The sequence below is a fragment of the Schistocerca serialis genome, chromosome 7 (genome assembly GCF_023864345.2).
Source record: "Schistocerca serialis cubense isolate TAMUIC-IGC-003099 chromosome 7, iqSchSeri2.2, whole genome shotgun sequence".
Classification (NCBI taxonomy): domain Eukaryota; kingdom Metazoa; phylum Arthropoda; class Insecta; order Orthoptera; family Acrididae; genus Schistocerca; species Schistocerca serialis.
Window position 1 is genome coordinate 344,666,647 of NC_064644.1, and position 1,153,433 is coordinate 345,820,079.

Below are 1,153,433 nucleotides of genomic sequence, written 5' to 3' on the forward strand. Positions count from 1 at the left end.
TCTCACTGCTACTGTCTCCTTGTCTCCCAGCATAAAAAAGCGCGAATATGTCGGCAAGCCAAAATTTTTGGGAAGATTGTGGTACACAAAACAGGTCCGAACTCTGTTGCAGAGGCCACGGAAAAAAGCATGCGAAGTTCAGAAGAACGCGAAATCCCGAAGATTGGCTATAATTTACAGACGCGCGAAATGTGGCACGGACTTCAATGCGAGATACCTTTAATAGGTTCCACAACGAAACATTGTCTCGACATTTGGTAGAAAATCCGAAGAAATTCTGGTCGTATGTAAAGTACACAAGCGGCAAGACGCAGTCAATACCTTCGCTGCGCAGTGCCGATGGTACTGTTACCGACGACTGTGCCGCTAAAGCGGAGTTATTGAACGCAGTTTTCCGGAATTCCTTCACCAGGGAAGACGAATGGAATATTCCAGAATTTGAAACACGAACAGCTGCTAGCATGAGTTTTTTAGAAGTAGATACCTCAGAGGTTGCGAAGCAACTCAAATCGCTTGATACGGGCAAGTCTTCAGGTCCAGATTGTATACCGATTAGGTTCCTTTCAGATTACGCTGATACAATAGCTCCCTACTTAGCTCTCATATACAGCCGCTCGCTCACCGATAGATCTGTACCTACAGATTGGAAAATTGCGCAGGTCGCACCAGTGTTTAAGAAGGGTAATAGGAGTAATCCATCTAACTACAGACCTATATCATTGACGTCGGTTTGCATTAGGGTTTTGGAGCATATACTGTATTCAAACATTATGAATCACCTCGAAGGGAACGATCTATTGATACGTAATCAGCATGGTTTCAGAAAACATCGTTCTTGTGCAACGCAGCTAGCTCTTTATTCACACGAAGTAATGGCCGCTATCGACAGGGGATCGGAAGTTGATTCCGTATTTCTGGATTTCCGGAAAGCTTTTGACACCGTTCCTCACATTTCAGCCATTTGAGGTGCATAACCGTCTTGGAATCCGCGGCTAGGTTTTGGTGCCGAAGAACAATGTTTTTCGGGTTTTCTCAAGGACAGTCCTTGAACCAAATAACTCCTCCATAAACACATTAAGGCGCACCACAGACCACACACATCGCAAAAATAACAAATGATTTTCTCCATTTGCCTAAACTGGAGGAGGTTTGGCCCAGTATTGTAGGATAGTTACAGGAAGACGATCAAAAAATGGCTCTGAGCACTATGGGACTTAACATCTGAGGTCATCAGTCCCCTATAACTTAGATGTACTTAAACCTAAATAACCTAAGGACATCACACATCCATGCCCGAGGCAGGATTCGAACCTGCAACCGTAGCGGGCGCGCGGTTCCAAACTGGAGCGCCTAGAACCGGTCGGCCACACCGGTCGGCAGGAAGACGATCCTTCTGTTGGATATGCTAATGGTCCCTAGCCGGAGGGCTACGCAAAACACTCCACCCTACCTCTCTATCACCAATAGAACCTGAGGTATGATTCCTGGAAAAATTCCGATTTTATGCGCTGCGCTTTGAAACACAATAGTAGCGCATACTGCTGCATGCGTACCGACGTGGGAGGCGGCGGCGGAAGTGTTGGTCAAAATAAGTCAAACGTCCAACGGTAGATCTCTTCCAATCCACGAGTTTTCCACTGACGTACCCTTATTGTGTCAGGGTGTCGGGGGACTGCCTAGAACGGTCTCCTTTATGGCGGGGGACTTCAGCAGCCTGACACGGGAAAGAGTAGAGGTCAGCAGCCCTATCCGTAGACAACAAAGGATGGCAGGCGCGTCAGGAGGGCAGCGAAGCAGATTTGCGTGCGAGAGCGGCGGTGCGTGCAGACAGCTCGGACAAGACGGAGGGCCGTCTGCTGAGCGGTGGGCGGTGGGCGGGCGCGCTCTTAGAGGAGACCCTGACCTCCGGCCCGGGGGACGCTAGCCAGATGGTGCCACGCTGCCTGCTGCGCCTAAAAAAGACGACGAACTCGGCCGCGCTGGCCTAGTGGGGAGCCGAGCCTCGCTGCAAGAAAGAGAAGCAGAGACAGCGAGGCCGGCGCGGCGGCGCTCCCCACAAAGGCAGCAGCCGCGGGCGCGCGCTGCCTAATGCGGGCCAGCGGCGCAACAAGAAGCCCCGTGGACAGGTATCGCCGCCGTCTAAACGAGGACACACCGGCTCTTAGCGGCTCACGGTTCCTGCACAGCTTTTTTACGGCGCCACCTGCCGCATCCCTGCCCGACGAGGGGCCTTGGACATTTTTTCCAGCATCTTCTGGCAAGGAAAGTCACTTTACACAACTCCATCAACTACTTATAAACAAGCCTCGGTATGTATAGCTGGAGGATACCTCTCGTCTGCTTTGAATCGTGACGTAGTTGTTTGTATTGCTCCACGATGTGTTGCGTGACGTCATCGAATCGTAGGGTTTACATTACATCTATCCTATTCAAAGCACCATGTGGTCCATGGCAGAGGATACGTCCGATTGTACCACTTATTAAGCTTTCCTCCCGTTCCATTCATATAGTGTTTACATGTACATCTATATTCTACAAAACACTGTGAGGTGCATGGCAGAGGATACGTCCGATTGTACCACTTATTAAGCTTTCTTCCCGTTCCATTCATGTATGGAGTGCGGGAGGAATGATTATTTCAACGCCTCCATACCAGGTAGGGCTGATACTAAATGACTTTCTCATACATCTCAGTTATACGAAGGATGCCGAAGTAAATGTAGTGCTCCCCTCTCTCGACGTTCTAGTAAAAAGAAAGACGGACGGTACGTCTGGTCACACCGTCTACCAGAAAAAGTCGCAGACTGACCTACACCTACACTCGGACAGCTGCCACCACCCTGTGCAAGTGAATTCTGTGTGCTCTTAACAATGGTGGACGTACATCATACTTCTTAAGCAACTTAACGGTGTGTGATGGAGGGTGCTTATGGTACCACTAACTGTCACTGTTCCACTCACGAATGACGAGTGGGAAGAATGGTTGTCGGTAATCCTCTTTACCAGCTCTAATTCCTCGAATTTTCCCGTCGTGGTCACTTCGTGAAATTTATGTGAGTGAAAGTAATATAACAAGTTGCTTGTGCTGACCAATTTCGCAGCAACTCTACATAAATGACTGTACCTCGAAAGAAGAATACATTCTGCATGCTGCGCATAATTATTGTTACTATTATCATTTTGTTTAAGTTGTGCACCCAGATGCGTTTCGACATAGTTACAAGCCGTCTTCAGTGTGTGTCCTGAAATACTGTATTACACGACTTTTTTCGTTTATGCGTATAGGTTACCGTAGGAAGTAATATGTTGTCTGATTCTGCCCGGCCGGCCGATGTGGCCGAGCGGTTCTAGGCGCTTAAGTCTGGAACCGCGCGACCGCTACGGTCGCAGGTTCGAATCCTGCCTTGGGCATGAATGTGTGTAAAGTCCTTAGGTTAGTTAGGTTTAAGTAGTTCTAAGTTCTAGGGGACTGATGACCTCAGATGTTAAGTCCCATGGTGCTCAGAGCCATTTGAAGTATTTGATTTGACTCTCCCCGAAAATTGGTCACTCGATATGTCAATAATAAACCTCTCCATGACGCACAACGCCTCTCTTGTAACTTCTGGCACTGTAGTTTATCGAGAATCTATGCAACGCTCTCGCGCAGAGTAAACGAACTCCTGACGAAACGCGCCGCTCTTCTTTGGATCTTCTGTATCTCATCTATCAGCCCTACCTGGTAAGGGTCCCAGATGTCTTAATCGACGGAAGAAGCGCCTCCTCAACGACTGTTCAGCAAACGTTGCTGCATATGGGCCCCCGCAGCAGGCGGCTGGTTCAGCACCCGTGCTGACTTTCGCTCATTAGTGACGAAGGCTGGAGTTTGTACGCCAGTACCGCAACTGACGTCCACTGAGTGGCGACAGGTGGCCTTCTAAGACGAACCACGTTCTGTCCGCCATTAGACAGATGAGAGGCCGCCGGCCGGTGTGGCCGAGCGGTTCTAGGCGCTTCAGTTTGGAACCGCGCGACCGCTACGGTCGCAGGTTCGAATCCTGCCTCGCGCATGAATGTGTGTGATGTCCTTAGGTTAGTTAGGTTTAAGTAGTTCTAAGTTCTAGGGGACTGACGACCTCAGATGTTCAGTCCCATAGTGCTCAGAGCCATTTGAACCATTTTAGATGAGAAGGTGGCGTGTACGGCGTAAAGCAAACACCCTGCAACAATTGGCGGAAGGGACAAGGCACGATGAGGAACGTTATGTCCGGTAAATGTTTTTGTTGTATTCCTCGGGTTACCTCGTTATTCTGAAAGGCACAATTGATCAACACCAGAATGCATCTATCATTGGGTCCATGTCCATGCAGTTACTTTCTCCTTGGGAGATGGCGTCTACCAGCATGACAATGCAACGTGCAACGCACATCGCAGTGTACATGTGTAGGTCGAAGACCACCAGGATGGGTTTACTGTACTCCAATGGACACGAAATTCCCTGGATTTAAACCCAATCGAGAACCTGTTGGACCGACACGTTCGGGCTGTTCACGCCATGGATCCTCAAGCGAGAAACCTAGCGCAGCTGGCCGCGGCGCTAGAGTTGGCATGACTCCACATCCGTAACGGTACCTTTCAGAACATCACTCTTTCTGCATGTCTCGCAGCGCTCCGCTAAGCAAAAGGTGGTTACTCCGCCTTTTGGCAGGTGGTCCCATTAAAGTGATCTGACCGTGTAGCATCGCTAGGATGCGTCTGGTTAGGCTACTACAATGGATTTCAGTACCGTGCCTACCGAGGGGAGCGGTGTTGAGAGAGCGGTGGCTCGCCTCGTGTGCTCTGTGCACCGGCAGCTGGCGCCGCACCCGTCCACACCCTGCAGGGCGGGCAATCACTGAGGCGGCTCTGCTGCACGGGAGGCGGCACCGCGGTCATCCTTCTCGCTTTGCACGCAGCCCGGCCCGGCGCTGCTCGCCGCCCGCGTATTTCTTCGTTTGCCGACGCCCGGGGCGCTCGACGCTCGTTAGTCTTGTGCCGCGGCTACGCATGTTCCCCTGCACCGGCCGCACTCGTCCAGCTCCCAGCAGATTACGGCCGCCGTGACAAACAGAGCGACATTAATTGTAGCCCTACCAGTATTTAACAAGACACAAAATTATCACAGAGAAGTAATACTTTGCAGGAATGGGTAAATTTCATGTAGACTCTAAGCACTTGGAGAAAAGGAAGACATGACCACCAGGGAAGCTTTGCTTTGACTTTAGTTTCTCTCTCTCTCTCTCTCTCTCTCTCTCTCTCTCTCTCTCCATCACACACACACACACACACACACACACACACACACACACACACACACTGTGTTGTAAACTGGCTAGAATGTACCCTATCTAAATTAATTTCGGGTGGATACCAAGATGGAATGCAATGTAAGTATGTTAAAACATAACGACAAATGTTGATGGTGTTAGGACAGCAACCAGCCACAAATTTACTTTCAGATCCTTTATTCAAAGGGCATCGTTACCGGTTTCGAATCGTTGTGATTCACCCAAAGATGGTTTACACGCTTTCTTTATGACATGTTATGTGTTTTTACAGATTAATTTTCCTAAAATATAAATAATACATAATTATAAACACGCCACACACAGATGGTTGCGTTACAGATTTTCGTTGCACGTGACTTACGTGAAACGTCGGTTTGGAGTGTTTGTTTCCGTAAAATTCGTCCAACAGATGTAAATGCATTCCCACTGCATTCTTATTGTTGCACACACAAATTTCTCTCACCAAACACTTTAGATTTGTCACTGACAAGATTTCTACCACGCACCACATGTTTTGATTCATACTAAGAGTTTACAAACATATGAGTATCACAGATGCTATGACATATCGTAACATTTGACGATGATGTCCAACGTTTGGACACTTTATAATTAATTTAAAAATATCAACACAAAAATTCAATGTCTGTGTACTAGTGTAAAAGGCATTACAGTTGCGTAAATGAATATATGATCCTTTCCAACATGCTGACGGCTACGAACTACCTGCACCCCTTCATGCTTGATATTTTCCCCGACGGCGATGTTATGTTTCAGCAGTATAATTGGCCATGTCTCGGAGTCAGAACCGTGCTACAGTGGTTTGAGGAGCATTCTAGTGAACGCACCTTGATGTCTTGGCGACCAAATTCGCCTGATGTAAATCCTATGGAACCCATCTGGGTCGCTGTAGGACACCATCACCCCGTTCGCAAATCAGGCGCCCATTTTTTACCCGAATTACGTAACGTGTGCGTAGACATCTGATGCCACATGCCTCCGCTAACCTATCAACAAATTGTCGAATCCCAGATACACAAAATCAGTGATTAATTTCGTTCCAAAAAAACGAACAAACGAGCTATTAAGCAGGTGGTCATAATGTTTTAGGTCGTCAGTGTCTATACGCTGTACGTGGAAAATCGGAAAAAAATATCCTACGATCGACAATGAAGACTTGGATAGAGATGTTGAGTTCACAAACCGGTAATTCCGAAGTTAGGTCAGCGGAGCGGGCGGAATTGAGGAGTGACCTGGTGGCGGCGTCGCTGTGATGAAGTCTGCAGCGGGCCGGCTGTGAGTGATTCTGACCGGGAAATGAGCTCTCAGCGGCAGGGTCCCGCCAGGGCGCCGGCCCAGCCGACGCCGACGGCCGGAGATGGTCCGCTGGTAATTGTGGCGGATTCAATTATAGTGGGCGCCGCGGCGCGTGAACGCCGACGAATAGGAGCGGCTTATCGTGCTCCGACGCCCTCTCCACTCCTCTCCTGTCTCAGGAGAACCGGCCGCCACTGCCACACAGCCGGCTTCTGGCCACACGGACAACCCGCTGGCGCTCATTGCCCTTCTCATTGACGCTTGCGCAGAAATCCTCCAGCTCTCTCTCTCTCTTTCTTTCTTTCTTTCTCTCGCGCCATACCTTTTTCTCAGCACACTGTAGAAGGATGAGAATCCCGCAAGAAATTCTAATGTTTTCATAGCTTCTTGGTGGAGAGTGTCGCTGCAAGATCCAATGAGCAGAAATTCGGGGCTGGGGGAGTAGTGTTTTAAATTATCGATAGAACAGGTACTAAAAAGTCGGGACATGAAAACATATATTCAACCATTAGATAGCCCGCATCTCGTGGTCGTGCGGTAGCGTTCTCGCTTCCCACGCCCGGGTTCCCGGGTTCGATTCCCGGTGGGGTCAGGGATTTTCTCGGCCTCGTGATGGCTGGGTGTTGTGTGATGTCCTTAGGTTAGTCAGGTTTCAGTAGTTCTAAGTTCTAGGGGACTGATGACCATAGATGTTAAGTCCCATAGTGCTCAGAGCCATTTGAACCATTTTTTGAACCATTAGATAAGTATTTGCTTATGCGAGGGGCATTAAATAAATAATGCAACACGTTTTTTTCTGAGAGCACGTTGGTTTTATACAAGATTCCAGTTCACCATACTATTCCCATCCCTTTGGCTACAAAATCATATTTTTTGATGTAATATCCTTTCAGTTCGACGGTCGTACATCAGCTCACTGAGTGGGCCTCTATGCCCTCATAGTAGCACTCTACTGAATAACGATATCAATGCTCAACACTCAATAACCATTCAAGTTATCATAAAAATTATAACTATACAGAACGATGAAGTGTTTCCAAAAGCCACATACCTGTATGAAGGTGCCTCCACGGGTTCTTACATCACATATTCCTGTTAGCAAGACGGCGGGAGTAGGCACATCACACGGGATTTTTAGTTTTATTTATATCGGATTTATACAGCAGGATCTTATATCTTTAGGACTGTTGTCCAGCCTGGCTCATTCAACAGTCAAGCTTTGTACACATCGAGAAACATCTTTTGGGTGTACTCAATTTTATTTTGAAAACCCGCCATTGTGGTATGACTCTTAAACTGGACAACTTCCCGAAAGCTGGGACTCCGTAAGTGTCCATCTACAATATGGAAATGTAACTAGTATAAACCTGCAGCCAGTATAAACCTGTCATGAAACCGATAGTTGCGAATAAAGCACCTTCACACAGCTGTGTGGATTTTGGAATCATCATTCTTGACTTTCTAATTGTTAAAACTGTTATGATAATTTGAATGGTTATTGAGCATCGAATATTGTTATTGTTATAGTGGCTCTGAGCTGTGGTTGCCCTCACCAGAAAGTTGTTTGTACCACTCTACTGGTGGACGTCGAAGCCCACGCCTTGCGGCACCAATAACCTCCCCATTATCCTCGTACTGTCACGACCAGCCTCGTAAAGCGAAAGCAATTCCGCATAGGCGCTCCTTCGCTGCTATTTATGGTCTTCTGCTAGGCGATTAAGAACCTAACGGGCAAACAGCTTTGAGTACCCCTCTGGCAGGTGAGTGTGTCAGTCACCACTACCAACAAAGATATCCAGCTGAGCAGCGAGGTGTTCTATTGGGCTCCTCGAGTGAGAGTGTCTGCCCGTTGCAACAATGCAGGAGTCAAGCTGTGTGCGGCCGGCCGGCAGGCGGGGATCAGACAATTTTGCGTGATATTGTTGCGATGATGAGAGACACTTTGCCCAAAGACTTACAGTGTTTTCGTTCACTGCCAGGTTTCCGTATACATTCTGCAAGCGCCTATGAATATGTGCGATGCTCTGGTTTTCTGCCAAAAAAACTCAATGACAGCTCTGTGCTTCGAACACACCGCCGTTGTAGACGTCATTTTGTAGGCTACGTGTAGTGCTGCCGTCTATCGTAACTTCCTGAAACTACAGGTGCTGAAGCGGGAATATTCCACGAAATCCCGAAACAAATCCCACATTTTTTCAACAGACATTGGGTGTGAAAAAATGAGTAGCATTACTTATTGTATACCCCTCGTATGTTAGGAACAAAATTGGTACACCGTTACAGTTACTCTTGTGGGCAGCATCCGCTCTACGCGCAAAGTAATGGCGACTATGTTTTCGAACTGAAATACTTGTTGCATCTTGTGTGAAATGCTTCGGAAATGAGACCTGCAGCTTCGAACTGATGGTGTGGTAATCTATATGGGGAGCGAGATAGATGGAAAAAAGTAAGTAAACTTTTCATTATTTCAAAGGTAACAGTCATAACTTTTAATAACATTTATCCTGCTGTGAGACAAGATAGTCAATGCTTTCAAGCACAAAACGTCTGCTCTTCGTCAGAAGCAAATCGACGTCCAGCAGTGTCTTTCTTCTGGGCTCCAAAAATACAAAAATGGCATGGAGCGAAATCGGGACTGTACGGAGGATGTGCAAGATCATCCAAGGGAAACTTCGCCAGGGTAGTCGGGACAACCTGTCAACAAAACGCCCGACCACATGTTGCCAATATTGCTTCCAGTATGCTCCAGAAGTTTCGTTGGGAAGGCCTTCCACGTCCTCCATACAGTACTGATCTCTCTGTGTGATTTCTGAACTTTTGGAGACCTGAAGAAGGCCATTAGTGCTCGTCGATTTGCTTCGGACGAAGATGTACGTGGCTGTGTACAATTGCGATTCTATAGACAACCGAAAGCATGTTTTCCATGAAGGCATTGTCCGTCTCGTCCAAAAACTAAACTAAACTCCGCCAGAATAGGCCATGAAGGACCAACGGTGTCGATCGGCCGTCGTGTCATCCTCAGCCCACAAGCATCACTGGATGCAGATATGGAGGGGCATGTGGTCAGCACACCGCTCTCCCGGCCGTATGTCAGTTTACGAAACCGAAGCCGCTGTTTCTCGATCAAGTAGCTCCTCAGTTTTCCTCTCAAGGGCTGAGTGCACCCCGCTTGCCAACGGCGCTCAGCAGATCGGATGTTCGCCCATCCAAGTGCTAGCCAGCACGACAGCGCTTAACTTCGGTGATCTGACGGGAACAGGTGTTACTACTGCGCAAGGCCGTTGGCTCCGTCTTGTCTAGCAATGGGATATATGTATTAACAGTTTAGGCGATTTTTTAAAAATAATGTACTGTTTACTTACTTGTTTTCCATCTGCCTATTCATTTTGGAAACTGTAGAACACTATGACTGTATATTAATGGTATATAAATACAGAAAGTCTGTGACCAATCACTTATGAAGTGTTGCTTTATTCCTGTTAATTGTTTTTCCAGTCTGAACCAAACTCTTTCATTATTACAACGAATTATATTTCTTCGGAAACCAACAACAACAAAAATAATAATAATAATGACAACGGTTATCATTCTGGTATATTCGCAGCGAGGTATAATTGAGACGCAATGAGAAATCGTCATGAAATGTGCATTCATTTTTCGATGTTATCAGTCATCAGCCGCATACACAGCATACATTTTTCACAGCCGTTATGAACTCACTGCGATACGCATATGGAGATATCTATCAATTTATGACCGTTTCATCTCTGTTTCTCATTCATTATATCTCACCACGACTGTATGACGATGATCATCACTATTCTTCTTCTCCTTCTCCTCCTCCTCCTTCTTCTTCTTCTCCTTCTTCTTCTTGTTTCGTATGCGCCAGCTAAGACCACGACACTCAGCTATAATATTTGGGGTGAGTTTTGATGTTCGCCCAGTAGTGGTGCATCGTCTGTCTACGTTATTTCTTTGTCTCCTTTGTTCACAGTGCAAGTGCCTTTCCTTGTTCGTAGTTTGTCTTGGAACCTCATTTACTTAAGCATTCTCCTGAGAGATGTTCGGTCTATACCTCACAGTTCTTGATAATTGTTTATCACTCCCATCAACCATGGTGACTTGGTCTTCCTCTTTTGCCAGTAAGCGAGAAGCTAACTGGGCAGTCTGCTCGTGTGAATCCTGTAGACATATCCATACAAGGATAGAACTCGCTTCGTAGCCACGTCCGCTATTTTTTCCCTTTATTAGTAGAGCTCCTATTATTATTATTATTATTATTATTATTATTATTATTATGCTTTTCCTAAGAAACACGGTAAGTTGTAGCAACCGAAGTGTTTGGTGACTGATCAGTAGAAAAATGGCTCTAACGTAGAACAGGGAGACCTCTAGTTTGTCGCCTTAGCCGACTGCGCTAACATCTCTCATCGATGGCAGGCGCTCGGTTATGGTATTCAATAGGCTGGTAAATTTCGATCTTCGATTCCCCGAAAACCCTTGAAAAGACCATCCTACTAAAGGAGCACTTGTTACATCCAAGTATTTACCACAGGCGATATTGATGACCCGTTGTTTGTATACTTCCTTCATGAGTTGTAGAAGATGACAACACGCCTCATTACTGTAAGAGTAATAACGGTTCCTGAGTCTTTGTTTCCATCGTACATTGCCTTAGTCTCCCTCCCCCACCCTCTCTCTCTCTCTCTCTCTCTCTCTCTCTCTCTCTCTCTCGTAACCTTAGTCTATTCGTACAAACGATGGGAAACCGGGAAGGGGTAAGGTTTTGCCACCGCAGAGGGAATACAAGCAAAATCGGTGAACGAGCCAAAGGCTATCGGAGACCTTTGGCATTACTCATGCCCGGTGGCTCTCAGTAGGCAAAGGGAACAAGCGGCCAGGCCGCGGCAAGCGCTCGTTTAGCTACCTCACTCGCGAGGAAAACACCGATATCCGGTGCTCGCCTCGATATCGGAAGCCAATAAAAACAAACAGCCCGCCGAAAAACCTACTCGCTCCGACGATCCGCGCTGCAGTACGCCGTAGCAGTCGCTGGCCGGCGCTTAGCCTGGGGTCAGCTGCGGGTAACCCGCGGCTCTCACCGAAATTAAATGCTCGCCTCCCTAGGTTTCTCCTGGCCAGGCGTTACCGCCATTCCCGACATAGCGGCTGCAGCTGTGTTGGCAGGTCATTCATGTTCTCATTCTTGTATGTCTCCATGTGGGAGGCAGCGAGACTGAGACACCACTGTAGCCTCTTCCTGACTTTACTGAATCTGTACACTGAGTGGTTAAGATAACCGCTTGGAAATTTGGATAGGGAAGTAAAGCTGAGGAAGCCGAAATTAAATCTTTGAAATGACTCAATGACAATGTACGAGCGCGATTAAAATGAAAATCTTAGAAGTGCATTAAAATTCATAGAAGTTATCCCATAGATTTAGAAGTTGGCAGGAGCTATCCTTGTGTTTTCATAAATGTCCAGTAGTCGGCCCCCTGTTGTTGAATCACAGAAAAGTGTTATACGAGATAAAATAACACACATGGGTACAGTGGTGGGTTTTCAGTTTTACTCATTGTGGGGCCGAGATGATACAATAACATGTAACATATTAGATCACTTTATTACAACATGAACATTATTAAATACTTAACTTTGTAACAATCCATGTCCACAGGAACGTCATGGTTATTGATTACTGTCACTGAACATCAACGTATCGCTTCATGCAGAACAAGATACTGGTCTCTTCAAAATGGTTCAAATGGCTCTGCGCACTATGGGACTTAACATCTGTGGTCATCAGTCCCCTAGAACTTAGAACTACTTAAACCTAACTAACCTAAGGACATCACACACATCCATGCCCGAGGCAGGATTCGAACCTGCGACCGTAGCAGTCCCGCGGTTCCGGACTGAGCGCCTAGAACCGCTAGACCACCGCGGCCGGCTGGTCTCTTCTCACATAGTACTGTTGACTATTAACTTTAAAGCAGAGTTCTATCTAACACAATTATCGCACTGCTGCCTCTGTGGAGAAGCGACGCTGTCGTCTTAGGCGATGATTTGTGACCGGGCTGAGTAGCGCGTGCGCTCAGGCGTAAATAAGCAAGCTGATGCGGTGGCGTTTGGTTCAAATGGCTCTGAGTACTATGGGACTTAACATCTGAGGTCATCAGTCCCCTAAACTTAGAACTACTTAAACCTAGCTAACCTAAGGACATCACACACATCCGTGCCCGAGGCAGGATTCGAACCTGCGACCGTAGCAGTCGCGCGGTTCTGGACTGAGGCGCCTAGAACCGTTCGGCCACAGCGGCCGACTGGAGGCGTTTGTCAATTTCCCTGGGCGGGTTACACCACAGTCTCTCATTCGTTATTGGTTCTGGCAGCGACTGTATGTACATATAATTTCATCGCGGGTGCCATAATTGCTTATGCACCTCACTCTTCGTACGACGAAGTTGTATCAGTGTAAAGATGGCTACGCCCACTGTCGACTTGCATCGCGTAGGGGCAGCGACCGGTGATAAATATTTTGAGTAGTGAAGTTGAGAAATCACTGGCGGTTCATTGCAAGAAAAACGCAAAGTACACTGTTTCGTGTTTGTTCCAGCAGAAAGTGTACGAGTGGTGCAGTTAGTTTAAAATGGGCGCAACTTCCGTGGTAGACGCTCCTTGCAAGGGGCAGGGACACCACGTAATGAGGAATAAAAATATTCGAGCAGTGTAAGAACTTGTGGAAGAAAACAGGCGTATTGCTCTGACCTAAATAGTCACTGTTTTGAATATTAGTGGTGGTTCAGCACACAATGTTGTCCATTATGTGCTAATAGATTCAAGAAAATCTTTGCAAGGTGATTGTCACATAAGTTTACAGCAGCATTAAGAAACAGTGGCGTTAACACCCGAGAGGAACATTTGTGTCCAGAATGAGATTTTCACTCTGCAGCGGAGTGTGCGCTGATATGAAACTTCCTGACAGATTAAAATTGTGTGCCGGACCGAGACTCGAACTCGGGACCTTTGCCTTTCGCGGGCAAGTGCTCTACCAACTGAGCTACCCAAGCACGACTCACGCCCCCTCCTCACTGCTTTACTGCTGCCAGTACCTCGTCTTCTACCTTCCAAACTTTACAAAAGCTGTCCTGCGAGTTCGAGTCTCGGTCCGGCACACAGTTTTAATCTGCCAGGAAGTTCGAACATTTGTGTCGTTTCCAGGTTACAGGTAACGAATTTCTGGACAGAACGGCTACAGCAGGTGATACCTAGGTGCACAGTCACCAATATGAATCGAAAAGATCGTCCAAGCTTTTGGGGAAAAAACGATTTCATTAACTCATTAATCAGCAAGAGAAGTCATGTGCACTTCTTTGGGGCACGAATAGTATTTGGAGCATTACGTGGAGAGGCAATTAACAGCCTCCAGTAATTCATACTCAAGTCTCCTACGAAATCAGATCCACTCTAAAATCAGGAGGTAACGACGAGGGCTTCTGATAGTGCCCGTTCCATATTGCCCTTTCAAATGTAGCAGTAATGCAAATTAAGAAATCTGAATGTCTTGAACATACACCTTACTCACCAGACTTCGCCCCGAGTGAAATTCAGGTGTCCGAACGGCTCAAAGAAGCGCTGGGAGGCAAGAATTTCAGAAGGGCGAAAACAGTGAAAATAGCGGTGCACGAGTGGCTGGATTCACAAAAAAAAAAATCGTGTCACGAGGTAACCATGCACTTCCGAAGCGATGGATTCAGTGCATTACACGTCATGGGGGACTCCGTAGACAAATGATGTACCTTCAGTTTTTCTGGTATTTTCTCATTTGTATAATAGGACATAATTAAGATTTTCATATGATTAACAGTCGTAATTCTATCAGAGACGCCAAAGGATTGGAATAGCAGTTAAACGGGATGGATAATGTTTTGGAAACATGCATTAACCTGAACATCAGCTAGAGTGAAACAGGGTGATAGAGTGTAATTGAATTGAATCTGGCGGTGCTGAGGGAACTAGATTAGAAAATAAAACACGAAGAGTAGTAGAAGAGTTTCATGACCTGGGCTGTAATATGCTTGTGACGATGCTCGAAGTAGAGAGGAGCTAACATTCAGAATGGCAGTAGAAAGTAAAGAAACACCAAGAGCAGCTCATGTAATTAATGTTGAGATACAAAATAGAATTGGAAAGAAAATAAATTTACGGCAATACTTGGTTAAAGTGAAGGGATGGCCAATAACAGCATCTGGTATCTGTCTTTCCTGCGATTAGTTTTATGTGCTCATTCCGCATTAAGTCTCTCGGTACACGTATTCTCAGATGCTTATTGGTTGTGACTGCCTGCAGTGATTGTCTTGCAAACGTTTGATCATACAATAGCGGACCCTTCTATCTACAAATTCACAGTAAATTACATTTGTTTGTATTGAGGATCAATTGCCAATCCCAGCAGCCTGAGAAGATGCCGTGCAGGTCTCCCTGTACTTCGGCACAATTTTCTAGCGTGTTTATTCCTTTGTGTGTAAGAACATCATCCACTAGAAGCCTAATGGAACTTCCGATGCTATCCACTAAGTCATACAGACATATTGAAAAGTAGTGGTCCTACAGCGCTAATTTGGAATGCGCGCGAAGTTACGTATACATCTGAAGATTCCTCTCCTTTAAAAGCGACGTGAGGGGTTCGGGTTCCCAAGAACTCTTCGGTCGAGTCACTAAGCTAATCTATTTCGTACGCTTGTACTTTGCTCGTTGGTGAAGAACTGTGTCGAATGCCTCCCGGAAGTCAAAGAACACTCCATCAACCTGGACGTCGGTAGCTACGGTTTTCTACGTCTCGTGATACGGTTTTCTACGTCTCGTGGACGAGCAGAGCGGACTGGGTTTCACATGATCGTTGTCTGAGCTGTCTTCATTGATTTCTACAGAGGAAATATTCGGTCTCCAGAAATATCATGATAACGCGAGCATAAATCATGTCCAAATTAATAAATTGGCGCCAGCGGTTTGGACATATAGTTTTCATGTTGGGTGAAGGAATAGTTTGGTGGCTTATCTTGAAGTGTAAAAATAAGTGTTTGCTTGAGTCAGGTCGTCTTTCCTGCAGCGTCTTCCACGGAGTTCGTTGGACATTAACGCGACGCGCTCAGCCGGCCGTGGTGACCGAGCGGTTCTAGGCGCTTCATTCAGGAACCGCGCGACCGCTACGGTCGCAGGTTCGAATCCTGCCTCGGGCATGGATGTGTGTGATGTCCTTAGGTTAGCTATGTTTAAGTAGCTCTAAGTTCTAGGGGACTGATGACCCCAGATGTTAAATCCCATAGTGCTCAGAGAAATTTGACCCATTTTTTCGACGCGCTCATGTTAAATAACAACAGTGAAGAACCGCGAGGTCCAGGTGTAAAGGGCATCTGCAGGTTGGTGGTATTACGCCGTGACCTAGTGTCAGCTCCAGCAGGTGTGTTAGCAGTGTTGACCATCTACTCCCCCCTCTACCTGTGCCACTGACTTCGCCCTTAGCCCCCTGGCTGGTGGCACAAAAAGCGCGCACCAGATAAAGGGCAACGCAGGTCGCCTCAGGTCGGGACGCGCAATTGGCCGGCATTCTGTCGGACGCCGTGACTAGAAATTACCTGCCCTAATGAGACCTAATTACACGGAAGGGTTACGGAGGGAAACGCTCCACATCTCGTGCAGGCCGACAAATTTTCTCGTTCCGCTCCTCTTTCCTTTTCTTTTCCTTCTGGCGTGTGCACGGTGTTTTTTCTGGTTGCAGCTAGCAGCGCCCTCACGATTATTGCTCGCTCCGGCTGTTTCAGTGGTAACTGCGGGGCACCATACGTGAGAAGGGCTGTTTCACCCCTGACGACCCCAAAGAACGTAACACCTGTGCTAGGCAATGTGTTTGACAACGTCTTGATTCCGAACACATGTCCAAAAGTGTTAACCAATAATCATTCGTCCAACCTATTGGAACTGCTTTAGGGACAATGACAGCCGCTTGTGTCCTGCCTCTATTGATAACTTCGTATGATTGTACGTGACGTGGCTGAGACCACACTTTCCAGGAATCTGTAAGTGCGCTTTTGCACCTTACGGACTTGTGAGCGTGTCCGTTTGCTTGTAATTCATACACATCAACAGTTTTATTCCCATCTTGATGAAATTTAGCACATTCTGTCTTTAAGACAGGAGGAAGATCACTGTCTACACAAGATTTCGCAATCTGACCTGAGGCATACATGTACATAATGTATGAAGGGTAAAGGTTGTCACCAAAACTTCCAAAAAGGTCTTGGCCGAGTTACTTCAGATTTCTATAACGTCCTCTAATGAAAATTTGTGCAGAGATAGGCTATAATTTTTTAAATATATACAGTATTTAAATACACATGCATATGATATATTTAAAGGAGAAACGTTGTCACCAAACATCTCGAAAAGTTCTTGACCGATTTACGTGAAATTTGTACATTCGGACGAAACAATGAAGAAAATAAACGAAAACTTAAATGCCTAACAAACGAAATGTATCGTGGTTGACTGACTGTAATTACTGTCATGAAAATAAATTACAGCGGCAATATCCGTCTTGGAGATAGTAATATCAGACTTCACTAGACTGCGGGACGAGCGAATGCTCGAAAATTTTACAGGAAATGATTGCAAACTTTTATTTATTGATCAGTTGCCGTTGTTACATATGACATATAGCCTAGAAGATATTTTAGTCCTTGTTTCACAGTTATCATTAAAATCCATAGTGCCATACAAACAATGAGGCATGTTGTGGTTATAGTACCAATCAAAGTTATTAGATTGCAGGCCGATCAAAAGTTCGAACAGAACACGAAATTTCGCGAACCACCCCGTAAAATTTTCGAACAATTTGAATCGTGCTCAAAGACAGCTTTACCTGAAACAGAGAAAACTAAGTTGAGACAATAGTAGACGAATTTAGAAACCTCCAGCATGCTGGAATAGTTGTAGGTCAGCAATTTCTGTTAATCATTACCACAAGAAATCAGCCAAAATTGCAAATTTCACTTACTTTTTTTCTTTTTCTTTGCTACTTACTAATTTCTGGCCGGGGCCCATTTTCAAATCATCATAACAGATAGTGAAATTGGTATGTCCGAAAATGCAAAAACCATGCCGATAATGTGCAACAGAACAGTTACAGTGCGTACAGAGTTATCTGTATGCCCATTTTCAAATCATAGTATATCTGTTACGATGATCTGAAAATGTGCCCCTGCCTGAGACTAGTCATCCAGTGAATACGAAAAAGTAAAATTTGCACCTTCAGCTGGATTTTCCTTGTACTGAGGAGACGAATTTTCCAAAAAAACACAATGAAATATTTAACGCAAAATGCAACAACAAACGGCGCAAAAAAAGGTTCAAATGGTTCTAAGCACTATGGGACATATCACCTGCGGTCATCAGTCCCCTAGACTTAGAACAACTTAAACCTAACTAACCTAAGGACATCACACACATCCATGCCCGAGGTAGGATTCGAACCTGCGACCGTAGCAGCAGCGCTGTTCTGGACTGAAGCGCCTAGAACCGCTCCACCACAACGGCCGGCCACATGGCGCAACTAACCATCTGTCCATACAGGGAATATGTATAATTTGCGAAAATTTGTTTGAAGTAACGAATTACAAATGGTAGTAGGCACTGGGCTGATCAGTTTCTGTGGTAGATATTAAACATCCCGGGCAACGCCGGGCACTGTAGCTAGTAAAGAATAAAAGGAATGCAACGATTTACTCGATCGTTGCTGACCCTCGTAATCCTTCACAGTTGAAATCAGGTGCCAGATGACACTACGGTCTACACTCTGGACAGTTTTTTTATCCGGTGTCAGAACGTGTACGGTAACGTGTCTGTCGCCGTTTTTATGCAGCAGCAGGCGGGCAACAAGGCAGTTTCAGGGCTGAGCGAGTAGTTTCTGGGACTACGGCACTGAGGCCGCAAGTGGTGCGTGCCGGATTATTCGGGATACTGCACGCTGTCTGATGGGAAAAGTTGAGGCGTCGGCCTGAATCTCCCTCGTACTTTGCATCCCACCACCAGAGGAGTCGATAGGGCCTGCTGGCTTAGCGAGCGCTTGTCCAGCGAGTTCTCGATGGTCAACTAGCAGGACCCCTGCAATCTGGAGGGGACGGTAACCCAGACAGTGACGATTCGGTCTTCCGCACTGTCTGTACTGGAGACAACACGATTATCAGTCTACTCTGTTAATTGTAGAATTTTAGTACTCCCGTGGGCTACCATAAGTAAGCGTAGACTAGAGTAGTTTTCCTAGTACCTTTGGCCAGTTAAACTCCTAACCGTGTTACCGGTGCGTGAGTTGCGTTGCATATCTATCGAGCGTCACCTCTTTAATAACAGGAAACTCTTGCCTTTGATCATGATGAAGAACGCTCTGCTCAGTACTAAACAACAAAAAGAATTATATTATTTTTTATGTCTGTGCATGTGAACGTGCTTGCATCAGAAGAAATTGCTATAGATACATAAAAGTGCAGAAATTTCGCGATCAACCAATTTTTATTACTTATAAAAAGCTGTCTGTATTCTTTAAGGATACAAAATACACATTGAAATGACGTGCGGTTCTAATTAGATGCAAAATAAACAAAGCAAACAATCTGTCGGGTCTCAGTTTCTCTCTTTAACATTCATTTATGTTTCTTTTCCTACCAGTGCTATCAATACTACCGGTATTCCTATCATTTAGTGTGTCATCGATGTAGTGTACCAAAGCTGTGGAATCGCAGTTTCGGTAGACCGCAGCATGACGGCAAACTGACTATAGAAACCACAGATTTTCTACTTGCACTACGAAGTCCTCGCTTATCTACCCATCAATATAAACTGAGGCTTCTGAACTGAGTAATTTGCTCTAACTTTTCAAATTTGCCCACATTGATTTTCATCGCTAGATTTTTTACGTAAAGTATGTCCGCAGCTCGTCATGTAGTGGTCGGCATCGCTGTCTCTAGATCGTGAGGTCCGAGTTTGATTCGCGGCAGGGTCGGAGATACTCTTCGCCCGGCAATTGGGTGTTTATGTCATCCTAACCATCTCATCTCGTCTTCATCGACAAACAAGACACGGAAGTTGTGTCAGATAGAAAGAGTTGAACCAGGCGACCTAACGATCCAAAAGTGATCTCCCGGCCAATAATACCATATGATCATTTCATTTTAAATAGAAGTGTTATGTTTTTCCCTCATACCTCCGTGCCCCGTTTGTTATGTGTCAGGACGCATTTCTCTCTCTCTCTCTCTCTCTCTCTCTTTTCACGTAATTACAACCACATATGATTCAGTAATAGGTCATTGTGTATTTGATGTACTTGCAGAATATAAATGACATTTTATAAGAAATAAAAATCAGTTGATCGGGTAACTTCTGCGCTTTCATGTAATCAAAGAAATTACTGTTGATGCAAGTACAGTTTCCATGCACAAACATTATATATTTATAATTGTTATTATTTTGTGCTCAACAGATCGTTCTGCATTATGATCAAAGGCAAGCGTTTCCTGTTATTACTGATTAATGCGAAAGTTGTTTGTGAGTGATACGAACATGTTTTACGTAAGTTCAACGAAGTAGTGAACCGGTGTTTGATATATTTTCCTTTTGTATTTTTTTTAATTGTACCTTTTTACTGAGAAAATTGAGTTTTCTAGAGCTATACGATAAATCTGGATATTTTTATTTATTTTTACTAATACATCCGCGTGTTTCACGTTACAAATCAACAGGAGGAGGGCATTAGTGTGTGACGCCCGGTCGACAGCAACGTCATTGGAGACGGAACGCAAACTCGGAACATGGAAGGATGCAGACGGAAAGTGGCCGTGCTCCCTTCGAAGGAATCATCCCAAAATTTGCCTTAAGTCATTTACGAAATCACGGAAAACCATGGCTGGATACAAATTTGAGTCCAGTGTGCTAGCCACTGCGCTACCCCGCTCATTAACATTGCAAATCAACAATTTTCGAATAAAACCTGAATTAAACACTGGAAGTTTCAATTTCGTTACTTTTAAATAACAGACAAGAACATAACTATGTAGAAGAAAAGTATTTCGTAGATTACCCAGCCTTTCGCATATCCCCAATCAGTTTCCAGACAGTTTAACTCCTCCAGTTTTTAGGGGGAACCCAGTAAGACATTGCTAGTTTACGCCCGATGGGTATGCAATACACGTAACGTACAGATGAAGTGGATTCCACCTTAACTGGCCAAAGCTACGAAGAAAACTGCTGTAGTCTAGCTTTTTAAGAAGACAGTCTATGGTAGCCTACGATAGTTTTACAACTCTAATCATTACCAAGACCATAGGCATCTGTGTCTCGTTAAGAGTGGAAGTAACGGCAAGCTATTTTTGAGAAGGGGAGGGATGTGGTAACAAACGGTCCCCCAACGCGCCCTCACTTTTTCGAGAACCGAATGGATCCGAACCTGGCGAAGAATATGTTCGAGTTCCGAAAGAGCTCGCGTAGTCCAGCAGAAACAACGGTTTCTGTATGGCCGTGTCGTTGACACGCGCCGTAATCCAGACATGAGAGGAGAGCAGAGTGCAAGTACTGCGCGGCCGCGACTCTTGAAGTTGGCGGCTTATTTTGGCGTCCGGCCTTCTTCTGCGCTCTCCGGCCGAGTCGCAAAAGCCGTTGTTTGTAGGCGGTCGCCAGTGAGGTGTCAAGGGCGGCCGGCGGGCACTTTGGGCGGCCCGCCAAGGGCTGAGAAGGGCAGGCCAACCGGGCCGAGTGGAAAACACGAGACGCCCCCTTCCGGCCGCCGCCTCGAGTGCGGCCGCCGCCTGCACGCCCTCCCCCGTCTCCAGTGACGTCACACACACGGGGCTGTGTCGCCTCCGCTCTCCATTCCGTCCGCAGGGAAATTTGACGAGGCCTGGGATGGATACGTAGCTCTCCACAGTGCCAATAGTGTCTCAGTACAGGTACCGGCTTGGACCATAGGTATCCATAGACGGCACACGTCCATATCTCTAACGTTTTGAGGCTCTAACAACCCTACCACAACAAAGGTCAGCATTTTAATAACGATTGTGGTGTTGCTCACGCTGCTAAATATTGCATTTTCGGGCAACAACAGTCATATTATGTGGCAGGTGCCATTAGAGCACAGTTAATAGTCATTTCATGTAATAATAAAAAAAAACTAGGTACTCATCTTTTTGTGTTTCCCACGCCGGTCTCGTATTATCATGGCTCAATCGTTGAAAATCTAGGTGGTTATGATTCCAAGCCCGGATGCAAAGAGACCTAGGTTTTATTCTGCTATATTCAAAAGTTTTGTAGATGCGCTTCACAAAACATTCTTCAAGATTGTACCTTTCAAAGTTAGCACAATAGTGATGCAAAAAAAAAACAGCACTCTGAATTTAAGTTACACTTCTTTTTAATTGAAATATCACGTAAACACACAAAACATCACTTCACAATACAAAACATACTTGAAAACGTCTTCCTCACAGTCACTGTTAAAGTTCACATTTTATAAGCGGACTACAATACGCGTCTTTCCAACATGACGTCGAAGACTTGACTTTCTCAATGTCCGACTCTCTAACAAGTTATCAACTAACTAACTATCGCTTACGCGCCCAAAAATCAGAGTTACAAGTCCGTCAAACATCATAGTGACAAAAGAAAGAATACACATAAGAATAATATCATTACAATGTAAACATATCGATGTATCAAAAGTGAAATCAAATCTGAATGTTGTCTCAGAAATATGTTAAGTAGTTAACAGAAATACTGTAGAATATTACTGGTATCGAGAGGTTCAGGTGAGGTACCATAATGGTTACGTAATTCAAGTACCATTACAAGGCTTAAAACCAACATATACGTCACGATACGCATTGCTAAAAGCTGAGCTTCTGTCACTACACAGCTCTCGAATTGGATCTGAAACTGACAATTTTTCTAATTTATAGCTGAATACAAGCACTGGTTCTAATAACTGAACGACTTATTGCAATACTAAAGTTGATCTAATTTCTCCAAAATTTCCGGTATTGATGCAGTGGTTACCGTCTTCAAATTTGGTCTGGTGAAACTATCCCAAACATTTTGAAACGATGTATTAACAGCTTTTTCTCTTCAAGAAGCGACAGAATTATAGTTTTTCGCTGAATTCCTGTACTTGTTGCATTGCGAGTTATATACGTTGACGGAAGATCACAACACCAAGAAGGGGTTGTGCAATATAAACTAAGACTGGTAGACGTGTTTCTACATCTAAAAGATGATGCCTGTTCAAAGTTCTCACCATTCGCATAAGAGTGATTCATGGAATCCCCAGGGTATGTATTTACTCCAGTCTTCTACTGGTCCATCTCCACCCCCCCCCCCCCCCAACCCCATCTTCTCTCACGTGTAATCACGGCCAACCGAAGAGCAGGCTGTTGGTTTTGCCTTCACAGTATTTCTTTCCACATTGTAACTAATACGATTACCAAATTTTGCTGAAATCGTTCCAATGTTTAGTATGAGCATTTTGCCCATGACTTCGTGGCGTACGTATATGTTAAATATATTTCACATGTATTTAACATATATTACGTATTCGTATACAAATTTCACCTGTCTCTCTAGCGAATTTCGTCCTGCAGTTCCATTATCACGCAGCTCAATGTTTATGAGGACGTATCTCCTGAACTATGGGCTGTACAACGATATAATTTTTCAGGTACATTCGGCGGCATATGCGGATGCTGTCTGCGAAATTTATTGCGAATACAGTAAGTAACAAAGAAGTGATAATCAAAATGTCATGCTTCATGCGGCAGTTCCAGTGCATGAAGAGCGAAAATGTAGTAAGCATTAAACTTTCATTTTGTAGGCGTTGTCAGCGAGAAAAAGTTTCGTATAGGTTTGAAATTATGTTTAATGTTTGTTGCAAGTCTCTAAGTGCTCTAAATCTCAAATTCTGAATGACTACAACGTCGATATTCTCGTGTCGTGGGCTACACTGCGTTTTCATCCCTATCCCCACCCCTTTGATAGCTCGGTGGCTCTTATACCCACGGCAATGATGTCCAGACAGTGAATGATATGTGTACTAAGCAAAGTTGAAATCGGTACAGTGGTCTAGGAGGAAATGTGGAACATACATACATTCATACATATATATACTACATTCATTTTTATAACATGTATGGATAAAGATACACTCATAATGTAATATACACGATCACAACGAAGCAACAAGTGATACTGTTTTTCTTTTTTATATAAAATGCTTGGTGTTTCCGTATTTCTGAGCTATTGCACACATTTCAGTTCTTTTTGTCCTGTTCACTTTACTACGAAGGTTGGCTGCACTACTATGAAAATCAGCAATTATGCTGCTTTACGACTACATCCACATGTACCCGACGTAGTTCGTGACTTAGGAGCCCCGGTAGCTCATTCTGTCCCCACTGTGAACATACTTTCAGAACAGCATTGTCGTAGAGATTTCACCCTTTCATAAAAGTGAATTTACTTACCTCGGTAGATGCATATACGTTACAGACGTAAAGGTTATTGGAACGTCTCCTACAGACCGCACATTGCGCACTGCGAGGAAGAGGAGAAATTTTCGCAACAAATCTGCAGCTGTCACGGGCAAAGAAGGAGCTCCTCGAAAGCACTGGCACTGTACGGCAAGGGCGTGATCAGGAGGGGGGGGGGGGGAGGGATGGTGGGAGGGGAGAGGGATAGGGTGGAGCAGAGCAGAGCAGAGCAAAGGGAGGGAATAAAAATGAAAGGCCGCTGCTCGGGAAATAAATCCACATTCGCTCCGGCGGTGCCTGGCTGGTTCTCCTCGCGCCAGCGGAAGGGTGCGGCCGCCTCGCTGGCTTGCGACTCCTCGTTCCCTCAGCAGCTGAGGGGTGGCGTCGGATGGAGATGACGTAGGGCACGTCGGGCCGCGGCTCACTACTGACTTAGCGTTCCCGGTGTGGAGTGACAGTGATTCGGCACAGCCGTAGGTGTGACTCCCTGCTCCATAACTCGTTAGCTGTCTTACGATATTTTTCTTGCGTTTCAGGATGCTGTTTTTTCACGAGAAACGATGTATAGCTTAAATGTCCACAGGTTATATAAATATTTCAAAAAAATATGTACATTTTACTCGCCGTAAAAAATACCTGAAGAATTAACAAAATATTTCACGTACTTTTTATGTTTCATAAAGCGCTTCAATATGTAGAACGTGATATATTTAGAAATGCTGCGCGAAAGACAGACCGCATATCTGACCAGAAAAAGAACTGTATAAAATGGCGGAATCTTCTCATTGCGGTTTCTAGTATGCATTCCTTAGTGGGATTGTAAAATCACTCATAGTTCAATCTACATGTGTCGGAAAATAATTTGAGAAGCAGAATAGCAGCAGACGCCCACGACTTCGACTACATCGTAATTTGCGATGTGCACCCAACATTATCATTATATCGCTTAGCACTACGCCCACAGACATACATTACGCCTGTGTAAGTGTGTGTGTGTGTGTGTGTGTGTGTGTGTGTGTGTGTGTGTGTGTGTGTGATGGGGGGCGGGTGGCGACACTGTTCCTTTCAGCCATTTGCGTCTACGCTCAGTACGTTCGAGGAGTTGCCTTACTCAACTTCCTTCGGTTTGCCGGTTGTATACCTCTAGACTCGCGAACGATGTGGGATTTGTCGTTGGCAGGTGCTGCCAGTTTATGAACTGGCGCATTTTCCTCGCAGGAATGCTCTCTGCTGCCAGTCGTGTCGCAAGCTGGGACTGCAAACTTAAAACCATCCTGTGTTAAACAGAACTTCTAAGACCCAAAGTTTCCTGCCTAAAATATCGTGTAGGGCGCCCGCGAGCACGCAGAAGTGCCGCAACAAGACGTGGATGGACTCGACTAACGTCTCAAGTAGTCCTGCAAGGAGGTGACACCATGAATCCTGAAGAGCTGTCTATAAATCTGTAAGAGTACGAGGGGGTGGACATCTTTTCTGAACAGCACGTTGCAAGACATCCGAGATATGCTCAATAATGTTCATGTCTGGGGATTTTGGTGGACAGCGGAAGTGTTTAAACTTAGAAGAGTGTTCCTAGAGCCACTCTGTAGCAATTCTGGATGTATGGGATGTCGCATTGTCCATGGAATTGACCAAGTCCGTCGGAATGCACAGTGGATATGAACGGATGCAGGTGGTTAGACAGCATGCTTACGTACGTCTCACCTGTCACGCTCGTATCTAAAAGTATCAGGGGTGCCATATCACTCCAACTGCACACGCCCCACACTTTTTACAGAGCCTCCACCAGGTGGAGTAGTCCCCTGCTGACATGCAGGTTCCATGGATTCATGCGGTTGTCTCCGTCCATCCACTCGATACAATTTGAAACGAAACTCCTCCGAGCAGGCAACGTGTTTCCAGTCACACTGTCCAGTGTCGGTGTAGAGATGTAAGGCTTTGTGTCGTGTAGTCATCAAGAGTACATGAGTGCGCCTTCGGCTCCGAAAGCCCATATCGTTGAATGGTTCGCATTGAAATCTACAGTAATTTGCGGAAGCGTTCACTTCTGTCACGTTGATCGATTCTCTTCAGTAGTCGTTGGTTGCGTTCTTGTACTATCTTTTTGCGGTCGCAGTGATGTTGGAGATCACATGTTTTACTGGTTTCCTTATATTCATGATACACTCGTGAAATGGTCGTACGGGAGGATCTCTACTTCATCGCTACCTCGGAGCAGCTGTATCCCATCGCTCGTGCGCCGAAAATAACACCACGTTCAAACTCACTTAAATCTTTATAACCTGCCATTGTACCTGCAGTGCCCGATCTAACAACTCCGCCAGGCATTTGTTGTCTTACACAGGCTTTGCCGACCGCAGCGCCGTATTCTGCCTGTTTACATATCTCTGTATTTGAATACGCATGCCTATACCAGTTTCTTTGCGCTTCAGTGTGGAATACCTTGCATTCTCTGCCCCTTATTTTCGTGCTACTTTCTTCTCTAAAAGCTGTTTGAGAAAACTGTGATTTGATGAACATAAAAATATGAATGCTTCTACTGAGAAGTTTTTTTAGGTGAGAGATTGGGAGGGGAGGGGTTGGGCTATACGACCGCTTCTCTCCTTGGGTCCGTGCCTGAGTGGTTCTTCTCACTCAACTTGCAGAATGAGACACGGTATGAGGAAACGGTACTGGTACCGTATACACTGTCGGCACGCACCGTGAAGCCGTCCTCACGCGGGATGTGTTTATAGTTGCGCAGCACGCGTCGTGGTTGCCGCACGCTCTGAAACGACGTGCTGCATCTCCTCATCGTGATTTGCAACCTCAGCGCTCTCCAGCGGAACGTCCGTAAAACAGGTCCGTTAATTCTGTTACCTCTTGTCGAAGAAGAGCGGAGAAAATTGCGATAAGGTTATACAACGATCTGAGATACGTACTAGTAGAATTTATCACTAGCTCAGTTGAATCTTCGATCCATCTTCGTTTTTAAATTGAATATAGTGTCTAATGATACTTTGCGCAGACATAATATCCATATTCGCATTGTTGCATTGACTATCATCACTCTGGACTAACATACTTCATGGCACATATTTCAAAAAGATAGAGATTCGTTTCGGAGTTTAAAGTGAATGGAAGAGTAGACTTTTCGTGCCGGCCGCTGTGGCCGAGCGGTTCTAGGCGCTTCAGTCCGGAAGTGCGCTGCTGCTACGGTCGCAGGTTCGAATCCTGCCTCAGGCATGGAGGTGTGTGATGTCCTTAGGTTAGTTAGGTTTAAGTAGATCTACGTCTAGGGGAGTGGTGACCTCAGATGTTAAGTCCCATAGCGCTTATAGCCATTTAAACCATTTTATTTGACTTTTTCGTAGCTGCTCACCACCACTGAGAAAGATATTTATCGCCAAGATACTAACATGAGACAGTCCATGAAACCAAGAGACAGTTATATGTATTTTACAGAAAGTTTTCCGGTGTATAGCGTGTGTTTACCTTCTGACATAGTCTGACAGTCACGTTAAGATTTATGGCCACTGGGGAGAAATTCCAGTCGTTGGCCTTTGCAACAGGAATTGCCCAAAATACTTTATTTAGAATAAATAAAATCGATTTTTTCGAATAATACTTTTATTAGTTTAACCAGAAAGGTTCAGGATCTTGGGACGCAAACGCACCTATCTCTCGACAGTTCATTCGGCTATCAACTACCCTAGGCCTTCGTCATGGTAGCCAGGTGCATACACAATCAAAAAACTCCAGCTATAAACGTTATTATTTGATGTTTAATATACAGATTGTACCAGAGAGACGCAGTTTCGATAGATCATCATTTTTTCGCAGGATACTTTCATAGCACGCAAATTATAACACTAACAACACAACTGAAACACTAAAAACATCAATTTTACCGACCGAAATGCACCTTCCTATCATTTTATTATAACAAATAGCTAAAACGACGTGATTTCGAGAGATTTTCAACTGCTTATATTCATACCACGTAATTTATGACAAAGGAAACCCACCAGATAGGTTTAACGCCATAGAATATAGCGGTTCAGAAGTTCTGCTTGTGACGTAAAAACGCTGTCGCATCTGATTGGCGACATTCCTCTCCACGAGGCAAAAACCTGACAAATCAGATTCACTCTCCGCAGTGTAGTGGAACGTGGAATTCTACGCTGTGACGTCACCAGCTCCTCGTCCACGTAAGACTGCTCGCGGAGTATATACATAGACGTAGAGGTAGATGGCTGTGCGCTTCTGAACCTCTGAAACTCCATTCTGCTGCTTGTCGCGAGGAAACGAGGTCATTGATAGCGGCGCGTCTGCAGGTGGCGACCTGCAGTTGAACCGTGGAGAGCGAGCTTCCTGCTCCTCTTCAGGGCGGGTCGGTCCGCTCGCCCGGCTGACAGCTCTTTCAACAAAAGAATGTCACCCGGGCATTCCTGGCTGCAGCGCGCCGCTGTATCTACCGAGGGCCGTCCGCTCGCTTCCTGTCTCCGAACCCTCCCCCCCCCCTCTTCCCCCGTCTGCTCTCTAACTCCTCTCCCACGCCCCCTTACACCATTCTCCTCTTACCTTCCCCAACCGATTCCCACTGTCCCTGGCTCAGGAGGGGGGTCCACGTCGCAGAATACACGGTTCATTCTCAATTTCTCAGCGCTGCACGGCTGGCTTTGTCAGGTGCCCCATGAACTGCTTTGTCTGTTGTACATTTGCCGTACAGCCCATTAAAAAATTTACGCACAGTTTCCACACCTGATGTAAATAGTATGGAAAAATTCCCATACACATTTTTCTCACTTTTCAAAAATGGTTCAAATGGCTCTGAGCACTATGGGACTTAACATCTATGGTCATCAGTCCCATAGAACTTAGAACTACTTAAACCTAACTAACCTAAGGACAGCACACAACACCCAGCCATCACGAGGCAGAGAAAATCCCTGACCCCGCCGGGAATCGAACCCGGGAACCCGGGCGCGGGAAGCGAGAACGCTACCGCACGACCACGAGACGCGGGCTTCACTGTTCAGAGATAGCGTACATGTGTATAAACATCGTCACTTGCTGTCTGAAAACCTAATTGAATAACTTCCTGTGTTATTTAAATTTGTTCCTTTTTACGAAAAGTAGAATGCTATAGAAAATCACAGCTAATAATAACAAGTGAACAGCAAACTGCTTAAAAAATTAGTTATTAAAATATTATGCGCACCGTAATCAATCATCTTTCTCGTGACTGTTGAATATTAACACGCTGGCAGCATACAATTATATCTCTCTCATAATTTGCTGGGTGGTAGGCATACAAGCGCTGATATTTTTATTGGTGACTGAGGATAGTGAACTGAACAATATTACATCAGTATTTATTTTATTTGCAGACTAACAGCTATACCTGTTAGGAGTAGTACGTATTTAGTTTGGTTGGTACCTCCAAGTATATTAGGCAACAACAGGCCGTTAATGCTTGTTATCCCCTGGGCAGCAGGTCCGGTGTTGATGTGTAGACGCGTGAACGCAAAACGGGTAGTCTATATTGACAAGTGTAGTACACTTAGTACTGGAGTTACAACCACGCAGAGAACATCACGTCGCAAATTACGTGCCATATTTGCGGAAAGATTGTTAGACGCAGAGAAAAACGACTAACACACTGAAGTGGGTATGAATACATATATACTTCACTGCAATTGGTGCTAATCTGTAGTACCCAAAGCGATATCGATCAGAAATTAGTTCAATCAACTCATAAATATATTCTACTATAAAACAATCGTTTTAGCCGTGTATTTATGTCCTTGTGCTCCAAGAACAGATGCAACAGAGCACAAAAGTGGTAAACAGTTCTTCCAACATTGTATTTGTAAATGTCACTGTCTTCCACTAACACAAGGTGTTGATGACAAACTTCATTACAAAATAAACAAAAAATGAAGAAAACTGATAAATTGGGAATGGAATATTGTGATAATGATACTGGGAACTGGCGCAGCTGTAGAAACATTTAAATTAAGAAACAGTAGAGAATTATACAATGTTGGAGAAAATGGCACAGACGAAATTAGGAAAAGGCGACTAATATACAGTAGACCTATCCAAAGAATGAATCCTAGCAGTGCGACAAGTATGATTGTACAGCAGTTTCAAAAATTTCTATCATATCTGTGTGAAACTAAACACTGGAACACTGGTGTCTATATCCTGATTTTAGTTCTGTGTACACATGATGGGTTGCTTACGCAACTACACAAATCAAATATTGACATAAATCGGTCATACCACAAAAATGAACGTGTAGCTGAGACTTTACTTCATTTTTATTCTGCTTTCCCTCACTAATCTCCTCCCTATTCGTTCAGGCAGCAGTTCAAAAATTCTATTTGTTTTCCTCTGAACAGGACGAAACTTTCACAACGTAAATATACAAGCCAAGTGCATTTTTATTGTAAACACGTGTGGAAGTGTAAGATTGGTTCCTAGATACGGTGTTGTTAGACATCTGGGACTCAGGCAACCAGTGTGCGAAGTGAGCGGAGCGGGTTGCCCGCTGACCAGGCGCTAGCAGCGAGCGCCACAGGCGCGGATGTGGGGCGGCAGGAAGTTTGCGCAGGCATGGCGCTGCTGCGGCGGCGGCAGCAGAAATCTTCCGGTCGGAGGTCGCCGTGAAATATTCAGCAGCGCGCCTGCGGCCGCAGGGACGAGACCGGATGGCTACAGCGCCGACCATGATTCGACGCAACTGCGATCGATGTCGGGCCGATGCCCAGCCTGCCGATCCAGTGTCTACTTTCCTGTCGACACATCACCTTTTCTGGTTACCGACTGAATGTGGGCGGTATAGAATGCCTGTCTTTGTGAAAGATAACCATTGATTGTAGAATGAGTAAATAAAGGAAAGGTAAAAGGAGAAGAGAGGCATTTCTGACCTTGCGGTTTGTAATGATACGAAATTTCGATTTATCACCACAAAGCTGGAACTATGATTACGAGGCAATGTTACGTATTCATGTCACGAACAAGGTAGTGGCGAGGCCCTTTTAAGGGCACAGGCGCATAGAATGCGGGAAAACATACCAAAAAGAAATAAAGAAGGAAAGACAGTTCAGGATTTATTCGGAGAGGTAGGTGAATCCTCCTACCGTTCTTGTTCCTGTTCTCTGGCTTATAGAAGCCTTTTCCACGGCCCCAACGGTAAACGCGCGATGTTGTTATTTCCGCAGTGCCCTATCCTCCAAGTAGCATCTTTAAGAAATGACTATTACCGAACAAATGCCATCACTAACACAGTTTATTTGGCAACAGTGCACTAGTTTCTCACAGCTTGCGGCCTTCACACCTCGCTAGTATTCTCGATGCTACTTCACTGGGTCTGTTGTAGGATCGCAAAGGCAGCGAGCAGATGTCCAGATCTTGTCAAGTTCTGCCGACGGGGACTCGAGCAAGACGTGATGGTGGGCTTAGCAAACAGAACAAGTACATTTATTTAAGTTGATCTCTTTGGCCCATAGGAAGGTATAAAGCATCCAGGAAAGCTCGCCATCCATCTCTTCCTTCAGTTACGACCAGATCTTACAAACTCTCTTTCAGCGTCTTCCGCCATTCGCCTCTAGGACTCTCTTTCCTCCTTGTTACTGGGGATTCCATCCTTGTGCTTTCCTCGATTGTTCTTTCTGGTTTTCAATATGTGTGCTCCAACCATCTCCACATCTGATCTTATACACCTATCGTATTTATTATCCTCCAGAGATCATCGTTATTTATTTCTTCTGGCCACCAGATGTCTATGATGTGTCGGAGACACTTATTTATAAAGCTCCATCACTAATTGTTTTTTTATCATGTGAATGATTGTGCCCCACGACCGTTATTTAATCCGGGACAAAAAGAAGACCATCATTAGTCGTAATATCTTTTTCCCTTTTTTAGTTGCAGATCTAGTTGTAGCAGCTATCATTAGTGCGTTATAGGTAGCCATGTAGAGTCAACGTAATAGTGACACATATTCCAATTTGGCACATAAGGAGACAGAGGGCATCCAGGAGAACTCGCCATCCATCTCTGCCTACTATTTGTGACTAATGCTTGTAAATGCCTAAGTTAAATTGGAATATGTGTCGTTATGCGAGGACTATTCGAAAAGTAAGGTCCCATCGATTACGAAATGGAAACCACTGTGAAAATCGAAAATGTTTGGTTTCCAACAGTTAGCTACTACTTCCAGCTGTTTCTCTACATAGTCATCACTCCGACTTAGACATCTGACGTAGGGTTGTACCAACTTTCCAATAGCCTCGTCAGAGAAGGCAGCTGCCTGTGCTTTCTGCCAATTCTCTAGGCTGGTCTACAGCTCGTTGCCTGTGCCAAAATGTTATTTTCATAGCCAGCGATTCAAGTGGGTAGAGATGAATCTCAGGGAGAGCCATTTAGGGGCTGTATTGTGGGTGATCAAACACTTTCCATCGACAACTCTGCAGGAGTATCTTCTCTCGTAAACTGCTTCATCAAAACTGATGAAGGAAGAGTAATACTGATGTTATATGGAGCGTGCAAACTCTTCCACAAAATTTTTTCTGAATTTTTCTTTTCTTTCGAAAACGAAATCGATTAATTCGTCAACCAGCAGCACAACAGCTTTCCTTTTTCTTATTGGAAATCCGCGAGTGTTGCTGACAATTAGGAATATGTGAGAAACTTTATGCCGCTCATACATCCGATATCGGTTTCATAAGCTTCAGGATCCCATGTTTGAATATTTTTAATAAAAATACGCTATCTGATACAGTTACTTAGGGTTCCATGGTGAGGGACAGCTAGCATAAACATTTCCTGTGTATTTCGCCGCGTTGTATTGTAAAATAAGTATCAGTGAATACAACCAATGTTTCGCCTACAGTTACTTTTTCGGTTATTGTGCACTTTCTCTACGTAGACCTACTGCATCCGTACCAGTACTACGTAACACCACACTCAGTACATTTTTATCCTGAATGTGTCAGTTGGCAGCTTCGTATTATGAGATACATGTTAACAAATACTGTTTCTGCGTAACTACGTGTGTTTGACCCAGACTTGTACCAGGATAGGCAATAACGAGGGAACTTTCATACACAGACTTTACTAAAAAAATTTTAAATCCGAAATTTGTGGAACACATTTTGATTCTGAAGACGGAGTCGAGTTGAAATCGAAGAGTGATCCTTGAATAGCATCAAATGCACTTTTAGTTCGGCGTGGAAAATGTATTGCTTATTTTTGCGGCGCTCCATCGTTAGAGAGGTCATGCCTTCCAGCCGAGTATTTAATTTAAAAATTGTTATATCCCTGCTTTGTCAGCTGTTGCCACATAGATAATAAAACGTTTGTGTCAATTAGTTAAAAGTTTAAAAAGCTGTAAGTGAATCTAATGAATTATCTCTGCGTTTTCACACGACTTCCTTCAACGATATGGAGTGGAAAGAATTATACTCGTTCCTCCCCTCACACACACACACACACACACACACACACACACACACACACACACATCACCTTTCACATTTCGTCTCATTCGCATCTATTTTCTCTCTCACCGCAAAGCAGAGGAGATATCGTTCTTTTAGGTGAAACTGGTTGTATCACTGAAGTGAGACAGGAGACTCAAGGAGTCATTAGTTGACTGCAGTCAGTATTTAAAAATACGCATGGGATATAGATGTATGTAAAATATGGTTCATTGTTTGAGCCTCAAACTGATATTATATACAGTACATTAAGCCATGTATGTAAGGTTATACACTCTAGCACAAGGACGCCCAAGAATTCGGCTCGCAAGCCGTACCATGGCACGAATGTCATAGCGCCCAGCCTAGCTGCATGCTTCCCAAACGCGACTGGGCGCTGTCTGAGCGTGAGGAGGGAGAAACTGCTATAGTGCCGCATTTCAGTGGCGGTGCAGTCGCACTGCATACGACTTGGTTGTATATTTCACATTTCGCAGCAACATAGATCACAAACAAAACAAATTTTCAGTATTATTATTTTTGGTGCATTGAAGACATAATATTACTTTTATCTGGTACAGACTACCGCCATACTGACGGACGCAGACAATTTTACAGATCCAGAATGAGATTTTCACTCTGCAGCGGAGTGTGCGCTGATATGAAACTTCCTGTCAGATTAAAACTGTGTGCCGGACCGAGACTCGAACTCGGGATCTTTGCCTTTCGCGGGCAAGTGCTCTACCAACTGAGCTACCCAAGCACGACTCACGCCCCGTCCTCACAGTTGTACTTCTGCCAGTACCTCGTCTCCTACCTTCCAAGAGCAGTTGCCCGCGAAAGGCAAAGGTCCCGAGTTCGAGTCTCGGTCCGGCACACAGTTTTAATCTGCCAGGAAGTTTCAATTTTACAGATTTTCGCATTCAGGTTGCCACGTAATGGTGACCTAGTTTCATGATAGAAAAAAGGCATTCCACACACAGTTGTTGATAGAAATATTGTATCAGTTTTGCAACCTCATTATGGAGACGTGAAAACTCTGCCTGACGAAAACAATGTGGACATTCTGGACAATTTCAACGTAACAGGATTTGTTTTTAAAACGGGAATTACACTGAAGATCAATCAGTTATATCTGCACATACACCCTCTACAGACTATAGCTCGTATTTGTGTACGTATACAGACATGATAAAAGTCATGAGACACCTCCTAATACAGTTTCGAACCTTCTTTTGCCGGGAATAGTGCAGCTACATGACGTGACATGAACGCAACAAGTCGTTGGAAGTGTTGCCCCTATAGCCGTTGCGAAAATGTTGCCAGTGACAGATTTTTTTGCATGAACTGACCTCTCGATTATGTCCCATAAATGTTCTATCAGTGCCCAATCACTTGCTCGAACTGTCCAGAATGTTCTTCAAACCAGTCACGAACAATTGTGGCCCTGTGACATGGCGCATTGTTATCCATAAATATTCCATCTTTGTTTGAAAACATGAAGTCCATGAATGGCTGCAGATGGTCTCAGAGTAGCCGAAAGCAACCATTTCCAGTCAATGATCGGTTCTGTTGTGCCAGAGGACCCACTCCGTACCATGTAAACACAGCCCACACCATTACGGAGCCACCATCAGCTTACACAGTGCCTTCTTGACAACTTGGATCCATTGCTTCGTGGGGTCTGTGCCACGCTCAAACCATACCATCGTCTCTAACAGCTGAAATCTGGTCTCATCTGACCAGGCCACGGTTTTCCAGTCGTCTAGTGTTCAACCAGTATGATCACGAACCCAGGAGAGGCGCTGCAGGCTATGTCGTGCTGTTATGAAAGGCACTCGCGCCAGTTGTCTACAGCCATAGCCCGTTAACGCCACATTTCACCGCACTGTCCGAACGGATACATTCGTCGTACGTCTCACACATTGATTATTGTGGTTATTTTGACGCATTGTTGCTTGTTTATTAGCACTGACTACTCTACGCAAACGCTGCTGGTAACGGTCGTTCAGCGAAGGCTGTCGGCCACTGCGTTATCTATTGTGAGAGGTAATGCGTGAAATTTTGTATAATGTTATTCGTCTGGCTCCGACTACCATTCCGCATTCAAAGTCTGTTCATTCCGTGGTGCACCCATAATCATGTAGGAAACCTTTTCACACGAATCATCTGAGTACAAATGACAGCTTCGTCAACGAACTGCCTTTTATAACTTGTACATGAAATACTGTAGCCATCTGTATTTTTACAGATCGCTATCCCATGCCTTGGGGTCACCTCACTACAAAAGACGCTGTCAGATTACTTCTAGCCCATGATCATGTATCTGCATGTACAAAGCATTTGACGTTTACTACAAACACAATAAACGTATAGATGTGCTACGGCCATAACAACGTTATGCTTATTGTGAACTGTTAGTTTTTTTTCTGTAGACATGGCATCTAGCTTATGGAATCTATCATTAACATGAAAGCTTTCAGGGTATTGTACCGGATTATATTGTAAAGGCCACCGTTACAGTGGTGTTTTCTGGGTCTAGAGCTTAGTGTTGTACAAGAGCGTTTTTTGTTAAAAACATCTGATGATGTCAGTAAGCAGAAACTGCTCATAATGCGAATTTTATAATTGTGAATAAAGGATTGTATCACACGTTTATAAAGTAATTTCGGTGAAAATGTGACTGGTAACGTCTAAATATTACATAAATAGCTGAGTACCCGGGGATACCTGTGTACGTTTACCAATCCTGTTAGTCTATTTCCTCCCTGCCCCTCTGTTCATCTCCTCCTACGCCTCTCTCCGTCCATCTCTCTCCCCCCTCCCCCCCTTCTACCTGCGTTCGTCTCTTCCACCACCTCTCTTTCAATCTCCTTCTCATCTTATCTCTCCCAGTAATCACCTTCGGCCTGATAGCAGGCCGGTAGTTCTTAATCCCACAGTATTTATTTCCAGATAATAAGTAATATTTGTACCGAGTTTGACTGAAATCGATCCATTGGTTAAAGAGGCGGTTTTTCTCCGCGGCTTTGTGGTATGATGCACATGTGATATGTAATATACATATATATATATATATAATCACACACATGTAACGTATTTCAGGCATATTTGTACACGTATGTCTCCTATATCTCTAGCGAATTTCACCCAGCAGTTTTGGTTTCAGGCAAATCAATTTTTATTACTTAGTGTCTTCTCAACAATGAGTCATACTAAGATATAATTCTTCAGGTCACTCAGTGGTATATTTGGATACTTTCTGAGTGATGTTACGAAGAGCTTCAATGGTAAAGACGTAATAAACTAAAACGTCATGCATGATGTGACAGTTTCTTCACTCTTCTTAGTGTTTATAATGTCATATCTCCTGAACTACATGTCATACAGTGTTATAATTATGTAGGCAAAATCAAATGGCTCTGAGCACTACGGAACTTAACTTCTAAGGTCATCAGTCCCCTAGAACTTAGAACTACGTAAACCTAACTAACCTAAGATCATCATACACATCCATGCCCGAGGCAGGATTCGAACCTGCGACCGTAGCGGTCACGCGGTTCCAGACAGTAGCGCCTACAACCGCTCGGCCACCCCGGCCGGCTTATGTAGGCACATTCAGCGGTATATGTGGATATCGTCTGCGAAATTTGTTGCGAATAGATGTGGTAGCAAAGAAGTAGTGAATTTAAACGTCATGCCTGATGCGGCAGTTTTACCGCCTGAATGGAGAAAATTTAATGAATGATAAATGTTTTTTCCCTTTTTTAATTTTTTGGGGGTCGTCGGCGAGAAAATATTTCTTAAATGTTTGAGAATCTGTGTAAAGTTTATTGAAAGTCACTAAAGTCACTCATTCTCGAATATTGAATGAATAAAATCTGGGTATACGCAAGTGGTGGGCTACACACCTTTTCTACCCCTACCCCTTTGATAGCTAGGCAACGGCGTTGCCGCAGTGGATACACCGGTTCCCGTGAAATCACCGAAGTTACGCGCTGTCAGGCGTGGTCGGCACTTGGATGGGCGACCATCCTGGCCGCCGTGCGCTGTTGCCATTTTTCGGGGTGCAGTCAGCCTCGTGATGCCAATTGGGGAGCTACTCGACCGAATAGTAGCGGCTTCGGTCAAGAATACCATCATAACGACCGGCAGAGCGGTGTGCTGACCACACGCCCCTCCTATCCGCATCCTCCACTGAGGATGACACGGCGGTCGGATGGTCCCGGTAGGCCGCTCGTGGCCTGAAGACGGAGGAGTGCTTTTTTTTACTCCTTTGATAGGTAGATGATTCTTGCACTGTTAAGGCGTTGGTGTTCTTACCCCGCAGCGATTCTTTCCAGATGGTGATTCGTGTACCAAGTTTGGTTGAAATCGGTACAGTGCTTTGGGAGGAGATCTGGAATACACATACATATGTGCAAATATAAGTAAACGTATTTTTTTATAATATGTAGGCTATGGATATGACTAGGCGGCGGTACGTGGCCTTCACTAGACTTCTCGCAATGTTAACTGTTGCAAAGTCGCCGGTATGCGCTCCGGATAAAATTTCTTTTCAGCGCGGTGACATGTGTCGGCGCACACAGCTACATTCGTCCCCGGGACGACAGCGATCCAATTTGGAGATCGGCCTTTATTTGCCCCCGGGCGCTGGGAGCCGGCAACAGCGGCGACGTCACCTTTTTTCGGGGCCGGCTTTGTTTTCGTGTCACAGAGTGACAGCGGTGGCCAGTGTCGCAGCGCGATTTTCGGTCCGGGCCACCTGCCCTGCCCTGCACCAGCTCGCATCGCATCGCCGGAGTCAGGCTGCCTTTGTGACGTGCGCGCTCTGTATTTGTACAAGTAAGTGGGTTTATGTTTCTGGCCGGCAGCTTTTGTTGATGTGTAAATTAGTACGTCGCGCTGGGACTAATGGCCGCGTCCCAGTTCTGCGCGCCGCGCGGTGTGAAATTTTAAACCCGAGCGGCGCGGCCTGGTCGGTAGCGCCCTGGGCCGCGGTGTTGTTTCACCTTTTCGCTGCTCTCTCTCTCTCTCTCTCTCTCTCTCTCTCTCACACACACACACACACATACACTCACACACTCGTCGGTGTATCCGCGTATGTTTATACGTGCGTGCGCGAGTGCGTGTGTCCGAGGCCTCAGAGTAATGTCGCGCTCGAGAAGTCGTACAGCGGCCGGAACGAGAGGGAGAAACGCGAGCAGAGGGCGGGCGAAAGGCCGGAGAGTGGTGGAGGAGGAACGAAAACGGCAGTGCGTGCCCGGGTCAAACGAAGGGCCAGCTGAGCCAGATGCTGCGTGCTTCCTCAACTCGTCCTGAAGCACAGAGATACCAGCACGTGTATCGAAAGTTCACAATCACAAACTGAATGACATTACTAATACGTAGAGCTGTAAAACTATCCTAGCCTAACATAGACTACTAATTTTTAAAATGGGACACATGTGTTTGGACACCAGGCGGCGAAGACTCATAACTACACTACTGGCCATTAAAATTGCTACACCAACAAGATGACGTGCTAGAGACGCGAAATTTAACGGACAGGAAGAAGATGCTGTGAAATGCAAATGATTAGCTTCTCAGAGCATTCACACAAGGTTGGCGACGGTGGCGACACCTACAACGCGAGGAAAGTTTCCAACCGATTTCTCATACACAAACAGCAGGTGACCGGCGTTGCCTGGTGAAATGTTGTTGCGATGCCTCGTGTAAGGAGGAGAAATGGGTACCATCACGTTCCCGAGTTTGATAGAGGTCGGATTGTAGCCTATCGCGATTGCGGCTTATTGTATCGCGACATTGCTACTCGCGTTGGTCGAGATCCAATAACTGTTAGCAGAATATGGAATCGGTGGGATCACGAGGGTAATACGAACGCCGTGCTGGATCCCAACGGCCTCGTATCACTAGCAATCGAGATGACAGGCATCTTATCCGCATGGCTGTAACGAATCGTGCAACCAAGTCCCGATCCCTGAGTCAACAGATGGGGACGTTTGCAAGACAACAACCATCTGCACGAACAGTTCGACGACGTTTGCAGCAGCATAGACTATCAGTTCGGAGACTATGGCTGCGGTTACCCTTGACGCTGCATCACGGGCAGGAGCGCCTGCGATGGTGTAGTCAATGACGAAGCTAGGTGCACGAACGGCAAAACGTCATTTTTTTCGGATGAACCAAGGTTCTGTTTACAGCTTCATGATGGTCGCATCCGTGTTTAGCGACATCGCGGTGAACGCACATTGGAAGCGTGTATTCGTCATCGCCATACTAGCGTTTCACCCGGCGTGATGGTATGGGGTGCCATTGGTTACACGTCTCGGTCACCTCTTGTTCGCATTGGCGGCACTTTGAACAGTGGACGTTACATTTCAGATGTGTTACGTCCCGTGACTCTACCCTTCATTCGATCCCTGCGAAACCCTACATTTCAGCAGGATAATGCACGACCACATGTTGTAGGTCCTTTACGGGCCTTTCTGGATACAGAAAATGTTCGACTGCTGCCCTGGCCAGCACATTCTCCAGATCTCTCACCAATTGAAAACGTCTGGTCAATGGTGGCCGAGCAACTGGCTTCTCACAATACGCCAGTCACTACTCTCGATGAACTGTGGTATCGTGTTGAAGCTGCATGGGCAGCTGTACCTGTACACGCCATCTAAGCTCTGTTTGACTCAATGCCCAGGCGTATCAAGGTCGTTGTTACGGCCAGAAGTGGTTGTTCTGGGTACTGATTTCTCAGGATCTAAGCACCCAAATTGCGTGAAAATGTAATCACATGTCAGTTCTAGTATAATATATCTGTCCAATGAATACCCGTTTATCATCTGCATTTCTTGTTGGTGTAGCAATTTTAATGGCCAGTAGCGTATAATACCTCCGAGAGCGAGGACGGAAAATAATTGGTTCCCATAAACTGTCGTGAGGGAAACGCTTGTCTCGATTGATCAGGTTGTCCGCTAAATATATTGTGCAGTTTCCTTGAAGTCTGAATCACACTACGATGAGGCCGTGGCCAGTATCTTGACTTCCACGCAATCCATGGAATGGCGAATATAAAATATTCGGCCACTGCAGATTTATTGGGCTGTAGAAGGCGTGTGTGTCGTTGGTATTCGAAGCACCGTACGTGTGTACGTGTACAGTGCGTATTGTTTGTCCGATGTAATTTTTACCGCACTGAGAAGGAATTTCATACGTATCCACCTTTCGTAAAAGCAGATCACCGTTCACAGATTCCAGAAGAGTTGCCGTCTTGGCCGTTAAGACGAAAATCACGTCCATCTTACGATTCTTCATCATTCTGGGAGTTTTCTAAAATGGTTCAAATGGCTCTGAGCACTATGGGCCTTAACATCGGAGATCATCAGTCCCCTAGAGCTTAGAACTACTTAAACCTAACTAACCTAAGGACATCACGCACATCCATTCCCTGGGCAGGATTCGAATTTGCGACCGTAGCGGTCGCTGGGTTCCAGACTGAAGCGCCTAGAACCGCTCGGCCACACCGGCCGGTTGGTAGTTTTCGGAGAGGTATTTCCTATAAGCGGTAGAGATGCCGCAGACTTTACATATCTTTTCTCTTGCTTTTCCTTTAGTTGCTCTTGTGTTTTCGTTAAAGAACTCTGAGTGTAATGTTTGATACACTCATTTTTACTGAATCATCTCTTCCAAGTTGACCAGTTCGCCCGGTAGGCTATCAGCGTCGTTCACTAGATCTGCCAAGTGTACAAAAGATTTATGTACCCTCATAGTTGGCAAAGGGTGGTGTCATCTGTACGAATATTGGGAGAAAGTTTACGTTCCGAATGCACATTCGGATGTTGATGGAAAATTCTCTTCCACAGTATTGCTGATTGCTGCATTCACTACGCGTCGGACGAAGCGATCGAATGGACCAGGGAACCAGATTTGGAGGTTTAAAAATCTACGTTCTTGAAACTTCCTGGCAGATTAAAACTGTGTGCCTAACCGAGACTCGAACTCGGGACCTTTGTCTTTTGCGGTCAAGTGCTCTACCAGCTGAGCTACCCAAGCACGACTCACGACCCGTCCTCACAGCTTTAATTCCGCCAGTATCACGTCTCCGAACTTCCAAACTTCACAGACACTCTCCTGCGAAACTTGCAGAAATAGCACTGGCGGCATTAAAGCTTTGAGGACGAGTCGTGAGTCGTGCTTGGGTAGCTCAGCTGGTAGAGCACTTTCACGCGAAAGGCAAAGAGGTCCCGAGTTCGAGTCTCGGTCTGGCACACAGTTTTAATCTGCCAGGAAGTTTAATATAAGCGCACACTCCGCTGCACAGTGAAAATCTCATTCTACGTTCTTGTGAGTGTGCGCATTTGTCCACATATGTCGAATATATGTGTTTTCATATACGTTTCAACCATTGTCCCAAATTATCCCAGGCATTTTCTGTGGGATTAAGGTCGGGTAATTTAGTGTACCCATCGGGATGCGGTAGCCTTCCAGAGCGTTAGTCAACCCAGGAAAGTAATCTTGAAGCCCTGTGAGCGTTTCGGTAAACGGGAGCGTCAGCGTAATGCTCCTCAGAAATCTGTAGTAGGAACGGTAACAACTGTCACCGAAAATATTTAAATAAACATTCCGCTCCATGTACACTTTGACCTGAATACGTTAGTCCAAGTGATGGTACGAGGGAGAGGCCCAAAACATCACAGAACCTCTAAACTACACCCTTCACACTGCCCCTCATGGTTCAAAATGGTTCAAATGGCTCTGAGCACTATGGGACTTAACTTCTGAGGTCATCAGTCCCCTAGAACTTAGTACTACTTAAACCTAACTAACCTAAGGACATCACACACATCCATGCCCGAGGCAGGATTCGAACCTGCGACCGTAGCGGTCACGCGGCCCCTCATGGTTCGACTCGCCAGCAGTCAGCTAATGTCAAATTTGTGTGTTGTTTGACCCAAAGAGATCGTCCAGTTTCAAGTGCTGCTGTGAGACACGGCCTTTCGCGATGTACCGCACCAAGAATGTCCACTGTATGCAGTTCCCTTTACAGTATTCTCTCGGAAACTGATTGGCATCGAACTGCATTCACTGACAGCGGTACATCCTGTCGGATTTGAACCCAGTTGTCACTGATAAGGCGCGCCACTCGTCTACAGTTCCTGTAGGTTAGGATCTTTTTATAATCACTTTTCTTATGCAGTGTCACATTGCTGAGAGCGGTATCACCATTCCTTGTAGACAGTCTGCGTTGATATACCAACCAATATGCCAGCTTCATCAAACACGATAACTCCTTTGTGTCATTCACTCTCGTCTCCACGTGGACCCATTTTAACTGCACTGATTCCATACAGCGGACTGGCACATGGATGGGCGGGATCTAGGGAGCGAGGGGGAGAGAGTGACGGAGTAGCTGATGGCGTGCGTCACTGCTGTACTTGCGTGCACGCCGACGCAATTCCGCACAGACACGCGTATTTTAATAAGCATCCGCCTATGTCAGAGTAACGAGGACCCAGCACCGCCGCGTTAACGTGCAAGCGAGCAAATGAAAATGTGTGTTTTCGCACGAGGATCAATGGCGCCATTTGGTGTTATTAACTGCACCCTAAATGATTCCATTGAACACGCCGGCATTTTTACATAGTGCGTCGTACGCGCGGGGACATTACACGCGATGCGTTTGATCTATTATCTCATTACTGGACGCAATTAATGTCAGTAACGGGGCAAAAGTGTCGACGATAGTCCGTTTACATACACACCAATTTAATGGCTTAACTCTTGCGTTGTTTGCTTCGGCGTTTTAACTGGCGTCCCTGTTGTGAGAATATGAATAATACTTCTGGTCCACAGGAAAAAGGGGAAAAAACAATTTTAAAAAAAGCAAATTCAGTGCTTTTAATGGCGGTGCTGTGGTGCTGCGAACCTTCATTTGCCTGCTGATAATAACCGTGATTAATAGCTTGCCGTTCTTTCGGTGCCAAGTATCGTTGCCTCTTTTTTTTTTTTTTTTTTTACTTAGGCACTCGTGGTGTACATGGCAGCTGGAGACCAAAGTATGTAGATGGGATGCTCGTTCTGCATGAGCAAATTTGACCAGGGAAAAGTAACGGTAATGCACTGTTGCAGTAGACAAAAACTTATTATAGAAATACTACATCTTTCTGGAGCAATCATAATTCGTATAATGAATAATCTATTACAAGCAAACTGTTTCGGGAAAGAACAGTTTGTCTAGTGACAGCATGGCCTTTGGGTGGTACTCATGAAAGTTTCGGCAACTGCTGCAGATGATCTCTATCAGAGTGATGTACCGGTCTTCAATTTAATTACGGCCTGCATATTGTTAACATTCAAAGTTGTGTAAAACTCACTGGTGTTTAGTTTTTCAGCTTAAATTAACGAAATTGATGTTACTGCGGCAAAATAATCATTGCGAAAGTTTTATCTATCTTCATTCAGGGATGTTTGCGATGATTCAGTAGTATTTTCACCTCATCTAAATATCGAAACAAAATTGAAGATTTGCAAATGATATCACAGCAACATTTCCCAGTTGGAAGTGCTCGTAATGGCTCGGGCTGCCACAGCCTCAAATTTCGGAGACTGTGTAGAGGATTCCTACGTGTCAAGCTGTGGCTGTACTGTTTTGTTTGTCTTGTATGGCGGAACGACACGTGGGAGAACTGTCAGGCATAAGACTGTAAAAAGGATTTCAATTGTTTTATTCGTCTGTAGGTCACATTTTTCTGGGGTAAATTCTGATAGTGAGAAACAGGCACGTTTTACCAAATTGTTGATATATTCCGACTGAGAAACAACAATAGATGGGAAAACTCGAAACGTTTGTTTGGTAGATACTAGATTCAAATTTGCGTTCGTGTTATCTCCGTAAGGAGATCTTTGTTTTCAGGGGGAGGGAAATGAAATATAATGTTCCCTGTGGAATTCAGCACCTGTATCGACTTAACTCAATCAGCATTGTCTAAAGGCTGCAAGATACTGCAAGTTTTGCCCAATAATGTCAATGTTTTGCCAGCGAAAAAGTAGAATCAGTGGTTGTTGCAATTGATGCAATAAATCAGTCTCGAAACTTTTAACCAGTGTCATAGGACGTCCGCCCTAAACAAATACAACGATCGGTTACCAACAAAACTAGATTAACCAAAAAAATGTCGGTAGAGCTCTTGCCCGCGAAAGGCAAAGGTCGCGAATTCGAGTCTCGGTCCGACACGCAGTTTTAATCTGCCAGGAAGTAACTTACATGTATCTTCCTTGTAGGTGAAGCGTCTTTAATTCTGTGAATGGGTCATAAAATCTCACTTTTAATAAATGTTTCTCTTCTTCGATTTCTGAGGTCATCAGTCCCCTAGACTACTTATGCCTAACTAACCTAAGGACATCGAACACATGCCCGAGGCAGGATTCGAACCTGCGACCGTAGCAGCAGCGCGGTTCCGGACTGAAGCTCCTTGAACCGCTCGGCCACAGCGGCCGGCTGCAGCTGGTCGTTTACTAAACCCCTACATCTGGGCTCCAGATGTTTATAGATCTCTAATTCTACCCAAATGTCCATCCCACGCCCTTTGACTTCTCTGTGAAGAATAGCTGTGTCTTCAACATTTATTCTCTGTGACGTATAGCTGCGTCTTACAAATTTTTCGGAGTGTGGTTGGTAATCAGTAGATGTTAAATAAACGTAAAGTAAAATGTTTGCTCCTTTCTTTCCTAACAGATGCTCTTTATACCACATCCTCAAAGCTCTGCCTGTTTGACCAGTTTAAGAGCATGGGCTAATGTAGCAGGTCAATTTATTGACACCTGATTGGAAAACAACTCGCCAGTATTTTCCACTGTATGCAAAAGTCTTCTCCGCAGACTATTGTCTGTAGAGAAAGACACATTACAGTTACATTATTTCACTAGAAAACGTTTAATCCTGTAAGAATTGTAATATATGTTGTCGCACTGTATGCAGATTTCTTGTTCTTCTGAAGAAGGCGGGTTTAAATTCGTTGAAACCATGGTTAAGGTTAACTGAAAACCACCACTTATTCCAACCTGTTGACTATCTTATTCACCTGCTGTTCTGTAACCGTTGCCGAAGTACATCCGTGTTCAAAGTATTGTCTTTCATATCCCCGAAGTTGGTAGTTATTGTTATGGCAAAAGTAGCCGAGGGTTACAGAAAATATGCTATATTGTATTTCTAGTTCCAGTTTTCATTAGCATACACACCTGAAAATGATCTCCAAGTAGCCGAACACAACTGTTTCCAATCAATCATCGGTTTCATTTGACCGGAAGACCCAGTCCATTCCATGTAAACATAGCCCACACCATTGTGGACCACCAGCTACTTGGACAGTGCCTTGTTGACAACTTGTCTCCATGACTTCGTGGGGATGCACCACACTTGAGCGCTACTAACAGAAATCGGGTCTCATCTGACCAGGTCACGGTTTTCCAGTCGGATGGAATCTAACCGATATGACCATAAGGCCAGGAGAGGCGCTGGAGGCGATGGCCTGCTCTTAGAAAAGGCACTTGCGCCGGTCGCCTGCTGCCATATTTCGTCTCACTGTCCTAAGGGATACGTTCATCGTACGTCCCACATTGATTTCCATGGCTATTAGATGCAGCGTTACGTGTCTGTTAGCACTGACCGCTCTACGCAAACTCGGCTGTTTTCGGTCGTTAAGTCAGTGCTGTAGACCACCGTGTTGTCAGTGGTGAGAGGTAACGGCTGGAATTTGGTGTCACACTTGACACTGTGAATCTTGGAATATTGAATACTCTAACGATTTCCGAAATGGAATCCCGATGCATTCCGCGTTCTCGTCGGAAACCTTTTCAAGTGGATGAGCTGTGTACCAGACAGCTCGGCCAATGCGCTACCATTTTATACTTTGTGTACGCGATATGTATCTGTGCCTATAGCCTATGTCACGACTTTTGTCACCTCAGTGTATTAGCATAAGGACAATTTTAACAGTGTAGGAGAAGCCGTAAAGTTTAGTGATACATTGTCAGTAGCCCTAGATGATAGTTAAATAAGTTTTGTCTTGGAGCAGTATTATGTCTGCCGATAACTCCTCTTTTTTCACTCTTTTTATTTCGCTCTCTGACTTCCGACTAGTCACTCAGAAAAACACAGTGGATCGAGGAGTCCCTCCGAAGATGTTTAACGCAGCTCTGGACAAAACGGTCGAAACAAAAAATAGGTTCATGGAGCACGCCCATACAACCCGGGAGACTCAGCAGCCAACTAACTTTTTCTTCTGCTTAGACGCACTTAACCTGAGTATTAAGCAAAGCGGGCCGTGTAATGTATGGCCCGAAATGGTGCACGGCGTAGCGTCAGCGTAGCAGCGACACCGGGCAGGTGGACACAGAGGCGGTGACAGACAGTGGGGGACAGAGGGCAACGTCACCGCCTCGTGCAGAGACGCCCAGCTCAAAGCTGAGTCACGCGCACGGCGCACGCGTAATTTCTGGAGACCGGCGCAGCTAAGCCCATTACCTTAATACTCGTCAGCCGGCGGGTGCACCTAATTGCATTCGGGATCCGCGTCCGCTCTGGCCTATCCGCCGCTGCCGCTGGCCCGCCACTTGCCGACTGACGCTGGCGCCAGGCAGCTAGAGCTGGCGCCAGTTGGGCCCGCGCCGTGCACCTCTCTGCCTTTGATGTAGCACGACCTCCGGCTAAACCTGTTTGCGCTAGGCGGCTCGCGTGGCGTATCGCGGTGCTGTCTGGATGTCAGCGAGAAACGCGGACGCACACACACCTCTCTCATGTTTTTCTCATACGTGTCATATCGACAGAACCCTACAATCAACACTAAAATAAAAGAGGGCAGAGGAATAATGCTCCGTGCCACACTAATTGGTTCACTGTTACGCCTTATGTCGCTGTAGACTTTAGTAAAGAGAAAATAAAAACTTTGCTTCCTCTTCAATCATTACAGGCTTATGCTCTGTTATACGGTTATAATCACACAAAGTACACTGCCGAGTCGCATTCTAAGCAGCACAACATAGCTTATGGCGTATGCGATGTTCTCGGGCAAAGTACGAATACAACCAGACCGGCAGCCATTTTGCACGTATTTCACTCACTGCAGTCAGGAAGAAAGGAAAGGATTTGTTTAAAAAGCTTTCTCCAGACGCGATATATTCCATGTTTGGACAACCTCCGGGGAAACTTTGTGCTGTGTACGACTTCGTACACAACGGTAACGAGGCGTAGTCTGCAAGATAGAGCGGCAACTTTCATCACAGGAAAGCTGGACACGAGCAGAAGCGATTGCGTAACATGTTGATACAACGAACAGAAGATTTACTTATTGTGTGTATTAAACCGGGGACCTAGAAACGACGGAGAGGCTTCGTCCCTCTGTGGCCCTCAGTGGTTCACAACCCCACGACAAACCACAGCAGTCCACCAACCCCACCGCCGCCCCACACTGAATCTAGGGTTATTGAGCGGTTCGGCCGCCAGTGGACCTCCCACCCCCACCCCCCTCCCCAACACACACACACACACCGGAAAAGTCTCATACCAGACGAATCAAACACCAAATGTTTGCGAGTTAGCATAATTAGTAGAGTAATTATCGTGTACGTGTGCATGGAGACAGTGTTTTCGCGGCAATCTCCAGTTGAGGTGAAATAAGGGAAACCAGCCCGCATTCTCCGAGCCAGATGGCAAGCCGGCCGAGTGGCCGAGCGGTTCTAGGCGCTACAGTCTGGAGCCGCGCGAACGCTACGGTCGCCGGTTCGAATCCTGCCTCGGGCATGGATGTGCGTGATGTCCTTAGGTTAGTTAGTGAAATGTGCATTCTTATAGGACAACTATCCAAGGGGTTCCACCCAATAATATCCAAACAGCAGACTCTGTACACAATTTATTAAATTACCAATACTAAACTCCTTTAAATAACAACAAATTCATATAACTTACAAAACTTAACAAATGGTTAAAGAGTGAGCTTTAAAAAACAATAACGGCAGCTTACCACCATAAAATCAGGAACCATTTACAATCGTGCTTTTAGAGTTTATCCAAAAGACAAAATCCAATAATAAGTTAACTTGGCATTACAATTTAAAATGATTTATATAAAAAAACTTTAAGATAATGGCGCTTGGCTCCATAAAATGAAAGAAGCGCAACACACAACCAATAAATATAATAACTAAATAATTTGGTACACCCAAAGGGCGCGGGCAACTCCCAACGCAATCACAGAAAAGCGAGCTCACAACACTTCGAAGACTTCCCACTAGAAATGGTCCCCGAAATAAACCGCTGAGAGCTCCCCGAGATGCCTCCCACAACTGCCCATCACTTACGCACCTTGGTTATGTTCTGTAACACGCGACGGATAATATCAACACAAGATAAAATTCAAAATACAGTATAGCATCCCGACAGCACATGATAACCACAGCGCCGTTAACTCGGGCGCTCTCAAGTGCCGGAAGCCAACACACACAAATCTCAAACAATTCTCGCTTCCTAAAACGAAACAATAAAAGCCAAGCGCACATGAATAGTCAAACCACAGTCTTATAAGTGCCTTAACGACACCAAACGCGACTATTCCATCAAGTTAATAATAACACAATAAAAAAATGCAGAACATACCATTAAATGCTGCTACACAACCAAATTGACTAGATCGTGTTGTTCAGGTCCCAGAAGACCACATATGCCTAGCAGCAGTAATTCACTATGTATATACTGTACAAAACCGCCCTTCTTAGGCAGACTTTACCAAACACATCGACTGCCAAATGTACTATACATGAACGCAACTCCGGGCAGGACTCCAGTTGAGCAAATAAATTAGTACCAACAAATACCGTAACGAGCCACACACACACAGCAGAAAGTTCCAACAACGCCGTCCCACATCAGAATGAAGTTCAGAAACCGCTGCTGGAGCTTCCAGGGGAAAATCTGACGAACCAACCGAGCCCACACCCCAACCTGGCAGACGACTCCAAAATTCAGCAACTAGTTGTCTCCGGGCCAGAGTATCACAAGACCCCACCGGACCTCCACATCACACAGGCAGAAAGAACAAGTACGCCGACTCCAATTAATCACCACCGCATGGCCAGCACAGCTGCGAGTCGCCTCCGCCCCAGACCACTCTGCTCATATTGCGAGGCACAACCACCTCAGCGCTAGTCACTAGCAGGTCAGGCACAGCGAACTTCAAGTTCCGTCCAGTCCCCGGAAAACCAACAACCCTCTCGCTTTCCCCGGCCACCGCAAACACACGCCAGCGACGTCATAGCAAATCGCCACCGAAGCGCCACCCGCACCAGAACAGCGAACTATAATCGATTACAGTGCGCGCTCTGAACAAGATCACAGGTTAGCGGCGCGCGCCATATCAGGTTTAAGTAGTTTTAAGTTCTAGAGGACTGATGACCTCAGATGTTAAGTCCCATAGTGCTCAGAACCATTTTAAGGAATTCGTGAAGCGTTTATCCATTATCTTGAACATGTCTGGCAAAGGCGTTCTTGTGCGTTAGATCGGAGGTAGTTGCACAACTGCTGTGTGTAAGGAAGACGACAGATGGAGGAGATGACGGTCGGAGAAAGGGCGTTACGCCGGGCTCATCCGGGTGGGCGCTCTCGACTCGTCGGCAGGCGAGTAATCAGGCAGGCAGAGGGGACCGCGTCGTTAGGCGGAGAGAGGGCCGGCGAGAGAGGAGCCGCGGCGAGGCAGTCTGATGGGTCGGCGACCCGCTGACCGCGGCTCGCTGACGCGCTCCGCCCCCGACTCCCAATCAGTCCCGGAGGCCGTCCGCCGTAGCTGCTGTGTAGCCGCCCCCCGGCAGGCGGGGTGCGACGCGCCGGCCGCCACCCCACGCCTCCACTTCCGCGGCTAGTCTCTCAAGCAGACCTCACGCAATAAAGCACTACTACGCAATTCTCAAAATACATTCGGGATTAATTCTAGTGTCCAATTCCACTGGTAACCTTTGAGGAATAATGTCAGACTAGCGGCAAGGACGCTGCACAGAGGCTATCATTGAAAGAAGAAACAAAGAAATGCAGCTTAAGATAAAATTACAATTCCCAATTCACGCGGGTATTTAGTGGGTGGTCAAAAAGTCAGTATAAATTTGAAAACTGAATAAATCACGGAATAATGTAGATAGAGAGGTACAAATTGACACACATGCTTGGAATGACATGGAGTTTTATTAGAACCAAAAAAATACAAAAGTTCAAAAATGTCCGACAGATGGCGCTTCAACTGATCAGAATAGCAATAATTAGCATAACAAAGTAAGACAAAGCAAAGATGATGTTCTTTACAGGAAATGCTCAATATGTCCACCATCATTCCTCAACAATAGCTGTAGTCGAGGAATAATGTTGTGAACAGCACTGTAAAGCATGTCCGGAGTTATGGTGAGGCATTGGCGTCGGATGTTGTCTTTCAGCATCCCTAGAGATGTCGGTCGATCACGACACACTTGCGACTTCAGGTAACCCCAAAGCCAATAATCGCCGGCCGCGGTGGTCTAGCGGTTCTAGGCGCGCAGTCCGGAACCGCGCGACTGCTACGGTCACAGGTTCGAATCCTGCCTCGGGCATGGATGTGTGTGATGTCCTTAGAATAGTTAGGTTTAAAGTAGTTCTAAGTTCTAGGTGACTGATGTTAAGTCCCATAGTGCTCAGAGCCAAAGCCAATAATCGCATGGACTGAGGTCTGGGGACCTGGGAGGCCAAGCATGACGAAAGTGGCTGCTGAGCACACGATCATCACCAAACAACGCGCGCAAGAGATCTTTCACGCGTCTAGCAATACTTTCTTTTTTTTGTTCTAATAAATCCCCATGTCATTACAAGCATGTGTGTCAATTTTTACCCCTCTATCTACATTATTCCGTGGTTTATTAAGTTTTCATTTTATACTGACTTTTTGATCACCCGGTGCTTAGCCACGAATTATATCGAAGCGATAATTGAAGATAACGGAAAGAAACAAGCGCAAAACAAAAGAGAAATATCTCGTAAACATTAACAAAAGTCACCTACTGCAGGGACTGATTCCTGACTGGAAATGGAGCAAAAAATGTCCTACGTAGGTGCGTCGGAAAATGTTTCATTGCCACGTTGATGAATGGCAGCTGGCTCTTAAAACAAAAAAAGTTAATGCGGTTGAGAAAGAAAAGCAAACGCGTAATGTTTGGTACATTAGTAGTGTCCTGCTTCACTGTTACGTCGTTTAAATATCAGGAAGTAACCTTATGAAGCGTATGAAATGGATCGGGCATGTGAAGATTAATTGGTAGAATGGCGAATGGTTCACTTCGGTGTGCTGGGAGAATTTTAGGAAATAGTGGTTCACCTGTAAAGGAGACCGCTGACACGAACCCAGTGCGACCTATTTTTGAGTACTGCTCGCGTGCTTGGGATCTGCACCGGGTCACATTGAAAGAAGTCATCGAAGCAATGCAGAGGCGAACTGCTAGATTTATTACCTGTAGGTTCGATCTGCTCCATGCAAGTGTTGCGAATGTGCTTGAGGAGTTCAAGTGGGAATCCCCAGAGGGAAGGAGCCATACATTTCGAAGAACACTATTGAAGTTTAGAAAACCGGCATGTGAAGCTGACAGCAGAACAATCCTAATGCCACCAGTAGGACTATACATTTCGCGCAGGGTCCAAAAAGATAACATACGACAAATTATGGCTCATACGGAGGCATATAGACAGACTCATCTACAGATGAACTCATGTTAACAAAACGATGTTAAGACATAAAATTTCATGTTTCTTTCATACTAATATATTCTTGACTACAATGGTCATTACTAATCGAAGCAAGTCTCTTGAGCTCAAATACTGTTGTAAATACTATATTTTAAATCACGATATTCTGTATGGGATTTTAAGACAGACCAACTGTTTCAAAATTTAAAACAATATTATAATTACTTTCAAATAGATGATGAGAAATCGTCAGTCGCGATAGATCGAAGTAGCTTCTCACTGATTCTAAGGTTTATTTATTACAACATAATACTCAGCTACGTACGCGTTCCCCTTGAAGCAAAATGGTAAAAATCAGATGAATCTTTACGCTGAGCATAAGGCTCCCGTAGCGACTGAGTGGAGTTACTCACTTCCACTTGCAGAGAGGGCGCTACTCCCAGGAAGAACTGCATTATGCAGTCACTACCGTAACAATTTGAACTATCGCTTAACTACAATAGATACCTAACCAGGCTCCATTTGAATGAATAACACACACAAAAATAACTTTTTATCTTTCGATTTGGCTAACTATGGGCCGCTTAGAACTTCAGGTTTCTAGACGTTTCTTTTCCTCTCTTCCTAATACCTCTTTATTCTTTCACCTCCTTTCTTTCTCTTCTCCTCGGAATTGTAATGTATATACCTCCTTTTTAGAGATTTCTCTTCAGAGGATTTTATGCTGTTGACTTTCGTTCTGAATTTTTATCTGTTTTAGACTATCATAAAAGTTTTTGTACATTTGTTTTTACCTCTGCTACCCACTTAGAGGTGGAGTCTAATGATATGATGCAACTGAAGATATTTTTGCTCCGTGGGTTTCCATCTGTACTTGCTACCTGTCCACCACACCGTCGTTTACGCATTAGTCCGTTATCTTTTCGGTGTACTTGAAGACCACCTCGTTTTTCACGTTGTTCCGAGTCCAGCCAGTAAACTTCCAGGACGCAGAATTTTCTTTCCTTTTGTTCAGGTTCTTCCAACTGTCCTTTTTTTTTTTTTTTTGAATCATGCTCTCAGAAGCATGGAGTCCTACTAGTTACTGAATTACCGTGCCTGATTTTGGCCATGTAGGATACCGCTGACTTGTTGTACCGGTTCTGAGTTGGTTTGTAAGCAGGGTCTAATTTTCTGCCTCTTACTTTGACAGACAGTTTATCCAGGGATTTGGGTTGGGTTCATTTTCCTAAGTATTTTGACTGATTCTATTTTTAGTCTTCCCACAATTTACCTCGAAATATTTCCGCCCTTGGTGTTCTTTATATTGCGTCTTTTCATATCAGCCTTTGAGATCCATTTTTCTAGCGATTTCATGCAAGATCTCCAATATTTCTTGCTCATCCCTCTGGTTGCTTGCTATTAGGGCAATTTCTACGACAAAAGCTAAACCACTGATTTCCACGTTGTTTCCTTTCGTCTCAAGGTGTATTGCAACTTATTTCTTCGAACTTCAGATCTCTTTCCCAGGTTTGCATTATTTTCTCTGGCACGAAATTGAAGCGAATTAGTGATAATCAGACTTCGTGCCTGACGCCTGCCCTTATTTCAAAGTACTCAGTGATTTATCCACGAAACTTAACGTTCAAGGCTGTGTTTGCCAGGGTTTGCTTTAAAATTTCCTCCTTTTACTATCAATTCCGAATTCCTCGAAAACCATAAATAAAGTTTGTCTGCCAATTTTATTTTTATTTTTGTTTCTTTTTTATTTTTTTATCGACAAAAGTGACACCTCTATTCTGGCCAATATACGTTCCATGCATCGCCTGCCTTTTAGGAAATCAACTTGTTATTCTCCAGAGAAGTGATCGGACTGTTCAACTCTTTTCAGTAGGACTTTGAAGAGAACCTTATAAGCAACTGAAAGAAACGAGTTTTCTCTGCATATTGCTTGTAGATGCTCAGGGCATTTATAGTTCCAGTTCGTGCCAGTAAAAAATCGTTACTTTCATTTCGTGTTCATTCGATGAGAAGTCAAGTATATTGCACATTTCTGTCAATTGGTTCTGGACAGCCTATGCACGATACGGATGCTTCCAGCAAGCAGAAAGCCAAACTGCTTCGCCCGGTAGAGGCAAATGGCGCCGTGAGCTGCACCATCAGCACACTCGTCACACCCGGCCGCCCGGCCAGGCCGGCAGGTAGCGCCCCCCGAAAATTACGCCAGTAAATCCACGTTTAGTGGCGCCAGCGCCGGCGCGGGCCCTAACGCCTTGTTCCGCCTGCAGCGGCAGTTTGTCATTAGCGCGGCGCTCCATTACGCCCAGACGCTGGCGCCGCCGCCGGCAGACGCCTCTCCCTCCCCCTACCCCCACCCACCCCTCCACCCACACCTCGCGCCTTCCGACGCCAGCCGAGGCGCCGCTACCGACGCGGCGCGCTTTATGAAGTCGCTCGTAAAAGGCCAGGAATCCAATTAGAAGAGGCTTGCCGGCGACTTGCGTTGACAGGTAATCGCCGCGTACCCACTTCTGACCCTCTCCACCCCTCTGCCTTCCTCTCGGCACTCCTTTTCCCTCCCGTTTTCCGCGCGGCCGCGATTCCGTCACTGTCGCTTCCGCCGTCCGGGACGTCGCCACCGATGTACTCGTCGCGATGTCTCTCAATCCACCGCTTTCCCATGCGCAGGTTTATCACCACGTCGCAAAATAGTCAAGGCTGCTCGAATTTATTAGGTCGTGGCGTATTGTGTTCGACTGATTTTCAACCGTGAACTTACACTGCGAAAAGATTCAGCTGTTCCTGGGCTCCTCCGGCAGAGCATTACGGCAGAAACTCTTTGTAACCTCACGGTAAACGACGCGCAGGAAAGCTTCTTTTGAAACATAATTGGAGCTAATGCAGAAGTCGGTGGACTCAAGTAGGAGCTACTGCGGAGGCGAGGATCTCTTAAAGAACACATTAGTGCCGGGTGATTACAATTAAATTGCAAAAAAAAAAAAAAAAAAAAAAAAAAAAATAGCTCTGAGCACTATGCGACTTAACTTCTGAGGTCATCAGTCGCCTAGAACTTAGAACTAATTAAACCTAACTAACCTAAGGACATCACACACATCCATGCCCGAGGCAGGATTCGAACCTGCGACCGGAGCAGTCGCTCGGCTCCAGACTGTAGCGCCTAGAACCGAATTAAATTGCAATTACTCACACAGGTCCCGTGTGGGCTGTAATCATCGTATGGCAGCGAAACTCGGTAGGTGTTCTAATGCGTTAATGAGGAACAGATCTGCGTTGGAAAAAGATTAGTTGGCCGCAAGTTGCAAATCGGGCGCTTTGAATCCTAGAAAGTCGTACAGAAATGTTACCATATGTAATGAATTTGGAACGGGACGTGGTCAGAAGAGGTCGCTGAAATGAGTAAGATAAAATGTTGATTTTATTATTGACATTCGATTACAGAATTTGTGCAATATAAGCAGCGAAGACGCCGACGAGATACTGTACAAGGCCAGATTTGCACTTGGTGACCAAAATTGGAACTAATGTTTTCCCAGTGCGAATCGGTTCCGTCTTAAAGTACTAATACAACCTCCGAATTTCGCTGCCTTATGACAATTACAGTTCACGCTGAATCTCCGTGAGTAGTTGCACTTGAATTGTGAACACCTGGTACATAGTAGGACCGTTGATGTTTTTAAAAATATCGGGAATTCGATGTATAGATATTTTTAAAAAGTCATTATCAGCTCTCGATATAACGAAGGAAAGAATTGATATAGTGACAAAAAAAATATCGACGTTCCTGCCTATAAAAATATGGCCTCCATATTGTAAATACACTGCCAGTTTTAGAGCTGTATATTTAAGAATTGATTTATTATTAGATATTCTGTACATCAACAAGGTAGCAGCTTTTTCATCTCCTTTAGAGCAAGAATTCATTCAATTCAAGCTTCACGATAAGCACATTGCTAACAATGTTGACTGCAAGTAAGTGGCACAATAAATGGTGTCCGTTGAGTCAGTCATTTGGTTTCGTTCCACATCAGATTTGTTCGCAACACTTCATATCGACTTCCAGTTTCTTCATTTCCGCCAAGGCTAACGACCTGGGAGTTGTCGTGTCAAAACTGCGTGGTGAAGCTACCCGTTGCACTTTCTGTCGGTAGCACCGAGCGCCGATTGTGTCAGCATTTCCCATCACACGTCTCCGCCCGCCATAAAGACCAAACTTGTCGTTTAGGTTTTTGTTCATCATCTTCAGCAACTGTTAGTGATGAATGCCGATGTGAAGAAATAGCACACTGGTTGCGTTAAAAAAAATTTTTTAACGCAACTGGTCTGCTATTGCTTCACGTCGAAAATATTGATATTCCATTCACTCCACCACACCCCAATGCAATCGGACTTCTTCTTTTGTGCCACATATACTTGCTTCACACAGTCAAAGAAAAAGATAGGATGTGATGACAGCTCAAAAAGTAGTAAGACTTCTTCACACGATGAAAGTAAAATTATGTTCTACTACAGTTTCAAAAGGTGAATTTCAAATATAAACCGAAAATTGTGAAAAATATAAAATAAAAATATCGGCACTCTATATTTCTCTTTTGGCATCGACATATCGTGTCCAGGCGTGTCGCATATGCCTTCAACTAGACAATCGTCGGAGTTGCATTTGGAGGCAACCCGGTCAGACTGAACGCCTTAGACACACTGTCCAACAAGTACAGCAAGGTGGAGGTTCCCTGAAGTTTTGGGGTGGCATTATGTGGGCCCGACGTACGCCGCTGGTGATCATGGAAGGCGCCGTAACGGCTGTACGATACGTGAATGCCATCTTCCGACCGATAGAGCAACCATATTGGCAGTATATTTTCGAGGCATTCGTCTTGATGGACGACATTTCGCGCCTCCATCGTGCACATCTTGTGAATGACTTCCTTCAGGATAACGACATCGCTCGACTAGATAGACGTAACTTCAACTAAATACCTAGGAATTACAATTACGAAAAACTTAAATTGGAAGAAACACATAGAAAATTCTGTGGGGAAGGCTAACCAAAGACTGCGTTTTATTGGCAGGACACTTAGAAAATGTAACAGATCTACTAAGGAGACTGGCTACACTAAGCTTGTCTGTCCTCTTTTAGAATACCGCTGCGCGATGTGGGATCCTTACCAGATAAGACTGACGTAGTACATCGAAAAAGTTCAAAGAAGGGCAGAACGTGTTGTATTATCGCGAGATATGGGAGAGAGTGTCACTGAAATGATACAGGATTTGGCTTGACATCATTAAAAGAAAGGGGGCTTTCGTTGCGACGGAATCTTCTCACGAAATTCGTATCTCCAACTTCCTCCTCCGAATACGAAAATGTTTTGTTGACACAGACCTACATGGGGAGAAACGATCACCACTATAAAATAAGAGAAATCAGAGCTCGTACGGAAAGATATATGTGTTCGTTATTTGCACGCGCTATACGAGATTGGAATAATGGAGAATTGTGAAGGTGGTTCGATGAACCCTCTGCCAGGCACTTAAATGTGATTTTCAGAGTATCCATGTAGAGGTAGATATAGATGTAGACCAACCACTCTGAGGGATTTATGCCGAATCGCCGTTGAGGAGTGGGACAATTTGGACCAACAGTGCTTTGATGAACTTGTACATTGTATGCCACGTCGAATACAGGCATGCATCAATGCAAGGGGACGTGCTACCGGGTATTGGAGGTACCGGTGTGTACAGCAATCTGGACCACCACCTCTGAAGGTCTCGCAGTGTGGCAGTGTGTGGTTTTCATGAGCAATAAAAAGGGAAATGATGTTTATGTTGATCTCTGTTCCAATTTTCTGAACAGGTTCCGGAACTCTCGGAACCGAGGTGATGCAAAACTTTTTTTGATATGTGTATATTCTGTGTGAAGCTGGTCATCTACGGATAACAAGTGCAACATACATACATTTGAATTTGAACCTACTTTCTGTAGTCAACAATTGGTTTCCTTCTACAATTTGACCCCCCCCCCCTCCACGGTCTCACTCTAACACGCGCGCCCGCACCCACCCACCCACACACACACACACACACACACACACACACACACACACACACACGTACACACACACTTCCCTCCATCATCAGATTGATGATTCGTTGATGCTCAGGACATGTCCTATCAACCGATGTCTTATTTTAATGAAGCTGTGCCACGAATTTCTTTTTTCCCCAGTTCGATTCAATACCTCTCCTTCCAGTACTTGATCAATCCTAACTAAAAATGTCCTACGCACACAGCTCCCGTCGCTCCGTCGCTATGTTCACTTAGACACCGGTTCACATGAACTTACTTTCCCTGACAACAGTAGTTCATGATGGATTTGTAAACCAGTTTGTCACTGACAAGGCGTAACACTCGTCCGCAAACCCTGTCGGTTTGGATCTTTTTACGACCACAGTTGTTATGGACATGTTACGTGTCTACAATTCCTTCTAGACATGTTGGGCAGCCTGTGTTGGCACACCAGTAACTCTGACAACTTCATTTGTGGTGTAGTCATCGACTCGTCGAAAAAGGTAGCTCCTTTCAGCATCTATGCTCTGCAAGTCACCTTGCGGTGTGTGGTGGAGAGTACTTTGTGTACCACTTTTACTCCCCCCCATTTTAGTGTTCCAGTCACCAATAGTTAGCTTTTTGACTGTGCCTGTATTAGTACTGTATTCTTGATGTTATCTAGTTATTACGCTCTTTTTCGCCAGACTATTATTTAAGGCTTTTCTGATCACCTTGCCGGGGTTTTCTTCGCAATTCTTGAGTGTGAATGCAACTTGGTTTTCCGATTTATTATGACTTTTAATAGATTCTCGCCACGTTCGTCTGTATATCATCCACGCAACGGCGCTGATGACCTTGCTGTTAAGCACCTTCACGCATAAATCATCATCATCATCATCATCTTCATCGGTTCACCATCGCGCTGTGTAATGCGTGGTCTGCCTGCGTGGAGTTGCTTGAAACCTTTTGCGATAAAGCGGGTGTTCCTCTCTCCTGAACCCAGGTCGATCTGACTGCGTTAGACTTGCGGTAAAGCCAAGGAACATGTTACAACTCTAGAATGGATAAACCTGCCTTGAAATGAAAGGCGCGTTGGTTTCTCTGTCTGATAAGTCACTTGACCCTCCTTCGATTTGAAAATTACGAATAGCAAACAAGATGGCGTCTTCCAAAATGGCTGTTATATTGACAACATAGGCTCTCAAGTTCCCTGCCCCCCTCCTCTTTCCCTCCCATGTGCTATTTCACGATTTTAAAATTTCTGTTTATCGACCTCCTTTAGTTTTGGAAGGGTTCTTCATATAAGAACCAACCTGTAAATTGAAATAGATACCATAAATTGTTAGCTACACCGTGCATACTTGCAACTGATGAGCAACTGATGCAGTGGTCTTGAGAAAATGAGTGAAGTGAGAAACTGGTGATATTGCCGCCACGAGGGTTGTGATGACCCCTGCTTCCGCATGACGTCAGTGACGTCGTCTGACGCCGAAACAGGCGATTACCAGCACAGTGTAGGGCGCCAGATAAATCACGAGTCGCATCCAATCAGATTTTCAATCTCCATCTTCTCCCTCGTGCCCCTGCTCACTCTCTCTCTCTCTCTCACACACACACACACACACACACACACACACACACACACGCACACACAAACGAGACAGCTCCCACAGGCAATGACAGAGATAACGAATCCGCCACCGACGCCCGCACCATAATATGAGCAGTTTGCCCTTCACAGCTCTGCCCACGCATTTGCTGTTAATATCGTATTTCACGCCTACGCTCACCCTCTCGCATCCTCCACACCTACACGTGGCAATTTACATTAGGGTAGTAGCTTCGTAGCTGTTTCCAGCTGTTGCATGTTTCTCCAAAAGACTGTATTCGACAAAGTTATCTCATATATTTTTAGTTTGGACACATCGCTAACAATAAAACCCCACGGAAGACCAATACTGTGTGCGGACCGGGAGTCGAACCGAGACAATCGTTTGTCGCGAGCAATGCTCTCTCCTCTTGAGTTATCCAGACGAAACGCACGAACATCTAGCTCAATTTCTGCCTCTATCCTTTTTCCATAACAGCGCTTACTCCTTGATAGAGCGGAAGTTTGGTTCTGAAATCTACCATAGCCCTTATCTCAATAATTCCACTGAAAGACACGGAGGGATTGGGGGGGGGGGGGGGGTTTGAATGTATCATTAAGCATTCAATTTCTACGAAGTACGACGAATCACAGAAACTGCAAAATGTGATACCCGCAACAGCTGCATGTAAACCAAGAGATCTGCCAATCATTTAGTCATTTTTAAGTGAAATTTGACGACATGAAAGCATTTGATGCGGTGACTTTTTACCTTGGACCATCTAACAGCCGCCCAGGGTAGCCGCGCGGTCTACTGGCGTCATGTCACTGTTCGGGCTGCTCCCCCGTCGGAGGATCGAATCCTCCCTCAGGCATGGGTGTAAGTTAGTTTAAGTTACATTAAGTAGTGCGTAAGCTTAGGGACTGATGACCTTAGCACTTTGGCCCCATAAGACCTTACCACAAATTTCCAAATTTTCCTTCTAACATGTATATGCCGATCGATTGAATCATATAAATGGAAGTTCATTGTGTCCACGGAGGAATTACTATTTAACCTCCAAAGTAAAATCAGGCGTTCTTGATTTTTTGTGAAGCCGGTTTCCGCTGTCATTGATTCGACGTCTTGAGAGGACGCAGTAGTGACGTGTCGCGCGCGCGCGCGTGTGTATGTGTGTGTGTGTGTGTGTGTGTGTGTGTGTGTGAGAGAGAGAGAGAGAGAGAGAGAGAGAGTTTGTGCTTGCGTTTGTGTGTGACAGAACTTGTCTCATCTCCTGTTCCAACACATTAACAACAAACTGTTGATGTTCATCTAGAGAACTACACTCCGTCCGAACAGGTGATGAAGGCCTATTGGTACGACTGACCGTCGTGTCATCCTCAGCCTACAGGTGTCGCTGGTTTCGGATATGGAGAGGCATGTGGTCAGCAGACTGATCTCCTGCCCGTTGACAGATGTCGTGACCGGAGCCGCCGCTTCCCAATCACGTAGCTCCCCAGTTGGCTTCAGAATAGTGCTCCCCGCTTGCCAATACCTCTCGGCAGACCAGACGGTCACCCATCCAAGTGTTAACCCACCGCGACAGCGCTTAACATCGGTGATCTCCCCGGCTGAATTTCATAGAGCACACATGAGACGTGATACGTCTCACATTACTTCCCCATACTTCCCCTCAAAATCTTGGTACACTGAGATCAGATTACTTGTATTTTATCTACACCAAAGTAGCATTTCAGTCTGGTACATGAAATAGGTTGCAAATAGATCATAACTTAGCCGTTTAGAGCTCTACTTCCATATAGTATTTCATATATTGTGTGTCATAAATTCCACAGATTGTACAATGACTCATTTCGACATGACGTTTAATAACAATTTTCCTTTCCTTGCGACGTTTGCACAAGTTTCATCTAATTCTGAAAATCATTTTTTTTAATTATCATAATTTTCGTGTTTTTCCTCGAAGTTTGTTAGCGAACAGGCTGGTGCAGATTTGTGGATTGTGGAATGCAACTGAGTCTCTTGGGGAGGGAAATTAGCATTCTCCGTCGAGGTTTTCCCCTGAATTTGAAATTATTGAGGGAGACACTGCTAAAAACTCGTATGATTGTGCCCATAACTCCCAAATAACTGCAGAGGCGCAAACCATTGCAACTTTTTTCACACATCCCACCTCACTTACGTCCGCAACCGCTGAAAGAACGTATTTCCGTTCTGTGTCTGTCGCATGTATTCTTTATTTGACATACCAGCTTAATCTTCTTCTACTAAACGGGCGTGGAACACTATTTTCAGGATACTGGATATACTTTGAACGCGGTTCACTGCTTGTTTCCATAATTTAAACTAATTCTTCTAACATCTATCCTAAAATAATAATAGTGTGAAACGAAAATTGTGGTGCCAAGGCTCTGAGAACGATTTTAGGGTAACTTTATTACAGTGAACACAGATATGGCATAATGTTTTTAAATGTTGCCTCTAATTTTTGAGTTACTGTGTTCTTCCAACCAAAACATGAAAATGTACATGAAAATTATAAATCTGGTCAAAAACAGCATGAAAACAATGCTAATTCATTATAAAGCAAACACATGAAGTGCACAGTGACATTGTAGTTCGTTCCTAACAGCAAACAGCATCGTATTTCTCAATTCTTCATGAGGAAACTCAGTTTGTTTGATTGTCTCCTATGTGACTGATGAGGACAGTCACATTGTAGATTCTAGCAATAGTGTGCCATCGTGCGATGGTTCCGTCTTCCTTGTTGCCTTTCCGCAATGTCATCTGACAAAGGCCAGCCGTGGTGGCCGAGCGGTTCTAGGCCCTTCAGTTTGGAACCGCGCAACCGCTACGGTCGCAGCTTCGAATCCTGCCTCGGGCATGGATGTGTGTGATGTCCTTAGATTAGTTAGGTTTAAGTAGTTCTAAGTTCTAGGGGACTGATGACCTCAGAAGTTAAGTCCCATAGTGCTCAGATCCATTTGAACCATTTTTTTCCTCTGACAATGCAAGTTCAGGTCATGTGGTAAATACTGGCCATGGAATATCTTTGCTATGTGGCACTAGTCGACTTCAAATCAGGATACTCCCACATCTGTTTCCTGTATTTATTAAACCCTTTTATACTCACAACACAAAAATAACGGTCGCCTTGATGGCTTCGTGATTCACTCGACACGATTGGCTCTCCAAAGTTGAAATTTCTCTTTGTCCCTTTTGTCCAGTTTTGAAGACCCTCACGCAGCATTTACAAACATTATAGGGAGTCGAATACCGAATTATGTCAGATACGTTTGCTTCACAGTGTTAGTAGCGTTCTGCCTATTTTTTAGTGAAGTGTACTCACCACATACATAGCAGAATTGAGCAGTGGACATGAAGTAACTTGGCCGCGAAAAGCTAGTGTTTCATATTTCACTGCAACAAAACACAGAAAATGTGAACTTCATATATAATTTGACTCAATACAATGTTAGATGATGGAAAACAATCAAACATAAATTTAAACTAATGAAAGATTCCCCTACGTAAGTAAGCGGAGACAAGTCAGACTACAAAGTTTATTTGATAAACACACTGTGTCTTAAAAAATGGAACCAGTTCGGAAAAACCGATGACGGATTCAGCGACACCGACGGTTCGAAGTAACTTCTGTGGCACTCCGATTGTTTTTTAAATCTGTGTAGTTTTTGATTAAGTGTACACTATTCCGTCTTTTTCTACAGTAATAGCAACACGAGGGTTGAAATACAATTCAGTGCACTCGCCCCCGCGGTCCGTTGCTTGATGAAACAAAAAAAAAAAACAAAAAAAATGCGTTTAAGAGTGACGAGTAATAAACGGATTAAATTATTAACTCCTAAAGTTATAGATATGAGTGGTGTCCGTTTTGTCGGACATGTCCGACGAAGCAGAAATCACTCATTTCTATAATTCCATGGACGCGATGGCTCTTTAAGAAAAAGTTTTAGATCGAATGCACAAACGAAGACCGAACTCCTACGGGAATCAGAAAACTGCGAGTAAGGTGTTAATGGGCGGCGGTTGCGATGCTGCGTGCAGGAAGTTCGGAACGTGAGTCTGAAGGAAAACGTGTCCGGACAGCTGATGCCGTTAAGGCAACGGTTCCACAGTAGAGGGGCGTCCCGGTTCGAGCCCCGGTCCGGCACAAATTTTTAACTCTCGTTGTTGCATTGACGCAATGCCCTGTGCGGCTGGAAGTCATTATTTCCTTCCTATATCTTTCTCATTCCGTTTTCTTTTCATTCCTTTCACCCCAATTATTCGCCTCCTTAAGTATTTGCGCTTGTCGATGTGCCCTAACGAAATAGCCTATGAGTGAGTCAGAGACATTTCTCCACTACACTCCCGTCACCTCACGGATAGAGTTTTTTAACCCTCTGGAAGTAATTAGGCAGTGGATTATGTAAAGGTAGGCCAGGTGCGGAGCGCGCGTTGGTTCGACGCCAGCAGCAAAATGAGTCATCTCCGGCACAAAGCGACGCAGCCCAAGCTGGGAGATCCGCCCATGGCGCCTAATAACTTATTCCGGCGTTTGTAAATTGTCTCTGCATCCCCTTCCCCCACCCCCCCTCCCCACTCGTACACTGAGCTGGCGCTACCCCGGGCATTATTCGCTCCATCGCGCCTCTTCGGCCGCCCCTTCCTTTATTTATTTATTTTCCTTTTTTTCCCACCGGCAGGTAACAATGGGGAACACGGACGATAGAGCCCAGTCTCTTCCGGCGCGCGCTATGTAATTAGTTTTCTCAGGAGACGTGGACGGAAAGGGCAGGTCGGGATGACCTTTGGCTGCCCTCACCGACTCGAATGCTCTGCGCCTTCAACAGAGACAATGCACAGAACAGGCGGACGAAACAAAAACAATAGTACTGCTTAATCTCCTTTATAGATCACACAAAGAGAAACCGTTTCGAAATGGTAGACAGTGTATCTCAAAAGGCAGGGGAGACTGGCTAGAATATATTACTAATAACACAAGGCGTAAGCGTAAGATCTTCCCCTGTGTACACAAACTTGTTTCTAAGTATCTATACTAGACACAGTTATGCAGTTTGTTGCAAATAGTGCTCAACTCATTTTTCCCCTGGATATACTTCCACAGTTGCACCGTTAGCTGCTTGTAGAAAGTTCCGGCGATACTAAGTAACTCCTCAGCTCTTTGCCAACATCTTTTACGTCACCGCCTGTACAGCATCTCGTATTAGTGCCGTAAGAGTTTGCACTTGAAACGGCCATCTGAATATTTTGTCCTTGACATAACCCGTCACTGTCAAGAGGAATAATGTATGGTGGACATGTTGGACACGATTTTGAACCGACTCTACCGGTCCACATGTCCGCAGGAGTTTCATGCAAGAAATGGTGAACAAATATCTCTCAGGATGGAGGTTCACCATTTTGTTGAAAGACTGCCCATGGCTGAAAACCCTGTAACTTCCCTTAATGGTAAGCTCAGTAAAAAATAACGGTCCAATAATTACATTTTGCATCAAGTCACATCAAACATAACACTGTCCTCTACCTGATGTACCATGATATGTGGTTTCTCAGCTATCTGGACCCAAAAGCTATGCCTGTTTATTTTCCCAGAGATATGTAAATTCGCTTCAGTGGAAAAAAAAAGACTCGTCCCAGCAAGTTCGCAGGAAAAACTCAGCTCTTCGGAATGCGTAGCTTGCAGGAGTTGTGTAATATAGCATTATATTTCGGAAAAAACTACGTCAGATATTCTGCTGTTTGTAGGAACCAAAGAGGTTACCCCTTGCACCAGAAAACTGAACATTATCATTGCATTATCTTTGATTTTTATTATATCTGTTATTGAATGTACCGTTAATTACTCCGATACTTTTCTTGCACTGATAAAGACGAAGAGTACTTATAATTGCGAATATTACCGTATTACAACTCGATAGTAAGAGTGAAAGTTGACTTCAAGGAAGAAAAACTGAGTCTCAAGCATAAAAATTACTCGTTCTAGTCATTCAAATTCCACAGAAAGTTTCAGCTACATTACGGCGACGTGGAGTTGGAGAGACGCTGGGGAGATAAGCGAGCGAACATGCAAATAAACACGGCGACTTTCAACTGACTCAAGACCACGCACCAAGAAATCTGCCACATCTCTTTACCAACATATTACCACACGGCAAAAAACACACATGGCAAGTTTAGTTTCAATGGACATTTCAATACACCATTTGAAAACCAAGAACACGTGCTAATCTTGTCTCTAAAACAATAAAATAGAGTAAAACTAACAATTTAGTTGCACTTTGTATACACTGAAATTTAGTCAATGGTTCAAATGGCTCTGAGCACTATGGGACTTAACATCTGTGGTCATCAGTCCCCTAGAACTTAGAACTACTTAAACCTAACTAACCTAAGGACATCACACACATCCATGCCCGAGGCAGGATTCGAACCTGCGACCGTAGCAGTCGCGGAAATTTAGTCATTTGTGTAAAATATGGCCAGTAGCTTTAATCTTCTCATACCGTCCTTTGATGCTCTTCACACCTGTCGTACCTCGACCCAAGGTCCTTCCGAACTGTTGCTGGACTATAACAGGAACCGTGTTTCATAAAACCGCAAAACACATCGTGCTAGTCCTGCATATACGCCATTGCGACAGCAGGACTCCTAAGTCACGCTACCTGTAACGAGAGAGACAGAAAATAAACCAAATGTTCTCAGAGCACATGTAGAAGTGTAAACCCAGAGCTTCGTGAGCGAAGCTACCATTTGCAAAGAGCCGCATGGACACGCGGAAGTGCATCTACAAAAAACTTTGGGTTACACCATCATTTGCAATGAACATCATTGCTGTATCTAGAATAGTTCCTCAGGAATAAATTATAGTTATGAGGAAAATAAGAGGGCTATTCATTTATTAATATCTGGTCGGTCGTTGGCGCAAGATTTTTGAGTCAGCTAAAGCCGACGAACCTATTTCACGTAATTCCAATGCATACAACTTTCTTCTTTAATTCTAAACACGCTGCTGAAACACTGTTGTCAATGATGGCGTATAGGATATCCAAATGCAGTATGGTCAAAGTATCTCGTACCCACTTAAAATTCTTATTGAGACACAGAGGTATAGGAAAATGTCATTGCATTCGAGAAAGGAAACACCAGGGCTGATGTATCCTGTGCCGTACTTCTCCAACACCAGTCATGTTTAGCAGTTGCAAAACAGAGATGTTGAGGATGTTCTCACTTCTTCTACAACAGGACAGAGTTGTGTAAGAAAAATAAGCCAATAACCAGAGATTTTTCCTCGAATTTAATTTTTTATTATCTTGTACAAAAATGGTTCAAATGGCTCTGAGCACTATGGGACTTAACATCTGAGGCCATCTGTCCCCTAGAACTTAGAAGTATTTAAACCTAACTAACCTAAGGACATCACACATATCCATGCCCGAGGCAGGATTCTAACCTGCGACCGTAGCGGTCGCGCGGTTCCAGGCTGAAGCGCCTAGAACCGCTAGGCCATATCTTGTACAAAATTTTAAGATGGAAATTTGTGGTAAGTTCCTGTGGGACCGACTGCTTAGGTCATCGGTCCGTAGGCTTACACACTACTTAATCTAACTTAGACTAAGGACAACACACACACCCATGTCCGAGGGAAATACGTAAATAAATTTTGCACTGTATCGCCATTATAACACATAGGGCTTTATGTATTACTAATGAATCAAGCACGTTCTTGTTTGCAGGTACTGAAATTGCGATCGGTCGAGAAAGCCGACTGGTCGTCCGTACTTCCAGACAAGCGTCAGCCAACTCTGTTTGTAAAAATAACTTCAGTTTTAAAAAAAGGAGCTACTCAGGGTACTTAATCTACATGAATGAAACTCAAGACTTGCTTTACTACGGTGTTATTTAAATAAAACGGATTGCTGCTACGTCATGGTGCGACATCAAGAAAAGAGAGAATCAGAATTTGCTACAAAATTCTAAATCATCGTCTTATGTCCATTATATGAAAAAAATTATGCACAACTATGAACATTACATAACGATTCCTTTGAGATATTGTTACTCTTTGATAAGTTACAATTTATCTTCAGTACTTTGCCGATACCTTAAAAACTTTACATCTTCTATTTCATATAAGTAGCTTCGAAAAAAAATAAAAACTATTTAAAATACCAAAGTAGTTAACGATGGTAAAAGGGAGCGCCACAGACCTTCATCCAGTTCGGCACTTTGACGCTCCAACGCGTCAAATGGACAGAATTAGGCCCGTTATCCCACAGCAAGACATCCAAAAACTCTGTCAATCAATGCTAAGCCGATTGACTGCTTACATAAGGGCCAGAGATGGGCCAATGCCTCTACAGTCTGGAACCGCGCGACCGCTACGGTCGCAGGTTCGAATCCTGCCTCGGGCATGGATGTGTGTGATTTCCTTAGGTTAGTTAGGTTTAGGTAGTTCTAAGTTCTAGGGGACTGATGACCACAGAATTTAAGTCCCATAGTGCCCAGAGCCATTTGAACCATTTTTTGGGCCAATGCTTTATTGGCTTGCTCAGTTTGTGAAGCTCTTTCTCTTGAATAAATCACCCGATTTTTCTTAAATTGTAAATATTTATTTGTCTTTACAAGTACACCGTCACTGGTATGGCACATACAACTTTATTAATAAATTATTTCTTTTCTAATTCGTCTCATAACTTTTTACAATGGTGAGGTGAGGAACATAAGTCTGTGGTACCCCAATGTCTTTCCAAATTTTTTCATGCAAATGAGTTACATACAAAAAGAGATACATTGTATTTTGATTCTCCTGGCGAGTGTGAGATATCCCGCTTAGAACTTTCGACATTTTAACTCTTTCATATGTAGATTTATATTTATCTATAGGTTGGTGTGTGCCTTTTGAAAAGGCGAACTGCAGTTCAATCTCAGGTTAGTCCATGGGTTTTTTTTTTTTTTCTGCCACTGACATATTGATGTAAAAGATGCTCACTGTGGATCAGCGAAAGAGAAATGCCTCGTCCTGCTCTAGAAAACCAGTGATGACAACAGTAACGATGCTATATGTAAAGAGACTGTGTGGTCCAATACGCGCAGGGAAGGTAGTTCTGAACGAAATTTAAAATCTGCTGTCCATTCGCGAGGCGTGCATATGCAGAACCGAAACAGCGCTGGGCTCCATTTGCAGCCTTGTCTCACTGATCCCGACGTCGCTGTTCCGAGTGAGAGTAGAAAAATTTCCGCGATTTTGCCACGCCCACTCGACACCGACAAATCATGCGTCCGTCACCGGCTTAAAATCGCGACAGTTCTGCCACTATTGAAGCGCCCATTTCGTTCCCCTCGCACACAGTCTGGATTTTTTTGCGACTTTTTTTTGCGAAAAAAGGGCGAAAGTCCCCACTTCGCTCTACACCGCTGAAATGGAATGAAGCTAAAGTGGTACAATGCTCTGTACCTACGGCTTATTGTTTTCCTTTCATTTATTCGTGATAGTAAATCAATTGTGTCAATACGCCGGCACAGGGAAAGCTGGCAGAGCGGGCGAATTGAGCCGCAATCGGCCGGTTTGAGTGTAGTGGGGAGGATAATAGGCGCCGCTGGGCTCCACGAACAATACTGCCCTCATCCTTCCCCTCCACTCCACCCCCACCACAATACCGCCACCCCCTCCCGCCCCCACATACACCTACTCCGGAGGGGAGGGATGTAGAGGAAGAGAGGAATCAACAGAAGAGGGGGACTGCTACATTGTCCTCGCTTTTTATTTAATTTTTTTCCGGTTCTTTGATTTCGTGGCGGCAGTGCAATAAAGTAATCACATTATCCGACTTTTGTACCCAGACGCGGAGGGGATTGTGATTTTCGAGGCGAGCCGAGAGCCACAATTGCTTTAATCTAATTACTTAATATTGTTCGGGTGCGGGCAGATTCCGTGGCGACTTCATGCCCGGAAGCCGACGTCGAACGTCGTGCCTGTCGAACGTTCTCCCAATACAGCTCAAGTTCTGCGTCTCGCACACCATTTTCTTCTATTCTGTACCATCTTTTCCTACCTGTACTCCGTCTGGGTAGTTGTCAAATTTGTCCAGTAAGTACCAATTTCACTCACCCTAACGGAACTATTACCTGTGTTGTTCATGTTAATTATGAATTTCGGTTGATGTGGTTCAGATAATTATGTAAAGGAAAGGAGGGGGAAGAAAGGAAAGGTAAAGGACTAATGATGATAGCTGTGTCTGGATCTGATGCCGTATCAGCGGCGACGAGCGAAAATTTTTGCCAGACTGGGACTCAAACCCGGATCTCCTGCTTACTGGGCAGTTACTACAGTTGCTACCCGGACACAGTGTTTAACGCAAATGCGAGGACCATCTCGGGGATGCCCGAAAGAACAGAAACGACGTGTTCATATAAGTGTTTCAGAGAAATTTATCCAGAAATATCCGCCTAAAGCAAATTTAATAATCCGTCGTGGTCTCAAAACTGGTCTCGTACCGATTAAAGGTAGAAGCAGGTGCAAAGTTTGGGCTTTTACCTTGTTCACCTATATATCTGCCAAATTCATATTTTAAAGACTTCAGTTTTACATAAGCATACATACACGCTAACACTGTGTGATCAAAACATCTGGAGAGATTTATTTTCCCATCTATACTGGCGCGCTTACTCATATTTTAGAAACAGCTGAGGATCTAACTGCCATTCCTACCGCAGGTGGGATGTTTTCGAAGTTTCTTTCAACAAATACCTTCGTTGGATGTTTTATAGAATTGTGGCTATGGTAGCTCGAGTTTCTTCCTGTCATTGTTTACTTCAGAAATTTGTTTGAATAGCGTTAATATTGTCATGAACGATTCAGCATGAGACATAGCTCAGAACTGTAGTGGTCCTCAAATACCAACACTCAACTATCCGTGTTTACATAAAAGTTGGGTTTGTAGACATGCATTATGTATCGACGTTTGCCCATAGTTGTCAGTGCCTTTCATCAGAGTATGTGACTGTTCCTCATACGTACAACGGAAGCTGCTTAAATCACTGATGTACAGTCTCCCAACATTTCATTGTTATGAATTTCGCAGAAACAAGGCTTTTTCGGTATTTCTTTAAATTCACTGTTGCCTCTATAATTATATCTTAACAACAAGCAAATTATGACACAAAACCGACAAAATAACGCCACTAAAAGTTTAGAAGGTTGCATCCTAATGTGGCGTATGTTCGTGTCAGCCACTGAAATTGCGAAGATCCGATGTGGGTTATTCTGTATTCCACTTTCGATAATGACTCGAAACGTTAAATTACACGTCACGAAATGGAAGCCACAGTAAAAATCAGTAATATTTTATTTGCAACCTTTGGCTACACCTTACAATTACTTCTCTCCGTTGTTGCCGCTCCGGTTTAGGGTTTAGACATATTTTGTAGCTTCGTATCTACTTTCTAATATTCTCGTCATAGAGTTCTCTATGCTGGTCTGCAGCTCCTTGTCCGTCACAAAACGCTGTCCTCATAGACAGTGGTTTATGTAAATGAAGACGTGAAAATTGAAGGGAGCCGAGCTGTATAGTGTGTTATCAAAAGCTTACCGTCGGAAACGCTGTAGGAGCATCTTCGTTGCTATTGCAGCGTGCTGCCGAGAATTGTAGTGAAGAAGGAAAAGAAAGGTTCAAATGGCTCTAAGCACTATGGGACTTAACATCTGACGTCATCAGTCCCCTAGAACTTAGAACTACTTAAACCTAACTAACCTAAGGACGTCACACACATCCATGCCCGAGGTAGGATTTGAACCTGCGACGTAGCAGCCGCGCGGTTCCGGACTGAAGTGCCCAGAACCGCTCGCCCACCGCGGCCGGCTAGTGAAGAAGGAAACGAATGACAGTCATGTTATGTGGTCTGCGTGGAATCAGGCAAAACACTCAACAGGCACTCATACTTGGCCTGAGACTCTATTTTCTTTGCATCTTTACCAGCCCGCTGTGTGCTTTGAACTGAAAAGTGCGACTTCACGCAATAGACGGGTATACTAGAGACACTGCGCAATACATCTGCGCAAAGGTTAACTGCATTTTCACTGTTCTTTTCGCGACTACTTGATGGTTGAAAAAAAAATAGCATTCATACACGTCTGCATCTAAGCCCATGTTAGCGTTCACATCCCTTGTTTTGATGGCCTAACGCACAGTGTGATAGTAGGGGTTAAGGATTGAGGGGTTTTTCAGACACTTCATTGACTGTCATTGATGTGATTTGTGAGCCAGCTCGCTCGACTATTACTTTTTAGGCGTTCTCCTACACCCATGACACATATGTGGAGGTGATTCCGAATACCCTTTCAGTCAAAATATCATCTACATGGGGAAACTGCACCCTATTCACAGCCAAATGGAGCACACAGCTTTCAATCCTTAGGTTACATACGAGTGTGGTGGCAGGTAAGAAATCTACAATACATATTTGACATATCATGAAATACAAGTAAACCCCATAGCCACGTCACAACGCTAGGAAGTAAAATTTCACTTAAGTAGTCTGCATCAGAGTAGACCAGATTCTTGAAGAGATTCAACATCGACGTCCTGTTGAGGGTGAGCAACGCCGTTGTCATTCTGTTATATATTTTACTTTTACCATTTGCTTAACATTCTTTCATATGCCTGCAATGAAGCAGTGTGTTTAGAGGTCCTAACTAACATTTCGTAGCAGCTCCTCTTCCTTACGAAACCACTCTCTCTCTCTCTCTCTCTCTCTCTCTCTCTCTCTCTCTCTTTCTCTCTCTCTCTCTGTGTGTGTGTGTGTGTGTGTATGTGTGTGTATCTCTCTGACCTCCACCAAACATACGCTCAGCACTATATTACAGTTAAATCAGCTTCATCAATAATAGCAGTAGTATGAGTTACAGCCATTATACAGAGAACCAAGCTTGTGTTCATGCTCTCGTGACTAGGTTCATTTAAGGACTATACACACCTCTACACAAAAGTAATGCTTTGTATGTGTTTTTAAGTAAAAGAACTCGAAATAATTTTCAGCCAAGGAATTATATGTGTATATTTTGCAGGTTCCAACACTATCGTTACGACTGCTGTCTGTTCATTAGACAGTGTCTCCTTTACCGTGTTAAGAACACTTGTCCACCGCCGATAAGATGGCGAGAGAATACAGCTTTTCTGCATATCGGAACTTCCCCGCTTTTTATAAAACTTTTCCAAATTTCTGGCGTGATAGAAAATGAAGCCTACTCATCTTAATTTTAAAATTTCCAATTAAAAGTTTGTCGCTTGTTTATAAGTTGTTTATTACGCTATGTTGTAAAAGAACAGGTGAAGAACTTTGAAGCAATTCAGCACCAGTATTAGATAGCCCAAGAAGACGCCGTATTTTTTATACTTAGCTGTAAACCATTTTTACATGTAGTTATATTTTCATTAGCGTACATTTCTTTCCATACTCCCGTTTCATGGTTTCTTTTAAGAATCCATTTTTCGACGGGCCTCATGGGTTGCTATGTATTTCCCTAGATTCTAAAATGTGCTGGAAAGAAAACTTCTTCCAGATGTCTCCACTGTCTTGCAGTTGTTAGTCACGTGTGTTACGGCATTAAAATCGACAGATGTTCACAGTTAGTTCACAACGCAAAGCCACGTTACGGCGTCAAGAGGTTTAGCGAAACTATTCGTGGTCTATGTCTTTGATAAAAGATGAGGGGCGTTTTTACTTTCGTAATGAAGTCGATTGATTGTATAGTGAGCTTATCTCCCGGCATACTTCTTAATTGTTGATACATCAGTACAGCATTTTCTGCAGAGAGAAAAAAAACCGTTGTCATCTTATACATAATATGTGTATGTAACCGCTTAAAATGGTACGCAGGCTGAAGGATATGTAAAAATATCATTTGATAAGGCGCATAATATGCGATCCATTGTTGGTTCATCTTTTGGTCCCTGAAGAAAGCAGAATACGCATTTTGTCTAATCTTTTGTTTTTTTTTAAAAAAAGCTAATGTCAGTGAATGAGTGAGCAGATATGTGATTATAAATAATATGTTGATTCCAGTTCTTGAGCCTTCTCGGTAACTATAAATGGGTTATCGCATTATGTTTGGAGCCAGAAAAGTACTTTCCAATGCAAGAAATACTAACGATTGATACACTGGTTTTCCGACGATGATTACAGTCATTCACATTACTGTTACGCATTAAATTCTCTTATAGATATTCCCATCCCTCACTCCCTTATTCTCGTCAGATTTTTAGATTTTTGGCTTCGTGTCTGCTGTGCACGCAGAGTAATTAGCGCACGTAATTAACGTGTAGTCACCAGGGTCGTAACAAAGCGATGTATGATAGCCAGTTTACACGCATAGAGATTGCGAGCCATTAATCTTGGCTTTAAGCGTCCGTAAATAATGACTAATAGCTCACTTTTTAGCAGAAAATCCACCGACGTCAACGATTGGCACAGGTTTCCACCCAGGTCGCGCAATGACGTTTCTATCAATATATTTAGCCACAATACCTTCACTGCTAAGTAACTGCTTCACATGTCAAATAAAATTTTAATCCATCACCGACATATAGTTATAAAATGTATCCTTTAAATTATTTCCCGGAAACTATCTCTCATTCTCACTTTTTTCGTTTGTCCGAAGTTATACAATCGGCATATTTGGGTTGCCTCTTACTAGAAGAGTCATCGGCGTTGGCGTCTAGACGGTAGTTATGACACACTGTGAATGAATGTCTCATCTCATTCGTCGTGGAATAAAATTTAAGATTGTGAATGTTACATTTGTGATGATAGCGTCAAATATTACTTGACAACACACTTACGTATTCATTGTTTCTGGGAAATTAACTGTGACGGAAAGCGCTGCACATAGCATTTCCGTGCACGACTGGGCTTTGGTGCTGCTTATCTTACGATTTTCTTCATCCGAAATGATTTTGAGAAAATAATTTCACGGGCAAAGGACGATGTACAGAAATACGTTCCCTGAGTAACTTTTTTGTGAGTATGTCTTGCATCGACGCAAGTGGACATGGTTATTAACGGATGTGGCATGGTTGGCCGGATGCCCTTCCTATCACCAACCAGTTACTGTTTTGTAGCGCATCATACTGTGGCATACATTCTATAACAAATATCTACTTCCACAATTTTTTGGTCATCAGTCTTCTCACTGGTTTGATGCGGCCGGCCACGAATTCCTTTCCGGTGCCAACCTCTTCATCTCAGAGTAGCACTTGCAACCAAAGTCCTCAATTATTTGCTGAATGTATTCCTATCTCTAACTTCCTCAACAATTTTTGCCCTCTACAGCTGCCTCTAGTACCATGGAAGTCATTTCCTCATGTCTTAACGGATGTCCTATCAGCCTGTCCCTCCATCTTATCAGTGTTTTTCACATACTCCTTTCCTATCCGATTCTGTTCAGAACCTCCTCATTTCTTACCTTATCAGTCCACCTAATTTTCAACATTGCTTCGATTCTCTTCTGTTGCGGTTTTCCCACCGTCCATGTTTCACTACCATACAATGCTGTACTCCATGAGTACATTCTCCCGAATTTATTTCTCAAATTAAATCCTATGTTTGGTACTAGTAGACTTCTCTTGGCCATTGCTAGTTTGCTTTTGGTGTCGTCATTTCTCCGTATGTCATTGGTTATTTTGCTGCCTAGGTTGTAGAATTCCGCAACTTCATCTACTTCGTGACCATCAACCCTGATGTTAAGTTTCTCACTGTTCTCAGTTCTGCTACTTCTCATTACTTTTGTCTTCCTTCGATTTACTCTCAATCCATATTCTGCATTCATTAGATTGTTCATTCCATTCAGCAGATCATGCGATCCTTCTTCACTTTCACTCAAGATAGCAATGTCATCAGCGAATCGTATCATTGATATCCTTTCACCTTGAATTTTAATTCCACTCCTGAACCTTTCTTTTATTTCCATCATTGCTTCTTCGATGTACAGATTGAACAGTAGGGCGAAAGACTAAATCCCTCGCTTACACACTTTTTAATCCAAGTACTTCGTTCTTGATCGTCCACTCTTACTCTTTCCTTTTGGCTCTTGTACATATTGTAAATTACCCATCTCTCCCTCTACCTTACTCCTATTTTCTCAGAATTTCGAACATCTTGGACCAATTTACATCGTCGAACGCTTTTTCCAGATCGACAAATCTTACGAATGTGTCTTGATTTACACCTACATAAGCAATACAATTTCATTGTGTAATAATGGAAAAAATCGTACCGTCATTGCAGAATCCGATGAAATGGCAAAAATTGCCGAAATGAGCTCGTTGTGAAGCAAATGTAACAGAATTACTAGAGTGTCAGTTGCAGCCAAAACTTGAAAGTAGTCTTAAGTCCAGAGACTGGTTTGATGCAGCTCTCCAGGCTACTCTATACTGTGCAAGCTTCTTCATCTCCCAGTACCTACTGCAACCTACATCCTTCTGAATTTGTTTAGTGTATTCATCTCTTGGTTTCCCTCTACGATTTTTACCCTCCACGCTGACCTCCAATACTAAATTGGTCACCCCTTGATGCCTCAGAATATGTCCTACCAAGCGATCCCTTCTTCTAGTCATGTTGTGCTACAAATTTCTATGCTCCGGAATTCTATTCAAAATTTTATCATTAGTTACGTGATCTACCCATCTAATCTTCAGCATTCTTCTGTAGCACCACATTTCGAAAGCTACTATTCTCTTCTTGTCCACACTATGTATCGTCCATGTTTGACTTCCATACATGGCTACACTCCATACGAATACTTACAGAAACGACTTCCTGACACTTAAATCTATACTCGATGTTAACAAATTTCTTTTCTTCAGAATCGCTTTCCTTGCCATTGCCAGTCTACATTTTATATCGTCTCTACTTCGACCATCATCTGTTATTTTGCTCCCCAAATAGCAAAACTCATTTACTACTTTAAGCGTTTTATTTACTAATTTAATTCCCTCAGCATCACCCGATTTAATATATAAAACATGTCGTACCCCGACCTGACATGTGCTGCCGTCCCATCAGAGAGCACAAAACGAAAAAGAAGAAAGCAATATGTTAGATAAATCGTGGTTTACTCGGAGGCGTACCAGCAATCATTTTTCCCGTGGATGGTCTACAGCTGGTCTGTCCAGTAGGTGGGTAGGCGAACCGGCGCGCGCGCCCCCGGTAGCTCGCTGGCTGAAAAGCAAGCGTTCGCAATAAAAATGGGCGCTCAGAAGTCACTACGTAGCGCGGAAGAAAGGGGCCTGTGACGAGCTTCACAGCGCGTGACCCTAAAGGTCTTACGAATCCTTGCGATCTTCCGCAGCGAGGTGCAAATTGGTTGTCTGCCGCCCATTGTTCCGCAATGGTCCATTGTTTTTATAGACGCCATATTGCAACGTCGATTCGTCGGCTGTTCGTTAAGAACGCGATTTTGTCCGCGAACAATTGTGTCAGTACCACTTGCGGGAGGGCTGGAATGTCATTGAAGCACTGCATTGAAAGTCTCGGGGCAGGACTGAACCCTGTGGGCTTCGTACCTGAAGATACATGAGTAGTGTCCCTCAGCCTTGACGTAGAATAATCTATTATGTAGAAAGCTGTCGATAAATTCGATGCAATAGCCCGGGATAGTTTGAGTAAGTGAAGTTTCGTGATCAGTTTGTCCTTCTAGACCAGATCGTACGCTTTACAAATCATGCATTATTTTCCAAAAGCTAAGCACTGTTTGGTACAATACTACATCTACATACATACTCCGCAATCCAACATACGGTGCGTGGCGGTGGGTACCTCGTACCACAACTAGCATCTTCTCTCCCTGTTGCATTCCCAAACAGAACGAGGAGAAAATTACTGCCTATATGCCTCTGTACGAGCCCTAATCTCTCTTATCTTTGTGGTCTTTCCGCGAAATGTAAGTTGGTGGCAGTAGAATTGTACTGCAGTCAGCCTCAAATGCTGGTTCTCTAAATTTCCTCAGTAGTGATTCACGAAAAGAACGCGTCCTTTCCTCCAGAGACTCCCACCCGAGCTCCTGAAGCATTTACGTAACACTCGCGTGATGATAAAACCTACCAGTAACAAATCTAGCAGCCCGCCTCTGAATTGCTTCTATGTCCTCCCCCAATCCGACCTGATAGGGATCCCATACGCTCGAGCAGTACTCAAGAATAGGTCGTATTAGTGTTTTATAAGCGGTCTCCTTTACAGATGAACCACATCTTCCCAAAATTCTACCAATGAACCGAAGACGACTATCTGCCTTCCCCACAACTGATATTACATGCTTGTCCCACTTCATACCGCTCTGCAATGTTACGCCCAAATATTTAATCTACGTGACTGTGTCAAGCGCTATACTACTAATGGAGTATTCAAACATTACAGGATTCTTTTTCCTATTCATCTGCATTAATTTACATTTATCTATATTTAGAGTTAGCTGTCATTATTTACACCAATCACAAATCCTCTCCAAGTCATCTTGTATCCTCATACAGTCACTCAACGGCGACACCTTCCCGTACACCACAGCATCATCAGCAAACAGCCGCACATAGCTATCCACCCTATCCAAAAGATCATTTATGTAGATAGAAAACAACAGCGGACCTACCACACTTCCCTGGGGCACTCCAGATGATACCCTCACCTCCGATGAACACTCACCATCGAGGACAACGTACTGGGTTCTATTACTTAAGAAGTCCATCCACTGTACATCCACGAAGCCAGCGTCTGTCTGTCTGGAGCAGTTCACAGTGAATTGGCTTGATGTACAGAACGGAACAGGTAAGGGATAAAATGATGGTAACGGACGCTCTGCCACACTCAGTAGCCACTCTTATGGAACGCAGATGCTGATCTGAGACCTTCTGGTGCCTCTTAGTGATGATCTGTTTCGGTGAATGTACGCAGCGCAAGTGTGAGCGACTGACGCCAGTAGGCAGTGACCGTGGAGCGCCACGGTGACCTCGTGGCTGCTCGCGCTGGCGCGTGGCGCTTAGCAGCTCGCAACAAGTCGTGTGCGGACAGCGGACGCCGGCGAGTGGCTGGGCCGCAGCTGGGCTGAGAGCGCTGGAGGCTCATGAAATATTCCGCGTGCGCGCCGCCGCCGCAGCTGTTCAAACAGGAGGCGACTGCGCAGGCGCGCGGCCGGCCGGTATCATCGCGGCCTCAATAATTCAGTGCGCGCGGCCGCCCATCCACCCACGCAGGCTCCGCCACGGCCATCTCTACCGGCACTTGTCCGCCGCAAAAACGACCGCCTGTCAGCTGTCACAGTCTGCTTTGCTGCCGTTAACAAACTGAGGAGTCACTTTGACGGTGCGAAGTTTATATCATGCCGAAGTATGAATTCAAGGTGTACAATTTCGGTGCCTACAACAGAAGGTTTCAGATAGATTACATAGTGGTGAGGCAGAGCTATCGAAATCATACTTCAGACTGCAGAATATTTCCAGTGGTAGATGCCGATTCCCACTCCCACATCTCTCCATCGATCTCCTCCTGCCTACTCTATCTGTCGATCACCTCCTCCGCCTCTCTCTGTCCATTTCCTCTCCCCGAACGAGGTGGCGCAGTGGTTAGACACTGGACTCGCATTCGGGAGGACGACGGTTCAATCCCGCGTCTGGCCATGCTGATTTAGGTTTTCCATGATTTCCCTAAATCGCTCCAGGCAAATGCCAGTATGGTTCCCTTGAAAGGGCACGGCCGACTTCCTTCCCCATCCTTCCCTAATCCGATGAGACCGATGACCTCGCTGTCTGGTCTCCTTCCCAAATAACCCAACCCAACCCCATTTCCTCTCTGTCTGCCCAGCTACTTCTCCGTCTTTCCTATCTGTCCATCTCCTCCTCTCCTCTTTCTCTGTCCATCTCATCCACTTACCTCTCACTACTCACTTTCTCCTCTCTCTCTCTCTCCCCCTCCGACCCCTCCTCTTCTCAGCAGTGACCATCTGCAAGTGCATCCCCTGAAAGACATGCCAGTACTACACGCACAACATGCCTGTTGTGCTGGGCAGTCTTGATGGTTCAAATGGCTCTGAGCACTATGGGACTTAACTTCTGAGGTCATCAGTCCCCTAGAACTTAGAACTACTTAAACCTAACTAACCTAAGGACATCACACACATCCATGCCCGAGGCAGGATTCGAACCTGCGACCGCAGCGGTCTCGCGGATCCAGACTGTAGCGCCTAGAACCGCACGGCCACTCTGGCCGGCGGCAGTCGTGATGTCAGGGGCTCAAAATCCTTTTCACCAGTATCTCTGCTCCTGTGGTAGCTAGTAGGTTATAATCCACACAGTGCTGATTCTCATGTAGCAAGTGGTACATGTGCCAAACTTGGTTGAAATCGACACAGTGATTTAGGTGGAGATGCTGAACACAAACACACATCACAATAAAACCGAAATAATTGGAGAAAGGTAGGAAATTAAGGGGATGGAACTTGGAAAAGGACCAGTCACTGACGAGAGTTTCGAAGGAAGCACCAGACAACAACTGGCTGAAGCAAGAGAAACGAATAATATAGTTGAGTAAGCGATCGAATAGTGAGGGCAAAAGAGGATCAAATAGGCAAAAAGACAATTCCCAGCAGAAATTATGGACTAACATACGACATACTGAATTTGACGAAAAAATGTGAAAAATCTCTAAAAATGAGAGTGACAGAAAACATACGATGGCAAAGCAGGAGTGGCTAGAAGAGAAATGCAAGGCTGTAGAAGCATTTGAGACTACAGAATAGACATATGCTTCATGTAAGAGCTTTGAAGATGCTTCTGGAGGTAAGAGAAGCGCTTGTACGAATATTAGGAGCTAAGATCACAAGCCTCGGAAGGATACATAATACAGGATTTTTACAAGGGAAACGAGCTTAAAGACAATATTATTGAGAGAGAAGATAACATGCAAGATATGATAGTGTGAGAAGAATTTGACAGAGCACTGAAAGATCTAAGTCGAAATAAGACCAATGGATTAGACGAAGTTCCCTCCAGAATTATTGAGATCCCAGGGATATTCGCCCATGACAAACCTAATCCACATGGTATGCAAGATACGTGAGACACGCACAGCACAATACCCCTAGGCTTCATGGAGAATGTAATAATTCGAGTTCCAAATAAGGCACGTACTGACAGGTACGAATATTACTGAACCATCAGTTTAATAATCAATAGTTGTCAGATACTGATACTGATTACATATAGAATCACGGGAAGACTGCTACAAGGCCACGGGGATGGTCAGTTTGGGGGCCAGAGGAATGTAGGAACATGTGAGACAACACTGTCCACACGTCTTATATTAGAATTTAGACGGGAGAAGCACAAACCTACGTTTAAACCATTTGCAATTTAAAGAAAAATTTTACCGGCTTTTCACTGAAGAACTAAGAGTTATCTACGGGTTGTACAGATACTCGACTGCACTAATAAAAGTCGAAATGCGTGGAAGGGAAACAGCAGTTGGGAAATTTACACTGAGCCACTGAGCAGCAATAAAGGAAACCACAGAGAAATCTGAGAAGGCAATTGAAGTTCAGAGTTAAGAAATAAAAACATTGCGGTATGTCGGTGACACGGTGTCTAGGGCGACAAAGGGCTTCAATGAGCTACTGAACGTAAAGGTGTTATAACATGAATAGCAACGGAAGTAAAACAAGGGTGATGGAATTTAGCCAAATAAAATCAGATGAGGCTGACAGAATTAGATTAGGAAATGAGACATCACAAGTTGTTTCGCGGCGAACAATCTGACGATGTCCACGAAGAGAGGGTAAAAATGCAAACGCTGTAGAAAGAAAAAATTTCCGAGAAGATAAAGTTGTTAGCATCTAATATAAATTCAAGTGTTGGGAAATCTTTTCTGAAGGCATTTGTTTGGAGCGTAGCGCCGGCCAGTGTGGCCATGCGGTTCTAGGCGCTTCAGTTTGGAACCGTGTGACGGCTGCGGTCGCAGGTTCGAATCCTTCCTCGGGCATGGATGTGTGTGATGTCCTTAGGTTAGTTAGGTTTAAGTAGCTCTAAGTTCTAGGGGACTGATGACCTCAGATGTTGAGTCCCATAGTGCCCAGAGCCATTTGAATCATTTTTTTGGAGCGTAGCATTGAACGGAAGTGAAACGTGGCCAATAAACGGTTAATTTTGGGGGGAATTTTAAGAGGCTGGAAGTAGAAGAAAATGCTTCACTTTCTTGTTAAAAGGAACAGGGTATTTAACTGTATGCAGGGTGCATGCCAGCTTGTTCCAGAGGTGGACAATACCAACAGACATCGAGTTCGTGAATGTTTTTCTGCTAAGTCGTGTACTAGTTGAGACGTACTGAGAACACTGTTCAGTTAAACAGTATAGGACAGTTTTATTGAAAATACTGCTACAGTGGAGAAAAATTAATCAATTCAGTAGTTTGTGAAAGTTCATGATTAGCACAGAATTTACACAAGTCCAAACTTAAGCTGAAGATCGTAATGATTAAACGGTCAAAGTTAATATTCACTCGGAAGTAGAGCAGAATAGCGTAGTGAAGGTCGACGCTCACTATTAAGTTCCTGGTCATCTCTGACGCTGAGGCCTCGTCCTGGTGATTCTGAAGGCAGAGTTGGGTGGTGCGGCATGGCGTCGTGTGTAGCGAATACTTCGATCGAGTCTGATGCAGAACTGTAGGTGCGGTCGGCGCCTGGCCCGGGGCCCGTACATAGCATTTTCTTTTGTTGAGGGATACAGCTAAGGTACTAGGTATTCGAGAATTTGTGCTTCAGTTATGATGAGATGACAAGTGCTTAATCTATGATGCAAGGTACTGAGGTGCATATACACCCAGGAGCCAATAAACTAGATATAGCCTATTTTGTCACGGAAATTGTATGGTCGCAGCCAGCTGGACGTTTCAAATGCTGTGGAAATATGTTAGGAGACTTTTTGAGCACGCAGAACCAAGCGGAATTCATTCTTCATGTGGCTACAGTATTTCCTGCCCAGTTGAAATGCTGATCCAAAAATTACACCAAAGTTATTTACTGTCTTGTGATACGGTATTGGAATGCAATCGATAGGAAGAAGAGGCAAGTTATTCCTTCGTGATCGCATAAATGTTGCCACTCAGAGGTTTGTCTCGTAAGGAATTATAAAAGAAACGTTTCGATTATCCCTGAAAATGAAAATTTCTTGCCACAGCACAGTTGCGTAAAGTTATACGCACAGTTTGTCGATAATCGAAGCTCCAGCAGCGCTGTGTCATTATGAGCGATTATGAGAGGAAGTAAATACCCGTTCTGTGTTATGTATGCAAACGGGAGTGTGTTTTTATTTTCGCAGAGATAGCAGGCGTGTATAAACTTCATTTACAGAATATCGAATGGAGGGCGAGAGAAAATAAACCTGATCAATAGTTAATACTGTGCAAACAAATTAACCGGCCGCCCGTGGGCCGGTTGCGAAATATCGGCGTACCAAAGCGGCGTTCTCCCTCCAATTCCGTAGGATCCAATTTGGCCACCTGAGGTGTAGCGACGGACAGTATTTCGTTACAGCGTGACACCGAGTGATACTGATGCTGTCGTTCATTAGTGTAGTCCGTAACAGGTTTTTGTGCTGGACAAGAGTTGACATTATGCAGGAGGAAGCAGCGGTTTTTAATAAGTGCGTTAATATGCGGATACTGAAAAGGTCACTTAAAAAGGGCTGGGGGAGGTCGGGAGGGGTGCAAGGGGAAGCAGAAAGATTGCTAAAGAAAATAACTGTGTGCCCCATCTCGGCTTTCGTCGTATCTACATCTTTTTAACCCATGCGCCACAAAGGACCTTACTGTGTATGACGGTGGTTACTTCTGATACCATTATCTAATCCACCCCTCGCCACCCTCTTTCATTCGAAAATACCGCGAATCAGTCGAACAAGTTATTCCAAGTCACATCTTTTGTGCATGAATCGAATTTCCTTAAGATTCATCCTATGAATATCAGTCTGTCATTTGCCTTTCCTACAATTTGTTTTATGTCGTCACGCCACTTTATGTTGCTGCGGATGGCTTCTCCAAGATATTTTACGGTATCATGAAAAAAAAAGATCGCTTCAATTGTATGGTAAACATTTATTTATAATGCAACTCGTTTCATGGCATTAGAGCCACAACTTCAGGGACAGATCTGTATATAAACAAGAGTAATGCGTATAAACATCCTGCTTCAGTTTAAATGTAGTTGAACTGCACAGAAAACTGTATATAAAACTGTATAGGAAAATTATGTGCTCGAATTTAGTTCATAGCTTAGTTCAATCTCACTTTACCGCAGTTCACTTTTTCTAGTGGTTTGTCACCAGTAATTCATTCATTCAGTTGCGGGTTTCTTCTCCTGTTTATGCACAAAATGTTACATTTATTTACGTTGAGAGTCAACTGCCTGTCCCTGCAGCAGTTGCCAATACTCTGCAAGTCTTCCTTCGGTTCGCTAAGGTATTCTGACGTTCTACCTTCTTACAGACAACCATATCACCTACGAACAGCCACACGGATATTCCAAAGTTATCCATTAGATGATTCATACGTATTGTAAACACTGATGTTGCTATAACTCTCACTTAGAACGCATTTGAAACAACATGTACATCTGCCGATTTTGCTCCGTTAAGACCAATATGTTGAGTTCTATTGGCAAAAATGTCTTGAATCCAGTCACAACCTTGGTCCGGTACTCGATAAGCTCGAATTTTTTTCACTAATCAGCATTGCGGGACGGAGTCAAATGCCTCCCTGAAGTCAGGAAATACTGCAGCAACCTGTGTGCCGCTGCCTACAGCGCTATGGATGGATCTCGTCAACAAACACAAAGAGCTGTGTTTCGCGATCTCGTCAACGAACACAAAGAGCTGTGTTTCGCTAGATTTCTGTTGGCGGATTATAATGAACTTTGTCTCCTCAGAACTTTTGTACTTCAATTGAAATATTTGATTCTGTATAAATTTCGTCCTTACTTGAGTTAATTTTTACACTTGAACTATATGTACTTCATCTAAAGCTACAATAATTTTGCATACGTTTAATCACCAAAACACTATTTTTTTCATGGTATAATTATATTTTTATAGCTATTTATTTAGCAACTTCGATATTGAAACATGTAAGTTAATAATTACAGTTGTCAACTGAGTTGAGTCAAAAACCACTTTATAATGACACTAATCGTATTACGGCCGGCTGGTGTGGCCGTGCGGTTAAAGGCGCTTCAGTCTGGAACCGCGTGACCGCTACGGTCGCAGGTTCGAATCCTGCCTCGGCCATGGATGTGTGTGATGTCTTTAGGTTAGTTAGGTTTAATTAGTTCTCAGTTCTAGGCGACTGATGACCTCAGAAGTTAAGTCGCATAGTGCTCAGAGCCATTTGAACCATTTTTTTTGCTATCGGTCGATCACTGTATTCTTTGTAATTTCCTGTAGCTCAACTTTCATGAAAACATTCGTGCTGCTTAAAACGGATGTTCTACACAATGGCATCTTTTGAGTCAATTCAGTTATCTTTTCTGCTGAAAAATCAGCTTTGCACCCAGATTTAATTACTAATAATGAGTTTCTCCTTTTCGTCCTTCTTCCACTGTAACGGAAACAAACAAAATCGAGATGACTGACTAGGGCTGTTTTAAAATCCTAGAGAAGAGTCACAGATCAAGCAGAAAATGTTAAAATGTGTGTAAAACCTTATGGGACTTAACTGCTAAGGTCATCAGTCCCTAAGCTTACACACTACTTAACCTAAATTATCCTAAGGACTAACACACACTCGAACCTCCGCCCGGACCAGCCGCACAGTCCATGACTGCAGCGCCCTAGACCGCCAGGCTAATCCCGCGCGGCGATCAAACAGATCTAGCTCCGATTCGATGCAATACAGTTGCAATACAAATGTATGTTTATTATTATTATCGGTATTATTATTGTCAGTAGTAGTAGGAATAGTAGTAGTAGTAGTAGTAGTAATAGTAGCAGTGTACTGAAGCGTATCTGACACACACGCACACAAACAAACACGCGCACACTATCGTACTGCTGCCCGCAAAGGTCAACAGTTAGGAAGCTGATGACTTTTAGGATGACTGTTCGAAACTACGTGCTAACTACGTAGTTAAGTACTGTAATCGTCCGATATACAAAAATTAAGATATTTTTTTGAAAATCCTCAAGTATCGTAATGTGTTTTAACGGAAACTGTTAAGAAAAAAATCTGCTATCATGCGCTCATTATGGTTCCCTTAAGTATGTGATCGTTGAATATTTCTCGGAAGTACACTTAGAGCACATTGACAACACAGAACGTACACTCACGAGTCAAACGTTTTTTGTCGATTAACATTTCAGTACATTAGTTTCGACGCAAAAAATCGTTGCAGGTTCGGTTTCGACTTGAGGCCTGTAATGACTGAACTCGTTCGGTAAGATGAAGGACTGGTCGCTGTACTGCTGCTGCCTTCTTCGACGTTAAAGTTCGCCGAGAGCCGCGAAAGTGGCACAGTGCCTTGTTTCCGATGGTGTTTCATCGTCGAGCTGTTGCTTATAAACGCTTCATTTCCTTCACTTGGCTTCATTTCCTTTTCCATTTGCGCAGAGGTCACCGCTCCTGTGAGGCCGGGAGTAACGCGACGTTGTGCCTCTGAGCATCGTTAGCGGTCCTTCTCGTGATCGAAGCAAACGGTGCAGACGGACACTGTGCTCAACATGCGGAAATGTGGGGAGTATATATTGATAAATAGGCTCATCTTGTAAGTTATTTATAGATTGATTTCTTCAAGCCAGTCACTTCCTGAGCGTAATATCTTCCTGAAGGACGCACAGTTCAGATTAATAGGTTTGAAGAAGTTCTGTAGGTATTTATTATTAATTCTGGAAGTCTGTAACACACAGCCGTTACGTACGTACACGGCGCTGTCGTGTAGACCTTCACAACCGAGCAACTTGATGGGAAACACACAATGGAAACAATTAGCCAGAAAATGGAAAGATAGAATGAGTCCATATGTGCAAGTTACGTAAAAGGTTTCATGAATAGGAGAGTATGACGAACTGTAAAAGTCTCGAACTTTTATGAAACCTTATTAACCGGCGGCCGCGGTGGCCGAGCGGTTCTAGGGGCTTCAGTCCGGAACCGCGCGACTACTACGGTCGCAGGTTGGAATCCTGCCTCGGGCATGGATGTATGTGATGTCCTTAGGTTAGTTAGGTTTAAGTAGTTCTAAGTTCCAGGGGACTGATGGCCTCAGATGTTAAGTCTCAAAGCGCTCAGAGCCATTTGAACCAATTTGAACCTTCCGTAGCATATTCGGACGATAAAGCTCCACAAGCACATGAATAACTAACACAGAAAATGATACCAATGGACTACTCAGAAACAGCTCGATCACCGTATCTCTCTCCAATAGAGCACATATGGGGCACCATCGAGCAACAACTCCAGCGATAACCGTCCCTGCATTGCAAAAGGCATGGAACTCCATCACACAGACTGAAATCCGGCACCTGTACACCACAACGCACGTATGGTCGTATGCTTGCGCTCAACATCCTGGCGGTTACACCAGCATTTCACTTTTGCAATGGCTTACCTCGCGCTTATATTAACGTGTGATCTTGCAATGTTAATCACTTAAATGTCTTCCTTAGCCAAATATATCCCAGAATTTTTCATACCCTATATTAATTATTTTTGGTGAAATACTCGTAATTTTTGTCACAACGTTTCGTACGTTAAAATGATGTGCCTCTAACTTCCTCCTGGCAGCGTTGACTATAGGGAGAACGACGCAACTTGATCGAGATTCTGATTTCGTTTCATAATTTATCCCAGCTAGGGCAGTGAGCGTCTCGAAAGCGGGTGCATTTCAAAGAACTGCAACAAGTAATGCGAATTTATGGTATGACTCGACTTGCGATGTACTACTGAGCTGTGCGCCTACATCCCCTTTCGTAACGACACACCTTCTACTCTGCCCGACCAAAAATTTCTATCCATCCTACCTCCCTCGGTCCACGGAGGCAGCCACCTCTCCGACATCGTTCCATCAGCGGCGCGGCCGAAATGCAATTTTTGCAGAAATGTGTTAGGGAGGCGAACGCGTTGCTGGCGTTGGGGAGATAGGACGTATACAAAGTGGGTTGGGGGCAGGGGTTGGACGCCAACGAGAAGAGGGGCAGGGGTGGAGGTGAAGGAGATGTTTGGGACGGAGGTCCGGGGGAAGTTGCCAGTATGATGGGAGAAGGTCGAAGCCCTGGTGGCGTGGCAGGCGAGGGCCTGAAGATTGAATTGCTGATTAAATATTGGCCACCCTGCTGGTAGACTTGCTACGCAGGACGTAGTAGCTAGCTAGCTCCGCACCGTAATTACCACGTGCTGCACCGGCGGGCGGTGCGTAGCCCAATGAGAAGCTGAGAGTGGCGACTCCTGCCGACTGGTGTAAGGCGCACGCGCGCGCGCGACGCCAGAGCGCGGTTACATGGACGGGGCGTGCCCCAATCAGTGCTAATTCCGAGTTTAGCCAACGAGACAGAAACTGCAGCCGCGCGCCGGCGGGACGAGGGGGAACCCCCGCCCGAACGGCAAACGGCATCCAGATGAATCGCGCAGATTGGAGCCGGCGGTGGCCAAGCCGATTAAAAACGGCTGCCTCGCTTCCCGCCTGCGCTCGCCGTATTCTCGTTTCCACGTTCCCTCGCTTTATTTCCCCGCCCTTTCCCAGGCTTTTTTTCCCCCCTCTTCCCCCGCTGTTTTCCTCGTCAGTTGCTTGCTGAACTGGATTGAAATGTAAAAATAGAGTGAAGTCAGCAGCGTTTAGCAGTTCGAGAAGCGGGCACTCGACCTTTTTTCTCGTCGCAATCGCTTTCACTACGGGGAACTAAACGTAAATTGCTTGCGGCCGCGAGATGAACACGGAAACGAAGCTTAATTTTTAAACCTGCGGCAAAGCCCAGCATGAACGCAGTATTTTCCACGCTGAGTTAGTGAATAATACAGGCTCTTATAGTTCTTTGTAACACACGTGGTTCGGAAACACCTAGTGACTCCGAAAACTGACCGAATTTTAAGAACGATTTAAGACAGTTGTTTAGGACATGCTTTCATACACTCATCAAAAGCATTAGGGCATCTCTATGTAATGCAGAAGTAACCAGTTGATGGAAGGACGCACCCACCAGTATAAAGGGCGGCGGGGATTGCTGGGTCTACACTGGAGAAACAGTAACAGCCGACTAGGTCGGTTACGAGAGTCACTGACTTCGAACGTGGAGTAGCCATTTGACGTCACGTGAATAACAGATCCATGAGGGACATTGCAGTACTTCTAAAGCTGCCCAAGTGTTCTGTGAGTGATGTGATTCTGAAATGGAAACGCGAAGGAACAACCACACCTAAATCAAGACCAGGTGGATATCATACATTGACGGAAAGGGACCGTCGAGCGTTGCGTAGAGTGCTTCTAAAATATTTCATGAAATCATTGGAAAGAATCACTCGTTAGTTCCAGAGTCCTACTAGCTGTCTACCTGGAGCAGTGACTGTGAGTTGGAAGTTAAAAATAATCGAGTACAATGGTAACAGTTCCTCATAAGCAGACACATTTCTGTAGCCAGTGGTAAGCGTCATGTGTAGTGGCAAAAGTGAAGTACGGAGAACGGGTAGGTCCGAACAACACGCAAATATTTCGGACATGTTTTGGGAACCCGGAGAGATAGAGATGTTATTTTTGTGGAACACTACTGACAAAATGTAGAAAATCGGCATTTGAACCCGCCTGTAGAACGATTCTACTGCCGCCAACATAATTTTCATGTAAGGATAACAAAGGTAAGGTACTAGAAATTAGGACTCGTACAGAGGCATATAGATAGTCATTTTTTCCCCACTGTATTTGCTAGTGGAACAGGAAATGCCGGCCTGGGTGGCTGAGCGGTTCTAGGCGCCACAGTCTGGAACCACGCAACCGCTACGGTCGCAGGATCGAATCCTTCCTCGGGCATGGATGTGTGTGATGTCCTTAGTTTATTTAGATTTAAGTAGTTCTAAGTTCTAGGGGACTGATGACAGAAGTTAAGTCGCATAGTGCTCAGAGCCATTTGAACCATTTGAACAGGAAAGGAATTGTTATGATGCGGGTCGGAAAATGTTACGTTCCGAGTAGCGAAATGTCAAGTCCTCGTTTACAGTGACAAATGGATGGAAGGTGGCAAATGGTATCTCTTGCAGTAGTAATTTGGGCAGGCAATCAAAAGATCAGTTGACACAAGTGAACTTTTAATAAACAAAATTTACTAAATCTTGTTGCTGAAGACCACTTGTGGCAGCCATGGCTAGCTTCACTACTGGACATTAAAATTGCTACAACACGAAGATGGCGTGCTACAGAAGCGATATTTAACCGACAGGAAATTAGATGCTGTGATATGCAAATGATTAGCTTTCCAGAGCATTCACTCAAGGATGGCGCCGGTGGCGACACCTACAACGTGCTGACATGAGGAAACTTTCCTATCGTATCGAGACATTGCTGCTCACGTTGGTCGAGATCCAATGACTGTTAGCAGAATATGGAATCGGTGGGTTCAGGAGGGTAATACGGAACGCCGTGCTGGATCCCAACGGCCTCGTATCACTAGCAGTCGAGGTGACAGGCATCGTATCCGCATGGCTGTAACGGATCGTGCAGCCACGTCTCGATCCCTGAGTCAACAGATGGGGACCTTTGATAGACAACAACCATCTGCACGAACAGTTTGACGACGTTTGCAGCAGCATGGACTATCAGTTCGGAGACCGTGGCTGTAGTTACCCATGACGCTGCATCACAGACAGGAGCGCCTGCGATGGTGTACTCTACGACGAACCTGGGTACACGAATGGCAAAACATTTTTTCGGATGAATCCAGGTTCTGTTTACAGCTTCATGATGGTCGCATCCGTGTTTGGCGACATCTCGGTGAACGAACAGTGGAAGCGTGTATTCGTCATCGCCATACTGGCGTATCGCCCGCCGTGGTGGTATAGGGTGCCATTGGTTACACGTCTCGGTCACCTCTTGTTCGCACTGACGACACTTTGAATAGTGGACGTTACATTTCAGATGTGTGACGACCCGTGGCTCTACCCTTCATTAGATCCTTGCGAAACCATACGTTTAAGCAGTATAATGCACGACCGCATGTTGCAGGTCCTGTACGGGCCTTTCTGGATACAGAAAATGTTCGACTGCTGCCCTGGCCAGCACATTCTCCAGGTATCTCACCAACTGAAAACGTCTGGTGAATGGTGGCAGAGCAACTGGCTCGTCACAATACGCCAGTCACTACTCTTGATGAACTATGGTATCGTGTTGAAGGTGCATGGGCAGCTGTACCTGTACACGCCATCCAAGCTCTGTTTGACTGAAAGCGCAGAAGTATCAAGGCCGTTATTACGGCCAGAGGTGGTTGTTCTGGGTACTGATTTCTCAGTATCTATGCACCCAAATGTCGTGAAAATGTAATCACATGTCAGTTCTAGTACAATATATTTGTCCAATGAATACCCGGTAGAAATTTTAATGGCTAGTAGTATATAAGTACAGACCCAGTACGGAAGTGCGCCTATGAACGCTGAATGTTTGCTAGCAGAGATAGCTATCAATAGCTCGCTGACGTTCGGCACGAACTAGCACACGAAACTAGTCTCGAACTGGAAGAAGGTGCCCAGGTGACGGCCGCTTGTAACACCGTCGTGGCGGTTTTGTTGTTCGTCGGCCTGGAGGTTCTTCATTGTTCAGGTCATTCTACTCAAAGCGCCGCTTGCGGCGCCCGCGGGAATCTTTGTCGAGGCACTAGCTCCCACAGTATCGATAAGCTGCGATATTACAGAAACAACTATTAGAGGAAAAGTTACCCTCGGCCACGCACCATGGGTATCGACATAGATGTAGGTGTTTTTCGTGATTAGTGTGTGGTCCCCTTATTGCGCTTAATATAACGCTAAATGTAGAGGAATATGAACACACTTTACAGCATAGTGGGGCAGCAATTTAGAGACGATTATTGTCTAAGTATGGCAATGCACCCTGTTATAAAGCAGCAGCTGTGGCTCAAGTGTTTGTGGATAATAACGTTCCTGAAATGGACTGGCCTGCCCAGAATCCCGCCCTGAAGCCAATGAAATACCTTTGGGATGTATTAGAACGTCGAGTAAATGTAGTGTGAACAGCGTCAGATGTTGTCGTCAGTGTGAAGGACGCGGGGATGCCACGGACTGGAGTGAGACAGGGAACTGTGGGTCGGTTCAGCTTTCCTCAGGAATGGATACAACGGCTTTATGACACCCTTCCCAACCGACTAACCCCATACGTCCAGGTCAGAGGGGGTGCAAAGTCATACTGATAAGTGGTCTCATGCAGCCAACATCTTTGAAAATTTGATTCGATTGTCAGGTATTTTATTTTCCAGACGACAACGACATTGAGAAAGGAATCTTTGAAGTTGTCCACTCGCGTTAAGAAATGTTACAATTAAAAATTGAGTTCATTCCATGATAAACGTCAGTTGTTTTACTGACTTTTATTCAAAAGAACAAGTTAACGGGTAGATTAGTAGCAACGGAGAGTTTATTCATCGTGCAACTCATAATTTTCTGGAATACGGAAAAGAACACCAATAAATTCCAAGAAGAAAAACAGTTGAATGAAGTTGCATTGGACTCAGGTTCGTTAAATATCACCTCCCTTGTTTATCAACAAATACATTCGTTTCTATTTTTTCCTTAATCTTGTGGTACACCATTGTTTATGTGATCTTGTACTTTTGGTCTGATTCCCAATCACGACTACTTACCGCTGAAATCGATAACTGGTCTTAAAGCAAGTTTTCACTTCGTAGCTGTCAGGTGAATCCTTACGCTATCCTGCGTTAATTTTCTGGAAAACCAGCCAGCGAGGTATCACTGCTAACAGAACAGCAACTTGATGAAATACGTTAGGGGCTTCCGAGTAATCAGATATTAACAAGCACCCCGCCTGGGTAAGCCACAAATTTAAAATTAGCGAGGATGATCTTCCAGATAATAATACAAAGGGAGGAGAAGAGGAGGCTGTGAAGAAAAAAGGCAGAAAAGTGGCACGCGCGCACAGACGGCTGGAAGTCCGTTAGAAATCGTTTAAGGAACAGAACAGCATTGTATCTACGTCATTATGCGGAACAAACACACGGGAAATTTAATTTTCAAATTACGGCGTGATACAAACGAAAAGGAAAATGGAAAAAAAGGTATTCGAGAATATTGTCAGTAGTAGCAAGTGTCTTTCAGAAGCCAATCAAAGATACTTTTCCATGGAATCTATTTATTTCGTTTGTCCATCTTTTCTATTTCAGACCAGTTCATTCGTCTTCAGTTTGTGGAAGTCTCTGGTAAACCCATTACGAAAATAAATCACAAGTCTCTCTGTGAATTTAAACGTCAGTCTTACATTATATTATCCAGAATAGGCTTACCGAAACACCTCTTCATTGAAATGGAAATGAGCGTTTGGCGTCATTGGCCGGGAGGCCCCTTGCGGGGCAGGTCCAGCTGCCTTGGTGCAGGTCTTATTACATTCGACGCCACATTGGGCGACCTTCACGCCGGATGGGGATGAAATGATGATGAAGACAGTCCCTGAGAGGAGAAACTCCCCGACCCAGCCAGGAATCAAAAAATGGTTCAAATGGTTCTGAGCACTATGGGACTTAACATCTGTGGTCATCAGTCCCCTAGAACTTAGAACTACTTAAACCTAACTAACCTCAGAACATCACACACATCCATGCCCGAGGCAGGATTCGAACCTGCGACCGTAGCAGTCGCGCGGTTCCGGACTGCGCGCCTAGAACCGCTAGACCACCGCGGCCGGCCCAGCCAGGAATCGAACCCGGGCCCGTAGGACGGCAATCCGTCTCGCTGACCACTCAGCTATCGGGGCGGACACCTCTTCGTTTTTTGCCGGACTAACAAACGTGAAAGTTAATCAGCAAGTTTTCGGCGGAAGGTGTCAAAACACACCTCGGCTGTGTAAGAAACAAATTTGAACAGCCGGCCGGAGTGGCCGTGCGGTTCTAGGCGCTACAGTCTGGAGCCGAGCGACCGCTACGGTCGGAGGTTCGAATCCTGCCTCGGGCATGGATGTGTGTGATGTCCTTAGGTTAGTTAGGTTTAATTAGTTCTAAATTCTAGGCGAGTGATGACCTCAGAAGTTAAGTCGCATAGTGCTCAGAGCCATTTTGAACCAAATTTGAACATAGGCAGGGCGATCTTCCAGAAAATAACACAAACGGAGAAGAGCAAGTGGCTGTGAAGAAAAAGGACATATAGTTGAGTTAATTCACTTAATCATAAATTTAAAAAAATGTTAGTCATCTCTTCGTGAATAAGAACAACTATATACGTTGCTTTCATCGATACACTGCGTTCGTTAATGTTTCTGAAAAGATTTCACGCCAGTCGTCGTAATGACTCTGAAAAGGAAAATCTGTTCATTGTCTGGATGCTTACAGTGATGTCCCCAGTACTGAAATTTGTGATCTTCCAACCAAAGAATCTGCTACTGATGGAGATACGATTTGAACTGAAATCGTCAAGTAAGGGTTAGAAATGGATGCTACTGAGAGCTATGATAGAAGACTGATCACCGAAATGGAAGCAGATGACATGATAAAAACGAAGAACTACTCAGCAGTTCGACCAGTAGTTCTTCAGCCAAAAAAATCCCTAAAGATTCAGTTTCTAAACACCTCATTCTTTAATAGACGCACTGAAGCTGAACCAAAAGCGTTTTCAGAAGCGTCTACACGGGCTGAACAGAGCAAAGTCGCGTTTCTGCTCTTCTCAAAGAGAAGGATTCAGACGATCATTTCTTTGTTCACCACCACCACCACCACCACCACCCCGCTTCCATTTCTCTCTCTCGCGTTCTATAAAACGTGCAAGCTTCGGAACTAGGTCACAAGCTGTCAAGCTAGGCGCCTGCTCAGTTAGCAACGCGGGAACATGCAACTTGTGACACGTTCTTCAGATGTACTGTCGCTGCTGACGTCTCTGTCGAACACGACATATAGGAGTTGCTCAAGAAAATGGTGTTGCGACGTCTGAACTTGATTCTAGGGGGTTTCTCACTGTGCTGTTTCGCCTGTCCATACGAGTGTAATATTCTGTGTGTGTGTGTGTGTGTGTGTGTGTGTGTGTGTGTGTGTGTGTGCGTGTGCGCGTAACAAATCGGTCAAATTTGTACATTATATGGATTAGTAACCTGGCCGGGCGAAAAAAGTACTAAAAGATATCTTTCCATTTCCTAAACAGCTGGAACGAAGAGCAGTGGTGGGTGCATAACAGATTTGCGGAGGAACAGAATTAGCCGATGGAGGCATTGACGTGCAAGTACTTTCGAATAGATAAGAAAATAAATATCAACATTATAAATAAAAAACATGTAGATACAATCAAATGTTTCAAGCATTTAATTGTATGAACAACAGCTGTGCTTGATCGATTGGTTATTGTTCAGAAACCGATTACCGTTTAGATTAGACCATCATCAGACTGTTAAAAGCGTAATCAGCCGACCTTCATGGACAGGTTTGGTCTGGCACTCAGCTGATAATGTTTCATATAACCTGCAGATGGTTCAGTCCAGACCAAATTCGATTCCTGAATAATAAAAAAAAAAGCAATTGCAGCTGCTGTACACATAACGAAATTCCTCAAAGATCTTAAATTTGTCAACCATCACTTCCACGAAATATTAGAACGAAATGCTGTATCTAACACCATTCGATACAGTGTAAAGGACGTATTAGTTGACTGTAAGTTTCTAATCTAGTTTTTACTTCTATCCCATTATCAACTACGTACTTCGCACTACATAATCTTTAAGAAATTAATAGAATACACTGTAAATTCTATTTCAAAATCTACGTATACATATGGCAAGCCACCACCATATGGTGTATGGTGAAGTTTATCTTGTACTACTGCTGGTCATTCTCTTTCCTATTCCACACGCAAACGAAGCGAGCCAAAACCAAAGGTGTATATGCCTCCTGTGAGCCCTAACTTATCTTGCCTCTGCAGTCCGTATGCCAGATTAACGGTGGTGATAATGGAATCATTCTGCGGTCAGTGGCAAATGTCGGTTCTCTAAACTTTCTCAATAGTGTTTCGTGCAAAGAACGTAGCCTTGATCGAACCTAGCAGTAACACATGTAATAGCATGCCTCGAAATTTCTTCGATGTCTTCCTTTAATCCGACTGGTGTGGATCTCCATCACTCGAGTTGTATTCAAGAAAGGGTCGCATAAGTATTCTATGCGCTCTCTCCTTTATACATTAGCTACACTTTCCTACTTTTCCACCAATTAAACACAAGTCGGCCACTCGCCTTACATGTTCGATTTCGTTTCGCTTTGCAACGCTGCACCTAGATATTTAATCGACGTGATTGTATCAGGTAGCACATCACCGATACTGCACCATGACTGTATTAGCTAGCAAACCACTGATATTGCATTCTAATAAGACAAGATTGTTTTTCCTACTTATAATCATGGGCGTAAATTTTTCTAATTTTAGAGGAAGTTTCCATGCATCACACCAAATAGTAATTCCGTCTGATTAAACTTTTACTCTCTTACAGACACTCAACAACGATACATTTCCACACACGACAGTCGCATATTGTTCCACACACTGTCGATCAGATTGTTTACGTATGTAGGGAACGGAACGGTCATATCACACTTCCCTGAGGTACTCCTGATGGTACCCCTGTCTCTAATAAATACTCGCCTTCAAGGAGAACGTAATGGGTGTTATTACTGTAAAAGTCTTCGAGGCACCCACCAGAGAACCTATTCCATATGCTCGGGCTTTCGTTAGCAGTCTGCATGGGGCCACTGTGATAAACGCTTTCCGTAAATCTAGGAATACGGAACCTGCTAATTGCCCTTCGTTCATGGTTCGCAGGAAGGGCTATGAGAAAATGGTTAGCTGAGTTTCGTCCGAGTGATGCTTTCTAAAGCCGTGGTGATTTGTGGACAGGAGCTTTTGTTTACTAAGGAAATTTATTATATTCTGCAGCAAACCGACGTTAAAGATATTGGTTGGTAATTCTGCTGATTTTTCTTTTATCCTTCTTACATTCGGGAGTCATCTGCACGAAATATTTCTTTTTTGGTAATCATATTAGAACAAAATGAAATCCATTCATTGTAGAAGTAGAACGCTAACTACTGCTCACCTATCTTTGGGGTTGGGTTGGGTTGTTTGGGGTAAGGGACCAAACTGCGAGGTCATCAGTCTCATCTGATTTGGGAAGGACGGGGAAGAAAGTCGGCCGTGCCCTTCCAAAGGAACCATCCCGGCATTTGCCTAGAGCGATTTAGGAAAATCACGGAAAACTTAAATCACGATGGCTGGACGCGGGATTGAACCGTCGTCCACACGAATGCGAGTCCAGAGGGCTAACCACTGCGCCACCTCTCTCGGTTCACCTATCTTTTCCAGCATAGAAGCACTGGTTGATGTCTTGATGGATTTATTACCTATAGTGACCATCGTCGCTATGATGACACCATGATCGTCAATCCCTGTCTTAATTAGAACACCGTCCATAAGGTCATATCTCTAGAATATTTCCATTGCGATATTGCAGTGCTGCACAGGCACTGAAATATCGTATTTATCCTCCAATACTGGCATTGCACGGAAATATACATCGTGGATCTACCAGTGCGGGTTGTAGACACAGGATTCTGGCCGTGAAGCGTGATCGGATAGCCTAAAGTTAAGGCAACTGCTCCCGATCAGCTGGAAATCCGCCTTCGAGTCGCACAAATTTTCATTGACATCATTCCATTGTACAGCAGATGGTTGTCCATTTTATGCATTTTCACTCCGTGTGTGTTGTTAGCGGCTCAAGAAAGTTTTCGGAGACTGTGTTCAGAGCTACTTCACAAGACTGTCCGTCCTTACCACCTAGAATGAATTGATCCATGTCCGTGTCTATGCGCTGTACGTTGAAGTCACCTCCGACCAATGTTGTACGACCGAGGTACTTCAGCGCTGCTGAGCGTAGACGTTCTTTGAATGATTTTCGAGCCTCTGGCTAAGGTAACCTCCAGTGGAAGGTTGTGCGCTTGCGCGCATGTCAGAAAGCGCCCCCAGCTGGCTGCGCTAAGCACGGCCACTTACAGAATGAGAACTGGTGACGCTTATTCCTCCTGAAACAAGCGACTGATTACTTGACGACCGTTGATCTCAGATACGCACGTAATGGCTGTCAACTGCACTAAGTGTAAGCTGCGCGTCGGCCTGCACTACGCACTCACGCGTAGACGCACGCACGCACGCAAGCGCTCACACACGCAAAGCGCGTTGGATTATCTTAAAATTAACCGTTGCTCTCTTTAAATGCGACGTCGCCCTCGTTTTGTGCCTCTTCTTGAAAGCGTGAACTACTTACGTAATTGGGGACCCACTTACCAACTCCTGCGTCAGTCGTACGTAAAATTACTGCACCACTTGCACAGTTCTGTTGCAGAGTTATATATATTCGGACGTCATGATCGAATGCTAAAGCACTTGCCTGAAAACTGCGGGATCGAATACCGGCCGGACCACAAAAATTTTCACCCTGCTTTTAACCCAGGCTTCAAAAATGGCTCTGAGCACTATGGGACTTAATTTCTGAGGTCATCAGTCCCCTAGAACTTAGAACTACTTAAACCTAACTAGCATAAGGACATCACACACACCAATGCCCGAAGCAGGATTCGAACCTGCGACCGTAGCGGTCGCGCGGTTCCATACAGTAGCGCCTAGAACCGCTCAGCCACCCCGGCCGGCAACCCAGGCTTCACTTCTCACTGATGTGACGAGTCACCACGAACGACACGTGGTTTGGATTCCACGTTAAGCTTAGGATCTCCTCTCCCTTGTCCGATAACTGAAGTAGATTTAGAGACAAGTAAGATGTCGAAACGGCGTCCAATTGAAAGACATGCATCAGGCCGTTGAGGCACACGAAATTAATATATACAGTGTGCAACACGTGTAAGGGCAGATATTTTTATACGTAGTACCTTTATATACATCAATGTGGTAGTTGTATCTTCACTGCGTCCAACATTCTTCCCACGAACGCGTCATAAACTTTGGAAAAATTGGAAATTTGTGGTAAGGTCTTATGGGACCAAACTGCTGTGGTCATCGGTCCCTATGCTTACACGCTTCTTAATCTAACTTACGCGCTAAGGACATCACACACACCAATGCCCAAGGGAGGACTCGAACCTCGGGGGCGGGCAGGGGGAGGGGGGAGCCGCGCGGACCGTGAAAAGGCGTCTAAGACAGCTCGGCTATCCCGCGCGGCTAATCTTTACTACCCGATGTTTTCTGCATGGCCGTAACTTGACCACGAAGTGGTCTACGGCTGTCAGTGTCGATTAATCGTTTTACGTCCACGTATCACGCAGATAAAACTTGAGATATAACGTGAATTGTTTATACAGAAGAACACTTTTGATCCACACTAAAGTACAGTTCCATCAGTGGAATACGGAGGTTCTAACAAAAGCAAAACGAGGATAATGGAATGTAGTCGAATTACGTAGGGCAATTCCGAGGGAATTAGATTAGGAAATAAAACGCTTAAAGTAGTAAAGGGGTTTCGCTATTTGGGGAGCGAAATAACTGATGATGGTCGAAGTAGAGAGGCTATAAAATGTAGACTGGCAATGGCAGGGAAAGCGTTTCTGAAGAAGAGAAATTTGTTAACATCGAGTATAGGTTTAAGTGTCAGGAAGTCGTTTCTGAAAGTATTTGTAAGGAGTGTAGCCATGTACGGAAGTGAAACATGGACGATAAATAGTTTGAACAAGAAGAGAATAGAAGCTTTCGAAATGTGGTGCTACAGAAGAATGCTGAAGATTAATTGGGTAGATCACATAACTAATGAGGAGGTATTGAATAGAATGGGGGAGAAGAAGAGTTTGTGGCACAACTTGACAAGACGAAGGGACCGGTTGGTAGGACATATTCTGAGGCATCAAGGGATCACAAATTTAACATTGGAGAGCAGCGTGGAGGGTAAAAATCGTAGAGGGAGATCAAGAGATGAATACACTAAGTAGATTCAGAAAGATGTAGGTTGCAGTAAGTACTGGGAGATGAAGAAGCTTGCACAGGATAGAGTAGCATGGAGAGCTGCATCAAACCGGTCTCAGGACTGAAGACCACAACAACAACGACAGATGGTCACAGCTTGGGCTCACACGAACTCCAACGGGAGTAACATAAGTTACGCACAAATTCCCAATTTAAACGTTGATATTAAGTCTACACAAGTTCGCCTTAGAGGCATGTAAGCATTCTGTCCATTATCACACCAATATTTTTAAAGCGTGTGTTTTGTTATAGACATTTTGTTTCTCCCTTTTCTTGCTAACGAGAAAGAATCACAGAGGAGAATATGGAATTTACGATCTCTCGATTTCTGAGGAACTAACGTGGATAATATGACGAAGAGTGAAAAAGAGGAGGGGGAAACATAGAGGGATGGAACAGGAGGGAAGATAGGAGGAAGGACTGGGAGAGAGAAATGAGCCAATTTCGGTTTCCCATCTTTTCTGGCAGATAGTCAAAATCGAATTGGTAGATATGACGCGGGGAATTCGCAGCAAGTGGACGGGCGCCGGGGCTTATCGGCTGGTCTTAATATCGTTTTTATATCCGCCCTCCAGCGAACCCTCTTCGCTTGCAGAACACACCATCGGCCCTTCTTCCAGCACTGGAAAAAGTGCCGGCAGTCACCCGCTAACTCGGAGCTGCCCCCTCCCTCTTGCCCCCTCCCTCTTACCCCCTCCCTCTAAAGCACACACAGGCACACACAAACACACACACACACACACACACACACACACACCTCGTACCACACGTACTGCCAGGCACGCAGTCAACCCCATAAAGTTACTGATGCGATAGATAAATCAGATGGTAAATATCCAGTACTCTCCTCCCACTTCCGCCTCACCCCCCACCCCCACACACCCAGCTGTACCACCCACTCTCCGCTGCCCACGTGGCGGGGGGCAGACCATAAAAAAGCGATTCGAGTGTGGTAAGCAGTAAAATATGGAAGGCGCGTAGCTGGTCGCGTTTTATCTGCCAGCGCGTGTCAATAAAGGGTGCTGTAGGGTTGCACGGGGTGGGAATGGCCGCGTGCCACGTGTAACCCTGCATTTGCGGCACGAGTAAGGGTTTTGTGGCGTAGATATTGATTTTACACTGCTCCACTGTTTCTCGCAAAGAAAGTAATCTGAAAGGTGCCGAGTGGGAAGTTGATCATCTGCTGGAAAATGTTTCTCTGAAGAAGCGTGCTATCTCCTTCCTTTTTTCTCCTCCTCCTCCTCCGCCTCCTCCTCCTCCTCCTTCCCTCTTGCATCCCTGATGATTCCTTTCCTTGTCCTCTTATTTACCTCTTGTTAACTTCTCTTATAAGCTACAAGGCAAAGACGGAACTTCAAAAATGGCTCTGAGCACTTTGGGACTTAACTTCTGAGGTCATTAGTCGCCTAGAATTTAGGACTACTTAAACCTAACTAACCTAAGGACATCACACACATCCATGCCCGAGGCAGGATTCGAACCTGCGACCGTAGCGGTCGCGCGGTTCCACACTGTAGCGCCTAGAACCGCTCGGCCACTCCGGCCGGCAAAGACGGAACTAATGTGATTTCACTGTAATATCTCCGCATGTCGACTATCCCAGGTGGAAGTACACTTTCCATATTCTACAACACCCCAATAAGAGACACGAATGCTTACTCCAATTTTTTACCTCAGTCACCTGGGAAGGACGCGCACAACGCAATAACCAGAAAACTTGGGTTAGTCAGATTTGTTTAAAATACTGTATTAATAACTTTGAATGCAAATAGTACAGAGCTCGTTTAATGAATTGCAAAACATTCAAAATATTAAACATTCGACATTAACAAAAAAGTGTATCGTGCTGTCAGACATACTGTCTATCGTTCTGTCATCAGGCTAATCTCTTACGAAATTTCGTATACCTATTTCTTTTGCTTTAGTCAACGATTTCTAGTCATTCTTAACAATGTCAAAAAATTCTTGACAACTCGAACCGTAAGTAATATCTCTCACATTTCGCTTTGAACGAATTGTTATTGGCACGTGGCTTCCATGGATATTCCTTTTCCGATATTTCTAAATATATGTATAGCCGTTTAACTCAATTAAAAGATGAGTTAGACATAATTAGTTAAACGTATTCATGCAATAAACAGCTGGTGTCGAATGGAGACAGTTAAAGATTGAAGTTTATTGTCCTAGTGTAATTTGTAGACTGTATTATTATGTTGCTTTGACAACTGACTTCGGCTACAGGTGAAATAAGGACGATTGATCTCAACGTATTTATCAGTGAGATATAGAACAAACATTGATGTAATTTCGACGTATGTGTTAATCAGATAATATATATTAGCGGAAAATATTACAAGCCGCGTCGCAATGAAGCATTTGAGCTTTCTATAGCTGTATACGGCATCGTTATCATGAGTTAAAATCACTAACTGAGATTTTGTCTACTGATGACGATGGCGTAGACAGCAATAGAAAGTTCAAGTGTTTTATTGTGACACGGGTTGTTAACCCAGAAGATTTTACTGAATTTTTTTAACCTTTAAATATAGGAAATCCTTTACAATACAGGACGGTTTGCATCGCTGGATGTTGAGGGGAGGCATTACAAATGGACGATCCAAGCATAACCGTTTATCTAGAAATATTTTCAATTATTCCATAGGTGAACGCTCATGAATGTTCTTTACTGTTATAACATCGCCTTACTTATTCTTTTAAATTTTTTTATCTATTATTATTGTTTGTTGCTCAGGTTTTGATACTTAACAATACATTTTCAAGACATAGCAATAATTTTAAATAAATTAGCAATATATTTTCGGCTATCTATTAGAAGTTTATTCCAGCTCATTATTAATTTTAAACGATGTCACTACAATTTCAAGCCGTCCGCTACACAGTTCTAGTTGTACTTTGAAGGCAATGTGTTTCACTGACTGGCACAGTGCCTCATTATGATCCTTCATGGCGATATATCTGTCCTTGGGGTAATACAGCAGCTCGTCTCATATCTACAAATTTCCTATGTTCATCAGACGAGTTGGCACAGTGTGGAAGATAACAGACCCACGTTAGGGAATAGCGGGATAAAAAATCTTCTCTTGTCAACCAGATTAAGGTTCCTCTTGGCTTCCCGAAAGCAAATAAGGTGAATGCTGCGGTGATTTCCTTGAAAAGGACACAATTACCGGTTATCACTGAGCTAGTGTAACACTAGCATGACTGATCTCAGCGACGACAGAACGTCAGCTACCTTCCTTCCATTTAGGACAGTTCAGTTTTGTTTCCATCCAACCACACAAACAAAAATCTAACAGTATTAGGATTGTGGTTTCGCTTTGTTCCATTAACTCGTTCTACTTTACATGCAGTTATCAGTGATAGTGCTTAACTACAACACAAAATTGAGTACGAGGGCTCGGAAAAGTACATTCTTCTGCTTCTAAATGACATAGGTTTTCAGTCCAGATATTTGACGATGGACACAAATTTCTTATGGAAGAAAGGGGTATTCCCACCTCGTGAACTACAGTTCGCGTGCTATTCATTTATTGAGTAGTGATTACAATAATGATGTGATTTATCTGGACAAAACTTGGGATTCGAAAACTGTACGAACACACATATTTGGCAGTTCTATAAGGGAAATGGTAACCCGGAAATAGCTAGAGGCACTTTTGTGTAGTGAATATCGGTGTTTTTGGTTACGGGCATAATGGCGGAGAGTCTGAAAGAATGGCAAATACAGTTCCTCCAGGCTGAAGGGAATGTTCTCGGTCGTTTCAGTGTGAGTCGTCGGAACAAGAACCCTGGGGACGGCAAGAAAGTTCCCGCGCGCTGTTGCATACGGAGTATCTCGCAAGGAAATCTAGTTTACAGGTGACAGAACACAGTAATGATGTCTCAGATGTAACCAAAATTAGTTTTATAATCTTCTTAACAGCTTTCTCTCTGGAAGTTTTTAAGAGATCCATTACAACGCAGCCGGCCGGGGTGGCCGAGCGGTTCCAGGCGCTTCAGTCTGGAACCGCGCGACCGCTGCGGTCGCAGGTTCGAAACCTGCCTCGGGCATGGATGTGTTTGATGTCCTTAGGTTAGTTCGGTTTAAGTAGTTCTAAGTTCTAGGGGACTGATGACATCAGCTGTTAAGTTCCATAGTGCTCAGAGCCGAGGCATTACAACGCAAATTAAACAGCGACGATATTTTTCGTTGCATTCGTGAAACAATTTTTACACGTCTTACAATATTCTATTTTTTATCTCGGAATATGCTGACAAAATGTGCATCGCATGCATCTTCAATTGTTGATTATGTGCTTACATTTTTTTGCACCTGATTTTAGACAAAACATAGAAAATGTATGAGTTTTTTTCGAAAATTTTGTTAATATTTTAATTTATCACTAACTGGCGATGCTTTAAGACGGTGAGATGACCTCGCTTAGGCTATTTTTGTGACCCCTGTAGTTCACCGGTCGAGTTCGAATGAGATGTAGCCTAACACATTTAGCAGGATGCAGTGGGACTGAACCGTGGCACAAATATGTTCAGTCTATGTGGCCGACATAATATCCTCAGCTATCATATATTGTATAACAGCTATGTAACTGTGTCCTATAAGTCATTCTTCAAAAGTGTCAGCGTCCCATTAGCATAAAACAAACATTAAAAATAATGTTAGGTAAAAGTGTTCTGTCTCTGAAACAATTCGGAAGGAAGGAAGGAGGATTAGGATTTAGCGCCCCGTTGTCACTGAGGCCTTCACAGAAGGAGTTCAATTCGAAATAGTCGAGGATGGAGAACGAAATCATTCGTATCCTTTTCAAAGGAACCATCCTTACATTTGTCTTAAGCGATTTAAAAAAAAACTGCAGAAAACCTAAATCAGGATTTCCGGTCAGTAATTTGAACCGCGAATGCCAATTCCCTCGGAATAAGGCAAATGTGTGTGCTAAAGTTTTCTTGAAATAAGCTCACGAAACATTTGCTTTACTCTCTGGCGCACATATTTTATTGTTGAACATGTTCCATTGACGACTCTTATGACCCCTTCGTCGATGATAGAACGTAAAGGACAAAGCCTTCTTTATCTTTCTTTCGATATTATTGTTGCATCAAAGACCAGTAAAAAAACTGAGCGGGAAGCCAGTACTGCTAGGTACCAGTCAAGTATGCCGAGCTCTGTGCATTTCGAGGGAGTGCAGGCAGTAATAACAGCTCTCCGTCGCAGATATCTCTGATAACATATATATACCCAGTCTGACTTCATAATTGCTAAGTATTGCAAATACAGTATGGTTATAAAACGAAATCGTAATGTGGGTCACGACAATCAGTTGTTCCTGGTGAGTATGGGGCTCGCCGACAGCTCAAATGTTTACTTCAAAATGACGAGCCAGATATGTTAGAACGCTGTAAACTGTAGTTATTTCTTTGCTTGCAATTCATATCTTCCAATAATGCTGCAAACGGTCCTGCGGCGACAAGGCTCTGCAGCTCTTCAGTTGTTCCATTTAGCTTTCTATCTGATCTCCATTTTGCAAATTTCTTCTTCCTAGTCATGTTTTTGAGTCCAGGTGGAGACTATGGAAATTCTCGTAAGTCCAAGAGCTCTTAGTTTATTACTTGTGATGCGCAAATCTTATTCGTTATATCTGTTCGTAAATCGCTTAACGAGAAGAAACGACCTAGAACATTCCCTTCAACCTGGAGGAATTGAATTTGCCATTCTTTCAGACTCTCCATCATTATGCCCGTAACCCGCGGAAAATATATCGTAGATAAAGTATTATTTACAAGAAGTAAGTCATCTTTTTTCGTAGAATTTCATTCCTAAACCGTCTAGTCCCGAATTTAAAAAAATATATTTACATTCCCTATATTTTTGTCGGCACTGTTACCGCCATCTTTTCTATAGCTAAAAGATTCCTTTGCGTTACCGGTACACGTTTCGGTCAATTTAACACTCAGCTGCTTCCCTCGACTTATTTTTTTCAGTCTTCCTCTTCTTCAACTCTTCTCCGTTCCACCTAACAGATTGGTTTGCATACTGTCGAAGGATGACAGAGTGGGTCTAATGGACTCAAGTTCTGGTAAGCAGAGTAGCTCCTGATTACTCTTTTACCGGCTCCGTTAATGGACTTCGGAAGTAAGAACAAAAATTAGTGCTCCGCCAGTATCGGTGGCCGGCAGAACTACGGGTTCCTAAAGATACAGGTAGCACACCATAGCACACTGGAACTAACTTCCGTACCTTCAATCTTTTTGTTTTGAGGTAAAGTTCGCAGAGAAGATCCAAAGAGAAATGGTGCTTGTCGTCATGGGGTAGCTTAGGCAGCATGAGATCGTCACGTAAATACTCACCAGACTCTTGATATTGATAAGAAATGACGAGGAAGCTTCTATAAAGTCTTCGTCAGGAACTCAGCCTTGTATCTACGTAGGTTTAAGTGAAACGTTGATCATCAGAGGCTACATGTAATTGGAAGCATTTGACACGTAATGCCATCGGTGTGTATTAAGAGTTAAGCGGATGAATAAAGCATCAATGACGAAGCGCATATAGAATTGGTGAGGAAATAATGTGTACAAGAGTTTCACGAGAACAAGGTCCTGTTGGTAGGACATTTTTTACGACAACTTGAAATAGTTGCCTTGGCACTGGACTGACAGGAGAGTGTAGTAGGGGCAGAGGGAGGCACAGGTTACAGAGAATGTCGAGTGTCGCTGTTGAGTAGAGAGTAAATGGTAGGCATAATATAGGAGCAGATGGAGGATCGTAAGATTCGAAATTCTGATACTTTGAAAAAAAAATAGAAGAAGTTCCTAGAAGCATCAAACAACGTGTTATCTCCTTCCACATATCTTGTGAAAAGACCTTATCTAGAAAATCAGAGAATTTATATCTCTTCCAGCGGCTTATCGAACTCACCGCCTTGCCTCTCACCTATAATCACTGCAGTCTTTTTCTGATGCTGTCTTATGAAATGCTATAAAGTTCGGTTTTTCTCCATCCTTGTGAGGGTGTTCTTGTTTGATCAAACATTTGTTAAACGTAAGCCGAAAATAAAATTAAAATAGGAGAATAATGGCAGTGCTGTTGCCGCAGGCCTGTGTAGGTAATGTTTACACTATAAAAGAGACAGATAAAAGAAGAGCAGCCAAAAGAAGAGACATATATATAGATTTACAAAAACCATATCACACTGACTCAATAAAGGATGTTTATCCATATCTTTACGGGAGCACAACAAATGAGATACAAGTTGCTGCGATTAAAAAGGTTTGAAATGGTCCAATAAGATCAAAAGCTTTACACAAGCTTGCTGTATAGACTCTGTTTAAATTTTATCTGAACAAAGTTCTTAAAGAATGGATGAAAAAGTGAGGAAGTATGGGCCTAGACATTGATGGGGATGAACTGACGACTTTACAATTCGCTGATGGTCCAATAATATTGGTTGTGAATGACTACGATAGAGAGTTCATAATGAAGATAAACTTGTCAACACTCAACAAGATCAGACTAACATAAATTTGTTCCAAAAAAAGTATCTCTCTATTGGAAGTAAGCAACGGACGTTATCATAGATGAAAATAGTACTCCAATATGTACAAGTATAAGTGTTTGAGAGTTATAATCGAAGGTCAGTGTTCCAGTAAAAACTGACTAAGACAGAAGACAGCATAAAATAAACAAGCACTCAGTAATATGAATTCCTTCCTTTGGTCAGATAAAATTAAAAAAAAGACAAACTTTTATGAATTAATCATACAAATCATTTGTGATCCTTGAGTTTCTCCCGGCGTATTTGATAGTCAAAATATCCACGGGTGTGCTGCCGGTCTACAGTGTCCAACGGGCACAATATTTCGGCGATCATACATGTCGCCATCATCAGGTGAACTGACGGACTGAGCTCCTGTGAACGTGCCGGCACGGAGATCCGTACGCTATGGCTGCTCAGAGGGAACTGGGTTCGGTCGCGGCGGCGGCCGATTTAAATACCCTCCGCCCGCGGCGCGCTCCCTCCGCCGTCCGCGCCACGGTCGCGCGGTGGAACAGATTGCGACGGCGTCTGAGATGACGTCGGAGTGATGGCTCTGTCCGCCGTGGTCGTCACAACTATACGTTTGCTCGATTTACTCTTGATTAACCCGATCGCTGGTTCCCAAGCCTTGCTAAGATTATAGCCACAGTCACGGTTTATGAGGTCGTCATTGGTGCGAATTTCGATGGCCTCTCTAACAACGCTGTCCCAATATCTCGACGTCTGTACCAGAATCCTCGTGCGGTCATATTCCATGGCGTGATTTTCCGACAAACAATGTTCAGCGACCGCCGACTTGCTCGGATACATCAGACGAGTGTGCCTCTGGTGTTCACGGCATCGATCCTCGACGGTACGCATCGTCTGACCAATATACGACTTGCCACATTGACACGGAATCTGGTACACGCCGGCCTTCCTCAAACCGAGGTCATCTTTGGCGCTTCCCACCAGTGCACGAGTTTTATTTGGAGGACAAAACACAGTCCCGACCCGGTGTTTCTTCAGAATGCGAGCGATTTTCCCCGAGAGTGCGCCTGTGTATGGAATAAATGCAGTGCCTACCTCCTCCCTCGTGACTTCATTCATCTCAAGAGGTTGTGCTGCAGTGGTTGGGCGGAGAGCACGTTGAATCTGCCACTCTGAGTACCCATTTTTTCGAAATACAGTTCTCAGATGTTCCAATTCCTGGGGTAGACTCTCTGCGTCAGAGATAGTGCGCGCCCTATGTACTAGAGTTTTAAGTACCCCATTCCTCTGTGAAGGGTGGTGGCAGCTGTCTGCGTGCAAATACAGATCAGTGTGCGTAGTCTTCCGATACACCCCATGACCTAGGGTGCCGTCAGCCCTTCTCTTGACCAAGACGTCAAGGAAAGGTAATTTACCCTCCGTTTCAGTCTCCATAGTGAATTTGATGTTGGGGTGTATGGAGTTTAGATGTGTAAGGAAGTCAAGGAGTTTATCCATACCATGTGGCCAGATGACGAACGTGTCGTCCACGTAACGGAAAAAGCAAGTAGGTTTCCATACGGATGACGACAGGGCTTCCTCCTCGAAGTTCTCCGTGTACAAATTCGCTACCACCGGTGAGAGTGGGCTACCCATGGCGACTCCCTCCGTTTGTTCGTAATATTCTCCATTAAAAAGAAAATACGTGGCGGTCAAGACATGCCTAAAAAGTTCAGTGGTCTTCTCGTCAAACTTCTGACTAATCAATTCTAGTGACTCTCGCAGGGGTACCCTCGTAAACAAGGAAACGACGTCAAAACTCACCATATCTGACTCATCCAACCTGAAGCTGTCAAGGCGTTTAACAAATTATGTGGGTAAATGCCCTCATCACATCCGTAATTCCGTCGATTTTGTTAAACGCCTTGACAGCTTCAGGTTGGATGAGTCAGATATCATGGTGAGTTTTGACGTCGTTTCCTTGTTTACGAGGGTACCCCTGCGAGAGTCACTAGAATTGATTAGTCAGAAGTTTGACGAGAAGACCACTGAACTTTTTAGGCATGTCTTGACCGCCACGTATTTTCTTTTTAATGGAGAATATTACGAACAAACGGAGGGAGTCGCCATGGGTAGCCCACTCTCACCGGTGGTAGCGAATTTGTACACGGAGAACTTCGAGGAGGAAGCCCTGTCGTCATCCGTATGGAAACCTACTTGCTTTTTCCGTTACGTGGACGACACGTTCGTCATCTGGCCACATGGTATGGATAAACTCCTTGACTTCCTTACACATCTAAACTCCATACACCCCAACATCAAATTCACTATGGAGACTGAAACGGAGGGTAAATTACCTTTCCTTGACGTCTTGGTCAAGAGAAGGGCTGACGGCACCCTAGGTCATGGGGTGTATCGGAAGACTACGCACACTGATCTGTATTTGCACGCAGACAGCTGCCACCACCCTTCACAGAGGAATGGGGTACTTAAAACTCTAGTACATAGGGCGCGCACTATCTCTGACGCAGAGAGTCTACCCCAGGAATTGGAACATCTGAGAACTGTATTTCGAAAAAATGGGTACTCAGAGTGGCAGATTCAACGTGCTCTCCGCCCAACCACTGCAGCACAACCTCTTGAGATGAATGAAGTCACGAGGGAGGAGGTAGGCACTGCATTTATTCCATACACAGGCGCACTCTCGGGGAAAATCGCTCGCATTCTGAAGAAACACCGGGTCGGGACTGTGTTTTGTCCTCCAAATAAAACTCGTGCACTGGTGGGAAGCGCCAAAGATGACCTCGGTTTGAGGAAGGCCGGCGTGTACCAGATTCCGTGTCAATGTGGCAAGTCGTATATTGGTCAGACGATGCGTACCGTCGAGGATCGATGCCGTGAACACCAGAGGCACACTCGTCTGATGTATCCGAGCAAGTCGGCGGTCGCTGAACATTGTTTGTCGGAAAATCACGCCATGGAATATGACCGCACGAGGATTCTGGTACAGACGTCGAGATATTGGGACAGCGTTGTTAGAGAGGCCATCGAAATTCGCACCAATGACGACCTCATAAACCGTGACTGTGGCTATAATCTTAGCAAGGCTTGGGAACCAGCGATCGGGTTAATCAAGAGTAAATCGAGCAAACGTATAGTTGTGACGACCACGGCGGACAGAGCCATCACTCCGACGTCATCTCAGACGCCGTCGCAATCTGTTCCACCGCGCGACCGTGGCGCGGACGGCGGAGGGAGCGCGCCGCGGGCGGAGGGTATTTAAATCGGCCGCCGCCGCGACCGAACCCAGTTCCCTCTGAGCAGCCATAGCGTACGGATCTCCGTGCCGGCACGTTCACAGGAGCTCAGTCCGTCAGTTCACCTGATGATGGCGACATGTATGATCGCCGAAATATTGTGCCCGTTGGACACTGTAGACCGGCAGCACACCCGTGGATATTTTGAATACAAATCATTTGTTTATATGTAACGGAATCCTGGAAGATGAGAAAACAACTCAGAAGAAGAGTAGAAACTGTGTAGAGAAATAGTTGTAGAGTTTAAAGGCGAGAGAAAATCGCAAACAGAGGAATCGGGAAGCGAATGAAAACTCCCACGTACATCGCCGATATGATGGAAAAAAGGCATTAAGTGGTATGGGTTTGTGTATGATTAGGGGATGACCTATGGCCGGAAAATGTACTTTGTTGGCAACCTCCTTACAAAGTAGGAGAGGAAAACCGTGAGCACGTGGAAGACGATACACAACGAAGAAATTGGAAAGAAGACGTATACAATAATTGAGAGTCGTGGATACGAGGTTGCGAGACAGGGCCTAAAGAGCTGCAAACAACTCGCAAAATAGACTGCACGACACAAGTGTGGTGTGCGTACTGTAAGACCTTCGGTACACACACATCAGATTATTTGACTTGTCGCTCTAGCGAAGTAGGCGAGTGTTCGCAATATGTCTCGTGGTCTTATCGTGGCGTGTTTATGTTCTGCCGTTAGGTCAGACGATAGAGATGCCACTTGCACGCTTAGAGTAGCAGATTGACGGTGACCAACTTTAAACTGAACTTGATTAATTTTCACACACATTTATTAAAATAATCACAATCATAAACCTTACTTAACTTGATTCTGGGTGCTATTTACAATTGACAGTCTGAAGTTCCTTTGGTCTTGGTACGTTAATCTTATTCTCACATATCTCTACACTTGACAAAGTGTCTATACATTTCTCTTCATGGCTATGTGCAGGAATATGATAATCTTATTACGCACAGACTGAAACTTGACTATAGACTGGTACAGACAAATGTAGACTGGTACAGACTAATGCAGACTGACTAATCAGAGGTCTGTACACACGTTATAATACCCTTTGAACGTGATACAGTGCGACCCCAATTTTTGCTCTGATGTCTAGGATGGAACCACTATGCACCGTTCAGAGCCTGTATCTACATAATCAATCAGCATTTCACAGTTAAGTGCCTTTCAGAGGGTAAACAATTCGACGAAAATGCAACAGCACTAGCACTAGCGGCTCTAGGCGCTTCAGTCCGGAACCGCGCTGCTGCTACGGTCGCAGGTTCGAATCCTTCCTCAGGCATGGATGTGTGTGATGTCCTTAGGTTAGTAAGGTTTACGTAGCTCTAAGTCTAGGGGACTGATGACCTCAGATGTTAAGTCCCATAGAGCTTAGACCCATTTGAACCATTTGAGCAACAGCATTGGCCTGGCACACGCTGACTGCTAACGTCATGTAGCAGCGCAGCTCAGTCGCTACTGGCGTACTGGTTACTTGTCTTGCTTCACTTGTCCACTTAATACATACCTATGAATCGAATATCGCGTTAGACTAATCTGGTAGCACTCCATCGAATGGACACGTATCGTTCTGCTTTAAAAATAATTTTGTTTGTAACGTGAAACAAACCCGACGCATTCCGCCGACTGGACTTCGTATGAAAGACATTATTAGCAGTATTTGTTTGGGCTGACGACAGCAACTCTTTGCAAAAAAGAAACTGCAGGTATCTTCTATTACTGACAAAGGAACCTCCCCATCGCATCCCCCTCAGATTTAGTTATAAGTTTGCACAGTGGATAGGCCTTGAAAAACTGAACACAGATCAATCGAGAAAACAGGAAGAAGTTGTGTGGAACTATGAAAAAAATAAGCAAAATATACAAACTGAGTAGTCCATGCACAAGATAGGCAACATCAAGAAGAGGGTGAGCTCAGGAGCGCCGTGGTCCCGTGGTTAGCGTGAGCAGCTGCAGAACGAGAGGTCTTTGGTTCAAGTCTTCCTTCGTGTGAAAAGTTTACTTTCTTTATTTTCGCAAAGTTATGATCTGTCCGTTCGTTCATTGACGTCTCTGTTCACTGTAATAAGTTTAGTGTCTGTGTTTTGCGACCGCACCGCAAACTTACAGTTCGGAAAATACGACCTTGTTATTGAAGTCGCGAGCTATATTTGCTGGATTCATATTGCCCACGGAATACATCTCACGTATTTAATGCACTCTCGTCCAAGTACCGAACAGTCAACTGCCAGCCAGGGAGCCTCGTTAGCAGGAATACTCTCTCTTCCGTGCGCTGTAGTCGACTGACGTTGTGTGTTTAGATGTTTGTTTAGGTGTAGCGCCCTATACTACGGCGCATCGGACGGACGGACGGACGGACAGATAATAATTGTCTGAAAGTAAAAAATTAAACTTTTCACGCGAGGGAGGACTTGAACCAAGGACCTCTCGTTCCGCAGCTGCTCATGCTAACCACGGTACCACAGCGCTCCTGAGCTCACACTGCCATTGATGTTGCCTATGTTGCGCACGGACTACTCAGTTTGTATATTTTGGTTATTTTTTTCATAGTTCCACATAACTTCTTCCTGTTTTCTCGATTGATCTGTTTTCAGTTTTTCAAGGCCTATCCACTGTGCCAACTTATGACTAAATCTGAGGGGGTTGCGATGGGAAGGTTCCCTTGTGAGAACATATACTGATTTTCAAAATATAGGTTTGCAACAGAAACATTGTGTACGTTTTCAGCGGTATCCTATTCAACAACCCGATAAAATTCTTTGCTCGATACCGCAGATTTAAACATGTTTCAGTTTCTGTGATATATGCTATGGCGTGCAAAAATATAGCCGAAGGCAGTTTTCATTAAAAAGGTCTCCATGCCTATGGGGATGGGCCACTTGCACGCAACAAATCGTCTGCCGGCACTGTGCCCCGCTGAAGTGAGTCAGTAGGTCAGCAGAAGTGCTTCTGTAGTGTTGTTATGCGGGCGTCGCATATGTGTCAGTGCCGGCGTGTGTTGACCGGAGGCTTCGCCCATGCACCGTCACGCAGTCGCCGCGTTGTGGACCCTGCCATAGAGAAACCACATTGCTATCTGCCGACACAACGACTAACCCTTAATCAGCTGAAACCTGGCTTCACTGGAAATGTTGAGCGTTGGTTCGCTCTCTGCAGTATTCTACTTCGAAATTTTGCTGATGTACTTGCCTCATTCACTTTATGAGATTTGGTGATTCCCTTTAAGTGCTGTTGGTAAATATTGGGATCAATAATTCAACATGGCTATGTATTACACCTTTTATTTTTAAGCACTTTTCGTTTGACCCACTAATGGAGGGAGGTAGGCTGTTTTGAGGTTTGATTATTGCCCTCTTCACCCAAGTTGGGTTACAAGTTTCATTTTTAATTTATTACGATTTCGTTGTTGATCTTAATGCGCTTATAAATTATTTTTGGCGTAATACTTTACAAAACTTCCTTAGGTTGTTTTTAAAATTCTTTAGAGTTGTAATATTATAAACAACACACTGAAAGGAAGAAAGAAAAACAAATGAGTCATATTATATTGCATTAATTACATAGTATAATAAGCTAAATTTAATTTCTAATGTATAAATGTTTTGAGTAATTGTTGTCATGTTGTACACAGCACCGAAGAACAGGGAAGTTAATTTCTACTTGTGTGTGGTTTTGTGGTGTACTATACTTAATGCAATCAAAATTCTTTATTGAAGGAGTTATGTGGTATTGCAGTGTTGTTAGCTTGGCATACGCCTTTGTCATGAAGCTTTAGATAGTACAATAGTTCATTATCTAATGGAGTTTTTTTAGTATCATAATACTACCAGTTTGGCTTACTTCTTCGACATGTACAGTCGCAAGGGCGAGAGAGAGGTGAAGGGGATGGGATTGGAGGCTCTTCTGTATGTTGCTTATATGTCTAAGGTGCTGCATATATAATGATTATCTAATATACTTCTTATATCTATCTGCATTTTAAGTTGAATTTTGCTCCAGGGTTTGTGTGTGTGTGTGTGTGTGTGTGTGTGTGTGTGTTGTGTGCATGTTTGCAATGGTATTAGTTAGGAATGTCCAGGTGCGTAGGTGCAGCTTCCCCTAATGTTAGGGTTTGTACTACTAGGGATACATCTGGCTAGACGTCAGCTGCATTTTGGGCTACGATTTTTGCAGGGTATAGATATTTTTACTTTGGTTTTCCCTATATTAGAGGGCGTTATTTTAGCATACGTTCTACGTCGGCTGTGTTGTGTAGTCGTGTATGTGTAGCCCACATCGAGATCTTAGCTTTACTAGTCTTGTCTGTAGGGAGACCCATCTTGCGATTTCACTGTGTGTCCTTGGCTGTATGGATCGTACTAAATTCGTGATTATTTGTTGTGGCAACAGCCAACAAGGCGTGATATTATCGGGGCACTATTGTTTGGCTCCTTAATAACTGATAATACTCCACTTCTCCAGATTATCCTCCCCTTCGATACGAAAAAAAAAGAAAAAATCCACTATAACAATCTGTAAAGATGAGATACTTGCTGGTCGTGAAGTGTTCAAACTAAGCATGACTCAAAAATTTAAGACTGATGTCTCTTTCCAATTGAAATTCAAACTCTGGACAGCTGAAAGCAGCTGACGTTTCACTGTAGGTGTACTGTAGGCCTTAATATTTGTTGTTCTCGATAACTGTACTAATAAATCTGTTTTCTTTTTTTTCAGGTCAGTACTTCATATTTACCTGCCTGCTTCATTACATTTACAGGTATGTATTTGCATTGTTAGAAAAGTGTTAAATGTGTGTGAACATTTATAAGTCACAATTGCTTATCTTTTCTGCGTTTATTGTTCGAAGTTTCGTGGTAAAGTGTAATATATTGCGTATGTAGCCGTCAGTGAATATTTGTCTCGCTTAAAGTAGTTTTACACGTAAGGCATACTGCATTATGCGGATTCAGTTTCATATTAAAGCGAGTATTTACTCCTCACAATATCAAGTGCTCAAGTTAATTAAGCTGTGAGTCAAAAACTTTGTCGTAGGAAGAACGTAGATATAATATGGTTATAGCTAAAACAGTAACATTGTTTATTCAGCATTCAGCTCCTTAGAGAATCATGAAAGTTTTTAGTTACACTGTTAACGAATTACCGTTTCAGAACAAAATAGTTCTTCCAAGCAGAAAGCTTCTTCGCTCTTCCCCGTTGTAAACAATTATCGAATCTTATTTTTAAATCGGCAGTTCAGGAGTCTAGGACAAACAGATGTGTCAGACACAAATCTCTCCTACTTTGCGGCGTACATATATCACCAGAGAACAAGAAATAATCCTGACTAGAGGTTACTTGTCAGTTTCGTCACAATGTGTATTCTAAAGTTCTGGAGCAAAATCTGAGAACTAATGTGACGTGAATATGAAATTCAACTGCATCCCATCTGCTACCAGCATAATCTACTGGGTGTACATAACTTCTGTCGAACGTCGACTTCAAAATCAGACCGAATCACTTTTCAGGCACCTTACAGTCGAAATGAACCTACAATTTTTTGACGTGAATGTACACCGTCGCGTCCTACTAGATCAGTTTAAAATATAAGAATAACATTTATTCCACTTGTATGCACCTGATGATGATTCTGAATTTTTAGTGGAATAAAAACGTCGTTTGTGTATTTGAGACCAAGAGGTAAAGATTTTCACAAAGAATTTTCAGTAATGTGGTCATGATTAGAAACACAAAAGTGATATGACCATACCCAAATGGAATAAGGATCTCAAGAATCACATAAGGTACCATTCTGCTGATCCCTTGTAGGAGGTATTTAAGTCTCGGAGATTTGCTAACAGCAGAGAAATGCTTGTTCAGGTACTGTATCACAGTGAGTTCCAATAAGTATAGTTAGCGACAGCTGTCCCTTACAGAACATTTTGTTTCGTTTCCTCTCCCTGCGGCCATCCCCCCCCCCTCCCCCCACCCGGGAACAAAATATAGTTCTTAAATATCTTGACGACGCCTGTCATTTTTTCTTTATAGCAAGGTCACACCAACATAAATCAATTAAGCTTTTTACTAAACCAACGGCAACATTTTTCAACGAAAAGTTGGAAGACGCAACTTTCGGAATGATGTATAAGTGTGTCAACTATTTCCGATAAAGGAAGTAGTAAATCACGCCAGCTCGTAATACACAGAAAGCTACATTTCAGTTAAATTATTTTTGGTCTATAATTACTTAATTGATTTAAAATTTTATTTTATGTTGTTGGCTCTTGCGTTATGATACTGGCATACGGTTTTGTCCACATCAATTGACGTTATCGTTTGTGGTATTTCATGGTTAGGGAAAACGGGTCCACTATAGTCAGTTGTTATGCTGATTATATTTGAAGATAAGTGTTCTTGCATTTATCAACAACCTATTGTAATTTTTTCTATCCTTTTTTGTTCAGTTACATACAATTTAGCCGTAACTGGCACAGTTTTAAACCTTTTAAGTCGTTTCATTCTTCAGACAGAGAATTTACCTATGAAATATATTTCGGGAATTTTGTTTTACTTACGTAATGAAGTGGGAGCAACAGTTAGAGTCGAGAAATAACCTTTCAAGAGGAAACTAGTGTTAAAGATTCGACGCAGTACTTCAATATTTCTCTCCCGAGAATGAATAATAAGGCGATTATGGATAAGGAACGTGGTGCGGTGTTCTTTTCCAATTAAAAGTTTCATAAATTGTCAGTACGGCGCTAAGCCTATTAATTGCGGTTGGTTGGTTTTTAATTACGAACGAGTTCTAATTAAAATTTTGCTAGAAGACTGGAGAGAGTGAAAAATGTTTGGTGGTCGCACTGTTTTCCCGCACCGCTGTTGAAAATCTCTGATCACCTGTGTGCAGTGTCGGCGTTCTGAGCGGTGAAACAAGTTTCTACGGAAATGTTAAGGCGCCAAAGTTTTAAGAACTGTATTCAACACAGAACTTTCTATAATATAATTTGTGTGTTAAATTTGACATAATATGTTTATGTGCGCACACTTTTAAACCCATATGCTGCCGAACAAAGACGTTACGAGTACTGGCCTTCGCGCTACGGCCATGTTAGGTGGTAAGGAAAGTACGATTATATAAGCGGGACAGAGACCAATTGGGAATCTATTAGGTGCCACGTTACGACTACAAAACAGGAACATCTAACGGAGCCCTGCTGTCCGGTACCGGGGGGTAAAACTCGAATCACATGTGTTCTTTCACAGACTCGTGAAAGAACTATGATCAAAAACCGATGAGAGCGAATAGGACTCGCACTCTAAGGCTTCCACCCATACTTAATTATATATACAGATAATAATATCAATAATAATTTCCCGTGGCTCGATGACCTGGTTCAAGCATTTGTAGTGGACGCCACTTCTGTGAACCGAGTGTCGCTAACCTAGCCAAGATAAACAAGCGGAGATAAAGGCAATTCAGTGGAATCCAAACGACGAGTGGCAGCTCCCCGCATAGTTGAAAGTTAGGCTAGGTTTGAACTACGACTGAAAATTTTGTGTTCAGAACGAGATTCGATGCCGCGATCTCTGGGTTTCTTGGCACTCGCTTTATCGCCAGACCACCAGAACCTCACCGTTATAGGTAGTTCACCTGAATTTTTTGATAAGTGGATTTCTGAGTATAGAAATTCTATATGTGAAATATCGCACACCGACAAGAACAGTGACAAAAGTCGAAAAACGACAGCTTTGCTTTTTGTCAGAGAAAACTACTTATGAAGCGCCCCATCGTACACGAGAAATATAACAGGATTTACTGCCAACAATATTTACTTGAAACGTAAAAAAAAGCTTATACCATTTCAATCCAAGGTTTATGGAAGTAATTCTGTAAGTCGAGTTTTCTCAAATACTGAATTTTTTAGTTGTGTCACTGTTGTTGTCGGAGCGCAATATATGATCGCCATCGGATCATAGACTTTAGTATTCAGCATAAATTTCAGCTTGATACCTCTACCAGTTCTTGAGAAAAAGTTATCTAATTGTTGGACAGATAGAAGGACAAGAAATAGCAAAAATGTATATGGTATAACTACAAGTTAACAATTTTGAGCTTTTTAAATTTTATTTTGCTTGACTTATACTCTTAAATCTTGCTTCTTGTCTCCATTCATGATTTTTGGTTAACAGGGAGTACCTTGCAGGTTTTGGTGGGCGAGTTTGCAAGTATCGAAACAAGTGACATAAATGACCTCTTAGATTGCATTGACTTAGAAGCTTGAGTTTTTCACACCGCCAAGGAACCGCAGACATTAGTATGTGACATAAATTTCAACTTGAAACCTATATCCGTTCCTGAGAAAAAAAGCATCTCACCAATCGGACGCATAGACCGGAAGACCGACAGACTGACTGACTGACGGAACACAAAGATATCCCATAAGGATTCAGTTTTTACAGATTGAGGTACGGAACCCTTAAAAATGCTCACGCTGGGAAAGAAAATCATCCCACTTAACCTGAGTAGTGTGCTAAAAGTCTCTATTAATCTTATGCTATACGGGAGTACGGTACCGTAAAAGTCATTCCATGGGAGTGTAGTCTGGGGCTTGACGAGTAAAACCTGTCTCAACGAAACGCAAACGGTCCACAATAAATTTTTTAAATGTATTTTGAGAGGAAACAAATACTCGAAAATCACTGACCTGTACGAACATAGAGAAATTCGGAAGCGATCAGCGAATCTACATAGCAAGACCATATTCGTGGCATCGTTTGATATTTGGAACACACAGGCGCAAAGAGTCCACGTGCATGGAGCCGGGTTAAAGTTCCTAAGACTGTCCGCATGGCTTGAAAACAATCTAGATAAAGTTGTCAGATGCAGGCTTCTCCAAAGTGAAATAAAGTGAACATAACCCTCACCTCTCACACGAAGCAATGAGCTCTCATCGGGAAAAAGAGAAGCAAAAAATCGAATTCTCTTGTATTAAACAGATTCAAGCGTCTGATTACTTTACAGATGAGTTAATGTGTTAAATATTTGATGTTAATCATGTAAGCTAAAATAGTTTAGAAAAGATGTTATTTTATTTGTAATGTTTGTTGGAAGTCGCTGAGTGTTACCATTATAAAACCCTGGATGAGTACTGTATAGCCTGGATAACTTGAGCCCGTTCTGAAGCAAAAACTAGTTTTTCGCACATCTCAATGTTTATGACATCTTATCTCTCGTACTGTCCGCGGCGCAATAATATATAATATACACTCTCAGCTACATTAAGTTGTATTTTTGGATACTGTCTGTGAAATATATCAGATGTAAAGAAGTGACGTATTAAAACATGATGCCTGGTATTGGAGTTAAACTGCATCAACAGCGAAAATGTAGTCAGCGATTTAATATTTTCCCATTCTCATTTTGTGTACGTGCGGTGGGGGAGGGGGGGATGACAGTGTGAAAAAAATTCGAAAGGATTTGAAATCATATGTAAAATTTGTGGAAGTCGCTTTGTGCTCTCATTTTCAAACATTAGATGAATATAGTTTGGGTAATTTGCGCACCATGAGTTGTGTTACCTCAAGAGAGGCATAGTTTCTAGCTCTCGTACTTTGGCTGGCTGAATGAAACCTTTTAATAAAATTATACGTGTTAATTAGTTCACTATGACAGAATTTTAAATCATTAAATTCAGTCAAATTTACATCAAGTACTGAAAATCAAATATTTGTTGCCCGTGGAAACTGTTAGGTACCAACTCTGCAACTGGGACCGTGCAACATGAACCAGGTTAGTCGTTCATTAACATAGAAGTGTCCACCATTTTTTTAGAATTTGAATACCGATTCGTTAAAGTTGTCACGGTTTACATCCTGAAGGATATTTTCAGCATCGTTACCTTTGTTTTGTTCTTCTCCTTTTTTTCTACAATACGACAGTAAGCTTCTACGCATACAGAACACATGTGCGACTGATTCTAAAGCACTGTTAGAGTGCTTAAGGTCAACAATCGGTCGTTTTAACGGAACACGTCGAAGCAGTTTAGAGGCACGCTGCAAGATTTGTGAGTGTTATATAGGAATCTTTGGAGGTTAGAGGGGCATTATGAAGAAGACAAACTTCCTCTGTTGAGGAGGTTTAGAGGGACAGCATTTGCCAACATATTCCTACTTCCAGTTTTTGTCTCAAGTATGGACAAAACACAAGTGATCGGGGCTTGCACAGAAGCAATTACTTTTTGCTCGTTCCGTTCGTGAGTGGAACAGGAAAGGGAATGACTAGCAGTGGTTCAAGATACCCTCCACCGTACACTGTACAGTGGCTTGTTGGGTATGTATGAAAACGGACAATAAATTAGTCAGCCATATTACTGCAGTTATTCCATACAGCCAAATGCCACATGTACAACACTCCATCGCCATGGGTATTTGTCAACGGTTGAAGCGTACCTGACTATCTGGTACCAAATTTTGCACTATCTACGGCGTACCAAAGCGACTGTAGTGCCACTGCTACTACTACTACTACTACTACTACGTGATCAGGCCCAGTGGACCGCACGCATCTACAAGTTTCATTCTCCACTGTATTCTGTCTATTGCTGCTATCCACCATTCGTCCACATCTATTGACACTTCGTTTAAATCTTCATGGAGTCCATCCCTCCAACGTTTCTTGGGTCTCCTTGGCGGTCTCTTTCCTGTAGGTGTGAAATCCAGGAGCTTCCGAGGCCATCTGTGATCCTCCTTCCGGGCCACATGGCCGGCCCACTGCATTCGTTTGGCTTTGACAGTTCCTGCTATGTTGGGCTGCTGGTATAGTTCCTCAAGCTCTTGGTTGTATCTGATCCTCCATTCCCCTAAAACCCTGATCTAGCCTGTAGTTCTATATGGCTGTGAGACATGGAGTATCCGAAAACAGGGCTTCCATAAGCTCCTTGTTTTTGAGAGAAAGCGACTGTAACACAAAGATTTTCCAGAGACGTTTAGAGCAGGTGTGAAGTATCTGTAATGGGTCAACTCAGACACAATACAAAGAGAGAGAGAGACTAAAAGAAAATGAAAACTGCTTTTCCAATCACATATTCGGGTTGCTTATACAGTTAGGAGTTCATTAGTACTAGGCACATGGCTGCAAACCCTTTTATCAAAGTGACGAGGAATTTTATTCTCTTGGTTATGCATTAAAAGCCATCTTCTCAAGCCATTTGGAAACACAGACACTTTACCTGAGCACATGTCTGTCAAATGGTGGGGAGGGAGAAATTTCTGGGTTCGCCTATCAGTTAACTCATAGATGACTCAAAATGGCGCAAAATTGCGGAAGTTACAGTGGCAGTTGATTTCGAAAATTCAGACCAAGACGATGGATGCGCGGAAGGACACCGACTTCTCCGACGGCCGAACGCCTGATGCTACCCCAGTGACGCCAGCCTGTGGGTGGGCAAGCCGAACTCTTCCTTGGCTGGAAGTATAAGCGGTCATCGTAATTTCCGTTTCCGCTAATGTTCAGTGCAGGGACCTTTCGCTCTCGGAGACAGCCGTCACACGGTAATAATCATCATTTTCCGATTCAAGTGTTCGTTTCGACCACCTTGGAAGCAACCACGCACAGAACGCTCATAGCAAAGACGACCTTGTTTATGACGCAAAATTCGGTTTGAAACGCAAGAGATCAGCCTCACGATTTTACCGATGTTAAATCGCTAATCTGCATCGTTCTGCCCCTGTCCGTGTATTCGTACATATTTCTGCTCATGGCTCTTGACCTTAATTTGTATTTCGAATCCTAAAGTTAGTCTTAATTAAGCTGCATCAAAACTTTCTCGGGACAAGAGTAGTTATCGTTTTTATGTTCAAAATCTCTGTCTTTTCATGCACTTGTCTCTTGGCCCACGGCAAGCTTGCGTATCGCCTATGTAGTCCGAAAGTATCGACTGGCTAGTAACTACTTATTTGTATCGAAACTACCTCTCAGTTCAACGTAGTTACGAGAATATACCTGATTTTCTTTTAGCTGTCTGTTACTGGTCTGTACTCTCCCTCTGTCGTCCTAACTAACCAGTTAATTTCAACCAGCAGTCGAAAACTCTGCAGTAAGAGACGAATAATCAGACGCCATCACGGTCTAGAGACCAGCAGATCATCAGGTGACATCCTCCTAATATGATGGTAGTTGGTAAGGGAGACAGTGACAGGCAGAGCTCAGTTAAGAAAAGGAAGGTACACGACCACTGCACTCTTTTGAAGGGGTGTCTTATTTTTTTGTCGCGAAAGCTATAGTAGATTTAGATTTAGGCGTGTCCTTAACACTAATTCCGTGACTTCACCTGTCTTCCCTCATTTAACTTTTTGACAGAAAATAAGTATACGGCTGAGTAGATTTGAACTGATAAATCCAGCTCGTCGGCAGAGTAGCGTCCGGTGACAAATTTTCGGGGAAATTGTGCGCGGCCGTGGGAGTGCAGAAGCCGCAGCGTGTGGGCGGGAGACGGCGCGCACCCAGCCGTTCCGGCCCATCCATCTCGCCGGCCAGCGCCGCCCCGGCCTCCCGAGACACCGAATTAACGGCAGTAATTACGGCCGGCGCTCTGCCCTCGCCGTGGCGCTGCCGCCAGCCCTGACACCGCCGTCCGCCGTTGTTTGCGACGAAACACCGGCTGGACACCCGCGTCGGGCGACGCCGTGCGCCGCAGGGCAGCCTACACTGGCCACTGCAGGCGCTACACGCTACCTGGTCAGCAGGCGACAGCGCGCTTAACGGAGGATCCAGGTTATGGCGGCTCTTGGGGCTTTTCAGTCTCCCTGTTTAGGACCGGGAGAGTTCAGTTGACGAAAGGTCTACAGATTTTGTGAGACAAAACATTACTCTCTCGGAAAAACGACTTGACTTCGTATTTTCTCGACCGTGAAAATACGAATATTTCAATTGCGCTAATTTGATTCTAACCGAGCAGTCTGACTTTTTAATTAAATGACATGCTCATTCTAAGCGATTAGTACAATTCGTAGTTACCTCGGTGAGACGTCTGCAATCGAATCCAAAATTTTATTTATATTTCAAATTATTGTTATTTTGAAAAGTATCATTCTTTGTAAATGTTGTAGATAAACAAAAGAAAAGAAAACTGTAAAAAGATGAAAAACGAAAATTGTAATATGTACGACCTCTTTTAAACATCAGGTAACAGGTCTATAATTTGGCAATAAATAAATAAATAAATAAAATCGAAGCCAAACAGATATCGCTCGAGTCACTTAATCGCGTTCATACAACACAGCTCACCCACATTTCCACGTAGGAAACACAAAATTGACAGACGTCATTCTAAATTTTTATTTTTTATTTTTATTTTGAGTCATCTGTCTTCAGAGAAGTTCAATGGTTCGATGCGGCCCTTCACGTATTGTTCTTCATTTTACAGTAGTACTTGCACCCTAGGTACTCAGTGATTTGTTGGATGTATTCGAATTTCTGTCTTTCCTCTACCGTTCCCACTAGTAGCAATGAAAATACTACCTGAGATCTTAACCATGCACTCTCATCCTGTCACTTCTTCTTGGCAGTTTCTTCGGATACGTCCCTTTCTTCGCCGATTCTGTGAAGAACCTTCTCATTCCGTACGTCCATTCAATTTTCACTATCCTTCTGTAGTACTACATATCAAACTCTTCGATCATCTTCTTCTCCAGGTTTCTCACTTTCCACGATTCACTACCATATAGTGCTGACCTCCAAATGTACATTCGCAGAAATTTCACGTTATGTGTTATCTTGCTTCCTAGGTAACAGAATTTTTCTCTGTGTGTAGTTCGTGGTCCCAATTTTTATGTTAAGTTCATCATTGACTTTTTTCAGGTTTATTTAATACTGTCACGCTAATCGTTCCCTCGCTGTATGGTGGCTACAACTGGCATCCTCTTAATCTCGCTTTATTTACCGTATTAATTTTTATTTCACGGAGAGACTTTGTATTTTCATATTTTGGCGATTTCCGAAAAATGCTCATTGGATATTTATTTCTTACCTTTTTACACCAACTACCAAGTAATTATCTGGTGCACAGAGGGGGTGAATTATTAGTTTCGAGATTTACGTGCAGTTCAAATGTTGCTTCCACAAAAAGCAGAATATGTAATGAACGCACTCTTTCATAGGCGCTGCTGGTCAATAAAATAAAGTCAGCATGAACTATAACGAAATTTTATTTCTTCTGCGGTATTCAGTGCACAGAGCTGCCCCCTAGGACAGCGAAAACGACTATAGGCTGGATGCCATCAAATCAGACAACTTGGTTGGCAGGTACGGGCACGTCATTCCACGTTGATTAAAACGATCCTAGAGTTACTCAGATGTAGTGACTGGCGAGTGGTGCAGTTTCATTGTCTCTGCAACACACTACGAGATGATTTCCGTGAGTAGGAGATCAGGAGTACATGTGGGCCAGACAACAGTTAAATGCTCTCTGTGTCGCGGTAGGTCAGGACAGCACGGGCAGCGTGCGGTCTTGCGTTATCATTTTGAAAGATGACATCATCGTGGGCTTATTAGTGGCAGATCTGGAACTTGGTGCCTCTTTAACGCTCGGCGGTGTCACCATCGGTAGCCTAAATCGGCGGAGTGTGATAAATGGAGGCAGCTGGCCGGTCTCAGTGAGGCAATACGGTTGTGTAGGGCGGTACAGGAGGTTTCGAAGTTCGTCTGGTGAACGGCACCAAGTTGATCTGGGATACGTCAGTGCTTACCAGGATTTGATGGCCTAATCCGCATGTGGAGATATCTCAAATCAATGGCCGGCCGGAGTGGCCGAGCGGTTAAAGGCGCTACAGTCTGGAACCGAACGACCACTACGGTCGCAGGTTCGAATCCTGCCCCGGGCATGGATGTGTGTGATGTCCTTAGGTTAGTTAGGTTTAAGTAGTTCTAAGTTCTAGGGGACTTATGACCACAGCAGTTGAGTCCCATAGTGCTCAGAGCCATTTGAACCATTTTTGAACCAATGGTTTCCCTGCACGAGCATTATGGAGAGAGATGCGTTACGTCAACTTGTATGTTCCTAAGCCCTATACTTCTGCTGTGTTCAATGGCGGTCTGCATTTCCGTTGGTCAAGTTGTGGAGTATACTAGCGGTGACAAATTATTCTAATTTTAAGATTCTTACCTTCGAACGCTTGCGACTGTACCGCTGAATTGACTGTGCTAGTACCGTGTGTTATTCGTGTGTTAGCCCAGATCGTTTCTCATTCCGCCGTAGCCGTTCTGATTGTTATGAAAGCCACAGGGCACGCCTTGGTGAGACTGATACGACATCTCATATTTTTTATGTGACACAAGCATCGTAAGTCTGAGACTTCGGATCGCATTGGCAAGCTGGCCATTGTGGCCGAGCGATTCTAGGCACTTCAATCCGGAACCGCGCTGCTGCTACGGTCCCAGGTTCGAATCCTGCCTCGGGTATGATTGTGTGTGATGTCCTTAGGTTAGTTAGGTTTAAGTAGTTCTAAGACTGATGACCTCAGATGTTAAGTACCATGGTGCTCAGAGCCATTTGAACTATTTTGAACGCATTGGCAAGCTTACCATGCAGATCTATATACAATATTTTTCTTACTATAATAAAGGCATCTCTTCACTATTAAATTAAATGAAAATTAACTGAGCTGATTGCTGATACCATCCGACGTCTTTTTGATTAAACTCTGCATGCTGATGTTCATAGCACCTTATGTAAAATTCGTGATGTGACATCATTGCTTAGCTTACGACGTGAGGCAGCTGTGTTTTTACCATGGGAAACTATCTTCGAAAGAGGTCATCCTCGTCAACGCTTTCATCGTAACTGTTTTGCGACTTTGGTAATTTCCTGTGACTGTCAGGTTTTAGGGGTGTTGGTTTCCAAGAACTAGTTGTGGTTGTTTTCGGATTACCTAAAGAAATGTGTCTGATATATGATGTTCTTGGATCGGTAATGTATGTCCAGTAAATGTTGTCAGCAGAATGAATCCGACGCCATTTCCCACCACATGGGGGGAGTGATGGCTGTTAACCCTACTGCAGCTGACAGGGGGAGAGGGGGGGGGGGTGTAGCCGTCTCGATTGCGATGGCCGAGCTTCGGTTATAAGAAACTTCATTACTAATTTTTAAGCCTGTGGCATTTTATCGAAAACTTTTAATTATTGTCGCTGTTACTACGGTGTAGGATAACACAAAATACTTGACGTCCCTTGTGTGCAGGGTTTGATAATAGTGTTACTGAACTTTTAATTTTCATTAATATTCATTGGTTACACAACTAGATTGTCTGATATAATGATTGGGTTTGTTTAAATTACTATTATTGGTTTTAGATTCTACTTATGGAGGAATTTTAAGAAACTTGAAACCTTAAAGGGATCAGCTGTAGTTTGGAATTCAAGATCTTTTTGAATTGTTTTGGTTTAATGTTCCCTTAATTTGTACGCTTGGACATCAAATTGAGAAGAGTGATCCAATATTTATGGTTAATAATTTAATAGTCTGTGATTACCTTGTGATTATTCAATTTTAAGAAATGTTTGAAAGCCTCAGTCCGCCATTTTAACACCCAGTCCTCGCCCAATCTAGCCATTTGGTACAACGGGGACTTCGAAGGTAGGACCACAGGCACCGGCCGTAACACGATAGAAATATCAAGGCTCGTTTACAGATTGCCGGCTATGCAAACCAGAAGCGATCGTATTGACCACCGGTTGACACCACTTATTATCAGGTCAATTTCTGAGCCACAATCCTGCCACTGTCGAATCACGGCACTTGATAATAGACTTCTTCCTTCTTACACTAGGCACGACACGATCTTCACGCAAGGATACAGCATTCAAATGTGATTTCTCAATCGGAAAGCCGCTGCTTAACCTTTCCATATATACATAGCACACGTAGAGTACACCTGTATTCTTGATAGAGTCGCGCTGAATTGCTAATCATTTGCGTATTGAAACATATTATACACTTTATGTCGATTTGGACTGTCTTGCACGCTGTCTTCATGGAGATGAAAATTTAATGACCGGCAGTGTAATGTACATAGTCGGAACGAATCTGTAAAGTCTTTACAGCTAACAACATATTTTCTTTATGTCTTTTGCTCAGAATGCAAACAACAAATAACTTAATTAAAGTCCCGTCGACGTTTCAGGGAAGCCAGTAAAAAAAGATATAAGACTGAAGGGGAAAGAGAAAGAGGGAGACGAAAGACTGCATGTTGACTTCTCGAGAGGGGCGTTTTCACGCTGTGTTAGCTTTTGGGACTTGGTCGTATTTGCATAAAAGTCGAAATGTTAGTGGACTGCTTAATTTTTCTGCGATGCTGCGAATGCGTAAACAGACACGTAGCTCCAACAAAACTTTTCCTCCGCTGCTAAAGTTTGTGGGCACTTTTGAAATTTTTAATTTTTTTTAATTTATTTATTTACCTTTTAATTAGGAACGTCGTCTCGACGTGGCAGCCGTGCCACGGTGGACTGGTAAGTGGTGCGGGGGTGGAGGTGCGCGCCGACGTGCGGTCGCAACTTGTTGTGCTTGCGGGGCTGGAAGCACGCCCAGCTGGCGACGCTAATAGCCTATTAATGAAGACGTAGGCGGCGGTGCCGCTCGCGCCGACCAATCACGCCAGGCTGCTGCGGTATTGTGGGAGGGAGTCGCGGGAGAGAAACAGGCAGACGCTGGAACGGGTGGAAGGTTGGTGGCAGCAACAAGACAAGGAGTTCCCACGCACAATGTAGTGCTGCGGCCTGTCCGCGAAGTGCGAAAAACTGACGGTAGTAGGCCCGTGCGAGAAAGAGACACCGAGCTGTCCTCAGCATAATGGTATCTTTTTTCGCTCGCTGATATAAATAAACCAGCAGCCGTGGCGCCTAATATTTCCAGAAATACACAGCGTTCCAAACGCAACACTATATTTCAATACAAAGATTTATTTAATCTGAAAACATTTCTTGCTTTAGGAAAACATAGTCGAGTTCTATAGACGAGGGCCTGCCGGAGTGGCCGTGTGGTTCTAGGCTCTACAGTCTGGAGCCGAGTGACCACTACGGTCGCAAGTTCGAATCCTGCCTCTGGCATGGATGTGTGTGATGTCCTTAGGTTATTTAGGTTTAATTAGTTCTAAGTTCTGTCTTGAAGGTCATTCGTCGGGGGCACAAAATTTCCTCGTTAACAGCATTTGTAATGTTCGAGATTTGAAAATCGTCTTATTAGCATCTTACCTATTTCGTTAATACAGTAACTCATACATATTGATTTCATGCAAGCTCGTTGCAATTTACTATCTCTGATCTGCTGCTATCCAGCTTTGAAGAAGTATGCAATTAATTCACGAAGCATGAAATCAATGAAGCTGTACAATCAGTTTCAAGAATTGCTTTGACTTCATGATGTTATTTAGCATAATTCTCTCATGAGTCCTATGATATGCCACATTAACAATGCATTTTTCGTAATTTATGGTGTCCAGCGATACTAGCGTTGTTGCTTGCTTAAGTTTTGCTTCAGTCCCATAGATTATCGCTGCCTGGTTATATAAGAACTGTCACTTGAATCATTAATTCACTGGTAACCTTACAATTATCCTCACCAGAACGAATACAAAGTTATTTTGGCGTTGAAATATTCTAAATTTCATTTCCACTCAACTACTGTGTAATAAAGTCACCTTAAATGCAGTAATACAACTGCTATAGTGCAGAGATCTTAGTACCCCTTGTGACTTCTTGCGATAAGTAGGTTAGGTGACACTTCAGTTCAAAATAAAAAGACTTCATTCAGTCTCAAAGAACTTTTCCTTCCCGGCCGAGCGGTTCTAGGCGCTACAGTCTGGAACTGCGCGACCGCTACGATCGCAGGTTCGAATCCTGCCTCGGGCATGGATGTGTGTGATGTCCTAAGGTTAGTTAGGTTTAAGTAGTTCTAAGTTCTAGGGGACTGATGACCTCAGAAGTTAACTCCCAAAGTGCTCAGAGCCAACTTTTCCCTCGAATGATCATGCGTAGCATTTGTTCTTCATGTAGAATTTTAGATCTTGAAAAGAGCAGTACCACACACCACGTTAATATCTCAAACATTAACGACGTATATTAACAGATTCCAACAGATCATGGCCAAATCTGAACAAGAACTGAATACATATTTGAATGTATTACAATTCAAAGTTACGGACTTCATGTATTCTCATTAACGTAGGGTTGGGCGAGTCGCTTGAGGATGTCTTCTTTGGAAAACGACCGTCGATTCGACACTAATGTAGCCCAACAATGATGATTGCGTCATGACAGGAAGACTGTTACTTCCCCCTCAGCCTCCCCCCTCCTTCTTCCTCATCCCATGAAACAAAATAAATAACAATTATTTTTTCACAGGATAATATCATGATACAAAACCTTCTCCTTTTTTATAGCGTTATGAAACTTACGACTATTTACTGTCCATGTATCGTCTGGCGGAGGATGATTGATGGTGCAATCTACCAATCACTGTATGGTCGCAGTGTCCTGTTCCTCACTCACAAAAAAATGAACTTTATTCCATTATAAAAGAGTGAGAACAGTTTTTTAAAATCAGGGTAAAAAGTAAGTTACGAGCATGCATTTATTTTAGCATACGGTATCATGCAGACTGGTGTAATGGATCCCTCTATCAATCATCACCTGTTCATCTCCATTATCTACATCAATATAACTTAAGTAGCATGGGGCACATTTCGCGTCGGACGCGGATGACTGGAAAATCCTTGTGCGTTTAGAGAGCGACCGGTATGGAGCGTGACCGGAGGGTAGCCACCACGGAAACCGCCAGCTGATGGGACTCCATTCTTCTTCTAAATCCGTAATTGACATGTCTATATGCAAACAGGGGAGCGGGGAAGAGGTGACGCAACAAAGGGGAGGCAGTTGATCTTTTCGCCGAATGAACCACAAAGAAATGACACGGCGTATAGGGTGAGGATTTAGTTCGGTACGTGGGGAGGGCGCGGGGTCTGGATATGCTTCGCGACTGCTTGAATACCCTCCCCCCTCCCCCCCTCCCCCCTCCTTCCTCCTCATCCCCCACCAATCCTGTTTCTCCCAGTGTTACGTAGGGTGCTACCGACAAGAATGGCCCGCTGCTGGGCTGGGAATTGGCAGCCACTGTGGTGTAAAAATTAAAGTTAAGGGCCAGCGCGCTATTGTTGTGGCGTTCGCGTGTGTGTGATCGCCTCGGCGTATCGCGGTCCGCCAGCTGCGTCCCGTCCCTTGTTTTGGGAATCGATGTGGATTAGCCCCGGCCGGACGCAGTGTACGCCGACGTATTGTGCAACGGACTCGCCGACCATTCTGTTTGCCGCAGCGCTCTGGCCGCACAGCACGCGGCCCTGTGCTCGCTGGTTCATACGTTTGCCCTACGTGTCGGGTAGTGTTCCCACTCTGAGCAATCTGATCGGCATGTAAAAGATGCCTCCTTCCACAACGTTGAGGTTTAAAGACTACCTCCCTGCAAGATCGTATCCAGGATCTATAGCATTAAACGATGCACGATGCAAGTTCCACGTTATATATCTAATGGCGTAGAGGGACAATCAGTATTTCGTATAACTCATGTCCAAATTAACAATTAATCTACTCATTAACAAGTATAATATCATATTAAAGGTTTAACAATGTTAGACAAGTGTTAAAGATGTAAACGCTAGGCATCCTCATTAGAGTTATAAAATTACCGTAAGCTACTGTAGACTATCATAAGTAACCGTAGACCACGGTAGTTTGCCTAGTAGATTTGGTCATTTAAGGTCGTGCCCACATTACTTCTGTGTTAGGTGTGTTGCATACCTATCGGGCGTTACCTCATAACGATAGCTTTCTTTACACATGCGATCAGTGTCTTACTAGATTACCCTAAAAACCGGAAGCAGTGAACTGTCTAGAAACTAAGTGAGGATACGGAAAGGCCCTGGTAACCTATGGAACATTTTTGTTCTACATACCTATCCTCCAGGCTGATACTTAAAAGTGAACACTATTTAGAGCATAATTGAAATGTTTAATGTTTAATGTAGATTTTATTCGAAAATTGTTGATTTGTAACGTAAAACTGAGGGATATTGTAGTAAAAAGAAGAAAGACAATATAGATTTATAATATAGAGCTAGAAAACACAATTTACTCAACAAATAGGTAATATAAAATAAAAACGCAAAACAAAAAAATATAGTAAACATCGCTTCAATATCTCGTCGTACTTACATAAAACATGTTTCTATTATTCATAAACAACTTTCGCATTTATCAATAACAACAAGAAACAAATCTGTAAGGACATAAAATACACAACTGACTAACTCTGAATGACATGCGGCTCCAATTATGTGCAAAACAAACAAACAAACAAAAATCAAGGAGAAGTCATCAGCTCCCAGTTTCTCTCTCACACATACATTTATGTTTCTTTCCCTACCAACGCTACGAATCCTGCAGGTGATCCCACCATTTACCACGTCGTTTATGTAGTGTTCCAAAATTACCGTAGTTCGGTAGACAGCAGCTCTAATAGTGACACATTCCACGCAAACTACCCAAACGGAATTCATCCTGTATTCGAGACAGAGCGCTTAGCGACTTCCTTCAAGCTCTACACATAATTTCAAACGTTTTCCAGACTTTTTCTCGCTGACATCAAACAGAAGATAATGATGGGAACAAAGTTTATCATGTACTATATTTTCATTGCTCACATAATGAAACTTCAGGATCAGGCATGACGTTTTAACCACTGAGGTGCCTGAATAACTGTATCATTTTACGACACATAGTTCACATTATATGACGTCACAAGCACTGATATTGTGACAAATTAATTTTTCTTAAAACGGAGTGCAAACATACCCAGACTATACATAGTACTTCGATTCTTTCAGTAGTCAGGGGTGTGGGTTACTTGCTTGTAATCAGAGATGAGAGTGGGGGGGGGGGGGGGGTGTAATTATAAACGATTTTACGAAAATTTTCAAATCGAAAATTACAATCGTGTTGTATCGCACATAGTCCACTCTGTGCCGCATACAACCACACAACGCATCTTCCCTCTAAAAAGACATATTATTCACGTATCCCGTTATTGTTGTAGACCTATTTGATTTTGTTTAATGACCCAGCGATGGGACAACGAACTGTAATCAACACTCATTCACTGTCAACTTCAGTAGTGTACTCTCCAGAATAACGAAGTAGGAAGTAGGTCACTTATAATAAAGTACATTTCTCGAAACTAATTCCATTACTAAACTTTAAACTTACGGGTCGAGTACACGACGAGTGCGAGGACTTCATCGCTTGCAAACCAGTAATCAGACAACGACAAAGAATATAAAGTAAGACACGAAACAAAACAACTAATTACTATATTCTCCGTCGATTCACTATTTTCACACATTAATACTTGTAACTGTTAATAAGAAGTAATCACAAAAATGAGACCCATAACTGAGAAGGGAGTGCGTTTAGTGGATACTAGGAACGGATTTTGAATGTCTTACTGAGGTATATCACAGCACATATATTGCTTTTGAGACAGTATTGTTTACCAATGAAGATGGAGCTTCAGCAACAAAAATTGACTCTTAGAGACCATCCTTAATACTTGATTACCAATTATTGTAAAATTTACGGTTGCAGTAAGGTACAAAAGGGGCCATTTTGTACTGAAATTGGTATGTAACATATCACTGGAGATCAAATAACAGTAATCTGTAAATGATGACTACCTTTGAATAAATTGTGGGTCGTACAATTCACGATGGTTTAGTAGTAGAGTTGCGCTCAATAAAAACTCCATTGTGTTAGTTTTGGTACTTACATGTATGATGTAGTAAATGCCAGGATCACCGGTAGTATTGGTAGCATCAGGGGGAAAGAAACATAAATGAATGTGTAAGAGAGAAACTGGGAGCTGACGACACCTCTCTGTATGTTGTTTGTTCGTTCTGCGCTTAATTAGAACCGTACGATGCTCAGCTTAAGGGCAGCCGGAGGTGGTTAAATCCAAAAAATTACGATTTTTTTTTGCTACCGAAAATTAATTGGAACATTCCTCTTTAATGTAAACTTTGAATTATTGTTCTACTCGCCCTAGAAGTGGAGTTATTACCATTTTCCCCCACGCCTGCAGAGGAAATGGGCGGCCGCTGAATGCATCTAACACCCTCTCGTGACTTCCTGGCGAACTGCTTGGGATTTTCTCGGCCTGTTACGCATACAGCGCCTTATGTTACGCATACAGCGAGTGTGCAAGGGTTGGCTACATTGTTTTCTGTGACAAATGAAGCGCTAAGAGCGCGGAACATCATCTCTTTGCTGTTTACCGTTTCGAATTGGTTCAGTGTTGCGCCTGTTGTTGGTAGTATTATACTTCTTGTGTAAAGCGTTGTTCTAGTTACGATGCCACGTTTTAGTAACCGTGTATATAAGAAGAGGAAGAACGTAGGGAAAAGAAAATTAACACTAATACCAAGTTGCGATACTACAATTACTGAAACAGCGTTCTTCTGCTAAGCAACACATGGCCGGCCATAGCACTGTGATATCTTCTAGCAAGAAGCAGACTGGTGGAAGTGACAGATTTCGTGAATATGTTAGTGACAGTGATGATATTAACGAAGTACTGAATATTGGATTATTATCTTCTGTGCTGAAAGAAAGTGTTCTGTGCAAAATGTGTTCAAGTGTAGGAGTGGGACTAGAGATAACAAAGCACTTTGGTTTCGCTTGTGAGATGAAGACAATCTGTGCATGTTGCAAGTATCAAGTGACTTTCTACAATTCACATGCCAGTCTCTTTGGTGGAAATGGACGATCTAGAGTGTTTGATGTGAATGTTCGACTGGTGTATGGTCTTCGATCCATTGGAAAAGGGTCTGCTGCTGGTAAACTGTTTTGTGGTATTATGAACTTGCCATCGCCTCCAAGCAAATTTGGGTACTACTGTGAACTGGTAGGATCCTCTGTCGAAGATGTGGCTTTGAAAACCATGAAGGAAGCAGTGGAAGAATCTGTAGAAATGAACAGAAATGAACAGTGGTTCTAGGGATTTGGTAGTGGCATTAGATGGTTCCTGGCGAAAGAGGGGTCATAAATCCCTGAATGGGGTTGTAACTGCTACTTGTGGTGATAGTGCAAAACTGATAGATGTTGCAATATTATCAAAACATTGTAGGTGCAAAAATAAAATCAAAGGAGAGCACAGTGGAACCTGTGAGGCAAATTTTAGTGGATCAAGTGGAGCAATGGAAGTGGATGGAGTGAAACAAATTTTTGAACGTTCAGTTCCCAGATACAACGTTAGGTACAAATACTACCTTGGGGATGGTGACTCCAAAGGTTTCAAGACTATAGAGGAACTGAAACCATATGGAAATGAATTTGTAGTTGAAAAGTTGGAATGCATTGGGCATGTGCAAAAGCGTATGGGTGCACGGCTTCGAAGGCTCAAACAAACTTTGGGTTCAAGTAAGCTCAGTGATGGAAAGACAATAGGAGGGAGAGGCAGGCTTACTGATGAGGTGATTGAACGTCTACAGAGATACTATGGGTATGCTATAAGGCAAAATACTAGTAATGTTAGTGACATGCGAAAAGCAGTGTGGGCATTGTTCCTTCATACTGCCTCTTCCAATGAATACCCTCAACACAGCCTGTGCCTAAAAGATTCCTGGTGCAAATATAATGCAAAAAAGGACTATGATCACAAACATGGTTTGCCAGCAGCTGTGATAAATGCAATAAAACCAATTTTTCATGACTTAGCACAGCCAGAATTGTTACACAAATGTCTACACGGAAAGACGCAGAATCCTAATGAGAGCGTAAACAATTTGATTTGGAAAGTGATTCCTAAAAGGGTGTTTGTAAGCATAAAAACACTGCACTTTGGCATTAATGACGCAATAGCAACCTACAACCAAGGGAACAGTTTGAAGTCTGAAGTTCTGAAGGCATTAGGATTTACAGCTGTGGTGAATACTGTACGAGCACTAAGAAATATTGACAGAGAAAGGATAAGAGGAGCAGAAAGAAGCGAAAGGCATATGAAGTATGATGGAACAACAGGCCAGAAAAGAAGACAGAAGAGGAAGCTTTTGGAGGATGAAGAAGAAGACCCTGATAATCCATCCTATAGTGCAGGAATGTATTGAGAAACTTTGATAGCCATTCCCTGTAAATTAGAATTTTTCGAATATAAGGAACACTTTCTCAAAATCCACTCAAGCTAGAGAGAGGAAATTTTTATACAGCACTCCTTGTGGTCAAACTTACATTGTAACACAGCCATTTGGCAATATGTTCAGTAGTTTCATTTCAGTTTAATTATAAAGCAATTATTTGTAAAAAAAATTTGGGTCATCAACAAAAAAAAATAATTTGAAGGAAACTAGAAAAGATACTCCAAAGTCCCTCTGTCATAACTGCAATACTAAACCACTCTATATGTAAAAAAAATACAAATTTTTGTATTTGGTAGTTTATACATAAATGTTCCTCAAACTTAGTGATTTTAACATGGGAAGCACAGGCACCTCCGGCTCCCCATAAATCTATTTCGTATTTTAGATCCTTACAAAATATAAATTGCATTTTAAAAGCAGTAAATAAGAGCTGACCGCATACCGTCTATGTCCTTATGTTCGCAAATCAATGAAGTTTGATGTAAGTACAGTTTACATCCACTATCACAAAAAATAGATATAATTGTTATTATTTTGTACTCAATAGAATGTTCTTCATCATGATCAAAAGAAACAGTTTCCTGTTATTATTGATAGGGTGCGAAAGCAGTTTATGAATAACAGAAACATGTTTTATATCAGCTCAACGAAATATTGAATCGATGTTTGATGTATTTTTGTTTTGGATCCTTTTCTTAATTTTATTTATTTATTTATTTATTTATTTTTTTTTTTGAGAAAATTGCGTTTTCTAGCTCTATGTGATAATTTTTTTTCTGTTTTTATATTGTTACTACAATATCCCTCTGTTTCATTTTACATATCAGCGATTTTCGAATAAAACTTGAAATAAACATTGACAGTTTTTAATTTTGCTACAAATACCGTTTTTTTTAAGTAAGAGACTGGAGAATAATTGTTGTTGTTGTGGTCTTCCGTCCAGAGACTGGTTTGATACAGCTCCCCATGCTATTCTATCCTGTGCGAGCTTCTTCATGTCCAGGTAACTACTGCACCCTACATCCTTCTGCATCTCCTTAGTGTATTCATTTCTTAGTCTCCCTCTACGATTTTTACTCTCCACTCTTCTCTCCAGTACTAAATTAGTGATACCTTGATGCCTCAGAACGTATCCTACCAACCGATCCCTTCGTCTAGTCAAGTTGTGCCACAAATTTCTCTTCTCCCCAGTTCTATTCAGTACCTCCTCATTGGGAAGCAATCAACGTAAATATTTTTCCAGCTTTATTTTTTGGTTCGTGGATAATATTTTCTGATTTTTTAAAATGGAATTCAGTCATCATTAAGTTCAAGATCCTAGAAGTTAAAGTTGTTCTGTCCAGTATCATATTTGTCTATGAGGGAAGTCGTGCACTCTCCAAATCGTTTCTGAAATCAGAAAAATCTTAATCTATAGCATATTGCTCCTGAAGTAATAGCACAGTTTCTTGGACTTTGGCAGATTAATAAAATGGCGGACGTTTGAAACAAACACGTAGTTTTGCTCTATACTTTTGGCACAGTTTTTTGCTATATCTAATGAATAAATTAAAATAAAAAAATAGGCTACTACTTCTTGCGGGCGCGCCCGGGAAGTAATTTAGTTAAATTTATGTAAAAAGATTTACTGTGTAAAAATATGTATAAAAACTTACTTTGATGTCTTTCTTATTTTTTTATTCGTAACAATCGCCTATTTTGTAGGATGAGTGAGGAGAGAGTACACTTAAACAGGCAATTGTAGGCAGGTTCCAAACCACAGTAAAACTCGGCATTTTTCACAATGACGAATATTGTCATAGTGATACGTGACAGATAAAAATGTAATGACTAACCAGCGATAGAACTCGGGACCTTTGGATCTGAAGTCAACAGTTAACCACTGTGTCATCGATCTCCTCGATCTGTCGATACGATGCCACAGAATTCTCAATGTGGTTATAAAAATGTTAGTATCGGACTGGGATATTTAATGGACCTTATGCGTGATTTGTTTTCTCTGTTAACAATAGCTATTTTCCTTTTGGGAAGCTGTACAATGGAATCAGCAGAGGATAGCATTTTGAATGACTCAACGACCGTTGGAAAGGCCTACTATGTATTCACAGAATCCTCTAATTTGAAGGAATGTACTACTGACACACCATCGCCAATCAGCACAGATTCGTATTAGTCGGAACTGCGTTCACTTTCAGTTACGTCACATGTCCGGAAGAAGACGTACTTCAAGTGCTTTTCATGCTACCTTGTAGTATATTACCATCGCAGTCTAAAATGACCGCAGTCTCTACAGGGCATTTATTTCGCACACGAGAGAACTCTTTGTGTCCGTTTGCGCTCGCCATTCGTAATCCTGATATATTTCGCGTTTTGCACGAATGGCAGCTGTGTGGGTTTGCTTTGGCATGTGCGAACTGAATTATCTTCCACGCGCAACAGCCATTTATATTACTGTCCTATCTAATCTTATGAGCTCATCAGTACCTTTGTCACAAACGTCACATTCACACATGCATTGCATTTTACCTCAGATATTCGACGTGGCCATTTTTTTGGAAATATAATTTATTCCATTTTTTAGTGTGACAGTGGGGCTTGCCATTTTCATTCAATTCTGCTAATTCCGCAGCATATCTGCGTGGCCGATCACGTCTCGTATTCAGCAACAAATTAAATGCGATTAACAGGTAGCACTTTGCGCCGCAGAGCTTTTAGTGGCCTAAATAATTATAAATTAGATAAACTGTTGTTAGCTGCGTCGGTTCGTCTTGAACACAAAAAATTATCATTGCGGTGAATGTTCTTTGGATGAGGCTTATAGAGGTGTGGTAACAAACGATGTATTGACTGTTCCGTACCTTGTCAATACACCGTCATGGCGATTGTTTCTAAGCTTTAAACCCTAAAATACTCCATTAACAGAACGAAAAAAATGATTTGTTAGCGTTTTACATTTCTTTTAATCGAATTTTTTTTTTTTTTTTTTTTTTTTTTTTTTTTTTTTTTTTTTTTTTTTTTTTTTTTTTTTTTTTGCTTGCTTGATTGTTCAAAAACTAAGAACTAATACGGGTGAGAAGTAATCACCAGAGTTCCAAATTGGTGTTGTGTTTTTTCCTTTGTTAGCTGCATCTCACATACGCCGCTAAAAATGTTAAAACGTCCCCACAATTGCGCAATAGTCATGATTCTAAGAGGGCATTAACCCTAACAATTGCTTCATTTTGTTAACAACCAAGTCATCCGCTTTTTAACTTACCAATGGTGACAATATCTTTCCGTTTTATTTATGTATTTATTTAACTGGATCTGACTAGAGCCATCAGGTCCTCTGTTAAACCGTAACACATATATAAAACGTATTTTATCTCATATTTTCCTTAGAAATAATAATTTTAATATGACAAATAGTATTAAAATGATATGAGTGTCTGAAGTGAGAATGTGAGTAAATAATACTGACTATGAACCATAATTCAGGAACCATGGGTGATAGGGTATGTGCTGTTCAGTATTCCAGTACCACTTTTATTGAAGACGCTTTGTACAACTGACTATTCTGCCTTTTTCCTTGACAGAAAGCAGTCGATAATATCCATAACATAGAAGAGGTCGCACGGTTTTGGTAACCTGGCAAACGATTCGTTGCCTCTTTATGCCGAGGTAGCTCGATATCACCTGGTTTTTCCACTGATAACATGTCACATTGTTGTGGTACTCTCTGAGAGATAAAACTCCACCGGACAGACTGCCCTTGGTCTATCAGCTTATTTTGTATTCATTACTGAACTGCTTCGGCTGTTTAACCATTTTAAAATGTTTAAACTGGGTGCTTCATATTTCGTCTTGCTGAAATGTAAGCCCAGGGTGGCTACCAATGAAGGGCAACAAAACGGGGCGTAGACTGTCGTCGACGTACTGCTGTCCTGTAGGAGAGCCGCGGATGATAACCAAAGGGGTCCTGTTGTGAGAAGAAACGGCATCTCAGACCATCACTCACGGTTGTCGGGCCGTATGCCAGGCGAAGTCAGGTTGATTTCCCACCGCTGTCCGATGCGTCTCGCTTGTCATCGAGGCTCAGTTCGAAGCTTTGTAGCCTTCTAGGGGTTGTAGAGGGGACTTAGTGAAGTTTCGATGAGGAACCCATTTCCTGAAATGCCCTGTTTGATTATAAAATAATTTTGAAGACTTGGTCACTTTCAAATCTCTCGATTCGCGGCACACAAACAGACTGAGAAGAGGGCACCGTCTTCAGTCCTTGTTGTAATCATGACATCACATTGTAATCATGACATCACGTAACACCTTCGTTCGATTATAACACCGGTAGCAAGAAACTGGTACGCTTTCAGTTAGGAAGGCTGGCTGTGATGCTCCACGGACGCGCCGTACTCTCGACTTCGAAGAGGGCGTCCTTCGTCGCGTGGAAGAGAACCCAGCGACGAGTACTCAAATCATTGTCTGTACCCCTGGCTTCTGCAGAGCACCCAAGTCACAGCTTATTGTCCCTGCTTTGCACTTACGGTGAAGTGGGAGATTTGAAAATGAACCGATTTTCAAACTTACTTTACATCAAAAGGTGTATTTCCGGTCGCGTGTTCCTTATCAACACTTTGTCTACTAACGCCAATCTACAACCCCTGCAAGCCTGTACCGGGAATTGTGGAAAGCCCTGTATACTAAAAACTATCAAACTTACATCCTTATCTAGAGCACAAGCATTCATCAACGCACACAACAGTAAAAAGGAGTCGGACGGACTTAATTAATTTACAATTCCTACATTAGAGGCTGTTCTGCTAATTACTTTTAGGATGCCTTTCAAATTTTGTGTTTTACGCATTGGAATTTAGTAATTCTGCTCTCATATATAGCAAACCTTAAGGAAATTTGGTTCTCTGCCTCGTGATGACTGGGTGTTGTGTGATGTCTTTGGGTTAGTTAGGTTTAAGTAGTTCTACGTTCTAGGGGACTGATGACCATAGATGTTAAGTCCCATAGTGCTCAGAGCCATTTGAACCATTTTTTAAGGAAATTTGGCAAATGTTCATACACGGTCCAGTCACATTAATGTGACAACTTGTCACAAGCCTGAATAACCACCTTTTGCAGAGCGGACCTTTGCGAGACGCGAAGGAAGAGCGTGAGTGAAGTCTGTAAGATATCAACAGGGATGTGGAGCCATGTCCACTCCAGTGCGCTAGCTTTCTCAGTTGAGTAACCATGGCGCGAGCAGTCCAAGCCAGGAGGTCCCGTAGATGCTTGACTGGGCTTCAAATGGTTCAAATCGCTCTGAGCACTATGGGACTTAATATCTGAGGTCATCAGTCTCCTAGAACTTAGAACTACTTAAACCTAACATCACACACATCCATGCCCGAGGCAGGATTCGAACCTGCGACCGGAGCGGTCGCGTGGTTCCAGACTGAAGCCCCTAGAACCGCTCGGTCACACAGGCCTGCTGATTAGGCTTACACCAGGGGAGTTTAGTGGCCAGGACAGTACGGCCCTCGTGCTCTTTGATCCACGCACGTGTACTGCGAGCCGTGTGACACGTTACGTCATACCCCTGGTAGATGCCATCGTGCCGAGTAAAAACAAATTACATGTAGGGGCGTACATGGTACCCAACGATAGATGCATGGTCGAGTACACCCGGTAGTGCCCTCCTGACTGCATCATTCTGCCGATTGTTGCAGAGTGTTCGCTTTCAGACGTTTCAGGTCATACACACCAACGGCCATCTGTCTGGTGGAGCATAAAACGTGATTCATCCGAAAGGCCACCCGTCGCCATTCGTTGAACGTCCAGTTGCGGTACTGGCGTGCAAATTCCAGCCTGCGTCGCCGATGCATTACATTCAGCATGGGTGCATGGAGCAGGCGCCTGCTGCGGAGGCCCATATGCTGAACAATCGTCGAGAAGACACTATTGGTTCACATGGGCAGTCAGTTGCTCAACAGTTTCACCTGTTTTCGACTGCACGCATCTCCTTTTGGACGTCAGATACGTAACTGCTTCTCCACTTTACAACGAGTGCACCGTTTTCAGCGTCCTCCCCTCCTCCCCCCTCCCCCCCCCCCCCCCACTCACCCTCTCCGCCATTCCCCGACACACTTTATGTACCCTACACATGCCAGTGATACCATCAGCCTTGTGTGAATAGTTATTGCACACTGACGACGAACATAGGCGGTGGTCACATTTAATGGACCGTTTATACCTCTGACTATGTGCAATTTTAAAATATACGTTTGGCACCCAGAATGACATACAATTTATACCCTCTTTGAAAGAAAATAAAGAAAATGTGGTTCACTTGGAGTAGGTAATTAGTATCTGAAGCAGAAAGACCCTTCATTGTATGACTACACGATCGCATATCAATCGCTGGAAACTGTCACGTACCTTAAATAGCTGGGAGTATACGTAAGGAGCGACTTAAAGTGGAAGTACCACAAAAACTAATCGCAGGGAAGGCAGATGACAGATTGAAATGCATTGGAAGAATCCTCAGGAATTATACTCCATCCAGAAAATAGGTAGTTTACTAAACCCCGTTCGACCAATACTGCTCGTGTGTCTGAAATCCGCACCAGATAAGATTGTTAGAGGATATCGAGAAGATCGGAAGAAGAACGGGTTTACCAGCAAGCTCGAGAGCCTCAAGGAGATACCCAGCCAACTCCATCATGGGATGGTTTACAGTTAAATTTCCGAGAGCGTATATACCTAGAACAGTCAAAGAGTATAATGCTTGGAAATTTGTTGTGAGTTCTGTGGGACCTAACTGCTGAGGTCGTCGGTCCCTAAGCCTACACACTACTTAATATAACTGGACAACGCATACTCCCATGCCCAAGGGAGGACTCGAACCTCCGACGGGGGCAGCCGCGCGATCCGTGACAAGGCTTCCTCATAAGCTTAATACTTCACGAATAGACTGCAATCAACAATTAGAAAGATATTAAAAGGTGTCGCGAAATTGAGCCTAAAACTTAATTTAGAAACTTCGGTAAAAAAGGAGTTGGTGAGTTTGCGTATCGATGTTGTGTGTGATGAGATGGACCTCGAGAGATAATAAAGAGATTATGACGATACACAGGTACAGAAGTATTTTTTCCTGATTTTTGCGATTCATTAACTGGTTGCATTGGGAGGTTATCAGTGATCGACAAAACGGCGTGTCCCGTTAAAACTAATTGTTTCTAGGAACTTGAACGCTTTTCCCTGCAGGAATACACCTGTAAGACGAAACTGGTCGTCAGGAGGTGCCAGTGAGCGGCTACTTTACCGTTTAAGTGACAAAAGGTTTCTTTCAGGATGAAAATGGTGTACAGGTCTTTATGTACTCATAGTGAATAGCAGTGAATAAACACGTTACCTTTGCTACGTATTTTCAAGTCTACCGGGAGGTATGGGATGGTAAATACCGCACAAAAAAAAATTATACAAAGAAAACGAAATACGCTCATGGACAAGGTGCATACAGAAAGGTTGTGGGTATCAGTCAGTGATTAATTTGTCACGGTCATCGGCGATCACATGACACTCAGAAAGACAGTGTGTGCACGCTCTGTTTTAACTCTGCAGGAAGTAACTGTGCTCAGTTTAGAGGTGAATAATGTTTGTAAAGTTCTTTCTAGGATACTATCATGCCTCGACGAGTTGTACGAACTCCTGCTGAACAGCTTGATCCGTTTGAACAAGGTCACATTGAGGGCTTGCGCGAAACTGGATGGACGTTCCTCGACAGATTGCTCCACATGCTGGGTACGATCTGTGGTGATGTGTCGCTGTTTTCAGTAGTGGACTGCGTAACATTCACACACCCTGGATGTCCGCGTAGTACAGACTTAATGTCAAGAATAGCGCATTTTGCAAGCAGCTGTGGCCGACCGAACGTCATACAGGGAAGAAATCCGGGCAAGTGTTGCACATGGTGTGCAATCAAGGAACATTAGCAAGCCTCTCCTTGCAGAAGAGCTAAGATCATGTATGTCTCTGGCAGGCTACCCACGACACCACCAAGCACGGCTACTGCGTTGTCGTAAAAGAGACGACTATAGACCGTGTTGGCGCTCTGTTGCATTCAGCGTTGAGAGTAGCTTGGTTGGTTGGTTGATTGATGTGGAGCAGGGGACCAAACAGCGAAATCATCTGTCCCGTTGTATTAGGGAAGGATGGGGAAGGAAGTCCGCTGTGCCCTTTCAAAGCAATGATCCAGGCATTTGAAAGAATCGATTCAGGGAAATCACGGAAAACCTAAATCAGGACGGGCGGACGCGGAATTGAAGGGTCGTCCTCCAGAATGCGAGTCCAGTGTGCGACGAGTGTTGGTTCCGTCTGTATGCGAGTGATGGTGCAATCCCGTCTCCAGCCATCCTGATTTAGGTTTTCCGTGATTTTCCTAAATCGCTTCAGGCAAATGCCGGGATGGTTCCTTTGAAAGGGCACGGCCGATTTCCTTCCCCATCCTTCCCTCACCCGAGCTTGTGCTCCGTCTCTGTTGACCTCGTTGTCGACGGGACGTTAAATACTAATCTCCTCCTCCTCCTTATTTTCCCCGTTCTACTGCGATTTCTTCGACAGGAAGCTACAGTAGGTGCTTTTCCAGCAGGACAATGCACATCCACATACGGCTAACGCGCAAAAGATACTCTTCGCGGTGTGCAACTGCCCTGGCCAACAAGATCATCTAATCTGTCGCTAAATGAACACATATGGCACATGGTCAGGTGAGATCTTACTCGTTCATCAGAATCTGCAGAAGCCATCGCAGATTTGCAAAAAAAAAAAAAAAAAAAGCTTTAAGATGCTTGGGACAATCTATCTCAGGATGTTTTTGGCACCGCCGTGATCGTTTGCATGCGGCAGTACACGCCTGCATTGCTGAGAGGTGGAGCAACCTTGTGTATCGATGCGGCTGTTTGGGCACAGTTGACTTGTGTGTCTCATTTGGCCTGATACGCATACGCTGATGACATTGCTATAGTAGGAAGAAATACCAATACACTCCTAGAATCATACCGGGCAATGGAAACAGAAGCCTTAAAAATTGGCCTCATAGTAAATGAAAACAAAACAAAATATATGGTAACCTCACAATCTGAGGCCAGAGAAACCCCTAAAAACCTAAACATCAATGGGAAATGCTTCAATGGAGTGTCCTCTTTTAACTACTTGGGAGCCATAATATCAAATGATAACAGTATTGGAAAGGCTACAAGGGGAAGAATACAAGCAGGAAACGGAGCTTACTTTGCAAATACGCAGCTTTTCAAAAATAGCCTTGTTACAAGAAAAACTAAACTGCTAATATATAATTCCCTAGTCCGCCCATTTATCACATACGGCTCAGAGGTATGGACGTTGACAGAACACGATAAAAATGTGCTAAGAAGCATTGAGCGGAAAATACTACGCAAAATCTATGGGCGAAGAAGGCTGGAGAATATGCTACAATGCCGAATTACAAGAGTTAATAAAAGGCAGGGACATAGTAAAATATGTGGAATCACAGCGAATACGATGGCTAGGACACTTTGAAGAGAATGGCAGAGGATACAATTCCAAAGAAAATGATGAAAGGTATGATCCATTCAGTTAGGCGGAAAGGGAGACCTAGAAGAAGATGGATCGACGAGGTAAAAATGGATATCACCAATATGGGAGTCCGGTGGTGGAAAGGAGCAGCAAATAACCGAGAAGTGTGGAGGAAGATTGTTGAAGAAGCCAAGGCTCACCAAGGGCTGTAGCGCTACTGAAGAAGAAGAAGAAGAAGAAGAAGAAGAAGAAGAAGTGATCGTTTGCATGCGACAGTACACGCCTGCATTGCTGAGAGATGGGGCAACACTGTGTATCGATGCGATTATTTGGGCACAGTTGACCTGTGTGTTTCATTTGGTCTGAACTTGTTGTCATACAGGCCTACAGTGATAAACGACCTGTCACATCACTTTTCAATAAAATGACCTTGTCCCTGAGGGTGTTGCACTTTCCTCCTAAAAGAGCGCTTAAGCGGGAGGACAAAGTTAATTACGCTTGCGAGTATGGGAAGAAGCTGATGCCTAGTTCAAAGCCTGGACAGGAAACGAAGCGCTCGTTTTAGCAACAGCAGACGGCACGAGAGGGAGGTCTATCACGTTGTCGCACATTAGGGCGCGATTATCTCCTCAACAAAAGACATCGATTTCTAAAACATCCGTAGTGCTTTTGAGACTGTAACGCTTGGAGGGTTGAGCAAAGCCTCGGTTGAAAGGACAAGCGTGCTTCTTCAGCGTCAGCCACCTTGGAGTAAGGACGACCCTGCCACCGCGGAGCGGAGATAAATTGAAATACAACGGTACCAAAGATACAGACGAAACAAATGTGTAAATGAAATAGGAGGCGGGAGGAGAAGGGTAGTTTGGGGAGCGCGGCGGAAGGGGTGGAGGTGGGGACGGAATATGCACCGCTACAGGACCGCGCACATGCGCCAACGTTCGGACGACTATGGCGTGGGGGCGGACGGTGGAGGGTGGCGTGGGAGGGGGAAGCAATGTTGAAATATTCATTAAATGTTCCACTCAGCCCCTAAGGGGGCTGCTGGCGGCCGAGGCCCCCTGTGTGCAGAGCAGAGCAGGCGTATCGGGAAGCCGTGGTGGCGGCAGCGGCAGCGGCAGCGGCAGTGCGTGGCCAAGTCGCTTTTCCGCCACAGTGGCGGGGTGGGCCAGCTTCTTTTTTGAATTCTGCCCCCTTTCCCACCGCCATCTCGTGAGCTGCCTCCCAACGCCAACTACTGTGCTCTCTCTCTCTCTCTCTCTCTCTCTCTCTCTCTTACACACACACACACACACTGTCTCTCCCTCTCTCTCCCCCTCCCTGCCTCTCCCAGTCTCGCAACGTCTGGTAGATAACCATCTCAATCTGCAGGCTACTTTTCTGAATGTATATGGCTTGTTTGACCCGGCGGCCAGACCATGCCGGCAGGGGCGAGATAACTTCATTCCCAAACAGAGCGCGAGTGCGCTCGCATTGTTCGGGAAAATATCGCCGGCAACCGATAGGCTCGCCATATGCCAAGCCGCGGCGGCTGCTGCATCCATCCCTCCCTCTCTCTCTCTCTCTCTCTCTCTCTCTCTCTCTCTGTGTGTGTGTGTGTGTGTGTGTGTGTGTGTGTGTGTGTGTGCATGCCGCTCGCGTCCCGCGCCTCGCTGGCGCGTTAGTGAAAACTGCCCTTCCGGGAAATACTCGCGAACTGGGATTGTTCTTCGGGGAACTAACTAAACGACACTTCCCGGCGTCATTCATATAAGGTGCAAACGACGACGAGGTTCTCTTTGCTGAACGGTGAAGCCTGTCCCCGTGGATCTCTGTCAAATTATTTCACTTTCTGCCCTCGAAGTTTCTTCGTTTTACTTGTGACATTGTAATTCTGAAGAGAACCGATATAAGTTGTAGGGAAAGACGGGTAATATTCAATATTTAAAAGAACGAAGGGGAAAATTTGAATGGAAAACCAAGGACATTGCATTAGAAAGAGTTTAAGAAGACAGGAAGGCTGTCTTTCGCCACTGCTGTTCAATCTGCACGTCGAAGAAGCAACGGCGGAAATAAAAGAAAGATTCTGAAATGGAATTAAAACCTAGGGTGAAATAATACGATGAGAGGCGCTAAAGACATTGCACCCTGTAGTGAAAGAGAGAAAGAATTTCAGGAAATATTGAATGAAGTGAACTGTGTAATGAGCCCACACGGTAGACTGAGTGTGAGTTAAAGAGAGACGAAAGTAATTGTAAATAGCAAAAATGAAATTAGCAATAAACTTAACATGACAATTAGTGACCACGAAGTATGCGGAGAGAACAAATTTTGTGGAACAAAAATAACGCATGACGGGCGAGACAAGAGGTCATTCCCGGCCGAAAAATCTTGCCACTTTCAATTGAGGAAGGAATATCTGAGAATATACGTCTGGAGCACAGCATTGTACGGCAAAACTGGAACAGAATGGAAACGTTTCAGATGCGCTGTAGAGGGGTGTTGAAAGTTAGGTGGACTGGTAAAATAAGAAAAGACATGTTCGCCAAGAAGAAGGAACGAGATGATGGGACGCGTAACACATCAAGGAGCGACTTCCATGCTACGTGAGGAAGCTATAGAGGGTATAAACTGTAGGGGAAGACAGCTTGAAATATATCCAACAGATAATTGTATATGTTCGTTGCAAGTGTTATTATGAGATGAAGATGTTGGTGCAGGAGAGGAATCAGTGGCTTGTGCATCAAACCATTCAGAAGAGTAATGACCCAAAATGAAATGAAATGAAATTAAAATAAACGTAATCCCCTGAGTGACGGCAGTTGTCTTGCAAGAGCGACTGGAAAGGACGGATAGTCTCTTGAAAAAGGGTTTCAATATGAACGTAAACCAAGGGTAATGTAATGCACTTGAATTACATTGGGCGATGATGATGGAATTATATTGGGAAATAAGACACTAAAAGTAGTAGATGAGTTCTGCTATTTCAGCATCAAAATAACAGACGGCGTCGAATATAAATTTAAGTTTACATAGCCTTTCTTAAAATAAAGTGAAACATGGACGATTAGCACTTCAGACAAGGAGGAAATAGAAGCTTCTGAAATGTGCTGCTACGAAAGAATGCTGGAGTTTGATGCATAGATCGAATAACTACTCAGAAAGTATTTCACAACTAGTTAGAAAGTACTTAATCGATTGAGGGAAAAAATAAATTTATTGCCCAATTTGACTAAAAGAGCGGATGATAGGACACATCCTGAGATTTGAAGGAATGGTCGGTTTGATAATACACGGACGTATGGGGCTAAACACCAAGGGTTTAATACAGTAAACTGGAGCAAATAGATGCTGGCTGGAATAACTGAGGCGGCTTGCACAGGATAAAATAGCGTGGAAAGCTGCAACAGGCATTCGAAATGAGGTCCACAATGACAAAAACTGTGACTTAGATGCTTTACTGATGCGATATTTCAAGGTGCTTCCACGTCCTCAGAATTACTAGGAAATAAATTCCTAACATTTTAAGCTATAACATCTACACAGAATCAAGAGAGAGTAATTTAAGTACGAAATTGGAAAATTCTACACTCTATTAAGGTCGTTGTAAGGCAGTTTATAACTTAGCGCTACAATTATCTTGTATCGAAACGGACTATTACGCAATTTTCCCGACAAAAGATTCTGTGTCCTGCTCTGTACACTATTTTCCACATTTAAGTGACACTTAGATAGTACGTTGGTTGGCGGAGTGGAGAAAAATTATCTGTAACGAAACGACCTCACTGGCATTAAATAATAATATGAAATTGAGGGAGAAATTTCTCAAACCGTTCATCTGCGGCACAGAACTGCAAGTAAAATGTGGATCAGCAGAAACCTATAAAATGGTGATAAAATTAGGTGTACACATAAGGTATTAAGTGAAGCGAAACGAAAATTCCTCGTCTTTACAAATTTCTTGAAGAGGTACTAAACAATGCAGCATAAAACTAGTTCACAACAAGAAGCAACATAGGGCAGACAACGATTACAATACATCACGCTATCTGTTGTATGCGTGTAGAGACCAAAACATTTAGAAAAGGCAGGAAGAGTTTAAAGACAAATCGTATCGAAAAAAAGATCACGAAAATCTCCTTACGTTAGTTATAAAAGCTGTATTATAATTAATAGCGAAAACTGGCCTTGGTAAAAGTAGACGAGTATGTAAGGGGAAGTGACATGAAAATGAGACAGATGGGAAAAAAGTAACTAAACTGTTTACTATTTCAAAAGTAGTCGACATAATAGTCAATACATTTATCTTACTGTGAGACAAGTTGGTCAGTGCTCTTATGGAAAAATGTTTGTGTTGCCCAGGGAACCATGATTGTACCCAAGCATGTATCTCGACGTCCAGGAATGTCTTTCTTCAGGACTCAAAAAATATGAAAATCTCATGGGGAGATTTCGGAACTGTGTGGAAGATGTGTAAGGGCTTCCTAACAAAATTTCTGCAACGAAGTCGAAACAGTCTTGACAGCAAGAGGGTGGGCGTTATCACGCAACAGAAAGATTCCGTCCTCCAAAATTCCTGGACGTTGGGACTTAGCTCACTCCAATTTTTGCGAAGTGCGGAACCTTGCAGTCAAAGAGGAAAAGTCGTCATGACTTTCTCGGAGATGTCGTGCCTGTTGTTTTGACTACGCTGCAGAAGCCACACTGAAAAGCCTTTAGACATCCTGCATACAGTCCCAGTTGCTCCTCATGCGATTTCCATATTTTTGGAGCCCTGAAGAGAGACATTTGCGGCCGCCAATTTGCTTCGGATGAAGAGATGCACTCTTGGGTACAATCTTGGTTACGTAGGCAGTCGCAAATATTTTCCCATGAACGAATTAGCCCTCTTGTCTCACAGTGGGATACATGTATAAACACCTATGACTATTAGTTTTGAAATAATAAACAAGTAACTATTTTTTCCATCCTTTGACTGCCTCTCAAAAGTGAACAATATTAAATAAAAATGAGGTGAAATCCTACCAATAACAGCCATTGCGGCAAATTGATATAATTCAAGAAGCTAATTTCAGTTCATTTTCAATCCTAAATAAGATTGCCTTGTCGCTATCACAGTTCTAAGAGTAAGTTGAAATTAAGGTTGGCTTCAATTGCAGCTATTGTTCTGGTGGTAGATGTGGTGGTGGTGGTGGTGGTGGTAGTGGTGGTAAATGGTAAGTGGTAGTTGTCAGTGCTAGTTGCGCTGTTGCTTCGCTTGGAGGCAGAAACCCATACCGGAGTCGATAATTCGAAAGAGGATCATCCCAAACCCAGATTAACGTCTCTGCTTTTCAGCAAATATGGAAGGAAACCTGCTTACTTCCAGTTGGTGTTGCGCGAAATGTAAGATACTCATTATACTCAGCCTGCATAGCGGCAAGTAGTTTCGACGGTGTGATCACTTCTACAAAGACGAATGTTCTTTGTATACTACTTTAGCTGGTTTCTAAACGGTTCCACAAGCACTTTGATCCGTCGCCGTCCTGGTGAGCAGAGGTGGCGTGCGGACTGCTTCAAAGCAAGTGGTCGCTGGCTCAACGCAAATACCCCTGTTGGACTGTGTGCCGACGACGTCTACGTAAAGACCGCCGCGTGTGTCCAGAATTACTGAGCAATGTCCGAGGGTAGGACGGCTGCGCTCTCTTGCTGCAGTGGTGGAAATATCCCCTTACTAGGCTAGCTCGGTAACCCCCGTCGCCAAAGCACGTCTTTCTTCACAATAGTTTCATTACTCATCTCTTTCTGTGTATTCAGATCGTGTCAGACAAATGCAAGACAAAGAATACTACATACTAGGGACATAATAGGATGTACATAAAAGTTCGTCCTAGTGACGTCAGTTAAAACAGAATAAAGGGAATGGAATATGGTTGCATTTACCTTCGTGGATAATACAGCAGTGAGTCTATACAGAATTAAAAATTCTGTACAACTTCAGGATAGATATGAGACACGTGAATTGAAATAAAAGACATACATCAGTAGCGTTTTGGTGGTGTGTTCAGCTACTGTCATGTCGAAACGAGCAGACTTCTAGAAAGAGCACTTGTCTTTGCTCGTCTGGTTCTTTTATTCAAAGTGACGAATTCAGATCTTGTCACGCCAATTTCAGCTACTGAATTCAGTGTCTTTCTAACATACACAGCTGATGGAAAGACATCGCTTAGATTTTTAGAAGGTAATGGAGCCTCTCCACGCCTACAGTTGCACGGTGAACGTCACAAAAGGTAACTTTGTCACCTCTGCGAAACGTTTGCTATTTGCCACAGAAAACCACAGGATGCGGGTCTGCGATGTTGTCGATGCGTTTGGACACGATCGTCGTTTATGACAGAGGAAGAAAGTGACATGGCAACTGCGAAAATATTCGCAACTGTCTGGACGGGTGACAGGGGTATTGGCGGATTTATACAGCGACAGTTCATGGTGAGGTGCAAGCACTGTTAGTACTAGGAAGTTATCTTCATTACTGCGCACCGACAGTGTCTCCTGAGTCAATAGCAGCCGTCTCTGTTCTGTAACCTGATTATAATATCAATAGCTCAGTGAAAATTATCGTATGGGCTTTCCTTCTGATTCCTGTGTTATCAGCTTCTCCGCTGTAGTTGATTGTTTAGCTATTTTTCAGATTGAACTCTCCATAGGCGAGTGAGGTGTCTGAACGTCTGTGGAGGAATGGCAGAGTGGAAACCAGAGATGGTAGTAATGATGGACGTTGGAATCTGCAGCGAAGACGGCGTTCTAATTCCTCCCAAAACTGATGCATTGGATTCAGGTCGACACTCTGTGTAGGTCAGTCCATTTCAGGAATATTAGTGTCCTCACAGACGCTACCTTATGACGGGTGCATTATCATACTGTTACACTCGATCAGTATCTGCGAACTTTTTGTCTACTTTGCGCAGCACAGAGTGCTGTAAAATATGTTCACATCCTTGCGCATTTAGCATTTTCTTAAGAGCAATAAGGGGCTCACACCCTAATAATGAAATATGCCCTCGTATAGTAACACCATCTCCTTACTGCCAGCGCCACAAATGAAGGCAGGTAACGTTCTCCAAGCTTTCGCCAAACCAAACCCTTCCATCGGATTGCCACACGGTATAGTATGATTCACCAGTACAAATTACTATTGAAAGAAAATGAAACGCCTACAGCCGTCTTTATGGTGTTATTTATTGTGTAGCTACCAGTTTCGGCACTTAAGTGCGCCATCTTCAGGCCTTAGTTGACGCCGAAACTGGTATCTACACAATAGATAAGATCACAAGGACGGCCGTAGGCGTTTCATTTTCTTACAATAGTTAACGGCCGTGGTCCATAGGACCTCTAGTCGAAAGGACGGACATACAAAAACTTAAGTACAAATTCTTCGTCTCCAGCCGTCCACTGTCGGGTGGAATAACTCTTTACACCGCCTCATGCGTCGCTTAGCGTTAAGTACAAAAATATGTAGTTAGTCAGGAGCTGCTCGACAACTGTACCCCATTCTTTGTAACACTCTATGCGCAGCCACGTGCTAGCTGGACTGGTGATATCACTTACACTACTGGCCATTAAAATTGCTACACCAAGAAGAAATGGAGATGATAAACGGGTATTCATTGGACAAATACATTATACTAGAACTGACATGTGATTACAATTTCACGCAATTTGGGTGCATAGATCTTGAGAAATCAGTACCCAGAACAACCACCTCTGGCCGTAATAACGGCCTTGATGCGTCTGGGCATTGAGTCAAATAGATCTTGGATGGCGTGTACAGGTACAGCTGCCCATGCAGCTTCAACACGATACCACAGTTCATCAAGAATAGAGACTGGCGTATTGTGACGAGCCAGTTGCTCGGCCACCATTGATAAGACGATTTCAATTGGTAACAGTTCTGGAGAATGTGATGGCCGGGGCAGCAGTCGAACATTTTCTGTATCCAGAAAAGCCCGTACAGGACCTGCAACGTGCAGTCGTGCATTATCCTACTGAAATGTAGGGTTTCGCAGGGATCGAATGAAGGATAGAGCCACGGGTCATAACACATCTGAAATGTAACGTCCACTATTCAAAGTGCCGTCAATGCGAACAAGAGGTAACCGAGACGTGTAACCAATGGCACCCCATACCATCACGCCGGGTAATACGCCAGTATGGCGATGACGAATACACGCTTCCAATGTGCGTTCACCGCGATGTCGCCAAACACGGATGCGACCATCATGATGCTGTAAACAGAACATGGATTCATCCGAAAAAATGACGTTTTGCCATTCGTGCACCAAGGTTCGTTGTTGAGTACGCCATGGCAGGCGCTCCTGTCTGTGATGCATCGTCAAGGGTAACCGCAGCTATGGTCTCCGAGCTGATAGTCCATGCTGCTGCAAACGTGGCCTAACTGTTCGTGCAGATTGTTGTTGTCTTGCAAACGTCCCCATCTGTTGACTCAGGGATCGAGACGTGGCTGCACGAGCCGTTACAGCCATGCGGATAAGATGCCTGTCATCTCGACTGCTAGTGGTACGAGGCCGTTCGCATCCAGCACGGCCTTCCGCATACCCTCCTGAACCCACCGATTCCATATTCTGCTAACAGTCATTGGATCTCGACCAACGCGAGCAGTAATGTCGCGATACGATAAATCGCAATCGCGATGGGCTACAATCCGACCTTTATCAAAGTCGGAAACGTGATGGTACCCATTTCTCCTCCTTACACGAGGCATCGCAACAACATTTCGCCAGGCAACGCCGGTCACCTGCTATTTGTGTATGAGAAATCGGTTGGAAACTTTCCTCATGTCAGCATGTTGTTGGTGTCGCCACCGGCGCCAACCTTGTGTGAATGCTCTGGACAGCTAATCATCTGCACATCACAGCATCTTCTTCCTGTCGATTAAATTTCGGGTCTGTAGCACGTCATCTTCGTGGTGTTTCAGTTTTAATGACCAGTAGTGTAGAATGTCACGAGTAATTTCTTCCGCTGATATCATGCTTTTTTTTTTTTTTTTTTTTTTTTTTTTTTTTTTTTTTTTTTTTTTTTTTTCTTCCAAAACGACCCTCCGCAATGACAGGCCGTCCCTGTCCGTCAGTACATTACATCTGAGTGGTCTTGCTGTAGCTGTGACTCTTCCTTCGCGTTTCTACTTCGCAGTCATATCCCCACGGGCGATTTTGAAACGTCCCGATGAGTTTGTTACTCAGGTGACATTCGGTGACTAGTCCATTTTCCTGCAGAAGTGTGCGCCTCTAGCAAAATATAGTGCTCAGTTAAGCTTTGCATAGGCGTGTACGTATAGTTTGTGTCACATGGTTTTCAGATAAAGAACAGCAAATGGTATATAATACCTCCACCCGCGCTATTAATAATGACACACCTTACGTTTTCTGAACACGTGCTTCAGCTCTGTGTTGCCATGGTACATTTTACCATGGGTGTGCGTAGTGCTTTTGTCCGACCGGTTCGATTTGGGCGTGTGACTGTCTCCACTGAGACAAATCCTGCAGCGCTAGCAGCGCCGCGTGGTTGGCGGCGGAGACAGCTGCCAGTGGCAGGGTAGCAGGCAGCACGTGACCAACAGTACGCCTGCTCGTAATTTCCGCCGCATGCTGTGGCGTCGAGGGGGCGATGGTGGGCAGTTGGCGGTCGTCGGGGACCTGCAGAAGTCCCCAGAACTGCCTTTCCGTTATCCTGGCACCATGTTACTCCTGCGATGAAGCGTGGAAATGTACAGACCGTAAGAAGATGATACCGATAAATTGCAGGAAGTTTTAGAGGGTTTCTTCAGGAATAAATAGAGGTTCGAATCACATGAACTCCTCAGCTTCTACCTGCTCAAAACATGAACTTCCGCTACTTATCCAAAACTGCCCTTAACGCCAGTACTTCGTCAACTAGCAGTAGACGTTTAGTTTCCTGTTGACTTTTCTGCACAAGAAATATGTGCTGTTTAAGGGAAACCAGCATTTCAGGCTGACTGCAGTACAATTTTACTGCCACCAACTTACATTTCGCGGAAAGACCACAAAGATAAGATAAGAGAGTTTAGGGCTCGTACAGAGGCATATAGGCAGTCATTTTTCCCTCGTTCTGTTTGGGAGTGGAACAGGGAGGGAAGATGCTAGTTGTGGTACGAGGTACCCTCCGCCACGCACGGTATGGTGGATTACGGAGTATGTATGTAGATGTAGATCAAATAAAATATATTATAACGGGCTACAATTGAAGGCACTTTTATTCAGAAGATATTATCATGACAATGATAACATTTAAGCCTTGTACGAAATACGCTTCAGAAAGCCCATTTTCCATTTCACAGTTTTGCTCTGGTTTTGTTTAGTTTAATTGTCGGTTTCTGGTATTGGCAATGCCGTAGTGGGTACACCGGTTGCCGTCAGATCACCGAAGTTAAGCGCTGTCGGGCGTGGCGGGCACTTGGATGTGTGACCATCCGGGCCGCCATGCGCTGTTGCCATTTTTCGGGGTGCACTCAACCTCGTGATGCCAATTGTAGAGCTACTCGACCTAACAGTAGCGGCTCCGGTCAAAGAAAATCATCATGACGACCGGGAGAGCGGTGTGCTGACCGCACGCCCCTCCTATCCGCATCCTCAGCTGAGGATGACACGGCGGTTGAGTGGTCTCGGTGGGCCACGTGTGGCCTGATGGCGGAGTGCTTTTTTCTGGTGTTGAAATTGAGTGAACATTGTTCAGCCAACAAGTCGGCCATATCCAAGGCACCGTTTTACAGTTTGGTTTACCCAGACATGTTTCACGATTTTCTGTCTACTGTGGTATTTATTTATTTTCTTTCTCAACTGGCGGTCTTACTTATGTACGGTGGTAGCTTTAAATGTACCGTGCTTTATGTAGCCTGCCATGGAGTTGAAGTTGTAGCTACAACAACACGTGACATGGTGGCAGAAACTTTCTGCTTCACTGACAAATCATACAAATTGCGCGTGTAACAACAATAAACGGCATCACCGAAAGAAATAAGTACTTTAACACGACGTAACGAGGAAGTAGAACAACATCTTAACATCAAAATGCCGTGACAGGCTGTATAAAGCATTGTATATGTAAAGCTACCATCATACACAAATAGTAGTCTCATGTGAAAAACATATAAACAAATAATCTCACCGAAGACAGCACATAAAGTGCTGTTACAAGGTCTGGTTAAACAAAATTTCAGGGTGGTGTCTTCCATAAGACGGAATTCCTCTCCAGTCTTTTCTTAGCAGACACGAGAAGTAAGATGAGCTACAACATGAAAAAGATGATTACTTTCTCAAATTATTCACAAAAATTTTAATTGTAGGGCGAGCCGATGCGGAGCAAGAGTTAAAACGAGAGTAAAATTCTCGCATGTACTTGTGGTTCTCTAAAGCGTAGAAGACTCGTATGCCCAAAAACATTTCTCTCGTCAGAAATTTTTTTTATGTGGTAGTCAGCAAACCGTGCGAGAAATGGATTTTCTGAAATGACGCACATTAGATTTCAGAGCGCGCCCTCATACGTCTTGATGTAAGCTGTACCGAAGCCATTTCCCTTTTGCGCACACTGTTTTTATTGTATTTATATACGGACGTTGTGGGAGCAAGTGTAAATTCAGGCTGCACTTCTAGAGTGACTTTTCGTCTCATTGACACGATCGAGAGCATTAGCTGAATTTCCGAATTACATCTGAGTATAATCTGATGAATGTGGTTTCGGCTGGGATCCCAAGACGACAACACTGCTTTTGCAGCAGTTGATGAGTCTGACTTGGTTGTCCGTAATTTTACAATGACGTCAGTGGAAATTTCGTTCACATTCAGCTGATTAACAACAGTTTGTCAGCTTCACATAAGGCCACAACGTACAGATGATTGCTTTTAGCGAAACTGTGGGCAGAATTAGTTACTTAAAAGATGATGTTAGACAGATCATTATCCCGCTTTTACGGAATATGTATGTACGATTTTTGCGCACGTATCTCTGAGTGCTAGCCATTTACGGAATACTAAAGAGTATGTCGGTTTAAATTTAATAAATATAATATTGTTAGTCTCCGACACTTCTCGTGTTACAAACACAGATCGAATAGCAAAGTAAACGGCTATTTGCATTGTGCTACGCATGCTACCAGTATTTAACGGAAGATTAGTGTAATCAATAGAAGAAATCTTTCAAAAGAAATGATTTCAGATTAAATTTAGAATTTGGTTTGCTATACGTCACATATTTTTGTTACTGACAAATAATCAAACACTGTTATGGCTCAAAATTAACTTTTTTTTAAAAAAAACTTGGACAACTGTTATACTGGCTACAGCATATCATAATTTTTTATAGTGCTTTGGTTGTAGACATTAGTAAGTGCCCAACGATGGATTTGCTACATCACACACTTGTTTATAAAGATCATGCTCGAGTTCGGAACTGAACTCGTTAGAAACTGGCAGTAGAATACAGAACTGCAGTTTAGACAATATTGTTATTGGCCGCGTATTGTACCCCGAGTGGCAAGAGAAAACGAAGACGAAATCAGATGGTCGGACGATAGAATGTCCCCATATTGTATCATGAGTGTAAAACAACTGAATACGTAGGAATGTTTTCCTGTACCTTGCGGAAGGACAGCGGAAGCTTAAAACGAATTTCAGATCTGGCTGCAATAAGCGATCTCAAAATTTGTTGAGCGTAAAAATCTCTACAACGCAAGTTAGTAAGCTCAGGTGATGAGGAGAAGATGCTAGCGATGGAGAAAGAATTTTGGGCATTGAGAATAGTGGCTTTGGAGTTCGATTTCACCTCTAGGGGTATTTTTTACATTCCTTCTTTAGACTATATGATGCGGTATAAAAATTTAAAAAATCGTGCAGATAGCTAGCTTTCGAGATAGGTAGGTCAGTCAGTATCAGGTATAATCTGCACGGGGAAGTAATTACCAGTGCTGTGGTACAGCAGCCAGCCTAATTTGGTATTTGGGCGTTAAACGAAATAAAGGAAAGAAAGAGAGAGAGAGAGAGAGAGAGAGAGCGGTAAAGTGCCATCCTTACCTCAGACCCAGAAGTATCGGGTTCGATGCCCAGTCGGTTCTTGAATTGTTTTGGTGCACTTTTCACTTCTTTGACCTCTGTAAACGTTAGTTAATTTGCAAGATGACGTGTTGCCACGTTGTTTGGTATCCTCTTTAAACTTTAGTTCTCCTTATACCAAACTGGATAAGTCGATTTAGAAGGAGGAAGAAGACAAGGGGCTTACCACCTCTAACAGGACCATACCGTAGATAAGAACTGCGGTGTTCAAACCAACCCTCGGGTTGATGGCTAATTACGTTTAAGACACATTACGGACTGCGCGCTCATTTCCGACTTGGACCGGACAGAACCCACGGAGAACGTGTACGGGTATTTCAATGGCGCAGACAGCGCTCAGCGTCCGTGTCCCCCTGCAGAGGACGGTAATGCGCCTTCATAGTTTATGAGAGCTACTCTGAGTGTGCGCTTCACGCCATGCTACCCGACCAACCAACTCATAAAAATGGAAAAAAATTAAAATTTAAATGAAAGGCGCTGTGATGGACAACTGGAGTAGCAAAATCTGGGAGTACCGCCGGTCTCTACGTCGCATTTACCGTTGTAGACTTAGCTTAGTAGCATCTTTATTAAAAACTTTTTTTGTAGCTGATTGTGAGAACCAGTTTATTCAGATGTCTCGTACTAAATATATGAGACTATGATTCGAAGAAATCATAGAAAGTATTATCCATTTTCGTAGGATAGTGCCCACAAAACTAAAACGTTGTATGACTGATTCGTGGGCACCTTTCGTTATTCTGGGACCTTAATCAGATTCACAGGAGGCATAAGTGCCCAAACAGAATCTGCCCTGTTCTCTACAGGTTCGTACAGCCAATATGAGAACATCACACAAGTAGCTAAAAATGTCCAAGGGAGAGGTTGCGAGGAAAACGTTACGCATCGCGGAAATGCTTACCATCGTATGTGATATATTAATCTCCACCCCGTTCCAACGCCAGTAAACCTCGTATGATAACATATAACAAGGTAAGGTACTGGATTCACATCCTGATGGACGGCCGTCGACATTCAGCTTTCTCGTTGTTTCCCTGAACCGCTTAAGGCAATGGTAGTATCGTGCCTTTGAAGAGTACACAGGAGTTTCCCTTTTCCGTTCTATCCCAATTCAAGCTTGTGCTCCGTTCCCAATGACTTTGTCGTCGACGTAATGTTAACCCCTAATCTTCTTCCATCAAATGATAACCACGAGGCTTCAAAAACGTTTTCCTTCTTTTGCCCTTCGAGGTTTAGGCACTTGTGCCTGTTCCGTCTTCACTTCTCACTGCCACTTCGTTCTGGGTCTTTCTATGTCCCTTCTTCCTTTTGGCTGGTAAGGAAGGGCCTGACGCGGGACTCTCTCTACACTCTTTCTTTGTAGGTGATTTTTTCAATACATTCATTAATATTATCAATATCTACTTGATTTGTTGGGTTGTTTGGGGGAAGAGACCAAACAGCAAGGTCATCGGTCTCATCGGATTAGGGAAGGACGGGTAAGAAAGCCGGCCGTGCCCTTTCAAAGGAACTATCCCGGTATTTGCCTGGAGCGATTTAGGGAAATCACGGAAAACCTAAATCAGGAAGGCCAGACGCGGGATTGAACCGTCGTCCTCCCGAATGCGTGTCCAGTGTGCTAACCACAGCGCCACATCGCTCGGTGCAACTTGATTCGTAATATCCTCATTTCTTATATGGTCTTTCCTGGTAACACCCCTCACTTCCCTGAGAAATCTCTTTTCTGCTGCTTTTAGTTTGTTTATTTTTATCACTTCCTGTAGGGATCCATGGCTCACATATAGCTGTACAGCTGTAACCACGATTTTATAAAATTTTAATTCTGTATCTTTCTGCGCTTTGTTTCGGAATGTTTTATTTATAATTCTGCATACTGATTAATATTGGTTAATCTTATTTTCTATATTCTTTTCCATATCATAGCTTACAGCGCATCCTAAAAAATTAAAGCTGGAGACATGCTATTATGGGTACTACCTAATGTTATTTCGGTCGAGAAGTAGATTGGGGTATACAGATTAATGGAAATAAATACATCAGTATCCTTAGGTATGCAGATAGTGTAACAGTTTTGGCAGAAAGCTACACAAACAGTGTACAAACTACATCAGTTAGGGAAAAGAGAATATAACCTTCATATACGAGGGGTATTTGGAAAGTAAGGTCCGATTTGGCGCGAAATGCAAACCACAGTGAAAATTCAATAGAATCGCACTGATGTGTTGCACAGTGTCTTTAGTGTGCCCTGTCGATATCTTCACGTCGCTCTTTTCAGTTCAGAGCGCAAAGTGATCACGTAGAAATGCCTAAAACAACAATGTCTCCCGCCAAGTGTGTGAATCGGGTGAGATATTTCGCCTGAAGCTATGCAGCCCACATAACATAAATGTCATGCATTTCTTTCTTCAAGACAATATTCAGCCGCATTCTGCAGCAGCAATGATGATGCTCCTGCAGCGTTTTCGATGGAAAGTATTTGATCACCCATAATATAGCCCTTAACTGGCTCCCTCCGGTGTTCATCTCTGCTCACAAGAACCGGTCGCTACGAAGACAAAATTTTGGCACAAACAACGAAAGGCTGACCAGCATAGAGAATTGGCGGAAAGCACAGGCGGCTACTTTCTGTGACGAAGGTACTGGAAAGATTGTACAACGCCACGACAAATGTGTAAGTCGGAGCGGCGACTATTTAGAGAGGTAAGTGGAAGGTGTGACTAACTGTTGCGAAGAAAAAATGTTTTATTTTTACTGTGTTTTCCATTTCCCGACTGATCGGTCTATACTCACCGAACAGCCTTCGTATCAATAAAGAAAACTAAAATCATGGCTCATCATAGGAAACATTCTACTCGCTCAAAAATAATAATAGACAATACTAGAATTCGCAGTTATATATGAGTGTACAAACAGTCGTCCTTATTCCTTAACATTCACGGAGGGAATAAGTAGTTGTGCTCCTGCTGTTGTCAATGTGATGTGTCCCTTCTCTAACAACCCACCATCCACACCGCAATTAATTCTCAAAATTTCACTTTCTTCATTTTATTTCCTTTCAGGGATACATTACATTTCCGAGAAGACTGAAAGCTGATTTGAATTCTAACGGTTTTCCTACGCGATGTTGGGCGTGGTAATGAGTTGTGAATTTTATATTTTACATATATTTGTGCTCCTATTGTGGATACAGATGTAAAGGCAGCTGAGTGGATTTGGTTCTGGTTTCACTCTGTCTTAACTCGGATCACGGCGTACAAGATACCGGAAGATTAAGCAGTTCCGCCTGACGTCGGGAGACGGTTGTCAGCGCAGACGTTTCAGAGGTCCCAGCTGAGCGTCGTCAGTCGCTGGAGAGGGAGGCGGCACGCGCCGCTGCGGCGGTTCGGCGATCTACGTGGACGCGGCCGTGGCGCCCGGCCGGTCGGTATTGATCGTGCGCCCTCGGCAGTCGTCGGGCGGGCTCGGCGCGCGCTTTGGCGGCGGCGGCGGCGGCGGCGGCCGGCTGCTGGCCCAGTTCTTTGCGCGGCCCCCGGGGAGCGCAGCTGCGCGGATTCGCAGCCTCTCTGCCGGGATAAGCCGCTAACTGTCTCCCCGCGTCCGCGAATACCATTAGAAGCGGCCCGGCTTACGGCCCAAAGCCAGCCGCCGGAACACCCTCATTTTCCGCCCAAACTCTCTCTCTCCTCTCCTCCGCTCCTGTGGCTAGCGTTTAATAGCACATTGCTGCTCTCCTTCCTTGCGATACGACAAATGTGCGTTGTGCTCTTATCCCCACTTCTCGGCCCGATCCGCCTTCTCCTCGCTTTCTCCTTCCCACGCTCTTCATCTCCAGATGTTGTGCACACTCCCGCTCGTACACCTTCTGTTCCTGCTTCACCTTCTCTTCCGCTTCATCTTATGCGCTTCTTTTCCAGATGTTGCTCATATTCCTGCTCCACCCCCTGTTGCTCGCCCTTCACATTCTCTTCAAAGTCTTTTTGCGCAATTCTTCTCCACATGTTGTACTTCTTCGTGCTTTTCTTCCTCCTCGTTCTGCTTCAGCTTCTCTTCAACTTCTTTCTGTGCACTTCTGCTCTTTTGTCCTTAGGGTCCATCTTATTACGTAAGAGTAGCTCGAGCTCTGGGAATGTCAGCGGTTTAGAACTTCAGTGAGTGACTTGGAATACTAACTCAGTGAGAATGTCGGATTCTGTATCCGAGTGCTTAGCGTGTCCGAGTTCGCACGGAAAGCCTTCATACTGGCAAAGGATGTTTTTTCTCACCATCAAGGAAATAAGTGAACCACTTGCCTCAGCGCAAGCCAAAATTGTTTACATGCAAACATTGTGCTCACCAAATGGTTCAAATGGCTCTGAGCACTATGCGACTTAACTTCTGAGGTCATCAGTCGCCTAGAACTTAGAACTACTTAAACCTAACTAACCTAAGGACATCGCACACATCCATGCCCGAGGCAGGATTCGAACCTGCGACCGTAGCGGTCGCTCGGTTCCAGACTAACGCCTAGAACCGCACGGCCACGCCGGCCGGCTAGTGCTCATCATTTCACGCACTAGTGTTGCTTGTTTTCCGCCATAAAAATCCATTAGTTATGTATCGAGAACAGAGTTGTAGGATTACCGTAGGCAAACGTAAGTAAGCGTAGACTACGGTAGTTCTCCTAGCATCTTCAGTCAGTTAAGATCGTACCCATGTTACCTATACGTTAGGTGTGCTGCATACCTATCGGGCGTTACCACTGAACTACAGCTATCTCTACGTATGCGATCGGGGTATTAATAGATTCCACTGGAAACCAAAAGCTGTAAACCATCTACAAACTGAGCAAGGATATATAAAGGGTAGCAAACTAAGGGACTTTTTTTTCTACATAGCTATCCTCCTGTCTGTTACTTAAAAATAGCCGGCTGGAGTGGCCGAGCGGTTCTAGGCGCTTCAGTCTGGAACCGCGCGACCGCTACGGTCGCAGGTTCGATTCCTGCCTCGGGCATGGATGTGTGTGATGTCCTTAGGTTAGTTAAGTTTAAGTAGTTCTAAGTTCTAGGGGACTGATGATCTCAGATGTTAAGTCCCATAGTGCTCAGAGCCATTTGAACCATTGGAACTTAAAAATAAACAGTATTTACAGCCAAATTGAACATGTTAATGTTTAATTCAGGTTTTATTCGAAAATTGGCGGTTTGTAACGTTAAATTAGAGGGATATTGTACTAAAAATAAAGAAAACAATATAGAGTCATCACATAGTGCTAGAAAACGCAAATTTCTCAACAAAAAGACAAAATAAAAATCCACAGAACAACAACATATCAGTCAGCGATTCGATACTTCGTCGAACTCACATAAAACACAATTCTGTTATCGGTACAAAACTTTCATAATTATCAATAATAACAGGAAACTCTTACCTTTGATCATGATGAAGATCGTTCTATTGAGTACAAAATAACAACAATTTATGAGCCTGTGAACTGTACTTGCATCAAAAGTAATTGCGTTGATTACATAAAAGCGCGTAAGTTATACGTTTAACTAGTTTTTACTACTCATGAAATTCATTTTATATCTTTATGAAATAATATACACAGTGGACTAACTCTGAATGATGTACAATTCTAATTGTGGGTAAAACAAACAAACGAAAGACCAAAGAGAAATCGTCGGCTCCTAGTTTCCCTCTTAAACATTCATTTATGTTTCTTCCCCTAATAATGCTACCAATCCTACCAGTAATCCTACCATTTTCTACGTCATTTATGCAGTGTACCAAAACAACCGAACTGTAGTTTTGGTAAACCGCTACTTCAATCGGGAAACATCCTTAACCCGTAACTACTAGAGACAGTGCCTGGCATCTCCGCCTGATCCGCCCGATCGCACACAAATAACTCTTCTATTAACGTACACTAGGCATACCAAGACGGATCGCCTCCAAGGTGCACTGTGTCGGCCATTAAACAACTACGAGTCCATCAGCTAGAGTGACGCACAGCCAACACAGCTTGTTCAAAGACTCCTGTCTCAGCCGGGCAGCGTGCGAACCTTCATCCCGACTCAGGCAAGAAGCCGGGGTACCACAGTATCGAGCGTGGCCGCAGATCTTTGACTGTCGACAGCTATCGGCTCAAGGTTACTTTCGTGAATTTATTGTAAAACATTAGCTTAGAGTCCCCAGAGGCTATTCCAAAATAACTCCATATCCGCTGCCGTGTTAGGAAACGATACGGTTACAGCAAATATAGGTAATTTTTCGATTCAGTACAGGCCTTAAATCTGAACTGTCTAATAATTTCTACAATCCTGTTCCATTTATGTCCCGACGATATATAGCTTACTGGCTGATAACTAAAATGGGCTATTTTCCACTGTTAAAAATACGGCTCGGATTGTCGTTATTCTTATTGACAACACTCAAATAGTATTTTTGGTCAATATTCTCACAAAATATCTGTTATTTTTAAGTAATTAAAGCTTAAAAATCGTTAATTCAAGTTTTTGGTCACGTGATCGAAGAGGATCTGTTTTGATGGAGCTAGGGGTAAGACGAAGCTATGTTACAAGAGTCTTGGCCGACATTACTGGTGTTGTCTTTCTCTGCATACTGTTCTCATACCTTCGTCTCCAGTACGACGGTACGCCGTAATTGTCTTCTTAAGGAACACAGAGTTTTATGTTATGAAAATAGGAAACAGGAAAATTGCATTACAAAAAAAAATGGCTCTGAGCACTATGGGACTTAACTTCTAAGGTCATCAGTCCCCTAGAACTTAGAACTACTTAAACCTAACTAACCTAAGGACATCACACACATCCATACCCGAGGCAGGATTCGAACCTGCGACCGTAGCGGTCACGCGGTTCCAGACTGTAGCGCCTAGAACCGCTCGGCCACCCAGGCCGGCAATTGCATTACATTGTGACTGGAACGGAAGTACTGTGACACAGTAATAAGTCGCACAATTGTCTTAAAACTGAACCTGATTATTTACTCGGACCACTCTGAGACCTTTTTTCAGGGCAACTTGTGAAAGCCTGCAAAATAAAACATAGTGGATTTTTTTTTCATACAGAAAATAATACTAATTATTAATTCCTGTAGCTGTTGCCAGAACTACTGCTGTTTTCCAGGTACTTCTCTCCTCGATTTTCAAATTTTCAAACTGCCTAATAACACTATAAAGCGCGCAGTTGACGTAGCACAGTCTTAAAATACTGCTCTTCTACTGCATTCTTAACTGCCGATGAAGCACTACGATTTAAATGTGATTAAGCAGGACCAGCTTTTATCATACTATCCTGGTCGTACTTCCTTTCCCCGAAGGTTCCAAGCAGTGTTCAACTTTTCTCTTTCTCACAATTATACAACTTCACAACAGGCTCAATGGAGACTGTTAAAAGTGGAAAATTACTGTCTTCACCGACTTGTTTGTGAAGACTAATGCGGCTGGAAACTGTTAAATGAATTATCAAATTCTTCAGAATAAGGGCTACATCAGGCATGAAGCAGTTTCGTAAAACTATCCGTGAGATTCGTCTCAAATTGTTGAGGTATAAAATGAAGCTAATAACTCAATATGTATATAGAAATATAGTATGGTACAGAATTTAAAGCTCTTACTTAACTTAAATACAGATAAAGTAAACTTAAGAACACACATGTATTAATTGAAAAGACGAGGAAGGGAAAAGACAAAACAAATACCGGGAGTACTTTGTTGGAATGTCGATCGAGCTTCTACAGCAACGGTCGCAGGTTCGAATCCTGCCTCGGGCATGGATGTGTGTGATGTCTGTAGGTTATTTAGGTTTAAGTAGTTTTAAGCTCTAGAGGACTGATGACCTTAGAAGTTAAGTCCCATAGTGCTAAGAGCCATTAAAAGGGTACTCGCAGAAATAAACACAAGTAGTGACCACTGTCTCGTCTGGAGCTGTACGAGCGAGTTGCAACCAAATTTTACGCATCTTCGCATTCTTTGGAACATTGGAAACCATTTTTAAGAGTTTTATAGATGTGTTTGTACAATGTGTTAGTAAACACCATTTTAACTTTTTTCCGAAACATAAATTCCTAAACAAGGTATCACTGTGAATGAGCTTTACGACAGTAGGAGCAGAGTGCTAGCCAGTGACGTCACACGCATCCCATGACACAAATGGAACGTTTTCGCGGGCTTTCAAATAGTGTGAATTTCATTTCTTATTCTTTTTTTAAAAGAATATTGAAACTCGTGAAGAAAAATAAATGTTACGCGAGTAAAACGATATAAGTAACTATTGAAGACTATTTCCAGAAATAGTCAACTGCCCTGTTACTTAACAGCCAACTGCAGTAATGAAATCTCCTACCAACTTCGCAAATACGGCAACGCATTACCTGAGCAATCTTTTTGTTGCCGACTAAGCTGTGCCGTCTGGAAGAATCCTGGGCCGCTGACAGATATTTAGCACCCACTCCTGCACAGGTCAGATTGAATGCCACTGTTTGCAGTTGTAAGAGAGTACTGCAAACTCGGGCTACGTGCAATTTGCCGACCAACAAGGAAAAGTGTGTAGAGATTTAGCTTCCTCCCGAGAAACCCATTCAGCGAGTACACTGCGCAGGGCCGGCCGCGGTGGTCTTGCGGTTCTAGGCGCTGCAGTACGGAACAGCTGGACTGCTACGGTCGCAGGTTCGAATTCTGCCTCGGGCATGGATGTGTGTGATGTCCTTAGGTTAGTTAGTTTTAAGTAGTTCTAAGTTCTAGGGGACTGATGACTACACATGTTAAGTCCCATAGTGCTCAGAGCCATTTGAACCATTTCCTACACTGCGCAGAATACAGTGAATGCTTCCTAGCCCGCTACAGAAGATAATCTACATCTACATTTATACTCCGAAAGCCACCCGACGGTGTGTGGCGGAGGGCACTTTACGTGCCACTGTCATTACCTCCCTTTCCTGTTCTAGTCGCGTATGGTTCGCGGGAAGAACGACTGTCTGAAAGCCTCCGTGCGCGCTCTAATCTCTCTAATTTTACATTCGTGATCTCCTCGGGAGGTATAAGTAAGGGGAAGCAATATATTCGATACCTCATCCAGAAACGCACCCTCTCGAAACCTGGCGAGCAAGCTACACCGCGATGCAGAGCGCCTCTCTTGCAGAGTCTGCCACTTCAGTTTATTAAACATCTCCGTAACACTATCACGGTTACCAAATAACCCTGTGGCGAAACGCGCCGCTCTTCTTTGGATCTTCTCTATCTCCTCCGTCAGACCGGTCTGGTACGGATCCCACACTGATGAGCAATACTCAAGTATAGGTCGAACGAGTGTTTTGTAAGCGACCTTCTTTGTTGATGGACTACATTTTCTAAGCACTCTCCCAATGAATCTCAACCTGGTACCCGCCTTACCAACAATTAATTTTATATGATCATTCCACTTCAACTCGTTCCGCACGCATACTCCCAGATATTTTACAGAAGTAACTGCTACCAGTGTTTGTTCCGCTATCATATAATCATACAATAAAGGGTCCTTCTTTCTATGTATTCGCAATACATTACATTTGTCTATGTTAAGGGTCAGTTGCCACTCCCTGCACCAAGTGCCTATCCGCTGCAGATCTTCCTGCATTTCGCTACAATTTTCTAATGCTGCAACTTCTCTGTATACTACAGCATCATCCGCGAAAAGCCACATGGAACTTCCGACACTGCAATAATAGCAGAGCGACTGGCTGAGAGCAAGAACCGGGATAGTGGTAGAAGAGGAAGAGAGAGATAAAAAGGAGGGAGAGACTGAGAGAGAGGGGGGCGCGGGAGAGAGAGAGAAGTGCAGAGAGAGAGAGAGAGAGAGAGAGAGACGTAAGTTAGCGCGGCGGCTGGGTGGCCGGCGGTGATAAAGCCGCGCGAGTCATGCGTCAGGCTCAGGCGCGTGATTAGCACGGCGGGCCTTTTTAATGAGCCGTTATTGTAGGCGGCGCGATTTATTGCCGTAAGCCGCGGCGCGGCCAGTGCGATACACGCCTCAACGTGCGACCCAGTTGCGATACCAGCGCCAGCAGAGCGATGGCCCAGCCCGGCCAACAAAAATAAAAGCACAGCCCGCAACGATCAGGCGGCCGCGCTCCTATACCCCAAACTGCGGCCTCAGCTGCACCACCAGCATCCATTCATAGCAGTAACCCTTCTTTCCGTCTTCCTTCTTTACTCTTTCACGTCTGTTACTACACGGTCCAGTCACATTAATGTTACCACTACCTTCGTCCGACGTCGCCGTGCAATAAACACTCACAGACGGAACGTGGCAGTACTAGTAGTGGAGGGTATAAAAAGAGTCTAGGGAGGGACGTGGGAAAGAGTGCGGTCGTTGTCGTAATGAGGAAACGGAGCTCCATACCTGAAGTCCAAAAGGGCATGATTATTGGCTTTTGGGCAACGGTTGGAATCATTTTCGAAATGCTCTAAACACTATGGGACTTAACATCTGAGATCATCAGTCCCCACCGGACGGAGTGGCCGAACGGTTCTAGGCGCCACAGCCTGGAACCGCGTGACGGCTGCGGTCGCAGGTTCGAATCCTGCCTCGGGCATGGATGTGTGTGATGTCCTTAGGTTAGTTAGGTTTAAGTATTCTAAGTTCTAGGGGACTGATGATCTCAGCAGTTAAGTCACATAGTGATCAGAGCCATTTGAACCATTTTTCATCAGTCCCCTAGACTTAGAACTACGTAAACCTAACTAACCTAAGGCTATCACAAACATGCATGCCCGAGGCAGGATTCGAACCTGCGACCGTAGCAGGCGCGCGATTCCGGACTGAAGCGCCTAGAACCGCTCGCCCACAGCGGCCGGTTTCATTTCCGAAATGGCTCAGTTTGTAAACTGTTGGCGTGCCGCCGTGGTTGAAGAATACCATGTGTGGCAAAATGGTGCTATCCAAAACCGGCACCGAGTCTCCTGGGTTGCACCAGGGGCCATAGATATCAATATTGAACGACTGCTGCAGAGATGTGTAGGGGCGAATACACGTGCAACTGTTCAGCAGCTAATTCCCCACATGAGCCAATGGGCTACCAACAGTGTCTCCTCAACACTGTTCAGTGAACGTTGCTACGTAGCCGGCCGGAGTGGCCGAGCGGTTCTAGGCGCTCAAGTTTGGAACCGCGCGACCACTACGGTCGCAGGTTCGAATCCTGCCTTGGGCATGGATGTGTGTGATGTCCTTAGGTTAGTTAGGTTTAAGAAGTTCTAGGGGACTGATGACCTCAGCAGTTAACTGAAATGGCTCTGAGTACTATAGGACTTAACACCTGAGGTCATCATTCCCCTAGAACTTAGAACTACTTAAACCTAACTAACCTAAGGACATCACACACATCCATGCCCGAGGCAGGACTCAAACCTGCGACCGTAGCGGTAGCAGTTAACTCCCATAGTGCTCAGAGCCATTTTATTTATTTATTTATTTATTTATTTATTTATTTATTTATTTTTGCTACGTGTGGGCCTTCGCGAGTGGAGCACGCACCCATGACGACAGCTGTTCATCGACGATAAATGCTGTGATTTGCACGTCAGAACCGTAACTGGACGTCCATTAAGTGGCGACAGGTGGCTTTTTCTGATGAATCACGTTTTATACTCCATCGCACTGAAAGAGACACCGTACAGTAACCATCGAAAGTGTCCAGGTCGGCGGAAGGAACGTTGTGGCCTAGGGAATATTTTCGTGGCATTCCTTGGGTCTTTATTTCGGAAGGCATAAAGGATCAGCCTAAGTATACACCTGCCCTTGTGGGCCGTGCAGCTTGTTTTTCCTTTGGCGCAATGGCATCTACCATCAGGACACTGCAATGTTTCACACAGTTCGCAGTGTACGTGCGTGGTTCGAAGAGCCCCAGCATAAGATTACCGTACTCCCTTGATCGCCAATCTCCCCTGTTTCAAATCCAGTCGAGAATCTTAGGGACCACCTGGAAATTGGTGGTAAGATCTTATGGGACCAAACTGCTGAGGTCATCGGTCCCTAAGGTTACACACTACTGAAACTAACTTACGATAAGGACAACACACGCCTATGCCCGAGGGAGGACTCGAACCTCCGACGGGGGGAGCCACGCGGACCGTGACAAGGCGCCCTAGACCGCGCGATTACCCCGCCCTAGGGACCACCTCGATCGGGCTGTTCGCACCATGGGTTCTCAACCAAGTAACCTTGCACTGCCAGCCACGGCACTACTGTCGTCATAAATACACATCTCTGTCAGTACTTTCTAGAACCTTATTCAGTCTCTTCCTACAAATTCCGGCTTTTGATATGTGGACACATTAATGTGACTGGACAGTGTAGAACGTTGTTCAAAAGTACCTCAGGATGTCCACAAGACGACTGTACCAAATTACATGATATACTGCAAATAGGAGCACATCAGTGGATAGGGCATAAGTCCAAGATTTAATGGCCATAATTTGTGTCGCGTCGAACGTCAATGCTTGTCTACAGTCAGCAGCAGCAGCAGTTGCCCGGCAAATTGCCCGGCTTCGCAGCTTGGTGCATTGGTTTCCCTATGTGCAGGCATGAGCTTATTCGACACGACAGTATGGAGTGGATGACGTGTCTACATATTCCGACACACCTGCACCCTTGTGGCGTGCTAAGCAACTTCGTCTCGGTGCGTATTGCGAATCGAAGCTTGGAGAGATGCTGTATCCACTGATATGTGTCATTTTTCTCTCTGTCTTGTATTTTCTACACAGCACGCTTATGAATTCGAAGATAGCTACGATAAACCTTCAATTTACCAGTTTACACAAAGATTCTGGCCACAAACTGCATTATGCACTGCAGTTGGCCAACGTGACAATGAGCCTCATGCTACATACCTCTACAGCTACGGACGAGCGCATCTTTTTCGGCGAGATACAACCGGATTTATAATTCCGAGGAACATTAGGAAGAAGATGACGTATTTGTTTCTTAAAAGGAGAGACACATCCGTTGTAACGCACTTCTCTTCATAAAGCGCTTCTGGCGATAAAGCGTAAAAACTTCCAGGACAAGCTGACGCTGTAATTCATCGCGAGCAACGGCCCTAGTTCCCACTCTTGAAAAGAAAGATGAACTAACTTTTCTTCTCGCCGCCTCTCGAGCTGCTGTTGCCACCATCTATCGTCAGAAATGGGAATGAGTTGGGTGCTCGTAAGAGGAACGGGCGTAAACCAGTTGCCGAAATGCCGCGCGTGAACGCGAAGAAATGGAATGGGCCACCCGGCACGACTAACGCTAGCGCACTTTGAACGGTGCAAGGAGGGACGGAACTGTGCAGTGCGTGTCAGATATTACGCATCAAAACTACTAAGTAGCCTACATGCACGTCCAGGATCGAACGCTGTCTGAGGGATACAATTCTGCTGTCGTTAAATGGTGGGTAAGAGTTGTGGGGAAACGGAAAGAGAGGAAAAACTATAAAGTTTCGATTAATGCGCCTAATACTGCGAAATGCGTTCTGCGTTCCTTAAGATGACAAAATTACGGCGTACCGTCGTACTAGAGACGAAGGTATGAGAACAGTATGCAGAGAAAGACAACACGTACTGTCAACATTGAATTCCGCTGGCTCCTAAAACCGAGCGCGATAAGCTGCCATCACGGTGTTCTCAGCGACCTTCGGGTTTGTGACATCTGTACGTTTTGGTATCGCAACAGCAGCAGTAGCAACATGTTTTAACTTGTGTGACATGGAGACTGTAAACAGTGTCCAGTTGTGCCTCGGTCTACCCAGATGCAGCTGACTTCTCAGATGTACATAGGTCGTAGAACCGTCTAAAGTTTATCTACAGGGTGTTTAAAAAATGACCGGTATATTTGAAACGGCAATAAAAACTAAACGAGCAGCGATAGAAATACACCGTTTGTTGCAATATGCTTGGGACAACAGTACATTTTCAGGCAGACAAACTTTCGAAATTACAGTAGTTACAGTTTTCAACAACAGATGGCGCTGCAAGTGATGTGAAAGATATAGAAGACAACGCAGTCTGTGGGTGCACCATTCTGTACGTCATCTTTCTGCTGTAAGCGTGTGCTGTTCACAACGTGCAAGTGTGCTGTAGACACCATGGTTTATTCCTTAGAACAGAGGATTTTTATGGTGTTGGAATTCCACCGCCTAGAACACAGTATTGTTGCAACAAGACGAAGTTTTCAACGGAGGTTTAATGTAACCAAAGGACCGAAAAGCGATACAATAAAGGATCTGTTTGAAAAATTTCAACAGACTGGGAACGTGACGGATGAACGTGCTGGAAAGGTAGGGCTACCGCGTACGGCAACCACAGAGGGCAACGCGCAGCTAGTGCAGCAGGTGATCCAACAGCGGCCTCGGGTTTCCGTTCGCCGTGTTGCAGCTGCGGTCCAAATGACGCCAACGTCCACGTATCGTCTCATGCGCCAGAGTTTACACCTCTATCCATACAAAATTCAAACGCGGCAACCCCTCAGCGCCGCTACCATTGCTGCACGAGAGACATTCGCTAACGACATAGTGCACAGGATTGATGACGGCGATATGCATGTGGGCAGCATTTGGTTTACTGACGAAGCTTATTTTTACCTGGACGGCTTCGTCAATAAACAGAACTGGCGCATATGGGGAACCGAAAAGCCCCATGTTGCAGTCCCATCGTCCCTGCATCCTCAAAAAGTACTGGTCTGGGCCGCCATTTCTTCCAAAGGATTTCATTGGCCCAGTTTTTAAGATCCGAAACGATTACTGCATCACGCTATCTGGACATTCTTCGTGAATTTGTGGCGGTACAAACTGCCTTAGATGACACTGCGAACACCTCGTGGTTTATGCAAGATGGTGCCCGGCCACATCGCACGGCCGACGTCTTTAATTTCCTGAATGAATATTTCGATGATCGTGTGATTGCTTTGGGCTATCCGAAACATACAGGAGACGGCGTGGATTGGCCTCCCTATTCGCCAGACATGAACCCCTGTGACTTCTTTCTGGGGGGACACTTGAAAGACCAGGTGTACCGCCAGAATCCAGAAACAATTGAACAGCTGAAGCAGTACATCTCATCTGCATCTGAAGCCATTCCGCCAGACACGTTGTCAAAGGTTTCGGGTAATTTCATTCAGAGACTACGCCATATTATTGCTGCGCATGGTGGATATGTGGAAAATATCGTACTACAGAGTTTCCCAGACCGCAGCGCCATCTGTTGTTGAAAATTGTAACTACTGTAATTTCGAAAGTTTGTCTGCCTGAAAATGTACTGTTGTCCCAACCATATTGCAACAAACGGTGTATTTCTATCGCTGCTCGTTTAGTTTTTATTGCCGTTTCAAATATACCGGTCATTTTTGAAACACCCTGTAGCTATGACACCTTATGGACCGTCTTCGATTCTCTTCCTAGATATAGGATCTGTAGGTCAGTACCTGGAGATCAGTTTCCCAAAACAGTGAGACGTAATTCAGAAAAATCTTCTTTGAAGAATAGAACGTTTCCGAGCGCTGTTAAGTACTAAACTATCATAAAGGGTGCGTCAGGAACATCTGATAGCTTTGAAAATCATCAACAATTCAGAGTAAAATATATCTTTTGGGGGGGTTCCATGTCTCAAACGGTAAAAACGGTGCCCTAATAGCATCACGTTGTTGTTCGTTTGTTACTCCTTTTTTTACTTAGGAACAGGTAGAATTATACAGTGAAACCTATGTCAAATACTAATGTCTGAGATATCCTGGCGGTGTAAAAAATTTAAGTTTGTAAGTCAGTGCAATTAAAAGACACAGCCATTTATGTCACATATTTTGATATGCGCAAACGCACTCATCTGAACCTACAGGTTACTTCCCGTTGACTTAGAATCATGGAATTTAAATTTGGCAAAAAGTAGTGTTTCACAGTAAATGTAAAGGGAAAAAAATCAAAGAATTGTACATATTGAGTTATATTACTTTTTTTCCATTTGCTACCCGCTTATCTCACTCTTCCTCTGCTAAGATCCCTTTTTCTCAGGAACGGGTAGCGGTACGAAGTTGAAGTTCATGTCAAATACTAAAGTCTATAGACCCCTAGCAATGTAAAAAAATTAAAGCTTCTAAGCCAATTCGGTCAAAAGATACGGTCATTTATGGCAAACATTTTTATACTCGCTCATCGAAACCTGTAGATGAACTACCTATATAAATCATTTAGTTTGTAGGGAACCCTCAGAACACGTATCCTTCTCACACTTTTACTGTTTTCTTATATACCTTACATTGTTGTGGAGAATTAGTAGGTAACGCTGTTTCTTGAAAATAACATTTGGTAAACGTCTACCTTGCTAAAAAAGTTAAAGTTGTAAATCTACAGTGTGCTGCTGTACGCCATCACAAATAACGGTAAACTGCGGTACGCTTGCTAGAAGCTGTGGTACCTGCGTTTCTGTACATTAGGTGTGTACAAAATTGAGGTCTCATCGTCTTGGTCTTTTCATTAAGCTTATGAACGCTTTGTACGCATGGTAGTGAAGATCGTCGTGCAGGATACAGCTGATGACCATTATGTTGAGCGCCCCCCCACAGACCAACATCATCATCATCATCTGCCATTAGGCAACGCAAGTTCGACAGATTGCCACGAACCGCACCGTTCAGGTCTACGCAGGATGGCGTCCGTACACGTTTCACGGTGTATGGCACTGAACGAGGACAGCCAGCATGTTTACTCTCTTCCTCAGTTCCATCTCGACACACATAGCAACAGAGTGCTGCGACTAGAAGCATAAAGTCGACCAAATCTGCGTCGAAAATTGCGTCGTGCTGCTGTGGCGGACTCTGTCTTCTAAAACCACTCTTTCTCCGCGGTGTTCCACAAACCTGCGTTCCATCTCAGAGCCACACTCCAGAGAACAGTGCCTAATATGATGCTTCATATCACAGTGTCGCATGGTGGATGTCCTGCGACTGCAAGTTTAATAACCTGCAGTTGTTTCCGGAGCTCCCTGTACCTTTCAAAAAATCTTCTCCGATAGGTGAGTGTTTGGCGAAATAGCGCAGTAATCGTAAAGTCCCTGGTTCGAATGTCGCTGTTACCATCCATTTTTTACTTGTATTTAAAACTGTATTTTTATCGACAAATATAAATGTTAATTAACAAATATTGGTGCATAATTTTTAATAAAAATGACATTCATCTAGTTGTAATAACAGAGAGTATAAAAAAGGAAGTATGTCGAATAAATTAAAAATTGGAACACAAACGCGGAATATCAACTAAATAATAGCTTTCTTTTATTTCTACCGATTGAATAGCATCATTCGTGTAATTGTTTCATTTAAAGACACAGCTTTTCGCTAGTATATATCAAATTTTAATTTCCTTTCATACGACCTGTAGCAAAAAATAAAGGTATTGTTTTTAGTAAAAAGTTATACGCCAATACTTCTAAATTTACGTTTCCGTTTTTTGTAGATATGGAATTAAAATAAAAGTAAAAAAGCAGGTACCACTAGCCAGATTCGAATCAGGGACTTTTTTTTTCTTTTTTCAGACTTAGCTAGATTTTTCTCCTGTGTACAAGCGTCTTAACTGTACGGTGCGAGCGAGTCCTTCTGTCGCCGTGAGTCACACGATAACAGCTGCGAGAACCGCTGTCGAAATACTCCCAATAACCAACGACAGTACTTGGCTGGCTGCCAGAGATTCACTGTAAAATCTTTAATGACAACCACTTGACGTGCCTTGTAAATAATTTAACGACCGGCTTCATAGCTTAAATCATGACGTTAAAATTGCAACGTAGACAGGACCTAACATTGTTCGGCTACGAATAAAAAAATGGTTCAAATGACTCTGAGCACTAAGGGACTTAACATCTGAGGTCATCAGTCCCCTAGAACTTAGAACTACTTAAACCTAACTAACCTAAGGACATCACACACATCCCAGCCTGAGGTAGGATTCGAATCTGCGACCGTAGCGGTCGTGCTGTTCCAGACTGAAGCGCCTAGAACCGCTCGGCCACACTGGCCGGAGGCTACGAATAAACAGGACATTAAACCTATAATGGGCTGGCTAGATTGTGAGCTTCCATGTAATGGTTAACCAGCTATGTTCGGCCTACAGACGTCTTTTTCGAATAATTTTTGACTGGGTGTTCCAGCCAATTGGTTTGGGCGGATATTTCTTGACGTTTCTCGTAGTTTCTAAAAAAAATTCTTAGACACGTTTGATGAATCGTGGATGCATGCTTTCTGCTTACCTGCCGAATCGCTAACTGCTCATTTCCTCGTAGACAAGGAATATATGATCTGGTCCATGTCGCAAGTTTAATACCATGATTTAACTAGTAACTAATTTGCTCTACAGTGAAATGGAAAAAGTCGTGGGATAGAGGTATACATATATACAAATGGCGGTAGAATCGTGTATGCAAGGTATAAAGGGACAGTGCATTAGCGGAGCTGCCATGTACTCGCGTGAGCCATGCGAAGAAGTTCCGGCGTGATTATGACCGCACGACGGGAACTAACAGACTTTGAACGCGGAATAGTAGATGGAGCTAGGTGCCGCGGACACTCCATCTCAGAAATCGTTAGGGGATTCAGTGTTCCGACATCAACACTGCCAAGAGTGTGCAGAGAATACCAAATTTCAGGTATTACCTCTCACCACGGACAACGCAGCGGCCGACGGCCTTCACTTAAATACCGAGAGCAGCGGCATTTCGGCTGAGTTGTCAGTGCTAACAGATAAGCAACACTGCGTGAAATAACCGTAAAAATCAATGTGGGACAAACTTCGAATGCCTCCATTACGACAGTGCGGGTAATTTGGCTTTAATGGGCTATGGCAGCAAATGATAGACGCGAATGCCTTTGCTAACAGCACGACACAGCCTGCAGAGCCTTTCCTGGGCTTGTGGCTGTATCTGCTGGACCCTACACGACTGGAAAACCGTGGCCTGATCAGAAAATTTCCGAGTTTAGTTGGTAAGAGGCTGTGGCCGAGCGGTTCTAGACGCTTCAGTCCGGAACCGCGTTACTGCTACTGTCGCAGGTTCGAATCCTGCTCAGGCCTGGGTGTATGTGATGTCCTTAGATTAGTTAGGTTGAAGTAGTTCTAAGTTTAGGGTACTGATGACCTCAGATGTTAAGTCCCATAGTGCTTAGAGCCATTTGAACCATTGTTTGTTGGTAAGGGACGATGGTAGGGTTTGAGTGTGGCGCGGGCCACACGTAGCCATGGACCTCAATTTTGAACACGGCACTTTGCAAGCTGGTGGTGGCTCCGTAATCGTTTGGGCTCTATTTACGTGGGATGGACTGTGTCGTCTGGTTTTATTCCGCTACTTTGAGACTGTTTGCAGCAATTCATGGACTTCATGCCCCCAAACAACGATGGACTTCTTATGGATGTCATTGTGCCGTGTCACCCTGCCACAGATGTTTGCGACTGGTTTGAAGAACAATCTGGGCAATTGGAGCGAATGATTTGGCCACCCAGATCCCCCGACATGAATACCATCGGGACATTTGTGGGACATAATAGACAGATCAGTTTATGCACAAAATACTGCACCGGCAACAGTATCGCAATTATGGACAGGTATAGAAGCAGAATGGCTCAATATTTCTGCAGAGGATTTCGGACGACTTGTCCAGTCAAGGCCACGTCCAGTTGCTGCACCACACCTGGTAAAAGGATGACAGATACGACACATGGAGGTATCCCACGACTTTTGAACATCAGGATATTTTTCACTATTCATTGCATCTATTTGTAGCGAACGCTGCTTTCTAATTTAAGGAATCTAAACTAATGATTTGGCTTCTAAGCTACGAAATAGTTCGTTAAATGGACTATTTACAAGAACAGAAAAATTGTTCAAATGGCTCTAAGCACTATGGGACTTAACATCGCCGGCCGGAGCGGTTCTAGGCGCTTCAGTCTGGAACTGCGCGACCGCCACGTTCGCAGGTTCGAAGCCTGCCTCGGGCATGGATGTGTATGGTCTCCTTAGGTTAGTTAGGTTTAAGTAGTTCTAAGTTCTAGGGGACTGATGACCTCCGATGTTAAGTCCCATAGGGCTCAGAGCCATTTGAACTATTTGAACTTGACATCTGAGGTCATCAGTCCCCTAGAATTAGAACTAATTAAACCTAACTAACCTAAGGACATCACACACATCCATGCCCGAGGCAGAATTTGAACCTGCGACGGCAGCAGAAGCACGGTTCCGGACTGTGGCGCCTAGAACCGCTCGGCCACTACGGCCTGCTACAAGAGCAGTCAAGCGGTTATCATTCCAGATGTGTGCTGCTGGCTGCGGTTGTCCCTCATACAAGATAGTGTGTCGCCGGAGAATGTCTGATCTTATGCTGTTGGCTGTGGCTGCAGCGCGTCGATATCAGTGTGGCGAGTGCTGCAGCTCTCCCCGCCAGCCGCCGCCCCCGCTGCCACCCCAGCGGCTCCGGCAGCTGGGCCGTGCGCTGCCCTGCCAGTGGCGGTAATCTTAATTAGTGGCAGCGCGGCATCGCTCAGATGCCGTAATTGCGAGGGAGGGATTTCCGGCACGTGGTCGACCCCCCGCCCACCTGGCACTTCCAGCTAGGCCGCCGACCGCCGCGTTCTGAACCTCATATCGCCAGCGGCAGATTACCGTCGCTCCACAGTGTCACATCGTATTCAAAGAGACATATTTCAAAATACAGCCCTTCAGGTAAATATCCTTCCGCACTTCTGCTTTATTATTTGTCTTGTCACTGGTTTGATATTGCCCGCCACATCTTTTACACTGGCCTTTTCCTCTACTAGTAAGATTTACACTTACTGTCTATAATTATTTGTTGCATATTTAAGCAGATGGCAGTTATAAGAGTCGAGGGACATGGAAGGGAAGCAGTGGTTGAGAAGGGAGTGAGACAGGGTTGTAGTCTCTCCCCGATGTTACTCAATCTGTATATTGAGCAAGCAGTAAAGGAAACAAAAGAAAAGTTCGGAGTAGGTATTAAAATTCACGGAGAAGAAGTAAAAACTTTGAGGTTCGCCGATGACATTGTAATTCTGTCAGAGACAGCAAAGGACTTGGAAGAACAGTTGAACGGAATGGACAGTGTCTTTAAAAGGAGGATATAAGATAACCATCAACAAAATCAAAACGAGGATAATGGAATGTAGTCGAATTAAGTCGGGTGATGTTCAGGGAATTAGATTAGGAAATGAGACACTTAAAGTAGTAAAGGAGTTTTGCTATTTGGGGAGCAAAATAACTGATGATGGTCGAAGTAGAGAGGATATAAAATGTAGACTGGCAATGGCAAGGAAAGCGTTTCTGAAGAAGAAAAATTTATTAACATCGAGTATAGATTTTAATGTCAGGAAGTCGTTTCTGAAAGTATTTGTATGGAGTGTAGCCATGTATGGAAGTGAAACGTGGACGATAAATAGCTTAGACAAGAAGAGAATAGAAGCTTTCGAAATGTGGTGCTACAGAAGAATGCTGAAGATTAGATGGGTTGATCACATAACTAATGAGGAAGTACTGAATAGGATTGGGGAGAAGAGAAGTTTGTGGCACAACTTGACCAGAAGACGGGATCGGTTGGTAGGACATGTTCTCAGGCATCAAGGGATCACCAATTTAGTATTGGAGGGCAGCGTGGAGGGTAAAAATCGTAGAGGGAGACCAAGAGATGAATACACTAAGCAGATTCAGAAGGATGTAGGCTGCAGTAGGTACTGGGAGATGAAGAAGCTTGCACAGGATAGAGTAGCATGGAGAGCTGCATCAAACCAGTCTCAGGACTGAAGACCACAACAACAACAACAACAACAACAACAACATTTCCCCTGACTGTCAATCTCCAAGTTTTTGGCCTCTGCGACTGACTATAGCTTCACGGAAACGCTTGCTTGTATATGTTGCCACACCCTCTAGAGGTGGCGGATTTTAATCAATAATTAGAGTAATTAAAGTGTAGGAAGCTTCTGAGGCCACATATTTGAATTTATAAATATACGTTGAACGTTATTATTCATTTCATATTTGATGGGAGGACTAGCGGCAGATATGAAATAACTAGTGATGGTACGTGGATGCAGCTACGGTGTTTCTCCACATTTTTTGCGCATCGTTGTATCACTTTATTCAGAAGTTAGTAATTCACACGAACGTGAAGTTTTCCATTAAAAATAAGCCCTTGTGGACACTTGAAAGGCGAGCCGGTCATGGATACACTAGAGAGACGGTTTGAGCCGTTATACCCAACGTATCAGAGCAACCTCCCCAACATTAAGATGAATACATGTTCCTGCTGAAGCTTTAACTTCATGTAATATTTTTGATTGTTCCTTGCCTTCTTTTACCTGGCCTTACCCTGTTTCGTCACGAGGTCGGTATCATTTTCTGGATTTCACAGTCTTTGTGGTAGAGTGTGGTCAGTTGCCTTCTCTTTTGCCACTCCTTATGCGCCGGGCTGGAATTTGTGAACCCCATCTGTCTTCGTCGAGTGTTATCCCATGAGAAATTGGGAGAACTTCTTCGGTATGTTTGCGAATCGTGGATAACTACCCCACTAATCATTTACTCGGATTTGTAAAACTGCCTAGAAACCACACCCAAGTTGGCTGTCACACCGACCCTTGGCGTTAATCCGCCGGGCTGATTCCAACCGAGGCAGGCGCGTCTCCCTGAATCCAGGAAGCGGGGTGCTAGCGCACGCGTTTTCCCGGTGGTAAGTACACGTTTTAGCTACATTAATGTGACAATGCGACCACCGCGTATTTGTGACGTCAACGGGCAATTGCCACTCACAGGCAGCAGTGGAGGCTAGATAAAGCATGTGTTGGGGGGGGGGGGGGGGGGGGCGGGGGGCGTAATTGTCATCGTATTGGAGAAACGGAGCGATTGATCTGACATTCAAAATGGCATGATCATTATCATTCCAACCAAGGGTAGAGGAATTTCCGAAACGTCTAAGTTAGTTAACATTTGGGGTGCTGCTATCGTTAGCCTACACCGTTCATGGCAAAACGACGTTATCCAAATCTGCGCTGAGGCAACTGTGGTACACCAAGGGCCAAAGATGACAGGGCTGAGTGACACATATGCGTACAGGCGAACAGACGTGCAACTGTTGAGGAACTGACTGCCCAGATGAAGCAATGGGCTACCAACAGGGTCTTCTCAATGACCGTTCAGCGAACGTTACTGCGTGTGGGTCCATGCAGCAGGCACCTGGTTCATCACTGCTGACTACTGTTCACGGCGAATAAGGCGGCAGTTTGCGCGCCAGTACCGCAACGCGACGTCCCCTGAGTGCCGTCAGGTAGCCTTTTGAGACGAATCACGTTTTATGCTCCATCGAACTGCAAGAAAACACTATGCAACAATCGTCTGGAAGGTCCAGGCCGGAGTATGGACCGTTATCGTCCTGGGAATATTTTTGTGGCATTCCCTGGGTGATCTCGTCATTCTGGAAGGCACACTGAATCAACACATGTATGTATGTATCCTTGGGGATCATGTCTACGCATACATGCTGTTTGATTTTGCTCGGCACGATGGCATCTACCAGCAGGACAATGCAACGAGTAACACAGCTCGCAGCGTACTTGCATGGTTCGAAGACCACCATGATATGTTCACTGCACTCCCGTGGTCACCACATTCCCCGGATTTAAACCCAGTCGGGAATTTTAGGGACCACCTCGATCGGGCTGTTCGCGACAAGGATCCTCAGTCGAGAAACCCAGCGCGTCTAGCCATGGAATTGGTGTCGGCATGGCTTCATATTCCTGCCGGTACCTTCCAGAACCGCACTAATTCTCTTCCTTCACGTGTCACAGCGGCCCTTGATGCAGGCGGTGGCTATTCAGGCTTTTGACAGATGTTCACCTTAATGTGGCTGGACGGAGTGTTTTTATTTGTTATTAGCCAGTTTCAACCTCACGGTCAATCATCATAAGCATACTGTCCGTAGATGACGCTTTACATGTAAATGCTTACTAATAAGTGTGAGATTGAAACTGGCCAGTAGTAAATAAAAATATAAAAAGTTACAGCGTCAGCGGAAACGCCTTCATTTAACCAATGTTTGTTGGCTGTGAAAGCAGTAATGTAAAAACGACAGAATTCGGTTAGGTTGGCTGTAAGAAGCAGCACTGTCTATACTTTTTTTTTTTTTTTTTTTTTTTTTTAGTGTCGAAGTTTTGCACAGGAACCAACACTAGCTGTCGATCTCATTTTGATAGTTGATCTTCTACTGGCAATACGCGTTTCCGCTGTTAGTACAGTCAACCTCCGGGATATGTGGACGTGCAGTTTAGACACCATTTGGTAGTAGTTTGCCTGATTGCCTGAGTTCGAGGAAGGCTGCCGGATATATTGAACAAAAATATTTACAATCTTATTGCTCCCTAGTTACTACGTAGTGACCGAACGATGTCTGCTGCTCCCTTAACTAATAATTATTTGTAATAACACTACTTTTCCCGCTCATTTTAGCTCTTTCTAATTTATTAACAGCTTTCCCGTAAGCATTTGTGGGTTTCTGTGGAACAATGTCTGTTAATTTGATTATTTAAATAGATCTGTGCTGTCCTCTCATGTCTTCAGTTTTAAACAACGGCCAACACAGGGAGCTGGAATAGTGAATGTGCTCGTTTCACGCCACGCCAATGAACATATGCTCTCTTCTTATTTGTGTCTTAGCACTCGACCTGTCATTTGGCCCCTTCTTCTAACCAATGTTCCTCTCCTTGCCTTTTCTGCGGAGAACCTCATTCATTACCGATCCATTTAATTTTCAGCATTCTTCTGAAACTGCAAATCTTATACACTTTGATTTCCTCTTTTTTGAATTTTCCGCAGTCTATTATTCACATTTTTAAAAATTCTGTATTCCAGACTCACATCCACAGTACTTTCTTCCTCGTATTAATGCCTTTGTTTGATACTAGTAGTCTTCTTTAATGAGGAATGCCCTCTTTCTTTGCGCTGGTCTGCTTCCTATATCCTCCGTGCATCGACCGTCATGTAAAGTAGTACATGACGGACGATGCAAGGAGCATATAAGAAGTGTGGTGTCACCGCCAGACACCACACTTGCTAGGTGGTAGCTTAAACCGGCCGCGGTCCATTTAGTACATGTCGGACCCGCGTGTCGCCACTGTGTGATCGCAGACCGAGTGCCACCACAAGGCAGGTCTCGAGATACGGGATAGCACTCGCCCCAGTTGTACGGCGACTTTGCTAGCGACTACACTGACGAAGCCTTCTCTCATTTGCCGAGAGACAGTTAGAATAGCCTTCAGCTAAGTCCATGGCTACGACCTAGCAAGACGTCATTAGCCTTACAGAGTTTGATAGTGATCGTATCAAATGTCTCATCAAGAACGTTGTATTCACAACAAGGATAAATAAAAGTTAAGTATTCGAGGAGCTGCATACTTTTCTTATTAGAATTCACTACTTATCCTGTTCCAGAATTCACGCCCGTCTGCGTTAGATAGCGTGCATTTCGGCCTCCTCTATCTACAAGGTGTTGGCACATTTGCCAACACATCAAGAAGCATTACTTTACTTCCTTCGTCTACTATGTGCCCCCCCCCCCAATTTTTATGTTAAGTATATCACAGATCTCATTTCTGCTACTCCTTATCGCTTTTGTTTTTGTCTTTCTGTGCTTCACTGTCTGTCCATACTCTGCACGCATTCGGTTGTTCATACCATTTACTAGTTTCTATAATTCTTCCTTACTTTCACTGAGGACAACAATGCACTGACGTTATTACCAGTCTTTAATATCGCTCGGTACCGAAAATAATACGCAAACTTAAGACCAGAAAGTTTCAAATCAAATGGAGTGAGTGACTTCGCGAAAAGCCAAGAGCGTTGTGACGTGCTAGGTAGGCACCATGGAGACGAGGGTTATTTTTCTGCTTTTTAAAGGGCCGAAAATTGAGTGTGAGTATGAGAAATGGTACGTGCACAGATACTGCGTGCATATATTGATTATTATTCATTTGTGTACGTCATGGCGACTGGCACATTTGACGCAACAGTGTTACAACCTATCCTACCTCGTTGAAGAACACAATGTTTCTTTCGAATGAGAACAATTATAAGGCATCAGAAACGCTAGTAAACAGCACAGGAAGTATCAAATCTGGAGAGGAATGTGATTGGTGAGGGAACGAGCGAGACATAACAGGGGATACTTTGCCGAAGTGTTGGAAGGTACAACGGAAATAGATAGCGATGTGGAAAACTGAGATAGTTCACATATATACTGATACGCTTTTCGAAGGAAAGAATACAACTGGGATGAACCGAAAGGAAGCTACGCCGCTGTTGACTGGGGTACATACAGCACTACGTCGATGAGAACACCGTAAATACAGCATTGTACAGGGTGTTCCCAAAACTATTCGTTCAGATTAACACAGGAGGCAGAGACCATAAAACAATTTTTTTCGATAAGGGACTTATGGCCCCTGAAGTCAATTTCCAATGTTAGGGAACATTTTGTAATGGTGGTGCCAAGCTGTTTTGCCGGTGTCACTGACTGTAAATGGTTATTGACTTTCAAAACAGCTCTGGGCGCTGTAACCAGAAGTGCTGGATGATGTTCCTCTGAATGTTAGACAAAGGATGTACTTTAATCATGATGGGGCGCCAGCACGTTTCAGAATTTCTGCGAGGAATCGTCTGAGAGCCAGCTTCGGGTATCGGTGGTTTGGCCGATGTGACCCTGTGTTCCTGGTCCCCGAGGTCCCCGGACCTCATATATCTGGATTTCTTCCTCCGGGAGCATATGAAGCAGTTGGTGTATGAAACAATTGTGGAAATAGAAGAAGACCTCGTCGCTAGAATCGCTTTCGCTCTGGTACCATTGCGGACATGCCAGAAATCTTTGAACGGACACGACAATCAATGTACTGTGTGCATACAGTCCAATGGTCGCACATTCGAGCAGTTCCTGTGAATACCACAGCTGTTATTAGCATGCTAAATTACCTTCCGTGCTAATCGTCCCTAGAATCAGATACTGCAGTCGGGGACCAACTGTACCATTACTAAATACAGTTATTTTTATGCTCTCTACCTCCTGTATTAATGTGAAGAAACAGTTTCGCAACGCCATGTATAGCCAGGGCTAGTGAATTATTATAAAACAAGCATCTAAAATTTATATTACATCTGTTAGAATTACACATTGGCCTCTAACCTTGCTAGTTCTTCCATGAGATGTGTTCGTGACAGAATAGGTTGATGCTCACCTACCCAGACTCCGCTTCGTTTTCCAGAGAATGCCTTTCACAACTAATAATTACAAGAAATTCCAGGAAAGTGGCAGTACCTAGGTAGCATGCTTCTTATCAGAAATTCACAACAGAAACTTCTGGTGGGGCTTAATACCACAGTAAACAAGAATTAACCACTGCGTAATGTATAACTCTTCGTTTGCCACTGCACTACATTTTAGCGACCTGCATTAGACGGTGTAATGAAATAAGAACTTTGGACCCATCTGGGCACCTTTACAAAATTTTAAATTTGCCGCTACTTTATGTATGTAAAGGAAGTTAACTGTTGTTCAAAACTTGTACGCATACCTAATACAAAGAAGGAATAGGGAGGTGTTTGCACCGAAAATAGTTTCATACACATTCACACGAGGTGCCGCCTCTGGAAATAGGAGGAATGACCTACGCTTTACTCCTTTTACAGAAATAAAAGCAATTCCAGCGGGCATAAATCTGACGTCACAGCGAGCAGTGTAGCTGCCGCTCTGGTGGAGGACGCCGCTGGTGTTGGCACAACTGGAACCGCCCAGCACTGCCAACTTGGACGCGTCATTAATCTTCACGCTATCGGCTCCGATCTCGGGGCTTCATAAATTTTTGTCTTGGACCAGCGCCCGCTGTATCTCCAAGTCTTCTGTTCCTTTTCTCAGCTAAGTGGAACATTTGCCGTCGCGAGGAGATCCTTGAAATGCTGCCACACAAATATTTGGCAGGCCGTGCTCCTGTAGCCAACCGTTAGAACTACAGTTTGTAGCATTTTATGTTACAACTAAAGTCTTTTTACGTGACACCATGAGCTGCGAATAAACAAACGTTTGTTTACTATGAGTTTCAGTTTGTCTAATTATCATTGGACAACACAAAAGTTGTTATTGCAGTTTCTCAGGCACACTGTTGTTTTTATTGCGTTTATTTATGTGGCATGTATTTGGCACTAGTTCCCAGATCGCGCCCCTTCGGTCCTATGAAATCATGCCAGTTCAGATCAGTCAAACTGGAACCTGGCATCATCATGTGTCACAAGCCATTAAGGGCCACTGTCGTTAAAGGTAAAATGCATTTTTACACTCTACCAACATTAGTACCCCTTCCATTTCCATATCCGCTGCTGTTACGTGGAATGTACTCTGGATACTGATGAGTAGCAACTAATACGAAATGAACATTTTATAAAGATTAGTTGAGTGTATGAATTATTTCGCCCTTTCAGCGATCGTTACGCAACACGGCGTGTTATAATTTGATTATTAATAATGAAGTCAGAGCAGTAATGATGTCATATAGACTTCAATAACCGTTTCTATGTTGTCTGATGATAATGACGAGACAGACGGAAACTGGTAGCAAATAAAAGTGTGTTTAATAGCCCAAGTAACTACACTCCTGGAAATGGAAAAAAGAACACATTGACACCGGTGTGTCAGACCCACCATACTTGCTCCGGACACTGCGAGAGGGCTGTACAAGCAATGATCACACGCACGGCACAGCGGACACACCAGGAACCGCGGTGTTGGCCGTCGAATCGCGTTAGCTGCGCAGCATTTGTGCACCGCCGCCGTCAGTGTCAGCCAGTTTGCCGTGGCATACGGAGCTCCATCGCAGTCTTTGACACTGGTAGCATGCCGCGACAGCGTGGACGTGAACCGTATGTGCAGTTGACGGACTTTGAGCGAGGGCGTATAGTGGGCATGCGGGAGGCCGGGTGGACGTACCGCCGAATTGCTCAACACGTGGGGCGTGAGGTCTCCACAGTACATCGATGTTGTCGCCAGTGGTCGGCGGAAGGTGCACGTGCCCGTGGACCTGGGACCGGACCGCAGCGACGCACGGATGCACGCCAAGACCGTAGGATCCTACGCAGTGCCGTAGGGGACCGCACCGCCACTTCCCAGCAAATTAGGGACACTGTTGCTCCTGGGGTATCGGCGAGGACCATTCGCAACCGTCTCCATGAAGCTGGGCTACGGTCCCGCACACCGTTAGGCCGTCTTCCGCTCACGCCCCAACATCGTGCAGCCCGCCTCCAGTGGCGTCGCGACAGGCGTGAATGGAGGGACGAATGGAGACCTGTCGTCTTCAGCGATGAGAGTCGCTTCTGCCTTGGTGCCAATTATGGTCGTATGCGTGTTTGGCGCCGTGCAGGTGAGCGCCACAATCAGGACTGCATACGACCGAGGCACACAGGGCCAACACCCGGCATCATGGTGTGGGGAGCGATCTCCTACACTGGCCGTACACCACTGGTGATCGTCGAGGGGACACTGAATAGTGCACGGTACATCCAAACCGTCATCGAACCCATCGTTCTACCATTCCTAGACCGGCAAGGGAACTTACTGTTCCAACAGGACAATGCACGTCCGCATGTATCCCGTGCCACCCAACGTGCTCTAGAAGGTGTAAGTCAACTACCCTGGCCAGCAAGATCTCCGGATCTGTCCCCCATTGAGCATGTTTGGGACTGGATGAAGCGTCGTCTCACGCGGTCTGCACGTCCAGCACGAACGCTGGTCCAACTGAGGCGCCAGGTGGAATTGGCATGGCAAGCCGTTCCACAGGACTACATCCAGCATCTCTACGATCGTCTCCATGGGAGAACAGCAGCCTGCATTGCTGCGAAAGGTGGATATACACTGTACTAGTGCCGACATTGTGCATGCTCTGTTGCCTGTGTCTATGTGCCTGTGGTTCTGTCAGTGTGATCATGTGATGTATCTGACCCGCTTCTGTTACGTGCTTGGATAATGAGACGTTTATCATCCGTTTATTTAATGCCACATGTTCTGTTATGGAAACGACAACGACTGATACTAATTCAGTTATCAAAGGGAGTTCGCCTCCATGCCATTTAATCGTTAAATTACTATTTTCGTTTTACCAGCGGTCAAATGAAAACTGAATCGTCAAGACCTTCAGACAGAAAGGGAAAAATAAAATGCTGGCCACCGCTTGTGCGATACTTGTGATATCAATATTCGCAAGTCTCATGCTTCTTAAATAATGAACCATTTACATTTTGAGGGTTGCGTGGTAAATCTTCTTGACACGTTCAAATCATTTACGCACAAAAGTTTTATGTGGCAAAAAAAAATATATCGGCGGCCATCTTTCAATTCTACCGATATGAACTACCGGCCAATTTCAAACTGAGACGAATAGTGAGACATGACAATACGGAACTTGAAAATAAAATAAAAACGTCTTTAAAATACAAATTTCCCCTCCAAATAGTTTTATGTGTCTCTTTAAATTCAGTTTTGTTGAAGTGAACGTAATTAGGTAATGTGTGTACATTAAAAAATTATAAATGGTTGTCGTCGTTTTGTTGACCGCTTTCATTGCGGTATCTTTCCATCTTTTTCATCTAGTCAAAAGGCTAAATTTCCTCTGCACTCATATCAGTAGCGTTTGCATCTGTATGGGGGCGCAGGTGATGGTCTCAAGGATGATATGATTTCAAATGATAGAGTATGGAGGTAGCATGCGGTAGTTACCGAGAGCAAAAATGTTAGTACGGGATAAGAAAAGATGCAGGACAGCATGAAACCAGCAGAGAGACTAAAAACTGCGAAGAAGTGCCTCTAAACCAAGAACATTGGTGATGAAAGCTCAGAAGAAAATTTTGAGGATATTGTCGTGTGGAGACCCATAGAAATAGATGACTTATTGGGAAAACTTACTGGAAAAAAGCAGAGTAAGATAGAGGTGACGTGGTCGTTTGGAACAGAAGAACAAAACTGAAGAGAGGTTAAAATACAGGCAAGTACTTAGGCAAGCATTTCTTTTAATTAAAGAGTTCGAGAAGACGGGCGCGACCATAAAAGGGAAAATGAAATGCGCAGATGTACGGAGTACTTGGTTAAAAAGAAGCTTTGGGCAGCATTACTGAAAACATCAATGTGAATGTCTCAAGGAAACAGAAGAATGTACTATAGTATTACAATATAAACAGAGTTCTTTGCCTAAATGTAGTGTACGTTGCATAATGTAAAACAAATTAGGCTGGTATTGCAGTTTTGTGTACTTAGCAAACATCTTCAGTGAGAGGCTCTTACATTCAAAGTACGACGAATTTAAGGTGACACAAGTCGGCTTTAGATCCTTTAAACCCTAAAAACCGTTCATTATCAGTATGAACAATCTGTTTTTTACTCCTCATTGTTCCAAAGCTTTTATCAATTTAAAGATGCTCTATGGACCGAGAAGGATGGTTCATTCAAATGGAAAAATTTTCTGTCGTTCCAAACGCCATGTTATAGTATTCCACCGAGATCTCGTCACCATCGCCCAAGTCGCAGGCAATGACTTCAATACTTGAACGAAATCTTCCGCGAATAAACTGGGAACCGTTTGGCGCATAGCAGCTGTTGATGTTACCACGCCTGACTGGAGTCATTAGCATTTCATTGACGCCAGTAAACATAGATATGTATTGCAACAATTCTGATTAGCATTTACAGCACGGAGAGTCGGTGTTTTGCTGCTAAGAGCCGTTCTTGCGCCCCCATCAGAATACCGGTTTCGCCCCACTACATGAGGCGGGCCTGTGATTGTTATCCAACGTAGCCAAAGAATACATTTAGTCACAACTCGAAGGCTGTCCACAGAGATTGTTCCAGTCCGTACGGTGAATACTGTTTTTCAATAATTAAGCACATTCTACCTGCATATGGTTGCTAATCTCCGATTTAAAAAGCTCTTCATCCTACAACATAGCTGGTTACTCCAGTATGTCTCGCCGGCCGGGGTGGCCAAGCGGTTCTAGGCGCTACAGTCTGGAGCCGCGCGACCGCTACGGTCGCAGGTTCGAATCCTGCCTCGGGCATGGATCTATATGATGTCCTTAGGTTAGTTAGGTTTAAGTAGTTCTAAGTTCTAGGGGACTGATGACCTCAGAAGTTAAGTCCCATAGTGCTCAGAGCCATTTGAACCAATCCAATCTGTCTCTCTACTCCTTTCCGATGCAAATCAGTGCCTATCGAACTGCTGCAAGACACGCTGAGACACTCACTCAGTGTACGTTATTAGCGTTACATGGCAGAGTATATGTATTCCATTCGGAGTTATACTGTTTTACCAGACGATCTACAGCTTCATCAACTGCTTCGGTAGACCCAGGAAGAAACCGGTCATCGCAGCTTCAAATTAAGTTCGATTGGTACTAAGCCCTATTGCAGTTATGAACTCTGCAGGAAAATCGCTGGTAAGTTACGTAATTCTTATGCACAAATCCAACGTATAAACAAGAAATTTTGTTATCAACTATTCCGAAATCATTTAAAGATCTAGTTCTTTCTAAGCATGTATGAAAACACATACGAGTGCAAAGTGATTCAGCTGCACCTATCTATGGGTTTCATGCAAACTGCAACTCCTTCAAAAGCTGCGTGTGACATCTCCATATTCTCTCGCTCGCTATACCCAAATTTTAGTCCTATAGAAACAATGAACAGGACCTTTTTGTAGGAAATTTAATATAGTTAAATTTGGTACTAGGATACGTTTTAGCTGGAGACTACGTTTTCAGAGTTATTCATGAAACGCGTACGTAGAGACAGTTGAATCACCATTTTTACTGAGAAATACACCTGTAAATGATTATATACTAGCTGTTAAAAATTGTCTTCACCTGGGTATGTAAAGGGTGTGAACGATGCTGTTTACAACGCACCACAGTGATGTAGAGGAATTAGAGACGAAGAACTTGATGCAGCACCCTTTGGGCCGTCAAGCCGTGAAAATGATTTTTAACATCTCTTGCATATCTTATGTTCCGGCTTTGTTAACATTAGTAAGTTAATCTTGCCTGTGAGAGTGATGAAAAGAAGAGACTTTTGAACGAGTTACGTAAAAACTAATTACGTTTGTATTTAGATCTAAATTTAAACCTTACAAACACAGCTGCCTCGTGGTACGAGGAGATGACGAGGAAAATTACTTAATTGTTAATTTTGTGCTGTTAAAATTCACAAATTTTTGAGGTAAAGTTTACAAACCGACAATTTTACATTGTGTAAATACAAGGACAAGGGTTTTCGAAATTCAAGGACGATTTCAGCCAAAATCTCGCGGGTTTCGCATACTGTGTATCTTAATGCCTGAGGCTCTTTGGTGGCTTGGTAGACCACAAGTGTCCCATGTCAAATTGTTCGTCTCACCTTTCTCGACAATACTGTGGTACATTGTAATTAGCCATTGTTTACGCCGTGCATATAAAATTTAAAAAATGTATGTCCAAAGAATGTATCTGTCGGCAATGTTGTAATACGGGTAGCCAGTTGGCTTTGGCCTTGGGATCTCCGCCCGACGTTTGTGTGATGATTTTCTTGAGGTTTCACCAGCATGGGTGGCTGGCGTAGTCGAAGACTCGCCCTCAATTGCTGATGGCGGACTGGAGTCGAGCCCGCGACCGGAAAATCAGTCTCGCTAACGTCTGAGGACCTTTCCTGGTTAACAACGTTGTTCTCCACAGATGAACAAACGCACAATGGTCACAGTTTCTCCACAAATGATCTTAAAAACCAAGTTATATTCTTTTCATTTTTTTTAAGTGAGTCACTCGTAACTAGCAGCGAACTCTTCAGTACGCAGACTAGCAGAGAGTGGATACTTTTTGTTTTTTTAAACATATAACCTCCGAAAGGTGGGTATTGTCTTCTACCTTGGCAGAGCAGTTCAAATGGTTCAAATGGCTCTGAGCACTATGCGGCTTAACTTCTGAGGTCATCAGTCGCCTAGAACTTAGAACTACTTAAACCTAACTAACCTAAGGACATCACACACATCCATGCCCGAGGCAGGATTCGAACCTGCGACCGTAGCGGTCGCTCGGCTCCAGACTGTAGCGCCTAGAACCGCACGGCCACTACGGCCGGCTGCAGAGCAGTTTCAATAAGCATTCTTCAAGACGCAGGAACTCACCTTGCCTGGTCTGCTTCCTCCCTCCATATGATACGTTTTCAGCGACCTTATCATTCTGCTTCACGATTGTAGACAGCGTGGCAGCTGGAATCCGCAAACATTTTGCTGCATTTTACTTTTTTTTTTTTTTTTTCAAAATACACCGGACGGCCTTAGTAACTTTAATGCAGTGAAAGTAAAACACTTGTGCTTCTGTGAATTCACTTTTACGACTGATGTACTGTGGGAAGCTATGCATTGTTAATAAAGCAAATGTTTCGCGAAGAGGTAAATGACAAAGCAGCTGTCTGAAAAATCATGAAAAGTGTTAAAGACACAGTGTTAAATAGCTGCTAATTTCGAATTATAGTGTGTCTGTGGGACGACATGTAATGACAACCGGTTCCATTTATCGATCGTACAAAACGCATCAGCTTTCTTCGATGTGTCGACTTTTTTTCGACAGAGTTTACAACAAGTTCTCGAGAAATTCGATTCATCAAGCTTTGGTATTACCATCTTTCATAGAAGAGCCTGAATACCGCCAAAACGGTAAAGGGTTCAAATGGCTCTGAGCACTATGGGACTTAATATCTTAGGTCATCAGTCCCCTAGAACTTAGAACTACTTAAACCTAACTAACCTAAGGACATCACACACAACCATGCCCGAGGCAGGCTTCGAACCTGCGACCGTAGCAGCCCCGCAGTTCCGGACTGCAGCTCTAAACGGTAAAGGGCAATAAAATAACTTTCATGTACCAAATGGTAACTGGTTGCTACAAATACTTCCTTGGTAATTTCCTGTCTAAGTTCCCTGAGCTCTCCTGTATAAATGTGTGCTTTCCTAACTTGTTACGACTTTGATAATGCGTCTCAAAATTCGTCCGATGTCCGTTGTAAAGCATACTTCATAAGGACTCCAAACGCTGACGTCTAGAATGTCTTCTTCGCAGACGCGGCACATCCTACCAGAACCCTTCCAGCAAATTCAAGTACAGCCCTCGACTTGCTGTCCACAACTGGAAACAGAGGCGTGCAGAATTCACAGTAGTTGCTGGATGCGGGGTGCTGTTTTGTCGCAGTGCGCCTTTCACTGTGCAAGAAATCTAATATCGATTCGGCAGCATGGTTTTCTGCGTTGGAGAGCGTAAGCGATTGCGTGTCTGGATAAATGGCCGCAGCCATCCTATCCTCCCGTAGCTCACACATAGCGGTAGAGTCTTCTTATCTTTTCTCAAGCTAATGACTTCCATTGAAAATTGATGTAGATACTTAGGAAGGCATTCATGTCGTCTTGTACTCCTTCACTTTACGTATCAGAGCATGTAATGAAGTTGAGAATTGGGCGAGGGTATTAGAAAAGTTCGGTAAGACTAACTGCGCATGTCCTGAATATTAAACACCTAAATAAATGAAAGAGGCAACGAATGGAGAAGAAGAATGGTTAGTATGTTATCTCCTATGACCCCGTCGTCGACGGGACGTTAAGCCGGAATCTTCCTTCCATATTCGACCAACAACGCCACCACTTTGGCGCGGGTTGGCCGCACAGTAGAACCTTACGGTCGCTCAAAGCTGCCTACAGATCAGGGGCATAGTAGCAAGAGTTCGTATGAAGTAGAGTTCAAATTGTTCAAATGGCTCTGAGCACTATGCGACTTAACAGCTGTGGTCATCAGTCCCCTAGAACTTAGAACTACTTAAACCTAACTAACCTAAGGACATCACACACAACCATGCCCGAGGCAGGCTTCGAACCTGCGACCGTAGCAGCCCCGCAGTTCCGGACTGCAGCTCTAAACGGTAAAGGGCAATAAAATAACTTTGATGTACCAAATGGTAACTGGTTGCTACAAATACTTCCTTGGTAATTTCCTGTCTAAGTTCCCTGAGCTCTCCTGTATAAATGTGTGCTTTCCTAACTTGTTACGACTTTGATAATGCGTCTCAAAATTCGTCCGATGTCCGCTGTAAAGCATACTTCATAAGGACTCCAAACGCTGACGTCTAGAATGTCTTCTTCGCAGACGCGGCACATCCTACCAGAACCCTTCCAGCAAATTCAAGTACAGCCCTCGACTTGCTGTCCACAACTGGAAACAGAGGCGTGCAGAATTCACAGTAGTTGCTGGATGCGGGGTGCTGTTTTGTCGCAGTGCGCCTTTCACTGTGCAAGAAATCTAATATCGATTCGGCAGCATGGTTTTCTGCGTTGGAGAGCGTAAGCGATTGCGTGTCTGGATAAATGGCCGCAGCCATCCTATCCTCCCGTAGCTCACACATAGCGGTAGAGTCTTCTTATCTTTTCTCAAGCTAATGACTTCCATTGAAAATTGATGTAGATACTTAGGAAGGCATTCATGTCGTCTTGTACTCCTTCACTTTACGTATCAGAGCATGTAATGAAGTTGAGAATTGGGCGAGGGTATTAGAAAAGTTCGGTAAGACTAACTGCGCATGTCCTGAATATTAAACACCTAAATAAATGAAAGAGGCAACGAATGGAGAAGAAGAATGGTTAGTATGTTATCTCCTATGACCCCGTCGTCGACGGGACGTTAAGCCGGAATCTTCCTTCCATATTCGACCAACAACGCCACCACTTTGGCGCGGGTTGGCCGCACAGTAGAACCTTACGGTCGCTCAAAGCTGCCTACAGATCAGGGGCGTAGTAGCAAGAGTTCGTATGAAGTAGAGTTCAAATTGTTCAAATGGCTCTGAGCACTATGCGACTTAACAGCTGTGGTCATCAGTCCCCTAGAACTTAGAACTACTTAAACCTAACTAACCTAAGGACATCACACACAACCATGCCCGAGGCAGGCTTCGAACCTGCGACCGTAGCAGCCCCGCAGTTCCGGACTGCAGCTCTAAACGGTAAAGGGCAATAAAATAACTTTGATGTACCAAATGGTAACTGGTTGCTACAAATACTTCCTTGGTAATTTCCTGTCTAAGTTCCCTGAGCTCTCCTGTATAAATGTGTGCTTTCCTAACTTGTTACGACTTTGATAATGCGTCTCAAAATTCGTCCGATGTCCGCTGTAAAGCATACTTCATAAGGACTCCAAACGCTGACGTCTAGAATGTCTTCTTCGCAGACGCGGCACATCCTACTAGAACCCTTCCAGCAAATTCAAGTACAGCCCTCGACTTGCTGTCCACAACTGGAAACAGAGGCGTGCAGAATTCACAGTAGTTGCTGGATGCGGGGTGCTGTTTTGTCGCAGTGCGCCTTTCACTGTGCAAGAAATCTAATATCGATTCGGCAGCATGGTTTTCTGCGTTGGAGAGCGTAAGCGATTGCGTGTCTGGATAAATGGCCGCAGCCATCCTATCCTCCCGTAGCTCACACATAGCGGTAGAGTCTTCTTATCTTTTCTCAAGCTAATGACTTCCATTGAAAATTGATGTAGATACTTAGGAAGGCATTCATGTCGTCTTGTACTCCTTCACTTTACGTATCAGAGCATGTAATGAAGTTGAGAATTGGGCGAGGGTATTAGAAAAGTTCGGTAAGACTAACTGCGCATGTCCTGAATATTAAACACCTAAATAAATGAAAGAGGCAACGAATGGAGAAGAAGAATGGTTAGTATGTTATCTCCTATGACCCCGTCGTCGACGGGACGTTAAGCCGGCATCTTCCTTCCATATTCGACCAACAACGCCACCACTTTGGCGCGGGTTGGCCGCACAGTAGAACCTTACGGTCGCTCAAAGCTGCCTACAGATCAGGGGCATAGTAGCAAGAGTTCGTATGAAGTAGAGTTCAAATTGTTCAAATGGCTCTGAGCACTATGCGACTTAACAGCTGTGGTCATCAGTCACCTAGAACTTAGAACTACTTAAACCTAACTAACCTAAGGACATCACACACATCCATGCCCGAGGCAGGATTCGAACCTGCGACCGTAGCAGTCGCACGGTTCCGGACTGCGCGCCTAGAACCGCGAGACCACCGCGGCCGGCTATGAAGTAGAGTATCTGGCGCTGTTCCCGTAGTCTTTTCATTAGCAAGTCGTGGAAGGAACACTCTTGCATTTACGCACGGGCACCGTCATCTAGGCATCATACGTAATCCATCTCTTACAACTGGGATCTAAGGAGCTGCTACTTTTTTGGTAAACCGGAAGTATGAATTTTTTAATAAACGTTTGAGATACGATGCACGCTTCGTCAAATTCATTCGCAGAGTTCTCGTAATAAAATACAACTTCATATTCTAACTAATTTTCTATTTGTTGAAGTAAATACGATGCTGAAAAACTTATAGCATTTCCTTATAGAGTGCTGCAAATAATCGTCAGTACCCGACAGTGATAATGAATACCTTAAACTTAGGGTACGTTTTCCGGAAACTGTAGTTTATTTATGACACGTTAAAGGCTCTTGGTAATGCATATCCCACTCGTAGATGAAAAGAAATCTCTCTGAAATTATAGTAAATATTAACAGAGAAAATTCCACTACCATTTTAGTGTCTTAGAACTCTGAAGCACAGGAACATTTAGCCAAACTAACGAATTTTGAGAAACACTCGACTGGAAAGACGTGCGCGCCAAAGCGCTGCTGCCGCGACGGGGAGGTGCGCCGGCCCCGGATCGAATCCGCCTGGCACGTGAACGACGTCGGTAGGTGTGCCGGCCAGCCTAGATGTGGTTTTATGGGCAGTTTTCCACATACCACTATGTGAATGGCGGGCTGGCACCCGTCCTGCCTCAGTTACACAATTCGCAAACATTCAGAAAAAAACTTCTGCTCGCTTTCATACTCGGCCCCAGAGGAGGGAAGATGGGGACGTGATGGGGTGGCGACAGGAAAGAAATCCAACCTTTCCTTGAGATTAACCATGTCAAATCCGTTAATGACCATGCCGAACCTCCGTCGGTGCGTGACAAAGGCATAAGAAAAACAAGAAGGAACTTCGAAAAACGAGACTACCTTCCAAGTGAAACGGTTGTTTAGTAGTGAGCTTCAGGGTGTTCAGCCGAGTTATTTCCATTTTTGCACAATATTTTAACGACCGACCCAGCCGTGTTTCGACGTGCTGCGAATTTTGCTGTTAAGTGTACTTGCTGCCTGGACTCGAACCACACTTCGAAATAATGTTGGTATCACGCCGCAGTTTACATCAAAGTTCGTTTCCCGACTTCCACTACGCCGTTTGGTGCTCTTTTGCTTTATAGAGCACAGACTGGTACTCCGCGAAACGCAACTTCACTCAGCATTTTCTAACTCTGATGGATGCGATGCTCGACGAGATTTTAATAGAATGCCGGATCCAAAGCGTTATCTAAACTGAAGCCTCCACGCCTGTTTATTAGGTCTGTATTTCGATAGACTCATTAATTATGCTACCCCATAAACTTGGTGTTTGCACCACGACACTGGTCTCATCGTATTTCGTTTCATGATTATGTTCGAGGCAGTGCTCGGCGAAAGCTGATTATCTTGGTTGTTTTACTCGGGTGTGTCGCTGACGATCCTTGCAATATATCCTCGACTGTTCTGAAAGCCTCCCCAAAGTGAGACATGCCACATTCGCATGGAATGCGATGAACACCCGGCTTTCGGAGACCTATATCGTCTTTAACGTTACAAAGACCGGTTTTTATCCTGGATGAAGGGAGCGAAGTTTACTGAATGCCATGTTTCCCTAAGAGTTTACCGATCTTTACGGATATTGGGGCAGCATAAGGCGGATAAGTCATTTTTGACTTCTCATTCTCAGTCAACGTGTCAACCACTTTCTCAGGCATTCTTGATTCAGTTCAGTTTAATACTCCAAGTCCCAATCCATTTGAAATACCAGTCGTAGGTGTCGTGGTGCGGCTCTCCTTGTCTGAACGTGTTCGAGCACTCTAATTTTAGCACCAAATGTCTTTGGGAGACAGGGAGGATTTTTGGGTCACAGTGTATAACGAAAACACACTGCCTTTATTTCCACGCCTCGATAAATCGCCAACTGCCACAAATAAATTCGGCGCCAAAGACTCTGGTCCATAGAGCGTGAATACATTCAGACAAGGAGCACGCAGTCGTTCGTTACATTGACGACGACGCTCGAAGTGATTCGTTAATTTGTCAGTTGTATGTATAGTATTAACTGTAGGACGATGCTCTAAACAGTACTGAGCAGGTCGGCCATGCTCTTATGGGATATCCGTATTACTAAATCGCTATCCCGGAACCAAATACCAGCTGCATGTTGCTTATCTAATGGATTCCATGGGCAACAAAATATTTTCATTATTTTCAGTTTCGTAATTTAAAATGCTGTCATGAGGAGATGAACTTGCTAACACTAATTCTGTCAGTCCTCCAAATGCATGTAAGAAAAGGAATTCTAGAGCTCATATCGCTCAGGAGGGCATCAAACAACTGTACCAAACATGTCAAGCCGAATAACTGCATGCACTAGGGCCAGAGATGGACCAACGCGTTACTGAACTGTTTATTCTGTGAAGTTCTTTCTCTTGAATACATTATCCAATTATTTCTGAAAATGTAATCATTTGTTTGTCTGTACATCTATATCTCATCTAACGACTTCGGCCCCGTTCGGATAATTCCTTCGTGATCGTCGTGTTTTTATTTTTATTTTTTCTCTTCTTCTTCTTAGAGGATATTTAGAAATGCTTTGAAAATTATTTAAAGACTGAATTTATTGACGGTATTCATATAAAAGTTAACTATTGGCTTCCTTCATTTTTGATTCGTGCAAAATAAACTAAAAGAAATAAAAACGTAAATAGCAATGTTTAAATATGTTGAAGATAGGTAACGATCTTAAAAGAAAGCGCAGCACTCTCATCTAGAATGTGATGGATTTCCAGTGGAGAGAAAGGATATTTAAGGGATGGGAGAGGGGGAGAACAAATATGTTCAGTAGGATTGTAAGGTGTGGGGGTAGCACAGGATTCGTCTGGTTGTATCTACGGAGAAAGGAAAGGTGTTTTGCCAAGTAGACCAATAAAATTATTTTCTGTGCATACCAGAGATATTTTCTCATTTACACTTTATTCACTTTAGCAGGTAATACAATATACAACAATGAGACTTTTTTTTAAGAAACAAATGTTGCAATAGTCAGAGAATTTTGCTCGGATAAATTTTAAAACAATCTTTGCATAAAACGCATACCTTCCAAACTAAGGCTTTCCGTCATTACCAGAAAACTTTAAAATGGAAGGAAAAAGCATAATAAATCGAAAATCCGTGCCTTATTGAGTACTTCTAGCAACTTGGTTTCTGCCATGAACCGGTGAGATATTTCCACCCAGTCAAGCAATGGACTGAAGAAAACGAGAATCGTTCAGCAGGCACCGAGTAGCTTCCCTTGCACACGGTATAGCCTCCACTTAGAATGTCCAAATATAACTCCAGTACGGAGCCACATCGATAGTCAATAACATTACGAAACATACCTCGGAATAGAAAATAACAGCCTTGTAGTCCGAAAGCGAGCGTGCGCCAACTTCGCACGCAACGACCAGATTGTGTGCACTTGTTGGACGCTGCGCCAAAGGCGCCAGCTTGTTGACGGAACTTCCGAGTCCCGTCCTTCAAACTCCGAAATTAAATTTTTTTAACATCCCTTTGCCTCGACGAACTTTGTCGCGGAAGGAAAGGTCATCACTATCTCATTAGTTAAATTCTGGCGGAGCGGACGGCACTTCTTCTGTGGGCCGAGCGCCAGCTGCCGCGTTTTGAAATTCAGATGAAAGGCTTAGACCTGCCCGCAGCTATCACTGCGAGGCGCGGCGCTCGCGTGTTCTTCACAGAGCTCTGAAGGTGGTCGCCAAAGGGTGAACCGCGCGAGACAGAAATCACAGCGTGATGCTAGCCTGCAGCAGTAGCTAATAGAGTAGCCATTGTGACGCACATACCTGTACATCAAGTTATCTACGCCTACATGCCTACTGTCAAGTGCGTGCCAATGAGTACTCCCCACTGTACCTCGTGTTGAGTTCCCTTTCCGTTCCAACCGCGTCTGAAGAGCAGGAGAGAGATTGCTTAACGCGAGGGGGGCAGGGGGGGGGGGGGTGCAAAAATTCGATTTTTGGGAAAAAATATCGTTTTGTTATCTCTTAGGTTTGGCTATTTTCTTTATTCCGTGGGTAGGAAAAAATCCAAATAATGCAGAGAAAGATACTCATGCTATCCGTTCTTTCGGATATGTTCGAAAGAACAGACACCATTTTGATTCAGCAGCCATGACATACTGGGTGATCAAAAGGTCAGTATAAATTTGAAAACTGAATAAATCACGGAATAATGTAGATAGAGAGGTACAAATTGACACATATGCTTGGAATGACATGGAGTTTTATTAGAACCAAAAAAATACAAACGTTCAAAAAATGTCCGACAGATGGCGCTTCATCTGATCAGAATAGCAATAATTAGCATAACAAAGTAAGACAAAGCAAAGATGATGTTTTTTACAGGAAATGCTCAATATGTCCACCATCATTCCTCAACAATAGCTGTAGTCGAGGAATCATGTTGTGAACAGCACTGTAAAGCATGTCCGGAGTTATGGTGAGGCATTGGCGTCGGATGTTATCTTTCAGCATCCCTAGAGATGTCGCTCGATCACGTTACACTTGCGACTTCAGGTAACCCCAAAGCCAATAATCGCACGGACTGAGGTCTGGGGACCTGGGAGGCCAAGCATGACAAAAGTGGCGGCTGAGCACACGATCATCACCAAACGACGCGCGCAAGAAATCTTTCACGCGTCTAGAAACACTTTTTTTTTGTTCTAATAAAACCTCGTGTCATTGCGAGCATGTGTGTCAATTTTTACCTCTCTATCTACATTATTCCGTGGTTTATTAAGTTTTCAAATTTATACTGACTTTTTGATTACCCAGTATATAAGGCAAGATGGACATTGGTCTCTTCAGTGCAGCTCCACACCAGGTTCGAACTTTTGCGGGAATCGGTGAAATGCCGCGTGTAATGAGGATGATGAGCGAGGGGCAATACATTAGTAGTGTGTGGATAAGTTGAGAATTTGGGTGTGTCTGGAGCGTCCTACGGTAGTCCGTGCAGTTGCAATGGCCATTCTGTCCGGATGGCTTAGTGGCCAGAGCATCTGCCTACTAAGCAAGGGACCAGGTTCGAAAGGCACAAATTTTCGACTTTCCCCGTTGATTTTCCAATCAATTGCCGCCCGCAGCCAATGTCTGTATTTCGATTGTGTCATAATATTTTTCTCTGACGTTGGCCGCGCGGAGCAGCCACCTTCGAGCAGCACGACAATAAAGATACAATTGCGATAAGAAATCTGCAGAAGAACAAAGGTGTGAAATGATAAAGAAAGGATATTAACTTTCAAATAAACGGAAATAGCTGCTATGTGTCCTTTTTTTTTTTTTTTTTTTTTTTTTTTTTTTTTTTTTTTTTTTTTTTTTTTTTTTTTTTTTTTCGCTGGCCAGGGTGGCCGAGTGGTTCTAGGCGCTGCAGTCTGGAACCGCGCGACCGCTACGGTTTCAGGTTCAAATCCTGCCTCGGGCATGGATGTGTGTGATGTCCTTAGGTTAGTTAGGTTTAATTAGTTCTACGTTCTAGGCGACTGATGACCTCAGAAGTTAAGTCGCATAGTGCTCAGAGCCATTTGAACCATTTTTTTTTAACAATAACGGTCCTATCACAGTTCCTTGCGGTACTCCCGAAATTACTTTCATATCTTATCGATGGTGTTCCGTTATGAGCAACGTGTTTTCCACCTGCAAGGAAGTCACCTATCCATACACAAATCTGGTACAATACTCGGCAAGCTCGTCTTTTGTTCGCTTGAGTGCAGCACGTAAGTGCATCACGTACCTTCCTATTTTTCAGATCGCATTAACATTCAAGTATGATTACCGGTTTTCGGATTAAGACCATCGTCAGTCCGAGGCTCTGAAATATGTAATGCTTATAAAGATTCATGTATGACGAGTTCTGGGCAAGTTTTAAAATCTAACATAAAACAACTGTAGTTACAATATAAAATGATGTGTTACCCAGATTACATGCACGAAACGCTGTGTAGTCCCGTCTCTTATTTAGCTAGCAAAGGCTATGGGTTCTAACAGGCAGCCCCACACACCATTCCCCATGTGGTCCATAATAAAAACTTCTATACCCCATTTGTGGATTACTAGCTAGTCCTTGCAATGGCTCCACACGTCATCTGGTTAACACATCATTTTATATCATAACTAGTGCTACTTTTACGTCAGATTTTAAGCTTTATAACAGTCTGTCATAGATGAGCCTTTGCAAATATTATATACTGAGTGTGTCAGAAAGAATCATCTGATTTAAAAAATTAATCATAACTATTATATTATTTGAGATACTTGCGTGAACAACATTCTGTTGGAATGAGCAAACTCTCGGGTTTGACATGGTTCCCGTTAGGTAGCAGCAGTGTGTGCCTACTTCAGTCCTAGTAAAAATGGTGTCGGGACAACAGAAAGCGTTTTCTGTTCTACATTTTGCGCAGTGCGGGCGGGTCAGTAGTAACTGTTCAGCGTGACTATCGTACTAGGTTTGGTGTGGGTCCTCCTACGGCACAGAGCATTAGACGATGGCATGAACAATTTCGAGAAACAGGTTGTTTGTGTAAAGGCAAATCGTAGGGCCATCCCCGAAAGTCTGACACAGACGTCGAACGCATCCGCCATGGTTTCTCAAGGAGTCCGCAGAGATCTGTTCGCCACGTCACCGACGTCAGTCTGGTGTGTGTTGCGTCGACGTTTACACATGAAAACGTACAAAATTCAGCTACTGCAAGCTCTTCTTGAAGTTGACAAACAACAACGTATGGAGTTCCGTAATTTCGTTCTTGGCAAGATGCAGGATCACAGTTTTATTCCACGCTTAGTGTTTAGCGACGAGGCAGCGTTCTATTTAAATGGAAAGGTGAACCGTCATAATTTGAGAATATGGGGTACGCTACAACTACATTAAGTTGTACAACATCAGAGAGACTCTCCAAAATTTAATGTGTTTTGTGCAGTTTCACAGGAAAAGGTGTATGGTCCATTTTTCTTTGCCGGGAACGCTGTTACACACAGCACATATCTCGATATGCTTGAGAACTTTCTTTTCCCACAGTTGGAGACAGTTGGAGACAGTTGGAGACTGATTCGAACGACTTCATTTACCAACAGGAAGGGGCACCGCAACACTGGCATCTGGAAGTGCGGTAATTTCTAAATAAAGGATTACTGAACGATGGATCGTTCGTACTGGGCCAAATCTGGACCAAATCATTACTGGCCTCCAGGGGCGCCAAACCTGACTATATGTGATTATTTCTTCGGAGTGTTTATAAAAGACTCTTTTTCTGTGCCTCTATTACTAGCAACAGTGAATGAACTGAGACATCGCATAACAGCAGCTGTGGAAGTTGTAACTCAAGACATGCTCGCTGCAGTGTGGGAACAATTTGAATATGTCATTGACATATGTCTTGCATCTAAAGGGGGGTGGGGCACATTGAACACCTATGAAAAGGTATGGGAAAAACTTTTTAAGCTTGTATCAAAAAGTAGACATACCAAATCGGATGATTCTTTTTGATACAGTCTGTTTATCAGAGTCTCAGCCAGACGATGGTCTAAAACCAAAAACCGGTAATAATAATTAAAAGCAATAAAAATGTGATGCAATGAGGACTACTTTTTATGAAAAGGCCGTAACCAGAAACCTAAATTTTTTAAAAAAATCCTATCTCGATTTTTTAAATGTAATATTGAAATATTAATCTCCGTAACGACGTCCAAAATTGTCAAATACTCCCTGAAGAAATACATTATCAACTTCTGCACCTTTGTCTCTGAGTCTCTGGATCCATACACTACCGATATTACTTAGGCAGAACGAGGATACGTCTATCAGTCTGCACCGAAACCTGCGTGAAGGAATGATTACGTTAAAAGCCGCGAAACATTAATTTAGCGAGGATAAGCGGCGGTGCGCGTCATTAAGATGGTTTCCAAGTATCAATCACAGGTCGTTGGCGGCCGCTATCGCCTCGGGCTACGGCCCAGACAAACTGCGGCGGCCTTATAACGACGATTAATGCGGGAAATTTCAGCGGACGACCTCCGCCCTGCCGTTCCCTCCATTAATTTTCGCCAGCGGACTCCGATCGTATCTGCCCGCCAGCACGTTCCATTAAGCGAAGAGCAGAAGAAGGCCGCTGGCGACTTCTTCTCTGTTGACTAGAAGTGCAGGATTACCGGTAATCCGCAAGCGTTGACAAGTCTAAGATACGGACTAGTACTCGACTCCTATATTTTCTAGGAAGACAACAATCTTAGAGTGGGCTCATTGAACACGGCAACTTCACTGTAGAGCGACAAGCCGGAATATAAAAAGCTAAAATAACGAATTTTGAACGAGTCTTGAGATTCCAGATCTGCGTAGCGGGTTACCAAGATACTATCGCGGTCAGTATGTGGTAGCATTTGTGGCTCTTGGATCCATTACGTTATTCGTACAGATAGACCTGAGATGGGTGAGGCTTTAAAAGCAGACGTATGTCGTCACCATGTAGTATGAAGCAAGCACTTGAAATGTTGCCAAGATGATGCAGAACTCGCGGTAAATCGCTCCTGTAGAGACTACTTGGGTTCAGACTGGCCGCTGTGGTGGAAGCTAGAGGGGATAATCGTCTTGTCTGGGTGTCAAGTCGCTAATGTTCATTTATCAACAGTAACTAAAGAAATCTTCAGATGACAATAAATTCCCGATTCTTTAAAGAATCGAAATACCACGTATAAAAGAGTTCCGAAGATACGATTGCTTTACAAATGAGTTCACTTTAAGCACGTTTAAGAAAGTGCCGCGCGGAGTGGCCGCGCGATTAGCGGCGCCTTGTCACTGAGTGAGCGGCCCCTCCCGTCGGAGGATCGAGTCCTCCCTCGGACATGGGTGTGTGTGTTGTTCTTAGCATAAGTTAGTTTAAGTAGTGTGTAAGTCTAGGGACCGATGACCTCAGCAGTTTGGTCCCTTAGAAATTCACACACATTTGAACAATGAGGAAAGTTTTGAAATTACGCTTAAAGTTAGTCGGGAGTCGCTAAGTGCTCTCATTCTGAAACACTAGATGAATATAATATGGATAATTTGCACTCCAATCAATAAAGAAAAAGAAAAAGAAAAAAGAACACAAGGGCTAGTTTGTCACGCTTCTCAGTGATCCTGAACTATACGTCGTACAGAAATTTAATTTTGAAGACACTTTCAATGAAATATACAGATACTATCTGCAAACGGCTTTGCTGATAGAGTTAGTAGTAAAGAAGTATTAAATTAAAACGTCGTGATTGATACTGAAGTTTGGCCGCTTGAACAGCGAAAATAAAGTAAGCGATAAACATTTACTCTTCATAATTTTGTGGGAGGTGTTAGAGAGAAAATGTTTAGTAGAGTTTTGAAACCGTGTATGAAGTCTGTTTGAAGTTGCTAAGTGCTCTAATTCTCAAATACTGGGTGGATATAATCTCTCCTTGATAGATGAGGGTGCGAAATAACAATGAATGATAAGAAAAAAATGTCATAAGTTTTATGTTTTCTCTCCATGCGTTATTGGTTGGATAGCTTGGTGATGTGTGCTCCTGCACGTCAGCTTCTTTCTCTTCTTCCTCTTCTTCATTGCTTCTCCCCAATGTACCGAGGTCCGTCCTATTGGCTGGCTCTCTCCATTTCGTGTGATCGAGTGCTTGGTCGAGAAGAAGACCGCTATCTTGATTTCTATCGCCTTTGTAAAGTTCGGCATCTCAGTAGGTCGTTTACCATAGTCTTTCAACGAAAACTCATTTACCATCGTCTTCGGAGGAAAATCTGCCCTTTTTTTTTTTGTTACTAGATCTGCTCAAAGTGCGTGTCCAAGTAGCCACAGACGGTTTCCCTCACTTTCTCAACGACATGTGCCACTCTATACCGCAATCGAATTTCGTCATTTGTCATTGTCATGTCAGATGTCTACCGACGCATTTTGGTTTCCATCGCAGCAGGTTGTTGCCCTCCTTCTTCTGTGGCAGACCAACATTCTGCGCCGTGCAAGACAAATGAGCGGATTTTAGAGTGCTATATTTTCAACCTGAGTCGGTAAGGTATCTTTCCATCATAAAGCATTGCCCGCCATTTAAGACATGCAATGAGAGCGCGGTTAGTGATTTCGGGAGCGAGTAGCCCTCGGCTTCGATTGTCTTTGGTAGATCTGTACAACTGATCTTGATTATGCCCGTGTTATTGACATGAGCTGACGGGCTATCAATTTTCTTGACATCGAGGCGTAGTCCGGAATGTTCGTACATAGCGTTTCTCCCGTGCTTGAACTTGTCACTTAAGGTCGTTCTCGTCTTCAGTGCCCAGCAAAACATCATCAGCATTCGACAATGTCCAAGATGCTAATTACTGAAATACTTGTGGCGCGTGTCAATATGATGAAGAAAGTGGACAAAGCGCTGATCCCTGAGGTAGACTCACTGGAACGGGAAGTCACCTGATACCACAGCAGGAGATAGTACTCTCTGAACTGTGCTGGACCAACCGCACCCATTCACTTAGATCTTCAGGTGCGTCGTGTTCTCGGAGGACAAACCATATGGGATCACATAGTAGTCGATGAAAAGCCTTTTCCAGGTCCGTGAAAGAGATGTAAAATTGGTTTGACTTATCACATAATATTCGAAATTAGGCAGTAGCGCAAAATATACACTACTGGCCATTAAAATTGCTACACCAAGAAGAAATGCAGATGAAAACGGGTACTCATTGGACAAATATATTATACTAGAACTGACATGCGATTACATTTTCACGCAATTTGGTTGCATAGATCCTGAGAAATCAGCACCCAGAACAACCACCTCTGGCCGTAATAACGGCCTTGATACGCCTGGGCATTGAGTCAAACAGAGCTTGGATGGCGTCTACAGGTACAGCTGCCATTGCAGCTTCAACACGATACCACAGTTCATCAAGAGTAATGACTGGCATATTGTGACGAGCCAGTTGCTCGGCCACCATTGACCAGACGTTTTCACCAACCAATGGCGCCCCATACCATCACGCCGGGTGATACGCCAGTATGGCGATGACGAATACACGCTTCCAATGTGCGTTCACCGCGATGTTGCCAAACACGGATGCAACCATCATGATGCTGTAAAACAGAACCTGGACTCATCCGAAAAAATGACGTTTTGCCATTCGTGCACCCAGGTTGGTCGTTGAGTACACCATCGCAGGCGCTCCTATCTGTGATGCAGCGTCAAGGGTAACCGCAGCCATGGTCTCCAAGCTGATAGTCCATGCTGCTGCAAACGTCGTCGAACTGTTGGTGCAGATGGTTGTTGTCATGCAAATGTCCCCATCTGTTGACTTAGGGATCGAGACGTGGCTGCACGATCCGTTACAGCCGTGCGGATAAGATGCCTGTCATCTAGACCGCTAGTGATACGAGGCCGTTGGGATTCAGCACGGCGTTCCGTATTACCCTCCTGAACCCACCGAGTCCATATTCTGCTAACAGTCATTGGATCTCGACCAACGCGAGTAGCAATGTCGCGATACGATAAACCACAATCGCGATAGGCTACAATCCGACCTTTATCAAAGTCGGAAACGTGATGGTACGCATTTCTCCTCCTTACACGAGGCAACACAACAACGTTTCACCAGGCAACGTCGGTCAACTGCTGTTTGTGTATGAGAAATCGGTTGGAAACTTTCCTCATGTCAGCACGTTGTAGGAGTCGCCACCGGCGCCAACCTTGTGTGAATGCTCTGAGAAGCTAATCATTTGAATATCACAGCATCTTCTCCCTGTCGGTTAAATTTCGCGTCTGCAGCACGTCATCTTCGTGGTGTAGCAGTTTTAATGGCCAGTAGTGTAGATTTGGATGTGAATACGTTACGGAGGTATATATTCCTGTGGTGTTTGGGAACGGATGTAGTTCGTGATGCCACCGCTGGGAGAGCGGCACGGCGCAGTGTGGCGCTGCGCGGCGAGGCCGTCCTAATGGAGCCATAGTCGCTCGGTTGGCGGCCCGGAGGCTGCTCGCAAATTGGCGAACACGGCCTGGCCCACCGTAAACGTTTACGACGGGCGTCGCCGGCGCAGGAAGCCTTTGAGGCACTCCAGAACACCGTAACTATAACGATCGTCTTGCGGCCGGCCCGCGCAAGTTAGGCGCGCTCGGCCGCCCCTCCGGCCGGCTACGTCACGGCCGACGGGCCCTGGCGCGACTTGGGCCGCCGTCGCGTCGCCAACTCACCCAGCGGCGCCAGGCGTCTCTGCATAAAAGTGCTCGAATATCTTCCTAGCCCCACTCAACTTGACCAGCCGAAACAAAACTCAGCCAGAGAGAGCGTTCGACAATGTAAAATGGTGCAAGATATTCGAAATTTTCTGGAAGACAGGGTAAGCTATAGGGAAAGACCTGTGATATACAACCACCGGAAAAAATGCTCCTACCGGAGCACAAGAAAGGTAATATGCCCCTGTTTTAAAAGACTGACTGAAAATTGGACTACCAGACACGTCATTCACCTTCTTCAGCACCTTTTTAACATGCAACCTCTCACTCCCACACGCTCCCTAACTGTAGCTCGCTCACATCCAGTAGTACATCGCTGCAAGTCACTCAAACCCTTCCCGTCCCACTCGTCCATTCTAACTCACTCATTCAGTTCATTTCATTCTCATTATCTCTTTGTGTCTGACTGTGACTGTCTTTTTTATCACAGACATAGTCTCCTTCGTTCTGTACTTACTGCTACTGTCTCACCAGTTCCTTCCCATTGCTTCTGTCTCTTCTTGCTATCACTATCACTCTCTTCCTCGTTGTCATTGTCATAGACTCTGTCTCTCATTACCACTGGCTCTCACCCACTTCCACTTTCACCTTCTCTTTATTCCTCTCCCACTGGCACTGTCTCACTTTATCTTTTCCTAGTGCTAATTCTTCCAATCCATATGTAACATACAGCAAACCAGTGCTTAACAGTATTGGTTAAAAACAGTCCTGGTTGCAATTTTAGTTTTTTATTTTTCAACGACGCGTTTCGCCTTATTTAGGCATCTTCAGGTTATCTTTACTAGATGGACGCGAGAGGTACCAAGATCTGCATAACGCGTTCCCGTTCACAGGAGCGAGTAACAGAGTAAGATGGGGGCTCAGGTATGCTATTCTGTCACTCTAATATATGTTCCACTGTCACTGTCTCTCTCTCTCTCTCATGCAATTGTCTCCTTCGCTATTTCTACACCACACCTTTGTCTACTGTCTTCCAGCAGTCATTGCTTTCTCGTTTCTTTCTCACTGCTAGAGTGTCCTTCTCTCTCATCATTAATATTGTTATCATGCCAAAATTTTTAGAGGTGTCGAGGAAGCTAGAATAAAGCAGCTAAAACACTGACTGAAAAATGGGGTTGTAAAACAGCAGGATATTAGCTTTTCTGTGCTGCGACAGGACGATTTTCCGCTGATTCTCTTCATCTCCCTGCTGCAGCTGGCCGAGTCACTCACATGAAAAGAACTTGGCAGTAAAACTTTGATAGTTTATTTTTGTGAAACTGAAATAACGTGAAACTAATTTTACGCCTCAGACCAGACTTTAAGTTCACGGACTTTTTGCATGTGCTTTAGTACAACAACATGGGATCACAGTACTCTTCTAATGATAATAGAGTCACTTTGCAGCATATTTCTCCGCGTTACGTCACTCTGTAATATGTTTTCGCCTCACAAAGGATATTACGTGTGTATTTTACGTGTACAAGTAGCTTACGGTAACTTTGAACCCCTGTATTTCTGAAACGGATACAGATATCAAGAAAATTTTCAAGGTTGTTTGAGATCGAGGTCTTGGGGATGTATCGTACAAATTTCATCTATTTACTGTCTTGCGGTCTTGGGATCCGCGGCTCGGTTTTGGTTCCCAAAAGCCATGGTTCTCGTGTTTTCTCGGGAACTGCCCGAGAAGTAAATGGTGCCCCCACAAACTCCACCACGTATAAAGTAAAAACAATCAATCGATTCGCTCCATTTGCCTACGCTGGGGGAAGTGTATAGTATTCAAAATTTGACCCTTTATTTTATCACAGTCACTTTGAGACGATCCTTCTGCTGGGTATCAAATGGTCCCTAGCAAAATAGCTATCCAAAAGACTTGCCCCTACCTTTCTATCAATATCGGTACCCGAGGTATGAGCCGTGGAAAAATCCAGTTTTTTATGCGCGGCGTTGTGGAGCTTATAAGGCAGCACATGCTGTCGCATGCGTACCGATATGTACAAGCATCAGAAGGGGACAATATGAATCGAAGACTAAGGACGAACTGCTCAGATTAGGAGGGTATAAGACAGGGCTGTAGTTTTTGGACTCTGCTATTCACTCTATGCCTCGAAGTATCGTTAACGGAGATATAAGTAAGGTTGTTACAAGAATGGCACTGAAACTCAGAGCGAAAAGATACCAATGATAGGACTCGCTGATGACATTGCTAACTTCAGTGACAGTGCGGCAAAAAGAAAAGGTCCACGTTATGGCCCTGATGGGTCAATCGAGGCCGGTCGACCGCCATGTCATCCCGTACTGCTCTTCCGGAGGTTGTCGGTTCTCTCGACCCTGGAGCCGCTACTTCTCAGTCAAGTAGATCCTCAACAGGCATCACGAAGGTCAGTGCCCTCCCACCAAGGGAAAAACCCTGGAAGTACCAGGAATCAAACTCGGGTCCTCCATCATAGCAGCCAAACACTCTGACCACTGAGCTATTGAGGGGGATAGTGAAAGTAAGGAAGTCGTCTTAAATAGATTAAATACTCCAATGAGCACGCTCAATGGATTGAGATTGAACAGAAGAAAGACCAGAGTAATGAGTAGCAGAAAAACAGGGCGAACCAAAAGTATTTGCACAATTATCAATAGTTTATTTTACAAAAAAGCTGTAGAACTTACACATTTGTGACTTGTGATAAATTAAGGAATAGACCACTAAATTTCTGTAACGATTTCTCTAAACTTCCATATGTGCTCTGTTTTTTGTTCGTAGAATGTCTAATCGATGTTCTATTTCACGCCATATGTTTGACAAAATTTCTTGAGTAAAACCCTCGAGAGCATCGGTTTTTCTCCGGAAAGCATTCGAATCCGGTACCAGTGTAGCGTAAGTCTTGTCATTTACGTAATCCCACCAAGAGAAATGTAAAGTCGTTATGTTCACTGATCTTCCAGGCCAGGCAGTGGGACAACCAAGCCCAGTTCACTTGTCAGGGAACGTTTCATTAAGAAAATTTCTAATACATAGTATCCTACGCGGTGGCGCAGTATCTTGTTGGGAAACCACATCAGGCTGCAACTCTCTTAGTTCCGTAAATTGTTCCAGCATATCCAGATACATGTTACCTGTTACTGATTTTTCAACAAAAAGAAAGGGCCAATGACTCATTTGCGCATTAAACCGCACCACATATCCATTTTAGGGGAATCCCTAACGTGATCTAAGCCAATGTGTGGACTTTCCGAAACGCACATCCTCACATTGTGCTTTTTAACTTTGCCTGAAGCATAGAAAGCAGCGTCATCTGAAAAACAAAATCGTTGAAGATACTCGTTAGTGGAATCGGTTCGTGCCGATATCTCAGTCGCGAAAGCTGCTCCACAAGTTCCATCATTTTGTTACAACGCGTGTCTCGTATGGATCTTCCGTGTATACAGGTGCAGTCTGTTGTCTAGAATTCTTAGCACTGTGGTCCTAGGAATTCCTAATTCACGAGATGAGCTTCGAGTAGATTTGGAAGAGCTTCGTATGAATACCTTTGGCAGAGCTCAGTTACTCCGTTCACTGACCTAAGGCTGCCCTATACGCGGAAGATCCAACACTGTGCCTGTTAAAACTTCATGTAACACTCAACGATATCCCTTCCATCGGGTGCTTCTCTTCCTTACTGCCTTCCAAAATTTCGCTGCACGGCTGTGCAAGGTAACTGAAGATTTTGTCTCGTGATGCCACAGAACACACTGCGACTTCTCCTCTCGTGACGTCATATTACATATACATAAAGCTCCAATAACTACGTTTGTCTCTTTCTCTACCAAACTTTATTAGTTATACGTTGGTCTGAAACTTTGCATAGATTCAGATTCCCCAAAAACTTAAATAATTGACTCTCTAGCAGACACATTTCCTTTCACATTTAGTTGAAGTAGAAACTCCCGGTCCTTGTCCAACAAACACAGTTAGTCTTTCCCCTTTCTGACAAGAAATAACAAAAATTCGGGTAGTAGGATGACTAGTGACACCAGACTAAACCAGATCGCACTTAGCATAGTCGAAAAGGCAACGGATCGTCGCCCATATCCAAAGAACAAATAACAGGATATATATCTAATGGCATGAATATTGTGAAACGGCCATAAGCCACCCACTATTTTTAACAGGCAACTTGCCAATGAATATTTGTCAACAGTTTGGCGTATGGTGTCAAGCCACACAATTACAAGCACTTCCTAGCTCACAATCAACGCTCTGTGGGCTCCAAATTTAATATACACTCCTGGAAATGGAAAAAAGAACACATTGACACCGGTGTGTCAGACCCACCATACTTACTCCGGACACTGCGAGAGGGCTGTACAAGCAATGATCACACGCACGGCACAGCGGACACACCAGGAACCGCGGTGTTGGCCGTCGAATGGCGCTAGCTGCGCAGCATTTGTGCACCGCCGCCGTCAGTGTCAGTCAGTTTGCCGTGGCATACGGAGCTCCATCGCAGTCTTTAACACTGGTAGCATGCCGCGACAGCGTGGACGTGAACCGTATGTGCAGTTGACGGACTTTGAGCGAGGGCGTATAGTGGGCATGCGGGAGGCCGGGTGGACGTACCGCCGAATTGCTCAACACGTGGGGCGTGAGGTCTCCACAGTACATCGATGTTGTCGCCAGTGGTCGGCGGAAGGTGCACGTGCCCGTCGACCTGGGACCGGACCGCAGCGACGCACGGACGCACGCCAAGACCGTAGGATCCTACGCAGTGCCGTAGGGGACCGCACCGCCACTTCCCAGCAAATTAGGGACACTGTTGCTCCTGGGGTATCGGCGAGGACCATTCGCAACCGTCTCCATGAAGCTGGGCTACGGTCCGGCACACCGTTAGGCCGTCTTCCGCTCACGCCCCAACATCGTGCAGCCCGCCTCCAGTGGTGTCGCGACAGGCGTGAATGGAGGGACGAATGGAAACGTGTCGTCTTCACCGATGAGAGTCGCTTCTGCCTTGGTGCCAATGATGGTCGTATGCGTGTTTGGCGCCGTGCGGGTGAGCGCCACAATCAGGACTGCATACGACCGAGGCACACAGGGCCAACACCCGGCATCATGGTGTGGGGAGCGATCTCCTACACTGGCCGTACACCACTGGTGATCGTCGAGGGGACACTGAATAGTGCACGGTACATCCAAACCGTCATCGAACCCATCGTTCTACCATTCCTAGACCGGCAAGGGAACTTGCTGTTCCAAGAGGACAATGCACGTTCGCATGCGTCCCGTGCCACCCAACGTGCTCTAGAAGGTGTAAGTCAACTACCCTGGCCAGCAAGATCTCCGGATCTGTCCCCCACTGAGCATGTTTGGGACTGGATGAAGCGTCGTCTCACGCGGTCTGCACGTCCAGCACGAACGCTGGTCCAACTGAGGCGCCAGGTGGAAATGGCATGGCAAGCCGTTCCACAGGACTACATCCAGCATCTCTACGATCGTCTCCATGGGAGAATAGCAGCCTGCATTGCTGCGAAAGGTGGATATACACTGTACTAGTGCCGACATTGTGCATGCTCTGTTGCCTGTGTCTATGTGCCTGTGGTTCTGTCAGTGTGATCATGTGATGTATCTGACCCCAGGAATGTGTCAATAAAGTTTCCCCTTCCTGGGACAATGAATTCACGGTGTTCTTATTTCAATTTCCAGGAGTGTACATAAATACAACTCCTTAAACTAAACTAAACCAGTTATAAGAAAATGACCCCCGCGCAAGATAAGCAATCCATCAAATACAGTTAGCCTTGCGTTCATTCACTTTCCTATGCCGCACGTAAATGCAGAAATCCCACAAACTCCGCAATTCCTATTCCCACCTCATTACAGCACACAGTCTCTCCTTCACTCCGGCCAGTTTTCCGTTATACTGACGAAAAGCACGGTGAAGATTGAACCACAGCAGCACTGCTGTGTACCCCGATAAACACATCCTCTCCAATCGGAGGTCAAAACTCCAGACTAAAAGACATAGCAGCCGTCACTTTTCCGTTACCGAATGAAATTTTCACTGAGCCCGTTGGCAGCATGCTGCCATCTTGACCTGCATACTTGGGTATGTAGAAAGCTGTAATACGGATTTGACTTACAACAATAACGATACAAACATCGAATTATATGTCCCACATTTACGTGCATATTAGTACGGAATCATTACCAACAAACAAAAAATCACTAAGCGCCCGAGGAGTGTTCATTAACATTTTTAAGTTTTGTTTTCTGCACCCATTACCACTTCTTTATTTTCCCAGTATTCCGGTTCTTTTTCTTTTGGACTATGAAATGTTATTACTGTTTTCTGTCCCTCACAGAATCATTGAAAAAATCGCTTATGCACCGTTAGATGTGAGCAGAAGTAATATATTTACATATAGCAATAATTGTGTGTAATAGCTCTCCTGCAAAAAAATCAGTGGCAATGTCTGTTTACAGTTTTTCATTACCCGTAGAAGCTTTCGTTTTATAGCACAATTAGGTTAACATGACGAGGAAAATGCATGTACGTGTAATGTTATGATAACTCGCCACTCAAATGGAATTCCTGCTTTGTTTTTGCGTCATCTCTATTATCATATTGGCAGAAATGTACGTAGATGAAGTGATGGTTTTTTTCTGTAAATGTACGTGATCCTTATTACTGAAACGTTAGTGTTTACATTTTATCGCATAACCGCTCTGTACAAATGCTATGACGAATAATACCTGATTCGATATTTTCCTCCATCTGCACTGCAGTTCTGTGGACGCTCGCGTGATGTAAAAGCTAACCCTGCAAGCCGCGCAATATTCCACATTCCGGTTTCAGAAAACGAGCACGATATTTGCCATCGCCGCTTCGATGGCGATAAGCAGCGGATCGTCTACAGATAGCTGCTTTATTAAAACCGCAGATATTTAATTCCGAGCGTTGTTGACCAGATCATGCAGAACTCACTCGCTCGTCGCCGCTATCGGCACAAAAATGAAGAAAAAGTTTTCTGTATTGAATCTCGATAGTATCGAATCGCCCGGAACGTTGCACTGTAAATATAGTACTACAGCTTAGGGGCGTTGTGGCGTATGAGCTGCTTCAACTTTACCATCGTATTTTGTTTCTAGATTTTTTTTATTGTTTCGTTTTGCCTGACAGCTCAAACAAAATTGTTGATACTGGGTGCCACTGGCCTTACTTTCGAACTACGCATTACCTTTATTTCGTACTAGTCTTTTACCCACGGCTTCGCATATGTGTAGGGCACATACATTGTTCACATTCCCATGTCCACCTCTCTCCATCCATCTCCTCCTCCCCTAACCCTCTATCCATCTCATCCTCCTCCCTGTCTTTCCATCTCATTCATCCCCTCTTTCTTCATCCGTCACCTTCTCTACCTGTCTTTTTCTTCTCTTCCCCCCTTTCTCTCTCCAACTCCTCTTTCCCCCATCTCTCTGGACATAACCCCCTACCCCTCTCACTAAGCATCTCCTACCCTCTCCCTCGGCTCAAACATTCTCATCTACGTGTATAGGCTCGGAAGGCATTTCAATATAACCTGCACAACAGGCATGTTGTACAAGGGAGCCTAGATGTCAAGCATTACCACCCCTTCTCACCCTAATCCATATTGGAGCTAGGTGATTCTTATCCCAACATTACTAACTTCCTGGAAAAAAGTAGTTAGTGTACCAAAACTGGTTGAAATCGATTCAGTGGTTTAGAAGAAAATAGGAAAACACACACATCCACATGCGTGCTGTCAGCACTGAACAAGATGGCGAAAATCATACCTCCCCAACCCCCCCAAAAAAGTCGTTCTTCAGCCCTGCAGCAGTCGTTGCGCAATCTTCCGTACAACCCACCTCCCCAAGTCAGGGTTAGTTTAAAAAAGCAAGATATAGCTATATGCCCAAATTTCTTAAAATGTGAAGTGATACACAATGACTTAAAGTCTGGAAGCCTCTGCTCTACGGTGTTAACTCTTGCCCAATTATTTCTTTACAGTGATAAAATGTTGTAAAACTTACTCGAGTATAACATGACTGTCAACTATTAACAGCCTCAGAATAAGAAAGCTTATATTTTGTGTGATTTTGAATGACGCTGTGTCATTAAGAAATGATGAAACATGTTTAAACTTAATATGAACATACCAAGCGAATATGCAAACATAAATATATTGAAAAACAATGTAATTTGCTAAGCAATAAATAAAAAAGTTCTCTCAGGACCTATCAGCCGATTTTCCGGGAGAATTTTCACCCCTATTCTGCGAAAGACAGTCTTGAACATCAACCGCGGTTCCTTAATTTCAGTGCCCTATAACCAGTATAGAATCAAAAGTGTTTGAATTCTCTTCATGCTACATTTCTTACCGCTTTCTCGTCTCATCTGGCACAACTTCCCTTCCGTTCCGTTGATGGGAGATGAAACAGAAAAGAGAAAAGACCGAAAATTAAATTCGTTCCTCAACTTGAGATTCCTAAGAGTGGGTTATCGGCAATTATTAGGTTTTATTTTCTGTCGTTTGTGTTTTAATGGGCAGCGCGCCACACGACGTTGCTTCATTAATTACTATAGTCGAAGTCGTCTTCGCAGTGGAACTTCCTACGTAAATCCAATCTTGATAATAAAAGAACGCTTAGCACCAGCCCAGCGCGTTACACTAGGATTTCACTTACAGAAGTTCTCCGCGGAGTAGGAACTAAGAAATTGCACAGCGAGGTAAATGCCGATCTGCATCTGCCCCAGAGTTCAGTCCGAAAAGTTTCGCTAGCGAGAGACAAAGTGAATTAAGTGCGGCAAAGACCTACAATTCCTCAGCAGGAACTTGACACTGCTTCGAATTCTTAAATTGTGCACGACCTATTGAATCGATGTTATTCAGTTCTGTGATTCAAACTGCTCTTGAAGAACCGCTGTATGAGAATGCAGTCTGTTAATACGCAAACTATTCTCGTAATTACCGTGACAACTACGGATAAAACCTGTATACTGTCATCGTCACCACAACGAGAGGAAATATTAGAAAACTATTACGAATCTCTGTCTTTTTTCGTTTCAGTTAAAGCGCACGAATAACACGCTGTTGACGGTTACTGTTTCAGCCTCTCTCAAGTGTAGTATTGGCGCCACATATGTGCAAAACAGCGTTGAGTTCATTCTGTATAGAAGACTGCGATAGATTCATTTCCTCCCATTGCCAGACATACACATCCTCTAAACGTATTCATACGTTAGTCTTCACTTAGAGGCATCCATGTTGATCCTGCATGTGTTCTGATGTCATCTAACTAATCATCCTCACGAATGCTCGATGCTTTCTTAATCCAGCACAGAACTTCCTTGATTCATCGAGCATCAATCCCATAGGCTATACGCCCCTCAAATGAAAAAACTTAAAGATTATTTTCTGTAAAGTAAAGAGAAAAGACATGCAAATGAGATGGGAAGATACGATGCTACGAGAAGAATTTGTCAGAGAACTGAAAGACCCAAGTCGAAACATGGTACCTGGAGTCGACGACGTTCGCTGGGAAATATTTACATTCTTAGGAGAACATACCGCGACAGAAATATTTCTCATGACATGCAAGAATCCAAAAATAAAAGTAACATACTGAATATTGTGTCACATTGCTGAAACCTAGGCCCACTTCTCATCCATTATATCACGGAAATTTATATATGAGCTAGTACCCATCTCATTGGTACCTGGAAGCTGCTAAAGGAATACCACCGAACAGTTCCTATAAATATAACAAATATACAGCCTAAAGTTATCTTCATCAACTGGATTTTCTGCTCTTGCATTCACTGTGTTTGCAGTTAAATTATTGACGTAAGTTCCGCCTGTTATGCTAAACACTGTTTTTTCGGGTCTCCCAATCATGTTTCAGCACCTCTGTCACATCATCAGTGGGTTTTGCTTTATTCAAGTCTGTGAAATGTGAAAATATTTTCAGTGATAACTAAACTACAAAAATTACACCTAAAGACAGTTTTTGTCTCTTTTTTTCGTTACATTAATTTTACATTTTACGATTATGTAACAGTACATTATCATGCACTGGTAGCTTGTCATCTGCAACCAAATGATATTAATGTGAATGTGTTAACTCGCAAACCAAATTTACATAATCCCATCGCAGATGACTACCTACCAGTATATAATAATGTATAAATGGTCCTGCATTACCCTACAATGTAAAATTACGCGGTAATTACAAAAATTGGCTTGAGGTCCGATTATTGTGGCTTAACTATCACTTAACAAATGTTGACATTTCATAGATTTGGGGAAGGGGTAACCCTACCAATGATGGCACAGAGATGCTTAAACTTGTTTGGATCATACGAAAAAGCAGTGTTTTGCACACTTGTGTTATCTGCTTATAACATTTCAAGAAATTTCAGTCCGAAGCCAGTTTTTCAGGGAGTAACTGCTAAATGTGAGCATTTATATTTCTTTGCAGGTTTAGTAGTGCACACCCATAACTCTGTTCCTCAAAGAAAAGAAGGAGAATTGAAAATTAAAAGCTGTGTCGTTCGCCTTCGTTAAGGTCATTATGGAAATGGACGGAGAGCTCGTTTTCACAAGTAGTAAAAGCTTTCTTACGAAGCAAGGCCAATAAAAAAAGGAGTGCAATGGAGTTCTGGCTCAGATGCACAATAAAACGGCGATACGGGTTTTTAAGGTACCCTCTTCGCCTGATTATACTTAGATAGTGGTGAAAGGGCCGGTGTTTCATCGGCAAATCAAAATTCGTTACTGGAATGACTAGACTGTGCTTTTGCAGTGGTGAGCGAAAACATTGTGACTCCTTGATTAATAGCATGTTGCTCCACCTTTGGAATACAGTACAGCAACGGCTCTATGTGGCGTGGATTCGTCACATGCTTGTTAAGTTTCCGGAGGTGTCTTGCACAGGTCGCGTAATTCCGTAAATGTGACGGGTCGATGGTTAGTGGGCATGGAGATGGCGCCCTATAGAGTCCCACACGTATTCCATCTGGTTCAGATCACGCGAATTTCGTCGTCAAGGTACCACTGTCAGGCTCCTCAAACTACTGTAAAACGATTCTGGACGAGGCCCACGGGAAAGACACGCCACCCGTCACAGCGCTTGATACTACACATCTTAAGACTGCCAGCAGCTGTTTCCGGCAGGGAGCGACTAACTATTTCAGGCGACTTTAGTCGTTTTTAATAGCGCATTTAAATACTTGCAAGGTCTCGATAGCACATGACAGTGCTAAGACATACTAATTTCCCGTGGCCCCTGCACAGAGCCGAGCATACGCCAAGTGTGTCGTACAAGCCCACTAGTGTGACGTCATACGTTCGTTGCGGGGCCCGTATTTCTTCTGGGCCCCGATTTTGACCTTCTGACAAGAACACTTGTCCTGCTGAAGACGACAACGGGCATGAAGATATGTAGGTGGTCCGCAATAACGTTCGGATTGTATTGTATTGTATTGTATTGTACGTTAACTGGGGGCCTACAAACGACGGAGAGGCTCCGTCCCCGCCGCAGCCGCAGTGGTCCACAACCCCACGACGACTACCGCAGTCCACTTCATCCCACCGCCCCCCACACCGAACCCAGGGTTACTGTGCGGTTCGGCCCTCGGTGGACCCCCAGGGAACGTCTCACACCAGATAAGTGTAACCGCTATGTCTGTGTGGTAGAGTAATGGTGGTGTGCGCGTGCGTGGAGAACTTGTTTGCGCAGCAATTGCCGACATAGTGTAGCTGAGGCGGAATAAGGGGAACCAGCCCGAATTCGCCAAGGCAGATGGAAAACCGCCTAAAAACCATCCACAGACTGGCCGGTTCAGCGAACCTCGACACAAATCCGCCGGGCGGATTCGTGCCGGGAACCAGGCGCTCCTTCCCGCCCGGAAAGCCGTGCCTTAGACCGCACGGCCAACCGGGCGGGCTGAACGTTCGGATAGTGCATAGCTCACATGATGTCTTTGACTGCTGCCATAGCTCAACTGTATGTCCCCCGTAGCATTATACTGCCCCACACCAGCATGTTTCTCTGGCGTGGTGCACTTTTCCACCTGTACTTTCTCGATCGCCCTTATTTCCCTTTCCAGCTCATATGTTCTGCCTCCGATTGCAGCCTCATTTCAACTACTTGTAGCGCTCCTCGTCACATTTTCGTACATGTTCCTGCACCACACGTGGCAGCAAACATGAAATCCTTCGTCAATGATTTTACTTAGCTGCTGTTCCGAGAACAGCATCGTTATCGTTGTTTTCCACTTGAATATTTAAAACTCTCATCCTGATTAAAAACTTCTCTTGCAATATTCACAGTTCCTTCATTTATCCACAGTCTGTCACTGTCGTCTTGACGTTTTAACATTCATATCACGTTGTTCCCGCCGCTCTTCAATTATTCCAAACTGCTGCTGATTATCTTCTCACCTTCAGCTAATAATCCTTCCATCTACTGCGAGTCCTCCTATATCCTGGACACAGTTCTTTACTATTTCTTCTAGATAAGTTCAGATGATTCTGAGCACTATGGGACTTAATTTCTGAGGTCATCAGTCCCCTATAACTTAGAACTACTTAAACCTAACTAACCTAAAGACATCACACACATCCATGCCCGAGGCAGGATTCGAACCTGCTACCGTAGCAGTCGCACGGTTTCAGACTGTAGCGCCTAGAACCGCTCGGCCACACAGGTCGGCTAGATAAGTGCTGTACTAGTTTTCAACAGGACTTATTGACTGGAAACTGTATTACGAAGCAACTACCCTCAATACCGGAACCTGGCATTGCAAGTTGCCTACCTAACTGCATTCCTAACGGCTTTCTGGGGCCAAGAAAAAAACGATTTTCAATATTTCACGTACTATTCTCAAAATTTAAAAATAAACGCTGTAATAATTTACTAATTAAGAGTTATAATATTATGTTAAAAGTTCGGCACAATAAGACAAATATTACAATTAGAACCTGTGTTTCTCTTTTGTTATCGTAACTAAATGGTTCAAATGGCTCTGAGCACTATGAGACTTAACATCTATGGTCATCAGTCCCCTAGAACTTAGAACTACTTAAACCTAACTAACCTAAGCACATCACACACATCCATCCCCGAGGCAGGATTTGAACCTGCGACCGTAGCGGTCTCGCGGTTCCAGACTGAAGCGCCTAGAACCGCATGGCCACACCGGCCGGCTTATCGTAACTGATGACGCGCAAATACCCGGACTTTATTCATCAAGTATTTAAGAAAGAGAGCACTTAGCGACTTCCAGCAAACTTTACACATAATTTCAAACCATTACGAAAGTTTTTCTTGATGACATTCCATACAAAATGACGAAAGGAATGACGTGTATTGCTTACTACATTTTTGTTGTTTATGCAGTAAAACTTGAGCATCAGACATGACGTTTTAATTTATTAATTTTTTACTACCTATTCTATTCGCAACAGAGATTGCAAATGGTATTCGGTATACCACTGAATGTACGGGAGAAATTATACCATTTTACGACTCGTAGTTCAGGAAATGGAAATGCAGTAGGTCCCGTCCAGTAGACCGTTCACCTGGTGTAAGTATTTCGAGGTGACGCCACTTCGTCGATTTGCGTGTCGATGGGGATGAAATGATGATAAGGACAACATAACACCCAGTCCCTGAGCGGAGAAAATCTCCGACCCAGCCGGGAATCAAGCCCGGGCCGTTAGGTATGACATTCCGTAGCGCTGACCACTCAGCTACCAGGGGCGAACTGTAGTTCAGTAGATTTGACGATACAGACATTTAAATGTGTGAAAAACTAGCTTCTAGTTAAAACTGCACGCAATGAAACTTCAGCAACAAGCATGACAGTCTAATTTATTGCTTCTGTACTACCAACACTATTCGCAACACGCTTTTCAGACAGCATCCCACATACATTACGGAATGTACCTACAAAATTACATGATTGCACAACACACATTTCAGGAGATATGACGTCATAGACAATGAGAAGCGTGAAAAATTAGCTTTTGCTTAAAAAGGGAGCGCAAATTATCCGCACTTTATTCATCGAGTATTTCATAATTAGAGCACTTGGTGACTTCCAACGAACTTTAATCATAGTTTCAAGCTTTTTCTAAACTTTTTATCGCTTACACGCTTAATTTGTTAAGTAGCCAGGCGTTTGAAGCGGTTTTATGCATGGGTGGTAACTTCTTTAGGGAATTGTGGTTTACTGGTGAAACCTAATGAGCAAACACTTCGAACTGAGAGCAAAACGAAGAAAGAAATGTTACAGGCTAAAGGCGACAAAGAAGCCGCTAAAAAACAGAAATTATCTGCCACTTCGTTCTTCGTCGTTCATGTATGTTTGACCACAGTGAAAGTGTCTGCTGTCCCCAACCCCTTCGTTCCAAGGTGATTAATCACTGCCTTATACTTCCAACAGCTCAATGCGGATTGTTGTAGCATTGTTCCTCTTCACATCTTCAGATGCAGATAATTCATTACCGCACGATATTCCGATTTATTCAGAGTGACACAATTTTATCTTGGCTGCTCTATCGTTATGCTCAGGTACTGTGGCGCAGGGGTTTCTGTGTGTACAAAGACTATACACATTTACTACAAACAACAGAAGAAACTAACTGCGTAACTCCATTTTTGTGGTAATTAAAATTTCATGACTAAACTTCGTATTCTTATTTTGAAAGTGTTAATATTTGTTTAGCAGGAGCTGACATATATTCACCCTTCGGCAATTTGTTCTGCCAAACGAAATGAAGCAATGTAATATTCTGTTGCAAGTTTACCACGCGCCTCTGCCGCCACGAAGCGAGCAGGGTTGCCGATTTGCGACATCTGCTGCAGTGGCTGCTGCCGCCTCAGATTCAGCCAATGGGAGCCGGGGACCCATAAACCGCCCCCGCGGGCGCCACACCGCGCCTCTGCGTTAATGCCCCCGCCTCGCCACCCCACACGCCCACCCCCACCCCCGCCCCCGCCTACCACGTTCCATACAGCGCGCGTCCCTCAGGAAGCTGTTGCATCAATTATGATAATCTGGAATGGAAGATGGAGGATGATTACGGTTAACTAACGCAACGCCAATTGCGGCGCCCGCAATAATGAATCACTCTATCTATCTGCGTGCTGAATCAACTCGGCGCGCTGCCTGCGGCGGCAACAGCAGCGGCGGCGACGGTGCTGCCACCCGCTCCACTTTCCGCAGGCAATAATTCACTTTCTTGCCGCGGCGCGGAGCCACTGGCGCGCGCGACGTTGCCGGCAACAGCAGCAGTGGCAGGTCGCGTGGTCTGGCGAACTGCAGCTGGCGGCTGTGGTTATTACGGTTTACGGTTCGTCGATATTGGGGTCGTTGGAGCGGCGTCGCAATTCGTGAAGTTCGAGCGCTCCTCCATAACCTGCAACATGCTTTCAGAGGCGACCTATAGTTAGGTCGTAACCGTCGCCAAATAACAACATGAAACACCGACCCTTCACTCAAATCTAGCGCCGCTCCACTCCCCCCTCTTCCTTCTGCCATCTCTCTGCATCCCTACGCCTTGTTTCTATCCACACACACACACTCTGCAAGCCGCTGTATAGTGCTTGGCGGAGGGAACATTGCACCAATATTGTCGAGTGTCTTTCCAATGCCATCCACGCATTGGGAGAGGGAAAAACGATTGTCTATAAGACTCCGTGCTTGCCACATTCTCTCATATCTTATTCTCGTGACAGGGGAAGGTGGCGCAGTGGTAAGCGCACTGAACTAACTTTCGGGAGGACGATTGTTAAATACCCCATTTAGTCATCCAGAATTAGGTTTTCTGTGATTTCCTAAGTCGTTTAAGCCAAAAAGTGGGATGGTTACTTTGAAAGGACAAGACACACTTCTTTTTCCACAAGAAACGCATCCAGCCACCCTGTATCGCTAACGCTGGAAAACCCCAATTAGCATGTTGGAAGAAAATACTTTTTTTAAAGTTTTATTTCATTTCCATTGCCGGTTTCGGTCCCCCCTCATGTACTTAGCGTTACGTACGTGCTGCGTAGATTGCTTACTTCTGTAAATCATATGCGTATGGTGGTTTTGTGGTCGAAAATGATACAGTTGCACTGCGTAGCGGGATCATATGTATCTTTTAAGACTTCGACCGCGCTGACCGAGACGCGGTCTTACTTCTGAATACGAGGAAAAGCAAACTGTTTCACTGTGTACATTTACACAATTACCCTGCTATTAGCACTTAAGTGTTTGTTAAAGGGTCAACTGTCGCTTTTCGCACCAAGAAGATGTCTTTTCTAAATTATTTTGCAAAAAAATAGTTCAAATGGCTCTGAGCACTATGCGACTCAACTTCTGAGGTCATCAGTCGCCTAGAACTTAGAACTAATTAAACCTAACTAACCTAAGGACATCACACACATCCATGCCCGAGGCAGGATTCGAACCTGCGACCGTAGCGGTCGCTCGGCTCCAGACTGTAGCGCCTAGAACCGCACGGCCACTCCGGCCGGCAATTATTTTGCAATTTGTTCTGATATTCTGATTGTTTTATTAGACAGTAAACGACAGCTCCATCTGAAAACGTTCTAAGAGGGCTGCACAGATTGTCTCCTAAATCATTTTTTCTATATTATAAGGAGCAGAGGGTCTGTAACACTTCTTTGGGGAATTCCAAATATCATTCCGGTTTCACTAGGTGACTTTCGTAACACACTATATGTTCCAAATATTTATTACAAATCGAGCTCAATGATATGAATTTCTAAAGCAGCAAATTACTTTCTTCCTTGTGTATTGGTGTGTGCTCTTTGCAGTCTTTGGTGGGGATCCCCGTTGAACGAACTGTTGTGTAAGCAGTTTGCTTCATTACAGTACGGGCATCTACTTCCAAACTATATTGGGAGCTGTTCCTCTTTCGAATTGTGGAACATTTAATGCATCTCTTTTGTTGAAAGATTTTCGGGAAACAATATTTCGTAATTGCACTTTAGTGGGCTGTCGTCAATAGCGTTACCATTCCTCTCACGCAGTGAAAGTATAGATTGTGTCTTGCCACTGGTATCATACTATCTTTGGATTTTTGTAAGATTTCGAGACAGTATCTGTACAGATCCGCGTGATCAAATATGAAATAATTTGATAAATTAGGAAAACAGGTTATTTCTTTAAAAAAAAACATAAATTTTGTGCATACATACTACTGTAATATTAATTTAATGACTACGAAACAATGTTGTTTAGATTTTGTGCAGTACTTACATAAACCGTCACTTCTTGAAAATAATCTGTCGGAACAGTTGTTTTGCTGACTTCAATCGTAAAAACTATTGAACAAAAACAACAATTTTAGTCATACAGTACAAATTTCTTTTTCCTCAAAGCCATCCGGATGAATGGTGTTCCGGATAGTTGGAGTATGGATAACTGGAATTCTAGTGTACTTCTAATATACACCACTAATGTTGTCAGTCAGTTTGAGAGAGGAAGCTTGTTTCATTAGTTTTTAGTAATTACTTTTCTGATTTTCAGTCGTCTGATGTGTCATTAATATAATGTTATCTCGTCTACACGTAGAGCAATACTTTCTTTACAATGTTAGTCTTTAAATAACATATTTCCATTAAAAAATTTTAACAGACCAGAATTATGTGGACCTTTGATCAGTGGTAAATTACTATACTATGCCTGTTTGACGAAATTTGCAATGCCAACTTTTTATGTGCACAAAAGCGGATCGATAATTTAAATTTTGCTCTTTTCCAATTTTCCCCTATAATACTTTGAAACACTATTTTGATCTTTGGTTTTAGAGAAATTAGTTATTCTACAAATTTCATTTGTTTCATATGACCGTAATTGGCATATATTACGCATTTTGCAATATTTCGGTCACGAAATTTTCTTATTTTATTATCTATTAAACCGTCACAATTTTGCAAATATGAAATGAATTTTTCATGAAAAACTGTCATGTGAAAGAAAATACAAAATGTATATTATTTTGGCACGATGTAACAGATTCGTAAATAGGACACACTGATCTCGCCCAAAGTCGAGGAGAGATTTTTTTCTTTTGTAGCCCTGCCCCCACTCAGTATCCTGTCTCCTGGGGCACTGTAAATGTTACGTAAAATTTCAAAATTGTGTGTCATGAGACATTTTCTATCGCAACCGTTCACTCATGTACGCATGAAAATATGTACAGAAGTTAATTTTTCCAATTACCAACTCTGGAACAATATAGAAATGCACTTTGCAATATATCGTTCGTGGTACGCGCCAAAAGTTAGTCTTTGTTTCAAGTTCGAGTAGGACAGTCTTGTCTAGTGCGGCGTAGTAAGTCTGTCTTTATACTGTGGGCACAGCGTGAACCACGTACGTATTTTATATTGGAAACTGTAGCCTGTATTGAAAATGGATTCGAAATTTATAAAAATTTATTAATGGAAGGTAGTGATTAATATCACAGCTGTGTATGCTAGTAAGAAGATTCTCTTTAGTAATGTGCAGAAATCTGATGGAAGTGTTCCATTATTGGCATTATTGACGAAACAAGGTGGGTATTAAAAGTTTTTGCCCTTTGCGATAACCATTTTAGAATAATTTCTCTCTACAGCTTTTCCCGTTGTATACTACTGTGCCTTTACATAGCTATTTATCTAGCTGAAGAAATGCAGTTCTTTGTAATCAGACTACCTAATAAGGACTTTTAATGGTAGTCTTAGAAAATGTCAGCCGGCCGGAGTGGCCGAGCGGTTAAAGGCGCTACAGTCTGGAACCGCACGACCGCTACGGTCGCAGGTTCGAATCCTGCCTCGGGCATGGATGTGTGTGATGTCCTTAGGTTAGTTAGGATTAAGTAGTTCTAAGTTCTAGGGGACTTATGACCACAGCAGTTGAGTCCCATAGTGCTCAGAGCCATTTGAACCATTTTCTTAGAATATGTCAGTCCTTGTTGTTTCTTTCGTTTTGATAGTTTTATATGTGAACCACTGATGCCGACATGACGTCCTATCGGGAAATGTGGCCTCGTGACTTGTTGGAGAAAGTGTCCTCAGTGCGCAGTTTATTTACAATCAAAAAATGGCTCTGAGCACTATGGGACTTAACATCTGTGGTCACCAGTCCCCTAGAACTTAGAACTACTTAAACCTAACTAACCTAAGGACATCACACACACCCATGCCCGAGGCAGGATTCGAACCTGCGACCGTAGCGGTCACGCAGTTCCAGACTGAAGCGCCTAGAACCGCACGGCCACACCGGCCGGCTATTTACAATCTCTTTACCCCAAACATATACAGTTACTTTTATATATCACGCATAATACTACGGACTCACTTGTAAATACCTTATGTATGCAAGGCTTTTAATGCTCATTCCATCCCTTTGTGAAGATCTTGGATTAATTAATTAATTAGTAGTTGTAGTGTTCGGCGTCGTTGGAAAATCTGATTGAAAATGGTCTGCTGCAGCCGCTTGGTACTTTCTCAGGTACTAGGGCATCAATATGTCTTGAAATTATGTCCAGAAATCAGAGCAAGAAATATTTAATTCTGTTACGATGGAAAATATGACTGATACGGTGAAGAACGTTAACTGCAGCTGCAAAACAATTTAAAGTTTCATTAATAAGCTCAAAAGCAGAATTCTAGGCAAAAACAGAACTGCAGTATTGCCAAAAAGATTATGGGGAGCTTAAGGAGTGCGTTCAATGAAAAATATGAACAAGAAATCCTTAGATTTTTGAAATTGAAAAGGTGTTTTATGGATTTACAGTGAATGTCCTATGGGGATTAGAATTTTAGTTGCTAGAGAAGAATATAACACCACAACATTACATACTAATAATCTACGCCAAAAACTAGCAAGCACTGACAACATTACCTCCTCAGGTACGAAAGAGTGGCCACGAAGTAAATCTTCAGAGATGTCATTAAACCCGCCCAAAGATGTAAACAACCATGAATGAGCAGCGGCTATTAGACGGAGGGGGTACGACAGCCGATCATTCTCAGTCATTCCACCAAGAAGAATGTACACGGTTCGTGTTGTCTGTAGTTCACCCATGCCTAGACTGCCAATACTGCAGTTGGATCACGTCCTCATTGTTACTTTGAGCCAGGAAGGGCTCTCAACAAGGGAAGTGTCCAGGCATCTCGGAGTGAACCAAAGAGATGTTATATGGAAATGGATGAGATACAGAGAGACAGGAACTGTGAATGACATGCCTCGCTCAGGCCGCCCAAGGGCAACTACTGCAATGGACGACCGCTTCATACGGATTATGGCTCGGAGGAACCCTGACAGCAATGTTACCATGTTGAATAATGCTTTTCGTGCAGCCACAGGTCGTCGTATTAGGATTCAAACTGTGAGCCTTAGGCTGCATGATGCGCAACTCCCGACGTCCATGGCGAGGTCAATCTTTGCAACCACGACACAATGCAGCAAGGTACAGATGTGCCCAACAACATGCCGAATTGACCGCTCAGGCCTGGCATCACGTTCTCTTGACCGATGAGTGTCGCTTATGCCTTCAACCAGACAATCGTCGGAGACGTGTTTGGAGGCAACCCCGTCAAACTGAACCCCTTAGACGCACTGTCCAATGAGTGCAACAAGGTGGAGGTTCCCTGATGTTTTGGGCTGACATTATATGGGCCGACGTACGCCGCTGGTGGTCATGGAAGGCGCCGTAATGGCTGTACGATACGTGAATGCCATCCTCCGACCGATAGTACAACCATATCGGCAGCATATTCGCGAGGCATTCGCTTCCATGGACGACAATTCGCCCCCCCCCCCCCCCCCCGTGCACATCTTGTGAATGACTTCCTTCAGGATAAGAACATCGCTCGACTAGAGTGGCCAGCATGTTCATCAACATCAACCCTATCGAACATGCCAGAGATAGATTGAAAAGGGCTGTTTATGGACGACGTGACCCACCAACCACTATGAGGGATCTACGCCGAATCGCCGTTGAGGAGTGAGATTAACTGGGCGAACAGTGTCTTGATGAACTTGTGGGTAGTATGCCATCAAGAATACAGGCATGCACTAATGCAAGAGGACGTGCTACTGGGTATCAGAGGTACCGGTATGTACAGCAGTCTGGGCCACCACCTCTGAAATTCTCGCTGTATGATGGTACAACATGCAATGTGTGGTTTTCATGAGTAATAAAAAAGGCGGAAAATGATGTTTATGTTGATCCCTATTCCAATGCAAAAGTATTTTGATATATATGCAATGGCCACTGATCTCTCCTTAGGCACTTTACCCACTTTTCCTTACATTGGGGGATCTATTTCGCCTCTCATTAATTTATTTCCTGTGACTCTCAGTTATTAATGTCCACACTATGAAGCCGAATATAGGTTTGTGTTTTCAGCTTCGTTTTCATTGAAACTTTTTTATTTCACGATTTCATCCGCTATATCTTACGATTCACTTGGTGCGACTTCCAGTTTTACTCACTTTCACTCTTAAGCCTCCCAGTCGTTTCCCTGTTGCAGCACTTCATAAACCCTACGGCGGGAACAGGCCGAAGCACGGAGAGTGTGAGGCCGCACGCTGCGTTACCCCAGCGTTCGGCGCGGCCGCGGCAATCTATCAAATTAGCCAGTAATTTGCTGCAAACATAATTATCGGGACGCGCCGTGGCACGCCCCGTTTTGCCAGGTGCATTCATAACTGGGGGAGGGGTGGGAGGGGCGTGCATGCGTGGATCCGGCTCACCGCCCCATTGATGTCGATCCATATCTCTGTATCGCCAGACCTCCCAGTCATCCCACCTGCCCTGTGTCCGACGTGGCTCGCCTAGCTGCCTCTGCACGCGCACCGAACTACTGCCGGATTTACATTGCAACACCTACTACGATTGCCTCAGAGCTCTATGTAATGAGAATACTAAAATGCTGCGACACAACTTGGATGTTCTCTTGTGAGCAAGTTTCCTACGTTGCTGAATTCGTCTTTCTTTGGTCAAAAAGTTCTTTTGTTGCGTCTTATAATCTTCTATTTTTGAGCTCGTGGCCTTTAAATGGAATTCTATGTGTTGTACAAAAAATTTTTAATGTTCCATTCGATCATATTTAGAAGTTCGGATCTGAAGATTACCTGTGCATCAGTTCAAAATCTATTGACTGTGTAATGCAGGCCCAGTCGGGAATTCAATTTGTGAGCCGTGAACTGGCACGATTGCTATAGCTGTCTCACCTGGCAGCACACTTCCCCCACCACCGCGCCGCAATGTCAGAGCATAAGAGTGGGGGAGTGGGAGAAGAAACTGCTAATGGACCACATTTAAACGGCAATGCAGTCGCACACCATACTGTTTGGTATTTCACAAATTCTCAGCAACACAGGTCACAAACGAAACAAGTTTTCACTATTACGGCATGCTGAAGACATACTTTTATCTAGTACAAGCTGTTGGCATACAAACAGATGCACACTTTCATACATCTTTGTACTCAGGTTGGTACATAATCATGACTTATTTAGTTTCGTGATCGAAAAAGGTTTTTCACACATAGGTTGTTCGACGAAGTACTGTAGCACTTTTGCAACCTCATTGTGGAGACGAGGAAACTCTGCCTGAGGAAAATGATGTAGACATCTGGACAGTTTCAACATAAAAGGATTTGTCTTTAACATGAAAATCACGCTGCAGATCAATCATGCACAGGTATGCAAACAGTTCTGAAAAAGCCGGCCGGGGTGGCCGAGTGGTTCAAGGCGCTACAGTCTGGAACCGCGAGACCGCTACGGTCGTAGGTTCGAATCCTACCTCGGGCATGGATGTGTGTGATGTCCTTAGGTTAGTTAGGTTTAAGTAATTCTAAGTTCAAGGGACTGATGACCTCAGAAGTTAAGTCCCATAGTGCTCAGAGCCATTTGAACCAAGTTCTGAAAAAAGCTCGAAAACAGGTGTAAAATTATCAGTGTTTTCGGAAGTTGTAGGATATTATCCTTGAAATTACTTCAAAGCCGTCATGAACTATTCAAAATTCGTGTTTTCTTTAAAGTCGCTGAAATTAGGGAAATTGATGGTATTTTTTGTCAGAATTATCCCTTCCACAATATAATTTTCTTTTTGACTTCATCCCCATGAAATCAGAAATAAGTTGTATCTCATCTTGCAATGTCGTGCTGTGGGCAGTGTGCAGTGAAATCCACTTAAAACGAAAATCTGAAATCCATTCTGCATGTTCTTATTTTAGTTCCCGCACTCGTTTTCCCTTCATGGCTTCAATAATAGAGGATTTTAAATCGAAATATCGTTCGAGGGATGCCTCTTGACTTAACCAACGTGTTTCGCAGTAGTACGACCATGTTAAGCCTCCATACTATTCTTTTAATTCCATCAAAACCTTTTGCAGTTGATAGTGGAATAATGTATGAGACTTCATAAAATTTATTTTTCATACCATCAACTTAATCACGTTCTAAATACCTTCTAATTTAGCACAGAGTGCTTATGATGTACAGGACAATTAATCCCACCTGTCGAGCTCGGTAATTTTTTCCTCTCTCATCGTCAACTAAAATTTTTAACTCTTTCTGCATGGTACTGTAATGTCGTTTCGTTTCACATTTGCAGTACCCGTCGATTATGCGACTGCGTAACAGATACTGAGAATTCTCATTCCTTTCTTCTGTCATTCCCATTCAGTTTTAAAGGCCTGGCCGATAGTTCGCTAGACTTCCCCTTTTTTGTGCAAACAGCCACTGGACTTGTGAACGTACTTAATGTCATAAACAAATTGCGAAGTGTGAACAGCGCTGACAACACAGTTATGCCGAATCGCAGAGTATTGTGCCACCGAAAAATGCCATACCGCAGTACTAAATGAAATGTCGCGTTGTATCTAATACTTCCGATATGAACTGAACAAAGCAGAGACAGGCTATGTCTTTGCTCACACACGGCTGGCGCGTACAGTTCGCGTGCGTTTTGGCACACCGCGGACTGTCCTGTTATAAAATCACTGGACAATACAGCGTAGACCATTAGTCACTTATAACTAGCAATCCTTAGACCATGTTTTGCCAAGCAAAGTGGTAGACAGTTGTGAACATGACTAATGTGTAGTACTCGAAGTCAGTTGATAATAGCATTTTGAGGTCATGATGTGTGTTGTTATCTGAGAAACAAAAAACAGAAAGTTAACTACAGAACTACGTGTATTTGTTTTGCAAACATGGTGGAAACATGACCATAGTTACTATGATGTTTTTTATTTGCTTCTAGAACACTTTCCAAACATCTGACCTCCATGCCGTCAAGGTATTGACAAATTAAATGTAAGATTTGATGAGCCTGGTTCGGTAGCAGTGCGTCCTCGTTCAGGTAGGACAGAGAAGAGAATGTGCTTGCACAATGTTTTGTGCAATCTCCGACTAAATCTCAAATAAAAGTGTCTCAGGAGTATGGAATAGTGAGAACAAGCCCACTAAGGATTCAGAAAAAAGCCTGAAATTCAGATCATAAAATTTTACCTTACTTCCAGGCCTAAATGGAGATGATCCTGACAAAACAGGCATAATTGTGTCTACTGGAATTGTGAGAATCCACATGTTGCGATAGAGACAGACTTACACTCTCCTGGCATGAGTGTATGAAGAGGAATTTTCAGTTTGGCTAATCGTGCCTAACTTTTTTAACAGTTTTGTCGGTTCTGTAAGTTATCTGGATATGTTTCGAGACATTTCGTTAGAACTGGAAAATAGTCCACCTCTTGAACATCAGGAGCCGGTTACGGAAAAGTTAATAAGCAACAAGATGCTCTCCCCTCGAATTATGGACTTGTTCTAAGAAGCTTTCTAAATGAATACTTTGATGAAAGTATTCGCAGATGGGCTCCACGATGCTGGAGTACCACGCCCATGGATTTTTCAGTCTGGGATATACTAAAAAATGAGGTTTATTCCATTGTTACCCGCATATCGGCTGCACTGTTTGAGAATGTAATGCCAAAACTGGTAGCACACAGAAGTACATAAAATAAAATAAATTTCTACAATACATACGGCTGTTGGTAAATTATTGCATCAAGAAATTAATGCCAGCCGTCGTCCCACGATCCATAATGGATCAACGAAGATTAGTAATAATCGTGATCCGCCTTACCTGGGGATCCGTATAAATCGCGGCGACTTCAATGTAATTGTTGAATTTGAATAAAAGAGTAATTTCTGTTCGTTTCACTGCGTATTTCTTTCAGTTACTTTCTGTTCTATGCTGTAGTAGTTCTTTCTGTGTGTGGTCTAAGTTTCATCGAGCTATGTATCTCGGCAGTGACACATCGTGCGGAAGTTACTTTCGGCCGCAAGTTTTACACAGCAGCGTAGTTTGACAAATAGAAGGGCACCACCCTATTGTACCTCGGCTGGCCGATTAAATCACTAGACCTTACTCCCACAGAAAATATCTCGAGTCGACACAGCTAAGGAAACTTAGTCATCAGTATTCCCACAATTTGGTAGCGCTACGTGATATAATCGTAAATGAAGGGCTTCACTGCCATACGTGAAGAAACTTGTGGCTTCTCTTCTTCATCGAGTTGTGGCGATTCTCAAGGCCAGAGACGGTGATACGCGGAATTAGTGTGGTATGTCCAGGAGTTGAGTAATTTGCTATCAGAATATTGACGCAAACGTTGTTTCTTCCATTATGATAACATTGATCAGGGTTTACCGAAAAACAGTTATGAGCAACATACCTCCCCCCTTGTTTTCCCAGCGCGTCTAGGAGTTTTGGTGATCAGAGGACAAGGGGAAAATTTAAACATCTGGTGCTCTTCTGTCAGACAACACCATACGGTGCTGCAGTTCTGGAACCTCCCTCGCAAGACGTACCTGGTTGAGACTGCACACGCTCCACAAGCGGAGCAACCTCGTTACCGCCTAACCGTGTTTCATTTCCATTTGCGAGGAATTCCGTCCCTATTTGGTGCGACGTCGAGACTGTGCGCGACACGGCCGTAAAGCACGCTGGTCCGGGACGGCAGCGTACAAAGAGAGATGAAACACTACCTGCGACATTACGGCGCGGCCCGAGATAAATTCTGGACGTGAAGGAACGGAAACAAATACTGGCGGGCATATTAAATTCCTGCGAGGCGCTGCAGACGCTGCTAATGTGTTCTTGATGAGGCGGGCACCACCTGGTCGGCGACGAACCCACCTCGCCGCGGCTTGCTGCTGCGTGGCGCCGCGGCGATGGCGGATGCGCTCGCAGCTGTATAAGAGCCGCTGCTTCTTTCTCGTGCTGCCGTCACGAGCTGTACGTCGTCTTACGTCATTCTTACATGTGCCACGTGGACGTGTCTCAGACTAAAGTACGAGTACAAAGTGCCCATTAAAGTAAGTGGCAACTGCAAAAACGATACCAAATAAAGAAATTTTACTTACTTTACTCTGGCAGCAGCAACGGCTCTAACCTTTGGTGTGCTGCCAGGCCACTACCACTGAATTGGTCACTTGTAAGTAAACTTGCAGAGATTGAAGGGAAATCTGGGGGCTGTTATAAAGGATGGGAAGGTCGTTCTATAGGGAATTGAAGAGCCGTGCTGCAGGGGACATAAGTGCCTCGATATAAAGGACTGGAGGGCTGTACTGTTGATGAGTGGAGGACCAAATGTAGAGCACTGGAGGGATGTACTATAGAGGAGGACTGGAGGGCCGTACTATTGACGAGTGAAGGGCGAAAACAACGAGGACTGGAGGGTCATCCTATAGATGACTGGAGAGACGTATTCCAGAGGACTGGAGGGCTGTCTTATAGAGAAGTGGAGAGATATCCTGTAGAGGACTCGAGAGCTATCCTATGGAGGACTGGAGAACCATGCTATAGAGGTCTGGATGGCTGTACTAGACTGTGTGGCTGTACTATAGAGGAGTGGAGTGGTGTGCTGTAAGGGTTTGGATGGCTATGTTGTAGACACCTGGAAGGGCATACTATAAAGGACCGGAGAGCCCTGCTATAGAGGAATATAGGGATAGTGGAGTGCAGTGGCATGCTATAGAGGTCTGGATGGTCATACTAGAAACGACTGGGTGTACGAACTATATAGGGCTGGAGGAACCTACGGCAGAGGAATGGAGGAATGTCCTATGGAGGACTGGAGGGAGATACTATAGAAGACTGGAGGGCCATCTTGTAGAGGATTAGGAGGCTGTCTTGTAGAGGATTGGAGGGCTGTCCCTTACAGGACTGGAGGGCAACACTGAAAAGGACTCTAGGGATGTATTATATACTGGAGCGACCTACGACAGAGGATTGGAGGGCTGTCCTATAGTGGACTGGAGGGACTGGGGGCTCGTATAATAGAGGCCAGGTGGGTCGTATTATATTGGACTGTAGGGCCATACTACAGAGAAGTGGAGTAGCGTCCTATCATGGTTTGGATGGCCGTGCTGTAGTTTGGATGACCATTCTGTAGACACCTGGAAGGATATACTATAGAGGACTGGAGAGCAATACGATGCACAATTGTACTGGCGTGCTATAGAGGACTGGAGAGCATTACTGTAGTGGTCTAGTGTGCCGTACTACAAACGGCAGGATTGCTGTTACAGGAGCTTGAGGACTGTACTGTAGAGACCTGTTGGGCACACACAGTTGTATAACAAGATAGTAGCTACCTTGGCAGTGAGATTAACTTCGTTCCATTTTTTTTGTCAATCCTCGTGAAGGATCTGAGATACATAATGACACAAGGAGTGGGTTTTATTGGAATTACGAGGAGAAGAACAGTTTTCACTGATACACAGCCTACATTGTTCTGCTTCGAAAAATAGAGTGGTTGAAACATGAGATTTTCATACTTGTCTCACGTTAACCGTTTACAAGCATCTGTCCGAAACACATTCCACACATTTTAATGCAAGCTGCCTAATCGCGCAGCTCTGACTGATCCACTCTCGCTAGGACCCCACGGCATCACACATCCTGTCAAACCATCAGTATGGCGATCAGGCAGATCATCCGCGCACCGGAGTGGCGTAAATCAAACGCAGAGTACGAGTGTGTTTCCACGAGGAGAAGCCCAGCGAGTTGATGTCCATTGTTATGAGCAGATTAGACGCAGCACGCCTGTCGATCACACCAGCTACGCCTCCATTGAATAATCGCATTGCCTCCGGCTGACTCGGTAATACTGGTTTAAATTACGTACTGAGTGTTGGATGACTTTCCACTGCGCTAGCCCCTCTAATAATTTCTGTTGATTTCGCTGTGGGTATTTGTCAGACACACTTCTGCACAGAAGGGCTAATAACCTGAAACCTAAGACCCAGTAATAAATAATCAGTTAAACAAGTGGCAAAAAAGTGAGCCTTTTCCATACACTGTTTAGCGTTGGTTAATGATACTCTCTGTATTTCAGGTCATGTTTGATGGGATACCATTTCTTAGGTATGATCACAATAGCGTCTATTAAGAAAGGTCCTTCGTAAAGATGTCAGTATCCAAGTCACCAATGTTCAGTGGACTATTGTCACGAAACAGTAGGGTTCAGACCTTTTGCTGGTATGCACGGTTCTTCTTCTTTAGATGTCAGTACTGTCCTACTCCCAATCCTATCCCTTCTCAGCAAGTTTCTCCTCTTCCTTCACGTAACATTCTATACATCTCAGAACTGAAAAGAGCGATGTAACGCAATCGATGGTCATACTAGAGACATTGCCCAACACATCTGTCCAGAGCTTCATCGGATTCCCACAGAGGTTTCCACTCCGCACCAAATCGGACCTTACTTTCCGAATACGCCTCATAAATGTGCGTTCCATAACCACAACAACTGATCAAAGTCTTGAGATGTTCTATTGTACATGATTAATTATATCACAACTTGTATCAAAGTGCCAGAATGGAGCATTTCAAGATTTTGATTTAATTATTGCAGCTGTCAAATGCAGAGTTAATTATGCGTTTACTGTCTGAGGCTTGTCAGATTGTGATCGACTGACAAAATAACAATGTGCAAGCTGTGAATTGCGTGATCCAGTTCTCAACATTCATTAAAGATATTTAACAAACTCCCCTCAAAATATTTTTAGAATTTAGTTTCCTGGTATTTTATTATCTCCTTTTATAAATTATAAATCAAAGTAAATTTGTAATCAAAATTCTTGGTATTGTACTATCTCTCTTTTTCAAATATAAATCAAAGTAACTCTCTAATTTAGTTACTTAGTGTTTTGCTATCATCGTTTCTCTCTCTTTTTTTAAGAGATCATCTTGATGAAGACTTGCATGGACGTGCTCAAGAGTTCATCAAATAGAGGACAAGTTTCCAAAAATGCCATTTTTGATATAACTGATTTGTGGACTCTAAGAACATGTAGTGCCAAAAAAATATATTTGTTGGGAAGTACATATAGCTGAGTGTATCTTAAAGTTTGATAATAATCCAGTCAGTAGTTTTTTGGAGGTAGATTACTGTTAAACCTTAAAGGTAAGCATATTTTATTAGTACATCCAATTTACATCTTAATATATCATTAATAAGAATTTGATCTAGGAAACCTTCGAAAATAACAATCCAACTGCTATGTACAACCAACTCTGAATCAAAGTGGTTCTCGTTAGGTTAGGTTAGGTTAGTGTTGTTTAACGTCCCGTCGAGAACGAGGTCATTAGAGACGGAGCGCAAGCTCGAGTTAGGGAAGGATGGGGAAGGAAATCGGCCGTCCCGTTTCAAAGGAACCATGCCGTCATTTGCCTGAAACGATTTAGGGGAATCACGGAAAACCTAAATCAGGATGGCTCGAGACGGGATTGAACCGTCGTCCCCTCGAATGCGAGTCCAGTGTGCTAACCACTGCGCCACCTCGCTCGGTAAAATGGTTCTCGTCTCCCTCGTTAGACACAATACTGTGTAGCCATAGCAACTGGTTGGTTCGCTGGGCTGTGCCGCATATATTTTAAGAAGATTCAACCACCTCTCGACGTTGATATTTCACCATTTTTCCCTGTCTTCCAGCGCAGAAATTAGTGTTTCTTTTGTGTTCGGGCCCACAGAATGCAATCTACGGCCATGTTATTCGTACTCTGCTGGAATCGCTCTATCGTGAAAAACTGAATGGAGTCTTGGCAAGCCCTCAGTGACCTAATGAAAATCTAGTGTTGACATCAACAGTTCCAGCAGACAAAGGGGCTGCTCTTGTAGGGACTGGAGAGGGGTGCCGTGCTGGTATACTGTAGCCGTATTTGTACTGTGCTGGGTATCGCAAGTGTTTCTTTCTGTAGCTCGTTAAAGACTCTACAAGAAAGCGACAGATAAAAATCGGGTACTCTATTTCAGCAATTTTCTGTAAAAGTTCACATCCCTTACGAATGTAAAACAACATCGAAACCGTCGCTATGACAAGAAACCAGTATAATTTCCCATGAACAACCTGGCAACCAATCAACGTACTGCTTACTAAAGACGCAGAGTTTCTCCTAGAATTCGGCAATGGTAAATCTGTGGTCGAGCAGAAGCAAAGGCAATCATTTCTACAAATATCTGAGATTTTTGAACTGATAAAGAGTCTACTACAGAATCAGGTGGGGACAAGTGCCCTCCCTCCCCCCCCCCCCCCCCCCAACTCTCCCTACCTCTTCTTATGGACGAACCTGATGGCTTGGTAGTACGTCGTAAAACAGTTACTACCAAATTGTGACTTAAGGGGATGGAGCAGGGTAGAAATTTTTTTAGCCTAACTTTTTTAACAGCTTAAAATGTTTCATAGAAAGTCTATTTTTAAGATAAAGAGTGCCATAAAGATTAAAAACATGACTTGCTGTATGGGGGTCTTGCTCTTCCGAGCGCTCAAATGCAACTGATGTAATACTGTAATAGTTACCGAAGGAATACGACTCCCATCAGTTTCGAGTAGTATCACAGAGGACATCATCGACTAAAATGCTATTGTCGACAAGATTTCTCTACGTATGACGAGTCGTTTACGACAAACAATCTGAAAGCACGTGCTCGTCCTGCGTCTGCTTAACTTGTCATTTAGCTTCTTTTTTATACGAAGTGAGTGCTTGAAATGACGAACAAACGTGTTTATACGGATAGAAAATGTTCCAAAAGTAATCCAAATTGTGCCGGTTGGTAAATTGATGCCAGTTAATCGACATAATTTCGTCAGAATGAGAGTCTTTCGACAACGGCGAAAAACAAAGACCGACTGTACGGTGCTGACATTGCCGATTAAAGGTTTGTTCAATTTCAATGTTACTAAACACAAATTCAAACTTTAAACGTTTGTTTTTTCGAAACAACATTTCAAGTTGACGTGAAGTATAACTCATGAAATATAAGTGTAATTATTTTATACTTTCTTGCAACTTGTGAGTCGGCGTTTTTTCTACTGTAGTACGTAGAATATATTTTAATTTCGATCTACGGTGCACGTTTTAATAACGTCTTTTTGTTTGAATATTATGTTTCAAAGCAGTTTTTTTTTAAAATTATTCTATGCCGAAAATTGTGGCGTTCAGCGCTCCCACTCCGCGAAGGTCTTTTATCGATGTCTTATAGTGCCCTCTGTGAGCAAGCTTCCTACTTACAAAAATACATAATACAATTTTAAGGGTGGTGTGCAATAAAGATTTAAAGTAAATTTTGTATCTTCTTTGTTTTTTGATGAAAAAGAAAATCATGAATATCGCTTCCAAAATCGAGCGCACCCTGGCGTGTCCCCTTAACTGTTCCGTTGCGACGAGTTTCACCTGCCAGCAACCAGAAACAATACGACTGAAGTCAGCTTGGCAGGACATCCTGCCGATAGGAACGGATGGCGGACGGCAGGAAAACGACGATTCATACCGGACAGCGTCCGTGACTGCAACTCCATAAATATCGACTGTGTCCTCAGAGACGAACAAACGAACAGAAGTTCTGGAATAAGCAATTCCGCTGGAAACCCTCCCCCGTCACCCCCTCCCTCGGTGCCCGCTACCCCCTACAACCCCCACCCTCTCCTCGTCCTGTATTTCCATCCACGCCCGGCACACCTCGCATGATTTATGCGGCTGCAGCGCGGCGAGAACAAAAGCAGTTTGCACGACCGACATTCCACCCCCGCTGACGCTCAGCATCGCTTCCGCCCCCAGTAGCGCGATTGGTGACGGAGATTCGTTCCGCGGATGTCAGCCGAGGTGCAGCATTTTTTTTATTTCCGTCTCTTTCCCCCCCCCCCCCCCCCCATTTGGGAAGAGGGAGGGCCCTAACTGCTTTATTGAGCACCCTCCAGGGGAGGTGCTCTCCCCCTGCCCAGAACTCTCGGGTTTACGGCCGGCTGCCGGTGCTGAACCACATTCCGCATCCATACCGCTGTTCGCCCTGGGTCTCTGCGTAGCTGAGACTTCTTCGGTTTAGCGGACTACAGTTACCTAGCTGCAAGAATCTAGAAGCAAACACTGTGTTCAAGTTAAGAATGCTCATTCAGCAATTTGTTAAATATTACATTACGAAATCATTTCGTTAATCAAATGAGAGTAACTATAATAGCAATAATAATAATAATAATAATAATAGTACAGATCTTCGGAATGGACGACACTTCGGTGACTTGCGTGACCCTCATGGATGTGCAGTGTCGAATGCTGTTATCGTATGGCGTCGAAACTTGGTAGATATGCTAATGCATTAATGCGAGACAAATTACGCTGGAAAAAAAATTATTTCCAATTTTGGCCACCAGGTGCAAATTCGGTGCTGTACAACATCTCGTAGACGTCTCCGGTGCTCGTATTGGACAAATTGTGTAAACAGCGGTTAATAATAATATTAAAATTATGCCCTTCTCACTACTTTGATCTTTCCTGCTCTCGTCCCGTTCCATATTCATGACATATGGAAACATTTATATATGTTTTCTTCCAGTCACAGAGCCAGATTTGTGTCTGGTGCCCTTAGCTTGAACTAATTTTTTTCAGCATAAATAGGTTCCGCATTAGCGTATGTACCAAGTTTCGCTGCCATACGATGATTACAGCCCATGGAGGACACCTGCCAGTAGCTGCACTTTAACTGAAACCACATGGTACCTCCGAGGTCCAGCAGACGACTGAACAAAAGCTACAAGACCTGCAGAAAACAGACAGACATCATTGGGTCCAACATCTCTCCATATGCTCTGTCTGGGCACCGTCTATAACACAGCAAACACCAATATGTGTAGAAGAGCACTCTCGAGCAGTTCATTTAAGTTGCTGCTGCTGCTGCTACCACTGCAGGCCACTTCGCAAATCTGTTCATGGGATTGCCTCTATGAATGCACGAACTAAATCAGTGCGACAATACAGGCCAGATAATACGCATATCTAAATGTTCTGACACCTATCCTTGTTATTGGAGCGCTCTGCAATATTCTGAATCGAAACTTATAGAGGTGCTACGACCACTGATTTGTCTCATTTTTTAGATTTCACGCAGAAATTTTTTGAAACCCCGGAGGTACTTATGAGGAAACCGCAGGCTTTGTGAAAACCAATGGATATACAGCACTCCCTCGGAGTATGTGCAAGGTTACTTGTATGTCTGAAGATTCCTTTCCATGCTATGGTGTGTTCTGTTTGCTACAGACAGTGAAATCCAGTAACACAGCTGGTCTGATATTCAGCACGCTCGTATGCTTCATTAGGCTGCACTGCGGAACTGTATCGAACGCCTTCTGGAAGTCAAGCAGCGCGGTCTCAACCAGGGCCCAGGATTCCACCGCTTTCTCGGTCTCGTGGTGGGTGGAAACACGACAGTGTTTCGGTACGAGCGCGCGGCCGCAGTGGTCCTGGCGAGCTAATGGATCGCAGGAGCGCCCCGACCAGCTGGGTGCGCAGCGCCGGGATAGCCAGACAAGCGCGCGATCGGCCGGCAGCGCACTTAAATCAGAGCGAGGGCCCAGTTTATAGAGGCGCGCCGGCTGCACGGCCTCTTCCAATTACGCTAATGGACTCGCTGCCGGGCTGGGGGCTCGCGGCGAACACCTCTAGGCGCTACGCGGCTGGACGTGCAGCAGAGACCGCTCCGGAGGGTACTTCGGGTATCATTAGTCACCACTAGAGCTGTAAAACTACCGTAGGCTACCGTAGACTCTCGTAAGTCTACGGTAGCTTCCCTAGTAGCTCTGGTCACTTAAGGTCGTACCTATACATTGTGTTGCATACCTATCGGGGGCGATACCTCGTAACGATCGCTTTCTTTACGCATGCGATCAATGAATTATTATACTAGATTCCCCTAAAAACCGGAAACGGTGAACAGTCAAGAAACTGAGTGAGGATATACACTGAAGCGCCAAAGAAACTGGTATACAGAGATATGTGAACAGGTAGAATACAGCTCTGCGCTCGGAAACAAAGAAAACAAGTGTCTGACGCAGCTGTTAGATCGGTTACTGCTGCTACAACGGCAGGTTATCAAGATTTAAGTGACTTTGAACGTGGTGTTATAGTCTGCGCACGAACGATAGGACACAGCCCATCCGAGATAGTGATGAAGTGGGGATTTTCCCGTACGACCATTTAACGAGTGCACCGTATCAGGAATACAGTAAAACATCAAATCTCCGACATCGCTGCGGCCGGAAAAAGATCTTGCAAGAACATGACCAATGAGGACTAAAGAGAATCGTTCAGCGTGACAGAAGTGGAACCCTTCCGCAAATTGCAGCAAATTTCAGTGCTGGGCCATCAAAAAGTGTCCGCGTGCGACCATTCAAATAAACATATCGATAAGGGCTTTCGGATCCGAAGGTCCATTCGTGTAGCCTTGATGACTGCACGACACAAAGCCTTACGCCTCGCCTGAACCCGTCAACACCGACATTGGACTGTTGATAAGTGGAATCATGTTGCCTGGTCGGGCGAGTCTCGTTTCACATTGTATCGAGTGGATGACCATGTACGGGTGTGGAGATAACCTCATAAATCCATGGACCCTGTATGTCAGCAGGAGGCTGTTCAGGCCAGTGGAGGCTCTGTAATGCTTGGAGCGTGTACAGTTCGAGTGATATGGGACCCCTGATACGTCTAGATACGACTCTGACAGATGACAAGTACGTAAGAATCCTGTCCGATCTCCTAAATCCATACATGTCCACTTGCATTCCAAAGAACTTGGGCAGTTCCAGCAGGACAATTCGGCACTGCATACTTCCAGAATTGGTACAGACTGGCTCCAGGAACACTCTTCTGAGTTTAAACAATTCCGCTTGCCACCAAATTCCCCAGACATAAACATTGTTGAACATATCTCGCTTTACAACGTGCTGTTCAGGAGAGATCTCCATCCCCTCGTACTCTTACGGATTTATGGACAGCCCTGCAGGATTCACGGTGTCAGTTCCCCCCCGCACTACTTCAGAAATTAGTCATTTGCATGCCACGTCGTGTTCCGGCACGTCTGTGTACTCGCGGGGGCTCTACACGATATTAGGCAAGTGTACCAGTTTCTTTTGCTCTTCAGTGTACAAAGGGCCAGGTAACCTACAGAACATTTTTGTTCTGCATAGCTCGTAAAACTAAATAGACATTTATTTTTCTAGTTATTTCGTCAGTAGATGACATTATGACGGTTCCGTGGTTCTCTTACGAAGTCCAGGCACGTTAATGTGAGCGCAGCCTATACTCGACGTAAACATGCATTAACCATTTACAGAGAGCGGGTGGCAACACCAGCAGGGTGCTTCACTTACTGAACATCCCTCGTAGCACCAGGTTCTTTGTAAAACTCTCGAATTTGTAATCAATGCTTTAATATCACAGCACTCTTCTGGGCGCCTCCCTGTTCTTTACCATGTAGTGTAACATCTGCACTATTTTCCATGTCTGATTCCGTGTCGTAGTAGCGCCGAGATGTTATACAGTAGACATTTGCTATCACTTTACCGATTCACCTGACGGCTTTTCATTTATTGCGATTGGTTTAGCGCCAGTCCTTCCGCTCACACACCAGTGAGTGGCCTGAGCTGGTGCTACGTATCATTTGCATATAACTACTTATTGTTAGTATGCATACTTCATGTTTCGGTTCATTCAGGTCATTACTCGAGTACTGTAACTTGAGTAAAAATTGATGTCTGGTATAATCCGTGTCGCCATTGAAGTCTTGGGACTGTCGCTGTGAGCTGCTAGGTGGCAGCACAGTGGTTGCGAGGCTGCGCTAATGGGCAGAAACAGACTGACACCTGACATCATCTAGGCGGCGCCTATTAGCGGCCCGCTGACGTAGCGCCAGCTCCTGCGGTTCGCGGCCACTGCCGACGCGCGCACGCGTCCGCCCGACTGCAGCACGTATCGTGTATCCTGTTAAAGCCATACATACAGACTCCGGGAGATCGTATTCCCCGGTCGGTCTCTCGGGAGCCATCCCGCGCCCCTAATGGCCGTTCGGGGACCGCGGGCGATATATATCGCGAAAGAAGCGCCGGCAACGGAAGGCAGGGAGAGAGATCTCGCACAGGTTCAGCACACTCGCCGAGGCTTACGGGGAGCCAACGCCGCCGCCGGGTTCGAAGGGGCGGGTGCAGTCGGCAGGGGGGGGGGGGGGGGTGGAGGGGGAGAGACGAGTCGCGGGGGATTCCCCGAGGCGAAAGTCAGGGGCCGCCAGCCACCAGTCAAAGAGCGGGAGGGGATATGGATAAAGTCAGGCTGCAGGAGCTGCCAAGCGCTGCTCGCTTCTACCCTGGAATGCATAAAACAGAAATCCTCCTCGCGCCATCACTTCTGGTCCAAAGTGGACCCTCCGTCTGAGGGGAGTACGGCGATCTTGCTGTAGTGTGGGTTGTAGCGGGCATGTGCTGACGATGAGATGTTACGTGATTATTAATCGACAACACTACTTCTACAATTTATTGCTCTTTCTTGCTCCCTAACAGTCAGGGATGGACGTGACAGGAAGATATCCAAGCCACCGTGTCAATTACACATGAAACACGCCAGTTATTCATTCAGACTGTAAGAAAGTAGTGACTGCTGAATGAAATTAGTCTGCTATGATATCTTCATGTGGAGGAACGCTATACCAGCCGGCCGGTGTGGCCGAGGGGTTCTAGGCGCTTCAGTCTGGAACTGCGCGACCGCTACGGTCGCAGGTTCGAATCCTGCCTCAGACATGGATGTGTGTGATGTCCTTAGGTTAGTTAGCTTTAAGTAGTTCTTAGTTCTAGGGGACTGATGACCTCAGCAGTTAAGTCCCATAGTGCTCAGAACCATTTGAACGCTACAGCGCTGAGTATGTTCGGAAAACTACTACAGTGCAAGCTACCTCTCTTTTCGTGTGTGCAAGTGCTATCTGACTGTGAATATTGTTATGAAATACACTTACCTCGATTGTTGCAACGGTACCAATACCGGCCCATTCCTGCCAATACTAACATAGCCTTCATTTCTCTCTCTCTCTCTCTCTCTCTCTCTCTCTCTCCACACACACACACACACACACACACACACACACACACACACTCAAAACAATCACATACATCCAGATCCACACGATAAACCGTTTGACCAGCGAGAGGCGTGGTCGAGTGGAAATCTAAAGAAAGGATCCCACACACGCAAGCATTTATATACAGCGTGGGCAAATTAAAAAGTCGCCTGGAAAATATTTCACACACGCACATACGCACCTACGTCTTCCACTCTCGGTGCGGATGAAGTACGTTGGGTTTTCTGTCTTAAGATGCGTGAAATATTTTTCAGATCTTGTAGTTTATCCACCTTGTACAAGATAAATTTATTCATGTTTCTCCCTAACACATGAGTTTAACGACTGTTTGATGTGAGACACACCCTTATTAGTATAACGCACTTATTAACTAAAAAAAAAATTTAATAAATTACTTCTCGCCATAAATAGGTTTTGCCTTTCCATATCAGTAGCTCATTTACTATAACGCTTTTAAATATAAAATATGAATCTTGAAGAGACGAAGAAACCTGTCTACTTATGGCTAATTTTACCTTTTACACGACTGCAGAAAAATAACTGGAAACTGTTACTTCAAAAAATATCTGGGAGTATGCTTATGGAGCGATTTGAAACGGAGCCACCACATATAATTAAAAGCATGTGAGTGAGGTGCCAGACCGAGATTCATTAGAAGAATCCTAAGGAAATGCAGTCCATCAACGAAGGACTAGTATTAGTATGGTACTCTCCCTTACGGCAGGACTTGTCATGGGTTAAGCCTGTTCCACTTTTGTCTGTCCATAGCCAGTCTTTTCATTTCTGAATATTTGTCCCCTTTGATATTGTACAGCACTTGATATCTTCTTTTACCTCTTCCTCTTTTTCCCTCCACCATTCATTCTATTCCTTCCTTCAATAAACAGTCCCTCCTCACACAAGATCCAATCCAGTTCAGTTTTCTCTTTCTGATGAATTTCAGAATGTTTCTTTCTTCTCCAACTCTTCTTAATACTTCTTCATTCCTTACTGGGTCTTACCGTTTCACTTTTTCCATTCTTCTCCAGATCCACATCTCTAGTGCCTCCAATCATCCTTCATCTTCCTTCCTCAATGTCCAGTGCAACGCTCCAGATGCAACATTTGGCAAGTCTTTTTCTCAAACCTTTGTTTAGTGGTCCGCAAAGTGATTTCTATTTCCTCTTGAATCTTTCTTTTGCCATTGCAATTCTTTTCCTAATTCCTGTAGAGCAATACCTATCATTCATTATTACACTCTCCAAGTAATTGAAGTTATTCACTTGCTCTATTTCCTCTCCTACTATTTTCATACAGCATTTTCTCCCCTTTCCTCCAGTTATCATGCTTTTGTGTTCTTCTTGATACTCCTCGTTCCATATTCTTCTAATTTTGTGTTTCGATCATCTGACATTTGTTCCATCTCTCTTGCACTCTCTGCTAACCATGTCGTCTGCTAATCTTATACACTCCATTCTCCGACCCCTAAACAAACTCCTCTCCTTCCATCAAAAACACTGGACTCGCATTCGGGAGGACGACGGTTCAATCCCGTCTCCAGCCATCCTGATTTAGGTTTTCCGTGATTTCCCTAAATCGTTTCAGGCAAATGCCGGGATGGTTCCTTTGAAGGGGCACGGCCGATTTCCTTCCCCATCCTTCCCTATCCCGAGCTTGCGTTCCGTCTCTAATGACCTCGTTGTCGACGGGACGTTAAACACTAACATCCTCCTCCTCCTTCCATCAAAGCTTTCATTAATAATTTCTTCCAGACAGATATTGAACAGTGTTGGTGATAAACAACAACCTTAATTTTACAAAAACCTTGTTTCTACAGAACATTCGTTCGAGCAATACTTCAATATTGCTCTTGAATGTTATAGAATTCATAGAGGGAATAGAGAACATCCAAAGAAAAGCAGCACGTTTCGTTACAGCTTCGTTTAGTACTCGCGACAGCGTCAAGAAGATGCTTAGCCAACTCCGACGGTACACATTGAAAGATAGGTGTTCTGCATCACTGAGAGGCTTACTGTTCAAACTCGTAGTACGTACATTCAGCCAATATATTGCTTCCTCCTACTTACATCTCTCGAAAGGACCATTAAGATAAAATAGAGATATTTAAGCCCACATGGAGGCTTACTGGCGCTCGATCTTCGTGCTAACCATACTCGTCTGGAACAGGAAAAGGGAGAAATGGTAGCTGTACGCGAAGTATTCTCCGCCGCACTCTGTAAGGTTGCTTGAGGAGTACCGATGTAGGTGGATCTCTCGCGTAGCTGTTACCAGGACGTCTGGGCTCGCCAAAGAGTCACATTACTGGGACTGTGCACGGCCCAGAGTTCTTTTAAATCGCAGAGCCAACATACACGCTCCAAGCAACAGACCCATGATTCTGTGCCCAGGCGACGAAAGGTGACCCAAACATTTCACAAAAGAGAAATAGCGCAAGTACGCCAACGTGGGCACTCAAACGCTTCTGTCACTGCACCAGAGAAATTGTCTTCCAGTAAACTAGCTAAACAACACCATCAGCTACGATTTTTAAAAATTCCACCACATTTTCCTCGAAAATTAAAACATTTCGTCAGTAATCAGGTGTACATTTCAGGCAGAAAGATTATTGTTTAGTGTATCGTCGACGACGAGATAATTAGAGACCCAGCAATAGTTCAGGCCGGCAAAGAATGAGGTAGGGAATGGCACAAGTCCATTTCAAGGGGACCATCCCGGAAGTACCCTCAAGCGATTTCGAGAAACCACATAAAACCTAAGCCTTTCTGGTCGGACAGAGATTTATAGTACCTTCCTCCTGAATGCGAGTCCAATGTCATACAGTTGCGCCCCTTCGATCGTTCCCAGTAGAAATGTCGGAGCAAGTGAATTTTACGTATTTTATGCGGTTTGGGTGGGAACTGTATACACAAACTTCCTGAGCGTAGTGAAGCCTAAAGCGGTAGAAGCTGAAAGAAAAAGCGCATCCTATGATTGTATAAATTTTTTATTTATTGACTCACTAACGACTTCGAGGTTTTTTCTCGTTTTCAGCTGGTTGCCGTCTTTACAGTGTCGTAATACACCTTAAAACATCACTTTGTGTTACGGGTACTACCCTGTCGCAACAAGGGAATACGTCTTGTATGTAGTCGACTAATACAGAAAACCTTGGTGAAAAATACAATAAAAACACAACTTATCTTTCGGCATTTAGTCACAACTGCTTTTATAATTATATTTAGTCTGTAGCAGCATATTGTAGCTAAAACAGCGTCTAGTAAACACAAATAAGAAACCTTCGGCTCTTGATTAACGCAGGTTTTGTACTTTTTTTTATCTCTACCATCTATTTTGCGTGTCGAATCCAACATCTCCCGTCTATAAACATCAGTCAGTGTGGTCATTGTGTCAGATCAACGACCGATAAGCCAATTCGTGGACTGTTTTAGGTGTTATTCACCTTCCTGTCTCGAGAAACAGCACACTGAGCAGGTTTTTAATTCCACCACACGTCGAAATTATGACATAGAAAGAAACGCCGTCGTCGGAGGAAAAACAGCGTTTGCATAGGCTTCTTCATTACATCTACATCTACATCTACATTGATACTCCGCAAGCCACCCAACGGTGTGTGGCGGAGGGCACTTTACGTGCCACTGTCATTACCTCCCTTTCCTGTTCCAGTCGCGTATGGTTCGCGGGAAGAACGACTGTCTGAAAGCCTCCGTGCGCGCTCTAATCTCTCTAATTTTATATTCGTGATCTCCTCGGGAAGTATAAGTAGGGGGAAGCAATATATTCGATACCTCATCCAGAAACGCACCCTCTCGAAACCTGGCGAGCAAGCTACACCGCGATGCAGAGCGCCTCTCTTGCAGAGTCTGCCATTTGAGCTTATTAAACATCTCCGTAACGCTATCACGGTTACCAAATAACCCAGTGACGAAACGCGCCGCTCTTCTTTGGATCTTCTCTATCTCCTCCGTCAACCCGACCTGGTACGGATCCCACACTGATGAGCAATACTCAAGTATAGGTCGAACGAGTGTTTTGTAAGCCACCTCCTTTGTTGATGGACTACATTTTCTAAGCACTCTCCCAATGAATCTCAACCTGGTACCCGCCTTACCAACAATTAGTTTTATATGATCATTCCACTTCAAATCGTTCCGTACGCATACTCCCAGATATTTTACAGAAGTAACTGCTACCAGTGTTTGTTCCGCTATCATATAATCATACAATAAAGGATCCTTCTTTCTATGTATTCGCGATACATTACATTTGTCTATGTTAAGGGTCAGTTGCCACTCCCTGCACCAAGTGCCTATCCGCTGCAGATCTTCCTGTATTTCGCTACAATTTTCTAATGCAGCAACTTCTCTGTATACTACAGCATCATCCGCGAAAAGCCGCATGGAACTTCCGACACTATCTACTAAGTCATTTATATATATTGTGAAAAGCAATGGTCCCATAACACTCCCCTGTGGCACGCCAGAGGTTACTTTAACGTCTGTAGACGTCTCTCCATTGATAACAACATGCTGTGTTCTGTTTGCTAAAAACTCTTCAATCCAGCCACACAGCTGGTCTGATATTCCGTAGGCTCTTACTTTGTTTATCAGGCGACAGTGCGGAACTGTATCGAACGCCTTCCGGAAGTCAAGGAAAATGGCATCTACCTGGGAGCCTGTATCTAATATTTTCTGGGTCTCATGAACAAATAAGGCGAGTTGGGTCTCACACGATCGCTGTTTCCGGAATCCATGTTGATTCCTACATAGTAGATTCTGGGTTTCCAGAAATGACATGATACGCGAGCAAAAAACATGTTCTAAAATTCTACAAGAGATCGACGTAAGAGATATAGGTCTATAGTTTTGCGCATCTGCTCGACGACCCTTCTTGAAGACTGGGACTATCTGTGCTCTTTTCCAATCATTTGGAACCCTCCGTTCCTCTAGAGACTTGCGGTACACGGCTGTTAGAAGGGGGGCAAGTTCTTTCGCGTACTCTGTGTAGAATCGAATTGGTATCCCGTCAGGTCCAGTGGACTTTCCTCTATTGAGTGATTCCAGTGCAGTGTGCACGTCGAGCTGCCCGCAGAGTCTTTGTAATTTAGTCCAGTACCTTGTCACTGTTGTAATATTTCGCTCTATGTGTGGGAGGTAACGCAGCTGCCGTTCTCTTTGGACTTGAGCCGCTCGTAGCGTGCAGCCGTCTTATTTGTCTGTGATACGGAATTATTTTCGTGGAACGACCAAGCTGAAAAGTTATGCGTTCTATACTGCTAGGCTCTTATCACGCCAACGCCTCATTACGCTACCCTTTTCCGCACAAAATTTGTATTACGTTACTCATATATGGTAGATCGCGTATGAGAAGTACATTTTGGGAAAGTATTCCAGTCTAATTTACACAATGTCGTACGGTAATATGGCAGAGTCGCGAGATCTATGCGAATTACATAGACACGGCTTTAGCACACACCTCTATAATTCTGGTAGCTGTCTCTTCAGTAAAGAATCAAATATTGCACTCAGTTTATTTGTTGCTGCCACTAATATACATCTATCGTAAGATGCCACAACGTCCCAAAAGCAACGGAAGTCACTGCCGTTCGCAAGCGTCATAGTTACATGTCGAACAAGCCATCGTCTTTAATCCATAAAGATATCTGATCGAAAGAAACCGGACATCCCTGTGAAATCCGTAACTGACCACTAGATATCATGACATGCTGACTGGGCAGTATAACAGGAGGCAGGGAGTGTTGTTTTGTCAATAGAGAAGCAGTAAAGTAGAATGAGTAGTTCAGGGGAGCTCAGTGAGTAACAGATCCGTCAAGGACATTTCAAACATTCTCAACCTGACCACATCGACAATTAGCCATGTGATTATTTAGTGGAAACGTGAAGGAACAACCATAGTTAAACGAAGGCCAGGCATACCTCATGGACTAACGGACAAGGACCGTCAAGCGTTACGAAAGATGGTTGTAACAACTCACACTAAATCTGCGGAACAAATAGCTCGTGAGTTCGAAAGTGCTACTAGTAGTCCAACTAGCAAGATATCTGTGCACAGGGAGTTAAAGAGGATGGGGAACAATGGTCGAGCAGCTTCTCATACGCCACGCATTTCTGCAATCAGCGCTATGCGACTCTTGAGGCGATGTAAAGAACGAGGCCATTGGATAGTTGACGACCGCAAACGCGTGATTTGGAGTCATGCGTCACGCTATACCCTGTGGCAAACCTATGAACTGTTCGGTTTACGACTGCTTGGAGAACGTTACTTGCCATCTTGTGTAGTGCCTCTAGTGGATACAGAGAAAGTGGTCTTACAGTATCGGTGTCTTTTTCGTAGCTCCTTATTGTGCCGTGAAAAAGGTTAAATGCTGAAGGAGATGAACACATTTCACACCATTGTGTGCTGCGTAGAGTAGAGGAACTTTTGGGTGACGGTGATTGTTTGTGTCAGCATTACAATGTACCCTGTCATAAATGAGCATCTAAAAGGCAATGATCTGCAGACAGCTGTATTCCTGAAATGGAGCACCCTGCCGAGAGACCCAATCTGAGTCCAATGGAACACCTTTGGAATGAATTATAACATTAACTTCCCTCCAGACCGCAGCATCCGAGATCAGTACCTACTCGGGTATCGGCTCTTGAGTGAGAATGGCCTGTCGTTCTTCTACAGATATTCAGACACCCCATTGATAGTATCCCCAGCAGAGCTCAAGCAGTCATAAAGGCGAAATGTGGACGCACCGCAGATTTATGACCACTAATAGTGGAAGTATGAAAGAACGAACAGTCCTCTTTGCAGAAGTGGGTTTTTATTTTTTATTTATCCTCAAATGAGATGTTTAGCCTTGTACAAGACTCTTTAGAGTGACTGGAAAAATATGTTGTTAAGTATAAAGGCTGCCGCGTACACAAAAGTCCCAGCAGGAAACCGCAGTGGTCAGAATTGGCAAAAAAAGAAAAGAAAATTGGTCGGTGTCCCTGATGATGAGCATCAGAACAAGTATGAGTAAGTATTTTATCATGCGAACCATTATATATTGAAAAACGTTCTACTAGTAATAGGTGTCGGGACGCTTTGGTATAAATAAAGACACTTACATAAACAACTACAGTTTTGTCTGGGACACCCTGTCCCTGAATTAATTGAAAATAGTACTATCCTCCCTCCTCTACGACCCCCCCCCCCCCCCCTCCTTCGTATCCTCTGTTTTCTGTCCAAGGTTTTCGGGAGGATTCCCCTGGTGGAAGGTTAAGTGCTGCTAGAGCTGCAAACCGCCTCCCAAATATTCCCGATTGGGACTGCCTCTGTACCACTACCAGCTCCTTTGCTATTCCTCTGGAAAAAGTGTCTCTATACAGGATCTGAACTTGAACGTACCGCTCCGTCCTTAGCGGCAATGAATGAAAAATAGAATAAAAACCTGGCAGAGCAGTCCGAAGCGGAACTATTGCGATATTTGTTGTTATGTACTAGGAGAACGAGGACCGCGGATCCATGCCAACGTCACAGCCGACGGAACGGTGACAACATGAAGTATTGTACGGAGAAGACTACATGAATTTTGTACATAAAGGATGTCCAAAATTTCTGTGGTCAAAATTATGTAGATGATAAGAGGATCATATTCACTCTTGTACACAGTATTTACTCTATATGCAGACAACAGCAACCCTCTGTTGTTCAAGCTTCACAAAAGTTCTCCTACGTACCGTACACACCTGGAAGAAAAATAGTGGCAGAAGTATAGCTGTGAGTGCGTGCCTGTACAAAAATGGTTCAAATGGCTCTAAGCACTATGGGACTTAACATCTGAGGTCATCAATCCCCAGAACTTAGAACTACTTAAACCTAACCAACCTAAGGACATCACACACATCCATGGCCGAGACAGGATTCGAACCTGCGACCGTAGCGGTCACGCTGTTCCAGACTGAAGTGCCTAGAACCGCTCGGCCACTGCGACCGGCGTGCCTGTATAGCTCAGTCGCTAGACTATTTTCACCTGAAAGGCAAAGGTCCCAGATTCGATTCCCGATTCGACACACAGTTTCAATACGCCTTTTAATATGCCGGAGAGTTTCATGTCAGCGCACATTCCGCTACAGAGTGGCAATTCATTCTGGAAATACCGATACAGTTCACAGCTTATTTACTTTTCCGTCCTCTAAAATCCTCATCATTGAAGTGACGTTAAATTCTAGTTCATCGTTAGCATCCTCACGAGTCAGTGAATGTTCGCATCGCTGCTCGTGGCTATCATCACCCGTATTGATTTTACTTCTGCTGCATTGAACCCAAACATCAATCGTGTGCATTTCAGAGACGTTCTTAGCGCGAACAAAATGGTTCAAATGGCTCTGAGCACTATGGGACTTAACATCTATTGTCATCAGTCCCCTAGAACTTAGAACCACTTAAACCTAACTAACCTAAGGACATCAAAAACATCCATGCCCGAGGCAGGATTCGAACCTGCCACCGTAGCGGTCACGCGTTCCCAGAATGAAGCGCCTAGAACCGCACGGCCACACCGACCGGCTAGCGCGAATATAAAACATGAAACAAAGTCGCGCAAAACCAAGTTCTCTGCTCCGTGGTAAGTATCCTGCAGCGCGCCTTTCATTAAATTCTATAATTATCCGAGTTTTCCGCCAATCCCTGGTTTTCTTCAGCTTTGCGAAAACCAACGTACTTAGCACTGGGGCCTTTAAAACAGAGATTCCCACTATCGCGAAAGCAGGTGCAGCTAAGTACCTCACTGGTCCGTAAAGACTGCTGCCGGCGTCTCTACGTCAGAGCTCGCCTGCCCCGCATGCGAGCGGCGATTAACTTTGCAGCAGGCGGGCCCGCCTCCGATACGTTACGGGATTAAGTATTGATACTCAAACACGGGGCACGATTAAACTTGGATCTCAGCGCCGCTCTGGGCAGACTCGGGCAGGTGGACTCTTGTCACCGGGAGGGGGTGGGAGGACTGCCTCAAATGTTTCCCCAGTCGCCGTGTCTGCTCTGGTTGTACCGGACACGTCACCACTCCGCGGACTTCTACCGCGTACTCTACTGTGGCGGTGCAATGACCAAAAATTAATAATGAAATCTGTCTCCTGAGTACCGAAAGCTACCGCTCCTAGATGAAGCTCGCATTTGTATATTCTGACCCCTCACCAGCACCCTTACCCTCATAAGAACGACTTAAAGAAAACTTTCGAAAATTAGTACTAACGTTCAAAGTCATTCCACACCACTCAACAGCCGTGTTTATTGATCTGATGTAATTACAGAATAAGAAAAGGTGATTTATTCAGTAATTAAAATCATATTTAGGAGGGCTATTTGGAAAGTAACGTCCGCTCGGTCGCAATATCGAAACCACAGTGAAAATGTGATGAAACTTTGCACAGATGCGTTGGGCAGTATCTTCAAGCATGGGCTCGATCGCGTTTTCGCTCTTGTTAGTTCTGAGCGCACAGTGAACCTGTAGAGATGCCTAGAAAATAGTGTCTCCCACCAACTATGAGTGCCTGCTAAGAGATTTCGCCCGATTTCGCGCAGTCCACATAACGTAACTGTCATACATTTCCCTTCTTCATGTTATTCTCGACCGCACACTATAGAGGCAAAGAAGACGCTCCAGCAGCGTTTACGATAGGATGCCCGGACTTGGCTCCCCTCTGAGTCTCATCTCTACTCTCTGGCTATGAAGACAACATTTTGGCACAGACAACGAGCTGTTGATTAGCTTACAGAACTGGCGAAAAGCACAGGCGGCTGCCTTCTACGAAGAAGGTATTGGAAATTTGGCTAAACGCCACGATAAATGTCTAAGACGTAACGGCGATTCTGAAGAGAAGTAGCTGCAATATTTAGCTAAATGTTGGAAATAAAACATTTTTTTTTTATTTTCACAGAGGTTGCCATTTCGTGACCGTTTGGACTTAAATGAACGAATAGGCTTCGTAATAACACTGGTACCATAATAAAATTTAAAGAAAAGTACCGTCAAAATGTTGAAACAAACGGCATGTCATTAATAGTTTTTCGCAGAGCACTTATTCACTTCACGCGGAACACCAGTGTTCTGCGAAACGCAGTTTGGGAAACGTTGATGTAGACAAATCATCTGTTCTATATTGTCGCATCGAATTAGCTTGCGCCTGCAAATGGACAACCCAATGAACAGATTTACAAAGCGAGCTGCTGTCACGCCTTCCCACGCAATTTGTGTCAGCGAATTCAGTGAATGGCAAGCGTGCATTGACGTTTGCAGTATCACAAACGTTGCTCATATTGATCGTCTGTAATATGAGTTAAAAACTTGGAGCGATGATATAACCAGGGACATTGTCTGCTCTCTGTATTTTCAGTAGTTTACACACACTTGGCTTCTGAAATCTCGGAGGTGCTTATCGATAATCCTGCATTTATTTGGCTGGTTGATAAGTTCGTAGTTTTTCCCATAAGTTTAATAAATACAACAGCTACAGATAACAGAGACTTTAGCCGTCAGTAATATATTCTTCTTCACTATTTAGGCAGTCTGCCAACGTGGGATAACTTTTCCATTCCGCGATTGTAGAAATCGCATGGTTTTTAGGCGTATAACTCGTCGAGCCATGTTCGGAGCCCATTTTCATCCAGAAAGGAAGTTCCTTGAAGGTTGTTTGATAGAGAGCGGAGGAGGTGAAAAACCTGATGGCACAAGATCAGGTGAACAAGGTGGGTCCAGAACGACTTCCCAACCCAACCCCTGTATAGTGTTTCTTGTCAGCCTTGCAGAATACGGGCGGGCATTATTGTGGAATAGCATCACTTCACGCAGTGTTGTCTGCAAAATGTCTCAGTGGTTACACCTCGGGGATGCAATCCGTAGTACACCCCATCGTCGCTGTCCCATCAGATGCATAACACTATGTTTTGTCAGTGAACGCAGGTCTTTGTATGGGGAGCTGTTGCTTTATTTGATCTCAGCCATTCCTTTCTTTTCCTTATTTTAGCACAAAGTCGCCGTTTCTCGTCACCACTAACGACACAGTTTAGGAACCGTTGGTATTGTTCATGAGCCAGTTGATGATGAGCAAGCAGAGATGCACACATACCCGCCGATTTTTGTGGCTTTGGCTTAGAGCATACGTACCCAAACTCCCGATGTTTTAACCTTCTCCATGCAAAATTCGTACGATGGTGGAATGATCACAGTTCATAACTTTTGCCAATCCTCGAATACGCTGACGTGGATTATTCTGGATTAATGCGTTTAAGCGATCTTCATCAAACCCCGAAGTTACTGAACGTGGAAAGTCACTAATGTCGAAACGATCCTCCTTAAAAGAAGAAAACAATTTTCTTTCCTTTCTCCGTCTATCCGCATTATTCCCACACACGGCGTAAATGTTCCAGGCTGCCTCAGCTGCTCTCACCCCTCTACTGAACTCAAACAGAAGAATATGTCGGAAAGGTTTCGATTTTTGCACTTGGCTTACCATTTTCTAGCGTCCACATTTCCAATTAGTATCTCAAAATGACAAAATGACCTTAAGAAAACTTTGACAGCAACAGCGAACCACAAATAAGAAGTGAAAATCGATAAATGAACCCATAGCTACCGAAATACCAATATGCAAAACAAAAACGCTACGAACGTATGAACCATGTAGTGGCTACGTAAGTAATAATGTTTAGTAACGAAAGTAACGTGTGAAAGATATTTTGTACTGGATATGTAATTTGTAGACTTCTGACAACATTGACTGGAATACTCTGTTTCAAATTCTGAAGGTGACAGGGGTAAAATACAGGGAGCGAAAGGCTATTTACAATTTGTACAGAAACCAGATGGCAGTTATAAGAGTCGAGGGACACGAAAGGGAAGCAGTGGTTGGGAAGAGAGTGAGATAGGGTTGTAGCCTCTCCCCGATGTTATTCAATCTGTATATTGAGCAAGTAGTAAAGGAAACAAAAGGAAAAATTCGGAGTAGGAATTAAAATCCATGGAGAAGAAATAAAAACTTTGAATTTCGCCGATGACATTGTGATTCTGTCAGAGACAGCACAGGACCTGGAAGAGCAGCTGAACGGAATGGATAGTGTCTTGAAAGGAAGATATAAGATGAATATCAACAAAAGCCAAACGCGGATAATGGAATGTAGTCGAGTTAACTCGGGTGATGCTGAGGGAATTAGATTAGGGAATGAGACGCTTAAAGTAGTGAAAGAGTTTTGCTATTTGGGGAGCAAAATAACTGATGATGGTCGAAGTAGAGAGGATATAAAATGCAGAGTAGCAGTGGCAAGGAAAGCGTTTCTGAAGAAGAGAAATTTGTTAACATCGAGCATAGATTTAAGTGTCAGGAAGTCGTTTCTGAAAGTATACGTCTGGAGCGTAGCCATGTATGGAAGTGAAACGGGGACGATAAATAGTTTAGACAAGAAGAGAACAGAAGCTCTCGAAATGTGGTGCTACAGATGAATGCTGAAGACTAGATGGGTAGATCACATAACTAATGAGGGGGTGTGGTGTGCTTACTGTAAGACCTTCAGGACACACACCATCAGATTATTTGACTTGTCGCTCCAACGAAGTAGGCGAGTGTCAGCAATATGTCTCGTGGTCTTATCGTTGCGTGTTTATCTTCTGCCGTTAGGTCAGACAGTATAAATGCCACTGGCACGCTTGAGTAGCAGATTGACGGTGACAAACTTTAAACAGAACTTGATTAATTTTCACACACATTTATTAAAATAATAACAAGCATAAAATTACTTAACTTGGTTCTGGATGCTATTTACAATTGACAATCTGTAATTCCTTTGGTATTGGTACGTTAATCTTATTCTCACACATATCTCTGATACTTGACAAAAGTGTCTATACATTTATGTACAGGAATATGGTAATCTTATTAGGCGCAGACTGAAACTTGACTATAGACTGGTACAGGGAAATGTAGACTCGTGCAGACTGGTACAGACTAATGCAGACTGGCACAGACTGATGCAGACTGACTAATCGGAGGTCTGTCCACTCGTTATAATACCTCGTGTGTTCATGTATCACTGCGCGAGTGTGATCCGCGAGTAGAAAAGGTTCTACGTTAGCAGCAATCTCATTGGCTGCGTTACATATTAATACGCGGATCGATGGAAGCAGAATTTGGTCCATCTCTATGGCAGCGCCATCTCGTAGTGCGGAGACGGACGAGCGCTGCGCCTGCGCTGTTGTGCTTAGCGGGGCGCTCTCTAGTGGGAAAGTTGTGTACGCCCTGACTACGCGGAACTATGTACACATCAGGAGGTACTGAATAGAATGGGAGAGAAGAGAAATTTGTGGCAAAACTTGAATAGAAGAAGGGATCGGTTGGTAGGGCATATTCTGAGGCATCAAGGGATCACCAATTTAGTATTGGAGGGAAACGTGGAGGGTAAAAATCGTGGAGGGAGACCAAGAGATGAATACACTAAACAGATTCAGAAGGGTGTAGGTTGCAGTAGGTACTGGGAGATGACGAAGCTTGCACAGGATAGAGTAGCATGGAGAGCTGCATCAAACCAGTCTCAGGACTGAAGACCACACACACACACACACACACACACACACACACACACACATGTATCTCTTCAGTAACGAATACATACGATACGGAATTTAGTCGTTAATTTTACCGCTGTAATACTATGGCGGTCCGAGCTTGGTAACGACTCGCATTTCCCCTCGCAGTGCCCGTAAGCAGAATGCTCCCGAGCGGCGTCGTGGATCGAGAAGCTGCCCGTGAGGACCCTCCGCGCCGCGGACGCCCGTGCGGGTGGCACTGGCGCAGCACGTGCGCCACACGTGTGCCACGGCTGGTGCGCGCTGCAGATTAATTAAACGTGCGCCGGCAGCCGCGGCCGCAGCCGCGTTACGGTAATTGCCGCAAAGTACTGCGCAAGCGGCCTCCCGCCTGCAGATTACGCTGCGGTGCGGCCGGCTCCGGTACTGCGCCGCCCCTGTGTCCACGTGAACCGCGATGCGCGTGGTCGCCGCTGTTTGCGCACGCCGGGCTGCGAGTTCGCTGCTCGTCGTCAGCTCGTTAAGGGCCGTTTCACAGCGCCCTCTTAGCTGCCCCGCTCAAACTGCTACTCTTGTTACTGCCACTGCACTTGCTGTATGTTTTCATATTCTCGTAACCGTTAAATAAACTAGCCGGACAAAATGCCAAGTGGAGAAATCGGAACATTTCCGACATACTCTCCTGTTTGAGTTCAGTAGATGTGTGACAGCAGCGGAGGCAGCCAGAAACATTTACGCCGTGTGTGGGAATAATGCGGATAGACGGAGAAGGAAAGAAAATTGTTTTCTTCTTTTAAGGAGGATCGTTTCGACATTAGTGACTTTCCGCGTTCAGCAACTTCGGGGTTTGATGAAGGTCGCTTAAGCGCATTAATCCAGAATAATCCACGTCAGCGTATTCGAGGATTGGCAAAAGTTATGAACTGAGATCATTCCACCATCGTGCGAATTTTGCATGAAGAAGGTTAAAACATCGGGAGTTTGGGTACGTATGCTCTAAGCCAAAGCCACAAAAAACGGCGGGTAAGTGTACATCTCTGCTTGCTCATCGTCAACTAGTTCATGAACAATACCAACGATTCCTATACTGTGTCGCTAGTGGTGACGAGAAATGGTGTCTTTATGCTAAAATGAAGAAAAGAAAGGAACGGCTGAGACCAAATAAAGCAACAGCTCCCCATACAAAGACCTGCGTTCACTGACAAAACATAGTGTTATGCATCTGATGGGACAGCGACGATGGCGTGTACTGGGGATGCATCCCCGAGGTGTAACCATCACTGCTGGCAGTTATTGTCAACCACTGAGACATTTTGCAGACAAGACTGCGTGAAGTGATGCTATTCCACGATAACGCCCACCCGCATTCTGCAAGACTGACAAGAAACACTATACAGGGGTTGGGTTGGGAAGTCGTTCTGGACCCACCTTGGTCACCTTGCTTGTGCCCTCAGATTTTTCACCTCCTCCACTCTCTATCGAACAACCTTCAAGGAACTTCCTTTCTGGATGAAATCATCACAAGCATCATTTAATACCGTGTAATTCCGCCCCTAGGCTTGGTAAGCACTAGGATTCGATTACGAATTGACTCCACATGCTTGTGCGGGAACGTCGCTGTCTGGTTGACGCATTCGCTGACGATCTGATCGCACTGTATCAACAACTTGCGGAGATGCTCGTGTTGGTGTTTCACCCGCTGTTCCACGTTTTCTATGGCGTTCAAATCAGGTGAATTTGCAGGCCGGTCCAATTGTACTAAGCTGGAGGAGCGTTCAGAAGATGGCTCTGAGCACTATGGGACTTAACTTCTAAGGTCATCAGTCCCCTAGAACTTAGAACTACGTAAACCTAACTAACCTAAGGACATCACACACATCCATGCCCGAGGCAGGATTCGAACCTGCGACCGTAGCAGCAGCGCGGTTCCGGATTGTAGCGCCTAGAACCGCTCGGCCACTCCGGCCGGCTGAGCGTTCAGAAAACGAGTCACATATTCACATACTCTTCCTGTCCGATGACCCCTGCTGTTGCAGTTTTGAAAAATAGGGGTATCAATAGCATACTCATCAACCAGATATTGACTGAAAGGCAACGCCTGATCAATCAGAATGCGTAAATAATTGTCCTCGTTCATGTTAGTGTTCACGTATCAACGTTTTTCCATTATTAACTTTATAAAAAAACTGTATATTAAAACATACACTACTGGCCATTAAAATTGCTACACCACGAAGATGTGCTACAGACGCGAAATTTAACCGACAGGAAGAAGATTCTGTGTTATCCAAATGATTAGCTTTTCAGAGCTTTCACACAAGGTTGGCGCCGGTTGCGACACCTACAACATGCTGACATGAGGAAAGTTTCCAACCGATTTCTCATACACAAACAGCAGTTGACCGGCGTTGCCTGGTGAAACGTTGTTGTGAAGCCTCGCGTAAGGAGGAGAAATGCGTACCATCACGTTTCCGACATTGCTGCTCGCGTTGGTCGAAATCCAATGACTGTTAGCAGAATATGGACTCGGTGGGTTCAGGAGGGTAATACGGAACGCCGTGCTGGATCCCAACGACCAAGCATTTTATCCGCATGGCTGTAACGGATCGTGCAGCCACGTCTCGATTCCTGAGTCAACAGATGGGGACGTTTGCAAGACAACAACCATTGCACGAACAGTTCGACGACGTTTGCAGCAGCATGGACTATCAGCTCGGAGACCATGGCTGCGGTTACCCTTGACGCTGCATCGCAGACAGGAGCGCCTGCGATGGTGTACTCAACGACGAACCTGGGTTCACGAATGGCAAAACGTCATTTTTTCGGATGAATCCAGGTTCTGTTTACAGCATCGTGATGGTCGCATCCATGTTTGGCGACAATGAGGTGAACGCACATTGGAAGCGTGTATTCGTCATCGCCCTACTGCGAATCATCCGGCGTGATGGCATGGGGTGCCATGGGTTACACGTCTCGGTCACCTCTCGTTCGCATTGACGGTACTTTGAACAGTGGACGTTACATTTCAGATGTGTTACAACCCGTGGCTCTACCCTTCATTCGATCCCTGCGAAACCCTACATTTCAGCAGGATAATGCACGACCGCGTGTTGCAGGTCCTGTACGGGCCTTTCTGGATACAGAAAATGTTCGACTGCTGCCCTGTCCAGTACATTCTCCAGATCTCTCACCAATTGAGAACGTCTGGTAAATGGTGGCCGAGCAACTGGCTCATCACAAAACGCCAATCACTACTCTTGATGAATTGTGGTATCGTGTTGAAGCTGCATGGGCAGCTGTACCTGTAGACGCCATCCAAGCTCTGTTTGACTCAATGCCCAGGCATATCAAGGCCGTTATTACGGCCAGAGGTGGTTGTTCTGAGTACTTATTTCTCAGGATCTATGCACCCAAATTGCGTGAAAATGTAATCACATGTCAGTTCTAGTATAATATATTTGTCCAATGCGAATGAATATCCGTTTATCATCTGCATTTCTTCTTTGTGAAGCAAGTTTAGTGGCCAGTAGTGTATATTTAAAAATAGGTATGCAGCAACCCACACGTATTCCAACTCAACGTTGTGAAAGCACACATTTCAAAGCATTCGGTGAAAAACTTTCGGAAATTTGCCATTAGGGGACACTTACAGTATCTAAACAGGATGAACATTAATAAAACTGTAAAACTGCACGGATGAATTCCTGACTGGAAATGGAGGTGAAAGGTCCATGAACACGTGTCCGAAAACGCATCGTTGCCATTGTAGATGGCTCTGATGAATGAAAGTTCCTCTGCGACATGCCGTGTGTTTCTTGTATATTGTAGGCTGTGTGACTGTCGCAGCGCACTGTAAGCAGTAGGATGGTCCGGTATTCATGTCAGGAACAAGCCCAGAAGTTGTTTCTTGTACAGCTACTACATATAGTGAAACCTTATTAGCAAACAGCGGACGTTGTATCCATGGCATAATGGATTTACGATTAGAGTAGCACTACAGAAGCTGAATTTCCCTGTAACAATAAACAAGGCTCACTGTCAGAGAGGGGGGGGGGGGGGGAAGAGGAGATGGACAGAGGGGCGGGAAAAGTGGAGACTGAAAACGGGAAGTAAATGAACAGAGAAGAGGGGGCAGGAGGATATGGAGAGAGGGAGAGAGGAGACGATGAAGAAAGGGGGGGAGATGACGGACAGAGAGGGGAGAAGGAAGAGGAGATGGGCAAAGAAAGGGGAGGAGATGGAAAGAGACAGGGGGGAGAAGGGATTAGGACGAATTCCCATGCACATTAGAAACGTGTGCTTTCACTTTTCTTTAAATAACTAAGTCACATCAGAGGGTGGCCGGGCACATCTAGTGCCTGTTAAAGAACACCGATGAAACATCACAGACCCACTTCCGGTTTGAATCTGACCTTGCACATATTCAGCACGCAAAGCTACGTTTGGCCTCCGGTGTAATCGACGACGTGCGTCGTTTGAATATAGGCAAGAACGTGATTCGCCAGACTGTACTACGTTTCGCCAGTCAGCTACTGTTCACGTTCTATGATTTTTGGACAGCTGAAGACGCGCAGCGTTATGTGCCTTGGTGAGCTTAGGCCTCTTGGGAGTTGACAGATTCCAAATATTCACTGCTCGCAGCTTCGCTGCAATGTTCAGTCGGTAACAGGTGGAGACAGACCTTCATTCACTTGCTGCAGCAATTCTTGTCGGGTGTGGAAGCGATTTTGATTCTCAAGCTGTCAAACGCGTCTCAGGTCTCTCTCAGTCAGGATCTTTTGTTCCGACAACAATTCTGACGTCGTGTTTCGTGGCCACGTGTGATACAGCACTGCTTGTAGACGCGTTGAACAGTCCGCCGCGAAAAAAAATCAGCAACTCCACACACCATATTGTCACAGATAAGTTAAACACGGTTGCCCCTTTTTGCCACTCTCTCACGTACTCACATTTTCCCATGTTTACATACAATGCCCACATGAAACAGTGTTCGCTGGTGCCTTGTGCTCACGTACAAGCAGTGCCCATCCGGTTTAGTACGTGACTCGATTGCTGTGCCATCTGTTAAGACTTAACGATTTATCTGTGCTTGCGCATTTGGGTGGCTAATTTTTTTCCGGGTAAGCTTACTTCTCATTCCTGTTTGCTACCAGCACACTTTAACCTTCTTCTCAGAATCGTGTCTTTACTGTCTCTACAGGGTTTGAGATGACACGGTGGACTGACGTCAAGGTACTGACTGATGTGGCTCAAGAAAGCAGCATTAACGGTTACAAATTTTGTTAGAAAATAAGCTACGTCGCTCATATTGTCGTTCCGTAGTAGTCACGCCCCCTTGGCGTGTGTCAACAGCAGCGAGGCTGGTGGCTGCTGATGGAATGGCTAGCTTGATGTCAGCAGCCTGTGCAACGTCTCGGCGCGACTCTACAATGCAGGGCAGGGCGCGCTTGCAAACACGGGAACACACTGTGGTTCTTGTAGTGGAAGTCAGCCCCAGCAGTGGTGTCCGCCCTTGTGAATGGAGGTGCTCAGCGTCAGCCTGCGTGCATAAATACAGGCGGCTTGGCGGCTGCACCGTCCCGGTCATGATCGTCTGTCCTCAAAGGCAGAACTCCAGCTAGGAATGTGGTGATCCCGAGGTGCTTCTCCAGAAGTAAGGCGCAATCTCCACAGGAGTGGACTTACACCTTTAAAGTAGTAGACGGCTCTCTGATAAAGCCCAAGACTCATGGTGGCAGCTTCCAAAACCATGTTTCCGCGTCACCTGGTGTGACCTTCCCGTCCTAGTTAGTACTGTCACACTGCGAATGATAATAGAAGTTGGGTGCACACTAGTGTCGAGGCGCTGCTTCTAGCCACGTACGATGGGCACTGAATAAGTCATGCAACATGTTTTTTTTCTGAAAGCACGTTGGTTTTGTTCAGGATTTCAGTACACCATATTATTGCCCACTCTTGTGGGTACAAAAGCCAATTTTCAAAATAATCTCCGGTCAATGCGACGGCCTTACGCCACTTAGTAGAAATGCCTAGATCCTCACGTGGTACCACTATAATGATAGACGTTGGAGCCAACATCTTGTTGTATCAACAACCTCCCCATCTTCTGCTTACTGTTCCCCGCGAAGTGAATCCTTCATTGGGCGAATCAGATGGCTCAAATGGCTCTGGGCTCTATGGGACTTAACTGCTGAGGTCATCAGTCCCCTAGAACTTAGAATTACTTAAACCTAACTAACCTAAGGACATCACACACATCCATGCCCGAGGCAGGATTCGAACCTGCAGCCGTAGCGGTCGCGAGGTTCCGGACTGTAGCGCCTAGAACCGCTTGGCCATTCCGGCCTGTGCGAATCAGATGGAAGTCTTATGTTAGGCAACGAGGAACCCTGCGGATACACACCTTTGAGCAGCCAAACTGGTGGACGAGTGTATTATCGCTTCAAACAGGGACGTCCAGTTGGGGAGCGAGGTGTTCGATTGTGGTTCGTCGATCACCTCGAAGAAGAGTGTCCGCACCTTTCAACTTTGTGGGAGTCACAAGTCACATCTGCGTGCGGCCGGCCGCCACACTGGATATCGGACAGGTTTGCACGAGCTTAATGCGACGGTGACACACGCCTCGCCCAACGACTCACTGCGCTTTTGTTCACTGACAGTCCCCCGTAGACATTCTGTAAGCTCCTATGAATATATGCGATGCCCTAGTTTTCCGCCAATAGGAACTCAATGACGGCTCTCTTCTTGGAACGCCCCTCAATTACAGACGCCATTTTTAAGGCTACGTGTACCTGTCGGAACTTCGTGAAAATATAGGGGCTGGAAAGAGAATATTCCACGATGTCTCACAGCAAATTCCGCGTTTTTCAGCCTAATCGACCGAGAAAAAACTTGTTACATTACTTCTTGAAGGCCCCTCGTACATCATAACAAGGCGGTGGTCAGAAGGTGTAACAACGGACCTGCAGCTGCCGTGGCCAGCCCACCATTCTGCTGCGTCGTCGGCATTGTGAGCGATGGCCCCTGGTCTGCAATGTGGAAACCGGCTCGTGATATTGCTGCAAGGGCGTTTCGGTCCGCTCCGCGCTCACTGGCATCCGTGGCCCGCTTGCGACAGCTGCGGCAGCGCTATTTCACTTGGTAGCGCCGAAAAATAGCAGCGACGCTACTTACGCAACTTTATAACTGAGTATTTCCACAGAAAAGCATTCACACACACACACACACATACACACACACACACACACACACACACACACACACACACACACACACACTGTCAGTCCAACAAATTTCGAAACTGAAGTAATGAAATACAGAGAAAAGGTGGCGGTTTTAATGCTTCAGACGTTCTGCATAGTCTCCCCTCAGCTGAGTACTGTGCAGAGAACGTTCATACATTCATGTGAAACCGGCTGAAAAGTCCTTCTTTGGGATGTTTTTTACTCATACTTCAAATTCGCACCTTCTCCGGTCTTGGGGAACTATCAGAGATCCATTCTGCGCCTCATCGTAGCATTAAGTCTCGTCAACCGCAATGATTTCTTCCAGAAAAGAATAATCTGCGTTTTGTATTTCGGTCAAATAGCTTCAGGCGTACAGGCGTCTTTGTTTTTGTTCGGAAGCTAAGGTGGGTGAGACTAATTTTACACACTCTTTTTCCTTCTTCAACAATTTATGGAGAACGTCTTGGTCACTTAATTTAGGGGTATTGCTTCATTGTGATTCGTGGCACAATGCTGGTACACTACGGCTGAATGAATACTACTTAACACTGCTCACTTACGATACTTCGGTGACGTCGCTTGTACAACAGGTATAAAACCAGTCTCGGAAGTTTTTTGACGGGCAGTGTATGCACACTATGTTATCCAAAAAGGAAGACTATTGCCCAACGAAAACTTCTATCGGCAGGGAGAGCTGTGTGCTGACCACACGCCCCACCATATCCGCATTCCGTGTTGTCTATAGACAGATGAAGACACGGCAATCGGTCAGTACCATTAGGGTCTTCCGAGAGCTGTTAGAACGGAGTTTAGTTTAGTATGGACCAAATGCAGTGTCCTATCCAGCCGTAGCAAAATGATGCCAACAATTGCTTCAAAACCGCCATCGACGTTGACCTCAGACGACAGTCGAGGAACTAAAACGCCGGACTCTCTCAAGTTATCCGACAATGTGGACGTTCGCACAGTGGTTCTTGATTGACTCCATTTCCTAGGATCGGATTTCCATCGTCGAGAAATTGAGAGACAAATGGAAAGTCTCGACCGTTGTTTAGAGACACCTGGCGACTGTGTTGAAAAACAGTTTCGTGTATCTCTGTCGCTTTGAAGTCTAGTGCAGCAATCAATAGACATTACTTCGCCTGACATAATAATGTGTAACGAAACAATCAACACCACAGGTATACTCGAGCGAGTCAAAGAACAATGCGCCAGATTCTTACTTAACAAGCTAATTCACGACGGAATCACGGAAAATCCTCTATGTACAACATGATCGTACAACGTTCATGTTTCCAAAGTCCAACAACTATTTTCCTCACTGCATCATTCTAGAAGCCATATCAGACTCTGGAACCGCAAGACCGCTACGGTCGCAGGTTCGAATCCTGCCTCGGGCATGGATGTTTCTGATGTCCTTAGGTTATTTAGGTTTAATTAGTTCTAAGTTCTAGGGGACTAATGACCTCAGCAGTTGAGTCCCATAGTGCTCAGAGCCATTTGAACCATTTTTGAACCATATCAGACTTACTTCACCACATGCCTCTAGATTATGACGAAATCAGCGAGACCATCCGTAGATCAAAGCTACCCACACGGACCCGGGATGATTCAATAGCTGGATATACCAGATAACTGATCAAGCTATCGTCTTCAGGTAATGTCCATAGAATGAGACTAAAATATCACATGGGCGAAATTTCTAGTACATCAATGATAACAAAGAGAAACAAACGCCATAACATCAGGCAACTAATCTCACCTGATACATGAAATGCATTCGCAGTTACGAACGTGGACAATTGTCACCTGTATAATGGAATGACGACAATGAATATTTGTGCCGGACCGGCAATCGAACCCTGATTTCCCGCTTATCACGAGCGGTCGCCGTACCATTAGGCTACCCGAGTTACAGACATATTTTTTTGACGACATATGAAAATTGGGCGTGGCCCACGAGAAAGACAGGCCGTGGCGTGTAAGTCGTAGCACGTGGCACAGTAGGGCTTACGAGTCTCAGGAGGGAACGAGTAACTATTTCATATTCTTTTAATAATTCTTCACTGTGTTTTTAAATACTTCAAACACACAAACAAGCTCTCGATAACACACGATAATATTAAGACCTTTATTGATTTTCCATGGGCCCTGCACGGAGCCCAGCGTTCGCGAGGTGTGGCGGTTAAGCCTACTAGTGTGACGTCACAACTTCGTTGCAGGGCCCGTATATCTCATTGGGCCCTGAAGTTTGGGTCTGACCGTGAAATGTGCTCGGGTACCATAATGGTGAGGCGACCGCTCGCGACAAGCGGAAAATCTGGGATCGAGTCCCAGTTCGGTACAAATTTTCACTGTCGTCATTCCTTTATACAATTGATGGTTGTCCATATTCGCAGGCACAAATGCATTCCATTTATTTCCTAATGGCTGCAGTGGCCGCAGTGCCCAAATGAAAATTGCGTCATACTTATTAACGACACAGGCACTGTAAGATCGTACATAATCGCACCCGAGATTTTTCGATTGGGAGGTTTTACCCTCACCCGTTTACAACAAAACCCATTGAAATTAAATAAGCACCGAAACTCCCCTAAATAAATTGTGACATCACAGAACAAACTACAACTACTGTCTGAAAATGACTTTGTTTTCCTCAGAGGGGGAATCAAACATAAAGATTTAAGAAAAAGAACTTAATTATGGAAGTCCCCTTGTATAATTTCTCTCGCAATACTATCTGAGAGTAAGAACGATTAATTGCAACTTCACAAAGAGAATGTTTGTTGATAAAACGCAAACACCTCTACTATAATACTAATCCAAAGTTAACGCTTCATTCTTCCGTTTATGTTGTTTTTAAATAAGTCTCATCGTCTCGGATAAACACACATTTCGGCCAAAAATTGAAACATTTAAACCGATGTTTAGCACACCATGTCACGTTTCATTTCGAAGGAGCCTTGTTTGGAAACTAAATTATTGGAACTCAAAACCACCTGTTACGAAGCCTGTTCTTATTTTATGTCAAAATACGTTATAGCACCTATGAGCTATAATGATTCAGTACTTTTATTAAGTACGTATCTTCCGGAATGTTAGGTTCGGTAAGATCTTCTTTACATTATTGTATACCAAGCCAAAGCTAGTTGGCTGGCTCTGAGCACTATGGGACTTAACATCTTAGGTCATCAGTCCCCTAGAACTTAGAACTACTTAAACCTAACTAACCTAAGGACATCACACAACACCCAGCCATCACGAGGCAGAGAAAATCCCTGACCCCGCCGGGAATCGAACCCGGGAACCCGAGAGTGGGAAGCGAGAACGCTACCGCACGACCACGAAATGCGGGCCAAAAGCTAGTTTCGTCTCGTCTATGCTCATCTCTTATAGAGGCACACACAGAAACACTGTACATGTTTATTATTAACCTCACTTGCATGTTACAGTTTCGAGCCTTTTTCAGAATTCAATGTTCATCTTTCTGTTGATGACAGCACAAAGTTTCTGGACTGTCGCTGATCATTAAAACGAATACTGACTTGTACAATCTAAATTCTAAATCTAAATTACTTGTATAATCTAAATTCCCATATTTCAGAATTCATATCATGCAGTTTTTCAATTCACGACATTGTGATTATTTGAAATTCACTCACTGCCTGAATGTCATACTCTCTGTTCACTTTCTTTTATTTCGTGTTTAATTTAAGCTGGGATTCATTTCTGCATCTAACAGACTTGTTTGCATGTTTTGTTGTTAAAAACTATTTGCGATACCTGATCTATAAAAATGCCAGCTTTTGACAGTGCATCAACGGTTAGCCCAGACTGCAGGATGAAACGCACTTTGTAACGAGGGAAGGCGAAAAACGTTGAGCATACTCTTCCACACAACCAAGAGATGAGTGCAGCGCTTACGATATTGTCAGTTTTCAGGTTTCAATTAGTAGCTGATGGGGCAGGCAGTAGCCGACCGTCGCCCCGCTGCTATCGTAGCCAACCATTCAATTCGCGAAATGAGTTTCCCTGTGTCAGACTGCATTCTGCAAATTGAGGTGGACCGCCACCGCAATTCTGACTATTCTGCATATAGTACGGTCTAGTTAGCATACACAGAGTGAAGCGATATGCAACACTATACCTACTGGCCTCAATTGATTTCCGTTCCGCGACCGATGAGCACAGCTACATCTGACCGTGTTTTCCACGAGCGCACTCTGTCGTGCACCGCGTCCTAGAATATACGCTCTGTGCCAATACGAAAGTGACAACAGGAGAACGACTAACAGGATCAGTTACCAAAACATAGTAGTGCTCTGTTTTGTTCCCTTGTTGTGATTAGAATTCCGTGTTCTCGGAGCTACGGTCTACGTTACAATGTGTTTTTATGCAAACCGACTGTAGTATTTGCCTGCATCCCTGGAGAAGAAAAACACTGACTTCAGAGAAGAGCCTCAGCTTGGAGGTAGCCCATCCTCGTCACCAGGTTGCCGGTCGTATACTTCAGAGATTGCCCTTGTCGGGAACAGATTAAACAAGCTCGCCTCTAGCGGTAGCATAGAACAGAAGATGACTTGCGGACCGAGGGCAGACTTCATGGTTTGGTAGTTTCGTAACGACATAAATATATAGTAGTACACGAACATGTGCATTCATACATTCACGGAAAAAGTATTGGTAGGATAAGACCTTCGTGTGCTGAAAAAAGAAAGACAAATGCTTCAAGGTTTTCTTCACTTCATCTCATAGAATATTACAGTCAAATTAAATTCCAGATTTGATCATCTAATTGTTCTGGCGCCACATAAGAGGAAAAATATTTCTTGAATTATACGCTAGTATAACGATTAGTAGTGAAACGCAAAAATACTTAAGAGGAATTTGTCCGAAGCAAAGATAGTACAAGCCATGAACAAAGCTTACAGTTTACCTCAAAATGTTTTACGCTGTTTTATTGCACAATAAGTAACCATTTAGGGTATCAGTTTTTTATACGTGTGCAACGAATATCTCTTGCGCATATCTATTCTACTGTAATTCAGGTATTGGTTACCTACATTTATATTCATGTTTGGGTCAAAGATGATGGTCAGACGACTGAAACTGCTTGTATAAACAAAGTATTTTACCAGCAGCTCATGGCGGTAATATGACATTTTTCAAATAATCTCTGTCCCTTCCCCTTAAAGACCCTATGATTTCCGGAAAGGGACCATCAATTCCCACAAGAACAATCCCTTCTGATATTGCACCGTTTAGTCGCAATAATAGTTCACGATTTCCTTGTGGTAAAAGAAGAACCGTCACGATTCGCTGAGGCCACAGTACTTTAATCTCAGAGCGGGAAAAAGTGTAAAAAAATCAAAGTAGAAATGATAGCCTCCTCAAGAAATGGGATTTTCTCAAATGTCATTGGTGCAGTTCAACACAACAGGCAGTCACGGAATTACGTATTCACCATTCGAGTTGCCATGATTGCACAATAATGTATCAAGCAGGGAGGAGGGGAGATAAGACTCACCTTGGCTCAATCCTAGGCCCTTAAATATCAGTTGTGTCTGGCAGTTTGTTTGGGGAAGTTTCCCACATTCATCTTATTGAATGCTCGCCTGCAAATTTACCCAAATAACTTTAAAAATGTTGCTTTCCAAATTTTTGTATGAATTTTCAACAATGCCAGTCAGCTTTAAAAAACAGAAGGCTTGAAAATAATGCAATAAAATCCATTTACATAATCAGATATATGAAATTCTGTAGTCAAACAGGATTCTAACTGGTGTCAGTTGAATAAGTGTTTTTAAAGTTCATTTCTTGTGCCTTCACTTTGAGAAGTATTAATCAGTGGCATTTTTTCTGGACATTTTTGTTAATAATCAACAGTTTTTTCTGAAGTACTCTGATATTAGAAAAGGAATTTTAAAATTTGACCCCTTCAAACATAAGTTTCTGCGGTCACCCATGATAACGTCGTCAACGTGCTAAAGAAAAGATGATTGATCGGGGTTGGCTACTTAGCAAGAGTGTCAGGGAATAGGCTACGTAAAACAGCATTCTCTAACGTGAAAGATGGAACAAGAGGAACAGGAAGACCCAGAATTAGACGGAGAAGCAAAACCGGGATAACAGCTGGGATGAACGTGTATTTAGAATGGTCAGGCAATGCACTCGACAGAAAGAAGAGGAAGTCTTACAGAACTGGACTGTGGTCGATAATTCTCTTGCCACATTAAAGGAGAAATAAGTAATCCATAAACAATATTAGGGTTAATTGAAAATAATCTAATTTAAATAAAACGTGGAAGTCATTTTATAGATTTGCCGTCGTGTCTAACTGCTACGTAAAAATTGAGGTATGTAACTTCGTAATACAGCCTCTGTTGATACATATTGCATCGTAATATATCACTGATATACTTCAATATGTGCATTATAAATTGCTTATATAACATTAGAACTACTTAAAGTTTCTAATTACGCTTGTAATGCTTCCTGATACCAGCAGATACAGATGCCTACTTCCAGAGCAGACGCAGCTGAATTGCTCCAGTTAACCAAGTCGTCCATCACTGCTTTCCTGGAGCATCTACTTTATCTAATGATATCTAATACATGATTTCTAATAACATAATAATAATCATAAAATATCTATCTGATTTTCCATTTTCTTAATCCCAATTAGAAATGTAGCACTGCAGTGGTACATTGTTTTCGTATCCTGATTGTTAACTCAGAATATTTTGATCAAGTGTCACACGTCTGAGTGCCACATCATGGAATCAGCACAAGAAACTTGTAACCTGCGAACTACCCTGTACTGGCTCTTCGCTCTCCAAATATCCTATGCCTTGCTGTGATACTACATAAAATTATTTTTCAGGCGACTAACGACTTTCAGAACAAAAGATTGATATAACAGTTTGTTTGCTGGGGCATACGTGGAGTGTCAGGCCAGAGAGGGACACACTGCTTACCCACATCCCTTTAGGGCCTCAAGAGATTTCTGTCAACCGTCCAAACTGATTAGTAAATTATCGTACTTTACGTCTTCTTTACGGTTTACAGCTGGTTTATCGATAACTACTTTACTAGGACACGACTATACTCTTTTATCTGTTATTTTCGTCCTATACATACCCACCGAATCGTTCAATGTTGTCGTATGAGTGGTCTGTCGTCTCGTGTTGTCTCTCCACGTTTCCTTGATCTTAGACTCTAGTTCTACTCCTTCTTGTCTGTCTCTGTCTTATTTCCTCTCGCCTTTAGTCCTGCGACGTTCTTTGGTTTTCATCTCAAGAATTTCCAAGTCTCCCTGACACAATGTTAACTTGTGCAATGGCACCATAAGACTTACTTCTTTCAGCACATCACACAGTGTCCATTTCCTGACTCAGTCACGTATGATTTAGCCTCTTAACAAGCACTTTAGAACGAAAAAAAAATTTCGCTATTTCGCTACCTGAAAGAAAAACATTGAAGCACCTAGAAGAGAAGGACGAAACGAAATGAATATTCCCGGGCTGAGAGGGTATGTATGTTATTTCAGTGAGTATAAAATCAGGTCGAACTTACCAAGACCTTGGCAGTACGAGTCCCCTTATCATTGTGACGTTAGATCCCCTCTAGCCTGGACCCACGCATTGATTCGGTTGGGAGGGTTTCATGAAGCCGCTCTATCCTCTACTGAGGCAAGCTGGCCCTCAACAGTTGTAACTCGTAGTTTTTTTTTTCACTTCCTGCCTACTTGTACCGACCCACAGCCTGCTTGCTTACTGTGGATCATTTATTGCCTCTTGGCAGCTATGAGCGGTGTATGGGACTCGAGTGGATCAGAGTAGCAGCTCAACCCGGCGCCCACATCTGGTCACACACCGTTGCCCGTGTCCCGCCACGTGGAGGTGCGCATAATGTTCATTTTTGTATTTTGTTGTTTGCTCGATATCCTGAATATCGCACACTGGGACAACAGGCTGGCCATGGTAATATCTCCAAATCACGCAGACAGTTAGTAAAGAGGCATACCATGTGTGGGTCAGCATTGTCCTGTTGAAAAATGACATCACGATACTGTCACATGAGGGTTAACACATAAGCAAGCTAATGTCCATGACGTACGGTACTCCGTCACATTCCCTCAATCACTACCAGCCGTGAATTGAATTCACATTCAATGACTACCCACACCATTACGCAACTTCTCTGCGCCTCTCCAAAATATAGGAACAATGGGAGCTCATCCTGGTCGTCCGTCGTAGTCCAGAAACACGATTCATCACTAAGCACAATGAGACGCCATTTATCAACGGTCCATACTTGCCAGTCATGGCGGCATTCTAAAAAGTAGCCGTTTCTGTATCTGTTTTGACGTTAACAGCAGTATGCGCATGGAACGTTAATTCCCTGGTCTGGGTGCTTCTAACCGACCAACGGTGTGATATGACACAATGTTGCAGGGAGTCCATTACTTGTTCTCAGATGGCAGACGCATATATGAAGGATCTACAGTGTGCTTGGTACACACACGGCCATCTTCTCTTGTGCTGGTCTGACAGAAGCTTCGCAAGAGGTATACCTGCCCTCACATTCTCACGCATGCCAACATCGGGCCACAGTGGCATCCAGACTCCCTACAAATCGAATATCATACGATTCAACCAATCGGCACTAATGGGGACCCACAATGATGCCCATTTCAATCACTGTCAGACGCTAATAACGATGTTTCACACGAGTACGTGGCATCACTGTGTCCTTCACTGTGATCATTCTACATCTAGCGGTGTTCACGCGCTTCATGTACCCTAACAGGCTTGGTAACGACACTAATCATGAACAACGCTGACGTACTCAGGGGTAATTTCTATCTATCATAGAGAAATGCAACTGTTATCATTTACATACACACCAATGGTGTGCACGTATACGACTCGGGTGGGCAACCGGTGGTCCACGGGTCGACTCCTGCGCGCGATTGGTTTCAACCCCTCCCGCGAGAGAAATCCTTGGGACAGAGAATGAGGCGCTCGTTATGTACTCTGGATGGAAGCATTTAAGACAGTTCCGCTGACGCACGGCACGTCTCTGGTTTGTTTACTGTCCACATACGCATGACAATTTCACCACCGCTGGATTTGAACACAAAGAGAAACACGTTTCCAGTATGAGCGCGAGGTTACGGTCCATATGCGTATGGAGACTGCTGGAAATACTTCACTACCTCGCAGGGCTGCGGGGAGAAGAATTTTAGCCTGTGGATCGCTGGATCAGTGCTGACGACATACACATTATTTTCTGTACTGCTTACTGCCTACGTTAGTGCTACACATTCATAGATCGCAAACATGGCAGCATAGATTTCTGTTGTTGGTTGACTTGTAAAGTTCTGCGCTGGTTGCTTCTTAATTTCGTGCGAGTGTTCCCGTGCATCTCTACTGGGTTTATTTGCAAAATGTCTGACACTACGAAGAGAAAAGTACATTCTAAATGTCGCCAATTCGAGGAGAAATGTACGGAGAATTATTTCTTTGCCATGTGGAAAGACAAGTACGTTTGCTGGTGGTGTACGGGATCACCATCTGTTGTGATGGAATATATTATGAAAAGCCACTTTCCTACACAACACGTTTTTCAAAAAACTTACAGGACAACTGAGGAAAGATCAAATTAAAATATTACTCTCCAATTCGGATAATAAACTGTAGCGTATGCCACGCAATCGTTACGAATTTGGGACGATTTTTGTTTGCAATTAAAAAGTACGAGTGCCATAAAGCAGTGTTTATACTACCGATCAGCAGCGGCGTTGCTAGGAAGGCACTCCTATCGACTCTTCACAAGGTTCATAGCTGTATCCATTTAAGATGCAGTCGAATTTCACTTTGTTCTCAGTAGTTCTTGATTTCTGGATTAATATAAAATGACTGTACTCTCAAAAACGCGTGTTTTCAGGCATAATTTGTTGGTGTGATGTCTCGGGAAAGGAGTGCCATTCATACAGTTACGTTAACACACAAATATTAACATCAGACGTTATAATTTCGATTTTAAACACCAGGAGCGCTGCTGTCATGCCACATGACGAGGTAGCCAGGCCTGCTGGCCACCGAAAGTCGCCAATGCCTGGTGTACGAAGTTACATTTATATCACATCAGATCTTCTGGGTGCTTCCATTTTTTGGTAATGTAATGGCGTGTGACGAGGGCCTTCCGTCGGGTAGACCGCTCGCCTGGTGCAAGTCTTTCGATTTGACGCCACTTCGGCGACTTGCGCGTCGATGGGGATGAAATGATGATGATTAGGACAACACAACACCCAGCCCGGAGAACATCTCCGACCCAGCCGGGAATCGAACCCGGGGCCTTAGGATTGACAGACTGTCCGCTGACCACTCAGCTACCGGGGGCGGACCATTTTTTGGTGAGGCGGCGAATATATAAAAAATGTCCCTGTGTAACGTATGTTTCCAAAACCAATAAAAGAAAGTGCTTCACTTGCATACATGCGGAGCAAGTTTCGAATAGCTGTCCACATTCCGAGGTTCCCTCGATCCATTCCCCACAGCTGCGCTCCGTGTCGACTCGAGACTGAAACGGCGGCCTCTCTGTCCACAGGGAAGGGCCGGCTGTACCCGGCGTACAGCCTGAGCGGCTCGGAAGGCGAGCCGGGCGCGGCGTCGGTGGCGGCGCCGGACTACCGCTCGCTGCGGCACCCCGCCCACCACCACCGCGAGCGCGACCGCGACCGCGACCTCCACCACCACCAGCTGTACGGGCACGCCGTCCAGCCGCAGTACCAGCACCAGCTGCAGCACCTGCACCACCAGCAGCAGCAACAGCAGCAGTACGCGCAGATACAGGCCGGCGGCGGCGCGGCGGCCGGTGGCGGCGGGGGCGGTGGGGGCGGCGGACTCTCGGACACGCCCACCTCCGAGAATGCGTCCGACGCTACGCTGACCGACTCCGAGCTCGCCCTCGCGCGCGACTCCACGCTTCTCGTCCACAACGGTCAGTCCCGCTGCGCCGCTAGCCCCTGGCTGCTTATACTTAACTGCAGTACACGGCAGCAAGGTACCGATCACTGTACCAGGTTATCAAAAAGTCAGTACAAATTTGAAAACTGAGTAAATCACGGAATAATGTAGATAGAGAGGGACAAATTGACACACATGCTTGGAATGACATGGGGCTTTATTAGAACAAAAAAAAATAGAAAAGTTCAAAAATGTCCGACAGATGGCGCTTCATCTGATCAGAATAGCAACAATTAGCATAACAAAGTAAGACAAAAGAAAAATGATGTTCTTTACAGAAAATCCTCAATATGTCCACCATCATTCCTCAACAATAGCTGTAGTCGAGGAATAATGTTCTGAACAGCTCTGTAAAGCATGTCGGGAGTTATGGTGAGGCATTGGCGTCGGATGTTGTCTTTCAGCATCCCTAGAGATGTCGGTCGGTCACGATACACTTGCGACTTCAGGTAACATCAAAGCCAATAACGGCACGGACTGAGGTCTGGGGACCTGGGAGGCCAAGCATGACGAAAGTGGTGGCTGAGCACACGATTATCACCAAATGACGCGCACAAGAGATCTTTCACGTGTCTAGCAATATGGGGTGGAGCGCCATCCTGCATAAACATCGTACGTTCCAGCAGGTGTTTATCAGCCAGGCTGGGGACGATGCGATTCTGTAACATATCGGCGTACCTCTCACCCGTCATGGTAGCAGTTACTGACGTTTTGCTGTCCAGCGCCATCTGTCGGACATTTTGTAAACTTTTTTTTGTTCTAATAAAACCCCTTGTCATTCCAAGGATGTGTGTCAATTTTTACCTCTCTATCTACCTTATTCCGTGGTTTATTAAGTTCTCAAATTTATACTGACTTTTTGATCACCCTGTATATTTCTGAATTGCCTAACTTTGTTACGATAAATCGAGAGATTCCTTCCTGTTGAGCATTGCAGCCTACATAAATTGAAGAAAAGTCACGTGATTTCATCGAAAACAAGCATGTGTACGTGCATTCTGGCTTCTTATTGTAAAGTAACCAATATCTGCAGATAAGAGCGCATCTTACTTCGTTTTCAGTTTTGCTATTTCACATACGTGAACTGAATGAACCTGCTCTGCAGTAAGGAGCGAGCGGCAGGTTCCCACGCCGGCTAGCAGAGGCAGATGACCATCTGGCGCTTTTGGAGCAAGTGGGATGAGGTGCTGATAATGAAATCGCTTGTGACGTCAGCAAAGAGATGCGTAGGGAAAGCACATTTACTCTGGCACGAATCAAGTAATTGTTATTAATAATTATTAGCTAACGAAAGTTGCCTTTTGCTACTAAGACTTTAGGAGGAGTCTACAGGTCATAAATACCATCTTTCAGTAATTTTACTACGCCAGGAAACGATGATATTAATAAATAAATAACTTCGGCAGAACCGACAATGTGATGTACAGGGGCTGCTCCTATCGACAGTGAAAATAAAAAACTCCTCGTTGGTCCAGTAGTTGTACTCTTGGCACTATCGCAAACGGCGCTATCGAAGTGCGAGAGTGAACAGTACTGGTCGTTAGGAAAAGAGAGCACTCCTATGCAGTCTCCATGCCATTGTGGAGAGTGACAAGAAAGCTCCCTAATAAAAACGTGGAAAATTTTTAACAATCGAGGCTGAAAAGGACGTCGCTGAGAAGTTTTATATCGCTTTGAACCCCAACTAAGAAAAAGTAATCTTTTTCGTTCATTATTTACTGTTATACAGTTCATGAAGAGCAGTCGGTAATTTTTCATGGGGAAATTTGGATGGATGAATATTCTGATCCCATTTTTGTGTAGGTAGTTTAAAGCTTGTCTGTTTGTGCAAAGCTACAATCATTATATCGTCTTCGAGAAAGGACTAATTATAATAAAATGGTACAGAAAGAACAAGAATGGACCCGTAATCGAGGCATATGAAAGCACAGAGTAAATTCGGGTAGCAGATGAGCACTGAGTCATAAGCTCTTTTACATTTTATTTTCCGCGGTTCCCTGAACCGATTAAGGCTTCGACGGGACTTGAAGCCCCTCCCTTTGCTTCCTATCGTCACATCTTTCTATGCAGATATAGCATTCTGTTTTCTGCTTTTCACCTAAGAAACAAGGAAATTATGAAGTAAGTATTCTATAAAGAACTTCTCTAAAAATATTTAAAAAGTCGAAAATCTTTGATAAGTAGTAGTTGTACCCAGCTGATAACGTTTCTATACTTAGAAGTTAGTAGCGCGCTTCGGAATATGTAAATAACTACATAGGAAGCAAATGGGACTCTGTACTTCTCTTAATGGCAATTGATAACTCGTGAAATATCACCTCTATATCCAGACAATGATAGAATAACCCTGCGGAAAATGCACGTAACCCATGGTGGTGTCTTCATAAACATTTCAACATTTTTTATCTCTTTTAAGGAAACATTTCACTGAAAACTTTAAAAAGTGCTTAGTGCGGTAATATAACTTTCAACAGATCTCAGATGCCGTTAAAATGTTGTACCATTCGTTGAAGGCAGAGAAACACACAAGAGCTGCTTTCAAGTATTATGAAAATATTACAGTAACCAGGAGCGTCTACAGAAGTCTGCAAATTAGCGCAGTAAGAAACAACTCTGTAGAGTTACTACTTTTTAGTCTGTATGATAAAGACACTCTTTACAGCTGTCGCTGGGTGTAAACTTTGAAAGCAAAACTTCTCAAGTTTATGACACTCTGTGAGTTTTGAGGACACACGATAGTTCCAGACTTTAGTTCCGCCGTTGGTGGAAGAAATATAAAGCACAGGGTAGGGTGGGAGACGGTAAGATAGAGACAGTAGAACGAGCCATAATCTCGTTGTTAACCGACTTTGGATAACGTGCAAGGGATTTAAGTAGCTCATTACCGTTTTATTGGACAGTAAAAGTATTCCACCGTGCCCTACCGTCATTTCATGTCTCTGTACTGGTAACAGGGCAAGTTAATAAGAGCTCACCTGTGCCAGCAGACACAAATGGCTTGAATTCACCTCCTACATCAGAGATTTTATTATCAAGTAAGACGTTACGTAGTTGTATGAATGGCATAGTGGGCCTCGGTTATTTTTCAATTTAATAATTCCGATTTCATGTCACTATTCACAAAGAGGAGAAGTCCGCGAATATCTAAGAATGTCAGTCACTATATGTGGCAAACCAGATCAATGCAAGGAAACTTACAGATAAGTCGAGTAAGAATTAGTTCAGATGATAGGTAGTAGTCACGGGAGGTGGGTAGGCTAATAGTTACAGGAAAAAGTAATAGCATAGTACCAGTTTACACATTTCGGGAGACTGAGTATTTGTTTTGGCAGGCAAAAACAAGATTAGGCAAAGTATGTAAGACTTCAACAAAGAATATCAGGTGTTGATGGTTGACGGAGAAGGAAACAGCGTGGCTAAAAACGAAAAGTACAGTATTATGGATGACACTGCAGTACCACTAAAATTTTTGTCGTTTATGGCAAACGAGGTAACAGGAATCTCACTAAAACTGAGGTTGAGAGGTTTGTAGGAACCACCAGCTATTGCAGTCGCTCAGTAAAGAGAATAAAGAACGATAGGGGCAAACATAGCTGTACGTGCTTCCCATTAGAAAGATGGAGAATAGGGAGAATCGATTGTTATTTTTAGACAATAGTGCCGAACAGGTTGGCAAGGGACTGATACATAATTCTTTATTTAACATTGTCCGTATCGTAGTGTGATAAAATTTTATAATCTTTTATCGTTTATCGAATCAAAGTCGAGTGTGAATTCTGGTAACAGACTCTTTAAACCTGTACTAAATTAATATTATGTAAATTCTATTTCTTTATACATAAGACACGTTTATAGCAGCAGAATAACATCGCTGATTTCTTGCTGATTCCACAGGTAGCATACAATCCTTTGGAAATTATATTTTGAGATTCATGTAAAACATGCATATTTAGAATGTTGAAACCAGTTTTCATCACTCCACATGTTTCAACATTGTATTGTGTATTTATAACAGCTAATGACTGTAATACGATGATAGGTTTTATGGGAGACCTCATTTGACAACTTTGAAAACTGCAAGTATTATCAGAAGAAGTTGTGATGCAATACTGAAATTGAATGAAACGTCTGTTTTCAAAAGTAATATTCATTCAACTAACACTAAAAAGCAGAAAAATCATGTTTTACACACACAACTGTTCCTCAAACGTACCAGGTGTACTAATATTAATAAAATATTAATCCTGACAGCAAATTCTCTGCATCTTCCGAAATATTACATACTCGCAAAATGTAGGACCAGTTTCGGAATCAGCAAGAAAAAATTGCTTTGAGATGAGAACTTTTGCACTTCATTTCACAGTCGTTTCAAATGTCGTAAAACTTACATTTATTTTATTTTGCTACGATGGGAAAACGAGCTGTGGAGGAAATAGTGCACTCAAACATGGTTTCTGCCACATTAATGCACATTATGACTAATTTAATATGCTAAAGAAAAGCTGCCTTACATTAAAACTAGTACAAATTAAAATAGTGCGAAGCATCAGCCTAGTCATTCTAATACGAAGTGCATATTTATGTTTCGCTTTTGTGACCTCACACCTCTTAAACCGCTGGGGAAAGGCATGTTTATGTGTTGTCTTTTGAGAGGTGCCAGTAGGAAGTTCAGAGAGAGTTGATGTTGAGGTAGGTTGGTGAGACAAACAGTACTTGTATTTTTGGGAATGCCTTCTAAAAGTAGGTTGGGAACAGCGCAAAAACGTGACCAATGTCTGTTGATATTGTAAACTCTGGTTGTGAACTATGTTGACATAATAAACGTCGTAGAATGGATACATGGCTCGGACCTGTTAATATTTACCCAGCACTGGTGAACTCTGAGACCAAACTCGCGGAATGAACTACACACAGTTTAATTCATTATGTAGTTGATGAAATCCAAAAGATGAATTTGCGGCGTCAGTTGAATGGTGGCTCAGACTTTAATTTGTTGTTGCCCTCACTGCAGTAGTAAGCAACACTGTATGCTACACTGCATTTTTAACACTTTTTTGTTTTATGAGATTGCTCTCTGGTAGCATGTGATCAACGTTGTTTCCCTTTGATTGATCCTTTCTTTATGCGATAATTCCCTTTTTGATGCTCTAATTCAAATCGTTCCCACTTTGCAGCGAGCATGTCTGAGTTACAGCTTCCATAGGTGCTGTTATGCGATGTCTCAGTTCATACACTGTCATTGGAAGCAGAGGCACAGAAATGAAATGAAATGATCGTATGGCATTGTTGGCCGGAAGGCCTCATGCGGGGAAGTTCGGCCGCCGTATTGCAAGTTCTTTTTAGTTGACGCCACTTCGGCGACTTTGCGCGCCAGTGATGATGAAATGATGATGAAGAACACACAACACCCAGTCATCACGAGGCAGAGAAAATCCCTGATCCCGCCGGGAATCGAACCCGGGACCCAGGGCGCGGGAAGCGAGAACACTACCGCAAGACCACGAGCTGCGGACAGAGGCACAGAAAAAGTCTTTTATAAGCCCCCACAAGAAATAATCACATGGAGTCAGGTACGGTGGCCTCGGAGACCAGTAATGTAAGGCTGAATCATTTGGTCCAGTGCGACCTATACATTGTTTAGAATCCTCTGATTTAAAAATTTTCGGGCATTTCCAGATGCCAGTGTGGCGGTACACCATCGTGTTTGTAAATGAAGTCATTAGAATCAGTCTCCAAAGTGGGTAAACAAAGTTCTCAAGCATATCGAGATATGTGCTTCCTGTAACAGCGTTCTCGGCAAAGAAAAATGGACCATACACCTTTTCCCGCGAAATTGCACAAAACACATTAAATTTTTGAGAGTCCCTCTCATGTTGTACAACTTTACGCGGTTGCTCTGTACCCCATATTCTCAAATTATGACGGTTCACCTTTCCATTTAAATGGAACGCTGCCTCGTCGCTAAACACTAAGCGTGGAATAAAACTGTGATCCTCCATCTTGCCAAGAACTAAATTACAGAACTCCATACGTTGTTGTTTGTCAACTTCAAGAAAAGCTTGCAGTAGCTGAATTTTGTATGTTTTCACGTGTAAACGTCGACACAACACATACCAGACGGACATCGGTGACATGGCGAATAGATATCTGCGGACACTTTGTGAGACTATGGTGGATGCGTTCGACGTCTGTGTCAGACATTCGGGGACGACCCTACGATTTGCCTTTACACAAACTGCCTGTTTCTCGGAATTGTTCATGTCATCGTCTAATGCTCGGTGCTGTAGGAGGATCCACACCATATGTAGTACGAAAGTCACGCTGAACAGTTATTAACGACCCGCACTACGCAAAAAGTAGAACATAAAACCCTTTCTATTGTCTCGACACCATTTTTACAAGCACTGAAGTGGGCACACACTGCTGCTACCTAGCAGTAGCCATGTAAAACTCAAGAGTTTGCTCTTTCCAACAGGACGTTGTTTACACAAATATCTCAATAACATAAAAGTTATGATTTTCTAAAATCGGATGATTATTTTTGATACAACTTGTATATTGCGAATAGAGTTAGCAAAATAGAAGTAATAAAATATATTGATTGTGGGATACAGGGGATACAGATGCAGGTGTAGATTAACGACAGAGACGTGTAATTACACGATGGTTCCTGACAACTGTAGCTCGTGAACGACGCCTGCGGCAGAACTCCTAGGCTGCCAGCCACAAGTAGCGGCGGAGCGGCCCCGGAGGTCGGGCGCAGCTGAGCCTCGGACGCGGGGGGGCCGTCGTCTTCCCTGGGGACCGCGATCTGCCGGCGATTCCATTTAGCCGCCAGCCGACCGGCCAATCGAGAACTCGTCCTAAGAACATAAGCTCATTATGGAGCCGGCGCGACCTAAGCCGCGCGGCCGGCCGGCGTTTCGTTTTCATTTCGCGTCTCGCCGCTGCCCCTGCCGCCACCGCCTCCGCTACCCGCGACACGTTTTACTTCGTTCGCCGCGGAGCTGCGCTGACAGGCGCTTAGCCGGACCGCCGTCTTGGCTGTCGCCGCCGGCCAACCAGCACTTTCAATAAACTGTCCGGCTTGTCCGGACGCTGGCTCTGGGGAATTTCTGCGCTGTAGCTCGCCTCACCCCCCAAACCTCCGTCACCCGCATCCCAATAATCAGCCTCTCACTTTTCTTTTCGGATATGTGCTCACTCCATACTGTCCCTAACAACCTACATAACAACATATTAAACATTGTAAATGAATTTAATTTACACCGAAATCCAATTGCGCGCCTTTCACTAACAGCGATCAAAAATACAGCTCGTAAATGGTACGCAGCTACACTACTGGCCATTAAAATTGCTACACCAAGAAGAAATGCAGATGATAAACGGGTATTCATTGCGCAAATATATTATACTAGAACTAACATGTGATTACATTTTCACGCATTTTGGGTGCATAGATCCTGAGAAATCAGTACCCAGAAAAACCACCTCTGGCCGTAATAACGGCCTTGATACCCCTGGGCATTGAGTCAAACATAGCTTGGATGGCTAACAGTCATTGGATCTCGACCGACGCTAGGAGCAATGTCGCGATACGATAAACCGCAATGACGATAGGCTACAATACGACCTTTATCAAAGTCGGAAACCTGGTGGTACGCATTTCTCCTCCTTACACGAGGTATCACAACAACGTTTCACCAGGCAACGCCGGTCAACTGCTGTTAGTGTATGAGAAATCGGTTGAAAGCTTTCCTCATGTCAGCACGTTGTAGGTGTCGCCACCGGCGCCAACCTTGTGCGTGAATGCTCTGGAAAGCTAATCATTAGCATACCACAGCATCTGCTTCCTGTCGGTTAAATTTCGCGTCTGTAGCACGTCATCTTCGTGGTGCAGCAATTTTAATGGCCAGTAGTGTATAAAATCACTGTGATGTTCCCTTGTCTGTCTTACCACGGATAACACGTCGCTCTCTCAATTTGTACTGGAATATCGGGACACATAAAGCAACTAGTTCTGTTTTTTAGCGTTAGAACAAGACACTGCAGTTCTAACAGTTCTACCAACCTGGCGTCTTCATGCGATTTCGTTGTTCCAGCACGGAACAGGCACTTACATTTACAGGTACATGGCTGCTCTGCAAATCACACTTGCTTGGCAAAGGGTAGGCCTTTATCTCATTTTTTGTGGAGCTGTATGGGATATCAGGGACACAGGTCGTAGTTTATGCAGGGTGTACCGTGTGTAAGTGCGGATATTTTCATGTGTGGTACCTTAGTATGTACAGACATTGGTGTGTTGCTTTCTTTTTTTCTCTGCGGCAAACAGTTTTCTCACAAACGCGTCAAAGGCTTTAAAAATGGTTCAAATGCCTCTAATCACTATGGGACTTAACATCTGAGGTCGTCAGTTCCCTAGACGTAGAACTACTTAGACCTAACTAACCTAAGGACATCACACACATCCATGCCCGAGGCAGGATTCGAACCTGCGACGGTAGCACCTGCGCGTTCCGGACTGAAGCACACTAGAACCGCTCGGTCACAGCGGCCGACTATCATGAAGGCAGGTTACACTCGTATTATTTCTTATTTATAGGAAGCATACAGGACAAAAACATAAATTTTTTTACTGAAGGACGTTCAGTAATGGTTATAATGTAAAGACTTAGACGTCGAAATCTACCACGTCGCTTCTAATCAAAAATTTATCTCCTATAGTGAAAACGTTAATCTTTGTACAGAAGCTGCCATCATGGCCGCATGTACGTAACATTAGTAGCTTTATTCATCCGTGGTTCTCTTTTTACAAGGATATAGGACATTTCAAAGTATTTACAAGTTTAGACCAATGTAAAATAAGCTAATTCGTATACAAGTACATTTAAAACTTTTAGTTAGAGACAATCATTAGATTACTCCAGGTCTACATTACCTTTTTTTTACAAATAACTTATTAAATAGTGCGCACACACACACACACACACACACACACACACACACACGTCTGATCTCTGGGCTATTTTCTGTACCACAACTTCCCATTTGCTATCCTGAAAAACTGAGTCAGTATCCCTCTATAATGAATGAGATGTTGAGCTCAGAAATGGGTGTTAGTGTTGTGCTATGCATAGCTTGGGGGTAAGTATTTATAGAAGAGGAAAAAAGAAGGGAAAAAAACGTAGTGTGAAGGTGTTATGTGGAACGTTGGATGTTTTATAATCATTATTATTATTATTATTACTATTATTTGTGTAACATTTTTTTACCAAACCCCTACTCTGTTTTTAAATAAGTGTATTTTTGCAATTTCTTTAAACTCTTTTGGTAATTTATTGCACAGTTTTATTCCTTGGTACTAAATGCCGTTTTGAGTTTTATGTTTATTTTTTTTATTTTTTTTGGGCAATCTGAGTCTAGCTGTTGTTCCATGGTCATGGAGCTGTTTGTGCAGTAATTACCAATGTTATTTTTGATGTGTACAACTGACTGGTAAATGTATTCACATAGTCCACTTAAAATCCCCAGTGTTTTGAACAGATCAAAACCAATTGCAGAACGATTTAGATAATGTAGCTGTATAGTTTGAAAATTGGTAATTGACCCTAAATAATGAAAAGTGTGAGGTCATCCACATGAGTGCTAAAAGGAATCCATTAAAGTTCAGTTACACGATAAATCAATCTAAAGGCGATAAATTCGACTAAATACCTACATATTACAGTGACGAACAACTTAAATTGGAAAGAACACACAGAGAATGTTGTGGGCAAGGCGAAATAAAGTCTGCATTTTATTGGCGGAACACTTAGAAGATGCAACAGATTTTTCTTTCCTGTTTGGGAGTAAGCTGCGCGGTGTGGGATCGTTACCAGATAGCGTTAACGGAGTAAATCTAAAAGTACAAAGAAGGGCAGCACGTTTTGTATTGTTGTGAAATAGGGGAAAAGTGTCACGGACATGACACAGGCTTTGGGATGGACATAATTAAAACAAACGCGTTTCTCGTTGCGGGGGGATCACCTTCTTCCCCCTGCGAATGCCAAAATATTTTGTTGAAGCCGACCTACATAGTGACAAACAATCATAATAATAAAGTAAGTGAAATTAGAGCTCGTCCGAAAGATATAGGTGTTCGTTTTTTCCATGCGCTGTTCTAGAGTGGAATGACAAACAATTGTTGCGACGAACCCTCCGCCAGGCACATACGTGTGATCTACATACTATCCACATAGATGTAGATGCAGATGATGACTGTATCGCATATTTATGTTCGTATATTGCAAGTTTTAAAGGCGCTGTACGTATCGTGAACCTCGGCAATTTTGGTCTGTGGCCAGTGACCCGGCGGTAGCGGTGGGGCGGCAGTAGTCCGCGTGCGAACAGCACGGCGACCGGCCTCAAGTTTCGTTTAGGCCCGGAATTGGCTGGCGCCTCCCCTGAGCGATGATGGGTCGCAAATTGAGCGCGGGATGGCGCGCCGGCCGCGTATTGATTCCTCTCCTCCGCCCTGCTCCGCTACGGCCCAGCCGCAGGGACGCACTCCGGGATCTGCTCGGCGCGCATCTCTTTCCGGTGCAGCGCGGCGCAGCGATGAGCAAGTAGACAACTCAGCGCGCTTGTGCCGCTACCACTTACAGTGATAAGCCAAATCATTATGACCCTGCTTGTTGTTGTTGTTGTTGTTGTTGTTGTTGTGGTCTTCACTCCTGAGACTGGGTTGCTGCAGCTCTCCATGATACTCTATCCTGTGCAACCTTCTTCATCTCCCAGTACCTACTGCAACCTACACCCTTCTGAATCTGCTCAGTATATTCACCTCTTGGTCTCCCTCTACGATTTTTACCCTCCACGCTGCCCTCCAATGCTAAATTTGTGACCCCTTGACGCCTCAGAACATGTCCTACCAACCGGTCCCTACTTCTTGTCAAGTTGTGCCACAAACTCCTCTTCTCCCCAATTCTCTTCAGTACCTCCTCATTAGTTATGTGATCTACCCACCTAATCTTCAGCATTCTTCTGTAGCCCCACATCTCGAAAGTTTCTATTCTCTTCTTGTCCAAACTATTTATCCTCCATGTTTCATTTCCATACATGGCTACACTCCATGTAAATACTTTCAGAAACGCGTTCTTGACACTTAAATCTATATTCGATGTTAACAAATTTCTCTTCTTCAGAAACGCTTTCCTTGCCATTGCCAGTCTACATTTTAAATCCTCTCTACTTCGCCCATAATCAGTTATTTTGCTCCCCAAATAGCAAAACTCCTTTACTACTTTAAGTGTCTCATTTCCTAATCTAATTCCCTCAGCATCATCCGACTTAATTCGACTACATTCCATTATCCTTGTTTTGCTTTTGTTGATGTTCATCTTACACCCTCCTTTCAAGACACTGTCCATTCCTTTCAACTGCTCTTCCAAGTCCTTTGCTGTCTCTGACAGAATTACAATGTCATCGACGAACTTCAAAGTTTTTATTTCTTCTCCATGGATTTTAATACCTACTCCGAATTTTTCTTTTGTTTCCGTTACTGCTTGCTCAATATACAGATTGAATAACATAGGGGAGAGGCTAAAACCCTGTCTCACTCCCTTCCCAACCACTGCTTCCCCTTCATGCCCCTCGACTCTTATAACTGCCATCTGGTTTCTGTACAAATTGTAAATAGCCTTTCGCTCCCTGTGTTTTATCCCTGCCACCTTCAGAATTTGAAAGAGAGTATTCCAGTCAACATTGTCAAAAGCTTTCTCTACGTCAACAAATGCTAGAAACGTAGGCTTGCCTTTCCTTAATCTTTCTTCTAAGATAAGTCGTAAGGTCAGTATTGCCACCTCCTTAATAACTTGTTTGTCCGCCTTTGGAGCGGAATACACCACTGATTCTTCGTAACAGGGATCCGACAGTTAGTTGGTAGGTTTGTGACGGTATGTGACACTAGATGTCTACGTACAGGTCATGTAATTCTCGCGAATAATGGGCCGCTGATTTGCGCACGCGATGATGGCACCCCATAGCGACCCAGATGGGTTGTATAGAATGTACATCAGGCGAATGTGGTTGCCGAGACATCAAAGGGAGTTCACAGTAACGCCTCTCTAACCACTGTAGCACAGTTCTGCCTCCTAGAGACGGATACTTATACTGCCGAAAAATGTCTTCGCCATCGGGGAAGACATCAACCACGAAGGGATGCAAGTGGTTCTCAACTGTCAGCGTGTCTTCGATTTCTACCACATGTCCCATTCAAGCGCAGGGGAATCTCTCCCGCAGCATAATACTGCACCCGCCAGCCTGCACCCGTGGCGAAGCCGCCATTCACCTCGATGACGACGTTTATGGAGACGCCCGTCGACCTAATGTAGCAGAAATGTGATTCACCCGAAGAGTCGACACTTTTCCATTGATCAACTGTGGAATTCCGGTGGTTCATATGGTCATCAGTCCCCTAGCACTTAGAACTACTTGAACCTAACTAACCTAAGGACATCACACAACACCCAGCCATCACGAAGCAGAGAAAATCCCTGACCCCGTCGGGAATCGAACCCGGGAATCCGGGCGTGGGAAGCGAGAACGCTACCGCACGACCACGAGATGCGGGCGATCCCGGTGGTCATGTACCCAGTGTAATCTTAATTGACGACGTCGTTGGGTCATCATGTGAACAGGTAAGGGTGTTCTGCTGCGTAGCTCAATGTTCAACACTGTCCGATGAACAGTGTGCTTAGAAACAATTGTCCCTGCACCAGCATTGTGCTATTTCGGCAGAGATGCCACAGCTCACTATCTATCTTACTTTACAGAGCAGACAAGCCTCCGAACCCCACGTTCTGTGAACAGTCGTGAACGTCCAACAATGTAGCCCTTAATGGTAGTTTTACTGTCCTCCTACCATTTTCCATAGAAGCTCACGACAGCAGCACGTGAACATTCGACCAGCCTCGCGGTTTTCGAGATACTCGTTGAAAGGCTCTGCGTAAAACAATCTGCCCTTCGCCAAAGTCGCTTATCTCAATGTATTTCCTCATCTGCAGCCAATATCTTCGCTAGGGTGATTGCCCATCCGTGTCTGCTCCGCTACTTCGTTACCGCTTCACATGCCCGCAACGCCACCAGGAGGCATCCAATGCGGTACAGTAAGTGGCGTCTGCTAGACATTAAACAACATTACATCAGTGATAATACGTGCACTTCTAAATCAGCCAGTTATTTTGCTCCACATTTGTCTCATTTCACCATTATTATTTTTATTAGACTCCTGATTTCAGTATTATCGTTTACTGCCTTACCGGCTGTCAGACTCGCGGAGCAGCTGTAGCTACACCATTTGAAAGCTGAGAAATCGATCTATTTAGTTGTGTATAAAGTACTCGAGTTATTTAGATATTTCACGAGTTATAACCAATTGTTTTCAGGTTTAGTTAGGTACATCCTCCACATTCCATCAGGAAAACATCCTCGGGAAATTGTTCAGTGTGTAAAGCAAGGAAGAAGAAAAGTGATACGCGGTATGAGTGTAAGAAACGTCTGGTCGCGTTGCAAATGCCTGTATTTTTTCAGGTATACGATACCAACAAAAAATTCTAAAACAGTATTACCTTCATTCCCCATCCCTTCAGTAAATCGGAAGAGTGTTTAGAAAACTAACCTTGTAGTTCTTTCAAGACCACAATGAATTCTTCAAACCTTATGTCTTTTTTTCTTTTTCTTTTTTTTTTAACACCAGTGATCTTAGCAAATTGGCCTATGTTTGTCCGAATTATGTCCTTCTACGATACGGTTTTGTTTTTAAATGCATCCCCATCACATCAGTAGTACGCTGTTTCTCATTTTGCCACGTCTTATTGTGGGCAGTGTGCATTCACGTCCAGCTAAATGCGAGGTCTTCAAATCACTCCGGATGTTATAATTTTTGTTTCTTTTCTCCGTTGTCTATCATAAATTCAACAGTAGTTGGTTTTAAACCGAAAAATCGTTCCAGGCGTGTCCCATGACGTAAACAACGTACTTTGCAGCAGTACGAGTGTGTTAATATCTCCTTACTCTTGGTTCAATTCCATCAAAAACTGTTGGAACTAACATTAAAAGAATGCGTGCGACTTCGGAAATTTTACTATTCTTAAAAGCACTTTTTTCACGTGCTCTATGCCTGCAAATTTACCACGAAGTGCTTCTTGCTGGGTGATTCCCGTCTGTCGAAAGTTATAAATTTTTGTTCTTTCTTTGTCATCTAAGTCTTTAATTTCTTTCTTAGTGGTGTTGTAATGTCGTTTCACAACAAATTTTCAGTGCCCGTCGATTATGTGACGCATAAGAAGTATTGAGAATTCTCATTCCTCTCTCCTGTCATTCCCATTCATTTTTAAAGGTTTTTAACGATAGATGGCTGGACTGCCTCTTTTTGTGCAAATAGCCACTGTATCTGCCGGCCGGTGTGGCCGTGCGGTTCTAAGCGCGTCAGTTTGGAACCGCGTGACCGCTACGGTCGCAGGTTCGAATCCTGCCTCGGGCATGGATGTGTGTGATGTCCTTAGGTTAGTTAGGTTTAAGTAGCTCTAAGTTCTAGGGGACTTATGACCACAGCAGTTGAGTCCCATAGTGCTCAGAGCCACTGTATCTGTGAACGTTCTTCATACCACGAACTAACAGCGAAGGGTAAACCGCGTTGACACCACGATTCTGCCGAAATGAAGAGAATTGTGCCGACAAAATATGCCACACCACAGTACTAAATGAAATGTCGCGGTAAACCGGGCACCTCCGAGGAGGACTGAGCAAAGCCGATACAGGCCTCACGCAGCCCGCACATCGGGCTCGCGTGCTGTTGGTACGCCGTGGCCAGCCCTGAATTACACACAAAGAATCAGTTACATAGGAACTTTAGTAAATACAAACAGACAGTGATAACATTAATACAGAGATTAATACGCACAAGGAAATAATAAACGTATAGGAAAAGACAAATAAACACCAAGATAATTTCTTCATATTCTGTGCAGAGCCCAGTGTTCGGTGGTTTTGACTGCTGTTTTGTTAGCTGCAGCAGGATTACTGGTAGTACATGAAACCGGCAGGTTTCTGCAAACTAGCAACTGTTGTTCACGCAGGTGACCACTCCGGCGGATTTCAATATTACTACCGAAGCCCCATTTTCTGAAGTTGACTTCGCATCGTGACACCCAAGTTCTCAATCTGCTCGGCGTCTTCTGTGTTACATAATACAGGTGTGGACCTGTGCCTGGTTCCTCTTTAATATTCATCCGGTGTGATTGAGACAATGAACCTCTCCAAAGTTCCACTCGGCGTGATCCAGAACATACAGCAATTGCTGTAGTTACCTTTCTTGATTTCAGTCTTGGCCTTTGAGGCTCATGTTTCTGTTAAGTGTGTGGAGCAGTAGGGGAGAGTTGTCTATACTGTACCGGTTCCTAATCTGTACTACTGCAGAAAAATTTGTTCCTCTTTTCCTGGCCAACATTTAGTGAAGTCAGTGTGAACTACGTGTTACTAGCAGTCATATTATCAGCTACGAGCTCTGGGTGTCGAGGAACGAATAGTCTGAAGACAGAGTTGATTTTATTCTACTTTTCATCTAACTTTTTGCGTAAGTGGCGAAGAGAATTTGTATTGTTGGTAACATAATGTATTATTTATGGATGAATGTACATGAAACGAACGTAGTTTCAGATGGTAATGAATGTGCATTCTTTGTGGTTCATTTGTAGTAAATTAACAAAGATAAAATGGCGACATTGCCTGTGATGTACCGCTGTTAGTTTCCGCTATTGTTCCAGCACAATCTGAGAAACTTGATGGTGCAGGGACGTGAAAAAAATACGTGCAACATTATTAGTGCAACTAACGTTTAAAAATGATGTGGTGAATTTACTAATGTGCTCTTTGTCCTATTTTATTAATTAAATAATCGTGTTGTATTACAGTAAGGCTACAGAAAGTCGTTTTGGGATAGCGAACACAGATGAATTTCATTTGGCTGTAGCAGTATATCTAAATGCATGTTATAGATTCAATGAATGTATACACATATAAAATATGCCTAAGAAAACAACTAAGAGCCATCTGAAAAAAAGAAAACGAAAATGCAGACTGGGATGCAAAGTTTTTTGATCGCAGTAAACAGTTTTACAACGAAATAGAAATCAAACTGGAAGAGTAGATCGTAAAACAGAGAAATGGCATAGCGAGTTCTGCGAAAAAGATCGTGTGGAAGAAATGATCATGTGGTAGCCTTCAAACTTCATGATTCGTGCGAAGTGTGCAGGGGTGGAAAAGGGGGGAAGAAGTGCATTGCAGTGCCTGCAAATAGCGATGTAAGATCTGAAACTTGGAACTTTTCCATAAATTTAGACTACTAGAGATTTTTAAATTCAGGGACACAATATTGTCTTGCCGGACAGGCCTCAGAGGCCCAAAGGTATCGACCAACCGCCGCATCATCCTTTGCCGATGCGTCAGTGGATGTGGTTATGGCGGGTCATGTTGTCAACACGCCAGTCTAACGGCACTTGTCAGGTTTCGTGACCGGAGCTGCTGTTTCTGACTCAAGCACCTCCTCAATATTGGCGTCCCAATGGCCGAGTGCACCCCGCTTACTAACAGAGCTCTACAGCCCGGACTGTGATCCATCCAAATGCTAATCCTACAGTGTTCAAATTCCGTGATCTGACGGGAACGGTGTTACTACTGCGGCAAGATCGTTGGTCGTAGTTTATAAGAGGATACAGATAATGTACCCACTGCTAAAAACGAGGAAACCAGGTTCCTAATTGAATATCAGAAATCCGGTAAAACATCAAATCTCCGACATCACTGCAGCCTCAAAAAGATCGTACAAGAACGCGACCAAAGACTACTAAAGAGAATCGTTCAGCGTGACAGAAGTGAACCCCTCCGCAAATTGCTGCAGATTTCAATGCGAACCATTCGACGAAACATCAGCGATATGGGCTTTCGGAGCCGAAGGCGCACTCGCGTACTCTTGATGACTACACGACAGATAGCTTTACATCTCGCCTTGGCCCGTGAACACCGACATTGGACTGTTGATGACTGGAAACATGTTGCCTGGTCGGACGAGATTCGTTTCAAATTGTATTGAGCGGATGGACGTGTATGGGTATGCAGACAACCGCATGAATCTATGGACCCTGCATGTCAGCAGGGGAGTATTCAACCTGGTGGAGGCTCTAATGGTGTGGGGCGTGTGCAATTGGAGTGATACGGGACCCCTAATACTTTTAGATACGACCGTGACAGGTGAGACGTACGTAAGTATCCTGTATGATCACCTGCATCCATTCACGTCCATTGAGCATTCCGACGGACTTAAGCATTTCCAGCAGAACAATGCAACACTCCACACGTCGAGAATTGCTGCAGAGTGGCCCTAGGAATCCTCTTCTGAGTTTAAACACTTCCGCTGGCCAGTAAACTCCGCAGACATGAACATTATCGAACATATCTGAGATGCCTTGCAATGTGCTGCTCACATGAGATCTCCATCCTCTCGTATTCTTACGGATTTATGGACAACCCTGCAGGATGGTGGCAATTCCTTCCAGCATTACTTCAGACATTAGTGGAGTCCATACTACGTCATGCTGCGATCCTTCTGCGTGCTCGCGGAGGACCTACACGATATTAGGCTGGTGTAACAGTTTCTTTGGCTCTTCAGTGTACAATCGATGGCCACAGGAGTGTGTCCAATTTTTACAATCGTCTTTGAACAGTAAAGCGTCACTTGATGCACATTATTACAAACTCTCCTCTTGAAGTAAAAGTGCAACATTTATAAAAGTACAGTTCAATCTGTAACATCCCCTTAGAAAAATTTATAAATGACAGTGCTGGAAAATCTCTAAGTTATTTGATTTTCAAACAGCTGAGCGAAACTGAACGTACTCAGACATTTCTCTCTTTACTTATTCTGATCAACAGTAAACTGAGACACAGTATTTTTTCAGCGCAACGCAGTCTGACTTTCAATAATCCCCCTAAAAAAGAATGGCCTGACTGACGATAACATATACCTTTCATGAATCACTTACCTCACAAAAATCTTCGTTACTCAAACTACTCCAATACAGCGTGCGCCAATACTGCCAGCTAAATAAAAGATTCTAACTACTGAAGGCGCTAACTACTGATGGGCATAGTTAGCAAATGAAAGATTTTGATGGAGAACAATCAATGTACTTACCTTAATAGTGTTCAAAGTCAGTTCATGACATCCAGTCTTACAAATTTCCTTTTTCTGACGGACACACGTCCAGATCGCCCGCTCTCAAAACTCTGCCATCTCTCTTCCCACATCCACCACTGCTGGCGGCTCACCTCCAACTGCCCAACGCTATCGGTGTCTGCCCAACACTACAATTGCGAATATTCCAACAGTGCCAACCAGCCACAGATTGCACACAGCACAGTCAGTGATTTTCATACAGAGCGCTACGTGGCGTTACCAACATAAAAACCTAAACGGCCTACTTACACATTTGAGACTTGAGTAGCACTGCTGTCCTAAGTAGACGGTGTTGACTGCTTCTTCAGACATCACGAACTGGGACAGCGCAATTCCATGCTCGGCTCTATATCGACCTCCGTGCGATGGTGCTGCGGTGCTGAGAGAAACGGCGTAACTGCAGGACCGCCTCCAATCCGTCGTTGTGAATTGTAGCCAGACATCGCTAACGTCAGTGGCATCGACACCCATTGCCGACTTCGGTGCGGCTCTGCAGTCTTCGGACGATACCACAAAGGGAACCAGTTGTCTGTCTATCACCGCAATGTCTGCAAAGGTTTCAGAAGCAGCAGTGAAAAATGTAGCCGAACAGTAGTGTCTCAGAGCGCTGGACAGGAAGTGAAGGGAAGAGGAGCGATATTCCAGTGTTAATTACCGAGCAGCCGGCAGAGGCGCGGCCTTGTAGCGCGGCGCCGCGGACACGGCTACGGCTACCGGTATGGTACGGGGGTTAATTTAAACCTGCGCACAAAACGCGCTCTGATAAGCCCGCGGCAAAGGGAGCGCCGCTTTGCTGTTTGCTGTGTTTCGCCTGGGAGATAAGCCCGCAGCCAGGAGAGCACCTCGCGCTAATCAGAGGGCCCGCACGGCCGGCTGCCGCATAAAAACCAGATAAGGCGGTTAGTTAAAACGGGCCGGAATAAACGGGCAGATGTCGCCACAGGAGGCGAGCGGGCCGTTCTGTTTCCACGAGCCAGCTGCGCCCCCCTGTCCGCCTCGCAACCCCAGTCCTCGACACTCTCAACTGGCAGCAAAAAGAAAAAAAGAAAAAAGCATACTGTATTATTGACAACAACCCAGCGAGAAACTTTCCTGGGCCTTGTTAAGACGACAACTGCGAAGTATGCCGACCTGTGGCGGAAGTACAGATTACACTAGAAAACTTGCGCAATGGTAGTGCCTAGTAAAACATTCCTTTTAGCAGAAAAGAGTGCTCGGCGTTGCGCAGACCTCTTAAACTCGCTACCCTCACCTTGCTGCTGTACGTTGCTTGGAACTGAAGGCAAGTCTACACTCAGTCGCAAAAGTATTCGGACAGCAAGTAACGGCGCATAATTTTGCAATTTCCCGCATGAACATATACAGAAATTGCACTTTATAATGTATTTGGGAGTCTGGGTACGATGTCGCAACGTGAAACACGCGTCAAATACGAAGAATTGTTGTTGGACATGAGTCTATTACGTAATATTTCCTGAAAACGGCATGGGAAGGTGCAACAAAAGTATTCGGACAAAGGCGGACAACGTGAGAGAATAGTGCATTCCGAGACGCACAGAGGGTGAAGCGACTGCAGTGTGTCCGACATTTCCGCGAGACGATAGCGATGATTAGTAAACACGTACCGCGAGCCTGTGCAGCTCTACGATGGGACGCAGAGGGAAGTTTCTACGTTCGAGCAAAGGCAACTTGTCGTTTATCATCACGCGAAGGGGAAAACCTGCAGGGCTATTGCGGCAATAGTGGTTCAAATGGTTCTGAGCACTATGGGACTTAACATCTACGGCCATCAGTCTCCTAGAACTTAGAACTACTTAAACCTAACTAACCTAAGGACATCACACAACACCCAGTCATCACGAGGCAGAGAAAATCCCTCTCCCCGCCGGGAATCGAACCCGGGAACCGTGGCGCCGGCAATAGTGAACATGCAGAAAAGTACAGTTCACGACATTATTAAACGGTTCGAGAAAGAAGACCGATTGGAATTCCGGTGCGGTACAGGACGGCCACGGACATTTTCACAGAGAGATGAACGTGTGATTGTGTTAAAGGTACAACAGAATCCGAAAATATTTGCCACACGAATTGCAAGTGAGGTGGAGTGAGACCTTGGTATAAAAGTTCATCCCGAAACCGTGCGGAGAGTACTACGACGATCGCAGTACCATGGTCGAGTGGCACGGCGAAAGCCATTCATAAATGCAGTGAACCAGAAGAAACGTATGCAGTTTGCGAGGGAATACGCCGAATACGATCAGGCTTGGTGGAATCGGGTGATATTTTGCGATGAATGTAAATTTACATTATGGCAAAGCGACGGAAGGGCAAACGTGTGGCGAAAGACCAATGAAGAGCTGAATCCCACGAACCTCAAACCAACAATAAACTTTAGAGGTGGGAGAATCATGGTGTGGGGATGCATGTCCGGCATTGGTGTGGGTGATATAGTGTTCATTGATGATACGTTGAACAAGGAAGCGTATTTGAATATACTGCGAGAACATTTGAAGCAGAGTGCACGACTTCTAGGTATTGCGAACAACTTTCATTTTTATCAGGATAATGATCCCAAGCATACCGCGCATATTTACAAATGTGGTTGCTATTCAATTGCCCGAAAGTATTGCAGCCCCCCCCTCCCCGATCACCAGCCGGCCGCGGTGGTCTAGCGGTTCTAGGCGCTCAGTCCGGAGCCGCGCGACTGCTACGGTCGCAGGTTCGAATCCTGCCTCGGGCATGGATGTGTGTGATGTCCTTAGGTTAGTTAGGTTTAAGTAGTTCTAAGTTCTAGGGGACTGATGACCATAGATGTTAAGTCCCATAGTGCTCAGAGCCATTTGAACCCAATCACCAGACCTTAACCCAGTCGAACATTTTGTGGGATAAATTTAAACGGACCCTCCGCGCGGACAACATCTATACGAAGGAGACCTTGAAAGAGAAACTGCGCCAAGAATGGGCAAATATAGGCCCAGATTTCACGAAAAAACTCGTGGAATATATGCATAGTAGATTGGAGGAGGTACTGAAAATGAAAGGTGGACCCACAAGCTATTGACATTTTCGTCGTACAACTTATGAACATTTATTGGACAGTGTCCGAATACTTTTGTAGCAGCAGGGTGTGCGGGATGTTTCATTTTTGTTGTTAATTTTTCTGTTATTTATGTTTTGGAAACGGAATAATTCAATAATTCCTTTGTAATTAATGTTGTTACGCATATACATTGCTAATAAATATGTTTGGGTTTCATAGTTAGTGTTTCTCGAGTACTCATTGTGAAACTTCCCGCTGTCCGAATACTTTTGCGACTGAGTGTATATCCGAGCGTGAAAGCGCATACGATGTTACACGAACGCTTCTGATAGAAGCCGAAGTGTTCGCTCTCCAGTGTGATTTCAAAAGGGAAAAACGTCCACAGCCACGGCAGGGCACAGATTGCATATTTCTAGATTCCCGGAAGGCTTTTGGCACCGTTTATCCCAAGCGACTTCTAATCAAACTGCGTGCCTATGGAGTATCGTCTCAATATTAGACTGGGTTCGTATTTCCTTTCATAAAGGTCACAGTTTGTAGTTATTCACGGAATGTTATCGAGTAAAGCAGAAATGCTATCTGGCAGGGAACTAATGTAAGCCACCTGGTGTTCTTAATCTATGTAACCGATTTAGGAGACAATATGAGCAGCTCTCATAGATTGTTTGCAGAGTAGCTACCTTTTACCGTCTAGTGAAGTCAAAACCAATTGTAAACTGATTTAGACGTCTGTATAGTGAGAAAAGTGGCAATTGACTCCAAATAATGAAAAGTGTGAGGTCATCAGCGTGAGTACTTACACGAATCCGTTAAACTTCGGTTAGATGATAATTCACACAAATGCAAAAACCGCAGTCAACTAAATACAGCTGCGAACAACCTAGGTTGGAACGATCAAAATGTTCAAATGTGTGTGAAATCTTTTGGGACTTAACTGCTATGGTCATCAGTCCCTAAACTTACACACTACTTATCCTAAATTATCCTAAGGACAAACACACACTCCCATGCCCGAGGGAGAACTCGAACCTCCGCTGGGACCAGCCGCACAGACCATTACTGCAGCTCGGTTAATCCAGCGCGGCTGGAACGATCAGACAGAAAAAAATGTGGGATAGGCGAACCAAAAACTGAGTTTTATTGGCAGACCACTTCGAAGGTGCAACAGGTCTATTAAAGAAAGTGCCTACACTGCGCTTTGTCCTTCTAGTGGAGTATTGTTGCGCCGTATGAGATCCTTATTTGCAACTGTGAGGCAATAGTTTGTGGACAGTGCATTCCTGAAAGGGACTGACCTGTCCAGAGTGTCCATCTAAATCCAATGGAACACGCTTGGGATGAGCCAGAACGTCGACTTTTCTCCATACTCCATCATCAAACATCCCTGCCATCTCTCTTTTCGAACCTTAAAGAAGAATGAGCTGCCATTCCTCCACAGACACTCACACATTTCACTGAAAGTGTCCTCAGCGGAGTTCGAGCCACAGAGTTTAGAACTAGGTAACGCGGCCTTTCCCGTGGCGAAGGACCGGAGGGTGTGTGACCAGAACCCCTGTCCCCCCCCCCCCCCCTCTCGCCGCCCAGGATATCTACGCCGCGCAGCGCAGCACCAATCCATCTGCTGTTTACTCTGCGTCTGATTGTTTAACGGTTTCACCTTTAGATTTGTTAGTTTTCAAATTAATTACTTGAATTACCGAGTAAATTCAATTATATTGGTAACGTTGAGAAGAAAACAATATAGGTGAGGTTGTTCCTGGAACTGGGTAGCATGACCTGAAAGAAATTCAGGTAATTGCGCGTAGTACTTGCACATGGAGGGTTCTGTGAAAACTTAACTACGCATATGGACAGTTCATCCATCCCAAGAATCGATAATTTCGACGATTTTTGCCTGTTATCGATAACGATATTAAAATATGGTAGGATTTCAAAATACGTGACAAGCTCGTTCGTCGTTCTTTTCGATGAGGTCGTACATTGTCATCCATAAAAATGAAGTCGTCTCCGAATGCACCCCTGGAAAGACGTACATAGGGACGGAGTAAAGGGTCACAGTAACACTGACCGGTGAGTATACTCTGTTCAAAGACTTGGAAGTCAGTACGCCCAGACACATCACAACACCTGGACTGCCAAAACGATAACGTTCGATTGCCACATTTCACACCATGCAAGTATCTCTTCTAAAACATTTTGCAATTCGTTTTAATCTTTTGATGACTTTAATAGATGGTAAAAGCATCCTCTGCAAACCGGCTACGAGGGCTGTCCCGATTGTTTCCTTAATCATTATGCTGGCCGCTGTGGCCGAGCGGTTCTAGGCGCTTCAGTCCGGAACCGCGCTGCTGCTACGGTCGCAGGTTCGAATCCTGCCTCGGGCATGTATGTGTGTGATGTCCTTAGGTTAGTTAGCTTTAAGTAGTTTTAAGTCTAGGGGACTCATGACCTCAGATGTTAAGTCCCATAGTGCTTAGAGCCATTTTTTTAACCTTAATCGTTCAAACAATATTTGATACACACTTATTAGTGAACGTTACTATGTTACAGAACTTTTGTTTATGTAAGTATATTTATATTTGCTTGTTTGCTATCTGACATAAAGTATCCTGACATCTAGTAGCTACAATTACGGCGTGCGTCCACCCTTCGCGTTTATGACGGCTAGAACTAAGAAGCATAAAAGTTAATAGAGTGGCCTCCAGGACGTGCGATCTATGTCAAGCTTACCCTTCCCTCTGGGTGCCCACAATCACAGACGCGCTGGCTGAGCCACACAACTCGAATCGTACAATACATGGGCGGGGGGGAATATTAAATCGTCCGATTTGCCTGAATAAATCTTTTATGTTGATGACGCGAAACTAGATCTGTGTCTGACGTCAGTTTCCCAATAAAACTTTGGCTTTTCACGTAAAAAATAAAAAGCACCGTGTTTTGATTCGCGCTTGGTCTACGCTATGCAGTCTTTCTCATTCGATTCCGACCGAACTGTTGGGTAATATATATATATATATATATATATATATATATATATATCCGCATTTTCAAGCAACACGTCGCAGTTCGGTAACGAACTTGTTTTCTTGTCGTTATTGTCCACAGTTATTGTGATACCTGAAAGTAAAGTAAAACATCGCACATGTTTTGAGAATTTCGCAATGTAAAATATAGTCCTTGCCCAGTTTACGTTTGGTGCGTTTTATGCCAAACGTTACTGCATATGAAATATAGCTAACATATCGAAATTCTTTTTAACAGTCGAAGGAGAACCATACCGATTTTCAGTCTCAAGAAGATACATAAGATCTCTTGGAGATTGTCCGCTATGAGGTGCGTACATAAGCACCACGCGCGAGGCTACTGCAGCCTGCCATGTAGAGCGCGGAGATGCCTCGTGTTTCTCTTCTCTGTTTACTGCCAGTAAGAACCGAAGCTGCAAACGAAAGGATACTGGGAATCATCAGCTCATGACGCTGATTATATCCTTTTTTTTTTTTTTTAGTTCCGTACCTCTGTCGGTAAAAATTGAGCCCTCATAGGGTCATTTTGTTGTCCATCCGCCTTTCTGTCCGAGTGTTGAGCCTCTTCTTTCTGAGGATCGGACAGACTCATCAGGTTGAAAGCTATGTCACATACTACGGACTATGGTCCCTTGGTGAAGTAAAAAAATTCAAGCTTGTACGTCAACATCATAAAATCCCATCCCCATGGAGCACGTGTTGTTTGCGTTAAGGAGACGTAATGTAGCACTTCCACATGACCGAGCTAGATGGCGCAGTGGTTAGCACACTGGACTCACATTCGTGAGGACGATGGTTCAAATCCGCGTCCGGTCATTCTGATTTAGGTTTCCCGTGATTTCCGTAAATCGTTTCAGGCAAATGCCAGGATGGTCCCTTTGAAAGAGCACGGCCGGCTTCTTTCCCCGTCTTTCCCTAATCCGAAGGAACCGATGACCTGGCTGTTTGGTTCCCTCCCAGAAACCAACCAACCAACCAACCAACGTTCACATGCACCAGAGACCATACAGCGACTGTCAACCGCGCTGGTGGAGGGATAAAACTTCTACCACAAGAGCCCCTTACCGTCCTATGGCCAGCATTGAGAGCATGTTGCAGAGCATGCATTGCTGTCCTTGATGATCACACACCATTTAAGAACCATGCCCCACCTTTTGTAATGTCCAGGAGACGATCATAAATCACAGTGAATTCAGTATCTTTGAATAAAAGTATCATTTCTGTTCCTCTCATTGCGTATTTCTTTACTACCTTCCGACCTATAGTGTAGCAGTTCTTTCTATGTATGATCCAAGTTTCATGCAGCTACGTTACTTGGCAGTAACGCATTATGCGAAAGTTACACTACTGGCCATTAAAATTGTTACACCACGAAGATGACGTGCTACAGACGCGAAATTTAACCGACAGGAAGAAGATGCTGTGATATGCAAATGATTAGCTTTCAAGAGCATTCTCACAAGGTTGGCGCCGGTGGCGACACCAACAACGTGCTGATATGAGAAAAGTTTCCAACCGATTTCTCATACACAAACAGCAGTTGACCAGCATTGCCTGGTAAAACGTTGTTGTGATGCCTCGTGTAAGGAGGAGAAATGCGTACCACCACGTTTCCGACTTTGATAAAGGTCGGATTGTAGCCTATCGTGATTGTGGGTTATGCTATCGCGATATTGCTGCTCACGTTGGTCGAGATCCAATGCCTGTTAGCAGAATATGTAATCGGTGGGTTCAGGAGGGTAATAGGGAACGCAGTGCTCGATCCCAACGGCCTCGTTTCACTAGCAGTCGAGATGACACGCATGCTGCAGCCACGTCTCGATCTCTGAGTCAACAAATGGGGACGTTTACAAGACAACAACCATCTTGACGCTGCATCACAGACAGGAGCGCCTGCGATAGTGTACTCAACGACGAACCTGGGTGCACGAAGGGCAAAACTTCATTTTTTAGGATGAATCCAGGTTTACAGCATCATGATGGTTGCATCCGTGTTTGGCGACATCACGGTGAACGCACATTGGAAGCGTGTGTTCGTCATCGCCATACTGGCGTACCACTCGGCGTGATGGTACGGGGTGCTACAGGTTACACGTCTCGGTCACCTCTTGTTCTCATTGACGGCACTTTGAATAGTGGACGTTACATTTGAGATGTGTTACGACCCGTGGCTCTACCCTTCATCGATCCCTGCGAAACCCTACATTTCAGCAGGATAATGCGCGACCGCTTGTTGCAGGTCCTGTACGGGCCTTTCTGGATACTGAAAATGTTCGACTACTACCCTGGACAGCACATTCTCCAGATCTTTCACTAACTGAAAACGTCTGGTCAATGGTGGCCGAGCAACTGGCTCGTCACAATACGCCAGTCACTACTCGTGTTGAAGCTGCATGGGCAGTTGTACCTGTACACGCCATCCAAGCTTTGTTTGACTCAATGCCCAGGCGTATCAAGGCCGTTATTACGGCCAGAGGTGGTTGTTCTGGGTACTGATTTCTCAGGATCTATGCACCCAAACTGCGTGAAAATGTAATCACATGTTAGTTCTAGTATAATATATTTGTCCAATGAATACCCGTTTATCATCTGCATTTCTTCTCGGTGTAGCAATTTTAATGCCCAGTGGTGTACTTTCGTTCTTAGGTTTCGCAAATCAGTGTATTTTTCTTCTTCGTAGAAGGTAAGACACGTTACGAGCAGTGAGTGCTGTGTCGCGGCTCGTCAGAGGACAGCCGGTGGTCCGGATCGAGGTGCGGCAATGCAGGCCCCGTGCGACGGACGGGGATGCGCGATGCAGTATTCATCCGCCATTTGCATACAGCTGCGGCGGCCTCGCCGGCCTCCCATTAACCGGCGGCCTGATCGATTTCACAAATCTTGCGGTATCTCGCACATCGCTAATGAACACAATTTGTATCTGGCGCGTCAGCGGAAGGGGCCCGCCGACGTCGTCGTGTTTACGTTGCCGGCGTTATCGGGAACCGTCGCGATGCAATTAGGCGCTTTGCGCCGTCTCTCTTAATAATTCACCACCGGTGAAATATTAAGCGGCGAGCCGAGGAGCAGCTGCTCACGATTTCTCTGTGGGAACGGCCTGATAGCTGACAGCCGCGTTGCAGTCCCGCCTTGATACCTGTTCCGGTACTCTCCTCCGTCTACAGAAAAAGAAGGCATCCGTTTGTTTCCAGGTGAAACGTTTATACAACTCACACGGCTGTGACGGGTGAATTTAAAGTGAAGGACAATTCAGACTTATGAATTCCGAATTTCCTAATTACTTCTATGACATACAGTTGTAGTCCACGAAGGGTCTGTCTTGAGTTCACTGCTATTCAATCTGGTAATGAACTACGGCAAACATGTACATAAACAAACTTCACAGACACTTTTATATGATCATGACGTGGTTCTAATATCGCAATCTGTAAACTGAAGCGCCAGAGAAACTGGTACGCCTGAGTAATATCGTGTAGGGCCCCCGCGAGCACGCAGAAGTGCCGCAACGGCACGTGGCATGGACTCGACTAATGTCTGAAGTAATGCTGGAGGGAACTGGTACCATGAATCCTGCAGGGCTGTCCATAAAAACGTAAGAGTACGAGGGGGTGGAGGTATCTTCTGGGTAGCAGGTTGCAAAGCGTTCCAGATATGCTCAATAATGTTCCTATCTAGAGAGTTTGGTTGCCAACAGAAGTGCCTAAACTCGGAAGAGTGTTCCTGGAGCCACTCTGCAGCAATTCTGGACGTGTGAGGTGTCACGTAATCCTGATGGAATTGCCCATGTCTGTCGTAATGCGCAATGGACATGAATGGATGCAGCTCATCTGACAGGATGCTTACTTACGTGTCACCTGTCAGAGTCGTATCTAGACGTACCAGAGGTCACATATCACACCAACTGCACACGCCCCACACCATTACAGAGCCTCCACCAGCTTGAACAATCCCCTGCTGACAGGCAGGGTCCATGCATCCATGAGATCTTCTCCATACCCGTACACATCCATCCGCTCGATACAATTTGAAACGAGACTCATCCGACCAGGCAACATGTTTCCAGTCATCAACAGTGCAATGTTGGTGTTGTCGGGCCCAGGCGAGGCGTAAAGCGTTGTGTCTTGACGTCATCAAGGGTACACGAGTGGGCCTTCTGCTCGGAAAGCCCATATTGATGACGTTTCGTTGAATGGTTCGCACGCTGACAAGTGTTGATGGCCCAGCATTGAAATCTACAGCAATTTGAGGAAGGGTTGCACTTCTGTCACGGTTAACGATTCTCCTCAATCGTCGTTGGTCCCGCTCTTGCAGGATCTTTTCCTGGTCTCAGCGATACTTCTGTATTTAAATACGCTTGCCTACACCAGTTTCTTTGGCGCTTTAGTGTATATTTAAAAAAAGAGCACCTAGTATACGTATTTCAACTTCTCAAGAACGGCCACCAGTTAGGAGCTGCATCTATCTACATCTACATGACAACTCTATAAATTATGCTTAAGTGCCTGGCTGTGGCTTCACCGAATTAGTTCCACACTATTTCCATACTGTTCCACTCTCGAACAGCGCGCGGGGAAAGCGATCACTTAAATATTTCCGTGCGTGCTCTGATTTCTCTTATTTTATTACAATTATCATTTCTCTCTATGTAAGTGGGCGTCCACAAAATATTTCTCGCATTCGGAGGCGAAAGTTGGAGACTGAAATGTCGTGAAAAGGTCTGGCCGCAAAGAGATAACTGACTGCCGCTCCAACTTGCGTATCACATTTGTTTCATTGTTTCCCCCTTTGATCTTTTTCGATGCCTTCCATTAATCCTATCTGGCACTATTCCCACAGCGCACAATAACACTCTAGCAGAGGACGGCAAGCGTAGTGAGGCGGTATCTTTAGTGGGTTTGTTACAACTTCTAAGTGTTCTCCAACAGAACGCAGTTTTTGGTTTGCCTTTCCCGTAACATTACCTCCCTGAGGAATTTAGTTTAACTGAGAGCCTTTAGATATGTGTAGTTTATAGTGTAACCCAGATTAACGGTGTTCTTTCGTACTCGTGTGGAGGGCTTGAAAATTTTTCATTATTTAGGGTCCATTGCCTCTTTCTGCGCTACGCAATTATCTTGTATAAATTATTTTTGAACTGGTTTTGATCTTCAGATGGCGCTGCTAAACGGTAAGTTACAGTATTATTTGAAAACAGTCTAAGAGGGCTGCTCAGATTGCCTCATAAATCATTTACATAAATTAGGAAACCATGGGGCCTATAGCACTTCCTTGGGGAACTCCAGGTATCTCTCCTGTTTTACTCGATGACTTTCCCTCAGTTACTACGAGCTGTGAACTTACCTGAGAGGAAATCACGAATCCACCTGAGACGATTCTCCATAGGCACGCAATTTGAGTAGAATCCGCTTGTGAGGATCAGTACCAAAAGCCTTCTGGAAATATAGAAACATAGAATCAGTTTGAGATAATCTGTCGATCGAACTCATTACCTCATGAGAATGAAGAGCTAATTGTGTTACATAAAAACAATATTTTACGAATCAGTGTCGATTATGTGTTAATAGATCTTTTCTTTCGACATTTAGACAGTGACCTCATAACACCAACCGGTCGGTTCAAATACATCGGATCGGTAATAAAATCCTCAGCTTCAACGGAAGCAGGCATTGAAAACCGTAAAGAAATAAATAAACACCTGGGAGGCTGTGAAACGGAGGCCAATAAGAGGAGTCATTTACGATGCGAAAGCGCCTGTCGAAGTCCGAAGAACTACATAAAAACGAGCGATATGAGCAGCCGTAACGCACGGTTCAGAATCTGGGGTGATGGGCAAATCAGACTAAGAAACCTTGGGTTACAGGAGCAAGGAGGCTAAGCTGGTCTAGAGGAGTGAACCTAAAAGAGAGGGCAAGAAAAGGACAATATCCGCGGCTCGTTTAAGATAGCAAACGTAACGGAAAATTTCCAACTGTCGCCTACGATGGTACAGTTATGTTATTCTTTGGAGCCTAACCAAGTGACAAGAACAGTACTTGACATAAAAGAACAGCAAAACGAGCTTTGACACCAACTGACTACGTGTTTGAGAACCCTAAAGAACAACCCACCCTGAAGTTCAGAGAGGCGTAGCAAGACTAGGAGAACCGGCCCAACGTGCATGGGAATTAAGGAATGGTAGGGGAAGAAGAAGAAGAAAGAAGAAGAAGAAGAAGAAAATTTCTGATACCTTGTTAGTGTTATGCTCTGTACAAAAACTTGACCACGGTACGCAGTAGGACGGTAGGCCGACATGCTCCAGGGTACCGCCGAACCGTCTTTTCTTTGGATGCGCAGGATTGATTAGCGCTTGTTCCCAATAGCATAAGTCAGAAATTACTTTGGCGGGCGCAGCCGAAGCCAGTGCCCAAATAAAGCCTGTGGGCAGTGAAGTGGGCATTCTAGGAAAATCAGAAGTGGAGTCGAGTCGAACTGAACTTTAATGGCAGATACGCGTACGTCATCCCACGCTGATTCAGTTCAGTGCTATAGTTCATCACTGTAGCTGCTCTCGTCAACCCACGGCCATACGCTTTCAGTGTGTGAGAAATCTGGAGAACTTACTGGCTGCAGCAATACTCGTACACGTTTAAAACAAGGAAGATATTGGCAGGGTATGGTCTTGCGTTGTCGGCTGAAAGATAAAATGAAGATGGGCTTTGCCACCGGTCCTAACATGTCTGTAACGTAAATCCTGCTGTCCAAATTACCGGCTATACGAACCAGAAGTGATTCTGTTGTTACCCCATGGCACTCCACATCATACAGTACATGAATACAGTTTACCGACATTCGTACTCCTGGGAGCCTCCATAAACTGATGCATTCATGGTGAAGCTGTGCGTTGAACAGGGATTCTTTTGAAAAGACGACACAGAGTTGCCTCTGTGTACAACGTCGTCTTTGGGGGCATCATTGTGAGTGCACCTAAATCTGATGTCACCTCAAGGGAGCCACATAACAGTGGTCCCTACGCTGATAGTCCTTGATGCTCCATACATTATGGCAGTTCGCTTGTGGTTACTTATTCTGCTGCAGATAAGCGTATTTCGTGATCATGATACGTGGTGTGGGTGTGTGATCCTACAGGGTCGAGCGAACTACATATCTGTCCTCTCGGGCGCTAGTCGCTTAGGGCCGTTGAGTTCCTGTAAGGCGTTGATTATGGCCCTCCTGAACCAATCGATTTTTTACTCGCATAGTAACCATGGTAAACTGATCAGCTCCAACAACAATTTCACGAAACATAATACCGCAGTCTCAACTTTAACGACCAGCAATGGAGCTGAAGATACTGAGGTCTGTGAAGGTCACAAGAGAGTATCACAGACGCCACAACGCGAAAGCTTCGCCGTGCTGCGCGTCGACCTCGTTTCGGCAGCGACGCAGCTGCACAGTACATCCGCCCGAGCGCCGATCGCAGCGTCGGACATTCGCCAGCGATTTCGGGGCACGTAGTGTGGATGCCGTCCATAAATCGCACAGCTCAGTGGGCAGTATCCCGCTACACGCTGCCGGAGATTTATAATATCGTTTATGTTTTACTGCGGCCGAGACCGCGCTTGCGTTAAATTTAGTGCTGCGGCCGAAATACAGATGGCGTTCAGAGGCGTGACGGATACCAGCTGACGCTCTAACTAGTTCTGCTGAAAATGTCAACCCTGGTCACTGCTGGCAGACACTGACACACACACACACACACACACACACACACACACACACACACATGCACCCATCCATCTTGCCTTCGTTTTCTACAACGGGTCTGAGGAAGTGCTACGTATATCTGCTCTTTACGAGGGAGACATGGGCAAAGGTAGAGAGCTTTCTCTCTCTCTCTTTTCAGCGGAGCGTGTGCTGAAATAATAGAGCAAAACCGTGTGCCGTTCCTTATATCAACCAATTTCCTTCACTCCTCTACATCTGACGGTTCTAATTTCGGACCACTGCGCCACTCTAATCTGTCTCGGAGGGTCATACGAGAGCATATCGCGCTGCGGTGGAAGATGTAGCGAACTGTAATGGAACGTCTGTGGTGGGGCGGCTTTTGTCCGCCACATATTTTCGCCCGCTTTTATCAGAACAGCATAGATCAACTCGGTAAGTTATGTTGATTGAGAAATGGTAGAAGTACATTGTGGCAACTTGAAACGCTGAATCTGTTGCTGGGTCGTTCTCGAGTGGTTCAAATAGTAGAGCACCGCCGTGCACGGGAGGAAAACTAGAGACAACATTCGTGTCGTTATGTCGCAAAGATTTATGTCCAGTAAGCGTTCGACGAAACTCAGTTTAAAGCTAACATAGCGTAGCATTTGTGTAAAAGTATCAGCGAACATTTTGCTTGTAACAAAAACTATCCCCCAGGACGTCATATATCAACCCCAGATCTTTGATGGGGAAGATTTTCAAACACAGTGTGTGTATTAGGATATCATAAAAGCAGCCAATATTCATTCACAGATAACTAGCTTCGCTGAAGTAGCCATTTTCAATTTACAAATTAATACTTAGGTTTCTTGCTGTCACATACATAATTGATTACCTGCAGCATCTGCCGCATACATGTGCGTTATTATATAATACATTTTTTATTAGTCACTAAAGATGCAGTTTAAGATAATACACGCATGTGTATGTGACAGATGCTGCAAATGAGAACACGAAAGAAGTTTCCTAAGTCTTAATGTAGCGTTAATCCGTTACTTGAAGACACACACACACACACACACACACACACACACACACACACACACACACACGTAGGTTCTTTGTCGTCAAATACATAATCGATTACTTGCAGCGTCTAGCATCTGTCGTATGAACGTGCGTTATAATATTATCCAATTTTCATCAGTCACCAAAAATGCAGTATATATGTGACGGAAGCTGCAACTGAGCCAGCCGGGGTGGCCGAGCGGTTCTAGGCGCTTCAGTCTGGAAATGCGCGACCGCTACAGTCGCAGGTTCAAATCCTGCCTTTGGCATGGATGTGTGTGATGTCCTTAGGTTAGTTAGGTTTAAGTAGTTCTAAGTTCTAGGGGACTGATGACCTCAGAAGTTAAGTCCCATAGTGCTCAGAGCCATTTGAACCATTTTTTGAAGCTGCAACTGAAATTCGCAAAGGAAGCTTCCTTAGATTCTATATAGTGTTAATACGTTACTTCAGGGTAATCACTTTACTGCAAAAAAATCTGTGTGTAAATATTAGCACTAGCTACAAGGAGATATTTTGAGGCAAATATTGTTAGCGACTACTCTCGGACACCATTTGTTTTCTCAAATTATGAGTTCTGGTTACCCCACGTTACCTATTTTTATCCGCAGCCTCCGTCACTGGGTGCCTAACAAGAACAAAAATATTGTTTGAGAAGCGTGAACAAGTAGAAACCAGATATAATTCAGCTGTCTCTCTCAATAAGGGGTCTCAATAAAATGCTTTAACCGATAGTTGCTGCGGCGATACTTCTCTCGCGGACCTGAAGTGCCACATGTTCAGCTACACAACGAGAGCTAGGGCAGGCGCTCCCCGCTGTTTGATGAACGTAATTTACAGTCGGCATTTCTCAGAAGGGCGTTGCTACGTCTGAGAGACTCCGTAAAAAAAGTACGCTTATCATACAGGGTGAGCTTCCTTTTGCTTCATTTTGTCGCGCAGCCTGTGAAATGCAGAGCAGGCACAAAGCAGATGAACGGCCCAGTTCGTTTGGCGCGGCTGGGTGCGCCGCTGCCGGAGCCGGTGGGGTTTTATGGCGTGGCCCGGCCTCCGGGCTGGTTTACGATTGCGGGGCCAGGAATATTATGACAATTTCCCGGGCAGCGGGAGCCGCCGTTTCGTTTCGTTTCGTTTCGTTATCTGGCGGCGGGCAGCTCGCCGCGGGGGACGTGCTGCCGGGGGCCGTCCGACCACCACCTACACAACCCCTACCACCTCCACCCTCCACCCCTCGCCACCCACACCCTCGCTATTTATGGCAGCCCGTGCCGTGTTTACAGCGGGCGGCACCCGGCTATGCTCTGCTGTCCGGAAGATTCCAGCCGCTGCTGAGTACCTAGCAGAAGCGGTGGTAAACATTTGGCCACAGATGAATCGAGCATGACGTCGATATACTGAAACCAACGTCTTATTCAGCTGACTGGGGACATCATTCCTTCGCAAGCATGTTTCGGAATACCGCAATTTTTTTATTTATCTTACGTGTAGAGTTTCCAGTAAAGATTTATTGGAATTCTTCGGCATAGTTTGGTTTCAACGAAAGCTACACTGATAAAAGTCATGGGATTCCTCCCAATACCGTATCTCACTTCCTCTTGCTCGGCGTAGTGCAGCAACCTGACGTGGCATGGACTCAACAAGCCTTTGGACGTCCCCTGTAGAAATATTGAGCCGCGCTGCCTCTATAACCGTCCATAATTGTGGAATTCTTGGCGATGCAGGATTTTGTGCACGAACTGATCTCTCGACTATGTTGCATAATCTATATCTACATCTACATGATTACTCTGCAATTCACATTTAAGTGCTTGGCAGAGGATTCATCGAACCACAATCATACTATCTCTCTACCATTCCACTCCCGAACAGCGCGCGGGAAAAACGAACACCTAAACCTTTCTGTTGGAGCTCTGATTTCTCTTATTTTATTTTTATGATCATTCCTACCTATGTAGGTTGGGCTCAACAAAATATTTTCGCATTCGGAAGTGAAAGTTGGTGACTGAAATTTCGTAACTAGATCTCGCCGCGACGAAAAACGTCTTTGCTTTAATGACTTCCATCCCAACTCGCGTATCATATCTGCCACACTCTCTCCCCTATTACGTGATAATACAAAACGAGCTGCCCTTATTTGCAACCTTTCGACGTCCTCCGTCAATCCCACCTGGTAAGGATCCCACACCGCGCAGCAACATTCTAACAGAGGACGAACGAGTGTAGTGTAAGCTGTCTCTTTAGTGGACTTGTTGCACCTTCTAAGTGTCCTGCCAATGAAACGCAACCTTTGGCTCGCCTTCCCCACAATATTATCTATGTGGTCTTTCCAACTAAAGTTGTTCGTAATTTTAACACCCAGGTACTTAGTTGAATTGACAGCCTTGAGAATTGTACTATTTATCGAGTTCTTTTGGAACTCATGTGGATCACCTCACACTTTTCGTTAATTAGCGTCAACTGCCATCTGCCACACCATACAGCAATTTTTTCTAAATCGGTTTGCAACTGATACTGGTCGCAACTGATACTGGTCTTCGGATGACCTTACTAGACGGTAAATTACAGCATCATCTGCGAACAATCTAAGACGACTGCTCAGATTGTCACCGAGGTCATTTATATAGATCAGGAACAGCAGAGGTCCCAGGACGCTTCCCTGGGGAACACCTGATATCACTTCAATTTTACTCGATGATTACTACGAACTGCGACCTTCCTGACAGGAAATCACGAATCCAGTCGCACAACTGAGACGATACCCCATAGGCCCGCAGCTTGATTGGAAGTCGCTTGTGAGGAACGGTGTCAAAAGCTTTCCGGAAATCTAGAAATACGGAATCAATTTGAGATCCCCTGTCGATAGCGCCATTACTTCGTGCGAATAAAGAGCTAGCTGCATTACACAAGAACGATGTTTTCTGAAACCATGCTGATTACGTATCAATAGATCGTTCCCTTCGAGGTGATTCATAATGTTTGAATACAATATATGCTCCAAAACCCTACTGCAAACCCGACGTCAATGATAATTGTTGGATGGGGTTCATGTCGAGCGATCTGGATGGCGAAACCATTCGCTCGAATTGTCCAGACTGTTCTTGAGACCAATTGCAAACAACTGTGGCCAGGTGACAAGGCACACTGGCATCCATAAAAATTCCATCGTTTTTTGGGAACATTAGGTTCAAGAATGGCTGCGTATGGTCTCAGAGTAGTCGAACATAACCATTTCCAGGGAATGGTCGGTTCAAGTGGACCAGAGGACCCAGTCCATTCCATTTTAACACAGTACACACCATTATGGAGCCACCGTCAGTTTGCACAATGCCTTGTTGACAACTTGGCTCCATGGCTTAGTGGGATCTGCGCCACACTCGAACCCTACCGTCAACTCTTACCCACACAAATCGGGACTCATCTGACTAGGCCACGGTTTTGCAGTTGTCTAGAATCCAAACGATATAGCCAGGAGCCCAGGAGAGGTGCTGCATGCTGTTAGCAAAGGTACTCTCGTCGGTCATCCGCGACCGATTAACGTCACATTTCCCCACACTGTCCCAACGGATACGTTCATCGTTCGTCCCACATTGATTTCTGCGATTATTTCACGCAGTGTTGCTGGTCTGTTAGCACTGACAACTCTACACGTATGCCTCTGCTCTCGGTCGTTAAGCGAAGACGGTCGGCTACTGCGTTCTCCGTGGTGAGATGTAATTAACCTTTGTCAAAGCCCGTCGTGCGGTAATAATCACGTCGGAAACCTTTTCACGTGAATCACTTGAGTACAAGTAACATCTCCGACATTGTAGTGCTCTTTTATACTTTGTGTACGAAATACTACCGCCATCTGGATATGTGCATTCACCGCTCCTCGCAACAACTCCACTGATCTAGTGTTTATACAGTAGAGAACTTATTTGCAGTTGTTTTCAGCAAACAGTTGCAGATTCCTGCCTACCCTATCCGTCAGATGGGTCATCTAAAGAGAGCAAAAAATGGTTCAAATGGCTCTGAGCACTATGCGACTTAACTTCTGAGGTCATCAGTCGCCTAGAACTGAGAAATAATTAAGCCTAACTAACCTAAGGACATCACACATATCCATGCCCGAGGCAGGATTCGAACCTGCGACCGTAGCGGTCGCTCGGCTCCAGACTGTAGCGCCTAGATCCGTACGGCCACTCCGGCCTGCACAGAGAGCAGGAGCGGCCCCATCACATTACCATGAGACAGTCTTGTCAGTACCTTCGTCTCTGATAAACACTCGCAATACTGGGTTCTGCTACTTCAGAAGACTTCGAGCCACTCACGTACAACGTGTAATGGGTGTAAGTGCAGATGTATATTTCTGTTGGTGGCTGAGGTCGCGGCGCTGAACAATATTCATTTGTATTTACGTCATTTGCAGACTAATAATTATAGCTATCCCTTTTCATATGTTCTTATGTTGATTAGTACCTCCAAGCACATGTGGCACGAGCAAATCTTACTTTCTCCAGGGCAGAAGGGTAGGTGCTGAAATGTGGACGCTTGCGTGAAGAACGGGTAGTCTATACTGAGAGGCGTAGTCCACTTAGTGATGAAGTTATAACCTTGCAGCAAACACCAAGTCCTATTTTGTGACGTGTTTGTGGGAAGACTGCTTCTCTGCAGAAAAAAAAGAGTACCCAATAGCTGATATACCCTGTACGTGAGAGTCTATTCCATATGATCGGACCTTCTTTAACAGTTTGCAGTTTGTGTCATTCGCTTTTCGGAAATCTAGGAATATGGACCCTGCCTCTTGTTCATACATGGTTCGCAAAATATCGAGCGATAAAAAGACAGGCTTTGTTTCATGCAAGTGATGCTTTCTAAATCTGTCCTAATTTTTGGATGCAAGATTTTTTCCCTCTCATGGAAACGTATTACATTCGAACCCAGAATGCTGCAGCCGGCAAATCATGACATGCTACTTTGTGAACCGTGGACCAGCCGGAAACAGGTCACAACATCCGAGCTGGAACCAATAAACAGGCGTGGCAGGCAGCGCTCCGATGAAGAGGATCTCGGAGAATTTGAGTCTCGCCAGGGACAGTAGGTTTTTAGAGGAAGCCGAGCAGACGACTCCAGCGTAGAGGTGTGTTCTCCAGGCCGGGGATGAGCCAGCTGGATGTGCCTCACACCGTTTGCACCGCCCCTGGGGTCGGCGTCGGTCCGGAATCTAATAACAAAATGCAGCGCGCTGGGCGGTAACGTGGTTTGTATCGAGCGCCGAGTCTTGCCGACGATGCTAAAGCGATTAGCGATCCGGGCCAGTTCGCCCCCGCCACCTCACCAATTCCCGGCGACTCTCCCCGGTCGCCGCTGCCCGGCCGCCTTTCCAAAGGACGCTTTCGCAGTACCTGCTGACGCAGCTTTAAATAAATTCCAAATTTTCGCGGAAAATGCGCGCCTGCGCTAATCAGCCTGTGTACCAGACTGCACAGGCAACACAGTGATTGCCAGTCGTCAAAGCTGGAGACAGCCGACTGTTAATGAACACAGCGGTACACTTTTCTCTTGTCGCTACGTACGCTCTTTAACCCCGTAAACATAAGCTCCTGCTGTTGCAGCACGGATGAAAGTAACCCAGTTACGTTTCTTATGTTGGTTGGTGAGTCGACGGACGTCGAAGGAAATGAACAAACAGAGGCAACGGGTCGTGCTGTGTCTGACCCCTGACGCGGAATTAACTGTAATGAACTCAAGAGAAGGGTCGCGGCTGCATTCCAGCCCTTCAAGAAGGAGTTGACGTGTTGAACAAAAATACGTACAGGGGGTTAGGTCAATAAATCGAAAGGTATACTTTTGTATCCCACCTGGAAGGCGGCGCGTGGGTCTGCTCCTGAAAACTGAAAGGTTGGCCGAATGAAGGAAGTGAGTAGGAGCAGAAAAAGGTAATACACGTCGGTACTGCAAGAAAGTATAAGTGGTTTACTGGTGCATCAATATATACAGGGCATACGTAACTTTGTAATGATGAGCAAGTCTTAAACCCGTCGTAAGTGGAGCAAAGTATATGAAGCGAAGCTGAAGCGAAGTATCCCGGCCGTCTGCTTTTGATCAAATGGGGTGAATCTGGAGCGGAGCTCGTAGAGCTCCACAGCACCGGCTAGAGGGCGATGTCGTCGGTGTCTCGTAGTAGTGCCAAGGTAGCAGAGCGCACCTACGTTGTGGCATTGTAGCTATCGATACCACTGTGCTGTCCGCCTGTCTGGACTGCCATTTTCGTGCAAATAAAAATATGGAAGGAGAAGCATACAGCAGCAGTCGCAATCCCATTCGTTTTCATTACACTTCCAAATCTAGATTTCGGCTATAAATAGCCATTCTCAGTGTATTTTCGTTACAATTCAACAGTCTCGTGGCAGTTTGTCACCATATGTTGTTACAGGTGCATAGGCACCTGATGCACGAAAGATTTCCTCTGACAACCTCCAAGAAGTTTCGAAAGAAAAAAGTTAATCGATTACTTCATTTTCGCTGTAAAACTGCCGCATGAAGCATGATGTTGTTACTTTGTTGTTGTTATTGTTGTTTTTGTTGTTGTGGTCTTTAGTCCTGAGACTGGTTTGATGCAGCTCTTCATCTGCTCTATCCTTCTTCATTTCCCAGTACCTACTGCAGCCTACATCCTTCTGAATCTGCTTGGTGTATTCATCTCTTGGTCTCCCTCACAATTTTTACCCTCCACGCTGCCCTCCAATACTGAATTGATGATCCCTTGATGCGTTACTTTGTTACTACTAATTCTGTTCTCAACGTATTTCGCACGCATTAGCCACTCATACTACTGGATGTACGTCCAAAATTGTGTCATTGTACAGCCCACAGTACAGGAGATGTTGTTGTTGTTGTGGTCTTCAGTCCTGAGACTGGTTTGATGCAGCTCTCCATGCTACTCTATCCTGTGCAAGCTTCTTCATCTCCCAGTACCTACTGCAACCTACATCCTTCTGAATCTGCTTAGTGTATTCATCTCTTGGTCTCCCCCTATGATTTTTACCCTCCACGCTGCCCTCCAATACTAAATTGGTGATCCCTTGATGCCTCAGAACATGTCCTACCAACCGATCCCTTCTTCTGGTCAAGTTGTGCCACAAACTTCTCTTCTCCCCAATCCTATTCAATACTTCCTCGTTAGTTATGTGATCTACCCATCTAATCTTCAGCATTCTTCTGTAGCACCACATTTCAAAAGCTTCTATTCTCTTCTTGTCCAAACTATTTACCGTCCATGTTTCACTTCCATACATGGCTACACTCCATACAAATACTTTCAGAAATAACTTCCTGACACTTAAATCAATACTGGATGTTAACAAATTTCTCTTCTTCAGAAACGCTTTCCTTGCCATTGCCAGTCTACATTTTATATCCTCTCTACTTCGTCCATCATCAGTTATTTTGCTCCCCAAATAGCAAACCTCCTTTACTACTTTAAGTGTCTCATTTGCTAATCTAATACCCTCAGCATCACCCGACTTAACTCGACTACATTCCATTAACCTCGTTTTGCTTTTGTTGATGTTCATCTTATATCCTCCCTTCAAGACACCATCCATTCCGTTCAACTGCTCTTCCAAGTCCTTTGCTGTCTCTGACAGAATTACAATGTCATCGGCGAACTTCAAAGTTTTTATTTCTTCTCCATGGATTTTAATACCTACTCCGAATTTTTCTTTTGTTTCCGTTACTGCTTGCTCAATATAGAGATTGAATAACATCGGGTAGAGGCTACAACCCTGTCTTACTCCCTTCCCAACCACTGCTTCCCTTTCATGTCCCTCGACTCTTATAACTGCCATCTGGTTTCTGTACAAGTTGTAAATAGCCTTTCGCTCCCTGTATTTTACCCCTGCCACCTTCAGAATTTGAAAGAGAGTATTCCAGTCAACATTGTCAAAAGCTTTCTCTAAGTCTACAAATGCTAGAAACGTAGGTTTGCCTTTCCTTAATCTTTCTTCTAAGAGAAGCCGTAAGGTCAGTATTGCCTCACGTGTTCCAGTATTTCTACGGAATCCAAACTGATCTTCCCCGAGGTCGGCTTCTACTAGTTTTTCCATTCGTCTGTAAAGAATTCGTGTTAGTACTTTGCAGCTGTGGCTTATTAAACTGATTGTCCGGTAATTTTCACATCTGTCAACACCTGCTTTCTTTGGGATTGGAATTATTATATTCTTCTTGAAGTCTGAGGGTATTTCGCCTGTTTCATACATCTTGCTCACCAGATGGTAGAGTTTTGTCAGGACTGGCTCTCCCAAGGCCGTCAGTAGTTCCAATGGAATGTTGTCTACTCCGGGGGCCTTGTTTCGACTCAGGTCCTTCAGTGCTCTGTCAAACTCTTCACGCAGTATCGTATCTCCCATTTCGTCTTCATCTACATCCTCTTCCATTTCCATAATATTGTCCGCAAGCGCATCGCCCTTGTATAGACCCTCTATATACTCCTTCCACCTTTCGGCTTTCCCTTCTTTGCTTAGAACTGGGTTTCCATCTGAGCTCTTGATGTTCATACATGTGGTTCTCTTATCTCCAAAGGTCTCTTTAATTTTCCTGTAGGGAGTATCTATCTTACCCCTAGTGAGATAAGCCTCTACATCCTTACATTTGTCGTCTAGCCATCCCTGTTTAGCCATTTTGCACTTCCTGTCGATCTCATTTTTGAGACGTTTGTATTCCTTTTTGCCTGCTTCATTTACTGCATTTTTATATTTTCTCCTTTCATCAATTAAATTCAATATTTCTTCTGTTACCCAAGGATTTCTACTAACCCTCTTCTTTTTACCTACTTGATCGTCTGCTGCCTTTACTACTTCATCCCTCAGAGCTACCCATTCTTCTTCTACTGTGTTTCTTTCCCCCATTCCTTTCAATTGTTCCCTTATGCTCTCCCTGAAACTCTGTACAACCTCTGGTTCTTTCAGTTTATCCAGGTCCCATCTCCTTAAATTCCCACCTTTTTGCAGTTTCTTCAGTTTTAATCTACAGGTCATAACCAATAGATTGTGGTCAGAGTCCACATCTGCCCCTGGAAATGTCTTACAATTTAAAACCTGGTTCCTAAATCTCTGTCTTACCATTATATAATCTATCTGATACCTTGTAGTATCTCCAGGGTTTTTCCATGTATACAACCTTCTATCATGATTCTTAAACCAAGTGTTAGCTATGATTAAGTTGTGCTCTGTGCAAAATTCTATCAGGCGGCTTCCTCTTTCATTTCTTAGCCCCAATCCATATTCACCTACTACGTTTCCTTCTCTCCCTTTTCCTACACTCGAATTCCAGTCACCCATGACTATTAAATTTTCGTCTCCCTTCACTATCTGAATAATTTCTTTTATTTCATCATACATTTCTTCAATTTCTTCGTCATCTGCAGAGCTAGTTGGCATATAAACTTGTACTACTGTAGTAGGTGTGGGCTTCGTATCTATCTTGGCCACAATAATGCGTTCACTATGCTGTTTGTAGTAGCTTACCCGCATTCCTATTTTCCTATTCATTATTAAACCTACTCCTGCATTACCCCTATTTGACTTTGTGTTTATAACCCTGTAGTCACCTGACCAGAAGTCTTGTTCCTCCTGCCACCGAACTTCACTAATTCCCACAATATCTAACTTTAACCTATCCATTTCCCTTTTTAAATTTTCTAACCTACCTGCCCGATTAAGGGATCTGACATTCCACGCTCCGGTCCGTAGAACGCCAGTTTTCTTTCTCCTGATAACGACATCCTCTTGAGTAGTCCCCGCCCGGAGATCCGAATGGGGGACTATTTTACCTCCGGAATATTTTACCCAAGAGGACGCCATCATCATTTAATCATACAGTAAAGCTGCATGCCCTCGGGAAAAATTACGGCCGTAGTTTCCCCTTGCTTTCAGCCGTTCGCAGTACCAGCACAGTAAGGCCGTTTTGGTTATTGTTACAAGGCCAGATCAGTCAATCATCCAGACTGTTGCCCTTGCAACTACTGAAAAGGCTGCTGCCCCTCTTCAGGAACCACACGTTTGTCTGGCCTCTCAACAGATACCCCTCCGTTGTGGTTGTACCTACGGTACGGCTATCTGTATCGCTGAGGCACGCAAGCCTCCCCACCGACGGCAAGGTCCATGGGTCATGGGGGGGATATATTTTACTCGTGCGTATTCAGGCAAAGCTATGGGTAAAAGGCTCATCTCAAACCCCTGGAACGATTTCAACCAAATTTGGCACATATATTAGTTACGATCCTATTGGGATGAGTGTGATAATGTTCAGAAAGAAGGGAATAGGAGGAGGAGATGGTCGGATACTGAGGGGGGGGGGGGGGGGAGGGAAAGGATTTGGATGCAGACATGGTGGAGGAGGAGATAGGCTAATAGAAGATTGGAAAACTTTACGTATATGTATACTCGGGCAACGTCGGGTATTCAGCTAGTAAACAAATATAGAAATCGACAGCACTAGAGGTACTTTAATAGATTCCTGTCTTGCATCACCATCTGGCTGAGTAACATCCTAGGCCCACTCGGAGCCGGCGTTTCGGCGCGGGGTCGGCGCGCCATCTTCGGCAGTTTTTGGGCCGCGGCCCGCCGCAGCTTTTCCAGCCAGTGAGCCGGCCCGTCCGGCAGCTCAGGCCCCTCCTTTCCTCCTGGCCGCCGCCCCTTCTGTTATGTTTGCTCGCCAGCCATCCCGACAGCGGCAGAATTCTGCAATATCTGCTGCCGCTTGTGTTTTTGCTGGCCGTCACCGCTTTGGAGGGCTTCCAGGGAGAGCAGAAGCCTGCCAGTGCTGCAGGCATCCGTAAGGGGCTCTTTTTATTCCGATTATTACTTTTCCCCTTCCTCTGCCCCCTTCACCCCTCCCCCTCCCCCTGCCCCTCCTTCTCGCGAGCCACAAGACCCGGACGAGCTGCCAAGGGAACACAATCGGCAACCTCGTTGTCTTCCACACTTCGCCTCCCCACATTGCTGCTCTCAGCAGTGCCAGACCGTGGATAGTGGCAACGAGGGCGACAGTTATAAATCTGACGAATCCGGGGAGCCCCCGGAAAGCTCCATACTCGGGCCGGTCCCTTTCTGTCCCACAGAGCAACACCATTCGAGAGCCACTTCCCAGCGGAGAACGCGAGCGTCTTCGACAGAATGTGAGGAGAGCTCAAGAAACAATGCGCTGCACATAACAAAGACCTATTGTCAGCTCTGTGTTTCGCAGACATCTAGTGGGAAATAACAGTGGGCGAAACAGGCGTAAATCTTTCCGTTACACCTTCAGTAGTATCTTTGTTCTCATTACACTTCACCTTCCTACTGTGGACTACTGAATAAAATTTACACGCAATAAAATCAGCCTGCAGCTCGTGGTCGTGCGGTAGCGTTCTCGCTTCCCACGCCCGGGTTCCCGGGTTCGATTCCCGGCAGGGTCAGGGATTTTCTCTGCCTCGTGATGGATGGGTGTTGTGTGATGTCTTTAGGTTAGTTAGGTTTAAGTAGTTCTAAGTTCTAGGGGACTGATGACCATAGATGTTAAGTCCCATAGTGCTCAGAGCCATTTGAACCATTTTTTTAATAAAATCAAATGAAACTCTACGCAATACCTTAGTAACACTTCGCTTACAGAAACTTTTAAGTAAATAATTTGGCAAGTGCTAGTAGGATTTGCGTACTGAGGGTTCAGTACAAACTTAATTGCATGTGAAGACAGTTCATCCACTCCTGGAATAGATAATCTCAACGATTTTTGCTTGTTATCGATACTGATACTGGCGGGATGTCGGTCCCGGTAATTACAAGACCTTATCAGAAGTTCTGAGACTAGCCCGGAAGTAGAAAAAGAAGCGAATAGGTGACCTCATGAAGAGAGATAAGATTTAATAACATATTTTTTATGTATTTACTAAAACAATACTACAACTTACATCCTGTATTTCCATGCGGCAATATTTTTCTGTTATGTTTTATGACGGATGGTGAAGGAAATGTAAGTGCTAATGGCAAAAAGAGTTTTCTTACGTGATAAAATTAAAGCTTAGTAATTTTCGGGCTTTTTTCCTTTGCTTGTACGCTGAAGACTTGCTTGTTGCCAAATTTCATGATTCTAGGATAACCGGAAATATTTAAAGGTTTTGATGAGTCACCTTGCGGGTATCAAAATATGTGACAAATAGCAGCATCTTTTGATTGCATTGATTTAGAAGCTTAATGTTGTACTTTGCTAAGGGGCCGTACATCTTAGTATATGACATAACTTTTAACACGATATGCCCACCCGTTGCTGAGAACAGACAGACAGAGGGATAAAAACATTTTTGATATGATATAATTACAAATTAACGATTTCCGTATTTTTTTATTTTAGTTGCTTCTTGTCAAATCTCATAAATCTAGGTCAGCGGGCAACGCTACAGATTTTAATGAGAGAGTTGCGAGTATCAAAATACGTTACATAAACGGCCGTATATTTTGATTGCATTTCCTTGGCAGCTTAAACTTTTTGCACCGCTAAGAGACCGTAAACCTCAGTATGTGACATAAATTTCAACTTGATACACCTACCAGCTCCAGAGAAAAAGTTTTTTACTGGCTGAGGTACGGAACCCAAAAACGGTATGAACACTTGGTTGACAGCATGATGGTCCTCATTTGAAATGCTGCGCAGCAGAGGATTCTGCTTGGCATGGATACAACAAGTCCTTAATCGTTTTCCAGGGGTATGTGGCAGCTGATGTCTACGCAAAGGTCACACAAGTTCCCGCAAATTGCAGGTCGTTAGTTTTCGGACGCGGAACTGGCACCCGATAGCGCCCCAAATGTGGTCCGTCTTGATCAGATCAAGCGAATTTTGTTACTAAGACTGCAACATGAGATGATTATCGTACTCCGAAAATATTCTGTAACACGATGCTAGACATTTGACACACATAGGTGTTCCGATGGAAGGTGTTCCGTCGGTTAAGACATAGCACATGAAAGGATGAAGGTGGTCCGCAACAATTTTCGTGTGTCTACAGCTGTAGTGCACCAACTCCAGGTCCCACGAAAGCGTAGGTGAGTGTTCCTCCACGTCCGAGGCGCGGTGCACGTTTCTAACAGCCATTCGCCTGGATGATGTCATATCCGGGCATCATCATCAAAAAATGGTTCAAATGGCTCTGAGCACTATAGGACTTAACTTCTGAGGTCATCAGTCCCCTAGAACTTAGAACTACTTATACCCAACAAACCTAAGGACATCACACACCGTAGTGGTCGCGCGGTTACGGACTGAAGCACCTAGAACCGCTCGGCCACTCCGGTCGGCTTCCCATCTGCCTCGGAGAATGCGGGCTCCATGCAAACGTACACGATAATTACTCTACTAATTACGCTAACACGCAAACATTTGGTGTTTGATTCGTCTGGTATGAGACTTTTCCGGTGTGTGTGTTTGGCGGAGGGGGGGGGGGGGGGGGTTTATCCGTATCCGTGACCGGTATCCGTAGTTTTCTGACACAACGATCCCTTCGATTATCAGCAAGTGTTGATCGAAGGGATCGCTGTGTCAAAAATCTACAGAATATTGGCCCCTTTTTCTAACTGGACCAGAGGTAGAAATCTTCCTATCACGTCGGTCAGAGGGCCTGTAGATGCCATAGTATATCGCCGAAACTTGTTGGTCAATTAAATAGCAACTGGAAATTTAGGCGGCTGAAAGGTATTTTCATTCGACATCCTGTGCTGAACAGCCGAGATCCCGCAACTACCTGTATAAAGATGGACGTACAGAGACGTGGTTGTTTTGATCATATACGTTGTGCCATCGAAAAATTTGCGTTATAAACTAAAATATTAGTAATACTAATTATAGAGTACTTAACGCTGCATGGATACCACGCAAGCCAGAAACAATGAGCGCGAATAGGCGCCTAAATTTTCTTGTAATTTGGAAGGTTAATTTATTCCTGAATAGGTGCTTCAAATAAATGCTCGGATTCGAATGGTTGCTTGATTCGGGGGAGTGGACCACACAGCAAGGTCATCGGCCCCGTTGGGTTACGGAAGGATGGGGAAGGAAGTCGGCCGTGCCCGTTTCAAAGGAACCATCCAGGCATTTGCTTGAAGCGATTTAGGGAAATCGCGGAAAACCAAAATCAGGATGGCCGGATGCGGGTTTGAGCAGTCGTCTTCCGAATGCGAGTCCGGTGTGCCAACCACTCCACCATCTCTCTCCGGTGATTGGGTTCGAGTTTTAATATATTTACTATTCGTGGAAATGAAGTATTTTGGAGCTTCGGTGTAACATCACATCTTGAGAGATGAAGTAGACATACAATGAAATTGATATAATTTGATATTGCTGTCTTTTGCAGCGAGTTGAAGCTATACAAACTTCTCGGATTTCCACCGCTGTATGTTCGTCGAAATGGCATAAAGATTCGACGAACTCACCCGGCTGTAATCCCCATTAAGTTCTTATATTACATAATAATATTAATAATAATAATAATAATAATAATAATAATAATAATTTAATCATTCGTTGAAACCACACACAAAGTGGTTTAATCTGTTCATAACCACGTACAGGTGTCACGTAACAGCAGGCAGCCGAGAGAAAGTTCCTTTTGTGGCGATGCCTGACAATCTACGTGGCCCACTGCCGACTGATGGTATTTTTTTATTATTTTTAATTTTCCTCCGATGAGTCCGTCAGAACGTTAATAACATTGCGAGAGACGGCGAGCGCAGATCATCACTTTTTCGATTGGAGGGTCGGTTTAATGAGAGATAATTTCCAAACTGGCAGTCGTCCACAGTGTAAAATTTTCACAGCAGCAGCAGCAGCAGCAGCAGCTACGGCCGCGGCGGCACCAGTACGTTAACACAGGTTTAATTCCATTAGCAAACATTTATTGTTGTACGGCGCGCGTGCGCGCAGCTCCGCAAACACAGCTGATGGCATTATCTTCATTAGGTAGTAATTGCACCTTTTTTTCTCGAAACTGAAATATTATATTCGCATTCTGCAGAGTACAGTAAACATCGACGGCGGAACGCTCTCCGATAAAACATAAATCCTGTAATTGCGTGCGAGTACAAATTTCGTTTCACTTTTTTCCCCAGTTGCATATAAATGAAAAGAAAAAAAATGTGCCAACTGACAGGGATCAGTAGAGACCGCTGGTGCGAGCATGTATCACGGGTAACGTCCATGGTAAAATGCGCAGCAGTTGGGTTGGAAGTTTCGTTTTCGAAACCACGCGTTCTAACCTACGATGTTAGATAGAAAGCCAGTGAAATGTAGAAGTGACAGCTGTCTGAGTAATAATAGCAGGAGTGTGACACCTTCTTTTTCTTCTTTGGTGTAGAGATCAATGTCAAGTGCTATGCTTAGCTTTAACTCCTTCTATTTTTCCTACATTCAATTTTTTTGTATTTTATTAGTTTCCAACATTTCGAGGATTTTGCCGCTTCGTTATCTGAGAATCATGAACAGCGTCAGATGTTGAGTGAACAATGTGGTTAACGCTGACATACCGCGTACTCGTGTGCTCGTGTGGGACAGCGTTATCAGTACCTGACAGATTTTCAAAGAGGTCTCACTGTGGATCTCCATTTGGCCAGACATGGTAGCGGACAGATTTCTGCATGGGACCGTGAGAATAGATTTTGGTCTATCACATCCGACCACAACTATGGAGGATGGCAGTACTGTGCATCAACCACATCGTAAGCACTTCACATCTGTGCCTGCCACCCACCCGAACAAGTAATGGACTCCCTCCAATATTCTGTATCATTCCGGACGATTGGTCGAGACGAGGTAATTACCGTTCCATGTGAAGGCACCCTTTAACATCGCAACACAAACTTCTGCGTTTGAAGTGCGACGTGATCAGGAAGCAGGAACTGCTAATGAATGGTGTCGCATTGTGCTGAGTGGATGAATCGCGATTCTGCACAATGCCAACGTGGTGTCGACCTGAGGGGGATATCCTATTTTCCCTATGTTTGGAGAAGCCTAACAGTGTTGCTCCTGGGGATTTGGTGTGGAGAGCCGTCAGGTACGATTTCAGTCACAGCTGGTAGCTATTCAGTTAACTCTAACGGCACAATGGTACACCACAGACATCCTGCGTCCTCACGTATTACTTGTCATGCGACAGTATCGCGGTGCTATTTATCAGCAGGACAATGCCCGTCCACACAAGGCACCTGTCTCTATGGAATGTGAGCGTGATGTTGAGGTATTCCCACTGCCAACCAGATCTCCAGGTCTGTCCCCAATAGAACTTGTGCGGGAGCAGCTGAATGTCATCTCAACTCAACTGCCAGCATCTAGGAATTTTTGGAGGAATTACTTTAATACTGCATATTGGTAGACCATCTCCACGTTCAGGAGTTAACATGGAATGAAGAACAAAGCAGTACCAACAGCGAGAGTCGATCCATCTACCTCACGTTTACAAAAGTAAGTGCTTACTCACTCGGCTGTGGGCTCTTTCAGTACTATGGTTCAAATGGCTCTGAGCACTATGGGACTCAACTGCTGTGGTCATCAGTCCCCTAGAACTTAGAACTACTTAAACCTAACTAACTTAAGGACATCACACACACCCATGCCCGAGGCAGGATTCGAACCTGCGACCGTAGCAGCAGCGCGGCTCCGGACTGGAGCGCCTAGAACCGCACGGCCACCGTGGCCGGCTCTTTCAATACTAGCGACTACACAAACTAGACAGACTGTTAGTGTTATCGGTACAGATATTCTGATCATTCATACCTTAACATGTACTCTCATCACTGTATTAGGTTTTTTTTTCTGTGTCTGACAGTCTTCCTGTAAAAACACCACATAATTTACTACCCGATGTTTTCTGCACGGTCGTAACAGCTCCACAAAGTGAACTACGCCTGCCTGTATAGGCTACCAACTCCACGTTCACGAGTCCTTACTTCAATACCTGTCCCACCGCCCAGTGGAAAATAAACATTAACCGCTTGCTTGAGCCACAAGTACTTGAGGAGGTACTAACCAATCTAAAAACATGCAACTCGTAATAGCTATAATTATTAGTCTGCAGATGAAGTTAACACTGAAGTAATGTCGTTCATTCCACTGTCCTAAGTCGTCAACAGAAGTATCTGCACTTATTGCCCTAAAACTCTATATAAGCACGCCAAAAATTTTCGAATTCGCTTTTCTCGGAAACAGTTGAGAGTTGCGTCTTGCTGTTTACATGATATGTTGAAGTTATACTCGTGCCCTGCATATCCTGTCAATATGAAACAAACCGGCGAGGGGAAGTTCGTACGGTACCGTTGTAAACGCTAGATAGCGGGGCGGAACGTTGTCAGCTCCGCACCCTGCTCGGCGCGCCTGTTTTGCGAGCTCGTAACTTTTACAGTCGCGTCGTCCTCGCCGCCGCCTCATGAAGTTGTTGCGTTGTTCTGCAAACAATTACTCGTATCTCTCGCGGCAGCCGGCTGGTTAACAAGAGCTCGCCGGAAGCCAGCCGCGCGCTGCGCTGCGCTGCTACGCGCGGAAGCGCCGCCAATTTACCTTCCTTTTCCTCCTCCACGGCGCAGCGCTGGCCCGCTTCTGCTGTGCTGTGTGTTGAGCCAGTCTTGCCAAACAGATCCCCTCCAGACACCGGCGCCGTTTCCACTGTGCTCGCGGTGGTCTAGCGGTTCAGGCGCTCAGTCCGGAACCGCGCGACTACTACGGTCGCAGGTTCGAATCCTGCCTCGGGCATGGATGTGTGTGATGTCCTTAGGTTAGTTAGGTTTCAGTAGTTCTAAGTTCTAGGGGACTGATGACCACAGATGTTAAGTCCCATAGTGCTCAGAGCCAGCCTTCCCTGAGAAACCTGACTGCTCAATAAAAGCAGTGTCATCAATAGTCGTTCTCGCCGTCGCTACTGGGGCTGTTATCAGAGTGAAGTAAACGCAGTGCTAGAAGCATACACACACACACACTCACAGAGAGAGAGAGAGAGAGAGAGAGAGAGAGCGAGAGAGAGAGAGAGAGAGAAGGGAGGGAGGGAGAGAAGGGGGACGAGAGATTTTTGGCAACATACCTTTCAGGTTTAATGGTCGCGAAAATTTTCTCACTATTGTAATTCGTGCTATGATAGATTAGAGAATTTCGAGACGGCGCGATGGTGATAAAAATTTCTTCGAGTCCAGCCCTCTCCCCCCCCCCCACCCCCCACCCCCCTAAAAAATCCTGGATTCGACTCTGTTACTTACGCGCTGTCTTACAAGTTTTGAAACTGGAATCAGTGCATCATTGTTCGGTATGCAACACATCCTTCAGTGCACCAGAAATTCAGGCAGGCAACTCATTGTTACTTTCTCTGTCTCTGTCTCTCTCTCTTTCTCTCTCTCTCTCTCACTCTCTCTCTCTCTCTCTCTCTCTCTCTCTCTCTCTCTCTCTCTCACTCACTCCTCTCCCTCTCTGCTGCCCTCTTCCTCTACCATACTGCAAGTATAAACCAGAATCTTCTCATCCTCCTGCCGGCCGAAGTGGCCGTGCGGTTCTAGGCGCTGCAGTCTGGAACCGCGAGACCGCTACGGTCGCAGGTTCGAATCCTGACTCGGGCATGGATGTGTGTGATGCCCTTAGGTTAGTTAGGTTTAACTAGTTCTAAGTTCTAGGGGACTAATGACCTTAGAAGTTGAGTCCCATCGTGCTCAGAGCCATTTTGCTCATCCTCCTGTCTTCTTACACAGCGTGGACCAAATGGAAGTGGCCCAAAGATGAGAGCTCCAGGGTACACAGAAACAGAGCAGATGAAAGGGAACACAGTACTAACGTGATGAAAGCAAATGTTGAAAGTGGTCGCCATTCGTCTCTTTTGACTTCTTGGCCCTGGTCATTATGTTCTTGAAGACAGATCGAAGCTGGACTGCTGGAATTGCTGCAGTCTGATCTGAAATGTTCTACTGTAGTTCTTGAAGACTATGGGGGTTGTTTCAATACGCCTTAGACCTGAGGGCTCCACACACAAAGAAATCGCGCACTGGCAGATCAGATGACCTGGGTGGCCAGCCAGGGCTGTGACCAGACTGACCTCTGACAAGAACTCTGACATTGTGTAAATGTGCTCCAAGGTTCGGCCGGCAGTATGGGCAGTTACTCAATCCTCTTGGAAGTAACGGGTGTGGTTATATGCATACATTCACGTCCAATCGTGTCCTGGCCACTTTTATTCTCTCCCCCCCCCCCCTCCCCCCCCTCCTGTACGAAAAGGGAAACAGATCTTATGCTCATAATTTTTTAGATTATTTCCTTCTGTGTGCAGTTGAATAAAACAAATTTTACAGGGTTTATAAAACACATGTAGTGCAGGTTCTAAAACCTTATAAGAACAAACCTGGAGTGTTAATATGTTACTCGAAGTCAGAAACTGCCAGAACTGTTTCTAACCGGAAAGTACAGTGTCGGATTACGGGCTGTAAATTTAATAGTTTGACTCCGATTCACTTCGTTAATCACATTTTCAGTCAGGGTATCGGATCAAGAATCACACAATCACTAACAAATCATCATTCACTGTATCGTTGATGGTGAACCTACGTAACTCCAGCCATGCCGAGGTTGTTCGGAGATATTTTCTGCGTATTTTGGTATAAGGAATCCAGTCTCCGTTGGCTTGTTACGTAGTAATAATTTAATTTAATTATTCGGTCTCTTAAACCAGTTAAGTTTATTTATGTGAAAATATAGTCACTACAATGAAAAAGCTTATAATGTGCAATCGCCAAAATGTGAAAATACAGTCTCTCGTAGGCGCCTATGTACAGTTGCAAAAGCACTATGCTGTGGTGCCGTTGCTACGGCAACAGGCCACAAGGGGAAGGTATGACATGTGGGTCACCGATTTGAATCAAGCTTTGCAAGGATGATCTATACTGAAAATAGACAGTGCTATTTACTAGATTCTAGTTAGTTTTTCAAAAATCAAGGTCAAACTTGACGACGGAAAATCGTATTTTCAATGCTGTACATTGAAAGATTGTGTAAAAATAAACATTTTTTGTTAATATATTATGGGGTCGGAAGTTAAGTTATTAATGTTGACGAGTTTTCATGGTGTAGCTGGGGTACCCGTTGGTTCTATGCGTCTAGCAGAGCGACGTCGGCGGTCGAGCGGTCAAAGTATTCGCCTACCAAAGTGCTAGTTTGTTTTCGACTCTTGGTCATGGATTTTTTCATTCGATTTTCTTTAATATCTGATAATATTCTGATAACGGAAAATACCTCTCTTTGCGTGAGCGATGTGATTAATGATAAAATGTGTAATATATTAATAGTTATTTTCATGGTGATACATAATACAAAAATACCCCTAAAGTACATTATTGCGTATTCCTAAGTGATCGCCTATTCGTGAGCATTCTCGCAATCAGTGGAGTGAAACTTGTCATAGAAACAGGTAAAACTTAACTATTTCTCACAGCATGCGCAACATACGAACAAAATCTCGCTGTATTGACATGTGTCCGGTACAATGTTCGTGGAAAACATATTTGATTCACGTTGCTAAAAATAGACGTATCAGATATCAGTTTGGATGCTTACCGAGCGTATCTTGAAAGGAGAGCGCGGAGAACAGGTTAAGGACCAACACATGAGTTTTCGTAGCACCCAACCTATCTTGTAATTCCCTGCTCTGCTGTTACGTCACATGATTTTGAAGTTGTGCGATGATATTCTCAACCTATCGGAAAAAGTAAATTTCCCACGGTTAACAAAGAGAGGTCCCTTGCGGTGGCATCACTTCCAAGGTGTAGCTCGGTTGAGCGTCATCATCTACAAGAATCCTAACACGTAATGTACCACGATGAAAATAGCTGTCAATACATTACATACACTTATTTGATTATTAATCACACATCTCTGTGATTTACTTCAATAAAAGGCAAAGAAAGGTATTCTAGCTATCAGAATATTATTAGATGCACCGAAATGAAAAAATTAAATGAGAATGTGGCATTGGTGGTCGGAAGGCCCCATCCGGTGAAGTTGGGCCGCCGAGTGCGAGTCTTAATTCAGTCAACGCCACATTGGGCGACTTGCTTGCCGATGATGAGGACGAAATCTCCAACCCGGCCGGGAATCGGACCCGAACACGCTGCGTGGAAGGCAAACATGTAAACAATCAGCTATCCAGACGGACAGATTCAACGAAAAACATACCAAACGGAAAAAAACCAAGACTAAGAACCGAACACGGCCAGCAGTTTGTTAGTGTAAACCCTCTACTGCTCGACCACCGAACTGGTTCTGCTAGACGCCTAGAATGACACAGATACCCTAGCTGCAGCATGAAAACACGAAAAGGTTAATAACTCAAACACCAAAAACTTTGGACCCCATATTATATTACTAAAAATATTTGTTTGTGACCATCCTTCGATGTGTAGCACCGAAAATACGATTTCCTGTCATTAACTTTCACCCAGATTTTTTTCAAAAATTAGGAAGCGTCTAGCAAAACGCCGAAAGACTTGTCTCTTTATTTTCAATATAGAGCGTCCTTGCAATACTTGATCAAAATCGGTGACTCATATGTCAGATCCTTCTCTCGTCAGCATGCGGTGAGTATATCATTCCTCTAATATTCTTAGCGAAATCTTATACAGGAGCCATTGAAACGTCCCCTTAGAAAAATTAATCAATGATTGTGCTGATAAGCCTGTTACATTATTTGCTTTTCAAGCAGCTGAGCAAAACTGAACGTACTCAGACATTACTCTCTTTACTTATTCTGATCAACACTAAACTGACACACAATATTTTTAGCGCAACGCAATCTGACTTTTAATAATCCCTACAAAAGAATGGCCCTGACTAACAATAACCTATACCTTTCATGAATCACTTACCTCACAAAAATCTTCGTTACTTAAACTACTGCTATACAGCGAGCGCCAATACTGCCAGCTACATAAAAGATTCTAACTACTGAAGTCACTAACTACTGATAGGCATAGTTAGCAAACGAAAGATTTTAATAAAGAACAAACAATGTATTTACCTTAATAGTGTTCAAAACTCATAATTATATATATATCAGTTTATGACATCCAGTCTTGCAAATTTACTGTCTCTGATGGACACACGTCCAGATCAACCGCTCTCAAAACTCCGCCATTTCTCTCCCCCACATCCACCACTACTGGCGGCTCACCTCCAACTGCGCAACGCTGCGCGCTGTTAACAGCCAACAGCCCAACACTACAGTAGCGAATATTAGAACAATGCTAACCAGCCACAGACTGCACACAGCACAGCCAGTGATTTTCATACAGAGCGCTACGTGGCGTTACCAATATAGAAACCTAAACAGCCTGCTTACACCACATCGGGCCAATATCAGTGATGGTGTTCACACTGCTGTGCAGCACCTCTAACGCAGAACTGACACTATCAATAAAACAAACCCGAGATAGAACCGGGCAGTACTGAAAGCAGACCTGAGGGCGAAGAGGGAAATGGATCTTCCTGTTGCGAACAACAAGTATTGTTAGTGAATGGAACAGAGTATGTTTGCAATAGACACACAGTGGATACCGTCGACACTTGCGTTGTTGTGCAGATACTTTCAGTGCAATACAAGTACAAAGATAAAAGGGGTTAGCCTAGCGTCGTACGTCCGGCTGTACGTATCGGACGGATACAGGTAGCTATAGCGTCGTGCTGAGCGCGTCTGCGCCTCGCTGCAAGATGGCCAAAGTTGCCCGCCAACTGTTTCCGGTCTTCCCCCGCACCTGGAGACCTCTCCAACCCTCGCCCTGGTTCGTGTCTCTCCAGAGGCCGCACTCCCACTACTCTTCATCCGGCCAAACGAAAAACAGAAACAAGACAAAGCGCAGAACAATGGGCAGTGTAATCACTCCGACAAAGGGGCCCCTTCTTTCCGAGTCCCCGCCGCCCTCCAAGAATTTAACAATGGTTTCCGGAGCCGGGAAGGAAGTTAGCCGAGCGGGCTGCAGAAACAAGGAGCAGTTTTCGCTCCGTCTTGGAGAAAGGGTAGTTGGAGAGGGCGGCGCTGGGGGTGGCCTGTGCGTAGCCATCTTTGCAGGTGCGCCGTCACCCTGCTGCGCCTTGCAGCGACAGGAACCCACTGAGTGTCGAATGCTGCCAGATGGGTTGTTGTTGACAAGTTCGAACGTTGTATTGTTTTAAGTAAAACGTGTCTAACGCAAACTGAGCATGAGTAATGTAATAATCCGCCCTTGTCGTCCGCCAATGAAAACGTTCACCCCGGTCTGAAGATTCTACGGGAGCCTTGTGGCTCTTTGTCGAACTTATGGGATTAATAATTACCAGGCGCAAGAAGCTGCAGTACTCTACTGAAGTACCCCTGGCACAGCTTATCATACACGGGACCCAGAGCATTAACAAGCATCCTACTGGTTATTATAAGAATGGGCCCAAGACATATGTTATTTTTAAATCCAACGAACTCTTTCTTCTACAGAAGCTAAGCAAAAGCGACGCATCCCTATAGCCGTCGAAGGATGAATCATAGAATCTTTCGTGACTTCTCCACAGCAGAATTGTTACAATTTCGGCGACAGTGTGAATAACATTCACAGGGATAAAACCTACGTCAAGGTAATTTCATTTTTATTGGGTTGGAAGATGGCTCGTAATAACGTAATTAAAGTGTGAAATACATCTGTGCAGTATTTTGTTTACATAATATTTGAAAGTAATCGCGTTTTATGGATTTAATTCAAACTGACAAGTTGGAACACTGTGTGACGTAAAATGCTTTGATTGTCGCCAAGGTGAACGGAACATCCAATGCAGTAGGCATTACTGTTACATATCACACAGTAATTACCTATGAAATAACTTCTGCATTTGTTGAATGCTGACGAGAACTAAACGTGAAAATTAAATTTTCAGATACTCGTTGACAATTTTAAAAAGAATAAAAATCAATGTTACACCTCTTTGATAATGAGAATGAAATCTAGAATATAATTCATTGTAAAAGTCTGTCCTTTCAGGATCAGACTGTGCAAACCAAGTGCTTGAGAGATCACCAGAAGTTTAATTTTATCATGTAAGTTTTCTACCACAGATATTTTTATTTGGACCTGTGTAAATGTTTCTCTCGTTTTCATTCCGATACTGTGGTTTGATGTTTCTTGGCTAAGACGACTGTTCAAATTAGCCTTTAGTCCAAATCATCTTCACTGTGTGAAATAAAAGTTTGCTGCGCACCAAAAGTTGTCTAACGTCGGTGTTATTCAAACAATTTCTATTGGCTGCAAGTATGGATTTCATAAAACAGAATATAACCTACAAATTTAACAGAATATTTTGGCGCATCCACATACAAAAATCTGATCATGTCAACAGTGACGCATTTCGGAGGAGCAAATTTCTATCTCCAGACACACACTATTGCTACAATCAAAATACATCACAGAGTGTTGTCCAGTTTACCGTGACCAACGTGTAAACCGCACACATCTATCGACAGTTTTACTTACCCCCCGCATGTTAACATTGAACTGTGTGGGAGCTACACAAGAAAGACGCACTGACTAAACAAGTTAAAAATTATTTATGAGTAGTCATACCGATGTCTGTAATTTTCTTAAACTATCGACCAAGAATATGAAAGAATATCTTACTTAATGGCCTTGCACAGTGCGTTGGTGACCCTCTTGTTTCACACTGTAGTCAGTGTTACTGTTCAAAGCATCTCCAAAAAACTCCTGAATAACAGACTGAGATGATGGTCGACAAGAAGATGCTGAGGAGAGTAAACGAAGACAAGTTAAGAACATCAGTCCTTTTTCTTTCTTTTTTTATTTTTATTTTTTTTTTATTTAAATCGTTTTGTAGATTTTATTCGATGTGATATTCTGAGGAAAACTTGAAAATGTCGAAATGATCGGTCTGATTTGAGCCATTCCATTGTGAAAATGGCAGGCAAAAGCCGTGTATCGAAATCCAGTATGCATAAAATACGCACCTCGATAACGCCTAAGGTTATTGTCTCGGAATCTTTCGCCGACTGACAATGAAGCTGTTACCCTTCAAGAATTGCATGTTTGTCATCAGCTGTACAAATTTATTTTCTACATCTACCACAAGTCAGAGCAAATGGTACTTCTAGCGCCACTAACTGATCCCCCCTACCCAGTTCCATTCGGGAATGGCGCGTGGGACGAATGATTGTCGGCAAGCCTCTCTGTTAGCTCTAACTTCTCGAATTTTTTCATCGTGATAAATTCGTGAGATGTTTATGGGAGGAAGTAATATGTTGACCGACTCTTCCGGGAAAATACTCTCTCGAAATTTCAATATTAAAAGTCTCCGTGAAGCACAACGCCTCTATTCTTGCGTCTGCGACTAGCGTTTGTTGAGCTCACCTCTATAATGCACTCGTGCTGTCTAAAACGATCCCGTGAATAAACGTGCCGTTTTTCCCGCTATCTTTTCCATAGCCGTACCTGGCGTGAGTCTGATTCATGAACAGTACTCAAACGTGGCCGCACAAGCGCCTTGTAAGCCATTTATTTCGTGTATGAGTCACATTTGGTTACTATTCTTCGTGTGACTCTCAGACTGGCATCTATTTGTTTCATGCGGTCACTCCACTTAAGGTCGCTCTGGATAGTTAATCGTAGATATTGTTCGGTATATACTGTTCCCAGCAGTTTGTCTTCAGTAGTGTAATTATACACTAGTGGATTTCTTTTTCTTTGTATGCATGATACGTAACATTTATTTACGTTCGGGGTCAACTGTCAGAGATTGCATTATTTATCAATCTTCTGTAGGTCATTTTGCAAATCGATTTTTTACTGGTATAGGTTGTAGCTACTATCTTTAAAGGTGTCCTTAAGGCGGATATGCAATTCAACTTTCCAGTGGATACATTGAGAAACGTCAGAAATAAAATGTTTACAGATCCTTGTTTAGAAGTGCATGATTTGGATACCAGCACAAAGCTGATTTCACTATGAGTAAACATAACGATCCATATGATGGTAAACGTATGCATGCTGTAAGTGTACATAAAAAGGTCAAGTTTTCGGTACAATCCCGTGACCGAGTTGTCGGCCTGACGGTTGCTGGAGCATGGCGTTTCTTCGAAGCGGCACTAGGAGCGTAGCGGGCTCATCACTCCAGCTACCTTTCACCCCCGGGAAAGTTCTCCGATGCTCATTTGATAGCAGGCTGACTGGATCTGAAGCCGTCCTGGAGGGACTGGAACGAAGAGAAATCACTGACCCCCAACAGTATTGAACCGGGGTCCTCCAGGGCAGCGTCTAATGCTCTATCCACTAGATCTCCTCGGCCACTGATCAGTATGAAGGCAAGAAAAATGAGATCAGGAAAGAGAACCCACTCAAATGGTACATTTAAGAATACGATTATATCCGCAACTTGCAAGGTAAGCAAAAAAAGTAAGTAAAGGTCATTCCACTCTGTGCTAGGCTGATTGGTACAGCAATCGTTTCCCGTGATTGTATAAAGAAGCAGTCACAGTGCAAAGTTATTTTTATTTAAAAAAAAAACGCCTTTCATCTGGTTAAGGCTTTATCAGATTTTTTCTAAAAGGAAAAAAAGCAAGGGATAGTTATACAAAAGTATTATCCTTGGAGATGGCTGTAAGCTGCACTATAAATCATTTAAAAAGTTTTGCAAAAACGAAGGAACAAATAAACACTCACAAAATGCTATCAAGAGCATTTCAAATCACCGACTGGAAAGGCAGTTGGACAGAACTGATGGCGCATAAACCATCTAAAAGATTTCTGTAGGAGCAGAACCATTAAAACAATGCCACACGTGAGACGATAATAGGAATAAACCGAGGGACATATCTAGAACAGTAAATAAAAGTCTTTAAAGACTGACTGAGGTAACTGAGAACTACTGTGGAAGCCGCACGGAGTGGCCGCAATGCTAGAGCCTCCATGTCACTAATCGTGCTGCCCCTCCCGCAGAATGTTCAAGTCCTCCCTCGGGCATGGGTGTGGGTGTTGTCCTTAGCGTTAAATAGGATTAAGTAGTGTGTAAGTGTAGGGACCGATGACCTCAGCAGTTTGGTCTCATAGGAATTCACACACATTTGAACATCTGATTTTTGAACTACGGTGGAAATGGTGAACAGCTCCGGCAGAAGCGGAGCGTAAAGACAAACGTACAGCACATAAACCTGAAAAATCAGGTAAATAAACCGTTTACAAGGAGGCCACATTGGAACATGAGTGCGAAATAAACACTTGTGGCCACGATAGTGGAGCAGAACGGTCACAGAGGCTCAAGTGTCTGAAAATTTTCAACTAAGCTAGGCAGCAACTAGATAAGTCACTAAACGTAAGAAGTAAAATTAATTAATTTATCATAAAATGAGAAATCAACAAAAAGCGCAAAAGACAATTGAAATGTATAACAGGTAGTACCGTTTCAAAAGCTAAATAATAACGCCTAAGATAAAAATAGAGAAATAGTGAGTATTAAAGAACCGCTGAAAAACAATACGATCAAAGCAAATGTCGGTTTAAAAAAAAAAACAGTAAATGCCATAAAGGTTAAAAACTGCGTAAACATGGATAAATATAATCCAAAAGGGTTATGGAATAAAGCGGCGAAACAGTAAATTATTAGAATAAGATTGCGGTGCCAGCTAGTAACTTGTAGAGATCATAAAAAGGGCAGTTGTTACTGATCCATTGTTCATTTAGAAGCCTACAGTTATCACCAGCAAAAATATAATAATTTCCATCTCTTCTACTAAGTTCAATTTTCTCCTTTTTTTCAAATGAATTATTTTGAAATTATTTAAGAATGGTGGCGGCTAACTTCCAAATGCTCATAAAATACTGAGTGGTGTATGACCTGACCTCTTTTGTTCAATAAATGTTTTCGGGGTCTCGTCTTAAACACCCTACCTGCTTATCTAACGTATGCTGCGTATCATTCCCTTTTATAGATTTATTCCAGGTTTATTCGTATCATCGTCTTATATATCGTCTTGTTTTAGTTGATCTAGTCTGACAGAGATGTCCTTTAGATGATCATTTCTTTCCAGCCGGTGATATGAAATGCTCTTGATAGCTTTTCGTGAGTGTTCACTTGCTCCCTAGTTTTCGGAAAACTGTTTAAATAAATTTTAACGCAGCATAGAACCATATCTAATTATGGTACTTTCGTACGACTATGCACTTGCTTTTCTTCCCTTTGTAGATAAAATGTGATGAAGCCTCAAGCAGGCGAAACGCGTTATTTGTAATAGAAATAGTTTTTCAATGTTTCTGTGCTGTTTCTTTGTATAAGTACTTAAGCGTAACAGCTACATCAGTAATTATGTTCAGTAACGAACATAGCGAGTAACGAATAGTTTGTAAAATATACGTGCCTCGAAAATACTGAGTATGTACGGTACATAATTTAGGCTCTACCTTTACAGTGCGACCCGCTAGATGTACAGGTTTTGACAGTATAACTGGCGTTCATTCTACAAGACAAGCTTGCAGAATGCGATGTGGCAGTAGAGTTGCGCTCTACCAAAATTAATGTTCGGTAGTTTTGGTACAGCACATAAAAGACGTATAAATGGTTGGATTACCGTAATATTGCTAGAATTGGCAGGGAAAGAAACATAAATGTGTGTGTGAGACAGTAACTGGAAGCCGACAACTTTTCTCTTTGTTTGTTTGTTTGTTTCAGTTACACATAATTAGAACTGCTGGTCGTTAAGTGGTAGCCAGCTGTCTATCTTATATCCTTACCAAGTACGAATTCCATTTTATAAGTATTAAAAATTAGTTGATAACGCTTTTATGTAATCAGAGTAATTACTTTTATGCAAGTACAGTTTACATGCACAAACACTCGTTATTTTGTAATTAAAAGTATGTACTTCATGAGGAAAAAAGGCAAGAGTTTCCTATTATTACAGATAGGTGTGGAAGTTGTTTATGAATGATAATTTTTAGACGCTCGACTAAATATTGAAGCAATGTTTTATACGCTTTGTTTCGCGTTTTGCTTAATATTACCCTTTTTTTTAAGTTGTTATGTTTTCTAGCGCTATGTGATGAATCTGTATTATTTTTATTGCAATACTACTCTGTTTCACGTTACATATCAACAATTTCCGAATGAAACCTGAACTAAACATAGACAATTTCAGTTTTGTTATAAGTACTATATATTATTAAGTAACAAACAGGAGAATACATAGAACAAAAATGGCTGTAGGTTACAAGGCACTATATACGTCCTCTCTCAGTTTCTAGACGGATCACCACTTCCGGTTTTGCATACGCAAACAAAGCGATCGAAATGTTGTAACGCCTGATAGGTATGCAACACACCTAAAGCACATGTAACACGTTTACCATCGTAAGTCTACGGTTACTTGTGATATTCTACGGTAGCCTACGGTAGCTTCACAACTCTATGTGGCAGCTTGCCTCGTCTTTGCTCCCCCCGCCATGTCCCCGTGGCAGCACTGGGCGCCGTGCAGCCGCGACCTGTCAGCCGGAGGATACCGCAGCAGCAGCAGCAGCTGGCGGCGCGTCGGCTGAGACGCGAGAGCTCGGGTTGCTGGGCGGGGGCAAGTAGGCACTCCGCAGCGATCCCCTTAACGCGATTAGCCGCGCAGCCTTTCACGGCCGGCTGATCCGTCGGCGTCGGCGGGCTTGGCGGCTCGACAGCGCACTACGCGCCGCGCCCGCCCTCTGCCGGAAACCGGGTGGAATGCAAACCGCTGCGGAGCTTCCGCCGTGACTCGTCCCAAGCTATACAGCAGTGTCGGTGCCCAAAATACGTAACTTGCGTAACGCAAGGTCGCCCAAGCCTCAAAAAGCCACTGTAGAATTGTCATGGGAACGTCTACGTAAGTCGTCGTCAAACTTTTTTGCTCAGGAAACAATCCTGATATTGTGTGCAGCACCTCTGGCGACATATGTACCGATCTTATTATTAATCGGCATGTATGGTGAAGTGAGACACGACGCGAATGCTTACAAGCTGCTTCGAATGTCATTTTTCTTCCACTCATTTCGCTGCAGTACAACAGTCTTACTTTAGTCTCATATTCCGTGTAACAAATATATATCTCATTTACAGAATATCTTCCCTATAATGCGCAATCATGAATCCATGTTACTCCCGTTTGAAATTGATACCGTAGCAGAGGCACACACATCCGTTAGTTGTCTGTACTGGAAGACAAACAGTAAAAACATTTCCCCTCTTACATTTTTTACCCCCCCCCCCCCCTCCCCCGCCGGTACTTACGCTATTTACACCTCTGCCCCTAACGTGAATGGCCAGCTTTACTTAGCCCACGGCCGAATTCACCAACGTCAATTAAAAATTAAGCAAGTCTTGAAATATTATTGTCTCTGAAACTCTTTTTATTTCTTTCTGAGTAGGAAAACTACACCCTCCAGAAGCTCTCAACGTTAGGTGAGGTTTTTGGACTCGGCTGTTAGTTTCCAGCCGCATATTATTATAAAATACGGCTGAGAACCGCGGGCCGCAGTTTGACGACCACTGGTCTACACTGTCTAGTCACATCCATGCGAACACCAGTCAAAAAGCTGAATAGCCACCGTTTGCAGCTCGGACGTGCAGGAAGAGACTCAGTGAAGTTCTAGAAGGTACCGACGGGAATGTAGAGTCACACCGACTCCAGTGCAATGGCCAGCTGCGCTAGGTTTCTCGGTTGAGAATCCATAGCACAAACAGGTGGTCCCACAGATGCTCGATTGGATTTCAATCCGGGGAGTTTTCTGGCCAGGGGAGTATGGAAAACTCATCCCCGGTGCTCTTCGAGCGTGCACTGCAAGCTGTGTGACACATTGTATTGTCCTTCTGGGAGATCCAATCGTGTTGAGGGAAAACTGCGTGTAGCGGTGGGCATGGTTCCCAGGGATAGATGTACACTTGTGCTGACCTAGTGCGCCTTCCAGAATGACGCGGTCACACACGGAATATCACGAAAACATTTCCCAAACCATAACGCATGCAGGGTGTTTTTGCTTTCATACGTTTCACACCGTACACGCCAACAGCCATATGTTCGATGGAGCATAAAAAGTGATTCATCTGGAAAGGTGACCTGTCGCCGCTCAGTGGATGTCTAGTTGCGGTACTGGGGTACTGGCGTGCAAATTCCAGCTTTCGTCTCCGATGAACAGTAACCTGCATGGGTGAATGAAGAATCCACCTGCTGCAGAAGCCCATACACAGCAATGTACGCTGAACGGTCGTTTAGGGGACACTGACTGTTGTTATTCCCTTGGTTCAGTTGCTCTACAGTTGCATTTTTATTCGCCCTTACATATCCCTGCAGCTGTCTTTCACCCCTGAAGGGGTATATATACCCTTCACTGCTAGTGCTGACATCTGCTGCCTGTGTGTTGGTACTACACGTTGACATCGAACATATGCGGTGGTCACATTATGGTGAGTGGCCCGTGTAATTTACCGTGGAGCCGGTGAAGGACCGGTACCTCCTTCCGTGGATGTCTTGATTCACAGTAAAACCGACGGCAGCGTGGGACATGGTACCCTTCATGAGCTGATACTTGCGGATCTGTACCTGCGAGCAGATAACTGTCTTCATCCTGCAAAGCCTAATGGTGTGCTGAATACACTTGTACACGGGTCACATACGCTGTAAGTCAAACAATTTCCAAGCTAAAAAAATTAACTCTGCCGAACAGGCCATGAAGGCCCAACGGTACCGACCGGCCACCGTGTCATCCTAAGCGCGAAGGCGTCACTGGATGCGAATATGGAGAGTAATGATATTCAGCACTCCGCTCTCCCGGCTGACGGTGGTTTTAATGCTTTAGGTATTATACGTAATCCCGCTCCAGTTGAATAGAACACACAGAACGTTCATACATCTACGTAAACCTGCCAGAAAAGTCATTGTTTGCGATGTTTTTCAACTCGAGTATCACATACGCTGCTTCTTCGGTCTTGGCGAACTATCAGACTCATTCTGTTCCTTGTCGTTTTCTGGCAGTTTCGTATCGATAACACCAAGTCTTGTCAGTCGTGATGACTTTTTCCAACTCTGATATTGCCCGCGCTTTTCATTTCAATCAAGTTGCGGCAGGCGTCCACGCGTCGGTGTTTTTGTTCGGGAGTCAAGGTGTGCGCGACAAAGTTTGCACACAGCTATCTCTTCTTCGAAACATTCTGGAGAATGTCTTTAACAATTGATTTAGAGATGTTCAGTGCCTCACTACATTGTGATTTGTGTCAGCAATAATGTTGACACACGACGGCCGCAGGTCTACCTCTGACAGCTGACTGGTCGAATACACGTCAGTTTTTTGTACTTGCTAGTTCAAGATGCCACCGCAGTCACAGAGATGACGTGCTGTAGGCCTATAGGCCAGCAGTAAACCAGTCTCGCAACTTTTTGGGCGGTCAGTGTACTATTGCTGACAAATGGTTCAAATAGCTCTAAGCACTATGGGACTTAACATCTAAGGTCATCAGTCCCCTAGACTGAGAACTACTTAAACCTAACTAACCTAAGGACATCACACACATCCATGCCCGAGGCAGGATTCGAACCTGCGACCGTAGCAGCAGCGCGGTTCTGGACTGAAGCGCCTAGAACCGCTCGGTCACAGCGGCCGGCTACTATTGCTGACAAGAACAATACAGAGCAAGAACTGGAACACCTCAAGAAGTTTTTGAAGACAATGGCTATGCACTAAAGGTGTAACACCACACGTTTACACATTTTTTATTCCAGTTACGGCCTGCAATAGTATCTGTTAACCAGGTTCGGTCGGTAATCAGCATGCTCTGATCTCCGTATAGTGTCGGCATGTGTAAAAATGGTATAACCACAGTTATTAGCCAAACAAGCTTCGTCGCAGTCTTATAAAATTTATGAACCACGTGCATAGTTTTTACATGCAACCTCACTCTGTCTTTCTTCAGAGAATTATCATGTGTCTTAAAACAACACATCTGTTACTTAAACTTTATAAAAATGCAACAAAGCCTGTTCGCCTAATAATTGTGACTACCATTTTTGCATATGCCGACTCTATGCGGGTAGCATTTCTGTCTTCTCAAGTCTGAAGACCATCATTATCGACTGAAATTAATAACTTGATTTATAAACATTATTGTGGCCTGTAACTAGAAGAGAAATATATAAATATATTCATGGATTACTGAAAAATTTCGATAGACGTGAATTCCGTATGCTGAGTTCTGAATCACGGCAGAAAACAGTGGTGTCCGCAAGGTAGCTAAACACACGCTTCACTTGGCCATGCCGTGCCGTCGTCAGCTGTCGCGCCATCTCCATGTGAACCGACACCACGGCGCCCGCCCGCTGCCACTGGGGATCCGTCAGAGCAGTCAGCTATGTAAGAGTTTACCTTTGGTTAGCGCGACGTGACACGTGTGCAAACTCTGACATTCTGTTTGTGCGACAGCGGGCTATGTGGAACTGCCGCTACGTTCGGGCAGCACGTGTGCAGCCTTTTGATCAGACGACGGAATGCGCCTGTCTCGATACCAAACACGTCGAGAGGACATAGTCTTGTGTGGGACAAAGCGAGCGTCACCGGACTGTGACCGCGCACACGTCACGCTAGGGAGCACGACTGATTTGTCGCGAGACAATTTCGCCTTTGTGCGTTAGCAGCAGCACCTGTCCTAGATGGTAATAGGCGAATGAAGTCAAGCAGATTTCGCGCGCTGGAGGCGATGAATAAAAACGTTAGTTAGCTGGTTGTTTATTCATCCACAGATCATTCACAAATTGACGTCCGACATGTCATTTTAATTAAAGAAGGTATTTTTTAATACACTAATACATGCATTCAGTAATATTATCTTTTACATTATTCACACATACACACACACAGACTTAGAAATTAAGTCCCATCGTACTCAGAGCCATTTGAACCATTTTGAAAACGTCGAGTTTTGTCGAATTGTATGTTACAAAACGTGAAAACTGTGTCTATAGAGACCAGCTCCTTCGCTTGTGTCTCTGAAAAAAACTGCGGCTCGAACCCTGTCTAGCAGTGTCGGTACTGCGACATTTCTCAGACAGATTTTTTTCAATCCTTTGAATATTGAAGGAAAAATTTTTTTTAAATTTTTTCTTGTCATAAAAAGCGCAAAGAATTTGTTATGGCCTCTGCTAAGTCGTCCTCATCGCAAAGGATAAGGAATATCTTAACCCTTGAGTGAAAGTGTCAAAACTTTGCCGAGACGACTCAGTTTCTGCGCCAACAAAAACAGCCACCCTCGCTAATACAAAATACAGAGGGTTCTTCCTCCAGCCGCATTTTGTGTACTTTTAGCCTCTGTAGAAAGGGGAGCACCGCTAGTTAATTTGCGTATCATGTATATGTATGGAGGCTGATTTTTTTTAAAAATAAAACTATTGCGAGCAGAAGTAGACAGCGTCTCGCTGGAGACAGAGCGCGGGCTCCGATTTGCCGCTTTTCTCTCCTGTTCCCCTCTAGCAGCGTCCTCCGACAGCCCTTCCTATAGCCTGGGCCACAAGTTTCCTTGGGTCCGTCCGACGGCGCCCCTCGCAAACTTCACAACAAAGTCCTTGGAGGAGCAGCGCTGTCCGCTTCTGCTGGCCGCGCCCATCCGTTTCGCTGACCCCATGCCACCGCCTACGCTCCTCGAGACCCTCCCGCCTACATGGTGCCGTCTGAGAACCACCTTTCCAAATCTCATTGCCTTCATCTTTCTTCTATCTTGTACCTTCTGAATGTTATGCCTAAACAATCAACCAACAAGATTGATCGTCAATTTCTTCCGTCATAAGCGTTATAGTCCGCCTCAAATTAGGTGGTGTCTGACATTTGAGGTCCAAAGTAGGGATGATATCGTCTCAAGCACTGTCTTCAAGAAGCCACCACAGTGCTCAGCTCTCTAAGGCGATAGAAAAAAGCCTTCAAGACTCTATCTCCTACAAATTTTGCTCAGAATATAAGAAATTCACGTGTGTTGTAGCTCTATATTGTGTCTGGAAACACATCAAAAATTTTTTTTGAATTTATGTAGGACCCAAGATTCTTTTACCGCAAAAATTTTCCCGTCACAGAGACACGTCCAAACGAGGCCCACGAGAAAGGCAGGCTGTGGCGCGTTCGTCACAGCACGTGACACTGAAGGTCTTACTCGCTCCCGGGGGAGCTAGCAACTGGTTCAAATGGCTCTGAGCACTATGCGACTTGACTTCTGAGGTCATCAGTTGCCTAGAACTTACAACTACTTAAACCTAACTAATCTAAGGACATCACACACATCCATGCCCGAGGCAGGATTCGAACCTGCGACCGTAGCGATCGTTCGGCTCCATACTGTAGCGCCTAGAACCGCACGGGCACTCCGGCCGGCAGCTAGTAACTATTAGGTTTCTACATAAGTTTGTAGGCGTTTTCTATAAATTTAATAAATACGACAGATACACATAATAGAGACTTTAGTCATCATTAATAAATTCACTTTCACTACTTAAAATACACTCATGCTCGTAAATTAAGGATAATTGCAGAATGTGGTGCCACACAACGTGCCACTACACAAAACTGGCGCTAATAGCATAGGCACACAGGGAACACACACGACACAGATCTATAAGTCCACGGTATTGCTGATAAGTTGAGTAAACCGTCCCGAATCACATGTGCTACAAAACGCTACTGTTACCTGTGCATGTACCCCGACGTCCATATGGGATATGATCAACATGCACACATACACAGGCCGCACAACGGATTGGCACACTCTGGATCGAGTGGTCGAGCAGCCCTTGACACAGTCACGTCGATTAAATACACTCCTGGAAATGGAAAAAAGAACACATTGACACCGGTGTGTCAGACCCACCATACTTGCTCCGGACACTGCGAGAGGGCTGTACAAGCAATGATCACACGCACGGCACAGCGGACACACCAGGAACCGCGGTGTTGGCCGTCGAATGGCGCTAGCTGCGCAGCATTTGTGCACCGCCGCCGTCAGTGTCAGCCAGTTTGCCGTGGCATACGGAGCTCCATCGCAGTCTTTAACACTGGTAGCATGCCGCGACAGCGTGGACGTGAACCGTATATGCAGTTGACGGACTTTGAGCGAGGGCGTATAGTGGGCATGCGGGAGGCCGGGTGGACGTACCGCCGAATTGCTCAACACGTGGGGCGTGAGGTCTCCACAGTACATCGATGTTGTCGCCAGTGGTCGGCGGAAGGTGCACGTGCCCGTCGACCTCGGACCGGACCGCAGCGACGCACGGATGCACGCCAAGACCGTAGGATCCTACGCAGTGCCGTAGGGGACCGCACCGCCACTTCCCAGCAAATTAGGGGCACTGTTGCTCCTGGGGTATCGGCGAGGACCATTCGCAACCGTCTCCATGAAGCTGGGCTACGGTCCCGCACACCGTTAGGCCGTCTTCCGCTCACGCCCCAACATCGTGCAGCCCGCCTCCAGTGGTGTCGCGACAGGCGTGAATGGAGGGACGAATGGAGACGTGTCGTCTTCAGCTATGAGAGTCGCTTCTGCCTTGGTGCCAATGATGGTCGTATGCGCGTTTGGCGCCGTGCAGGTGAGCGCCACAATCAGGACTGCATACGACCGAGGCACACAGGGCCAACACCCGGCATCATGGTGTGAGGAGCGATCTCCTTCACTGGCCGTACACCACTGGTGATCGTCGAGGGGACACTGAACAGTGCACGGTACATCCAAAACGTCATCGAACCCATCATTCTACCATTCCTAGACCGGCAAGGGAACTTGCTGTTCCAACAGGACAATGCACGTCCGCATGTATCCCGTGCCACCCAACGTGCTCTAGAAGGTGTACGTCAACTACCCTGGCCAGCAAGATCTCCGGATCTGTCCCCCATTGAGCATGTTTGGGACTGGATGAAGCGTCGTCTCACGCGGTCTGCACGTCCAGCACGAACGCTGGTCCAACTGAGGCGCCAGGTGGAAATGGCATGGCAAGCCGTTCCACAGGACTACATCCAGCATCTCTACGATCGTCTCCATGGGAGAATATCAGCCTGCGTTGCTGCGAAAGGTGGATATACACTGTACTAGTGCCGACATTGTGCATGCTCTGTTGCCTGTGTCTATGTGCCTGTGGTTCTGTCAGTGTGATCATGTGATGTATCTGACCCCAGGAATGTGTCAATAAAGTTTCCCCTTCCTGGGACAATGAATTCACGGTGTTCTTATTTCAATTTCCAGGAGTGTATTTGGGCGTAACATTGCAGAGCGATATGAAGTGGGACAAGCTTGTAATTGCCGTTGTGGGGAAGGCGGATAGTCGTCTTCGGTTCATTCGTAGAATTTTGGGAAGATGTGGTTCATCTGTAAAGGAGACCGCTTATAAAACACTAATACGACCTATTCTTGGGTACTGCTCGAGCGTTTGGGATCCCTATCAGGTCGGATTGAGGGAGGACATAGAAGCAATTCAGAGGTGGGCAGCTATATTTGTTACTGGTAGGTTTGATCATCACGCCAGTGTTACGGAAATGCTTCAGGAACTCGGGTGGGAGTCTCTAGAGGAAAGGAGACGTTCTTTTCGTGAATCGCTACTGAGTAAATTTCGAGAAACAGCATTTGAGGCTAACTGCAGTACAATTTTACTGCCGCCAACTTACATTTCGCGGATCGACCACAAAGATAAGAGAGATTAGGGCTCGTACAGAGGCATATAGGCAGTCATTTTTCCCTCGTTCTGTTTGGTGGTTTGCGGAGTATGTATGTAGATGTAGATGTATAGCCTCCCGTTCTTGCACCAGTGCCTGTCGGAGCTCCTGAAGTGTCGAAGGGGTTTGAAGACGTGCAGCGATACATCGACCGAGACCATCCCAGACGTGCTCGGTGGGGTGTAGGTCTTGAGAACAGGCAGGACACTCCATTCGCCTGATATCTTCTGCTTAAAGGTACTCCTCCACGATGGCAGCTCGGTGGGGCCGTGCGTTATCATCCATCAGGAGGAAGGTAGGACCCACTGCAGCCCTGAAAAAGCGGACATACTGGTGCAAAATGACGTCCCGATACACCTGACCTGTTACATTTTCTCTGTCAAAGACATGCAGGGGTGTATGTGCACCAATCATAACCCCACCCCACACCGTCAAACCACGACTTCCATACAGGTCCCTTTCAAGGGGTTGGTATCTGGTTTCTGGTTCACGCCAGATGAAAACCCGGCGAGAATCACTGTTCAGACTATACCTGGACTCGTCCGTGAACATAACCTGGGACCACTGTCGCAATGACCATGTACTGCGTTCTTGACACCGGGCCTTACGGGCTCTCCTGTGACCAGGGGTCAGTGGAATGCACCTTGAAGGTCTCCGGGCGAATAAACTGTGTCTGTTCAGTCGTCTGTAAAAAGTGTGTCTGGAAACAACTGTTCCAGTGGCTGCGGTAAGGTCCCGGGCAAGGCTACCTGCAGTACTCCGTGGCCGTCTGCGGGTACTGATGGTGAGATATCGGTCTTCTTGTGGTGTTGTATACTGTGGACGTCCCACAGTGTAGCGCCTGGACACGTTTCGTATCTGCTGGTATCGTTGCCATAATCTTGAAGTCACATTTTGTGGCACACAGAGGGCCCGTGCTATTTCGTGCTGTGTTTGACCAACCTCCGGTCGCCCTAGTATTCTACCCCTCATAACGTCATCAGTATGAGTTCTTTGAGCCATTTTCAACACACAGTCACCATTAGCACGTCTGAAAACCTCTGCACACTTACTCGCTGCACCGTACTCTGACCTGCACTAACACACCTCTGCGTATGTGGACTGCAGCCAGCTCCACCGTGTGACGACCGCAGGTCAAATGCACCACATGGCCATACCCCGAGGCAATTTAAACCGGTAAACCGCCCACCAGAGCGTTGATTCACCATGTATCAGCATTGTCCTTAATTTATGAGCATGAGTGTAGTCTTCCAAAGCTAGGATAACTTTTCGATTCGGCGACTGTAGAAATCGTTTTAAAGTGAAGTACTCGTCGATCCTTGTTCGGAGCGCATTTCCATCCGGAAACGAAGTTCCTTGGCGGTTGTTCGACAGAAAGCGAAAAAAGTAAAAACTTGAATGCGCAAGATCAGGTGTATAATATGGTTGCTGAAGGACCTCGCAGCCTAACTCCTGTATAGTGTTTTTTGTCAGTCCAGCTGAATGGGGGCAGACGTCATCGTGTAATAGCATCACTTCACGCTCTCCTCCTGGTCGTTATTCTTGGACTGCGTCTGCAAGACGTCTCAGTTGCTGACAATAAATGTCAGTAGTGATGGTTACACCTCGTGGAAGCAATTCGTAGTGCACCACGGCGTCGCTCTTCCATCACATGCACGACACTATCTTTTGTGGATGAGCGCCTGTCTTCGTATGGTGATCTGCTGCTTTTTTTGGTCTCAGCCATTCCTTTCTTTTCCTTACGATAGCATAAAGACACCATTTCTCGTCACCAGTAACGATACAGCACGGGAATGGTCGGTGTTGTTCACGGGCCAGTTGATGACGTGCCTGCAGTGATACACATATGACCACCTGCTGATTTTTGTGATTAAGACTTACAGCATGCGGTATCCGCCCACCCGATTTTTGAACCCTTACCCTTAACAAACAAATGTTGGACGTGCAAGTGGGATTGTCACAGTTCTTCACATTTGCCAGTTCTCGAGTAAGCTGATGTGAATCATTGTGTATCAACGCGTTTAAACGATCATCATCAAACCCCGAAAGTCTTCCTGAACATGGAGTGTCACTGATATCAAAACGCTTTCCCTTAAAGCGAGAAAACGATTTTCTTGTCATCCTCTGTCCAATGGCATTATCCCCATACAGGGTGCAAATTTTTCTGTCTGTCTCCACTGCTGTCACACAACGGAGGAATTCGTGGCGGGAAGCATCAAACTAATCAGAATTACGACTCAAAAAAATCTCTAAGCATGTCACTGAAAAATTAGGCAAAATTTTAGCGTCCAGAAAGATTTTCTACTTGACAAGTCGCAGACAGAATGTTTTGCACAGAAGAAGGGGGAACATACGGGGAATCGACAATGCCAGTGCAGCTCCCATTGGCGAATTGGTATCGGAAGTAGAACAGTCTGGTACCTGTAAATTGCCAACTATTTTAAATCGGGCTGTAGTTGAACTTCACATTCCTAACCTGCCTACCAGTTCCTCTAAGAGGTGGAATTCAAAGAAAGAAATTACGTTCCGTATAGTCTCGGAAGCATCCTACTCGATCTTACATACTGGCGTGAACCAAGCAGTCGTCTATTGCTCTTCTTAATCAAAATTACACCAGGAGGATCTATGTGAACAGGAAGAGACGTTCCACAATCATAGGACCAGGAAGGCACAACAGTGCCTCGATAAATGACACGTATTGTGCACCGTAGGAATATTTTGCATGGAAAAATGAAGGAATAGAGTACACCGGTATTAGTCGTCATGTTTCTCTAATTTTAAAAAGAAAAGGCGGTTGCATATTGAACATCTCCCGATAGAAAAGCATTATTGCGACTAGCGAGGGAGAGAATGAAGCGAGAAGTGACAGTGGAAGATGATGGCTTGGACCCAGGAAGTAACGCAGTGGTTAGCATACTGTACTCGCATTCGAGAGGTCAATGGTTCAAATCCGTTCATCGAGATTTAGGTTTTCCGTGATTTCCCTAAAACGCTCAAGGCAAATACCGGGACGGTTCCTTTGAAAGGGCACGGCCTTCTTCGTCCTTCTTAATCCGATTTGTTCTCCTTCTCTAATGACCTCCTTGTCGACGGGACGTTAAACACCAATCTCCTCCTTCTCCTCCTCCTCCTCCTCCACGGTGGCTTAGTAATTTGCGTGTGGACAGCAGCACATTTAACGTGTAGCTCCAGACTGCCAGCTGGCGGTTCATCGTTCGACCGTGTAAATCTCGAAGGTAATTTACGCCTCGTGAACGGTGAACGTTACGATCCGTGTTAGAGGCTCTTACTACAGCTCCAAGCATGCAGGCACTCTGTGCAAGATATTCGACGATGCGGCGGCTAGAATCAGATCCATTGTGGTGAAAACTGACTGCGCGACACGATCATTTCGTTCTGGCTACAATAGAATTCAGAAAGTTGGTCCCAATGAGGAAACAGATTACTCTTATTGTGTACACTATTTTTTATTGCCACCTTACATGTGTGCTATTAAAAATAAACAAGGAAAAATAAAAAAACTAAGACATTTTTACAAGTGAATTCAGAGAGAATTCTACAGATACGTTAGGCTGCCATTATCTAGCTGGTCCAAGGCGGCAACTATCGTCCAATAGACCTCTTGGCGTTCTCCTTCGTTTTCAAACAGTCACTGCCATCTTGGTGAAAATTAATAATGATAAACTGAGAGGAGATCAATCAAAATTAGTGATCTAGCAACACTTCCGTACCTAAGGAATAATATTATCTAATTTCTGTCTTTCCCTCTCTCTCTCTCTCTCTCTCTCTCTCTCTCTCTCTCTCGTCATGTGAACACATGAAAATTATTATTCAGATATTTACACTGATTAATAACGTATTCCCCTCAACATATTACACTTCACTTGAATCACGTGATCACACCGCTTTAGATCGCAGCTCGACAGCAATTTTTGCTCTCGCGTACTGCTTGGAGCCACTAGTGACCGTTCAAAAATATTATACGAAATTTGAACATGATCCGAAGCAGAAAAGGATACTTCTACGGAATATCCAATTTTTCAGAAGCTTTTATAACCTGCTACTGTGCTAAGGATTTGAACTTGGATCATTTCCTCTCGCAGCCGGAGAGTTATAATACTCCTATTATCCGGCGGCCACTGTGGCCGAGCGTTTCTGGCGCTTCAAGCTGGAACCGCGCGACCGCTACGGTCGCAGATTCGAATCCCGCCTCGGGTATGGATGTGTGTGATGTCCTTAGCTTAGTTAGGTTTACGTAGTTCTAAGTTCTAGGGGACTGATGACCTCAGGTGTTAAGTCCCATAGTGCCCAGAGCCATCTTTTGAACTCCTATTTTTCGCCCTTTTGTGGCGTGATACGCGGGAGTGCACCATTAAGACGTATGTGAATAAAACGGCAAAGGGTCCCTATAAGACACGCTAGTTCGATAAAACCCTTATTGTCGCCTACTGAACTTTACTGAGCACTTTACAAATGTACCTGTTAGAAATTTCGACACCAATTCTGCCTGGCAGTTGCTCTAGCGCCTGAAGGTAGGCAAACGTCACCCAAGTGTGTCGACGGGGCTGCGTCGCAATGGGAGACGATTAAGGGGTTTCGAAAAAGTGATTCTTTGTATCTGACTGTGATTGAAAGTGGTGTAACATCAATTACTGATACCGGTGAGGTTGAAAACTGTGTTCCGTTTTATCTGCCTACTATTTTTTAAAGATTTATCTCGAACAGCAGTCGATGACTGATTTACGGACCTGAAACTGGAGTACTTTACTCGTCTACGAAGTATCGGAATTGTCAATACCTTATATAACCTACTGCTGTGCTACGGATTTCAACTTGGATAAATCCATCTCAGGGCCAGAGAGCTAACAGTCATAATATTCCAGGTTCAAGTTCGCACGGGATCCTCCCCATAACCTTCCAAATTCACCAAAGCCGTTCACATGGTGCTGAGTTGCTAACCCTTCCCGAAAAGTAGATATAGCTGGGAGAGACGGACTTCTCAAAGGATCGGGGTTAAGGTCTTTCATTGTTAGTGATGCTACGTACTATGTTATAATAATAGACAGCAAAAAATACAAAATTCGGTTTCAAAAGAGGAATGTCCGTCATAAAATGAAAATGTTGAAAGAGCAGCTGAATGTAAAATAAAAACGCGCGCTCCAAGTGGAGGACAAAATGACTGAAACATTTCTACAGGCATTGAAGCGTGTGTCGACTGCCAGGAGCAAATTTTGTGCTGCTGCTCAGAGTTGGTCTGTGTCCAGTGTGAACGTGTAACCACCTCGCGCTGCTTGCTATAGTGGAGCCGTCTAATTCACTTTTGTGCTTAGGAGCTAAGTAAACAGCGGCAGACGCCACACTGACGAAGCCCTGCACGCAGACACTGCTGTTTGTTTTCGGCGGCGCGGGAAGACTAGCTTTACCGAGCGGTGCATCGGCGCGAGCGAACGAACGCTCTGGCGTGTCCCTAAAATCAATCCGGTCTGGCGTGAAACTGGAATCCTCGGCTGCTCAGCAGCGCGTTTCGTCTGCAATGCAACGCCTGGTTTCCATTCCCCGGAAGTAGCGCCTTTCCCCTCCCCTGCCCTGTCATCCCTGGGGTCAAGAGTTTCGCTGCTGCGCCCCCAGCAGACAGAGGGCAGCTGCCTGGCGAAAAGTTTGTTTGCTCGCTTCCAAATTTTGTTTCCGTCGCAAATTGCGTGGCCGCCATCGCCGCTGTTTGCTGTTCTTCCATCCGAAGAGACGAACAACTGCGCCATCAGTCTGACCACTGATTTCGGAATTCTAGATTTGAGCAGACTTCTCTTCCCTTCTCTTCCTCTGAAGTGTAAACCTTGGAACTGTTTTCCTGATTTCCCATGATTGCAACGTTACGACCGAACCAGTTCTTCCCTGTTTGCTTTACTGATCTCTAGCCCCAACAACAGCACCCCTGTCCATAATGCAGCTACTCCCCTATTGTGCCCAGGAATAACGTGCTCAGATTCTCTTAACGACGTTTTAAGCTTGAAGTACTTTTCTGAAGACTCTTCTAACAAAGAGTACGGGGCCTTCCACCTGTTTAACTCGAGAGGATGTGTTCATAAGGCAACACAGATAATCGTACATCATATTTTCTTCAACATGTGCTTGCTTCTTTTCTTCATAAAAGAAATTATAATAACATCAAAGTGAATTTCGCCTTTAAATGACTGCCTCTCCGAAAGTTTGTGTTTCCAAAACTCTTAGGGCAGCATAAATGCGGAAAGAGCTATGTCTGAGATTAACATCGATTCAAGATAGGGTCCGCTTGAGAGTTTGAAATACCAAACACGGAGGGAACTATCGACGCTACGACCAGAAATATATTTTATAAATTAAATATGGCCGGCTGTCTTATTTAGGATTTATTTGCTATGCGTATTTCGCAGCGAAAGCTCCACGAGCAGTGTTTCCAAGTATCACTCAAGGCTTTTAATCATGGCCTGATGCAACAATTGTTTTCTCCTGGTGAAATTTTTCTGTTGCAGGAAACGATACGGACCTATAGGTCCAATGTTGGAAACTATTGGATTCTCTCAATTCTTTTCCTTTTAGCTGATTACCAAAATACTTCGATCAGCTATGGATATTTGCGAAGTTGTGTATCGCATTCCGTGTTCTATGTATAAGCTCTGAAAACGCCTTTTCCCACATTTAAATAAACTAGTAAGCAAGTACGTGGTTTTTAGTGAAATGACATTTTTGAAATTCACTTGTGATTTAGAACTCTATGATATATCTAAGCATGTCGAAAATGTGTTTTGTATTCATATCTCACACCAATCGCGTAAGAGTGTCAATAGTAGCACCGCTAAGAGAATGCAAATCAGGTTTGCCTTAAATACACGCTGTAACGATCATAAGCGTTAGTTACCTTTGAAATTTAGCTTGGTGAACTGATGTTAGTCAAGAATGCCTTTAAGGCGATACAAACGCCGTTATCAACATCTCCCTGAGTTTGAAGGAGGTCGTGCAATAGGGCTACGAGAAGCTGGATGTCCTGTGATACTGCAAAAACAGACTCGATGGGAATGTAGTCACAGTACGTGATTGTTTGCAGCGGTTGTCACGAGAATGTACGGTCGCAAGAAGACCAAGCTCCAACGACCATGTGGTACTACCAAGAAGGAAGACCATCGTGTTCGGCGTATGGCTCTGGGGCATCGAACTGGATCTGCAGCAGCAATATGAGCAGCAGTTGGCACCACAGTGACATAATGAACTGTTACAAATCGGTTACTTCAAGGACAGCTCCGAATCAGATGCCCTGTAGCGTGCATCCCATTGATCCCAAACTACCACCATTTCCGACTTCAATAGTGTCAAGTGAAAGCTCATCGGCGGTGCGAATTCGTATGACAGTAGGAGCACTCTAGAGGTTATCCAACGCACCATGACTGCAAGTCTGTGCGTCAGTCTGGTGATCCGACCTGTTGTGCTGCCATTAATGAACAGTACTCCAGGGGCGATTTCCAACAGGATAATTCTCGCCCACATACCGCTGTTGTAACCCAGCATGCTGTACAGCGTGTTGCCATGTTGCCTTGCCCTGCTCGACTGCCAGATCTGTTCACACTGAAGCACGTATGGGATATCGCACCCAACTCCAGCGTCATTAACAAACAGCGTTAGCCGCCCCTGTATTGGCAGATGAAGTGCAACAGGCAGGGACCTACATCCCAAGAACTTACACCCAACACATATACCACACAATGTATGAACGCGTGCATGCTTACGTTCAACATTCTGGCGGTTACATCGGTTACTTAAGTGCCAGCAGTTCACATTCGCAAAAGCTTATATCGCGCTTACATCAACTGTGATCTATGATCCCTAAATTTCATTTTTGTTGTTGTTGTTGTTGTTGTTGTTGTTGTGATCTTCAGTCGAGAGACTGGTTTGATGTAGCTCTCCATGCTACTCTATCCTGTGCAAGCTTTAGCATCTCCCAATACCTACTGCAACCTATATCCTTCTGAAACTCTTTAGCGTATTCATCTCTGGGTTCCCTCTACGATTTTTACCCTCCACGCTACCCTCCAATGCGCCGGCCGCGGTGGTCTCGCGGTTCTAGGCGCGCAGTCCGGAACCGTGCGGCTGCTACGGTCGCAGGTTCGAATCCTGCCTCGGGCATGGATGTGTGTGATGTCCTTAGGTTAGTTAGGTTTTAGTAGTTCTAAGTTCTAGGGGACTGATGACCACAGCAGTTGAGTCCCATAGTGCTCAGAGCCATTTGAACCATTTTGGACCCTCCAATGCTAAATTGGTGATCCCTTGATGCCCCAGGATATGTCCTACCAACCGATCCCTTCTTCTGGTCAAGTTGTGCCACAAATTTCTCTTCTCTCCCATTCTATTCAATACCTCCTCATTAGCTATGTGAAGTACCCATCGAATCATCAGCATTTTTCTGTAGCACCACATTTCGAAAGCTTCTATTCACTTCTTGTCTATACTATTTATCGTCCACGTTTCACTTCCATACATGGCTACACTCCATACAAATACTTTCAGAAACGACTCCCTGACACTTAAATCTATACTCGAAGTTAACAAATTTCTCTTCTTCAGAAACGCTTTCCTTGTCATTGCCAGTCTACATTTTATATCCTCTCTACTTCGACCATCATCAGTTATTTTTCTCCCCAAATAGCAAATCTCATTTACTACTCTAAGCGTCTCATTTCTTAATCTAATTCCCTCAACATCGCCCGACTTAATTCGACTACATTTCATTATCCTCGTTTTGCTTTTGTTGATGTTCATCTTATATGCTCCTTTCAAGACACTGTCCATTTCGTTCTTCTGCTCTTCCAAGTCCTTTGCTTACTATATACTTCTACTACACTTTTCTTTACCATACATTAATTATTTTTTGGTGTTGTGATTTTTTTCATAAGCGTAGATGACGTTTTCTCGTCCAGAAAAGTTTCCTACTTTGAACTGGAACGGTGGAAGTACCAAAACAATGAGGGCCGACAGTGCCACGCTCCCATTGGTGGATTGGTGGCGGGTGCAGCCAAGCATGATAGCTGTCGAACTACAAACATTATGAACAGGATTACAAGAATAGTAGATACCGACTAAAGCTATGGACGTTCCGAATAAGCTAGAAGACTACGTCTGTTGTTGCTTTCAATAACTGGTGGCTAAATTACATATCAACCACTCTTGGGTAACAGTATATAAGACGTTATTTGCCCACATTCACACCCCCTTTTCTTTCCCTTAACATCGCAGTTGACGTGTTCGTAATTTTTAGGACTGCCCTAGAGTCGTAGCCAGTGTACAGTGGTGGTCCACAGAATTGAATTGAGGGGTGGACCCAATAGCCATGCCCTGCGCTACGGACGACCTGTTGTGTTTCGCAGCAGAACACGTGCACCGCCTCCTCCTCTCGGCTATTCATTTTTCATACCTGGATGTGAACTCAATCAGTCGCGGACGGAGGGCCCGCCCCGGAATATAAATGGTGCCATTAATGTCCAGGCGGTGCAGCTAGGGGATGCTGTACACCACTGTACCACGGCGGGCGCCCTGCCGGCATTAGCCGTCTACCGCAGGCTGGCTTCTGGTCACGCCAATACCATGTGCTCCTACAACATCTGCATGCTGTCAGCCCATAATAAACTGATCCAGGACTAGAAGTGTCATACGGGGCTGTTCAGTTCCACTTGACAATAAAGTAAATAATTTGTTCTGAGTCTGTCTCTCACATTTATAAAATTCGCACAATGTACAGGAAGTATGAATAATGTCGTCAGAAACTGTAGATATCAAAGAACAGAGTGTATTTAGGACAGACAGTTCGTGTCTTGATAATATTTTCTCCCTACGCCAGTTAATAGAGATATGAGAAATTTGGAAAGACATTTAGTGCTCATCAACCTCAGAAAAGCTTATGACAACGTCACACGAACAAGCTGTTTGAAGCGCTATAACTGTATATATGGCACTGACCCATCATGTATTAGAAGTATATATAAAATACAAAAAGAAGTGCACAGAAAAAAATGAATAATTCCATAATCTCTAAACCGTTTAAAATAAATAAAGGATTGATATAACGCTGTTGTTTATCTCTAACAATGTTCAAAATATATTAACAGATCGCCTTGCATAGCTGGAAAAATAAATGCAGTGGAATGGAAATTCAATTAGAAGACCACTGCGTGTACACCCTGTTATTCACAGATGACCAGGCGATGGTTGCGATCGATGAAGAGAATATCTCCTACATGGCGAGATAATAAATAGAAATAGAAGAATACGGCAAATGAGGATCGAAGTTAAACATGAACAAGACGGAATACTTAATTACAGGAACGTAATCGAAGATTTTAAAATGTCAGACATTGTAACTGCAGCTAACTGTAAAAGTTCTAAATACCTACGGAGTATCATTAAGATGGAACCCGTGGAGATGACTTGATAAACAGAACTCCGTTCTGTGGACCAGAAACATCGGTGTTTTTGGGGGGGGGGGGGGGGGGGGGACACCCAGTATTTACAAGGTATAGCGTGTATAAGTGCCGATATTTTTATATTTGGCAATTTAATATCTACACACACACACACACACACACACACACACACAAGCCATCCGAGAAAAAAACACCGACAAAAAGCTCTAAAACTGTATATCTTAAATGCAGTGAGCACTTGTTCAGTAGGGGAGATGTATTTCACATTATCAAAGATGAGCAAATGCTCATACACTATGTGATCAAAAGTATCCGGACACCTGGCTGAAAATAACTTAAAAGTTCGTGGCACCCTCCATCGGTAATGCTGCAATTTAATGTGGTGTTGGCCCATCCTTAGCCTTGACGAGCTATCCCAGTGTTCACCCAACTAGCAGTTTTAGTCGGTTCTGTTGACGCGAGATTCTATCTCCGACCGAACGGGCCTGGGAAGGCCCAACGGTGCCGACCGGCCGCCGTGTCAACCTAATACCACAGGCGTCACTGGATGCGGATATGGAGGGGCATGTGGTCAGAACACCGCTCTCCCGGCGTATGTCAGTTCACGAAACCGGAGCCGCTACTTCTCAATCAAGTATCTCCTCAGTTTGCCTCACAAGGGCTGAGTGCACCCCGCTAGCCAACAGCGCTCGACAGAGCGGGTGGTGACCCATCTAAGTGATAGCCCAATCCGACAGCCCTTAACTTCGATGGTCTGACGGGATTAGATGTTACCACTGTGTCAAGGCCGTTATCGATGCAAGATTACAACCGTTTAATTTAGTAATATTCCTACAGTTTCAAACTCCTGTATTTGAATCCTCAGTGTGTTTCTGTTTGCATTGTATTTTATTTCGAGTAATATTGCAGGTTCCGTGTGGACTGTGCGTTTTTTATATCCACTGTCTCAGTGTTTCTAACTATCTGGAACGGGTCGTATTCCTTGTGCAAACCCCCAACAGTCTCTTCTAGACTTACAGTTGCATGTTAGTTGTACAGGAGCAGGGGTATGATAACTCACTAATCAGTGTGAGGCATTTTACTCTGTTTGTTATACGATAGCTACAGATGCTAAAGTAGAAGCCAGGACGGCGGTAGGGAACACTGTTGATATTCTCAACTATCGTCGCTGATTTAGATAGGTTTTAAATTGAGGAGCCCTTTGGTACATCAAGAGATGACACATGGGGCCGTGACTGATGTAACAAATAGAAAATGAAAGCTGTAAATGCCTCGTGCCGGTTACAGTAAAGCATCACTAAGCCACGAGCCCTGGGGCAGTCGCTTGTGACATGTCGAAGGCAGCATTTGGCGAGCCCGCCTCGCGGCTCTGTGCTGGAGCCACTCAATTAGTCGTCAGCTAAAACATTTGTCACGGTTAGCGGCGCACGTTGCTGGCCAAATCCGCCCCCTCTCCCCACCCTGCCGCACTCCCCCCCATCCGAAACCAGTTCGCACGTCGGCCCCCAGAGGCCGCTAATGTGCGACCCAATTCCCACGAGAGACCGGCGCACCCCGCATTTTTTTTTTCCTTTTTATCCGCCTCTTTCTTTTATTTTTTCCTCTCTGTCCATTCCTGCTGCGCTGTCACTGTTTCTGTTGTTGTTCCGTCCGACTGGGGTGATTTGCACTGGAAACTGAATACCCGTGGGAACTAATGACGCATCAAAATGTAAAGCGCTTTCGTCTGGGGTGCGGCGAGCCGACACACGTGCGCTTCCACCGGCTCGTACCTTTAGAGGCCCGCATCGCACGGTTATTTTTTCCGTAGCCGATTCGCTGAAACCATTTCAGCAAAAATTTCGCCAGCTCTGTCACGTCGTCTCCCACTAATCTCCCTCCCCGGCAAAGGCGGTTCCGTCTATATATGCAGGCTGGGGAAAATAAAAATGACCAGGGAAATATCCTTGCACCTTAAGACAGGAAGCCCAGCTTACATCATCCACACTCGCGGCATATGATGTAAGTTGGGTTGCCTACCTTAAAGTGTATGATGTATTCTCTTGACCAGTTTTATAAAGGGCAATTAAAAAGTTTCCATTCGAAGGACGTACTATCCAGAATCGCTATGCCAATCAGGCAAAATCGCTGTGAGCAATGAGGCAGTTATCCAACCGACGCGTTAGACTGAAGACACTCGTTTTATGAAACACCTTGTCCTGCTGCATGAAGAAGTCCGTGACTGTCTCATGCACATCCTCGCCCGACAGGAATCCTCGACCTTTCAAGACCTTTTTTAAGGGTCAAAGGCGTAATAATCACATGAGGAGAGATTAGGACTGTAGGGTGAAAGCTCAAATGTCTCCCACCAATCCGTAAAGGAATAGGCTGGCCTCCCAGATCGACCGGCGTATTGCGTCATACCGCAACTAGCACGGAACTTGGCGCACCGTTCCACAATGTGCTTTTCGACAGACTTGCTACCCCACATACTTCACTCTTCTATGGATGTCTACTAATGTTTGTCCTTCGTCAGCCAATAAAAGAATAACACCACTTTGGTCTTTTTTGGACTAATTTCACAATAACGTTGCCATCCATCACGTTTCCCCATTTACTACATGCACGTCGGAAAGACGTGAATACCACGCTGATACCTTCCCTACATGTCGGTGCTGATATACCAGCACTGGTGTTGCGCTACGTTCCATATACCCTGCAGCAACGGAAACTTTTTAATCGCCTTTTATAGTTTGACCATCCTTTATAGAGAATGAGGCGCCTACCATTGTCACCACTGACTCGTTAACGGCAGGAGAGCTTCTGTAAAGTTTGGAAGGTATGAGACGAGATACTGGCAGAAGTAAAGCTGTGAGGACGGAGCGTGAGTCGTGCTTGGGTAGCTCAGATGATAGAGCACTTGCCCGTGAAACGCAAAGGTCCCGAGTTCGAATCTCGGTCCGGCACACAGTTTTAATTTGCCAGGAAGTTTCAAATAGCAAAGCGTTTTCGCAACTCCACTAATTACCAAGATAAAAGTGCTATTGTTTTTTAAGTGGAACTGTGCTATTGGTTTCTGCGAGAGGTGCAGGTCACGATGAGACAAATTTAGCGAAATAACTCTTTTGTAGATCAAACAAGAAATCGCGGAATAAAAATATATTGAATTTAGACATTTTTGTGCTGGTATTGCCGTCAATCTCAAAGGGCACTTACGCTGACGTGTGAAGATGCTTGTCGCTTGTGCGTTGGGCTTTACAAAGGCTTAAATGTGTTTCGTACCAAGATAAATGTTAAATCACTGGCAAGTCTTTCAGTTGGCATTAAGACGAGGTACTTATCTTTTATTACCCCACACAAGAATCTTTAAATAGCCAGATACCCATAAGAACATCTTAAGATCGTAAAATAATTTTTTTTTCTAGTGACAAAATTATTAAAATCTGCGAGATAATATTTATTGTTTTAAACGAAAATTACTATTTCTTTTGTTTCGTTTGTACAACCGTAAAAACCACACGTTAAAATAATACTTGAATTAAATAAAACCAACGATTGCTAACAGAAAACAACGACGAAATTATCGTGCGCCGTCACAATTCTGTTCGTGAATTTTTTTATAGAGCGTGGGAGAACTATCCGCATCACAACACTTGTGATACATGCTCCATCACTTCTAAACTTATTGTTGTCAACATATCTGGATCAATCGCTTTACACGCGGAAGTAATTCGTTCTCTCAATTCCCCCAAATGTCGCTGGAACCTCCTTGTGGACCACATGCTTTATGACCCTGAGGAAGAAGTTTAAGAGCACCAGGACGCACGATCGTGCTGGATATTTTCTAAACTGGACATCCATCATACTGGAGGCACATCATATGACGATTCCTCACGGACTTTTTCTAATAGCATGGGTAAAGCATTAATCAAAAAATCATTTATCTTCATATATATTTACGTAGGGAGAAACTTAGTCTTACAACTTGTTTCTATGGTATTAACGACGGTGGGACTACGTCCGCACCGTATACCTGAAGTCCGTTCTGCATACCATTCTGCTGCCCTTTTTACATTTTGGTGACATTCAATGTAAATTAGGAGTGCGACGGCCAATTCTTCATTAGTTGATGAGACTATACTCCTGAGAATGGTTTATGCATTTCCAGCGATTCGCCTACGTGGATATTTTACGAGCTTCACACTGTAAATTAATTTCAGCACTCCTCATAACAAACCTGATGTACCTACTCATCGACCACGATGTCATTGGACTTGGTTGTTATGTGGAACATGCGATGCCGTTACGGTTAGTATCGCAGCGATCAAGGAAAACACATCGCACTGTTAATGCTTTCAGGCCACTTGTGCATATCCTACCAAGTGGTTCGGCGTATCAAATGGTTCAAATGGCTCTGAGCACTATGGGACTTAACATCTATGGTCATCAGTCCCATAGAACTTAGAACTACTTAAACCTAACTAACCGAAGGACATCACATAACACCCAGTCATCACGAGGCAGAGAAAATCCCTGACCCCGCCGGGAATCGAACCCGCGAACCCGGGCGCGGGAAGCGAGAACATTCGGTGCGTCCTCTTGAAATATCGTCAGTAGTGCGGTGATGTGATTTCCATAATTTGAATATCCCTGAGAGTGGGAAATGGGGGAAACTATCGCGAAAGTGGACACATTCAGGTGAAAAAGAGCTTATATTAAAAGTTGTACAATTTTATCACTAAGAAAAAAAGGAGATCAAGTAACGATGTCTGTACAGAAAGCAATCTTTCCGGCGGCAGATGTGGTAGATAAGTCAGAAAGAACAGTAAAATGTATTTTGAAAGACAGAGCGGAAGAAACCCGAGGAAAAGTTAGAACTCTTAGAAAAAAAGCCGTCCTAGAATAGTAATTCCTTTATATAACTGCTGTAAAACACTTATTTGAAGAAAAGTTTTGGAGTAATATTGCAACATGCCTTCAGTAGTATTAGTAGTGGATTTATTGCTATCTGACTCTTGCTCTGTTTTTCGCGACAACACTGAAGTATTCTTGACATGAAAAATTAATTTAATTGATCCGTCCCTATAGATCTATTCCTTAGGTAATGTATTCTAGATGAGTACAGGGACTAATCCTAGTTAAATAAGAAAAGGAGTATTCAATTAATAAATGTCTGATTATAAAATAAAAAGAAAAGTACAAAAAACGAAACAAGGACTCCAAACAAATATACCAAATATACAATTATAAAGTCCACTATTTACCCTATCCAAGACTGGCACAACACCTACCTGTCTAAACGCGTCCCCTCTTATGTTCGTTAAGAGCACTGCAAAGGTTGATATTGTTAACATTTTTGTTAGAGACGAGATACTGGCAGAAGTAAAGCTGTGAGTACTGGGCATGAGGCGTGCTTCGGTAGCTCAGATGGTAGAGCACTTGCCCGCGAAAGGCAAAGGTCCCGAGTTCGAGTCTCGGTCGGGCACACAGTTTTAATCTGCCAGGAAATTTCATTTTTGTTAGTTCTAACCACCAGCTACGCTGGCGTGGACAACGAAGAAATCAAGAGAGACGAATTAATGGGGCTTTACATATTTAACTTTACTCTTCCCTATATTAGTTCGATGCGCAAATATCACCCAAGTCGTCAGCAAATTGTGGGTCTTCCGCGTCGTAGAACACTGCCGGCGCTTGGAGATGCAGCGTCGTGTCCAGAAAATAAATACGGCTACACAATGGACGTATTACTGCGTCCGAAAACTGCTATCGTTGAAGACACTGAGTTATCGCAATCGCTTACGGGACCCTGCAGTCTGCTTGCCTACAATGGCCAGGGGCAGAAGTGTGTCTCCAGGGCACGAGCGTAAATGAGCACTTCTCAATACCAACAGCGCCACAATAAAGTACCAAACTGTTCATCTCTCTACTCAGAAACAAATTCTTCGTACTTCAAATAGGGCAATCAGCATTGTACTAAATAAGAGAGAGACTAGACACCGGACACGTTGCCAGCTATGCCTCAGAACAGCCTTGCTCTGTGCATGTCCTGCTCGCTGACTACCCAGCCTTCGTTATTCCATCGTCCGTTTTGGACACAGTCAATCACGACTCTCCGTTCGAAACGATTTCCTATCCTTGTAGGACGTGAAACCGCTCGCCAGCCTACACAGCAATTCCAGAATCTTCGAGATGTTTCTCGAAAGATTCAAGCAAACGCATGTTAATAATAATAATAGTATTAATAATAATAATAATAATAATACCAGCATTGCGAAATGTATATAGATGTATAAAAGTGTTATTTACGGACTTAGTGAGTTCTGAGGTACACTGCACCAGCTAAGGCCTTTGGGAAATGGGGAAAAAGCTGGTTCGGTAGTGTGTACTTGGTTGGAAGGGGTAAGGGTTGTGTTCAAAACAGAGACAGACATTACTGTTGCTACAGTAGACAAGTCACTAACTGTCTTTTGAGCTGCAGGTACTGTTGTGCTTTACCCCTTTCAGTTGCGGTGAAAACTTTACTATTTTAAATCCGGTCTTAAGCCCTACTTTCCTTGTAAATTTTTATCAAAATTGCAATAAGTGGTCGGTCACCTTCTCATCAGGTACAATGCGGTCGTCGCATAGTGCCTACCATCATCTATTATCCTCATTTTTTACTCTGACCTTGCTGTATGTATGTGTGTGTGTGTGTGTTTGTTTGTTTGTTTTCGTGAACCGCTTGTTCCTTCTGTCGTTATAGTGTATATGTGCTGTTGTGTCACCTGTATTTTATTTCTTGGTCGTATCGATTGCTTTACAACCTCAAATTTGGACAAAAGTAACATTCGGCAAAACATCGAAACATGGACAACCGCAATGGGGTGAACAAGTACTCCATTTTATGGACTTCCCACAGAATTATGCAAATTACAATAAAAGGAAGTATAGGCTTCCAGAATTTTTGTCTACATTTTATATTTACAAACCATGACCTAGAGCAGTTTGTTGTATGGCAGAAACCTACTGTGTGAAGAGTATTGTGCTACTGAAGTAATTCTTTAATGTTTAATCTAGGTTATAGCGTTTTAGGTGAAACGTCCCCTTATTGAACAGTTAGACAAGACTGTCCTTAAACTGACATACAATATTTTTTAGCGCAACGCAATCTGACTTTCAATAATCCCTACAAAAGAATGGGCCTGACTAACATTAACCTATACCTTTCAGAAATCACTTACCTCACAAAAACCTTCATTACTCGAACTACTGCAGTACAGCGAGCGCCACTACTGCCAGCTAAATAAAAGATTCAAACTACGGAAGGCACTAACTACTGATAGGGATAGTTAGCAAATGAAAGATATTAATAGAGAACAAACAATGTATTTACCTTAATAGTCATAATATATATAGCAGTTAATGACAAATTACAAAACTCCGCCATCTCTCTCCCCACATCCACCACTGCTGGCGGCTCACTTCCAACTGCGCAACGCTACGCGCTGTTCACAGCCAGCTGCCTAACACTACAATGGCGAGTATTACAACAATGCAAAGCAGCTACAGACTGCACACAGCACAGCCAGTGATTTTCATACAGAGGTGGCGTTACCAATAAAAAAACCTAAACAGCCTACTTACATAGGTAATAGCAATGTTTTATTCCAGGTAGATATTACCGACGTTTCTGTTCGATTGTAACTTGCCTTTCGAAGAACCATATGTCTTTATCAGTAATGATGACTGCAGGGTCATCTCGACAATGTTTTCTCATTCTCATAGTTTCAGCTCAAGTTCTTCAAAATTTAGTTACGTAATTTCTTTCCCATAGAAGTAACGAGACGCATGTGCTGAAACCTGTTGTATTCTTAGGTGAGGACGACAAATATTTGAATAAATTCTCAACAACAGAAAGCGAACTGGTTTAAACGCACTGCGCAAGACGAGAGTACCTGCAAATGCAAATTTAAAAGCGGAAACTAATATTGTAAAAGAGCAGAGGGATAGGTGTAATTTATTTGGTGAAAGAATGCAATGTTTCCCCACATCTCTCGGTTGCGTATAGGCCACTGCAGGCCGATCGCTCTTTTAAATTACACCCCGACAAAACAACAAAGCTACGTTAAATGAGTAGTCTGATGTTTACAGACAAAATAATAATAAAATACAGAACACGCGCAAGCTTAATCAAAAAATTTGAGTGTTTGATAAGGGTCATCCATTAATGCATGGCATTTCTGTTTTTTTGTTTTTATTTTGTTACGTTCCCGGCCTAAATGTGATTATTTCGAGTGTATTTTCGACTGAGTTCCAATTACACGATTGTTCGCATTGGGTGTCGGTTATATGCGGACACGGCTCTCCTCATCAACGAGTTAATAAACCCAGGCGCGATTAGAATTTTTGTTCCAGTACCCGGGTTCGTACCTTGTGAGGAATTTGCATTTATGGAGTGTTGTCACTCAAGATGAAAGCTAAAATGAACTGCAGATAAGTGTCATTTCTTTCCACGGAGACTGCCTCGTATTTCATTTAGAAGCAGAATGAAAGTAGCACAAACAATAACCATTCTTCATGTCACCTTTACAAGTAAGAAAGAGACAGTTACAAAAAGTACGAATGCATGGTTTCATGGCGATGTAAACCAATAAAATTTCCTCCAAGTTCCATCCACATGAATGGTTAACTATTCGAGTACTCCTCGACCGTTATCAAATGGTGATTGTCACATGGTTGAAAAATTTACGAAAAAATGGTACAAATGGCTCTAAGCACTATGGGACTTAACATCTGAGGTCATCAGTCTCCTAGACTTAGAACTACTTCAACCTAACTAACCTAAGGACAGCACACACATCCATACCCGAGGCAGGATTCGATCCTGCGACTGTAGCAGCAGAGCGGTTCTAGACTGAGGCGCCTAGAGCCGCTCGGTCACAGCGGCCGGTTAAAATTTGCGACTTCAGTTGGTACCAATTCGCGGTTCCCGCCAGTCACGTAAACCAGGACATTTTGTACGTGCCACTGGAGGCCTTATAACTGTAATTAACTAGTGCATGAACTATAAATTATGACTTCCTTTGAATGAAATATACAGTAGTAAAATTTACGATGTAACATTTTTCCGCCCTTTAGTGTTAGGGGTATAGTCGTCACTAGTGTCCAGTCCTCCGCGCTATAAGGCAATGTTTCTGTTGCACGCTCACGAAAGACAGAAGCAGCAACAACGTGAGTTAAAACGGTTGTGTCACTGCTTTCCTAGAACTTCTCTTACGACTAAAATCCTGTGGTTTCACTATGAAGGTATGACTAATCGACTAACCGTCACTGTTCCTAACTGCGGTATCGCAAATCGTCGATTGTAATTCTTTAACCAAGACTCCAGTAACCATCTCCACACTCCCTACTGTTTGTAGAAATAAATCAGAACTGCAGAGTTGTCTACACCGGGCTTATAGGCGGTCAGGTTTCACTTCTAAACTTTCACATGAAAGTAAACTTCAGTTGTCACACTCTCATTCACCCACCTACATAAAAGCGGATACATGTGTGCCCTACAAAAGTATTTGCAAATACATTTGACAAAGTACATAGTGAAGGGGCACAATTAACTGCTCATTAATGTCGTTAACGCAAGTTTTCATACATTCGCTTCCTAAAGGCTATAAGGTAATTGACTGCGAGTGATCTCGTAACTTTCTATGCAGATAAAAATGTATTTAGTTTCATCATTATTTTGCTAAATTACTGTCACTACTTTAATACCTACCTAAATACTGCCCATGACGTATTGCTCAGTTCTTGTAGAAGCACTCGTCAGTTTGTTATGACGATGACTGCCTCCAAAGACATACAAGGTGAGTTTCTCATAAACGTCTCTGTCTGCAGCTGTGGCACTTTTTGAGGAAGAAGATCTCTGACCCAAGCTCAGCAGAAGTTTGTTGCAGTGCGAATCTGCTAAGATTCTGATAAGACGTTCCGGAAAATATATAAAATATTTTATGGCTTAGATTGTTGATTGGGCGCACCATTTTGTTACTAAAACGTCTTTAAATGCTTGGTAGGGGATACTAAGTACGGTCCATTCAGTTTATGCGAGAACACACAGTTACAGAATTAACAGCGTATACCTAAGCAATTATACATTTAACAGGTATAGCTTCAGTTTTTTTAGATTTTTACTTTCAATGTTAATCTATGTTAGGCGCTCAGAATAAATACCTTTGACAATCTTTACACCATTTCAAGTCTGTTTACAGTAGCACAAAATTCGTTTAACAACCACTCGTCACTGTATTTCACTGACTCTCTCTCTCTCTCTCTCTCTCTCTCTCCACTGGGAAAGAGCACTTTCTACTTACAGATGATACTATATTCACTTTTACATTTGATCGTACATACAAAATAATAGACCCTTATTTTCCTATAGCATAAGTATATAAAAAAGTTAAAACACACATTGCATTTGGGCTTGTACTGTAATCCTGAATGACGAATACAAGTTACTTCCATAATCGCAGTGGATAAAATGTCGATCACCTGACGATCACCAAGGAGCACTCATGTGAAAGGTTGTGAATATTAGCCTCGGAAATTTCGAGGAAATTTTATAACTTATTGAAAGCACAGAAATTTTGGAGCGGACTGTAATGTCGTCAGCATTTGTGGCATTGATGAAAATTTGTCTGTCGCTGATTATTTTGAACAAAATCTCCTTTCCGCACTAGCCCGAAGCCTAAAAAGATATGGCGCAGTGGTTAGCACACTGGACTCGCATTCGGGAGGACGACGGTTCAATCCCGCGTCCGGCCATCCTGATTTAGGTTTTCCGTGATTTCCCTAGATCACTTCAGGCAAATGCCGGGATGGTTCCTTCGAAAGGGCACGGCCGATTTCCTTCCCCATCCTTCCCTAATCCGAGCTTGTGCTCTGTCTCTAATGACCTCGTTGTCGACGGGACGTTAAACACTAATCTCCTCCTCCTCCTCCTCCTCCTAAAAAGATATCACGTCAGTCTCCTGTCTACAGCCATATTATAAAACTATCAAGAGTGGAAGCTGATCCTATTAGTACGGAAGCACAATTTTTTAGTGGGTTGTGCCTCTGCGTTCACTGGAAGGTGCGAGACCCATGGTTTTCAGTAGGTCTACTTATATGTTTTCGTCAACATTCTTCTCTTCCTGTTAGTCTGTCATCGGGGAAGCACTTTTATGGCGTAATCCACACAGTCAGAATTTATGAGACTCGCAGTCGTCTTCATCCACGTAATTGTACCAATGTCGGAGAACGAACTGCTGATCTGCATCATAGATCAACTACATTACTGAAATAATGTATTATAAGGATCGCTAGCCAAGCGTTACCCCGAAAGACAAGATTTAAAAAAGTTACATGTCTCACAGGATTATCCTCTGGCCTGTAGCATAATCAATTGGACTGTAATCATTCAATGCCAATACTCTCCATTTTACTCCCAACTGACCCTTTGCAATGTAAGTGGCAATATAAGCAATGAAAAAGCCTCGAGATTACACTTGTCCGCGTTTCTTATGAAGGTACAATTGCAATTTGCTGAAACATGATTCCCGTTAGACACCGAGATTCCATTGTTAATCGACGAAAATTAATGCCACAACATCTACGTTGGTGGAAGAGTCGTAGTATATCGTGATGAACTGTGAAAATTACTTTTTGTCAGCAATTCATGTCTAATCGAGTCGTTAAGTTTTTGGGAGATAGAAATGGGAAGCCAGGACAAATGATTCGTGCATTTTATTTATTCTCTTTCTTGGAGGAACCAACAGAGTAATTACATGTCTATATTCAGGAACTGTATGTAAGGCATGCTTCCGGATAAATTAATTTTAGTATGAATCCGGCCTCACCCGAAGACAACGATTTCATACAAAAAGTGTTTTTGGTGCCAAACGAGTTTAAGAGGCCAAGTTTCCCGAGAATTTGGATGCAAAATTACGTCCCACTATCCAGATATAGATTTTTCATGGTTTCCCTAAATTTCGTGTGGAGAATGCTTGAAACAGTGTCTTGATAAGACAGTCGATTTCCTCCGCCAGTCTTGCTTTGCCCTGCCTGCAATGAAATGTCGTCACTAATGACTCGTCTTCGACGTGATTTTAAAAACCACAATTTTCTTTCTTTCTTTTTCGACCTTTAGTGCCTCGATGTCGGTGGTAACCTAGCCATAATGATCCTTTCTTCCTTTTCTCGTCCCCTTCAATCCTTCGTATTCCATACAAGGTCTAGGGCGCCTTGCCACGGTTCGCGCGGCTTCCCCCGTCGGAGGTTCGAGTCCTCCCTCGATAATGGGTATGTGTGTTGTCCTTAGCGTAAGTTAGTTTAAGTTAGATCAAGTAGTGTTTAAGCCTAGGGACCGATGACCTCAGCAGTTTGATCCGATAGAAGCTAACCACAAGTCCATCCTACAGAAAAATTTGTAAAGTGCGTGTTCTAATAATCTACTTCCGTACGGGCACGAGAAGTAGTGTTCCAAAATCAGTGTGCTACCAACACGCGTACCGAAATACCTCTGACATCCGCTATAAACCTGAGCCAATGGTTTAGGTAAAATGAATGAATGCAAAATATTTAAACAAAATGAACAGAAGTGTGTCATTTGAACGTCCCCTGTGGCGACGGGACTTTACTTTTGGCTCGGATTTCAATGGGGTTCCCGGCGATGCGCGTGTGTCAGTCAGCTCGAACGCTGACGTGTAGAAGCCACACAATTGACTGAAATTAATTGGATATAAATTCTAAGCTCTTGTCTGTAGGTCACGAATGAGAGCGTGTGGGGGTGTCTATAGCGACAGCCATGCGCGTGCACACCATACAGCAGAGAGAGAGACAGAGAGAGAGAGAAATATCGTGAAGAAAGAAATAATGACAATTAAAGAAAGAGATTAGCACTTTATCTTTCTTTGTATACATTAACGTTAGATAGTCCCCGTTTGCATTGCCTCTATTTGTCACGTCCTAACCTCTTATTTCGTGAAAGGACAATAAATTTAAATATTTCTCAGTGACAGTTACGTGCGAACATTTATAGAATCAAAAAGTTCGTTTGTTTGCATTGGATAGCTCATCCGTGTCCCAGTAATGGCGGTAATTATCGGAACATGATAATATTTTTTGACAGCTTCATGGTGTCTGATTTGTCTATTGAATAAAAACAGTACTTAACCGTAGCCTTCCAGAATTCTATGGTTTACTGTTAGCATATGTTTACCGTTAATATTATGTTTCACCGAGCGAGGTGGCGCAGTGGTTAGACACTGGACTCGCATTCGGGAGGACGACGGTTCAATCCCGCGTCCGGCCATCCAGGTTTCGGTTTTCCGTGATTTCCCTAAATCGCTCCAGGCAAATGCCGGGATGGTTCCTTTCAAAGGGCACGGCCGACTTCCTTCCCCGTCCTTCCCTAATCCGATGAGACCGATGACCTCGCTGTCTGGTCTCCTTCTCCAAAACCAACCAACCAATATTATGTTTCACACGTCATTTCACGTCGCTTCTAGTTGTGTTGTTGTCCAAAAGTCAGATTAGGATCTCAGAAATTGTACTTACAACGGTGAAACGGTTTAGTTTATATTCGATAGAACAGTATCCTCCTCCCTCCCCTCCTCCCCCCTCCCTCCCTCTCAACTTCGAACTATAGGAGTTTATCTAGGCGCAGATGACAGCTCCTGTGTCATTAAGATACAGAAAAAACTAAAGATGGTCTTAGCACAGTCTCCTAACGCCCACTCTGATTAATCTCTGTTTTACTGACGACAATACAGTATTTTGTGTTGTCCCACAAAAAAATCGTTCCATACGATCGGTCTGGACTTTTGCAAGTGCAGTTACACGTGTCATAGTTTTAGCCTGCTGCTTTCAGCTTTTGGCCTCCCACACAGCTTCGTATTTGGCTTTATTTGGTTCATTTGGACTCCACCCAGTCTCGCCGGCACCTTCAGGGTAAGGCTGACTTACGTCAGTTACAGCTGGAAGGTGCTTTTTGCGCGGGAACATTTGAATGTTCTGTCTGACGATCAACGTAAAGCAGATGTGTTGCCTTGAAAGTTGGCTTGGGTTTGGACGCTGCGTCCTACTATTTATAGTTAATGTTTGGAGTTTATTTACGTGTTCCCAATTATCTCTTTTCTCTAATACTGCTACCTGGTTTTGGTCTTGCGGTTTAGAGATACTGTTTTAATAAAACTTACAGATACACCTGAAGATGGGACTTTGTCCCTGAAACCTGTTAGTGCAAGGACTTCTGTGCATTAATAACTCTACAACCGTAACGGATGTTTTACTCACGAACACAAATATCTAAATCACTGTCCTGTGGCACGGAGTTTAGTTGCCTGCCATGTGTAAGCCGTAAACGCCTGACGAGCAAGGCGAGAGAGAGCTGCTCGTGGCGCACAACTATCGACTGGCCTGGTCACATTGTCACAGCGGGCGGTGCGTTCGTCGCCTAGCAACAGACCTAGTCTCAACGTTCAGCAGATACGCCAGCTAACAATTTTCCCGTATAGAATCAAGATACACACAAGGGGCTATGGACTGCACATCAGCTGAAACGCACGACCTCATTAGAGAACTTGACTGTTGCTTCCTTTATTAGGTAAGTCTAAACTAGTTTCGACCTGGACAAATAAAGAGGAAACTGCTACACTAGCAGTCTGCTTTGACAGTAACAAAAGATAATAGACCACATGCCAACTATAACGTAATATCATTTACGATAGTTTGAATAATAATACTTATTTCGTGCGGCTCAATCACTGGTGCAAGTCTCTCATTTTGACGGCACTTCAGCGTCTTGTGCGTCCCTAATCTGCTCCAGTTATCCAACTGGATAAATGGGACCTACAGTTTCACTTGGAGTACGAACCACGGCTTCAGCTGAAGAATGGGATACAGCCCGTCGGCTTTGACCAACGACGTCACAGATTACTCATGGATATTAATGTCTTTATTTTCGAGCCATAGATCGGTTATCTTCTGTGGCGAGACGCCATCATTGGAAATTGATATAAATGAATCTGTTTCTAAAAGAAAGGGTTAGACATCATGTACGATTTTTGTCGCTTGTATTAATTTAAATCATTGTACGTTCAAATTCATTGCGTACTTCTTTTCATTCTTAGTGAGTTTGATATATTTCGGAAGAGTTGTTTCCCATTCTGGACAATTTTTGCTTCTTGATTTTCGTTTGTAGGCACGGATTTATTTATATCTGTGAATATGGTAGATTTGAAGCAGGGTTCGCCATTTGCAGTACAGAATACAAATTTTACAGTTGTCACTTTTTTTCGCCTTTGCTAGCACTAGTACTACTACGATATTTCTCAGTCGATACTAGTACTATCGAAGGCGAAAAGACCGACATACGAAAAATTTTATCCCTCACTGCAGTTGACCTATATAGATCAACTGAAGAACGGGATACAAATTTTACGTACGTCTTTTTTTTTCGCCTTCGTGGCCTATATAGGAATCGGTACTGCAGTTAATTTACACAGGTCAACTGAGGTATTCCATGCTAACGTCACTTCTGCCCCTATTTTTTCCTTTCTTTCATTTTTGCAGTAGTATCCCATTCCTCAGTTGAGGTATATAGATCAACTAAAGAATAGGATACTAGGACTGAAAGAACCGATACACTCACCATTATGTTCGTAATATAAATGTCTATCATCTGTTTTCTCTTTCCTCCATTCCTTTGTTTCTCAGCATTCGTCTTTGCTGTTAAATCTGGTAATGCATCATCAGTTGTAACTTCTGGAGTCATTGGTAAAACTTGGAAATTTGTGGTAATGTCTTATGGGACCAAAACTTAAACTAACTTACGCTAAAGACGACACTCACACACACCAGAGGGAGGACTCTCGAACCTCCGACGGGGGAAGGGGGGGGGGGGGGGGGGAGCCGCGCGGACAGTATCAAGAAGACGCCTCAAACCACACGGCGTCATTGGTCAAAGCCGACGGGTTGTATTCCATTCTTTAGTGATCCCGAACCGCATGTATCTCTTCTCGACTCCTTATATCATTGAGAGATGAAGACTTAGATTAAAGGCAGACTGAAAGTTTCCATTGATCGAGCGTTATTCGATCACGCAACCTCTCGGTTTCCAGGCACGTGCTTCAGTGCCAGACCGCCATGCCCGAGAGTCTGTCACGTGAATAACAAAGATAATTTGGGTGTGCTTGTCCGGGACTTGACGTCAGACTATGCCTCAAAACGGTAACAACTTTGAACAGACTGCATTAACATCACCAAACAAAATGGAACGAATTATACCGGAATTGGTGAAAGTGTCATATATTACACCATGACGCACTTCCGTCCATTTGGAAACTAACAATTCTTCGTTGACTCGTATGAGCCCACAATCCTACCTCTTATTTTAGTCAAATTGTGCTCTTTTCACCCCAGTCCAGAAGCAGTGCCTTCTCTTCAGTTATATTATCCATCCATCTTTATATTCAGCATTCTTCTGTAGCACCACGTTTCAGAACCTTAAATTCTCTTCTTCTCTATTCTGCTATTCTATTCTATCCATACCTCACTTTCATGTAACGCTACGTTCCAAACAAACTCTTTCAGAAAGTACTTTGTAATACTTCAATTTATATTTGTTAGCAAAAATATATTTTTTTAAGAAACGCTTTTCTTGCAGTTGCTGTTGCCAGCTGTAGCTTCGTCTAACAATTATGACCACGAGTGGTGGTAGCCTGTATTACATGGGATACACTGTTCTTTCTGAAGACTCACAGTGAGGGGATCCTCGAGAATATGCAAGATGTCAGGAAAATGTAAATAAATTAAGGAAATGTATCCCATAATTTAATTAATCTGATCTCAACTAACCTAATCACAACGTAACTCAGCTTAATGTAATATAGCAGAGATGAAATACTGTTACTGTTGTCATAGTATAATTATAAGCTGACCATTCTCGACAAATTAAAGACGTGTGCTGGACCATTCATAGCACTCTACTTACTGAAGAAATAGACTCTGGTGAAAAGGTGCGTTGTGGTGGCTCAGGTGGAAAAGCAACCTGTTCGTCTTTATTTTTCTCGTCCTGTATCCTTTGCTATCGGTTAGGCTCTTGGTTGAACAATTTTGGCTCGTCTGGTGCCTCATTTTCAGCTGTGTTGATGCAAATGAAAACGGGGAAAGGCATACCTAACTTTTCTTCTCGTGGCGGATGTTGCAGTGGCAGATGCCAGAGACGTGCGCTCACTTTCTTGTAACAATAGTGAGTGTGAAGTTACCCAGATGTGGAGCACATTAACAACGAATCTTTTAAGAATATCATATTACCATCCTGAGCTGCTGGTAAAACATGTTCTTTACACAACCAGTTCCAGTCGTCCGACCACCATCAGGTCGATAAAATTATTCACAGAATCATGTTAGGTGAAGTATAAAATCACTACCGTTAACGCCGATTACCGTTTTAACATAAATGAGTACACTACCTAGCACAGTTTTTATAGATTGATGAAGTAATTTATATTGCGATATGATAACAGTGTAAAATGTGTGGTTTTTGTCGCTAGATTTAACGATTTTACATTTCACCTAACTTGATGCTGTGAATACTTTTATGAGCCTGATGATGGTCAGACGACTGAAGCTGGTTGTGTAAGTGAATGTTTTGCAGCAGCTCAGAGTGGTACTGTGACATTTTTCTAGTATTTAAGAGCTGTGAGTCACCACCTCCTAAAAATATAATTATGAACATGTTCAGTTACCCAACTACTGAGAACTACAGAAAAGCCCGTACAGGATCTGAAACTTCCGGTCGTGCATTATCCTGTTGAAATGTAGGGTTTCGCAGGGATCGAATGAAGGATAGAGCCACGGATCGTAACACATCTGAAATGTAACGTCGACTGTTCAAAGAGCCGTCAATGCGAACAAGAGGCGACCGAGACGTGTAACCAATGGCACCCCATACCATCACGCTTGGTGATACGCCAGTATGGCGATGACGAATACGTGCTTCCAATGTGCGTTCACCGCGATGTCGCCAAACACGGATGCGACCATCATGATTCTGTAAACAGAACCTGGATTCATCCGAAAAAACGATGTTTTGCCATTCGTGCACTCAGGTTCGTCGTTGAGTACACCATCGCACGCGCTTCTGTCTGTGATGCAGCGTCAAGGGTAACCGCAGCCATGGTCTCAGAGCTGATAGTCCACGCTGCTGCAAAGGTTGTCGAAGTGTTCGTGCAGATGGTTGTTGTCTTGCAAACGTCCCCATCTGTTGACTCAGGGATCGAGACGTGGCTGCACGATCCGTTACAGCCATGCGGATAAGATGCCTGACATCTCGACTGCTACTGATACGAGGTCGTTGGAATCCAGCACGGGGTTCCGTATAACTGCCCTGAACCTATCGATTCCATATTCTGCTAACAGTCATTGGATCTCGACCAACGCGAGAAACAATCTCGCGATACGATAAACCGCAATCGCGATAGGCTACAATCTGACCTTTATCAAAGTCGGAAACGTGATGGTACGCATTTCTCCTCCTTGCACGAGATATCACAACAACGTTTCACCAGGCAACGCCGGTCAACCGCTGTTTGTGTATGAGAAATCGGTTGGAAACTTTCCTGATGTCACCTTGTGTGAATGCTCCGGAAAGCTAATCATTTGCATATCACAGCATCTTCTTCCTTTCGGTTTAATTTCGCGTCTGTAGCACGTCATCTTCGTGGTGTAGCAATTTTAATGGCCAGTGGTGTATGTACAGGTTGATTCGATGCTGATGTTAGAAACTTTCTAGGATAATGGAGAAGGATCAATGTATCAATCTGAGGTAAGGTTCCATACACAGTACATTTACCGGTACTGTTTTTTAAGACTGTAGGGTAGGCAACTTTCAGATGTTGTAGTAAGGACCAAAACAAGAAAACGTGTCTAGTAAACATGGACTCTAAGATGCATACCTTCAACTTTTTTCGCAGTCTGGTATGACAAATCCGCGCGCAAACTACGTGATAGTATGACTACATGTTTGGTGGAGTAGCAGAGCTGGAGCACTCGGAAGCATTTAGTAACGGCGGCCGAGGCTTGTGGCGCGTCCTTGAATGTCGGCGCGCTCCACAGCAGCAGGGGCCGTGCCGCGCTGCGCCGTGGTGGGGGGCGAGTAGGGGCGGCGCGTCGCCGGCACGTGTTTGCGCGTCCCCCTAGCCGGGCGGCGGGCAGGCACCCCCGCACACTTCGTTTCCTGGGCTTGCGGGCTCTGCTATTGATTTCCCCGGCTCCCGGCCGCCCACCACAAGCCGCCGACGCCGACACCGAGGATACCGTCGCTACGCGAGGCCAGGCCGCACCACAGCTGCCGCCAGCGAGGTCGGATCAGCCGCCGTGGCGGTGGCTCAGCTATTCAGACCCCGGCGCTGGCAGCCACGCTCTCCGCCCCCGCACCGCGGCGTGCCCCCGGCGGTCGGGCGCCCACAGCCGAACCCCCCACCCGCCTCTCCCCTTCCCCACCACACGACGTCCGTCACCCTCTCCGTCGCCGAGCCAGGGGGCACGCTCGAGTATGCCGAGCTGTTGGCCGTCAGCCACGCACTTCACGACCGCCCTCTGTCGTCGGTAGTAGTGGCCGTTCTCTCAGCTACGCGGTCACTGCCACAGTTCCAACACAGTGCTCCAAGCAACACGACCTTACACGGTTATTCATAACCAATTCTGGGGTTCAGAAGACGATTGCGCGAAAACTACACTACTGGCCATTCAAATTGCTACACCACGAAGATGACGTGCTACAGACGCGAAATTTAACCGACAGGAAGAAGATGCTGTGATATGCAACGTGCTGACATGAGGACAGTCTCCAACCGATTTCTCATACACAAACACCAGCTGACCGGCGTTGCCTGTCGCAACGTTGTTGTGATGCCTCATGTAAGGAGGAGAAATGCGTACCGTCACGTTTCCGACTTTGATAAAGGTCGGATTGTAGCCTATCGCGATTGCAGTTTATCGTATCGCGACATTGCTGCTCGCGTTGATCGAGATCGAGTAACTGTTAGCAGAATATGCAATCGGTGGGTTCAGGAGGGTAATACGGAACGCCGTGCTGGATCCCAACGGCCTCGTATCACACTAGCAGTCGAGATGACAGGCATCTTATCCGCATGGCTGTAACGGATCGTGCAGCCACGTCTCGATCCCTGAGTCAACAGATGGGGACGTTTGCAAGACAACAACCATCTGCACGAACAGTTCGACGACGTTTGCAGCAGCATGGACTATCAGCTTGGAGACCATGGCTGCGGTTACCCTTGACGCTGCATCACAGACAGGAACGCCTGCGATGGTGTACTCAACGACGAACCTGGGTGTACGAATGGCAAAACGTCATTTTTTCGCATGAATCCAGGTTCTGTTTACAGCATCATGATGGTCGCATCCGTGTTTGGCGACACCGCGGTGAACACACATTGGAAGCACGTATTTGTCATCGCCATACTGGCGTATCCCCCGGCGTGATGGTATGGGGTGCCATTAGTTACACGTCTCGGTCACCTCTTGTTCGCATTGACGGCACTTTGAACAGTGGACGTTACATTTGAGATGTGTTACGACACGTGGCTCTACCTTCATTCGAACCCTGCGAAACCCTACATTTCAGCAGGATAATGCAGGACCACATGTTTCACGTCCTGTACGGGACTTTGTGGATACTGTAAATGTTCGACTCCTGCCCTAGCCAGCACGTTCTCTAGATCTCTCACCAATTGAAAATGTCTGGTCAATGGTGGCCGAGCAACTGACTCGTCACAATACGCCAGTCACTACTCTTGATGAACTGCGTTATCGTGTTGAAGCTGCATGGGCAGCTGTACCTGTATACGCCATCTAGGCTCTGTTAAACTCAATGCCCAGGCGTAGCAAGGCCGTTATTACGGCCGGACGTGGTTGTTCTGGGTACTGATTTCTCAGGATCTATGCACCCAAATTGCGTGAAAATGTAATCACATGTCAGTTCTAGTATAATATATTTGTCCAATGAATACCCGTTTATCATCTGCATTTATTCTTGGTGTAGCAGTTTTAATGGCCTTTAGTGTATAAGTAAGAAAGCAGCCTCAGCGTGCCATCAGATGGATAACGCATTAGTAGGGAAGGAAGAAATAAGTAAGAAAACTAAAATGTAAATTTAAAATGCAATTTTGGCACCAGTTACAGCATATTGCATGGAGACTTTGTCTCTACAAGAGAAACGCCGAATTAGGATTTCTGCCACAGAAATGGGGTAAATGACAAGAACAATCGGAAAAACCAGAAGAGATACAGTTAGAAATGAAAGAACACGACAAAAGACTAAGCAGAAGAAAGCAATGAGTGTGGTTGCTGAGGTGCGTCAGCTCGGCATGTTAAGAGAATGGGAGGGGAAAGAAAATCCAAAGGAGTGTTTGAAATGCATGTGCAGAGAATAGCTGGACGAGGAAGACCTCACATCATGTAGGAGGACAGGGTCGACAAACTGGAGCAAGGTCGTGGGAAAACAACTGTGGAAATGAGAGACTGAGCAAGAATAGAGTGGAATGGAAGAAGTGGATAGAGTGAGACCACTCCGACGCTTGAAAGCGTAAGGAAATTGAAGAAGAAGAAGAAGAAGAAGAAGAAGAAGCGTATGGCATTGGTGGCCGGGAGATCCCTCGCGGGGCGGTTCGGCCGCCGCTCCACAAGTTCTTTAACGCCACTACGGCGACTTGCGAGTGAATGAAGATGAAATGATGATGAAAGACACACGACACCCATTCATCTCGAGGCAGAGAAAGTTCCTGACCCCGTGCGCGGGAAGCGAGAACGCTAGCGCAAGACCACGAGCCGCGGACAAGAAGAATAAGAAGAAGAAATACCTGACCGATACAGGATACCGTATGAAGTACGTACATTACGATTTCTCAACGAAAGAACGAAACAGCAAGGATGGACTAGAGATATCTGGACCTATCTCCAAATTGAAAGAGGAAATCGTCAAGGAGATTCCATTATCTTCAGCCTGTTTACCTGTATACCATAAGATATATTCCTAGAGCTAGATAGGAATTTTATTTTGACACTTTTCAAATATAAGCTTTTCTTTACTTATTGACTTTAATGTTGTCAAAAACGTGTCGTGTCGTCATTGTGACGAAAAGTAGTCCTTTCATCAGGAATGACAGCTCTTCATGATTCAAGTGCTAAACTGCCACCAGTTTGCACAACCCACATCTGCTCTCAGCTACCGGACCAGACCGATTCTCCAGACGTGTTAAATGTTGGTACTGCTGTCCTGCTTTCCCTACCTGGAACTGCGCTTAAAATTTGTCGGCGACACATCCTGCAAAATTCTCTCTTTAGATCCATTAAAGATCTGCGCAAAACAGACAATCGCAATTTTTTCTTGCAACAGTCTGAAATTGTATCATCTTCAAAGCGTGGTAAATGCGCAACGCGATTGTGAAACAAATTGATTCTTTGTCTGACATGTTCAGCATAGAGCTAGAGCCCTCAAGCAATAGACTGCTTGAGAGAAAAGCCCTTTACCGATTGGTTTGATTCCATGCATTTTTGTCTCTTCGAAATACTCGTCTTTCTTGTCTGAAACTGTTTCTTGCTTGGATAATTCTCCGGAAACTTCAATCTGGCGATATATTCGATTCACTGTAAAGAACATGGTTAATTTTTTTCGGTACTAAGCGCCACCCACCAAATATTGCCCTTCTTAAAAGTCTGTGTACTGAACCGTTGCCTAAACTTGTCTCTTGTTTTTCCGTGGAACCCAGGATAGAACCGCCCCACTTTCGGCGCACCTTTAGCTCCTTACATGAGCTGTGACAGATATCGTCACGCACTATATTGCTTTTAGGAATAGCAGCAGACGGACCTGCTGTGACGCATAGTTGCCAGTGAACAGAGGGCTGTTGTGCGCTTGTGCTTTGCCCAATGGAGCGTAGCGCGTCGGGCGCTACGGCCGCCAGTTAAATAAACGTTTCATGCGCTAATTACGTGCTACAAATTTCCATTTCGACCCGTTTGCTATCCTTTACGAAAGTAGGTATTGACAAATACTGTGAACCGCATTTAATCATGCCGATGTTACTCGCGAAACGAGTGTAAATTTTGCCTGTGAAACAATGAAAGCGCTCGTTAAAAATAAATCTCGCTGTGCCTGTTTGCCGACGCTCTTGTTTCCGCCAACAAAATATTTTATAAGCGTTTCACTCGCATGGCCGCATGCTCGATCGGCTTTCGTAGCACAATAATCAAATGAACAAGAATAGATGGAATAAGATATTCGATATTCTGAGGGTAACGGAGAACAGCGCAGTGGCATTTAGTGGAAACAAGTACGTCTGTAAAATGATCGCTGCACGAAGCATACTACTACCACGGTCATATCTTAGCAAATGATCTTGCCGAGAACCCAAGAAAATTTTGGTCTTACGTAAAATCGCTAAGCGGGTCGAAGGCTGCCATACAGACCAGTGGCTTCCGGAGCATGTACCTATATGTCGGTAGATGTAGACAGATGTATAGAAGCACTACTCGCAAAAGTCAAGTGGAAATGATGAAAATGAGGAATCAACGCGGATAACTCCCGATTAAGAAAGGTGTATCTGAGTAGTAAAATAGATTGGCACTTGAGTTTAAAGAGCATGTATAAGACACAATGAAAGATATGAAGAATATTCAGGGAACGATGAAAGTACGAGAGAATATCACATCTCCTCGACTAAATTAAACAGGTTTTAAAAGAAATTCCGATGGAATATCGTGAGATTTCTGTTACAGACAAACAAATAATGCGGCTTTTAGGTTGAAACTTGAGAATATTTACTATTTTGTGTTTTTACAAGAATTCAGTGTCTCAGTGTATTATTAGCAAAGTGAAAGGAAGTGCTTTTAAATTCCGATTACAGTGTCGCCCATGTATTCTGACCTAGAATAGCTTTTGCTATTTTATTTTTGAACACGAATGTTAACTATATAAATTACTTCTGATTTGTGTGATGCCAATTACACTAAACTGAATCTGACCGTCTGTAAATAAAAATGAATGCTACTAACAGTACACAGAATACCTTCCCCATCAAACAATCTCAATGCAATGGCTGATTGTTCCCTATTGAAACTGTCGCCCTGTTAGAAACTATCACTGACTGAATTACGTACAAACTTTACAAATGAATACTATTTCCTAACTTTATTTCACAAAGGTTGTGTTGGCCCTAAAACTATTTCCTATCTGTGTAACAGACAACACAGCTCCTCTCTGTAACATGAAATGTTGAACTGTATATACTTGAAATAAATCACTGCGCAGCTAATTGCCTTAGTATTTACTTTAGGCTCCTATGCGAAATTAGACTTCCGTTATCCTTCCAAAAATGCAGCTTAGTGTCCACGCAATACAGCATGTCGTGATGGTGCAGTAATGTTACGATTGCATTCAAAGTGTGAAGATAAACCTACTGGAATGTTTGCAAATGAATGAAAATGTCTGCATTAACACGAAACCTCGATATTTCCTTGGCATTGTCATAAACAATGAAAACTAACCCAGACGAACAATAATTAAGTTACTTTAAATTTACTCTTTGTTTTCCTATTGAAATACTTTCAACTGAAAGTGGAGGGTGAAGAATAATTAGAATTCTGAACATAAAACTAATTAGAATTCTGCACGCATGACCGATGATTTTCCCTGGGTACCAAAACTGCAAGTATTGTTCAACAAAATGGAAGTTCGACACTACAGTAATTACTCGGCTAACGCTTGCAGCAAATAAGAACTCTTTTCATGTTACCTTTTTCCGAATGTGCCGTCACTTTATGAAATCATCTCAAAATTCATTCTCTATTCTCAATCACACCATGGAACACCCCAATTAAAATTCATTTTCTATTCAGCATATCCACATCAAGGCCCCTTACTAACGACTCAGCACACTGCCTCCCAACAGATTCTCTCCCTCCCCTCCCTCCCTCCCTCCCTCCCTCCCTCCCTCTCTCTCTCTCTCTCTCTCTCTCTCTCTCTCTCTCTCTCTCTATCTATCTATCTATCTATCTATCTATCTATCTATCTTCTACTCCTAATACAACCTCTGGTAGCCAAGGAGTAACACATTACTCAAGCGTTCGTGCCGTGCATTCAAAAACACTCGTAATGGCAAAAATTCCAGACAATAATACCATCTCTCATGGTGTACGAACCTTTCAAGAAAAAGCGAAAGTGATGGAGAATGGTTGAAAGCAGAGTTGTAAAACTACCGTAGGATACTGTACACTATCATAAGTAACAGCAGACTACGGTAATGTTTCTAGTAGCCTGTGTGAGTTAAGATCATAACCACATTATCTGAACGTCAGGAGTGTTGCATACCTACTGGGCGTTACCACGTTTCGATCACTTTGTCTGCAGACACTGTCAGTGTCTAACTACATTCCCCTAGACCCGGAAGTGGTCCACCACGTAGAAACTTAGTGAGAATATATACAGGGCCACGTACAGCATGGAACATTTTCGTTCTACATAGTAATCTTCTAGTTTGTTCCTTAAAAATAAACAGTATTTACAGCAAAATTTAAATTGTCAATATTTAATTCATGTTTTATTCGAAAAATGTTTATTTGTAACGTAAAACAGAGAGCTGGTTTAGTAAAAGTAAATAAAATAACACAATATAGCGCTATAAAAGGTAATTTTCTCAATAATAATGTAAAACTTTAAAAAAACTCAAAGAAAATCATATCAAACATTGCTTAATTAGAGTGTGTATCTTATTCATAAACAACTTTCACACATACCAATAACTGTAGGAATCTGTCGCCTTTGCTCAAGATAAAAAAGTTCTGTTGAGTAAAATGTAACATCAATAATTATCTAGATTTTTTAATTTGTGCATGTACACTGCACTTGTATCAAAAGTAATTGCTTTGTTTGCATAAGAGCGCAAAATTTTACGGTATCAACTAATTTTGATTACTAAAAATATGAAATACACAAGAGATTATCACTGAACGACGTGCGGTTCTAATTATATTCAAAACAAAGAAACAAACAAAAAAAGAAAGAAAGAAATCCCAGTTTCCCTCTCACACATCAATTTCTGTTTCCTTTCCTAATAATGCTACTGATAGTACCGGTAATCCTACAGTTTGTTACGTCATTTTTGTACCGTACTAAAACTATCGAACAGTAGTTTTGGTAGAGCACAACTAGGGAAGACACTCCAGTGCTTTTTTATTGTTTTTTCTTAGTCTTGGAAGAAATGTGACACTAAGTGTCGGAAAGGAGTGTATTTATTTCACCTGGCAAGATTAGGAGCTTAAGGCTTTCTTTTAGACCTAACAGAATATCTTCAGCGAGCCAATGTTACAACTTGTATAGGTCATGAGCAATATGTAATGATGATAATAACAATATTTAAATATTGACAATTTAAATTTTGCTATAAAAAATGTGAAGCTGAATATCAGAACTAGCAGATGACTAAATTGAGAAGGTACCACGAGGCGTTATCAGACTTGACACTCCACCTCAGTGGCCAGTCAGTCTTTTGTATCGCACAAGGCATCGGTTGCTGTGGGCGCCAGGGACCGCCTGGGGCAATTAACAGGGCTGGTCCGTCTGGCGTTTTAATCAGTGTAAACAGAGCGGCCGCCAAGGAATAAACACGCAGTCGGTAATTACTGTGTGATCGATGGGGGTGGCCCTGCCTTGGTGGCCTTCCTCCACTAGATGGCGTTCTTCGCTGCAGCTGTATTGCATGCCCCACGTCACAAGGTGGCACCGCGTTGCAAGCCGTCACGTCGTTGCTGAATCGGCTCACTAGTCAAGTGAAGAAACAGCCCTGCCACTGTGCTGCATTGTTCGCAGAACATTCTCAAGGCCGGAGTTCAACATGTCGTCCACACCGATGTTATTAAGGATGGAGGAAAAGTCGATTAGGGTCTAGCCTTCAAAAATGGCTCTGAGCACTATGGGACTTAACATCTGAGGTCACCAGTCCCCTAGAACTTAGAACTACTTAAACCTAACTAACCTAAGGACATTACACACATCCCTGCCCGAGTCCCCTAGAACTTAGAACTACTTAAACCTAACTAACCTAAGGACATTACACACATCCCTGCCCGAGGCAGGATTCGAACCTGCGACCGTAGTGGTCGCGCGGTTCCAGACTGAAGCGCATAGGTCTATCCTTCCAACGACCATAAATTCATTAGGCAGGGGTCACATATTCATGTTCCGACTAAGTGAGTATCCGGAAGAAAATAAGCCATGTCCTTTTCAGTGAATCATTCCAGCAACCGCCATTAGCGTTTCAGGTAAACCACGGAATATCTAAACCAGGATGGGTCGACCAATATTTCAACCCTCCTTCCTCTCCCCTCCTCCTATATGACAGTCCATTATTTTAAGCATTCCCCCCCCCCCTCCCCCCCCCCCCAACTTCGCTCGACTCCTTTTTTGGAGATTGTATGTCCTTGTCTGCTACACGACCTTTGAACCGACTCATATTTCCACTTATAGTAGATAAGCTGTTCAACGTGGAATACAAACGATGGCGAAGCTTGCTGTGCACATGACAGTGAGGAATCGAGGCTTCAGTATTAGAAAAGAAAACCCTGTGATTATAGCAAACAGAACCGAAATCTTTTGATGTCGCTACGTGACACACACACACACACACACACCGAACCACACAGAGATAATTATGTAGCCTGACATGTAGTTAAGCATAACGTCTTAGTGAGGACTGCTATACCCGTAAGATTATGAATGTGGCATTCGTTCAACACTGAAGACAACGTAGCATTACAGGCATGCCACTCCTAGTGTTAAATAAACGGATCATTCATGATTCTCTAGTTTGACTCATGTTCTAAAGACTTCATTTTCTAAAAATATACTACACCTACTTAGGATCAGACTTCCTTTACGTTCGCTTTTGCCACTGATTTTTCATGAACTGGCTTATCTGCTGTCCGTGTACTTTGGAGAATATCTTCTTTTCTGTAACTTGTGTGTTCGCTCTATCAGCCATTTCTCAGTGTTATTTCCGTACAGTATCCTGTTTATTGCAAGACTGGGTTAGGTCTTATCTGGTTTTGTCAACGTATCTCGTATGTGAACGGTTCGGACGGACTCCAGAGGTGTCTCTTTTCACGCGCTGGATAACGAATAGACGGTAGTATCTGTTCCCGAAAGAACTGTTACCGTTGATGACCATGCAGTTTTTCTAGAAATGAAATGATAATTAAATGGACACCATAGCTACAAACCGGCGTTGATATACTTCACTGGGGACATGTTGAAAATGTGTGCCCCGACCGAGACTCGAACTCGGGATCTCCTGCTTACATGGCAGACGCTCTATCCATCTGAGCCACCGAGGGCACAGAGGATAGTGCACCTGCAGGGACTTAACCCTTGCACGCTCCCCGGGAGACCAACATTCGCAAAATGTCCAACCCACTACATTCGTAGTGCCCGAACTCTTACGGGACTCGGACAGATTGTCTGTCGCGAGTAATGAGTGTAGTGGGCAGGGGCACTACGAATATAGTGTGTGTCCATTGAATAGATCATGATTCTGATGAAATGCTAATAGCTGCGTGTGTAGGGTAGTATGAAGTCACCACACGCCGAGGAATCTACCCCACCCCTACACCCCCAAACACCATCCCTCCCCACTACAAAAAGAGTCATTACACTTTTAAACAGAATGCTCTGTTCCTCGCCTCGCACGTGTGACCAAACCGGCAAACGCCCTCACCCCGGCGCCGCCGAAGACACTTGGAAAGGAGAAGTTTTTTCTGGAATAATGTTAGGATTAGCATAATCGAATACCGCGCCCGCTAGGTAAATAGTAATTGCAGCTCGTGTTGACTGAACCGGATCCACCACGCGAGCGTCTCAGCTGCACCCCGTGCTCCACCCCCGTTGCCGGCTTCCTCGGCGCGAGTACCTCCATTGTTTTCGTAGGCTCACTTTAATGTCATCCCGCTGTTGTCTCAAGAAATGTGTTCTCCGCTGGAGACGCGCCGCTCCAAACTTTCTGGAGTAGCGACGGTAGGGGCGTGGCTTTGCGCCGTGGAGGCGCAGCCGCCGACTTGACTCGACGCAGGTGGTCCAAATATCGCTCCCCATTTGGGGCTGGATTTGCGTCACACAGTCGCTGTAACGTAGCGTGGCGTGACAACTCAGATAAACCTGTATTCTGGGCACGGTAGACTTGGTAACCAATAAGTAGTCTTACTCCCCGATTGTTAAATCTATACATCAAAGAAGCAATAACCGAAATAGAAGAAACGTTCAAGATTAGTATTAAAATTCAAGTTGAAAGGATGTCACGATAAGAGTCGCTGATGAAATTTCTATCCTCAGCGCAAGTGAGGTAGGATTGCAGAATTTGTTGAATAGAACTAACAGTCTAATGAGTACAGAATATGCACTGAGAGTAAATAATAGAAACACGAAAGTTATGAGTAGCAGAATCAGAATAGCAAGAAGCTTACCGACTGAATTTGTGATCACGAAGTACACGAAGTTGAGGAATACTGTTACCTGAATATTGTTATTATCATCATTACATATTGCTCATGAACTATACAAGTTGTAGCATTGGCTCGCTAAATATGTTCTGTTAGGTCTAAAAGAAAGCCTTAAGCGCCTAATCTTGCCAGATGAAACAAATACACTCCTTTCCGACACTGGTTACTTCAAATATTGGAAATATACAAAGTAGATCCTAAATTTATACAGTTCCTAAACGTAGTAATGATAAATTGGAAAACCACACTTAATATCCAAACAAATTCAAATAATATCACATCACAGCCAATACAGATTAAGCGTGGAATATACGAAGGAGACTCATTAAGTCCTTTCTGGTTCTGCCTTGCTCTGAATCCACTATAGAACATGCTAAATAATACAAATTATGGATACAATATTACTGGAACATACCAACACAAAGTCACACATTTGCTATACGTGGATGATCTAAAACTACTGGCAGCAACAAATCAACTCAACCAATTACTAAAGATTACAGAAGTATTCAGCAATGATATAAATATGGCTTTTGGAACAGACAAATGTAAGAAAAATAGCATAGTCAAGGGAAAACACGCTAAACAAGAAGATTACATATTGGATAACCACAGCGACTGCATAGAAGCGATGGAAAAACAGTTGCCTATAAATATCTAGGATACAGACAAAAAATAGGAATAGATAATACAAATATTAAAGAAGAACTAAAAGAAAAATATAGACAAAGACTAAGAAAAATACTGAAAAAAGAATTGACAGCAAGAAACAAGACAAAAGCTATAAATACTTATGCTATACCAATATTGACCCACTAATTTGGAGTAGTGAAATGGAGCAACACAGACCTAGAAGCACTCAGTGCACTTACACGATCACAATGCCACAAATATAGAATACGTCACATAAGCAACAGAAAGATTCACATTAAGCAGAAAGGAAGGAGGAAGGGGATTTATCGACAAAAAAAAACCTACATTATGGACAGGTACACAATTTAAGAAAATTCTTTATAGAACGAGCAGAAACTACCAAAATACACAAAGCAATCACTCATATAAATACATCGGCTGCACCACTACAATTTCATAACCACTTCTACAACCCTTTAGATCACATAACATCAACAGATACGAAGAAAGTAAATTGGGGAAAAAAACACTACATGGCAAGCACCCGTATCATCTAACACAGCCACACATCGATCAAGACGCATCCAACACATGGCTAAGAAAAGGCAATGTATACAGTGAGACGGAATGATTCATGATTGCAATACAGGATCAAACAATAAACACCAGATATTACAGCAAGCATATTATTAAAGATCCCAATACCACAAAAGATAAATGCAGACTTTGCAAACAACAAATAGAAACAGTAGATCACATCACAAGCGGGTGTACAATACTAGCAAATACAGAATACCCCAGAAGACATGACAATGTAGCAAAAATAATACATCAAAAACTTGTCATACAATATGAACTAATAAAACAACACGTTCCCACATACAAGTATGCACCACAAAATGTACTGGAGAATGATGAATACAAACTATACTGGAACAGAACTATTATAACAGATAAAACAACACCACATAACAAACCTGACATCATACTCACCAATAAAAAGAAGAAATTAACACAACTAATCGAAATATCCATACCAATACAACAAATATACAGAAGAAAACAGGAGAAAAAATTGAAAAATACATCCAACTGGCTGAGGAAGTCAAGGACATGTGGCATCAGGATAAAGTTGACATTATACCGATTATACTATCAACTACAGGAGTCATACCACACAATATCCACCAGTACATCAACGCAATACAGCTACATCCAAACTTATATATACAACTACAGAAATCTGTAATTATTGATTCTTGTTCAATTACCCGAAAGTTCCTAAATGCAATGTAACATATACCGTACAGTTAAAAGGAAGTCACGCTTGATCTAGATCTGCGTCACTTTCCATTTTTAACCAGACATAACGTCTGAGAAAGAAAAGAAATAATAATAGTGGAACTGTATACAGCACTATAGCCACCACTGCGTAATTACTGTTGTGTTACACTGTTATCTAGTTCGTTTATTTGACTCAAAGTGAGTAATGAAGCACTCTCCGGTCCACTGCAGGAACTACACACAATTCGAAGAAGAAATTGTCGTGAACTATTAAGAATTACTATATACGAGGTGTGGCTAGAAAAAAACCGGACTAGGACTGGTGAAACAATAAAACGAATGCAATAAAGCTGAAAGTCGCGTGGCCTGTTACGTGACTCTCGCTCCGCCTACTGCTCGAGTTTCATCTGCCTCCTGCACTCAGTCTGCCCGTGGCGTCTGTTTTAAGTAGTTGACGTTTTGTCTGTGCGTCGGAAAATGTTGAGTGTACAGAAAGAACAGCGTGTTAACACCAAATTTTGTTTCAAACTAGGAAAATCTGCAAGTGAAACGTTTGTAATGTTACAACAAGTGTACGGCGATGATTGTTTATCGCGAACACAAGTGTTTGAGTGGTTTAAACGATTTAAAGATGGCCGCGAAGACACCAGTGATGACATTCGCACTGGCAGACCATTGTCAGCAAAAACTGATGCAAACATTGAAAAAATCGGTAAACTTGTTCGACAAGACAACAAGTCAACTCATGTTAACTCAGACATTGCTCTGATTGTTAAACAGCGATCTTGTCGAACAAGTTTACCGATTTTTTCAATATTTGCATCAGTTTTTGCTGACAATGGTCTGCCAGTGCGAGTGTCATCACTGGTGTCTTCGCGGCCATCTTTAAATCGTTTAAACCACTCAAACACTTGTGTTCGCGATAAACAATCATCGCCGTACACTTGTTGTAACATTACAAACGTTTCACTTGCAGATTTTCCTAGTTTGAAACAAAATTTGATGTTACCACGCCGTTCTTTCTGTACACTCAACATTTTCCGACGCACAGACAAAACGTCAACTACTTAAAACAGACGCCACGGGCAGACTGAGTGCAGGAGGCAGATGAAACTCGAGCAGTAGGCGGAGCGAGAGTCACGTAACAGGCCACGCGACTTTCAGCTTTATTGCATTCGTTTTATTGTTTCACCAGTCCTAGTCCGGTTTTTTTCTAGCCACACCTCGTATGTGTCTCGATTTTACTGTCATACATGCAGAGTACAAATCAAAGTATGTGTGTAGCAGATGTTTCACAACTATAACTTTCGCCACATTGTGCTTTGATAACAGTGTTTGAGGAAAGTAATTATAGGTAAATTATGGAATAAAATTTATCATTATAATTATAATACTAATTATGACGATGTTTTAAATATAATTTTAGTTTCTTGATAGACACATTAAAACAGCTTTGATTTTTATCCCTCAGAAAATTTCATTTTACCTCTCACTGCGTAACTACCCCAGGCTAGGAACCACTGGTCGACACGTTCTAACACGCCTGCCCCTAGTGGCACTCTCTGAAACTACGTCTAGCCGCATATTACAAATCGAAACTTAAGAGAGTCTCTGTCTACAGATGTGTGTTATTTTTCTGTACGTTTTGTGGTTTTGACGCAGTCCCATTACAAAACTTCAGAGCTACTTATGGATAACCCTGTATGATGAAGTTGGTATGAGTTTAGAAGTTTATCATTTTAGCTGATGAAGGCGAAACTGCTAATAATATCATTTGTGTGACTAGAAGCTGGCTGGAAAAATATAGTAAAAGAATTTGCAGTGTGTCTACTCTTTCTACAGTAAAGTAGTTTCGAAACATTCTGTGTTGTTTTGCATTCCTTACTGTTGCCTTTCACTGATTGACCTTGACTCAGTTACTACTTCCCTGATGCTGCACGCTTCTCCACTGATCTGTTTATCTTTACCATACGCATTTTTTATACTTTGTTGTTCTTGTGGTCTTCAGTCCAGAGAATGGTTTGATGCAGCTCTCCATGCTACTCTATCCTGTGCAAGCTTTTTCATCTCCCAGTACCTACTGCAACCTACATCTTTCTGAATCCGTTTAGTGTATTCATCTCTTGGTCTCCCTCTGCGATTTTTACCCTCCACGCTTCCCTCCAATACTAAATTGGTGATCACTTGATGCCTCAGAATATGCCCTACCAACCGATCCCTTCTTCTAGTCAAGTTGTGCCACAAACTTCTCTTCTCTCCAATTCTGTTCAATAGCTCTTCATTAGTTATGTGATCTACCAATCTAATCTTCAGCATTCTTCTGTAGCACCACATTTCGAAAGCTTCTATTCTCTTCTTGTCTAAACTATTTATCGTCCACGTTTCACTTCCATACAAGGCTACATTCCATACAAATACTTTCAGAAACGACTTCCTGACACTTAAATCTATACTCGATGTTAACAGATTTCTCTTCTTCAGAAACGCTTTCCTTGCCGTTGCCAGTCTAAATTTTATATCGTCTCTACTTCGACCATCATCAGTTATTTTATTTACTCCCCAAATAGCAAAACTCATGTACTACTTTAAGCGTCTCATTTCCTAATCTAATTCCCGCAGCATCATCCGGTTTAATTGGACTACATTCCATTATCCTCGTTTATCTTTTGTTGATGTTCATCTTATATCCTCCTTTCAAGACACTGTCCATTCCGCGTGCTATCCTTTATTATATTGTAATTGTAACTACCTTCCAAAGGAATTTATTGCGTTAATTTGGGCGCCGAGGCTGATTAAAACTGTGAAACTGATCAGAGTTTCTGGCTTCTCTAAAGCTCTAGAGCTTCCCAGGCCATCCCACCTGCCCTGGAGGAAGGCGCAGCGAGGAGCAAGGGATGGAGCATGGCGACGCTCCGGAGCGGGTTGTGGGTAGCGGAGGGAGGGGGAGGAGTAGAAACGGATGGGGAGGGGAAGAAGGGGAGGGGAAGCGGGACGGACCGTCGAATCCTGTATGAGGCTTCCACGATGAAAGTTGAGCAAACAACATGCATAAGGAAGGTGGAAGCAAAAACGAAAAGACACAAAGGGAAACTCATCGCCATTAAAGGCGTAGGGGATGATAGCATTGACGTCACAGGAGTCTCTTCGCCGTCGGAGATGGCGGGGTACGTGGCAGCAACCCGCTTCTTTGTCAACTTGTCCGAAAATAAATGGCGGGATAAATGGAGCGTAGTCGGCCTTCCTCCCGTGCTCTAGAAAGCGGAGCGCTCCGGCGGGGAGCATCTCATCAATAGAAATCAGCCGTTAATAGCAGACTCGTAACCGAGTGCTTTCGAATAAAGCTGCTTCAACTTCGCATCAATGAACTTTTGAACAACGAAAAAACCGTCTATTTAAAAAGAAGACTTTTTGCCCTTCTCGGATTATGAAGATGATAATGAAATGTAAGTCTGGTACTAGAATTCATACCAGCTGAGGTGTGGACTTCCGTATTTCACCTTCCTGCTACAAGCAGCATACCGTTTCCACTTCTCGAATGTTTCCGGATCGAGGCTTAAAAAATCTTATGTATCGATTTTTTAGCCATTTCTGTGAGTTCACAACCTATGAAGAGTTGGGAATCATCTTAATTTCTTAAAATGGGGGATAAACATTCTCAAATATTTATCTTTCTTCAGTAGTAACAACAATATAAGATGATAAACAGTAATTTATACTGTATAGGTTATTAATATTGCGTGACCTGTTTAGAGGCATGTGACCTATACAGTACATCGGCTGGTTTCCGTTTGACTAATGCAGCTGCGGTTGTTTGACAGGGAGCACTGTTTTCCATTGCTGGACGAGAACAGACACGCAATAACATGAGTTTAGGCATTTACTCTCACAACGCTTCTGTTAACGCGGATGTTAAAGAAGATGGCGTATTAAGCCTCGAAACTCGTCATGTAATACTAACAAAACGAATCGTGACAGGATTCGATGTACAACCTGCCAATTCTTGCTAACATCTCAAATTTTCACGGTGTTTCTAATCTCAAACGCCTTGTTTTAATTCCCTTTGTTTTTAATATTTGCCGGCCGGGTGGCCAAGCGGTTCTAGGCGCTACAGTCTGGAACAGCGCGGCCGCTACGGTCGCAGGTTCGAATCCTCCCTCGGGCACTGATGTGTGTGATGTCCTTAAGTTAGTTAGGTTTAAGTTGTTCTAAGTTCTAAGGGACTGATGACCTCAGCAGTTAAGTCCCATAGTGCCCAGAGCCATTTGAACCATTTTTTTTTTTAATATTTCAGATCAAAGCTAGCTCTTACACTTTTGTTAATAGTTTTCCGTGAAATTTTTCTTATTTCAACTTGTTAATGTGATTCCCGATTGTTCATGATTTTCAAAATGCTTTTCAAGCATCCCATCGAGCCAATATGGCGATAGTTCAGGATGAGACGGATTCAGATCACTGTGTGTTTGAAAAATACACACTGATAAGAAGGCTATATAGTGGGACTAAGATGGGAATCAGAATAAAAACCGTGGATCTTCAGAGGAAGTTACTTGCAAAAGAGACCTGCGACAGGAATGCAACATCTCTCAAAGCTTGTAAAACAGGTATACAGGTTGTTCCAAACCTCGAGTCAGAATTTTTCAGGTAGTACAGGATAGTAACTGATTTCTGCAATGCAAGGAATTGAAGGTTAGGAATTAAAATTCTTCAAAAAATGCATTCCATTGTGCTGTCTATAACAATATTTAATTGCGAACTGTTTCGGTTTTAAAACATCTTCACGGCAGCTATGCTGGGTATCTCTCCCATGGGTAGTCAGGCGCATTTTCTCTGGTGTTTCGGCAGATATTCGCAGTTTCGTTCTTCGGGAAGCTGATGTCATCCAACTATCCTTCACTATCTGTAGTGAATCACTGGGCGGTTTGCATGCTATCGGCCAGTGCTTCCCTCGCCACCCGTTGGTCATCGCTATCCAGGACTCCCTTTCTCTCCTTGCTCAAGATGGATGCTCGGTGGTTTTCATTTGGACCCCAGGCCATGTTGGTATTCCTGGCAATGAACTTGCCGATCGACTTTCTAAATTAGCTACTACCAGTCCATCTCTTGCTATTGGCATTCCGGAAATAGACCTTCGCTCGTCATTACGTCTTCAAGTTTTGGGCCTTTCGGATGCAGATTGGCACACTCTTCCTTCACCGAACAAGCTCATGGCGATTGAGGATTCTACAACTCCGTGGCGGTCCTCCTTACGGGCCTCTCGTAAGGCCTCTGTCGTCCTCTGCCGGCTCCGCATCGGCCATACTTGACTCACGGTTATCTCCTCCGTCGTGAGGACCCCCCTGTCTGTCGTTGTGGATCGATGTTGACTGTGGCTCACATCATACTGGACTGCCCCAACTTAGTAACCCTGCGACGGACTTCTAGCTTTCCACACTCGCTATCCCTAGTGTTGGCTGACAATGCCTCAGCGGCATTGCAACGTGTTGCAATGCTAGCCACAAGGTTGGTAAGGAGCACTTGTGATAGGGTGTTTCGTTTCGTCATAAAGATGGTTAACAATTGCTGGATGATCGTTCGTGCACGTGGACGTACTGCAACACGTTTTCCCAGTGCATCCGACACGTGCTCGATGGGGTTTAAGTCGGGGGGACTGTCAGGCCAGTCAATTCGCCAAATATCCTCTCATTCCTAGGGCTCCGCTCATTGTCATCCATAAAAATGAAGTCATGGCCAGATATACCCCGAAAAGACGCCACTGGGAAAGGACTATAGTGTCACAATAGTGCTGACCGGTGAGTTTACCTTGTTCAGAAATTTGGGGGTCAGTACGCCCATGCAAAATTATACTTCGGCACACCACAGCACCCCGACCACCAAAACGTTGATGTTCGAGGATATTCCCGGGTGCATTACGTATTACCATCTCTCACCTTATCAGCAAGCAGCTCATTTCCTCGTTGGTGCAATCCCACTGCTCTTGGCAGCATTGTAACCAGCGCAACCGAAAGCAGGTGTCAACTGAACACAACGCAATGGCCGTCCGGCAAAGAGACCACCTCCATTCAGTCAGCGTCCCACATTAGAGCGTGAGATTGCGTGCCTGGTACGCCCGTCAAATAGTGTTTGACGTGGATCCCTTGTTGCTTGTTGCACAATGTGGCGGTCATCTGCTGCCGTAGGTGACCGTGGTCGACGACCTACTTTCCTTCGGGCACAGTGCCTGTAGTTCGGGAACGCTCCCTATGCACGTTGAGCAATACAAAGCATCTGGGCTGAACTTGTCACACTTCGTATTTTTTCGAGTTTCCCGATAATTCTACCTCGGCTGACCTCATCAGAATGTTGTCTCCAGATCATGTCGTAACGAAAAACATCATCATTTGCATCGTAACTGAACGCTGACTGAAACTCACCGCCTTTTCCCGTTCCTTCAATTGCCTCGTGTTGCGGTACCAGGCCCATTTGACGCTATAGTGACGCTGACGTCACGCCATCGCACAACGTGCTCCCGTCCTTTCATTAATTTCCAACGAGTAGTTGACATATTATGGTACTCTACCTTACTCGTTCATAAATTTTACATAATAGTGTATTTACCTTTTAGTGGCGTTTTTCCCGTCTACCAATTAAAGCTTGTTCCTATTTCGTTTGTTACCATTTGATGTGTAGAAACTAGGCGACAGTAATGCGGTGACAGACTCGTACGCCATATACGAAACTGCTGCTACAGCTCCAGGAAACCAGGTAGCGACCTGAAATACAGTGTGTGATGGGCAGAGCGCTGTGGAGCGTATAGGAAGGCAGACAGGTGAGGCATGTAAGGGGTGCGGCCAAAAGTGGGTGTGAAATATTCAGCAAAGACTCTATAGTCGTAATACACACCGCCGGCGTCCGTGCCGCGACTGAGCTGGATTCAGTGTGCCGCGTTATTTATTCATAGAGCGGGTGGCGTCGGTTGGCCACGGGGTGGGGGGACCATATGTCAGGCGTGTTATCGATTGACTGACGGGCGGGCACGCTGGATCGGCAGCAGCCAGCTCACTGGCTCCGTTACCGCGTGCTGCTGCCTGGTTGTGGCTCTGCTCCGCATTTTCTTCTTGTTTTCTAGTAGTACTACTAGTGTTCTAATGACCTAGTTTCATCTGACCAGCATAAGCTTGAACAACTCTGAATGACCACTTTACGAAGTCGAGACAAAATCATCGTGAAAAATTCAGATGAATCGATCTAGCTATCAGCGTTTTCGTAAGATACGTGCTTACATCACATCATATCAGTACTGATTTTCGCATGCTCTGTTTACTTCATCTGTTTCTTAGTCACTGATACTCTCAGTACCTCTCCTCACTTATCAAGTTACTACTGTCATTCCATAACGGCAGTACCAGATCGGACGCCTCTAGCATCTGGGCCGTATCTTTGCACCATACTAAATGTGACCAGTCTCCTCTATTTCAGCCATATGACTGTGGGACAATCTACCCTGTAACCTTCAACTCATCCAAAACCACTCCGCTTTTAAAATGAGATTAAAGCTTTAGTTACTACAGCTGGTGTTCCTTACGCTTTTCTCATCCCTCTCTGCTTTCGTTTTCTTCCCTTCCTTTTCATTTGTTATACTTGCCCTATTGTTTCTCGCTCTTCCTTTGAGTGGATAGCCGCAAATCATTTATATTTGAGGTATGATTTTTTTTTCCTTTTGGTACACAGTAATATCATGTGTGCCATACACTAAATACATATTATTACTCGTTGCTTTTCGGTTAACCTTAAATAATCTCAGGAGCGAAGTAAAAATTAGAATCAGTGGTTTTGTGCAACAAGGAACATCAGATAATATACAGACCTCCACAACGAATGCTTTAATTTAGACACGTGTTTTTGTTTTCCATTATCTTCATTTAATTCATTAGCAACTAAGTCTTGTAACAGACCAAACGCAGACGCTTAGGACAGATTACTGAGATTTACATTACACTAACTTTTCGTCCAGTTTTATTTCGATTAAGTGTAACAGATGCCCATTAATTAAATTTGCATTTTTTGTGGCCGATGGCTTCCGGGGTGTTAAGCTGTGGCCCTCCGTTTAATTTCTTGAAAATACAGGCTAGAACCCAATATGCCGATGGCTTCCGGGATGTTAAGCTGTGGTCCTCCATTTAATTTCTTGAAGATACAGGCTAGAACCCAATATGTCGATGGCTTCCGGGGTGTTAAGCTGTGGTCCTCCGTTTAATTTCTTGAAAATACAGGCTACAACCCAATATCTGATTGTCAGCAGCTTGGTGATCTAGCGGTAGGCCTATATATTAGGTGCGTGGAAACCAAAACCATCCGGCATCGAATCGTGGTTGAATTACGAATTTTTCAGGCTGCCTATCAAACATTCACCTCTCAGTGATTTATAGCTTCGCCAGAACAGACACGTGGTTTGGATTCAACGTTAAGTTGTATGGTTCCTTCCTCTGTAAATCGTAACATCTTACCGGTACGTTAGGTGTGTTGCATACATAGCGGGCGTTAAGCATTTCGGATGCTTTGTTTGTGCATGCGATAAGTGTCTTAGTTGAGTCACATAGAAACCGGAATGGTGAACCATCTAAGTTTCTATTCAAAAATTATTGATCAGTAACGTGAAACAATGGGATGGTGTAGTAGAAGTACGAATTTATCTTGTAGGGCCACAAAACTCAATTTCCTCATAAAAACAGTAAAATTTTAAAACTGCAAAATAAAAACATATGAAACATGACATCAACAATCCGTCGAGCTTCTGTAAAACATGTTTCTGTTATTCGTAAACAACCTTCACCCTTGTCTGTAGTAAAAGAAAACTTTTGCCTTTGATTATAATGTAGAACAAAATAAAAACACTAATTGTGTAGATATTTTATGATTGTGCGTGTAAACTGTACTTATATTGAAGTAATTGCTTTGTTTAGATAAAAGCGCAGAAGTTAAGAGATCAGTTAATTTTTATTACTAATAAAAGGCAATTTATATTTTGTAAGCATATAAAACAAACAAGGGACTAGCACTGAACGGCTTGCACTTTTTAATTATATACAAAACAAACAAAAAACAAAGATAAGTCGGGTGCTTCCAGTTTCTCTCTCACATAATAATTATGAAAAATCCGCCTCAACTGCACAAAATACCTGGTGTTTACCTAGGTTTCAGCGTGGGTAACCACGCCTTCTTCAGAACAAATACAAAACAGCTTGCTAAAATAGGCATAGTCAAAGGCTAAAATCAACACCTACAGCGGCAAAACCCCATAAATTTTTTTTACAATTACGCGGTACATGCGTACTTATCTCAACCCTGTGTGTGCTGCCTTGCTCCAGCCAACGTTCTTGAAAATACAGCCTAGAACCCAATATCTGCTTGTCAGCAGCTTGGTGATCTAGGGTATCTAATAGGTGCGTGGAAACCAAAACCTTCTGGCACTTTGACTTGACTTAGCACACATTTACCGTGTATTTGTAAAAAAAAAAAAATTATGGGCTTTTGCAGCTGTAGGTGTTGATTGTAGCCTTTGACTGTGCCTATTTAGGCAAGCTGTTTTGTATTTGTTCTGAAGAAGGCGTGGTTACCCAAGCTGAAACCTAGGTAAATACCAGGTATTTTGTGCAGTCGAGGCGGATTTTTCATAAATATTTCGATACGTACGATTGCTGACGCGCTGCAATGCTGAAAGTTTTCTCTCACATATGCATTTATGGTTCTTTCTCTAGCAATGCTACCAATACTACCTGTGGTCCTACCATTTACTATGTCGTTTATGTACTGTTCTTAAACTATTGGACCATAGTTTCGGTACAGAGAAACTCTAGCCATAATGTTTTGGCTTATCAATCTGTGCTGTTAAGGACTAGCCACAGAGCGATATGAAGACTGTTATAGGACTCTCCATCCACTGAAGTCTCTGCTCCATGATCTGACTGCTCGTTGTTGTCACGTTCGGCATAAATAGTGGCTACTTCGATCGCCATGTCGGCGGGAGCGTTCTGTCCCCAGAACAGCGGCTACATCTAATAAAGTAGCGAACGGGTGTGTTCCTCCTGAAGCAGAGAGCCGGTGATGAGACTAGATAACAGTGATACGGATATGCACAGCGGTGGCGTAATTTCCTGCCTGGTGAACTTTCGCGTCGATATGCATCTCCAGAAGATCGTAGCAGAAATAGCCGGACAACTCTGTTTTAAAGTGACCCGAAGCGTACAGATGAGTTCCGAAGAACGGGCGTAACCTTTCGTTAGCCAGTTACAGCGGCTGCAGCAGCGTCCGGAAGCTTGTACCACGGTGGCGTCCGTGACCCTTCACACTCTGCGCCGGCAGTGTTCCCCCTAGCGTGATGACCTAGAGCTGGGCAAACGCCCCTCTCGCGGAGTTGGCGTGCCGGCCTCCGTTAAAAATACACACACGCGCACGAACACGCAAATACGGGTGCCGGCGGACGCGTGTTAAATACCGCGACGTGAGCGGATGCCCGTAAAAATAACGCCCTGGGCGCCGCTCTCTCTCTCTCTCTCTCTCTCTCTCTCACACACACACACACACACACACACACACACGCACATATACATACATACACACACAACGCCTCGCACGCGCGGTCAGTCCGCAGCGCCGCGTAACATTTAACGGTCGCGCTGTGTGTTATCTCACGCGATGGCCAGGCCATGATTCATTCGCGCGCCTTCACGCACAATCCTCCAATTGCAGCGCACGCAGCGCCTCTCTGCTTTCGGTCGCCCTCACACAGTTGATTTCTGATTCATCATCGCGTCGCGGGCACGAACCGCTGTAGCGACACAAAGTCAGTGGTGGGCGACCAGTGGATAAATACGCCACTCGGCGCAGTGGAGAACGGCCCCATAGCGCCTAGGTACCGTGCGCGCTGTGTGTGCTCTCGGACGTCGGGTTCCGGGTATTAATACCCGTCTCATCCGTGGCACTGTCAGTGTCAACATCCCGGCGAAAAAGCAGCAGAAGCAGGTTCCAGCTACTTCTCCCCGTATTTGTCTGCGGCAAACAGAAGCTTGTCCCTGCGCTACGTGGCCACATTGTCACAGCGTCCGTCCGTCGGCGAAATTACATCCTTTTTGTCTCCATTTTGGTTCTATCAGGTATCGCACACGATACGAACTTTCTAGAGCGGTAATCTTATTTTAGTCATTTGAATCATTTTTGAAAGCTGTATTTCCCATGTTAATTACACCGGCTCTCGTATATGAATGGAAAAACAGTAACAATTCCGATGGCGCTTAACTTTTACTCTCATACACAAGTGACTTTAGATATCCCCATAGAGAATAATCAAGAAGATTCAGTCAGGTGACCTCGCAGGCGATGAAATAGGACCTCACCTTCCAATCTAGCGAAGCACAGCATTGAGATGGGTGCGGACACCCACACTGAAGCGAGGCGGTGCACCGTCATGTTGTATCCATATCCTCTCACGAACAGCCAAGGGTACTTTCTCGAACAATTCAGGTAGAACTCCTTGCATGGACCTCAAGCACAGGTGGCCATTCAGACGGCCGGATGGAAAATATGGCTCAATGAGACTGTCTCCTACAACCCCGATCCAGATATCCGCAGCAGAACGTATTTGATGGTGCGACTCTACTAGAGTGATGGTTTTCCTCATCCTACAAACGGCTATTCCCGCCATTCGAAATACCATCATGATCAAATGGGACCTCGACAGTAAACAGCACGATTTGGAAGAAATCTGGACGATCAATCCATTGTTGGAGCAACCACTCACACAGAGACCCTAGTAGATAGTGTCAGAAGTTCCATACGGCTTTTCGCGGATGATGCTGAAGTATACAGAGAAGTTGCAGCATTAGAAAATTGCAGCGAAATACAGGAAGATCTGCAGCGGATAGGCACTTGGTGCAGGGAATGGCAACTGACCCTTAACATAGACAAATGTAATGTATTGCGAGTACATAGAAAGAAGGATCCTTTATTGTATGATTATATGATAGCGGAACAAACACTGGCAGCAGTTACTTCTGTAAAATATCTGGGAGTATGCGTACGGAACGATTTGAAGTGGAATGATCATATAAAATTAATTGTTGGTAAGGCGGGTGCCAGGTTGAGATTCATTGGGAGAGTCCTTAGAAAATGTTTAGCAAACTCAAGTGGCAGACTGTGCAAGAGAGGCTCTCTGCGTCGCGGTGTAGCTTGCTGTCCAGGTTTCGAGAGGGTGCGTTTCTGGATGAGGTATCGAATATATTGCTTCCCCCTACTTATACCTCCCGAGGAGATCACGAATGTACGAGGGCAGTTCAATAAGTAATGCAACACATTTTTTTTTCTCAACCAATTTTGGTTGAAAAAACCGGAAATTCCTTGTGGAATATTTTCAAACATTCCCGCTTCGTCTCGTATAGTTTCATTGACTTCCGACAGGTGGCAGCGCTGTACGGTGCTGTTAAAATGGCGTCTGTAACGGATGTGCGTTGCAAACAACGGGCAGTGATCGAGTTTCTTTTGGTGGAAAACCAGGGCATCTCAGATATTCATAGGCCCTTGCAGAATGTCTACGGTGATCTGGCAGTGGACAAAAGCACGATGAGTCGTTGGGCAAAGCGTGTGTCATCATCGCCGCAAGGTCAAGCAAGACTGTCTGATCTCCCGCGTGCGGGCCGGCCGTGCACAGCTGTGACTCCTGCAATGGCGGAGCGTGCGAACACACTCGTTCGAAATGATCGACGGATCACCATCAAACAACTCAGTGCTCAACTTGACATCTCTGTTGGTAGTGCTGTCACAATTGTTCACCAGTTGGGATATTCAAAGGTTTGTTCCCGCTGGGTCCCTCGTTGTCTAACCGAACACCATAAAGAGCAAAGGAGAACCATCTGTGCGGAATTGCTTGCTCGTCATGTGGCTGAGGGTGACAATTTCTTGTCAAAGATTGTTACAGGCGATGAAACATGGGTTCATCACTTCGAACCTGAAACAAAACGGCAATCGATGGAGTGGAGCCACACCCACTCCCCTACCAAGAAAAAGTTTAAAGCCATACCCTCAGCCGGTAAAGTCATGGTTACAGTCTTCTGGGACGCTGAAGGGGTTATTCTGTTCGATGTCCTTCTCCATGGTCAAACGATCAACTCTGAAGTGTATTGAGCTACTCTTCAGAAATTGAAGAAACGACTTCAGCGTGTTCGTAGGCACAAAAATCTGAACGAACTTCTCCTTCTTCATGACAACGCAAGACCTCACACAAGTCTTCGCACCCGAGAGGAGCTCACAAAACTTCAGTGGACTGTTCTTCCTCATGCACCCTACAGCCCCGATCTCGCACCGTCGGATTTCCATATGTTTGGCCCAATGAAGGACGCAATCCGTGGGAGGCACTACGCGGATGATGAAGAAGTTATTGATGCAGTACGACGTTGGCTCCGACATCGACCAGTGGAATGGTACCGTGCAGGCATACAGGCCCTCATTTCAAGGTGGCGTAAGGCCGTAGCATTGAATGGAGATTACGTGAAAAATAGTGTTGTGTAGCTAAAAGATTGGGGAATAACCTGGTGTATTTCAATGCTGAATAAAACAACCCCTGTTTCAGAAAAAAATGTGTTGCATTACTTATTGAACTGCCGTCGTAAAATTAGAGAGGTTTGAGCGCGCACGGAGGCTTCCCGGTAGCCATTCTTCCCGCAAATCATACGCGACTGGAACAGGAAAGGGAGGTAATGACAGTGGCACGTAAACTGCCCTCCGCCACACACCGTTGGGTGGCTTTCGGAGTATAAATGTAGATGTAGAGGTAGCAGTCAGTCCCAAGCATTGCGTAGACTCGTTGCGGGTGATATGGTTGTAATTGCTGTTCGTGGAGTACTCGCTACATGCTATTATGTGCAGCGGCCGTTTCACGGGCAATACGACGAGTACTTGTAGTGGGATACGATGCAACACATTCCAGCACTTCCTCTTCAAAATAGGGTGTACGAGTGGCCGTGATATTGCCAGGTCCCTCGTTTCTTCTTTCCAGTGAACGAGTCTCCGCCATTCGTCGATCGAGAGAAATAAACACTCGTCATGACGGATGACGCCTGTTAGAAAATAGTTCCCTGTACAGCCGTTCAGCAGCGAGAGCATTGCAGCGTACTTCCCCATACACAAGGTGCATGTCAGTGACTTATGCGAAAGACTACCGGTACTGCTCCATCGTATTGTACTGTACGACTCTAAATAGCATTTAGTAATTAATGGGTCTGTCGTTGATTCATAGCACGTTCTGTCATGGGTCAATGTAAATACAACAGAGCCCCCTTATGGACAATTGAAGTAATCACGACCTGCATCATTATTTCCTAGTAATCAGGCTAGTCCTCATTGTTTCCTTGCAGGAAATAAAGAATGTACGTGTAAATAAACAGCACAGCACGTGTAAACTTGTACCCATGTTAGTTGTAAATAAGCTAGAAACAGTAATGCTACACAAAGCGGTAGCCAAGTTTACTTCCATATACCCTCAAGCTGACTTCTCCGACCGCAGGTTCCCTACCTCAAATTGTTCAGTGGAGCATTCTCTATGTCCTGTCATGTTTTTGCACGCTCTTACGGAAAGATCCTGTATACAGACATACACTGTCTGACAACAAGTAGGACGTCAATATAACTTCGTATTCGCTCACACAATCAGAGATATGGAAATAAACAGAACAGCTATTCTCTATGACAGTCAGCACGGTCACCAGAGAGCGTTAGTTTTGTTGGTGTTTAGTATGGCAGTCAGGCATGATAGGGAATATAAGGGACACGAACAGTGCCTTAAGTTGAGTGGCGCCGTGTATTCCTGTGAGACTGAATTGTCGGCACCAAGAAGGTCTGAAAATGGCCTCATTGTAGGTCTACATCTGACCAGCTGATCGAATAGTGCAGTATCCGGATTTTTGAAGCATTGGGATGTAACAGTGGCCCGATTTTGTGACACTCAGGACAGGCATAGTCGTCGGCAAGGTTCTGCTTGACAACATTTGATGACCACAAGGGAAGATCACCGTATTGTACACCAAGTACATCGTAACCCCTTCAAATACGCGCCTGCCGTCCAAGAACATGCAATGGACTCGCTGCAACATTTTGTGTCATTCCGCACTATTGGCCGGTGACAAGCAACAGCCGAACTAGGGAATTACCGTTCTACGTGCAGACTGCTGTAACACAAACGGCGTTTCGAGTAGTGCCGGTACTGGAAAACACGAACTGCTGATGAATGGCGCCGATTTTGCTCAGCAGAAAAACATAGTTCTGCCCCGCCCCACATTAACCATCGTCATTAAGAATGGTGGCTGGTGGCAGCCTGGGGAGAGGTACCACCCTTCCAATTTTTTGTTTTTTGGAGAGGCGGCGCGGTGTTACTGGTGGCACTGTGGTGTGCGGCGCCGTTGGTTGGGTATGACTTCACGTCCGTCCTTGTAGTGTCTGAAGCACCTCAGAGCACAACCGTACATTACGGACATCCTGTTTTCTCACCTGTTACCTCTCATGCGGCAGTATCCTGGTGACATTTTTCAACATGACAACGCTTGCACACGCATGGCACGTGTGTCTACGAACTATTTGCGTGATATTGAGGTGCCGCCGTGGCCATCAAGATCCTTAGGTGTGTCTCCGACAGAATATGTGTGAGTCCATTTAGGAAACAACTCCGTCACAGTGCCAATATTGCCAATATCCTGGTTGGTTGGTTGGATGATTCGTGGGGGGGGGGGGGGGGCATTGGATTAAGAAAGGATGGGGAAGCAAGTTGCCAATACCCTTTCAAAGGAACCACCCTGGAATTTGCCTGAGGCGATTTAGGGAAATAACGAAAAACCTAAATCAGGATGGCTAGACGTGGGTTTCTACATCTACATATGTCCTCCCCTAGCCACCAAGAGGTGTGTGGCGGAGGGCACAATTAGCGACAAAGTCATATTCCCTCCCTCCCCCCCCCCCACCCCCCTCTGTTCCACTCGCGGATCCCGCGAGGGAAAAACGATTGTCTGAACGCCTCAGTTCGAGCTCTTATTTCCCTTACCTTTGAATGGTGATCAGTGCGCGATTTGGTTCAAATGGCTCTGAGCACTATGCGACTTAACTTCTGAGGTCATCAGTCGCCTAGAACTTAGAACTAATTAAACCTAACTAACCTAAGGACATCACACACATCCATGCCCGCGGCAGGATTCGAACCTGCGACCGTAGCGTTGCGTGATTTGAAAGTTAGTGGTAATAATATATGCTCTACACCCTTGGTGAAGATCGGATTTCTGTTTTGCGCGCCGTCTGTCTGCAAGTGTGTCCCACTTCAAACTTTCTATGAGATTTGTAACGCTCTCGCGATGGCTAAATGTCACGAATCTTGCCGCTCTTCTTTGGACCTTCTCAATATCTTGAATCAGACCCAACTGGTAAGGGTCCCATACAGACGAACAATACTCCAAAACTGGACAAACCAACGTATTGTAAGCTATTTCCTATGTTGAAGGACCGCATCGCTTCAGGATTCTACCAACAAACCGCAATCTAGAGTTCGCCTTACCCGTTACTTGTATAATCTGATCATTCCATTTGAGATCATTTCGAATAGTCTCACCCAGATTCTTGACGGACGTTACCGCTTCCAAAGACTGGACATTTATTTTGTTCTCGTACATTTAATGGGGATTTTCGCCTTGTTATACGCAGTAGGTTACACTTACTAATATTGAGAGATAACTGCCAGCCATTACACCACGCATTTATTTTCTGCCAATCCTCATTGATTTTTTAACAACTTTCGTGTGATACTACTTTCATGTAGACTACAGCATCATCGGCAAACAGTCTAAGGCCGCTGCCAATACCATCAACCAGATCGTTTATGTAAATCGTAAAAAGCAGAGGACCTATTGCGCTGCCCTGGGGCACACCTGAAGTTACGCTTGTTTCTGTTGAAGTCACCCCGTTCAGGACGGCATCCTGCTTCCTGTCTGTTAGAAAACTTTCTACCCAACCGCATATGTCATCGGATAGACCGTAAGCGCGCACTTTTTGTAGCAAGCGACAGTGCGGAACTGAGTCGAACACCATTTGAAAGTCGAGAAACATGGCATCAGCGTGGGAGCCGGTATCTAGAACCTGTTGTATATCATGCACAAAGAGGGCCAGCTGTGTCTCGCATGACCGTTGTTGAACCGTTGCCCTCCCGAATACGAGTCCAGTGTGCTAACCACTGCCCCACCTCGCTCGGCCCTCTATCCAGGATATCAAAGTCCAGTTAACAGCAGTTGCGAATCAGCTCGGCTCATGAGAGGATACGATGGCTTCGTAACACCCTTCGCAACCGAATCATTGCACGCAACCAGGGTATAGGGGGTGCAACGTCGTTACTGATATCTGGGCCCACGCTACCAAGTTTTTTGTGAATTTCATTCGATTCTGTAACCACTGCAATAACGTCACATAACTTCCCAACCTCTGAGGTTTCGTTTCGATTCCTCCTCCCCTTCTGGGTGCTACGATTGTTTGCCAAACAGTTATTTAATGATAAAATGTGTTAATTTAGCTTTATTAACACAGAAATACTATATCTACAATTTTGTGCACTGTTCTGCTGTTGGGTTGTCTGTTGAAGGAAACGAAAATAAAGGACTTTGTACCTTCTGTTCTTATCTTTCAGCTATAGCTATTCGGAGGGTACTCTTTTTGATTGCTTCCGTGTGGTGTGTGTGGTGCTAGATGAAACATTTGCCTCCCTAAACGTGTGGGAGTTGATTAACGACAGGATTGTAGCCTTCCCGTGTTTGTAATACTCGTAATACAGACTAGAACGTCTGTAGCGGATTTAATTTTGTTTAGTTTGCGGCGTGGGAGGACAGCATGCGTAGCATAGTAATTGGCGGCGACCTCATTAGCGTCTGCAACACAGTTACACGTACTCCTAGGCTGCTGCATTCACCGACGACGCTGTAATGGAATATTTGCGTTTCCATTAACAGATGAATTATTAGGTTCTGCCCGGTGCTAGCGTGTGTATCTATACGTTAATTACTTATCCGGTAAGCTCTACGCTGTGTGCAGAATCTCTCTGTCTGTGAAATGCATATTATGGCTGTACATTCTGCGCTTTGCTTATCGTTTTCAACAGTTGGAAGAAGACTAAATTGAACCGGAGTGGTATTTTTTGGGCGTGAAAGGAAGTAGATTTGTGTACTGGTACTTTCACAATAATCTGTACAGGTTAAACACCCACAACATTTAGTAATCACATCAACTGTCATAGAATAATGCACAAATAACGCTAAAAATTATCGACTCTATGATACTGAACTTCATCTGCTCGAGGTTTTAAGTCCAACTGGAATTTGATAGTCAACGCTACAGTCTGTTCTGACCCATTGTTACTCGTTACCGATATGTTGTCACATGTATATCGTGTTGAAAATATACCTTGCATAATGATGGTTGGTAGGCTAAGGACAGCAGTGCACAGTGTTAACTCTATTAAAATGAACTGCTTTCCCTTTAAAAAGGTGTAGCGACGCACCACATTCAGCTCGGTGTGTTGTTAGACGTCTCATATTTCACTACGACAGTGCTTACCTGCAGTATTTCTGCTACGTAAAGTGACAAGCGTAGTGACTGGAAAGTTTACTTGGTCAAAAAGTGATCCGAAACAGCTTCACACTCAAATTTAGAGGTACGTTGAACAACTATCTAATTTAGCTATCGGAGAAGCCGTTTTAGTGTAATTACTTTTAGATTTTCTTAGCAGCAGATATTTATTTGTGAAATGGACTTGAAAAAACATTGTTTTGGTGATATGCCCAATAACATAAAATGTCTGACAGACACGGAAGCACGTGAAAAATATGTTCAGTGACGTTAAATTCAGCGAAGGTGCCATATTGGGAGTTCTAAGTGGCCAGCAAGTATTCATTCACTGAAACCAATCATGTATACAAATCCTGTAAACTCACTCGTCCCACATCATTTCGACTAAAATGAATCGTTCAAACTATTTATGAAACATGTAACTAAGTTACTAACTAACGTGAGCACAATACGATCAGAATTACAATACTTCTGTTGTGAACGGGCTTTTTATTATTTATTTATTTTACGGCCTTGTACGAGACTATTGCCAAACGCACAGAGCAACATGAAGTTTTGCAACAGACCTTTGACAACAAAGGGAGTGCCAACGTGACGCCCCATCTCCGCCGAAGAATCACAACATGTCAAGTGTTACAATTAACACACAATAATTTACCTGATTTGCAAATGGATAACGTAGGCTAATTTCTCATTTTAAGTGTCAGTGTGAAATCAGGGAATATATAAGGTCAGATAAATGAAATAACGCAAAATCTATTATAAGCTTTGCACCGCCGTGAAAACATCGTAAATTTAGATAAACAAGAAGAAGAACAAGGAGAGTGTTAGTCATGAAGTTTCAACTATCATCCAGAATAAATAAAATTACGTGTTCAGCTTTGTTTGTTTGTAAGTGCATGACTGCTGTCCTGGCACATTGTGAAGTCTTCGCACGTTAGTGCCGCGTTAGTACAGAGTCTAAAACAAAATGTCTAGGACACTTCGGTGCGGGGATTTCAATCTGTACTAGGATTCAGTCATGTAGCTACAAACAAACAATAACATATATGTTCGTAGGTTTCCACGGTCGGTGTCATTTTCCATAAAATAATTTTGGGTATTCGCCCGCGTCATTGTACGAGGTGCATTCAAGTTCTAGGGCCTCCGATTTTTTTTCTAATTAACTACTCACCCGAAATCGATGAAACTGGCGTTACTTCCCGACGTAATCGCCCTGCAGACGTACACGTTTTTCACAACGCTGACGCCATGATTCCATGGCAGCGGCGAAGGGTTCTTTAGGAGCCTGTTTTGACCACTGGAAAATCGCTGAGGCAATAGCAGCACGGCTGGTGAATGTGCGGCCACGGAGAGTGTCTTTCATTGTTGGAAAAAGCCAAAAGTCACTAGGAGCCAGGTCAGGTGAGTAGGGAGCATGAGGAATTACTTCAAAGTTGTTATCACGAAGAAACTGTTGCGTAACGTTAGCTCGATGTGCGGGTGCGTTGTCTTGGTGAAACAGCACACGCGCAGCCCTTCCCGGACGTTTTTGTTGCAGTGCAGGAAGGAATTTGTTCTTCAAAACATTTTCGTAGGATGCACCTGTTACCGTAGTGCCTTTTGGAACGCAATGGGTAAGGATTACGCCCTCGCTGTCCCAGAACATGGACACCATCATTTTTTCAGCACTGGCGGTTACCCGAAATTTTTTTGGTGGCGGTGAATCTGTGTGCTTCCATTGAGCTGACTGGCGCCTTGTTTCTGAATTGAAAAATGGCATCCACGTCTCATCCATTGTCACAACCGACGAAAAGAAAGTCCCATTCATGCTGTCGTTGCGCGTCAACATTGCTTGGCAACATGCCACACAGGCAGCCATGTGGTCGTCCGTCAGCATTCGTGGCACCCACCTGGATGACACTTTTCGCATTTTCAGCAGGATTGTGTGCACAGAACCCACAGAAATGCCAACTCTGGAGGCGATCTGTTCAACAGTCATTCGGCGATCCCCCAAAACAATTCTCTCCACTTTCTCGATCATGTCCTCAGACCGGCTTGTGCGAGCCCGAGGTTGTTTCGGTTTGTTGTCACACGATGTTCTGCCTTCATTAAACTGTCGCACCCACGAACGCACTTTTGACACATCCATAACTCCATCACCACATGTCTCCTTCAACTGTCGATGAATTTCAATCGGTTTCACACCACGCAAATTCAGAAAACGAATGATTGCACGCTGTTCAAGTAAGGAAAACGTCGCCATTTTAAGTATTTAAAACAGTTCTCATTCTCGCCGCTGGCGGTAAAATTCCATATGCCGTACGGTGCTCCCATGAACGCGACCTCATTTTAAAACAATGCGCTTGTTTCTATCTCTTTCCAGTCCGGAGAAAATAAATCGGGGGCCTTAGAACTTGAATGCACCTCGTAAACTACTGAAACAACTAAACTGTCGGCGTTTCGACCTACTTAGTGCGATTCTCTTCAGGGCGATTCACTGCACGCCCGTAACACAGTTTCCAATAGACGAGAAAGAGAGGTGGCAGCCGGCGCTCCAACTGGCACTTTTGACCACGTCGGCCGCTAGTCGCCGAGGCCTGCAGCCTACCTGAACTCCAGAACCTTCTACCGTCAGGTATCTAACGTCGCCAGGACGATGCCGGTAGCACCCTCCGTTCTGATCGACCGCCACTGACGCCCCTGCTTTCGCATCAGCCTCCACATTCGCCGTCGGTGTTTCACAACATATGCGGATGTGAAGTTGTCTAAATACTAGATGGTGCATAGTAGTACACAAAGTGGTTCAGATGCCCCTACTGATCCGTTTTATGCAACTACGTCTGTAACAGGATCGGTGTCCAAACAGCCAACAGCCACATAACTGATACAAATCCCTTCTTAGAGTTTTGGGCGTCTTAGCAAACGGAATCATACTGTAAACAATACAAGTGAGGACTAGCCATGAGTTACACGGTATTTTTCGACCAAGATATACCATAACTTCTGCCATAGTTATCCGGGTGTCTCTAATCTTCCGTTTTGTAATTAGCGGTGTAATCAAACAGGTTTAGCATGACTCTGTGAGTTTATTCAGTTTTTAATATTTAATCCCTAGTAAACGGTTCAAAAGCGTTGCTTTATAAAGTGTTTTTCACCATCGTAAACAACGAAACTAACAGAAGATATCAAAATGGGAAATGTGGTGGTAACAACATTCCGGTATATAAACCGTCGAAAATATTAACACATGACTCGCCCCTTTTTAAGTTGCTAAAGCAGTTTCATCAACAAAATTTGTACAATAAGTATAAGATGACTTGGTATAAAGCACATACTAGTTATTCTGCGGCACTTTGACAATGTGCTTTACATTTGCGGAGCAAATCGGCCAACAACGTTGTTCTCTCATGTGGAGTTACATAAAACGACATCGGTAGGGGCAGCTGAATCACTCTGTGTATTAATTTTTTCATTATGTTATATACCGGAATTTGTTGCTTCCATGCTTCCCATTTTGATATATCCTGTTAATTTTGTTGTTTTCGATGACGAAACACACTTCATAAGGCAAAATTTCTGAACGATTTATGAAAGATTAAGTACTATAAACGGAATAAACTTACAGAGACATCCAAAATCTGTATGACTACACCACTAACTACACGAAGAAAGATTAGAGACACTTGGATAAGTGTGGCATAAGTAAGGTATATCTTGGTCGAAACATACTGTATAACTCATGCCCAATCCTCAGTTGTATTTTTTACAGTTTGGTTCCGTTTGTTAACAGTCGCGAAAGCTCGATTAGATGGCTGTCGCCTGTCTCGATACCTTTCCTGATACAAACGAAGTGCCATAACGGGTCGGTACAGACAGCTTAATCAGCAAGTATAGTTGGCACAGCGATATTTTTCTAGAAGCAGTGGTTTCGCACCTCCGACCAGGAAAGGATCCTATGGAGAGGACGGGAGGAGGGGAGGTCGCGATCATGTCGGTCATGACCTCCCACCCCCCAGAAAGTATTATACTAAAGGGGTTTATATCTTTACGTAAATTAACTTCTGACGTCAGGTATAGAAGACTGTACAAACGTTCCAGCAGGGCATCTATTACTTGTTTAAAGTAAGAGAATTCGGGATCAATCGGACAAAGATTCCCTTCCGCACGGCAATTTGCAGGTACTGTAGCGCAGCTGAAGTTCAAACACTACCACTTTCTCAGCACCTACAGCGCGTAAGCAAAGCAAGAAACCGTTATTTCCACTTCGTGAATGTGGCGAATGCTGTGGGTTCATAACGAGTTACCACCTACATTATTAGCAGTCTTTCACACGTATAAAAAAATTAAACCTTTCTAGAGGAAGCAAAACGGGAGATACGAACTAACTGTCGTAAACAGAATAATTTAACCCCCCCAAATTTTACGGGAGCTCCTGTTCGCCCCCCCCCCCCCCCCTTACCCGATAAAATGTGTCTCAAGGCTCGTGAGGATCCTTCAGCGCCATGAAACGGAAAAACAGACAGAACTATTTGGGTGCCGTATGAGACATATAAGAAAAACTCTTCGCTTTAATCTGAACCTTCCTGCTTCGCCACTGGGTAGTTCTGTAGCACCAAGCGAACGGAGTGCGACTAAGACGAAGAACTAAAAACGCATGTCCGCAATCTGATCCCAAAATATAACAGTGCACAGAAACCTCAATGAAACAGCTAATAATTTCCCTACACCTATTCAGAGGGTGGAAAGCTGATGGCAGAAAACGTGCTTTTCAAAGAAAACGTACCGTTAATTATCCAGTCCGCCACGTTGGGGCACAGATCTCCACATATTACGTTGAGAGTTTTTTCTGCTCAAAATGTTTTGACAAATATAGGACTCTAGTTCAGACACGAAATGGGGTCCTTATCATTCTTCCCACAACCAGCGGCGGACCATTGTTGGCTCAGTTTTAAGTGCTTCGTGCGGAGATTAAAATGCCAAAGTAAACGAATAATTTACTGTTACCAAGAGAGCGCGGCGTGTTTGACTGCCTCATTTTGTCAGTTTATTCTCCGTTTGCTTTTCGCGTCTTTCACTTTTCCATTTGAACAGACTTGTTTGCTTGTGTTCTCGCTGCGTAGCGCTAATTAGGCATTTCCTTTGTTTTCTTCCAGGTGAGTCAAAGACACGGCCGCTGTCATCGGGGCCCCGGAAAAACCTCTCCGGCAAGGTACAAGAGCGCGCGCCTGCTTCTAAACCAGACGCTGCTTGCTTTGAGCCTCCCCGTCGGCGAGTTTATTTGCGGATTTGTCGGGAGGCTGAAAGGACCGCAGCATTCCGGTGGCTTTGTGTTAACGTTGCGCCTTTGTGTGTGTGTTTGTACTCGAATGTGTGTGCCTGCATCCACACTCATCAGTAAGTTTTCAGACGTAATATTTCTGCCTGACATCATCAGAAAACTTAAAAAATGAAATTTCGGGCTAGCGCTCATGATCAAAACTACACCTCATTCCCCAATGCCAATATAATATCGTCTAAGTACAGTGGTAGACACATGTAACCATCTTATATTCGGAAATTTCACCAGGTGATATTGCGCCCTTGGCAAAACAGCCAAAGTTGCACCATCCACCCCGCTCCACTTTCCCCACTCCTCGTCTCCAGATAAATCATAAAAAGGCCGCAGGAGGTGAGACAAAGAGCGTCAATCAAACCTACCCTTCCCTAGCGGCGTTCATTTTCAACATTTTGGGCTCGAAAATGACAGTTTGCAATGCGATGCGCAACAGGACGTCCATTTTGGCAAAATTTGTCACTGCTGACACCCACCGGACGAGATGACACTTTTCTAAGGACGTCGTCGGGCTGTAACTCCATTGAAAATGATTTGGCGGTGTAGCGTGACCACAATTTTTGTTTTGGTACGTAGGGTGGAACCGCCAGAAACTGCTCTGATCCATTCGACGATATTTGAAAGACATCTGAAGCAGAGAAGGGTGTTTATGCTTTTTCATGCCTACACTTTCGCCCTCTACAATGGCGTCTGTTTGTGATGGATGTGTCATTGAAAAGCGCATAGATAAAACGGCAAAGCGTCCCTCTAACAGCACTCAGTTTGACAACACAATCGGTGTCACTTGCACTCCCTTGTTGGCCACTTTAAAAATATCTCTGTACAGAGACATCCATCTACCGATCTCTACCCGCCATCCAGGTGGGTAACCCAATCGACGCCCCTCCGATTTCGCACGCTGCTAGCACGCGCCAGTCCGGAGCGGGCCTATGGGTCTGGATCGGTGAATGAGTGTCTCTGTACGGGACAGTTATAAAGTTCCCAGCAGAGGTGCTTGTGTGGCATCAAGGGTTTACCAAATCGGGGGAGGGATCTTAGAGGCAGCCTTTGTCATTTCATTCACATGTGTTTCAATGTCGCACCCTTCCATACACACACATACAAGGTACAGATGTAAAAGCATAAACACACTTTTCTGCTTCGGATCACCTTCAAATTTCGTCGAATACTTTTGAACAGTCCCTACTAGTTTCAAACTGCATACCAGATCAAAACTTGCTGTCTGTCCTCCATCACAGAGGCGTCAAACGAAGGGTTGAAATATGGGTAAAAGGTGGTGTCATCGTGTAACATGTCCACAGTGGTACTAGGCAGACTTGTGGTGAAATTTGATGCCAGTGTGACGTCATTAACCCACCTTAGAGCTCGCATGAACTTCTGAGCTCTGTCCTTTTATCCGCAAAGTTCCACACCTTGCTGTTTGAAATGGTGGCGTCGCAAGCCGTCACGCTTTCCATAATTACAGAGGAAGATTGTAGCCACCTTTGAGCCACATCTCAACCATCTGCGCTGCAGTGGGAGCAAATTACAGTGTTTAAAAAAAAAAGTGCAGTGGTTATTGACATAATATACTGAACGCAACAAGTTGATTGTACGACTTACTAAATAAATTAAAAGTTTTTAAACTTTCAAAAACTGAAGGTTAAACAAACTCTGTATGTTGATGTTCGTGGCATTATGGTAACTGCTGCACATTGGTATTAGTATGTTGTATAATAATGAACAGATTTTGCCAGTCTGTTTCCACTTGTATTCAACCTTTATCTTCTTTCATTTTTTGAAACTGCGTTCAAAAACCGCTACGTCAGTGTCTTTGACACAAAAATCCTCAAAGCTATTTCTGTGTTGGTATAAATGTAAATGTCGTGTGACTAGGGACTCCTGTCGGGTAGACCGTTCGTCGGGTGCAAGTCTTCCGATTTAACGCCACTTAGGCGACTAGCGTGTCGATGGGGATGAAATGATGATGATTTGGCCAACACAACACCCAGTCCCTGAGCGGAGAAAATCTCCGGGAATCGAACCATGGCCCTTAGGATTGACATTCTGTCCCGCTGATCACTCAGATACCGGGGGCGGACTCTGTGTTGATAAAAGCATCTCTCAACCCATACTTTGTAAAAAAAAAAAAACATCGAAAACGGGAAGCTGGGTTAATTCTCTTCATCAGCTCTTCCACCTGGAACCTGAAAGCCGCTGTTGCGCTAACGTGCGCCGCTGTACCAATATCTCTGCTGTATTTGACACCATAGAAAGCTGCACATTTTTCAAGATACGAAGGCGGTACAGACAGGTAAAGTCAGATGACTGGCGTGACGTATGTGAGATCTGCATTTCGTCTCACTCATTATTCCGTTAAATACTTTGAAGTATTCCGGTTCAAACAATACCGCTCCAATTATCAGTCGGCAGAAGTCGGCTGTATTCGGAAGCTTTGGGTCAGGTAGCATGTTTGCTTCAGCAGCCGCTTGTCTATCTTTGAGAACCTACAGTGTGTAGCGAAGTATCAGGAAGAAATCCACTGTATGAACCAAGCGCAATGTTGCTACATAAGCTGTGACAGCGATAGACGTCTGTTTCTATATGAAACTACTTGGATGAAATGTTACTGTGACAACAGCGCGAGTTTGCAGTGACTGGCTCAAGAAATGCAGCTTTTTGTAGAGAGAAGATAAGAAGACGAGGAGCAGAAGAACTCACATGCTTTTCCCGGTTAATTTTTCAATCATGTTTCGGTCTTCGGACTTTTCCGGTCATTGTTTACGCTCTCTCTGTGCATGCAACCCTGGTGGGAGCCTATCTTGTCACCCTGTCGGCACAGACCTGAAATAATTAGGAAACTACGAGACAACTGCATATACTGTAGGAAGTGGATGAAAAGAGCAATTTTACTGCTTGATGATTGGGAGCCGCCTTGAGTCGTATTTCAAGACAAAAGAAACACTGAGATCGAACAGAATGTCTCAACCGGAAATATCACCTACACTTACATCTACATGGGTACTCTGCAGATCACACTGAAGTGCCTGGCAGAGGGTTAATCGAACCACCTTCACAATAATTTGTTATTGTTGCATTCTCGAACAGGTCGCGGAACAAGCGAAAAGCTATATCTTTCCGTCCGAGCTCTGATTTCCCCTATTTTATTATGATGACCGTTTCTTCCTATGTACGTAAGTGTCAACAAAATATTTTCGTATTCAGAGGAGAAAGATGGTGATAGAAATTTCGTGAGAAGGTTCCGCCGCAGCGGGAAATGCCTTTCTTGAAACGACGTCCACTCCAAATCCTGCATCATGGCAGTGACACTCTCTCCCCTATTTCGCGATGGCAAAAAACGTGCTGCTCTTCTTTGAATTTTCTCGGTGTACTCCGTAAACCCTAGCTGGTAAGGATCCCAGACCGCACAGCAGTACCCCGAAAGAGGACGGACAAGCGTAGTGTAGGCAGTCTTTTTAGATGATCTGTTACATTTTCTAAGTGTTCTGCCAATAAAACGCAGTCTTTCGTTTGCCTTCCCCGAAACATTTTTTATGTGTTCTTTTCAATTTCAGTTGTTCGTAGTTGTAATCCCTAAGTATTTAGTTGAATTTAGGGCTTCTAGATTGGATTGAATTATCATGTAACCGAATTTTAACGGATTCCTTTTAGCACTCATGTGGATGAACCCACAGTTCTCATTATTTAGGGTCAATTGCCAATTGATCTGTTCAATTGCACTAGAGGATCCATTCCATGTAAACACAGCTCAAACCATAAAGGAGCCAACACCAGCTTACACAGTGCCTCGTTGACAACGCAGGTCCATGGCTTCGTGCCGTCTACGCCACACTCCAACCCTACCATCAGCTTTTGTGAAATGAAATCTGGAATTGTCTGACCAGGTGACGGCTTTCCAATCGTCTAGGGTCCAGCCAAAATGGTCACGAGCCCAGGAGAGGCGCTACATGTGATGTCGTGCAGTTAGCAAAGGCACTCGTGTCGGTCGTCTACTGCCACAGCCCATAAACGCCAAATTTCGTCGTACGTCCCACATTGATGTCTGTGGTTATTTTACGCTGGGTCTGTTAGCACTGACAACTCTATGCAAACGCCGCCACTCTCGGTTGTAAAGTGAAGGCCGTCGGCCACTGCGTAGTCCGCGGTGAGAGGTAGTGCCTGAAATTTGGTGTTCTCGGCACATTCTTGACACTGTGGATCTCGGAATATTGAATTCCCTAACGATTCCCGAAATGGACTGAACCATGCGTCTAGCTCCAAGTACCTTCCAAAGTTAAAAGTCGGGTTAATTACCTTCGTGCGGCCGTAATAACGTCGGAAACTTTTTCACATGAATCACCTGGGTACAAATGACAGCTCCGCCAATGGTTCAAATGACTCTAAGCACTATGGGACTTAACATCTGAGGTCATCAGTCTCCTAGGCTTAGAACTACTTACATGGCTCAAATGGCTCTGAGCACTATGGGACTTAACATCTGAGGTCATCAGTCCCCTAGAACTTAGAATTACTTAAACCTAACCAACCTAAGGACATCGCACACATCCATGCCCGAGGCAGGATTCGAAACTGCGACCGTAGCGGTCTCGCGGTTCCAGACTGAAGCGCCTAGAACCGCTCGGCCACACTGGCCGGCTAACTACTTAAACCTAACTAACCTAAGGATATCACACACATCCATGCCCGAGGCAGGTTTAGAACCTGCGACCGTAGCAGCAGCGCCGTTCTGGACTGAAGCGCCTAGAAACGCTCGGCCACAGCGGCCGGCAGCTCCGCCAATGCACTAGCCTTTTATACCTTGTGTACGCGATACAACCACCATCTGTATTATTATTATTATTATTATTTATTTTATGGTCTTCATTGGAACACTGTAGTCACAAATACAAAGTTGTAAACAAGGTGTTACACAGGGATACAATTTGTCTCAACAATAACTTAATATGGTATTTAGGTAATATAATTATTAGAGTCTATTCTTATATGAAAGGTGTTGTGCTCTTCTGTCTGCCCAATATTTCTTCATTCTTTCAAATATTTTCTTTCTTTCTTCATCTGAGACCACTCTTCCTGTACTCCTTTTATTGATTTTCATTTGTAGTCTGGTTTGCGGGTCTTGCAGTATTCTGGTTTGCTCTGTCTTGTTTTTTAGGTCATCTACTGTAATTTGGGGTTCTTTTATATCTTCCTTAATTTCTGTGATCCATTTAATGTCGCTCTTGCTATTCCCCAATTTTTGTATTATTTTATTTTACTGATTCTGCTTTCTGGAGTTCTCATCAGATGTCCAAAGAATGAGATGCGTTTCTTCCTGATCGTGCTCATGACTGGTTCTATTTTCTTATATACTGTTACATTTGATGCTATTCTCCAATGTCCATTTATTTTATTCTGTTTATTTATACATGCCCTAATTATTCTTCTTTCTATTTTTAGTATTCTGTCAATTTCCGCTGTATTAGTTGTTTTGAAGATAGTTTCAGATGCATACGTTATTTCTGGTTGTGTAACTGTTTTATAGTGTTTTAATTTTGCATCTATAGATAGGCTTTTTTTGTTGTATGTAGTTTTGGTAATGTAATATGCGTAGTTCAGTTTTTTTATTCTATTCTGCCATGATTGCTTCTCATTTACATTGTATGTTATTATTTCGCCTAAATATTTGAATTTATCAACAATTTTGATTTCCTGTTCTCCTATTATAATTTTGTTTGCAAGTGGTGGATCAGTTAGCATAATCTCCGTTTTTTCGAATGATATTCTAAGGCCTACTTTCTCTGCCATTTCTTGTAGTGATTTCACTTGTTGCCTGGCTTCTTGTACGGTGTTGGCTAGGAGAGCAAGATCATCAGCGAATCCCAAGCAGTTTAAGCTAATATCATCTTTTGCACTTCCAATTCTTATCATCTTTGGATTGCCCTTGTACCATTCTCTCATTATGCATTCCAGTGCACAGTTGAACAGTAATGGTGATAGACAGTCACCTTGTCTTAAGCCTGTTTTTATGAGGAATGGTTCCGAAATTTCTCCTCTAAACTTCACTTTTGATTTGGTGTTGGTTAGAGTGAGTTGTATTATTTTAGTTAGTTTTGGATGGAGTCCTAGATTTCTTAAAATTTTTAATACTGGAGGTCTGTGGAGACAGTCATATGCCTTCTTAAAATCTACAAATGTTATTGCCAGAGATTTGTTCCGTTTCTTGTAGTATGCCATAATTAATTTTAAACTAATTATCTGCTCTGCACAGCTTCTCCATGGTCTGAAACCTCCCTGATATTCCCCTAACTCCTGTTCTAATTGCTCCTTGATTCTTTCATATAGGATCTTGGATAGAATTTTGTATGTGCAATCTAGGAGAGAGATTCCTCTGTAGTTGTCTGGGTTGCTCTTATCTCCATTTTTGTGTAGTGGGTGGATTATAGCTGTGGTCCAATGTTCGGGGAATCGTTCTGTTACCCATATTTTTGTTAGAGCCATGTGTAAGGAGGTCTTGACTGTGTCACTTGCATATTTCCACATTTCAACAGAAACCTGATCGTCTCCTCATGCCTTATAATTGTTTTGTTCCTTAAGAATTTTTTCTACTTCTTGGAAAGTTGGAGGGTCTAGTTTGTTAGGTTTGGTTTTTATTGGGGTATTTATGTTGATTTATAAGGGTTTTTTGGGTTCCTTGCAGTTCAGAAGTTTGTTAAATGCTTTCGCCATGATGTCTGCATTTTCCTTGTTAGTGTGTGTCATTCTTCCATCTTCATCTTTCATTATTACTGTATAGATATGCATATCGCTGCCACATTAATTTCGTCGCCTCACTGTAGTATTCGCGAAATGCCTTCCGTAACCCTGAAGGTGCTTGTGAATAACCCTGCACTGTCCTATTCGATACTCTGCAGGCGGGTGACATAACGGGAGAAACGTTAAGAGCTTTCAGTGTGTAAGACTGCATGTTGGGGTATGTTCATCAGTGAGACCTGTCGTCGTACACAAGTTCTCTCTCCCACTCTCTCGCTCTCTCTCTCTCTCTCTCTCTCTCTCTCTCTCTCTCTCTCTCTCTCTCTCTCTCTGTGTGTGTGTGTGTGTGTGTGTGTGTGTGTGTGTGTGTGTGTGTGTGTGTGTATTAACTGCCCATGGAGCGTGTGGTGAGGGGTGATGCGGCTTTTGTGCTAGGCAGAGCGGCCAGTGTCCACCCGTGGGGAGTGTGAATGGTACCGCCTCCACTCGGCCCGCGGTGTTTCTAATGAGAGGACTGCAAATATCGGAGCGCGCCGGCAATATCCTGGCGCCTCCTTCCCTCGGCGAAGCGTTAGGGCGGCATCAAGAACTCGTGCGTCGCGCCGCGCCACGCCGCGCAGCCCTCCGCTAACCAGAACGACCGCCGATAAAACGTTAGTGGCCCTGACGGCGAGCAGCGGGCTCTAGGCCTTCCCCCGGCCTCTTTACGAGCCCAGTAGTCTCGGCGAGGCACCCTAGCCCACTCTGCCCCGGCCATCTCCTTGCAGCTCGTCGCAACAACGACTGCGCAGAGGTGAGCTGCCGGCCGCGTCATTCGCGTTATCGTCCCGCCGTGTCGTTTCCGCGACGCCAGAGGCTGACTCCAAGAATTACGGAGACCAATTACTCGACCCGCACTCTCCCGAGCACTTCATTTCTCAGAGGTCAGTGGTCACAACTGTTACTGTCACAGAAAACTGTATCTCTCGTATGATGTAGCCCACAACGAGTCTCTGGCCATTAAAATTGCTACACCACGAAGATGACGTGCTGCAGATGCGAAATTTAACCGACAGGAAGAGGATGCTGTGATATGCTAATGATTAGTTTTTCAGAGCATTCACACAAGGTTGGCGCCGGTGGCGACACCTACAACGTGCTGACATGAGGAAAGTTTCCAACCGATTTCTCATACACAAACAGCAGTTGACCGGCGTTGCCTGGTGAAACGTTGTTGTGATGCCTTGTGTAAGGAGGATAAATGCGTACCATCGCGTTTCCGAGTTTGACAAAGGTCGGTTTCTAGCCTATCGCGATTGGGGTTTATCGCATCGCGACATTGCTGCTCGCGTTCGTCGAGATCCAATGACTTTTAGCAGAATATGGAATCGATGGGTTCAGGAGGGTAATACGGAACGCCGTGCTGGATCCCAAAGGCCTCGTATCACTAGCAGTCGAGATGACAGGCATCTTATCCGCATGGCTGTAACGGATCGTGCAGCCACGTCTCGATCCCTGAGTCAACAGGTGGGGACATTTGCAAGACAACAACCATCTGCACGAACAGTTCCACGACGTTTACAGCAGCATGGACTATCAGCTTGGAGACCATGGCTGCGGTTACCCTTGACGCTGCATCACAGACAGGAGCGCCTCCGATGGTGTACTCAACGACGACCCTGGATGCACGAATGGCAAAACGTCATTTTTTTGGATGAATCCAGGTTCTGTTTACATCATCATGTTGGTCGCATCCGTGTTTGGCGACATCGCGGTGAACGCACATTGGAAGCGTGTATTCGTCATCGCCATACTGGCGTATCACCCGGCATGATGGTATGGGGTGCCATTGGTTACACGTCTCGATCACCTCTTGTTCGCATTGACTGCACTTTGAACAGTGGACGTTACATTTCAAATGTGTTACAACCCATAGCTCTACCCTTCATTCGATCCCTGCTAAACCCTACATTTCAGCAGGATAATGCACGACCGCATGTTGCAGGTCCTGTACGGGCCGTTCTGGGTACAGAAAATGTTCGACTGCTGCCTTGGCCAACACATTCTCCAGATATCTTACCAATTGAAAATGGTGGCCAAGCAACTGGCTCGTCACAATACGCCAGTCACTACGCTTTATGAACTGTGATATCATGTTGAAGCTGCATGGGCAGCTGTACCTGTACACGCCATCCAAGCTCTGTTTGAGTCAATGCCGAGGTGTATCAAGGCCGTTATTACGGCTAGAAGTGGTTGTTCTGGGTACTGATTTCTCAATATCTATGCACCCAAATTGCGTGAAAATGTAATCACATGTCAGTTCAAGTATAATATATTTTCCAGTGAATACCCGTTTATCATCTGCATTTCTTATTGGTGTAGCAATTTTAATGGCCAGTAGTGTAGATTGCGTTCGCTCTATTTCCTGGACATTTAACATTCCGAAACTAGGTATCCTATAAATTATAGTAGGGAGAGGTGCACGTAATTTTGTTGCCTCGATACTCCTAACTCTTGTATCAACCGAGGTATTGAAGGGAGGATGATTTTTTAAAATTCAACAATTTACTTTTTCGTACAGATTAACCAGTAAGTTCCTCCGGTGGCTCGCTCTAGAGGAACGATTCCCAACCCTTCTGAGAGCATTACCCCTGAGTGGCTCAGCGCAGTCATACAGGCTGTTCGGAAATTCCCGTTACAGACTTTTAGGACTTGTAGAAGAAAGCGAGTACATAATACGTAACGTTCGCGTTCGATGACGGGTTCAGTTCATATGTGTAAAGCGTCCACGTCCACTCAAGCTGATTCGTCCTGCGTACTTGATGTTCCTACAAAACATATTGCACTAGCTCTTCAAAACTGTGCCACTGAATGTACGTCATGAAATATGTTTTCAGCATGACGGTCCACCACCTCAGTTCTCACGTGTGTTTCGGAGACATCTCAACAGACCATATGGAAAACCAGAGCTAGGCCGGGGAGGTCCAGCAGCTTGGCCACCGCGATGACTGCACGACACAAATATTTACGCCTCGCCTGGGTCAATCAACACCGACACTGGACTGTTGATGACTGGAAACACGTTGCGTGGTCGGACGAGTCTCGTTTCAAATTGTATCGAGCGCATGTCAGCAGTGGACTGTTCAAGCTGGTGGATACTCTGTAACGGTGTGGGACGTGTGCAGTTGGAGTGATATGGGACCCCTGATACGTCCACATACGTAAGTATCCTGTCTGATCACCTGCATCCATTCACGTCCATTGTGCATTCCGACGGACTAGGGCAAGTCCAGCAGCACAATGCGACATCCCAAACGTCCAGAGTTGCTATAGAGTGGCTCCAGGCACACTCTTCTAAGTTTAAACACTTCTGATGGCCACCAACCCCCCCCCCCCTAAATATGGTCATTATTGAGCATATCTGGGATGCTCGTTCAGAAGAGATTTCCACGGATTTATGAACAGCCCTGCAGGACTTGTGGTGTCAATTCCCTCCAGCACTGCTTCACACATTAGATGAGTCCACGCCACGTCGCGTTGCGGCACTTCTGCGTGCTCTCGATGGCCCTACACGATATTGGGCAGCTGTACCACTTTCTTTGGCTCTTCAACGTACATACATACGCGTCAATGCTTGTATTTTAAAACGTCACGTGTCTTTTGCTAGGTAAAAATATTCCGAGGCCCATAATCTTAATAAGTTTAACAACTGAATAGACAAGTAGCGTGGGTGTAATATTAGTGGTCGCTTCATTTTTTCTGTTTGCTTAATTTTTCATAAACAGCTAATAATATTGTGAATAACAAGTGGCTCACTGCACACTGTTATGACACGGAAACCGAAAATCGAACGTTTGACCCCAGAATCCCATCGCAAAGAGCAGAATCGGACTGAGGGTTCGGAGATAGTTTTGCGAGCGGCAGACAGCCACGACGCCCGGTACTGCCCTCTCGTTCTTTGCGGTGTGCGCGCGCCGTGCGACCGGCTCGGCGCTTTCCTCCCCGTCGGCCGCAGCAGGAGAGACCCCCTGCCCGACAAACCTAATCACGCGTGACGTGGATATATCGGACCTCCTACGGCCGCCAAATTGAAAAAAAGCGGGATATATATCACGCGCGGACGCATTATTCATTTGCACAATAGCTGTTAATTGCCAGCATCCTTCACGACGCGCCGGCCCCCGTCCTCGGGGCAAACTGTTGGGACTTTCCATTTCTGTAATTGATTACTGCAGCGCGGCCCACCACAAGCACTCGTGTCCGTCCGTATGCACCTCCTTGCCGCTTTCCCACGCACCACCGAGTCCGTTACCTCTTCGTGCATTAACCACTACGGGGGCCGCTCTTCAGATAACCACCTGAACGGAGTTACATGTAATTTTCATTTGTAGTGGGTTATGACACGATCGCCTTGGGAACTGCACTGCGCTTAGAGGCGAGTGTTGTTTGCCGAACTCATGTTGTAGGAGTGAGATCCAATTTGCAAAAAAAAAAAAAAAAAAAAAAAAAACGGGACTTATGGACTCGTGGCTTAAAAATCGGCGGGACAAAGACGTACAAAAATCGACGGGACAAGCACATAAAAAGGAGTATGTCAATTTCCGGTCATCAGATAAATATTTCGTAATAACATGTTACGAACAAAATTGGTATGCTGTTACAAGTATACTCAAAAGCACTGTTCTACTCGTCTAAAGTACCAAGCTTAGACTAGTACTAAAAAATTTCTGACACGTTTCAGCATGTGCAGGGTGGTTAAGATTAAACTTGTTGGGTGGCCAGTATGAAAAACGAGTAATCGGAGGACAATGAAACTTTGTGAAAACTTGTATATGGAAATGCGGAAGAGAAATGACGAATAAGCCATTAAAATAAACATATTTTAATTACCACATGAGAGAGCAAAATTCGATAACTGCGTAGGAGCAAAGTTTACTCGAAAATCTGCGTCACGTGGCAAAAGTTGTTGAGTAATGTGGAGTTTGTACAGATACCATTTCACAGTTTTTCAAAAATGTTCAAATGTGCGTGAAATCTTATGGTACTTAACCGCTAAGATCTTCAGTCCCTAAGCTTACACACTACTTAACCTAAATCATCCTAAGGACAAACACACACACCCATGCCCGAGGCAGGACTCGAACCTCCGCCAGGACCAGCCGCACAGTCCATGACTGCAGCGCCGCAGACCGCTAGGCTAATCCCGTGCGGCTCACAGTTTTTCGCAGCACTTTTAGAACGGTGGGCCATGGAATGTTCAGCTGTTGTGACACAGCTCGTGCCGTGCTCGAAGACCGCACGTTGCCTCCAGCGTTGTCAGCCATGACAACAGTAACTTCTTCAACGATTTTTGGCGCAATTTCCCAGGAGCAATTTCCAAATATCCAGTCAATTTGAACTTCCGAGTCATGTTCTTCATCCCCAGTGCGGAAATATGGCCTCCCTGTATTTCTTTAATGCGTGGATACTAACGATAAACAGCAGCGCTAGTGCTATTGTTTTGATGAAACAGCTTTACGAGTAAAGTCCTGCTCACATTGTGCAGACCCATGCTATCTGCCGCTGCATGCACATTAACGCTTCTGTTTCAACCCTTCGTCGCCGTATCAGTACCGGCAAGTCATGACGCTAATTCTAACAAACAGCTTAAATCCTGCAACGTAAGTCTGAAGAGCATTTCTATAAAGTTGAGTACCCATACGGTTAATGGTTTTCCGTCTTCACAGGCTCAAGTAGCCAAATTTTAATTACAACCATCCTGTTATATTTCTAGTACGTGTACCAGAACAAAGAATTTCATTGTTATGTGCATCTTTGCATATATGCTGTATAATATACAGTTTACACTATACAAAAAAAAGACTGCAATATTTTGCAAACAATTAAGATAGCATTTTTCATTAGTACTCCTGAAAAATATGACATATAGGAACGCCTGCAAAAAATCTGTAGTGGAATAATAAGTGATTTAAGGATTTAGATATGAAGAAACACAAGCACAATAAATAATTGTATCCTTTGCATTTATTATGAATACTAAAGCATAACACAAACCAATGCTTAGGTTGCTTGATATAGTTACTTAATATCGCTGACTGTTATGTGGCTTCGTTCATATTGCTTGTATTTACTGCGTTTCTAAATAGATACATATTCTGTAAATTACCACTCTTGTTTCCATTGACTGAATAACTTAAGAACATTGGCGGGAGTTGTGCGCGCACCTAAAAACCACCTGACATCCACATTTTGTTCCTCACTACAAACGAAACTGCAAAACGTGTCGCAAGCGCGAGGGGGTGGAATTACTAATAATCGCAGCCAATCAGTGGGCGATAGGAAAGGTGAAACAGTGTTTAGAAAACCGTGTCTTGGCGGAAGACGCATCATACTCTAACATTCCTCTGTATCGGCAATGATGCACCCACAAAGTCATCTCGGACCATTTCCGAAGTCATATTATAATTCATATTGCTAGTAATGTCCAAAAGTTGTCCCTAATAAGCCTTACGCGGTACGGGTCATGACAACATAATAATCAGGATATCCTACAAATGTGAGACATCTGACAACAATGGTGCCAACTAAGCGCTAACACAGCCGACCGTGAGAAATATCTCCTTCTGTTATGTTGAAATCAGACGCACCTGAAATGAGAGCAAGTGGTCCCTCTCAAATCTTAGCACGTCCAGGTGGACTTCAGTAAACGATGTTTAGGACGTTTTGTGCTTGCCGTGAAATTATATATACAGGGCTGTGGCGTCAAAGCATCGCAATTATTTAAGCTACCCATTAACAATGAGTGTGAAGTGGACGCACGGACTGCCTCTAACACGCAGCACTCCTGCTTATTTCTGGACATTTTTAAATTTTTGCTGGTATTTACAAATGACCTGTCACCTAGTGACAAAGACAGGTCGTGTTTTCACAGTATTAAATTGGACATAAGCATAATATGAAGCTTACTTAATTTCTTAGTATGTTAACAGAGTTGCGGCTTTAATTACTTGGAAACTTTAAACTCTATAGGAAACGGAAGTGCTTAAAATTAAAAATTTATATGTTAAGAAAAAAGAAAATAGGAACACAAAGAAGAGCTTATGAAGGTCCAGGAAGGAATACAGCATGGGTGGTGGCATTTGACAGATGTCTTGAAAAGGATCGTTTTACCGTCTTGCTCAAAGTACCAAGTGTTCCCCAGGTGCAGTGCGAACGTTCACTTTATGCGGCTAGCTAATAAAATTCATAACTAATTGCAATACCAAATACAATCGGGAGAATTTCTGGCGCGAAGTTTCTAAAACTACGACGTCCTACAATGGTGGAAGTACCCATTTCCTGACAATGGATTCCCCTTGAAACATAACCAGTTCCCCGTCCTGCTCAACATAAAGAGACTCAGTCTTCCATCGCTCAATACGCGAATCGAGTAAGAAATAAAATCGATAATGTTGGTACAATGTAGCCTCCAACACGAGTTGTAAAGTGGCTTGCGGAGTATTTATGTAGAATACCTTTAGTGATTTAGGGCTGTTACATATGGATGACCGAAATCTCGAATGCCGATGCAGAATTTTACCACGGCGCCATCTAGCTCGGCACGCGGTCTCGATTAGTGGCTAGGTGACAAGGTCGTTGTAATGTAACCCGACAAAAAATTTAAATATTAAAAACTATGGAAGTGTAACTGAATACAAAAGTTATAGCGCTAGCGGTACAAAATTAAATAGTGCCAACATATTTACTGTAACCAACTAAAAATTTATTTTAAAAATATTGTATTTTAGCTTTTCTTTCAGTACAAGACACACAGTTAAATAACATTTACACATCCAGCAATAAAATTTAATTTCATGTAAAATCGTAACAATTTTGAAGTACAATTTAGTAGACGCCAAGGTTCTCCGGTGTGCCGTCCGGTTCTGCCATCATCAGATGGTGCTGATGAAATGAAGTGTCTGCAGCGTGCTGGTGGTATTTATATCTGCTGGTCCAGAGTTCGGGACTCGCCTAATCCGCGACGTGCTCTGAGGTGACGGAAGGAGGGGCAGGGGGGGTATGCGGCTGCGATGGTGGGGGGGCCAGTGGGGGGGGGGGGGGGAGCGTCTCAGTTGCCTTTCGTCCTTCGTCTCTATCGCATTTCGCCGCCAGATGTCACGTTCTGCTTTGGTGGAGGGATGAATTTGCTCTTATGCTTCTCCCAGTTGTCGTCCCGTGTCCTTGTTGATTAAATTATCAGTCACACGGATTTTAATTGCTTCTTTGAAAGTGCAGTTCTAAAATATATCGGTGGTAGCCAGGAATTTCGTTTCCTGGTAATCATTGTAATCATTTTATGTCCATTTTCAGTGCAGTGTTCCGAGTTGGACTGCAGTGCCCAGGGGTGGGGCTCTTTCTTTGTACATCAGACTTCAGTTGTGTGGATGGTTTGTCCAATATAAGTTTCTTCCGGGTGGAAGGCAACTGAAACTCTCCCCACCCACCGCCACCACTGACATAGTAGCCCACACCTACCCCCCCCCCCTCCCCCCACCCAATGCGCCAACACCGAGGACAGCGCGGGGCCGGCGAGGCCCACCCGAACTCTCGACCGGCAGTAATGAATACCACCAACAGGCAGCAAACGGTTTATCGCATCAGCACCACCTGATGATGACGGAATAGTTGTTCGCCAAAATATCGTGGACGACTGGATCCAGCAGTATAGCCGAGAACCTTGGAAGCAGCATATACGCCGGAAAAATCTTCAGACAGTTTAGTCCAGTTTGGAAGCATGCAGAAATTTATAGTTCTCTACTTCTTGGCTCTCTTCTCCTGTAAATTATCTCTTTATTTTGACCAAACAAGTCTGTAGATGGAGAAGATTCTCTCAATCGATGCAGTGCTAGCAAGGTAAGAAATGAGGCTTTCCACAAAAGTAATAAATCCTTTAACCAAATTTCTCTTCCTTTTCAGCTTAGTTGTCTTCACCATTTGCTTAGATGGAACTGTGTTACAATTGCATCAGCAAACATCGTAGCTGGAAAATAAGAAGAATCAGCAATCCTAAAAGACATACTTGAAATGCACTCCGGACGCATCTCTATGACCCAATTTCCTGCATTTTCATCCTGATCAGCAGTTAATTTTCTCCCTCTGAATCTTTGATGAAACATATTAACAAAAGAGTCAAAGAATACTGATGCTTGATCTCTTCGCTTTTCTGTTACTTTATAGAGGGTTTCATATCAGAATTTTGTTAAGATCGATCCAAAGTTCGACAGATACTGCAATACTTGTGCTGTCTGCTAGAAGAAAGTCCAAGACTTTACAAACCTCCGACTGCTATTGGAGAATATGAGTGACATCCTTATAAATTATAAGATTATTCACCAATTAGCTAACCTCCATGTTTCAATACTCGGCGGCCTATATGCTATATAATATACGAGCAGATCATTCCACGAACTGTGCACTGTTCGGAAAATCCATATTGCACTCTTACGATTTTGTTTTACGACTAACACACTTCCACGCCAATCTCACTCTAGACCCTGGTGGCGATAAAGTTCTGAAGACCTGTCGACCACTCGGTGTGAGGTGTGGCATATGCGATGAGGGCGAAGCGCGGAGAAAGCAGACACCTCGAATGGGTAACAGCGGTGCTACCTGCAGGGGGCGTGGCGCCTGAATAATGAAGAAACACAGAGGAGCAGCAGAAGCAGCAGCCCGCGCGCAGAGTGGCGGAGGTTCGGGAACCCCCTGGGCGCTCGCGGGGAACCCCCTTGCCGCCCGCGGGGGAACCCCCCAGTCATAATTCAGCAACTTTGCGCCGCGCGGGGCCCCGCGCGCCGCGATAATGCCAACTTTATAGCCGCCGATTCCCCGCGACCGCGAGTCGCGGCGGCGGTGGCGTCCTCGGGGCGGCGCCATTTTCACTTCCCAATAATAAGGATTAGGCCACTAAATAACAGTCTACTGGAGAGCGCTAGAGCAGGAGGAGGCGATGGGAGGAAGGGCCGCCTCTCTTCCTCGGAGGTGCCGTTAGGACAATATCTCCTCCGGCGACGCCCACTAGCGCTCGCCGAGCAGATAATAAATTCCGTCGCCAGATAACCGGGCCATGCATCTCCGTATTATGCCGTCGCATTCTTAATTCAGAGTAATAAAATGCGGGGTAGCGCCGAGGAAACGGTGGCGGTGGCGGCGGTGGAGGTGGACGAGAAAGCGCAAGAGAGACCACTGCGAAGAAGGATGTTCTAGTATGGACTGCAGAAGGCAGAAGTGTACGAGAGAGCATACACAGGCCATTCGCGATGTGCCTCAGCTTCTGAGTTATCTGGTTCTCAGGCCGGAAACCTTCGCGAATGATTATCTTTCGACATTTTAACGTACGGTAATGCGTAAAGAACATGACACAAAGAATACAGCAAATGCAAGTGAGAGTTCACTTTGTTGACACCAATATAGGTAGCGGCCACTTTAACGTGGCAGTTTTAAGGGGGGGCTTGCAGGGTTTCCAACTACGATTGCATGACATACCGATGGAGATCGGGCCTGAATAACCACATCTACGACTCTGCCGACTCAAGCAAGCGTTCTCGCTTCCCGAGCGCGGGGTCTCGGGTTCGATTCCCAACGGGGTCAGGGATTTTCCCTGTCTCGAGATGACTGAGTGTTGTGTCGCCTTCATCATCAGCATTCATCCCCATTACGGCCGGAGGAAGGCAATGGCAAACCACCTCCACTAGGACCTCACCTAGTACAGTGGTGCGGGTCTCCCGCGTCGTTCCCCTACGCTCTGTCACGGAGTATGGGACTTTATCATCATTATGTGTGTTGTGCGTTTTCCACTCTTTTCTTTTCTAATTTTGAAATGAGTTAAGAGATTAATCCTTTTTCATCTTCGCTACTGTGAAACACATCTCTTCTACTGAGCAAGTACTCATAGCTCTTAAGGTATGCGCTCTAGAGCCCATGCTTGTTCCACACTTTTTCTTCTTCTGGTCCTTCCGCAATATGGAAAGCAGAGTGCTTGCAGTTTGTTTTACAGTATGGAAGATGAAAATGTATTCATACCTCTTGAGGTATGCGTTTTAGAACCAATGTTTACTGTATGCATTTACACCATTAATTATGACAGACCCTGAATTATTAAACGCCCAAAGCGGTGACCCGATCGCAGTTACACGATGCCTATCTAACGGGTTTCAGGGGCAACAAAAATTTTAGTTTCAGTGTAATTACTGTCAGAATTCAAAAATTTAAAATGCTATAATAATCTACACATTACGAAGTACACTCCTACTTTAAATGTTAAAAAAATTTGTCAAGTGTTAAAGCTAGAAACAGTAAACATGTCTTGATGCATTGTAACACATGGGCGCAAATTACCCAGACTATATTGATCCGGTATTTGAGAATGAGAACACTCAGTTACTTGCAACAAATTTTACACGTAACTTCAAACTGTTTTGAAACATTTTTCGTTGACAATCTGCACAAAGCAATTAACGGAAAATGGCCATCGTTTACAACATTTTCGCTGTTCATGCATGTGTAACGTCAAACGCCTAACGAATTAACTCATTTGTAAGGTAATCAGACGTTTGAAGCTGTTTTACACAAGGGAGTTAGATTCTGTACACAGTCGTGATGGGGGAGAGTGGGGGGGGGGGGGGGGGGCACAGGCAGACTGCCCTAAGGACTATAATAGGAGCAAACTCTCACAACTCTGATACCGTCATTATTTACTCAATGTAAAATCGAAGTATGCACTTACAGTTATCAGCATTTCACGAAACTCTATGGCTCTGTACAGTAGACTACAAACTTTAGTGTAGGGTCTTTGCATTCCTGTCCTCACTTAATTAGCTTCGTGTGCTAAGGCGGCTCTAACTTCGGATTCACGAACTGGTCAGATATGTTGACAGTGGGTGCTGTCAGTCTGTGAGTCACTTGCACTTTTTCTTCAGCGTTCGACTGATATAATGCGGCCCGCCACGAATTTCTCTCCTGCGCTAACCTATTCATCTCAGAGTAGCGGTTACACCCTACGTCCTCGATTATCTGATGGATGTATTCAAATCTCTTTCTTTTCCTATAATTTTTATCCTCTAAAGCTCCATCTAGTATCATGGAGTTCATTCCCTAAAGCCATAACACACAGTCTTACTATCCTGTCTTCTTCTTGTCAGCTTGTCAGTGTTTTTCATATGTTCCTTGCCTCGTTGGAGAACCTCCTCATTCTTATCTTACCACCCTCCACTCAAGCAGTTGAAAAGTATACTTACTGTGTTTGTTCATAGCTTAAAAGTTCTAGAATCCTTTGCCTGTTCAGAGACACAGCTTCCATACAGGTTGCACATGTTGCTTGGGGCGATCTGATATTTGGTGGTAGATAAAAATTTTTGCAGAAAAGATCGCGACCGGTTTCGACAGAGTCTAGCTGTCATCTTTGAATCTTTTGGAAATGATATTATTGTATATGAATCCCACAACCATAACGAGAGGACCATTTATAAAGCAAAGTCGCCATGCTATGGACTTTTTATTTACTCTGTTTTGTGTATTTGATAAGCCAATATGGCACCCTTCTTTTGTAAAACGAGTGTACTCTCGTTATGGTTGTGCGATTCATGCACGGTAATATTATTTACAGAAGATCAGAAGACGACGGCTAGACTCTGCCTAAACCGCTCAATAGGGAAATAATAATTATTTCTACACGCGACCTTGGCTGCAATTTTTTTAAATTTTTTTTTTATCTGAGCTTTGACGCTGTTTTATTCTCGGAAAGCTACCTGTAAAATTCGGAACTTAGGGTGTGATAAAATACGAGGATCGTTTAGCTTTACAAAGTTACAGTACCTTACTCTATTTTTCAGTGTAGTTGCCAAAGCTGTAAAGCCCACTTGTAACGTAGGACCAGGTTTTCAATTCCCATGTTGTACTCCTCTACTGCCAGAGTCATTGCTTGTTTGAGGTCTCCATTGTTTACAAACTGCTTTCCACCCACAAATTCCTTTAGTTGCGGGAATAAGTGGAAATAATTTGGTGCCACAAAGGTCGCTGAAATTCTTGCTGTGTTCGCACTGATGCCACAGCGACTGATAGGCTCCCACTCCGATCTTCTTCGTCCAGAGTGGTTCTTCCTTGATTAAACATAATGCACCATTTACTCACTTAAGACCTGTTCACTGAAGTATCACCATGAACATTGTTTATTTGCCTATACATTTTGATAAGTCGAACATTTTGCGCTTTCAGGAAACGGGTGACATCACGCTCTCCGCATATCGCGGAATATTCGACAAATTGCAGAACAGAGAAGCTTGATGGCTCGGCAAGAAATCGTGACTCACACTGAGGTGTACGCATGGACAAACGATACTCGCGTTCGAACAGACTCCAGATTTCGCGATACGCCGCACCGTTCGATATAGCATCGCATAATCCCGTGGTACCTGACTCGCACGTTGCGTGTGCAAGGGATTCGCAAGAAACTAAGGACAAGCCACAGTAATAAGCCAAGTCTAGACTTAAAATTTGAGAATTGGTGACACATTGGAGAAAAAAGCATTTAATCCTACCACTGCACATACTCTTGTTGTGTTTGGCCAAATTTACGATACGAGACCTCATACAGTATTGGTATGTACAAATATATAAACATTTCTGCTGAATTTTTAGAAACGACAACAGACAAAGACGAAAATAATGTCCTCCAAAAACTGTTCTTGGCTGAATCGAGTATAATATTTTATTTGTTTATTACGGTAATGATTTACCAAATAGTTTGCAGATGAGCAAATGGCTCTTACCACATGGGACTTATCTTCTGAGGTCATCAATCCCCTAGGAGTTAGAACTACTCAAACCTAACTAACCTAAGGATATCACACACATCCATGCCCGAGGCAGGATTCGAACCTGCGACCGTAGCTGTCGCGCGGTTCCAGACTAGCACCTAGAACCACTCGGCCACCTCGGTCGGCGTAGATGAGCATTTCAGTGCCTGCCCACGTGGCAGAATAAGAGATATAAATTTTACTGTATTGTAATCAGTTTGAAAATTAGACGGCAACAATCAGATGAAAGAATCAAGAGAAATACTTACGAATTAAACTCCGAATTAACGAAGTACATCGTAATGAAGTGACTAATTTTTATCGCGAGTATGAATTACAGGGCAACATCCATCTGGAAGATAGTACCATCAAACGTCAGTAGATTGCGGGACGAACGAAAGCTCCAGAATTCAACAGAATCGTGACTGCAATCTTTCTTTTCTTTATTAGTTCGCATTGTTGAGCTTCACTCTAGGAGATATCTGAGTCCGTGTTTCATAATCATTTTTATCATTAAAATTCGTAGTGCATTCAAAAAAGGCTACGACAGTTCGTCGTGATAGTACCAACAATAGTCACTAGCTCGCAGGCTTGCCGAACTGTGGTGTAAACTGTTCGAACAGTTGGAGTCGTATTCAAACCTTCGCCCATAGATACTAGTAGACTGGTCTTGCTGTGCAGAAGCTATAGGGCTGGTGTGGCTCCAACATAAACCACGTGACTGTTGGCAAAACGAGGCGGGATTTCAAATCAGCGGTCTGCCATCCTATGTTCGTATCGTATTTTCCCCACATTCCTCAATTGACTGCCAAACGTTTCCAACAAAAATTACTTTTTTATTTGTGAAAAATTGACATGGATTTGTTCACAGTACCATTTATAAAATCTAACAGATACATCGAACGCCACTCTGGTGGGCAGCGGGACGAAATTACTGTAAACTATCAATTAAAGTAATATGTCGTTAAAATTCTTTTAAACGGTAAGATTCGCCGCGTTTTGAGCTCTAGTCACTTATAAAAGAAAATGGGATAAGGGAATTATGTCAACTACAGCTGCTAAAATTGACTTTAGGAGCAGGTCCATTTTAGAGTATCAATTTTAGGTGCACTTCAAAGGTTCAGTTCCCACTATTTTTACAAAAGTTTAAACTATCAGTTTAAAAAAGAAATGATATTTTAGATGAAAGATGAGACTCTGAAGTTTCAGAAAATAATTTTGGAGCCTAGGTTACAAAATGACTGACACTGTAAATATAAATTATAAATATACATTGTAAATAATAACTAACCTATTAAAACACTTCTCCGCGAAGTGCTTCGAGCAAAGGCGCGTATGTGCAGATGGCTTATAGTTTTTCCGTTTCAGGGCCTGTATCCAAAGCTGCCTTCGGTTTTCATCCTTAGGGAATCTATGAGTAGGAACGAGAAACAATTATACTTACTTCTGTAACCGAAGTATCACAGATACTTTCCAAAATGTAATATGAGTCTGACTTTACAGGCATCACTTTGAACACTTTAATTTACATGATACTCTATTTCAAGTGTAAAAAACATAAAAAAGTCACTTCAGCAGATTTCACTATCATAGAAACACACGTGAAGTGTAATGCCATTTCCCTCGACAAAACGCTGAGTACAGCCATAAGCGGAACACGAAACAACCGTGTTTTGCCAACATTCACGTGACTTCAGCCCAGAGATGTTGGAGCCACGAAAATGACGTCAGGGCCAGTCTATTATATTTATGGTCGAAGTGTTGTGTACATAGTTCAGCGTAGTCAGCGCGTACACAAGTTTCCCACTAGAGCGCGCCCCGCTAAGCACAACAGCGCAGGCGCAGCGCTCGTTCGCCTCCGCACTACGAGATGGCGCTGCCTTAGAGATGGACCAAATTCTGCTTCCGCCGATCCGCGTATTAATATGTAACGCAGCCAATGAGATTGCTGCTTACGTACAACCTTTTCTCCTCGCGGATCACACTCGCGCAGTGATACATGAACGCGCGAGGTATTATAACGAGTGTACAGACCTCCGATTAGTCAGTCTGCATTGTCTGCACCAGTCTGTACCAGTCTATAGTCAAGTTTCAGTCTGCGCCTAATAAGATTACCATATTCCTGTACATAGCCATGAAGAGAAATGTATGGACACTTTATTCAAGTATCAGAGATATATGTGAGAATAAGATTAACGTACCCATACCAAAGGAACTTCAGATTGTCAATTGTAAATAGCATCCAGAACCAAGTTAAGTAATTTTTATGCTTGTTGTTATTTTAATAAATGTGAGTGAAAATTAATCAAGTTCTGTTTAAAGTTGGTCACCGTTAATCTGCTACTCTAAGCATGCAAGTGGCATTTCTATCGTCTGACCTAACGGCAGAAGATAAACACGCGACGATAATACCACGAGACATATTGCTAACACTCGCCTACTCCGTTGGAGCGACAAGTCAAATAATATGATGGCGTGTGTACCGAAGGTGTTACAGTACGCCAATCACACGAAGATTCAAACAGAGGCTTACGGTGACGGCGGAAGGAGCAAACGGGCACGCTTGCGATGGCGGTGGTGCGAGATGAGCGCCGGGGTGGGACGCAATCGTTCTTTACTTTCTGGACGGCCCCCTTGTAAATGCTGCTGCCAGTTTTTTGTCTGCATGTATGGAGGGGGCGCGAATGTCGCGACTACCATGACCTCCCCTCGCTCTCACCCTCGCACCCCGTTGGATCCGTTCCTGTCGACAGCAGACAGTCGCCGTAGAGGTAGGCCGTACGCAGCACCTTGCAGCAGTGGAGTTTGCTTAGCGCTGTGTGCCCGCCAGTCCTGCACTGCAGCGCCGGTGTAGATACAGGGCGAATGGAGGTCTAACCCAGAGCTGGCAGCGCTCGAGAGCTGCTGCTGGCGCTGGCAGCTTGTCCCGTTCCCTTGCCTCGCCTCGCCTTTCCCTTTCCCGCCGCCCCTCTGCTTTCTTAAGGCGGAACAAGGAGCGCCGAGCGGCCGGGAGGCGGCCGATAAGTCTGCCTCACCCATCCACCTCTCCCCCCCGCCGACCCCATACCAAAGTCTCGCTGCGCGGCCAATTTTAAAAAACACACCGAGAGGCGCCGGCGAGGCGTCAGGAAGGTGAAGCGCCGAAAAAAAGTTGGGTGGGGAAGGGGGAGGGGGTTGCAGGGGGGACGGGAGGAGGGGTGGAAAGTAGGGGGGGAGGGGAAAGGGGCGGCGCGGCGCCGGCTATGGAAATGCGCGCGAATTTGTCGAGTGGTCGCTGTCAATGGCGTTTTTCATTTGTATTACAAATTAGAATAATTTATAGCAGCAATAAATATTCAGCAGCGTGAAGCTGGCTGCAGCCCTAGCCGGAGCCCTTGCAGACGGGTTTTGCTCGCGTCCCGTGCGCGAAATAATTACCGTGGTGGCACTGCCGTGTAGGCCGCACCTGTTAAAAGCGCTGCTGGAGGAATTCGGTCGTGGCGTTCGTAGTGGTCGTGATATAATTCCCATTACCACACACGTATAACGAAAACTATCTTGATTAGCCCACAGATTACGTCCTCAGGGAAGTGTTGGAGTAGTGGGAGACCACGACTTCACAACAGTAAACAGGCTCAAGCGAATGTAGGCTGCAATAATTATACAGAGATGAAAATGGACAAATTTAAATACCTGGGAGAATTTATAACAGGAAGGAACAGGAGCGAGGAGGGAATAACAGAGAGGATAAAGAAGGTCAGCTTTCTGCATGACGAAAGAGATATACAATAAAAAGAATATATCAACAGAGGCAAAGATAAGCCACTACAAGGCAACGGTCAGGAATGCAGTATTATATGCTGCTGAGACGATGACACTAGGAAGAAATTGGGCAGAACAACTAGAGAAAGAAGAGAGAAAAATACTGAGAAAACTACTAGGTCCCAAAAAAAGTGGAGAGAGGTGGATGTGAAGACCTAGGGAAGAACTGTACCGGAACATGAGAACAATATCCGGGGAAATCAGACTCAAAAGAGCAAGGTTTAGTTAGGACGGAATGACGAAGACAGTGTGGGAAACAACAGAGAGGACAAGGGGAAACATAGGAACCAAGTGGGTTGTTGAACTTCGGAAGGACTGGTTGGAATTGGGGATCAAGGTCGAAGGAAAGGAAAATTGCAGAAACAAATATACACCGACCAATATGCCGGAGATCAATGACAGAGAAGAATACAGAAAAAGATTAGTGTGTCACCAGTGGAGCCAACAGGAGAAAACGACACTGAAGATCTCGGAAGAAGAGCGGGAGAGAAGAAGAGAAAGAATGAAGAGGTTCTGGGAGAAGAAGAGGAGAATGCAGTCCACGAAGGGGCTACTCGTGGTCCTACAGAGGCCGTAACGCAAGAAGAAGAAGAAGAAGAAGAAGGTGATGAAAAGGCTTAAAGGCTTGCGATGAGCAGACTCCGGTATTCGGACTGAAAGCCATCTCACCAACAAACAGCAGCAACAATAATAGCCGTAATTCTCTACAATGACTCGCCTAACAAACTACTATTCCTTCAGTCTAATATGGAATTTAGTACAGATTTCCGGACCTTGCCGTTGACTAACTTAAGATTTTTTGAGTTCCAGTGCCATAAAAAACTTTATTTATGAAATTTTTCATAAAATTGACCTTCAGCTTCATATTAAGCAGCGAACACAAGAAAAAACTTGCAAGAAGTAAACAATCAGTTGTTTTAAGAAGGTGGTTACACTTTGGGATGTTATATTAAAATTTTTCCCGAAAGTAACTAATACAGAAAAAAGTTGCCAAAAGTAAACAACCAATTTTTTTTATGACTAAAAGGATATTAAATGGTAATCCAGGGCATCAAACAGGACACGGTCAACCGAGAACCAGATGGATAGATGGGGGACCACTTCTCCGTTGACTGCAGAAATGATTTATTTCACAATTACAATTTCCGCCTTTGAGCCATTTTCAAGTGGTACTGCAAAAGGTAAAAGAATAAGAAATAGAAGCACAGAGTGTATACAGAAGTGCACAATCATGTCATGTATACAGCAGTACATTACAAAAAAGGTGATAATAATTCAGCACTTCCCTGCAAGGGGCCTCCTGGCCAACGATGCCATACGCTCATTTCCCTTTTTATAGCAATGAGGGAATGCTAAAAAGCAGTGCCTCCGAATTTTTAATTCTGTTCTCAGTATCGGTTGAGATATTACATCTCATGCGTATTACTTCGTTGACCTTCGCTAACGCAAGTTGCAGTCCTCTGCCACCAGAAGTCCTCGAATTGTACATATTACACATACGGCGGTGTGTAACGTTAACTATGTCGGTTTGTGGTAAATACCGTGCTACAATCGCAAAAACGTGATTCAAATTGAAACCCACAGAAGAAGTGAAGCTTTACACCCTGATGATCGTATCAACACCAGGAGTGTGCGACGTTGGGTTGTTCGTGCTTGTAGTAAGGAAACGGCGGTGCTAACCTCAATGTTTGTGACACAGATCGGACTGGACAACCGCGTACGGCAACCGACGAGACTCGTCAGAATAGGGTTGATGAGAGGCACCCACCTTGCACACAGTTTTCTATGCCGCAGTTCTGCCGCACTTACTTGAGAGATGTGTCTGCGTTTTTCGACGATTTTCTCTGATGAGTTCGTCAACCCGATTCCAATGATCTCGTCCGTTGCCGTTCACTCGTAGCTCCGGTCCGCCGCTCGTGGTCTCGCGGTAGCGTTCTCGCTTCCCGAGCACGGGGTCCCGGGTTCGATTCCCGGCGGGGTCAGGGATTTTCACCTGCCTCGAGATGACTGGGTGTTTGTGTTGTCCTCATCATTTCATCATCATCCAGGAAAGTGGCGAAATTGGACTGAGCAAAGATTGGATAATTGTACGGGCGCTGATGACCACGCAGTTGAGCGCCCCACAAACCAAACATCATCATCATCATCGTAGCTCCGCCACACACATTGAGGTTAGCAACACCGTTTCCTTCATTACAAGCACGAACATGCTGCCGAAGCAATCATCACCGTACACAACTTTCATTCTCTCATGGATTTCAATTGGAGGCGCGTTTTCTGCCGTTAGAAACTCGATTGCAGCACAATGTTTCTCGTTCACCGATAGAGTTACGTTGCACAACGCCACGTTACACGCTATAATTCGGAGCCCTCTAGTGGAAGAGAGTTACAACTTGCATAAGCGATTTTGTTTTGTTCTTTTTTTTTTTTTTTTGGTTGTGGCACAGCGGCATCACAGGTGTAGAGCAGTCTGTATTGGTGGTGGGGTAGGTTTTTACTATCTTACAATTACGGCATCACGATGACACCATTGTACTGCACGTTGAAGGTGTGGCGGTGGGACTTGAAGTCCCATACCACCCTCCGATGGTGTGAGTTCAAGGTTGCTGATAAGTCGTGACACAACTATAGAGGTAGTTACAGTGGTGATCGCACCAAGGATTGCGCAGAATAAATGGCCGTATTAAAACGCAAGTTATTAGTGACCGTAACAGGGCTGTCGATAGCCATGGTCCGAGTCCCAGTCCTCGAGGATGGCAAGAGCAACGAGACGGCGGTGCCAGTGCCGGGGAGTCGTGGTGCCAATGTGTTGCAGTCCATTGGCCGTGTCTCGAATGGACGCCTTTAGAGGGACCACCCTCCTCATGGACGGTAACAACCCTCGCCAGTGGGGGGCACTCCCACTCCACCGAAGCACCTTATTCTGCGTGCGCTGGAGAGTCTGCATCCGGAAGCCACTAATCGCAGCCCACGCAGAGGGTGGAGGGTCTTCCGCTACAGTCGAAGCTTGGTGTCTAAAGTCAGTTCCCTGCTGCTGAAGAGCGAAAACAATGCTTTCATCAGTTTCTGCCCCTTTTGGGTGACTTATTCCGCATGTCGCATGTTTTATCCATCCAGACACATAGACATTTGGTACCTGGAGACCACGGGACCTGGACGTCTTTTATAGTGATATTGTGGCGGAGGATAGGGCGCCGTTTGCTGAAGCAGACAGCCATAGTTTTGGTGGCATTGACGGCAATCATGTTTGAACGACACCAGGTCACTGCTGCGCCCACCTGCTTCTGGAGACGAGCAGTGAGCTGGTCCGTGTTGAGGTCGGTCGTATAGAGCGCCGTAAAGTCGGCCTACTACGCCAGGTGGCGGTGAAGGACGACCGGCATATCAAAATGGTTCAAACGGCTCTGAGCACTATGGGACTTAACATCTCAGGTCATCAGTCCTCAAGAACTGCTTAAACCTAACTAACCTAAGGACATCACACACATCCATGCCCGAAGTAGGATTAGAACCTGCGACGTAGCAGCAGCGCGGATCCGGACTGAAGTGCCTAGAACCGCTCGGCCACAGAGGCCGGCGCAATGGCATATCATTAACATAAATGTTAAGTACCCAGTAGGTACTGGGAGATGAAGAACCTTGCACTGGATAGAGTAGCATGGAGAGCTGCATCAAACCAGTCTCTGGACTGAAGACCACAACAACAACAACAACAACAAATGTTACAGAGTATGGGAGACAGCACAGAACCTTGAGGGGTACCCATAGACACATGACGTATGCTGGAGCGTTTTCTTTGCTGAGTAACGAAGAAAGTTCTATCGCGGAGGAAATCATCCACGATCTATATAGATGTCTGGGATGGTCGTCTGTGTCAGCATTTTGTACACGAGATCGTCCTGCAAAATCCTGTCGTAAGCGTCTTGCAGGTCCAGGAAAACCGCTGGCGTCGACAAGAACGCGTAGTTCGGCCAACAGGGCATCAGTGAAGCGGGAAAGTCGAATGAATAATATGCACTACCTCAACCGATTATGATAGCAAAATAAAAAGTTCGGAGGCATTACTTTTCAGCACGCCCTCGTATTTTTACGTCTTCGGAAACAGGTGCACATCACTGCGTGAAAACTCTGGTCTCTACAAAGAATGATTAAATAATTGCGAATTGTAACTGTTAAATAACGTTTGTGTGCTTGCGGCAATATGTTACTCAGCGTTATCGTGCACAAAAACGATGCCAGAGCTCAAAATCTCACACCTTTTGTTTTATATAGCTTATTGTTTCACACTAAATTCTAGAATTTATAATAGTGAATCTTTTCACAAAATCGAGGATGACTACTCACTTTCTGTTCCAAAGAAAAATAAAACTGTTGCATCCATTTACGTGAATAAAATGTTTACCGTCACATTAAAGCTTTACGTAGCGAGCTACCGTTGCCCTACTCCATTCATTGGCTTCTTTGCATCCACGTTGACGTTTTCAACCCATCTTTCATCCCGTGTCACAATGTGATTGAAGACATCGTCCCCCTCCTGTGTCGTGCCACATCAGAAACGTTGATGTGGCTCGCTAACTCTTCATTTTGTGTACATCAGTCACAAGCTTCGGGATCCACTGGGCACAACAAAGCTTAAGAGAACCATGTTTGTTTAACAGTATCGGAGAAATCCGAGGGAAACTGACTCACAGTTCTGCGATCACGAACCGACGTTTTGCCCCGATTCTGTAAATGACATTTGCAACAAGTTATCACATCAGATGGTCTTCCACTTCTTTCTTTATCACGGGAATTCGTCCGACCTTAACGAAACAAGACACTACTTTCGTATAGCATTATCACTCGTAAAGTTCTCTCCGTGTACTGCACAAATTTCACTTTGAATATCTACCGCTTTCACGCCTTTCTTTCACGGAAAACGGATTATAACACACGGCAACACTGTTCAGTAACTTCTTCGCGGCAATGCAAGGCTTGCACCGGGCCCGGCGACGCAGGTGTTCTGAAATCACTCGACTACACCCTCATTTCTCCACACATCAGACAACAGCCCTCATATGAAAGCAGTGACGTTTGAAGGTACGGCGTCGGAAGTCCTTCTTCGCTCGCCCCCACCCTACCGTACGCAAATGCGACGGGAACGCGATAAAACTATACGGCCATGCCTCAGACACTGCGTCGCATCTCGCAGCAGCTCTCCCACAGTAGCTTCAGAAATGCCGCAGAGCACAGTGCTACGGTGGGTTGCACTCTCCTGCAGCCTGGCTAGGTGATACCGCGAAGCGAAAGCTGAGTCCGGGGATGCGCACCGGCGGCCGCTCCGTGTAAACAAGCGGTGGAAGGGCGATGCCCTGGCGCTCACGGCGAAACGCGGTCCACCCTAGAACTGCGAGGACACTTTGATGTCGCGTCAACTGGGTCGCACGTGACCTCTGTTGCATATTCAGCGACACGGCCCGCCCAGTCGTTTCCGCAGCTGCCGCTGACCGCAACCAGTCCGCTCTGTGTGAAGCGCGCACCACTCTACTCCATAAACTCTAGGCGCTGATTACACTGTTCTCGATAGTTTGTTCTTTCTCCGATGTGAGAAAACTATGCACAGCGTTTCACGAAAATCCATACATATTATAAAAATGTATTTGTGTTCCACACCTCTTCCTAGACTACAGGACCGATTTCAACCAAACTTGGTACATCTGTCATTTATTGTCTGGAATGAATCGCTGCGGGTTAACGACGTATGAATACCAAAACTTTATTCATCCTGTATTTGAGAATGAGAGCACTTACTGACTTGCAACAAACTTAATACAAGACTTCAAACTCCTAAAAATCTTTTTCCCTCCAGCAACACCCTTAAAATGAAAAAAAAAAAAAATAATGGCCAATTACGAGTAGAACTACGGCCCAGAGTGTTCAGAACAAACTTAATTATGAACTATGTATAGTTCATCCGTTCTGGGAATCGAGAATCTCAATGATTTTGGCCTGTTATCGATATCGGTACTAGCAAGATATTGGTCCCGGGAGTTCAAAGACTGTATCAAAATCTCTACAGTAGTTCGTCAGACAAGCCCGAACGTACAAAAAGAAGAGAGCAGGGGGCGGTGGTATATATGAAGAGACGGAAGATTTAACAAAACATTTTTATTTACTTACTAAAACATGGTACAACTTACATTTTATATTTTCGTGTAGTGATGTTCGTCTGTTACGCTTTTGATGGATGACGAATGCAGTGAATGTTCACATCGCAAAGGATATTTTTTTAACCAATGGAAAATCCAGGATGAAATGTAAAATATTATGAAAAGGATAGTTGCTCTCACCAGGTAGCGGAGACATTGAGTCGCAGATAGGCACAAAACAAAATGACTGTCGGGAAGAGTGTTTTCGCCCAACACACACACACACACACACACACACACACACACACACACACACACACACACACACCCGCGCGCGCGCGCAATTTCAACTCATTTGCACAACACCACAGTTTCTGGCAGCTGAAGCCAGTCTGGCTTGAGTCTGCTCGAGTGTTTTTGATCTACACCAGGCCAGATTACAGGAAGTCATCGAAGCACATGCGCGCTGCTAGATTTGTTACTGGTAGGTCAGAACAACATGAAAGTATTACAGAGATGCTTACGGAACTCAAATGGGAATCCCTGGAGGAAAGGCGATGTTTTGACGAAGCAACTTCCTGGCAGATTAAAACTGTACTCCGTACCGAGACTCTAACGCGGGACCTTTCACTTTCACGGGTCCGTGGAGCACCTGCCTGCGAAAGGCAAAGGTCCCCAGTTCGTTCTCGGTGCGGCACAGAGTTTTAAAGTGCCAGGAAGTTTTATATCAGCGCACACTCCGGTGCAAAGTGAAAATTTTATTCTGGAAACAACCCCCAGGCTGTGGCTAAGCCATCTCTCCGCTATATCCTTTCTTCCAGGAGTTCTAGTTCTGCCCTGCGAAGGGGAGCTTCTGTGAAGTTTGGAAGGTAGGAGAAGTTACTGGCGGAATTATAGCTGTGAGGACGGGTCGTGAGTCGTGCTCGGGTAGCTCAGTCGGTAGATCACTTGCCCGCGAAAGGCAAACGTCCCAGGTTCGAGTCTCGGTCTAGCACACAGTTTTAATGTGCCTGGTCGTTTCATATCAGGGCACACTCCGCTGCAGGGCGAAAATGTCATACTATTGACAAAGTTTAGCAGGCCGGCATTTGAAGCTGACTTCAGAGCTATTGTACTGCTACCAACATACATTTCGCGTAAGGACCGCGAAGATAAGCGAAATTAGGGCTTGTGCAGAGGGATATAGACATTAGTTTTCCCCTCGCTCTATTTGCGAGTGGAACAGAAAGGGAAATGACTAGTAGTACAGGGTACCCTCCGCCAATCCGCGGTGACTTGCAGAGTATATATGTAGATATGGAGGGGCATTGGGGTCACCAGATCACTCTCTCGCTGTTGTCGAATTTATAGACTTTGAGGACGCTATTTTCCATTCAGTTAGCTTTTCAAGTGATATCACGCTGCTCAGTAGTCTTCGTTTCAATCCTCTCAGCAAGGGAAAGCCCCTGGCGGTACCGGGAATTGAACCAGGGTCCTCCACATGGCAGTCACACGCACTGACCAGTTACCTATGGATGTCGACGTATCACATGGAAAAATCCTTTTACTATAGCAAAAATTGTCATTCTCTGAGATATTAACGTTAACAGAAGCTGACTTATGCTTGCTGCTGTTCGTCACAGTACTCTCTAAATGGTCATTTGGCTTGCTCGATTGAAAACAGGTCCTACTGCTGTGCACATTTTTTTTTTTTTTTTTTTTTCTGTGGATCCGAGCGCGAGGCTGACGATGGCGTTCGTGCACTTAACAATGCTTTACAGCGCTACGTTTACAGCCCTGTAAATATTCATGGCTGTGATTAGGCCTACGTCGCGTGTGCCTCTTGCGTTCGGCTCCTCCAGGCTGCGGACACGCGGCTCTCGCCAGCGGAAGCACCTGGGCGCTAAGAGAGCTTTCCACAACGGCCGAGGCGAGATGGGCGGCCGGCAACCGGTATATGATTTTATCTGATTGCACAGTGCTCCGGTAATCTTAGGTCTGTGTTTCGCGTTCTTCTTCTGATATGTTGTGGGCAGCTCATTCGTGGCTTCGAATTTCACCTCGCATCATCTCTCAGTTCTTTCCAACATTCATTCTCGCCGTTATTCTGAGAAAATCAGTATCTCTCTTCCCTCGTCGTCAAAATTCTACGCGCGCCTGTTCAAGCTGACTCAGCTATTCTGCTTCGTATTAAGCAAAATACAGCGTTCCCGGGAAGTCTCAAACCATTTCTGGGACAACACCAATTTTTTTTGTTTCTTTATTGCATGTAATCTGAAATACGAGTATGTTGACTACAGAACAGCGTTGTTGGTTGAGGACTCAATGGACTGCTCTTTGCTGAGGCTCAAGAACGGTTTCGTCAACATTACCGCACAGAAACCCCAAAGCGAACAACCATTACAGGATTTAAAACGAAAGTTCCGCCATTTCACTGTATAGACCGTTTTTCTATTGGACAATCATAATTTCGGCCTTAAACCGTTTTAAAGTACCACAGTGAAAAGATATACACTTATGCAGAATTCATAAAAACGGAATGCACCAGAAAATGTGTACCATTATGTCAGTAAAGTGCAGGATCGAAACAATTGTTTCAATGTTTTAATTCTTTTGTTAGTAAAAAATTTTTAAAAATTCTTGACATTGTTTTACTTATATGCTACTCACGTTCACACTTCTATAAACGAATGTATTTCGACAATTACTTCATTTATAGAAGTATGACCGTGCCCAGAAAGTAACAAATTTTTTGATCTTTCGTCGTATTGGTATACTCGTAACAATACACATTTCTAGTTCACTGTATTTTCATGTATTCTGTATATATGTGCAAATCTTTTCGGTGTGTTACTTTAAAATGGCCAAATGCCGAGGTCATGATCGTACTGTAGAACAAACAATCCACAAGGTCAAATGGCGGAAGTTTCATTTAAAAAGTATTACTTGACTGTTGCCCAAAACCGTGATAAAATTATCATTAGAGGTTTGATCAAAAAGTTCCAGCGAACTGAGAATGTCTGTGACGAGAAACATTCTTGGTGGCTATCGGCGTCATAGAAAACAGTGAATACAATACGAGAGGCTATCGAGCAGACTCCAAAAGTGTCGACACGCTGTCTCAGCCAGGAACACGACATCCGTCAGCCCGCTTTGTGGCAAACGTTGCGTTTCGTACCAAAGAAAAGGGCTTATCACATACAGGACGTCCGTCGTCTTGAATCTATGCGGCACGCATGGCCATGCGCCACTGAGGCGGTAAACTATGAACTTCTGTTGGCACACGTCCTGTTCAGTGACTAAGTTATGTGTCATACCTGTGGCCCCGTCAGTCGCCACAGCAGCAGGATATGGAGTAATGAACAACCACACGTGAGAACGTTTGTTTTACACGCAGCTGGAAGTTCCACATCTACGTGCAGCAATCGCTCCTAGATATCTGATGATGAATAAATTCCGAAACACGCCATATGAACAATAAAGTCATTCGTCGCCGGATGTTTGACTTTTACCATTGCGACCCAGTCAGCCTGAATGCAAAACTATTGATTATTATAATAGTGGTCACCTGCCTCGAGTATGTCACATCACGGCAAACTCACTAAGCTGTCTTCACTGACCCATTCTGCGCCTGCCTCTTATATCCTAACAACACAATACTTCTCGCTTCCTTTTACGCGGTCAAGTCCGAATCTACACCTACATCAATATCTGAAACTGAAAATCATAAGCCTGGTTCATCGAACCACGGCCGGCCGTGGTGGCCGAGCGGTTCTAGGCGCTACAGTTTGGAACCGCGCGACCGCTTATTATGATGATCATTGCTCCCTATGTAGGTGGACACAAACAAAATATTATCGCTCTCTTGAGGACAAAGTTGGTGATTGAAATTTCATAAGTATATCCTGCCGCAACGAAAATCAAATCGCCTTTGCGTTAATGATTGCTGCCGGCCACTGTGGACGAGCGGTTCTAGGCGCTTCAGTCCGGAACCTCGCTGCTGCTACGGTCGCAGGTTCGAATCTTGCCTCGGGCATCGATGTGATGTCCTTATGTTAGTTAGGTTTAACTAGTTCTAAGTCTAGTGGACTGATGACCTCAGATGTTAGGTCCCATAGTGCTTAGAGCCATTTGAACCATTTTTAACTATTGCCACCCCATTTCGCGTATCACATCCGTCGCACTCTCACCCTGTTTCGTGACAATACAAGTCAAGCTGGCCTCCTTTGAACTTTTTCTATGTCCTCCGTCAATCCTTATCTTATGTGGGTCCCACACCGCACAGCAACACCCTAGAAGAGGGCCGACAAGCGTAGAGTAAGCAGTCTCTTTAGTAGATCTGTTGCATTTTCTTAGTGGTTTTTACAATAAATCATAGTCTTTGGTTTACTTTCTTCACAACATTATCTATTGGTCGTTCCAATTTAAGTTACTCGTAATTTTAAGCCACTAGTATTTAGTTGAATTTGCAACCGTTAGATTTGTGTGTTTTAACTTGTAACCGAAAGTTAACGTTTTCCATTTACGCCTCATGTGGATGACTTCACACTTTTCATGATTAGAGTCATTTGCCAATTTTAGCACCATTGAGACTTCTTGTCTAAATCACTTTGCAATTTGTTTTGATCGTCTGATGGCTATAACACGGGGAATGAAAGTACCATCTGCAGGAAATCTAAGAGAGTTCCTCTTAACATCTAGCTGTCAATTCCGCATTGCATAATGACCTCCGCATACTTTTCATCTGATAGAGTACTTTCCTGGTTTGACGGCTTATCGTACATCTACTAACCCACTAAATCAGTAGATCTGTCCCATAGGAAATTCCTGGGACTGTTTGCAACCGTTGAAGTGCAGCGATTCCCCACGACAGCGAAGTTTTGTGAGCTTCTCTCGTGTGCGCAGACTTGTGTGAGGCCTTGCGTTGTTGTGAAGAAGGAGAAGTTCGTTTGCGTTTTAGTGGCAACGAACACGCTGAAGTCCAACACTGCAGGAATCACAGGTTGTTTGTCAGAAGTTCCATGCGGCTTTTCGCGGATGATGCTGTAGTATACAGAGAAGTTGCAGCATTAGAAAATTGTAGCGAAATGCAGGGAGATCTGCAGCGGATAGGCACTTGGTGAAGGGAGTGACAACTGACCCTTAACATAGAGAAATGTGATGTATTGCGAATACATAGAAAAAAGCATCCTTTATTGTATGATTATATGATAGCGGAACAAACACTGGTAGCAGTTACTTCTGTAAAATATCTGGGAGTATGCGTGCGGAACGATTTGAAGTGGAATGATCATATAAAATTAATTGTTGGTAAGGCGGGTACCAGGTTGAGTTTCATTGGGAGAGTTCTTAGAAAATGTAGTCCACCAACAAAGGAGGTGGCTTACAAAAAACTCGTTCGACCTATACTTGAGTATTGCTCATCAGTGTGGGATCCGTACCAGATCGGGTTGACGGAGGAGATAGAGAAGATCCAAAGAAGAGCGGCGCGTTTCGTCAGAGGTTTATTTGGTAAGCGTGATAGCGTTACGGAGATGTTTAGCAAACTCAAGTGGCAGACTCTGCAAGAGAGGCGCTCTGCATCGCGGTGTAGCTTGCTGTCCAGGTTTCGAGAGGGTGCGTTTCTGGATGAGGTATTGAATATATTGCTTCCCCCTACTTATATCTCCCGAGAAGATCACGAATGTAAAAGTAAAGAGATTCGAGCGCGCACGGAGGCTTTCCGGCAGTCGTTCTTCCCGCGAACCATACGCGACTGGAACAGGAAAGGGAGGTAATGACAGTGGCACGTGTGGTGCACTCCGCCACACACCGTTGGGTGGCTTGGGGAGTATAAATGTAGATGTAGATGTAGAACGCAGGAAATCGGACGGGTTTGTGCAACCTTGTTATGATGATGACAGACGCCCTCCTCCCCCCCCCCCCCCCCCCCCTCCCAATGACTCACCGTGCGTTTGTTCACTGCCAGGTCTCCGCATACATTCTGCAAGCGCCTCTGTACATCTTGGACGACCTGGTTTTCGGCAGAAAGTAACTCAATGATAGCTGTCTGCTTGAAACGAACCTTCGATACATACGTTTTGAAAGCTACGTACAGAGCCGCCATCTACTGGAACCTCATGAAACTATAGAGGCTGAAGCGAGATTATTCCACGCTGTCCCGCAAAAAATTCTGCATTTTTCAACCAAAATTTGCCTAGAAGAAACATGTCGCTTTACGCTTCTCGTTCGAGCGAAATCGATCTTATCAATAAAATACATGATGGAGATGTTATTTTGTTTAGAATGCCACTGAGAACCCTCGTAGACCAAAGTTGCTATTTTTTTCCGTTTGTGGGCTTCTTTAAGACGAAATCGGCTCCGGTTTCAGCTCTCGTCACAGCGAGACAACGGTTACCTCAGTCTCTGTCACCCAGAATCCCGGCCGCCCTCCTCCGTTGCACAGTGGGAGACTGGGTCCGCGACAGCCCCGTGGTGAGGGGGCGGTGGGGGCGGCGCTGGCAGCGTGCCGCGGGCGGCAGCTGAGCGAACTTTTGCATTAGGGGCGCCTCTTATCCCCCCGGCCGGCGGAGGAGCGCCGCGTTTGCTCCCAGGAATATTTCCAATATCCTCCGGTACAACTTCCGCTCCCTATTCATTCCGGAGCAGTGCCACCGGTTCCACGACGAAATAAAATCATTCTAGTTGGAGAGCGCGCGCGTCCGCGAGCACCAGTGCGCGGCAAGGGAATGCATTTCTCCCACCGTCAGCGGCAGCTGTGTTAATGAGGCAGCGGGCCCCTACATCACACTTCTGTGTCGTTTTCTCAATCTCTGCTTCTTTGGACAGAAAAGTCTCGGTGCACATTCTGTAGGACTCTGGCGCAGTACTTTCTAACCAGCGGAGTATGAACCATTAAAGTCGAGAGACTGCCTATAACGGCAGAAATGCCTGTAATAACTCAAATCGCAGAGCTGATAAATTAAATAAGAAAGCAAACGCTCCCTCTCCAGAATGGAAACTCCATACAGATGGGCAGAAATAAAAATGAAAATACGCTCAAAGGCAAAAAAAGAAATTACAGAAGGCCAATATTCCCAGTGATTCATAGCGCACCATAAAAGGATTAAAAATACTAATTTAGTAAAATATATTTGTATTAAGAATATAAATCCATGAAAAGATATTAATAAATAAAAAGAATCTTAAAACACATGCATACAAAGTGCCCCTAGCATCTAATCTCTTTCCGCCCCCCCCCCCCTCCTTCCATCCCCACGCTAACACCCCATTATATTCTCATCCTCTACAACTGCCTCGATCCTCCTGTCAGCCCTACAAGTGAGAAAGGCACAGTGAAGTTTGCAACATGAATGATAATGTTTACTGAAGTGTCTGGCCTTGTGCCAGATGGAAACTTGAGTGCATCTAGTCCCTTCACAAGAACCTATGGACACATGGAAACAATTGGAAAAATGAAACTAAATAATAAAGCAAAGCCATATGTTTGTAAATATTTAGATAATTTTTATGCGCTTACAGGATAAACTGACGATATTCTAACAAAACATTTGTTCAAAAAATGTTCAAATGTGTGTGAAATCCTATGGGACTCAACTGCTAAGGTCATCAGTCTCTAAGCTTACACACTACGTAACCTAAATTATCCTATGGACAAACACACACACCCATGCCCGAGGGAGGACTCGAACCTCCGCCGGGACCAGCTGCACAGTCCATGACTGCAGCGCCTAGACCGCTCGGCTAATACCGCGCGGCAAAATATTTGTCATTAAATAATTTATTTCATATTGTAGGCCAGTGGTGATGCCTAGTATGAGTAGCAGAAAAACTGTTTCGGAACAAAATTAAAAATTTATCGTATGGCATGAGCAACAACACAGGGATTGGGCAGAAATACGGAAGTATCAAAAACACAACACGTTACCACGGTTAATACAATGTAGGAAACCTGTTGACATTCAAACCAGCTTCCAGTCGTATCGGAATGGATAAAAACAGGCTCTGTACGGTTCCGCGTAGTTTCCAAGGGAACCTTATACCATTCTTCCTGTAAAATATTGGCAAGTTCAGCTAATGATGATGAAGGTGGATGGCAATCACGCACTCTACACTTCAAAGTAAATCACAAATGTACAATAATATTGACATCTGGTGATGGTGGTTGCCAGGGCAGATGGGACGATTCATCCTCGAGCTCACAAAACCAGTGGACGATGTGATTTGTATGAACAGTGACCTGTCCTCTTGGAACATAGCATCATTATTGAGGAACAAACATTGTGCCATGGGATAGACCTGATCACGCAAAATGGTCACATAGCTCTTGGAAGTAATGCGACCTTGCACAGTAACCACGGGGTCGTGGAGTATCACGATATGGCTGCCCAAATAATCACCGAAGCCCCGCCATGTTTTACCCTTTGGACGTAAACTAGGCTAGAAATTAGAAACATAGTAAAACAAGACATATCCGACCAAGCGATTTTCTTCCATTGCTCCGTAGCCCAGGTTTTGTGGCTTCGGCATCACGTCTTCCTGTTATAGGCATCTGCATCAGTGATGTGCGGTTTTGTAATTCCAGGTTGCCATGCAATTCCCAGTTTATGGAGCTCACTTCATTTTATGGTGCTGCCAAGGTTCCCGAATAAGACATTCAGTTCTGCAGTGACTTTTGCAGCTGACGTCTTCTTATTTTCCGTCACAATCCTCTTCAGTGACCGTCTGACACAACCACTCAACACAAACCTTCGTCTGCGTTGCGATTAGCGTATGATGTTTTTCGGCTTTCCCTGTTCGCGGTATAAATTTTCGATACGGTGCCTCTTGAGACACCAAACACTTCGGATCCCTCGGTTACGGAAGCACATATCATACGAGCGCCAACAATTTTACCACGTTCGAATTCACTTCACTCTGACATAATGGACTCACAATTATACAGAATACTTTTCTGATTACGACTGACACTACGAACGCCCTGAGGACATTGCACAGGAACCGTTCGTGGTCAAATGCAAGAGCACAGCCTGCAGGCTTGACTAGCATCTGCGTTTATGTTCATGCATGCGTTTCTGGGTGGTGTTACCATATTTCTGTTCAGACCACGTACTTTCCCGTGTGCTGCAGCACGAAAATGACGTCAGGAACAGAACACCAGACAAATCATCTTATAAGTACGGGGAGCGTCCACACGATACAAGCAGCTCACAACACCATCCGTAGCATCGAGTGCAGAACAAAAAATAACATGGTCCCGGAAGTCAACTTGGGCACGCTTCCGGCAAACTCTCGCGCGTAGAAACTCGACTGGCCAGTAAAGTATCCCTGAAAACTAAGCGTGTAGATATAACATCCCTAGGCAGCGAAAGTCTGTAACATGCGTTAGCAGACGAGAACCCGAGCATAGAGAGTCTTTGCACTGCGTCAGCGACATAAACCGCGCAAGAATAAATAATTTAAAATGCGTTATTTAATGAATGGCTTTCGCGTGGATATTGCCACAGTTACTACGCAGCCGAAACAAGTGTAGCACAGACAACAGATGACACTATAAACTGGTTACAGTGTTTCGGCAGGATGATAATATAGTGTCAGACATTAAAGGAATACCTTTCTTTGAAAAACCTGCTGTCTAACAGTGCTGCACGTCTTTAGATGCTACATTTATTTATCTCTGTCGTCGTCTGATGTCCTGTGTTATGAGGGATATCTTTGCGATGAGCGATATTTTCATCGTTATGAATAAATTAATTAAAAAGCGAATGAATTGATTGTAACTTAATTATCGAAATACATAAGAAATGAATAGAGTAGGCTGACTTGCACAGGACCAATCCCAAATTCCTCTTCCCTTTCGTTTATCGAATTTTTGGGACATCATGTCTTAGATATAAAAGCTGCAAAAATATTATACTTTTACATCTGTGCAATTAAGTAATTATATGGGAAACGTATGGTTGGCGTAGCTGTTAGAAACCTGCTATGGAACAAATAAGCGATTTGTAAAACGTAACTTCCTCGGCGAATTTCACGGATGAAATTTTTCTCGTATTGTTGTACTAGTATTAGCAGGGACTCGAAGCAACATTTCGAACTATTTCTTATTCATCTTGAGGTGAAGATGTTCTTCTAAGGATGACGAGTGATTTTGACCTGAAGGTGAAGAGTTGGAAACTAGCCGAAACGATACTTGACTACGACGCAGTTACTCCACAAATCGTCTGGGACGACTTCGTCACACAAATAAAACAGCAGTCGGACATAATCACAGCACATGCTTTTACTCGTCATTACATGGAATTAATACATTCATGGAGTTCAGGAGACTGAATGAGGCACTAAAAATATTCTCAACTTTCGCAGATGGCAGTGCAGAAACATTGTGAATCAAAGAATTTTCACACATTCGTCCCCTTGCTGTTGCTGTTTCCAGCCATCTGCAGCTTTGTGGCTAAATTTCGCTGTTTGAGGCTCAAATAAGTCGCCCGGCTGTGTCCGAGTACTGTTCATTGCGAGTGAAACCACACAGCTCTAGGTTTCTGTGGCTGACATCGGTTACAGATCTGCAATGTGCCTACAACCGCATACTCTGCGCTTTTATCGAGTTCCTGTACGTGCAAATTTATATTTTTATCTCTGCATATTCATGCCTGTCCTGGCGACCTACCCTGTTCACTTTAAACAGGCTCACATGCAAAGTATTTGCAGAAGAATTAATTAAACGTTACAGTACTGTGAAATGCAATACAATAGAACGGTTGCATAATACGGTATGCAGTGGCCAAATAAAAAAAAGAATATTGCCGCTGTTTCGCTTTCATCGCATTGATTTAATTGCGTTCGCAGGACTGCAAACCTGGTCATCTGTTACATTAATATTTATACATTTGAAAGAAAAATATTAATGGCATTTTCAAAGAGATTGTTGGTAGTGCAACATCAGAGAATAAATCAGAAAAGTACGAAGTATAATTTCAAACCAATTCAAGTTTTCTAATTGCGCGCTAGTTATGAAAACTTCTGTCCTATCCAATTTAAGTCTTAAGTAATGAAACTTTTACTTAAAGCAGTATTAATGCTCGGTCTTTCAGAAGTTCATTCCCTTGAAACAGGAACTAGATATTCTGTCCCGTGTAGTGACTTCTCAACCCTTCATTCCTGGTGTTCCTCTTCTGATTGGTATTGTGTTTCAGCTGCACTCGAATCTCTGCTTGTGTAAAAGTGGATCGTCTCGGTTTATATAGATGTTGTTACAATGTATCCTACCTTATCGGTAAAGAAACTATATGCACGTTTTGCTAAGGAACTATTTGCCGTAGTGTCTGTTTTTGGACCACGTACAGCATTTTTACCCTGTAGTAGGTATCGAATTGGCATATCGACTTAGAAACAACGCTTTCGAAGAATTTTCCATCGACAGATACTTCTCTCTGTTAATTTCTTTTCCTTTACTGTCTCTACTTAATATCGTACACTGAATTGCGCATGAGAGAAACAACATTCTGACTTTCTGCCCAACATACAGGTTCTTAAGTAGATTTCTTTCCTTTCGAAGAAGCCCACCAATGGCTCATCTGCGGATTCCTGTCTGATGCTGATACATCAGTTGAAGTATTGCGATGTAGCCCTCACACAATTTGTATTTTTTTTCGAATGATATAGCAAAAGACACTGACGGAATAAAATCGCAACACCAAAAATTAGTTGACGCAGAGTAATGAAATTTCGGGAATACATTTGCCTAGACAACTTATTTAAGTAATTAACACTGAAAAGTCACAATTTAACGTAAGGGCGAGGTAAACCATAGCAAATGCGAAATGATGGCACATTAACAACAGATGTAACCGCCAGATTGTTGAGAGCATCACTTTTTGGTATGGAGTTTCTAACAACCCTACCACAACAAAGGTCAAAATTTAATAATGATTGTGGTGTTGCTCACGCTGCTAAATACTGCATTTTCGGGCAACAACAAAGTTATTATGTGGCAGGTGTCATTAGAGCACAGTTAATAAAGTCATTTCACGTAATAATAAATAATCTAGGCTCTTATCTTTTCGTGTTTCCCGCGCTGGTCTCGTAAAATCATGGCTCAATCGTCGAAAATCTAGGTGGTGATGATTCCAAGCTCGGATGCGAAGAGGCCTAGGTTTTATTCTGCTATATTCAAAAGTTTTATAGATGTATTTCATAAACCATTCTCGAAGATTACACTTTTGCAGGACAATGGTGATGTAAAAAAGTAATCAGCACTCGGAATTTATGTTACACTTCCTTTTTATTGCTTTTATTTCAATATCACGTAACACACAAAACACTTCACAATACAAAACATACTTGAAAACATCTTCCTCACTGTTAAAGTTCACATTTTATAAGCTGACGACAATATACGTGTTTCCAACATGACGTCCAAGACTTGACCTTTTTAGTCTCTAACTCTCTAACTACTAATAATCGCTTACGCGCCCAAAAATCAGAGTTACAAGTACGTCAAAGATCATAATGACAAAAGAAAGAATACACATAAGAATAATATCATTGCAATATAAACACATCGCTGTATCAAAGTACCTCTTCATTAATGAAATCAAATCAGAATGTTGTCTCAGAAATATGTTAACTACTTTACAGAAACACAGTAGAATATTGGTGGTATCGAGAGGTTGAGTTGAGGTGCCGTAATGGTTACGTAATTCAAGTACCATTACAAGTTCCATGCCTGTTGCACTTGGTCGGTCGGTCAATACAGGGACGGTTAATGCTAGCTGCGTAGTTGTCGTCCCATGATTTCCCATATGTGCTCGACGGATCTGGTGATGCAGCGGGCCAAGCCAACGTGTCGACATTCCGCAGAGCACGTTGGGTTACAACAGCGGTATGTGAGCGACCGTTTTTCTTTTGGAAAACACCCACTGGGATGCTATTCGTGAATGGTAGCGCAACAGACCTGAATAACCAGTTTAACGTATAAATTGACATTCGAGTTGCGTGGGGTACTCACGAGAGTCCTTCCACTGTCGTATCTAATCGTACTCCAGATCACAGACCCAGGCGTGCGTTCAATTCGTCTAGCACGGAGACAGGCTGGTTCCTGGCCCTCAACCTTGCTCCTTCTAACCAACACACGGCCTTCACTGACACCGAGACAGAACCAGCTCTCAGCAAAAAACACAACAGACATCCACCATGACCCTAACTGATCTCTCGCTTAAAACCACTGAAATCGCAAATGGAGGTGGTTTGGGGTCACTGGAATGCGCGCTGAGTGGCGTCTGGCATGGAACTGTCGTTGAAATAACCGATTTTTAACAGGTCGTCGTGTCACTCTGGTGCCAACTGCTCCTCAAATTACTGCTGCAGATACAGCAGGGTGCGTCAGAACCATACGACGAACACGATGGTCTTCCCTCTCGGTAGTGCTACGTGGCCGTCCAGAGCCCGGTCGTTTTGACTCTGTACATTCCCATTACCACCGCTGCCAGCAGTCACGTACAGTAGTCACAATCTTTTCAAGCCTTTCTTTAATATCGCAGAAGAAACATCCAGCTTCTCGTAGCACTATTACACAACCTCGTTCAAACTCAGTGATGTGTTGATAATTGCGTATTTGTCGCCTTAGAGGCATTCTTGACTAACAGCAGTTCATCTCCAGAATGAGATTTTCACTCTGCAGCGGAGTGTGCGCTGATATGAAACTTCCTGGCAGATTAAAACTGTGTGCCGGACCGAGACTCGAACTCGGGACCTTTGCCTTTCGCGGGCAAGTACTCAACCAACTGAGCTACCCAAGCACGACTCACGCCCCGTTCTCACAGCTTTACTTCTGCCAGTACCTCGTCTCCTACCTTCCAAACTTGCAGAACTGTAAGGTTCGCAGAAGAGCTTCTGTTAAGTTTGGAAGGTAGGAGACGAGGTACGGGCAGAAGTAAAGCTGTGAGGACGGGGCGTGAATCGTGCTTGGGTAGCTCAGTTGGTAGAGCACTTGCCCGCGAAAGGCAAAAGTCCCGAGTTCGAGTCTCGGTCCGGCACACAGTTTTAATGTGCCAGGAAGTTACACAGCAGTTCATCTCATTCAATCTCAAACGTAACTAACTCTCAAGTCCATTACAGCATGTAATTAAAGTAAAGCTACTATCGCCACTCTTATGTTACCGGCGCGAAATCTAAATAGACGACATCACTTTCGTTTACGTGGCACAACTCGTTCTCGGTGCTGCAACTTTTTTCCATCATTATATTTCCAGTTGTCCAACTAAGGTGAGAATTCCATCTTTTTGGAAAACATTCGAACTGTGACGTTGCTGCCCGACTGTACTCGACAGAAATAGGCCTCCCACGCAGCTGAGATCGACTGTCTGCGTTGTTGAAGGCGTGCACCAATGAGCTGAGGGCAGTGAGCACCCAATGGCCTTTTGCGAGGAACCTGACTCCAGATGTCTATACCGGCAGCTTCGGTCGCCATGTTCATAAAGAAATTCGTTGAGATGGAACTGGGTTCACTGACGGCAGCAATTCCTGATGGGATTGAAACAGATTGTCACTGGAAAGCCGTGACATCCATCTCTGGTCCCAGTCGCTTAAGATCTTTTCATGATCTCTGTTCCTATACTGATCAGCCAGAATTATGACCACCTACCTACTGCCGATATAAACCCGTACAGGCGACAGTAGCGTCACCTTACTGCGAATGACTGTTAGGCAGACAGACGCGCGGTGAATGTAGTATCGGTGAGCGTGCTGTCCGTGTGAAGAATGCGGAAGACGCGCCGTCAGTCTGAGTTTGACCAAGGGCAGATTGCAGTGGCCCCAAGGCGCGGCACGAGCATTTCGGATACTGTACATCTTCTCGGGTGTTCGAGGAGTGCTGTGGTGAGTGTTTTCAACTAGTCAAACAGGGCAGGCGGCCAACTGTGGCGGAACTAAGATCAGACTTTAATGCTGGACAGAGTAGAAGAGGGTCTGAACTAGCGGAACTTGGGGAATTGCGAGATAAAATCCTCAGTGAGATGCTTAACTTGGTTTCGACATACCTGCACAACCTTGTAGCTCACTTCGTAACCGAATCCACGTTCTTAGGTGGAATTATACGGTATTAAATAATGCCGGTAATAATTTGTACTGTCCGTGTGAAGAATGCGGAAGACGCGCCGTCAGGCGCTACAGTCTGGAGCCGAGCGACCCCTACGGTCGCAGGTTCCAATCCTGCCTCGGTCATGGATGTGTGTGATGTCCTTAGGTTGGTTAGGTTTAATTAGTTCTAAGTTCTAGGCGACTGATGACCTCAGAAGTTAAGTCGCATAGTGCTCAGAGCCATTTGAACCATTTCATTTGTACTGGGGTGACTAACTTTTTGATCGGTGAGCATAGTTCATCTACAGTGCTCGAAAGCGACAAGAATGACTAACACACTGACGGAAAGAAATCACAACACCAAGAGGGAGTTGTGCGACATAAACGAAAGTTGATAGGCGTATTTCAACAGCTGAAAGACGATATCTATTCCAATGTCGCGCCAGTCGCATAAGAGTGGCGCTAGTAAAGCCTCTACGAGGATGCAAATCAGATTTGCTTCAAATACACGCTGTAACGGTTTTAAGCGTTAGAGATTTGATGTGGTGAGTTGATGTTAGTCAAGAATACCCTTCAGGCGACAAGGACGCCATTATCAACACCTCACTGAGTTCGGACGAAAAGGTACATGATGCTGCACTACCGAGAGGGAAGACTACCTGTTCGGCGTATGGCTCTGGTGCATCGTACTGCATCTGCAGCAGCAATTTGAGCAGTAGATGACACCACAGTGACACAACGAACTGTTACAAATCGGTTAGTTCAAGGACAGTTCAGAATCAGACGCCCTGTGCAAACCACCGCCATTTGCGACTTCAGTGGGGTCAAGCGAGAGCTCGTTGGAGATCAGGGCGGAGGTCTGTCGGTTTTCTGATGAAAGCTGTTTCTGCCTCGGCACCAGTGACGGCATTTTGTTGGTTAGGAGGAGGCCAGTTGGCAACTTGCAGCCAACGTGTCTGTGTGCTAGATACACTGGACCTACAGCTGGGGTTATGATCTGGGGTGCCGTATCGTTGAGCAGGAGCACTGTTGTGATTATCTCATGCATCCTTACGGCAAATTTGTACCTCATGCTGGTGATTCGACTTGTTGTGCTGCTATTCATGAACAGCCTTCGACGAGGTGTTTTCCAACAAGATAACGTTCGCCCACATGCCGCTGTTGTAGCCCAACAAGCTCTACAGAGTGTCGACATCCTGCTCGATCACTAGATCTGTCGCCATTCGAGCATATATGAGATATCATAGGACAACAACTTCCGCGTCATTCATACTCAGTATTAAGGGGGGTAGGACGTCAAACGGGCCGACTTGGAGTAGGAGAGTCACCACAGGACATTTTAATTTCTACTGTCTATACTTTTACAAATAAATTCATAAACTTTTGTCACCATGACCAGGAAGGATAGAGTAAGAGAGATTCTTCGATGAATTTTTCATAGCATACAAACAGTAGTTACAGGTGTATGAAACTCTAGACTTTTCCAAATCTATTAAAAAAATGTGGAAAAAATTGAGTTAATTAACTATAAAACTTGAATTTTTTCCAAACATGACGTTTAAAATGTAACGGTTCATTCATTTTTTCATAAATTAAATAACTTCTAGAGTTTCATACACCTGTTACTATGGTTTGTATGCTGTACAAAAGTCATCAAAGAATCTCTCTTACTTAGGAAGAAAAGTGTACCTATAGCAACAAATGCAGCCAGTAGTAAGTGAAAAAATGATGAAATTTCACATGTGAAAAAATATGTTTTGTTGCGTTTTTGAGCTTCCACTGCCATAAGTATGAATCCTGACTCCTTCCTGGTCATGCTGTTAAAGTTTTATGAATTTATTTGTAAAAGTATAGACAGTGGAAATTAAAATGTCCTGTGGTGCCTCTCCTGCTACAAGTCGGCCCGTTTGACGTCCTACCCCTCTTAACATTACCTGTATTGACCGACCAAGTGCTGCAGGCATGGAACTCCATCCCCCAAACCAACAGCCAGCACCTATACAACACAATTCACGCACATTTGCATGCTTGCATTCAGCATTATGGTGGTAACACGGTAATTAATGCTGCAGCATTTCGCATTCGCAATGTCTCGTCTCGTGCTTATATTAACCTATGATGTTGCAATGTTAATCACTTAAAAATGTTACCTAGACAAATGTATTAGTGAAATTTCATTACTCTACTTCAATTATCTTTTAGTGTTGCGATTTTTCTCCGTCAGTGTATTTTGCCGGTGACCTTGTCGGTAAAACTTGAAGATTTGCTAAGTGAGAAACCGAACGATTTTTTTAAAAAAAAAAATCTTTATTACAAGCCATAATAATTATACAATATTAACCCACTTCCTTATCTCATTAGTGGGTCATAATATTGTACAACTGGTACTTATATTGCAGCTAGTTACAATTTTCAGGTGAGATCAGTTAGTGTTACCTACAATGGGCATTTAATGTCTAGTACCTAGGGCTTATATCTATTTCTTATAACTAATTCCTGTCGCCTGCAGCGTCACATGTGTGCCAGTAAGATGTAAGCCTACTTTAATAGCCTTGCTCATCGAGCTAAACCCGAAGAGCGTGCCCCTGCCACTGGGCAGGCCACGATGTTGATTCGCTGCAGTCCGCTAGCATAATTTTCCTAAAAACTAAGTCCTACAAACTAACTTATCCTACGTCATATCCGGTGCATGTCCTTATCGGTAGCATTGACCCCGACTCCCCCCTAGTCCTGCATGTGGCGGATTCCAACTATGATAAAAAGTCGGCCAGTTCACGCTCAGGCGGTATTGGAATAGGGCTCTGGACGCAATCAGTGTTGGTTGTCTCAGTTATTCAGTTCATGTCCCTCAAGTATTCTGTTAAAAGCTTACGTGATAGCTCGTTGGCCAATGTATTTAGCATTTGGAAAGTGTCCTCACGTCGAAGCAGTTGATATGTGTCGTGGTTTGGAAGTCTGTCTCGAAATGTAGTCGCAACATCATTGAAGAGGGGGCAGTCGTAAACTACATGGTCGGGAGTACCCTCTGACACGCCACAGTCACACGCGGGTGTAGCCCTCTTCCCAAATCGACATAAGTATGTCGGGTAGGGTCCATGGCCAGTGAGAAAATGGATCAGTTCTCGTGTTGGCTCAAAATATTTCATGTCCAAGCGCTCCCTCACATCTGGTATGAAATGTCCAGTTTCTTCTACCTCCCAAGACTCTTGCCAAAGTTCCTCCCCTCTTTTCCGTATTTCCCTTTTGTCCTCCACCCTTACACCCATGATGTCTACAATTTTCTCATAATTTCCCTTTTTTGCCCAGTACCCAGCCGCTTGTTCCCTTATTTTGATGTCCAGAGGGCAGAGCCCCGAACAACTTGTCAGCGTTCTGCTCTGAGGTCTCTGCCACGTGATGCGTGGGCGTGATTCGTGTGTACCGTCGACTGCGGTACCCGGCGTCCCTGGCGGTTCGGCTCAAGCCGATGTTTGACCTGGTGTCCGGCTGACGCCTCTGCGGGCCCGAATTCCCAGGGGCGGCGGTGGTCGAACACGGGACGCCGCACGGCGACGCGTGTCGGGGCGCTGCCGGACGGTCCCCCAGGCGCAGTTAGACAGCCCCTGGCCAAACAACACGCCGCAACCCCTCACGCGCGGCAGCACCCCCTCCCTCATAAAACACGGACGGATTTCGCAGTGGCAGGCGGGGACGGCGGTAAAGCCGAAGCGTCGTGAGCCCGAATTTGTCGCCATTCCGGGTAACGACGTGCTGTAATAGTAAACCACAGAGCCGCCGGCCCTTTTATGGCTGCGGCTGTATTCGCGCACTTCGGCGCGGATTACTTCCAGAGTGAAACATATAGAATGGAGAGGGCGCATCCGACCCGATGGCTCTGGATTTCCGTGAGAGATGACGGCGCAACCCAATTAAATACCCACCTCCCGGGCTTCGCAGGATTTTCACTAATTTAATGTGGAGTCCTGGAGCTATCGGCCGTAAAGTGTTGCTGTATCTACCTGCTGCAGTGCTGCGGTGGAAAACAGTTCCCTCTCGAAACTTCACAGAGCAGTTTGAATCCCTCCATTTGAAGTAACTATTTGCTAGCGACCTGTGACGATCTCATGGTAATAGTGGATTATGGCGGGGGATCAGCAGGCCCTACATATACCTGTAAAGGCCGTACTGATGACCTGTAAGCACGCACCAGCAGCCGTTGATATAAAATATAACAGTCGGTGTTTCTAAGCTTAGAGAGTTACAGTATACAAACGAGCCAAGGATTTATTCCACCATGTTCCTGGGATAGTATTTTTTCTTCTTCTAATATTTCGCCTAGTAACCATCTTAATGATAAGGCGGTGACAGAATTAAAACCAATTGACACAATACTGTGGAGTAAATGTGCGTACGCAAGAGATAACACTGTCGACAACAAGAGTGGCAGTCATAAATAAAACTTAAAGCGTCTAAGAATAGTACGTAGCTGGCGCAGAATGACAAAATTCACAGTGCTTACAAAATTATATGATTAATTATTAAAATGGTTGGCAAATGGTGGATTGCAGGCAACTAAGACAATAATTCCACTGAGAGCGCAAATGTGAAATGCATGGTTCCTCTAAATTGTCGAGCTGGAAACCACTGTGTCGGTTCAGAAGATTGACTCCCAGTTCTAGAAGGGGTAGTCAGATGAAAACGAGACAGATGGAAAAAAGAAAGTAAACTGTTTACTATTTTAAAAGTAATCGCTATAACTTTTAATGCACGTGCACCACTGTGAGGCAATACCTTCATCGAAAAATGTTTGCGGTTGACTACATAACCGTGACTGTACCCGGCGCATTTTTTCGTCCGAAGCAAATCAAAGGCCACGAATGTGTTTTCCAGGGCTCCAAAAATAGGGAAATCGCGTGGAGAGGGATCGGGACTGTGTAGGGGATTCGTAAAACTTCTGCAGAGCCCTCGAAACAACCTGGGCTACGTGTGGGTGGACTCGTTAACCTGCAACAGACGATGCTGTCCGTCAACCCAATTCTCACTGACTTTCAGGAAGACCGTGCCACAGTTTGCAAAAATAGCCCGCAAGGACATGTTTAAGTGATCGTTTTTCCCGCGCGCTATTTAAGAGTGGAACGGCAGAGAAAGAATGTGAATGTGGTTTGATGAACCCTCTGCAGGCACGTAAGTGTGAACTGCAGAGTACTGACGTAGTTGTAGGAGAACGACTGCGAGAGCGGGGCGCTGACCACAAGGCCTCCCATACCGCATCAGGTGACGGCATTGGTACAAGATGACATGCCGGTCGGTTGGGCCCTATTGGCCTGTTTAAGGCCAGACCGTGGATTACCCTCACTGGATCTAAACGGCGATGAGTGGCTTCAGCAAGATACTGCATACATACAGAAACTTGTTGTATCCCGTTCTCGCCCAGTTCATGCTATTATTGAACTTGGATAACACGGTATTAGCTTGATTCTACATATACATTTGCCTGCACACCCAGCATGCCATCATGTGGTGTGTGGCGGAGAGTACCCTGTACCACTGCTAGTCATTTCCTTTTCTGTTTCACTTGCATATGCCGGCCGCGGTGGTCTCGCGGTTCTAGGCGCGCAGTCCGGAACCGTGCGACTGCTACGGTCGCAGGTTCGAATCCTGCCTCGGGCATGGATGTGTGTGATGTCCTTAGGTTAGTTAGGTTTAAGTAGTTCTAAGTTCTAGGGGACTGATGACCACAGCAGTTGAGTCCCATAGTGCTCAGAGCCATTTGAACCATTTTCACTTGCATATAGAACGAGGGAAAATGACTATCTACATAGGTCCGTACGAGCTCTTAACAGTGTTCATGGTCCTTTCACGGGAATGTACGTTGGCGAAAGTATAATCATTCTGCAGTCACCTCAAATGCCTGTTCTGTAGATTTTCTCCACAGTTCTCCTGGAAAAGAACGTCGCCTATCCTCCAGTGATTGGGCCATGTGACCGATTCTGCAATTACATTTGTTGGGGCAGACGTATCTTCCGACAAATAAACGTAGTCTGGGACTGCGGCAATTTTCAGTGGGGTTATTCCTCATGCTATGAAACCAAATTTTTATTGTGCTGCATATCCCTCAGATTAAAACAAGTTGTCCATCTCTCCCAGACTGTCTGAGAGAGTAGGCCCACTCCGACTTCTGTCTGAAGGTAGCGAACTAGGCGGCCATTTTAGTTTAGCTTAATGCCTACACCTTTGTGAAGCTCACCGTAAAAAAAAAAAAAAAAATACTGCATCAGTATCGTGTAACCTAAGCTTTAATGCTAAAGTTATTAGCTACACGATAAAAATTTTTGACTTAGAAGAACAGAGAATGCTATTTTTCTCCAGAGCTAACATGAAAGTGACAGCAATATTTTTGCACCACTTTTGTCTACAAAAGGGATTACTTGCAGTTAGAACGAACCATTCTGTAGCGGCACATTTGTAAACACGTCACCGGTCCAACGTTCCTAGACTTAGCCTATTCGAACCGATTTAATGTTCGAGGATTCTGCAGCAGACCGATGTAAAAGTCTGTAATTATGGTCAGTCCGTTTCTTTACGCTTACTTTACACAGGGGCCACCAGCGCTTGTTTCTCCTATGCGTGAGTAATGTTTGGGTCCGGTGTACACTGAAGAATAGCGATATGAACATATACAGATAGTAGTAGTATCGTGTATAAAAAGACAGTGCACTGGCGGAGTTGTCATTTGTAGTCCGGTGAGTCATATGAAAATGTCTGTGGAGTGACTAGGACAAGACAGGAATTAACAGACTCTGAACGCGGAATGGTAGTTGGAGATAGACGCATGGAACATTCCGTTTTGGAAATCGTTAGGCTGTTCAGTATTCCACAGTGTCAAGAGTGTGCCGAGAATACCAAATGTCACTATAGACAACACAGTAGTCGGCCTTCACTTAATGACTGAGAGCAGCACCGTTAGCGCAGAATTGTCGTGCCAAGAGGCAAGCAACACTGCTTGAAATAGCCTCAGAAATCAGTGTGGGAAGTATGACAAACGTAACCCTCAGGACAGTGCGTCGACATTCGGCATTAATGGGCTATAGCAGCAGACGACTGACGCGAGTGTGTTTTCTAACAGCACGGCATAGCCTGCAGCGCCTCTCCTGAGCTCGTGATCATGCCTGTTAGACCTTAGACGACTGGAAAACCTAACCTGGTCAGAAAAGTCCCGATTTCCGTTGGTAAAAACTAATGGTAGGGTTCCCATGGAGTCATGGACACAAGTTGTAAACAAGGCACTGCGTAAGCCGGTGATGGCTCCGTAATGGTGTAGGCTGTGTTTCCGTGGAATGGTAAGGGGTCCTCTGATGCAACTGAGTCGGTCATTGACTGCAAATGGTTATGTTCCGTTACTTGGAGACCATTTGCAACCATCCACGGACTTTATATTGCAAACAAAGATGGAATTTTTGTGGATGACAGTCGGCCATGTAACCTCACCACAATTGTTCGCGATTGGCTTGGAGAGCATTCTGAACATTTCGAGCGACTGATTTGGCCAGCCAGATCATTATAAATGGGACATAATCGAGAGGTCAGTTCGTGGAGAAAATCCTGCACCGGCGTCACTTTCGCAATTATGGACGGCTATATAGGCTGGTAGAAGCCGATCTCGGGGAAGATTAATTTGGATTCCGTAGAAATGTTGGAACACGTGAGGCAATACTGATCCTACGACTTCTCTTAGAATATAGATTAAGGAAAGGCAAACCTACGTTTCTAGCATTTGTAGACTTAGAGAAGGCTTTTGACAATTTTGACTGAAATACTCTCTTTCAAATTCTGAAGGTGGCAGGGGTAAAATACAGGGAGCGAAAGACTGTTTACAATTTGTACAGAAACCAGATGGCAGTTATAACAGTCGAGGGGCATGAAAGGGAAGCAGTGATTGGAAAGGGAGTGAGACAGGGTTGTACCTTATCCCCGATGCTATTCAATCTGTATATTGAGCAAGCAGTAAAGGAAACAAAAGAAAAACTCGGAGTAGGAATTAAAATCCATGGAGAAGAAATAAAAACTTTGGGGTTTACCGATGACATTGTAATTCTGTCAGAGACTGCAAAGGACCTGGAAGAGCAGCTGAACGGAATGGACAGTGTCTTGAAAGGAGGATACAAGATGAACATCAATAAAAGCAAAACGAGGATAATGGAATGTAGTCGAATTAAATAGAGTGATGCTGAGGGAATTAGATTAGGAAATGAGACGCTTAAATTAGTAAATGGGTTTTGCTATTTGGGGAGCAAAATAACTGATGATGGTCGAAGTAGAGAGGATATACATGTAGACTGGAAATAGCAAGGAAAGCGTTTCTGAAGAAGAGAAATTTGTTAACATCGAGTATAGATTCAAGTGTCAGGAAGTCGTTTCTCAAAGTATTTGTATGGAGTGTAGCTATGTGTGGAAGTGAAACGTGGACGATAAATAGTTTAGACAAGAAGAGAATTGAAGCTTTCGAAATGTGGTGCTACAGAAGAATGCTGAAGATTAGATTGGTAGATCACATAACTAATGAGGAGGTATTGAATAGAATTGGGGAGAAGAGATCGGTTGGACATGTTCTGCGGCATCAAGGGATCACCAGTTTAGTATTGGAGGGCAGTGTGGAGGGTAAAAACCGTAGAGGGAGACCAAGAGATGAATACACTAAACAGATTCAGAAGGATGTAGGTTGCAATAGGTACTGGGAGATGATGAAGCTTGCACAGGATAGAGTAGCATGGAGAACTGCATCAAACCAGTCTCAGGACTGAAGACCACAACAACAATATAGGCAGCAGTTGTTCTGCACGGGACTTGCGACGACTCGTTGAGTCCATGCCACGTAGAGATGCAGAACTGTTGTTGTCGTGGTCTTCAGTCCTGAGACTGGTTTGATGCATCTCTCCATGCTACTCTATCCTGTGCAAGCTTCTTCATCTCCCAGTACCTACTGCAGCCTACATCCTTCTGAATCTGTTTAGTGTATTCACCTCTTGGTCTCCCTCTACGATTTTTACCCTCCACGCTGCCCTGCAATACTGAATTCGTGTTCCTTGGATTCCTCAGAATATGTCCTACCAACCGATCCCTTCTTCTAGTCAAGTTGTGCCACAAACACTCCTTCTCCCCAATTCCTTTAAATACCTCCTCATTAGTTATGTGATCTACCCATCTAAACTTCAGCATTCTTCTGTAGCACCACATTTCGAAAGCTTCTATTCTCATCTTGTCTAAACTATTTATCATCCATGTTTCACTTCCATACATGGCTACACACCATACAAATACTTTCAAAAACGACTTCCTGACACTTACACCTAACTCGATGTTACCAAATTTCTCTTCTTCAGAAACGCTTTCCTTGCTATTGCCAGTCTACATTTCCTATACTCTCTATTTCGACCATTATCAGTTATTTTGCTCCCCAAATACCAAAACTCATTTACTACTTTAAGTGTCTCATTTCCTAATCTAATTCCCTCAGCATCACCCGAGTTAACTCGACTACATTCCATTATCCTCGATTTGCTTTTGTTTATGTTCATCTTATACCCTCCTTTCAAGACACTGTCCATTCCGTTCAACTGCTCTTCCAAGTCCTTTGCTGTCTCTGACAGAATTACAATGTCTCAACTACGATTGGCAAAAGGAGGTCCGACACCATATTATGAGGAGTTCCACGACTCAGTGTAATGTGAACTGTTACGGTCGATCGCCCCGTGGGGCACCGAGCTGCACGACTGCAAGGAAAGCAGTATGTCGACCGTAGCTCGCTCCCCAGCGCGTGCATTTTGCGGCAGGAACGCGAGCAGGATGCGAGCAATGCAACAGCCCGCCAGCGCTGGCTGCAAAAACAGAGCTGGCCCGCGCGTCCCCGGCACGGCCGCTGTGTCGCTCGCTGCGGCCTTTTAAATATTAACCCGTAAATACCGGCTCTGTGAGCGCCCGCCGCCAGAATTCATAATTAACGGGTTTTTGCAGCTGGCGCGCATTTTCCTTTACAGATATACCGACGCCACCGGCGCCGCCGCCGCTGTTGCAGCTACGTTTGCCAGATAGTAATCGCGTTATACTCGCTGCCACATTACATTAATGTCCCACTCCCGCGCCGGCGACGGCGTCGAATAAATACCGTTTTCAATTATAAATCGCGTGTCTTCACCGGCGAGAGATTTGAAAAATAAATGCGAGCGCGACGCAAGCGACCCGTTACGTGACACCTGTCGTTGGCAAAATAGCGACCCATCAAGTTTAGATTTGTGTCCGTACGAATTCACGTCAAGCCGTTTAGCACCTGGGTCGGGCCGTTACTGCCGGCGAAGTGCCTACCGTCCACGAATACTGTCACCGCAACCGGTGCGTAGGTTTTCAAAGGGTACTGCACACGAAATTCAAACCGTGTACCGGATGAATCCAGTCTCTTGCAAGCAGCGTCAAAGTCTGTTTAGTGTTACTTGCTTTCTGTTGCGATGCAAGGAATGATTGGCGCAGATACATTTATTCGTTCAACTACCTGAGTACCCGTCGCTGCGGCAGGTAAGTATTTATTCCAATCTTCTATTAACTCGTCTCCTCCTTCCACCTCTCTCTACTCATCTCCTCCTTCACCTCACCCGGCCGCTGTGGCCGAGCGGTTCTAGGAGCTTCAGTCTGGAACCGCGCGACCGCTACGGTCGCAGGTTCGAATCCGACCTCGGGCATGGATGTGTGTGATGTCCTTAGGTTAGTTAGGTTTAAGTATTTCTAAGTTCTAGGGGACTGATGACCTCAGATGTTAAGTCCCATTGTGCTCAGAGCCATTTGAACCTTCACCTCTCCTTCTCTGTCCATCTTCTCCTCTTCTCACTCTCTGTTCATTTCCTCCACCCCCTCTATTCGTCCATCTCCTCCCACCAACACTCTCTCTCCGCGATATCACACTCACTCCAATAGGGGGCTGGTGGTTCTTATCCCCATAGTATTTCTTTCCAGACTGTTACTTACAGCTCGTATGTGTACCAAATTTGGTTGATATCGTTCCAAGGATTTACGATGTTCTTTTACCCGTTACTTTGCTCGCGTGATATATACACTACTGGCCATTAAAATTGCTACACCACGCAGATGACGTGCTATGGACGCGAAAATTAACCGACAGGAAGAAGATGCTGTGATATGCAAATGATTAGCTTTTGAGAGCATTCACACAAGGTTGGAGCCGGTGGCGACACCTACAACGTGCTGACATCAGGAAAGTTTCCAACCGATTTCTCATACACAAACAGCAGTTGACCAGCGTTGCCTGGTGAAACGTTGTTGTGTTGCCTCGTGTAAGGAGGAGAAATGCGTACCGTCACGTTTCCGACTTTGATAAAGGTCGGATTGTAGCCTATCGCGATTGCGGTTTATCGTATCGCGACATTGCTGCTCGCGTTGGTCGAGATCCAATCACTTTTAGCAGAATATGGAATCGGTGGGTTCAGGAGGGTAAGACGGAACGCCGTGGAGGATTCCAACGGCCTCGTATCACTAGCAGTCGAGATGACAGGCGTCTTAACCGCATGGCGGTAACGGATCGTGCAGCCACGTCTCGATCCCTGAGTCAACAGATGGGGACGTTTGCAAGACAACAACCATCTGCACGAACAGTTCGACGACGTTTGCAGCAGCATCGACTATCAGCTCGGATACCATGGCTGCCGTTACCCCTGACGCTGCACCACAGACAGGAGCGCCTGCGATGGTGTACTCAACGACGAACCTGGGTGCACGAATGGAAAAACGTCATTTTTTTCGGATGAATCCATGTTCTGTTTACAGCATCATGATGGTCGCATCCGCGTTTGGCGACATCGCGGTGGACGCACATTGGAAACGTGTATTCGTCATCGCCATACTGGAGTATCACCCGGCGTGATTGTATGGGGTGTCACTGGTTACACGTCTCGGTCACCTCTTGTTCGTATTGACGGCACTTCGAACAGTGGACGTTACATATCAGATGTGTTACGACCCGTGGCTCCACCTTTCATTCGATACCTGCGAAATCCTATATTTCAGCAGGATAATGCACGATCGCATGTTGCAGGTCCTGTACGGGCCTTTCTGGATACAGAAAATGTTCGACTGCTGCCCTGGCCAGCACATTCTCCAGATCTCTCACCAATTTAAAACATCTGGTGAATGGTGGCCGAGCAACTAGCTCGTCACAATACGCTACTCACTAATCTTGATGAACTGTGATACCGTGTTGAAGCTGCATGGGCAGCTGTATCTGTACACTTTATCCAAGCTCTGTTTGACTCAATGCCCAGGCGTATCAAGGCCGTTATTACGGCCAGAGGTGTTTGCTCTGGGTACTGCTTTATCAGGATCTATGCACCCAATTTGCGTGAAAATGTAATCACTTCTTGGTGTAGCAATTTTAATGCCCAGTAGTATATTTCACATATATTTAATATATTTCACACGTTTTGTGCACTACTTCACCTGTACCCCTAGTAGGTTTCGCCATGCAGTTTCATGTTCACGCAGCTCAATGTTTATGACGTCGTATCTCCTGAACTAAGTACTGTACAATAATATAATTTTGCAGGTTGATCCGATGGTATACGCGGCTACTGTCTGCGAAATGTGTTGTGAATAAAGTAGTAAAGCAGTAATAAATTATAACGTCATTCATGATGCGTCAGTTATTCACGGATCTATCCATTTGATCTCTTAGGCCTTGAATTATTGTATTGTGTATATACTATTCTGTAAGTACATTCAGCGGCAGGTATGGGTACCGTCTGCAAAAAGTGTTGCAAATAGAGTTAGTAGCAATGGAGAAATAAATTTATAAGTGCTGCATGATGCCGCAGATTGTCACTCATCTCACTGTTTGGTTGGTTGAGTGGGGGGAGGTGGGGGAGGGGGTGGGGCTAAACAGCGAACTCATCGGTCCCATCGGATTAGGGAAGGATGGGGAAGGAAGTCGGCTGCGTCCCTTCAAAGGAAACATCCCAGTGTTTGCGTGAAGCGTTTTAGGGAAATCACCGAAAATCTAAATCAGGGTGACCGGACAGAGGTTTGAACGGTCGTTCTCAAGAAAGCGAGTCCAGTGTGATAACCACAGCGTTTATGACATCATTTCTGGTACATTCGGTGGTACATGTGAACATAGTCTGCAAAATTTGTCACGAGTTCAGTTAATAGTAAAGAAATGATACATTAAAACATCATGCTTCATAAGGCATTTCAGTAAAACAGTCCAACACTACTCTGACAACATATCTGCCAAGTAGGGCATACTACTTGTTGGGGCCTGGAAAAACCATGTCTTGCCCCTGACATGTAAGCTGCCCTGCAAAGCAGGTTGATTTGGCAGGCTGTTACTGTTCCCACACAACATACCTATGGTGCAGGTCACCCTATGCACCAGGAGCTGGAAGAAAAAACGTTTTTCCCTGTATCTCCACTCCCATTGGAGGTAAGAAGTAATAAACCTCACAGTGCTGATACTCGTGAGGTCTGCAGTTTCCGTGCCAAATTTGGTTGCAGTCAATCCAGGGGTTTTCCAGAAGATCTGAGACACAACTCATATACATTCTGCTTTATATAGGTAATGTATTTGTGGCATCACTGACAATAAGACAAGGCGACCTTTCTCATGTTATATCAAATGGGCTCAGATACTATACTGAAACACATGTCCTGAAACAAAACGGAAGTAGTATTTATTAGATTGTCTTTTATTGAATCTGTTTCTATATTTCCAAGTAGCTAACAGATCTGCCTTATGGACATTTAGCATATGAAAGAAGACACAATGGGCTGTATTTCAGAACACAGGTTTTTTTTTTTTTTTTTTTTTTGCGAAAAATTCCTTAGTCTGATTTCGAAAGTTTCATAACTGAAATTGGAAGGAACCTTTTTCACGTATTTATCCCTGAAGTAAAATAAAAACAAGCAGTAGTGCAACCCGTACAAGACTCAGAAAACTATTTAGTTGAATGTGCTGACCTCTAATTCTGTCAGTAGCGAAAAGCACAGTGAGCATAGCAAACATAATGCCGTTTTGTCGATCAACATGAGCTGAATAATACAGTGACTAGTTGCATAATTACATTCAAGCAGCTTATTGATCCTTATGTGACTTGTCAATGTTTTTATTCAGCCCCTGCATGTATAACAGAGTCACTGCGTATCAGCACTCCTATTAAACATGTATAAAGCACATATCATTAATTGGAAAAGTTATCACTACCTGAAATGATCGTTAGTAGCTGTACGCAAAATTATGCACTATAATTTCTTTATATGCAGCAACATCTGTTATACAGGACCAGTTATGAATATTGCATAATCGCAGCTTGGAGTATGCCCTCCATATTCGTGAACCAACTGGGTACTACAGTCGAAACAGCACACAATAAGTGAAAGCCAAAATTTTGTTAGGTTATTATTATTGTTGTTGTTGTTGTTGTTGTTTTTGTTATACGGCACGGTATGCTTTAAAATGTCTGTCATGTTATCCTACAATGAAGAACTTGTCTCGTCTGTTGTGAAATGCTACCAGCACAGGTACGACTACCTTTCTTCCCTTTGCTTCCTCACCATGTTATCCTATGACGTCAGACAAGAATTCGCAGAAGCGCCTCTTCTGTAGTCTACCGGAACTAAGCAGGCGGCCCACGTGACGTCTGCTGTCCTCTAAAGGAACTACGAGCAGAGCGCGGGACAGTGTTGTAGGGGGTGGGGGGAGGAGGGTTCGTCTCTGTATACCTTACTCTATATGTTCCTGTGTGCCCGAGGCCAAATCTGGACGTTCCCTATCCTCAGGTAATAAAGGCGGCGCAGCCAGCGGAGAAGACTAGTCGCATCAGACGCGTAATAAATCACGAGAGAGATTAAAAGCGACAGCAGGGCGGCAGGAGGTAGAGGTAGAGGCGGGGGTGGAGGTACGGGCAGCGAGGAAGCGGCCAGGGGCGGGTTGCTGGTGGCTGCTGCTAAGGAGGCGGCGACGGCAAGATAAATAGTCGCCGGCGATCGGTCGCTCCGGAGGTCTGGCCGTGATTCACGGCCCACCGAATTAATAAGCCCGGTGCTTATCTCGTCGCCCTAACCATTCCGAGGGAACTAATTTTAATCGCCGGGGCCGGCCGATCGGCCTGTTTTCGGCGAGATCTCAGGGTCGCCTGTCAGCTCCCGCCCCAGTCGCCTGGCCCTGATACCGAACGGAATCCTTTACCGGAAAATTAGCGTATCTCATGAATTGAGTAAGTTTTTCTTCTTTTACTTTTCCTAAGAGCGTCTTTGGAGATATCCATCGACTATCAGCGTCCGTAAATCAATGAGGACAGAAAGCTCGTCCTGGTGTATGGTCCATTTTTAAAGAATATTTTCGGGTTAACAAACTTCTGATCCTAGGTGGTGTCTTTTACAGACCCCGAGAAATTTTAGTGATCTCAGCTACGAAAGACTACGATCATACATTACTGCTGAATTGTTAATTGCCGGCCGGTGTGGGCGAGCGGTTCTAGGCGCTTCACTCTGGAACCGCGCGACCGCTACGGTCGCAGGTTCGAATCCTGCCTCTGGCATGGATGTGTGTGGCGTCCTTACGTTAGTTAGGTTTAAGTAGTTCTAAGTTCTAGGGGACTGATGACCTCAGATGTTAAGTCCCATAGTGCTCAGAGCCATTTGAACCAAGCCATATTGATCTCATTTGGCAAAGTCTTCATTTCAGAGTTGCGCTTACAAATAGCGTCCTCAGTTACGTGTTGAACATATTCCAGTCTCTGTCGGGCTCTGTAGTTTTTTCCCTACACGGCTTCCTTAGTTACCATGGAAATAAAATGCGGATCCAGGGTTTGGCTCTTGTGGGGTGTCTCAAGTTGTTACAGTCCCTCCAACCCTCCTCTCTCCCCTCCTCTTCTAAAAATTTGTACCGCCACCTGCACTTTTAACGTGACACAGATAATAATATTTTAATATACTACGGTCTAAGGCGCTTCAGTCATGGACTGTGCGTCTGGTCCCGGCGAAGGTTCGAGTCCTCCCTCGGGCATGGGTGTGTGTGTTTGTCCTTAGGATAATTTAGGTTAAGTAGTGTGTAAGCTTAGGGACTGGTGACCTTAGCAGTTAAGTCCCAGCCGGCCGCGGTGGTCTCGCGGTTCTAGGTGCGCAGTCCGGAACTGCGCGACTGCTACGGTGGCAGGTTCGAATCCTGCCTCGGGCATGGATGTGTGTGATGTCCTTAGGTTAGTTAGGTTTAAGTAGTTCTAAGTTCTAGGGGACTGATGACCATAGATGTTAAGTCCCATAGTGCTCAGAGCCAGTTAAGTCCCATAAGATTTCACACACATTTGAACATTTTTTTTAATGTAGTAATTTATTCACAACAATGCTTAGTATGTCAGTTCAGCGTAACTTCAAAGCAAGTGAAGCAGCCTACAGCACTTGAAAATGCATTCATCCAAAAATTTAGCAGGTATTAATTTAACAAGTGTAAGGGCAACAAACTTTGACAACTCTAAGAACTTCAAAATTTACACATTGTAAAATGGAAGTGTGCATTCACCATTATCGGTATTTTACTTATCATCCAACTTTGCACACGGGTAGGTAGACTATGATCATGCGAGCCAATAAATGAGAGCAACTGTGTTTTTTCCAAACGTTGCCACCTAAGTTCGCGAAATAAAGCTTTCTGTTAATTTTCTTCTTACTGGGTAGGAGCGGAAGGGAGAGGGGGAGGGGCGCCTTTCCCTTTCTCTTGTGAGTCTCTCAACTTCCTATGGGTTACCTACCGGTCCTATCTGTAGCTTTTTGGACCGTGCCTGGTTTGTTGTCGGCAGCAGCCGGTGTAAGGGCGCCCCTTTACCTCAGTGCATCGTTTTCCGCAACAGGTGAGTGTGCAAGGAGGGAAGGAAGGAAGATTGGGTTTAGCGTCCCGTCTACATCGAGATCATTGGAGACGGATTGTGCCAAGGATAGGGAAGGAATCGTCCGTGCGCTTTGAAAGGAGCCATGCCGGCATTTGCCTGGAGCGATTTAAGAAAATCACGTCCATAGAATGCTGTGTTCCTAACGTACATTCTCAGATATTTATCCCTCAAATTAAGGCGTACGTTTCATGATTTAAAAAAATTACGAGTAAAATAAAGTCGCATTATCAACTGTAGAAAAAACAATAAACATTTTGCTCTGTCGGGAGAAGTTAAAATACAGATGAGACTGTTAAGTTTTTAATAAACATGCAGATCTAACTTTCTGTATCAACCTTGCCAGCCTTTAGCTTCACTTACCCGGTCAGATTTACCTCCTATGAATCGTCTTGTTATCCAGTAACGCACTGGAATGATACAAGTTAGTGGTGAGTGAGCTATCATTAGAGCGTGAAGGAGAATGAAACAACTGAGGTCCCGTGCAATTTTCATGGCGGGAAAAATTATATTTATTCGTTTCTACATCTAAACAACTGTGTTATTCCTTTCCACACAGTGGAATAAATAAAACGGAATCAATACTATTTATCTTGAGCCATGAAAATATTAGCGTGCTGACGTCCTCACTTCTTGCATCACCACGGATACTAGCAGTTCTTTGAAGTATATCGAGGTATCAATAAGGGGAAAAAATGCAGAAGATCCGCATAGCTATGCACGATAGTACGAAAGGATGAGAGTGGAAACAAAGATGGTAGACAACTGCTACCGTCCAAGTTGATCCAACCTAGAGAGATGTTAACCGTACGACGCAACAAGAATGAGCTCGAAAACGTACAGGATATGAACATCTAGCCCTCCGCCAGATGTGCGGGCTACCCACAATGGTTCAGATGGCTCTAAGCACTAAGGGACTTAACATCTGAGGTCATCAGCCCCCTAGACTTAAACGTAACTAACCTAAGGACATCACACACATCCATACCCGAGGAAGGATAAAAGGCGCGTTATCGTAGAACACTGGACTCGCATTCGGGAGGACGACGGTTCAATCCCGCGTCCGGCCATCCTGATTTAGGTTTTCCGTGATTTCTCTAAATCGCACCAGAAAAATGCCAGGATGGTTCCTTTGAAAGGGAACGGCCGGCTTCCTCCCTCGAACCTGAGAGCGTAGCAGCAGCGCGGTTCCGGTATAAAGCGCCTACAACCGCTCGGCCACAGCGGCCGGCGGGCTATCCCTAACAACCAATGTGTCGTTGGCACCTCATGCGAGATCATGAACTCAAATCATTTATTTTCACAAGCTTACCAAATGATCTATTAATTGTTGTGACGAGTCTCAGTTTTCTGCTTTCTACATACGGTATGACAGTGGATGTGCATGGTGCCATATACTTGGCATGAATTATCCGCCGTGCATATCCTCCATACTGCTCCAGATTGGTAGTGGCTATACCGCCTGACGCACGTTTTAAATAAGAAAGAGGATTTCCAGTTCTTGTGCACCAGTATCTCATTTAGAACGGAATGTGTTTTATGGAGCCGCACAGCTAAGACATTTTCCAACACGACAACGCGCCTTTTGGGTTGTGTTGGTTTGAGGGAGGAGACCAGACAGCAAGGTCATCGGTCTCAGCTGATTGGGGAAGGACGGGGAAGGAAGTCTGCCGTGCACTTTCAAAGGAACCATCCCGGCATTCTTCTGGCGCGATTTAGAGAAATCACGGAAAACCTAAATCAAGATGGCCGGACGCGGGATTGAACCATTGTTCTCCCGGATGCGAGTCCAGTGTGCTACGATAACGCACCTTTTATTCGCCCGTATTCTGAGCATCTATGACTCCAGGGACACAGCTACACTCGGTAGACCGTGTCCCCGTTCAACACCCACTAGACTAGTTCATCTGCTCTTTCCCTACATTTATTAACTACAAATCTTCTTTGTATGCATTGTGCTTGCCGGCATTATCTTATTGTTGGTATAACAATCCCCACGGATAATCTACTGACTCTGGGTATCCAGTGCAAAGTTTCTTTTTCAGTTACATTGTATTGTATAGGAATAGATGAAAGGAAGAGGTTTGGGGGAGTGAGGTGGGAAGCGTGCTAGAGTGGGCGCGATGTTGAAAGAATGTGGTATAACTGGGTTTCCATTTAATTTCGTCATTAGCGTGCTTTCTTGCGTGCAATATTCAATCTTGTAAAGTAAACTCAGGTCTTAGATGTTGTTGTTGACAAAGTTTGACACAATCACAGTGAAATATATAGTGACTCAGTGTTTAACTGTTAGTGGGATTCGGAATAATCTTTTATCACAAACTTTTTCGTTCATTTTATGACCGGTTTCTATCTATAAACTCACCATGAAATGCGTCTACCTTCATAACCTAGTGCCGTTTTGTTTCGTAGTTTAGAAACACAGGCGCATCGTATGAAGATTTCATGAAGCGAAACGGGAAAAATAAAGCCTGTATGTTGCCCCAAGATAAACTCAAGTTACCTGTGAAAGATCCATGAAAAATCACCTAGTAATTTTGGAGATTAGTGTGTTCTATCAGACAGACAGACAAGGCGATTTTACAGATACAGATACTCGTGATGATCGTGGACTCTTAACGGAAATTTGTTTCCTTTATTAATAAGTCGTCGACTCGTAGACATGTTGATTGTCGTGGGTCCCCCCTCCCCCTAGAAGCTAGTAGCCGGCAAACCACAATGCCTCTGTCTAGAAATGGGTGGTATTCATATTGGCTTGGCGCATCCCTCTTTTGCCAACGCCCTGTTCCTATCACGTAAGCCTCAACAAGGCTACAAGCTCGGGTGTGAAGCACGCAGGTAGAAAAAAAAAGGCTGTGAGCACTATGGGACTTAACATCTGAGGTCATCAGTCTCCTAGAACTTAGAACTACTTAAACCTAACTAACCCAAGGACATCACACACATCTATGCCCGAGGCAGGATTCGAACCTCGCGACCGTGGCGCTCACGCTGTTCCCGATTGAAGCGCCTAGAACCTCTCGGCCACGGTGGACGGCGCACTCAGGTCATCCACCCCGCAGCGGCACTGATCTCCTACTGGTCAATGCTGTTGTGCGTCTTGTTCCTCCGCTTGGTCGTAGCATGTGGTAACCGCACTGAAGGCTCGGTGATGGTACTTGCCGTACCAGCAGGCAGCCCTTGATGTAACTTCGCCTAGATAGCCCGAACGATCCTGCTCCCACGGTCTCTTGTATCAGATTCGAGTGGCGTCTCAGTTTTTCCCAGCTATGCCAAGTAAATTAACTGCGGCCCAACGGTAAAGTAAGGACCCAGATTTCATTGGCTGAGTAACTTAGGACCTGCACAAGCCCTGAAAGGTTATGGAAAAGGCTAGAAACTGGTATATACATTCCTGAATATATTCTCCACTTGTAGGCAACTGCAATAAAATTGTTATAACATACTAATACCAGTATTTGACATAAACGTTAACGCTGCAAAAACAGATGTACAAAACAAGTGTTCGCAGTTTCGTCCGCCATAAAAATTCTTAAAAATGCAGTTAATTTAAAGTATTTTTCCACAATAACACTCCAAAACAACTTCACTATTATAAATCACTTGAAGGCCATGAACGAACAATGTTTTCAAGTTATTTACAGCCGTCTAAACATGTGTCACACGTGAATTTGTATGACTGGGTAGATGAAGAACATATTTCGCGATAATAAACCAAGCATTGTGTGCAACGAACTCATTTGTTTTCGCTTGCCTTTTTCAACAGGTAAAAGTAAAATAATCTGTATAAATAGCAAATAAAATTAATTTTTTATAACAGTTCCAAATTTCGTTCCCTTGACGGAAATAGGAACTGCAAGGGGAGCAAAATTACCACCATCTCCAAATTTCTTGTAATGGCCGCTAGAGGAAAGCAGGCCAAACCGTTGCCAATAGCGGTTACATGCCAGAAACTATAACACAGGACTGAAATGAAGCGCAGTACTTGAACACAAACCAGGGCTCTCACTAGGAATAGCAAGCTGTTAACTTGACTGATGAACGAATTCATCCGAGTTTAAAAAGATGAATTCCCTCGTACACGGAAGCTAATCGTGCTGCACACAGCAGGATCAACAGAACTACGAACAGGCGTCACGGATGATCGCAAAGATAAAGATTTGTTACCATCTATGAAAATCTGAAATCACTAGGGAGAGAAATTAGGTGCAGGGACGATATTGAAGAAAACTGAAGAGGGCCAGTTCGCAATATCCCTGTCTGTGTGTGTGTGTGTGTGTGTGTGTGTGTGCGTGTGTGTGTGTGTGTGTGTGGAAGAAAACTGAAGAGGGACAGTCCGCAAGGTCCATGTCTGTGTCTGTGTGTGTGTGTGTGTGTGTGTGTGTGTGTAAGAAAACTGAAGAGGGCCAGCCCCAAGGTCCATGTCCGTGTCTGTGTGTGTGTGTGTGTGTGTGTGTGTGTGTGTGTGTAAGAAAACTGAAGAGGGACAGTCCGCAAGGTCCATGTCTGTGTGTGTGTGTGTGTGTGTGTGTGTGTGTGTGTGTGTGTGTGTGTGTGTGGGCGGGCGTGTGCGTGTGTGTGTGTGTGTGTGTGTGTGTGTAAGAAAACTGAAGAGGGCCAGTCCGCAAGGTCTGTGTGTGATGCGTGTGTGTGTGTGTGTGTGTGTGTGTGTGTGTGTGTGTGTGTGTGTGGAAGAAAACTGAAGAGGGCCAGTCCGCAAGGTCTGTGTGTGTGTGTGTGTGTGGGGGGGGGGGGGGGGGGAGGGGGGGGTGTACGAGAGAGAGAGAGAGAGAGAGAGAGAGAGAATATAGTAGTTAGTAAGATATCTATATTCCCTATCACTGTGTATCCTGTTGCGAAGTATCTCATGCAGATTGTGCTAAGTTCTTTATCCTTTCTCTTGCGAAATGAAATGGCGATGACAAACTGACTAGAAATTATTATTATTTTTTTCTCCCTCCAGTTGCTTGCATTCTCTGTTGCGGTTTAGCCTCTCATCTGTCCGTCGAAGTACAGATAATTTTTGCTGGTTGTGTATGCAAGCATGACGGCGAGCTGGAGTGGGAAGAAGATAGGAGAAACGTTCGCAAAGCTTCGCAGCGGGCGGTTGCCGTACATTTGGAGTGCGCCTGACGTTATCAGGAGCGCTAACACCGTGTCGGGTAGCGTTCCTAGCGCGAGAGGGAACCGAAAAAATATAACAAATTCAACGTGGGGCTCGCGGCCGTCGTGCTTCTCCCATCACGGTGGGTGGCGTCACCACCAGTTATCAAACCCCGCCGGCGCCGCCGCGTTAAATTACACGACGGGAGAGGGGGGAGGGGTAGGGAGAGGGGCAGAGAGAGAGAGAGACTGAGAGGGGGGAGAGAGAGAGAGAGAGAGAGAGAGAGAGAGAGAGAGAGTCAGCAAGCCAGAGAAGCAGCTGCCTGCGGCAGGAATACTCTTTAATAGCACAAATATGTGTAAGCGGCGTAAAACTATGAGCCCACTCATTTCATGGCTCATATACCATCACGACCTCCTATAACGCGCAGCGGACGGCTTAATTAAAAAGGTTGTACGCATCGAAAAAGGCCATATTCGCGCACGCCATGTATCTCGCTCGTACCGTCAACGGTAAAAGCGTCCAAGACCTCTGCACTTTTTTTTTTGCCTCTTTTTGTCTTTTTATTTGTAGGGGTCTGGCGTCGTAGGTTTTATTCACGCAGAGTTATCAAACGCCCCGTCACCTTGCCGGCTATTTCACACTTAATTAACAGGGGGTTTCGCTGGACGCACCTTATAATTCGTCCGCTGTTTAAATGCGAGGTTTTTAGCTTGCGCAGGTGTACCTGGCGACGAAAAGTGCTTTGGCCCATTCGTGTTGTCATTGTGCACTATGTTGGGAGACAGAAAATTTATTTCGGTAGGAAATACTATCCAGACGAGAACAGTCTTTCCTACAGCTATGACACTGCTGTTTCTGTGGTGCTTCTACAGGAACTGTAAAGCACCATTTTCCCAATTCAGTGTTCAAATTTTGATGCAGCTATATTCCTACGACCAGTTGTCACTGCTATTGAAGCAATGACTATTTGAACCCTCTCTAACAGATCAAAGTGATGGTGGTGCCGCTTATTATGACTGTTTTACGAGATTTGACCAAGGTCCGCCAGCTGGCATCGGATTTAGACAGGTCCAGGAAGAATTTAGAATCTATCTAGAGTGTTTTAACGAACAATAACCTCATAAATACAGCCATAAGGAAGGTAAATGACAGGCTATCATTTATCGAAAGAATCAAAAGGAAGCGTAATATAGCAAAGAGCTAATTTACAAACCGCCTGTTCGAATGATTATGGAGTACTTTTATTCAGCTTCAGACTTTTATGAAGATGGATTAACGGTAAAGACAGATGAGATCCAAAGAAGAGTTGCTAACTTCTCCACGGATTCGCTTAGCGCCAGACCGTCACTGGTTACTGTGGTTCCTGGCTACTGTCGTAGCACATTTTTTACCAAGGATTCCACGAACGGATATTAAGCATATTATGGCTTTATCTACGGAAGTTGAACCTTCTGTATTCCCCGCCTTGTTTTTTTACTAAGTTTTGGCATAACTTTAATGTGTGGGGGTTCAATCATTATCATTGTCCATCTCTTGTTGTTCAAATAAGCACTTGAGATGTGGTTATAAGCCACGAAACGGGTAGTGCCTTAATAAAATTGGTTCAAAATACAGATATCTGCGAAGTAAAGGAAAAAAGAAAGTTACTTGAATGCTTCACATACGTCAGTTAGAAATCACAGGACAGGCACCCACTTTCCACACGAGTCATGAAACCTACTGTTTTCTTCAAATTACATCTCTCTCAATGAACTCCACAGTGAAAGCAGGGAAATTTAGTGCTTTACACAAGCGTTCTGGCAGTCGCTCTGCCCCCTAAACAGGTTAGTTATTCGGGAGAGTTATTCTCGTATTTTGCAGATCCTACGCCACTCTCAGTAGTATGGAGTACAGACTAAAACTGTATGCTGGACTGGGACACCATAACGGAAATTTTGTTGACTGAGCTAACGAGACGCGACTCAAGACCCGACCTCACAGCTTTATCTCCACTAGTACCTCATCTTCTACCTTCCAAACTCCTCAGTAGTTCTCCTGCATTCTGGAAACAATCCCCTAATCTATGGCTATGCGAATTCTTTATAACATGCTTTCTTGCCGGATGGCTAACCTGCGAGGTAGGGTATGCATAAAAAAAGTTGGCATTTCAGGTGCCGGCCGGTGTGGCCGAGCGGTGCTAGGCGCGTCAGTCAGGAACCGCACGACCGCTACGGTCGCAGGTTCGAATCCTGCCTCGGGCATGGTTGTGTGTGATGTCCTTAGATTAGTTAGGTTTAAGTAGTTCTAAGTTCTAGGGGACTGATGATCTCAGATGTTAAGTCCCATAGTGCTCAGAGCCATTTCAGGGGAGGCGACAACGGTAATTGTGGGGGCCCCGCTGTGACAGGTCACTACGCAGTAGTGACGGTGCAGTTAGGCGGTTGAACCATTGCGCAAACACATATCTCGCATGACTTTTAAGCTATCGATAGCGAGGATGTAAATGATCGTGTTAATAGGTTAGGTCAGTAAGACAAAAAAGTCCGCAAAAATACACTTTGAAAGTCCATAGTTTCTCATTAGAGTACCGAAGGACAAATACTCGCTTAAAGAAAGTATCAACCAAAACAAAGAAATATATATGTAGTGTCTGTACTCTCGGACATGTCCGAAATAACAGACACCATTTTGGCCCTGCAGCCATTATAAATCAAGACACAATGGAATTCAAGACTTCAGCTACCAGTGGGAATTGATTTATGTCAATGGATCAAGTTGAAAATTTGTGCCAGACTGGGATTCGAACCCGGGTTTGCTGCTTACTAGGCAGATGCATTGAGCACTACGCCATCCGGGCACAGCGTTCATCACAATCGCACTGACTACTCTAGCATGCCTCCTGTCAACCTCAAAATCTCAACTTATCCTACACACTACTGATGTAGTGCCCCTGCCCATTAGCCTCATTGCTTGCGACGTCTCCCCAGTTTGCATAACTGTTCGAGCTCGGCGTGCATCTGCACTGAAGCGCCTTAATTATATATATCTGGTATCTGTTCTCTTGGACATGTCCAAAGGAATAGACACCATTTTGAAACACAAGAAGCAAAGAAAGTCTGATCTCGCACTGTCAGAAATGACGCTGATGAAGAAAAAAAGGGGTAAAAAGTTTAGCTTAGTGGGCAAGCTCATTATGACACTGGCAATACAAAACAAAGAACATGTGTCAGTGGAAATTATTTGACAGTCCGCTAACATGCAATACTACTGCCCGTGAAATGAAGGCGTGTTTAGATCAGCAACCGAAAGACCCCGAAAGATGTGGCTGTCGGTCCTGATCCTAAACTCGGGCCTTGAACCGTAGTGGGCGTCCACAGTTAACAAGTAGGACCTCGCAAACAAGTAGGGCCCCGCAGCCATCGTGACATTGGGGAAAGTGGGGGGCGGGGGGGGGACGAACCGTAGGTGCAGCTTCACCCGGGGCGTGGCCGGGTCTCTTGGACTCTCTTCGAAGTAGAGGTGACTGGCAATGCAGCTAACATTCAAATGTAACGACCAAGTACTGTAATGGAAATTCGTCTTACTGAGCATTTTCTACGTTAAGCAAATGAGGATCGTAAAAATTACTCTGCCCCCTCCATTTGATAGTTCTCCATGTAGGCAATCTCTCGATGACACTAATTGGATGGGGGAAATTAATCTTACAGCATAAAATGATTGGATTAGTCTGATGAATTGTTTATTAATAGTCCGATAGGCCTCGGATTGTTAACAGTTGAGTTTGTAAATCTGTAGTTCGCTCCAATCTGTGGTTGAATTATAAAATTACACTACTGGCCATTAAGATTGCAACACCACGAAGATGACGTGCTACAGACGCGAAATTAAACCGACAGGAAGAAGATGCTGTGATATGCAAATGATTAGCTTTTAAGAGCATTCACACAAGGTTCGCACCGGTGGCGACACCTACAACATGCTGACATGAGGAAAGTTTCTAACCGATTTCTCATACATAAACTCCAATTGACTGGCGTTGCCTGGTCAAACGTTATTGTGATGCCTCGTGTAAGGAGGAGAAATGCGTACCATCACGTTTCCGACTTTGATAAAGGTCGGATTGTAGCCTATCGCGATTGCGATTTATCGTATCGCGACATTGCTGCTCGCGTTGGTCGAGATCCAATGCCTGTTAGCAGAATATGCAATCGGTGGGTTCATGGGGGTAATACGGAACGCTGTGCTGGATCCGAACGGCCTCGTATCACTAGCAGTCGGGATGACAGGCATCTTTATCCGCATGGCTGTAACGGATCGTGCAGCCACGTCTCGATCTCGGAGTCAACAGATGGGGACGTTTGCAAGACAACAACCATCTGCACGAACAGCTCGACGACGTTTGCAGCAGCATGGACTATCAGCTCGGAGACTATGGCTGCGGTTACTCTTGACGCTGCATCACCGACAGGAGCGCCTGCGATGGTGTACTCAACGACGAACCTGGGTGCACGAATGGAAAAACGTCATTTTTTCGGATGAATCCAGGTTCTGTTTACAGCATCGTGATGGTCGCGTCCGTGTTTGGCGACATCGCGGTGAACGCACATTGAAAGCGTGTATTCGTCATCGCCATACTGGCGTATCACCCGGCGTGATGGTATGGAGTGTCATTGGTTACACGTCTCAGTCACCTCTTGTTCGCATTGACGGCACTTTGAACAGTGGACGTTACATTTCAGATGTGTTACGACCCGTGGCTCTACCCTTCATTCAATCCCTGCGAAACTCTACATTTCAGCAGGATAATACACGACCGCATGTTGCAGGTCCTGTGCGGGCCTTTCTAGATACAGAAAATGTTCGACTGCTGCCCTGGCCAGCACATTCTCCAGATCTCTCACCAACTGAAAACGTCTGGACAATGGTGGCCGAGCAAATAGCTCGTCACAGTACTCCAGTCACTACTCTTGATGAAGTGTAGTATCATGTTGAAGCTGCATGAGCAGCTGTACCCGTACACGCCATCCAAGCTCTGTTTGACTCTGCCCAGGCGTATCAAGGCCGTTATTAGGGCCAGAGGTGGTTGTTCTGGGTACTGATTTCTCAGGCTCTATGCACCCAAATTGCGTGAAAATGTAATCACATGTCAGTTCTAGTTTAATATATTTGTCCAATGCGAATTAATATCCGTTTATCATCTGCATTTCTTCTTGGTGTGGCAATTTTAATGGCCAGTAGTGTAGTTTTAATTTGATATCTTTCTATGCGATGTGGCTGCCTGCTACAGCCATTGTGGCCGCTCTATGCACGTCGTATGTTCTCAAAAAGTGGCTGCATTACAAATTGACTAGACGAAGAGAAGTGTCAAAAGCGTGTCCGCCATCGTGGAGTAGCGGCTTTCACCCAAGTTGGCGGATCTGGCGTTCCTTACGAGAGGCGACCGCGGGCGAGGCCTCGTAGTTGCCTTCCCCAGAGGCTGGCTGGATTTCCAGCAAAAACCAGCAGCTCCAGCTGCTGCTCCCCGTCTAATTAATTATTGTCGACGCGCTTCTCGCGGGAAAAGCGCGGAAGTGCTCCAGAGAGGCCGCGGGGTCGTGCTGTTCTGCCCGCACTCGCCTCTGCTCTCGGCGTGCTAACAGGAGAACAAAGACTGTGCCGCCCGGCGGATAGCGCACTTCTTGCCGGAGCCTGCCTCCGTTCTCTGCGTCAGTATTTGCAGATACTCAGGTCGTGTGATGTGGAATTACGCGTAGAGAGAGTCTACACCGTCCCGTAACAGTAACAAAACCTCACGCAGTAAACATAGTCACAGAGCTGATTGAAAAAGAGGAACGGGATACTTGAACTTTTGGCAGTTACAGCTAGAGCGACTGGCGTGTCTCAAATTTTAATTTTCTACTTCGTATGTAGCGTCTGAGTTTCAGAATTCCGTGCAATGCCTGCTTTCCGGTTATGTACACAATGGTGACAAAAATCATGGGACAGCGAAAGCTACATTTACAGATGGCGGTAATATCGCGTATACAAGGCAAAAAGAGTAGTCAATTCGCGGAGGTGTCATTTGTAGTCAGACGATTCATGTGGAAAGGTCTCCGATCTGATTATGGCCGCACGACGCGAATTAACAGACTTTAAACGCGGAATGGTACACTAATGGCCATTAAAACTGCTACACCACGAAGATGACGTGCTACAGACGCGAAAATTAACCGACAGGAAGAAGATGCTGTTATATCCAAATGATAAGCTTTTCAGAGCATTCACACAAGGTTGGGGCTGGTGGCGACACCTACAACGCGCTGACATGAGGAAAGTTTCCATCCGATTTCTCATACACAAACAGCAGTTGACCCTTGTTGTCTGGTGAAACGTTGTTGTGATGCCTCTTGTAAGGAGGAGAAATGCGTACCATCACGTTTCCGACTTTGATAAAGGTCCGATTGTAGCCTATCGTGATTGCGGTTTACCGTATCGCGACATTGCTGCTCGCGTTGGTCGAGATACGATGACTGTTAGTAGAATATGGAATCGGTGGGTTCAGGAGGGTAACACGGAACGCCGTGCTGGATCCCAACGGCCTCGTATCACTAGCAGTTGAGATGACAGGCATCTTATCTGCGTGGCTGTAACGGATCGTGCAGCCACGTCTCGATCCCTGAGTCAACAGATGGGGACGTTTGCAAGACAACAACCATCTGCACGAACAGTTCGACGACGTTTGCAGCAGCACGGACTGTCAGCTCGGAGACCGTGGCTGCGGTTACCCTTGACGCTGCATCACAGACAGGAGCGCCTGCAATGGTGTACTCGACGACGAACCAGGGTGCACGGATGGCAAAACGTGTTCGGTAATCGTGATTCATGTTTTCCCTTAACAGCCTAAACCAGAGATGAACGAATGAAAAAAATTTGTGTTTGACATCCTGCCGTCCGAGTGATCATTAGAGTCGGAACATCGTCGGTTTAGGTTTCAATAGTTTCCCAACACCTCTTCAGCTCACTGTCCCCATTCTTGCCCTCTCGAGTACTTGTTTCGACGTTAATGACTCCCATGTCAACGACATGGGAAATGCAAGCGTTTCTTCACCTTGCAACGCCCCTTTGGAACCAGTTCTTTTTATCTTTTTCAATGCAGCACAAGCACTTTCATTGCATAGTATTGCTACATTCGTACATACTGACACCACGTGACGTAACGTGCAGTGTGACTGCATCCAATTATAACCTGCTGTTAACTGAATTAACTTTATTTCAATATTTCTGCATACACCTGCTCCACTGACCGTTGAGAAGGGACTAAAAAATGATGATGCAAATAATAAAAGGCAACTGACAAGCGGAATCGTGTCTGGTTAGTGGAATGTCATAACAGCAATGGCAGAAAAATTAATTAGCAAACAGCGCTTTGTAACAGACAAATGTTTCCACAAATTATGTGTTTGTAGCATTCCAAATGCTATCAAAAATGCAAATACAAGTTGCGTTTGAGCGAGAAATTAAATAATATGATATAAAAGCACCAGACTAATCAAGCGAAATGTGTTGCAAAATTGTGTGAGCTGACTAGAAAGTAAACTTGTTTTAGCGTGGAAGCCTCACATGCAGTGAGGCGCAAGTATAAACAGCGAGAATGACAATCAACTGCTGATATCGATGTACCGAAGAGCTCTTATTTATGATGCACGCAGTAAGGCAGTTAATTGAATTCTGTTTTCGGAATCTATTAATAGACCTCCTTGACAGCAAGAAGGAGACTGTCTCGAAGTATGATAAAATGTTATTTAAATTACACGTTACACACGAAGGAGATTTTTAGTGGTATGTGTACAGGTTTTTCAAAAATATATTTACAAACTTTGGAGACAGGTTCCCTACACCAAAAAAGGAAAAAAGTTTATATAAACATATGTATGAATATTCTTCGTTTTTAAGTTATTAATGAAAGTTTACAATCTAGGTGACTGGAGCTCATCAACACACGAACTCATAATAAATGCTCGAAAAGCGCCCTTTCAAATATTCCCTGACGAAAAAAATGGCTCTGAGCACTATGGGACTTAACATCTGTGGTCATCAGTCCCCTAGAACTTAGAACTACTTAAACCTAACTAACCTAAGGACATCACACACATCCATGCCCGAGGCAGGATTCGAACCTGCGACCGTAGCAGTCGCGCGGTTACGGACTGAGCGCCTAGAACCGCTAGACCACCGCGGCCGGCTATTCCCTGACGGTTTCGAATGTTTTCGTAGGTTTCCATGACACGTCGATGAAATGTTTGTGCATTCGTGTGTTCTGCTGCACAGACCAATTGCTTAAGGTGCCCACAGAGGTAATAATGCAAAAGATTGAAATGAGGAGGATGTGCAGGTCGTGGAACTAGCCCTCCTCTACCCGTCCATCTATGATGGTAGGCACCAGCCAGTGCATCTCGAAAACACTAAGTCGGAAATGTGCTGGAGCTCTATCATGCATTGTAAGTAGGCTGTTTAGGTTTTCGTATTGGTAACGCCACGTAGCGCTCTGTATGAAAATCACTGGCTGTGCTGTGTGCAGTCTGTGGCTAGTTTGCATTGTTGTCTGCCATTGCAGTATTGGGCAGCTGGATGTTAACACCGCGTAGCGTTGCGCAGTTGGAGGTGAGCCGCCAGCAGTGGTGGATGTGGGGAGAGAAATGGCGGAGTTTTGAAATTTGTAAGACTGGATGTCATGAACTGCTATGTATATTATGACTTTTGAACACTATTAAGGTAAATACATTGTTTGTTCTGTATCAAAATCTTTCATTTGCAAACTATGCCTATCAGTAGTTAGTGCCTTCAGTAGTTTGAATATTTTATTTAGCTGGCAGTTGTGGCGCTCACTGTATTGCAGTAGTTCGATTGACGAAGATTTTTGTGAGGTAAGTGATTTGTGAAAGGTACAGGTTATTGTTAGTCAGCGCCTTTCTTTTGTAGGGATTTTCCAAAGTCAGATTGCGTTGCGCTAAAAAAATATTGTGTGTCAGTTTAAGCACAGTCATTTATAATTTTTCTAAGAGGACGTTTCAGCATAAACCACATGGTTTTCCTTATTTGCAAGGACATATCTTCTAGTAGGTCTTGGAGATGTGCTGGAGAACATCAGGACCTAACAGTCACCTACAATTCCAGACCACGCCTCAATCTTAAACCGATGCTCAGGACTGCAATCGGCCCGTGTGTGTTAGTTGTGGAAATGTGTTATTCCATTTCTTCCGTATGTTGTCTCGTCTGTAAATAAAACTGAAGAGGCGAACACCGTATTACCACTTTGAGTGACAACTCATGGGCAAAAGTTCCCCTGAGGTGAGTGATCGGTAGGCGTAAGACCTTCCAGACGTTTAAGATGATACAGATACATGAGCTGCTCGTAAATTGTCCTCCTTGCTGAACATCGAAATGTATCACATGCCTGTATCACTTTTGTTGTTCTGATACCTACCAATTCTTTGATAGGCAGTAGATCGTGCTCTTCCTAGTCAGGCATACGTGCGACGCGTGGTCCGCATCATTGAACAGTCCGTGGTGCTACGGATCCAGTCCCGGCTAAGTGACGAAACGTAGCACCAAATGTTGAATGATTTGGTTGTCTTCGGTATGAGATAGTCATGCAGCCTCGTGTCTATTACCACTCGCTCGGCCCTGCATAAAAGTCATGTCTGCTCTGCTCACAAAGTGAATATCTTGCCATCTTTCAACGGAGCATTTTCAGTTAACTCGCTGCCTCTAGCACACGTACATTATAGAAGCGTTGAAGATAGACGGATGACGAATGTAAACAAATCTCTCCGGAAAACCAACGCCGTCTAGAATACAATGATTCAAATGGATGCAGGAATATCTGAAGACGGTGGTATGTACCTGAAATCCGTTGAAAGTAAAGTTTCATTAATAACACTTAAACGAACGATTTTCGGACATATGTTTTTATCCAGGTTCCTTATTGTTATGGTGTAAGAAACCTGTCCCAGAAGGTTGTAAAAGTATTTTTGAAACACCATGTACATGGTCGTTGAAACCAAAAACTCAACAGTCAATGAACCAGTTCTAAAATTTACATGCAGGAAAATTGTTTGTAAATCAGTTTTGAAAACTTCTTGTAGAACTGAAAATTATTGATCACCTGGGCTGTCCTTGCTAACATCAAAAGTCGTTGTCTTTTTTTTTTTTTTTTTTTTTTTTTTTTTTTTTTTTTTTTTTTTTTTTTTTCAAACTGTGTGGATCTGTCCGAAATAGGCGGCTCAGATGCGCAGTGGATCTCTGAAATGTGACGCTGCTATGAATGATGCAGTCGAAACTTCCTAACAGATTAAAATTGCATGCCGAGCCTGGTTTTGAAACCGTAACCTTACCTATCGCTTCAATGCTCTTACCTACTGAGATAGCCAGGCACGACCCTCACAGTTTGAAACGATCCTTTTTGTCTGTCGTTTCGGAGCTTCCGCAGAGGCGGCCGGAGACAAATTCACGATCACGGCCCACGCATTCTTAAGTCGTCCTCGCATGGGACGAATTACCTTAAGTTTACGTGGAGCTGTACGCGCTTTGTGACGTCACATCCTGTTATTTCACGTTGAGGAGGTACTGCTGCGTTTGAAACACAGCATGAGTTCTGCCATATTCTGCGAAACGTTGAACCAATAAGAGGCAAGAACGATCTGTGGGCCACAAGTAGAAATTGGGAGACACCATGTCGGATTTCGTCGATTTCATTTGAAGCCCAAATTTGGTGGGTTTTGTGTTATAAGTTACACCCTATGAATACATGCTGTTTCAAATCACGAGCACATTGAGACACACTCGAAAACGCGTCGTTATTGGTACGATTTGTTGTACCAAAATTGCGAAAAATTCATATTTATTTATATTCCTATCACAAATTGCATGTCACAAAAGTGAGCTGTTTGAAGGCAACGACACGGATTATTTTTGATACGTCTGCTGAAGGAGGTGCAGGAAAAATACCCAGGTAGAAAATGAAGTTTACTGCAAACACATAAACAGTCTTCTCCAATGGGAGTTAGTTTGGAACACAGTAACTGAAAACAAGTCACTACCTGAATATTGAAAGAACAATAATAATAAAATGGTTAAAATCGCTCTGAGCACTACGGGACTTAACTTCTGAGGTCATCAGTACTTAAACCTAACTAACCTAAGACCATCACACACATCCATGCCCGAGGCAGGATTCGAAGCTGCGACCGTAGCGGTCGCGCGGTTCCAGACTGAAGCGCCTAGAACCGCTCGGTCACAAAGGCCGGCCAATAATAATATCTCAAGGCTGAAGGCTTCAAAGTATCACAGTAAACTGGAAGTTCCAAAATCCAACGTCCATACACTAAGTGTGGTACCATCAAAGTCCGAAAGGGATGTGCAAAAGGTAAAGTCCAAAGAGGACAAACGAAAGTTAAAATACCGAAGGGACACACAAAAGTTAAAGCTTGGCATATTGTCGATGAAAAAGATAGAAAAATATTACACAATCCATTGGCCAGTTACAGTGTCAGTAGGCCACATCTCTTCGGTGTAGAGGCCACAAATAGTGTACGTCGGTAGCTGGCAGCTGCTGGAGACGAAGGTTGACTTGTATGGCGGCGTCGTTGTAGTGGTGGTCCCAGAGTGAGATTCTGATTGCGGGAATGCATTTTCGGTTGGCGCCTAGCCTAGGGAACTCACTTGACCGAACTGTTCAATTATCGACTGGGTGCCGGCTTAAATACAGCTCAGGTGCTAGAATATTGCGGGTACTACTTTCAGACATATAGTTCACAGGGCCGTTGATCACTTCCGGCACTTATGTTGCCATCTGATGATCGGGCGGATTGTGGCTCAGCAGTCTGTCGTCAGAAGAGCTCTCCCCTGTAAGGCCTGTGCCCGCATAACCTGTCTCTATTGCTGGTTGCCGACTGAGTAGGGGTAAGGCCCCGACACAACAGTTTCACCTTGCCCTTTTCATAATTTCATTCCTTGACTAATAACTTTGTCCGATTAATCTAATGAAAAAGACTAGTTGAGAGTCCCTTCGTTTAAATATTCACGTCGGCGTCTTGGAGCACTTCGTATTGAGAAAGTACGCTCTCGTTATGAGCTCCACGTTTACTCCTGTAAGCGGAGCTGAAATACAGTACCGTGCCCCAGATTTGCTAAGTCAGAAATCCTACCCTTGAGCTGAAGCACGCTGACGGCATTTCTAGGCTCTGCAAGGGCAGAATCCGAAAGCAACGCTCCTGCAGACAGCCACCCTCGAGTCTGCCGGTGGAAACGCTGCCCCTTCTAACCGCTACCCGAGAGCAGCTCCTTCAAGAAAACGCACCGCGCGCAGCGATCGCTCTGAGAAGCCGCGCCGCTTCTCCACAGGTGAAACCAGCCGCGGCCGGCAACTCACGCACTCATAAACGCTGGCTTTACACTGCGGAGAAATTAGTTCGCAGTCGGCAGGAGCAAGAGGAGGAGAGGCAGAATTTTTTGAAAAATATTTTTATAGCGTTACCATTCTGCGGCGGCTGCGGCGGCGGCAGGAGTCGACATTTATCCCGAGTGGCAGAGCGACCGCATTTAATATTTCAGCGGGGGAAGGTGCCCCTTTCTCGCGCGCGCCGCGGTCTTGGCTCCACGCTCTCTACCTACCCCTCTCCCTCCCCCCTCTCCCTCCCGCCGACAACGCTTTGCTAAATGTTGCGCAGCGGAATTAAAAAGAGCGGCGCTGCAGCGAGCCTCCGCGGAAGCGGTTTTAATTACACCGAAGTGGTGGCAGCACACGCGCCCAGCCGGCGGCTCCACCTCCTCGTACGCCCACTCGCGCTACCTTGGCCGTTACGTCCCCCCCCCCCCCCCACCCTCTTCCCCCCCACTGCTACCGCCCAGACCACTTTCCCACAGGAGGTGATGAATTTTCGCTGCCCAAAGACTAGGTAGGCCACAGCCCGAGAATTTCCTTGAAGAACCGAGGAGAGCGGCGTTACCTTTCAAAACGACGCCGAGACGGTACTTCCGCTTTCACTCGCCGCAGGAGTCGTTCTGCACTCGTTGGAGCAGGTAAATCGGCGATTAGTCTTCGCCATAACTTGCCTGACAGGTGACTTGCTTTCTACACGCCGCTCGATATAGATTAGCAAAGAACTTACATTAGCGTACTCCCTGTTGGCTTTCGCCTCAGGAACTTCTGACGACGACTGTTCCTTAATATACATGACGTTTCGCCAGCACGAGTGGCTATCATATACGAGGGCGTGCTGAAAAGTAATGCCTCTGAAATTTTTACGTGAAAACTCTTAAACCTTTTTAAATAAAACATACGTTACTAAAATTCTACATCTCTATTCTTCAGTTCTATATACTTGCGGCCATCTGCCGCTAGGAGACACTTAATTGTAGCGTGTAACATGGCGGTGTGTAACATTACTATGTCGCTGCGCGAGAATCAGCGAGTAGTAATCGAGTTTCGAATTCGAAGCTTTCGCCCACGCTTCAACTTTAAATTGCCAGATCACGCACAAGCGCTGCGACAGCTGAACAAATCCGACGCCTTGGGTCAACTCCGTATTTCCATCTTTTCAGAGATGGTTGGGGGCTCAACTGTTCGAAACAGGATGTCAAATTAAACACGTTTCACCCGTCTAGTTTCCAAACTTATTTTATTTGGTTACCAGTTTCGGCGATTTACTACGCTATCTTCAGACCCCTGACCGACGTATAGGAAGATTCCACCTCGGTTCTGATCAAAACAGGGGCCAGCAATACTGGTACTAGCAGATTTATGTTTGATATAGCGATACCTACCAACGACGACTGAAGACAATCGTTCAACGCGATAGAAGCGCAACCCTTCCGCACATTGTTGCAGATTTCAATGCTGGGCCATCAACAAGTGTTAGCGTGCGAACCATTCAACGAAACATCATCCATATGGGCTTTCAGAAACATGTTGCCATGTCGGACGAGTCTCGTTTCAAATTGTTTCGAGTTGATGGAAGTGTACGGGTATGGAGACAACTTGATCAATCCATGGACGTTGCATGTCAGCAGGGGAATGTTCAAGCTGGTGGAGGCTCTGTAAAGATGTGGGGTGTGTGCAGTTGGAGTTATATGGGACCCCTGATACGTCTAGATACGGCTCAGCGAGGTGACACGTACGTAAGCGTCCTGTCTGATCACCTGCATCCATTCATGTCCGTTGTGCATTCTGACAGACTTGTTAAATTCCAGCAGGACAATGCGACACCTCATACGTCCAGAATTGATAAAGAGTGGCTCCAGGAACACTCTGCTGAGTTTAAACACTTCCTCTGGCAGCCAAACTCCACAGACGTGAACATTATTGAGAATATCTGGGATGCCTTGCAACCTGCTGTTCAGAAGAGGTCTCCAGCCCCTCATACTCTTACGAATTAATGGACAGCCTTGCGGGATTCATGGTGTCAATTCCTTCCAGCACTACTTCAGACATAGCCGAGTCCATCCCACGTCGTGGTGGGGCATTTCTGGGTGCTTGCGGGGGCCCTACACGATATTAGGCAGCTGTACTAGTTTCAAAAAAATATTCAGATGTGTGTGAAATCTTATGGGACTTAACTGCTAAGGTCATCAGTCCCTAAGCTTACACACTACTTAACCTAAATTATCCTAAGGACAAACACACACACCCATGCCCGAGGGAGGACTCGAACCTCCGCCGGGACCAGCCGCACTGTACTAGTTTCTCTGGCTCTTCAGTGTGTACGTTGCACGCCAGATGATTAACGTAATGACCCCAGGACCATCAATAACCGTACAGTCAGTACGAGCAGGTCACATGTAGTCCTCCTCTGGTGTTGCTTTTCTCAGTTCCCCGCCACGGAAGCTAACGTTCTGTGCATTACGCTATACGACAAGGCCATTTAGCCTAAGTACGTTAAGCTAAGACCGTTCCTAGCAGAGGAGCAGGTCCAGAGCCATTCCAGCGGAACAATACCCCGTGGCCCCCTCGTAGAGTCGGACAAGGATTGGAACCCGGTCCCGCGCGTATCCAAATCCGACGTCTCGTGGAGGCAGCGCTGCGGAGGTGGCGCCGAGGCAGCCAACACAATGCGCGCAGTGAATGCCGCCGCAGGAGCGGGGATTGCCGGCAGGAATTAATTTAAACTGCGGACTCGCAAGTTTCCCTGCGCGCGCGCCCGCTCGCCTGGCGCACCAAACTCAGTTACTGTTCCAAGATACCCCGGCGGCCTTCTATGCTCCCGCCGCGCTAAGTTGCCGGCACCCAGGTGCGGCCTGCTTGCCTGCACAGTCGGGGCCTTTTGTCCCTTTAAAGCTGCGGCTCGGTTGTGCGAGATTCGGGCCGGGGATCAGGCGCCGGGCGAACCCTCGCGCCGCACCTTCTAATCTGAACCTTTTATTCTGCTGCGCAGCCTAAGACCGGTGAATTTACTGTACACCACCACAGGTTGCTGGGCACTTAAAGGCCTACTTCTATAGCTCTACCTTGACAGTAGGATATATGAAAACAGCGAAATTAATGATTTGTAGAGGTTAGATTTCTATAAACGGTTATTCATAAGTACCTCTGGGGTTTCAAAAGAAATTTGCGCGCAATTGTGTGTAGTGATATATCCCATTCCTTGAATGAGAGGTATCACGTCCTTAAATGTCAGAGATAAGATGTTAGTGACTGAGAGTAGTCGATAAGTGGTGAGCACCCCACTGTTGGGAGGTGTTTTAAATCATAGGTGCTGATACCAGAGCTAACGAGAGTGACTATACGCAAGCGGGGGGCAGTCAGACTACCATACCTGCTGAGGTGGAGATACGAGTTCCATGGAGCGAGCGGTGCGGAAGAAAGAGCCCCATAAAATCTAAGAACGCAAAATGTCAAAGATAATAAATGTATTGTAATCGTTAATTATCAAGTTGAATATCAGATCTGTTATGTACGTAGTACAGAGAGGTAGTATACGAGTTGGTAGCCGTTCTCATTTATCATGTATTGAGTTGTAATTTTGAAGATAATATAAAGCACTACGTCTTCATGCCACGAGTGGCCTATTGGGACCATCCGACCGCCGTGTCATCCTCGGTGGAGGATGCGGATAGGAGGGGCGTGGGGTCAGCACACCGCTCTCCCGGTCGTAAGATGGTATTCTTGACCGAAGCCGCTACTATTCGGTCGAGTAGCTCCTCAATTGGCATCACGAGGCTGAGTGCACCCCGAGAAATGGCAACAGCGCATGGCGGCCTGGATGGTCACCCATCCAAGTGCCGACCACGCCCGACGGCGCTTAACTGCGGTGATCTCACGAGAACCGGTGTAGCCACTGCGGCAAGGCCGTTGCCTTTGAAGATAATATAAGAAGGTAAACTGAATCTCACTTCTTATTTATGTGGTGGAGTGAATGAGAACGAGCAGTTAATTTTCAGGAGCTTTATCTGCAGCCCTGTAAGGAGGCGAAGTCTGAGCCAGGTTGGAGGAAGGAGACACAAGGATTCATGACACAGACTAACTGGACCCTGATTAATAATACTTAACGGCGACCGAAAATTCAGTAAGCAACATTCATTGGACATAAAAGGAGTGTTCAGATGGCAACTTATTTAAGTGTTCGGTGCATAAGGTGAAGTATAACAAACTGCCATGCAGCCCAAACCAACATGAAACACTTCAGTTGATAGACCATTGCTCCAATTTTTCGACTGATAACACCAAATGCGAAATAGATACAATGCATACCACCATTGCCAATGGTGGCCAAGAATTCGGCTCGCGAGTCACGCCATTGCATGTGTGTCATAGCTCTTTTGCCTGGCGACTGGTGTAAGAGGGGGAAACTGAGAATCAGCAGAATTTAATTGACGATGGAGACGCACTGCATAGAACTTTGTTTTATATTTCACATTTATCGAAAACATAGATCAAAATGAAAAGAAATTTTTGGATTTATTTATTTTTGACACGATGAAGACGTAATGTTTATCTGATACCAACAGACAGAAAGACGCAGACAATTTCACTGAGTGTCCCATACTGACTGCGACGTAATCGTAACTTATTTAGTTTCATAATCGAAACAAGTTCTCACACATACATGTTGATTGAAATATTGTAGCACTTTCGTAATCGCAATACGGAGGCGGCAGAAATCTACCTGAGGAAAACACTGTAGGCGTCCTGGAAAGTTTTAAGTTTAAATAATTTTTTAAAACTGGAATTACATCGGAGATCGATCAGTTACATCTGCACTTGCACGGGTGCACTTTCAACTCTGCAAACGATGTCAAAAATAGCGTGAAAACACACGTAAAATTGACAGTGTCCCCAAAACGTTCAGAAAATTATCCTTGTAATTCTAGCAAGGCCACAATTAATTCTTCAAACCTCACGTCCCCTTTTAATATCAGTGAACTGAGGAAACTGGACTGTTTTTCTCGGAATTTCGACCTTCTACAGTGCGATTTCCGTTATAAATGCGTGCCCATCAAATCAGAAAGAAGTTGTTGCTCACCTTGCTTTGTCTTAACAGTGAGCAGTGCACAGTCAAGTCCACATAAAATGTGAGACCTACAATCCATTCCGGATGTTCGTTCTTGCACTCCTTTCAACAATAGCGTCTTTTTAAATCGAAAAATCGCTATAGCCATGCCCCTTTACTTAATCAACGTAGTTCGCAGATATATGTTAAGTCTCCACACTCACCGATCAGTTCCATCGAAAACCGTTGGAACAGATAATTAAATAATGAATGCGACTTCGGAAATTTTGCTATTTTGTCATCAATTTATTCACGTGGTCCATCACTGCAAATTAAAACAAAGTGCTTCTTTATGTACAGAGCAATGAATACTGTCTGTCGATCGTTGTAATTATTTGCTGTTTCATTATCAAATAAATCATTAACGAATGAGTCCAAATTATAGGTAAATTTTTTTAAAATGTTATGTTTGTCTGCTGATGATTATGAAAACTGCATGGTACTGGTTGCTTTCCCGTCTAATTTTATGAGTTTCTTTAACGCAGTAGAACTTACTTGGAATACAAAGTGCAATATGGAAATTATGATGATACTTGCAGCAACTTCAGCCATAAAGGACAAATACTGCACCCACAGACAAAAATATTATGCAACATTTAAGGAAATGGTAAATTAGATTTCTTCAAGACAAAATCTCTCGTTTAGAATACAATGCATTATGCGAGAATTATCCCATGTTTCCATGAAACAACGTGAGTATAAAATCAAATACAGATGCGAGCAGCAAAGGAAAGTTGTCATGAGACCTCCAGCAGAGGAGGTATTTAGGAGGGGCATTCTCTGATTGTGATTCCTTTACTAACCCATCAGCACGAAAATATCCTTGGAAATACAGCTCCACAAAGTTACTGACGCCTTCCTTTATCTATATTTAGTTCACGTACATTCGAATAATCGAATCACCTTTCCCAAATATTTGCTACATGCTGCTATATGATACTTACGAGGGCATGTTGAAAACTAATGCCTTTGAATTTCTTTTGTGAAAACTCTTAAAGTTTTTTAAGTGAAACAAGCTTGATTAACATTCTGCATCTTTAGTCTTCATGTCTACATATTTGCAGCCCTCTGCTTTTAGAGGGCTCCGAAGTGTAGCGTGTACCGTGAAGGTGCGTAACGTAGCCTTGTCTCTGCGTGAGAAACAGCGTGCTGTAATCGAGTTTCGAAATCGTGGGGTTCATCCTCACATGGAGCACTTTCTCCTTCTGAATGACAGTGTCAGATCACACCCGAGAGCTGAAACATCTGCAGCACTCCAGCGCATTGGGTTCACTGTCATCGATCATCCTCCACATAGTGCCGGGTTGCCCCCTTCCGATTTTCCTCCTTTTCCCAAACTTAAAGGACATCTTCCAGGACTTCAGTTTTACAGTACTGAAGCGGTGCAAGCAAAGGTGAAATCGTCAAACATTCTAAAACGATGGTATCGACACACTGGTCTCTGGTTGGGAGAAATGCGTTCATCGCCATGGTGACTATGCTGAAATGAAATGTCTTGTGACTAGGGCTTCCCGTCGGGAAGAATAGTCACCTGGTGTAAGTCTTTTGAGTCGACGCCACTTCGGCGACTTGCGCGTTGATGGAGATGATATGATAATGATGAAGACAACATAACACCCAGTTCCTGAGCGGAAAAAATCTCTGACCCAGCCGGGAATCGAACCCGGACCCCTTTGCACAGCATTCTGCCACGCTGACCACACAGACATCGAAGTTGACGGTGACTATGTTGAGAAATAAACGTGTTGTAGAATTTTGGAACATGTTTTTTGCTCGAGTATCATGTCGTTTTTGGAAACCCAGAATCTACTATGTAGGAATCAACATGGATTCCGGAAACTGCAATCGTGTGAGACCCAACTCGCTTTATTTGTTCATGAGACCCAGAAAATATTAGATACAGGCTCCCAGGTAGATGCTATTTGTCTTGACTTCTGGAAGGCGTTCGATACAGTTCCGCACTGTCGCCTGATAAACAAAGTAAGAGCCTACGGAATATCAGACCAGCTGTGTGGCTGGATTGAAGAGTTTTTAGCAAACAGAACACAGCATGATGTTATCAGTGGAGAGACGTCTACAGACGTTAAAGTAACCTCTGGCGTGCCACAGGGGAGTGTTATGGGACCATTGCTTTTCAAATGGTTCAAATGGCTCTGAGCACTATGGGACTTAACATCTATGGTCATCAGTCCCCTAGAACTTAGAACTACTTAAACCTAACTAACCTAAGGACATCACACAACACCCAGTCATCACGAGGCAGAGAAAATCCCCGACCCCGCCGGGAATCGAACCCGGGAACCCGGGCGCGGGAAGCGAGAACGCTACCGCACGACCACGAGCTGCGGACATTGCTTTTCACAATATATATAAATGACCTAGTAGATAGTGTCGGAAGTTCCATGCGACTTTTCGCGGATGATGCTGTAGTATACAGAGAAGTTGCAGCATTAGAAAATTGTAGCGAAATGCAGGAAGATCTGCAGCGGATAGGCACTTGGTGCAGGGAGTGGCAACTGTCCCTTAACATAGACAAATGTAATGTATTGCGAATACATAGAAAGAAGGATCCTTTATTGTATGATTATATGATAGCAGAACAAACACTGGTAGCAGTTACTTCTGTAAAATATCTGGGAGTATGCGTGCGGAACGATTTGAAGTGGAATGATCATATAAAATTAATTGTTGGTAAGGCGGGTACCAGGTTGAGATTCATTGGGAGAGTGCTTAGAAAATGTAGTCCATCAACAAAGGAGGTGGCTTACAAAACACTCGTTCGACCTATACTTGAGTATTGCTCATCAGTGTGGGATCCGTACCAGATCGGTTTGACGGAGGAGATAGAGAAGATCCAAAGAAGAGCGGTGCGTTTCGTCACAGGGTTATTTGGTAACCGTGATAGCGTTACGGAGATGTTTAATAAACTCAAGTGGCAAACTCAGCAAGAGAGGCGCTCTGCATCGCGGTGTAGATTGCTCGCCAGGTTTCTAGAGGGTGCGTTTCTGGATGAGGTATCGAATATATTGCTTCCCCCTACTTATACCTCCCGAGGAGATCACGAACGTAAAATTAGAGAGATTAGAGCGCGCACGGAGGCTCAGACAGTCGTTCTTCCCGCGAACCATACGCGACTGGAACAGGAAAGGGAGGTAGTGACAGTGGTACGTAAAGTGCCCTCCGCCACACACCGTTGGGTGGCTTGCGGAGTATAAATGTAGATGCAGATGTAGATGTAGACGTGAAGAATGAAGATACACAATATTATTAAATTTTGTTTTAGTTAAAAAGCCTTAAGAGTTTTCATACAAAAAGTTCGGAGGTACTATTTTTCAGCAGGCCCTTGTAAGTCCGATATATTCACTGTTGAGTGTACACGGTGGGTAACTTATAGTACGCAGTACATTTGCGGTTCCTGTGTACTGGACAGATACTGAGATACTGCATAAATCTTAATTCTCCCTTCCCCCCCCCCCCTCCCGCCCACACACACACACACACACACACACACACACACACAACCGTTCGATACTATCCGATATGAAACTGATACTCTGACACTTCCACCCGTAGTACGAAATTATGTAGTACTTCGTATCTATTATCATAGTATTGTTATCGAAACAAAAGTATCGATAGTTACTCACGCCGGAAGGTTTAGAACTTACTTAACTACTGAGTACCGCGTCGTAGGATTACCCATTTACCGCCTCTGTTGTTCTACTGTATATTCTGCTTTTTGGCTTAATTGATTCTGCCGTATGATATTTTTTTTTTCTTCTCATGGTATCTAATGTGGTTCCCCCTCGCAACGTGGATTTATGATTGATTTGGCGGTTTGTGTCAGTAGTGTTCGTTCGGAACCCCATCATTATGAACAATATTACGAACGGAGCTTATTACTATCGAGTCAAATACTACAGAAATTTGGGGTAACGGAGACGATGAAAAAGAAGATTGGAATTAATAATGATACTAGTAATGAAATTTGAGAACTTTCTCTCTTCTCGTCAAAATGCAAAAGAAAAAAGTAAAGCCCAAGAGGTGCACTATTTTCATTATTTCATGTGATTCGGCGGAAGCTGGGATATTAACGCTCGGTGTGAAAGACTAGAAAGGAAAGGGCGGAGTCTTCTGAAGTGGCAAATATCGCGAGGAATGCAGACGGTTGCTTGCTGTCGGGAAGTTGCGAACTTTGATGAAGGCGGGAACTCAGAATTCACGCTCGAATTAGATCAGTGGAGGACGACACATACAGGGAGTGAGAGAGAGAGAGAGAGAGAGAGAGAGAGAGAGAGAGAGCTTTGAAGGAGAGGCGAAAGCAGTGGCTTGATTCCGGGAGCTGGTGTGGGTGAGAACGGGAGGGTAGACGCGAGGAGGAGAAGGAAGAGGACGCGGCTGAGGAGGGACAAAGAGGGTCGTTTTCTTCACAAACGGGGCGGCAGCGGCGGCGGCGGCGATGAGAACGTAGCTGTTTGCAAAGTTTGCGGCCCGCCGGGCTGAGGTGGCGTCGAAGAAGTTGCCGCGCGTCGCCAAACAGCGGCGCATCTTGCGGTGACGAGTCAATACGCTCGCCGACACTGGCTGCGACGCGTGTTGCCGCCTCAACACAAACTGGGCGCTCCCAGGACACCACATTGCGAGAGGGCGGCCGTGGTTCTGCACTGTGGCAGCAGTCTGGGCCGTGAAAAGACTGTTACGTACCCGACCGCTAAACCGACAGCACATTTCTCCCGTTATGTTTTCGCAATAAGTTCACATACACACAAGATGGTTGTTGGAGAAGGTATTTTGAGAGCGAGATATACTGGGCGGTTACAATTAGAGTGCAGCTACTCATAGAGGTGCAGAGCAGGTTGTAATTATCGCATGGCAGCAAAACTTGATAGATATTTTATTTCCTTGCTGGGAAATCAAATTTACACTGGAAAAAACTAGTTTCAATTTTTCCCACTGGGTGCAAATCTGGCGCTGTGAATGCAAGATTTAAACGGGCGTCGCCAGAAAATGTCAACCAAGTGAGAAAAGCATAATGTTGATTTTATTATTTGCCACCGCTGAGACGTCGACGAGATGCTGTTAGCGCCAGATTTACACTTGGTGGACAAAAATGGAACTAATTTTTTTCCAGCATTCTGTATTAACGCTGTACCACACCCAGCACGTTTCGGTCATACAGTAATTGCAGCTCACCCTCGGCCTCTGTGAGAAGCTGCCGCCGAGCGGTTCTAGGTGTTTCAGTCTGCAACCACGCGACCGCTACGGTCACAGGTTCGAATCCTGCCTCGGGCATGGATGTGTGTGATGTCCTTAGTTAGGTTTAAGTAGTTCTAAGTTCTAGGGGACTGATGACCTCAGATGTTAAGTCCCATAGTGCTCAGAGCCATTTGATCCATTTGAACCATTTGAGTAGCTGCCCTTTAATTATAACCACCCTGTAGTTTTGACTTGGTACCGGTGTGGATGGAAGACATAATTGTCAATAAGAGCTCAACAAGATTTCATTCTTTATTTAATTCATATCAATTTGTGCATCGACTTACTTAATTTGGCTAGATTAGGGCCGTCAGCCGTTTTCTTAGGTCTAATCAAGCATTCTACAGACGCTGCCTTACAGAAATGAATAGCACACAAAAGGAAGGAAACAAAATGAAACTTAGTGGGTTGTGAGAATATTTGCTGCTATTTCAGTGGCTGAAAAATCTGGTCAAATTTCGAGTCCACATGCTAAGCAGTTCGTAACTTATTTTCTGTTGCATACAATTTGTGCTACTTACTTGTGTCTTTTTCTCTCGTTAACTCTAAATTCACTAGCTGGTTAGATAAGCAAATCTTGCTGTTTCGTGTCCATACAGTTTTCCATATTCACTGACAGCAAAAAATCCTAACACCAAAAAATAATAAATGTAGAGTAATGAAATTTCAACAATACATTTGTCAGATCACACACTCTGATAAGCCAAAATATTACGACCACTGCCCATCGCGACATCAGTTGCCTCCTGATGGCTTTGTGGGTACGTGACGCGGTAGCAAAAGTATGTAATCGGAGCAGGCACGAACGGCGGATCACTATAGCGAAGACACGGGCTGAAAATGGAGATATCCATTGAGATAAGCAACTGTGAAAATGGACAGATTATTATTACGTAGAGCCTGTGAACAAATATCTCGAAAAAGGCGAAGCTGGTCGAATGTTCAAGTGATACTCTCGTCAGAATCTACGGAAAAGGACAGAAGGACAGTGAAACTACCACTAGTCGCTAAATGGTTGGACGTCCACGATTATTCACAGAACGTGGGGTTCGGATACTTATCTGCTCCTTAACATAGGATACATGGTGATCTGTGGCGTCTCTGCCGAAAGAGCACAATGCTGGTGCACGCACAAGTGTTTCGGAACGCACCGTTCATCGTACATTGTTAAACATGGAGCTCTGATGCAGACTATTCCTACGCGTTCGCATGTTGACCCAACGACAGAGTCACTTGCAATTGCAGTGAGCACGGGACCATTGTGATTCTACCGTCGATCAGTGGAAGCATGTTGGCTCTTCGGGTGAATCGCAGTTTTGCTACCCTATGTCACTGATCATCTCCACAAACGACGCCATCTAGTTCAACCGCGGCTCGTAACGTGCAGCGCGCCAAGGGCGCAGGCTGGTGGGAGCAGTATTATGCTATGGAAGACATTCTCCTTCACTTTCATACGACATGTGGTAGTATTTTCGGACGCCTGCCGCCCTTCGTGGGTGATATCTTCCCCGACGACGACGTCACCCTTCAGTAGTATAACTGTCCGTGTCTCGGAGCCAAAACCGTGCTACTTTGGTTTGAAGAGCATTATAGTGAGCTGACGTTTATGACCCGGCGACCAAATTCGCTTGATGTAAATGTTATGGGCCCTACATGGGTCGCTATAGCCCCGTCACCGCGTACGCAGGTCAGCTGCCCCTTATTTACGCGAGTTACACGACCTGTGCGTGAACATCTAATGCCACGTACCTCCACAAACTTATCACAGAACTGGTGGATCCCTAATACACAGAATCAATTATGTATTTCGTTCTAAAGATGGACAAACAAGCTATTAAGAAAGCGGTCATAATGTTTTTGCTCATCACCCTATTTAAGTGATTAATACTGCAAGATTGCGGATTAATATAAGCGCGAAATAAGCCATTGTAAATGTGAAACTCTGGTACATTATTAACCGGCGAAACCGCCAGAATGTTGAATGCAAGCGTGCAAACGTGTAAGCATTGTATCGTCAGATTGAGGGATAGTTCAAATGGCTCTGAGCACTACGGGACTTAACATCTGAGGTTATCAGTCCCCTAGAACTTAGAACTACTTAAATCTAACTAACCTAAGGACAGCACACACATCCATGCCCGAGGGAGGATTCGAACCTGCGACCGTAGCGGTCGCGCGGTTCCAGACTGAAGCGCCTAGAACCGTTCGGCCATTCCGGCCGGCTTTGAGGGATGGAGTTATGTGCCTGTTGCGCTTGGTTTGTCAATACAGGGAAAGTGAATGCTGCTTGTGGATTACGCTCCAGTTGTGGTCCGATGACGTCCCATATGCGCTCGATTGGATACAGATCTAGAGATCGAACAGGCCAAAGGATATTTCGACATTGTGAAGACCATGTCGGGGTTACAACAACAGTATGTGGGGGAGCATTATACTGTTGGAAAACACCCCATATAGTGCTGTTCATGGAATGGAAGCACAACGGGTCGAATCACCAGATTGACGTGCACATTTGAAGTCAGGATGCGTGCGATTATCACTAGAGTGCTCCTGCTGTCATACGAAATAGCACCTAAGACGATAACTCAAGGTGTAGGTCGAGTGTGTCTAGCACGCAGACACGCTTGTAACAGGCCCTCAACTGTCCTCATCCTAACCAATACATGGCCATCACTGGCACCTAGGTAGAATCAGCCTTACGAACTTGCATCGTGCTGCAGGAGAGAAATACGTCTGTAACTTGTCTTATAATTGAAATTATGCCGGCCGCAGGGGGCGAGAGGTTCTAGGCGCTTCAGTTTGGAACCGCGCGACCGCTACTGTCGCAGGTTCGAATCCTGCCTCGGGCATGGATGTGTGTGATGTCCTTAGGTTAGTTAGGTTTAAGTAGTTCTAAGTTCTAGGGGACTGATGACCTCAGATGTTAAGTCCCATAGTGCTCAGAGCCATTTTTGAATTGAAATCATTGTTTTTCTTTGTTTCTTCATAGTGACTATTTTCGGACACTTGTGTCCATTCTCGAACCATCCGTATCGTGTGACAAACACAGGCGATGATCTATGTACGAATCTTCCCCTGCAGTGATGATCAAAGTGGCACTATAGCTGACCCGACAACAGTAACTAATACACCACATAGGACGGACATTAATGTTCGTCATACGTGGTTTATGTACTGTTGTTGAGTCAGCCATAGTGCAGCTCCGACCATCACTGCAGGGGCAGTTTCGTACATAGATTATCGCCTGTGTTTGTCATGCGATACGGGTGATTTGAAAATGGAAACAAGCGTCCGAAACTAGCCACCATCAAGAAATAAAGAAAACATACTTCTCAAAGCAACTTATGAAGGAGCTACAACCAATTATTTCAAGAACCAGCTTCCATCAGAAAACACAACAGATCTCCGCCCTGCCGTACAATGAGCTCGTTCGTTCAGCACCATTGAACTCGCAAAAAGTGGTGGCGTAGGGTCAGTCGAATGAACGATACACGGTGTGTGTCTCGTGGTTGTTCTCGAAGTAACCGATTTGTAACAGTTATTTGTGTCAGTGTGATGCTAAGTGCTCCTCAAACTGCTGCTGCAGATGCAGTACGATGCGCCGAAGTCATACACCGAACACACTCGGCAGTGCTACGTGGCCGTCCGGAACCCGGTCTTCTTGCGACCGTACGTTCTAGTGACCGCCGCTGCCAGCAAGCACGTAGAGTGGCTACGATACTGCCAAGTCTTTCTGCAGTATCGCAGAAGGAATATCCAGCTTCTCGTACCGCTATTCCATGACCTCATTCAGACTCAGTGAGGTTTTAATAATGTCTTTGTTGCTTTAAAGCGTTCTTGACTAACATCACAGGGTCCAACCTCAAAGGTAACTAACGATCACGACTGTTACAGCGTGTTTTAAAGCAAACCTGATTTGTATCCTCATAACGGCGCAACTAGCACAAAATTTGAGTAGATATCAACTTTGAAATGTAGAAGCACATCCACCTACTTTCGTTTCTGTCACAGAACTCCTCCTTGCTGCTGCGATTTTTTTTCTGTCAGCGTAGTTTTACCTTTCGTTTTACAACAAAAAACGAGTGATTATTAGACGCGACAGGAGACACGTACCCCCTGTTTCGCCGAAGACTGAGGAATGAGCAAAAAATGGTTCAAATGGCTCTGAGCACTATGCGACTTAACTTCTAAGGTCATCAGTCGCCTAGAACTTAGAACTAATTAAACCTAACTAACCTAAGGACATCACACACATCCATGCCCAAGGCAGGATTCGAACCTGCGACCGTAGCGGTCCCGCGGTTCCAGACTGAAGCGCCTTTAACCGCACGGCCACAACGGCCGGCAGGAATGAGCAATGAAGCGTAGTACCTGACCTACTTTGGTTATCGAAATATAAGGGTACACCTTCCCGCCCCCAAAACACAAAGTAAAATTTGCAATGCCAATACCTTTGTTCCAAAGCTGTCAGCCTTCAGTTTAATTGCAACTGTTTTATCCACATTGTGAGACTGAACTTCCTTTCTTTCAACTTTAATTACCAGTTATTGTAAGTAATTGATTGCGTTAGGCTGTCTCTGGAATTGCTGACAAGCGGACCTCCCCATCGCGACCCCCTCAGATTTAGTTATAAGTTGCCACAGTGGATAGGCCTTGAAAATCTGAACACATATCAATCGAGAAAATAGGAAGAAGTTGTGTGGAACAATGAAAAAAATTAGTAAAATATACAAACTGAGTAGTCCATGCAGAAGATAGCAACATCAAGCAAAATGTGAGCTCAGGAGCGCCGTGGTCCCGTGGTTAGCGTGAGTAGCTGCAGAACGAGAGGTCCTTCGTTCAAGTCTTCCCTCGACTGAAAATTTTACTTTCTTTATTTTCCCAAGTTATGATCTGTCCGTTCGTTCACTGACGTCTCTGTTCACTGCAATAGGTTTAGTGTCTGTGTTTGCGACCGCACCGCAAAACCGTGCGATTAGTAGACCGGTCGCAGGTTCGAATCCTGCCTCGGGCATGGATGTGTGTGATGTCCTTAGGTTAGTTAGGTTTAAGTAGTTCTAAGTTCTAGGGGACTGATGACCACAGCAGTTGAGTCCCATAGTGCTCAGAGCCATTTGAACCATTTGATTAGTAGACAAAAGGACGTGCCTCTCCAATGGGAACCGAAAACGTTTGATCGCAAGGTCATAGGTCAACCGATTCTTCCACGGGAAAACACGTCTGATGTATTCTATACGACACTGGTGACGGCATGCGCGTCAGATGACAGGAATATGTTGTCGACCCACCTAACTTGTACACTTGGCGAATGGGTAAAAAGATTCTTCTACCTTACCCGATTTAGGTTTTCTTGTGGATGTGATAAACACTCCCAAAAAAGTGATGAAAACATAAGAGTTTGTCACATAAACTGAAAATAAAAAATCAAAATTTTCACTCGAGGGAAGACTTGAACCTAGGACTTCTCGGTCCGTAGCTACTCTCGCTAACCACGGGACCACGGTGCTCCTTGATTCCCAGTGTCCTTGATGTTGCCTATCATCGCATGGACTACTCAGTTTGTATATTTTACTAATTTTCTTCATAGTTCCACACAACTTCTTCCTGTTTTCTCGATTGATCTGTGTTCAGTTTTTCAAGGCCTATCCACTGTGCCAACTTATAACTAAATCTGAGGGGGGTGCGATGGGGAGGTTCTCTTGTGAGGGTGGTTTTTGCGGCTTCCGTTCGCAGTAGATATTCGCAAAGAGATCTAACAACTACCCAATTGGCTTCTACCGCTTCCAGGAAGTGCTTCAATTATATGAAATCGTTACAAGGGCACAATTCGCGTAGTTCTAGTAACTGTAAGTCTTCAGAGTCGTTAGGGTACGCATAGCTCGAAAACAATTTTTAGTTTCATGTTATTAATCATAAGCTTTGTCTGATGATGTATGATGACCCATATAATTATGACAAAATCATATAGCCACTTAGCAACCAAGGACTATTATCCAACAACGAATCTGTTATGAAAGAGTTAATCTAAATATCTGAAAATAATAATCGGCACGAATGTGATATTTCTGCGAGGTATTCGCTCTAAAACAATCCCCCGGAAAAGTGTATGGAGTCAAGTTTCCTGTTTACCATGAAAATTTTACTGGAATACATTTTCATGAAATACTGAAGCTTAATGCTCTATTTAGATTTAATGGAGCAACATTTTCGCGAAGTCTTCGTGTAGTTTTTTATGCCAGGTTGTGTTCCTGCCTTCAAAAATGTTCCAGTTATCTGTCTAGTGATTTCGATGCGTGGCCGGCCGTTACACGCTCACATTTGTCCGATCCAACAACTTCTGTCACCTGTCCCTCCAGTTATTTCTATATGTGGCAGTTCCTTCATTATGGCTTATCTACCTTACACATCGCCGTAAGTAATCTGTCCCTGGTATGCCTTGTTAGTTATTCCGATAGGCTTACCCTCTATTCCTTCCAGTAAACCTTTTTGGCCTTTCCTGTTCAGTCTGCTACTTTCTGTTTCCTATTTTGCTATGCATCACTTTATCTCATTACTTTTTATTAACCTCTTTGTCTGGTATATTGCCAGCGTCTTCGTCATCGGTTTTTCCGTTGCCAAAGAATCACTCCCAAGTCTCTATGTCCACACAAAATTGCACTATCAGAGCCTCCTTCTTGTTTCTACACCAGTGTCCGCAACTACAAATTTTTGTTCAAGATGACACTCTATCCTTGAATCACTCTACGGACGTCAGTGCATTAAGGAACGCATAATGTCTTCAAATGAGAGCGTTAAGAATTTTTAATTTCCCTCTGAAAAAGAACGTCTGTCACAACTGACACGATCAAGCAATCAAACGTTAGAAGATTTGTGAAAAGTTAAGTTTTTAGCCAAACCGTGACATAGACGCTAACACCTGCCTCTCATGGGTAATGCGCTAACAGCTGCGCGGTATCTTCAATAACTTTAACTGAAACCAACTTTTAATTCGCATATAATTAATGGAACCTCAATTTTGCACTCAAACTCCAGCATATGATTACCCCAAAATTTTATCATCACAAATGGTATCGGAAAAGACGCTATTTTGACGATACTTACTCGAAAATTTGGTGGTGGCTCTAAGCAATGTAAACATCAGATACAGCACTTTAACTTTAGAATGATATAATCCAATAGGGTGTCTAGGTTCTGCTTATGACGAAGGCAGTGCTTCTGCATTGCATTGGCCCGTGTTCCATTACATGATCGGATAATCTGACATATTCTGCTGTTCATCCCACGCAACGTTTTGCTGTGTGAAGTCCTACTTGATGACGTCTGAAGAATCATCGTATTATAAGGACCGAACAAAATGTTTCCGCTTTAGTGCGTTGCTGCAGCGTACATGCAACCTAGTGCGACTCCGATGCGAGTGTATAAACACCAAGATGAAGGCAAGGGGTTAGTGTGACCTTCGAACGGAAACTTTTTGATCGCCACTCATCTAATTTTATGTCCGTTTTGAGCTGCGATAGGCACAATAAAAAAGATTCACACGATCATAGTTTCAGCCATTAAGACCTTTGTCAGCAGTAGACACACATACACACATGCACACACACTCTCACGCAAGCGAACCTTGCACACACATCTGCAGTCTCAGAGAGCTGAAACTACACTGCGAGCAGCAGCACCAGTGCACGATGGGAGTGGCGACTGGGTGGGGGTAAGGAGGTGGCTGGGACGGGGAGGGGGAGGGATAGTATGGTGGGAGTGGCGGACAGTGAAGTGTTGCAGTTTAGGCGGAGGGTAGGAGAGAAGGTGCGGAGGGGGTAGGGGGTAAGTAGCGGAAAGGAGAGAAATAAAAATAAAAGAAATTAAAAAGACTGGGTGTGACGGTGAAATGACGGCTGTGTAATTCTGGAATGGGAACAGGCAGGGGGGCTGGGTGGGTGAGGACAGTGACTAACGAAGATTGAGGCCAGGAGGGTTACGGGAACGTAGGATGTATTGCAGGGAAAGTTCCCACCTGCGCAATTTAGAAAAGCTGGTGTTGGTGGGAAGGATCAGAAAAGCTGGTGTTGGTGGGAAGGATCAGAAAAGCTGGTGTTGGTGGGAAGGATCAGAAAAGCTGGTGTTGGTGGGAAGGATCCAGAAACGCTGGTGTTGTGTTGGTGTGAATCTTTTTATTGTGCCTGTCGCGGCTCAGCATCTCCACTATATGGTGAGTAGCAACTTTCCTTCTCTCGTATTGTACATTCCATCCTGGATTTTCCATTGTTTGATTTATGTCCGTATTAATATTCTTGGTCTCGTGGAACAGGTCTCTATGCAGAGGTAAAGCCGTTACCAACCGTACAGTTTCCCCCCAGGGTTTCTACTCCCCTCGTGAAGTCTGAGAACTTGGAAATTATCCTGCCGGAGTGGCCGAGTGGTTATAGGCGCTTCAGTCTGGAACCGCGCGACCGCTACGGTCGCAGATTCGAATCATTCCTCGGGCATGGTTGTGTGTGACGTCCTTAGGTTAGTTAGGTTTAAGTAGTTCTAAGTTCTAGGGGACTGATGACCTCAGATGTTAAGTCCCATAGTGCTCAGAGCCATTTGAACCATATTTTGGAAATTAGTACGAGATCTTCCAAATTTGTAATTCTCGTTATCTGCAGAGCCTCCACGCCATTCTAGGTTCACATAAGCTTCCAGTTATTTGGCTGCTCTCACCTACTAGCCACACCTCACTGAAATACAGTAACCACCCCCACGAGACTGCCACAAACGGTTCATGGAGATAAAACGTCTATGGAACTATTTTCCTGTCCTGCGGCCGTTAGAGCTCAAGAACGGTACATATTCTTATTGATTAGAAAGGGGAGAGGGTGTGAGGGACGGTTGTTATAAATTAAGGCGGTGGGCACCCTCTTTTTGGGTCGTGAGCTGCGCGCCACTTGCGAGCAAATGGTTTAGTCGAAGGTGGGGGTGGGGAGATTGGGAGGAGGGGTAGCGGTAAGGGTACGATCGGTAAGAGAAAGGGGAGGGGTAGATGCAGGCTTCTAAGTTACGCCGGTCGTTCCTGCGGGTATTAACAGTTCCTTGCCGCGTGAGATTTACGAATACCATTAAGGCGTTTAGAAGAGAGCGCCTGGCATAAACGGTAGGGCCGCTGGCGCCACGCTACAGCGCCACTAATCACTCCGCTTCCAAGGGAAGATTAGGCTGCTTATTAACAGCTCGTAAAGTAATTTCCGTTTGGCCCGCGCCAGCGTTCGCGCCGAACAAGCATCGGATGCCGGGAACAAACATACTGGAGGGTGCTCGCTTTTAAGTACAGTGTCTTAATATTTCCTACTGCAGGCTTCGAGAGGGCTCCCGACACTGGAGGCGATTAAATAAATTATTGCAACCCCCCCACCCGCGCTGACGTTAAGTTTTAATCGCGGCTGAATAATTTTTTAGTGCTTCGCAATGCAGCCAGCACAAAAGAAACGCCGAGTCCCGCCAGTCATAATTCACAGCTGCTTGTCGAAGGCGCTTCATTTATTATTTTTCCGTTATTATCGGATTTATGAAACATGTCTCTGACAGCTGACGCGACCAGTGAGCGACGATTCTGTTCTAGAAACGGATTATTCTGATGCAAATTTATGTAAATGTGTTTTGTTTCCTAGCGATGTTAAAAACTCATAAAAGTATACTGGGCTGAAATTACACAGGGTGGTCAGAAACAGTCTGAAAAATTTGAGAGGGTGTTGCAGGGTAGGTTGTGCTGAGAGATAATTTGTAAGAAAAGAGTTCGATACCTTGCAACGTTTCCGAATTAATTAGCATCGAAGTTAGCCAATCAGGCCAATGCGCCAGCAAACTAGAGCGGGCCCCTAGCACGGTTTCCTAAAACCGCACGATAGAGGATACAAAAATTGGACATGGGACGGAGTAAGGATCGAACCTGAGCCTCAAGCAGAGCAGTCTCGTGCGTTATCATATGCACTATGAGAACAACTGAAACTAATTCTGTCTAGCAGACCGCTTGAATTTGCGCGCAATGGCCCGATTCGCTAACTTCAATGCCACTTAAGTCAGAAAAGGCGTTACGTATCGAATTCTTTCCTTAATAATTATTTCTCAACGCAAGATACCCTGCAATACACGCTTTTCAGATTATTTCTGACCATCCACCATATTCTTAACTGTCTGGTCACTTACAAGTTTATTATGTGATCACTGATGTCATGTAGCTTATATTTGCAGGATTCAAGATACGCTGTTCGCCATTAAATTTCAACATCACGAAAGTGGCTCGCAACAAACCCCTAATTGGCATGAAGTGGACTTGCTTGAACATACAAATGTTTAGCATTTCAACGCAACCACACAATATAGGTAGAAGTAATGACATTCACTTACTGTATATAAAATTAAACTCGGCCCGAACAGGCCATCAAAGCTCAATGGTACCGACTGACCGCCGTGTAATCATCAGCCCACAACGTCACTGGATGCGGATATGGAAGAGGCATGTGGTCACCACACCGCTCTCCCGGCCGTATGTCAGTTTACGAGACCGGAGTCGCTACTTCTCGATCAAGTTGCTCCTCAGTTTGCCTCATAAGGGCTGAGTGCATCCCGCTAGCCAAAGCACTCGGCAGACCAAATGGTCACCCATCCAGATGCAGGCCCAGTCCGACAGCTCCTAATTTCGGTATCTGACGGGAACCGGCGTTATCACTGTGGCAAGGCCGTTGGCGCTTTCTGTATGTAAGAAAAGATAAGGCAGCAGGTTTCAGAAATCGCATTTTAATGTTTTTTTCTGAAGTCTGCCAGCACGTTCGGAATTCGATGGCGGCGGGATTGTGGCCGGTCGGGGCTCCAGTTTATCGTTTCGGACTATTACTGGCCGCGTTTGTGAGAATCCCACGAATCGAACGAGCTGATGTCATTTATCATCCATCAGCTGATGTCATTTGACGTCTATCCCACCTACCTGACCTGGTTCGAGCCATATTCACTTGTCTGTAAGAGTTAGAGCAACATGAATGAGTGCACTTTGAGAATTCACCAACGTGGTCTTTCTAAATGGCGAAGCTCACGGTAATGGAAGAGTTCCTCGACGCCTTTATCAAGATTGTTCTCCACAACGTCCGACTCCATCGCATACCCTTTTCAGTACAATTACGCAAAGCTTCGAGGAAGGGTACCTTCACCATCAGCAGGAGTCGCACACCCGAAATGGAAGATGCCATATTGCATCACGTTGAAGAGAACTAGAACTCGTCAACGAGTACACGAAGAATTTCTTTGGCTATTAACTTGTAGGATTGTAAAACAAATGATGTACTGCATCACGCCTAATCAGTTGCCTGGTCGGACGAGTCTCGTTTCAAACCGTATCGAGCGTATCGACATGTACGGGTATGGAGACAACCGCGTGAATCCGTGGACCCTGCATGTCAGTATCAGTAGGAGACTGTTCAAGCTGGTGGAGGCTCCGTAATGGAGTGGGGCGTGTGCATTTGCTGTGATATGGGACCATTGATATATCTAGATGCGGCGCGTGTGTAAGCATCCTGTTTGATCACCTGCATCCATTCATGTCCATTGTGCATCCCGACGTACTTGGACAATTTGACACCCCACACGTCCAGAATTGCTGCAGAGTGTCTCTACGAACACTCTTCTGAGTTTAAACACTTCCGCTGGCCTCCGAACTTCCGAGACATGACCATTACTGAGCATGTCTGGGATGCCTTGGAAGGTGCTGTTCAGAAGAGGTCTCCAGCCCCTCGTACTCTTATGGATTTATGGAGAGCCTTGCAGGGTTCATGGTGTCAGTTCCCTCCGGCACTACTTCAGGCATTACTCGAGTGTATGCCACGTCTTGTTGCGGCACTTCTGTGTATTCGCGAGTTTCGTACGCGATCTTAGACAGGTGTATTGTTTCTTTGGCTCTCCAGTGTATTTCCCGTATCTGTAACAATTTTGGTGTCTGTGTATAGACTCTTAATAGCATTTATGAGTTGAGATGGGTAACCTCGTTCAACCGTAATATTCTACAGCATTTCTCTATTCACATTACCTAAAGCTTTTCCAACCATGTCTCGTAAAACTGACAGCTCGGTAATACGGAAAAGTAAAAAACAAACGTGAAGTGTAATGGCAGAATGTGAAAATACGTGGAAGCACCAGGGCAGTACAGATGTTGTTGCCGGATTAGCAGCGAGCGGTGAGGTCTTTGCCGGCAAACGACGATCGTTAGAGGTGGCGGTGTGCCGCAGGCAGATGAGGTACAGCAGAGCCGGGGCGCGCTGCGGCCGGCCGGATTAGGGCCCCGCGCAGGTACTTGATTCAGGGGGAGGGGTGCGGGGAGGAGGAGTAGGGGGCGGTGAATACCTGCACGCAAAGCGGCGCCGCCGCCACAGTTGGCGCCGGCTCTGGGCCGAATACTAATCAGCGCGTTGAGCAGCGCGGTGCAGCGCAGCGAACGCTAACGATTCGCAAGCGGACCACGAGCCACGGAAAGCCAGCCCGGTGCTAGCTGCTCTCAAATGCTAGCGCTCTAGGCAGCTCGTCGTCACATTCTGTATCACTCGCTTACGAGGGCTCACTGGGCCCAAACTCTGCCTACGGTTAGCACTGGAATTTTGGAACGATATTAATCAAGCATTAGAGGTTAATCAGTGAGTAGTTTTTTGCCTGTGGCTTCGACCTCGTACGTGTATAGAACATATAATTAACATGCACTGCCTGGCAAAAAAAGTGAATCGCCCAAAAGGTGAGGAGGAAACAAAATGAAACTTCACGGGTTGAGAAAGTATGTAATGTTATTTCACTGTTTAGAAAATTGAGTGAAATTTACAGAGGACTTGAAGGTGTGACCACAGTTACCAGTACGACAATGCACTTTCCTGGCGTGGATGCACGCACTCTTCTGAGATACCATGGACCACAACTGTTCCAACTAGTCCATTATACAGGGTGTTACAAAAAGATATGGCCAAACTTTCAGGAAACATTCCTCACACACAAGTAAAGAAAAGATGTTACGTGGACATGTGTCCGGAAACGCTTAATTTCCATGTTAGAGCTCATTTTAGTTTCGTCAGTATGTACTGTACTTCCTCGATTCACCGCCATGATTTCATACGGGATACCTACCTGTGATGCTAGAACATGTGCCTTTACAAGTACGACACAACATGTGGTTCATGCACGATGGAGCTCCTGCACATTCCAGTCGAAGTCTTCGTACACCTCTCAATAACAGATTCGGTGACCGATGGATTGGTAGAGGCGGACCAATTCCACAGCCTCCGCGCTCTCCTGACCTCAACCCTCTTGACTTTCATTTATGGGAGCATTTGAAAGCTGTTGTCTACGCAACCACGGTACCAAATGTAGAGGCTCTTCGTGCTCGTATTGTGGACGGCTGTGATACAATACGCCATTCTCCAGAGCCGCATCAGCGCATCAGGGATTCCATGCGACGGAGGGTGGATGCATGTATCCTCGCTAACGGAGGACATTTTGAACATTTCCTGTAACAAAGTGTTTGAAGTCACGCTGGTACGTTATGTTGCTGTGTGTTTCCATTCCATGATTAATGTGATTTGAAGAGAAGTAATAAAATGAGCTCTAACGTGGAAAGCAAGCGTTTCCGGACACATGTCCACATAACATATTTTCTTTCTTTGTGTGTGCGGAATGTTTCCTGAAAGTTAGGCTGTACCTCTTTGTAACACCCTGTATGCTGGATACTGGCTCTGGGACGGATTTGACGTCCGAGTTGTCCCACCCATGTTGGATTGGGGGTAGATCGGGGATTTAGCCGGCCATAAGAGCACCTCAGCATCACGCGGACAATTCATAGAGGTATGTACCAGGTGTGGACGAGCATTGTCCTGCTGAAAAATGACTCTACGCTACTGTGCATGAGAGGTAGCCTATGATGGCGCAACATGTCCGTGATGTACCGTTGCGCCGTCAATTCTCTCAGTGCCTACATGCCGTGACAGGAAGTCATAACCAATGGCTCCTCACATTATGACTGCAGGAGTAACACCATTGTGATTATTCATAACATTAGAAGAATGGAACATACACACAGGTCGCCAGTTTACTGCAGAACTGCACTTCGTCTCTGAATGCAATGTGACGCCATTCGCCAGCAATCCCTGCTTAATGGTCACGACACCATTCGAAAAGCAGCGGTTTCTGTAGTGGTTTTAACGGCAGCTTACGCAGGGTATGCTTATTCCCTAGTCAAGTTGCTGTCACTCCCTGAACAGTGGTGCAGATTCAAACAGAATATTACGGATCGTGCGGGACCGCACTTTGTTTCTGGGCACATTTTGACACCATCTATCAGCAGTCCACGCTTCCCTGTCACACTACCACTCAAAATGTAGCATTTTGTCTTGTTTTGTTAATAGCAACCTACACATGGGATTGTTATTCCCTATTCTGGTAGCTGCTAGTCTCCGAAATATGGTACAAATTGGCACACAATATTGCAGATAGTGGAGAACCGCAATTCGTCGCTGGAAACAATGTGACGCCGTAAATCAGTAGTCCATGCTTCATGATCACAGCACCACTCGAAATGCAGCAGTTTGTTTTGTGGTGTTAATCGAAACCTACACATGGGACAATCATTCCCTAGTTAGGGAGCTGCTGGTCTCCAAACAGTGTTGCAGAATTTTGCTCGTAGACCAATAAGCCTACATGCTCTCGGATGGCCACTGGGGGAGGTTGCGCAGTGATCAGCACATTGGAATCGCGTTTGGAGGACGACGGTTCAAATCCCCATCCGGCCATCCAGAGTTAGGTTTGCCATTATTTCCCCAAATCGCTCCAGAGAAATACCCAGGATGGTACAGACGATTTCCTTCCCCATCCCTACGTAATCCAAGCTTGTGCTCATCTCTAATTACTGCGCTGTCGACGGGGTGATAAAATCTAACCTTCCTTCCTTTCTTCTTTTTATCGGCTGGCAGGCGCAGATGTGAACGGATTACGATATGCTAGGTGCATAACACAACGACTCTCCAATGTGGTTGTCAGACGAGGTCAACTGGTGCCTTACCGACGAATGTGCCTGCCCTTACTTTCACATGCAATCTAACATGGAGGTACTGTCGTAATCAGACGCCCCACAAATCTGGATACTGCACGATTCGAAAACGTAGACCCATAATGAGGCCCCTCTGAAACTCTGTGAGGGGTTGATATCGCTGTTACGCACGAGTATACAGCACCACCGTCAGGTTCACATTGATCACTCAACATTTCACACTGTTCACACCCCTTGTACATCCTCACCTGATCTGGTGACCGAGCGAGGTGGCGCAGTGGTTACACACTGGGCTCGCATTCGGAAGGACGACGGTTCAATCCCGCGTCCGGCCATCCTGATTTAGGTTTTCCGTGATTTCCCTAAATCACTCCAGGCAAATGCCGGGATGGTTCCTCTGAAAGGGCACGGCCGATTTCCTTCCCCATCCTTCCCTAATCCGATGAGACCGATGACCACGCTGTCTGGTCTCCTTCCCCAAAACCAACCAACCAACCTGATCTGGTAAAGACCCTAAACATGGGCGAGGCCAGTCTAGTCTGGAGGGCGGTTCTACCTGTCGCAGATAACTGCAGCTCTACTGTTCACGTAACCACCGATGGTTGTAAGTAAACAGAGTTGTGTTTGAATACGACCATATCCTCTGGGTGCTTATTTTTTCTACCAGAGACCATATTTCGAACATACAGGGTGTTTAAAAAGCATGCCTACAAACTGAGAGAACGGACGGAGGAGTGTAACTACAACAAATTTGGTCAACGAAGCTTCTAGTCCTGGAAGTAATTCCGAGCCAATGACAACTTTGGAATGACAGAAACTGGGAAATACTTTTCAGACATCTTTACCAACACAACGAAGAAATATCGGCACTCGTGCTAACACAACGTGTAAAATTATGAAATTCACGTTACTTTTTGAGCACATTTTGTGCCTGTGTAAAAACGTGCGCCTCGCCACTCACCTTCCGAAGATTGAGTGATAAATTATATTTAACGATCATATTCGCCATAAGGCCGCTCACTTCTCCGCTACGCTGCGCAGTGTAACATATACGTCAGGCGTTCCCCTCATCTGCTGGTCAGCACGCAGCCTTGGACGGTTATTGGGAGGGTTTGGTACTGCAAACGTCCAACCTCATCTCTAATCTAACGAATATTAACACCACAGTTGATTGCGGTTTATTCTCACGATGGTTTACCACAGAATACTGTTATGAATTTGAAGAGAAAAAGGGATTTCTGACGGTTTTCGACTGGTTTACTGAAAATTATCTCCCGCTGCTGTATTTCCCACTTCATACGGTTCGTAACTGTTGTAACACTCGCAAATGAAAGTGAAAATCGTCAGCTACATCTGTAATAACCTTTTAGTGCATGTTTAATGCTGGCCGCTTTCGCAGCAATCTCGGCGATGTTACTGGTTGCTTTGGCGACGAAGCTTTCAAGTAGTCACTTTTCTCCCTTGCTGGTGTTTAGGTGTCATGCATAGTGGCCGACAATCTACAGCAGTACTTAGGTTATTGTACGAGTGGCGTTCACCACCACCAACGCCTTCCCCCCCTCGCCCTCCATCCATACAGCTGTCCTTATTTGGCTTTCTCAAACCTTCTGCAAATCACTTCAGTCTTAGCTATTCATTAAACCCACAGCCTTTATCTTTCCCATCGTTACCTATCCATAAACGTTCCCCATTTCTAATGCCGGACGAGTTGCAAAGACAGTGCACTTGCACTTGGGAGAATAGCGGTCCTAATCGCCGTCCACATATTCGGATTTACTTACTGAGGTTATTAATCAGTGCTCAAAAACTTATTGCCTACACCGCTGTCGACATCGAACCTTCAGTCATTTTCAGTACCCTATTTAACTTCTTAACCGATGGCTGGGTCAGACTGCACCAGGAACTTGCCTCTCCTGAAGGACTCTGTGGTCAAATTTAGGGTGCTCACTGACAGTCTGTGACAACAACATGACAAATATGAGAAAAACATCCAGACATAGGTCTTCCAGGATGGGTCATCTGGAAAAGACACGGCTAATTTCCTTTCTCACCTTTCCCCCATGTAATCTTGTTCTACGTATTTAATGACACTAACGTCTACGGACCGTTAGGCCCTAACCTGCTTTAATAGTACGAGGGTGAGTCAGATGAGAACCTTCCCGTCTCTAATAACTGGCGTTGACACTCGGAAGATCAGCGTTTCTAACCCCTTCTTTGAGTTCTACATACTTTATGATAGAACACCTGGCATGTCATTGTAATGCCTCGACTTTTGTAGGCATATTGCATATTCCTCACGTGGCTGAGTGGTATAAGCGTTGTATAATGTAACTACCACCGCTAGGTATTATGGATCTGAGAATGGCAATACATATTGCCGAAACTATAATCCAGTAATTGTGTTAAGACGGAAATCTTGGCAAATAAATTAGTTTTCAAAGGAACACTACGATACAAAAATGCTGCACTCAGTTATCAAGTCAGGTAGCAATATCTTTTTTTATTGTTTTAGTCCATACTACCACCTCTCATAATATGGACACTAAAGAGCTTACAATAGATTTGTCTCACAGTATCGAAGATCAACTGCTCATAGCTCTTAAGGTATGCATTTCAGAGACCATGTGTACTAGATTTTTTTGCTTCGAATGATCGTTTCTGCCACATACATGAAAATTGACCTTTCCTCGTGGGCCACCCTGTGTACCGCAGTTTTAAAGAAAATTGTAGGTTGTCATTAGTTAACGTAACGTAGAACATAGGAAACAAGGAGAAATGTATTTCTGAAACTATAGACTGCATCTTTGGTCGTAGCACCCAGTACTACCGTGGAATTTTAATTGTCAAATACGATACCTGGTGGACGCATGGTGTAAATTACGTACGCGGATGACATGGATTAGTCAGTAATTATTATAAGAACTGGTAAAGAGTACATAAATCAGTCGCGTATAACGTTTATTTGCAGCAAACATTATTTGTGACTGATCGCTGTACTCGTTACCACTTGAAATTAATGCAGTCGCTGTGCAAGTCTGTTTCCACATGAAATCAAACCTGATCAGCAATTATTAGAGCAAGTTACGTGTGTACAAAAAGTTGAGAGAACACATTCTTCGACACCCCTGTCTCATACAATGTTCTCGATCTAGCGAACTGCTATGTTCCTTTGTATAAAGCATGGTTGACATGAGGACAGTGTGATCTTAAAACTATCGAAGCACTGACGCACTTCGTGGTGAGGAGGTAGGAAAAGCTATAGTTATTTGAAACACATTTGTTTCATAAATTTATTTACAACAAAATTTTTTCCTAGTCGACCTGGTTTTTAATCAATTCATGTTGTTGCAGTTATCGATTGAAAATGGCACAACAAGCCCGAATCGCGATCGTGGTGAATAAATGAATTTAATAGTACGAGGGTGAGTCAAATGAGAACCTTAAATATTTTTTTACATATTATTTATTGTGCAGAAGTGGTTCAAAGCTGTATCAATCTTCAACATAATCTCCCCCATGCTCAGTGCAAGTCCTCCAGCGCTTACAAAGTGGACAAAATTCCTTTAGAAAAAAATTCTTTTGATAGTACGCGCAACCACTCATGCACCGCGTGGCGTACCTCTTCATCAGAACGGAACTTCTTTCCTCCCATTACGTCTTTGAGTGGTCCAGACATATGGAAATCACTTGGGGGAAGGTCTGGGTTGCTCGCTCTCTTCGTTTCCGGTTAGTGGAGGTGAACCCAGGTTCCGTTCCCAGTAACAATTCTTGCAAGTAAGCCATTACCATCCCGTTCAAAACGCCGAAGAAGTTCTTCACAAGCATCAACACGTCGTTCTCTCATTTCAGGAGTCAACTGCCGTGGCATCCATCTTGCAGACACTTAGTGAAACTGGAGCACGTCATGCACAATGTGGTGTGCTGACCCATGACTAATCTGTAAACATGCTGCAATATCATTCAGTGTGACTCGGCGGTTTTCTTTCACTATGGCTTCGACTGCTGCAATGTTCTTTGGTTACAACTCGTTGTGCCTGACCTGGACGAGGAGCTCTTCCACTGAAGTCACACGATTTGCGAACTTCCTACTCCATTCGTAGACTTGCTGCTGTGACAAACATGCATCGCCGTAGTGAACCTTCATTCGTCGATGAATTTCAATAGGTTTCACATCTTCACTACGCAAAAACCGAATAACAGAACGCTGTTCTTCCCTGGTGCAAGTCACAAGTGGGGCGGCCATCTTTATACTGATATTGCTACGGTATGCGTGCATCTGTAATATGCTGCCGCCTACAGGCCATTCTGCACGCTGTTTGTAGCACGCTTACCAACTTACAGGATAACGGCGCGAAATTTCGATTTGTTATTGCAAATTTAAGGTTTTCATTTGACTCACCACTATAATTTATTCCGTTGCAACATTTTCTACTGTTCTATCCGTCTACTAACTTTAGTATTTCGTTTCCTAATCGAAATTCATTAGCATCGCCACATTTAATTTCATTACTTTTTTTTTTTTTTTACTTTTGGTCATGCCTGTCTTACAACCTTTTTGTAAAACACATGTCTCCATCTGATATGAAAGAAGCTTACGAGTCTTCCCTGCCGTGTCACGCAAGACGTTCGCCCGCATGTTCCTCAAAGCTTCCCCCTGCCGTGACAGACACATCCATTCCCAGCGCGAGTGCGGCAAGCCAACTTGTACCGCATCTTCAGCACGAGTACACCCTAAATCGCTCTTCTGTCGGCTTTGAAACGGTACGCGAGGACATATCTGTGTTTAGTAGCCGACATACATCATTTTTTTCTCCAGCTTGCGGGGGCCTTCATTTGCGTCTCGGGTAGGTGTTCTCAGTTCCGTTCCAGGTGGCAGAAACCAAAGAGCGCTCGCGCACGCGTACAAGAACAGGCGCGCACACACACACACACACACACACACACACACACACACACACACACAACTCGAATAAGTCTTATTACCGGAATGCGAATTTTGTGTTTGCTTATCGGGCGTAACTGTTTAATAAACGGCGCGCGAGGAAGAGCAACCACTCTGTTTGCTTCTTTCTTTTATGCCCCGCTACCTCTCGTCGTCCGCTCGCATTTCCGGTAATAACGCGAGGAAAGAATTCAGAGAGGGGGCGAAGAGACGATAACCCAGTGGGAAAAGGAGAAAGCGAATGGGCGTTCCCGTTGCTAGGACGATTACATAGGAACGATACAGCGCGCGCGCGCTTGTGTGTGTGTGTGTGTGTGTGTGTGTGTGTGTGTGTGTGCGCGCATGTGCACGCGCTTGTGTGTGGTTGTGTGGTATAGAGAGAGATTGAAAAAGAGAGGGAGGGAAGGAAAGAGAGAGAGAGAGAGAGAGAGAGAGAGAGAGAGAGAGACCGACCGACAGCTGATCCGCTTCCAGGAGTAAATAATTTTCCCGGCCCGCTTACGCCCAGCGACCTTCTCAGAATACTCGCCTCTGGAGTTGTGTGGGGGCCGAGCTGAATACTTTTTTCTTTGATTCGAGGTCGTGGGCTCTTCTGCTGTTGCTGCTGCTGCCACGGCGTCGTAATTGAGCATGGCGGAAAATTTTAACGGGGCTTAGGTTTTGCCTTTGTTTGATCTCTTTCTTTCGCCGCTTCCCCTTCCACTCCCTCCTCCTATTCCGCTCTCTCCCCCTCCGTCCAGCTTTCTCCTCCCTTTCCCCGTTACCAGAATACTCTCCCTCTCTCTCTTTTCTCCTCGCCGGCCCGCGTCGCAGTTGCGTTGAAGAGCCGTGTAACAGCGGCGGTTTAAAAAAAAAAAAAGTGAGGATACGTTCGTCGCTGGCTGGCTCTTCATTTGTTTTAGTGCTGACTGCAGCAACGTCTCGTTAAGGGCGTCGCGCGAACACGGCCGCAAGCGCGCGCGGAGCTTTCCTTTTTGTTTTTGAACTCTTAGTGTGTGTGTGTGTGTGTGTGTACATCACGTTTTAATGAGGTGCAGACTCCTTTTACTATTATTTTTTTGCCAGAATTACGAGTCGGATATAAAGAGTGAAGGGAAGTAGCAGAAACTCTGCGACGAAAGGGTATCGCACCGGGGTGCCGGCGTTTGCTGCCCTGTCGCTTGAGTGGCCGCCGGTATTTGGATTACAGAGACGGGGACGGGAAAGGTGGGGGGAGGGGATAAGGGGGTGGGGCGCGTTGAGCCGGCGACAGCGGCAGAGATTTCGTCCGCACAGAATGCCAAACTCGCCTGGGGTGCGGGGGCGTAGGACGCGCACTGAATGACGGAGCAGGTATCGCGTCCCGGTATAAAAACATCGCACTGATTCCGAATATGCGCGGTCGTCGTCACGCTTATCATTTGTCACTTTAGCATGTAGGTGATTCAAACAGAAACAGCAAATTTAAATTTTTTATAACAGACGAACTATAAAAGGCAGAAACGCATTGAACATGTCACTGGATAGAGGAACGTTCAAAGTTTTATACTAAAGCAGACAGTATACCATACACTCAACGTGAGCACCATGTGTTGCTCGAGAAACATGGAAGCAGTAGTCAGTTTCTGCATATTGCACACACGAATCAGCAGGTCCCTGTTTATTGAATCGACAGTTTCATGTGGGACAAAGACGTTGTCTTTTATGTAGCCTCACAGCAAAGGTGTGAGGTGTGGTGACCTGGAAAGCCAAAAGCAATGAACAAGGTCTTGTTGTTGTGGGATGGTGTTATCAAGATATTGCCGCACCTGGAGGTGAAAATGGGGCGGGGCGCCGTCATGCATAAAAGTGAAATCATTGGAATATTCGAGAAGCCTAGGAAACAACCAGTTTTGCAGTACTTCCAGAAATGACATTCTTGTCACAGTTTCTTCTGCATGAAAGAAACGCCCCTAAACATTGTGAACAGAAACGGTACAAAACACATTCGGATTCGGTGAGTCTCTTTCATGTTCGACGACGGCACCAGGATTTTGTGATACCCAAATTCTTACATTAGGCGGTTTACTTTACACGAAAGATGAAACGTCTATTCATCCGGAAAGATGAGACTTTCAGAAAAAGTTTCGTCTGCCATATCCAGGAGAAGTGAAATGCAAAATTCGAACCTTCTATTACGGTCGCCGGGGTGTAAGTGCAACTTGTAGGACGTCATCCGCAGGCGTCGTTCCCGAACACAACTCACTGTTGTGTGAGGAAGCTGAAGTTCCTTTCCTGCCCATCTTGTGGGCTTCCGAAGGCAACGTGTGAACGCATCTCGGAAACGCCCGACATTTTCATTAGCCGTGCGTCACCGACCAGTGCTCTTCTCTCTGCATATGCAACCCTCTTCCAACAATTTTTTGTGTCAGTGCAGAGACAGCTTCTTGCCGAATCGACGGCTGAATGCACTTTGCACCTGCACGTTAACTGACTTCGCTCAAATTCCAACTCACAAAATAATTTCTCTTGTTGTGTAGTCGCCATTTTGCTACAAATGAACAACAGTGCAATACTCTGCCAATACTTTGAACCTTCCTCTATCCGTTGACATACGCAATGGGCTTCTATCTTTTATACACAGACGCCATAACAAAACTGGTATTCAAATACAGAGATACGTAAACAGGCAGAATACGGCGTCGCGTTGAGCAACACCTATATAAGACAACAAGTGTCTGGCGCAGTTGTTACATTGGTTGCTGCCGCTACAACGGCAGTTTATCAAGATTTAAGTGAATTTGAAAATGGTGTTATCGTCGGCGCACGAGCGATGGGACGCAGCATCTCCGAGGTAGCGATGAAGTGGGGATTTTCCGGTACAATCATTTCACGAGTGTACCGTGAATATCAAAAATCCGATAAAACATCAAATCTTAGACATCGCCGCGGCCGAGAAAAGATGCTGCAAGAACGGGACCAACGACGACCGAAGAGAATCGTTCAACGTGACAGACGTGCAGCCCTTCCGCAAATTGCTGCATATTTCAATTCTGGGCCAGCAACAAGTGTCAGCGTACGAACCATTCAACGAAACGCCATCGACATGGTCTTTCGGAGCCGCAGACCAACTCGTGTACCCTTGATGACTGGGCGACACCAAACTTCACGCCTCGTCCGGGCCCGTCAACACCGACACTGGAATGTTGACGACTGGAAACATGTTGCTAAGTCGAACTAGTCTCGTTTCAAATTGTATCGAGCAGATGGACGTGTAAGGGTATGGGTAAAACCTCATGAATCAATGGACCCTGTGTGTCAGCGGGGGACTGTTCAAGCTGCTGGAGGCTCTGTAATGGTGTGGGGCGCGTGCAGTTTGAGTGATACGGAACCGCTGATACGTCTAGATACGACTCTGACAGGTGACATGTACGTAATTATCCCTATCTGATCACCTGCATCCATTCATGTCCGTTGGGCATTCCGATGGACTTGGACAATTCAAGCACGATAGTGCGACACCCCATACTTCCAGAATTGCTACAGAGAGTGGCTCCAGGAACACTCTTCTGAGTTTAAACGCTTCCACTGGCTCCAGAACTCCTCAGACACGAACATATTGAGCATATCCGCTATGCCTTACAACGTGCTGTTCAGAGATCTCCACCCGCTCGTACTCTTACGGATTTATGGACAGCTCTGCAGGATTAATGGTGTCAATTCCCTCCAGCACTTATTCACACATTAGTCGAGTCTATGCCACTTCGTGTTGCGGCACTTCTGCGTGCTCGCGGGGGCCCTACACGGTGTTAAGCAGGTGTACCAGTTTCTTTGACTCTTCATTGTAACTTCTCTCCAGTAAACAACTGAAATCCGTTCTTTCTTTTTCAGTCACTCGGGGCTTCACGCAAGTAGTACTAAGTACCTACGAGCGAACGTCTCGTGTCACTTACGATAGTAGACTGTATATACAAGCTTCCATCGTGAATCAGTTTGTCTGTTAATGAAAATCGTATCAAGTAGTTACTGAGATTAGATTTCTCATATTGACAGAGAAAGGTGCCTGGGATTTGTACTTTACTATATTTGTAGAATATGAAGATAAATATACAGATTCTGGTAATAATAATTTCCTATAGCTCGGTGGGCTGGTGCAATTGGATGCCACTTCGGCGACTTGCGTGTCGCTGGACTATTCTAGTTTTCCAGTGGGTGAGTGGAAACGTACGATTTAGTGTGGAATCTGTGCTGCATGTCATTTCTGGTAGATCTCCACATGAACGGCGCATGCCAATTTAAATGGCAGACTAAAAAAATCTGTGGTACGTCCGGGATTCGATCCCGGCACCTTCCACTTGATGAGCACGCGGTTTTTTTGTTGTTACCAATAAATGAATATTTAAAGTCAGTCCAAACACGTGTGAGGAAATGCTTGTAGTGAATTGCAGAGAGCAGATCGATGCTGACATTGGTTCTGGTCAAGATTGGCAATTCCCTCTAGTTGTTGTGGAAGTTATTTAGTTCACTGTATTTCCACCAGGTGCCTAGGTGCCTCCTGGAGAACTTTACTTGCTTTCATTTGTAGTGAAGTACGGAGGGTTGGTGTTACGGTATGGGGGGAGGGGGGTAGTGTTTTCCTTGATTAGGATGTGGTCCCCTTATCTCGTTTAAGAAAACAGTAAATGTGAAAGGATATAAACACATTTTACGTCATTGTATACTGCGTACCATGGGGAAGCAGTTCGGAGAAGATGACTGTATCAGCACGACTATCACTAAGCAGTATCGCTGAGGGAATGGTTTGTGGGCAATAACGTTTCCGAAATGGACTGGTGTTTCAATACTCCCGATCTGGACTCAATAGAACACCTTTGCGATGAGTCAGAACGTCGACAGCACATCAGACGCCAGCGTCCAACATCACTACCTTAACCGATTTCAGCTCTTGAGTAAGAATGGGCAAATATTCCTCCACAGATATTCAGACACCTGAGTGAAAGTGTCTCCAGAAAGCGTAATAAAGGCGATGGGTTGGTACACCCCATGTTATTGTCCACTAACATGTGCCCGGAATCTTCTGATCAGATAGCGTGCGCTCTGAATACGTCACTGGTATGCAATTAAGAATGGGAGAAGGAGGCTTACGCAGAACTCTTCCCTCTTCTTCCTCCTACAGACCCTCAGCACCAATCAGGTGCGACACCCTTCTTCTCTAGCTTCAGCCGGCCGATGTGGCCGTTCGGTTAAAGGCGCTGCAGTCTGGAACCGCAAGACCGCTACGGTCGCAGGTTCGAATCCTGCCTCGGGCATGGATGTTTGTGATGTCCTTAGGTTAGTTAGGTTTAACTAGTTCTAAGTTCTAGGGGACTAATGACCTCAGCAGTTGAGTCTCATAGTGCTCAGAGCCATTTTCTCTAGCTTCGCCTCACTGCACCTCCTCTAAAATTCGGCGCTCCATCCTCACTCCTCGCTTTTCTCTCCTCCTACCGGAGTGTGCCACGCCCCCCTCCCCTTTCACCGGCTCACGCTCCGGTATTGTTAATGACCTGCGCGAAATTGAAATTACTGGGTCATAAACCGTCGGTCGCTCTGCCGCTACAGTTAACTAGCTCGCTATACTCATGAAAGATTAATCACTAAACGGATATACGCAGCGCCGGCGAGTGATAAAAAAAAAAAAAAAAAAAAAAAAAAAAGGGAGCGCCAAGAATGGTGAAACCGTGTTAGCGGGAGGATGTCGTCCCCACCCGCCTACCCTCTCGCGAGACATAAATTATGTTAACGTCACTCCGGCGGTGAGACAGCGCCTCGTTCGCCGATTCGCTTACTCGCAGAATACGTGTTTGCACGCAGCAAACTGCTGAGTATCTTCCGGTCGTCAGCAGTACCCGATCACGCTCACATCGGACTCCCATCGGTTTTTTTCCGCTAAAACAACAGCATTACCGTAATCGATCTCACGTTCCGATTCGCGTCCGATAATTAGCTGTTTTAATTTGCTTGCGCTCCGCACGTTCTGAACACTCGAAGCGGAAGATTTTTATGCTCTAACAGGAAGCCTGTGTCGCTTTGTACGTACTGCATGCGTAACAGACAGGCAGATTTCTGTAAATGTACTTGTCGTATTTTCCTTTGCAAGTGTGTGTGTGTGTGTGTGTGTGTGTGTGTGTGTGTGTGTGTGTGTGCGCGCGCGCTTGCGCTCAAGCAGGGTAATCGGGAAGGAGGGGTGGTGGTGGTGGTGGACTTTGAGAGAGGATGGTATATGATGGGGGTTGTAGGATGATGAGATTTCAGAGACACTGCGCATGCTTGATAATTTGTGAGCTACTCAGCCACTGTCTTACATTCTACTGCATGAAAATAAAGACCACTAAAGTTGTATTAAGATACGCTTATTACCACACAACCGGTTTAGTTTTAATTGAACGTCTTTATCTGACGGAAATTTCAACTACACTCTTCGTACTAAGTCCCAGAATGTGGCAGAAATATGTTGATGTCATGACTTGAATCATGGCACTGGCACATTTATGCTACTTCCCTCTGAGAATTTGTTTCGTGAATTTTCTATCACCTGAAGATGTTCAGTTACAACGAAAACAGCTGTGGCCTAATAAGCTTACCTTAGATACAGCTGTGCATTATTCAGTAACGTCTTCTCGATTTACGAGACGCGAGGCAATCTCTGCCACCGTTATCAACTATTAAAATCACTGACTGCCATAGCCGGCACAGTGATCCGCTTATGTAAGACCGATAGCAGCGTCTGGAACCTTCCAGAGAGGGACATAGGGAAAACTATTAGAATTGTTGCTGAGCTTTCTACTGCGCTGTCACGACGTATTAAATATAGGGAAGTTGAGAAATCGGCCATCGCTGAATGCATAGGAAACGTACATAAGGAACAATCTGGAAAGACGAGACTGGATCGTCCATCACCATATTCGGATCCTGTTATAAAGGAGACGGCTGAAATTAGAATAAGCAGCAATAATTTTACCAGAGACCAGAGGAACAAAGTAGGGCATGGGGGCGGGGTTTGGATATCGAGAAAAAGCAAAGACGGAGGCTTGATGCTAGTAAGAGGCAGGACCAGCAGTTTTAATGCTAGGCCATCAGCAAGTGTCAGCTTGAGAATCATTCAATAAAACATCATCGTCATGGGCTTTCGGAGTCCACTCGTGTACCCTTGATGACTGCATGACACAAAGCTTTACGCCTCGACTGGGCCCATGAACGCAGACATTGAACTGTTGATTACTGGAAACATGTTGCCTGGTCGGACGAATCTCGTTTCAAATTGTATCGAGTGGATGAACGTGTACGGGTATGGAGCCAGCCTCATGAATCTGTGGACCCTGCATCTTAGCAAGGAACTGTTCAAGCTGCTGGAGGCTCTGTAATTGTGTGGGGCGTGTGCAGTGATATGGAACCCCTGATACGTCTAGATACGACTCTGACAGGTGACACGTACGTAAGCATCCTGTCTGATCACCTGCATCCATTCATGTCCATTGTGCATTTCGACGGAATTGGGAAATTCCAGCAGGACAATGCGACACTTCCCACACTTTCAGAATTGCTACAGAGTAGCTCCAGGAACACTCTTCTCAGTTTAAACACTTCCTCTGGCCACAAAACTCCCCAGACATTAACATTATTGAGCACATCTGGGACGTCTTGCAACGCGCTGTTCAGAAGAGCTCTCCACCCCCTCGTACTCTTACGGACTTATGGACAACCCTGCAGGATTCATGATGTCGGTCCCCTTCAGCATTACTTCAGACATCAGCCGAATCCATGTGACGTCGTGTTGCGACACTTCTACACGATATTAGGCAGATGTACCAGTTTCTTTGGCGCTTCAGTGTAGTTTTTAAGGTATGCACTTTGGAGCCCATGCTTAGAAGACATTTTTTTCTTGTTTTGTGGCATAAGGAACATGCCTTTAAAGCTTGTCGGTGTTTTTCTGTAACATCCTGTATACTGCTGCGGTGGCAAGCGGCGGGCGTAAATCCTCTGCAGTGTTCAAATATTAGCGAGCCTTACCTTTATTAGTACCGTATCTTCTGACAAGGGAACCTCCCCATCGCACCCCCATCAGATTTAGTTATAAGTTGGCACAGTGTATAGGCCTTGAAAAACTGAACACAGATCAATCGAGAAAACAGGAAGACGTTGTGTGGAACTATGAAAAAAATATATATATATACAAACCGAGTAGTCCATGCGTAAGATGGGCAACATCAAGGATAGTGTGAGCTCACGAGCGCCGTGGTCCCGTGGTTAGCGTGAGCAGCTTCCGAATGAGAGGTTCTAGGTTCAAATCTTCCCTCGAGTCAAAAGTTTAATTTTTTATTTTCAGACAATTATCAAAGTTCAGGCACTTACACATAATCATCTTCGCTCTCCAAAATTCCAGGACATGTTCAGAATTGCTTGGACATATGCAGGATTTGACGGTCTACACACGGAAAAATTTGAAAACGTAAAAAACATATGTTTTGACAGAGCACAGGGAAAACTGTGCGACTGTGAATCTGTTGCATTCATTTGTTGCAGTTTATGTGACAAACTCTTATTTTTCATCACTTTTTTGGGAGTGATTATCACATCCTCAAGGAAACCCATATCGGGCAAGGTAGGAGAATCTTTTTACCCACTCGCCAAGTGGGTCGACAACGTATTCCTGACATGTGATGCACATGCCATCACAAGTGTCGTATAGAATATATCAGACGTGTTTTCCTGTGGAGGAATCGGTTGACATATGACCTTGCGATCAAATGGTTTCGGTTCCTATTGGAGAGACACGTCCTTTCGTCTACTAATCGCACGGTTTTGCGGTGCGGTCGCAAAACACAGACACTAAACTTATTACAGTGAACAGAGACGTCAATGAACGAACGGACAGATCATAATTTTGCGAAAATAAACTTTTCACTCGAGGGAAGACTTGAACCGAGGACCTCTCGTTCCGCAGCTGCTCACGCTAACCACGGGACCACGGCGCTCCTGAGCTCACACTATCCTTGATGTTGTCTATCTTGCGCATGGACTACTCAGTTTGTATATTTTGCTTATTTTTTTTCATAGTTCCACACAACTTCTTCCTGTTTTCTCGATTTATCTGTGTTCAGTTTTTCAAGGCCTATACACTGTGCCAACTTATAACTAAATCTGATGGGGGTGCGATGGGGAGGTTCCCTTGTGAGTACTCAGCTGATGCTATTTGTGTGGTAATGTGCTCCAAAAGCGCAGCCTCGACTGTCCGCTAGTTCCTCGCGACACCAGTTCGCTTCGGCCACGCTCGGGATTTCCTGATTGGCCGTGGTTCTCTCGCAGCGCAGCGCCGGCCGCACGTCCCCGTGAGCGACACAGCGCCGCAATCCGCCAGAGTGGTCCCCACGCCACGCCACATCGCCCTCTCGCCGGCTGCTCGCTGACCGCCGTCGGACCAATTAGCTGGCCTACGGCCACGCGACGCCGCGGCCAGATGCCTGTACAACAGCCACTACGAGCACACGTTTGCCACCACCTGCCTCCGTCAGCAGTGAATCTTAATAAAAACCACCACCGCTGTTATTGTATGTGCCTTTATTACGACATAACCGGTTTCGTTCTAAACGCGCATCTTCAGGTCATATAATGTGCCGATGTCAAGACTCACAAAATGAATGAAATATACCGTCTGGATACAGCTTATCCATAACGGATGCAGTTGAACTGTCACTGTTCGTTCATAGGATGTAGAATAATAACTGCTTCCAGTCACAATAGGAGGCGACTTTATTCAATGCACAACCGGTTTCGTGCTCCTGCCTATTTTCAGGTGGTTGATATTCATCTACCAGGTGGTTGTAATTAAACTTTCCCTATTTAACACGTTATAGCACGGAAATTAATTACCATACGAGAACTAAACTTGATAGCATTGATTTCCGAATATGGGGTGCGTGATTTCCATGCGTCACAGCTCCACCGTCCACTTCCAACTATGGCCACCCGGTGCCGTGATCAGTCATCGTGATTCATAGTCTCACACCCCTAGCCAGTCGCAGCGCACTAGTTCACGTGTCAACATGAGCTTGGGCAAAAGGAGCAGGGCATGACTGGTGAAGTTCTATTATCAAAACAATAGTAATGCTGCAGCTGCACTTCGAGAATATCGCCGGTTGAAAAGATTACGGAAGGGTCTTCTTTCTCCACCAGCTGAGCATGGCATGATGAAGAAGTTCGAATCAAGCGGAGAACTGGGCGTCGCTCCGGGAAGAGGCTGACCACCGGTTGCACCACTAGTGATTGATGAAATCGCTGTTGCTATGGCAGACAACGCTGCGCGCAGTTCCCGATCGTCAGGCAGTGTGCGTGCTGTGTCACGACAGTTGAACATCCCGTGGTCCGGTGTACGGAAGGTGCTTCGAGCAATTCTCAAATCCATACAAGATCCATATCGTACAGCAGCTTGCAGCGCAGGACGCTCAACGACGTGTTGACTTCGCTCTCCACTTTCTCGCAAGGTTTGAAGTTGACGAAGGCTGCCCGTGGACCATCCTACGAACAGACGAAGCTCGATTTTCTCTGACGGTGAGGTGCACACACAGAATTGCCGAGTGTGGCGACCTTCATCTCTCATCACTGTGCATGAAGTTCCTCTGTATGGTGAACGTGTCACCGCATGATGTGCCTTCACGGCTACGCTCATCACTGACCCATTCGTTTTCGAACAGGTTGGCGCTCAAGGACCAAAGACGTGCAGTGTGACTGGCCAGCGTTATTGCGATATGCTTCGCCAGCATAAGCACCCTACAGATGAGAAACGCATTAAACGCAACAGTTTTCACGCAAGATGGGGCCCCACCACACATCACTCGTTAAGTTCACCTTCTTCTCCGAAACACATTTGAAAATCATCGAATTACCAGCCGATAGTTTCCAAATGCTTGGATGGCACGATCACCTGATCTCCCTGTGATTTCTGGTTGTGGAGCTACCTGAAGGACAGGGTTTACGAGGTGAACATACACACATGTGCTGATCTGAAGCGCAACATATCAAGAGCCAGCATACCTACGGACATGCTTCGTTCTTCTGTGCAGAAAGCATGCAATCCTGCGCTTTCAGACTCTTCTGGACACTGATGAGCGCCATGCTCAGCCCCTTTTGTAGCAGTGACGATACCGGTATGTAATCTTATGATGTACCGCAGCAGCACATTAAAAGTGTTCAAACTGAATCGATTTTACGTTATTTCTCTTCCCCATGTCCTGCTCCAAGTTTGTTACTCGTACGGTATTTAGTTTCCGTGTTATAACGTGTTAAATAAGGAAAATTTAATTATAACCAACCGGTACATGTTTCCATACTCAGTGCAGGAGATCACTGTTTCAATCAGAAACAAATACCTAATGAAGACTAAATAGAAACAAATGAAAAATTTGTAAATTTGTAAATGGCTAAGCAAAATGTGGTATGGTCCGCCCGGTTAGCCGAGCGGTCTAACGCACGGCTTTGCGGAGTGGGAAGGAGCGTCTGGTCCCCGTCACGAATCCGCCCGACGGATTTGTGTCGAGGTCCGATGAGACGGCCAGTTTGTGGATGATTTTTAGGCGGTTTTCCATCTGCCTCAGCGAATGCGGGCTCGTTTCCCTTATTCCGCCTCAGTTTACTATGTCGGCGATTGCTGCGCAAACAAGTTCTCCACGTACGCGTACACTACCATTACTCTACCACGCAAACATAGCGGTTACACTCGTCTAGTGTGCGACGTTCTCGGGGAGGGGAGGGGGGGGGGGGGGGGAGGTGTCCACTGGGGGCCGAACCGCACAATAACCCTTGGTGGGTTCGGTGTGGAGCGGCGGAAGGATGGGAGGGGTGGACTGCGGTAGTCGTCGTGGGGTTGTGGACCACTGCGGCTGCGGCGGGGACGGAGCCTCTCCGTCGTTTCTAGGTACCCAGTTAACATACAACATGTGAAATTAAAATGTTCCGTAGATTACGTGGCCCTTTACATAAATTCTCAGTCATTCTCTAACCAGTTCACCACTTCCTGTTCCTATGAGAATCTATTAAAACACTGATCGCATACGTAAACAAAGCGCCCGATATGAGGTAACGCCCGATAGGTAAACGACACACCTAACGTACATGTAACGCGGATGCGACTTTAACTGAACAAGACTACTACGAAAATTACCGTTGTCTACACTTACTTATGACAGTCTATCACATACTAGGAAGATTTACATCTCCACTGTGTACGCACACTCGCAGAAATTTAATAGAGATGGTTTTTTCCAGTGATAAGTCGGCAATCGCATAATCAAACAGCAACGGTTCTTTCCACGTACTAATTCTGTATCATCTTCTATGTTTCTCTTTACATATCTACCGGGATCTAACAGCACGCTCAGCAAGCGATAATGAAATGGGTGCGGGGAATTTCCCTCTTTCCGGAGCACGCCTTCGAAGCATGGAATCGTTCCTAGCCGCACGAAAAGGAAGGAAACTGCGTGCCGGGCTCTTTATGTCGGCGAACGACTGTTAAACGCAGTCACGTACTCGTATTCCTCCCCCGTGGAGCCTATAAATAACATGATGTGCCCCGGTGCGGTTATCTCTGGACGTAAGGTGGGGTGCGTCGTCTCAACCGACTGCGGTAGCGGCAGCGGTCACGCACGCTCGCCGCGCTGTGACGGAGTGCGTGCGATCACGCCGGAACTTCTGACTCCGCCGCCTCCGCATCACTTCCGACACAAGAACGGAGATTCACCGTCGACTCCTTCGAAGTTTGTGACCCGCCGCTAAATGATGCAAAGTGTATTCTACGCCTCTGATCACAAGTTACGGCTTAAATCAATTACGGTGTGCGTCAGTAGCCCCATAACTTTATGAGCATTTTCATCAACCAGAAGTATTGTGTTTCTTAGAATGGTAGAACTGTTACGCATTACAAAATTTCCACATAAGCACCTCCATTATCCATCAATTTCCGTGAAAGGGTGAGGATGTTTGCGACAGACTTCTGCTTAAAATCCAGCTGTACGTTTCCAAGAATTCGGTAAATTCGTAGCTCCAGCTTATCAAGAGTTTTTGGTTTTGCGATATGAACTTTGTCTTTCACCCACCCCTACAAGAAGAAGTCGTAATGCGTTAGGGCTGAACCCCTTGTTGGCCATTCAAAGGGGCCACGACGTCCCAACCAGCGTCCTTGAAAACGGGTGTTGATCTACACGTGGACAGGTCTTGCAAAGAGAAGTGAGGCGAGGCCCCATCTTATATACTGTTTAAAAGAATAATTAGAGAAACACGCGTATCAATGTCCGGATGTTAAATCATTTTGATACAGGCGGTACCTGTAGTTTATGGCTTGAGGTCTTCGCTTTGAAAGTAGGCAACAATTAAAATAATTTGCCATCTATTGGCCGTGCTATGCATTACAGTGTCAAGTCGCCTTTCAGAAAAAAGTGGGTACCGGTGTCCCCGTGTTTTCTTGTGAGGTACACAGACGGCAGATGTGATTTGTGGACTTTGTATTCCGCCAGGAACATGAGATGCGGCATCCTAATGCCATGCAAGTTGCAAAGGTGGTCTGTTTGATTAAAAAAGAATGGGTTTCAGTCGTGTTGGTCCAGATGGCAGTGCTTCTCCATGTATGATTCACAGGTTGTGGACACAAGCAGAGTTGACAAGCTTGCCCATACATAACAGACCCACGTGAAGACCGATATCTCGTTATCTCTGGTTGTGGCATTGTAAGGATACCGCAGAGCACTGCAAGACGATCTCAGAAGGGCAACTAGAGACTCTGTGTACCATCTGACTGTAATTGACTGACTAAGTACCCCGCTTGACTCTAGAGCATCTCCTAGGTTGTCTTCAGTTCTGCTTTCCCATATCAAAGGCAACTTCGTCACTGATGAATCAGTCGCAAGATGACGGTCCTGTTCGTTCTGTACACCCTTGGTGAGCGGTTCCTGCGAAATGTTGTCCAGCAAATCGACAGATTTCCAAGGCTCTGTGATGTTGTGGGGAGGCTTCAAAGTTGACAGCCTTACGGATCTTGCCGTTGTCCAAGGTCGCCTTACCGTCAAGCAGTTGGCCCATGTGGTGGCTGCTGCGTACGGTGTTAGCCCTGGATTCCTCCTAATGCCAAGGCGGCGGGCGTCAGCAGGTACGGCTTGCGAAGCCTGGACATTAAAGTAATGGAATGGCCGGCGGTGAGTTCCGACCTAAAACCTATCGTACATATGTAGGACATACTTGACAGACGGGTTCGTGGTCGTACTACCAGAGATTCTCCAAGAACTCTCACTGACTCTCATTGAAGAATGGGAACGAATACTACAGGGCAATCTCCGTAGACTTACACGAAGCATACCACGTAGGTGTCAGGCAGTGACAAATGCTAACGGAAGGCATACACGTTTTTGAAGCTCTCAAAATACAATGAAAAGCACCCAGGGTGACAGGATGAATGAATCTTTCCAGTTTGTTTCCGACACTTGTGGCAAATTTCAGTTCTTTATACTGTAAATGATCGAGTTTTGTTGTGTACATAATTTTCGAGAACTAAAGGCATAATTTACTAACAAACCCTGTCCTCAGTTATTGCTCAGTGAATTATGGCACATGCCCAAAGTCATGTTCCTCTAATTCTTTTGAGCAATGTGTCTCTGTCCGGTACGATCGCACAAACTTTCAAAACAATAGTTGTGAATGACATAAAATAATTTTAAAAAGAATTTTAACTAGCACAGACGTCTCCAACACAATTGAAATGTCGTTGCTTCAAAAATGGCCTACACAGTCCACCACAATTTTAAACGAACAGTAAATCAACACTAGAACGAGAGATGACTTTGATACTAAACGTCAAAGTTGCCAGTGACTCAGAGAGGCGTTTCAGCGTGCAGTCTAGTCCAACAACATAACGTATCTGACACGTAAAAAGTATCTAAACTCAAATTGTAAGACTAAGAAGTTTATTTTTGTTGTTAAATTTGAAAAGGTTTCACTAACAAGTATATTAATGTCGAAGGCTATTATTTCGAGCAAGTGGTCGTTGACAGCTGTTATATAGTTGAGAAATATCATTTTATGTGGAAGAGCTGCACTTCTTTTTTGTTTACTGTTCAGCAACAGATTACGGTTTATATTTTATGATCATCAGTTTATCTGTTTTACGAATAAAATAACGTTACAGAACGTAAAAATGTACTGATGCACAATATCAATGCACTTTCTGCAATGTTATTTCCATTGTAATACAGACAGTATGAAGGCGGTCCAATGTAGACTGCATTTGGTTTCTGATTAACAAATAAAAACGTGCAGCTGTTATAGATACAGTGAAGTTTCTCCAGTATTATATTCGTTCTTCTCACGTCTAAGTTACTGTGCTATTTAATAATTTATAAAACGCCAGAATGTATCCATGGAAACAAACAAATCATGTATAGGTGTACTATCTCGTTTAACATCACTTCCCTTGTGCAAAATACGCATGGAACAAAGTTTAATTCTACCTTATGTAATTTGTTTAATGAAGGTAATTTTATTTACTTGATTTACCCTATCCACCGAGGAAGACAGAAAGTGTTTCTGTTTGGTGCTGTGTCAACTAAAAGTGCTGTGAGCATAACTGCGGAGTGAAGGCGGTCTTCCAATGAGGACGCCAGAGACTGCGTCTGCCAACAGTTCAGTAGTGGTGCGTTCCGCTCCCTTCGCGTTCTAGGTTGCTTCCGCCGCCTCTTGCCTAGTAAAACCGAGCTGCTACTCAGCAGCAGGCGGATCCCGGGTCATGAGACGTAACTCCTCCGTCGTGTTGCACTGTTAGATATGCAGACGCTGTCTTGGTCTGCGGCAGTGCATTTCCGCCCGGTGGCAGAATGCAAGTTGCAGCCACAGACGTATTTCATTACCGCCGGCGTCGGCGCCTAGCACGCTGGCAACCCACTAGACAGAGTGAGAAGGGTACTTGAGCTGTCTGGTGGAGTGGCGGTTTATGACCACTGAAGCAGCTGTACGGAACGATGCTATAGAGCTCTCACTAACCGTTTAGGTACATAATACTGTCTGCTACTCACGTCTTCGCCCCTTTCAGATATGGTAAACGGAGATACTTCTTTAACTGGAATAGGTTGTATGTTGTACACTGGATAGTCAGCGATGCAGGACAAGCATGAGGTACAGATGCGGCAGAAACGTGAGCTGTCTGCTGCGGAAACGCGAGCTGTCTGGTGCACGCTAGTCAGTAGGGTTCTGAATTGCTTATGGTCGGTGCTCGAACGAAGAATCCATGAGGAAAGCTTCGATTTTTTAAATTTAATCCAGTTGCAGACCACAATACTTTACGCCAAGTATTAATTTCTGTCTATGACGATCATCTCCGAGACCTCAGTACAAACAATTTTTGAACCAAATTGTATGGCACTCATACACTGAAGCGCCAAAAAAACTGGTATAGGCAAGCGTATTCAAATACAGAGATATGTAAAGAAGCAGAATACGGCGCTGCAATCGGCAACGCCTATATAAGACAACAAGTGTCTGGCGCAGTTGTTACGTCGATTACTTCTGGTACAATGGCAGATTATTAAGATTTAAGTGAGTCTGAAAGTGGTGTTATAGTCGGCGCATGAGCAATGTGATACAACATCTCCGAGGTAAAGTTGAAGTAGGAACTTTCTCGTACGATCATTGCACGAGTGTACCGTGAATATAAGGAATCCGGTAAAGCAGCAAATCTTCCACATCGCTGCGGCCGGAAAAAGATTCTGCAAGAATAGAACCAACGGCGACTGAAGAGAATCGTTCAAAGTCACAGAAGTTTAGCCCTTACGCAAATTGCTGCAGTTTTCAATGCTGGGCCATCAACAGGTGTCAGCGTGCGAACCACTCAACGAAACATCATCGATATCGGCCTTCGGAACCGTAGGCCCACTCCTTTACCTTTTACGAGTACGCGACACAAAGCTTTACTCCTCGCCTGGGCCCGTCAACACCGTCGATGGACTGTTGATGGCGGGAAACGTGTTGCCAGGTCGGACGAGTCTCGTTTCAAATTGTATCGAGGAGATGGACGTGTACGGGTATGGAGACAACTTCATGAATCAATGGACCCTGCGTGTCAGCCGGGGACTGTTCAAGCTGCTGGAGGCTCTGTAATGGTATGGGCCTGTGCAGCTGGAGTGATCTGGGAACCCTGATACGTCTAGATACGACTCTGACAGGTGACTCGTACTTAAGCATTCTGTCTGATCATTTGCATCCATTCAAGTCCTTTGTGCTTTCTGACGAGATTGGGCAATTCCAGCAGGATAATACACCCTACACGTCCGAACTGCTACAGAGTGGCCCCAGGACACTCTTCTGCGTTTAAACACTTCCGGTGGCCACCAAACTGCCAAGACCTGAACATTTTTGAGCTTATCTGTAATGCCTTGCAACGTTCTGTTCAGAAGAGATCTGCAACCCCCTGGTACTTTTACGGATTTACTGACAGGCCTGTAGAATTCATGATGGCAGTTCCTGTTACCTGAGACTAGAATCCATCAGGGTCAGTAAAACCTTCTAAAGCCTCCCAAGTCGACTGTTGGTAATTTGCAAAATAGAAACGCGAAGGAACATCCACAGCTAAACCAACTCCAAGTAGACCTCATGTATCGAATGACAGGGGCCGTCGAGCATTACGGAGGGCAGTTGTAAAAAATCTACGGAAGGAATCAAACGTGAGTTCTAAAGTGCTACCAGCAATCCAGCTTAGACACTGATTGTACGTTGGTAGTTAAACAGAATAGTGTAAAATAGTCGAGGAACTCCTCATGAGCCAAACGTTTCTGTAGTCAGTGCTAAATGACGCTAGTTGCGTTAATAGCGACGCTACTGGACAGTGGATGACCGGGAACGAGAGACCCGGATTGATACCCTGTGGCAATCAGAGGGATGGATTTGTGTTTGGGGAATACCTAGAGAATGTTACCTACTTATAAATTTTCATTCATCCCTTCAGTCTCCATATATACGTTGCAAACGTTTGAGGCTTGAAAAGGTCTCTTGAACCATATAGTTTCATTTGACTAATTAATGAGGTTACAATTTTTCTCAGAGTGATATCGTTTCCGTTCTTTTGTACTGCGGCCATTGAACTAACTATCGGATTAATAATTCACTGCGTGTCAGGCAATTCTAGAGACATGACGAAATGTTTTTCGAGTTGGGGTGTTCCGTAAACAGCCAAAATTCAGATCTCTACAACCAAGGTGGCGCGAAGTCATCCGTCGTTAGGAAAAAATGTGTCACATTGAAAGATAAATATCCAGAGAAGGACCTACATCATAATCATGGTTTATGATCCCAGCTTTATTTTTATCGAGATGGCTACCCCCTGGCAAAACCCCGAACACCCTCACAGGTTCCACTCTGTGTTACAAAAAACGTTGCTGCTAATGCAGTCACATCCGTGTGTTCTAGTGTATTAAGAAGCTTGAAAGTCACGTGCACATACGACAAACTGGGTATTCCCTCATTAAGTGGTTTCTCTGCAGCGGCGCGCGGATGCGGCAGTTTATTTCGTAAGCTAATTTATTTTATGTGCCGAGGTATATTAGGAAATGCCACTGCTGGACGCATTTTCTAAATGAGGTACGCAACAAATTTTAAGCGATTTACATTAATAAACTGTTCGGTTTTTGTAATTACTTTTTGCAGCGATTAATTTCGGAGTGCTAGTGGACTAGCAGCAGTGCATTTTTAATGAGCGCTGCCTGTTCTGAATATTATTTTTTTCAGATATTTGAGGCGATGATACACGGTTGCGCTTTCTGGGTAAATTGATAGATTTCGCTTTATTAAATAGCATGATGAAAAAAAGTACTTAGCAAATAATTTTTGAATAGACCACTGTAGCCCAGAGCATTTTTAGATTAATACGGTGTACAATGATGTTAGTATTTGTCCTTATAACATAATTAATTATTCTTTATGTTGTGATTTCACTGCATTATATTTAGTAGTCTACTACCTGTCATCATTCTAACTGGTTTGATGTGACCAGCCACGACTGCTTCTCCTGTGCGAACTTCCTTATCTCACAGTAGCATTTGCACCCAACTACCTCAAGTACTTGCGGAGAAATTGTATTACAATATCTGTCTTCCCCTACAGCTTTCAGTCTCTGCTCCTACATCTAGACCTATGTAAGCCAGTATCTGATGTCCTAAAACGTATCTTCTCATCCAGTTCCTTCTTCTTTTTCAGTGTTGCCCATACATTCCTTTTCTCGCCGATTCTGCGCAGAAGTTCCTCATTACTTACCTTATCAGTCCATCAAGCTTTTAACATACGTCCCAAACGCTTGGATTGTCTCCTTTTCCAGTTTTTCAAGGGACCATATCTCCTGACGTATATTCTTAGAAACTTCCTCAAATAAAGGTCTATGTTATTTTCTTAACATACTTAGTAAATACTGACTACGCCCCTTTTAACCTTGATAAAACGAAAATTTGCAGTGTGCGTTTCGTCATAGGTTCTTTTACCAAGCGCAAAAGCGTCACGGAAATGCTCAGCCAAGTCCGGTGACAGACGCTGCAAGAGAGACGTTTTGCATCACGGTATCGTCTACTTTTAAAGTTCCGACAGCATAAGTTCCTGGAAAAGTCAACCAATATATTGCTTCCTCCTACATATATCTCGCGAAAAGACTACCAAGGTAAAATTAGAAAGATCTGAGCCCACAAAGAGGTTTCCTATCAATAATTCTTCCCGTAAACTGTAAGTGACAGGAACACGAAAAGCGGGAAGTGACGCTGGTACAGAAAGTACGCTCCCCCACACGCAGGATATAAATGCAAATGTAGATACATTGGAACAGCAGTACGTAAAAAGTGGACTCTCACAACAGATGAAATACACTCGAATACCGAAGTCACCAACGTTCGCTTATGGATTTGAGCTCAACTCAGAATTCCCACAAAGGGAAGGAATGTGGTCACGTGCCGTTTATAGTCAGCTTAAAGTGTGTGGTGGATTAAATTCCAGTCTGCTGCCATTACCTCAGCCAACGGCCTTGCCGCACTGGTAACACCGGTTCCCGTCAGATCACCGAAGTTAAGCGCTGTCGGGCTGGGATAGCAGTTGGATGGGTGACCATCCGGTCTGCCGAGCGGTGTTGGCAAGCAGGGTGCACTCAGCCCTTGTGAGGCAAACTGAGGAGCTACTTGATTGAGAAGGAGCGGCTCCGGTCTCGTAAATGGACATACGGCAGGGAGCGCGATGTGCTGACCACATGCCACTCCATATCCGCATCCAGAGACGCCTGTGGGCTGGGGATGACACGGCGGCCGATCGGTACCGTTGAGCCTTTCAAGGCCTGTTCTAACGGAGCTAGTCCCATTACCTCACGGAGTGAAGCGTATTTTGCTGTTGATCATAACCCCAACATCCTGTTGGGACGAAAGTTCGCCTGCTATCTTGGCGCAAATAGAGAGAGTGTCCCGACACTCGGCTTTACAGTTTTCGTTCTCTAGCATCGTGATCAACAACACAAACGTCACTTTACATATATGGCTTCATCACTGTCACCAGTACTTTTATTTTGTCCAGGTACCCCTATCGCGTAAAAAGCAGAGCATCTTCATGTAGTCAGCTTGCTATCCTAGTAAAATACCGGTAAAAATCATCGCAAAGAAAATTTGCTTAACAACAAACATCTATTTTCAGTCATGTGATGTCATTCAGAGTGGTGTCATAGACCTGAAGCTGACTTTCGCGATCTGAGATCGGTAGCCGGATGAACGTACTTTGGAAAAGTATTTATAATCTGTTTTGATGTAGAATCGAAGGAAGTGTAGGTACAGGCGCGACATTGTACCAGGATTAGATATTAAGAAGGAAAGAATGTAATGTGTAACTTAAAAAAGGGGGAGAATAATGGAATTGTGGATATAAAAATAACTGTAGACTTTAGCGAAGAAGTATTACAAATTAACGAAAGTATTACATCACGGTAAATGATGACATCCAAAACAGTTGCAGGATAAAGATTTATTAAAAATTTTGACCAAGGTTTCGGTATATATAATTATACCTTCATCGGAAGTAAAAAATGCTGAGCAGGAAGACACTTACTTTAGCAAAAACTTAACATCGGAAATGAGAAAGAAAAAGCACTAAAGCTTAAGTAACCGTAAAATTACCAGAGTATTACAGGCACAAAATCTTTTAGTTACTTACCAAAATTACATCCTGTAATGGAGATTAATAAAACAATTGTGCCAAAAGGCGTCGTCAGTAGTTAAGACATCATCTCCATTTGTACAACATGATTATGGACACAGGGTCAATGCGAACACAGTTCAGCATCAGTACTTCGCCTATGAACTATGGTGACGAGAATGTGAAAGCACTAGGGCAGATGGTTTCGCCGAGAGAGGGCACTTGTGGCATGTGCCAGACACTCGTGCATATTAAAATCCATAGATGCATACACAAGCGCATCAATATATTAAATGTTGTGCTAATTCAAACCTTCTGTCTTAAAAAATAAAACATATCAGACCATTTTAAAAACATCTATGTAAAATAGAAAATATGGAACCAATTTACCTGTGTCCTAGTGTCAAACAGATGAAGCTTGCGCTATAGAACACATCTAACGAGAGAAGGCACTAGTGTAAAGCGCGAGAATCTCGCGTAACGTAAGCGGTGAAATACATACTAGCGAAAACAACCAAAATGTTACAGTAAAACGAAACTATCTGTCGTTGTGAATAAAAGCATGCATGCCAGTGAATTAACCACACATACACATAGAAAATCACAAATAGCAAACATCAAAAATGCGTAAAATCCCAACAAGACAGGAAAAGCGCATTTCACCGGCATCAACAGGCAAGAAAACTAACTTCTAGTCAGCCAGATTATATTACATTAAAGCAAGGAGGGGTTTGAAACTGTTTAAAAAATTGTTGTTTCTAAGCTGCACTTGTTCATTAAGAACAAAACCATCTTTTAGAGACAGATGCTTGAAAATCTCTAATTCTTCGAGCAGGTCCAATTTGTAACCTTTACTCGCTTCATGAAGCAATTCTACGTCATCCAGTTTACGTGGCGTATGCTGTAACAGCCATAGATGTTCGGCAAACGTGGAACTATGTACGTTTTCCCCATTTTTACCTAGCATGTGCTCTTTATACTTTACTTTAATGGGTCTACCTGTCTGTCCAATGTAATAGTTTGGGCAGTCGTTACAAGTAATTTTGTAAACTCCGGATTTAGTGCCAAGTCTTCCCGTGCTCCGATAGTATGAATCACTCTTTGTTTCAGGCTATTATTTACGGGAAAGGCAACTCTGTAACCCTATTGGCTGTCATCATTTACCGTGAAGAATTTCAACAGTTGCTTTTTCAGCCATGTTTAAAATCTTGAAGGTATTAAACTGCAACAGCTCGAGAAAATAGAGTAGCCGCAAAAGTGCGCCACTTATCATTTAGAAAAGTGGGTGTTAAGCGGTTCCAGGGTAACGATTCATTATTATAAGTTTAATAATATTGGTCCCAGCGCGATTCCCTGTGGTACATCTTCGTTCCTGACGGCATATTGCAGGCAAAAGAGATACCGTGTTATTGCTTCGCTCATTCTGTGTAATATCCGCTCGAGAAAAAGGGCCAACATTTAGTATTTGACGCCGTTCAGAGAGAAACGGGGTAATTATGGAACGAACGCCAGCTGGCGTCGGCGCGCAGGAAGGCTGCGGTTCCGCCGTTGTTTATGTGCAGCGCCGCTGTGCCCTGCCGTGTGTTGATGGCGTGCGTTCGCAGGAAGCGCGCCGCCGGATGCGTGTAGCGTACGCCGTACAGGCCAGAGCCGCACCGCGGTAATGAATATTAACTGGCCCGCTGCCGAAACACGTGCAAATTACTCGTTAATTGAGGTCGCTTCGCTCCGGACCGCCGGTTAGCGCAACGCCGACTTCCTCGTTACAGCGCGAGTCCGCTCTATCAGACCGCAATGCCTCACGTTAAATGAAAATAAAAGAGGGACGGGGGAGACGGGGCGTGGCATCGACAAACAGCGTCTCTTTCTATCAGATTGGCTGACTAACTAAGCCGTGACCTGGTCTACGCGGCTGTTGGACATCGCTGCGTCGAGCGGTGAAGCTGCGAATCGCCATACGGAAATTTTGGAGAGCAGTGTAGTCGGCTTGGAGGTGTGGTGTTGCCAGAGAATGCTGCCCGACCGCACTCCAAAGTATTGCTGTCAAGAAAGACAGCATTATTGTCAATTTATTAAATACCCAGGCCAGAATGCCACCCGGACGGAATGTTGTTGTTGTTGTGGTCTTCAGTCCTGAGACTGGTTTGATGCAGCTCTCCATGCTACTCTATCCTGTGCAAGCTACTTCATCTCCCAGTACCTACTGCAACCTACATCCTTCTGAATCTGCTTAGTGTATTCATCTCTTGGTCTCCCTCTACGATTTTTACCCTCGACGCTGCCCTCCAATACAAAATTGGTGATCCCTTGATGCCTCAGAACATGTTCTACCAACCGATCCCTTCTTCTGGTCAAGTTGTGCCACAAACTTCTCTTCTCCCCAATCCTATTCAATACTTCCTCGTTAGTTATATGATCTACCCATCTAATCTTCAGCATTCTTCTGTAGCACCACATTTCAAAAGCTTCTATTCTCTTCTTGTCCAAACTATTTATCGTCCATGTTTCACTTCCATACATGGCTACACTCCATACAAATACTTTCAGAAATGACTTCCTGACACTTAAATCTATACTCGATGTAAACAAATTTCTCTTCTTCAGAAACGCTATCCTTGCCATTGCCAGTCTACATTTTATATCCTCTCTACTTCGACCATCATCAGTTATTTTGCTCCCCAAATAGCAAAACTCCTTTACTACTTTAAGTGTCTCATTTCCTAATGTAATTCCCTCAGCATCACCCGACTTAATTACACTACATTCCATTATCCTCGTTTTGCTTTTGTTGGTGTTCATCTTATATCCTCCTTTCAAGACACTGTCCATTCCATTCAACTGCTCTTCCAAGTCCTTTGCTGTCTCTGACAGAATTACAATGTCATCGGCGAACCTCAAAGTTTTTATTTCTTCTCCATGGATTTTAATACCTACTCCGAATTGTTTCCTTTACTGCTTGCTCAATATAGAGATTGAATAACATCGGGGAGAGGCTACAACCCTGTTTTACTCCCTTCCCAACCACTGCTTCCCTTTCATGTCCCTCGACTCTTATAACTGCCATCTGGTTTTTGTACAAATTGTAAATAGCCTTTCGCTCCCTGTATTTTACCCCTGCCACCTTTAGAATTTGAAAGAGAGTAATCCAGTCAACATTGTCAAAAGCTTTCTCTATGTCTACAAATGCTAGAAACTTAGGTTTGCCTTTCCTTAATCTTTCTTCTAAGATAAGTCGTAAGGTCAGTATTGCATCACGTGTTCCAGTATTTCTACGGAATCCAAACTGATCTTCCCCGAGGTCGGCTTCTACCAGTTTTTCCATTCGTCTGTAAGGAATTCGCGTTAGTATTTTGCAGCTGTGGCTTATTAAACTGATTGTTCGGTAATTCTCACGTCTGTCAACACCTGCTTTCTTTGGGATTGGAATTATTATATTCTTCTTGAAGTCTGAGGGTATCTCGCCTGTTTCATACATCTTGCTCACCAGATGGTAGAGTTTTGTCAGGACTGGCTCTCCCAAGGCCGTCAGTAGTTCCAATGGAATGTTGTCTACTCCGGGGGCCTTGTTTCGACTCAGGTTTTTCAGTGCTCTGTCAAACTCTTCACGCAGTAACTTATCTCCCATTTCATCTTCATCTACATCCTCTTCCATTTCCATAATATTGTCCTCAAGTACATCGCCCTTGTATAGACCCTCTATATACTCCTTCCACCTTTCTGCTTTCCCTTCTTTGCTTAGAACTGGGTTTCCATCTGAGCTCTTGATGTTCATGCAAGTGGTTCTCTTATCTCCAAAGGTCTCTTTAATTTTCATGTAGGCAGTATCTATCTTACCCCTAGTGAGATAAGCCTCTACATCCTTACATTTGTCCTCTAGCCATCCCTGCTTAGCCATTTTGCACTTCCTGTCGATTTCATTTTTGAGACGTTTGTATTCCTTTTTGCCTGCTTCATTTACTGCATTTTTATATTTTCTCCTTTCATCAATTAAATTCAATATTTCTTCTGTTACCCAAGGATTTCTACTAGCCCTCGTCTTTTTACCTACTTGATCCTCTGCTGCCTTCACTACTTCATCCCTCAAAGCTACCCATTCTTCTTCTACTGTATTTCTTTCCCCCATTCCTGCCAATTGTTCCCTTATGCTCTTCCTGAAACTCTGTACAACCTCTGGTTCTTTCAGTTTATCCAGGTCCCATCTCCTTAAATTCCCACCTTTTTGCAGTTTTTTCAGTTTTAATCTGCAGGTCATTACCAATAGATTGTGGTCAGAGTCCACATCTGCCCCTGGAAATGTCTTACAATTTAAAACCTGGTTCCTAAATCTCTGTCTTACCATTATATAATCTATCTGATACCTTTTAGTATCTCCAGGGTTCTTCCATGTATACAACCTTCTTTCCTGATTCTTAAACCAAGAATGAAGGACGACGAAAAACTGGTGGAAGTGGCCGATAAATGGTTCAAATGGCTCTGAGCACTATGGGAGTTAACATCTGTGGTCATCAGTCCCCTAGAACTTAGAACTACTTAAACCTAACCTAAGGACATCACACAACACCCAGTCATCACGAGGCAGAGTAAATCCCTGACCCCGCCGGCAATCAAAGTGGCCGATAAAAATGACGTATCATTGTGCAGGAACACATTATTGTATGGTTTCACGATTACAGAACAAGCAGTTACGTCCATTAAATATCTACGATCTTGCAGTGCCTGTATTTTTAAGAAGTACGATGCAATGTTCCTTCAGATATGCATGCATGTCCGTATTTAACCGCCGATATCAGGCAGCGATTTTAAGCTCCAGTCAGTTGGTAGTTTGTGGTGTACTGCGTCCCCGAAACTGGTTCAAATATAGTAAAATAACATCAAAACGACGGCTGCAGGTGTTCCAATTTACGCTACTGGCCATTAAAATTGCTGTACCACGAAGATGACCTGCTACAGACGCGAAATGTAACCGACAGAAAGAAGATTCTGTGGTATGCGAATGATTAGCTTTTCAGAGCATGCACACAAGGCTGGCACTGGTGGCGACACCTACAACGTGCTGACATGAGGAACGTTTCCAACCGATTTCTCGTACACAAACAGCAGTTGAACGGCGATGCCTGGTGAAACGTTGTTGTGATGCCTCGTGTAAGGAGGAGAAATGCGTGCCATCACGTTTCCGACTTTGAAAAAGGTCGGATTGTAGCCTATCGCGATTGCAGTTTATCGTATCGTGACATTGCTGCTCACGGTGGTCGAGATCCAATGACTGTTAGCAGAATATTGAATCAGTGGGTTCAGGAAGGTAATACGGAACGTACTGGATCCCAACGGCCTCGTACCACTAGCAGTCGAGATGACAGGCATCTTATCTGCATGGCTGTAACGGGTCGTGCAGCCACGTCTCGATTCCCGAGTCAACAGATGGGGATGTTTGCAAGACGACAACCATCTGCACGAACAGTTCAACGACGTTTGCAGCAGCATGGATTATCAGCTCGCAGACCATGGCTGCGGTTACGCTTGACACTGCATCACAGACAGGAGCGCCTGCAATGGAGTACTCAACGTCGAACCTGGGTGCACGAATGGCAAAACGTCATTTTTTCGGATGAATCCAGGTTCTATTTACAGCATCATGATGGAGGCATTCGGTGAACGCACATTGGAAGCGTGTATTCGTCGTCGCCATACTGGCGTATCACCCGGCGTGATGGTATGGGGTGCCATTGGTTACACGTCTCAGTCACCTCTTGTTCGCATTGACGGCACTTTGAACAGTTGATGTTACATTTCAGATGTGTTACGACCCGTGGATCTACCCTTCATTCGATCCATGCGAAACCCTACATTTCAGCAGGATAATGCACGACCGCATGTTGCAGGTCCTGTACGGGCCTTTCTGGATACAGAAAATGTTCGACTGCTGCCCTGGCCAGCACATTCTCCAGATCTCTCACCAATTGAAAGCGCCTGGTCAATGGTGGCCGAGCAATTGGCTCGTCACAATACGCGAGTCACTACTCTTGATGAACTGTGGTATCGTGTTGAGGCTGCATGGGCCGCTATACCTGTGCACGCCATCCGAGCTTTGTTTGTCTTAATGCCCAGGCGTATCAAGGCCGTTATTACGGCCAGAGGTGGTTGTGCTGGGTACTGATTTCTCAGGATCTATGCACCCAAATTGCGTGAAAATGTAATCACATGTCAGTTCTAGTATAATATATTTGTCCAATGAATACCCGTTTATCACCTGCATTTCTTCTTGGTGTAGCAATTTTAATGCCCGATAGTGTACTACGTAAATGAACGACCGAAGCCCCACAGACCATCGATCACAAGGATGGACATACAAAAAGAAATTACGTAATGTGTACGAGCACAAATTGTGAAGCAGGAACGACGACATATGAACATCTGGATATGGCAGTGAGTCGTGGACGGATAGCCAAAGCGGTGAAGACCACCACTCGCCTAAAGCGAGAAATTCGGCTTCGAGTCTCCGTCTGTCCCTAATGTTCGTTGTCGTCATTCCACTATATGGCTGAGAGTTCTCCACACTCGCAACTGCGAGCTCATTTCATGCATTACATACCTTGGAGTATGCATACGGAACGATTTAAGATGAAACACCCACATGGGAAGGTAGAAATGCTACGCCGAGATTCATCGGAAGAATCCCCAGGAAGTGTGTAAACCCATTGAGATCGATTAAAATTAAATGGATTTGGAATGGCCATGCCGAAAGAGAAGTGTACTTAATTGAATTGTCTGCCTCCAAATTCCAAATTCCCCGTTAGGTGGAATAATTAGTGGGGATGAAATGATGATGAAGACAACACAACACCCAGTCCCTGAGCGAAGAAAATCTCCGACCCAGCCGGGAATCGAATCTGGGCCGTTAGGACGGCAATACGTCACGCTCACGACTCAGCTATCGGGGCGGACTCCTTATTACGGCCAGCACTATCGACAAGTTGCACTAAAAATACTTCTCCTGCCACTCACACAAGCCGGAAACATCAGCTCTGGCTCGATACATCCCTGTCCCTTTCTTCATTTCCTGCTTCCAACACGCATAAACCAGGGGAATATATATATATAGGATGTCCAATTTAACCGAAGACATGGAAATATCTTGAAAATAGTACACTGTGCCCAAAAAATTTATAGTTATAGTTATAGTTTATTCTTCTCGAAGGGGAACATCCAATGATACCAAAGTTGACAGCTCACCCCACCCGATACTTGGGAACGAGGGAGCGACTTCGATATCTTAAATGGGAACCCCCATTTTAATTGCAGATTCGGATTCTACAGACAAGAATGCGTAAGTTTTGTCTGAAATTTTTAATGCGACTTCACTGCCTATTACGGTAAGAGGCAGTTCGCTACACGGCCACAGTCCCGTTTCCGTTTCGTCGGAGGAATACGGCATTGAGAATGGCGTTCCGCCATAAAAATTATGAAATAATTGCTTGTACTACCGTCGGAGCGTGGAGGTGAGAGGTTAATTCAAGAGTCATTGGATAGCATTTTGAAACATATGCTTTTCTACCCACTTTAAATTTTCCGATTGCAGCGTCATCAGTCGCTAAACGAAAAAAAAAAAAAAAAGTTTCATGCAAAACCTATGAACATCGCTGACGTTTGCAGCAACCGTATACACAAATTTGAAAAATCAGCCATAGGTTTTCAATATACCTTGACCAGCGGTCAGAAATCAGTCACATATCGTAATTACCTTACTTTCTGATGAAGTCACCCTTAGAGGTGACGAAACCTGGTCAAGGTATATAGAAAACCTATGCAACCGGTTGGTTGATTTTTACATATTTTTCAAATCTATGTATTTATGTCCTTGAAATCCGCATCTACAATAAAAATTGGAGTTTCCACTTAAGATTTTAGTGTTGCCCTTCCCCCTCCCCCCACCTTCCCCCACACAAGGGCCCGCATCTCGTGGTCGTGCGGTAGCGTTCTCGCTTCCCACGCCCGGGTTCCCGGGTTCGATTCCCGGCGGGGTCGGGGATTTTCTCTGCCTCGTGATGGCTGGGTGTTGTGTGATGTCCTTAGGTTAGTTAGGTTTAAGTAGTTCGAAGTTCTAGGGGACTGATGACCATAGCTGTTAAGTCCCATAGTGCTCAGAGCCATTTGAACCCCACACAAGGGGTGGGGTGGGCAGTCGCGTTTGGTATCATTGAAATTTAACTATAAATTTTTTTGGAGCCAATGTGTTGTTTTCGAAGTATTTCAGTGTCTTCAATTAAACTGAACTTCCTATATACATATATCCCGTCAGTTCCTGAACCGCCTCTGTGACTACACCCTCTTCGCTCCCAACCCCCATGGCTTATGCGTGCTGGAGGCGGGAAGGGAAGAAAAGGAAAGGGATGTTTCGAGCCAGTACGGCAGAACGGGTGTTTCCGACTCGTGTGAGTGACAGAAAAAGTATTTTTAGTGCGACTTGTCGATTGCGCTGACGGTAATAAGGAAGCCAGCAGCGCAGCAGGAAGCGAACCGCCAGCTAGGCGGCCGCCGTGGAGCCCCGCCTATCGGAGCAGCGAGCAGCACTGTGGCGTCTGACAAGCGCGCTCTATCTGCTTCCGCCTAGGCGCGCTGCAGCCGGAAGCGCGTATCGTGACTTCCGAAATACGACGACGCCACCGCCGCCGCTTCTGTCGCTACACGCCTCTGTTGCTACACTGTGCTGCTGCTGCTGCGGAGCTTCCTGGAGGCTAACTGCTTCCAGCGAGCAGATAGCGGGCATTTGTTGTACACAGGGGCTTCCCCTGCCCCACCCCGCGCCCCTGGACTGCCCCGTGTACACGGTCGGGCACTTAGACCAGGCCCGGCTCAAGCGGTTGCAGCCGGCCCGCCCTCTGTGGCCGCTGCGTTGTTGCGATTCTCCGAGCGGCACTCACGGAAGCTTTCCCGACCTTCTTCTCTCTCCCTTCTGCCTCCTTCTCTTCTTCCCCTTCAAATTCTACAGTTCCCCAAATATACAAACCTTTTTATATTACGTGTCCAGTTCACCTCAACCACCCGAAATAACTTTTTGTCCAGAAGCAAAACAAAAAAATGCATCAATCAAACGATGATTAAGTCTAAAGTCGGCCAGTTTTAGAATTTTGGAACACGTATTATGTTCGAGTACAATCACTTTCCTGGAGACTAGAAATCTACTCTGTAGGAATCGGGATGGGTTTCGAAAAAGACGATCGTGTGAAACCCAGCTCGCGCTATTCGTCCACGAGACTCGGAGGGCCATAGACACGGGTTCCCAGGTAGATGCCGTGTTTCTTGACTTCCGCAAGGCGTCTGATACAGTTCCCCACAGTCGTTTAATGAACAAAGTAAGAGCACATGGACTATCAGACCAATTGTGTGACTGAATTGAAGAGTTCCTAGATAACAGAACGCAGCATGTCATTCTCAATGGAGAGAAGTCTTCCGAAGTAAGAGTGATTTCAGGTGTGCCGCAGGGGAGTGTCGTAGGACCGTTGCTATTCACAACATACATAAATGACCTTGTGGATGACATCGGCAGTTCACTGATGCTTTTTGCGGACGATGCTGTAGTATATCGTGAGGTTGTAACAATAGAAAATTGTACTGAAATGCAGGAGGATCTGAAACGAATTGACGCATGGTGAAGGGAATGGCAATTGAATCTCAATGTAGACAAGTGTAATGTGCTGCGAATACATAGAAAAAAAGAGCCATTATCATTTAGCTACAATATAGCAGGTCAGCAAATGGAATCAGTTAATACCATAAATTATCTGGGAGTAGGCATTAGGGGTGATTTAAAATGGAGTGATCATATAAAGTTGATCGTCGGTAAAGCAGATGCCAGACTGAGATTCATTGGAAGAATCCCAAGGAAATGCAAACCGAAAACAAAGGAAGTGGGTTACAGTACACTTGTGTGTACTCGCGAAAGCGTTACGGAGATGATAGATAAACTCCATTGGAAGGCTCTGCAAGAGAGACGCTCAGTAGCTCGGTACGGGCTTTTCTTGAAGTTTCGAGAACATGCCTTCACCGAGGAGTCAAGCAATATATTACTCCCTCCTACGTATATCTCGCGAAGAGACCATGAGGATAAAATCAGAAAGATTAGAGCCCACACAGAGGCATACCGACAATCTTTCTTTCCACGAACAATACGAGACTGGAATAGAAGGGAGAACCGATAGAGGTACTCAAGGTACTCCCTGCCACACACCGTCAGGTGGCTTGCGTAGTGTGCGGCTGGTCCCGGCGGAGGTGCGAGTCCTCCCTCGGGCACGGGTGTGTGTGTTTGTCCTTAGGATAATTTAGGTTAAGTAGTGTGTAAGCTTAGGGACTGATGACCTTAGCAGTTAAGTCCCATAAGATTTCACACACATTCGAACATTTTTTGCTTGCGGAGTATGGATGTAGATGTAGATTAGCTACCAGGAGGACAGTAACCAGCATAATTACATCTACATCTATACCCTTCCAGCCACCTTGCGGTATATGGCGAAGGGTGCTTTGTGTACTAGTGTCACTTCGCCCCTTTCCCGTTCCAGACGTGAGTATTTCGCAGGAAGAACGTTTGCCGGTAATCTCCGTGTTGGCTCTAATCTCTCTCATTTTATCTTCATGCTCTTTTCGCGATATATATGCAGGAAGAAGTAATATAATTGTCGAGTGTTCTAAGAACGTGCGCCCCCGCCAAACTTTAACAATGAACCACTCCGCGATGTAGAACGCCTCTCTTGTAGCGTCTGCATCATTTGTGTAAAGCTTTCGTGTTTACTTTAGTAATTTATTAACCTATAACGAAACGCGCCCTTCTTCTTTGGATCTTTTATATTTTCTGTCAGTTCTGTCTGACGACCAGTATTCAGGTACCGGTTGAATAAGTGTTTTTAAGCTATCACTTAACACTTCCAGGCTGAGATGCCGTGGCCCACACATAAGACTCCCCCCTGACGTTTCGCCTTCGACTGTGGAAGGCATCCTCTGAGAACAATCGGTGATCTGCAGTTCGCCAATTGTCCTCGGAGGATGCCTTCCGCAGTCGAAGGCGAAACGTCAGGGGAGAGTCTTATATATGGGCCACGGCAGCTAGCCGGCCGGAGTGGCCGAGCTATTCTAGGCGCTACAGTCTGGAACCGCGCGACCGCTACGATCGCAGGTTCGCATACTGTCTCGGGCATGGATGTGTGTGAGGTCCTTAGGTTAGTTAGGCTTAAGTAGTTCTACGTTCTATGGGACTGATGACCTCAGATGTTAAGTCCCATATTGCTCAGAGCCATTTGAACCATTTTGAACAACGGCAGCTCAGCCCGGAAGTGTTAAGTGATGACAACACCTGCCGTGAAAGCCTTCATTCTATGTTTTGTAAGCTACTTCCTTTGTTGATAGACCACTTTTTATGGGATTCTTCTCAGTCTGGCACCTGCCTTACTCCCGTTTAATTCTGTGTGCTCGTTCCATTTCAAATCGCTCCGTACGCACATTCGTAGATATTTTAATGAAATTAACTGCTTCAAGTGATTTTCCTGCAGTTGTGTAGTCGTAAAATAAAGGGTCTTTCGGCCTATGTATATGCAATACGTTACATTTGTTATATTTAGGATCAGTTCCACTCCCTGCAGCAAGTGTCGAACCTTTGCAGGTCTTCCTGCATTTCGCTACAATTTTCTACCGTCATGACTTCTCTGTATAAAACAGCTTCATGAAATTTCCGATGTTATCTACTTGGTCATTTATAGGTGCTGTGAAATGGTCCTGTAACACTCCCATGAGGCATGCCCGAAGTTGCTCTTACGTCTGAAGACTTCTCTCCGTTCACAATGACATGCTGTGTTCTGTTCGCTAGAAACTCTTCTATCCAATCTGTTGGTCTGATACTCTGTACTCTCGTAGTTCGTTCATTAGGTGACGGCGCGGCCCTGTATCGAACGCCTTCCGGAAGTCGTGGAAGACGGTATCTACCTGGGCGCCTGTATCTGCTGCTTTCTGGGTCTCGTGGGCGAACACAGCGAGCTGGGTTTCACCACATCGTTGTTTACGGAACGCATGTTGGTTGCTGCAGAAGAGTCTTTCGGCCTCCGGAAATGTCACAAGCATAAAACGTGTTCCAAAATTCTACAGCTGACCGATGTCAGTGATACAGATCTATAGTTTTGTGCATCTATTCGACGACCCTTCGTTTCTTATATCTTTGTACGTTACGAAGATGTGAACAATAGGGTGTCTTTTTTTTTAAAACAGCACTCCATATTTTTTATTGGGTAATCCAGTTCCTCCCTTCACAAAGTGGTCAACATGGTATCACACAGTGTGTCATTCACGTAGACATGACGTTACTGAAAACGGTATACAATATTGACGTTGGCTCTGCTGTATTAGCACACCTTGAAGTAGCCGTGCTAACGTAACGTCCGCTTGCTGGGGTTGAGAGTCAACAAATGGAAACACAACTAAAAAGTACACCGGTGATTCAGACGACGTTCTTCAGTTGAAGGTTTCTGCGAGTACAATGCACATCATCGAAGAGGAGGCAGAAATGCTACTCACCTGTGGAGAATTTAAGTTTCAGTTGAAACATCCCGTTTCCTGTAGCGTCAGAACAAGACCTCTGGAAGGTGAGTTCTTGTCTGGATAACGCTCTCTGTGGATTAATCTGCCTGAGTAGCATTACGTTACCTTCAATGACAATAAAAGCAATGACGATGCAGTTTTCAATCAAGGATTGCCTTTACCATACACAACATATCGTCTAAAAGTACTACAGCACTATGCTACATGTAGTGAATAGAAAAACATTATTGCAACTACTGTTCAGCTACTTAAATCATGCTTGTTCCCGCAACGCTCGTAAATATTAGTTCATCATACAACAGAAAGCGTCTAAACACTGGTTCCGGTTTCTGTTAATGAATGACGGTAAGTGTACAGACCTAACGTGATTGTAGTTTATCCTTTTTTTATAATAACAAAGTATTATCGTGATGGCACGCTTTTCTCTTAATTGCTTTCTTGGCACAGAGTGTGTTATAACAGTGACTGGTATCAAAATATGTCCTCTGTATCACCGTTCTTTACCGGAGAAAAGTAGCTTTATCGGTGCATATTGCGGAAGGCGTGACCTTTTGTCACACTTTGCCATTTTGTTTACGCCGTCCTTCCGTGTTCAGAAGCAGTTTCACCCTAAAAGTGACCATGTAACAGGTCAAAGAAACACGGAGAAGTGAGAGTTTCACCTTGCCTCAGGGAGATCCCGAGAATGTTTTGCTTCTGACTACGGTCAGCTCACGAAGCACAAGAAGTCTTATGGCGTACGAGATACGGAGCGGGAGAACAAAGTGCGCGCTCACGTGCTCTGCAACCATTCGGCGGCCAAATTAAAAGCGGCTGCAGAAATAGGCCGCGATCAGCTACTTCACGCCCAGCCTGCAACATGTTTTACTGTCGCGACCCTGGTAACAGAATTCTGGGATGGAAGTTTAAAGGAACATTGCACATGAAATACGTTGAAATTTGACATTTTCTGTTTTCTACTCCATAATGTACTTTGGACTTTTCTGAAGATTTTGGTATATAATACATTAAAATCAGACAATTGTGAGACCTCCAAATAATCTTTTGAATGTTGACGTGTGACTGTCAAATCTTGCAGCTACGCATATACTGCCACACAGTTGAGCAGTCATACCTTGGGAACTACACAGCCTAGAAGGCTGTGAGTTGTTTTCTTTTGTGCCTACTGCTACGTCTCAGAAATTGGCATTACGAATAAACAAATCAGTCCTTTGTTTATGATACTAGTTTTCGTTGAAAGTAGTGCGATTATCGGCTATTTTTGTAGTTAGCTAACTTCTATTGCTTTTTATACGTAAATAAAACGACTAAGCGTAAAAGTAACTTCAATAAACGCAAATGTGCGCATAACAGATAAGTGAGACCTGCATTTTCTTCTGAAGTACTTGAAAACACGTGTGCTAGCAGTGAAGGAAACCACGATAATGTTTCTGAAGTGACCACGCCCCCTAGTGCATCGAAAAGGAAAGTAACTTAAGAAACGAGTGACAGTGGTAAAAGTAATGATATTATGGACAACATCATTATTGATATGCAAGTCCTGTGCTACTAAAGAAGTGTTTGCAAGGGAAGACCCAGAATGTGAATGAGTCCTTCAATAATGTTGTGTGGTGCCATGTGCCTAAAAAAGTATTTGTTGGCCTTATGACTCTAAAGTAATAACTTTTCATGGTGGGAACTATGAAAGACTTAAGGTTCTGGAGAAGTTAGGGGTAAGGTTTGAAAAGAACGGAACTAAAGGACTGCGGGAACCGGATGACCTTCGTGTACGTAAGCAGAGTTAGCTGCTAACTGCTCAGCAAATGTCAAAAGAAGCAAGAAAGAAAAGGAAGAGGCAAGCACTGGGCTGTTGTGACACTGAAGAAGAGACAGACTGTGGGCCAAGGCAATTCTAATGCATAAAAGACACAGAAATGGTAGTCTGTGTAAGAATTTGTAATTAAAAAATGTTTTAAACCTCAATATCTCTTAACTATGTTTTTCAATAAATGACCCGTTTTCTAAAAAAGTACTGATAGTAGGGACTTGAAATTTTCACAGCATGCCAAGTGTGAGATTCAACACATATGGAACTAGAATAATCAAAATATCATGAGTTGTTTTGCTTTTATGTTCATTTATTTACAAAATTCTGTCAAAAAATTGAGTGTTTGAAAAAAAACATGGCCCACAATTCTATTATTGTAATAATTCTAGTTCAGTGTGACTAGGAAGGTGCATTCAATAATTATGGAAAATTGTAAGTTGGTTTCTTAAAAAGTTTCCAAGATAATGGGTCACAAAATTCCATAATTTAATGTTGGCGGCAGAGGACACACAATATCCCCTTAACTCATTCAGCATGGGACCCACAGAAATCTAAAGGACAAGGCACTAGAATTAAGTCTGAGTCAAAGGCAGCAGTAACCTAACGAGAATATAACAAAAGTTTAAACAGAAGGCAGTAGCTTCAGTAGAAGCACGTGGAGAAATATTCTTGACTTGACAGATTATCAATACTATTCATCTGTAAGGCAGGCCACTCCGTCTACTATTCAATATTGACATGGAACACTGAGTCTGTCAGATCGGACAAAAACGGTCCCTTCTCTGCCTGAAAACATAGTGAAGGGAATGACATTCTGCTGGTTACCATGTCACAAGGGTAATTAGGGGAATCAATCAACATTTAAGGTAGCCAAGGAAGCGTGTCTTTTGCTGGCCGAGGTGGCCGAGCGGTTCTAGGCGCTACAGTCTGGAACCGTGTGACCTCTACGGTCGCAGGTTCGAATCCTGCCTCGCCCATGGGTTTGTGTGATGTCCTTAGGTTAGTTAGGTTTAAGTAGTTCTAAGTTCTAGGGGACTGATGACCTCAGAAGTTAAGTCCCATAGTGCTCAGAGCCACTTCGATTTGAAGCGTGTCTTTTAAATCATGTGATTCACTGCACTGGCATCCTCCATGCTATATCCTCGCTGTTGACGTACACGGTCATCCGTCGGTGGGAAGAATAGTAGCTGGAAGTGACAGACAATGCGTTTCGTCAGTAGCCTGTGACATACTCCTTCCGACCCCTTACGAGACGGCCCATTCCTATGACGCATGACAGAAGAACTCTCCAATGTGTAGTGCTTGTGTGTGCCTGATATTGACCAACAGGGCAGAGAGCGTGTGGAGTGTGGCACGGTATCATCTATATCCGAGACGGTGTAAGAGAATCCCTGACAACTCGCATCGTTGTTGCCAGCTTTCAACTTCGATGAGGTAACGGTTGCCGGCGAAAATAGCAACCGTCTAAAGAGCTGTGGCAACACTAATGCGTTGCCGTAGAGATATTTACAGAATCGCGTTACGTTGTTCGTTGTGGTAGCCATGCGAAGCTGCCGCGTCCATCCCACTCCAACTGTTAGGGATCAACTTACACCGACTCACAACAGAATAAGGGTTCCATACTCCGTCTATATACAGACCAATCCTGGCATATCTAGATGTTAGCTGATCTTTTCTCTATTTTAACTGACGATGAGATGAAGATGGTACATCTTTTGGACTTTGTAAGGGATCGGAAACTCACAGTCTTTAGAGCTATTTTTTTCTTTTTTTTTCCTTTATCCCAGTTAGGATTTTAATAGCACATTTCAACACTGACAAGGTTGCAAACCTCGCCGTTCAATGCCATAAAGCCATACATTCATACACAAAGAAATAACATCAAAATTCTGGAACTGAGCGTTCACTTCACATGTTCCACATAAATTTTTTGTGCTGTCCAATTCGACAAACTGTGAAAGCAGGCGTTTATTCAATACAAATAAATCGACGTAAGGTATCCTAAGCACATCTTTCAATGCAGAACGTACAACGGTTTCATTTTTGGGACGTAGCCTTTGAGCAGCTCAGAGAAATTAGCAGCGACGCTTTCTGCAAGACTCGTCCACAATTTTGCAGGACAATGTTCGGGGAGCATTTGGCGCCAAGTTGTGACTGATCTGTTTGATCGATGGGTCTGGGAAGTGCTGTACCACCCACCACTCTTCCCGGAGATAAGCCCTTGAAACTTTAACTTGATTCCTGAATTGAAGGAAGCACGTCATGGCATTCGCTTCAGAAGTGTAACAGAAGTTCGTCGAGCAATAGACCGCTCTGATCGAACTATCCACACAAACTGCGCTGCCAAAGGTATCCTACTACTTCCACATCGCTGGCAAAGGGTTGAACTCAATGCTGGTGACTACTTTGACAAACAGTAAAACTTTGAAACGTGTATCTATTTTATATAATGTATAAATAAATAGTTTCCGCTATTGAAGTTCCAATCCTCGTACACACAGGGTATCCAGCGTAGGAATCCCTGATTACAAAATTAAGTATCTCTAAAACTAAGTCTGGTAGACAAAGGCAGCAAAAGATAGATTTATTGTGAAAGCTATAAGAATTTTATAGAGAAGTTATACACAAGTTTCGACATAGTTCGAAAAGCTGCTAACAGATTGCGCTGCACTCTGTACAACTCGTACAGTATCACCGTGCATAATTAAACTGGTCCTCTAGGCTGGCCGCTGTGGCGGAGCAGTTCTAGGCGCTTCAGTCCGGAACCGCGCTGCTGCCACAGTCGCAGGTTGGAATCCTGCCTCGGGAATGGATGTGTGTGATGTCCTTATGTTGGTTAGGTTTAAGTAGTTCTAAGTCTAGGGGACTGATGACCTCAGATGTTAAGTCCCATAGTGCTTAGAGCCATTGAACCATTTTTTCGTCCTCTAGAAGTAATCGTTGCAATGACATCGCAGTCTTTTCGTAATGTCCGCTACTCATAGTACTAAAGTGGGCAAACGAACAGTTAAATTTACCTTCACATCAATGGAGATGGATTAAGGTGGCACACAAATGCTCGTCCAGCGTGTTGGAATGGTTCCAATAGACAGTGTCTTTCGATGTTCCCCATAAAACGTAGTCACAAGGAGTCAAATCGGGCAAATATGTAGGCCAATCCGTTCCCGCGCTAGTAAATTTGCAGTAATCCATCGCAATGACTCTGTTCCTGAAGTATTCATCAAGAAAGCGAAACACCTGTTCGGTGCGATGTGTCCGGTCTCATTTTGCATGAACCACTCGGTGTCCGGTTGATCCTTCAATGCTACTTATGCGGCTACTAATTGTTCCAAAATTCCAGAGTAACTTTCGCTAGTGTCCGTTTCTCGCATGAAAGAAGGCCGAATAATGTCTCTGCTCCATACGGCAGCGCAAACAAATATTTTCGAGAATACAGTGGTTTCGCTTCAGACAAATGGGGATTTTCGGAACCCCAAAACCGCCAGCTTTGTTTATTCACAACTCGATTCTGATGGATGTGTGCTCATCTGTGCACCAGCCAGCATGAAATCCTTCGTTATAAATCACTGTGAGATTCTGGTTTGGAAAGTCGTCCGTCCGTCACACAGCTGGTGGCTTTTGATTTTGAATGGAAACATACGTAGGCTCAATGTCAGTATTTTCTGCGTGCTGAAACGCTTCTGCTACAGTTCTTCGGACGGACTTCCTTGGATTTTGCGGAATAATTCCAGAAACTGTGGCGACATTTTCAGGAGTAACAACAGTTTGCCGGTGGCCAACATTCCCATCTAGATCATCAACCATGCTGCCTGGCCGTTGGAATTTGGTGAAGAGCTTTGGGATGGTTTTCGCATCGGGTCCTTTCGGAACTTTAAACCGTGTTTGAAAACTGCGCCTTGTTGCCGTAGAACTGTGTTCTCACCTGTGTGAGTTCTAGTACCAGAAAAAACAATGGAATATACGATTTCAATCTCTGCCTTCGGTACGCTCACCGTACTTAAAGTTTCAACGGTGGAACTGATCGCTCTGAACTGCAGCGCACTATTTATAGGAACTGCGTGTTGCGATTACAACGCCGTCGGTTAGCAGCTTCACGAACTGTTTCGAAATTTCCATACAACATTCTTACAGCTTTTACAACAAACATACCGTTTATTGCAGTCGCTATCGGTCTTAGTTTCCGACATGCTTAATTTTAAAACCAGGGACTCCTAAGACTGGACGCACTATATAAAATCTGTGAGGTACATTGTATTGACATTCGCTGACACATTAGAAATGAGTGTTATTGCATTCAAGGGGAGTGTTCCTTCATACAGACAAGGGGACCATATGAACTTCCCCTCACCAATTTGATTCATATTGATAGGCTGTGTGAAGCCTGACTAGGACTTCAGCGTGTGTAAATAAAAAGGCGCAACACTACCGCTTTCGGGTAAATCGAGTCACAACATTTTACGTGTGCTTACTTGCTGTTGTCCCTAGTAATCAAGGACTGCACAGCCAAGCGCGTAATTACTTTCAGAAGCGAACCTCGCCCCCCGGTACTCTTTCTTCATTTCATTCCCACTTAATTCTAACAATAGGTATGCGTGGTATGTCTCGAAATTCTGTGATGACGGAGCAGCGCTTACCAATGTAACCTAAGTTTGTACTGTAATAGAAACATTTAAAAAACCATGCGCATGCAAAGATTCGACGTTCATTGCAAGTTCTGTGTGTCGCAATAATTATTGTTTCCCCCGTTTGTATGATCAGTATCATCCTGATTCGTACAGTGCTCCGTAGGTTACTCTCTATGCTTACCACATATGTAGATAAAACAATATAAATGACTGTATTGATTTGATTGAAAGTTCCTGAGTATCCTTTTTTCCAACCTTATTACGAAATTTTTTCTGCTTTTTTGAGAATAAGGATTACGAAAATAATAAATGAATCATTCAATAGTGAGATTTTGCACAGTCGTAATAATTACGTGGGCAGAAAAAAAGAACAAGAGCAGGTGGGGATATACTGTCCATGGACCTCGCGCTCCTGAAACTGGCGGCTGAACACGCTCGGCTGCGGACCTCTTCAGCAGCAGCGACCATACAAAATGTATGAATACGCGTAAAATTTTGAAACTCGATTTTCTCTGAAACGGTTGACAGATCCGTCTTCCTCTTTACATATGCCGAAGTCGTAGTCGTGCCCCACACATCCTGGCAATATGAATCAAATCGGTTCGGACAAGTTCGTATGGTCCCCTTGTGAGCCATACGGGAACCTTGAAGACTACGAGCAGCTCTGTCCCACTTTCGAAACTCTATAGGTGACGGCAGGGACGCGGGAAGAGGTTATGTCAGATTGAAGCCTTAAATCAGACCGTGAATAGTGCGTCTGTGGCGAGGTCGGTGAAAGTATTCGATGCTCAGAGAAGGGTTTTGGTGTCGAGTTCCGATTCAGTTCACACTTTACAGTTGTCAAGAAGACTCGACGCTGACACTGTTCGTAAAAATGGTGCCCTCCTGAGGCTAGACGGAAACCATAGCGTTAACACGAAAACTGTGTGTGTGCGTATGTGTGTGCGCAAGTACGGCGGTCGATTCGTGTTTTCGCGTGGAGATAATTGCGGGAGTGATTTGTGGGAGGCCGGCTCGCGTCCGATATTCGCGCGTGCGCCCACACTCGCGGTCCAAACAACGCCAGACGGTCCTTCCGCTTCCTTCCTCCACCGCACGGCGCCGCGTTGCGTTGCTCTGCGCTGTGCTCGCCCGCTCGCCGAAATCAGGTTTGCGGCGACCAAATAGGCTTCCTGGTGGTCGTCGGCGCCGCCGGCCGCGGGCCATGAATTATTCACGCCAGGCGCCATCGGCACGTGCATATCCGTCCATTGTGTTCTTCCGGAGCCGCGCCGTGCTATGCCGACGCCTCCCTGCCCCTCCCACCGCCTACCTTTCCCTTCCCCTGCGCCTTTTTCCCTTTCCAGATCTCTCTTTTTTTTTTATTTTCTCAGCCGTTTCCATCGCTCTCTCTACTGTAGCCTTGCTCTCCCCCCCCCCTCTCTCTCTCTCTCTCTCACTATCCTCTCTCTCTCACTATCCTCCTATCCTCTCTCTCTCTCTCTCTCTCTCTCTCTCTCTCTCTCCACCTCTCCACCTGCTTCTCTCCTCACCACCCTGCAAAGACCACACTTGCCTGCCCGTCCCACTTCTCCCCCGCAACCGTGAGACCACTCTGTCCGTATGGCGGTCATACTTTTCCTTTGCCGGCGTGGGCTCTTTCCCTCTAGTTGGTCCTATTCCCTTTCTTGTTCCTTGAGAGCCAGAACTAACGTGACGAGCTCGTTTCTTCGGCTGCGCCGCGCACCTCAGTTCTTTGGCTGCTTTTGCCAAAATTGAGTACGATTCGTGAGGCGCTGCAGGGAAAAATACTTCAACAGAAGAAACTCTAGCGTGGATTCGTCGTTGAAGGAAGGGAGATTAAGATTTAAAGTCACATCCGTGACGTCACACGCATAAGCAATACCGATATTATGTTCACATTTAAGAATCACATATTCATCCATCTTTAAGAAGCGGAATCGAACATTTGCGCAAATTACCGAGGAATCCTTACGAATTCATTAATGAACATTTTGAGGAAAGTAACAAAAAACAAACTGGAAGCTAATTTTAGAACTCAAGAATAAGACTGTGGTTTCATAGCAGGTAGCTTATGTAGGCCTATAAACCACAGATTCACACTACGACAAATTTTGGAAAAATACACAGAAAAGTCAAGAAATTGCATTACCTTTAACCCTATAATACCAGACCAAGGAGTCTATTTTGGAAAGAACTTTATTAGCCAAATATAGAGGACCCCTTGCTTAAAATAATACAGGAAATATTTAAAGATAACAGATGCCAAGTTAAAATCGGTAGCAGAAAAATACAAGGAAACGCTTATTACAAGATTGTTCCATGTCATTGCCTTAGTTAAAATTTATATGCGATGAGGGTCCTTTAAGTAAAGCAACTCATTTTTTCCGAAATTAGGGTGCTTTTATTCAGGGTACCAATACACTATATTATTCTCCACTATTTTTCCTACAAAACCTCAATTTTTCAAGATAATCTCCGGGAATTATATCAAACTCTACCGAGAAGAATGACAGCGCATAAATCCACCCTGCCAGTAGGAAAGGAAATCTAATGATTTGGTATATCATGGTGCTCTGTAATTTTTTCTTTTTTTTTTTTGCGGTTACGATTTTTATTATGGCTTGCCTCAGGCCAGAGAATCCTTTAGATTTAATCCTATCTGCGCCTTTTTACACGTCTGTAGTCGTTATGGGGTGGAACATGAAGACATTTTGAGCAAAAATAGTGTAGGAAAAATATTGTTGATACTGTTCAGATTATAATGTCTGATGTTTTAAAAATAATTACAATTGGTAGAATTAGTGAAATTTCTACACCAAAGATTAGAAAGATTACTGCGATTAGGAATCGAAGGGAGAATGGTATTCGTGCTGATCTTTTTGGATCAAACCCATACTTGAATGGTGATCTTTTTTCCCGGTCATTGATTAATTTTTTTGATAGCTTCAAAGAAACCGTCCCGGAATTTGCTTTAAAAGTTTTTGGGAAACAACTGATGTACTCTATCTTGGGGGCTGAACCGGAAAGATGAACCTTGATCCTCCTTGTCGCAAGAACAGTATCTCAATATCTGCAGCACGTCGCACCGTTTATTTACAGAGCTTCAACAAACAGAGAAAACTACGTGCAACTTGAAACCGGCACTCATAAGTAGATCACGCGAAAAAAGCGAAAAAAGGAAGTATTGAATTTAAGGTTTTGCCTGATTTACGGTGAAGACAGAGTGAAAACTACCCCATTTGGAGAAGAGAGAGGAAGGAAATAGGCAGCTGCTTTGTTGAAAGAATCGTCTTGATGGTGAAGGGAATAAAGTGTCTAGAACTATAATCGATATATCCATATATTAGTCTGATATAATAATAATAATAATTATTATTATTATTATTGTTATTATTACAACACTAAAGTATAACATATGTCCATCAGTAGCCTTTGCATATTCACGAAACGTAAAAACGCCGTGTGTTAGACGGCAGTTTTCCTTAAAGAAAATGCATCTTTTCTAACATCGATCTTCCTTTTTTCTTTACAGGTAAGTGTGTGAGATGCCGAACGACCATACGCGCCACACAACGGGTACAGTAAGTAGGCCTATGCATAAAACATAATTCTTCTGCATTCATTAAGAACAGATCGGAAGAGTGTGGGAAGCTCTGGCTACAACGATCCGCGATTTTTGTTCAGCGTCTTGTTTCACTTTTGTAAGTGAAAAACTTCTGACAACTCACTTGAAAAGTAGCATATGACAGTAGCGTGTCGGACGAAAGCCACAGAACAGTTGTCAAATGACCATGAGCACAAAGCAACTTTCCGTCACTTCTATTGGTTGATCGCCGTCTAGAACGGGTTTCACCACCCTGCTCTTGCTGACCATCCTTTATTGACTTCAGGCACCTAAAAACTTGAGATAACGACGTATCGGACTCCCCACAGAGTTGCTGAGTCTTTCAGCAGTTTACGAATCGATCGCCCCCCGTTGTTCGGGTGTTGAATCTATTGTGCCTCGAGACGAAAGCAGTGGCAGGTGGTTCTGGGGAACCCGCTCCCGGAGCTCGGATCAGACAGACAGACAGCGCTAAAAAGCTAAGTGTCTCCCCCATCAAATACGACAGGTCCAAATGTGCCGGCACCAACAGGAGCGCGATAAAAGAAATCGTTACTTTCCGCAAATTTCTTTTGTGTTCCAAATGAAACCGCTGAGACCCAGATGGAAAGCTGGCTGCCTAATTCTTCGTTGTTGAACAGTCACTGTTATGAAGTCCAGCGGATATGAAGAGGAAAGATGGGGAGAGAATTATTGCCTCATCCCCCTCCCCTTCCACTGCCTAAATACACTGACAGAACAAAAATCGCAACACCAATGAGAAGTTGTGCGACATACAGCTAAGTTGGTAGACATGTTTCTGCATCTGAAAGATAATGCTTGCTCCAATTTCGCGCCAGTCGCATAAGAGTGGCGCTAGTAGCGACACTATGACGATACAAATCAGGTTTGCTTCTAAAGCTTCCCCTTAGAAAAATTTGTGAATGACTGTGCTGATAAACCTCTTACATTATTTGATTTTCAAACAACTGAGCATAACTGAACGTGCTCAGACATTTCTCTCTTTACTTATTATGATCATCAATAAACTGACACACAATATTTTTAGCGCAATGCAATCTGACTTTCAATAATCCCTACAAAAGAATGGCCCTGACTAACAATAACCTATACCTTTCATGAATCACTTACCTGACAAAAATCTTCGTTACTCGAACAACTGCAATACAGCGAGCCCCAATACTGCCAGCTAAATAAATGATTCTAACTACTGAAGGCACTAACTACTGATAGGCATAGTCAGCAAATGAGAGATTTTGATAGAGAACAAACAAAGTATTTACCTTAATAATGTTCCAAAGTCATCATATATATATATATATATATATATATATATATATATATATATATATATATGTTAGTTCATGATATCCAATATTACAAATTTACTCTTTCTGATGGACACACGTCCAGATCGTCCGCTCTCAAAATTCTGCCATTTCTCTCCCCACATCCACCACTGCTGGCGTCTCACCTCCAACTGAGCAACGCTACGCGCTGTTCACATCCAACTGCTCAACACTACAATAGCGAATATTTCAACAATGCAAATCAGCCACAGACTGCACACAGCACAGTCAGCGATTTTCATACAGAGCGCCAGGTGACGTTACCAACATAAAAACCTAAACAGCCTACGTACGCTTCTAATACCAACTCAGTCGTGAACGTTAGTTACGTGAGAATGGACGTGGTGAGTTGATGTTAGTCGAGAATGCCTTTCAGGCGACCAAGACACCATTATCAACCCCTGACCAAGTACGAATGCAAGAAGACCCAGCTCCCAACAGCGTCGTGGCACTACCGAGAGGGACGACCATAGTGCTCGGCTTAGACCTCTGGCGTGTCGTACTTCATCTTCAGCAGCAATATCCGCCCCGATATCTGAGTAGTCAGCGTGACGGTTTGCCGTCCTACGGGCCAGGGTTCGATTCCATGCTGTATCGGGGATTTTCTCCGCTCAGGGACTGGGTGTCGTGTTGCCTTCATCACCATTTCATTCCCATCCAGCGCGCGGGTCGCTCAATGTGGCGTCGATTGTAATAAGACCTGCACCAAGGCGGGCGGACCTGCCCCGTAAGGGGCCTCCCGGCCAATAACGCCAAACGCTCATCTCCATTTTTCAGCAGCAATTTGAGCAGCGGTTGCCCTGACAGTGATTCAACGAACTGTTACCAATCGGTTACTTCAAGGAGAGCTCCGAGTCAGATGCCTTGTAAGGTGCATTCCACTGATCCAAAACCACCGCCATTTGCGACTTCAGTGGTGTCAAGCAAGGGCTGGTTCTGCCTCGGTACCAGTAATTGCCGTCTGTTGGTTAAAAGGCTAGTTGAGGACCTGTAGCCGCGCGGTAATTAGCCGAGTGGTCTAAGGCGCTGCAGTCATGGACTGTGCGGCTGATCCTGGCGGAGGTTCGAGTCCTCCCTCGGGCATGGGTGTGTGTGTTCGTCCTTAGGATAATTTAGGTTGCATGGTAGACACACTGGACCTACACTTGCAGTTATGGCTGGGATGCGATTTCGTGTCACAGCAAGAGCACTCTCGTGATTATACCATCCACCCTGATTGCAAATTTGTACGTTAATCTAGTGATTCGCCTTTGTGCTGCCTCTCATGAACAGCATTCTAGGTGGTGTTTTCCAACAGGATAACGCTCGTCTACATCCCACTGTTGTAACCCAACATGCTCTACAGAGTGTCGACATGTTGAGACGGCCTGCTCGATCACCAGATCTGTCTCCAATCGAACACATATGCCGCATCATCAGTCGACAGTTCCAGCATCATCCACAAACAACATTAACCGTACCTGTATTCACCTACCGAGTGCAGTAGGCATGGAACTCCATCCCACAAACTGACGTCCGGCAGCTGTACAACACAATGCATGCACGTCTGCAAGCTTGCGTGCAACATTCTAGCGGTTACATCGGTTATTAATGTACTAGCATTTCACATTTGCAATGGCTTATCTCGCACTTACACTAACCTGTAATCTTGCAATGTTTACCTATATAAACGTATTCCCGAAACTTCATTACTCTACTTTTTTTGTCAGCTTATGACTTTCCACCACGGGACTTTCACTGTGAAACTGATGCCTTAAATTTTCATAACATAAACAGTATACGAATGATGTGCAGGGTGCCCAGGAGGAATGGTCAGTATTCAGGGATATGATAGGAACAATCATTGGAAGCTAGAAAGTCCATTAAACACGGCTCCAAAATCTTCGCTCTTGTGAAAGAAATCTTCTACTGCAAGCTCTTTGCTTTCCATGTTTTGCTAGCAGGTATTACGGACCAAAAGAAGAAAAAATTGTCTAGTAAACACTGATTTGGATTTTAATAGAAAAAGATGGTGTTAAAATGTAATATCGAGTAGCGGTTGTATCTGGATTTTCCGTGCGTCAGCGATTCATCAAATAACAGCGGGCGTTCCCTCGACAAATTGACGGGGGCATCTGCTGAATAGCGCGGCAGCCGCAGCGATAGCTTTGTGTTTGGTTGCTGCTATCACCGGCAGGTGTCTCTGACTGAGGCCACCGACGCCGCGCCCCCGCACTTGCCCACCATGGCGTGCTCCGCATCGCTGCACTGTGTTCAAGTTTTTTGTTCCACAAATGTAAAACAGCACAAGTTTTTTTTTCGTGCGAAAATAATGTTCTCGGATAAAAAGCCTTTCTGTCCGAGCGCTCCGTGCACCGCCTCTTCCGTCAGTTTTGCGATCACAGCTGAGCAGCGCTATGGAAGCGATCGGTGATAAGATATCAAAAGGGACGAAACACACCCAGTCCTTTCAACATTTTTATTTTTATTTTTCGGGAAAAAAAGTATGAGCGCATCGTCAACGAAGGGGTTCCTTTGAGCCATGTTTACCCGTCGGGTCGATAGCTTACTGGTGCGTTTGCCTCTCAAAGAAAGGAACGGCGGTAAAATGCGATCTGCAGCCTCGTGTTTGCGGCCAGAGTTGGGTATTTTCTACTTCCAACATCGTGTTTAATTGTATAATTAAATGAGCATCAGTGTTGATGTTTGTCTTCACTTTACCTACTGTTTAGATGGGGTCGGGCTTCCAGACACACACTCTGCAGCAGACTTGATTTAAGCGACGATTGTTGCACCAGAAATTGAATAAAAAATAGTTTCTTTCACAAAGGTAGAATGTAAGAGTAATAATTGGAAAGGTAAGGTAAGGACAGTGAAATAAATTATTTTCGATCTTTTAAACATTCCAGTGCCGAACAGATAGCAATAGAGAATTGCGAGTTTTACGCCAAGTACGATGAACAGCAAGCAATAAAGAAATAAAAGAATAAGAAGGTTTGTGTTGAAGACCAAATTTCACAGCGTTATTAAAGAACGGAGGACCACAACTACAATAAGAACCACAGTCTTTCATAGAAAAAATTCGGAAGACAGAAGCCGTATCTGCGGACAGGAATCTTGCAATTTCATGCCCAATATTTAAGATGAAGGACCCCCTTGTGTGCGCCAAATACGGAGCAATTGCTCTACTGGATGTCATTTATAAAATTCTGTCGATATACCTATTAAACAGGCTGTGCCCAATAACTAATGAACTAACTGGCGATACCAATGTGTTTCCGCAGAAATAAATCCACATTAGATCATTTATTCACTCTAAGACAAATAACTGAGAAGGCGTGGGAATTCAGTGTAGATGTCCACGAATTATTTGTAGATTGCAAAAAGGCCTGCTATAGCAGTCTCATAAATATAACGAGGGAGATTGAAATAACCTCAAAGTCAATCACATTAGTTAAAATGTGTATAGATTAAATTTTACTTTGTGTAAAGAGACCTACAGGGAGAACTGAATTTTTAAGGTGATAAAGAGACGAGATTTCCCCTGTTACATTTAAGCTCGTCTTACGGAAGGTAGGTAGAGAATTTAGTAAAACCAAACCACAGGGAATTCAACTGTAGGAACTGAACATTACTAGACTTGCCTACGCTTATGAATTAGCATTAAAAAGTAATTCCAAAACATAATTAATGAGAATAATGCAAAATTATTAAAAAATCGCTGAGAAAACAGGATTACGTGTAACTGAAGAAAAGACAGAATATCTGGTTATAAGTAAGCAAATCGAAAGTGATGCACCTTTGATTATAGATGGATTCACTTTCAAAACAATTGAGCGGTTCAATTACTTACGAAGACTTGTTAGTAACACTAACAAGTCTTCGTCTGCTAATAAAACAGCTATAGATATAGATGCCTGTGTAACCTTTTTAGTTTTATCAAAATTTCAAAGAAGAGGTCACTCAGCACTAACTTCAAAATCCGTTTGCATCGATCGACTGTTACACCGATAACATCATACGGATGTGACGCATTAATGTTTAGGAAGAAAGAAGAAGAAAAACTGTAAATATCCGGGAAAAAAAAGTAAGAAAAATTTTGGACCGATGTGTTAGGAAAATAACATTGAATGGTGGATAAGAAAAAATGACTCTGAGCACTATGGGACTCAACTGCTGTGGTCAAAAGTCCCCTAGAACTTAGAACTACTTAAACCTAACTAACCTAAGGACATCACACACATCCATGCCCGAGGCAGGATTCGAACCCGCGACCGTAGCGGTCGTGCGGTTCCAGACTGTAGCGCCTTTAACCGCTCGGCCACTCCGGCCGGCAAGAAAAAACAAAGACGGCCCAGATTAGGTGTCGAGATAACATACGGGAGGACACAGGTAGGATGAACATTAGCACCGTATGGGCAAACAGTACACTTCACAGAAGGAAATGAAAGAATCTCGTACAGCAGGCCGCGGTGGCCGTGCGGTTCTAGGCGCTCCAGTCCGGAGCCGCGCTGCTGATACGGTCGCAGGTTCGAATCCTGCCTCGGGCACGGGTGTGTGTGATGTCCTTAGGTTAGTTAGATTTAAGTAGTTCTAAGTTCTAGGAGACTAATGACCACAGCAGTTGAGTCCCATAGTGCTCAGAGCCATTTTCGTACAGCAGGCATATGGTCGATATGATCCTTGGCACATGTAAAGCACAGTAAAAGTACCACTAACAGCAACTGAAACATAATAAAAATTGATTTCCTGCTCGGATTATGTATTTCGCGAAAGAAGTTGATTTATAGCAGAAGAGGACACAGCTTGGCAAGATTATTGTTATTCATAGATCAATAGGAAACATTTGAGTGTGTGATCAGCAGTAAATTGTTAGAAAGAGTGAAAATTAAAGGCTCCCCCAAACATTTTGTTAAAATAAACTGAGAGACAGAAAGCCATGGGACGGATTGTCCCATTTAAACATGCGCCGTGCGTGTATGGCAAGTTGCGGCTACATGCAATGTTTTGCGCTACTTGTACACAATATCTGAGCGGCGTACTATAGGCAGGTGTGTGGTGGACATGCAGCACATCAGGAGTTGACCGATTTTGAACGTGGGTTGATACTAAGTGCAAAGCAAGTGGGTCATAACGTATTGGAAGTTACACAAGAATTCGGAATTCTGAGGTCAGTCGTGTCTAGTACAGATCTTCAGTACCTCAGACACAACTTTTCCCACACGCGTAATCCACCGCTTAGGACAACCACAAATGTTTGACAAACGAACCTAAGATCCTGCCCGCAATCCCACAAGTTGCGATCGATCAACGGTCTACCGTTAGTCAAACCACCACTGATTAGAATGTGAGTCGTCAGGAATCCATTTTTAGCATGAGTGTGCGGATATAAATGCACCACGCAGAAGTTTATGTAGGGGCAGGAGGTATTTCAGTTATGGTCTCAGCTGTGTCTACATGGTCACATTTGGACCTCATTATGGCTGAATGGACCAATCAAGGCTGCACGTTGTGTCAACTTTTTCATAGATAATCTACATCCCTTCTAGGAATTGTAGTACACTGATGGAAATTCCACGTTTCAGCAGGACAATGCATCATGTTGCTGATCTTCCGTGGCACTTCGGTTGCTTGACGAGTACTCTAGCGAATTCACGATCACGATTTGGACTCCCGATCACCCGAACTTAGCACAATCGAGCATTTACGGGATATTGTCGCTACCCACATATGCTCGGTGACGCCACCGTCATTTACGCGAGAAAAGTGTGGGTATTACAGCAGATGTGCAAATTATTAACTCGTCGGAACGATTTGAACACTATGTAGAGTCCAAGTGTCCACGTGTTACTGTAGTTCTGAGTGCTTGCCTCGCAATTAATATACAACGCTCGGTCAACATACGAGGGTCATTTCAAGAATCCTGCGCACTGCGCAGGCTCACTATGTTGGTTTAAAAAAGTTTTAACCGTCGTCCTCCCGAATGCGAGGCCACTGTGCTAACCACTGCAGCGCCTCGCTCAGTGTGAGAGTAGTGTAGTGGGTCGTAGCGAGGTATCTCGTTGGTCTGCTCGTTTCCCTGAAGGTAGGGTAAGCACTGAGGTCAATCCAAGAAGTGGAAGGCCATCAACTCCAACAGACTACACTTCTCAGATTGCTGTTAATGACATTTTGAAAGGATCGACGAAGAATTTGTAACGAAATTTCATGTGAGGGCAGAGTGTCTCTCACTTGAGTTTACACAATCGTAACTGAAAAGTTGAGGATGATAAAAGTTGCTGCCAAATGGGTTCCACATGAGCTGAGTGAAGAGCACAAAGCAGGTCGCAAAAGTGTCTCAGAAGAACTGCTTCAGCATTATCTAACAGAACGAGAATAGTTTTTGAAAAGGGTTGTTGCACTTGACGAAAACTTTCGACGAGGTTTTGAGCCAGAACTAAGGCCTCAGTCGCCACAATGAAAAATTTCCGAATTTCCACCCCCCAAAAACTCCTGCCGCCAACAGTCGAAGGTGAAACTGGCGATGATCTTTGCATATTATAGAATGGAGCCACAGCTACAGAGTTTTCCGGTGGACGTCTGTAACCGGCGCTTACTACAAGCTGATTCTACAAAATATTTTGCGCCCGAAAATTCATCAAAGAAGGCGTGATATGCTTGCATCTTGTTTCCTCATTTTGCATCATAATGCGAGATAGGATATTACTCTACCAATGAGAGAAACGTTCAACAAATGTGGATGGATAGTACTTCTCCATTCACCGTACACTGCTGATATGAGCACAATAGATTTTGACTTGTTTCCCAATTGAAGGAACAACTCCGAGGAAAACGTTTTTGTACAATAATTGTTGAAGCTTCCAATGAAGTAATTCGAGTAATTAGAAAGCTCAACAATGAAGGTGCCTATCCGTAGTACAGAAGCTGACAAGCGTGGGAAGCTGTTAGAAGCAAGAATGGAGATTACATTTAAGGCCTGTAAAGGTATTTTGTAAAATAAATTATTTTCTTCAGTTCTATCTTACAGTGTGCAGATCTGTTGAAATGACCCTCCTGTTTCCGCAATGGGGTCGCTTTAAGGTTTGGAGTCCATTTACCCAGGTCTGCCTTTACAGAACTTCGGACCGATACCGGTTCCTTCAACAATTTCATTACCAATTCTGTCTCCCATTGTTATTCAACTGACTGCTCCATCTTGAATGCCCTCGACGTCAGTGTGACATTACCAAAGTAGGTGGAGCAGAGTCTCTGGTGAACGTGTGGGTGCTATTCTGTCATTCTGCGCAACGGATTAATCTGTGATGTGCCCTTTACCCTGTGCCTCCTGCAAGATGCAATTTCCACCCCCACACTACTACAGAAGTCAGACAGGCGCTCCTAACGTTCTAAAGACAAATGCCTAAAAAACGTTCAGCAATAAATATCTTCTGGAGTCGTCTGCTATAAGCAAATGACACAAAAATTCACAAAATTTCTTATGTAACTAATGCAAAACTTGGGTACTGGAGTAGTGCTAGTTAGAGTAAGAAAAATATGAAACTTAACGAAAATTATTATTTTTTTGCAAAAATTCTGAGAAATCACAGTGGCACTTTTAGTTATGAACTTAAAAAGTTATTTCCGGGTTCTTTTCGGAATGTGAAGTTATCTCTTAAGGATAGGATTCGCTAATGAAATTTCTGTACAAAGTTTAAGATTGTTATTGACTTGGCTGAATGGCTGAGAGCCACGCCTACTCAACTTGAATAACTATCCGTTAGAATGTTGCTAGGTACGGTCGAGGCTGTCGCGTGTGAATTGCAGTGAAATGTACTGTTGTGGAGGAAATATGGGGCTCGCAAGAGCTGTAGCGCACAATACTGTAAGCTGCGATGACTGCTGTCTGCGCCGCTCGCTGCTGACAAATAAGATAACTCTCGTTCTATTTGGATTGACCTTCGCCAATCAATCTCTCCCTACGCCTTGATGAAATCGAGGATTCCTATTCGCCCCTAGACTACCTATTGGCGTGGTACACCGGTCAGATAACCAGTCCACCGCGATGCCACTCAAAAATTCGCTCGCTGGCGTCTAGCTATAACTCTGTCCGTTCACACCGCGCAATAAGTGTGGCTGCCAACACAGTGAAGAATGCTTAATCGCAAGGACTCAATATAGAGTCGCACTCCGATTCGCTCTCGACAGAGATGCTCTCCCAGTGAAGTACTGAGGAGAGATTTGTTCCTCGCTCTTTGAGTACACGTACGAGCGCACACGTTCTCGTTACGTGTTCTCGCTCCAAGAGCGACAACGGAACGGGCCCTCTCCACGTCAGACGTGAAGGGGTATATCTTTCGGTCTCTTCCATTACTCATTCAGCTCAAGGCGTCAGGGCTATCGTCTGCCAATCAACATTGCTCTTCTAAAACAGGAGAATGACGTTTCGTTTAAGGCGACCAATCCGGAAATCGGTAGCGTCGGCGTTTGACGTTTGCTGTCTCCCTGTGAAAACCTCTGAAACTGCGTGCTATGTTAGTAAAGAATGCGTGGGCTGGGCGCTCCCACACAATGTAGCGGAATTTGCTTTTAAGCCGAACACGGGGTCGTTCACCCTTTCACTCGGACAAACGCTGTCTGCTCTACGGGCAGTCGTCGGCCGACGTAGATAGGTTGACTCGTCCTCTGCAGGGACCGGCCTCCTGGCGTGTGGTTTGCATCTCCATAACTAAAGGCTTTAGTGACCGTCGTGTCTTGAATGTGTGTGTGTGTGTGTGTGTGTGTGTGTGTGTGTGTGTGTGTGTGTGTACGCCAGCCTCGAGTATTTCAATCTCGGTGCTCACTTGCGATTTACTTGTTGTTTGCATATCGTTTACATGAATTCATACAACATTGACTTTATCTTATCGAGTTTGGGCTCGAATGAAGCGTCTTGATGTGCGGAATATGATTGTGAGGGCGGAATATGTAAGCAACGAAGGTCGGAAGACCACGACGTCTTACAAGAGATAGGACACTGGACTTATTCGGGAGGACGTCAGCTCAGATCCCCGTCAGCCATTCCGATTTAGGTTTTCCGTGCTTCCCCAAAATCGATTGAAGCAAATACCAGAATAGATCCTTCTAAAGTGCACTGATGACTTCCTTCCCTCATCCACACTAGTGTTCCGTCTCTAACGACCTTGTCGTTCAAGGGACGCTACACCCTGATCTTCTCTCGGATGCGAGATGCGGAGCTCCCGTGCGGGGTCGGTGCAAGTGGCAACATTGGACGTGGGCGGGAGCGCAGCCGCGAGAGGAGGAACGGCGTGTTTGCGCGTGACGTGCGAGGCGGCGGAGCGTGGGTGGACAGGTAGGAGGCCCGCCGGTGCCAGGGCGCCGGTGGCACAACACGCGCGGCCGTCACATCACACGGGCCCCCGGCAGCGCGCCGTCAAAGAACCGCCACGAGAAAGTCAAACAGGGGCCGCGTATCAGAGGCAGCGGGGAGCGGGCCACGCCGCCCCCGCCCATCTGTGGGCTCCGCCTGCAGGTCGCTTTATGCAGGTATTGGCTTCATTTGTGCCCGGCTACTCGCGCCAAGGCGGGGAGACCCCGTTGGAATCCATTTGTATGCGCGCGCGTGCCTTTATGTGCGTGCCGCCGCGATGCGAGAGCAGCCACAGTCGAAAAAAACCGCGCATCGCAAAGCGGCCGTATGCCTGAGAACCGACATGCCGAGTGCGTGTGCAAGGTGGAGCAGCAGTAGCAGGTACCGATCGATTCAACTCTCGACACCTGCACTCCACTTCCCCTGGTGATATACACTCCTGGAAATGGAAAAAAGAACACATTGACACCGATGTGTCAGACCCACCATACTTGCTCCGGACACTGCGAGAGGGCTGTACAAGCAATGATCACACGCACGGCACAGCGGACACACCAGGAACCGCGGTGTTGGCCGTCGAATGGCGCTAGCTGCGCAGCATTTGTGCACCGCCGCCGTCAGTGTCAGCCAGTTTGCCGTGGCATACGGAGCTCCATCGCAGTCTTTAACACCGGTAGCATGCCGCGACAGCGTGGACGTGAACCGTATGTGCAGTTGACGGACTTTGAGCGAGGGCGTATAGTGGGCATGCGGGAGGGCAGGTGGACGTACCGCCGAATTGCTCAACACGTGGGGCGTGAGGTCTCCACAGTACATCGATGTTGTCGCCAGTGGTCGGCGGAAGGTGCACGTGCCCGTCGACCTGGGACCGGACCGCAGCGACGCACGGATGCACGCCAAGACCGTAGGATCCTACGCAGTGCCGTAGGGGACCGCACCGCCACTTCCCAGCAAATTAGGGACACTGTTGCTCCTGGAGTATCGGCGAGGACCATTCGCAACCGTCTCCATGAAGCTGGGCTACGGTCCCGCACACCGTTAGGCCGTCTTCCGCTCACGCCCCAACATCGTGCAGCCCGCCTCCAGTGGTGTCGCGACAGGCGTGAATGGAGGGACGAATGGAGACGTGTCGTCTTCAGCGATGAGAGTCGCTTCTGCCTTGGTGCCAATGATGGTCGTATGCGTGTTTGGCGCCGTGCAGGTGAGCGCCACAATCAGGACTGCATACGACCGAGGCACACAGGGCCAACACCCGGCATCATGGTATGGGGAGCGATCTCCTACACAGGCCGTACACCACTGGTGATCGTCGAGGGGACACTGAATAGTGCACGGTACATCCAAACCGTCATCGAACCCATCGTTCTACCATTCCTAGACCGGCAAGGGAACTTGCTGTTGCAGCAGGAGAATGCACGTCCGCATCTATCCTGTGCCACCCAACGTACTCTAGACGGTGTAAGTCAACTACCCTGGCCAGCAAGATCTCCGGATCTGTCCCCCATTGAGCATGTTTGGGACTGGATGAAGCGTCGTCTCACGCGGTCTGCACGTCCAGCACGAACGCTGGTCCAACTGAGGCGCCAGGTGGAAATGGCATGGCAAGCCGTTCCACAGGACTACATCCAGCATCTCTACGATCGTCTCGATGGGAGAATAGCAGCCTGCATTGCTGCGAAAGGTGGATATACACTGTACTAGTGCCGACATTGTGCATGCTCTGTTGCCTGTGTCTATGTGCCTGTGGTTCTGTCAGTGTGATCATGTGATGTATCTGACCCCAGGAATGTGTCAATAAAGTTTCCCCTTCCTGGGACAATGAATTCACGGTGTTCTTATTTCAATTTCCGGGAGTGTAGTTTTGCGGTACTAAAAATAGCTAAAGCTCTCCTCAATACAGAATTCGGTTTGAACACTACAGCCCTTTACTAGGCATAGTTGTATAGCAGATGCTATGGGTCTTCCCTTCCTCTGAGTTCTGAAATCACTTATCAGGCCACTTAACAGCGTGATCTAAGCTCCCTGGACAAAAAATCAGCTGCCCCATTCAAAGAGGACACTAGTCGAGTTGGAACGCTGTAGTTGGTGTACAACTGCTACTAGGCGGTCTACATCTACATCTGTACTTTGCTACTGTGAAACACATCTCTGCTACTGAACAAGTGCTCGTAGCTCTTAACGTATGCACTTTGGAGCCCATGTCATCAGGACATTTTTTCCTGTTTTCGTCCGCACTGCCTCCTTCCAAAATATGGAAAGCAACGAGCTTTCAATAGCAGCGACCCACTGTCAGAGGTATCAGAATAAGTTTTACGAATAACTTCTGACATGGCTCTGAGCACTATGGGACTCAACTGCTGTGGTCATCAGTCCCCTAGAACTTAGAACTACTTAAACCTAACGAACCTAAGAACATCACACACATCCATGCCCGAGGCAGGATTCGAACCTGCGACCGTAGCAGTCGCACGGTTCCGAATAACTTCTGAGTCGGTCGTTTCCGAAAGAGGGTTCCTTACTCCTCACACTGATGTCGAGGGCATTCAAGATAGAGCAGTCAGTTGAATAACAATGGGAGACACAACTGGTAATGAATTTGTTGAAGAAGCCGTTATCGAGCCGAAGTTCTGTAAAGGCGCAGACTGGGTAAATGGGCTTCAAACCTTAAAGCGACCCCCTTGCGGAAACAGGAGGGTCATTTCAACAGATCTGCACAGTGTAAGATAGAACTGAAGAAAATAATTTATTTTACAAAATTCCTTTACTGGACTTCAATGTAATCTCCATTCTTGCCTATAACAACTTCCCAACGCTTTATCAAGATCTGTATTACGAATAGGCACCTTCACTGTTGAGCTTTCTGATTACTCGGATTACCTCACTGGAAGCTTCAACAATTATTGTGCAGAAACGCTTTCCTCGGAGTTGTTCCTTCAAATGGGAAAAAAGCAAAATATATTGGGCTCATATCACTAATGTACGGTGAATGGAGACGTGCTTTCCATCCACATTTGTTGGCCGTTTCTCTCATTGGTAGAGTAATATGCTATCTCGCATTATGATGCAAAATGAGGAAACAAGATGCAAGCATATCAGGCCTTCTTTGATGAATTTTCGGGCGCAAAATATTTTGTAAAATCAGCTTGTAGTAAGCGCCGGTTACAGAGTCCCCCGGAAAACACTGTAGCTGTGGCTCCATTCTATCAGCGCGAAAATCATCATCAGTAATGCAGACTGATGCATTTACGCTTCCTCTTCATCCCTGCAAGTTTGTAACATCATTACGGAATCATCCTGTATATGTGCATGTGCAGTGTCAGAACTACGAAGAAATGACTCTATTTGGGAGTTAACGAGCATTGCGCTCTCATTTAAGTATATGGCCCGAAGAGACAGCCTTCAGGAGTTGTGAAACGAGTCCTTTCGTCCAGGACAAGATGCCACAAAGGGCGTAGGTTCACCACGAGATGGGGAAATTCACAGGCGTCTATTGTCTACTGAGGCCTAACCGCTGTAGGGTGCGAGTGAGACACACAGGGAATGAAGCCATCCTCCATAAATCTTCGTGGTGATCACAATAAAACTTGAATATTGATCATATCTATAGTAGTTTAGGATTTCCTGCTAAAGTGAAATTAACAAGCTTTGTAACAAAGACCTGAATGCTAAAATCTGAACGCTTCGGTCGATAATAACGATCGACATTTTATGTAGAAGCGCGTCATTAAAATGACAAACGTTGTAATTTTAGAACATGTTTTTTGCTCGCGTATCATGTCGTTTTTGGAAACCCAGAATCGACTCTGTAGGAATCAACATGGATTCCGGTAACAGCGATCGTGTGAGACCCAACTCGCTTTATTTGTTCGTGAGACCCAGAAAATATTAGATACAGGCTCCCAGGTAGATGTTATTTGCCTTGACTTCCGGAAGGCGTTCGATACAGTTCCGCACTGTCGCCTGATAAAGTAGGAGCCTACGGAATATCAGACCAGCGGTGTGGATGGATTGAAGAGTTTTTAGCAAACAGAACACAGCATGTTGTTATCAATGGAGAGACGTCTACAGACGTTAAAGTAACCTCTGGCGTGCCACAGGGGAGTGTTATGGGACCATTGCTTTTCACAATATTTATAAATGACCTAGTAGATAGTGTCAGAAGTTCCATGCAGCTTTTCGCGGATGATGCTGTAGTATACAGAGAAGTTGCAGCATTAGAAAATTGTAGCGAAATGCAGGAAGATCTGCAGCGGATAGGCACTTGGTGCAGGGAATGGCAACTGACCCTTAACATAGACAAATGTAATGTATTGCGAATACATAGAAAGAAGGATCCTTTATTGTATGATTATATGATAGCGGAACAAACACTGGCAGCAGTTACTTCTGTAAAATATCTGGGAGTATGCGTGCGGTACGATTTGAAGTGGAATGATCATATAAAATTAATTGTTGGTAAGGCGGGTACCAAGTTGAGATTCATTGGGAGAGTCCTTAGAAAATGTAGTCCATCAACAAAGGAGGTGGCTTACAAAACACTCGTTCGACCTATACTTGAGTATTGCTCATCAGTGTGGGATCCGTACCAGATCGGGTTGACGGAGGAGATAGAGAAGATCCAAAGAAGAGCGGCGCGTTTCGTCACAGGGTTATTTGGTAACCGTGTTACGGAGATGTTTAGCAAACTCAAGTGGCAGACTCTGCAAGAGAGGTGCTCTGCATCGCGGTGTAGCTTGCTAGCCAGGTTTCGAGAGGGTGCGTTTCTGGATGAGGTATCGAATATATTGCTTCCCCCTACTTATACCTCCCGAGGAGATCACGAATGTAAAATTAGAGAGATTCGAGCGCGCACGGAGGCTTTCAGACAGCCGTTCTTCCCGCGAACCATACGCGACTGGAACAGAAAAGGGAGGTAACGACAGTGGCACGTAAAGTGCCCTCCGCCACACACCGTTAACCGTGTTACGGAGATGTTTAGCAAACTCAAGTGGCAGACTCTGCAAGAGAGGTGCTCTGCATCGCGGTGTAGCTTGCTAGCCAGGTTTCGAGAGGGTGCGTTTCTGGATGAGGTATCGAATATATTGCTTCCCCCTACTTATACCTCCCGAGGAGATCACGAATGTAAAATTAGAGAGATTCGAGCGCTCACGGAGGCTTTCAGACAGCCGTTCTTCCCGCGAACCATACGCGACTGGAACAGAAAAGGGAGGTAACGACAGTGGCACGTAAAGTGCCCTCCGCCACACACCGTTGGGTGGCTTGCAGAGTATAACTGTAGATGTAGATGTAGATGTAAATATCAGTTCTGTAACTTTATTTATTTATAAGATGTAGTAAATTTAAATTATGAGTATTTTCAGTTAAGCATCAGATCATCATTTCCTCCAAACAAAACGCATTGAACGATGACAGCATGACACCTTATAGAATCATTAGGTAATAGAATATTTGTTGTAAAGTTTACTGCATTATAGTTACTTTTGTTCTTTATTTATGTAATAGGAAGCACATTGGTGCAAAGCTACTGGCCGTGACATTCAAAGTTAAGAAGGAAATTGTATTGGTATTATGTAAAAGAATTTAACGTTTATTATGTAATGGATACTATTGTTACTTTATTTAGAACGTGAAAGTGGCCAAGCTTTGATTATTTAAATATGTTAAAATGTAAAGTAATGTAGAATAAGTTGTAGCGGATAAGATGGACGGCTTCAGGAGAGGGAACTGCGCTAGTCAGCTGAGCGAAGATGTTCGGCGCACAGGAAACGCGGTCGGAGACGGAAAGAGGGCAGTTCTGGTCGAGACCCCAAAGGGGACAATTCGGCTGGAGACACCAAAGGGTACAGTTCGGATTGAGTCGCGGATGCGGACAGTCGGTTTTTAGGCAGCTAGGAAGTGAAACGACTTAGAAAATTTCGCGTCGTGTGGTATCGCAGGACTTAAGTCTCTGAGCCGTGACCAGCCGCGCGCCTGGTGTGAACTCTAGCTTTTCGTGTAAATGGCGAGGTGGAGTGTAGAACTTGTAATTCGAGATGAGATTGTGAATGATCGAACTGTGTCAGATGGATATGCGCTCGAGTGCAACAGTAACTATAAATACGACCACTTTTGCTATTATTTTGCTTTCTGAATAAACATTCCAACCAAATCGCAACTATGTGGCCTACGTCATTTATGGGTCGTTAATTTAGTTCCCTATATTATTGTTACTGTTGTTATATGCTATGTTAACTTTGTATTTCACAAACTTGCCATCAGCCAGACAATTTAGCCAAAGGGTCACAAGTGTCTAATTTAGGGAGTGTAGTGCGACACGTGCGGTTCAACCCCTAGACGAGTTTGAGCCAAGACATTTCGACGAAGAGGAACCGGGTGTGAGCCCGAACATCCATGGGATGTTGGCTCGCAAGTTTTTCGTGACATGCTTTTGGTAAACTACGTTTGGTACCCAGAGTAAACACCGATCTCTCCTAATACGAAAGTTTACAATGAGTATTCGTGATTAGTTTTCAGTAATGGCAATTATAAATAGATTTTTAATGCCACCTTGAAGGAAATTACCAACTTCTTAGTGACATGAAACAACGATCAGCATGACTGGAGCAAAAATTGCCCTATACCTGCGTACCACCTCTAATTACTTGCTGTTCTTCTTCTGCCTTCGCGTCACATACTTTACTTATTCCTAGCCTGAGAGGTCTCCTATGTTTTGATTATCCTAATTAACGACGTATGTGTTGGTTTTACAGAAGAATGTTTAAAATTAGTTCGGCAAATCGAATAGCTAATGAGGAGGTACTGAATCGAACTGGAAAAAGAGAAATTTATGGCACAACTTGACTAAAAGAAACGCCCGGTTGGTAGGACACATTGTAAGGCAACAAGGAATAGTCAACTTGCTGATACAAAGACGTATGGCAGGTAGAGGGGGGTAGAGGGAGTCAATAACTTGAGTAAAATAAGCAGATTGAGGACGATGTTTGTTGCAATAGTTATTCTGAGCAACCTTCGCGTTAAAGATTCAAAACAACAGTTATTTATCATTTAATAAAATCTGTCATCCCCAATGAGTGTGGCATTGCAGTTGGTATAAAGTTTAAGTACTCAGCTGTAGGAATAGTCCACGCTGTTTGGTGTAGATCACGAGGGCAAAACCAGTGTTGAAATGGCAAGGCACACGGTATAACTACCTTTACTACACCGCATCTTCTGGCGGTATTACACAGCGTAAGATCCAACAATACAATACTGTACAGGCGGCCTACCATAGTTCGGTGCTGTTGCGAACAGTCGTTACGGTCACACATGCGGTAAACCGAGAAGTGACGGTTTATTGGGAATATCAATAATGCCGGTTCTAGCCGCTGTTGAGGGACAATTAGATGCGCAGAAATAGGGAACCTATTTTCGGCAGCATTAACTGGTCCTGGTTAACCGCACCAACAAAACCAGCCTCGGCGCTACCGGCTAACCGCGCTTACAAATCCAACCGCGTTAAAATTGCGAAAATCACATTACGGCCCAGATCGATACCGAATGTCTATTTAATGGCGCAAACCACTCTCTTTTATAACCCCCGGTAATGAAGCAGTTGCGGAAAGAGGGTTTTTCATGCGCGTGAAGTGCAGTAAACACTAGCGTTACGTCATTACTGTTTTTTTATTTATTTCTTTTAATCGATCGACTGCAACGCATACTGTGCGTTCATCAACGGGGAGCCTAGCATTCGGTGGGCACAGACCAGAGAGTGGGCTGACTGCAGAGCTATGTTGCGAACTTCTGTTTCGCTTATAAATCCGTGCCACGTTACCCAATCTTACGGCACTGGAATCGCATCCTGGAGGACGTCATTTCATTCACGTCCTGCCGACCATAGTTAGGTATTATATGATTTTTCTAAATCGCGTGAAGCAAATGGCTTAAAGTTCCTTTGAAAAGTACTCTACTGTGTTCCTTCCCAAACACGAACTTGTACTTCGCGTCTAATGATTTCGTCGCCTGTTTCTAATCCTTTTTTCCTTGTCCCATAAGAAAGAATTTCAAGTCTGTTCAGTAAGAGGAAGCACAATCTTGATATCCCACTATATTAATTTTTTTTTCTATGGAGAAGACTTAATTCCATAGATTTTATAGCCTCAGCGAATGAGACACCATTTGTCAACATAGGGTATAAGAGGCAAAACAGCAGATCTGAAGCTTAAATTAGAATCTGATAATTAAGTAGACTAGTGATGAAAATTTCCACGACTATTGAGAGTAGAAGTTGATTACCACAGTTGTGTGGTTGGTCAGCTAGTTCACTGTGTAAGCACATGTAGCAGGTTCCGTGTGGTCCTCCATATAATCCGCCTAGCTTTACTGCACTGTACTGCAAATACGTTATAGTGTTGTTGCGTTGTTTTCGTGTCTAGAAGCCACGTATTTGTCGTTCTGTGTAGTCTTCACGAGACCACATTTCACACTCGTTCGCATGGTCACTGAACGGTCGCGACATAGACTGTCTCCCCCGTCTACATCCGTGCTCTACAAAACCACAGAAAAGTGCTTGGCAGAGACAACATCCCAGTGTACACTAATTATGCTTTCTTCCTGTCCCATTCATATCTGAACAGAAGGAAGAATGGATGCACGATGTAATTTGTCTAATCTACATGAAAGGTATTCGCAGTTGCACTGTCCCAAGGCACTGCATTATCGTATCTATCTGCCGGGACCGAGCAAGCGACTTTCAATTACAATGTATCCCCTATACGGAAATATATAGGGTGACAATTATTGAACTACATGAAATAAAATCGCCATAACTTCTTAACTGTTTGCGTTTGGACGTTCAATCTGCACGGTTGGCCACGGGGCATGTTGGGAATTAAATAGACACATTCACACTACTGGCTATTAAAATTGCTACACCAAGAAGAAATGCAGATGATAAACGGGTATTCAATGGAAAAATATATTATACTAGAACTGACATGTGATTACATTTTCACGCAATTTGGGTGCATAGATCCTGAGAAATCAGTACCCAGAACAACCACCTCTGGCCGTAATAGCGGCCTTCATACGCCTGGGCATTGAGTCAAACAGAGCTTGGATGGCGTGTACAGGTACAGCTGCCATGCAGCTTCAACACGATACCACAGTTCATCAAGAGTAGTTACTGGCGTGTTGTGACGAGCCAGTTGCTCGGCCACCATTGACCAGACGTTTTCAATTGGTGAGAGATCTGGAGAAAGTGCTGGCAGGGCTGCAGTCGCACATTTTCTGTATCCAGAAAGGCCCATACAGGACCTGCAACATGCGGTCGTACATTATCCTCCTGAAATGTAGGGTTTCGCAGGGATCGAATGAAGGGCAGAGCCAAGGATCGTAACACATCTGAAATGTAACGTCCACTGTTCAACGTTCCGTCAATGCGAACAAGAGGTGACCGAGACGTGTAACCAATGGCACCCCATACCATCACGCCGCGTGATACGCCAGTATGGCGATGACGAATACACGCTTCCAATGTGCGTTCACCGCGATGTCGCCAAACACGCATGCGACCATCATGATGCTGTAAACAGAACCTGGATTCATCCGAAAAAATGACGTTTTGCCATTCGTGCACCCAGGTTTGTCGTTGAGTACACCATCGCAGGCGCTCCTGCCTGTGATGCAGCGTCAAGGGTAACCGCAGCCATCGTCTCCGAGCTGATAGTCCATGCTGCTGCAAACGTCGTCGAACTGTTCGTGCAGATGGTTGTTGTTTTCCAAACGTCCCCATCTGTTGACTCATGGATCGAGACGTGGCTGCACGATCCGTTACAGCCATGCGGATAAGATCTTGTCATCTCGACTGCTAGTGATACGAGGCCGTTGGGATCCAGCTCGGCGTTCCGTATTACCCTCCTGAACCCACCGATTCCATATTCTGCTAACACTCATTGGGTCTCGACCCTCGTGAACAGCAATGTCGCGATACGATAAACCGCAGTCGCGATAGGCTACAATCCAACCTTTATCAAAGTCGGAAACGTGATGGTACGCATTTCTCCTTCTTACACGAGGCATCACAACAACGTTTCACCAGGCAACGCCGGTCAACTGCTGTTTGTGTATGAGAAATCGATTGGAAAGTTTCCTCATGTCAGCACGTTGTAGGTGTCGCCACCGGCGCCAACCTTGTGTGAATGCTCTGAAAAGCTAATCATTTGCATATCACAGCATCTTCTTCCTGTCCGTTAAATTTCGCGTCTGTAGCACGTCATCTTCGTGGTGTAGCAATTTCAATGGTCAGCAGTGTACATGAAATATATTCCCAACTAATAATATGGTCAACCATCAGCTGGGTAACTGAATCACGACAGCGAAATTTTGTGTCTGACCGCGACACGAACCCTGATTTTCCGCTTATCGCGAGCGTTCGCCTCACTGTTAAGCTATCAGAGCCTGTCTCAAGGCCAGACCCAAACTTCCATGTGTCGTCAAACGTTGCAGTAGCATCTTTACTTCTCCTACAAATTTTCGTGGCCGACCAGACATTACTCTCCCCATAGCCCTTGTACTATTAACATTGTGATACGTGTTAGTCATTAATGTTCAGATAACTTATAGGACTCTGGTGGCTAATCTTCTCGGCGTTAAAGAGAGGACACTGTGTCTGGTAACTTAAGCCAGATGACCAACATTCCTATCGATAACGTCTGACGTTGGGCGTCTTTGGTTGCGTAGTGATGGTAGACGTTCACGATGTGTGCATAGAAGGTCTTTTGATTCCTGTTTGGTGTAGCTCCAGTCGTCGCAAATTTAAGTTACCATGGACAGCCATCTCGCCTTTTATTTGTCTCTTGAAAATTACGGGATGTTCGCCTATAAAAATATTGGCAGCTGTCGAGGACATTATCTGGATGCATTTTCATAAGTTTTTGGCAATATTAGTATTCTCTACCACATCATTTGCGCAGAATACGAATAACAAGGGATCCAACACACGTGCGTGGAATGTACCTCTACAATTACATCTACATCTACGTGATTACTCTGCTATTCAAAATAAAGTTCCTGGCAGAGGGTTCACTGAACCACCTTCAAGCTGTCTCTCTACCGTTTCACTCTCGAACGGCGTGCTGGAAAAACGAGTACTTAAATTTTTCTGGAGCCCTGATTTCTCTTATTTTATCGTGATGATCATTTCTCCCTATGTAGGTGGTTGCCAACAAAATGGTTTCACAATCGGAGGGGAAAACTGGTGATTGATATTTCATGAGAAGATCCCGTCGCAACGAAAAAGCCTTTGTTTTAATGATTGCCACTCCAATTCACGTATCATGTCGTGGCACTCTCTCCCCTATTTCGCGATAGTACAAACGAGCCACCCTTCTTTGTACTTTTTCGATGTCATCCGTCAGTCCCACTTGATGCGGATCCCACACCGCACAACAATACTCCAGAATAGGGCGGTCAAGCGTGGTGTAACCAGTCTCTTTGGTAGACCTGTTGCACCTTCTAAGTGTTCTGCCAATGAATCGCAGTCTTTGGTTTGCTCTACCCACAACACTCTCTATGTGATCGTTCCAATTCAGGTTACTTGTAATTGTAATCCCTAAGTATTTAGTTGAATCTACAGCCTTCAGATTTGTGTGACTTATCGCGTAATCAGAATTTAGCGGATTTCTTTTAGTGCTGATGTGAATAACTCACACTTTTCTTTATTCAGGGTCAATTGCCACTCTTCGCACCATACAGATATCTTTTCTAAATCATTTTGCAATTCGTCTTGGTCATCTGATGACTTTACAAGACGGTAAATGACAGCATCATCTGCAAACAATCTAAGACGGCTACTCAGATTGCCTCCTATTTCGTTGATGTAGATCAGGAACAATAGATGGCCTGTGACACTTCCTTGGGGAACGCTGGATATTACTTCTGTTTTACTCGATGCCTTTCCGTCTGTTACTACGAGCTGTGACCTTTCCGAAAGGAAATCACGAATCCAGTCGCTCAACTGAGGCGATATTCCATAGGCACGCACATTGGTTAGACGACGCTTGTGAGGAACGGTGTCGAAAGCCTTCCGGAAATCTAAAAATATGGAAGAAATTTGACATCCCCTGTCTATAGCATTTATTACTTCATGAGTATAAAGAGCTATCTGTGTTTCGCAAGAACGATGGTTTCTGAATCCGTGCTGACTATGTCTCAATAAAAATCGCTTTCTTCTAGGTACATCATGTTGTTCGAATACAGTATATGTTCCAATACCCTACTGCAAATCGACTTTAGTGATTTGGGCCTGTAATTCAACAGATTACTCCTAGTTCCCTTTTTGGATATTGGTGTGACTTGAGCAATTTTCCAGTCTTTAGGTACGGATCTTTCCGTGAGCGAGCGGTTGCATATAACTGCTAAATATGGAGCTATTGTATCAGCATACTCTGAGAGAAACCTGACTGGTATACAATCTGGACCGGACGCCTTACCTTTATTAAATGATTTAAGCTGCTTTGCTACATCGAGGGTATCTGCTTCTACATTTCTCATCTTGGTAGTTCTTCTTCATTGGAATTCAGGAATATTTACTTGGTTTCTGCAAAACTTTCCCAGTCTTGGGGATTTTGCGTTCTTTTAAATTTGGCATGCTTTTTCGCTCCTTCTGCACCAACGATCTGACCCACTGAAATTACATCTACGTCTGTAACGGTTTTCTTCCACGTTTAGTGTTTAGTGACGAGGCAACATTTCATTTAAATGTCATAATGTGAGAATATTGGGTACGGAACAACCACATTAAGTTGTACAACATGAGAGGGGCTCTCCAAAATTTAATGTATTTGGTATAGTGTCACGGAAAAGGTGTATGGTCCATTTTTCTTTACTGAGAAAAGTGTTACAGGAAGTACACATCTCGATATGCTTGAGAACTTTCTTTTCCCACAGTTGGAGGCTGATTCTAACGACTTTATTTACCAACAGGGTGGGGCACCGCCACACTGGCATCTGGAAGTGCGGGAATTTTTAAATCAAAGAATTACTGAACGATGGATCAGTCGCACTGGATCAAATGATTCAGCCTTACATTACTGGCCTCCTAGGTCACTGGACCTGACTGTATGTGATAATTTCTTGTGGGGGTTTATATAAGACTCTGTTTCTGTGCCTCCATTACCAACAACAGTGAATGAAGTGAGACATCGCGTAACAGCAGCTGTGGAAGCTGTAACTCAAGTTATGCTTGCTGCAGTATGGGAACAATTTGAATACTGCATTGACTGCAGTGCACTCAAGGGGGGCATACTGAACACCTGCGAAAAGGTATGAAAAAATTTTCGAGTTTCTCGTTCACCAAAAAATAAACTACATTGTATCTGTTTATTAGTTTCAGAAATATAGACGTGCCATATTGGGTGATTCTTTTTGATAGACCCTGTATTTACTTTCGGGTTCTCTAGTGAGAAGCTATTAAGTCTGAACATCTATCTTTGCTGAATTGTTGGTCGTATTGATAGTAGGATCATCTGCAGACTCGCTGGTCTAGTTTACAAGTTATGCGGGATAGGCACTTGTGTGCCAGCTTAAACTGTAGAACTGTACCTCCCCTACCGAGCAGTGGCCGTTCACAACGAACCTCCCCACCCCCACCATCACTACCGCTGTCCTCTCCCCTACAGCGCCGTCTGCGCAGGTATGCGCCAGATTATTTTGTGCGCACTCTATAACTCGTTATGTTTCCGACGATTCTGACGAATAAGGAACGCGGGCGGGATATCTATTAGGTCTCTGTGCTCAAACAGCCGACCCAGTGAACCAGCTTATAACGTGCACTTCGTAATGAACGCTCACGGCAGCCGGCGAACTGACATCCGCGCCCTCGCGGGACGGCGCTGTACGAAGCGGCACTCGGTGGTCGTTCATTAGCCTTCGCGTTCGGATTCCGGCTCATCTGCGCGCGCGCCATGGTATTCCGACGAGTAAACCGTAATCAGCGGCCAGAACAGGAGGCGCACTCGGTCTCCGGAGGTCGGCCGACCCGGGGGCAGCCTGTTAGCAAGTATCGACAGGCGGCGCGGTTTGGGCGAACACGAATTACTTCTCATTAGGGTAATGAGCGCTGCCGGGCGAGGACGCGGCGGCGGTGACGGCAGCTAACATGGCCGCAGCGGATGCACGCTGCAGGCTGCCCGCCAGCCGACAAGCAGTCGATAACCCGTGGCCCGTCTGCCGCCGCGGTTACTTGCGGCCAGGTTCAGCGAGGCCGCTACCTCGCCATTGACCTCCTGGTCACCCTGCTGGAGGCTGCGAGATTCCTGTAGCACTCGGTAGCGGCACACCGCCACGCGTGTAACGGCAAAAGTATTTCCTTCAGTTGTGATTGTGCCGGGAGGTAGCGTGCTGTACTGGACAAATGTCCCTCAGAACTTAGAACTACTTAAACCTAACTAGCCTAAGAACATCACACACATCCATGCCAGAGGCAGGATTCAAACCTGCGACCGTAGCGGTCGCGCGGTTCCAGACTGAAGTGCCTAGAATCGCTCGGCTACTCTGGCCGGCTCAGTTCAGTGTAAGACCAATTCCACCATAGCTGATCATGACACAGTTTAATCTCCAGATATACGATGTCTGTTCAAAAAGTATCGAGAATATTCAGTTTTTGGACAAAATTTTATTTTTTCCTCTACATTAATGTTATAGTCTTCGGAGTAGTCCCCGTTAGATACACTTATGCCAACGCTTCTTCCTATCCCCGAAGCACTTCTGGAACTCTGTCTTCGGTACGGCACTTAACTTTTCAGCGATACGCTCTTTATCTCATCTAAGCTTGCGAAACGACGACTCTTCAAGGTTCTCTATATTTTCGGAAGCAGAAAAAAGTCAGACAGGCCATTCTGGCGAATATGGAGATGGGGGGATTACCACAGTGTTGTTTTTCGCGAAAAACTCTCGAACAAGAAATTAAGTGTGAGTAGGTGCATTTGGCACACATTTCGCTGTCATACGTTTCATATCCAAAACATCCGAAAAGATTTCGTGGCAATAACCAGTTTAGCCCCTTCAACCTCTTCATGGCCATCTTGGAATCCCTTTTACCACTGGTGAACCCTTGTTCCACTCATAACAGACTCACCCAAAAGCAATAGTCAACATTTCTAAAACTATGTTACATTTTATTCAATTGTTACAGCAAAATCCTTTGATCCATTTTTAAAACAAATGAATAATCGTAAGCAAATATATGTGACCTTCTTGACAACCGACGACAGACTAAACATTCAGTATGACTACCAGGGTACAAATACGTTACAGACATGTTTATCAACACAACAACGAAAAATCGCAGGAAGCGGATTAATACAACGCGCGTGATTATCAAATTACCGATACTTTTTGAACACACCTCGTATTTCATCATAAGTTGCAATAAAAATACAAAGCTTTCAGCATCTAATTGGTACCAAAGTAATATTTTGCTGTACCCTTTCAGGCGAATTATAAAGAAAAACATACTGAGTCATAGCGAACCCGGCAATGCTTCACAATTCCTGGGTATACTTCTTTATCTCCTCTTCCCCCTATCTCTCTCCATCATTCCTCCCTCTTTCCTTATCCGTCTCTCCTCCACTCTCTCTATATCCGTTTCCTTCCTCCCCCTCCCCTCCCCTCCCCCTCTGTACTCTTAGCCCTCTCTCTGATCTTGAGCTTTAATAATCGTTATTGAAAATGAAAGCATTGGGATTTGAAGTGAATCAGTTGGTATCATTGGTATATGAGGTATGAGAGAGACCTCTCCAGCTACTGGATCTGACAGGATGGTAGCTTAAATGACAGTATTTTGCCCAGTTTTAACCTGGATAGGATAACAAAGTTAGCCAGAAGTATAACCGTGGAAGAAAACAGAACGGCATACTGTTCTTCACTCAATTTTTGTGTACAATTATATACAAGTGGAAAGAGTATGTATGGGAGAAGCGATTAGTTTAAAAAACTTAGCCTACACCCATCCGAATGTTCATTGGAGTATCGTGTAAAAATTTGAAGTAAATTGGTCTGCATCTTGCGACCCCATTCGAGAGCAGTCCATGCTTTTCCAACACGACATCACACCAAACGCAGCTGTTTATGTTGTAGTGTTAGTGACAACCTAAGCAAGGGACTGTAATTTCGTAGACCGACTGCCGCTAGTCTCCGACCGATAGTACGTGATGACGAAGAATGACGTAGGGATTTCATTACTCGTTCTTGCGTTATTCATCGCATACCCGGGGGATTTCCCTTTCCTGAAAGCGTACTGCAGAGCGCTCGTGGCTACTAAATGTCTGTGGCCCCTCAGATGACGGTACACAAGATTTTCCTGTACTTTGGCTAGAGCATTTTGGCTGTATTAAGATTTCGCCTCTCTTGGATCTTTGTCTCCCCCCCCCCCCTTTTTTTAGTGTAATGACATCCGAGATTTTTTCAGATTCTGGGCACCCGACCCTGCAAAAGACATTCGTTTGATAACACTGTTATCTATGGCACAATTTGGTCCATTAGCTGATACAACACTTCTGCCAGTATTCTATCAGATCCTGGTAATTTCTCCTTCTTCAACTTCATTATTGCCAGTCTCACTTCTTCCTGGGCAAATGGTATTATAACACTGTTATTTACGTGCTGCTCTTATAATTCACAGCGAAGATGCTGATGGAACACTGAGTCTTCCACCGTTGTATCAAAAATGGTTCAAATGGCTCCCACTGGACTCGCATTCGGGAGGACGACGGTTCAATCCCGCGTCCGGCCATCCTGATTTAGGTTTTCCGTGATTTCCCTAAATCGCTCCAGGCAAATGCCGGGATGGTTCCTTTCGAAGGGCACGGCCGACTTTCTTCCCCGTCCTTCCCTAATCCGATGAGACCGATGACCTCGCTGTCTGGTCTCCTTCCCCGAATCAACCAACCAACCAACCAAATGGCTCTGAGCACTATGCGATTAACTTCTGAGGTCATCAGTCCCCTAGAACTTAGAACTAGTTAAACCTAACTAACCTGAGGACATCACATACATCCATGCCCGAGGCAGGATTCGAACCTGCGACCGTAGCGGCCGTCGGTTCCAGACTGTAGCGCCTAGAACCGCTCGGCCACACCGTTTGGCACCGTTGTATCGTCCGGCAACAAAGTTCTGAGTAAGTATTGCGCTGATGTTTCCCAGTCTATCATCAACGGGCCGTCGGATCTTCTCAGGGTTCAGAAAATGGTTGGTGATCGAACCTTATTTACTCTGTGGCTTCCTGTGATGCTCACCAGCGCAATACACAGTGGTTCAGAGTCCATTTTCAGTTCTTTGAATTTCCCGCCCCAAGAACATTTGGTACATGACACAGCCTCACATAGAATGCACACTGGCATGGTAACTGGGACGTCATACACTATCACTTTCGGCCTACGCTTCCTTTGTGGGTCGCATATCATTTCTTTATTTAGCTCCTAATTTTGTTTCAGCTTCCTGATTTCTTCTTCTGTTTCTATTTCAGTTATGCCCACATTGTTTGCTGTCTTCGTTTTCTTGATTCTTATCTTTACTTTCTTTGTGTCAGATAGTTCTGTTAGATGTGTCTTGTTTCCTTTGTGTCTTTCTTTACCTTGTGCTTAATGAATATTTTTCTTGGCTTGTGTGGTCTCAATCTCTGATTTTATGGTGACCGTCTGAACGAATGGAACAGTACCTGCCACACTAGTAAACGAAAGGACCGTCTTTTTTTTGTTTTCTTCATTAAAACTGGCATTTCTTTTCTATAATTGTTCTATACACACAGTGAGTTTTGCATGTGATATTGCCCAATGATTGAGTTTGAATTTCAACTCTAGTACTTTTGCGGCAGTAACCTTTGTGATTACGCAGAATTCCTCTTCAGTGTATTGTATTCTGACCTCAAGTTCATCCGACTGTACGTTACTTGTTTCTGAGTGCTCGGAAGTTTTTGTGGAAGGTTTTGTTGCACTCTCTGTGCCGCTTTTTGCCTCATCGATGTTTCCAAATGTGTATATGAGGTACCTAGGCCTTGCTGTGTCGGCACTCACATAAGAGTACAGACGCTTTGTTGCTGACGCCTCTGCTGTCTCGGCAGTCGCCCTCAAGTTCCCATTCAGTCCTTCACCGGGGAACCATCACAAGAGACTGCCACGTAAGTCTGGATATTTCACGATTCGAGCAGTTAGCCAAATTGAGACCCGCAGTGAGGTCCATTTCAAGCTCTGTCACCTGCTCATAATAATGTCTCATACGAGTACCTGTAATCTCTGTGTCCTTCACCACGGCCACTCTAAACCTGATGCTATTCGTTCTCTTACACAGGTTGATTCAGCTGCCCCTACCTATGGGATTTATGCAACCTGCAACGCATTCAAATTGCACATGCACGACTTTCATATTCATTCCCTCGCTGTTAGTCCTACAGAAAAAATGAACAGGACCGTTTTGTAGGAAATTTAATGTAGTTAAATTTTGTACAGGGATACGTTCTCGCTAGATGCTGTAGTTTTCGAATTATTCAAGAAAAACATACGGAAGTGACCCCCAAACGAATTTTTATAGAATAGCTCAAAAACCGTGGCCTCCAGTGAAAACTTACACCAGTACAAAATTTAACTACATTAAATTTCGTACAGGAAGATTAAGATCATTTTTTCTGTAGAAGTAATAGTTTTCACATAGCGAAGGAGAGAATACGAAAATCTGGCCTGTAGCTTTTGAAGGTTCTGAGCGATGCATAAAACACATAGGTAGCGGCAGATGAATCATTCAGTATACTCCACCAGGACTGGTAACAACACTAAATACGAACCACACTAATGCATTCTGGTGGCAGTTCTACTTCTCACAGAGAATTACAACTCTAACCGTTTATTTACCGATCGATGAGTGCATGTACAAAGTTACGTTGGCGCCCGATCATACCATCTGGGTACTTCACTTCTTTTTGTCAGGCAGTGTAATTCGTGGAACGAGGTTCATTCTCTCTTGAGTACTCTTTCGCGGTACTGCAAGCGTTCCGCCCAGCAGACTGCATGCGTCACTCCATTGCTGGAGCTTCTCTACCGTGAACCGAATGCGGGACGGAATGGCGCGGCAGACCGCTGCTCGAGATTGACACTCGCTAGCCCTTTCCTCAGACAGCGGGCGGCGGGGGCGGCGTCTGGTGAGGGCGGCGTACATCTGAATATCGCGTGGCAAGGCGCGAGTCGTTCTCGCCGACAGTTTAACTGATGCCGCATTTGCATGGCGCGCCCGCCGCTAAATCAGACCGGCCTCATCGCGCACGCCGCACACGCGCCGCCCCCATTCCATTTGTGGTTGGACTGTTACCACCCCTGCCCCCACCTCTACTCCAACAGCAATACTGCCGAGCCAGCCACTTGACTTCGGACTGTGACTAAGTACCACTGCAGTTCCAAAGACCCTTGTGCACCAGCAGCCTCGTTGGATGAATCGTCCATAATTTCCCAGGAATGGATTCTATGTCTTCATCTACATTCATACTCCGCAAGCCACCTTATGATTTGCGTCGGAGGATACCTGTGTGTACCACTGTCATTTCTCCCTTTTCCTATTGCAGTCTAGAATGGTTTGTGGGAAGAACAGTTGTTAATCTACATCTACATTTATACTCCGCAAGCCACCCAACGGTGTGTGGCGGAAGGGCACTTTACGTGCCACTGTCATTACCTCGCTTTCCTGTTCCAGTCGCGTACCGTTCGCGGGAAGAACGACTGCTGGAAAGCCTCCGTGCGCCCTCGAATTTCTCTAATTTTACATTCGTGATCTCTTCGGGAGGTATAAGTAGGGGGAAGCAACGTGTTCGATACCTCATCCAGAAACGCACCCTCTCGAAATCTGGACAGCAAGCTACACCGCGATGCAGAGCGCCTCTCTTGCAGAGTCTGCCACTTGAGTTTGCTAAACATCTCCGTAGCGCTATCACGCTTACCAAAGAACCCTGTGAGAAACGCACCGCTCTTCTTTGGATCTTCGCTATCTCCTCTGTCAACCCGACCTGGTACGGATCCAATACTCAAGTATAGGTCGAAGGAGTGTTTTTAAGCCACCTCCAAAAAGCACTGCACTTTGCGGACTGTAGCATTACTGGAATGGTTCCCTATTCGTCTGTACTGTGCTTACGAAGGATTTACTGGGTATAAGTGCAGATATTTTTGTATGTGGTAGCTCAATATGTACAGATATCAGTGTGTTGGTTGTTTTCTCTGCCTCGTACAGCCATCCCAGAAACGTGTCACAAACTTTATGAACTGATGTTTTCTGCACAATCTTACTGCGCCACTAAGTGGACTACAGCTGACAGTATAGACCTTACGTTTTGCGTCAATGCGTTCACACTTCAGCATCGGACCTCCCGTCCATGGAGAAATAATCATTAATGGTTTGCTCTTGCCATAGGTACTTGGAGGTACTAACCACCTTTAACACATGCTACTCCTAATAGCTGTAATTATTAATCTACATTGAAGTAAATACTGATGTAATGTTGTTCAAACACTGTCTTCGATTGCCAACAAATATATCTGCACTTGTGCCCCTAACACCCTGTATAAATAGGAGGGAAAAATACATTGGTTGACACATCTAGGGAGGTGCGGGCCCGGAATTTTATCATCGTGATGCAGAACGCCTCTCCTGTAGCGTCTGCCTATTGAGTTGGATGAGCAATGAGCATCTCTGTGACGCTGTCACGCTTACTAAATGGGCCGGTAATGAAACGCGTGGCTCTCTATTTCCTCTACCAGTTATATATTGTTATGGATCTCAGACTGACGAGCAATATTAAACTAACAGGCGATCGAGGCTTTCAAATGCTACGTAATCTGTGGGCGGACACCACTTCCGGAGGATTCTCCAAATCTCCATCTGCATTAACTGCGTTCAGTTTTGTGTAACCGTGCACTTCAAACAGCTCCCTACGCACACTCCTACATATTTAATAGATGTGACTGCCTCGATTGATTGTTCTGCAATCGTTTAATCGTACCTTAATGAGTCTTTCTGCCTATTTTTGCAGAATACGTTACATGTTTTTATGTTTATGGTCAATTACTAATCCTTGTAGCACAAACCGATCCTCTGCAGGTCTTCCAGCAATTTGCCACGATTTTATATCGTTGCGACATATTACTCAGTGAATCTTCAGAAGACAATCACATATCCAGCCACTTCTGACAAGTTGTGTAGGGTATCACACAAGCCTCGAAGGACTGAACAACGTCGCGAAGACGAATTTGTCATGTAGTTTTAAAAAATTTTCATAAAGGCGGCATTTTGTCGCAGGGGGAGTGGGATAATGTTGTATTATTTTAACTGCCTCATGGATCTTCCCGAGAAGAACATCAGAGAGGACTGGCGAAGGGCACCGAAAAAGTTCGAAGAAGGACGGCAATTTTTGAATCATCACGAAATAGGGGAGAGAGTGCCACGGATATGACAAGCAATATGGGGTGACAATCATTAAAACAAGGGCGTTTTTCGTTGCGGCAAAATCTTTTCATAAAATTTCAATTACCAAGTTTCTCTTCAGAATGTGAAAATATTGGTGATGCCTACCAACATAGGGAAAACGATCATTAAAATAAAATAAAAGGTATGAGATCTCGAACGAAAATATTTAAATGTTCGTTTTTCCCGCGCGCTGTTCGAGAGCGGATCTGTATAGATTGAAGGTGGCTCGATGAACTCTCTGCTAGACACTTACTTGTAAATTGCAGAGTAATCATGTAGATGTAAATGTAGATGTAGATGTATATGTAAGAATTACTTTGCTGTGGTATGTTTACTAGACCATATTCAATACAGTCATACAGATGATCTGATATTCCGTGCGATCGTATTTTGTTTATCACGGGACTTATCGAATGCATTCCGGAAGTTAAGGAACACGACAGAAAGCTGGGCGCCGCTCGTGGATGAACTGAGCGAGCTAGGTCTGACACCATAGTTGTTTTGCATCCATGTTGATTCCTGCTGAGGAGATTTCTGGTCTCCAGAAATGTTAATATGCGATCGTCAAACATATTCCAAAATTATACAACATATTGAAGTCAGCGATGCAGGCCTACAGCCTTGTGCGACTATTCGACGACCCTTCTTGAAACGAGAATGAGCTGCAGATTTTCCTGAACACTGGGAACGCTGGACTCCTCCAGCGACCTACGGTACACTACCGCCGTAAGAGGATCAAGTTCTTTCGAATAGTCCATATATTTTCGCATAGGTGTCTCATTACGTCCATTGGCTTTTCCTCTGTTGAGCAGTTCCAGTTGATTTTCCACCCCGGGGTCACTTACTTCGTAATCTGTCGTTTCGACGTTCGTGCGACGTTTTAAAGGAGAGACCGCTATGTGATCTTACTCAATGAAGCTTCACATGACAATTATATATGCAGCCACTACTAACAACTGTGTAGGGTATCACACAAGCGTCGAGGGACAGAACAACGTCGTGAACACGCATTCGTCGTGCGGTTTTCAAATATTTACAATAAGGTGGCATTTTCTCGCAGGGGGAGTCATGGATAATGTTATATTATTTTACGTACAAATCAGCCTAAATCACGTTTTATTAACTGCTGTGACCGGTTTCGGCTGGTCAGACTGTCTTAAATTTTAGCTATCAAATACAGAACGGTTGCTACCACGCTCTTAAGTCCTTTTATGGTGCAACAGACGTTACGTGATTCTCGGCAAATGTATCGACAAGTAATCGAAGCACTTGGAGTGCTTCAGTACAACGGAATAGCTTATCATGTCGAAATATATACCAAACACGGATATTTCTATAGTCCAGGGGTGTAAAACATGCCGGAAGTAGTATCTTGCTATCTGGAAAGTCTTTTTCGATGTATAACTCGATCCAAAGCTTTAAAATTTTTACATACGTGATTTGCGTCACTCGTTTTGAAGTGAGAAGTGCTGCTCTCGAACCAAATGGGTACTTCCTTTTGTAAGTGAAATTAGGTTTCCTGGTTCAGAACAATAGCTACACAATAAAAGCATACACTTAGCGCAGGAGCAGCTGATTTCGCCACGGAAGGTGCGATCGAAACTAATGAGGCGAAAAGCACACAGCAAAATTTGAAAGCTTTTATCCACTTGATCGTCAGAGTGGCTTTGGAAAGAGGATTACAATATTAGTAGCAACCGATTGAGGACGGGTCACTCACAGCAAAGTTGGGACAAGCTTGTACTCGATCGCACTCTAATGTCGGAAATAGTGGATGGACACAGTCTGCTAATAAACAGCTGCAATGTTATGCATACACATTTATTAATTAATTTATTGATTTACATGCCATCAAATGTAAGATTTGCGGTTCAGTGGCACTGGCAAACCGTGCGAACCACTTGAGAGAAGAGAAGGATACGGCATGTTAGCATACATTCAGTGTTGCTACATAAATTGCACCATTACATTTGAGTGGCCTACTTCAAGTGGTACATCATAAATTCTTTACACGAGGTTCAATAAAACTGCATGCGTACGTGCAGGCAATCACAGCTGAAGAGTTACAATTAATCAAGTCTTCTGTCATTGGTTCCTAAATTACGTTACCTTATAATGCGTAATAATCATGACAAAATTTGTCGCACAACCTCATTTGGCATTATTTGGATCCCATTGATAAGTCTAGTATTAGAATGGAACAACATTGTATCTCGATCTTCTTCGCCTTTACCCATTTCTCTATAGGTCGGGCGTTGTTACACTAGTCATGGCAATGTTAGTCATAGCTGGTGGCCCGGTGCTCTTCCTTAAGCTGACACTCTCCGTCTCCCCGGGAAGGAACTTGGGTGAACCATCTGTCTGCGTCTACAGTAAATCTCATTTTCAGATGTGAGAATGTTCTCTACATGTTTGCGTATCGTGTACCTGAGGCGGGACGTGGGTATCAGCCACATATTTGCCTAGTTGGAGATGGAAAGCCGTTAAAAAACAACGTCCAAGCTGCCCAGCTCATCAGCACCTGTCGTTAATCCCCTGGGCGAATTCGATCAGCAGCTAGCACGCCTCCCTGTGACGTTTAACGCGCCTGACAATCCAGGCGTGTAAAGATGCTGTCCTGATCATTAACGTAAACGTTTTCTCAGTAAATATTACACCTCTGAGCATAGAGTAACAGTGTAAGGGTGTCAGGGGCATACACTGTTCTCCACATCTCCTACGGCCTGCTGTCCCTAAGTGATGCGACCTAAAGTTATCTTCTCAAGCGTCTTTAAAAAATTTCTGCTCAACCAGTTTCGTAGGACATGTAATGAATGTCAGACGACATACGTGGCGCGTCTCAAGATATTCATATTAACCATTGTTTAGGAAAATATTCTCCTAAACTATTACTTCTTACTTATGGCGTTAAATTTACTCGGTTTGCTTTTGCTGTAATGTACTGAATTGGTTTAGTCATTTGGGTGTCTCCTTACACCATTATTATTTCATTTGGTTTACGAATAACAACGGCTAGAAAATGGTTGAGTCTTTCTCAATACGCTAGATCAGCTAAAAGACTGAGGATTGTGCGGTATCAAGAATCCAATGAAGATCCTAAGGCGAGGTTTGCTGCAGCTCGAGAGCATCAGGCCTGAACTCGCTCTTCAGAAATTCATTTCCAAAGCGCAGCACGATGCGACTCTGATCGGGAGCGTCATTCATCATCTCGCTCCTCACGACAGATTACAAACAAGTGGTCTAGCCATAGACACTACCCGTGTGAGGCTGAGGTAGGCGATTGTATATTAAATACATTTTAAAAACCTTATTATACTAATTACTGCTGTCAGTTCTCTATGGGGCTTGTCAGGAAGCCACATCTTGAAATGAGGTTATCGACTTACGCATTGCTGGTGAGGTTTTTATTTTCTCTTACGTTATCTGTGTAGCTGTGTTTGTATGTATTCCTGCCTCTGATATTATTCTACGTGTCTGTGGTGTTTTGTAGCTACGTTTGTGTTCTGCTGTACCTTGTCCTGGTGTGTGTTTGCCTCATCTTCTGTTTTTATTTATTTATTTACACGTCAAGTTATGTAGGACCAATTTGAGACCGAGCGAGGTGGCGCAGTGGTTAGCACACTGGACTCGCATTCGGGAGGACGACGGTTCAATCCCGTCTCCGGCCATCCTGATTTAGGTTTTCCGTGATTTCCCTAAATCGTTTCAGGCAAATGCCGGGATGGTTCCTTTGAAAGGGCACGGCCGATTTCCTTCCCAATCCTTCCCTAACCCGAGCTTGCGCTCCGTCTCTAATGACCTCGTTGTCGACGGGACGTTAAACACTAACCACCACCACCAATTTGAGGAGAAAATCTCCAAGGTGTGGAACGTGTCAGTACATGAAATTACAACATAAAAGTAGTAACAGATAAAAATACAATGTTTATGAACCCAAAAACAGTCAGTCCATAAGTTTAATATGACGCAAGGATCAGCTTAAGTTTTCAAGGAACTCCTCAGCAGAGTAGAAGGAGTGACCCATGAGGAAACTCTTCAGTTTCGATTTGAAATCGCTTGGATTACTGCAAAGATTGAAAACGGATGCAGTAGTACACTACACACCTTTCTGCACAAGACTTAAGTAAGTCCGATTCAAATGCAGGTTGGATTTCTGCCGAGTATTGACTGAATGAAAGCTGCTTATTCTTGGGGACAACTTGATATTGTTAACAAGGAACGACAGTGAAGAATATATATTGAGAGAGCAATGACAAAATACCCAGACTAGTGAACAGGGGTCAACAAGAGGTCCGCGAACTTAAACCACTTATTGTCCGAAGTGCCCGTTACTGACCCAAAAATATCCTTTTAGAATGGGAAAAGCTACCCCAAAATATAATACCATACGACATAAGCGAATAAAATAAGCAAAGTAGACTAATTTTCGTGTCGAACGATCACTGATTTCAGATACCGTTCGAGTAGTAAAAATGGCAGCATTAATTCTCTGAACAAAATCCTGAGGTGGGCTTTCCACGACAATTTACTATACATCTGAACACCTAGAAATTTGAACTTCATTTTCACTAGTCATGTGCCCATTCCGTGAAATTAAAACATAGAGTTTTGTTGAATTATGTGTTAGAAACTGCAAAAAATGAGTCTTAGTGATTTAGCGTTAGTTTATTTTCTACATGACATGAACTTACGTCATCAACTGCAGTACCTGAAACCGAGAAAATGTTGCACACAACATCCTTTACTACCAAGGTCATCAGCAAACAGAAATATTTTCGAATTAACCGTAATACTAAAGGGAATAACATTTATATAAATGAGGAACAGGAGTGACCCCAACACCGATCCGGGCACCCTGCATTTGACCGTACCCCGCTCAGACCCCACATTACAGCCACTGTATCACTATGAGATATTTCATTTCCTGTAGTATCACACCCTACATCAAAGACTGTTACACTCGAATCTGCACACACCATAGCTAAAAATAATGTGGGACTGAACATATCTTCAAAAGAACTATTTAATGTTGTACATTTTAAGGCAATGAGGTAGCGGTTCTTATAATTTAACCGTAAAACTGGTATCTTTCAGTGGTTTTTGTTTCCTATACACAACTCAACAACGCGTTTCGAGATACAGTGCTCTCATCATCAGGTTGTCAAACTCGGCTCATGATCGCTAAAACACATTTGCGGCGTTCGTCAAATAAAACAGAATAAAAACGTGTTGGACTGAAAGTCCTCTTACATCAAAATCGTCGACTTCTGTCAGCGGCCGCACCACACACTGGGCAGCGTCTTCGTAATCAGCTGCTGGCTCCGTGAGTGACAAGTTGACGGTTATACATACACTCCTGGAAATTGAAATAAGAACACCGTGAATTCATTGTCCCAGGAAGGGGAAACTTTATTGACACATTCCTGGGGTCAGATACATCACATGATCACACTGACAGACCCACAGGCACATAGACACAGGCAACAGAGCATGCACAATGTCGGCACTAGTACAGTGTATATCCACCTTTCGCAGCAATGCAGGCTGCTATTCTCCCATGGAGACGATCGTAGAGATGCTGGATGTAGTCCTGTGGAACGGCTTGCCATGCCATTTCCACCTGGCGCCTCAGTTGGACCAGCGTTCGTGCTGGACGTGCAGACCGCGTGAGACGACGCTTCATCCAGTCCCAAACATGCTCAATGGGGGACAGATCCGGAGATCTTGCTGGCCAGGGTAGTTGACGTACACCTTCTAGAGCACGTTGGGTGGCACGGGATTCATGCGGACGTGCATTGTCCTGTTGGAACAGCAAGTTCCCTTGCCGGTCTGGGAATGGTAGAACGATGGGTTCGATGACGGTTTGGATGTACCGTGCACTATTCAGTGTCCCCTCGACGATCACCAGTGGTGTACGGCCAGTGTAGGAGATCGCTCCCCACACCATGATGCCGGGTGTTGGCCCTGTGTGCCTCGGTCGTATGCAGTACTGATTGTGGCGCTCACCTGCACGGCGCCAAACACGCATACGACCATCATTGGCACCAAGGCAGAAGCGACTCTCATCGCTGAAGACGACACGTCTCCATTTGTCCCTCCATTCACGCCTGTCGCGACACCACTGGAGGTGGGCTGCACGATGTTGGGGCGTGAGCGGAAGACGGCCTAACGGTGTGCGGGACCGTAGCCCAGCTTCATGGAGACGGTTGTGAATGGTCCTCGCCGATACCCCAGGAGCAACAGTGTCCCTAATTTGCTGGGAAGTGGCGGTGCGGTCCCCTACGGCACTGCGTAGGATCCTACGGTCTTGGCGTGCATCCGTGCGTCGCTGCGGTCCGGTCCCAGGTCGACGGGCACGTGCACCTTCCGCCGACCACTGGCGACAACATCGATGTACTGTGGAGACCTCACGCCCCACGTGTTGAGCAATTCGGCGGTACGTCCACCCGGCCTCCCGCATGCCCACTATACGCCCTCGCTCAAAGTCCGTCAACTGCACATACGGTTCACGTCCACGCTGTCGCGGCATGCTACCAGTGTTAAAGACTGCGATGGAGCTCCGTATGCCACGGCAAACTGGCTGACACTGACGGCGGCGGTGCACAAATGCTGCTCAGCTAGCGCCATTCGACGGCCAACACCGCGGTTCCTGGTGTGTCCGCTGTGCCGTGCGTGTGATCATTGCTTGTACAGCCCTCTCGCAGTGTCCGGAGCAAGTATGGTGGGTCTGACACACCGGTGTCAATGTGTTCTTTTTTCCATTTCCAGGAATGTATGTTCGGGACTTACCGTGAGCTGACATGTCCGAGGTACTACAGAGTAAGTGCAGTTACTGGTTCAGCCATATTTCTATTCTATTGATCACCTACTTTTCCTCATTTCGAAAGATGCTACTAGCGTCTAGCTGTTTTGTCAAAGATGTGTCGCAGATTTATAATTATGGATCTGTTTTAAATTAACTCTAAATAGCCGTTAAGAACATTTCGTTCCGTTATGTTCCACATGCGCCTTAAGATTATTATCGCGTTTATTTTCGTGATTGGCTATACCCAGGTCTTGTAACACGCCGAATATTGCCTCGGGCATGGGTGTGTGTGATGTCAAGAGGTTAGTTAGGTTTAGGTAGTTCTAAGTCTAGGGGACTGATGACCTCAGATGTTAAGTCCCATAGTGCTTAGAGCCACTTGAACCATTTTCAACACGTCGAGTGTTCGTCCTTTCTTTTCTATGTGCGGAATTTCGAAGCCATCTTCTATTCCCTTAAGAGGGTGACATGTTTCGTGCATTTCGTTCTCAACAGTTGATTTTCGCAATTACTTCGTGTGAAAGTATTTTTATGTTCCACATATATGATTGAAAATGTTCTTACTGCCTGTCTAATATACTTAACATCATAGGATATGTAAAGTACTTTACACAGTCCTTATCTTCTGAAATGGTTTACCTTTTTGTCTACATCATGAGTCATGTTAAACGTCATCAGATTATTTGTCTGCAAAGCTATTTTGACACTACATCTACATCTACATCTACATTGATACTCCGCAAGCCACCCAACGGTGTGTGGCGGAGGGCACTTTACGTGCCACTGTCATTACCTCCCTTTCCTGTTCCAGTCGCGTATGGTTCGCGGGAAGAACGACTGTCTGAAAGCCTCCGTGCGCGCTCTAATCTCTCTAATTTTACATTCGTGATCTCCTCGGGAAGTATAAGTAGGGGGAAGCAATATATTCGATACCTCATCCAGAAACGCACCCTCTCGAAACCTGGCGAGCAAGCTACACCGCGATGCAGAGCGCCTCTCTTGCAGAGTCTGCCACTTGAGTTTATTAAACATCTCCGTAACGCTATCACGGTTACCAAATAACCCAGTGACGAAACGCGCCGCTCTTCTTTGGATCTTCTCTATCTCCTCCGTCAACCCGACCTGGTACGGATCCCACACTGATGAGCAATACTCAAGTATAGGTCGAACGAGTGTTTTGTAAGCCACCTCCTTTGTTGATGGACTACATTTTCTAAGCACTCTCCCAATGAATCTCAACCTGGTACCCGCCTTACCAACAATTAGTTTTATATGATCATTCCACTTCAAATCGTTCCGTACGCATACTCCCAGATATTTTACAGAAGTAACTGCTACCAGTGTTTGTTCCGCTATCATATAATCATACAATAAAGGATCCTTCTTTCTATGTATTCGCAATACATTACATTTGTCTATGTTAAGGGTCAGTTGCCACTCCCTGCACCAAGTGCCTATCCGCTGCAGATCTTCCTGTATTTCGCTACAATTTTCTAATGCAGCAACTTCTCTGTATACTACAGCATCATCCGCGAAAAGCCGCATGGAACTTCCGACTCTATCTACTAAGTCATTTATATATATTGTGAAAAGCAATGGTCCCATAACACTCCCCTGTGGCACGCCAGAGGTTACTTTAACGTCTGTAGACGTCTCTCCATTGATAACAACATGCTGTGTTCTGTTTGCCAAAAACTCCTCAATCCAGCCACACAGCTGGTCTGATATTCCGTAGGCTCTTACTTTGCTTATCAGGCGACAGTGCGGAACTGTATCGAACGCCTTCCGGAAGTCAAGAAAAATAGCATCTACCTGGGAGCCTGTATCTAATATTTTCTGGGTCTCATGAACAAATAAGGCGAGTTGGGTCTCACACGATCGCTGTTTCCGAAATCCGTGTTGATTCCTACAGAGTAGATTCTGGGTTTCCAGAAATGACATGATACGCGAGCAAAAAACATGTTCTAAAATTCTACAAGAGATCGACGTAAGAGATATAGGTCTATAGTTTTGCGCATCTGCTCGACGACCCTTCTTGGTTGGTTGGTTGGTTTGGGGAAGGAGACCAGACAGCGAGGTCATCGGTCTCATCGGATTAGGGAAGGACGGGGAAGGAAGTCGGCCGTGCCCTTTGAAAGGAACCATCCCGGCATTTGCCTGGAGCGATTTAGGGAAATCACGGAAAACCTAAATCAGGATGGCCGGACGCGGGATTGAACCGTCGTCCTCCCGAATGCGAGTCCAGTGTCGAACCACTGCGCCACCTCGCTCGGTGACGACCCTTCTTGAAGACTGGGACTATCTGTGCTCTTTTCCAATCATTTGGAACCCTCCGTTCCTCTAGAGACTTGCGGTACACGGCTGTTAGAAGGGGGGCAAGTTCTTTCGCGTACTCTGTGTAGAATCGAATTGGTATCCCGTCAGGTCCAGTGGACTTTCCTCTATTGAGTGATTCCAGTTGCTTTTCTATTCCTTGGACACTTATTTCGATGTCAGCCATTTTTTCGTTTGTGCGAGGATTTAGAGAAGGAACTGCAGTGCGGTCTTCCTCTGTGAAACAGCTTTGGAAAAAGGTGTTTAGTATTTCAGCTTTACGCGTGTCATCCTCTGTTTCAATGCCATCATCATCCCGTAGTGTCTGGATATGCTGTTTCGAGCCACTTACTGATTTAACGTAAGACCAGAACTTCCTAGGATTTTCTGTCAAGTCGGTACATAGAATTTTACTTTCGAATTCAATGAACGCTTCACGCATAGCCCTCCTTACGCTAACTTTGACATCGTTTAGCTTCTGTTTGTCTGAGAGGTTTTGGCTGCGTTTAAACTTGGAGTGGAGCTCTCTTTGCTTTCGCAGTAGTTTCCTAACTTTGTTGTTGTACCACGGTGGGTTTTTCCCGTCCCTCACAGTTTTACTCGGCACGTACCTGTCTAAAACGCATTTTACGATTGCCTTGAACTTTTTCCATAAACACTCAACATTGTCAGTGTCGGAACAGAAATTTTCGTTTTGATCTGTTAGGTAGTCTGAAATCTGCCTTCTATGACTCTTGCTAAACAGATAAACCTTCCTCCCTTTTTTTATATTCCTATTAACTTCCATATTCAGGGATGCTGCAACGGCCTTATGATCACTGATTCCCTGTTCTGTACATACAGATTCGAAAAGTTCGGGTCTGTTTGTTATCAGTAGGTCCAATATGTTATCTCCACGAGTCGGTTCTCTGTTTAATTGCTCGAGGTAATTTTCGGATAGTGCACTCAGTATAATGTCACTCGATGCTCTGTCCCTACCACCCGTCCTAAACATCTGAGTGTCCCAGTCTATATCTGGTAAATTGAAATCTCCACCTAAGACTATAACATGCTGAGAAAATTTATGTGAAATGTATTCCAAATTTTCTCTCAGTTGTTCTGCCACTAATGCTGCTGAGTCGGGAGGTCGGTAAAAGGAGCCAATTATTAACCTAGTTCGGTTGTTTAGTGTAACCTCCACCCATAATAATTCACAGGAACTATCCACTTCTACTTCACTACAGGATAAACTACTACTAACAGCGATGAACACTCCACCACCGGTTGCATGCAATCTATCCTTTCTAAACACCGTCTGTACCTTTGTAAAAATTTCGGCAGAATTTATCTCTGGCTTAAGCCAGCTTTCTGTACCTATAACTATTTCAGCTTCGCTGCTTTCTATCAGCGCTTGAAGTTCCGGTACTTTACCAACGCAGCTTCGACAGTTGACAATTACAATACCGATTGCTGTTTGGTCCCCGCATGTCCTGACTTTGCCCCGCACCCGTTGAGGCTGTTGCCCTTTCTGAACTTGCCCAAGGCCATCTAACCTAAAAAACCGCCCAGCCCACGCCACACAACCCCTGCTACCCGCGTAGCCGCTTGTTGCGTGTAGTGGACTCCTGACCTATCCAGCGGAACCCGAAACCCCACCACCCTATGGCGCAAGTCGAGGAATCTGCAGCCCACACGGTCGCAGAACCGTCTCAGCCTCTGATTCAGACCCTCCACTCGGCTCTGTACCAAAGGTCCGCAGTCAGTCCTGTCGACGATGCTGCAGATGGTGAGCTCTGCTTTCATCCCGCTAGCGAGACTGGCAGTCTTCACCAAATCAGATAGCCGCCGGAAGCCAGAGAGGATTTCCTCCGATCCATAGCGACACACATCATTGGTGCCGACATGAGCGACCACCTGCAGATGGGTGCACCCTGTACCCTTCATGGCATCCGGAAGGACCCTTTCCACATCTGGAATGACTCCCCCCGGTATGCACACGGAGTGCACATTGGTTTTCTTCCCCTGTCTTGCTGCCATTTCCCTAAGGGGCCCCATTACGCGCCTGACGTTGGAGCTCCCAACTACCAGTAAGCCCACCCTCTGCGACTGCCCGGATCTTGCAGACTGAGGGGCAACCTCTGGAACAGGACAAGCAGCCATGTCAGGCCGAAGATCAGTATCAGCCTGAGACAGAGCCTGAAAACGGTTCGTCAGACAAACTGGAGAGGCTTTCCGTTCAGCCCTCCGGAATGTCTTTCGCCCCCTGCCACACCTTGAAACGACCTCCCACTCTACCACAGGTGAGGGATCAGCCTCAATGCGGGCAGTATCCCGGGCAACCACAGTCGTAGTCCGATCAGGGGATGCGTGGGACGAGCTGGCCGTCCCCGACAAACCCCCATCCCGACCCCCACAGTGATGCCCATTGGCAACAGCCTCAAGCTGTGTGACCGAAGCCAACACTGCCTGAAGCTGGGAGCGAAGGGATGCCAACTCAGCCTGCATCCGAACACAGCAGTTGCAGTCCCTATCCATGCTAAAAACTGTTTTGCTAAGAACGTCTGAACTAATCTACAGAGAGCGCAAACAAATCGACAAAATTTAAACGGTTATTAAAATACAAGATTGCCTAGTAAATGCAGTAATGCTGCTACTTGCGCACTGCTGACACTGCTCGGCGGCGGTAGGAGACTAAGCGAAATTACACTATTCAGGTACTAAAACACGATGCTACACTCTCAAATACTATAATACGCCCGAAATTTATGAATTAAACAATGCAAGAACCAAAAACACGCAAAGAAATTAAGAATTAAACTATGTAACAAATGAGTGAGCTAGGAGTATACGACTTGCTGCTGCAGCTGCTTATCCAACGGCGGCAGGCGGGACACTGCGAAGTTTAAAAATGCTCGCAATCTTTTGCGAGACTTGTCTATAGTATGGCACAGTGACTACGTTCATTTTTCCCTTTCCATCCGACGATCTTGTCGTACGGTGGTGAGCGACGTTTCGACCCCCAGGACGTCTTCATCGTCAGGACATCAGAATTCACAGGCCGTGTGACAGGCAGTTAGAGCGCCGCCCGCCCTCGCCCGCTCCGAGTCGCCCCCTTTCTCAGATAACGCGCCCGGCCGCCGCTAAATGTTCCTCTACTTAGCCGTGATTTATTAAAAAAATTTTCTCTCCCAGGGCGGGTGCTCGCGCGCCAGCCGCGACCTCTCCCGACGCGGCGCCACTTACCGCGGCCGTTTAGATACTATCTCGGTAATTGCCTTCGGGAGATAATTCTATCGGCCTCTCCTTTAAAAAGGTACCAAGTTCCGCTGATAATAATAATACCCCGAGACCGGAGTAGCTGTAGCCCGGGAATTACGGCCTTCAGGCGACAGAGATAGCGCCGCCCTGGGGAGGATGAAACCTCGCGTCGTCACGGCAACGAGCCGTAGCAGTCACATACCGGTGCCCTCTGCACAAGCGTGCGATTGATGGGAACCAGAAGTATGTGGACTGTGTTCACTAAGGGAAGAGCCGACAAGAGAGCCCGTAAATACTGGGCGGTTATAATTAAACTGCCGGTGTTTCGAGTGGTCCAGTATACACCACAGGACGCTGAAACATCGTAGATATGTTCATTAATTGGTGCGCTCACGGAGTAGAAAAAGTTTCACTTTCTGCCACCTGATGAAAATATGGCGCTATAAGCAGTCAGTATGTGGTGTGGGTACAGGAAAAGGGGATAAACGATCAAATTCATGATAACGGTGGTTCTGATAGTTTATTAGGAAGTTGTCACAAGTTACAACGTGTGTTCAATATTGTCTCACGATTTCGCAAAATGCTGCATCCGTAAATCGGCATAGTCGTCAGTTGCTCGCAGCCTAAGCGATATACACTATGTGATAAAAATTATCCGGACACCTGGCTGAAAATGACTTACAAGTTCGTGGCGCCTTCTGTCGGTACTGATGGAATTCATTATGGTGTGGCCCCACCCTTAGCCTTGATGACAGATTCCACTCTCGCAGGCATACCTTCAATCAGGTGTTGGAAGGTTTCTTCCGGAATGGCAGCCCATTCTTCACGGAGTGCTGCACTGAGGAGATGTCCAAATGTGTGTGAAATCTTATGGGACTGAACTGCTAATGTCATCAGTCCCTAAGCTTACACACTACTTAACCTAAATTATCCTAAGGACAAACACACACACCCATGCCCCAGGGAGGACTCGAACCTCCGCCGAGACCAGCCGCACAGTCCATGACTGCAGCGCCTAAGACCGCTCAGCTAATCCCACGCGGCATTGAGGAGAGGTATCGATGCCGGTCGGTGAGGCCTGGCACATAGTCGGCGTTAGAAAACATCCCAAAGGTGCTCTATAGGATTCAGGTCAGGACTCTGTGCAGGCCAGTCCATTATGGGGATGTTATTGTAGTGCAACCACTCCACCAAAGGCCGTGCATTATGAACAGGTGCTCGATCGTGTTGAAAGATGCTGTCGCCATCCCCGAACTGCTCTTCAACAGTGGGAAGCAAGAAGGTGTTTAAAACATCATTGTAGGCTGTGCTGTAATAGTGTCACGCAAAACAACAAGCGGTGCAAGCCCCCTCCGTGAAAAACACGACCACACCATAACACCACCGCCGCTGAATTTACTGTTGGCACAACACACGTTGGCAGATGACGTTCACCGGGCACCATACCCACACCCTGCCATCGGATCGCCACATTGTTTACCGCGATTCGTCACTCCACACAACGTTTTGCCACTGCTCAATAGTCCAATGTTTACGCTCCTTCCACCAAGCGAGGTGTCGTTTGGCATTTACCGGCGTGATGTGTGGCTTATGAGCAGCCGCTCGCCCATGAAATCCAAATTTTCTCACCTCCCACGCAACTGTCATATCACTTGCAGGGGATCCTGATGCAGTTTGGAAATCCTGTGTGATGATCTGGATAGATGTCTCCCTATTACAAATTACGAACCCCCTTAACAGACGGCGGTCTCCGTCAGTCGATAGACGAGGTCGGCCTGTACGGTTTTGTTCTGTACGTGTCCCTTCCTGTTTCCACTTCACTATCAGGTCGGAAACAGCGGAGATAGGGATGTTTAGTAGGGTGGAAATCTCGCCCAAACTGTGCGCTTTATCCAACCCGCAGCACCTTCAAATGCAACGAGCGAAATTTTCATATTCTCTCCATCGCTGCACACAAACTGTTAGTCCTACAAACAAAAATGAACTGGACCCTTCTGTAGGAAACTTAATGTAGTTGAATTTTTTATTGGAGTACATTTTCGCTGGAGGCAATAGTTTTCGAATTATTCAAGAAACACAAAATTGATCTTCACATGCGGTTTTTCTTGAATAACTCGAACGCTGTGGCCTTCAGCGAAAATGTATCCCAGTACAAAATTTAACTACATTAAATTTGCTATAAATATTTCTGTTCATTTTTTTCTGCGGGAATAATAGTTTGCGCATAGTGCACGAAAGAATATGAAAATCTCGGGCATGGTTTTTGAAGGTGATGCGGGTTGCATAAAACGCATTGGCAGGGGCAGCTGAGACACTTCACATTTGGGCCCTTCCTGACCATGCTATGTGCAGCATAAGGCATTATCACAGGTTTGTTTTAGCTTGTTTTATTTCACCCTTATTTACATCCATTCTGTCAGAATGGGCTCCAGTCCGCTCATTAGACGAAGCTGCTCTGGACTTCTTGGGTTTTCTGTTTGGTATATCAAGCTGTGTGATTGTTGCTTCCTTCAAGTCTTCTTTTAACGAACCGATCAATTTTATTGTTTCAGTTTTAGCTTTATTGCAGGTTTGGCAGAATTCCACAACCTGTCTAATTAATATGGTTGGTTCCACTACTTTAATATGCCCTTAAAAGTTTACAGTATGAGCTTTCATACCCAAATAAATCTACACGCATTATAAATTACAGTTCTCAGCTGCGTTTTTGTGTCTGTATGTGAAAGCTAATCTCAGGAACTGCTGTAGGGATTTTGATACGGTTTTCGCCAATAGATTGATTGACGAGGAAGTTTTGGGTAAGCTACCCTTGCTGTGCTTCCTAGTTGGTATACACACACACACACACACACACACACACACACACACACACACACACACACACCATCCGAAGAGGCCACGATCGCCCAACGGTACCAACCGGCCGTTGTGTCATCCTCAGGCCTTAGGCGTCACCGGATGCGGATTTGGAGAGGCATGTGGTCAGCACACCGCTCCGGCCGTTGTCTGTTTTCGTGACCGGTGCCGCTTCTCAGTCAAGTAGCTGCTCAATTGTCCTCACAAGCGCTGAGTCCATCCCGTTTGCCAACAGCACTCGGAAGACCTGGGCAGTGACCCATCCAAGTGCTAGCCAACACCGATAGCGCTTAACTTTGGTGATCTGACAGGAACCGGTATTACGATTGCAACACGGCAGTTGACGGTACATATGTATGGGAATTGGATATAGGTTGTGATCTGTGTTATCCCTGTGAATTGTATCAGGGCGCAGATTTCGGCTCCTCATTGCGAATTTGCCAATTATATAGGTATGGAAGTCGAAATTATAATAAAACCTGTAGAATATTATAAAAAAGATCTCTAAACGTTCATGAACGATTTACTTTAAATATTTACACGATACTCTAATAAACATTCGGACGGACATAGACGACGTAACATAGGCTATACATCATTTTAAACAACGATGTACAGATTTTCTGTTAAACACACTGTGGGCGGGCAATTGCGCTACGCTGTGAAAATGTGTGGTCTCGTTTCCTTTCCCGCAGTCGGTTTCAATTACAATAGCAGGACATTCAAATCATTTGACAATTTTTTTCTCCTTCATACACTGTTTCTTCATAATTTAAACAAAAGTAGTATACACAATAACATGCTGTTTTGTTTTCTTCCTCTCAGTAGCTTCTAATAGGAGGTCTGTGCGTTAGGAAAGTTGTATTCATGGCGTATCAACAATCGCTTATAATACTTCCACGTAATCTGGGTCGTCCGAAACTCTGTAATACAACTCATTTACAGATTAAAACTATGAGAAATAACACCTCTGACGTTACTGTGCTCACAGTTCCAACCGCTGATGAGATCTTTCATACACCACAATACCGATGATCCCAACCAGTTTACCCACTCAATTTAAGCTGTCGTAGTGATACAGAAAGCGAAACGGCATATTTACGTAACAAGAGATCATTTCCTTTTGCCCTGTCGTTTGCAACAAAAAACCTGTACAGTGTTGTTTAAAAGAATAATTAGCCTATGTTAGTCCGACTGTTTATTAAAGTATCGCCGCCGAACGGTCCTGGACGCTTCAGTCCGGAACCGCGCGACTGCTGCGGTCGCAGGTTCGAATCCTGCCTCGGGCATGGATGTGTGTGATGTCCTTAGGTTAGTTAGGTTTAAGTAGTTCTAAGTTCTAGGGGACTGATGACCTCGGATGTTAAGTCCCAATGTGCTCAGAGCCATTTGAACATTTTTTTAAATTAAAGTATCGTGTAGAAAACTGAAGTAATTCGTCGAAAACTTTTCGAAACTTTTTCTAATAACGTTCCCCTGCATGTGCGAAAGTCATGACCCATAGGACAAAGTCTACATTTGTGATTCTATAGTCTTGGCCCATTTGGCCCATAGGACGAAGCCGTATTCATGGATATGAGAGGAATAGTCAAGTCTAGTAAATATTCTTCAAGAGCTTGGGCACTTATTTATCTACGCTGCTGTGGAACACGTCTCTTCTTTCAAAATGATGGCCCAAGACTATTGAATCACCAATGTAAATTCTGTCCTATGGCTCATGATTTTGGAATCACCCTGTACATATTATCAAAAAAATGGCTCTGAGCATTATGGGACTTAACAGCTGAGGTCACCAGTCCCCTAGAACTTAGAACTACTTAAACCTAACTAGCCTAAGGACATCACACACATCCATGCCCGAGGCAGGATTCGAACCTGCGACCGTAACGGTCGCGCGGTTCCAGACTTAAGCGCCTAGAACCGCTCGGCCACTCTGGCCGGCTGTACATATTATCTGCTACCCTAGACACGTAGTCCGGCCGCAGACAATTGGTGTAACCCCTGCGAAGCTGGCGTAGGTCGCTAGTAAATCAATAAATAAATGAGTAGTGTCATCCAGGGAAAGATACACTGGACATGGGCGTCGGTAACAGGGAGACGGACGCGAAGAAGCCGCTTCTGCGGCCCCGCCCAAGACGCGTAAGTCACAGGGATACCAGAGGGAGGGTGGAGAGGGGAGTGAAGCAGGGGAGAGGGCAGAGATGTCCGTTGCAGGGACCTCGCGTGCGCGTGTATAGTGGGCGGAGCCGCGCCGAGAAGTCGCCGCCATTTGTTCTCGATAAACATCTCCTCGGCGTCGGAGGGCGCGGCGCGCCTTCTTGCGGCGCAGTATCTGGCGGCGTGTTTGTACTGCTGCGGGGTCGCTAGGGGCAGCACACCTGCGCGAGCCGCCGCATTATGTCCCGCGGCCACAACACGATAATGAAGAGGACGCTTCCGTCCACATCTGCATATCTAGCCTGCGCCATTGTGTACTGGCCGTTGAGTACCATTTTTAGATGGTACATTCTCTCTTTCATTCGCAAATGGAGCCAAGGACATAAGAATTTCTCCATGCTTCTGTATACATACTGACATATTAGTCTGCACAAATCCCCCGATAGACACCATACGGTGGTCGGCGGAGAGTACCATGCAAAACCACTAGTTCAAAAAATGTTCAAATGTGTGTGAAATCTTATGGGACTTAACTGCTAAGGTCATCAGTCCCTAAGCTTACACACTACTTAACCTAAATTATCCTAAGGACAAACACACACACCCAGCCCGCATCTCGTGGTCGTGCGGTAGCGTTCTCACTTCCCACGCCCGGGTTCCCGGGTTCGATTCCCGGCGGGGTCAGGGATTTTCTCTGCCTCGTGATGGCTGGGTGTTGTGTGCTGTCCTTAGGTTAGTTAGGTTTAAGTAGTTCTAAGTTCTAGGGGACTGATGACCATAGATGTTAAGTCCCATAGTGCTCAGAGCCACCACCACACACACCCATGCCCGAGGGAGGACTCGAACCTCTGCCGGGACCAGCCGCACAGTCCGTGGCTACAGCGCCTTGGACCGCTCGGCTAATCCCGCGCGGCACAACCACTAGTCATTCTCTCTCCTGTACCAGTCATAAATGAGGGAGCAGAAAACGGCCGTCTATATGCTTCCATGCGAGCCCTGATTTCTCTTGACTTCAGGGTCCTTACGCGAGATGCATATTTGTGACAGTTGGGTCGTTCTGCAGTCTCTCGCAAATGCCGGCTCCCTAAATTTTCCGAATAGTGTTTAGCAAAACGAACATCGCCTTCCCTCCAACGACTCCCATCCGAGTTCATGGAACATCTCCATAATACTACATCTACATCTACTTGACTACTCTTTAATTCACGCTTAAGTTCCCGGCACAAGATTAATCGAACCACTTTGACTCTATTTCTTAACCGCTCCACTCTTGAAGAGCGCCTACAGAGAACAAACACCTAATCGTCCCGTGCGATTTCAAATTTATCTTATTTTGTTACTATTATCATTTCCGCCAGCGTAGGTAGGCTCCAACAAAATACTTTCGCATTCGGAGGAGAAAGATAGTGACTTAAATTTCATGAGATGATCCTGCCGCAACGCAAAAAGCCTTTGTTTTAATGATTGGCACTCCAACTCGCATATCATATTCGTACCACTTTCTCCTTACTTTAGCAATAATGCGAAACGCGCTGGCCTTTGAAATTTCCTATGTCCTCTGGCAATCATATGTAGTTGATATCCAGTACCGCTCAGCAGTAATGTAGCAGAGGACGGACAAGAGTAGCGTACGCAGTCTTTGTAGAGGATTGTCTGCATCTCCTAAGTGTATTACTATTAAAACAAAGTCTATGGTTCTCCTTCTCCACCATATTTTCTGCGTGATCGATTCACTTTAAGTTATTCGTAATTGTTGTTTCTAGGTAATTAGTTGAGCTGATGGCCTTTAGATTTCTGAAATTTCTCGTGTAACCCAAAATTCTCGCGCTGTTTCCACAATTATTGTCCAATTCTTCTGTATCTACGTTATCTCCCTCACACGCGTATTGGAAACGATGTGCTACATATCAAAGCATCCGTAATAGTGAAACTTCATGGCAGATTAATACTGTGTGCTAGACCAAGATTCGAACTGGGACCTCTGCCTTTCATGGGGAAGAGCTCCAGCGATTGAGCTACCCAAGCACAACCCACGACGCATCCTCACAGCTTTATTTCTGCCAGTACCTTGTCCCTTACCTTCCAAACTTCACAGAAGCTCTCCTGCGAAACTTGTAAGACTAGCACTCCTGGAAGAAATGATACTGCAGAGACTTGGCTTAGCCACAGCCTGGGGGATGCTTCTCACATGAAATTTTCACTGTGCCGGTCTGAGGCGTCTTGCCACGGTTCGCGCAGCGTTCCCCGTCGGAGGTAAAAAAAATGGTTCAAATGGCTCTGAGCACTATGGGACTTGACATCTGTGGTCATCAGTCCCCTAGAACTTAGAACTACTTAAACCTAACGAACCTAAGGACACCACACACATCCATGCCCGAGGCAGGATTCGAACCTGCGACTGTAGCGGTCACGCGGTTCCAGACTGAAGCGCCTAGAACCGCACGGCCACACCGGCCGGCGGCGGAGGTCAGTCCTCCCACGGGCATGGGGGTGTGTATTGTCCTTAAGTTAGATTAACTAGTGTGTAAGTCTAGGCACCGATGACCTTAGGAGTTTGGTCCCATGGGAACTTATCACAACTTTACAGTTTCGCTGTGCAGCGGAATGTACGCGGATTGAGTTCGAGTCTCGGTCCAGCACACAGTTTTAATCTGTCAGGAAGTTTGATACCAGCGCGCACTCCACTGCAGAATGAACTTTTATTCTGAATCCCTAATATTTTTGATCGCGGGCTAGTGCAGCCTCTCCGCTGACTACCTTCGAATTAGCCGCCACGGAGTCTCTCAACTCGGTTCTCGTGTTGACGCCGCCTCACCAGTGGCGCACGCCTCCCTAGCGCGTCCCGACGGTGTCAGCTGTAAACGCAGCTGAGCTTCCCGCGGGATAAGATCTGCAGCAGCTGCGGGAGCGAGGTGTGGCGCCGCGCGGCGGGGCTGACTTTGCAGAGATAGGCATCTCCCGCCGCGGCTGCCGCCTCCTCCGAGCCGGTCGGCACCGGAGACGCCGGCGATAAGGGTCGCCGGTAGACCACTGTGGCCGTTGGGGAAGGACCGCCGTGAAGCTTCGGGAGGGAAGTGGGCAGTGGGAGCTCCGGCCGGAAGACCTCTGGCAGCCGCAACCCTCGCAGAAGGCGGCCTCACAGGAGTCCCGATTCGTCCGCAGACGACAAGTTACTGTAGTGAAAATTAACATTAGTCTTCTTCTAGTTTTAAACAAGGCTGACAGCAGCAACCATAAATAAATTTTCAATGGCCTATTTATACGGCCAACCGGTTGGATAACTTTATTGTAAAACACTTGACCGGCTTCAATACCTTTAAGCTTATCCTTCAGAAGGGAAGTCACATAAATTACATAACGGTAAAAGTTTAAACATACTCCTTAGCTCGCCATTTATGTTTACAATTTTAAGATCATGTACTTTATGTGACTTTCCTTCTGAAGGATACCTTTAGTGGTAATGAAACCTGGTCAGGAGTCCTGGAATAAATTTACAGTCTGCTAAGTAAGAATGTGATGAGCATTATACACAGATGGTAAAAAGATATCGCTTTACTTCTTTCACAGCCCAATAGGAAGCTTTATCCTTCATGCAATGTCCATAATGCATTATTTTCCTTTGAATTTTTATCTGAGATACACAAGATGAGACATGTGTGCAGCTTACGAGTCGTGTTTTGAGGGCCGTGTTTCTTTGTAGCCATCTCAAAGGTCTGAAAATTACTCGTGCCGCGGCGTCTAAATAAAGGGTGAAATCACAGTCACTTGTGCAAAAGTAGGTAACACGTTATAAATTGGTTAAAAACGTGAATGACTTTAAGGAACATGGCACAAAAGGTAAAGTGACACCAAAAGTCTAAAAAATTATTATTAAGTTTTTTTCTGCAAACCTGTTCTTAAGATTGCGTCATGTGCAAGCAAAATTCACTCTGAAACAGCTGTCAAAGCAAATTCGACGGATTTGGATGTCTCAAAAAAAATGGTTCAAATGGCTCTGAGCCCTATGGGACTTAACATCTGTGGTCATCAGTCCCCTAGAACTTAGAACTACTTAAACCTAACTAACCTAAGGACATCACACACATCCATGCCAGAGGCAGGATTCGAACCTGCGACCGTAGCAGTCGTGCGGTTCCGGACTGAGCGCCTGAACCGCTACACCACCGCGGCCGGCTTGGATGTCTCATCTACGTGAATATGCGGAAAGCTTGGTTTCAAACATGCCACGGAGATGCCAAGCAATTATCGACGTTGCGGGTGACTGGACGTATTATTAATTAAAATTTTCTTTTGTTCATATGGCTCTGAGCACTATGGGACTTAACATCTTTGGTCATCAGTCCCCTAGAACTTAAAACTACTTAAACCTAACTAACCTAAGGACATCACACACATCCATGCCCGAGGCAGGATTCGAACCTGCGACCGTAGCAGTCCCGCGGTTCCGGACTGAGCGCCTTTTGTTCATATGAGATTATATAATTATATGTTTTAGTTTGTTGAGGTAGTGAATCAGTAAGAAAGCGTGAGTAGCGAGTTGAAGAGGCGAGAAATGTGACTGAAAAATGTACTAAAAGTTGATTTTACCGAATACGTAAAGACGGAGACAATGGAGCAGACACGGGGTCACTAGATGAGAAAATTGTTTTAGGGTTTCTTCTTAATATTTTGTGCAACTGCAGCACTTTCAATCAGTTGCGGTAAAACGCGTCTGTCAAAGCATAAATCATAGTTCTTCAGTTGTATAAAGATATAATCAAAAAATCCTTATGTACTATAACTATCAAATGAGATATGACTGATGAACAATGTTAAACGAAAATATAGTACCGGCGGGAACAACGCCATGCTTCAAAAAGGTAGGATACTGAGACGGAGAGTGAATAAGTTAGTAGCAGCCGGTAGAGAGTTAAAGACGCGAAAAGTGTGACTGACAAAAATTTGTAGATAACTGGTGAAGATGTTGATTTTATTAACTGTGTTAAGACAGAGTAAGTATAGCTGAAACATGGACACCATGGTAAACACAGGAGAAGATGATTTTCCTGTTAAATTTATATATGTCCCACTGAACAAAATGTAATTTACCTTTTGCTAGAGGCATTTTATCTTAATTTATTTAGACATATTTAATAGTGTCAGTCAATTATGGGTAGATTTCTCCACAGAAATTAATTTTTAAAAAATTACTAGCTATTTCACATCTTAGGAGTACTTACTCTTAGCTCCTAAAATGATTCGACTGTATTCGAATTGGAAGAAGAAATGCTTGAAACATGGTCTGCACGAGGGGCTGTGGCACAGTGACAGCTGTCACAGTGGTCAAGATAGTACCCTATCAGAGACTTACATCTGATCCACAACTGGTAAGATGCACTGATGGGAAGACACAAAATGCAAATGAAGGTTTGCGCAGTGTCATTTGGTCCAAGTGTCCCAAAGAAAAAAGGATCATTTTGAGTTCTGCAGAGTCTGCTTCACAGTTCATTATGGGATGTTTGAAGAAATCAGGGGTCTCAGCACTTCTTTATCACCATCTCAGATGTAGATCTGTTTATCTAGAGATCAACGACAGATCAAGCAGTTCACAACATGCTGCCAGAAAAGGAAAAATTCAAGAAAAAGACTCCCCGTATCTTTGAATTACTGAATTAGAAGAAGAACCTTCTAGGAGCAGAAAGGAAAACGCATGGTGCTGGCGGATTTTAATGAATATGTGTCTCGTACTAGAATCCGTTTTTAATAAAATTTTAAAAACCATTTTCCTTTAAGATTGTTTTTCTAGGTTCAATGCCAACTTTTTTATTCTAAATATTAATCATATCAATGAAATTTTTGCAGCTAGTAGTCTTGAGAGATATGTATACTTCCATGCATTAATATTATCGAAAATGAAGGTCGTCTATGTTATTATCACATTTGTGTAATGATAATTAAAGAACATTTTAATTTTATACTTGAAAAAAATACTGAAAGTAAATTAATAACGTTTCTCATAGAATTGTTGAGCAATATCTTGAGAATGCACTAAAAATCTGGAATGCGGAGATTAAGGTCTGAGTACCAAATATTGGTTAAAATCATATTAAAAAGACAAAACTAAAATACTAGTGAAGTTGTGAACTTCAGTACTTTGTTATTCCTAGGTCTTTACGTGCTAGGTATGATTTTAAAATTCGGTTGAAATCAATAAAATAAAATAAAAGTTAAATGTTTTGTGTGGAGCCTCTCCCCTTAAGGCGAAGCCCATCTACCGAAGCGTGAATTGAATTTATTTAGTTGTACATAGACAGACATAACCCAATGAAATCATTAATACAACCATCAACTAGTATATATAGGGTGTTCCGAAATTCCCGTTACAAACTCGTAGGACTTATAGAGAGGAGTGAGTACATAATATTTTGAATACGAACCTATGTATGGAAACGCGCCGTTTCCATGCTATGGCCGTTTGAAAACATGTTTGCTAGGTAGGTATGCAACGGGGTATTCATGGTGAGGGTTGGTTCAAAATGGTTCAAATGGCTCTCAGCACTATGCGACTTAACTTCTGAGGTCATGAGGCGCCTAGAACTTAGAACTAATTAAACCTAACTAACCTAAGGACAGGATTCGAACCTGCGACCGTAGCGGTCACGCGGTTCCAGACTGAAGCGCCTAGAACCGCACGGCCACACCGGACGGCGGTGAGGGTTGCTTACATCGGATAGATTGATGTCATTTGACGTCTAGCCTACCTCTCTGATTTGGTTCGACGCTCATTCACGTGTCTGTGAGTGTTGGAACAACATGGTTGAGTACGCGTCTGCAGAATACACCCTTTTGAATGACAAAGCTCTCGATAATGCAAGAGATGCTCTTCGCCTTTATCAAGATTGCTGTCCACAAAGTCCGACTCCATCCTACGTCCTTTTCGTCACAATTACGGAACGGTTTCGCGAAAGGATACCTTTAGCGTCAGCAGGCGTGACTGTGGTACTCCAAGAAGTCGCCGCACACCCAAATTGGAACGGGTCGTACTGCATCACGTCGAAAAGAACGCGTGAACGAGTACGCCAGCCATTTTTTGGCTATTAATTAATGAGTGGAATAGTGCTTGGTCATTACTTGTAAATTACTTGTAAAAGTGATCGCGGTACCGACATGTTTTCAAATGATTGTAGAACGAAAACGGTACGTCCGAAATATTATCTAGTCACACCCCTCCACAAGCCCTAGAAGGTTGTAACGGGAATTTCCGTACATTCGATGCACAGACATACAGCCTCGGCTTTAATAACGTCATCAGAGCTGAAGATGCGAAAACTGTGATTGAGATAAATACTAGAAAATTAGAGACGACGCTGGTTTCATTGACTGTATAGATACAAAAAGAGTATACCTGAGACTGGATCATCACGTCAGACGAGTGAGAAGTTTCATGACCTGAAAAAGAGAAATTACGAGGAATACTGGAGACTGATGGACGACTGGCCGGCATACCTCACGGGCTGGTCCTATTACAAGGCGCGTTCACGCGAAAGAAATCGTCGGCTGTGATTCGGACGGACATTGTCCGCGGGCGCCCCCCGTCGGAAACTTAATAACGGCGGGCGGTGCGCGTAGGCGTGTGTGCCAGTGCCCGCTGCGAGCGCACGTAGCGCGCTTGGGGGATCCCCGGATTCCGACGTCGAATTTGGGCCCATTCCGCGCGTGCCTGCAGCGGGCCTCGCCGCGCCGCGACGCCACTATTGTGCGTGGCCAATTACGGCAGCCGTGGCCGCGGGGCGCCTGAGGACCCGGCCAGCGCACAGTGGGAAGGCCGCCGACGGTGCACTATGCGGAAGCGGCCGCCTACTACCGCTGGAGCCTGCCGAGTTGAATGGCTGCACAGATGTTCCGAAATCTCACTATGCACTTTGAGAACTTGTTAGCTGGACGCATTAGGTACAATTCTTACACGTTCTCTTCTCGGCTGTGTACCTTAAAATGACCACTCACTGTCCTGACTGTCCATCGAATTCATCTTTTGCTATCATAATGGAGTCAAGTATTATGAAAGATGAACGACGGAAACGGGTAGCACAACTCTACTTAAATGGGTGTCAACTTAATACTCAGTTACTTGATAAAGATCCACATCTACAGGGTTATTCACACATCCGTCCGGGTCCTTCAGGACTAATACGAGAAAACTACAAGATATGCAGAAAACATACATGTATCAGTGGATAAAGCATCTGTCCAAGTTTCTCACTCGTAGTACAAGTGCTCAATATGGTCACCGTTTGCGATATTTCCATATGTGTGCAAGAGCTTGTGTATGCGGTTCATTAAGTTACTACTGCTGCTACGACAGCAGTCTGCTTTGAAAATCTTTTCGCTGGGTTGCCTACCTGAGGGCGCGAACTAATTCGATGCCGCAGTACGGAGTGGATGATTCGTCTACATCAGCATTTCCCTAAATGTGTTCCGCGGAGCACTGGTGTTGCACGGAAAGTGAATAAGTGCGCTCCACCCCCTACCCCCTCCCACCCCCTCAAAAAAAACTGTTAACAACATGGCGGTTTTAACGACAGTTTCAGAATAGTAATTATTTTTTAAATTTATTGTGATTTTTGTGTTATTTGTTACAACTTAAAATTGAAGTAATCACTGAATAACAGAAGATTTTCTCATTTTTAAAATTTTTTGTGATCCTTCACAATAAACAAGGTGTGCCATCAAATTACCACGATTCTCAAAGTGATCAGTCAGAGGAAAAGTTGGAGAACCCCTGGTATGTATAGTCTTACACGGCTAACCCTTAGTGGTTCTGCAAGTATTCCACGGCGCGTATTGTGAATATGTCACGTTTACAGGCATTCATACCTCAATCGGTCCGCAGCTCGTGGTCTAGTGGCTAGCGTTGCTGCCTCTGGATCACGGGGTCCAGGGTTCGATTCCCGATCGGGTTGGGGATTTTCTCTGGGTGTTTGTGTTGTCGTCATCATCATCCTCATAATTCATTAAGTGGCTAGATTCGACTGTGAAAAAAATTGGACTGTGAAAAATTTGGGACTTTGTACGGGCGCTGATGGCCGCGCAGTTGTGCGCCCCACAAACCAATCATCATCATCATCATCATACCTTAATTGGTAAAAATGAAACCCCGAAAGATCGCGGAATCGAATGTCAGTCGGACCACGGACTTCTCAGTTTCGCCAATTCAGCCGTCCTCTCTCACCTCTAGGAGTCGCCAGCAGCGTCAAGTGGTTCAGATTCCACATTATGCTGTAGGTCCCCTTTCTCCGATTGGATAAGTGGTGTAAGCTAGGGACACTCAAGTCGCGGAAGTGGCTTCCACTACACCGACGCACCAGGCCATTGAACCATACGAAATTATTACTACCATATTATCTATACAGGTTGTCCCAGAAGTATTGCGACAAACTCCGAGGGGCTGAAGAGGATATATTGTGTAACAAATTGAGATTAGGAACCCGCGTCCGGAAACGTCATTGAATGACGCTACTGAGCGATGAGATAATGGCGTCGGGAACCCGCCACTAGCCCACGCCTTCACCAGCAAACGTCACTTTGTACGCTGACGGATCCTAGGTGGAACAGCTCGCAATGTGTTTGTTGCTCAATGATCGCGACTAACTGCCACGACAGCCAGCGAAGAAGATGAAGCAAACAGCTGCGTAGGCAGGCCTTGCTTCCTATGAATGCGATGCTCTGTTTCCTCGTTGAACAACAGTTTCTGACGCGAGTTTCCATTTGCAATTTATTTTTCTAATGTATGCCGAAAAACAGTGGAGGTTTTTAGGGGCTTCGAGGAGAAAGATAAACTGTGGATGGAAACCCATGTCCGAAATCGTTCATCCATCGAGGTAACAAAGCGTCGCATTCATGGGAGACAAGGCCTATCTACGCAGCAGCTAGATTCTTTTCTCCGTTAGCGAGCAAGGTAATGAGGCGCTATCACTGAATAACAAACAAACCACATTGCTCGACGTTCCGCGTATGTCCGTCAGCATACTAAGTGGCGTTTGCTGCCGAAGGGGCGGCCTAGTAGCCAGGCGCCGGCACCTATAGCTTCGACCTCTGTAGTGTCATTGGATGATCTTTCCGGACACGGGTTCCTATCCTCGCTTTGTTCCGCAAGACGCCCTCTGCTGCCTTTCGAAATCTGAAACACCATGTATACAGAATTAAGTTCGTACGGAACAATAATTTTATCTGGAAAAACTTCCACTGATCCGTGTTTGCCGGCCGAGGTGGCCGAGCGGTTCTAGGCGCTACAGTCTGGAACCGCGCGACCGCTACGGTCGCAGGTTTGAATCCTGCCTTGGGCATGGATGTGTATGATGTCCTTAGGTTAGTTATGTTTAAGTAGTTCTAAGTTCTAGGGGACTGATGAACTCAGAAGTTAAGTCCCATAGTGCTCAGAGCCATTTGAACCATCTGATCCGTGTTTGCATAATAAAACAACACATGGGATTGTGGGTCTGCCTTGATGCCAAACACTTTTGTCATTTGTAAATAAATGACAAAATTGCTGTTGGATTGTGTTGCAGCCGGCCGAAGTGGCCGTGCGGTTAAAGGCGCTGCAGTCTGGAACCGCAAGACCGCTACGGTCGCAGGTTCGAATCCTGCCTCGGGCATGGATGTTTGTGATGTCCTTAGGTTAGTTAGGTTTAACTAGTTCTACGTTCTAGGGGACTAATGACCTCAGCAGTTGAGTCCCATAGTGCTCAGAGCCATTTGAACCATTTGATTGTGTTGCAAATATGGACCAACATGCACTTTCGTGAGTGGTCGTAATGTGTTGGCTCATCAGTGGAAGACAATCGGAATGGCTAGTTGGGAATTGGAAACATCGTCCTGCTGATCACACGCAGTATGTCTTAGCGCCGCCATTAAGCAAGTGATTATAACATAGATCATCAGTCAATGGGAATGAGAATGACTGGTTGGGAATCCTGCAGATTGTACCTTTAAGTAGATGATCGTAATGTTTTGGATCATCAGTGGATGTGAATCAAAATGACTGGTTGCGAACTCGAAGTACAAATCTGCTGACTATACGCAGAACGTCTTAGCAGCGTGCTGCCTCAGTCAGTCTTCAGACACGTGCGGTCGGATTCACTCCCGTGGAGGGAACCCCGCGCCCCACAGCAGCCTCATCAGCAGGCCATTCCAGCTCCAGCGGCGCGCGGCGCAGCCTCCAGATGGGCGCCCGAGGCACGTCCCCTGCCCGCCGCGTCCGCCCCCGTCTATCTGCAGACGACTTCCGTGAGATTAGCGCCCTGCGGCTGTCGGCAGCAGCTCGGGCCTCCACCAGTTCCCGCCGCGTCTTCGCGTGTCTGCACGTTCAGCTCAACACGCGCCGTGAAGTGACCGCGATAGTCCGCTTTCGCCGGTGGTGATCGAGAGTCACCGAAGTGATTTTCGTGTCGCGAGGCGTCACAGACTCGCCATTTCCAGTACTCCATCCTCGATTCCACCAACTGTAACCTGCTTGCTACCTCCTGTGGGAGAAGAACGCTGAGGTCCACCACGAAACCGTTGCTGGTAAAGTGTTGTCACTCTGAAATGCTGTTACAAGGTTCTCGTTGCCAGTAAAGTGAAGTTCAGTTATATTTGTTGGCTTGGGAGACATTACAGTCTCCCCTGCCTAAGTGGAAAGGAGGTGGTTAGCCAAGCAGGCTGAGTGTGAGCACTTTGTTTTATACGGATGACGCCACCAGCTACCGTTAGTTACAATACCATTAGGTTTTGGTAATACTTTTTGAGCGGATTCTGCCTAGTGAATCTACATCTACCTCGACGTCTGCAACATAATCCGCAAGCCACCTAACGGTGTCTGGCGGAGGATATCTCTGGTAGCACTAACTGATCTTCTCTTTCCTGATCCACTCGCAAATGGTACGTGAGAAGAATGATTGTCAGCAGCTCTCTGTATTACGTCTAATTTCTAGATTTTTTCGTCGTGGTCACTTCGTGAGACGTGTGTGGGAGGAAGTGATATGTTGCCCGACTCTTCCCGGGAAGCGCTCGCTCGAAATATCAATAGTAAGCTTCTCGGAGATACACAACCCCTCTCTTGTAACCTCTGCCACTGGAGTTCGTTAAGGATCTCGGAAATGCTCTCGCGCCGACTAAACGGCAGTGTAGCGAAACGTGTCGCTCTTCTCTGGATCTTCTCCTCAATCAGTCGTACCTGATAAGAATACCAGGTTGCTAAACAGTACTTAAGAATCGGTCGAACGAGCGCCTTTTAAGCCTCTTCCTCGGTGGATGAGTTACATTTCCTTAATTTTCTTCCTATGAATCTCAGTCTGACAACTGCTTTACTTTTTGAGGTCATCCTGGATAGCTACTTCAAGATATTTTATGGTACATACCGTTTCTAGCAATTTGTCATCAACGATATAGTTGTACAGTAATGGATTTTTTTTTACTTTGTGTGCGCAATGTGTTATATTTATGTACGTTCAGGATGAACTGTCAGAGCTCGCACCATTCATCAATCCTCTGTACAGCATTTTGCAAATCTATGTTGTCTTCTGGTGTAGTTACTTAAAGTGCTTTAGATGCTCTCTGTAAGATCATTTATGAACACTGTAAACAGTTACATCCCTTTCACAATTCCTTGCTGTACTCAGACCTTACATCTATCGATTTTGTTGCGATAAGAGCGACGTATTGAGTTCTAGTTAAAAATAAGTCTTGAATCCTGTCCTAAATGTGGTCTGATGCATGGTAAGCTTACATTTTTTTTCACTAAGCGGCAGCGTAGAACAAGTCAGATGCCTTCCAGAAGTCAGGGAGAATGACATCTACCTGGGCACCGTTGGCTACAGCGCTATGGATCTCGTGGAGGAACAGAGCGAGCTGAGTTTCGCAAGATTTCTGTTTGCGGAATCCATGTTGGCTTTTATAGAGGAGATTTTAGTTCTCCAAGAGCGTCGTAATTCTTGAGCATAAAACATGTTCCATAGCTCTACAACAGCCTGACATAATCGATATAGGCCTATAATTACGTGCACCTGTCCTACGACCCTTCCTGAAAACGGGAACGACCTCCGCCTTTTTCAGCCGCTAGGTACCCTTCGTTGCTCCCGCGATCTACGATGAACTGCTGCTAGAAGGGGGGCAAGTTCATTCGATAATCTTTGAAGACAGTTTGTCCCAAACTTCAGTGTAAAGGTTGTACAGACGACAGCGAACTTGAAACAGAATATTTTGAGATAATAGCCGAATTACAGGAAATGAATGTTCTGTCGTTACGAAGTACTGAATGAGCAATGCATCTGAGATGCGTGTTCGTAAATTGCTTATGTTTAGATTTTTTTACAGTGGAATAACATGAGGTCACTGATGTGTGATACCAGCAGAAACTGCAGCTGAACAAGTTCAAAATGTTCAAATGCGTGTGAAATGTTATGGACCGTAACTGCTGAGGTCATCAGCCGTAAGCTTACACATTACTTAACCTAAATTATCCTAAGGGCAAACACACACACCCATGCCCGAGGGAGGACTCGAACCTCCGCCGGGACCAGCCACACAGTCTATGACTGCAGCGCCCCAGACCGCTCGGCTAAACCCTTGCGGCTGCTGAACAAGTGGATGAGATCCTAGTTGTCCTTGCACGACAAACAGATATTTCAGAGAACGCGGAAACTTTATGTGCCATTGTAATGCAGGCGTTCAGACTGTTGGTCGTAGCTTTGAACAGTTACTGTCAGTTACGTTTTTCCAATAGCGTGTGAGTTTTTTTTTTTATGTCAATAGAAAGTTATTGAGTGAGGGCCATTAATTCCTTAACTCAAAACACTCAATACAGTATCGTCTATCATGTACAGATTTTTTACACGACGGGTTCGGGAAACCTTGTACAATAATACCAGTTTAAGCGGGACAAAGTGACAGGGGATCTCAAATTCAATATTTTGTTTAAAAACAGGCGACAATTTTAACATCTGGGCTAGGAGTCCGTGTGAAGTGTATTACATACTCCGAGCAAAACCCAAGTGTCATATCAAAACGAAAGCAATGGAAGTAGGCAGTGCAGCAATGTAGTATCAAAGATGACAGAACTTACGATAAAAGTCCGCAGCTCGTGGTCGTGCGGTAGCGTTCTCGCTTCCCACGCCCGGGTTCCCGGGTTCGATTCCCGGCGGGGTCAGGGATTTTCTCTGCCCACGTGATGACTGGGTGTTGTGTGATGTCCTTAGGTTAGTTAGGTTTATGTAGTTCTAAGTTCTAGAGGACTGATGACCATAGATGTTAAGTCCCATAGTGCTCAGAGCCTTACGATAAAACTCGTAAAACTGCTCTGTATAAACCAGGAAGAAGACGACAACATCAGCAACTGTGGAATTCTATATCCTCCTACTAAACAGTTCAATGATAACGCGCTGTTTCTGTATGACACATGCCTGATAACAGTTGGAAACCGCTCGACGTACGTCGCAGTATAATGTTATCATAGTCTAATGCTACTATAAGTCAGTATCTGTTGGCGTATTTACCATGTAACTTTTCAACTACTTGGGAACATTATGTCGATTTACGTACACGTCAAAGTTCCTTCCGAATGTAGGACTCTGCTACCTGGTGTGTAGCTGGTCATTATACACGACTTTTCGTGACTGTGTTTGGAATATATTGTTTTCAATTGTGTGTCGAGGACAGTTATCGGTACACAGGCAGTTCAATTTCCTTATCACCAGACTAATCGCCTTAGCAGTATGATATTTCGCAGCTGACTCGTACGTTTGTCGCCAGTTCTCAAGAATATCACAATCGCTCGTTCCAAGAAGCTCTTTCTGCAGGCTTGCTTTCCAGTACAGAACATTGCAGCACAGTTTGGCTGTCTATAGCTTTACATATCCAGCTCTCCATCCCGTATCTGCAAAATACTGGTGATGAAATATATCTCCGACTGCCTTTCTTGCTGAAAACAGCATCTGTCAGGAGGCACACCATAACAAATGGTTCAAATGGCTCTGAGCGCTATGCGACTTAACTTCTGACGTCATCAGTCGCCTAGAACTTAGAACTAATTAAACTTAACTAACCTAAGGACATCACACACATCCATGCCCGAGGCAGGATTCGAACCTGCGACCGTAGCGGTCGCTCGGTTCCAGACTGTAGCGCCCAGAACCGCACGGCCACTCCAGCCGGCCACACCATAACACTGAACCGAATTGGTCGATATCATTTCCATGTGTCGCTCTCGAAGCGCCGAGGATAAATTTTTTAACGTGATAGGCTCATTACCTGTGGCATACTGCCTTGTGAGAGAAGGAAAAGAGGCAGGACGGAATCGAGTACCAGCGCTTCGCAACGTGTCTTCGTCTCAGAAACCGGCCAATATGAGTTTGGTTTATGGAGGGGTTCTCTCATCTGACCATGTAAAACTGGCAGAGTACACCAACTCAGCTTGAGAAACACGACACACAACACGTAAAAGACGAAAACATATACCGCAAAACTGGCACGAATCATCGGCAAACGACATACATGACCGCCCTGTGTAATAAGGAACACCACTTGGTCGCAGAAATAAATTAATGTTAATTTTTCGGAAGGGAATTAAAAGACTAAAGCCTCTACCACCAAAGCACAAGCATTTAAAGAGGGAGACTGGAAAATGAGACTATGATAATGAACGTTCAGCTACAAGTATTGCCGGCCGGTGTGGCCAAGCGGTTCTAGGCGCTACAGTCTGGAGCCGCGCGACTGCTACGTCGCAGGTTCGAATCCTGCCTCGGGCATGGATGTGTGTGTTGTCCTTAGGTTACTTAGGTTTAAGTAGTTCTAAGTTCTAGGGGACTGATGACCTCAGCAGTTAAGTCCAATGGTGTTCAGAGCCATTTGATCTACAACTATTGTTGTTCTCCGACCTTTGCCTCGGAATAAGACGTCGCTGTAGGCACCCTCTGGATCAGCTATACACCCGAAAGGCTGCCTGATAGATATATCCAAAGGCATGGCTCCCATTCTTGTCTTCTAAAAAGATTGGTTCGTTTACTTAAGCCTGCTACACACACCACGTACTCTGTTTTGCCGTTATTAAGATAATGTGTCTCCTTTTAGGCTTCAACAGTAAAGCCACAACGTTGTTGGACTTAGTGTTTCATCTACCTGCTTAAGAATCGTGTGTGTGTGTGTGTGTGTGTGTGTGTGTGTGTGTGTGTGTGTGTGTGTGAGTGTGTGTGTGTGGCGGTCATCAACGCCCGTACAAAGTCCCAGTTTTTACACATTCCAACTTTTTCACAGTCCAATCTAACAACTATCACGAAATAGGATGATGCTGAAATGATGAGAACGACACGAAGACCCAGTCCGCGGCCAGAGAAAATCCCCAGCGCGGCCGGGAATCGAATCCGGGACCCCGTGAACCAGAGGCAACAAGACTAGCCGCTAGCGTGCGTGCGTGCGTGTGTGTGTGCGTGTGTGTGTGTGTGAGAGAGAGAGAGAGTTGTTGGTATGCCCATTACAATGAATATTTAGTTATAATGATTCTGAGCACTATGAGACTTAACATCTATGGTCATCAGTCCCCTAGAACTTAGAACTACTTAAACCTAACTAACCTAAGGACATCACACTACACCCAGTCATCTCGAGGCAGAGAAAATCCCTGACCCCGCCCGGAATCGAACCCGGGAACCCGGGTGCGGGAAGCGAGAATGCTACCGCACGACCACGAGCTGCGGACTATTTAGTTATATTAATGGTTTTAGTAATAACATTTCAGAACGGAAGTCAGCAATACCGCTTTCGGGTGCTCAAAACAATTATCCCCACTATCGTTTTGTCATTGGTTTTACAGAAATGTTGGTAACGTGCTTTAAGCATCGTGATGTGTCAAATGTACAAATTAAGAGTATTTAACAACAGTGAGGCCCATTTACACTGGAGGGTGCAGTTAGGTCGTAAAAGAATAAATTTAACTAAAAAATAAATACCAACAGTGCACATATATGCAGAAACAGCAGAAAAACAGCGCTGAAACAGTACAGCGCTAAGTTCCGTTCCGCTTCGTACCACTACAGTTCTTCCACAGAATTCTTTTTTAAACCTGTTAAAGCCGAATTTCGCCGTAAACACGGCGCTTGTCGTCGCGTGACGCGTTCAATCTCTGTCCCAGAGCTGTCTGCGTGATTTATGACCCTCTGGGCATTGAAAAAAAATAGACAGAGTGAACGACAGTGTGATGGCCATTAGCAAAATACTGGATTAATGGCTCTTCCTCCATCAAAATGAAAGAACACCGACAGCAGCGCGCCCTCGTAGCGAAGCGCGGCGACACAAATTCTGCCTTAGCGTCGCTGGTGTCAGCTGCCTCTTCTCAGCCGTGTTGACGCAAAGCTGCTCTCTCATTGTGTGCTGCCGCTGTGGCCTCATTGTTCTACAGACACTCCACGCCCACGCCACTGTGTGCCTGAAGACTATCATTCTTTGCTGTACAGTACCCATAACTCCTAGATGCAACCCCTGTCTTTTGTTTTTATTTACTTACTGCAAAAATCTTACTAACGCTCATCTTGTTGTATAACATTACAGTTTGTCCATGTCAAACATACAGTAAGTAATGTGTGTTAGTGAAGATATTTTTATTGGTCACTGAGGACGATGTACTGAACAACATACATCTACACTACTGGCCACTAAAATTGCTACACCACGACGGTGACGTGCTACAGACGCGAAACTTAACCGACAGGAAGAAGATGCTGTGATATGCAAATGATTAGCTTTTCAGAGCGTTCACACAAGGTTGGCGCCGGTGGCGACACCTACAACGTGCTGACATGAGCAAAGTTTCCAACCAATTTCTCATACACAAACAGCAGTTGACCGGCGTCGCCTGGTGAAAAGTCGTTGTGATGCCTCGTGTAAGGAGGAGACTTTGATAAACGTTGGATTGTAGACTATCGCGATTGCGGTTTATCGTATCCGGACATTGCTGTTCGCGTTGGTCGAGATCCAATGACTGTTAGCAGAATATGGAATCGGTGGGTTCACGAGGGTAATACGGAACGCCGTGCTGGATCCCAACGGCCTCGTATCACTAGCAGTCGCGATGACAGGCATCTTATCCGCATGGCTGTAACGGATCGTGCAGCCACGTCTCGATCCCTGAGTCAACAGAATGGGACGGTTGCATGACAACAACCATCTGCACGAACAGTTCGACGACGTTTGCAGCAGCATGGACTATCTGCTCTGAGACCATGGCTGCGGTTACCCTTGACGATGAATCACTGACAGGAGCGCCTGCGATGGTGTACTCAACGACGAACCTGGGTGCACGAATGGCAAAACGTCATTTTTTCGGATGAATCCAGGTTCTGTTTGCAGAATCATGATGGTCGCATCCGTTTTTGGTGACATCGCGGTGAACGCACATTGGAAGCGTGTATTCGTCATCGCCATACTGGCGGATCACCCGGCGTAATGGTATGGGATGCCTTTGGTTACACGTCTCGGTCACCTCTTGTTCGCATTGTCGGTACTTTCAACAGTGGACGTTACATTTCAGATGTGTTACGACCCGTGGCTCTACCCTTCATTCGATCCCTGCGAAACCCTACATTTCAGCAGGATAATGCACAACTGCATGTTGCAGGTCGTGTACGGGCCTTTCTGGATACAGAAAATGATCGACTGCTGCTCTGGCCAGCACATTCTCCAGATCTCTCACCAATTGAAAACGTCTGGTCAATGGTGGCCGAGCAACTGGCTCGTCACAATACGCCAGTCACAACTCTTGATGAACTGTGGTATCGTGTTGAAGCTGCATGGGCAACTGTACCTGTACACGCCATCCAAGCTCTGTTTGACTCAATGCCCAGGCGTATTAAGGCCGTTATTACGGCCAGAGGTGGTTGTTGTGGGTACTGATTTCTCAGGATATATGCACCAAACTTGCGAGAAAATGTAATCACATGTCAGTTCTAGTATAATATATTTTTCCAGTGAATACCCGTTTATCATCTGCATTTCTTCTTGGTGTATCAATTTTAATGGCCAGTAGTGCATATTTATACCAGTCCTAGACTAATAATCACAGCCGTTACAAGTCATAAGTGTTTAGATTGGTTGATACCTTCAAGTAAATGTGGACATTAATGCTTATTTTTCCCTGAGCAGCGGATAAGGTGTTGAAGTATTGTCGCGTGCATACAAAAGTCTGAGTCTATATTGACAGGCATACTCCACTTAGTGGTGCAGTAAAATCATGCAGAAAACATCACGTCGTATAGTTTGTGGCTTGGTTGGGGAAGTCTCTTTGATACAGCGAAAGAGCAACCAACACACCCACTGATGTGTGTACATATTAAGGTGCCACATTTAAAAATATCTGCACTTATACCCGTTACATCTTGTATAAGCGAAGTACATATCAATGAGGAGTCATTTGAGTAACGCTACAGATTGGAAATTGCAGTGGCTTTTGGGGCATGATAGTAACCACTCGTTAGAAATGTTTGATAATGGAAATAATGTTGTTCCTTGGGCAAACACAATCAGTTCTTAAACACGCAGTTTCTTTCCCCAGTGTAACATAGTGATCTTTATGTAGCTGTCTGTCAATCGCAGTACCTGTGATAGTTTGGTCTAGTTTGCCATCTGTATTTTTTTCCTTTATTGTTTTGTCATCCGCAATTTTATTGTTTCCTAATTGTCACATCTCTATGCAAACTGCACTTGCATACATTCACTTTGTAGTTATTTACCAGGTACTCATCAATTCCAGCATCCTCACCTACTGACAGTGGTGAAATTTCACCGAAAGACGTGTTGGTGTTGAAGGAGAAGGTGTGTTTGGTCAAGATAGTACCTGATTTTGATAAATATACATATTATCATTGTTACATAATAATGAAAGACGACCATGATCACTGATAGTATTGTGAATTCATTATTATTAGATGTCAGAAAAAGAAAATATACGCTCTGCACATCTAAATACATATCAGTTCTCTCTTTTTATATACTAGCCCAGAATGACTCTAAACTTCTCAATGGTCCTTATAATACTGCGTGGGCTGCCTTTGAACTTTGAAATAAATACTTTATTTTTATTCCAAGATTCGATTCCTTATGTGTTGCTACCACGCATTTCTGTTACATGTCATTAGTCAGGTTCCACAGAAACTTAATGAGGAAGTTGCTAAATACAATGTTGATAAGAATGACATTTCTTAAATTCCATACAGTTATTGCTTTATTAATAATAATAATAATTATTATTATTATTATTATTAATGGTCATTCAGTTACTCCTACTGCTGTCGTTTTATGCAACCCACAATGATACATCTGGCCTTCAACAACCACGCGCGAGATTTTCATATTCTCTCACTACGTGCCACAGAAAAGATGAATAGGAACTTTTTGTAGGAAATTTAGTGTAGTTAAGTTTTGTATTGGGATACTTTTCACTAGAGGCCGCAGATTTCGAGTTATTCGTGAAAAGCGTACAACAGTAACTTTGAAACTATAACCCACATACACACACAGCCCCCACCAGTCAGACTTTATGACATGTTGTTTGTTCATGGCACTCTCTCTCATCACTGCTCAAATATGTGCGACTGCAATAATTATTTATCACATTAGACCTCTTTCGGTCTTCATTGATGGGCCTTATTATCCCACCGGCTATTTCAAGTGCTTAAAAATTGTAAAATTGACGCTTGTTTAAATTTTACCTAATAATTTTGTGAATTTTAAAAGCGTAAAATAAACAGTTACATCGTTGTATTCGTCAGGTCTTCTGACTACGAAACTACTGTGCTTTTAAGGTTTAAGTTTGGATCGAATTGTCAGTGTAATTAGTTTTAGCGTAACGTTTACAAAAGTCGTTTTTCTTTCATTGCCCTCACGGGCACATTTAAATTAATAATGTTCACTAAATACCCGACTGTGCTGGTGACGTAATAGCCCAATCAATAGAGATCAAAGAACGCCAACATCGGGAATAGTTCGTGTAGTTGGAAATTTTTGTACGGTGGTAGGAGGGAATACCATGAACATCATGCTAGAAATCCTGTCTGGAGAGACGTGAGTGTGGGGTAGAAAGTGTTTTTGAAGGTCACTTTAGAACATTTTTCTTGAGTAACTCGAAGAGTAGGGTCTGCGAAAACGTATCGCAGTACAAAACTTAACTACATGAAATTTCCTAGAAACAGGATCTGATCATTTTTTTTCTGTAGGACTAACAGTTCGTGCATAGTGAGCGAGAGAATATGAATATCTCGCGTGTAGTTTTTGAAAGCGACATATAATACTGCGAGTTCCATAAAACGACGCCGGTAGGAGCAACTGAATCACCCTGTGTACTATTCATGTCCCATACAGATTGTGTGTTGCCTCGCTAAGAATGTTTGGTCAGATGTAAGAGAGGGCCTGAAGCTCTTAATCTTTCCAGATGAGATAAATACGTGAATAAATAATGTGTTGGGTATGCTGGCACAGTGGCAAAACCCACATAAGTGTTAAAATTTTTTTCCATTTTTCATCTGTGATAATTGTGCCCATGAGAACTACAGCTGTGCGAAACTCGTATAATGAATTATATAGGATAATAGTTTTTATTGTGATGTGGGCCGATGATCCAAAACGTAATCACTACCTGTACAGCTATCAGTTCAAAAAAAAATGGCTCTGAGCACTATGGGACTCAACTGCTGAGGTCATTAGTCCCCTAGAACTTAGAACTAGTTAAACCTAACTAACCTAAGGACATCACAAAAATCCATTCCCGAGGCAGGATTCGAACCTGCGACCGTAGCGGTCTTGCGGTTCCAGACTGCAGCGCCTTTAACCGCACGGCCACTTCGGCCGGCAGCTATCGGTTCTCAGTTTCCCTGTTCGCTCATCGACACCAAGGTGGGTAACCGGAAATTGCCTGTGTTCCCTGCAAGAATGTGATAGTTCAAAAGATTAAAATATATTGTGAGCCGTACAACTTATCTGTGGGAGGAAAGCGGTAGCCCACATCCGAATGCCATCCTGACATACTATGTTGCACGATCGTGCAGAATACTGTGGCTTGCCTGCACTGACATTTTCGTCTGAAGTGAAGTGCTGTGCCAGATCATTCGTTTTCTCAGAAAGGAAAGCCAACATTATTTTCCCGTTTTCGACCGGTTAACGACGACCTGCGCTGACAGAATCGACATGCACACCCTGCAATCTTTCTCAAAAGATTTTACAGAAACTATTTGTTAAAAAAAAAATTAGTTACTTATAGCTTTATAATCAGCTTGATGATGGAATGTCCATCAATTCGTTGACGATTGTAGTTGCTGTGATATTTGCATTTAGGTAAATGCAATGGACTCTAATGACTGACAACTCTAGCTGTAAAAGCCAATAGGAAACTAACACTTCTAAGAATCCCAGTTCATTTTTCAGGCGCACATTTTTCAATATATCGTGTCACTGGGGTATTCTGTTCCAACAAGGTTCAAATGGTTCAAATGGCTCTGAGCACTATAGGACTTAACTTCTGAGGTCATCAGTCCCCTAGAACTTAGAACTACTTAAACCTAACTAACCTAAGGACATCACACACATCCATGCCCGAGGCAGGATTCGAACCTGCGACCGTAGCGGTCGCGCGGTTCCAGACTGTAGCGCCTAGAACCGCATGGCCACTACGGCCGGCTCCAACAAGGGAAGCTACGAAATGAAAATAGAAAATAAATAATGTGTGTGTTGTTACGACTACGCAGAAATGTCTCGAAACCACAACCTTAGCTTTCATAACAGCAGTTTACTTTAAACAATGTTCCACGAGCTACCAACATCCGACTGTTGGCTCAAATGGCTCTGAGCACTATGGGACTCAACTGCTGAGGTCATTAGTCCCCTAGAACTTAGAACTAGTTAAACCTAACTAACCTAAGGACATCACAAACATCCATTCCCGAGGCAGGATTCGAACCTGCGACCGTAGCGGTCTTGCGGTTCCAGACTGCAGCGCCTTTAACCGCACGGCCACTTCGGCCGGCATCCGACTGTTTATCATGCAATAAAGCACCGGTCCGCAGCAGTGCTCCTGTGTCAATCACGTGGAACACACAAACATTACTTGCACAACTGCTTTGCAGGCAAGTTATAAATGTAACTGACTTTGGAAAATATTTGTTCTCAGTTTTTAGAATGGTACAAAGGATTAATGGGAATGAGAGCCAACCTGCCCGAAAATATTCACCATTGAATACTGTTCAGGGTTCTGCATATACATTCTGTTAGCCGCCACGTAGTGGAAAGGGGGGGGGGTACTTTCCACCAATATTAATGTCATCCTGTTGCAGTCGTTTCTAGTACGGAGAGAGATAAAAGTGTCTGTTTGCCTTGTTACGCGTTCTAATCTCTAATAATGCCACACTTGTTGATCATCAAGTGGTATATACTAGTACATGGTTGCATACAATCTGACTCTAAGGTGGAGCAGCATTGTATGTTACCTATCTATCTCAGATCTGGTTCAGACTGTAGAACTCAGTCGGAATCCTAGGAACTGCAGGGCGTTTCGGATTTGCAGAGTTTTAAAATGGATTCGTAACTCAGGTGACTGTTAAGTGATTGTAATTAATAATCAATAAGCCCCATAGACAAATCGGCATGTCTGTATCTCCTCAGGATAGGAATGGAACCAGGATCTTTAAATGGTTACAGAGATTCAAGCCGTCTATTGAATGGTTGGATCCTTTTGAAAAGGACACAGCCACTGTTCTTGCCTGTTTTTATCTTTACAAGTTTGCGCTTCGTGTATAATGATTTTATCGTCGACGGGATGTAAAACGAAACACTCCTTCCTTTTTACTGCCGCTGCTTCACACAAGCACCTACAAAAGCCACTCGAAAATAAAAACACAATTTCATTAGTATACAAAGCTATGGGAATGATTTTTAAGTTTTGTTACATTCATCCGTACAAAACAGGTACTAACAAAGTAAGCTTAAGAGTCATGTGTATATTTCACTGAAAGTAACATTTATGGCCGGTGTCGTTTATCATCGACAGGAATATGATTCCAGTCCCTATTAAGGACAGACGTAGGAGAAAATGCATTCTTTTACTTAAAGATATAGATCTCCAAAAATATTACAGCTAAATAGTAAACCCTGAGACTATAATTTACCACATAATGCTTGATATTCTGTGCATATTTTGTTTGAAAATGCTCATCAACATACATTTTATAAGGATTTGAATTTTTAATTGCCATTGTTTCTATAATGTATCTTTCCTCGTAAACTAATCAAGCAATAAAACTGGAATTTCACATTTTAAATCTGCATAAGAGGCTAACAAAATATTTTTGCTTAAGGCTATAGTTGCTTTGAAATGAGTTTTTCAGTTTTGTGTTACTCGGGATTGCTCTATTTTTGTCAAAATTTAAAGGAGAACTTTTCTGAGAGAAAATAAAACGGAAAAGCACTATTCAGTAAGCAATTCATAAGAACTGTGCTAAATTTCAAGACGATAGATTTTATAGTTCGTGAGAAAAGGTACATTACAGCTCAAAAAAATTAGTTTGCGGCAATTCCCATTTAAAGTTATTGTTTCAGTTTTTGACAACATTGTTATACCTTTAGTGACAAATGTTGTCCGTATCCACAATCTTAATTCTTTTCCTCGTCTACTTGGAGTAATCTCTTCCCCTGCCTCTTTTGCGTAGCCAACTTCTGCATTTTTTCTTCTGCTGCCTGAGCTTTGTCCAGTCACGCTTCATCGATGCTTCTGGGTATCTTCAGTAGAATGCACCTGAATGGAAGCCTATCTCTGCAGGCACTTAATCCTACACTACATTTCCACTATTTAACACTAGACAGACCAGACATGCTGTCTTCACAACAACTGAGGACATAAATACTGTTTCTGCACAACGCATTCATATAAGGTGATGGTAGTTATCATTTACATTCTGTGTTTTCCCATGTTCACATTTTTTCAGCACTCCATGATTGACCAAGTACCTGGAAGTTTGTACTATAACATCTAAAACAGCAAGTGGCAAACACGTTTGTTTTTCCACTGGCTTCTGGTATAATATATTTGCACCACGCTATGTCACAAAGTGAATGTTGAGGATTCACACTTAGGAGCAGCATCTGTAACAGTGTAATTAAAATTTCCTATACCTTTTACAAGTGAAATTCTACACTTCCTCCCTTTTTTGAATAAGCGTCCACTATTACCACCCATTTCGAGCAAAACAGGTTGATATACGCAAAACTAAAAACTGAAATAAGTTTGTAGCACGTACTGTTCAAAAAACCACGTTGTAAATAAAGGAACAAGCAAAGATAATCTTTCTCACAGCCATCTAGACTCCTCTACAGTTCGTTTCGATTGTATAAACAAAAATTAATGCACAAAAAATTTCTAGCGTAGAGAAGTTGTGGATTACAGCATAGAAAGAGGGGGCGTGGCAGGGGCAGACGTCCAAACAAACTTTTTTAAAACATATCTTTAGCCAGAATTCGATTAAGAAACTTTGCGATGTTATTCTTAAAGAATCAATCTAACAAATTACGCAATAAAAAAATTCGAATTTTTCCGCAATTCCGTCCTACATCTGTCGCGTAACATCCGGGAAATGTTGCACCTGCCAAACTACACGTCAGCTTTGTCCAATGACATCTCCTAAATCGCACACACAAACCACACGTTAAAATCCAATGCGTGTAAGACACGCACCGTAACCAGAATTGTAGTTATTCTCATTACATGGCGTTTGTTGGCTTCGCCAATTCAAAACCATGCTGTCAACTTTCTATCTAACTAATTTAGAAGAAAAATAACTATTTTCGGTATTATGTTCTATCTCTGTTTGTGCTTCATAGGTGACAAGATCATTATGTCACGGGTCAAAGGCGACTTTTGATATCGACAGGATGAATTCATCCTTTCTTGGTTCCGTCTAGTGTAGTTGCCAGGAGTATCCCCCAGACGTCTGATTCAATGTTGCATTAAACAATGGTAGACAAGTCTCTGTTTTGTTTCTAGTCGTTACCTAATCACACTTTCGCTTACCTACGAACTTAAGTCTATCAGGAGAACGGGCAGGAACATTACGTGATGCCTGCTTCCGTTCTTTGGGTGATGTTAGATTAACCCATCTCTAATGACCTTATTATCGATGCCAAATTAGAGGGAAGGCAACGGTGCTGAGCGTGAATAAGTCACTGCGAGTTACATAACTTGTCGATTCCGAGGCCCCATTTCATCTTCTGACTTATAATTACACGAACATGACATGAAGACCGAATTCTTCGGTTCCTGCCACTGCTTGGAAATTCGCTTCATTGCAGAAAGATTATAGAATGGCTCGGTACTACTCCGAAACTCCAAAACGTTTTCCTGTAATTTGTACGCCGTTAAAACAAGGTAACTGGGTCGCAGCTTGAAGCAGAGAAGACGTAGTCTCAAAAGTTTTCCGACAACAACCGTTCTTTTTACCTGTTACATAGATACAGCGAAGACGAGCCGTATGACACATGTGTTAGTTTATTTAGCGATGAATGTCAAAAAAAATTGTTGTCTGGATGTATTATGATTTCGTACATAGTTTCTGTAGCAACTCAACGACAATCACTAGATTTAGGTCTTACGATACTACAATTTAGCGACGCAGAAACTTTTTTTCCTCTACAGAGACTGCAGTCTCATGAAAATAAATACCCTTATCGTTGGATTGTTAGTTCGGTCCCCTGGCTGTCGCTTATCGATTACATGAAATCTTTGGTGTATGGAGCCCCAGTAGAAAGCGAATAGGAACTGGTTGGTTTGATCGTAGCTGCTAGCATATGGAAAAATAGTTATCAATTTTATGGTAATCATATTTTTCTTCTTCCACTTTTTCCCTCATGGTATTTTCTACACCCGTAAATGTGTTATCATACGCATCTGCAAATACAACAGCCCAATGAAGACGACTTGCAACAGTGGACCAAATATTGGTCATAGACACAAAGGTTATCTGATCACCCGCTCAGAGAATTGATATCGAAGATTGTTTTCTGATATTTAGTGACTGAGTCACCAAACTGCTGCAGTACAGTATTATTCATATGTACCTTCAGAGTTTCAGAAAATGACTGCACAAAAGCTATAAGGCAAACAGGAAAATGACAGACATCAATGGATAGAGCATCTTGCCAAATTTTGATTATTAGTACGCGGCGTGGCGTAGTTGCAGAGGGCACCATTATGGGGCAGGCATGTCAGAACTCTGAGATAAATCACCCGCTCTGTACTGCTGCATCAAAGTAGATCGCACCTGCAGATAGGAAATCCAATTAAAAGAGCGCCAAAGCAAGCTGCTGTCTTTCCTCCTTCCCAGGCAGCAGCAGTAGCAAGAACGACTTGAATGAACTGCGTCTACCTGCCCGCAAGCGGTGCCTATATTCAGCATTCTTGATGTGAATTATTAGGATGGTGCATGAGTTCTTAGAGTTTTTATTCTGCATGTTGGTATTCCAGTTGCGAGGAGATGTTTTTAACGATTTTAATTTTTTATCTATAGTTCACTGTTGCTATCTGGTTTAGATGTTGTCATTTTGTGGTCGTGAGAGAAGTTGTGGACACTAGAAAATAGAGTGCTAAGTGCAGAAATCGGAACATTTCCGACATATTTTTCTGTTTGAGTTCAGTAGAGGGGCGACAGCAGCGGAGGGAGCCAGAAACATTTTCACTATGGTGGTGGTGGTTAGTGTTTAACGTCCCGTCGACAACGAGGTCATTAGAGACGGAGCGCAAGCTCGGGTTAGGGAAGGATTGGGAAGGAAATCGGCCGTGCCCTTTCAAAGGAACCATCCCGGCATTTGCCTGAAACGATTTAGGGAAATCACGGAAAACCTAAATCAGGATGGCCGGAGACGGGATTGAACCGTCGTCCTCCCGAATGCGAGTCCAGTGTGCTAACCACTGCGCCACCTCTTTTCACTATGTATGGGGTTAATACCAGTAGACAGAGCACGGCAAGAAAATGGTTTTCTCGCTTTAAGGAGGATAGTTGTGACATTAGTGATTCTCCACGTTCAGGAAGACTTTGACGCAGATCTTTTAAACGCATTAATCCACAACGATGCACATCAGTGGACTCGAGAAGTAGCAAATGTGATGAACTGTAAGCATTCCACCATCGTGAGATATTTGTATGCAATGGAGAATGTTCAAAACTCAAATGTATAGGTACTGAGTGCGTTAAACGACTCCGCGCGGGGTAGCCACCCGGTCTGGGGCGCCTTGTCACGGTCAGTGCGGCTACCCCCGTCTGAGGGTCGAGTCCTCCCTCGGGCCAGGGTGTGTGTATTGTCCATAGCGTAAGTTAGTTTAAGTTAGATTAAGTAGTGTGTAGGCTTAGGGATTGATAACCAGCCGGCCGTTGTAGACGACCTGTTCTAGGCGCTTCAGTCCGGAACCGCGTGACTGCTACGGTCGCAGGTTCGAATCCTGCCTCGGGCATGGATGTGTGTGATGTCCTTAGGTTAGTTAGGTCTAAGTAGTTCTAAGTTCTAGGGGACTGATGACCTCAGATGTTAAGTCCCATTGTGCTCAGAGCCAATTGATGGATGACCTCAGTAGTTTCGTCCCATAAGACCTTACCACAAATTTCCAAATTTTACTTTAAACGACAATGATAAAGAACCGCAGGTGCCGTATATGCATCTCTGCTTGCTCGGCGTCAAATGACACGTTAACAACTACCGTTCCAATCCTTTATAGTTATTGGTGAGGAGAAATGGTGTCTTTATGCTGACATAAGGAAAAGAAAGGAATGGCTCAGCCTAAACAAACCAGCAACTCCCCGTACAAAGACCTGAGCACATCCTTCCACAAAAGATAATGTTGAGCAGCGACAGTGTGGTGGTCTACGAATTGCTTCCCCAAGGTGTGACCATCACTGCTGACAGTTTTTGTCAACAACGGAGCCGTCTATCAGATGCAGTACAAGAACAAAGAACAGGAAGACGGAAGTGATGCGACTCCACGATAACACCCTCCTGGATTCTGCTAGACCGACAAAAAGCACTATACAAGAGTTGGATTGGGAAGTCAGTTCGCATCTATCTTATACACCTGATCTTGCGCCCTGAGATTTCCATGTTCTTCACTCTCTATGGAACAACCTTCCAAGAACTTCCTTTCCGGATGAAAATCCTCACCGAACATGGTTCAAAAAACGGCTATGAGCACTATGGGACTTAACATCTGAGGTCATCAGTCCGCTAGAACTTAGAACTACTTAGACCTAACTAACCTAAGGACATCACATACATCCATGCCCGAGGCAGGATTCGAACCTGTGACCGTAGCGGTCCGGCGGTTCCGGACTGAGCGCCTAGAACCGCTCGGCCACACCGGCCGGCTCACCGAACATGGCTCGACTAGTTCTTCGTGCCACAACCACCTGATTTCTGCTGTCACGGAATTTAAGAGTTACTCCGGTGTACGCAGACTATTGTAGAAAGTAAAGGAGAATGTATCATTGATGACTAAAGTCTTTGTTACACTCATATGTTGTGCTTATTAAATTCATGGAAAACGCTGCGAACTCATGCACCAACACAATGAAACCTTTCAGAGATGCTCTCTCCACTGAAGTGTGTTCCTTTTCTGTATGTTTCGTGTTATTCACACAGTCGTCTTCTGAAATCCCAGAGATACTTACGAATAACCCTGTATTTTCAATATCAAAGTAAAGCGTGGAAATCTTTTTAAAAAAAGTTGCAGGAATTCATTATATGAAGCTGAATTTCTGGCAATAGCACTGCCATTCTGTCCGTCACAGAGTGCCTCGTAGCAAAGACGTATTCATAAACTAAAATAGCTACTGTCTCGACTCAGACAAAAGGTGAACGCCTGCTCTCCATTAAGCCGAATGCCAAAGGAACTTCGCATTTGATAAGTTAATGGCGCAGTGTGGAGAATTCTGTCCGTTCGGGTAGCGAATGGTGACAGAGTTCTTGTCATGAGTGAGCGTGGGTGCGGGGGAGGGAAGAGATGATGCAGTGAGCTGGGGGGGGGGGGGGAGGGGAGGACGCAATCCCCACCGGCGTGTCCCGTGGCGGGCAGCACCAGAGCACAGCAGATAGCCGGCGCCGACAAATTGCCGGCGGGCATGGCACTGTTTACAAATACCGCGTGGCCACGCAGCGGCTCCCATCCGTCAGCGTCGGCGTTTGATTGCTTACTTCCTCGCTCTCCCCGCGCACCGCAAGACGTTCCTTTTGTGAATAACAAAGAGACCGAGTCCTTCGTCTGCATTGTCTGCCGCCACCAGCACCCTCAACGGAAACGTGTTTTTCTTTCAAGGGCCTTACGTATACTTTGACGGCGACTTTGTAATTACACAGACGAGCTAGCCATTCTCTCTCTCTCTCTCTCTCTCTCTCTCTCTCCCTCCCTCCCTCCCTCCCTCCCACCCTCCCTCCCTCACTCTCTCTCTTTGCGTGTGTGTGTGTGTGTGTGTGTGTGTGTGTGTGTGTGTGTGCACGAGCGTGCGTGTCAGAGAGAGAGAGAGAGAGAGAGAGAGAGAGAGAGAGAGAGAGAGAGAGAGCGAGGCGGCGAAATTGAAATAGAACACCGCTTCCTCTCAAGCGACCTCACGTACGCAGAATCAAATTAGACTGCGCAACAGAATTAAAGGATTTTCGAAGCCCCGTAATTGTCTCCCTTTCAGAATATATGTCTGAAATTTGGCTCAAGGGTGCCTACAGCCTTCCTCTGTAATGGTGCAGAAGCGCGGCGCCATGCGACGTCACCCTCGGGCTCCACGCCCCTTCAAATAGCAACGTGTTGACACATGCGAGAAAAAAAGGCCAGAGATGAGATGTTGATGTGACGTGACAAGTGGGTCAGTGATTTCACATTGACGTCAAATTTCACCAAAATTCTGCCCAACGCCACCTTGGATGTGTCACGCGATGAGAAGGTTGTAACAGCCTCTCTTACCCACATTTCACTTCTTCTTTGAAGCCTCTCCGATGGAGGTCATAACACCGGTTCCCAGCGTTGAAAAGACACGGTTTTCTTCTGTGTGCAGTCCGGAACCGCGGGACTGCTACGGTCGCAGGTTCGAATCCTGCCTCGGGCATGGATGTGTGTGATGTCTTTAGGTTAGTTAGGTTTAAGTAGTTCTAAGTTCTAGGGGACTGATGACCACAGAAGTTAAGTCCCATAGTGCTCAGAGCCATTTGAACCATTTTTCTTCTGTGTGTCCAGGGAAAACATATCAGACACACCGACGCTCAGAATAGAAACCAAAAGGTCTCACGGTGTTCCATAAAGGGCGTCAATGAAACAACTCCTTTCCTTGCCTGTTAATTCCCACACATTTCCCGATCGAAAACTATAAATCGCTTTGCGAAAGGCAGCAGGAAGATGTTCTTGACAACCTTTAACACTGCTGACATCCTCGTACGTTTCAACGCGTCTCAATGGACACATTCCAATTAAACGTGATCGCACCTGTTTGGAGTGCAGCGCGACGGCAATTTTTGCTTTCGTACACAGATTGGAACCACCAAGGACCGTTCAAAAAGCAGTCAACGAAATTTGAACGTGATTCGAAGCAGCTAATGGTCCTTATGCTTTTTTGGTGCTCATGTTCCATGCTCTCCTGTGGCATCATTATTGACAATTGCGAGAATAACAAACGGCAAAGGGGGTCCTTCTAGAACCTTCCCCCCCCCCCCCCTCGCCCCTTCGGCAAATCCCTTGGTGGCACCCAGCCAGATTTTTTGAGAATTTTTGAAATGTATCTTTACAGAGAAAATCTGCAAAGTAGCTCTAGGCGCCTGTGGGTAGGCAACCAGTAGTTTGGCTTTGGGGAAGGGCAAACTTATAGAAATTTTGTGTCCCCGTACCGTCTCCAAATTTTTTAAACTAAAATATTTTCTCGATCTGTTATACTACTAACTATAACAGCGAAAGAATATTCGAGGCTGTTAAGTCAGAATGCTATTTTGCAAAGAATATTCTCTCTCACTCTCTTGCTTTTTGTCGAGGTTAAGAAAAGACGATAGTAGATGGGTGGGCATGATGGGTTTGCACCCCACAGATCCCTCTCCCAGCCATTGTGCGCCACCCATCCCCGATGGTGAGAGACAAAAGGGGACTCACCAGTATCAAGCAACCCGATGAAAATAGAAAACCACAGCCACGTCGCTGTTCCTGAATCACACTGAACGTATTTTCTAACCAGACATGGAAACTGTTAACCATATTGTACAGTACAGTAAAATTTGCAATGCTAAAGTAAATTTCGAATATAAATTTCAAACTTCAGAAAACATTTACATCTAAAATGAAATGTACAACCAATGCAACGATTCTTAATTGAAAAAACAGGCATATTTGATATTTGTTGATTACAGCGCCATCCAACGCGAATGCAAAACAATGGTTTGAGTAAACCGCACTTCTTTTTTTTTTGCTTATGATCGTATATGCAATAAAAATGTGGCGGTTCCCATTTGAAAATACAAAATTAACCCTGACCACGCAGGAGGGGTGGTTATGAGGTGGGCAGTTGTAGCGCAGACAGATGTCCCCTTCACTAATATCAGTAAAAACTTTCTATAGCCAAGATCGCATAAGTACTTATTTATTTTCGAGAACCGGTTTCGAGAGACTTCACTGTCATCTTCTTGTCTTCAAAAGTTATTGTTACAATAGGTGTTGATTGCGACTTGGAACCTCTTTCCAAGTTGTCACGCGTAGCCCCATGAAATCAATTCGGAAGGCTAGTCGTGACTTAGTAATTCCAGTGACGTCTGCGTGGAGACTTTCAAGGAGACACTTATAACTATGTCCTTCTCGTCTGCAGTTGTTACAAACTCTAGAGCCTTTACGCTATGGCTTACATGCCAACTTGCAAACGAAATGTTGCTGCTTGAGTAAGACTTTCTGGACCGTGAAGTCTTTGGTGATGGATTGAACACACATAATGTGCGTATCTGGGTGTCAGCAGATCTCCACGAGATGGTAAAGCTACAACGAGACTCCCCTAAATTTAATTTTGTGTGCGACATCCCGGAAGAAGTTTATGTGCCTTTCTATTTCCGTTGAGCCATTGTAACCGGTGTTTCTCATCTTGATGAGCTGGAACTATGGCTGTTTCCTCAATTGAAAGAAGCTGAACCAAATAACTTCATTTGGCACTAAGATTATGCGCTACCTCACTGGCATAACTCAGTACGCGGTTAGTTTAATGTCGTTGCACTCGACCGCTGGATTGGTCCCTAGAGCTTGTTTTACATGGCCTCCGCGTTCACACAAATCTGATGCCATGAGATTTTTACCATTCGTTGTTCATAAAGGATTTGTGTACGTTCCATCGCTACAACCTGATCTCCACGACATTAGGAACGGCATTGTTGCCACAATTACTCCAGACATCCTGATGAAGGTTTGGGAAGATCTCAGCTATCGACTCTGCGTGTAACTAGAGTACTAAAACTAACATAGGCTACCGGGGGCTATCACAAGTAAGCACGGACAGCAGCACTTTTCCTAGCAGCTTTGGTCAATTAAGATCGCATCGGCTTTACCTATGCGTTAGGAGAGTTGCTTATGTGTCGGGCGTTAGCTGATAACGACCGCTTTCTTTACGTATGCGACCAGTGCCTTCCCAGATTCTCCTAAAAATCGAAAATGGTGAACCATCTAGAAACTGACTGGGATGTATAAAAGCCCACGGAGCGTATATAACTTTTTTTTTTTTTAGTAGTTATCCTCCCGTCTGTCACTTACATGAAAATAGTATTTATAACAAAACTGAAATTGTCAGTGCACAATTCAGGTTTCGCTCAAAATCGGTTATGTAGCAAAAATTTAAAAAAACCAATACAATTTTATCATATTGCGCTAGCAAACGCAATTTCTTCAGCAAAAAGATAAAATGTAAAAACTGCAAAACAAAAATGTGTCAAACATTGCTTCAATACTTCATTGAACGTACATAAAACATGTTTCTGTTATTCATACGCAACATCTGCATTTATCAATGACAACAGGAAACTTTTGCTTCTGATAATAATGGAGAACGTTCTGTTGAGCACAAAATAACAACAATAACTGTACGTGTATATATTTTGTGTTGCATGTAAATTACACTTGCATCAAAAGTTATTGCTTTGGTTACATAAAAGCAAAGAAGTTCTGCAATCAAGTAGTTTTCATTACTTATAAAAGCAATTTGTATTCTGTAAGGATATAGAATACAATATGGGCTTAAGCTGAATGATGAGCGGTCCTAATTTTGTGCAAAAGAAACAAAAGAACAAAAAAGAGTCGTCGGCTCCCCGTTTCACATTCATGTGTATTTCTTTCCTTTTCAGTGCTACCAATACCACTGGAAATCCTGACATTTACCACGTCTTTTATGTAGAGTAGTAACATGATCGAACTGTAGTTTTGCTAGAGCTCAACTATTAAGTGTGTCGAATGTTGCTCACACTGTACACGTGTAAGAAGAACTGTCAGAGTTGCTCTTTCGTTTGATGTATTATTTATAATTGTAAGCTGAATGTAAAAAAATCCTACAGGGTTTAAAAACACGTATATTCATTTCGAATAACCTTTTCTTGGGGGAGGGAGCGTCATGACCCCCAAGACGTCCATTTCCTCCCTTGAATCTGCGCCTATCAATCATCCAAGAAATAGCTCTGATTGCACAACAACAGAGAGAGCCACATTTGGAGTAAGACAGCAGCAGAAGGGCTGGGTGCAGTGGCCTGGGGCTGTGAAGGCAGCAGCAGCGGCAGATGCGCCGCTATCGGCGTGTTCAGCTCCCCCAGAGGGCCGTGCAGCCACCTCGCGCTTATCTCGCCGCCGGCCACGCCCCCCTCCGCCACCTGCCTCGCGTGGGCGGCACGCAGACGGGCCACCCCCGCCTGCCACGCCATGCCACCGCTGCCACCGCCGGCGCTCCTAATTACGCCATTATATCGCCTTCAGGGAGCGCGGCCCGTATTTACATCTGTAATAACTTGACCCGGTCCGGCCGGATTCTTCCACTGTGGCCGCTGTTGCGCCCCCTCCTTTCTCTCGCCTTCCGCGGCCTGCTTATCGCCGCCGTACATCAGCGGCTTCCCCGGGCACTGACTCCTGGCCGCCGGCCTTTGTGATGGTGATTTAAGACGTTTCGAGGCATAAATAAGGCACACGGCCCGCGTCCGGTAGCGACGACGTTGCTCCGAGGACTGGCGTGTCCTCCGGCTGCGGCGTCGCTTCTGCACCCCACCCCACCCCTCGGTGCATTCTCGCCGAGGTGATATAGCGCCGCACGTAACGGATGGGTGCCGCGCAGGCGATCCCCCCACTTCGCAGATATTTATTGCAACCGCCGACGAACAAAGAAAACCACTAATTCCGGCCACTCCCTCCGGGGAACCCCCTGCCTCTCTTCCCACAGCCACCCGCAGCGAAGATAAGCGGCATCGCAGCGCCTTGAAAGCCGTACCCGGGCCCCATCAGTCGATTCCCGCCCTGCAAATGGTCTTGTTTATTTCCCCGGCACATCCGGCCGGTGATGCATTCGTCAGACCGCAAGGTAATCGGAGCGAGCGGAACGGCGTTGCGGTTGTGCCTCTGTTATCTTCTTGCACAAACCCTCGCCCCTTTCTGTTTTCCTTCACCTTCAGTCTCATCCCCTCTCGCCCTGTCTTCTTTCCGCCGCTTGGTTACATTGGACCCATCAGACTTTTTTTTATTTTTTTATCATCAGGCCTCTGACTGCTTGGATGCGGCCCGACAACACAGTCTCTCTCGTACTATTATCTTGAACTCATGTGTCTGTATGTCATCTACTAAGATATACCAACACATGAAGAACGTAAGATCTAAAAGTCGGTCAGTGTAAGACAGTCTGTCTGTATTAAACAGTAATAACTGCCACCATTAGAGATGTAAAACTATCGTAAGCTACGGTAGACTATCATAAGTAAGCGCTGACTACGGTAATTTTCCTAGTAATGTTTGTCAGTTAAAGATCGTAACCGCGTTACCTGTACGTTAGGTGTGATGTATACCTGTCGAATGTTGTCTCAGTTCGATCGCCTTCATTGCGTAAGCGATCAGTGTCTTAGCAGAGTCCCACAAAAACCGGAACAGTGAATGTACTTAAAAAATTTTATTCTAAAAGTTATCTTCCTGTTACGTAAAAATAAATAATATTTGTAGCAAAATTTAAATTTTCAATGTTCAATTCACGTTCTGTTCGAAATTGGTTGATTTGTAATGTGAGATACAGGGATGTTGTAGTAAAAGTAAAAAAACAATTCCGATTCATCAAATACCGCAGGAAAACGCAGTTTCCTCGTAAGAAGGTAAAGCAGAAAAAACACAAAACAAAATAAAACATCGGTTTAACACTTCATAGAGCTTCTACAAAACATATTCCTTGTATCCATAAACAATTTTACCTTTATCAACAATAACAGGATACTCTTGCCTTTGAGCACGATGGAGAATGTTCTATTGAGTATCAAATAAAAACAATAATTACATAAATGTTTTTATATTTGTGCATGCACACTGCACATGCATCGAAAGTAAGTGGTTTCGTTAGATAAAAATGCAGAAGTTCCACGATCAACTAATTTATATTACTCAAAAAACGCCGTTTACATTTTGTAAAGATATAAAATACATAATGGACTAACACTGAACAATGTGCGGTTCTAATTATGTGCAAAACAAACAAAAAAAACAAAGACAAGTCGTTGGTTCCCAGTTTACCTCTCATACATTCAGTTGTTTCGTTCCCTACTAATGCTACCAATATTATCGACAATCCTATCAGTTACTACGTGTCTGCGAATCCCGTATGTGGTGAGAAAAATGCTAAATTTTCGGTTGTCTAGCGATCTTGTCAATACTGAGTCGATTGCGCATCATAAACATAATAAGTGGTTTTTTTCAAAAACTGGGGGGGAGGGGGGCAATTTCATTTTAAGTTGTACGCAGGGGACCTGCCAAATATGAACCAAATCGACTGACTGTGAGTGAGGCCTTCCCCTTGTCAATGTTTTTGTGACCGGCTCTTCATGGGCCCGTAAATTCTGCCGTTCCGTGTAGTTCGCCGAGTGACTTACCAACCAGTCGGCACGTTTCATTTAAGCGTTAGTTGATCTCTTTAGCACGTACAGATCTGTATCACGAGCGGAAAGCATATTCTGTCCCGGTATTCTCAGCACCTTTGCCGAGCACCCCGTTGGCTGCCGGCTAATTTTCTCACAATGTTATTGTTTACAGCAACTTTATGACGGGTCTTTTCGCAGTGCTGTTAAGAAGTCGATGACAGGTCCAATACGACACTGACGTATGTCGGTTTATCTGTTCGTTTCACGGTGATATCATTTCTCCAATAAATACACTACTGGCCATTAAAATTGCTACACCACGAAGATGATGTGCTACAGACGTGCAGTGCTATGCAAATGATTAGCTTTTCAGAGCATTAATACAAGGTTGGCGCCGGTGGCGACACCTACAACGTGATGACATGAGGAAAGTTTCCAACCGATTTGTCATACACAAACAGCGGTTGACCGGGCGTTGCCTGGTGAAACGTTATTGGGTTGCCTCGTGTAAGAAGCTAGCAATCGAGATGACAGGCATCTTGTCCGCATGGCTGTAACGGATCGTGCAGCCACGTCTCGATCCCTGAGTCAACAGATGGGGACGTTTGCAAGACAACAATCATCTGCACGAACAGTGCGACGACGTTAGCAGCAGCATGGACTATCAGCTCGGAGACCACGGCTGCGGTTACCCTTGACGCTGCGTCACAGACAGGAGCGCCTGCGATGGTGTACTCAGCGACGAACCTGGGTGCACGAATGGCAAAACGTCATTTTTTGAATGAATCCAGGGTCTGACGGCATCATGATGGTCGCATCCGTGTTTGGCGACATCGCGGTGAACGCACATTGGAAGCGTGTATTCGTCATCGCCATACTGGCGTATCACCCGTATGGTATGGGGTGCCATTGGTTACACGTCTTGGTCACCTCTTGTTCGCATTGACGGCACTTTGAACAGTGGACGTTACATTTCAGATGTGTTACGACCCGTGGCTCTACCCTTCATTCGATCCCTGCGAAACCCTACATTTCAGCAGGATAATGCACGACCGCATGTTGAAGGTCCTGTACGGGCCTTTCTGGATACAGAATATGTTCGACTGCTGCCCTGGCCAGCACATTCTCCAGATCTCTCGCCAACTGAAAACGTCTAGTCTGTGGTGGCCGAGTAACTGACTCGTCACAATACGCCAGTCACTACTCTTGATGAACTGTGGTATCGTGTTGAAGCTGAATGGGCAGCTGTACCTGTCTGTACACGCCATCCAAGCTCTGTTTGACTCAATACCCAGGCCTATCAAGGCTGTTATTACGGCCTGAGGTGGTTGTTCTGGCTACTGATTTCTCAGGATGTATGCACCCAAACTGCGTGAAAATGTAATCACATGTCAGTTATTGTATAATATATTTGTACAATGAATACCCGTCTATCATCATTCTTGGTGTAGCAATTTTAATGGCCAGTAGTGTACGTTCGACCACTGCATAACAGTACGCAGTGTTTTAGAATGGTCCGCCGCGAACAGCGACAGCTAGAGAGGAGCGAGGGCCGCCTGTTATATGTGTTGTGTGTGAAATCTTATGGGACTTAACTGCTAAGGTCATCAGTCTCCAAGCTTATGCACTACTTAACCTAAATTATCCTAAGGACAAACACACACACCCAGCCCCGAGGGAGGACTCGAACCTCCGCCGGGACCAGCCACACAGTCCATGACTGCAGCGCCTGAGACCGCTCGGCTAATCCCGCGCGGCGCCTGTTATATGATAGCTGCTCTGAGGTAGGCCGGTTTGGTCGTGGCGTCGGCATCGGCATCGTCGGTTGGCGCGGTAACCCTCCCAAAAGGGCGAGTCGCAGGTTCCCCCTCGTTGTGGATGCGGAAGCGCTGTACCAGCAAGTTAACTACCCTTGACGGAAGCGCCACTGGGCGCGGGAGGGGAGCGACGGCGCTAACCTCGTTCGGCTGCGGAATGCCACGGCGTCGCTTTGTCTCTCGGCGGCCACGGCGTCGCCCAAGACTGCGCAGGCGCCAGCACGAGCGCGAAACTGGCCGCGCGCCCCTACCTGAGTGCAAGGTCCTCTAGTCACACAGTGGAGGCATTCACGGCCGGTGTGTACTTCAGTTAAAACTTCACCTCTGAAGATGTCTTCCGTAGTCGGAGACGAAACGTCAGGAAATAGTTTTGTCTATCGACCACGGCCTCTCGGCCCAGAAGTTTTGACTGAAGATTCTCTAGTGTCGAGGATCCCCCCATCTATACTCAAAAGATCTCTTTGCAGTACTCTTATTCTTGTTCCATTCAGGGATAGTGAGCATGAAGACTGTTCTTAAGCTTCCGCATGAGGCCGACTTTTTATACAGTTTTTCTTCTGCAAAGAGGTGTTTCAAGCTTTCAACCATCTTCAGTTGGTGTAGAACATTTATATCTCTCAAAAATCTTGCGGACTGCTCTGTCCTCTTAGATTTTCTTCACACCTATACGATTTCAAGAGCGCTGCCTGGTCAAGGTATCCGAAACCTGTTACGTACAAAACGTTTCGCATATTTTAACAATGCCGCTGGTAACTGAGTGCTTAGCGTATAGAAGGTGATAGGACACTGATATTTCTATTGATGACAGAGGACAGAGTTCCCCGAGCGGTTTTAGGCGCTTCAGTTTGGAACCGCGCGACCGCTACGGTCGCAGGTTCGAATCCTGCCTCGGGCATGGATGTGTGTGATGTCCTTAGGTTAGTTAGGTTTAATTAGTTCTAAGTTCTAGGCGACTGATGACCTCAGAAGTTAAGTCGCATAGTGCTCAGAGCCATTTAATGTATTCATCTCTTGGTCTCCCTCTACGATTTTTACCCTCCACGCTGCCCTCCAGTACTAAATTGGTGATCCCTTGGTGCTTCAGAGCATGTCCTACCAACTGATTCCTTCTTCTAGTCAAGTTGTGCCACAAACTCCTCTTCTCCCCAGTTCTATTCAATACCTCCTCATTAATTATGTGATCTACGCATCTAATCAGTAGACGTAAGTTTCCTGTGTATCGTACCGCGTCATAACGTAAACAAGCTATAGGCCCTACTCGAGAAACCAACGTTTGGGCCAGAGCTACAATGGCCGAAACGTACGTTTTTCCAGTACAGGTTTTTACTTTATGACGCCGCACGATACTCAGAAATTTTTTGGTCATCTTACTCTGGCTGCGGAAGCCTACGTAATGACGTTACACCAGTAGTTACTTCATTTACAGACTAACATTTGTAACTATTATTAGTAGTATGTTTTTACGTTGGTTAGTACCTCAAAGTACGTGTGGAACAAATGCGATCCATTAATGTTTAATTTATCCTGGGCAGCAGGTCAGGTGCTGTAGTCACTTCATGGCACAGTTACGACTGTGCAGGTGAAACGTCCCCTTAGAAAAATTATAAATGACTGTGCTTAAACTGACACACAATATTTTTAGCGCAACGCAATCTAACTTTCAAAAATCCCTACAAAAGAATGGCCCTGACTAATAATAACCTATACCTTTCATGAATCACTTACCTCACAAAAATCTTCGTTACTCGAACTACTGCAATACAGCGAACGCCACTACTGCCAGCTAAATAAAAGATTCTAACTACTGAAGGCACTAACTACTGATAGGCATAGTTAGCAAATGAAATATTTTGATAATGAACAAGCAATGTATTTACCTTAATAGTATTCAAAAATCATATATATATACACTCCTGGAAACTGAAATAAGAACGCCGTGAATTCATCGTCCCAGGAAGGGGAAACTTTATTGACACATTCCTGGGGTCAGATACATCACATGATCACACTGACAGAACCACAGGCACATAGACACAGGCAACAGAGCATGCACAATGTCGACACTAGTACAGTGTATATCCACCTTTCGCAGCAATGCAGGCTGCTATTCTCCCATGGAGACGATCGTAGAGATGCTGGATGTAGTCCTGTGGAACGGCTTGCCAGGCCATTTCCACCTGGCACCTCAGTTGGACCAGCGTTCGTGCTGGACGTGCAGACCGCGTGAGACGACGCTTCATCCAGTCCCAAACATGCTCAATGGGGGACAGATCCGGATATCTTGCTGGCCAGGGTAGTTGACTTACACCTTCTAGAGCACGTTGGGTGGCACGGGATACATGCGGACGTGCATTGTCCTGTTGGAACAGCAAGTTCCCTTGCCGGTCTAGGAATGGTAGAACGATGGGTTCGATGACGGTTTGGATGTACCGTGCACTATTCAGTGTCCCCTCGACGATCACCAGTGGTGTACGGCCAGTGTAGGAGATCGCTCCCCACACCATGATGCCGGGTGTTGGCCCTGTGTGCCTCGGTCGTATGCAGTCCTGATTGTGGCGCTCACCTGCACGGCGCCAAACACGCATACGACCATCATTGGCACCAAGGCAGAAGCGACTCTCATCGCTGAAGACGACATGTCTCCATTCGTCCCTCCATTCACGCCTGTCGCGACACCACTGGAGGTGGGCTGCACGATGTTGGGGCGTGAGCGGAAGACGGCCTAACGGTGTGCGGGACCGTAGCCCAGCTTCATGGAGACGGTTGCGAATGGTCCTCGACGATACCCCAGGAGCAACAGTGTCCCTAATTTGCTGGGAAGTGGCGGTGCGGTCCCCTACGGCACTGCGTAGGATCCTACGGTCTTGGCGTGCATCCGTGCGTCGCTGCGGTCCGGTCCCAGGTCGACGGGCAAGTGCACCTTCCGCCGACCACTGGCGACAACATCGATGTACTGTGGAGACCTCACGCCCCACGTGTTGAGCAATTCGGCGGTACGTCCACCCGGCCTCCCGCATGCCCACTATACGCCCTCGCTCAAAGTCCGTCAACTGCACATACGGTTCACGTCCACGCTGTCGCGGCATGCTACCAGTGTTAAAGACTGCGATGGAGCTCCGTATGCCACGGCAAACTGGCTGACACTGACGGCGGCGGTGCACAAATGCTGCGCAGCTAGCGCCATTCGACGGCCAACACCGCGGTTCCTGGTGTGTCCGCTGTGCCGTGCGTGTGATCATTGCTTGTACAGCCCTCTCGCAGTGTCCGGAGCAAGTATGGTGGGTCTGTCACACCGGTGTCAATGTGTTCTTTTTTCTATTTCCAGGAGTATATATATATATAATCAGTTCATGGCATCCAGTCTTACAAATGTACTGTTTCTCATGGACACACGTCCAGATCATCCGCTCTCAAAACCCCGCCATCTCTCTCCCCATATCCACCACTGCAGGCGGCTCACCTCCAACTGCGCAACGCTACGCGCTGTTAACAGCCAACTGCCCAACACTACAATAGCAAATTCCAACAATGCAAACCAGCCACAGCCTTCACACAGCACAGTCAGTGATTTTCATATAGAGCGCTACATGGCTTTACCAACATAAAAACCTGTACAGCCTACTTACACAGGTGGTAAATTACGTGGTGTGATTGCGAAAAGATTATTAGACGCAGAGAAAAAAAAAACACTAACGCACTGAAGTAGATACATATCAAGATACCAGTTATCATAATATCTGTACTTATACCCGTAACACCCTATATATTTTAAAACTGCATCGATATTTTCCTAAATGTTTCAGAAACCTTTCCCATCACCAGAACACAGAAACCACGGGCGGCCGCGCTTGTTGCCGAACCAGTGTCAGAGTGTTGGGATGGAGCGGTATTGTCCTGGCGGTTGCTCAGCTCGGGCACCGACATTTGTTTTAATCGCCGCCCGTGCGGTGCCGTATCTGAGCACGAGGGCGTCGCACACATCCAAAAGACAAGGAAGGCCCCAGGAGAGAAGCAGTTCTGCGACCGCTGTCTGAAAATAAAATACAAACACATACACACACGGAGCGCGTGGGAGGAAAAAAAATCCGTACGTAACGGACGCCGCCTGCAAGCAGGGCCGTAGGAGCCGCACGGAACGAGAGCTTTTAATTCTGCGATTGTGCCACGCGATGGCCATGAACGCAAACTGCGGGATTTTTATTGGTGCCTGGAAAGGGGGGGGGGGGGTGGCGGGAGTAGCGGAGCGGCTGCAGTGTACCGAACAGCCCAGGGAGAAATACCACCGCCGAATAAAAAACGGCAACAGCGTAAAGCATTTCCTTCCCCGCCCAGTTCTTATTCGCCCCGGCGCGAATTTGTGGCCCAGTGTTGGTCCTCCCTATGGTTTTTTTCCTATTTATTTATTTCCTACATTCATCCGCTCGGAACTGTAAAACCGGCGGGATGTGCAGCTGCCGCTCTGCAGCTGCCGTTTCGGAACCCACTGGCCTCATCACGTGCGAATTTCACGTTGCTCGTTTCATTTCTGAAGGGTAAACATTCAGGGCGAGTTCTCTCGATGTTCAGTAAAATGCGCGCCAAGATGTAGAACATCCTTCTCCTTCTCGTTTTGGCCATTTATGGACCACTTTAATTTGGATCAGTTACTTTACTATCGACCTTAATCCTTGTGTAATATTCTTTCATTCTTACGCTTTGCAAGCCACCTTACTCCTCTGCCCATGAGACGCGTGGCGACCGAGCGGTTTGAAGCACCATGTCACGGAGTGCGCGGCCCCTCCCGCCGGGGGTTCGACTACTCCCTCGGGCATGGGTGTGTGTGTTGCTCTTAGCATCAATTACTTTAAGTAGTGTGTAAGTCTAGGGACCGATGACCTCAGCAGTTTGGTCTCTTAGGAATTCACACACATTTGTACATTTTCAGCCCATGATATATTCGTTCTCAGTTTGGTCCTGTCCTCGAAACATGAGGAAACCTCAGTTTCGGGATCAAATGGCTCTGAGCACTACGGGACTTAACTTCTCAGGTCATCAGTCCCCCAGAACTTAGAACTACTTAAACCTAACTAACCTAAAGACATCACAAACATCCATGCCCGAGGCAGGATTCGAACCTGCGACCGTAGCGGTCGCGCAGTTCCAGACTGTAGCGCCTAGAACCGCTCGGCCACCCCGGCCGGCTTTTGGGATCAAACTTATCCTGTTGTAAATCTCCATCCTCAGTGTCCCCATTTCTTCATATCCCTTGAATCCGCCTGCCGCTGTGGCCGTACGTTTCTAGGCACTTCAGTCCGGAACCACGTGGCTGCTAGGGTCGCAGGTTCGAATCCTGCCTCGGGCATGGATGTGTCTGGTGTCCTTAGGTTAGTTAGGTTTAAGTAGTTCTAAGTTCTAGGGGACTGATGACCTCAAATGATAAGTCCCATAGTGCTTAGAGACATTTGAACCATTTTGAACCTTGCATCCAACAAAATTTGACTCTCTCGCCCATAATGAATTCCGATATCTGATGTGCCACAGTCTCATGGCCCATTGTCCGGATGTGTCCTAAGATCATTGTCCTTCTTTTCATCACAATTTTCACCATCCTTTCCATTATAGTGTACTGTTCTTAGTCCATACCTGAAGACCGTGTGGAGGGTGAGTACCAAAATATTACTTCACAACAATGCTATCATTCACGAGATAGTTGAGAAGACTGACGATAGTCTCATTCTATCCGTATGTGTCTAGGACTGATCAGATCTCATTGAGGTAATCTGTAGTATACCGCAGCCCATCATTTCAGAATTTCGCATTATAGAAAATAAATATGGCACAATTTTTATTATAGACTAGCTGACAAACCCGAGATTGCCTATTTTCTATTAAAACAAAACCGAAAGAATTACTTGTGCTTGTAGGGTAATTTCGAAAAAAATTTCATTTCCATTTATTCATGAAAACACCTTTGAAATAATGAAACAGTCTTACAAAGAAATACGCATAACGTACTAATATGTAAGTACAGTATGGCGGTCGGTTTCTGTACGCTGGACGCAGCTGCTTCGAGCTTCTACAACGCGATTTTGTACACGTCTCTGTGACAACTCCTCTTAATAGCTACGTAGACGGCTATCGTTTTCGGCTACAGCCGTTTGCGCTTCGCAGTTGAAAGCTGGCAAAATCGCTGCCAGATGTCAGGGATTTCCTTACGTTGACTCGAATGTAGTAGCATCTTAGTAGTAAAGAATTGAAGTATTAAAACTTCATGCATGACGTAGCATTTTTTCACGCTCTCATTGTGTATGATGTCATATCCCTTCTTCTCTGCGCCGTACAATGATGTGTTTCCGTAGGTACATTCACCGGCATGTGTGGATACTGTCTGAGAATTATGTTGCGAATACGGTTTGTAGTAAAAAAGCAATAAATCTGAACGTCATGGACAATGCGCCAGTTTTTCACGCATCTCAATGTTCATGACGTCATATCTGCATATCTATGTGGCATACAATAATTTTGTATCTACATTCAACGGCGTAGGTGGAAACTGTCTGTAAAATATGTTGCGAATAGAGTTATTAGCACAGAAATAAAAAATTTAAACCTCATGCATGACGCCGCGCTTTTTCACGCATCTCACTGTTTGTGAAGTTAATACGAGGGTTATTCGGAAAGTAAGGAACGGTCGGTCGCGAAATGGAAACTACAGTAAAAACCGTATGAAGTTTTGCACAGGTGAGTTGGGCAGTGTCTCTAGTCTGCCCGTCGATCGCATTACGTCTTTCTTTTTAGTTCTGAACACACAGGGAGCACATAAAGATACATAGAACAATAGTGTCTCTCGCCAAGTACGAGGGCCTGGTGAGGATTTTCGCCTCAAGGTATGCAGCCAACATTACATAAATGTCGTGCGTTTTCTTCTTCAAGACAATTCTCAGCCGCATTCTGCAGGGGCAATGACGATTCTCTTGCATCGTTTTCAGTTGAAAATGTTTAATTACCCTCAATACAGCCCGTAATTGTCTCCTTCTGAGTTTCATCTCTGCTCACATGAACCGCTGGCTATGAAGACAACATTTTGGCACAGACAACGAGCTGTAGGCCAGCGTAGAGAATTGGCGGAAAGCACTGGCGGCTGCCTTCTATAACAACGGTATTGGAAAGTTGGTTCAACGCTACGACAAACGTCGAAGTCGGATCGGCGACTATGGAGATAAGTAGCTGGATGTTGTAGCTAACTGTTGCAAATAAAACAGTGTTTGATTTGCACTGCGGTTTCCAATTCGTGACCTATCGTTCCTTACTTTCCGAATAGCCCTCGTACTTCCTAAAGTTGAAACGTCCCCTTTCAACAATTATACAGGACTGTGCTTAACCTGACACACAATATTTTGTTAGCGCAACGCAATCTGACTTTCAAAATTCCCTACAAAATAATGGCCCTGACTAACATTAAACTATACCTTTCACAAATCACTAAATCACTTACCTCACAATAATCTTCGTTTCTCCCACTACTGCAATACAGCAAGCGCCACTACTGCCAGCTAAATAAAAGATTCAAACTACTGAAGGCACTAACTACTGATAGGGATAGTTAGCAAATGAAAGATATTAATAGAGAACAAACAATGTATTTACCTTGATATCATCATATGTAAATATATCAGTTCATGAAAAATTACAAAACTCCGCCATCTCTCTCCCCACATCCACCACTGCTGGCGGCTCACCTCCAACTGCGCAACGCTACGCGCTGTTCACAGCCAGCTGCCTAACACTACAATGGCGAGTATTACAACAATGCAAAGCAGCCACAGACTGCACACAGCACAGCCAGTGATTTTCATATTGAGCGCTACGTAACGTTGCCAATAAGAAAACATAAACAGCCTACTTACATAGAGAAAACATAAACAGCCTACTTACATAGAGAAAACATAAACAGCCTACTTACATAGCCCCCATGCTCCCCACAAAAATTTTTACAAATGGTGTTGGGCACTGGCCAATACAGATTTGACAAAAATTTTTCACAATTACAGTAACAAAGATATAAAATGCACACACTTATTGATACAACGTTGGTCAAAAGCTCAAATTTTCTCACAGTCCCTAAAGACAGTCCTAATCGTACATAACAGGAGAATAGCAGTGTTTGTCTCAAAGTCTGAGCAGTAAAAGAAAATGCACACGGAAGTAGTGGATTTCCATGCAGTCTTGAAGAAGTAGTGTTGTCCTTCCAACGGAAAGACAGTGCTGACTCTCGACATGCAGACAAGTATTGGGTCACAACAGAGCAAACCCACTGCAGAGTCAATCGAAGTTTTGATGAATATTGGTAGGTCATCACAGAGCAGACCCACTGTAGTCCTGGTAGAGATTACGATATTGGTGGGCCACCAGAGGCGCAGACCCACTGCAGTCCTTGTAGAAATAATGGTACTGATGGATCATCAAAGATGTAGACCCACTGTAGTCCTTGTAGAGATAATGGTATTGGTGGGCCACCAGAGGTGCAGACCCACTGTAGTCCTTGTAGAGATGACCAGCAGCCATCTCTTGCGATTGTGCAGGTGCACATTCACCATCAAAGAGTCTTGCGGAGAATATAGCAAGTCCATAAACCACCACTTGTGCACTCACAAAGTTTCTGGAATTGTCCTTAGATCCAGCAATGCTGTTATCCAGTCCCTTGCTGAATTATCAACACACGTGCAAACACTAACAGCCCCTACTTCTCACATATTGTCCATATACTATGACCAACAGAAACGTGTGCAGTGAAAGGAATGCTTACAAGTTACTTAATTTGATGAACTGGTAACAATTACAATTTTATAACAGAAGAATACAATAACAAAGGTACAAAATACATCATTAAAAACATAAAAATACAGATAACATTTGTAGTACAGGCTTTACAAAAGAATCGAACTAACATATACATCAGTGGAATTATGACATGAGTACATACATAAAATAATGAGAATAGTTTTCGAAACATTAATTTCACACATAAACATTGAAACAGAACAGAATTGTAAACAACTTTACAAAGAAAATAACATATTATTAATGCAACTTATATTTGAGGATAACAGTGTTCCTCCTCATAGTGAATATAGCTTAGTATTAGAAGAGAAAAAAATTCTATGAAACAGTACACAGAGACAGGAAGAAAACAAATACTCAAGGGTACACAAACACATAGTGGGATAACACCAATAGGAAAGGACAGGGGTCGTTTTCAGTGTAACATGTGGTACTGCAGTCCAACCCAAAACTTCATATATCTTTCCTCTTATTTCATCCTTTGTTTCCACCAAAAAAATCCTATCCAAGCATGCTTTCTGTATTTATTTCACATATTTCTTACCTCATTATTTATTTCCAAGAAAATCCTACCTATACCTGCTTTCTGTACGGTTTTCGTATAGATTCTCAATGCATTTCTTCCAATTCATCGCAACTCATTCTCTTCTATAGACTACCCCCTCTTAAGCTAACTTAAATCTACTGAGCTCAGATGCTAAACTAAGGGACGAGGCAATGCAGCAGCACAAAACAATTAATACAAACAGCAATGAAAAGAATGCAAAATGGCAAAGCCAGCAGCAGTAAATCTAATTTACAGATAAAATGCAAAATTACAACTAATATGAGCCAATGTGCAGCAACATGAAAAATCAATGAGTAGTAAAATTGGCTTAGCAGAGTAACACAAATTAAAGTTCAGTAGCACTATGCCTGGCAAACAGCAGCTTATATCGAAACATGACATAGCTCAAGTAGAAAAAATAGTACACTAAAGATAACAATGCAGATAAGGCAAATGTATAATCACATCTTAATGTCTAAGTAATTAAAGTGGTGCACCACAAGAAGTTATTCTACCAAAAAGTTACCAATTACTTGAAAAGAAAATTATGAATGCAATTACTGGTATTAGTCCCTTCTTATTGTTCTTTCCTTTCCAAGTGCTCCTTTTTTTAAGAATGTGGATCATAAAATAATTATTTAATAGATCTGTTGACAGAAAGTGTTCCCATTAGCAAATGCATTTTATTTTATAAAAGCAATGCTGCAACACAGCTGGAAACCAGATATCAAATGAAATAAGCAACTATGAAAAGCAAAGCATAAAAATATCATTCAGTAGTCATGTGACATTTCATAAGTTAGTAGCTCTCAACTCTCGTAGAAAGACGCTTGTCGTAATCAGGTGTGCAGATGTACGAATATTTCCCATCAATTCATAAGCATTTCAGTAATTAGCACAAAGTGCGAGTAATCATATGTTTTCAAGTAACGAGGGTGTCGCATTAGCGATGAAAGGCACACCCTAATGGCTTGTTCTCCAGGTGTTTGACACAGCTGTGTGCCCACAACGCATTACAAAAATCATATGTGGTTAATGGCGTCCCCTTTTTTTTTTCTACCTGTGCCGCTGAAAAGGGCTCGCAATAATGGCTTTTTCTCCAGGCGTCTGACACAGCTGGGTGCCCGCGACGCATTACGTGCAGGTGGTCACTTAACTTTCGTACGGAAATATTTACGACAGCACTACCGTGGTAGTCTCATATAAAAATATTTCACAGGTCAAGAATTAGCGTTGCAAATCTGTAGAAACAAAACCCTATAAATATAAGTGTCCAAAAAAAATATTCGTCAGCATTGTGATACAGTCACACATTTCATAACTCTTAAAGTACGTTTCTTGGTTTCCAACATCCTTTTCATAACTCAGAGTCCCTAAACACTACTCATTATTCCTTACCTCATTATACATATACATATTCGTCGACACTTCTTCAATATTTCATCGTGAGAAATACATAGCATAATAAACATTCCTCAACAACATAATACACATCGTCGTCGTAATAACAACATCATAACACTTCAGTCAAATCTCAAAATCGTCGTAACTTCCTCCAATAATTTCTAAGCCTAAAATAATTCTCTGCTCATGTCAAAAGTGTCAGCTGCCTCAAACGTACTTTAAAAATCATGATCTCATACCAAATACATCATTCAAAGCTCTCATAGTATCACAATGATTCCGAAAAAATATGAACAGTTTACAAAGTACAGACAAAATACAGTTTCATAAGTGTGCAGTTATCCAACTGTGTAATTGCGTAAACATCAGTCACTGATGTAATAAAAAAGTTTATCTCTCAGTTACATGATCAGATAGCTGTGTAATTTGTGTGTTAGAGAAATATGGTACCGATGTGTAAAGTTGTATAAGCAAATACCATATTAGCTAGGGTTCCTTGTGGTTGCCACACACATGGTACACAAAGTAGGCGTGTACCCCCCTGAGGATTAATGTAATTATACCCTCAGGTGTTACAGATTACAGCAATAGAATGAAATATATCACGGAAAACTTTCTTTGTAATTAAAAAATCTTTGAAAATAAGTGTTTTAAGTATAAGATTAATCACTCAAATGCGTGTCCTGTAGCGCTAAATGCGCGTCTTGCTGTAAGATAATTCTGTGGAAGTGTCGTAGTTATTTTCCTCCAAAAGCTAAGTTCTGCAGAAGCCAATGTACTTACCTCATGATAAACAAAAGTGAAATGCTTTGCGTATAGATATCGTAGTTATTATGCTTATTGGCGTGATGAAGAAAGTACTGTACAGTAACGTAATGTTGTGCCACGAAAAAGGCTGTCTCATTGTTGCTATATCACAAAAGTTACTACTAAAACATGTTTTTCTTCCTAGAAGAATTCAGAAAACTGTGCAGATATAAAACAGATACACTGCAAAAGCAACATTGTAAATTGTCACTCATTAGTAGCGTCGTGATAAAAATCGTGTAGCTGTCACATAAACTAACCTCTGTGTCATCTGGTATCTCTCAGAAAGTACTTTAAATCCGGAATGTATTTTCAAGTAAACCAAAATATTGCATTAAAATCTCATGAGCAGTACCAGTACATGTTCTATGTATGTAAGCCTGATAGTCGTTACGTAATCGTGCAACTAGCAAGCAAGAACGTACAAATACAACACTGTGTCGTCTGTTCACTATAACAATGCATTCGTAATTTCTGTTTAAATAAGTTCTCATGGTTCTTGGCTGGATATTTAACTTCAAACATTGTTGCATGGTAACAGTTTCTAAAGCATACTAGTAACGTGAAGTGAAACGTTTTATGGCAAAGACAAAGTTAAAAGGCAGATTATCTGTCAATAAATGGTTTTACATGAGAAATGTGGTGTAAACCTTTACTCTTCCTAGTACGCAGAATTTCAACTTGAATGCAATTATCATGCGGTATTCGTCCGTAAAGAATACTGGAATTTTGCTCAAGGTTAGCGTCAATGTTATTTTTCTCTGAGCCAGCCGGCGCACGCGGCTGCCTGCGGTGTGAGTCATTGTCTGTTTCTTTGTTGGCGCGCGTCGTTACTGGGATTAGGAGGCCTAACTTCCACAAATTCGCCTTGCCGAGAGGGCCCAGCTCTGTTTAAAGCTCGCCAGTTCTGATGAAATTGACGTCTGTCGTTATGATCATATCGTCTGTCGTCATGTCGGTAGATTCCGTAGTTTCTTCCTTGTCCGTCACGTGGTGGAGAATTTCTCCCTGAATCGTAACTGTGCGCCGAACTGTTGCGTCTGAAGTTATTCTGCCTCCCTTGATAATATTTATTTTGGTTCCCGTATTGTCTGTTTCTCTGATTGTCTCTGTGATAGTCATTACTACGGAAATGCGATCTTTCTCTGTAACTGTTACTCTGCCAATGGTTGTCATATGGGTGGTGTCTGTTTTGGTCACGATTTGCGTTGTAAGAATAGCCTTGTCGTGTCAAGTTATTACTTCTTTCATCGCGGAATTGCGACGGATGTGACCTGTAATTGTTGTGTTCCTGGTTTCGCGTTCCGCGATTGTCAGTGTCAATTTCTAATTCTTGTAAAAGTCCCTGAAATGCTTCAATGTCGTCTTTGCAACGCCCTGCCAAAATAATATGTCGTAAATGTTCAGGTAATTTGATTAAGCAAATGCGGATGAGTTCTGAGGGGCTGTATGGGTTTGACAGGTACTGATTCTTGTGCAACATGTCTTCAAAATATTTCACAAGACTGGAGAATTCAGATTGTTCGAAATGTTTCATCATCATGATGCCATGTTTTACGCGGTCTTGTGTGGCTTGAGACCAATATGCTGAGAGGAAGGCATGGTAAAATTCTCCTTCACTGTGGCAATCGTGAATTACCGATCGCATTCTTACAGCTGGTTCATTCTCCAAGTAGCCACACATAAATTCTAATCTGTGCTCCAATGACCAGTTGGGAGGAAAACAATGAGAGAATTGATGGAGCCATGCTTGTGGATGAATGTCGTTGCCAGAATTCTTAAATGTTTTGAATTTACGTGTAGTAATGAACAGCTTATAGTCAAAATCGTCATGTCGGCGAGTCGCATGTCGGTCATTGTTACTTCGTTTCGGCGGTTCCATCTCAAAATTCGGCGTACCTTGCCAACTTCTTTCACAATTTCCGAAGTGCCCTGTGTTGTTATTTTGTGTCTGTTCCGTATTTGTATGTCCCTCTTCCCGTATTGGGGCGCGAGTATCCTCTGAAATACGTAATTCTTGTATTAACTGTGTCAGCTGATCTTGTACTTCCCGGATTTCTCTTTGGTGTTGCGTATTAATCTGATTCTGATTTTGTTTGAATTTCCTAATTTGTTCGCACTCTTCAGTGTCAGTGAAGGCTACAGGTCTTGTGTCATTCAGATCATCATCTACCTTTGTAGATAAGTTAGTGACCTGATCCGAAAGTTCGGCTACTTTCTCCGATAGTGAACACATTTCCTCATTGTGTTTTTCTGAACCAAGTTTCAGAATGTCCATTTGTGTTGAAATCGAATCTACTGTGTCCTTTAAGTTTTCCTGAGTTATTGCAAGTTGCGTAACCGAATCGGTAGATGCAACTGAGTCAATTTTAGCTTGCAAGGTGTTGTGATTTTCATGAAAAATAGTTTGCAGTTCTTTTATGGCTGCTTCATGATTCTGTAATGCATTTTCATGCCGCGAAAAAATAGGTTGGAAATGCTCACAAATTTGTGATTTTACGTCATTACAGACTTTTTGACATTTCGATTCAATGTTATGTAACTCACTAGTTAAATCTTCACGTGTTTGTTCAAGTGTGGTGTCTAACTTTTGAAGATTTTGTTCCATTGTGTCTAACTTTTTGAGATTTTGTTCCACTGTGTCTAACTGTTGCTGTGTTTGTCTCTGGTGTTGTTCCATTGTGTCTAACTTTTCAAGCTTTTGCTGTGTTTGTCTCTGATTTTGTTCAAGTGTTGTGTCTAACTTTTGTAGCTTTAGTCCCATTTGTTGCATTAACTGTAATAACAATGCACTGGTGTCTGAAACATGTTCCTCAGTGCTTTTCGGCAGTGAATTTGCACCGGCAACATTCACATTTTGACAAGCGGAAAACGTGTCTTGACTCATTTGAGAAAACGGTGAGGACGCAAAACCTGAATCTACAGTGTTTGCAAAATTGTGTCCTATCATTTCGGATTCCTGAGGCGAGCTGTTGCCGACCGATCGATCGATAATGCTTCCCTCTTCACTAATTGTTTCACTGTCCACGCCATTGTTTGCCGCCCGCTCCATTTCCCTATGCACAATTATCAAATTACTACTTTGAACATCAGTTAATTCATTACTCTGCGGCGCTAACACACTGCTTTCATTTTCACTGTCATTTCTCAGTTTACTTTGGAGCCTAGTATTACGTTTTTCACACGCCATTATTGTCAAAGTATTTCACACGACAACACAGAAAAACACAATTTGAAGATCAAAAATAAGAGAACACATTAACATAGCACTGAAAATAATATTTAGTTAATTGCAAGCGCAGCTGCGAAAAACTTGCTGCAAATCTACATGCATGCCACAACTGTTTTACTGTACAACAATGAAAAACTACAACTACAAAGGAAATTCTCTCTATAATTACGCGCTAGCAATAAACAAAAGCTACACTAATTACACAAACTATAAGAAAAAATCAGAAGATTCCAGTGAGGTATCCTGGCAGGGTCGCCATATGAAACGTCCCCTTTCAACAATTATACAGGACTGTGCTTAACCTGACACACAATATTTTGTTAGCGCAACGCAATCTGACTTTCAAAATTCCCTACAAAATAATGGCCCTGACTAACATTAAACTATACCTTTCACAAATCACTAAATCACTTACCTCACAATAATCTTCGTTTCTCCCACTACTGCAATACAGCAAGCGCCACTACTGCCAGCTAAATAAAAGATTCAAACTACTGAAGGCACTAACTACTGATAGGGATAGTTAGCAAATGAAAGATATTAATAGAGAACAAACAATGTATTTACCTTGATATCATCATATGTAAATATATCAGTTCATGAAAAATTACAAAACTCCGCCATCTCTCTCCCCACATCCACCACTGCTGGCGGCTCACCTCCAACTGCGCAACGCTACGCGCTGTTCACAGCCAGCTGCCTAACACTACAATGGCGAGTATTACAACAATGCAAAGCAGCCACAGACTGCACACAGCACAGCCAGTGATTTTCATATTGAGCGCTACGTAACGTTGCCAATAAGAAAACATAAACAGCCTACTTACATAGAGAAAACATAAACAGCCTACTTACATAGAGAAAACATAAACAGCCTACTTACAAAGTGTTATAGGGAGATGGTTCTTACCCTCACAACGATTCTTGGCTGACAGTAAGGAGTATGTGTCTCAAGATTGGCTGAAGTCACTCCAGTGGTTTACGAGAAGATGTAGAACTCACTCATCCTTTTTTGTAATACATGTGGATTTCAGCCTCAGGTCATTCACACTTTTTTTCCTGTCGGTCCTCAGACTGATTTAATGAGGTCAACCAGGAATTCCTCTCCTGTGCCATCCTCTTCATCACAGAGTAGCACTTCCGTCAATTCTTCTATGTCTTCTCTAAGTACGGTCCTACTCTCTGCAACTCCCTCTGGTACCATAGAATTTTTCCCTGACGTCTTCACATATGTCTTATCAACCTGTCCTTTCTTATCTCTCTTTTCTGCATGTTCCTCCCTTCGCCGATTCTACGATGATGATGATGATTGGTTTGTGGGACGCTCAACTGCGCGGTATCAACGCCCGTACAAATTCCCAACCTTTGCTCAGTCCAGTCTCGCCACTTGCATGAATGATGATGAAATGATGAGGACAACACAAACACCCAGTCGTCTCGCGGCAGGTGAAAATCCCGGACCCCGTCGGGAATCGAACCCGGGACCCTGTGCTCGGGAAGCGACAACGCGACCGCGAGACCACGAGATGCGGACCCGATTCTACGGAGAACCACCTCATTTCGTGCCATTCCACATAATTTTCAGGATACTTGTGAAACGCCAAATGCCAGGTGAATTGATATTTTCTTGTCTGGTTTTCCCACAGTTATGATTCACTTCCACGCAAAGCTGTGCACCAAACGCACATTCTCAGATATTTCTTCCACTAACTGAGATCAATGTTTGATACTATTATATGTCTTTGAGCAGGAATTCCCTCTTTGCTGGTGCTGTACTGTCTCTTTTGTGTTCCTTGCTCAATCCGTCATGGGCTTTTTTTCTGGCTAGCTAGCAAAATTCCTTAACTTCGTGATCACCAATTATTACGTTCAGTTCTTCGCTGTTCTCATTTCCGCCACTTCTCATTACTTTCTTATATCTTCAGTTCACTCTCAATCCATGATCTGTGCTCATTAGAACGTTCATTACGTTCAACAGATCCTTTAATTCTTTTTCACATTCACTAATCATATCAATATCATCAGTGAATTTTATCATTGATAACCTTTGACCCTGAAGTTTAATTCCACTCCTGAACCTTTTTTTTATTTTTGTCATTGCTTCTTCGATGCACGGACTGAAAAGTAGAGGCGAAACACTTCTTTCCTGACTTACAGCCTTTTTTATCCGAGCACTTCGTTCTTAGCCTCCCATTCTTATTGTCCTTTTATGGTTCTTGTATACGTTGTGTTTCCCTATACCTTTCACCTATTTTCCCGAGTATTTCGAACGTCTTGCACTTATACTTTGCCGAACGATTCTTCTAGGTCTATAAATCTTGTGTATGTGACTTAAGACCGAAATACGCAGTGGAAAAAAATTACAAGACAGTCTTTGTTTCCGTAAGGAAGTACGCCTACTCTCCGTCGATATGGTACACTTGGACCGTAGAAAGAAAAGAAGCCATGTCGCAGAATAGGGAGTACCCCCTCCTCTCTAGCACAGGGCTTCATGTGTTACTATCTCAATTGATGGAAAAGCAAAGAGAATCGTCAGAAATAACTACCACTTTACGTCGTGATCACTGTATACCTAACACTTGATTAGCCGGGCAAGGGCAGAGAAGGAAATTGGACGTTGATATATTGGAGGGATCTTTGTGCCCTTCGCGTTTAGTGACCTAAGGAAACTACAACTGATTTATGAATCTGTCAAAAGATTAGAGATTCACATCCATTGCCAAGAAATGTAAGGTAACGAGGTTGAAATAGCACTGCCTTGGTAGGACCCCGCATTACATGCTGCGATTCTCCCAGCAAACTTTGCAAAAGTTTGAGTGTGAACATTTACATGTACTATATGACAGTACTGTATTTTACGAACTGTGCAAAACAGTCAACAAGCTTACAATGGTTCCGTTTAGGACAACGTCTTGTTATGTACTGATGTTGCAAAGTAACAGAGAAGTCAGAGAAGATGTAGTGAAAACAATGTTTACAAAATTTCGCGTGCTTCACACTAAGGAAGCACAATTTGGCAAGAAACATGGGATACTGTTGGACTGTAAAATGTAATACATTATACCACTTAGTTAAATCAGGCTCAAATAACATACCTTAAGAAATACAGTGAGAGTACGAAAGATGCCATCGGTGTGCCGAAAAATGCCTATGCAACAAAAAGTAAGAGAAAGGATTTTTGTGTGTTATATGAGACGGAACCATTAAAGCCCTATTTATATTGCTAAAACAGATGGAAAAAAAGAACAAAGACTTAAGAATTTAGCAAGGTATTTAGTTATGGAACACGGCTGTAACTGTAGTAATATATGATATCCTGCAAAACATGTTCCAGAAAATTTTTATTTTCGTGCGATCTAAATTTCTGGTTAGCAGGCAAACTTCCTAAAACAACAACGTTATGAACAATTGATACTTTACTGCAGCATTCTAGTAGGCCGATATACAGAAACTTAGATGCAGCATGCAAATCACATATTCTACACTACACATACGGTTGAAGTACAAGAAACAGAACTAACAGAGTACCAAAAGTAACAAATTCTAGGGCAGAATATAAAATTGGGTTACATCATAATATATGAGCACAACTGAATAGTGGAGAGTAACAAAGGTGGGTTTGGTCATTTAGCATATTGGGGAAGGTCCGTAAGGAGTTTCTAGATTACCAGAATTTCTAGTCCAGTAAGTTGTCGTTTTTTGCCCTTGCAAATTATACCTCGTCCCTAATTAAATATTAATGTTAATTTATTAGCAATTTCGTGCGATGTCTTCATCGGTTCATCAGTCATCTTCTGCAGCCACTGTTGTACACGGGAGACATATTGTCTTCATAATAATCGTGAGTTTATAGGGAACCCACACATAGTGAAACACCTCGCATGTTTAAGACAAAGACATTTGAACGAAATTTAAGAATGAATCGCATTAGTACACTATAAACCGCACGAATTATTGAGTAAGCTATGAAGAGAAATCATGACCTCACATATATTGCAAAATAATGATGCTGGAGGTGCGACTACATAAACTTTTCTAATTTCTATGTTTCTAGGGATACATGAAAATACGTGCATCCACAAACAAAATATAACTGTCTCTTAAGCGAAATCTGAAATTGCGACAGGATCTGTGTTCATAACGAAGTTCCGCAGTACGGTATATTAAGACTACTTTCGTTTCTCATCAAAAGAACAGTACTTCACCTCAACATCTAAACTATAAGCATGCATTTGTCCCTCTAAGACTCGAAGTTTGTTGAAAAACTTTTTTTCGAAAAGGGCTGAGTTGTAAAAACGTTCGGTAGCATTGGTGCCGCATCAGAGGGGGGGGGGGGGGGGGGGCAATATGCCGGTATTTCGAACACAGTCGACAAAAATTATCCAGCGCTGGCCTCAAATTAAATATTTCATGCAACTACAGTTGCGTCCCAAATGCTCTGTTTATTGCAGTTAGCGATGATTTACATTAATTATTCAGCAGAGCTCATATTAATGTATCGCGCAGTTCCAGCCAATGACATTTTCGCCAACACAGATTTTGCTGTTACCTGTCCTGCTAACAATCATTCCCTCGATGCGCTATTGTTTCCTCTTTCTACGGAAATTTAATAAACATCTCTGAGCAGTAAAGAAACGCAGTACGCGTTTGACGAATGTATTTCCTGGAAGCTCTGTCGGAGCTATGTCGTCAAAGTGAAAGTAAAGCTGATTGAGATTTTAAAATGTTAATATCAGTTTTATACTTCCTTTCATCATTTCTTTAATGCAGTAATTTAATTAACTCCGCTGTTTTAGTACTGCTGTGAACTAAATGTAGTTCGCAAGTAAAGTAAGAAATACGTATAGGAACACGAAACAACAGTCAGAATCACATATTCCGTGTTACTTTGTCCGAAAAATAGTATTATGTAAATTCCGTTGGCTACATTGTGACTGTTCTTTTGCTCGTAGTTACGTAATGTTGTTCTTTTTACTTTCATGTCAAGAGGAAATTGCTCTACCAACCATGTGTTTTAACCAGTGATATAATGGTAATGGCTGCTCTGACGTCATTTTGTGGTCAGTAGTTTGAATTTATTGTGTTTATAGCGCTATTGGTCGTCATAATTTCGTTACCTTCTGTTGTCTCTTCTTTTTCAGCGAGAATTCTAATATTTCGTCGATCTGAAATATTAGATTTATCAGACCTTTGTCTTTAAAGTATATACTGGATGTCAGGGTATAAGAGACGGTATTTCTATTTATGACTGAAGTCAGAGTAACTTAATTTGCTTACTAATAACTGTAGCTATTATGGGTAGAATATTTTTAGATCGGTTAGTACCTCCAAGTACAAGTGGCGTAAGTAAACCATTAATGTTTATTTTCCCCTGGGCAACAGGCGAGATACTGAAGTGTGGACAATTGGACGCAAAACGGATAGTCGATAATGACGCGTAGTCCACGGTGCAGTTACGACCATGCACAAAACATCAGACAGTAAATTATGTCATGTGTTCGTGGGAAGATTGTTAGACAGAGAGAAAAAACAAAGAATACGATGAAGTGTATACGAATTGAGGTACTAATGATCACAATATCTGTACCTGTTGCCCTCTAATACCATGTGTATCTATATGAAAATGGCTCTGAGCACTATGCGACCGTAGCGGTCGCTCGGTTCCAGACTAAAGCGCCTAGAACCGCACGGCCACTACGGCTTGCTGTATGTATATATATTGTAAACATAGAGACTGATAAATGGAAAAGATATCAGAAATCCCACCGGAACAGAAGAGACGGTACACTCGAAAGGAACGAAATTATGACGATCAATAACGCTGTAAAGAAAACAAATTCAAAATACCCACCAAGAAATAACAGCAGCAGCCACTTCGCCATTAAGTGCATGCATATATATATATATATATATATATATATATATATATATATATATATATATATATGTGTGTGTGTGTGTGTATGTATGTATGTATGTATGTGTCTGTTTGTTATTCATACCGTCTATCGTTATCACTACTATAACTCTAAAGTTTTTATTTACCATACTCGATTCGTCTTTTTCTATAAATGTTTCTCTTATTATTCCGTCATGGGGTATCGTAGTCGCAGTTCGAAATATTTCTTTGTCGTACAATAAATTCTCGTAGTAAATACAGACTGTTATATTTACGTTTCAAAATAGGGCCGAGGATGCTTATAACGTTATAGTCGCTACGTTGTTTACGTCATTTCACATGTTCGTGGTGAAAGCTGACAAATTCTATCGCAATTTCTTGCTTATTCTTAATTTCTTGGACTTGACAATATAGATATTTTTAGAAATTTAACTACAGGAACCAAAGGTTCTTTCAGCGGCAGTTACCAGCCTTCCTGGGATTTCATTACCATTAATGACGAACACGTTTCTGAAAAACAATGTCACATACGTCGGCCTGTAAGAAAGAGATTTTTTCGACTTCTTACTGTTAATGAGATGTTGGGACGTTTCCTCCAACGATCTAACATTCTGCGTGGTGTCGGTCTGTTCTAAGTCGTGTCTCCCTACCACTTTCGCGCAACGACGCTCTGAGCGTGTTTTTTAGGGAATTGACTAGTTTGAACCTGGGACCTGTTGCTGGTAAGGAGACGCCAGACCACACATGACATGTAGAGTTCAGAAGAGTTCAGTGAGACTAGCGATGATGTAACCAAATACTTGAAATGATTTCAGCGTCAGCTCCACTGCACTCCCTGTAAAAGAATCTTAATACCAACTAAATTTAGTGGAAGGGGCTCAAGGCTTTCCGATTTTTAGTTAGCTGGTAAAATAACGTCAAAAAAGCAGTTAAGTTTACCATTGAAAATTTTATTCTACTCACAAAACATTGTTTATAAATTGCACTATTGATAAAAGAAAATATTTTAATACAGGATGATAAAAACCAACTGCGTTCAACAAAATGTGAACTAATATTCCCTGAGTGGGTTTTCAAGTTCTACAATGGATCGAAGGATGACCTATGCCATATCACATCTATAATCTAGGGTTAAATTAAGTTTCACAAAAGAGAAAACTATCAAAATGGTCTACAGTGACCCTCAATTATCTTTAATTACTTATCTAACTTGTCGTAAATTACAGTGGCTGATGTGGCTTCTCAATAATTATATAACAGAAAAACCATCGCGTTTCAGATTTTAACTTACGTAGCAAATGTGAATACCATGAACTTTAATTGACGATCGACACTAGTATTACGTAAAAAGGGGATGTAACAGATGAGACTTCTGCAGTTGTGAGTGAAGCCTTATGCGCTCAAAAATGCGGCATCGCGTGCGTTTATTACCTTGTTGGTGTTCGTCAGGGGGCAGCGGCCGGCGCAGCTCCATACAGCTCGCTGTCTCGGAAGCAACTCTCTGCTAACTTCTCCTTACTACAATTTACCGAAGTTGGTTTAAAAAAATATATCTGGCTGTGTTTTCATCTGACCAATCAGGGTCTCAATGTTAACCTTAAGCTCCGCCTACAAAAATTCTGTCTATCCAATGAGAAACGTTATACTTTTCGTGGTGGGGCAATGTTTTTAAAGTTTGCAACGTAACAGAGACGCGAAAAGGTCTCACGCTAAAACTTGCAGCTGGTATGGCCATTTTAGTGTTATCGTAAGGTCTATACTGTTCTTCTGGAGGGCTCTAGCTTTTAACATGGGCTGGGGGGTGGTCCGGGCGGTTACTTTTCGTGGTGGGGCAATGTTTTTAACGTTTGCAACGTTCCTAGTCCCATAGAAGACTTTTATATTTAGTCCAATCTGTCTTAGAACATGTTATGGAATCCCTCCTGCGACGTTATCTCGCTGTCATTCGTTCATTTCGATTTTTTTAGTCTCCTAGGCATTCTACAGAGGTACTTCAACCACTGCAATGTAACTGCAGACCGTCTTCAATTACTTGTTCATCGACGAAACATCCAAAAAAATAACGAGAAGCGTGGACTAAATAAAGCAGGTTCTCATTTGCAACACTTTACGGTCCACCTGCACCGCCAGCTGCGCTCTGGGACCACCGAACCGTGCATCGTTCGCAAAAATAGTGTACACCGAGGACCGCGGTATTTTTGCGAGGGATCAAGTGACCTGGGTACGTCATCGTAGCTTGCCGAGCAGCACGTAGCTAGCCGCAGCGGCCTCTTTTGAAGTTTTGCGACAAAGGAAGGCCGGCGAATTCAAAATACTTGTGCCCTCGCCTCGTATAATGTTACTAATTACTTAGTGCAGTGGTGACTAATCCTGGCACGGGGAATGGTCTCGCCGGGACATCGCGAATTCGTGCCTCATTCCCACGCAGCGTAGATTTGTCTCCCACTAGAGCCAAGAATACTCTGCTCTGTGTCACAGGACAGCTATGATTACGGGAGGGAGGACGATGGGGTTGAGGGGGGGGGGGGCTTACTGCTGTTTGTGAACACAACTATTTATCACTTAAGTTGTCACTGTACCTATTGTAAAGCACCTCTTCAATGTAGTCTATAGAATGGCTTGTCCTCTGCATGGACTTTTGTTATTACTGTCAAGCAAATATCACTGTGGGTTACGTTCACTTTACTGAAATATAACTTTTTACTTAGATGATTCTCTTGAAGTTGGTCTCGTTTTCTTCTTATCAGAAGTATGATTATGGCCATACGTCGTGACTGTCCGGGGACTACAAGGTGTGGGGACTACAAGGTGTAATGGGTTAAAGTGAAGATATATTTGCCGGCCGAAGTGGCCGTGCGGTTAAAGGCGCTGCAGTCTGGAGCCGCAAGACCGCTACGGTCGCAGGTTCGAATCCTGCCTCGGGCATGGATGTTTGTGATGTCCTTAGGTTAGTTAGGTTTAACTAGTTCTAAGTTCTAGGGGACTAATGACCTCAGCAGTTGAGTCCCATAGTGCTCAGAGCCATTTGAACCATACTATAATTTCAGTCCCCAACTTTTTCTTGCTAACGGTAAAATACTTTGTTGATTCACACCTACATGTTGAGATACGACGATCATGATAAAATAAAATAAATCAGAGTTCTCACGGAAATAATTCGGTGTTTATTTTTCCCATGTGTTATTAGAGAGTGGAAGGGTGAGAAAAAGTGTAAAGGTGATTTATGGGACCTCTACCAAACATACACTACATACCGTTTGTAATCTTCTCTTTATTTCTTTTAATTTCCATACAGATGCTATTTCCTACCTCCCTAAATATAAGAGCCTTTGTTCTATGAGTCTATTCTTCTTCTTGCGCCGAAATCGGTCGATTGTGGATGACGTAAAACAATTACTCAGAGGAGCTGTGACTTCGAAAGGTCCTTTTTCCTTGTCTTCCCACTGTTTTTTCATTCCCTTCTTCCGCTGTTGTTTCTCTTGAAACTCTTCTTTTTATTTTGATTCTGTATTGTTCTCTGTTTTCAATGTCTTCTTCAGCTGTGTTCATCTGTTCTAAGTGTTTTCGGCTATCTTTGATAGACTCGTTTTTGTTCTTTTTGTTACTGAAATATTGAAATACTCTTTCAGTTTATCTCTTGTCATTCATTCTTGTCACTGGCCCGTTTTCTCCGCATTGTGTCCAAGAGTTTGGGAATTTTTTATATAGTTTTCTGTCGCTTCTCTATTTTTAGTTGCTATTTTCTTCTATAATGGGTCTCAGAACGATTCTCTTCCTCGTTTACCAGTGTATTCTGCTGCAAAGAGATCTTATGACTTTATGCCTGTTTAATATTCTTTTTTCTTCATTCTCTTCTCGGCAACAGAATTAAGAGTAATCAATAGCGACAAGAGACCGATGGTCCTAGAGTGTTTCGGGCATTAGAATGAGATTTTATCGCGGAAGACTGATTTTCTATTCAGCCGATAAATAATCTGACCACTAATATAATTTTCAAAACTGTTTACGCCGAACTATGGAAAAACTACTTTGTGTCAATAGGATTTAGTTGCAATGATCGTACACTGGTTGCAAATTATGAATAACTAGCGACCCGCTACGGTTTCGCATGGGTAGTTTGTTCGGCGCAATAGTAATAAATTTTTACACAAGCGTTCGTCGTGAATCTCTCTCTCTATTAATGAAAATCGTATCAAAAGCCCTACAGAATCTCCTGAGATTAGCCTGAAATGCAGACAGAAACCGCGGTTGGGTACTTTAATTTATAATGTATATCTGCAAAACCTCAAAACTCTATGAAAGGATTATTCTGACACACGAAGTGACCTCCCCACTCTCTCTCTCTCTCTCTCTCTCTCTCTCTCTCTCTCTCTCTTCTCACTTTTTTCCGTGAGCTGATGCCGCTGTAGAGAAACAGTTTATTTGTCTTTTAATTAATGAAATTTTCTAATAATCAGAATCAGTGCTTTCTAGCGTAGTATTCAGTCAATACAGTTACGAATAGTCATAGTTCCAGTCTTGAGAAAATTAAACCAGTTTACCGTGCAAGTAGCAGCTGTTTTAATTTGTCAAATTTAATCTTACTCGCTCTAGCCCAGACATCCACTAAATTTGCCAGGAAAATATCGAGAGATACGTTTTTTATGTAAACTGCGCTACAACAAGGGGAAACTCAGTAAGTCTGACTAGGGAATGCCGATTTTTACGTAATCCTATAATTTTTTACCGAAGAGCATACCAATTCATTCGATATTTCATAGCCGACTGTGTGGCCCATACTTCTGAAATTCAACCTTCAGGCAAACTACCATAGTTCTCTGTTTTAAGGATTTATTTCCGACTTATTTCTGTTGCCACGGTGTAACAAAAAACTATAAATTGATACAATAGGTGAACTCTAAAATTTCTCTTTCTTTTCTTTGGGACAGAAACAAAGGTAGTGAGTTCATACATCACTAATCGGCGATTTTGGAATAGGTCCACCTGAGAGCAGACCAGCTCAAGAAGTGCTGAAGCTTATTGCCAGATTAAAAACTCAATGAGCACTAATGAAAAACCGTGGCTGAGTGACAATGTCCTCCTGTCTTCTGCTGCTCTTTTCATTTTCACATAGCTACCACTTCCTTAAATGTCATCCACTATCTTATACCTACTTCTTTCTTGTCTCCGTCTCCGACACATGGGAAAATGAGGTAAAATGGCTAATATTAGTATGGAGCAAATTCAAAATTAGCCAAGCGACTACTTTCAAATACTGTACGTAGGAAGCGCAGTAATCGAAGATCAATCGTGCCACCAAGACGTCGAAGTTAAACCTGTAAGCAAGGAAGCTTTGAATAGCAAGAGGCACTTATTGTATGGAAAGACGGATTCAGATCACAGGCAAAGACTAACCATGGGTTTTGTCTGGTGTGTGGAAATCTTTGGAACTGAAACACAACATTGTAAACAGAGAACGAAAGGAGGTTAGAAGTATTTGAGGTGCGAGTGTAGCGAATGAGGAAAGGATTAGTTGGGTACAGAGAGCAACGAAGAGGTGCCGGAAAGAATACGGAAGAGTAGAACACTTTTGGAATTTGCAAGTCAAAAAGTGGATTGAGAATAAATCGAAGAAAGACGAAACTAGTGAGAAGAAGCAGAAATGTCAACAGCGAGAAGCTTAATATCAGAACTGAGTGTCACGAAGTAGAGGAAGTTAACGAATCCTGCTACCTAGGTATCAAAATAACCCATGATGGGCAGAGCAAGGAGGACATATAAAGCAGACTAGCAGTGGCAAAAAGGGCTTTCTTGGCCAAGAGAAATCTACTAGTGTCAAATATAGGCCTTAATTTGAAAAAAAAAATTCTGAGAATGCACTTTTGAAGCACAGCATTGTATGCTAGCGAAACATGGACCGTGGGAAATTCGGAGCAGAAGGGAATCGAAGTATTTGATACGTGGTGCTACAGAAGAATGTTGAAAATTAGGTGGACTGATAAAGTCAGGAACGAGAAGGTTCTGCACAGAATCGGAGAGGAAAGGAATATATGGAAGAAACTAATAAAAAGAAGGGAAGGATGACAGGACAGAATGAGAGTTCAGCAAGATTCGCAGAAGAGCTTCTGTGAAGTTTGGAAGGTAGGAGACGAGGTACTGGCAGAACTGAAGCTTGGGTAGCTCAGATGGTAGAGCACTTGCCCGCGGAAAGCAAAGGTCCCGGGTTCGAGTCTCCGTCCGGCACACAGCTTTAATCAGCCAGGAAGTTTCAGGATGACAGGACATCTGTTAAGACATCAGGGAGTAGCCTTCTTCATACCAAGGGTGCTGTAGAGGGCAACAACTGTAGAGGAAGACAGAGATTGGAATATATCCAGCAAATAAATTGACCATGGCCGCACAGACGTGCGTGATGTTCATTGGACATAGACCACAGACGACTATGTACAGGCAATCGAAGAACAGCGCTTCTCGGAAGGATCGGTGAACAAGAAGCGGGTTTCTGTCGTCGACGAATTAAACGATTGGCAGAACGTTCCGACCGGTGATTAAGGAGACTTGGTGACAATTCTGAAAAATAATGTAACGTATCTGCGCCATTATGTATTGTACTGCCGGTCTACCTTTATATGTTTTATCAACTTTTTGGAGTCGCTTCGCACATGTAGCAACATAAACGCTTTTTTAAATTTTTTGAGGGTTGACCTTCATGACCTCCATATATGCCCCCTTAACCCCACCATAAACACCCCGCCACCGAATGCGCGCACGTGTAGTAACGGTCTGTGGCAGGGAAAGGCCCCCTCTGCTCTATGCGAGTGTCAACGGTTGACACGTGTCTCTGGCCCGCAGGGGCACGAAACTCGGCACGTGGGCGACGCGCCGCTGTCCCCATCCGACCAAGTTGCCGGAGGAATCTAATTTTCGAGCAAGCCGAGGAAGGAGTAGCGGGCAGAGGGATAGGGTGAAATGGAGGAGATATCAGCGCGCATTTATCAGAGCCGACGCGTGACGCCGCTGGTGTGAGCAGCGAGAGGGGACGTGAACGGGGGGCAGAGGGGGGGGGGGGGGGGCGGAGGTGACAACGTGGCTGGTTAGGCAGCGAGCCGACTTCAAACAGCTGAACGCAGTCACCGACGGGTACGCGACTGCGGCATCGAGAAGTGGGCAGCTCCTTCGGTAGGGAGCGTGGTCGCTTCAAACGAGACTCGCTTTCGGTAGAGAGGATCTTAAAAGGGACAGAGTATGGAATGAGGATAAATGTAGGAGAGACCAAACTGAATGCACTCGGACGTTGAAACAAATAAAAATATTTAAGCGCAAGGAAGTCATGCAACAGAAAAATGGAAGCTGTATGTAGGAAACAAAGTAGAATATCCATCCTGAATATAAATATGGGTAAATGCAACTAGTAACATGAAATATTTACTTCCACAAACTAGTGTACAAGCCCATCAACCCGTCCTCATAGCAACGCGCGCAACCACACCGCTACTCGGATTCGGGGAGGCGCGCCGGCCCAGGATGAAATCCGTCCGGCGTATTAACGATGAGAGCCGGTGTGCTAACCAGCCTGTATGTGGTTTTTAGGCGGTTCCCACATCCGAGTAGGTGAATACTGTCATCGTACCCACGTCCCTCCTCATTCAGAAAACTCTCGCACTCTTTCACGTGGGGTAACTCTAGGCACGTACAGCTAGGTAGACACATTCGGGCCCCGTCGGTGACGGGGGGAAGGGAGGGTGGTTTGGGGGAGGTGGTTGATGGAAGAGGGTGGCGACGGGAAGGTTATCTGGCCATCCTAAAATCGTCAAATCGAGTAGTCAACATGGGAATTTCCCGGCAATATGCATTGAAGGTCAAGAAAAAGAACAACAAAGGAGTTTTCGAGCTTTTAAGTCTCATCTTCATAAGTGGCGTATAAATGTTACATATTTATTTTTGTAGCTTCATGCTGGGTACTAGCTTTTTGACAAGAAAATGGGAAACAGTTTAATAAGTTGCCTTGAGTGTTAGTGATGTGACAAGTTGTGATTGTGGAAATAGACAAATTTTTCATTAAGTTACTGGTCGTAGTTATTTATATACGGAGCTATGGTATTTTACAGTATCCATAGTGAATGAGCTTAATCAAGAATATCTACGTGCAAAAAAGATGAAAAAATGTTGATAGAAAAAAAATTACGAAAGAACTAAGGAAGAGATTCGCTGAGCCAAAAAAAAATGGCTCTGAGCACTATGGGACATAACATCTGAGGTCATCAGTCCCCTAGAACTTAGAACTAATTAAACCTAACTAACCTAAGGACATCACACATATCGATGCCCGAGGCAGGATTCGAACCTGCGACCGTAGCGGTTCCAGACTGAAGCGCCTAGAACCGCTCGGCCACCTCGGCCGACTTCGCTGAGCCTTTTGTGTAGAATGTGGTATTCTCTGGCGGTGAATGCTGACAGTCGAAAAGGAAAAAAAAGGAAGCTATTTGGATAATTTCGTATGACATTTGTAGATAAAAGTGCTCAACGTGTACTCACGGAACGAGGAATAAAGAAGCACTTATAAGAATAGTAGAGGACAGAAATCCAGTAGAAATTATAACAATGAGGAATACATGTTGCGTGAAAGACATACGACTATTTCGAAGAAATGGCCTGCAACGAAGAGTTGTGGAAGGAAGCATTGCAGGCCTGATACCGACAGGAATGAGAAGGCTTCCAATGTCGCCTAACATTAAAATGGGTGAAGACTTTTCTAGGGGTCCATCGGTGATCTGACAGGTTTGGTGCAGCCGACCACCACAGCTTCCTCTCCTGTGCTATAATTTCAATATTAGAACAGCACTTTCGCTCAGTGCCCTCAATTATTTGATGGATATATTCAAATCCCTTCTTCCCCTACTGTTTTCACCCTGCTTCTATTACCATGGAAGTTATTCTCTGCTATGACAGCACATGTCCTACCAACCTGTCCCTTCTTCTTGTCAGCTTTTCCCTGTATTCCTATCCGGGCAGCCTGGAGAGAACCTTCTCATTTTCTATTTTGTAGTTCACCTAATTTGCAGCATCCTTGTATACTACCACAGCTCAAACACTTTCATACGGCCCACGATTCACTTCCACGAAATGCTGTGCTGTAGACTTACATTCTCAGGAATTTCTTCCTCAAATTAAGGCGAATATTAGTTACTAGTAGACTTCTTTTCACTAGTAGATGAAAGAAGACGTCAAGGACACAGGAAAAAGGACAGAGTCTAATCGATACACGTCGTAAGTCAGATATGCAAAGAAGATAACTAAGGAGATTCGGGTCTCATTTGTAGTAATACCCAGAACACTAGGGCTGAACTTACACATATATCTGAAAAACAGGCACTGTTGGCGATCCACAGCTGTACTAAAAACTTCGAAATTAATTCCCTAATTGCGAATTTCTTGTCGTCAGCTGTAATAAGCATAGATCACCTACCCATTAGAGACATATGGAAGTTTGTGCCGGACCTGTACTCGAACCTGGATTTCCTGCTTGTCGGGAGCGGTCCCTTTAAACATTTCCCCCATCCGTGCACGCCCCACGGACAGTCTCAAACTTCCATATGCCACGCCATTTACATCCACCTCCTAAAGCTCCCAACATTATGTGGATTCGCGCAGCAGGGAGCATGAGACCACGAGGAATCGAAACCAATGTTACGTGCCCGCCAACTGAAATACTGAAATATATTGCCGAGATAACAGACACTGTCGATGATCCACAGATGTACGAAATACTTCGAAATTAATTCGCTGGTTGCGAATTCCTTAACATCAGCCATATTAGGTACGGATCCACTGCCCAATAGAAACAAAAAAATGGTTCAAATGGCTCTGAGCACTATGGGACCTAACATCTATGGTCATCAGTCCCCTAGAACTTAGAACTACTTAAACCTAACTAACCTAAGGACGTCACACAACACCCAGTCATCACAAGGCAGAGAAAATCCCTGACCCCGCCGGGAATCGAACCCGGGAACCCGGGCGCGGGAAGCGAGAACGCTACCGCACGACCACGAGCTGCGGACCCAATAGAAACATATGTCAAGGAATTCGCAGTTAGAAAATTAATTTCGAAGTATTAGGACTGGACACAAAAAGCTTTCTTCAGAGTAAAGCACCAGAAAAAAGGCATAGTTTGTCATAAGACAGTTACTAGACGAGATACAGGATGGCTGAACACTTCTCAACGTTTATCTGCTGAAATGTGGATATCTGTCGTCCGTCTCGGTAGGCAAGTGGCTTGCAGGTCTGAATAGATGTGGCGCACATAGAGCAAGTTCCCGGTACTGGCAGGGAATTTTCCTTCGTGGAAGAACCGTAGCAGGCTGCAGTCAGCCTTGTGAACCCCGTTGGGGGGCTACATGGGTGCGAAGTAGCGACTCCGAGATCTGGGAATCTGACAACGGCCAAGATTGTGTTAAACTGACCCCCACGACCCTCGGTACCGCACCGGAATAACGTTGCAGCAGAGGATGACACGCCAGAGGTGGGCCCGCTCGGCCCAAAATGCGGATCTGGAACTTGGGACACTTGCCACGTAGTGTGATTAATTTTTATACGCCGATGTCATAGATATCTGATGGTTGGAATTGCAACCGGTTTGTAACAACTGTATGGGCTTTTTTTAATCATAATGAAAAAGTCTACAGGGTGAAAAGTATTTAAACCGACAAACTCTGGGAGGTTGTATCAAAACAAATATTTTTCCCTAATGTCATTTTTTCCTATGAGGATTATTTAAACCGGTGCAGGCCGTATTACGATCTTCAGTTGTTAGAGGGCGTATTACGCTCTTCAGTTGAAGGCAACTGCTGTCCACCAGTGTAGTAGTGCAGTGTCTCTGTTTACTAATGGAGCGATACACCTGGAGTGAGTATACTGATATGGTTGGTGCGTACTACGTAGCGCACCACAACGGGCGAGTTGCACAGCGGGTTTATCAACAACAATATCCTAATCGCCGTATCCCGCATCATACGACCTTTGCTGCTGTGTACCAACGTCTGCGTCAGACCGGGTCATTTTACAGATTACCCGGACAGGGACGCCGCCGCACGGTAAGAACGCTGCAATTTTAGGAAGCTGTCTTGCGGCATGTGGAGCTGGATCCTTCAATCAGCACTCGTGCAGTTTCACGTAAAATGGGGACGAATCAGACGAATGTAAGAACAGTCCTTCGAGAGCAACTGTTACGTCCATTTCACATACAGCGTGTCCACAACCTGGAACCAGTTGATTATCCACCCAGAGCACAGTTTTCGCAGTGGTACCTGGAACAGTGTGAAATGCATCCTACATTTCCATCCTCTGTGTTGTTTACCGATGAAGCAACGTTCGGGTGTGATGGAGTCTTCAATATGCACAATTCGCATGTTTGGAGTGAGTATAACCCACATGCCACGGTTACTAGCGCTCATCAAGTGCGGTTCTTCGTGAATGTATGGGCTGGTGTTGTTTTTAACTGTTTAATTGGGCCGTATCTGCTACCTAGGCCATTAAATGGCAGGCACTATTACAATTTTCTCGCCAGAGCATTGCCAGAACTGCTGGAAGACGTCCCGCTCCCTACAAGACTAAGCATGTGGTTCCAACATGACGGTGCGCCGTCACATTTCAGTTGTCGTGTGCGTCGATTCCTGGACCGACGGTTCCCAGAAACGTGGTTTGGCGGAGGTGGTCCTGTACCATGGCCTGTTCGATCCCCAGACATGTCCCCTCTGGACTTTTTGTGTGGGAAGAGTTGCGCAACCTCGTTTACGCAACTCTTGTTGCATCAGAAGAGGATCTGGTTGCCTGGATAGTAGTAGCAGCAGCAGCAGCAGCAGCAGGAACAATTCAGGGTACTCCTGGGGTTTTTGCCCGTGTCAGACAGAACATGATCCGGCGGTGTAACCTTTCTTTACGTGTCAATGGAGGGATTTTTGAAAATCTACTGTAATTGAAAATGGGTTGTGTTAATTTGTTGTCTCTTGGTCATAAAAAATGGAAAAGTGTTTGTTGGTTTAATTAATTAGCCGCCAAAGAAATTTTCCTCTACCGGTTTAAATACTCCTCATAGAGGGAAAATGACATTAGGGAAAAGTATTTGTTTTGATGTCCCCTACAACCTCCCAGAGTTTGTCGGTTTAAACACTTTTCATCCTGTACAAGACAGGAATTTGTGCACTTTCAAGAAAAGATAGAAATCGACGGGAGCAACAAAATGCGATGTGTTTTGAGCAATATACGAGCATGTGAGGGGTCCTGTGGCACTGAGTATCACGCCTGCCTTGATGTGAACGTTCTTACTGCGAGATCCAAGATCGTTATATACGTACAGTAGAATGGCTACCGAGTTCCGTTAGCGTAAATAGTTCCTCATTCGGTACTGTACCTGCTCCATACGTATTTTATGAGCAACGACCGCACACTTCATTCTCCATCATGTATGTTTTATCTTCCTTTGTAATATTACCTATGCCATCGGCTGTCCCACACGAAGGTCATGTCATGTATTTTTCGCGCATACACGGGACACAAACAGGCCTAGTCGGAATTAGTGGGTGGGTAAAACGGCAATGAGCAACGGTAGTTTAAAAGCTACAAACGTAGTAGAAAGCTAAAATAAAAAAAATTGTGAAGCTCTTTTTATTGAACAAATAACCTAATTTCTCTGAAATTGTGATCCTTTGTTTGTCTGTACATGTACATCTCATCTACCGATTTCCGTTCCAATCGAAAAATTCCGTCGAGCTCTTTTTTTTCCTTACGGTGTGTATTCTGATATTCTGCATACTCTGTGTGTGTGTGTGTGTGTGTGTGTGTGTGTGTGTGTGTGTGTGTGTATTCGTGACAAACAAAGGAACATTGCAACACCAATGATCAATCTTTTTTATATAATAAGAAGATCGCTGTACGGTGTAAACCAATGATAATTAAAGAAATGATAGTTACTCGATAGACGTTATTATGACAGTTCGCATAAACGATCCGTGGAAAATGCAACTCTCATTTGGCTAGTGCTTCGCCGCAGGAACCCAAAACTCACTTTTACAGTCGGCGCCATATCCAACGAAGGCTCATAGTTTTGTATCCCGCCCGGAAGTCGGCGCGTGGGTCTGCTCCTGTAACTGATGGGTAGGCGTAATGTAGGAAGCTAGGAGGAGCAGGTGAGGTAGAACTCTCGGTACTGCAATTAAAAGTGGTTTTACTATTTCACAATACAATAAATTCAATACATAATTTGTAACTTAACTTTGGCTGAGATGAGCACGTAGGTGCGAAACTCTACATCAGTCAAATCTAACATCGGCTAGAAGTTACAAAGGCAAAATCCGTAGTGGATCGCCCAATAGGGAATAGAAACAATGTTGCTTGGTCGTCTACTCGGAATCAAATGCATAGAATCTGGAGCGGCGCTCGTAGAGCTGCACAGCGCCGGCTAGATGGCGCTGTCGTCGGTGTCGGTGTCGTAGTGCCAACCTAACAACTTGTACCTACGCCGTGGCATCGTAGCTATCGATACCACACATAGATCTCCCCACGTTATGCTACGCGAATATTTCACCCGGTATCTCACCGTATGTGTATCGAATCAGTCATTGATGTACGTTCTGCGTTGAGAATTTATTCGTGAGAGCCGGCCGAAGTGGCCGTGCGGTTAAAGGCGCTGCAGTCTGGAACCGCAAGACCGCTACGGTCGCAGGTTCGAATCCTGCCTCGGGCATGGATGTTTGTGATGTCCTTAGGTTAGTTAGGTTTAACTAGTTCTACGTTCTAGGGGACTAATGACCTCAGCAGTTGAGTCCCATAGTGCTCAGAGCCATTTGAACCATTTATTCGTGAGAGACTCAGATTACCTGTCATGAAAGTAAGACAAAAGAGAGACGTATTAATATAGTTCGAGCTATTGGTTATGTTCACATAGTCTGAATCTGTAATAGAAACATGGTGTTGGTTAGAGTGCCGTAGTGTCAGATATTAATCAGTAAGTTACTTTGGTACCGATACTGGATGAGTGTCTAAGCTCTCAGGGTTACTGGATCACGGATACAAAGAAAAAGTGGTGACTTGTAACGTGTGCGTATACTAGGAGTCTGTGGGTGCGTCATGTCGTGCAGTTGTCACTGGCCTGAGTGGGACGAGATCCCGTAGGCGTTTGTGAAAGTTTTACTCTAACCGAAATATTTAAAGCCTTCTGCCGGAATTAACAGTGAGATCGAAGTGTTTTACAGTATTCCGTGAACTTCCACTGGGTCACTCCGACAACGCCAATATTGATTCATGCTATTTTTAAAACATAAAAGAAGGCAGTAAGTTAATTACTCGTCTAATAATTCATTTCTGATACATACCAAAGACGAAATAATTTCCTTTGTTCTTCGGAAGTTAGTATTCGACTTTTAGATACCTATAATTCATAACCGAGCCTTAAATAAGTGAGGAGCTTGAAATCGTCAAGTAACATTTATAATGGGGCGAGGGGGGAGTAGAGCAAGACCACGAACATTAATGTTTTTTCTTAATGTCAGTTAGCAATTTATAGATCTATGATACTGCGAACACTCTGCTTACCGCTGTAGCTTTTCTAAGTGGTTTTTCACAGTCGTATCCAAATGTGGTTAAATACTGTTCGTATCTCAGACAACCAGCTCTTCAGAAATAACCGTTCACAACAGAAAAAATGGATTCATTCATGTTTGGTCGACTGATGAAGATATCATGCTCATCATAAGTCCCGCTAAAAGCCACACGCTCGCTGCCATTAAAAATTGCGCTCTTTCTTCGACCTAGTACCCTCCCCCCCACCCCTCTTCAACTTTGATGCAACTACGCAGAGGTAACTTCCTTCTTCACCCCACAAATGCAGTGTTGATCTGCTAAGTGAGCCTCTTACCTATGATATTTCTTCCACTGCATCCCAGGGCACACATGCTATATGACCATTATGTTTATTATAAAATTTTCACCCACAAAATAATACATCTTTATTTGTCCTTTAGCTCCACTTTCCTCCCCCTTCAATGGTGACTAGCATTATCCTCAACACTCTTCCTTCGACGACGTCGAACTCGGTTTCTACATATGAAAATATACTTCTTAGAAATGTACCTTTTTTGGTTTACTAACGCTATAATTCTTAAAACTGATCTACAATACATAGCACTTACCTACAATTAACAAGATTTTATTTTGAATTTTCTAATAATTATTTTCTCACTTTAAACCCAAGACTACATACAGCTCAAATCTCCGATTTTTAGAGTTAGTTGAACTTGTTAAGCAAATAGACATTCAAGCCCAAGTCCGGAGGAGAGCTTTGAGAGTTCCTCAAGGTCAGAACCGTAATCGGACAGGGAGACGGACTCTCCCCTTTTCTCTTTAACTGCGTCCTTAATAAGGTGATCAGCAAGATATGGTGATGAAAAATGAAAAGAGAGGGTTGAAGACGATGGGCATGCAAGAAAATTGAATACGAGTAGACTGTCTAGCATTCGCAGACGATATGGTGATAACTTTCGGAATCATTAAAGGAGTCGGATAATCAAACCAAGCAACTACAGAGACAAACAATTCAAGCAAGCCTACAGATCTCTATCATAAGGATACAGTGTATGACGAACATCAAGACAGCATCTACACTCCTGGAAATGGAAAAAAGAACACATTGACACCGGTGTGTCAGACCCACCATACTTGCTCCGGACACTGCGAGAGGGCTGTACAAGCAATGATCACACGCACGGCACAGCGGACACACCAGGAACCGCGGTGTTGGCCGTCGAATGGCGCTAGCTGCGCAGCATTTGTGCACCGCCGCCGTCAGTGTCAGCCAGTTTGCCGTGGCATACGGAGCTCCATCGCAGTCTTTAACACTGGTAGCATGCCGCGACAGCGTGGACGTGAACCGTATGTGCAGTTGACGGACTTTGAGCGAGGGCGTATAGTGGGCATGCGGGAGGCCGGGTGGACGTACCGCCGAATTGCTCAACACGTGGGGCGTGAGGTCTCCACAGTACATCGATGTTGTCGCCAGTGGTCGGCGGAAGGTGCACGTGCCCGTCGACCTGGGACCGGACCGCAGCGACGCACGGATGCACGCCAAGACCGTAGGATCCTACGCAGTGCCGTAGGGGACCGCACCGCCACTTCCCAGCAAATTAGGGACACTGTTGCTCCTGGGGTATCGGCGAAGACCATTCGCAACCGTCTCCATGAAGCTGGGCTACGGTCCCGCACACCGTTAGGCCGTCTTCCGCTCACGCCCCAACATCGTGCAGCCCACCTCCAGTGGTGTCGCGACAGGCGTGAATGGAGGGACGAATGGAGACGTGTCGTCTTCAGCGATGAGAGTCGCTTCTGCCTTGGTGCCAATGATGGTCGTATGCGTGTTTGGCGCCGTGCAGGTGAGCGCCACAATCAGGACTGCATACGACCGAGGCACACAGGGCCAACACCCGGCATCATGGTGTGGGGAGCGATCTCCTACACTGGCCGTACACCACTGGTGATCGTCGAGGGGACACTGAATAGTGCACGGTACATCCAAACCGTCATCGAACCCATCGTTCTACCATTCCTAGACCGGCAAGGGAACTTGCTGTTCCAACAGGACAATGCACGTCCGCATGTATCCCGTGCCACCCAACGTGCTCTAGAAGGTGTACGTCAACTACCCTGGCCAGCAAGATCTCCGGATCTGTCCCCCATTGAGCATGTTTGGGACTGGATGAAGCGTCGTTTCACGCGGTCTGCACGTCCAGCACGAACGCTGGTCCAACTGAGGCGCCAGGTGGAAATGGCATGGCAAGCCGTTCCACAGGACTACATCCAGCATCTCTACGATCGTCTCCATGGGAGAATAGCAGCCTGCATTGCTGCGAAAGGTGGATATACACTGTACTAGTGCCGACATTGTGCATGCTCTGTTGCCTGTGTCTATGTGCCTGTGGTTCTGTCAGTGTGATCATGTGATGTATCTGACCCCAGGAATGTGTCAATAAAGTTTCCCCTTCCTGGGACAATGAATTCACGGTGTTCTTATTTCAATTTCCAGGAGTGTATATGGATGACATTAAAAAGAGGGAAATTTAGAAAGTGGGGGGATAAACACCTAGGATGTATTGAAAGTAGTCTGGCAGAAGAAGAAGCAAAGGGAGCAAGAAGAAACGAGATGAATTTGGCATACAAACTAGCTGTGAACATCTACAATAAGGATAATCTTTCGATAAAGGGAAAACGAAGGCATTGCTAGATTGTGGTGCACGCTGAAGCCTTATATGCAGTAGGAAGCCTGAACTTCATAAGAGCAGTGGTACTTAGGAGGATAGAACTTGTGGAACGAGGGCTTCTCAGGAGAACATAGAGACCTCGAGGACCAGGAGAGAGTTAAGACGAGCAAATCAAGAACTGTATACCCAGACTGAGAGAATCTTGGGGGAAAGTTCTTCCGACATATCAGTAGAATAGACTAGGGAGGGTTGACACAACAGACAATAACGTTTCTTGTGAAAAAGTGAACCAAAGTACGCTGGATACGAGAGGTATAAAGAGATTTGGACATAACAGGATTACTGCTAACAGAGGTTTACAACAGGGTGGTTTTCAAATCCAAAATTAACTGGCATAGGTTTCCAGGACAGAAAATTAGATCCAGGGCAAAATCATCCTGGGCAGAAGAGCGTAGACGGTGGCGAAGTAGGAGAATAAAAAAGCACTGCACCAGAAGCGACGAAGGCGATACGAATTAACGGGGTAATCGGAGTGCTAAAACGAAAATAAGAAGATGGAGGAACTTTCTCATGTAGAAAGGTATGAAAATCAATATCCACTGGCATATAACTTTTTATAATCGTTGCATGTCATGAGACGAAAAAAATATCACGTATCTGCGACACAGGAGACAATGAATTTATGCAGATACAGAGCTCTAGAGGAAAGTACACAACGAAGACGCTCAGGACTGCAGACATATTACATCAGTTCCAAAATATTTCTTGCCATAAATCTGCCTAAAGTATCCTACATACAGAGAGCTAAACTGAAAACATGTAAGATATTTCGCCGGCCGGGGTGGCAGAGCGCTTCAGCCGGGAACCGCGCGACCGCTACGGTCGCAGGTTCGAATCCTGCCTCGGGCACGCATGTGTGTGATGTCCTTACGTTAGTTAGGTTTGAGTAGTTCTAAGTTCTAGGGGACTGATGACCTCAGATGCTAAGTCCCGTAGTGCTCAGAGCCATTTGAACCATTTTTTTTTTTTTTTGTAAGATATTTCGGCATCGTCAGTTCCCCACTAGCCCTGCACCTGAGCTAAGCACACGAACAGCCATCTGATGACGGAGCAAGACCTCCGTAAATAAAAACTTAGTGGGCGGTTACGTTGCGGTTTTTTTATGATAATGATGTGTTTCAAAATCCCAAGATTATTGGTTTTGTTCCAGTTGTTACGAAGATCTCCTCTTTAAGAATCAACATGGGTTCTGAAAACAACGATCGTATGAGACACAACTCGCTTTGTTCGTCCATGAGACGCAGAAAGCAAAAGATGTAGACACAGGCGCCCAGGTACATACCGTGTTCCTCGACTTCCAAAAGGCGTTCGGTTCATATCCTAGCTGCCGTCTAATGAACAAAATACGAGCGTACAGAATATCAGCCCCACTGCATGACTGGACTGGAGAGCTTTTAGCTAACAGAACACTGCATGTAATCCTCAAAGCAAGTAGTCAGACGTAAAGGTAACTTCAGACATACTCCATGAGAGTGTTATGGGACCATTACTTTTCTGAATACATCTACATCTACTTTTACATCCGCAATCCAACGTATTACATGTGGTGCAGGGTACTTTGTGTATGACTATCATCTCCCCCCTCCATTTTTCCTATTTCAGTCGGGAAGAACGATTGCCGGTAACCCACCATGTGGGCTCAAATCTCTGTAATTGTAATTATATCCTGATGATCTTTTCGCGAGATATACGTATCAGGATGCAACATGTAGGCTGACTCCTCTAGGAACGTAAGCTCTCGGAAATTTTAACAGCAAACCACACCGCGATGCAGAACAACTCTCTTGCAGCCTGCCACTGGAGTCGGTTGATCATTTCTCTGACGTTTTCATGCTTACTGAATGGACCTGCAACGAAACGTGCCGTTCGTTCTTGGATCTTTTCTATTTCCTCTGTCAGTCCTATCTGATACGGCTCCCACACTGATGAGCAACATTCAACCGCTGGTCGAACCACGGTTTCGCAAGTCACCTCCATTGTTGATTGACTGCATTTCTTGAAGTTCCTTCCCCTGAATCTCAGTCAGGCATTAGCCTTTTTTGTGATTAATATTAGGTAGTCACTCCGCTTTGTATCGATCCCGACGCATACTCCTGGACATTTTGTGGAAGTAACTGCCTCCAGTGATTGTTCTCCAGTCGAATAATCACACAATAATGAGTCTACCTATCCACGTAGACGCAATACGTTACATTTGTGTACGGCAAGGGTCAATTAACACTCCCTGCACCAAGCTTTGTTGGCCTTCCTGTATTTCGTTACAATTTTCTAGCTTGCGACTTCCCTGCAGCATCATCCATGAAAAACTTCCTAAAACTTTCGATGTTGTCAGTTAGGTCACATTATATATATAAATTTGAAAGTAATAGACCTACACCCAAAGTCACTTTCACGTCCGAAGACTTCTCTCCACTGAGATGACATGCAGTGTCCTGTTAGCAGGTAACTCTTCGATCCAATTACACAGTTGGTTTGATATTCCATGAACGTCGTAAATCTCATGATGTGGATGATGCTGTTGTTAATAGAGAAGTCGCAACGCCAAAAAGCGAAATGAAGGAAGACTTGCAGACGATCGATACTTAGTGCAGAGAATGACAATTGGCCCTCAACACAAACAAATACGAGTATATCGTGTTTCGTATACATAGACACAAAGATCTATTATTGTACAATTACACGAATACAGAACAATCACTGGAAGCAGTTACTTCCATAAAATACCTAGCAGTACGCTTATGGGTCAATTTAACGTGGAAACAATACATAAGATTAATCGTGATTAAGGCAAATGCCAGATTGAGTTCTATTGGAAGAGCACTCAGGAAATGTAGTAGGATCTACAAATGAAGTAGCTCCTTCTACCATTATTTGAATATTACTCGGCAGTTGGGCTCCGCATCAGGTAGGATTGATAGAAGAAATAAAGAAGATCCTAAGTAGAGAGGCACGTTTCATTACAGGTTCATCCAGTAACCACGAAAGCGTCCCTGGGATGCTCAGTCAATTCCAGTGGCAGAAGCTGCAAGATAGGCGTTCTGCATCACAGTATGGTTTAGTGTTAAAATTCCGTGAGTGTCCGTTCCAAGAAGTGTCAGCTTCCATGTTGCTTCTTCCTAGTTACCGCGGAAAGAGGGTGAAGACAAAATTAGAGAGATTCGAGCCAACACATAGACGTACCAGCAGTCTTACTTCTTCGAGACCGGAACAGAAAAAGGGGGAGCAACAGCGGTTCACAAAGTGCCCTCCGCTAAGGTGGCTTGCGGAGTATAATGCGTATGTGACGCCTATAACGTTCGACAGGCGTTCAATAAGTAATGCAGCACAATACTTTTCCTCTGCCAGTTTCGGTTCAAAAAATACGGAATTTGTAGTGGGAGATCTTCGTTACTCAAACTACTGCAATACAGCGAGCGCCAATACTGCCAGTTAAATAAAAGATTCTAACTACTGAAGACACTAACTTCTGATAGGCACAGTTAGCAAATGAAAGATTTTAATAGAGAACAAACAATGTATTCACCTTAATACTGTTCGTTCATGACAACCAGTCTTAAAAATTTCCTTTTTCTGACGGACACACGGCCAGATCGTCCGCTCTCGAAACTCTGCCATCTCTCTCCCCACATCCACCACTGCTAGGCGGCTCACCTCCAATTGCACAACGCTACGCGCTGTTCACATCCAACTGCCCAACACTACAATAGCGAATATCCCAACAATGCCAACCAGCCACAGACTGCACACACCACAGTCAGTGATTTTCATACAGAGCGCTACGTGACGTTACCAACATAAAAACCTAAACAGCCTACTTACAATACAATCGTCCTCCACTTAGCGTATTCAAAAGTGTATGCCGGCTGAGTTTCTCGCCTTCCGACTTCCATCTGTTTGGCCCAATAAAAGAGACACTGCAAGGGAAGCAGTAGGTGGATTACAGGAGGGTTACTGATCCAGCAAGACGTTGGCTCCGATATTGACCTGCAGAGTGATACCACGCGAACATACAGGGTCACCCAATAAGGTGGTCCAAGGCCGTCGCATGGAACGGATATTACGTTGAAAAGTAGGGTTTTGTAGCCAAAAAAGTGGTGAATAGTATGGCGTATTGAAATCCTGAATAAAATCAACCTGGTTTCAGAAAAATTGAACGCCCCCCTAGTTTTTTGCAGTCTTTCCGAGAAAAAACAACTCCAGTTGTTTTTTCACTACAAAGGTTGAGCCAAAGATGACCAGTTGTTACTAGGTACACTGATTTTATTTACTGTTAGCCACTAGAAAGGGCAAGAGTTTTACGCTCGGCCATTACGGGGGTCTGCAAAAATGTAGGTGGCTCGCCGAAGAGAAAAAGAAGAGCATTCCTCGGAATCGCCGTCCCGTGAACGTAACCCGAAAGAACCTCGGGTCGCTAAATCTGTCAGCGAGACAGACTTGAGCGCCACAGGAATGCGTCAGCCGGCGTCCCAGCAGAGGGAGGCGAGTGAGGTAGGGACCGCGGAGTGCTCACCGCCGCCTGGGGCTCCTATGTTTAGGCTGGCCGCCTGGGACACAACGCTGTCCTCTGTTACAGCGTCGCGTTCCTCGCGCGCTGGCTCCCACGCCACGCCTCTGTCTGTGCGCGCTCTCATCTGGGCCCACGCACTCCAGAAGTGACCGCTGCCCGCTATTAATAGCGCACGCATTCGAACAGCTGCGGCTCAGTCACTCTTTGTGTCCCTATGTAGCTGGAGAGTTAATTGCCAGGCAGTCTGGCCGAAGCTTTTAAGGTGCTCCACCTCTTCATTGAGGCAGATGTTTTACTACTAACCCTCTCGGCATCGGTGAAGGACGGTTAGTTACACAAAAGATGGCACTTACTAGATAAACACTCTTTATCGAACGTCTTTCCAGCAGTTAGATGTGAATGCAGCACATTTGCCACGCCGGACACTTGCCCCTTCGCCAGGTAGTTTGAGTAGCAATCCCTCAGGTAAGGGACGCCCTTCCTCGTAATTCTTCTGTCCGCTTTCAAACAGCCGTCTCCACATCTTACTCGATACAACCAGTACGTAAGGGACCTTCTTCTTCGTCATCTCGGCGAAATACAGAGCTTCTAGTCCGAAATCGAAATATTTATAACTTTTTGGAAACCGACGATTATGTCAGTATGTAATTACTTCTGCTAAGTATAAATATAGATCCCTCTGTCTACACGGTAGCTTCCTTTCACGCTTACTCATTGCGATACACACAGTCCATCGCCATGGGAACAACAAGAAAGGAACGATGTAAAGAGAATGCGAATGTACACTAATCATTTCTTTTTGGTCACTGCATTTGTGCCTATTTTAATTACTACAACTGCATGCCCAAAAGACAATAAGGAAAGAAGAAATGGGTATGTGAACGTTTGAAAAGAAGAACGACATACTCCATATTAATTTACTCTCTCAAATCCGACATCTCTTGCGGCGAAACGTTAGTTAATAAAGTGTAGCGGGACAATGTTCAAAATATTACTGAAAATACGCTCACTAAATAGAGATAAGAACGTTTATGACTGACATGTCATCTAAAGTTGAGGTACATTTTTAAAATCTTAGAAATAAGGAAATGAAGTAATACAGAATGCAATGCTTGTAAGGTACGCTGTTGTTCTACATGGTTTAGCTCTGGTATTTGCAGAGTCACAGAGAAAACATCCTAGGTTTTGGAGGGAAAAGCCGTAATTGTAATGATCTGCACCACAACAGAAACAAGAAGCACAAAGTAAGCCGGCCGCGGTGGTCTTGCGGTTCTAGGCGCTCAGTCCGGAACCGCGGGACTGCTACGGTCGCAGGTTCGAATCCTGCCTCGGGCATGGATGTGTGTGATGTCCTTAGGTTAGTTAGGTTTAAGCAGTTATAAGTTCTAGGGGACTGATGACCACAGATGCAAGTCCCGTAGTGCTCAGAGCCATTTGAACCATTTTTGAACCACAAAGTAAGGAAAAATAATGTAATGTGTGTTCCAGCTCACAAGCGACATTGGAGCACATAGTTCCTGTGACTTAGTGTGGGCAGAGGTTATATTCGACAACCGCAATAAATTAATAACTGGCTCCTTTTACCGACCCCCGGTCTCAGATGGAAAAGTTGCTGAATAGTTCAAAGAAAACTTGAGTCTCATCACAAATAGGGACCCTACTCATACAATTATAGTTGGCAGTGACGTCAATCTACCTTCCGTATGTTAACAAAAATACATTTTCAGTACCTATTGTAGACAAAAAAGAACTTCCGTAATTGTTCTAAATGCTTTTTTAAAATTATTTTCAACAATTAGTTGACGAGGTCATTCAAATTGTAAATGGTTACGAAAACACACTTGACCTCTTAGCCACAAATAATCCCGAGCATCACGACGGATACAGGGATTAGTGAACAAACAGTCGTAGCGAGGCTCAATTTCGTAAAAAAGAAATTCACCAAAACTAAACGCGAAGTATATCTATAAAAGCACATTTTTCGCTGATTGCCACAACGAGTTGAGTTGCAGAGAATTCTCATATCGTTGGATACCTACGCGGTATGCATCGAAGAAGCAATGAGGGAAATAAGTGAAAGGTTCAAGAGTGGGATTAACATTAAGAGTGAAAGGATACCAATGACAAGATTCACTGACGACATTGCTACCCTCAGTGAAAGCGAAGAAGAAATGCAGGATACATTAAATTTCAGTATCATGCTATCTTCTAAGGGAATAGTGTTACGTTCCTCTTTATGAAAGACTTTTCTTTCTTAGAACTTCGTGTGTTTGCATCGGGACGTACGCGAATAAAGCTTCTGTACTCCATGGATATCAGTTCTGCACCGCGCACCTGAAACAAAGGCGAAATTAATGCTGAATGCATGTATATCGGTTACAGGATTTGTTTATCGTTACTGCAGATGCAAGAGTCGAAAATACACAGTCGCTTAATTTCGTAGAATTTCCAGAACAAGTCTCAGTCGAGCTACGAAAGTGCACTAGGGGTGATATTCACTCCACTGTTATTGTTGACATTACTGAAGATACTATTATTATTAGAGTACCGCGTAGAAATAAAGCTACGTTCAAAGCAAACTACGGAATGTATTCTGAAGCGTATACTCAAGCAGGCGTTTCGCCTCGCAGCGAGAACCTGTGGTTCAGTGGGTTCCGTAACAGCATGCAATTACAGGAATTTTCTCGGGTGCCTGATGTTTCGGTGAAAATTTATTAGTACAAAATCTATGGAAGTCCAGTTTCCGGTTTATTATTGGATAAAACGCTTCCGAATTGCACTTTAAAATATGAAACACAAATTGTGAGAAAGCCAGAGATGCTGTTTCTCGGTAATCTTCTAAAAGCTTTATTATTTCTGTGAACGTACACGTAGTTTTTACACAAGTAAAAATAAGAATCACAGCTCGTCTTGCACGATATTGTTATTAAATTGCTTCAATCATTATTATTGTTATTCGACCTTCTTACTTTCTCTCACAATCTTCTCTATTATTTCATACAGAGAATGTTTATGCGTGGGCCCATAGCTGACAAAGTATTTTTCCTGAGAATTACAGTTCCACAGTTATACTTTTAATTTCCTTGTTCGCTCCTAGTTTCTGGGTCGCAGCTTCATTCTCAAGCGCACGTTATCTCTCAAATCAAACAAGCTGCCATGCTGCAGCTTGGCATCATCGCAACAAAGAAATAAAAAATAAAGAGCGTACCTGGGTAACCTTTATTTCCAGGGGAAAGTTTTCTTATTCGGCTCCGCGGGTAACACGTACTTGTTACAGATAAAATCAGGTGTCCGCAGGAGCTGTAAGCTTTTGTCAAAAATTAAAATTTATTTGTACATCGTGTCTTTCCAGTTCTGACCTTAGAGGAGAAGTAATGCCAAGAAGAAGAAAAATACATAATTTGGCAAAATGAAATCAGGATTCAAATATAAACTTGATTAAAGTGTCTGAAGTTTCTACGAATACTGCTCCATATTAAACTGAGATTATTATTATTATTATTATTATTATTATTATTATTATAACACTGATCGTAGCGTGTAAAGAGTGTCCATCAGTATCCTTTAAAAATTCCTTAATACTAAAATTCTATGTTATAGAAAGAAGTTTCCCAGAAAAATGCATGTTTACTATAGTCATTCTTTCTTTTCTCTTTTCAGGTAAGTGCCTTAGATACCGAGTGATCATATACTTCTCACAACAGATACAGTAAGTATACATAAAACTTTATTTTGCTGCAGTCATTTCGAAAGTAATAAAAGACCAATAACGTACTGAATGCTCATGTTACAACATCCTATGATGTTTTTTATAGTGTTTTGGTTCGGTTTTTTCAATGAAGTACCTCTGACTACTCGCTTAGGAAGTAATATATGATAATAATGAGTGTACAAAACCAAATAAGTTACGAACTTTAATCTCAAATCTCTTTAACTGAAAGCGGGAGTCTAAGGTGTAGAATCTAGAATTATCCCTTGGAGTTCAAAAAGTGCATGCACAAGATTCTCATGGTAAGCCCAGCTATTGTACGTAAATTACGATTTTTATTCTTACTACCTTCACAAGTCTTATACAATTTTTAGTTAAAATGCTTCAAAAGTTTCGGAATGAGCTGTTTCATCCCGTTTATTTGTGCTAGTTTCATTAAATCACACATTTGTTAGTCCTCAAATGGAGAGCGAATTCACATTCAAAACATTCTAGAAGTTTTGTGGCCACTGTGTATGATTAACACGATTTCTGCCAGCGCCCAAATGCAGTGTTTTCAGTTTGAGACATACGTCTATTTTACTCATTTACTACCCGTGTGTTCTGCGTTACACAGTTACTTATTTATATATCTCGCCCCTCATTCTCCTGACCAGTCCATTCACAATTTACAAATGACGGTGTATATATGTATGTGAGTATGTATTTGTTTTGGAAGGTCAATGAGCACTGGTAACATAAACGCATAGCAATTTCTTGGTTTGTTAGTTCCTTTCAGAAGATTCTGAAGTGTTCTTTTCAGTTCCGAAAATGTATAGATGTTTCTGTTGGCCATACTCGGTCTTAAAAGTCATTAGCACCGGCACCAATCGGCCTAGCGATTCTAAAGACTTTGGCTTCTACATATTAGAGTTTTTTTCAAACAACTGGTTCCAGTCAGTTCCTTCCTCTCGCTTTCGCCCTCACTTCCGTCCCCCGTCCACCCTCTCCAGTACATCAGCGGACGTCTAAATCAGCAACACTCTTTTCTTCTTTTTTGTTGACTACGAGACGTGACCTTACATGAGACAAATTAGGTTAGAAATGCTATGGGCTTTTTAGAGTTAAGCTCATTTCAACACGAGGCCCCTTTCCCAATTCATACCCTCTCGGTACAGGTTGTAGGAGAGTGCCATGACAGTATTTTTTTAGACAGCAAAGACAAATCTGTAGCAATTTTGGAACACTTCGTTTAGCTAGAGTTACACTACAAAACAATACCGACCAACTTCGAGAGATTGTAAAAAAGTGTCTTGAGGGACAACTTTACGACAGAAATAATGTCCGGAATTGCCACCTAACGACGCTGTAAAATGTGGAATATACAGGGAACACCCTATGACGCTAGGGCACGTCCTTGACAATAGTTATTATTACCAAAGAAATAGAATACCATAGAGAGGCAACACAGTGGCGAATGGAAACAAACTGAAGAGCCGTCCACCATGTTTTATGTTATCAAAACAAATGGGCGCGTTTTAGGACAATGGTAGATAACGTGTCAAATAACTACGAAGTAACATTCAACTGGTAATATTTAGCAGTTACGTGCTAGAAGTGAACTTGCCCCTAATTATGACGACGAGCAGTTGATATAAACGCCTTTTAACAATGACTGTAACATGTAAATACAAACATTCTAGTGCTAGACGATCTATCGCGTGACATTCCGAATAAGAAGAGACAGTCCGGAAAATTCATTTTAGGATCAGTCTTCGTGTGGTTTGTGTACCCTTTACTGTGCGTAAGATGCAGTAAATACAAAAGAATTACCATGTTGGAGACATATGTAACTAACTTAAGAGAGATACGTTCTACAAAAACTTTGCATTTATATAAATTGTATGTAGCGTATGGTTAAAGTTGTATCTGAATTCGAAATAAACTGTGTGTTAATTGTATCAGTTACGGAAACTCCGACTCACCGAACAGGTACATTGAGATTTAAGCTACCCAGCCAGTCGAATATTCAACGAAGTTGTTCGATGACTGTACGTATATAAAACTAATAATTAAGATGCCACTTAGCCAAACTATATCTCTTCTGAATTATTTTATCATCTCCTCATTATACAGATCCAAACTTTGCAGAATGACTACCCATGTACAAAAGGATGCGAAGGGTATTTCATAAAGTACTTTGCACTTTGGAGTTTGCATACAAAGGTTTCCTATTATAATTTGAAGTTGTCATTTAAAACAAGTAACTATCTGCCCACATAAAATTAGAGGTCTTTTTGTCTGTAATCCATATTTTCTAATGTGAAAGCGTACCTCATTTAAAATTTCCAGAAGGCAGCGAAAACAATTATTGGAGTTATTGGAGTAATGACCACTGACACTGTCAAAAACTGAATCATTACTTTATAATACTCATATAAAAATGGCGTAACTGGCCACATCTTCCACCCAGCAACTAAGTTTTCAGTCACAACAGAAACTTACGGTCTTATGCTCCTGACGCTTCGGCAATGTTAAAAAGTACGATGCTGCCTTGTCAAATTCTCCATAGTCACAAAATTCTGTCATTATCATATGGCTTAAGGGGGTACGACGTCAAACGGGCTGACTTGTAGCAGGAGAGACACCACAGGACGTTTTAATTTCCACTGCCTATACGTTTATAAATAAATTCGTAAAACTTTGGCAGCATGACCAGGAAGGATTCAGGATTCACTCTCATAGCAATGGAAGTTCAAAAACACAACAAAACAAATTTTTTTACATGTGAAATTTCATCAGTTTTTAGCTTACTGTTGGCTGCATATGTTGCTATAGGTACATCTTTCTTCATAAGTAAGAGAGATTCTTCGATGAATTTTACACAGCATACAAACCATACTTATAGGTGTATGAAACTCTAAAATTTATTTAATTTATGAAAAAATGAATGAGCTGTTACATCTTAAATTTCACGTTTAGAAAAAACTCAAATTTTATAGTTAATTATCTCAATTTTTACCGCAATTTTTAATAGATTCGGAAAATTCTAGAATTTCATACACTTGTAATTTTGGTCTGTATTCTGTGCAAAATTCACAGAAGAATCTCTCTTACTTATGAAGAAGAGTGTACCTATAGCAACAAATGCAGCCAATAGTAAGCGAAAAAATTATGATTTCACACGTAAAAAATTTATTTTGTTATGTTTTTGAACTGCCACTGCTATGAGTGTGAATCCTGACTCCTTCCTGGTCATGCTGACAAAGTTTTATGAATTTATAATGAAATTTTCACTCTACAGTGGAGTGTGCACTGATATGAAACTTCCTGGCAGATTAAAACTGTATGCCGGACCGAGACTCGAGCTCGGGACCTTTGCCTTTCGTGGCCAAGAGACGAGTTAATGGCGGAATTAAAGCTGTGAGGACAGGGCGTGAGTCGTGCTTGGGTAGCTCAGTTGGTATAGCACTTGCCCGCGAAAGGTAAAGGTCCCGTGTTCGAGTCTCGGTCCGGCACACAGTTTTAATCTGCCAGGAAGTTTTTTATGAATTTATTTGTAAACGTATAGCCCCTGGAATTTAAAATACCCTGTGATGCCTCTCCTGCTCCAAGCCGGGGCCTTTGACGTCCTACCCCCTTAAGGTATACAGCAATGAAAAGTTGGATGAAACAATCTTCAGAACACAAGTAAGCAAATACACCATCGTACACAAAATACAACACAGTTAGAGAACATACGTAAAAATATGTACACCATTCCTCAATCTTTTTTAGGGATATGTTCCTGCATTTATACTCTGAGCACGCTGCAGGCACGATTCAAGTACGAAATACAGCAGTTGTCTTACAAAACCATCTCTACCTTCAGAACAACGCCATAAATACCAAATAAAACATGATAGCCAATAGTAAGTTCTGACACCGCAGGAAGCGCTGAATAATGTGCCGCAGTCTCTTAACTTTGCTTCTTTCGTTAATACAGGGCTATTACAAATGATTGAAGCGATTTCATAAATTCACTGTAGCTCCATCCATTGACATATGGTCACGACACACTACAGATACGTAGAAAAACTCATAAAGTTTTGTTCGACTGAAGCCGCACTTCAGGTTTCTGCCGCCAGAGCGCTCGAGAGCGCAGTGAGACAAAATGGCGACAGGAGCCGAGAAAGTGATGTCGTGCTTGAAATGCACTCACGTCAGTCAGTCATAACAGTGCAACGACACTTCAGGACGAAGTTCAACAAAGATCCACCAACTGCTAACTCCATTCGGCGATGGTATGCGCAGTTTAAAGCTTCTGGATGCCTCTGTAAGGGGAAATCAACGGGTCGGCCTGCAGTGAGCGAAGAAACGGTTGAACGCGTGCGGGCAAGTTTCACGCGTAGCCCGTGGAAGAAAGCAAGCAGGGAGCTAAACGTACCACAACCGACGGTTTGGAAAATCTTACGGAAAAGGCTAAAGCAGAAGCCTTACCGTTTACAATTGCTACAAGCCCTGACACCCGATGACAAAGTCGAACGCTTTGAATTTTCGGCACGGTTGCAACAGCTCATGGAAGAGGATGCGTTCAGTGCGATACTTGTTTTCAGTGATGAAGCAACATTTTTTCTTAATGGTGAAGTGAACAGACACAATGTGCGAATCTGGGTGGTAGAGAATCCTCACGCATTCGTGCAGCAAATTCGCAATTCACCAAAAGTTAACGTGTTTTGTGCAATCTCAAGGTTTAAAGTTTACGGCCCCTTTTTCTTCTGCGAAAAAAACGTTACAGGACACGTGTATCTGGACATGCTGGAAAATTGGCTCATGCCACAACTGGAGACCGACAGCACCGACTTCATCTTTCAACAGGATGGTGCTCCACCGTACTTCCATCATGATGTTCGGCATTTCTTAAACAGGAGATTGGAAAACCGATGGATCGGTCGTGGTGGAGATCATGATCAGCAATTCATGTCATGGCCTCCACGCTCTCCCGACTTAACCCCATGCGATTTCTTTTTGTGGGGTTATGTGAAAGATTCAGTGTTTAAACCTCCTCTACCAAGAAACGTGCCAGAACTGTGAGCTCGCATCAACGATGCTTTCGAACTCATTGATGGGGACATGCTGCGCCGAGTGTGGAAGGAACTTGATTATCGGCTTCATGTCTGCCGAATCACTAAAGGGGCACTTATCGAACATTTGTGAATGCCTAAAAAAACTTTTTGAGTTTTTGTATGTGTGTGCAGAGCATTGTGAAAATATCTCAAATAATAAAGTTATTGTAGAGCTGTGAAATCGCTTCAATCATTTGTAATAACCCTGTACATAAACTCCACAGTGTTGCTCTCACAGGTACGGAACGTTCGACACCGTTGAACGACGCATCTAGTCCCATTGGGATGAACTCCGCTTGCGATCCGTCAGCGTAAGGACCCACATATCCTACCGAAAGAGTAGAGTTGTCCAGTATCTGTCCTATGCGGTCTGTTTATTGTTGTCGAATCGGCCATATTGATGGTTTGATCGTCACTGTAGTGGCAGTTCTTGTATACAGGGTGTAGCAAATATTTATGGCGGAAATTGCAGGGTACATCCGTGACACGTAGACGAAGAAATTTTGTTATAAGGACATGGGTCTGGAAAAGCTTTTCTATGCTACAACTCATTTTGTCCAACTCACTAATCATGGGAAACATACAAGAAATCATGGAGACTGTTCACTTTTGGTGACACTTGGTTACGTCGTGCACCGCCAGTGTTTTGTTTTGCATGTCCCTGTTGTCATACGACGTACGTAATTGCTTGTTTACAGATAACATCAACTGTTCCAACGACCAATACGACCATTGCACCCACACGGGTTACAACATAGAGCTAATCACAGACTTGATTTGCGCAATGGCAATATACAAAAATGCAGGAATGGCGGACGCCCATTTGATGTATGGGTTAGCTGCTTTCAGCGTCTGTACCTGGAGAGATTGCCAGGACGAAGGTGCTCGTACAGGAAAATGTGAGAAGCCATTGTTCGTCGACTAAGGCATTTTCCAGCATTTATACTCTGACTGGAGCAATTACGCTTGATGCTCGCGACCGTGGCAGGCTTAGAAGGACGAGAACACAGCAACAGCAGGCGGTAATTCTTGATGCAGTTGACGACGACCCTAGTGCCAGTACAAAGCCATGTAGCTGTAACACTGAATGTTGACCACACAACTGTCTGGTGAGTGTTACACGAGGACCAACTGTATCCACATCATTTAACATGTGTACAGGTACCATCAGCAGCTATTTTCCTGCACAAGTACTCTTCTGCGGGTTGTTTTCTCAATAATGTGTCAAGTCTAATTTTAGTGCAACGGTGCTGTTCACGGATGAGGTGTCTTTTCAACGAGATCAGAGTGTAAATTTTCACAATCGGCAGACGTCAGTCCTCAGGCAACTATTGAAGGAAGTCACCAACAAAGAATTTCTGTCAGGTTCTAGGCGCTTCAGTCCGGAACCGCGCTGCTGCTACGGTCGCAGGTCCGAATCCTGCCTCGGGCATGGAGATGTGTCATGTCCTTAGGTTAGTTAGGTTTAAGTAGTTCTAAGTCTAGGGGACTGATGACCTCAGATGTTAAGTCCCGTAGTGCTTAGAGCCATTTGAACCATTTTCTGTCAATGTTTGTGTCGACATTATTGGTGACCGTTTGGTAGGGCCTCACTTTCTTCCATTCATGCTCAATGGACAAAGTTATCATAATTTCGCAGAGAATGTTCCACCTAATCTGTTAGCAGATGTGCCTTTAGCTGTGCGGTAAGACATGTCCTCCATGCAGGATGGAGCACCTCCTCATTTTAGTGTTAACGTTCGTCGGCTTCTAAACAACAGATTCGATGGCAGATGGATAGGTAGAGATAGACCAGTTGCCTGGCCTCCAGTTTCTCCGGACCCAAACCCATTGGACTTTCATTTGTGGGGACATTTGAAAGTTTTTGTGCACGGAGCCCCAGCGCAAGACGTTCAGTGTCTCCGTGCCCGTATAACGGAAGGCTGCGAATCCGTGCGCAATATTCCAGGGGTACATCTGGTTCATTACGACGGCGGGTTGATACATATATCAATGCCCACGGAGGGCATAATGAACATCTCATGTGAGAATGAGTTGCTTGTGGTATGCTGGTGCGTCCTGTTCGTATGTCCTTCCCATGATTAATGAGCTGGAGAAAATGAGTTGTAAAATGGAAACAAATCGCTTCCGGACCCATATCTTCGTCTATGTGTGAGGAATGTGTCCTGCAATTTGTGCCGTACATTTTTGTTACACCCTGTATAGACTTCAGTGTGTATTGTGACACTTGTGCTACGAATGGTTTGGAAATGGGTGTATGTGTCCGAAATTAGTCACCAGCAAGGAACAAATAAGACACTTCTTGATGCAACTTATGACGGAGCTACAACCACTCATTTCATTTATTTTTGATTAGTCGCCTGCTCTTTTGCGTCGAATTAGGCAGTAGCGGCACGAAACATAGCAACCGACGCGGTTGTAACACAAAAACAAAAAGTTAAAGGAAAGTAAAAAAATATGTAAAATATGAGAAAGAACTCGATGGAGCCAGTGGACTGGATTCGTAGTGGACAAAGGAAAGAAGTTTGCGAGCTTTAGAAGTCACTCACCCTACCCAAACAGAAGCACATACATATGCAAAAACGGGAGCATCCACATAAACACGGGCACTGGATGCGCTTCAGTAGTACAACATGAAAGGGATACTCGCCGTACAGAGACTTGTGTGAGGTATGCCGGAAGAGGACGACAGTGCCGGCAAAATGTAGTCATCAAGATAATGGCTGACGAACGCGGACGGCTTTTTTTTTTCCAAAGCCCTTCTCCCCACCACTACCTTTCGTTTTTAATGATACTGGGATGCGCTGCCGGGATGAAGTTTTACCTGAGTGGAAACGTAAAGAAATTTTCAAAAAAACTGGCAAAAAAAGAGAAAAAGTCCTACAAAATGTGGTAGTGCACAATTCGGCAAATGAAGCGAGGAAAGAATTTTCGTTCGAGGAAGAGAGGAAATGTAGTTAATGGGTTTTTGCCGGGCGCTAAATCCTTCTGGTTCTCGACTATCCGTTCGTGCTCGTAGCCTCTCTCTCTCTCTCTCTGTGTCTCTCTCTCTCTGCGCGCACGTACGTGTTTCCGCGTGTTTGTTTGCCTGCGCCCGTGTGTTTTGCCGCTGCCGGTGCGGTGAACAACGGGAAACCATCGCACAGTGGCGCCGCCGGCTGCCCGATAAATACCGTTTGAATAACGCGCTCCGCCAGCAGACGCGCGAGCATAAAGCACGGCATTAGGCCGAGCCGGCAGCGTCATTCATTGGCCGGTTATGTGCTGGCCGAGATAAGCAGCGCCACAGAACGGCGTCGCTCTGCCGTTCCCTGCGAAAAGGGGACGCCAAAGGAGAACGTCCAAACACTGACCAATTTCCGCGGTGCAAAACGGCCCCCCCTACTCGCTGTGTTTTCCTGCCTTTTTTTTTTTTTTTTGTAGCTGGTTGCACAACGAGAGCTCACCTATCTACTTCCAACGGCGTTACGCTCGATAGTCGAATAAAAAAGCACTCTGTCTGACGAGATATGAATACCAGTGGAGAGCCACAACTGCGGATGGGAGGTCAGCGCTCGCACAGTTTTCTCTGTCCCCCGAGTGAAGTTGCGACGCGGTTACGAACGTCCCAGGAGGAGACGAGCAAGCGCCGAATGCTCTTATGCTGACGTCGTATAACGCTTCTTGAAGAGTGGTCTTGCAAAGTACCGAGGACCCGAAGATGAAACAACACAATCGCGGTACCGTCGTCAAAGTATCGGCGGCTGTACTCTTCAGTCGTAGGACTGGTTTGATGCAGCTCTCGATGCTAGTCTGCCGTGTGCAAGACTCTTCGTCTCTCCATGCCTTCTGCAACCTAAATTTATTTTTACCTGCTTGCTGTATTTACATCTAGATCTCCCTCTACAGCTTTTACGACCGACACTTCCTTACATTACTAAACTGACTATCCCATTTCTAGTCAGATAATGCCCTAGTCCTCAGCTCGTGGTCGTGCGGTAGCGTTCTCGCTTCCCACGCCAAGGTTCCCGGGTTCGATTCCCGGCGGGGTCAGGGATTTTCTCTGCCTCGTGATGAGTGGGTGTTGTGTGATGTCCTTAGGTTAGTTAGGTTTAAATAGTTCTTAAGTTCTAGGGGACTGATGACCATAGATGTTAAGACCCATAGTGCTCAGAGCCATTTGCATCAATAATGCCTTAATTTCTTTTTTCCCCAGTTCGCTTCAGTACCTCATTAGTTCTTCCATTTACTCATCTAATTTTCGGTATTCTTACGTAGTGCCAAAGTACAGAAGTTCCTTTCCCTGCTTCTCCGAAATGCTTACCGTCCACGTTTCACTGCCGTACAAGCCTACACTTCAGACAAACATCTTCAGAAAAAACTTCCTAAAATACAAATTTAAATTCGATGCTAACGAAAATCTCGTTTTCAGAAACACCTTTCGTGTTATTGCCCTTCCCGCATTTTATATTCTCTCTACTTCAGCCATCGTCAGTTGTTCATCGACTACTTTTAGTGTCTCAGATCCTAATCTAATTCCCTCGGCCGAGGCGCTTCAGTCTGGAACTGCACGACCGCTACGGTCGTAGGTTCGAATCCTGCCTCGGGCATGGATGTGTGTGATGCCCTTAGGTTAGTTAGGTTTAAGTAGTTCTAAGTTATAGGGGACTGATGACCTAAGATGTTAAGTCCCATAGTGCTCAGAGCCATTTGAACCATTTAATTCCCTCGGCATCACTTGATTTAACTTAACTACGTTCCAATACTCTTGTCTGACTTCAGCTCATGTATATCTTATAACCAATGTACGAGGGCCGATTAACAAAGACTGAGACTGATTTTTTTCACTTGCAACTGTATTTAAAATTTTAAATGATCTTTTTCAAAGTACTCCCATCCCGCCTGAAGCACGTTTTTATAGTGTCTCCGCCAGCCGTCGAACACATTTTGCAAGCCATTGTTTGTAAAGTTCTTGAAAATCACCTCACTTTTCTTGAGGACCGCTTCGGAGTTCGCAAATCTAATGATCCGAAGCTTTACCTTTAGCGATGGGTTTAAATAGATCACAGAGTGCGAAACTAGGGCTATTAGACGAATGCAGTACACAGGTACCGTAGAACTGAGCCAGTAGCAATGTGACTTGATATGTGGCGTGAGGCCGCACATCTTCATGATGAAGTCGCCACCCAGACCGAGAAAGTTCTGGTCGTTTCCTTCTAATGTTCTTGCTCATTTTAGCCAATAATGACGTGTAGATACTGCTACAACAATAGTGTATGGGGGGAGAGGGGGGGAGGGAACTGCGTGCAGGTAAATCGTTCCATAACAGACGAAAAATGTGATCATCATCACTTTCACACTTTGCTTAACACAGACAAGTCGGCCTTCTTTGAAGTCCTAGAACCGCCTAAACACTGTTCCACGAGATATTGCTGCTTCATCATACTCTTGTAGATTTTCATAGGTTTCAGTGACTGTATAGTTTAAATGAACTCAGAATTTTATTGCGCCGTACTGCTCCTCTCGTGTCAGCTACATTGTCTGGTATGAGAAATGCAATAGTGTAGTCCAGTCAACAATGTCGAAAGCTGTCTCTGAATCTACAAATACTGTAAACACAGGTTTGACTGTCTCCAATCTGTGCTGAAAGCTAGATCGTAAGGTCAGCATTGCTACGTGTGTTTCTACACTTCTCCGGAACTCAAACAGATCTTCAACTACAACCTCCAAATACAAGTACAGTGTGCTCAAATATTCAGAACTGTAACACAGGAAGCGAAAAATATTTCATTAAATGATCTAGTTTCAGAATTTTAGACTTGAAATAGAATACATTAGTTTTTTTAATTATTTCATCCAGTTGAAATACTGAAAACCTAAGACTGTAAATACAGTACAGTGGTTTTGTTTGTCAAAAAATAACATTTGCTGCTGCCAGTCACGTTTTCCTTTATTTATTTATTTTACAGAATGACCTTTGGTACTTTCACACCATACAACCAGCACCAAATTACAGTGTTAATACTGAATTAAAAAAAAATCACCTAATACACACGGAACCTGAAAAATATGAGAAATGTGTCTGATAGGTTAAAAATAAGAATAACGTTCTACAATTAAAAGTCAGATCAACAGAAAAGCTAGGAAGCAGCGCTGAAAATATCAAACTTCAAAAAAATGGTTCAAATGGCTCTGAGCACTATGGGACTTAACTTCTGAGGTCATCAGTCCCCTAGAACTTAGAACTACTTAAACCTAACTAACCTAAGGACATCACACACATCCATGCCCGAGGCAGGATTCGAACCTACGACCGTAGCGGTCGCGCGGTTCCAGACTGTAGCGCCTAGAACCGCTCGGCCACCCAGGCCGGATATCAAACTTCTTCACTAACTTTAATGTTTGTTTCCTGGTCGTAATCCTGTTGTTTGTTTCTTTGTTAAACATTCTATCGAGAAAACAGTGCTCATGAGTCGTGCTTATCACAAATATGTATACCTGCGTCTTTTACGAACCAGACCGAAAATTGAATAAGAGTGAGACTGTGAGATCCACTCACAGTCACACGATCCTCCTGTATAGTTGTGCACGTTCTTGGTTGTATTTCGTACGTGACAGCGGAATGTGTTTCAAATGACGTTGTCATCTTCTGATCGCATTTCTGAGAATTTAATAACTTAATCCCGTGTAAGAGATCTGGGTAGCGACTACGCACAGTCCCGTTCTTATTATGAACGAAGGTTGGCGTTTACACAATCTGAGCTTCCGGAACACGTACGGAGTGCATGGCTGAATGCTGATGAAATGCACGCCTTCCTGTTGCTGCGATATCTGTCATTCCGAATCACATTCATGGTATGTATTTGATCGGAGTTTAGACACCAAGTCTGAGCAGGAAATAATTATTGGCTAAAATGTCCCTTCTCTCTTTGCGAGCTGATTGCCGGTTTGTGTCAAGACCTTTACCTACAGCAATCGAATGTTGCCTTCTAGTGATACACTGCTTTGTTTATTTTCTGCACTGTGCACTTCGGGAAACAGTCGCCATTATCAAGCGCGTTTTTTCTTGCATTATGCCAATTTCAGGCGATTTATTTTCGATGTGTGAGCTCCTGCATTATTTTGGCACGTTTAGGATTTCTTGTAGCTCTCTGCTGCAGAAACTCACATGTATATTTTACATCAGTTACACAGTTGACAGTTCACAGTGCGCGCTAAAAACAGAAGCATACAGTAACAAACAATCCTTTCTTCTACCATGTAATAACGATCTAACGTTGAACTGAATACAGAGCAACGGTTCATTTGAGAGAAGGTTCATGGAAGTTATTGGTGCGCTTTAGGCTCGTCGTATTTTTGAAGTAGGAGTACTCGAAAAATCTAATAGGTACTCACTCTTACTTTTTGCTAAATGAAAACCAATTATAGCTAATAATGGTTCGTCCATCTCCTTCCTACACAGCGTCAGTAAAACGTAGCATGAAAAATAAGAAAAGATCACTATTATTTAAGAAACTGCAACACAAAACTAATGTAATATCGCCGTTTCTGTTACTGCTTCTCATTTCTATCCTCGAGAGAACCTTTTTTTTTTTTTTTTTTTTTAATTTTGTTTGTGATTTTCATAAATACTTGGTGGTTCTATTAGCCTAATATTACCTTACTAATATGTTTAGTACAGTAATTGTTGAGGAAGAGATTAGCCAGTAAATATTGTTTTTCGTAGTCAGTTAATGTTCTCGGCTGGATACAACTTCCTTTTTTTACGGTGCGGTGTAACTCAAAAACGAAATGAACTAGTCAGCAGAATAAACGGCTGTTATGTACTGCAATAGGCAGAAAAATGGCGCAGCCGATATCGATCTAGGGGGCTTTGGTGTACTTAGTGATATTAACAACCAAGCTATGGCAATTCATGCAAAGTAATTATAGTCACAGTTAATTATATTGGTTTCTGCTAATTACACCCAAAATAATGTTTGCCTCGGATACCATAGAACTCTCAGTCCACGGTTCTGTCGAGCGCTGCGCGGTCGGTAAATTATCGGAGATTGTTTGGAACAGCTCACACTACGCACTTTGTTGGTCTCTCAGTACAACACAGAGAAAAAGTAATACCTTTTGATATTCTGACAATTCAGTCGTTTTCTTGTTTTAAGAATTGTTTTGTTACTTCATTTTCGCCACATACAGTTTCTTACTAACATGAGCAGTCTGGATCACTACTTGTTGAGGTAGTACTCCTTTGCCTTGCCGAAAGTCTTGTTTCCCTATCTTGAAACATTCTAAAACATTTGTGGTCTCCGCATCAAGTATGGCGACCCCTAACTGAGTAACGATATGCCCCCCCCCCCTCCATCTGGGTACAAGGGGTGTCAGAGGTTTTTAGTTGTCCACAACGTCTTTCATGCCAATGTCGGGTACCTTAGCTCCTTATAGAATTCTTTGTCCTATCTCGAGATATTACTATTTCTCAATATACTTTTTTGCGGCCTGTTGTAGAAAAACTGTTGTTTTTCTCAGCCAAACAACCTAGCAGGCTACTATTGGGACAGAGGGACTCCCAACTGTAAATGTACTAACTTCGTAAGTTATTCCTAACGAGAAGTTTTATTTGGTGGACTATGCTGGCTAAATTATAAAATTGGATCCTTAACAGTCTGCACTCGTTGGACCGCTGATGCCGCCCGGCGGATTAACGACAAGAGCCAGTGTTTCGGCCAGTCTAGATGTGGTTTTTAGGCGGTTTCCCACATCCCACTAGGTGAACACAGGGCTGGTATCCCTCCTCAGTTACACGATTCGCAAACATTTAGAAAACTTCCGCTCACTTTCACATGGTAACAATAGACGCAGACAGCAGGGATATAGTGCGCGCAATATGCCGTGGCCGATAGATGCGCAGTCAGCCGGGGAGGCGTGGGAAGAGCGGCAGTGGTGGCGGGCCGCTCAGAGCGCTGTAGGAGAAATGCCGTACTAAACTGAAGCCCACACTCACATTTTTGGTAAATATAAAGCGGGGCCTTCCACCCCCACATTTGCGTGGTGATCATTAAAAAAGATTTGTCAACTCTTCTTTGGTTAGTGTCTAAAAAGAATTCCACTGAAAATGCAGCGTTTTTTTTTTTTTTCACCTGGTTTGTTAACCATCTGTAACTGTTAGAGGAGAGTCACGCGTGGGGAATTTTGAGTAAAGCCTACGCATTTCTCTTGTTGCCTTGTTAAAAACTGCTTCTCTTGCCAAAACTCAGCGGACTTTACTCAGTCTTACCGCACGAACATCTTGTGCAAGCGCAACTGCGAGAGAATTCTGAAACAGTGGTTTATTAAGTTTATTAAATGATGAACTGAGAAAAATCAAGATCAGCATCTTATGAAAAAAGGACATCCTCGGTACAAAATAAAGGTGTAATGATTTCACTTATCTTGTTCTAAAACCCATAACATTTCTCGTTTCACCAGCCATCGATGGCCATTAAAAATTACTTCCTTTCATCTTAAAAGTCTGTAGTTAGTGGAATAACACGGTAGATAATGAAGTTCTGCATAATATCCATACAGCGAAATACTCTCCTCTTTGTGTGCTATCATTTGCCAAAATCTCACTTCGATATCTCAAACCTTTTATGAAATATGAAGAATGTTGTGGATATTTCACTCTGGCTTTATTGGTGGTGCGGAATGATCGCATGTGAGAGCACTACGTCAGATCAGTTTTCTCGAGATTAGTGACAGACGGGGACCTCCAACTAAGTCTAAAGGAAAATTCAATATGTTAGCTAAATTTCATATGCAGCAGCATATTATGTAATATCTTTATGACGATGCTATACTGATTATATGTTTTGACGATGCCATTATGGCCTAATCACTTCAGGACATGGTGTAAAAAAGATCTGAGGATGGTCATTACAGACTGAAACCGGTCATCGTCTAAAACATTCATATTGTCATCAAAGACTGAAACAAAAAACATTATGTAATATGCACCAGACGCAATATCATAGCGACCTCTAATTTCTTTGCAAACATCTTCGAATTTCGCGAAGTGCCTTACTCCCAAGCAAGTATCCCAATAATGACGACCACTAACGAAATTATGGGCACATCGTAATGAACCTGACATATAAATCTACAAGTAAAACAAAAAAGAAATGTTTTTTACTGAATAATTTCTGTAAAATCGTTTGAGAAAGATTGCAGGACGTGTGAGTCGATTCTGTCGTCGCCGACCGACCGAAAGGTGCCAAATGCTTGTCGGCCTCCTCCTGTGAACAAACGAATGAACTCGCCTATCTCTTTGGACGAAAACCGGTTACAGAGCATCGGCCACTGTATCCTGCGCGAGCTATACATATCCCCTTCCGGGTGGTAATGGGGAACAACAGGAAGGATATCCGTCTACCCCTTACATTGACCATGCCACAGCTCTATGCCGATGCGGAACAAATGTACAAGGAAAGGACTCGTTTGGACGTTGAGTATTGGAAAAGAAGTTTGCTTTCCTCAAATCTTCTAACGTTGCCTCGTTGTGCCACTGAATTACCGCTCCGTAGGTCGCAGTTTCTGAAACGTACAGAGTGAACACCGACAGTAAGAGTAGCGACTGGGATTGCTACTGCTGTTCCGAAATGAATTTTCGCATGTAATTTAGCTGAATAATAGGTGTCACCTGATTTTGTCTTATTGGTCGTTCGGTGTTATATTAGAAAATCAGTCACGTAACTGAAGCTGTATCAACGTTAATACCGAATGGGAGCCAGAAACGTCCGTAAGTGAACATTAATTCTATGCGATCTCTACCTGCTGTACTGACGACCGTTCCTGTCATAGCTAATATCCGCGTCTTTCAGTATCTAAAGGCATTTTGTATCACACAGATAGTTATCCGCGGCATTTATAATAAATTATGTAATTGCTTGAGTGCAAAATTCTAACATGCTTATTTCAGAAAACGCCGATCTAGACTATCCAATGAATACTCCTGCAAGGTACTTTGACAAGATAATCGAAATTAGGGCTCGTACAAGACATATCGCTTTTCCATGACCCGCTGATGATCGACAATCTCCGCCGAATTTCCCGGTAGCTGAATGGTCCGCGTGACGGATTGTCAATCCTCCGGGACCGTGTTCAGTTCCCGGCTGGGTCGGGGAATATTCTCCACCCAGGGACTGGGTGTTGTGCTGTCCTCATCATCACCCTATCATCTTCATCCACTGCAGGTCGCGGAAGTGGCGTCAAATTGAGAGACCGGCACCCGGCGAACGACCTGCCTGGCGGGGGGCCCTAGCCATACAATTAAATAAATAATAAATAAACCGTCATTATGTTGTTTATTTATTGAATGGCATTCTTAATCATACAATTCTGGAAATACGAACATCGGTTTGAATCAGGTTACCAGTACGGTCGGCGTAGCTTTCCATTAGGCTATTTTTAATAATTAGTGTTTAAAGTCATTCATAATTATCACATTTCTATACGGGAGTCTCTGCTGTCTGTCCTAGGCCACGGACTCAGCATATTCTTCCACCAACGCAAGGTTTCCCACGCCCTGGTTACACGGGTACTGGACCACTGTCAGTGTGGAGTGGGTAAGCCTGCCTCCTGCTTCTCACCAGCAGTGCCACTGCGGTGCACGTATCTCTGCATTAAATAAAACGAAGACCTACAATGAGGCATAAACGCCGTATTGTGGCAATTTTTTTATTTAAGGGTAATTGATCATTCTTCTATTGAAATATCGTCAGGAGTACCTCAGAGAAGTGTGACATGACTGCTCTTGTTCTCTGTATCAATAAACGATGTGACTGATAGTGTGGGCAGCAGTCCGTGGTTGATTTCTGATGGCAAGTACGGGAAATCGTCGTGACTATAGAAAGGTACAGGATGACTTGCATAGAATTTCTATTTGGTGTGATGAATGACAGATTTCTCTACAAGTAGCAAAATGTAAGTTAATGAAGATGAGTGGGAAAAACAATCCTGTAGTGTTTATTCGAGTATTAGGTTCAAAATGGGTCAAATGTCTCTGAGCTCTATGGGACTTAACATCTGAGGTCATCAGTCCCCTAGAACTTAGACCTACGTAAACCTAACTAACCTATGAACATCACACACATCCATTCCCGAGGCAGGATTTGAACCTGCGACCGTAGCAGTCGCACACCGGCCGGCCCAGTATTAGGGATGCGCCGCTTGATAGTGTCGCATCTATTAAATATGTAGGGAGTAACGTTGCAAAACAGTATGAAATTGAACGAGCACGTAAGATCGGTTGTATAGAGGGCGAATAGGGAGGACTGTAGGAAAGTGTAGCTCATCTATAATAGACAGCATACAGCACTCTTGTACTCCTCATTCTTGAGACCTGCTGGAGTGTTTAGGAGCACCACCAGGTCGGACTAAAGGAAGACATCGAAGCAGAGCCCTGTTGTTAGAACTGTTACAAGCGGGTTCGATCAACACGTGAGTATTGCGCAAATGCTCTGTAAACTGATGGGTTTTTCATAGAGAGAAGAAGACGTACTTTCCGCGTAGCATATTCAAGAAGTTCAAACAACCGATATTTGCGACAGACTTCAGAACAATTCCATGGCCAAATGGTTCAAATGGCTCTGAGCACTATGGGATTTAACATCTGAGATCATCAGTCCCCTAGAACTTAGAACTACTTAAACCTAACTTAACTAAGGACATCACACACATCCATGCCCGAGGCAGGATTCGAACCTGCGACCGTAGCGGTCGCGCGGTTCCAGACTGAAGCGCCTAGAACCGCTCGTCCACTGCGGCCGGCGATCCGATGGCCACCAACATGTTGCGTGACGAACGCGAAGACTAGATAATAGTAATCAGTTCTCGTACGGAAACATATATACTATTATAATTGACGCCATATCTTAGGAACCGTGATCCCTTTGTTAAAATAAATAAACAAACTCCGTCTGAGTTGTTTAAACATACACAGCTGTAGACAAACAGCACTTCGTGCGAAAGACCTGAAGATGGTCTGAATCGGAGTTTGAAACCGATAGTCGATAAATAAAAACTTGCGCTCCAGGCGGTGTTTGTTTACTTACATATACGGTCGTTTTTCCCTCGTTCCATTTGCAGTAATACTAGGAAACAAACAAAGGAAGTACGTTACAGTACGCTTGTTCGCCTACTGCTTGAATAGTGCTCAGCAGTGTGGGATCCGTAGCAGATAGGGTTGATAGAAGAGATAGAGAAGATCCAACGGAGAGCAGCGCGCTTCGTTACAGGATCATTCAGTAATCGCGAAAGCGTTAAGGAGATGGTAGACAAACTCCAGTGGAAGACTCTGCAGGGGAGACGCTCAGTAGCTCCGTACGGGCTTTTGTTGAAGTTTCGAGAACATACCTTCACCGAAGAGTCAAGCAGTATATTGCTCCCTCCTACGTATATCTCGCGAAGAGACCATGAGGATAAAATCAGATAGATTAGAGCCCACACAGAAGCATACCTACAATCCTTCTTTCCACGAACAATACGAGACTGGAATAGATGGGAGAGCCGATAGAGGTACTCAAGGTACCCTCCGCCACACACCGTCAGGTGGCTTGCGAAGTATGGATGTAGATGTAGATGTAGATGTACCCTCTACAGTGGACCATGTAGCAGCTTCTGTAGTATGTACGTATATGTAGATGTTGTCAGCTTTCCCAGTGAGAGAGTACAAAAAGAGAAACGGTCCACTCCCTGGATTGTCTCATAAAGTACTGCCAAAACAGAAGTTGCGTCCTTCTGCACTGCGGTGTCAGCCGCTGATGGCGCCATCATCGGACGTGACAATTAGCGCAAGATGTCCACCCACTACCTTCCCTCTCCCTCCCCCCCCCCTCTCCCCCTCAACAGCCCTCCGGCAGCAGCCTTTGAACACACTGCAACGGAGCCCGGCTCGCATCTCGCTGACCGCAGCGGCTAAACAGCACTCTCTCCGGTGGTCGTACGCGAGCACGGCGCTGCCGCGTGCGGGGTGACGAGAAACACGTTTCACGCTCGGCCAAGTGTGAAATACACGAGTTCACTTTCTACAGAGGCTATTTATCTTTCTTGCCTCATTCCGCATTTTTTATTTTCACTTCCAAGCGTCTCCCTTCTGCGCTAACATGCCCAGGTTGGGTTCACTAAACGCTCCTTCACATACATACGCACTCCACAAGCCACCAAGCCACCATACGGTGTCTGGCGGAGGGTACACTGTACCGCTGCTCGTCATTCCCTTTCCTCTGCCTCTTGGAAATGGGGTGAGGAAAACACATCTGTCTATATTCTCCGCCGGCCGAAGTGGCCGTGCGGTTAAAGGCGCTGCAGTCTGGAACCGCAAGACCGCTACGGTCGCAGGTTCGAATCCTGCCTCGGGCATGGATGTTTGTGATGTCCTTAGGTTAGTTAGGTTTAACTAGTTCTAAGTTCTAGGGGACTAATGACCTCAGCAGTTGAGTCCCATAGTGCTCAGAGCCATTTGAACCAATCTATATGCTCCCGTACGAGTCCTGATTTATCTTATCTTGTCTCCATGGTCCTTACATGATATGTGCGTCGGTGGCATCATTCTGTAGTCAGCATCAAAAGCCGGTACCCTAAACTTTCTCATTAGCGTTTCGCAGGGAGAACATCTTCCCTCGACGCACTGCCATTTGAGTTCACGGAGCATTTCCGTACTCCCTGCGTATTGATCGAAGCCACCCGTAGCAGTTATAATAGCACGCCTCTGAATTGCTTCGATGTCTTCCTTTAATCCGGCCTGGCCGGAATCCTTAACACTGGGGTACTAGGGGAGTGTGTTGTACCTAGGGGACAGTGCACCTAGGAATACACCATGATTTTTGGCCGGTATTTCAGTCTAGTGTCTGATTGCAGAATCACACGGACGAATGCGCAATAGAGGCCCCCAGAAGAAGTTTCTGCCATGTTCTACAGTTTCTGTTGTTGCTAGACACGAGTTTGTGTTTCGTGCATAGTTTGTAAATATTTAGAGCTCTACACATGTAAGTGCGGTGTATTACATTAAAGCTATTTTGAATATATCGTTAATTCTTCAGTTACAGAATTTAATGGCAAGCAAAATAATATTCGTTTTTAAAACTAGTTACACAGCGTGTCTCAGGAGGGATGATGAATGTTCAGGGATATGAGAGGAATGATCACTCGAAGCAAACAGGTCCAGTAAACATGATCTCTAAAACGCATTCTTTAAGAGCTATGAGCGCTTGTACAGTAGAAGCGCCTATACAGGGTGTTACAAAAAGGTAAGGCCAAACTATCAGGAAACATTCCTCACACACAAAGAAAGAAAATATGTTATGTGGACATGTGTCCGGAAAAGCTTATTTTCCATGTTAGAGCTCATTTTATTACTTCTCTTCAAATCACATTAATCATGGAATGGAAACACACAGCAACATAACGTACCAGCGTGACTTCAAACACTTTGTTACAGGAAATGTTCAAAATGTCCCACATTACCGAGGATACATGCATCCACCCTCCGTCGCATGGAATCCCTGATGCGCTGATGCAGCCCTGGAGAATGGCGTATTGTATCACAGCCGTCCACAATACGAGCACGAAGAGTCTCTACATTTGGTACCGGGGTTGCGTAGACAAGAGCTTTCAAATGTCCCCATAAATGAAAGTCAAGAGGGTTGAGGTCAGGAGAGCGTGGAGGCCATGGAATTGGTCCGCCTCTACCAATCCATCGGTCACCGAATCTGTTGTTGAGAAGCGTACGAGCACTTCGACTGAAATGTGCAGGAGCTCCATCGTGCATGAACCACATGTTATGTCGTACTTTTAAAGGCACATGTTCTAGCAGCACAGGTAGAGTATCCCGTATGAAATCATGATAACGTGCTCCATCGAGCGTAGGTGGAAGAACATGGGGCCCAATCAAGACATCACCAACAACGCCCGCCCAAACGTTCACAGAAAATCTGTGTTGATGACGTGATTGGACAATTGAAACATTACCTTCCTTCAATTGGGCCAACTGGCGGTGAATCGAGGAAGTACAGTACATACTGACGAAACTAAAATGAGCTCTAACATGGAAATTAAGCGTTTCCGGACACATGTCCACATAACATCTTTTCATTATTTGTGTGTGAGGAATGTTTCCTGAAAGTTTCGCCGTACCTTTTTGTAACACCCTGTATTTCCAGCAAACTTCCTTTCTTGTTTTGGTCCGTAGTTCAACCTTTCAGAATACGAAAAGCAAAGTGTTCGCAGTAGATGATATTTGTTTTGCTCTATTGCAGATGAAGAAACACTCGTAACTACTGAGGTATCCATTTTAGAGTCCATTTTTACTAGACTATTTTACTTCGAATGACTGTTCCTATCATATCCCCGAGTACTGTCAATTCCTCCTTGGACATCCTGTGTAGCTTGTGGACAGTAAAGCCGTATTTCGTCAGTCGTGCACCGTCTTGTACCTTGAACCACAAGAAAGTGTTATGCGATGGCTCGGGGGGCATTTGCAAATTAACTGAGTTTCGTTAATCTCCTCCATACCCCTCTGTCTATCTGTTTCCCCCACGCGCCTCTCAGTCCATCACCCTGTCCCTCCTCTCTCCGCCCACCTCCACCACCCCCCCTCTATCCTTACGCTCCCACCCCTCTCTCTGTCTACCTGCTATTCCCCCCCCCCCTCTCACTATCTTTCTTTCTCTCTCTCTCTCTCTCTCTCTCTCTCTCTCTCTCTCTCGATCCATCTGCACCTCCTTCGTCTGTCCATCGGCTTCTTCCCTATCTCTGTCCATTTCCCCGTTCCCTTCTCTCTGTCCATGTCCACCACAATACCTGTTCCCATATCCTACTTCCCCCCCCCCCCCCTCTGTCTGCCCATCTCTTGTTCCCGCCGTTCTACCTTCACGTTACCACCCTCACGCCGATAGGAGGTTGCTGGTTCTTATCCCCACAGCATTTCTTTCGAGTAATATGTGTACCAAGTTTATTTCAAATTGCTCCAGGTGTTTGGGAGGAGTTTTTATCAGCCGCTTTCCCCGCAAATGCACATGCCACATATATATAACATATTTCATACATTTGTTGTTGTTGTTGTGGTCTTCAGTCCTGAGACTGGTTTGATGCAGCTCTCCATGCTACTCTATCCTGTGCAAGCTTTTTCATCTCCCAGTACCTACTGCAACCTACATCCTTCTGAATCTGCTTAGTGTATTCATCTCTTGGTCTCCCTCTACGATTTTTACCCTCCACGCTGCCCTCCAATACTAAATTGGTGATCCCTTGATGCCTCAGAACATGTCCTACCAACCGATCCCTTCTTCTGGTCAAGTTGTGCCACAAACTTCTCTTCTCCCCAATCCTATTCAATACTTCCTCATTAGTTACGTGATCTACCCATCTAATCTTCAGCATTCTTCTGTAGCACCACATTTCGAAAGCTTCTATTCTCTTCTTGTCCAAACTATTTATCGTCCATGTTTCACTTCCATACATGGCTACACTCCATACGAATACTTTCAGAAATGACTTCCTTACACTTAAATCAATACTGGATGTTAACAAATTTCTCTTCTTCAGAAACGCTTTCCTTGCCATTGCCAGCCTACATTTTATATCCTCTCTACTTCGACCATCATCAGTTATTTTGCTCCCCAAATAGCAAAACTCCTTTACTACTTTAAGTGCCTCATTTCCTAATCTAATTCCCTCAGCATCACCCGACTTAATTAGACTACATTCCATTATCCTCGTTTTGCTTTTGTTGATGTTCATCTTATATCCTCCTTTCAAGACTCTGTCCGTTCCATTCAACTGCTCTTCCAAGTCCTTTGCTGTCTCTGACAGAATTACAATGTCATCGGCGAACCTCAAAGTTTTTATTTCTTCTCCATGAATTTTAATACCTACTCCGAATTTTTCTTTTGTTTCCTTTACTGCTTGCTCAATATACAGATTGAACAACATCGGGGAGAGGCTACAACCCTGTCTTACTCCCTTCCCAACCACTGCTTCCCTTTCATGTCCCTCGACTCTTATAACTGCCATCTGGTTTCTGTACAAATTGTAAATAGCCTTTCGCTCCCTGTATTTTACCCCTGCTACCTTTAGAATTTGAAAGAGAGTATTCCAGTCAACATTGTCAAAAGCTTTCTCTAAGTCTACAAATGCTAGAAACATAGGTTTGCCTTTCCTTAATCTTTCTTCTAAGATAAGTCGTAAGGTCAGTATTGCCTCACGTGTTCCAGTGTTTCTACGGAATCCAAACTGATCTTCCCCGAGGTTGGCCTCTACCAGTTTTTCCATTCGTCTGTAAAGAATTCGTGTTAGTATTTTGCAGCTGTGACTTATTAAACTGATAGTTCGGTAATTTTCACATCTGTCAACACCTGCTTTCTTTGGGATTGGAATTATTATATTCTTCTTGAAGTCTGAGGGTATTTCGCCTGTTTCATACATCTTGCTCACCAGATGGTAGAGTTTTGTCAGGACTGGCTCTCCCACGGCCGTCAGTAGTTCCAATGGAATATTGTCTACTCCGGGGGCCTTGTTTCGACTCACGTCTTTCAGTGCTCTGTCAAACTCTTCACGCAGTATCATATCTCCCATTTCATCTTCATCTACATCCTCTTCCATTTCCATAATATTGTCCTCAAGTACATCGCCCTTGTATAGACCCTCTATATACTCCTTCCACCTTTCTGCTTTCCCTTCTTTGCTTAGAACTGGGTTTCCATCTGAGCTCTTGATATTCATACAAGTCGTTCTCTTATCTCCAAAGGTCTCTTTAATTTTCCTGTAGGCGGTATCTATCTTACCCCTAGTGAGATAGGCCTCTACATCCTTACATTTGTCCTCTAGCCATCCCTGCTTAGCCATTTTGCACTTCCTGTCGATCTCATTTTTGAGACGTTTGTATTCCTTTTTGCCTGTTTCACTTACTGCATTTTTATATTTCCTCCTTTCATCAATTAAATTCAATATTTCTTCTGTTACCCAAGGATTTCTACTAGCCCTCGTCTTTTTACACATATTTTACCGGAATTTCTACTGAATTTCGCCCTGCAGTTTTCGTTTCCAAGCAGCTCAATGTTTATGACGTCACATCTCCTGTACTATATGTAGTACAGTGATATAATTTTGTAAGCACATTCAGCGGCGTATGTGGATACTGTCTGCAAAGCTTTTTGCTAATAGAGTTACTAAATTTAAACTTCATACATGATGCGGCAGTTTTACTGCATAAGCAGCGAAAATGTAGTAAGCAATAAACTTTTTCCCTTTCATTATTTTGTGGGGGTTGTCAGCGAGAGAAAGTTTCGTAAAGGTTGGAAATTGTGTGTAAAGATTGTTGCAAGTCATTAAGTGCTCTTATTCTCAAATACTGAATCAATAAGATCTGGGAATTCACGCTTCGTAAACTACTATTTTTTTCACCGCTAAACGTATTCCTTTAGTAGGTACGTGTTTCTCACCCCCACAGCGATTCTTTTAATAGACTAAGTGACATGGTGCACCGAGTATGGTTGGAATGGGTCCAGTGGTTTAACATCCAATTTTGTAAGATTTATGGGTTTCGTATTGATTTCCGACGCCCTTCCAAATTTGTGGCACAGCGGCGCCGCGGCTCACCCCCTTTGAGCACAATGACCCAGAATGTGGAGGAGGGCAGAGCATGTGGCCGGACACTCTAACACGCTCCGCCTGTGCCAGCCGCGTCACAGCAAATGAACCAGCGCTGCTGGAATCGCCCCGGGCTAGGTTGGCTACCCGCAACGCACCAGAATTCCGTTCGAGGAAGCCGCAATGACGGCTCCCGATGTGCTTGGAATTTTTTATATGGGATCCGTGACTGCATGCAGCGACGGCCTTACGTCTGCACGCCACTGCTGCCTCCCCCCCCCCCCCCCTCTTTCTCCACACTTCTCACTCCTCTCTGCCCCCTCCCCCGCCCAGTCCCCCGCCGCATCACCACGCATAGCTTTCGTCTTCTGCCCATTCACTTCTCACTTCGTTACCAGCACACTGCCTCGGGATCAAAACACGACGTTCGTAACGAAACTGAGATGTTATTTCTGCTTTTTGACCTGAAATTATTTTAATTAATTTATTTATACGTTTATTTTACCTCATAAGCGCTTTAACCACGAGATTCGTCATACGACTGACCAATGAAAGTGTATCTCTACTACGAGACATGTCTTACAACATGCTCTCACTATGACACACACTAGGGTCTACATCTACATACATACTCCACAATCCACCGCCGTGTGTGGCGGAGGGTACGTTGTACCGCTACTCTCATTTCCCTTCCTGTTCCACTCGCAAGTAGAGTAAGGGAAAAACGACTGTCTGTATGCCCGCGTACAAGCCCTAATTTCACTTATCTTATGCTCGTGATCCTTACGCGAAATGTATGTTGACGGCAGTGAGATCGTTCTTCAGTCAGCTTCAAAAGAGCGTCCCCCTCCATCCAGCGATTCACATTTGAATTACTGAAGTAGCCCCGGTAACACTTGAGTATTGACCAAACCTATCGGTAAAAAATCTAGCAGCCCGATTCTGAACTGCCTCGATGTCTTCCTTTAATCCGACCTGGTGGAGATCCGAAACACTCGAGCATTACTCAAGAAAGCCGCCGTAGTGTGCTATATGAGGTAACCTCTACTGATGAACCACACTTTCCTAAAACTCTCTCAATGAATCGAAGTCGACCATTCGCCTTCCCCACTCGAATCCTTACATGCTTGTTCCATTTCGTATTGTTTTGCAACGTTACGTCTAGATATTTAGTCGACCTGACTGACTGATACTTCATTGTAACATTAAGGGACTGTCTTTCATACTCATCTGCATTAACTTACAATTTTCTACATTTAGAGCCAACTATAAATTCTAGAATGAGATTTTCACTCTGCAGCGGAGTGTACGCGGACATGAAACTTGCTGGCAGATTAAAACTGTGTGCCGGGCCGAGACTCGAACTCGGGACCTTTGCCTTTCGCGGGCAAGTGCTCTACCAACTGAGCTACCCAAGCACGATTTTCGCCCCATCTTCACAGCTCTACTTCTGCCAGTATCTCGTCTGGAAACATCATTCTGCAAACATACCCCAGGCTGTGGCTAAACCATGTCTCCGCAATATCCTTTCTTTCAGGAGTGCCAGTTCTGCTAGGTTCGCAGGAAAGCTTCTGTAAAGTTTGGAAGGTAGGAGACGAGGTACTGGCAGAAGTAAAGCTGTGAGGACGGGGCGTGAGTCGTGCTTGGGTAGCTCAGTTGGTAGAGCACTTGCCCGCGAAAGGCAAAGGTCCCGAGTTCGAGTCTCGGCCCGGCACACAGTTTTAATCTGCCAGGAAGTTTGAACTATAAATTCTGTTTAAGTCATATTGTTCCTTCTACAGTCTACAGCTTTGCCAGTAAATAGTCACAGATTGCTGCTCACCCTGGCCGTCAGATCATTTATCTGTATAGAGAATAATAGCAGTCCTGTCACACTTCCCTGTGTCACCCCTGACCATACTGTTTTGTCGGATCAACACTCGCCCTCGAGGACAACATACTGGGTTCTACAAAATCGTTAAGGCTTTCGTGGCCACTTGTTGGCAAACTGCCTATTGGCTTCTGTCTCTGGTTCTTCGGCCGACGTTCGTCTAATGATTTTGGTGGCGAAACGTGAGTAAAATCATTAGATGAACATCAGCCGAAGAACCCGAGACAGAAGCCAATAGGCAGTTTGTCATACTGGGTTCTGTTACTTAAGGAGTCTTCGAGCTACTCACATATCTGTAAGCTATTCCGTATGCTCGTACATTCATTAACAGTCTGCAGTGGAACACCCCGTCAAACGCTTTTCGGAAATCTAGGAATATGGAATCTGCCTATTGTCCTTCATCTGTAGTTCGCGGGATATTATGTGAGAAGAAAGGAAAGCTGAGTTTCGCACGGGCGATGCTTTTTAAATCCGCGCTAATTTGTGGACAGAAGCTTTTCCATCCCAAGATACTTCCTTATATTTGAAATGAGAATATGTTCAAGAATTCTGCAGCAAACCGGTGTAATTTTGCGGATCAGTTCTTTTACCCTTCTTCTTCACAGGAGACATTGCGCTTTTTTAGAGTCGCTTGAGACATAGCGCTGGGCGACAGGTTCGCGATAGATGCGCGAATCTCAGTGTTTATGACGTCATATCTCTCTTCGTAAAACCGAAATGGGATTTCAAAGCCGGCCGAAGTGGCCGTGCGGTTAAAGGCGCTGCAGTCTGGAACCGCAAGACCGCTACGGTCGCAGGTTCGAATCCTGCCTCGGGCATGGATGTTTGTGATGTCCTTAGGTTAGTTAGGTTTAACTAGTTCTAAGTTCTAGGGGACTAATGACCTCAGCAGTTGAGTCCCATAGTGCTCAGAGCCATTTTTTGGGATTTCAACAGTACCTGTCGACTTATTTGTTTTCAACTCTCTCAGTTGATTCTCTACGCCAGGGATGTATATTACTATGTCCTCCATACGGGAGTCTGTGCGATGTTCAAACGATGGTATTTTTGCACGATCCTCTTGTGTGAAGGATTTTTTAGACGCATAATTTAAAACCTGAGCTTTGCTTTTGCTGTCTTCTATTGCCACACCAGATTCGTCAATGAGTGACTAGACAGAAACCTTCGAGTTGTTTACAGAGACCTTGCTAAACGCTCGGTTTAGGTGGAGCCACTCAGTTCCGCGCGCAATAATATCGTCTGAATGCAATGTCATAAAGCAGGCAGATGTTCGGTTAAGCCGCCGATCACATGTGCCACGCACCTGCTCGCTAGCGCATTAGACATTCAGGAATACGGCAACCGATGGCACTTTGCGTTCTAGCCGGAGTCTCGGTCGATGTGGCCGAGCGGTTCTAGGCGCTTCAGTCCGGAACCGCGCTGCTGCTACGGTCGCAGGTTCGAATCCTCGGGCATGGATGTGTGTGATGTCCTTAGGTTAGTTAGGTTTAAGTAGTTCTAAGTTCTAGGGGACTGATGACCTCAGATGTTAAGTCCCATAGTGCTCAGAGCCATTTGAACCCCCGGTGTCTTCTTAGTTGCCACAGTTCCAACACGGTCGTGGCGGATACCATTTCTCTGGAACAAAGACATTTTGACGGATTTATAAACATACTAGCTGATAAACCTGGCATTGCCAGGATATTTATATTGCCAATTTTCTATTAGAAACGAAACCAGTATGTACTCCTGCAGTAGACTCTGTGTGAGATGGTCTTGGGCAGTTTCTGTATACTGGCTGCAGCTGCTTCGCGTTTTTATAAATGTCTCTGGCTTAGTAGTAAAGAATAAATGTATTAAAACATCGTGTATGATGCGGCATTTTTCACGAATCTCAGTGTTTATGACGTCATATCTCTTGAACCATGTGTCGTACAATGATATATTTGTGTAGGTACATTCAGATGCATACATGAATACTGTACGTAAAATATGTTGAGAATAGAGTTAGTAGCAAGCAAGCAATACATTTAAAGATCATGCATGATGCGGCAGTTTTTCAGGCATCTCACTGTTGATGACATAATGTCTCCTGAATTAAGTAGCTGGTTCTTACGCCCACAGCGATTGTAGCCTAACAGTAAGGGATGAGTGTGCCAACTTTGGGTGAAATCGGTTCAGTGGTTTAGCAGGAGACGTGGAACATACATACACACAGCCTTGCCGCAGCCGTAACACCAGTAGCCGTCAGGTAACCGAAGTTAAGCGCTGTTATGCTTGGCTAGCAGTTGGATGGGTGACCAACCGGTCTGAGGAGCGCTGTTGGCAAGCGGGATCCACTCAGCCCATGTGAGGCAAACTGAGGAGCAACTTGGCCGAGAAGTAGCGACTCCGGTCACGGAAACTGACAACGGCCTGGTGAGTGGTGTGCTGACCACATGCCCCTCCATATCCGCATCCAATGACGCCTATAACCTGAGAATGACATAGGGCCTTCCGAGGCAAAACCACGCTGGCGGAAATAAAGAGCCAAACATCATTTAAGTAATAATTCGATGACGGTGACTCATTTTAAGTTTGTAGCGATTTGCAAATCAGTTTTCTCCCACGCGAATAATGAATTTAAGAACTCATAAATCGTCAAATGGGAGCATGCGATGTTAGAAATGTTCGTATAATAATTTATTATGTCAGGATCGCCTAATTACTACAATCAATCACAATACCGTTATTAAAATCTTCAGGTGTGATATCTAATCCACAAACAGTTTCGTCAGCTATGCATATTATAAAGTTACACGAAGTGTTTTCCTGTCCCCAGGGTGAACCAGATCTCCACCGAAAAACTTTCAGAGGCGGTAGTACGGATCAGAACAACAACAAAAAAGTCTAGTAAACATGAACTCTAAGGTGCATAGTTTAAGAACTATAAGTATTTATTCATCTTCGCTACTGTGAAGCCCATCTCTTCTACTGAACAAGTGCTCATGTCTCTTGTGGTATGCATTTTAAATACCACGCTTACTGGACATTCTTTTCTTATTTTTCTCCATACGATCTCCTCTCAAAATATGGAAAGCGAATTCAAAAATGGCTCTGAGCACTATGGGACGTAACATCTGTGGTCATCAGTCCCCTAGAACTTAGAACTACTTAAACCTAACTAACCTAAGAACATCACACACATCCACGCCCGAGGCAGGATTCGAACCTGCGACCGTAGCGCCTAGAACCGCTCGGCCATCCCGGCCGGCTATCTCCAGAGCTGATCAGCCCCACACAGCTGTGACTCCTGCATTGTTGGAACGTGCGGACACTCTCATTCGAGGTGATCGACGAATGACAAACATCTCGCAGCTCAACTGGACGGTTCCGGACTGAGCGCCTAGAACCGCGAGACCACCGCGGCCGACTGAAAGCGAATTGCTTGTAGTAGAAGAGACGAGTTTTACAGTATCGAAGATGAACAAGTGCTCATGGCTCTCAATGCATGCATTTTAGAGCCCATGTTTATTAATTTTTTTCTTGTTTTGCTGAAAGCACGCTCTCTGAAATTTTGTCGATGGAATTCTGCTTCATGCAGAATGCGTAAAGGTTAGAAACTACTGTAAGGATATACTTCTGACACTGTCAGCCGTTTTGGCGGTCTGCAGTGTTATAAACATTGAGTAAATTTTCAACTACCAAGATAGCTAAAATCATTTATTCATATAGACTACCGGTTTCGGCAAGTTCCTGTTGCCATCTTGGGATTTATGTTTACATCATTACACAGTCTTCTCCTTGAGTACGATAACTGGTGCTATACTCGTATGTCCATTTTGGTATTGTGAGCTATACTAGAAGTCGACATGATAATTTTAAAACAACAGCCATGATTTTAGCGAATTTGGCAGTTTAAAATTTATTCACTGTGTATAAGACTGTAAGGATTTTGATATGGTTTTCACTAAGAGTTGGACTGGTTCCTGGGCAATGTTTGTGCAGACAATTAATCATCGCTACGCGACAAGTCGACGGGCTGTAATAGGAGAAGCCGGAGCGGGTCGCTAGTAATATATAAATTCTATTTACAGATGTACTGATAAAGATGAAAATAGTAATGTTCAAATGTGTGTGAAATCGTATTGGACTTAACTGTTAAGGTCATCAGTCCCTAAGCTTACACACTAATTAACCTAAATCATCCTAAGGACAAACACAGACACCCATGCCCGAGGGAGGACTCGAACCTCCGCCGGGACCAGCCGCACAGTCCATGACTGCAGCGCCTAAGACCGCTCGGCTAATCCCGCGCGGCTGAAAATAGTACAAATGTGCGAATAAAGTATGCATCATGCCGTCGCATGGTAAGAAAATTCTTTTTTTCGGTTTGTTTTTGGCTTCCTTCAAAGAACCATTTTAGTTTGTGTTTAGAGAAGAACCTTCAGTTCTTTCGAAAGGAGAAACTTTTTAGATTTAAAAGCTGTTTAATTCGACAAATAACACTTTGAAATTTGTCGGAGAAGAGTTTTTAGTTTTCCTTCAGAAGAATTTTTAATTTCTTCTTCTAAAAACGGTTTACTTTTTTCCTAAGAGGTCTCTTTTTTTTCCCTTCCTCCGCATCGTCCTGTTCCTTGTACTATTACGCTAACCTCCATCCCTGTCTTCATTCTGTACACTCTACTCCAACTCCCCAATTCTGCTTTGCTTAATTCCCCTGTTAGCTCCAAACACCTCCCTTTACCTGGATTCGGGCTATCGTGCTGTTGCCTCCTACCACATACTTTCCCTCCTCCCCCCTTCCAGCCCTCCCCCTCCCTGCCGTCTGCTAGAGACGGCGGGGCAGCCGCTAAGCCACGCATTTCGGCCTCCACCGTTCGCTGGATTTCGTGCCGAATCCTCGGCGTGTGGCTCTCTTTTCCGCTGCGGTGACCGCAGGACGGCTCTGGGGATTAGCCGCTCTGAACTCCGCCGGGCGAGCCGAGAAGCGACCGCGTATACCGCCGGATACCGCACGCTCAGCACGGCCAACTCGCCGACACTAGTCGCGTGACGTCTGATCGCTGTGTGCGTTATCACCTACACGAAAAGTGCATCAGAAAGGCGCTGAGCCTTCACGTCTTACACTAAGCTTTCAGGAGCGTTGATAGCTGAACTAGATTCGGTCGCGCTATCGTCCTAAAAGGAGTTAGTTTGAAAGACCGATCACAGACATAGCAGTCGGCAGTATTGGAGGTTCACTTCTCATCGGACACGTTATGTCACCTCCAAAACCGAAGCCAGTTTGTATGATGGAGTTCCGTGCCTGTTGCTCTTGGTCGGTCAGTACAGGAACTCTTACTGCTAGTTGTCAGTGACGCTGGAGTTGTCGTCCAATGATGTCCCAAATGTTCTCTATTGGAGACAGATCTGGTGATTGAGCAGGCCGTGGCAACATGTCGAGCATGCTTGGTTACAATAGCTATATGTGGGCGAGCATTACCCTGTCAGGAAACACCCCCTGCAATTCTGTTCATGAATCGTAACACAACAGTTCGAACCACCACATTAACGTATAGTTTTGGAGTCAGGGTGCTTGGCAGAACAATGAGTGCTCGTGCTGTCTTACGAAATCACACCCCAGACCATAGCTACAGGTGTCGCTACCGTGCGTCTAGCACGCAGACAGATTGGTTGCAGGCCCTCAACTGGCCTCCCTAATCAACACATGGTCATCACTGGCACCGACGCAGAACCAGCGTTCATCAGAAAACTCAACAGACCTCCACCCTGTCCTCCAATGAGCTCTCACTTGACACCACTGAAGTCGCAAAAGGCACTGGTTTGGAGTCAGTGGAATGCTTGCTAGAGGTCGTCTTCCTCGGGCCTCTCCTTGAAGTAATCGGTTTATAATAGTTCGTTGTTTCACTGTGGTGCCATTTGCTGCTCAAATTGCTGCTGCAGATGCAGTAGGATGCGTCAGAGCTATGGCCGAACACGATGGTCTCCCATCGCGGTACTGCCACCTGCCCATCGACCCCGGCCTTCTTGTGGCCGTATATCTTCATGAACACCTCTGGCGGCAGTCATGTACAGTTGTTACATTCCTGCCAAGTCTTTCTGCAATATCGCAGAAGGAACATCCAGCTTCCCGTTGAAACTCAGTGAGGTGCTGAAATGGCGTCTTAGTGGCCTTAGAGGCATTCTTGACTGACATCAACTGCCCATGTCCAGACCCAAAGGCAACTAACGATCACGACCGTAGCCTCGCGTATTTCATGCAAGTATGATTTGCGTCTTCACGGTTGCGCACTAGCGCCACTTTTAGGCCACTGGCGCCAAATTTAAACAGACATCATCTTTCAGATGTAGAAACACGTCTGTCAACTTTCGTTCATGTTGCGCAATTCCTTCTTGATGTTGCGAATTTTTTCCGTCACTATATTTATTTATTTATTTATTTAACATGACCTGATTAGGACGATCAGGCCCTCTGTTACAGCGGACCAGTGTTTCACACCTGCAGTATCTTTTTTACATCGTAGTTACCTAACGAATAACAGTTATAATAGCCTTCTTTTAGTCAAGATATGCCATAAATTTCCTTTGTCTTTAATTCGAAGTAATACTCTTTATTAAGTTCAAATGGTTCAAATGGCTCTGAGCACTATGGGACTTAACATCTTAGGTCATCGGTCCCCTAGAACTTAGAACTACTTAAACCTAACTAACCTAAGGACATCACACACATCCATGCCCGAGGCAGGATTCGAACCTGCGACCGTAGCAGTCCCGCGGTTCGAGACTGCAGCGCCTAGAACCGCACGGCCACCGAGGACGGCCTTTAATAAGTATCCGATCTTCCCATCTATTCTTCAGCATCTTCTGTAGCACTAAATTTCAAAAGCGTCAGTTGGAGAAATGTTTCCTTATATCTTTGTGCCAAGGAATGTCTCACAAATTGTTTCGGCTAACAACATTGCTCGTCGCTCCTGACAAAGTCGAGTAGAGTAGTTATCGAAATATTGTGAACAAGACTGTAATTATTAGCACTAGTGGACACCAGGAAATGTAGCTTCCAACACACACCCCTGTTCCGTTGTATCGATTCGATTTTCAAGGCGACGGGAGAGTTGTTTCGAAACGTAGTCCTCTATGGCTCTGCCGGGGCAGCGCTTTTGTAGTTCTGTCCGACACGGGGCGTAATTTAGATACAGATAGTAATGTCCGTCGGCTGTCCGACAGGCACACTAAATTCGTAGCTGCTTCTCGCCTAACAGCTCAGAAGCACGAAAACTCCAGCACCGTATCTCGAATAATTTAATTTACTCAGATTAGCAGCCAAGTGAATTACACGGGGAATTAATTCGCCTTGTCGGGAGTTAGGGCCCGGTTACAGGCGGCTGCCGGCTTAATGGCATCTTAAATATTTATACGAGATTAGATAGTGCCTGCTGTTACCACGCGGCGGCCGCTCTTGCCCGCGCCTCTCCGACACTACACAGAACCCCCAGAAGGCACCGTCAGGGAGCGGAATGCCGCCACAGAGGGGTACTAACCGCGCAGGTACCGCCTCCAACTGCCTGTGCTACGGCTTGCTCGCAGAGCAGTTAGGCCGTAAGACTACTGTATCGCCGACGGCGATGTTATGACCCTGGGATTCGACACATGTGCCACTCACATACGTATAGTGGCGGCATCTGGTTTCCATACTGGGGAACAGAAATAACGGTTCCACAGACGCTGCAGTAGGGATGGCTTTTATTGCTGAAACAAACAGTTTTCGGTTATATCGTTCTTTTTCAACGCCAGTGTAACATAACTGTTAAAAGCGATCAAAAAACCGGTTTCTGAAATGACCGACTATCGGTTTTTTATTCCTATTATTTCCTATAATAAATGTATAAATCAAAACAAAGATTGAAAAATTTGGACTCTCTCTGTATCGAGATACACGAAAGCTAAATATTACATTAAATAGGTAAATAAAAGAAAACTTAGTCTGTATGCCGTTTGCTACTTTCCTCGAAAAGCGATAACTGATTGACTACTAGAAAAAATCACCAATATTCTTTTATTGATTCCAGTTTTTTGAAACTCTGCTGAAAAAGCATGTTGTAAACTGGGATCATATCACTATTTGGTCGTTACGAATAGTCAGTGCCAAAGAGTGAAAACTGTGGTTGAAAGACTCTGCCTTTTGTGTTAATTTCTCCAAGTGCTACAATCAGATTAAAGTATATTATGTAAACACCAGCAGCAGATCAGTTACTTTCTATTTTTATTGTAGTTTATGAATGTACTCGTATCGTTAAGTTTTTTGTTTATTGCTGTTATCATAATTTCCTTACCTTTTATTATTTCATAGAAATGGCAGACAAACCTTTAATCTTCTAAAGCAAATGAAGCATTATATGACATTGCTACATCACTTCAGACTAGGATTGGTGCTATTCTGCAGTACGACAGTGAGAAACTACCGTGCAGACCAGGCGGAGGCAAGTCTGGAACAGTGCCCGTAAACACATACTTTAAACCGCGACACACAACAGGGACGTTACTGTCTCAGCAATGTTGTACCACGTCTTATTCCATGTGTGCCCTCTAGGGCGCTGCAGTCATGGACTGTGCGGCTGGCCCGGCGGAGGTTCGAGTCCTCCCTCGGGCATGGGTGTGTGTGTTTGACCTTAGGATAATTTAGGTTAAGTAGTGTGTAAGCTTAGGGACTGATGACCTTAGCAGTTAAGTCCCATAAGAGTTCACACACATTTCATGTGTATGTTGTGTCAATAGCATTGATCACTTTTTGCATTTTCCATAATAGCGCAGTGTTTCAAACCAATGCAAACTCTACGAATAAAAATTACTCCTTTTTAAAAAAGGTTTGTTTGAAAACGAAAAATTTTAGCACTGTTGATATTTCGGTTCTTTACTCGGTTATCAGTAAAAAACAAGAAACACCTGCTATAACCGAGACCAAAGAGGTACCGAAATGTAACGGTTATTCAGAACTAAAATACCGGTATCGGTTTTAACTAACCGGTTTTTCAGATCCCTACCCAAAGTGCAGGGGGGGGGGGGAGGGGAGGCTTACGAAGGAGCCTGTAGTTGGGGGGGGGGGGGGGCGGTGGCAAGGCAAACTGACCTCAATGCTCAATGATTTATTTAACAATATCTTCTTATACTCACTTTATCTGTGGAAATCCATTGATGAAAAAGCGAACAGAAGTGCGCCAGCAAAAATTTCGTACTCTTCCCTCCTTAACTTCTAGAGCAAATCTTCCAGCTGAGGAGCAAAGAACATATCGTGTTACAATGACGTTCGCCATTTACCGTTAATGCATTAACTGCCTCGTTTTCAAACAAAAATGTCCGGTGTTTACTCCAGACCAGAGGGCACATGAGCTTGTGACATGCTGCTGTTGCAACTTTTTCCTCATTATTCCTGATTTGGATGTTTCGTGGTTTTCCGAGACCGCTGAGGCAAACGCCGGAATGGTTCCTTAATCAAGGTCATGGCGGACCACCTACCTTACCCCCGTAAGCTACCAAATTGGTTCCGGCTCTGAGCACTATGGGACTCAACTGCTGTGGTCATTAGTCCCCTAGAACTTAGAACTACTTAAACCTAACTAACCTAAGGACATTACACACACCCATGCCCGAGGCAGGATTCGAACCTGCGACCGTAGCAGCAGCGCGGCTCCGGACTGGAGCGCCTAGAACCGCACGGCCACCACGGCCGGCGTAAGCTACCTGTCCCATCCATTTTAAGCCTACTGTGTATGTTCTGTGTTATATTTTGGTCTGCTCACTGGCGTTGTATTATCTTGACAAATCCTATATCATTGCGAGACGATCCTTGAATGAATAAAGATAAATAAATAAATAAAAGAAAGCCGTTTATCACTTATTAAAAGTTCGTTTTTCGCGTAATAATTTATTATTTCACTAGTATTAACTCTATTCGCTGCCCATTTTGCATACTGTATCCACACATACTACTGAAGATACAACGCCAATGCTATTATAGCATTCTACGTCAAATACGCTGTTCAAAAGAATTAGGGGGACGCGTGTATCAACGTCCGGTATATTTAATCTCTTTTTATTTAGGCGGTACCTGTGGTCTTATTGCATGGCTTGAGATTTTCGCGTTTATGTAGGCTACAATTAAAATCATTCGCCATCTTTCACTGTATCATGCATTACAGTGTCAGGAGACCCCTCAGAAGGGAGTGAGTACCGGTGCCCCAACACTCTCTAGTGAGATACACGGAAGTTGTCATTTTTGGACGTTGTATTCAACCAAGAACATGCAACGCGGCGTCTTAATTCAGTGCAAGTTGCAAGCGCGGTCTGTTGGATCCAAAAAGGGTGAACTTAAGGTCGTCTTGCTGCAGATGCCAAGGCCTCTGACTGTGTCATCCATAGGTTGTGAGCACGCTAAAAGGAGACAAAACAGTACACAAGAACAGTTGACAAGATCACCTACTCATTACAAACCCAAACGGAGACCGATATCTGGCAATCTCTCTGTTGCGTCGTTGTACGGATATCGCCAGAGCACTGCAAGACGATCTCAGAACTGTCGCTGGAGCCGCTGTGTCCAATCATACCGTAGCTAACGGGTTACGAGAAAGGACCGTACCACCGGGACATCCTGGTAGGAGTAACCCGCTTGACAAGACAACATTCTACAGCTCGTCTTCAGTTCTTCCGCCCCCGTGCTAACTGGTAACTTCGTTGCTGGAGAAACGCGTTATTCACAGACGACGAGTCCAGATATCCTCTAACGCAAGGTGATGGCCGTGTTCGTGTGCGGAAACCCGTGATGAACGCAACCTGCCAAATGTTGTCCAGAAAACAACAGATTTACAAAGTTCTGTGATGTTATGGGGAAGCTTCAATGTTGACAGCCACACGGATCCTGTCGTTGTCCATGGTCGCCTTACCACCAAGTAGTACTGCTGTATACGGTGGTGGCCCTGAGTTCCTTCTAATGCCAGAGCACATGTGGCAGGCGTCAGTAGTGATGGTTTCTGAAGCCTGTACATTGAAGTAATGGAATGGCAGGGGTGTGTCCCGGCTTAAACCCCCATCGTGCTTGGCTTAAACCCCTTCGTGCTTATGTGGAATATGCTTGACAAGCGTGTTTGTGGTTGCCCTGTTGCACCACACAATCTCTGAGAACTCTCATGGGCTTTCATTGAACACTGGATTGGATACCACAGGATGACCTTTGTAGACTTCTACGGAGCATGTCACATACATGTCATGTAGTGATAAACGCTCACGGAGGGCGTACACGTTATTGAAGCTCTCAGAGTCCAGTGAAAAGCATCCAGGATGACGGGTTCAAATGGTTTAAATGACTCTGAGCACTATGGGACTTAACTTCTAAGGTCACCAGTCCCCTAGAACTTAGAACTACTTAAAGCTAACTAACCTAAGGACATCACACACATCCATGCCCGAGGCAGGATTCGAACCTGCGACCGTAGCGGTCGCGCGGTTCCAGACTGTAGCGCCTAGACCCGCTCGGCCACCCCGGCCGGCAGGATGACGGGATGAAAGATTATTTCCGCTCTGTTTTCGACACCTGTCGGGCATGTCAGTTCTTTTTATGTAAACGATCGAGGATGTAGTGACGTTTTGTTGTGTGCTTAATTTGTGAAAGATAAAGGTGTGATTTGGTAACATACCCAGTCCTCAGTTATTGCTCAGTGAAGTACGTCAGACGTCCCGAGTCATGTTCCCCTAATTCTTTTGAGCAGTGTATGTAACATGTAAAGTCATTCGTAAAATCGTAAAATAACCAGAAATCTGAAGTTGTTGTATGCGTTGGAGGTCGATTCTTAAAGAATTTCGATTTGGGGGGGGGGGGGGGGCAGTATATCACGGTTTCTGAAACTATTCAAGCACACTTCCCAGATACACTTGGGGCTACCTAAATGGCCTTCTCCCTGTTCGGAGTGAACTACTGACGGCCAAATTTGGTTTCTCTATTGCTCACAAGACCAGCTGTAAATTTCGTACAATAGGGCACTGTAAAGTCGGCGGGAGGTGTCGACAACCGTCTAGCAGTCGCGCTTGCGTCGTCCACAGAAGTCTCGAGAAGGCGGAGACTCCTTTTAGGGCAAATTAAAACCATCTCTCGGCGCCCACTTGCGTTATTGCCCATTTGCATCGAGGCGGGGTCACCCCCCGCGCTGGCCGCTCCCGTTCCACCTAGCGTTGGAGGTGACGTGTATATTCATTTCCATTCAGCCCCGCCATATATGAACTGGGCGCGGCACGCTGTCTCATAAATAATGTATGTGAGCGGGGGTGAGCAGGCAGCCCTTGCGTTGCGCCCTAGTGCCACAGGGGGCGCGTTCGCCACTGCCGCGCAGCCGACGCGCACCGCTCAATCGTGCGGTTTTGAAGCGGACGCCCCCTGCGCCTTGGCAGTCCACTTATTGAGGGCTCCACAGCGATTGGCTGACACCATAAGCACAGCTGCGCAAAACTGGAAAAGTTGCCCTCTAGTAGGCCGAAAAAGCCTGGCGAGATACGGTTATTGATGGTTGGATTATGAACGTAGTTGTAGACTTGTAAAATTACCGTAGGCTACTATAAGTACGCGTAGACGACAATAGTTCTCCTAGTAGCTTCGATCAGATAAGATCGCAACGGCGGTAACTGCGCATTAGGTGTGTTAATATATACCAGGCGTAAATTCATTTCAGTCGCTTTGTTTCCGTGTGCGATCAGGGTCATATTAGATTCCTTTCGAAATCGGAAGCGGTGAACTGTCTAAAAACTGAGCCACGATTATGTAAACTTGCCCGTGACCTACCACTAATTTTGTTGTACGTAATCATCTCCCGTCTGTAACTTCTGAATAAACAGTATGTATAGCAATATCGAGACTGTCAATGTGTAATTTAGGTTTTGTTTTCAAATTGCTGATTTGCAACGTGAAACAGAAGAATGTCGTAATTTCTCCAATAAAAAGCAAAATTAAAAGAAAGACGCAAAATAAAAACATACAAATCATCGCTTGATTGCTTGATATCCCCTGTCGCTGACAATACTTCGAGTAAATAAAGGAAAAGAGTACGCCACGCATTTACTGCGACACAGCGTCACTTATACAGGCATTTGCTCAACCTGTCATTGGGTAACATTTCTCAGTGAGTCTATAGAGAGGAAAAAGTTCTCACTATATTTGTGAAGTTCAAAAAAAGGTTCAAATGACTCTGAGCACTATGGGACTTAACTTCTGAGGTCATAAGTCCCCTAGAACTTAGAACTACTTAAAGCTAACTAACCTAAGGACATCACACACATCCAAGCCCGAAGCAGGATTCGAACCAACGACCGTAGCGCCTAGAACCGCTCGGCCATCCCGGCCGGCTATCTCCAGAGCTGATCAGCCCCACACAGCTGTGACTCCTGCATTGTTGGAACGTGCGGACACTCTCATTCGAGGTGATCGACGAATGACAAACATCTCGCAGCTCAACTGGACGTCTCTGTCGGTATTGCTGATACACGTCTGCGCACCCAAGAGGAGCTCAGAGGATTCTGGAACCGTTCTTTCTCGCCCACCCTACAGCCCGTATCTAACAGCTTCCGACTTCCATCTGTTTGGCCTAGTGAAGGATGCACTCCGCGGAAAGCAGTACGTGGATATTGGGGAGATTATTGACGCGGCAAGACGTTGGCTCCGACGTCAACCAGTAGAGTCGTACCATGCGGGCACGCAGGCCCTCCCAGTTGTTGTTGTTGTTGTTGTTGTTGTTGTTGTGGTCTTCAGTCCTGAGACTGGTTTGATGCAGCTCTCCATGGTACTCTATCCTGTGCAAGCTTCTTCATCTCCCAGTACTTACTGCAACCTACATACTTCTGAATCTGCTTAGTGTATTCACCTCTTGGTCTCCATCTACGATTTTTACCCTCCACGCTGCCCTCCAATGCTAAATTTGTGATCCCCTGATGCCTCAGAACATGTCCTACCAACCGGTTCCTAGGTAGAGTAAAATCATTGCACTGGACGAATATTATATTGAAAAATAGGGTTTTGTAGCCAAAAAGAATGCGGAATAATGTAGTGTATTGGAATCGTGTATCAAACAAACTGCTTTCAGAAAAAAATATGTTGCATTACTTACAGAACGCCCCTCGTAATTCATTTCCAAACAGTTCGTTTGTGGCGGCCGCTAGCAGGATAACTACGCCAGTGCCTCAGTACAAGAGAATAAGTGGCCGTAATAACGGGGATGGTGAGCGAGTATCGACACAGTGAGCGGGCGCAGAGCGTGGTGAGGTGAGGTGAGCAGTTTATCGTGTAACTCGGCAAGCCTCAGAGCTATGTGCTTCGTCAACGAGCCCTCCCCTCCCCGCACCTCCCTCTCTCTCTACCGCGTCTGCCAACATCCCTCACTGCCGCGCCCCCGGATTAGGTATTCAAATAGAGCCATTTCGGACGCCGGCCGGGAGGGCTAACTTTTTTCATCAAATGTTACACCTCCCTCAGGGGTCATTCCAGCCCAGCGCGCTCGGCACAAATCGTCCTTAAAGGCGCACACCCAGCGCGCGCCGGACTGACGGAGAGGGGTGTAAGGTGGCCGGCTACAGGGTAGCGAGCGGCCGATGGTGGGGGTGGATACTGAGGAGCCGGAGCTGGCACACTTGCGCCGATATCATCGCACACACATGTGTATCCGAACGCGCGCCGCGTGGGGGGATGACTTCGAGTGGTGGGGAGCCGGGGACTAGGCCGGAAATTAAAATGATGGCCAGCTTGCGCCGCCTCCGCAGGCGGGACGCACACCCCTGGGTAAATTAACCCGCTGATATTGCGCGAGGAGTAATTTGTAACGGCTGCCCGCGTGTTGAAATGAAAGCAGCGGCCAGCCGGCTCGACTAAGCTCTGCGCAGGCAGGCGACACGCGACCACTGCGCCGGAACCGCCGGGATTGCTGCGCCAAACACTGGTGCCGCTCCCCCCTCCGCCCACCCCCTCACTCTTCCCCGCCCCTCCTACCACCTCGCCACCTCTACAAGCACCCCAGCGTGTACACACGCAAACACTGCTCCTCTACGCATACGCATATGGATGCGCGCCTATGACTAGCTGGCTGCTGTCACGCATGGCTCGCCATATCACGCCATGCCACGCCACGCTTAAAGAAGAGCTTTTCCTGATAACCTGCCCCCTAAGTAAACTGGCCTCTACAACACAGTCTTCTTTGTCTTCTGCTGGTCGATCGATGGCTCGACTCGCGTACATTGACCCCATAAACGATTTTCTGATGCATCAGCCAGGGCTGTGCGATGCTCTGAACAGGGTGGTTCACTTAAAACTCGTACCCCCTTTGCTTTGTAAAATTTTCAAGATATCGAAAAGAGGTTTTTGGCAACTGATAGTAGGCTGAGAAGCACGTAATTTTGTTTTACTGATAGTAACAGTCTTCAAAGGTGACTGCATATGTGTTTATATAGCATAACTAATTCAAATCGTAGCATAAAGTCGCCAAATGAATTACATATGTTTCATCATCTGAATTATTAATTAAACAGTTTATATGGAAGAAGAATGAAGATTGAACAAAATAATTAATTTAAAAATTTAAGTCCAGGCAGCATCAACTACATGAAGCAAATGACTTACACATGTATAATGGAAAATGTGAAACACATTTATCACACAAAACGACCAAAAAATTTTCGATCACACTCAACTGGTTTATCACCATTTCAGTATGTTTTACAATTTAACAGAAGAACAGTGAATCGAATTGAATCCTTAAAAGCCATCGCAAAAAGTATCTATGGTCATGCTTACGTGTCATGATTAATTTAAATCCTGGCAGGGTCGCCATACGAAAAGTGTAAAATGGCGACTTCATGCTAGGATTTAAAGTAATCAGGACATAAGTAACATTTTTAATGTCTCTCACACTTAACAAATAGATGTGTGGAAATAAATATACATTTTAATATCTTATCGACGTTGTGGCTATTAGAGATGACAGAAGAAGAGAAAAGCCTCTAATCTCGTGAATACCAATGATAATTATGTAGGGTGAATCACCCAAAGCTTTCACCCCTCTTATTTCATGAATTGTTCAAGATATCGAAACGAGGTTTCAGCATTTCACAGTAGACAGAATTGAATGAGTAATATTCTTTAACTCTTTTATCAATGGATATATTTAAGCAATATAGTTTTAAAGTGAAACGACGTGCTTTTTTTTCCAAATGCAACAAAACCTCTCTTAAACACCGATACAGCGGTATAATCCTCGTTAATTTTAACTTTGAAACTTTTCACAAAAATATCCAAAAAGTGAGCTTATGTTAATCGTTCGTTGCAGTGTGAACTGCTCCAAGTGGAGGTCTCATACCCAGCTCTGTAGTTGGACGCAAAAAGAAGACAGGCCTGTGCTGCTCAAATAAATCGTATTCTTTGCTGGTCCTACTTATAGACATAGTTACAGGGTCGGCTACGATTGTCGCAACTGCAGTTATGTCCTGTTGTTTAGAATATGATAAAGGGGTTGAAAACTATTTCAAAAGTATTTATATAGTACTCATGCTTAAGTGGGAAGCTTTTGTAAAACAAGTGAACAGTCTACAGATTTAGTACAACGATGGAGCCTGGTGTGGCGTCATATATTCTGTGTTTTATTGAACTCAGTGGCGCTTCATTCTGCAGGGTCAAATCCGTAAGCTAAATAATTTATGAATTTTTCATATTATGTAGCTACATGCAGAGCATTTCCTTGGTGATGCGATAAACTTTTAAGGACAACATAGAAGTACGAAAGTTATGTAACGTAAGGTAGAGCTGTTCGTAAACATCACACTGAAATTCATGAAACTGAATAGTTCTCGGTAGCGTGTATGAGGTTTTCATTATAATTTCTGACGTTTATCCAGAATTTCTGCTTTTAAATCCATCGAATGGCAGCTGATTACGTATTATTTATCCTCTAGTATTACATTCGAAACATTACAAAAACATAGAGAAAGTGGCAGATCCCTCCGCAACTGTGGAATTTCCAAGAACATCGCCGATATGGTCGTTGTTATCCTCCCGCTCTAGTGGCGTAAAGTACATGGGCATCACGGCGAAAGTGACGGCTGTAATCGACGATAGAAGAAATTCGCAAGTTGATTCTTCAGTGGCCCCTATTACGTAGTTGTCTGATAAACTGTTTCAATTCTCCTCTGCCGAAAATAACTTTTTCGTTTTTGAAGATTTGACTTAACTGCCATAGGAAAGCCTAGAAGTCTAGAGAAAACGCTGCAAGAGAGGACGAACGTTTTCTGATTTCGTCTCAAGCGACAGAACACCGCAGACATCAGTTCTGCGACACACTTTGCTGCCCAAAAATAATGCCACGTCACGTCCGCCGTCATGAATTTTGCATCCGCACGCGTGAACTCGGTGGACATAGCGTAATTAATTAAGGTCGTGACCGGACGCAGCAGACGGAAAAAATTCCTCTGCAAGAAAATCTATCAGATGGAACTCAGGACAGAAGAGCGTTTCCTCACTCATTTCGTCAGGAATTGCCGTTCAACTCTTTGTGTTTCCCATGAAAGGAGTTTTACTGAATTTTTTAAAAGACATCATGGTCTCCAATGACTGTAGAAATTATTTATTTTACTACTGAAATTTCGGACTTTGGGTCATTATCAAGCAGTATTGCAAAAGCTAAAAATATTACAAATTGTGAAGCACAGAGTTTATATACAGAGTGGCACAAGTATACGATCAGAACGTAAATAGTACATCACAAAAAATGGTGAAAATAACACATCACTTACAGTTTGCCACAACACATGTCGGGCTTTAAAATCTTTTGACATGTAAAGCATTCTTCATCAGAACTAAGTGTTTTGACTGTAGGAGTACAGTAACATCAAACGAGCACGAAGCTCTGCACATCGTGAAATGACGCAAATTACGTGAACTGTTACCAATGTTGACATACTTAACACAAATCACGATAAATCAATGTCCTAACACACCGTCTGCATGTGACATAAGGTCGTTGGCGCGAAAATATGTTCACAGTTCAGTTTTCTGTCCACTTATCGTCCGCAGCTCGTGGTCGTGGGGTAGCGTTCTCGCTTCCCACGCCCGGGTTCCCGGTTTCGATTCCCGGCGGGGTCAGGGATTTTCTCTGCCTCGTGATGACTGGGTGTTGTGTGATATCCTTAGGTTGGTTCGGTTTAAGTAGTTCTAAGTTCTAGGGGACTGATGACCATAGATGTTAAGTCCCATAGTGCTCAGAGCCGTTTTTTTGTCCACTTATCAGAGAAACTACATTCTCGCGATAACAACTGTAAGCTTCATATCATAATATCGTTTTACATCTGTTGACAACCTAGAGCTTTTTATGTAATGGTAAAGTAGTAAGGTACAAGGGGACAGGATGACGATGACATGTATGCATGTCGGATGATTTTAAAATCTGACATGTGTTGAATTAAAATGTAAGTGATGTGTTATTTTCACCATTTTTTGTAATGTACTACGTACTGTCTGAAGGCATGTTTGTGCCACTCTATAGATACTCTGTGCTTCATATTTTTTAAATATTTTTTAGCTTCTGCACTATCACTTGATAACGGCCCAAAGGCCGAAATTGCAATAATAAAATAAATTATTTTTAAGGTCGACGGTGAACATGATGTCCTTCAAAAACTTCTATATGACTGTGAACCCAAACCCCTAGAAGCTAATCAGCTTTACTTAATTGATTTCGAAACAGAGTTCTCCTACATCATCAAAAAAACTACAAAGGTTTATTTTTATTTTTTTTATAATACAACTACAGCAGACCGAAAGATATTCGACACAGTAGTAACTGATTCGGAGGTGAAAGAGATGTAACAGCAGTTTGCTAAAGCTGTAATTATTTTTATATTTGATCTGCCTATCCGCTGTCGTATATGTGAAACGGAATTTTTCATTAAACTCTTTCTAAACACAACGTACACAACATCTAAAAGCTGAGGTCACTAATTTAGCATTAGTAATGGTAGTAAATTGGTTTTGTTAACGGGGTAGATGTCTAAACAAATCGTTCTTAGAATCAATCAGTTTTCCTATAGCTGTTAATACACTGTAATGGCTACATCCATTGTACTGTTACGACTGTAGTCACTATTATTATCATTATTACAATTTACAGTAAACAGATGCACACACTAGTAAATTGCGCACCGGTAATTAAGCCAACCACAACAGAAGAGAAGTAGTGATATGCAGTTTTTTTTTTTTTAATTAAGGACTGCTTTTACTGTATATAGTATATCGTTACAGTACTGTACTATATGTGCCCGTCTTGTAAACAGAAACCTTTATGCCAAATACTGTTCTCCTAAGTTACGTTATCCATAGATGAATAGCATTTTCACCTTCGTTGGTATTCTTTGTACTCAGACTAAACTTGAATTGAAAACAGTTGACTTAGCACCGATGTGCATTTTCCTTGTGTTTCCATGCGTTTACTGTCAACTGCAGTAAGTGGGCGAGTTATGTTACGCCACGCATCTGCATTGTGTGCTGGTACGAGAGAGTCAAGTCAATTTTGTATCCATTTTTAATAATGTCATGTTTGCGTGATACGTTTTTGATCAGGTATTGAAAAGAGGAAGTAGACTGCTGAATAAAAAATTTAGGCCACTATTTAAAACCGAGGCATTGCTGTGCATATGTTCGTAACGAGCAAAGTTGCTAGAAAGTACATAATACTGGTTGACACAATTATAAACGTGGAGACTGTTCTTTCAGATGTGTCTGAGAGAACAGACAGCAATGATCTACGTATGCAGAGTTACATTGATGACTTAAGGGAAACCGGTATGAGATATCTGCTTTCGGAGTTGAAATAATTCAACAGCTGCACTTGAAAATTTGTGGTGGACCGGAATTCGAAGCCAGATGCTGAACTTCTCTCGAATGGTTGCCTTAACTGCCTTGGCCATCCGGACACGCTTTACAGCCGATCAAAATTACCAAGTGCGGCCCACCACGGATGTTGTGACCCCATTCATATTTCCCATTGCTCACAGCCTAACTGTATTCCCATTAGGGGGCAAATGATGGTAGGCATTTACATTGAAAGAGCCGTATATCTATCGAGGCACATCTATAAAATTATATATGTGGTTTCCGTCCTTTCGAGCATGTCTGAAAGAACAAAAACCACATATATAATTGTATTAAACAGCGTGGTATACATGATATGTCCAGAAGAACTGACTCGACATATGTAATTGTACATATATAAGCCTCGACAGGCATATGGCTCTTTCAGTGCGAATTCATGCAGGAAAACAGTTAGGCTGCTAGTAATGAGGAAAATGAATGCTGTCACAAAATCAGTGGTGAGCAGCACTTCGGAATTTGTGTCGACTGTGAAACGTGCCCGGATGGCCGAGGCAGCTGAGGCAACCATTCTAGCTAGAAGCGGAGCACCCGCTGACAAGCGCAGCTCGGCCACAAACTTTTTACTGCAGCTGTTGAATTATTTTGATGCACAAAGCAGCCACGTCATCCCGATTTCCAAGTTGTGTTGGTAATCTTCCCCTCGTAGCTAAAGAACAATTGCTTGATATGGTTCAAATGGCTCAGAGCACTATGGGACTTAACATCTGAGGTCATCGGTCCCCTAGAACGTAGAACTACGTACTGGCGCTAGAGACTGTTGCGCCTAGAACTGCTCGGTCACTCCGGCCGTCTTGCTTGATATATTTTTATTTTTCTTCTGGGCAAAGTTATTTTGGGCAGTCAAGATAAATGGGACCCTGTATATCACGTGACGAGGCCAACTGAGTTCCATTTTAGGCTTTAGTAAGGACACAAATGTATACTTGTTCAAATGGCTCTGAGCACTATGGGACTCAACTGCTGAGGTCATTAGTCCCCTAGAACTTAGAACTAGTTAAACCTAACTAACCTAAGGACATCACAAACATCCATGCCCGAGGCAGGATTCGAACCTGCGACCGTAGCGGTCTGGCGGTTCCAGACTGCAGCGCCTTTAACCGCACGGCCACTTCGGCCGGCTGTATACTTGTCTCACCGTCCGAACAGACCTCGAAAGGCTCAACGGTACCGACCGACTGCCGTGTCATACTCAGGCGATAGGCGTCTCTGGATGCGGATATGGAGGGCCTGTGGTCAGCACACCGCCATTCCGGCTATTGCCAGCTTTCACGACCAGAGCCGCTATTTTTCAAATAAGTAGCTCCTCAGATGGCCTCATAAGGGCTGAGTGCACCCTGCTTGCCGACAGCGTTCGGCAGACCTGGACGGTCACCCATCCAAGTGTTAGCCAAGCCCGACAGCGCTTTGCTTAACTTCTATGATGTGCCGCAAACCGGTGTTACCACTGTGGCAAGGCTGTTTGTTGGCTGTATGGCAATGGCAATAACAGACACTTACGGAGATTTATGTTAAAATCCGCTCTTATTTTGGAAACTACGGTTACTTTATAATACCTTATACAGGATGCTGGCATACTACACAACGGCCGAGGCTACCCTGCTATTGAGACCGGTGTACACGCCATACAAGAGTTCGCCGCGCCAATGGGACTTGCCCCGTGATTTACAGCTATAACAAGGCACGGTCGTGTACTATCTCGCAGCGGGGGAGGGTCCCCGAGAAACAGCTACTAGCGCGCTTAAAGGACGCCCGAGGCGGGCGGCGATCTGTTGCCAAACTTCTGGGCAGCGGTCCAATTGAATACGGCCGCGCGTCCCTCTCCCGTGCGCTATCGGCTTTTCCGAGAACGGATTGCCTGTCGGCGTTGGTGCATTATCAGGTCGGCAGAACACGCCTAATCCGGCTGAGCCAATCCCGGAGGCAGGTACTCTGTATAAATTATAGAGGCGTGTATTTAAGACACAGCTAAACGCCGGGCCTGGCCGGGCCGCGGAGGAAGGAGGCGGCTCGAGGAGGAGGAGGAGGAGGCGGGGGCGTTACGGGTCTGACTTTACGAGGGCCCGGCCGGCCGGCTAATCCGCGCGTATATCTGGCGCGCTACGCTCGCTGCGCGCTCGGTAGCGTTCGGCTTTATTACGCCCCCGAGGTTTTGCCGCACCGGCCGCTAACTCACCTGCGCGTCCGCCGCTCGCCGGCTGGCCAGATCGCTCTTCAGCTCGCCCTCTGTCGCCGGGAAACGGCATCGTAAACCTCATCCCTACCTACCACTTTGCAGGGCACTCGTTCCGAGCCGTCTTAGAGCCCTACGCGCTTTTTCCGCGACCGTCTGCTGGCAAATGGCTTTTTGTACTTTTAATGTCGCAGCCCAATGGAACGAAGTAACAGAGACCGTCGTCTCGAGCACTTACTGTGCACCGGCAGATTGGCCACGCGCGCGCATTACGGTGGATGGTAACGCTTCGACCGGAAACCTGCCACTGTCATCTATACTGTCTGACGAAAAAGTAAAGCAACCAGAAGACACACACGGATGCCAATGTAACATTGTACACATACACACAATAAGCCAGTATATAAATAGTTTATCTGCAGTTATCTGTGACTGATAGAGCGACCACCAGAATGTACAGGGTGTCCCAAAAAGAAGGACCCGATTTTAAATAGAATTATTTATTAGGAAGAAGGGCTGAGCACCAACAAATTGCATACTAAATTACTCAGAAAAGACAAAAGTTTTTAAAAAGCCTTCATAAATGTTCATTATGTTCTCCATTGGCTGCACGGCCGACATCTAGTCGATAGCCGAATTCATCCCAAACTGAGGGTAAGGTGTGAATTTTCAGGTTTTGGCGGCGCAAAGACTGTTCCATTAAGTTTCGGGTGTGCAGCCGCAAGAAATCTCCTTCTGCTTCCAATATTTCGGCTGTATACCGTCCAGCCATCTTCAGAGTGAGTCGCAAGACTGCCGCTCCAGCAACAGCAACAGCAACTGTGCAATGTCGTGGGACGCAGTGATCTGCGTCTCCATTCAGTTATAGAAGTCTGTAGCGCCATTGGCGCTGTTCCTTCTAGCGTCTATGTCTTACATCTAGGGAAAGTCTTTACTTATTGTCTATATCCTGTTCTGCACAATGAAAACTGTTTCGAGAATGTCTTTACTTCGGCTCAATCTTGCTGATGGCGAAGTAAGTCTGGCCAGCGTAGTGTTGCGCGCCAGTGAGGGCGTTGGCCGAGTTCTCGCACCAATGGGTTGCGCGAGTTCGCGGTCTTCTCATAAAAAGTTTGCGCGGCTCTCTGGAACCGCTGTCGGAGTGTAGGGACGTCCGCGATGACGTGAAGTTCCTCCGTGTTGAAGTCCACCGGGAGGTGTAGTACCGCCCTCAAGGCTCTATTTTGCACTCTTTGAAGGCGGCGGATGTTGGTCTCAGCTGCGTTGCCCCATACGACCGCTGCGTAGTCAAACAGCGGCCTGATGGTTGCCTTGTAGAGCGTGAGACCTAGCTCTTCTGGTAAGGTTGAGGTGGGGTTCATGACTGGGTATAGGAGGCGTAGCCGTCCCAGTGCCTTTCTCCTAACCTCTTCTATGTGTTGGCGCCACGTGAGACGACTGTCGAACGTGACGCCAAGATATTTGGCGCTGTTGCTCCATGGCACTGCCCTTCCACAGACTGTCAGCTGCGGCGCGCCTTGAGGAACTGGGCGCAGCGCGACGATTAGTGCCTGGCTCTTTTCCGGGATGTAGGCCAGGCGCCATGTTGTGGCCCACTCCTCGAGGGCCGTTGTTGCCGTCTGTAGACGCAGCTGCAGGGTGTGGACATGGTTGCTGCGGCTGTATACAGCGGTATCGTCGGCGTAGAGAGCCAGTTGACAGGCTCTACACGCGGAAGGTCCGACGTGTACAGCGAATAGAGGATCGGGCCGACGACCGAGCCTTGTGGTACACCCGCGAGTATCCGACGCTCCGTGGAAATTCCACTATCTGCCCGAACGTGAAACGTCCTGTCCTGCAGATAGCTCTGCAGGAGACTCACATGTGACACGGGAACCCCCAGTGTAAGTAACTTATACAGGAGGCCAGCGTGCCACACTGAGTCAAAGGCGCGTGACACGTCAAGCATGAGAGCGCCGAAGTACTCGCGTCGGTCGACGGCTCCGAATGCCTCTTCCGCAAGTCGTAACACTTGAGTCGTCGAGTGCTCACTCCTGAACCCAAATTGTTCGTCTGGTAGGAGCCCCTCTGCGTTGACGTGGCGTAGCAGCCGTGTCAGATACAGCTTTTCGAAGAGTTTTGAGAGCGTCGGCAGCAGGCTTATGGGTCTGACTGCCGCTCCAGTACTCGCTTCGTCCCTTTATACTCGTGTACCGCACGACTGCGCATGCGGCCACAGATGCAAAAGCGCCAGAGACGTTGGTCGGCGGCAGAGACGTGCATAATGCGCGAGTTGTATCTATGACTCGGCAGTCGATCTGTGTTGTCATATCGACATATCATTGTGAGCTGCGCTGTGACGACGTCTTTGTGAGTTTATTACAGCAAGTGCCGGATTCCATGATTTATCAAGATTGAAACCACTATCTCTATTAATTAAATTCATCGTCAAGCGAATTTCAATTGCCTCCTTCACTATCGAGACCCAAAAGGATGATGTAGTTGCGAAAATTTCGACATTTCATCTGTGGCCGCATGCGCAGTCGCGCGGTACACGAGTATAAAGGGACGAAGCGAGCACTGGAGCGGCAGTCTTGCGACTCACTCTGAAGGTGGCTGGACGGTATACAGCCGAAATATTAGAAGAAGAAGAAGGAGATTTCTTGCGGCTGCACACCCGACACTGAGCGTAAGGTGTCTTCTGTCACTGAAGCTACAGCAGTTGATATTCTGGTTTTTAGTTGATCAATGTAACGAGGTAAGGGAGGAACGTAAACACATTGTTTAACGTACCCCACAGGAAGAAATCACATGGTTTTAAGCCATGGGACCTAGGAGGCCAAGAGTGTAAAGCCTGGTCTCGTGGTGCTGTACGCCCTATCCAACGTTGAGACATGTTGGCATTGAGAAAACTGCGCACGTTGTTGTGCCAGTGCGGTGGTGCTCCACCTTGCCGATAGATGAAATTGTCAGAGTCAAGTTGTGGGAATAACCAGTTCCGTAGCCTTGCAAGGGGCTCCGCTCAAATGCTCGTTGGATTTGTTCCACTGTTGAGGAACGGGTGGCCGGTCAGGACTTTGCTGATGGTGGTTTAGCACGAATTCGAATATGAAACGCCCCCTGAACTAGATCACTGATTGAGTGCGACTAAATTCAATAACACAATACGCCTTCTGTTGCGCAGACGCCACATTGTGCGAGACTGGCTGCACGCTCCAGGTTAGCGCTCGTAGCGACATCTGGCGGACTTTTTTGAAACTCTAGACCATGCCGATTACATCTAGCGCTGATTCAGTTATACTAGTGACATTTGTCTCAATATTATAAGTTAAAATCGGGTCATTATTTTTGGGACACCCTGTATTATAATTGCTGGTGTGTTGCGTTGTCACCAGGTTTAGTAGGATATACACTGCTGGGAAAAAAGTTAGTACACCTGTAAAGGCGACGTCAATTTCGATCTGATGACAGCATATTTCACTTGTGTGGTAGTGGATGTTCAAATGGTTCAAATGGCTCTGAACATTATGGGACTTAACTTCTGAGGTCATCAGTCCCCTAGAACGTAGAACTACTTAAACCTAACTAACCTAAGGACATAACACACATCCATGATCGAGGCAGGATTCGAACCTGGGACCGTAGCGGTCGCGCTGTTCCAGACTGTAGCGTCTAGAATCCCTCGGCCAGCGTAGTGGCATATCTACCAGAGCGCCATCTATGTCTACCCTTTAATAGGGAATGCTCACAGCCAGAAGGAGTGAAGGTGTGAAGCAAGGAGGCAACAATGCTACGGAGTCGCACTCGTGCTTCCTACAGCCAACCGAGCGAGTTTGGAAGGAGTGAAACTGCTGCCCTCCGAGTGGTGCGATGGTCTTTTCGGAGAACCGCCACACATGTTGGACGTACTGTGACAGTTGTGCAATGATGCTGGTATCAGCGGTCGCGTGAACATTCTAACGCTCGTAGACGAGGTTCTGGACGTCCACATAGCACAGACGCCAAAAAAAGTGAGGATCGTCGTATTGTAAAGGGCAGCAGTGGCAGATTGCGCATCTTAACACAGCACAGCTAAGAGGTCTTGCCGGCCGGAGTGGCCGAGCGGTTCTAGGCGCTGCAGTCTGGAACTGCGGACCGCTACGGTCGCAGGTTCGAATCCTGCCTTGGGCATGGATGTGTGTGATGTCCTTAGGTTAGTTAGGTTTAAGTAGTTCTTAGTTCTATGGGACTGATGACCTCAGAAGTTAAGTCCCATAGTGCTCAGTGGCATTTGAACCATTTTTTAAGAGGGCTTGTGAGCCCAGACGTGTCTAAACGAACTGTTCTGAACCAATTACTAGGAGTGGGACAACGTGCACGCACACCTCTAGCCCATCATCCACTCACGCCACAGCATCGCGGTGCACGGCTTGAATGCTGCCTTCAGAGAATCACTTAGAAGATGGAATGGCGCTCCGTGGTCTTCAGCGACGAAAGTAGGTCTGCCCGCACAGAAATGACGGTCGTTTGCGCATACGACGTAAATCTGGTGGGTGCTGTCCTGCAGAATGCATTCATCCAAGATACACCGATCCCACCCGTAGGCCTTACGGCATGTGGTGCGATAAGCTAGAACTCTCGTTCACCTTTGGTGTTCCTGGAGGGGACGCTAACTAGCGCTTTGTACGTGCAGAATGTTGTTAGACCTGTTCTTCTGCCGTTCTTGCAACAGCAAGGTGATGTGATTTCCCAAAAGGATAACGCTCCCTCATACACTACCCGTGTGACTCAACATGCTCTGCAAGACGTGCTACAACTTCTCTGGCTAGCACGATCTCTGAACTTGTCTCCAGTCGAGCACGTGTGGGATATGATGGGACGAGAGGTAGCGTGTGTGACTCGTCAACCAACAAATATAGAATTACCTCAACAGGTCGAGAAGACGTGGCAAAACGTATCCCAGGACAGTATTCGCCATCCGTGCGGTCGACTGGAAACCAGAATCAGCGCACGCATCGCCGCCCGTGGAGGTTAATATGAGTGTTTCAGCATACCTGGTGCCTCAGAACCGCTTGTGCTATCGATTTGTAAATGTAATCACTTCGTGCACAGTGTTGCAAAAATACATCTTAAGTGAACTGGAAAATTCTAAAAGGATGTACTAATTTTTATTTACGGCCTACACAAGCGACGTGAACACCGTCAGATGGTGAGTGATCTCTGTCAAGGACACTGATGCCACATAACCGTGTGAGACAGAGTTATCAGCACCTGACAGTGACCTCATTGTGGACCTCCTTTTGGTCAGAGGGTCAAATGGTGACATTTCCAGACCTGTACGGCATTCAGATGTAACAGTGATCCAATGTTGAGATGTTTAGAAACTAGAGGGCAAGCATATTAGTCCTCAAGGTTCCAGTCGATCATATCTGAACCATAAGGCAGGATGGACGAGTTGTGTGCCTTACACAACTTAACTTCTTTGCATCTGCACCTGACATCCAAGAACATGTAATGTATGCCCTTCAACATTCTCTGTCGTCCCACGCCTTAGCACAAAGAGTAGCAGCAGCCGCACTAGGGAATTACCATGCCATATGTAGGCTGCTGTTAACAGTAGAACACAAATGGCTCTGTTTGGAATGGTGCCCTGATGGGGAGTCATGGACCGCTGATGAATTTCGTCGCGTTTTCTTCTGTGATGAATTGCGTTTCTGCACTACCCCGGATGACCATCGTCGGAGAGTATGGCAGCGACATGCTATCTTGGTGTGGGAAACCATTGGGAATCGCTTTGGGTCACAACTGGTAGTGTTCTAGTGAACTCTGATAATACGGCATTCTGATGTGTCACCTCTAATGCGCCTATATCTTGGTCCCATATTTCAACAGAAGAGTGCTCGTCCACACGTGGCAATTATCTCTATGAAATGTCTGCGTAGTGCTAAGGTACCGCCGCGACCAGCAACATTCTTATATCTGGCCCCGATAAAACCTTTGTGGGACCACCCCAGATGGCAATTCCGTCGCAACGCAAGTATCCAGAGTATCAAATAGAAGTTACAACATTTGTTGGTCAGCTTGTCTCAGGAGAGGATAAAACAGCTGTGTGACACCCTTTCCCCGAGCGGTCTAAGGCACTGCAGCCATGGGCTGTGCGGCTGGTCCCGGCGGAGGTTCGAGTCCTCCCTCGGGCATGGGTGTGTGTGTTTGTCCTTAGGATAATTTAGGATAAGTAGTGTGTAAGCTTAGGAAATGATGACCTTAGCAGTTAAGTCCCATAAGATTTGATACACATTTGACACCCTTTCCAGCTGAAACCCTACATGCATACAGGTCAGAGATGGGTAGCGTTTTATTGAGTAGTGGGCTCATACTGCTAAGTTCTTTGTAAATTTGACTCGATATTTTAATCACTGGCATAACATCACATACGCTCTCAACCTGAGAAGTATCGTTTCCTCTTCACCTTCTAGCCACTTCTTTATTTATTTATTTGCTAAACAGTGTTTCGTTGACATTTCGTCCGTTGTTGTCGTTTTGGTTCTCACACTCTTGATTCCTGTTTCACACGAAAGTAAAATTTTCTGTCACTTCACTTTATAGGTCGCTCAGTCGAATCAGGCCATTGGATTAACAATGAGGGTTCGTGTGCCTGCCAGCCCAGATGTGGTTTTTAGGCGGTTTCCCACATCCCATTAGGTGAATCCCGGGCTGCTACTCAAGTCTCGCTTTAGTTACACGATGTGCAAACATTTAGAAAACTTTAGCTCAGTTTCAGATGAACAATACTTTATGTAGACTGTTGGGGAACACATATTCTGTCCCGGGTGATAATGGTGTGGTGATAAGTAGAATATCCGGCCACCCCTTAAACATACCAAATCCATTCATGAGCACACCGACTCCGCGCTGATGCAGAACAAAGGCACAAGAAAAAAAAAGTTTACTTATTGGGTCGAACGATGCTTCCCAAGTAGGCGCCATTGACTTCTAGTCCACATCACATAAGACTGATTCGCCACTTGCTCTGGTAGGTAACCCTCCTCTGGGAACTACCACCAGATGTCGACAGCGCTACATTCTTACTTGCTCAACAACGACAAGATGTCACTCTGTTCAGTGACATCTGTAGCATCCTTACCCGACTTCAAGTAATTCGAAGTGGCTTTCCACTGTCTAGCGCCTGCGAAGTACAGCTGTTTCTCAGACAGCGTCACTAATGAATCGATTTGTCATGCCCAGCGCCAGCGAGTACATCAACTGCGGAAGAAGAAACTAAAAATAATCAGATTTCCCATTAAAGATGAGGAAATGTTACCATTCGAACCCGTCTAAATTATGTCGATCTTAGATGCTGCTACGACGCAGCGTTTGCGCTTCCTGAGCAGGAACTATAAGATGTCATTTTCATGTTCTAAAGCCTGGTTATATTAGAGCAAATAGAAGCGAATATAAGAGAATGAAAGTAAGAGAACAATACATTCGTGCTCTACCATACATTTCTAACAATTTTTGACTGTTCCATGAGCATTTACACTGAATCAAATGGAACGGAACGTGATACAACGAGCATCTCATAACGAAAAGGCTTGCGAATATTTAAATTTTGCGTTTGTTTCTCTTGGTGACTGACGGGTGAGACTTCGCTGAGTGACATAAATACTTTGAATAAGTATTTGGACTGTAGCTTTATAGAATCGATGAATAAGTTTTATTTTTGACAGATGACAGCTAAATAGTTACGTTTTATCTTTGACAAGGATTATCTGTGGCTATCATGCGCCCTTTACACGATATTGATGTTGCTCTCTGACATTTGAGCAGTCAGTGAGAAAGAGTCAGTTGAACTAGGAACACCACTAAAGGTGTCCAACATAGCTATGGACAAAACGTTAGAATCAAAAAAGGTTTCTCGGAAGATTCCCAGCAAGTATGCCGATCTGTTACCATCCTTGCAGCGCCTCACTGAATTCGTTTGATATCAATACGTTTTGTTACCCCTTAAAACACTCTTTAACCATCTGTTTACTGCCGACATTGCGGGCTGTATCGAATTTCCGCACAGCACCTGTAGTTCCGCATTCGATAAAGTCGCTTGACCTCTGAAAGTTCCTTCACTTTGGCGTCCCGAAACTGTTGTCAGCGGGAGTTTGCTGGCGACGTTGCTAACACTGCTGCAGTGTTCCATTAGTCTGGCCAGGCGTCGCCGCCGCCTGCGGCCGCCGGGCTATGCTTTGGCGCGGCCGAGGTTGGCAGCCCTGGGCAGCGGCCGCTCTAATTGAGTTAGCCGGGCTCGCGCGTGCGCCCAGCCCATGATGGATGGCGCCGCGCCGGACCGCCGCATCAATCTTTGATTCCCCCATGCGTCGCTCGCGCCGCTCCCACGTCCCCCGCTGTCTTTTTACCCCGCACCTTGCATGGGACGTGGCTGAGCACCCAAGACAAACCGAGAAACCTCTACGGTCCTCTTTTTCAGTCAACAGTATATTAAGTAGTTCGTAGCAGCCCATCTCGAAGTCCTCTCTTGTCCCAATATCTTCACCTCAGAGTAGTACTTGCACCAAACGTCGTCATTATTTATTGGACGTATTCTGATCTCTGTATTTCCCTACAGTTTTTACTCTCCACATCTCCCTGAAGTTCCAGGGAAGTTATTCTCTGTTGTCTTATCACATGTCCTTTCATCGGTCCCTTCTTTTTGTCTAAGTTCCTAGTAATCTGTATTAACCCTTCATCGCCGGTTCTGTGGAGAACCTACTATGCTCCTAGTGAGTACTGATTTCTGGGAAAGATTCTTCATCATATTTCACACTTACAGGATATGGGTTTCAGCCTGTCAGACAATACAAAAACTTATTAAAATATCAGTCACTCAAATGCAGTCTCTCCAACTGCCGTAAGAATTCTGCGCGAATTTCTATGTTGATGAATACGCTGACTTGCTTTAACACGATCTGTATTTTTTAAAGGACGTCATATACGCCACTTACTGCAGATATTATTCAATTCACAACTGCAATTGCGGCCTTTAGTCATTTTCAAGTGATACTGCAAAAGATATTGCTTCAGCAAGATTTTGCTGCACCACTTGAAAATGGCTCAAAGGCTGAAATTGCAATTATGAAATAACTAATTTCAACAGTTAACGGAGCATATGATGGCCTTTAAAAACTTCTACATGACGGTGAACCCCGGCCATGAGATGTTAACTACCTGAATTATTCTGTTCCTGTTTAATGGTTGTTATGTCTAAAATTCCTAGTAGCTAGAAAGATTACGCTCTGTTTCTATTAGTCCTTAATACACTGTCCAACTATGGCAGTGACTCACATACTCTCCACTGACTGACATAAGAAACAATAGGTAAGTCTACATCATTTCAAATACCTGTCGACGTTTTCCGCTTCTTGTCACCTACGGTGTGTCGATTTTCTCGTCGTACATTCCTACGATCATCTGTTACCCCAGTCCCTGCTGCCTCCCACTAGACTGGCAGTGGAGTTCTTTCTGTGAGCGACTTATAAATAACTCGCTATTTAAATAACTCGGTATCTTGCGCTGAACGTGACTTGCCTCAGTACCACAAGTTGTCATAAAAATGCTCTGAAATGACCGTGTCGTTTCTCATGGAAACGTCACACTATTAGTGACTGAATGGAGTGTCAAGGGTTTTGCCACACGGTACGCCTGAAGACCTTGTTACTGACAATAAGCCGAAGTTGAAGACCTTCTTTACGGATCTTCGAAATGCCATGTATATTCTTGATAATATCTAGTGACAAGGATTTTTTTCTTCAATAAAAATAAAGCGCATCCATAGAAAATATTTTACATCTCTATGTGCGAGGAATATTGCCTGAAACCTTGTTCATATATTTTTGTTACACTCTGTATTTTATACGAATCACACCAGCATTCAGCTAAAGTAAAGTAACTTAAGTAAACCGCAGAAAATGTGAATCCAGACAGCTGGACGCTGCCTTGAAACTAGATCTTTTCGAGTACGAGTCCACTATATTAACAATTGCACACCATGTCGTTTAGCCGGCCGCTATGGCAGAGCGGTTCTAGGCGCTTCAATCTGGAACCGCGCGACCGCTACGGTCGCAGGTTCGAATCCGGCCTCGGGCATGGATGTGTGTGCTGTCCTTAGGTTAGTTAGGTTTAAGTAGTCCTAAGTTCTAGGGGACTGATGACATCAGATGTTAATTCCCATAGTGCTCAGAGCCATTTGAACCACGTCGTTTGGTGTTCAGTTTCGACATCTGAATCAAGTTTCTACGCGGTCCAGTCACAGTAACGTGATCACCTGCCAAAAGCCTGACTAACCACTTTTTTCAGAGCGGACATGAAGAAACGGAGTCAGCGAGTTTCCGGAAGTTACCAACAGAGATGTGGGGTCATGCCGACTCCAATGCTGTGGCCAGCTGCTCTAGGTTTCTTGGTTGAGGGTGCATAGCACCAACCGCCCTATCGACGTACTCCCACAGATTATCGACTGGGTTAAAATCCGAGAGGTCTGGTGTCCAGGGGAGTATAGTAAACCCAACCTGGTGCAATTCGAACCACGCACATACACTGCGAGCTATGCGACACGTTCCGTATTGGTAGATGCCATCATGCCGCGGAAAAACACTGCATGTATGGGTGGGCTTGGCCTCTACGAAAGACGCCCACATGTGTTGGAACATTGTACTTTCCAGAGTGACGAAATCACCGAAGCAATGCCACGAAAACATTCCCCAGACCAAGACGCTCCCTCCTTTTTTACTTTCAGACGTTTCACGCCTTCCACGCCAACGGCTGTTTGTCGAATGGGGCACGAAACTCACCTGAAAGGCCACCTGTCGCCACTCAGTGCATGTCCAGGTGCAGTAACGGCGTCCAAATTCCTGCTTTCGTCGCCGATGAACAGCAGTTAGCATGGGAGCATGAATCAGACACCAGCAACTTTCGAGGAATGGTCGTTGAGGCGACACCGTTGGTATCCCCTTGGTTCATCTGAGTGATCACTCGCTCAACAGTTGCACGTCTATTCGCCATGCACATCTCCGCACCCTGTGCCGCACCATAATTGCCTGAGTGCCGGTTTTGCATAGCGCCACTTTGCTACAAATGATACAGGTTAAGGGGGCACGTTGATGGAAAAACACACACTATTTGAAAAATGCACCAAATCCACAATTTTGGATATATATATATATATATATATATATATATATATATATATATATATATATATATATAAATCAAAGAGTTTTATATGTAAATGTGTTACTTTCGTGTAAAGCGTGGTACAAAATTTCATTGCCGTATCTCCAAAACTGTGGATTGGGTGTATTTTTGAAATAGTGTGTGTTTTTCATCAACGTCAGAAGGTATTCAAGAGATTTCTAAAAAAATTTCTCTGTTTCATCACTTTATACATTGCAAGCTTCTTTCATGAGGTTTTAGGAATAGGTCAAATAGGAGAATTTTCACAATTTTTTAATTATAATTCCACAAGTACAATTTTAAATTAATGCAAAATTCCAAGCACTTCGCCCCATATATCAGCTTCCAATCAGAATTTCAAACTTTGCTCTTGAGACAACTTTTATTAGGTGTGCAGAAATATTGGTACAAAATTTCATAATTCTAGCATTCATATAATCTGAGGAAAAGGTACATAAACTATAAAAAACAAACTTTATAGGAAACGCAATTTAAAGTTCAACCTAGCCGCGTGGATTAGCCGAGCGGTCTAGGGCGCTGCAGTCATGGACTGTGCGGCTGGTCCCGGCGGATGTTCGAGTCCTCCCTCGGGCATGGGTGTGTGGGTTTGTCCTCAGGATAATTTAGGTTAAGTAGTGTGTAAGGTCAGGGACTGATGACCTTAGCAGATAAGTCCCATAAGATTTCACACACATTTGAACATTTTTAAAGTTCAACATAACTTTTTTCCATATGTCAGTTCTCAAGATGGCACCACATTTGCACTCTGGGTCGTCTTTCCCTTCAAGTCTTCTCTTCTGGTTTCTTGTTGTCTGTCTTCTTTCCTTTACCAGGTCTTCAACTGACTTTCCAGCTGCAGAGACGCACTGTAAATCTATTTTTCTCAGGATGTCTTGAGTAAAATCTCCTATCTTGAAGCCCATTCTTTCTAATACCTTCATCCTCCCGACGTTCCCATCATTAAATACAATAACTGCATCATAAGTGCAATTCTGACAACTGTAGCAGATGCAAATGTGTTTTTAGGGCATCGTTTCCATATGAGTGAATTAAGAGACTCATTTGGATTTGGGGTTTTACCATAAACACACTTTTTAAAAAGTGCATGATCGGCCAGAGATGATCTATAAAACCAAATAGTATGTATCACGGCCTTCTAGATGTATCCCGTACACGTTTGGTTGAAAGTAATACACAGAATCGTTGTTAACTGAGCTGATATTGAAGTGCTGCTTCAAAATGTGGGCATGGCAGGGAGGCCGCGTCACACTTTTAATTTTCAGGCACTTCGGATGCGATTTCAACATGAAACTTTGAGAACTTATTGTCCATGAGTTGTACTAACAAATAAAAAATAAATCGAAAATTGACAATTTTGGTCAGTTTCATCAAGGTCCCCCCTTAACCACGTCAGAACGCTAACAGTTTACAAATTTAGATGTGTCGGAGAAGCTTCCACCCTTGGCCCAAAAGCCAATGATCATACCCTTTTGGCCGGCCGGAGTGGCCCTGCGGTTCTAGGCGCTACAGTCTGGAACCACGAGACCGCTACGGTCGGGGGATCGAGTCCTGCCTCGGACAAGGATGTGTGTGATGTCCTTAGGTTAGTTAGGTTTAAGTAGTTCTAAATTCTAGGGGACTGATGACCTCATAACTTGAGTCCCATAGTGCTCAGAGCCATTTGATCCATACCCTTTTGGATATCAGATAAATCGCTCCGATACCGCATTACAAATAACTGCACTGCTTACCGCGTCCCCCCCCCCCCTTCCAGCACACTTTAAATACCTTCCTCGCGGTCGCGTTATCGCTCCCCGAGCACGGAGTCCCGGGTTCGATTCCCGGCGGGGATAGGGATTTTCCCCTGCCTTGAGACGACATGGTGTTTGTGTTGTCCTCATCGTTTCATCATCATTCATGAAAGTGGCGAGATTGGGATGAGCAAACTTTGGGAATTTGTACGGGTGCTGATAAGCGCGCAGTTGAGTGCCCCACAAACCAAACTCATTATCATCATCCATCATCATCATCATCATCATCATCATCATCATCATCATCATTTATATAAACCTCCACTGCTAGTGCTACCACCTGCCGTCTGTGAGTTGCACGCAGACGTCAAACATAGGTGGTGGTCAACTGAATGTGACTGCCGTGTATTTTGGAAGATGTGCAGTGATTATAATGATGTAACTCCTTTCCTTTCACCAGAGATAAACAATGCTATGGTCTCAGCGGGGACAAAATGCGCAAGCTCATTCCCCACGCGCGGGAACGGTTGATATAGACGGTTATTGTACGTGCCCAGGTTTGACTCCGCCCTTTTCGGCAGAGTCGGTTGGGCCGCAGCGCAGCCCAGCGTTGGCAGCAGATAAGGCGCGATGCCAGGGTAGGGTTGGGCAGCCTAGGGAGATGGCAGGCGCCCATCCGTCACGATAGCAGCGCGCCAAGACCGGCGCGGGCATCCGGCAGATAAGGGAGAAGGGGAGAAAACACGCGAGCCCCATCAGCAGCCGCTGACGTCGGCTGTCATCGCCGCAGCCGCCGCACCCAGTGCCGCCTGTCGGGCGCACCCGTCAAAACAGGTACGTAAATTACCTGCCACGTGACGGCGGGATCGCGAAAAAAATGACGAGATTTACACGAGCTAGAAGGACAAAGTTGCACTTCAAAATCTAGCAGTCAGGCTCTTGTTTGCTTCCACGTCCGCCGGCTGATGTGGCCGAGCGGTTCTAGGCGGTACAGTCTGGAACCGCGCGACCACTGCGGTCGCAGGTTCGAATCCTGCCTCGGGCATGGATATGTGTGATGTCCTTAGGTTAGTTAGTTTTAAGTAGTTCTAAGTTCTAGAGGACTGATGACCTCAGAAGTTAAGTCCCATAGAGCTCAGAGCCACTTGCACCAAGCCATCCCCCCTCCCCACGTCCGCAGTTACGACGTTCTTTCCTCATTTCTACTCGAAAATTAATACACGACAACATTCAGAACCGACTAAACACCCGTGTCTGACAGATACTTGAATGTTGTTCCTGCTCAGCTTAAGATAGCACAGCTCATATTAATGCTACATTTCTTGAGTTCGAATTAGCTCTTCATAAAGTTCCGTATAGTCCCCTAATAACCAAAATACTGTCTTATTGAATATACGAACAGATACGCGATTTGGATTAAAGACTTGCTACCGAATGGAACTCAGTATCTTTTACTTAATCCGCCAAAACTTACGGCAGCATGGGAGTACTCCACCGTAATGCGATATGCCCGCTTTATTCACTATGTACAGTGGTGGTGGAGGGGTGAGGAATATTATCGAAGCTGGAATGAGATTTTCACTCTGCGCGTAGTGTGCGCTGATATGAAACTTCCTGGAAGATTAAAACTGTGTGCTGGACCGAGACACGAACTCGGGACCTTTGCCTTTCGCGGGCAAGTGCTCTGCCAACTGAGATACCCAAGCACGACTCACGCTCCGTCCTCACAGCTTTACTTCTGCCAGGCTCCCGTCTCCTACCTTCCAGGCTTTACAGAAGCTCTCCTGCGAACCATATACACTCCTGGAAATTGAAATAAGAACACCGTGAATTCATTGTCCCAGGAAGGGGAAACTTTATTGACACATTCCTGGGGTCAGATACATCACATGATCACACTGACAGAACCACAGGCACATAGACACAGGCAACAGAGCATGCACAATGTCGGCACTAGTACAGCGTGTATCCACCTTTCGCAGCAATGCAGGCTGCTATTCTCCCATGGAGACGATCGTAGAGATGATGGATGTAGTCCTGTGGAACGGCTTGCCATGCCATTTCCACCTGGCGCCTCAGTTGGACCAACGTTCGTGCTGGACGTGCAGACCGCGTGAGACGACGCTTCATCCAGTCCCAAACATGCTCAATTGGGGACAGATCCGGAGATCTTGCTGGCCAGGGTAGTTGACTTACACCTTCTAGAGCACGTTGGGTGGCACGGGATACATGCGGACGTGCATTGTCCTGTTGGAACAGCAAGTTCCCTTGCCGGTCTAGGAATGGTAGAACGATGGGTTCGATGACGGTTTGGATGTACCGTGCACTATTCAGTGTCCCCTCGACGATCACCAGTGGTGTACGGCCAGTGTAGGAGATCGCTCCCCACACCATGATGCCGGGTGTTGGCCCTGTGTGCCTCGGTCGTATGCAGTCCTGATTGTGGCGCTCACCTGCACGGCGCCAAACACGCATACGACCATCATTGGCACCAAGGCAGAAGCGACTCTCATCGCTGAAGACGACACGTCTCCATTCGTCCCTCCATTCACGCCTGTCGCGACACCACTGGAGGCGGGCTGCACGATGTTGGGGCGTGAGCGGAAGACGGCCTAACGGTGTGCGGGACCGTAGCCCAGCTTCATGGAGACGGTTGCGAATGGTCCTCACCGATACCCCAGGAGCAACAGTGTCCCTAATTTGCTGGGAAGTGGCGGTGCGGTCCCCCACGGCACTGCGTAGGATCCTACGGTCTTGGCGTGCATCCGTGCGTCGCTGCGGTCCGGTCCCAGGTCGACGGGCACGTGCACCTTCCGCCGACCACTGGCGACAACATCGATGTACTGTGGAGACCTCACGCCCCACGTGTTGAGCAATTCGGCGGTACGTCCACCCGGCCTCCCGCATGCCCACTATACGCCCTCGCTCAAAGTCCGTCAACTGCACATACGGTTCACGTCCACGCTGTCGCGGCATGCTACCGATGTTAAAGACTGCGATGGAGCTCCGTATGCCACGGCAAACTGGCTGACACTGACGGCGGCGGTGCACAAATGCTGCGCCATTCGACGGCCAACACCGCGGTTCCTGGTGTGTCCGCTGTGCCGTGCGTGTGATCATTGCTTGTACAGCCCTCTCGCAGTGTCCGGAGCAAGTATGGTGGGTCTGACACACCGGTGTCAATGTGTTCTTTTTTCCGTTTCCAGGAGTGTAGAACTAGCACTCCTGAAAGAAAGGATATTGCGGAGACATGGCTTAGCCACAGCCTTGGGGATGTTTCCAGAATGAGATTTTCACTCTGCAGCGGAATGTGCGCTGATATGAAACTTCCTGGCAAATTAAAACTGTGTGCCGGACCGAGACTCGAACTCGGGACCGTTGCCTATCGCGGACAAGTGTTCTGCCAAGGTCCCGAGTTCGAGTCTCGGTCCGGCACGCAGTTTTAATCTGCCAGGAAGTTTCATTATCGAAGCTGTTATCACAGCTATCTGTTACTTTCTGAAGTTGAGTCGTCTGTAGGAGTGTCTTAGTAATGAAGAATAAATGTCTTAAAACTTCGTGCATCATGCGGCTGTTTTAACGCATCGCTCAGATTTATGAAGTCATATCTCTTGAACTATATGTGGTACTATGGTATGATTTCCCAGATACATTTAGCGGCATATGTGTATAGTGCTAGCGACATTTATTGCGGCTACTGTTAGAAGCACAGAGAAAATAAATATAGGCGCGCGGAATTAGCCGAGCGGTCAGGGGCGCTGCAGTCATGGACTGTGCAGCTAGTCCCGGAGGAGGTTAGAGTCCCCCTCGGGCATGGGTGTGTGTGTATGTCCTTAGGATAAATTAGGTTAGGTAGTGTGTAAGCTTAGGGACTGATGACAGTAGCAGTTAAGTCCCATTTGAACATTTTTTAATAAATTTAAACTTTGTCCATGATGCGGCAGTCTTTCACGCATCTCATTGTTTATGACAACATATCTCCTGAACTGCGGTAGGTAAGTGATTCTTACCCCCACATAGACTGTTGCCTGCCGTTAAGGGGTGTGTGTACCAAGTCTGGTTGAAATCGATCCAGTGGTTTAGGAGATGGAACAAACATAAACTGTTCCATTTTTTTAAAACATGTATGGATACACAGTCAGAGGTTCGACAACATTCGCCGTGGATAAGCTCAAATAGACGCGGATGTCGCTACAGGAATTACTTTTGAGGACAGAAACAAATAATGCCAATTTTATGGCACCACCGCTAGTAACAAAAAACGTTGTTACTTGTCACAAAAAAGCACATAATTATATTCTACGTCAGTTTTATTTGCATAATTGTAGATTATAAAGCAGAACATTTTTTCCATCTCGCTATAACTCACAGAATTCCAAGTGTAACTAAGCTTAAAAACACATTCGTTAAAATCATTTACTGTATACTGTAATACTGCACGCCCTCTCCGAGCTCGGCGACTGTTTTCCTGGCCGATACTTGGCAGTAAAAGTTTGGACGCTTAACTGCTCATTAAGCAACTACCGCGCGAACAACGCGGCAAATGCGCAGGCGCAATTTACAAGTCCTCCACTTTCGAATATAAACGAGAGCAACCGGTGTTTGCTTGCCCGCATCTGCGGCCCTCGCTAATTTATTTGCACAAGTTGGCCGGACTGGGAGCTCGCATGCCGAGGCCCGGCGGCGCGGGCCCGGTGTAGTAGCACTGCCGGAAAATTCGCTGCCGTCTACCGAATCGCTAAACGCCTCGCAACTCCGTGTGCTCAAACAACAGCAGTTACCAAATGAAATGCTTGCAGTCACCAAAAGGTGTTACTGCAGATTTATTACCTCAGACCTGTTCTACATAACTGTAAAGACAATGGGAAATACTTTTACAGGGAGAGTGAATACAAAACGCAACGACTGAAATTCTGGTAATTTACTACTGCTTCTCATTCTTTGTATTAACGAAGAGGAGTACTTGGCAAATACTCGACTCGTCGATTCCATACACTTTGTACGTCAGTGTACCTGGAAATGGCGTTTACAGGCAAGGTCGGATTACATAAACGTACCACAGAAATGTAAAATACAGCGAGATAGTAAATTTAAGTACCTTGGAGAAAAACTAAAGCAGAATAACTTGCAGTAGATGTAACTGTTAGTAATAACTAAATAATTTGTACTCGGTGCATGTGAAAAGGTTTCCAGACGTGATTATGACCTCACGACGAGAATTAACAGACTTTAATTGCGGAATGATAGCTGGAGCTAGACGCATGGAACATTCCATTTCGGAAATCGTTAGGGAATCCAATACTCCGAGATTCACAGTGTCAATAGTGTGCCGACAGTCCAAATTCCAGGCAATACCTTTCACCACGGACAACGCAGTGGCTGACGGCCTTCACTTAACGACCGAGAACAGCGGCGTTTGCGTAGAGTTGTCAGTGCTAACAGACAAGCAACACTGCGTGAAATAACCATTTAAGTTAATCTATTACGTCAGTGTGTCGAAATTTGATGTTAATGAGCTATGGCAGCAGACGACCGAAGCGAGTGCCTTTGCTAGCAGCACGAGATAGCCTGCAGCGCCTCTCCTGGGCTCGTGACCATATCGGTTGGACCCTAGATGACTGGGAAACTGTGGGCTGGTCATGTGAGTCCCGTTTTCAGCTGATTAGAGCTGATGGTAAGATTCGAATGAAGCCATGGGCCTAGGTTGTCAACAAGGCAAAGCTGGTAGTGCCTCCAAAATAGTGTAGGCTGTGTTTACACGGAATGTTACAAATGGCTCTAAGCACTATGGGACTTAACATCTGAGGTCATCAGTCCCCTAGACTTAGAACTACTTAAACCTAACTAACCTAAGGACAGTACACGCATCCATGCCCGAGGTAGGATTCGAACCTGCGACCGTAGCAGCAGCGCGGTTCCAGACTGAAGCGCCTAGAACCGCTCGACCACAACAGCCGGCTACACGGAATGGACTGGATGCGCTGATCCAAGTGAACCGACCATTGACTGGAAATGCTTATGTCCGGCTACTTGGAGACCCTTTGCAACCATTCGTGGAATTTTTGCGCATAATATTGTGCCATGTCACTGGGTCACAATTATTCGCAATTGGTTTGAAGAAAGTTCTGGGCAATTCCAGCTAATGATGTTGCCACCCAGATCGCTGGGCGTGAATCCAATCGAACATTTATGGGACGTAACCGAGAGGACTGTTAGTGCACAAAATCTGGCACCAGCAACACTTTCGCAGTTACGAACGGTTATAAAGGCAGCATGGCTCACTATATCTGCACGGGTTTCCAACGACTTGTTGAGTCCATGCCACGTCGGGTTGCTGCACTACGCCGGGAAAAAGGAGGTCCGACATTACATTAGGAGGTATCCCTTTCCTTTTGTCACATAATTGCATATCTATGTCTCTGAATGGAAGGGAAGTTGCAGCAGCCATTTTGACTTGATTGGACTGCAGCTTGCAGGTAATCGGTTGTTCTTCACGCTTCCAGTTATACACTACTGGCCATTAAAATTGCTACACCACGAAAATGACGTGCTACAGAAGCGAAATTTAACCGACAGGAAGAAGATGCTGTGATATGTAAATGATCAGCTTTTCAGAGCATTCACACAAGGTTGGCGCCGGTGGCAACACCTGCAACGTGCTGAGATGAGGAAAGTTTCCAACCGATTTCTCTTACACAAACAGCGGTTGACCAACATTGCCTGGAGAAACGTTGTTGTGATGCCTCGTGTAAGGAGGAGAAATGTGAAACCATCACGTTTCCGACTTCGATAAAGGTCGGATTGTAGCCTATCGCGATTATGATTTATCGTATTGCGACATTGCTGCTCGCGTTGGTCGAGATCCACTGACAGTTAGCAGAATATGGAATCGGTGGGTTCAGGAGGGTAATACGGAACGCCGTGTTGGATCCCAACAGCCTCGTATCACTAGCAGTCGAGATGACAGGCATCTTATCCGCATGGCTGTAACTGATTTTGCAGCTACGTCTCGATCCCTGAGTCAACATATGGGGACGTTTGCAATACAACCACCATCTGCAGGAACAGTTCGACGACGTTTGCAGCAGCACGGACTATCAGCTCGGAGACCATGGCTGCGGTTACCCTTGACACTGCATCACAGACAGGAGCGCCTGCGATGGTGTACTCAACGACGAACCTGGGTATACGAATGGCAAAACGTCATTTTTTCGGATGTCTCCAGGTTCTGTTTACAGCATCATGATGGTCGCATCCGTGTTTGGCGACATCGGGGTGAACGCACATTGGATGCGTGTATTCGTCATAGCCATACTGGCGTATCACCCGGCGTGATGGTATGGGGTGCCATCGGTTACAGGTCTCGGTCACCTCTTGTTCGCCTTGACGGCACTTTGAACAGTGGACGTTACATTTCAGATGTGTTACGACCCGTGACTCTACCCTTCATTCGATCCCAGCAAAACCTTACATTTCAGCAGGATAATGCACGACCGCATGATGCAGATCCTGTACAGGCCTTTCTGGATACAGAAAATGTTCGACTGCTGTCCTGGCCAGCACATTCTCCAGATCTCTCACCAACTGAAAACGTCTGGTCAATGGTGGCCAAGCAACGGGCTCGTTACAACACGCCAGTCACTACTCTCGATGAACTGTGGTATTGTGTTGAAGCTGCATGGGCAGCTATACCTGTACACGCCATCCAAGCTCTGTTTGACTCACTGCCCAGGCGTATCAAGAGCGTTAATACGGCCAGAGGTGGTTGATCTGGGTACTGATTTCTCAGGATCTATGCACCCAAATTGCTTGAAAATGTAATGACATGTTAGTTCTAGTATAATATATTTGCCCAATGAATACCCGTTTATCGTCTCCATTTCTTCTTTGTGTAGCAATTTTATGGTCGGTAGTGTGCATCTGCGGGGGCTTCCAACGACTTGTTGAGTCCATGCCACGTCGGGTTGCTGCGCTACGCAGGGAAAAAGGAGGTCCGACACGACATTAGGAGGTATCCCTTACCTTTTGTCACGTAATTGAATATCTATGTCTCTGAATGGAAGGGAAGTTGCGGCAGCTAATTTGACTTGTTTGGACTGCAGCTTGTAAGGAATCGGTTGTTCTTCCCGCTTCCATTTGTATTTATATACCTTTTAGTGGCTTCAAACGGAAGATAAGTCGTTAATTCTTCATTGTACGCCCTTAAGTGATAAGTAATCTTAAAGGGCAATCAATTCGCTTTACGTTATGTACATAATACGTTTAAATCCTTCTGTTATTATACTCCACAAAAGATGAAATGTGCTGTTGAGGCGGAACGGGGCTGGCAGAAAACGATAGTGTCTCGTTGTGTCACCAGATTTCAAACTACGCATTTCTTTCCTTTCCCTTGCTTTTCCAGAGAATGTGAGCTGACATTAGAATGATTGATAGACAACAATAAGCTATTAAGTTAATGTAAATAGCAGTTTCATAGTTTAATCTTATGAAATGGGGTTTTAAAAGCATCCAAGGAGTTTAATGAACCCTAATCAACTTTGGAAAAATACGCGCCGGCTGGAGTGGCCGAGCGGTTCTAGGCGCTACAGTGTGGAACCGCGCGACCGCTACGGTCGCAGGTTCGAATCCTGCCTCGGACATGGATGTGTGTGATGTCCTTAGATTAGTTAGGTTTAAGTAGTTCTAAGTTCTATGGGACTGATAACCTCAGAAGTTAAGTCCCATAGTGCTCAGAGCCGTATGAACCATTTTGAACCCCAACAGCACAGTGTAGCATACCTGAAGTCAATGGAGAGTAGACTTTCTAGTCAAACGATGAAACATATCATTGTCAGGTTATTAGCCTAGCAGAAAGAAATGGTTTACCATACAGATTTAGCGGGAACGGGTTATAGAAGCTATTACTCGGAATCCTACTTGAATGTTGTATGTTCGCAAGCCAGAAAATACATCTGGCGCACGAGCGGTGGTATTGAGTAAAGTGCAGTTACAGTAGCTTGCTACTATGCATCAAAAATAATTTGGCATTTTTCAATATGACATTAAAATATTTTCTTATTATTTTGCGATATTTTGACGATTTCGTATTACTCAGTCTAAATTTTCATTAAACAACTTTGTCTTAGTTTTAAAATGATATTGCTAAAAATTACACCGTTTTGCAGTAATTTTACAAAAAAATGTGTTATCTCAATCTGCCACGTGAGTGGAGTAGAACGGCAAAGATGAAAGCGTTTCCTAGAAAAAATGTGAAAAATACATACCATACAGTTTTAAGTAACTTTCAAGTAAAGTACGTTGGGTTATATTACGAGGTGATATTTTATACCTTTCTATAAGTATTTATTTGTGGTCCTTTATTTTAGAAAAACTGTTAAACGTAAACTACCTGTTTCCTCTCCGAGTCTCCCTATGACTTAGTGAAAAATATGCAACTCTAGAAATAAAAACTAAAAAACAAAGCCTGTGTTTTTTGTGGTGTAGTCCAAAGAGCGATGTGCCAGGCCGAAGTTGGTACCTTCCTACGGAATCACAAATAAACACAGACGCTGCCACAAACAATGACGAATGACAGACGGTGGCGTAGACACGCCCACAAGAGTTTCCCAACGTACCGCATCAGCTCGCTCACTTACGTCGGAGTGCAGTGCCGCTCAACTCGGTTAGCATTCATCGACCAAGACGTCAGCACTGTCTCCCTGCCAAGTCAGCAGTGCGAACATTATATTAGACAGAACTCTGCATAAAAGTTTACAGTCAGTTGAACTCTGTGAGAAGAAATTCTATATACTCGTACATATTGTAGTATCAACTGGGCCCCTTCAGGAGCAAAGCTAAGAACCCATCACCGTACTGACAATTGTTATTTCGTCCGGTACAGCATTCTCTACGTTCTACCTGCTTCGTCCGCAATGTGTCACCTTGCTTCCAATGTAGCAGAATTCCTTTAGGTTATATACTCCCTGGCCCCCGATCTTAGCCCAACACAAAATGTCTGGGGCTGTTTGTAACAGTGGCTGAAACGTAGGAATCAACACAGCCGCAGTTCGACTGGTCTACTAGATTTAAACATCAATGAGTGTGGGCTCTCTTTCTCACAGCATGCGGTGTTAACACAGTATTAACTTCATGTCACCTGTGAGTCATTAATGTTTCGTCCTGTGTGTTTTTCTGTGACTTGACTGATTCCAACTGCAGATAATAAATAAAAAGTTGAAACTCTTACACCTTTTATTTTGAGTTGGACATTGCTAAGTCCAGAGACAAGAATAATATACAGAAGAATGGAAAATAAAATTGAAAAACTGTTAGATGACGATCAGTTTGGCTTTAGGAAAGATAAAGCCATCAGAGAGACAATTCTGACTGTTGTTGACAATGGAAGCAAGACTAAAGAAAAATCAAGACACTTTCATACGATTTGTCGACCTGGAAAAAGCGTTCGACAGTGTAAAATGGTGCAAGATGTTCGAAACTCTGAGAAAAATAGGGGTAAGAGATGGGTAATATATAATAGGTACAAGAGCCAAGAGGGAACAATAGGTGTGGGCTACCAAGAACGTAGTGCTCGGATTAAAAAGATTGTAAGACAGGGATGTAGTCTTTCGCCCTTAATGTTCAATCTGTACATCGAAGAAGCAATGATGGATAATAAAAGAAAGGTTCAGGAGTGTAATTAAATTTCAAGGTGAAAGGATATCAACAATACGACTCGCTGATGACATTGGTATCCTGAGTGAAAGTGAAGAATAATTACATGATCTGCTGAATGGAATGAGTACTGAATATGAATTGAGAGTAAATCGAAGACAAACGAAAATAGCGAGAAGTAGCAGATGTTAGAACAGCGAGAATCTTAACGTCATTATTGGTGGTCATGAACTAGATGAAGTGTAGTAATTCTGGCACCTAGGCATCAAAATAACCCACGACCGACGGAGCAAGGAGAACATTAAAAGCAGACTAGCACTGGAAAAAAAGACTTTGCCTGTTAAGAGACGCCTAATATTACCAATTATAGGGCTTAATTTGAGGAAGAAATTTCTGAGATTGTACGTTTGGAACACAGCATTGTATGGCAGTGAAACACGAACTTTGGGAAAACCAGAATAGAGAAGAAGTTTTTGAGGTGTGATACTACAGAATAATGTAGAAAATTAGGTGGACTGATGAGGTAAGGAGTGAGGAGGTTCTCCCCAGAATCGGCGAGGATAAGAATATATAGAGAACACTGACAAGAAGTGTCAGGATGACGGGATATCTCTTACGACATCATGGGATATTTCCACGGTACTATATTGGATAAAAACTGTACAGGAAGACACAGATTGGAATACATTCAGCAAATAACTGAGAACGTATGTTTCAAGTGCTGCTCTGAAATGAAAAGGTTGGCACAGTAGAGGAATTTGTCTAGGGCCAAACTAGTCAGAAGGCAGATAAAAAAAGTCCGTAACTTGCTTACCTCATTGTACAGAATATTAATGTGCCCTGGCCTCACACACTCTGCTCGTGCAGAAGTGAACAGTGCCCCATCTCGAGCAGTGTAGTGGCAGGTGAGCGAACAGGCACGGGGCGGAGCGCCTACCTGGTTAGGCAGACGTGACACGCAGTGACCCGGTGATTCACTCGCTGTGGGCCCCTGGGGGGCGCGGCTGGCAGCCCTGCATTAAGCACCTGCCCTGTGATTCCCCGGCAGCGTGCGCGCCGCGCCGCGCCGCGCCAGGCGGCCGTGGATTATTTAGGGGCCCTCTCTCGCCGCCGATCCTGTTAATCAAGCTTAATTGAGGAACGATGGAGTGATAGGCGAGACTGGCCGCCAAAGGCCGGTCCGGGTTACGCATGCACCCTCCTCCCCATTAAGGGCAGCCCTGCGTTTTCTGCGTCCACAAATTTTCTCCCATTCTCTCCGTTTTTCCACCTCTACCCTATACTCTCCCGAACGCTTCCGGCCTCCTTCACACTAACGTTATATACGCTGATTGTCAGGGGGGGGGGCAGCAAGAGCAGTAATTAAAATAGTGCTTCACAATCTGAGCGGTATCTCGCGCAACTCATTATTCAAGGACCAGATGGACGAGTGTTGCGTTTAAAATTAAGATATCTGGCTCGTAAATTAGTATGCATGGTCGTTAATTACTACACTGTACTACACTGACATTAGAATCCCCGCTTTTATTAATACATCTGTAACATTCTATGCAAGCTGTTGTCGGCCTTTTTTTTCTTTTTTTTTTAATTACTGTGGCGCCTCCATTCGTTATACAGCTGAATCCGTACAACCACTGTGGGTGGCGGCCATTAAACCAAGGCATCCACTGCGAAATTTCTGACGGTATTTGACTTTCGTATGTTATTCAATCAATGGAGCACGTCACATGAGTAGTAAAAACAAATGTGGCATTTCCCCCTAAACCTAATTAGTCTATTGTAACCAGTTTCAATAAAACTGAAAACCTATAAACAAATTTTGAGAGAAAAATTTAGATCTTACATCAAGCAATAGATTGCAAGCTATTATTAACAAAAATATATATTTTTGCGTACTTGAGTGGTGTTCGTTATCACAACATCGAAGTTACTTCATACTTTTGCAGTATTTTTAATTTTTTTAATAGTGTTGTCCATGATAACTAGAAATGTCTGTGAATATCTAGAAATAAAATAACAAAACGAACAAAGAAAAATGAAACTGTTGCAGTGAGCACAAATCTGACGAATGAACGAATTGTTTAGCAGCATCTAGCTTCGACCCTAAGCCCATGGTAAGAAGGCGGCGTACATTCTCCAACAAATAACCTGTCATTTCCATTATTTTACTCATAATAATAATAATGACTGAGCTCCGTGACTGTGGATTAAATTGCCTGCGGAAATATTACATTCAGCCCCTTTTTAATTGCTTTGTGTCATGATGGACTTTAAGTTTTCATCCTTCTTGGTTCAAATGGCTCTGAGCACTATGGGACTTAACTGCTGAGGTCATCAGTCCCCTAGAAGTTAGAACTACTTAAACCTAACTAACCTAAGGACATCACACACATCCATGCCCGAGGCAGGATTGGAACCTGCGAACGTAGCGGTCACGCGGTTCCAGACTGTAGCACCTAGAACTGCTCGGCAAGCCCGGCCGGCTTTCATCCTTCTTCCGTTAGCTTAAAATAGCTATGTATCCAACATGACTACCAATATTTCAGTATCACTCTTAACCCTGCAACTGTTCTGTCTCAAACAATTTCTTTCACTGCCACATTCTTCCGCGTCGTAACTAACTCCCGATTTACAATTAAATTCAACTAACTTTCATTCTATATCTCGTACCCTTTGTATTAGTATATTGCATATGTGCTAGTATAAAATTCCAGTGCAGCATGTGGTGAAAACTTAGATCTTTCGTTGAACAGTGCATTCCGAGCTGTTATTAACAAAATTTATATATTTTTGACTACTTCTTTGATGTTATTTCTAGTGTGAGCAACTGCCAAGTAACGATTCTTTTCGTAACTAAAGACGATGTTTGAATAATAAATTAAGATTCGAATTTTATGGCGCACTGGGCCTCGGGTTTCCAACATTACGTAAGGGATCGATTCAAAAACTGTCGTCGAAAGACCTCCTCTGACTACAACCAGAAGAAAACGCAACGTAGTGCATAAAAAGAAAGCAACACAAATCCATTTAGACTTCACAAGATTCCCATCGGAATTTTGTCTTACTTAATAATACTTCGTGCGTTACTGCCGAGGAATAGTTTAAATATACTCACAGTTATTATGAGAAGAACAAGAATACAGTATGCTAAGAATGAAAATAATTCTTAATGTTGTCACACTCACGCTGCTCGGTTAGTCAGTCGAGAGTGCTGTTTCATACCTAACCATCCTTTACTATTTTAACGTAACACTGACGCTCTCGCTAAATATTATTTTCACCACCTTTTCAAGATATTTTCATGTGATGTAGTAATAGGATCAAAGTCAAATGACCTGTTTAAATGTTGGTACCATGAGACTGAATTCAGGCATCGACAAGCAAAAGAAGCTATTGGTTTTACTACCGACCAGTTTGTACTTTCTCTTAAATGTTATCTCCACAAATACGTCAAACGTTAGGACATTTAACTGTGCACGGTGTGTCGCAATATCGTGTATAAATAGATACGTTGCAATCTGCACGCAACAGGTTGCGTTTATACACAACTGCTGTTATGTAAACAAACTCTGTTGTTATTCTGCGCGTGTCGATCAATATTCGCTTATGTAACACACTTCTCAAGGAAACCCAATCGTCCGTCGGAAAATGGCTGTGTAGTTTGTCCACCATTAAATTACGATACATTTTTCTTCATGAAATGCCCGTAGTCTGGGACGACTATGTAAATTTATCTTCTATATAAATGGCTCTGAGCACTATGCGACTTAACTTCTGAGGTCATCAGTCGCCTAGAACTTAGAACTACTTAAACCTAACTAGCCTAAGGACATCACACACATCCATGCCCGAGGCAGGATTCGAACCTGCGACCGTAGCGGTCACGCGGATCCACACTGAAGCGCCTAGAACCGCACGGCCACACCGGCCGGATCCTATATAAATAAAAATGGAAACGTTCATGTGTTCAAATTCGTGTATCTCCCAAAGTTCTCGACCGATTGCTATGAAATTTTGACACAACGTTGCATTCTAACATAGACGTGTTTTTAGGTACCTAGAAGATATACAACAGACATCAGATATATACTTCCTATTATTAAATTTGTAAAAATTATATATTTCAAATGTTAAAAATAGGTATATTAAAACACACGATTGTTCCAATGCAACGTTGTGTCAAAATTTCAAAGCATTCGGTCAACAAACCTTTAGAGATTTGCGATTAGGAACATTCATAGTTTCTATGTAAGTACAGCTTAGATGTCCGTGACTTCAAAATCTCAAATCTCCGAAATTTCTTCACGGATTGGCTAAAATGGTTCAAATGGCTCTGAGCACTATGGGACTTAACATCTGTGGTCATCAGTCCCCTAGAACTTAGAACTACTTAAACCTAATTAACCTAAGAACATCACACACATCCAGGCCCGAGGCAGGATTCGAACCTGCGACCGTAGCGGTCACGCGGTTCCAGACTGAAGCGCCTTTAACCGCACGGCCACACCGGCCGGCCTTCACGGATTGCTTTGAAATTTTGACATAACATTGCATTCGAATACGCACATGTATTCATATATCTAAATTATGCCGTCTGGTATACACATGTAATATATATGTAATGCAAGGGAAAACGTTATAAAAATGTAAATATTGGTTTGTTCAAAATCCATTGTTACATTGGTGTACGAGCATGTTTTTACTTGCGTGCTTTTTTAGTTATACATTTAATCATAGGGAAACGCTGTAAAATATACAAATGTGAAACGTTGTTAGCAAACAGGAAAGTTGTATTTATGGCTTATTGGTTTATGATTATACTACTACTACAGAACCTGATTTTCAATAAAATTAACAAGGCTCAAAGTAAGAGAGCGGGGGAACAGGAGATAGACAGAGCGGTGGGAGGAAATTGACATAGATAATGGGAAGGAGACAGCCAGAGAGAGTGCAGCAGGAGATGGAGAGACAGGGGGCGGAGAAGATTGACAGAGAAAGGGGGGAGAAGATGACAGACTGAGAATGGGAGCAGGAGCAGTTGAAGAGAGAGAGGGTGGGAGGAGAAGATGGCCAGTGGGGGGGGGGGGGGGGGAGGTGATGGACAGATAGAGGGAAAAGGAGGAGGAAATGGACAAAGAAATGGGAGAGTGATATGAACAGAAACAGGGGAGAGGAGGAGATTAGGTTGTACATCCAATTCCTATGGATATTAGACGCGCGTGCTTTCTCTCTTCTTTCTTTTCCATTTCAACAGACTGAACTCCAGCTAAGCATGGCCGGGTACAGCTTGTAGGGCACAAAAATAGCAGCCAAGAAGTATGAGAAACGACTTTTTTTATCGTTTTCAGGTGACAACTGTTTCCACAGCTGGCTTCTATTTAAATAACAATAATTACAGTGTATTCGCCTAAATGATGTGTTGAACTACTAAGCTTACCGAAGACCATCGCTGGCTTGAATCATGGCAGTGAAGTACCGCGTAAGCGCCATCAGCGCAATAAGATTGATGGACTTGAGAGAATGGCGGGAAAATGCCATCGTCCTTGACTTGCGCATGACCACGCTGTGAGTGAAGTTGCCCAATTTGTTGGTACATCAACACGAACTGTCCAGTGTGTCACAAGGAACGGTAAACCATACGCCGGAAGGAAGACGCCCTGAAAACAGCGGTCGTAGAAAGATCCTAACCAACGGGCAGCGGAGACGTGTATCACGTCAACGTGAGTCGGTTTCAAACCCCGACAGGAACTGCTGCTGTTTTGGTGGTGTGCAGATGAATGTAGGCCCATATAAACCGGTCTCGGGCGAACATTACGCAGGGAAAGGCGTGCGGTCGGTCACCTCGTAAAAGCCACTGATCACAGTGGAGCAGTGGCAGCCAGCAAGGGGCCAGGTAACATAGAAATTGGACAGTAAATGACTGAAGTCGTTTATTATGGCCTGACGAGTCGAGATTTTTCCTCTTTTTAAATAATGCGATGCGTCGAGTGTTCGACCGCCTAGTGAGATATTAAGCGTGCAGTGTGTGTGTGGAGGGTAAATTTTAGGGCGTAGGTGATATTGTGATGTATTAGGAGAGTTTCTTCTTTCAGTTATTTGGGTTCAGTCGTTGACGTTGCCGTGATCATGAACCAGGATGTCTATTTCGACATTCTCGGTAGCCAACTGTTGCCCTTCCTTCTTCATTTTCATGATGGGTATCCTAGACGGCAACAGTAGTGTTTACAGGGCTGTATGCAATCTTTTCTGGTTTCATGTACACTCAGGCACCCTATGTTACTTCGACTGACCCGCAAAACCAACAAATCCTAATTCTATGTAAAAAGTGTGGATCTGTATAGAACAGCGGGTGAAACGATGAACCAATGCCCCGCAGTTGGTTAATTCTACGAAATCTAATCATTAGTGAATGGCCTCATCTAGATATGGCACACCTGAAGAAACTCGTAAATTCTACTGCTAACAAACCGAATCGATCATTGAGTGTTCCACGGTACTGGCGTGATGTGTCCTGTAGGTTACTAATTTTTTGTCCGATGTAGTTTATACATTCAATAAACTGCAGGCTGACAAGTCATTTAAGCCAGTTAGCATAAAATAACCCCTGTGTGTTCCTCAGATCCATGGGAACTATGGAAATTCAACTGAAACGTGTGATTGTACTGCGTTAGTTGTCAGTTTGCGCGTGAAATCTTCGAAGGGCGTACAGAACGAGAGAGTGAATAAATGCATTAGGTATTTCTGGTTGATGTAGCGTAACTGGTGCGCTTTAGTCACTGATTATCGTCAGCAGGCGTTGCTATACATAACTGTTATCAACCTATGAGTATGAGATTTGATTTTCTGGATTAAAAAGTGTAATTTTGTTTATCTTTTTTGCAAATTATGAATAATGTGATTATAAATATGTAAATTTTGTACTTTATGAGAAAAAATTTTTAAGTACCGTACTTGCATTATGAGAGAGAAGCCTTCGGAAAAGCTTTCCTTTATGTATAGTCATAGAGAAACCGTTCATTTCACAAGCTTGTCTTAATTCAACAAAGGTTTAAAGACCTTGGAGGAATGTTTCAGAGCGGAAAAACACACAGTTTGATGCGAAGACATACTAGGAAGATTAAGAAGATGGACATTGAATAGCGTTAAAGACGTAAAGTCTGAGCTGTATTATTGCAGTTTGGTTGAAAAGTGAGCAGTTTAATGAAGACATCTTAGGCCACATATCAAGATTACAATCAGAAGAGCTCAGAGAATTTATTTCAAAGTCATCTATGGAAACCGATGTTGATGTGCTCCGTGTGTAGCACCGTCGTCAGTTTCAGACTTTCCAGTTCTGCAATAGGTTATGAGCTGCGTGTTTTGGTGAGTATATATATCTTATCTTTTCAGCATACGAAGGGAAATTTCACTCTATCGTTCCTTTGATACGAAGACAGAAATTGTTAATCGTACCTGTGAAAACTAATACATTTTGTTACGATAATGTGAAATAAAAGACAACGAACCGTTAGAGAAAGAGAAAGTACTGGGAAAAACAGGTAGTGTTATAGTTTTAGAGATATAATTATTTCGACCTCAGTTGTATTACAGTCATATATGGATGCAGTTAATAATCTCAGAAATGATAGAGAAAGAAACTGCAGTTAACTGTCGGTGTCTACCAGTTTGCTTCAAAAGTAAGCTTGCACATTAATTACTCTTGCTATGCGAACACCTAAAGAGGTGCTTCAAACTGTAATTAACTGTATATATTGGGTTGGTGCATAAGATCGTAGCGTTTTTCCACATGTTTAATAAACACAATAGATGTACATAACAGAGACCTTAGCCATCAATAATATATTCTCATTCACTATTCACAACAGTCTGCCAACGGTAGGGTAACTTTTCGATTCCGCAATTGTAGAAATCACGTGGTTTTGAGGCGCGCATTTCCATGTGGAAAGGAAGTTCGTTGAAGACTGTTCGTTAGAGATCGGGAAAGATGAAAATCGGATGGCGCAAGATCAGGCGAATAAGGTGAGTGCGGAATGACTTCCCAACCCAACTCCTGCATAGTGTTTTTTGTCAGTCTAGCAGAATGCGGGCGGGCGTTATCGTGGAGTAGTATCACTTCACGCAGTATTATTGGACGTTGTTATTGGACTGCGTTTGCAAGACGTCTGTTGACAACAAATGTTAGCGGTGATGGTTACACGTCGAGGAAGCACTTCGTAGTACACTATACAGTCGCTGTTCCACCAGAAGCATGGCGTTGTCTTTTGTGCGTGCGCGCAGATCTTTGCACGGAGAGTTGTTGCTTTGTTTGGGCCCAACCGTCCCTTTCTTTTCCTTATGTTGGCATGTTGTTGTTGTTGTGGTCTTCAGTCCAGAGACTGGTTTGGCGCAGCTCTCCATGCTACTCTATCCTGTGCAAGCTTCATCTCCCAGTACGCACTGCAGCCTACATCCTTCTGAATCCGTTTAGTGTATTCATCTCTTGGTCTCCCTCTACGATTTTTACCCTGCACGCTGGTCCCTTGATGTCTAAGAATATGCCCTACCAACCGATCCCTTCTTCTAGTCAAGTTGTGCCACAAACTCCTCTTCTCTCCAATTCTATTCAATACATCCTCATTAGTTATGTGATGTACCCATCTAATCTTCAGCATTCTTCTGTAACACCACATTTCGAAAGCTTCTACTCTCTTCTTGTCTAAACTATTTACCGTCCATTTTTCACTTCCATACAAGGCTACACTCCATAAAAATACTTTCAGAAACGACTTCCTGACACTTAAATCTATACTCGATGTTAACAAATTTCTTCAGAAACGCTTTCCTTGCCATTGCCAGTCTACATTTTACATCCTCTCTCAAATGGTTCAAATGGCTCTGAGCACTATGGGACTTAACATCTGAGGTCATTATTCCCCTAGAACTTAGAACTACTTAAACCTAACTAACCTAAGGACATCACACACATCCATCCCCGAAGCAGGATTCGAACCTGAGACCGCAGCGGTAGCGCGGTTCCAGACTGAAGCGCCTAGAACCGCTCGGCCACATCGGCTGGCTTACATCCTCTCTACTTCGACCATCATCAGTTATTTTGCTCCCCAAATAGCAAAACTCATTTACTACTTTAAGTGTCTCATTTCCGAATCTAATTCCCTCAGCATCACCCGATTTAACTCGACTACGTTCCATTATCCTCGTTTTGCTTTTGTTGATGTTCAGCTTATATCCTCCTTTCAAAACACTGTCCAATCCGTTCAGCTGCTCTTCCAGGTCCTTTGCTGTCTCTGACAGAACTACAATGTCATAGGCGAACCTCAAAGTTTTTATTTCTTCTCCACGGATTTTAATTCCTATTCCGAATTTTTCTTTTTTTTCCTGACAGTGAATTACTAATAAAAATGACAATCGATAAACAAAACCAAAGCTACCGGAATACGGACTTATGCACGAGCCTAATACTAGTGATTATTCGTAAACTAAGTTATCTAGATCATTGATAATGTCGTGTGACGAGGGCCTCCCGTCGGGTAGTCCGCTCGCCTGGTGCAAGTCTTTCGATTTGACGCCACTTCGGCGACTTGCGCGTCGATGCGGATGAAATGATGATGATTAGGACAACACAACACCCAGTCACTGAGCGGAGAAAATCTCCGACGCAGCCGGGAATCGAACCCGGGCCCTTTGGATTGACAGTCCGTCGCGCTGACCCCTCAGCTACCGGGGACAGACATCTAGACCATTAACTTAGTGTGTGGCTGAGTAATATGGATTCATGATACCTTATACTTTATCCAGGTCTTCGTTTATTATTTGAATTATCTTGAAAGGGACAGAATAATATCTACTTACCTTCAAATTTTCTGAAATAATAATCAGAGTCTGAGTGGTATTACAGAACATACGGTCTCCCACGTTCATTGCACGCGCAGGTGCTGAAACCGTGTAACAGAAAATGACCACAGATGCACCGCCCAGCACGCGGACGTCAATAGCAGTCATGTCAGTCTCGGCCCCACTTTCACCCTTGCCCCACACCCCTCTCGTCGTCATAATTCCTCAATCGGCAGCCGTCCTACGCTCGGCTGCATGGAAAAGAGCGCTCTCCGGATCGAGCCGCAGCCCTCTCGGGATAAAAGAGCCGGCGGCCCGACTGGCGCACACCGCTGCCATTCAGACCCACCCGGGGCAACGCCCGCGCTCGCGGCCGTGCGTTTTTCGCTTTATAAACGGACGCGCGCGCCTCTCGTGCGGCTCGCTCTATTATGTCCCTCGTAAAGCAGACGAATTGCCGTCTGGAATACCGCGCAGTAAAACAGACCTTAATGCCCGGCCCGTATACGGGCGGTAATGCGGCAGCCGCCACCGCCGCAGCTACCGCCGCCGACGCTTAATGACGCGAATCGACTTTGGCCCGCCGCGGGCTTAACGGTGCGGCGTTATGTGTGCAGCGCGCGGGCAACTATTTGCCCTCGGCCGGGCGTAAGCTGGGCGAGCCGTAGGCGCCGTTAGCGAAATGACTGGCGAGCGGGTAGTTTTCAATCGGAGCGGCGCGGCCAACTCCTGAATGACCCAGAAGCGTACTGGACCCCGACGACAATGAGAATCTCCCATCTGCGCAATCTGCCACAAGACTTCGTCCACGCCGACAATTACGCGGGACGGTCATAAAATTTCAATTTTCACTTCAAAAAAAATTACGTAATTACTTTTTTGTTAGTTTGCAGGTACGTGTCTGCATTCGTGGTACACACTGAAATCACTGTGCCACAGTACCGTAGCACTCCCCTAGAGAAACTAAAACAAAATGGATGGCGCAGCCCATCTCCTTTATCAGCTTAAACCTTTGGAACACCCACGTCTTTATCCGTGCCGTGTTAATGTTTGTAACCAACGCCAGAGCAACGTGACGGAGGGCACATAGCCGAATCAAATGGTTCAAATGGCTCTGAGCACTATGCGACTTAACTTCTGAGGTCATCAGTCGCCTAGAACTTAGAACTAATTAAACCTAAGGACATCACACACATCCATGCCCGAGGCAGGATTCTAACCTGCGACCGTAGCGGTCACGCGGTTCCAGACTGAAGCGCCTTTAACCGCACGGCCACACCGGCCGGCGCACATAGCCGAGTTTCCGTCATTACGCACTGTGCAAAGTGGAGTCGACACTTACGATCTATCTTATTTACAGCTAAATTCGAGCACTGATTTCAATAATTGAACGAATATATATGTATATACTGGCATCCAAAGTCTGCCCTCTTACGTAAAACCGCTGAAAAAAGATTGGTCTGCGTTTGTCACCAGTCACCATTTTCACTTACTTAACATAATACATATGCTTCAACATGAAGCTGCTCTATTTTGCTAAGTATCGTTAATAATTAGTATCTTTATAAAGAAGCTCACTGGAATTTTGACGAATATCTTGACTAGCGGACCACCGATACTTTTGGATAGCACAGGTATAAAAATAACCTGTTTGTATGAATATACAAGGACGTGCTGAAAAGTAGTGCCTCCCGTCTTTTATGTGAAGTCTCCTAAAGTTATTTAAAAAACGAAACAAACGTTGTTAACATTCTACATCTTTATTCTTCATATTTGCATCCATCTGCGGCTAGACGGTCCCCAATTGTAGCGTGTAACATTGCGGCGTGTAAAGTAACGATGTCGGTGCCTGAGAAACAGCGTGCTCTAATCGAGTTTCTAACTCGAAGAGTTCGTCCACACACAGAGTACCCCTCCTTCAGCATGACAATGCCAGACCACACACGAGCGCTGCGACATCTGTAACAATTCGACGGTTTGGATTCATTCTCATCGATCATCCTCCATACAGTCCCGACTTGGCCCCAACCGATTTTCAACTGTTTCCAAAACTTAAAGATCCCCTTCGAGGACTTCGCTTTGACAGTGATAAGCTGTGCAAGGCGAGGTGAGGCTGTGGCTCCAACAACGATGACAAATATTCTACAGCGACAGCTTTAACTAAGTGCTCTATCGTTGACAGATATGTGTTTACCATCAGGGTGACAATGTTGAGATATAAATATGTATAAATGTAGAATAAATACCTGTATATGGAGTCTTAATAAGGTTATTTTATTTACGAGGGCTCTTTGGAAAGTGAGGAACGATAGGTCGAGAAATGGAAACTACAGTGAAAATCAAAACTGTTTTATTTGCAACAGTTAGCTACAACTTCCAGCTACTTATCTCCATAGTCGCCGATCCGACTGAGACGTTTGCCGTAGCATTGTACCTCGTTATAGAAGGCAGCCGCCAGTGCTTTCCGCCAATTCTCTACGCTGGCCTACAGCTCGTTGTCCGTGCCGAAATGTTGTCTTCATAGCCAGCGGTTCATGTGAGCAGAGATGAAACTCAGAAGAGGACAATTACGGGCTGTATTGTGGGTAATCAAACATTTCCAATTGAAAACGATGCAGGAGCATCTTCCTTGTCCCTGCAGAATGCGGCTGAGAATTGTCTCGAAGAAAACGTATGACAGTTATGTAATGTTGGCTGCATAGCTTCAGGCGAAATTTCTCACTAGGCCCTCGTACTTGGCGGGAGACACTACTGCTCTCGGTATCTTTAAGTGCTCACTGTGCGCTCAGAACTGAGAAGAACGACGTGATGTGATCGAAAGGCATGCTGGAGACACTGTCCAAAAGTCTTGACGGTCTGCCGTGGAGAAACGTAATGCGTTAGGATAACACCATCGTAGTCGTACACGAGAATCATCATAACTTTAGACCGCTCCAATCGCACCATCAACAGAACAGGCTCTGCTATCGGTATACTAAGCCTTCCACATCGCTGGCAACGGGTTCTACACAACGCTGGTGACTACTTTGAAGGACAGTAAAAGGGGCAAACATGTAACACTTTTGTATCGGTTGAGAATAAATAGCTGCCACTATTTAAGTTCCAACCGTCGTGTATATATACATGTGGTGTTCGTTCTTTCGGACATGGCTGAAACAACAGACACCAACATACCCACACCCACCCATATATGCCAGTAGTATAGAAGTCATTTCGTGGCAGTCGCGAGGCTCTCTGGTGGGAAAGTTGTTACCGTCTGACCGCGGTAGCTACGCTAGCGCTCCATGCGGTAAGAAAGCAGAATTCATATGCTTCGTAAGCTTAATGTTTGTTTTTAATTATTTTCTACTTAATTAACGAAATAAAAAATGGCTCTGAGCACTATGGGACTTAACTGCTGATTTCATCAGTCCCCTAGAACTTAGAACTACTTAAACCTAACTAACCTAAGGACAGCACACACATCCATGCCCGAGGCAGAATTCGAACCGGCGACCGTAGCGGTCGTGCGGTTCCAGACTGTAGCGCCTAGAACCGCTGGGCCACTCCGGCTGGCTTAACGAAATAGTTGTCATATTCTTGCGTCAGATACGTTAGTAAATTACCAAGATACATGACATATCATGAAATACATGTAAAACAACTGAATCACACTGATTCAATGACGTAAGCTACAACTTATTCATGAAGAAATACTTTCGAATATGTGCGTATTTGCATCTTACTCCACTGAAAACAAGAGAATATAAACACGTATTTCATTTATGAGAAGCATATATTTCTGTTGTTGTTTGTTGTTATTACCACAGGCACTTTCCTTGACTACTTGCAACTTTTAAGGAGTCTAGTGATTCGCCCATTTTTACATTTCACTTGCCGTTTGTGGATCAGTTTTAGCACCAAGTGGGGCATTTGTTTCTTCTGTGTTCGGAAAAAGTTTTATTACGTCTGAGGACTTATTATCACAGCTGTGTAGTCTTCTCTTAAGCCACAGAAAAGGTAATTTGTCTGGTGCGTTAAATAATGTAGATATTAGATTACATATGGGTTTCCTACTTTCACTAAGTTGGCTGATAGTGTAGGATGCAAAACTCCGCTTTGTTGGGTAGATATACGTCGTCTTCTGGTATTTAATAACAATTTTTTGTTATTAAAGGAAAACGACACTATTAAGTAAATATCTGTATGTTACAAGAGGATTGTAAACAAACTGTCCTGTAATGTACTGTTTCGTACCTCCCAGGGTCCTTAGAGCATTAGAAAACGACAAACGCGGTGTCACTTTTTAGAAATTGTCGATCTTTATTGCACTGTATAGACTCCCTATTGTAAAAACTAAGTAACACATCAATATAAACTTTAGTATTCGCACCCATCCGATATCGTGTTCAGAAGTGTCGCGTACTGGCCGCTTGGAGCGCTGCTATCGCTGGCCGGCCGGAGTGGCCGAGCGGTTCTAGGCGCTACAGCCTGGAACCGCGCGGCCGCTGCGGTCGCAGGTTCGAATCCTGCCTTGGGCATGGATGTTTGTGATGTCCTTAGGTTAGTTAGGTTTAAGTAGTTCAAAGTTCTAGGGGACTGATGACCTCAGAAGTTAAGTCCCATAGGGCTCAGAGCCATTTGCTATCGCTGTGGGTAACGAAAACACGACGGAGTGTCGCGACTGTGGTTTAGACCAGCGTACTGCAGGTGGAGGAGCTCTCTGGAGCAGGCAGCAGGTAGCTGGCGGTCCGACCGGCTTCCACGCGCCGCTTCCCAGCGCGCTGGTCACAATTATCGGCGACTGCCGGCCGCCATGACTTATTCATGGGGCAGGACAGGCGCGCCGTGCTGTCGCCGTCAGCTGTTCGCGGTCGCGCACGGCCCCCTACCGTCACCGTCACCCTACCCCCACTCCTGCCTTCTGCCCCTTCCTGCCGAGCGGGCCACTCACCCCGACCCTGCGGTAGATTCTCCCACCATGTACAGCAGTCCAGTTACCAGCTTTTCTGAACCGAGAACGTCGAGCACAGAATACACTGTGTGTTCAAAAATAACACGTGACTTCTAGGTAATAGCTGTGACGGGACGTACAGAAGGATCTCGGTGGTGAAACCACGGTATTTTTGATTGAAATTCGAGCTTTTAAATATTCGCACCGTATTCATTGACGAAGATAAGGACGTTGCAGTTCTTCGAAAGCTCGAGTTTTTTATCAGATGCAATATAGCACGAATGTTATTCAGGGAATTTCCACATATCAAAAAAAAAGTTCCGCATCACCTCCGTTCGCCGGCCGGGGTGGCCGAGCGGTTCTAGGCGCTACAGTCTGGAACCGCGCGACCGACTGGTTTCTCAGGATCTATGCACCCAAATTGATTGAAAATGTAATCACATGTCAGTTCTAGTATAATATATTTGTCCAGTGAATACCCGTTTATCATCTGCATTTCTTCTTGGTGTAGCAATTTTAATGGCCATTTGTGTAGTACTCGCGAATGCGCTTACCTAAAACTGTTTGAGTTACTCTTCATTTGTGATCTAGAACCAATATTCTATAACACTTACAGTTGATACTACTAAAATTCGTAGCTTGGACATCTTTTACGGACACGCTGTACATTTGTATTATAATAGGACAGTACTATTCATGAAACCAGTGACAGCTTGTAACCATAGATTAACAATTATCTCGCAAACAGCACGATTTTTGACTGGTGTTTATTGGAAAGTTTTTGCTTCTCTTATACATTCACCCGCGGCAGTGTTAGGTGTTAATTACAATAAACAGTATAGTAATTTCAAAAGTTATTGGCTCTTCCCTGACTTGGAAATGGAAAGTAGCACCGAAGATAGGCAAAACTACTTCATTGTGTCCGAAACTACTGCAGTAACGTAGTGGACAGGCACAAACGAGTAAATATGTGTAGATACGACGAGCACCCAGATAATGTAGAGGTAGAGAGTGAAATTCGACCAGATCGTTATCGCACTTGTGGAAACGCGAGCAATAGCCTCCAATCGCTTTCGTGATTAGCAATAACAGCGAGGTCAAACACCATTTTGTAAAACTCGCAGGAGCATTAGCCATCGAATTAATTAGGAAATGGCAATCGTCACGCTTGCAAGCTGTGTTATAACACGATTTACAACGCTATAGAAAGTTTGCAGTTGCGCGAGCGCGCGATCCTTCCGGTACCAAAATATAAGAGCAGATGATTTTCAAGGGCTAAATTTCCGTGTTTACTGGGGGGAAATACATACCATGTTGTCCGCTACAGACCATTAATTCTCGCTAATAGCGCACGGGTCGTAAACGTCAGCCTTTATCCGTAACCCACACTCTGCTGTGGCCGCACATGTTTATCGCGTTCGCATAATCATGGCAGTTATTCGCCATTAAAAACCAGTTGCGTCATTAGTGTGCAGGCAGCCGAAACCACGCAGTTAAAAAAAAAAGAAGAAGAATGGCGGTAAATATAAGGCTGTCACGCCACGTGTGTGGGCCCCCTGTCGACTACTCACCGTCCAGGGCCGCGAATGATCGACGAACCCACATCACTACTGAGCGTTGTGTATGAAATTCCATCTGCACAGTTGGCAAAATGATGCCGTAGTTGTACTGATGCTGTACAACACTAGCCCCGGCAGTGAAGAGTTCATTTTTGAGGACGAAAACTTAATGTCCTGAAATCATCCCTGAGTCAGCCAGGTGACAGCAGATGATAAAGTCGGCGCGAGCAGGATAAACGTGCTTTGGAGCTCTAGCTCAAGTGCAAGCAGTGAAAATAGGAAAAATGCGATGACATATTCAATAAGGTTGCAGAAAATTAATAATATTTTCGTATTCAACATCTGAGCTTCAGGTTGTCCTGCAGAATTTGGGGGATTGGGGGAGGGGGCGGGGGAGGTGGCGGGGCGTGCCCGTATGTCCTGGTAATCTCGCTGTTATAAGCCCTCGAATGAAAATTATTAAATATCAGCGCTGTCTAGCGTAGCACGAGATACCAAAATGGCTAGGCGGCCTGGGACGCAACCAAAATTCAACACTCGGAATTTTTTATTTCTTCAGTTAAACAATGCTTTCCTTGCCCAAAATGCCCCAAAATTCGTTCCACCTTGCGGCGTCTCTTTCTTAACCCAATACTGTACACTCCAGAAACCCCAAAAATCCTCCTAGTTACACCTCACTTAGTTCACCTTGTGATGTAGCCATTGTCCTTTCCGAAACCAACACACCATTTCCGACTCTCTGACTTCTACCAAGCAATTTTTCATCGTTCTATCCCTCGGCCTATTCAACTAATCGTCACAATTACTCGGACTAACCCCCGACAGTAAACTAGCGCAGATACACATTCTCTCTTCTTAATACTCCCGAAGTCACCTTCGATCCATCCAACAGAATACCAACAATAGACTCCATATCTCATTCATCTCTACCAATGTCGCTTGTCTTTTAGGTTCTCATTCACCTATATCAGTATCGCTTGTGATTCCTGATTCTCAGAATTCTATAACCGTCTCTAAACAGTTGAATACAATCCATAACCTGTGCCTATAAACTCTGTAGTAACAACCATACCTCAATTTTTAAACTTTGAGCGCTGCTGTAGCTGTACCAAAACATTTTCCTTATGCTGTTTCACCCTTCTACACTGTATCACACTCAGAACTTCAACACACATTCTCAAATTTCTCTCTGAAATCTACCTGTCGTACAACATCTGACAGTAGTACATACCTCCCTCCCGTACTGTGTCTTCCTGCTACACACCAGTGATGCTAGACGCGTGGGTCGGTTGAGATCTAGTACAGTGTTTAGTATGGCTCTCCTAAGCCCATCGATTACACATTCGTATGACAGTCGTGGTATCCCATCAGACGAGAGCAGCAGTTACGTGGAACAATAAAAAGATGATTAAACAAAAACAACTAAAGAAACGCAACTGAAATTCTATATATTGCTAGCTCTTCCATTGCTTCTTTACGTATCTGAGCCTTGGACACAAACAAGGAAGTCATTAATCGAATAGTGTCGTCAAAAATGAAATTCCCCAGATCAGTTAAAGGATATAAACTAGGAAATAGATATCAGAAATGAGCTTAAAATATCTGCAGTAACAGAAAATATCGACGCATATAGGAAGAAGTTGAAGGAACATGTAAACAGAAAGCTACAAGGCAGACATCCTAAAAAGGGTTTGCAGTATATACCCAAATGGGTATGGGACGTGAATCGGTCCAGGAGGCGATGGAACCAAGAAGCTGAAGCCAGAATGATTTCATCGAATCTAATCCATGAATGCATATGATGATGATTATTATTATTATTACTATTATCATAATCATAAACAGGGGTTCGATAGGGGCACGATCCCGCCGCTTTCGAGCTACAACTCGTGCAGGTGGCAGTTTCTTCCACTTGCACAAGGCATAATACGATCTTCTCGAAACCAACCAACACCCAAATGCAACTTCTGAGTCAGAAACCTTTTGCGTAGTCTTTCCTTATATACAGAATCTAAAGAGGTCGGACAAAAATATGGAAGTAGCGAAAGCAGAACGCATTACCATGCTTAATACGGCGTAGGAAACCCGTTGGCATTCAAACTAGCTTGCCGATACCTCGGGAAAGATGAATAAGGGTTCTGTGTGGTTTTCACGTGAGTATTATATCATTTTTGATGCAAAATAGTGATAAGTTCAGGTAAGAATGGAAGAGGTGGTAGAGATCACGCACCCTTCTCTCCAGACCACAGAGATCTGGTGACTGTAGTGGCATGGGGAGAAGCGACAATTCATCCTCGTGCTCAGTAAACAAGCCGTGGACGATACGATCTATACGAACAGGGGACCTGTCGTTGTGAAATAAAGCATCCCATTTCGGGAAGAAACATTGTGCCACAGTATGGAACTGATCTGACAAAGTCACCACATAATCCTTGAAATAAATGCGACTTTGCAGATCAGCCACGGAATACACCGATATGACTACCCAAATCTGTATCGAACTCCCGCCAATTTTCACTCTTGGGACTCAAACTCGCACAGAAGTTGAAAACAGTGTCAAACCAGTGTCCGACCAAATGCCTTTCTATCATTGCTCCGTAGACCAGGTTTCATTGCTTCGCAACACGTTTCCCCATTACGAGCGTTGCATCGCTGATGAATGGTCTTGGAATCCCGACCCGCCCTGCAGTTCCTTGCATGATGAGCCCCCTTCCTGTTGTTTTGGTGCTGACTGGGTGCCTGAGTGCGACGTTCAGGTCTGCATTGACTTCTGCAGCTATGTCGTCCGCTTACTTTTGACACAATCCTCTTTAGCGACCGTCCGTCACGATCACTCAACACACACTCTCAGCCGTGTTGTGATGTGCGGGGCTTCGACATAATGCATTCACAATTACGTAGAACACTTTCCTGACCATGACTGACACTTGATAAGTGTTGACATTGCAAAGGTGCCTCTGTCCGCAGCTCGTGGTCGTGCGATAGCGTTCTCGCTTCCCGCGACCGGGTTCCCGGGTTCGATTCCCGGCGGGGTCAGGGATTTTCTCTGCCTCGTGATGACTGGGTGTTGTGTGATGTCCTTAGGTTAGTTAGGTTTAAGTAGTTTTAAGTTCTAGGGGATTGATGACCGTAGATGTTAAGTCCCATAGTGCTCAGAGCCATTTGAACCAAAGGTGCCTCTTGTGGTCAAATATAATAGCGCAATCTGCAGACTTGACTATCATCTGAACGTTCAAGCATGCATTTCTCGCGTGCTTCTATATTTTTGTCCAACCCGTGTAGATACCGTTACTCCCACCTCTCGCTGAAACGCTGATCACTTTCTTATCCAACCACAGAGTGTACTTACGGCGAATCTGACGTTCGTTTCAAGCTGCCTTCATGGATGCAGTTTTAATGGCCACCAGTGTGTTCACAGAGCTAGTCTCCCATGACAGCTTTGTTTGTTACATACTGTATATATATGATCCCCGAAATGTTCATGACAGTCGGTGGATGTGTTCCACCCAGAACGCGTCAAATAAAGTCACTGAAACATCAGCTCGTGGCTTCTTATTTAGTGACCAATACAGCAATTGTGCAGTAGGTCTACCGGTATGAAATGAGCGTTTTTTTGTGAACATGAAACACTAATTTTGAATTGAAAAGTAAAAACATTTTATTCAAAGTACTGACCATTGCTTTCTATACATTTTGACCACCTTTCTGGCAATTTTTCGATACCACGCCAATAGAAATGTTCGTCTTTTGAAGCAAACCAATCAGACACCCAATTTTCGACTTCTTCGGAGCAATCGAAGTGTTCCTCAGCCAATGCGTGTCCCATTGATGAAAACAAATGGTAGTCGGAAGCGGCCAAGTCTGGTGAATACGGCGGGTGGGGTAGCAGCTCCCAGCCAAGTGTTTTGATTGTATCCTGAACCAGTTTTGCTTTGTGTGCAGGTGCATTGTCGTGTAAAAGAATTACTTTGCCACGTCTTCTGGCCCATTCTGGTCTTTTTTTCGATCAGTGCATAGTTCAAATTGATCATTTCTTGTCTGTAGCGATTATTATTCACAGTTTCACCGGGTTTTAGAAGCTCATGATACATCGCACCTTTCTGATCCCACCAAACACAGAGCATTGTCTTCTTGCCGAATCGATCTGGTTTTGCAGTCGATGTTGTTGGTTGTCCCGGATTAACCCATGATTTTTCCCGTTTATGATTCTTAAAATAAATCCATTTTTCATCGCCAGTAACCATTCGATGCAAAACTGATTTTCTTTCATGTCTTTGAAGCAAAATTTGACAAATGGTTTTTCGGTTTTCCATCTGTCTTTCATTGAATTCATGTGGCAACCATTTTCCACACTTTTGGATCTTTCCCATAGCTTTCAAACGGTCAGAAATTGTTTGTTGTGCAACATTTAGCATTGCTGCCATTTGCTTCTGACTCAAAGTATCATATTCATCCAAAATTGCGTGCAATTCGCCGTCTTCGAACTTTTTTGGTGGTCTTCCACGTTCTTGATTTCTTACATCAAAATCATTATTTCTGAACCGTTGAAACCATCTTTTGCATGTTGCTTCTGATAGAGCATGATCACCATATGCCTCGACAAGCATTCGATGCGACTCTGCAGCACTTTTTCTCAGATGAAAACAAAAAATTAATGCTTTCCGCAAATCATCACTTTCTGGTACAAAATTCGACATTGTTAACACGATGAAAACATATGATGGTGTTTGTTCCATGACTTGATATTTACTAAATATCTTTGACTGATGTCATAGCAACCAAACAAATAAAATTAAGGCTCGTTCACAACAAATGTTCCCTATCGACACATTTGTATCTTAACGCTCATTTCATAACCGTACACCTGGTACTCCTATCGATTTGCAATACGGTCGCATTCTTCCTGCGTGACTTTATGTCTCAATTATAAATGTAAAGAGTTATTCAGTTCCCAACCCCCACCCCCTTACATCCCTGTCACATATTGCGCTACGGTTTCTAGGCTTCAGCAAGAACTGAAGAGTTTACCTGCGATCAGCGGCCAGAGGCTTCGCGGCCTCCTCTATTGCCGCCGCCGCCGCCGCCTCTTCTAGAAGAAGCCCGCCGCGCGCTAGAGTGCCGCCTCCGTTCCGCCCCACTCCGCCCCCGGGGGCGGCGGCGACGGCAACTCAGGGCCCTCGAGCGGGCGGGCCTGCATTAATTACTGCCGAGGAGCGGCCGACTTGGAGCGGCCAAGTTTCCGACGGCGGCGCCCTCTCCCCTCCCATCTCCTAACTCCCCCGTACCCCGCCCCCTCTCACTAGAGTGGTAACAGGGAGGTTAAGGCGAAAGAGGCCCCGGCCGAGTGGGCGCAGGCATTTCTGATAATTAAAGTCGAATCATTCCCAATTTAACCGGCGCACCGGAAAACCGGCTGCCAACTTTCCTAATGATTTTGTTAGACTATATCTCTTATGAGAAATAATAACCATCAGGAGGACGTAAATTTCCGGTGGCCAAGTTTTTATTCGGCCTATCAGTTCAAGTTCTGCGGAAGTAACTGATGAAAATAATGCATCATACGAGTTGTTCATCGGACGGCGAATTTGGAAACGTTATCAAGAAATCATCCTCTCTTATTTTGGGTACACAGTAATCAAGTAATCAGCTTCTCTTATTTTGGGTACACAGTAACGCTGAAAAAATGGTTCAAATGGCTCTGAGCACTTTGGGACTTAACAGCTGAAGTCATCAGTCCCCTAGAACTTAGAACTACTTAAACCTAACTAACCTAAGGACATCACACACACCCACGCCAAAGGCAGGATTCGAACCTGCGACCTTAGCGGTCGCGCGGTTCCAGACTGAAGCGCCTAGTACCGCTCGGCCACACCGGCCGGCAGTAAGACTGAGATTGCTTTAATGGACTGTTGGTGCTGCTGACAATACTATTTTATCTATACACAAATGAAATTTCTGCATTCGGGTCTTCCTTAAGTGGTACGCCGGCCAGTGTGGCCAAGCGGTTCTAGGCGCTTCAGTCTTGAACCGCGGGACCGCTACAGTCGCAGGTTCGAATCCTGCCTCGGGCATGGATGTGTGTAATGTCCTTAGGTTAGTTAGTTCTAAGTAGTTCTAACTTCTAGGGGCCTGATGACCTCAGATGTTAAGTTCCATAGTGCTTAGAGTTATTTGAACTTAAGTGGTACAACATACATGTTGCAACTGAATAAACTCCACAGCAGCATCGTGTAATTATGCTGGTACGCTTATTACAAGACAATGCTGTTGTGGTGATTATGAAGTTGGAACATCTGCACAACCGGTACGTGTGCGACAGCATGCACTACCGAATATGATGTAAAGCGTCTCTGTTATCATCAGAATGATTCTGGAAAACCCCTATTGTTGTAGTCTTGAAGCAGATGTTAAACTTTTCCGCACTTATAATTCGTTCTGAGGTGTAAAATTATATAGTTTTTTGCGTTATTTCGATTTCACATCAGTGAACTATCAAAATTTTACTCACTCGTAAAATTCTATTCGTATGAGAAACATGCCCTGCTGTAGCAGGGAAAAGCAGTGAAACAGCGGAGAAATGCTCCTATCGGAGCACAAAAAAGGCGAAAACGCGCCTACTTATTAAAAGATTCTGAGGGAAAATCGGGGTACCAGCTGCCTTAATCGAACTTCCTTAGCACCTTTAAAAATTTTCACCGACAACTTCGGCGTGCGAACATATTCACCATTTTTTATGCTGAGATAGGAGTCAGTCGTAGTGGAAAAAATACGTATAAGTAATATTTACTGGGAGACAGTAGACACTGGTTGTAGCATAGACATAGCGAAGGAGACAATGGCAGTGTGAGAGAAAGAGAGGGACACAGTGGTAGTGGAATGTTGTTCACAGTGACAGAACAGTGCTAGGAAAAGAGAGGAAGAGGCAGTGCCAGTGGTAGAGGAATGAAGAGAAGGAGGAAATAGAATTGGATGACAGCCAGTGCTGATGAAGGACAGCTTCTATGACAGTGAGACCGAGGAAGAGAGAGATAGACACAGTAAGAAGAGACAGTAGCAGTAGGAAGGCAGAAATTAAGTAGCAGCAAAGAGAGCAAGATGGAGACGGTGACAGAGAGAGGAAACAGTATTAGCAGGACAGAACGAAGGAGACAGTGGCTGTGAGGCGGCGAACAGTGACACAGAGGCACAAAGAAGTAATGACAAGGAGTTGGGCTGAATGGGTGAGAATTGGTAGCTGGGAGCGGATGGATACAAGGGATTTGCAGCGATGGGTTAGGGGATGTGAGCGAGATACAATTAGGGGAGTTTGTGGGAGTGAGAGGTGAATTGCATGTTAAAAACGCGCGTATCTGTTGGCATGCAAAATGTTTTGGGAAAATTTTGAAAGAGGCTGAGGAAGGTAGACTGAAGCTCATGGTACCCCACTTTTCAGTCAGTTTCTTAATAAAGAGGAGCACATTCGCCTTTTTGTGCTCTGATAGGAGCATTTATCCGCTGGTTTCGTTGTGAATGAATTGTGACATCGTCGACGGAGCACTTAATTTCAGGGGACAACAACTACACTACTGGCCATTAAAATTGCTACACCAAGAAGAACTGCAGATGACAAAAGGGGATTCATTGGACAAATATATTATACTACAACTGACATGTGATTACATTTTCACGCAATTTGGGTGCATAGATCCTGAGAAATCAGTACCCAGAACAACCACGTCTGGCCGTAATAACGGTGTTGGTACGCCTGGGCATTGAGTCAAACAGAGCTTGGATGGTGTGTACAGGTGCAGCTGCCCATGCAGCTTCAACACGATACCACAGTTCCTCAAGAGTAGTGATTGGCGTATTGTGACGAGCCAGTTGCTCGACCACCTTTGACCAGACGTTTTCAATTGGTGAGTGATCTGGAGAATGTGCTGGCCAGGGCAGTAGTCGAACATTTTCTGTGTCCCGAAAGGCCCGTGCAGGACCTGCAACATGCGGTCGTGCATTATCCTGCTGAAGTGTAGGGTTTCGCAGGAATCGAATGAAGGGTAGAGCCACGGGTCGTAACGCATCTGAAATGTAACGTCCACTGTTCAAAGTGCCGTCAATACGAACAAGAGGTGACCGAGACGTGTAACCAATGGCACCCGATACCATCACGCCGGATGATATGCCAGTATGGGGATGATGAATACACGCTTCCAATGTGCGTTCACCGCGATGTCGCGAAACACGGATGCGACCATCATGGTGCTGTAAAAAGAACCTGGATTCATCCGAAAAAATCACCTTTTGCCATTTGTGCACCCAGGTTCGCCGTTGAGTACACCATCGCAGGCGCTACTGTCTGTGAGGCAGCGTCAAGGGTAACCGCAGCCATGGTCTCCGAGCTGATAGTCCACGCTGCTGCAAACGTCGTCGAACTGTTCGTGCAGATGGTTGTTGCCTTGAAAAAGTCCCCATCTGTTGACTCAGGGATCGAGACGTGGCTGCACGATCCGTTACAGCCATGCGGATAAGATGTCTGTAATCTCGACTGCTAGTGATACGAGGCCGTTGGGATTCAGCACGGCGTTCCGTATTACCCTCCTGAACCCACCAATTCCATATTCTGCTAACAGTCATTGGATCTCGACCAATGCAAGCAGCAATGTAGCGATACGATAAACCACAATCGCGATAGGCTGCAATCCGACCTTTATCAAAGTCGGAAACGTGATGACATGCGTTTCTCCTCCATACACGAGGCATCACAACAACGTTTCACCAGGCAACGCCGGTCAACTGCCTTTTGTGTATGAGAAATCGGTTGGAAATTTTCCACCTGTCAGCAGTTGTAGGTGTCGCCACCGGCGCCAACCATGTGAGAATGCTCTGAAAAGCTAATCATTTGCATATCACAGCATCTTCTTCCTGTCGGTTAAATTTCGCGTCTGTAGCACATCATCTTCGTGGTGTAGCAATTTTAATGGCCAGTAGCGTATTTGAGGTGATACTTTCGCAACTAGTTACTGGTCCTGTTGATGGCATATAAGAGTCCAAAGCACTTCGTTATGTTCGTTGGGATACAATTCGAGAATAAGGCAGAAATTGCAGCTGTGAGCAAATAAAACAATACAATTAACAGCATCATTGAAAAATAGTTTCCAAGTGACTTTTTAATCCGAGCAACCTTGATGGACATTCTATCTTATATAATGATACACTGAACCGACAAATTAGAGATATTTCTTACTCGGATGTAAGTCTACGGTAAAGTACAATACGTCGCTTCACGCTACGTCCGTGTTTTCTTAGCGTAAGTGATTGTCTGGGACTGCTATGAGAGAAAACTTTCGTTAGCGACTGCAACTAAAAGTTAGAAAATATTGATCGCACAAATACTGAAATACGCTCATGTTGTTTCGTTGATATCGAAAATCCCTTCGCTTGAAAACGTAAGGCACGGCGGGTAATGTGTGCACTAAAAAGTATCCTGCCTTCACGGTCACTTTTTGTTTATATGTCTAATGCTGTCTGCAGTAATGTGGCGTATTGAGACACTATACATGTCCTGTAATACTCAGTGTGGGATTTCGTCAGGCTGGAAATGTTTAACACAATGCAACATGAAAAATAAGTATAAACCCACAAACAATAAAATTACCCTCTCCCTTGTTATACTCCACGCCCTATATCCTCAATAATTAGTTGGATATATTTTGTTATATGTCTCCCATACAGCGTTTTCCGCCTACGGCTCTCCTGAGGACCATGGAAATTGTTCCCCGATGTCTTAATACATGTCCTATCATCCTGTCCCTTCTTCCAGTCAGTGTTTTCGACGTATTTCTTTCAGCGCAGAATCTGCAGAGAACCCCCTCATTTCTCACCTTATCAGCCCACTTATAACTCAACCGTTTCGATTCAGTTCTTTCCCGATTTCCCCACTGCGCACACTTCACTTCCTTACAGTGCCGAGCTCCAGGTACTCCGTCGTCAAGTTAAGCCCTGTGTTTGATACTAGTAGACCTCTTTTGACCTGAAAACTACTAAACCGTAATTTTTAATATCATGCAGAGAGACTAGAAAAAAATCATCATTACAGGCAATTAACAGTCTAAACTAACCATCTCCGGCACGGCTTTCCGACGTATTTTACCAGAACAGCGTAACTTTGATGCGGAGCGTCTTTAGGGTCGTTGAGAAATTTGAAGTACAGCACTTAACGTATCCGAAATCCTTACTTTTAAGAAAGGACCCTTAAACCAGTTTACAGTCTCATTTACGGGTTATAAAAGCACCCCCTATTTAATTCTGCGCGTCGTCAAAGCGCACGTAAAATTCGAATGTCGTAGGAATAAGACGGCGCTTCTCCAAATGAGAATCCATATTTTGCTGTGGCGGGCCGAGTTTCGTCATCGTATCGCTGCTAACAGTTGAGAGAACTCTACTCTCGTACTTTCGTCAGTACCCTAGAGTTGAAGTAGTTCCTCAAAACAGGGAGCTCGTTAAGTAGGGGGACGTTTTCTTAAAACTACAATAGCTGTGTTTACGCTAAGCCAGACTACATTACTGTGGTCTTTGTTATTTAGTTATTTGTTCACCCACTCATTCTGTCCTGCTGCACTGCATTGTCAGGATCACACAAACGGCAAATAGTGGTGCCTTTACAAAATATACCCTCTTTATGCCCAACTGAATGGAATATGAAGTGGAAGTTTTCTGGCAAACGTTCTTACCTGTACATTTTTATGAGGTAGTGCCCCACCGCTCTTAAGCTCTTATACACTGATTAGCCAGAACATTGTGACCACCGACCTACTATCGATATAAACCAATGCTGGCGATAGCAGCGTCACCTATTGACGAATGACTGCTAGTCACACACACGCACGGTATGTGTAACATCAGTGAGCGTGCTGTCTGTGTATACAGGGTGTTACAAAAAGGTACGGCCAAACTTTCAGGAAACATTCCTCACACACAAAGAAAGAAAATACGTTATGTGGACATGTGCCCGGAAACGCTTACTTTCCATGTTAGAGCTCATTTTATTACTTCTCTTCAAATCACATTAATCATGGAATGGAAACACACAGCAACAGAACGTACCAGCGTGACGTCAAACACTTTGTTACAGGAAATGTTCAAAATGTCCTCCGTTAGCGAGGATACATGCACCCACCCTCCGTCGCATGGAATCCCTGATGCGCTGATGCAGCCCTGGAGAATGGCGTATTGTATCACAGCCGTCCACTATACGAGCACGAAGAGTCTCTACATTTGGTACCGGGGTTGCGTAGACAAGAGCTTTCAAATGCCCCCATAAATGAAATTCAAGAGGGTTGAGGTCAGGAGGGCGTGGAGGCCATGGAATTGGTCCGCCTCTATCAATCCATCGGTCACCGAATCTGTTGTTGAGAAGCGTACGAACACTTCGACTGATATGTGCATGGGCTCCATCGTGCATGAACCACATGTTGTGTCGTACTTGTAAAGGCACATGTTCTAGCAGCACAGGTAGAGTATCCCGTATGATATCATGATAACATGCTCCATTGAGCGTAGGTGGAAGAACATGGGGCCCAATCAAGACATCAACAACAATGCCTGCCAAACGGTCACAGAAAATCTGTGTTGATGACGTGATTGCACATTTGCGTGCGGATTCTCGTCAGCCCACACATGTGGCGGTGAATCGAGGAATACGGCACATACTGACGAAACTAAAATGAGCTCTAACATGGAAATTAGGCGTTTCCGGACACATGTCCACATAACATCTTTTCTTTATTTGTGTGTGAGGAATGTTTCCTGAAAGTTTGGCCGTACCTTTTTGTAACACCCTGTAGAATGGGGTAGGTGCGCAATCTATCTGAGTCTGACCGAGAACGGATTGTGGTGGTCCGAAGGTTCGGTACGAGTGTTTCGGCAACTCCACGACTTGTCGGGCATTCGAGGAAACCTGTGGTGAGTGTCTTCAAGAGGTGGCGAAACCAATGTAATAAAATGAAACAGCCGTCCTTATGATGCCATTTATTGTATGGCTACTAGTTTCGGTGCTTCATTGAGCCGTCTACAGACCTTAGCAGATGCTGAAGGAGTTAACATCATCCGTATACAAGATGCATCAATGGCCAACATCTATAGCTGGTTTTCGCAGACTACCTATAACCGCGATGTTGTCTGTCCAACCATCAACTATCAACTGATGGTTCACAGTTGAGGGTTTCAGAGACAACATCACGGCTACAGGGAGTCTGCGGTCGAAGTCCCTCAAACCTACAGTCACAAGGATGGAGATACAAAAACTTGGCGAAACCAAGGTGAAACCACGTCAAGGTGTCATGGGGTTGGGCGGCCACCCCTCTATATAGATGTCGGACGTCGTAGGCAGGGCAGGCTGGTAAAACAGGACAGGTGGCGAACTGTGGTGGAACTAATATCAGAGTTTAAATGCTGGGCAGAGTACAAGAGTGTCTGAAGACACAGTGCACCGAACACTCCTAATGAGAGGCCTTCGCAGCCGACGACCCATTCATGGGCCAAAGTTAAAGCCACGTCGGTAACGTGACACGTGACCATCGGCACTGGACGTTGGTGCAGTGGCAGAGCGTTGCATGGTCTGATGAAATCCCGATACCCTTTTCATCATGCCGATGGGAGGACACGAATACACCGTCTTCAACAGTTCTTTAACAACTGTTGTTCGGGACGGAGACAAGCTGGTGGCAGCTCCATTACGCTCTGGAGAACATTCACGTAGGCATCCATGGGTGCAGTGGAGCTCGTGCAAGGCACCAAGACGGCCAAGAAGTATCGTACACTGGTTGCAGACCACGTATGACCCTTAAGACAATCATGATCTCCGACGGAAATGGCATTTTTCAACAAATCAACGCGCCATGTCACAAGGCCAGGAGTGGTTTGAGGAACGCAGTGGCGAGTTCCATCTAATGTGCTGCCCCTCCAACTCACCAGATCTGAACCCGATCGAGCAAATCTGGGATGATAGATAAACTCCAGTGGAAGAGTCTGCAGGAGAGACGCTCAGTAGCTCGGTACGGGCTTTTGTTAAAGTTTCGAGAACATACCTTCACCGAGGAGTCAAGCAGTATATTGCTCCCTCCTACGTATATCTCGCGAAGAGACCATGAGGATAAAATCAGAGAGATTAGAGCCCACACAGAAGCATACCGACAATCCTTCTCTCCACGAACAATACGAGACTGGAATAGAAGGGAGAACCGATAGAGGTACTCAGGGTACCCTCCGCCACACACCGTCAGGTGGCTAGCGGAATATGGATGTAGATGTAGATGTAGATGTGATTGAACGTGGCGTCAGATCTCATCGCCCCCCTGCCCGGAATTTAAGGGTGTTAAGTGACTTGTGTGTGCAGATGTGATGTCAGTTCCCTCCAACGACCTACCAAGCCCTCATTCATTCCATGCCACGACGCGTCGCCATTTTTATCCGTGCCAAAGGTGGACATACCTGCAATTAGGTAGGTGGTCATAATGTTCTGGCTGATCAGTGTATATTTGAAAAGTGTCATAGTAGCGCATTGAGCGGCAGGTGAAATTCTTTATTTACACAACCAGCTTTATTCGTCTGGCCCTCATCAGGTACCTAAATCCAAATAAAATTATACATAAGTAGCATTACAGGCTTAGGCTGTCACGAATCTGTTCACCGCTGTGAATATTAACAATAACAACACACAAGTAATAAAATGTCACGTACTGGCATAAAAGAATTCATTGCATCATGTTACGCGAAATATGAAATCGTTTTCATCACATGATAAAACCATGAATTGTACAGCGAAAATCAAAGTATACTATAACACAGTGATGTGACTGATAACATAGCGATGTGACTCATTACGAAAATCGCGTTCAATAAAAACGTAAATGGTTGACATTTGTACAGAGTTACCTGTTATCATATCGTAATATTAATTACATTGTCGGTGTATAAAAACTGTTCTACGTAGTGTACTCATTTGTCTTATAACAGTAATCGGCGTTAACGCTGTAAACAGATTGATGCTTCATATAGCCGACTGCACAGTTGATTACTGGTACAATCAAAGATGGTCAAATGGATAGTGACTAGTATCTTACTGTTAATACGCTGTGTGTCGTCTGCTACGATAATTACACGCAACACTCATAACAGATGTTCTATATTCTGCATCTAATAGCGGCTAACGTGTGACACAATCACAGTTGCGGTGACAGAACATTTCTAATATATTTTTTCAAGAAATTCTTTTGGTACACCAAACCCCCTGAGTCGAAAGACTGCTGACTTAAAATAACATTTATCTGTATGCCAAACGGTCACCATCAACAGTTATGAAAATCATTGCCAGGTATTATTTCTTTTTTTCGTAAAATAAATGGCTAACATGAATTTTGGACAGTGCAGAATGGTGACAGAGGAAGTCCGTGAGAATATTTAACTCTACTTTTGTATTCCGCTAAGAAGTTCATGAGAGAGGGCACTTAACACGATCGTATGCAGTGTGTTACGGGTATACGTGCAGATATTGTGATCATTGGTAACCCAGCAGAGCGATGGCACTAAGTTGACAGCATCTAGCCTTTATGACGTATGGGAGCTCATAGCTACTGGTGGCAAACTCTGTGGATGACAGCTGCCTGATTCATATTATACTGCAAGTGGTTCCCATCTCATAGTCAGAAGCTGGAATAGACCGAGTCGCTCAGCAAACTGTAAACACCGGGATACTGTTAGGTACAAGGAATACCTGAAAAGGGTGCTCTGCGTTGAAGTGTATATATGTGATACAGACTGGCTAGTGTTTTCCCCACGGCAGCACTTCAGCCCAGAAATTGTAAAAGGCTGGAGCGTCTGGCTGTAACCGTTAGGCCATTGTGGTTTCATTCGTCCTGCTTTTCTAGACCGGTCACCTCTTCTGAATGTCCTGCTGTCTCTGTAAGAGGTGGTGACTAGCAGCGTCAACATACTGAATGACTGATCATACACATAGAATATGCTTTCTTGCTTCATAGAACCTGACCGCCACATTAGAGGGCACTTGTGCCTCTATAGCGACGCTCTGCTAAATCCATGATGGGCTGTTCATTACGCCAGACTAGGTTGTGACGGAACAGTAACCTCAATAATAAGCGTACGATTTTGGAGAAAGTACTAAGGGTATCGATATCTCTTTCTCCCTATTCTTTTTCAGTTGTGAAAAGTGTGGGGTAAGAGCGTCTATTGGTAAGCCTCCGTGTGAGCTCTAATCTCTCTAAAATTACCTTCATGGTCTTTTTGCGACACTTGTGTAGGACAAAGCAATAAATTGGTTGACTATTCTAGAAATGTGCGCTCTCGGAATTTTAATACGGAAATGCCAGAAACCCAACACATTACCATGCCTAATACGGTGCAACAAAGCCGCTATCATTCAAAACATTCTCCAGTCGCCTCGGTAAGGGAAAAATCCAAGTCTGATGTGGTTTTCACGGGAATCTTATCCCATTTATCTTGCAAAAAAGCTTCAAGTTCAGGTAAAAATAAAGGAGGTCAATAGCAATCACGCACCATTCTCTACAAAGTAGACCCCAAATAATATTGAGATCTGTGGGAGTCAGAGGAGATGCGACACTTCGTCCTGGTACTCACAAGATGAGTACTGGACAATGCGAGCTGTGTAAACTGGGGCACTATAGTCTTGAAACACAGCGATGCCATTAGTAACAAACATTGTATCATGATATGGAACTGATCACCCAAAATCATCACATACTCTTTGCCAGTAATGCGATGTTGGGGCCGCTGGCATACCACGATAAGGTGCCCAAATCATTACCGAACCTCCGCCATGTTTCATTTTTGGGACGTGCACTTGGCCAGAAGTTTAAAACATGGGAAACAAGACACACCCGAGCAAATTCATTTCTTCCATTGCTCCATTGTCGAGGTTTTATAGCTTCGGTTCCGCCTGTTCCTGTTGCAGGCCTTTGCATCACTGGTAAGTTGTTTCGGGATTCCGGTTCGCCATACAATTCCATAGTTGTTGAGTTCCCTCCGTGTCTTTTCGGTGCTGACAAAGTTTTGGAGGTCGACACCCATTTCTGCAGCGCCTGTTGCAATCCTAAACAATGGGCGTAAATGGCAGTCTGTTACTATCGCTTATCATACACTTTCGTCCGCGTTGTGATTTACAGGATGATGTTTTTCCGTTTTCCCTGTATGTGGTGTAAATCTGCGATACGCTGCCACTTGAAACGAAAAACACTGCAGCTCCCGTGGTTACGGGAGCATCCACCATATGAGCACCAACGATTTGTCCACTTTCGAATTCATTTAGCTCCGATGTAAGGCACTCACAACTACACAGAATACTATTCTCACCACGACTGACACTTAGAAGGGTTGAGGACATTGCACAAGTGCCGTTCGTGGTCAAATTCAACAACACAAGAGGCAGACTTGGCTATCAAGTGGATTTAAGTTGAAGTATACATTTCCCGCGGTGTTTCCATATTCTTATCCAACCCTTGTATGTACAAAAGCAATCCGTTTTAGCAAACAGAAAAACATTTTTTCCGCCACAGTTTCTAAACAAGACAAGAGGAGTAGAACCATTTTGTAACACTGAGCACTCATGAAACGAGGAAGATAGTACTGATTAATCGCATTTGTACGTTTTCTCTGAAATACCGAGTTAACGAAATCAAAGTTGTATTGTGAAACACGATGTGTCCAACATTTATTCCATTGCTTGTATCGTTCCTATCTCGAGGAACTTAATTCACTGGGCATGCGATGTGGATACCCCGTACACACCGCCTAGGCATAAGGTGAGGTATGGCTGTTATCAAACGCCACAGAAAAAAACAAAGCGATAATACCTGAGGGGCCGAATTTCAGCAGGGCACATTTCCAAGGAATGACGAAAAAGAGGAATAATTATCTTCCTTTGTTATGGAAATATTTGTTTAATTAAAATTAGCGTCAGAATTATACTGACATAATTAAATTTTTTTGTCAGTAGAGCCGGAATTCACGAAGCCCCCTTCGCTTAATCCAGCAGCGAATGTTGTGTTATTACCTGTGCCGAGTTATTTTTGTGTGGAACTAGAAACTGCGATGAAGGACAAGACATGCACCTACACGTAATCCGCTGCTACAGGGAACGTCCGATACAGACTGTAATCTGCAGAATCGTCCATCTTCTCCCGTTCATAGCCTTTCGATCTGCAAAGCGCATTATGTAGCCAAGTGCGCTTGTTGTCATACCTGTTCTGTACTTTCAGTGTAGTCGTAGTTTACTTATGATAACGAATAATCTGACCAACGGTACAAAATAAACAATTTCTTTGCATGAGGTGTAGGTTGAAAAAAACTTAAAATAGACCGTGACTTGGAATACTTCTATAGGGATTAAAGATAACACTAGTTGCTTTCATGAGCTTTTGCTTTTTTGTAAGTACTAAACAGTTCATCTTGGACCTTTTAGTACTGTGCTTCGTCCCAACGAACATATTTGCTCTACTCCACTGATAGCATCGCGTAGATCTTCAGATTGCTATAAGCGTATTTTTATAAACTTACAGCGCCCCCTTTGAAAAAAATCTTAGTTTTAGTCTATAGCTGGTTTATTTATTTATTTATTTATTTATTTTTCTTGCTGGCAGTGAGCAACACAAAAGAAAGCGACTATACAATCAAACAAATATTTTTTTTTTCTGTTTGTGTTGGTCGCTGTTCTAACTGACAGTATATCGGGAATATGTCTACCGTCGTTTCCTCGAAATTTTGTGAATATGGTTATCTACACTGATGAGGTAAAACATTATAATTGCCTGGATGATAGTGTGTTTGTCCATCTTTTGACGCAATCAAGCAGTGATTCTACGTGGAATGGATTGGATAAGTCCTTGGCAGATTTCTGTGGAAACTTATCACCACATGTCTACGTAATTCCCTTAAACCACGGGCCTGTGGCTTGTAGGTCCGTAGATGATAGCTGATAGCGTCCCAGATGTATTCCATTGGGATTCAGACGAATTGCACCACGATTCCGTCCTCGTCACACAGACAGTTACCCTGCTGCAGGATAACATCGCCAACAAGGAAGACATCAAGCCTGAAGGGAATCCTGCTGTCCGCAATAATATCCACATAGTCCGTAGCTGTCATTGTGCTTTCGATTCTGTCACAGATCCCATGGAAACCCAGGTGAATATCTACCATAGCATTCAATTCCTTCTCCAGCCTCTGTCAGTGGCGATCTACGTGTTTCAAGCAGCCGTTCCCCTGGTCGGCGGCGTATTCGGACACGAAGATCGACCATCGACCATGTGTAAGAAGAAACATGGTTCATCAGACCAAACAGCGCGTTTCCATTACGGTTCATTGATGATCCCGTGTTCACTGCAGTGGTAATCGACGATGTCGTTGAGTCAACACGGCTACAAGTAGTGTCATCACTGCAGAGCCCTGTGTTCAAGACGTTGAACTGAATGGTATGCCGCAAGGTCGAACGATTAATGAAGGAGTACTGGTAACAAGTTCAACGCCTTCCACGTAAGCAATCCAATAAAACGGCCGGATTCGTGGCGAGACAGTTGATGGTTTTTGTACCATGATGATATTCCTCCTAACACTTTTTGTATTTTGTACCAAAAAACTATACTGTAGTGATTCCGCAGCCTTCATTTTCTCAAGACATGACACCTTGTGACTTTTTCCTCTTCACGAAAAAAAAGAGAACCTTGAAGTGCTGTCGGTTTACAAACACAGATGAGGTCACGCTACTGAGAGAGCTACGACTATCCCAAAGATAATTCAAGAAGCGTTTCGGGGATTGGATAATCACTGGAACAATTCTCTCATGTTTAATGAGAATTATTTGGAGGGAGATTACATTGATGTATACGAAACCATAATAAAAAAAGACCTGCCAATTTTTGAACACATCTCGTAGTACCTGAATATGTAGTCAGAATGCTGCTGGCAGATTTGTTTACCTCTCACTGATGAAGTTCTTCCGGTAGTATGACGCATATTCTTTAGTGGCTCTCTGAGGCTACTAGCGTTCCAGTATAAAGTGCGACAAGACATTGGTACTGGAATTAATGACAAACGCGTGAACAAATTTATGTGCATACGTTGTACACGCTGGGAAGTAAATTATAGCTGTGTCGCGCAGTTTTTTTTATTTTACTGCACTTTACCTCTCCTATTACTTCAATAATAATAATATGTTTACTTTCTTCACACGTGTGTTACGTCGTATGATAGCTCATCTCTCTAAAAGAAAAAAAAATAGGGATTGGTGTTAGTGCGGGGCGGCAGCGCGCGAGAGCAAATGCAAGCTGGAAAGGGAACGGGAAATTGAGATTACAGTCCGGTCGGTGGCCGGAAGCGGAGGGCTTGATAACTGGAGCAGCCGCTACACGCCAGCCCTCCAGCGGGTGGTTTATTGCGGAACACGCCACGGCGCAGCGCGGCTCGGCGCCAGACCACAGGACGCCTCTCACCCCTTGCGTGGCTGCAACACACACAGCACACTGAACGGCCTGGCAGCCCGCTGTTCAGGCGCTTCTTGTGCTCCGACTTTCTGCTCCACCATCGGCCACTTATTCTACACCAATGTTTTTATCTACGCTCTCTTATTTGTTACTACATGTGTTTTCTACGCTGCTTGATACTAAACTAAATTGAAGGCCAGTCTCTGCATATATTCTACAATAATGGACAGACTATTGACTAACAACGGGAACTTAATGGATTGCGCCCTCGATTTTCTTTCTACTTGTATGATATGAAGGTCAGTGCCCGGACACTAGTTTCATAAAGCAGTACGACGCGATTCTGAAACACAACTCGCGAAAATAGTCTTTGAAGGTTAGAAAAATTCAGAGTGCTTTAAGTACAAAACATTTCTGGGTTGTTAACATTGTCTACGCAAGATGAATGCATAGTGTAGAAGACTTGTAATCTGGTTCAGATCTCGCTAGTACCAGTTCCTGTCTTTGCTGAAGTCTCATATTTATTAACAAATGGAAATATTGATTATCAACTATCGATAACATTTTTTTTGAAAGTAACATACCTCTATTTTTAATTTGCTAATCACTTGAATATAAGAATATACGCAGTAAACAAATAAACAAAGAATTTTATTTTCTGTTTGACATTTCGTATTTTTGTACCAAATTTTAATTTATTGCATATACTCACATTTTCCTGTCTTATAGACAGCCAAACGCCTATTCTCTAAAGAATCGAACTCCCACCTATATAACAGCTTCAAACTTCCGATTACTTTACAAATAAGTTAATGTGTTAAATATCTGACGTTAAGCATGAAAACGAGAAAATGTTTAGAAAAGCCTGGAAATTGTATTTAAAGTTCGTTTGAGATCAACAAGTGCTTGTATTATCAATTACTGGGTGAGTACCGTCTGGCTAATTTGAAATCCGTTTTAAGAAAAAACTAGTTTTTTACGCATCTCGACATTTATGACGTCGAATTTCATAAACTACGCATCATACAATGACATGATTTTGCATGTACGTTCAGTGGTGTATGTGGACGCTGCTGCAAAATGGTTTACGAATAGGGTTGGTAGTAAAGAAATAATAAATTAAAAAGTCATGTTTTAGTAACAGTTTTACTGCTTCAACAGCGAAAGTTTAGCACGTAAGCGATAACGATTTTTCCTGTTATCTTTTGGTGGGGGCTGTCAGCGAGAAGTAGTTTCGGAAACATTTGACATTATGTCTGAAGTCTGTTGTAAGTCATTAAGGGTCTGATCCTCAAATGCTGGATGAATATAGTCTGGGTATCTGCGCGCCGTGATTTACGCTGCCTCATGATATAAGCGCACACCGTTTCTAACTGCAATAAATATTTTGCTGTGTTAAATTTACGACATAAGATCATGGCTCTTAATCAGTAGATTAAAAAATAGTTCTAAATTTTTAACACTGAAGTGTTCGTATTTCTGCCACTTCAGAAGTAGACTAATGAGACCTACAATCAAATTTATTTACAGACAGTATGCGTAAGTACAGTACACACAATTTAATTTCGTTGATTTTACATTGAGATGCAGCGTGTGGGTGAGGCAACTGTCGCTAGGCACAGGAGTGGTACAAAGGAAACATGTTTCTAACGGGTGTCTACCCTCAAAGCGGTCAGTTTGCTCTCTTTACTGAGAACAATATGTAGGCAGCACTGGTGGTGCACTGAGAATTGCTTTCTCATTCTATAAAAAAAGTTGATAGAAGTAAGTGGAACAAGCTGTCTCGTTGACTAATTATTTCACGATTTAATAAAATACATATGACAACCAAATACTAATCGTTAGTACTTTTAAAAATAAAAGTGTTCAAAGAAAAAGCTTTTTGATTCTAAAATTTAGCTAAGTGCTAATGTTGATGATGATGGCTATGGCAGGACGGGGGTTACTAGCTAATATCTGATTGCACTCAGGGGCAATAGTCTCATAAAGACTGGCAATCATGGCCTTAGGGTATGTGTTAAACCTATGTCTATAGCAATTGTAGATTTAGAGAAAGCTTTTGACAATGTTGACTGGACCACACATTTTGAATTCTGAAGGTATAGGGGTAAAACACATGGAACGAAAGATTATTTATAACTTGTTTAGCAACCTGACTGCAGTTACGAGCTACGAAGAACTTGAAAGGGGAACAATGGTTGAGAAGGGAGTTAAACACGGTTGTGGCCTAACCCCAATGCTGTCAATTCCGTTCAATGAGAAAGCGGTAAAAGAAATCAAAGAGAAATTTGAAGAGTGAATTAAATTTCAGAAACAAGAAATAAAAACTTTACAGTTTGCCGGTAACATTGTAATTCCATAAGAGACAGCGAAGCACTTGAAAGAGCATTTGAATGGGGTGGATGGTATGATGACGACGTCGTTCCAGGAAGTTGTGGAGTGATACCTTCCTGCAGATTTATGGAGGCTATGACGCTCACCCACAAAAAAGTAATTGGAATCGATAGGGTCTTGAAAGGTGGTTGTAAGTTGAACACCAAAACAGTAAAACAGTGATACTGGAATTAAACGATTAAATCCGGTGCACTGCAGGAAATAGTTAACGATAGAAGACACTAAAAATAGCAGATGAATTTTGCTATAAGGGCAGCACAATAACTGATGCAGACCGAAGCAGAGAGGACATAAAATGCAGACTGGATGTAGCACGAAAGGCGTTTCCGATAAAGAAGTGTTTGTTGACATATAGCGTAAATCTAAATGATAGGAAATCATTTGGGAAGATATTTGTATGGAGTGTAGCCTTGTACGGCAATGGAACTTGAACGATAAATACTTCAAACTAGAACGGAATAGATGCTGTAGAAATGTGGTGCTACAGAAGAAGTGTGAAGAATAGATGGATAGATCGAGTAACTGAGCAGGTAGTGAATAGAACTGGGGGGAAAAGATAGAAAAAGATGTGTACAACTGTACAAATTGCTCCATTCCGCACTGGGCTGGTGCAGCAACAGTGGCACCATTTTCCATATAAAATACAGTCTCTGTTGCAGTATCTACACCTTTTGCTACTGTGGTTGGCTAGTCTGTGTGTTTCCTTTATCCTGAATATCCGTCTTCGCGTGCACATCGTAGTTTTTTGTTCCTTCATGGTCATATTTTTTTATCGTTTCAGGATTTTTGTCTTCAACTGGACGATTGCGTTTTCGGTTCAACAGTTTTTTCCATGGTTTTAATAATGACTCAGGCTATTGCCACCATGGATTTTAATTCTGACTAACGCGGCCTAGCTGCCTTTTTAACGTACGTTTGTTTCTTCGCATCATTAGCTTATTCTGTCACTTAACGGTTTAGATGGGTTCGTGGTTCAAATATTTTATGCAATAAATACTCTGTTATGTTTTCCAGTTTATATTTTACTTTGTCACTTTTGACAAACTGCCTATTGGCATCTGTCTCGGGATCTTCGGCCGACGTTCATCTAATGATTTTTCTGACGTTTCGCCAGCATGAGTGGCTGGCATTGTCAAAGTTTCACCCTCCATTGCCGGTTTCACCACCGGCAATGGAGGGTGAAACTTTGACAATGCCAGCCACTCGTGCTGGCGAAACGTCAGAAAAATCATTAGATGAACGTCGGCCGAAGATCCCGAGACAGAAGCCAATAGGCAGTTTGTCAACAAGTGGCCACGAAAGCCTTAACAATTTTGTCACCTTTGCCAGCTAATATGATGATGCGCTACAAGCACGAAATGCATTATTAACCGATAAATATTGCAACATAGGCTGTCTTTTATGTGGAACATGAGGAAAAAAGAAATTAAGGGCAAAACTGGGCAAAACGAGAGGACAGATTGATAGGTCACAGCCTGAGACATCAAGGAATCGTCAGGCTTGTCACGCACTGAAGTGTGGGGGGTAAAAATGGTAGACGGTGAAGAGAATAATCAGGTTCAAATAGATGTATTGTGCAGTAGTTATTCGGAGATGAAGAGGCTTGCACTGGATAGAGAAGCGTGGAGAGACGCATCAAACCGGTCTTCGAGCTGAAGGCTAAAACAGCCCAAGGAATGTAGGTAGCATTTTTCTCACCTACTTCGTGCGGTTGCGCTACAACGTTAATCATTCGCGTATCGAAGCATGTATTACAGTTCCTGTCAATTTGACGATTGATGCGTGTGGTCGTGGTGCAAGAGTAGTGGCCAACAGAGTAAATATTAAAAACTAGCGAACCCGGCAACACTTCGCAATTGCTAAATATGTATGGGAATTTCATAAATATCCTAAATTCCTTACCCTCCTCTCTCCGCCCATCTTCTCATCCTCCCTCTCCCTATCCATCTGCTCCTCCCCCGTCTCTCTGTCCATCTCCGCCTCCTCCCTCCTTATGCCCATTTCCGTCTCAATGTTCCATAGAGTATCGAGTCAAAAATTGAAGTAAATCCGTCAAGATGTTTTCGAGATTTTTGGTAACAACATTTCCCCCTTCATATATTGCATAGATATTTATATATGTAATACATTACAAAAATATGTAGCCTATGTCCGTCCGAATGTTTATTAGAGTATAGTGTAAAAATTGGAAGTAAACGTGTCAAGAACTTTTCGAGATTTGTGGTAACAACGCCTCCCCCTTTATATATTACATTTACAAGTACATATTACATGTATTACTAAAATATATAGCCTATCTGCCTATGTCCGTCCGAATGTTTACTAGAGAATCGTGTAAAAATTTGAATTAAATCGGTGAAGGACTACTCGCGAATTGTAGTAACTACACTTCTCTTTTACATTACATATATACGTATATATTGCAAAACTATACAACCTATGTCCATCCGAAAGTTCATCAGAGTGTCGCGTAAAAAAGTCTTGTTGCAACCCTTGTTCACTCAAGTACGAGGAGCCCTTAGCGGCATGCCATCTTATTTACAACTATTCATGACGTCGCCTTTCCGGCTTAGATTTTTTAAAATGTGACTTGTATGTACTGCATCTCTTTCCAGTCAGTACAAACTTTAATTTTATTAATGTATTATATACCTAATATGTTTTAGAACAGTTAGTTTAACTCTGAAGACGACGCTCATAGTAGCGTCGAAACCTGGTCAATTTTGACTTAATATTTGTGACCGAGGGCTTATTTGTTCTAATATAATTCTGACACGGTCACTGAACCTTTGCAGCTATGTTCAAAGTTTTTTTTTAATTTTTTTATTTTCCTTTTCATGCCAAAAATACTGTTACCATCCACAATTACGAACGTAACAAAAAAAAGATCAACCGAATCGGTCGGGTCGTTCCGAAGTGATGATCTTTCACAATTGATTTTAATTTCCAATCTTGGAATTTCGAAAAAAATTCTTTCATACAAACCCGTCCTGACAATGACGAACACGACAGAGAGAAATCAGACGAATCGGTCATACCGTTGTCAGGTGATTGTCTTTCATACTCGTACATGTAGCAATTGAATTTTATTTATACAGATATTAAATAGCTACTGCGTGTATTTTGGCCTGTGTAATTCGACCCTCGAAGGAAAGAACACAGTATGTCGATAAAAACCACAGCTCCGTGGCGTCAAACTACGATTTTAGCGGCAGGCGGCGTAGGAGTTGCGGTAACTGCAGAACAGGCACCATCATCCCTAGCACGTCCGCCGTTTACCGCACTTGAGTGCTGATAGACGCATTTCTCTAATCTGTAAAGTGGACTTAGTGGAGAAATTTGTTGCAGTCCTTTGATTTAAATGTATGATGTGTGTCCATTCTCCCAGCCTTCCTATAAACACACTCCTTTTCATCCCATTTATTCCACTTTCGACCTACGCCCCTGTAACCCTTACACCCTTCTCCACGGTCTCTCACTGTGTGTGTGTGTGTGTGTGTGTGTGTGTGTGTGTGTTCCGGCAGGGATGCGGATTGCTGGCCCGGAGTCGCGGCCTGCCTGCGGCGCTCCCTTTTTAGTGCTCGCTTTTACACACCATCAAGCTTAATTATCTCGGCGCGAGCTACCTTATTCGCCGTGAAACGGCTAATTGAGTCATATCGGCGGCCCGACTGCTCTCCAAAGCTGCACGCGGCCGCCTGGGCGTTCGTTAATTTTTATCGCACTCTGCTGCAAGGGGCAATTTTCGGCGGAGCCGCTGCTTGCGCTCCGACACATATCGCGCGGCAGGCCAAGGGTGGAAGATGCAGACCCCTACCTATGCGGGACGGCCCGGAGATACCGCAGTGCTCTCGGCTCTATAAAAGTTTTCCCTATAAACCCTCATAGCGGTTACAGTATAACGACTCGAGAAACTGAAAGACGGCGGGGATTTAGAATGTCTGGATAGGGAGTGGGGGGGGGGGGGGGGGGGGAAGCGAAATCGTTCGGGGATAAGGAGGTGGTCGAGTTTTGTGACGTCACAACGTGGAATTTCACTTTCGAAAACATTCCGAAGTGTGAAAGACTGTATAAGGCAACTCAGATACTTAAGTTGTTGATAAGTCTTCCGGGCTACGGATGTGGTCGAAGAAACTTTTCGGTTCATTGCTTTTCGTCCAGAGCTGCGCTGGGCATCTTCGGAGGTGCTCCTGGCGACGCTGAGTCTTGCCGACTGATGAGTCGGACGTCGGAGAGCGACATAAATATTGCGTAAAGTGGGTATGGTCGAGTGACCAGCAGAGATAATCTTCGTCAGAGATAACAATAAACTATCAATTGTCACCTGTCAAGAATAAAAACTTGCTATCGATTCTACAGAGCCACTGTCCCTATGTCACTCAGTTTCACGGCTTCTTCTTTCGTGATGAAATTATCACCAAGTTTATATATTTCGACGGCTTCTCTATACAGATATTCACAGTAGATAAAATTTTTGTTTCGGAAAACTTCACAATTTCTTGACTGAAGGGCATGCTCTGCTACAGCCGATTTTTCTGTTTTCCCTAGTTGTCAGAGACCTTTATGTTTCCACAGTCTTGTATTCACGCTTCTCTCGGTAGGTCCAATGTAGATCTTTCCACAGGTACGCGGAATCTCATGTACTCCACTTGTTGATAGAGGATGGTGTTTGTCCTTCATAAAAAAAATGGCTCTGAGCACTATGGGACTTAACATCTGTGGTCATCAGTCCCCTAGAACTTAGAACTACTTAAACCTAACTAACCTAAGGACATCCATGCCCGAGGCAGGATTCGAACCTGCGACCGTAGCAGTTGCGCGGTTCCGGACTGAGCGCCTTAACCGCGAGACCACCGCGGCCGGCTGTCTTTCATATATTTTCTTAGTTGGTCTAAAACCCGGTCTGATATCATGTCTCTGTAAAATCTTCTCGACCTGATCAATTACTTTTTTCATAAAAGGGAAAGAAAAATTTTATCTACTATGACAAAGCATTTTCCGCTGCTATATAGAGAAGCCATCCAAATATATAAAGATGTTGATAATTTTAACAGAAAAGAAGAAGCCTTGGAACTAAATGATATATGGACAGTGCTCCTACAGAATCGATAGATAACTTTTTATTGTTAACAGGCGACAATTTATAGTTAAGTTTTATCTCTGACAAAGATTATCTCTGCTGATCACATGTAAATTCGACCACGCCCACTTTACGCAGTATCTATTTCGCTCTGCGACGCCAGCCTCGTCAGTCAGCAAGTTTTAGCATCACCACGAGTATCTCCTAAGATGTCCAGCGCAGCTCTGGACGAAAAGTAAAAATTTTTTCGACCACGGCCATGCAGCCGGCTCCTCAATGTTTTTTATACTGAAAGAATTTGGAGATAAATTCCTGGAAATCAGTTTCCTAAAGCAATACGACGCACTTAAAAAAAAAAAATTCAATATTTCCAAGCACTTCTAAGTGCAAAATGTTACCAACATTTTATCAGAGCCACCAGTAGGTGAATGTTACTGTATGGCTGTACGGCAATTTCATTAATTAGATGATGTAAAATAGAGATTTAGACTAAATTGAGACCATATTTTACATCGAAGTTGAATTTTATAAAGAATATACTAGAAGACATTACAATAAAATTTTTTTTAGTATGTTACGTATAGTATTTCACAAGCAAGGACTAGGATAAAATTTAAAGCAACTGACCCTGATGAGCATCAACATCTATTGGCTTCTCCATGTCTGGATGATGATGATGATGCTGCCGATTCCGCAACTGATGCTCAGTTAATGAAAAGCTTGTCATGTGCATCTGAAAGTTGTGCTGGAGAGAATCAACGTCAAATGACTTGCGGTTGCTTCTTTACAGCATAAAGTTCATATGCACTCCATAATGGCCTAATATAAAGGCCGAAACCAATGGCGTGAACTTAATAAAGCGCTAAGAAAAAAGAAGCAACTGGAGCGGCTTTTCATTAACCAATAGTTACATTTGTATTCTATCCGATATATATCATCTATGCCTGCTTGCCTGTCTCGATGATTATTTCAACAGTGCCTAATAACGTCACTGGTTTAGTAACAAGCTGAGGAATACATTTGTATCGACAGTATTTGACAGTTGAAAACCAGTACGGTGATACTTTTGTAAGAGGGAATGAAGTTTTGTGCGTGAGCACTCAGAAGAGGAGAATATAATTTGGAATGTTCTTCTCTGGTTTGTCACATTTAAATTTCTTTTTGTTTTGTTTTACTATGAAGAGCTTCTTCATGCAATCGAAATTAATATATGAAAACTATTTTGTGAACTATATGAAGTGTCAGTCACTTGCTTGCCAATGCCAAAACTGGATGAATTGCGTAGAGGTATCGTAATCGCGAAGTCTCTTGTTAGATCCGCCGACGTAGCGTTTTTTTTTTTTTTTTTACTTTTATTTGAATTTCGTTTTATAATTAAATGGAAATGTTAAGTAATATGTATTGAAACATATTTTGAATAAAAATAACATTTTTATACTTCATCACTAATACCAGGACAACGCGAGTTTTCAAAATGAAATTAAAATTTAGCAAGAAAGAATACGAAACATCAGATAGAAAATAAACTACTTTATGTCTAGAGGAAAACAGTATTACTGAATTACGTATTTTTTTCTTTCAACACTTAACATATTTCGCATGTCCCTTCCGTAATCTTATTCCAGGATGAGCCGCTTCTCTGTTTCCCGCCAGGGTTGGCGGGAGTGGAGTGTGCTGCCAACGTAACGTGGCCAGCTGCATTTTTCATCCCCATGGGTTGAGCGGGCGTGCGTAACCTAACGTCGTGGAGCGAAATCTCCTGTAGCGAATAGAGAGGGAGACGCCAGCATAATGGGGAAATTCAGTATACCTTTCTCGCCTCACGGTACAATCTCGCTGCCCTGAAAGACGAATTCTGTTCATTATTCAGCACGTTCGCGTCTGCGACGGTTACGTACGTCGGCGGACGAGCCACTAGCGCTTCACGCAACGCACAGATACATTATCGGCAACCCCAGTCAGCCGGAGCCTCTCTTGTTACCCCGTTCTCTTCCTCAGCACGTTACCTCCTTAAATCAGCGCCGCCTGTTCTGTACCGCTTATGTTCTATGGTTTGTTTGTAACGTTTGGGCGGTTCATTATTATATGGCAACTCGCTGTGAAGATATTTCTTGTGGCAAATAAATAGGTAAACCTTATAGTCTTTGCGGTCTTCAGTCCGAAAACTGGCTTGTTGCAGCTCTACATGCTAGTATATCTTCACATCTGCAACCTGCATCCATTTGAACCTGCCTAATGTAGTCAAGCCTTAGTCCCCCGATACAGTTCTTACTCCTATCACTGCAACCCTTCTTTAAGCCACGTTATGTCATGAACTTCATTTTTAGCCGGCCGTCGTGGCCGAGCGGTTCTAGGCGCTTCAGTCCGGAACCGCGTGACTGCTACGGTTGCAGGTTCGAATCAGAGTCATTTGAGCTTCATTTTCCTCTCTTCAGTACCGTACCTGTACAATAGTTAGCCGATCTGTTCATTTGATCTTCACAATTCTGTTGTAAATACGCTTTTCAAAAGTATTTATTCTCGTCTTGTTTGAACTGTTCATCGTAAACTTTTCATGTCAGTACAGTGCTAACAACCAGACGCATGCCTTCAGGAAAAAGCTCCCTAACATTTCATTGTATATGCTACATCGACAAATTTCTCGTTTTTAGAAACGCTTTTCACGGAATCCTCAGTCTGAATCTTACGCCCATTTTACTTCTGTCATTGTCAAATCTTTTGCTTCCCAAATAACTCATTTAGTGCTTGTAGCGTTTCATGTTCTAACTTAATTCCATCGCCATCAACTGATTTAATTAGGATACATTCCATTAATCTTGTTTTACTATTGTTTATATTCATATTACAATCTCGTTAAAAAGCTCCATTAATTCCATTCCAACACCTTACAAGTCCTACGCCGCCTACAATAGAAGCTTTCGGAAACGGTATTACAGAAGAACGCTGCTAATTACATGGGTAGACCAGATCACTAATGAAGAGCTGCTATCCAGAATCACGCAAAAATGGTTCAAATGGCTCTGAGCACTATGGGACTTAACATCTGTGGTCATCAGCCCCCTAGAACTTAGAACTACTTAAACCTAACTAACCTAAGGACATCACACACATCCATGTCCGAGGCAGGATTCGAACCTGCGACCGTAGCGGTCACGCGGGTCCAGACTGAAGCGCCTAGAACCTCACGGCCACACCGGCCGGCTGAATCGAGCAAAAAAGATATTTATGACACATACAGAAAACCCTGCAGACAGGACAACCTTGACTAATCACATTGGGGGTTAAGGTCACTGTATAAGTCCGCGCCCCTTGTTCCGGGAATGCGCGTAGCGTTACACTACTGGCCATTAAAATTGCTACATCATAAGAAATGCAGATGATAGACGGGTATTCATTGGACAAATATATTATACTACAACTGACATGTTGTTACATTTTCACGCAATTTGGGTGCATAGATCCTGAGAAATCAGTACCGAGAACAACCACCTCGGGCCGTAATAACGGCCTTGATACGCCTAGGCATTGAGTCAAACAGAGCTTGGATGGCGTGTACAGGTACAGCTGCCCATGTAGCTTCAACATGATACCACAGTTCATCAAGAGTAGTGACGGGCGCATTGTGACGAGCCAATTGCTCAGCCACCATTGACCAGACGTTTTCAATTGGTGAGAGATCAGGAGAATGTGCTGGCCAGGGCAGCAGTCGAACTCTTTCTCTATCCAGAAAGGCCCGTACAGGACCTGCAACATGCGGTCCTTTATTATCCTGCTGAAATGTAGGGTCTCGCAGGGATCGAATGAAGGGTAGAGCCACCGGTCGTAACACATCTGAAATGTAACGTCCACTGTTCAAAGTGCCGTCAAGGCGATCAAGAGGTGACCGAGACGTGTAACCAATGGCACCCCATACCATAACGCCGGGTGATACGCCAGTATGGCGATGACGAATACACGCTTCCAATGTGCGTTCACTGCGATGTCGCCAAACACGGATGCGACCATCATGATGCTGTAAACAGAACGTGGATTCATCCGAAAAAATGACGTTTTGCCATTCGTGCACCCAGGTTCGTCGTTGAGTACACCATCGGAGGCGCTCCTGCCTGTGATGCAGCGTCAAGGGTAAGCGCAGCCATGGTCTCCGAGCTGATAGTCAGTGCTGCTGCAAACGTCGTCGAACTGTTCGTGCAGATGGTTATTGTCTTGCTAACGTCCCCATCTGTTGAGTCAGGGGTCGAGACGAGCTGCACGATCCGTTACAGCCATGCGGATAAGATGCCTGTCATCTCGACTGCTAGTGATACGAGGCCGTTGGGATCCGGCACGGTGTTCCGTATTACCCTCCTGAACCCACTGATTCCATATTCTGCTAACACTCATTGGATCTCGACCAACGCGAGCAGCAATGTCACGATACGATAAACCGCAATCGCGATAGGCTACAATCCGACCTTTATCAAAGTCGGAAACGTGATGGTACGCATTTCTCTTCCTTACACGAAGCGTCACAACAACGCTTCACCAGGCAACGCTGGTCAACTGCTGTTTGTGTATGAGAAATAAGTTGGAAACTTTCCTCATGTCAGCACGTTGTAGGTGTCGCCAGCGGCGTCAACCTTGTGTGAATGCTCTGAAAAACTAATCATTTGCATATAACAGCATCTTCTTCCTGTCTTGATTCGTGGTGTATCAATTTTAATGGCCAGTAGTGTAAATTGTATCTCTGCCTACCATTCTGGTCTTGGAACCCTATGTCCGCCTGATTTTCATTCATTCATTCATTCATGTATCGTCATTCAGCGACTTATTATTTTGGTCTGACAACGAATGTAGCGTTGCAAGTTCCGTGCTACTTAGCTCTTATGACTTACAAGAGGAAGCAATGCGTTGGGATCGTGGATTTACTTCAAAATGTGTACGCCTTTAGTACGCCATTACATCAACGTAATGTGCGGGTGGTAAGATGCACAACTCTGGCAATTCCGAGATAATCGCAAGAGAATTTTTACGCGTCTGTTATGTAACTGATGTACCTGTGTGCAGGTGCCGGACGTTAGAGCGCATGTTGGTCTTGGGGAGCCGGCACGGTAGCTCAGCCTGTTCGGTCAGGGGGTTAGCTGCTCTTTGTAATAAAGAAAAACTGAGTGAATGGATCAACGATGAACTTGAACAAGCACCATGGGACGCTCGCCCCGAACAAATACAACTACCAGTTAGAAACAAAATGAGATCAACAAAAAAAAATATGGTTAGCGTTCGAACTTCGTAAGATAAACTGGTATGAGGCGACCGTTCGACTCCATCTCAAACCTTCACTTTTGTAGAATAAGCGTAAATCCCGTGATATTCAAAAAAAATGCACCTGCACTATTTGGTCTTGCTACAGTAGCAACGCCGGCCGCGGAGGTCTCGCGGTTCTAGGCGCTCAATCCGGATTCGCGCGATTGCTACGGTCGCAGGTTCGAATCCTGCCTCGGGTATGGATGTGTGTGATGTCCTTAGGTTAGTTAGGTTTAAGTAGTTCTAAGTTCTAGGGGACTGATGATCACAGATGTCAAGTCCCATAGTGCTCAGAGCCATTTTCCAATGGCAATGTCTCACCGCTAAGTGCGTTAATTGCTAAATGGGGCCTGCCTCTGTGTCTGCAGCTCGAAGCGTCGAGGTGCAAAGTAGTTTCGGATACCTTAGCAGATTTCATGTATAAGGGATTTCGCAAATCACGACAGGCATACATTTTCAGGACACTGTATACGTTTCTTCATTGACGTGTCGATAGCTATAAATATGTTTGTTCTAATAATCAAATTTAATTAAATAGTAAGTAATAAAATGACATGAAGTTCACTAAAACTTCATTCAAATATGCATGGTTTTTTAAAAATAATATTACCTTTCTAACGTCATACACATTAACTAATACCACCTCTGATGAAAAAATATAGATTAAAAATTAAGTCTGAAGAGGAGTCGAACCGTCACTCCTTAAACAGCTCGAACGCTAACCAATTGACCACTATGAACTCTAACGTCGAGCGCCTACGCACAGCTACATCAGTTATGTAGTAGACGCGTAAAACTTCTCTTGGCACATTCTCTGAGTTGCCAGATTAGTGCAACTTACTACTCGCACATTATGTTGTTTTAATGGCCTACTAAAAGTGTACAATGTTTGAAGTAAATCTGTCATCCCAACGTCGGGGCCTCCCCTTGCTGTTACATGTGACCTGAGGGTGCCACAAAACCTGTTGTGGTCTGGTAACAATAAGCTGAATAAGCTGAAGTGGCTTCGGTAACCCTCAAGATGATTTAGGGCATAACTTGACTGAAAGAGGGGATAAGTTGACGCAACACATCCTGAGACATGAAGCAATTGTAAATTTGGTAATGGAAGGAAGCGTGATTCGTAAAAATTGTAGAAGCAGACAAAGGTTTGCTTGTAGTAAATTGGTTAAAGTGGATATACGAGTAGGTTGCAGAAGTTACTCAGAGATGATGAGGTTTGCACAGGATAGACTAGAGTGGGGAACCGCAACAAACCAGACTTCGGGTTGAAGACAATGGTATCAACAACAACAACAACAACAACAACACAGAGACGTATGGACAGCCACTTCTTCCTCGCTCAGTATATGAATGGAAGGCATTTGATACCGTTTCTCAGGAGGGACTTTTACTCAAATTGTAAAATCGTATCGTTCCAGTGGTGAGACTGGACTCGTGATTTCCTGTCAGAAGGTCACAGTACGTATTACCCGACGGAAAGTCATGGGATAAAACAGATGTGGCATCCGGCATACCTTAAGGAAGTGTTATAGATCCCTGGTGTTCCTAATCTACATAAACATTAGGACACAATCTGAGCATCCCTCTTAAATTGTTTGCGGATGATGCTGTCATTAAGCGTCTAGTAAAGTCACCATAAGAGCAAAATCACGTATCTGTACAGTGTGAAAGTGGCAAATTTCTCTCAGTAAGGAAAAGTGAGAGGTTATCCATATGAATACAAAAATAAGTCCGTTAAATTTAAGTTACACGATAAATCACTCTAATTTAAAGACTGCCGATTCGACTAAATACCTAGGAATTACAATTATGAACAAATTAAATTGGAACGATCACATAGGTAATGTTGTGGGGAAAGCAAAACAAAGACTATGTTTTAGTGGCTGAACGCTTAGAATAGGCGACAAGTCTATTAAATTGAATGCCTACACTACACTCGTTCGTCCTCTGCTAGAGTACTGCTGTGCCGTATGGGATCCTTGTCAGATAGAACTGACGGAGGACATCAAAACAGTTCAAAGAAGGGCAGCTCGTTTTGTGTTATGGAGGAATAGGGGAGAGAGTGACATAGATAGGGTAAGCATCTTCGGATGGCAATCATTCAAACAGAGGTATTTTTCGTTGCGGCGAGATCTTTCCATTAAATTTCAGTCATGCGTTTTCTCCTCTGAATGAGAAAATATTTTGCTGGCGGCAACCTACATAGGGAAAGACGATCATCATAATAAATAAAGACGGGTCAGAATTCGTACAGAAATATTTATATTCATTTTACCCACGCGCTGTTAGAGATAGTAGAACGGTAGAGAAATAGGTGGTTCGAAGAACCCTCTGCCAGGCACTTAAGTGTGAATTGCAGAGTAGTCCTATAGATGAGTGGAATAGCAAAGAAAATCGATAATTTTGCTACACTCATAAGTGTTACATATAATTTCTGTTATTCATTGAACATTGACTTTGGAGTATATAAATTTCTATAACAGGTTCGATGTCGACGGGACGTTTAAATCATACCTTCCTTCCTTCCTTTCTTTAAAAGGATGCAGATCCTTTGTCGCACGTCATCTCCGGCACTTACGGCTACAGTGCTACGTACACTTGTGAGTGGCCCCAAAACACTTAACATTCACCACTTTTGCACACCCTCCTCTCACGCCCACAGCCTCTGCCCTCGCACGAGCATGTTCCCGCTTCCACGCCAGGGGGGCGGTAAGAGTGCGTGGCTCACGTAGACGGACAGAGAGAAAGAGAGAGGAGGTAGAGTGTGAATGTGAAAACGCGGTCCCGATACGGGTTCCCGGGAGGACCGTCCGTTTCTGCCCGCCGAAGACAAGCGCGCCCGTGCAAGTGTTAGCGCCGCCAGCAACAGGCCCCTTCCATTCCTCAATCCCGGTTCCCGCGCGTTACCGGGCTGGGCGTAGAAATAGAGGAAGCAGGGGTGGGAAGCAATTGTCGAGCCGAGCACGGAGCCAAAGAGGCAAGTATACGGCGGCAGCGGCGGCCCACTCGGCGCCCGAAGGCGAGCGAGCCGAGCCGGCGGAATTTTCGCCGGTATTTCGTGCCATAAGTGGTCCATGATAAAAGCGGAGGCGGTCCGCGGAGGGGCCATTTTCGAGCTCTCGGCCCAGCCCGGCGCGGCTGGGGCATTAACGCAGACGCCGCCGCCATTACGGCCAGTCGGCGCGCGCCGGCGCCCCTGGCGGCCGCCGGCGGCAACTCGGCCAGCCGCGAAGCTGTCCCCGACAATCGATATGTTACGCGTCGGCCGAGAGCCGAAAACCGGAAAAGAAGAAAATCGCCGATAAACGGCCGCGCGCCAGCGAACGCCGGTACCGCACGGCACAGGAGGAACCGAACGGTTCCGATTGCTTTCGTCAACTGCCAAGCGTTTTATTTTGTCAAGACACAAGTGAACGCTTAGTTTGCCTTAACCAGTAAAATTTCGAAGCTTCCCCAGGGAGCGTTTTGACAAGGGTGAGGCTACGACGTTGGGATCACGGATTTACTTCAGATTTTGTACACCTTTCATAGGCCATTAAAACAACATAATGTGGAAGTAGTAAGATGCATTACTCTGGCAATGCCGAGGAAATCGCAAGAAAAGTTTTACACGTCCATTATGTAACCGATGTATCTGTGTGAAGTCATCGAACGTTCGCAGACGTTGTGGTCAAATGCCGGCACGGTAGCTCAGCGTGTTTGGTCAGCGGGTTATCTGCCCTGTATAATGAAAAAGCTGAGTGAACCTGAACGGGTGTCGTGGGACGTCGGCGGCGAAGAAATGTAACGAACAAAATAAAATTAAAAAACAAAAATTATGGTTAGCGTTCAGGCGTTGCTAAAGTAGCGTAGATGAAGCGAAGCTTCGAGTCCCGCAATCACTTATTTTTTAATCTTCATTTTTTCCATCACTGATCACATTATTTAATTTGTATGACATGTGAGAGATAATGAAGTGAAGAAAAAACACTCGCATTCTCAGGAGGTTGGTGTGAATTTCATATGTTACATGACTATTTACTATTTGTAATTAAATTTTCAAGGACGAGGGGCAAGCTTGGAAAGCCCAAGTCAAACCTCGATAAATAATGACGCGAATGATGTTATTCGGTCATATAGTAAGTCACAATGTTGATAGTGTTGGGACAGCAACCAGCCACAAATTTACTTTCAGTTCCTTTATTCAAAGGGTACCGTTACCGGTTTCGCACCGTTATCATTCATCTTGAGACGGTTTCCATGCTTTTCATACAACATGTGGTCTGTTTTTTTACAGATTAATTGTCCTAAAATATAAATAGTACATAATTCTAAGCACGCCACACAGATGGTTGGGATGGGTTGTTTTGGGGGAAGAGATCAAACTGCAAGGTCATCGGTCTCATCGGATTAGGGAAAGACGGGGAAGGAAGTCGGCCGTGCCCTTTAGAAGGAACCATCCCGGCATTTGCCTGGAGCGATTTAGGGAAATCACGGAAAACCTAAATCAGGATGGCCGGACGCGGGATTGAACCGTCGTCCTCCAGACCGCGAGTCCGGTGTGCTAGCCACCGCGTCACCTCGCTCGGTCACACAGATGGTTTAACACCATCAACATTTCTCTTCAAATAACAGCCACGGTCTCCAACCATGTCATCATAAGACAAAACTGCATAAGTCACAATGTGCCAGACTACAAGAATAATGTACAATTACTCGTTGGATATGCTCGCGACATCACACGTTGCAGGATACTATTTCTCTTGCAGACATGGGAAACATAAATTGAAGCTTCATGCAAATACACGTGTTTTTTTTCATTACATTACCTCTCAAATGTGATATAAATTAAACAATATGACCCGTGCTGGAAAAAAAATAGATTAATAATAAGTTTCAGCGGGAGTCGAACCATTGTCTCATACACGTTCGTCGTACAAAGCTCGAACGCTAATCACTTGACCACCATGAATCTAACGTCCGTTACCTACTCACATCATGTACATAAGCCACATAACACGCGCGTAAAATTTCTCTTGCGATTTTCTCGGAATTGCCAGAGTACTGCACCTTACTATTTGCGCGTTATGTTGTTTTAATGGCCTACTAAAGGTGTACAAAGTTTGAAGTAAAGCCGTGGTCACAACGTCGTGGCCTCCCCCGGTGAATATTTTCATATGAGGGACCTTTGTCTCTGGTGGCTCGTTACTGGACTTGTAAAACTACGGTAGGCTACCGTAGACAGTCACAAGTAATCGTAGACGACGGTAGTTTTTCTGGTAGCCTTGGTCAGTTAAGATCGTAAACGCGTTACCTGTACGTTAGGTCTGTTGAGTACCTATCGGGCGTTACCTCATTTCCATCGCTCTCTTTGCATATACGATCAGTGTCTCAGTAGATTCCCTTAGAAACCTGAAGCGGCGCACAGTCTAGAAACTGAGTGAGAATATACAAAGGGCCGCGAACCTACGGACATTTTTGTTCTACATAATTATTTTTCTTTCTGTTACTCAAAAATACAGTATTCATACCAAAAACTGTAAGTGTCAATTATTCCCAGACGGCTTTCACACTTGTTATTCATAAAACGTAACTCGTGCCTTTGATCTTGCTGAAGTTCTAGTGAGCACAAATTAATAACAATAATTGTATAGATTTCTTTCTTTGTGCATGTGAACTGTACTTGGGTTAAACTATTTGCTTTGGTTACATAAAAGCGCAGAAGTCACGCGAGCAGCTAATTTTTATTACTTGTAAAATACGGTTTATACTTTATAAAGATATAAAGTACACAAGGGGCTAACACTGAATGATGTGCAGTTCCAGATACGTGCAAAACAAACAAATAAAAAGCAAGGAGAAGTCGTCTGTCCCCAGTTTCTCTCTCACACATTCATTTATGTTTCTTTCCCTACCAGTGCTACGAATCATGCGTCATTTATGTGCTGTATCAAAACTAACGAACTGCAGTTTCCGTACAGCGCACAAAGATCAAATGAAGTGGAAGTACTCTGTAGCGAACCATTGGAGACAGCTGTTCCCTTGGGCCAAAGTACCCAGAAAATGTCCGTGAACAACCTCCAGCTTTTTTTCCGGTGGAGATTGGGCTCACTCTACATGGTAACCTTCTTAGTAACATGCTGTCGTCAGCTAGTTGGCAACAAAGTAATGTTGAATGAGCAAAGGAAGAATCACTGGTTTATTAATTTTCTGAGCTCTACGAACATATGATTGAAATATGTAGCTCCCGTGCCTTTAACTACTACTAGGAGAAGGTAACAACCAGGAAAGCTGTAACATAATTCTGCTTAAGCTATAACTCCAAACAAAATAAGAGTGAAGATTTTTTACCCAGCCTTTAATGTAATTGTAATTGAAGTCCTTACAGTCAAGAGCAATGTACTCTACGATTGTCCTCAGGTCCAGTAGTTCAACTTCCACCGGTAGAACACAAAATAAATCTGCTGATGCGATGACATGCCAGTCCGCAAGGATTTTCACTTTCAGGTATACAGCGTCTTTTAGACAATTGTTATCGTATTACCTCTGACAAGTCTCCACCGTCAGCTTATTCCACGTAGCAGCTCGCGACAGCGAACGGTGCTTGCTGTGGCTTTATGAATATTCTACCTTCTACCTGGCCAACACGTTGTTTGTCGTAACGTGAGCTGTGGCTTGTTATTTCCCGACCGTTTCTTTGATCGACTGACCGACGACATACGAACACGTGGCGTGCTTCTGTAAAACAGATTTACATAAGAGTTCCAGGTTGACTCAATTTGTGTACCGTCTGTTTCGTCCCTTTTTTTTCACTACGTCGTAGTAATAAAAGATTTATCAGAGACAGAAAACTGGGTCGCCTTCGTTTTACCTCCTCCGATGTTATAGATCCAGCAAAACGACTGAAACTTTGTATCTGATCCGTCACTGTCTTCAGCAATTTTCATTACGCAAGCATGCATTGCGAATGGACAAGAGGAGCAGACTGGGCTAGGAAGAACAAGAAGAGACGGTAATTCATCAGGTGCATGGCATTACTTTTCAGTGGCTGGTCACTCATAGCGTAATAAGACAGTGATGAGTCTTGCCGTCTACTCACAGGTTGTATAATAATTAAAGTTGCATTCTACCAAAATTACGTTTTAGCAGTTATGGTGCAGTACACAAATGACGTAGTAAATGGTACGATTACCGTAATATTAGTAGCACTGCTAGGGAAAGAAACATAAATGAATGGCTGAGAGAGAGGAAATGGGAGCCGACAACTTCTCTTTGATTTTTTGTTTGTTTGTTTTGCACATAATTAGAACCACACATCGCTCAGTATTAGTTCACTCTGTATTTTATATTATTCCAAGTATAAATTGCATTTTATGTATAATAAAAATTAGCCGCTTGCGTGACTTCTGCGCTATTATGTAAACAAAGCAGTTACTTTTCACGCAAGTACAGTATACATTCACAAAAAATCCTTTTAAGAATTGTTGTTGTTTTGATTCAATCTAACGTTCTTCATCATAATCAAAGACAAGAGTTTCTTGTTATTATTCATAGGTGGAGAAGTTGTTTACGAATAACAGAAGTACGTTTTACATATGCTCGACGAAATACTGAAACGACGTTTGATATGTTTTTGTTTTGCGTTTCCTTTTAAAAAATCTTACATTTTCTAAGAAAATTTCGTTTTCTAGCGCTATATGATACATTTGTAGTGTTTCATTTTTATTACAACGTCCCTCTGTTTCACGTTACTAATCAACGATTTTCGAATAAAACAAGAATTAAATATTGACAATTTCAGTTTTGCTATTAATACTGTTTACTTTTAAGTAACAGGCGGGAGGATAACTATGTTGACGAAAAATGCTCCATAGGTTTCACAGCCCTTTATATATCCTCACTCAGTTTCTAGATGGTTCACAGCTTCCGGTTTCTGGGGAAAGAAAGAAGCTGATAGCATACGCAAACAGAGCAGTCGAAATGAGTTAACGCCCGAAATGTATGCAAGACACCTAACGTACAGGTAACGTGGTTACGATCTCAACCGACCAAGGCTCCTAGGGAATCTACCGTAGTGTATGCTTCCTTACGAAAGTCTACGGTAGTTTACAACCTTAATCATAACCACAAACGAAACATTTAGAAAACATTCTCACACTTAAGCGTGAGATAACACTAGACGCTCACAGGTGGGATAGGCAAATTCTGGCCTGGGGGGAGAGGCATCTGGCCACCCATTATCACTAACCTTGCCAGATCCGAAATAACACGCCAGCCCCGTGGAGACACGGAAAGTGGCTAGCAAGAAGAAAAAGAAGAAGATTATATCCAATAGCCAAAGTTGACATAGGTTAACGTATACAATAATTGTAGCAAATTCCTTTCCGTAGACTTGGGTCCGCAAGTGAGGCGTTTAGTACATAACTAAAAATGTGTGCTTACCTGACGCCACTGACTTTAGTATGAAATATTGCCCTTGTTAGTATAAATGAACCTCAAATGTTAAGTTTTCGATTAAGTCTCCAAGTAACTGGGTTGAAATTTCACCCACAGCCTGTTTTTTTTTTTTAAGTGCTGCGGTTGTGAAATCCTGTGAAGCTTTGTGCAGATGTGGTGCGCTGTGCCTCTAATATATCCTCCGATCGCGTCACGCCCCTCTTATCACTTACGAGCGCACAGTGAGCACGTAAACACGCCTATAACATAATAGTGTCTCCCGCCAAGTGTGAGGTGCGTGCTGTCGTTCGATTACTTCAGGCTGGGGGGTTCCGCGTGATCTCATGCAGCACACGTAACGAAACCATGCGTGACAGTAAAATGTGACGATGATGCAGGAATTTTGAAGCGGGACATACAGACGTTCGTGATGTAGGCGGCCAGGAAAGGAAGCGAATGTCAACCCATAACGTTGTTCAGCGAGTGGATCATGCGATTTGAGAATCGGCACTTCACAATTTCTGTCTCGAGTGATTCGTTTGCCGAAATTTCAAGACGACGAGCTGCAAACCAGCGTAGAGAATTGGTTGAAAGTACAGGCCACAGCCATCTACGTCGAAGGTACTGGAAAGTTGGTACCATGCGACGACAAATGTCTGACCCAGTGAGGAAAGTATATAGAGAAGTAGCTGAAAGGCGTACCTAAATGCTGCAAATCTAACATTTTCGACTTTCATTGTGGTTTCAATTTCGCGAGCTATCGGACCTTGAAAAACAAAATAGGCCTTGTATTTGACCATGTTACTTGTTACTGTCTTTTGTGCACTCGTAATTCTCGCGAAACCCTGTTGTATAAACAAAAAGAACGTCTATTCGAAAAAAAAAAAGGTATGAGAGCTACGCAGCAACCAAAATATACCTCGTATAGCGTATATGATGATAAAGTACAGATGCAGTCATCTTTCCATCACTCAGTATGCGAATGGAATAGAAAAAAAACACCGCAATATTGGTGGATATCCCATGCGGTATGCTCTGTACAGTGGGCTACAAAGTAAATACGGTGAACCGGAGCTCCACCGACATTGTTTCAGAGGTTGTTCATCACTACCTCTGAGTGTTTTGACGTAAGGGACCCACGGTTTCCGACGGCTGGTTACATAGATATTGCATTTCGTTTGTGTTAAAACAACAGTCTCAACCCAGTTGTATCAGCAGATCGCAGTTACTCGTCTAGACCATGTTATCTAACTTCATGCATTTCGTTTGGCTTCTTGACCCAACAGTAGAAATAGCCATGTATGGAATGAAAATCTACACGCATTGCTGTATGAGTAGAAGTTTGCTGAGAATCTATGAGCTGGTATTGTCAACAATTTTATGATTAGGCCTTACCTACTTGCTGAGACACTGAACAGAGTCGTATACAAAACGTTCCTTCACTGTGCCTTCTCACAGTTCCTAGAAAGTGTCCCGCTGAGAATTCATCGGCTTACATGGTTTCAACATGACGACGCTCCGGCACACTTTTGTGGGTGAATAGTTATTATCAGACAACCAAACACTAAATTTCTTCACGTCAGTTATCAATCGCTGAGCATGATGTACATTGCTGCAAAACGGCCGAACGTTTCATTCCTGGCTGAAAAGAAACTAAAGAGCAGAACACTGCACTAAGACCCACCAACATAGCTGGGAAAGGTTTCACTTTTTTCGGCGTAGGGGCGTCTCCCTATATTCTAAATTTCTCGAGATGTCTACGTCATGGAATTCTTGTGAGTGTGAGACAGTCGATCATGCGTCGCTGTACATTCTGTCGTGATCATGGCTGTCGCAATTTGTAATAACACCTGTAAACGAACAGTTATGCATTCGTTACGTCCTGCACTGTACACTAACAACACAGAGTGATCACACTGTGGTAAAAGTGTACGTGTTCCATTAATCTGTAGTGTGTGTTGTATATTTTGGTTTTGCATATTACAGACTTATTCACTGCTATGAAAGCAGTTTCACAGAAACAAAGGTGACTGCATTAACAAACCCAATAAATTGTAATTACATTATTACTCTTTAACGAGCCGTCACAGACTGTGTTCCTGAACAACCTTTGAAAATTTATCGGTAGAATTCAGGTTCTCCCTGTATAATGCAGATATAGATATTCATGATATCCACAGCGCCAGCTCACCGCTAAAACATGCTTACTTTCCATATTTTTCGATATTTCGAACGTGTAACTTCATACAAAGGGTTGGCGACAGGAAGAGTAAACGGCCAACTTTTGTCACTAATATTTGCAAATCCGGATTATCATGCCAACCCCGTGATGATACGGGATAAAAGCCAGCAAAAAGTAGGAGGAATGTCATACTACGATATTTACTTTAGGTGGGACTCTGTATTACAAGGGGCGTTCAATAAGTATCACATCACATTTTTTTCTATAGCAGGTTGGTTTTTTTTCAGGATTCCAGTACACCATATTATTCCCTGGCCTTTTGACTACAAAACTCCATTTTTCAACATAACCTCCGCTCAATGCGACGACCTTACACTATCTTACAGCGAGGACCTGGTGCCACTCTACTGGTTGACGTCAGACCCAACGTCTCCCTGCATCAGTAACCTCCCCATCATCCATGCAGTGCTTCTCGCGGAGTGCGTGCTTCATCGGGCCAAACATATGGAAGTCGGAAGGTATGACATCCGGGCTGTAGGGAGGATGATAAGGAAAATCCCAGTGAAATTTTGTGAGCTCCTCTCAGGTGCGCAGACCAATAGAGACGTGGTCCGTCGATCACCTCGAATGAGAGTGTCCGCACGTTCCAACATTGCAAGAGTCACAGCTGTGTGCGGGCGGACAGCACGTGGAATATCGGACAAGATTGAGTGAGCTTGTTACGATGATGGCAGATGCCTTGCCCAACGACTCACCTAGCTTTTGTTTACTGCCAGGTCTCCGCAGGCATTCTGAAAGCACATATGAATATCTGCGACGCACTGGTTTTCCACCAAAAGAAACTCACTGACAGCTCTCTGCTTGGAACGCACGTCCGTTACAGATGCCATTTTGAAGGCTACGTACAGCCCCGTAACCTACCGGAATTTCATGAAACTATAGCGACTGAAGCGGGAATATTCCACTATATCCCACAAAAAATTCTGCATTTTTTCAGCCGAAATTGGCCGAGTCTGTTGCATTTCTTATTGAACGCCCCTCGTGCAGTGGTTCATTGAAAAATTTTTCGTTATTCGCTGTAAAATTAATAAAGAAATACACTACTGACCATTAAATTACTACAACACGAAGGTGACGTGCTACAGACGCGAAATTTAACCGACAGGAAGAAGATGCTGTAATATGCAAATGATTAGCTTTTCAGAGCATTCGCACAAGGTTGGCGCCGGTGGCGACCCCTACAACGTGCTGACATGAGGAAAGTTTCCAACCGATTTCTCATACATAAACAGCAGTTGACCGGCGTTGCCTGGTGAAACGTTGTTGTGATGCCTCGTGTAAGGAGGAAAAAATGCGTACCATCACGTTTCCGACTTTGATAAAGGTCGGATTGTAGCCTATCGCGATTGCGGTTTATCGTATCGCGACATTGCTGCTCGCGTTGATCGAGATCCAATGACTGTTAGCAGAATACGGAATCGGTGGGTTCAGGAGGGTCATACGGAACGCCGTGCTGGATCCCAACGGCCTCGTATCACTAGCAGTCGAGATGACAGGCACCTTATCCGCATGGCTGTAACGGATCGTGCAGCCACATCTCGATCCCTGAGTCAACAAATGGGGACGTTTGCAAGACAACAACCATCTGCACGAACAGATCGACGACGTTTGCAGCAGCATGGACTATCAGCTCGGAGACCATTGCTGCGGTTACCCTTGACACTGCATCACAGACAGGAGCGCCTGCCATGGTGTACTCAACGACGAACCTGGGTGCACGAATGGCAAAACGTCACTTTTATGGATGAATCCAGGTTCTGTTTACAGCATCATGATGGTCGCTTCCTTGTTTGGCGAATACATTGGAAGCGTGTATTCGTCATCGCCTTACTGGCGTATCACCCGGTGTGATGGTATGGGGTGCCGTTGGTTACACGTCTCGGTCACCTCTTGTTCGCGTTGTCGGCACTTTGAACAGTGGACGTTACATTTGAGATGTGTTACGACCCGTGGCTCTACCCTTCGTTCGATCCCTGGGAAACCCTACATTTCAGCAGGATAATGCACGATAGCATGTTGCAGGTCCTGTACGGGCCTTTCTGGATACATAAAAAGATCGACTGCCGCCCTGGCCAGCACATTCACCAGGTCTCTCACCAATTGAAAACGTCTGGCCAATGGTGGCCGAGCAACTGGCTCGTCACAATACGCCAGTCACTACTCTTGTGGAACTGTGGTATCGTGTTGAAGCTGCATGGGCAGCTGCACCTGTACACACCATCCAAGCTCTGTTTGACTCAATGTCCAGGCGTATCAAGCCCGTTATTACGGCCTGAGGTGGTTGTTCTGGGTACTGATTTCTCAAGAATGGCTCTGAGCACTATGGGACTTAACATCTATGGTCATCAGTCCCCTAGAACTTAGAACTACTTAAACCTAACTAACCTAAGGACATCACACACATCCATCCCCGAGGCAGGATTTGAACCTGCAACCGTAGCAGTCGCGCGGCTCAGGACTGAGCGCCTAGAACCGCTAGACCACCGCGGCCGGCATTTCTCAAGATCTATGCACCCAAATTACGTGAAATTGTAATCACATGTCAGTTGTAGTATAATATATTTGTCCAATGAATACCCGTCTATCATCTGCATTTCTTCTTGGTGTAGTGCATATGGTCCGCAACTATAACATGCTCCTAAAATAGCATAAACACCTCGAACTAACTCATGAGCATAACATGATGTCATAGCAGCAACGACGTATATGACATCTGATACCAAAAAATCATCCATAAAATACTTGAAAATTGCCTAAGGCCAAAATATTATAATCGTACAGGAAACAAAGAAAATGGCAGCTAAAGGCTTCAACAAATCATTCAAAAAAATAATAAAGAAATTTTGAAAAGTGCAAACGAGAGCGCAAGGACGTGACTGCCACACTGCTACAAAGCGAGAGTTTCCATCGAACGTCCAAATGTAGGCCACTGGATGAATTACAGAAAAATCTCCGCAGGCAGCTACGCCCGAGGAAGCTGTAGCGCGCACGGCAGCATGTCACCGCCGGTGAGTGAAATGTCCTTTGGCAGCGGCGCTTCTGAAAGAAGAGCAGAACAGCGCCCGCAAATTTCGTCTCATCTCCCCGGAGCCTCCGAAGTCGGCGGCGTGCTGTTTATTTTTTAATTACTTTTTTTCGCAGAAACATTTACAATCCTCCACAGACGAGCGCAAACATTTCCTCTTCTTCTTCTCTTTTTTTTTTGTTTTAATTACGCAAAAGCAAGAAATAACAGCTTGATAAACATGTAACGCAAAGTTCTGCGTCTGCGTCCCACCTCCCGAGCCGTACCTTTTCCGCAATAAGATAAAGTATTCTCTGTGAAAACGCTCGGCAAATGAAGGGCCTTTGTAACCCAACTCTCCGTAAAATGTGTCGCCCGCCTAGCCCTGGTTAAAAATACAGGGACGCAATTACAAGGCCCGATGTCAATCGAAGAGAGAGCGGAGGGGAGAGAGACATAGAGAGAGAGAGAGAGAGAGAGAGAGAGAGAGAGAGAGAGAGAGAGAGACAGGGAGAGGGAGTGGAAGGGTGAGGGAGGTTGCACAGCGTAGAACGAGAGAATAAAACTTTACTGTAGACTCGTCCCTCCTACAGACGGCCTACCGAGCCGAGTTGTACCGCTTAGCTCTCTCTTCGTGACCGCCGACGCAAGCTCAGCCCCGAAAAACGTGTAATTAGGCGCTTGATGCAGTACAACGGTTAAGAGAAAAGCTGACGACGAGATTGTCAATATTTTTTTGAAAGCCAAAGAAGTACTTTAATTACGGATCTAACTTCAAGTGAAGGAGACGGGACCTTTCAGATGTGCATGTCGTGTCGTGAAAGGAAAGAGAGAGAGAGAGAGAGAGAGAGAGAGAGAGAGAGTGTGTGTGTGTGTGTGTGTGTGTGTGTGTGTGTTTTCCCTTGCCTGGAGGAGACGGGGCCTCTCAGTTCGTTTACAAAAGGAAGCCAGTGTAGTTTCTGTCTGGTGATTCGTTTGAGATTATACTGGTAATGATGCAACACTCAGAGGTAAATTATGCCCATCGCATACGCTAACCAGGGTACAGGTGAGCAGAAGGCGAGCTTATGGATCAACTTCGTGATCTGATTAAAGGCTTCCTAGACAGTACTATTCAGCAAGTGGTTACTAACGAGGAGAAACTATCAGAAGTGTTGTCTGCTTCGGACGTATCCCAAAGGAGATACGCAAACGAAAGTCCTCGCGGCGGGCCTGGATGTATCCAGGACGTCAGACGGCGTCGAACGTATTCACTCCTGTCACATCAACACTAAAACTCAGGTTCGCCGCCGAAGAGCTGACTAATTGCAAGCGACGTTCCCTGTCATTTCGACGTTCTGGAGTGTCATTAGATAGTGTTCTCGAATCCTATCGTATACAATAAATGACAGAAAAAGTGAAGCACAAAGAAAACATGGTGTGATGTCGATGTAAATTTGTACACGTACCCATCATCGGCGGTTATGAAAATCAATAAAGTTGAAAGTCTCTGTGACAGGTAAAGGGCCAACAGAGAGCATTAGTGTTGTTCGTGTTTAGTGCTGTTGCCAGGCGTGGTAGCATAAGGGTGAACAGTATCAAATGTTGAATCTGCAATAGTGATGAAATCTGAAGAAATGAATTAAAGTTTATGACACGGGCAGGAGTTGAGCCCAGGTTTCCTTGTTTACTTTTTATTTCTCTATCACCTTTTTTTCATGGAAAATCTCCGTTTTGTGGACCAGACACATCGTGACCCCTTCACTTCTGCGCCTGCCATCAGAGAACAAGTAATGGACTCTCTACAACATTCTGTCATCCCTCACCATTGGTCGGAACTAGCAGCAGCCAGACTAGGAAATTACTGCCCCGTGCGTAGGCTGCTGTTAACACCACAACACAAACAACTGTGTGCGAAGTATAGACTGCTGACGAATGGCAGAGCATTGTGTGCAGCGATGAATCGCGGTTTTGCACTACCCCGGATGACCATCATTGGTGAATGTGGTGGCGATTTGGGGAGAGGTCCTACTCTTCAGATATTTTGGAGAGGTACAGCGGTGTCATGGTTTGGGGAGCCATCGGTAAGACTTCAGGTCACGACTGGTAAAGATTGACGGAACTCTGACGGCACAACGGGACGTCGTGGACATCCTAGGTCCCTATATGTTTTGATGCGACAGTACAATGATTGTATACACATGGCACATGTGTCTATGAAGTGTCTACATGACGTTCAGGTACTCCTGTGGACAACAATATCCCAAAATCTGCTCCAGATAGGATATGTGTGGGACCAGTTGGATCGTCAACTCCGTCACAGAGCCAGTATGTAGGACCAGTCCCATCCGTTATGGAACATCTTGCCTCAGAAGAGGATACGCCGTCTTTAACACACCCTTTCCTACCGAGTCAATTCATGCAGCCAGCCAGGCTGGAGGTGGTGCGACGTCATACTGATAAGTGGGCTTATGCCACCAAGTTCCATGTAAATTCGACTCGACTTCAGATCACATCACATACCCTGTCTGTCAGTGAAGTTTCATTTCGTTTCCTCCTCACCTTATAGGTGCTACACTTCCTTTTTTTTATCCAGCAGTGTATATCTTCCTCACGTCACCCTGTACATAGCTTCAATATTTGTCTGTGTTGTTTTTGTTACTCTCTGTTCAAAGGCCGGCACAAATGCTTATGATAGAAATTATACTCTCGATAATGTATCCTAAACCGAGTGGTGTGTGTGTGTGTATGTGTGTGTGTGTGTGTGTGTATTTTGTATTGAACCAGGGACCTAGAAACGACGGAGAGGCTTCGTCCCGCCGTAGCCCTCACTGATTCACAACCCAACAACAGGCCACAGCAGTCCACCCACCCCACCGCCGCCCCATACCGAACCCAGGGTTATTGTGTGCAGTTCGGCCCTCACCCCCAAGTAGACATCCCCCTCCTTCGGGAACATCTCGTACCAGACGAGTGTAATCCCAATGTTTGCGTGGTAGAGTAATTATGGTGTACGCGTATATGGAGAGACAGTGTTCGCGTAGCAATCGCCGACATAGTGTAACTGAGGCGGAATAAGGGGGACAAGCCCGCATTCGCCGAGGCACATGGAAAACCGGCTTAAAAACCATCCACAGGCTGGCCGGCTCACCGGACCTCGACACAGATCCGCCGAGCGAATTCGTGCCGGGGACCGGGAAGCAGCGCTATACTGTGAGAAAAGAACCTACCTGAAATGAAATGTACAGTTCTTTATTGGCATGAAGTGCCTACTATACGTTGAAGTGACATTTTAATTTCATAGCAACTACGCGAAGAAGCGAACGCCAGCCGCAGTGCATGCACAATAACATAATCCAATGGCAAAATATGATCACATTACTTGCTCACATGATTAACAATACGAATATGAATGGTATTTTTTTTCCAAGGATCCTGATTTCAATAAGTAATGCCCCACTTTAAAAAAAATCCATTAATATACATAGACAAACGTCCTTGTTGGTGCTTCACTTTTAATGTTTGTTCTGTGCCCTGGTGAAGTTTCGAACCGTTCTGGCAGACGGCAGAGCAGTAGTACAGCGTCAAAATGGCGTCTACATACGATTTACGTTATAAACAGCGTGCTGTTATTGAATTCTTGTGTGCGGAAAAGGAAACCGCGTTGAACATCCATAAACGTTTGTGTGCTGTGTATGGCGATTCTGCAGTTGATGGGAGTACAGTTGGGCGATAGGTAAAGTAAGTAACAGTCTCAGGAAATGCAGAAACAGAGCTCCATGATCAGCCACGCTGGGAATGTCCTGTCACAGCCACTGCTCCAGACATGCTGAATCGTGCGGATGCCATTGTTCGTGCCGACGTGTTCGATCTGACAAGAATCCAACAGAAATCTTGCTCCAACACGATAATGTACACCCACACGCAAGTCTGAGAACCCGGGAACGCATCGCCAAATTGGGTTGGATATCATTGCCTCATCCACCCTACAGTCCAGAACTGGCACCTTCGGACTTCCATCTCTTTGGGCCGCTTTAAGGTCCCTACGGAAAACACACTTTGAAGATGACGAGAGTGTCAGTTATGCAGCGAAAACATGTCTACGCCTACAGGACAAGAGTTTTTACCAGCAGGGAATACATGCACTTCCACAACGTTGGCGTACGGCCATAGAACGTGATGGAGACTACGTAGAAAAATAGGGCACGGACAAGACATGTTGGTGTATATTGTTGATGTATATTGTCACCAAATTCTGACTCTTAACAATAAATACGAATGTTGGGCATTACTTATTGAACGACCCTTATAATTTCCCCGAGCGTTTCTATTATACGTTTGTACATCTTATACCTATCTGTTCGTGTGTGTGTTGTCAAGCCCACTTGATAAGGACACCAAACACTAAAACAGCACTCTAAAATTGGTCGTACTAGCGTCTTGTATGTGATTTCCTATACAGATCAATTGCGTTTTCTCAGAACCAGTCCAACAAATTCAAGTCTTCCACTCGCGTTCTTTAATATTGATTTTACGTGATCGTCCTATTTGTAGTTGCTACCTCTTTTACTTTTTTCTCTCGGTGCTTTGCCTCATACCAAGAAATTCACCTCTCCAGTTAATTCCGAAGCATCAGTGTCCTCTTAACCGATGCATTTATCGCTTACAAACGTGTATACCGATGATTTCGATGCTGTTTTCCTCGTTATTTCTTTAGCAAATACTCCCGTCCCATTTACCGAAATTTTTTATTGTCATTACATGCACACTGTGTTAACGTTGTTCCACCATAATGAAGCTTTTACGCTGTATGGTGTTAATCCAATGCGTATCAATATCACTCCCCTAATTACGGAACAGGCTTTCGCATTTTATGCTTCCATGGCAGCGTCACATTTGACTGGATTAAAACGTTGTGAAAAAGAGCGCAGTGCACTTCACGCTAACGCTGATGCACTTCACGTGACAATAAGCATTTCATGTGTACTGGGATCAACGTTGGCCGCACCCCGCCACGTGGGGACGTGTCACGTAAACCTTTTGGGTGTACTGTTGTTTCGGTTTCCTCTGCAGCTTTTTTTCCTTGACTATTAAAATAAAATATAAAGTATAAATTATAACTACTGGAAACTTGAAACTTGAAACTTGCAACAGCCTTTTTATTGAAGTGGAAGGAAGTTTAAAGATGATAGGAAAGATTAGAGGTAAGCTGTATATTCCCACAACCACAGGGAGGGTGGGAGGGGAAGGGAGATGGAGATGCCTCGGAAGACAGAGCCAGGTGTCCATCTGGTTGGTATTCTTAATAAGCTGTGTATTGTTTCTGCTTTACAGATTTTGTGTGTTTCATCTGTCCAGATTACGTATTAGGCGATTTCTTCAAGGAAGTTGTAATCATCATGAGTATCTCTGTTGTTGCTTGGATCATTTTCGTCGTCTCCCTGAGAAGTGGCTGTCATGTTGACTGGTCGTTGTGTCCTGGGTCTCATGTCAGGTCTACTGCGTCGTTCATTTGTGTACTGAGGGTGCAGGGTCTTGGAGATAAGAGTTTGTCGTACTGTCGATTTCTCTCCCTACTGTTTCATCTCTGCTCGCACGGTATAAGATCTCCTATGTGTACTTGTAGTCGTCTGGCGTGTGTGAGATATGTGCAGTGTATTAGGACGTACTCTTGGGAACCTCTCTCCCCAGGCGTATGTTCTTCTCTTTCACGAAATACATGCGGTGTGCATGCATTTGGTATGGGCCGCGTTCAGCAAATAACGCAATACAGAGAAAGCGACGGAAACCACAGCATGTATTAACAAATAGAAAAACAAAAGAAAACTATACATGATGCTGTAACTTCATCGAAAAGTATCTGGGTAGAAAGGATGAAATAATTGTGTTCGCTCAAAGCACAACCTGTGTAAAGACAAATGCATCATCTTATGAAAGTCCATCACGATTTTGGACTTGGGCCAGCGGCTGACAATATGAGTAATGGAAGTAGAACCACACAGGTGTATTTTCAAACCATTTGTTATTCAGATGTCTAGTTTCAATGCTACATTTCCGTCATCTTCAGGTCCTACTGTAAACGAAATAGGTACTTCCAGTCATTGGATCATGTTTCATCAGCCCTGATAATAGCAGTCCACGGCACCTAGGTACTGTATGGGTCCTACGTTACATTATTCAATAACTGGAGGTACTTCTTTGGTTTATAGGATGACCTGAAGATGACGCAAATCTAGCGTTGAAACTAGTCGTCTGAGTAACAAATATTTTGAAAATACGGCTATGGTGTTCCACTTCCATTGCTTAAGTTTATCGTCGTCCTAATGGCGATGAAGTTACAGTAGACGATGCGTTAAAAACGTCTGATCGCAGTAATAATACTACCTCAAAATTCCCGTCATTAAGTGCAATGAAGCTTTAAATTCATAACTAAAAACATTTCGTCGGCGAATGCAAGTCATGAAACCTGAAAATGTACAGTAATAACACGTGCAAAATTATTTCTGCAAAATGGAAACCGAAATCCACATTCAAGCCACACAGATACGTAGTGCTATCGTTTTAGACAATACTAGGATGAGAATATATACCAGTTCGTCAAAAAATTTAATCCAATATAATGCCGATACTGTCTCTTAAATGTGGCCGCATGTACTAGTTATTTCGTCTTTGTTGATTTAAATAGTAGATAGAAGGCCAGCAAAAATAAACACACATAGAAACACTGGCAGATGAAACTGATTCACGAGCAAGTACAGCAGTGCGTCTGGTGCCAGACTATATCTTCCGCAGAATTAAAAGTGTAGAATTTTAGATTAGACTGCTAAGGTCATCGCGAACGAGCAACGCAAGAGGAATTTCGGCAAAATGCCAGCAGATGATCTTTCCGGCGAGGCGTCGAATGTCACTCGGAGGGCAGTCAAGGGTGTGGATTTCGCCGGAGGTGACCAGAACCGGCCCGAGATCCAATAATAGCAGCCCTAAATGCCGTAGTACTTGCCTTGCATTCTGGGTATCGACACTGCAGCTTCTGTTGTTTCAGGGGTAAGGGGGCACACTTTTGTCCGGAATGCCGTTACCAGGTCCTCCCCTGTGTTTTCAGTACTGTACTGTACAAGCCACTGTATGTAGCACGATAGAAGGTGCACATTGTGCCAGTTCTCTTCTCACCCACTTGCTATTCCACTTGCGAGTGACGAAGGAAGAATGGCCTTTGATTCGGCACTGTAGAATCCCGAATTTGTGAAAGGGTAGTGTCATGATTGTGACATAAACTGTCCGAGGGGGCGCATCTCGTGGTCGTGCGGTAGCGTTCTCGCTTCCCACGCCCGGGTTCCCGGGTTCGATTCCCGGCGGGGTTAGGGATTTTCTCTGCCTCGTGATGGCTGGGTGCTGTGTGCTGTCCTTAGGTTAGTTAGGTTTAAGTAGTTCTAAGTTCTAGGGGACTTATGACCACAGCAGTTGAGTCCCATAGTGCTCAGAGCCATTTTTTTGTCCGAGGGAGCAAGTAATATATTTCTTACGGAGGTGCTCAAGTTGTCTTGGCCGTTGTAACTGAAGGCTGAAAGTATATTGTAAAACTTGGAAACTCATGTTTGCATGTGTCGTGTTGGTATTTGAGAAATTAGTAAAACTTACCTGAAATGCATAAATCTCAGTACAAGTCAACAGAACTGTGTTAAAGTTAAGTTTTGGAAGTTAAATTTTGAACAAAAGTATGTGAAGCTCACGCTAGTCAATGCGAAATCCAGGCTATCCAGTACAGCAAACAATTCGCCTACGATAGAGCAATCCTCTTTTAATAGAGTTTACGTACGCTATCTGACTGCAAAACAGAATGACTCAAATAAGAATCTTGGCCCTGAATGTTATATAATCTATATCTTTAGTCTGCAAACAATGACTATACCAGAACTGTTACTGTAATTACAGAGGAAATGAACATAAAAATTAACACATCTGACTTTTTGTTAAAAGTGCTCGAAAGTCCAAAAGAAAACACCTTTCTGAAATCTTTTACTGATTTGAAACATCTTAAATGATACGATATTTTCACAAATACATTCAGACAATCAATGTACCTTACAGTGTTCTTGAGTATTGCTGATAATTGAAATTGTTGCCCTACAAGTGCGAAAGGAACGTTCGTCTGCTTTTACTTTTAAGATAATGATGAAACTGTCAAAACCAAATTTCATTTACTGTACTTGCGATGTGTAATGCAAGACGCTCTCTTATCACTTTTCATAGAAATGCTTCTTCAGCAAACAATCAGCGATGCGCAATGCCAGTATACAAATGGTTCAAATGGCTCTGAGCACAATGGCACTTAACTTCTGAGATCATCAGTCCCCTAGGAATTAGAACTACTTAAACCTAACTAACGTAAGGACATCAAACACATCCATGCCCGGGGCAGGATTCGAACCTGCGACCGTAGCGGTCGCGCGGTCCCAGAACGTAGCGCTTAGAACAGCTCGGCCACCACGGCCGGCCGCCATTATACAAAAGACATTCATAAAGGTAATGAATAAAAAACAAGGAAGTAAACTTAACGACTGATAAATGAGAACAAAGACTCCCACGTATAACTATGCTTCATTAAGCCATAACAATACGTCCTTTCATAGAGTTCTCACTACTAGAAAAGTTAGCAAAAATCTTTCTTAATCATTTTCTTGTGTACAATTACTTTCCTTGACAGTGATTCACTGTAAAACGTCTTAAAATGCCGGCCGCTGTGGCCGAGCGGCTCTAGGCGCTTCAGTCCGGAATCGTGCTGCTGCTACAGTCGCAGGTTCGAATGTGTTATGTCCTTAGGTTAGTTAGGTTTAAGTAGTTCTAAGTCTAGGGGACTAATGACCTCAGATGTTAAGTCCCATAGTGCTTAGAGCCATTTGAACTTCTTACAGTAAACTTTAAACAAGCAGAATGTTCTAACAATAAGAAACTACACAATTACGAATACATAAAGAAACTAGATTACCTTAGAAAACTTCCCTTCTGAAACTCTTGCATTCATATCATCTCAGTTCCACAAACATTTTCCTCAGAATATGTTAATACAAAATCCTCTGTAAATAATGCTGCCTCCACTGCGCGGCAGGTCAGCCTTCATCCCTGTCAAACCAAGTACATTGTCAGACTGTCGGACGCACCACATCTTCATTCACAATTGTGGCCAAAAGTCTTGAAATCGATATAGCAAATAGGACAGTCCTCTTTCAAGGTAAAATCTTGTTGATCGTTCGGCCGTGTCATATTCCTCTTCACTTAAAGTTCGACCGCTCTGCTGGAATTTCTTCAGGATCTTCTGGTGTTCGCCGTAGTCAGAGACCAGTGTCGCCCGTACTTAGAGCCCTCTGCTGATTATTATAATAACGGTCGCCTGACCCCTGCAAGACTTTACGTCACATTTATATTACTGGAATTAAAACGTTCTCGAAAATCATGGAATCGCTGAGCCCGATATCTTGCCAGTATCAATGTAATAACAGGCAAAAATGGTCGAGATTCTCGATTCCCGAAAATTTCCCGATTATCCGGATTTAAGATAATTCTTATGACCATACGGTCCCATCTAGTACCCCTCTTTGCATCAAGGGCTGGTATCTTACAGGGCTTCCTGAAATTTTCTGAAAAATTTTAATACCAGAACCTCCCTGTACGTCTCTACGTCTCCCACGTCTAATGGATCCACCGACCCTTGTATTCGGTTACTCCTATGTACGACACTTCCTTGGATTTCAGTGAATTTCTTGTGTGAGAACGAGTCTGGTTGTGGAAGAGATGAGAACTGTGTAAATTTCACATCGACGGTGTACATAATGCGCGTTCTAAATTAATTAAAATCACGTTGATGGTGCTGCCTAAGTCCCACACTACGACAGACGGCGTATACGTATCTAGCAGCAGCAAGAGCAGTAGTAGCAGCGACAGCGGTTGGCACTGGTGCCTTACATTCTGGCGTATATTCCGGCGAACTTTTTACCTCGCAATCCTGCAAAGTGCAGTTGTGGCAACATACACCGCGGCGACAGTTTCTCGGTTCTACATCACTTCCTCCACCTCCGCCCACTTCTCCTGCCATGGCGGTCAGCGCTGGAACATGAGAAGCAGCGCTGCCCAGAATACGCTTCGCATTTGCTGCTTCTCCAGGCCCTTTGCTCCCAGAAGTCCAAGCCTGCTCCACCGCAAACTTTCCTCGCTTTCCTGTAGATGACGTCATACACCTCTTCCTTCTACCCCCCCCCCCTCTCTCTCGCTCTCTCTCTCTCTCTCTCACACACACACACACACACACACACACACACACACACACACACACACACACTCCTGCGCGATGAAACTGCAGGTACAAACTCTGCTCTGTAAGTGTGCTACAGGAAGTGAGCACATCTTGTCGTTGCGACTGTGGAGGGATATTAAAACACTGTTTCAGAGGAAAAAATAAAATAAAATAGGCGATCACACAACAATGTTCATCTGACTCATTGCGCAATCCGAAGATACTTTTGCGTTAATTCAGTAATGCTTCGCTGGTGGAAAATGAAGCAGTGGGGGAGGCACTGGGGAAGGTGTAAGATGCAGGTAAATTTGTTCATATGATGGCGAAGCAAGTTTTAGAAATTATTGTGCGAGAAATGGATTTCTTTTCTCTTACTTACTTAGTAAGTATTCCACCCTTGCTACTCGTAGACGACATTAGTTAATTTAAATATCGAAATTTTCCAGGTAACGCTGCATATGTGGGGTTTAAAAGCCTTTGTGCAGACCGCTTAACGGGTCAGACCAGAGCAGAAATTTTTTTAGCCTAATTTTTTTACTGCCTTAAAATGTTTCTTAGGTTGTCTATTTTTAAGATACATTCATAAAAGTATGACACAACAGTGTAAAAAGAAAAGAAAGAAAGAAAGAAAGAAATTATATTGGTCGGTCAGGCAGAGATGCTGGAGATAAAAGGAGAAAGATTCGACCTTTGCTGATCATCTTTTAGCAGAGAACCATCCATGCGATGCAGAATATGAACTTTTACACTCTGTCAATAAACCGCAGAAAAATGACCCTACTGGAAATAATGAAAATCAACAAAAACATGACACAGAATCCCAGCGTAGTATTAAATGATCAGACTCAGTTTCTATTTTCTCCGTCGTTAAATTTAATTCTCGTTACAAATACTAGATTCAAACTGTAACTTCATTTTATTTCTCATAATTTGTTATATGTACCTGCACATAAAAACTTTGTTTACCATTTTCTAGTCATTGTTATTATTGTAATATTGTATTACTTCGTCACTTTTGTATTTTCCGTACAGATAATATCTGGGTACGTCGCACATCAAGTTTATCTGTGTTTGCGACTTTCAGTTGTCACCTGAAGATGGCCAGAGAAGACGGAATTGGTTCGCGACAAAATAAATATAATTTTGCAGAACATTAGGCAGTGTTTTTTTCTTTTCAATATTATTATTATTATTATTATTATTATTATTATTATTATTATGTCCTGCCAAGCACCGACGGGAAATGCAGTAAATACGTAATACAGGCTTAACGGTGTCCAGTACAGGTCTGAAGTCAGTTTTGTAATTTGTTTCTTGTTTTACGAAGAATGAAACCATGGATATTGACTGCAAAATCGAGTATCACCCTGGCCTACCCCCTTACCTGAATCCTGAGCTGAATCATCTTTTTCACTTCTGAACTGATGCTGAATAACCACATAAACATTATGTACTGTTAACAAAATACATCGTTACTAGACATATATAGATATAGTGTTGCACTCTTCATGCATTAAAATATCTGAATGGGGATATCTTGTGTTGTGAACCTCCTATTGCAATGCTTTCCAACCCTTCTTAGACCTTTACCCCTGAATGCAATCAGATATTAGCTAGTAACTCCACCCCCCCACCCTCCCCACAATTAAGTGCTAATTAAACTTTAAAATGAAAAATAATTTTTCTGAATACTTTTATTTTCAATATGATGAAAAACAAATTACATTTCGTTTCTGTAGGTGTTTTATTAAACCTCGTTCTAATGAGACGTTTAGTACCGCTTATTTCTAACAACCTTATCCTATCGAATGATGAAGTAATTCCAACAGCAATATACAACTTCTCCTCAGAAAAGCCGTTGAAAGCAGACACTTGTTACGAAACGTGCTTCTTCTGCACTACTTCTCTCCCTAACGAAGTTTGCGTCACTCTCACCATGCATCCCAACCAAAATCAGCCAAGCTAAAATGTCAGCACTATTCTTATTATTTGGAATTCACTTGATTTCTGGGCACGTTAGTTATGGAATGGCAAAAAACTGGAAGACTGCAGGCTGCCATTGCTTTGTATTTGATTACTGTCAATACTACTACTACTACTAATAATAATAATAATAATAATAATAATAATAATACTGTGTAGGCCCTACAACAATGCAATAGCCACTTCAAAGTAGCTGTTGTGTTGTGCTGTCAGTTAGTTTGCTTATTGCTGCGAACTTATTAATGATCCGGTCTCTGGTCTATCGCGAGAACTGCCTACAATTCGAAAAAGGCATTTTTATGAGATATTTTAAACATATGTGATATATATGATTCAATTTTGCTGTCATAGATGCACGATACGAAGAAGAAAGTATGTGTGTTGTAGTGGACTATGTTAGGAAGATGTTCATACATTCGTTTCACACGCTGTAACTTCCACCACACAGTTTCAAGCGCAAATACTAGTTTTGAAATAAAAAAATTTAATTATCGGAAACTTATGTAATCTGTATTACAGTTTTACGGAATAGTAAAAACTCTTAATGATCCTTTAAAAGTATGTAATTTCCTGATCGAAACACAACTCCATCTTTTGCTTTTGCCCCTAAGAAAATGTAGATTCTATGCTGCGATGAACTGAAGATGTTTTGCATATCTGAGGGGTTTAACGCTATAAATCACCTGCTGGTTTTCTCCCGAATTTTTTCGACTAGTGTATACGGAGAAGCCGATTGACATTCGACTGATTGGAGAGAAAAGGCAGACCATTCGGTGTACCACATTGTCGCCACTCAGTCTGGAATTCTACGCGTGTCTGTCTCACATTGCTGTCTGAAATCAAGGTCTTTCCTCACCCACGCAGCCTGTAAATCAGTATGCCAAGAATCTAATAATTAGTTCTAACCTGGATGCTGTGACCCTTCCTCATGGACCTGGATCTTAGCAGGAACGCTATAGTTCGTAGGTTGCATTCCTCTTTTTCTCTCTGGGCTGCTGTTGTGTCACTTTTTGTTTCCTAAACAGCAATCAAGAAACATTATTTTCTGTGGTGTCCTACACTACTACCTTCCTTCTAGTGTCTTCTTTTATCATAACATCCCAGAAAACACATAGCATACAGATTACTTTAGCCCGAAATTGTGTCTGGCTTCGGAAGGAGACAACACATAGTTAATGCTTAATGCGGTACAACTTTTGACACGATTCCCTCGCATTCGCCGCTCACCGCCCCCTACCACTCCCCCCTTCTATTTGCATCTTGTAGAATTAATTTAGGTCACTGTCTTCAATAACTCTTTCTCAGGCAAGGTAAAGGAAACAGTGCTCTTTTAATGGCGAAGTGAGCAGAAATGAGATTAGCGACAGACTGAACATCAAAACTGGGGAGCATGCAGTGAAGGAAGTCCGCTATGTTAGAAGCAAAATAACACACAATAGATGAAGCAATTGTGAGATGACAAGCAGACTAGGAGAGTACTCCTCGCTAAAAGAAGTCTGTTAGTATCGAACATAGACTTCAACTTCAGCACAGCATTGTATGGAAGCCAATCATGGACTGTGGGAAACGAGAGGAGAAGAGAATCAAAGCGTTTGAGTTGTGGTGTTACAGAAGGATACTGAAATGTAAGCTGACTGATGAGGTATGAACTGAAAAGAAAATATGGGACGATAGGACATATGTTAAGACGTAAGGAATACGTTCCGTGATACTTTAAGGAGACGTAGAGGGCACAGTTTGTAAGGAAAAAAGTGAGATTAGAATATATACAAAAAATTATTGCGGAACTTGAGTGTAGTTGTTAATTTGCGATGAAGACATCTGGACAGGAGATGGATCGTTGGCTGTCGACATCAAACCAGTCGGAAGACTGATGCAGTTAAAAAAAAAAAAAAAGAAGAAGACAACGAAGAGAGAGTGCCAAGCGTGGCATATACTCTTCACCTCTCGATCACCAAGGGTGCCACCGCGTCCCTATATGATTGATGCATCACCATCAACAACGTCACGTGCCGCCACTCTATTAGTCACAGCTAACATGGCTAAAATTCAACCCCTCACGTAATCGGCTGATTAAGCTGCAACGTCTCCTCCAGCACCCGGCCTAATTGGGGCTTTGAAAATTTCTCCTACCGCAGCGATTCCAGATTCGCATCCACTTGCTCCGAGAAGACACCAACGGACCAGCTCCAGTGAGAGGCAACATAAGCGCTATTTTATTTTAGTTTTTGTCCGGTGTTACTCAAAAACTAGGTGCTCTAGAATCAATTTCTATTATTAATTCTAAGAATTAGTTTCATTTTATACTACCACTTCGTGATTTCTCACAAAAGCTCTCTTATTTTATACTTCCATGTAACTGAACCAAGATGTGCAAATAAAATTCAATCAAGGTCTTTTTATTGTTATTGTTTTATATGTAACTATGAACAGTTCTCTTAGCAACATAATGAGTATTCTCTCACATTTAACTTTCAAACTTTTTATTTTATCGTGCAGAATCTTCACCTTTACTATCCCTATTCAATATGCTACAGTATCCTGCCATCATAGTTTCATTCCATCTGTTTCAGGTACCTCTTACCCATCTTAATGTCCTGTTGTTCTTGTATTTTGAATGTTTTTTATTCCGTAGAAAGTTTCCAGTATCAAACCTAACGGAAGTCCATGCATATTTTCTCTAATATTCATTGTGTTCTCATCTTCCTGTTCCTTCACCTGTTTGTGGATCTGAAGACCAGCATAAAGTCGAGCTTTCAATTTTTGCTGAATTATGAAGTGAGTTTCACAGTACGGTGCTAAAAACAGGATCCACTTTGCGGAAGAGCCCTTGAAACTGTTTCATCAAACCACACTCGTAAATTTTTTGCCTTCTACAACTGATTTATACAAGGAGTTTTTAGTCTCAAATACAAAACGTCTCCAGTTTAGTCGAATGTTACACTCCAGTGCTTTTGCCTTGCTGCTGCCCTCAACTAAAAAGCTGGCCATTTTCATGTGACGAGACTGCTGTCCCCATAATAGACCGATAGCTAAAAATTAAATATACTTTATTCCTTCAATGGATTGGAAATAATAGCCAACCAGTCGAAAAATATAGATTTATTACACCTTGGATAGGGTTTCGACAGTTCTAAATCTGCCTTCTTTAGAAGGCATTGTACATATTAGCAAATATTACAACACTGCGTGTGGAAAAGAGATGGTACCATTACAATAAGCAATTACAGGAAATGCTTACAAATAATTTAGTAAAGCACATTCACGTAACATCACATACCACTTATATTCGATGTTGAAGTTACTGACTGTTAAGTACACGTGCGTGTCAGCCACTTGTACTAACCTGAGTCAACGACTCATCGGATATAGATAATATGTGACTATATGTGAGTATGCTTCATTAAAATTATTTTGTAAACATTTCCTGTAATGTTGCTTATTTTAATGATACCGTCACTGTTGCACACACAATGTCATAATATTTGATAATAGGTAGAGTACTTTCTGAAGAGGGTACTTTCGAAACAATGGTCAAGGTTTAATAAACCTGTAATTTGCAACTGGTGGGCTGTTATTTCCAATCCACCGATGCGCAGTTGCTGAAGACGTTTAAAATCTTTAAAAAAAATAAGACTTGTGATATTTGCATGTGGAGTTGCGGTTTGTTCCACCTACTGTAACAGCCTGTGGTTCAGTCCTGGCCTCATGCCCAGGGCAGGCTCCCCACCAAGACTATACCCTCCACTCCTCCCCCAATCCGTCCTGCCATTCGCTACAATCTTCACCACCCTCAGGAATGTCATTGCACAGTCTGTTCTCGCTCACTGAACACGCCTGGTTATCAGAGCGAGAAGAGCCCAGGTAGCGAACGAGTGCTGGCGTCGGAGGCAGAGAAGCATCGGCATTTTTTTTAAAAAAAGAAGGGACAAAAAAAGGCTCCGTGAAGCTCGTAGATTCTAATGGATTTCTGTATTCTTTGAGAACCTTTGCTCCGGCAGTGGCGGGCGCTTTCTGCCTCTCTGGGCGCCGGGCCTTTGTTCCCACACCTGCCATTCTCGCCGATACGGCGGGAATTTCGCCGCTGCCGGCTTTTAAAGCGTGGGCCGCCTCGCGAGACATTCCGCCGGATCAGCGCTCGCAGCGGCGGACACGCCTGCGCTTACCCGCTACGCTACTGTGCGCCTGCATTTGTCGCATGGCGGCTGCGCGGGGGGAGGCACCGGCCCTTCCAAGTGGATCCATTCAGCGCCCACTCACCTCCTCACTTCCGAGGGAACTCCGCTGCCACCAGTAATTTCCTCACCAGCGAAATACTACTGCTTAACAACTGGCTGTCTATGACTTGTTCGTGATTTATCGAATGCCGTACTACGCAGTATACAGTCGTTGGCATTTGCTAAGAGCTGTAATGAAATGGTACCGGTAGAGGAATATCCTAAAGTTTCTTACAAGCGAACCGTACGACTTCCCCTCACGGATCTGATTCATATTCACATGGTGTGTAGGCACGACTAGGCCATCAACATATTTAAATAGGAAGGCGCAACTCTCAAGTATTTTCGAGAAAGTCGCGTTTGAACATTTTTGGGGGTTCTTACACTATGTAATCAAAAGTATACGGACACCCCAAAAATATACGTTTTTCATATTAGGTGCATTGTGCTGCCACCTACTGCCAGGTACTCCATACGAGCGACCTCAGTAGTCTTTAGACATCGTGAGAGAGCAGAATGGGGGGCTCCGCGGAACTCACGGACCTCGAACATGAGCAGGCGATTGGGTGTCACTTGTGTCATACGTCTGTACGGGAGGAGATTTCTACACTCCTATACATCCCTAGGTCCACTGTTTCCGATGTGATAGTGAAGTGGAAACGCGAAGGGACACGTACAGCACAACAGCGTACAGGCCGACCTCGTCTGTTGACTGACAGAGACCGCTGACAGTTGAAGAGGGTCGTAATGTGTAATATCTGATATCTACCCAAACCATCGCACAGGAATTCCAAACTGCATCAGGATCCACTGCAAGTAGTACGGCAGTTGGATTTCATGCTCGAGTGGCTGCTCATAAGCCACACATCACGCCGGTAAATGCCAAACGACGCCTCGCTTAGTGTAAGGAGCGTAAACATTGCACGATTGAACAGTGGAAAAACGTTATGTGGAATGATGAAACACGGTACAGAATGTGGCGATCTGATGGCTGCGTATGGGTATGGCGAATGCCCAGTGAACGTCATCTGCCAGCGTGTGTAGTACCAACAGTGAAATTCGAAGGCGTGGTGTTATGGTGTGGTCGTGTTTTTCATGAAGGGGGCTTGCAACCCTTGTTGTTTTGTGTGGCACTATCACAGAACAGGCCTACAATGATGTTTTAAGCACCTTCTTGTTTCCCACTGTTGAAGAGCAATTCGGGGATGGCGATTGCATTTTTCAACACGACCGAGCACCTCTTCATAATGCACGGCCTGTGGCGGAGTGGTTACATGACAGTAACATGCCTGTAATGGACTGGTTTGCACAGAGTCCTGAGGGATGTTTTGAAACGCCGACATCTTGCCAGGCCTCACCGACCGACATCGATACCTCTCTTCAGTACAGCACTCCGTGAAGAATGGGCTGCCATTCCCCAAGAAACCTGATTGAATGTATGCCTGCGAGGAGTGGAAGCTGTCATCAAGGCTGAAGGTGGACCAACACCATATTGAAATCCACCATTACCGATGGAGGGTGCCACGAACTTGTAAGTCATGTTCAGCCATGTGTCCGGATATTTTTGATCACACAGTCTAAATAAGTTGTGTGGTAGTTAGTAGCCAAGGAGTCCGCGGCTTAGGGGTAAGTGCTTACAAGGGTCCCGTACGAACTTTCCCTCACCGATTTGATTTATACTGACAAAAAAATGGCTCTGAGCAATATGGGACTCAACTGCTGTGGTCATAAGTCCCCTAGAACTTAGAACTACTTAAACCTAACTAACCTAAGGACATCACACACATCCATGCCCGAGGCAGGATTCGAACCTGCGACCGTAGCGGTCGTGCGGTTCCGGACTGTAGCGCCTTTAACCGCTCGGCCACTCCGACCGGCTTATACTGACAGCACTAGCATTTCAGCACATGTAAATAGCAAGATGCAACACACTACCGTTTTTGAGAAAATCGTTCTTACAAACTTCATATGGTCGAAAGTAATCAAGAATTCCGCAGCCAAGCGAGTAAGCGCTTAGTTTCATAATCGCGGGGTCCTTGGATCAAACCGCGCTTCCGGGTACTCTTTTTTGTATTTCATTGCCAAGTACTTCTAACAACAGATATCCGTGATACGCTGAGAAATTGTATGATGACCGAGCACCGCTTACGAATGTAAACCAACTTTATTTTGCAATAGACACATGACAAAACCATGCACATGCAGATTTGGCATCCACTGTAAATACTGTATGTCGGTATAACTATTGTTTCCTGATTTTCTATCAGCGTCATCCTGATTGGTACAGTGCTCCATAGGTTACTCTTTATACGTGCCACACATGAAGATAAAATAATTCAAATAAAACGACTGTACTGATTTAATTCAACGTTCTAATATCCATTTTATCCCAGTCTCATTACGAAAAATATTTTCTGGTTTTTTTCACAATAAATATTATGAAACTAATAAATGTATCAGTCAATAATGACAGTTTTCATAGTCATAATAGTTACGTGGGAAGAAAAAAAAAGTGTAGGTAGGGTCATTGGATCCATAGATCTCGCGCTGCTCAAACTAACCGCTAAAAACGCTCAACTACGGATTTCTTGAATGCTACACATCATTCAGTATATGTAAATACGCGTATAATTTTGAAACTCGATTTTTCTCGACAACGGTTTAGAGTTGCGTCCTCTTGTTTACATCTTTTGAAGTCGTAGTCGTGCAGTATACATCCTGTCAATATGAATCAACTCGGTGACGAGTTCGTACGGTTCCCTTGTTAGTTTCATAAGCGCGAGGTATCTGTATTGGATGTCACTGCTGGTACTTTTTTTAAATTCCCACTTATTTAAAACAACTGATTGCGCAGATTATCAATATCTATTGAATCATTTATTATTTTCATAATCTCTTTCCTGAAAAAAGCAGAAATATTGTTTTTCGTTATCAGATTAGAAATAAAAAAGGAAGTACAACAACTTTGAATCGAATCAGTGTAGTCTCTTACATTATTGTATCTACATTTCTGACAAGTGTATTGTGTAATCTATGAAGCAGTGCACGAATAAGGATGATACTGATCGTAGAAACATGGAAAACAATAATTACTGCGACATGTGATGCACATGTAATGAACGCCGAATTTTTGCATGTGTATGGTTTTTACAATGTGTCTATCGCAAAATAAACTTGGCTTACATTCATAACCTGTTCTTTGGTCATCACACAGCTTCGCGGCGTACCACGCACATAGAAGCAGATCCTGTTTACATGTGTTGACATACTACTCGTGTCCAGTATACCCTGTCAGTAAGAATCAAATTTGTGAAGGGAAGTTAGTACGGTCCCCTTACCTTCTGTCCTGTTGTGCGGATTCTGGTATTAATACACGGGGTTTGAGTAGCGGTTGTAAGGGGATATCGGAGCAATTTGACGATGTTTGCTGTTAAACGTTTTCAATAAATTCATTTTTAGAAGTAGTTCTTCTACAGACGTATTAAGAAAATGGCCTTTTGTGTACAGCACCTAGTTGCATAAATGTTCATTTTAATACAGTTTCAGTAATTTTGCCAGTTGTAAAAACCCCATGCAAATATACTGAAGCCAGATGACACTGAATACGGGGCAAGGTGAAAATAGTTCTAAAAGCTGAATACATTTTTATTCTTGGAAATGAAACATTGCTATGTGTTTCTTGCTGAACAGTTTTTAATAAAAAGGTTATTGTGTTAATATGAAAGACCCTGTCAGTCCAAAAAGTTTTGAGACTGGATAAATAAAAAACATAGACGTTAAGCTGGTTTTAATGCTTCAGGTGTTCTACGTAGTCTCTTCGTACTGGATTACGACGAACAGAACAATCATACAATCATGCAAAACTGTCAGAAAACTTCTTTGGGATATTGTTCAATTAATGTGTTACATTAGCTTGAATGTCGGTTATGTCGTCAAACTGTTGGCCCTTCTAGAGAAATTCTGCCCTTTGTTGTTTTGTGGCAGGTATGAATACTTCATACACACTTTTGTCCTCTTAAAAACATTCTGAAGCATGTCTTGAACACTTGGTTTGGAGACGTTGCTCTGTTGTGATTTGTGACACAGTACAGTTGATACACTACGGCCACACAATCACTACTTAACACTGCCCTCTAGGAACTGACTGGTCGAATGAACATCTGTTTTTTTCAGTTGTTAGTTCAACCTGCCACCGAAGTTACGGCACTGACCTCGCTTTAACCCCAGGAATAAAACGAGTCTCGGCTCATTTTGAACGGACGGCGTATCTAGTCCTCTTCGAACGGCTAATTACGCTAGAGAATTAAAATTAGAAAACCGACACACATAAGGACTACTCGCCTACTTAACTTTAAAAGTTATCCTTTCTTGTTCTCAGACATGGCAACGTCCATTCACATAGAGGGTCAGGAACGGTCTGAAAAGCTTTTATGGGTGTTGCAGTGTAGGCTGTGCTGAGAAATGATTGTAAGAAAAACATACGATACGTGGCGGCTCTTCCGAGTTAATTAGCACAGTCAGACCGCTGCGCACGAAAATTCAACCGACCCGCTGGAAACAATTAGTATCAGTTGCTCTATAGCGTAGATGACAAAAAAAAATTCAAATGGCTCTGAGCACTATGGGACTTTAACATCTGAGGTCATCAGTCCCCTAGAACTCAGAACTACTTAAACCTAACTAACCTAAGGACATCATGCCCGAGGCAGGATTCGAACCTGCGACTGTAGCGGTTGCGTGGTTCCAGACTGAAGCGCCTAGAACCGCTCGGCCACGTCGGCCGGCCTTAGATGACAGCACGAGGCAGTTCAGCCTTCGGCTCGGGTTCGATTCTTACTACCGTTCCATGTCCAATCTTTGTATCGCTCTCTTGTTCTGTTTTAGGAAACCAAATGAAGAACACGTTTGGCTACACCGTCTCTGGTGGGCCGCTAGTATTTGCGCACACAACAGCCTGACTGGCTAATTTCAGTGCTAGTTAAATCGGAAACGGCGCAATGTATCGAATTTTTTCTTAACAATTATTTGTCAGCACAGCCTTCCCTGCAGCTTTTCATACAGTTTCCGATCACTGTGTGTTTTTGTGTGTGTGTGTGTGTGTGTGTGTGTGTGTGTGTGTGTGTGTGTGTGTGTGCTTTAAATTATCATCATATTATTGTCTCTGAAGTAAGATAGTAGCACAGATAAAAATAATCAGCCAAAATTAGTCAATTTCAACCTGAAAACAGCAGGCACCGCAAACAAACAGGTTATTAATAGCCGGGCCGTAGTGGACTGCCTTCCGTCGAAACAGGGGCAGTGAGGCACTATAGAATGCAGAAACTGTTATAGCTGCGAAGCTAGCCGCTAGCGCCTAGTCTGCAGTGCGCGACGGTCACCCGCATAATACACGCGACGCTGAAAGGCGCATTTAGCCAGCGGGCACTCAGCTCTGAATCAGAGAGCAGACCCTCGCCCCGTAACTCGCAGTGTTTTCCCCGTAATAAAATTTTCCCTCTTTTGCCGACCCTCGCCGGTGCCCGGCACCCCACATCCTGGGGCTAACCCTTCTTGTCACGACGTCACGGCGTCAATTAGCGTCAATTAAGACAAATGAGCGCGGCGTCGCGCTTTCGGGGCGGCTCCGACTCTGCAGCCGTGGGCGTTAACCGGATTGCAGGCGCCGGCACGTCACGCGGCCATTGTCGCGTACAGCGGGCGCGCCACATCGCTCGCGGCCTTGCGACAGACTCGTCGTGCTCATCGGATTCCACGGTTCCACCAAGCGGCCATTGTCCTCCAGAGTTGGCGCAGCAGTGGTGATCTTTCGAGAGACACGTGGCCGCCAGATTCCACGATTCCTCCACGCGCTCATTGTCGTCCAGAGTTTGCGCATCAGTATCGCTCTTTCGAGAGGCTCGCAGCCACCAGTTTGCGCAGTTCATCTACTCGTCGATTGTCTTCCAGACCTGGCGCGCCAATAGCGATCTTCCGAGGGACTCACGACCACCAAATTCCACGATTCCTCCACGTGTCCATTATCCTCCAGAGTTTTTGTGCCAATAGCGATCTTTCCAGAGACTCCCAGCCACCAGCTTCCATGATTCCTCCACTTGCTCGTTGTCCTCCAGAACTGGCACACCAGTAGCTATCTACTGAGAGACTCGCGATGATTCCTCCACACGCTCACTGTCCTACAGAATTGGCGCACCAGCAGCGATCTTCCGAGAGACTTGCGCCCACCTGATTCCACGATTTGTTCACGAGCTGATAATAGTCCAGAGCTGGTGCGCCAGTAGCGATATCCTGAGAGATTCACCCTTACAAGATCCCATGATTGCTCCACGCGCTCATTGTCCTCCGGAGATGGCGTGCCAGTATCTATCTTGCTAGAAAATTGCGGCCACCAGATTCCACGATTCCTCCATACGCTCATTGTCCTCCAGAGTTGGCGCTCCAGTACCTACCATCCGAGAAAATCGCGGCCACCAGATTCCACGATCCCTCCATGCGCTCATTTCGGCCAGAGTTGAAGCGGCACCAGCGATCTTCCCAGAGACTCATGACGACTAGATTGCACGATTTCTCCAAGGGCTCATTGTCCTTCACAGCTGGCGCGCCAGTGGGAATCTTTAGGAGACATAAGGCCAACAATTCCCGCGTTCTTCCACCTAGCGCCGTTTAAGTTCGCGCAGAGGATGACCTGTAGGGACGCAAGTTTATTGGAGCTGGTTTTTTGGGTCACACGGCAAACTTTTTGAGTGCACTACTGCATACCTAATTTTTGACAATTTCTACATCTATTCCTCGGCAGTAACTTTTGGGTGTGGCCGAGGGTACTTTGTACTTTATATACCACTGTTGCGTCCAGCCTTACCTGTTCCAGTCGTGAATGGTGCACGGCAAGAACGATTATTTTTGAGCCCCTACGTGAGCTCGAACCCCTCTAATTTTACCTACAGTGTTTTTTTTGTTTTTTTTTTTACAAGATACACATAGGTGGAAGAAATATATTAGTTGACATCCGTAGGAATGTCCGCTCTGGTGGCTGAGGTCATCGGTCCTTAGGCTTACACAGAACTTAATCTAACTTAAACTAACTTGACGCTAAGGAACACACACACACACACACACACACACACACACACACACACACACACACACACACACACACACAAACCCATGCCCGAGGGAGGACTCAAGCCTCTGACTAGGACAGCCACGCGATCTGTGGAAAGGCGCCTTTGACCGCGCGGCTTTCGCTATGGAAAGATCAACAGTAAACAACACCGTGCTCCACAGCTCTTCTCTTGAAGCATCTGCATTGGGGTAGGATGAGAAGCTTCTAAAACAACCTGTGAAGAAACGCTCTGCTCTTCTTTGGATATTTACATTTCCTCTATTACTTCGAACTCCCAGGCTGACAAACAATATTCAAGCATCGGTTGAACGAGGGTTTTGTAAGCTCCCTCCTTCGGGAGTGGACCAAACGTTTTTTAGGACTGTTCAATGAATCTGTCACCTACCTGCGTATAGTTTTATGTCGTTGTTCCACTATTAACCCCTCCGTACGCGTATTCCCAAATACACTCCTGGAAATGGAAAAAAGAACACATTGACACCGGTGTGTCAGACCCACCATACTTGCTCCGGACACTGCGAGAGGGCTGTACAAGCAATGATCACACGCACGGCACAGCGGACACACCAGGAACCGCTGTGTTGGCCGTCGAATGGCGCTAGCTGCGCAGCATTTGTGCACCGCCGCCGTCAGTGTCAGCCAGTTTGCCGTGGCATACGGAGCTCCATCGCAGTCTTTAACACTGGTAGCATGCCGCGACAGCGTGGACGTGAACCGTATGTGCAGTTGACGGACTTTGAGCGAGGGCGTATAGTGGGCATGCGGGAGGCCGGGTGGACGTACCGCCGAATTGCTCAACACGTGGGGCGTGAGGTCTCCACAGTACATCGATGTTGTCGCCAGTGGTCGGCGGAAGGTGCACGTGCCCGTCGACCTGGGACCGGACCGCAGCGACGCACGGAAGCACGCCAAGACCGTAGGATCCTACGCAGTGCCGTGGGGGACCGCACCGCCACTTCCCAGCAAATTAGGGACACTGTTGCTCCTGGGGTATCGGCGAGGACCATTCGCAACCGTCTCCATGAAGCTGGGCTACGGTCCCGCACACCGTTAGGCCGTCTTCCGCTCACGCCCCAACATCGTGCAGCCCGCCTCCAGTGGTGTCGCGACAGGCGTGAATGGAGGGACGAATGGAGACGTGTCGTCTTCAGCGATGAGAGTCGCTTCTGCCTTGGTGCCAATGATGGTCGTATGCGTGTTTGGCGCCGTGCAGGTGAGCGCCACAATCAGGACTGCATACGACCGAGGCACACAGGGCCAACACCCGGCATCATGGTGTGGGGAGCGATCTCCTACACTGGCCGTACACCACTGGTGATCGTCGAGGGGACACTGAATAGTGCACGGTACATCCAAACCGTCATCGAACCCATCGTTCTACCATTCCTAGACCGGCAAGGGAACTTGCTGTTCCAACAGGACAATGCACGTCCGCATGTATCCCGTGCCACCCAACGTGCTCTAGAAGGTGTAAGTCAACTACCCTGGCCAGCAAGATCTCCGGATCTGTCCCCCATTGAGCATGTTTGGGACTGGATGAAGCGTCGTCTCACACGGTCTGCACGTCCAGCACGAACGCTGGTCCAACTGAGGCGCCAGGTGGAAATGGCATGGCAAGCCGTTCCACAGGACTACATCCAGCATCTCTACGATCGTCTCCATGGGAGAATAGCAGCCTGCATTGCTGCGAAAGGTGGATATACACTGTACTAGTGCCGACATTGTGCATGCTCTGTTGCCTGTGTCTATGTCCCTGTGGTTCTGTCAGTGTGATCATGTGATATATCTGACCCCAGGAATGTGCCAATAAAGTTTCCCCTTCCTGGGACAATGAATTCACGGTGTTCTTATTTCAATTTCCAGGAGTGTATTTAATGGATATGAATGCTTCCAGTGATTGTTCGGAAATCGTGTTGCCATACAATAATCGGATTTTCCCCTATCTATGCCCCTTAAGTAAAATATGTTTTTGTTGATCGTCGACTGCTAATCCTTACACCAAGCATCGAGCCTTTGCAAGCATTTCGCTACAATTTTCTAACGTTGCGACTTTTCTGTATGCAACATCATCATCCGAAAACTGCCTCCTACATCTTCCGAAATCAGCCGTTACGTCATTTGTACATACTGTAAAAACTATGGTTCTTTTTGGAATAAGCCGAAAGGTACTTTTATGTCTGAAGACTGCTCTCCGTTAAGAATGACATGCTGTGTTCTTTTTGCTAGAAACTCTTCAATCCAATCACAAAGCTGGTCTTATATTCTGAACGATAGTATCTCGTTCATGAGTGTCGTTGAAACGCTCCTACAGAATCCGACAGGTCTCTTGCTTCTCCCTTTTAAAACTTAATTTAAAACGTAGAATTATTTTTTCCATGTCAACAGTGATATAGTACTTCTTATCTTTACAGTATTGTCCTGTACGACAGAAATAGTACGTACTTACCTCCAATTCTCTGCGTAATTCGTTACTGCGGGTATAACCGTATCCTGTAAATGCCTGGGTGTGTAAATTCCAAGACCATAGGTTAATGAACTGTTTACACCATTTGAGTCGATAGATTTTTTGGCTTTTTTATTTCTTAGCCTATTTTCTTCCGTGCTCAAGCAAAATCAAACACTCTAATAGTACTTTGAAACTGCACATGTCGTAAGCTTTAAAGTAGGCACTCTTGAAGGTCTGAGTGTCTCTTAAAACTTGGATTTTAATTTTAAATTTGTTACAACAATAAATATCTTTTAACGCAACAGCCGACTGACGCGCCGTTACCATGCAGTTTCAGTGCGTTTGTTGTATATTTTTGCAAAGAGTTTCAACTTTACATTAACAAGCCCTTTGTAACAGTATTCCTTTACTTTTTGTTCATGAGTTTTCCATTAAAAAAATGCTTCAGTATGTCTATTCGTACAAGAAGTTAGAAGAGTCAACATCCAGCAAAATTCTAACTATCATTAGTAGTAAATCTTTATACACCTCTGATATCGTCAGCGTGGGGATGATCAATAGTATTATGGACACTGAATTAATTTTCAACCGCCAAGGTCGCTAAAATCGTTCATTCACACAGATAATCGGTATCGACAATTCTCTGTTGCCATCTTCGGATATATGTTTTCAGTCCTTTAGTACAGTAAGTAGTGCCATACTGTGCCGCTAGAGCGAATGGTATGACTGGATTGAGCTGTGATTAGTTCTTGCTCCTTGCCAAAATCATTTTTATTATATTCAAGCGAGTTCTGAATAGTCATTTTCTCATAAAAAGCACTGTGTTTAGAAATTCAAAAGACAGTTACATTTTTCAGAACGAAACTGTTAAAGTATGGGCAAATAAATAAGCTTTGTAGCGACTCAACAAGAATTCACTCAACACCAAAACGCTCATGTAGAAGTTCGAAATTCCACTACAGTGAAAACACAAGAAGTATCTATGCTACTTCGTAATTAAAAAATGGATTCAAATACATACATACATATTAAAGGTTACACACATAACCATTACGCAAGGAGCAAACTCTACTTCAGATCTTTAAGAGAACTTTTATAATTAAAATACGATCCAAATAAGCTTACCTTGCAACGTGACAGTTACATAAGGAGCGGGTTGATTGCATAGAACATGACGAAAAATCAAACGACATCAAATCTAGTGGCCAAAATAATATGCATCTGAAAAACTTAGGGAATCTAGAATTGACAGATATGAAGCACAGTTTGAAGGCAAGTACTGGTTGTATAATGTATGCTATTAGGCTGAATTCAATCAGTACACACGGCAGCGCACGCCACATAATAACATCTGCAGTCCCGCTGTCTCCAGTTTCTGCTTCGGTAACAGCTAGCCAGATAGCTCTGAAGCAAACTGCGCCCAGTCTCGCCGTATTGAAAGTCCCCGGCCAACGTCCTGTTCCTTGCTGTTGCCGTCCACCACGACAGCCTCGCCGTGCCGTTAAACCCAACGGCCGCTTCCACTATTGAGCTCTGGCCCCGGTAGATACTCGCTCGCCGACCAAAACCAGACTCGTACTGCTAGCTATACTGCGAAGGTTCGCTCGGTGGCGCCTGTATCGTGATCCACGAAGCACAACGCCGCCATCGGGCTGCCATATATGCCGCGGGTTTTAACATGTGGCGGCTGCGTGACGTCTTCTGGCGGCACATATACAATGTATTTCTATGTTGGTATCGTGAGCTATACTAGGAGTCGGCTGAAACAGGTTATCTGTATAAATAAACTATTTTAGCGATTTTGACAGTTGAAAATTTATGCAGTGTTCAGTAAGCCTTGTTTCGATATGTTGTACTGTTCACTAAATTAAAGGGGTCTTAAATGTTATGCGACTCACTCTCTATACGCAACATAAAGTTTACAGTAGACAGTAAATCTGTAGCAAATTACACTGAAGCGCCGAAGAAACTGGTATAGGATGCGAATTCAAATACAGAGATATGTAAACAGGCAGAATACGGCGCTGCTGTGGGCAACGCCTATATAAGAGAAAAAGTCTCTGGCGCACTTGTTCGGTTACTGCTGCTACAGTGGCAGGTTAAGAAGATTTAAGTGAGTTTGAACGTGGCGTTATAGTTGGCGCACGAGATATGGGACCAGCATCTCCGAGGTAGCGATAAAGTGGGGATTTTCCCGTACGACCAATTCACGAGTATATCGCGAATATCAGGAATCCGGTAAAACATCAAAACTCTGACATCACTGCGGCCAGGAAAAGACCCTGCAAGAACGGGACCACCGACAACTGAAGAGAATCGTTCAACGTGACAGAAGTGCAACCCTTCCGCAAATTGCTGCAGATTTTAATTCTGGGCCACCAACAAGGGTCAGCGTGTGAACTATTCAACGGAACATCATCGACGTGAGCTTTCGGAGCCGAAGGCCCACTCGTGTACCATTGATGACTGCACGACACAAAGCTTTACGCCTCACCTGGGCTTGTCAACACCAACATTGGACTGTTGAAGACTGGAAACATGTTGTCTGGTCGGATGAGTCTCGTTTCAAATTTTTAGAGCGGATGGGCAAGTACGGATATGAAGACAATCTCATGAATCCATGGACCCTGCGTGTCCTCAGGAGACTGTTCAAGCTGGTGTAGGCTGTGTAATGGTGTGGGGTGTGTGCAGTTGAAGTAATATGGACCCCTAATAAGTCTAGGCACGACTCTGGCACGTAACACGTAGGTAAGCATCCTGTCTGAGCACCTGCATCCGTTCATATCCATTGTGCATTCCGACAGACTTGGGCAATTCCAACAGGACAATGCGACACGCCACACGTCCAGAATGGCTACAGAGTGGCTCTAGGAACACTCTTGCGAGTTTAAACACTTCCACTGGCCACCAAACTCCCCAGACATGAACATTATTGAGCATATTTGGAATGCACTGTGACGCGCTCCACCCCCTCGTCCTCTTACGGATTTATGATGATGTTCAGATGTGTGTGAAATCTTATGGGACTTAACTGCTAAGGTCATCAGTCCCTAAGCTTACACACTACTTAACCTAAATTATCCTAAGGACAAACACACACACACCCATGCCCGAGGGAGGACTCGAACCTCCGCCGGGACCAGCCGCACAGTCCATGACTGCAGCGCCTGAGACCGCTCGGCTAATCCCGCGCGGCACGGATTTATGGATACCGCTGCAGGATTCATGGTGTCAGTCCTCTCCAGCGCTACTTCAGACATTAGTCTAGTCCATGCCTCGTCGTATTACTGCACTTCTGCGTGCTCGCGGCAGCCCTACGCGATATTAGGCAGGTGTACCAGTTTCTTTGTCTCATCAGTGTATAATAGAGAGTCCTACCGTAAATACGACCCTACTCAGGTCGTACACAATCATTTTGTGGCGCTACCACTGACAACGGTTCACAGGTTATACAGTATCGTTACCTGGTTGATGCGATTTATATTTGATCTGCAATTCTCGATTCGAATATGAGTGCATCGTCTCTGGTGGACGATCACAAAACTTTCTCGTCCCTACCTGTAGTAGACAGATGGCGCCGTCCCATTCTCGAGCTGGAGGGAGGGAAGGGAAAAAAAAGGTGGAGCCGACCTTGGGGAATCGCGCCGACCCTGGAGGGAACAGATTACTGCGAAAATGGCCGCCGGCGTCGTCCGGGGCCCGGCGCCCCGACATTTTCCGCCTGGCAGCGTCGAAGAGCGGCCGATCCGTAGGGCGCCGAGGAGGTCCGACGAGGGGTGATAGCTGGAATGGACATGGCCAGTGGCTGCGAGATGAAGCCACGGAGGGGGCGACCGCCGCCCGCAAAAAAGGGAATCAATTCGCATAATGCGCAAGTTGTATTATGGAGTCCTTGGCAGTTTTTCAAAGGCGGATCGGCGGCTAGGTGCGGCGGCAGAAAGGCCGGATAATTTGGCGACCGTCTGTATGCAGAGCGGGCCGGGATTGAATGGGCGGCTTAGGAGCCCGGCGCGGCAGAGGCGAGGGCGGACGCGAGACGGTAATCCGAAGGCCATTCAGACCGCGGGCGGACCGCGCGCCGGCCGCCTGCGTCCGACAGATAGCCGAGCAAGCGCCGGCGCCGGCCGCTACGACTGCGTGTCGCCTGCCTTCGCGCAGGTCATCGTCCTGTGTGGCGCTACTGCTGCTCTGCCGTACGCTGCTGGACAAAAAATTATCAGCACTAAACAGTTCGTGACACTCCTGCCAGGGGCATCGATAACTCGAATGATACTGGAAGTGGGCTACGCAACGATCGTCAGAAACTCGGCATTCTCTCCTCGTCCGCGAGTCTCACAAAGCAGCAGATACCGCCGCTCCAGTTGATACCGCGTTCCTTGATCTCGGGAAGTGTTCGATACAGCTCCGCACTGCTGCCTAATGAAGAAGACACCAGAGTACGGAATATCAGACCAGCTGTGCGACTGGATTGAAAAGTTTCTAGCAATATCCCCTATAGTTTCATGCAGTTCCGATAGGTGGCGCCGCTATACGTAGCCTTCCAAATAGCGTCTGTAACGAAGGTGCGTTCTAAGAAGAGAGCTGTCATAGTTTAATTTAGTGGAGAACCAGATCATAGCAGGTATTTATAGGCGCTTGCAGAATGTCCACAGAGACCTTCCAGTGAACAAAAGCACGGTGAGTCGGTGAATGAGGCGTGTGTCATCATCGCAACAAGGTTGCGCAAACCTGTCCGATCACCCGTGTGCTGGCCGGCTGCACACAGCTGTGACTCCTGCATTGTTGGAACGTGTGGACACTCTCATTCGAGGTGATAGTGATAGTCGGATTACAATCAGACACCTCGCTACACAACTCGACGTCTCTGTTGGTAGTGCTGACACACTCGTCCATCAGTTGGGACACTCAGAGGTGTGTGCCCGCTGGATTTTTTGTCGCCTAACAGGAGACCATATAGTGCAATGAGTTAGCTCAATAAAGGATGCAGTGTGTTTTGTGGAACTGGGGGCCTAGAAACGACGGAGAGGCTCTGTCCCCGCTGTAGCCCTCAGTGGTTCACATCCCCACAACGGACTGTAGCAGTCCACTCACCCCACCGCCGCCCCACACTGAACCCAAGGTTTTGTGCGGTTCGGCTCCCATTGAACCCCCCAGGAAATGTCTCATACCAGAGGAGTGTAACCTCAATTTGTGGTAGAGTAATTATGGTGTACACGTACTTGGAGACAGTGTTTGCACAGCAATCGCCGACACAGTGTAACTGAGGCAGAATAAGGAGAACCAGCCGGCATTCACCGAGCCAGATGGAAAAGCGCCTTAAAAATCATCGACAGGCTGGCCGGCACACCGGACCTCGACACTAATCCGCCCGGCGGACTCGTGCCGGGGACCGGCACGCCTTCCTGCTCGGGAAGCAGCGCGTTAAATCGCGCGGCTAGCCGGGCGGGCGAGGATGCAGTACATGGATGATTCATGCAGCAAGACATTGGCTCCAACGTCGACCAGTAGAGTGGTACCAGGGGGCATACATGCCCTCCCAGTAAGGTGGCGACAACCCGTTGCGTTGAATGGAGATTATGTTGAAATACAGAGTTTTGTAGCCAAATGAGTGGTGGGTAATATGGTGCATTGGAATCCTGAATAAAACCAACCTGTTTTCAGAAAAACAATATGTCACATTATTTACTGAACGCCCATCGTACACCAGTGGAGTGTCATGGGATTATTAATTTTCACAGTATGTAGTGTGTTTGATTATTATAGGTACAAACGAAAGGATGCGAAGAGGATAATGAAACAAAGAAATAACCCTAACAGACCTCGGCCCAGAAGCCAATAGTTTCCCCGATATGACCTATGCACCATTACAGTCGTGCCAATCTTGTAATATTGTTATGTCCTGTGGCTACGTTTTGGATGATGTTCCTTCTAGTAAAAGGAGGCGTTGGTACAAGCATGATGATGCACTGGAATACTTTCCTGTGGCTCTTCACGAATCGCAGCGTGAATCTTCGACAACAAGTGTATTGGTTGTGGCTCGACAATATAACAGCCTCCCAGGTCTTCCGAGTTGAACTAGTTGGATTATTTTTCTGTGGGGATATTAAAAAGCTTTCGTCTATTCGAGCCCCCTTGATAGTGTCGATAGACTGCAAGATCGCATTTTGGATGGTTGTCAGAGCATTTGGGATACGCCTGCACATCGATGAAGATACATGCTGAAGTCTCCCTTCACACGAACGTTTGCCATGTGGAACTCTTGTAGTAACTGGTGTGTCTTCAAGCGTATATCTGCAGTTTGGATCCTTCGGGACTCTGTTATGAGACGTTCATATATTCAATGTTAATAAGTCGGTCGGCCGCTGTGACCGAGCGGTTCTATGCGCTTCAGTCCGGGACCGCGCTGCTGCTACGGTCGCAGGTTCGAATTCTGCCTCCGGCATGGATGTGTGTAATATCCTTAGGTTGGTTAGGTTTAAGTAGTTCTAAGTCTAGGGGACTGATGACCTCAGATATTGAGTCCCATAGTGCTTAGAGGAATTTGAACCATTTTTAATAAGTCGTGTCGGGGAAAATTGGTTTCCTGCCCGATGTCAATTAGGATTGTTTGCTTGTTTCATTGTCCTCTTCTCCCTCTTGTGAACGTGGAGGGAAGGGGGAGCAGAGATTGACCAGCAATGAGGACGCGATCACACAACAGCGGTTCTCTAATGGCTCCGTGATCAAAGAGCATATTTCTGTCTTCGAGAAGTTGAACGATTGGAATAGAGTTCCGAGCGTCATTTACTGTGGCTTGGTGGCTGCTTTGTATCACGTACCTAAGAAAACTTAAAGTGTAATACAGCATGCAATATAACTTACTTGACTTGACATAATAATGTATAACTTACTTTTTGAAGTCCAGTCGTAACTTCGCAACGAACACAGCTTGTAGAGTTGGAGGGCAGCCATTATTACTGAGAACCAGATTAAGGAATTGGAATCGTCGTAGATGGTCGTCGCCCTGCTGCATTGCTATTCTAATCACACTGAAACCAATTATTTGTTTGTGATGTAAAATATTATTTCGACACATTCCAACCTGAACCGCACTAATAATTTCGAGGTGCTTTCTGTCTGCTGGCTGCACTGCGACACGATGATGCCAGGGTAAGCAGCTCACGTGATGTTCACAGTCTCTATCTATGGTAACGAAACGTAATAATAAGTGAGTTCCCAAAAGCTCACTCGACCACGTGCTTGCTGGTCAGCCGTTGAGCCGCGCTACAGGTATTTACACACGCGCCACTGCGGTTATTTGACATTTCGTGTCGGCGCGTCCAATCAGGACTGGTACAACATTAATCAGTGGCGTGATGAAGCAGCTCTAGAAAAGCATTAACCAAATAAATCAACTTGTGTTTTACGGGCGATTGCTGGATTTCCGCAAATTCGCTCACATGCTTGTAGTGTTCCGTTCGTTTTCCTCCTTCTGAAACATTACAGAGTTGTATCCTCACGCAAACATACTTCGTTAACATGATGTACTGTATAAGAACTATAAAAGGTAATTCGAAATTGATAAACATCTAGAAATGTCAGTGATTACAAAAAAAATGGTTCAAATGGCTCTGAGCACTACGGGACTTAACATCTGAGGTCATCGGTCCCCTAGAACTTAGAACTACTTAAACCTAACTAACCTAAGGACATCACACACATCCATGCCCGAGGCAGGATTCGAACCTGCGACCGTAGCGGTCGCGCGGTTCCAGACTGACGCGCCTAGAACCGCTCGGCCACACCAGTCAGTGATTACAGCTTAAGACACTGTACTCGTTAAACGGACGCAGTTCCAAGTGTTAATTGTAATAAAAACTAAATAAAATTGTCTCTGAATATGACGCAAGCTTTTTGTAATGATTAAAGCAGCATAGTGGCATTACACAGAACTCATGTGTCGATAGTGTCTAGAAATTCACTTCTACTTCTTAAAGCGTCTTCATGGGTCCAATATGACGCTTCGATCCAACTCATCAACTGAAATTTTAATTTCTTGTGCCCTTCAGCTGCGAAAACTAAATGTAATTCTTCGGTACGTAGTTACCTATTCATAAGAAAACAAAAGCAATACCTCGCGTGGGCAAGCTATAATATTCATATCATTATATTTGTGCTATGAATGTGATGTACATTAATGAAAATATTGCTATGACTTACCTATAAGAGTAAGTATAACCATCTTAGTTTAGCAAGAACTGGCCTCATCCTTCCGCGCCCACAACGGAACCACTCTTTGGCAATGAGAGAGTTGTGCTGCAAGCACATTTATATTACGAGATATCAGGTTTTCAGCTTCCTACATACATTGAAGGCTGAAAATTTGTGGCGGTTTGGGATTCGAACCCGGATACACCGTTTCCCTCGAGGGTTGCCTTAATCACCTCGGCCACCCGGACACACTTTCCGTCCAACCAAAATATAAATCTTTTACACAAAAGTAGTGCCCCAACCATTGGCTTTACTGCTCCTAGCATTCTCTAAGTCTCTCAGGGGTTCGGAATATGTGGTACGTCGGCACCAAAAGCGACTAGAGCTGTCCTCGCTCATATGAACACTTATGTTTAAAAAAATATAAACATTGAACGACTAGAGATAGGACGTTCATATTCACAGGACATGTACATTACTATGTTGTCCAGAAATGATTAGCTTTTGAACCACGTTGGCCAGCGGGTTCAAGGTCAACATCGATATCGCGGTGCGACACCAGCTAACGCCAAAATGTTCCTGCGGCGCTCGTTGTCGCTATAAACCGAACGTAATGAAGCAGTGTGACTTGAGCAGACGTACACGATGCCTCGCAGATGTATGCGCGAACCGTACCGTCAAATCAGTGAGTTTGAAAGAGGACGCACTATTGGTATGAGAGAATGTGATACATCCATCTGGGAAATAGCTGCTCGTGTGGGGCGAAGTGTTTCGGCAGCGCAACGGGTGTGTGCAGAATGGCTCACGGAAGGCCATACAACACGACGAGATGGGTCAGGTCGCACCACCCAGACCACACCCCGAGAAGATCGATACCTCATCTGAATGGCACTGCAGGACAGATTTGCGCCCTCCTCAGCTCTGGCGCAACAGTGGAACAGTGTAACACATCGTACTCTGTCAGCGGTGACAGTCCGTCGTTGTTTATTACGGCATGGGTTACGAGCGCGTCGTCCACTTCTCCGCCTACCTTTGATGAATGTGCAGAAAGATGCTAGACGGTAGTGGTATATGGAACGACGTCCCTGGGGAAAGGAATGGCATCAGATAGTGTTTTTGGACGAATCCAGTCTCTGGTTGTTTGAAAATGACAGAGGGAGCAGCATCACAGTGACTGCATTTGCACATACAGCACCAACTCCAGGCCTTATGATGCATGGTGCTGTTGGGTACAACCACAAATCACAGCTGGTGTGTGTCCAGGGCACTGTGAGCTGTGCGACCTACGTGAATGACATTCTGCGACACGTAGCCATACCCTTTCTGCACAACACCCCACACGCGATTTTTCAGCAAGACAATGTACGGCCGTATGTTGCTGCACGAACGCGTGCCTTCTTGGTGTCACAGGACGTCAGCCTTTTGCCCTGGCCCGCCGGATCACCAGACTTGTTGCCAATCGAAAATGTATGGTATATGGTGAAACGACGGGTGCAGCTCTGTGACCCAGTGCCAACTACCACAGATGAACTTTGGTACCAGGTGAGTGCAGCATAGATGGCTCCACCATAGGACGCCATTCGCACCTTGTACGCGTCGATACCATCACGCATAAACAAGTTATCAGGGCCCCTGGCGGACCTCGTACCTACTAGGCAACAGCTTACATGCTGAACCGAGGTGACTGAAATGATAATTGTTTCTGCAGAACATACTAATGCACATTTCCTGTGAATATGAATGCCCTATATCCGGTGTTCAAGGTGTTCTGTTTTTTTTTTTTTTTTTTCTCAACACGAGTGTAAGTTGATATGTGGTGTCGGCTCTGTCGGACATGTCCTACAGAAGACACCAGGTATCAATATAAACATGAGAGAGATCGGCTCAAGGTATTTTCAGTGTGGATGCATCCCACCTTCCGAAACCCTGCGGGACTTAGCGAATGCTACGAGCAGTGTGGCCAACGGATCGGGGCGCTACTTACGTATGGCAGGTTGAGAAGTTGGATTGGACTGGAAGCGTGTACGGATGGCCGAGGTGGTTAACGTAACCGTTCTAGAGAAGCAGAGCATCAGGTTCCAGTCCCGGTCTGGTATAAATTTTCAGCCTTCCTCGTTTTGATTTATTTCAATGTCTGTACGCGGCTGTAGATGCTGTATCACCATTGGTATCTGCTCAGCCGCACGTGTCCGGCAGAATAGGCACCACATATCGATATATGTGTTTAGGTAACTGTTAGAAAGAGCATGTATCTGAGTTCCAGTAATATGAAGAAACTGAGAAGAATCCTAATTTATAGCAAGAAAAGATTTATACGAAAAATACAAACGGGCGACAAATGGGCAATGAAACGTAAAGGCTGTCGCCAAAGACAGGAATGCATCACATGACGACCGCACACTAGGTGTGTGCCTCTAGCCATCAACGACTCTTTTTAAAAGTTAAACAACAGTGAAAGAAACAATTTTGAGAGTTCATTCACTGTCTAACGTCTTATAATTGTAACAAAATCTCGCGTGAGGTTTAGCTGCTGTAGGTGGGAAAGGAAAACCTCCGCGGAACTTTTAACAGAAACGTTGTTGTGACAGAACCAAACCGATCACCCAGCGTTTATAGAGAGAGCACTCTCTCGCAGAACAGAAATTCCAAAGTCATAAGGAGAACAAGAAGAGTAACTTCAAAATCCTTGATTCTTTTTCGGTCTCAAATCTGGATCACTTTCGGTTCGAATCTAATTGCCATGAAAGCTGATATAACGTCTGTTCGACATGGTACGCTTTTCGATCGCTGCTGCAGTTCGAATTCCTCGCGCAGCGCAGCAATCAGTTCGCTAGTTTCATACGAGCAAAATGCCACGGATTGTTGGGGCGGTATTTTCGGCTCCGAAAATAGTTTCACAGAAAGGTATTGTGACTCAAAATAATTAAATGCAGCTTTGCTGTTCATATTTCATAGTCTGGTAACAAAAATAAACGTATGCCATAATTTACTATAGACCCTAAAATTCCCGCAGTCAGTGGCGCGTTTCAAGTGGATGGCGATGACGCAGCGGAAAAATTATAATCGGCTTATGTGCTAGAGCTTGAAATATTTTTCTTATCGATTTTGATGAGACGCTACTAAGTTCGTTTGATTGCGATTCTGATCCTGGCGCTAACTTCTTTACAGAAGGACAAAATTCATTTCAAGCTAAAACTCTTCAGTGAGGTACAATATACAAAGTGGGGTTAATGTGGTATCTAATATTTCATTGCTAGCCTGCTTTTTATGTTCTCTTTGCTCCCTTAGTCAAGCGATATTTTGCTGCCTAGGTAGCAGAATTTCGTAACTTCATTTACTTCGTGATCACCTATCCTGACTTAAGTTTGTTGCTTTTCTCATTTCTGCTACTTCTTATTACTTTCGTCTTTCTTCGATTTACTCTCAGTCCATATTCTGTACTCATTAGACTGTACATTCCATTCAGCAAATCCTGTAATTCTTCTTACTTTCACTGAGAATAGCAATGTCATCAACAAATCTTATTATTGATATCGTTTCACCTTGAATTTTAATCCCAGTCTTCAACATTTCTTTTATTTCCGTCATTGCCTCTTCGATGTATAGAATGAACAGTAAGACCGAAGGACTACATCCCTATCTTACACCCTTTTTAATTCGTGCACTTCGTTCTTGGTCTTTCATTCTTATTCTTCCTTCTTATTGTTTATTACCCGTCCTTCCCTATAGCACATCTATTTTTCTCAGAATTTCGAACATCTTGCACCATTTGACATTGTCGAACGCTTTTTCCAGGTCGAGAAATCTTACGAACGGATCTTGACCTTTCTGCAGTCTTCTGCTGTATATTGTCAGCAACTTGGATGCATGACCTGTTAAGCTGACTGTGTGATTATTCTAGCACTTGTCAGCTCTTGTGCTAGTTGTGCAGGCAAAAAGGAGATTCCTGGCCAATATAAGTCGACTAGTATTAAATATAGGCCTTAATTTGAGGCAGAAATTTCTTAAAATGTACGTTTGGAGCACGTCATTATATGATAGTGAAACATGGACTGTGGAAAAACCGGAAGAGGAGAGCCAGAATGAGATTTTCACTCTGCAGCGGAGTGTGCGCTGATATGAAACTTCCTGGCAGATTAAAACTGTGTACCGGACCGAGACTCGTACTCGGGACCTTTGCCTTTTGCGGGCAAGTGCTCTATCAACTGAGCTACCCAAGCACGACTCACGCCCCGTCCTGACAGCCTTTCGCGGGCAAGTGCTCTATCAACTGGGGTGTTGGTAGAGGCAACCAAACTTAACAGAAGTTTGGAAGGTAGGAGACGAGGTACTGGCAGAAGTAAAGCTGTGAGGACGGGGCGTGAGTCGTGCTTGGGTAGCTCAGTTGGTAGAGCACTTACCCGCAAAAGGCAAAGGTCCCGAGTACGAGTCTCGGTCCGGTACACAGTTTTAATCTGCCAGGAAGTTTCATATCAGCGCACGCTCCGCTGCAGAGTGAATTTCCGCGGCTTTGGCGAAGAAGGATGCCGCCGCTGGTGTGATTGTTGCTTGGCCTCAGGTGTAAAGTGGTATGCCCGGGTTTCGTCACCCGTGACAATTGAGTCCAGATAATTGTCCTGTTCGGCTGCAAGGCGGTGAAGAAATGCGCGGGAAGCATCAACTCGCCGCATGTGGTCCTCAGTCAGCATGCGTGGCACCCATCTTGCGCACACCTTCCGGTAGTTCAATGTTTCCGTTAAAATTCTGCGAGCGGTGCTTCGGGAAACCTCAGGAACCTGCGTACAGAGATCATCCAGTGTGATCCGCCGATCTTCACGCTTGCTTTGCTCAACCTTCAACACTGGCTCCTCAGAAAATGACGGTCTCCCGCTGCTTTTTTCGTCGTGAATTTCGGTCCGACCAGTTGCAAACTCTCTACACCACTTACCAACATTTTTGACATCCAAGCACGATTCACTATACAGTTCCGTCAATTGGCGATGGATTTAAATCGACGCAGTGACCTTTGCGTACAAAAACTTGGCGGTAACATCCAACGGGAGCTCCATTCTCAACGGCTGCCAAGCCAAGACTGAGCGCCTCAGCGCGGCGTGCGCATATTTGCACACAGCACGTGAAGCACTCATCATAACAGTTCCCACACAAACAGAGTTCTGTACTTCTAAAAAAGTAGGAGACCTTACTTTTGGGATTACCCTTGTATTTAAGAAATATGTAGCCTATGCCCTTTCGACCGTTCATTAGAGTAACGTGTAAAAATTTTAAGCAAATCGGTCAAGAACGTTTCGATATTTTTGGTTATTGCTTTAAACAACGACTTGTCTTTGTACAGTAGCATGGATTATAAAAGTTCAACTACCATATACCCTTCTTCCTAAGTTCGTTTCGCCACACACCGTACGCTGGTTTGCAGAGTATGGGTATAGGTGTACTAGTTTTGCTATGTCAACCATAATTTACAATGAACACGCCACTTCACGCCACTACAATGGTTCCGGTTTTACAGGTTCCAGAGACATGGCATTTGCTTCCGTTCTACGTCCTTTTTTCCCTTCAAAACGTTTCTGCACCGCACCGCACCTGCCTGCCAAGGGGACGGGACCTAATCCCCGTAATATTCTCCTTTGAAGACGGGCAGCGCTAGCACAGCAAACGGACAGTCCGTGGTCTGCCGGGGAGACCATTAAAAGCTGCACGCCTCAGCGGCGGTTCGTTTGCCGGAAGATTAGCGAACCCTCATTCCTCGTCTGGTTTCTTGCAGCCGAATCACTCACTGCCTTTTCTGCGACAGTGAAATACGCGTCTCTCAGCCATTGAATGTGACGCTACGACATTTATATACATACTCCGCAAGGCACCTGCTGGTGTGTGACGGTGCGTGCTTTGCGCATCCACAGTCACTTCTCCCCTTTCATTTGCCGGTCAAGAACGATCCGGCAGGAGAACGATTACTGATAAGCCTCCTATGAGGTTCAATCTCCCCAATTTTACGAGCGTCGTCTGTTTGATACGCAGAAGGAAGCAATATATTGACTGACTCTTCTAGAAATGAACGCTCTCAGGATTTTAGCAATAAAACACACTGCGTGCAGAACGCCTCTCCTTTAGCGCCTGTCAGTGGAGGAATTGAATGAGCATCTTTGTATCGCTTTCGCGCTTGTTAAATGAACCTGTAATGAAATGTGTTGCCCTTCTTCTCTATTTCCACTGAAAAAAAAAAAGGCAGGGAGAAGTGAAAGCACCAGAACTGTTGCAGATTAAACGGAGATGTGGGGTTGACTATACCACATACATTATGTGATCAACAGTACCCGGACACCCCTAAAAACATAAGTTTTTCATATTAGGTGCATTGTGCTGCCACCTACTGCCAGGTGCTCCATATCAGCGACCTCAGTAGTCCTTAGACATCGTGAGAGCGGAGAATGGGGCGCTCCGCAGAACTCACGGACTTCGAACGTGGTCAGGTGATTGGGTGTCACCTGTGTCATAGTCTGTACGCTAGACTTTCACACTCCTAAACATCCCTAGGTCCATTGTTTCCGATGTGATAGTGAAGTGGAAACGTCAAGGGACACGTACAGCACAGAAGCGTACAGGCCGACCTCGTCTGTTGACTGACAGAGACCGCCGACAGTTGAAGAGGGTCGTAATGTGTAATAGGCAGACATCTACCCACACCATCGCACAGGAATTCCAAACTGCATCACGATCCACTGCAAGTACTATGACAGTTAGGCGGGAGGTGAGAAAACTTGGATTCCATGGTCGAGCGGCTGCTCATAAGCCATACATCACGACCGTAAATGCCAAATGACGCCTCGCTTGGTGTAAGAAGCATAAACATTAGACGATTGAACAGTGGAGAAACGTTGTGTGGAGTGACGAATCACGGTACACAATGTGGCGATACAATGGCAGGGTGTGGGTATGGCGATTGCCCGGTGAACGTCACCTGCCAGCGTGTGTAGTGCCAACAGTGAAATTTGGAGATGGTGTTGCTATGGTTCAAATGTCTCTGAGCACTATGGGACTTAACATCTGAGGTCATCAGTCCCCTAGAACTTAGAACTACTTAAACCTAACTAACCTAAGGGCAGTACACACATCCACGCCCGAGGCGGGACTCGAACCTGCGACCGTTCAGCCGGCCGAGGTGGCCGAGCGGTTCTAGGCGCTACCGTCTGGAACTGCGCGACCGCTGCGGTTGCAGGTTCGAATCCTGCCTCGGCCATGGATATGTGTGATGTCCTTAGGTTAGTTAGGTTTAAGTAGTTCTAAGTTCTAGGAGCTGTAGCGCCTAGAACCGCTCGGTCACCCCGGCCGGCTGCTGTGAGTTAACCGTCAACTAAGCAGTTCAACATCGCTTCGGAGCCTCATGGTGTGCTCACCATTGTGTACCTCCAGTCTCGCCCCCTATTGCCGTTAGCAGCCAACATTGCGGTTGCATGGTAGACAATATGTGTGACTCGAATGCTGGAACATCATCGGTCTTTTCCGACCTCGCGCTCAGTGTGATCCTTGTTAGATAAAACCGAGACTCAATATGTCGTATGAACATCAATTGCATATGAGGAATATGCAGCTGTTTTTTTTCCTGAGATGTTAAATGGCAATACATAAACTGCAGCGGTAGTCTTCGACATCTCGTCTACAACTCAGTAGGCCTATAGAACCTGGTAGTTCGTACAAATGTGAACTGTTTGGCACGGAGAACACAGTTCTCGTCCATGTTCCTGAGGCGCAGGAAAGTGCCTTCTCATTGGCAGGGTTAACTTGCTGACTGCTGACAGGCGTCAGCTAATTTGTGCGCGGCTGGGTGGCGAGGGCGCCCTCGGGCTTGCTAATCTCCGGCAGGCAACTGTTTCTCGAGTGGACTTACGACCGGGAAGCAATATTGGACGGAAGAATAGCGAATTAATTTCGGGACACGGCTCTTCCGCAGCTTAGCAGCCGGCTAATATTAACCTCTCCCACCCACTCCGCGCTCAAGTGCCCTTTCCGAAGTAGCTGAGGCGGACGCTCCGCCTCGGAATAGCCAAACATTCGCGATGCCACCCTGTACGTAATATACGGTGTTACCTGCAGAAGTTTTGCAAGGAATATTTAATTCCATGATCCACGCCTTTCTCGATGACACAAAATATTAGCATCATAACTTATAACTGTATCGATCTTTTACTCAATGATAGTTTATTTTACTTCTCCGACAACGTAACTGTACCTAGGTGGCAAAATTGCATTCACATTATCGACACCCGTAAAATTTTAGAAGCTGTTATAGTTTCTGCTAGCTCATATTGTAATATGGGATGACGTTAATAAGCTTATAACTAGTTCCAAAGTGTTCTACCTGCAACCTACAGTTAACTACAGCAGGGCATCGTCCACACGTTTAAATAGTGATGAGTGGACTTCCCATTATTAATATTGTAATTGCCAAATTAATTTGGCTAAATCTAATATTGTAATATGGAAGACGTTAATAAGCTTACTACTAGTTCCAAAACATTCTACCTGCAATCTTCGGCTAACGACAGTGGAGCATCGTCCACAGTTTTTAGTCGTGACAGGACTTCCTATTGTCAGGTTTGTAATGGTTAGTTCCAAAACATTCTACCTGCAATCTTCGGCTAACGACAGTGGAGCATCGTCCACAGTTTTTAGTCGTGACAGGACTTCCTATTGTCAAGTTTGTAATGGTTAGTTTAAATTAACGGAATCGACAATGCCAAACCAAAATGTTTACCAATCAACGCTTCTGCTTATGACAGGACATCCTATTGTCAAGTTTGTGATAGTTAGATTTCATTGACGGAATCAACAATGCGAAACCAAAGTGTTTCTGAAAAAATATATCAACTGTCCAGTTACTTTCGCCTGCGAGTATGGTCCAATTTTTTTTTTTTTTTTTTTTTCCCTCAGTAAGAGAAGGACTTGTTTGTTGGTTCTTGTTATGCACAGACAATTGTTTGTTGTGTTCGTTATTGCTGCTAATGTTTTTCGATGCCCAGAGACACATGCAAAGATGTCTTTCCTACCTTGTAAGGTATGAAAATGTGGAATATGGTGCAGTTTCCGCCTTCGCTGATTTTATTTCGACGTGGTGGTACCTTTCGTGATTTTGCGCTAATATATACCAAAAAATGATTACTAACAATCTTCACCAAGAAACTGACTTTATTCAAACAGCACTTCTGAAAAGTACAAATAATTGGGGTACTATGTGTACGAATATCCACGTGTAACAACTATTCAATATCGTCGCTCATCCAACAGACAGCCCAGCCCGACAGCCCTTAACTTCGATGATCTGACAGGAATCGGTGTTCCCTCTGCGGCAAGGCCATTCGTTCCTCGATTTAAAGTGGGAAAGAAGGAGTATTAGGACGTATCTTCCCTGGTACATCTATCTATACATCGATACTCCGCAAGACTCCTTACAGTGTATGGCGGAGGGTACTTTGTGTACAGCTGTTACTTTCCCGATCCAGTCACAATTGGTTTGCGGGAAGAACAATGGTTGAGCTCGAATCTCTCCAGTTTTGCCCTCATGGACTTTTCTCGATATATGCGCAGGATAACAATAAACCACACCGTGATGCAGAATGCCTCTCTTGCAGTGTCTGAGATTGGAGTTGGGATGGATATTTTCGTGTCGCTTTCGCGCTTGCTAAATGAACCTGTAACGGAAGGCAATGCCCTTCTTTGGATCTTCTCCATTTTCTCTAACAATCATGTCTGGTATGGATCTCAGACTGAGGAACAATATAGAAGTATTCAAATATACCGAACGAGGGTTTCTTTTAAATCTACCTTCTTTCTGGGCGGACATCACTTCCTCGGAATTCTTACAATGAATCTCAGTCTACGATATGCCTTATCTGCATTTACTTTATGTGGTCGTTTCACTTTAAATTGCTCCCTACTCATAGTTCCAGACGTTTTATAGATGTTACTGCTCCCTGCGAGTGTTCTGCAATCGTGTAATCATATAATGTGGGTCTTTTCTCTCTGTGTATGTGCAGTATATTACATTTGTTCATCCTGAGATTCAACTGGGAATCCCTGAACCAAGCGCCGATCATCTGCAGGTCTTCCTTCAACTCGGTACAATTTTCTAGCGTTGCAAAGTCTCTGTGTATAACAGCATCATCCGCGAAAAGACTCATGAAACTTAACGGCGTTACAATTAGATCATGTATCTATGCTATGAAAGACAACGGTCCTATTACATTCCATCGGGGTCCGCCCAAGTTACTTTTAGTGTTAAGATTTCTCTTCGTTGACAATCCATCGACGAAGAGGTCATTAGATATCCGTTGGACTTAATAACATGTGTCAGCAGTGAGGTAGCATCTACGCTCGGCAGTCTCCAACACACTGTCGAATCGCTACACGGAATACCAACCCCACATTAATTACAGAAATTTGGGCACATCACAGAGCACAATTTATACGATATTTGGACCTACCTGCTCTGGATGTAGCAATCCCAACGGAACGTTTTCATTGTTATTCCTCCCATCGTGACGACAAATAATAAACAGCGTCGGACCTGCTAGTTATAAATACTTGCGTGCTTAGGTTCTGTAACTACCGGCGTTATATGCAGGTCACGAACTTTTACAAAGTATTTCTGGAGTAGCATTTCCTACAGAACGGGCACTAATACCGCGATAACAACCGCCATAAATTTATTCAATAATTCTTTCCTGTCGTGGTCTCAAAATATTAACCTATTTCTTCTATTTGGTGTTTTGTATCGGTAGATATGCATTTCCGTATCGATTCTTTTTACCGGTGATATACCTACAAATGCCGTAAAGCGTACTATCTGATCTGAGTCGTATTATGACAGATTTCAAGATAATAGGTATTACGTCTCGATGGCTCTGCGTCTGGCAAAAGTTATTTGTGCATCTGCTGCATGAGGTACAGATTTGTTTTTATTCCAAAAGCTATGTAGTCCAAAGAATCTAGCGCCAGTTTCAATTCTTTGCTTTACTATCTTATTCATATATGATGCTTGTCCATTTCTGTAGGTCCTCCATCACGGTCCACGAGCGATATGTATACGGAGGATGGCATCTTCTCTCACTCAGTAACCATTTCAGTTGGTAGTTATCGCAAGTACAAAAACTATACTCAGGAACCAACGAAGGAGTTAACCCACATCAATGGATACTAACTCTCACTACTCCCGATGGACGTAATTTTCCAGCCACATCAAAATATTTAACATTCATGTCATTCGGAATGGCCACTCGTAAATATGTGACCTCTGCGGTCCAGGTATTTTTAATGATCAGACTTTTTTGTCTAGTTAAGCTCTTTAGGTTACAAAGGTTCGAGTCCCGGTCTGGCACACAGTTGGAATCGACCTGGAAGTATCAAGATTTTTGTATTTGCTAGCACTCGACTATGTAATAACTTTCCCTGTACCATCAGAAAAGTTCTCCATTTCTCCAGCTAAAAAAATTGACATTGCTCATAGCTTGAAATAAGTCTTGCCGCAAATGTTTCTGGCCGCTTCCGCTACTGTCATCGCTCTACTGAATTCAAACAGAAGAACGTGTCGCAAATGATCCGATTTCTCCACTTGACACTCCATTTTCTAACATTCATAGCTCCCTCACTATCTGCAAATGACGAAATGACAGTATGAAAACTCAGTTAACAAGAGTGAACTGTTGTTGTTGTTGTTGTTGTTGTTGTTGTTGTGTTCTTCAGTCCTGGGACTGGTTTGATGCAGCTCTCCATGCTACTCTATCCTGTGCAAGCCTCTTCATCTCCCAGTACCTACTGCAGCCTACATCCTTCTGAATCTGCTTAGTGTATTCGTCTCTTGGTCTCCCTCTACGATTTTTACCCTCCACGCTGCCCACCAATACTAAATTGGTGATCCCTCGATGTCTCAGAACATGTCCTACCAACCGATTCCGTCTTCTAGTCAAGTTGTACCACAAGCTCCACTTCTCCCCAATTCTATTCAATACCTCCTCATTAGTTATGTGATCTACCCATCTAATCTTCAGCATTCTTCTGTAGCAACACATTTCGAAAGCTTCTATTCTCTTCTTGTCTAAACTATTTATCGTCCAAGTTTCACTTCCATACATGGCTACACTCCATACAAATACTTTCAGAAACGACTTCCTGACACTTAAATCTACACTCGATGTTAACAAATTTTTCTTCTTCAGAAACGCTTTCCTTGCCATTGCCAGTCTACATTTTATATCCTCTCTACTTCGACCATCATCAGTTATTTTGCTCCCCAAATAGCAAAACTCCTTTACTACTTTAAGTGTCTCATTTCCTAATCTAATTCCCTCACCATCACCCGACTTAATTAGACTACATTCCATTATCCTAGTTTTGCTTTTGTTGATGTTCATCTTATACCCTCCCTTCAAGACACTGTCCAACTGCTCTTCCAACCTTTGCTGTCTCTGCCAGAATTACAATGTCATCGGCGAACCTCAAAGTTTTTATTTCTTCTCCATGCATTTTAATTCCTACTCCGAACTTTTCTTTTGTTTCCTTTATTGCTTGCTCAATATACAGATTGAATAACATCGGGGATAGGCTACAACCCTGTCTCACTCCATTTCCAACTACTGTTTCCCTTTCATACCCTTCGACTCTTATAACTGCCATCTGCTTTCTCTACAAATTGTAAATAGCCTTTCGCTCCCTGTATTTTACCCCTGCCACCTTCAGAATTTGAAAGAGAGTATTCCAATCAACATTGTCAAAAGCTTTCTCTAAGTCTACAAATGCTAGAAACGTAGGTTTGCCTTTCCTTAATCTTTCTTCTAAGATAAGTCGTAGGGTCAGTATTGCCTCACGTGTTCCAACATTTCTACGGAATCCAATCTGATCTTCCCCGAGGTCGGCTTCTATCAGTTTTTCCATTCGTTTGTAAAGAATTCGCGTTAGTATTTTGCAGCTGTGACTTATTAAACTGATAGTTTAGTAATTTTCACATCTGTCAACACCTGCTTTCTTTGGGATTGGAATTATTATATTCTTCTTGAAGTCTGAGGGTATTTCGCCTGTCTCATACATCTTGCTCACCAGATGGTAGAGTTTTGTCAGGACTGGCTCTCCCAAGGCTGTCAGTAGTTCTAATGGAATGTTGTCTACTCCTGGGGCCTTGTTTCGACTCAGGTCTTTCAGTGCTCTGTCAAACTCTTCACGCAGTATCGTATCTCCCATTTCATCTTCATCTACATCCTCTTCCATTTCCATAATATTGTCCTCAAGTACATCGCCCTTGTATAGACCCTCTATATACTCCTTCCACCTTTCTGCTATCCCTTCTTTGCATAGAACTGGGTTTCCATCTGAGCTCTTGATATTCATACAAGTGGTTCTCTTTTCTCCAAAGGTCTCTTTGATTTTCCTGTAGGCTGTATCTGTCTTACCCTTAGTGAGATAAGCCTCTACATCCTTACATTTGTCCTCTAGCCATCCGTGATTAGCCATTTTGCACTTCCTGTCGATCTCATTTTTGAGACGTTTGTATTCCTTTATACCTGCTTGATTTACTGCATTTTTATATTTTCTCCTTTCATCAATTAAATTCAACATTTCTTCTGTTATCCAAGGGTTTCTACTAGCCCTCGTTATTTTATCTATTTGATCCTCTGCTGCCTTCACTATTTCATCCCTCAAAGTTACCCATTCTTCTTCTACTGTATTTCTTTCCCCCATTCCTGTCAGTTGTTCCCTTATGCTCTCCCTGAAACTCTGTACCACCTCTGGCTCTTTCAGTTTATCCAGGTCCCATCTCCTTAAATTCCCACCTTTTTGCAGTTTCTACAGTTTTAATCTACAGTTCATAACCAATAGGTTGTGGTCAGAGTCCACGTCTGCTCCTGGAAATGTCTTACAATTTAAAACTTGGTTCCTAAATCTCTGTCTTACCATTATATAATCAATCTGATACCTTTTAGTATCTCCAGGGTTCTTCCATGTATACAACCTTCTTTCATGATTCTTAAACCAAGTGTTAGCTATGATTAAGTTGTGCTCTGTGCAAAATTCTACCAGGCGGCTTCCTCTTTCATTTCTTAACCCCAATCTTTATTCACCTACTACGTTTCCTTCTCTCCCTTTTCCTGCTGACGAATTCCAGTCACCCATGACTATTAAATTTTCGTCTCCCTTCACAATCTGAATAATTTCTTTTATTTCATCATACATTTCTTCAATTTCTTCCTCATCTGCAGAGCTAGTTGGCATATAAATTTGTACTACTGTCGTAGGCGTGGGCTTTGTGTCTATCTTGGCCACAATAATGCGTTCACTATGCTGTTTGTAGTAGCTTACCCGTACTCCCACTTTTTTGTTCATTATCAAACCTACTCCTGCATTACCCCTATTTGATTTTGTATTTATAACCCTGTATTCACCTGACCAAAAGTCTTGTTGCTCCTGCCACCGAACTTCACTAATTCCCACTATATCTAACATTAACCTATCCATTTCCCTTTTTAAATTATCTAACCTACCTGCCCGATTAAGGGATCTGACATTCCACGCTCCGATCCGTAGAACGTCAGTTTTCTTTCTCCTGATAACAACGTCCTCCTGTATAGTCCCCGCCCGGAGATCCGAATGGGGGACTATTTTACCTCCGGAATATTTTACCCAAGAGGGCGCCATCATCATTTAATCATACAGTAAAGTTGCATGCCCTCGGGAAAAATTACGGCTGTAGTTTCCCCTTGCTTTCAGCAGTTCGCAGTACCACAACAGCAAGGCTATTTTGGTTAATGTTACAAGGTCAGATCAGTCAATCATCCAGACTGTTTCCCCTGCAACTACTGAAAAGGCTGCTGCTCCTCTTCAGGAACCACACGTTTGTCTGGCCTCTCAACAGATACCCCTCCGTTGTGGTTGCACCTACGGTACGGATGTATCGATGAAGCACGCAAGCCTCCCCACCAACGCCAAGGTCCGTGGTTCATGGGGTTACACATAAAAAACTGCAGTCGATGAACAAAGCCATAACAACCGGAATACCAACCAGCATGCAAAACAAAAACTCTACCAATTCACGCACTAACCTAATAGATACAGGTGTAGATGCAGTTCCAGTGAAGCCAACAATGGACACCCAGAGCTGTAAATCACCGCAAGGGAAACCGTCGAGGAGACAATTGTGCGGCAAGGCTATTACTTTCATACGCAAGGAAATGCTGGCGCCAGAGGTATTAAAATGGGTCACTTCTGTGGCCGCTGTGTCAATGGTGGTGGAATCGCCGTCCACAGCTCTTCTCTTTCATTCGAAGGGGAGGGTGACAGAGAAATAGAGAGAAAAAGAGAGAAGAGAGGAAGGGGGTTGATGGGAGGGAGGAAGAGTTGGAGACCTCCGCAGCCGCGCCTGGTGCCAGTTGGCAGGGTGGCGACTCGGCTGCAGCGGGAGGCGCGGGCAGACAGCGTCAATTTGCAAAACTTGCAGTTCTGCCGCGGCGCCGGACGGCTCCCACCGGGGGTAATGCTGCTGCAAAAACCAGATGAATGCTCCCAATGACTGTCGAAGGCAATTTTCCTAAACGAAGCTCTCCCAGTCTATCGTAAGCTATTCAGTCTCCGGAGGGTGAAAAGGAAACGTAAGCGGTTTTCTCTCCTCATCCCAAATCTCCCCCACCTCTCTCTCTCTCTCTCTCTCTCTCTCTCTCTCTCTCTCTCTCACCCACAGTCGCTTGGGCCCCACCTCGTCTCTCTTATCCTACGGTTCTTCTTCTTTTTTTAACTCTCTTTTAATGCTGTTCTCGCAGAGCCTCTCGAAAGTAGAGGGAGCGGCCACCGCTGCACCGGGGAACAAAGGGAATGGCCCAGGTTTGAAAAGTGCAAGAGCTGATCTTTGTGACGTCACGCCATGCCGCTGACGTCGCAGGCAGTAATTATAGGAGCGGCGGTCACCGCTACTGTCGCTCTTCGCGTAATCCGCGCCGAAACTGTCAGTCCTTGGAAACGATCGGCTGTTGCTCATTATCAGCTCTTCTCTTTCGCTTCTCTTTCCAATAATTCTCAACCTCTGGCCGTACACACGGAATAAAAATATTTTGCACCTACAAAAGGTAGAGGTATCCCAGATTATTTTTAATGAAAGTGCAACTCTTCTTCTGTTTCGTTGCCTGCGCGTGTTTCTCAAATTCTATCGTAGCCCCATTCATTTTTAAAATTTTATTCGATGCCTAAAAATATAAATTTTAATCTAAAACAAGACCCGTACTTTGCTATCTGTAATGCAGTATTCCATTTCCTTTTTACTTTGCTTCTGGTTTTACCACATTCAATTGTTCCACTCGTACAACCTCATATCTCAAATAATTTGAGTGTTTCTGCATAAAGGGACTGGACAAAAATATGGACGTACCGCGAGAAATACATCCCTGAACATGAATGCTGATGCTAGGCAAGCCATTGACTGAGTTTGAGCAATGTCCTCAATACACTGGAAGTATGAACCATGGTCAGAAGATTGTTGCCCGTAGTTGTGACCGCATTATGTCGGAGCTGAGTGAATTCGAACTTGGACAAATTGTTGGCACTCGTATGGTGGATGCTTCCGTAAACAAGAGAGCGAACTGTTTGGTGTTTCAAGAAGCACTGTATCGAAGATTACTACCGGATGCAGCGAAAGCGCATACATGTTATCCACTAAGTCACACTTCAGATGAAAGTGTGTGTTCGAATGATCGTGACGGACGGTCATTGATGAAGACTGTCACGAAAAATAAGAGGTCGATAGCTGCAGAAGTCACTGCAGGACTGATTCTGATACTCGCGAACCCTTTCAGTACCAAGAGAGCTCCATAAGCATAATCACTCGTCAGTGATTCAAATGCCCGTAACAGGCAAACGTGGTGCCGAAGCCATAAGACCTTGCCTATGGAGCAGTGGGAGAAAATCATTTGTTCGAATTAGTCTTGTTTCACAACGTTGCCATATGCTGGCCGAGTTTACGTCCCTAGAATAAACCGTGGCAGGAGTTTGGTGATGATTTTAGCAACCATATCGCGCTATTCCATGGGCCGCATTCTCTGAAAGGTGGCGTTACTGCCAAGGATTATGTCACTATTTTGGCTGATCGTGACCATCCCATGGTACAGTGTTTGTCCCCCAGTGATGCTGCTGTGTTCCTTCGTTCAGGACTGTTTTTGCGAGCACGAGGATCAATTGTCGAATCTCTCCTTGCCACCACAGTCACCGGCTCTCAAAGTTATCGAGCCTTTGCGGTCTGCTTTTGAGAGAAGGATACGTGATCCCTGTCCACCTCCATCATAGTTACCTGAGTGTATCACTATTTTAAGGAAAAATGGTATAAGATTCGCTTAATAACCATACAGGTCCTGTATTTATCTATGCTCAGACGACTGAAAGCTTCTTGAATAATAATCGCTAGGCTGCTCTTGTAAATAATTTATCTAACAACTGTTTCGTATCCTAGAAGGCAGGTCATCGGGTTACATGTGTTGAGCTGTTTGAATGCCAACAGCTTTCTTACACCGTATTAGGCATGGTAATGCGTAGTTTATAGTATTTTTATATTTTTGTCCAGCTCCTGTACGTATTCCGCAACTCGCCATATAGTGCTTGTACCAATCTTAGTCATTTCTTTTCCTGTTCCAGTCGCAAATAAAGTGAGGGAAAAACTACTGTCTAGATGCTTTCGTACGAGCCCTGGTATATCTGATATTGTCTTCGTGGTTCATAAGCAAGATGTATGTTTGTGACAGTAGAAATGTTTTGCAGCGTGTTCTCTAAACTTTCTCAACTATATTTCGCGACACCTTGCTGTCTGAAGTGTCTTAGAGCTCGATGGTGAAGTCGTAGGGAGGCACACTTTTGCACTAATACAGAGGAAGATTGTAGGCACCTTTGAGCCGACTTTCAAACTTCTGCAACGCAATGGGAGATAATTACGGGGTTTTCAAAAAAGTTATACTTTAATTGTGTCCTCTAACCAACCTACTAACCAAGTGTGCTGCTTATTACTCTCCCCAGTAAACTGATAGAGCGATTTTCAAAAAGAAATCCTTAAGAATCAGTGTGTCTAAGCGGAGAAAGATATTTTAAAAGCGAAACAGTAACTGTAACTGGCTCGACCTATGCACGTCTCGGAGTGCTTGCGCCCGACCGCCTCTCAGGGAAATAACCAACACGAAGGACGCCTAGCACAGTCGGGAAGCTTCAGCGAAAATTTTGTCTCTAACAAAAGTTATTCCTCGTGACGTGATCACCCACATATTTTTGATGTAAAGACTTCGAAACATCCTGCATAAACACTTCTAGTACTATGTTCGTTTATGGGGTCATCACCACCATAATTCCCCCCCCCCCCCCCCCCCCCCCCCCAAGGATCCGCACCCGAAGCTGCGAAACTTCTCTCACACAAAAGAACCAAGCCTAGTGTGTATGAAAGTGAATTTGTTTATGGCTGTAGTGAATGTAGCCGGTGACTTGCTCGAAATCACTCTTCATTAGAGTCGAACTCTACCAAAACTATGGTTCGCTGATTTTCGCACAGCATACAAATGACGTAGTAAATGTTAAGATTACCGTTAGTATTGGTAGGGAAAGAAACACAAATGAATGTGTGAAAGAGAAAGTGGAAGTCGAGGACTTGTGTTTGTTTTTTGTTTGTTTTGCACATACTTAGAACAACATGTTGTTCAGTGTTAGATAATTGTGTGTTTTATATCCTTACAAAATAATAACAGCTTTTTATAAGTAATAAAAATTAGTTGATCGCTTAACTTCTGCGCTTTTATGCATTCAAAGCAATTACTTTTGATGCAAGTACAGTTTACATGCACAAACATAAGACATCTATGCATCATAATCAAAGGCGAGAGTTTCCTGCTATTACAGATAAATGTAAAAGTTATTTACGAATAACAGAAACACTTTTTATAGAAACGCGACGAAATATGGAAGCGATGTTTGATATGTTTTTATTTTGCATTTTTTGTTTATTTGTTTACAACATGCTCCATTATTTATGATACTACACGTATGTAATGTGTGTGTGTGTGTGTGTGTGTGTGTGTGTGTGTGTGTGGTGCAATGTAAAGTTTGTACTGTATGATGATGTTGATGATGAGGATGTTGATGACCATGATGATGATGATGATGATGATGAGAGGAGGGAGAGGGTGAAACCCGGTGCCGGCACACAGCCTACTCCACGATAGTAGTACGAAAGATACCACCAACTTTAACGTCCCCATCCGACGGGCAGATCACAGTCAACAGCGTCATATGCTCTCATATCATGAGACACTGCGGAGACGTTTGGTATTTAAATCGAGACGTTGACGCAAAGTCATTAGGAACGCCACCACCTTTCTTCCCCTTGCCGTGCAAATACTGGCAGTAAGAATTTTTTTCACCACCAGGAGTCGAACCGGCTTACTCCCAGGACGAGCGCCACTGCACAAGGGTGCGTTAGCGACCTTTGCCACGGAGGCGTTTTTTTGTGTTTCTTTTTTTAATTTTACCCTTTTTTGAGGAAACTGCGTTTTCCAACGCTGTATCATAAATGTGTACTGTTTCTTATTTTTACTACAACATCAAATGGTTCAAATGGCTCTGAGCACTATGGGACTTAACATCTATGGTCATCAGTCCCCTAGAACTTAGAACTACTTAAACCTATCTAACCTGAGGACATCACACAACACCCAGTCATCACGAGGCTTACTACAACATCCCATACGTTTCAAATAAACGAATTTTCGAATTAAACGTGAATCAAACATTGAAAATTTCAATTTTGCTTTAAATTATTCCTAAGTAACACACAGGAGAACTACGTAAAACAAAAATGTTCTGTAGGTTACACCGGCATTTATGGATCCTCACTCAGTTTCTAGACAGTTCACAGCTTCTGGTTTCTAAGGGAATCTAGCAGGACATTGATCGCATACGCAAACAAAGCGATCGACATGTTGTAGCGCCCAATGCGTACACAGCACACCTAACGTTCAGGTAACGCATGTATGACCTTAACTGACCATGGCCACTTGGAAAACTATCTTATTGTACGCTTGCTTATGGTAGTCTACCATTGTTTACAGTAGTTTCACAACTCTCCGCTAAATTTTACCTATAGACTATACATGGATGCTACGGCTAGATCCTGCTGTGGGTACACATTGTGAGATCCTGCCGGATACTGAGGCGTGGCGCGTCAAGCATTTTCACGCTCGAGCCGCTTCAGCGACCGCGGAGTGCAGGCGCAGTCGGTGGGTTCGCGTGTCGGAGCGGGCACGACAACGCTAAGCATTCGGCAGGCAGCAGTAGTTGCGCCCGTTCCTCAAGTTCAGTGAACCATTAATTTCCGCCCGCGGGCAGCTTACCGCTCCCGCCGCCAATAAACTTGCAATTACCGGCGAGACGGGAACGTTTTATTTGAAGGGTTCTTTTCAGTCTTCGCACTGGAGCAGCGCGCGCCCGTGCCACCCTCTCCGCCGACCACCACCTAGTACGCCATGTTGCCGATAATTGTCGGTAAAAAAAACTGAAATTTGCTACGACAATCAGTTACTCATTTCGACGTAAAAACGGAAGCGAAACGGGGAAAAAGAAGAAAGAAAGAAACCGTGCGGAATGGGAAAACCGGAACGGGAAGGAAGGTGGCAGTAGAGTTTCTTGCTGGAATCAAACTTCTCCTCTTAGCGCCATATTTTTAATGAGGCTGTGGTCCGTCCCAAACCTTACGATAAGGTGCGGTATTTGCTGAGCTGAGTATTTAACAAATAATGGCTGGGATGAGTGACCGCAGCGCACTGTATGGGATTTTTCGTCTAGTGCCTCTGGGGTTTCAGAAGACTGCGCGAAAACTATAATACTCGTACATACAGAAAAATTATACGTATTAGTGGATAGGGCACCTCTCTGAAAATTTTGCTTCGTAATACCCGCCGTGACGTAGCTGCAGAGTGCACCACTAAGGAGCAACCGTGTCACACAATCTAGACAAATCATCCGCTCCGTACTGTCGCATCGAATAAGTTCACGCCTGAAGATAGGAAACCAAACGAACAGACTTCCAATCCGAGCTCTGTCGTTGCGGCTTTCCAGACGGCAGCAGCAGCGATTTCCATGAACTGCGTACACGTTCTGACGTTTGTACGTCACAAACTGTGCCCTCGTTGAGCACCTACACTGCCCAGTCACGTTAATGTGATCATCTGTCAAAAGCCTGAATAACTGCTGCAAGAAGTTCTCGAAGAGAGTCAGGCTCGGGAAGGTACCGACAGGGATGTGAAGCCAGTGTCGTGGCCAGATGCTCTAGATTTCGCGGTTGAGGATCCATGGCGCGAACAACTCGAGCGAGGCGATCCACAGATTCTCGGTTGAATTGAACTCCTGGGAGTTTGGTGGCCACGGAAACAAGGTAAACACATCTTGGTACTCTTCGAACCAGCTTGCGCATACTGCGACCTGTATGACACATTGCACTGTCCTGCTGGTAGATAAAATCGAGCCGAGGTGGACATGTATGGTGGACATGGCCCCAAAGGACAGATGCATACTTGTGTTGAGGAGATCATCCAGGGAATGCCTCGAAAACATTCCTCAGACTATAAGGCTTCCTCCTCCGGCCAGGACGCTTCCCACCATTGTTGAAGGATTTTTGATTTCGAGGTTTCAAGCCTTACACGCCAACAGCCATCTGTCCGATGGAGCTTAAAACGTGAATCTTCTGAAAAGGACACCAGCCGCTACTCAGTGAATGTCCGGTTGACGTACTGGCGTGCAAATTACAGCCTTCGTCGCCGATGAAAAGCGGACGGGATGGATGCATGAACCAGGCGCTTACTGCAGAGGTCCATACGCAGCAACGCTCACTAAACGGTCGTTAAGGAGACACTGTTGGCAGCCCCTTGGTTCTACTGGGCGATCAGTAACTCAACAGTTGCGCGTCTATTCTCCCTTACATATCTCTGCAGCCGTCGTTCACCCCCGTCGCCTATGGCCTGTGATGCTTCGCCGACAATTTTGGAAGCGCCATTTTGCCTGCACGGTAATCTTTAACCACTGCGGCACGCGAACAATTTACAAACTTAGCCGTCTCGGAAATGTTTCCTCCCTTGCCCCGAAAGCCAATGATCGTACCCTTTTGGATGACAGATAAATCGCTCCATCATTTCCGCATTACGTAAAGACTGGATTGTTTTCTTCTGCGCCCCCCTTCTCCCACATGCTTCATATACCCTCCATCGTTACTGCTGCTACCTGCCGTCTGTGAGTGGTAATTACATGTTGACGCCAACCACAGGCGGTGGTCATATCAATGTGACTGCACCGTGTGTAATGTGAGTTAAGATCTCGGAGAGGTGTTCTGTCAACTGATATATATCTACATCGTGTAGTTTTCACTCTGTCTTCTTCTGAAACCCCAGAGTTACTTATGAATGACCCTCTACATCCATACTCGCGATGATAGCTCGAACAGGACTAGTCATTCATTGAGAAAATGATTATTTCCGTCTTCTCTCCTTATCACCTACTTCGATTAGTCCTCGTACGTGGTGGTAAACTTACATCTATGTCTGTACTCTGCATACCATTGTGAAGTGTATGACAAATGGTACTCTGCATTGCACCACGAATTAGGGCTTCTTGGTATTCCATTCACGTGTGAGCTGTGATAATAATTACTAATAAAATGCGTCTGTGCGAGCTTTAATTAAGCTAATCTGCCACTCGCAATCCAGACAGAAGAGATACGCAGGGGACTGATTTCACAGCTTCCTCACCTAACACTGGTTCTTAGAACTTCGCAAGGAACAGTTGACATGCTTATATCAATTCAGGTTCTTCAGCATTTTAGTGACTTTCTGGTATTGGTCGAACGAACCTGAGACCAACCGTGTTGCCTTTCTTTGTGTAAGTCGCTACCGCCTGTTTCGCACACTATTGACCCGCGTGATCATTTCATCTCATATCCCCACAAATTCTTACCCCCAGGCTCTTGTATGAGTTGACTGATACCATTTGTAGCCTATTGATATTGTAAAACATACATGATACAACATTTTGGAGTTTTGTATAATGCACATTTTTACATTTATGAACACATAAGCAGGTTGCCGAACGCAGCAACAGTTTGAAAGCTTATCAAGATATGAGTGAATGTTTATGCTAGTTTTTGATATAGAGCTTCGTTATATATAACCGCACCATTTGCAAAACATCTCAGATTGCTATTAATATTGTCTGTCAGGTTATTAATTAACTGAATGATTAACATACCAAGTTCTTCACTTTTGCCACTAAGTCTGTTGCTCCGCCTCCCCGAGAATTAATAATGCGCAGATTTTTGTTTACAGTTTCCTTCATTACCAAAACTTTGCTACAGGTAACTCGGACGTTAAGTCGTTTCGTCTCTGAAACATTTTAGGTAACATTTCTCGAACTTACTGAGCTTGTTGACGCATTTGTTAAGGTAATGCACTTGTATTCGGAAGCAGTAGGATTTAAATCCCAGACAGACATGTGTTAGATTTTCCGTCGTTTCAGTTAATCACGTCAAGTTCGTTTTGGAGTGGTTTCTGGGACAAGTCCACAGACGACATCCGTTTCTATCGTTCACCAATTCGAATTAATGTTCCTTCTTTAATGCCTCCATCGTCGACGGGACGTTAGCAGAGCCTGGATGTGAACTGATAGCATTCTCTCACCATGCTTTGTGAATGCCTTACTATTGATCTATAACGCTCAGGATGCTGTGGTTTCACGTCAACATTGCTTAAAATTAGGTAAATCAGCATTATATATATTTATCTGTGATATTTTAATCAATCACTACAACAATTTGTTTAGAAGATGAATTTTAAATGCACGCTTAATTTTCAACGTCTTTATCTGGGACATCAAGCGTGTAATATCACTCAAACTGTGTCTGGCTTCTCTCAACGTTCACAGAAATATGTTACGGCTCACGTCTTGTAGTTCGGAATACAGCTGAGGAAATAACGAAAAACTTATTTCACCTAATCATTATATACTTTAAAAAATACCTTCCACGGTGATATATAGCCTGCCACAATTTGATTGATATTACACGTATGATGCGGTAGATGATGTCAGCGAAAATTAAACGTGTTCTCAAAATTCATCGCGGAGACAGACTGTAGTTAAAATTAAGCTGTCACACATAAGTAAATATAATTTCTAATACACCTTTATCTAATGTTATTCAGTGTTCACATACAACCGCACCGTTCTAGATGTTGTAGATCAAGATTACTTTATTATCAAAGTATGGGGTGAAAATTCTTCCTCTTCACTTCCAGGTCCCCTTAAAATCTGGCCTTCACTATTTATTTCAGGAATTTCAAGGCGTCTTAATCTGATTCTTCGATGTTTCTGCGTATAATCTTGACTGACAGCAGACTATGCTCGCTTGTTCCCCATCTCCGTGAGTGTAGAGCAGTATTTCTATTGACTCTCGACATTTTTCGGGCGATCGCTTAATCAAATTCCGCTCTTTCAATCTGTACTTCTACGCCTCATAAAATTGAACGCGCTCCCAATGAAGCCAGTCAATCGGCAAATTTACTTTGTTGGGTGATTCCACGAACGCACTTCCCGCGTAAGTAATTAGGTTTACAATAATTTGCGTAATTAACTCCTGAATTTCCGAGGTCGCATATCGGATGGATTCCTCACTACTAACACAACTGTTCGTGGAAATGTGGCGCCCTGCAAAAGTTCCTACGCACGCGGTTAACGAACGAAACGATGTTACCCATCGGTGGGATAAACGGTTGTGAATTATTATCGTATCGAATTGATCTCATGGCGGTTAACGAACGAAACGATGTTACCCATCGGTGGGATAAACGGTTGTGAATTATTATCGTATCGAATTGATCTCATGATGTTCGCAAAACAGGTAGCAAAGTGGATTTGCGAACTATTAGGCACCATCACAGAGTAAATCGCATTACCGTTAACTACGTCGAAAAATATAGAAAGAACTCGTCGTTTGTGTCAAATCTAATAAATCCAATTTACTCGGCTATAAAGTTTCGATTCGTTGCGTGTATTTTTGTCCTTAATTGGCGGACTGTAAACACGAATGTTATTTCCTAACACAGTTTTACGGGCATGCAAAATGTAAATTGATGGGACGCTCTGTAATTTCGTTTAGATTATTACGTCCCATTATGTACTGTAAATCAGTTCCATATATTTTCTGTCGTTCGTTATTGATAATTTAATACATACTATGCGCGTTATTGAGTTTTGCCTCTGAGCAGCAACACAACAGTTGTCTTTGTTTGCTTTTTTAATTCGCATTATAAATAAGAAACAAAAAAACATTTTTAACACTTCGTCTATAATGTGTTTGGTTCGTAGCCGGAACTGACTACGAAGATTATTCCCTGTGTATTTCTTTGCACTCGTAGGCGTGCCTGAGTATGTAATGTACAAACACAATGGGAAGACGAACTTCCGTACTAGTAATTAAGAATAACAGTTTCGTGATAAGCGTTCAGAGGATATCGAACGTCCGAAAGAAATGAGCAAGTCTATCGGAGAGAGGAGATGATCTCCGTGGCTTGGTAAGGAACGGCTCGGACGAGTGCATAAGTGCACACATAATTGAGTGAAACTGCCACCACAATATCTATCTCCTATTTCGTTTCATTTTTTTCACACTTCTGTAGAAACAAACAGAATATCTGGCAGGATATGCAAGAGAGCAAGAGGACAAAATTCAGAAAATCAAATTTAAAGGCCGGCCGGAGTGGCCGAACGGTTCTAGGCGCTACAGTCTGGAACCGCGCGACCACTACGGTCGCAGGTTCGAATCCTGCCTCGGGCATGGATGTGTGTGATGTCCTTAGGTTAGTTAGGTTTAAGTAGTTCTAAGTTCTAGGTGACTGATGATCTCAGAAGATAAGTCCCATAGTGCTCAGAGCCATTTTTTTTCAAATTTAAATCTACAAGGCTGCGCTCCAAAGGACGTGGATAGATGTACTGATGTCACATTCAGTGTTTACGTAGTGGCAGTTTCTTCTTCGTCATTACTTTGGTTTTATTGTAATAAAATATTCAGTGATTCCCAGGAACAACAGTTCAGTGTCAAAGATTAAAATCGAAGCAGACAGGCAGTCGATCACCGATCACTGTCATTCGGTAGACTGTTCTCCCATATTATATTCGAGGAACGTGACTCGTGATAGATTATGAACGACTATCACACTACTTCGTCTATTCCCAGCGGTGCCGTGAGGCGGATTAGTAGGGAACGTTTATCGAATGGGGTCAGTTGTTTCGGTAGCTCAATAGCGAAAACGTGCCTGTGAAAACTGAAGAATCCATATTCCCAGTGAACAGTTTTAATTTATCATGAAATTATGTTCGTTATCTAATAGTGGTGATGTAGGCCTAATGTTAACCGAGATTGGTTGTTTCAGTCTTTCACCTGATAGAGAATTCGTAGTTTGATTTGTCTGTGTACCCTTTGTTCTAACTTGAAATCATTAGCGATCAGATCATGCCAGCGAGAGAGGTGGCACAGTAGTGACGTCACTGCATTTGCATTTGGGATGAGTAGGGCTGAAATCCCAGAATGCCGATCCTGATTCAGGTTTCCCCCTAGTCATCCTAAATGAGAGCACATGAATATCGCGATAGTTCCATTGTCAATAACGGTGATACGGTGAAGTACTTGATTGAAGCAAATACCAAATCCACATCAAACTGTAAGACTGCTGCAGTCCTTACGTAGTCGCGATTACAGAATTCGAGATAATGGGTAGCATTTTAAACACGAACTATACGCTAATCAATCAGAACATTATGACCACCGACATAATAGTCGGTATGGCCATTTTTGGCACGGAAAACAGTGGCGATGCGTTGTGGCAAGGAAGCAATGAGGCCTTGGCAGGTCATTGGAGGGAGTTGGCACCGCATCTACACACACATAAGTCACCTAATTCCCGTAAATTCTGGGGAGGGGAGGGAGCGATGAGCTCTGACGTCAGGTTCAGTTGCATCTCATATGCGCCGACCGGAGTGGCCGAGCGGTTTTAGGCGCTACAGTCTGGAACCGCGCGATCGCTACGGCCGCAGGTTTGAATCCTGCCTCGGGCATGGATGTGTGTGATGTCTATAGGTTAGTTAGGTTTAAGTAGTTCTAAGTTCTAGGGGGATGATGACCTCAGAAGTTAAGTCCCATAGTGCTCAGAGCCATTTGAACCATCTCATATGCGTTCGATCGGGTTCAGATCTGGCGAGTCGGAGAGAGGGTGGGGGGTGGGGAGGGGGGTGGCAGTACATCATTTGGATTTCGCCGCTGTGTTCCTCGAACCACACCATCAAACTTATGGCCTTGTGGTGCAGCGCATTATCTTGTTGAAAAATGCCGCTGCCGTCGGCAAACATGATCGTCATGAAAGGATATACATGTTCTAGAACCAGTGTACGATACTCTTTGGCCGTCATGGTGCCTTGCACGAGCTCCACTGCACCCATGGATGCCCACATGAATGTTCCCCAGAGTATAATGGAGCGGCCGCCAACTTGGTCTCCACCCGCAGAACAGATGCCAAGGAGCTGAAGACGACGGATTCGCCCCCTCCCATCGGCATGATGAAGAAGGTATAGGGATTCATCAGACCAAGCAACGCTATGTCACTACGCCAAAGTACTGTGCCCATTTCAGTCGTAGTTGCCGATGTTGATGTCGTCGACTGCGGAGGCCCATCATTAGAAGTTTTCGGTGCACTCTGTATTCAGACACACTCTGCCCAGGACTAAGATCTACCATTCTACACAAGGACAGCACGCTCACTGATGCTACATGCACCGTGCATGTATCTGCTTAGCAGTCATTCCTCGCCAGGTGACGCTGCTATCGACTGGACGGGTTTATAACGACAGGAGGCCGGTGGTTATAATGTTTTGGATGATCGGTATATTTCGGCAGGACTTTTACTCTATAACTGTTCTCATATTCATCCGCAAGTGATCGCCGCCTAAGGAGCAGTTATGATTTCGCAGCGCTGTGCGCCCAGACCAGCATGGCGATCAGAACAGAGCAGGTCGAACAAAGTAGTGTCACTGTATATACAAACCAGAAGCAGCGAAGGAAGCAAAGTGATGGGAAAGAAACAGCTCAGAAATGGTGATAGAGATTTTTTAAGCACAGCGCAGAGAACTGAGTTTGGGACGGAGAGAGAGGTGAGGGGGCATGGAGTTCCCATGACGGAATACGGTGCTACGTTAGAGAGGATTAACAATTTTTGTATCTGTCTAACGACTAAGAGCAACATCCGAAAGCCTCTGCTGCAACTGGGGAGGCGGGAGGGGGGGGGGGGCGGAGGGGGGGGGGGTGGAGAAGGGAGGGCTTAGAGCTATTCTAAAAACATCAGTTCGTAATGTGTGCATGTAGTGTGAGTGACGGTGAAGTCGATGACCTGCTCGGTGGTTACTGCAGTCGACGTTATATACACTGCAAAAAAAGTATCACGTTTTCGAAGCCCCGTAATTGTCTACCACTGCGACGCAGAAGTTTCAAGTTTAGCTTAAATTTGCACTCAAACTTCCTCTGTAATGGTGCAAAAGCATGACCCCCTCCGACGTCAATCTCAAGCTCGGCGACGCTCCGGACAGGCGTCGACATATGCGAAAAAAGGCCACAAGAGTTCATGTGAGGTGTAAGTTAACCATGGTGTCATATTGGAATCCAATTTCACCATAATTCTGCCCAACGCTATCGTGGACGTGTGACTCGATATGAAGGTCGTCACACCCTCTCTTACTGACATTTCACTCCTTCTGTTGACACTTCTGTGATGGAGGTCAGAATCGCGACACCCAGAGTTGAAGCACGCAATATTCTTTTTATTACGTGGCTGAGGAAAACATTTCAAACACAGCACCACCTAGAACCGACACGAAAAGGCCTCAGAGGAAGGCACAAAGGGCGTCAATGAAACCATCCAGATATTGATTTCCACATATCTTGTGGCCGAAAATAACAGTTGAGAGTGCGATGATCAACAGGGCGACGTTCTTGACGACCTTCGACATTAAACTTCCTGGCAGATTAAAGCTGTGTGCCGGGCCGAGACTCGAGACTCTAGCCATTAGAGCACTTGCCCCAGAAAGGCAAAGGTCCCGAGTCCGAGTCTCGGTCCGGCACACAGTTTTAATCTGCCAGGAAGTTTCATATCAGCGCACACTCCGCTGCAGAGTGAAAATCTCATTCTGGAAACATCCCCCAGGCTGTGGCTAAGCCATGTCTCCGCAATATCCTTTCTTCCAGGAGCGCTCGTTCTGCAAGGTTCGCAGAAGAGCTCTTGGAAGATTGGAAGGTAGGGGACGAGGTACTGGCAGAACTGAAGTTGAGGACGGGTCGTGAGTCGTGCTTGGGTAGCTCAAATGGTAGAGCACTTGCTCGCGAAAGGCAAAGGTCCCGAGTTCGAGTCTCGATCCGGCACACAGTTTTAATCTGCCAGGAAGTTTCTTATCAGCGCACACTCCGCTGCAGGGTGAAAATCTCATTCTGGACCTTAGACGTTGCTGACACACCCAGACGTTTCATCATTCACTAAGAACATTGTGGGGCTACATCCCCATTGAACGCTGTTGTAACATTTTGGAGTGTAGCAGGACCGTAATTTTTGCTCGGAACCAAGGGCGCTTATGCATTTTCAGCCTTCCTGTTTCGCACCCTGGCGTGATCACGGCGGTGTGCAACATTGACATGTGTGCGAATAAAATGCAAAGGGTCCGTCTAACAAACTGCAGTTTGGTAACACCCTCGGTGCCACACACGCACCTTTCTTGAGGACATTAGAAATGTACCTGCCAGGAAGTGTGGCATCGCACCTGCCTTAGCACCTTGGGGCAGGCAACCCTTTTGACATCCATCAGCTGGGATTGCCGAGCCCCAGGCAACAGAGCAGCTGCAAGGCACCACTGAAGTGAATGGGTGTCGAAATCTGACAGGTACAATTTTTTTGCGCAGTGTGTAAATGGCTGTAGTGAGTACTATCTGGAAAGATTGTCCGCCCCTGGTAGCTGAGTGGCCTGGGTTCGTTCCCTGATTGGGTCGGAGATTTTTTCCGATCAGCGACTGGGTGTTGTCTTGTCCTTATCATCATCATTTCATCCCCATCGACACGCAAGTCGCCGAAGTGGCGTCAACTCGAAAGACTTGTACCAGGCGACCGGTCTACCCGACGGGAGGCCCTAGCCACACGGCACTTCCATTTCCATCTGGAAAGATTAGGGAAGGGATTTCCTGGCAATTAGCTTACAATCATAAATGACACATGGCGGCTCGAAACCCCAACCACGCTTTTAGTAGTCTGTTCTGTCGTTTCGTTGTGACACTGCCTATAGCCTCTACCCAGAATTCAGCTGTTGTTCGCCTTTTCACCACAGTTATCGAACAATCCCACCATCTTCTCGTGGTGTAGCCTTTCCGAAAGGACTCGTACCGAATCTTCCTATCACACCGCCTCCTCACCACTTGTTCCGCAGTGATTGCACTACCGACAAGTGTCTGTGCGATCTGTCAGTGTTCCTATATCTATCATACAGTGGTTCTACCTTCCCCTAAATCATAAACATTCGTGATAATCTGCTCGCGCACTTCCCCATGGCATTTTATGTTGCGACCTCGACCCGAAAAGTTCCAGTAACATTAAAAATACCCAAGAGAGTAGAGTACCACTTTGGCAGCGTTTGGCCAAGGTGTTCACGGTGTGAGAGTACACTTCTTTCCTGCAGCTCATCCGAGAACTAACAGCCAAATTATTCTCACTGGATTCTACTGCTAGGATATGCAGCACTGCAAGCCAGACGTTGACAACACAGGTATCGATGGCAACAGAAACAGCGCACAGCTGGTGCCCGTGGCGGGGGCAGCACTAATGAGGAGGCCCTGCTACTCCGTCGTCGAGGTTTAACGATGTCATCCCACGCTTGTTATTACTGCTGCCAGGGCCAGACATCTTGCTCGTGATCCCTTTAATGGCGCGGCCCGCTGCTCCCGAAACAGCACACACTGACGTCTCACGCTACGGCCCCGTCGTAAACGGACACCGAACTCGTCATTCCGCATGGTGTTCTGCACCACGGACACTGCTGGAAGCAACGGAATTGAAAGCGCAGTAGGTATACTGCAATATGTGCCTGTAGCATTTGGCTCTGAGCAGGAAGCTGAAACTTCGCCTGGGCGACAAGCAACTGCAGAACCTCGATGGATAAATACGGCGTAATACGTATCCCATACTAACGAAGGCTGTAATACCAGTAAACAAGTAAGATTTCAAACGAACGCAAAACCCACTGTCCGAAAGTAAATAATTTATGCCGATAACTGAGTTGTAGCAAAAATTTATTTCATCAGCAGCAGGAGCAAAGCCCTTTGGTAACCACCGCTTGATGATGGTTTCCCCTTGACTTATACACACATTACTTTCAACAGTTTGTTGTTGTTGTTTTCTGTTCAAAGACTGGGTTGATGTAGCTCTCCACGCTAATCTATCTTGGGCAAGCCTCTTTAGAACTACTCCAGTCTACAACCATTTGAACTTGTGTACTGTGTTCATGCCTTCGTCTCCCTCTATAATTGTTGCTACCTCACTTCCCTCCATTATAAAATTTATGTTTCCTTGATACCCAATCATGCATACTGTCAATCGATCACTTCTTTTGGAAACATTGTCCAGTAATCTTATCTCCCCAATTAAAGTTAGTCCTCCCTCAGTATCGCCTTATTTGAATCTTATATGGTTAAAATTTATTTTGCATATATTTGAAAAACAAAATAGAAAAAATTGTCTTCCTTTTTGACAAATAACAAACTTTCACGACCAAAGATTTTGAAAATCAGCGAAGTGGAACTCATGTGTCCCACAAATCTAATTATATCCATGTTTTCTTGTGAACCTAGGATTTTCAGAGTTATTTTTTAAATTTTAGAGCGCTTTTATTAGGATGCCAATTATGGAAAAAAGTGTAACAAATCGATAGCTAAACACATTTATTCTCCTGGCAATGAAAACATTATCGCACACATGGTTTCAACAAAACATTTAATGATGGCTTTGACATACCACACACCAATGTTTTCTACAAGCTATGAAGTTTTCTGGGGCAGTAACGTCTCACCACATACAAATTACCTACAAACCAGCAGAATTACTGAGGTGCGTAGTAAAGTTTCAAAACAATGTCTATGATGTATAAGTGAACACAGTAAGTTACTTCAGACATTCATGGATTGGAGAAGAGGTGTTTTAATCTGGATTTTCGTAATACAGACACAATATAAACATACGCCCCCCTATTTGATCACTCTCCAAGTTACGAAAGCATGTCGCTACATCCTAACACTAGACAGATATGAGATATAGACGTCCCAACGGTCAAAACTGTGTATTGTTTTAGTGTGGCATACGTATACCACCAAACACGAAAGGATAAGTTCTACTAATTTTGTTACTCTTGTTGACATTCATTTTGTAACCTCTTTTGAAGACATTGTCTATTCCGTGCGATTGATCTTTGCTTTTCCCCTCTGTCACAGAATTACAGTGTATCGGAAAACCTCAAAGTTTTAATTTCTTCTCCGTGAATTTTAATTCCCTTTCGAAACGTATCCTTGCTTTCCCTAACTGCTGGCTTAATGCAAAGATTGAATATCATGGATAGGCTACAACCAAATCTCACTCCCTTGTCAACTGCTGCTTCCCTTTCATGTACTTCAATTTTTATTTGTGTTGGTTGGTTGGATGGGGGAAGAGACCAAACAGCGAGGTCATCGGTCTCATCGGATTAGGGAAGGACGGGGAAGGAAGTCGGCCGTGCTCTTTCAGAGGAACCATCCCGGCATTTGCCTAGAGCGATTTAGGGAAATCACGGAAAACCTAAATCAGGATGGCCGGACGTGGGATTGAACCGTCGTCCTCCCGAATGCGAGTCCAGTGTCTAACCACTGCGCCACCTCGCTCGGTTTTTTTGTGTCATCAGGTGTATGCATGCATGCTGATTTTGCATATTTTTAACGTCATCAATCTATCTTTCGTTAACTCGTCGTCTCAGTCTTTCACTATCTCTTGGTTTCATTTAAAGAATTTCCTTGGTCCATCTGCCACCCATTTTCGTAGCTGCTGTAGTTTTTACATGTCAACCCAGCAAGTAGGACAGATCGAAATCATCACAGTTCCGTGATAACGTATCCTCAAAACATGAATTTAATAATTTTCAACCTAATGAACATCGAATCTCTGGATACGAGCTTCATTCTAATGTTTTTCGTCTGCTTTCCCAACCGCTGTAGCGCCTCGTCGCGGCCTGGAAATGTCTTTACACTCAGGATTCTACAACAGAAGCGCCGAGAGAAGAAGAGCCAACGGTTTCTGCGTCTCATATGCAATGTGGTGATGGACGCCATAGTACGGCGAAACAAAAATCCTGCCGCATCTATCCTCGCCGTTTGCTTTCAATATCTAGACTAGAGTAACAATATTACAAATCAAAACACAATTGTGTATGTCACAAAGAGAAGTTTTTGTTTTCTCTTCCTTGCATACTCACAATCATCCACAACAACGCGAACATAGTTCTGTGCAAACACTAAACACTATCATGTATGCGGCACACCTGTGACGCGTTATACACAGGTTGAACGAAGACAACGGTACGATTTGAACCCCGCCTTTCTATGCTATTTTAGTTTTTCCGTACAGTGTCTAAACCATTTCCACAAGAGCCTCACCAACAGAACAATGTTGTCTAATCTCGCGGCTCTTCTCCTCATCATCATAAGTCGTAAACAAATGTGTACACAACAAAGTAAATAAGAAAAGAAAAACTTTAGTGAACCTAAAAAAAGCAGTCACTATCAGATCAGTGGACTCGAGGGAACTTTTTTCAGAATGTACTTTATTTAGACGTCGTCCGAAACGAGTGCAACACTAACAAACATCGATTACAAACGGAATTTCACGGAAACATTTGCAAAGTCCTTGTGGTATAGCCTTAGGCAGTGAACTTTCCCGAACGGACCACAGCAATTAAAGACCTACGAGTAACAGCCCGAACGAAGTCTTTCTTCAAAAATTTCCAATTACGACTTTTTAATTTGGGCTTAATTTATCTCTAATGAAGTACCAGCGGAATCCGTCGGGCTTTGTTCGTTAGAAACGACTTGCAAAATTAAAATATTTGTGAGAGCGGATGTTATTAATGGAATGCGTAATTCGCTTCAGCTTCAGTCGTGTACCGCCATTTCGAACGTAGTCAGCTTTCGTTTTGTTGCTGAATGCAGATTTCCACAACATTCAAATGAACTGGAGTGGTTTCGCAGGGCTCCATCCTGGAGACATTCCAATGAAGTAAAAAGTGAATTAACTGGAAATTTTCTCGGTTTGTTTCCGCATTTCACAGACACAAATCGAAAAAGGAAATGATTAAAATACCACTTCTCCTTTTATCTGTACTATCAGGTTATGAACTACACAGAAAAACTGCACTACGATAATTTTTGTATTCACTTTTAAAGTAATGAGTTGTTCGTGGTTTTTTTTCCTGTTGGACCTATATACCAGGTAAATCAAAAAGAAAGAACAGATTTCAGTTGTTTATTACAGACAGACTATACAGGATAGCCGGCCAGCGTAGCCGAGCGGTTCTAGGCGCTTCAGTCTGGAACCGTGCGAACACTACGGTTGCAGGTTCGAATCCTACCTCGGACATGGATGTGTGTGATGTCCATAGGTTACTTAGGTTTAAGTATTTCTAAGTTCTAGGGGACTGATGACCTCAGATGTTAAGTCCCATAGTGCTCAGAGCCATTTTTTTATACAGGATAGAAACACACTGCGCATGTCACTGTATAAAGGAAAGTTCTCAAATTTTTGACCACAAACATATATTACTAGACTGGCAAAGGAGCATCATTTACTGAAGCCTGACGTTTGGCGAGTTAAGATGGCGGCGTCAGGAAGTTAGTGTGTGATACTACTACGATTTTCTGAAACAAAATGACATTATAAGCTTTACGGGATGGTCTAAATAAGTTCTGCATTTGACCAAATTTTTGCGTACTAATTGAGCTTAACAGCCAACGGCCTTGTCGCAGTGGTAACATCGGTCATTAGAGACGGAGCACAAGCTCGGATTGTGTCAAGGATGGGGAAGGAAATCGGGCGTGCCCTTTCAAAGGAACTATGCCGACATTTGCTTGGAGCTATTTAGGGAAATCACGGAAAACCTAAACGAGGATGGCCGGACGCAGGTTTGAACCGTCGTCCTCCCGAATGCGAGTGTAATGTGCTAAGCACTGCGCCAACTCGCTTGGCAAGTTTCTGGAGACACGAGTGTGACTACAGTTGCTTATAATATGATGACGGTGATCGTACTCTACAAGTATTTGTATTTGTCATCATACAGTTTTTTTTACATTTACATCTTTTGATGGCTGCAGACTTTGTTTTATGTTTTATACACTAGTTTAGCAAAACAGACACATCTCATAATGATAATATACTCAAGCACCAAACAAGCTGCTATAGACATGCGTATTCAAATACAGAGATTTGTAAACAAGCAGAAGACGGTGCTGTGCTCACCAACGCCTATATATACAACAACAAGTGTCTGGCGCAGTTGTTAGATCGGTTACTGCTGCTACAATAACAGGTTATCAAGATTTAAGTGAGTTTGAACGTGTGTTATAGTCGGCACACGAGCGATAGAGCACAGCATCTCCGAGTTATCGATGCAGTGTGGATCCCCCCGTACGACCATTTCACGGGTGTACCGTGAATATGAGGAAACGGGTAAAACATCAAATCGCTGACATTGCTGCGGCCGGAAAAGGGTCTTGCAAGAACGGGACCAAGACGACTGAAGAGAATCGTTCAACGTGACAGAAACGCAACCCTTGCTGCAGATTTCAATGCTGAGCCATCAACAAGTGTCAGCGCGCGAACAATTCAACGAAACATCATCGATATGAGCTTTCTAAGCCGAAGGCCCATTCGTGTACCCTTGATGACTGCACGACAAAAAGCTTTACGCCCCGTCTGGGCCCGTCAGCACTGACTTTGGACAACTGATGACTGGAAACATGTTGCCTGGTCGGACGACCCTCGTTTCAAATTGTATCGAGCGGATGGGCGTGTACGGATATGGAGACAACCTCACGAATCCATGGACCCTGCATGTCAGCAGGGAACTGTTAAAGCTGGTGGAGGCTCTGTAATGGTGCGGGGCGTGTGCAGTTGGTGTGATATGTGACCTGTGGTACGTCTAGATACGACTCTAAGAGGTGGCACGTGCGTAAGCATCCTGTCTGATCACCTGCATCCATTCAAGTTCATTGCGCATTCTGACGGACTTGGGCAATTCCGCCAGGACGATACCCCACCCCACACGTCCATAATTGCTACAGAGTGGTTCCAGGATCACCTTTCTGAGCTTAAACACTTCCGCTGGCCACCAAACTCCCCAGACATGAACATTATTGAGAATATCTGTGATGCCTTGCAACGTGCTGTTCTGAAGAGGTCTCCACCCCCTCGTCCTCTTACGGATTTATGGGCACACCTGCAGGATTCATGGTGTCAATTACCTCCAGCGCTACTTCAGACATTAGTAGAGTCCATGCCACGTCGTGTTGCGGCACTTCTGCGTGCTCTCGGGCGCTCTACACAATGCCAGTCAGGTGTGCCAGTTTCTTTGGCTCTTCAGTGTTTACATTCTTCATTCTTCGATGGATGTCTACCGGTGTTTGTCCTTCGGCAGCCAAGAAAAGAGTAACAAGACCTTGGTTCAAAATGGTTCAAATGGCTCTGAGCACTATGGGACTTAACATCTGAGGTCATCAGTCCCCTAGAACTTAGAAGTACTTAAACCTAACTAACCTAAGGACATCACACACATCCATGCCCGAGGCAGGATTCGAACCTGCGACCGTGACGGTCGCGCGGCTCCAGACTGTAGCGCCTAGAACCGCTCGGCCACTCCGGCCGGCAAGACCTTGGTCCTGCTTGGATGGATTTGGTACTAACGTAGTCATAGTTCACGCTTCCGAATTTACCGCATGTTGAAAAGTCACGATTGCCACACTAATTCCCTGCTTACATGTCGATGCGTAAATACCCCACCGGAGTTACGTTACGTTGCATACACTCTACAGCATCGCCCTCATACGGAAACTTTTTGATCACCCCTTATAATTCCCTCCATCAGCTGTGCACGGGTGGAAGCAGTCCCTCGATCGCACAGCACCGCGTGATCGTTAAGTTGACCGCGATCTTGATTTGCTCATCGCGCAGGAATGCCGGCTCGTACAGCAGAGTACGGCAGGGTGAGTCTCGCGTGAGGAGCGCCGGGCGCCCTGGTAATGCGTCGCGTGATCAAAGCGACCGACCCGCTGCGGGCCGAGCCAGCGGATGTCGCGAAGTCGCCACGCCACAGCCGAGCTCAGCCAACTCTAATGGCCCGCCGCCACGCAGCAACCGACTCGCCTTTGCTCCGTCCGTTTTGCACGCTCATCCGCAAACACCGTCCACCTCGGCGTGCTGTGCACACGTTACCTGCCTATCCTTTAACGTAGTTCTCGTTCCTTTTCGGTGTGACCGCCCAGCCGAAGGGTGGCTTTTATAGGGGCGGGAAAAACCGACCGATTGAAACCGATATCGCTATTTTAGTTCTGAATAGCCAATATTTTTCGTTCTTTGTTTGGTCTCGATTATAACAGATACTTTTTTATTGTTTTTACCAATAACCGAGTAAAAAGACCGGAATATCGATTAGGCTTAGCAGCAGTGCTAAAATTTTTCGTTTTTAAATAAATCATTCTTAAAAAAGAATAACTTTTATGTGTTCAATTTGCATTGGTTTGAAATATTGCGTTATTATAGAAAATTGTATAAGAGATGAGTGGTGTTTTAACAACAACACCGACAGAAGAGACCAACAAACACATGGCATAATAATTGGTGCAAGCACTGCTGAGACAACACTGCCCCTGTTGCTGTGTGTTGCGGCTTCAGGGGAGTATGTACATCCTATACAAGTAGTGTTAAACAATCAGTATTGATGATCCAATATATCAGAACCTTTGACAGATAGAGATCTGAAATTTTGGAAAGTATAGTTTCACTCATTTTCTGATTACTCAACCAGAATCATAATATACAGGCAAGTAATTAGTTGGTTATGATCAGTAAGAGTAATATGTAGAGTTCACCCACGAACGTCATGTAGATACCTCATGAAGAAGCTAGCCATTTGAACTGCGCCGTCACAATACATATAGGCGTATTCGGTAATGAAATTCATCTTAAATAATCCATCACAATTTGAAAAGAAAAAAAAAAAAAAAACAGTGATGTCCTTTCTTACCCAGTGTTAAAGCTGTCAGTGACTCAGAAAGGAGTTCAATATCCAGCAATTTTTTTTAAATCATTTGCCAAGGAACATAAAATGTCTGACAGGTAGTAAAGCAAGTTTTAATCCAATTTAAAAACATTTCTGCTGGACAATTCCTGCTATTCCATTGACGAATTTCTGCTTAAAACTCATAACCAGTAAAAAATTAATAAAAAATTACTGAGTGTAGTGGCATCACTAAGACTAAGATTAACAAAGTGTTCACTAATTTTAGCACTAATATTTATACACATCCTGTAAACTGTCTCTTTCCATATAATTTCAATAAAACAATCGTCAAATGATCTGTGGGAAATGTAGCTTACTAACTAACCCTTTTCTCCAGGGTAGACCAGAGAAGTTCGAGAATACTGAGATCTGGTGACTGTGATGGACAGGCGCGATGCTATATTCATTCTCGTGCTCATAAAACCAGTCATGGACGATGCGCGCTGTGTGAATAGGGGTCCGCTTGTCTCGGACCACATATCACCACTGCGGAACAAATATTGTACCATGGAAAGGACCTGATCACATAATTCTTGGCAATAATTCGCCCTTATAGAATAACCATGGGGCTCAGGGAATACCACCATATGGCTGTCCAAATCTTAGCCAAACCCCTGCCATGTTTCACTCTTGGAACATAAAATCGGCCATAAAAAGTTGGAAACAGTGTGAAACAAAGGTCATTCGACCAGATGACTTTCTTCAATTGCATCATAAGTACAGGTTTTATGGCTTCAGCAGCACGTTTTCATGTTAAGAGGATTTGCATCACTGACGTATGCTTTTGGAATCCCAGTTCGCCCTTCAGTTCCCTGCCTATGTCATGCCCTTCGTGTTGTTTCGGTGCTGACAGAGTTGGCGAGTGCGATATTCAGTTCTGCAGTGACTTTTGCAGCTGTCATCTTATTTTTCGTCACAATCCTCTTCACTGACCATCCGTCACGATCCCTCAAAAGCACACTTCCGTCCGCGGGTTGTGACTAAGGGGATGATGTTTCTCCGCTTTCCCTGTACGCGGCATGAATCTTGAAACATCAAACACCTCGGCTACGTTGTTTATAGAAGCACCCACCACACGAGCGCCAACAATTTTCCCACGTCCGACTTCACTTAGCTCTCACAGCTACACCGAAAACCGTTCTGAGCATGACCGGCACTTGCAACGAATTGAGGACATCACACAGTTGCCGTTCATGGTCTAATACAATAGCGCAATATGCAAGCTTGGGCAGCCAGCATCTGCATTTCTGTTCAAGCAAACGATGCTTCCGTACTTTTGTCCAACCCCCCTGTACAGAGATGTCGATCTAGTGCTCGATCGGCTAATGTCAGAAGACCTGGACCAAACAGCATGTATCAGTGGTCACCATCCCTTCCGAATAAACATTAGTTCAGCATATGAACAGACATGCCGCTATTGTTCAATCTTTCCATTTTTAACTGTGAAAACTGACAGTCTTGATAGTCTATAGCAATAAAGACCATTATAAGCATTTGTCATTTTATAAAGCACTTTAACACATATGCTGGGCTATATGTTGCATGTTATCCCACTGTTTGGTAATAAGAAAGACAGCTTACAACTTCCTTTGCCTCCCCCTCCCCCCCCCCCTCCTCACCCCCTACGACATCTAAAATCTCACAAAAAAGTGCGAAGGGAACGGCAAGTTGGTCTGTATTTCATACATTCCCATGCAGGCAGATCTCACTCCCCACTTTGCCATGATTAAGACACTGGACTCGTACATTTGGGAGGAATGGGAATCAAATACCCGTCGGACCCTCAGACTGAAACTTTGCGTGGATTCCCTAAACAGAGTAAGGCGATTTCCATCCCCATCCTTGTTGACTGAGATTTTTCTCTAATTGTCCTTGTAGTCTTCAGTCCGAAGACTGGCTTGATACAGCTCTACACGCTTCTCTATCCTGTGCATGCCTCTTAATCTCTGCATAACTATTGCGACCTAAATACATTTGAACCCGTTTACTGTATTCAGCTCTAATTTTTATCCTACACATTTCCCTCCATTACCAAACTGACCATTCATTGATGTCTCGGAATGTGTCCAATCAACTGGTCCCTTCTTTTAATGAAGTTGCGCCATAAATTTCTCCAGTTGAATTCAGTTCCTCCTCATTAGTTACACCATCTGCCCATCTAATCTTCAGCATTTTTCTGTAGTACAATATTTCAAAAGATTTATTCTCTTGTCTGAGCTGTTTGTCGTTCGCAGTACTCCAGACAGATACCTTCAGAAATGCTTTCTGTGTTATATTCTCCGTCTTCGGTCATCATCAGTTATTTTACAGCTCAAATTTCAAAACTAATCTAGTCTCATTCCCCAATCAGATTCCTCCAGCTACATTCCATTACCCTTATTTCACTTTACTCGATGTTCATCTTGTAACCTCTTTTCAAGACGCTATCCATCTCACCTCGCTTTACACCACCGTATATACGACGTTAAACCATATTCTTCCAATCTTCCATCTCACTTCTCATATTCGTTTACGTTCTCCTGTGCACGTTTTCAATCCGCTAATCAAATTCCCTCCTCCCTTAAAATTCCACGAATATCTTCATGTAATCAAAGCGTCCCATAGACCGCCCTAACAATTAAACAGTCGCAAGGGTCCTATTTTGCCCGTATGTCAATGCTCCATTATCCACATAATCTCCTAATGTCATGGCCCGCTCCTTGTATCACCCAAATTCAAGTGGTTCAAATGACTCTAAGCACTATGAGACTTAACATGTGAAGTCATCAGTCCCCTAGACTTAGAACTACTTAAACCTAACTAACCTAAGGGCATCAAACACTTCCATGCCCGAGGCAGGATTCGAACCTGCGACCGTAGCAGCAGCGTAGTTCCGGACTGAAGCGCCTAGAACCGCTCTGTCACAGCGGCCGGCTATCATCCAAGTCCATGTTCTCCCGTGGCACCTATTCCCGTTCGTTTGATATTGTGACCCTTCCATATCGTTCCATATCCTTCCTTCCGACCGTTACCGAAATTTGACAGTCACGTACAGTAACATACATCACATTATTGTGGCCAGCAGGATCGTTACCATGTACGCAATATCAACCACATTATCGGCCCAAGGCTTTCTTAACAAACTGCACGAACTGTGAAATTCTTTCATTACACTTTCATCTCGTCTTTTCATTCCCTTTTTACATTTCAGATTAAGGTACGCTAAAGTACAGAGGTTGGTGCTAATACGATATAAATGCGAGTTATATATATACAACTCTAAATAGGTTTAATTTCTTTTCCTGTGTAACAGGAAATTGAAATAAATTAGTATTTGGACACAGTTGGTGAAACAGCTAGTTATAAATAAAAAAACAAAAGCAGGTTTTATGCATATCATCCATCGCTGTCTTGGATAAAGTAAGAGATACGTGCAAGTGATACATCCAAGCTTTTAAGTTTTGTTTATAGTGTAAACACAAAGTAAAATTGTTGGTAATTACTGCATCGTGCTACTGTTTGTATTAGTGTGTGTGTGTTTTCACCCACAAAATCTTGTACCAACATTGTCCACCATGTATTGCGTTAACGACGTGAATATGCGAAATTAAGTGCTCTAGTTGTGGTTCTGAATAAGCAAATCACAAAATTAAACAGTGACTGTTTGCTGCTCCCTGAAACTGAATCTAAAATCAAATTCAGTCAGGGAGTTCCACCAAGTGCACGATGGATAAAATGAATTTAATAGTGGTATCTCTTGTCCTTGTAATCTTACTACATCTCCAATACTGCCTCTTCGACGTAAGAGCTAGACATTGATGGAGACAAAAACTGCAACCGCGTCTCACATCTTCTTGAAAATTAGCTTCCCTTTTTTTAATTTTCCACGTTTTGTACTCCCAAATAGTTTAGCAAACTTTAGATTACCTTTCCTCTCAGTGCTTCTGCCGCATTTCCCCATATTTCGAACATCCTAATTCTTTGTACATTGACAACACCTTTCTCTAGCTCAAAAAACGTTGCAAAACAATCTGTTATTTGAACAGGCAAATGTCCCGAGTTCGAGTCTCGGTCCGGCACACAGTTTTAATCTGCCAGGAAGTTTCAAATCTGTTCTTTCTTTTATCCTCCCTTTCCTCACTAAGCGCAACATCTGATTTGCTTCTGTTGTGCCAGAGCCTTACCTTCAGTCCAGCACTTCTTCAGCTAGTTTTTACATAGTTCTGAATAACTTTCTAGTCATCAGTTTACAAGCGTGAGATGTCAGATTGGTGTTACGTGCCTAAACCACGTAAAAGCTTCCCAGAATTTTGATACCGGTGAAAACGAGTCGATTCATGTCTTATCTCAACCATCTAGGGAAAGCGCTTACGTCCATTCACCAAGATAAGTGCCGATCGCGACAAAAAGATACAAAATTCCTACGAAATGTTGCATGACACGATAAATAGTGCTACAAACGTGTGGTAGCTATTAAAAACGAGGTAAAAATAAACTACATGAATGAATCACGGAATGCTGAAAGACAAGGTTATGACGAATAGCTTACCGCAAAAGTTAACACCAATACTTCATATCCCTTCTGACGGTAGGAATAAATTACTTTTCTTCCAAAATTCGTGACATGCGACCAATGTTCCTTCCGTTTAGAGTTCACGTAACATGTCCTGGATAACGCTCTTGAATAAGTAATCACAGGTACCAACGCCCCCGCTTCTTCCGGTCGTTCGTGACCGGAGCCGCTACTTGTCAGTCCTCTAATGGCCTGATAAGAGCTGAGTGCATCCTACTTGCCAACAGTAGTCGGCAGACGCAGATTGCCACAATCATATAAGAGCCATTTGCCACTATCTAACAACATATGCTTATTTTTGAACCTAGTGGACCACTGAGTGTATTTGTGATTGGCCACCATTTCTGTCGCCACATACTCATTTCTCTTAAGTTGGGAAAGAAAGTGCTGTATGTCGTTTTCATTGCACATCAACACCTCAACATCATCAGCAGCAGCAGATGGACAGGACGAGGAGCCCCTCGTGTCTGGCCACCTCGTTCACCAGACCTAAATACCCTTGATTTTTAATTGTGGGACACATCTGAAATATATTGTACATGGTGAACCAGTGTCTACTCTGTAGACTCTTACATAGCGTGTCTGGTAGTCACTGAGGCGGTTTCGGCTACGGCCTGGAACATTCGAAAATGTGAGGCAACCCAAAACGCAACGGGTGATACTTGCATTGCATCCCACGGCGACCTCTTTTAATAAATTGTATAACGTGGAAGACATTAATGCCATGTAGTCTGGAATGTCACTATCCAATACTAATTGCTTAATCAGAGACTCGCCGTCCATTTCCGTAGCTATATATATTTCTTTCATCTCCCACTTAATACTGACCCCGTAAACTGGTGGTGCTCTAGCTTATTTGTGGGTTGGTTACGTTGTTGTCTACAGGTTGCCTGCTGGACAGCGCTCCCCCTGATGTGCCCCCGAGGAACCCGTCAATGAACCGGCTCAACGGGCGCATCGCGAGCGGAGTGGCGGCCGGCAACCCCGCCGACAGGGACGGCGACTTCGAGCCGTCCTGCCTCGTCCGCACGCCCTCCGGGAACGTCTACATACCGACAGGTAGTGGTACCCACACCAGCACGTTTCCCCTTTTGGCTCAATGTCTACATGCTACTGGCAGGTAGTGGTAAATCCCGACTTGGTTGGATGGCCCTGCCCATGTTGCTCCAAACGTTCTCAGTTGACGAGAGACCTGGCGAGCTTGCTGGCCATGGTAGGGTTTGGCAAACACGAAGACAAGCAGTAGAAACACTTGCTGTGTGCTGAAGAACCTTACTGAAATGTAAGCCCAGTATGGCTTGCCACAAATGCAACAAAACAGTATGTAGAATATCGTTGACGTGCCGTTCCGCTGTAACGGTGCCACGGATGACAAGCCAATGGCACCCCAGACCACTCTTGGTTGTCGAGCCGTATAGTGGGTGACAGGTTGGTACCCCACTGCTGTCAGGGCCTTCTCCAGACTCGTCTTCGCTGGTCATCGGGGCTCAATTCGAAGCGGGACTCATCAGTGAAGACAATACTATTCCATTCAATGTGATTACAGTACGCAAAACACTGGAATCGTCATTGCATTCTCGATGTCTACTGCAATGCCATATTGATTCGGCACGCTGTATTATTTCCTAATGTTGGCAACGGAAACAATTCGTACCGACCCGAAGTCATCCGACTTCAACCGACTCTGCCTCCCCCAGAAAAGTGTACAGGTGCGTTGTTGTACTGTATGTAGAAATCTAATATGGCTCGTACTCGTTTTGTAAGCAAAACAAAGCGTACAAACAAGTGCCGTGACATTTATTTCAAAGTGCTGTACTACTACCCTGTTTAACCAAAACAATGTACCGTGTGTGTGTGTGTGTGTGTGTGTGTGTGTGTGTGTGTGTGTGTGGAGCTTACGGCCGCTCAACACCGAGGTTATCAACTTACTGACAGAGCAGATAAACTATACGAGGAAGTCGACCTATTAGTACAATTATTTAAAAATCTGTTAGTTGTGGGGGACTGAAATGTGAGTTTCAGGGGGCAAAAACAGACTACATTATTGAGAAATGATGGTCTGGGGAAACAATTGAAGTAGACAAAACTTACTGGATTTTTAAGTCATGTTTCACACAGTTCTAATAAGGTGTCAGGTGTGCTCAATGTGAGATAATATTGAACTGTTTTAAAATTCTGTGCCTCATTCGTTTCATTATGTTTCTTGATTACAGTTAAGTGGGCCATTTATGCTGTTGAAGTACTATAAATCAACTCAAAATTGTAATGCAAACTATTTTTTCATTTGTTTAATAGTATTAGTGAACTTATTTCTGTAAAACATTTCAGATATACCAAAGAACTCTGCCCTGGACTACAAATCCAACTCCTCCTGTAGCAGCCCATCGAAAGGAGACATACAAAAGAACTCAGAAAGGTATGTAACATAAGATTTACTAAACAGCCCTAATATTTTTCTCACGAGCTACCTTGATTCACGCTCTCCCAGTGTTTTACTGATATTATTTAATCATTACATGGATCTGCCTAAGTTCGGATCCTCATTAAACAAATTGCAATTGGCCAAAGGAAGGCAAATAGCATTTATACATTATCCAGTTCAGTATTATTCAACAAACAGTAATGTAGTTCTTTCATATTGCTAAAAATACCAAAGACAATTATTGTTTTTTTTTGTAAATTTACATGTTGAACCTTGCTTGCATTCTTTGTAGGATATATGCACATAATGTGCATCAAAATACTTGTTGGAGACTTCTCCATTATATAAATACCAGTATGTTTTCTAAATTTATCTTGCAGTATTAGTTTTCATGATGAAAAATGCATTAAATACGGCAGTGTGCACATAAATATGGTGCTACAGGTCAACGACCTTTATTTGGCATTCACATTTGGCTTTGGCAACCCACAACCAAATTATTACCTTTCAGCCTAACCTAGACAATGGGTTATGCTATTAATCAGTCTATTACCACAACCAAGATTTCAGGAAGGGAAGGGTGATGGGGTGGGGTCCCATATCACACCCCATCTACTTTACTTTTGTCTGTATTAGCTGATCATGGATAAACTAGTCATGGTGTGCTATTATCATTCAATTTAATATTTTTAGCACAGTTTACCTGCTATATGTATGACACAATTTGTCTGTGCCCAACAGAGATACAATTTCCTAATAATTGCTTATCTTTGTCCACACTCATTCAAAGATACAATTTCCCAATATATGGGTGTGTTGGCTTGTACCCTCTTCACACTTATATAATGTTGTGCTATAACAGTTTAGTCTCTTTTCACTGAACAGAAGAAACTTACCAACGTTAGTGCTTCCATTGAATGGATTATTTATTTTAACTCACTGTTCCATCGCATCCATTCCACAATGTGTACCCTGTCAGTATATTCAAGATTACTATCACATAGACTTCTGCTGTGCATAGTATATATTCTGCTGCAATACTGAAGACACCATGTAAAATGTAAGAGTTCCACCGTCCTCAAATGATCAGTGTTAACCACTATTAAAATAATGAATAAATAAAGAAGCTGAGTACTATTTTATGGGCAAATGCCGGGATGGTTCCTTTGAAAGGGCACGGCCGATTTCCTTCCCAATCCTTCCCTAACACGAGCTTGCGCTCCATCTCTAATGACCTCGTTGTCGACGGGACGTTAAACACTACCCACCACCACCACCACCACTATTTTATGCTTAAGTAAACTATGTTGTTCTGTAAAAATGGAATTAAGTTCCAGTACCTTGCACTGTTTCATAATTATTGTATTTACAAACACTGTGAATTCTCATTATGTTCTCTCTGTATTGTTTATTTACTTTCGGTTATATAATATAATTTCCTCAGCATGTGTAGGATACTTCTGTCACTGTCCAAACAATGTTCTTTTGAGTGAATAAAAAGATCAATTTCAACATATTCATGGCAACATTAAAATTTAAAAAAATTCATACTCAGTCATGCTTAAGAAGTTGCACGAATTTCAGAGTCATAAGACTATTCTAATTTGTGAATATTTTAATTGTAATTTTCATGTAAATTTAAATTGTAATGTATATTCTAGTTGTGTTAAAAACAGAGGTAAACAGAAAATACAGTAACTGAAACAATATAATAATTATTGCAGGTGTTCATTGCCATTTGGGACTCCTGTTCCTGTTCTGCCCGTCCGGAATAACCTGCGCCGCCCAAACTCCAGTCATTTCCCACCGTCACGATTTCAGTTTAGGAAAGGCATCACATCGAAATGTACATGGAAGTGCACAGCAATTGTCTTCATCATTTTGTCAGTTGTATTAACTACTGCACTGACTTACATGTCAGGTAATTAATTTCTCGAATAAAATATGAACTGGTAACCTGTTTTGATTATGAGGTGCTGCGGTGTATGTGTTGTTGATATTTGCATATTATAGTCATATGATTAAGTAATTAATGCCATTTGGTCAACAGTGTAGCTTTCATTTACTTATTCAGATTATTTACTGAAGACTGAATGCTTCTGTTAGCTGAGAGCCCCCTTTCTGTCATTTGGAATCTGAGGTGACTCCTTATTCTTCTGTGTTTCCCCTTTCACCACATTTGCAACCCTTCTCATCAAATTTCATGATTGTTTGTCTGACAATCGCTACTCTTCCCACTAAAATTTTGAACACAGTGATGAAATTTCTCTGTAACTTCTCCTGTTACGAATATTCCGCAGTATAATCAGAGTAACTTCTTTTGTCAATAATAGAATACAGTAACTTCTTTTCCTTTTTAAGAGTCTTTTTACTAGCTTTCCTGTTAATTTTATTTGTTTAACCTGACTTAAGCAAGAACTAATAGTATATAACATTTTAATAATAGTAAATTATTAATGCTGTTTCTAACAGTTGTTTCACTTGTTCAGCTTATATCTCGACTCATTTCACATCCCTGAAGATTCGCCTTCACAGTGTCTACAGAATACAGTAAATGTACTGGTGGTGTATCTTTTTTAAAGGCTATTAAATGTTGCTTTACAACAGCAGTAAAAATAAATTACAACTGAGGCACATTCTTTTTCATGTCTACAACGAAAAGCTCCATTGTGTAATTATAGATATGCAGTAGGTAAATGTGAGCAATCATTTCACGTGAACTAGGACTCGTTGTGTATATGTTGGCAACTGCAAATGTGTCTTAAGTTATACCAGGACTTGTGAAACTCATCTAGAAATATACTTCTGCAATTTTTGAAAGGGGAAATGTGCAGGACATTTTGTTTAGGGAAACCAAACGTTATAAGGATCAGTTACTCAAGGTTTTTTGGATTACGTGACTCTCCCTCAGTCCAGATAATGATAGCTGTAGGAAACTCAGAAGTATCAGTGTAAGATCAAAAGAAATGCATTCCACTGGTGAGAGTATTAAAATCTTTATGGCTTATTGGTGAAGAATTCACAACAAAGAGACACAATTTGAAGTGCTCCAGAAAAATGGTGAGGCTCACATAATACTAGGTATAAACTCTGGTTGAAACCTGAAATTGACAGCAGTGAGATTTTTGTGGAAAATTCAAGAGTATATTGAAAGAGTATATTGAAAGAATGAAACTCAAACCCATCAAGATGGAACTTGAAGCTGCAAGTGAGATTTCTTGGGCAAGACTCAGTATCAGGGGTTGGCAATTGGATCCTTCTAACACCCATCGGACTCATTTCGTGATGTAACTGAAAACTTTAGAGAGAACCTCAGTTCACTCATGCAATAAGTTCTCCAGTCATTCTGTAATCATCAGTGGAGACTTTAGTTGTCACACAATGAGTGGGGAAAATTATAGTTTGTTAGTGGTGGGTGGGATAAGATTAGTAAATGCCTTCTTTGAAAACAGATAGTTAGGAGCTCCACTCATGATGAAAATATATTAGATCCAATGGCAACAAACATCTTTGAAGATGTCCACATTGAAACTGGTATTAGTGACCATTATATGGTTGTGGCCACAATGACTACCAAAGTACAAAGGACAACTATACCAAGCAGAAAGAAATACATGTTCAGTAAACTAGATAAAAAATCTGTAGTGTCATATCTCAGTGAGGAGCATGAAACTTTCAGCACAGGGCAGGAACAAGTAGAGGAACTATGGCTCAAGTTTAAAAGAATAGCTGACCATACACTGGACATATATGTACCCAGTAGAACAGTTCATAATGGGAAGGAATCTCCATGGTATACAGTCACTGTAAAGAAACTTCTAAAGAAACAGATTACTGCATAATTAGATGTAAAACAAAGCATAAGACTGTAGAGAGAGAAATGCTGAATGAAGAGAGCAATGCGTGATGCCTTCAGTGACTGCTCTAGTAGAATATTGTCAAATGATATTTTACAAAACCCAAAAAAATTCTGGTTGCATATAAAGGCTGTTAGCAGCACAAAAATTAATGTCCAATTCCTCATGAATGAGACAGGAACTGAAATTGACAGTAGCAAAGCAAAAACTGAAATGGTTAACTCTGTTTTCAACTGATCATTTAAAAAGGAAAATTCAGGAGAATTACCCCAGTTTAATCCTCAAACCACTGAAAAGATGAATGAAATAAGTATGTGTCAATGGTGTTGAGAAACAGCTGAAATAGTTAAAATTGAACAAAGCTGCAGGACCCATACTGAATTTGCAGCTGCGTTAGCCCCTCTTCTAACTATAATCTGTCATAGATTCCTCAAACAAAAAACTGTGCCCATTCTTGGAAAAAAGCAGAGGTCACACCTGTCTGCAAGAAGAGTAGTAGAAGTGACCCACAAAACTACCGTCCAATGTCCTCAACATCAGTTTGTCACAAAATCTTAGACTATATTCTGAACTCAAACATAATGAGGTATCTTGAACAGAATGATCTCCTCAGTGCCAACCAGTGTGGATTCCAAAAACATCAATCATGTGAAACCCAACTTCCACTTTTCTCACGTGACACACTGAAAGCTTTGGATGAAAGCAGTCTGGTAGATGCAGTATTTATTTCCGAAAAGCATTACTTTAGACTCAGCACCACACCTACACTTATTGTCAAAAGTACAATCATATGGGATATCAAGTGAAATTCATGACTGGATTGAGAACTTTTTGGCAGGGAGGATACAGCATGTTCTCTTGGACAGAGAATCATCATCAGATGTAGAAGAATATTCATGTGTACCCCAGGGAACTGCATTGGGACCCTTGCTGTTCATTTGTATATTAATGGCCTCACAGACCACATTTTTTAGTAACCTCAGATTTTTTGCAGATGATACAGTTATCTGTAATGAAGTACTGTCTGAAATAAACTGGATAAATATTCTGTCAGACCTTGACAAGGTTTCAAAGTGGTGTAAAGATTGGCAACTTGCTTTAAATGTTCAGAAATGTGAAACATTGCATTTCCCAAATGAAAAAAATGTGGTATCCTATGACTGTAATATCAACGAATCACTGTTAGAATCGCTGAACACATACAAATAACAATGTGGAACATTTTGTAGGGATATGAAATAGATTGATAACGTAGGCTAAGCTGGGGGTAAGGCAGTGGTAGACTTCGGTTTATCAGTCTACAAAGGAAATTGCTCACAAATTACTCGTGCAACCAGTTCTACAATATTGCTCAAGCATACCAAATAGGACTAGCAGGAGATATTGAATGTCTACAGAGAAGGGCAGTACAAATGGTCACAGGTTCATATGATCCATGGGAGAGTGTCACAGAGGTGCTGAAGGAACCGAGCTGCAAGGCTTTTTGAAGGTAGATGTAAACTATCCCAAGAAAGTCTGTTAACATAGTTTCAAGAACCAGCTTTAAATGATGATATAGGAATATACTACAACCCCTTACTTATTGCTCACATAGGGATCGTGAGAATAAGATTAGAGTAATTACTGCACACATTGAGACATTCAAACAATCATTCTTCCCATGCTCCCTATTTGAATGGAATGGGAAGAAACCCTAATAACTGGTACAATGGGACGTACCCTCTACTATGCACTTCACCGTCATTTACAGATTATAGATGTAGCTGAAGATATAGATGTAGATGGTAGCCGGGATGGTGCTGCAGTTATTGAAGGGCATAAATTTGTCATTTTCCTACAAGACAACTATCTGGCTCCACGCAATAAACAGATACAAATGTAGCTAACTCTCTTGTTTTATTTTCCTTCTTTTCTTTTTGTTTTATTTTATACAATCTACTGTTTGTTGACTTCCATTCATTTTTTAACTTAGTGTGTCTTCAAAATGTGTCAGGATTGCTGTAGCTTTGTTGACTATGAGCGGATGAAGAACTATACTGAGTGAAATATGTTATGACATAATATGTGCCGTATCATAAAAAGTGGGTATATTGAGCATGTGTAGAACTTGTAACAAAACCACAGTGAGTGTATAACTACTTTACTAAATCATAATTTGTAACTATTGCACAGTTTATCTTGTTGCTATATTTGAACTTTATTCATGAACTAGTGAATAGATCAATCTATAATAATTCTCCAGCTTCAGTAGTTGCATTCCAGTATTCAAGTGATGGCAAATTTTTTTGTATTTCACTTGCATCATTAGCTTACTGTATGAGTTTTATAATTCATATATAATACATACAAGACTAATTAGCAGTTAGAAATAAAGTGCAGCAAAAATGCTATAGTATTGTGTTGAGATAGAGTAATAATATTTTATAGAGTAAAAGAGTGACTAATTTCTTTTGCTTTTATTTTCAGTTGTTAACTTACTAAACTGGTCATATCAGAGTGCCAAAACCTGCAAGGTCCTTGTTGGGGAGAACACTGAGGTATATCCTAAAGCCTCTGCTGAGGTTAACCGCTCATCCTCTCGTCCTCGGCCCTCTCCAGGAGGAGGTAAAGTTCTCTCCACTGCCAATGACGCCAGTCCAGTAGAGCCAGCACGGAAGCGTTGGCGTAGAACTGTCACCCAGCATGCACCACACCCTGCCATTTCTCTTGTTGATCCTCATGTTATAGCACAAAGTGGTGAAGTAGCTCTAGACCTTGATGTTGTGCATGATGACAATATAACTGCTCTTCCGGGTTCTGTGCATGTTGAAAAATTGACAGCCCAAACTGGCACAAATGAGCATGCTGATGTGTCTGTTCCACTGTCTTTGAAACAAGTCAACACTAACTCCCCATCCAGTGAACAGGTGTTTGAGAACAAAAGTGGCAGTGATGCAGCATCTATGGATACTGCTGTCCCAAGTGCTGTCCAAAATGACTATGGTGTTTTTGCATATGGGCAAGATGAAGTGAAGATTGTTAGATTAACGCATGATTCTGTAACTCTGAAACCAGGTGGTAATGAGCTTCCTCCTCATACCAGTCCTGATGCCAACAAACTGAATAATGAAATTCGCGGTAACATACCTCTTCTACAACACCCGAGAGATTTTAATAGTAAAGACATTATAGGTAAATTCATAGAGGAAGACAAAGATGAGGACAAAGACGAAACTGGTGAAAACAATAACACTGAGAAAGCACCAAAACTTAAAAATAAAAGTGAAAATGTGTTACCTGGTGTTTTGTGGGATAAGAACATGGAAAATGAGAAACAGCCTTCAGTAGCTGTGAAAGTTAATGCCAGCACAACTAACCTTACTACAACATCAACTCACGAACACCATTCAGATATTCTGGCACTTCAAAATGAAAATGCTAGTCATGAGCATCGTATGGAAAATTCATTTTTTTCTAATTTCAATGGCAGTGACCCAGCAGAAGAAAATGTTACAGAAAGTAGCACCTATTTCACTGGCCTTGATGAAAATTTCTCAGAGAATTTGACAGAGCATGAAGAAGTAAGTGCATCCCTGAAGCATGGTTCTTTATTAACACTGCATCCCATGAAAATGAGTGATCCTAACAACTATAGTATAGAAATTCTTACTACAGTTTCTCCAAATACATCGCATAACTATTCTGCAAACAGCTCATCAGACGTGCGCCTTGTGACTATGCCTGTTGTTGACAGTGTTTTACCTAAACCACCAAAACGAGTGCTTGTTAACGTAACGGTAGCTATGCAGGATGAAACTTTTGGTTCGCATCAGTCAGTATATGTATTCTCCATGTCTGTATCTGCTGCAGGCAATGCCACTAGTGATGCAACAAAAGTAAATGTTGTTCATCCTGCTCAAAAGGTGGCAAATGTGCTTCTCAGCTTGAACACCTCAGATGACACCCAAATGCTGTTAGCACATCAGGAGCACTCTCACACGACCCCATTCATCACTACTAGCTCCACTACAACCACCACAACTGCACCACCTCATCTGAATGGAGCCGTGTGTGAGTGCTCTTGCCCATGCTTGGATCAGGAAGTTGATTATGATGACACAGAAATAAATACACCCACCTCTATCAACACTGACACTTCAATAATTGCAGGAAGAGAAATCAGTAATGGGACTGAACCATCAGTTGAAGAACATACTACGCTCAAAGAGAGTTCTGAATATCATCAGTTCTTTTCAACTCCAGCCGTAACTCAAAGCACTGAAAGTGATGAGAAAGGACAGTATACTTCAGATCTCCCAACAAGTACTTCATATGAGGGTAATGAGGGTACTGTTTCTACAATGTATTCAACAAATACTGAAGACCCTCTTCCATCCAGAGAGAGAACAGAGACAGAGACTGTTACTGTCACCACAGTAACAACACAGGCAAATAGCGCACCAACTTGGTCATCTACTGAGACAAGCAGCTTAGCGAGTTCTACGAGTCGGGACTGTGGATCATTGCTGGTGAACACTACGCCTCCTACTCCACCCATCTTAATTCTTGAAGGTGAGGCTATATTTCTATAAACAGTCAGTTCCTAACACCGTACTGATAAGCATGTAATAAAACTAAACTGCTTTGTGCTCAGAAAGAAAATTTGGTATTTTTACATTGATAATAACCATGAATAACTACTCCATTAAGCTTGGCAAGGGATTCTGGATGAAGAATATCATAGAAAGCTTATAAGAATTTGAAGTGAGGAAGGAAGTAATTATGGTAGCCAATACCACATAAATGGAAAATAATTGTAGCTTAACTGACAGGTATAGGCTAACACTTCATATCCTTCACATTCTCTTATTACTTGCTTTATTTTGCTTTCAGATCACCCCTTTATTTCTGTTCAAGAAGACATCTTTCATATTTGATCTTTTCATTCTTCATCTCTTGTTCCTCATTTTTATATTATAGCACCTCAGATTTGTTGTTGTTCCTTCTGCTGTTTTTCTATTCCCTTCTTATCACCACACCACATTTCCAGTCAAAATAGAAGTTTTAGTGCTGCTATTAAGAGCAGTGACATGGTTATCTATTTTATTAAATTTTCACAGCTAATGAATTTGCTGTTCTCCTTATACCAACAATTACACAGGAACAAGCAAGTCATTCATTATACATTTAAACCTTTGTTTCTTGCTGCTTTATCCCACAGAATCATTTGTTGCCACTGGTACAATGGGGCATACCCTCTACCATGCACTTCACAGTGACTTGCAGAGTATAAGTATACATGTACATGTCTCTTTCATATGAAACATTTCTTTGTCTGACTCGAGTGACAGACTGCAGCATAGTTCATGGTGTAAAGTGCTCACTGTTGATTATCACCTTCTTTCCTATCAAATGCCAAGCAATTGTTAAAGGATAGGACTCGCAATCAGGAGCTGCCTGGTCTCAATCCCAATCTAGTCATATTGATCAAAGTTTTCTGTATCTTCTCTAAACTTTAAGGGACTGCTGAAATGGTCCCTTTGAAACCCACTATTTATTTCTATTCTCACCCTTATCCAATTCTAGCTTGTACTCGATCTTTGTCATTGACAAGACATTACATCCTAAACTTCTTTCCTTTTTTTTTCTATCAAACAGATACCGCACCTTTTTCACCAAAATGATAGATACTAGCAGTATTCCTACTCATTATTAATCCATATCACTTTACATTCCATAAGACGTGCTTGTATTCTTAGCCACTAGTTAAAAAAACTAGACAAAACACATTAAAAAGGTGAATTTAAGCTACTGGTAATTACTGTTTTTCTGTTCGCAAGGGCAGTATGATGTGAAGATTTGAGATTGGTCATGGTTTCAGTCCTAGTGATCAATGGGCCTCACTTCTGTGTATATGGTAGGAACACACAACTGCTCAGATTTGACATGATAATTCGCAAATCAGAACTAACATGTTAATTGGGCAGCTTTCAAGGAAGAACTTCTCTCGACTGTCATGCAAGAGCAAGCAATAACTCAATATTTCTCAGTACTAAACCACAAGAGGGATTTTTCCTTACCCTTAAGAAAGGAAAGGACAATATAACAAAATATATTAAAGAAAAGTCACCACTAATTTGAAATCTGACTTGTAGGAAAAGTCATTATTCTTCACTGTTAATATTTTGAAAATACTAATCCTCAAATGTGCTAAAAAGAAAGGAAAAAAGGAGAAATAAATCAACACATACAAAAGCAGTTCCCTTACTTTGGTGTATGTAGTTTTTGTGAACAGTATTTCATTAGAAATTTATATTGGTTGATGCCAGTGATTTGAGAAATTGCTCAATGTTATTTCTGAAACCTCTCAGTGATGACTTCTCTATGTTGCATGCAAAATGTCAGTAAATTAACTTTCACTTATCGGGAATGGGCATTGCTTTGGTGCTGCACTAAAACAGAAACAAAGAGAAAAGCCATCGTTTATACTACGGAATCAAATTTATATGATGGCTTTTCTCTTTACAAATACTTATTTTCCTACACTGTAAGAAACTGCATGCCGCATAAGAAGTAATTTTTTGGTTATGGTTGAATAAGTAAAACTTTTTAGTAGATAGTTGTAAGTTATTATGTTACTACTTTTTAAAAAATTATAATATTCAGTAATTTGTGTAATTTTATCTCACTGGCTTTGTAGTTTGTTTCTGCACATATAAATTTTTATGTAGTTTGTAGGCTTCTATTTTAAATTTCTGGGCATCAGTGATGTATAACATAAGGATAACACTACAGCAACTCGTATTATATTTTCAATTCTGTAACAGTTGCTAGAAATTTACTTATATTCAATACTATGCATGCGAGAGCAGCAATTCAACAATGAGTTGAAATTAAGGCAAAACATTAGAGTTAACTCCATGAAAAGTATTTCAAGCCATTTAGATATTAAACTAAAATTATTTCTGTTCACTGCAATAGATTAATCCAGTGGTTTCATATCTGCTAACTGACATAATGGTCTCTTGGTGTGTTGCAATCTGGAGCTCTTGAGATTAATGTGTAAATGTGGTGGTACATTTATATCTCATGGAATATTTCAGGTGCTAGAACTTTTCCGGGGATCACTTTTCCACCTGATGGGACAACTTTTTCTCAAATCTCTCTTGGCCAAAAACTATCTAAGGATATACCTCCATACAGTTACTGGAACATGCAGTTTTACCAGTCTGAAGCTGCGTATGTCAAGTTTGATTACAGCATCCCAAGGGGTGCAAGTATAGGAGTGTATGCCCGCAGGAATGCCCTTCCAACTCATACTCAGTATGACATTCTGGAGGTTCTTAGTGGATTCAAAGCAAGGACGACAAGAGGAGCACATGTAAGTATTGAATTTAGTAACATATAGTTTTGGATTTCAGTTGCATACAAGTTAATGCAAATAAAAGTGAAATGCAAATGCAGTCATAAGTTGATGAAAGTACTGAATTGTGAGAAGAAAGTGACTTCATTGGTAGCAATGCCGAACCAAAGACTGTGAGTCTTTTTTTGATTTAAAATACAAAATGTGAAATTAACAAATCAGAGGAGTGCAATAAGTGCTGAGAAACACAATAGTTTACCAACAGAAACACAAACACACTGCCATCAGAGTTAGAAAGGACTCGTGCTTCACTTTTTTTCTTCATTTTCTTTGTGATTTCAGAATCCATGGATATGGATGCTTTAGACCCATATTTCCCTCTTTACATTTTGACAGATTACTGTTCTATTTTTTAAAGATTACACTTCTCTTTTTCCCTCTGCATAAATGATAAATATTTTATTTTTTTAATATAATACCTGATGAGCATTTGCACAGTGACTTCACACTGAAAATGAAGGCTTTAATGTTTTCCAATGAAGCCATTCTGCATTCATATCAATGAATCATGTTCAGATGCCCATGCTTGCGTATGACAAAATATAATCACCCTATAGTGTTAGATACAATCTCCAACTGCTACAGACATAAATTCAGTAATATTTCCTATATGTTGTAAAAATATACCAGTATTATCCTTGCTTCTAACACTTATAAAATAAATCATTTTCCTTTTCGTGGTTTGCATTCATTATTTTGGAAGTCACTGAGGAGCTACAGCAAATGCTCCAAATTCTCCATGAGCAACCAGCTTTTGTGTGTGTGTGTGTGTGTGTGTGTGTGTGTGTGTGTGTGTCCATCTTGCATTGCTGTATCTGATTAGTCTTAAACATTACTGTTTACATATATCCCATACCTAATGCTGATCACTGGATACTGACAATGATAAACAGAAAATACAATGATGGAAAAATCGTAGATGGAGTGTAGGCAGTAATATAAGAAAAGATAATTATCAACATATAATTTAGAAAAGAGAATGGGTAGGGGATCAGTTTGAATTAGAGATGGGGGATCCGCTCCTGAACTGATTCATAGAGTTGAATCTTTCAAAGGAGTGAACAATCAGTGATTCAGAAAAAAAGAACGGTAGCTCCAAACGTTTCCCACAGCAGAGAGAGAGAGAGAGAGAGAGACGGAGCATATCAGCAGGGCCTCTGCTGGTCAGAGCACAGTGCACGCCACACAACACAGCCAGCGCCGGCCTCTGCCCTGCTTCTGCCTTGGCTTCCTGCATTGTGCAGTGCCCCATTGGATTTTGTGTTTCACATATGCCGTGCCGTCTCTGTGCTTCCTCTGCCGCGTGCAGTGTCTGGTGCAGCTTAACTTAGCATCGCACTCCGTCGGCGATTGTTTCAGTTGCACGTCCTGCCCTCTGGGCAGTTGATGCGAGCAACAGGACAGAGAGCCTCCAAGCGAAGAACGTAAGAACTACTTGCAACAACCTGCTCGCAAGAGAACGGACGATTTGTCTCGGAGCAGGTGACTGGTGGCCGTTCACCGCTCCCCCCACCCTCGGAGCTCGCCCGCTCAACACTCACCCCACCGTTCTCGACTCTAGCCAGAGCGTTCAGCAAAGCAACTCAGGTGTCACTCTGGTCTCTGCGGTCTTAGCTCATGCAGTAATACAGCTCGTGGCTCGACCTGCTTGACTCAGCGCCTCTGCATCGGAGTTCGTCTCTACTGGATATTGTTCTTCGTAGTAATACCGCTGTGTATATAACATTATCATGTTATGTATACATCATTTGTTTTTATTTTATTTTTATTTGTTTAAACTGATCAGATTAGGTTCCTGACGACTCCTCTTAGTATAGAATTTTTATTATGGACACTCGAATTTACACTTTAATTACGAGCGAACCGATAAACGTATCGCAAAATGTGGTACACCAATATTTTCCTTGTTTTATTCTGCATAAGTCTATATGCAGCACTTTAGTCTTACAGTCAAATTCATATATTTTTTTTTTTCTTATTCTGGTACGGATTTTGCGATTTTAGGCATTTTCGAAAGGAAACGTTCACTTTAAAAATATATGGCTTGCGATGTATTTGTACGAGTTTAATGAAATTTTAATACATTATAGCCAAATATATTGTTAACGTAAATCTCAAGTTACAACATTTTCTGATCACCCAAAAAACCACGATAGTGCAAAATAAATCAATAATCAAAAACTTTGTCATATCGTGGAAATTTCAATAAACAATACAAAATTCTTACTCATTATCTGTGTTACTTCAAAATAGGATCAAATAAGATCAAAATACAGGTATAGTACTGGAATAAACCAAGTTTAAAGGGCAATGTGCCTTCCATTTATTTTCTATTCTGAATGAGTGGTGAGTCATGAAAAAGAGCTATTTCATTTCAGGGAGTGAACAGTTCCGATCCGATCTCTGAAAAGAACAGTTTTGCCCATCTCTAGTTTGAATGTGAAAGGGGGTTAAAAATTTTAATATCCTGTGGATGACAAGGTCATCAGAGAGTTGATGGAAAAAATGAATAAACAAGTGCATCAGCAAACAGACCAAGGAGAAAACATGCTAAGGTGAAGTAGAAGTAATAGTTCCATACTAGCAGTAACAGTGAAACAAGAAAGAAACAAGAGCAGATTATCTTCAACTAACCGTGTATAATGGGATGCACAATGAGTGATTGATTTGGTAATACAATCTGCTACACCCAGAATATGTATTCTTGATAATAGAACATTTATTTGGCTATTAGATCATATAAAAAGTGCTTTAGTAACTATGCCAGTCCTCTGTTTTGTGCTGGCAGATAATACGAGTACCTACTGCCTGAAGTAGGAGGTGGCAAATGGCTACAAGGAACAGACTTTGCAGTGGTGATGGTAATACAAGCAGTCATACAAGCATAAACAAGACATGTAATTTGGACATTTATAAAGGGATTACTTAAAAGCAGAAAAGTTGTTTCTCTGTGAAGAAAACTGCTTAAAATACAGTCAGTATCAATACATATTATAAAAAATGGAAGTATGTTGTGTGTGTGCGTTATGTTCCACATCTCCTACTAAACAAATGGACCAAGTTCAACCAAACTTGATATACATACCCTTTACTGTCAGGCAACAATTAGCCTGCATGTAAATCACTTACCTATCACAGTTCAGAAAATATGGCCTGATAAATACTTGGAACGCGTGAAAATCTGCCACATTGTGCATGACGTTTAAATTTATTAATTGTTTCCTACTCTCTGTATTCACAACATATTTCATAGACAGTATCCACATATGCCACTGAATGTACCTACACAAATATATAACTGTACGGCATCTAATTCAAGAAATATGTAGCCATAAACACTGAAATGTGTGAAAAAAGCCACATTGTGCATGAAGTTTGAATACATTTATTCTTTAATACTAAGATACAACTACAGTCAAGTAAACTTAAGGAAATCCATGACATCTGGCAGCACTTTTGACAGCTTTCAACTGCAAAGCACAAACGGCTGTAGATGAAAACACAAGCTACGTATTGAGCTGTGGAGAGGAATTGCTAGAGTTGCGCTCTACCAAAGCTACAGTTTAGTAGGTTTGATACAGCACATAAATGATGTAGTATGTATTGGTAGCATTGATAGGGAAAAAGCAATAAATTTGTGAGAGAGAAACTCTGAGCAGATGTCTTCTGTTTGTTTTTTGTTTTGCACATGCTTAGAACTGCACATTGTTCAGTGTTAGCCCATTGTGTATTTTATATCCTTATAAAATATAAATTGTATTTTATAAGTGATAAAAATTAACTGATTGCTTAACTTCTGCACTTTCATGTAATCAAGCAAATACTTTTGACGCAAGTAAAGTCTGCATCAATGAATGTTCTTTATCATGATCAAAGGCAAGAGTCTCCTGTTATTATTGATAAGTGTGAACACTGTTCATAAATAACAGAAGCATGTTTCTTAGAAGCTCAACAAAATATTGAAGTGATATTTGATACGTTTTTGTTTTGGGTTTTTTTCTGAATTTTACTTTTTTTTAGGAAACTGTGTTTCCCAGTACTATATAGTAAATATGTACCATTTTTTATTTCTGCTACAACAGCCCCAAGTCTCATGTTACATATCAACAATTTTTGAATAAAACTTGAATTAAATGTGGCAGTTTCAGTTTTGCTATAAATACGGTACTGTTCATTTGTAAGTAACAGACAGGAGGATAACTATGGAGAATAAAAGTGTTCTGTAGGTTATGCGGCCCTATGTATATCTTTACACAGTTTCTGGATGGTTCACCGCTTCTGGGGGAATCTAGTAAGACACTGATTACATATGCAAACACAGCAATTGAAATGTGGTACTGTCCAATAGGTATGCAACACACTTAACATAAAGGTAATCAAGACTGTTAGGAAACTACTACAGTCTATGCTTTCTTATGATACATTCAAACAAAGTTCATTTTTTGTTTTCGTTTCTGATAGAAAATTGGCAAACTGAATACCTGTGCAGCGCTGGTTTTGTCAGCTATTAGTGAATAAAAAGAACAAAACTGGTCTACTAGCATTTAGGCAAGTCTCCATTCAGATGACTCATCCTATGATGAACCGAGTTTACCACACTAACTACTAGAAGAGAATACATTCAGAAGAAAAAAAGGAAAGAAGCTTTGGTTCTTATGTCTTATTGATGACGAGGTCATTAAAGACTGAGCAAAAGCTCTGATTGGGTAAATATGGGGAAGGAAATCAGTACTGACTTTCTCAAAGGAACAACTGAGTCATCTGACTTAATAAAAGTAGAAAAGTCGTGTAATTAGTCATTCTGCATCTGAAATGGACTCTGTGTTGAAGAGACTGTTCTACAAGAAGTGTTTGGCATGGGAACTGTTGCAGATGTCCACATGAAGTGGAATTAGTTATCTGCGTGTTACGTGGAGCATTGGTGCTATCTCTTACTATTAAGTGGTCCAACAAATCATTTAGTTTACAAATGTAATGCATTTTCTGAATAAGTTGCCAATCAGACACGATTTTAGTTTGTGTTAGAAGTTAATTTTAACATTTATTAGATTTTTCATATCCAGTGATCATCCTCCCTCATTTACATCCCATAGTGTGTTTCGAGTGATGGATGGTGTATGTCATTCCCCCCTCTAGTATTACATTTCTAAAGGTCATTGATTGTTGTAAACAAACTTAATATGGGAATAAATATACTGTGAGGCAGTTGTCAGTATGCCCAACTATTAAAGGGCTGTCTCCAAGACAATCTACTGTGGACAACGCATGTTATCTTCATTACATGCTTCTGTGCAGCAAACAGTTTCTTCCTCGATGAAGTGTTGCTCCAGAATAATATGATAAGGCATTATGAATGAAAACAAGAAAAGTAAGTCCACTTATTGACAATTTTATCTTCAAAATATGCTATTACCCATAACAGAAAAGTTGTAGAATTTAGACATTTAAGAAGACTGGTAATGTGTGACTTCTGTTCAGATTTTTGGTAATATAAACTCTAAATATGTAGAATATTCTGTTTCATTTATTTGACTCCCCCTTACTCATTGTTTTTAATTATGTAGCCAGGATTTGTGCAGTACAGAATTGGATATATTGTGTCTTATCAAAGTTTGATGACAGTGTGTTTGCACAGAACCACTTAATAAGATCTAAGAAAATTTTATTAATCTTTTAAAATGTTTTGAATTTCTGCCATTAGGCTTGATTATAATGCTTGTACCATCAGCAAACTATTACAAGTAGTTGGATTATGATGGCACATTCAAAAACAACACTGATTCCAATCTCAATCCCTGTAGTAAATCTGCTTGATTATTCCTCAGTCTGACAGTGCAGTTAAATTGTTTAGACTCTGTGGGTACTTTAATGCAACACTGCGTTATTTCAGTTAGAAAACCAGTTACAAGCTAGATGTCTGCACCCAAAGTATTTGAGTTTCTCTTGGAACTGCACAACCAGATACTTTTGACATATCACAGAAAATACCACTTAGCAAATTTTACCATTTAAATTTTGTAGAATCTTATTTGTGAACTGAAAAATGGCATGGTATTTGGAAAGACATAGTTGAAATCAAAATTGAGACTAGCTATCTTATTCTGGGATAATTATGTCAAAAGAAAAATTCAGTTTTGATAATTACAAGGAGACAGAATGGTTAGCAACTACTTATTTTCAAAACACAAAATTGTAAATAGTGCCAACAGAGATATATAAAGGTAGAAAAGATATTGTAGCTTTCAGATCTGCTGAGGGATAGGTTGGGGATGCTTGGAAAGGAGAGTTAGGTTACTTAGACACCAGGTTGGGAGGGACACACCTGTTCTGAGGATAAGCAAAGACCTATATAGATTAGGAGGGTGAGGGAAGATGTTGGTGGGTGGTCTGGAAAGGGCATCAGTAGAGACAATTTCATTTCATGACTACAATTGAGAAAATCACAGTTGTGGCAAAGTAAAGTACTAAAGCATCTGAAGACTGGGTAGTAATATATGATGGCGTGGTGCTTCTGAGTTTTCTGGAAGTAGGAGCTGTGTTTGTCAGATGGTGAGAGGATGAGATTGCCTGGGAGGTTTGTTTGTGGACAAGAGCTTTGAGTATCAAAAGGGAGAGGAAGTCTTGGGAGTTGTTGGCATAAGCATTGAGGCATACAGTGTTGGAGCAGATACTGTTGCCTCAGATGCCTGTCCTCACAGCACACATACTCCTGTCATCCTGAGGTCTGAATGACCTTCCCCTCCCTTCTAACATTTCCCAACCAGCTGCTCTTTCCTTCCTAATGACAGAACTAACAGTACTGAAAACTAGGAAGTGTTTTCTGTGTTGATATGAATCTATCAGCAGTACTTGGAATTTTGCTTCCTGAAGGAAAGTTATGGCTGGCCGTACTGTCTCCTTGTAATTTTATATTGTTCGAATTCATTTATTATTTGTTTAAATAATTGAAAATTACAGTTATTTAGAGCACAAATGTCATATCTGTACAGCTAACTGCACTGTTGAAGGAGGTTCTTAAAAAGCAGGGAAAACTTGATTTATTGTCATGTTTTATTTTGCACAGAAAATTCTATAGTATTCTAGTCATTATTCTTCTTTGTCTATGGAGGATTTGATGATTTTATTGTCATCTAAATATTTTAATTCTAATAATAAATAATTTGTTTCTTATTGCTTAGATGGCAGTGAAAAAGGATGTAACACATTACATGGAACAAGGACACTGGTTTTTGTCACTTTACAATGACGATGGAGATGCACGTGAAGTGTCATTCATTGCAGTTATTGCAGAAGAAATGACACAGAATTGCCCCAGTGGCTGTAGTGGCAAAGGAGAGTGTCTGTTAGGACATTGCCAATGCAATCCTGGATTTGGTGGAGATGACTGCAGTGAAAGTGAGTTTATACTTTTTAATGTTAATCTATCCTTGATTTTCCATTGTTTTATTAGTGTTAAGTCTATAATAAAAGTAATTATGGCAAATCCATACTAATTTCACATGTAATTCAACAGTGATTCAAGAGTTTGCTACATTAGGATCTGTTCATCTTTTTTGTTTTGTTTACGTCTCAGATTGTTATACAGGATGTATACACCCCAGGACAACTGGAAAATCCACGAAAAACCAATAAATTTTTTCATCTGAGAAAAACCTGGGATTTTTTAGAATTCCAGGAACTTTTCACTGTTATAATTTTCAGTTAAAATTTTGATTGACAAGAAACTGATGCTCTAATGAAGACTTTTATTTTAGCCTGCTACGGCAGAATAACACCCCAGCAATAAAACATAAATGAGAAAAATTGTGCCATTTTCAACAATGAAACACAGTGTACACACAAGTGTGTACTGATAGCAAAATGTGTTAAAAGGCTTTAGGACAAAGACTGTGCAACACTTCAAAACAACTAACTACTTTCAATGAGCGTGATGTCACAACTGTTCACATCTTTAACAGGTCTTGCGAATGGTGGTTTGAGAAGTGTTACTTTCAAAGTAAATTTCCTTTTATGCAAGATGAATTATATGAATTGTGTTAAGTGTAAGAATGTGTGATGAATTTCATAAATTGTGGAGTGTGTGACTCTAATCAAAACATAACACTTTGAGGGCAGCCACTTAGAAAAATTTTGGGCCCGGAAGACAAGCCATTTTAGTTCTTTCACAGATTACAAATTGTACAATAATGATGACATAAAGCATACGTATTCTTAAAAAACAGTATTTGGTGAGTTCTTGAGCAATTTCCTATGTAACTGGCTTTTCTATGGAAAAGTTGAAGTGCATGATGGAATCTTTTTATGCCCAACACAATACACATGCTTGACTGACTTGACTAGTTGTTTGTTTACACAATTCTGATTATTGGAACAAGCAACTTAAATGTGCTTGGAGATTCTTCTAGAGTAAACACCAAATAAACGTACACTTCTTCTGTAATTCTTAGGTGGCAGTAAAGGCTATTCTTGACATTGTCAAGAATGAAGTGACTTGCAAGATTATATAGTGGAAACAACTAGTTCTGAAATACTACTGGTCCATTCGTATTGAATGCAACGTTCTTTTATGAGTACGAGTGATGTCAAGTTAAATTTCCTCAGTACAATCCACGAAATGATGTCCTAGTCCAGACCCACCTAGCTGGTAGTGTCTGGTCCCTTGTAGCACGATGTCTTGGTCAGAATAGCAGTGGTGAATGGTGGACTGGATGATGATAGCTCCAGTAGCGGCAGCTCTGGTGATGATCATCAGTTCCAGGCAAGCAATGTCACTCTTTCTGCTGCTTCAGCGAGAGCTTAAATACTCACTTCACAGAGGATTATTTCGTTTTTGCTGACTGCAGAGCAGTGCCGTTGAAGCAGGACATAGTGCCGATCTGTGCACGCCGATTCTAGCTGCGCATAATGACTGCAGTATTGGCGTGACTGCTGGCCTCCTTGCTGACTTGCTCACCCTGCTGCAATATGAGTGGAGCTGCACTCATTTGAATGATGTGGGCAGCAGACATTCTGTTGCTCATGCTGTGTGGTAGATGCACCACAGCATAACATGTATTCAGCCAAGTAACCCACGAACTGGTCGATGCACAACAGTGAAATTTATAGTTGTCTTGTCAGAAATATTCACTTGCTGTGATTTATGCTGTGCCCTTAGGATCCTGCCTAACCAACCCCTTGGAAAAAACAGCAAAATTTTTTGATAACCAGTAATATATGTAAAAGCTTAGCTTTTCTTGCAACTGTACTGTATGTATGTTAATTTAAACCATTAATGTTTTGCATTTATGTGTTTGCACTACTTAACAGTGATATTGCTATTGGCTGACTACATCACGTGTGCTATGCTCTGAATATCTGCTGTCACTGGAGTGCGAGATCATGTGACATGAGCCATGATTTGGCTGACAAAAGTGCATCGTGCAATGCAATCTCGATTTCAGTGCTTTTGGATCTACCATACTGCGTTTGATGGAATTCACATTTATGCTTTCATGTTGTGAAAGTACACAGTATACATGTTGCCACACATCAAAGATCTTGCCAAATTCATTGTTGTTGCTGGGCTCGTTTTACCATACAAATGATTGATAAGTTTAACAGCTCTGATGGGAAGTATATTGTCACTGAACATGGAAAAAAATGTACTTTTGCCTGAGGTATAGTGTATTTTCATGCAGGAAAATATGTATTTCTAATTGGGAAAGCCGGGATTTTTTTTTTCTTGTCCACCTGGACACTTTGTTATACTACTGCAGGTATATGATTGTGACGTGCACAAGGAAAAACTTTTTTTTTCTGTCATGCTCATCATTTTCTGATGAACAGTTCGCAGTGTACGAAGGGAAAGTTGGCCCCACACACATTTTACTTACATCAGTTTACCCTTCCAAGTTTTAGGGCACATATATAATTTCTTTCAAGAGTGGTAAACATTGAGTAGGCCTAATTTGCTAGTTTTTTAGTTTCAGTGTACTGCTTGAACACTAGTCATATAATACGATAAAACTCCTTGTGATCACTGATTTGTGACCAGATAACATTGCCTGTGCTTTCACCATCCATACAACTGTAATTCAACATGTTAGCTATGTAATGAAATGTCAGTAATGACAGTGTCAGGTGGACAGCAATACTCCATGCAAGTTGGCCCTTGTGTCGATGTCTGTATGGAGGAAGTTTTATATAACTGCATGTGCTGTCCCTTGCAGCTCCACAATAGACACTTGTTCCCCATCCTTGAAACATCATGAGTCTTTGCTCCATTCTAATGACCTCAATGTAGATGGGATATTAGACCCTAATCTTCATTCCTTCTATCTAGTTTCTCTGATTTACATATCCCATTTGCCGCTGACATTCCATTGTTAATTTCCCTTTTTGACCTGCCCTATTCTTTCATCATTAACTCAAGATCTATGGTTCAGTTCATTTCCTTCAACAGCACCCTGTCTTTTGCCACATAAAGGACGCCCTAGTTCTGAAAGCCAGCATTTGGTTCCCATCTGTTTGTGAATATAAATCTGTTAACACTTGTTTACTTGTAACTGGCCAAATTATGCCACTTTTCTTCATTTTATTGGAATTTTACAGCCATACAGTTCATTTCTTATACTGCATTCTCTGTCAATCATACTTTGATTGAAAATGGTCCCAAAAGATATTACATGAATACTGCAGGCTGGATTTAGTGGAAAATGAATAAATATGATCACTTAAAAAAGGTAGTGATGCTTATTTGCACCACCACCAACGTCAGTGCTCTAGGCACTCATTTTTTGTGAAACACAAGCAGCTTTCAAACGTTCGTGATACATATAGCTTATTCAAAACTGCCTGAAATATCATCTGTGACCATTGCTTGCTTATCTTAAAAATTTCAGTTTAGGGTCTTCTATTACTTGTGTAATTAATAATACTAAAGATCTGGACATCCTAGAGATAACCAGTGGATGAAAGATGTCATGTTGTCTGGACATATGAAGACTTCACACACAACTTTTAGAATCCTTTCATAATATAAATCAGTTTATTTTGGTGGTCCTATGCTTTCTCTGTCAATGAGAGGGAATATAAATTTTGCTCTCTAGTTCAGCAGGTCAGTGTTATTCAGAATTATAGCACTGCAGCTTAAAATTTAACATATATTTATGAGTACCCAACTAGCTTGATAATTTTGTTTTATGTTTGTGGGGTATGCTTTCCATCAAACACATTATTCTTATTAGTGAATATTTTCAATTTCAGGTGTTTGTCCCGTACTTTGCAGTCAACGAGGAGAATATATAAATGGAGAATGCCAGTGCAATCCAGGTTGGAAGGGAAAGGAATGTAGCTTAAGGCATGATGAATGTGAAGTACCAGACTGTAATGGACATGGTCATTGTGTCAATGGTAAATGTGCCTGTGTGCGTGGATACATGGGAAAATTCTGTGAGGAAGGTATGTCAGTTTCAATAAGTTCAGTAAAGTTGCTTTATTAAATGATATATGAAACTATCTCTTGCATCAAATAGCCATAAACATTACTCTCACATTTTCTTGGACTGCAGTCATATATATTTCATGATCCAAATAGTGTTGCCTTGCTGATTCCTTTAGTGCCCACATTAAAATGATTCCTGTGATGCTATTGTCTGTGTTTTGGAACTGCATTCCTTGTTTGAACTAACTGAATGTATTTTGCAGAAGCCACGTACAAGCGAAGAATGGTGCTCAGTAGTGTAACTCAGTTACTTCTCTCAGTTCCTAACCAACCATTTCACTACAGTCTATCTCCTAGATTGATATCACTGAACTATGTTGGCTATGTTCATAGCATGATCAAATCCTGGATGTGGAGAGAACTTCCATTATGGAAATTTGAGGAGCAAGAGGAGGGCAGGATTACCAGTACATTTTCCGAGCATCAGATTATTCAACATTGCTTTGGGTTAGATTGAAAAATTGTCTATAACATCTTTAAAAAGTGGGTACAAAACACACCTCTAATGATGGACTATTAATAGTATGAGGATATTATGTATGGTGAAACTTACTTGACATTTGAGACAAGTGGTTAGATGATACCACCATCATTCATTTCTGCTTTTTCTTCCATTTCTGTACTTAATTGTGACAACAGAAACATATTAGATATCGAATTAAGAAAGACCATGAAAACAAAGATAAGGGGAAAGTTAAAAAAAGACCTAGATTGGGAGAGAGAACTAGGTGAATGGTAAACTTTCTTCAGTGCATCAGTTTCCTCTCATTAACATTAACTTGTCCATTGCCACAGCAGGTATTGTGTACAACCAGATTCAACTTTACCTGCAATTCATGCATATCTTTTTACATACTAACTTTATATAAAAGATCCAGGGGTTGGTGCTTAGGTGTGTTACTGACTACAGCCTTTGAATAACCTCCAGTTGATTTTAATTAAATCTCCTCCCATCTTAGTGAGTACCCTTTTAACATTCTCTCAACCTTCACTAAAAAATTGTAGGACTTTGTGATTCTCCTAGATTCCTCCCATAATAGTCACGAACATTTTGTAGATGATCTACATACAAAAGAAGAAATACTCTTTTACAGAATGTCTTCTGCAAGACTGCAGCACAGAATTACATCAGCTCTAGATTCTTCCCATAATAGTCACGAACATTTTGTAGATGATCTACATACAAAAGAAGAAATACTCTTTTACAGAATGTCTTCTGCAAGACTGGAGCACAGAATTACATCAGCTCTCCTTTAACTTTCCTACATGAATGCCACAAAATTTTGCAAATATGAACCTGTTTTCCTGCGTTCTCGATATCCACCCAATTATAACTCAAGTCCCTGATGCTATACCATTTCTTTCGTGATGTTCTCTTCCATATTCAATTGTTATTTTATTGACCTAGCCCACTATTTTCTGTCTTCGCTTCTCCCACCTCCTCCACTTTGATGGCACATTTTCCCTTCCAGGAGTGTCTACATTTCATTGGTAGAAACACTATAAAATCTTATAATTTACTCCACAGACTAGCAGATTTATTGCAGTTAATGGTATCTTTTTCAGTGGACTGCCCACACCCAACCTGCTCAGGACATGGCTTTTGTGCAGAGGGTGTGTGCATTTGCAAGAAAGGCTGGAAAGGAGCTGACTGCAGTCAGATGGACAATGATGCACTTCAGTGTCTGCCAGATTGTTCTGGGCATGGCAACTTTGACCTTGAGACCCAGACATGTAGCTGTGAACCAATGTGGTCTGGCGATGATTGTTCACGAGGTGAGACTACAGTTTTTTCATTATTTCCACAACTTCTTCACATAAATTTTCATGAAACAAGCTGAAGAGGTTTATTACGTAGTACAAAGTTACATGCAAATTGTTTACATGGTTCATAAGTGTACATGAAATCATACATTTGAGGTCTATCAATGCTAACAGCAGTCATTCAGACCTCCAAAAGTATCAGTGCTAAAATATTATGAAGTGCAGATGATGTGACATAAGTGGACAGTTTGAAACAATATAGATTACTGATTTGCCAGGAAAACTATGATCATGTGTTACATGGGTATTATTTATTATTTAAATACAAGTTAGCACATTAGCACAGGATAGCAGCATATAATTTTTCCTAATTGTGCATATTACATTCGAAAAATGTCATGAAAATTAATACTTGTACACAAGACAGTTTAGCAAATGTACTTAAAGTTACTAACACTCTCTGAAGACAATGAAAACCAGAATGAATGGCAGTAATAAATCAGTAATACAGTTGTGAGTCATCCACACTCTCGTATTCCACTGATTTAAATGTGCTATCATCCATACAAGGTTAAACTAATATAAGGAATACTGGTGTGTACTGCCAGAGATAAACCAACTGGTTGAGCCAATATGAAAGCATTTTGCAAACACTGACAGAACTTATGAAAGAATTATTGGAAGCTACACAAAGATCTCAATGAAATGTTGAATTAGTTTAGAGAGCCAGTGTTTGAGGTTCAACTATACAATGATCTTACTGGCACCATATCTATCATGTAAGGTGCATATGAGCAGGGGAGATAAGGATGTGTAAAGGGGCACAATTTTATTCTCCTATACCTTCATTTGTGGATTTTAGAGGGCAGATACATCTCAAAATCTTCAAAAAATCAATATTTCATTTTTTTAAATTTCTGTAATAGTTTTGAAGTTATTAACTAAATAGTAAAGCTATGCCCTCCATCTGTCAGTCATAGCCACATACCCTGAGAGTAACACTCTATTTTCCTTGAGTCAAATTTTGTGTGTCAAAATTTCTCATATTGTTGTATACAGTTTTGAAACTATATTTCTCACACTTGTAGTCATCAGTTGGAAGCTAAATTTCTCATACTTGCAGCCACCTTGTGTGACATAAACTGTAAATATTTCCTTATGATTTTTAAACAGATCACATGTTTATATTATTCTTATTGCAAGGGTTATGAAAGGTGGAAAGATAAAAAAATGATATGGCTTATGCAGAATGGATGGAAAGACATGAACTAATGTTTTCACTTACCCATAGCGGTACCGCAGATGCTATGAAGTGGAAAGAATGAAAAGTTTTATTCTGCAATTGGAGATCGGGTGAGGTGCACAACATATTAATTATGCTGGTGATGGTGATACCAAATCCTTCGTGATTGTTTCTCAGTTAAAGCCTCATCGACTTAATAACCCTATCACTAAACCGCACTGTGTTGCCCATGTCCAAAAGAGGATGGATGCACAGTTAAGAAAAATAAAGTTAGGGTAGAAAGCTCTCTGATGGAAAACCTCTATGTGATAAAAAGTGACTGACATGCTGCCATAAGTACAATAACCTAATATTATGGGAATGAAATTAAGGAATTAAGGAAAATTCTGATTGTTTTATTAACATGACAGCAGCTATACATGGGTTAGGCTATATGATATCACAAACTGGCCGTGACCGGGGGGGGGGGGGGGGGGGGGGGGGGCGAATGGGGTGTGTGCCCCAGGCAGTTATTTCGGGGGCACCAAAAATTCATATTCTTGAAGAAGAAAAACCATGTTTCACAAAGTGCCCGCTTCCAGCGCACATTGGTCTATCGATTATTTTGAAATGTGCCCCTTTTGGTATTTGAATATTTTTTACGCATTCTAAGTTGAATTCTGAATGAATCATAAGTTGATTTTTGAGTGTGTGCATAGTGTCTGTGATGCTTCTGCCAGGGGAACCCTATCACATCAAGAAATAAAAAACTTTGCCACAGACAAAAGGGGACGGGATTATATGAACTCAGATGAATAAGCACGAACAGGTGAATACCAGTCGCTGTTTGTTTACATGGTTGGGTATGTGAATGATAAACACTGTTATAATTATTACCAAAATTTATAGAATCAGAGTACCAGAGTGGAAATAAATGTCTAACAGGAATAACAGTTAAGAAATATTACATATTATCTTCTAGGTGCAACCAAGAAAATGAAATTTTGGCAGAAAATTTTTGCCCGACCTGTACACTACTTCTCTGAATAGTGCAAAAAACACATTGTATGAACATATAATAACACCAAACAGGTGAGTAAACATGGGATAACTAAACCGGTGATTCTGGCACAGTTGGGGAAGTTAACCGGAGAATAAGTTTTGTCAATAGCAGGAGTAGTCACAGAATTAATGACGACAAAATTGTTTGTTAGAACAAGGAAGGAGGAGAAACAGGGATATCACACAAGTCATATGGACAATTCAAAATTTATACAAAAGTACTACTACTACTTTTCGATCTCATGCTTGAGAAACTGGAGTATATGACTGAAATGTGAAACTACTTCCCAACATAAAATTTTTTGCTTGTAATAGGCCTAATAGGCCTTTGATATTGGTCCCCGTGAATTATATTCTTTCATGTTATTTATGTAAATGAGGTAGATAAAAAGACCATTTGTGCCAAAACAGTCTTGCTTATTTGGCTTGTGTTACAATTGCTGCAGTATTAGATAGGCCTATTTCGTTTTATCTAGCAAACAGTGACAAAATAGACGTAATCAAATTGAGAAACCACAAGTCTTGGGTATTATTCGTATTAACAGCTTTTTCAGTATTAGACAACAACATTTCAATTTTCATGTAGCAAAATGTTTTACAAGCTTTGATGATGAGGTAATAGATTCTTTTGCAGAAAGGAAAGCATGCTGTGTAAAGCTGTAGCAAGATTAGAGTGATAAGAATGCTGGGATCTAAGGATTGAAGAAATGCATATTGTCTTGCTTGTCTCTTGTCTTTACTGGTTTTATGTTTGCTATATAGACAGTAAAGAGAGGAAATTTTCGGGAGAGTTCTTATGATCCCAGTCACAAATAATCCCACATAGTATTAGTTGTGCTTCTTTTAAAGTGGGAGTAGAATATAGCTGTCTGACTGGGAGTAAAAGAGGCACCTCAGAACATTTTAATTTTCACTGTCCTGAACATAGGTTTGATGGCTTCCATTACAAAATATACGTGTTTGAATTTTTAATTCCACAGAGTGAAATATAGTGACATGTGATAGATAGAAGAATGCTGTTTGAAGAGACACGACACTGCACTGAGACACTTAAGACTATACAACATATATGTTTCATATATCAAACTCTTCGAAATATTTGCATCACAAAATGAACATATTTTTGAAAAATCTTTTTTTTTATGTCCTATTTCAAACACTCAAGTGAGAGGGGAGGGGGGGGGGGGGGGGGGTTGCCGCTATCAAGTTTTAGTCCCGGTTCGTAAATATTGTAGATCCTAGGCTGATCACAAATGCTCTTCTGATTCCAACTTGATGCTTTATTTTTGTTCCACGGGAAATGAGTTGTGGTGCATATATCAATGTGCTATGTCTGAAGGATCTGATAATAGCTATAGGCACAAATACACTTTACCAGCTGCAGTGATGGAACCTATCAAGCCTGTGTTCAAAAATTTAGTTACCATGGAGCTCTTAAAAAGATGTGTTGGTGCCAATACACAAAATTTTAATGACTTACTGAACAGAAAAACTTACAAAGGTTGTCTCAAAGCTAGATTTTGTAGGAAAACGATTATTAAGATTGCAACTAATGATGCACTGATTACATTCAATGAAGACATGAAATGGAGACTGGATATAATTAAGTAATTGGGAACTGAACCTGGGAAGTTTTGTAAACTTGCATTGGATGAAATGGATACAGTGCAAATAAAGTCAGGAGAGAAAAGAAAGCTACAAACAACGAATGAGGCAAGAAAAAGAAGGAGAATGTTCAGATAGGAAGACAGATCACTAGTCATCATTAGAAGGGACAAGCTACTCTGCTGGAGGTTTTTGATTTACAACAGCAAAGGTATGAAAAATGCATTAGCAATGTTTAACACTCATTTCCCAGACTTCTTGATCTGTTTCCCTCATAACTCAAAAACTAAGTAAAATAAATCTTTGAAATTTTTTTCGGTATATTTGACTATGTAATATCAACAGAATCAAGCAAAATCAGGTCACTCTGCTGTTCATGATTTGAAGCATAATTCAAAATATTATTTATTTTATTATGTAATTAAAAGAGCTCTGTTTTGTAAGCATTTATTTCACCAATAAAGTAAACCAAAAACAACATTAAAAAGTTTGAAACTACTCTACATATGAGGGAAATGATATAGTATGACTGTTGAACAGTTGCCATTTTGGAAATATTTAAAAGGGAGTACACATAGTTTATTTATGGTAGATTATATATTTATTCCACATAAGAAGACAACTATCAACTTTTATTCTTATAGGTTTACTGTGGTAGGTAAAAAAAATTATTGAACATTGACAAATTTTTGCTGTTTTAAGCTGTACTGCCCCCTAACGTGAAAGAGGATAGCTGATACTGTTTCTGGCATGCGTTGTACTTTGGCTTGCGGAATATATATGTAAATGTAAAATAAATTTTTAATTTGTTACAGAACTGTGTGATCTTGACTGTGGACCTCATGGCCACTGCGTGGGAGATTCCTGTATGTGCAATGCTGGATGGTCCGGGGAATATTGCAATCTAAAGCAGTGTGATCCGAGGTATGCATTAGAAATTAATAAAAGAAACTTTCTTTCCATAAACTCTGTTTGTAACACAAAAAATAGCTCTGGTGTTACTTAATGTACTCATTCATTTTCATAATCAGCACATCATTTCTGCTTGATGAAAGTTACAATGGTGTTTATTGAAAACACAGATGGAAAAAAATCAATCAACACTCTGTATCTTATTACAAACTAATTAACTTAGTTCAAATTCTGTCATAAATTTTATGTTTTCATTGTAGTAATGTTACAGAGTCATTGTCAATTAAATTACATACTGATTCTATTATGTCAAGAGCAACATGAGGTCTCATGTCTGCTAAATTTGATGCAAAACTGATAGCACACTGAAATAATACCAGGTGTATATCATTCACAGAACTGAAGTCCTGCCTACCACAGGAAGATTTTGATATTTAGTATTTTAAACTGAGACTTAACATCATTTTGAGAATAATCAAATGAACTGTTTAAAAATTATTATTATCCATTGATAAATCAGAATGGTTTGTTGCATAAATATAACTCCTGTAAAAACGTAACCATAAGCTTTGTGCTTTCTGATAACAACAAAATTCTTTATCTATTGCCCCTTGAATCCTAGGACTTAACAGCCATCACCTTTGAGAGCCCAGTATGCATCTCATCTCATTTCTTGCTTGCAATTTAATCAGATTGCATTATTTTCCTAATGCCCAGCACAAGCACATGTTTACAATGTGGATTTGATGACAGGAATCTTTCTTCAAAGGAAATTTAGTAAGAAACTGTTGCATATGTTACTCATCTCAGCATCTTTTCTCTACATTTTAGTACTCCTTCATAAATTAAATGGGAGCGATATCATGTCACAACATCCTCTTTTCTTCTGTGATTGTTTCATCCTTTAAAATTAAATAGTTATTACCTATACTCATCAAATTATTATTATTGTTATTATTATCAACTAGGACTTTCCATTGCTGCAGAGAACATAAACACTTCTTTACGAAAATGTCTTTCTTATTACAAAGATGGATACAGACACTAATCACACTCTTTTTAAAAGAACAATATTTCCTGCCACTCCAGATGGATAATGTTCTCCTTTGTAAAATACTGTGGGACTGTGTAAGTAAGAAAACAGACTGGTTTATTGTGGCTCAGTCCTGAAGAATATCTCTGCAATTGTTGTCGGTAAATGTAAGCTAGTGTCCAGACACTCATACATCACATAGGAACCAAAATTGAGGTTATCAAAGCAAAAGCAGAACTGATGAACTCCATTTACAAAGGAAAATCCAAGAGTGCTGCTGCCCTATGTAATATTGGCATCACTACAAAAAAGAGTGCTACAGAATAGTAGTGTTAGTGGCACTGAGAAACAGCTGAAATTGTAAAAGTTTACAGGGCTCAGTGGAATTCCTGTCAGGTTCTACACAGAGTGTGCAACACAATTAAAGGGTCACTTCTTTAATCCCTCTAATTGTCTGCCAGTATGATGCAGGAGTTTGTAAATTTGGCTCAAATATGTCTACAACCTTCCTTTGTAATGGTGCAAAAGTGTGGTGCCCTGAATGGTGACGCTTCAAACAGCAAGGTGTCGACGCAGGGTACAGAGGTTCATGTGAGGTGTAAGATGTGTTATGATGTCACATTGGCACAAAACTTCACAATGATTATGCCTAATGCCACAGTGGACATGTCACACATTTGGAAGGTTGTCACATTCCTCTTATCCATATTTCACCCCTTCTGCAACAGAGATCAGAACTGTGATGCCTAGCATTGAAATCTTACAGTTTTATTATAAGTGGCTGAGGAAAACATTTCAGACACATCACTGCTCAAAACTGACATGAATAGGCTCCTGGAGGTGGCATTAAGGGCATGAACCCACCCCTTCCCAAGGGGAACTTATCCCCACACATTTCTCCATTGAAAACAATACCTTTGGAGTATAGTGTGACTACAATTTTTGCTTTGGTACACGGTGTGGAGCCACTAGAGACCCTTCAAAACCATCTGAAGCAGCAAAGGCTGTGTATGTGTTTTCAGCCCTCCTGTTTCACGCATTCCTGTGGCATAATCTGGGGTGTTCAATGTTGGCATGTGGATGAATAAAATGGTAAAGTGTCCCTCTAAGACCTGCCAGTTCAACAACACCCTCGGTGCCACCTGCACACCTTCATTGAGCACTTTAAAAATGTACGTGCACAGAGATTTTGACATCCATTCAGCTAAGTGGTGCTCTGCTGCTGCTCTAGTGCCTGAGGGCAGGCAATTGATTTGGCATATCTTGGATTCCGGCCACCTGCAAGCAGGCAGTGTGTGGTATGCATACCAGATAAGACTAACAAGGGACAAAGAACCTATAGATCACAGCTTTGTTCAGCCCTTGCATCATGCTTAAAAACATGGAACTGTCAGACACCAAGTATCTTACAAAAAAGTTGCGAAGTTTCAAGAACAGTGAGGAGTCTAGGAATATACTACGACCTCATATAAAGTGAAACCCAGCTTTTACGCTTCAAAATAATGGTGTAAAATGCAGGAAAATGTAAAACATGTTAAAGTTATGCATAGGATACCCCCTTGCATTTTCGCTCTTTATGTATATTTGTACGTAACAGGCATCAAAAGACTTGTCAGAGACTCTTTTATTATCTAATAAAGATTCACTATCTAGTAGAGGTATATTATCTAATAGAAACCACTGATGTAACTGGAATTGACAACTCTCTGGGAAGTAGCAACATTTGACTTAATTTCAGACATCATAATCGATGTTTTTGGAAAGCCTACAGCTATCATTCATTTTTAAAATAGTGAAATACTGCACTAGTTACATATTTTTTCATGCTTAAAGATGTGTTTCGAGAACTTTTCTCATTGTCAGGTGCAAATATGCACATAAGTATTTTGTGTGGTTTTTGAATATGTGTTATTCTGCCTCTTGAGGTTATCAGGTACTGTGCCTCCTCAGTTATGTAGAAAAACACATACACACGAACTATCACTCACACTGTTTGTATAACATCACAAAAAATAAAATGAAAATACTGCACCTGACAATGAGAATAAATTCTCAAAACACATTTTGCTCAGCATGAGAAAAATTCTTAACTGGCATTGTGATTAAACTAAAAACATTTGAGCAATGCAAAGTGAATGACGGTGTCAACTAGGGCTACAAGATGCCGAACGTCGAAACTCACAAAATATGGTTCGACAAATGTGTCACGATGACCTCAACAGTGCATTTGCATGGTAGAGAGTTTGAAAATGGTTATGAATGGTCATGATATCTTTATTCGAACGAACCTAGTTACTCCCATTGGCCATCGCACCAAGTAGTGCTTGGCAGCGGGTCAAATCTGCAGAGTAGAGCGCCCTGGTGTCAAGAAACTTAACCATGTAATATTTGTAAACACCACTGGGTGGCCAATATCATGCCAGTGTCATTGTTTCTCTGACAAATATTTTTTGTAATGCGTAAATCGCGGGAAAATTATAAATATGTTGATGCAAAATCGGGTGCAAATTAACATTGCAGACATAGAAAATTTGATAGGAACAATAACAAATGTCGTAAATGGCGGGAAAGCCTTAATTCCAGGAACGTAAAAGTGGGTTTATACTGTATATCACTCTCGTAAGGACAACAAAGACTGGATTAGACTAGTTGCAGTGTGCGTAGCTCCATACTCGGCATATGATCTCAGATTTCTATCCAACTATCTTGAACTAGTTTTTTGTACTTTCAGTAAATTATACCAGATAATTCTGCAGAAAATTATGCGCAGGTTCTTGTCCATCTGACACTTCTGTTTTGTTTCAACTTATATCATCACACAAACTGCAATTAAAAATTAATTTTCATGGTGATGTGAAAGCTGTTAATGATTAACTGTTGTACAAGATATATTAGTTATTATTGGACTTAAAAATAAAACATTCCATTGTTAACATGAAGTACTGTTTTTAGGTGTAATGAACATGGTCAATGCAAGAATGGCACATGCCTCTGTGTGACGGGGTGGAATGGTCGTCACTGTACTTTGGAAGGATGTCCAAACAGCTGCAGTGCTCATGGACAGTGTCGTGTAAATGGTGATGGTGCCTGGGAATGTCGCTGTCATGATGGCTGGGATGGACATGATTGCAGCGTACCACTGGAACAAAGTTGCAATGACAATCGGGATAATGACAGAGGTCAGTAAAATTATTGTAATGAGTAAATCATTTGGGACTAAAATTCTGCAGTAAATAAATGTGGAAAAAGAGGATGACTGACACTAAACAAACATAACTGCACATCATAAGCTAAGTAATGTGATGTACATCTATGAGAATAAGTTTGATATTTGAATCTCTACCTCTTTTTAAGTAAATTAAAAAGAAGAAAAGGGTAGGGGGGATAATTAAATCCAACAATTTATAATTTAATTTGTTAGTTTTCTTCAAATTTCTTTGAGTGTTGTCTCATTACATTGTTTCTACATAACTTCCCCATTTATTTCTTTTTTATTTTTTTCTCATGTCTCTTCATATGTTCAAGAATGTAGTGTTTAACGACAGTAATTCTGTTGAATGCAGCATACTCTTTGCACTGTCTGGCAAATCATAAGGAATGATTAATAACAAATTTTATTTAGATGGCCTGGTGGACTGTGAAGATCCAGAATGTTGCACAAATCACATTTGTCGCAGTAGCCAGTTGTGTGTGATGTCACCAAAGCCTATTGATATTCTGCTGCGCAAACAGCCTCCAGCTATAACCGCTTCATTTTTTGAGCGAATGAAGTTCCTCATTGAGGAAGGAAGCCTACAGAATTATGCTCGTCAGGAATCATTCAATGAAAGGTAGGACAATTGTAACCATTCAATTCATGTTTTGTGTTACATGCTTCTTTTCAAACAATAGTCAAGTGATAAACATGTCCTTATTGTGTGTTCTTCTTCTGTGACCCTTTACTTGAACTTGATGTTCACCAGTTTTTACATCTGCTTTGTTGTGCCCATTGTGAAATTACCGATCCTGTTTTGTATGTTAGTATATGTCTATCTGTTCTTGTGTGAGAGAGGAGATACGTGTGTATGTGTCACAGAACTGACAGCACTGATTTTGTTTCTTATTTTCAAAGAAAACTGTGTTTCAGTGCCATTGTTTTAATGTGGCACTAAAAACTATTAGTGACAGTTAAGATTTCGTATTTAACTGTGATCAGGAGTTGTGATTTCGCATTTCTTGTGATGAACTGCACAGAAAACTAAGAAAAATTCAAGATTTACCACACGAGATAGAAGGAAACACACTGGGGAAGCACATTTAAGAATTGATACAGTCTTATTGCAGCTGTTTGTCCCCTGTAATTTTTGGATGAAAACTATCACCCATCAGCTTTATAATTTGATGAAAAATATCGGCCAGATAATATCAGCAGAATTTTGTTCCTTTCAGTACAGTAAAGATATTTTTTTTTGTCCCTGTTTTCCATAAACAACCAGTTTTCAGGATTCAGATACAGTAAAAATACTTTTAGTGAAAATATAATGAAACACAGACACAAAAAACTAATTTTTTAATACACAATTTTAACCATTCTTGATTAAATGGCCGCAAAGTCCTGAACATGATGCGTAAACCTAATTACCCATATTGCCCTTTACTTTAACTTAGGGGTAATTGTAAATTAATTCTGTAAATGATAACTGAGGGTAATATCTTACCACTTTGGCTAACTGTGTGGGCTTGTTTCTCCCTGTGCTGCCACAGTGTGTTCTGGAATCACTTCAATTCAAGGTAAGATCTTCAAGTACGCAGATGGCCTACACATTCATACAGTCAATGATCTGGGGTAGTTTTGAACATGTGTAATGCATCTCTGGTTTTCTTCTCATATTAGGAAAATTAGGGAAAGCACTTACTGTTTTTACAGTAGTGTTTGATAAATTTGTGTTTAGTGTTTGACACTTGTAAATGTTGCATGGTTAATTTTCAAATTTTGACCTACTGTTGTCTTTCGTGGCTTTTAAGTTTGCTTCATCCTCACTCTGTATCTTGTGTTGTCATTTCACATATAGATATTTAGTAATAGATTGAAAAAAGTTAGTCATGATATAGTGACTTATAGCAAATTTGTTTAAACACAAATTAAATAGCTGTAGGTATTATTTGTTTCTATATTAATCAGTAATTGAGTATACAGTTACACAAAATTACTATCATCATGCATGTTACATGACACATGTCTTTAACAAAGGAAGTACAGTATGCAAATAGTTCTTGGCTTTTATATGACAATTGTAAATATATATAATAGTAACACAAAAGCTACAGGTTTTTGAAAATGTGTAACAATCAGATAAAATTCTCTTTAAATTCTGCTGTGCTAATAATAATGGACAATAAATATGCAAGAGTTAAAATAAACCAATACTAGATGTCAAAACATAGTCTATCATTTTATTTCATTCTTTTTGAAGTGATCCCTAATTGTTTCAGTCGATCTGCTGTTGTACGTGGCCAAGTTGTCACAGCCATGGGAATGGGACTGATGGGTGTCCGAGTGAGCACTAGTACCCCTCTGGAAGGATTTACACTGACTAGAGAAGATGGCTGGTTTGATCTTTTGGTGAATGGTGGAGGCGCAGTCACACTGCAGTTTGGACGAAGCCCTTTCAGACCACAAAGTCATATTGTCAATGTTCCATGGAATGAGGTACAGAAAATATTTTTGCGAATAAAATAATATCTTATGAGTAAATATATATAAATTAGAACTGTGAACTGGATATTTTTCTAAATTAGAATTTCAAATTCGTCTAAAGGGAAAGCATACCACAATTATCAAGAATCTAGTAGATTTAATCAGGGGAATCCTGTGGGCCTGGACAAGAAACACGCCGTAGCAGAATCACATGCATTTTGTTTGCAGTAAAACAGTTTTGTAACAGTTAACAACAGATCTGATGATGTTGCACTGTATGTGACATTAACTCAGAAATAGGAAACTGAAGATGTGCAGGGCTGGTTTGAGGCCAAGTGATACAAGCCACCACTTTGAGCACCAAGCTGAGAGATGTAACAGAGGCACCACAATGGTAAGATTTATGTACAGGATGTATCACAATTCGCAGCAGGTGCTTAGGGCACCGAGCTTAGAGGGGTATCCAAGTGCAAGACTTTTATACAGTGTATATCACAGTTAGTAGTGAAAACTGACATAGGTCAAAATGTATGAGGGATACGGAGGGAGGGAGGGCACACCAGATGTTCTTGAACCAACCCTGCAGATATGTCAAGAAAATAACCAGTGTTGCTGACCTGTCTTACAGTCCTCCAACAATAAGTGAGGAAACAGGAGTAATTATGGAATCTTCCCATTCTTTATCAACTTAGTGGAAAGAAGTTGTGCGTAATCAAACCAAAAAATATTTTTATTCCGGTTGTTCTGTATACATTGGAGCATTACTAGAAATAGAGCAGCAAGTTTTGCTGTATTAAGTAGTGTAAAATATTGGTTTGTGTTTAAAAAGGGAAAGAGCATACATTAATACATCAAACAATAAACAGAAAACCGTGCACTGTTAGAACAGCACCAATAAATGTAAGGGTTGGCACAGTACTAAAATTAATCCACTTCCACCCAAGCACCTATCAAAGTAACTCGAACAGAAACACAACAGGCACCAACTAATTATGTCACTCTCAAAAATGTGTGAACTCTTTGTTAACTGTGCACCAAGTAAAGTAGCAAAATAAATGTCCAAATCCAGAATTTGTATCAGAATTGTGATACAAGTTGGTATATTTCTTGATAGGCTAGAATTACTAGGATTTGACTTAAGGATATATTATTCATAATGATTTTCTGACTCTTTCTTAGTTTGTGAGTGCTTTGCGTACTTCTCATTGCAAGTTTACTGACATGTGAGAAGACTTCCGGCCACAAACACACTATATTTTGATAGTCTTCTTTCTAGTGTGTTCCTCCAAAAATGTGTCAAAAATTATTATATAGGTTTAAATCAGTTCGAGTTCTGAAGGTATCCAACAGCTTGTGTATACTGTACAACACTTAAATGATAATTATGTTATATTGGAAAACAATAAAATTTTAATGTGTGAAAATTATGTTACTATATAAACTTTTATTCCCTTATCTTTTTCATCTTACAGGTTGTAATAATTGATACGGTGGTCATGAGCACTGGCGATGAGAAACCAGTTGCAGCTGTGCCTCATTCATGTGCTGCACATGACTATGATCTTATGAAGCCTGTTGTTCTGGCAACATGGAAACATGGCTTTCAGGGAGCATGTCCAGACAAGAGTGCTATTTTAGCAGAATCACAGGTACGAATTTACCAATCATATTTACATACAAAGAGCACTTTTAATGTGTTTTTGTTGTGTCTAATATGATATTTAATAAACTGTTTGGAAGGGTTAGAGCTGTGTTAATGACAAGATCATTAGAGATGGCGCAAGCTCATATTGGACAGTGACAGAGTAAGAAATTGGCCATATCCTTTGCACCATTAAATTTAGTTGACTGGAGGATGCCATGGAAAAGTTAAATCTGGATGGTTGAGCAAGGATTTAAACTCTACTCATACTGATTGTTACAGTAATCTGTTTCTTAACCACTGTACCACTTTACTCAATGAGTAAACTGTTGAATAATGTAGATAATTTATCTGGTTCCAGTAAAATATGCTGCACTGTCATGTTACACATGTCAAGTGCGTAGAAAAAAAAAAAAGATTGAAGACAGTCAGTATAAACTCTTAACAACATTGGTCTCATTTCCATTAAACTGTCTCACCAAAATAAGTGCTGTGTCTAATTCCATTGCTCATCAGTGTTAATCATATGTTATTGGGAGAATTTGGAACAAACTATCTGGATAAGTGTAGGTTAATTTATTCTGATTAACTTTATAGTAAATCACTAATAAGTCAAGATTTGATATTACAGTTAACAGACAAACTGATAACACTATACTTTACCACATTTAAATCTTTTTGTTTCTTGGCGAATACATCTTATTACATCACTGCGATGACATATCCCTTATTGTGCTAAAATTTTAACTGATATGTTATGTTTGTACTCTTCAGAAAAAGGCAATAGTGCCTTTATTTACTGTGGGCTCTTACAAAAGTTCATGTTTCTCCTAACATTACATTACCTAAATCTGACCTGGGATGGAAAGTTGCTGTCACATGTATATGTGAATCATGTAATCTGTGCTAAATATTACCAGGTGTTACTTTATTGCTCTTTGTGTACACAGATTCAAATAACAAAATATATCCACATGTCATAAGACCACAGTCACTTTGGTCAGAGTAGTCTCCATTCCCTCATTAAGTTTGCACTGTATCACCTTCTTTGTTTCTATTATGTCTCCATGAGGCAAAGGAAAATCAGTGTTTTGGAACTTGAAAACAATTCACATTGCTAGTGAACATATAATTCTCTTTTCAACACATCAGTTGTTAACCATCATTTTTCCAGAATATTATTACTTATTGAATATAAATAAATAAATGCTACATACTGTATTCAAATGAAAAGTGCCTACTGGTCAAGTATTTTGCATAGATGAAAAGCTGGCATTTTAATAGGTCATAAACAGGCTCGTTTAATTGTTGTCAGTGGAATAATAATACTTATAAATGTTTGTACCACCTAATGAAGGCATACTACTTGGTTCAAGCCGAGAGAAGAGTTAATGTTAACTAGACAAGATATTTTCAGTAAACGATGTACTTTGACAACCAATAACATCACCAGTGGAATTTGCATTTGCCCATTTGTTGTTATTTCTCATAGCTGTTACTCACTTAGTATCCAGGTTATTGTATGTAGGCTTATATTTGTTCTCGCATAAATACATTCTGGAGTATATTTTCTTACAAGGAATCATTGCTTGAAACCTGAAGACATCATCAAAGAAAAAACAAACCTTTAAAGTTTAGTCCTAACAGACACTGCTTCTCACTTTTCAGGTTGTACAAGAAAGCCTCCAGATACCCGGTACTGGTCTTAATTTAGTATACCACAGTTCAAGAGCTGCTGGTTATCTTTCAACAATACAGTTGCAGCTTACACCAGAAACTATACCTTCATCTTTGAAACTGATTCACTTGCGAATCACCATTGAAGGCATACTTTTTGAAAAAACATTTGAAGCAGATCCCGTAATCAAATTTACTTATGCATGGAACAGATTAAATGTTTACAGGTAAACAGAATTATTTTTATTGTTATTATTTTGAGTAATTTTATGAAAAGCTTTTTTTTCAGTTTTCTGTTGGCATGGCCCTTTTCGTTATCTCAGCTCTCAACTATCTGTCTGCCTCTGAAATCACCTTCCTGACTGTATGTTTGTGAAACCTCCTGGCAAATTAAACACTGCAGAGTGGAAATTTCATTCTGGAAACATCCCCCAGGCTGTGACTAAGTCATGTCTCCGCAATATCCTTTCTTCCAGGAGTGCTAGTTTTGCAAGGTCTGCAGGGAGCTTCTGTGAAGTTTGGAAGGTAGGAGATGAGGTACTGGCAGAATTAAAGCTGTGAGGGCGGGTTGTGAGTCGTGCTTGGGTAGCTCAGATGGTAGAGCACTTGCCTGCGAAAGACAAAGGTCCCAAGTTCAAGTCTCAGTCCAGCAAACAGTTTTAATCTGAAAGGAAATTTTGTATGTTTGTTGACTTTTATTCATTATCTGGTTTATTTGTCTTTGAATTTTTTAAATTTTAACTATTTAATTTTTTAAATTTTCCATTGTAATTTGTAGTTCCTTCATACCTGCCTTGAATTCTGTAATCCTTCTAGTCTTTTCTGTTTATGCATGCTCTGGCTATTCTTTTTTCTGTCTTTGTTTCTGCAATGTTAGTAGTTTTGAAAGTGATTTCACTTGCATATGTTATTTCTGGTGGTGTAACTATTTTGTAGTGTTTTAATTTTGTACCTATTGAGAGGTTTTCTTTATTGTGTGTATTAATTGGTGATGTGTTGTGTTTTAGTAAGTTTGTTTATTCTGTTTTGCCACAAAGGTTTCACATTAAGGTAATATGTTATGGTATGATTTCTCCAAAGAATTTAAATTTGTCTGTGGTTTTAGTTCCCTGTTTTTCTATTGTAATTTTTTTATGGGTGGTGGGTCAGTTACAGTAATTTTTTGATTTAATGTTGAGGGCTTCCTAAATGTTGTTGGTTAGGACAGCTAGGTTGTCAGAAAATCTCAAATGATTTATTTTTATGTTTTCTTTGGGTCATCCAATTTTGATGCTTTTCAGGTCAACCTGTGCCGTTTTCTCATAATATATTCCAACACACAGTTGAGGAAGATTGGTAACAAGCAGTCTCCCAGACTCATGTCTGTTTTTATGAGTAATGGTTCTGTAAATCTCCTCTGAAATTGACACTGGAATGTTTGTCCATTAAAGTGGGTTCTATTAGTTTGTATAATTTTGGGTACAGTTCAAAATTTTTTAAGATTTTCAGAATTGGAGACACATGGACACAGTTATATATTATATGCTTTCATAAAATCTGCAAAGGTTATTGCAAAAGGCTTGTTTTGTTTCCTTCAATACACCAAGATTAATTGTAAAGTGATAATTTGTTCTGTGTAGCTTCTCCTGTAATATGTCTAATTCTAACTCAAATAACATGTAATCCTACCATGTAGAATTTTAAAGCAAATCTTGCATGTTTAGTCCAAATGAGATACATCTTTGCAGTTATCTGGACTGCTCTTATGGATTATAGCCATGGTCAAATGTTTTGGGAATTTTTTGTCGGTTATGTAAATTTTTGATGTAGCCAAGTGGAGTGAGGTCCAAACTGTGTCAGTGATATATCACACATACTGTGAAATACTTAGTCTTCTTCACATACCTTGTAATTTTTCAGCTCCTTGAGTGCTCCTTCCACCCCTTGGGCTGTTAAAGGGGTTTTGTGTTCAAATTTGGTCTTAATTGGAGTGCTTTCATTAATTATTTACCGTATTTACCCAAATGTAAACCAATCTCAAATGCAAGCCGCACCCCTGAAATGTGACTCAAAGGGGGAAAAAATAATAATTACCCTGATTTGAAGAGGCAGTTAAAAATCAAAACAAATATGGCTTAACATATTGCAGATAAAGTACAAAGTCGTCCACCTCGAGTATTTGTGGGGAGTAGTACTTACTCATAGTAATTCATGTGGAATTAAATTTAGCCTGTTGGATACTTAAAATTCCTATTACATTGCAAACTCTACAGCAGTCAGATTGCACGGTATCTCTTGAAATATTCAGAGTGGAACTAGGGCAGCTGCAGCTATTAAGACTTTTACATATTGTGCCAAACTTGTGTTTGAGTCATACATCAGTCATTCCATGTCATTCATATTTTTATTTTTCAAGGTTTTCATCCAATATAAGTTACATTTTGGCTTCTGATTTAGAGAACATACACAGATCAGCCAGAACATTATGACCACCAACCTACTATCAATATAAACCCATCCAAGCAATAGCAGCATCACCTGGTGATGAATGACTACTAGCCAGACACATACACAGTGCAGACTACTAGCCAGACACATACACAGTGCATTTAGTATCAGTGAACATGCTGTCCGTGTGTAGAATGAAAAATGTGTGGGATCTATTTGAGTTTCACCAAGGGCAGATTGTGATGGCCCGGAGGCTCATCACAAGAATTTCAGAAACTGCATGACTTGTTGGGTGTTCAAGGGATGCTGTGGTGAATGTCTTCAACACATGGTGAAACCCAAGTGAAACCACATTTATACATCGTGGGGTTGGGTGGTCACCCTTCATTGCAGATGTCGTACAACATAGGCTGGGCTGACTTGTAAAACAGGACAGGTGGCAAACTATGATGGAACTAACATCAGACATGCTGGAAACAGTACAAGTGTGTCTGAACACAGAGTGTACCGAACACTCCTAACAATGTGCCTCCGCAGCCAGTGACCCATGCATATGCCAATGTTAACACCATGACATGAGATATGATACTGCGTGAAGAGTTTGACAGAGCACTGAAAGACCTGAGTCGAAACAAGGCCCCCGGAGTAGACAATATTCCATTGGAACTACTGACGGCCGTGGGAGAGCCAGTCCTGACAAAACTCTACCATCTGGTGAGCAAGATGTATGAAACAGGCGAAATACCCTCAGACTTCAAGAAGAATATAATAATTCCAATCCCAAAGAAAGCAGGTGTTGACAAATGTGAAAATTACCGAACTATCAGCTTAATAAGTCACAGCTGCAAAATACTAACACGAATTCTTTACAGACGAATGGAAAATCTAGTAGAAGCCAACCTTGGGGAAGATCAGTTTGGATTCCGTAGAAACACTGGAACACGTGAGGCAATACTGACCTTACGACTTATCTTAGAAGAAAGATTAAGGAAAGGCAAACCTACGTTTCTAGCATTTGTAGACTTAGAGAAAGCTTTTGACAATGTTGACTGGAATACTCTCTTTCAAATTCTAAAGGTGGCAGGGGTAAAATACAGGGAGCGAAAGGCTATTTACAACTTGTACAGAAACCAGATGGCAGTTATAAGAGTCGAGGGACATGAAAGGGAAGCAGTGGTTGGGAAGGGAGTAAGACAGGGTTGTAGCCTCTCCCCGATGTTGTTCAATCTGTATATTGAGCAAGCAGTAAAGGAAACAAAAGAAAAATTCGGAGTAGGTATTAAAATTCATGGAGAAGAAATAAAAACTTTGAGGTTCGCCGATGACATTGTAATTCTGTCAGAGACAGCAAAGGACTTGGAAGAGCAGTTGAATGGAATGGACAGTGTCTTGAAAGGAGGATATAAGATGAACATCAACAAAAGCAAAACAAGGATAATGGAAAGTAGTCTAATTAAGTCGGGTGATGCTGAGGGAATTAGATTAGGAAATGAGGCACTTAAAGTAGTAAAGGAGTTTTGCTATTTGGGGAGCAAAATAACTGATGATGGTCGAAGTAGAGAGGATATAAAATGTAGGCTGGCAATGGCAAGGAAAGCGTTTCTGAAGAAGAGAAATTTGTTAACATCCAGTATAGATTTAAGTGTCAGGAAGTCATTTCTGAAAGTATTCGTATGGAGTGTAGCCATGTATGGCAGTGAAACATGGACGATAAATAGTTTGGACAAGAAGAGAATAGAAGCTTTCGAAATGTGGTGCTACAGAAGAATGCTGAAGATTAGATGGGTAGATCACATAACTAATGAGGAAGTATTGAATAGGATTGGGGAGAAGAGATGTTTGTGGCACAACTTGACCAGAAGAAGGGATCGGTTGGTAGGACATGTTCTGAGGCATCAAGGGATCACCAATTTAGTATTGGAGGGCAGGGTGGAGGGTAAAAATCGTAGAGGGAGACCAAGAGATGAATACACTAAGCAGATTCAGAAGGATGTAGGTTGCAGTAGGTACTGGGAGATGAAAAAGCTTGCACAGGATAGAGTAGCATGGAGAGCTGCATCAAACCAGTCTCAGGACTGAAGACCACAACAACAACAACACCATGACATTGGCAACTATGACTAAAATGGGCACATGACCATCCACACTGAACGTTGGCACAGTGGCAGAGTGTTGCATGGTCTTCTGAATCCTGATACCTTCTTCATCATGCTGATGGGAGGGCGCAAATCTGTTGTCTTCCAGGGAAACAGCTCCTAGACACCTTAAATGTGGGACAGGAGAACAGCTGGCGGTGGCTCCCATTATGCTCTAGGGAACATTCGCGTGAGCATCCATGGGTCCAGTGGAGCTCATGCAAGAACCATGGTGGCCAAGGAGTATCATACAATGGTCACACACTTCATATACCCCTTCATAATGATCATGTTACCTGACAACAGTGACAGTTTTCAAAAAGATAATGCGCCATGTCACAAGGCCAGTAGTGTGATGGAGCGGTTCGCAAAACACAGTGACAAGTTCCAGTTGATGTGCAGGTCCCTCAACTCGCCGGATCTGAACCCAATCGAACATGTTTGGGGTGTGATTGAACATGGTCTCAGAGCTCATTGTCCCCCCTCCCCGGAATTTAAAAGAATTAGGTGACGTGTGTGTCCAGATGTGGTACAAACTCCCTCCAGTGACCTGCCCTAACTTCACTGATTCCATGCCATGACACATTGCCGCTGATATCCTTGCCAAAGGTTGACATACTGGCTATTGGGTAGGTGGTCATAGTGCCCTGGCTGATTTGTGTAAATTTAGTGAAGAGCGGTCTATATATTCAAGACACTGGTTTGTATCATCTCTGGTAGAGGTTAGACAGGGTACTTTATTAGTATACTTTTTTAATATTCTACACAATATAATTTGTCTACACAGACTCATTTCCACCACAAATGATTCATACAAAATGCAAACTGCAAGTATTGTCATCACTGCAGCGAATCTTTCTCCTACGTCTGTCAGTGTTGTTGGTTGACTGCGTGATGCTTGATTAGTTTGGGGTATAAACGGACCAAACTACAAGGTCATCAGTCCCTTTTTCCTCATCCAAACAACTTTCATGTAGAACAACTCCAAAAAGGAGTTAGAGAAAGTAAAAGGGTGTAAAACTAACATGGAATCACACTGAAAGAGAAAACAAAAGAAGCAAACCAAAAGGAGGAAACATACATTAAACGGAAAAATGGAGGAATGTTTTAAAATCATACAGCAGATCGCCTGGGCTGGCTGATTGCAAGAATAGAAAAGGATGAGCCAGCCACCATGCAACATGCCTAGAAGAAGAGAAACACCAAAGCAAACAAAATACATAGAAAGAGTGATGAAGATGTAAAATGGAGGAGGGATGGAGGCCTGGGCGAGAAGGCCTGATGCCCAACCTTAGATTGTATGATAAAAAAAAAAACCCTCATGAATAAAATGTAGAACTAAATCAGCCATTGAAGCACTGTTGCCCAACACTGTAGGTATGGTGCTGGGAAGGTTAAAAGTCTGCTGCAGAGCAGCTAAAATTGGGCAGTCCAACAAGATATGGACGACAGTCATACGGGAGCCACAGTGACACCAAGGTGGGTCCTTGCGACAGATGAGGTGACCATGAGTTAGCCAGATATGGCCGATGCAGAACCTGCAATGGACAACAGAGTCCCTGCGAGTGGTTTGCATGGATGACTGCCACACATTTGTTGTGTCTTGGTGTACTGAGGGTGCGCCATTCAGTATCCCAAATCACAAAAACTTTATGGCAGAAGACCAATCAGAAATCAGTCTGGCAGACCGATCTCCAGAGTTGGTTTACCGGTAGCCTCTTTGGCCAGCCTGTCAGCAAGTTCATTGCCCAGTATCCCAACATGTCCTGGGATCCAAATGAAGGCCACTGAATGTCCACCATTGCCGAGGGCATAACCGGGCTTCTGGATAGTCATTACCAAAGGCTGTCGAGGGAAGCACTGGTCCAGAGCTTGTATGCTACACAATAGATGGCTACCAACTCTTCAGTGAAAACACTGCAGCCATCAGGCAAGGAACACTGTTCAGTATGTCCAACGTGAGTGTAAGCAAAGCATCAAGACTGTCAACTACTGTTCCATCAGTGCAGACTATTTCTGAGCCCTGGAACTTGCCAAGAAGAGAAAAATTGCCAGCAGAGGGCCTGAGCCTTTTGGGTCTTGCGATAGGTCCAGATGAAGCAGTGGCCAAGGCATGGACAACGGAGGTGTACCTAAGTGGACCCACAGGAGAGGTGGTAGAGGGAAAGTGTCTAGTTCACTAAGAAGTGACAAGACGCAGACAGCAAGGGGATTCCCCATTCTGGGCTGCTATTGCGGGAGATGGATCACCATATTAGGGAAAAGGAGACAGTAATTTGGATGACGAGGTGAACTATGAATGCCACTGGAGCCACAATGGAAAAATGTCAGCTTCCACGAAGAGGCTATTCACTGGGCTCATTCGGAAAGCTCCCATCGTGAGCTGAACTCCACAGTGGTGAATAGGGTTCAGCAGACAGAGTGCAGAGAGCAATACTGAACCATACACCAGACTCCCATAGTCAGTACAGGACTGTACGAGGGCTTTGTACAGCTGTAACAGTGTAGGACGATCAGCACCCCAGGCGGTGTGACTCAAGCATTGAATAATGTTAAGAAGCTGCCAGCACTTGTGCTTAAGCTGACGAAGATGGGGAAGCCAGGTTATAAGTGGGCATCGAAGACCAGTCCCAAAAAGCAGTAAGTCTCCATCAAATACTTGGTTATCGAGGTAAAGTTCTGGATGGGTGTCGGCAGTATGACGGCAACAGAAGCGCATGATGCATGACCAATGATGATGATGATGTGTACAATTCCACATATACAGTTCAAGATACAATGTTTACTTTATTTTTCTTGGCTATTTCACCACTTTTATCAGTATTCCAGTAGAAAAGAAAAATAATCTCTTCCGTGCAATAGATTCTCTTGGACCTTCCCTTGATGGAAGATATTCATCATCTTCTTAATAAAGCATATTAATTTTAAAACTTTACTTCTCTTTTGTTTTATATTGCGATGAACATATTTATAAACATTTAAAAAGACTGAATATTCCTAAAGTTGTGTCACTGTCACTGTGTCTTGTTGCAACATCCATTTTACAATTTGTCGGAGCATAAAAAATGTTTCGTCAAATGCAAAAAGTAAAATTTAAATGGTAGGTAATATTTTTCTTATACTTTTCAGGCAACGTGTTTATGGAGTCACAACTGCAATGGTTAAAGTTGGGTATGAATATAGTGATTGCAAAGATATAATTTGGGATGTGCAAACAACAAAGCTCAGTGGTCATGATATGAGCATATCAGAGGTTGGAGGCTGGAATCTTGATATCCACCATAGATATAATTTCCATGAAGGTAAGATAATACTTTGTGTGTTGTAGCAAACACTGCAAACGACTTAAATATTGATCAGTAAAATCACTGCTAACATGTATGTGCTCATCTTTCAAAATAATCAAAGAACCTACTGAAAAATATATAAACACTTTATTTAAGGATCAGACTGTAATGAATTACAATGCAACATGTGTGAAAATTGATCCAATACACAAGAATGATTCAAAGAATAGAGCTCACATCATTTAATCTCACTAGTAGGAAATTTATGAAATTCCATATGTAAAATTTCAGCCTCTGATCTTTTCAGGAAACTGAGATCAATATGCTTTGTATTAAAGAGCTACAATGGAATAATGACAGCCATCTCTAAATCCTAGTCACTTTTTATCTCTCTTTAATAATACTGTCATGAATACTACCCTATAGAACAATCAAAAATAAATTCAAACATACCTAATAAACTTTCAAAAAATAATACTCTCTTTTTTCCTACATCCTTTGACTGATTGCATCACTGAACACATCACCTATCTCTGATTTATTAACAAAATTGTTGGTAATTTACCTGCCATTTGAATGGTATGTTCTATCTGAAACTCTGTATCCTTGTTGCCATTTCTACTATGAAATCAATGGGATTTTTTGTGCCTCAGGAAATTGTTTAAAGGAAATACCATGTCTGGAAGCATTACATTTAGCAATTTGCTTCATGTATCATCCACAGCATTAAATTTTCCATTTCCTTTCACTGCAGTAAGTAAAATACTCTGTCTAACTTAGTTTGACTTCCACAGTAACCTGTGCTGCACAAAGGAAAATCCAGCCCAAATGTAGCACATATGTGTTTCCATACAGAAGGTCCAGTTTCAACTGAGTCTCCTGTGGGTTCTTATTGAAAAACTGTATAATGTATTAACTAAATGAGTCACTTCTGTGAAAAAAGGTGTTTTGGGTGTTTTGTTTAGTTAGTAAGATCCACCACATAAAATACACTAAGATTGTGTATCTTTTTGTGACTGAGACAAATTTCTGGTATCTTGGACAATTTATAAAATGTTTTTATCATAGAGTCATTTGATCCTCAACACACTAAATTATTCACTTGGCATGTCATCTACATGCTGTAAAAGTTCCCGTTATTCATAAAATTCTATTTTTTAATTTGTTTCCAACTAAGGAACAGAATTTCTCAGAACAAGCCATAATTCCAGCAAAATATTTATGTACTCTTATAAATTGGCAGAAACACAACTGTTGTCTTTTGTAGCATAAGTTGTGAATCATACCAGTGGCTTTAATTATTTTTAACTTTTCACACAAAGCAAGTAGAGTAGCAATTTATAATTTTAAATTATTTATAAATTAATTTTTTTTTAATTTATAAATTAATTTATAAATAAATAATTTTAAATTATTCACTTGGCATGTCATCTACATGCTGTAAAAGTTCCCATTATTCATAAAATTCTATTTTTTAATTTGTTTCCAACTAAGGAACAGAATTTCTCAGAACAAGCCATAATTCCAGCAAAATATTTAAGTACTCTTGTAAATTGGCAGAAGCACAACTGTTGTCTTTTGTAGCATACGTTGTGAATCATACCAGTGGCTTTAATTATTTTTAACTTTTCACACAAAGCAAGTAGAGTAGCAATTTATAATTGTTTCACAATGTGGTACATGTTTATGTAGTTTTGTTCAGTACATCAATTCACTTTCAGTTGCCTAAAGACTTGCCTTAATTTTCATGGAACTGTAGATTAAAAGTGTGTGTATGTGACCAAATCTCATGCTAGAACAAGCAGATGTATGAACATCATTTGAATGCATAATTTTATAGGCATACTGCAGAAGGGAGATGGATCCAACATTTATTTAAAACATAAGCCACGTGTGATACTGACGACAATGGGAGATGGGCACCAGCGGCCCCTTGACTGTTTTGACTGTGACGGCCAAGCATCTAAGCAAAGGCTTTTAGCTCCTGTTGCGCTTGCTGCTGCAGCTGATGGATCAATATTTGTCGGTGATTTTAATTTGGTGAGGCGAATATTGGTTGATGGAACTGTCAGAACACTTGTTCGACTCAAGTGAGTATTCTTTCTGCTCAGACTATAGAAACAAATTAACTCTCTCTCTCTCTCTCTCTCTCTCTCTCTCTCTCTCTCTCTCTCTCTCTGTGTGTGTGTGTGTGTGTGTGTGTGTGTGTGTGTGTGTGTGTGTGTGTGTGTGTTTGTTTTCCCAGAATAACAAAATATTATTACTAATTATAGAGATTTTTCTTGCTTCAATATTCAGTCTCCCAGAACATCCAGTTTGAAACTATATTATAAAAGCATGTCAGCAGTTTGTTTTTTTCCTCCCCTAACAATGATACATACTTTTATAGATGACTCACTATGTGGCATACCTACTTTTAGAGTACAAAGCCAGTTCCAAAAGAGGTTGTGAAGACAGTGCTTACTAAATAACACAAAAAAAGTATCTCTAAGAGATTATGAATAATTTGGGTACCTTGTGAAAGTCAATTTCAAGTCCTTGCCTAGTGCGCAATTTTAACTTCCTATAAGTGATCAACATATCATATGCATAGCCAAAAGAAAAACTGTCTGAGGCTGTAACAGTATTGAAGCTCTCAGCACCATGCTAGGGTCTCTGTGACATTTAAAAGTAACAGGATGGAGCAAGGTATACTCAGGTGGGTCAACTGGAAGAGCTTTCACTGCAGATGATAGGTCTTATGGTTTGAGTGCTGATGCAGTAGACGAGTACTCCCAAAGCCAGTATCCATAAATCAGTGTCATCATTTTGTTTCTGATTACTTATGTAAACCCTCCAATACTGAGTTTGAAAATGTGGTTTTAGTTGACAGATTTGCTCCTTCAAAATCGATTTTTGCACCCATGTACAAGCTCAGTCATTCTGAAAATGAGCTTGGGTTTTACCTTGTTTTTAAAAACGATGGAGTGACTTTTTGAGCTACAAGGAAGAAGAAGAAATATTAGACAGGGGAAGAAAACATACCAAATCTCCCATATTGAATTAAAGAGAAACCACCACCCTGACGACTAAATTCGGATTCAGAACAGCAGATTTCCAGAGGACGTTCCTGTAAAACAACTGACAAGACCAGAGAATCAATGTCCGACTGGGATAGCTAAAATCAGTCCAGCAAAAAAGTCTTCCAAAATTTGTTTATTGTCTTCCAGAAGTTTTGCCACATGTTAATGTAGCAAGTTTCAACTTGACACAAATTGTAAAAATGCATATTTGTTGTTCATCCATCCATCTATCCAACAATCCAAACCAGTGCCCTATATCTGGCCAGTGCCAGATTCGGAATTGGTGTGGTAGTTCCCCAATGTAGAACTATACCTTTATAGAGAATATTGTTACAGAGGGGTTGGTTGCTGCTCCAAAAGGCATGTTAAGGCTAAGAATCTATGGATCCCTTCTGCTTGCACGTCGTGTAGCTGGAATGGAACCAGCCAAGTATTCACGTGAGTGGATGTGGAAAAACTACTAAAAACCACATCCAGGCTGGCCTGTACACCAGCCCATATAATTAATCCATTAGGCAGATTTGACATGGGGCTGGCACAGCTCCTCATGACCCGGAGGAATGTGCTTTAATGTGCTCAGCTATCCACGCATATAATTGTTTTTCACATCAAGCGCTATAAAATGACGCATTTGTTTACAGCCATGGCTTTAATAGATCATATTGGAATTCTGAACACATGATTGATCCATTAATCTGCAAAAACAGTTAGTGGCATTATTGGCAACCTTTTTAAAAAACTGTCTTTGGAGACTCAAAGAGGAAAACAGCTGTACATTTAATGATAATGCAGTTCAGGCTTGGGCACATGTGAAACCCTTAGCTTGAAATTCAGTTCATAGCAGAAGGATATAATACTCAGAAATAAGCTTGAGAATGTTCATTAGAAATCCGTAGCTACCTTATTAAAGCTGCACCCAGAGATTCCTAATTTCTCCTTCAGAAGTAATTTAAATATCTAAGGAAACATTTCTGATTTATTTTCAGTGCCACGAGGGTGTCTTACCGCTATCACTTAGCTCTGAGTCCACTAGACAACGTTCTATACATATCAGACCCTGAATCTCACCAGATCATACGTGTGAGGAGTGTTGATGATTACTCAGATCCAGAGCATAACTGGGAAACAGCAGTTGGTTCAGGGGAAAGATGTCTTCCGGGAGACGAGGCACACTGTGGTGATGGCGCTCTGGCACGTGATGCAAAGCTGGCATACCCAAAAGGTATGTACAATCCATTTACACTATTCCACGTGATATTGGAAGATTTGTTTACTAAATCAAGTCATTTATAAACAGGTGTTGCTGTATCAGCTGACAATGTTCTATACTTTGCTGATGGAACCAATATCAGGATGGTTGACAGGGATGGAATTGTGACAACAGTCATTGGTGATCACATGCATAAGTCCCACTGGAAACCAATTCCCTGTGAAGGGACATTAAATGTGGAAGAGGTTTGTTGACTTTGTATTATACTGTGTTGGGAATATTTCACCAGATAAGGAATAACTAACATGTAATGAAATTGTGATACAGTGCACTGGACTAAAATTGAGGTATAGTGCACACACGTTATGCACACAGTTTACCAGTCTCTCACAGACAGAGGTATGGAGGGGGGGGGGGGGGGGGGGAGTTTCAAGGAGAGAATGAAGAACAGACAAACGGGGTTTTATATTCACTTCACCAAGCAGCTAAAACAACTTTCATCTAACCAAGCCAAGGTAAAAATTACATTTTAAAACTAACATTATTTGTTATTGTGCTATATGAAGGTGCACATGCTTAGAGAAGATAAAATTAGTGCATTACTGAATTAAGATGGAATATATGCAAGCTTGAAGTTGCAGATTATGGCCCTCTAGTTATGCATCAACATATATAATGTAAATTTGTAAATGGAAAATACATATCTCACTTTCATTATTCCTAATGTTGCTTAGTTTTGTTCTGATGCAACAGTAAAACCTGTGTTATGAATATGATACAAGATTTTGGGTGGACATCATTAAAACAAAGGTATTTCTCATTGCGGAGGGATCTTATGACATTTCAATCACCAACTTTCTCCTTAAAATGCAAAAATATTTTCTTGATCCCAACCTACATGGGAGAAATCATCATCATAATAAAATAAAGGGAGTCGGAGCTCACACAGACAGATACAGGTGTTCGTTTTTTTCCACATACTGATCAAGGGTGGAATAACAGAGAATTATTGTGAAGGTGGTTCAGTGAACCTTCTGCCAGGTACTTCAGTGTGATTTGCTGAGTATTCATGTAGATGTGGATGTAGATGAAAGTCATATATTATTACCATGCTAAATTAAGGTAACAGTTTCTGTTAGTTAGTTACATGTTCTATGCATCATTCTGCACGACAGATTGTATTGATATGGAACAAGTCATTTTTACATTCACATCACAAATTAATTTGTACATACGGTTACATTCTGAACATTTCTAAGGTAAGTGAGACTATCAATTAGGTGCCGTATGAGAGTATATAATAATTAAATACTGATAAACAACAATGGTATTATCTCTCTCTCTCTCTCTCTCTCTCTCTCTCTCTCTCTCTCTCTCTCTCTTTAGCTAGCTATCCATTTATGTTCGCAGTACACGTCCACATTCATGTCTCTGTCTTTCTCCTCCTGAAACCAACATTTCAAACAATAAGCATTAATAGATGCTCTAACCATATTTTGTGTTTATTATGTACTTACCTCTTTTTTGTTTTTTATGTCTAGGTTCATCTTCGTTGGCCCACAGAGCTTGCAATCAATCCTCTTGACAATTCTCTTCACATCATTGATGACCATATGATCCTTCAGTTGGCTCCAGATGGCCGAGTGAAAGTTGTAGCTGGTCGCCCATTGCATTGTCCCTCTCCAGCAGGTGGCTATGACACTGAACTTGCTACACATGCAACCTTGGTAATGCCCCAGAGTATAGCATTTGGACCATCTGGAGACCTTTATGTTGCTGAGAGTGATTCTCAACGAATAAACAGGGTGCGAATCATCGGTACAGATGGAAAAATTTCTCATTATGCTGGAGCAGAATCAAAATGCAATTGCCTAGATAGAGGCTGTGATTGTTTTGAGGAAGATCATTTCCTCGCATCCACTTCGAAGTTCAATACAATTTCTTCTGTCGCAGTTACTCCCGATGGAATATTGCACATATGTGATCAAGCAAACTACAGGATTCGTTCAGTGACAGCAAGTATCCCAGATGCCAGTGTCTCAAGAGAATATGAGATATATTCTCCTGACACTCAAGAGATTTATGTGTTCAATCGCTTCGGTCAGCATATCGCAACCCGCAACATTCTCACAGGAGAAACAAGTTATTTGTTTACATACAATGTAAATACAAGCAATGGGAAACTTAGCACAGTGACAGATGCTGCCGGAAACAAGGTCTTCCTCCTGAGAGACTATTCAAGTCAAGTGAATTCTATTGAAAATACTAAAGGCCAAAAGTGTAGATTGAGAATGTCACGCATGAAAATGCTCCATGAATTAAGCACACCAGACAACTATAATGTTACTTTTGACTATCATGGACCAACAGGTCTTCTTAAGACTAAACTTGATAGCACTGGCCGGAGTTATGTTTACAACTATGATGAATTTGGAAGACTAACTTCTGCTATAACTCCTACAGGAAAAGTTATTAGTTTGTCATTTGATCTCAGTGTGAAAGGAGCAACAGTGAAAGTAACACAAAATAACCGGAAACCAGTTTCAATGTTAATAAAAGGGTCAACAGTTGTTACAAAAGTTGGTAAGTAATTTTTGCATGGATTTTGAATTGTTATGTTTTAAAGAATAGCATACTAATAAAGGAAATTAATTTACTGTATGAGTCCACAATACTGCAAATATTTTCTGAATAAAATCATCTAGATTACTTAATATAAATAGTATAAAAAAATCTATGCCCGAGATCAGCTTCTACTAACTTTTTCTATTCTTATGTAAATAATTTATTTCAATATATAACAATGACTTATTAAAATGATGGCATGTTAATATTCAAACCTTTCAGCACCTGTTGTATTGAAATTGTAGTTCTTACGTTTTTCTTGAAGTCTGAGGATATTTTGTATTTCTCATAATTTTGCACACCATGTGGAATAGTTCTGTTATGGCAGCTCTCCCAAGAATTTCAGTAATTCTCACAGGGTCTTCTGGGGTCTTCTTTCAACTTACATCTTTCAGTGCTCTGTTAAATTATTCCTTCAGTATTCCAGCTCCCAGTTGATCTTCATCTACTTCCTCTTCCCTTTCTGTAATATTTTCTTCAAGTTTATTTCCTTCTGTATAGCTCTTCAGCATATTCCTTCCACCTTTCAGCATTTCCTTCTTTTCTTAGTAATGGTTTGCGATCTGAGCTCTTAATTTTCATGCTGCCACTTCTGTTTTCTCCTAAGGTCTTTCTAATTTTCCTGTAGGTGGCATCTATCTTTCCCCTAATTATGTTGTTTCTGCATCCTTACATTTCTCATCTATCCATTCCTGCTTTGCGCTTCATGTCTATCTAATATTTTAGACTATTATAATCCCTTGTATTGGTTCACATGCCGCATTTTTTATATTTTCTTCTTTTGTCACTTAGATTCAATATCTCATGCATTTTCCATGGATTTTTACTGGCTTTTGTCTTTTTCCTGATTTGATCCTCTGCTGCCTTCACTATTTCAACTACCAAGGCTACCCACATGTACTCTAGTATGTTACTTTACTCTGTTTCAGCCAATCAGTACCTACTGCTTACTTTAAAACTCTCAACAACCTCTGGTACTTTCAACTTATCCAGGTCCCATCTCCTTAATTTTCCACATTTTTGCAGTTTCTTCAGTTTTCATCAGCAGTTCATAGCGATGCTGCCACTTCTGTTTTCTCCAAAGGTCTTCCTAATTTCCCTGTAGGTGGCATCTATCTTTCCCCTAATTATGTGTGTTTCTACATCCTTACATTTCTCATCTATACATTCCTGCTTTGCATTTCGTGTCACACTTTTTTCAGGTGGCGCAGAACATCGAATACTGGTGCTAGCAGATGGCAGTGTCACCAGTACAACACCATGGTCCCCTGCTGTAGCCACAGACACAGTGCCATACCCAGTATTATCTGACATTGATCCTGTTCTCGGTGAAAGCTTTCCTGTTCCTACACACCAGAGAACAGAGCCACAGAGACAGTGCCATACCCAGTATTATCTTACATCTCAGAAGTCCACTTCCCAAACGTTATGCAGTTTAGAATATGGTTCCAGAATATTTGTCTTACCATTATATAATCTATTTGAAACCTTCCTATGTCTACAGGTTTCTTTCATGTGCAACCTTTTTTCATAATTTTAAAACCAAGCATTAATAATGATTAGATAATGCTCTGTGCAGAATTCTACCACGTGGCTTCCTGTTCCATTCCTTTCTTCCAGTCCATGTTCTCTAACGATTTATCCTTCTCTTCCTTTTCCTACTATTGACTTCCAGTCCTACATTACAATTAAGTTTTTGCCTGCCTTAACTATCTGCATAATTCCTTAAGGAACAGTATTACAGTGTGGGACAATCTATGTTATTCTACATTGTATTACTTAAAATATCATGAAAAAATTTATACAAGGCATTTGAGCAAGTCACTGATTCATTTATATTTCTGAAAAGATTAACAATTGTCACACTTTTTTTAGGTGATGCAGAACATCGAATCCTGGTACTAGCAGATGGTAGCGTCGCCAGCACAACACCATGGTCCCATGCTGTAGCCACAGACACAGTGCCATACCCAGTATTATCTGACATTGATCCGGTTCTCGGTGAAAGTTTTCCTGTTCCCGCACGCCAGAGAACAGAGGTTGGTGGAGACCTGGCAAACCGTTTTGAATGGAGATATTTTATGAGACGTGCATCAGGCAGTGGAAAGAGAGCTGGAAGTAGTGGTGGAAGCGGTAGTGGTGGTAAATCAGTAGTGCAGGTTGGACGCAAACTGAGAGTCAATGGAGAGAACCTGTTAACAATGGAATACGATCGTGAAACTGGCACTGTTGCTGTTTTCATGGATGATCGTGTAGAACTGCTGAATGTCACTTATGATCGTACTGCACGCCCTGTTAAATGGGGTTCCAGGTTAGTGCAATAAATTTAACATTTACTGTGCATGTTCCCTATGTTGAGTATGAATTCTTTCCTCAATGTTAAATGTGTATAGTATTCTACCAACAAGAGGTCATTTCAGACACCAGCTCAGTATGAGTATAATAGGAAACAGAATCAGTGGTTGCACATCACTTCTGAAAATTATCTACATTTGTGAAATATAGGGTTCATATGCTGTCTGTGCTGTTCAAGGTTTCCCACATTCACACTGATATAGTTCAATTTCTGTATAACTCCAGCATCCAGCATATGGTAGTAAGTGAATTTAATTCTGTCAAGATGAACATGGGATGTCTCATTATAGTTAATTATTCAATATAATGTTGTACTTTCATATTAGTTAAGACATGGAATGTTACACTGCCACACAAACAAAACAGGTTATAAAATACAAAATGCCAAATCTAACATGTTGTATCTTATAACTGCAGCTGCCAATAAAATTACACAATATTTTTTTATATGCAAATTACCTTGGGTTCAGTTTTGGGATACCTATTGTTATGTAGGCAAAGCACTGTCTGAATACACCTTGTATTCCTCATGTTAATAACATATATGAGTGTCACAACTGAGTTGTACTTAGGAGGCTGCCTTATTCATTTTCTTGTTGTCCTATCCCACAAAAGCTGGTTTACTATGAATTTATGGAATGTAATCTCTTTTGTCTTTTGATGTTTAGGGAAGATGTAATGATTTCTTTTATTTATTTATTTTTTTTTTCCAAACAAATATCTGAACCAAGATCCTTCGACCAGCATTTATTATTTACACTGAAATAGCTTTCATTATTGACAAATAATTATCTTATAGATTCCATGTGAGGGAAGGGGCTAATGATATTCTTTCACAGTCATGATCAACATGTTTTTGCCAATTCAGTATGGTACTGATGTTAACTCTATATGGTAGATAAAAAATAAAATTCTGAAAGGGTTCTTTTGTTTTATATGGGATTGTGTTTCACAGGTAGTATGTTTTATAAGGAAATGTGTTCAAAATTTGGCATTTCTGTTTCACATCACTAAGGAAGAACAACATCCAAACTGGTTTTCTATATTTCTTTTAAAGAACCTAAATTGTTGTCAGATAATTATTTAAAGAATAAGAGAGCAGATCCTTTCCAACCTCTTGTCAAAAGTTCAACAGCCTATAAAACTGATTTTTCTGTGGAGATTTCCACAGTACATTATTTATACAAGATGCATCTAGAAAGTAATATATGTTTGTGCATTGTATAAAAACATTATGTGCAACCATTATTTATGCTTAAATTGATAGTCAGCTATCAGTGTGTTACATTCAAACAATGGAAAATAAGGGATACACACAAAATTCAAGCTTTCGCAACCAATGGTTGCTTCGTCAGGAAAGAGGGAAGGAGAGGGAAAGACGAAAGGATGTGGGTTTTAAGGGAGAGGGTAAGGAGTCATTCCAATCCCGGGAGCGGAAAGACTCACCTTAGGGGGAAAAAAGGACAGGTATACACTCGCACACACACACATATCCATCCACACATATACAGACACAAGCAGACATATTCAAACGCAAAGAGTTTGGGCAGAGATGTCAGTTGGGGCGGAAGTGCAGAGGCAAAGATGTTGTTGAATGACAGGTGAGGTATGAGTGGCGGCAACTTGAAATTAGCGGAGATTGAGGCCTGGTGGATAACGGGAAGAGAGGATATATTGAAGGGCAAGTTCCCATCTCCGGAGTTAGGATAGGTTGGTGTTGGTGGGAAGTATCCAGATAACCCGGACGGTGTAACACTGTGCCAAGATGTGCTGGCCGTGCACCAAGGCATGTTTAGCCACAGGGTGATCCTCATTACCAACAAACACTGTCTGCCTGTGTCCATTCATGCGAATGGACAGTTTGTTGCTGGTCATTCCCAAATAGAATGCGTCACAGTGTAGGCAGGTCAGTTGGTAAATCATGTGGGTGCTTTCACACGTGGCTCTGCCTTTGATCGTGTACACCTTCCGGGTTACAGGACTGGAGTAGGTGGTGGTGGGAAGGTGCATGGGACAGGTTTTACACCGGGGGCGGTTACATGGGTAGGAGCCAGAGGGTAGGGAAGGTGGTTTGGGGATTTCATAGGGATGAACTAAGAGGTTACGACGGTTAGGCGGACGGCGGAAAGACACTCTTGGTGGAGTGGGGAGGATTTCATGAAGGATGGATCTCATTTCAGGGCAGGATTTGAGGAAGTCGTATCCCTGCTGGAGAGCCACATTCAGAGTCTGATCCAGTCCCGGAAAGTATCCTGTCACAAGTGGGGCACTTTTGTGGTTCTTCTGTGGGAGGTTCTGGGTTTGAGGGGATGAGGAAGTGGCTCTGGTTATTTGCTTCTGTACTAGGTCGGGAGGGTAGTTGCGGGATGCGAAAGCTGTTATCAGGTTGTTGGTGTAATGGTTCAGGGATTCCGGACTGGAGCAGATTCGTTTGCCACGAAGACCTAGGCTGTAGGGAAGGGACCGTTTGATGTGGAATGGGTGGCAGCTGTCATAATGGAGGTACTGTTGCTTGTTGGTGGGTTTGATGTGGACAGACGTGTGAAGCTGGCCATTGGACAAATGGAGGTCAACATCAAGGAAAGTGGCATGGGATTTGGAATAGGACCAGGTGAATCTGATGGAACCAAAGGAGTTGAGGTTGGAGAGGAAATTCTGGAGTTCTTCTTCACTGTGAGTCCAGATCATGAAGATGTCATCAATAAATCTGTACCAAACTTTGGGTTGGGAGGCCTGGGTAACCAAGAAGGCTTCCTCTAAGCGACCCATGAATAGGTTGGCGTATGAGGGAGCCATCCTGGTACCCATGGCTGTTCCCTTTAATTGTTGGTATGTCTGGCCTTCAAAAGTGAAGAAGTTGTGGGTCAGGATGAAGCTGGCTAAGGTAATGAGGAAAGAGGTTTTAGGTAGGGTGGCAGGCGATCGGCATGAAAGGAAGTGCGCCATCGCAGCAAGGCCCTGGACGTGCGGAATATTTGTGTATAAGGAAGTGGCATCAATGGTTACAAGGATGGTTTCCGGGGGTAACAGATTGGGTAAGGATTCCAGGCATTCGAGAAAGTGGTTGGTGTTTTTGATGAAGGATGGGAGACTGCATGTAATGGGTTGAAGGTGTTGATCTACGTAGGCAGAGATACGTTCTGTGGGGGCTTGGTAACCAGCTACAATGGGGCGGCCGGGATGATTGGGTTTGTGAATTTTAGGAAGAAGGTAGAAGGTAGGGGTGCGGGGTGTCAGTGGGGTCAGGAGGTTGATGGAGTCAGGTGAAAGGTTTTGTAGGGGGCCTAAGGTTCTGAGGATTCCTTGAAGCTCCGCCTGGACATCAGGAATGGGATTACCTTGGCAAACTTTGTATGTGGTGTTGTCTGAAAGCTGACGCAGTCCCTCAGCCACATACTCCCGACGATCAAGTACCACGGTAGTGGAACCCTTGTCCGCCAGAAGAATGACGATGGATCGGTCAGCCTTTAGATCACGGATACCCTGGGCTTCAGCAGTGGTGATGTTGGGAGTGGGCTTAAGGTTTTTTAAGAAGGATTGAGAGGCAAGGCTGGAAGTCAGAAATTCCTGGAAGGTTTGGAGAGGGTGATTTTGAGGAAGTGGAGGTGGGTCCCGCTGTGACGGAGGACGGAACTGCTCCAGGCAGGGTTCAATTTGGATGGTCTCTTGGGAAGTTGGATCATTAGGAGTAGGATTAGGATCATTTTTCTTAGTGGCAAAGTGATATTTCCAGCAGAGAGTATGAGTGTAGGACAGTAAATCTTTGAAGAGGGCTGTTTGGTTGAATCTGGGAGTGGGGCTGAAGATGAGGCCTTTGGATAGGACAGAGGTTGTGTATGTGCGGATGGATATGTGTGTGTATGCAAGTGTATACCTGTCCTTTTTTCCTCCTAAGGTAAGTCTTTCCACTCCCGGGATTGGAATGACTCCTTACCCTCTCCCTTAAAACCCACATCCTTTCGTCTTTCCCTCTCCTTCCCTCTTTCCTGATGAGACAACAGTTTGTTGCGAAAGCTTGAATTTCATGTGTTTGTTTGTGTGTCTATCGACCTGCCAGCACTTTCGTTCGGTAAGTCACATCATCTGTGTTTTTAGATATATTTTTCCCACGTGGAATGTTGAATGAAATGCCAAATTTATTTAATGAATACATGAAGAATTATTGTATTTCAAGTAATTGTTGTTATTATTGACTTCAGTGAACACATTTGGCATATTTCATACACCAGTGCTCATGCAATTGTTAGTCTTCTCCAGAACAGGAAAATTTATTCTAAACTGTTTGCTCACAAGATTGTAGATCAACCAAGAAAGAAGCATATTCGTGCGACATCAAAGTTTTTGGAACAGTACCATAAGGACACAACTTTTTGAAAGTAATAAACTTGCATTTTCTTATACCACACCTCACCGTAATTGGAGTGTTACAGACCTAACTAAATAAGTTTAAGACAGAAGCACCATTTTGAAGGCTAGTGGCATGTGGCTTGTGATTGACAAACAGCCCACTGAGTGTTTTCATTCTTCATAAGTCATCAAAGCCAGGTGATGGAATTTAGGAAAGGTAGGACTCGAATGCCTGTCCAATCATCGTGCTTTGCGTTTTCTGTCAGTCACTTTCAGCCATCATCAGGATGATCCATTAAATTATCCATGGCTACCTTCATTTTTAAAACAGTTCTTTTTGTAATATGACAGGTGCCTTGAATTTACATAGGTCTCTTTATAAATAGGTACTGTCAAAATTGTTTAATTAAAAATCACTAGTTTGCATTAATTGTAAAATTGTTACTTCTTTCAATATCCCCTTATACACTTCAGATTTATGAAGCATGATTGCAAAAATTTACTGTCATTATAGAATCAGCAATGAGCAAGAGCAGTGAGGGTCAGTATAGTAACAACAGTTTCTCTTCCTCATTACTGTGTAGTAATGTTAGGGATTTATCTTCCAAAATGTAGACACTCTTTGATAGTCAATATGAAAGGAACAAAGTAAAATATCGTTACAATCCTTGCATGGGGGATGAAGATTATTTTATGCGTTTAAAGTGACCCCCATTAGCAGCTAGATAACTTTGATGTGCTGAACTGTTGACTGAACTATGGCTGTCAGTGGTGCCGGTGTGATAGCCACACAGGATGCCTTGATGGTTTGTTGTATCTTGTTTAGTGTAGCTGGCTTCTGTTAGTAAACTTCATTTTTCATGGCCCTCCATAGGTAGAAGTCAAGAAGCGTAGGGTCTGGAGACTGTGGTGGGTATTCAACAGTCCCTCTTTGACTTGTACATCACTCTGGTAGATTTTCATCCACGTAGGCTCTGACATCTCTATGGTAATGAGGCAGGGCATCATCTTGTTGTAGGTAAAATCTTTTATTTCCAAACACCTCTCAGAAGGCAGGTAAAATCGATGTTTTCAGCATATGAAGATACATCTCACCAGTTACGGTACCTTTAAAGAAGAATGGGCAAGTCAAACTGCATGATAACAAACCACACCACACATTAGCACTTGGTAGATTAACATGTTTGTCCACATGAATGTGAGGATTTTCAAGAGCCCAGTATATGCAATTGTGGCTGTTTGCAGTACTGTTCAGTTTGAATTGCATCTCGTCAGATCAGATAACCATCCAGCTGCAAAGGGGCTGGTGACCACAGATGTTAAGTCCCATAGTGTTCAGAGCCATTCGAAGTTTTAGCCATCCCTGCAAACTGTTCATCCTCGCGAAGTGTGCCTTCAAACTACTCGCAGTACTAGATCCTTCAATACGGGTTGTCCTCATTCATAGTGTGAAGCCATCTTGGAATGTACACTTTCCACTTTGCAGCCTTTATAAGTCATTGTAGGCTTGATTGACTTACCCCACTTTCATGTGCACCCTGCTTCACAGATTTTTGAGGTGATCCAGTAAAATGTTGCAACACAGCAGTGCAGGAAGCTGGACTTTTTGATGTTTTTGGTCAGCCAGACATTTCCTTACGCACATCCTGAACGGTACCTTTGGCTTCAAATTTATCCTGAATATGATGAATTGTACATGTTGTTGGTTGAGTTCTGTATACATTATGCCACTTAAAGGTTGTACCTCCATCATGTTTTCCCGACTTCCAGTACCACTTCAATACGATGGCCCGGTATTGCCCAAATGACAATCTTACATCATTCATTGCTGCTCTGTCATCTGCTGGAAATTGCACGTCAAGATCTTTGGAGAAAAGAATGGGCTACACTACCACACAAATATGTCTTCTGGTCCAAAGACATTAACTATCAAAGAGTGTCTACATTTTTCTGGACCCCTCTGTATTTTCTAATCTCTTTTGCTAACCTTTTCAGCCGCTTTCTTCCTAAATAAACTCATTACTTCAGTCGCAGTCACCCAAAAATATGCTAATGCAAGAATAAAACATACCAACATATTAAAAAAAACACTAAATTTTTTGCAGGAATGGGATATTTGCTGGTGTCGAACTTGAGTATGACAGATTTAGTCGCCTTACAAGCTGGAGATGGGGAGAACTCAACGAAAGTTACGCATTTGACAGAGCTGGGCGTCTCAATCAAATTCGTTATGGTGATGGATCATCAATGATTTACGCATTCAAGGATATGTTTAGCAGCCTGGTATGGAAACTGAGTTACTTGTTTTTTATGTATTTCACAAAGAGCTTAAAAATTTTAATGTGATATATATAAAGTAATAAAAAAAAGATATAAAATTTGCATTACATAATTATACACTATTATAAATTTACTAAATATATAATTAATCTGTTTTCATTTTCTTCACAGCCACTGAAAGTCACAACACCACGAGGAAGTGACTACTTGCTGCAGTATGATGAAGCCGGAGCACTGCAATCACTTACAACACCCAGAGGCCATATCCATGCCTTTTCTTTACAGACATCCCTTGGATTCTTCAAATATCAGTATTTCTCACCAATGAATCGGCACCCATATGAAATTTTATACAATGATGATGGCCAGATTCTAGCAAAAGTTTACCCACATCAGTCTGGTAAAGTTGCCTATGTGTACGATCAGAGCGGCAAACTTGAAACAGTTCTTGCAGGTCTGTCATCTATCCATTACAATTACCAAGAAACTACGAGTTTGGTGAAAAGTATTGACATTGTGGAACCAAACTTTGAACTGAAACAAGAATATCGCTACCATGCTGGAATTTTGAAAGATGAAAGACTTAAATTTGGCAGTAAAAGTGGACTGGACAATGCACATTTTCGTTATCAATATGATGGCAATGCAAGAATATCAGGCATTGATGTTGAAATAAATGGAAAAGAGCTTCCACAGTTGAGATTGAAATACAATCAAAATTTGGGCATGCTTGAAGGAGTGACAGATCTGCGTATTTACAGGAACACTTTCAATCGCTCTGTGATGCAGGATACAAGTAAACAGTTTTTCAGCATCACTGATTATGACAATCATGGAAGGATAAAGTCAATACTTATAAACATTAAAACATTTGATGTTTACAGAATGGAACTAGAGTATGACAACCGGAACAGGATTAAGGCACAAAAATTTACAATTGGGCGAGTTACTATCACAGACAAAGTTACTTACAACGCAGATGGACATGTAATGGAAGTTGTAGGTGACAGTAACTGGAAATATGTTTATGATGAAAATGGCAATGTTATTGGTGTAATTGAACAAGGAGAAAAGATCTCACTTGGTTATGACAGTGGAGACAGAGTTGTGCAGTATGGCGATGTTGAATTCAACAGCTATGATGGTCGAGGATTTGTTGTGAGGAGAGGGGAACAGAAATATCGCTATAATTCACGAGCCCAATTAATTCACGCGTTTGAAAGAGATAAATTTCAAACATGGTACTTTTATGACGATAGAGGAAGAATGGTGTCTTGGCATGACGAACGAGGCAATGTTACTCAGTATTTCTATGCAAATCCAAGCACACCAGATCTAATTTCTCATGTTCATTTTCCGAAATCTGGACGCACATTCAGATTACTTTATGATGAACGGCAAATTCTAATAACCGTTGAAACATCAGAACAGCGCTTTTATGTTGCTTCTGATCAAAATGGTTCTCCTCTAGCACTGTATGACACAAATGGAAACATAATTAAGGAAATTAGACGTACACCATTTGGAAAAGTAACCAAGGATTCAAATCCAGACTTCTACCTTCCTGTAGACTTCCATGGTGGCCTTTTTGACCCAAATACTGGTCTTGTGTACATAAAGAAGAGACTTTATGATCCAGTTGTTGGCCAGTGGATGACTCCAGCGTGGGAAGAAATGGCAAACCAACTCACAACACCAACTGATATTTTCATCTACAGGTTTAACAACAATGACCCGATTAATCCCAGGCATGTCATCAATTACATGACAGGTAAGTGACAATGCAATTTATTTATTAATTTATTAGTTTTCTCAACTGAATTTTCCTTTGATTCAAAACAATTACTAATGCACTAGTAAATAAAGTTTCGATAATTCCCTGGAATAAAATCGGAAAAGAAATCTAGCATTATGCTTAACTAATGTGTAGCTACAATAATGAGATCCATAATTTATTTAAAAAATCCTAACTTGCTTAGCAAGTTGTGCAGTAATCAGATATTAGGAAACAATGAACCGGAAAACAAACTTGACACCTTAGATATGCAGACTACCATAAAACAAATGTACTGTTACATTCTTAGAGTGTAGTTGCAGCAATACGTGCAGTTTTTTGTTATCTATAGTAAGTTTTTCAGAAATAAAACTACATAGGTTTAGAAGTTGCAACAAGCCCATCATTCATGTACAAGCTATTTAATATCGGCACACACACATGTATCTGTTGATTCATATGAAACTGTTTCATTAGTTTACAATATATTTCCCATATTGATTCCTGATATGGATGTTTTACTTCCAGTGAAAGCTGTAACTGCATAACAAAATGTTTTACAAAACAATTTCTGTTGCCTTATAATCGAAAACTGGTTGTCATGTAGAACCTCCTTACTCTTTCCCCTAAAAAAGTAAAGTAAAATAAAATAAGAAATAAAGTTAAGTAATAATTGTTATGGTTTTTTTATTTTTTCTTTACTAGATCTAATTGTTATTACTGATGTAAAAAAATATTTAATTAGTTTTTATTAGTTGTTAAAATAAAAACTATATTCCAAAATACTTTTTATTTTCAGATCTTCCAAGTTGGTTAAAACTTTATGGTTACGACATCGACAGTATGCTTGGATCATCCTACACAGCTCGCACAGTATACCAACCACAAGCAATGGTCACTTCACGCCAACTGTCCCCTGAATTTGGTGTAATGTCTGGATTGCAATGCATTGTGGACAGAGTGAACGAAAAATTCCGGGACTTAGGTTTTGTTCCCAAGCCACTGCTGAAAATGGAGCCAAAGACAAGAAACTTACTCCCAAGAGTAGCGTACAGAAGAGCTGTGTTTGGAGAAGGTGTTCTCATCTCTCGTGTGTCGGGTCGTGCTATTGTCAGTGTTGTTGAAGGCGTCAATAGCGTTGTGCAGGATGTTGTGACATCAGTTTTCAACAATTCTTACTTTCTTGATCTGCATTTCAGTCTTCATGATCAAGATGTGTTTTATTTTGTCAAAGACAATATCTTGAAGATAAGAGATGACCAAGAAGAACTGCGAAGGTTAGGTGGTATGTTCAATATCTCAGCACATGAATCAGCAGAACATGGTACTAGTGGCACTAAGGAACTGAGACTTCACAATCCTGATGCTGCAGTCTTTATTAGGTATGGTGCAGATCCAGAACAAGAAAGACATCGAATACTGAAACATGCCCATAAGAGAGCTGTGGAGAGAGCATGGGAACTAGAGAAACAACTTGTTGCTGCCGGCTTCCAGGGTCGTGGTGATTGGACTGAAGAAGAAAAGGAAGATTTAGTACTGCATGGACGAGTGGATGGCTATGAGGGGGTTGATATTCATAGTGTACACCGCTACCCACAACTTGCTGATGATCCTGGAAATGTAGCTTTCCGTCGAGATACAAAACGTAAACGACGGAAGAGTGGAAATCGCAGGTTACGCTGGCACAGGCATGACTCGTGATGCACAAAATATCCACAATCATCAATTCCTTTAAACATCGGCACTTAATGCTTGGTGTTATGACCACCAGTCTTGAAAGTCAGACAACACAAACAGACACTCTACATCTTAAGTCACAAGTGAAAGGGTCTGTCTTTTTTTTTTTTTTTTTTTTTTTCAGTTTGTTTACAATAATACATTAGTTTGGAAGCCAGTAGTGCAGTGGTACATTTATTTTGTTCCAACTTGAAGATTCATCAAACTACTGCAGTTATGTGAAACCCCTTGCTACCTGCCCCCCCCCCCCCCCCCCCCCAATCGTACCTTGCATCTTATTGGGATGGTCAAGTAAAAAATCCATGACAGTGACCACAAGCTGATCCCCCTGAAAAACTCTAATATCACAAAACTTTTGTAGTGCCAGGATAGAAAATACAAACTCATCCACGAAGATGTTAATTATACACCCATTTAAGAAAAAATGACCTTTCGTAATGCCACAAGTAATTGGGACACTTAATAAAGCTGAGGTCAGTTATTACCATACTTGAAAATTTTGTCCATATTTTCCATATTCAACCACTAGTCATTTCACAGTTCACTTTTTGTAACCAACAGGCATTATGATCAAACTTTAATTGTTGCTAAATGAATAGCTTAGGACTAAGCAGACACTGTTGAATAGCATGTGTGTGAATTTCACAGAAGTAATATGTATTTTTAAATAAGGCTGTTGATGATTTTGTGTGCAAGAACTTTAATATGTGCGACACATGGAGTATAATGGTATTCAAATCACGTTAGAAAAAAAGCAATATTCCATGTATGACTGAAAAACAAATAATTGTACAGACTGGAAGGAACATTTTTTGAGACTGTAAATATGTTAAAGTTATTTTTTATTTATGGACATGGTGGACATTTTAACACCATTATTGCATTTTTATGAGCCCTTTTCTTGCAGATCACGGCATACTAAACATTAAATAATTTGGAATCTCACAATGGCAATTGTTAATCGCATTTTTTAAAAAAATGAATGTATAGGCCTACAACATTAACACAATTAAGAAGACTGGTTAAGAGTGATTTTATGTAAGGTGAAAGTGTTTCGTACTTATGCAGGCTGGATTGCAAAAGCAGGAATCACTGTGTCTTGTGGTGTAAAATAAATATTATGCTGACATGCAGAAACAGGGTAGATGTTGATGCAGGAGGAACAAAATTAAATGTGGTGCAAAATATAAACACTGTGAGTTCCTCAAATATGCATAAATTGTCTGCAAGATTTAACACAACATGACGTGCAATGAGAATACTTCAGGCATGTACATTTGATAGCAAGCTGTTAATAGTGAGGTTGTGGAATATATCCACATACAAAGACTTCAAGGAAGAAAGTGGAACTGTTCCTCATTGTGCTTATGTCTCTGCAATATATAGACAACGGAAACTTTCAGTGTCTGTGATTTTTTGCATTGCACTAGAAATATTGTAGAATTGACTCAACTGCAAAATTTCATAGTGAGACATTGTTTTCCTTGAATGGTTTCCTCAGTGCTGTTAAAGTTGTTTTTGTTGTAAGGAGGAAATAATGCTGGCATTTGTCTAGCCGCAACAGTGACATTTAGGTTACAGAGCTTGTATGTGCTCTAGTATGAATATGAAGAGGCTTAAGCCTTTTATTTTCTACTGTGTATCCATAAAAGCTTCTGCCTTTGGTGCTTAATAATGTGACAGATATGTCTCTTATTGTCATTTCAGTGAATTTTTATCACTGTTTTAATGTGAAATTAATTAATAAATCTTATATGCTAATGTTTTCTTGTAAGTGAAATTTTCGAAAGTTTTCATTTAATGTGTATTATAAAAAATTATATGTACCTTTCATTGTAGATGTTTGATTACGAATTTTTATTTGTCACTTTATGCCCCTATATTTTATTTTTTTAAATGTATCACACTATAATTGTTTGTCAAAAGCAAAACTATATATATACATATGTAATGTTCTGTACAGTCACATGCATGCCCTTTGATTCTCATATGTAAATATATAAAGAAGAGCGCGTGAAGAGTGTGGCGCTTTATGCCATGGTGAAGACAAGATATTTTTTCAGAGGTTTTTACCTGACTAAGAAGGAAGCAATACTTAATAACTTGTAAGTCTCATTTATAAAAACTGTGCAATTCTTATTATGTAACAGGCATCCGAGACAATGCACAAAGGCCTTGGACTGCAACAATAGAAGGCCTGTGAGTGGGTCCACGGATTCCTTTGTCTTTAGAACTGTTTATTACTAAGCAGAAATGGGATACTGATTCCTACCCAATGTTGTACTTGTTTGGCCTATGCCCTTGTGTATAGGAAAAGTAATAGCTGAGTGTACTGTATGTTCACTTGGACAAATCTGCATACTAACTGTACATAGACCTTATTATTAATTAAAAAGATGAAAGAAATTTAAACAGTTGACTTGAAAATAATTCCTCCATCTCCTTGGTGTTTTATTTTCTAACAGGTCATGAAGACTGATGACAGAACAGTGAACTACATTTATCCACATCAAATTTCTGTTCTGAAGAAGCAAACTAAAACATTTATCTCCATCAAATTTCTGTTCTGAAGAAGCAAATTAAAACATTTATCTCTGTCAAATTTCTGTTCTATACCAGCACATAAAAAACTATTCCATCTTATCCTACACTTCTACATCTACATCCATACTCTGCAAGCCACCTGACGGTGTGTGGCGGAGGGTCGTAACTGCACAGTCCTCCCACCCCTCTTACACATGACAATTAATAGAGCATGATCTGAATAACTGAAAACAAACAAACTAAACTTTCTGCCAGACTCTGTTTTCATTAAATGCTCATGCCATACAGTTATTCAGTTAATAGAAAAGGAAATTGCTACATTATTAAGAAGTCACACATTTAGAATAAAACCAAACTTGTATAGAAATAATGATGATAAATGTAAATCAATAACATGACTTTGCAAGAGTATCACTGAATGTTATTATAGTATCAATGGTATAAATAACAGGATAAAGACAAAACTGTGCATTTTGAAAATGAAAATTTATTTTCCTTGACACTATCAAGATGGACTATGTGGCCTAGAAGCCATTGCTTTGGTCAGGCTGCATGCACTAACGTCTATAAGGGGCAATCAAAAAGTCGAGAACATTGCTGCAGCATATATGCAACATAGTCTGACTCTATTGTGGATAGATAAGCACCAATATGTAGGCATGGGGCTAGTGTGACATTCATGTCTTTCTGACATCCATGTGGTAAATACAGAAACGTGAACTATGGCGGTGTTGTTATCAAATGCATCCAAACAGGAACACTGTGCTGTTATTTTTTTTCTTGACTGCTGAAGGACAGACACTGGTAAACATCCATTGAAGAATGTGTGTGAAGCAGCATGTCTGTCAAAAACCGCCGTTGTGGAAAGGCGCACCAAGTTCCATGCTGGTCACAGTTTGACATAAGACGCCCGTCGATCTGGGAAGGCACCCTCACACATTATGGATGCTTGAGCACCTGCCCTAGAGTCCTGATCTCTCTCCATGTGATTAACATGCCTTTGGCTTCCTAAAAAAGGCACTGAAGGGTATACAATTTCTGTCACGGAGAGGATGTGCAGCAGGCACTTCTTCACACGCTGGACACGGCATTTTACCGAACAGTTGTCTTCACCTTGGTGTGTCACTGGGATGATTGCCTTAATGATCAGGACGATTTTGCCTGATTGGCATACCTATTCTGGACTGTGCTATCTTCAAATAGAAACTTTTTATCCCTCCTTATACATACAGAAGATATCTTACATAGCATAGACTGATTCAGCTATATACACTACAAGTAAATATAGTGACAGGAAATTCTCTACAGAAGAAAAAAGTAATCTGAGGATAATCAACCACTCGTCATAAGGAAGCAGTATGAAACTACAGTGTAGAAAGAAGTAGAGAGATTCTTTTGAGGGATAATGATGAAAAAAATCAGCACTTTCTAGGAATTAACAAAAGTTATTTGATACCACTTTGCCAACTCACAACAAAACTGTCATCCTTCAATCTAACATAGACATTGGGCTACACTACAGATCAGTATATCATCACATCAAAGATTCTGTAATCATGTTTGTTTCCTTTGCCAACTCATAACCAAATTGTCACCTTCTAACCTACACTAGTCGTTGGGGTACACTACATTTCAGTCTGCAACCACAACCTACATGTCAAAAACTAATATAAATGTAGAAGAAATGTCTGTGTTCCAGTCTCTTTCTGTTTGCGCACTGTGATGTCACATGCCACATCATCATAAGGTTATGGGATAAAGCCAACATCTGGTGTTGGTAGGTTCAGTTGACCCCTCAACATCTCAGTTGTTTTGTGGTAAATGTTGCCTGTCAAGCAATTTTTTGCATTATCTGACAAAGGCTGACACATTTACTGTTTTGTAATATCAAACAATATTACTATATCCTAGGATTTTCTGGAATATACAGGAAGTGTGCACAGAAACAGCTACACGAAAAATCCGTGCAATATGCACATTTATCTATGCATAAAAGCTGACTTCAATATTTTCCTTTGTGTGAGACCAAATGTACAAGATTCATGTGCTGATTTGAAGTTTTAGATTTGCACATTTTACTGTTCCCATTGCCTCTGCACAATCTTTCATTTGATCGTGTCAGTTCTCATTTGTTTTGTGATATGTTGCAAAATTTTGAACATTTGTGAGTGCCGTGATAGTCATTTGTAGGCTTGAACTTAATTGTGCTCTTTTAAAATATATGAGGACAGTAGGCTTGTCCTTGTACAAAACAGTCATTCTCTTATTTCATTGTAGAATTATGTGAGAAATAGAATTTTTTGAGAATTTTCCGACACTTAATGAAACTATATTTTCATAAATTACCAAAATGATTGTTCTGAATACATAACTTATTTCATAGCAAATCAGCATTTGTGGTTCACAGTTCTTCTAAAGAATTTCAATGCAAATAAATGTACGATTTTGAGAATTTTCAGAAACTAGCATTATCCTGGCATAATCTACAAGCAATCTGTAGCAAATCAGTGTTTGTGATTTAGTTACTGTAGCAGATATTCTAACTAACATATTGTGTTACATCTAGTTTTCCTCTAAAGAGCAGTAGCCCTATATATTATCTGCATTTATCATAAATTAACTGTTTTTGAGTTTGCTAGTGGCTATAGTTAATCTCAAAACATTTTAGGAAACTAGTAATTTTTACCACAGGTTTTTGTGTTGTCTTAATAGAAATCTTGTTTTGTATATTTACATCAATTCTTGCAGGGAATTAGCAACTTTTTAGCTCAACAGATTGAAAGATAATCAGTGGGCTTAATTTAAAGTTATTTGTTCACTGGCTTATAACATATTGTAGCAGCCAAAATGCAGCCACATTGTGAATGCTGTTCTGAAACACAGGATGAGTTGGTCAACAATTGTAATCAGGTGTCCTGACTACTGTCAAATGATTGGCAGCTGCTGTGAACTGTTATGTTGGAAAAGCTCCCAAGAGTTGTGTATCTGTGATGCCTGTATCAGAGGTACCTCAAGTACTATCCTATCCTGTTGATTCTGTCTCCCCAGCAGAAAGTGTAGGATCTGTCATTACTCGTCCACTTGACTGTGAGTGACGTGTCGGTGGTAGATCTAGGTGTCCTGTATGGGGTGGATGGGGACCAGGGAGGACTCAGGGTGTTGTACTGAACCCCCTAGCCAACAAGTTTGAGGTACTGTCTTTCACTGAAATCAAAACTGAGCCAATGGAATTCACTTCACTTGTTTTGAGGAAACTGTTTTGTCAGATGCCAAGAGGAGACAAATGTGAAAAGGTAAGGGCCTATTAATCGTCAGCAGTTCAAAAGTACAATACCCCTTTTAGGGAAATGGCAGCAAGGGATAGGAAAGGACACCCGGTGCACTCAGTGTGTATACCTGGGGACGACATTCAAATGTTGAAGAAGTTATTCCGGCAGCCATTAGGGGAACATGATGCAACCAACTGTAGACTGTGGCACATGTTGGAACAAATAGACTCTTGAGGTCACACTTGGGTCATACTAGCAACTGGCAGAGAAGGTTGAGAAGACCAGTCTTGTGCATGGAGTTTCAACAAAGCTCACAATTTGCAGCATTGCCCCCTGAACAATCGTGGCCCTTTGGTTCTTAGTTGAGTGGAAGGACTGAACCACAGACTTCGAAAGTTCTGTGACAAGCTAGGTTGCAACTTTCTAGACTTGTGTCATAGGGTTGAGAACAGTAGTGTCCCCCTAGATCGGTCAGGCGTGCATTACACATCAGAGGCTGCTATTCAGGTAGCTGACTGTGTGTGAGGTGCATACAAGGGCTTTTTATATTAGGTGACTCTTAATCCAATCTAGATAACAATAGTGTAGGAAACCCAGAAGTATCAGCATAAGACCAAAAGAAATGCTTCCCATAGGTGAAAGTATTAAAATCCTAATAGTAAACTGTCAGAGCATTCGCAACAAAGTGCAAGAGTTTGGAGCACTCATGAAATGCAGTACAGCTCACATAACACTTTGTACAAAAAGCTTGTTGAAACCTGAAATTTATAGCAGTGAGATTTTTAGGGAAAATTTGTGTGCATATCAAAAGGATTGGGAAATAGTGGTGGTGTATTTGTTGCAGTAGACCATAATCTCAAATCCACTGTGATAGAGACTGAAGCTGCATGTGAGATTATTTGGGCAAGACTCAGTATCAGGGGTGGGCATAAAATGGTAATTGGCTCCTTCTATTGCCGACCAGACTCACCTCCTCATGTAGCCAAAAATTTTAGGGAAAACCTCAGTTCACTTTAAAAAAAGTTCCATCAGTGGAGACATTAATCATCCAACAATTTAACTGGGAAAATTACAGTTTTGGTAATGGTGGGCATGATAAGACATCCTGTGAAACTTTAATAAATGCCTCCTCTGCAAATTTCCTAGAACAGACAGTTAAGAACACCACTCATGATGGAAATATATTCGATCTAATGGCAACAAATAGACCAGACCTCTATGAGGATATCCACATCAAACCAATATCAGTGATCATGATGCAGTTGTGGCAACAATGATTACCGAAGTACAAAGGACATCTAAACCAAGCAGTTTCTGTAAACTATATAAAAAGTAAGCAGTGTCATATCTCAGTGAGGAACTTGAAACTTTCAGCACAGGTCAGGAGATTGTAGAGGAACTATGGCTAAGTTGAAAAGAATAGCTGACCATTCACTGGATAGATATGTACCAAGTAGAACAGTTCATAATAGGTAGAGAGATGCTGAATGATACGCATTTGGCTGTCAAGTGAGCAATGCATGATGCATTCAGTGACTACCATAGCAAAATATTGTCAAATGATATTTCACAAAACCCAAAGAAATTCTGATTGTATGTAAAGCCTGTTGGTGGCACAAAAATTAATGTCAAGTCCCTTGCGAATGAGATAGGAACTGAAATTGAGGGTAGCAAAGCAAAAGCTGAAATGCTTAACTCTGTTTTCAAATGCTCCCCTACAAAGAATAATTGCCCCAATTTAATCTTTGTACCACTGAAAAGATGAATGTAATAAATATTAGTGTCACTGGTGTTGAGAAATAGCTGAAATGGTAAAAATTGAACAAACCTCCAGGTCCCAATTGAATCCCTGTAAGATTCTAAACAAATTTGTGCCCGAGTTAGCTCCATTTCTAACTGTAACTTATCATAGATCCCTTGAACAAAAACCCATGTCCAGTTCTTGGAAAAACGCACAGGTCATACCTGTCTACAGGAAGAGTAGTATAAGTGATCCACAAAACTTCTCTCCGATATCCTTGACAGCAATTTGTTGTAGAATCTTAGAACATGTTCTGAGCTCAAACATAATGAAGTATCTTGAACACAATGACTTCCTCAATGCCAGCCAGCATGGATTCTGAAAACATCAATCATGTGAAACCCGACTCACATTTTTCTCACACGACATACTGAAAGCTTTGGATCAAGGCAGTCAGGTAAATGCAGTATTTCTTGATTTCTGGAAAGTATTTAACTCAATACCCCATGAATCAGTACCCTACCTACACTTACTATCAAAAGTATGATCAAATGGAATATCAAGTAAAATTTGTGACTGGATTGAGAACTTTTTGATAGGAAGGATGCAGCATGTTATCTTGGATGGAGAATCATCGCCAGATGTAGAAGGAACTTCCAATGTGCCCCAGGGAAGTATGTTGGAACCTTTGCTGTTCATGTTGTATATTAATGACCTTGCAGACAATATCAAAAGTTATCTCACACTTCTTGCAGATGATGCAGTTATCTATTTTGAAGTACTATCTGAAAGAATCTGCATAAATATTCAGTCAGATCTTGATAAGATTTCAATGTGGTGAGAAAACTGACAACTTGCTTTAAATTTTCGGAACTGTAAAACTGTGCACTTAACAAAGTGAAAAAAATTTAGTATCCTATGACTGTAATATCAATGAGTCATTGTTGGAATTGGCCAACTCATACAAATACCTGGACGTAACACTGTGTGGGTATGGTATGGCCTACAAATCACTCATGCGACCAGTTCTAGAATACTGCTCAAGTCTGTGGTACCCATATAGGAGTAACACAGGATGTTGAATGTACACAGAGAAGGGCAGCATGAATGATCACAGGTTTGTTTGACCCATGGAAGAGAGCCACAGAGATATTGAAGGAACTGAACTGGAAGATTCTTGAAGACAGATGTAAACTCTCCTAAGAAAGTCTATTAACAAAGTTTTAAGAACAGGCTTTAAATGGTGAGTCTAGGAATATGCTACAATCCCCTGGGTTATTTCATCTCAAATCATACAGATCAAGAGTGAATGCATCACATCAGTATTTCAAAGTATGCTGAAAAAAATATATATCTTGAAGTTCCACTTGATACCTCTCCAAAACTACAATATTTTGATTTTCTGATGATTTGTTAAACGCTGCAGACCGCTCTAAAAGGGAGTATTTGTGAAAATGTCATAACAAAAGGGAAAATTGAAAAATTGTAATAAAGAAACCAAAAGTGATAGAGATCTCAATTTATTTTCAATAAATACTTAGTTCCCAGTGCTATGAGACATGATTAATACATATACAATTCTGAGGGTTTTTTTTTTTCATTTTTTTAAATAAACTATGAAAATTTGTAACTTTTGTGACTTTCAAAATTATTTTTTGAAAATATGAATAGTCACAGGATGTTAACTGTCTTGTGAAGTGATTAAGTGGAAGGACTGCTAACTGTCAGCTATGACGTTAATGCATGAAATTCTCAAACTGTTAAAATATTTGTACATAAAGATGAAAGAATCTAAAATTTTTTGGTTATTTAGAAATTATTTTCTCCAGAAACCCCATCCTAAATGTTCTGAAAATATCATGGTACATTATTTGGTCATTGTACGTAGGGAATGTACATAGTGGGTAATACCTGTCTGTACAAAATGTAAAAATTTTTTTAGGTAGGCCTAGCTCTACTCTCAAGGTCAAAAAGTCATGTACACTTAAATATTTAAATTGATCATTGATTTAAGTAAATGTCATGCAAAATTGGTATTTCTGAATCAAAATAATTACTTCACAACATTGTAAGTGAGTGGGAAAACAATTCATAATTCTGTTCGAAAGAATTTTAAAACATAAATGAGATATAGAATATTTGTACTCATTTTTCTTTTTATGATACAGCACAGAATATGGTAAATTGCTTTTTTAGAATTCACATTGTGGCAGCACTGTTGGTCGAATAGAGGGGGAGGGGGGAGTGGGTGTGGTTTATAGTGACTGACGGGAGGTTAGTATTCAGTTGTTGTTCAGTTGCGATAAAGCAGTGGACACGTGAGGTGCCCTCATTTTGTGTTGAAGTGTCACTAGATCATTGCAGTGCAGTGTGCCTTTTGTCTGCAATTTTTAGTACCCCATGCAAGTGAATGCATTCAAAAAAACAAGGGATGTGTCATCGGTATGAAGAGGACCTGAGTGAAGCGTTACAACTCCACAAAATGCCAAATGAGTTAGAGCAGCAGTACTGCAATTTCCAAAATGCTCAGCTTGGAAACATGTGCTTGTTCTTGGCATTCCAAGACACCTCTCCACCAGATTATTCATAATGAACTGAATTTTCACCAGTATAAAATGTGTGTGGTCCAGCAATTGTCAATACGGGATTATGTAACACAAAGAACATCTTGTCAAGACATGCTTGCAACCATACCCTGTGACGCAAATGTGTTCTTTTCTAATGAGGCACATTTTCACCTCAGTGGCTGTGTAAACAAACAGAATGAACGGTACTGGAGTGACACAAACCCCAGGCAAATTCACCAGAGACCCCTGCATTCAGACCACGTCACTGTGTGGTGTGCCATATCATGAACAGGTATCATTTGCCCCTACTTTTTCCAGGAAAATCATTGTCTGTAACAGTGAATTCATATCGTTACTTAACTATGCCACAAGAGTTTTTCCAGCCAGCTTTCAAGGCCTGATGTCAACAACGACAGTGCCACTGCATACACAGCGGGTATTACCATGAATTTTTTTAGGCAGACTTTTACTGCAAGGCTTATCTCTCAGATGGGGGATCTCAACTGGTCTGCAAGATCACCGGACTAAGCCCCATGCGATTTTTGTTTGTTTGGGGTTACCTGAAGTCAAAGGTGTACTGCAACCGTCCGAGCATCCTGCAAGACCCACAGAACAATACAGAGGCTGAAATTGCAGGAATACCAGAATACATGCTTGAAAGAGTGCATGAGAATTTCAGAAAATGACTGCAGCAGTGTGTGGATTGTGGAGGTTGACATTTGCCAGTTACACTGTTTAAACTATGTAATTAGAAACTTCCATTATTGTCCACAATGAGAAAATAAAAATTTAAGTTTTTAAGCATTCATTATTTTTTATTTCATTCCCAAATCAGCAATTTACCACATTCCACCCTGTATTATTCACAAATTATTATTTTCTTCTATCATGATTTTACTTCTTCAAGATTTCCCATGAATTAAAATTGTGTACAATGTAACAATCAACACTGCACTGTTGAAAAGAGTTCATTTGTTTTTTCATCTGCTTCTCATTCAACTTCTATAGACAAGCTGAATTTCCACACAAACAAGTATGATCCACCAAGAGCAGTACTTGGGAAATGGGAGCTGCACACTGATAATTTGATGATGGCCATTGGAAAGCATTAGCAGGACTATGGGGTTGTCATTAAGGAGACAGTTATATCTTGCAGCTCATGAGAGACACTTATTATCTGTCCCACCCATCACTGATTGTCATACACATAAAACATAAAGTGGCTCATTACAGAGTCTTTTGATGTATACTGTGGTCTCTGCATTTCACATACAGTAACAGGCTGCATTTTGTGGAGAACTGTTCTTGCATTGTATGTGCCATTCTGGGATACAACCCAGTAGTGACTTGGTTGAATTCCTACCACAGGCTTCATAGCAGGACAATCTTCTCTCTTTTTTTAAACGGAATGCCCTTAACGTACTTTCATTTAGAATTAAGAGTTTCATGTTTGTTACTAATATTGATATGGTGTGTACAAATCCAGCAGCATATCTGATAGCATCAACAGCTGCCATGCTGGAGATTAAATCTTGTTGCAAAATGTTTACAGAAGCCTCCTACCCCACCACATGCACTTTTTCCATGACCTGTTGCTGAAAATGTCCATTTTTTGTCTCAATTCCTGCACTTCAGTGTTGACCAAGCTCATAAAGCTGAAAACCATTTTTAAAATAAGATGCTGCACTGTCAGTCACATACACATGTTTAGGAAATGCATGGCCTCTAGGTGCTATGTCATCAATTTTCATGATGACAATGTAGTATGCATGTGCACTGTCACAAATGAGATCATCACTGACAATAGAAAAACAGCGTGATGTTCCAAGGAAGAGAGCACCACATGAATATTGATGTGTACTAATGGTAACTTCGAATATTGTCCTGTAAAGTAACAGACCAGTCCTCAGCAAAATCGAAATGTCAGTATTCTGGGATGTGGCTGATTTTACTTCTGCCATGGCCTGAGTCAGGGCCCTCCAGATATGATGGTGAGCTACTCCTTTCGCAACCCAATGCCTACCCTCTGTAACAAACTTCTCTGGCTCTACTGTCTTCTTCACCAACTCTCCTCCCTTCCACAACACATAGGTTACCTCACTGTCAGCATCCTGAAGGTGTAATGCTTAACAGTCATCACTTCAGCACCAGGACACATTGCACACTCCTGCAACCAACATTCATCTTACAGTTCTTGACATATACACAAAAGCATTACATCCATCTCTGTGTACTTCTATCCTGTGACACTGCTTACGGCGAAACAAACAAGTTTCAAAGTGGTGAGGGAAATACATGTGCATATTTTCTTCACTGGCTGGCATTTTACCCATTTAGGTCATAAGAAGCAGAATTTTGTGAGACCAATTTTTAAATTCAGGTTGTCCTTTTTCATTAGGAGATACGCTTCTCTTACTGATCTTGTCATATATCTTTTTACCTTTTTCACAATTTTCACAAACAGAGGTAACATCAACCTGGTTAGGACTTTGCCTGCTGCAAATCTTTGTCATCACTTAGGTAATATTCCAGAGCAACAGTAAGCATTATCATCTTGTAACAGATGTCCACATTAAGAATCTTGGCATGCCCAAATATCTTTCTCGTTCTTTATTTTATGAGCTTTTGAAATCAAATAATGTGAGGAAGTGGGTATGTATTTCTGTATCTGCTGCTTATAGTAGCTACCTGGTATCAGTCAGTGTCAATAACTGTACCTTCTCAGTATAGATGGCTGCTGAGATAGCAGTATTTCGGTTTTCAAACCACACATCACATTTTGTTCACATATCAATGTCTTCAGGTTCTGCAACAAGTGCAGCTACATTATACACTTCACAAAATTTTGAATATGTTGCTTGTGTAAAATTTGTTTCAATTTCTTTCCCTTTTTTTTTTACATGAAGTTTTCTTCTTGCACTTCTTACCTTTCCTAGATGTTTAAGTAGGGATGTAGTAGGGGCTAAAGCAGAAATGCTAATATTCAACACATCAACAACTTCACACCCAGGCATATAAACATCTGCACTGTCTTCTTCAGTTTCACATTTGGATTTGGATGACGGTGATCGTTCCGGTGGTTTGTCACTAAATTCCTTCTTATAGTGAGCGTAGCAATTCCTGCACAGTGGATGTGATGTAAGATTACTGAAGAATGGGATACAACCCATCGGCTTTGTCCAATGACGACAGAAGTTACCACATATTATGTACTGCACAGATTTAACAGCAGAGATGAATGTTCAAAAACAAAGGAATGCAGGAGAGAGAAAACAGATGGTAGACATATATCACGTACATTCATCTGTCGAACATAATGTTAAGTATATTGCTTCTTTGAGTCCTAGTATCCTACTCTCCAGTTAGCCAATATAGCTCAACTGAAGAGTGGGATACTAGTGCAAAAAGAAAGAAAAGGAGGGGTACAACTAACATTAGTAAAGTGTACCTCAGTTGACATATGTGAGCTGTATCCCAAACTTCCACTGATCTTTACAGATTAACTGCAGTGCGGGATACAAATTTAACGTATATAGACTTTTTTGCCTTCTCTAGCACTAGTATCCCATTCGTCAGTTGACCTATGTAGGTCAACAAATTTTACAAGTGTTGCTTTTTTCGCCTCCCCTACTACTAGCATCCTATTCTTCCGCTGATATTAGTACTAGCGAAGGTGAAAATACTGACACATGTAAAATTTTTATCCCTTACTTTGGTATACCTATATAGGTCAACTGAAGAATAGGATGCTAAATGTTAGTGAAGATGAAAAAAATGATGTATGTAACATTGGTACCCTGTACCTCAGTTGAACTATGCAAAGGTGAAAAACAAAACTGACATACATAAAAAAAATTTTTGGTTTCGATACTAATAGTATCGATTGAAAATAATCATAGTAGTGCTAGCGATGGTGAAAGAATCTACAACAATAAAATTTGTATCCTGTACTTCAGTTGACCTATGTATTTCAACTGAAAAATAGGATATTAGTGCTAGCAAAGGCGAAAAGCTCTACAGAGATAAAATTAGTATCCTGTACTTCATTTGACTTACATAGGTGAACTGAAGAATAGGATACTATCGGCTAGCAAAGGCGAAAAATGACAACAAGCATAAAATTTGTATTCAATACTGCAGGTGACGAACCCTGCTTCAAGTCTTCCTTATTCATAGGAATAGATAAATCCACACCTACAAATAACAATCAAAAAATAAAAATTGTTCAGAATGAAAAACAGTTCTTCCAAAGTATCTCAAACTCACTAAGAATGAAAATAAGTACCAAATGAACTGGAACGAACAAATGATTTACCACAAGTCTTTTAGAAACACATTCATTTATTTCAATTTACAATGATGATACTACACCACATAAGATAACCGATTTATTATCTCCGGCTCAAAAATAAAGACATTAATATACTGAAGAGCCAAAGAAACTGGCACACCTGCCGAGTATCGTGTAGGGCCTCCACAAGCTCGCAAAAGTTCCACTACATGACATGGCATGGACTTGACTAATGTCTGAAGTAGTGCTGGATGGAACTAACACTATGAACTCTGCACGGCTGTCCATAAATCAATAAGAGTGCAAGGAGATGGAGATCTCTTCTGAACAGCAAGTCACAAGGCATTCTAAATACGTTCAACAGTTTCATGTCTGGAGAGTTTGGTGGCCAGCGGAAGTGCTTAAACTCAGAATAGGGTTCCTGGAGCCACTCTGAAGCAATTCTGGATCTGTGGTGTGTCACATTGGTCTGCTGGAATTGCCCAAGTCTGTTGGAATGCACAATAGACATGGATGGATGCAGGCGATCAGACAAGATACATATGTGTCACCTGCAGAGCTGCACCTAGACATATCAATGGTCCCATATCTACATCTACATCCATACTCCACAAGCCACCTGTCAGTGTGTGGCGGAGGGTACCTCGAGTACCTCTATCGGTTCTCCCTTTTATTCCAGTCTCGTATAGTTCGTGGAAAGAAGGATTGTCGGTATGCCTCTATGTGGGCTCTTATCTCTCTGATTTTATCCTCATGGTCTCTTCACGAGATATACATAGGAGGGAGCAATATACTGCTTGACTCCTCGGTGAAGATATGTTCTCGAAACTTCAACAAAAGCCCATACCGAGCTACTAGGCGTCTCTCCTGCAGAGACTTCCACTGGAGTTAATCTATAATTTCCGTAACGCTTTCGCGATTACTAAATGATCCTGTAACGAAGTGCGCTGCTCTCCGTTGGATCTTCTCTACCTCTTCTATCAACCCTATCTGGTACGGATCCCGCACTGCTGAGCAGTATTCAAGCAGTGGGCAGACAAGCGTACTGTAACCTACTTCCTTTGTTTTCGGATTGCATTTCCTTAGGATTCTTCCAATGAATCTCAGTCTGGCATCTGCTTTACCGACGATCAACTTTATATGATCATTCCATTTTAAATCACTCCTAATGCATACTCCCAGATAATTTATGGAATTAACTGCTTCCAGTTGTTGACCTGCTATATTGTAGCTAAATGATAAGGGATATTTCTTTCTATGTATTTGCAGCACATTACACTTGTCTACATTGAGATTCAATTGCCATTCCCTGCACCATGCGTCAATTCGCTGCAGATCCTCCTGCATTTCAGTACAATTTTCGCTTGTTACAACCTCTCGATATACCACAGCATCATCCGCAAAAAGCCTCTGTGAACTTCCGATGTCATCCACAAGGTCATTTACGTATATTGTGAATAGCAACGGTCCCACGATACTCTTCTGTGGCACACCAGAAATCACTCTTACTTCGGAAGACTTCTCTCCATTGAGAATGACATGCTGCGTTCTGTTATCTAGGAACTCTTCAATCCAGTCACACAATTGGTCTGATAGTCCATATGCTCTTACTTTGTTCATTAAACGACTGTGGAGAACTGTATCGAATGCCTTGCGTAAGTCAAGAAACACGGCATCTACCTGGCAACCTGTGTCTATGGCCCTGTGAGTCTCGAGGACGAATAGCGCGAGCTGGGTTTCACAATCTACCATTTTGTCATCTGTGCGACAATCTAGAGAAGGAACTACAGTGCAGCCTTCCTCTGTGAAACAGCTTTGGAAAAAGACATTTAGTATTTCGGCCTTTAGTCTGTCATCCTCTGTTTCAGTACCATTTTGGTCACAGAGTGTCTGGACATTTTGTTTTGATCCACCTACCACTTTGACATAAGACCAAAATTTCTTAGGATTTTCTGCCAAGTCAGTACACAGAATTTTATTTTCGAATTCGTTGAACACCTCTCGCATAGCCCTCCTCACACAACATTTCGCTTAGCGTAATTTTTGTTTGTCTGCAAGGCTTTGGCTATGTTTATGTTTGCTGTGAAGTTCCCTTTGCTTCCGCAGCAGTTTTCTAACTCGGTTGTTGTACCACGGTGGCTCTTTTCCATCTCTTATGATCTTGCTTGGCACATACTCATCTAACGCATATTGTATGATGGTTTTGAACTTTGTCCACTGATCCCCAACACTATTTGTACTTGAGACAAAACTTTTTTGTTGAGCCATCAAGTACTCTGAAATCTGCTGTTTGTCACTTTTGCTAAACAGAACAATCTTCCAACCTTTTTTAATATTTCTATTTACAGCTGAAATCATCGATGCAGTAACCGCTTTATGATCGTTGATTCCCTGTTCTGCGTTAACTGTTTCAAATAGTTTGGGTCTGTTTGTCACCAGGTCTAATAAGTTATTGCCACGAGTTGGTTCTGTGTTTAACTGCTCAAGGTAGTTTTCAGATAGAGCACTTAAAAAAATTTCACTGGATTCTTTGCCCCCGCCACCCGTTATGAACGTTTGAGTCTCCCAGTCTATATCCGACAAATTAAAATCTCCACCCAGAACTATAACATGGTGGGGAAATCTACTCGAAATATTTTCCAAATTATCCTTCAGTTGCTCAGCCACAACAGCTGCTGAGCCAGGGGGCCTATAGAGACATCCAATTACCATGTCTGAGCCTGCTTTAACCATGACCTTCACCCAAATTATTTCACATTCCATATCTCTGTCAATTTCCTTCGATACTATTGCACTTCTTATCGCTATAAACACGCCTCCCCCTTCACTGTCCAGCACGTCTCTGCGGTATACACTCCAACTGTATAAGCCTCACGCCATTACTGAGCCTCCACCAGCTTGAACAGTCTCCTGCTGACACGTAGGGTCCACAGATTAATGTGGTTGTCTCCATACCCGTACACACCCATCTGCTCGATACAGTTTGAAACGAGACTTGTCCGACCAGGCAACACGTTTTCAGTCATGAACAGTCCAATGTCCATGTTGAAGGGCCCAAGTGAGGGCTGGCAGGGCGAAGGCATAAGGCTTTGTGTCATGCAGTCATCTAGGGTACACGAGTGGGCTTCAGCTCAGAAAGCCCATATTGATGATATTTCATTGAATGATTTGCATGCTGACACCTGTTCTGCAGCAATTTGCGGAAGGGTTGCACTTCTGTCCCGTTGAATGATTCTCTTCAGTCATAGTTGGTCCCATTCTTGCATAATCTTTTTTTGGCCACAGTGATGTCAGATATTTGATGATTTACCAGATTTGTGATATTCACGGTACACTCTTGAGATGGTCGTATGGGAAAATCCCCACTTCATCGCTACCTTGGAGATGCTGTGTCCCATTGCTCATGCACCAACTATGACATCACGTTCAAACTCACTTAACTAGTGATAACAAATACTTCCAGAAACTATTCCGCAGGACAGCTCGTGGCTACGTCACAATCAGAACAGCTTACACTCGAGCATTTCTTCACGCTGCAGCGGCTACCTGCCACCGGCCTGATGCCACCCGCCGCTTGAAATCTGGCGCCACCCAGGTGAACGCGGCGCAACGCTGTCAATGTTAGTATCAGCTGTCATTTTAGAATTTGAAGTTCTAGTTATCATCTTGCAGTTAAGCATTGGGGATCGCATGCTTGAAAATCTTGAACTACGGTTAAGAGCTGTAAAATTGGGTTGCAATTGGAGAAAGGTGTAACATCTGGAACACAATATTTACTTTTGGTATAATAGAGGGGTGAATGCCGAGGAGGCAGCTCAAAAGACTTGAACTGTGTGTAGCGTGAGTGCTTTTGGGGAAAATACGCCAAGAAAAGATATTCTTGTTTCAACAAAGATCGTTCTGGCGTGAATGATATTCCACATTAACGAAGTCTCGACTACTGATATAAGTGATGGATTACCATTTAACCATCATGCGACATTTGCATTCAACAGGCAAGGTTCAGAAGTCTGGTGAAGGAGTACTGCATGCTCTAACTGGACACAACAAAAATCAACAGAGTGACTAATATTGCAGTTTTGCTTGAACGTCATCAGGTCGCTCATTGAGCATTCCTATGCAATACTGTTACTGGTGACAAGTTATGATTACCGTTAACTTCCTGAGAAGAAATGAAAGGCTGAGCCTTATTAAAAAACCTGAAACTCGAGCAAAGAGTAGTGTGAACATAACATTTTCCGTCTGATAGCTCCAAAAGTGTGTTTTGCACTACGTATTCTTCCCCAAGGATGTGTCCTTCACAGCTGGAATTTGTTGCCAACAATTGAGACACCTTTCAGTCACAGTGTAATAAAATCGAGCGACAAAACTACATCACATGTGCTACTGCATGATAATGCACTTTGTTGATTTGAGAAACAAAACTATCCAGGAGATTGATAGGGAAGTGATCTCTCAGGCCCTTGTATTGTTAGGGAAGTCATCTCTCAGACACTTGTTCCTCTAATAACGTACTCATAAAATCTTACCTTTCCCACTCTTGATCGATAAACTGCCAAGGCAACTGATTGTAGACGAAAATGCTCTTCAAACTACACTGGTTTAATGACATCGTTAGAACCAGTAGGTTTCTGCAGGCGTAGAATTTCTAAACTACTTTAGCATTGTCAGATTGTTTTAGATATTGTGAAAGAATATACGTTTGCTGATTAATTTCTTTTTGATGATTACTATTGTGTTCAATAAACTAATGGAAAACGCAATTAAAGTATTTACTGTAGTAATACAAATTAAATTCAACTTACTACAGAAACATCACGACGACAGTCTATTGTAACAAAGCATTAAGTGTCTGTAAGATGATTGTGCCTATTTTAATGCGAATTAGTAGGATATTACCGACTTTTGACTTCGAGATGGTCGGTATTTACTCCATGTCCTGTGTCATAGTAAGTATTATGATAATGTGGTAATTCATAGATAAAATTATGTATTCACATCACCAAAAAACATGTGAACTGTGCAAGTAAATGCAACTTTACTCCAGGCGGTACACAATTTGCCCATCGGCAAACGGCAACTGGACTTTCGGATTCTGGGTAGTCCAGGCTAGCCCAGCAGAGAATATCGGAGATCTCTGGTAAGCTTCCCTACAAGCACAAAACATTCATTGGAACACTAAATATCAATAAATTAATCCAAACAGGAAAACTACATAATCTCACATAAGAAATCGACGGAAAAAAAATTCTCATCCTTGTTCCTGAAGAAACATGACTAGGCCTAACTGACAATGAAACCTTGCATTAGGGAAACTAATGGTTCTTCAAGAGCAAAACACAACGGGCAGCGAAGGCACACCAATCTTCGGCATAACATTTCCTGTTCGCAAATCCATCATCAACTCTGTCAAAGAAATCACACCCATCAACAATTGACTTATGAATAAGCGCTTTCAGACCACCAACAAAAAAAATACACTCATCAATGCACATGCCCCTACCTGAAATCCACACTGAAAATACTGCGGTGCTGTATAGATGTAAAACGTAGTTTTTCACAATTATCAGATGACAAATGGAGTTTTTCAGATTCCACTAATTATGACTGTATTATTATCTGTTGGTTCACTTTTTCACAATTATCAGATTCAGAAGGATGCAGGTTGTAGTAAGTACTGGGAGATGAAGAAGCTTGCACAGGATAGAGTAGCATGGAGAGCTGCATCAAACCAGTCTCAGGACTGAAGACCACAACAACAACAACTCTATGTCTGAAGAGTTACTTCCTTGTTGGCACAGAAATATCCTGCTAAATTCACTTGATATTATCGAGTCAAAAAATGGTTGAAATGGCTCTGAGCACTACGAGACTTAACTTCTAAGGTCATCAGTCCCCTAGAACTTGGAACTACTTAAACCTAACTAACCTAAGGACATCACACACATCCATGCCCGAGGCAGGATTCGAACCTGCAACCTTACTTAGTGCCGCGCGGTTCCAGACTGTAGCGCCTAGAACCGCTCGGCCACCCCGGCCGGCTCATCGAGTCATTTCAACTGAATAATGTGAGTGATTTTCTCTTGAGATGTGATATAAGGATATCGGTTAACGCTTTTGAGTCCACGAAAGTCGTTCCACACGGGAAATACAACTTCTCTCGTCTCTTATGTTTTGATTTATCTGTGATAGCGGCTACAGCCTTCCTCATGAACCATGGACCTTGCCGTTGGTGGGGAGGCTTGCGTGCCTCAGCGATACAGATGGCCGTACCGTAGGTGCAACCACAACGGAGGGGTATCTGTTGAGAGGCCAGACAAACGTGTAGTTCCTGAAGAGGGGCAGCAGCCTTTTCAGTAGTTGCAGGGGCAACAGTCTGGATGATTGACTGATCTGGCCTTGTAACAATAACCAAAACGGCCTTGCTGTTCTGGTACTGCGAACTGCTGAAAGCAAGGGGAAACTACAGCCATAATTTTTCCCGAGGGCATGCAGCTTTACTGTATGATTAAATGATCATGGCGTCCTCTTGGGTAAAATATTCCGGAGGTAAAATAGTCCCCCATTCGGATCTCCGGGCGGGGACTACTCAAGAGGACGTCGTTATCAGGAGAAAGAAAACTGGCGTTCTACGGATCGGAGCATGGAATGTCAGATCCCTTAATCGGGCGGGTAGGTTAGAAAATTTAAAAAGGGAAGTGAATGGGTAAAAGTTAGATATAGTGGGAATTAGTGAAGTTCGGTGGCAGGAGGAACAAGACTTTTGGTCAGGTGATTACAGGGTTATAAATACAAAATCAAATAGGGGTAATGCAGGAGTACGTTAAATAATGAATAAAAAAATAGGAGTGCGGGTTAGCTACTACAAACAGCATAGTGAACGTATTATTGTGGCCAAGATAGACACAAAGCCCATGCCTACTACAGTAGTACAAGTTTATATGCCAACTATCTCTGCAGATGATGAAGAAATAGATGAAATGTATGATGAGATAAAAGAAATTATTCAGGTAGCGAAGGGAGACGAAAATTTAATAGTCATGGGTGACTGGAATTCGTCAGTAGGAAAAGGGAGAGAAGGAAACATAGTAGGTGAATATGGATTGGGGGGAAGAAATGAAAGAGGAAGCCGCTTTGTAGAATTTTGCACAGAGCATAATTTAATCATAGCTAACACTTGGTTCAAGAATCATAAAAGAAGGTTGTATATGTGGAAGAATCCTGGAGATACTAAAAGGTATCAGATAGATTATATAATGGTACGACAGAGATTTAGGAACCAGGTTTTAAACTGTAAGACATTTCCAGGGGCAGATGTGGATTCTGACCACAATCTATTGGTTATGAACTGCAGATTGAAACTGAAGAAACTACAAAAAGGTGGGAATTAAGGAGATGGGACCTGGATAAACTGAAAGAACCAGAGGTTGTAGAGAGTTTCAGGGAGAGCATAAGGGAACAATTGACCGGAATGGGGGAAAGAAATACAGTAGAAGAAGAATGGGTAGCTCTGAGGGATGAAGTAGTGAAGGCAGCAGACGATCAAGTAGGTAAAAAGACGACGGCTAATAGAAATCCTTGGGTAACAGAAGAAATATTGAATTTAATTGATGAAAGGAGAAAATATAAAAATGCAGTAAATGAAGCAGGCAAAAAGGAATACAAATGTCTCAAAAATGATATTGACAGGAAGTGCAAAATGGCTAAGCAGGGATGGCTAGAGGACAAATGTAAGGATGTAGAGGCTTGTCTCACTTGGGGTAAGATAGATACTGCCTACAGGAAAATTAAAGAGACCTTTGGAGAGAAGAGAACCACTTGTATGAATATCAAGAGCTCAGATGGCAACCCAGTTCTAAGCAAAGAAGGGAAGCCAGAAAGGTGGAAGGAGTATATAGAGGGTCTATACAAGGGCGATGTACTTGAGGACAATATTATGGAAATGGAAGAGGATGTAGATGAAGACGAAATGGGAGATACGATACTGCGTGAAGAGTTTGACAGAGCACTGAAAGACCTGAGTCGAAACAAGGCCCCGGGAGTAGACAACATTCCATTAGAACTACTGATGGCCTTGGGAGAGCCATTCGTGACAAAACTCTACCATCTGGTGAGGAAGATGTATGAGACAGGCAAAATACCCTCAGACTTCAAGAAGAATATAATAATTCCAATCCCAAAGAAAGCAGGTGTTGACAGATGTGAAAATTACCGAACTATCAGTTTAGTAAGTCACAGCTGCAAAATACTAACGCGAATTCTTTACAGACGAATGGAAAAACTGGTAGAAGCGGACCTCGGGGAAGATCAATTTGGATTCCGTAGAAATGTTGGCACATGTGAGGCAATACTAACCTTAAGACTTATCTTAGAAAAAAGATTAAGAAAAGGCAAACCTACGTTTCTAGCATTTTTAGACTTAGAGAAAGCTTTTGACAATGTTAACTGGAATACTCTCTTTCAAATTCTGAAGGTGGCAGGGGTAAAATACAGGGAGCGAAAGGCTATTTACAATTTGTACAGAAACCAGATGGCAGTTATAAGAGTCGAGGGGCATGAAAGGGAAGCAGTGGTTGGGAAAGGAGTAACACAGGGTTGTAGCCTCTCCCCGATGTTATTCAATCTGTATATTGAGCAAGCAGTAAAGGAAACAAAAGAAAAATTCGGAGTAGGTATTAAAATTCATGGAGAAGAAGTAAAAACTTTGAGGTTCGCCGATGACATTGTAATTCTGTCAGAGACAGCAAAGGACTTGGAAGAGCAGTTTAACGGAATGGACAGTGTCTTGAAAGGAGGATATAAGATGAACATCAACAAAAGCAAAACGAGGATAATGGAATGTAGTCAAATTAAATCAGGTGATGCTGAAGGAATTAGATTAGGAAATGAGACACTTAAAGTAGTAAAGGAGTTTTGCTATTTAGGGAGCAAAATAACTGATGATGGTCGAAGTAGAGAGGATATAAAATGTAGACTGGCAATGGGAAGGAAAGCCTTTCTGAAGAAGAGAAATTTGTTAACATCGAGTATAGATTTAAGTGTCAGGAAGTCGTTTCTGAAAGTATTTGTATGGAGTGTAGCCATGTATGGAAGTGAAACATGGACAATAACTAGTTTGGACAAGAAGAGAATAGAAGCTTTCGAAATGTGGTGCTACAGAAGAATGCTGAAGATTAGATGGGTAGATCACGTAACTAATGAGGAGGTATTGAATAGAATTGGGGAGAAGAGAAGTTTGTGGCACAACTTGACTAGAAGAAGGGATCGGTTGGTAGGACATGTTTTGAGGCATCAAGGGATCACAAATTTAGCATTGGAGGGCATCGTAGAGTGTAAAAATCGTAGAGGGAGATCAAGAGATGAATACACTAAGCAGATTCAGAAGGATGTAGGTTGCAGTAGGTATTGGGAGATGAAGAAGCTTGCACAGGATAGAGTAGCATGGAGAGCTGCATCAAACCAGTCTCAGGACTGAAGACCACAACAACAACAACAGCGGCTACAGGACCAATAAGTAAGCATCGCCCGCACATTTTCGCTAGTTACGAGGTAGTATGCCAGCCTACTATGTAGGTGCAAGGTGCTTTCGTTTGCCTTCTGAGACCAGCTGAAAGCCAAATTTTTTATTCTTTTGTAGCAGAGATACAAGCAGACAGATAGAAACTCAATAAGGGAATCATAAGACAACGCTCAAGCAAAATTCGTCTTGCTACTTTCAGGACCCCTTAGTGTCAGAATGAAAACAAGAACAAAACCCATAATGCCACCTTTGTTTTTTCTGCTGACATGTTTTTTGATGTTATGAATACATAATTTTATCTACGAACTACCACATTTTCATAATACTTGAGTATGATACAGGACATGAAGTAAATATCGACCATCACGAAGTCAAAAGTCAGTAATATCCTACTAATTCGTGTTAAATTAGGCACAATCGTCTTACAGACACTTAATGCTTTATTATGATAGACTGTCGTTGTGATGTTTCTATAGGAAGTTGAATTTAATTTGTATTACTACAGTAAATATTTTAATTGCGTTTTCCATTAGTTTATTGAACACAATATTAATCATCAAAAAGAAATTAATCAGCAAACGTATATTCTTTCACAATATCTAAAACAATCTGACGATTCTAAAGTAGTTTAGAAATTCTAAGCCTGCAGAAACCTACTGGTTCTAACGATGTCATTAAACCAGTGTAGTTTGAAGAGCATTTTCGTCTACAATCAGTTGCCTTGGCTGTTTATCGATCAAGAGTGGGAAAGGTAAGATTTTACGAGTACGTTATTAGAGGAACAAGTGCCTGAGAGATGACTTCCCTAACAATACAAGGGCCTGAGATCACTTCCCTATCAATCTCCTTGATAGTTTTGTTTCTCAAATCAACAAAGTGCATTATCATGCAGTAGCACATGTGATGTAGTTTTGTCGCTCGATTTTATTACACTGCGACTGAAAGGTGTCTCAATTGTTGGCAACAAATTCCAGCTGTGAAGGACACATCCTTGGGGAAGAATACTTTTGGAGCTATCAGACGGAAAATGTTATGTTCACACTACTCTTTGCTCGAGTTTCAGGTCTTTTAATAAGGCTCAGCCTTTCATTTCTTCTCAGGAAGTTAACGGTAATCATAACTTGACACCAGTAACAGCATTGCATAGGAATGCTCAATGAGCGACCTGATGACGTTCAAGCAAAACTGCAATGTTAGTCACTCTGTTGATTTTTGTTGTGTCCAATTAGAGCATGCAGTACTTCTTCACCAGACTTCTGAACCTTGCCTGTTGAATGCAAATGTCGCATGATGGTTAAATGGTAATCCATCACTTATATCTGTAGTCGAGACTTCATTAATGTGGTATATCATTCATGCCAGAACGATCTTTGTTGAAACAAGAATATCTTTTCTTGGCGTATTTTCCCCAAAAGCACTCACGCCACACACAGTTCAAGTCTTTTGAGCTGCCTCCTCGGCATTCACCCCTCTATTATACCAAAAGTAAATATTGTGTTCCAGATGTTACACCTTTCTCCAATTGCGACCCAGTTTTACAACGCTTAACCGTAGTTCATGATTTTCATGTACGCGATTTCCAATGCTTAACTGCAAGATAAGTAGAACCTCAAATTCACAAATGACAGCTGATACATACACTGACAGCGTCGCGCCGCGTTCACCTGGGCGGCGCCCGATTTGAGGCTGCGGGTGGCGTCAGGCCAAGGCCGGTAGCTGCTGCAGCGTGAGGAAATGCTCGAGTGTAAGCTGTTCTGATCACGACACAGCCACAAGCTGTCCAGCAGAATTGGTTCTGGAAGTATTTGTTATTACTGGTGTGTAGAAAGTGAAGCAAACTATCTTCGATGTTCAATCAGACTCGTAACTTTAGATGAGGGCTGAAATGCGGTTAAAAAAAAAAAAAAGCGACAGATTCGGACATGAACACATGACTATAAGCCAGAATGAGATTTTCACTCTGCAGCGGAGTGTGCGGTGATATGAAACTTCCTGGCAGATTAAAACTGTGTGTCAGACCGAGACTCGAACTCGGGACCTTTGCCTTTCGCGGGCAAGTGCTCTACGAACTGAGCTACCCAAGCACGACTCACGCCCTGTCCTCACAGCTTTACTTCTGCCAGTATCTCGTCTCCTACCTTCCAAACTTTACAGAAGCTCTCCTGCAAAGCTCTCCTTGCGAAGCAGGAGAGCTTCTGTTAAGTTTGTAAGGTAGGAGACGAGATACTGGCAGAAGTAAAGCTGTGAGGACGGGCCGTGAGTCGTGCTTGGGTAGCTCAGTTGGTAGAGCACTTGCGCACGAAAGGCAAAGGTCCCGAGTTCGAGTCTCGGTCCGGCACACAGTTTTAATCTGTCAGGAAATTTCACATGACTATAAGTTTAGAATGCACACCGATGACCACAACTTTTTTTTTGTCATTGATCTCATTTTGTTCTATGTTGTTCGTTAAATTTGTTCGTGGCAGACGTCCGATGACACTCGTTCATGATGTTCGTTGATCCTTTTTTAAATCACGGAAGGTGGCTAAACCCTCTGACCGAACATGCTGAGCTATCGTGCCGGGGTCCACTAGACCATGGGCTCACGCAACACAACATCTCAGAAGTAGACAACACTTCCTCTGGACACTTCCGCATCTTACAGTGTTGCCAGATTGTGCAGACGGTCAGACTTAGCGTTGTCAGGGGCAGACGGTTTTATTGGCCACCTTAAATGAACGATTCAGACTTAGTCTCTGTGGCGGCCGGTTAGCAGTCAGTTTTTATGTCTAAGACTGTACGTGCCCGTGCAATTCGAAAAGTCACCTCACTTTCTGAACAGGCCTCATACATTGAAACAGAACACGAGTTCAAAAACACTGATACAAGTGAACTTTTTAAGAAGTGTGTGCTTGTACTTAATGCTGAAAAATATTGCACTTTTAATTGTAACTTTATGTAGATCCCCACTGGGAAATTTTCAACTATTGATGAGGAATCTGGACTCTGTACTGTGCTATCTGTCACATAGCAGCAAGCAGTTAACAGTCTGTGGTGACTTCAATGTAGATTCTCTACAGGATTCGGATAGAAAAAAAAAATCTTGAAACCTTATTTGGATCCTACAGTTTGATCTCAGTAATTAACTTTCCAAAACAGGTGGACAAAGACAGCAGACCCTAACTGATACGTTTTTTTTGATGAAACTCAAAGTAAGAAAATAACTGTTCACCCAGTAACAAATGCCCTCTCTGATCATGATGCGCATAGCATGATGTGCATAGCACAGTGTCTTAAAGTATGGATACTCCTCATTGGAAGTCAGTTAGAATAATTAATGACTCCAGGAGAAACGACTTGAAGAATAGCTTACAGAAGATGACATGGAATGTAATTTATAGTGAACTAAATGCTAACACAAAATTTAATGTGGCCCATGATAAATTTATGTCATTACTTGAGAATAGATTTTCACGTAAGCTAATCAGAAAGGACACTGCACAGTCAGATAAAAAGCCCTGAATTACTAGAGGGATTAAAGCACATTACTGAAAGGAAAAGTGAAATGTATATTTTGGCAAGAGCAAGTAGGGATCCTGAAGTAGTTGCACATTACTAAAGCTACTCAAAATTACTAAGACAGGTTATTAAAAAATGAAAGACTATGCATATAATGTCAGAAGTCAGCACTTCCAACAACAGGTTTAAGGCTACATGGAATATAATGAAGTGAGGGGCAGGACAACCCATCACAGAACAACACAGCAGCTCTACTGAACTGTATGGAAGCACTATAAATGATGCGTCACATGTAGCAATTGCATTTAATAATCATTTCTTAAATACAGTAGAAAATGTAGGGACAAACAGTTCAAGAGCAAAATCACAGCAGTATGTTGAAAATGTAACTCCCATAAAATTCAATCACATGAATGTATCTCAAACTTCTCCTGAAATTGAGAAAATCATACATTCTCTATAAAATAAATAAGCTCATCTGGTTTTGATGATATTTCCAATAGAGTACTAAAAATTTGTTCCACATAATAAGCCAAGTCTCATCTGAAATATATAATGCATAATGAACTTGAGGCATTTTTTTCCAGAGAGACTAAAATATGCCACCGTTAAACCCCCTCTTTAAAAAAAAAAGTGATAAGAGAGATATCAATAACTACCAACCTGTTTCACTGCTGATATCGTCCAAAATTTTTGAGAAGGTGAAGTATTGTAGAATAGAATCTGTGAATCACAGTTTGGGTTTCAGGTGGGATGATCTACTGAGAATGCCATTTATTTGTTCACTCATCAGATTTAACAAGCATTGAACAATAAAATAGCTCCAGTTGATATTTCCCGCAAGAATAGAATCTGTGAATCACAGTTTGGGTTTCAGGTGGGATGATCTACTGAGAATGCCATTTATTTGTTCACTCATCAGATTTAACAAGCATTGAACAATAAAATAGCTCCAGTTGATATTTTCTGCAAGCTCTCCAAGGTATTCTGGTATTCCAGCCTGAGATGCTGGAGTTGGTGGTCATGTGTGCACGAGGCGTGCTTGCTTGTCTGCATGAACTGTGTGTGTTTCTCTTTTGCTAATGAAGGCTGTGGGCAAAAGCTTTATGTAAGTGTCTTTTGATTGTGCCTATCTACAATGTAATGAGTCCTCTTTATGTTAAGTAGCTACTTGTCCTTTCCTGCAATTGTTAATATTCCTAACTGGAGTTTCCATTGTTTAAGCACAGTATTCTCCTATATAAATTGATTTTTTATGGGACTGATGGTATAGCCAACCAATGGATAATGTCGTATATAATCAAAAGAGTGCAGAAATTTGTTCTTATTAATACATGCAACATAATCCAGGGACATAATTCTGACTGGGGAGAAATCGCATATGAGGTTCTCCAAGGTTCAATCTTAGGTCCACTGGTGTTGTTCATATATGTAAGCAATCTTCCATCTAGTACACAACAAGCAGAACTAGTTCTTTTTGCAGGTGACACTAGTATTGTAATCAATCCAAGCATATGTACAGAAACATAAGAACTGGTAAACGGAGTTCTTAAAGTATCATTGACTGGTTTTCTGCAAATGATCTCACACTCAACTCTAAAAGACACAACATATTCACTTCTGCACTTCTAGACATACTACATCAATGAAAAGTGTAACACATAGTGAGGAAATAATAAAAAGGATGGAATCTTCAAAGTTCTTAGGGGTCTATTCTAATTGGAAAAAGCATATTTTGGAAATCCTAACACAACTAAGTTCCGCCACATTTTCACTTACTATCATTGCAAGTCTTGGAGAGGGACAAGTCAGTGTGTTGGCATGTGTTGCATATCTTTATTCAGTAATGTAATATTGAATAATATTCTGGAATAACTCACCTTTAACAAAGAAAGTCTTTATTGTGCAAAAACGAGCTGTAAGAATAATATGTGGTGCTCACCCACAATCACCTTGTAGACATCTGTTTAAAGAGTTGGGTATTCTGACTACTGCTTCACAGTATATTTATTCCATCATGAAGTTTGTTGTAAAAATGAACAATGAGGTAAATAGTCAATGAAATTCTTCTGGGTTTGAGGCCACATTGTCAACTATAAAATTCTGAGGTTTCAGTGACTATTGCAAGATGCCTTCCTCAGGGTGCTGGATGAGCACTAGTTTGCTAAGTTACATACTATGGAGGAGTGCTGTTTGGCACAAAATTTAATGAGGTACATAATTACAATACCAGAAGGAAAAATTACATTCATTACTCCACATTAAGGTTGTCGTTAGCATGAAATAGGGTGTGCCATACAGACAGCAAAGTAAAATTTGACAACCAACTGAGAAAGTCTCTCCTTGAGAACACCTTCTGTTCTGTAGAAGAATTTCTACTACAGGAAAAAGAAAATGGGGCATATGGCATTGTTGGACAGGAGGCCCCATCAGGGGAAGTTCAGCCACCGCCAAGTGCAAGTCTTATTTCAATCAACGCTACATTGGGCGACTTGCGTGTCAGTGATGAGTATGAATGATGATGAGGACAACACAACACCCAGTCCCTGAGCAGAGAAAATCTCCAACCCGGCCAGGAATCAAACCCAGGCCTGCTGGCATGAGAGGTGAGCATGTTACCACCCAGCTGTAATGTGGTAAAAGGTGGTAGGCAGGAATTACTAACTCACATCCATATATCTTTTTTTTTCTTTCTGAAAAAAAAAAAAAAAAACACTTAGAAATATCCAGAATGTAACCATATGTACAAATTAATTTGTGACATGAATGTGAAATGATTTGTTCCACACCATTACAATCTATTGTGCAAAACCATCCATGGGACATGTAACTAACTAACTATTAATTCTATATGTTTTCCACTTTCATTTACTACTTTCCATCAGACTGAGCGTTTGGCCTGTTCTCATCTCTTGGACCCAGTGTAGGACATCTTTGGTCCATATACACTACATTCACCTGTTATATGTTCTGCCGACCTCCACTGCTAGCTGATCAACCCTCAGTTTTTCTACAGTTTTCACATTAGAAGTGCATATCTGACTGCTTTAACTTAGAATTGGTAATACGCATTAACGGTAAATTTTCGTTTCAAACATATAAAAAGGCTTATTTTGAAAACAATGTTTAGTTTACTGTAGGTACTCTTGAGCTTTCCACTCAGGCCCACACAACTGTGCGTTTTTGGTTTTAAATTTGTCATGGCATCAGTTTTCTGCAGCACTCTGGACTGCAACAATTGTGCGAGTTCCTGGCTTCAGTTTGACAGCTGTTTTGTGTTGTATTGTGACCATCAGAGTGCACCAGACCATTCCAAACTTCAATGAAAAGAAAAAGCCATGCATCGGTGAGATACATACCATATATTTCCCCCACATTTCATTAGTTTAGCCCGCATCTCGTGGTCGTGCGGTAGCGTTCTCGCTTCCCACGCCCGGGTTCCTGGGTTCGATTCCCGGCGGGGTCAGGGATTTTCTCTGCCTCGTGATGGCTGGGTGTTGTGTGCTGTCCTTAGGTTAGTTAGGTTTAAGTAGTTCTAAGTCCTAGGGGACTTATGACCACAGCAGTTGAGTCCCATAGTGCTCGGAGCCATTTGAATTTCATTAGTTTAAGTCAATTCCTGCACTATTTTAGACAGAGAATGTTTCAAATTATGCATGTAAGGCATCTAAACACATGGTGTTGTTGTTGTTGTGGTCTTCAGTCCTGAGACTGGTTTGATGCAGCTCTCCATGCTACTCTATCCTGTGCAAGCTTCTTCATCTCCCAGTGCCTACTGCAACCTACATCCTTCTGAATCTGCTTAGTGTATTCATCCCTTGGTCTCCCCCTACGATTTTTACCCTCCACGCTGCCCTCCAATACTAAATTGGTGATCCCTTGATGCCTCAGAACATGTCCTACCAACCGATCCCTTCTTCTGGTCAAGTTGTGCCACAAACTTCTCTTCTCCCCAATCCTATTCAATATTTCCTCATTAGTTATGTGATCTACCCATCTAATCTTCAGCATTCTTCTGTAGCACCACATTTCGAAAGCTTCTATTCTCTTCTTGTCCAAACTATTTACCGTCCATGTTTCACTTCCATACATGGCTACACTCCATACAAATACTTTCAGAAATGACTTCCTGACACTTAAATCTATACTCGATGTTAACAAATTTCTCTTCTTCAGAAACGCTTTCCTTCCCATTGCCAGTCTACATTTTATATCCTCTCTACTTTGACCATCATCAGTTATTTTGCTCCCCAAATTGCAAAACTCCTTTACTACTTTAAGTGTCTCATTTCCTAATCTAATACCCTCAACATCACCCGACTTAATTCGACTACATTCCATTATCCTCGTTTTGCCTTTGTTGATGTTCATCTTATATCCTTCCTTCAAGACACCATCCATTCCGTTCAACTGCTCTTCCAAGTCCTTTGCGGTCTCTGACAGAATTACAATGTCATCAGCGAACCTCAATGTTTTTATTTCTTCTCCATGGATTTTAATACCTACTCCGAATTTTTCTATTGTTTCCTTTACTGCTTGCTCAATATACAGATTGAATAACATCAGGGAGAGGCTACAACCCTGTGTTACTCCCTTCCCAACCACTGCTTTCCTTTCATGTCCCTTGACTCTTATAACTGCCATCTTGTTTCTGTACAAATTGTAAATAGCCTTTCGCTCCCTGTATTTTACCCCTGCCACCTTTATAATTTGAAAGAGAGTATTCCAGTCACATTGTCAAAAGCTTTCTCTAAGTCTAAAAATGCTAGAAACGTAGGTTTGCCTTTCCTTACTCTTTCTTCTAACATAAGTCGTAAGGTCAGTATTGCCTCACGTGTTCCAGTATTTCTACGGAATCCAAAATGATCTTTCCCGAGGTTGGTTCTAGTTTTTCCATTCGTCTCTAAAGAATTCGTGTTAGTATTTTGCAGTTGTGGCTTATTAAACTGATCGTTCGGTAATTTTCACATCTGTCAACACCTGCTTTCTTTGGGATTGGAATTACTATATTCTCCTTGAAGTCTGAGGGTATTTCGCCTGTTTCATACATCTTGCTCACCAGATGGTAGAGTTTTGTAAGGACTGGCTCTCCTAAGGCCGTCAGTAGTTCCAATGGAATGTTGTCTACTCCGGGGGCCTTGTTTCGACTCAGGTCTTTCAGTGCTCTGTCAAACTCTTCACGCAGTATCGTATCTCCCATGTCATCTTCATCTACATCCTCTTCCATTTCCATAATATTGTCCTCAAGTGCATCACCCTTGTATAGACCCTCTATATACTCCTTCCACCTTTCTGCTTTCCCTTCTTTGCTTAGAACTGGGTTTCCATCTGAGCTCTTGATGTTCGTACAAGTGGTTCTCTTATCTCCAAAGGTCTCTTTAATTTTCCTGTAGGCAGTATCTGTCTTACCCAAGTGAGATAAGCCTCTACATCCTTACATTTGTCTTCTAGCCATCCCTGCTTAGCCATTTTGCACTTCCTGTCGACATCATTTTTGAGACATTTGTATTCCTTTTTGCCTGCTTCATTTACTGCATTTTTATATTTTCTCCTTTCATCAATTAAATTCAATATTTCCTCTGTTACCCAAGGATTTCTACTAGCCCTCGTCTTTTTACCTACTTGATCCTCTGCTGCCTTCACTACTTCATCCCTCAAAGCTACCCATTCTTCTTCTACTGTATTTCTTTCCCCCATTCCGGTCAATTGTTCCCTTATGCTCTCCCTGAAACTTTGTACAACCTCTGGTACTTTCAGATTATCCAGGTCCCATCTCCTTAAATTCCCACCTTTTTGCAGTTTCTTCAGTTTTAATCTACAGGTCATAACCAATAGATTGTGGTCAGAATCCACATCTGCCCCTGGAAATGTCTTACAATTTAAAACCTGGTTCCTAAATCTCTGTCTTACCATTATATAATCTATCTGATACCTTTTAGTATCTCCAGGGTTCTTCCATGTATACAACCTTCTATCATGATTCTTAAACCAAGTGTTAGCTATGATTAAGTTGTGCTCTTTTGCAAAATTCCACCAGGTGGCTTCCTCTCTCATTTCTTAGCCCCAATCCATATTCACCTACTACGTTTCCTTCTCTCCCTTTTCCTACACTCGAATTCCAGTCACCCATGACTATTAAATTTTCGTCTCCCTTCACTACCTGAATAATTTCTTTTATTTCATCATACATTTCTTCAATTTCTTCGTCATCTGCAGAGCTAGTTGGCATATAAACTTGTACTACTGTAGTAGGTGTGGGCTTCGTATCTATCTTGGCCACAATAATGCGTTCACTATGCTGTTTGTAGTAGCTTACTCGCATTCCTATTTTCCTATTCATTATGAAACCCACTCCTGCATTACCCCTATTTGACTTTGTGTTTATAACCCTGTAGTCACCTGACCAGAAGTCTTGTTCCTCGTGCCACCAAACTTCACTAATTCCCACTATATCTAACTTTAACCTATCCATTTCCTTTTTTAAATTTTCTAACCTACCCGCCCGATTAAGGGATCTGACATTCCACGCTCCAATCCGTAGAACGCCAGTTTTCTTTCTCCTGATAACGACATCCTCTTGTGTAGTCCCCGCCCGGAGATCCGAATGGGGGACTATTATACCTCCGGAATATTTTACCCAAGAGGACGCCATCATCATTTAACCATACAGTAAAGCTGCATGCCCTCGGGAAAAATTACGGCCGTTGTTTTTCCCTTGCTTTCAGCCGTTCGCAGTACCAGCACAGCAAGGCCGTTTTGGTTATTGTTACAAGGCCAGATCAGTCAATCATCCAGACTGTTGCCCTTGCAACTACTGAAAAGGCTGCTGCCCCTCTTCAGTATGGTGAGCCAATTGGATTTTATACATGTTTGAACTTTGAGTAGCATTATAATATTAGTGAGATCTTGAACAAACTATCACCATGCACATTTTTTCAGTATTTTTACCCGATTCTACAGGTCATAATGTATGGAAACTGGTACATATTGGGTAAAGGCTTCAGAACTTTTCTCTCAGTGTGGAAAGAGCTATGAAATTTTTACTTATCTATTTATTTATATTGCTTTTCATATAGTCACTGTCTTTATCTCTGATAAATATGGAAATTAGTCATCTGTTGCTATTACTTTATTGTTAATAGCTCTGTCCCATGGTGTTACAGTTATTTATACAAAAAAGTGCCTGGGTATGAATTTATTCCAATCTTCTATTAGTCCATCTCCTACTCCTCCCTCTCTCTGTCCATATTCTTCATGCCCCACTCTCTGTTGATCTCCCCCTCTTTCCTTTCTCTGTCCTTTCCCTCCTCCCCCTTTCTCTATCTCCTCCTCCCCCCCCCCCCCTCTCTCTCTGTCCATCTCCTCCTCCTCTTCCCTTCTGTCTCCATATTATTATGCTCCCCCCAATAGGAGGCTGTGGTGGCTTTTACCACCACAGTATTTCTTTACAGATCATAACTAATAAAATTTGGTTGAAATCATTCCATGGTTTACAATGAGCTACTTACCTGTGGCTTTGCCCACAAATGCACATGTCAAATATAGTTCATGTGTACTTAACATATTTCACACATTTCTGTACATGTATTGCACCTGTATCTCTTGTGAATTTCACCCTGCAGATTTATTGTCATGACATCACATCTTTTGAGTTATGTGTTGTACAATGATATAATTTTGCATGTACACCCAGTGGTATATGTGGCTACTGTCTGTGAAATTGTATTGTGAATAGAGCTAGTAGTGAAAAAGTAATAAACTGGAATGTCCTACAAGATGCAACAGTTTTTCACTTATCTCAGTATTTGATGTTATATCTCCTGAACCATGTGTCATGTAATAATATATTTTTGTAGCTACATTCAGCAAGATACTCTCGACGAAATGTGTTGGGAATAGAATTACTAGCAAAGAAGTAATAAATTTGAACTTCATACATGATACTGCACATTTTCATGCAAATGCCGTCATATCTCCCGAACCCTTGTGTTGCACAATGATGTACTTTTGCTGATACTTTGAATTGTATATGCAGATACTGTCTGCAAAATGTGCTGTGAATACAGTTAGTAGTAAAAGGCAATAAATTAAATGTCATCCTTCATCCAGCAGTTTTTCTGAACGTAACAGTGAATATCTAATAAGCAATAAACTCTTATCTGTTCATCATTTTGTGGGGATAGTCAGTGAGAATAAGTTTGATAATATGGGTAAACTGATGAAATGCCCTTATTCTCAAATACCGGTTGAATAATGTATGGGTATTCATGTGTTGTGTGCTACACTTCTTTTTCACCCTCCATCCCAACTCTGTTGATATGTAGGTATATATAAGGTGGCCTAAGCGATAATTCAGGGTCCCTCTCTCTCTCTCTCTCATTTACAATATACAAAGTACAACTTCCTTTTTGACATGCCGAAAATACATTATTTTAGTCCAATCAAACTGATTTTACAGACTTTCTTTCAAACTTCCATTGAGATCTACAATGTACGATGTCAACAGCAAAACGAAAGTGGTTTAAATATGTTTCATAAACACACGTTCCTTTAATGTTTTCAAAATTAAAAGATCTGAAAATGTCCTCTAGAATTGCTGGCAAGAGTTCAGATGATATGGAATCTCCTTGCCTGATTCTCTTTCAATTCTGACTTTTCCACTGTCCAGATGAATTTTAACTAAATCTTCCACATAAACATACATTAACAGAAGAGCTTGCTACCATGAACACCTTGACCAGATTTTACCAAAATGATACTCCAGTATTTACATGACTATCAGATATGTTGACTAAAATTTTATCTTTAGGCAAGCTATTTTCACACAGAAAGCATTCATTCCAACAGATGGAGAATTGTGTGAGTACGTGATAGTAATTGAGTGTGTATAACATTACTGGATCTTTTCAGATGGAGACTGCAACCCAGCCAGCTTATCATTATCTTTCAGACTTTGAGAAAGCTGGAATAATTCACATGATGGGACATGGGAGTATCATATCAAAAAAATAGCAGAAAATTGGATGTAGTGCAATGACTGCAGTATGAATGGACACAGGACAACAGTGGCAAGAAGAGGAGGTATGGCTCATTCCAGAAGGATTACACCACGAGAATATCACTGGACTGTTCAAACAACTCTCGCAAATAAACAGCTAACAATCTGGGCATAGGTTACAGGTACTCTGATACCATGAACCATTGAGAAAAGGTTACCTGAAGTTTAGTTGACTCTCAAGTTGCCAAACATCATTTACCTCTGAAATAATATCAAAGGCAACAGAGACATACATGGCACAGAGTGAGATTGAGTGGTATTTTGTGGGGTTCAGCAATGAGTCTTGCTTCCACCTGTGGTGGTCAGTTTAACACCAATGTGTTCACAGATGACCTGTTGAAAGGTAATAGGAGGTAGAAATTCTTGAGACCCAGTTACTGGAATCATGATGTGGAGAGCTGTTGGATATGGCAATTGGTAATTGTTGAAGAGAGACTGAATATTCACCACTATATGGCAAGAATGTCAAGACTTGTTGTCATATCCTTCATGGTCAGGTTATGAAACAGCATTCTCCAGCTAGATAACACAAGACCTCACACTGCCGTTTAATCCACAAACATCTCGGGTGCTCGGAGGTCTCTAAACTGGTCTGACTAGTCTAATGATTTGTCACTTACAGACTATGTCTAGGATGGAATGGAAAGACATACATTTTCATACATCTACATCTACTTCCAAACACTGGAAGCCACCTTATGGAGCATGATATTTTGTGTACCATTGTTATTTCCCCCTTTCTTGTTCGAGTTGCATATAGTCTGCAGGAACAAGGATTGTTAGCAAGAGCAAGGGTTGGACAAGGGTTTTGTATGCTAGTTCCTTTGTGGGTGGGCTACACTTTATGAAGATCCTTCCAATGAATCTGTTGGAAGTAGTTTTATGTTGTCGTTCCACTTTAAATCAGTCCACATCCATATTCCCAGGTATTTTACAGATGTTACTGTTTCCAGTGATTGTTCTGCAATCATGTAATCTTATGCAGGTTTTCCTGCATTTCACTGCAGTTTTCTCTGTACACAACATCTGCAAAAGGCCTCATGGAACTTTCGACATTATCCACTAAGTCATTTACAAATAATGTGAAAACTAATTGTCCTGTAACACTCACTTGGGGTAAGTCCAAAGTTACTTTTATGGATGAAGATTTATTACAGTTAACAATGACAAGCTATGTTCTGTTTGCTAGGAACTCTTCAATCCAATCACACAGCTGGTCTGATATTCTACATGCTCATTTTGTTCCTAGGCAGCAGCACACAATCATATCAGAAGCCATCTGGAAGTCTAGACACACAGCATCAACCTTGGTGCTGGTTATCTACTGCCTCCTGCGTAATCCTTGTTTATTTCTATTGAGGAGATTTTTTTGTCTCCAGAAATATCAGAACATGAAAACACAGTTTCGTACATCTGCTCATCAACCCTACATGAAAATGGAAGTGTCCTGCACCTTTCCCTAGAAATGCTTCCTTCCTCCAACAACCTACAAAATACTGCTGATAGAAGAGGAACAAGTTCTTTCAAATCCAGAATCTCATAGACGTCCCATTAGGTCCAGTGGCCAACATCCAGTTCAGTGATTTAAGTTGTTTTTCTATCCTGTAGTTACTTATTTTGATACCTGTCGTTCAGATGTTTGTATGTCAATTTAAAGGAGCAGCTGCATCACCATGTCCCTTAGTGAAACAGTTTTGGGAAAAGGAGTTTAGTATATCAGCATTTTCTCTGTCATCTTTTGTTTCGATGCCATTATGCTCACAGATTGTCTGGACAGATGGCTTTGATCCCTTTATTGATTTAATGTAAGACTGAAAGTTCTTACTAGGAACCCCTTGAGTGCAAGGTCACAAAAGGCCAACAGCATTTATGGCATTTGATACCCCATATATTGTCTACCATACAGCCACAATATTGGCTGCTAATGGCAACAGGGGGCAATATTGGAGGTATTCAATGGTGAGCACAGCATGAGGCTATGGAGAGTAGTAAAGCTGCTTACTGAGCTGCTTAGTCGACGAGTAACTCACAACAGTGCTATAGTGCTAGTGGTGTTGACACAAGGCAGAGCAATGGCAATAATAAACAAAGCTATAATATTTAATCAAGAGTGCCAAAATGTCATCAGGCAGACACATTATTTTAGATCTTTCAGTCAGATGAGGCTTTATCAATGTCACTGCTAAATTCTTCAATAACATTTCTTCTTACATGCTGTTATCACCTCACACTTGAAACTAACTGTCTTCACCAAACATGCCACCTGCATGTTGGAACTGAGGATGGCCTCTGAATCCAGATGGCAGATGTCATTCATCCTGACATGAGCCACAATTTGCAGCTGGGAGCACCCAGTGCCCTCAGTCACTGCCAGCAGAGCCTCCTCCACATATTTGGCATGGTTCCCAGCCTAACAGATAGGGTGGACACACCTTTCTTCCAAATCTGCTCACTGCTCACTATTTCTCTAGGGAGCTCCATCAACTGCTTAATGCTGGTATACCCGATGACCAGTAAAACCACACTCTGCACTTGTCTGAATCTTTCAGGAAGATTGGCCCAGCCACAACAGACAAGGTGTCCTGTGCTGGTTCAAATGTACTTTCAGCAGTGGAGAATATCTCAAACATGTTTTTAAGGCATAATGGGAAAACTTTGTTACTACTATCCAGTTTCGCCTTGGGCTTGGGATTTTGTCACCTCACCACTTTCCACCATTCACCATCAGGAGAGTATCAACTGGCCAAGATGAGCAAAGTGGAAAGCCCTGCAACTTTAGGAATCTCATGTAAGCTCTGGGTGCCACAGATTCCAGAGTATTTTTGTCAGGTGCCCAAATACCATCACAACCCAGGGCAGCACAGCTTCCAGCTGTTTCCAGAAAGTGTCTAATTTCTGCTGCATCAGTACACAACACACTTTGTATCCATTTTTAATCAATATTTGTCTGCACCACAAGGAAAATAACACTAACCGAAGCAGTCACTAAATGCAAAGTACTACTCCTACATTGCTTATGGTTTTTACTACACTACAAAGTCAGCTTGTGTGACACCAGTGCTTGAAAAATACACAAACTCTTAAGAATAAGTTGATCAATGTGTTTCAACAAAGTTAGATACGCAGATACTATTCACTTTTTCAAAAGAGAACAAATATTAAACTAAATGATATGTAGAAATCAAAACTGCTGTTGCAGGCACGTCTGCTCAACTCCATGGCTTTGGCTGCATTGTCTATTCTAAGTACTATATGCAACAGCTGCAAAATTCATATTGAATCAGGTGACATTGGTGCTTATGGTGGCGCAGAACCACACTACAAACTCAGCTCAAGCAATACAAATGCACTAAAAATTACAGGAACACTTAGAGTAAATTAATTAACACAAGTCACACTGTTAAACACAATACTATTAATTTCTTCACTGAAGCTGATAGCTAACGGTCTTCATGAAGTGACACAGCATGTTCCAGATAAGGAAAAAAATTCCTTCAGATGACATTTGGAGATTTTCTTCAATGCCACAATGAATATAGATTTTTACCTATGAGAGGCACACCGCATAGTGATGGACATAAGTTCTGAATGGAGTGAAAGTTAAATCATTTCATATTCATTATGTAATGCACAGCTCCAAAAACACTGATAAATATCAGAGCGATCCTTTGAGGCATAACATTTTCCATTTCCATCCATGTATACACTTTTCACCACACTCATGTATATTACATCACCATGTTATTTCTCAAGGGCTATTGACATAGTTTTAGCTGAAATCTGTCCCAAAGTTGTGAATCACAGGCAACATAGTTTTTTTACTGTGGCTCCATTTTGTAATTTCACCGCAGCTTGCAAGTGGGTCGCTGCTATTTAGCTTTACAAAAATTAAATCCTGTATTCCTTCTGTATCACTGGTGATAATTATAGTAAATATCTTGTATATTATGAAGAGAAGACCTTTAGGACAATAGCTTTTCATGGTCTCTCAAGATACAAGACAAATTTTGAAGGGTTGTAAAAATAATAATGAAAAACTGATAATAAAATATTTACAATAAGACTGACACAGGATTGACACTGATTACCTTATGCTCCCATGTGGCACACCTCAAAATATTGTGCCTAACTGCTAACAAGTTTCCCTTAAATGTTCCTTTCATGACTTTTAGTACATACCAGACAGTTCAGTATTGTTTAGTCTCTATCAACCTTCAAAGTATAATGTTCATCAAACAAACTGCTTATGAGCTCACTGGACAAAAAATTAGACACCCCAGAATGCCCCCACAGAGGTCACGAAGCCTTCACAGAGGGTGCAGCGATGGTGTCACATGCTGAACCGCAAGAGCACTGCCTCTATATGAGCATAAGGTAGTAGCAATCAGTGAGCATTTATGATTTTAGCAGACATTGTACATAAACATGGGTAAATGTAAGGATGTGACACAGTGTAAAAAGCGGGCAATCAGGTTTGGCTGTCCCCATGGGCACAGGATGTGTGAAGTTGCTAGATTTGTTGATGTCTCGTGGTTGACTGCTGAGCGTGTCTACAAGCTGCGGTGTAACACTTGGCCATAAAACAGAGTTGTGGTCAGAGAAAAATCCTGACAGACAGAGAGAACAGAGACTTGTTTACAGTTTGTGAATCAAAATCATTTCCAAACCAGATAGGAATTACAGTGAATGAAGGTCTATCTCAACCGGTAGTTAGAGGAGACTGATGGGAACTGCGCACAATGAACATCTGTCATTGGTCACCTTACAAGGAGCCACTGCTCACACAGGCACATAAAGATGACAAAAGTGAACTTCATCAGGCTGGAAGAATGCGTGACTGGTTTTCTGAACACTCTTCTGCCTTATTACTCGTGACTGGACCGAAAAATCACCAGAACTGAACCCCATAAAAATCTGCAGGACATGATGGAACAGCGGCTAAAATGTCAACGTCAGCAACCACACAATTTGGTGGTATTGCACGATCAAATTCTAAGTGAATAGCTTAATCTGGATGTGACCTACACCGTTGACTCACTTCCTAACTGAATCCACATGATTATCAAGTCCAGGAGCAGAATTTCACAGAATTAGATTACGCTTGTAATGATTTCTCTATAGACAACCAATTTTTTGTCTGGGACCTTATTGTTTTTCCAGTATGCCATATAACTAGATGCAGGTCAGTTGCTGATATCTTTTTTACCATGTAGCTGTGCTTTTTCATTTTTCAGTACGGCATACACTGATTAGCCAAAATATTAAGATCATTTTTTTAATGGCTTGTTGGTCCACCTGTGGTATGCAGTACAGTGGCAATTCAACAAGTCTCTGATAGGTTTCCACAGGTATGTGGCACCAGATGTCTAAGCAGAGGTTTTGCAACACTTGTAAATTATGGGCTGCTGATTAGTGGGAGTGGAGTTGGTGCCTGGTACCATACCAGGCATGTTCTATTGGGTTCAGAGCAGGCAAATTTGGTGCCCAAAATATTAATGTAAGTACTCTCTCATGCTCCTCAAACCATTGCAGCACATTTCTGGTCTTATCACATAGACCATTATCCTGCTGAAAGATACCAACAATGTTGGGGGAAGACATCAAGCACAAAGGGAAGCAAGTAGTCTACAATAATATTCAGATAGTCCATAGCTGTCATGGTGTCTTCAATTACTACCACATGTTCCATGGGAGACCAGGTGTATGTACCCAAGAACATAATAATGCCCCACTAATCTGTGTCACTGGTCTGGTTCATGTTTCAAGCAGCCATCTGCCTGGATGATGGTAAATCTGGCGATGACCGTCGAACTAGCCTAAGAAGAAATATGGTCTGTCCATGCAAGTGACACACATCTATTGATCCACAGCCCAATCTTGATGATCCTGTACAGCCTGAAAACATAACTGATGATGTTGTAGAGTCAAAATGGAAAGACAAAGGGGTTGTGTGTTATGAAGCCCCATGTTCAGCAATGTGCCCTGAATGGCTTGCTCTGACAATATTGTGTCTGTACAAGCACTGTAATATGTCATCAGATCTGCAACCCTGCTTTAAAGAATGGGAAAGCCTCTGACCACCAAGTTCTATGATGAGGCATGAACATTCAGTACCATGTCACTTACTCCTGGTTTCATTGTCTTTCAACAGCATTCAATAGGTGCTCATGACAGTAGTTCGCAAGCAGCTGATCAGCTTCTCTGTTTCCAAGAGGCTCATTTACAGGTGCTGGACCATAACAATCTGTTGTTTGCTACAGTGGCTGGTGTCAGTGGACTTTCCCTTCTGTGGCCTGGACTATCATTAGAATGATTCCTTATTTGTCTCTGCTCCACTTACGGTGGGACCTCACCTAATGAGCACCGTCCATAACATGCAATTCACATAACGAGCAAATCAAATTGAAAAAAAAAAAAAAAAAAAGACTCGCTTAATGAGTGATGTTTTGCATAACAAGTAACAATGATTTAGTGTGAAACAATGACTTAGTGTGACGTCATCAGCAGTCTTCACAGCGGGAGAATGTTCAACAATATGAAGACCTTTACTTGTTGGCAGTGGCATATGAACAATGTCTTTAGTACATACTGTGGTCTGGGTTTAGCGCTTGTTCTGCTACCATCTTAGTGCAGCTTGTGATCACACATTTTTCTAAACTTGTGTTCAAACAGTGTTTTTTGTGTGCAAATTTTGATAACCTTCATAGAAATGTCCCCCATACATAAAGCCACAAGAAGAGAATCATAAGAGAAAGAAAATTATCTTAGAAATGAAATGTAAAATCATTGAAAAGCGTGAAAGTGGTGTGGGTGTTGCTGATTTAGCATGCACATACAATTGGTCTACATCAATTATTTGTATTATCCTCAAGAATAAGGACAAGGTTAATGAGATAGATGCTTCAAAGGAAACTCCAAGAGTATCTAAACAATGGTTTCATATTCTGTATGATGTTGAAAGGATGCTTCTTATACGGATGAATGAAAAGCAATTGCAAGACAACACTACTAACAAGAACATCATTTGGGAGAAGGCGGAATGATTTTCGTCAACCTCGTTAAGAAGACACCAGAATCATCAGTGGCCAAAGAAGTGTTTAAGGGAAGAAGTTAAAGAGACGAATGACAACCACATTGTTGTGACGCATGGTGAAGCAGCCAGTCCGACACAAAGCAACTTTGAGATGCTCGTAGATTCTGAGGCTTATTGGCCATGAAAGGTTTTTAATTGTGACTAGACAGGTCTATCCTGGAAAACGATGCAGAAGCATAACTTTATAACATCAAAGGAAAATGCATTGCCCAGTCACAAGCCAATGAAAGACCATCTCACACTGCTATTCTGTGCTTAGTGTGCGGTAATGTGAAAATGAAACAGATAATTTTTTTATGATTCAGAAACTTCACGATCCTTCAAGAAGTGTGAAGTCCAGAAGAGCAGGTTAAAGTGATGTGGAGGTCCAACAATAAGGCTTGGACGACAGGTCATTTTTTTCATGATTGAATCAATGAAGTGTCTGGTCGTTCTGTGAAAAAATATTTGCTTGAGATGAATCTGTTACTCCATGTATCCCTTGTTACGGACAACGTTCCTGCCCATTCTCCAGGCCTATAGGACCACTTCCCTGAAGAATTTCAATTCATCAAGAACCAGTTTCTGCCTCCCAATGCTACTCTGTTGCTCCAGCCCTATGAGCCAGCAGATTATTCCTAATCTTAAGAAGCTCTACACTAAAGCACTCTTCAAGCATTGCTTTAAGTTGTCTGAAGCTACCAATCTCACTCTCAGAGATCTTTGAAAATACCACTTCAACATCGTTGCCTGTATCAAGATGATCAAAAAAGCATGGGAAAGGGTTATCAAGAGAACTCTCTCCCACTCGAAAGAAGCTTTGGCCGGAATGCATTGTCGAAATTGACTCAGGCATTAGCATCAGTACTTGTGGAACATGTAGTCAATGAGTCTTTGGCCAAGAGCATGGGACTAGAAGTGGATAACAATGATAACCATGAGTTTGTGGAAGATCACAGCCAAGAAATGACCACCAAAGAGCTTATGGAGTTGCAGTGTGTTTCACAGCAGCAAGTTGTGGAGAGGAGTTTGGAGGAAGAGGAGGTGGTAACAACAAAGCAGCCATCTTCTGTCACAAAAAGAGAAATCCTGAAAGCACGGGAATCAGTTGCTTCATACATTAAAAATCATCACCCCAATAAAGCAGTAGCTACATGCACTACAAATTTATTTGACGATAATGTGTTGCATTTTTGCCAAGTGTTGAATTGTCAGCAGAAACAAATGACTATAGGTAGCTTCATAGTAAAAAAGTATTAGTTATGTATCGTGAATAATAAAGTACATAATACTGTGTGTATAATTTTCTTTGAATATATGGCACGAATAAGATAAAACTTTTAGTACTTTTTCTACATGGAACAAATTATCATATTTACATTAATTTATATGGGATAAATTGTTTCGCTTAATGAGTGTTTCGCACTATGAGTAAGATTCTGGAATGAATTATGCCTGCTATGCGAGGTTCCACTGTATATGCATTCATCGTCACATCATATGCCAGCAATGCCCCCAGATGGCATTCAGTCTAACGGTGGGCAATGGATATATATTTTACTTAATAAGAAAAAGACATACAGATGTGAGTCAGTATTTCTTAGCTGCCACCTTTTACTCGTTAAAATAATAGAAATTCTTCTGTGGACTAGAAGAAGTTAAGGAGAAACTGTTTCAGTTTAATTTCAAATTTTACTTTGATGTCTGTCAGACATTTTATGTCACTGGGTAAATGATAAAAAATTTTGCTTACAGCATTGTGCACCATTTTTTGTGCTAAAGATAAGCTTAATGTGGCATAATGAATGTCATTTTTTCTTCTGGTATTACACCACCTGGACATTGCTGGGGAAAACAGCTCCATTATTTAATATGCTTTTCAACAACCATATCCAACATCAATCTGTACCAACATGTGCCACAGACCCATAGTTCATTAACTGGTACATGGTCCACGCATGGGTTAGAGTCCAATCTTTGTGTTGCTGCACACATGTTAATATTGTGTCCTTGGTATATGGCACAGTGATTTCTGAACTTCATAGTGAGGAGATAATTTTATATATTAGGATTGACCATACACTATTATGCGCTATTGGAAAGATGAGCAAAATGTTATACCAAGGTAAAATAGTTCATTTCTCAAATTATAGTTCTCAGAGGCAAGTCTCGTGAACCACAGATTGTTCCTCATAACAGTTGACCCTAAATCAAGATATTTTCTATAGGACTTCGACCTTGTGACCTATGAAAAGCCCCTGAATATACGACTAAGCAATCTGAGTTGCTACTTCTTTAAATCTCAAACAGAGTGTGTTGCTTATTTAACTCTCAACCTGTGGTGTGCCCATCTGGTGCAAGACTATCAATCAGATATGGAATGTAATAAAGAGGGAAACTGGCAGGACAACAGGGAACATGTCTCAGGTAGAGATTAAAACAGGGGACAGTATCATAAAGAAACCTGAGTTGGTTGCAGAAATATTTAATAACCACTTTTTGAGAGCAGCAGAGAAGACAGGCTGTAATGGTTCTATGGAAGAATCATTGTCTCTCCTACAGAAAGCTATTAGCAACAGAATCCCACAGTTATCCTTACCTCCAGTTACTGTAAGCGAAATCATAAGAGTAATTAGATCATTAAAAAATAAAAATTCTGCTGGTGTGGACAATATTTCTAGTAAAATACTGAAACACTGTTATAAATTTGTTAGTCCCGTCTTATGCAACATATACAATGCATCCCTACAAGATGGGATTGTCCCTGACAGACTTAAGTTGGCTGTAGTGATTCCTCTCCTTAAAAAAGATGATAAAAGAATTGTTACAAACTATCGCCCAATATCCCTATTAAATACCTTCTCGAAAATTCTAGAAAAACTCATGCACAGGAGGATTGTAGACCATCTCAACTTCCACAGTATCTTAAGCAAAAATCATTTTGGTTTTCGTGCCGGTCTTTGTACTGAACAGGCAATATTCTCTTTCAGCAACCAAGTTTTGGAAGCCATTAACAAAAAAATGTCTCCAGTGGGTATTTTTGTGATCTTATGAAAGCCTTTGACTGTGTAAACCACCAAATTCTTTTGAAAAAGGCAGAATACTATGGTTTAGGTGGTACTGTTGGCTTGTGGCTACAATCATATCTACAGGATCGGTAGCAGACTGTAATGCTAAATGGCTCTTCAGGAGAACCTGTCTCGTCTGAATGGGGCACGATAACGTGTGGTGTGCCTCAAGGCTCCGTTTTGGGCCCACTGCTTTTCCTCATCTTTATTAATGATCTTCCTCTTTGTTCTGAGACAAACAGCAAATTTACCCTGTATGCCGATGATACCACAATTCTAATTGACGATTTGATTGATCATGATCTTGAACAAACTACAAATACTGTTTTTAATGACATCTTAAATTGGTTCTCCTCAAATGGTCTCTCACTCAATGCAGATAAAACTCATTATATGAGGTTCCATACATCACAAAGTGATCCCGATGAAATTAACATAAAATGTAGAGATCAACCAATACAGAAAGTTGAAGATACAAAATTCCTGGGTGCTTACATAGACAGTAAATGTAATTGGTCAGTTCACATTCTTCATCTATGTAAAAAACTTAGCTCGGCAACATTTGCGTTACGGGTAATTTCTTCAGTGGCCGAAATTGACACTATTAAGGTTGCCTACTTTGGCTACTTCCACTCATTGATGTCATATGCTATCATATTCTGGGGGAACCAACCACTTGCAAAAAAAGTTTTCACCATCCAAAAAAAAGCAATCAGAATAATGTGTGGGGTCCATCAAAGACACTCTTGCAGGCACTTGTTTCGGTAGATAGGTATCCTAACAACTGCCTCACAGTATATTTTTTCCTTGCTGACCTTTGTGTGCAAAAATTATTCCATCTACCAAGACAACAGTAAATTCCATGGTTATAACACCAGAAACAAAAACAATCTACATTTTGAAATGAAACGTCTCACTCTGGTACAAAAAGGAGTTTACTACTCCAGCATTAAGCTGTTCAATGCTCTACCACTGCATATCAAATGTGTTCATACAGAACTGCCAAAATTTAAACAAGTTCTCAAAGATTACCTGACAGAGAAATCTTATTATACTGTGGATGAATATCTGAAAGAAAATGTATACCATCACTAAACTTATTGTGTCTAGAAGCAGTTGAATTGATTTTATTGTGCATTTGGGCATTAGCACACTTTTTGTAACAACAGATTGGCTGTACATGTATTTACTCTTGTAGGCCTAATATCTGATTTAACTTTGTGCTCTTATCCTTAACCTTTATTTGAAACTCCTTTTTCTGTTAAATGGTTGTTATGTTATCTAGCTGACATTGTATCTGTTACTGTATTTATAGTATGTCTTACTTAAACTATGTACAATTTGCCATTGAATTGCCCTTGTATTTATTGTAAGTTTAAATTGAAACCTGTACAATTTGACACGTTCCATATCCTTGTGATTGACTCACTAACTGGATCTACGGAACAAGAAATAAATAAATAAATAAATAAATAAAGATAGTCATTGAAAATGGGAAAACATCAATAACATCCCACAATGAAAAACTCCACTGAATAAGGCAACGGAAATATTTTATTTTTTATTTTTCAACATGTCAGTTTCTTCTAATTCTACCTTCAGAATGGGGCACTGGTGAAAGTGAAGCTGTGAGGGTGGGTTGTTAGTTGTGTATGGATAGCTCAGCCAGCAGAGCACTTTCCTACTAAATGCAAAGGTCTCAGGCTCAAGTCCCAGTCTGGAACACAGCTTTAATCTTAGGTCCCAGGCTCAAGTTCCAGTCTGGCACACAGTTTTAATCTGCCAGGAAGTTTCTATTACTAACGCCTGTCATTAGCGGCCTTTACACGGGCATACCTGACTGTTCTTGCATGCCAGTCAGCAGGAATATTGGCAGAACTATGGCATGCCGAGTAAATTGGCAAACCAGTCTCTCACACGTAGGTACGTCTCATTCCCTGCACAGCTGTATGGTTCTTGGCGTTTTGGGCTTTTCAACAGTTCTTCATGGTGACTGTCAAGCCAGCATGTTGCAAGTTCAGAGAAATCATGTTTGTGCGACTGCTGCAGCTGGAATGCGTGTAGCAGTTATAGCAAGCAAAACAAATCAACGTGCTGTCTTTGGGTAAAAGAATATGTGCACCTTCACGATCAATTGCCTTTAATTAGTGAACTGCATGATAATTTCCCATATGTTATAAATACTACTTACAGATGGATTGTGTCTCGTTTTATATTTTATTGGATTTGGTTAAGCATTAAATTAGCAAAACAGATTCAATGATGAGAAAAAAGGCATTTCAGCAGAGGAACCCTAACTGCCACACTAAGGTTTTTAGCAACTGGTCACTCTTTTGAGGACTTAAAATTCAGTTCAGGAATTTCAGCGCCATTGCAATTATTCCAGACACATGCAAAGCAGGCAAGCATGAAAGTAAGTGAGGATGCTGATGCTGATGATTTGAGATGAGGGGCACTCAACATCATAGACATCAGCACACTGACAAAAAGTCACCTTTGCCACCAATTTAGGGATGAGGCCTAACAGTTTGGAAAATTTCATCACCCTTGCAATGCTGTAACCAGTATCTGTAAGGATGGGGGTCAGATCTCCATCAAGAGTGAGGGCTGCCCTAACATCATTATATATATAACACATTGCCAAAATATGCTGAACTGAAAGTGACACACCACAAACTTCAGAGAGTGGTGGATGCTCCCGCCGGAGGAGGAAGCCATATGTTAAAGCACTATGTCCAATGCACTGTCTGGTAAGCAGAACCTCCTTTCAACGGTGGGGCTGACATGAAGTCCGCGATGCCTGTGTGGTCGATCTGATTGACCGTAGTTTCTTTTCTGTCACCTGCAACCATTCAGTCTCCCACTGTTGCATGATGTGTCTGTCAGAAAAGGAGGTGATGGCATGCAATGGGATGGGACATTGATGGACAGCACCATCCCAATATGCTGCTTTGGCGGCTTTGGCAGTTATGTCGTTTCCCTGTATCCCTAGGTGGCCAAGTACCTAGACAAAGATCACTTCGATGCCACGGTACTGGAGTTGCTGTACAGAGTCACGGACGAGCTGAATCAGTTGGTCTACTGGATGCACTTGGTCAAGTGCTTGTAATGCACTAAGCAAGTCAGAACAGACAAGAAACAATGTAGTGTGAGGTCTGTGAATCCTCCCCAGTGCCATCAGAATGCCATAAAATTCTGCATCATAATTTGTAAATTGTTCTGGAAGAAGCACTTTAAAAACTCTTCTCAGGGAAAACAGCAGAATAACCAAGGACAGTCTCCCGCTGGGACCCATCTGTATAAACAATGATAAAACTGTGGTACACACTTAAAATTGAAGTAAATGAAATTCTCAAAACATAATATGCAGTACAAGTTCTCTTGTACTGTGTCAGGCTTAAAATCGCTTTGGGCCTCTGAAGACACGAAGGCAGCAATGCGTTCCATCCCAGGCTGTGTATTTTGATATCTGACAGATGCAGATCCTTGAGACAATCTGTAGCGGCTTGGTCACATGGGGACGATAGCTTGGTCACATGGGAATGATACCTGAACAGCTGTTCAAAGGTGGATTGGACCACTGCACTGTGGTGAAGCTGAGATTTTCAGTACCTCTTGAGCCAAAACAATATGTCACCAAATCCAGAGTGGTGGTTCAACAGCCTCTGCGCAGACTCGGAACAGGGCTGGTCCCAAAGGCTCCAATCGATATCTGAATGCCCCCATGGTGGACAGCATCTAACATCTTGAGGTAGAAAGTACAAGCTAATCCGCACACCATCCACCCATAACCTAAACATGATCAAACAAATACCCTATAAAACTGCAGGTGCCTAGAGACTGTTCTACCTCAACAGCCATTCACCTCATCAGAACGTAGCACACCTTGAGGTTCAGGGTTTTTTTTACAAAGGTGCATACCCTTCTCGCAGTCTGGGCGGTGAAGCCAACTCCCCAGTTCTCCGAAATACACAACATTACACCACTGCGCCACACGGTGGGTGCTGAAGCATGCCTGGAGCTTATAGTAACAGAGGACTGGTGGTGCTTACCAGTCCACAGGCAAACCCATACCCAGCAGCCCAATGCTGAGCCCGTAGGGGTAAAAGTAAGTGAAAATGACTATCGTAATTTCCAACATTCTAGGGCTACAGTTACTTAATTTTCAGAGATGTACAAAAGTGGTGCAGAAATTATTATATTGTTACAAATACAGAAGTACCTGAAATAAGACTTTTATAGTTCCTATTATATGTGCCACCATTTGATATGTGTCTAAACAAGTCCTGTAACTTTCATGGCCTTCCTGGCTCCCTGATGTTCATGGAGGGATAGAAACAGCTGGCACAGATGGAATTATGTGGACCATATCGTTACACATCCATGTGGGGATGAAGTTTGTTGAGCAATCCTAGACCTAGTACTGCAGTTATTAATGTCTCCACATAAACTGCTCATGTGAGATCCATTTTCCTCAGCTTTTTTGCAATGCCTATTCCAGTTGCATCACATTCATCCATTGTGTCTTTGGAGACAGATTCAATTAAAGCATGACTGCAACCACTATTAGATCTGACTGCAGTTTAATTCCCGTGCCTGCAGCTTGTGTTGGTTTTGTAGTGTGATTTCTCCATCTGGAAAAAAAACCTTGGTTATATTTTTTGTTATTCACTGTCCTACAGTGAGGAATGAATGGAAAGAAATTGCAAACGGATTTCAAGATATAAGCAATTTATAAACTGTGTTAGAGCAGTGGATGGAAAACATACACATATTGTACCTCTACCTCATTCAGTAGCCCAGTATTACAAATATAAAAACTTTTACAGTATTACTCTGTTGGGTACTTATCGTAAATTCGAATTATGAGTTTCTATTATTGGTTCACGTAGAGAAAAATGGACGAATTTTTGACGGTTGAGTAACTGTGTAAACTGAATTTTATAGCAGATTGAGACAAAATCAGCTGTATTTGTCTGACAATCACGATACAGTACAAAAAACTGAGCTTTATTTTCGTTGAAGATGAAGCTTTCTGTTGACCGAAAATTTTTTGGAACCTTACTTGCAATGACCTGTGGGTTGCGTCACAAATTGCACTGGCAGAACTGTCTATCCAAAGGCTGCTAATAAGTGAGACATCTCAAAATGTTAAACCCGCACAGGCTACTGAATTTAGATACAGGTGAGGCCCACTGTGAACCCAAAAATGATTTTAAAATTTAAAGCACAAAATGCAGCAATATACCAACAGCCACCTCTTGATGACACTACCAAAGACTTTCACAAATACCTTTAACAAAAGGACTTGACATCAATGATCATCACTTATTAAGCTTAGTACTAGTAATTCACATTATTAAGAAAGTGTATAAAATTAACTGTGAGCACTACTAGATATAATGGCAGAAGATCACGGGCAGCAGCATGGCAGTGAAATTAAAATAGAACAACATTGAGGCAATTAAATTAAGTTAAAAGCTGAATTAGAAAAAAACAGTTAATACATTCAATGATTGCCTACATCCAGCAACACTGATACTAAATACTTCAGCTTAAGCCCAACAGGGCAGCAGAGAGAATCAAAAAAATGCACAATGCAATAGTAGCACAAGAGACAAGCGCACTCAAATGCAGCAAAACAGTAAACAATTTACAGTAAAGTGCATACATGAAATTATCTGGCCAGCTGTTTTACAAAGATATAGAATACCTCTGTCAAATGTTGTGTAAAGCATTGAACAGAAACCTGGAATGCATTTTGTTCCCTTTTGTTTTTGAATTATCTGTGAACTTAGTTCCACTTGGAGACACAACACAGGACTATACAGCTAGGCTCTCTTCCCGGGTCCCTCTTGTATTTAAAAAAAAAAAAAAAAAAAAAAAAAAAAAACCATGCGCTGAGTGGGGCAAGCTTGGCAAGCATGAGAAATACAAATGCTAAGAAATTTTTAGTTCAGTTAGTTGGCATACAACTCCCTGGACAATATTAAATGAGGAGCTTGTACAGGCACTAACAAACCACTGCATTTTGCTCAGCAGCATGGCAATAGAATCCCAAAAATGCCAATACTAAACTTTTTTGATTAATCACATTTGCAACAAGTCGTGAAACTTGCTCAAAATGTCTAGGGATAGTCCAGTAGAGAAACAAATGAGAACGTACATGCTCCACAGTATCAGGCCAGCCCCAGGGAAATCACTCACAAATTAGAAATTAAACCAGGGCACCCAGAGCTGCAACACTTCTTTATCAAATTCAAATTTGCTGTCAATAGCTGGAAATAGGTACTCGCCACAAAATCCACAGTACAAGGGCGAGGCAGATCCCCTTGCCAAGTCTGCTTCCTCCAAATAGTCGAGTGGCTGACAGCCTGATTTCCATCCTGGGTTTCAGTGGCAACAACACACACACCCAAGCCAAGTTGCCAACTTCATGCAATTTTTAGCCCACAGGGAAGTCAATCTTTATGTGGCAACCAAGGACCACAGACTACATACTGTTCTGCCGTCAAGAGAAGCCTCTCTGAGTATTCCACTCACATCCATATATTGCCACTAGGTGCCACCTCCCTGTCCCATGGTGAGGCCATCCTTCAATTACCGAGCAATTCATCAGAGACATTTACTGTGAACAGCTAATATCAATATAAGCGAGCGACCCTGATAAGGAACATGCATGGCTCAACCATAAACTTACTAAGCTGTCGACTGCTGAATAGAACAGATAAATTTCTGTTGGATTCACTACTCTTGGAAGTGCATATCTTACAACTGGAGAATTTCAGGAATTATAAGAGACCTAAAATTACCTTTACTGTAGTCATTACAGCGATTTTTTAATTCTCATGACAGTGAATGGATATTAGGCCTACTCAGCTTTCTCCAGCCTTAGTAAATTTGTTGATGAGATATACATAAAACATTTAATTTGTTTAAATTATTTGTAGTGTCACATATTATTTCAGTTGTAATATACAATATTAATAAATTTGACACATTCTGTTTAGCTATAGCTGGTGAATGATACTTATCTGATAATAAATGGTAAAACAGTGACGTAAGTTTCCTCAGTGCATTCTTTTCTGCAAGTTGTCAGTACACTTTTTGTTGAAACTAAATCAAAAGCTTTCGTGAAATATGTAGATCCTGGACAAAATGGCAGTTCGCACTTATCATTGCAGTCCACAACTTTATTCATAAATTCCAAATGGTCCATGGTAAATGTGGTGTCACGGCCAGACACCACACTTGCTAGGTGGTAGCCTTTAAATCCGCCGCGGTCCGTTAGTATACGTCGAACCCGCGTGTCGCCACTATCAGTGATTGCAGACCGAGCGCCGCCACACGGCAGGTCTAGAGACACTTCCTAGCACTCGCCCCAGTTGTACAGCTGACTTTTCTAGCAATGGTTCACTGACAAATTACGCTCTCATTTGCCGAGACGATAGCCTTCAGCTACGTCATTTGCTACGACCTAGCAAGGCGCCATTATCATTTGCTATTTATCTTGTGATGCATGTACCGTCAGACCGATGTTCACCAATTATGAATTAAAGTTAAGTATTCCAGTAGTTACTTATGTTCTTTGCTACTATAAATTCCCTTAACTGTTCCAGACCTCACGCCAGCCTGCGTGAGCTTAAACGCGTGCCTTTCGGCTATCTCCTAGTGGCTTGGCTGTCTTGCCAAGTCACAACAGTAATATATCCTCTTCTAAATCCAGCTTCTACTTTTGTCTGATTATGTTACAATGTTTTTATGCTTCTGGGCATGATTTTAGTGATATGATCATTATGTAGCAAGGGAGTTATAGGTCAGAAATTTCACAGCTTGTCTGCCTCATTTCTAGTGAAGCAGAACAATTGCAGTGCTATTTCAGTTTTGAAAATTTGTTTTCTTCCACAAACATTCAGTAAATAATTTCCAAGTTCTATTACTGTATAATACCTTTTCTTCCAGTTTTAATGATTTATACTGAAACAGTATCATTTCTCAGTGGCCAGAGACAGTACTCATGTGCATGATCTGTGCTTGTGTGAATGTGTATGTGTGTTGCATACTTCAGAGGAGGGCATTTTGGCCAAAGTCTCTCATGCTTAGCAGTCTTTTTGTTGTGCCTGTCTGCAGTTCAGCATCTCCTCTGTATGGTGAGTAGCAATCTATCATTTTCATAACATTGGCATTACTCCATCCTGGATTTTCCACTGTTTGAAATACATTATAAATAATATTACCGGTAGTGCACTATACAAAAATCCCAAAATATTCACTGACCTGCCAAATCAAGTAGTGAACAAATAATTGTGAATCAATGTATCAGCATCTTAGAAATATGTGACCACTTGCAACGCAAAACTTAGATTGTAAAAGCGCCAAGGAATAGTGAACAGAACAATACACTTAATTTCTAATATTTTAAACAGATTAATCAAATGGTAAAAGACAATCTAAATAAAATATTCAAAAAAGCAGCTGTATTTGAACTAAAATTGGCAACATCATAGTTGCTGATAAAGCATCAGAACTACTATTAGAGAAATTAAATGAAACCCTTGAGGATGTTTACACAATTGGGCACTATGTAATAAATTACTGTTAAACATAAAAAAAACAAACAGTATGCATTTCAGCATAAAGAGAGGAAGCAACACTGTCACTTTAAGTGTAGATGATAACTCTATAGATTGTGTAGTTAACACAAAGTTTGTAGGGATGAACACTAACTGTGAGCTAACATTGAGTGCACATACAAAGATAATGGCAAAAAGAATGTCATCAGCATGTTACGCTCTTAGGATTTTAGTATCAGTTTGTAACAGCTAATATCTTGTGGGGTCATACTATGCCTACATACTCAATTCTTAGCTATGGAATTGTTTTCTGGGGATCGAAGGTACAAAACACGGACACAGTTTTTAAACTGCAGAAATGGGCCATAACTGGTGGCAACCATCGGCCTCATTGTAATGAGCTATTTAAAAAACTATGCACTCTTGCTGCACCAAATGAGTACCTGTACCAATCTGTGGTGCATATCATGGAAAATATTACTAAGTACTGCACTAATAGTTCCATACATAATCATGGAACATGAGCTAGTTTGGAGTTACATTTAAGCAGGAAAAACAAACAAAAACTCAAAATAGCATTCTATATCAGGGGATTAAATTATGTAACTAACTGCCACAGTAAGTGAAAAAGATTACTAAAACACTTTTCCAGAATGAGATTTTCACTCTGCAGCGGAGTGTGCGCTGATATGAAACTTCCTGGCAGATTAAAACTGTGTGCCCGACCGAGACTCGAACTCGGGACCTTTGCCATTCACGGGCAAGTGCTCTACCAACTGAGCTACCGAAGCACGACTCACGCCCGGTACTCACAGCTTTACTTCCGCCAGTACCTCGTCTCCTACCTTCCAAACTTTACAGAAGCTCTCCTGCGAACCTTGCAGAACTAGCACTCCTGAAAGAAAGGATATTGCGGAGACATGGCTTAGCCACAGCCTGGGGGATGTTTCCAGAATGAGATTTTCACTCTGCAGCGGAGTGTGCGCTGATATGAAACTTCCTGGCAGATTAAAACTGTGTGCCCGACCGAGACTCGAACTCGGGACCTTTGCCTTTCACGGGCAAGTGCTCCACCAACTGAGCTACCGAAGCACGACTCACGCCCGGTACTCACAGCTTTACTTCTGCCAGTACCTCAGTACTTTACAGAAGCTCTCCTGCGAACCTTGCAGAACTAGCACTCCTGAAAGAAAGGATATTGCGGAGACATGGCTTAGCCACAGCCTGGGGGATGTTTCCAGAATGAGATTTTCACTCTGCAGCGGAGTGTGCGCTGATATGAAACTTCCTGGCAGATTAAAAACGAGGTACTGGCAGAAGTAAAGCTGTGAGTACCGGGCGTGAGTCGTGCTTCGGTAGCTCAGTTGGTAGAGCACTTGCCCGCGAAAGGCAAAGGTCCCGAGTTCGAGTCTCGGTCGGGCACACAGAGTAGTGGGCAGTAATGAAAGGAGCTAACTGCTAAATCTTGTCAAATTTCAATACATGATTACGGTTTAATGCTTTCACAATTATTATGTGTCAAGATGGATAATGCATGATAGTAATGTCCATTGGCTTGGTTTTTCAGGGGGACCGTTGAACAAAGTCAAACATGGAGTCTGGAATTGAGGCAATGGGCACAGTATCCTAGTCCAGGAGTCATCAGTGGGTGTTTTAGGGAAAGCAGCACTGAAGAGTGGAAGTGTGTTTTACATTTCATGTGACTGGAAACAGTCCACAAGTCATCAGCCGGTGTCCTTAGTGTGTGGTAGTGAACAACTAGATTATGCTTTATATTACAAGTTACCTGAAAAATTTTGCGTTTAAATGAAGGAACATTATACAACAGAAAATTACCAAATGAGGCAGTGCAGCTATTTGGGCACTGACCTCATGTTTGGGAAGGTGGAGCTGCTCTATCTGGCCATCCTGATTTGTGTTTTCTGTAGTTTCTGTAGATCATTAAGGCAAATGCTGGGATGGTTCCTTAATCAAAGCCAAGGCCAACCTCATATACTGTCCCTTTATGCTACTTGTCCTATCCTCTTAAAGCACATTATGTTTGCTGTGTGTTATGTTTTGGCCTGTTGATTGGCATTGTATTACCTTGATAAATCCTATATCATTGTGAGATGTACCTTGGATGATAAAGACAAATAAATAAATTGTGTCTTATTCTCATTTTGATTGTCTGATTTCTAGGTGTAGTTATGACAGCTTCCTATTATAACTATTTTAAAATGAAACAATATTGTTTAGAAATCTGCATAAAACTGGGGTAACACTCAGACTACTGTGTACCAACTGTAGCTGCAATTGTGTACTCAAAATATGCATATATTGAATAGACTGGCAGGTAACATACTCCCACAATACTGTATTTGTCTGTCTCATGTATTGTAAACACATGTTCACACCATTACAGAAATTACCACTATAATAATAGGCCTTCATTTTCTCAACATACAAAGAGCCTCCTCTACTTAGCATTATATCTATTATAGTCCGTTATGAAAATTAGCCATATATTTATATTTATGTCCTCAGCAGCAACACTAATGCACCATTGCTGTCATATGCATAAATGTGTGGCAAATGCTTATAGTACTCATTATCATGGTGTTATGATGGTACCAATTTGATTGAGAACATGTGTTGTATGCTATGCCGATTCATGGGATATTTGTATTCTGAGTCTCACAGACTGATGAAATAGACTGATCAAAGGGCAGCTAACTGCGTTAAAGCTTGAGAACAGCTATGAGATGCAGAATATCAATACGAGTTTAACTTGCAGTGATAATCATTATGAGAAATGGTTGGCAGCATGAGGAACACTGTTTGTTGTGCAGAACTATCATGAGGAAATCATAAATGTGAAACACGTCAAAAAAAAAAAAAAAATTAATAAATATTTATAAAATGAAATATGTGTACTACTATTCCTTTGACTGATCCAAATGAAAGGGTCTGGGAGTGGGTGTAAGCAATCGAAAATCTTAAACATGTTTTCATTCGCAATGTAATATATAACTTGACACTTACATTGAAACATACAGGTACATTCAAAAGTGCATTCAGATAATTGCTAGGGTGTTCTAGCAAAACATCACCAAAAGAAAACAGTTTACATTGTTTATGTACACAGGCTGCATTAGTGCGTTGAAGAGGTGCAGAAATCAGATATTACATAAAACTCAAGTTATGTGACATTGCTATAATGTGAACATAAATTGGTTTTATTAAGGAATTTGTCAAATGAGTAGAAGGAGCTGATCACTAACAAATCCCATAGGCTCCTCTTGAGCTGTACTTTACTAGCAGCTAACTTTTAAAATGGCTAGCAAGTTTTTGAAAATGTGTGTTCCAGGATAGTGGACACACATCATGATGTTCATATTATCCACAAGTGAAACAAACTTAGCAACTTGTTATATTGATCATGGAAGGTCATTAACATACAGACAAAAAAAAGAGTCAATCCATGTTAAGTCATCTCAGTGATTTCACTGCCTGTTTCAGATTTTGATGAAACTTTGCACAGATGTAGCCTATGTGTAGATGAAGAAACATACTCAATTTTATTAAAGTACATTGACCTGTTTTGAAAACAAGAGAATGTGAAGTTGTCAAAAACCACCTAGAAAAACCCCACTGTCATAATTTCAAATTGCTGTAGAAGCTATCCTAAGTAAGCTAAAATGATAGGAGGAGTGTTATTCGTAGAATTTTCCATGAGCTTTGCTGTGTTATACAACACAATATGGGTTTGAGGTGAAAACTGTTTTTCAATTTTAAATGAAAATAATGCATCTTCAAAATTTTTAAAAAATTATGTACAACGCTTCACATTATTTTTAACTAATTCTCCAAGTATGAGTGTGGTATTGTGATGGGTTGACACTTTTATAACTTCAGAATTACATAATTCACAAAAAAACTGACATTTTTGTATAATTTACAGATTTTAGCAGAAATATGCATAACTTTATTCTTAATATATTTATGCCACACTCAAATTTACTGTTAACACATATATTCAAAATGTCACTTGTGAAACTTGACATATTCAGTATGCTTTTTAAGATTTCATTTCTTTTTAAATGCTTCATTCATTTTTAAGGTATCATCCCAAGGAATCTGACACATTCTCCCCATTTGTGTTACTGGACTTACTTTACAAAGAACATCATTTACAGATACCCATAGAATATCAGGTTTTGCAGGACATGCATAAGGCAGTGGTGGTCCAGCTGGATGCAACACCTTCATCTCTTGTTGAAAGATAAGCTGGCAACCATTTCTTGCCATAGATGACAGTAACATATCCATGAATATTTCTCAAACACAGTTGTTCCTGGAGATTTTGTGAGTATATTTTGTATCTGAAAAAAGTCTCTGCAAATATTTTTGATGTATTTGATGCTATTGTTATAAAGACATGTGACCTCTGTATCCCTCTGATTGTAGCATATTGACAAAAGCACTCTTCTACAAATCTTTCAGTTTCAATGTACACTTCATTGAAAATTCAAAGGGCATATATGTACTGTTTTTAACTGCCCAATCAAAAAATTGGTGTGGAATAAGAATTTGGTTATAATTTGGCCTCTACAAACTTGCTTTTGTTGTTGATCTCTTAACAGTGCCACCAACAACATTGCAAGGTCCTTTTTCACGAGCAGAGGCAAAAAATGCCATTCTGTTTCAATGCCAAAATCTTCTTTGTGGAAACATAAGTTTACAAAATTCTTTTTATTCTTGTCTGGGCTGCACTGACATAAAAAATGTAGTATATCTTCTGTATAACAGTTCGAAATTTGGTTTTTACCTTTTTTTTTTTAAAAAAAAAAAACAGTGGATTGTTACGGTGTTATGCTCTACACAATTAGAAATTATGACATAGCCCATATGATCTGTTTTCTTTTCTCCATGTATACACTACAAAGGGATTTACTGTTGCACTATTGCTTGAATAATGATAACTCTGGGCCTCATCTTGGATCACAAAAATTTAATTCTCAGAGAAGTAACATGTAATAACAAGAGATAGGAAGATAGTGGAACAGGAGGGGAAAATTGCTCCCCTTCAGGCTGAGCTAGATCAGGGTAGGGAAGATCTGGACAGGTTAAGGAGGGAGAAGGGCAAAGAGAGGTGGGAAGTGGCAACAGGTAGCAGAAGGAATAGGCCTAGAACTAAGTCTGACAGTTTTGTGGTGAATGTCAAAATAAGTTTGACCTGTTGCTTCAGTTAGAAACTGATGAGCCTCAAGCAGAGGTAGGTGTAGACAGGACACAACAAACTTTCAATAGGAAATTGAAAAAGAATGTAGGAAAGTCATCGAAAAGGAAGGAAGTTTTGTTGTTAGGCAGTTCTCATGCCAGAGGTGTAGGCCAACTTCTGCAGGAGGAATTAGGACCAGAATACCAGGTCACAAATTTTTTCAAACCAAGTGCTAGTCTGGATCAGGTGACAGAGGATTTAGGTTCACTCTGTAAAGGATTTACCAGGGAAGACACCGTGGTTATTGTGGGAGGGCCAGGGAACAGCATCGACAGAGATCCTGGGTACAGTATAGAGTGTGACCTGGTAAAGATTGCATCAGCATCGAGACACACCAATGTTGAATTTGTATCTGTCCTGAGACGCCATGACCGGCCTCATTTGAACTCTTCTGTTGGGAGAGTTAATTTGGAGTTGGAACGGCTGCTTGGATCGGGTGCGGGGGCTCATATTGGTGTGGTTCCTGTTGATTATCTCAGTAGGTGGGACTATACCAGGCACGGCCTACATCTCAACAGGAAAGGGAAGGGGAAACTGGCTGGGGTAATAGCAGGAAATTTAAGGGGGGGAGGCACTGCCATGAATGGTAAAATACCAGTGGTTACAGGTGTTGGAGCAGCACCTTTTTTAGGATAGGTAAGACAGAAAGATGTCAAGTTCTACGAGAGGTCAGGATTGAAACAAATCTTCAGTTTAGGAAAGAAATTAAACAGCACAATTCTAGCGCATTGGATCACCAATCACAGCTACCAATTATAAATTTTCACCAATTACCAGAAATTTTATCTCCACCAAGTTGTATCTCAGTCCTAGGTAATTGCATTGATGAATTAAAGTCACCCAACCCAGTTGACATAATCTGCCTCTCTGAACACCATGTGACCACTGGTATAAGAACTAGGCCTAAGCACAATGAGAAACTCAGACAGGAGAGTACTGCAAATGTTAGAATAAGGAAAGGTTCTCATAAAAGTATAATTAAAAATAATGTAAGTATATTTCATCAAAATATTGGGAGTTTAAAGAATAAAGTAGATGAGCTTCTGGTTTGTTTAGAAGATTTAGAAGCTGAGAATGAAATAGATATACTATGCCTGTCTGAGCATCACATTGTTACTGATATGGATAAGGTAAATGTAAGTGGTTATAAGCTCTCTGCACATGTAATGAGAGAAAATATGGAGAAAGGAGGAATTGCCATATATGTCAAAAGTTATCATTGTGCAAAAAGTATCGAAAAAAAAAAGTTTTGTGTAGAGAAACATATAGAAGCATGTGCCTGTGAGCTTAAATTAAATAAAGGCACATTTATAATTGTAACTGTATATAGGGCCCCATCAGGAAATTTTCATCTATTTCTGAAAAATTTGGACTCCTTGTTGTGCTATCTGTCAGACAGGGGGAAGCAAATTATTATTTGTGGGGACTTCAATGTAGATTCTCTGAAAGAGGGTAATAGGAAAAATGACCTTGAAGTATTACTCGGTTCTTTCAATTTGACACCCGTTATTGATTTTCCTACTCGGGTGGTAAAGGATAGCAGCTCACTGATAGATAACTTCTTTATAGACCAAGATAAGTTTAACCAGATAAATGCTCAGCCTGTTGAGAATGGTCTTTCTGATCATGGTGCACAGCTAGTTACAATATATGACATAGCTCCATTCAGCAATACTAAACAGTCCTCCAAAGTAGTACATTCAGTCAACGATTTAACAATTGCAAATTTCAGGGAAAGCCTACAGCAGTTAGACTGGGATGAGGTGTACCGTGAACCTGATACCAATTTAAAATATAATTTATTTCATGACATGTTTGTAAATGCATTTGAAAACTGCTTCCCCAAGAAAATAGTTAAATATACTCGTAAGAAACCTTGTAACAAACCATGGCTTACTAAGGGTATAAAAATATCTTGTAACCAGAAAAGGGAAATGTATCTGACAGCAAGAAAGAGTAGTGACCCAGAAACTATCAAAAATTATAAAAACTACTGTGTTATATTAAGAAAAGTTATTAAAAAATCCAGGAGTATGTGTATCATGTCTGAAATCAGAAACTCTGATAATAAAATTAAAACAATTTGGAATATTATTAAAAGAGAAACAGGTCAACCAAGAGCAGAGGAAGACAGTATTACCATCAAATTGAATGAAAACTTTACAAACAAAAAGTCAGAAGTTGAAAATATTTTTAATAATCATTTTCTAAATGTTGTGGATATAGTAGGATCCAGGTGTTCATTAGAAGATGCTAGGCTGTTAATGGAAGAGGCCATACCTATGCAATTTGATACAATTGAAATCTCACCCACTTCTCCCTCTGAAATTAGGAAAATAATAAACTTGCTTAAAAGCAAAAACTCACATGGAATTGATGGCATTTCCAGCAAAATACTAAAAGCTTGTTCTCAACAGATAAGTAAGATTCTCAGCCACCTGTGTAATAGCTCTCTGGAACAGGGCATTTTCCCTGATAGACTGAAATATGCTATTGTTATACCTTTGCATAAAAAGGGGGATAGATCTGATGTCAACAATTACCGTCCAATCTCCCTTCTAACAGCTTTATCCAAAATTTTTGAGAAAGTAATGTATTCAAGAGTAGCTTCACATATCTGTAAAAATGAAGTACTAACAAAATGTCAGTTTGGTTTCCAGAAAGGTTTTTCAACAGAAAATGCCATATATGCTTTCACCAGTCAAATTTTGAATGATCTGAATAACCGAACACCTCCCATTGGGATTTTTTGTGATCTCTCAAAGGCTTTTGATTGTGTAAATCATGAAATTCTGCTAGACAAGCTCAAGTATTGTGGCATGAGTGGGACAGTGCACAAATGGTTTAATTCGTACCTTACTGGAAGAGTGCAGAAAGTTGAAATAAGTAGTTCTCGTAACATGCAAAGATCAGCACATTCCTCACACTGGGGAACTATCAAGGATGGGGTTCCACAAGGGTCAGTCTTGGGTCCTTTGTTGTTCTTATTATATATTAATGACTTGCCATTCTATATTCATGAAGAGGCGAAGTTAGTTCTCTTTGCTGATGATACAAGTATAGTAATCACACCTGAGAAACAAGAATTAACTGATGAAATTGTCAATACTGTCTTTCAGAAAATTACTAAGTGGTTCCTTGTAAATGGACTCTCACTGAATTTTGATAAGACACAGTACATACAGTTCCGTACAGTGAATGGTATGACGCCATTAATAAATATAGACCTTAATCAGAAGCATATAGCTAAGGTAGAATATTCCAAATTTTTAGGTATGTCCATTGATGAGAGATTAAATTGGAAGAAACACATTGATGTTCTGCTGAAACGTTTGAGTTCAGCTACTTATGCAATAAGGGTCATTGCAAATTTTGGTGATAAACATCTTAGTAAATTAGCTTACTACGCCTATTCTCACTCATTGCTTTCATATGGCATCATATTTTGGGGTAATTCATCACTGAGGAATAAAGTATTTATTGCACAGAAGCGTGTAATCAGAATAATAGCTGGAGTCCACCCAAGATCATCCTGCAGACATTTATTTAAGGATCTAGGGATATTCACAGTAGCTTCTCAGTATATATACTCTCTTATGAAATTTGTTATTAACAACCAAACCCAATTCAAAAGTAATAGCAGTGTGCATAACTACAATACTAGGAGAAAGGACGATCTTCACTATTCAAGATTAAATCTAACTTTGGCACAGAAAGGGGTGAATTATACTGGCACTAAAGTCTTTGGTCACTTACCAAATAGTATCAAAAGTCTGACAGATAACCAACAAGTATTTAAGAAGAAATTAAAAGAATTTCTGAATGACAACTCCTTCTACTCCATAGAGGAATTTTTAGATATAAATTAAGAAAAAAAATATTAAAAAAATAAAAAATAAAAAAATAAAAATAAAAAAACACAAAAAAAAATAAAGTTGTTATATTAACTTAAGTATGTTGTTAAATTAACCTAATTATGTCATGTATTGGAAAATTTGACTCGTTCCACATCATTACGAAATATCGTATTCATGATCCATGGAACTAGTATTAATCTAATCTAATCTACTCTCACTTGAGTTTTCCCTGACTTCATTTACAAAAGACATTTGCTGCTTAGCTAGGAAATCACAGAGTATCAATTTAGTCAGTTTTTCAAAAAATAATTCAGTGAACTCCAATGATGTTCGATGCATCGTTTCTAAGTTACATCTGTCTACAGGAACCCACTGTCAAAAAGTAATATTTTCAAGGATATTATTACAAAATGCATTTCGCAGTGTACTTTTTATTGGGTCACTCCCTTGTTAAGAATTACTAGCTTCCCATAATGCAGTGAACTGATACTCAGTTGCCCAGCACTTTTGCCATACAGTGTGTGAAAGAGGGCAATTCTCTTTTGGCTAACAAACTATTTTCTATCATAAGTTTGACATTTTGATGTCCAGTGTAAAAACATATGGAGTGTGTTCCACTATGTCCTGCTAAGATGCAGTGTTTTGGGTACTGTTCTGGAAATCTGGAAAACCTAATAGTAATTTCTTGAAATTTATCTATGAAAAATTTTATATGATTTTTTAAATTGCACAGAATAAGTCTTTTAGATATTACAGTTATGAAAAGGAAAGTTGCTGCTCACCATATATGGAGACACTGAGTCGCAGATAGGCACAACACAAAGACTGTTCCAAATAAAGCTTTTGGCCTGTAAGGCCTTTGTCATAAATAGACACCCACCCATCCACCGACACACACACACACACACACACACACACACACACACACACACTCACACACACACTCACACACACACACACACACACACAATATAGCAGTGTGCCTAGTTGCCTTAGACTGCAGTCACACGTGTGTGTGTGTGTGTGTGTGTGTGTGTGTGTGTGTGTGTGTGTGTGTGTGTGTTTGTGTTCTATTTTTGACAAAGGTCTTATGGGGCGAAAGCTTTATTTGGAACAGTCTTTTTGTTGTGCCTATCTGTGGCTCAGCATCTCCACTATATGGTGAGTAGCAACTTTCCTCTTCATAATTGTTACACTCCAGCCTGGATTTTCCATTGTTTGATTCTTTTAGATATTACTGTTTTGTCTCCAACCTCTCCCTCCATAGTTAGTCTCTCATTTCTTGCATTACTCCATATACTTCATCATTTTCATAAAAAGAGTTATGTGCTGTTTGAACTATGGACCTTGCCATTGGTGGCGAGGCTTGTGATCCTCAGCAATACAGATGGCCGCACTATAGGTGCAACCACAATGGAAGGGTTTCTGTTGAGAGGGCATACAGATGTGTGGTTCATGATGAAGGGCAGCAGCCTTTTCAGTAGTTGCAGGAGCAACAGTCTGGATGATTGACTGATCTGACCTTGTAACACTAACCGAAACGGCCTTTCTGTACTGGTACTGCGAACGGCTGAAAGTAAGGGGAAACTGCAGCCGTAATTTTTCCCGAGGGCATGCAGCTTTACTGTATGGTTAAACGAAGATGGTGTCCTCTTGGGTAAAATATTCTGGAGATAAAATAGTCCCCCATTCGGATCTCTGGGTGGGGACTACTCAAGAGGATGTAATTTTAGGCTTTGTTTTGTTTTGTTTTTGGGTGCAAAAACAACGGGTCACACGCGCCCATGTCAAAACTATAGAACACAAAAGTGCCACTTATCAAATTACGATGGCTAAAAAGACAGTGCCCAATATGCAACCTAGTTAAAATGACCTCCTCCCAGCAGGATGGCTGAGAGGAGGTCGTCCAAGCCATTGGAAGAGGCTCAATAATCCTGAGTTTATTCCCATGAAGGGAGGACCAATGGTGATGCGGAAGGGACACCACCTCCTGACAGACAGCAACAAAGGGAATATAGGAACTAGTAGGCTGAGGTACAAGAACTTCAGCCTTGGCAACGGAGTTAGCAGCCTCATTTCCTGGCAGACCGACATGACTAGGAACCCACATAAACTTCACAGTGACTCCAATAAGAGTGAGCAAGTGACAGTTTTCCTGGACCCGTTGCACTAAGGTATGGGCGGTGTACAGCGCACATAGTCTTTGAAGGGTGCTGGGAGAGTCTGGGCAGAGGACACAATTGAAAAGCCTGAGTCACCAGATGTACTCTGTGGCCTGATGCAGGGCGAAGAGCTCAACTGTAAATACTGAGCTGTGTGCCGGAAGTCGAAATCTCAAGATGTGGGCACCAATGACAAAGGCACACCCGACACCACAGCAGTCTGAGAGCCATCAGTGTACACAAAGTTACTGTCGCAAAATTCCATGTGAAGGTCATGAAACTGAAGGTGATAGAGCTAGGCTGAAGAAGTGTCCTTAGCAAGCGAGTGAAGGCCAAGGTTAAAACAGACCGCTTCACAAAAGCGAGGTGGCGAAGGGTTCACACCCACTGGGAAGTCGCAGGTACTGTGAAGTTAAGTTGCCAGTGCAAGCAACTCCAGGAGGTAATAAATAAGAGGGATGCATCCCTTACTGGAGATCAAAGGGATCATCGAAGAAGGAGGCATAGGATGGGTGGCCAAGCATGGCAGACAAACAGCATGCATACCTGCTGAGGAGGAAGTCATGGCAGTATGACAGTCGTAGTTCAGCAGCTTCAGCATACAGATTCTCATCTGGGCTAGTGTAAAAGGTGCCAGTGACCAAACGGATTCCACAATGGTGGGTAGTGTTGAGACGGCATAAGAGGGACAGACGTGCAGATGCATAAACAAAACACCCATAGTCAAGTTTCGAACGGACAAGGGACCAGTATAAACGGAGGAGCGTGGTTTGATTGGCACTCCAAGAAGTATCAATGAGGACACGTAGGACATTGAGGGACTGCATACAGTGGGCTGCCAGGTAACATACATGGGAGGACCAAGAGAGTTTCCTATCAAGCATGAGTCCCAGGAATTTCATAGTTTCATCAAATGGAAGAGCAACAAGCCCAAGATGTAAAAATGGTGGGAGAAATCATACTGGCGGTTTTGTCAGTGGAAAAACGAAAGCCATTATCAATTCTCCAGGAGGAAAGACGATCAAGACATCACTGAAGACACCGCTCAGTGAGATGGGTCCATGGAGAACTCCCATAGAAGGCAAAAGCATCAACAAAAAGGGAGCTGGAGATGCCTGGCAGGAGACAGGCCATTATAGGGTTAATGGCAATAGCAAAGAGGACAATGCTCAGGACAGAACCCTGAGGCACACCATTTTCCTGAATAAAGGTGTCTGACAAGGCAGATCTCACACGCACCTTAAAAACTTGGTCTTTTAAAAATTTCTGAAGGAAACAGGACAGGCGGCCACGGAAGCATCATGTGTAATGAGTACGGAGGCCACCAGTTCTCCAGCAGGTGTCATACCTTCTCCAAACCAAAAAACACGGTCACAGTCTGATTTCTGCAGAAAACCATTCATGACATGGGTGGACAAAGTAACGAAGAACACCACGCTCGAAATCCACATTGTGCAGTCACTAGTAAATTGTGAGACTTGAGCCACCATACCAGCCGGGAATGAATCATATGTTCCATCACCTTGTAAAAACAGCTGGTGAGAGAGATGGGGCGGTAGCTAGAAGGAAGGTTTTTGTCCTTACTGGACTTAGGTATGGGTATGACGGTGGTTTCATGCCAACATCCGGGAAATGTGCTCTCTGTCCAGATACGAGTGTATGTGTTAAGCAGAAAGTACTTGCCCGCAAGAGAAAGGTGGTGCTACATCTTAATGTGGAATCTGGCCCTGGAGCACAGGATCATGATGAACTGAAAGCATAATCTAGCTCCCTCATACTAATGGCAGCATTGTAGCACTCACAATTCTGAGAAGAGAAGGATATCACCCGAGCCTCCTCTGCTTGTTTCCGATAGAGGAACACAGGGTGATATTGGGAAGAGCTTGAAATTTCTGCAAAATGGTGGCCCAAGGTGCTGGAGATAGCAACAGGGTTCACAATAACATCGTCTGCTACTGTCAGGCCGAAAATTAGCGAATGGATCTTGGTCCCAGAGAGTCATTGGAAGTTGGCCCACACAACAGAGGAAGGGATGAAACTGTTAAAAGAACTAGTGAATGAAATCCAGCTAGCTGTTTTGCCACCCATGACATTTTGCATGCATCTGTTGATAATGAATGCAGATTGCCATCGTAGGATGATGGTTAAAAATGCAGAGAGCATGTCTCCAGACAGGAATGGTGTCATGGCATGCCTCAGTCCACCAGGGGACTGGGACAGGGCATGATAAAGAGGAAGTGCGAGGAATGGAACGTTCTGCATCAGTAAGGATAATGTTTGTAAGATATCCCACCTGGTCATCACAACTGGGGATATCCTGTTCTTCGAAGGTCACCAGGGAGGAGTAAAGCCGCCAGTCAGCCTTAGCAAGCTGCCATTTGGGTGTGCACACAGGCGGGGCAGGAGTCATCAAGTGAATAGTGCATGGGACATGGTCACTCGAGAAGGTGTCAGAAAGAATGGACCACTCAAGACGATGGGCAAGCTGGGCATTGCATAAGGATAGGTACAAATGGGAATAAGTGTGTGAGGAGTCTGAAAGGAACATGGGTGCTCCTGTGTTAAGGCAGAAGAGGTGAAGGTGATTAAGGTCAGCCTTGAGGGCACCACTCAGACAGGTTCTGGGAGAACCCCAAATGGGAATGATGCACATTAAAGTCACCGAGTAGCAGAAATGAGGGATGTAGCTGCCCAATAAGCTGGTGACATTGAATGATGGAGGGACATAAATGGTACAGAGTGAAAAAGTCAGGTGAAGAAGGAAAAGGGGAACTGCAAAAGCTTGAAGATGGGTAGTAGGGGAGATGGGTTGACTATGAATGTCATCCCGTATGAGTAGCATGACACCCCCATGACATGGGATGCCAACCTCAGAGGGAAGGTCAAAACAAACTGGGAAGAAATGTGAATGGTCAAAGCGGTCATGGGGACGCAATTTTGTTTCCTGAATGAAGAGTACAAGGGGATGCTGTGACGCTAAAAACAGCCATAAATCCTCTTCTTGGGACCGAAGGCTGTGAACGTTCCATTGGAGTAGAGTCATGATGAGGAAGAGATGAAGGGGTGTCTCCTCGGCTGCTGCTGAGTGACAGTCTGAGAAAGAGTTGCTGCTACAGGACACAGAAGCAGGAGGATACTGATCCATGAGAGGATCCTGCTCCATGAGGTCCAAAGAAGCATCGGCCTGCTTGTGGTGTCAGTCTGTGAAGTCTAATGGATAAAAATGATTGGTGGTGCGCACCGGTGACATGGAGGCTGGCCGGGCTATGGTATCACATGGCTACACCACTGAAGAAGATCCTCAAGCTGGCAAAGGAGAAGACTGTTTGCCTTTGGTGGACTTCTTCAAGCTTTTCTGGTTAGCAGAGGAAGACTCGGGTGTGGTTTGGCTGGAGGGACATAGGAAGTCTTCACGGGAGTACTCCTTCTATCCTTTCCGGCCTACCAGTTGTGTAGATGGTGGCTTCGTCCCTTGAGGTGGGAGTTTGATGGCTTGTTGCACAGCAGGACACAGGAATGGCAATGCTACCTTAACACTGGGTGATTTCACAGTCTAAGAGCTGAATTTGAGGTCACATGTCTGCGTGGCCATGTCCTTCGTGGAGCAAGGGGTAACGAGAACAGAACTATAGTTGCCAGATGGGAGAACTCAGGGTTTGTGAATAGCCAATAACTTGCGAGCGACTGGGTAAGGCACTTTGTCCTTTACCTGGTTCTCCTGGACAGCCCACTCATCAAGATATAATCCCGGAGGAGGTGGCATGGCCACCATTGCTGTTGATACAGTGGGGAGAAGGAGGCAGACAATTGCTCTCATGCACATCTTTACCACAGGTTACACATTTGGCTGGGTATCGACAAGAAGTTCTAGCGTGGTTGAAACGGTGACACTGGTGGCAACACATGGTTCGGAATATATGGTCGGAATTTGATAATTTCATAGCATGCTTTGATCTTGGATGGCAGCACCACTTTATCAAAGGTGAGAAAAAGAGTGCGGGTGGGCACTAAGGAGGAATCTACTTTATTCACCACCCAATGCAAAGGCTGGAGCCCCGTAGTTGCCAAGCACGAACCAGCCAAAGAGTGGTGAGCTCACTGGGCGGTCATTATCATGTGAAACAAAACTGGCATTCTACGGATCGCAGCGTGGAATGTCAGATCCCTTAATTGGGCAGGTGGCAGGAGGAACAAGACTTCTTGTCAAATAAATACCGGGTTATAAATACAGGAGTGGGTTTAATAATGAATAAAAAAAATAGGAATGCAGATAAGCTACTATGAACAGCATAGTGAACACATTATTGAAGAAAAGGTAGACATGCAGCCCACATCTACCACAGTAGTACAAGTTTATATGCTAACTAACTCTGAAGACAATGAAGAGATTGAAGAAATGTGTAATGTGATAAAGGAAATTATTCAGATAGTTTAGTAGTCGTGGGGGACTGGAATGCGATTGTAGGAAAAGGAAGAGAAGGAAAAGTAGTAGGTGAATTTGGACTGGGGGTTAAGAATGAAGGGGAAGCCGCCTGATAGAATTTTGCACAGAGCATGACTTAATCATAGCTAACATTTGGTTTAAGAACCATAAAAGAAGGTTGTAAATGTGGAAGAGGCCTGTAGACACTGGAAGGTTTCAGATAGATTATTTAATGGTAAGACAGAGATTTAGGAACCAAGTTTTAAATTGTAAAACATTTCCAGGGGCAAATGTGGACTCTGACCACAATTTATTGATTATGAACTGTAGATTAAAACTGAAGAAACTGTAAAAAGGTAGGAACAAAGGAGACAGGATCTGGATAAACTGCAAGAACCAGAGGTTATAGAGAGTTTCAGAGAGAGTATTAGGGAACAACTGACAAGAACAAGGGAAAGAAATACAGTACAAGAATAATGGGTAGTTTTGAGAGATGAAATAGTAAAGGCAGCAGAGGATCAACTAAGTAAAAAGACAAGGGCTAGTACAAATACTTGGGTAACAGAAGAGATATTGAATTTAATTATGAAAGGAGAAAATATAAAAATGCAGTAAATGAAGCAGGTGAAAAAGAATACAAACATCTCAAAAATGAGATCGACAGGAAGTGAAAAAAAGGCTAAGTAGGGATGGCTAGAGCAAAAATGTAAGACTGTAGAAATTTGTATCACTAGGGGTAAGATATATACTATCTACAGGAGAATTAAACATACCTTTGGAGAAAAAAGAACCACCTGTAGGAACATCAAGAGCTCAGATGGAAAACCCATCCTAAGCAAAGAAGGGAAGCAAAAATTTGGGAGTATATAGAGGGTCTATACAAGGGTGATGTACTTGAGGGCAATATTATGGAAATGGAAATGGATGTAGATGGATGAAATGGGGGATATGATACTGCAGGAAGAATTTGACAAAGTGCTGAAAGACCTAAGTCAAAAACAAGGCCCTGAGATTAGACAACATTCCATTAGAATTACTGATGGCCTTGGGAGAGCCAGCCATGACAAAACTCTTCCATCTGATGAGCAAAATGTATGAGATAGGCAAACTACCCTCAGATTCAAGAAGTATATAATAATCCCAATCCCAAAGAAAGCAGGTTTTGACAGGTATGAAAATTACCAAACTATCAGTTTAATAAGTCACAGTTGCAAAATATTAACACAAATTCTTTGCAGACAAATGTAAAAACTGGTGGAAACCGACCTCGGGGAAGATCAGTTTGATTCTGTAGAAATGTTGGAACATGCGAGGCAATACTGACCCTACGACTTATCTTAGAAGGTAGGTTAAGGAAAGGCAAACCTATGTTTCTAGCATTTTTAGACTTAGAGAAAGCTTATGTCACTGTTGACCGGAATACTCTTCTTTCAAATTCTGAAGGTGGCAGGGGTAAAACACATTGTGCGAAGGCTATTTACAATTTTTACAGAAACCAGATGGCAGTCATAAGAGTCAAGGGGCATGAAAGCAAAGCAGTGGTTGAGAAGAGGGAGAGACAGGGTTGTGGCCTATCCCCATTGTTACTCAATCTGTATATTGAACAAGCAGTAAAGGAAACAAAAGAAAAATTTGGAGTAGGTATTAAAATTCATGGAGAAGAAATAAAACTTTGAGGTTTGCCGATGACATCGTACTTTTGACAGAGACGGCAAAGTACCTGGAAGAGCAGTTGAATGGAATGGATGATGTCTTGAAAGGGGGATATAAGGTGAACATCAAACAAAAGCATACTGAGGATAATGAAATGTATTCAAATTAAGTCAGGTGATGCTGAGGAAATTAGGATTAGGAAATGAGACACTTAAAGCAGTAAATGAGTTCTGCTTTTAGTGGAGCAAAATAACTGATGATCATCAGAGTAGAGAGGATATAAAACGCAGACTGGCTATGGCAAGGAACGTGTTTCTGCAGAAGTGAAAATTGTTAACATCGAGTATAGATTTAAGTGTTCGGAAGTCTGTTCTGAAAGTATTTGTATGGAGTTTAGCCAGGTATGGAAGTGAAACTTAGACGATAAACAGTTTAGACAAGAAGAGAACAGTAGCTTTCCAAATGTGGTGGTACAGAAGAACGCTAAAGATTAGATGGGTAGATCACATAATTAATGAGGAGGTACTGAACAGAATTGGGAAGAGGTGGAATTTGTGGCACAGCTTGACTAGATGAAGGAATTGGTTGGTAGGACATGTTCTAAGGCATCTAGGGATCATCAATTCAGTACTGGAGGGAAGAGTGGAGAGTAAAAATCGTAGAGGGAGACCGAGAGATGAATACGCTAAGCAGATTCAGAAGGACGTAGGCTGCAATAGTTACTCGGACATGAAGAGGCTTGCACAGGATGGAGTAGAATGGAGAGCTGAATCAAGCCAGTCTCTGGACTGAAGACGACCACAACAACAACAACAACAACAACAACAACTTCTTGTAACAGATTCTTTCACGGTGTTTGGTGAGAACTTTCTAATACATCTCTTTCCTTCAAAAGCCATTTATCCAGGCACACCATCACCATGCAGTTAGAGGTACTGAACTGACACTTTGCCTTTCTTATACCTCAAGACTCAGAAAAACAAGTTAATAGCATTACTTTCTTTTTCCTACCACTTGAAGAAATGCCCTTTTTCATATTACCTGTGACAGATTGCTCCAGTGACTCACATTAATTTTCTGAGGTTCCTGTGCATTAGCAAATAATTGTTTCTTAAGTTCTAACCCAGTGATTTTAAATGTTTGCTTGAATACTCCTTCATCTGTAGTTTTGTACTATATACAAGGACACTCATAACTCCTGAAGAGGTGTATTTAGTGCATCCAGAACAGCTGAAAGTACAGATACAGTTTGTTCCATCCTCATCATAAAGTTTTCTGCAAATCATTATTTTCCTCCATATTTTTGATTGAATCAATTTGCTTCCTACATCTATCACAAGTTTTTGATACCTTTGTGATATATAGGAAACACATAACACATACATTCATAAACATTTCTTAGACTTTTTAAGTTTTTCACAGAATGGTTGTTTTTTAAATGATTGTGACATTGTAGATTCTGATGCCTTCCTTTCTGAGCCATTGTATAATATCACACAACTCTGGAGCAATTAAAAATTAGAAATGTGTATGGAGAAAATGTTAAGAAAAAATATTTAAATAATGTTTTTCATTTCCAATGTCTCACAAAATATTAATGAAACTTGTACCGCCACATTAATCACTAACAATTTATTCACATACAACTGTCTCTACATCAGTATGATACTGGTAAGTCTGTGGTTTCAACCAGTGGGAACACATTTAAAGTGCTTTAAACCTGCTGATACAGGTTGAAAGCAGTTGAGTCAAAACATCTCCAGATTCAAGACAGTTCCAGATGTATTGACCCTGAACTGGCTTCTATGGTAGAGCCAAAGCAGATACAATAAACTTGCAATTAGCTGTTTATGATAGTTGGAATAAACAATTATATTTTTTATCCCAACCTGTACTTTATATACAGGGTGTTCCACTGATCGTGATCGGGCCAAATGTCTCATGAAATAAGCGTCAAATGAAAAAGCTACAAAGAACGAAATTTGTCTAGCTTGAAGGGGGAAACCAGGTGGCGCTATGGTTGGCCCGCTAGATGGTGCTGCCATAGGTCAAACGGATATCAACTGCATTTTTTAAATTAGGAACCCCCATTTTTATACATATTCGTGTAGTACGTCAAGAAATATGAATGTTTCTTTTGCTTTGTGTTAGATGGCGCTGCAATAGTCACAAACGTATAAGTACGTGGAATCACGTAACATTCCGCCAGTGCGGACGCTATTTGCTTCGTTTACCAACTATGGAAAAGGTTGATATCGTGTTGGTGTAAGGCTATTGTAATCAAAAATGCCCAACGAGCGTGTGCTATGTATGCTGCTCGGTATCCTGGACGACATCATCCAAGTGTCCGGACCGTTGGCCGGATAGTTACGTTATTTAAGGAAACAGGAAGTGTTCAGCCACATGTGAAATGTCAACCACGACCGGCAACAAATGATGATGCCCAAGTGGGTGTTTTAGCTGCTGTCACGGCTAATCTGCACGTCAGTAGCTGACAAGTTGCGCGAGAATCGGGAATCTCAAAAACGTCTGTGTTGAGAATGCTACATCAACATCGATTACACCCGTACCATATTTCTACGAACCAGGAATTGCATTGAGATGACTTTGAACTTAGTGTACAGTTCTGCCACTGGGCACAAGAGAAATTATGGGACGATGGCAGATTTTTTGCACAGTTCTATTTAGCGACGAAGCGTCATTCACCAACAGCGGTCACGTAAACCAGCATAATATGCACTATTGGGCAATGGAAAATCCACAATGGCTGCGACAAGTGGAACATCAGGACCTTGGCGGGTTATGTATGGTGCGGCATTATGGGAGGAAGGACAATTGGCCCCCATTTTGTCGATGGCAATCTAAATGGTGCAATGTATGCTGATTTCCTACGTAATGTTCTACCGATGTTACTACAAGATGTTTCACTGAATGACAGAATGGCGATGTACTTCCAACATGATGGATGTCCGCCACATAGCTCGCATGCGTTTGAAGCGGTATTGAATAGTATATTTCATGACAGGTGGATTGGTCGTTGAAGCACCATATCATGGCCCGCACGTTCACCGGATCTGACGTCCCCGGATTTCTTTCTGAGGGGAAAGTTGAAGGATATATGCTATCGTGATCCACTGACAACGCCTGACGACATGCGTCAGCGCATTGTCAATGCATGTGTGGAACATTACGGAAGGCGAACTACTCGCTGTTAAGAGGAATGTCGTTACACATATTGCCAAATGCATTTAGGTTGACGGACATCATTTTGAGCATTTATTGCATTAATGTGGTATTTACAGGTAATCACGCTGTAACAGCATGCGTTCTCAGAAATGATAAATTCACAAAGGTACATGAATCAAATTGGAACAACCGAAATAAAATGTTCAAATGTAATTATGTTCTGTATTTTAATTTAAAAAAACCTACCTGTTACCAAGTGTTCGTCTAAAATTGTGAGCCATATGTTTGTGACAATTACAGCGCCATCTATCACAAAGCGAAAGAAGTAGTCCAACTAAAACATTCATATTTCTTGACGTACTACACGAATATGTAATAAAAATGGGGGTTCTTATTTTAAAAAAAGCAGTTGATATCCGTTTGACCTATGGCAGCACCATCTAGCGGGCCAGCCATAGCGCCATCTGGTTTCCCCCTTCAAGCTAGACAAGTTTCGTTCATTTTTAGTTTTTTCGTTGGACGCTTATTTCGTGAGATATGTGGACCGGTCACGATCAATGGACCACCCTGTATATCTATTCTTGTTTTCTTGATTAACGTTTCATTTACAGTTGCTCAGTAATGAGAAATGTAGTAAAGCACCGAGCGAGATGGCGCAGTGGTTAGCACACTGGACTCGCATTCGGGGGGACGACGGTTCAATCCCGCGTCCGGCCATCCCGATTTAGGTTTTCCGTGATTTCCCTAAATCGCTCCAGGCAAATGCCGGGATGGTTCCTTTCAAAGGGCACGGCCGACTTCCTTCTCTGTCCTTCCCTAATCCGATGAGACCGATGACCTCGATGTCTGGTCTCCTTCCCCAAAAACAACCAACCAACAAATGTAGTAAAGCAGGACCTTCTGTACTTCCAAGAGCGTTAACAACACCGGTGTACATGTGCTACAACTGCTGACCAGACATCGTGTTTGTGTTTAGGTTTATTCTGATGAAGGATGGAAAAAAATGACCGGTTAAAACTGATACCGGTATTTTTTCGGCAATTGTTTGGTCTCGGCTATAACAGGTGTTTTTTTAAAAATTTTTTACTAATAACCGATAAAATACCTAAATTTCAATATTCCATAGCAGCAGTGCAAAAATTTTTTGGGTTTAAATAATCCTCTTCTTAAAAAAAGGAGAAACAGTTATTTGTAAAATCTGCTGTGAAATGTTGCGTGATTATAGGAAACTCGAAAAGCGATCAAACCTATTTGATTAAATGTCAACAGAAACGAGCATCAGACACACGGCATAAGAACTGGTACAGCATTGCCGATACGAATGTCCTTGTTGCTGTGTGTCGTACCTAAAACAAGCGTATACGTGCAGTGGGCAAGACTTGCTTCATCTGGTCTATATGGTAGTTTCTTGTCGCCGCCGGACATCCAGTGCATTGCAGAATGACACAATCCTTCCGCCTGGAAATATTTTTACGAAATGACGTAGCAATCTACGTCTACATCGGTATTCTGCAAACCAACGTGAGGTGCCTGGCAGAGGGCACGACCCGCTATACTAGTTATTAGGGTTTCTTCCTGTTCCATTCACGTATGGAGTGCGACAAGGGTCATTGTCTGAATGCCTCTGCGCCTGGAGTAATTGTTCTAATCCTCACAATCCCTGTGTTAGTGATGCGTATGGACTTAAGTATATCCCTAGAGTAATCATTTAAATCCGGTTCTTGAAACTTTAAGAGACTTCGTCGGGGTGGTTTACTTCTGTCTTGGAGAATCTGTCAGTTCAGTCCTTTCAGTATCTCTGTGACACTCCTCCACGGATTAAAGAAACCTGTGACCATTCGTGTTTCTCTTCTCTGTGTACGTTTATCATCCCGTGTTAGTCTCATCTGGTACGGGTCCCACACACTTGAGCAATACTCTAGGATGGGTCGCATGAGTGATTTGTAAGCAATCTCTTTTGTACACTGATTGCACTTCCCCAGTAGTCTGTCAATAAACCGAAGTCTACCATCCGTTTTATTAACACCCACGACTGAACTTTGTGATCATTCCATTTCATATCCCTACAAAGTGTTACACCCAGGTATTTGAATGAGTTGGCCGATTCCAACAGTGACTCATTGGTATTATAGTCACGGGGTACTACGTTAATTCGTTTTTCTGAACATTTAGAACAAGTTGCCATTCTCTGCGCCACGTTGAAATCATGCCAAGATCTGAAGTACAATGCTTCACTTGGTTTAAATGACTGATTTGGTTTAAATGACTGAAGATATATAGGCTATTCACTTTCAAAATGGTTCAAATGGCTCTGAGCACTATGGGACTTAACATGTGAGGTCATCAGTCCCCTAGAACTTAGAACTACTTAAACCTAACTAACCTAAGAACATCACACACATCCATGCCCGAGGCAGGATTCGAACCTGCGACCGCAGCGGTCTCGCGGTTCCAGACTGCAGCGCCTAGAACTACTCGGCCACTCCGGCCGACTGTATTCAGTTTTAATGACATAATAAATGAGGAAGGAAATTATGTAACAGAAATAAATTAAAATCTTAACAATAATTCATCCATAGAATACCATAAAAGCAGAAAGTAGCTGGCGTCTACACAATACGCTTCTATCTACTTGTAGCCCTTGAAAACGGAACATGAAAAACAGAGTTCTTCATCCTCAGTTTTCACCCAAACAGTGGTAAGATCACTGATTACAACATGATTATGGCGCAGAGTTTCAAAAAATTTGAATCAATAAGGGAATACCGGTTATTTTTTGTAACATTCAAACACTTATCACTTTTCGTAAAAAGCGGCGAACGGTGGACAGAGTAAGTTTTTTTTTAGTTGCCTATTTATGTTGCCTATTATGTTGATTCTATGTTTTGCCCGATTTCTATGTTTATTGCAGGTAGTAATAGGAATAAAAAACCGAAAAGCGGTTATTTAAGAAACTGCTTATTTTGAGCGTTTTTAATAGGTTAAACTGGCGTGAACAAAAAAATGTAACCGAAAACCTGTTGTTTCAGCGATAACCGCCGTCCGTTGTACACAGTCGACCTGTTGCTCTAAGTTTCCCTCGTCTTCTCAGCCGTCAAATGATGTTGCAGGAGTCATTCCGCTACCAGACGACCTCGAGCTACATGTGGCTGATCTTCAAAGATGGTTCAAATGGCTCTGAGCACCATGGGACTCAACTGCTGTGGTCATAAGTCCCCTAGAACTTAGAACTACTTAAACCTAACTAACCTAAGGACAACACACGACACCCAGCCATCACGAGGCAGAGAAAATCCCTGACCCCGCCGGGAATCGAACCCGGGCGTGGGAAGCGAGAACGCTACCGCACGACCACGAGATGCGGGCGGCTGATCTTCTAATCTGCCCACAATTGAAACTGTCGCGTACCTCAAAAGTAAGAGATGTGTGACAAGAGACAACGTCCTATTGCAAGCAATAATAAGGATCATCTCCCTCAAGAAGAGAAATAAATTGTGTAATGACGTGTTGGCACACAACATCGTTCTGTGTTGTTTCTAGGAAAATAGGGCCCCACTATTCGACAATGCGATACGGCACAAAACACTCCAATTTGTTGACATTGTGAGGCGTTATCTTGAAAGATTTGGGAATTTTTGACTGCCCAATTTCTACTGTTTTGACTGTTTACGTTTAGGTGAAAAAATGTCAACAATCAGAACTTGACGAAAACGTCGACAAATGACCAGAACCATGCAGTCCACAGTATGCTAGACGCTTTTCTCTATCCGACACCCACAGTTGCTGCCCACTACGAAGTTGATGTGCACGAAATTTTAACTTTTGCATAAATTTATGAATACGAAATATGACACTGAACAGACAGTCTCGTCGTGCTTTTCGAAGACGAACTCAACATCACATCACTCACCTTCAGCGCCTGTCAAAATGTAGAAGGGATGGGTGGGGTGGGGGATCCGATTTGATCACAATTTTCTTCCTGGAGACCATCATACAAATACTTAAAAACTAAACTAAACTCCATCCCAACAGGCCACAAGGTCCAACGGTACAGATAGGCCGCTGTGTCATCCTTAGGCCACTGGCGTCACTGGATGCGGATATGGATGGGCATGGGGTCAGCACACCGTTCTCCCGGCCGTATATCAGTTTACGAGACCACAAATAATACTTGGACTATAAAATTAAGCAAGGCAAGCTTTTCTTAAAAACTGTAGTATATATTCTCAATAGCACATATGATCTGAGAAATGCCCAAATATTTCTTTATTGAAAATATGGTTTTGCCCTTTGGACCAATGGTGATAGAATTTTGGGTAATTTTTTAAAGAATTGCAACCATAGGTGCTTGGGCGATATTGTTGTTCATTAACACAGTTTTCGAGCAACACAGACAAATCCAAGTATATTTTTACGCGCCGATTTCAATTTAATGTTAATTTTAATCATGTTTACCGCTCCAGTCTCTTGTGAAATACTGCTAACCCAATTTTCTACCAGTCTCCAAATAACGACCCCAGTGCTAACATTAAACTGCTATACATAGGTAATTAAACTACTATAGGAATGCGTACATATTTTTAACATACCGTAACGCTAGTGGACGAATCAAAATTGGTATTCCTCTTCGTTCTTGTTGCAAACTATCACAACGGCACTAGGCACAAAACGATAAACTGCAGCACTTATATTAAATTCAACTGCAAGTAAGAACTGAACTGATTAAGTAAACAACAACTGAGATCAAATAAGGCCAACAATGTACAGTAATTTCTCTTGGCTAAAGTAGGAGAGCGCAATCGCCGATGGTGCTATCGATATATCGAGAGTTTAAATCTATCAATGGCCTTGTTTACTATCGATAGTGTGCGTTCCCATTTTTTTTTTGTATAATTGAAAAGCAAAATAACTTTCTGTTTCACTACACAACTAGGTCGTGTGTTCTTCATTGCTGAATTTTTCATTAGTGCAGGGTCTGGATATTTCCCACAAAATGCGCATACAACAGGTGCATACCAACGTTTGACAAAATAGGTACTAGAAAAATGAAAACCTGTTGCTCATAGGAAAGCAACATATTCACGTAGCAATGAAGCGCACAATACAACAGACATCATGTGATACATTGCACTGGCGCCTTAGTTTGTTGTCGCAGTTTTGTCGGTAATACCTGTAGTGCTATCTTGCGATGGATGATCGAATGAATGTAATGCATCTCAAATTTACTGACATTTCTTTTCATGTGTACGACTATTCAATCGATCTATATTCCTGCCATAGTTTAGTCCCGTGGAAGTAAAAAAAATAAAGGGTAGGTGGTACTATAGTCTTACGCTGTACGTTGTTTTGAAGCCAGAGTGGTCGCCATTTTAAGTAGCCCAAAATATTAGCAGCCTACTGGTTACAAGTGCTTCTTGTTCGTTGTTTCTATTGTGTGCACGAAATAACTGTTTACAATACTATAAATTATAGAGCTTACATGAATAACATAGTGGCAGGAAGGCAATTAGGAACGTTCTTCTGTTCTTGAATGCGTATATGCTCTAGTAGTACCACAGCCTAACATGTTAGACCGTGGTAGTACGACACAGTCAGAGTGACATCACAGGGAAGTATCACCGCGGTGAAGTATGGGAGTTTGAATGCTATGGCCCTAACGTTTTGGGCTAGTTAATATGGCGGACATCAGTTTCAAGTAACGTAAAGCCACCTCTCCTCTTTTTTTACCTCCAAATTTGGTCTGCACAAAGACGCAATGTCTCAGTGATGTCAAAGATGGCATAACATATGAATGTGACTGTATAATTTCCGTGACAAATGAATCTTTACGTTTTGTAAAATATCGTCTGATTTCATAACTGTTGTGACTAGCGTATTTTGTTGATGGTCTCAAAGACCCAATTTGATTGTAACTAGAGCCCAGATTTTCACACACTATCAAATCGCAAAACATTCATGAATTCATGCAGTATCATTGTCATAAAACATGAACAATGCAGCAAGAAAACAATAAAAATCTGCAATGTCAAAATCATTTCTACATTTATTTGTATTTCCTTCTCAAACAGAATATAGTAGCCAATTATTCCTAATTTTCTACAGATAGATTCATGCATTTATCGGGTGGAACTTTTCTGTACATAGAAAAGACCTTTTTGCGTCACAGGAAGTGGCGGGTGCATATTTAAGTGAAGAAATTTCGGACAAAATCAGATCAAGTTGAAAGATTTTTTTTGAATTTTCACCACAAAATATATTTTGTCAACTTCATAAATTCAAAATCAGGATCTGACCTGATATCTTTGCTGCAACACCTAATTCTCCATAGGATGAATGCAAAGATTTTCAACCTCTTTAATGATTTTTAGAGACCCCAGCAGTTACCAGTGCCTTACATCATTATCGCCGGATGCAAATGTGAAAAATTTAATGTGATGCTACCAATCTGTTTTCTTTAATGGCACTTCTCGTCCTTAACACAAGTTGCATTAGTGGCTTCAAAACTGCCTACCATCTAGAAGTGGAATAAAGCACTTAGGGAGTAGTATCTTTAGGCTTTTCAATAGAATGAAGCAAACAGATATTAACTTCAATAAATTTGCGGTAATTTGCAGTTTCTTACCGACTTAACTTCGACAAAATTATAATTCTAAAAGATGGCAGTATTCGCCCAGGTACCGCATGTGACCCAAATTGGTTGTGATGGCAAAACTAAATCTGGCAGCAGCAACAGGTGCATTGAAGAATACCTTCAATAGGACAAATTCTGAAGGTGGCAAGGGTAAAATACAGGGAGCGAAAGGCTATTTACAATTTGTACAGAAACCAGATGGCAGTTATAAGAGTCGAGGGGCATGAAAGGGAAGCAGTGGTTGGGAAAGGAGTGAGACAGGGTTGTAGCCTCTCCCCGATGTTATTCAGTCTGTATATTGAGCAAGCAGTAAAGGAAACAAAAGAAAAATTCGGAGTAGGTATTAAAATTCATGGAGAAGAAACAAAAACTTTGAGGTTCGCCGATGACATTGTAATTCTGTCAGAGACAGCAAAGGACTTGGAAGAGCAGTTGAACGGAATGGACAGTGTCTTGAAAGGAGGATATAAGATGAACATCAACAAAAGCAAAACGAGGATAATGGAATGTACTCAAATTAAATCGGGTGATGCTGAGGGGATTAGATTAGGAAATGAGACACTTAAAGTAGTAAAGGAGTTTTGCTATTTAGGGAGTAAAATAACTGATGATGGTCGAAGTAGAGAGGATATAAAATGTAGACTGGCAATGCAAGGAAATCGTTTCTGAAGAAGAGAAATTTGTTAACATCGAGTATAGATTTAAATGTCAGGAAGTCGTTTCTGAAAGTATTTGTATGGAGTGTAGCCATGTATGGAAGTGAAACATGGACGATAACCAGTTTGGACAAGAAGAGAATAGAAGCTTTCGAAATGTGGTGCTACAGAAGAATGCTGAAGATAAGGTGGGTAGATCACGTAACTAATGAGGAGGTATTGAATAGGATTGGGGAGAAGAGAAGTTTGTGGCACAATTTGACTAGAAGAAGGGATCGGTTGGTAGGACATGTTTTGAGGCATCAAGGGATCACAAATTTAGCAACTGAGGGCAGCGTGGAGGGTAAAAATCGTAGAGGGAGACCAAGAGATGAATACACTAAGCAGATTCAGAAGGATGTAGGTTGCAGTAGGTACTGGGAGATGAAGAAGCTTGCACAGGATAGAGTAGCATAGAGAGCTGCATCAAACCAGTCTCAGGACTGAAGACCACAACAACAACAGGACAAAAAGTCAGCATACGACTTAATTATTGCTGTCAGAATGAACAAACCTTTGCATTTTGTGTCTATTTGCCTTGTTTGTGGAGGTTATAAGCATTTTTAAACTGTCATGTTTTAGATGTGTTGGTTCAGCGACACAATGTAGCGCATGGTCTAAACAGATAACGCGCTTTAAGTTAGGAATAAATACGAGATTTTAATTGCTTTCCCGGTCTTAATCACATACTGGACAGCTTTGCTTAACAACGATAGGATTCTTATTTATTTAAATTTATTGATATGTAGTATATTGACTTCTACCAAGCCGAAATAGGGTACTTGAGTTCAGTATGATATTTAGAGACAGGAACTTTTCGAGAAATTCCTCTTCATGTTCTGCACTTAGGGCGTAATTCATATGAAAAAAAACACCAATAGAGGGCACTATCATGTAACTTACAGCAACATATGCACAGAGGCCACAATAATGATGTAATACAAATGTCTAAATCCATGCAGTTTATCGATGAAATCTTCGAAGTACGCATTTCGAAGTACGCCGAAACGAGCAAACATGTCTGCAGCATGCATCTGCATGGCAGTCTGGGCTCTAATCGTGACGAATAAGAGTAAATTGCTCAATCGGTCCGATAGATTTTCTGCACCGCAGTGCAAACAGTTGACGTTAGTTTCCAATTTTTTTTTAGTGTATTATGCCAATATCCGTAATTCAGTATTGTCACGCCAACATATTAGCTCTGGAGTTTGGAAGACGGCACACAACAGAACTAATGCACAATGGGACTTAACATTAAAATTGCAGATTTGTTTAAAAGGAACTGCATCTTTTTCAACAGTTTAAGAAGAAGGGCGAGATTACAATATAACGTCCTGTCGATGAATAGACAATCGGAAACCAAGTATACTATGTGCTCGGTGGTGGGAATAATTGAGTCAGGAGATCAGCAGTGCTTCTTTCAAAGAAACCGTCCCGGCATTTGACTTAAAATTTCTAGGGAAACCAGAGAAATGCTTAACCTGGATGGTTCCATGGAGTATCGACGCTGTCTTGCCGCATGCGCTTCCATTGTCTTAATTATCTGAAATATTTCGCTCAGTAGCAGTTTAATATCTTTGTGGTTCTTCTGCGAAATGTACGATGGGGGTAGTAGAATCGGACTGCAGTCGGCTTCAAATGCAGGTTCTCAAAATTTTGTCAATAGTGCTCCTCGAAAAGAAAGTCGCCTTCCCTCTAGGGATTCCAATTGGTGTTTGCAAATTATCATTGGAAAACATAGCAATAGGTGTCTCGTAATGATATGCCGCATTTCCAAGGCCAGCAGAGATGAACGTCCAGCGATAACAGGTGTAATCTCGCGTTTCGTGAGTGAAATAGTCTGTTTTGCTGGAAGACCTCCAACTTGACATTAAAAGCAGTGGTGTAAATATTTGCGCACTGGTGTCACGAAAACAATCGGCACTGTATCTGCAAAGAAGGTCGGTGTCAATAAGATAAGAAACTCAATCGAGTTAACACGGATGCTTTACTTTTAAGAAATTCTTGAAGGTATAGTGCTGATAAAAGTCTTTTACTGAGCAACTTGATTACGTCACTATGGGAATTCCATTACATCTCCATGTGTCAGTTCGTAATAAATTACAGTGTCTGTGACTTATGTTTCTTAATAGCAGCAGCACTAATTCCCTGCGAGGGAAAGATTTTTCACCAGTGTTTCATCTACCCTGTTCTTTCTATAGACTTTTGTTATACGACATAGCTTCGTAAAAGGAATAGACACTGTAATTAGTTGCCCATTCGGCATGACCATTGTTGTTTTCACTACATGTGAAGCTTTTTAAATCTGTAGTAAGTGATTAAAAGTGTTTCTACTGACACAACTAAGCAGTTTTTGAACGAAAGATATGTTCAAAATTTATGAAAAATCTTTGATGCATTATGCAACGTTGTATAAGATATATTAAAATAGTTTCATGTTAATCAGCAACATGACCCAGACGTAGACTATACGCCTTAAACATCTGGAGAAAAGACTGTAAGACAAAAAGTATGCATGTATAAGGTTATCCCATAATGAGTAACACGTTCCGAATACCGTGAATACAGCGTTAGAAATGATTACAATAATAATGAAACGATAAGGGGGGTAGCTCGAAAATGAGTGAATCAGAAAAATCGGACGACGTTGCAAGAAATATAAGGCGTATTCAAATGAAAACGAAGCAGACAGAAAAACGTAAGTAAACTGTTTGTTATTTCAAAAGAAGTCGTCATAACTGTTAACATATTTATTCCAGTGTGGGGCAAGGCTGCCAGTGCCTTCATGGAAAAAAGTTTTTGGTTGCCCACGGAACCATAATTGTACCCTAGAGTACGCTTCTTCGTCCGAAACAATTCTACGATCACGAATATCTTGTTTCCTCCAAAAATATGAAAAATGCATGGGGAGAGAGGTGGACTTCATGGATGACGTATAAGGGCTTCCCAGCGAAATTTCTGCAGCGTACTCGAAACAACCTTGGAAACTTGTATGTGTGCTTTTAACAAAATTGAGTTCCATAATCATAAAACGAAAACAATCACAGAGTTTACAATCTACTGCAAATCACAGATGTTAGCCCACAAATAGTAAAAGCTAACAGTTATATCAGATAGTTGATATGAATAAAATTACTAAAATTTTATGTCCCAAAGTTAACAAAGTACAGAAAACAACCGCTAATGCACTCTAGGAAGTGACCAAACGCCTCAGTGTGGCCAGCCTTGGCACGATTCACATTCAAACGAAATGGTGTACCCGCTTCAGTCCCGAGATATAGTGTATTACGACACCTCTACGATTTATTTTTTTCTCGGCCGCATATGCAACTGAAGCTTTTCTGGCCTGTTGTGTGACACACGATACATATCGCACTTGACACACTCACTTGTGCGTCCTACTGCCAAGAGCTACGAGGTGGCAGCACTGACTAGAAATTTGGCTTCTTCGGCTGCACGACATGTCACAGCGAAATAAAGTTAAAGACAAATCTTTTTTCAGATGTTTTCGCTTGCTTTAAAAAGTATTATAAGAATACAGACGTTCCTCAGTTTTTTTCTTTTTTTGAGTCATCGATCTTCTGACTAGTTTGATGTGGCCCGCCACGAATTCTTCTCCTGTGCCAACCTCTTCATCTCAGAGTAAATGGCTCTGAGCACTTTGGGACTTAACTTCTGAGGTCATCAGTCCCCTAGAACTTAGAACTACTTAAACCTAACTAGCCTAAGAACATCGAACACATCCATGCCCGAGGCAGGATTCGAACCTGCGACCGTAGTGGTCTCGCGGTTCCAGACTCCGGCCGGCTCATCTCAGAGTAGCACCCGCAACCTACGTCCTCAATTATTTGCTGGATGTATTCCAATCTCTGTCTTCCTCTACAGTTTTTGCCCTCTACAGTTCCCTCTAGTACTATGGAAGTCATTCCCTCATGTCTTAACAGAAGTCCTATCATCCTGTCCCTTCTCCTTGTCAGTGTTTTTCACACATCCATTTCATCTCCGATTCTACGCAGAACCTCCTCATTCATTACCTTATCAGTCCACCTAATTTTCAACATTCGTCTGTAACACTACATCTCAAGTGCTTCGATTCTTCTGTTCCAGTTTTCCCACAGTCCATGTTTCACTATCATACAACGCTGTACTCGAGACGCACGTTCTCAGAAATTTCTTCCTCAAACTAAGGTCTATGTTTGTTACTAGTAGACTTATCTTGGCCAGGAATGCCCTTTTTTCCATTGCTAGTCTGCTTTGGATATCCTCCCTGCTCCATCCATCATTGGTTATTTTACTGCCTAGGTAGCTGAATTCCAACTTCATTTACTTCGTGACCATCAATCTTGATGTTAAGTTTCTCGCTGTTTTCAATTCTGCTACTTCTCATTACTCACGGCTTTCTTCGTTTTACTCTCAATCCATATTCTGTACTCATTAGATTGTTCATTCCGTTCCTCACATCATGTAATTCTTCTTCACTTTCACTCAGAATAGCAATGTCATCAGCGAATCGTATCATTGATATCCTTTCACCTTGAATTTTAATTCCACTCCTGAACCTTTCTTTTATTTCCATCATTGCCTCTTCGATGTACAGATTGAACGGTAGGGGGGAAAGACTACATCCCTGTCTCACATCCCTTTTAATCCGAGCACTTCGTGCTTGGTCGTCCACTCTTATTATTCCTCTTGGCTCTTCTACATATTGTATATTACCCGTCTCTCCCTATAACTTACCCCCATTTTGCTCAGAATTTCGAACACCTTGCACCATTTTACATTGTTGAAGGCTTTTTGTAGGTCGACAACTTCTATGAATGTGTCTCGATATTTCTTTAGTCTTCCTTCCATTACCAACCGCAACGTCAGAATTGCCTCTCTAGTGCCTTCATCTTTCCTAAAGTCAAACTGATCGTCATATAGCGCATCCTCAATTTTTTCCCATTCTTCTGTGTATTATTCTTGTCAGCAACTTGGATGCATGAGCTGTTAAGCTGAGTGTGCACTTGTCAGCCCTTGCAGTCTTCGGAATTGTGTGGATGATATTTTTACGAAAATTAGATGGTATGTCGCCAGACTCATACAATCTACAGACCAACGTGAATAGTCTTTTTGTTACCACTTCCATTTATGATTTCAGAAATTTTGATGGAATGTTATCTATCCCATCTGTCTTACTTGATCTTAGGTCCTCCAAAGCTCTTTTAAATTCTGTTTCTAATACTGGGTCTCCTATCTCTCCTAAATGGACTCCTGTTTCCTTTTCTCCCCCTCATACAAATTCTCTCCCTCATAGAGGCTTTCAGTGTATTGTTTCCACCTATCCGCCTTCTCATCTGTATTTAGTAGTGGAATTCCCTTTTCACTCTTAATGTTACCACCCTTGCTTTTAATGTCACCGAAAGTTGTTTTGACTTTCCTGTATGCTGAGTCTGTCCTTCCGACAGCCATTTCTTTTTCGATTTCTTCACATTTTTCCTGCAGGCATTTCGTTGTAGCTTCCCTGCACTTCCTATTTACTTCATTCCTCAGCAACTTGTATTTCTGTATTCCTGAATTTCCTGTAACATTTTTGTACTTCCTCCTTTCATCGATCAAATGAAGTACCTATATCTTTTGTTACCCATGGTTTCTTCGCAGCTACTTGCTTTGTACCTATGTTTTTCTTTCCAGCTTCTGTGATGGCCCTTTTTAGAGATGTCCACTCCTCTTTAACTGTACTGCCTACTGAGCTATTCCTTGTTTCTGTATCTATGGCTTTAGATAACTTCATGCGTATCTCGTCATTCCTTAGTCCTCCTTTCTTTCAGGAGTGCTAGTTCTGCAAGGTTCGCAGGAGAGCTTCTGTAAAGTTTGGAAGGTAGGAGACGAGATACTGGCAGAAGTAAAGCTGTGAGTACCGGGCGTGAGTCGTGCTTCGGTAGCTCAGATGGTAGAACGCTTGCCCGCGAAGGGCAAAGGTCCCGAGTTCGAGTCTCGGTCGGGCACACAGTTTTAATCTGCCAGGAAGTTTCATATCAGCGCACACTCCGCTGCAGAGTGAAAATGTCATTCTGGAAACATCCCCCAGGCTGTGGCGAAGCCATGTCTCCGCTATATCCTTTCTTTCAGGAGTGCTAGTTCTGCAAGGTTCGCAGGAGAGCTTCTGTAAAGTTTGGAAGGTAGGAGACAAGATACTGGCAGAAGTAAAGCTGTGAGTACCGGGCGTGAGTCGTGCTTCGGTAGCTCAGATGGCAGAACACTTGCCCGCGAGAGGCAAAGGTCCCGAGTTCGAGTCTCGGTCGGGCACACAGTTTTAATCTGCCAGGAAGTTTCATATCAGCGCACACTCCGCTGCAGAGTGAAAATCACATTCTGGAAACATCCCCCAGGCTGTGGCTAAGCCATGTCTCCGCTATATCCTTTCTTTCAGGAGTGCTAGTTCTGCAAGGTTCGCAGGAGAGCTTCTGTAAAGTTTGGAAGGTAGGAGACGAGATACTGGCAGAAGTAAAGCTGTGAGTACCGGGCGTGAGTCGTGCTTCGGTAGCTCAGATGGCAGAACGCTTGCCCGCGAAAGGCAAAGGTCCCGAGTTCGAGTCTCGGTCGGGCACACAGTTTTAATCTGCCAGGAAGTTTCATATCAGCGCACACTCCGCTGCAGAGTGAAAATCTCATTCTGGAAACATCCCCCAGGCTGTGGCTAAGCCATGTCTCCGCTATATCCTTTCTTTCAGGAGTGCTAGTTCTGCAAGGTTCGCAGGAGAGCTTCTGTAAAGTTTGGAAGGTAGGAGACGAGATACTGGCAGAAGTGAAGCTGTGAGTACCGGGCGTGAGTCGTGCTTCGGTAGCTCAGATGGTAGAACGCTTGCCCGCGAAAGGCAAAGGTCCCGAGTTCGAGTCTCGGTCGGGCACACAGCTTTAATCTGCCAGGAAGTTTCATATCAGCGCACACTCCGCTGCAGAGTGAAAATCTCATTCTGGAAACATCCCCCAGGCTGTGGCTAAGCCATGTCTCCGCTATATCCTTTCTTTCAGGAGTGCTAGTTCTGCAAGGTTCGCAGGAGAGCTTCTGTAAAGTTTGGAAGGTAGGAGACGAGATACTGGCAGAAGTAAAGCTGTGAGTACCGGGCGTGAGTCGTGCTTCGGTAGCTCAGATGGTAGAACGCTTGCCCGCGAAAGGCAAAGGTCCCGAGTTCGAGTCTCGGTCGGGCACACAGTTTTAATTTGCCAGGAAGTTTCATATCAGCGCACACTCCGCTGCAGAGTGAAAATCTCATTCTGGAAACATATGATTCGTTCAGAAATCAACTTAGAATGTGTTCGAAAATGTTAAAAACCTACAGGGATGCGTTTCAAGATCATATGAATAATTGATAGACCAACGTTCGCTGGATGCTAGGCGCTCTGTGAAACAAGGTTTTTCGTTCTTTTCTTCAAGAATATGAATTTGGTGGCTCCTGAATTTGCCGCCCGGGGCAGATACCCCGGTTCCTTCCCCTCCCCCCCCCCCCCCCTGCTCCCCTCAACAGATCTTGGCCTGGCTGCATCTGCATGGTTAGAATAGAGGGAGACTGCGATGCTGCATTATGATATTACGTAGAAACATACAATGCCATACTATCAGTTCAGTCTAGATACTGCAGAAAACTTATACATTTTCAAGTGTGCGGATAGAATCTGTGCAGCAACAGCTAGACTGGAACAGAGATGGAGATTAAATGATTGAAGGTAGTCCCCACCAGACAATATAAGGAGCTTCTGATGTTATTCATTGGAAACGGTATCGACCCTAAAATAATCCTCTAACCCGAAATTACTAGTACATCTGTCGATTTCGTCCGCGTGGTGGAGTTTCGAAGATTGTTCACTAACCGAACCAATTGGAGTATGCGTGTCTACATCGGAAAAGATTGTTACCCCAGGTCACGCATCATATTCGTCGCACTTTCACCATTATTTCGCGACGATACAAAATGAGATGCCCTTTTCTAGCTTTTTTTTCGATGTCCTCCATTACAGGTATCTGGTAAGCTCGGTAAATAGCTACTGCAATTTCCTGATTTTTGACGTTTCATTTAAAATTTGCAGGGAATTGGATTCTTTAAAAAAGTGCATTCTTGTCATTATTTCTGTCTGTAATTCTTTCTGCTCTAAAAATAAGAATTATACTACAAAATCTGTAAACTTTTTATACCACTCGCATAAATTCTTTAACTAGCAATACTCATTTGCATCAGGGTGTCTTTTTATTACTATCATACAATGCATGGAGAGCTGCATCAAACCAGTCTCAGGACTGAAGACCACAACAACAACAACATACAATAGTGACATTTTCTTGCCTTCCTTTTTCAAGGCACAAATAGTTTCTTTCACTTGCAAAATCGAAAATTCAGAACCATGGAAAGTAAAAAGACAAGACTGGGAATTACTACTCACATGACTAACTTCATTGGAACTGATCGAAGAACGCTGCGTTCTGAACTACCAACTCTGTGTGATGCTCTAAAGATATGGGCTTCTCCTAAGAAAGCAGTCGGGAGACTATCAGAAATTATCCAACAGCCACTCTTGCAATGGATATTTATCTAAAAATGCTTGAAAATTTGGTGCTAGCAAACAGTTATTTTGTGGCGTCAATTTTAAACTCGAGAGTGACAGTCCTGAAGAATGGAGAAGAAAACTGGGAAGAGGCTAAAAACATATCACTTGACAGAAGAAAACTGGATGTGAAATAGGCTTTCAGAGCAACGTTATATAATTTCTTTGACTTCCTCGGTTGCAAGTGTGAGATTAAGCTTTGCTAGTATTTGAGGCTCCATGATCAGATGGTGCCGACTAAGCTTGAAGTGCACATCTTCTTCTCTTGTTCTAAGTATATGAAGTTCTCTGTTAAAGAACTATTGTTTGTTGAAGGTCAGAGAGAGGAGGTTGGATTTGCTGGACAGCATCAAATTTGGTTACCAGATCTGCCTGAGCACTGAAGACGAAAAGCAGAAGAGGCAAGAAGGTGATCTAAGAAGAATTTCTGAATATAAGCAGAAAAGGAAAGAAGAGTTAACATTACAACCAAATGAAACTTTTCTCCGAAGAAGATGGAGAAACAACTGATGCTAAAGATGAAGATCCTTTGCAGATACCATGTGATGATTCTGATGTACCTTGTACTTGAAGTACAAGTCAGTATAATACATTGCAATTGGGCTATGTTGCATTGTCAAGTGTTAGGTATGGTTTGGGTCTATATACTATGTCATTGTAACAGCGGCATATATGGATAGTGATTAATAACTGAATGAGACAGGGAACATGTATCTGATCACAATAAAGCAAAAAAAGGCCCAAAAGTCATGAAATCACTTGATGAAGAATTTAATGCTCGGTACAGGAGAGGCGAAATTGAATATATCTCCTTTGATGGACGAAAAGTTTCCATTAAAGTTCCCTTTCAAGCTGATATCTCAAGTCGTCAGTTTCCAAGTATTGTGAAAGAAGAGCATTACACTGTTTGCATTAAGCAACGTGGAAGTTATCTGCCATTTTACTCTAGAGAAAGACTTACCAAAAAGCAGACCTGCTGAAGTTCTTGCTAACGACCTTGTGGATTTCATAAAGAAAAACATGATGTTAAAAGTTTGCAGGCTACTGGTGGTGACTGTACGAATTTTAACACTGGTTAGGAAAGGGGAGTTATGCATTAGGATAAGACAAAGCTGAAATGTAAAGAGATCTGGTTGGTTTGTGCTCTTAATACTAATGAGCTACCTTTGCGCCAGTTGGCCGGCCGTAGTGGCCGTGCGGTTCTTGGCGCTGCAGTCTGGAATCGCGAGACCGCTACGGTCGCAGGTTCGAATCCTGCCTCGGGCATGGATGTGTGTGATGTCCTTAGGTTAGTTAGTTTAACTAGTTCTAAGTTCTAGGGGACTAATGACCTCAGAAGTTGAGTCCCATAGTGCCCAGAGCCATTTTTTTTGCGCCAGTTGTTCAAACGCTTGGGTGGGAAAACTTTGTCTAACAACAACTAGTGTGGTAAGATTGGCGACTTGATATCGCAACAGAACTTCATTTTGTCAGAATATCTTTTCCAGAGCTTTTGGTTCCATTGAGTGACATTGTTGTCAAAGATCTCTCTACTGATCAAGCCTATGGTTATAGGATACCCACCCATGCCCGAGGGAGGACTCGAACCTCCGGCGGGAGGGGCACCCAATCCGTGACATGGCGCCTCAAACCTCTCGGCCACACCGCGCGGCTCAGAACTTAGTCCTGCAAGCCAATCCTAGTACTTAAAACTGCAAAAAGGATTTGATCTTAAATGAACAACTTGAAGACATTACAATTGCTTATGGAATACATTTTCGGCATTTGCTACCCCAGCTGGTTTACAATTAGTTCGAAGTTCTATTGAGTGGAAGTAATCCGCCACAGCCTTTACCAACTGAAGCTCCCAACAACCCATAAAACGCAGTAGCAGATATTGTTTTGACAGCAATCAAACGTTCATCGTGGTTAACATTTAGTGAAACGCCGCTTCAGGCTCTTTTATGCTCGGAAACCAAGAAAAAAGGAAAGTAGGGGCCCAGAAGATAATTTAATTGAGAAACGAAAATGATGATACATCAGGAGACTAACGTGTTCGGCCTAGGAAACCACCTGCAGTAAATCCATATGTTCACTTCTGAGCTGATAAACTGGCCAGAAAAAGTGTATGAACCCCTACTTATTCGTAAACTCAAAACATCAGAAATAATAAAGATTGTTCAAGAGCCAGTGCAAGTTACAAAATGCTCGTGTCATGGAGAGGTTTTTGAAACAAGTAACACAAGCTTCTGGCAAAGTGTATACTCTTGAGAAACGAGAAGGTTACGTTAGAGGCCAGGAAACAAGCAGAACAATGATGTCTAGGAACGAACCGAAGCAAAATTTAATGAATATTTTTGGTTGAACTTTTTTACATTTTTTGCAATGTATTTTCACTGTTTTATAATAGAGACAGCATGTAAAGAAGAGTGCATGAGCTTGTTGTACCACCTTAAGAGCAAATTTTGATGAGGTTTATATTAATTCATACCCTTTTGTCGGAAATTTCAATATACATTATATTCAAGCGCAAATTTGCCAATTAATAAAAAACGTTTTAAATTAGGATTTTATGCATCGCAAGGCATAGTTTTGGAACCCTATCATTCACAAAAATCACCAAATTTTATTTTCGCCCTCTAAAATGACACAGCCTAATGCTGTAGTACTTCTGAAGAGGAGAAAAAGCGTTGTGTGGGCATACTCTTTTAGAAGATTTGTTGCAGTGAACTAAATATTCTGCCAGGAAAAATGCACTCTTTCACTCACCCTTGCACGTGGTTTAAACGTAGTTATAGGGGGTAATCATGTTTTTTCGCCCAGTTTTATGCGCCTGCAGAGATATTATTTAGAACATGAAATACAGTTAGCAATTTATTGTTATTACTAACTTAAACGAGGTATATTTCTATACAATGTGTGTCCCAGTAGTAAAATGCAGTACTGCTGTAACACACAGCAATACACGTTAGCTTACATGATACTTTAGACACGAGGAACAAAGAAGATATGTAAACGTTTTGTCTGTTCTTCATACTTAACACTCCTTTAAAGATATGCAGTCAAAAATCCTTTGGTATAACCAAAGTAACATAATGTGTGTATTACACATCTAAATATTTGTATACACACTCTGACTTCTCCCCGCATTGTGCTGCCACCTCGTGGGAACGAAGTATTATCTGTGAATATACACATCTTGAAGTAAGGTGGGATAAGAGGGGTTGGGGGGGGGGGGGCACAGTGGGTGGATTCATATGATATAAATTAGAAGGGATAGCTGGGGGCATGGGTGGGTGCCAGGTGTCTGGTGCAGTCCTTATTTCACAACGTCACTACAGACAGGAATTTGTGAAGGATATGAGCACTGGATGATGTGTGGCCTTACACCCGATGTTTATGCCCACTGGGCACAAGTCACAAGTGACAACATGTAAGATACTGAATAATCCTACTACATACAGTGGCAATTGCTCCATATATACAGTTTTTTCAAAGTATTATTGTTTGTTGCCTCCGGCAGGTAGCTGGGGACAACACACGCAAAATGGAGCACTGCCTGGGGTCTGTTTGCACGGCTGCAACTGTGGGTGATATATCAGCATGCTCCGAACTCCACCAACGCCCTCCTCTACTTACATCATGCAGCATCGCCGTAGAGTAGTGGGGTCTCTGTCAATGCAAGGCCTGTGGTCAGGCGAGATGGTGTGTGTCTCACAATGCAGAGTTGTAGGTGATGAAACAATGCCTCATTGAGGATTCTCCCACCTCCTCCAGGCGACAACCTGTCCCTCCCTTTCCCCCCCCCCCCCCCCCCCAAATCTTTCGTAATTCCAGCAGCTGCTCGCAGGAGTGTGGCAGCAGAGGGGAGGTGGGGGGTGTTGGAGACAGTGTGGTATTTGCTTAAATGACGATGCAGGGTATCCATCCTATCCAGCTATGCTGTGCCGTACAGTGATAATTGTTCAACATGGAACAGGTGCTGTCTGTGTAATTTGTTCATCCTTCTACACTGTACAGTTGTTTCGTGGCAAGAGTGTATGTGACGCGTTATGTTGGGTTTGTCTGTAGGCAGTGTGATAATGGGCTTCATCCACTGTGACAATAATGCATCAGTAATTGGTTTAAGAGGCACTATTATGCGTTTTTTTAGAATTTCCCACTGTTCTTGGACAGTAAATTATACTAAATGGGTGATAAATTATAGCGATCAGGGCACCACAGTAGTCCTAACTGGATATTAAGCACGGATAATAATTTATAGCAGAATAACTGGCCAATAAAAAATAAGTTGGAAGTGCAGTTTACTGATAGGAATTTGGAACGACTATTTTTGGATGAAAATACTAGTCAGCCAATTTTGGATCATATATTACACTAATTAGGCAACAAATTATAAAAAGGCTGTGGCTGAAATATATAAGAGGTGAGTGCAGTGAAAGTGCAGATAGCAAATGGGACTCAGTTCACAAAATAGGAAAGGAATAAATATTGGAGGGTGGGAGGGGGGATATCGGAGGCCTGTTCTGGACAATAAATTACACTCACCAGGTAGTAAATCGTAGAGAGGCTGTGACAATCATAAATTATAGTAACAGCGCAGTAAATTATACAGGGGGTGTGACTGAAAATGATATATACTAACTGGGTGTTCTCTTGGATAAATCTGGCTGCCATGCAGGTTGCACAAACTTTACTGACGAATAGGATAATGCATCTTTGAATTTCCCGCCATTTATAACTCACTAAGGGGTGAAGGGGAAAGAGGAAGAGGCATTGGGAAGGGGAAGGGTGGTGATCTTTGACCTTTAACTTGGGGAAATCTGTCAACAAAGTAGACTGTGCCAGCTTGTATCCAGCCCCATTACTGATGGTCATCTGATATTGCTTGCTCTCTATCCTACGCTGACCTTGCATTTTTGTCATCAGTTTTCTAATTGATCAGATGCGGCCCACCAAGAATTCCTCTCCTGTGCCAACCTCTTCATGTCACAGTAACACTTGCACCCTACCTCCTCAGTTTCTGTTTCCAATTTCCATTTCCCCCTGCATTTTTTTACCCTCTACAGCTCCCTCTAGTATCAAGGTATATTTCCTAAAGTCTTAACAAATGTTCTTTCATCCAGTCTACTCTTCATGCCTTTTATTTGCATATATTCTTTTCCTCACCGAGTCTATTGAAAACCTCTTTGTTGTTTATCTGATCAGTGCCCTAATTTTCAACATCCTTCTATAGTATCACATCTCAAAAGCTTCGATTCTCTTCTTTTTTTGTTTTCCCACAGCCCATGATTCGCTAGTATATGATGGTGTGCCCCATACATACATTCTTAGAAATTTCTTATTCAAATGATGACCTATGTTTGATACTGGTAAACCTCTTTGCTTCTGATAGTCCTACTTGCTTTGTCCGCCATGTGGTATTTTGCTTCCAAGGTAGCAGAATTCATTCACTTCGTCTCCTTCGTTGTCACGAATTTTGCTGTTAAGCTTATCGCTAATCTCATTTCTGCTACATTTCCATACTTTCATCTTTCTTTAGCTCACTCTCGATCTGTATTCTATACTCATTAGATTGCTCATGTCACAGAACACATTCTCTAATTCTTCCTCACTTACACTGAGGATACCAATGTCATTAGCGAATCTAATCATTGATATCTTTTCACCTAGAACCTTAATGCCACTCTTGAACCTTTTTTTTACTTGCTTCGTTTGCTTCTTCAAATATTCAGATGTGTGTGAATTCCTAAGGGACCAAACTGCTGAGGTCATCGGTCCCTAGACTTAAACTCTACTTAACTAACTTACCTTAAGGACAACACACACACCCATGCCCGAGGGAGGGCTCGAACCTCCGGCGGGAGGGGCCGGTCAATTCGTGATATGGCGCCTCTAACCGCGAGGCCATTCCGCGCGACTTGCTTTTCGACGTATAGGTGGAATAGTAGGGACGAAAGCCCAGATCCCTGCCTTCGATTCTTTCGAATGCGATCATTTAGTTCTTGGTCTTCCACTTTTATTTTGCGTTCTTGGATTTTGTTCGAATTGTATATGACAGGTCTTTCCCTATAGCTTACTCCTGTTTTCCTGAGAATTGCAAACACATTGCACCATTTTAAATTGTCGAATGTCGTTTCTAGTTCGACACATTGTATGAACGTGTCTTGATTTTTCTTAAGTCTTCCTTCCATTATCAATCACAATGTCTGAGGCCTTTACCAGTCTGAAAGCCAAACTGATGATCGTGTCACAGTGTCTCAATTTTCTGATCCTATTATCAGCATGTATTTCTGCCCTCCCTAATCGACAGATATGCAGGGCTATTACAAATAATTGAAGCGATTTCATAAATTCACTATAGCTCCATTCATTGACATATGGTCTCGACACACTACAGATACGTAGAAAAACTCATAAACTTTTGTTCGGCTGAAGCCGCACTTTAGGTTTCTGCCGCCAGAGCGCTCGAGAGCGCAGTGACACAAAATGGCGACAGGAGCCGAGAAAGCGTATGTCGTGCTTGAAATGCACTCACACCAGTCGGTCATAACAGTGCAACGACACTTCAGGACGAAGTTCAACAAAGATCCACCAACTGCTAACTCCATTCGGCGATGGTATGCGCAGTTTAAAGCTTCTGGATGCCTCTGTAAGGGGAAATCAACGGGTCGACCTGCAGTGAGCGAAGAAACGGTTGAACGCGTGCGGGCAAGTTTCACGCGTAGCCCGCGGAAGTCAACGAATAAAGCAAGCAGGGAGCTAAACGTACCACAGCCGACGGTTTGGAAAATCTTACGGAAAAGGCTAAAGCAGAAGCCTTAACTTTTACAATTGCTACAAGCCCTGACACCCGATGACAAAGTCGAACGCTTTGAATTTTCGGCGCGGTTGCAACAGCTCATGGAAAAGGATGCGTTCAGTGCGAAACTTGTTTTCAGTGATGAAGCAACATTTTTTCTTAATGGTGAAGTGAACAGACACAATGTGCGAATCTGGGCGGTAGAGAATCGTCACGCATTCGTGCAGCAAATTCGCAATTCACCAAAAGTTAACGTGTTTTGTGCTATCTCACGGTTTAAAGTTTACGGCCACTTTCTCTTCTGCGAAGAAAACGTTACAGGACACGAGTATCTGGATATGCTGGAAAATTGGCTCATGCCACAACTGGAGACCGACAGCGCCGACTTCATCTTTCAACAGGATGGTGCTCCACCGCACTTCCATCACGATGTTTGGCATTTCTTAAACAGGAGATTGGAAAACCGATGGATCGGTCGTGGTGGAGATCATGATCAGCAATTCATGTCATGGCCTCCACGCTCTCCCGACTTAACCCCATGCGATTTCTTTCTGTGGGGTTATGTGAAAGATTCAGTGTTTAAACCTACTCTACCAAGAAACGCGCCAGAACTGCGAGCTCGCATCAACGATGCTTTCGAACTCATGCTGCGCCGAGTGTGGGAGGAACTTGATTATCGGCTTGATGTCTGCCGAATCACTAAAGGGGCACATATCGAACATTTGTGAATGCCTAAAAAAACTTTTTGAGTTTTTGTATGTGTGTGCAAAGCATTGTGAAAATATCTCAAATAATAAAGTTGTTGTAGAGCTGTGAAATCGCTTCAATCATTTGTAATAACCCTGTATATAATGTAGAGGTGGCTTCAGAAGCCAGAAGTTGCACTGCCGCCGACGGTTCTACGTTGTCCAACCACGCTAATGTGACCACCTGCCAAAAGCATGCACAGACCACAGCACAGACCACAGCAAGACATGCTGGAAGAGAGGCAGTGAGGTTGTGGAAGGTACCGACGTGCCCATCTGCACTAGTTTTCTCTGTTAAGGATCCATGGCGCGAAGAAACTGATCGAGGTGGTCCCAAAGATGCTCGATTGCGTTTAAATCTGGAGAATTTAGTGGTCAGGGGAGTAAAATAAACCCATCCTCATGCTCTATCCTTGGGAGTGTTGATTCACTGTGGCTTCCATAAGAACGAGATCACCCAGGGAAAGTCACGAAAACGTTCCCACCACCACAACATATGTTTGCTTTCAGATGTTTCATGCCATACATGCCAATTGTGCATAGTGGAGCATAAAAAGTGATTAAACTGAAAAGACCAACTGTCGTCATTAAGTGTACGACTAGTTGCGGTATTATCATGAAGGTTCCAGCCTTCGTCGCCGATGAGCGGCAGTCAGCATAGGTGCATCAACCAGACGCCTGCTCTGGAGGCCCGTACATACCAACGTTCACTGAACGGTCGTTGAGGATACACTGTTGGTAGCCACTCGATACATATGGGTGTTAATACTTTCGTATTAAATCAACAGGTCCAATCCTCCAAACTTGCGTTATTAGTAAATATAAACGTCGCACGGCAAACTTGGCTGGGATATCCTGTATGAGTGTAGCCGTTCAGGTGCCTAAAACGGAAAGATACTCGTATTTTATATTCTCTTCCATTGTGCATATTTCTTTCGCGAAGCTTGATGGTGTTTTCTAAGTGACTATTTAATTCAGGTGTCTATGTTGAGTGTATGTGGAGAGTAGCTTCGTGTCTAGGGAGAGGTACATATTTTAATCCAGGACATTGGCGCAAAGTGTGGTGATTAGAAACTCGACGCCACCTCACTTTTATCCTTGTGGGTTGAGTATTAGTGGGGACATTTTTTCCCACCACCAAGAGATGAACCGACTACCCTTGAGTTGGCGACTGTCGTAAAGTAACTATTGTTGGCCACGCCTATAGAGCGGAAATGGGGAAAACCGAGCGGTTAAAATCGATACCGGTATTTTCGTTATGAATAACCGTTATTTTTCGGTCTTTGTTTAGTCTCGATTTTGATAGGCTTTTTTTTTACCTACAACTGGGTAAAAAAAACATATCAGTTTACCATAGCTGCAGTGCTAAAATTTCTGGTTTTGCGAATAACGTTTTCTCGTAAAATTTCCATTGCTTTGACTATTGGCTTGTTACAAAAAATTTGAAAAGCGAACAGTGCTCTTATAATAACAACGCCGACCGTTAGAAACTAGCAACAAACACATGACAAGAATCGGTACAGCATTGCTGCGGCAACAATGATCTTTTGCCTTGTGGCGTGGCCCATTAGACGGTATCAATAGCGCCCATACCATAGTCTGTAGGGGGGCGGGATGGTCCTCTGGATATGGAGTACTTGTAACAGTTTTGGAAGACAGATGGCGACTTGTAAGTAGCGGTAAAAAGTTCTAGTTCCGAGCCTGTTAGAAACCCTCGTAATACCGACTTTTAAAATGTCTTCTTGAAAGAAAAATGCCTGACCACACTATATCTTTTTTCCCTTCTCTGAGTGCTAGGGTAGGGGGAGGTGGGCGGCTCTTGGGCAGTATGCGAGTATGTTCATCGTGGAAGGCCTGCGTCCACCTGGTCTATACATTAGTTGCTTGCTATCGCCCGAGGACATCGGTTGCAGAATGACACCATCTCTAGTTTGGAAATATTTTACGAAGTACAGTAGCAAGGAAGTACAATGTTCCATTTGCTTTAAAAGATTAAAAATGGGAGGAGACCCAACAAACCAGCTACGTCATATAATGAGAAATCATCCACAATGTTCCTCGAGAGAGAAGGTAAATTTGATTGGTATATCTATAATTTTATTAAGATGCTATTAGCTTGGGATAACAATTGAACCCTTAATTTTGTGGTTGCTTCAGGGTGAAAAATCGATCTTCCAAACGTGCCGTTCCGCGCATGTCTCCTTCGCCTTTGTCTTCTTTGCTGGAGACAATGAGACCGAATTCTGTCACAACGTCATCCCCATATCGATGGAGAGCTACTCCGTCACCTTCATCAGCATTTTTCAATTTTTATTCGAAGTCTACGTTTCGTGCTGGAAAGAAAACGAAAGTAGGTTATTTCATAAACATTATTTTGAGCTGTTTTAACAGCCAACTTAAACTGGAGTATAACCGAAAACCGATTGTTTCAGTGATAATCGCCATCCCTACTAAAGAAGGTTTCAAATTTTCAAGCTGCAAACCTCGTTTGCTGTCCCTTACGAACATATTTTCAATAGCAGACGTCGATGTGTAAGTGAAGAAAAAGGTTTCTGGAAGCCTAGGAACATTGAATCCACTTACCATATTTTAAGCACTGTAAGACGCTACAGACTATAAGACGCCCCTTAATTTTCAAAAATTTTTTTAAAATAACAATTTTACCTATTTTATTATTAGATTGCAAAGCCAGGCTACAAAAATTCTCAGTTTGTAAAACCGAACTGACTCTTAGAATCCCTAAAAATCGCCGTATGAACTTTCTTCTTCTTCTACTTCCCCTTTGTCGTCATCGTTGGTCTTCACTGCCATCGAGAACGTTACTTCTGCCGCACTTCTTGAAAGATTTAACAATAACGTCTTCTCTCACTCTAGATCACAACTGTTCCACCCGCTGACACACTTGTTTGATTTTAGGTGGTTTTAAGGCTCCTTTCGGGGTGAGTTCATGTTGGGTTTCATTCATCATCCATTTGTTACATCCCTCTCTCGTATACACTTTATGAGACATCAAGAGGCTGCAATTGTGAAGTGAGTCCTGCCGGAATAACAGAAAGCTCTGTATTTCCCTGTCTCAATTTCTCTTTCACAGAATTTTTCAAATGACTACTAAACTGATCTAGCACAAGAACTCTTCTTCGATAAAGCTCCTTTCTATCTCTTCCACACTCTTTTAACAAATAATTTCATACCAGCCTCGTCCATCCAACCCTTGTCATGTATGTAAACACCTGGCGGTATTTCAGATGATTTTGGCGTTGTTTTGCGCTTGAAAATGATCATTGGATTAAGTTTAGTACCGTAAGCATAACGTGAAAGGACAACAGTGTAGTGCATTTCTTCTTGTCCATTTGTTTTATCGTTACAGTTTTAGCACCTTTCATGGCAGCCGTTCTGTTACTCGGCACCTCAAATGTCACAGGAGTTTCGTCCACATTCGCTATTTAGCTTACTTTCACACTGTTTTTCTTCTGATGCTGAAAAATAAAGCGACGGAAAGATAACACTTTCTCTTCATACTCTTGTGTCATGTTCTGAGATGTTTTGGTTTTGGTTTGCATGCTAAGCCCATTACGCTTCATAAACCTGTAGCACCAAGCAACTCCAGCCTTAAAGTCTCTTTAAGTTACACTGTAGCACTAGCTTACGGGCGTGTATTTGAATCATTTTTGTATTAATTCCAATGCCATTTTGACGGTGTCCTTGAATCCATTTCAATATGTCATCTGCTAGTTGTGGCTATTTTGCATTCAGTCCTCTATTTGCACAATTAGTATTTCCCATTTTTTTCAGTTCTTCTTTAGCAGGCCACCAAGTGCGAATGGTTTTTTTTTCTGTTGGCGGAGGGCCGAAATGGCGCTCAGCCACTCTGTTTCCATGTTCTTCTGTATAAGCTATTACCGTACTTTTCAGCTTATAGCCCGCGTGATATGATTACCATTATTTTGTTCATTATGAAACTAGCTACTAGCCAAAATATTGTACTGTTACAGATAACAAAAATCACTTTCAAGTTCACTGGCACCGTAGACTGCAGTGACGCAGCATAGGCTAGACAGTGTACTGGATTTGTGCTGGCGGGGTGGTAGGGAGACAGTATTAGCGAACTTGTGAATACCAGCTACTCATATTCGACGCATCGGTACACCGCTGCTGCCAATTGAATACAGTGTTACCAGATAGAGATACGTTTGTCACGGTATCGAATATATGGCCATTTTTAAGCCTGACGGAAACTTTAAATCAAACACTGGACATTTTTATACACTACTGACCATTAAAATTGCTACACCAAGAAGAAATTCAGATAATAATCGGGTATTCATTGGAGAAATATATTACACTAGAACTGACATGTGATTACATTTTCACGCAAATTGGGTGCATAGATCCTGACAAATCAGTACCCAGAACAACCACCTCTGGCCGTAATAACGGCCTTGATACGCCTGTGCATTGAGTCAAACAGAGCTTGGATGGCGTGTACAGGTACAGCTGCCCATGCAGTTGGTGAGAGATGTGAAGAATGTGCTGGCCAGGGCGGTAGTCGAACATTTTCTGTATCCGGAAAGGCCCGTACAGGACCTGCAACATGCGGTCGTGCATTATCCTGCTGAAATGTAGGGTTTCGCAGGGATCGAATGAAGGGTAGAGCCACGGGTCGTAACACATCTGAAATGTAACGTCCACTGTTCAAAGTACCGTCAATGCGAACAAGAGGTGACCGAGACGTGTAACCAATGGCACCCCATTCCATCACGCCGGGTGATACGCCAGTATAGCGATGACGAATATACGCTTCCAATGTGCGTTCACCGCGATGTCGCCAAACACGCATGCGACCATCATGATGCTGTAAACAGAACCTGGATTCATCCGAAAAAATGACGTTTTGCCATTCGTGCACCCTGGTTCGTCTTTGAGTACACCATCGCAGTCGCTCCTTTCTGTGATGCAGCGTCAAGGATAACCGCAGCCATGGTCTCCGAGCTGATAGTTCATGCTGCTGCAAACGTCGTCGAACTGTTCGTGCAGATGGTTGTTGTCTTGTAAACGTCCCCATCTGTTGACTCAGGGATCGAGACGTGGCTGCACGATCCGTTACAGCCATGCGGATAAGATGCCTGTCACCTTGACTGCTTGTGATACGAGGCCGTTGGGATCCAGCACGGCGTTCCGTATTACCCTCCTGAACCCACCGATCCCATATTCTGCTAACAGTCATTGGATTTCAACCAACGCGAGCAGCAATGTCGCGATACGATAAACCGCAATCGCGATAGGCTGCAATACGACCTTTATCAAAGTCGGAAACGTGATGGTACGCATTTCTCCTCCTTACACGAGGCGGTTGGAAACTTTCCTCAAGTCAGCACGTTGTAGGTGTCGCCACCGGCGCCAACCTTGTGTGAATGCTCTGAAACGCTAATCATTTGCATATCACAGCATCTTCTTCCTGTCGGTTAAATTTTGCGTCTGTAGCACGTCATCTTCGTGGTGTAACAACTTTAATGGCCATTAGTGTATTAATGTTTCCCTAAGGTGAGGTTCAACAGCCTTAAAGTATTTTATAAATTGCATTTTAACCGTCAGCTGTTCATTTGTTCCATTATTCATCTACCGGTCTTGTTTCTCCTGTGATGTCTGTTTAGTTGACATAAGACATGGCTGTCGGTATTCTAAAACAAATTGTTTGTACAATTGCACTGGATAATTTCGATATTGTTCAGCTTCAAAGGAATGTGGGATGCTTTCAACTAATCTGTTGTACCCTACATCCCGGATGACGGCTAATAACCGAATCCGGTAGATAACTAATGGGACAAATCAACAGCTGATGGTTAAAAGCATATCATAAAAAAAAATTACATTAATATCGAGTATAAAACCATCTGCATTTTGGTAGCAATTTTTAGAAGAAGAAAGTACGTCTTATAGTCCGTAAAAAAACATAGTTAATGCTTTCATACTTCTCAGAAGGTCTGCGAAACACGTGTCTAGAAGTTTCACGTGATTGATGTTTTCGGAATCGAAGATGATTACCATAGAGAAGTTAATTTTGTTGCTGGTGAGTCATAATGTTTTTATTGCCAGAATGTTCTCGAGTTCTGGAACAAGTTAGAGGTAAATGATGTGAAGATGCAACAACGGTAACCTCTTATCAGCAGCCTACTCTGTCTAGTCTCCTCACATAGACAATGTTTACGACCATGAGTGACGGTCATTCACCTACGGTACAGCACACCAACGTAAATCTCAACGCTTAGCAGCACGAAAAATCAGTGGCTCGTCAAAAGTAGGGTGGCAGCTAGTTACACACGGATGTAGGAGGGGGAGGCGGCGCTGTTAGAAACCAGATCTCATCCCTCTTCGAAGAAATGAACCCTAGACCCGTACCTGGCGCACAAGTTGTTCATGACCTTCATGCGATACCGAGAAAGCCACATCGCCTCTCGTTCGTGTAGAGCCGACGATCAAAAAAGAAATGGAATTGAAAATCTCGCCAGATGCGCAATCTGTACTCTAATAAGCTGTTTGGTGGCGTAAATCTGAAAGCTGGGGACTTTCCTTACGAAATAACCCCACCGAACTTAATGCGACATGAGTGAAGATGCGTGTCAGTTGTGTCGTTTGTGTAAGTATCGAATGACTAATGTTCATTATAATGATGGAAGTGGCCGTCCATCTGGAGTCAGCAGAGAACTGGTGTAGAAAGCTTACGGAAAAGCCAGTTGAAACCGGCGTAACCCAACCGTCGATTGACTTTCCCACCTTTTGTTTGCTTCTCAATAACGGTACGACAAAACTACTTTATGAGGACCACATAACTCTATGAATGACTGAGTCTATGGTACTGAACAGAATAATGATCTTTTAAAGTACATGAAAAATGGCTTGACTCTCAACGCTTTGACGCTTTGTCTCAGACGTTGTCACAGGTGGCCTGCAATTTCAGGTGGCAGAGTTTTATGCAGAGGGCGCCTATCAAGATGTTGAGAGATACGATAAATGCTTAAACGTAACTAGTAATTACATAGAGAAGTAATACAAAGTTGTATTTTTACGATATTTCCCATGATTTTGGCTCGTTTATTTATTTATTTATTTATTTTTTTTTGGCCCAAGAGAAGTTAGATTCGGGACAGCAGTGCAACTAACATGCTGCCACAGAACTTCATCGCCAATTAACCCATCTGGAGAGTAGTTCTGAAAATCCTCCAGTTCTGAACGTTAGTACATTGGACTTTGAAATACATGCCGGCCGGAGTGGCCGAGCGGTTCTAGGCGCTACAGTCTGGGACCGCGTGACCGCTACGGTCGCAGGTTCGATTCCTGCCTTGGGCTTGGATGTGTGTGATGTCCTTAGGTTAGTTAGGTTTACGTAGTTCTAAGTTCTAGGGGACTGATGACCTCAGCAGTTAAGTCCCATAGTGCTCAGAGCCATTTGAATCATTTTTTTAAAATAAGTATGTTTGGTGTGTGTAACCGCGAACTTGTGGCAGATTTATAGTGGGGCATCACGAAAATTGGGATTGACTAAGAAACACGTTCTAATAGCATATGACGATAAGAGGAAAGGTTATTTTTTAGCTAAAAATGAACAGTTTCGATTTTGATCGGTGCACTTTACCCGGCGTGTTCCAGACACGATGAGCGATCCTAAAATATCTGTCTACGGCAGCCATAACGTTTCAGTCGAATTTACACGTTTACCTGTCATAAATTTCTTTAGAGGTTAGTACTAGGGTGGATGTTACAATAATTACAGCCTCTAATCCCTCATTATTTTAACTGAGGAAGAACTGTTGCAGAAAGGTGTAGGTCTATTGTGCTGACGAAAGACTACTTTTTCTTTTGGAATCTGGGTTGATACTCAAATACACTTCCTTGCAGTTGTTTCAGGGGTAGGACTTTTGAAATTTTTAAAACTGTTAGGAATTCGATATATCGATATTTAAAAAACTATCTTTAAACGACATTGACATATCGAAAAATGTATCGACATGCCGAAATATCGACGGACAAAATATCGGCGTACCGGCCTACAAAAATATCGGCTGCACATTGTAAATATACTGCCGGTTTTAGAATTGTACAGTCAAGAACTGATTTACTGTTAAGTATTCTGTACATCAAGAAGCTACCAGCCTGCTTATCCCCCTTGGAGCAAGAATTGAAAGGAAGACAATGTACTTTCACGCTTTGCTATAACCACTTTGCTGACAATGGTAACTGCACGAAGTGGCACAATACAAGGTGTCCGATGGATCCATTGTTCGGTTTCGTCACATATCGGGTTTGTACGGAACACTTCATGTCGACTTCCCTGTTTTTCATTTCTGCGAACGCCAATGACCAAGCAGTTGAAGCCAAAATTGCGTGGTGAAGATAAATGTTACAGTTTCTGTTGGTAGAGCCGATCGCCGATTACGTCAGCATTTCCCCTCACACGTCTCTGCCCACCGCAAAAGAGCAATCTTGTTATTTAGATTTTTGTTCATCATTTTCAGCAACTGTTTTTGAAGATTACCGATGTAAAGAAATATCATACTAATTGCGTTAATATGTTTTTTTTTTACCCAACTGGAGTGCTATTTCTTCACAGCGGAAATCTAGTTATTGTATTCAGTCCCCCATCCCCCTCCCCCCCCCCCCTCCTCTCACCCAGTGCAGTAGTGGAATCGGATTTCTAATTTGTGCCAGCTGTACTTGTTCCACAGATAAAGACTGAGCTCAAAAACTAGTAAGACTCCTTCATACAATGAGAATAAAATTATGTTCTACTAAAATTTTAAAAGAACAGTTTCATATATTTACCGAAAATGGCGAAAGAAATGTAATATAAAATAAAAATATCAGCACTCGATATTACCCTTTCGATATCGATATGTCGGGGTAAAAATATCGCCTATTTATATCGATACTTTTGGAAAAAAGATCCATTTATACATATTTTATTAGCAGCCCTGTCGGGGAGACTTGTGTAGTATTCTCCGTTGCAAAGTAATCAATAACGGGAACCACCTTGCATCCAACGATATAAATGCCGTAATCTTTCTGGCTGATAAAACGATCATAGCTGTTTTGGTGCTCGGTCCCGGCTAGCTGTATTGCTGTGCCTGCTAGTTTAGTTTTGGCGTGAGGTAGGGGACTAAAATCTCATCTACGGTAGCAAATCGGCGCATAAACCCGAAGGCTTGTCTCGAAACGTTCGAAATATCTTCAAGAAATTCGTTTTCTCATTTACTCTTGGGGAAACATTTATCGAATGTGGTACCAGTTTTGTACTAAGTTTTCTCGTAGTCAATTGTTAATGTACCATTATCTTTTTTCCGACGCACCTATGCATCCGATATTTCATAACGCCTTGATCGTTGTTCGTCTAATGCCATATTGTGCACTTTCCGGATTTTTAATCTGTGGTTATTGTTTCGGGACGTACTTGACGTGGATAATCAGCAAGGTACATACGGCCACGTTGAATTCCGTCTCCCATTTCCTAACTGATGAAAATAAAGGAGCAGATTCTTTAAACTAGAATGGCTTGAAAGTTGGTGACAATTTTATGACGACACGGCATTCCATTTTAAGCATCTGAAACACGCACAGTACGATTAATTTAAAGAAATCTAGTATCAAAACTATTCTGCATGTTATGTTTACACTTGATTACGGCACTGGGCAATTTATACACACAGAACATAATCAAAATTTTATTGATATCCATTTCACCTCGTTTCAAGATGACAAATTTTCACTTTGTCCACGTACATCGATAATCATGTCTGACGGGATGCGGTTGTTCAATACATGTAAGACCAGAAAAAACAACTGGATGGGAGCGATGATCAATAGGACGTTGACGCTAGCGGCGCTGAGTCAGCTGGTCGGTACAGCTGTACTCGCTCTCTTCTGTCACCTCGTCTGCGAGCATTGATCCATCGTAACATGCTGCAGACGTTCGAGGCACTTTCATCTGTCTGTCTGGTTATATGCACATACCCATACGAGGATAAGCCAAACGAAACATTAATTATTCATTATTATGCATATGAGGTTATAAATTACAGATATTTTATTTTTCTACATAATCCCCATGACACGTAATGAACGTAATTCATCGCTTTGGAAGTGCATGGCTACCTCATGAGAACAATTCCTTTGGTCGTGAATGCAGCCATTCGTGCACGTGGTTTTTATCTCGCTATCGCTTAAGAAACACTTGCTTCCTAGCGCTTCACTGAGCCGTCCAAGCACGTGAATATCACCCGGGACAAGATCTGTTGAATAAGGGGGGGGGGGGGGGGGTTCGACACATCCAGATGTCATATTCCACGTTGTTGCTACGGTTGGACGGGCAGAATGAGGACGAGCATTGTCGTGTTACAACAAAACACTTAGAGAGTACCATAGTTGAAGATAAATTAATGGTCATTTTAATCCCATTTCCACGTAATTTACCACAATTGTCCCTTTTGCCAAAAAAGAGAGTGACCATACCTTATCCTGCTGCTGGTTGAGTGTGGATTTTTTGTTTTGGTCAATAGCTATGGCGTCATTCCTTGCTTGATCTTTTAGTTTCAGGATGGTGATACTGTAATTCTGTCCAGAAATCCGTTAGCTTCGACCTGGATACGACGCATTTGTTCCTCACAGCCATAGATGCGACGATCTGTCTGCTCAGCAACGGCCGGGGTGACCGAGCGGTTCTAGGCGCTACAGTCTGGAACCGCGCGACCGCTACGGTCGTAGGTTCGAATCCTGCCTCGGGCATGGATGTGTGTGAAATCCTTAGGTTAGTTAGGTTTAAGTAGTTCTAAGTTCTATGGGACTGATGACCTCAGAAGTTAAGTCCCATAGTGCTTAGAGCCATTTGAAACATTTTTGTCTGCTCAGCAATCATCTAACGTGACAACCTTCTTATGGACACTTTACTGAATCTCAATGCATTACGAACAATATCGCGTGTTGAACCAATGCTAATATCCAAAAGAGTGGCTACTTCGTTTACAGTGATAAGCCGGTTTTCTTTCATAGCCTCTTACAAGGCGGCAAAGTTTTCGTCCGTCATTACGTGGTGTGGCTGTACTATGTGCGGCATGTCTTCCGCAGGAGCTGTCTTTCTTTTAAACTTTCTACCCTACTCGAACACTTGCGGAGGGGATACACAGAGTCACCGTACCATTCTGCGATGCATTTCCACACGTTTAACACACGTTTAACAACTTCATTATTAATACCGCAACACAGATCGCTGTTCCAATGCAGTGGCAGTCGGCATTAGGGCGGCCGTCTTTGCACTGAGTCAGCCTCCTTTTCTGTGACGGAACAAAAGGGTGCCAACTGTTGGTCATTTGTCGCAACACAAGGATAACTCAAGCCAACTGTCAAATCGATAGTACGATTTATAGGAATTTTGTTACATCTGTAAGGTTTTCATTTGAGTCACTTTCGTATAATGAAATACTGGACCAATTCGTGTTACGCAAGACATTATGCATAATACAGATAAATAATCGTAATTATACTACAATGTATCAATTATCAGAAATGCCCTTCTAATTAACACTCTGACGACTGAACTGCTACAGATACCCCACAAGTGCAGCCACAAAAACAGGCTATTGCAGTTGCGAATACTTTTTAGTATTCTCTTATAGATAATGTTTAATTACTACCTAAACCCTTTCTATTACACAACGTTCGTAGAGTTTTCCTTCTGTAAAATGTCAGGCACCATGTACACATCTAAATTTAACACCCCGCATTCTGCCTCTCTTCATTCTAACCTAGACTTCCACTTTGCACTAGAGATACTTAGAGAGACATCTTTGTATAAGATTTTATTAAGAATTTTTTCGTTACCGTATAATTTTTCTCAAAGTGGCCTGGACATCTAGCCAGGTATTGTATACTTCTGTTCCTCTAGCACTGAGATAGGAGATATATTGTGAGTTGCCCTCCCCCCCCCCCCCTTTTTTTTCTTGTAGACACTGGTTGGTTTTTGAGGTGAGTAGCAATACTGTATGACATATATTCACGTCAGCTGATTACTTATACATCACAGAGGTGCTATAGGTATCTGTTCGTGTAGTGTTCATGTTGAAGGTTTTGTCGCTAAATGGTCCTTATAGAACTGCTTTGACATCTGGTGTTACGCTAGACACCTCGACAGTACATGTGAAACGTCCCCTTTGAACAATTATACATGACTGTCCTTAAACTGACATACAATATTTTGTTAGCGCAACGCAATCTGACTTTCAAAATTCCCTACAAAAGAATGGCCCTGACTAACATTAAATTGTACCTTTCACAAATCACTTACCTCACAAAAATCTTCGCTGCTCAAGCTACTGCAATACAACGAGCGCCACTACTGCCAGCTAAAAGAAAGATTCAAACTACTGAAGGCACTAACTACTGATTGGGATAGTTAGCAAATGAAAGATATTAATAGAGAACAAACAATGTATTTACCTTGATATCATCATATATAAATATAGCAGTTCATGACAAATTTCAAAACTCCGCCATCTCTCTCCCCACATCCACCACTGCTGGCGGCTCACCTCCAACTGCGCAACGCTACGCGCTGTTCACATCCAGCTGCCGCTGCCCAACACTACAATGGCGAGTATTACAACAATGCAAAGCAGACACAGACTGCCCACAGCACAGCCAGTGATTTTCATACAGAGGTGGCGTTACCAATAAAAAAACCTAAACAGCCTACTTACATAGCCCTCATGCTCCCCACAAAAAATTTTACAAATTTTTTTTGGGCACTGGCCAATACATATTTGTTAAAATTTTTTTTTCACAATTACAATAACAAAGAAATCAGATGCACACACTTATTGATAAATGTTGGTCAAAAGCTAAAATTTTCTCACAGTCCATAAAGATAGTCCTGATCATTGATCACACTAAAATTGTCGTGTTTTTCGCAAAGTCTGAGCAGTAAATGACAATGCACACAGACGTAGTGGGTTTCCATGCAGTCTTGAAGAAGTAGTGTTGTCCTTCCAACGGAAAGACAGTGCTGACTCTCGATATGCAGACAAGTATTGGGTCACAACAGAGCAAACCCACTGCAGAGTCAGTCGAAGTTTTGATGAATATTGGTAGGTCATCACAGAGCAGACCCACTGTAGTCCTGGTAGAGATTACGATATTGGTGGGCCACCAGAGGCGCAGACCCACTGCAGTCCTTGTAGAGATAATGGTATTGATGGGTCATCAAAGATGTAGACCCACTGTAGTCCTTGTAGAGATGGCCAGCAGCCATCTGTTGGAACTGTGCAGGTGCACAATCACCATCGAAGAGTCTTGTGGACAATATAGCAAGTCCATGAACCACCACTCGTGCACTCACAAAAAAATTTGTTTGAAATGTCCTTAGAACCAGCAATGCTGTTATCCAGTCCCTTGCTGAATTATTAACGCACGTGCAAACACTAACAGTCCCTACTTCTCGCATATTGTCCATATACTATGACCAACAGAAACGTGTGCAGTGAAATGTAACTTACAAGTTAATAATAAGATGAACTAGTGTCAATTACAATTTTATAAATTTACAACATGAAAATACAATTACAAAGGTACAAAATACATCATTAAAGAACATAATAATACAGATAACATTTGTAGTACAGGCTTTACAAAAGAATAGAAATAACATATACATCAGTGTTACAGGAATTATGACATAAGTGAATATATAAAATAATAAGAATAGTTTTCGAAACATTAATTTCACACATGAGCATTAAATCAGAACAGAATAAATAATGTCTAAACATCTTTACAAAGAAAATAACATAGTATTTGAAAAATTCTACAACATAAATCTTATTAGCTAAACACATAAAGACAGGAAAAAGACACATACACAAGGGTACATATACACATACCAGAGTAACACAGGAGAAAAGGACAGGGTTTGTTTTCAGTGTAACATTTGGTACTGCAGTATTTTGCGAACAAAACCTTTTTTGTTCTTGGAGATCTCCCTTCGTTCATCATTATTCCCAAAAAGTCCTATCTGTACCTCTTTTCTGTATTCTAACCATATTTCTTTCAAAATAAATATGGCTCATTGTACAATACTCATTTAGGCCCAAATCGTTTTCATATAACTTTCAAAGCATTATTTCCCTTTTCTCCATAGTTAGGTTCTTATATAGTCTACCCCCTCATAAGCTAACTTAAATCTACTGAGCTCAGATATTAAACTAAGGGACGAGGCAATGCAGCAGCACAAAACAATTAACACAAACAGCAACGACAAAAAAAATGGAAAGTTGCAAAGCAAGCTACAGTAAATCTAAATTACCAAGCAATTCACATTACAACTAATATGAGGCAATGTGCAGTAACAAGAAAAATAAGTCAGTAGTAAAACTAGCTTAACAGAGTAACACAATTTAAAATTCAGTATCACTATGCCTGGCAAACAGCAGCAGCAAATATAAAAAATATAAAAAATATAAAACTTAAATCTACACATGACAAAGCTCAAGCAGAAAATATATTACAGTAAAAACAACAATGCAGATAAGGGAAATGTATATTCACATCTTAATGTCTATGTAATTAAAGTGGTGCACCACAACAACTTATTGTAAAAGAAATATTACCATGTACTTGAAAAGAAAATTATGTGTTACTGTTACTAGTTCCTTCTTATTGTTCTTTCCTTTCCAAGTGCTCCTTTTTTGAAGAATGTGGATCACAAAATTATTATTTAATAGATCTGTTGACAGAAAGTGTTCACATTAGCAAATGCATTTAATTTTATTTTATGAAACCAATGCTGCAACACAGCTGAAAAACAGATGTCAAATGAAATAAGCAATTACGCAAACCAAAGCATAAAAACATCATTCAATAGTCATGTGGCATTTCGTAAGTCAGTAGCTCTCAACTCTCATAGAAAGACACTTGTCATAATCAGGTGTGCAGATGTACGAATATTTTCCATCAATTCATAAGCATTGCAGTAATTAGCACAAAGTACGAGTAATCATATGTTTTCAGGTAATGAGCGTGTAATATTTGCGATGCTTTCTACAAAGGAATGTCAATAGCAAGGTTAATGGAAGTAATGAGGGTGTCGCATTTGCAATATTTTCTCTAAAGGAATGTCAATGGCGAGGATAAAGGCCTGCCTTTTTTCCTTTTTTTTTTTTTTTTTTTTTCTACCTGTGCTTCCGGAAAGGCACACCCTAATGGCTTGTTCTCCAGGTGTTTGACACAGCTGCGTGCCCACAACGCATTACGTGCAGGTGGTCACTTCACTTTCTTACGGAAATATTTACGACCCCAGTTTCCGCTACAGTGACAGTCTCACATAAAAATATTTCACAGGTCAAGAATTAGCGTTGCAAATCTGTAGAAAGAAAATCCAATAAATATAAGTGTACAAATAAAATATTCGTCAGCATTGTGATACAGTCACGCATTTACGCACATTTCATAACTCTTAAGGTACGATTCTTGGTTTCCAACATACTTCTTATTCCTCATATGCGGTAGCATCATCTTATTGATCATAAACATATCTCAACAGCATAGTACACATCGTCGTCGTAATAATAACATCATAACACCTCAGTCAAATCTCAAAAACGTCGTAACTTCCTCCAATAATTTCTAAGCCTAAAAAAATTCTCTGCTCATGTCAAAAGTGTCAGCTGCCTCAAACGTACTTTAAAAATCATGATCTCATACCAAATACATCATTCAAAGCTCTCATAGTATCACAATGATTCCGAAAAAATATGAACAGTTTACAAAGTACAGACAAAATACAGTTTCATAAGTGTGAAGTTATCCAACTGTGTAATTACGTAAACATCTGTCACTGATATAGTAAAATAAATGTTTGTCTCTCTCAGTTAAATGATCAGATAGCTGTGTAATTTGTGTGTTAGAGAAATATGGTACCGATGTGTAAAGTTGTATAAGCAAATACCATATTAGCTAGGGTTCCTTGTGCTTGCCAAACACATGGTACACAAAGTAGGCGTGTACCCCCCTGAGGATTAATGTAATTATACCCTCAGGTGTTACAGATTACACCAATGGAATGAAATATATCACGGAAAACTTTCTTTGTAATTCAAAAATCTTTAAAAATAAATGTTTTAAGTATAAAATTAATCACTCAAATGCGTGTCCTGTAGCGCTAAATGTGCGTCTTGTTGCAACATAATCTCTGTGGAAGTGTCGTAGTTATTGTCCTCCGAAAGCTAAGTTCTGCAGAAGTCAATGTACTTACCTCATAATACACAAAAGTGAAATGCTTTGCGTATAAATGTCTTAGTTATTACGCTTATTGCCGTGATGAGGAAAGTACTGTACTGTAACGTATTGTTGTGCTACGGAAAAGGCAGTCTCATTGTAGCTATACTACAAAAGTTACTACTAAAACCTGTTTTACTTTCCAGAATAAAACAGAAAACTGTGCAGACATAAAACAGAAACACTGCAAAAGCAACATTGTAAATTTTCACTCATTAGTAGCGTCGTGATAAAACCGTGTAGTTGTCACATAAACTAACCACTGTGTCGTCTGGTATCTCACAGAAAGTACTTTAAACCCAGAATGTATTTTCAAGTAAACCAAAATGTTGCATTAAAATCTCATTAGCAGTACTGGTAAATGTTCTAAGTATGTGAGCCTTATAGTCGTTACGTAATCGTGCAACTAACAAGCAAGAATGTACAAGTACAACACTGTGTCGTCTGTTCACTATAACAATGCATTCGTAATTTCTGTTTAAAAATGTTCCCTAGGTTCTAGACTGGATATTTAACTTCAAACATTGTTGTATGTTAACAGTTTCTTAAGTCTGACACAGCATACTAGTAATGTAAAGTGAAAAGTTTTATGGCAAAGACAAAGTTAAAAAGCAGATTATCTTTCAATAATCGGTTTTACATGTGAAATGTGGTACAATCTTTTACTCTTCAAAGTACTCAGAATTTCAGCTTGAACGCAATTACCATGCAGTATACGTCGGTAATTTTTCACAAGGTTAGCGTCAATGTTATTTTTCTCTGAGCCAGCCGGCACAGGCGGCTGCCTGCGGTGCGAGTCATTGTCTGTCCCTTTGTTGGCGCGCGTCGTTATTGGGATTAGGAGACCTAGCTTCTACAAATTCACGTTGTCGAAAGTGCCCTGCTCTGTTTCAATCCCGCCAGTTCTGATGCAATTCAGGTCTGTCGTTACGAGTATATCGTCTGTCGTCATGTCGGTAGGTTCCGTAGTTTCTTTCTTGTCGGTCACATGGTGGAGAATTTCTCCTTGAATCGTAACTGCGCGCTGATCCGTTGCGTCTAAAGTTATTCTGTCTCCCTTGATAGTATTTATTTTGGTTCCCATATTGTCTGTTTCTCTTATTGTCTCTGTGATAGTCATTACCACGGAGAGGTGATCTTTCCCTGTAGTTATTACTACTCTGCCAATGGTTGTCATATGGGTGGTGTCTGTTTTGGTCACGATTTGTGTTGTGATAATAGCCTTGTCGCGTCCAGTTATCATTTCTGTCGTCACGGAATTGTGACGGATGTGACCTGTAGTGATTGTTTTCCTGTTTTCGCATCCCGCGACGGTATGTGTCAATTTCTAGTTCTTGTAACAGTCCCTGAAATGCTTCAATGTCGTCTTTGCAACGTCCTGCTAAAATAATATGTCGTAAATGTTTAGGTAATTTGATTAACCAAATGCGGATGAGTTCTGAGGGGCTGTATGGGTTTGAAAGATATTGATTCTTATGCAACATGTCTTCAAAATATTTGACAAGACTGGAAAATTCAGATTGTTCAAAGTGTTTCATCATCATGATGCTATGTTTTACACGGTCTTGTGTAGCTTGAGACCAATATGCTGAGAGGAAGGCATGGTAAAATTCTCCTTCACTCTGGCAATCGTGAATTACCGATCGCATTCTTACAGCTGGTTCATTCTCCAAGTAGCCACACATAAATTCTAATCTGTGTTCTAACGACCAGTTGGGAGGAAAACAATGAGAGAATTGATGGAGCCATGCTTGTGTATGAATGTCGTTGCCAGAATTCTTAAATGTTTTGAATTTACGTGTAGTAATGAACAGCTTATAGTCAAAATCATCATGTCGGCGAGTCGCATATCGGTCATTGTTAGGTCGTGTCGGCCGTTCCATATCAAAATTCGGTGCACATTGCCAATTTCTTTCATAACTTCCGAAATGCCCTGTGTTATTATTTTGTGGCTGTTCCGTATTTCTGTGTCCCTCTTCCCGTATTGGGGCGCGAGTATCCTCTGAAATACGTAATTCTTGAATTACCTGTGTCAGCTGATCTTGTACTTCCCGGATTTCTCTTTTGTACTGTGTATTGATTTGATTTTGATTCTGTTTGAATTTTCTAATTTGTTCATACTCTTCTGTGTCAGTGAAGGCTACAGGTGTTGTGTTATTCAGATCATCATCTACCTTTGTAGATAAGTTAGTGAACTGATCTGAAAGTTCAGCTACTTTATCCGATAGTGAAATTATTTCCTCTGTATGTTTTTCTGAACCAAGTTTCAGAGTATCTACTGCGTCCTTTAAGTTTTCCTGAGTTTTTGCAAGTTGCGTAACCGAATCGGTAGATGCAACTGAGTCAATTTTAGCTTGCAAGGTGTCGTGATTTTCATGAACAATGGTTTGCAGTTCTTTTATGGCTGCTTCGTGATTCTGTAATACATTTTCATGCCGCGAAAAAATAGGTTGAAAATGCTCAGAAATTTGTGTTTTTACGTCATTACAGACTTTTTGACATTTCGATTCAATGTTATGTAACTCAGTAGTTAAATCTTCACGTGTTTTTTCAAGTGTGGTGTCTAACTTTTGAAGCTTTTGCTGTGTTTGTCTCAGATTTTGTTCCATTGTGTCTAACTTTTGAAGATTTTGTCCCATTTGTTTCTGATTTTGTTCAAGTGTTGTGTCTAACTTTTGTAGTTTTTGTCCCATTTGTTGCATTAACTTTAATAACAATGCACTGGTGTCTGAAACATGTTCCTCAGTGCTTTTCGGCAGTGAATTTGCACCGGCAACATTCACATTTTGACAAGCGGAAAACGTGTCTTGACTCATTTGGGAAAACGGTGAGGACGCAAAACCTGAATCTACAGTATTTGCAAAATTGTGTCCTGTCATTTCGGATTCCTGAGGCGAGCTGTTGCCGACCGATCGATCGATAATGCTTCCCTCCTCACTAATTGTTTCACTGCCTACACCATTGTTTGCCGCCCGCTCCATTTCCCTATGCACAATTACCAAATTACTACTTTGAACATCAGTTAATTCATTACTCGGTGGCGCTAACACACTGCTTTCGTCTTCACTGTCATTTCTCAGTTTACTTTGGAGCCTAGTATTACGTTTTTCACACGCCATTATTGTCACAGTACTTCACACGACAACACAGAAAAACACAATTTGAAGATCAAAAATAAGAGAACACATTAACATAGCACCGAAAATAATATCTAATTAATTGCAGCTGCGAAATACTTGGTGCAAATCTACATGCATACCACAACTGTTTTACTGTACAACAATGAAAGTCTGCAACTACAAAGGAGATTTTCTCTACAATTACGCGCTAGCAATAAACAAAATCTACACTAATTACACAAACTACAACAAAAAATCAGAAGATTCCAGTGAGGTATCCTTGGCTAAGGGTCGACATATGAAACGTCCCCTTTGAACAATTATACATGACTGTCCTTAAACTGACATACAATATTTTGTTAGCGCAACGCAATCTGACTTTCAAAATTCCCTACAATAGAATGGCCCTGACTAACATTAAATTGTACCTTTCACAAATCACTTACCTCACAAAAATCTTCGCTGCTCAAGCTACTGCAATACAACGAGCGCCACTACTGCCAGCTAAAAGAAAGATTCAAACTACTGAAGGCACTAACTACTGATTGGGATAGTTAGCAAATGAAAGATATTAATAGAGAACAAACAATGTATTTACCTTGATATCATCATATATAAATATAGCAGTTCATGACAAATTTCAAAACTCCGCCATCTCTCTCCCCACATCCACCACTGCTGGCGGCTCACCTCCAACTGCGCAACGCTACGCGCTGTTCACATCCAGCTGCCGCTGCCCAACACTACAATGGCGAGTATTACAACAATGCAAAGCAGACACAGACTGCCCACAGCACAGCCAGTGATTTTCATACAGAGGTGGCGTTACCAATAAAAAAACCTAAACAGCCTACTTACACATGTTGCAATGACACATGATTCTTACCTGATGCACAGTGCTGTCTTTAGTTATGTTCTCATCCTGCACATATTAAACATGCATAAGCTGTGTAATAACTGTAATCCTTCAATTGCAGCTAGACGTCTAGTGAATATTCATACGCCGAGAAAATTATGTTAACCTGATAATCACAGGTGTTCAGTATACATCATTAATACCCTTCTTTGCGCATAATGTTTTACGTCCCATATAAGATATAAAAGAAGACAACATTCGTATGGCATAGTATCTGAGGTTTGTATTGACACTTATATAATATTTGAAAAATGTAGCGTAGTAATTATGGACCATTGTTACAGACGTAAGGATGCATAAGCGTTCTTTCATGTTTATTACACAGTTCATTTTAAACTTTTTTAAAGGAAACTCGCCTAACGACGAACGTAAAACTACGGGACATCACACTAAAAGGCAAATACAGATGGTCAACTTCAGATATTCGTCAGTGTATGTAAGGAAGTCGTCCAGATGTATATATTGCTTGGGAGATGAACTGGTATGGTTTCTCTTACACTTGGTCTGCCCTGATTCTGGTTAACATTTTACGTTTTTATGATTTTTAATTTTATACATCGTATGTCACGCCAACGGTTTGCTTATGTACATTCCAGAGATACTGTGTCTTCTGTACCCAGCATTAATTTACGCTGAAGTGCCAAAGAAACTGGTACAGGCATGCGTATTCAAATACAGAGATATGTAATCAGGCAGAATACGTGGATACGGCCGGCAACGCCTATGTAAAACAACAAGTTTCTGGCGCAGTTCTTAAATCGGTTGCTGCTGCTACAATGGCAGGTTATCAATATTTGAGTTTGAACGTGGTGTTATAGTCGGCGCACGAGCGATGGGGTACAGCATCTCAGAGGTGGCGATGAAGTCGGGATTTCCCCCCACGACCATTTCACAAGTGTACCTTGAATATCAGGTATCCGGTAAACATCAAATCTCCGACATTGCTGCGACCGAAAAAGATCCTGCAAGAATGAGACCAATGACGACTGAAGAGAATCGTTCAACGTGACAGAAGTGCAACCCTTCCGCAAATTGCTGGGCCATCAACAAACCACTCAATGAAACATCACCGATATGGGCTTTTGGAGCCGAAGGCTCGCTCGTGTGCCCTTGATGACTGCACGACACGAAATTTTATGCCTTGCCTGGACCCTTCAAACCGACATTGGACTGTTGATGACTGGAAACATGTTGCTTGATCGGACGAGTCTCGTTTCCAGTTGTATCGAGTGGATGGACGTCTATGGGTATAGAGACAGCCTCATGAATCCATGGACCCTGCATGTCAGCAGGGGACTGTACAAGCTGGTGGAGGCTCTGTAATGGTGAGTGGCGTGTACAGTTGGAGTGATATGGGACTCTTGATACGTCTAGATACGACTCTGACACGCAATACGTACGTAAGCATCCTGTCTGATCACCTGCAACCATTCATTCCACTGTGCATGCCGACGGACATGGGTAATTCCAGCAGGACAATGCGACACCCCACACGTCCAGAATTGCTACAGAGTGACCGCAGGAACATCCTTCTGAGTTTAATCACTTCCTCTGGCCATCAAACTCCCCAGACATGAACATTATTGAGCATATCTGGGATGTCTTGCAATGTGCTGTTCAGAAGAAATCTCCATCCCCTCGTGTTCTTACGGATTTATGGACAGCCAGGCAGGATTCATTGTGTCAATTCCCTCCAACACTACTTCAGACATTAGTTGAGTCCATGACACGTGGTGCTGCGGCACTTCTGCATGCTCGTGGGGGCCCTGCACAATATTAGGCAGGTGTACATGTTTCTTTGGCTCTTCAGTGTTGGAGAGTTGTTGAAGAGCGACCGCCCCCTCTCCCTCTTTCACTTACACGTTTTTGCTTGATGAATGTTCGCATCAGCTGGCAGTTTGGATACAGTGTGACGGTGCTAGATGTTTTTTTCCTTAGCTCTCATGTGAGGATTTGTCACTGAGGGTCCCTCATGGTCGATACATGTTTACATACCATTTGCTTCGACACGAGGTCAGACTGGATCCGCCTCCATGGAGCTCTCATAATAGAGACCTTTCACTATACAATGTGGCAGGCAGTCGGTAATACGTTCCCTCGATCTTGTACACATGATATCTGTTATGCTTTTCAGTACTTGTAATCTGTTAATTATACTTAGATATCGAGCGACATACTTATATAATGGTAAGTTTATTGTGACTGAATAAACACAAGTGTTCTAAATACATCACTTACATCCTTCTTTGTATATTGTATTATATCTGTATATAAGTTGTTAAGGAAGATGGGAATCGTATATTTCTCTTAATTTACATCATGTCGTTGGACGACAAGGAACTTATAATGACCCAATAAATTCTGAAAGTATAATGCAATAATTTTGAATTATTGATTTAGATACAGAAAATGCATTAAACAGTTTTGAGATCCTGTAAGAAACGACAGCATACTTCTTTTTCAGTGTGACGTTTTCGATAAAAAATGTTCTACATTTCTATGTATTTCTTAGATTTCTATTATTTACTGTATAAATTCTAAATACAATTCGAGAATATTTTAATTCCATTTGATGAGATAAATCATGATAAACGTTTCTCACTCATATCCCCATCAGGCGACGCACGCGATGTTGATTAATATAGTAATTCCGTGGTTAAAATCACATATAAGGTTGTTATTTTTTAACTGTGGTCAGTTTATTATGTTATGTGTATATCATGGTTTTTCAAAAATAAAAAACGAAAAATACATTGCCTAACCATTATGATGAGAAATTCGAAACATAACTATGGACATTGAGATTTAAGTTGTGAACATGGCAAAGAGTACACCAGAGTACTGCCATCCTGCCTGAAGAATTTCTTTTCAAATTCTTGTCTCCCTTTAGCATCCTGCGAGCCTAGTTCTTGTTCCCTAAAATGTCATACACATCTTAACCTTCAAAATTGTCAGAGGTACATACATTAATTATATGCAAAATTTCTATAGTTCTCTGAGTTGGATTGTATAATAATGTAAATAAAAACTGTCCTTAATGATGTATTACCAATTGTATGAAATTATATATCAATGTCTTACTCTGTATACAAGACTTCGTCAACCGCACCTGGTGGATGTACGTTGTGGTCGTTGTGTTTGTACCACTCCTCTGTCAGTTGTCAGATGGTGGTGAACAAGAATACTTGTTATCGGCGCAATATGCTTACGTTTATGTTTGTACATAATATTCTTACATTTGACATGCCGATGTCTAGTGATCTTCGTGGTAGTGGGAAATGCATTTGCAATCTGAAGCGACTTTCAACACTGTTGGTCAATGTCTTGTGACAAAAAAAGATATGTTATAATTCCATAGCTTATGTACTAAGACAGTTCATCAATTTGTAACATCATGACTGTAAAATATTTCATACCATCTTCTGTTCATTCTATTGCAGCACAGCTCTGTCGAAAACGGTTATCCAATAAAATGATTTTTAGCGATCTTTGCTTGTAAACTTTCCGTCAGTTACCATACACTGCAGATCGCCCTCAGACTGACAACGTCAGGAGAATATAAATAATCATTCAACTTAGCTATAGGAAGGTTAGCATCGTTTTAACGCCATTACTGGAGATGTGACTTGATGCAAATGGGATCGATGACCTCTTGTGATATTCACTGTACGCACACCCAGCCATGTTACGTGGACCAAGGTGAACCAGGACCCATAAGTCTAGAAGACGTTTTCCCTTCTTAGAGCGACCACTGACGATGTTCCTACACCTATTCTGAACTCCGTACTCTGCGACGTGCGGCAAGCAGCGTTGCACGTATGAAGTCACGATCTCAGTACCTCATAGCAATAACATGATTCCGGATGACAATCACGGCCCTCCATTGACACGATGGAACAGGAAGACTCCAGTGCCTGGAATCGGAGTGTCTAATACGTGCGACAGTCACGATCTGACGGCGGTCAGATGCGATGGTATCGTGTGTCTTGACCATCCTGCAATAGACAGTTATAGTAGTTCAAAAATGTTTCAAATGGATCTGAGCACTGTGGGACTTAACGTCTGAGGTCATCAGTCCCCTAGAACGTAGAACTAGTTAAACCTAACTAACCTAAGGACATCACACACATCCATGCCCGAGGCAGGATTCGAACCTGTGACCGTAGCGGTCGCGCAGTTCCAGACTGTAGCGCCTCTTCGGCCGGCATTATAGTAGTACTTGGTCTAACATCATCTCAGTCATGAGAGACCTTGAATTGCTCCGTTTGTCGTGGCGACTCTACCTCTCCAATACAGTGGCAATCTCTATTATCGTATAGCGCCCAACAGAAAAAAATCGCCAGCTTTTTCAGATTGTTCGTAGTTGACAAAGATGTTCGTAGAGATACATTCTCTTATGGCAATTGCTGAGACATTCAGAGGACTTGTCATGTATTCACCAAATGTACTTCGCGTCAAATATAGCTTGCGGGAAGGGTACCCGTTACCACTGAAGTTGTTGTTATGAGGTAGTTTGCTTGCACGTAGTGCATATGCAGCCTTGTCACCCGGCTAAATAGGGTTAAACAACACTGTGATATAAGATGAAGGCAACACAGATTAGCAACAGTTTACTGGAATTTTTGAATGGAAACATTACAAATACTTAACTGTACTACGACGGTGGTATGTGGCAGTAGATCAACGTTCACTTGCATTGCGCTTGTTTTAACTCTAGCCAAGTCCTGAATCCAGTGAATGGTAATTACGATCACATGTAGAAAGTTTAGTTTGGCTCTACTTGAGGCAGCTGATGCTGTCTACAGATACTGTTGATTTTCCTAATACTGTCATTAATATTGTGGATGAAACCAACTGTGTGGGGTGGTGCATTGACTTATATCCACATTTGTTGGATAGATGTCCACTTGCGAACAATTTGAGTGACGTACAGCGGAAGCGTGAAAAAGGTCTTGTCGAGTGGTTTTCTTCCTGGTAACTAGCCTTAGCTCAGTTGTACCTCAATACGAGATAGGTTGGCGCTCTGGAGAACACAACAATTAGAAAACGATTAGAGCTTGATGATCCACTGTGTTGTTCGAATATGGAAGTGATGTGTCGTGTATAACCGTTGGCATCACTTACGTACCTCATTTAGAATGATTTAAATGTAAATTTAAGAAAGTACAAAATTATGGTCGTTGTGAAGTATAGCGGTCAGTAAATGAGACACATGACAGACTGCAGTCTGTTCAGAGGCAGTAACTAAGAAGACGTTCTCCATCTCAACTGCTTGTCAAGTGCTACTCTAATGCCATGCCAAGTTGGATTAACTGATAAATCGAAAATATCTAAGAAGGGCCGCGTGATTTGTGGCAGGTTTATTTGCCGGTGTAAAAACATTTACAATGATTCCAGCACGTGAAAAAGTGTCACGCAGAATATGGAGAAATACATTTAAAATTTAAAGGTTCTGTGTTTACAGAATATTCTATTACAGCTCAATACATATGAATCACAGACAGGCTGTAATGCCAAGTTAGAACGATTAGTTAATGCAGACAAACTCACAGTCATTTTTCCTGTGCTTTGTCCATGAATAACAAGGCAAGGATAGCAAGGACCATATGCAATATGCACTGTGTGTGTTTACTACGAATTGAAATGCGGGGTATGAAGATGCATACAAAAAAAGCACTCCGTCTTCAGGGTCACAAGTGGCCCATCGGGACCATCCGACCGCCGTGTCAGCCTCAGCTGAGGAAGCGGATAGGAGGGGCGTGTGGTCAGCACACCGCTCTCCCGGTCGTTATGATGGTTTTCTTTGACCGCTACTATTCGGTCGAGTAGCTCCTCAATTGGCATCACGAGGCTGAGTGCACCCCAGATGCGTACAAGCTGCCTGACATTTTGTAGAAGGAAAATTCGGCAAGCGTTGTGCAACCAGAAGTGTCTGAGGTAGTACCTAAATATTATCTCTGAGAGGAAACTAAACAGTATACGCAACTATTACAGCCTGTTTTTGTGGCTGCACCTATGTAGTTTCTGCTGCAGTATAATCACCAGAGTCTTAATTAGAAGGGAATTTTTGATAACAGATAGGTTGTAGTGTAATTACAGTTACATGGTTTTAGTACGTATAATCTATCATGTAACACGAGAGCTGGTTCTGTATTTCAGTATATGAAGGTGACTCAATTGAAAACCTTACAACTGTAATAAAAGTCCTATAAGTTGTAGAGTCGGTTTGACAGTTGACAGGAGTTATCCCTGCGTTTAGACAAATGATCAACAGTTGGCAGCCTTTTGTTGTACCACAGAACAAGATGCTGTGTCAGTGCAAAGATGGCCGCCCCAAAGACAACTTCCACTGCGTTGGAGCAGCGATCTGTGTTGTCTTTTTTTTACTTTAAAATTTTTTCTTTAGTTAAGCTGTTAAACGTGTGGAAATGCACCGCAGGATGGTATCACAATACGGTGGCTTGTGTGTGCCCTTCAGCAAATACGTGCGTGGTGCATAATGATTAAAAGAGACACAACTTCTGTGGAAGACGTTCCACGCCCAAGCCAGACACAGCGCCCACTGACGAATGAAAACTATGCTGCAATGGAGGAGTTTGTGAAGGATAAGCGGCTAGTTACTGTAAGCGAATTAGCAACTCTTTTGAATATGAGTATGTGTGTGTGTGTGTGTGTGTGTGTGTGTGTGTGTGTGTGTTTTGGGATCTTATGGGCACCCAACGGCGAGATCATCAGCGCCCTTGCACTTATTAAAACAAACGAATGATGAGTGTTGGTTGAACACACAATATTGTACGTGACGCGCTGCTATTCAGTAAAGGGTCCATAAGATGGTAGCCACGTCAAATGACTACTGAACTGACAGTGTGTCGCGCCTGTGCCTGAGAGGAACTTATACATCATATCCAGGTCGAAGGTAACGAATTTCTGGACTGAATTGTTACAGCATGTGTACACTACCTCCAACCTGAAACTAAAAAATCGAGCAAGCAAAAAGAAAAATCTACACTCAACCATCAGCAGGATAAGGCATACTCACTCTGTTTGCGATTTAGGAGGGGAAATTCTGGCGCATTACGTGAAAATGTGATTAAAAACGTCCATTAATTCAAGTTCAACTCTGCTACGAGATCACATTCATCCTGCCATCACGGACAAAGTGAGGACTTCTGAGTTCAGGTCTGTTGTTGCAACACGATAATGCTCATCCCCATATCGCCCATTCAATCGTAGCAACAAAGCGGAATATAAAATATGAATGCGTCAAACACCCCATCGTACTACATCTTGTCCCGGGTGATTTTGCATGTGCTTGGATGGCTAGATGAAATAATGGGAGACAAGCATATCAGAAGCGATGGAGAGATGAAAAATATGGTGCGCGGATGGCTGCAGTCACGACCAAAAGAATTCTGCTCATCAGGTATCCATGCACTTCTCAAGCGACGAACTGCATGCATTGGGTCTGTGTCGAATAACGATGTATCTGTATCTTATCTGTATAACCTCATATGGAGAATAACAAATAATTAAGGTTTTCAATTGAGTTATCCCCGCTTGTGTATGTATATATAACCACACAGACGGATGAAAGTCTTCCTGACGTCTGTAGCAGATGACAAAGGATCAGTACTCGCAGACATGGCGACGAGAAGACAGCGAGTAGAACTGTACCGGCCAGCTGACTCAGCGCCACTAGCATCAACTTGTGCTGACAGGAACAACACGATGGGTCATAAACCAAACTACTCGGGGATTGGTTCTTTGTTTCGTCCCTACTGGATTCTCGTTCTCGTCCAGTCGTTTTGTCTTGTAATACATCAATCAATAACCGCATCATGTCAGACGTGACTAGCGATATGCCGGCCGCTGTGACCGAGCGGTTCTAGGCGCTTCAGTTCGGACCCGCGCTGCTGCTACGGTCGGAGGTTCGAATCCTGCCTCGGGCATGGATGTGTGTGATGTCGTTAGGTTAGTTAGGTTTAAGCAGTTCTAAGTCTAGGGGACTGATGATCTCGGATATTAAGTCCCATAGTGCTTACAAGGGAACCTCCCCATCGCACCCCCCTCAGATTTAGTTTTAAGTTGGTGCAGTGGATAGGCCTTGAAAAGCTGAACACAGAGCAATCGAGAAAACAAGAAGAAGTTGTATGGAACTATGAAAAAAGTAAGCAAAATATACAAACTGAGTAGTCCATGTCCACGATAGGCAACATCAAAGACAACTTGAGTTTAGGGGCACCGTGGTCCCGTGGTTAACGTGAGTCGCTGTGGAACTAGAGGTCGTTGGTTCAAGTCTTCGCTCGAGTGAAAATTTTACTTTCTTTATTTTCGCAAAGTTATGATTTGTCCTTTCGTTCACTGACGTCTCTGTTCACTGTAATAAGTTTAGTGTCTGTGTTTTGCGACCGCACCGCAAAACCGTGCGATTGTTATTGAAGTCGCGAGCTATATTTGCTGGATTCATATTGCCCACGGAATACATCTCACGTATTTAGTGCACTTTCGTTCAAAGTAGTGAACAGTAAACTGCCAGCCAGGGAGCCTCGTTTGCAGGACTACTCTCTCTTCCGTGCGCTGTAGTCGACTGACGTGTGTTTCGATGTATGTTTAGGTGTGGCGTCCCCATACTACGGCGCAGTTATCTCGCATCGGACGGACGGACGGACAGATAATAATTGTCTGAAAACAAAAAATTAAAATTTCGGTCGATCGACGACTTGAATCAAGAACCTCTCGTTCCGTAGCCGCTCACGCTAACCACGGGACCACGGCGCTCTAGGGCTCACATTCTCCTTGATGTTGCCTATGTTCCGCATTGACTACTCAGTTTGTATATTTTGCTTATTTTTTCATAGTTCCATACAACTTCTTCCTGTTTTCTCGACTGATCTGGATTCAGTTTTTCAAGGCCTATCCACTGTGCCAACTTATAACTAAATCTGAGGGGGGTGCGATGGGGAGGTTCCCTTGTTAGAGCCATTTGAACTAGCGATATAGGAAGACAAAGTAGAAATACGTCAACCTGAACCGAGATGATGTGGTTACCAACAAAATTTTATTTTGGTTATGTTTCTATAAATTACGCAATAACCTATTAAGTACCGACTTGACATGCAGAAGAGTTCTGCATACTGCACTTTCTTTTAAAAAAAGTAGTCGTGTTGTATATGTTTCAAATGGTTGACATCGAACTCTGTACCGTCATAAAATTCTATCTTTTGGACAGGTTTTCACCAACGTAAAGTGATTCATAGTTAACTCTGGTTTATAAGCAACGTGCTTCTTCATTTTTGTCACCGGGACAAAATTTAACGCAACAGTACCCATCTTACTGATAATACTCGCCAAGAATGTCTCAAGACAGCAGCCAGAGATGAGACATCCGGAAGGTGGACAACGTGGAACTGGACGATCAAAGATCATAGCTTTATGAAATATCTGATGCATGGGTGCATACGGAAAAAGATAATGGTACATGAAAGTGGACTTCGAGGAAGATTAGTACAAAACTGGTACCACATTCGCTAAATGTATCCCAAGAGTAAATGTGAAAACGAATTTCTTGGTGATATTTCGAACGTTTCGAGGGAAGCTTTCTGGGTTTATGCGCCGATTTGCTACCGTAGATAAGACGTTAGTTGACTAATTCGCGCCGAAACTGAAATAGCAGTCACAGCAATGCTGAAAGCCGATACCGAGCACCGAAAAAGCGGAAGACTTTTGTATCTGCCGTAAAGATTACGGCAGGCGTAGCCTTGGATGCAAGGGGGTTCCTTTTATTGATGACTTTGCAACGGAGAATACTACATAATTCTTCTGGAACAATTGCAGGTAGACGTACCTGAGAAGGAGCTCAGGTTGTAAAAAGAAAAGCCGTTTTTAATCACCACAATAAGCCTACATATGGCTGCAAAAGTTCCTTTTCAGTGAGAATACTGAGGGTTTTGAGGCATTAATTGTCATAACATCCACCTAGTCATTAGATAAGGCACCCTCTGGCTAATATACGTCCTCACTTCTACAGGAATTTGTGACTGGCGGACGTGTAAATCCGGCTGAGACGTTATGGTGGTCGTAGGTGGACCTTAGAATTACTCATCACGGGTGTACCATACTGGGCAAAGTGCACTGATCAGAATCCAGACAGTACTTTTTCCCTAAAGAATATTTATCATTTTGTCGTATACTATTACAGAACCACAATTTTCATGATATTGCAGTGTGTTATAAGTTTGCGGTTACATATACTACACATATTTCATTTCAACGTCCTACGTACCCAACGTCCAGAAGTGGAGGATTTTGTAGACTATTTTCCAGTTGTGTTAACTAGCGACCAATTTCTGTGGCAGAATGTCAACTGCATTGCTATCATGAATCTGTTGGACTACAAATCATTGTGCCTGAATAATAAAATAATAACGTTCTAGATGAGATGGGGGTGGTTGGGGGGAAGGGGGGGGCTATACTGTCTACTGATACCCACGACTGCATTGGTAATGCATTTGCAAATTCTGCGAATGCTAGTTGATAGAATTCCGCACTTTCCATAGTGTAAAAAAAGAAATATATGGAGCGATTCCTAACAGGTTAGATGCTGCATTGAGGAAAAAACTTACAAAAAATGGTTCAAATGGCTCTGAGCACTATGGGACTTAACATCTTAGGTGATCAGTCCCCTAGAACTTAGAACTAGTTAAACCTAACTAACCTAAGGACATCACACACATCCATGCCCGAGGCAGGATTCGAACCTGCGACCGTAGCAGTCGCGCGGTTCCGGACTGCGCGCCTAGAACCGCTAGACCACCGCGGCCGGCAAAAAAAAAAAAAAAAAACTTACAGATTAATTCCTGGCGATGGATTTTCGCACTATTGCGGCACACCATACTGATGTGTATAGAGATGGTGATTTTCACCTCCAATGACAGCCTCATATGCAGCTACAATATTTCTCTCTTTCTCCATGTGAACATTCACACTCCGCCTTCGTAAGGCCTGAAGCCGCGTCCTCCCCACTCCGCCCCCCCGTCCACCCCCCCACCCCCCCGTTCGCCCCCACTAACTCGCTCTCTGTCTCTCTTTAGGAGGGAGTCAGTGACTCCAATGCTTTTTGAAATATGACGATCACAAGTGTCGGAAGTCTGACCGACATTCTGATGGTAAATACACCCCAGATGACAACGACAGCGAGGAGTTGCAGTCACCTGATACAGAGATGGAATCAAGTTCTGGACTAGATCGCACCGTAATATCGGATGATTAGTCTCCGACAGATAACGCTAGAGAGCAGTTGGTGGGTAAATTTCATCGTACAATGCTGCGCTCCATACATACGTTCATAGAAGTTTCCTCTATGCTTCCATTTTACTTTCAATCCATATTCATAAGGGAATCTTATGACTGAAATGATTTGCGCTTTGTGAAGATTCCAACACGAAAATAGTTTATTGGTTGGTACGCGTGAGATATTCCCATATTAGGCACCTTTCCTGTGGTATCGCACCGACAACGGCTTTATTTTACAATTCATAGCTCCAGGTCGAGTGATAGGGAAAGAATCTGAGCAGATGTTGCGGAAATGTAGCTAAATTGTTGTGGTCTTCACTCCGAAGACGTTCATCCCACTATTCCATCCTGTGCTGGTCTCCATTAGAAACCCACTTCTGTCCACAATTTTTTTTTACCATCCAATACCAAATTTGTGATCTCTTCTTTAAACTATACATAAATTTCCTCTTTCTCTCTCTCTCCAGTTCGATTCAGTACTCTCTTATTTTTCAGTCGATCTACTCATCTAATCTTCAGCATTCTTCTGTAGCACTGTTCAATCTCATAGCAGAAGTTACAGTTTACTCCTTTTTTGTCCTAGAAACTTCCACGTTACTTACTTACCTCATTAAAACAATATATATATATATATATATATATATATATATATATATATATATATATATATATATATATACTCCTGGAAATTGAAATAAGAACACCGTGAATTCATTGTCCCAGGAAGGGGAAACTTTATTGACACATTCCTGGGGTCAGATACATCCATGATCACACTGACAGAACCACAGGCACATAGACACAGGCAACAGAGCATGCACAATGTCGGCACTAGTACAGTGTATATCCACCTTTCGCAGCAATGCAGGCTGCTGTTCTCCCATGGAGACGATCGTAGAGATGCTGGATGTAGTCCTGTGGAACGGCTTGCCATGCCATTTCCACCTGGCGCCTCAGTTGGACCAGCGTTTGTGCTGGACGTGCAGACCGCGTGAGACGACGCTTCATCCAGTCCCAAACATGCTCAATGGGGGACAGATCCGGAGATCTTGCTGGCCAGGGCAGTTGACTTACACCTTCTAGAGCACGTTGGGTGGCACGGGATACATGCGGACGTGCATTGTCCTGTTGGAACAGCAAGTTCCCTTGCCGGTCTAGGAATGGTAGAACGATGGGTTCGATGACGGTTTGGATGTACCGTACACTATTCAGTGTCCCCTAGACGATCACCAGTGGTGTACGGCCAGTGTAGGAGATCGCTCCCCACACCATGATGCCGGGTGTTGGCCCTGTGTGCCTCGGTTGTATGCAGTCCTGATTGTGGCGCTCACCTGCACGGCGCCAAACACGCATACGACCATCATTGGCACCAAGGCAGAAGCGACTCTCATCGCTGAAGACGACACGTCTCCATTCGTCCCTCCATTCACGCCTGTCGCGACACCACTGGAGGCAGGCTGCACGATGTTGGGGCGTTGCCGACCGTATCCACGTATTCTGCCTGATTACATATCTCTGCATTTGAATACGCATGCCTGCCTGACTTCAGCGTAAATTAATGCTGGGTACAGAAGACACAGTATCTCTGGAATGTAAATAAGCAAACCGTTGGCGTGATATACGATGTATAAAATTATAAATCATAAAAACGTAAAATGTTAACCAGAATCAGGGCTAAAAGACCAAGTGTAAGAGAAACCATACCAGTTCATCTCCCAAGCAATATATACACTCCCGGAAATGGAAAAAGAACACATTGACACCGGTGTGTCAGACCCACCATACTTGCTCCGGACACTGCGAGAGGGCTGTACAAGCAATGATCACACGCACGGCACTGCGGACACACCAGGAACCGCGGTGTTGGCCGTCGAATGGCGCTAGCTGCGCAGCATTTGTGCACCGCCGCCGTCAGTGTCAGCCAGTTTGCCGTGGCATACGGAGCTCCATCGCAGTCTTTAACACTGGTAGCATGCCGCGACAGCGTGGACGTGAACCGTATGTGCAGTTGACGGACTTTGAGCGAGGGCGTATAGTGGGCATGCGGGAGGCCGGGTGGACGTACCGCCGAATTGCTCAACACGTGGGGCGTGAGGTCTCCACAGTACATCGATGTTGTCGCCAGTGGTCGGCGGAAGGTGCACGTGCCCGTCGACCTGGGACCGGACCGCAGCGACGCACGGATGCACGCCAAGACCGTAGGATCCTACGCAGTGCCGTAGGGGACCGCACCGCCACTTCCCAGCAAATTAGGGACACTGTTGCTCCTGGGGTATCGGCGAGGACCATTCGCAACCGTCTCCATGAAGCTGGGCTACGGTCCCGCACACCGTTAGGCCGTCAGGCCTTGGCGTCGATGATGTATTCGAATTCGCGGATGCGCAAATGGATGAGTTACTGGAGATAGTTGGGGAAGATGTAACTGACGCCCTACGGCTATATATGGAAGCGTATCATGTTGAAAATGAGGCGAATGTACTAATAATGAAAACTGATGAGTAGGAGGATGAGGAGTAGAGTATGTATGCTTTTTCAATGCCATTTATAACTTCTCAACCTGATTTATTCATAAATCTGCGATTTACTATATGTAATGGATTGGTGCACAAGTTCATAGCGTTTCTTCATAACTTTAACAAACACGAGAGAGACACAAAACAGAGACTCTAGTCATCAGTAACATATTCTCCTTCAGTCTGCCAACGCTGGATAGCTTTTCGAATCCACTACTGCAGAAGTCACGTGGTTGTGAGGCGAAGAACTCATCAGGTCATGTACGGAGAGCACTTTCACTCGGGAAGGAAGTTCCTTGGAGGCTGTTCGGTAGAGAACGGAAAAAGTGAAAATCTGAGGGCGCAGGATCAGGTGAAAAAGGTGAGTGCGGACGGCTTACCAAGCCAGCTCCTGTACAGCGTTTATTGCCAATCAAGCAGAATGCGGGCGGGCGTTGTCGTGGAATGGCATCACTTGACGCAGTCCACCTGGACATTGTTCTTGGACTGCGTCTGCAAGACGTCTCAGTTTCTGACTGAGGTGGTAAACACCTCGGGGAAGCATTTCGTAGTTCACCACACTGCCGCTGTTCTACCAGTTGCACAACGTTATCTTCTGAGGGTACGCACAGGTGTTTGTACGGCGAGTTGCTGCTTTGTTGGGGCTCAACCATTCCTTAGTTTTCCTTATGTTAGCATATAGACACAATTTCTCATCACCAGTAACGATACACGATAGGAATGGTTGGTGTTGTCCACGAGCCAAATTGATGACGAGCAAGCAGAGCTGCACATATTGCCACCCGCTAGTTTGTGTGATTAGAACATGCGGCACCCATATACCTGATTTTTGAACCTTCCCCATCGCATGCAAATGCCTCACCAGATCACAGTTCATCACATTTGCTAGTTCTCGTTGCACTGACATGGGTCATTGTGGATTACTGCGTTTAAACGATCTTCATTCAACCCCGAAGGTCTTATGAACGTGGTGACTCACTAACGACAATGCTCCTTAAAATGAGAAAACCATTTTCTTGCCGTGCTCTGTCCAATGGGCCTTACACGGCGCAAATGTTTCCATGCTGCCTCCACAATTGTCACCACTCTACTGAAATCAAACAGAAGAATATGTTGGACATGTTGCGATTTCTCGACTTAGCGCTCCATTTTCTACCGTCCACAGCTCCAGTCACTATCTCCAAATGACAATAAGTAAATTCAAATAGCAACAGTCAACTACAAATAAAAAATGATAAACGATAAATAAACCCTAGAAACCAGAATACCGACATGCAAAACAAAAACGCTACGAACTTACGCATCTCATATCATGCCAATGCTGTGGAGTGCAGTGTCCTAATGTTTTTTGTATTTTTCCGGACACATTATCAAATAAAAGAGAAAGATGCCTTCTTTTTACAAACGTTGTTTTTATAATGCAGCTTCGACCAAGCTGAATAAAAAAAAGGTTTTTGGTTTGACACCATCTGAACGGCTGTGTAAAATGTAACTAGTACGATTTCCATATTCCACTACGTCTAAAGAGGTTGAATGGTTTTAATGTGTTAATATAAATAGAGGAAAAAAGTTCCTTACTAACCATAATTAGCGCATCAGACACTTACCTTAATTCAGGTGATAGTGTAGTCATTCTACCTATAGTTTTAAATACATACCTACAAACTAGGAGGAGATTGCAAACACAAACAACGTGGGTGCTGTATTTTTTTAAACTACAGAGACATTTTTTCTCCATCAATCCAGGATATTGATAACACACCACGCAATCCTATATAGAGACACCAAACTTGCATTTCAAGCATGTAGCACACTTCTGTAGTCCGCTGCAGAACAAGATACAAGCTCTGAAAATGAAAGATGTAACTGAGAACTTGATATTATACAGTATATTTCAGCAACCGCAGGATCGTGGTTTAGTAGAATCTCTAACATCAGTTAACAAGCGTTGTTATTTTTGCTTAACATTTATACCAATGGAAGGTGGTTACAAAGAGAGTGTAATTAATTTATGGTCGAAATAATGTGTGATATGCATTCACACAATACATGCTTTTCACTAGATAGTTGGTGACAGTGAGGGTCGGATGCTGAGTCGTACAACCATATCAACTAGCAGATCACTAATAGTATTCTGTTGTAGGTGATATATAAATATTATAGAAGCTTTGCCAGTCTTAGAGGTATTGGTTGTATTTCATGGCGAGTCGGCTTATCAAGATGCTGAAATTTCCTCAACATCGAGACGCTACACTGATCTTGATATCTGTGCTTCGCAGACATTACATCGCATAGTGGCTCTTAGAACTTCCAATGCAGTGCACAGCTGAAACATGCAGTGTGACCGCTCACTGAAGCAGTGGACGCCTGTGACCTGAACGAATAAATACAGGATATCATTTGTTGATAACTCTGAGGAATCAAACATAGAGGAAAAGAAGGAGGTTCCCTTTCTGACTGATGAGTGTACATCAGTTCACATGTTCTTCAATATTCGGAGAGGTACGCGTAGGTCCCTGGCTACAAGCAGCCATCGATCGCAGTAATCTATGACGCCACAAAGAGAGCGTCTCTAAAATTATTATTCCAATTCTTCATGAGCAGCACATGCGATACAGATCAAATACCTGCCTGAAGCCTGTAAGTGAGGTTATAGGGCAACAGAACGATAGAGTGGTGCTGATATCGGAAGATTTCGATGTTGAGCAAAGACGGTTGTGCACACTGCTGTGTGCAGGATCATAATGCAGCTGATCTCAACACCCGAATGTACAGACTTCTGGTAAATTGAACTGTTGTTGTTGTTGTTGTTGTGGTCTTCAGTCCTGAGACTGGTTTGATGCAGCTCTCCATGCTACTCTATCCTGTGCAAGCTTCTTCATCTCCCAGTACCTACTGCAACCTACATCCATCTGAATCTGCTTAGTGTATTCATCTCTTGGTCTCCCTCTACGATTTTTACCCTCCACGCTGCCCTCCAATCCTAAATTTGTGATCCCTTGATGCCTCAGAACATGTCCTACCAACCGATCCCTTCTTCTAGTCAAGTTGTGCCACAAGCTCCTCTTCTCCCCAATTCTATTCAATACCTCCTCATTAGTTATGTGAGCTACCCATCTAATCTTCAGCATTCTTCTGTAGCACAACATTTCGAAAGCTTCTATTCTCTTCTTGTCTAAGCTATTTATCGTCCACGTTTCACTTTCATTCATGGCTACACTCCATACAAATACTTTCAGAAACGACTACCTGACATTTAAATCTATACTCGACGTTAACAAATTTCTCTTCTTCAGAAATTTCCTACTACCATTGCCAGTCTACATTTTATATCCTCTCTACTTCGACCATCATCAGTTATTTTGCTCCCCAAATAGCAAAACTCCTTTACTACTTTAAGTGTCTCATTTCCTAATCTAATTCCCTCAGCATCACCCGACTTAATCGACTACATTCCATTATCCTCGTTTTGCTTTTGTTGATGTTCATCTCATACCCTCCTTTCAAGACACTGTCCATTCCGTCCAACTGCTGTCCCAAGTCCTTTGCTGTCTCTGACAGAATTACAATATCATCGGCGAACCTCAAAGTTTTTATTTCTTCTCCATGGGTTTTATACCTACTCCGAACTTTTCTTTTGTTTTCTTTAGTGCTTGCTCAATATACAGATTGAATAACATCGGGGATAGGCTACAACCCTGTCTCACTCCCTTCCCAACCACAGCTTCCCTTTCATACCCCTCGACTCGTATGACTGCCATCTGCTTTCTGTACAAATTGTAAATAGCCTTTCGCTCCCTGTATTTTTCCCCTGCCACCTTCAGAATTTGAAAGAGAGTATTCCAATCAACATTGTCAAAAGATTTCTCTAAGTCTACCAATGCTAGAAACGTAGGTTTGCCTTTCCTTATTCTTTCTTCCAAGATAAGTCATAAGGTCAGTACTGCCTCACGTGTTCCAACATTTCTGCGGAATCCAAACTGATCATCCCCGAGGTCGGCTTCTACCAGTTTTTCCATTCGTCTGTAAAGAATTCGCGTTAGTATTTTGCAGCTGTGACTTATTAAACTGATAGTTCGGTAATTTTCACATCTGTCAACACCTGCTTGCTTTGGGATTGGGATTATTATATTCTTCTTGAAGTCTGAGGGTATTTCGCCTGCCTCATACACCTTGCTCACCAGATGGTAGAGTTTTGTCAGGACTGGCTCTTCCAAGGCTGTCAGTAGTTCTAATGGAATGTTGCCTACTCCGGGGGCCTTGTTTCGACTTAGGACTTTCAGTGCTCTGCCAAACTCTTCACGCAAAATTATATCTCCCATTTCATCTTCATCTACATCCTCTTCCATTTCCATAATTCTTACCCCTAGTGAGATAAGCCTCTGTATCCTTACATTTGTCCTCTAGCCATCCCTGCTTAGCTATTTTGCACTTCCTGTCGATATCATTTTTGAGACGTTTGTATTCCTGTTTGCCTGCTTCATTTACTGCATTTTTGTACTTTCTCCTTTCATCAATCAAATTCAATATTTCTTCTGTTACCCAAGGGTTTCTACTAGCCCTCGTCTTTTTACCTATTTGATGCTCTGATGCCTTCACTATTTCATTCCTCAAAGCTACCCATTCTTCTTCTACTGTATTTCTTTCCCCCATTCCTGTCAATTGTTCGCTTATGCTCTCCCTGAAACTCTGTACAACCCCTGGTTCTTTCAGTTTATCCAGGTCCCATCTCCTTATTCCCCACCTTTTTGCAGTTTCTTCAGTTTTAATCTACAGTTCATAACCAATAGATTGTGGTCAGAGTCCACATCTGCCCCTGGAAATGTCTTACAATTTAAAACCTGGTTCCTAAATCTCTGTCTTACCATTATATAATCTATCTGATACCTTTTAGTATCTCCAGGGTTCTTCCATGTATACAACCTTCTTTCATGATTCTTAAACCAAGTGTTAGCTATGATTAAGTTATGCTCTGCGCAAAATTCTACCAGGCGGCTTCCTCTTTCATTTCTTAGCCCCAATCCATATTCACCTACTACGGTCCGCAGCTCTTGGTCGTGCGGTAGCGTTCTCGCTTCCCGCGCCCGTGTTCCCGGGTTCGATTCCCGGCGGGGTCGGGGATTTTCTCTGCCTCGTGATGACTGGGTGTTGTGTGATGTCCTTAGGTTAGTTAGGTTTAAGTAGTTATAAGTTCTAGGGGACTGATGACCATAGATGTTAAGTCCCATAGTGCCTTGAACCATTTGAGCCACCTACTACGTTTCCTTCTCTCCCTTTTCCTACTACCGAATTCCAGTCACCCATGACTATTAAATTGTGATCTCCCTTCACTGCCTGAATAGTTTCTTTTATCTCATCATACATTTCATTAATTTCTTCATCTGCAGAGCTAGTTGGCATATAAACTTGTACTACTGTAGTAGGCGTGGGCTTCGTGTCTATCTTGGCCACAATAATGCGTTCACTATGTTGTTTGTAATAGCTTACCCGCACTCCTATTTTTTTATTCATTATTAAACCGACTCCTGCATTACCCCTATTTGATTTTGTATTTATAACCCTGTATTCACCTGACCAAAAGTCTTGTTCCTCCTGCCACCGAACTTCAGTAATTCCCACTATATCTAACTTTAACCTATCCATTTCCCTTTTTAAATTTTCTAACCTACCTGCCCGATTAAGGGATCTGACATTCCACGCTCCGATACGTAGAACGCCAGTTTTCTTTCTCCTGATAACGACGTCCTCCTGAGTAGTGCTCGCCCGGAGATCCGAATGGTGGACTATTTTACCTCCGGAATATTTTACCCAAGAGGACGTCATCATCATTTAATCATTCACTAAAGCTGCATGCCCTCGGGAAAAATTACGGCTGTAGTTTCCCCTTGCTTTCAGCCGTTCGTAGTACCAGAACAGCAAGGCCATTTTGGTTAATGTTACAAGGCCAGATCAGTCAATCATCCAGACTGTTGCCCCTGCAACTACTGAAAAGGCTGCTGCCCCTCTTCAGGAACCACACACTTGTCTGGCTTCTCAACAGATACCCCTCCGTTGTGGCTGCACCTACGGTACGGCTATCTGTATCGTTGAGGCACGCAAGCCTCCCCACCATCGGCAAGGTCCATGGTTCATGGGGGGTAAATTGAACTAAGAGCATTGACCTATCTGAATGAAGAAAAAGAAACTAAAGTTGAACTAAGTTTCTTTTTCTTCATTCAGATAGGTCAATGTTCTCACACACAGAACGTCTACTGTGAGGAGGTTATAAGGTTAGTTCAAGAAAGGAGTTTGTGACATCCTGATGAATACAAGGACTGAAATTACAACTGTGTTGGAGCAGCGAAATAGGCAAAATCTTTAGTGGAAATTTTAGGGCTTCTATTAGAACCTAAAATAGAAAAAAGAATTTGATCAAGTTGGAAGGGTGATATATCTTAAAGTTTTTTGCGGGGGCGGGGGTTGTTGTGATTGGTGGGTATTAGCTGGCTACAAGTTATTATTACTGCTTACTGATGTTAGTAGGGCAGTGATCTGTTATGATGTGGTTAGAAAATGTGGGGTACCATATATAATTCCACTTTTCAGTCCTTGTATTTGGAGTGTCTTATTGTAAAATTTAAAATTTGTCTGGTTTATACAGTAATTAAGGAAAGGATGTACATTACTCACCGCCTTCTTGTTAAGGCAGATAACTCAGGGGAGTGATATAGCAATGAAAAAAGTTGATTATAGAACTAGTTGCAATATTTATTTTAAAAGATGTATCATGGGTCAATCATTATCATAAAGCGAGTCTCCACTTATTGAGGGTGCTTTTAGAATGGAGATATGACCACATTCAACCCCTGATTCGGTAATACACAGCAGTTCAATATGTGATGTGTGAGGCATTTGGATAGCCCACCCTAAAAATACAACATATGAGCGAGGTTAGCTTTCTTCGGTGGCTGACTGTGAGTTATTAAGCAGAGCCCTGAAAAACTAAGTGAGGATGGATTCTTCTATATAGGTGATGGGGACCAGGCTGCATCCTCTTCTAGGGTTGCTGGCAGGAAACATTCGATCTGTGGATTGTACATGCTGTTTGGTTTTTGAAGTGCCCGTTCATAATCGCTGTAATGGTCAAAGAGTTTGTGGATAATATTTGTCACGACAAAGATGCGAAAATTATTGCAAGACAAGTGGCTTATATTAAACCTCCTTTTTTTCTTCTTAAAGTAGTATCTGAGGGCCACACAACTGTAAGAGGTTCCATCACTACCCACCTGTGGAAAAGCTGACCCAGGAAGAAGTGGCAGTAATTTTCATCCCATCTAGGCACATCAAGCTAACCCAGGAAGAAGTGACAGTAATGTTCATCCCATCTAGGCACATCGTTGTTTGTGTTAAATGTGGACCTCCACTTTCCTCGTCCTCTCTGTACCAGAGATCTATTTCAGCAACTGTAAGAGCTTTTTTTTTCTAGAAATTGGCATTATTTTTACCATCAGTATTGTGAGGATGGCTGCATCTACTGCTGTGGATATATGATAATAATAAACATTAATTATAGTGGTACACAGTCAGTTAAATACGGCTTTCCACTATTTTATAGACACGTAAGCAGGACCATTCTAGATGAAAGTTTTTCTGTATATGAATCTAAATAAAAATATGAGACATGACCGCAAATTATTATTATTGTGTGTATGAGCCACCCCCACACCCACACTATATTAAATTTTTGATATGATGTTGAATAATTTTCTTTCTGACACACCAGAAGCTGCTGCATATCTCATATGTAGACTGAGGGTCAACACATAGCTGGAGAGCTGGTACATAACCTCTTTGTCTTTATGGTAAATATTAATATTTATTACAATTTTACAAGTTCAGGAATTGAGGATCCAAAACAAACTCTCATGTTTTGCTCATGTTAGAGAGATGTGTGAATATTTTACAGGTTGATACTGCAGCACATTGCTCTGGTACTCGATCCCTCTAGACTCATGTGATGAATGCATGTAAAATCATCGTTAATAAAGCATTAGAGTTACTATCTGCAGGATCTGGTTGATGGGGGTTAAGACAATCTTGTATAATTTTTTTTTGATGCATCAGTAAAACCATACACTGAGCACAATGATTGATCATCTTCAGCAAAAAGCAGTTGTAGTGGGAACACCTGTGCCACTGCACTGTCAGAGCTGCATCCCCCACAATGTATATCTCTTGATTACTGGTTAAATCCAATAAACTATCACCACATGCCTTTCCATACTCATTGTGTTCATTGCTACTTATTGTGTGGTGGCGATTTCAGAAATGGCAAAGAGTTCCAGAAAATACAACACTGTCTTGGGCAGAAGTTATTTTCTGAACAGTGCTCCTGCTTATACATCTCCTAATTTCTGGGTATCCGAATAAACTGTCATATGGTCTCCCATTATCACGGCACCTGAGAATACATTCCTGTGATGGATGCTTGCAGGAAAGTTCTCCCTACTCGACATAAGTTCAAATGGTTCAAATGGCTCTGAGCACTATGGGACTCAACTGCTGTGGTCATAAGTCCCCTAGAACTTAGAACTACTTAAACCTAACTAACCTAAGGACATCACACACATCCATGCCCGAGGCAGGATTCGAACCTGCGACCGTCGCGGTCGTGCGGTTCCAGACTGTAGCGCCTTTAACCGCTCGGCCACTCCGACCGGCTCGACATAAGTGCATCATCAATTGGGCACATGCGATCTGGACATATGTACAAACAGTGAAGGAATAATGGAATTATCTTCAGTGTTGTAATTATTAACCCCTTTTTTCTAGAATAAAAAATCAATATACACACCCTTAAGACATGTAAATCAAAAAAGAAAAAGTTACTATCATTAAAAGGGAGTTCTCATGACTTGTTGGCCATAATATAGCACACTCAACGACAGTAATGTCAATATTGTGAAGACGGCAATGCTTCAACTCAATACACACATCCTTAAACGATATAAGCAAAAAAAAAAAAAAAAAAAAATACTATCAATAAAAGGGGGGTTCTCATGACATGTTTCCTGTCATATAGCACACTTAAGAATTGTAATGCCAATATTGGGAAGAAGGCAACAATTCGCCTCATATCTTATAAAACAGCATGTGCTCTTGGAATCAATCTATGTGTCGTGGTTACTGATTTTTAATGTTCGCTAGTAGAATTTTTTTTCAACATGAAGTAGAATGGTGCATTACTTAATCAAGTGCTTCGATAGTTTATTTCTCTTCATAGCACTGAAGCTGGCGGTGACATGTAAAATTGCAATTATGAGGTCAGCTCATGACACATCTATCATGGATGCATATCAGCGTCTACGCCATCTCCCCATGAGCCTGGCATCATATTGCTCTGCTACATGCCTTGGATGCGTCATTTCACACACACACACACACACACACACACACACACACACAAAAACACATCATGCTGAGCATCTGATGAACAGCATAGTGCATTATTGTTTAACAACAAAAAATCATTATGGCAGTATCCCACCAAAGTCAATAATTTTCAACAAAGAATTCGAATATTTTTAGAGTTTATTTCCAATGATTTTTTTTCTCTGGCTTCCTGCATTGGTGCTGTGTGAAGATGGGATGGTTGCTAAGTGTGTGGATCTGATGTTGGTGGTGCATGTGTGTCCCAACCAAGGTCATCGTGATCAGGGTGTAAGATACTCATCGCTGGAGACAATATAACGACCACAAAAAACTGCTCGACACTTTCCATCATCTGGATCTGATATTTCTCTCTTCAACTTCACAATTATTTTATTTTCATGCTGTTACTCGCCTATTTGACTTAAAACAGCTCACATCAACTATCGTCAGTAGATGGAAATGAGCGTATGGTGTCAGTGGCCGGGAGTTCCCAGTCGGGAAGTTCGGCCGCCAAGTGCAAGTCTTACTGAGTGCGACGCCACATTGGCGACCTGCGCGTAGGCAATGGGGATGAAATGATGATGAGGACAGCACAACATCCAGTTTCTGAGGGGAGAAAATCTCTTTCCCCAGCCGGGAATCGAACCCAGGCCCCCCTGCATGGCAATCCAACGCGCTGACCATTCAGCTAATATGGTGGACCTCGTCAGTAGATACAACCATACAACATTCTTCCAGTAATCAGACCCATTGGATTTATGTGCTCTTGAAAATGGAACTCACTTCCTTCCATTTGATTTTACTGATGTAAGGTTTTCTAGCGGCTTCTTGACTTCTCTAAGTATCTGTCAGACAGAAATGCAGGAGGACTGTTTCATGATTGGTTTTTAGTATATTTTGTTCTGATTAAACCTATACATATAAGTGGGTCTGCTAGTGGTTTCCATAATTTAAACAACATATGAACTCGAATAGCGTTTTCTTTTCTGATTTCAGATATTAATTATTCTCTTTAACAAGTGATTTTTTGTGTACATGAAAACTTATTTAATAAATTAATGTTGTAATATGATTTGTCACTCCCCATTAATACTTACTTACTTACTCCATGGCTCTACGGCCCTCTGACGAACTTGGCCTCCTCAGTTACATACTTCCAGTCGCCTCAGTCCTCAGCACGCCTGCGCCACCTCCTCACTCCCACTGCTCTCTCCTTGGCATCATCTTCCAGCCATCTCACACAGGGTCATCCTCTCCTTCTTCTATCACCAGGATGTCCCATCATCAGCTTCTTTAGGAGTCTTTCTTCTGTTATCCGCTGGGCATGCCCTAACCATCGTAACCATCCCATTTTGACTGAGTTTACCAAATCAGGTTATTTGTACAGAGACCTTATTACTTCATTACTCCTAATTCTCCATACCTCTCCTTCTTTTACAGGACCAAAATTCTTCCTCCAGAGCCTGGTCCTGAGTTCGAGTCTCGGTCGGGCACACAGTTTTAATCTGCCAGGAAGTTTCATATCAGCGCACACTCCGCTGCAGAGTGAAAATCTCATTCTGGAAATTTGACGGTTCACTCTTCCATTTGTTGTAAAATAAGGTTCCTTGACAACCACTCTGTTATAGAGTCTATGTGATCCTATCTCTAGCTCATGTTAATGCTGCCATTCATTATACAGCTTGGCTATGTTGATATCAATATATATATATATATATATATATATATATATATATATATATATATATATATATGAAATTACAGATTTACAGGAATAATGCGTTGTGGGCTCCAGGCAATGTAATTACAGACATCGCCACAAACTCGAGCATAAGTGGTGCATGGCGTAAGTGCAGCGTCGATGTCCACATCGATGCTGGCATCTTAGCAGTGCGAGAACATCCTCCCGTTGATTGAACAGTTTTTAAATAATAATTTGTTACAAAAATTGATCAATTGTCCTCTCACAACAGAGAACAGATTTCGATTAATTTCTATTGGTTGAGAACAAAATTGCAGTGTGTGTGTGTGTGGTGGGGGAGGGGGTGCAGGGAGGAACTTAATTCACATTGGACAACCTCATCCTCCACCTTCATTCCCTCCCCTCCTCTTGTTTCCCTTGGGTGGACTTGCCACATGGCGATAGTGACCTTCAGTATGAAATACAAAGCTGTAATATGACAACGCTCAACAACTGCTGAGTCAGCCGTTTGGGCTATCTCCCCCACTGCCCCTTTACTCACTGGCCAATGGACGAGGCGGCTACATGTTTACGGTAGCTTCCGTAAGACAGCCGTCGGAAGACGCACAAAGCGAGTGGCGAATATTATGGTCAGTATTATTCGGCAAAGCGAGGCACAGCCACAGTGGGAATTAACTTAGTATCGTGACGAAGCAAAGCCGCTATCCAGCTAAAAATATTTTCGCTATTAGCCCGCTGCCCAGCTACGAATTTGGTCGCGGAAAACGTCTTCGTGGGAAGTCGCGACGGCTTGCTATTACGTCATTAAATTTATTGACGATGAGGAAGAAAAAAAATGGTTGAAATGGCTCTAAGCACTATGGGACTTGACATCTGAGGTCAAGAGTCCCCTAGACTTACAACTACTTAAACCTAACTAACCTAAGGACATCACACACAGCCATGCCCGAGGCAGGATTCGAACCTGCAGCCGTAGCAGCAGCGCTGTTCCGGACTGAAGCAATTAGAATCGTTCGGCCACAGCGGCCGGCGATGAGGAAGAAAAGAAGTGACGGAAAGTGCAAGAAAAATATTAAACATCAGTAATTTGCTGGTGTGCAGCTAACGGTAGGAGGGACACTATGCTGAGCGGATGTAGATTGGAGTATCTACCCCAAAGGAGAAGACGCAAAATACACGCAATACATATTCCATTTGCACACTCATCCCTAAAGTAAATGAGGACGCTGAGTGTAATCTTCTTCATTATCATGTAGCCAATGTTTTTTGGCCTTGGGTTTAATATTTTACGCAATGAACTGAAACTGTGTGTTTGTGCTCAGTCACTGGAACCCAGTATTACCTTGGAGTGTTTTACACAAATGATCGATGCTTCAAAATTCATTACAACAGATATCTGTTTACTAAATTAGATAATGATTTTTCAGTATTTCAACTGTGTTATCACTCTTTATAACTGCATTAAAGGAATCACGCAGTCAACAACAATGAAGTAAGCTATCTTGTGAGGTCTCATTTAGTGAGGCTTTAATCTGAAGATAGCGGTAACCTCCGCACCGGTCGTTCTTTAGTTGAAGGGGGAATACCCGAAGCCTGCTTAAGGGGTTGGACAATAATATGGAAACACTAAAATAGCGCATTAATATGCCTAATACTGCGTGGGAAATCGGTAGGCATCAAAGCACCCTCCAGCCCTTTCGGAATGAATAAATACAAGTCCTGTATCCTTTTCAAGGGAATCACGTACCATTCTTCTTGCAAGATAGTGGCAAGTTGAGGGAACGTTGATGGAGGTGGATAGCGATCACACATCCTGCTCTCCAAAGTAGAGTCCACAGCTCGTGGTCTCGCGGTCGCGTTCTCGCTTTCCGACCACGTGGTCTTGGGTTCGATTCCCGGCGGGGTCAGGGATTTTCACCTGCCTCGAGATGAGTGGGTGTTTGTGTTGTCCTCATCATTTCATCATCATTCACGAAAGTGGCGAGTTTGGACTGAGCAAAGGTTGGGAATTTGTACGGGCGCTGATAACCGCGCAGTTAGGCGTCCCACAAACCAAACATCATCCTCATCATCATACAAAGTAGACTACAAAGGCTCAATAATATTGAGAGCTGGTGACAGTGGTGGTCAGGAGAGATGCGACAGTACATCTTCGTGCTCACAAAACCAGTTCTAGATGATGTGAGCCGTGTGAACAGAGGTAATGTCGTCTTGGGCCATTGTACCATGAGATAGAACTCATCAGCTGAAGTGGTCACTTACTCCTTGGCAATAAGCCAGCCTTGTATAGTAACCATGACGTCCGTTTGTGGTCAAATACAACAGCGATACCTGCTAGCAGCAGCATGTATGTTTAAGCACGCAATTCTCGCAGTGTTGGTTCAAATGGCTCTGAGGACTATGGGACTTAACTGCTGAGGTCATCAGTCCCCTAGAACTTAGAACTACTTAAACCTAACTAACCTAAGGACCTCACACACACCCACGCCCGAGGCAGGATTCGAACCTGCGACCGTAGCGGTCGCGCGGTTCCAGACTGAAGCGCCTAGAACCACTCGGCCACGCCGACTCCAATCCGTGTACCTTGGCCGCAAGGAGAATATCTCGCACTATAATGGTCATCGGCGACAGTGTACCTTTCCCACACTTTCTGACGAGTGCCTGGGAAGCCAGAAGGCAGATGGAACTCCGAGGCTATTTGAAAACACCGAACGGAAGTGGGTAGGCATTGTTACGTCCCTATTAATGGTAATGTACTGGAAATTCACCTGGGTGCAGAAGGGAGCGGAAGGGAGCGAAGTAACCAATCGGAGGAGATCTCTGTGGATGTCTATGAGACAACCAATCAGCAGAGAGGCAAAGAATGTGTATAGAATGTGTGTGAAATCTTATGGAACCTAACTGCTAAGGTCATCAGTCCCTAAGCTTACACCCTACGTAACCTAAATTATCCTAAGGACAAACATATACACCCATGCCCGAGGGAGGACTCGAACCTCCGCCGTGACCAGTCGTACAGTCCATGACTGCAGCGCCTCAGACCGCTCGGCTAATCCCGCGCAATGTGTATAGAGGTATGAATACTGGAAGGGAAAGGGTGAGCTGGTGTTAGATTGGTGTTGGTGACCCAAGGACAGATTTGAGGGAATGGAGTGCGACGAGAAGACCTTTGGAGGATCCATAGTTTTGTGCTACTGTAAATAGTTTCCAGGAGAACCTATGAGTTACGAGTATTAAGGGTGTTACTGAGACTTAGCAGCGTATTAGCAAACTACCTAAGCTAAGATATGAAGCCAGGAATTGCTGAGCATTACTGTAATAATTGCTCTAATAGTGTAACTTTGGATTTGAAATTTAATAAAAGAAGTTTACTCTCAACTTATGTCGACGTTTCCTTATTAGTATAAGCGGCAGTCAATTGAAACGAAACAGATGAAGACACTTGTGTATCCCTAACCTACACCAATTATCCAAACAGGGATAGGGAACCTATAGTTTAACGTGAAATTCGAACCAGGTATTGTTTCTGGCGAAGTCTCACGCCGTTGAGAGGTGAAGGCCAGGTTAAACCTAAGACTGAAATATCCGTGCTCGACCGAGACTTATCCCCACGACATCCATGTTTCTAGAACGCGCTTTACCGTCACACCATCAGGCCTGACATGTATACAGGTTTTGACAAGAGTTTGCGAGCATCCAAATTATGTGACATAAATGGCAGTATCTTTTGAATGCATTGACTTAGAAGCTTCAATTTTTTACGCCGCCAAGAAATCGTAGACCTTAATATGTGACACAAAATTTTAGCTTGACGCCTCCATCCGTTCCTGAGAAAAACGGGTCTTGACAGACAGATAGATAGATAGATGGACAACAAAGTGATCCTATAAGGGTTCCGTTTTTACCGGTTGAGGCGCGAAAACTAAGTAAATTATTTATTATTTCAAAAGTACACGCCATAAGTGTTAATATATTTATCGCACTGTGACACAAGACGGCCAATGCTTTCATGGAAAAATGTTTGTAACTGCCTACGGAACCATAATTGTACCCAGGCTTGCATATCTTCATCCGAAGCATATTGACGGCCTCGAATGTCTTTCTTCGGGGATCTAAAAATAATGAAATCGCATGGGAAGAGATAGAGACTGTAAGGGGGATGCACAGGGTGACAATTATTCAACTATATGCAATAAAATCTTCATAACTTCTGAACGGTTTGCGTTAGGACGCTCAAACTGCACGGTTGGCCGCATGGCATGTTGGGAATTAGTTTGCGCTGTATGCTTTGGTTTAGCGACGAAGCCATCTTTCATTTAGATGGGTTCGTCAATAAGCAAAAGTGCCGCATTTGGGGGACCGAGAATCCGCATTTCGTGATCGAGAAGTCTCTTCACCCTCAATGCGTGACTGTGTGGTCCGCAATGTCCAGTCACGGAATAATCGGTGCGATATTCCTTGACGGCACGGTAACTAACGAACAGTACGTGAAGGTTTTGGAAGATGATTTCATCCCCATTATCCAAAGTGACCCTGATTTCGACAAGACGTGGCTCATGCAAAACGGAGCTCGACTCCATCGAAGCAAGAGAGTGTTTGATGTCCTGGAGGAGTACTTTGGGGACCGCATTCTTGCTCTAGGACACCCAGAGGCCACTGACACGGACCTTGATTGGCCACCATATTCTCCGGATCTGAACTCGCGCGACTCCTTTTGGGGGGGCTATATTAAAGACAAGGTGTACAGTAATAACCTCAGAACGATTTCTGAGCTGAAAACAGACATTCAGAAGGTCATCGACAGCATCGATGTTCCGATACTTCAGCGGGTCATGCAGAATTTCGCTATTCGTCTGCACCACATTATTTCCAATTACGGCAGGCATATCGAACATGTCATGACCTAAATCCGAATATCTGTAGTGACGTTTACATGTTGAATAAAGCGTGTGCACGCCATGGTTTGTAACTAATTTACGCTTTTTTCATGTAGTTCAACAATTGTCACCTTGTATAAAGGCTTTCCTGCGAAACTATTGCAGCGAACTCTAAAGAACCTATAACCCTCGTATCTCTCCGACTAATTAGGCTTTTCTATGTGACCGTGTACCTAAAGTCCCTAATCTGTGGAGAAAAGGGATCTACTCCGAAGAATACTGCAAAACCTAGAGAAGTAGGTGAAGCTATAACCGAATCGTCACTGCTCAGAACTTTATCAATGACGATTAGAAACAAATTCGGTTAACTTTATGTATTTTTAGTACGTAAATTAATTTTTAACTAGCAATAGTTAGTGGAAAATTTGGAAAAAAATGTTTTCAAAGTATGTCATTACTGAAAATAACCAACAGTCGCCAGTTCCTCGCCGGAACAAGAATAATTAAATTGAAACTGAACTTTATACTCGTAAGCAATCTTACTAAGATTAGTTATTGGCGTCATAACGTAGGAACCGTACCTAACGCACACTTTCAAGTACTTCACACGACACATGTCACAGTAGTCAAATAATAATCAAATAGAAAACATATACAACATATTATATTAATCTTCAACAATCAATTAATTGTTTACTGGCTGTGGACAGAAACTTTTCGTTACGTTAACCACCGTAATACTGGCTGTCGTAATTGTAACCAACATAAAGATTGATTGAATTTACTCAGTTGTAAGAACTGTCATTTACCTAGCAGTTACTCTGATATTTCTTTGTAATAAAAGTTGTAAATTATGCCACAAGCTACAAAGTAGAAACTGTGCTTTGACAGTGAAGTTTAGTGTAAAAGTTACGTAATTTTTTATTATGAATATAACTCTATTTTTAGGAAATGAATTAATACTGGCTCTTGCATATTCTGTTTCTGACATTATTCATACTACAGCCAAAGATTTAATTATTACGTAATTGTCCAAAAATTGGAAAAATTATGTTTTGATAAACTGATAAATTAATGTTCACTTCATTTTTATTTCATTTTCTGATTATCTTGGTTTTAACAAAGGGATGGGATGGATAATACATGGATAACGACTTAGGAAAATTATTTACGTGACAATATGCATGAAAAAAATGTTATTTAAGAAATAAAATTCCAACTACACTGGTCAGCCTATTAAACTTCAGTTATAAAAAGTCTAGAGCTTACATCACTTTATGATACCGTTGGTTTGTCGAGCGGCTTCATTTAGCGGTAAAATAGGGTACAGGTTGATCTTCTTGCCATACCATAGCCAATAACAAGGGCCCACAGTACTCTTGATGTTATGTGAATTACTCTTGCTGCATTTGTACTGTGCGCAATAAATGCCGTATACATAGCTTGCCCATATTAAACATCTGCCAAAACAACTATTTCAGTTTTCACTGCTCCGCACTTCGGAGACAGACTTTTTACCTCCGCACTTATGCATAGCCACACCGGCGAATACATGCAATCAACGACAACAACAGTTTCCTCGCGACTCCGAACTGCTACTTTTTTTTGCGCGCTCGAACGCCCAGCGATAATGCATTTACAATTTATCATACTCTTTGACAATAGCTTTTCCCTTACTAGGCCAGAGGTCTACTTACAAAATCCTAACATTCCATGCGTATTCTCTTTCTTAAATAACAAATAGCATTTGTAACTTGACAACATATTTACAAGAATAATATTCAGCACAACTAATAAAATAAACTTCGTAAAACACGTAGAAACTGTATGACCATCCACAGACTTGTGTTATAAACCAGCTGACCTAATGTCCGCCCACATGTTGACAAGGTTATTTTGATGACGCTGCAGAAGTCTCGCTCGGAAGTCATTGCACATCCTCCCTCTAGTCCCGACTCTACCCATGTAATTTCCGTATTTTTGGAGCCCTGAGGAAAGATATTCCTGGACGTCGATTTGCTTCGGACGAGGAGGTGTGTGTGTGTGTGTGTGTGTGTGTGTGTGTGTGTGTGTGGTTTGAGGTTTTCGGGCGCTAAACAGCGTGGTCATCAGCGCCCAAACGCATAGAAACAGGAACACATGTTGTGAAGGGACGAAGAGGGACAGCGAACAAGGAGAATGGCTAAAAGACACAGACCTGACGCAGTTCCAAAACCTCACATACAGAGGCAAAACAAGAGGAGAAGAAACGCACTAAAAAAAGGAAAGGTAACACAAGGAAAAGAGAACAGAAATTGAAGTGAAACAAGTAGGTAATCGCGACTGGAGGACCTCTTACCTAAAACCTGGGTGAGCCAGTCACCCAGCAGCACATTAAAATCCTCTCCCTAAAATCCGAGGCAACAAATTGGATAGGATACAAAACCGTAAGACCTTAACCACAGTCGTTGCGTCGTCTTGCAAAATAGAGGGCAAATCTGGTGGCAAGGAAACCACCGCCCTCTGGTCAGAGGATAAAAGACAGTCAAGTAAAATGTGGCGGACAGTAATCTGGACGCCACAAGCACTGCAGATTGGAGGGTCCTCCCGCCGGAGTAAAAAACCATGCATTAAGGGACTGTGCCCGATGCGGAGGCGAGTGAGGAGAACCTCATCCCGCCTGCATGACTGGTAGGACGTACGCCATGGCCGCGTGGTGGCCTTGACCAGACGCAGCTTATTTTCACCGACTGCCAGCCACTCCTCTTCCCATTGACGCATAACACGAAAACGCAAAAGGGAGGTAACAGCATGGAGGGGGACGGCACATTCAACAACGTGAGGGAGGGAATATGCATCTTTGGCAGCCACATGGAGGTAAACACATGTGTACAATCATGGTTCCGGTAGGCAACTGCAAACATTTTTCCATGAAGGCATTGGCGGTATTTTCTCCCACTAGGATAAATGTATTAAAAGTTATAACGATTAGTTTTGAAATAATAAACAGTTTTCTTCCTTTCTTTCTATCTGTCGCATTTTCATTTGACTATCGCTTGCGCCTTGTCCCACGGTTATGCACGGTCGGCCATGGTTAAACGGATTTGGCATGTTAATGGTAATGGGTGGCCGGATGTCCTTCCTGCTGCCACCCTGTACCCCCCAGGACGGAATAAATGTACCCCAACTGTCTGTGTCTAGTGTAAATCATGAAATAGTGCGAACGTTTTCTTAAATGTCTGCGACGCGTGTAACTGAGGCAGAACGTGGGGACCAGCCCGATATTCACCTAGCGGGATGTGGAAAACCGCCTAAAAACCACAGCCAGGCTGGCCGGCACACCAGCCCTCGTCGTTAATCCGCCGGGCGGATTCGATCTGGGGCCGGCGCGCCTACCCGAGTCCAGGAAGCAGCGCGTTAGCGCGCTTGGCTATCCTGGTGGGTGTCTCATTTTCATTTGACTGCCCCTTATAATTAGTCTACCCTTACTTTAAAATTTTTCAACTCTTTGTTAGTCGTCGCGTTTCAGTTTGTTCTGTAATAATTCGTGTGTGGCAGATCTTAATGAACAGAAGAGTTGTTAATTTAATCCGATATATTACCGCGCAATTTCCATCGTTGATATCCCTACAGTTCGCCGATCCGTTTTATAGTGAGGCTGTGTAGTTGGCGCAATTGATCTACAAAACTGATCTACAAGGCTCCAGTGGTCTGGACTCCAATTTCACGAAAGCTAAGGCGGTATTTTGGTGTCGCATATCGCAGCCAGCCTGGTGAGTTATCGACTCGAGTTACGCACGCAGTGTCCCCGAGACCCAGTTCGGCTATCAACAAGGGGACCTCTGTCAGACGACTACCGCCGCGAACCCCAGGCTGAGCGGGGCAAAGCCGCACTGCTGGAGACAGAGGTGTACAAATTCTCCTTCCAGCCTGCCTGCCCGTGTCTCCGCCGTAGCCATTAAAGCAGTTCAACCTGCCGCATCCGAGACACAAGAGTACACGTGTACCGAAGCACAGCGGTCAAAGCATGCCACCCTGGGTTTCCAGAAGCCTGGCGAGTTTCACGGGACCCGTTCAGCTCGATGCACGTGACAACAGGTTGCGCTTTCAATCCAGCTTGACTACAGAATAGCCAAGTAAATGTCTGCGTAGGTAGTTTCACTGCAGCTCATTTAGCGTAACGGTGGAAGCAGCAAAATAAACTAACCATACTTACACGAGACTGAGGAGAAATCAAGAATTGACGAATATACAGGGAGTAAATGTTAAGTTGACAAATCAGAATAATACGAAAAATAAGCTTCACAAAAACAATGTGTACAATCCAAAGTTGTTTATTTTCGAGGGGCGTCTGCTGGTGATAAAATTAGCCCGCCACCCTAGCCCCTTAGGGGTGGGGCGGGTGGCAACTCTAAAATTTCAAAAGGTAACGCCCATTTTTTTATTGCTGAATCAGATTGTACATAAAAAAACTACGTACATTTTGTCTTAAACATTTGTTTTGATTCTTTGTAGTTGGCGCTGTAATTCAAGAAAATCCATGTTCTCATTTTTGAGTGATAGATGGCTACGGATAAATAAAAAATACTTATTTACTTCGTAAATTCTTATTCGCTAAAACTAAATCTCTCCCCCTATCTCCCCATAGGGTGGGGTTTGAGAGAGAGGAATTAGAGTTTTACAAATGTTGACCACAGAACAAACAAAACTTATCAGAATCTGCGGAAAAAATTAATAGCTGTAATTCCTCTCTCTCTAACCCTACCCTATGGGGAGAGAGGGAGAGTTTTCGTTTTAGCGAATCAAAATTTACGAAGTAAATAAGTATTTTTTATTTATCCGTAACCATTTTCCGCGCAAAAATGAGAACATGGATTTTCTTGAATTGCAGCAACTACCAAGAATCAAAACACATGTTTAAGACAAAATGTACGTAGTTTTTTTACGTAGCATCTGATTCTGCAATAAAAAATTGGGGTTCCCATTTGAAATTTTAGAGTTGCCTCCCGCCCCACCCCCAGGGGCTGGGGTGGCCGGCTAATTATAGCACCAGCAGGTGTCTCCCTCGAAAATAATCAACTTTGGATTCTACACATTTTTTCGTGTGAAGCTTATCTTTCCAGTTATCCGGATTTGTCAACTTAAAAATTGCACCCTGTATACCAGTCGAGCAGGGGAAGAGTCATCGTCTGTTAATGAATCAGCTTCAAATAAATCAATAGGCGTCTCGTAATGGAAATTGTGTAAAAAGTTACTAAACACTTATTCGGGAACCTCGAGTAGGTTACGACATGTTTCCAAACTTGATCAAGTTTCTTCTCTCCACAAATGTTTTGAAAGAGGACAAAGACTTAGTAGCTGACAAGTGTGTGAAACGCATATTAAGGTCTTAAGACCATTTAGCGGTGTATAGGCTTTCTAAATTTAGGGCACACATTGATTGAAATGGGAAAAAACATGGCTCAGTGGTTAATAAAAACCACATTCTGTTGGCATCCAACGTAGTATGAAGAAAGCTTATGATAAAAGAAAAGCTCTTTCTTTCAGACATGTGTTTTTTAAATTAATGTAATATGAAAAACGAGCTTCGTGTTTGCAAAAATGCCTTTCGGGAATTTAGAATGAACTATTTTGGCCACTTAGAATGAATTCAGCGAAACCGCAGTTCGCATCCTGGAAAAATTGCTATAACTGGGGTCTTATTCTGCTCGAAAACACTAGCGTTACAGAAACTAGACTACCAAAACTCAACTTTAGTTGGCGTTGTATTATAACAGACTTCTTCGGGTTCTTAGCTGCAAAGGATAGTTCTCCTTAGTATAGGGAGTTGAAAAAGTCTCCGCTGTGCCGTACGATTGTTAGCCGCGCGTGCCGTATGCCGCAGTGAATATACCGAAATGAAACTCAGGGAAATACAAATTATTAGTTTATTGAATATTCATTTTTACTTACAAATTTTCACATTAAATGTTGACAGTGTTCCCCCTATTGTTGAATACACAATTCAATTCATCTAGTCATGTTTCCAAACACATGCTATAACATTTCTTCTGTAACAGAAGCAGCGAAAGTGGATATTGCAGTTTTCAATTCATCGATGGATTTTGGGCGGTCTTCATAGACAGTTCCTTCGCTGCACCCCAGAAGAAAAAGTCAGATGGTATTAGGTCAGGCGATCGTGGAGGCCGAAGTCCCTGTGAAATTATGCAATCACCGAAAACATCAGCAAGCAGTGACACTGAAACGCGAACAGTATGCGCGTTTGCACCATCTTGTTGAAAATAAGCGTTCAGTATTTCACTTAACACAAGTTCTCTTATGAATGGTTACAGACTATCACTGCAATATCGTTGTGCGTTTATTGTTTCGTTGAAAAATATGGGACCCGCAATCCGATGTCTAGAAATTGCGCGCGCAGTCCGGAACCGCGGGACTGCTACGGTCGCAGGTTCGAATCCTGCCTCGGGCATGGATGTGTGTGACGTCCTTAGGTTAGTTAGGTTTAAGTAGTTCTAAGTTCTAGGGGACTGATGACCACAGAAGTTGAGTCCCATAGTGCTCAGAGCCATTTGAACCATTTTTTGAGGAAATTGCAATCCAAACTCCTATTTTCACAGAATGAAGTGGTTCCTCATGAATACACAATGTATTTGCAGTACTCCACATACGAGAATTTTGCGAGTTCATGTACCCGGATAAATGAAACCACGCCTCATCAGTGAAAAACGTTTCATTAAGACTATCCCTTCCATTTTGTTGAACGAAATTTTTGAACCATTGACAATAATGCAGTCTCTTGCCATGATCAGTATTTTTCAGTCTTTGCACGTCACTTTGTATGGGAAAAGTTCTAATTTTTTTCCCTACAGCTGTATGGGCCGTTCCGACACTAACGTCGATTTACTGGGCGAGTTTTCTTACTGACTTGTTCGGACTCACGGACATTTTATCGGAAATATCGAGTAGTTTATCCTCAGACAAAACGCTAGGGCGACCACTTCTCGGTGCATCTGTCACTGAACCCGTATTTCGAAATTTGTTAATCAAATCTCACACAGTATCGCTATGTGGGAGTGTTGTCTCCGGGAAAACTAAATTAAATGTTTGACGAATTAAAACTGTGTATTCACCGCCAGCTATGAACACTTGTTCGATTAAAAACACACGTTCTTCAATTGTTAGCATTGTGACAGTGACAAAAACGAAACAAACGAACAAAGGAACTAAACTTAAACGTTCACGTCAACACGTAACGACACACACCAACGATACTACTGACGCTGGCTGAGATTAACGAAACAGTAAAATGTTCAGGGAGAGTCCACTTGAAGGGAAGTAACCCAGGCAGGCGAACAATCATACGGCACTCGCGGCTAACAATCACACGGCACTGCGGAGAGACTTTTTGAACACCCCATATTAGAGGTGAACTGATGGTGGTTCGAACTGAGAATAGGCAGTACTAGTTGAAACAGGGTGGAGTTGTAGAGAAAAATGTCCATAACGAAATAAATTAATAGGAGCTAAATAATACTCTGAATAGGAAAAAGGGGGCAAATAAAATCCACCACTTCAGTCCTACACTGACCCAAAATTGATACACATTTTACTGAGTCTCGTCTTGTGATACTGGGGTAAAAAAGACTTTTCATTGAGTTCTGAACCCTACCCACAACACTAGAATGGAGGCATACTGAATAAACTGCAACGTAGCGTTGCACTGCAGGCAGGCAAGCAAATAAGACTCCTGAAGCCTGCTTGGATGGGAGCAGAGCAGCCTGACGGTCTGCTGATAACGTGCAGTAGGTTGCCTGCCTGGCTAACAGGCAAGCATGGGCAGGCTGAACGTGGAATGCGTACACCGCTGGCTGGAGACTCTCAAGATGCATAGCAGAGAAAGGGTTTCCACACGCCTTTGTTTTTCATGCTATAGCTCGTTTATTGCTTAGTTTACGAGAGGAAGTTAAGGATGCAGAGATGGTTGCAAACTTTCTACATATACACCATCTACATCAATACTCCGCAAGTCACCTGATGGTGCGTGGCAGAAGGTACTTATGCCTCTAACCGATTCCCTTTCCCCGTTCCACTCGCGAATGGCACATGGCAGGAACGACTGTCGGTAAGCCTCTGTACTGGCGCCAATTTCTCGAATTTTCTGGTCGTGGTCCTGTCGCAAGATATACACTCAGTACAACAGTATTCGGACAGCACGTAACGGCGCATCATTTTGCAGTTTGCCGCATGAACAAATACAGAAATTGCACTTTGTAATGTATTTGGGACTCTGGGGACGATGTCGCAACGTGAAACACGCGTCAAATACGAAGAATTGTTGTTGGACATGTGTCTGTTACGTAATATTTCCTGAAAACGGCATGGGAAGGTGCAACAAAAGTATTCGGACAAAGGCGGACAACGTGAGAGAATAGTGCATTCCGAGACGCAAAGAGGGTGAAGCGACTGAAGTGTGTCCGACATTTCCGCGAGACGAATGCGATGATTAGAAACACATATCGCGAGTCTGTGCAGGTCGACGACGGGACGCGGAGGGAAGTGTTCTACGTTCGATCAAAGGCAACTTGTCGTTTATCAGCACTTTTTTTTTCATTTTGTTCGTTGTTGATCGTTGCGTTTGGTCGTTGCGGACGTCACACCACATCTGTTCAAGTTCTTTGATCCTTCCACTCAGTTTTTTTTTTTATTACAGAGGCCAACCGGCTCTCTGACCGAACACGCTGAGGTACCGTGTCGGCATCCACTTAGCCATCGGTGCGGACATGGCGGGTAGTGCGAGCCCAGGAGTCGCAATTCCGTCCCTTCTCAAAGGATGCAAGGCGTGGCATGCACCATCGGCCTAATGGGCGTTTAACCCGCATTGTGCTGATGGTGTAGTTCCAGTTAGAGGTGGTTCTGGGATGTCTTGGGACTGTTTTTCGTACCATGGTTTGACCCCACTCGTGCAGATTAACGTGAACACGAGCCATCATCTCTATTTCAGATATTCTCAGTGAGCAGGAGTTGCATTTTCTTCCATATCTTCATGAATAATAGTGTGGACACTCCCGCATGCCAAGATTACAACAGCAGTGTTCCCAGGGCTGCACGCATATGTTACTGGTTTCACGAACAATCAGGCTCCCTATCACACCTCGACTGGTCTACTATGTCAGCCGTCCCTATAGAAAATGTCTGGGACTGTTTGCAGCTGTGAGTGTAACGTAACAATCAACATCACCGCACTTTAGTAGCTGTGCTAATTAATCACCCATAAGTGATTTTAGCTTGACATGGTATATTTGAAGAAACATGTCGCCTCCCTCCTTTGGTGAACTGACGCCATTATCAAAGCTTAGAGGTGGTGTTGGACAGTATTAGGGTGATGTCTGCTGTGTGTGATTAATTTTTTTTTGTCTGGTTTGCTTACAATTGAGCAAGGAGGGTTCAATAAGCAACGCAAAACACTTTTTTCTCGGCCACTTTCGTCTGAAAAAATGAAGAATTTGTCGTGAGACATGGTTGAATATTCTCATTCCAGCCCCTATAGCTGCATGAAGCCCCGATGTTTGCCAGCGCTATCGGTAGCCTTCAAATTGGCGTCTATAACGGAGTTGCGTTCGAAGCAGAGAGTTTTCATTGAGTTTCTTTCGGCGAAAAACAAGAGCATTGCAGATGTTCATAGACACTTGCAGAATGGCTGCGGAGACCAATCAGTGAACAAAAGTAGGGTGAGTCGTTGGGCAAGGTGTCTGCCATCATCGCACAGGGCCGCGCAAACCTATCCGATCACTCGCGTGCAGGCCGGCCACACACAGCTGTGTGGCTCCAGTAACGTTGCAACGTGCGGACACTCTCAGTCGAGGAGATCGGTGGATCACAGGCGAACACTTCGCTGCACAAGTGGATGGCTCTGATGATATTGCTGCCACGCTCGCCCACCAGTTGGTGCACTCAAGGGCGTGTGGCCCGTGTGTTCCTCGCCGCCTAACACAAGACTATAAAGAGCAACGAAGGACCATCTATGCGGAATTCCTTGCACGTTACAAGGCTGACCGTGACAGCTTTTGTCGAACACCGACACAGGCTATGAAACATGGGTTCATCACTTCGAATCGGGTAATCCATGGAGAGGCGTCACATCTCCTCTCCTACGAAGAAAAGTTCACGGCTGCACTCTCAGCTGGTAGGGTCATTCAGTTTCATGTCCTCCATTATGGTGCAACGATAAACTCTCAAGTGTTGCTACCCTCAGGAAATTGAAGAAACGACTTCACCGTGTTCATCGCCACAAAAATGCAGATGAACATCTCCTTCTCCATGACAACGGAAGTCGTCACACAAGTCAGAGCACCCGAGATAAGCTCATAAAACTTCATTGGACTGTTCTTCCTCATACACACTACAGTCCGGATATTATATCTTCCGACTTCCATCTGTTTGGCCCACTGGAGGAGGTATTTTGCGCGTAGCAGTAAATGGATGATGGAAAGGTTATTGATGCAGCAAGTAGTCGCTGGTTCGACGTCGACCAGTAGAGTGATAGCATGAGGGCATACAGCCGTACAGGTGACGTGAGGCCGGAGATTATGTTGAAAAATATGGTTTTGTAACAAAATAAGTGGGGAATAATATGGTGTATTAGAATAGTGAATGAAGTTATCCTGTTTTCAGAAAAATAATGTGTTGCATTACTAATTGAACGCCCTTGGTTCAAATGGTTCAAATGGCTCTGAGCACTATGGGGCTGAACATCTGAGGTCGTCAGTCCCCTAGAACTCAGAACTACTTAAACCTAACTATCCTAAGGACATCACACACATCCATGCCCTAGGCAGGATTCGAACCTGCGGCTGTAGCGGTCGCGCGGTTCCAGACTGAAGCGCCTAGAACCGCTCGGCCACAAAGGCCGGCAACGCCCTTGGTATTAAAAGCTTCATCTCTTTAGGCTTGTCACTACAAGCTCATGTCGATCAACCTTGCGGCTCTTGTTATTAGTCAGTGTGAAAGTGCCACTGAAATAATATGAACTTACGGTTGTCCGGTGTGTTGCTGCGCCATGTGAACGAATGGAACAAGAACAGGAGATACATCTACATCTATATCTATAACAGCGAATTACCGTGAGGTGCACGGCAGAGGCTACGTACCATTGTACCAGTTATTAGCGTTTCTTCCATTTCTGTTCACGTATGGACCGCAGGAAGAATGATTGTTTAAATGCCTCTGTGCGTGCAGTAATTATTCTAATTATATCCTCACGATCTCCGTGTGTGCGAAGCGTAGGGGATAGTTGTACATTCCTAGAGTCAATATTTAAAGCCGGTTGTTGAAATTCTGTTAATAGATTTTCTCAGGATAGCTGCTGTCTATATTCAAGAGTCTTCCATTTCATTTCCTTCAATGTTTCTGTGGCACTCTCCCACGGGTCAAATAAACCTGTGACCATTCGTGCTGCCCTTCTCTGTACATTTCCAATATCCCTGTTAGTCCTGTTTGGAAAGCTGCATTCCCGTCACGCACCGTACTTTAGTTTCGATTTATGTATGTCGATGGTGAGTTCTAGCATTGCCCAGATTCGACTTGACGTTCTGGAAGTGGAACCAGTCCTAACAAGTCGCTGTCTGGGATATTGCTCACAAATTGAGGACCATTACACAGGCAGCTAAAAACTGAAGAGATGATAAATCAAGGCCTCAGGGAAGGATATACCTTTGTCATCGTTTATATACAAATTGAGGATCTCATAAGAAAATGGAAGAATGAAGTACATGAAGACATACAAATGAAAAGAATCTATCATCTGAACGCCTTGTAGTATGCAGATGATGTAGTGTTAGTACAGAATAACGAAGCAAATTTACAACATTCAGTCTATAGATTAAACTAGGAAGGCAATGGCCGGCCGCCGTGGCCATGCGGTTCTAGGCGCTTCAGTGTGGAACCGCGCGACTGCTACGGTCGGCCGGCCGAAGTGGCCGTGCGGTTAAAGGCTCTGCAGTCTGGAACCGCAAGACCGCTACGGTCGCAGGTTCGAATCCTGCCTCGGGCGTGGATGTTTGTGATGTCATTAGGTTAGTTAGGTTTAACTAGTTCTAAGTTCTAGGGGACTAATGACCTCAGCAGTTGAGTCCCATAGTGCTCAGAGCCATTTGAACCATTTGCTACGGTCGCAGGTTCGAATCCTGCTTCGGGCATGGATGGGTGTGATGTTCTTAGGTTAGTTAGGTTTAGGTAGTTCTAAGTTCTAGGGGACTGATGACCTCAGCAGTTAAGTCCCATAGTGCTCAGAGCCAGTTGAACCATTTTTAGGAAGACAATGCTACAGCCTGGAAGTATCCTCCAATAAAATTGGCACTCTATGAAAAACATCCAGTCCGATCAAAAATTATAATTGAAGATAAGGCACTGGAACTACTCTCAGTTTTAGATACTTAGGGTCAGATATTAACTTAAATAACGATGATGATGCGCAGAATAAATTCAGAAATTTTCATCATTTATGTGGAACTATAAATAAAACCATAAAGAACAAAATGAGGAACGACACAACATTTAAGTTTGACAGAAAATGACTGTGCTTGTCTTGCTATACAGCAGCGAATCTTGGATTGAGAAACAGCGAGACAAAATGAGCGTACATTCGGCTGAAAAGAGATTTTTAAGATCTGTGACAGGTTGCTCGACGAGGGATTGTATAAGAAATTAGAAAATAGATGAAAATTAGAAATGATTCAAATGGCTCTGAACGATCGCGCGGTTCCAGACTGTAGCGCCTAGAACCGCTCGGTCAACCCGGCCGGCTGAAAATTAGAAATATTCAACATAAGGGGAGGTTCTGGTCGAGACCGATAAAAAATTGATTTTTTTACATGAGTAGATCCCTAAGGTACATAAATTATGCTTGCAAAAGGATTTTTCGTTCGTGAAACTATTTTTAGAAATCACAGCATGTTGAACGGAACTGTGCGCCGACCGAAATATAGGCAGTTGTAGGCGGTCGATGAATCAGTTTAAGAATTTATTTGATCAGCATACGAATTTCTGTCCAACGAAGATTTGCTGGAAAGATGCACCGATTCCTGTACGCAAAATGACAAGGAGAGCTTGAACGCTTGCTTACGGAAAGTGGTACCGAAACATTTTCATTGCGGGGAAAACACTGTTGTAACAGTAGCACATATAGCTCCAGGTATTTGTTAAAAGAGTCCGGATTGAAAAAAAATTACGGCACCATATTCAGAACCTGAGCATGTCTGGGGAATAGGGAGGATACCTCTATTGTACTGGGGTCGTAGATTAATCGTAAGTCTTTAAACAACGTATTTTTTGTTACTCCAAACTTTAAAGCGTTTTTCTTGAAAAAAAATCAACAACAAAACAAAAAACAAGACTCCACAGATTTAAAAAAAATGAAATATAATTAAATTTAAACATTTCTTTTAGACATTTAAAATTAGAAATTGACATGTTTTTCAGATAGCTGCCTTTTTTTTCGAGAATTTTTCAGAACTTTCCAAAACTCATTACATTTTAAGGCATTTCTATTTTTATGAGTTTCAGAAACAGCCACGAGTCTGTACACTGCTTCGCGCAAACCAGGATGCGTCGCAAGCCACATACTTTGACAAAGGCGGCAGCTGACATTTTTAATTGGTATGAGATACAAACGTATTTTTCACACATGAATGTTTGTCTAATAAAGTACAGATATCCACATTTTAATAAAAACAATTGTTGTATGAAAAAATTGTAAATTTCGCCCATTTTTCGTGCCTCTCGACCAGAATCTTCGCTTAAACGACAAAATGGAAGAATATAGAGAGAAATGGAAGCAAGATTTTAAACATATGGGCAAAGACAGAATTTTTGTCATTGTGAACAAGTGCAGGTGCTCAGGAAAAAGAGGCGTTGCAAGGAAGAAAAAGATGGTCGTAATATATGAAGTCAGAACGTACTTAATAGGCTAAACGTTGAAGTGAGGAAGAAGATGACAATTTAACTGCCTGGCCATATTTGTCAGAGTCTCACCCATAATTACAGCTCCACAGGTAAACGATACCCTATCGCCATCGCTCAAGTTGATTTCCCTCGTTGCCGTCAGCAACTACTGCCGTCCGAACGTTAAGACATATTAAGATACAAACGAGGCAAGATGACTGCGGCGCCATTGGTCGCTGCTGTTTCTGTCATTCCCTCGTACTTCCAAACTTGTCGATACTAGTTTACTTAGGAGCTACCAGCACAGTAGTTCCCAGGCTTCCTGAGAAATCCCAGGACTTCAGGCTGTCAAACCTTTGTGTATGACCACTGCCAGTAACAATAATAATAATAATATACAGGTGCTATATCACTGTAGTAACAATTACGTAGTTGCTATTGCGTTGTGCACCGAGCGAGGTGGCGCAGTGGTTAGCACACTGGACTCGCATTCGGGAGGACGACGGTTCAATCCCGCGTCCGGCCATCCTGTCGTAGGTTTTCCGTGATTTCCCTAAATAGCTCCAGGCAAATGTCGGGATGGTTCCTTTGAAAGGGCACGGCCGACTTCTTTCCCCGTCCTTCCCTAATCCGATGAGACCGATGACTTCGCAGTTTGGTCTCTTCCCCCAGACAACCCACCCCCAACTAGGTGCTAGGTGCTTGTGTTGTGCAGTCAATTATTTCGTTTGTTATTGCGAAGTGAATAATAAATCATTTTCTAGTCTGTCGTGGGAACTGCCTGTAAGTGGAAGATGGCATTTTCATGAGAAATTTTAGTACATGCGGTGTACAATAAGGTGACAAAAGTAATAGGATAGCGATATGCACATATACATATGGGAATAGTATCGCGTTCACAAGGTATAAAAGGGTAGTGCATTGGTGGAGCTGTCATTTGTAGTCAGGTGGTCCATGTGAAAAGGTTTCCGACGTGATTATGGCCGCACTAGGTGAATTAACAGAGTTTAAACGCAGATTGGAGCTAGACGCATGCGACATTCCATTTCGCAAATCGTTAGGAAATCCAGTGTTCCGAGATCCACAGTGTCAAGAAAGAATGTGGTGCCGAAAATACCAAATTTCAGGCATTATCTCTCACCACGGACAACGCACTGCCCGACGGCCTTCACTTAACGACCGACAGCAGTGGGGTTTGGGTAGAGTTGTCATTGGTAACAGACAACCAACACTGCGTGAAATAGCCGCAGAGATCAATGTGGGACGTACAACGAACGTATTCGTTCGGACAGAGCGGCGAAGTTTGGCGCTAATGGTCTGTGACAACAGATAACCGACGCGAGAGCCTTTGCTAACAGCAAAACATCGCCAGCAGTGCCTCTCCTGGGCTCGTGACCATATCGGTTGGGCCCTAGACGATTAGAAAACGGTGGCCTGGTCAGATGAGTCTCGATTTCAGTTGGTAAGACCTGATGGGAGGGTTCGAGTGTGGCGCATACCCCACGAAGCCAAGGATCCAAGTTGTCAACAAGGAACTATGCAAGCTAGTGGTGGCTCCGTAATGGTGTGGCTGTAAATGAACTGGGTCCGCTGGTCCAGCTGAGCCGATCATTGGCTGGAAATGATTATGTTCGGCTGCTTGGAGACAATTTGCAACCAGTCATGGACTACATGTTCTCAGAAAACGATCTAATTTTTATGGATGACAATATGACATGCAACAGGACTACAGTTATTCGCGATTGGTTTAATCAACATTCTGGACAGTTGGAGCGAATGATTCGACCACACAGATCACTTGAGAAGAATTCCGTCGAACACTTATGGGATATAAGCGAGACATCAGTCTGTGCACAAAATTCTGCACCAGCAACACTTTCGCAATTATGGACGGCTATAGTAGCAAAATGGCTCATTATTTCTGCGGTGTCTTCCAACGACTTGTTGAGTCCATGCCATAATGAGTTGCTGCACTTCGCCGGACAAAAGCAAGTCCGATAAGATATTAGTAGGTGTCACGTAACTGTTGTCACCTCAGTATACAGAGTGGTCCATCGATAGTGACCGGGCCAAATATCTCACGAAATAAGCATCGAACGAAAAAACTACAAAGAACTAAACTCGTCTAGCTTTAAGGGGGAAACCAGATGGCGCTATGGTTGGCCCGTTAGATGGCGCAGCCATAGGTAAAACGTATGTCAACTGCGTTATTTTAAATAGGAACCCCCATTTTTGTTACATATTCGTGTAGTATGTAAAGAAATATGAATGTTTTACTTGGACCACTTCTTTCGCTTTGTGATAGATGGCGCTGTAATAGTCACAAACTTATAAGTACGTTGTATCACTTAACATTCCGCCAGTGCGGACGATATTTTCTTTGTGATACATAACCCGTGTTAAAATGGACCGTTTACCAATTGCGGAAAAGGCCGATATCGTGTTGATGTATGGCTACTGTGATCAAAATGCGCAACGGACGTGTGCTATGTATGCTGCTCGGTATCCTGGACGACATCATCCAAGTGTCCGGACCGTTCGCCGGATAGTTACGTTATTTAAGGAAACAGGAAGTGTTCAGCCACATGTGAAACGTCAACCAAGACCTGCAACAAATGGTGATGCCCAAGTAGGTGTTTTAGCTGCTGTCGCGGCTAATCCGCATATCAGTAGCAGACAAATTGCGTGAGAATCGGGAATCTCAAAAACGTAGGTGTTGAGAATGATACATCCACATTCATTGCACAAGTACCATATTTCTATGCACCAGGAATTGGATGGCGACGAATTTGAACGTCGTCTACAGTTCTGCCACTGGGCACAAGAGAAATTACAAGACGATGACAGATTTTTTGCACGCGTTGTATTTAGCGACGAAGCGTCATTCACCAACAGCGGTAACGTAAACCGGAATAATATGCACTATTGGGCAACGGAAAATCCACGATGGCTGCGACAAGTGAAACATCAGCGGGTTAATGTATGGTGTGGCATTATGGGAGGAAGTATAATGAGCCCCATTTTATCGATGGCAATCTAAATGGTGCAATGTATGCTGATTTCCTACACGTAATGTACTACCGATGTTACTACAAGATGTTTCACTGCATTACAGAATGGCGATGAACTTCCAACATGATGGATGTCCGACACATAGCTCGCGTGCGGTTGAAGCGGTATTGAATAGCATATTACATGTTAGGTGGATTGGTCGTCGAAGCACCATACCATGGCCCGCACATTCACCGAATCTGACGTCCCCGGATTTCTTTCTGTGGGGAAAGTTGAAGGATATTTGCTGTCGTGATCCACCGACAACGCCTGACAACATGTCTCAGCGCATTGTCAATGCATGTGCGAACATTACGGAAGGCGAACTGCTCGCTGTTGAGAGGAATGTCGTTACACGTATTGCCAAATGCATTGAGGTTGACGGACATCATTTTGAGAATTTATTGCAATAATGTGGTATTTGCAGGTAATCACGCTGTAACAGCATGCGTTCTCAGAAATGATAAGTTCACAGAGGTACCCGTATCACGTGAAACAACCAAAATAAAATGTTCAAACGTACCTACGTTCTGTATTTTAATTTAAAAAACCTACCTGTTACCAACTGTTGGTCTAAAATTGTGAGCCATATGTTTGTGACTATTACACCGCCATCTATCACAAAGCGAAAAGAGTGTTCCAACTAAAACATTCATATTTCTTTACGTACTACACGAATATGTGATAAAAATGGGCGTTTCTATTTAAAAATACGCAGTTGATATCCGTTTGACCTATGGCAGCGCCATCTAGCGGGCCAAACATAGCGCCATCTGGTTTGCCCCTTCAAGCTAGACAAGTTTCGTTCTTTGTAGTTTTTTCGTTTGCCCATATTTCGTGAGATATTTGGCTCGGTCACGATCAAAGAACCATCCTGTATATCTGTCAGTTTCACTGTTGTAAATGCATGCTAAAAAAGTACAAAATATTTGGGTAGCGGATTGCCAATGTGTGGAAGACGTTCATAAGCTGTAGCCTCCAGCACACTGTTGAACACGTCAATGCTAATGATCTGAGAAAAATGTGCATATTGGTAAGTTTTGGAATCAGTATTTACACTCTTACGAAATAGCGATAATGGTAATGATATTTTAAAAATTGTTTCGTTTGCTGGCAGAAACACGATTCAACCCTTTCGTTTTATCCCTCAGAAAATTACATTTTACCGCGCAGGCGGTAATTGTCCATAACCTGGAAAGTGCTGTACTAGCGGCTGTGCAATGCAAACAGACAGTTACTTAGTTGCTTGCACAACAGTTCGCTGCGCAGTACTCGCTGTCGGCGAGGAGTTGCGAAATTCCGGAAGGCGGTCAGCCAGCGGCGGGATGCCGTGCGTAGCGGGTGGGCGGTGCCCGGGCCTGCCTACGTCACGCCGCATCAGCCGGTCACGGCCGTGTCACGGTCGCCAGATTTTCGGCTGTCGTTCCAGGCGGCCTCGCGTCTGCAGACGCATCTCTCATTCGATTTGTTTCTTATTTATTCAGAAATAGCTCGTACTACGTGGAGATATTACCGCCAGCGGGATAACCCTGACATGTTGATGAGAGCACTGACTATTCTTCCATTAGATAATGCCGTCAGAATGGAGGTGACATTTTCATAGTTTCATAAAGGCATCATGAATAAATTGTGATTACTGTGTAATTCACCTCACCGAAGCATAATGGTGTTTCACTTAACAAATATTTACGCGCGGTTTCATTCTGCATCAGTTAGTGCTACTACTTCATCAACACATGTAAGCCAACAAATATCTAAACTCTAGGCTGTCCACCACAAAGGTCCACAGGTCATAGCTCTACCTAAAAAAGAGCTCATCCAAAAGCTTGTGAAACTGAGGCAAAATGTTAATTCACATTTTCATAAATTTTTGCCAAACGATTAATGTGACATTAAACGCTACGAAAACATAGACTACCTGCCTAAACAATGTGTAACACCATAGCTCTTATGCTGTACGGATTTATTTTGCTTTTGTTTCATTTAATGTTACATTGCTGTGCTTCTGTAAATGTGTGTGATTGAATCGATAACCTAAAATTGTATACTGCTTTCTTTATACAAACTTTGATGTCATGGTTTGGTTCTATGCTGTGTAGTATATCTTCCATTTAAACTCTTTGTCCCATTTGGAGGGAACAAAACTTACTGTATATAATTGTAATTTTGTGTGAATAATTTTTTGTAGAGATGTCAATATGTGTAAATGTTTTGTTTTATTTAATGCATTTGGTTACTGTTATGTAAATTGCTGATCCTCACTTAGGGTTCTTAGTTAGTTTGTATGTAAACGGTGTAGTGGTTCCCCTCGGGAACGGAACTGTGTAGCGCG

General features: G+C 43.5%; 2 protein-coding genes, 3 non-coding genes and 1 pseudogene across 5 annotated transcripts; 4 read left to right on the forward strand and 2 right to left on the reverse strand.

The window, feature by feature from the left end:
• The first annotated feature begins 179,314 nt into the window (after window positions 1–179,314).
• LOC126413073 (uncharacterized) lies at window positions 179,315–704,232 on the forward strand. Its single transcript, XM_050082969.1, has 3 exons — window positions 179,315–179,435; window positions 278,351–278,743; window positions 704,111–704,232. The coding sequence occupies exons 1-3, from the start codon at window positions 179,315–179,317 to the stop codon at window positions 704,161–704,163; spliced, it is 567 nt and encodes a 188-aa protein (XP_049938926.1). The 3' UTR covers window positions 704,164–704,232.
• Window positions 388,352–388,426, reverse strand: Trnat-ugu (transfer RNA threonine (anticodon UGU)). Its single transcript has one exon. It is a non-coding gene; the product is annotated as a tRNA-Thr (tRNA).
• LOC126413404 (5S ribosomal RNA) lies at window positions 545,737–545,854 on the forward strand (annotated as a pseudogene).
• A 25,951-nt stretch (window positions 704,233–730,183) lies between the features above and the next one.
• On the reverse strand, window positions 730,184–730,258 carry Trnas-cga (transfer RNA serine (anticodon CGA)). The gene has a single exon. It is a non-coding gene; the product is annotated as a tRNA-Ser (tRNA).
• Window positions 730,259–730,479: 221 nt separating this feature from the next.
• Window positions 730,480–730,554, forward strand: Trnas-cga (transfer RNA serine (anticodon CGA)). The gene has a single exon. It is a non-coding gene; the product is annotated as a tRNA-Ser (tRNA).
• Window positions 730,555–868,483: 137,929 nt separating this feature from the next.
• LOC126413074 (teneurin-m) lies at window positions 868,484–987,226 on the forward strand. The gene is made up of 24 exons (XM_050082971.1): window positions 868,484–868,655; window positions 916,704–916,877; window positions 918,147–918,234; window positions 919,965–920,161; window positions 924,564–926,648; window positions 929,180–929,457; window positions 936,678–936,894; window positions 940,744–940,938; window positions 942,548–942,757; window positions 947,450–947,558; window positions 951,532–951,758; window positions 952,202–952,409; window positions 954,052–954,268; window positions 955,729–955,905; window positions 957,567–957,802; window positions 965,267–965,439; window positions 967,265–967,514; window positions 969,473–969,708; window positions 969,784–969,941; window positions 971,238–972,279; window positions 974,197–974,632; window positions 981,129–981,306; window positions 981,475–983,074; window positions 983,877–987,226. The coding sequence occupies exons 1-24, from the start codon at window positions 868,484–868,486 to the stop codon at window positions 984,776–984,778; spliced, it is 9,765 nt and encodes a 3,254-aa protein (XP_049938928.1). The 3' UTR covers window positions 984,779–987,226.
• The last annotated feature ends 166,207 nt before the right edge of the window (window positions 987,227–1,153,433 follow it).

What these genes read in the sequence shown, in the direction of transcription:
- LOC126413073 (XM_050082969.1), top strand. Translation starts at nt 179,315, where the DNA reads ATGTCTGATCTTATGCTGTTGGCTGTGGCTGCAGCGCGTCGATATCAG. An exon ending in GCGGCTCCGGCAGCTGGGCC is followed by an intron (nt 179,436 to 278,350) that starts GTGCGCTGCCCT and finishes CTCTGTCCACAG; the next exon opens with GGAAGGGCCGGCTGTACCCG. An exon ending in CACGCTTCTCGTCCACAACG is followed by an intron (nt 278,744 to 704,110) that starts GTCAGTCCCGCT and finishes TTCTCTTTTCAG; the next exon opens with GTAAGTGCCTTAGATACCGA.
- LOC126413074 (XM_050082971.1), top strand. Translation starts at nt 868,484, where the DNA reads ATGCGCAAGTTGTATTATGGAGTCCTTGGCAGTTTTTCAAAGGCGGAT. An exon ending in TGCACTGACTTACATGTCAG is followed by an intron (nt 920,162 to 924,563) that starts GTAATTAATTTC and finishes TTTTATTTTCAG; the next exon opens with TTGTTAACTTACTAAACTGG. An exon ending in TGGCGATGATTGTTCACGAG is followed by an intron (nt 942,758 to 947,449) that starts GTGAGACTACAG and finishes AATTTGTTACAG; the next exon opens with AACTGTGTGATCTTGACTGT.